General features: G+C 44.9%; 3 protein-coding genes across 10 annotated transcripts in view; all 3 read right to left on the reverse strand.

Annotated features, from left to right (window-relative positions):
• Positions 1–97,546: 97,546 nt before the first annotated feature.
• PARVG (parvin gamma) lies at positions 97,547–380,488 on the reverse strand. Of its 2 annotated transcripts, XM_085652453.1 has the most exons (13): positions 380,203–380,481; positions 336,481–336,568; positions 333,793–333,857; positions 277,562–277,664; positions 275,805–275,945; positions 260,601–260,716; positions 237,161–237,216; positions 175,136–175,164; positions 172,338–172,399; positions 133,444–133,512; positions 124,230–124,331; positions 105,286–105,358; positions 97,547–99,954 (listed from the first exon to the last, which is right to left on the reverse strand). In XM_085652453.1, exons 2-13 carry the CDS (start codon positions 336,557–336,559, stop codon positions 99,887–99,889), a joined length of 963 nt encoding a protein of 320 aa, XP_085508579.1. In that variant the 5' UTR covers positions 336,560–336,568; positions 380,203–380,481; the 3' UTR covers positions 97,547–99,886. The 2 variants fall into 2 exon arrangements, with proteins under 2 accessions (XP_085508579.1, XP_085508580.1); XM_085652454.1 differs by lacking the exon at positions 105,286–105,358 and having other exon boundaries at positions 380,203–380,488.
• Positions 380,489–437,322: 56,834 nt separating this feature from the next.
• PARVB (parvin beta) lies at positions 437,323–952,414 on the reverse strand. Of its 7 annotated transcripts, none has more exons than XM_085652455.1 (14): positions 951,961–952,215; positions 719,798–719,887; positions 657,329–657,399; positions 652,432–652,534; positions 633,824–633,964; positions 613,896–614,011; positions 562,991–563,049; positions 558,508–558,527; positions 505,166–505,227; positions 479,604–479,672; positions 462,562–462,663; positions 461,171–461,243; positions 443,282–443,432; positions 437,790–437,927 (listed from the first exon to the last, which is right to left on the reverse strand). In XM_085652455.1, the coding sequence occupies exons 1-13, from the start codon at positions 952,073–952,075 to the stop codon at positions 443,296–443,298; spliced, it is 1,158 nt and encodes a 385-aa protein (XP_085508581.1). In that variant the 5' UTR covers positions 952,076–952,215; the 3' UTR covers positions 437,790–437,927; positions 443,282–443,295. The 7 variants fall into 7 exon arrangements, with proteins under 7 accessions (XP_085508582.1, XP_085508587.1, XP_085508585.1 ...); XM_085652458.1 differs by lacking the exon at positions 951,961–952,215 and adding an exon at positions 854,222–854,338; XM_085652456.1 differs by lacking the exon at positions 443,282–443,432 and having other exon boundaries at positions 437,323–437,927; positions 951,961–952,414.
• A 58,396-nt stretch (positions 952,415–1,010,810) lies between these two features.
• The window catches only part of SAMM50 (SAMM50 sorting and assembly machinery component), a 252,099-nt gene continuing 109,476 nt past the window's right edge, over positions 1,010,811–1,153,433 (reverse strand). Inside the window, exons 9-15 of the mRNA XM_085652463.1 lie at positions 1,130,296–1,130,367; positions 1,102,683–1,102,769; positions 1,087,488–1,087,558; positions 1,082,638–1,082,705; positions 1,050,303–1,050,449; positions 1,020,371–1,020,512; positions 1,010,811–1,011,023 (exon numbers count right to left, since the gene is read on the reverse strand). Of these exons, the coding sequence (XP_085508589.1) occupies positions 1,010,978–1,011,023; positions 1,020,371–1,020,512; positions 1,050,303–1,050,449; positions 1,082,638–1,082,705; positions 1,087,488–1,087,558; positions 1,102,683–1,102,769; positions 1,130,296–1,130,367 (633 nt within the window). The 3' untranslated portion in view covers positions 1,010,811–1,010,977. The remainder of the gene's footprint in view (positions 1,011,024–1,020,370; positions 1,020,513–1,050,302; positions 1,050,450–1,082,637; positions 1,082,706–1,087,487; positions 1,087,559–1,102,682; positions 1,102,770–1,130,295; positions 1,130,368–1,153,433) is intronic.

The following is a 1,153,433-nucleotide window of genomic DNA, read 5'->3' on the forward strand; positions in this document are numbered from 1 at the left end:
TCATTAGTGATATCATCAGTGATGTCATTTGATATGTCATCATTGATGGCATCAGTGATGTCATTGACCATGTCATGAATGATGTAATATGTGACGTCATCAGCAGTGCATTGCGGGGGCGCGAGTTATAGTTAGCTCAACCAACTATAGCAGCCAAATTTCTCTGGTTTTATACGAGTGAAATGTCCAACCAACTATAACGTCCCTGAAACCTATGGTTTTTTCAGTTAATTTTTATGGTTTTTTAAATGCCAATTTCTAACTATAACATACCTGAAACCTATGTTTTTTTCAGTGAATTTCAAAGTTTTCTTAAATGATTATTTCTAACTATAACGTCCCTGTGAGAAGGCAGAGGTCCTGACGGGTCCAAAGTGGGGAAAAGCAGAGCAGAACACACAAGCGTGACCAGAAGCGGTTAGCGCTCTAGCCGCGGCGCAGCAGGAACCGGAAGAGTTCGTGACGTCAGACGCCGAGGGTGGAAAAAGAAGACGGACTGCGGAAGGGTCGTCGCGAGCCGGGAGGAGCGAAGGGAAGGCGACTGGTGCGGAACCGGCAGCAGCAGGGAGCAGAGAAGGTGACGGAGTACCGAAGGAGACGAGGCAAGACGACAGAGACACGGCTACACCGACAGCAGGAAGCCCGGCGGTCCGGAGGAGAGAGAGGACACCCCGGGTCCCTACGCCACGACCCTGAGCACGGGTCGTGGCTTAAGGCGAGTGCCAATTGGTTGGGAATTCTGGTGGGGGTGGTGGGGAGGTGCGGGGCTATGAAGCACTGTCTTGGTGGCAGCATCAAATAAACGTATAGCCCCCCTTCCTGCACAGGTGAACCATTCCTCCCCCCCCCTTCCCCACACAACGTCCGGTGGTGGTGGTGGCGGCACAATAACGCGTACACAAGTACACAGGATATTAAAAATACGTTTTTTGTTTTTTCTCTCTTCTTCTCTGCCCCTGCCTACAATCCCTCCCTTGCCTCTGAGTGCCCGGGGAGAAGACGGGAGAACGACACCCGGAAGAGGAGCAAAGTCCAAGGAGTTTGTTTATTTTTTATGAACCTCAGCGAGTCAAGGTCTACCCCACTGTGGCTCCGTAGCTCGCTTTAGGCGTCCTTTCGCCAATTATAGTGACTTTTGTTGTTTTCCTTAATTCATAAAACACAAGAAAAGAGACACTATTGTTTCCTTGGAGCCCAAGGAAAATAAAGTCCCAAAGATCCTTCCACTATAGCTGTGTGACGTGTAGTTTCTGGTGTTTGAGCCACTGTACCGATTACAGTCCCTGAAACCTATAGTTTTTTCAGTGAATATATATATATATATATATATATATATATATATATATATACATGATTGCTCTTTGCAAGTGTATCTAAAATAGATTATAATCTATATTGTACACTGGTCTATTAATGCTGTTTTAAACATAACCTCAAGACTATCTCAGTCCCCGTATAAACTATTCTAGACCTGGGTCAAGTCGTCAGTGCGTACTGGTTGCATCTATAATGTGATGTAGTGAGGCTGTTTGTGATTGGGCAAAGCGGGCCGGGGTTGTGAATGGTGCTGTATTTTCTGTGCATGGAGAGAGGAGGGTAAAGGAATCCTGTTGTGAACATGACCGAGATCTGTGCAGTAGAGCCCATGTATTTGCCTTGTGGATACCCCTCATGTGGCTGCTTGTGCCGCCTGCGCATATTGGGTTGCCTGGAGCTTTTCTAAGGCGGTTTATAATTTCTCTTGAGAGAAGACAGATGCTTGTTCATTTCACTCTTTAGCAACTGGAAATTTCCTCAGGTCTCTGGCCTCCTCCCTTTGCAATACCATGCTCACACTGCCTGACAATTTCAGAATGATTAAGCAGCATTCTCTAATGGGTGGCCCTGTTTTAGCCATCAAGTTCGCCATTTGGTGTGGGGACCGAAGCCTAGGATGCATGCCTCTATAGTTGTGTAGCATCCCCTCCTAGTCTTTTACTCATTGTATGACCAGACTGCCCGGCAGAATTGCTCTAGGAAAGGACATTTCCACAACATCTGTAGGAAAGCAGCATTGTCTGCTTCACAGTGTGCTATGCCACTCAGATATAATTTATTCATGGTGTGTGGGGTCATGTAGGGCTGTGCAACTGGTTATATTAAATGTACTGCAGTAGATCGTTTGTAGATTATCTTGTGAAATATTCTAATGTTTTGTCCCACTCTTTGTCTTGGAGTGGTCTATCAATATCTTTTCCCCATTTGGCTGTCATCCTATTCAGGAAGGCTCCTCTCAGGTCAGGCAATGCCCTGTATATCTAGGTAGCACGTCTCTGTCGACTGCCCATGAGAAATAGTACTTGCAAATAGCTATGAGTCTGCGGCTCTGTGGTTCTCAATCTGTAATGTTCGATAGCTTGCTTGAATCTGCCGTTATAGATCTACATCGCAGGGGAGCCCCGATTCATCAACTAGAGCATCAAATGGCATGAGTATACTATTTGCAAAAAAGAACCCATTGTAGTGCTCATTTTGTCAATTCCTTGTCATTACAGAACTCAGGGTGGCCAGAAATGTACTTATTAGAATGTTGGGCACATTGGGCACTGGGCCCTGGATGCACTATAGTGCGCACCAGTGGCAACTTTGAGCCACAGATGGAGACATGGTAGCAGTGTGTGTGGCCTGGAAGGAAGCCCATGACACTCCAGGAACTTGGAACAACCATTTGATTGCTCCACTGCTTACAACCTGACAGGGTTCCTTCTTGCTAGCAATCTGGCAATCCACTGTGTTCAAGCCGCAAGGTAGTACAGCTCAGTCAAGGGCCCCCATGCCTCTGCAAATAGCCCTTCCTTTTTTTGGTTCCCAGTGCAATTCTGCAATGCTTCCCACCCCAGTATTAAATCCAGCAGGAGACCATCATGATCCCGGAAATGTCAGACAGGGATATCCTCTGTCCCCATTGCTTTTTGGCTGACACTGGAACCCCTGGCGGCGTGGATCAGACGGGACCCCATCATTAGAGGCTTAAGATGGTCGGAGGACTGGGAGAATCGTATCTTCCTCTACGCCGATGACATATTGCTATACCTGGCTTCAGCTCGGACCTCGATACACAGGGTTCTCAATATATTCAATACCTTTGGTAAATACTCGGGGTACACCATAAACTGTACTAAATCACAGATTTTTGTGCTCAGGGGGAGGTTCCTGGTCCTGCCCAGAGACTGCAGGGTGACAGAAGCCATAGATGTCTTTAAATACCTTGGAGTCTACATCACCAGGGACCCTAGACAGTTTTATGTTCACAATCTCCTGCCACCACAACAGAGGTTGAAAAACAATTTTGAGCACTAGAAGACTCTCCCGCTACCCCTACTGAGTAAAGCAGCGCTCTTTAAAATTGTGTCTCTACCCCGTTTCTTATACATCTGGCACAACTCTCCCAGTCCAGCCCTACGACCTACTTTGCGGCCATAGAAAGTGAGCAGAGGGCGTTGCTTTGGGCAACAAGATCACCCTGAATTTCATTCTCGAAGCTGGTGAGGAGGTGGTACGACAGCGGAATAGGACTCCCAAACATTTAGAAATATTACTGACCTCCTCAGTTGGCAGCCATCAACCAATGTATCTATTCGCCACACGATGATCCCGGGTATCGAATGGATTGATGGCTTTTGCCGGGGGGATCCTATACGAGGGCACTCTATTCTAAACCAGCAAAACTATCACTAACGGGACCTATGTCACACTCTGTCCAAATATGACACACAGCTCACAGGAGTCTGGGTTGGGCCCACAAAATTACGCGGGCCACCCCCATGTGGGACTCCGACCAACTGGGTACCTTAAGGAACACAAAAGGATTTGATAAATGGGACACAATAGGGCTGTCACAGGTGGGTGACCTATGGACGGGGGAGAGGTGAAACCATTTTCACTGTTACAGCAGGAACACGAGCTGGCTGCCTCGGAAAGATTTAGATACTTGCAGGTGCGTCATGCCCTGCAAACGAATATCCCAATGGGTGAATCACTTCCTGAGGCATTGCCGTTGGAGGAGAGACTCCTCGACGAGGACATGGCTAAAAAATCAATATCATTGATCTATCGAAAACTGATCAATCACACCCCTGATCCCCTCATACAGCTTCGCAGGAAATGGGAAACTGATCTAACAGAGCTAGACGAAGAGGACTGGTTGTAGGCATTGGCTTCACCTAAGGAGATCGTAATCTTGTCCAGACTTAAGCTTGTACAATTAAAAATACCTCATAGAATATACTGTCTGACCTGAGTGGCAAGAACAAGATATGGGCGGCCTTGGGCCTGATGATCACCAAGCACAACATCGCTAGATTGTGGGTGGCACAGGAGGTGCCAACCATAGGCGCATGGAAGAGGGATATGGACTGGTGTATGTTTAGGGGAAAAACAGTGTATATCTCTAGGGGATGCCCCAAACAATTGACGCAAATATGGGGCAAGTGGAATGTACACAGGGGAAATATCTGTGCTCCACCTCTCCTCCCCCCTTCCCTCGGTTGATGAACCTGAATCTGTTTAATATTGTAATAAAATGTAGTCACTGTAAGTAGTAAAGCAATACCCCTCATGTTTCTAGAAGAAAATGTGTTTACTCTGTATACCCAAAAAACAATGTGTAATGTTCATAAACTGATATTAATAAAAAGATTTATAAAAAAAAAAAGATACCAGAAATGTCATCTGAAAATGACTATAAGTTGCTCCAAAAAGAAGTACAGGAAGCGGGGTAGGTGATACTTTTTTAATGGTATGTGACAGGGTCCTCCAGCAGTCTACCTGGGGCTTACGGAGCTAATGGAAGCGGGGTAGGTGATAATTTTGTATTGGTAAGTGGCAGAGCCCTCCAGCAGTATACCTGGGGCTTACGGAGCAAATTGAATGCCCCACATTGCCTTCCAAAAGGTTGGTTTCATTGCAATATATCTGTTCTGCGAGGTATTTAAAGGTGGTATTCGCCCACCATATGGTTTCTCCTCTTCCACCCACCATTTTCGGCATGGCCTCAGAGCCCGGTGGGAAGAAACAAGATTTCCTCCATTTAGCTTTCAACCCAAACAATCTCTCAAAGTCATCTAGTGCTTTGGTGATGGGTTGGAGATCAGCTCCCACGTTTCGTATACACAACAGGAAATCATATACATAAAAGGAGATAGTATTGTTTGTCTCACACTCCAGGATCCCCATTCCTCTCCATTGACCTTAAGTTGTGCTGCAAAGGGGCGCATGGCCAGTGAGCTGAGGAGGTAGGAGATGGGGTAACTCTGCCTTGTTCCCTGTTTGATAGGACATTTTGGCAATGTTACCGCAGCTGTTCACACTCTAGCTACAGGTGATGTGTAGAGTGTAGTTATCCATTCCAAAAGTTATGTCCTTATGTCCTAGTCCACCTTTGGAAGCACACTGTGCAGAAACTATCAACTCAGTGAGTCCAACTCCTTTTGCATATCAGTTTTCAAAAGCCCTGCTCAGTCCGTTCATTGGAGGGCAACTCCATAATATTAAATGGGCGCTGGATGTTCTGGAACGTACTATGACCAGGTATGAAACCGTTTTGGTAACTGGCCAATGATTGCCTCCTGGGAATTATGTTGGGCTCCTCAGTTGTCCTTTATACTGAGCAGCCATTGTTCTTCTTGCTTTATTAGCGGGTACAGGGAGGGGGCAGTGCCAGGCATAGAGGTGCAGCCTGTCAGTTTCCTTTCTTCTGAGATGAGGAGGAACTCATGGTAGGGGAGGCGTGAGCACGTGACGCAACAGCTTCCCCTCCTCTTTTTTTGAAATTGCTGGGACTACCAAGATGTTGTTATCAGGGGCGGAGGTGGGGGGCCTGGAGTCCAAGGGTGCAGTCCCACCACCACTCTCTCTCCCGGTGGTGCCCTCCTACAGCTGGCCTAGGCTAAAGGAGCCACCACCATCTTGGACTGCTATGCATGCTCCAGGCCTCACTGCTCCTCATTGTGAGGCATGCTGTGGGGCTCCTATGCAGCTCTGTCTGGTCTCCTGCAGTCAGTGATGTGGGCCTTTACTCTGGGAGGGCCCAGTACTGCTATGAATGCAGAAGTAGCCTGGGCTGAAGGTGGAGCTCATGTAGCAGCAGCCGCCATGTTGTGCGGGCAGGCTATGCCACCCCTCTGAATGAAGCCTTTCATATTCTTTGCTTCGGTCAGTGTCCATAAGTGATAGGATAGTAGTTTAGGGTAGGACAGGGAACCAGCTTCTGCATGCAGAGTAAAGTTTGGGAAATACAGGACATGTTCAATGCCATTTCCTCATAACACGAACCTGATACTGACATGCCTAAAAACTAGCAGGTAATGTCAGGTTTCTCTAGATGAGCCTCAAGAATGGAGAGCCCTGTTTTACCCTTTCTTCAACCAGTGATTCAAGAGGACCGAGAGGGGGAAGGCAATGCGAGACAGAAATCCCATGGAAGAAGCCAGCAGAACACCAAATGGCTAGAAGAGCTGAGCCTCCCATTAGGGCGCATGGCCAGGACAATCATGACCAATACTTTGCCCAATAGAAACTCACCAAGGAAAAAGATATGGGACCTCAGGAAATGTACACCAATGGGAAACAATGGCGGTCTGCCAGAGAGAGGTGCTTCAATTCACAGAGCTATAAAAACCCTAGTCTTCCCCTCAATCAGGAAGAAGGCTGAAATAACAAAGATTCAGGCAATTTCAACTCATTTATTTTAAACACAACATCCATGTACTGGTAACGGCGGTCGTTAGAATCAACTGACTCGCCACAGCCGTTGAAGACGAACATTCCAACCAGGACGGGAGAGGGAAAGAATCGAAAGAGGTGTGTTTGTAAGGGCAACCTATCATGGGAAAGGAAAGAAAGAAGAAAAAAGGATATAACTTGAATTGTCAAAATACAACAAAGGCCATGATTTCCAGCAGATGCTCTGAATTGCTGCTTTTCTCTTTTCACAGGCAAATGAGAAACAGGGTTGAGAGTGGCGGTGAAAGGGTTCTCTCGGGAGTGGGACTGGGTTGACAGGCGCAGAGAAGGCGCAGAGAAGGCCATAGTTTCTCAAGGGTTCTCCAATTGCTGCCCTTCTCCTTCCTGAGGAACTCTATGTTAATCAGCTGTGTTTCATAAGTGAGCACCATATAGGGCCTGGGCACACTTGCTGATCCTAACAGAGGTGGAGATTGCAATGCTGGCAAACAGAGGTCCCCAGTGGCTCCGGAGGAAGTCCTGGTGCTGGAGGATCAGGTGGAACATTCTCAGCAGTCTCTGATCTCTCCATCGCTGCAGTACTAGCATGCTGTGCACTGCTCTGACTTTGCGCTGCATTCAAACAGGTGAGGCTATCAGAGGCACGTCTTTCTGAAACACTATACAACCTTCTTAACTGGATTCTAACTCCATTTGAGAAGAGTTCCTTGTAGAGCTGCAAGGATCAGATTGTTGGGCCTGATGCTACGAGGCAGGAAAGCTGATTAGCTGCCCAGAGGCAATAAGGCCCCCTTTCTCGCTACACTTAGAGTGAAAGGAAAGCATGCAATGGGTGTTGCAGTGGGTGTTCTGCCGCAACACACACTGATTTTGGCACCGCCCCCTATTTACAAGGGTGGCATAAATAGGAGGTAGCGCTATTAACATGGCAAAACGAAGAGAAATGCTTAATTTCTCCTTGTTTTTGTCGTTTCTATGTGTGCTGCATTGTGCAGCACTGATAGAAACAGCAAATCGCCATGAATGATTGTTCATGTGCAGGAAGGTGTCCCTTCCTGCACATAAACAATCATTTAAATAATGACGATTTGTAACTTCTATGTGTGCTGCACAATGCAGCACACATAGCTGTTACACATCGCCATTCTGAATTGTTTATGTGCAGGAAGGGACACGTTCCTGCACATAAACAATCATTACCCTCTATGCAGGCTCTCTTGCACTATGGTGCAAGGGTGCCTGCATTGGCGCTAGGCAGATAAGATTTAGTGCCAGCACTAGGGGAAATGCAGGGGTGCGCGGCATTCTTGTGAATGCGGCGCATCCCTGCATTTTCAGAATGGTGGAGCTTGGCGTTAGCAACTTTTTCTTAGCGCTACCATTTGCCTTTCTATTGTAAATATGTTTAATACTTTCTTCGGATTTGCTGCTTCTCATGTAACTTTATGTGCCTTTTGCTCTCGATTCATACTGTTATATACTGTTCTGGTTTTGGTGTTTCTGAAGGTGACTGCTTTGTCCTTGATATCAGTATTTTGGATATCTGTTTAAGCATTGCCTTATAGTTGATGTATGTGTACTTTTAGCACTTTGTTTTCCTGCACTTTATATATTGGCTTCTATTTTCTGATGCATTTTTCTTTACGTTAAAGTGGGGGCAATACATTTTTTTTATTTCTTGGGACATTTTGCCCAACTGACATTTTGAGCATTAGTCCTGCAAGGATGCTGATTAGCTCTGGTGTTAGGAACCCGTTCACTGCAGGTTAAAAGCAGTTTCATTTATTTTATGAGATCATTGCAACAGATAAAGAGTGATGCCAGCTTGCTCCTACAACTACAACTACTCCCGGCCAACTGTTGCATTGAGAATCGCCCAACGTTCTAGTTCGCTCTCCACATTCTTCCCCACATTAGACATTCTATTCCCAAACTACCACACAAGTTCCCCACAAATAACAATAACAAAAAACATCAACAAAGGTAAAATGAAATGCAAGATGAATGCTCATTGGAAGTCAGCTAAGTAGATTAAAATATTTTGAGCATGGGATCATTTTGTGTACAAGTGTTGCACATGTAAGGAAAACATTGAGAAATGTGCCTTTGAATTATAGAATGAAATTGAAAAAAGTCTGAGTGATTTATGTGAGAAAAATATTATTGGACCCATCTGCTAGTAATTTCACTCAAGTCCTATGGGTATTTGAGACTTTGGGGCTTATTTACTAGCCCCTTGCGCCGCCTATACATCACTTTTTCCCATATTAAAAGTGATGCACCAGTGGCGCAAGGGGCTTGTAAATAAGCTCCTACGTGTGGACTTAAGATGTCCTAATGAAGGATGCATTTCCTTTACCTAATCTACAGGAATTTGTGTAATCCATTGAAGATACTACAGTGTTTACAACATTTGATCTGGCCAGTGTGTACCACCAAATTGAATAGGATAAAGACTCAAGGCATTGTTATGTGGTCACATAAGGCCCGGGCAACAACACCACCAATTTTTATGCTCACGTTTGAACTTTTCTTGAATGTTGACACTTAACACACATTTGCTTGCCTGCCAGTATGGGATAATGGGAGAGGAGCATTTCGCTGACACTGTTGAGGTCGCTCCAGGTCAGAATTCCAGCCTAGCTGAATCCTGTTTACCTCCTGAGAAGAATTGTGCCCAGCTCTACACCAAGAAAGGCTTCCAGGTGAAACATACCCACATGCAACTGGGGAGTTAGATCACTCTAAGGTATTCTGGCAGATTCACCCTCCCCAGGCACACTAGGATAGTGAGCACTAGGTAGCAGCCTAACTATAACCATACTCATATGCAAGCATATAATCTATGTAACAGCACAATGGTTGAACTGTTCATTTTCTTTACCATCCTTGTGATGCAGATCACTCTGTTTTGTTTCCTTCTATTGATAATTGCAATGTACATATTTTACACAATAATTTTATTGCATCAATAATTATTTCAAATGCCAATTCGAGTATTTCTTGTGTCTCCCTTTGAGCATATGAGTTACCGAACAAAAGGACTTTAGATTTGTTTCCACAACTTGCTTGGGGAGCCAAGGTTGTCATGTTCTGAGGTTTCACATGCCACCTGTTACCTTGCTAGATTCGGGGTACAGATGGTGAACTGTGAGCTAGCCAGGACTACGGCCAACATATCCTGATTGTGTGAGTGGATTCAGTCTCGCACAGTTTGGTTGTTATTTCATCCAAAAATGCACAGTTTTACTGAGAAAGTTTGAACCGTCCGACAGCATTGCACGGCATTTATAACACCAGAGAAAACGTTCCAGTATAAGCGGATGCGGCTTAGTCTTGCAAGCGGATCTGCTGTCTTCCAGAGGAAAATGTCCAGGATTTTGCAGGACAGAGCAGGAGCAAATGTATTTCAGGATGACATTTAAATATTTGGGATGGACAAAAGTGAGCATGATGATAACCTGAGAAAAGTATTATCTGCTCCAATGCGAAATAGCTCCACAGTAAAAGAGTAAAATTTTGCTTTTGGGAAACAGCAGATAGAATACCTGGGTGATGTTACATTGGAAAAAGGTATCCATCAAAACATTATCCATGTTGAAGCCATTGTCAATGCTCTGGAACCTAAATGTAAAGCACAATTTATGTCATTTCTAGGCATGACAGTGTTGGAAAACGAGGCAGCATCTGTGAGGCCTGCACAAACAACATGACTACATTTGTCCTTCACTGGGAACCAAACACCCAATTGTAGCGCCTGACTCTCAGAGGGTAGCGTTGCAGAGCAGTCTGAGGCTTACTCAAGGGAGGTGGTGTGGGCTAGTAATCGCCATTTGCAGGTGCACAAAAATAACACTCAATAATTGATTGTCCAGTCTGTACTTTGCTTTATAAAAGTAAGAGTACATTTATTAAACACACACACTACTCAATACCATGCACCAATTTACAAATATACATAAGCTGTTGGAATTACTTTGTGACATTGCATAACATCTCCACCCCTCCCGCAGGGGGGGTGGGGTCTAGTACCACCACTCCCATGTATGCACATCAACTTGCCCCCAGTGCAGTTAGTTGAACATAACCTGGAGCGAGGGCCCTGCGCACTGGCACCATCCCATTGGCGACCCACCCCATTACCTCAACAAGCATTAAAAAGGGGTAAACCTGCCTTGATGACACATGACCCTGACTGAGCATCTCCTACTGACCATAAAGTATGCACCTCTATATCTTAAGGGCTAGCAGTCTGGGGTCTTCACCTAAGCGCAGCAGCAAGAATCCATGTTTACGCACACTTTAGTATGACAGTACTCATCACCTTGGTTGATCATTTGAATGCATTGCAATTACAGCCCCTAAGGGCATCACAGATGAAATCACAGGATTGCGCATATACAGCCAGACACCCTAGCAGGACTGTCTGGCAACATAGCCCCACTTGGCTTATGACATCTCCTTCCACATGTGACTTACAGTCCCTTCAAAAGAAGTACTCCTGGCAACTACACTTCTCCTGCAGTGCGCCTCTTCACTTTAAAAGGAATCACAGGTAAAAGCATGGGATTATGTAAATACAGCCAGACCCCCTAGCAGGAAGGTCCAGCAACATAACTCCATTAAGCTTAACATCACCTTACACATGTGACTTACAGTCCCTTCAAAAGAAGTACTCCTGGCAACTACACTTCTCCTGCAGTGCGCCTCTTCACTTGAATCACAGGTAAAAGCATGGGATTACGTAAATACAGCCAGACCCCCTAGCAGGAAGGTCCAGGAACATAACTCCATTTAGCTTAACATCACCTTACACAGGTACTTCACTTTACACATGTGACTTTCAGTCCACCTAAAAAGAAATAACCAATAGTAAATGCATTTCGGGGCAATTACACCACTTCACCTCCAGGGGATGCCCTTCTCCAGACTTCCCCAACTCAGCCCTTCACTCCATGATGCACTTCATAGTACAGCCTCAGCTGTAGAACATAAGTTCCAGCCTAGAAGGTATTAAAGGGTGGCTGAGCCCTTGAGGGTTTATTCTTTCAGATGCCCCGTGAAACTTAGGGGTGGACTGTTCTTCTTTATGCTGGGGGAGACTGTGGTGCTCCTGCAGCCCCCCTGCACCCCTTTTCACACATGAGGGTGACCCCCTCCTCTGGGGGCCACAAAGCACCAAAACGGCAGATTTCCAAATGCCTGGTGAGGCATTATGGGGCGCTTCATGCTCCTCTTTACCAGCTCCAGCCACTGGGAACACTCTCCTCTGCCCTCTGGGTCTCTGAGAGGGTAGATTCAGCAGTGTGCTGTCTTCATTGGCTCCCTGCGCCAGCCTTTCGTTAGGCTCTCCTTCTGGGCCTCTCTCCCTGCGCAGAGGCCCCTGCTTCTGTGCACCAGTCCTGGGCTCTTCTTCTGGTCCTGATAGAGTCCTGGGGGGAGTCAGGGGGTCTCTCCTTCCAACTGCCCATTGTGCCAGGCTCCAGCACCTTCACCCTCAGCAGACCACACCCCAGAGAGACCTTCTCTTCCTGTGCAAGCACTTTTTAAAAGTTGAGTAGGGGGCTGGTAGGAAGTCTCTGTTGGTCCTATCAAACAGCGACACATCATGTCCCTGCCCCTGCTCCCTCCTTCTTGTCCAGCCTCTGAACTTGTTCAAAATGGCGTCGTCCAGGGTTTCTGCCACATGTCTCGGAAGCACCTTCCCCCCAAGCAGCCTTCCCTCCTTGGTGCAGCCTGGTGCCTGGCACCCAGCGACAGCGGTTGATGGATTGGCCTGTAGCCCCACCCATCTTCTCTTCGTGGAGAGGAGGCCCTCGCTTGTGGAAGAAAGGTTATCAATCCATCCAGCTGAGGCCAGCCCTCAGCCTGGGTCTGGTCATGGCTGGCTCAGAGAAATATGACAGTTCTGGATGACCCAAAAGCAGTACAAATATGACTTTGGACTCTGCAGAATACTTATTTTCACATTCGCTGCATTGGACTTAAGTGCGTGTCTGGAATCTGTAGGCCTAACGGAAGTTAATCTAGCCATGGGCCCCACATTCCCTTAGGGGAATATTGAAGTGAAAACACAGTAAAACACACTGACTTTCCCTGGCATGTTTCTTTCCAGACTATAAAGCCTATTCCATGTACACACGTGTCTGCATGTAACCAGCCCGGTGTCCCTTACTCCAGCTGCTGCGCAGTGGCCTGGTCAAGCCAGGGGAACACCAGTAAAATCCCCATGCAGTCTCTTACATCCTGAGTTCACTGTGGGTGAGTCCCAACTTATGAGGCTCCCCCACAGTAAAAGCTCAACAATTAGGTGCTCAAAAAGCGAAAAATCCGGGCGGCCCATAGTGTCAGAACCACCTTCAAATACACGCCGCGCACAGCTGATTCCTACAGGGAAGAAGTAGCCACTCTACATGGGTACACTTCCCGTAGTCAGCGATAACTAGTTATAAGGGGTTCTGACCAGACCCCCCTTACTGACCAGTTATCCGCTTAGACCACCTACTCCTCCCATCCATGAAATCTCCACCCATGACAGGGATCCCAGACTACCCTAAGAACCCTCCGGGCTCTAGGTTAGATACCTCTAGGTCACTCATGTTCTACATGGACTCAGCCTAACTAGGCTCACCTTTGCCCTTGGGCATGCAACACTATGCCTACCGATGCGGTCTTCTGGGATAGGTCTAAATCCCATCCCCTGGGTCACTAGCTGATCTCCCTTCCAGATTTTGTTCCAACCAGTACCCTCTCTCCGTTTGGTCCTTGCACCCCAAAGATGCAACCTCTCTGGACCCTCACCCTCAGCCTGCCGCTGAGGTCATTCTGCTGCCACCACTCTTTCGGGATGACTGTCTTCCCTAAAGAAAGCACAGCCACTTGTTCTTTCCCACACAGAAAGCGGTACAAAAGGGGGTGGTGATGGACGGAGCATCAAAACCAATCAAACACTCACACCCAGTCAACAGATCTGGGTTTGATCCATCACCGTTCTTTAGCCCACTCTGCCACCCCAGTTCAGACATGGCCATATGCAAATCAGTCTGACCCTGTGCCTCAGGGACTCACGTCTGAGCATACCCTGCCAACTTATGGCGAACAAAGCGGTACAAAAGGGGGTGGTGATGGACAGAGCATCAGAACCAATCAAACACTCACACCCAGTCAGCAGATCTGGGTTTGATCCATCACCGTTCTTTAGCCCACTCTGCCACCCCAGTTCAGACATGGCCATATGCAAATCAGTCTGACCCTGTGCCTCATGGGAACAGTCCAGCCCGAACTGCCAAGCCATGCCTTCCCTGGACCGGAAACAAGCTTCCTAGGACCGGTTTCTGGCATTTCAGCCGTCTTCAGCCAGGCTTGCTTGAATCCAGTGGCAAAGTGAGCAAGGGACTCACGTCTGAGCATACCCTGCCAACTTATGGAGAACAAAGCGGTACAAAAGGGGGTGGTGATGGACGGAGCATCAGAACCAATCAAACACTCACACCCAGTCAGCAGATCTGGGTTTGATCCATCACCGTTCTTTAGCCCACTCTGCCACCCCAGTTCGAAATCGGTCCTAGGATGCTTGTTTCCAGTCCAGGGAGGACCTGGCTTGGCAGTTCGGGCTGGACTGTTCCCATGAGGTACAGGATCAAGACTGATTTGCATATGGCTGGGTTCAAACTGGAATGGCATGGTGAGCAAAAAAAGATGGATTTAGGCCCAGATCTCTGTACTGGGGTGAATGTATGACATTGTTCTGCATTTTGTCCATCAATTGTTGTTTTTGCATTTGTCACCCCGAGTGGGACGGGTATGCTCAGACGTGAGTCCCGTGCTCTCCATGCCACTGGAATCAAGCTATCCTGGCTGAAGAGGGATGAAACCCCGAAACCGGTCCTAGGATGCTTATTTCCAGTCCAGGGAGGACCTGGCTTGGCAGTTCGGGCTGGACTGTTCCCATGAGGTACAGGGTCAAGACTGATTTGCATATGGCTGGGTTCAAACTGGAATGGCATGGTGGGCAAAAAAACGATGGATTTAGGCCCAGATCTCTGTACTGGGGTGAATGTATGACATTGTTCTGCATTCTGTCCATCAATTGTTGTTTTTGCATTCCCCACACAGAAAAGCACCCTTTGGGCCCTGGCCTAGCTCCCTGATAGGACCTCAGACCTGCCTCACCACCACACTGGCAGTGCCAGGGAGGTACACTGAGGGTGCGTTATCAGACATCCTACAGCTCATTCCCCCCGTCAGTAGCTCCACCCGGAAACTACCCCGGGAACCTAGACCCCTTCCTTGTTCTCCGCTGCGAGAACAGGGCCTATGTACCCTTCCCTCCGAGAGGGGCGCTCTCCTCCTGGAGTACCCTTAGAGAGCCTGTGGGTCCCGAGTTATCTAGACCCAGGCCCACCTCTCATGGCTCTCCCCGGTCTCCCTGCAGCGCCTTGGAAGACCGCCCAGGGACCTACATGGTCCCTGGATGGCCTGCATCACTCCTTATGAAGAGCAGGGTCCCTTCACTTAAGATAGGCCCCACCTGCCTTCAGGGTAGTACTACCACTCTCAGCCAGGGACCCTAAAGATCCTGGCTAGGCCTGCACCACCCCTTCACGAAACACAGGGTCCCTTCACATAAGATAGGCCCCACCAGGCTTCAGGGCGGTACTACCTCCATCAGCCAGGGACCCTAAAGATCCCGGCTAGGCCTGCACCACCCCTTTGGGGAAACACAGGGTCGCTTCACTTAAGCTGGGCCCCACCTGTGTCCAGGGTGGTACTACCTTGCAGAAGTCCACCTCCTGCCTCGAGCTAGGGAACACCCCCATGCTCCTGGTCCTTGGGTCCAAGTCCCACAGGACCTACCTGACTGGTTACCGGCTAGGCATCGCCCCAGCCACCACTTCAGGTTCCCTCCACCAGCTCCTGGTCCTGGGGTTCAAGTCCCACCGGACCTACCGGACTGGTCACCGGCCACCTGACCCTGACACCTCTGGGTCCACTGCTAATCCTTTCCCTGGAAACTAGGGAGCACATCGCCCCCACTCAGATCTCCACTGTCAGTTACCTAGCCCACCTAGGGTACCTAGGAGCTACCACCACACACCATCACTAAAGAACTACCCTCCTTGAGGGCCACCCACTACCAGCGGCCACCACTGGGTTGCTCACCTCCCCACCAGTTAACCTGAGGGACCTGCCGGACACTCAACTCTACCACACACTCCTCCCACAGTGGGAAAAGTTTCTTGGGGTCCCCCACCATGGGAACGCCTGGGGCGCTACTACACTGGGTAAGGAAACCTCCTGCCCCACCCTTCCAGTGGTTTTGGCCTGCGCCATTAGCAAGAAACTTCCAGTGGGGGAAGGATAGCTGGGGCCCCTCCTGTGGAAACCCTCCCTGCCCTTAAAAAGCGCGGGAACCTCCCAGGACCCCTACTTCTCCTGTCCCCCTTGAAGGTCAATCCACCCCTACACCCCCACCTGTGATGTAGGTATCAGTTGCTGTCCCTATCTCTTGAGGAGACACCCTCCTCATGCAGGTGTAGTGTATGTAGTGTTAGGGGTCAAAGGTGTACAATACAGCTTAGAACATTTGTATGCAATAATTTCCTGGAAAGCACCATCCCGCTAGCACATTATAATCAACATAGCGCGGTCATATCAATACAGCTTACATTTAAACCATAAAAACTTCACATGACACATATGGGCGCGGGGCTTTCCTTTCCCATACCTTTAGTTCACATAACCAAAACATAGAACCTTTCTCAGAGCCTTGCGCTCTTCATTTGCTCATTGCTGCATAGGTAATGTGTGGCAAAACTGGACTTATCAAATGCTATAAATGCACACCAGAATGGGACACTATGTTTCCCGCCGCTAGACACCAATTTTGGAAAACGAGGCAGCATCTGTGAGGCCTGCACAAATAACATGACTACATTTGTCCTTCACTGGGAACCAAACACCCAATTGTAGCGCCTGACTCTCAGAGGGTAGCGTTGCAGAGCAGTCTGAGGCTTACTCAAGGGAGGTGGTGTGGGCTAGTAATCGCCATTTGCAGGTGCACAAAAATAACACTCAATAATTGATTGTCCAGTCTGTACTTTGCTTTATAAAAGTAAAAGTACATTTATTAAACACACACACTACTCAATACTATGCACCAATTTACAAATATACATAAGCTGTTGGAATTACTTTGTGACATTGCATAACATCTCCACCCCTCCCGCGGGGGGGTGGGGTCTAGTATCACCACTCCCATGATTGCACATCAACTTGCCCCCAATGCAGTTAGTTGAACATAACCTGGAGCGAGGGCCCTGCGCACTGGCACCATCCCAGTGGCGACCCACCCCATTACCTCAACAAGCATTAAAAATGGGTAAACCTGTCTTGGTGACACATGACCCTGACTGAGCATCTCCTACTGACCATAAAGTATGCACCTCTATATCTTAAGGGCTAGCAGTCTGGGGTCTTCACCTAAGCGCAGCAGCAAGAATCCATGTTTATGCACACTTTAGAATGACAGTGCTCATCACCTTGGTTGATCATTTGAATGCATTGCAATTACAGCCCCTTAGGGCATCACAGATGAAATCACAGGATTGCGCATATACAGCCAGACACCCCAGCAGGACTGTCTGGCAACATAACCCCACTTGGCTTATGACATTTCCTTACACATGTGACTTACAGTCCCTTCAAAAGAAGTACTCCTGGCAACTACACTTCTCCTGCAGTGCGCCTCTTCACTTTAAAAGGAATCACAGGTAAAAGCATGGGATTACGTAAATACAGCCAGACCCTCTAGCAGGAAGGTCCAGCAACATAACTCCATTTAGCTTAACATTACCTTACACATGTGACTTACAGTTCCTTCAAAAGAAGTACTCCTGGCAACTACACTTCTCCTGCAGTGCGCCTCTTCACTTGAATCACAGGTAAAAGCATGGGATTACGTAAATACAGCCAGACCCCCTCGCAGGAAGGTCCAGCAACATAACTCCATTTAGCTTAACATCACCTTACACAGGTACTTCACTTTACACATGTGACTTTCAGTCCACCTAAAAAGAAATAACCAATAGTAAATGCATTTCGGTGCAATTACACCACTTCACCTCCAGGGGATGCCCTTCTCCAGACATCCCCAACTCAGCCCTCCACTCCATGATGCACTTCATAGTACACCCTCAGCTGTAGAACATAAGTTCCAGCCTAGAAGGAGTTAAAGGCTGGCTGAGCCCTTGAGGGGTTATTCTTTCAGATGCCCCGTGAAACTTAGGGGTGGACTGTTCTTCTTTATGCTGGGGGAGACTGCGGTGCTCCTGCAGCCCCCCTGCACCCCTTTTCACACATGAGGGTAACCCCCTCCTCTGGGGGCCACAAAGCACCAAAACTGCAGATTTCCAAATGCCTGGCGAGGCATTATAGGGCGCTTCATGCTCCTCTTTACCAGCCCCAGCCACTGGGAACACTCTCCTCTGCTCTCTGGGTCTCTGAGAGGGTAGATTCAGCAGTGTGCTGTCTTCACTGGCTCCCTGCGCCAGCCTTTCGTTAGGCTCTCCTTCTGGGCCTCTCTCCCTGCGCAGAGGCCCCTGCTTCTGTGCACCAGTCCTGGGCTCTTCTTCTGGTCCTGATAGAGTCCTGGGGGGAGTCAGGGGGTCTCTCCTTCCAACTGCCCATTGCGCCAGGCTCCAGCACCTTCACCCTCAGCAGACCACACCCCAGTGAGACCTTCTCTTCCTGTGCAAGCACTTTTTAAAAGTTGAGTAGGGGGCTGGTAGGAAGTCTCTGTTGGTCCTATCAAACAGCGACACATCATGTCCCTGCCCCTGCTCCCTCCTTCTTGTCCAGCCTCTGAGCTTGTTCAAAATGGCGTCGTCCAGGGTTTCTGCCACATGTCTCGGAAGCACCTTCCCCCCAAGCAGCCTTCCCTCCTTGGTGCAGCCTGGTGCCTGGCACCCAGCGACAGCGGTTGATGGATTGGCCTGTAGCCCCACCCATCTTCTCTTCGTGGAGAGGAGGCCCTCGCTTGTGGAAGAAAGGTTATCAATCCATCCAGCTGAGGTCAGCCCTCAGCCTGGGTCTGGTCATGGCTGGCTCAGAGAAATACGACAGTTCTGGATGACCCAAAAGCAGTACAAATATGACTTTGGACTCTGCAGAATACTTATTTTCACATTCGCTACATTGGACTTAAGTGCGTGTCTGGAATCTGTAGGCCTAACGGAAGTTAATTTAGCCATGGGCCCCACATTCCCTTAGGGGAATAATGAAGTGAAAGCACAGTAAAACACACTGACTTTCCCTGGCATGTTTCTTTCCAGACTATAAAGCCTATTCCATGTACACACGTGTCTGCATGTAACCAGCCCGGTGTCCCTTACTCCAGCTGCTGCGCAATGGCCTGGTCAAGCCAGGGGAACACCAGTAAAATCCCCATGCAGTCTCTTACATCCTGAGTTCACTGTGGGTGAGTCCCAACTTATGAGGCTCCCCCACAGTAAAAGCTCAACAATTAGGTGCTCAAAAAGCGAAAAATCCGGGCGGCCCATAGTGTCAGGACCACCTTCTAAGAGACAGCATTTATAGTTTCGTTTTGTGGAGAATTATGCTTCCAAGGTGGAGAACTTATGGTCATTATTGAAAACAAATGTTACATTTTGATTGGAGACGGGAACAGGCTGAAAATGTTATTGCAATCAAGAACAAAATATTACATGCACTAAGTTTGAAATAATTTGTGATGGGGGTAGATTGTATATTATCAGTAGATCAGTGGATATGCTACTGGTGCAGTTTCATCTCAGAGGAAGAATGGCACTGAATGGATTGTTATGTATGGTAGCGTTCCTTGACACAAGCGTAAAGGGATTACCTACTAATTGAAAAGGAGGTCCTGGTAGACACAATGGCTGTGGAACAGTCCAGACTATATGTATGAGGAATAAAATTCACATTTTGTACTGACCACAAACGTTTGAAAAATACCTTAAACGTGGGGCGTGGGGGAAACTCACTCTACGGTTAGCATGTTTAGCTTCAAAATTACAAATAAACCATTATGACATTCTATACATTCTGGGCAAGGATAATTGTGTTGCGGATGGTTTATCATGTCTACCATTAGAAGCAGACAATAGTTGTGTAATCAATGAGAGTGAATGTGATGTGGCTTTCACTTATGATGATGTTCTGTGTGACAAAGGCCTGGAGGCGGAACACGGTCTGGAGTTATTTGAAGAGATATTAATGCAGGAGATAGAGAAGGATTGTGTATTGTTGGCTATCAAAAAAGATATTTTGGAAGGATGGCCATCCGAGCATGGGTGGCAAGGAGAGTGCAGTACGTTATGGAAGGTGAAGGATGTATTATCTGTCTGTGATTATATTATTTTTAGAGGAGATAAAAGTGTTCCTTCAAATGGGGTATCAGAAAGTATTATCAAAATGGTCCCTGAAGGACATGGAGGGATGTCAATCACTAGAAGGCACATCAAAGAGAATATTTGGTGGCCAGGGCTGGATGCTATGGTAGATCGATGGGTGAGGGGTTGAAGTGCTTGTTGCTCAAGTGACAAAGTGGTTAAACCTGTATTCGTAACTTTACAAACTGTAGAATTGTCAGATGTAGCGTGGCCAAAATTAGGTATTGATTTTGGGGGACCTTTTGACACATTGCCGTCCAAGGAAGCGTATGCTATTGTGCTCATTGATTACTATTCCTAATGGTAGGCAGTACAAATGGTTGGTAACGTCACCACTGAGTTGGTTATTGATTTCCTGGAAGAGGTTTTTTCTAGAGAAAGTTCTTTTGGAATACTGGTTTCGGATAACGCTGTACAACTCATGCCAAACAAGATGCAGTCATCTTTTAAGGCGTGTGGCATCAACCATGTGAAGATGTCTATGTATCATCCCAAAGGTTATGGCCAGGTTGAGCACTTCAATAGAGTCATTAAGGAGGCTATTCAATTGGCAGTAAAGTCTGGATTACCCTGGAAGAAGGCTCTTCAAAGTATGTTGCCATCTTATAGGGTTAGCACTCATTCAGTGACTGCAGGATACCATTTGAGTTGTTCGGGGAAGGAATTGAACCTTCTTGATTTAATTTTCATCAATAATTGATCTCTCAACACTTGATCATACAACATATGCTCAAATGCACGCGTCACAGCCAGCCCTCTCAAAGCACATTCTCCAAAGCTATGAAGTGATCTATTGTTTCTTCATCCTTGTGTACTCTAGAATAAAATTTGAATCGTTCCATTACCACATTTATCTTCTACCGTATCTTTCATGCATTTGCTTAACAGCACATTGGTAGACAGTAGCATCACCTACATTCTCTAAGGGAGGTAAATTCTTGGACTCCCTTCATGCTATGGAGCCTAACCTGTTCTTGAGCAAAGACAATAGTTTCTCTGGAGTCTATTCTACATCCTCCAGACATCAAAATATGCATCAAACAAATCAAGCCACAACTCCCATTGTATTGGAGGTTCACCAGGTTCAACAAAAAACACGGTGAAGGTTGTATGCTGGCAATATTCGAACTACACGCAACTCAAAACAACAATGTGAATAAATAAGCAACAATTTGAATGGCTCTGAATAAATAAGTAGTTTTAATAAATAAAATGAAAGCAGTATTAGAAGACTAGCCTGCTGATCACCAGAACTGCACAGTACAGTATCAAGAAAAAACTGTAGAACTTTGCTCTGGTTCTACTTTTTTTTTTTTTTTGCAGACTTTTATATAGCGCGAACTTGACCCGAATCCAATCAGGTATCAGAGCGCTTTACATAGCACCAGTTACGTTACATGAGGACACACATTCATTTTTATTTGTTAGCACCTTACACGAATTTCATCCAGTGTTTGTGCATACAGCATGCACCCCTCCGAGCAAGAATTGGGAACCACACCAAAGGATACGGCAGAACCCCGATTGCCCTATTCCCCAGGCACTAATTAGGTTAAGGAACTGAATGCAGTATGCCCACCATGGAAATACATCGGAAGCACTCTAACTGGCAGTAAGAACCTTTGACACTCAGTTGCTTAACGACACACACAAGCCTGACTGCTGTATGTGTGTTGCTGAGTAACAACACACAACAGCCGTTAAGTGCCCTTGATGCTCAACTGCCAAGCGATGGTGGGTGGGCCAGATCCCCAGTGACGGTGGCGATTGAGGTCTAGTCCGCTGCGTTACAAGCCTCCAGGCCACAAACTCCTCCTCAGCTGCGCAAGACACTGAGTTGCCTAGCGACGATGGGTTGGGTGAGTGTTCGGCTATGGTGTCACAAATCTCCGGACATCAATCTCCTCCTCCACTGCTGCCACTAGCCCACTATGCAACAGCACCAACAGGCTACTCACAGCACTGGACGTCAACGTCACAGGACTCCAGGCCCGCAAAACGCCTCCATCACGCCACTTCTGCCACTGCAATTCACCAAGATCACTGCAGGATGGCGAAGAACTTCAGCTGTACTAGTACTATACAGGATTCTCACACTCAATCGACTCAAGTCTAATCAGTCTCAGATCTTCTGCCTCTGCCGACACTGCTCTTCATCCCATCCTCGTCACCAGAGTTAAGAACGGGTTCCCAGCAGGTAAGCTGTAAGCAGTTTCCTTTATTTTACGAGATAATTACAACAGGTAAAGAGCAGTGCCAGCTTGCTCCTAGCAATACAACTGTGGCACGGAGAATCCCCCCAGTATTCTAGTTCTCTCTCCACATTCTTCAGCACACTAGAAATTTTGTTCCCAATTTACCACATCTGGGTTGACTGTTCTGGTCTTTTCTCCTTTTAAAATTCTTAATGGCTACCATAAAATGGGATTGAAGACCCTTCCTCTTTGAGTGAATGTCTCTTTACTGCATCTTTCCAGTGCTGGACTGGATATTTGTTGTTTCTCTGACTGAGTCCACCCTCTCCACACCGTCCCCCGTACAGATTAGCCATTGATGTTTATATAGCCTTTTCCTCTGTTCTACCCATGCTTCGTGTCTGGGGATTGTTTTATTCTCTCTTTCAGTAGACACCATGACCACTGAACAGCTGAAGTTACACGGAGATTATGAGACCTTGAACTATACTCAGAATGCAAAATGAAAAATGTACTTTTTAAAGAGAAGTATCATTTGAAAAAGGAAATCCAGCAAAAATAATGTAGGATTGGAATCCCAATGAATATGCAGAAGAGGATGATAAATAATGAATACAACGCGTTCTCCATAAAGATAAGACAATTGTCTCCATAAAAGAGTGAAGACGCTCCAAGATGCACTACATAAGAGGTTAAGGCACCACATGTACTATATGAGGAAAAAGAAGTACATTTATACTTTAGAAATTTTATTGTAATTGTTTTGGTCCTGAGGAGGACTGTCGAATAATAGGTATAGCCGAAACTTTGGTATGAATGTCGATAGAGCCGCATCTTGAATACCCACGTAACACACATAAAGAAATGTGGTTTCATTGATGAATATCACCATGTAAAGCAGTATTATAGAAATGTATATACAATTGACAAAAAGTGTGATTTACATTAACAAGGCAAAGGTTTCAGAGAGTATGACTGCAGCTCATATTATATTGAGTACCTATGAAGAATACAATGATCACTAGGTGTGGTTTCTTTTTTAGAAATGTCTAGTTAACATTGTATAGGCAGCCTCTTTGTATAGGCAGCCTCTCTGAGATAACAAAGAGGACAGTATATTAAAGAACTATCTATTTAAATCACTATATATATATATGTGTGTGACTTTTGTAAATTAAAGTGTCAGACTGATAGTGCTAATTAAAGATGAAGAGTTCATTTTTGATCCTAAATGAATAGTTGAATCTATTGAACAGATGAAATATGAGGGACGCTAAATCAACCAGCAGTTTACAGTAAGTACGAGCCCAGACATTGTCCAAAAAGACCAACCTGGAACTAAAAATATAATTTCATTGCGTGCATTCGTATTAGCTCATACTTGAAGTATTGTATATCTCATATTTTATTCATGCTTTTCGAATAAAAACTTCACAGAAAGGACTTGATGACCAGCTAGTAAAGTACACGTTCCCGCCTTCATAACTCCAAATGTCAGGTTTGGCACTGCAGCCAAAAAGAACAAAAGGAAAATATGTTAGCAATCGTACTAAATAAATCCACCAGCAACGTGCGGAGCGAAAAGAGCTCGGAAGCGGGCACGCGCAGCTGCATTGTTGCTTTGATGTCATAATGATACGGCCGGGTAGTTTTCAGTGTGCTCTGTAAATCATTCCTCTCAGGGGCACTCTGCCCACGCACCTGAGGTACACAATCTCACACCAGGCGTCACGTGATGAAATTACAGCTTCGCTTTTCTGCTACCGCTAATCCCTATATCACTGCCACGCGCCCCTCTGGGATAAGCACCGCTCACGTTCCACTTCATGTTCCTGTTTCCCTGTTTGGAAAAGGTCAAGAGTGATGGCTGCGGTCTCAAATGGCTAAAAGGCTCCCTAGTCTTATCTCAACGTCACGGAGCAGGGATTACCGTAATTCTCCGGATAAAAGCCTTTGTTATCCCGTTCTTGGTAAACTGCATTTAGCACAGAATGTACCTATTACAAGGACGCAAAGCAAAGGGGTGCATCATGAAGTCCCACTGCACTAGCTGTGCAGTACAATACAGGCTGTGCCGCGCGCGCTGTACACTAAGTACCTTCTTCACATGGGAGCCCTGGCGCGCTTTTTACTTTGAGACTTCGGCGTACATCCTTCTTTTCAATTTCTACTGACTGTTGGCTTAAAAAAAGATAAAACCGTGAACTGAATGATAAGAAAACAAAATGTAGTTCTAAACAATTACTTGATCGTCGTTTGTTTTAGCACATTGGCCAGGTTGTTTCTCAGCCATCAATTTTGTTGGGGGGGGGGGACTGTTTTTGCTAAAACCACAGTCCTGAAGTGTTTTTCTGTTGAAGCCCTAGGTGTTGACCTTTGGCTGAGAAGGCAAAGTGCTTAAAAAACACACCAACTCCCCGTGACTTTGTGGATACATGTATCGAACTGCACTTGTGCCACTGCAAGCCTTTAATGCGTATGGCAGACTCTTAGCAGGGGCACCGATCAGGGCACCTTAGACTATCACCATATAGAGAAAAGGGGACGAAACGTCCCTTCTTTCCTATCCTCAATTTGTCGATACAAATCTCCAACCACTGGCCCAGTGAGAAGTCGCCATTCTTAGCGTTAAGTCCAGTCATGTCCACCTGTGCCTGAAAGAGTTGGTGAGCCACAGTCCAGTGTCCTTATTGAAGTTTGACAGATGGTTCTGCGGGCCAGGGCACTTCGGCCTAGTTGTATGATAGAAGCACGCATGGCTAAACCACACGTGCCTTTACCAAGCAGGCCAAATCACCAATACGTCTTAACCACGCATTCCTTTACCATGCATGCCTTTACCACGCAATTTCGTAGTATAGGCATGAATGGTAAAGGGGTATGTGTGGCTAAGGTCGCAACTACCCCGAACCCCCACCCACTGACTGCCCCCTCACCCTTGTGCTGTTCCTAAAACCCTGCCCCTTTACTAACACTACCCCGACCACCCACCCCCATGCCGACTCTACCCATTCCATTCCCCCTGCTCTAAGGCCTAAAACCCTGCCCCTTTACTTGCACTACCCCCTCCCATTGCGCTGTCCCTTAACCCCTTGTGTGCCCCGCCCTTTCCCCGCCCTGTGCCGGGCGTTGAATTAGCGGGCGGGGTTCATGGCGAGATAGTCTCGTCATGGGCACAGCGCAACCGCGGCCCATGACGAGACCATCTCGTCATGGGCACTCAAGGGGTTAAAGTACCCCAACCACTCCTACTGCCCTGAAATCTACCCCAACCCCCAGCCCTAAAAAACCATCCTGACTACCCATTCCCCTCCCACTGCTCTAAGGCCTAAAACCCTCCCCCTTTTACTTACACTACCCCGACCCCTCTGCGCTGTCCGTTAAACTACCCCAAACCCTTCCACTGCCCTGAAACCTACCCGACCCCCAACCCTAAAAACGACCCCGATTAACCCATTCCCCTAAAGCCTAAAACCCTGGCCCTTTACTTACAGAAGCCGACCCCCCACCCCATGCTGTCCCTTAAACTACCCCAACCCCTTCCACTGCCATGAAACCTACCCCACCGTCCAACAAGCCCCACTCACCCCTTCGTCTTCACCGTCTTCCATCTAGCCAGAAGTTAGACCGCACACTGCCTTAACCATGCATATGTGTGGTTAAGGCAAGCGTGGTTACGCTTGAGTAGTCGGAACACGTGTGGTTAAGACCTCGGTGTTATGACTGATCTCCCTTCTGCCTGCATAAATCTTAGACTAAGGTTGTGCTGTGCAAATTACTAGGGGTGTAACACAGGCAACTGCAGCCCCTGCAGTGCCGGGGTGCCCCAAGCCTTCAAGAACCCCAACCTTTCAAGGGGCCCCATTCATTCAGCTCAAAGCCAATGAATATTAGTTGAGCCTCAGGGGCCCTCTTCACGTTCTGCAGGGGCCATCATTTTGTGTTACGCCACTGCACATTGCATGTTTACAATTTCACAAAAGATGAATATATAGAGATGGTTTTCATGGAATTAGGCAATTATTTCCAGTTTATTTAGTATATTCTTTATAAAGTCCACATTTTACTGTAATTGTTTTTCATAGATCTTGCCATCAGGGTTATGAAACAGCAGGGTCCAGTAGGGTTTTTCGATTACAATGAGAACAGTAATTAGGGATGGATTAACCCATTGATTGCTAGCACCTCTTGTTTCTGTCACATGTTCCAAATCCTCACTCCTGATGTTCCTCAATAATACCATAAAATATATTTTATAGCTGTTAATGGAGTCATGTCGATGATGGAGGGTGAGAAGGCAAGCCTGGGAAAAAGCACCACATCCACTCTAGCTGCACAGTATGCAACCTTTACTCCGCTGACTTAGTCTGCATGACACTTAGTCCACAATCTTTAAAATACAGGTAAGTACCACACAGGTAAGTGATTGCCTATGGGGTTTTACCTTTATCACGCATTCCTTACCACACAGTACCATACTCCATAGGTAAAACTGTAGGTCATTGCAGGGGGAGAAAATAAGGTTATTGGTTGAGGGGGTTGAGAACCCTCAACAGCATTAACGACAATCACGGTCCGGGTGAACCACAAAAGTCACCAATTTAACCTGTGCTTAACTCTGTGGTAGCTTGGCACAAAAGCAGTCAGGTTTAACTTGGAGGCAATGTGTGAAGTATTTATGCAGCACACAAACAGTGATATCGTGAAAACATAATCAGAGAAACATCCCAAACCAATTTAGAAAAATAGAGTACATTTTATTAAATAAAATCATGCTAGAATGACACAAATCCAATCAGAGAACAAGAGATATGCAATTTCGAAGTTTTAAGTAAGTTTAGAGCCTAAAAACACAAAACACCACTTGTGGTCATCTAGTCGTGCTAGACCAGAGTAAAAGTCAAGTTCAGGCCCACGATGATGGAGTGTGGGTCGAATACAAGAAGGAGGTTAGTTCTATTGAAATTGTTACCTTCACAGCGGAGGAAGATGCGAGGAGCAGAGAAAGCATGTGGTTGTTGCTGTAGCACGAAGATGTGGTTGAGTGTGGCAGATGGTCATTGCTGGAAGTGCGCGTTGCTGGTAACAGTGGGCTGTCATCGTTGTAACACGAAGTGCAGGTCTCTTGTTGCTAGTCGTTGCTGGCATTCGCTGTAGCGCGAAGAGTCGGGTTCTCCAGTGCTTGGCGCTGGCAGCCATCATGGGTCGCAATGATCCAAAAACTTCAGGACTCACCTTTCTTGGCAGAGGAATGCACTTTGATGCCAGCCAAGGGTCGAAGACCTGGGGAGGCACCTTTTGGGGATCAGGGACTCTAGCAGAGGCCAGCAGGGCTTAGGCAGGTCCAGTTACAGCCGGTCAGCTGGGCTGTTTGCAGGGAAGCCTCTGGAGCTTGTTGTGTCCCTGTAGTTCAGAACCGAAATCCAGCCAGCTAGCCTTTTGAGTTACTCTGGTGGTCCTGGGTCAAGGAGCAGGCCCAGGCTTCCTTCCTCCGGTAGCAGGGCAGCATGGCAGTCCTCCTTCTGAGTCTTCCACAGGTCCAGAAGTGATCTGATGAGTGGTGCAAGAGGTCCAATATTTATACCTGGTGCCGGTCTCTGAAGTGGGGGGGCTCCTTGTATTACCCCCACACCAGCTTCTGGAAACTTGTTTCATTTCCCTGTCAAGGCTCCTAGTAAACTGTGCTGACAAAAAGGCTGGTGTCAAGTTCCTTTGTGGGCATGCTGGAGGCATCCCTTTGAAATGTAAGTGGTGAAAGAAACAGCTCCACCCCAACCATCCTGGCAGGATGGCCCTTCCTGCCAACCCCATGTACCCCTTTATCATGCTGACTGGGAGGCATTCACAAAGGCCAGCTGCCAACTATTCAAAGTCATGTGACCCAGGCAAGGGAGTAGCCAGCAAATTAAAATGCCCCCCCACCACTTTGATCCATACGTCAAATGCCATTGGGTGAGCGAAGAGAGTAAGCCCTAACCACTCTAGGTGAGTTCCCTTATTAACACCTTCCGTTTGTCTTTAAGCCTTTCATATAAACATCCATCTCTCCATCTTTTCATACTTTCATCCATCCTTTCACCATTCCATCCATCCACCTTTTCATTGTTATTTTTCCTTCCTTCCACTCATACTTCCAAACATTCAGACATCCATTTTATTCATCCATTCATCCATCCATCCATTCATTCTTCTTCCTCCATCCATCAATTCAACCTACTTTTATTGACCCAGCAAAGCATCCTACTACACCTCCATCCAGGTAACCACTCACCCATTCACGCATTCATCCAGACTTTTATCATTCCAGACATTTTCTTTCTCTTACTCATGCAAATATTGTTTTGACCCTAACATCCATCAGTCCATTCACCCTTGCATCCATCCTTTCGTCATCTTTACCCTTCCATCCCGTCACAGTTTCTTCCTTATTTTCATATGCCCTTCATGTCACTCTTCCCTCCAGCACTCTTTCTTTCTTTCCCTCTTCATTTCTTTGTTGTAATTAACTTTCCTGCTTGACCTCTGTTATCCCATATTTTTGTATTTTTAAGAGCTTTTGTCTGTAGAGCTGGAGACAAGAAAGGCTCATGAATAACTTTCAGCTTCAACACCACCCCCCCTTAAGCTGCAAAAGCCGGGGTTCACAATGCCACTAGACCCAGGCAGTAGGCACCAAGGGGCCAGGACAGGAGAAATGACAACTTTCTAAAAGTGGCATTTTCAGAACTGTGACTTAAAATCTGATCTTACCATTAAAGAGGGTTTAAATTTACTAGGGACCTACAATAAAATTAAATATTCCAATTCTGTGTGAAGGAGAGAGCACACACACTTAAGCACTGGTTAGCAGTGGGAAAGTGCACAGAGTCCTAAAGCCAACAAAAACGAATTTAAGAAAAACAGTAGGGGTAAAGGCAAAAGTTATGGGGGTGGCCCTGCAGAGGAGGCCAGGTCCACCAGGAGGGGTGGGGGGTTAGGGTCATTTAAGGGTAAGAGTTATTGTAGGATTTAAGGATGGTAGAGGAAAAGTGATAATGAGGGTACTAAGGGTAAAGTGATAAGTAGCAGTAATGGAGCGAAAGGGAGACTTTAGGGCTACAGAGTGGGTATTGGTAAAGGGTTGTAAGGGTGATTTGAGGGATGGGTTGGGTATGAGGGAATGTGTTATGCGTGAAATTAGGGTGAAAGGGTGTGTAATGGTAAAGGGTCAAGGGATGAATTCAGGGTCAAGGGGTTGGTATTGGCAAAGGGACAGAAGGGTGATTTTAGGGTTTTAAGGGTGGGTAGATGTAATGGGAGGTAAGTGGTGATTTTGGGCTTTTGAGGTGGTATGAGGTGAAGGGAGATAAGGGTATATTTAGGTTTTAGGGTGGGTAAAGGTAGAGGGTTTCCTGTGGTTTAGGGGTAAAATGAAACAATGGGAGGCGAGGGAGATTTTAGGGTTCAGGAGTTGGTAAGGGTAAAGGGAGGTACGGGTGATTTTAGGGTTTAGGAGTGGGTAGAGCTAAAGGTTAAATTTAGGGTAAAGTAATGGCTATGGGTAATGGAGGTAAAAAAGTTTGTTAGGGTTTAGAGGGTGCTGAAACAATGGGTGGGATTTGAAGGGATAATCCCACAACAGATCCTCAAAACAATATATATCAGACATTAAAACATAAGGTAAGGGTAACGGCATGCATTGTAAAGTCCTGCAGGTTAGTACAACAGGTTGTAAAGGTCAATGCATTGTCATGCCCACAGTGTAAAGGCATGCGGAGTAAAGACCTGAGTTACAATGTCTGATATTTAGCTGCACTGTTCTGGTCCAGCTCTTATATTATCGAAAGATCATCAGGCTATCAAGATGTAGCTGATATTTAACTGTGCCGAAAAGTGTCAGCTAAGAAAGAGAGTGACCATCTTTCTACATGCATGGGAGCAATGGTGGAATGCATGTCAAATTACTACTTAACGTTTACCGCACAAAACACAGAATTTTTAACCCTACAGTCTTCAGCATCATGTTTCTATCTCTGATAATTAATCTATGCATCAAGGAGGCACTGAAACTAACATATATGCAACATTACAGGAATGATGCTAGACAATATACTTTGAATTAATACATGGTGTAACGTGGCAAATACCAATTACAGGGAACCAGCCCCATATACAGTGGAGCTCGTTTTATGGATGGTGAACCACGGCAATACCATCTTCACAACTCTTCCATAATTTGCCCATAGCCCTGAAAAGCTGTAGAAAATGCAGAAAATTCTTATCTCACTCATAATTCATTTGGATCACATACACCATACAATACCTGACCAGTCTCTCCATTAAAGCCCTCTTTGTCTTCAAGATGGCTTGCCATACTTAAAGATCTTCTTTTTAAACATAACACACTATCTGGCCACACAAGATATTCTCTACAATGTCTTCTCTACCTGAGTTGTAAGGAGTACATTCTCATGGAGAGGGCAAGCTTCAAGACCAACAGACTCTCAATTAGGTTTATCTTGGATATGCTGCAAGCAACAAAAACACACATCCACTTAACGGTCAACCTTTCCCCACCATGCTATGAAGAGAACCCAAAATTCTTCCTTTGTAAGGAGCTCTTCACAAATAATTTATGATATGCTGCGGTCTTCCCGCCTCCCCCCTCTCCCCCAAGGTCCCACGACTCAGGATATTCTTTAAGTCAAGTCCTCTACACTAGAGACACAATTAATGTGACAGATTTTATATTGAAGGTGCCTGGGGAGGTCAAGTCATGTTGTAATTTTTTGTTTGCTGATACAAACCATAGTTTACTTTAACCCTTTGCACCTCAAGCTACAGCAATGGGTTCTTGTAGGTCCAGGGGCAGTGTGGGACCTCAGTCTCTAAAGAGTTTCTGTTTTAGTCAATTTCAGATTGTGAGCCACCAATTCTTATCTGCACCACTAGGCTACCAGAGCTACTCACAATTGCTTTCATTAAATGCCTTTTTTAAATGCTTCACTGATACAAACTTTGCCACATTGTAAAGTATCCATATAGTTTATAGAGTATTCATATTTGTACGCACAAAAAGGCAAACCGTGACAGGCTTTACTTATTCACGGAAACCTTGTGCACACAGACCACGATGAAACTAAACATCAAATGAAAACAATAGCCAACAGCTGAACACCCATGGCAATAGTACCTCTTCAACTGCACAAAACCAAAAGACATAAAACTTTATGCCTAACAAAGATTTATTGGCAAATATACATTGTTTTTCTGATGAGCTTGTGGATTTGACAAGCAAGCTTTCCCTGAGTTCAAAATAAACAAGCATTGGCATAGCCAATAGGTCTCGCCTTTGGGACCTTGTAAGTGTTTAACCATGCAACAGTTGTTGTTGCACCAAAGAAATTGTGCTGCATAAATAAATACTTATAAGGTCCCAAAAGCGAGACCTATTGGCTATGCCAATGCTTGTTCTTTGTAAAGAAATAGAAACAAGCATCTATTTCTTTGCTTTTGCTATAATCGCGTCACCGGCGCTTTATTTTTAACATTAAAAGTAAAGCGCCGAAGCCGCGATTATACGGGAAACACCCTTTACCACGAAGCATTTTCTACGTGTTACGTTTACAACGGTACACTTACCTCGTAAACGTCTTCACAACGCGTATTGCTTCAACGACGTCTTTAGCACGCAAGCAACGTCATCACGGAAAAACGTCTTCTTGGTCAAAAAAAAATGCGTCAGTCCTTCGTTAGTGTCGGCGAAGACCTAAGAAAAAGGGAAAAAAAGAAGAAAGGGGGCTTGGGGGGGTCTCCCCCCCAAAAACGAAAAAGCGGGGTAAAGGCAAGATCGAGGTAAGGGCAATGCGAAGAAAAAACATTCCGTTGTAACACATGCGTGGTAAAGGCATGCGTTGGAACGGAATGCGTAATAACAACATATATTACGATTATACCAAAGGTAAAGAAATAGAAACAAGCATCTATTTCTTTACTTTTGCTATAATCGCGGCACCGGCGCTTTATTTTTAACACTAAAAGTAAAGTGCCGGTGCCCGATTATAGCAAAAGCGCCTTCATGAAGTACAGTACCCGTGACGGAGACATATGGCGGCTGCGCGCATTCACGCGCACATGCACGCAGGCTTTAGGCCAGCGGCTGCAGCACTTTGAAAACCCCCCTTACAAAAATTCGAGCAACAGCGCATGCGCTGTTCTAGGCTCGACCTAAAAAGGCGCTCAGACTTCCCAAACACATTATATCTCTTTTTCAGTTCTTAAATCTTCAGTCTTAAAGTACAATATTTCCAATGCCATATTACATGTGCAACTTAAAATACGATTATGTGGGGCTGTTTCTTAATTAAAACGTTGCACACACAGGCTCTGCAGTGTAAACACGGGTTAAACTCAAAATCGAAGGCAACTTTTAGAACGTACTCATTAAATGAGGCACACCTTATCACTGCAAGACCTGCACATCTAAGGTACTTTCTAGAATGCGATACTGTACCCATTTATAATTTCTTTTTCTTTCGAATGTGTGTGGGACAATGCTATTAGGCAGTGCACTGTCTAAAGCACGTTCATTTAGTATTCTCCGAGTTAGTGCATGAGTTGCACAGCGCAGCTCTGAATGAAACCATTGTTTCTAATCCAATGTATGCGGTTTTCCGCTTTTGCACTAGTTCTGAGAAATGCCGAGTAAATGTATGCGCTGAGTGCAACACGTTCACGAAGGACCTCTGGTTTGCAGTGGGCACTCCCATTAAAAGTACCCAACAATGCAAAACTGTGCCTCTGTGCCCCAGTTGTTAAAAACACCTCTACTGGGTGGTGGGCGGTAGTTTATTTTACATCAGAGGCAGCGGTGTAAGGGGCCCTACACTTCAGGAGGGTCCCATTCAGTCACAGAACTATGAATATATATCTGTGAAATATGGGAGTTTCGTGGGTTCATAAACATATTCTTCGGCGGGAGGGGCATTCTTTTGAGTCCGGACACTGGTCGAAAGTCCCTTTTATGGCTGCAGATGAACGAACGAACGGTCGAGCAATTCAAAATGCATTACTTGTCTTTTAAGAGTTTCCAGTAAAAATGGAAACAAAGAGATTGGCATTTAAGCGACAGTAAGAGCCTTATTCCTCCGTTGCCCCAAGAGTAATGTTGCAGTAGGGCCGTTGTATGACGGAGACATATGGCGGCTGCGCGCGTTCACGCGCACATGCACGCAGGCTTTAGGCCAGCGGCTGCAGCACTTTGAAAATCCCCCTTACAAAAATTCGAGCAACAGCGCATGCGCTGTTCTAGGCTCGACCTAAAAATGACTGATAATTCTCATGCTAGTATGAGTATTCCCAAATTCGGAAATGTGCAAATATCTACTGTTTCTAAACTCTATATTTTGTTCCCATTTCAGAAATACATAGGTGTCTTTCATACCGATTTTTCCATGTACACGTTTTTACAGAATAATTACTATATACCCGGTACATAATAAAAAACCATTGCAAGTTGCTGCTCAGTTTTTGGCTCTGTGTTCGTCGGGTTCTTGGTGAACCTACAAGTCCTATATATCCCCACAACCAGTAATGTCCAGCGGATGTAACGGTACATTGCTTTCAAAGAGCTGTCATAATTAGAAGAAGTTACAGGTGAAAAGGTTGACGCAAAAGGCGCTTTTTTTCAACAAATTTTCAATTTATCCTATATTTAACTGTTAGTTTCTATAAAGAAACCTTGATGGATCTACACATATGACCCCATGCTGAATTCAGAATTTTGTCTACTTCTCTAAAATGTATAGCTTTCCAGGATCCATTATTGCTTTTGTACCCATTTCTACCATTAACTGGTAGGAGGTTGAAAGCACAAAAAATAGCAAAAATAGGCTATGTCCCAGAAAAATGCCAAAACTGTGTAAAAAATGTTTTGGGTTTTTGACAAAAGTCTGGTAACCCCTAAATGCTGGGAAAATGGTGATTTCAGCCCCACAAACCCTTTTTTGATACCACTTGCAGGGAAAAACCCAGATGCTTTCATTTGCAGCCCGTTTTTCCCAATTCCCCCCCAAAAAACTAAATTTTGCTGTATTTTGGCTCATTTCTGTGACACCTCCAGGGGAATCCACAAACCCTGAGTACCTTTAGAATCCCCATGATGTTGGAAGAAAAGGACGCAAATTTGGCGTGGATACCTTATGTTGTCAAAAAGTTACAGGGGCCTCAGCGCGCACTACCCCAAATAGCCAAAAAAGGACGTGGCACAGGAGGGGGAAAAGGCCTGGCAGCGAAGGGGTTAAATCAATGTTAACAACATTGATGTTTTTGTAAATGATAACAAAATAGATGTTTTTTACATCGATATTCCTTACCCTGAAATCAATATTCTTGTCAACTATATTTTTGCACATGATATTTGTGCATCACGATATTTACGACTCAATATTTTTCCATATTGATATATTTTTTCCATATTTTGTCCGAATACCATGAGAATTCACAGCCCCCCAGTCTGAATTTTATAAAGTTGGGTATGTTTAAGAGATAAGCCGTGGCAGAACAAAGGGCTCTCTGGGCGCTCATAGCTTTGCATTTTCCCGTGAAAAAAATGAAGGCCCATCCTGTCTACTACTCTATGTGTAATACAGAGATATTTAAACATAATGTTATTTTGGGGCAGAGAAGCAGTGTAGTTTAGACAGCTCCGCAGAAGTAGAGGAAGTCCTGGGAAGAGAAAGAGGCAGCTTAGCTGTATCCCCTGTATCTGAGAGAGAAGATTAATTAAATAAACTGGTGCCATCAGAAATAAGGATTTACAGCAGTCAAGTTGGCTTATGGTGAAGCTCTGACATACCATCGGACAAACATGACCCAATACAAAAGGAGGAATTTTTTGTAATGTCTGCATTAGTAAAAGCAGGATGAAGAGAGTGTATGAACACCACACATAAGTAAAAGATCCTTATTCATGTAAGCTTCCCAGTGGCGCACAGAAGAAGTGACCAGCGGCAATGACCTGTCATCCAGGGGATAGAAATCCATTGGTAATGCCTACATCGGTTTCCCGATACCGCAATATATCATTTCAGTTTTGTCTCTATTGAATTTTAGGGAACTAACTCTGAGTCAGGCAGAAATATCTCTCATGCATTTATGAAATGAGTCCAAAGCGGACTATTGGGAGCGGTCAACCATCAGAATCAACTTAGTTATACGCGTGCTTTAGGAAATTGATAGCATAAGATCTGATCAGGAAAGTCAGTAGTCGCATATAAATATTAAACAGTGTCAGACTCAATGATTAAACAGAAAAAGGGAACTAGCCTGTAGGATAGTTTACACTGTGCACAATGCTGCGGATTACTACAGAACCCTTTTAGTACAATAATTGTTTACAACGAAGCGATAAACTAATTGAGCCAATGAGGTATATGTACTGACATTTGTATTTTATGTCCAATTTCACATAAAATATATTCAGTATATTGACAACAACTGAAAAAGTATATATTCACGCCACTATACAATTTTTGGCTTAACGAATGAATCAACAAATAGATACATCATAATCATTACATATGAACGATGTACATGAACATATTTAAAGAAAGCCCGATGCATTTCGGGACTGACAAGTCCCTTCTTCAGGGGAAACCTGTGAACGAAAATATTTACATTACATACCAGCTTATACTGAAGTTTCTTAAACATACCCCAGATGGGGACCAAAAAACATATCAGCATGGTGTATTGGGTAAGTTTAACTTGAAGCAAACTCTAAAAAACGGTGAGAACTTCAATTAGTATTGACGTGGTCTATCAGGTTTTAAAACGTACTGGGGATTCGTGGTGCTGTTAGTATAAACCAAAAAAGTTGTGAGAGAGATCCATAAAAAATGAAATGGAATAAGTAACCAATTTGGTTGAAATATGTGTGTTAATCTTAAAATGTCTGCCCAAATGTGCTGTGTACCAGAATGAAGGGGTAAAAAGAAGCAAGAAAGGTGAGAATCAATTCCAATGTACATAAATGGAGGTGAGCTCACCTCGGATAAAAGTAGTAAATTCATGGCAGTGGCAATTTAGATGCAAGGCGGGCTGAAAAATACAGATGGAAAACAAAGTAAACGTGCTAGTCCCATCTAACAGACAAACGGTTTTCAAAGAGATTATGCCATTCTACGTAAAGGTTATAAACTTACCCCTCGGGCCGTTTATAACACAGAACTCGAAAAGGAATTTGCAAGGGAAAGTAGTGGTCGTGATGTCGATCTGTGAAAAATGCAACAATGAGGCAAAAGTGAGCCCGCTATAGACCAATAAATAAAACCGAATGGAGGACCGGCTGAGGAAACAGAATGCTTACCGTTTTAAAAAATGCTGCTCGTGGCTAACCGCGAAAGCGGATCAGTGACTAAGGTGATAACGTTGAACTGGAGTGTTCATCCCTGAAATACGTGCGTGGATGATAAAAATAGAAATAGGACTAAGATAGAAACTGCGGTGGCCATCTTAGAACAGGAAAATGAACGGAATAAAGTTTCCAACAGAGTGGAAAAGTCAATGTGTAGAGAATATGGAATAAAATAAAGGGGGGAATAACCAGTAAAGACGCTAATCCGAGAAAAAAATGTTATGCACAAATGAAAGGGAATTGATGCCTAAAAGAATGATAAAACAGTAATTATACTGCAAAAATAAAGAATGTAAATAGAGAAAAAGGGCAAAGTTGTGAACGTAAGTGGAAACCTTCACCGACAAAGTAATTAGTTAGTAACTTATTGCCATGCATTCTGAGTCAGTATCCATATGGATGCATCACAAAAAACAGCTCATATCAAATCGGTCATTGAGCCCAGTAGGGGACATTGTTTTAAGTTTTTGTATCCCAAAAATTTCTCTTTGGAGTAAGGTTTTAGTGATGTCAATACCTGGTCGTACATTAATTTTTTCAATGATTTGAAAACGCAATTGGGATATTGTGTGTTTAGCTTCATCCCAATGGGTAGCTATGCTTGATGTGGTATTTTTGTTTCTGATTTTACTTTTGTGTTCAGTTATTCGAATTTTACGTTTACGTTCAGTTTTGCCCATATAGGCTTTCCCACAGGGGCATTTAATACAATAAATCACATGGGATGAATTGCAATCACTAGTGTGTTTTAACCTGATTTTAGAACCTGATACAGGGTGAGTTAAAGTATTGCCAGTTATGACATTATTGCAGTGTATGCAAGTTGTGCATTTTTTGGTGCCAAGGTAATCCTCAGGTTTTGAACTAGGGTTTGGTGATGCTAATAAGGAACGTAAGTTTTTCCCTTTGGTATAGGAGAAGAGAGGTTTAACTTGAAATAAACCATTGAAGTCATTTTCATTTTGTAGTAATTCCCATCGGGCATTGATGATTTTTTTAATAGATTGGGATGAGGTAGAACAACTTGCAATCGCCTGCTCTGGATTAGAAAAGAAGGAAGAAAATGGGTGAAATGCCTTGCAAAAAAAGAATTCATTGTTCCCTGCATTGGGAATGCACGGAATGAGAAATAGTTGTATTGCCGAGCACGGCCAGGGCCTGGTTGTTGTGATCAACTTGTAACTATGGTAAGTTAATTACAATGGCCGACCCCGATTGTGCTCTTCAAAGAAACTTTCTCAGCTGGGGAGCTTGTACATGATTTCCGCCTTCTGCGGGGAAACTGCAGGCAGGCGAGACACCTTGTACTTCCCTGCAAGGGAAAGTTGCTTTGAAGGAACTGTGACGGTCTCAGCAATATGTTTACTTTAATGCAGTTTGCATTAAACTAAACACACAGTCCTTTCCTTCACAATGCTTAAAATAGCAACTGTGCTTTTTTGAGGGTTTTTTCCACCCACGGATCAGTGGATCAGCCTAATTTCCGCCGTGCGGGCAACATTACATGTTTCAATTAACACACAGGAAATTCTGTCGTCTCTATTGGTAACCCTGCTATGCACCAGCCTCTTTGTCACTTCCCATGAAAAACTGTGGGCCCATTGCACTTATTTATTCTTTTTTCTATAAATTACTTCTTACTGGTCATTGGGCTATATGTACTTCATCTCTGCTGTGGCTTACTCATTCTTCAAAAATAAATCTAACTAATCAGTTGAAATCAGACATCACGCGTTTGGTGTGCTAGAAACAGACATATATTGTAAATGAATGGAATAGGTAATGCTTTCTATTGTGAGGCTGATACAGCTCGGTTCCTATGCCAAGTCAAGAGTGCCCGATGGCCTGGAGTGGACATGTTTGTAATTTGTAGTAGATATTTATCAAAAGGCTTTTACAATCAGCAATTTACAAGGCAAACAAATAAGCACTTTTGTTCAGTGCTTGTTAGCACAATTATGCTGGCACTTGCTTGTATTAATCTATTACTGTAAATATTAATGAGCAGGTTCTCTGGGTTTGACCTGTGCCCATGATGTTTGAGTGTGTAGTAATTGTATAGCTCTTCAATCCCTGGTGGCACAGCACCCAGGTCAATGTGCTGCACAGCTAAAGGCTTAAAAGGTCCCAAAGGCGAGACCTATTGGCTATGACAATGCTTGTTTTATGCTTGCAGTGGGTCTTTGGCACAGTGCTCACCTTTCCACTCTTGGGCTGTACACACCCAATTAGGAGAGCCCCAGAGACAATAAGCATAGCTGTCTCTCTTCTAAGAGTAAGGACTAAGGAAGAAGCTCCGCTCAGCCAGAGCCCGAGTTCAGAGATCCGCAACGTGCTGTGAGAATGTCTGAACTTCTGAGCCTACCAAGACCAGGAGCCTGCAACTGCTGTCCAACCGACCTCGTGCATCTCTAGTGAAGAGTGCTCTAGAAGACAACATAGGGCCTGATGTACTAACATATTTTTCAGTCGCAAACACTGCTATTCGCAAAACATGTGCATTTGTAACCACAAAATAGGCTTTTACTATGAACTGATCACATTTTAGGATTCAGTAAACTTTTACCAACTTCTAAAACGGAATTGCAAATGGATACTGATTCGAGTTTGTTGAAGGGTTCTCTTCCAAATTTCAAATCATTCTAAAATGTATCAATACTTTGCAACTGTAATACCGAGTTGGTATGCTAAACCACAAATTACGGGCCACTGGTGGCCCGGGTGCTGTGCCTGCGGGGAGCAAAGAACAAGAGACTGTTCTGCTCCCCGCACATCCCCTTTTAAGGGGAGGCACGGACCAGGCCGGACTAAACCGGTCATACCCCCAAAGTTGGGCGCCCTAGTGAACCGGAAGCACTAAAGTGCTTCCGGTTCACGCCCCTCCCTACACCGCCTATGGGACCCTCACAGGAGGTGGGAGTGCTCTCACCTCCTCCTGGCCCCTGGGGACCGGTGCGACCGCCATAATGGTGGCGCGCGCTATTCTAGCGCTTGGCCTTGCCTATTCCCAGAAGGGAAGAGGACCCAACAAAAAATGAATTCTTTTTTTTAACGCAGCCGTGTTCCTTTAAGAAAAATAAGCTTAATTAAGAAGGATTATTTAAAGGCAATCACAGACAATGTGGTTTGTTGACCTTAGCCAGCCACCATCGTAGTGAGCTGCAAATTGTGACCTGCCTAATGATTATTCATTAGGCAGGGCAAACTGCAACTCGCTTAGATTCCTTATTTTGTGAACTGACCTATTAGTACATAGGTCGGTGCTCAATACCAAATTTCATTCACAATAAATCAGTGAAAAATTTGTATACACTTTTTGTGAAAAGAATCTTCTTACATCAGGCTTATACTTCTCTGATGTTGGCCTTGTGGGAGATGGCGCCTATAAGGTGCTGATGACTCTGGAAGGCCCTTGTGCCTACACCTTGCTTGTGCCAGACAACAGCTTCTTCGTGTGTTGCAGATGACTCTGTGAACTTTGTGTTCCTACACACTGAATTTGCTGCACAACTGCTTCACTGTGTGTCCTCAGTGATTTTGTGAGTCCCATGTGCCTGCACCATACATTTGCCACACAACTGTTTCTCCCTGTAGTGTCAAGAACTCTATGGTGCTAAGTTCTTGCACTAAGCATTTGAAACATGCTGCTGTTGGGGACCCAGCAAGACCCATGTGTCTGCATATTGTACCGCCTTTTACGTTTATTGATATGGCCTGGGGAACTGCAAGGCGCATGTGCCTGCACTGTACTTCATTGGTCCTACCTTTCGCCTCTTATGAGTAGCTGCCCAAGTCCTCGGTCTGTTCATTGCAGCCTGCAGCTGCTGGCCTCTGACTTCCACTACACCCTGAGATGGTCACTCCTTTCCCAAAGCAGCAGATAACCTCAAACGGTGTGCCTGCGTGGTCCCCTTGTCTACCATTGTGGCTAAACAGATAGAATCAGCAGAAAATAAGACCAGAAATAGAATTCTGTTCTAGGAAAAGCAGGCTGTTGTGCTTGGCTTTGAGTAGCCTCTTGTCTGACTCTGCTTGAGAGGCCACATGCCGACAGGGGCTAGTAGCCACTGCCATGGGGGCTGGGGTCATTTTTCTTTTCTGCCCTGGGCCTGTCCTGCTCTGGCTCTACACCTGGGGCAAGTGTAACCGTTTTAGCACTTAGCACTCTACTCCAACCCTCTCGTTCCCTTTAACTCAGTCTCAGAATCCTCAGTGTTAATGTGACAAAGTTACTAGTCTGGGTGCAGCACTTTCTCCCCATTCCCACATAGAGTCTTGACGGCCTGAGCCTCATTTCAGTCTCTCATCTGTCTGTAGTGATGCAGCTCGGAGGCCTTGGTGAACCTTCATGTGGCGGTGGGTTCACGTGGTTTGCAGGGCAATCCTGCATTGCATGCAACACTCTTCAGCACTTAGTGTGACGAGGTAATGGTCTTGGATCTTTGGAGTAGGGCCTGCTCCTGGGCACATCTGGGGCAGTGCCGGGTTCTCTACTTGACTTCCTTGACATGGTCAGGACTGTAAAGCACAAACTGGGAGGGCCATGGTCACACCATCTCTGTTCACTGGCACAGGGGGGTGCCACAGGCAGATACCCATCCCTTCAGTCAGACCAGCCAATTAGGCACACAAGCCCCAGGGTCTTACCAACAAAAATTGAGATACTACAAAGGAGACTCCCTGGCACACTACAGCAGTGCCCAGATTCCTCCAAATAAGCTGCTCAAATCAACTAGCGCTCTTGCCTATATTGATCGTACAAATTGGGAGACTTCTGTTTGACGGACGCTGCACCAAGGTCAACTGGCACAGAAACTTCGATCGATCTGCCCCTGCCTGGGTTAGTGCTCTCCTTTCCTACCATTCAGACAGTATTCCTTGCATACCAGGGCAAGTCAGCAATTCCTTTGTTAGATTTGACTCCAGTTGATGGTCCCTCACTTCTGGAGAGCAGGCTGTCAGATACACATTAGCCCTTGGTTGCACAGTGGTCCCCTGAATACTCTCCAAGGTGTATTCCCTCTTTGGTTGAAGGGAACTTGGAACTGGAACAATTAGTGGGTCAGCTGCTCCCACTTTTATACAGAGTTGGCAGCCATGGTATGTGGAGTCCCAGGCTGCCTTTTCAGAACTGTTTTGGGTCCGTCCTTTTTCCTCAGAGCAGGGTTGTCTTTGGGGGGAGACGTCCATTACAATGCAGGCATTACATCATAATGCCTTTACAACACAACTTTTACAACGCAGGCACCATTACATCGCATGCTATTACAATGCATGTGCCTACTTTTTTTATAATATTTTAATTTTTAAAAAGTGCGTAGTAATGGTATGCGTAGTACTAGTATGCATTGTAATTGTTTGCGTTGTAATGGATGTTTTAGTGCATTCAAAGGATTTTGCGTTGTAATGGTATGCGTTGTAAAAACATGCGATGTAATGATAACTGCGTTGTAAAGTCTGCATTGTAAAAGCATGTGTTGTAATGGTTTGCGTTGTAACATCATATAAATTCTTTAGGCTGGAGCACCCACAACAGAGGTGCAAAGAGGTGTGAGCAGTCTGCACCTTGACTATCAACAGCCACATCAAACAGTGATCAGGAAGAGACAGAAAGGGCTGCTCTCCTTCTAAGGACCCTTCACGCCCTGACATCAGATACTGTGGTATCCACAAAATGGCAGCTCCAGGAAGACTAATCAGCAGCCTTCTGTATGAGAACGCCCCTGATCGAATTTCTAGAGAGAAGCCTTTCTTCTCTTTCCCCACTTCAGTGTCTGAGTTCCTTCCCCCAGTCTCAGGAATGTCAGGAAACTGTTCCAATGTCTGGGAACATAGCCTCACCTTCATCTTGAGTACATGACCAGGTATACAGCTTCCAAAATGGAATCCACAGGTCTATGTCACCCTGGTCCGCTCATACTCTCATGTACGACTCACCATTTCACTAGCATACAAGCACATGTTCAAGCAACAAGATGTTAGTGCTAGGACTCTGGGTTCCCTGTAAGCAGTGGAACTTGGGGTGATTAAACCAGTAGGGTTCCACTCACACAACACTGGTAAAAAGCCAGGTCACATTATAATAATTACAAAACACAGTATTCTGCCACCACTAAGCTGCAGGTGTGAAACTTGTGATAGGGACAGTAGTCGAGGTGTCACTATGAGAGGTTCACTTGGTGCACCTCTTGTGGGTCAAGGAAAGGACCAGGCTGTCATGTAAATACTGGATTGGTGTAAGACTGGGGCCAAAACCCCAAAAATAGGATAATAGCAGATACCTCCAGTTCAGGCATGCGGTGCATGGGACACAAAAGTGCACAAAAGTGCACCTTGCAGGGGTGGTTAAAGATAACCACTTATAATTGAGCATATACCCTAAAGTTAACCACTGATAATTAAGTACTCACAAAGAATCTACTCAATATAATATTTCAAAAGAGTAGTTAATGCTACAACCACTTCTTAAAGTTACTAAACATGGGAGCTCATTACGATGCCAGTAGGACTATCGTCTGACTGAAATCGCATCGGGAGTGGAACCACCCTACTAGCAGTCGTGTTTCTACCCCGTATTACAATGTGACTGCTAGCACGGTGGTCAGAAATATGCCTTTTTCAATTGCGGCTTGTTCTACAGCCTGGAAAGGGGCCACAGCACAAACTGCATTGAAAAAGGCATATTTTTAAACATCCATGCACTGTGTGTAAGGTACCACGTGGTGCCTGGCACACAGTGCATGGATGTTTGGGGTGCGTCACATGTGCCGGCCCCATAGTGGAGGCCCATGGGAGACGGGGGCCCTGCTAGGGGCCCCCAAACTCCCTTTCTGTCTGCCTGTACATGGCGATTGGACTGCCATGTACAGGCCAAGGGAAACAGACATCATAATCATAGGGATTACGGTCCCACCGTTACCCTATCGGAAAGCTGTGGTCGGCCCCTCCACACGACGCCTCCGACCTCCGTATCATAATCCGGAGGTCGGATGCTTCTGCGGCGGGCTCACCGACATCGGAATAAGGCCCATAATTCCTTAATGAAAATAGAAGTCTTATATATTTACCCAAGTGATACCACCTCTTGGTAATTATATTAATTGTAAGTGATACCTCTGCTGCCTGATCTAGACGCTTTACTTGCCTTGACTATTCAACTTCGCGCCTCTGAAAGCCAATGTATAACAAGCATTGGCATAGCCAATAGGTATCGCGTTTGGGACCTTATAAGTATTTAGTTATGCAGCACAATATCATTGGTACAACAGCATCAACTGTTGGATGGCTAAACACTTATAAGGTCCCAATGGCGAGACCTATTGGCTATGCCAATGCTTGTTCATCCTTAAAGCCCTGTTCGTCGTGCGGTGGTACAATTGCTCCAAATACCGCGTTTTCCATTGGTCTATGGAATGGGATGACTTCGTATGAAGAATGTAACTAACCCTCTGTGCTCGGATAATCTGATCATTGAGTTTTAGGGCTGTTAAGCTAAAAAACAAACGATGACTGCCATAGTTTTAAAATCACACAAGGTTTGTTTAGAGACTTCCTCATGATAAAGTAAATCAACGGAAATATTGGGAACATGCCCATGTCAGCAAGGAGTCACTATTCTTCGCTGAATTTGCCCCACGATGGCTAACAGGGTGGTTTATTTTTGAAGCACAAAACCGGGACTGTTTCTCACTCACACTTTTCTAAATAAGAGCAATTCTTTCATGATTCTTCACGTAACGTGAAACCATGTAGACTGATTCTAAGATGAGGGATATAGTTTAGAGGTCGCTAGAAACCTAAAAGAACGGCGTGATTTCTGCTCTTTGCAAAGTATAGCTAACATTTGGCAAGTGTACAAACATAGTATTGTGTTTTGGAAGTAGAGTAATGAATGCGAACACAGTAGTACTTAAATGTTGTTTTAAGTACGAGGCTGGTGCAACTCCTAGATCGGCAGAAATGCTCAAGGAAAATATCTGTTCGAAAATGTTTTTATTTTGAAAACACCAATGTCCTGTGCCTTGAATACAGCGGCGCGGTATTTGTGGAAAGTAACTTACAGCTGAGACAGAAGTTTAAGCGGGCACGCGTCCTGAGCGAAAGAGAGAGCGCCCAAAATACATCCTTTATTTCAAGCACCGTCGGGTTTATAAAGGGCGGAGCTTCTGGGATGACAACACTAGAGTGAAAAGATCCCTGCTGATGCTTGGGAAGAGAGATCGCCATTAGAGAATAGTAGTGGTGCACGCGCGCGACAGCAAAAGTTGTCCGACCTGGGTCTGGCCTTCCAAGAACATTGCGGATTTTTGTTCTCTGGTGGCTGGCATCCTGGTAGGGTGAGTCCAGTGTAAAAACCCGCAGGCTCCGCTGTGGGAAACTACTCAGCTCCTCTACAGCTAAGTGAGGCGAGGGAACCAAGATATGGGAGATTGGAAAACGTGGCAGTTTTTAGCAAATTACTTTAGTAAGCATCCAAATCCCAGGGGGTGATTCTATATTCAAGGCGTGTGATCAGGGAGAATCGTGACAGTGAGAAGGAAAGGGCGCGTGTGTGGGGGAAGGAGGGGCTAGGGTGTGAGAGGGAACGGCGAGGCGGAAGTAGAGGGAAGATGTCAGGGAGGGTGGATTGTTGGGAGGACAGATCGTCGGAAGAGAGTGGAGATAAAAGTAGAGAACTGAGGATTAGATGAAAGAGTGGGCAAGAAGAGAGAGGGCGAGTGATGGCAGAGAAGCGAGGACGAGAGAGAAAAGAAACAAGCGTGCGCGCCGTTCTAGTGGTGCGCTCGTGACGGCAAAAGTAGGCTGGCGAGTGGTGCATGGGTGCCTGCTACAAAAGCATAAGAATAACGAAAGAATGATGAGGGAGTCAGAGAAGGGAGGGTGTAGGGGAGAGAATTAAAAAAAATGCTTAAAGACATCGCGCGGCCTTGAGCAAAAGTAAACAAAGCTGGCGGATCGAAAGAATGACGAGGGAGTGTTGTGGCGTCCATCTCAGCAAAGAAACCATTGGTTGAGCATGTCATCGCGGAGCAATGATTGCGGAGAGGTGGAGCGAGTTTTCAAAGTGCTGCTGAAGACTGGCGGTTTGCGCGTGCACGCTCGCGTGAACGCAAGCGCTAGGCCAGCCAGCAGCACTTTGAAAACTCACCTACTAAAGTCTCTCCGAGCAGCGCATGCGCGCTGACTCAGCGAGACCTAAAAAACACACCCAGAGAAATGCCCTAGGAGCCTAGACGCTAGTGACCTAGACTCACAAAACCAAACATACACAGTGAAAACTGTAAGCGGTAACCGAGATCAGGAAAGAGCATTCTCTGCAAGTGCACATTTCATGGTAAAAATACTGGATGTCCATCCTGCAAGACACAAATGTTTTGTGGGCGGAACGCTTCTCGTACAAGGCTCCTTCATCCAAAATGCGTTCCCTTAACCTCTTTGCCTTGCCTTTGACTCCAAATTTCTCTGTTTAAGTAAAACACAGACGGAGCAATCGACCCATATTATGGATTACATCAAAGTTGACTGCTCCAGATATTCGGAGCTGTCACTCGAACAAGACATTTCTGAAGTCTGTATGCTCCCACCTCACCCAATGTATAGGATTACGCTCTATATTCCATAACTGTCCTTTGCCCATCCTCTGCTTACATTCCACCATGTTCTGTTGGCTCTCAACCATGCCTTAAACTACTTCATCCACACCCTTGCACACAATCCACATCTCATCAAAAAATTGAAAACCCAGCTCACACCCATTTTTAGGTCGGCCGACAGACAGCTCTACCTTTCTGTTGGTAAACAGACCTGGGGTTGCTAATATAGACTAGAGTGGGCTTTGTGATTGGATGACTTTCTTGCCAATCTCAGTTCCCAGCTTCCTATTCTTGTGTTTGTCCTGACCAAGGAGCATTTTTGTTTCTCTTTGTTTTGAGTGAATGAGTTGCATCCATTCACTGCTAATGTCAGGACCTTGCACATTTTTGTATAGAAAAGAGGAATTCATATAGCTTTACACCAGGACTCTGGACTTTCTTAAATGTATGCCTAAAAGTGGCTCACAGTCGTAGAGTTTTATGTTTAATATCTGCCTCAGTACAAGCAGGTACCCAGAGAGTGTCTGAGAATGTAATCACCATAGCCATCTAGTGTTGGTAAAAGAGAACACGAAGAGAAGTGTCTGAAGTGTCATGGTGTGCTCTACTTTTTGACACTTCCTTTTCACAAAATAAGTGGACCTTATGTAAAAAGAGAAAAGCATTTCTGCGCCTTCATCATCCAAGGTAGCCATCCTGCCTGTGCATGATAAAGAAGTGTGAAGGAGCTCCCTCTTCAGTTCTCCATGACACTCTATGCTGTCTGTTGTATGCCATTACAATGCATTGCTTCACCACGCATGGCTTTACCACACATAAGTCTTTATCATGCATGTCTTTACCATGCATACACGTAAGACAACATTGGAATTACCTTAAATACACATACAGTTACCATGCATGCCTTTACAAAGCATTTTTAAAAATTTTAGAAACCTAAATTTCTAATTTAAAAAAAATTAAATAGCGTTGTAATGAATAAAATGACAACCAGTATTTATATAGAACATTTACACTGGCAAATTAAAACCTAAATACCCAAAACTTCAAACCCATGCAGGATTTAAATCAAAAATATTTTTCAATGTTCTTTATTAACTCAGAATTACAACAAACAAGCCATAAACATCAAAATTAAAATCGGCAAAAACTACCAGAATTAAACCAGAGAAAGCCAGTCTTCAAAAAGTCAAATAAGGTGAAATATTTCTCAATAGATGTTTATGTAAATAATAATCACATTCTCTTTTCAAAAAGGGACAATAACGCTACATATGTTTTTTTTAGATTGAACAATATAAAATAAAACAAATTCTGATAGCAAGTTTAATCTCATGGGACAGGTGTGCCATCTCAAGGCTGTTCTCTGTACAGTATTTGGCTACACAAATTAGTAACAATATATACAATAGCCGGCAATGAAAGTCAAACTATTACTCGAAAAATCAAAAGATATAAGGATTCCTTTTGGTCCACGTATATATATAAACTTGAATATATCATGACTTTACAGGTCTGTTTCGCCTGCATGGGCTTCATGCTTCCTTTAAGGTGAAAGTTTGCCATGTGTTTGTTATGACGTCTGGTTTGGACGGTTGCAGCCATCAGGAAACGTTTTGCCTGAATTTAAGATGGCAACTTGAGAAGCAACGTACGCACGCGCAGCTGTGTGTAAACCATAGACAAAAGCATATGCAATGCAATAGGTCTCGCATTTACGCGAGTTTAACTTATTGGCATTGTAAAGGATAATGCGTTTTATTTATGTTTTAAAAAACAAAACATAATTAAGAGGCATTGTCATTTACAATGCTATTAGCTCAAACTCGCATAAATGCGAGACCTATTGCATTGCAAATGCTTGTTTTATTGGCTATAAACACAGAGGAATTGGGTGCGTGGGGGAGAAAAACAATAATTGCAACTTAATACAATGTACTGTTTTGCACAACCATAACGTGAACATAGCAAGGAAGATTCAGCACAGAACCGTGTAATGATTGTGTCTGCAGCTAAAGTTTGATGATTTTAGGAAAAGCAATGGAAAAAAGTGCTTGCGCACAACATTTAAACCTGCAGTTTTCATAATGTAGCCTAGGGCGCCCTAGTTATATTAAATAAAGCAAACTTATGTTAATCGTTATTTGTCTAAATAAAATTCACTTTCCACAGCCCCACAGTGCACAATTAAGCAATACAACAAAACACAGTACCAAAAACAGAAAAAACAACATTCCAGGATGTTTTTTGTCCTCACCCAATAACAGACTTCTCTAAAACGCGTGAAAACCCTGATGGTTGAAATGGTTTTGACACCTTGGAACAGGGAATGGAAGGCACAGTCTACAATCACATGGGCCATTACAAACCATCTCACACGCGGTCCCACATCATTTCTGGAATCATTAACCCGCCCCACATTGCAACGTGCGCAGACAGCAAGTCCAAGCGGGATTTAAGGAAGGAGTGTGCTTATCCACAAAGCACCCCTCACAGATGGGCGAGTGGCGCTCCAGGTCATCATCAGATGCAGTTTATACACAGATCCAGTATTATCAACAACAAATCCATCATCAGCACAAACTTCATGCACGTCTGATATTGCTAACACTAGGTTTCATTTTAGTCCTTTACCATGAGGGCACCCTCTGACAGGGCCTTGTGTGACAGCCTCCCCTTCCTGTGAGCATCTAGCACCTCCGCGGCCCCTGGGCTTCACCTTGCTGCCGAGATTAGTGTGAGTGGCCCTTACGCCTGGCCCGGGGTGCAAGTGCTGTGTTTTCCCTGTGCTCACCCCCTTTACTGACCATTCACCTGCTCCCCAGTGCCCCTGCTATAAGTATAAGGCATCCCACAGACACACACTTGAGCGGCTCCTCTTTATAGGCTAATGCACTTGTCCCTGCTGTTCTTCTGTGCTGTCTCCACCCATCCCCCCTATGAATACAGCGGCTGCGAAGCCCGCGTTTCTGGTTCTGGTGGGTGAGCCAATCATCCGGGGGCACACGACACATTGCAAATTGTGCCGCCGCTTGCATCTTTAACTGTGTCCTGCACAAAAGGCCCTTCTTGTGAGTGGGCCATTTGAATGTTGCCAGCCAATCATAACTTCTGCTCTTCCCGGGCTTGCTGTCCTGCACACCTCCCAGGAGGGCCCGCCCTTGGAAGGCGTTCAACGCGGGCCTCCATCTGGTCCGGCTGCAACTCCCCGGCCCGTGGCACAACTCTTTCGAATTTGTTTTTTAAAATGTGCATTTCTCCACTACATTGATTTGAAAGCTAAATGAGTTACAGTCAATTTTGAAGATAAACTAAAGAAATATTGCAACATTTTAGGGCCTGTCATAGTGTCCAACACCACTATTTCTCCAAAGCAGAAAATCATGAATGCAGCCATGAAGAAATTATCTGGAAGATACAAAACAATCGAATGCTGTAAGGAACCCTAATCTGTCATCCAGTAGGAGTGATGTTCAGATAATAGTCACCCATTCCCCCGTCACCTTTACTTCAGCCCACTAGAATAATCAGCCCGGCCTTGGCACCGCCGTGGCAAAAGGTATTTGAGAAGAGATAAACAAAACACATTCAACAGGATCAGAGACACGTCTCCACAATGCTGTGCCTCTTCTCAGATCGTATTGACCACAGCAAAATAATCAGCCTTATACTGACGATTGGCCTACTTTTCTCTGACGTTTTCATTTCTCTTCGTGATTGATTTGTTCACTGGTTCATTAATGACTTCAATGAGGCGCCCAGTTGGACATACAAAAAATGTTGACACAGTAGTTAGACTCTCTTGGGCAAGTTTGTTTAATTGTATTTACCCTCTTCTATGTTTCTGACTTCTGCACCCATGTAATGGAGCACTTGAAAATGAACTGGTAATTCCACAGACAACTGAAGTGTTATCGTGAAACTCTGGTAAGTATTAAGTGTCCTTCAATTTTTGTGCCATTTTAAAAATCATTATTGCTTATGCAAAATACACTTTGAACCCTAATATTGTGGATAGTCCTGGTCATGCACCCTCTTTCTGACATGTATGAACTGTCCTTGTCCTGTTGGTTTGTCAACACGTGTTCCCACAGTAAATGCGCTGTTACGCAGTGATATATTGCAATGTTTGTTGTGGTTTTGAGATTAACTCTGATTATATGGTGGAGCTACGAATCCAGGGTCGGAAGATGGCCGCACTCTAGTGAGGCTTCTCCGGCTGGGGAGGCAATCCATGTATAATCCACACAGTAAGCGCACATCCTTACCTAATACCACAGCCCCGCAAGTGTGTGCATATGGGGACCCGAAAGAGAGCGCATTTACAGCTCAGGAGCCCTGCTCAGTGACTCTCAACATAGGGGCCAGGCCTCGCTGCTGGTTATCATGGCCCAGAACTTAAGGGCTGCTGCTGGGCTGCTGCCAGACAGCAGGGGGGGCACTGGAGCAGATTCCAGCCTGGCACTGAAAGCAGAGATAAGATGCAGTGGGGGGCCTGCCGACCCTTGGAGATGTACTGTATTGAGCCAGTGGCATGCCTCTGCTTGACCTGTGAAGGTCGCGGCACTCACATGGAGACTAGGCTGAATCTGGAGACTAGGTTGAATCTGGAGACTAGGTTGAATCAGGGGCGGACGTGCTGCAGGCCACAGCGCAGTGCTCCTGTCTGCATGCTGTCCTGACTGTCTGCTATCTTCATGCTCCTGTCTGTAACATGAAGGGGGAACCCCCTTTGAGTGAGATATGTTTTCCAGGGGAAGAAATCGAATGGGTACCTTCTGGCTCAGAAAACACAGAATAATTGCATGTGACTGGAGCGCGGGTGCTCGTGCCACCCCACTCCCTCACCAATCCTCCCCTATTGGCACCATAGTGAGGTGAGGTGCGTTGCACTCTAGATTGCAGACACATAATTTGGGCCCTTTAGAACTGCAGGCTTAAGCTGTGAAAGAATGGGCTACTGTGAAATATCACTGCACACCACTGGTCACCGTAAGGAACCTTTGCCTATACAGCATGATGGGCATCAGCGAATGTGACTAAGCGTTGGGCTATACAAGAGAACTGGTCTCAGATATGTAGCTTTGGCGAAAATCTTTGTGCCAAACAGCGTCGGGCTCTTGGGGTTTCTGTCTCTCTACCTTTGTGGGGCAGTGTACTATTGTCCGGAGTTGTGGGGGCGCGTTGCGGACTGTTGCGTCTTACCTGGTGTGTCCTGTGTGCTCCGGTCCACTCCTCACCTGTCCCCCGCCGCCGCCAATTCAAATGCGGCCGCTGAGTGGGGACTTCATTTCCCAGCTGCCTGTGCGGCCGGAACTCGATGACAGCGTTTCCCGCGCCAGGAGGCGTATAAGAATCAGGCTCTCCCCCGGCAGAGCGGGCTGCTTGTCCGGAGTTGTGGGGGCGCGTTGCGGACTGTTGCGTCTTACCTGGTGTGTCCTGTGTGCTCCGGTCCACTCCTCACCTGTCCCCCGCCGCCGCCAATTCAAACGCGGCCGCTGAGTGGGGACTTCATTTCCCAGCTGCCTGTGCGGCCGGAACTCGATGACAGCGTTTCCCGCGCCAGGAGGCGTATAAGAATCAGGCTCTCCCCCCGCGACGCGGGACGCGCGCGGGCGACGCCGGGCTGAGCCCGGGCAGAGGGCGGGCCGTCTGTGGCCGTCCGGGGCCGGACAGGGCTGAGCTGGGCCACCCCCCTTATCCTGCACGAACGTTACACGGTGATCTGGGGTTGTTATATACAGTCTACTGCAAGGCTCTGCCTACGACGGTTTGGCATGTTGTGTGAATTGTGGTTATAAGCTCCTTGTGTTATTTGTGTTGCACAAGTCATGGCTAAAAATTTCAATAAGGGAGGATCTGGGACTTTAGATGCTTTTTTGAAAAAGGCCGAACATGCTGTCTCTAAAGAAATTGAGATCGTGGAAAAAAGGTTGTCACTAGAGCCCCTTTCTCAACCCTTGTTGGCTGCTCCCACAATGGTTTCTCACTCTATTTCCTCTGGGCCTGCATTAGAGTCCTGTCTCCCCAGTGTTCAATCTCTGTTGAATGTGTCCAGTCCTTCTCCCTCTCTTTCTCCCCCAGTCTTACGCACCAGGCAATCAAAGACTTCCTCTGTCGCTCATGTTAAAGTTTCCAAAGGTAAGAGGAAAGCCATCCATGCCCCTAATGGATCCCGCCATTATGCTAAGCAACCTAGAAATAACGATCCTATTGAGGGGTCGACTCACCCGGTAGACAGCCCAGTGGTCGAGGCTACCCCTCATTCAGGTAGTGGCGGTATGGAGCCTTTCGCTCAGGGGGGGGCTGTTATTCTGAGAGACATGTTAGCTGATGTGATCAAGCAGCTAGATGAACGATTGAGTAGGTGCTTATCGCCAGTCCTGGATAGACTCAGTGAGATTGATAATAGACTTACTCTTATTGAGCGCCACATTGCTGTTCAAAGTGCCCCTGTGCTAAGGTCTAACCCTTCTGATTTACTACCTCTCGGTGAAGTCACCACTAGAGTGTCTGATATGGTTGACTCCATGGCAACTGCTGTTGCAAGTCCCGCAATCCCCTTACCACCTGTCCTGAGAATTAACGGTGTTAGCTCAGGACCGAGGGATCTTATCGAAAGCCGAAGAGTACAGGGACATTTGGCATTTGAGGAACGTTCATTAAACCTGCCCCCAGAGGCCTGTCCTTATACGGTTATCTTGGCCAATGTTCCAAAAACTAGCGATGGTAAAGAAGAGCATTGGTCTTCTCTGAAAAATAAAACCCTTCATTTTCTGGCAGGGAAGACAGTTCTGGGGAGTCATCTCTTTGATTGTTTTAAAATGGTGAGAAGGGTCCCGTGGGTGGGGAAATCTAATAAGTCCCTGAGGGGCGACTGTGTTGTGGTGAACTTCAGTTCCCCTGATATAGTTGATCACATTTTTAGACAAGCAGGGTCTATTAGAATTCACCAGGATCACATTAACATTCTTCCACTGGGCTTCTTTTACCCACCATTTTCCGCAGGACCGGTCAGACAGAGAGAGCGTCCCCTTCAGCACGCCCCTATTAGCAACCCATTGTTATTAACAAACAGATTTGAAGCCCTTAGCACTCTAGACACTAACGATTGACTCAGTGATAATGGAGCTTATATAAATAATGATGTTTTTAGTTCAGACTTTTCTAATTCTTCTGGGCCTTTATCTGCCAGGTCACCTGTTGCGACTAACAATGTCCCTCCCACTGTGACAGTTAATAACTTGCCATTACAATCTGAGGATGCAGTTGAGAGAGGAAATGCGCCCATTTTTAACGGTGATAACATGGGCGTGGATTTACCTTCGAATGGAGTAGAGTTTGCTCTATTACCTTTTTTACCTAATTTGGTTAACAGCCTAACTAATGATCAAGGGCATGTAATGGGCCCCCCAGCAGCAGATTCAATTTCTGCATTATCTTGGAACATAGCTGGTCTTCGCTCCAAACGAGGTAATCAAAATTGGTTGGCTTTTCTCTCCACACATCATTTAATTGCCTTACAAGAAACATGGGAGGCTAAAGATCCTTTTTTTATGGATGGTTACCAATCTTTTATTAAATATGCAACGCCATCGGATATGGGGAGACCACGAGGGGGCCTCCTGTTATTATTCAGCCTAAAGCTTCGTTACAATATTGAGTTATTATCAACTAACTCTCCTCACATCTTAGCAGTGAAAATGGAATGTGTTAATTTACCATCATTTTTGGTGGTTAATTTTTACAATTCATTTACTAGGTCGGATGAATTAGAACATCTCAAAGCACTACTCAGTTTCTTGGATGAGTTTGATGCATTGAATGATAAACCTTATCTTCTTTTACTTTTTGGCGATTTTAATATACACTTATGTTATCTTAATTGTTTTTTAAATAATCACTTAGATTTTTGCCCAAAAGAAGTGACCCATTTTGAGCACTCTAAAGGCGGGATCTTTTTAGAGAATATGGTATCATCTTATTATCTCTACATGCCGGTTCAAGACTTGTTGGACCCGGTTCATACTTTTACTGGCCAAGGCCACTGTAGTACAATTGATTATATTTTTGTACCACGTAACATGTTGAACCTATTGGGCACGTTTCATGTTACGCAAAATGCCCTAAGTGACCATAACCCACTAACTTTGGAAATCAAAGTTAAGGCTTTGAGGAAAGATGTTCCGCAGCCTTTGATTTCTAACTTAAATCTTGAGCCTACAAGTCAGGGTAGACGATTAAGATGGGATGTCATTACCCCGGCTGACTTCCTCGTTAATCTATATGAAAGCAAAACAGAGGATTTTAGCTTGTGTCTTTCTTTAGGGGCTGAACCGAAGGTGATTCTGGACGCTTTCGACAGAATCACTAAACACGTTGTGGGGAGTCTCACCTCCCATGGGACTCCAAAACCTAGGAAGTTTAAAAACTGGTTTGACCATGCCTGTTCTAGTGCTCACTCTGCTCTCTTACTGGCACTTAAATAATCTGGGAACACCCCCAGTAAGATAACTGAGGCAAGAAAACGTTATAAAAAAGCAATAAAGGATAGGAAAAGCGAGCTAAAGACTAAGGCATGGGATGACTTGACAGACGCAAGCACACAGAAAAATAGTAGCCAGTTTTGGAAGGTGATAAATAGTCCCCTCTTTAATGAGACGGAGAATACCATCAAAGAATGTCTTATCCCGCCAGACAAATGGGTGGCACACTTTAGTGGTCTCTATTCGGAGATACAAGAAGCTAATCCCACAAATTATGTGGATTACACTTTAGCCTCAAGAATCCTTTTCAAGGAGGAGGAAGTCCGGGAGGCCATCGAGGCCACGGCGTCTGGTAAAGCCCCTGGTCCGGATGGTGTCCCAGCGGACCTTTATAGGGCAGATCCAAGGCTTTGGGCGAAACTTTTAACTTGTGTTTTTAACGCAGCTTCTGAGGTCGGTGTCCCTAGATCGTGGGCCAAAGCCGTTATTGTCCCTCTTTTTAAAAAAGGTTCAAGAGAAGACCCGGCTTGTTACCGGCCTATCTCTCTCCTCGACTCTGCCATGAAAGTTATGGGGAAAGTTGTCCTTGCTCGTTTAACTGTGTGGTTGGAGGAGCAATCCATAATCTCCGACCTACAATATGGGTTCAGACAGGGAAGGGGCACAGTGGGCCAATGCCTCAATCTACATCTTATTATAGGAAAATACACTGTCGCTAAGCAGGGGGACCTCCATTTAGCTTTTATGGACTTGTCCACCGCTTTCGACCTTGTAAATCAGCAAAAACTATGGGCCTTATTAGCCGTTTTGGGGCTTGACCCAGTTTTGATTTCTTTCCTGGCTGTAATCCATGAGGACACTACCGCAGTCGTTCGTTATAGGGATGACGGAAGCCAGACTGACGCCTGGCAGGTAAAGCGGGGAGTAAGACAGGGGTGTATTCTTGCTCCCCTACTTTTCTCGCTTTACATCAATAATTTGGGACCGGTCCTGAACATGATTAGCAAAGACACCCCGAAAGCCGGTTCCAAAATGATTCCTGCTTTACTATACGCGGATGATACAGTTTTGTTGGCCAGAACCGCGAGAGGATTACAAGCCCTCTTAAATGGATTTTATGATTTTATGGTCTCTTTAGACTTATTAATTAATTTTAAAAAATCACATTCTATGTCGATCGGCTCGGGGAGAGCAAAAAGGGTGAAATTTTTTTGCAATGGGCAGGAATTAACGAAAGTCCAGACGTTCCCATATCTAGGGGTAGCATTTGACGATAGATCATCTTGGGTCATACAACGTGCTCAAAAAAAGAATAATCTAGCTAGAGCTACAGGCGCTTTGTTGGGCTTCGCAAAGCGCTTAGGCTGTAAACCACTCCCCGCTTTATTAAAAATATATAGTGCGAAGTGTTTGCCCATGGCACTTTATGGAAGCGAGGTCTGGGGTTACAAAGCTTCTCCCAATATCCAAGTAGTAGAAAATAATTTCTTTCGGAAATTGCTGTCCCTTCCCCCCTCTGTTCCCACTTTTAATATTCATGAGGACCTAGGGATGGGTTATGTTAGCGACCATATAGCAGTGGCCCCGCTACTAGGCTGGTTGAGGGTTTGGGCACAACAGCCACCAAACCTAAACCAACAAATTATTCAGGACTGCCTGTCCTTGGAAAAAGCCTTGTCTATCCCTTGGTTAAGTTACATTAAAAATAATTTGATCTCACTTGGGTGTTCGGCATTGTTCTCTAGTCCTTGTGTGATTAGTAAAGAGCAAATTAAAGCCATTAAGACCCAGTTTTTGTCAAGAGCAATGATGTCAAGGGAAAGTGATGAGCTGGGGAAACCGACAGTGAGGAGGTTTGTGATGTTGAGTTCAGGGAATGAGATTCAGCCTTACCTAACCTACATTAACAAACCTTTCCATATGTTTTTGTTAATAAGATTTAAGCATGGTTTGCTTCCCTGGCTCTTGGCATACCCAAAAGGATTTTTTAAAGAGGGAACCCTGGGGCCCTGTCCTTGTGATAATATTTCTGAACAAAATATGTTGCACATGTTATTGTTTTGTAAATTTTACTCTTTGCAGCGGAAAAAATTCATCTTGCCGATTTTAAAGAATTGTCAATTTAAGCAAGTTAGGCCTGCCTTGGTTTATTTACAAATGTTGGAGTCTCCTTTGATTTGTTTTGGGGTTGCCTGCTTTATAGTGGGCGCCCTAAGAGTCAGAAATAGGGCCCAGTTGACATAGCTACTTGATAATGATCATTATGCCCACCACGCTGCCGTAGATGAAATGTTTTTTAGGACATAATGACATTTTATTATGTTTTTTTTAACCATATGAATGAATTAACTAAAAGAGTCATTTTATTGTACATTGCGCCAAATCGTATTGTATTTATTATTTGTGTTAATATTTTTTCTGTAATGCATTTGTCTCTTTTTTATTTGCTGTTTTGTGCTTTGATGGTTTTAAATTTTAACCGAATAAAGCAAACTTTGACTTCGACTTTGAATAGATTTTTGCTACATGAGCAACAAGACCTTAAGCAGCCAAAGCTGGCCTTTGAGAATAGACATTCGACGAAACATACTGGGCATGGCACCCCACTCAAGGGCATCTACTCCTTGCTGGACCAAGATCTGCATCCACAACTACTGACATGAAGCAAAGCATGGCAGCTATTGGCTCAAAGATTGACAATCTCAGAGACAGGTTAGATCGGATGAAATACTACCTCGAGAACCCAGAAGACCGCATAGATCACGGAGACTGATGAACTAGAAAGATCACGACACAATTCTGCGCTTGGTCATAGAGCAACAGGATTTTAAATATGCAGTGAACAACATTCCTATATACCCGGATTTCAATCTTGTAGGCCTAGCTTTGAGGCATGACTTCCTTCCCCAAAAAATAAATCTGCGAAAGGCAGGTCTCCAGTATACTTTACTCTATCTTCCTAAGCTTTGGATCACAATTAAAGGCCGGCAACATTGTTTACCAACCCCAAAAAGGCTAGCAAATTCTACAGGAAGAACCTTGTCAATACATCAGTCTGGGATGTGAGGGCACCTCAGAAGATCCTGCCTCTCTAAGCAACAATGACTGATAGTCACTATACTGCCTGCTTTACACTACTGCAGTGGGTACTGTGGCCACCCTGTTATAACCCATAGTAACCAAGCAACATAGCTCTTGAACCCCTTCTATTGCATGTAACAGACTAGTTATTCCATTGTTTATTGTGAAGGTTATCCAAAATGAGTATGTCTATTGAACTACTGTTCCTGGTGCTCCCCTTCCCAGCAAGTTCCTAAACTGCGAATCAAGAAAGGGCCAGAAACTACCTCTCTAAAGACATTTGTTTGCTAATATTTATTTTCTCTATTTTATTTTCTGTAGCATTTTGGCTACTTGAATATCACATGTTGTTAGACTGCTATACTATAATAAAGTTGCACCCATACCTTATGTCTAGGGGTAAATTCTAGATCTGTTAGGGAAGGAGTGGACTTACTCATCTTGCCCGATGTTCTCTCTTAATTTATTCACTAGACTGGGAAGTGGGGGAGATGCTTTGGGAGTTCAATGCCAGGGAAACACCAATTACTGAACTTCCCTTTACTTGACCAAATACTTGCCTTAACGCAGGTAGACAAGATTCATGATCAGATTATCACCTAATATTGCTCCAAGATTTCTTGTCACTGACTTGATACTCACTCTAACTTACCACGCACCTTATTTAAATGTTAATGTGGAATGTGCGAGGAGTAAACTACCCACGCAAAGCCCTCCTGGTCCTGGAATACCTGAATAGAACTTACACCAATATTGGCATTTTAGGATACACACCTCAGTGGTAACACTGTACGCAGGCTTAAATCTAGATGGATAGACATTGTATTTGAGGCCGCATACTCCTCGATAATTCACAATAGTTCCCCAAATGTAGCCCCTGAAGCTTAATGCGACCATCTGAGACACAGAGGAAAGGTATATTAATACTTCATGGTATCTTATTTGACAAAAATATCGGGATAGTGTGTCCCTATGAGACGAAAGTTGATAGCCCAGATTTTTGCACCATATCGTGATGAAAGTAGTGCAACTTAACCAACAAGTGATTATCTGGGGTGGTGACTTCAAAGTAGGTATACATCCACGATTAGATATGGCAGGACAACACACTTTCAGCCCCCACACAGATAAAAGCAATCATGATTGAATAGGACATTGTTGATATCTGCCATATTAGACACCCTAGGAATCTAAAGGGCACATGCTTCCCCTCTGAACACAACTCTTGGCCTTACAGACTACTTTATCCTAGCACTGCTCGACAGTTGCCAGCTTCTGGGCTGAGTTAGTACAGATCCTCACTGAAATGATCAGATCCACAGTTCCTGGTTCTCCACTCATACCCCTACTGAACTATGGAAAAGAGACCCTTCCCATTGTGAGAAAATACAAACACTTAGAATTATTGCTTAAGAAGTGGTGACTCATTGAGGCCTAGGCTCACAACCCAAAATGAGGGACAGGCTGAAGGACAAGACAGAAGTCCTCATGTTCATCAAGCACACTACCATATGGAACGACTCCTGGTGGCCATCGGATCTCAGACCCACCCCCACTCCAGAAGACCACGCCCACAAAGTTGGTATCATCTTCGACAGTGAACTATCTATGAAATGACAAGTCAACGTCATCACCTCAGCCTGCTTCCACTCGCTACGCATTCTCTGCAAGATCTTCAAGTGGCTCCCCATTAATTCCATGAAAATGGTAACCCAGGCCCTCATCACCAGCCATCTAGACTATGGCAATGCACTCTATGCTGGCACCTCCACCAAGCTCATGCAAAGACTACAGTCAATCCAGAACATGGCTGCCAGACTTATCCTCCATTTGCTCAAAAGAACCCACATTAACCCAACACCTGAAGTATCTCCACTGGCTTCTAGTTCAAAAGAGATGCCAGTTCAAGCTCCTGACCCACACCTACAAAGCCCTCCATAACCAAGGACCTGCCTACTTAAACCACCACCTACACTACAACCAGCCACACAGGAACCTACACTCAGCACACCTCACCCTCGCAGAGATTCTGTGCATTTGTTACAGCCGTACCAGAGGATGCGCCTACTCCCACCTCACTGCCAAAATATGGAACACCCTACCCTTCCACCTCCGCTCTGCATCATTGCTGGCCGAGTTTAGGAAGGGATGCAAGACCTGACTGTGTGACTGAGACCAGTAGCAAGCACCTGGAGACCTTCAGGGGTGACAAGCAGCACTTTACAAATTCAACTTAATTGATTGAAGAATGTGGCAAACTGTAACAAACAATTAGATACCTACTGGGAATTGATGCCTGACAAATCCAGGCTGAGAGATATATAGGACCGCCTAGAAACCTATCTCCTACAACAAAATGTGGAAGAATCTGAGACCACAGCTGACTAAAACACTATTTAAAATCTGTTAAATGGTTGGGAAAATCTTTATTGTAGATTAGACAACCCTGCTAAATATTCTTGAACTCGCTGAGCATTTTCCATTGTAACACATGCTAAACTGTACTTCTCTGTGTTTCCATGTAATAAATATAGTGGTAATTGTGTTGTGGAGATTACCATATACTGCGCCAATATATTTCTATGTGTTCGAGCAACTGTAGAGGGAAAGCTGGCACTTGTATCTCGTTGTTCAGAATGGGTTTTGATTTTGTTACTTTGGAAAACGTTAAAATAAAACCAAAAAGTGTGATTTGTTATTGTGTCTTTATACCTTTGCAATGTTTGCTGCACAGCTAGCCTTTGATACTACAGGTCGTCGTGATGGAATTCCAGCAGGGTTGGCTTTAGCGCTGGTGTCGCCCTGTGCAACAGTGTTTGTTGGCACCCCCAGTGAACTCCTCCGCCACGGATTCCCTCACTACCGCCCTTTAACAGTGCCCCTCAAGTCTCCAAAACCATTCTCTCTCAGATGCATTTAATTAGGTTTATAGTGCCACTCATACCAGTGTAGGGTGTCAGAACACTTACATCACACACACTACACAGAGACAATCAATCATAGGTGTGTAAATCCTTGCATAGGAAATGTTAGGGAAGACAGAGGACTACAAGGTGTAGGAGTCACGTTATCCATACTGGTATGCAGTATAGTTTAATAGAGCTTGGTATGGAGAAGCACAAACTCAGAATTTAAAACATTGAGGGTTATCTTTAATAATCAGAATTGATTTCTATCCAAATGAACCATTTTTCCAATACTAGGATATTGAAAGAATGGGAAAAACGCTCTAATCTATTCCTTGCAGTTTGCATGCAGCTGTTTGATGGCAGTTAATAGCTCACTATTCCAGGTGAGGATTTGAACTTATAAACTGCTAGTAACAAACAGATCTCTCAGATAAAGCAGTAACCCACTGACCTATTTACACTATATGCATTTTGTGATCTACATGGTACACGTCCTTTGCAGTAGGTATATTAAACACTGGTACCTTACCATGAGTCAAAACTTCCACTAGACAGACCTTCAATCTCTTTCTAGTAAAAACATTAATCACCAGAGTTATCTTGACATTGTTATTGTTGCCTGAAAATTGCTGGAGGCCAGGAACGAAGCAGTAGGTGCTTTTCATACCATAATATACATGCAAACATGATGCCCCCACCTGAAATCAGCACTCGGTTCGGTCACACTGGTCACACCTCCCTAGGGCTGGCACTGAATTCCAGTCAATCAAGAGGATTCTCCAGCGATCGTGGTCAGAGCTTTCCAGGGACGTTTCTTTCACTAGCAATAGACATATAGCATAGTGCGGACTTCAGAGTCTTCCTAAAAAGTTCTAGCTTGCCTTGCAAACTTTGTCTGGAGATAATAAAGCAGTTTAGATACTGTACCAGGATATATTGCACAGAAGATAAATAGAGCAACCCTGATTCCATCCCAGGGTCTGGCTGCATATTTGCATCATAGGTATATGTGCAGGTCTTAAAGCAAACTAAGGTGCGACATAAAACAAAAGCCCATATCCATGAATTTACACTTGTCATTTTTGATAATAACCCTGGAAGCAAAATGGGAAAAGCTGCAATCAGAAGGTTTAGATCAGCAGAAGCAATCTGTTGCAGGACTCATAGGGCCAGATGTACAACTGTTTTGCGAGTCCCAAAACGATTTGCGCATGCAAAATGGGCCGTACGTGATGTACGATAGGCAATCGCAAGTCATAAATACGCGATGTGACCGAATACCGGCTCTCACAATCTGTGGGCGGAATGTGAGTGTCCAAAATAGCGAGTCACAATTTGTGAACCGCTAACCTTCATGTTGCAATGTGCGAGTATGCACAAAATGGCCCGTTTGCACATGCAATTTACCACGAATAGTAGTTTGATTTTAACCCAATCACCACTTTGTAGCTTATGAGAAACATGTTTAACATGCAGGTCATGGTTACTGTTTGTCACATTGTTTCTACTTAACACATTTTTCTTCACCTGATAATACATTTCCTTCATGTCAATGATAAAACATTTACTTTTGAAACCAACTTAGATGCAAACTTTGCTTAGATTTTCTTCCTTTCAGTAGTGAAAAGGTGGACATTTAGATCTACAATGGTATGACCAAATTAATTTGGCAACATGCTTTTTGACATCAATCCCAGCTTTTATAGCTAATTGAATTCCTTCAACTAAAGCCTTATTACATCTTTCCACTAGACCATTCATGTTTGGTGAATATAATGTAGGGCATTCATGCTTAATACCAAAATAATTTTGTAACTTTACCAAAGTAAACTGCACACCAAGTAAGGGATTCAGGATATCCTTCTCTTCTACAACACACCCTAAGAAAAACAATCACTTAATCAGTATTAGGTTTCACAATCCATTTGTATTCAGCCCATTTTTAAAACTAATCGATGAGTACAAACACATATAGCTTTCCTTGAAGAATACCTTCATAAGGTCCCAACAAATCAATATCTAAATCCTTCCAAGGCTCTTCTGGCAACGTTTTCATGACCACATCAGTGTTCTGCAATTTTAACTTGTCATCAGAATTCTGACACAAAGAACAATTCCAGATAAACGTTACATTAATATCCATGATTGACCACCAAAACACTTCTCTTATCTTTTTAATAGGACCTGCCCGACCAATATGTCCAATATGAGCTCTAGATATTAAGTTACGTCTCATATACACAGGAGGAACAGAACACTAACCCATCAGCAACTCATTTTCAATCAACAACTCATTCTTGACCTTCCAGAATACTTGCAATTCTTTAGATAAAGTCTGCTCCATATAATTTTTCACAGAAGTCAGCACTTCATCATTACCAGAAGCTAGCATCCAGCCATCCTCTGAAATCACTTGTCCAACAGATAACCTTCACACTAGCTACTACACACTCAACATGATTGCATCACAATTTCTATATAATCTAATAATAACAGTCTGCCCTTACATTACACGCATCAGGTAAATAAGTATCATGAAATTCATATAATTTAGCTAGTATCATTATCATCCCGGAGGAATCTTTACCAACACCATTTTTCGATAACAAAACAATTTAAGTTTTATGATCCATTCTAAAATTAAACCTCTTGCCCCACAAATATATTTGAAAAAGTTCAGATGATCATGCACAAGCCAAGCTTCATGTTCAATCGTAGAATATTTGCTCTCAGCCGGAATTAATAGTCTAGATGCAAAGGCAACACTATGTTCCAAATTACCTTAATTTGACTTAATACTACACCTAACCCCGTCGAGGTTGCATCAACAGTAACAACATTCAATCCAGTATTAGAAAAAGGAGATAACTGTTGGGATTCCATGATTTTCTTTTTCAACATAAATAACACATTAGCATGTTCAAGCATCCATTCAAACTTAGCACCTTTTAAAAGTAATGTTGTTACAAATCTGCAATATTATTCACGTAAACCCAAAAATGATCGGACTTGGTCTTTGTTGTCAGGCTCACAAATGTCTTGAATAGTCTTGGGTTAGTCTTTTTTCAGTGCAATGTCTGTTAGAAATGATGTGACCAAAATATTCTACTTCAAAAGCAAAAGATGTACACTTGTCCAGATGAATTGCCATACCTTTTTCATTCAAAATAGACATATCTTTATCAAGCAATTGATAGTGGTGATCTTCTGAATTAGTGTATAACAGAATATCATTCTGAAATGCCACCACTCCATCAATGTTTAAAGGTGCACAGCACATACGTTTCTAAAACACAGATGAAGCAGATGCCAGTCCTAATGACATGCATGTATACCTGAAAGCCCATAATAAAAGTAATACTGTGACAAGATTCTGTTGTCAATTCAATCTGATGATAGGCTGCTTTGAGATCGATGGTTGGAAAATGTTTTGCACCATCCAATTTTGCCAATAACTCCTGAATGCAGGCAGAGGAGGACAATACACCAAAATCGGTTTATTAAATGACCTTAAATTCACACACATTCAAAGGTCTCCTGTTTTCTTTTTAACAAATACACTGGGAGACACCCATTCAGCCACATTGACCAGCTCATTCACACCTTCTTTGCACATATTCATTAACATAGCAGATAACCCACTCCTTACAGACAAGGGAACATGCCTTAATTTGTGTTCACCCCATTCTCTTTAATTTAGATATGAGAAAACCCCAACAGTTTCCCAAATCTTTCCTAAACAGATTCTTATGTTCCTCTAGCAAACTGCCATACCCACCACCCTGCACAATTTGTACAGATTTTGAAATATAAACAGGATTCTTAGCATTTGGATTGAGCGTAATATCAAACTTTCCTTGATGACGCCAGCCTAAAACTTAAAAACCATCAATTGCTATGTATACATTCACAAGAAAAGATCTTTTCTGAAATATCATCTCTGCTATGAAACATCTAATCATATTGATTTTCTAACCTCCAAAACCAAATGCTTTATCATCATTCGGATCACATTTTCTGTTGCTCCAATATCTATAAAAATAATAATGTGATTAAATAGTCTAAGGCGAACAGGAGTCTGCCAAAAACTTTATAGGCTTTTTATCAATAAAGAAATTCACACATTGGTGGAACATACGGTTCATAGCCAATGAGAGCACTATTAGAAACCCCACACACTTTCCGAAGTTTCCACATTTCTAATTTTTTCACACCCTACAGTTGAAGATGCACATGTTTCCAAAATTATCGATTTTTCCCCACTTAAAGCGTTCCTTCCCTTAAGCTAGACAATATTTGAATTATGAAAAATGTGTTTTTGAACCACAATAACTATACAGTAACTTTGACACATTGCTATTTGAACTACTATTAGCTGATTGGTTAGCTTTAATAAACTTCCGCTTCACATTATAGACCTTTAAAATATTACTACTGGTTAAAGCTGCAACTTCAGTGGTAAGGTTATCAACATTAATGGTTTTAAATGATTTTATAGTGTTTTCTACACTTGCAGCTGTACCAATAGTCCCCTGCAATTTAAGATTACGTTGTCTCAGCAATTGTTTGTCTATTTTCTTGTTTGAACAACTGATATCTGACAAAAGTATGAATCGTCGCTCCAAATGTACAATCTGCTGCAAGCATCCCTTAACGTCGACACATATGAATCAACAGAATCATTAGAAGTTGATGCCTAGTGAAAAAAATATAATCTATTACAATATGAGGTTTCTCTGAAAACTTTCTTTTAAGCCTGCCAACCACCTCAGAAATGCAATCATAATTTCTAGCATCCACACCATGAGGTGGTAACATTGATGGTAAATGTTCGAACATTTTTTCTGCCTCCATACCAATTAAATTTGGCAAAAGAGTCTTCTTCCTATCCGAAACAAATGAGTTCCCATTAATGGCCAACATATAGTTCCTGAAATGCCTAAACCATTTCTCCCATTTCATACTTGGTTCTTTTGAACTGTTTCAAAATGGCGGTGGTGTATTCTAACATGTGACACTCATCCTGCAAACAGCACTAAGGGCCTTATTACGACTTTGGTGGTCTTTGGCTAAGACCACCACCGCCACGGTCCCAGGAAGACCGCCAAGGCTGTGGTGAGCCCACCTCCTGGATTACGAGTATAATCCTGGGTGGTGCGGGCAGTGCTGCGGAAGTCTCACAGCAGTGGTATGTTGGGTTTATAGGACAACATATCCAGCATACCACCGCAGTGACAGTGCCAAATGTTCATCCGTGCACGGTGTGGCATGCACCATGTCAATGCCACACAGTGCATGCATGACAGTGTACTTGTGGGGAGAGCACATCATGTGCCCCTTGAACCCACCTCATGGGCAGGTTTGTCCAGGGGCACCCTACAGGCCACCTGCCTTGCCCTTCCACCAGCTTTTTCATTACGGTAGCACCAAAAAGGCTTGCGGAAGGGCAAGTCATAAAATGGACAATGGTGCCAGGATCAGCACCGCCTCCATTCCTCTACATTTCTAACACCGCTGGCACTGAAGGTTCCACTAACGTCTCATGATGTTCTTGTGGATGACTCGGCAGCTGAGGATGACTCACCAGTATTCAGTCCCCCTTTCAAGGTGTGGGGCAAAATCTGAGATAGAGGTCAATTAAAGTATGACTCAGCAGCTGAGGATGACTCGCAATTGTTGTGGATGACTCCTCAGCTGAAGATGCTCACCAGTATTCAACCCCCACCTCATGTTCTGGATGACTCCTCAGCTGACAAGTCTCACTAATGTGGATGGCTCATCAGCTGAAGTTGACTAACCAGCATTCAGCCCCATCTCATGTTGTGAATGACTCTCCAACTGAGGATGACTCACTAGTATACACGCCCCCTTTCAATGCTGGGGAAAAATCTGCTTTAGAGGTCAATTAAAGCATAAACCCCCATGCGTATTCGTAGAGGGAACCCCTAATGTTCTGCCCAAAAGGTGACCTAAGGTGTCGAGCTCTATACCCTACATACCCTTCATACCCAAAACCATGTAACCTGAAAGTGTGCGCAGAAGGCCAGGTGGGTGCAAGCGCTTAAGGTGTGCTTGAGATTGCATAATGCCAAAAAAGGTGCCAAGAGAAATGCAGGATTGGAGGCAAAGGCCACCAGCACGATTCTGCAGCGGCAAGGAGGGTGGCTACCAGTGCATCCCGACAAGTGGTTTGCTTTTAAAGATGGCCACCATGTAATCTTCATTCGCCACACAACGCATGATGCGCTCCAGTCAAAGCATTGTTTTTAATGACAATATAGCTTGCCAATTGAGCAATAATTCTTTCAAGGTGGCCACTACGTTTTATACAATCATCACACAGTACATGACACGCTCCTGTCAATATATATCAGTCAGCAATGTGCATGCGCAATGCCTCAGACAATGAGCATTAACTGAAGTTTTCATCAAATCAAAATTGTTTAGCAGTTGCACTTCTAACTGCCTCAACCAGACTTTCTCATGGCTGGGAACTTTAAACAGGAGAACAGAAGACAAGCTTAGTTCTGCAAAGTTTCCTCCATTAAGAACACAGTGACAATCAGGTGAGTGCTCCACTCCGCAGATCCAAATGCCAAAGATCGTCGCCAAAATGTGGAAGTACTTCATAGAACAAACTTCACTTGATGGAGTTGTAAGAGAGAGCTTATTGGAGCACCTACAACACAAGAGTCCTCAATCTCACAGTTTACAATCTCCTATACAGTTTAAATAGAACAAGCAACCAACGGAAAACATAGAACACCGTAAAACAGAAATCTACAACAACACAATAATATTCTAAGAAGCCTATATTACTACAGAGAGAGAGTGTGTGTGTGTGTGTGTGTGTGTGTGTCTGTCTGTCTGTCTTCTGAATAAGGTCTGTTAAAGGGGCAAGCTGGCCTCTAACCGGGGAAGCAGGCTCAAATACGGCCACAGATGCTTTCAGAGTGGGATCACAGCAGTCCATTCAGCCTTGAAAGTACTCACTTAGCCTTCAGCAACAGTAGAATCGTTGGACAATCCTGTCATGTTCTGAAATTTACCTGCACTTATCTCAGTCTCACCAAAGAAACCAGTCCAAATGGTTCAAAGAGCTTCCTTTGCACACCTTTCTATTCATTCATCTTCTCGAATCTGATTTCACACAAATTTGCCATTGTAAAGTTTTCCAAGCTTCTCTATCCTTGCCCATGGGTCCTCTTCATGGTATCTCAGTATGCAGACTAAATTACATCCTGTTACTTCATCACTTGACCAACTCAGTGCCTCATCACCACGTCCCTGATCTCTAGCATCAAACCAGGCCTATAAACTAATTTATTTTGGGGTGTTGGAATTCATGAAAAAATAAATTTCAAATATATGAAATAAAATTAAAAAATGAAGATTGGTTTGGAGGGGCTCCCTCCGAAATATAATAATTAAATATTAAAATATGAAATAAAATGTAATGTAAATAAACAATTTTTCAAAAGGGGTTTAAAAAAAATAAAAAGGTAACTCAGATAAATACATTTCTTTTCATAAAATAATAAATGGAAATGGGAGATCGAGTTATTCCCAAAAAGTATATTTTCTGCCATAAACAAAAAAGCATGTACGTGTTTCCACAACTGAGATGGAGGATTTCTTGGAAAAATGGTTAACCTTACAGCACTGCCCAAATGCAGGCTAAGATGTCACTTATTAAGTCACACAACGTCAGCTTGGTCAACTATGCCGATGACACTCAACTTATCCTATCATTAGAAGGAAATCACAGGACGTCAGTTGACACCATCCATGAATGTATGAATAATATCATTAGCTGGCTTTGAAGTTCAATGAAAGCAAGACAGATTTCATTTGCTGCACATCAACTCAGTCCCTGGCTCCACTGCCCCCTAACTTTTGGCCAGTTCTCTCTGACAGGACTCCTGTTCCGCCAGCAGCAGTCAGAAATCTGGGGGTTACCTTTGACAAAACACTGAGCCTAGAATCTCACATTAATAAGACTGTTGGGTCTTGTGTCTACTACATAATATCCTTCAGCTACTGCCTCCCTCATCCAGATCCTTGGTAGTCGGCAGTGTCAACATAAGTAGGCTGGATTATTGCCATGCATTATTGCTGGGAGCCTTGGAATGCCTGCTTAATTCGCTGCACGGAGTCCAAGCAGTGGTGGCTAAACTAGCCCTGAATAGACCCAGAAGGTCATCTGTATCATTGGCCCTGAAGGACTTACACTGGTTACCATGGAGACAAAGAATTAGGTTTAAGGCCCTCTGTATTGTCTACAAATCGCTCCATGGATTTTGCCCAATCTCTCTGCAAAAGAAGATCAAATGGTATATACCAGGCAGGCATATATTTCTCTGCGGCTTGTTTTTTCCCCATCTTCTGAACTGCTTTCTCCCACTTCCTGCCTCCCTCTGACTTTGCCCAGCGCCCCTCCAAAGAACCCACTTAATGGAGGCCGCTGTGCAACAGACACACACAGCAGTCACACCAGAGGCAAGCCCGTCTGAGCCCATGCAGGCCTGGTTCACACCCAGCACCAGGACCGCTGGACAACTGCCCACCCTCAGCTACACCAGCACCATGTTAACAGCCCTCAGCACCAGACCCCGCAACGACGACCGAAGCCACACATCTCCACGATCCACAACAGGACCTTTTTCCTGCTGTCACTGTCCCTTCTCCTCTGACGTCAGAAATCCTGCTCACAGGCGCCTGCCTGCCTTGACGGAGCTAGGACAACTTCAATGCCTGCTGATCAACACCCAATCCTTCAACAAACACGCCATCAAGAGTTGGGACACCATCACATCCCTCAATCCTGATGTTGTCTTCCTCACCGAGACTTGGCTCAACCGACATCCACACCGGACATTGCCACCGCTACACCCAAAGGATACAAGATAACTCACTAGGATAATGTCAACAAACATGGAGGAGGAATAGCCATCATGCACAAAGAATCCCTCCACTGCATGGCCTCCACCGGCAGCACCACCCCTTTCATGGAAGACCTCAACTTCCAACTCAACACAGATGGCAAGACAACAATCAGAAGCACCCTCGCCGACAAACCCCCAGGACCACACCCCACCTTTTGCGAGGCCACACCTGACTTCATAGCCTCATTGGCCATCAACTCAAAGAACTTCATCTTCCTCAGAGACTTCAACTTTCACCTCAACAACCCCAACAACGCCAAACCCCTCGACCTCTCCCAACTAGTCACCGACCCCGCTCACATTCAACCCCATCTTTGCTGCCAGCAACAGAAGCAGGTACAACCATGTGTTAGACTTGGCATCTTTGGCGTGATTTCCCCTGACTTTTGGCCTCTACCTCCTGTATTTTTGATGCTGTGCTGGATTTCGTTTTTTTCTGGCTTAGATGCTTTGGGCACTTTGCCACTGCTGGTCAGTGTCAAAGTGCAAGTGCTCCCTGTGTAAATTGTTGTTACAATTGGTTCTCCCTGTTTGGCATATTTGATTTACTGGTAAGCCCCTAGTAAAGTACACTGAGTGTGCCAGGGCCTGTAAATAAAATGCCACTAGTGGGCGTGCAGGGCCGATTGTGCCACCCAAATGAATAGCCCTGAAAAGATGTCTCAGACCTGCCACTGCAGTGTCTGTGTGTAGTTTGTTAATTGCCATGTCGACTTGGCAAGTGCACCCACTTGGCAGTACCTAACTTTCCCTTTTCTTACATGTAAGACACCCCTATGGTAGGCCTAAGGTACCCCCCTGGGCAGGGTGCAGTGTAGGTGAAAGGTAGGACATGTACTGGTATGTGTAACAAACATGTCCTGATAGAGAAATACTGCCAATTTTGTTTTTCACGATTGAAAGGCTATCTTGCTCCATTGGATAGAACGGGAAATGCTTTGTAACACCATACACGTATAACTTGCCATTGGAACAAGACAGAGTAATAAAGTTTAGGCTCTCTGAACTCAGAATGTAGTAACACATCTTTTGGTAAAGATGGTTTTTAAATTGTGTGTTTGAAAATGCCTCTTTTAAGAAAGCAGACATTTTCTTGTTTAACCTTTCTGTGTGCCTCTGCCTGTTTGTGCATTGCCTGTCTGGCCTTGGAGTGACAGATGCTGGAGATGTGCATTCACTGGAGACAGCCACGGGAGGAGTTGAGGTGTGCCTGGCCATTCCTGGATAACTCAGAGCTGAGCTGAATAGACATTGGCTAAATTTAGAGTAGTGGGGAGATATTTATTTGCACCTGAATAGGGCCTGTCTCCCTTGCACAATGCTGTATCCACCCCCGGTGGTCATACTACACTAGTGAGGACAGAACAGGTTTGGACTGGGCTCAGAGACCCTTGAACAAAGAGAACAAAGACATTTTGAGGTATAAGTATTGGATCTAAAACCCCAGAACTTTAGATCATTTCTGGAATTCAAGAGGAACCTTTGCCAAGGAGAGGAGCTGGAGAAGCTGGAGGAGTAGCACTGCCCCTTTGCTGTGTGCAGTAGCTGATTCTTCCAAGGAAAGGATGAGGACTTTCCTGTGTGCTGTGTCCCCTGCTTGAGGAAGATCTCCAAGGGCCTGTTTGTGCTGGCCTCCTGTTCTTAAGTCTTAGGGACACAAAGGCTTCACACCCAGCTCCCCTGAACTTCCTTGCTGGGACTTCTGCCCTGTCAAGAGGTGCCTGTCACTGTGCTGGGTCTCTGGAGGCTGTTCCTGCTGTTGGGAGTTGTAAAAGCAAGACAACTAGAAGAAAACCAACCCATCGCTCTTCTTGCAGTTTTCCGATGCAGCACCGTTGTGCAAGAAGAATCTCCATGAATTGCTGCGCAGCAGCTGAATCCGACGCAGTGCCTGTCGTCGCTGCAAGATCCCACGCATCAAGAAGTCGCAGCTGCGGAAACCGACACAGCGCCACTCAACGCCACCGCATCAACCACCGTAGCATCCCGGATTTTAACGCATTGTACCTGTGTGGCAAGTTTTTACGACACATCACCCGCGGACCAGAACTATCTCAGAATCGGCGCATCACTTCCACCTACAGACCGGATTCGAAGCATCACTATTGCGTGCAGCAGAATTGTCGCATCACCTCCCCAGGGTCTCAGGAACTGATGCATCTCTTTATTTTTGGACGCTTCCCATCTCTGTGGCTTTTTGGCCTTGTGAATTTTTTCGCAACTACAGGTACTTTGAGAGAAATCACGCATCCATAGTTTTCAAAAGTTGTTTGAAACCTTTTAAAAGTCATATTCTTATTAGATGTATGTTGGATTTTTGTTGTTTTGGTCTTGTTGAATTTAGATAAAGATACTTTATTTTTCTAAACTGGTGTTGTGTCCATTTGTGGTGTTATCACTGTATTACTATGTGTTTTGAGTACACATACTTTACACATTGCCTTTGGGATAAGTCTGTCTGCTTGTGCCAAGCTACCCAGGGGGTGAGCAGGGGTTATATAAAGTGTGTATCCCCTTTACCCTTAATAGAAGCAAGTGTCCCTATTTGGACAAAGGTACCTACCTCTGCCAACTAGAGACCCTAATTTCTAACACAATGTTACTGAACTCACTTAGTTGGACCACGCAATGGATTGTTTAGTCTGAATGCTGAGATGGTTGTGTTGTGTATGTTTTTTGTTTAATTTTATGTTAGAAGAAGGAATATTTCAATATCAATAAATATTTTTGTCCTTTTTTCACTTTGGTTTGTGTCTCTCCTAATATTTCATTCATTTGAGTCATTAATATTGTTTGAAGTTGCCCTAGGAATTTACAGTATCCATCACCTCTGCAACCTTTACAGAGGAAAGGAAACACGACGAGGTCAAACCACTCCTCAAAAAACCTTCTGCAGACCCGAAGGATCTCAAGAACTACCGACCCATCTCTCCGCTCCCTTTCCCAGTCAAAGCCCTGGAAAAGGCAATTCACCGCCAACTCATAAACTACCTAAAGAACAATAACCTCCTAGACCCATACCAATTGATGTTCCAACTGAACTACAGCATAGAAACCGTCCTAATCGCAGCCACCGGTAACATCAGGACTCTTCTAGACTGGGCAGAAACTGCCACACTGATCCTCCTCCGTAAGCTCTCTGCAACCTTCGACACCGTGTCTCACTACACCCTCTTAAAAATGCTACACCAGATAGGGATTTAAAGGGACACCCTCAAATGGATCACATCCTTCCTCACTGGAAGAACCCAGAGCATCCGCCTTCCACCATATACCTTGGACCCCATGAACATCATCTCTAGCGTCCCCCAAGGTTCCTCTCTCAGCTCTACACTGTTTAACGCATACATACCCAACTGGCAAACACTGTCAGGACCCTTGGACTGAAAATCATATCATATGCTGATGACACCCATCTCATTCTCTTTCTATCTGCAGACCCCTCCCCTACCAAGGCCAACTTCCACCTCTGCATGACCAGCATCGCCCACTAGATGCAAACCAACTGCCGAAACTCAACACCAATGAAACGAAGATATTCATCTTCGAAATGACACATCCCCATGCAACAACTCCTGTTAGCCTGCAGAACCTAGGACCCTCTCCCACTTCAACAGAACATGCCAGAAACCTCAGCACCATATTAGACAACAAACTCACCATGAAAAACCAGATCAATGCAGTATCCTCAGCCTGCTTCCTCACTCTCTGAATGTTCCAGAAAGTTTTCAAGTGGCTCCCAGTCAGCACCAGACGCACCGTCACCCAGGCCCTCGTCACCAGCTGCCTGGACTACGGCAACACACTCTACATGGGAATCACCTCAAACCTACTAAAGAGACTACAGACCATATAGAACTCAGTCACCAGACTCATCTTTGATATCCTGAGACATGGCCACATCACCCACATCTTAGGAATCTCCATTGGTTACACACCCACAAGAGATGCCAATTCAAGATACTCACACACGCTTACAAGGCCATGCACAATCAGGGACAGGTCTACAATAATCACCTTCTGAATTTCCACCAGGCCCCAAGGCACCTGCGTTCCGCCTCCCATCCCCCGCATCCACTGAAGTAAGAGTGACAGATGATGTTTCTCCTACCTGGCCACCAAAGCCTGGAATAGCCTTCCGCACCACCTCCGGACCTCCCCTTCCCTGCAGGATTTTAGAAAGGATCTGAAGACCTGGAAGTTCAACTGATTCCACCCATCAGCAGAAACCTCCAGTGCCTGGATACCTTCATGGGTGATAAGCAGCGCCATACAAAACCCATTTGATTGATTGATTGAGCACTAGCCCCTTCACTCTCCTTTTCAGCTTAATGCAATGGAATTATATCTGAGGGAAATCCAGACAATGCAACTGGTGCTCATGTTTTGTATAGCATCCCCACTGGTACCTTTTTATGGAATACATTATCCAAGCTAGTCAACCCAAGAATGGGACTGACTGTGAACCTTGAAGTTTCCAACTGTTCTGATAAAGTAGTTGACAGCAACACAGGCTGGATCACACTTACCAGAGGACTGTGAATTGTGCTTCCACAGTCTCTGCAGAGGTTGAGAACAAGGTTTCCAATTGCAGCATATTTGTCGGCTGAAAATAATCTATCAAAGATTATGAGACCCGACCACTCACTCATCGGATTGGACTCTATCGATTTTGCCAGCCGCATGCGTTCTTACAACTTATAAGGCACTGGACGTGGGCGCGATGATTGTGAAATATTGCTGAGCCGCAAGAAGAAACCATCTTATACTACTGCAAGCATAGACGGAAGGACTTTAACTCCAGATGACCTCCAGGACTAAAATGGGTCTCTTCAGGGTCGGTAGCATTAGCCCCTTAGGCTCCCTGAGGAACAGTTCAGGAAACTGACCTGCTGGGGAACACTGCAGGATTACCAAGGGATGTGGGTAGTGTGACGTGGAGGGTATTCAGCTCCCTGGCTGTGGAGTGGATGGAAGATGCCCTGAAGCATGAGAGAGCCTCAGGGGTGGGCGCAGGCAGTGGACAATTAAATTAAACTCCCAAAAGAACACCCTTTTAGAGGCAGCCAAGAGTCCTCAAGAAAAGGCAACTGGTGGCTTGGGCTCGCAACCCCCAGGAGCAGAACAAGCCCCAGGGCATTAAGGTCACCCCAATGGGGAAAGAGGTGCAAGCATTTAAAGGTCAGTTCCCTGGTGGGACTGAACGTGAAGGACTAAGCCTCCAGGGGACAACTCAACGCTTCATTTTTTCTTAAATTTCCTTTGGGGTGGGGGTGTCCATGGGGCCCCAATCTCTATGGGTACCCCTTCTCCCAGGACCAAAGAAGCCAATAGCAAGGAGCATTTTCTGCCCTCCCTCACGCCTGTGCGGGGTGAAAAATGCAATAAAAAATTGATGGACAGAAAGCAGAACAATGTTTTCCATTCACCCCAGTACAGAGATCTGGCCCTATATCCATCATTTTTTTGCTCACCATGCCATTCCAGTTTGAACTCAGCCATATGCAAATCAGTCTTGACCCTGTGCCCAATGGGAACAGTCCAGCCTGAACTGCCAGGCCAGGTCCTCCCTGGACTGGAAACAAGCATCCTGGGACCGGTTTCACCCCTCATCAGCCAGGATAGCTTGACTCCAGTGGCATGGAGAGCACGGGACACGTCTGGGCATACCCGTCCGACTTGGGGTGAAAAATGGGCCCGCCAGCCTCTCATTTCCCTGCCCGCATTCCATGTGGGCAGGGGTAGTACACCAGAGAAACTGAACTCCCTGGGTGTGAGCTGAACAAATGATGTGCCAGCTCTGGTGCGAAAGCATGCAAGGAGCTGGCTGGGGCAGAGCAGGAGTGGGCTCCACGCCCTGCATCATGTGGCAGCACCTGGGTGCCTGGTGGGCACAGGCACCCTGGATTTAAAAATAATTATAAAAAGAGAAAAGAAAAATATTACGGATTAGGAGGCCACAAAGAAGAATAACCTTTAACTTTCATGCAATATTCTAGCTTCAGGGCATTAAGCCCCCAATAAGCCCCAGCAAGTGCAAGAAAATGTGCCTACTTTCTTCATGGTGTCCCAAACAAGGGCAGGGGCATCAACAATGTTGATTTTAGGGTATACGCGGTTGCCAGAGTATTAGCAGCCTCCCTTCCCCAAAGAGTGTTCTAAAACAGTCATCCTACTTCTCCCAGGGGGTGACATTCATCCCCTTGAGGTATTCCTGGTTATGAATCTATCCATGCCTGTTCTTTTTCAGATGGGCTCGAGAGAGCAGCCAGCTCTATTGGTGGATCCTGGAGCTGCAGTAGCAGCTTGTTAAAGTGAAAATAGCACTCCATGACACATGTTATTCTCTGCATATTGTTTTGTTGAATGTTGATGGTTGACAAGGCAAGTTTGGTATTATAATGAAAGGCATTCAAAGTTGGCACTATCCCCAATGGTTGCCATGGTGTCAGAATTATAATATGCTTTCATGTTTTTTTAATGTGGTGGCACCCTTACAATTCCAATAGGCCTGGCTTATTGATAATAACCCCCTGACAAAGCCAATAGTCCTGAATTATTGATAAGTATACCCCTTGTATTGTGATATTGTGTCTAATATAGGTGGGGTTATTGATATCATAGGATTCAGGGCCCCCTAGTGGTGTGACATGATATAAGGGTGTCACCAAAGTATTTACTTCTACCTATTTTTTTACCTGTTATTTAATGCTTACAATTTAGTATTGTGTATGTCATAAATCTAAATTTAATTTTTAAAACGAAAGCCACTAACTGAACAATAATTTATAGAGTGTTGTTATTGAGTATCAGCTAGCTGGGGATACTAACCCCCATCATCTCCCCTGAGTAGGCCTTCGACTGCCATGAGTTTGCTACCCTTCTTGTGAAAGGCTGGTAACTTAGAGAAAAACACCTGAAAAGCAACGTTCAGGAAGGAATCAATACTGTGATACCCTTATATACACCTGAATGCACAAAGACTGACGAACCATCTATGTATGACTATTTATGAAAGTTTCCTCTATTTTTGATGTGTTCTCTTTTGTATAAATACTTTCACTCTTTATTTTGGTATCTTTTGTATAGTGTTTAGATTTATTTTTTTTACGATCTTTGTGCAAAAGGCAGCCTGGGGTGTCATAAGCATTTGTTAAATAAGTTACATTTTAATACCCTGATAGAGTCAAGTGCTACAGTGGGGTATATGGTTACCAGTATAAAGGCAATTGCTGGCTTTTATTTCTACAAAAAGGGCTCACATCCTTCACAACTAATAACCCAATTCTGTTGCAGGTGAATATCACACAGAGGGGTTTTCGGTCAGCCCTCTTCAACTATTTGTCTGTTCAAGTTTAATTCACAATTTGGTTCTGCCTTCCACAGCCTACAGCAATGGGCAGTGAGTCAGCCTATATAGGTTTTCTTCACTGTAAACGACGATTTTACTTTCTTGCTCGTGTGCACATTCACGTAGAAAATAGTCCAGTCTAGTGTCAGGAGTAGTAGTTCAGAATCTGCTTTTATTTCTGCTTCAATTTCATGTATTTTATTGATTCATTTTTGGGAAGGGACAATTATTGATTTATGTTTTTTGAAAACATACGCACACCTCTTTCAGACAGTGACATTTGTACTTGTGTTACTATTACAGCTGAAACTGTAAGTTTGCTAAGACTGGACTTACTGACTTTGTCAATGCTGGTTCTCTTCACCTCACTGAGCAATGTTTTTGGCTACTGAAGTAAATAATCAAAAGCCAAAACCCTCTGACTTAGGAAACGCATACATAAAGGATGCACTCTCATGAACCCACTGGACCGGCCTGCGCCTCGATGAAAGGCGGCTTGATTTTTAATGTCTAAATAATGTAGTTTATTTTTACATCCACAAATTGCTTTTCCTGATTCGGATTACTGTTTACAGAGGTACAGCCAAGCTCAGCACCGTTAACGCGCACGTCAGATGGAGAAAATTGCTTTCACAGAGCTGCAGGGCACACATTCATAATTAAGTTGATCGACAACACGGATGAAGTTTCCTTTATGCCCTTTCTGTGCCAGTGTGCAGGTACAGCTTTAATTCCTTTGCTGAATCTCTGTCCCTAACTTTGCTGATGAGTGTGTTTTTAGATTTAGGTAAGGATGAGTCCTTGAAAACGTAATCGTATTTCTTTCCTCCTGACGTACATAAATCTACGCCAGTGAAACTTAATCATAAGGGCTTTAAGATGTTTTAGAAATCAGAGAAGGAGCCGATTACAGAAATGGCAAAGAAAGGCACATACCAGATGTCACGGGGATTAAAAATGCATTAAGGAGAAGGGAACCTTTATTTTAAATGCTTGATTTAATTACCATTCTTAGTGGTTGGAAATTATCTTTCTGCGCACCGCAATTCAGGTCCTAGGCTCTCGGATCCTATTACTTTGAAAGTTCAAGGAAGTCTTTGCAGGCGCATGATACCTCGTGTCCTGGCACAGATCTTTCTGCTGTAAACAGGGTCTACGTACAGAATCCAGCATGGAATGTCCATATAGGACTGAACTAAATATTCAATTAAAAGACCAGCATTTCAACAAACATGGGGCAGATCATTGACGCACTATGTACAGCCGCGGTCCGTGCAGGTAACAATGGTGAGGCCACATGGGGGGAGGGGGGGTGAGGGGGGGGGGGGGGTTGGGATTTCGAGAGACAATGCAGAGGGAAAATTGAATAAATAATGAATTTCACCTTGGCATCGTCCCTCGAAATCCGCCCCCCTCACTCCCATGGAGCCCACCGCTCTTACCTGCACAGACCGCGGCTATTATCTTCCACATCACTAAAACTCTTGAGCAGCTCAATATTAAATCACAATTTCCAGGATAAAATCTTTGCATGTTTTACTCACCTATCACGTGTCTTTTGAGTGATGTGGAGTGCCCTGCAGTCACTTGCATCCCGCATTACCCTCTGTCTAACGAGTAGGGAAGGCATTTTGTTTATTTAAAATATAACCTTAAAATATTTGCTACTCATTCTTTTAATATGTTATTCTCATTGTGCACATCAGGTAGAACTCACCTGAGCATATTAGTGTTTTTCTTAATAAATTTTCATTTCACCTCACTGGGAATCCAGGCATATAGTCCTCTAGGAGGTAATTAGGGATCCCTGGCCCTGAGGAATGCTCCAGACCCGTATGGGCTTCTATTGTGGGCAGAAACATGCTGGCCTAGCTTTTGTGGTGGTGTGAGACATTACCCTCAAATTACTGCCCCACCAGTTTTTAATCTATTGTCTTTCTCATAATTTTTTATAAAAAGTAGATTAGACCTATGACTTCTGATATAACTTTTTCTAATGAACCCATCAGGCCTACAGCCTTTGTCACATGCTTAGCATCATAACCAACTTAGGCCTACTGTATTCTGCATAGGCTTTTCCATAAGGCAACTATTTGTATACAGTCATAAAACTCAAAGCATGAATACACGTACAGCTAGCAAAACAAAATATATCCCTTCCTAAAATGGCTTATTTAGAATTCTCAAAGTGCAAATCTTCTACCCCACGAGTTTGTTGCAGGAAGTAACCAACACCAAAACCCTTGGCTACTATGCTAATTCGTCAGCTTCCCTGTAATAAAACACCAGACTATAAACTTTAACACATTGCACTGACAATCCACCCTTAAAGGCCTACTGGCTGTCACATATGATTTTTACAATAAGTCAGGCCTATTGCCTTTGCCATAACTTTCCATAATGAACAGATCAGACCAACTCAGTCCTGCTGTAATGAGTTTATGCTTTCCCAGTGCAATTTAAGCACTCATTTTCAGTGGAAGTACATAATTTCTGTACAATCAAAGACAGTACCTAGGGTAACCAACATTTGGATGGAGCCACAGTCTCTCTCTTTGTAGTACTCTTGAAAGCTCTTTTGTTCTCTTGATCACGCAAGGTCTGTCGACAGCTGCGCTGTCAATTCAGACCTAAAAGGGAGTTGAAGTTCACAGTTTTCAAATACACTATTCGGTAGCAGTTTTGAATATGATAAGGGCAGATGTTTCATGAACTTGCTTCTGAGGTTATGTTAGAAATGGGATTTCTGGTTGGCTGGGGCAAGCGCCTAAGCCAGGCAGAAACCACCACTCTAGTCTGGGCAAGGGAGTTACACTTTGAAGATAACCCCTGCTCACCCCCTTGGTGGCTTGGCAGAGCAGTCAGGCTTATCCCAGAGGCAATGTGTAAAGCGTTTGGGCAACACAAACACCCACAGCAGCGTCACAATAGGCACACCACAAAAGAAACTCCACACAATGTTATACAAAAAAATAGCCTTTGTATTATCATAAACACATTAGATCCTAATCACACAATATACTCTGTGCCAACTGGCACTAGGTAATACTTTACAGGACAGGGCCAATCGGGCTGCAGTCAGAACAATCACACCTGGTAAGTAATAAAACAACCAGTAATTACTTTGCACAAACGTATTATGCATCAGTCACATTTAGGCATGAACACATTATGCCTGAGCCATATTAGGCATTAGCATCAGCAGGTCACAGCACCCCTTCTCAGAGGGCACACATTACCAACATAGCATAAGACATAATGCATCACAAAACATATCATGCCCTCTTAGGGATATAACTGCATCCTAGGCAATAGCTCAGTATAGTATGGCCTGGACACCAACAGCAGTGCACGTAGCAATTTCATTAGTGTGCACACATTGTAATCATATCCCTGGCAATGAAATAACACATCACCTTATGGCCTTGCACCATCCTAGCACCGCAGGTACTCAAAATGACCCCAGGCCAACTGGCCTTCCTCTGGGGCCCATCTGGGAGTTCCCAACTGCCCTCTGCCCAAAAGTCAGGGCTCGATTATCTCAGGGACTTCCACTGGCCCTCTGGCTGCCAATGCAACCACCACAGATGTGCGCAATACACTGGAGAGCGGGGGTGCATCTCACCACGTCCTTTTAATGAAATGAAATGCCCCCGTCGTTGCAGCTGCCCGCGCTCTCGCAGTACATCAGGGAAAGCAAAAGTACTGGCGCCAACAATGCTCCAAAAAGCTTCAGCCCCCTTCTGTTCCACTAACCGGGGCTTCTCCTCCGGTCGCCGTCTCAGGCCGAAGTCAAGCACCACAATGTGCCCGGCAGGCCCCACTCACGGGACCTCTCATTATCTGCCCCGGTCTTCCTGCAATCGAGACTCCACCGCCAGGACACTGGTGTCTTGCCAGTTGCATGGATGCCGCCCTCCTAGCCACACGCAGGGCTCTCTGCTTCGGGGCTTTAGGCCATGCCCCCAACCAGGCACGGCCGCCAGGGAGGCAGGCACAGTCCCATTCAGTCTCGGGTGCTACTCCTCCCACCACTCCAAATGCAGATTGGCCTAATCAGCCTAGCCCCTGTCACTCCAGAGCCAGACATGCAATACACATCAGGCAGGCAAAAAGACACACATCACACTGAATTGCCCACTTTTAAAAGTGGCATTTCTAAAATAGTGATAATAAATCTGTGAACGCCATTGCACAGCATTTATTACCACTATTCCAAACATACCAAACTTGACCACTCTACTCCTCTCAGATCAGGAATTACCACTGCAACATTTATCAGGGAATCCCCAATGCATTCCTATGAGAGGGCAGCCTCACAGTAGTGAGAAACCAAAATGGCTGTTTGTCACTACCAGGATGTGGAAATTTAGCGTGCAAACTGAACATTATCTGCGCCATCTTGCCTCTCCCCAGCGCCACGCACAGCGAATGCACGGCCGCCATTTTAGGCACCCCACTCTCTCCCCGCTCACTCTCGACCGCCAGCGCTTTCCCCTGGCGCTGCAAGCATCCCCCGCGCGCTGGCCACCCCCGCTCTCTCATACAGGCCATAAACCCTCTCCTTCTGCGCGACCCTGCTACGGAACCACTTCCGACCGACAACCCATACATGGTCATGCCTCTCCTTTGATAACCCCCTTCCTCTGCGCCCCATTGTCTGAACTGGTCCCAGGCCATCGCCTAGCCCTGCGGATGCAGTTTATTGCCCCTACTGTAAGGGAAACACCCCACATCAAAGGGATTACAGTAGAATCAAAGCCCCTACCCCCTGAGACCCGGCCGGTTGCACACACCCCCGGGAATTAGCGGAATTCCCTGCTGCGCGATAGCCATCTCCCACTGCGGGTCGGGTGGGAACTTCTACTGTATCTATGTGTGGGATCGGATCTGAGCCGGGGCTTCAGGGGATGTTCTTTCAGGCATCAAGGAAGTCTCAAGAATATACTGTGTGTAATAAAGCAATAAACCAGTGTATAAGAGACCAGGTCTCAGAGATGCAGTTAGAGCACCTCGTGACGATACCTTGCTGTCTGATCTGATGTGTTCTGCTCCGACGGAATAAAACTTTGTTTCCTGCCTTCCAGTCTCCGGCGCCTGCCTCTTTTATTGGTAAATTATCGAGTGGTATGAGAGGCGATTACCGCCGGGCAAATACTTGAAAGATTATCGACTGAAACTGCCGCTACCATTTAACAATTGGCGTCCCAAACGTGGGGCCCATCAGCGACACGTGGATCCAGTGGGAGAGGTCCCGACGACAGAGTGAACGACTGCAACGATCGGGAGAGCTCCTGCCCAATAGACCCTCGTCTGGCAGCCGATCATCCGAACTTCACTGGTTCCGAACAGACCTCTCTCGAGTGATCTACGGTCCTGACTGGGAACCATCAGGAGTGCCGCGGCAAATACGGAGAATAGAGGACGATCGGGCGCTGGAGGCGGAAGACGAGAAACTGTCCACGCGGTCCGGGTAAGGTCGTGAAATACGACAAAAGTGCGAAATAATTGATTGATTGTTTGAATACTAGTATTGCTCATTGATTGTTCTCTTTGAGATATTCGCTGTCTACAAACGGGGAGGAGTAGAAATACTCTCTCTCTCTCTCCCTTTGCAGATAGTGAAGGGTAGGTAACGCAGACTTTTGTCCCCGTTGAAACCCGTCGTGCCTATCTTTATCTCCCCATTGATTGATTGTCCGAACATTGATTGTTTTGAAGAATAGTGCTTTTTGAGATATTCTCTGTTTGCAAATAACGTAGAATAGGAATATTCTGTCTAGTCTTTGCAAATAGTGAAGGGTAGGTAACGCAGACTTTTGTCCCCGTTGAAACCCGTCGTGCCTATCTTTATCTCCCCATTGATTGATTGATTGATTGTCCGAACACTAGTTGTTCGATATTGGTTCTTTGGAGGTATTCTCTGCTTACAAATAACGAGGAATAGAGATATTCTGTCTAGTCTTTGCAAGCAGTGAAAAGATAGGTAGTGCTGACTTTTGTCCCCGTTGAAACCCGTCATGCCTATCTTCTCCCCACTGATTGGTAGTTGGTTCTGCCCGGACCGCTTATTAGAGGTGAACCACCCGGCTCCACTGGAAGGCACCCCTAATAAGGACATGTTCACTAAATATGGACTAGTCGCCGTAGCTTATAGCAAGCTGTGGCATAAATATACCAAGAAGGACCCCGAAAGTCAGTGGCCACTGATGGGATCCTTCGACGACCACAAGATAGAAGCGCTAGAAGTAGCTCTGCGTAGCAATAAGACGACGCCTACTATGCTTGACAGTATCGGCATGTGGCGCAAAGAAGCGACGCAACGGAAAAAGAGGGAAGAAGTAAAAGCAGAAAAGGAATTACGAAAGGCAGCTCACCTTGCCGCTAGAAAGTTAGAAGAAGACATAAAGGAGAGAAGGGAAACTAAACTAAGACAGGAGCCCGAAACCTCAGGCCAGTACGCTGTTAGGACCCCTTCTTTGCTCTACCCTGAGTTGTCCTCCAAACAGCGAACGAATGACGAATTACTGTTAGGTCCCCCGATCATTTACATGCCCCCTCCGTATGCACCCTCCCAATCAGTAGTGCAACACCCACAACCCCCGAACACGAGCGAAAGCAGTACAGGGGCCTCGGCCCTCACGGCCTCCGCGCCGGCTGAGCCTCTTGTACTGAACCCGATGTCGACTACAACGCTAGATGACCATGAGATGGGAAAGAAAGAGTCCACCAGAATGAATCGATTAACTAAGGATGAAAGATCAGGAATCGATAGGATAGTAGGGACGCTGGTGGAGCGAAAAGAAAGTGAGGAGTATATAACAGACGTGTATAGCTCGTATGCCGACAGCCGCAGACGACACTTCGTCGTACGGCTCTGTTATCACGCCCTGAATGCATATGAGGACAGATACCACGATAAAGGTCCCGAAGGCTTAGCGGCCCTATATAGGAAGGTAGACATTGGGGAAGAAGGAGAGGGCGATGTAACGAACCTCTTCACTCGTACACTCGAGGTCTACCGACACCTTAAAGAACATGGACAGACCACCAAAACAGAAACCCCCATAGCAACTAAGCCCCAGGGAGGAAGGGCCGATGCCATGATGCCCATTAAAGAAGCTGCCCCCTACTGGGTCCCCCCACGGGGTCAGGGAACACACAACGACATCAACCACCAAGATGCGAAGGGAAGGGTTGTATATAACTGGGTCTACCAGCCGTGGGACCGGCAAGATATTTTGACCTTTAGAAAGACTCTACCCGACTTGAGAAAGAACCCGACTGCCTTCTACACTGAATTGGGTACAGCCTTAGGCTCAACGATAATGACGTTGGCAGATATCGACTTGTTCTTTGGGCTATGCCTGCCGGCTGATGTGTGGAAACAAATCCGGAAAGTTGACCACGCTGAGCCGTTCGGATATACCTGGATACAACTCGATACCATAGACAAGCAGCGAGAACCTGGACAGAAACCCCCGAAAGCCATCTTAGAGCTCCCAGACAAGATTGTACAAAAGCTGAAGACTCTAATCCCAGAAAGAAAGGTAGACTGGTCGATAGTGACGGCTTGCCGCCAGAAACCCCAGGAGGATGTGTCCGATTCGAGACTGTGTTTTCCGATTACAGTGGCCAAGACATGACCACCGCAACCGGACACCACCTCTTTGTCCAGAATTATGTAAAGGGTCTGTCTCAAGAAGTTTCCCAGAAGCTACAGACCAGCGAGAGCAGTTGGGCAGCCTCCAAACCCGCAGCCATTCTCCAGATGGCCCAATACTACGAAAACCAGAAGAACGAGAACGATAGGGCGTCAGAGAAGAAGAAAAAGGAATTAAAGGAGAGGGTGATGATAGCACAGTTGCAAGGGGTGACCATAGGAAGGGAACCCCCAAAAGAGAATTACCAACCAACCGCCCCTAGAAAGCTACCCCCTAGAGACCATACACCTACACCCTACAACGGACGGAGAGACTTAGATGGAAATCAATGTGCGTTCTGTAGAGGGTTCGGACACTGGAAATCCCAGTGCCCGGTCCTTCTGGAAATAAACAAGAATAGGGACCCCAGAGACACAGCATATGACCCCAGAAATAGAGGACAGGGACGAGGGCACACAAACAACACCATCAACGACAGGCCAGGCAGACCAAACACCTTTGATCGCCCCCGCCAAAACCAGTGTCAGCAGTCCGACTATGAGAGCACTCATGACTTCGCATAGGACCGCCAGGGGCAAGGGAGGGATCCAGTCGAACTCCGTGTTGACCAGCAAGGTCCTTACGTCACCGCTAAGGTCTTGGGCACAAAATCTCCATTCCTGGTAGATACTGGGGCGACACGTAGTGCGTTATCTAAACGACTGATTCCTAGGGCACCCTTGTCTGGCTCACACGTAACCTCGATAGGCTTTGACGGAACGCCCTCCACTAACCCCTTATCAGCACCAATCTCCTTTGACTTAGAAGATAACACCACTGACACGACCTTTCTGCTCTCCTCCAACACCCCCGATGCTATTATGGGACTTGATTTGCTAAAACATTTTCGAGCCACTATCAGATGCTCCCCAGACGGAGTTCGAGTCATCCTACACGATAACCCAGATCTGTCCAGACCCTGTCACACACGGCGTATGCTCTCTATAACCGATGCTGATATGTCCCTACTCGACACATTACCTTCACATCTATGGGCTAAAACCGACTCAGATGTAGGGCGCATGGTGATCGACCCGGTACACATAACCGTCCGACCGGACGCAGTGCTCCCAAAGCTTCCACAGTATCGGATATCACCCGAAGGCGAGAAGGCATTGGTGGAAATCATCGAGTCCCTGGTCGAGGCAGGAGTGGTAGAAGAAGTAGTGAGTAATGTTTGCAACAGCCCTATCCTACCCATTGTAAAGAAGCAAGGCGAGGGGGATGAGAAAGCCTACCGTTTCATTGTTGACTTGCGAGAGGTTAACAAAGTAGTCATACCCCAGTACCCCGTAGTCTCAGACATCACCACCATCCTCACCCTGATTCCATCCACTGCCACCATCTTTACTGTTATTGACCTCAAAAACGCATTCTTTTCCATCCCCATCCACCCAGACAGCCGCTACCTGTTCGGCTTCACTTTAAAAGCCCGTTCGTACAGATTCTGCAGGGCACCCCAAGGCTACACTGAGAGTCCCAGTATTTACAGCCAAGCCCTCAAGAGGCAACTGGATGCAGTCCAACTACCCGATGGAGTGGTATTGATACAGTACGTCGATGACATTCTTTTGGCGGCCGACACCACTCCTCTTGCCGTCACAGCCACCATTCACCTCCTCCGCTTCCTTGCGGAGAACGGTCACAAGGTCTCCAGAAAGAAATTGCAATTCTGCCAGCCCCAGGTAACTTATCTAGGCCACCTACTATCCAAAGACGGGAGGAAACTTACCCCTGACCGAATTCAAACCATCCTAGAAACCCCTGTTCCCAAAACTCAGAAGCAAGTACGATCCCTAGTGGGCCTCACCTCCTTTTGTCGACAGTGGTTGCCAAACTTCAGTCTCACCATAAAGCCTCTGCTTTCCCTGCTGGCTAAGGATGTCCCCTTCCCCCTCCCCTGGACACCCGAATGCCAATCCTCCTTCAAAGAATTACAAGACGCCCTCTGCTCGGCCCCAGTCCTAGGAACCCCAGACTACACTAAACCTTTCTCCCTCTACACCCACGAAAGGGAGGGATGTGCGTTGTCTGTCCTAACCCAGTCCATAGGCCCTAAGCAACGCCCTTGTGCCTACTTCTCTGCCACTCTCGACCCCGTAGCCAGAGCCTTGCCCGCCTGCCTTCGAGCAGTAGCCGCCGCTGCTGTCTCTATCCGACAAAGTGAGGGGATCGTGCTCTCGAACCCCCTCACAGTATTGGTACCCCATGCTGTTGATACCCTCCTGAACCAAACCAAGACTCAACACCTGACTAGCGCACGACTGACTGGGTATGAACTGACTCTGCTTGCACCCCATATCACATTGAAACGATGCACCACTCTGAATCCCGCTACTCTACTACCTCTCCCTGACACTGACCCCAATGCATCCCCTATACATGACTGCGTGACCCTCACCGACGAACAAACCAAGAGTAGGGTTGACCTCCGGGATACTGCCTTCCCGGACCCTGACGGGAAACTGTGGGTGGATGGCTCATGCATCAAGCTCCCTGATGGCACCACCTCAGCTGCCTATGCAGTCACCACAGCTCGAACAGTTGTTGAGACAGCCCGCATCACACAGCGATCCGCACAGGCGGCTGAACTAATTGCCCTCACACGAGCCTGCATCCTGGCAGCAGGGACAACCGCAAACATTTACACAGACAGTCAGTATGCCTTTGGGGTAGTTCACCACTTCGGGCTCTTATGGAAAGAGAGGGGATTCTTGACTTCTCATGGCACGCCCATCCTGCATGGAGATCTAGTCTCTGCCCTGACCGAAGCAGTCCTCCTCCCCACACGGATAGCTGTGATCAAATGCCAGGCACACAAGAAGGTGACAGACATTATAGGTCAGGGAAATGCACTAGCTGACATTACTGCCCGAACCACAGCCGAGAATAGGTCCACGACCCGCATGTACGTGACCAGGTCACAAACTGAGAAATGGAAGGATGCTAGGGAAACGATTAGGGATATCCAACTAGCCAGCACACCACACGAATTAACTGAATGGGCCCGGGTAGGATTAAAGGACGATGACGGTTGTTGGCGAACTAAAGACTCGAACAAATGGTTGCTACCCGACTCATACTTGATCCCCATGCTGACCATGGCACACTCCCCCGCACACATAGGGTCTGCCCCCATGATCGAACTCATCTCCAAAGTCTGGCACAACGACAGAATACCAGACTCAGCCAAACGTCTGGTCCAACAATGCCTAGTATGCCTCCAACACAACCCTGGGAAAGGAACTGCTGTACCCCGGGGAGGGTTTGGGGTCCCCAATCACCCCTTTGAAGTCCTACAAATGGACTATGTCCAGCTAGAAAGGTGCCAAGGTTTAAAGTATGTGCTTGTCGTTGTGTGTGCCTTCAGCAAGTGGGTGGAAGCCTACCCGACCCATGATAACACCGCTATGACTACCGCAAAAGTACTACTGAAGGAGTTCTTCCCCCGATACGGCCTTTGTCGAATTTTGTGGAGCGACAATGGCCCCCACTTCGTAGCCGAAGTTATCCAACTCATCTTAAAAGGGTTGGGTGTAAAACAGAAGTTCCATGCGGTCTTCCATCCCCAATCTGCAGGCCTGGTTGAGCGACACAATGCCACATTGAAGCTTAAGATAGCAAAAATAGTCGCCACCACAGGACTAAGATGGCCAGACGCTCTCCCACTAGCATTGCTATCAATGCGTTCCACCCCCACCAAACACCACTTAACCCCCTACGAGGTCGTCTTTGGGCGGCCCATGAACCTTTGGACTGCACCAAAACCATCATCCATCCACGACGTCCCGGACGTCCTCATGTCTGACTATTTGTATAACCTAACTAAGACATTGTCTGTTATCCATCAGCAGGTGCTGCACGCCATTCCCGATGTTTCCAGGGGCCCGGGACACGACATCCAACCCGGTGACTTCGTCTTAGTGCGTAACTTCCAGCGCACCAAGAGTCTGGAGCCCCGGTGGACGGGCCCCCTGCAAGTCCTGATCACCACCCGAACAGCTCTTCGAGTGGAGGGGAAACGCAATTGGCTGCATGCACACCACTGCAAGAAGGTATCACCGACCCTGACAACCACGGACAACATCACCGCCCAAGAGGAACTACTGGACAAAGACCGACCATCCCTGAGCCGCTGCCCGGATACAGAGACACTTGAGTTGATTGAATATCCCGATCCCACTGTGCCATCCAAAGAAGGGTATAACTTGCGACGAAAGGAGAGAACTTCGGCTAAGCAGACCACAGGCTAAGTGGAAATCTCAGAACGGTAGCCTAGTCACCTCAAAGGCCACCAGGAGAGAAACTAAAACAAAGTCTGTGGTTCTGCCCGCTACCGAGTCTCTTGAAGGTGATGGAAGCGCCCGACATGAAGATGATGGAAGCAACCGGACGTCCGAAGATCCACTTCAAAAACCCAAAGACTGACCGAATGCACAGCTTTAAGACAATAGCACTTTTCATTTCCCTTCTCTTTTGCCTTCTCCTCGTGGTTACCTTCTGGATCATGGAGGAGAGCACACCCGCTCATAAGACATTGCTGACTACCGTTCAACCTACCACCACGAAAGAACACCATCTGATCTCACTTTCACCCCAACTCCGAGAAAGGCGTAAGGAGTTCTGGAATAACTCTTTTGTGCAGTTACTCCACCAACACAATCTTGCCACCAACGCCACTAACTGCTGGATCTGTGGATTGCTACCACATGCCACTGGGCACTCAATCCCTTTCATCCCTTCACCTTTTTCTGTCCATGGTTCCTGCCTCGCCTGGCTGATCCTCCTGCAGGAGAGCTACAAGGACAATGCCACTTCCGGCAGAACCATGTCACACTTCTACCATGGGTTCTGGCTGAACAAAACCGGTAGAACTTCCGCCCTCTTCTGCCCTCTGAGATCGAACACTTCCTTTCACATGGACATCCCTGCCAAAGAACGAGTTGAAATGCAAGTGTTCAACAATCCAGCCAGACCCACCTTCTCTTACCTCCGAAAACGGACGGCCGCCACCCTAACAGTGGCCCTGTCCGTCATCAACATCACTGGATCTGTATGCCTCGAAGGCCTGGGGGCACAGCTGGTGGGCCACAGCTCCTGCCTCATCACCCGAACATTGGACTCAGTTGACCCACCTTCCTTTGTTGCCTCCCCGAATATGTACTTCGTGTGTGGTACTAAGGCCTACACCTGGCTCCCGAAAGGTTGGGGAGGCACCTGCTACATCGCCTTTGTCCTTCCTCCGACGTATGTGGCTCCAGCAAACCATCACCGACAGAAACGTGCCAAAGACATTGTACAAACCGACTCCACCAGAGCACAGTTCATGGACGCAGTAAAGGGTCTTGTTCCGCTCTGGGGTCCGATGGCAAACAGCCGTGCCATCCGCCACTTAACCCAGGCAGTCGAAACAGCAATGAACATTACAGCTGGCGCCCTCGCCAACAACACCGCTGAGCTTCAGGCCGTCCGCCTGGTGGCTCTCCAGAACCGCCTTGTTCTAGATGTGGTTCTGGCTGACCGCGGAGGAGCATGCCGCATCATTGGGTCCAGCTGTTGTACCTACGTACCGGATAACTCACCCTCAGTCTACAAAGCAATTGAACACCTCCACAGACTGTCCACAGAGGTCCATCAAGAACAAGAGGAATGGTCACTGGGGAGTTGGTTTTGGGACGCTATTAAAGGTTGGGGATGGAGGCTGTTTTCATTCATCCTCATACCAATCATGATACTATGTGGATGTTGCTTGGGGATTCAGTGTCTGCCACCTTTATGTTCGCTTTTTATGAACTGCATCTGCCCTAAGACTTTGGACTTTGAAACTGAGCGGATGAAAGCTCTGAATGAGGTGGAGGTACGGGGTATTATGGGGATAGATCCAAACTAGGCAAGCTGGCGAGACATGTTAAAAGGGAGGACTGTGGAAATTTAGCGTGCAAACTGAACATTATCTGCGCCATCTTGCCTCTCCCCAGCGCCACGCACAGCGAATGCACGGCCGCCATTTTAGGCACCCCACTCTCTCCCCGCTCACTCTCGACCGCCAGCGCTTTCCCCTGGCGCTGCAAGCATCCCCCGCGCGCTGGCCACCCCCGCTCTCTCATACAGGCCATAAACCCTCTCCTTCTGCGCGACCCTGCTACGGAACCACTTCCGACCGACAACCCATACATGGTCATGCCTCTCCTTTGATAACCCCCTTCCTCTGCGCCCCATTGTCTGAACTGGTCCCAGGCCATCGCCTAGCCCTGCGGATGCAGTTTATTGCCCCTACTGTAAGGGAAACACCCCACATCAAAGGGATTACAGTAGAATCAAAGCCCCTACCCCCTGAGACCCGGCCGGTTGCACACACCCCCGGGAATTAGCGGAATTCCCTGCTGCGCGATAGCCATCTCCCACTGCGGGTAGGGTGGGAACTTCTACTGTATCTATGTGTGGGATCGGATCTGAGCCGGGGCTTCAGGGGATGTTCTTTCAGGCATCAAGGAAGTCTCAAGAATATACTGTGTGTAATAAAGCAATAAACCAGTGTATAAGAGACCAGGTCTCAGAGATGCAGTTAGAGCACCTCGTGACGATACCTTGCTGTCTGATCTGATGTGTTCTGCTCCGACGGAATAAAACTTTGTTTCCTGCCTTCCAGTCTCCGGCGCCTGCCTCTTTTATTGGTAAATTATCGAGTGGTATGAGAGGCGATTACCGCCGGGCAAATACTTGAAAGATTATCGACTGAAACTGCCGCTACCATTTAACAAGGACATGCCACACAGTGAAGGCACGTGTCCTACCTTTTACCTACAATGCACCCTATAGGGCTAGCTAGGGCCTACCTTAGGAGTGACGGATATGTAGTAAAAGGGGAGTCACAGACGTGACACTCACTTTATGTGCCACGTCACAGTGGCAGTAAACTGCACGCACAGGCCCTGCAATGGCAGAGACCTGAGACAGGTATAAAAGGCTACTTTGGTGGGTGGCGCAATCAGCGCTGCAAGCCCACCAGTAGCATTTAATTTACTGGCCCCGGGTATATGAGATACCACATTACTTGGGACTGATAGGTAAATTAAATTAGCCAAACAAGTGTAGACCAAGCTTACCACCTTTTACCATAGAGAGCACATGCACTTTACACTGGACAGCAGTGATAAAGTGCCCAGAGTCCTAAAACCACCAACACCAGGTCAGAACAAATATCAGGAAGAAGACAAAAAGTTCAGGGATGACCGTGCAAAAAGGGCCAAGTCCAACAGATTACTAAAAGTATATATTTCTCAGAATATCTTTTGTAAATTCTTAAACAGATTAAAATGGGAGTGTGCAGAACTCACATAGTTTCCTCTGTGGAATTCCGTGGATTTCCATAAAAATTCTGCAAGATTCTGTTGAGTTCCGCAACTTGCGGAAAATGTGCATGTTGCGCTGCAATATAGTGACAGTATCATGAGCAGTGCTGAAAAATCAGCCCGAATTGCACCATGTGATACACAACAGCGGTGGCCATTCGAGTTGATTATGCTGCCGCTCGAGTAGACAATCTACTCAAGCGGCAGCACATCTACTCGAGAAGCAATCCTCTGACTAAGACCACCCACGACTGCCCCGGTTAGAAAATTGCACTAGGGGACGCAAAACCTCACTCGCTTTCTCATTTCTGGAGCCTCGCAGGAAAGATTTGGCCACATTGTGACTGGCGGAATTTGGCCGGAACACCACATTACAAAAGTAACCCCTAGTTAAAATGTCCCTTTATTAAGTGTCTCTGTATATTACAATATCACAAGATTATTTTAGCCTGATGTGAGTAAAGCTGTGACTGCTCTCATAATCCTCTGCCCTTGTCAGAGGAAAACAATGTTTTTCCATTCGTATATAATTTGAAAATATTGTGCAATATAATATTTTGTCAGGCTGCTCTATTACTCTGAGCCCCCAACCAACAACAAGCTAGAAATAGCAATTTAAAATCCACAGCTTGCTGGTCCCAATTTTCCCAACATATAATATCTGCCAGACATTGCGTGAGTTACACATAATACAAAAAGTACATTTCCAAGGCCTCTGCTATAGCAATTCAAGTGGGACACTGCCTGCAGCCTCATATAAACCCTTAACTAGTTGAATTTCTATTCTCCAACTACCCTGGTGAGGGTATTAAGAGAACAGCTGATCCTTAATGCATTTAATGCATGAAACACTAAGCTCTTCTGCAGCAATGAAGTGTAATTATTTCTACAGTTTAATTTTATTACACTGTTGGACTTTGAAATTAATCTTTTTAAGTTCAAGAAAGGCGGACTTTGAAATTAATCTAAACACGAATGTTTCAGATATGTGGAGATAAATTACTTGGACCATACATTTTCTGTGTGCTACCAGTTGAATAACTACAGGAAAGTTGCATTAAAATGTCTATCCAAGGGATACACGCACTAATTTTGCTGATGTAGAGTAGAATCTAGAGGTATCCGGAAGGAAAGGCATCTAGAGACTCTATGGAATGTGTGTTTATGGCAGCGCCAATACAAGGACCTCGGTGACAAACAGGTGTCATAGTGACGTCCTTCTAACAAGACAGGACAGGAAATTCAGGATGATACCGAACATGTATTTGAAAGAAAGAGACTTACATCAAGAGACGACGGTAAGTCAAATATTTGGACATATGCTTCCACTTGCAGGGGCTGACGACGAGGAACTGCAATTGGGCGTTAAGATTGTGAAATACAGGCCATCACTTGCTAAACGTTAGCATCTCCGTGATCATAATAAACATGTTTATTTTTCTGCATTAGGATTTAAGGAACGTGACCTTTCATATTATTGTCTGTAATTACTTTTCTTTTCTACCATTGCACATCATTGAGCCTGTATTGAAATCTAATTTTCCTGGTATGAATAAAAATACATAAAAATGAAAAGAAGTATTCATGTGTTGCACTGGAGATGAATCCTGTGGGCATCCAGGCCGTTTCCTACTATGCATGAAGGCGGTGTCAAACCTACAGCAACAGGCGGCCATTGCAGCCATGACGAAGGGACACGAGAGATGCACTGTCAGGAATACGGATGTATTTATTTGTTTTCCTTTTTTGTAAAGTGCGACACTCATCGCGAAGGAATGTCACGGCGCCGTGGCAAGTCCTGTAAAACAGGCAGAAGTACTGGGTCAGGCAGAGCTAGAATAATCATTAGTTTGGAAATAGTCCTAAGTGCTGGCGATCTGGAGGCAGCACCTTCCAGAGTGCTGCGGACTGACGCTGGACTTCCATCTTGGTGCATCAAATATTCTCCCGTGGGGTTAACTACGCCCTACAGATCGGTCAAGCACTTTATGAGGGTGGGATGTGTGCAATTATGGGAACTGTGCAATTGTATCCAAAAGGTTATATAGGGACTACAGATTCTGGGTGGTTCAAGCACTTTATGAGGGTGGGTTGAGTGCAATAACGGGAATTGTGCGATTTTAATTGAAGGTCTTAGTAGGGGCCCCGTTTATTAAATGTAGGTTTCGAACAGGGTTGTATGTTCATTAAAATACACGGCCTGGGAATCGTTTTGCACTATTTGAATCAAGACGAGTTGTTCCAATAAACCCAAATGAACAGGAAGATGGGCACTGAGGGGAAGATGGACATTGGACCTTCATCGAGGTGCCCTAAGCACTCTTATATGGGGTCATCGAGGGAACGCAGCTCTTGGACGGGCTATGCACGTTGTCAGGGTGGGTCATGAGAAATAAAGGAATAGGGCAGTTTTAACGAAAGGTTTCATAAGCTGGCATGCGTTTAATTTGGGAACCCGGTTTCAGGTCTTCTAGAAAGAGGCCTGGAAACTTGTTGGCATCATTTGAATGATCTGAAGTGGTGGTATAATATAATATATGCGCAACAATTATATAAAGACTGTGCATGGAGGGTTTTATGGCTAACTGGGAGGTCTGGGAAGATGCATGCTTTGATCCAACGATTTAAATTAATCGAACAGTTTTAATAAACTTGAATTTGAATTTTGCACTGGGGATGAGCAGTGCAAATCCTTTCAGATGTGCAAGTACAACACAACATGGAGGATATCATCTTTGTCTCTATGATGACTATAATAACACTGTAATTATCCAGAAGAACCAACCACATAATTGCCTTTTAATGAATGACATATCTACCCACCGGCGTCTGAGCTGGGAGCTCAAACACTTGTTCAGAGGCCACTAAATATGCCACCAGCGAGCAATGGCTTTAACTGAGCTGAGACCAATCAGAATAGGGTTGTGCCCCTCTCCCCCTTTTGGGGTAGCAACCACTAGAGGGAACCCTGGAAGCAGGGACAGTGGCTTCCACTTCTACCTGGGCCTGGAGGTGTTTCTGGTGCCCAGCAAAAGACAAAGTGCCCTGACTGGCACGGGTTCAAATGTAGAATGCTGAATGGTGGGTCCTTGCCTTCATCCACCTGTCTGTGCTCTTTACATTGGCATATGGGGTCCTCTGCACGCTCCCACATCCTTCAAGCGCCTCACCACCATCCAGCATGGAGCGTCCTCAAAAGTGGCCGCCTAGTAACTGGCGCCTTAGCGCTAGGACTGCGCCTTCACCATCCGGTGGTAGGTGCGGCTGTGTTTCTCAGCACTGAGATGAAGGCGCTGCTCTAAAACGTATATTTCCTTGAATATAAGCTAGCGATGCCTCCCTTCTCCTGACACCCGATGCCAGGGAGGAGCCACGGCCTCGCCATAGGCAGAAGGGAGGAGAGGCCGTAGGGGATGGTAGTGAAGCTGCGTAAACCAGTGGGCCCCGGAAAACCTTGTAAATGAAATGAATGAAATCAAATGAAATTTCCATGTATAAGCGTACTACTACCCTATGGTGTCTAGGCGCTATAGCTCTGGAGATAAATCATAATCCATGGAAGATGTGAATGGCAGAGTCCTTAGTTTGAATTATTGAAAAGCCAAGTTTTGAGAGCTTTTCGGAAACAACTCAGTTTTTGTTTGCTTCTGCCGCCACATTTTGAGCTTTTGAATTTAGGGTCCACTGGGTTTAGAGCTGATGATCCTCTGGGAGGGCTCCGCTACAGGAAAATGTGCATTTTTTCAAATTCAGCTTTTTTAAATAGCTATTTGATCTAATGAGTGGGAGGACATTATCTAAGAAATTAATAGTTGTTAATGTTATGATTGAATGGTATGCATCCTATGGTTTTACTAATAAATTATGAAACGAGCTAGTCCCCTAAATAAGCGGGAGAAAACGCTACAGATGTCACCGAGGTGTGCCTAAACACTGGTTTAGGTTCAACTATAAGGTGAAAATTGAAACAAGGCAATCCCGACAACAGGTTTTCTACTCACCCAGGTAAAAGGCAAGCATAGGTATGATATGTAAACCCCAAACAAACCCTGTATGTTTGGTAATCCTGCACAGCTCGTTGTGCCTCCAAAGCCCTTCCACTTCCATTGCTTGATTTCCAGCTGCAATTACCCAGAGGCAAGACTGTGGGATGATAACAAATGAATCTGGAACATATTGCCTAATTAAGGACCTTCCTGAAAGTTATTCTTGATTATGTTATCAGCTTACACAATGACTGCCGTCTCTATTAGAAGTGGATGCAACTGTTGCAGTAATTACGAACATATCTCGGGATGCCATTAGTATTACACGCAGCCGTGATTCTGTACGTGATTAATTTTAAGCTACATAGAGGATAAATAAATGTCATTACAACGAAATGATGGTTTGTTTTTTTAATTCTGGCAAGCTGCTTCATTCTCAGTGAATGTGATTGAATACAGTCTGTTCAGAGACTCAATTATTCTTTTTAATGTGTATCGCATTGTGGTTTATGGCGATATGATGATGTAGGGCATCTATTAAAACAATAAACTCTGAAAAATGTCTTTCTTTTACAGAATTGAGCCAACATTTGATATGGACAAGTTTAACACATAGGAAGGAGCAATACACAGTTTTAAAGAAATGCAAATAGAAAAGTATGAACTGTTGTTGAGATTGCTAGCTACATCTAATTATGTTTAGAAAGACACTTGCCCACGGTCCGATATAGTAGTCACATCATAAGAGTGTCTCATTTGGACCAGTGAGACAGGCGAGGGTCACGAAGGGCCTGGTGGAATGGGATACCCAGTGTATATTGGCGGATGTCCAATTCTGCCTCTCTCTCGGTTCCCCCCTGGAGGATCTGCAACTATTGCTGGAGGTATCATTCTTCACATTGATCACTCATTTGTAAAAGATTCATGTCTCTGTGTCTCTTGTTTCCGCCATGATGTTCATGAGTTTTCATTTCCTCATACTTTTGAGAGTGGCCAGAAAGCTTACACTTTTTTTAAGGAATTTGTTAGAAAGTGTAAGGCAAAGTCTCTCATAATACTGCAGAAATAGCAATTTCAGAATCAAAAACATTCAGGAAACCGTCCTTTTACGAGCTCTTAAGAGACAGTGCCCAATTTAGGAATTAGGATGGCACTGCACATGGATGCCCCTTCCTGCTGCAGAATAATCTCAAAAGATCAGACATTGAGCATAAAGGGGTTACATTTGTGCACGGTGATTGGAGATTGAATACTAGTGTCATTTAAATTGAACCGCCATTAAGCAGTCATTGAGAATTGGAAACATTCAGAAAGAAATTAATACATTCATGCATTTGATATTTGTAAAGTTACTAATCTCACGAGAGTAACAAAAAAATTCAGTTGGCAATAGATTGTCTATAAATTGTAATTTTACTTGCATACCTTAAATAACACAATGGCAGATTCTCCAGTATACAGCCATGTTTAAGAAGCAAATGAACTTTTAATGTATTTCTCTTTTTACTTCCATAATATTTTCGTAATTCCTTCTCTCAACATTCCATGGAATAGGACCTTCACCATGAATTTACAGCTCATTAAGGCTTATTAAGCTCTATATACAAGAAGTTACAGTACTGTCTTCTGGGGATGCACAATGTGTGTAAAAAAACAAAAATTCGAAAATTTGTGAATACCCTTTAAGGCATTACCCTTATTTCCGTAACCAACACAGCCTAATAAATGTGTTGGAATTAAAATATACAAATGTGATTTTGTAAATTGCGGCAACATATCCAAGCATGCGTGACCTTACCTGCAATGTCGGAGGCCCAGGACAGTGAAGAAGGACTTGAGGCTTATGTGTCTCTGAGTTCTCACAAGTTGCAACCATCTCTAGTGGATGTGTAGCTCAATCTACAATGCATACCGGGTACCAAGTTGAGCTTACCTCAGTGGCGTTTGATAAGACCCCTGAATACCAAATCTTTGCCTGAAAGATCTGTGTGGTTGAAGAATGTGGTCTGTTCTGAACAAAAGCCGCCAAGGAAGAAATAACTCGAGGTATGGAGCAAGAGGACACAGTAAAAGGAAAGAAAGAGGCGTGGTAGTGAGCAACAATATGGATGGGCAGGTACAAGACAAAGTTGCAAAGATGGAATGTTCTTTATTGAGAACTTTAAGTTAAAGGTTCTTATTTCCACTTAGCCATTCTCAGTTGAAAGTATTAAGGAGGATCACTTCCATTCTTCCATGGGAGAATGGGACAATTATTAAATATTTAATTAAATTCACATCTGTACTATGGTCATTCTTTGCATAAAGATCAAGTGAGGTAAACACCGTCTCTATAGAGGGCAGCAGCATTGTTCTTGATGTGTACCTGCAAACCTGATCTTGTGTCCCACCATATTAAGACACTCTCCAGGCCACAAGTCCAGACATGGGTGGCGTTAAAATATTTTCGCTTAGTACACGTGTTGCTGTTTGGCAAGACTCCTGGTTTTCTAAGGATAAATTACCATGCTGCTGTCCTTCAAGACATCTGAGATCTGCTAGACTGAACATGTTAGCTTCCTCCCTTCACCCGGGGAAGCACAAAGGATGTAGATCCTTTTCTACAATGATGTCACCTTTGTTTTAGGAGTACGTGAAAGCTCCCTTTTTTCACTGCACAAGCATATGTCCATCAGGTTACTCCTACGTTCAGAAGCAAGAAGCGTCAGGGTGAACGCATGCAGAAAAGAACAGAACAGACAATACTGGTCAAGATGATGTGAAGACACAACATGAAATTAGACATGCAAAGGGGAGACACGTGGCTTGTGTAGCAAGGGGATCTGGATTTAAAAATTATAATAGAATTTCATACAAATGGTATTCCATAATTCACATATTGAACATTTTGAAATGTTTTACCATGATGTTCGGTCTGGTGACCAGTGGCATTGATGAACGCTCTGTAGATCTGTGACTCAAAATATGTACAAAATGTATCTTTGAGAGATATTATTGAAACTGTAACAGATTTTAATATCTTAATGATCATTCCATAAAAGGGCATGCAGAGAGTGCAGAACATTCCTAACGAATTTCGGAGCAGGTCAAGCTTCATGGAATGGCACACAATATATTGTCACGCTGCAAATCTTATAATCTAGTTTACTGGCCACTCCTTTGAGGGCTGGCTATACATCCACCCCCACACCCATCCAACCCAGACGTCACAAGTGATGTGGGCCTGTTAATAAAAGGGCCCAAGTGCACGTGCGCCTGGCCAGTTCTACGTACCATACACACTGTGTCTGTGTCACTACTTACTAAGTATTTGGGCTTAGGGCTCACGACTTTACAATTGTGAGGGCCGACGCCATGCCGGGTTACCCACCTCAAGTCTTTCACAGACCAGCCATGCAGGTGCGACTCGGATATGGCCACAGGTCCTAGAGAGGTCTTTGACACTGGGACGTGGACTGATCGCTTTGTTTTAGATGTTCAAAGTTTTCTAATTACTCCTCCCCGTCCCCTCAGATTTGCACATCTCTTACAGCTGTGGTCCTCTGAAATGCACACATTGAGGATCTGTAATGATCGGTTTCGGACAGGATTTGAAGCACAGCGTTATCTTATCGTCCACAATTTGAAGCTCTCCAAGCTCGTTAGCAGGACAGGATTTCCTCTCAAAACAACAACACACTCAACACTGGTGAGAGGAAGGTGATCTCAGGAGCGGCGTCTTCCTTTTAAAATGTTTATTTGTATTTTGAGAACAAGCTGTACAAAACTCGGAGCAAAGTTTTCACATCTCGATTCACAATATCTGTGGGAAAAAAAAAACTCATCTTAGATAATGGATTCAATTTAGGGAGAGCACGAGCTGAAAGAACGGATCCAATCCTCCCCGTTCTGCTAACATGTTCTAATTGCTTTGGCTGCTTCCATCGCTACTGGAGTACAAGTATTGACACTCAGGAATGAAAGCATTGGTTAGCAACAATTCAGGGAGTTTATTTTTCTTTTCTTTGTCTTTGGCGAGAGCCTCACAAAGAGCCTCTTGTATGACGTACTGAAATTGGACATTGCCGCGTTTGTATTAGAAGCGACATGGTACGACACTGTATCCAGCGTGTGGCCCCCACTCTGAATCGATCACGTATATTCACCTCAATCTGATGACTATCTGAGAGTTCGTCCCTGTGCCTGATGCAAACATGGCCGTCGCTGGGCAAGAACTGCCTGAACCTCCATCTTGGACTTGTAGCCTATTTTCTCGTACTCCTATAGTTGTAACTCCCAATTCCTTATTCACTATATATCGCAGTCCGTCCCAAAGTCAGCCGCAACGACCAATGCACAAAACTCCACTTACCTTCTGCGGAAGGAGAGGTAGCAACCTTGGCTGCACTAGCCAACAGACAAACAAACACTGATTAGTATCACTGAATAAAGCAAGTAGTGGCAAGTGCAAAACAGACTGCCGCAAAGTCCTGCCTCTCCTTGTGCTGTGCAGAATGCCATCCTTTACACACAACTCCCCACACCCCACAGTGAATGTGTCCCAGATTTGCAGGGCTGTGAAAGGGAAGGTGGAAAATGGGCTCGCAAATGGTGGAAGGAGAGGTGCTGTCAATGGGGATAGAGGACATTACCATAGTACTCCCTGGCACTGAAAGGAACTACTTTGTGTGTGGAGGTGCTCCTTCTTAAAGGGAAGCATGCCATATCTCACAGTGAACTCAGCCAATTGCTGAAGTTGGTTGACACGTTGCTCCTTGAGGCATGCTGGAGCTGGTGGAGGAAAAATTTGAAATTACAGATTCACAGACTATTGGACGAAGTCTGGCTGAAAAAACCTACAAGCAACTATGATATGCACATCATTTTAGTAAAATTAAAAGTTATTTGCTAACATAGACCTAAAAAAAAAAGCCAGTCGGTTTGGCAGGAGCTGCCAGCCTCTTGCTTTTGAGAAAGAAGGCAAAACAGAAAGAAGGCAAGAAAGAATGAAGGAAAAAACAAAGAAAGAAGGAATGGAAGGATGGAGGGAGGGAGAGGAGAGGAGGGATGAAGAGAGCAAAGGAGGAAGGGAGGAAGGAAAGAGAGAAAGATGATTGCAATGATCAGTAAAGCAAACTCCTGAGCTTATATTCTGAGTTTGTGTGAGCTGCTGTTTGTATTATTGTTGTCCTTCAAAAGGCTGTAATCTCTAAAACTTTTTCAGACTAGTCCCATAGTTGGTGCACTATTGTAACTGCAGTGCACATATTTGACTACGGACTGTTTATTTCACAGATACATAGAATACTCAGCACCAAAAGGACAAAGATTGTATTACAGATAGGGATAGGTACTCACAATCAACCCACTGAGATTTCTCAGCAGCAAGCAAAGTTATCACTGATTACACTGTAATAAGCTGCCTACCTGGCTCATTAGTGAACACATAATTACACTCCTAATGAATTAATTCACCGACTTCATGGTCATATTGTAAGTGAACCATCTTACATCATGTAATGAAAGCAGTGTCGGCTCCTCCTCTAAAGCGGAGGAGTGTTGCCCCACTGATGTTTAGCAGAGAAATAAAGGGAAAATACAATGATAATAACTCGTGTTAGTAGGATTTTATTTTCTCCTACTTCTGCAGCTTTGCGGGAGGGGTTGGGGGGGGGGAAGAGTGGTAGAAACCCTCCTAAGTGCGCAAAGTTGTGCGCACTTCGCATGTTCTCCATGCAGGCTGCATTACAGCCTGCATGGAGAACATGCCCAGGCTTCCAGTCAGCGTTTGAGCACCGAAACCCGGCACTCAGACCAATCACAACGCTGCTAAGGCAGCGTTGTGATTGGCTTACTGAGAGTCTGGGTGTGTTCCTGTTCAGGCCAGCGAGCAAGGACTATGGAGGAGAGACACGGCAAGGATGCGGCAAAAAGGTACTCTTTTTCTTTTATTTTTTAACACCCGCTTCCACCAAGTCCTTCCCCACTCCTGCCCCACACCTCCATACCTCTGATCCATGCTGGCTGCCGCTGAATGCAAACCTACTTTTCTATGATTACATCCTCCCCACCCTTCTCTCTCTACCCGCTTTCAATGTTTGGACTGATGCTGCTGGTTTCCAACATTGTGGCACTGTACAATTGGCTAATCCCTGATTGGCACATCTAAATACCTTTAACTTAGTCCCTAGTATATGGTAGTCTGTGTGCCCAAGGCCTGTAAGCTAAATATCACTAGTGGACTGCAGCACCTATTGTGCCACCCCTAAAGTGACAAAGTAAAACCATGTTCTGCGGCCTGCCCTTGCAGCCTAAGTGTGGACTTTCAAAACTGCAAATTTGACCAGGCAAAATAAAACTTTTGCCATGCCTAAACCTTCCTTTCTAATACTGGCAAGTCACCCCTAAGACTCGCAAGTCACCCCTAAGGCTGGCACTAAATGCCTGCAGGTCATGTTGTATGGTGTTCACAAAGTTGGACATGAATTTTTAAGCCCTACATGGCTTGGCGGTGAAAAATCTCCAAAGTCGTTATTCACTTTGGCAAGGCTGGCTCTCCCATCGAAAAACATTTGGTTACATTCTAACACTTGATAACACACACCTTCAGTTTGGTGATACCTAGAACCATGGTTCAAAGATTCAAATTATTAGGAATGAAAATCCAATCTGATGGTCCAGTCGGACTTTAAATTACTATTTTGAAAATCACACTTTTGAAAAGGTTTTTTTTTTTTCTGCATAAAGCCTCTAGCGGCATTTTAAGAATGGATTACTAACTGTCATCTGGCAGCCTGATAGGCGTTGTGAATGGTTCCCAGGAAAGCAAACAAAAGGGCCTTGGATGGGAGAAGGGGGTCCTCATCGTAACAGGATGGCCTGGGGGACGTGCCTACTAACTGCAAATCCTACTATACTACTTACTACACTCAGGATTCGAGATACAGTCTTAAAATGATTTAAAGACTTCTTATCAAAAAAATTCTTTCCAGTTAAATTAGCACCCTCTGATTTTTATTGTTGAGACAATGTATAAGTAGGGGATCCCGGGCTCTATGACGTTGTCTTTGCTTTTTAATTTGCATTTCACTCCACTGGTTTGGTTGAGTGACTCCTCTGGTTTAATATTTTTGTTATATGCAGATGACACACTGGTAATAGCTACCTTCAGAGAAAGCTATTCGAAAGTTGCGTGCGGTCGGAGGCTTTGTCTAGAGAAAGTGCAGTGTTGGCTGAATTTGAACCATCTAAAGCACAATAGTTCCAAACCAGAGATCCTAGGTCTTCTTAAACCCATGATACCACTTCAATGTACCTTTTGTCCGAATAGCCTGAGACCTTCTCCTTCATTGATGCCAACAGTTAAGAGCCTGGTGTTAAAATTGATGTTGCACTCACCTTTGCAGATCAAATATAACTGTGCCTAAAGCCTCTCTATGTCAACTGTATTCTCTAATACTGAATGCTCTATTTACTCCACCTCAAAAGATAACAATATTGAATACATTGTGTCATCTGACCTAGATTATTGTAATTCTATCTACCTGGGTTTACCAGTTCCTCTCATTAGGAAATTGCAACGGATTCGGAACTTTGCAGCAAGATTGGCCACAGGTGTACAACGCGGCTTTCATGTGCCTCTTCTGTTGGCAAAACTAACTAGGCTGCCAGTAAGGAAGAGAATTATGTTTTTTCACCCTGGCTTGCTTCTCCTCACATTCTCTCTATTTTTGAATTCACAAACTAATAATAAGACTCCATCGGCTTAAAACCTTTGCTCAACAACTCCTTTGCCTCTTTCTATCCCTTCCCCTTCTTGTGCTTTTTCCTCACATTTATTCTGTCTACTTGCTCCCAGGTTTTCACATTCACTCTTTATTTGTTCTGCACATATTTTGTCTTTTCTCTTCTGAATGCATATGTTGGTTTTGGTCTCATAAGCCTTATGTGATATATTGAACTCTCCGTGCAGTTCACGTTTATAGCATTATGTTAGTATTTGTTTTGTACAGTGCTGTCAAAACAAAGAAGTGTTAGCTAAACCAGTCGTCAGATGTATATACTTGCTTCATTGGTGGCAAAGTTAAATATGCTAGGTTAAATCTTGATTTGGGTAACGATACCAAAGGCATTAATGAGTTTTGGAAGATCCCGCCTAATTGAAAAAGAAAAACAACAGATGATTCTGAAATATTTAATTGAGGTTTTTAGAATTCTGAAAATGTAAGAATGCTTCATAGAATGAGGACCCATGGATGAAGAATGAGAAGAGGGAATTGAGATATGAAAGTTGCGGAATAAAAAGTGAGGGATGATGAGTGAAGCTGTAGGAATGCTAAATGAGGGTAATATGTGAGGATGAGAAGTGAGTGAAGATCAGTGAAGGAGCAGCACTGAGGGATGAGCTGGGATGGATGAGGCATGATGGGTATGAAGTTAGAGATGACCAATGAGGGCTGAAGAATAAGGCGCGAGGGGTGAGGAATGAGCCGTGATGGATGAGGAATCAGAGATGTGGAACGAGGGATAAAACATTAGGAGGAAGGGAAGAGCGAGGGGTGGGGAATTAGCTGTGCGGGCGCCCTAAAATGGACGCTTAACAGGAGGCACCGGTCATTCTGCGTCTCACTCTGTGTGTGTTTACTGGGCGACCCAGCAGACTGGCCTGGCTCCCCTCGCTCACTCTTCAGTGCTCCCCAGTGCAGACAGGCCGGGTCAGAAGCATCTCGCCGCTGCCTCTTCGCCTAAGCTGCGCTTGCACTGCAGACGTACAGCTGGGCAAGAGCCCCGTTCAGCAAAGACCCCGAGTGCGGGAGCTGAGCTGTCTGTGCTGCATTAATGACGCCCCATTTCATCTTTATGAATAATTCCTGTTGGTGAATGCTAGGCTGACGGATAACGGCGCGCACGGGTGAAAGGCGGCCTCTGCCTTCATTTCAGGCGCTTCCCCTTTGCTAATCTCTCCACCTCAGTGTGCCTCGGCTATTCTTTTGTAAACTCAGGGAGCTACAACGGGGCCGGCAGCGCACCTGCTGCCGAACAATGAGGTTTTCATTCAAAGAAGTTATCTTTCGCTGCAGATGGCATCCGACAAGAAATGTTTTTAAACAAATGAATAATTGCCATTGTGAGTCGTGTTTATATGGCTGCTCACCTTCGGGGCTGACAGGGCTGTCTAGGAGGCCTCCATCCATCAGCAGGGCCACGGCGAGTCGCGCATTATGAAGCTGGTAATGAGAAAACGTCTCGTTAATGGGATGGAAATGGACCACTTACAGATGAAATGAGGACAGACAGAGCCGGGGGTGGGAGGGCAGCTGCAGGCTCTGTTCCTGCTGCAGAATCCTCATCAGGCTGAGGAGGAGGGGGAGGATGTACGTGTGACTTTGAGAAGACAAGAGGGAGGGGTTCTAAGGAGGGGTGCACATGGCATGACAGTGAGCATGTCAGGGAGGTGACACGGTTTTAAAGATGACATGACCAAGGGCTCGGTGTCACTTTCAATGCGCTGCCTGAGAAACAGCATTCGTTGATATAATACAGAATACAATTATAAAGATGTCTCTTTTCATTGATTCAGGAAGATAGACTTTTGGAGTGACCAGCTCACATTATTGCAGACAGTGATTTGCATTATAATTGCTCAAATTAACACATTATTTTCAACAGCATTAATTTTTTAGGTTTCGCCGGCGTGCTGTGCTTGAAAAATCTATTGTTTTCAATATAAACTTAAAAGGGACACCTCTCTTTTCTGGCTTCTCATTGGTTCCTGTCCATGCCACTTACCTTTCCTCCAATTCTATTGGCTGTAGCATATTTGCCTGCATTTACCAATGCTTGTTCCTCGCCTGCTTCTCTTATCAGTTTCCCGCCGCCGAAAATCTGTTAACATCTGCTTTGGTGGAACTATATTTTCATAAAGTTTTGCCTTTTTCCTTGCAGCATATTTACGATGATTTATGAAAACAGCTCTTTCTTCTTTACACACTGAAAACCGATGCATTACCAATGCTTGTTTAACTGGAAGGTATACGTATGTTAAATTAAGAGTTGTCTTCAGATAATCAAGACTGTCGTTACTGTTAATTCTCTTGAGCTCAATATTTTATTCCAATATTATAAGATTTTTTTCTAGCTCAATTCCATCATATGAAATGACTACATTGCAGATGCACCACAAGCATCATATCTCAGTCTCGAAGCTGGATAACAAAATCCTACTCAGAAACCTGAGATGAGATATTTGCTTGTCGCAGAATGAGAGACACTTTTTCTTCTACAAGATCCTGACTCACTTATGGGGCCGGTGTTAGGAGCAGTGTGGTCCACCAGGGCAAGGGCTGGCCACCTTGGACTATTATGTAACATTCACATGCCAACAACTTTAGTATTGATTGGTTCCAATGAGCCACCCGGGGGAAGAGACAAAGACCTGTGGACATAAATGAGGGAGGCGCTTAATAGTCCATTCACAGGAAATATCCCTTGATTAGAGAGATCAAAGTGCAAAGAAGTACATCTAAGTTCAACTGTGTGAACATTTGTGTATGGAGGTGCACAATGCAAAATGGGGACATATTTTTCCAAGTGTACACAGAATATATTGGTATCCTGTGTAAACACTGCATTTCCCAGGCAGATGGTGAGAGTGGCATAGGAGAGTCAAGAAGCAGGCACCTCCCTTAGTGAACAAGGGATGCTCCTTCTATGTGTAACTGCCTCTACCTGACACGCACCAGAGCCCCAGGCACAAATACTGTTTATGGCCTGTTTGCGTGCACATAACATATGTTAGAAATGAGGGTCTCTAGTTGGCAGAGGTAGGTAACTTTGTCAAAGTAGGGACCTTTACTTCTAGTCAGGGTAAAGGGGGATGCACATTTTATATTACCCCTGCTCACCCCCTTGGTAGCTTGGAACGAGCAGACAGGCTTAACCCAAGGGCAACGTGTAAAGAATTTGTACTCAAGACACACAGTAACACAGTGAAAACGCCACAAATGAACACCACACCAGTTTAGAAGAATAAAATATCTTTATCTAAAGTAAACAAGACCAAAACAACAAAAATCCAACATACGTATATCAAAATAGCACTTTAAAACAGTTACTTGTAGAAATAGCACTTGTAGAAACAAATAGCTCCACCTGGGGATATTACGACATCGTGACAGGCATAAATCCAAAGTACAGTGCCAACCGCGAAGTGCGCGGCATCGAACATGGAGTCACACGGACCCCCAAACAACAGTACTTTGGAAAATGAAGTCTATGGACGATGCACAGCGTCATGGAGGTGAGGCGTCTGTGAGGCGTCAGTGGCGTGTTCGAGGCCGGTTCCCTGCTTGCCACAGAGGAGGCAAGTCGTTGTGTCCGCAAGGAGGCAACGTGTCGAGTCCAGAACAGGGAAAGACGTCAGTGGTGAGGCGTCGGTTCCGGTGAGGTGGTGTGAAGTCGAAGAGTTTGTGAAGTCACCCTCATCGGTTATAATACGATAACAGTATGCAGGCGCTGGCGATGTCGGTGCGAGTGCTGGCGACGGGAAGGCCAAAAACTAAAGGCGTCGGTTGGTATCGAATGGCGTCAGAGCTGCGGTGCAGGCAGGGCGGTGCATCATGCACTTTCCAAGTGGTGCCCATGGCAGTGGCGCTGACATGTTGTTTTTCTTGCTTTTTTAAAGTTTCTTCCAACTCCCAACAGCAGGAACAACCTCCAGAGGCCCAGAACAATAACCTCCTGGTGGGTCATAACTCCCAGCAGTGGAGTTCAGGGGAGCTGGTGGTGAGGTCTTTGTGTCCCTGATACTCTAGAACAGGAGGCCAGCACACACAAGCCCTTGGAGATTCTTCTTCAAACAGGTTCACAGCAAAGTTCCAGTCTTTGTCCTCTTACTTGGCAGAAGCAGCAACTGCAGACCAACTCAGCAAAGCGCACAGCAAGGGGCAGTGCTCCTCCTTACAGCTCTCCAGCTCTTCTCCTTGGCAAAAAGTTCCTCTTGAGTCCAGAAGTGATCGAATTCTCTGGGGTTTAAGGTCCTGTACGTATACCCCATTTTCTCTATGTTCTCTTAGAGGCAAGGGTCTCAGAGCCTAGTCCAAACCAGTTCTGTCCTCTCTAGTGCAGCATCACTAGAGGAGTTGGAGACAGCATTGTGCAGAGGAGAAGCTTCCTATTCATGTGTAAGTGAAACCCCTCCCACCACTCTAAATGTAGCCAAGGTCCAGTCAGCTCAGCTCTGAGTCACCCAGGAAATGCAGGTCCCACCGCAACCCCCCCTCCCCCGGTGGCTGTCTACAGTAAATGCACATCCCCAGCCCCCGTCACTCCAAAACCAGACAGTCAATACACAAACCGGCAGAGGCACACAGAATGGTTAAATAAGGAAATGTCTACTTTCTAAAACTGGCATTTCCAAACAGACAATTTAAAAAACATATCCCTAAAAAGATATGACTCTAGATGTACATCAACATTGAAAACCTTAAAGAAAGCTTTGTCTGCCGACCCTAAAGATAGAGTTCAAATTCGTCGAGCGAGACATGATTATAAGCTGGCAATTAAACAGCGGAGGGCGAAATTGAAGCAAGAGGCCTGGGAAGCCCTGGGGGAAGCTGCTGGGAATAAGGACAGTAATGCCTTTTGGAAAGTTATAAGGTCTGTTTATAACTTAAAAGACAGAGATAACTCTGTAGAAGTGGCCATAACGGCTGAGCTCTGGGCAGAACACTTTGGTAACCTCTATTCCAGCAACATACAGGGTAATGCCTCGAACCCAGGCAATGTGAATTTACCACCAGATGGCATTACCCAGGATAGCAATCTTACTGTTTCCCCAGCTCCTCCCTACCCTATTGAACTGGTATTCACCACACTAGAAGTGGAAGATGCCCTTAGAGAAAGTCCCTTAGGCAAAGCTCCCGGCCCTGACCACACCCCAGTGGACCTCTATAAATCAGAACCGGACTTCTGGGTTCCCTTGTTAACCAACGTACTTAACATGGGAAATAAATGCGGTTTTATCACCACCTGGTCGGATGCAATTGTAGTCCCCATTTTTAAAAAAGGAAATAGGGACGACCCTGCTTGTTACCGTCCTATATCGTTATTGGACGGTCTCATGAAAGTCGCTGGCAGGATCGTCCTCAAGAGGATACAATACTGGGAAAAAGAGAAGAAGGTTATCTCGGAGTTCCAATATGGGTTTCGAAAGAGACTAGGGACATTGGAGCAATCTTTAAATTTGTCCCTATTAGTCTCCAAATATACACAGGCCAAAAAAGGGGATCTATTTGTCACCTTTGTCGACCTCAGCTCCGCATTTGATTGTGTGGATCATGCGATGCTCTGGTCGACACTGGAAGATATCGGGGTGGACACAGCTATCCTTATATTTATTAAAGAATTATATAGAGAAGCGGGGGCCAGAGTAAGATTTGGGACCCAGGGGCAATGCTCACAAAAATTTGCTATAAACAGAGGGGTGAGGCAAGGATGCATACTTGCGCCCTTGCTCTTCTCATTTTACATAAATTCTATCGCGGAAAGCTTAATAACATTGGCAAGCGATTATCCGGCTGTTAAGGGTAGCCCTGTACCCATCCTTTTATATGCTGACGACGCGGCAATCATGTCTAGGACAAAAATAGGTTTGCAGAGAGCAGTAAATGAATTTTCATCCTACATGCATAAAAGAAATTTAAAGGTGAATATTTCCAAAACTTTCTCCATGCCCTGCTCTCAAAAGAACAATAGACCATCATGCTCAATATACTTAGATCAGCAAAAGATTGCTATTACTGACACCTTTTGCTATTTGGGCATTGTGTTTGACAGGTGGGGAAGGTGGAAACACGCAGTGTCAGCTAGGAAACTCGCCTTTAGCCGTGCCATAGGTGCTTTAAGAACCTTTGCAGCTAAAATTGGGGGTAAACCCATTCAAGAAATGCTACAGGTCTACCGCGCAAAGTGTATAGCAACGGCCACATATGGCGCAGGTCTCTGGGGTTTTGAGAATGTGTCTGTATTACAAACCTGTGAGAACATCTTCATTTGTTACTTACTAGGTGTGCCCAAAACCACGTCGACTTTTATGACTCACATTGAGACCGGCGTCAAATACCTCAGCGACATTATAAAAATATCACCTTGTCTGCTTTGGTATAAGATCTGGACCACAGAGGAGTGCTATCTGAATAGAAATCTCATAGAAGACTGCATGGGTTTGGACGGTGTTGCAAAAATTAAGTGGCTGCGACACGTACAAGCGATGTTTACTAACATTGGACACCCTGAATTTTACAACGAGCCAGAGACCCTACAAACCTTGACTAGACCGGCCCTCAAAAAGCTATTATCTACACACCTAGAGAGCGCTAGATGGGATACCGAGAAACTCAAAGGCACAACCCTGAACTATCAGCAAATTACCCCCACTGAAGGCCTACAATTTTATCTTGGAACTGAAAAGGCACCCTATGCCCGCATGCTCCTAACTAGGCTGCGCCTAGGGAATTTCTTCCGCTTGGTTGCTTTCCCGAAACAGAATGACTGGGCCTCATTGAAATTAATATGTCCATGCGATGACCATTCCACACAAAGTAACATTCACATCATGTTCTTTTGTAATTTGTACACCAGTCCGAGGAAATTATTCCTCTTACCCCTTCTTAAACGCTGGGGGATAAGAACATGTAAATCGGCACACTTAAAAATTTTGCTTTTAGAAGATGTGGATGTTATTTGGGTTGTTTCTCGCTTTTTAATGTCTGTGATGAAATTTAGAAACTCTATGAGTTAACTAACACATGTCAATCTTGACTGATTAATTCAAATCACTGTTGTACTTTTTTTTTAACTCTTGCGAGTAATGTTTTTTATCCATTTTGGTAATTTGTTTATATGGAAAATGTTTTTTAACTGTCTGCATAAATTGTATCTGTATGCTTTTATGATTTTTAGATAAATCGAATAAAGCTATATAAATTCAAATTCAAGATATGTTCTTAAATTCAGAAGAGCCTAAACTCAATTTCTCCATCTTGTCCCAATGGAAAGTTATACTTGTAAGATGTTACAAAGTAACTCCATTGTTAGCCTATGGGACATATAGCCTTTCAACAGTGAAAAACAAAATTGGCAGTTTTTCAAAATTAGGCCATGTAAAACACACCAGCAAATGTCCTACCTTTTACCTACACTGCCCCCTGCCCATGGGGGTACCTTGGGCCTACCATAGGGGTGTCTTACATGTAAGAAGAGGAAAGGTTAGGGCCCTGCAAGTGGGTGCACTTGCCAGGTCAACATAGCAGTTGAAAACTGCGCCTGCAGACACTGCAGGGGCAAGTCTGAGTTACATTTGGAAGGCTCCTTGTGTGGGTGGCACAATCAGTGCTGCAGGCCCACTAGTAGCATTTGATTTGCAAGCCCTGGGCACACAAAGTTCACTTTAGTTCGAGCTTATCAGTAATTCAAATATGCCAATCATGGATAACCAATTAGGATAACAATTTACAAAGGGACCACTTGCACTTTGGCACTGAACAGCAATGGCAAATTGTTCAAAGCCTCTAAGCCAGCAAAAACAAAATCCAGCACAGCATGAAAAATACAAGAGGTAGAGGCAAAAAGTCAGGGGAAACCACACCAAAGATGCCAAGTCTGACAACATATATTGCAATATTGCAGCTTAGATTCCAGAGCCAAGCTGTCCTTTACAATATTGTCCAAACAGTATACCCATTAATACCAGATCTTTTGGCAGCATGTGATCTGATGTACCACATCATTCAGCTGCTAGAAATTCAAAAAATAGATGAACATATCACTCACAGCCATCACACTGGAGTTGCTCCCTCCTGCAAAGCTGCACCAAGGCAAATTGGGGCACTTTCAGTATAAAGTCTAGGGGTTTATTTGTCAGAATGCTGAGTTGATCTATGATCTCCCCTTAGCTCTACATGCAACCATTGGCTACTTTATTGATAGATGCATACTGTTCTACAAAATACGAAATATATGCCAACAACAACCTGATCCATTTCTAATTGGGGATAGAATTATTGAACAATCAACCCATTCCAAATAATTAGCTTATGTTCGTAAGGAAATGAAATGAGAGGAAGACTTCTTTTCTTCAAACACAAAATTGTGTAATTAGTAATACCAGGAAATATTGTGTATGGGCCTACATTATTAAATCAGGAATTTGCCCCCCCTGCAGAAAGGTGCCATATCTGATTCACCACTCACATTCTGTCTGCAAGTCAACATAGCATCAAGGTTATCCACTTACAATTACCCGTGCTCACCCAAAGACCATTCACAAAAGCATGCCAACATGGCAGACACACTCCTTGCCATCCTTATTTCATCCCCCCAACCCTCTATCATCCTCTTTCTGGTACAACCTATTGCTGTCAGTTACCCATCTATTATTGGACTCTTTTTCTAGTCATCATCCCATGTTTCCAATTCCTGCTTGTTTCCCAGGGCTGCCTCTCCCTCCTCACAGCACTCCAATATTTCTGTCCTATTTCTGCTCTCATCCGGTTCCCATGCTTTACTCCATTCTCAACCATTTTACCTTCTCCCGCCTGTGTCCTGTTCGCCACTAGCCAATGTTTCACCGTTGCCACTTAAACCCCTCTCCTTACATCCATGTCCAAGTCCCATTACCCCTCCTGGCAAGTTTACCTGTCTGGCTGACCTTCCCACAACCTATCCATGTCCCTACTTCCTAAGACCGGCTCAGTGCCCATATAAGCGGCACAGAGTACCGGTTGCCTATACTAAGAGAAAGTTATTCAAAGGTAAATGCAATTTGGAGGTAAATGTTGGATCCCATGATCCACTCAAAAATCGCAATACAAAAAATGTACCTTAAATTCCAGGATACATTTAACAGGACACTCATTTAACAAGCCTCAGCGGCCATCAATCTATATGTTTCAGTCATGATAGAAGAGTTTTGGACATGGCTCATCACATGTTCGATTGGAATCCAACGCCCTGCAACTATGTTATATTCCTTCACACGATTGTCAAGCAACACAGAGCAACTTGATTAAAGTTACTTAGTAAATAAAATATGGACTGATTAGACGGTCTTCTATGTTACTTGAGTTATATTGCATGTGTGATACACTCTCCTTAATACGCCATCATTATTCCCTTGTGTTCGAACACCCACTCGCTTTTCCCATTGGCTACAATCATGATACCTAAACTTGGTACCTGAAGTGGCAAGTTGATAGTTTACAGCGCCTTAACAATCACTAATAAACAATATAAACACTTTGGACCAAATTCATAAAGTTGTGTTTTTAACACTCGTGAGTGTGTGTTTTCAGGGTAGAACGAGAACATAGAACATTATCATTAATTAAGCGACACATTTCTGGACATCAACACAAGTTGTATACTTTGGTACTTAGCCTAAACCCTATGTAAATAAAGATTTGCAGCCAGAACTTGCAGCAGTAATAGACACTAGTCCACTGCTGCTGGGATTACTGACTGCTGTGTAAATCAGCCACTCGCCGTGGGAATACGTCACACATCATAATGCACTTTCAGGTCCTACGACTCAGGAGTGATGCGTTGTGGTTTTACACCAGCAGCTTTCAGTTCAAATGAAAAGTAATCTCGCAAGCGACGCTCTTGGAGGCAAGGGCTGTCGCTGCTAGTCCTGTCAGTGGACTTAGCAGTAAAGGTCATCTCAGGACGCCACACTGCCTTCTTATGTTCCGGATGTGGGTGGATGAACAACTTCAAATGATATGGATTTGCATCCGGATTTAAAGCAGGTATTTGTTCTAATTGAATAATCTAACACCCCAGCAGACAATACCTATGAGCACCGCATTAATGTAATTTAGTTTGTGCCCTTGTGGCATTACAAATAGTTTTGTTACGATAAAGTACATATTCCAATTTTATTACACATCCATATCCTCACAAATATTTATGTTCCATGTGTAACCTTGGTTTAACCTACCCAAGGCATGCACATTCAAGATTAGAACAATCCAGGTCAAATTAATTTCGAATTGCATATACCATTGGCAGAAAGAGACAATATTTGAGAAATTTGAAATACAGTTCTTTATTAAAAAATAAAAAGTGTGCCTACAGCCATAATTTGGCAAATAGTCATGTCTTTGCTTCTCGGCATTGCTTGAAGTGAACAGAGAGGTTATTCACCTGTACATGCTGCCTTTAAGGTCGTTTGTGGCATGAAACATACCTCTCTATGTCACATAAAACGTTTGGAAACTAAGAGAATATCACGTAAAAGTGAATGTTTTTGTTAAGTATCAGCATTTGTAATTGTTTCTTAGAAATATTGTTACATTGTTGTGATTGTGCTCATGTCTTGAAAGCATTTTGACTAGATCATTGCGTTTCTTCTGTGGTAAATCTGAATTTCTCTCAACAGTGAAACATATGTTCACGTGCCAGATAATGTCAATCAATCAGGGATTTGTAGAGCGCGCTACTCACCCGTGAGGGTCTCATGGCGCTGAGGAAGTGGGTGGGGGGAGGGTATGCAGATCCGTTTCAGCCGAAGAGCCAGGGCTTGAGGGTCTTCTTGAATGTTTTGAGGGAGGGGGCGCGTCTGATGTCTGTCGGTAGCTCATTCCAGGTTTTGGCTGCAATGTGGGTGAACGATCTTCCACCTGGTCTGGCTCTGTGGATGCGCGGGGTTTCAGCTAGTGCGAGGTTGGCAGATCGGAGGTTTCTTTTGGGCACGTGGAAGTTTATTCTGTTCTTGAGGTATTTAGGTCCGCTGTTGTGCGGGCATTTGTAGGCGTGGGTGAGGATTTTGAAGGTGACTCTCTTCTCCACGGGGAGCCAGTAGAGTGTCCGCAGATGTTGGCAGATGTGTTCATGCCGTGGGATGCCGAGGAAGAGTCTGGCCGAGGTGTTCTGTATCGTCTGGAGTTTGCAGAGTAGGGATTTGTTGATGCCGGCAGAGAGTGCTTCCATAGTCGAGTTTGCTGGTGATGAGTGCGTGGGTGACTGTCTTTCTTGACTCAGGGGGGATCCATTTGAAGGTCTTTCGAAGGATGCGGAGGGTGTTGAAGCAGCTGGAGGTTGACGGAGTTTACCTGTTGGGTCATGGTGAGTGATGAATCGAGTACGATGCAGAGGTTTTTTGCGTGGTCTGAGGGGGTGGGCGGGCTTCCGAGGGCGGTGGGCCACCAGGTGTTGTTCCCTATTGAAGGGGTGGTTCAGAGGACGAGGACTTCTGTCTTTTCGGCGTTGAGTTTTAGGCAGCTATTGGTCATCCAGACTGCGACGTCTTGAATGCTCTCAGGAAGTCATCTGTGGCGGCGAGTAGGGCGGTCTCGGTGCTGTGGTTGCTTTGGAATCTGGATTGGGACGGGTCGAGCATGGCGTTCTCTTTGATGAATCGTGTCAGTTCCCTGTGGACTGCTTTCTCTGCCACCTTGGCTGCGAAGGGAAGGAGCGAGATGGGCTGGTAGTTCTTGAGGTCGGTGGGGTCGGCCGTGGGCTTCTTGAGCAGGGGTCTGACTTCTGTACACTTCCAGTCATGAGGGAAGGTGCCTGTTGTGAATGTGGCGTTGATGGCCCTTTGTAGTTCGGGTGCGATGGCGTCCTCGGCCCTGTGGTAGATGTGCGGGGACCAGGGGTTGGTGGGGGCCCCGAGTGGATGCCTTTAATGGTTGTGGTGGTGTCCTCGGTCGTGATTGGTGTCCAGTTGGAGATGGTGGGCTGGCGTCTCTGGGGGGCGGGAGTGGCGGCTGCGGCATCTTGTGGGTGGTCAACAAAGTTGTCGTAGAGTGTCCTGATCTTGAGGTGGAAGTAGGTTCCAAGCTTGTCGCAGAGATCTTGGGACCGGGTGATGTCTGTGGCTTCGCTGCGTGTGTTGGTGAAATCCCAAATTACACTGAAGAGTTCCTTGGAGTTGGCGAGAATTTTGTTGTGGATGAAGTTCCTTTTGGTAGTTTTGATTTGGTTGTGGTAGTCCGTGAAGGCGTGCTTGTAGGTGGAGAATTTATCGGTAATCTTGGTGTTCCTCCAGTTCTTCTCCAGATGTCTGCAGGTGTGCCTGACTTCATGGAGATCGGTGGTAAACCAGTTGGCTTTCCTGGAACGCTGTTTGCCGGGGCTGTGTAGCGGGGCAAGCTTGTCCGCGCAGCTGGAGATCCAAGTGTGGAGTCTTTTGGCTGCTATGTTTGCGTCGGGTGTCCAGGTGGGGGTGTCAAGGGTGAGGGCGGAGTTCAGTTGCTCGTTGGTAACCTTGCTTCAGTTCCTTCGTGGTGGGCGGGGGGTCAGTTTTGGTGCCTTAGGTTTGTTGATGGTGAAATGGACGCAGTGGTGGTTGGTCCATGGTGGTTGCATTGTGTGGCTGGAATAAACATTGCTACCTTCCGCGAAGATGGGGTCGAGGGTGTGTCCTGCTCTGTGTGTGGGTGCGGTGATGAGTTGGTTGAGTCTGATGCTGGCGAGGTTGTCCTGGAGGAGGGTGGAGTTGGGGGTCGCTGGGGTTGTCAAGGTGGAAGTTAAAGTCTCCGATGAGCACGTAGTTCATTGATGCGATGGTGTGGGGTGCGACGAAGTCTGTGATGGTGGTGATGAAGGGTGTCGGGGCCAGGGGATCTGTAGACGAGGGTTCTTCAGAGTGTGGTGTTTGGGCTGGTCTGGATCTGGAAGTGAAGGTGTTCGGGAAGGAAGATTTCGCTGGAGTTGTTGAGGGGAGGACGCTCTTGTGTGCGATGGCGAGGACCCCCCGGGCAGTTGGGGCGGTCCTTCCTCTGGATCTTCTATCCCTCCGGGAATGCGGTGTTGATGTCAGGGGCGGAGCCGGCGTTGGTCCAGGTCTCTGTGAAGAAGGCGATATCAGGCGAGAGGGAGTTGAGCAGGTTCCAGATTTCCATGTCGTGTTTGTGTATGGAGCGCACGTTGAGGAGGATGCATCTTAGGATGTCGTCCGTGTTGGCGTCGGCAGTATTGGAGACCGGGGTGGTGGGGAAGATCTGACACAGTGGAGGCAGGTGAACTGGCCATGGGTCGAGATTGGCGAGGGCTGTTGGCAGTCTCTGTGTCTTCCGGGGTTGAGTGCGAGGAGGGCGTCGTCGTCGTTGCGGTGGAAGGTCGCGTATCCAGGGTTCCTGGCTCTGGTCGGCTCGCGGACGGGCACAGGCGGGCTTGCCTTAGGCACGCCTTCGGCACGCCAGCGGCGCATCTGCTGCGCGACCGCACAGCGGCCACCATTAAGTAGGAGAGGGGGGCAGGACTGCAGGTAGGAAGGCGGGAGCGGGGGATGTGTCGGGGGGAGGGGCCACAGGGGCAGCAGCGGCGGGAAGAGGCTGTATTAAAAAATTACTTTCCCCCAAATAGAATTAAAACAGGAGGGAGCCCAAGTGAAGAGTTAAAAAAATAAGGAGAAGCACGTGAGCAGGGGGCGAGGGGGACACCTGGCGGGCTGGAACTGGATAGCCTCTGAGGCTGTGACGGGCTGCTGGCGTGAACCCTGAAGACAGGAGGGCTCTTGTGCTGAGGCGGTGCAGTGGTGAAAGCGGAGCTGATGGGGAGAGTGCTAGCCTGGACCGGAGGTCAAGGTTTCACACGCGCTCCCCCGCAGCAGCCGCCATTGAGTAGGAGAGGGGGGCGGGACTGCAGGTAGGGAGGCAGGAGCGGGGACTATGTCGGTGGGAGGGGCCGCAGCGATAGCAGCGGCGGAAAGAGGCTGTATTAAAAAATTACTTTCCCCAAAATAGAATTAAAACAGGAGGGAGACCAAGTGAAGTGCCAGCGTGAACCCTGAAGACAGGAGGGCTCTTGTGCTGAGGTGGTGCGGCGGTGAACTGCACCATTGCAGTGCAATTTTCCACTTATGTGTGGAAACTTTGCATTGATATTCTTCAAACATTTGAACTAAAAACTGGTATAAAATGAGGACTCCGTACTGGTCATGGTGGACATTTCCTTTGTAAAGTTGTTATTTGAGCAAATGTCACTACAAAATTGGTGCAAACTTAATGATCAGATTCTTCCTCTATAGGATTACTAAGCGGTGCACGGTTCCAAAAGCATAATTGATCACACAAACAAATCACCTATAACTACAAACCTCGGGCGGCCTGCACAGGTAAAAGCGGTGGGTGGGAAGTCGACAGATGACAGAATACGTAAAATTAAATAAAAAATAAAAAATTACCTTGTGTCAACTTCCCCCACCCCTCCCCACCTCGCCCCGCCACTCTTACCTGTGTGCTTGCTGCATCGCAAGGTAAGTGGTTTTATTTATTTTTGTATTTAATTTTACCTATCCAGTCGTCTTTCGACTTCCCTTCACCTTGCCCCGCCCCACTACTCTTACCTGTGCTGGCCGCGCCTGCTACAAACTACAAACCGTTCTATGCACCTGATTTGAATTTACGTGCAAAAAAGTAATCTGCAGTCTTAAATAACAAAATCCTGATTCATAGAAACAGGATCTGAAGACATTTACCTCCACACTTGAAATTTAATATTGCAGAAAATAGAAGAAAGGAAAGTCACTCAAAATCAAATCTTGTGCGTTGACAGAACCACTTTGCATCCATTTCCACCAATGCACATAAAGAAGTAAACATACTCCAAACAAGTTCATAATAGTGTTTTCTGATAGGGAAAAAATGATTTAAAAAAAAGACCAATATTTGAGAGAGGCGCTGTGAACTTTATTTCTCTAGATGAAAAAATAATTTCCCTGAGAAGGAAAAAAATTATTCCTTTCAATATCAAAATACTTTTCACTCAGGGGGATTGTCTGTGCTGCAGACTGTCTCAAGTCTAAGCAGACATACTCCTGAAAAGCTACACCTTTCAATATTTCCATGACTTCTAATGATTTCCGTGCAGCCCTTTAAAGTAGGAAATCTACTCGAATTATTATGGCAATACTACAAAGAGTTATTGCTGTCTATTTATAAACGATTCATAAGGCGTTCATTCCCCTCTTCTGATCTGTGTGGTCTGACGTTCAATACCTCTGAGTTTTGGCATTTTCAGCAACAGGGCTATTATTCAATGCAAGATTGTCAGTTCGAAAGCCAATTCTCTCAAAATTAGTTGCCGGAATGGGGTTAATTCTGTTATGGTATTTACGCTGTAACACAGATCAAGCATTTTCAGTTTGCTAACATTGAATATAGACAACACAAAACATCTCTACTATTCAGGTCAATGAAATTGAGCTCAAACTCCCATACACCAGGTTGTATATTTCAGAATTAAAAAAATTCTAACATCGTCATGTTCCTTTTCTACTGCAGAATTAACATGTTATCAGTAGGCAAAGTTAGGAAAGGATTCCCTGAGAAATGTCCGTCTTTTTAGGCCTCGCCTACGCATCGCACATGCGCTGCTTAGGAGCAGACCTTTAGCCATCGGTTCCCTTTTTCGCCCAAAAACATGCACGCGTTCCATTGCCTTCAATGGCAACGCGTGCACATCTGGCGATTTCCTTGTGGGAGCGAGCGGCAGCACTATATGATATCAGTTATCGCGCCTTGCCACTCTCTCCCGCAAGAGAATCGCGCAGGCCCCCTCCTCTATCCCTGCTGCTGCGCGCGCGCTTTTGTTTGTGTTTTTTTTAACTATGAGCGCGAGGCGCGCGGCCAATGCTTGTGTTATTGGATGTGCGCATCCCTGTTCTTACTCCCTTCAGTCTCTGTACACCTCGAGAGGACAGGCCCTCATCTGGTCCTATTTTGGGCGTTTATCACATCTCACTCTGTTTATCCCACGTCAGGCGCTTCCATCGTGTTTACAGCCCCCCTCCTCCAATGATCGCTACGAAATAAGGGCATGAATCCAACATGTAACTAAGAATGAAAGTTTGAGTAGCAGCAGCAACCGCGCGAATCTGTGATTTATAGGCAGGGCAATTGAAATGAAGTGATTCTGCAGCAGTTCCCTTTTCCACATAATTCATGATCTGAGCACTTGTGCATTTGCCAGATAAAACACCACCTTTCACCAAAAACACTTGCTCTACAGATGCTGCATATTTCAGGCCGAAGAGGTGACACAAGGCTGCCGTAAACCGACTAGGATTTCACGAACTCCGCTGCCAGTGGCCACACCAGGCCCGGCAGGGGGTCGATGGTAGTGATAGTGAAATGTGTGTGATGTGTGATTTAATTTCTTGTGCAACAGGACTGTTGACAAACACCTGTCTCCTTTCTAGGTGAACTACCAAGCCCTGATTTTGGTAAATGCAGGGGCCCAGAGACATCTTTTAGATTAAAAAAAAGCAAAAAACAATCATTCACTTACGAAAACTCAAAAATGTTCCGCCTCTCAAAATAAAGCTATTTTCGGTGGGGTTATGGGAAAGGCAAGCGCTACCTAACGTGTGCCACCATTATGGCGGTCGCGCCAGACCCCGGCAGTGAACCGGAAGCACTTTAAGTGGGGGAGACTGGTTTAGACCAGCCTCCTGCCTGGTGGTCCCACTGCCCCGCCTTAAAAGGGGGGCGGTGAGCGCAGGAACAGTCTCTTGTTCCTCGCGCCCCCACCAGGAACGCACCTGGGCCAGCGGCTGGACTTTCTGCGTAAAGTGTACATAATAAAAATTAATAATCAATGTTTTTAATATGTAATAAATACGGCCGGGGGGTTACTCCCCCCTAATCCAAAACAGTGTGGTTTGAAATGCTTGCCCTGGGGGGGGTACCCATCCATCCAAGGGCAGATTTGGGGGTTTCTTCTTTAAAAGGGGTCGTAGGCAAGTACCAGGCCATACGATGACGTACTGATTTCACGTTACTCGCAAACGCGTAGGACCAGCGATTGTGCTAAAGCCATTATTTCAGAGCCTAACCGTTTTCAACTAGTTTAAGGTGTATTTAACAGAAATAGAAATGAAAACGTGAACACCCAACACTTTGGGCAATATATGTACAGGCTTAACAGGAGACTCCAAAGTCACATATATGCGCAAAGACGTCACTAGGCTTTGTTATTGTGTTAGTAACGCGTCGAGATCAGACAGGCTCATTTAAAAATATAGTCAAACTTTGAGTCTCTTTTTCGCCATAACCCGATCACTGTTTTCGTTATATGGATCTCAAATTAAAACGTAGAAAAATATTTATATGTATACCTTTGTACAAAAAAAAGTGCACGGTAAGAATCGTACCCAAATAAAGGCCCCCAGGAGCCACGACTGAAAGGATGCCGCCATCTATGTATTTTTAATTAATTGCGCCGTGCTCTGAGTCATCGGTGACACACGGGCCCGGTAATCCTGTTCTAAATATAGCTCGCCGGCTTCCTGCTGGTGTTTGCTTCCACATGTGGCAGGGCCAGGGCACATTTTTCGTGTCCAACAGAAAAAGATTAACTGCGACACACCCCTGGGTCTGCTGCGCTCCCATGGTTGGAGAAGCATGCTGCCCTCCCCTCTGTGTGAGCACCGCGTGCCCAACGGGTCACAGGTCTGTGCTCGCCATCTCGGCCCTGCAGGCACACGATGAACGGGAAGGCGGTGGCACAGGACAGGGTGTCATGGGGACGCGGGTAATGCAGCTACATAACCGGGTGTCACGGGGAAACAGGTGCATGCAGGGAGGCGCGAGCATGCAGTCACAGGACAGATAGTCACAGGGAGACAAGGTGGTGCAGTAACTGGACAGGGAGCACAGGGAGGAAGGACATGCAGCCACAGGAGAGGGAGTCACAGGGAGGTGCATGCATGCAGTCACAAGACAGGGAGTCACAAGGAGACAGGGTGGTGCAGTACAGGGAGCACAGACAGGAGGGCATGCAGCCACAGCACAGTGAGCACAGGGAGACAGAGCAAGCAGTCACAGGACTGGCTGCCAACTTTTTAGCTGGAGAAGCAGGTTCGAGTCTCGGCGCCCGCTCAACATACTGTGATTCTGGGCAAATCACTTCATGTCCCCGTGCCTACCAACAATGAATATGCCCTTGTGTTATATAATTGGTGCTAATGTAAAGCGCTTCAATACATCAGGGTCAAGTTCGCGCTATCTAAAACTACAGAAAACAAGCATTGGCATAGCCATTAGGTCTCGCCTTTAGGAACTTATAAGTGTTTAGCCATGCAACAGTTAATGTTGTTGCACCAAGGATATTGTGCTGCATAACTAAATACTTATAAGGTCCCAAAGGCGAGACCTATTGGCTATGCCAATGCTTGTTGCTTTTTGTGTACACTTATGGGTAGAATGCTGACAGCAAAAACAAGGCTGATTAAATTGAACAGATTAGTTTGATTTTGGTTGGATTTAAACAATGGTCATTCTTAGAAATCAAACCCTATGCACTGACTATCAAAAAAAAATGTTCTAGAGTTCCTATTTGTTTAAAACCACAACTCATCTGCAAGGAGTAAATCAGGTCAATTAAGAAATACAAGTATCAGGTTTGGCATCCTTTCTGAGATTAGGTGTTATAAAGCCGCCATTTAGTACCTTTTAGCTTTGAGCTAGCGGATAGAAGGTCTGGGAGAGACCTGACAAGAGTAAAAGACCAAAGAAGAAGGGAAACTGTCTTAGAGGTTGGAAAGACCAGGCACCTCATGCTGGAGACACACACAGGGGACCCCCTGCCAGATGCAACAGGCTGGCGAGTGGATCTTCGGCCCTAAGAAAAACTCAGACCCCGCCCCCCAAAAGAGGTGGTAGCTATCTATGCCATTGCTGATGACTATAATAACTGAGTGTGTGTACTTGGGCTCAATTGCACCATGCACCAAATAGTGCAGGAATGTTGAAAAGTGTCAATGGTGAGATTGTCTGAGGAGGTATAAGACGACCTTCTAGTTTAAGAGCCTGAATACTGCATCCATTAAATCAAGGAAGTTGTGATCAGAAAGTATGGCTGACGCCGGAGAAGTACCTGTGGGAATTCAGAAACAGTAGAATAGTCTTGCCCCTCTCAACATGGGTTTGACCAATTTCCATTACCTTTTGTGGGAGGACAGATGTGTGCACAGGGGAAAGAGAATGCGTGACACTGAAGAAAAATGGGACTATTTTGTGTATGTAACACAGAGACCGGATTCTTGACTCTCCCAAACTTACAGTCAAACAAGTGGAGAGGATCTGGGATCTAGGTCAAACATGCTAGGCCATTATAGTGCTGCCAAACCTGCACAGCAATTGCCTCACTGTAGTGGCCTGTGCTGGGCCACATGGAGATGAATTGAGCACAGAGGTAATATCAACAGACCCACATTCGACAGGTCATTTATGGGCATGATTCCACAGTACTGCATAAAGTTTATATGAAGGGTTTGCTTCGACAGCAGAATCACTGTAGCAACCAAAGTAGAGCTGGACACAGTAACTCTCTCTATGCTCCATCTCTATCTCTTGCTGCACGCTCCTGGAAGATACTTGGGCCACTGCGTCTATGCTTATCTTTTGAGTCACACAACCTCGCTTCTCCCTTCTACATCATCACACACGCAAGGTGAAGAGATGGAGGTCAAAACTATTTAGCTCATCAAATTGCCAGAGTAAACTAATGATTGCCCGGGTCTGCAGCACTGTACTGATCTCTGTTGGGGGAAGGACCCAGGACCTCCACCCTTAAATATTTTCTGCTGTGGTAAGCTGCTCCTATGCCCCAGAATATGTATGGGAAGGAGCTTCCATTCGGTTTCTGTGACAGAGGACATAAATTAAACACATAGGGCTACAATTCCCCCTACTCGATGCTCAGTTCCCCAGTTACATTCTCTCTCCCACCAGCAAACTGAAACCTACTGAGCACTGAACCACACTGCAACAATAAATATTATTTTAGACCTTAGCAGATTAAAATGGACTACAATGCTGTCATAGGAGTCCAAAATGGATTCAACAGAATGTCAATGCATTGTCCAAAAAATGTCTGGGGGCCGGCGGTACAACAGGACTCACTTAATTATTTACCAAGGCAATGCTTTTACTGGAAGTTCTCATTCCAGTTCAGATTGTTTTGCTCATCCCAGCCACAGGAATGTAATGCTCAAAATAGGTCCACCTTCTGGTGTTAGTATCTTTCAAAGACGGCCATTAGGTTTTCATCTGCATTTCAAAAAGGTTTTGAGATATTCGATAAACTTACCATTTCTGCTTGAGAGCAGGGCGTCAGGAAGAAATCGCAGAGGTTCAGGAAATAACCTTCAAGTTGTCCTATTAGCAGAAGTAATATAACCCCATCTGCAAACTAGAGAAAGCCAAGAGATTAGGCAGGATACTGTAGTGATGATAAAGATGAAGTAAGCGAGCAGCAACTGGTTTATCTGAGCACCCACTGTGTACTCCCCTCGACTTGAGTCCCGGTATTCCAATGCCCCCCAAAGTTTAAACCTATGACTCCTCCATTGGCCCATACCTAGAACATTGCCACTAGGGAACGAGCTGAGGTACAGAGTAAGCTTCATATTTCTCCCCCTTAATAAACAAATAGCATCATTGGTGCAATAACAATAAACAGTAACAAACATTGAGAACTGGTCGTGAATAGTGAAAAAAGAGTCCTGAATATGGAAAGAAAAAAACATAACTACAACCATTCAACATAAACTGCTATCCCAAACCAAAGTCTGTGAATCTCTCAGATAATACAGTTCTACCATATACCGCGACACTTACAAGTTGCCAATCATTTCCCTGTTGGGTGTCCCTGATCATCGCTAGAGTCATTTACATCCCTATTACCAAAACCAAGTGTTACTTGGATTCCAGTTCTTTCTCTTCCTTCCAATCAAGTACTTTGAAGCATCTGGCCAATTTACTAAAATGCCACACCTTCCCATTACCAAATTTAGCATAATTAGCAAAGATTTGTGTGAAGTGTAAGGGGTTGCTAAGCTTACTGTGACCCTTCTTTCAGTTGGTTGTCATTTTGACACATATCCAACCACCCGAATCAAGGGTCACTTCCTTTACTCCACGTTTCCGATCATAATTTTCCTGATAGAATTCCTGTACTTTCCTTATGTTCTCCTTCACCGAGGAGAGAGATGTGTTCCCTGATCTCCAGATAACCAGACAGAATTGTCTTTGGTGAAGGCTCGCTATCCTTCATAATTCTGAATGGACTGAAGCCAGCCAATGTATGAGTGATTCTGTGTGCCCAAAAACAGTTTCCGCAAACCCTTCTCCCTATTTTTTCCACTACAGATGGCCAGTAGCACCTTACCCAGTATCACTCTGTTGAAAAACTCCACACAGTCATTCCCTGCAGGGTGATAGAGCGGAGTATTTTTGGCCGATTTCTACTTCACTGGAAATGATCTGTAGTTCATTATCTTTCAGTAGTGTTTTAGGAATTCGTTTCATGGTAAAAACTTTCTGTTGAAAAATATGATTGCCTGCAGATCAATTCTTGTAAATCCTTTCCTTTGAGCAGGCGGGCCGGGGGCCACACGGAAATCGAGAATGATACGATAACATCCTCTGAGCACAAAGAGGTGAACTAACATTGGACTCATCACAGCTGCTATCAACTGGAACAGTGGCTCATTTATTTCAAAGTGTGCGACTCCTATATTACAGGGAGCCACTCTATAATAAGAGCACTGAAAACTGAAAAGAGAACTCTCCAGTTGGAACCCCTACAACATATGAGAATATGCTCAACAATTTGAAAATATTTCCAAAGGCGCCCATATTGGAAATCAGAGGCACCCATATTGGACACCTGGTCCTACTTTTGGCAAAACCAAATCGACTAGATTTTAGCTTACTGATTCCCCTTTCAACCTCTGCTGCATTAATTTAAAGAAAATGAGCGGTCCTGATGAAGGTGGATTCAAGTTCAATTATACACTGAAACGTGCTTCAGCCTGATAATTTTCCAGTTGGCGGCACAACCATGGAAAATAAAGAAGGATTCTCGCCATGAGTTATATTTTGCAAGCCAGTCAAAACTGGAAAATTATATATGTGATGTGTGTATGTGTACGATTGGGATGTGATGACTGTATGTGAGGTTAGTTCACTTGTGATGATAGAAGGGGATAAGCTTTAACATGACAATTTACATGTTTAATATTGCATAATCATGCCTTACTTGCCCATTTTAGGAAAATTGTTTTTGTTGAATTATTTATGATTTGCACTGTATATAAGAACACAGGAAATTTAAGGTTTTTATTTCTTAAAAATTACAAATGAAAAAAAACAAATGAAAAAATGGTCTATGATTAGATCAATATAATTATAAAAGACTGAAATCAAAAATAAAATATATGAACCAATGAATTTATGTTGTTTCAGTCACATCGATAACAAAGGGACAGCCCGTATGAGCTAATTCCAGCCACTGAGTAAATAAATGTTGGTCGAGTGGGAGGCTTTGTATTTCTTGTTTTCTCCTTTCTCCCAGACCGCACAAATTATTTTCAAAGGGGTACCTCTTGCTATGCACATTAGCACCTTACCCATTTCCACTCTGTTGAAAAGCTCCACACAGCCATTGCCTGCAGGGTGATAAGAGTGGAGTATTTTTGGCCGATTTCTACTTAGAAAAGATTTCACCTCACTGGAAATGAACTGTAGTTCATTATCTTTCAGTAGTGTTTTAGGAATTCGTTATATGGAAAAACATTCTGTTGAAAAATATGATTGCCTACAGATCAATTCTTGTTAGAATTTCTACGTCAGGTTACTTGGAAATAAAAGTCCAAATGAACAATAATATATTTTGGGATCCCTTTCAGATCAGGAATAGGACCTAAGATAGCAAGAGATAGATCTTTCCAAAGACCCTCTAGACATTTCATGCAACCTAAAGGTGGTCTAAACGTTACCTGTGATTTTCCAGCACTTGCACACTGTACACAATTTCTAACAAATTTCTCCAACTCTAAACCAATACCAGGGCACCAATATGACCCTTTTCTTTGACTTGATGATTTCTAGGTGACTCTCATGCATGATGTTCAATATTTTCTGTTTTAAGATGCAAGGAGGAACTACCCCCCTCACATCCTAACATTGGTGGATAAGTAAATTCTCACTTCCTAAAATTTCTGGCAGTTTTTATCCATTGTACTTTTGTTAGGCCAACCAATCTTGATATCGTTTTTAATGTTCCACAAACCCAGCACAATTTTTTATTTCTCAATCATGTTCCTCAATGGCACATTCTTCATCACCATCATCCACTAAAGCCACATTGTACATATCCCATTCACTCAGAATGAACTTGTTGGAACTGGCACTTTCTGGTTGGCTAAGGCAGTACCCCAGCCAGGCAGAACCTACCACTCCCATCAGTGGGGTATGATTACACACACACTGTGTAACCTCCACTCACCATGGAGTAGCTTGGCACTGAGCAGTCAGGCTTACCACAGAGGCAACGTGAAAACCATTGGCACAACACTCGCTCACAATAACTGCCTTCAGCATCACAAAAGACACTTCATACATGATGTATGTATATAAAGTTTGTATTCAACATACATAATAATCAACACAACATATACATCATGTATTTTTGGGTATAAATCACATTCAGAATTATGACTAGGAGTTCTAGACCCAGTCCTGTTCGAATGACATCAGTAATATGCACACTTGGGACAGATCATAATATACACGCCGCAGAACCATATTGTGGTGCAACACATTGCCCACCTCAGACACACCGTAGCAATTCTTCTAATTCAATACCAGACCGTTATAGGGTGCACCCCGGGTCACAACGATATCAGATTTAGGCACATACCACAAATGATAATACTTTTTACAAGCACCGCGGGCTGAGGCAGCGCAGGTAAAACCAATGTCACACGTAATGCTATTCTGGCAAGAAATCAACGTAATCAGGCAAGCCGCCATCCAGTGTCAAGAATCATAGGTGGTTCCCCACTGTCACTCCCCCCCACACACACACTCACTTTGTACCGCAATGCGGTGCCACGGGTATCACACAAGTCCTTAAGGAAGTGTTCGAACACATACGCACTCACCATCTATATGCGGTGCAACTGATAACCAGCAGGTCAGTTGGATACACACTGCAGACTCTGTGGCACCAAGCCTCCCTCCACCCTCTAACTTACCCGACCGTCCTACATCCACAGATGAGAGACACCCATCCTCTCCCTGGGTACTAGGCCACACGCAGCTGAAGCCACTCTTAGTTCGGGTCCCAGGAAGCAGATGGGGGTAGGCTGCAAGGTCAATTAGAAGGCAGTCTGCAAAAGGGGTTTGGCAACCTCTGGAGAAGTTAACTCACAGGATGCAGAGCAGACACAGGTTGAGAGCAATAGACAGTAACACCCAAGAGGACCCCAAGAGCCTTCCGGCACTAGGCCAGGTCTGCGAAGCACAGGAGGGGTTACACAGTGGATGATTGGAGAATGAAGCAAAGGGAGGGGTCTCTCGGATGGGGGAGGCACCCCATCAGGAACACGCTGATCAGAGTCGCACCCAGGCATCCGGGCAAAATGTCAGGCGTGCCTTGATATGGGTCGCACCAGAACATTTTGGACACACACAATGAAGAGTTGCAAAATCTGTACCTCCTTGGAAATGAGGCACAACGTCCGGAGCACATCGAGTATGGCTGAACCAGAAAGCTCGGGTCACACACACAACAAAGAGTCGCACATTCCACGCGACCCTTGAAATGAGGCACAACGTCTGGTGCACACAGATATTGGTTGCACCAGACAGTTCGTGTTACACACACAGGTGCAAGTTCAGCGAAGTTTCATTAGGTAGAATCAGGCACTTTGAACACAGTTGTCACCAATAAATGTAATTCCTGTCTGCCATGAGGCCTTGGAATGCAGATTTTAATATTTAGTGGGGCCATGATCTGGCTCCTGAGGCCAAGTGTCAAAACCATCTCCTACAGTCTCTGCAGCCAGGCCCGCAAATGGCAGAGGTCTGTCATTACAATCGAATGTCCAGTGTTTTATAGCTGGGGCTCGGGAATGCCCAGATGTGCTCCCCCAACTTCCAGTGTGGACTGGAGCCAAGAACCAGGGCACACAAAGAGTTAAGAGCACAGAAATGCCCACTTTCTAGTTGTGGCATTTCTGCGTATATTACGAATAAAACGACTTTACCACTGGAAAGGGGTTGTCACTGCAAATCCAATTATATGAAACAGCATGAGGCTGCTCCACTGCAGTCCATTATTGCAGTCTGAAGTGATTTCAACCATTTCCCCATGTTAGCCTATGGGAAGAGCAAATCTCATATGCAGTGAAAACATGCATGAGTATTCCTCACTTCCTGGGTAGGGGACATATATCTGTACCTGCCCTGCCTTTCACCTTCCACTCACTTCACCCCTTAAACCGTACTTTCAGAGTAATCAGGTGGATATTAAAGGTCCTCTCAGTATGGATAGTGACTTAAACAGGCCAGTCTAAGTAAACAAGCAATTGCACGGATTAGCCTGCAATGGCAGCAAGGACACGTCTTTGAGAGCACAATCGGTGCAAAGCACAAACCAGCGTGCACTGGCAGAGTGCACACATATATTTAAGAGTACCACTGGTGCAACGGAGTATACAAGCCCGCAATGGCAAGCCAGACACATCCTTGAGAGCACCATTGGTATAAAGCACAGACTAGCGTGCAATAACAGGCTGGACATGACTTTAAGAGCACCATCGGTGTGAGTGCGCTCACCAGCCTTCAATGACAGGCTGGAGGCAGGTCTTAATACATAGTAGGTGTGAGTGTGCACCCATCAACTAGCCGTGGCAGAGCTGTCTGACTGACCTTTTAGAAGCCTCAGGTGAGCAGCCCTTCCTAACGTGTGTAGAAAGGGTGCGCACACTGCACTTACAGTGGGGAAATGCCCCTGGCCCTAAGGCTTTAACACGGGAACCAGCCATCCCCAGGAAATGTCCCATCAGGAGTGTCAACCTCATAGGTGGAGAAAACCCACATGGGGGTTCATCCCAACCTGGGCAGTGCACACGCCGATGTATCTACCCAGCCACTCACCTATCCCAGTTTGGTAGCAGTGAATGGCCCTTTCAGGGGTGGCTACAGAGTGAGACTGGCCACCCTGAGTATGAGACTTTTTTGACAGGCTATTCAGGTGGGTGGTACAGTCCGTGAGACGTTCCCCCTAGTAGCCAGTGTTGCACCCACCCTAGGTATGTGGTAAACCTTTTTACAGGGCACTCACAGGTGCAACACTTAACCCAATCAAGGTAGCACCATATCCTGACATGTGCAGGAAGGCTCATGCACTTTCCCATTGCAGTACAGTGGGAAAGTCCTAAGGTTTGGAAAAGAGAGTTGGCAAAAACCAGGAGGGCAAAAAGCAAAAGGTTTTAGGGAAATCCCTCTAAGAAGGGTCATTTCCAACAGTACTCCTCAATGGGTAGCGGTGATCTACTTTAAAAAAACATCAGCTACTTAGTTACGTGTGCCTGGAAAATATTCAATATAATTAAAATCAAACAACCTTAGTTGCATCCTCACTATAGGGGTGGTGCTTTAAAGGTGCCTGAGGGAGTTTAAACCTAAATCAAATGCTTGTGATTGGTATGCAAGGTAAACATTGAACCCCATATTGTTGAAACTTCTCCATGGCCTATACACTACCCAACATCTCTCTGAATCTATGTTTCTTCCATAGAAGCGAGAAGCAAAAGGCAAGGTGTATTCATGTAAATCTTTAGCGACTTGAGAAAAGAAAAGCTCCCAACTCCATTCCACTTGCACCACTATTGGTCACAGAATGGGCGTTAGGGTCAAAACCTTGTAGAGGAACAGCTTGACAAATGTTACTCTTCATACTTTCAAATTCTTGCTGTAGGTTATGATGTCAAACCAAGTCTAAATGATCTTTGAGTCACGGTCTCAACCCATAGGCTTTGCTTGCAAAGTTCTTAATAAACCTTGAATAAAACTCAGTTAACCCTAAAAAAGCATCTCACTTCATCCTTGCAAGTAGGTGGTGGCACGTTCCTTGTATAATCATTAATCTCTATTTTATTTGGAATGCCTGGTTCACTAACTATATGGCCAAGATATGTCACAGGCTTTACAGGAAAAGTACACTTTTTAAATTCAGCAAACAAGCCATTTTCACTCAAGATTTCCAGCATTTTCATTAATGATTGGTCATGTTCAACCCTGTTCCTGCCCATTTTCAGAATATCCTCCTGAAAAAAACAACTCTTTTGAAATGGTTGAATAAATTGTGCATCAATATGAAAAGGGTAATAAAAGCAGTACAATTCCTGCTTCCAGGATAGAGGGGTACCTGGTGATAGGCCAAAGCTAGATCAATAGCAGAAAACCATTGAACTCCTTTGGTCTGCGCTAGCTCATCCTAGGAAGTGGAAATTTATCTGCAACAATGTCTGTTTAAATCTCTCAGATTAATGCATAGTCATATGTGTGCAACGACTAAAGGAGCAAAACATTCTGTACACTTAGAAAACTCACTTTTCCTCTTTTCCACCAATTTAAGTTCCATTATTAACCTCTTCCTTGACACTAATGAGTATGTTCTTTAATTTATGACACACAGGTTTAGCATCACTTTGTAACACAACCTTATGAGTCAAACTTTAAGCTTCCCATACCTCTGGAAATTCACTTTGCATCATCTTCCCAACTTTACTTCCCTCACCATGTATGGATAATAACTATTCTTCACTACTGGGGTTTAAGGTAATTGACAACGCTTTCTGACCGATCCACCTCTGGTAAAGGTAGAAATGGCTGGTGGTGCAAAACTAAACGTCTGAGCTGCTGCACACATAAGACAATGTTGGCAGCTGGTATAGAAAATAATGGTACAGTAATTGGGTGAGAGTTCTCAGCTCTAGTTGCAAAACAAATGTGAAAAAGACTATGCAATTCATGGAAGCAATGAAGATAAATACATACTACGTACTTGAAAAAAAAGTTTTAAAAGGCATAATGTGTACTAAAATAAAACCCCTACTTCTCTCCGTGATAATTCTCTGTGGTTTTCCTGTTGAACAATTGCTACTGGTAGTACATTTAATGCAACCAGGATGGCTGCAATGCGAGATCACAGGTTGTGACTTGTACATCAGAATTACAAATTCCATGATTGAGCTAATGCAATAGAGTTGCCTGCAATGTGGGGTCACGTAACGTGACCTGTGTGTGGAGTTGCAGCTGCAAGTAAATGCAGTATATGCATTTGAAGATGGCGACGCATACCCCAACGGTTGTAACACAAGCTACGACAACTGTTGGTATGCATGCCCACATTGTATCCGGAATGCCTGCTTTCGCTTTTAGATATACCAAGCCCCGTCACCAATAATTGGTCAGACAGTGGCAACAGAGCAAAGGAGAGTCCACACTCCTAGCACCGACTGCCAGTCCTTAACAGCAACAAGAGGGCACCGAAGCAGATGAGCATCAGCCAAAAGACGAAGTAAGAAACCAGCAGCCACACCAAAGGCCATATGTAGATAGCTAAATACCGGTCGGTAACGGCCGAAATTCTGTAATTTTCCTGTTACCGACCGGTATTTAGCCCTTTCCAATGTAGGAGGCAGGTTTTAAGGATTCGGTAATTTACCGAATCGGTATTTTAAGAAATCGGTAAAATACCGATTCGGTAAATTACCGAATCCTCAAATCCTATGTAGGGAGCACTCAAGTGAGTGCTTTTTTGTTTCAAGGATTCGTTAATTACCACCAACTACAGGTTGGTGGTAAATACTGAATACCTGTGAAAAAGCACTTTTCTGCTTTTCTAGATATGCCATGTGGCAGACATACATGCCCTTAGGGCATGTATGTGCGCCACATGTGCACACATGCACGATTCAGGGGTGCAACAGGGTGTCAATGTGACACCCTGCCACCCTTGAATCTGCTCCCCCTATTACCGATTCGGTATTTACCGAATCGGTAATAGTGAATGGCTTCCCATTCATTCCTATGGGCCTCCAGGCCCATAGGAATGAATGGGAAGGTATGCCTTATTACCGATTCGGTACCGAATATTACCGATTGGGTAAAATTTACCGAATTTTTACCAACATTATATTTACCGATTCATAAATACCGAATCGGTAAAATTCGGTATTTCAGATTCGATAAATATAAATTACCTACATATGGCCCCAAGTCACCAAATCATCAGTTAAGAACAAGAAACACTGACTCATCAATGTTATCTATCTCCTGACATTTGAGGGCACCAGACTCCACAAACCTCACAATAGGCAACACTAGTATTGTCTTGAAGATTCAAAAGGGATATTGTATTTAAGGCACAGCTCATGTTAGACTTGTGGTCTGGCAATATTTATAGACGTTGCAATGCAATATAAAGGTTATACACATGAGCGTACCTGTGTGTCGAGATCTGTCACTGTGATTCCTAAATTCGCCAGATGTTTGTTGACAAACAGCACTATTGCCTAAAGAGGAAGAGAAGAACATGCATGCCCCATTAGTAAATAGTTTAGAAACATTTCTCATGAATGAGTTTAAAATGTGCTCAAAATCCACCATTGACAAAGAATAAGTTCTGGCCTGTGGTGCTGACCACTGAACCAGTCAGTACCACTGCTCCATGGCCCACACCAGTGTTGTGGGCCTATGCCGAAAGTGACTAGAATGTTTGACTCATTCCATGGTCAATTCCATGTCATCACGTGGATGTCACAGATAATCACACGCCACTAAAGTTAAACCTAAGCAATGGTACAATTCTTTATGTCATCATACAATTACTACCTTAGTAGTTGCTATAGAGCAAAAAAGGATTGACATAAAATAACTTCAAAAACATAGAGTATAACAAATTAGTTTCACAACTCTAATCCAAAGTAGAAACTGCCCCCTAAGGGCAAAGCACTAAGCACTATGCTATGCCATCGCACACACTGTGTCCTGCTTTGAAATTGTAAATGCTAAGAGTCATAATAAAATGGCAATGCCTTGCACATACTGATGTTCTTGTTCTGAATATTGCTATCTTATGCTAACTTTAATCTGAACTGGTATTTTGTGGGAAACTAAAAATGTGTATGCAAGAGAAAAATTAGGGATACGCATATCTACATTTTTCTCATAAGGGCTGCACTTTAATTGACCTGAAATGAAAAAGAGTAAATAATACAGCACAAGCATTACTCCAGAAGACCGTGTTATCAGAACACAATGAAGGCTCCTGTCACGATTAGGGCTCATTGGTTGAGGATAACGATAGACTGGGAAGTGGCCCCGATGAATTACCAGTGGCTCAGATTAATTTAAGCATTCCATTCCATCCTTCACTTTTTTGTTTACTTTAGTATGACACTCTAAGTTGGACTGGTATGCCCAGACATGGGTCCCATGCACACTAAGCCACTGCAACCAAGCTATGCCTGATTGATTAGCCATAATAAGGGCTGAACCAATCTTGGGGTGGTTGTGTTTCAGTTCAGGAAGGACCAAGCCTGGCAGTTAGGGCTGGACTGTTCCAATTGGACCAGGGTCAAGACTGTTTTGCCTATGGTTGGTCCAAACGGAGGTGGCATAGTTTGCAAAATAATGATGGACTGGAAAGCAGCACGAGAAAATACCATTGGCTGAGAGTATTTCAAGTACTCAATATATCCCTTTTTCTATACTTCTGGGTTCTACCTCAGCAGCACCCTACATGTTCTTCACAGCAGACCATTTTCTTGCCTGTAGTCCCCAGGTACCTAGGTCATGTGATTGGCTATGTGCAATCACAGTACAAGAGAGGCACAATAGCAGGACCAGTTCAACAGACGTTCTATGGACCCTTCTTCAGTACCGCTCTTTAGTGGTTTGTGGTGTTGGAATCACCAACCTTGAGAAGAGGGCACACAGTACAGAGTACAAATCAATGTTTGGTGTACCTCCACACACCTGACACTGGTTAAATAACAATTCTAATCCTTACTATGCACCTTCCCGGCTCATTTTCAACTCTCCCTGTTTTTGCAGCGGTGTAAAAAAGGAGGTTAAGATTTGCCCGATTGGTGGGGCACAATCCTAACCTACTGGTGCCTCATTATCCCTCCATCATTGACAGACACTCAAGGAGAAAGCTCACTGTCTGTCCACCACTGTGGAGCATTCTTGGCATAATTAAAAACGGCATTCACCAAGGCCAGCTCCTTCCATCTACACTTCTTTCAAAGGGCCCAATGCATAGAAGCAGCTCAATCCAAAACATGGGCCATTCCACTGCAAACTCCTGGGAGCATCCCCTTTCTTAATTTCAGCAAAGATGATGCCTATGGGGATCCCCTCTCCCTTCTTCTGGCAGTAGCTACTTCACCTCGCTGGAATGCACCTATTATTTACTAGGGCCTTTGATGTGCCAGCTGGTGCAGCGCAATCATTAATGCTTTCAGATCAAAGAGAAAATGCCATTAAAAGCTGGCTCAGAGAAAATATGCTCTTTTATTAACTATTTTACAGAAGCCAGCTATGTCACAAACGACCTCCTGTCTGAATTCTGGACCACTGAAATTATGGACAAGGCATCACTCTCTAATTTGTACCATGATCCAATTGAACGTGGAGGTTAAAACAAACAGCACAAGTGAAAAATATACTACACAGTATTAAACGTCTATCTAAGAGCAGTGGTGTTTTTACTCTCAGTCTTCAATGATATTATAATTGTCAGAAACCCGTTCAGAGGGCCACGGTGGACAGCAAAAGCCACTAGACCCAACCGTGGAGGTCGAAGCTTTTTACTCACAACGTCCTAGTGCCTGACCTACTATGGGTCAAGAGTAACTGGGCCAAGCACTCCTTTAGCACTTGGCTGTCAGCGGTAGCGCGGTTCAAGCAGTTCAAGGCTTCCCAGCGGAGATGTAGACAGAGGAAGTTGAACACAGGCTCACAACTCAAAATACGTTCAGCAGCAACACTAAATGGTTGTCTTGTCAAATACTTGCTTTCATGAAAAAAAAGGAGCATTGATATATGACCACAAGGTAAAATAGGAATTCACAAACAACACACACAGTTCCCTGAAGTCTGGGTTCTAGTATTTCATAGGGGGGTTTCTGACTACTACTCCCCTCAGGCTACCGGCCGTGGTTATTCCCCATTCTCTATAAATGACATTCAAGTTAAGCCCCACTAGTAGTCTGAGTTTTAAGAGTCCCACTCTGACTCTTATTAAGTCAAAAGTGTTCCAGGGCCACAGCGCTTTATGGCAGGCAAGCCCCCCAGGCTGCCTGGCCCATAAATCAGTCTTACCCACACCAGCAGGACCTGCATGACCGGAGTCTCCAAGAGCGTCCCCTTTGCAGGTGCTAACAATGCAGCAGCTGTCTCCAGTGAGTTCCTCACATACAGCCCTGCAAGGGCAGCGGTCCGTGTCCTCCACTTCCTCACTCAAGGTCCTGCAAAGAAAGTGGAATGATGGGTCTTTGACGCTCATCCAATGCTGATGTTTCTTTGCATCTTCCCTACAGGTGGTGGGGGGGTGGGATTTGATGCTTCCGTTGCTGATCCTTAGTCGGGGCTTGGGCCTGCAATGGTGTCCACAGTGGTCTCTTCCTCTCGACAATGGTCTTAACCAGAGAACACTCCTTGCCTTTTTCCAGTGGCACCACCTAGCATCACCATACTCACTCTACACATGGTCTGCAACCCAACTAGCACAGCAGCAATGTTCATGGTGGCCCCACCTGGTATATAGGGTAAAATGTTTCACTCCACACACTGGCTACAACCTGATTGTCATGGCAGAAATCTACCAGTGGTCCCTCTTGGAATAAGGGGGCATCGACTTTGCTCCACACAAGGGCTATGGCCTGACCAGCACAGCATCAATCTTCTTGGCAGCTTCACCTGGCAAACAGGGTCCCCGACTTTAACCTGCACCGGCCCATGACTTGATTGGTGCAGCAACCATCTCTCACACCTCGCTACTGGGGAGTTCACTGACGATATAGAAGAACGAGGCCGAAAACCTCTGAACAACTCACAAAGATTTGTCATTAATGGCAATAATGTGTCTTATCTAGCAGATAAAACTAGTTCTGGCGTTAACTTTGCTGTCCATTATATTTAGGTCTGAAGAATATCAGCTGTGTTCCTGTGTGAAAATGTATAATTCGCCAAGTTCCCTTCTGGGCTTCGCTCCCTTCAATGCTCTTCTCTTCCTCACAGGGCATATTGGTCTTGGCAAGCAGGCAGGAACTGGTGCTCCAGGCTCCCAGGACAGGTGATCATGGATTCCCTGGGTGATGTCCCAACTGGGAGAATGCCAGGCACTGGCCTGGAGTCCTATTGAGAGGTAGAAGTTCGCCCCAGTGACCTCTCTGTGAATTAAAGAGCGCCCTTTGAAATAAATGGAAAGGCCTGGCTCTCTCTTCCTCCAATTTGTCTCACCCAGCTAAAAGAAATTCAGCAATCTACAACTCTGTCTGGGGGATCCTCTGCCTCCTCATAATCGCCCAGTTAGACCTAGGTCTCCCAAAATGAAACCCAGAATCTTCCAGGTCTTTTACCATTCACAGGCACACATACACCCAGCACATTCACATTACATACATGTACTGCATCATCCCTGTACTGCACTAATCACAGGCACACATACTCATTGCACATGAATATAACACACACAAACACTGTGCAGCACTACACACCAATCTGATGTAAGCCAAGGGTGAGCTAAGCACAAAGCAGTGGAACTTTAAATGAGTGAGCCTGCAGCCCTCACTCCAGTGACACAGGTAAAACAAGCATCTCCGTTCCCACTCATGACTCCCCTTATGCTGCTTACCTTCTGGCAAACGCAGCACCCTTTCACGCCTATGAGGTCAGCACTTCGGTGTCCCACCCAGTCCAAAAAGACTGTAATCCATGAGACAGGCCAATGGCATAATCCCCCACACACGATCTGTGTTAGCTCATGACAACAAAAATCATCACCAGGGATCCTGGCATCATAGCAGTTGGGGCACTCTGGGCAGGGGTACAAGTACATCACCAAGTGAGGGTCGTTTCTGTCCCAACAATAATAATTTAGATGGGATTCTATATGCCACAGTAGTTCCTGACTGAGTCAGACAAACAGTCTTCCTCACTTAACCTTTACATGTATACGTGTGTGTGCACATTTCTCTCAGTGAATGCTCATAGTCCTTTACCCCTCCTTTAGACAAGCAACCATAGCTACACTTCTTGCCTCGTCTATGCAAGGGGTACTCTTGCTGCTGCTAAATAGATGACAGAAAATGGTGACTTCTAATATATAATTTTGGAGACACATCATGTGTGTTGAAGACGTCCTGCTGTGTAAAGGTTGAATCATGTTTTATTCACAATTGTCAAGATGAACATAAAGAACAACCTTTTTGATTACACAAGAAAAGTGGTCCATGGATATTTGACTAATTAGTCTGATATCTGTAGAAAAGATATTTGACTTTTGTTCTATACAGATTGGACACTGTGTTGATATATATGAAGAGATTATTTTAGTAATAAATGCTCCAGACAAGTCCAAGAGATGGGAGACGATTTATTTACACATCCCAAAGTGCCTAGCCTGCGCTCCTCAGTACTCAACATTCCAAGGTGCACTCCTCGTCCCTAACAGGCTGTACCAAAGACCTTAAATGGGGGGGGGGGAATTAGGAAGATACCAAGAGGATATTTACAGAAACGCAGTATGATTATAACACTTATCTCACACTTTTGAGATATTTGTCTGTCATTTGGGATTTGCTGTGGAGTGGTTAGCCCTGGGAGTGGAGCACTCATTTTTGGGGAAGACTGGGCGTGCAGTGATATATAGTACAACCGCCCATTAGCACTTAGCTTGTTCTTTTTACCCCAGGTGTTTTCAGCAGCTAACCCAAATTCAAATGGTGGTATTAAAATGTTCTTATTAGTTGAAAGGAGTGGCCGTCCCATTGAAATAATAAAAACAGTCCTTGATAGGGTAAACCACCAAAAAGCACAGTGTCAGGGTGCTACACTAAATAAACGTGCTTAAACCTCATGTAGCTTGGCACAAAAGAAGTTAGACTTAACTTAGTGACAATATGTAAAGTGTTTATGCAGCACTCTAACAGTAATAAAGTGAAAAAAAATGCAAGAAAAATCCCAAACCAAAATTCGGAAAATAGAGTGAAGTTTTATAAATAAAATTACACCAAATTACACACTAAAATCCAATCAGTTGAAACAGAGTTATGTTTTTTTTTTAAAGTACCACTCGTATTGGACCAGGTCAAAGTCACAGGTTCAGGCTGACTACGATGGACCACAGGTCTGATACAGGGACCATGTTGGTCCCGCTGAAGTGTTTACCTTTTCATGTCCAAGTCTTAGCAAGGAGCTACAGGCGGTGTTTTGCGTTGGTGGGGTCCGCATGTAGATCATGTAAGTCCAAGAAGCAGGTCTGGCACCACAGATGGTCACAGTTGTGGCCCGAAGAGCCAACAGTCACTAGAGCTTCACATTTGCAGTGGACACACTGTTACGTCTGATGTGGACTGTTGTGGCCAACATGAAGAGCAGTGATCAATAGAGATTCACGTCGGCAGGCTTTGCGGATGGTCATTGTTCACAATAGCAGAGTCCAAAACATCTGGATTTCTACCTGGTGTTCATGAGGAGTACACTTTGATACCAGCCACGGGTCCAGAACTTGGAGGGTGCATTTTGGAACTCACTCCAGCAGAGGCCAGCAGCAGGGCTCAGGCATGTCCATTTGGTGCTCGTCAGTAGGGCAGTTGAAGGAAAGGCCTCTGTAAGCTCGTTGTGTCCCTGTAGCTCACACAGGAGGACAGCAAACTGACCACTGCAGTCACTTCTGGGGAGCCTGGGTTTAAGGCTAGCAGGTCCAGTCTTCCTTCTTCAGACAGTGGGAAGTCCTTCTTCTGAAACTTCCACAGGTCGAGAAGTGAACTGATGAGAGTTTATGAAAGTGCCCCCTTTGCCTAACATTCCCCCTTTACTGAGTATGGCTGCAAACTTTATAGGGTAGCAAAGAGCTGGCAGGCCTAGGTGTGAGATGCATTTATCAGTGGCATGGCAAGCATCCATTAGAAGTCAGCGAGGGGGTGGGTATAGCCCTGAGGCTACACTTTGATGCTCAGAAGGGGGTTACTACAAACCCCAGGACATCATGCCCAAGAGAGGAACACTCTGCCCCCTCCTCCCCCAGCCAAGGCCCTTTTGACCCCATGTCTGGAAGGAATACACATAACACTCCAGGAGAGCCATTCACAGTCATGTGAGGCTGGACAGGGGCAGTAAGGCACATTTGGTTTAGGCAGAAAAATGCCTTCTTCCTAAAAATGCTGTTTTCAGAATAGTAACTTTAAATCTGACTGTATCAATAAAGAAGATTGAAAATTGCAGTTCAAATGAGTGAAAAGGAGCATTCCTCTATCTGTAAGAATTTGGTTTATTGGTTGGAGTGGGTGAAACCCTACTCAAGCAGAAACCACAATCCTTGCCCAGGTGAAGTCACAAGCAAACCCCAAATTAACTTGTGCTCAACCCTCTGGTAGCTTTGCACAGAGCAGGCTGCCTTACCTTAGAGGTAATGTGTAAAGTACAGTAAGTAAAGTACAGAAAAGTAAAGTACGATAAGTACAGCACAGTAAATTTTAATAAATAAAACAAAAGCAAAACGACAAACATCCAAATAGTGGAATCGGTGATGTGTAATTTAAAAGATTTCAGTGATTGTAGTGACAAAAAGCACAAAGCGCCAACTGTGGATAGCTGGTCGCACTAGACCGAGACATAGTCACAAGTTCAGGCTGACCCCAATGGACAGGGCTTGAGATGCAAAGTCCTGTGTCGAGAATGCGTCGTGCACCAGCTGGTACCGAAGAAGCTGCAGGGCTTGTTATGCGGAGTCCTGGATCATTGCTGAGGAGGCAATCAACAAGGTGGCTTGCAATGCGAGAGCCTGCATCAACGATACGTCATGCAGTAGCGGCTCTGCTGAGGATGCAAGGGCAATGTGAGGTCTTGTGGTGGGAAAGTCCACACAGCAGAGATGATGCATCAGTTCTGCTGACTCCACAGATGGGCTGGCAGAGCACCTTCAGGCTCACTTCCAAGGGTCCAGGACTGTGGTAGCACCACTTGGGAGGGCAGGACTCACAAAAGTCAGAGTGCAGGTTCAAGGTTGTTGGAGGACTGTTCTGTCCCTGAGGCTTCTGATCAGGAGAGCCAGCCAACAAGCCCTTTGAGTCACTCTGGGGTCCTGGGTTGAGGGTTGGATGTCCAGGCTAGTCCTTCTCACCCAGGGAAGAGGGCAGTAGGTCAGTACAGCAGGGCAGCAGTCCAGAAGAGTGGCAGTCCTTTCATCCGCACAACAATCCTTTTTCTTGGCAGAGTCTTCCACAGGTCCAGAAGTGTACTGATGAGTTGGGTCTTGAGGTCCAACATTTATACCTGGTGCCCACTTTGAAGTGGATGAAGCCTCTAGAGGTGAAGCTTCTAGAGGTTTCCACTTCCCGGAGGTGTCAGGCATCCTCTTCCTCCCTGTCCTGGCCCCATTTCATCTGGTGTCTCAATAGACTAGTAACAAACCCTTTGTGAAAGTACTCAGGAAGAGCCTTTCTGATGTGCAAGAGTGTTAGTTGACAGCCCCTCCCCCTCGTTAACCCCTGCCCACACCTATCTTTCCTTTGGCTCACTGTCTGGAACCAATACACAAAGACCAACTCCTAGCTACACCTAGGCATGTGGTCCAGGATCAGGCTGCATACACCAAATGTTTACGAAAAGAAAATGCCAACTTTCTAAAAGTGGCATTTTCAGAATTGTGATTAAAAATCCAACTTTTACTATGAAACACAGCTTTTAATTACAATCCAAAAGACGCTAAACTCAGCATCCCTACTTGCTACCAATTGAAAGATATCACTTTTTAAATGTAATAAGGAAATCCAATGTCATCCTACGGCTGAGATGGCCATTCTTTTTTCACTACCAGGACATGTAAAACTTAAAAGTACATGTCCAACTTTTTAAATACACTGCACCCTGTCCTGTGGGGTGTTGAGAGCTACCCCAGTGGTGACTTATACGTATTAAAAAGGAAGGTATAGGCCTTGTAAAAGGCTATTTATGCCAGGTCAAAATGACAGTTTAAAACGGCACACACAGGCTACAATGGCAGGCCTGACAAATGTTTAAAGGGCTACTCAGGAGGGTGGCATAATTGGTGCTGCAGGCCCACTTGTAGCATTTAATGTACAGGCCCTGGGTACACATGTAAAATAATAGGGCTAATTGGGTGTAAGCCAATTCTACCATATTTAAAGGAGAGAGCACTAGCACATTAGCACTGGTTACCAGTGGTAAAACCTGTATAGTTGTAAAAGCCAACTGAAACAGGTTCAGAAAAAGGAAGAGTGAAGGCAAAAAGTCTGGGGATGATGATGCAAAAAGGGCCAAGGTCAACACTGTCTGCTGGCAAACTGAAGTTTGCAATTATTATGGGAGAGAAAGACTTGCCACAGTGAGCAACAATATTATGAATTTATTCCACTGTCAGAACATGTAAAACTTAAAAACACATGCCCCACATGTTAAATACCATGCACCCAGCCCTATGAGCCAATAGGGTCTAAGTTGGGAGTTACATTATTTGCGTGCCCCTATGAGTGCCCCAGCCCACTAGTATCATTTAATTTACAGGCCCTGGGTCCAGCTTGTACATTGTCCTACAGATTTATAAGTAAATTAAATGTGCCAATTAAGTGTAGGTCAAATTTGCCATGTTTACAGGAGAGAGCAGAAGCTTTTCACCACTGGTTAGAAGGGGTAAAGTGAACAGATTCCTAATGCCAATAAAAAACAAGTTCTGCAAAAATAGAGGGTGAAGGCAAAACATCTGGGTGCAAGTGAAACAAGGATGTCATGTTTAACAGGTAAACACTGAAAGCTGCAGCTGAAATTCATTTTACACAGAGCATTAGTGTGGGTGAGGCTTAATTAGGAGGGGTGCATGCCACAGCAGAGGTCCTAAACCAGAGGTCCAAAAGCACAAACACGAGTCAGATCACACACAACATTATTGGTCCTTGGCAGTAAGCAGCAGATTTGAGGCAGCTGTTTTTAAAGACTAAACTCTTCATATATAATCAAATGGATAGTACTTGGAAAACAAAAACATCACAACACATAGCACAACATTACAAGACCATGTTAAAATAACACAGTAACACAACAATAAATCAACATCATTACATAAAACAGCCACACAAAATACAGCAACACAAGAATACAACACAATTACATTATACTTTACACAGCAACACAACTACAAAAAAAGTTAATGCAAAAGCACAAAATAGCAAAACATTCCAAAACAACAAACTCAGCGCTACACATCAAAACACCATAAATGGACAAAGTCAATAAATGGTAAATGGCAACTTGCAACTTAATGCAAAACACAGCGTGTAATAAAACTACATCACAAATAACAAAACACCAATACAACACAACAACCAAACACATGAAAACAGAGTATCAAATTAACACAATCAATTAACACAATATAATATGTAGTGCCACTACAAAACATTTGCCACAATCTTAACACGTTTCAACTAGACTACATAAATAAACACCAAAGCCTTACACTGCACCAACATAAGACAACACACCACCAAGACACAAGAAATAACACAACATAAATACCCAAGAATGCATCTTACCAACAACCAAAAGTACAACTACAACACCAATACAAGTGCTCCATGTTAGTGAAACGATTTTGTGTTGTTTTGAGGTGTGGTTGTTTTGTGGTGTGTTGTCTTGGATTGAGATCTGGTGTTTTTTGTGTTTTGTTATTGTGTATGTTATATGGTGTGTAGTAGTTGTCTTGTAAGTTTTGAACATGGCCATGGTGTTGCCATTGCTCAAAATGTTGAGAGCTGCTACTGATTGTGAAGTTGGGTGGCAAACCTTTACACTGTGCTAATTTTAAAGATACCCACTTTTAATACCCACAAATGGATTTATATCCCAACTGTCTCACCAGTTAGGCTGTCATCATTCAGTATCTAAGATGCCTGTCTGATTTATAAGTTTCGCATGCCCAGTGCTTGCAGGCAAGACAGGCAGGACCATTTTCAGTTATCTTGCAGTTAAAATGAGCTTGATTTGAATGGTGCAGCAAGTGCAGTGGCACCAGGGTCAAAAGCTCTAGGGACCCCACTAAACGCAGAAGATTGCTAACTTTACAACTAAATAAACACAAGAACAGTTATCTAGCAGGTACTTGGGCTGTGATTTGAATGGTGCAGCAGTTGCAGTGGCATAGGGCCCAAAAGTTGTTAAAACTCCTGCAAACACATAATATTGCTATCACATCAATTAATTATATTATTTACCTCTTTCATTTCATTTTTCAAATTTTGATATCAGTTACCCGCACTACACCACTGGAAACAGAACAATATATTGCCTCTTTGTACATAAACAAGTCATGCAACTGTAACAGACTTTCTGTAATTTATATTGTACAACTACTTGGCAAGCTACAACTTACAACAACAAGAATTTGCAAAGCAATATGTCTCGCATTCACACGGGTTTGAGCTATTGGCATTGTAAATGACAATGCCTTTTCAATGAAAGGCATTGTCATTTACAATATTAATAGCTTAAACTCTCGCAAATGCGAGACCTATTGCATTGCAATAAAGGGCCTTCTCGACCACTTATTAGATTGTAAATATCAGAGGAAGAGACCGGCCTGTGATGTCTTCAAAGTAGTGATAAATAGTGCAGTGAAGAAGATGTGTACGTGTTGTAAATTACACAGACACAAAGTGTGAAGTGAGAGTTACATATGATCTGAGCTATGAACACTAACAAAGTGCTCCATCACCTTTCGCTCTGTGATTACACTGTCGCGGCTCAGGAGGAAGAGCGGGAGGGGGGGCTAGTTCCTACCCTCTCCGGGATTTGAGTGTGCAGTGTGGCATTGCGTAATATCATTGCTATCTTTGGCCTAATAAAAAACACTCCAGCTGTAGAGGGGCCTTGGCTTCACCTCCTGGTGCAGGGCGGGCTGTGCTTTATGGCAGGCATGGAGGGAGGAACGGATGGTCTCGGCTGCAGCTCTGGCCTCGTACAGTGCCCCTGCTATTACTAGTGAGCGAGAGGCTGGCATTGGAGGTGGTGGTGGTATTGGTATTGGTGGTGATATTGGTGGTGGTGGCATTGCTGGTGGTGGTGCTGGTGGTACTGGTGTTGGCATTGGTGGTGGTATTGGTGGTAGAATTGGTATTGGTGGTGGTATTGGTACTGGTGGTGGTGATATTGGTGGTGGTGGTATTGGTGGTGGTGGTGGTATTGGTGGTGGTAGTGGTGGTATTGGTGGTGGAATTGGTGGTGGCATTGGTGGTGGAATTGGTGGTGGTATTGGTGGTGGGATTGGTATTGGTGGTGGTATTGTTGGTGGTATTGGTACTGGTGGTGGTGGTGGTGGTATTGGTGGTGGTATTGGTTGTGGTTTTGGTGGTGGTATTGGTGGTGGTGGTATTTGTGGTATTGGTATTGTGGTGGTGGTGGTATTGGTGGTGGTGGTATTGGTGGGTGGTGGTATTGGTGGTGGTGATATTGGTGGTGGAGGTGGTATTGGTGGTGGTTTTTGTGGTGGTGGTATTGGTGGTGATGGTATTGGTATTGGTGGTGGTGGTGGTATTAGTAGTGGTGGTGGTATTGGTAGTGTTGGCATTGGTGGTGGTGGTATTGGTGGTGGTATTGGTGGCATTGGAGTGGTGGTATTGGTGGTGGTATTGGTGGTATTAGTGGTGGTGGTATTGGTGTTGGTTTTGGTGGTATTGGTGGTGGTGGTATTGGTGGTGGTGGTATTGGTGGTGGTGGTATTGGTGATGGTGGTATTGTAGTGGTGCTATAGGTGAAGGTGGTGTTGTTAATAAAACAGGCTTTTGAAAACATCCCGTCAGGTGGCTTTAGTACAGATGACTGTAACACAGATGTGCTGTTGTCAGCTTCAGTCTATTAGCACAGTATTATGTGCTACCTGGTATTCACATGACCTTCGCTAATCATTTCTTAAATCCATTTTACGGGGGGGGGGAGGGAGGTTGAAACAGACACCGGATAATGCCGGGTTAAAGTGATTGAAAGCAGGTGGCCGTGTTATGGGGACGGCCGTGCTGCTTAAAAAAACTCAAGCTGTTTCAGCTGAAGTAGCGCATGTCCGGCCTGCAGTAAAAGAAGCTCAATAAATTAAATAGTGCTTACAAACTAAATAACAGGTCCGTTTAACAACTGAAGTAAAGAGGCCAGGACCCTTGGGAGGTTACAAATGAAGACAAGCCAATACTAAGGAGGGACTAACAAGCCTATTAACTAATCCGAAGGCAGCATTTATGAAAGACAATGACACAAGCCAATGAAAAATATGGCAGGAGAGTGGGCGTGGCTTTTCTCCCATACTCTACTACAGCAGTCTCGCAGAGTGAACAGCGCATGTGCGCTGCCGCTTGGCTCGACCTAAAAAACAGCTTATTATTAATCATATAGGCGAAACCTAATGCATTTACCTATGCTTGTTAAGACTTTTCAGTACGTCAAGACACCAGCTGTCCTAACCAAAATACCTTCTCTTTTACAGCTACAAAATGCCAAAAGCATGAGTCATTTCACAGTACGAGAACATACAAGGCTCTTTATTTATTCATTCATGCCATCATTTAATCCTTTGCCCGTCAGGGCAGCTCCTGCTAAAGTGTGGTTTCATACTGCAGGTACCGCACTGTACAGTAAGAGGTGGATGTGGCTGCAGATCTGTTTACAGTCATGTCGTTTCCTGCGTACGTGCTCTTCTGTGAACACTACTTTGGACAGATGCTCTGACAAAGAAATGATGTACTTTATTAGTCCCACTCCTTACAATAAGGCCCATAGGAGAATATCCTTCACTTCCGGCTTTAGTCATGCTCATCAGACATTCGTCTATTGTATCATTTGTGCTTCCTCAGTGGGAGAGGCATGGTGAAGGCAGTTATTATATGTCCATAAATATCAGGATTTCAGAGAGGCCAACCGGAAATCTATCTAATGTTATACGCTGTGTTGTCTTTTACCTAGACGCACTTTGTGCACCTTCTCTTCCTTTATGAAACCATGCTATCTGTTGGCTCGCTCTTTCACTGCTCCTAGTACACCTATTGCTGCTTACTTTTTTGGGACCATCCCAGTGCCGTCATCACGAAACACCACTATCAGCAGGGCTTTAAGTAGGATTAAAATGTGTGTATGGAGGAGGGAAGGGCTCCAAAAGGGGTGTGGTCTATGTAATTAAGGGAGTGGTTTAAATGTGTACACTAAATTTATGTGTTTTCCATAGAGTGCCACCTAACTGCTATTTTGGTGCCTACATGAGCTGTCTGGTATTGCATCCAGATATATAAGAAAACAGTTGAACTACACCTAAAACCAGCCAGGCCTAATGGTTTTGTACAAGATCATTTTCTGTTTAAGATAGAGTGCTATACCAGAGTAATACACTACATGGAAAAAATTGCAAAAAAATAACATTCTGGAAATAGCTACTACTCTTATAGAATGAAAAATTAAGTTAGATGTAAAATATAAACAGGAACTAAATCACAGACATGGATTATGTCAGAAATGGTGTTGACAGGGGTGTGAGCCCTGGTCAAGCAGCAACCACAATACCAGTCGCGGTAAGGAACAACCAAACCCCAAATTAACCTGTCCTGACCCTCTGGTAGCTTGGCACAGAGCAGTCAGTCTTAACTTGAACGCATTGCGCAAAGTATTTGTGAAAAGCTTCAAACAGTAAAAAGAGTGAAATCACCACACATAAAGATCCCACACCATGTTTAGAAAAATAGAGAATATATCAATAAATAAAACATGACCAAATCGATAAACATCCAATCAGGTAAACGAAAGATACTGAATCTCACATTTTTAAGGTAAAATAGCACCAAAAATAACAAAGCGCCAACAAAGGATATCTAGTAGTGCCAGACCGGGACAAAGTCAAAAGTTCAAGCCGACCTTGATAGAAAGCAGGCCGGCTACAGGGACCATGTTAGGACCACTGAACAAAGTATCTCAAATCCTAGTTGTGGAGCGTGGTTGGGATCCGAGGTGCAGAAGCTTTGCGCAGTTGAAGCGATGAGTTAGTTCCAAGATGCGGCGAGGCAGCAGCGTGAGGTCCTGTTGCGTCGTCATCGAGGATCCCGTTCGACGGGATCCTGCGATGCAAAGTCAAGGCGTTGAGGATGCAGCATGCAGCTGGTGATGCATCGGTTCCCAAGAGCTGCAATGTGGAGGCAGGCTTCCCTCGACAAGGGATGGGAGGACCTGGGTCAGAGATGCACCTTTGGTGAGGTATCGATTCCAAGGACTGCGAGGTTGATGCGGACCTTCTGTGACTGGTCCTATCCATGCAGCAGCAGTGATGCAATAGTTCTGCTCGAGGATGAGCCGTTCAGTCGAGGAGATGCATTGGGCAGCTCTAGGATGCGTCACTCTGCAAAGGAGATGCATCGGTTCAGCTGGTAAGAACGTTAGACCAACAGTCCAGGACTGGGGGTGGCACCACTGGACAGGGAAGACTCACAGATGGCAGAGTCTAGGTATGGAAGCAAGGTTGTTTGAAGCCTGTTGTTACTGAGGCGTCAGCTCAGGAGGCATGCCAGCTAGCCCTTGGAGTCACTCTGTGTCCTGGGTTCAAAAGATGCAGGTTCAGTCCTTCTCACCTCGGCAAGTGAGCAGCAGGCAGCAAGTCAGCACAACAAAGCAGGAGTCTAGCAGAATAGCAGTCCAGCAAAGTGACAGTCTTTCAGCAGCACAGCAGTCTTTCCTGGCAGAGTATCTACAGGTCCAGAAGTGCACTGAAGTGGTGATGTCTGAGGTCTAGTAGTTATACCCAGTGTGCCTTTAAAGTGCGGGTGACTTCAAAGAGTGCACAGATGTCCTTCATTCCTGCCCTGGCTCCAGACTCACTACAAGGGATTATGCAGCCCGGTGTGTGTGGACAGGACACAGCACATTCAGGTGTAAGTGAGACTGTGCACTGCTCCTCCCTCCCATCCTGAGAGGCTGACACATTGAGTCACACCTAAGCTGCCATTGTGTGTGCAGCTGTCTAGGTGGAAAACACATAACCCAACAGCCAACTACACTTAGTCATGTGAACAGAGAGAGCCTGCAGGCACCAAATGGCTAAGTGCCTTTTTTAGAACTGTAATTTAAAATCAGACTTCACCATAAATTAGGATTTTAAACTAGGATTCCAGAGACACCAAACTTAATCCAGTCATATCTTCCCAGTTGGAAATTACACTGTAAAATGTAATAAGGCAACCCCGATGTTATCCTATTGCAGTAATGAAAAACTAATTAAAGAGCTTTTCACTACCAGAATATGTAAAACTACAAAGTACATGTCCTGCTTTTTAAACACATTGTGCCCTGCTCTGTGGGCTATCCAGTGTCTACCAAAGGGGTGACTTGTATGTATTAAAAAGGAAGGTGTGGGTTTAGCAAGAGGTTTACTTGCCAGGTCGACATGGCAGTTTGAAACTGCACACACAGGCTCTGCAATGGCATGACTTAGACATGTTTGCAGGGCTACTTAAGTGGGTGATATAATCAGTGCTGCAAGCCCACTAGCAGCATTTAATTTACCGGCCCTGGGCACAGATAGTACACATTACTAGGGATTTATGAGTAAATTAAGTATGCCAATTGTGGATAGGCCAATGTTATCACATTTTAGGGAAAGAGCACAACTACTTTAGTACTAGTTAGCAGTGGTAAAAGGCGCAGAATCCTTAGTTCAACAAAAACGAAGTCAGCAAAAACAGAAGGTCTGAAGGTAAAATGTTAGGGGAAACCACACCAAGGATGCTAGGCCTAACAGATTACCCTAGCGATTTTTGCATTTATTGTTCAGTATTTTTGCCAGCAGTGTTAAGGACTTGAATATAAGGCCTGATAGGGATCTCGTTTCAATGTCCAGTTTTAATTACTACCGAGTCAGAGACCCCAGTGAATTCAAACCACTTATGCCCATGCTATCAGTTTAAGCTATTGTTCGGTATTGCGGTTAAATTGTCCTGCTTTGTGCAATTAGGTGGAGGTTAGCAAAAGCCCTTCAAAAATAAAATATACAATAAATTATAAAAGGAGCCCTGCTGTTGTTCAGGTGAGGCGGGAGCACCTTGTTTGTGGCGCTATGCAGGTTCTCTAATTAGCTTCCCATATACCATGTCACCGTACAATCTGCATTAATTTAACAACTCTCTGCCAGTTGCATAGAACCTCTGACAGCATAGTGATAGTATAATGAGAGTATCATACATTTAACTACTGTTTCCCTGTCTGTCTCCATATACTGGAATCAATTTATGCTAAATAGCCTCTTCCCATCCTGTTTTCGAGAAGGACTTGGCTGCTTATGCAGACAGTGACTTGGAGTTGGCGCCACACATGGTGCCCGCACATAGCGCAGTATGAATATGTCTGTAGCCGGGGCTATTTCAGGACACTGTGCACATGGCTCGGTATTAATGATGCTGCACTGTCTAACTAGTCCGTGTTGTATGAATGATTATTTCTGAATAGTAATATACAGAGAGAAAAATAATTTGGGCACAGCTTTAGTATTACCTCGCAGAGGGCATTTTGCAGATAGCATTAGGTGAATGGCAGTATATTAAAAGTGTTTATATGCAATACTCTGCATTACTAACTCTCCCCACCCTGCCTCCCGGAAAGTGACACCCCTCCCTGCTTTTCTTGGTTTTCCCTCACCTTTCTACTTAGCTCGAGCCCGATTATCACGCGTGCTCTTATGCAAAGCACACTGATCCACTTGTATGAGGAGAACAGCGTAATACTGTGCTGTAGCTTCATGCATAATGCACTTCATAACATGGCGCTGAAGGGAAATAAACTAAAATAATGTGGAAGAAATTAGAAAGACATTTTTCTGGCACGTACAAGACTGGTAACTGGTAAAAAATATATAATTGACATTTTTTTTTTTTTTTAGAAGTATGGAATCATGATGCTGATTGCGAGATACAATTTCTTCGATCCTGCAACATTCTAAATTCCACTGACAATCGAGTTGTTAGTTTTGCTCGTGCAGGCTATTGTCAGAGTGCATTTCTTTTTAGGCATGGGTATATAAATAGCGCTAGAAGTCTCACCAATCCCATGCAAAAAAAATACATACATGCATATTACATGGATGGACTGTGGGACAGCCCTTTTCACCCTTTGTGTGTTCAGGAGACATTGCCTCTGCTCTGCACAGCATAAATATTGCTTCCAGTTTTCTGTTGGTACTGATTTTTACAGATAAATACAGACAGGAAATCTGTTTCCTGTCTGTATTTATTTTTTAAAAGTAGAAAGATACAGAAAATTTGGGGGCAGATTTACAAGCCCCTTGCGACACCTTTACGCCGCCGTTGTGTCACTTTTGTGATGCAGCGGCGGCGTAAACCATGCGCCACGTTGCGACTTATTTACAACGTGACGCATCTAGGCAGATGCGTCACGTTGTAAAGCCCTGCGCCACATGAAACCTGCGTCAGGTTTCATGTGGGCGTTCTGTCGCAGGGTGGGCGTTCCCTCGCAGAAAAGCCCCGTAAAACTGACGCAGGGAAATCTACAAGATTTCACTGAGTCAGTTTTACGACGCTGCTGCATCAAATCCTTACGCCTGCTTGAAGCAGGCGTAAGGAGTGACGCACCACGTTAAGTATGGGCGGCCCCTGTGCATTGCAGGAGTTGCGTCACACTTGCGACACGACTTCAGCAACGCGCCGCCCCTACGCCACAAGATGTGTCACACATCTTCCCCTCCTTGCACCATGGTGCGCCGCATTGTAAATGCGACGCATCTGTGGTGGCGCAAGGGGGGATTACGTGACGCATCTGTTCTGGCGCATCCATGCTGATTTGCAGAGATGCGCCAAAAGTTGTAAATCTGCCCCAATGTTTTTTATTAGTGACTTTCCTTGTTGTCCTAAGCAGATAGACACCACTGGGATTTAAAAATAAGATGAGATTCCCTTAAATACAGGAATATGTTAACAAATATATGTATATAATGGCAATATTTACCTGTCGGCGTAGTGTTTTGTTATATTTGGCTGCTTAATTTGCTAAAACGCCACAAGCATCAAAGTATGTTTATCAGTGAAGTAAATGTGGAAATATACTATTTTAAGACTATCTATTCTCAAAACATAAAATAAGTATGGATAAATAACAATAATTTGGCCCAAAAATAAATATGGATAAATGCAGATGGAAATGTTGAAAAAAAACATAAAACAGGGAGAGATACGCTTAAAACATAGGGCAATTGATCAGCCCTATTCAGCTACTGGCACTGTGACTAACAGTAAATCACATGTTCGGCTAAAGAGAAGTGCTTTTCGGTGAACTGGCGGGTGGGCCAATACTTCACTTTGCCAATGCTTTTTTTCTTTCCATTCTTTATGCTTTTCTTATTTTTTTGCAATCACTCTTATGTGTTTGAACTGTGCCTTCAGTTCTATGCATACCTGCCTGATAGGACGTCCTATACAGATTACAATTGTTATTTTGTTTAATTCAAATTTTCATGCAACCCTACAGGCTTCATGTTTCCTTTTTTCTTCTTTTTCCATGGCATGCGCCTGCCATACAAAACCAAAAAAAACAATAACCATCAATCCGCTGACCAGGATTCATTGGCTTTGCAAATACTTCTTTACATATGAATGCAGGTGTTATAAATCTTTGCAGAATTTTCTCTGAAATCTGACGTTGCAGACATTACCATTGAATGGCTTTAGATACTGTTTCTGAAGAGGTCCCTGTGATCTGATTTACAATAGGCCCTCACACAATACAAACCCATTTCACCTTTCCATTTTCATCCTCCTCTAGTTTTATCAGTATCATCATTTAATTGAGCAGTGAAATGTCATTCCAACACAAGGGAGCACAAACATCAAATACAGAAAAAAGGAGAGTGCAAAAGAACAAATGATCCTACCTCGAGACTGAGCAGAACACCATTGTGTGCTGGGGCTTATTCTAAAAAAAAGCATTGCCAATGCCAAAAGGTTTGGTATTAATCTGATGCACCCTGCATTCAAACAGGTACATCACTCACCTTGCGTGCGCACACACACACAGACACACGTATATATCCCTCAACCTCTACTCACTCAGGAACAGCTCTCACCCAGGCACACCCCACAACCTGCAGTCACAAAGGCATATCCCTCAACCTAACCCCACCCAGGCACACCTCTCAAATGCACTCACACAAGCACAACTGACCATGTTCTCATGCAAACAGAGATACTCCCTTCACAATAGACTTGAATATGCTCTAGTCTCACCTTGCACTCACATGGCCACATCACTCAGATAGGCCTAATTCTCACCATGCTCTCACACAAGCGTGATGTTCACCCACTCTGCACTCACTTAGGGAGACTGCTCAAGCACCCTGAATTCACAGAGGCACACTGCTTACCCACTGTTAGAAATAGGGTCTCTAGTTGGCAGTGGTTTGCACCCTGTCCACGTAGGAACCCTCAGGTAAGAGAGTCACCCAGCTAAGATAACCCCTGCTCACCCCCTTGGTAGCTTGGCACAAGGAGTCAGGCTTATCTCAGAGGCAATGTGTAAAGCCTTTGTATACACATACAGTAACACAATGAAAACACAACAAAAGGACTCCGCACCAGTTTGAAACAATAGCCAATATTTATCTGAATCAAACAAGACCAAAATTACAAATATCCAACAGACACAAGTCAAAATATTACTTTTAAAACATTAAACAAGTTTAGTCCATAGAAATCAATGGATGCATTAATTTGAGCACAAAGTACTGTAGATGTGTCAAAAATCAAAGGCAAGGCGCCAGGGACATGAAGTGCAGGTAAAGCAAGCGATGGGTCATTTCATTACTACACAATGTAGGCGATGCGTCGGTTTCATACAGGCGGGGGAGGTGATGCATTGGTTCCTTACTGCTAGGCAGGGGAGGCGATGTGTTGGTTTCTCACTGACAGGGGAGGTGATGCATCGATTCCTTACTGGAAGGGGAGGTGACGTGTCCGTTTCCGGACACGCGGCCTCAGTGCCTTACTGTGGTGCGGTGTCAATGAAGAGTCGTTATCGAAGGACGATGCATCAAAAATACAGACATACTGCATTGCTCAGATAACGGCAAAGCATTCGCTGCATCGTTTTCCCAGCTGCGATGCAGGCACTGCATCGATTTTCCAGTCGTGAAGCAGGTGTTGCGTCTGAGTCCGAGCTGGTACCACGGACTTTGGTGACATAGTGCTCGAGATTTTTGCTGCAGCGATTTTTCTGACACACTGTGATGGCGAGGCCCTTAGTGAAAGCAGTGGTCAATACTTCAAGCGGGAACCACACTTCGGGGCAGGTAGCAGCGATGCGTCAATCTTTTGCTGCGATGCATCTGGAAAACAGGCTCTAGGAGTCGATAACTTGGATTTTCTCCTTAAGATCACCTGGTTACACTTCCAAGGGCCCCGGAACTGGATTTAGCACCACTTGGCAAGCCAGGACTCCCGGCAAAAAAGCCCAGGCACTGGTAGGTGAAATCTTTGATTGGCCTGAGACTTCTTAACAGTAGGCAAGCACACACAAGCCCTTGGAGAACCTTGGAAGCAGGATACATAATTAAATACCTAGTCCTTTCACTCCATGGACAGAAGCAGCAAGCAGCAGGCCAGCACAACAAAGAAACAGTCTAAGTAGCAGTCCTTCCTACAGCATCCAGCTCTTCTTCCTTGCAGAATGTCCTCAGTCCAGAAGTGTTCTTATTTTGGGGTGTCAGAGGGCCAATGCGTATACCCCTTTCTGCCTTTAAAGTCGGCAAACTTCAAAGGAAAGTCTTCATAGTGCACAAGACCCTCTCTCTCCCTTACCTTGCTCTAGACACACTTCAAGGGGGTGGAGACGGCTTTGTGTGAAGACAGCCATTTTCAGGTGTCAGTTACTACTCCTCCCACCATGACCGTGGCTCAGGAAGGCCTATCAGCCTGGTGATGGCCCATCAGGATATGCAAGGTACACCTCAGCTCCCTTTGTGGGACTGTCTAGAGTGAATCCACAAGAGCCCAACTATCCGCAAACCGAGACTTGGATTCTACAAAAAGCCAGAGGCACAGAATGGTTAAGCAAGAAAATGCCCACTTTCAAAAACTAGAAAGGCAAAGATGCCTACAAGGGAATTATTAAAAAACAAAATGATTTTAAGTAGCTCTATATATATATATACGTATGGAGTGACATCTAATAACACTCAATGCAATAACTCAAAACGAATTGAACAAAATCAATTAGTAATTTCAATTTCATTGCATGTCAATTGTTCAATCTGTTTTGAGTTACTCCATTGAGTGTTATTAGAAGTCACTCCATAAATATATATATAACTACTTAAAATCATTTGGTATTTGAATAATTCCCTTGTAAACATCTATACCTTTCTCATTTTATTACCTAAGCCCAGAAGGGTAGATTGGATTGCCCAATTACGTGCTACACTTTCAAAAACTGGCATTTTTAAACACCCAATTTAAAAACTAACTTCACGAAAAGATACATTTTTAAATTGTGAGTTCAGAGACCCCAATCTCCAAATCTCTATCTGCTCCCAATGGAAATAATACTTAAAAGATATTTCAAGACAATCCCCATGTTACCCTATGAGAGAGATAGTCCTTACAATAGTGAATAACGAAATTAGGAGTATTTCACTATTAGGACATGTACAACACACCAGTGCATGACCTATCTTTTAAATACACTGCATCCTGCCAATGGAGTTGCCTTGGGTCTACAGCAAGGGTGACTTACATGCAGTAAAAGAGAAGGTTTGTACCTGGCAAGTGAGAGCACTCTCCAGGTCGAAATGTCAGTTTAAAACTGCACACACCGACACTGCAGTGGCAGGGCTGAGACCTGTTTGCAGGGCTACTCATGTGGCTGGCACATTCAGTGCTGCAGGCCCATTAGTAGCATTTGATTTACAGGCAATGGGCACTTTACTAGGGACTTACTGGTAAATCAAATATGCCAATCATGAATAAACTAATCACCAATACAATTTAGTTATAGACCATATGGACTTTACAACTGGTTAGTAGTGATAAAACGTCCAGAGTCTTAAACCAACAAAAAGAGATCAGAAACAATAGGAGGAAGAAGGCAAACGATTGGGGATAACCCTGAGATAAGGGCCAGGTCCAACACCCACTCTGAACCCAAAAAGGCACAACTCATTCTAAACTCATACACAGTTCTCTTTTGCTCCGACACTGCTCATCCTGCACTTATACAGACAATACTCACATGGCATGCATACAGTCGCATCACTCACCCTGAAATCGCACAGTTTACAGATTTGGCCTGTGTTTATTATGCCACAGATATTTTGTCACATACAGTGCAGCACTTAATTAACCAGCACTGCAGTTGTAGTGGCGAAATACCTTTGGGCTCAGTGCGGAGGGAAGTAGGAGAAAGAGAGGGCACACCCCAGTAAAAACTAAAACAAATATCAATCGCTGTGGGCAAACAATTGCAGGGGCGGCTGGTGGAATTTTCAACTGGTGAGGCATAAGTAGAACAAATCAACATATGCGAGCGAGCCTGACGGCAATAAGGGAGGTTCGTGGGGGTTCTCCCCCGTGAAGAATTTTTTTTTTTAAATTGCCATCTTTTGGTGCGATTTTCAGCACTATTTCTGTGATAAATGGACTAAAAAGTCAGTTCTTCTAGGCATTCATAGAAGAAAACTCATACATTATTTCAGAAAATTTCTGGGTTGCCAAGCAAGTTTGACTTCTGAAGAGTGCTAGGGTACTAAGCAAGACTGCTTTGGCTCTACCCTTTCCAATAGAAAACACTAGTTAGCGATGTGAACAAGTTAAATGGAGAAATCTGGGGTCTAGGGAGAGTCCCTCTCCTGAGAAAGATATTAAAAAAGATTGGCAAACTCTGCGCTGGCTCGTCTCCTTCACCTCGCGGTGCACGGCCTCACGGTTCTGAAGAGCATGTTGCGCCACATCTTGGACTTGGCGTGCGCCAGCAGATCAGCTTCACCTGCTGTCATGGCTGCAGCTGTGCATTCAGGCTTGCATACTCCAAGGAGATCTTCTACAAACGTGAGTCTGAAAGAACAAGATGCAAGGCGCCCAGGGAGGACTCTGCAAGGGGTTTGGTAGCAGGATCTGAGAGGTTATTTACATCATGGTTGGGTTTGGGGATGTGAGAGTTAACTGAGGGGAAGTGAGGGGTGAGACTCTGCCGCCATAAGGCTTTGCTTGCATGATATTTAGCTATGACTTGGGATACTCAAAATGTTTGCAATAGGTGTGAAGCCAGCAAGGGTGAAAGCCACTGTTTTCACAACACCCCACAAGAAAGCAGGGACCCTGCAATACACCTGTGCAACAAAAGACACAGAATGCAAGCTCCCATCACAAGGTGCTTGAGAGACAATAATAATATGACAGAAAAAATCTATTACAAATGGATGGATCCACCCTTCTCACGAAATGGTCAATAAAATCAATATAAAATGATAAGATGGATGTTGGTGGTTAATTTTGGATGATCATTCACAAAGTTATCTAAAACCTACGCTAAAGGCAAATGAACCCGAAGATATTTAGCATCCGGAAATTCTACTGAATGAACAGCATTCTTTCAGGCATATAACCCTACACATTATGTGCAGTCATACACATGTTCTGCGTCTTATGCTGGAAATTTCAGTTGCCTACGGGACACTGGGGAACATGGCCTCCCATCAGTCGGAGATTCGTGTTAGTCAAAGGGCTAAAATTACTGAAAGAGCTCATAATATTTATTGCATTTTCTGTAGTTGCAAAGCGTAAATTGGAGGATACATACATATTTTAACACCTAAAGAAGAAAACACAAAAGTACTGACATGCATTTCATACTTTTAGTGCTACTGTGTGTTTTGTGTTTCATTACAAAAATATTAGAATTCACTCTGAATAATACATGACGTCATATTACTTTCTGTGGTTTGCTGCTGATTAATCAGGATGACGACGGGTCTATATTGCACTGTTAAAACATTTTTTGACACAATCACGTCAACTAAAAAAATCTAAAACTTTTGAGATATCTTTTTTTAAGTGTTGTAGCTCACACCCATTGCATCATTAACTCTCTTAAGAATGCATTAAGAGAAAGGTAGTGGTTGAACAAGGGTTAGATGTGCAGTGTACACTACAGAGATGTCCAGTGTGACTGTAACATATTCTATCCATGCTTGTTTGAATTTGAAATATTACATCTCGGCGAGCAAGCAAATTAAAAGGCCTAGTCTTACCACCTCAATGTGTCCCATTCCCCACCCCATAATATCCTATTCACCAAATCTTCATCCCAAATATATTTAAACAATCTCATGGTTAAAAAAATGGTAACCAATTGGGTCTCATCATTTTCTATACCAGCGACCCCATCCACTGTCAATCATGCACAGTGAACCATCGTTGATCCATTAACCTTAGGCCGCCGGATCATTGTCCATATTAAAATAATCATGCGTCTCCATGTTCTAAGGTGGTCCGTGCATCATACTCCAATGTTCCAGCAGGTCAAAACCAGTTTCAATTTACCCCGTTCACTTTCGATCCATCACAGTGAACCATTGTGGTCAATTATCCCCATGCCACCTGATCATTATCCTTATTCAGCCAAGCATACGTCCCCAATGATCAAAGTGCTCTATGCAGAGAAAGTGCAGCTTGTACCATTATTCCAGTGAGCCAAGCCGGTATCCATCATAGATTCCCACTGCTTAAAGTGCTGCATGCAAAAAGTGCATCGTGCTTCATTGGACTTAGCGGATCAATCCTATATCATCACCACATCTCTTTTGCTATCTCATCAGGACATAAGCCATATGTACAACGTTCATTCATTCAAAAGCATAAATTCATATTCATCAAGGAAGAAATGGCCGAAGCAGACTACCATCAAAAGTGACCAATAAATGTTATATCTAAGATCTAAGTACAGATCAATACCTCTTTGGAGGAGTAACAAGGGGGATTCCTGGGAACAACTTAAGAGTATGGGGGAAATGAAGCATGTGAAAAACATCACAAACATTGAGAGTTCTAACAATAGCAATGCACCTAATGATAACTGTGTTCCTGGACATACTTTCCTCGCCTGTCCCCAACTGTTTTGTCACTCTAGGCTGCCACGTGTTTTCCTCCGTTCCCTCTGAAGTTGCCTGAACATCCTTCCTCGCCCTCTTTCGGCAGGTGTCGCCCCTCCCTCACTCTAGCATTATTCCCTTTTCTCTCTTGTGCCGCTGTTTTTATTTCCACCCCCTCTTTCTGGCTTTTGTAGCCTTTACCGTTTTCTGTTTTTTTGGGGGGGGATGGTGCCTTTCCCGTCCCTCGTTGCTGCTTCCGATAATTACCCTTGTTCTGCCTCCGTCCTCTTTGTTTGTCCATCTTCTCGCACTCTGTCTTTCCCCCTCGTCCTCCTGTCCGCCTCTCTCCTTACTTGATCTCATCTCCTTGTTTTATAATTTCACTGCTTCAGTCCGTACTTCTTCCCTGTTCTAAGGCCTGCCTGCCTCCTTTCCTTCGGGTATTTATTTGCACTACCCCCCACCACCACCAACCCAGTGAATCTCCTCTCTGTGGGCGAGGCTGGCAGAAAATCAAGAGAGCCCCTTTTGAACTGATGTGCCCTATGTCTTTATGTGGGCTCAAGTACACTCACACCATTTGTCGGCACCAACACTAAATCGCTCTGTGTGGTGTACCTGGCATGTTATTACTGAATGTGCACCAGTCGTTTTCCTGTGACATGTGCCAGTTTTTTTGTAAGATAGTAAAGGTAAACCGGTTGGGGCAGACAGGGCAGTGACGGCAACGCAAGCTGAGGTTTGGTGGGACCAAGGACAAATAACAGTTTCAGTACATGGTGCCCTTTCAGGTCCCATGAAATGCCACCCATGACGATAGCCCTGCCTGAAGTGCCATTCTGCACTCCTGTCTGAACATTTCAGAGGCAGTGCAGGGGGAAGCGGAACATGGAATATCTGGTATGTGGGTTATTCCCCATTTCTATAGTTTGCTGCATCGCTGCGCCAGATCTTGATGCCACTGCTGCCCTCAGACATGCAGGCGGCTCATCTCTAGGCCCGAATGTGTAATGCTTTGAATGGGCACGCACTGGCAGACCGAGTGCACGTGCACCGATTTAGTTGAAACGGACAGTACCAGCACTTCTGAGCAGGAGCGCAATACTTTTAAGGGGAGAGTGCAGGTCACAAGGAGTTAATGCACGCTAGTATCTCCATTTGAAGCACTCACTGTGTGGGAGAGTCATATATTTTGTAATTTTGTGTTTAGCAGCATCAAACGAGATTTCCGTCTCATCCCAGCACAAAACGACAACTTACCTGACCGCCTCTGCTCCTGGTCCGCGTTGGCAATGGCGCCTCTTCAAACAGGGAACAGCACTGGAGTGGCAACCCCTCAGCCAATGCTAGGATTGGCTTAGGGCACGTTTACTCTTCGCCCGCCGCCTGCCCATTAGGAGACCGAGGGGCTCCTAATGGGCATGCGCATGCCAGTGGAAACACAAGTGCGCATGACTGGGAATGGGCGAAAAATTTGCTCACCTTCCCCACTCATGCGCACTTGTGCTGCTGCCTGTCCCTGGCTGGTCTGACAATGCATGTCAGTCAACATGACACCGGACCGCCCACTCCCTTCAGACTCTGAAGGGATGGGCGGTCCGACGTCATGCTGACTGACATGATTGTCAGTACTCCGTCGGCGTCTAAACTAAGTTCAGAGACGCTGAGGGGGCTGCGGCGAGGTGGCAACGCCCCAACACCCCACTGGACGCACCGCGCCTGAACAATTGCTGTCAAGAGTATGCCGGTGTTTGTCTCGTGGTGAAATCAGTCACCCATTATTTTATCTTCAGAGACCGACACTGTCCCTGCCACAGATGTTTTATGGCATAGGCAAAATTGGCTCTGGGCCCGGGACCCCACCTTTCAAAGGACCCCCTTGTTAGGCTGTTGTGACAGTCCTACACTGTATATAGAGGTCTTACATAACCAGTTTGTTTGCTTCCTGTTTTTTTTAGCCAGCTCAGGCTGTCCACCGATTTCGGCCCCTAGCTGATAGAGAGTGATGGTTAAACGAAAATACTTATTAGATTAAGCACAGTAGAGACTGGCATTGTGTGCTAACTTTGCGAATGCATCACTTTTTTTGGAGCTGTTGCAGGACAAGTACGATCACAGCCTATTACCACCAGACTCTAAATACCAGTCCCACGCAGCAGACGCAGTGTAGTAAACAAAAGCACCCATTAGCACTGTATGTCTGAATGGAGGCGACAGACAAACTATACCACACTTTGCAGGTATATGGATTGGACATGACACTAGTCTTTCTGTTCTTCTGGTGCAGCTGAAGACTGCTTTCAACAAGGCAGAACCCCAGGGTAGGCCAAGAGTTTAGGCCACATGTCACTGTCCATGTGGAGCCTCTGCAGGGCAGTGCAGTCCCAGCATAGTGCTGACTCAGGATCCCTACTCCTCATGCAGCAGAGACTGGAGTGCATCAAACTAAAATGCACCCTCCATACGTACAGGCCCAAAAGTTGACACCATTCCACTTCACCACATGCAGCTGGCTTGTTCATGCTGCTACGCTTTCTGCTTCACTGGTGCTGGCCAGCCTGAGAGAAACAGTTTCTTGCAGTGCTGTGCCCAGAGATAGGGTGGCCAAGGAAGAGGTTTGTCAATGATTCCACTGTAGTTGCCAAGGTCAGGATGGAGCTGAAATGTATAATAGATTGAAGGTTGTTGAAAGCAGGGGGTCCACAATTACGTTTGGACAGGAAACCCCAAAATCCTTAAGATGTCCCTGGTCTATGCAAGCACACAGTAATAATGCTCACCCTGGCTAATATTGCACTCACTCAAACACTCACCCACTCAGATATTCACAAAGACACACAGGGGCAGCAGAGATGACACAGAAAAATAGGGGCAGCATGATGGGAGTCTGATAGATCCCCAGAGGTGGAGGAAGGCAGCTTTGTGAAGAGTAGGTAGCAGCGGGAATGGATAGGAAAAACGAGGGCAGCACAAAAGGAGTCACAGAGGGGGAGAAGGGTGGCCCTGAGAAGGAGCAGGGCACAGCGGGAGAGGAAGGGACAACAGTGCCACTGTCTGCCATAATGACTGATTGTCACTCTCCAGGAATTCTTGCATCCGATTCTTGATTTGCTCCTGAGCACCAGCGGAAAAGTGATGAGGGCGAGTCTCACCCCCTTTAGCTCACAGAAAACCCTTCCAGCAGCCCCTACTGGATGGTGTGGGAGCACAAACATAAAACAAAGAATAAGAAAATGGCAACAGGCACGGCATTGACATAAAGAAAGGACGAACTGCTGCCCTTATGATGTGTTGCGGCTTTGTTGAAGTAGCTGTGTCATTTTATTTAAATGTTAAAGTCTTCTTCGGTGAGGGGAAACCCCTCAAAAGACAATAGGATTGCAACAAGTACTCTTTTTTGGTGGCAGCAAACAACTTCTTGCCAATCAATTGTTGTAGGAAAGAGAATCAATATGTGGACTGCAAATGACAGGTCAAGCCAAACCTAAAAAAACTGGAATACTCACACTGCGCACATACATGCATGACGGAACTCCATTTTATGAAACACAGTTATCATACTGTTATGATAACAGCCACGAAAGCTGCAAGCAGGGCACACTATCACAGCACTTTGAAGTTGCCAAAATGAAGTGACAATGCAAGGGTCCTAAATTCATAAATAAATACATTCAAGAGCAACAGCCAGAGACTACATTCCAAAATTACAATTACAAGAAAGCTTGGAAGGATCAAGAAGCAACTAAAGCCAGAATGTTTATCATTGCATACATGAAAAACAGCTATCTTGGAGATAAGAAACCTAACACAAAGCCACATAATCAATTCTGTAAGGATCCCTTATTCACTTTTCTGATCCCCCAAGCATTTTGCTTTTGACTTTAATTGATGAATATATATGTATTTCAGTCCTTATGTGCTTCCGACCAGACTGACCACTCTTCCCTTGATTGCAGATCGCACTAGTTAGTGCTTGTAAGGCCTGTTTGGAGCCACAGCAAATACGTGGGTATTCAGACACAATATTGAGTTGCAGAAATATAGAGTTTTTAATATCATGACAACAAACTATTGAGTACAAAACTATCGATTTTTTCAAAGTAAGAAATATCGTTTATTAAGTTACTTCATGTGTTTAAATAATATTTTAATTGTATGTGTTTTATTTATATTTTAATTTAATTGCACAATAGTAATTTACAATGTCATAGAAGGATGTGAGGTTTGTAGGAGTACAGGGAAGGAAATTAATTAAGTATAATTAATTTATATATATTTTTAAATTAATATAAATTGTTTATTTGACTACTAAGTATGTATATTGTGTAAATAATATTTTTTGAAATTATATTTTAGGTGCAGTTTGTTGGGTTGGTAGGGGTATAGAATGGGACGTTAAATAATAATTGATAATTAATTATTGATAAATTATTAATTGATTAATTGTTAATTAATTATGTAAATTGTGTAATTATCATAATGTCCTAATTTACATTTTAGGTGTGGGTTGTTGGGTTTGTAGGGGTTTAGAGAGGAAGTTAATTAAATATTAATTGATTAATTATAATTTATTATTAATTCACTGTTAAAGAATTATTTAAATTGTGCATTGTTATATTATTTAAATATATGTTAAATGTGCGATGCTAGATATGTTGGACTATAGTGTAGGAATTTAATCAAATAATTATTAAATAGCATTGTTTTCTTATTTTAATATTTTTAAACAATTATAATTATTTTAACTGTTTAATATTTTTTAAAGTACATATTTAAGTTTAAATTCATAGTTTTATAATTTCATGGAATTAATACTTATATTAAAATGAGGTATGTGTTTGAAGTGAAGAACTTACCCTACTGATGCACAGACCGGAGTGGGAATAGTAAACTTTACCCCTCTGGAGTCCAACGCTTTCCCTACTGTTGCACTGACTGGAGTGGGAATATTGATTTTCACCCCTCCTGATTCTAACACTTTCCCTACTGTTGCACCGACTGGAGTGGGAATAGTAAATATTACCGCTCCTGAGTCCAATGCTTTCCCTACTGTTGCAGAGACTGGAGTGGAAATAGTACATTTTACATCTCCTGAGTCCAACGCTTTCCTTACTGTTGCACCGACTGGAGTGGGAATAGTAAATTTTACCCCTCCTGAGTCCAATGCTTTACCTACTGTTGCAGACACTGCGTTGGGAACAGTACATTTTACATCTACTGAATCCAACGCTTTCCCTACTTTTGCACAGACTGGAGTAGGAATAATAAATGTTACCCCTCCTGAGTCCAACCCTTTCCTTATTGTTACAGAGACAGGAGTGGGAATAGGAAATGTTACCCCTCCTGAGTCCAAAGCTTTCCCTACTCTCGCTAAGACTGGAATGGGAATAGTACATTTTACCCCTCCCGAGTCCAACTCTTTTCCTACCGTTACACTGAGTGGGGTCTGGATAGTATATGTATTATTCCTATAATGTTATAGTTTTGTTCATATTGTTTATAATTATATTATTATTATGTTTTTGTGTATTCCAAATTATATTTGTGTAATTCGTAACTTTTGTAATATATACTATGTTTTAAGTAAAACACAGTCTTTCACATTGCTTACTTTTTTATGTGTAACTAAATTGGTATGATTTTTTTTAAAAATCCAGTTTGTTACGGTTTTTAATTTCTTGTGTATATTTATATATAAATATCAACACAAAGAACTCCATTTTACCAGGGGCCACCGACCCTGCAGGGCGACCTCTGCCATAAGGAACCCAGAATCCTGTTACTGCATGCTTATGCGAAAAGAAATTTCAGAAGCCCGACTTCAACTTGCAACAATGCTGATATTTATTCATCAAATATGTGGCAGACAAAAAACACTCCTTTAGTCCTAACGCATTTTGACGATCTTGCCTTGCTCATAGGTGAGTGTATTTAAATCCTTGTGGTGAAGTGGCCCGAGGTAACCTCCTACAGGCCCCAGGATGCACCAAAATTGATAATCCTAGTTCGTGCTATGGTGCCTTCTTTAATTACACTTAGGTGCAGATTCCGATCCGGGTCGGAAAGCACTCCGACCGAGCCGGATCCGGAGTGTTTTGCGACCGAGCCGGAGGCCTGCAGTCCGACCGAGCGAGTACGATGCACCCCTATGCTGCCGGACTCGGTTCGGTCAGACTCCCATAGAAGTCAATGGGAGCCGGTCGTACGACGCGTACATGAGCTCCCATTGACTGAATGGGTACGTCTCGCACAAGGGCGCCCCCAACAGTGGGTACGTGTCGGTGCCATCTGCATCATGCATGCCTGTGTTGGGGGGACCCTTGGGTCTCCCCCTGTGTCGGAGTCGTAGGGCTGCGGGTGTCAGGGTGTCCGACGCGGACCCGCAAAGGCAACCACCCGGATGTTTAGCGAGCCGGACACTCCAGCTCGCACAGGCTGTCCGATGTGTGCATCGTACTGGCTTGGTTGTAAATCGCATCCATTGCACGCCACGGTTAGCTTACGACCAAGACGTACAGAGCAGTTCGGACCCGGAAACGACTCGGTCGGTGAATTTCACGTAGCTCGCATCGTACTTGCTCGCTCGTACAGCTGTACGAGTCGGCCGGAAAACACTCGTACGGGTACCTCCCTTGTCTCCCTTTCTTGCTCACATAACCAGAAATACCACAGAATTCCATTGGCTGGTACGCTGGCAAGCAGGTCATGCCCCCTCCATAATGTCCACACAAATTGGTATTTAAAAAAAAAAAAATCCAGTTTGTTACGGTTTTTAATTTATTGTGTGTATAATATATATATATATATATATATATATATATATATATATATACACACATATATATGTATACTTATTAAATTACAAAAAAACAGTAACTTATAATTTAAATTACAATTATTTTAAGTTTTACATTTTATATGTGTAAATAAACAAACACACATAAATATATTTAATTTACATTATATTACCGCTCCATGTTAATATATTTAATGGTTCATATATATATTTACATATATATCTTAAAAAATGATGTTTTACTGTACATTTTTAGATATTAGTGAAAAACAATATTTTGTTTCGATATTTCGGTAATTTACATTCAGGTATAGGAAAGCAACATTTTTGTGCTTGATATTTTTTACACGATATTTTATTACCACGATAATAAAGGTTTCAATATTTTGTCAGTGGATCTCTTGTGTGCATATGTGCCAAGACAACTATACGATATTAAGCTATCTTGAAGTAGAGTATAACAAAATATTCATTACAAATTGCACTCATATCATAATTTGTAAAACGTTAGACAATCTAGTATGCACCAGACAAATGCACACACTATTGGTTGGAACGGAACAATAAAAATGTTGCGAGTTTGCCTGGGAAAGGAATCATTGGATTTACACAGCAAGCCCGAGCCAGGAAGGCCATTCCCTTGCTAACTGGTCCACGTATTAGAGTTACCGTGCAGCAAGTAGCTGGGGAATCGGTGGCCATTTCTTTAGGGTAGATGGAGAGAAAAGCAAAAGACAAGTGGAGAAAGAAATATTATTTGGGTATCAGTATAGGCTTACCTGGCAGCCTCCCTGGTAGAGATCACATCTGGGGACAAAAACAAACACAGCTCTCCAACAACCATGATGCTTACTTCCTGCACATATAATCCATCAGTTTGTGTATGAGTTTGTCACCCCAGACTCTTCTGATGCGCTGTGTTGTCCCAGTACTTGCTAAACTAACTACATAATTTGCTACTTTCTATTAACCTGCTACTTTCTTTCTCAGAAAATTAAAAAAACTCTTCCCAGAGTGGGAGAGGACCCCCTCTTAAACAGGTCACCTGTGACAACACTTGCAGTTAAATGGAATAAAATGCTTGCTAGTTTGCCCTACACGTGGTTTACATTTTTTTAATTCAGAAAGAAAGGTAGGATTGACTGACCGACACCATTTCGAGGAAGGAACCGCCCGGCCATAGGTCGGCGGTTTCGACAACCCATTAGGATGTGACGGCATCACAAATTTCAACTTCTCAATGGGAGCTTTTGTGGCGGGGCAAAACCACCTGCAGCACAAGCTCCCATTAAAAAAATTGAAGTTTGTAAACATCCTTGCACTGTGTGGCAGGCATATCACAGTGCCTGCCACATGGTGCAGGGGTGTTTAGGGGGGCACCATCGGTGCCCCCAGGCCCAAATGCAGATTGGGCAAGGGGGCCCTGCTAGGGGGGCCCAAAGTCAGTTCACGACAGCCAATCCATGTTGGAAAGGCCGACATGGACTGGCTGTCGGAAACCAACATCATAATCCCGACGGCTAAAACGCTGTCTTTAAGGGATTATGTGCGCTTTACGACTGGACAACGGGCTCCTGAAACCTGTCGGAACCGTGTTGGATTCTCGCGCTGGTTTAAACTCGGACCACCATCATCATAATACGGCGGTTGGACTTTAAACCTACCATGTCAGTCGGAAAGCCTCTGACCTGCAATCTGAGGCTTTCTGACCGAAATCGTAACTAGGCCCTTTATTTTCAAGTATTGGCTACCTGCGCATTTTTATTAGCCCTGGGCCGCACTCACAGAGCTTCACTCTGCAGAATTCTGTGGAGTTACAAAAAAACTCCATCATATTCCGTGGAATTCTACAAATGGGGGAAATAGGTATGTCACACTTCTCTTGCTGCGATTCAGTCAGAGGGCGCAGTTTCTCGAGTTGATTTTGCTGCCACAAGTAGATGTTCTAGTTGAGCGGCAGCTTTCCGACCATGAACGGTCATGACCACACCCAATGCCCTCGGTTGATAAATCTTCCTGGGTGACCTCCTTGCAACCAAAAATCATGCAAGATGACATCATTTCTTGCTTGAACTTGCCAACTTTTTGTTTTTGAGCCACGCACAAGAAACAACTACGCCACGCGGCAGTTGGCGGAATGTGGCCAAAAACTCCGCGATGGCCAAAATTCCACCAATTCTGCCAACGGAGCAGAAAAGGTTGCCTACCCCTGATTTTTATCTGCCCAGAACTATATGTCAGAGAACAGTAAGGTCTAAAACAAAATAATAAAATAAAACAGGAAACATAATTCAAACTGTAGGATAGTCATTTTCAAAACCGTTCAACTATTGCTGAAACAAGGTCCAGCCCTCCGGTGAGTACTCACCTGAGACTGCATGCACTTGGAACATTAATTGTGCAATTACTTTAAAGGGGCCGCATGTCTACTCGTCAGGGGCTAATGCACTGCGTTTATCGTTAAAACATTGATTTTGTGGAACAATGAACTGGCTAGTTGTTATAAGCATATAATAGTGTACGGCACACACCTTCTTAAGTACTTGCAACATTAATGCATTTTAAACAAGCATTATTTCAATTTTTAGGTGTTCCATAATATCTTTCTCAACTGGACAGATTGTCATGTACTTGATTTTTAAAGCAGTTTCAGGCACATCATTATGCCCAGTGTGAGGTCCCAAGCATTTTGCCTTGAGCTTAATTGTACAATTTCTGTTACCAGCCACGATGTACAGCTCTTAACATGATTGTTTCAAATTCTGCAGCTGTAGGCGTAAAGACATTAGACTAGACCAAGTGTTTTTTTGAACGGTCAGGACAGTAACAAACAAGTCGGATGTTTGACAGCCAGCATATCCCGCTCAGTGTATTTCATTGTGCAATTCTATTACTGGCTAGTGTGAATTGTTCTCTAGGTCAACTGTAATGAGGGTACCTCTCATACTGAATTAAGGTAAATTGATGGTCATACAATCCGAGTAAAGATAACTTGAGCAAATATGTCATGTCGCTGGGACATGACATATTTGCCAGATGTCAATTTACAGTTGGCCAGAATGAGCTGTATGTCAGAATACCTTTGACAAATATATTACCTGACATAAATATTTTGTCCTAAGTATTTAAAGTATAGTCTCATTGAGTGTAGATTTTATGTTAATATCTCCAATAGGGTGGTGTTTTGTAAACAATATTTAGGACACTATTTTCTGAGAAGATATTTAATTCATGATTTTCTCGTATGATACAGCCAGAATTGCATTAAAATGCACCAGTTCAGGATACACTGAGTGCAGGTCAAAGGTCAGGTGGTGTTACTTCCGAAAATGTCATTTGGTCAAAGGTGATGTGATGTTGCTCTCAATGATGCTATCAAAGGTTGAAGGCTATGTGATGTTGCTACCTCTACTCCTGGAATTACATGAGCACCAGTCACGTTACAGACGGACACATTCATTTCTGGTAGGCACAGGGAGATTTAGTGATTTACTCAGAGTCACAGGATGTTGAGCGTCCCTGCCGAGACTTGAACCTGGTTCCCCAGCTTCGAGGTCGACCTCTCTAGCTTTTAGGCCGCATCCTTGAAGAACACTTACAAATAGAAGTGTCTGCCATCTTGACTTGGGAAAGAAATTAGGAAGAAATTGGAGCTGTCACTTATAATAATTTATAGATTTATAAAGTGCTGTTGCAAAGTCTTCCTGTGCCCTGGGTACCCCCATTTTTTGCTGTACTGGCGGTAACTGCCTCCGATTGCCCCTGGGCTCTGTTAACCAGGCCAAGGGCCAGTGCTATGGTGAAAACACACACACACACACTTTAGGGAACATTAGGTTGTATGGTACCTACCCCTATGATTGGCACGACCTACCCTACAGGCCCCTAGTACATAATTGGGCTGGGGGATTAAAACTACCTTTAAGCCCATTTTATAAAATAGGGCATGGTGGTTTAGAGGCCAGCAGCCCTTTCAGCTGAGAGCCTAAGCTTAGTTTAAATGCAGCCTTTTTATAATGTAAATTGTGCCCAAACTCAACTTAGGTGGTAGAGGCACTTTCAAATGGATACACTACAATATTTTGACATATGAGGTACCCCCAGGGTCTCCTTTAGGTGTCCCAGGGGTTTGCACGAACCAGCTCCTCCACGCTGACTGCGCCTGCTGCACAATCTGGAACAACAGCCTTGTGGACCTAACTGGCTTCAAAAGTAATAAAGGGTGGACTCTCTGCAAGCTACAGTATAACAGAGCTCACCTGGACGACCATCACCACCAAGAATCCCCAGCCTAGAGTGCTTTCAGTGGATTTGTAAGGTTTTGTTCAAGTGGATTGTGAGAACTGGAGTCCCAAACTTTCAAGGACCATCTTGGAGATTCCTGACCCTTGCATTGTGTTTTGGACACTTTGGACCCCCCAGAGGAACAGAAGACGTTCCAGAGGTTTGGAGTCATTTAGAGCAACTTTTGAAAAAAAAACATAAGTTGACAGACTCAACCTGGAGAGCCAATTTGCCGATCCCCAATCGCGAGCTAGCCTGTCCGGCTGGTTCGTCCTGCTGAAAAGCTCTGGAGGTTCAACTTCCAGAGTTTGACTGGGAGCTCCCTGGAAAGTAAGCCAGCGAACCCTCACTATGTGAAGAGCATTGAGAGACTGCGGCAGAAAAAGCTCCAGAAAAGTTTGTACGTCAGAAGGTAAAAACTTGACCAGCTTTACTATGAGAGTCAAGCTGCCCATGTTCAACCGCTGGCCAGCCTGGATCCATGGTTCGCCTGGCTTTGGCGGTCCGACTTCCAGAGTTTGACTGGGAGCTCATCGAAAGTCAAGTCTGCAACCCCTCACCGAACCAAGACTGCTGAAGAGCTTCAAGGGACCCCGGCAGAAAAAGCTCCAGAAAAGTTTCTAAGTCAGAAGGTAAAAACGTTGACTGAGGCTTCCCGCGAGAGGTAGCCGCGCAGGGCTCAAGAGTGGTGAGCCTGAAACTTGCAGTGGGGGAGACTTCAAAGGGAGGCCTTTCAAGTGCATGGAGTTTCTGTCCTTCCTGCCCTGGCTCCAGACTCACTGTAGGGGGGTAAGCAGCCATTCTTGTTGGGACAGGACACAGCCTGTAGGTGTGAGTGCTCCTCCCTCCCATCCTGCCCAGGATGGCCCATCTGGAGATGGATGACCCATCAGTCACACCTAAGCTCCCTTTGTGTGGCTGTCTACGGGGAATGCACAAAGCCCACCTGTCACCCACCCCAGATGTGTATTCAGAGACAGACAAAAGGCACCAAATGGCTAACGTAAGAAAATGCCAACTTTCTAAAAGAGGCCTTTTCAGAATTGCAATTTAAAATCCAACTTCACCATTAAATTATGATTTCAGAAACACCAAACTTGAAGGTCTTATCTCTTCCCAATTGGATATTACACTTGTAAGATGTAATCAGGTAATCCAGTTGTTATTATATGAGAGAGATATGCTTTGCAGAAGTGAAAAACAAATGTAAGAGTTTTTCACTACTAGGACATGTAAAACTTAAAAGTACATATCTTGGGGTGACTTATATGTTTTAAAAGGGAGGTTTTGGGCCCGGCAATAGTGTTAATGTGTCTGGTCGACATGACACTTTAAAACTGAACACACATACTCTGCAGTGGCAGGCCTGGGCCATATTTAAAAGGCTTTTTAAGAGAGTAGCACAATCAGCGCTGCAGGCCCACTGGTAGCATTTCATTCACCCACCCTGGGCACATGCAATGCAACTTGCTAGGGACGTATAAGTAAATTAAATTGTAGATAAGCCAATGTTACCATGCTTAGAGCAGAGAGCACATGCACTTTGGCACTGGTTAGGAATGGTAAAGAGCCCAGAGTCCTGAAGCCTGCAAAAACGAATTCAGCGAATAAGGGGAGGAGGAAAGCAAAAGGTTTCAGGTGACCCTTCAGAAAGGGCCATTTCTAGCACATAGGTTTGCAATGAGGGAAGGTATATCGATTTGATAAAGGAGAGAGGCAGAGAAAGTATTGAAGTACAAAATCACTACGGAATTGGTTGGACTCAAAGAAGACCGGATCTAGTTTGACTGGTTGCTCCAATCTTAACTGATAAATGTATGTTTGAGACTGATTTGAATTAGGAAACCCACATCTCAGTGGGACAATAAGAAATCAATTTGTACATTTTCGAGTTGCTCTGATTTCATTACCTGCTTTACTGCATTCACTTTGTCTGGTGCCAGCTTAAATAGTTCATCAAAGGCATCTGCTCCTATGATAAAAAGCAATCGTTTTTAACAGTTAACCTGTAATCTTGAGTTACATATGTCATAAAGTGGGAGGCACTAACCTGTACTTCTAAAATGGTGCAATTTTAATGCATTAATATTTTAACCAGGGAACCAAGGACAAATCAATTATGAAATTAATTTGAGTATAACACCCTGCTAAACCTTCCTAACTAGGTCAAGTGAGGCGGTACTTTCACAGCACCCGTGCTTATTGGTATGTTGCTCAATGGCCAATTACCAACTGAAGCATAACTAAAAAGTGCTGTTTTATTTTAAAAATGCAATGATTAATTTTGAAATTCTTATTACATATACGGTTTACTATACTTCTTATGCTATTTTACGGTCCATATTTGACAAGACACAATAAGGACTAGGTGAATATATATTTTAATGGCCACTGGTTAAATAATAAAGGCCTCACTCTGAGTGTCCAATGTTTTATCGTGCTAAGTCTACCCCACTGAAGTTCCTGGTAAGGGGGGTTAAGTCTGCTTGTTGGACATGACATTCTCTTGAGGCGTCTCGAATGCAGCGGCATCACGGGCACTGTACTGAAGTGGATTACCTCCTTCCTGGTTTCGCGGAGACAGGTGGTTACCTTGGGCTCGTTCCTTTCTGCAGAGCGCGCCATCACGGCAGGAGTCCCTCAGGGATCTTCCCTGAGCCCGTTACTCTTCAATGTGTATATGGCTCCCCTCATCACCTTGATCAATTCATTTGGAATTGAGGTTATGTCATATGCAGATGACACCCAAATAATTGTCTCCTTGGAGAATGACTCTATGCAGGCGGAAATACATTTCAAACTATGTTTGACTGCTGTCCTCCAATGGATGCGAAATAATCATTTGAAGTGTAACACGGATATGACTGAGATTCTCCCGATAGGGTCGGATGTCTCTTTTCAGCCGTCTAGATGGTGGCCTGAGGGAGCAGCCCCTCCTCCTGAGGTTGCGAAGATTGCCAGGAACCTAGGAGTCCAATTCGACAATTCCCTCTGTTTCCTTCCCCATGTCAAAATGGTTGCAGGCACATGTTTTACTCTAATTAAATCTTTAAAAAAAATGTTTAAGTTTCTTCCCCTGTCCGCAAGAAAGTCCGTAACAGTGGCCTTGATACTTTCTCGTATCGACTACTACAACGGCCTCTTAGCTGGAGCCAATAAATCAGTTCTTAAGAAGCTCCAGGTGGTGCAGCATGCTGCAGTCCGCCTGGTGCTCAAGCTCCCTAGAAAGGCCTCAGCCTCGGCTGCTTTGAATGCTCTCCATTGGCTCCCGATTCCGAAAAGAATCCTTTTCAAAATTCTTCTGGTCACATATAGGGCAAAGATGAATATTGGCCCTAAATTCCTGTCTGCACGTTTTACTCCGTATACCACTTCTAGAGTGCTCAGATCATCCTAAGCTAACCTTCTTAAAGTACCGCACTTCAAATACAAGTCTAAGGAGCAAGAACCCTGGCCTTCTTGGGCGCCAGAGCTTGGAATAAACTCCCAGCTCAGATCAAACTGAGCAACTCAGAACTTACATTCAGGAAGCAACTTAAAACCTGGATCTATGACATCTCGGAGGTCTGCTGTCTTGCTCTGATTTAAATCTATTCTCAACATCTTACCATTCTGGTCTCCTTCATCGACGTTTGACAATAGCGCCAAGATACTCCTTGCGGAGTGATAGCAGCGCTCTATAAGTACAATCTCATATCACTAGGATTACAGGTAAGAACCATGAGATTCTCCTGAGAAATGAGCAGTTACCGGGTGAACCAGTAATTCCAACTCTGACTCCACCAGCAATCACTTATTTTGCCTCAGAGTTTCACCAGGAGATTAAAGTTATTTTTAGACACCAAAGCCCCTGGTTGAAACATAACACATATACTATGTCCCTGAGGCTCTTTTAATTCAAAGGAGGTAGCTAACTGTCTTTACCAGCCCCATTGGATTTAAGACGCTACTCATAAATTGTGCGATATAGGTAAATGTACATGCATGTCTGCAGATCCCTGCTGTAAGTGGATAGAGGAAATGTGTGTATGTTTACATCCATCCACGTGCTAGAGTAAAAACCAATTTAAAAAGGGTTTGCAGGGCAAACAACTACTCCTAACGGATATGTATAATCAAGTTGTGGTAGAAGCATCAGGGCTAGAGGACTATGTCAATAGATTACGATGACTAGTCAAAATGTAATTTGGGAAAAAATGTCACCTCTACATCAGAACTGCCATATCTCAACAAATCAAGTTATCCATTGTACTTTTTTCATAGCAGCACCATCACTTCTCACCATGATTACTATATCATCTAGAGATTAAACTAGCACTTCTACACCAAGACACAATGCTGTTAAAGGACAGTGTTGATATTTTTCACCAGACTAACACCACTACTAATGAGCAGTACAGGCACTGGTCGCCATTAATTTTCTGGAAGAGTACTGACACTTCCTGCAATGCCGCTTCACTTTTAATGGACAGCACATGCACCCTCATGCTTTATTAGCAAGCAGATATTTTGCCTCTCAGTAATTGGAACTGAGGTGCTAGGACACTAATGAGAAATAGCAGCACCCACCACTAACTTCCCAAAGACCTCACACTCCACAGTAATTCTCAATTACTACTTGTTTACATTATAAGACTGGAAGCTTGCAAACACTGTAGATTCTACACAGGCACTTCATTGGTCAAGCACAAATATTTTTCATACTTACTCGATGGAGACTTTGGTTGACATTCTTCTCTGAAGACAAAAAGAAACATTTGTTAGAGACCTTCTAACAGACTCTCCTCTCATTAGAAAAGAAGAACTTCACACCTACTCAAAGCAAAATAACTGTGAATGGATTCCTTAGAGATGAAGGGGTAATCAATATCTGGTGTATGTATTAAAATATGTGAGGTGCATTGCACAATCTACAAACTCAAATGTCTGAAGGGGTTTAGGAAAGCCCACAACCGATTTGCATGATTACAGTGAGATGAGAAGATAAATAACTCAATGTAGATTCAAGATGCTCAGTGAAGGGTCTAAAGAGGACAACAGATGTGCAAGGTAAATTTAGAATGCTTTTCCAGTTGTTAAGTGGTCTGCCAAAGGGCTGGGGACTACTCATAATGTTGTCAGGACACAGGTGGAGCTGTCTGAAACTAATTATGATGGGAAGCTGCAGGTGGCAGTGGAAAAATTCCATCTTGAAGAAGCGTGGAGAGAAAATCCTCTCCCACCTTGATCTACATGTCATGCGAGGGCCAGGGTGTGCTGAGGCCTATGAAGATATCAGTGCTTCATTCTTTCATTGAAATATTGAAGTACTAAAATGCATGCTGTGCAAACACTTTTAATCTAAGTTTCTCTCATTATCATGTATTAGTCACCAGCCCTATCTTTAAAAAACAGGAAGAATTTCATTCACAACGATATTTCCAACTATCTTGTATTTGCTTATTATTTTATCGAGAACCAATGGTTCTCTCTAGTGTTGGATCAAGTCCAAGACTGTTTTGTTAAAATAGCAGTGTTAGGCTGAGAAAGCAGCATGTGATGACCCCAGCCGCAGACCTTCTGGAACACTTTCTCCACCTTCACAAAACTGTTAAACGTAAGGAGGTCTATTGCACCACAAAATCAGGATATTTCTAAGTGTTTTCAACTGCCAGTTGTATACTTCTCACAAAATACTTCATTTTAATCGCAGAACACTCATGGTGTAGAACGGTACAAAACTATTATTATTCAATGTAAAATTGTCATGACTAAAAATAGTTTATAAGGTCCCTCAACCATAAGGGAAAGCACTAAGGGCCAAATTTACCAATTGTTTGTGTGTTTTCAGATGGGCCCCATTTGTGACTGCAAAAAGGCATTTTGGTATCTATGAAACCGAAACATGTTACCAAACCCCAGTTTGGGTTTACTACCAATGCTGATTTGGTATTTGGAAGGGGCGATTTTACAGTGTCCCTTCCATATGCCGAATAGCAATGATATGTATCCATGTTTCACAATTGAATTCTGGTTGCAAAACATTAATTCTTTACTGACTACAAACATGTAGTGGAAACCCATTGGAAAATAGTGGAGGGATCTCTTTGGGATCCCTTCCCCTTTGTAATTGTAAAAAAAAGTTTGTTTGAGAGCAGGCAGTGGTCGACGGTACTACTGAAACTTTTAAAATAAACCAAAACAAAAAGTTTTCTTTGTAAATGCAGTTCTATTTCCTTTAAGGAAAACAGACTGCATTAAAAAAAAAAGATTGCTTTATAAAAAAGCAATCACAAACATGGTGATTTCCTGACCACAGCAGGCCACCATCCCTGTGATGGCTGCGACTCAGAGTGGGTCTCAATTTATGCCCTACTTCATTAAATATTCATGAGGAAGGTCGAATTGCTTTCTACTACACATTGGTAATTTGCAAACTGACTTATTAGTATATAGGACGGTTCGAAAATTACCTCTGGATGCAAATATATTAGTCACAAATTGTGAGCAGTGTTTTGTGACCTGGTCTTAGTACCGCTGGCCTTAAGTTATCAATTTATAAGCACAATGGCGGTGGTAGATCATCCTGTTCAAATAAAACTCTGAAATTATCATGTTACTTAATTCATCAATATCATAATAATTCTCAATGGTCACTAGATTAAATTATACACTAAAAATAGTATATGGAATCTCAATAATCCGGTGCTGGGTGACAAATATGCAAGTACGTGTGTGCATTTATTAATTTATTTATATTCCTTTGTCCTAATAGTATATATATATATATATATCTATATATATATAGATATAGATATATATATATATATATACATATGCCACGAACCTCGCCTTGGATATCTTCTACAGAAGAAAACAAGCGTAGACCCAGGTTTGGTGCAATTGTATTTATTTTAACACACCACCAGCCGCCATGAGGTGTTTCGGCAGATCCCTGCCTTGATCACATGACAACATTGCCTCGTGTATACTCCTTTTAAAGTGACAGTGCAATTACTCGGTGCTGGACATAGAAAACATACTCAGTGATTACATGCCTCAATGCATATACATATCATTGGATTAAATACAATATGCTTTATATAATTTTTCGAAAAATAAAAAGGCATTTCTTTCAGAGCATACCAAAGAAAATTGTTATTTGGTTGCTATGAGATAAAAACTTTTTATAGCATAAATGCATTATTTTCAATTGCCTCAATCCGAACTATGCGGAGACCGATGTAATCGATAAATTCAAAAAAGGAGTAAAAAGAATAAAAATATTAATACGTGAAGTACAATGAATTATACAGTATAAAGTAGATTTGTGTACCCGTGCCCCTGGTTATAAAGTGCAAGTGGGTAAAAAAAAAAAAAAACATCATATCCATTGCCTTAAATAGTGAAATCCAATTACATTTTCATTTGGTATTACTATTAGGCGATATGACATGTGCAAACGACAGCATGTGCAAAATTGAGTTTTTTATTGGGTCAATTCCTTAAAGAGCTTTTGTATATTTAAGACAAAAAGATTCCCACAATCATAAATATATTCATGAATAGGTAAATAAATAGTTCATAAATAAATACATATAAAATCCCTAAATATAAATATAATTCATTTGTCCTAAAAGCCATAAATACATTTTCGAATGTTAAAAAGAATTTTGTTCCATTCGAAAAAAACTCTTATAAAACAGACATCTGATAGTGAAAAAAATTGCAAAATTACTGGGACATATTTCTTATATCAAATATTGATGACATTAGCTATCTATGAAAGTGTATGTATTTAAAACCAGTTTTCCTCTTCAAATTGCTTCACATAAAGGAAGGCCTCAATATTTAAAGATATGTGTACAGATCCTCGCTCATGTTGAGCCCCCCTGGTTGTTTGGTGTCAAGCTCAAGGATATAATGGGTCTCTAATCTTCTTAGCTTCCCTTCTCTATCTCCACCTCTTCTTTGTATAGAAACAGTATCAATGACATAATACCTAAGATGTTTTAAATTGCTGTTGTGGTGTTCTTTGAAATGCCACGCTACCGGGTAATTAGGGTCATTATTAATAATCGCCCTAATGTGCTGTAAAACCTGTTTGTGTGCTGCTAGCTTTGTGCTCCTAATATATGCCAGCTTGCAGCTGCATTCTAAGACATACACCGCAAATTCGGTCTTGCATGTAAGATGGAATTTAATCATTTGGGGCTTGTCACTAAAGGCGGTCAAATATGATGTTCTATTGTCTCCATAGCCACATGCCTTACAATTAGAACATTTAAAGAACCCCTTTCTCGCAGTTAACCACCCTTCTCCATCCTTATGTTCCGTACTACTTTTAACCAGAACATTGGCCATGGACACTGATTTCCTATATGTGATTGAGGGAAATCTAGGGAGGGAACTGCCTATGATGGGATCTTTGACTATGGGTCAATTGCCCTGAATGATTTTGCACAATTGTTGTTCCTGTCTAGAAAATGTCAAGATCAGTCTTACTGGTTCTGTGGAAGCTGTAGGATTTGTATCATACATTTTTTGAGACCTGTCCCTGTAAAGCAATAGATCTTCCCTAGCTAAAGCCCGCGACTTGCAAATGACTGTATGGGGGGTTTATTACCTGAAGCTGCAGTGTGCAAGGGAGGATCCTGTGTGCTGCCCTGCGGTCTCTGGCGCTTTCCACCTGCCTGCTTGCCTGCCCGTGCCCGTACCTGTGTCTCCCTCCCGCCGCCGCGCTTGGAACATTAGCGGTAGCGGGCAGGAGGGGGACTACACTTTCCAGCAGCACCTGGGGCGGGGCGGAAGTTTACGCCCACTGGACGCGCCTGGAGGCGATTTAAAATCGAGCCCACCCTCGGAGGAGTGGGGGTTTATTACCTGAAGCTGCGGTGTGCAAGGGAGGATCCTGTGTGCTGCCCTGCGGTCTCTGGCGCTTTCCGCCTGCCTGCTTGCCTGCCCGTGCCCGTACCTGTGTCTCCCTCCCGCCGCCGCGCTTGGAACATTAGCGGTAGCGGGCAGGAGGGGGGACTACACTTTCCAGCAGCACCTGGGGCGGGGCGGAAGTTTACGCCCACTGGACGCGCCTGGAGGCGATTTAAAATCAAGCCCACCCTCGGAGGAGTGGGGGTTTATTACCTGAAGCTGCGGTGCGCAAGGGAGGATCCTGTGTGCTGCCCTGCGGTCTCTGGCGCTTTCCGCCTGCCTGCTTGCCTGCCCGTGCCCGTACCTGTGTCTCCCTCCCGCCGCCGCGCTTGGAACATTAGCGGTAGCGGGCAGGAGGGGGACTACACTTTCCAGCAGCACCTGGGGCGGGGCGGAAGTTTACGCCCACTGGACGCGCCTGGAGGCGATTTAAAATCGAGCCCACCCTCGGAGGAGTGGGGGTTTATTACCTGAAGCGTGAAAGGGTGAAATGGCCTCGGCTGGCAACGTCACCTTCACAACTTGCGAAAATTTATCAAACTGCGATACCCTTGATAACTCGGATGGCTACCGAAATAGGACCTATGCAAGTAGTGGAAACCCACAAAAAGTTAGTGACGGAATTGGGGGATGTCTTTTACCCGATAGCTGGAGCAAATAAGTATGTGCCCAAAGCTTTTCCCTGGTTTAATACTAGGTGTAGGGAACAAAAAAAGAACCTTCTCGCAGCAATCAAATCAAAAAATAAACCCAACATACGAGTTGCTAGACAAGAGTATAAGAAGGAACTGTCTAGGAGTAGGTTGGAATGGGAAGAAGAGAGGTGGGAAGCGTTGAGGGATGCCTTGGTAACAAGGGACGCCAAACTCTTTTGGGACCTAGTAAACTCCTCTGTAGGAGGCAGGGGGGAATCTTTCCTGCCTAATATTGCTCCCTCAGTATGGGAAATGCACTTTGCCACATTGTATTCCTCACCCTCGGTCACCTTGGAGCCACTGAACAGGGCTCTGATAATGCAATCAAGTGACCAACTTTGTATTTTACCGGACCTAGATCCTACACACGAGCATTGTCCACAGGAGCTGCCAGATCGTGGAAACCACTCTGACCACCTAAGAACTAGGAACCAGATGACTTCTGAAAGCATTGAGGAAATCTCAATCAAGGAAGTAGAATCTGCTATTGCCAGGCAGCCCTCTAATAAAGCCCCAGGGCTTGATAAAGTGCCAGGTGATCTTTTTCGTTCACAACCTAAAATCTGGGGACCTTATTTAGTTGTATTATTCAATGCAGTTTTGGCGGGAGCTAGTTTGCCAGACACCTGGGCAGGGGCTGAAATTGTTCCTATTTATAAAAAAGGTTGCCCTCTAGTTCCCTCGAATTACAGGCCTATAAGTCTCTTGGATACTACACAGAAACTTATGGGCCGGATCATACTAGATAGGATACTCGGGTGGGCAGAGGAGAACAAGATATTAAGTACCTACCAGGCAGGGTTTAGAGCAGGGATCTCGACCTTGGACCAGCTCTTTAGATTACAGGTCCTGTTTTGGAAGACCGTAATTATGGGAGGGGGTAGCCTCTACCTGGTCTTCGTAGACTTACGGGCTGCTTTTGACCTTGTGCCCAGAGAAAGTCTATGGAAGGTCCTGAAAGATCTAAACCTCCCGCCTTACCTACTAGATGTTTTGAAGCATTTCCACAAAGAGAACTACGCCCAGGTACGCTGTGGGAAAAATGGAGAGCTTTCAGAACGTTTTCCAGTCACCAGAGGAGTACGCCAGGGCTGCGCCCTGGCACCCACTCTCTTTAGCCTCTACATCAATGGTCTGGTGAGTGAGTTAGATAAGGTTAAGAATGGCGATGTTCCTCGGTTGGCATCTGGACGGGTGCCTGCATTAATGTTCGCAGACGACACCCTACTGTTGTCTCGAACCTCTACAGGCATCCAGAGGGTATTGGATGGCTTTGTAATATTTTGCGCTTCACGGGGGCTTGAGATCAATCTAGAAAAGACAAAGTTCATGATCTTTGGCCCCCCGAAGCGCACTCGCCCCTGCCCAGTCCTAAATGGCATCCCATTAGAAAGGGTTAGTACCTTTGTCTACCTGGGTGTTACCCTGACTGAAGATTTTGGTTGGGGCCCACAGGTGGTCAAATCTGCCCTGAGGCTCACACAGATAGCGGGGGGTATAAATAAATTCCAAAGGAACACGCTATTTAAGCCAGTCTCCCCTGGTCTTGAAATATATAAAGCCCAAGCTAGACCTGCTGCAATGTACGGTGCCGAACTTTGGGGCTATACCCGTGTACTGGCCCTGTCTAAGGTCGAACAAACATTTATTAGAAATTTGATAGTCCCTACCACAGAGCACCCCGTTGATACCCCTGAGGTTGGATTTAGATCTAGAGCCTATCTCTGAACTCCTGGCGAGCAGACCCCTCCTGTACTGGAGAAGGTTGTGGACAGCACCAGAGCTAGGAGATTACAGAGCTGAGTTTCTAGCAATTTGGGATCAGCTGAAGAGTAAAAACATACATTGGCTATCCCATATAAAGGCCACATCATACCAGATTGGTCTTCCTCAATTATGGGAGGCTCCAGAAGAAGGCTGTATGGCGGTAAAAAGAACGGAGTTGATAGCTCTAGTTAGACAGCGCAATCTGGACCAACTATACCGCCTGTCATCTATGGGCAGGCTGACTATGGAATTCCTGCAAGTAAAACTGACCCCTAGCAGGGAGGAGTTCCTAGATTTGATTCAGCCGCCCAGAGCAAAGAAATTATACATTCAATTAAGGTATGGTTGCCTCCCGATTGGGGAACTGACGTCCAAGTGGACGGGAAGAGATGCGGGGGTTTGCCCTGTCTGTAAGAAAACCAAAGAAGACCTTGCCCATGTTTTATTTTTCTGCACCGCTTATAATGAAATACGCAGAGCCTGGCTAGTGCCATTGTGCCGAAATCTGGGAATAAAGCATTGTGCACAAGCCTGCAGGATTTTACGCTATGACACTTCCCCCCCAATTGTGTTTTCTGTTTCCCGTTTTTTATATGGTATGTGGAGAAGAAGGTCTGCCTTGATAACCTAATCAACTATCTATTTTTAACACAATGGAATTTAATTGTTCATTCCTGCTACTTTGATAACTGTTGTTTAATAACTTTTTATCTATAAATATTGAATTATTTATGTATTTTATGTATATGTATATATTTTATCTGTGCTTTTATGGTCATCGACCGAAATAAAGCTATCAAAGTGAAAAAGTGAATTACCTGAAGCTGCGGTGTGCAAGGGAGGATCCTGTGTGCTGCCCTGCGGTCTCTGGCGCTTTCCGCCTGCCTGCTTGCCTGCCCGTGCCCGTACCTGTGTCTCCCTCCCGCCGCCGCGCTTGGAACATTAGCGGTAGCGGGCAGGAGGGGGACTACACTTTCCAGCAGAACCTGGGGCGGGGCGGAAGTTTACGCCCACTGGACGCGCCTGGAGGCGATTTAAAATCGAGCCCACCCTCGGAGGAGTGGGGGTTTATTATCTGAAGCTGCGGTGTGCAAGGGAGGATCCTGTGTGCTGCCCTGCGGTCTCTTTTTACAAGAGACACTGGTCCCTGAAAGCAAAGGAATATAAGCAGTAATAAATATAGCCACAATTGGTACTATATTCTAGCCTATGCCCAGCCGGACAAGGCAACTTTAATAAGAAACAATGATTCGCAATGATCAAACAAATGTAAGCAAGATATTCGTGGGACACAAGCCTGTATCCTGTGGCTTACATATCAAGAGGACATAAATTTTCTGGAAAAACATACAGGCAATTGAAGCGATGTTTCTGTGTCAGAGAGTAACAGGTAGTGGAACATCTTAGTATAAATCTAGTCACCTTCACGACATTTTATACACACAAGTAGTCATAGTGTAAGGTGAACAACATAGTCGACGACGTTTCGATCCTTAAAGAGGGGATTTTAGGATCATCATCAGGACTGATTAGTATGAATTGCCCATTAAAAATGCCTGAAATAACAACAATTATTACAAAAACCAACATTGTACAATACGGGAGAAAAAAGAGGGAAAAAGGTGGAAGAAACAACAAAATGGTTAAAAATAAAAATGAAACATAAAACATGAGACAATATTTGTCAGAACACGTGCCAGTCATAATGGGATTGACATAGTGAAATGCAAGCAACAGTTCAATGTGGAATGCGGATGAATTGGCGTAGAACATGCTTCATAGGAGGTCGTGTCCAAGAGCGAAAGTTATAATTACCGCGAGTGAGAGGGGTTGTCGTTGGTGAAGACAGAGAGTGACGAACGATACTATGTTTCACGAAAGGTGCGTGGGTGGGGAGTGAGGGCCAAGTGCTTGTACAGGAGGAAATTACCTCAGGCTGTGTAGAATGTACAGCAAAAATTGTACTTCGGTTTGGTCAATGGACCTAAGCGAGTTTAAAATCCAAGGAAACAGTCTGCAAAGAGAAATTTGTGAATGTCACAAATAGAAGCGGGAATAGCGAAGGTACTGTGCTTAAATGGTGTGGGGCTTACCTTGGGCCGCGAGGATTGAAATATAAACGCGGAAGGAATAATCTGCCGAGAAAAAGGTAAAAAAGGGGGAATTTAAGGGGAGGAACCACATCTAGATAACGTGGTGCGGAACCGGCGAGTAAAAAGTGAAACTCTTACCTCAATGTGATAAAGGAGATGCATGCCGTAAAGACTGCGGGACAGCGCGTTCGGTCAATGCCGGATAGGCTGTGGGGAGGGAGTGCAATGCCGGTGTTTTGTGAAGATGCTCGATCAGGTGATCAGTCACATGCTCGGCTGATCGTCACTGGTAGTGCAATGCAAGTGAATGAAGGAAAGCCGGTGTTTTTGGGCGCCATATTGGGTGAGGGAAAGACGGCGCGAGGCGCCGGTAAAAACGGCGAATTATACATAAGGTGCAGGAGGAGTGAAGGGTCAGTCAACGCCAACATGGGGAGCTGGCATAATAAATCATTATACATATGTATACAAGCCCTTACGATTTTTTCCATAGAGAGCGCAACTTATAGAAAGTAAAAGGTCCAGGTTTGGCAGGGGCTCTGTGTTTGCTTCCTGAGTTACGAACAGTTCCATATGCAAGTTCATAGTAAGGAAGTCCAATCCTCTAAACGGTTCAATCCTCTGTGAATGCTTCTCGTTTTCAGAATCCATTTTAGTTCTTCCTTATTCAATAGTTGAGATATATCTGCACCTCTGGGTGGGATTTTGACAACAGAAACAACTGTCCAACGAATATCGTCCTCGGTGTGGCCAGCTGATTCAAAATGTTCTACCAGTGGTGCATTTGGTGTTTTGCACCTCAGTGTGCTTCTATGTTGGCAGATTCTGATCCGGATTTTTTGTGTCGTTTGTCCTATGTAAATCATTTCACATGGGCACAGAATTGCATAAATGACATTACAATTACTGAAATGATTATGGGGTTTACGTATGTTGCCAAACACAAACTCTTTACAGTCAGTAGTGAATCCACATACAGAACAGTTGCCACACCTGTTGTGCCCTATAACAGCAGGTAAAGCCCGATGGTCAAGGAGGGTGCCGGTGTTTCTGGTGTCAGGGAGTGCTGCTCTGATCAAATGGTCTTTGATATTTTTGTTTCTCTTAAAGGCAAAGAGAGGTCTCTCAAAGTTCAGGATTCCAGCATTTAACACATTCCAGTGTTTAAGAATACTTTTGCGTACTTTGTTGGAAGATGGAGAGAATGTAGTGACGCATACTAAGCGGTTTTCTCTTTTCTTGGTTTTGGGTTCCAAAAGGACATCCCTAGGACAGTACCATGCTCTTTTCAGGGCACTTCGGATGAGTTTTTTTGGGTATCCTCTTGAGGTTAGTTTGTCGCTCAGTGTTTTGGCTTCCCTGAAGTAGTCCTCCTTACGGGTACAATTACGCCTGATACGTAAGTATTGTGAGTAGGGAAGAGAGTCTTTTAGGGCCCTGGGATGACTGCTGCTGTATTTCAAAAGAGTGTTCCGCTCGGTGGGTTTCCTAAAAAGGCTAGTGATCAGGTGTCCATCATTATGTGTTATGTTCAAATCTAGAAATGGTATGGATATTTTGTTGTATGTGAGTGTGAATTTAAGACCACCACAATTATTGTTGAGCCAATGAAGAAAGTTCTCAAGCATAGTTTGAGTATCATGCCAGATAAAAAAGATGTCGTCTATATAACGTTTCCAAAGTGTCATTGTAGAGTGGAAGGGGTTCTGTCGGACCATTATGTGATTGACCTCAAGGGCATTCATATATAGGATAGCCAGATTCGGTGCGAAAACTGCTCCCATGGATGTTCCCTTGGTTTGCTGGTAGTAATGACCGTCAAATAGAAAAAAGTTTCTGGTCAGGCAGATCTCAAGGAGTTGTAAGATAAAAATGGTTGGGACAGCGTGTGGTCTGATGCGAGTGTCTAGAGTAGTCTCAATGATAAGTAATGCGTCTCGCTGGGGAATGTTTGTATAAAGTGATTCAACATCTAGTGTGCAGAGCGTGTCATTTGAGGGGTTGAAGCTATGATTCTCTACCAGGGTAATCATCTGCATACTATCTCTAACATAGTAAGGAGTAGATGGAACAAAAACCTTTATAAAGTAGTCCACATAAAGGCCCAGTGGCTCTAGGATAGAACCGCAGCCTGATACGATGGGCCGTCCTGGTGGGTTTGAGCTATCCTTGTGGATCTTTGGTAGAGTGTAGATGACTGGTATGCGTGGAGCCTTGGCATTAAGAAAATCGTATTCATGTTTGGATAGAAAGCCCTGTTCCAGACCCGATCTGCGGTCTCTGGCGCTTTCCGCCTGCCTGCTTGCCTGCCCGTGCCCGTACCTGTGTCTCCCTCCCGCCGCCGCGCTTGGAACATTAGCGGTAGTGGGCAGGAGGGGGACTACACTTTCCAGCAGCACCTGGGGCGGGGCAGAAGTTTACGCCCACTGGACGCGCCTGGAGGCGATTTAAAATCGAGCCCATCCTCCGCGTCGCGGGACCGCGCGCGGGCTGAGCCCGGGCAGAGGGCGGGCCGTCTGTGGCCGTCCGGGGCCGACGGAGGCCGGGCCGGGCCACGTCCCGTACACCTCGCATTGAACGCCGTTGGTCACGCTGTCTACAGAGGTAATTTGTACTAACTGCGCATTGTGTAAATCATTAAGGTACAGTGGATGCTGGTACCTGGGAGAACTCTTGGAACTTATATTGACCCGGCTGCTCTTGCTTGTTTATCGCACTGGGGGACAACACGCTAACGCAGGACATTTAGAGTAGACGGCTCCTCTGTTGGATGGTCATAAGATCAGACTGACGCCAGAATATAAGTGTTATTCTAAATCAGGGGGGCTGAAGAAGGAATATTAGGTAGCAGATTGTGCCATTGTGGTTAAAAATAAGACTGCTAAAACGACGGTAGGGGGAGGAGTTAAGGGGACCCTGGATGCCTTTATTACTAGAGCAGAATCACTGTTAGTACATGAAATTCAACTGGCTGAGCGTAGATTGTCCCTGGACCCCCAACTAGCAACGAAAAGATCCTCGTTGGGTAATATAGCGTCCTGTTTAACGCCCGGCGGCCGGGCAAATCCCAATGAGCCCCCTTTGGAGCATCACACCCAAGCTGACACATCACTGACGATAGTCCATAATCTACAGGGAGACACAACGAGTACAGGCGGGATAGGGACATTGATTGATAATCAAGCAGTCGGACTGAGCCCATATGGCAGAGAGGGATTACAGCCAATCACACCTCAGGGAGTAACGCAGGAGGACGCCACAAGGGAGGAGTCTAGCAATCACCGAGTAGTAGGTGAGACTGATGTGGAATGGAGCTTGGGGGAAGAGGTAATCACACGCTCCAAAACACATCAAGCAGCAGCGGGGCCTTCAGGGGCGGCCGGCTCAAAATGCTCTACGCGTGCTAGTAAAGCTAGCCGGAAGGGAGCGGCCAAACCTACCAAAGGCAGTATTACAAACCCGGAGAAAATAGTGTGCCCTAGATGTTGCCACGAAAAGGGGTCATGTGGGACCGAACATATTATCTCAGTGTTAGAAAACAAAACGGAACTACTCCTTCAGTGTCTGCTAGGGCCAGTAATGGCGAAAATAGTGAATATGGAAGGTGCCATAAACAAATTCATGACCCAAACCCAGCCACAACATACTAGAGACCCCGGGCAGGACAGGGAGGAGGGTAGTACAGTGATGGATTGTAGCAACAAGGAGCCAAATAATAGGGGGGCTGAACAAACTGAATGCAGCATATCATCATCAAATGTAGCTAATACGGGCAACATGGGTAATAAGAATTTGAATGGGGAAATCCGGGACCATTTAGGCACTCGATCTGAGACCACAGACAATGGCTTGACACATAGGGAATACACGAGGCAACGCGGGACAGACCACACAGATTGCATCCAGCCCACTCCAGGGCTCCAGACATTAGACCTACCCCCGGCCTCCTGTCCTTATTCAGTGGTGCTTGTAGGAGTTCAGGGACTGAGCAAGGGAGCTGAGGAATCGACTAGTACCTTGATTAACAAGGTAGCGCACTGGGTCAATAACAATATACCAGCCAATAGATTCCAGCACAACCACATCCTTATGGCAAGGAGGGTAGCCTGGATTGGTGGCGGTGAGAAAAAGTTCCCTGGCGACTGTATTATCGTAAATTTAAGATTGCCGGGACTAGTAAAAGAACTCTTAAATAACCGGCACGGGGAGAGTAAGAGAGGGTCGTGTGTATGGATGCTCCCTTTGTATTATTTTTATAGGGACAGTGCCCTTAATCCTGGGCAGACCATGCAAGGGCCAAGAACAGCCATGAAAAGCAGATTGGATAACATACGCTTAGCCCCAAATAGATTTGCAATCCTCACTGATTACTCTGCTTTGGATGATCAGGATTGACTGGGAAATGTAATGAGCACAGTGGAGGAGAGAGTACATGATGCTGTAAGAAACCAGGGAACAATAAGTAAAATAGGAACTAATAATCAGGATGTTAACGCTGGTATACTTACTGGACAGGTTAGGGTGGGGGGAGATACACCTTCACAAGAAATTAGTATAGAGACAAACTCAACACAAAGGAGGCCCAGAGAGGGAACTTGTGGAAGGGCTCGTACAACCTTTGAGCTGAGGCTGCTGTCCTGGAATATTGCGGGACTCGCATCTAAAGTCGCAAATCAGGAATGGCAAAGTTTTATTAAAGAATACGAAATTATTTGCCTGCAGGAAACATGGGAAACGGACTGCAGTGGCCTGTTCCTGGAGGGTTATAAACTGTTCTTTGTCCCTGCCTGTAAATCGCCTAGGGGTCGAGCCAAGGGTGGTTTAATTATGTATGCGGCATTGACGCTGCAAGGAAGCTGGCAAGACCTAGGGTGGGATTCTGAATGCCTCCAGGGCATAAGATATGTTGCAAAGGGCCTTAAGGTTATTTTTTTAAATTTTTATAATGCAGGACAATCGATGTCAAATTTGGCGGAGTTAGACCAAAGATTAACTGGGTTAAATGATGTGGGGGACCCCAGTGCCCAGTTAATTTTAACGGGGGACTTTAACACTCACCCGTGCCCATACCTGAAATGGGAAGGAGGCTCATGGGACGCTTGTCCCACTACAAAAGGATGGCATATAGAGCACTCCAGAGAAGGCATGGCATTAGGCACAATTTTAGGCAAATCGGCACTAACACACACAATGGATCTAGTCGAGGATGGATCACCAGATTCAGTAACCCCAGCGTTTAAGGGGCGGGGCTGTGATTCCATCATCGACTACATCTTTGTCTCTCATGCCTTAATTGGTAGGGTCAGTCACTTTTCGATAGTCGCCAGTACATTTAGTGACCATAATCCCCTGGAATTAACAATAGCGATCTTAGATTGGCGTGCCAAAACAGATAATAGGATCACCGGGGGACAATACAAGGCAATGGATCAGGGCAGGAGAATCAAATGGTGTAAAATTGATGGGCTAGCATTACACAGAGCACTCCTGGCTGACAATGATAGCCATATGTGGAAATGTTTAGATAGCAGTATTGAGGGGAGCGACCTGATTACAGCATTTGAGGGCACTGCCCAACACATTGATAGTCTTTTACGGCGTAAGATGAAAAAGCAGACTGGCTCCTGCCCAAGATAGTTCGATAAGGAATGCTAGAAGGCCCACAGAAACCTGAAGCAGGCGCTCAAAATAGTCCCAAGGGATAGAGATACGATTATGGAATGCAGGAAACAATACAAAAAGGCCATTAATAGAAGGAAGTATAGCCTTCAATCCCAAGCTTGGGAGTCGCTAAAAGAAGCAGCGGAACATCGTGACATGAGAAGCTTTTGGAAAACAATAAATGACCCATGTTTCCAAGACTCGAATAAGCCTCAGGTAGCATCCCACATCCTACCGGAGGAGTGGGTAGCGCACTTTACAAAATTATATAATCGGGGCAACCCAGAGACGCTGCAATCCCAATCGCTGGAACTAGTCGAGGGTGAGTGCATTCCATTCACGGTGGAAGAAGTGAAACTTGGAATAGATGGCCTAACTTTAAGAAAAGCGCCTGGACCAGACGGGATTCCACCAGACTTATTCAAAAGTCAGGTGGAACTTTGGGCACCAATATTGGCCAGGGTACTAAAAGCTCCCTGTCAGGGGGGCATGCCGAGATCATGGTCTACGGCGGTTATTGTCTCAATATTTAAAAAGGGCAATAGAAATGACCCCCAATGCTATCGCCCAATATCCCTTATAGATGTCACGGTGAAAATCATGGGGAGAGTCATTCTTAATCGCCTTTTGGAATGGGCCAAAGAATACAATATCATTACCGATCTCTAGTATGGGTTTAGAAGTGGGCGCTCGACAATAGATCAGTGCCTTAACCTTTATCATCTAGTGGCCAAATATACTCTGGCCAGGGAAGGCACTGTGTATTTAGCGTTCATGGACCTCTCAGCAGCTTTCGACTGCGTTAACAGAAGGAAGCTGTGGGAGATGTTGGCTGAGATGGGCATAGACTTGGGTTTGTTACGAGCACTACAGTCACTTCACCTTGAAACCACGGCACAGGTGAGATTCACAGATGAGGGTGATTTGACAGAGGAGTTCCACTGCCGGGGAGGGGTGCGGCAAGGCTGCATCCTGGCCCCTTTTTTATTTACGCTCTACGTAAATGGGCTAGACAAAGCACTGGGAGGGCTGAAGGCAGACTGCCCTTCTATAGGGAAGAGAAGCATACCAGTCCTCCTATATGCAGATGATGCAGTCCTCCTGGCCCGCACAGGAAGGAGCCTGCAGTTGCTCATCAATGGGTTTGTCAGGTTCATGGCGGACTTAGACCTAGTGCCAAATTTATCCAAGTCTTATGTCATGGAAGTAGGTAAAAACCGGCCAAGAACTATAGCTTCTCAATAGGTTACCACACACTGGAAAAAGTAAAAACTTTTAATTACCTGGGGATTGTCTTTGACCAAGATCTCAGCTTTAAACCCCTAGTAAGCCTTAAATGCAGGCAACTCCCAAATGCTGTGGGATCTATTATGAATTATGCAACAAGACTGGGTCGCTGGTCCCCTCACGAAATTATCCAATTATATAGTTCAGTATGCTGCTCAAAGACCCTTTATGGAAGCGAGGTATGGGGCTTTCGTGACATGGGGAACATTCAAAAAGAAGAAGACAAATTTCTAAAAAGGCTCCTGCAGGTGCCTATAAGCGTCTCTTCGTATGTTGCCCACGAGGAATTGGGCATAGATTATCTCACTGATCAGGTTGTCTCTAACCCAATTTCCTGTTGGGTAAAAATATGGACTAACCCTGAGGCAACCCTGAGTATATTAATCATACAGGATTGCATGAAAGGGGATAAGTGGGTTAGAATACCATGGTTAAGATATGTAAGGGATGCTCTGACCAGGCTGGGTCACGAAAAGTGCTTTAATGATCCAAGCACGCTGGCCAATAGAGACAAGGGCAGCATAAAGAAAGCCTGTAGGCAGTACCTGGCTAGGACCAGAGAGGCAACAGAAGGGCCCAAAAGTACAGTGAGATCACACCAGCTCATCAAAACTAGGCCGGGCATGGAATTCTATTTGGCCAACATGTACAATAGACATGATAGATTTCTAATGTCTAGATTTAGATTAGACTTGCTGCACCACATTTTGGCCGTTCCAGCAGGTTTTGTACATGATGTAAGCTTAAAAGGGTGCTGCGGCTGCGATCTTAGATCTCCGCAAGACACCCTGCACTTTGTCTTACTATGTCCCTATTTCGCTTACCCACGTTCACTGTTTTTAAAATCAATACTTAAACGTGCCAATATTGGACAGGTCAAGGTGGCCCTTTTATTTCTCAAGCTTGCCGCTGATCCTTTCACATTGTTCAGCATGGTACATTTCCTGCGTTTGGCAGTTAAGCTGAGAAAAACAAGGGGAGAGGAGTAATTGGATTGACCGCACTAAAAAGGAGTAGTAATAAAATATTTAAAACCCTGAAAGGAATAGTGCACAAGTGTACAGCTCCCTCGTTTAAGGACGACGTCGATTGTTAGCTTTTAAGATGTAGGTTTTAATATGAATTATTTATTAATGTATTGAATACTGTGTTTTTGAAGGCCCGATTGTATAATATGTATCTTTTATGGCTATTTTTTAATATCCGAATAAAGATTATTTGAATTTGAATTTGACTGTATCAATAGCTCTAGTGCTGTATCCCCGCTGCAGAAAACGTGTCTTACTTTCAGATTGATGTCTTTCCAGATCTGAAATATTACTACAAATCCTGCGTAGCCGCAGCATCTCCCCATAGGGGATGCTATGGATTAAATAAGGGGGATGTGCACTAGTCACATGTAGCAGGGTATTACCAGCTTTTTCTTTGCGGTAAAGGGATGTGGTTATGGTGTTATTGACTACTGTGACCTTAACATCTAAGAATGAAACACTCTCATGACTTGTATAAGATGTAAATATAAGATTAACATTGTTAACATTGATTTGGGCAATAAATTCCTTAGCTTCTGTCACAGTTCCATTCCATGCAATATTCAAATCGTCAATGTATCGCAACCAGGACACCACCTTCCCCCTGTAGGTTAAATGAAATTGCTTCCTTAGTACCAGCTCCTCCCACCAGCCTACAAGCGTAGCTGGGGGAGAAGCTGGCCCCCACAGCCACACCCTGCACCTGTTCGAACATCTGCTTTTTAAATAAAAAGAAATAGTTTTCCAGACACAAAAAACAACATATCCATTAGCATTCTGTTATGCTGCATGTACTCAAGGGGTCTTCTGGATAAGTAATACTCCACTGCCTTCATACCGTCACAATTTGTAATACCAGTATAAAGAGAAGACACATCTAAGGTCATTAGTTGGTATCCCTCCGGCCATATCATGAAATCACTAGTGTCTTGTAAATATGACTCTAAGTTGTGAACGTGTTCTTGCAGGAAGAAGTCTATATATTTGGATAAGTTCTCTAGAGGCCCATCACAAGCGGAAATGATGGGCCTGCCTGGTGGCTTCTCAATGTTCTTGTGTACTTTCGGGATGAAATAAATGACGGGAGTTTTCGGGTGGACTTTTTAAAAAAATTTAAATTCTTCCAGATTCAGAAGACCTAAACTTTTCCATGCCAAAAGTTTAGTGTGTAGCTGGTCCTGCATGGTTTTAAATTTAAGGGGGGTGCTTTTGCGATAACATTCAACATTATTTAGCTGGCTGTAGGCTTCAGTCATATAGTCAGTTAGGGGCCACAGCACTATATTGCCCCCTTTATCTGAGTTTCTGATTACTGTATTTCCTTCCTTTTTAAGTTTAGCCATTAACTGTCCATACTTCCTTTCATGATTAGTAGTTTTTCTTTTCTCTATATTAATTGTCACATTTAGTTTCTGTATCTGAGCCACAACAATTTCATTGAATACGTCAACAGAGTCTCTCACTGTAACCGGTGTGAATTTAGACTTGTTTTTAAGGGAGTATCAGGTTTCTTCCAAACCATTAAATCAGATCCATGGAGTGATTGTCTAGGAATTTCTTCCATGTCCATCTCTTGTTGATTTGAAATGTTGGTTTGGTGGGAGAGTTGTGTTCCAGTGTCCAAGGACTGTAGGTCTCTTAATAATTCATGGTCTCCCACTACCAAATTAGATATGCCAGGCGCATCAGTGACAGGCCTCAATCCCATCTGGGTTTGTGGTTGGAGTTTATGGAATTTGCAGAGTTTGAGCTTTCTAATGAATTGGTATACATCTTTCCGCGTTTGGGTGTAATTGAAATTTGATTCCGGACAGTATGTTAACCCCAAAGAGAGCAATAGTTCCTCCGCTGAGGTTAGGTTTATTTGCGCCAAATTGATGATTGCATTGGCATTGTCCAAGTTAGGGGAGGGTGTCAGCATTGATTTATCTATTTGTTTCTCCATGACCCCCGTCCCCGTCCTCCCCGCTTGTTCCCTGTGTTGTTTGGCTGCCCTCCTTCTTTCCCTCCTGCTCCTTGTGCGCCGTTTTTTTGCCGGTTGATTCCTTGGCCTTAGGGTTTCTCTCCTACTCCGTCTTAGATATTCAAGTTCCTCCCCCATTGTGAGCCTGATTTTATTGCGTTTCTGCTGTTCATCCCGAGTTTCCAAATCCAACTCACTTTCAACTGCAGAACTTAGGTCTGAGGTGGATGGCGTTCCTGTTCAGGCAACATTTGTACAGGGTGACTTCCATCTTGTTGACGTTTATTGGCAGTGGCATTGCGAAATGTATCATACTTGCGGGCGAATGTAAATATCTGCCCGTTCTCATAGTCCTGTTTATCCCTCCTAAATTTATAGGTTTTGCGTTGTTTGATTTTGTCCTCCTCCTTTTGGAGCCTAAGCATCATTTCTTCACTCAATTTGGTTTTTTGTTGTTGTGGGTCACCCAGCGCTTTAATTTCATCATTGAGGGCCTCAATCTTGATGAATAGATCTCTCCGGTCGACTTTGGCATATTTCACCAGTATTTCTACCAGCTTCCGAGAGGAATCCAAATTGCATTTAGCCCATTCAGCCATCATTAAGGGATTGGGGGTATCATAAATTGGCGCTATCATAATACGCAACCCCCTCGGGATACGTCCGACATTCAAATATTTTTGTAGGGATTTGGACTCCCACCATTTTGCTGTTTCCTGGCGCATGAGTTTTTCAAGTGCTCGGTATTGGTCTTTAAGGCTTTTTCCCCCAGCATTGCTGTCATCGCTGGCACTTCTACTATTTGGTTGCGGTTCGGGTGAAACGTCCGCAAACACATCTTCCGCGGCAGTTTCGCGGTCTCGCAATGTTGCGGCTGACATGGCGGCGTGTTAATGTCAATGTAATATTGTATTTATGCGCGGACCTTCCCACGAACAAGCCTGCTCTGTGGACGGACTCCCGTATATAAATATATAAAACAATCACCTTCAATTGGTTAAACGTTCACTTCATATTCTTTGTTATTGAACGTCCAATGATGACGAAGTAAAGTGAATAATAAAATAAAAGTAAAATGTACAAATTCACATATGCGATAATACAATATTTTATGATGTTTTTAAATGTTGTTCTTATAACCCTTCTTCATTTAAAGTGTTGGTCATAGTATCATACTTTATATTCAATGTTACCAAACTCAAAGCATTATTTTTGTTGCTCCCTGAAGGTAACCAGTTCTTAGTACTTCTGGCCTTACGTTATCGCCTTATAATCACAAGGGCCACAGTAGATCATCCTGTTCGAACAAAGCTTCAAAATTATCATTTATGCAATTTATCAATATCTTAATAATTCTCAATGGTCTCTCGATTCAATTATACACTAAAAATGGTAAATGAAATCTCAATTGGTGCTGGGAGGCAAATATGCAAGTACATATGTGCTATTAATTATATTCCTTTGTCGTAATCCATGAAATATATAGATAGATAGATAGATAGATAGATAGATAGATAGATAGATAGATAGATAGATAGATAGATAGATAGATAGATAGATAGATAGATAGATAGATAATGACCTTCAACTGGTTAAAAATTTAATCCATGTTCTTTGTTATCGAACGTCGAATATTCACTAAGCAATGTGAATAAAGTAAAAATATATGTAATTTTCATATATACAATAATAAAGTATTTCACTAGGTTTTTAAATGTTGTTCTTCTAGCCCTTCTTCATTTAAAGTGATGATAATAGTATTATACTTCATATTTAATTATACCTACCACATAACATTATTTCTTATTGCACCCTGAAGGTAACTATCTAGTCCTTCATCAACGGTGAAGACAGCAACCTAGTATTAACTCATTATTTTATTGAGAAATAAGGACTTCCCCTAGGATTGGGCCTCCCCCAAAGGTCTTCACTAAAACTGGACCTGCATGAGATGACTCCACCTACTGAACTTCAGGAACATTGATTTATCCGCACACACAAAGGTTTTTTAAGCCGCCTATATCAAAGTCAGCATTTTATAAAGACATTAAATGAAATCAATTCACTGATTGATCTATATCTTGTGAGCTGGCTTACATGTTTGAGAAACTGATGAACTCCACTCATGTTCTGCTTTATTTACAGACACAATTTAGAGAAGATTTTCGTATGTGGACCACAAATTATTCAGTGTCTCTCAAAGTCGATCTAATGTGGAAAAATGTGGAAATATGCTAATAATTGCAGAATAATTCAAGTAGATTTGATAACTCTTCAGCTTGAGATACTTGCTATTTATAAGGACCAAAGTTCTCATTACTTCATGATAGATAGGTAGTGTATGAGATTTATTTTTACTAATGGCGTCTAATGTGTGCTGGCCTTCCTGACTTAAGGAAAGAGACATACAAATTACTAGTGCAGATCACTGAGCAGCTTCATTAATGTCTAAAACACTCCTCTCCAATGTAGCTCCGGAGAGCATGAGATATGCTAGAGTTTCAAAATTACCACTGACCATGCAACTGAATTTGCCTTTATACTGGTATCCTAAGTAGAAAACCTGGAATTCGGACACTGAATCTGGCCTTCCTGGACCTACTTTTAACATCCATTGTCTATGCAATCTTTAAGAGCTCATACGTTTACATCAGAAATGTATTTTAGCATGGGAACTGGAGGACCCGAACGCAAGTTACGCTTACGTTCTTTTTCTCAGTCATCCATCAGTTCTCACTGATGATCATCAAGGCCTACAGCACCTCAGATTTTTTTTAGTCCAGCCAATGAACATGCAAAGGATCCTCAGTATGGAACACAAATTGCTGAATCATGATTGCCTCGTTAGAGGGGAATTTTGGCCTCCTGGGTAAATAACACTACTCGGCTTTCTTGAACATTATGCTGTGTCAGGTCACAAAGGTCAGTTAACTGCGTGACATACTTTTGTTTGCTACAATTGTTTTCCTAAAGTACAACCTGATGGATTGTGATCAGAGGGGCCGCATGTGATCACCATGAAGAAGCTCTACTTTGAGGTTTGCTTTGGCTCAGCTGACATGTTAAGTGCTCAGAGTATAGCATTTGATTTGGCAGAAGTAGTGTCCGTGTATTGTAATTTTGGGTTTTTGGGAAGGGAAAATGTTCAACAGAGCAGGACTGAGGTGGTTATGATGACAAGTCAATGATCAAGACTATAGGCATGATGTGTTTATTGTCAAAAGCAGTACTTCTGACGTATGTATCGCGAAAAGCATATCTTAGAGCGAATAGGCATTTGGTGCCACATACACTAACATTTCCGTTCGCGATTTCCTGATAACTAATTTATGCGATTTGTTCTTAGGAAATCGCAAGCACCTATATTCTAATGTGTTTTTGACATATTTGAGCTATTCCTACTGGGGGTCACAATTGACCTACCTCATTAATATTCATGAGGTAGGTTGCAATTTGCGGCCCATTGGGAATTGTGAAAAACACAGGAATGGTGGCTTGCTGGGGCAGCAGACCACCATGCCTGTGTTTGCTTTTAAATAAAGCTACTTTTAAAAAAAAATGCATCCCATTTCTCTTATAGGAAAACCGGATACATTTCAAAAAGAAAAATTAAACGTTTCAGTTAAAAAAAATTTAAGAGTAGGCAGTGGTCTGTGGGGCCACAGCCTGCTTTCAAAACATTTTGTTGTATGCATTCACAAAGGGGAAGGGGTCCCCTAGGGACCCCTTCCCGTTCGCAAATGTGTTACCACCAACTTCAAGCTGGTGGTAAAATGCAAATGTTTTGCGACCACATTTTGGTCGCAAATCATTCATACATACCAGTGCAAGTTGCTATTAGGAAGAGACACCCTTAACAATCCCCTTCCTAATACAGAATCATTAACCCATTGTGCGATTCTGTAATAGGTTATTGAATCGCAAAATGGGTTTGGTACTAAAGAAAATCAATTTTTCCGTTTGCAAATTGGGCCAATCCTATGCACATGTGACCCTAAATGCTGGATTATTATAACACTGTGTAAATGCCTGTCAAAGACTGTTTTGTGACATGAAATCTTACATATTATTTTCATAGGGAAGTGTTTTTTTTTGGTTACTGTCGCGATTCCAGCATCTCCCGGGAGGGAATCGATCATGCGGAGAACTGGTGGACTGTACCTCCTGAAAATAGTCCTCTGCTTTTTTTTCAGCCGGAGTACTGGACTGTCACACAATACCCCACGCATGCAGCAGACTTCCCCTTTATCGGTCATGGTCCCTTTAACCGGGATTCGACGGAGCCGCCCTAGAGCCTGACGTCATCCTCCCTGGGCCAATAGTGGAACGCAGAAGTCGGGACGAAGAGGGCCCAAATCCAGGAATATGCGAAGGAGGAGTGTGTCATGTTGCCATGCCTGTCCTGTCCGAAGTCTAAGGTCAGGCATGGCAGGAAGAGGAGGAGGGGGGAGGGGGGAGGGGAGAGACACACGCGCGCGCATGGCAAGAAATAAAAAAATAAGACGCGTGTAAAGTGCAGCCGGTGTCCAGTGTGTTCTTTGGGGCCCAAAACACGAAACTGGCGACAAGGGTGAGATGAGATATCACCCCCTCTACTCCCTGCAGTGTCGAAATCTAGCGGATGGAGCAAGCGCTGCCGCAAATGAAAAGCGGAGCGTTCAGGCAGCTGGAGAACTCGTGAGTGACAGCCAGCACATCGAGGAGGCCTATGATCGGGAGACGCGCTCGAAAGAAAAAAACAGAAGTTCAGGAACAGAACTGCTTCCCATGAAAAGGCACCATAAGAAGCTAGGGGTAAGTCCAAGTAAAATGCCTCTTTTTGAAGATTCAATGGAGAAGGCAGGAGTCCCTTAGGCGGCCATTTTAGAGTCAGGCAGGCTGCACTGACTAAGCCTAGTCCCAATGCGGCTGCCGTTTTAAAGTCAGGCGAGGCCCGGAAATCTTCCCTGGAGCCCGCCAAGAGTGATATTAAGGCTTACAGACGCCACTTTAAACCCACCAAGAGTGATATTAAGATCTACAGTCAACACTGAGTCCTGCACAAGCCATATTGCGCCCCACCATGTCAGACCCCGACTCCTCGCAACACGCTGTGCCTGGCCCAGCACCAACTGCCCCACCACCTGGACCAATGTTCATGGGGGTATCCTACCTGCGGCCTCCAGAGCCTTTAGCACTGACATCTGGAAACAGCATGGGCCCCAAGTGGTAGAGCTGGCTTGAGGACTTTGATGACTTCATGAAGGGGTCGCAGGTCCGTGACTCTAACCAACAACTCATAGCTCTACGAAACCTAGTAGGTAAAGACGTTGGACAGATTATCAAAGAATTACCCCCAGCCAGTGCCGCGTCCTATGAGGACGTGAGTGAAACTCTAAATAGAAAATTCCTTCACGAGCAGATATTAGACTACGAGCGCTACACGTTCAACCTAGCATCTCAGGAGCGAGATGAACCCATGGGTGACTTTATCTCCCAACTCAAACGTCTAGCTCGTTATTGCGAATTCGACAACTTCAACACAGAAGACGCACTTCGTCTACGTATTATTGAAGGGTGTCAATCCGAGTCACTACGCCGTTGATTGCTTAAAAAGCACTACTCCCTTGACGAGATAGAAGAACTCACCCGAATCAATGACCAAGCAGAAGAGCATGCGAAAAAGATGGAAGCCAGCAAATCTGAGAAAAGAGAACAAGCCCTCCGTGTACAATCGCACTCAGAACCGAGGCACCGTCCGGACTGCCACAAATCAGGAAGATTTACAAGGTCATCTCGTATGAAGTCTCCTCGCAGCGAGACCAAGAGCAGTCAACCCCGGAGACAACCACCGCAGTGTTACCGGTGTGGTCAAGACTACCCTCATATGGGTAAGTGTCCAGCCATTGGTCAACAATGCCACAGATGCGAGAAAGACTACCATTTTGAAGCTGCCTGTCAAACCCGCCGCACGGAAATGAGACACACCAAGCAAAACGCCGGGTCACGTCACCACATGAGAGCTGTACAAGGACAAAGAGACCATTCAACGAGTTCGTCAAGATCCAGTGCACAATCACACAGTTCCTACCGATCCCAGCGGTCAACATCAAGAGAATCGTCCTCCCTCACTCCTATATCACAAGACAGTGATGAGTATGTGTGCATGGTGGCAGACCCAGACAGACTGAAGAAATATCCGCGGTTGCACATCGGAATGGGAAGCTATTCCGCCAAGTTCGTGCTAGACACGGGTGCATCACTTAATTACATTTGCGCCACCGAATACCAGAGTATGAATCCAAAACCAAAACTGGAGCCAGCCGCGGTACGAGTCTACACCTGGATGTCCAGAGAACCACAGCCATGTCTAGGACAATTCCGCACAACACTGACATACAAAGACAGAAGAATTCAAGCGCTAATCCATGTGATTGAAGGTCCTGAAGCAGCAGACTGTCTTCTCAGCTTACCAACAGCAGAACGCCAGAAGCTCGTCGAGATTCTCTACAAAGTGGATGACTCACCAGACATCGTCAACAAGTTCCCGAAGCTGTTCAGTGGCCCAGGGAAGTTAGCGCACTTCAAGGTCAAGCTGCATATCAATGAACAAGGGCTGCCACTGGCACAGCATTACAGGAAGGTGCCATTTCAACTACAGCAAGCAGCAGACGATGAACTCCAAGACCTACTAAAAGCAGACATCATAGAAAGGTCAACCGGACCCACACCATGGGTGTCGCCAGTAGTGGTTGTGCCCAAGAGAGGTCAGGAAAACAAGGTTTGCCTATGTGTGGACATGGGAGCTCCAAACACAGCCATCGAAAGGGAGCGACACCCAGGACCCCACATCAGCGATATGATTACAAGCCTGAACGGAGCAACAGTCTTCTCGAAACTAGACCTCAACAAGGGGTACCATCAACTCGAGCTGCAGGAAAAATCGAGATACATCACTACATTCACCACACACCAAGGACTTTTCAAATATAAACGCCTCAACTTCAGGATCTCGTCAGCTGCCGAGATTTTTCAGGAGGCTGTTTGGCGAGTCATACAAGACATTCCAAATGCATTCAACTACAGTGACGATATCTTGATGTTCGTAGAGACCCAGAAAGATCACGACGAGGCGCTAGACCGAGTGTGTCATGCCCTTCTCAATGCCAATCTCACACTTAACCATGATTAAAAGCGAGTTTCACAAACCGACTCTCAAATTCTATGGCCACATCTTCTCAAAAGAAGGCATGAGACCTGACCCTGAAAAGGTATCAGCACTATCAGACACTCCACAGCCGCATGATGTTAGCGACATCCACTCGTTCCTGGGCATGGCCAGTTACTGCACCCGCTACATCAAAGATTATGCAACCATCAGCTACCCACTACGAGAACTCACTCAACAAGGACAACGTTTCCAGTGGTCAGCCCAGTGTGAACAAGCCTTTAACAAAATCAAAGTAGCTGTGAGTTCAGCCCTCAAGTTAGCATACTTCAACCCCAAACGGAAGACGGAAATCACGGTGGATGCCAGTCCTGTTGGTCTAGGGGCGATTCTGGCGCAATTCGATGACGAAGGCGGCCAACGCCACATTGTTGCATACGCCAGTCGCAGCCTCACTCACACGGAAAAAGCATATTCCCAACTGGAAAATGAGAGCCTGGCAGTCGTGTGGGCATGTGAGCATTTCCACCTCTTTGTATATGGCAAGCACTTCACACTCATCACTGATCATCAAGCTCTAATAACCATTTTTGGAAACCCCCGAGCGAAGATGCCTCCGCGGATCGAAGGATGGAGAATCCGTTTGCAAGACTACACGTACACCATCATTCACAAACCGGGAAGGTGGAGAACCCTGCAGACTACATATCGCGGCACCCACGAGCTCAGACGCGAGTGCGACACTCTGTAGCCGAAGAATATCTCCACTTCGTCAGTGACCAGGCCTGCCCATCTGCCGTTCCACTAAAAGCAATCATCGAAGCCTCTGTCAAAGACGCTACACTCCAAAACATCATGCATCGTGTCCGCACTGATTCGTGGAGACACCTAGAAGAATCAAAGAAGAATATCCCCTTCGACACTCAGGAACTCATGGCACTCAAACATGTCAAGGACGAACTCTCTATCAGTGCCAACGGTTTGCTACTAAGGGACCGAAGGATCGTCATCCCTCACCAATTGAGACAAGGAACTGTCAACCTGGCACACGAAGGACACCAAGGGGTGGTAGCCACGAAGAAAGTGCTGCGAGAGCGTGTCTGGTTCCCTTCCCTTGACCAGATGGTAGAGACCACGCTCAAAGACTGCCCACACTGTCAACTGGTAGGGCGAGAAGAATCACATGCCCCTTTGCAGATGTTGGACCTCCCAGACAGTGTATGGCAACAAGTAGCTGTCAACTTCTTTGGCCCGCTGAAGTCAGGAAAATACATCATCGTCATCATGGACGAATACTCCCGATTTCCCATCACCCACCAGATTTCCTCTACCAAAGCGACCACTGTCATACCTGTCATTGACGAAGCATTCGATGCGTGGGGAATCCCCACAGTGGTAAAGACTGACAACGGACCACCTTTTAATGGACAAGAATTTGCAGAATTCCCAAGACACCTGAATTTCAAACACCGAAAGATCACTACCTTGTGACCCCAGGCCAATTGGATGGCGGAACGATTATGGCCACTATAAAAAAGACAATGCAACAAGCTGAACTAGCTCATCGCGACATTCAGCCAGTGCTAAATTAAGTACTACGGGCGTACAGGACCACGCCACACAGCACCACAAATCAATGTCCCGCCACTCTGATGCTCGGGCGAATTCTACACACCGGGATACCGACCACAGACACTGCCACACAATCCAGAATCACGACTTCAGACCACAAGACCCTGTTAGAATTAGATCGGACCAAAATGGCACAGATGAAAGAATATGCAGATCGCCGCCGACATGCCAAGACGTCGGAAATTCGTGAAGGAGACTGGGTGCTGGTGAGACAAGAAAGGAGAACCAAAGCGGACAGCCGCTACCCATGCCCATCCGCTGCAAGCAATAAAAAGGAAAGGGACCATGATTACAGCTGAGTCCGGAAACAAGAGGACAACCAGAAATGTGTCACACTTTAAAAAGTGTGACCCGACAGCATATGCTCAGGCCCGGAGACCTGACTGGGACACAGACGTGTCGAGTCAAGAAGAAAACAACCATGAAGAACCCAGACGAATATTGGAGACTTGCAATCTGAGAGAAGGGCGCCCCGACAACCGACCACGAACCAGCTGACCACGAAGAACCATTAGGTAACCCACCCGACTCATTGAGGAACTCTGAGAAACATCGAACATTCAAAATACAAAAAGGGGGAGATGTCATGTCGCCATGCCTGTCCTGTCCGAAGTCTAAGGTCAGGCATGGCAGGAAGAGGAGGAGGGGGAGGAGAGAGAGACACGCTCATGGCAAGAAATAAAAAAATAAGACGCGTGTAAAGTGCAGCCGGTGTCCTGTGTGTTCTGTGGGGCCCAAAACACGAAAGAGTGTTCATAGACGCCTCGAGAAAACGGACGGCGATGTCAGAGGAAGAACGACTGCTCCTGATGGCGAATCCTGCGGAACCAGGAACACCGGGTGAGCCAGGAGGCCAACAATTCCGTGTTGCGCCCAGCCACGCTCCTGGAGGAGCGTGGCTCACCCAGGTACGGGACCACTTTGTGGGGTAGGTCGGGAGGAGGGAGAAAGCCGGCGATTTGGGGCGCTCCTCTCTTGCCTACTTTTACCCGGTTCCCCTGCATTATCATGTCCTTAGACGTCTGGCACGACACTGGTGATCCCTCACTCCTTTTTCCCCAAGGCTAGACGCTCACTGTAGTACTCACGTTTGTTCCACCTTCTCTTCTCTTGACCGAGTGACCTGAAATCATCAGGATGACTGAAAGAAGAAGGGGAGTAACACCTACAAGTCAAGGCCAAGACAGGATAAGAAGTATTATCCATACCCTTGAACTCTGGCTTCTCATAAAATACGTGTATACAGAAAAATAAAACCCAGCATAACTAGACCTTGTGTGGGACTCGATCCTTGCTCTACATCACAGTTACCCACTCTGAAATAACCTGGGAGTAGAAAATTTGTATTGTGGTACTCTATTGGGCTATATTATGAGGGGTTCTATATTGTTATGCCAACTGTAGTTTTAAACATATTTTTACATTTTTAGTGTTGCAATATTTTTAAACAAGACTGTGTCCCTGACGATTGCTATGTTGGAAAGCTTATGTCCAACATAGTATTCGGTAGTTCATTATGGTGAGAAGCAAATGCAAAAGGCTGTAGGCCTATGTAAGTGAATTGCATTTATAAAGGTATTTTAAGTTTATTAGGAAAGGTTATGTCCGATACCATTTAACCTGACTTGTGTATTATGAAAATGTATAAAAAATGCCAAAGCCTTGGCTTAATTCATTTACAAACTGTATGTTAAAACCAATATGCTATCAGTAAAGCCTATTGACAGACATTTTGGTTTGTTACATGGAATCCCACCGACTTACATGGTTGACAAGGGTTTTGATGTTGTTTATCCCTAAAAATCCCTAGGGATAGAAGATTTACACAGTGATAATCTTTCACATCTGCTTGAAAATAAGTGTACTTCAACGACATGGCTGGTGGGCCAGACCTTTAGTTCTCCATTTTCTCCTTTAATATATCATTGGGTTTCTTTCCTTCTTTTGTTTATTTTGTTTATTTTTATTAGCGTGTCCTCAACTCACAAGACTCTTCTACAGCTCACTTGTTGATTATTTATTCTCAAATGTGTCCCATTCTACGGTTCCATTACTTTTAAATCAGCCATCCATCTTGACCTCTTATAGTCCATAGGATAGCGCTGTTTGCGGCTGCAAGGCAGCTGCCAGGTTTGGAAACATTATTTCCAAACAACAATGATACACTATGCACTGAACCATTGCAAGATTGTTCTGTGCAATGTTTACTGACCGTCCATCTTGGAATGGACTTGTGCATAATTTCATTGTTTTATCGCTTCAAGCATCATGGAGGCCCTGTTGAAACTTCAAAACAACAATAAACTTTGTGCAATATAATTGCAAGACAGCCACCCACAGCAAAGCTTTTATTTTATTTTTAATGCCATCAAATGCCTATCGTGGTTAAAAGGAGGCATGGTTTATTTTGTCCACGTATATTCTTTTATTTTCACTTGCATATGTGTGTGTGTCTGTCACTGTGGATGGGAAAGTGGCTGAGTGCAAAAGGAGACAGCAGGTGGATGATTCGATGCAGATCTGCACGGATGACATAGCGAATATGTGATGCTTTACTGTATGCCTAAACTTATCAGAAACTGAAGAGGTACTTTTAGTTTCAAGAAGACAAATTGGCATTGCCAATGCTGGTTAACCTTCCTGTATGTACATACTCAAGGCTGTATTTAATTCCAATTGTTCTTCAAAGGTAATTTCCCTCACATCATTTTCACTCTCATTGGCAAAAACGTCCAGAAGCAAATCCTTGCAGTATCTTGAACGCGGACAGCAGACCTACCAACAAATTAGTAACTGGCGTCCTCTATTAAGGATTTAGCCACTGATCTCCTCATTCATGTTTTCTGTCTATGCTAATGAGTTACTTTTAATTGAGGCTTGAGTTATGCCCTATTAAGGAGCCCATTTTTCCTCTTGTGGGAAGCCAATAGTCCCAAGATTCCAGATTCCTCTAACCGATGATGAACATCTCAGAAACAATCACGTGGATTGTGTTAACCTCAGCCCTGCAGAAAATGAAGAACAATCAGAGCAGAGGATGTTCCCAGGCATGGTGAAGGAGAATTTAGAATTCGGAATCACCGGAGCGCAAACCCTGCACATCCGACATTCCACAAGGCAAGGTGAGCCTGAAAAAGTCTCTGGGAGCCACCACTAGCTGGTGCCACATAACAAGGAAAGTTCTGTAAAACAGGCTTCTCAGTAGATGTGGAGCACTGAACATCCCTGCACTACTTCTCAATTATTATAATCAAAACGGACACGTTTTTGAGAATGCATGTACATAGTAGTTTTAACTTGTTCCTGGGTCCTCCTACAAGCCTTAGACTCACTAAGAGAGAACTGGTCCCAGTGTGGAAGTGGAAAGCTATTTCTAATGTTTCAGAAACATATGGAAAGAGAGTTGAACATCAGGGAAGAACTCTTAATAGTGTGGGTTTAGTCTTAGTCTCTTCTGTGGGTGCAAGAACTTAATAACCGATGTCTACAGACTAAAGAGGACATCACAAATAATACAAGAATAGAGAGGAGCATTATAAGTTCACAATGAATGAGTTATTACTGTTTTTGCGGTCAGATGTGGTGTGCAGTAATAATTCCTGAAACACTTTCACCCCATCAAATACTGTGTTAATGACATATTCCTCTACCATCTTTACATGCACGGTCTTAATCAAAACTTACTCTCTATTCTAGAAGGTAAGATATAGTCTCTAGTATATTCTATTCTCTCTATATTCTAGAAGGCTTCTGTCTAGCTAATGCCTAACTAACTCACTAATCACTAACTACATTTTCTCAATGACCAACAAGAGTTCTGTCCCTTTGCTAGATTGTAAGCAAGTTACTGAGAATAAGTTCCAGATTCTGGGGGTCAAAAAGGGTGCAAAAGCTACCTAAAGAGAAACAAGGAGGTAGAAAAGGCATTAACATGGTTGACGCAGCCTGTGAATATCAGGAGAAGGGACGTTAGCTCAGAAATATGCCATCTAAATTTCAGGAGGTCAATGGGAAAAGCAAGACTCCCAATGCTGCTTCCTTAATCTCTACGCACTAAGCAAGTATCAGGTGAACTATGACTGTTTTAACTAGGTGGTCACAGAAAAGATTGATGGTTTACAACTGCTCATGGAAAGTAGCCCTGCTCTAGCACAGTGCATCAGAGCAGAATGCTTCAGCAGAGCAGTGCAGGATGGCCCGAGGAGCGATGAGAGGGAAGCAATAGTTGAAGGCAATGAGAATCCTACTTCAGGCCAAATTACAAGTCTGGGAGCCTGAGGACCACCAGACCGCGAGGGTGTGGCGGTCCAGCCATCACCGTACTGGTGGTCCAATGCCCCAATAAAAGTTGGGCTGTCGGACCACCATAGCTGCCATTCCCTGGCGATGGCGCGGCGATCAGGGTCTCAGTAATATGCTGGTGGTGCCACTGCAGCACCGATATGCATATTACAAGTTTGAAGATGCCAGCGGTGTCCTTCAAGAAAAGGCTGGTGGTCCTGAAATAAAGGGGGCCCTACAGAGCCTCCTGTCGCCCCCTGTTACAGTCTATGCCGTGCAGGAACTGTTCTTGGCATTCCCATTGTGGTACCCATTTTTAGAGGCAGCACCATGGTGCCCACCAGACACAAGGAAACTCGTAATCTGGCCGGCAGTGCGACCACTGATTTGGCGGTGCGGGTGTGGGCCGCTGGAGTGGCGGTCTGCTCCCGCACCACCAAACTCGTAATACGGCCCCTAGTGTACAGAAGTGTTGCATCCATGGATTCCACAAGTTGCATGAAGAGTCTGAGTGGCTGTACTGACAGCTTGGCTGCAAGTTCTCACATCACCCCTGTGTATTGTGTTGTAGCCAATCAGGTTTAACAAAAAAAACGCAAATTCGCTGAGGCTTGATTAGGGGCAATGCCATGTACCAAAAAAATATAAAACCTTCCATGACCCAACATTTCTTTAGTTTCCATAATTGGAAGCATCATCTTTGCAATAGAAAACTTCATAGATTGCTTCAAATCTTCGACCAGGAACCACTGAGATGGAGAATCAGAAGTAGTAATGTCCCCATAACATGTTTAGCTCACAGGCGTCCTTCAGAGTTTGAAGGGATTAATCCAGGTGACCACAATAACCTCACTCGCGATGATACGGAAATCCTGTACTCCCATGAATTGGGGAAATAGATAACCTAAAACTATTGGTTGCTTTGGATTAACTTTACAAATATTTAAACTTCAAACAATCTATATCCCAGTGTCTATGAAAAAAATCAACGAAAGTTCCACACTATTTGATAAATGGTATAATGCACGGCAAAGGGGCGGAAAGTTACTCCAAAGGAACCATTGTTTCTGTTGCTTAAAGCAAGGCACGGGTCGGTTAATTCAGCAGAAGAAATTGTTGGACCAGCATCCAATCTGGTGTCTTGTGGGTATTAGTGACAGTGTGTTCGCATGTATAGCATTAACTTCAAGAAATGTTCATTTGGAAATTAATTTTCTCAGTTAATGTTAGAGTTTTCATTTTTTACTTTAAAAAGTCTCACAGCTTCTCGGAGGTTATTCTGGGACACGACGTGTTTGCTTGCCTCAGATGTCATGGTTGACTGACCTTTGTCTAAACACACCCGGGTACTCCGCCATCCAAAGCGAACTGCAGAGATGCGGACTGACACTTCATGCCACCGAGGGATGCCGCCTAACAATTTTAGCTGGAAAATAAACTACACATGTGACCAACATTGGGCCACAGAGCTGCAGAGAATGACACCTTGTGTGAACGCGAGACAAGAATAAAAGAGACTGGGACTTGCGAGAATCATGGCAGCCAGCCAGATAACTTCGGTGCATCTTTAAGGTCTGGCATTAACAAAACTTTTGTTTTTGCACTTGTGTTTAAAAATAAAAATGCACACATACGTACATAGAAGGGCTTTCAGTCAGCTCTCTCTTTATCTATTGGTCTGTTTGAGTGCCATTAACGTTTCATCTCCAGCCCACCACATCGTACTGCATTGGGCAATGGGTTAGGCCATTTCAGCCATTGGCTCTCTTCACTGTGTTACCATTTTGATTGTGCGGAGGTTGAAAGTGGGAAGAACCAGGGCCGGACTGGGAACCAAAACCGGCCCTGGCAAAGTGCTCGGCTGCCAGACCCCCCCCCCCGCCCCCCCGGGGGCTGGGAGTGCGGTCGAGCTGTTTATCGTTTTTGTTTCAGGGGCCGATATTGCAGCTATGCTGCAAAAACGGCCCTGTAACAAAAACGGCCCCCCAAGGGCCCAAAACTGGACCCCACTCTGGCGGCCCACCGGGAAAATGCCCAGTGCCTGCTATGGCCAGTCTGGCCCTGGGAAGAACTTGTTCATCAAAATAGCTTTGACCTCCCTTAGAATGTAACAACGGATGGGTTAGTACGAATATCAGGTGAAGGGGAGTCCAAAATTCTGGCGGCTGATCCAAAGAAGGTTCAAGTATAAGTCCTTTTCTTAAATCTCAGTGGTTCCAGTGAAAGGGAGCTTGTTCTGCATAGTGAGCGGCTGTCAACAGAGAAGGTGAGTGCAAGAAATTGGGTTACTTTGTGAGAGATGTGGACGCACCACTCAAGCAACACCCATGATCCTTGTCAGTGTGAACCACAAAAGTCACCAAATTAACCTGTGCTTAACCCTCTGGTAGCGTGGCACAAAGAAGTCAGGTTTAACTTAGAGACAATGAGTAAAGTATTTATGCAGCACACAAAAGTAAAGTTAAAACACAACCCAAGAAAAATCCCAAACCAATTTAGAAAAATAGAGAAAACTGTAATAAATACAATGATACCAAAGCAACAAAAATCCTATCAGTAGTTCTGTTGAAAGAGTTACCTTCTCAAAGTCTGGCACAAAGAGTCCTGTTTGCAGTGGAGGAGGCCGCATGGAGCAGGTAGGCTGTCTCAAAAGGTCATCCCTCTATTATGAAGGGCAGGTCGGTGGTGCGGGTTATCATCGCTGTAGCTCGAAGATCCAGTCCAAAGTCACAGATGGTCAATGCTGGCTGTCATTGCTGTAGCGAGATTTGCCGGCTGTCGCCTGGTATTCGCTGTAGCATGTGTTTTCACTTGAGCTTCACGTTGGTGGTTGTCACAGGCAGCAGCATCTCATCACGGAGGGGTCCATTGGAAGTCAACAAGATCCCAAATTTCAGGATTTCACCTTTTCATCTAGAGAGGAGCTCAGACTGATGCCAGCCCAAGGTCCAGGACATAGGAGACACCTCTTGGGGATCAGGATGTCAATCCAGCAGAGGGTAGCAGGGATCAGGCAGATTCAGTTGTAGTTCCAAGCAGGTCCAGGGCAGCAGGGCAGCTGGGCTGTCTCAGGGAGCCTGCCAGAGCTTATTTCATGTCCCTGTAGCTCACACAGGAGGTCACCCAACTGACCCTCGGAGATGCTCAGGTTATCTTTGTATAAAGATAAGCAGTCCGTCTTCCTTCTCAGACAGCAAGGAAGTCTGAGAAAGACAGTGCAGTCCTCTGGCATTCCTTTTTCAGTAAGGTCCACAGATCCAGGAATGTTCAGATGAGTGACTCTGTAGGTCCAATATTTATACTATGGTGCCAACCTTTGCATGGGAAATTCTCTATACTACCCCCAATCTGGTTCTGGAAAGGGTTTCCCCTGTCAAGGCTCCAAACTGTCAGGTCTGACAAAGGACAGGGCAGGTCTGGTGTCAGATTTCTTTAGGTGTGCATGAGGCAACGCCCTTTGAAATGTAAGTGGGGCTATCCTGCCCACACCTAGTCCCCTTTGTGTCACTGTCTGAGAGGAACACACAAACCTCAGAAGCGGAGCCATTCACAGTCATGTGGCCCAGGACACTGGCAGAAGGCACAAATGGTTAGGACCAGAAAATGCCAGCTTTCTAAAGGTGGTACAGAAAACAGTGGTCCTGGACCTACCTATTCACATGAATACCTGCTATAGACAGTTATCATTCAATAAGAATTTCGAGCATACATATAGTCAGCTCACGGTTACAAAGAATCCAAATAGTTAAAGTACTTAGATGTGCAACAACCATTAGTTTTCAAAAAAGGGGGCATGTATTTATTAATCACAAAATTGGCAGATGGTAAACATATTACTTGGTTGTCATTTAAAAGAGAAAGCAGAATCAGAAAGGAATTCAATACATTTCTAAATGTGATTGATAACAAATACTCAATCTCTGAGGTCTGGCCAGTGATGGTTAATTATACAATAAATTTGTACAACATGATTCACAAACAATAGAGAAATATATCATCTTATGCAAGGTAGGGGAAAGGACATGTGGTCCAGGCCTGCTGGGGGTGGGCATCGATGTTTCGACCCAACTTCGGGCAAGGCGGGTAATTAGAACCTCAGCCTGCGGGTCTTCCTCAGGACGGGGGAAACAGAAAGCAACCTAGTCACAGTGTTGGTAGATATAGCTCCCGGTATGACTACCTGCCTCAATGTTGCGGTATGGTGCTCGTTAGGCTCCAGAGGAGTCCATAATGTACAGGGGAGAACGGATTCTTGTCCGCATATATGTAGCGGTGTAGTGACCGAATTAAATCAATATACAATTCAGAATTACATCAGTAACATTTTTGATATGTACATTGGTCCTCACTCCAACGCGCTGGAGTGAGGACCGATGTACATATCGAAAAAGTTGGAGTATGGACCAAAGTTACTAGACTTGCTGCAGCATTAAGGATTGCCTTGAGAGGCACAAGATGACATTTTGGCATTCCAATTAGAGTAGCAATACAATTGTCCAGTCTGGATAAGACCAGTGCTAAATCTGGTAGAGGTGTGAACTGATTGACCTTTCTGAGGGGATTGAGTTAAAATGAAGCCCTAAATATAGATGTTCTGATGTGGGCTTACATGTTCACGTTTTTGTCCAGCGTTTTTCCCTGGGGATTAAGTGGATTTGGTGATTACATGTTTGCATTTGGGGACATCCAAGTGCTTGAGCCACTCCTATAAGAGGGATTTTGGAAATTTGCCAGAACATTGTTGTGATGGATAATGTCATCCTGGAAGGATGTTTTTAGGTACAGCTGAGTGTCATCCACGTTCAAGTGATGCCCAAGATTCGAGTGATGAGAAAACGCAGGCAACAGTTCCATGTAGAGAATAAAGAGTGTGAGAAAGAGGGTGGAGCCTTATGGGACTCTTCTAGCCTAAACAAGGATGAGTTAGATAGGGAGCCCTCCAGTTTGATTAGTTGTGAGAGGTTATTTAGATAAGAAGCAAACCAGTCGAGCACATTTCCTGCAGATCCCATTCTGAACCTTAGTGTCTTCAATAGTATGTCATGGTTGACAGTGTTAAATGCTGAAGATAGATCAAAGAGAATAAGAAGAGAGGAATTGTTTTGGCCCAGAATTTTGTAAGCATCATTCATTATGTGTAGGAAGGCAGTTTCTGTACTTCAGTTTGTTCTGAAACCGGGTTGGACATTGTCAAGCAGATTGACTTTTTCAATGTGTTGATATAGTTGGTTGAGGGCACATTTTACTAGTCGTTCACCAGGAAAGGTAGGCAAGTCACTGGCTGAAAATTGTTTAGGTCTGTCAAGTCAGCGTCTGGTTTCTGCAGGAAAGCTGTCACTCTTCACTTTTTAGGCAGTCTGGGAATGTGCAATGGTTAAGAGGTGCATTGACGATCTTGGTCCAAAGAGGAGAAATTAGGTGACAGATCTTTGGTACGTGGGGATGGAACAGGGTCTATGAACTTGTGACGTCGGTTTTAGTGACGCTACGGCCTTCAGAATGTCTACTTCACTGAGGGTTTTTAATTCACTCTACGAAGCATTGTTTTTAGGCTTTGGAGAAGGGGTGGGAAGTAGGACCAACATGGGTTCCGATTGGGAGAAGGGTAGACCAGTCAGCAAAGTCAGGTTAGCATCAAGTTTAATAAAGATAGAGCTTTCAGTTTTTCTTAGGTTCTCCTAAAAAAAGACAAAGACGTCTGAAAGGTTTTCCAGGAAGTGTCAATGATCATGGCAGTGCCAGGACAGGTTTGGTGCTTGATGATTTCAAAGAGTTTGCCAAGACAGTTTCTTTCATTGTCAAGTTGATATTTGAAGAACAAGGTTTTTGCATTCCATATTAGAATCTTGTTGGTGTTACTCATGACTCGAAGTTGTACTAGATGTAAGGAGTAGTGTTCTTGTCTCCATCTTCTCTCGGTCTGATATTTCTCCTTTTTCCATTTAGGCTCTGGTTGTACCAGAGGTGGAGCCATTTTTTCTGTCTTTTAAGATGCAGAGGAGATACTGAATCCATGATGCCAATCAATGCAAGATTGTAGTGCGAGGGTAGCTCATATACATTCTGCATCTCACTCACGAGTATGAGGTTTGTAAGGCTTAGTGAGGACAGTTAATTCCAGTTGATATGTTAAGTATCTCATATCAAGCGCTTGTGTCTGACACTTTGTCCTTTGGTAACCTGTCCATGCGCAGTGAAGTTGAAGAGGTTTAGATGTTTGCCAGACCAGTCAATTGGTAGGCTGTATTTTATGCACACTGATCTCTCTTTGGATATAATGAGGTGGTTCAAGCCTGCACAGGCTTGCAAGAGCTCATAATTGGCAAGGAAATCTCTTAGAATAGCAGCTTTCCAGTCACCATATTCATTCCAGTGGAGGTTGAAGTCCCCAGAGAAGCAGGAGATATTTTGGGAGTTTTAGTTTCAACACCTCCTGGACGATCATCTTGGTCAAGTAGTTAAATGATGAAAAGAGGGGGTACTAAGATGTCTATCAGGGGTGCAAAAGAGTGGTTGAGACAAGCTTCAGTCAGAAATACAATGTCTAGCCCATGTGAGATTGCCGCCTCAGCAATGTCTGCAGCATGTTTAGCTACTGATCTGCAATTGTGAAACATGAAGCATGCATTTAAGGATGTACCAGGGTTACTGGGAAGAAGGCATGTGATCTGGGATCAAAATCATCAACATAAGGTTTGCAGGGTTATGGCCCAGGGCATTTAGGCATGGTCTATTCACATCAGTGACCGTAATGACCTGGATGTCGTACACTGGATCCTGAGAGGTGACAGAGGCATCCATGACGGATTGTAGAAAAGAGTGAATTTTCCATTTCTGGGTTACAACTGAGCCATCTCTTGGGACATTGGATGTTGTTCAGTGCTGGTATTCAGAAACAAGGCTGAGTGAAGATTGTTTACGTGGGATGGAGAACAGAAAGTGGTCAAGTAGTGTATATATGTATCACATGAAGAGTTTAGTCTCATTGAGATTATCTAGTCTGGATTTCACCTTCTTGCTTAGCCTGTTCAATATTTTTCCTAGGTAGCATAGAAGGGTTGTGGGAGGATAGTGGAAGAAGACAGATAATGTGTGACACTCACTGGCACTTCAGGAGTTGCTGGTTGTCACCGGGTAAGCATCCAGAGGACGAGTGCAAGGAAATGCCTCTTTTTAAATGAACATCCCCATGTTTTTAGACTGATGCTGCTGGTCTTTCGACTCGAACTGTCCACTGAGGCTTGCTAATTAGACCTTAGTGCCAGTGCTCTGACCCTTAAAAGGTATCTGTTTGATTGGTTCACCCATAATTGGCATAAGTTAACTTACTTATAAATACCAAATATATGGTATTATGACACCAAGGGCCTGTAAGGTAAAGTGTGCCACCATGAGTGTGACAAATCAAAGCAAGACTTCCATCCTGCCATTGCTGGCTGAGCAACACAAACTGCTAACGTAACTTTGCCATTTAAAGTCACTGGCGGCTGGTGAAGTTTGTGAGTGGTGCCATTTTCTGTGCAAATCATATTTAACAAAGATGGGATTAAATGCTGCATTTTTTAGCCAGATTTTTTACACATGCTCTCTCTTGCCCTATCACTCTGTCAGATATCAGGGTTGCTTACTAGGCGCATTATTAGAGTAATCCCACTGGTCAACCATTGAAAAGCGACAGTGGAAGACCACCTGCCGTACTTGAGATCCCATTTCTATATTCTCAATGTAAGTTCCAATGAGTGAACCTAGTTGCCGCATTTTGCCGTTTGCCGCCGCCAGTAGGTGCAGAGCAGAGTAAGGAGCCGTGCAGGGAAGCGAGTGGAGGCGGAGGTGAGCGAGCCGTGCAAACCAGCTGACGGGCTCACACGCCTCACCTGAGGGCCTCTCTCGCCGGCTCCGGCCCCGGTGCCCAGAGGGGGAAAACAAAGTGTGAACGCGGCTGGAGGCGCGGGGGTACCACGAAAAGCTGTGCGGCGGCAGGCAGAAGCCGCGGGAGGCCCCGTGGAGTGCTGTGCTGTGGAAAACTTGCCTGGAAAAACCTGCCTATCGCAGGAGCTGCCTGTCTTTTCTTCGTAGCTAACGTCCAGTCCCCAGCGCCTTCCAGGTACGTCGCGAAGGTGCAGTTCTTCATACTTCACATGCCTCAGTGAGCAGTGAAGCTGCAGCATTGCACGACTGCTGCTGCGGCGTCCTCCTGCGTGCGGCCTCCGTCACTTCGGGGTGTTTCGGGATGTTTGTTGACTCCTTCCGATTTTTGCTATTAGATCACGCAGACCTGGGAGCATGAGATCAGGGCAGGTGCGCGGGGTGCTCAAGTCTACCAGTAGAGCTGGCAATGTCAGCAGCAACTCAAGAGTAATACAAATAAACGGAAAAGGAAGCAGAAATCACTGGATTGCACAGAGGGTGAGCCGCAGGTCAAGACCAGACCAGCAATGCAGGCAGAGGGCACCATAATTGAAAGAACATCAAACACAATGAGGCTTAGCAACTTGACGCCAGAGTCTACAATGCCAAAATACCGCCTTCTTCAGCCGAAAATCAACACTAGATTTTGTTTTTTTTTAAATGCAGGCGGCACCCTGCTTTCACGCTCCACCGTACTTGCGGGTCTTCAAACACAGCTCCTCCCCTCTTGTCAAGAGGACAAAGGAAAGGTGGAAGGGAATGAAGGCCCAAGGAGGAAGGGGGGGGGGGGACAGCTCAAAAACATCTTCATACGGCCCAGCACCCGCCGTAAGTTGGAATCTTAAAACCCCGGAGAAGACCCCGGAGAAAAAACTTAAACTGTACCAAGAGGCGCCACAAAATTCACCTCAAGGGGGGCCTAAGATCGACCTCAACAGTGCAAAGGAAGAACAGGCCAGAAATATCGCAGCCTCAGGTAATTGCAACCCTGCATAAACCCATAACATCCCTGCAGTCATATCGTCCAGACCCCCCAACCAACACAGAAATGACAGAGGTAACTGCATACCACTGACCATCTACGAGTTAGATAACCTAACAGCTATCCTCCTGCTGGGAAACAAAGCCGACCCTCCAGAGGGCATCCTGGAAAACAATACAGAGGGAACAAAGGCAAAAGGGGGAGCAACACCTGGAAACCTAAAGGACAGGCTGGATACAGAAAACAAAGTACGCCCTGTCCCTACACGACCCCAATGCAAGCCACTGTTGTCTCAAACCAGCTTGTTGCTGGATGAATCAGAAGAACTAGATCAACGCTCATACCTAGATAAGGAGGAGTGGGAAGCACTCCTGGCAGCCTACCGGGGGGACACGCACAAGAGCGAATCAGCAGAAAACCGAAAAACTGATGGTTGCAAGGAGACAGTGAAGGGGCCGTTTGCGCTGCCCACTTGCACAATCAGCGAAATCAGAGTACACCATGGGAAGATGCAAAAAAACAGACAATGGCAACAAAACCGGCAGTGAGGCTGGCAACCTTAAAGAGGACGGGCAAGGAACTGCCCAAGGGGATGCACGGGCAAGCCTGCTTAAAACTGTGCAGCTCCTGGTTGAGGCCTTGCAATACCAGAGAGACAAAATGGACTTGCAATTATCCCTATTGAACACCCTGGCAGTCTATGTGGTATCAATCGACAGCAAATTGGGAAATTGGAACACAATGCTGGAAATTACTCAGGACCATACCCTAGCTAACTTTCGAACCTGCGGATGCAGCCCATTTGTGAACAAACTGGCAACCCTTCCAGCGATGTTGACAGATTTATGCGCACAAGTAAAAAAGGCATTAAACAACGCTAATATGCAGCCTTCAAATGGGCAAACCCTGCTTGGTCATGGTGAAGACGTAGTAATCCATCAGCTTGGGCCAGTCAATGAGGAGCAAATTCCAATTTTAATTGAACAACCAGAAGATAATACCGACATCGACAACCAGAACAAGCAGAGGCAGCCAAAGGGGAATTGAAATTAAATGTAAAACTAAGACGTGCACAAAAACGGAAAGGCCGGAACCAGAAACAAAGCCTCACCAGGACTGGATTTCAATGACTCTTTGGGACACCATTAGTGCAAGAAGGGACAAAGCAACAGCCCATCAGGACACCGCCAGTGCTCAATGGGACAACGCACCAGAACATCTCTTCACCAGAAGTAATTAATAGCATTGCAAACATGTCTAGGTGCGCCCAAGCCCTACCAAGCAGAAAGCAAGAAACTAGTGCACCTGAGGACGCACATGAGATTGCGGGAGTTGACCCCCTCAATTGCGCTTGGTGGGAAATCCCACCACAAACCATATCAATACCAGAATTGTTGGAGAAGAAGGGATGAGAACCCAAACCTTGGAGGCCAACCAGGATTCTAGACATTTCGACATCCCATGGATATCAACTAAAAACGACAATGTTGCCGCTGGGAGGTACACTAACCAGGGGAACCCGGATATTCCTCTCAGCGAACACATAGCCAAAAGAGAGGTAGAGTTGTTACAGAATAGCCAGCTCTTGCCCTTAGGCATATCAGCTCCACAAATAAAAATTTAAAATTCTACGATATCCCAAATACAAAATCGAATCAGTCTCGGACCAAAACGTCAAGGAAGTCTACGCCCCACTGAAGTGAACCAAATTGCACTGGAATGCCCACTAAACGAGGCCAGCCGGCCACCCTTAAAAAAACAGAATGACGTCTCTATCTGGGCAGGGGCGAGGGAAACAAACGCAACATGGTTCACGCTCGAGTACACCTCTAAAGGAACGCACAACATTCTGAACCGAGGCAACATACTGCGGTTACTATCTCACATAACCTCATTGGCAGACATAAAGACAGCAGAACTGGAGTCAATAGAATTTATTAATTGCGGGGACTTAAAGGCAGGTGAAAAAACAAGAGCGACATGGACCTCTCCCATAATAGCACATAAAATACTCAAAGAAAGCGACATCCTAAAGTCCTGGGGGATAACCATTGCCCCGTATTTCAAGCCAGGATATCCCGATCTGTTAATCCCAGAACTCCTGAGGGCCCCTGAGATGGCTGCCGGTAGACCAACTATATCAGTGCTGAGAGGAGCCATAGGGCACTGTAATATTGACAAGAGGCACCAACTTTAGGAATTAAGAAGCCGCAATGACCCTTGCACACCGCAAGCTCGGGAAGAAGACACAAGATGGATCGCGAGAAACATAAACATAAGAGATTGACAAGACGATTGCCCACAAAACACAGCAAACACAATAGGGACAGTACGGATCTGCTTCTGGAATGTAAATAGGCTTGTCAACAAACTCGCGGATTTGGATTTTGTGACCTATGTCAGGGCCTTCGATATAGCGGCACTACAAGAAATGTTGGTAATAGACCTGCCTCATCTCCAAGGATTTCTGCGCTTCTTTGTAAATGCCACCAGGGGAGCAAAATACGGCCATCTGCAAGGAGGCTTGGTCACATATGTTGCTAATACAGTCGCCTCTTCTGCTCACATCTTTGTTTCCACAATACAGTCAACACTAGCAGTCACCATTTCCTTCTCATCACCATCGTTAAATAAAAAGGATTCTAACATCATGCTGCTAAATGTGTATATCCAACCTAAAAATAAAACCAAACTAGTTAAGGAAATGTGCAACTTTGTGGAAACATGTATAAGTGAGGGACCCACAACTGATCTCTTCTTAACCGGGTACTTAAACCACAATCTAATTGAGTCTTCCCTGGATGAAGAAGTGCTTTTGCAAAACACTACCTGGAATATCCCGCAGCAAGGAAAACCTCATGCGTGCAAACAAACCAAAATAGGACAAACGATCATGGAGGTTTTGGAACATTTTGACCTGAGGGCATTAAATTGTAGATCACCGAAAGACAACCCTCCTGTGACGAATTATAGCTCCACAAAAACAAGCTTGATTCGGGACTATACTTTCGTCTCCCTAGGCCTCTTTCAACAAATTGCATCGTTCCAGCTGGGCAACAAAGGCGATGGTGATCATCGGCCCCAAGAAATAGAACTGAGAACAGTCACTCCAACATTCGAACGCTGCCGGAGCCTCAAGGATTAATTGCCACCATCAACCTAAGAAGAATTAAATTCAAGATAGCTGCAGGAAGCAAGATGCTTGAAATTGCAAAACAACATTACACTGTGAGAGTCGGAGATGGTGAAGTGGAGAAATGGAGAAACGTCCTATCAGCAATGGAGGCATATGCGACTAACACCAAACCACCAAACCTCCAAAGATTCAGGCACTAAACAAATATCATACAGCACTAAGCAAGAAATTAAGCTTGCAAAAAAAAAGATTCAAGACACCTTCGAAACAAGCCCAGCGATGAAACACAATTACAAGTATTACAGAAACAAAGGGCAGTCCTCAAAAAACTAAAAAGGGGCGCGAACAGAGCTATGGAGGAGGATCTATGGGTTAAACTACATGCCGATGTCAAACATAACAATAGCACCAGATTTTGGAGTACCATAAACCAGTTCATACACCACAATCATGACGGAGTTTCCACAAACATCACAGAGGAAGTCTGGGTAAAACACCTCAGGTCTCACTTTCAACAAGGCACTGAATACAGTGAGCAGCGCCAAGCCTGTCAAAATGAACCCGATTACCAAACGACACTCAAGGCCTGGGCCGAAATCAATCTCGCCGACTCTGGGAAATCAGGGCAGACCCACCAACTGATGGCCATCAAACGATCCAAATTGACGCCATCAAAATGCAGATAGGAAAGGGGAGAAGAGAAGGTGCTCCACCAGTACTTTACAAACAGGAGGCAACTTTCTGGGCAGAAGCACTGGACCCACTCTTCAGAGAAATCAGAACATTGATCATCTTGCCCAGCTCATGGAGTGGCTCAATCATTTCCCCAATCCACAAATCCAGTGACAAGTTGGAACCACAAAATTACCGTTTAGTGGCTCTATTAGACAACCAGGCAACATTCTTTGCAGGCTTGTTATTGGAGGACCTTCAGGCATGGGTGAAAGAAAAATCCGCAATTCCTCTACAACAGACCGGCTTCACAAAGTCATTGGGACAATAACTAACATATTAAGCATGGTTATGCTTATGGACAAGGCCGCGGCTACACAGTCGTCTCTCTACCTTTGCTTTATCGACTACAAGGACGCTTTTGATCATGTTAATCGCATCAGACTTTGGTTCAAATTACATCGTTGGGGGCTTCCTCAGCCCCTACTCAACTTGATCATAAATCTGCATACGGACACGTGGCTACAGGTGAAGCTGGTTAATGGAACCCTCCTGTCAAGACATATTCCCACGGAAAAAGGCCTGAAACAGGGCTGTGTTTTAGCCCCCACCCTCTTTAATCTGTACATAGCCGATTTAGTCCCGCTGCTAATCGGCTGTAATTCACACGCCCCGAAATTAGGAGACACGGCACTACCCTGTCTCCTTTACGCAGATGACATAGTCCTGATCAGCAAAACAAAAGTAGGGCTACATCTCCTAAATACAACGCGGGACTTCTCCCAAGCAAATGATTTAACGATCAACCTGGACAATACAAGAACAATAATAATTGGGAAAAAAAGGCGACAAACTGCAGCCTGGTTTTGGGGAGAGACCAGAATAGAAGACACAAAAGAATATAAATATCTCGGCGTGAAGCTGGATACTGGCGGTCATTTCTTGGCACAGAAGAACAGCATAAGGCATAAAGGCTTAATAATAGCAATCTCCCTAAAAACCTTAAACTCTAAATTATCTGGCACATCGATCCTGCCACTCGCAGAGGTGGTTCGTGCAAAACTCTTACCAACAATCACCTATGGCAGCGAGGTACAGAAAGGCAGGGACACTGAAACACTTGATGCCACAGTAACAACTACATACAGGGTCATTTTTGGGCTGTCGAAATACACTTCACCCACGCAAATCAGACTTGAGTTTGGCGTCCTGAAACAAACAATTGCCAGATAAGGGGCCTTCGTTACTGCATGAGATAAAGTGCGAAAAACTCCTTGGGGAACGCTAAACGAACAGCTATGGAAAGAGCTACAAACTCACGCTACATCACCAGCTACGAAATATCTTCACAGCAGTTTACACAAATTAGGGCTAAATCAACTTTGGGAAACATCGACAACCACCCTAACCTTTAAAAAACTAGTGTGGAAGACGGTGAAACTACTGTCATGGCTGGAGGACAAGGCCGCACTTTCAAAGAGAGCCCATGGTTGAATGACTTTGAATACATATACGAAGCCGGGCGCCCAAGCTTATTTCAACCTGGGATATGACAAAAATATAAAAATTGCATTTTGAAATATAGATTTGGCGTGCTCCCCTGCGCCCAGCATTTTCCACCATGGCTACGCAATAAAGCAGGCTCTGTGTGCCGATTATGTGGAACAGCTCAGGAAGGCCTGCTGCATTTACTATGCTCCTGTAAAGAACTGCTCAAAGAACGAAAAAAATTGTTGAAACAAATGTTTAATCTACGAGGGATTCGAACAAGGAGGCAAGCCCAGTTGGCATGCTTTGCACCTACCGATCCACAACTGAACTGCAGAGCAGTACAGTTTCTGAGACTGTGCGGAATCAAAATGCCAGAAATGGAGACATCAAGAACCTAGCCAGAAAAAGTATGAGCTAATGTGCAAGGCAGCTTTGAAGACATTTTTAACCTACAACTTAAGCCGATAACACTGACAAGTTACTATGCTGCTATACTTGTTCAAAACTAGTAAGCTTAGTTAGCATGGTTTTAAGACATAAGCATCATGAAGGAATATGTTTTATGTATGTATATGACAGATTTTTTTATTGAATATATATTTTTTTGTACTGCAACAGTTTTAATTAACTATGCTAATAAAAATTTACTTACTTACCCAATGACGCACTCCATGTGTGAATCAAATTCGAGTAGTGTTAACCACTGATTAGATGTGCAGCAGCAGAAAATGATCAGTCAATTCACACTGCACTGAAATCCCAAAACATAGCTGCTTCACATTATTAGAAGAAGTTCTTCTGCGTACATTCAAATAGCTTGTCTGAGCATCAGCTTACCTAAACACTAACAACCAGTGAATTGCTTCATGCGATCTTTGTTATTTTATTTGGTTTTTTTCAAAAGTCTAAAAATAGGACTGGTGTATGGTGGCGGAAAAAGCAATTTATGTGAAGCGAGGGTGCCTGAAAAAATGGGGGAAAATCTGGTCCAAATGGAATGACTACAGGGGCGATCCATGCACTCCACCAGTGGGAGAGACTTTATTTTCCAGGATTCAGGCAGAGACTGATGGCATTCTGCAACAAGGAGACGTTTGATCGCTGTAGGGTTTTGGGAAGGGCTGAGATATACCCTGTACTGTGCTGTAATAATGTTTGGTTCACAACTATATGCTTACCAATGTCATGTTGTCATTTCTGCTCTGTTGAAATAAAAAGATATATTTAAAAAAAATAAAGTACAAAAATAAAACAATGGTCAAGGACACAGTGACCTAGACAAATGAAAAGAAATGGAAAGGCAGTCAACCATCACCATTAAACAACTGCACTTCCAAAATACTGTCTTCCTTGACAAGGACTGTAAACCTATGTACCTCAGATAACTGCCGTACTTTATTTTTAAGTTATGGTAAGTTAATTTTTCACAAAGGCTTGCTATATAAACACATTGTGTAATATTTGAAGACAGTTGTGAGCGCAGTGGAGAACATTAGCTATCCAACAGTAACATAGATGACTGGCAGAACAAACTGGGTCCATTATTCGGATTAAAGAAACCAATGCAGTTCACAAGGGATGATATAAGAGAACAGTTCTTTCCAAGCTGCAACTGAATACATCTAGCATGTCCTAAAAGAGACATAGCAAGAGAGTACGGCTCACTCTTATGGATGTCACTGCACTCCGCTTTCACCAGAAGTCTGTGAATATTAATGCGGGGCACAGTTTGGACCCCTATGTGGGCCATGGTCTGATGAGGTTTTAGGTACATTATCTCAACAGTATCAAAGAGCACCCACTTAACCATCCAGCTTGCATTTGCCAGTCATTAAATGTCGTGCAAGACAGCACAGGAAATATGTGACATAAAAACCTAGCATATCCTTTAATTTGACCTAATGTCTACATAGTTTTTGATCTCAAACACTCAGTTGTCAGCTGTATGTAAGTTCATTGGTCAAGCTCACGACCCCCATGGAGGCGAAAACAGAGGCGCATTGGCAAATCCAATAGCAACACACAACCCAAGAAAGAACTGTATCCTCCCAGCAAGACATGGACGAGGCCTGTTAATCCTCAAGATCAGGGGCACATGCACCAGCTTTCAGTATTTTGAAATGTTATTTCATTCCAGGTGATTACAAAGTGAAGAGAGTGTGCAGCAACCCCTCCACAGCCAGGAGCAGATTAACAAGTGCCTCTCGACAATTGCTTGCGAACCTGTGAACATGTGTATACTTCTTAGCAACAGGTGAAACATAAGCAAGGGGCATGCATGCCACATAGAACAAAGTGCAGGACCTACCCACCGTCCTGAGTGCCAAAATAACGGAAGGATGAAAAACTGCCAGGCTTATCAGGAACACTTGTTGCACGAACCTCATCATGTCTAAATATTAGACATGAGACTCTGAGTACCCCAAAAAGGGGAACACCATAGTACCAAGTAAGGATCCATGCTGCTAGCACTGGAGGCTTGAGTACACTAGACATCACTATGAAAGTGCAACGAATTCCACTCTGTGCAATTTTACTTGCAAAATCTTTCAGAGGATTGCAAGTCATGCGACTTATTCTCCTTCAGCCCTATCAAACTTTCAGCGGCTTTGCAGTCAGATGACTGACTCTCCTCCAGGCCTTGGGGCCTTTCAGATGCTCACCTCGTATGTAAGTGACTGTGCTACGGCCCAACCAGAATTTGATACAAAGCGGACACGCAGACTAATCTTCTTCTACCTCACCAAACTTTAACCTCAAATGACTATATGCTGCGGTCAGCCTTACTGTCCACTCACCCTCGCTTCGCGGGTGCCAGCCTTTTAATGGTATTCATCTTCCTAAAAAGTAACACTCCTGCACACACCATCAGGATGTCCCCGTCCACATTTGTTCCTCCCTGCGTTCATGGAGGGATCCTCTTAAGCATCCGATGTCACCCAAGTGTAAGAGCCAAAAGGTCGACATGTTGCTTACTTCCATGAGGTCATAAATCCTCCATACTTGTAACCAGACCCATATAGGGATCTACCGAGCCAAGCTGTGTTTGCTACCAAGGCCTTTTCCAGGAATGATTAAGCTGTTGCCATTTTGAGTCTGACATGCATTCATGCCATGATCTAGAATCCATCAAGGAGGGAGATTATTGAGGAACAAATGCCATGATAATAATAACGTGGAGAAAAGTGGATTTAAATGTGCCACTGAACTGGAGTTGGGGAAGTAGCTTTTACTTGGGACAAAGGTAAGAGAACATAATTTTAACTCTTTGTACCACATTTCCAATGTTGTTTTTCCTGTACAGGAATGTTAGCTTTTGATCTAAATAACAGTTTTCTCAAGGCCAGGTGCACATGAACAACGAGGAGGCACCAGAGGTTTCAAAGGACCACGAGTTAGACTTAATGTAAGGAATTCCACAGGGAGGGGAATGTACGAGGTTAGCCAAATACCTTTCTAAGGGCTTTGGGTAAGACTCCACAACACATTTGAAGGGAAGGTACCAGTACAGCGGATGTCAGTGACCAATAGGAAACACACAACATGCAAATGTGCGCATTTAACACCTTGTCTGCACATGAACAGGTAAGGAAATGAGACGCTCTTTAAGAACGAAACTCACAGGCAAGGAAATGAGAGGGCTGCCACCTGGACAGTTTGTACTTCTTACAGCGAAAAACAATAGCTATCACGAGGATGAATGGGATACCAGAAAGAACGGGAGACTGAAGTCGCATGCAATCACGGCCGGAGTCCAGAAGCCTGCTGCTGACGTGAAAACTTCTACGCGCCTTTCTGACTGTCCGGTGCTAAAATGGCACCCAGCAGCATTGATTCGTGCAGGATACAGACACCACAAGTCGAGTCTGCGCAGTGTGTCTTAAGTCATGATGACATACTGCGCATAGTCAATACCTTGCATTCCAGCACTCAAATGTCTACCACACCCTGTGACGAGTTGGGAAAGGGTTGGGTCACAATGCTCTCCACTCCTTGATTGAAGTGGAGGCTTAGCTCTACAGGGCTTGAGTCAAAAACGCCCAGGGATAACTTTACCTCCACGTCATCAGGGGGTGGAGACTGGTCCTTGATGTTTGGTATTTGCCGAGCTGATGACCTCACTGGTATCAGGGCTGTGAGATTATCAGCCCGGCAATACTGCAGCCTAGGGAAGCAAGTAGGAAAAAGTGCCGGCTTGTGACACAGCACACTGCACGCACTAGCTTCAACATCACAGACAGCAACAAAAGTGACCCGTCATAAGTGGCAGACTATCCCTCTATTATTGTTTTATTTTTGGGGGGGACTGTAAAGGGGGTGGAGCCCTGACGCCCTCCCGCACAAACCGCCGCTGTTTAAAGTAATGACAAAGTCCAGACCTTCCTTATAATATATGTGTGACCCCTAAGGCAGGCCTATCAAGCCCTAAGGAAGGGTGCTGAAAAAAGTGGGACATTTGTTTTTATCTCGCTTAACATTAAAAACTCCAAATTGCTGTTTTTGCTGTAGAAAGGCTAGTAGCCCCATTGGCGAGTACCGGGTTTAATGCTGACAACTCAGCTGTGCTCACTTCTGAATGAAACTACTAAAGTTGGTACTTCAAGGTATCAAAATAATCATATTAAAACCCAACTGGATGCCTAAGCTGAATTTCTTTTTTTTTGTTGGATTTTTCAAAAACCTTTATTGAAAAGATTGCAAAGCACAGTTACAAGATTCCACAGTTGCAAGGCAGTATGCACAGTAATACAATACATCACAGCAAAGTCTACCTCAAGCTTGTGACACTTGGGGACGATGTCAGGGAGAGATGTTGTGCAGCCGCTAAGAAGGGGAAGAGAACAACGGAAAGAGGCACCATGAGTAGGGGAGGGAGGCAGACGGAGCAAAGGGGAGCGAGAGCGGAAAGGGAGCTGCTCATTGACCTTCACCGGCGGCCGCCGTAGGCGGGGCGCTGGCGGGGAGTGCGGGAGAGGTCGCAGGGCGCTGGGAATTATGACTTCAGAGGTAGGTCAAAAGTGGACCCCATATGTCAAGTGGGCGAGATCTGGCTGCTAGAAGGTCCCAGAACTCGGACAGGAGGGTCTGGCAGCGGGAAGCATCCTCGAGCCAGAGGGCAACCTTAGGCGCAGGCCTGCGACCCCAACACATGGAGACCCTGTGCCACGCGAGGACCAGCAGTATGGCAATCAAACAGCGGGAGGCGTCCGGGCAAAATTTAACAAAGCCTAAGAGGCAGAGCAGAGGGTCGGGTTGGACCAGTGACAAGGTGATTTCAGAAATAGCAGCGCAGACCCCGCGTCAGTATGCAGAGACCTGGGGGCACAGCCAGGCGAGGTGGGAGAAGGCGGGTGCAGAGCAGCGCAGGCATCTGTCACTTGCAATAAGTCCTAATTTGTGCAGTTGGGCTGGAGTCCGATATAGCCTATGTATGTACTTAAAGTGAATAAGGCGCAAACGATCATTTGGGTAGAGACGTTTGATCTGATTACAACAGTACAGCCAGTCGGCTTGAGAGATTTCGACTCCTAGTGCCGCGGATAGAGCGTAGGACGCCAGACTGCTTGGAAATACATTCCCCACGAATGACGGCTTTAAACTCTTCCCAGAGCATGGATGGGGAGTCGACGGGACCCTTGTTAAGCTCAAAATATTTGTAATTGCGGTTTGAATCTCATCACAGAAGACCGAGTCGCGTGACGCATTGGGGGGAAACCGCCAGGAGAAGGCACGGCAGGGGGAATGTGGGAGGCGGAGGCATAAGCGAACGGGAGCATGATCTGAGAGAGTGCGCGCCATATGATCAACGGCGGTGAGCCAGACCACAGCTTCCAGAGCAGGGATCCATAAGTCCAGGCGGGACCAGCAGCCGCGAGAGCCAGTGACGCAGGTGCCCTTCCGCACATCAGGGTGAGCATGGCGCCACACGTCGTACAGGGAGTTATCAGAGAGAATGGAGCTGAGGAGTGAAGCCGCGCGGGGGTGAGGGGCATGAGGGCCGGACCAATCTAAAGTGGAGGACAATGTTAGATTAAAATCACCCCCCCAGCAGAGCGCAGCAGTGCCGAGGGCTGAGATATGGTGCCAGACTTGAAGTCCAGGTTGTCGCAGTTGGGGCTGTACAAAGCAGAAAATGTCAGGGGCTGGGTCAGCAGGGTGCCGGGAAGAATCACAAAATGCCCCCCAGGGTCAGTGATTACCTGAGATGTCTGCCATGGGAGCCCTTTGCGTAGCAGGATTGACAACCCCCCGGGAGTAATTTGAGTAGAAGGAAGAGTGAATTTCTCCCCAATGTCGGGAAAGGAGTCTGGAGCAAGTAGCTGGTAACAGATGGGTCTCTTGTAAAAAAACAAATGTCCACCTTGTGCCGAATGAGGTGGGCATGGACATGTCGCGCCTTGCGGTGGTCGTTAAGCCCATGGACATTCCAGGTCCAGAGAGTAGTGTCAGTCATGGTGCCGTGTCAAGGGGGTTGGTGCCGAGAATGGTGAAGAGGAAGGCAGAAACTGCATGCAGATGTATGGAGCAGTGCAGTGAATATTGGAGAAAGAAGGCAGTGAAACAACCGTGGAATCGCAATGAGATAGCATAGTCAAAGATACAACTAAATCCTTATAAGGAGGCGACAGTACAGACAATTCAATCCCCCCAGTAGGAGTTTTGACAGCAGGAGCGAGGAGACATGTCATGAAAAAGCCAGTTGAATGAGCCTGTGCTAGAGAGAACAATAGGGCCTCATAGGGAGGCAACCAACCGCAGGAACCCCGAACCCAACCACCCGAGCCCACCCCCAAAACAAAAAAACCCAGAAGACCACCCACCCCCACTCCCACACCAACCCCCCAATCAGGCTGAGATGCCACTCATTCCCACCCCAGGGACCCACAACTAGGAAGGGAAAAGTCTGTGTCCATGAAGGGTATTATCCCGTGGGGGCATGACGACGCTCAGCATACGCCCTTGCCAGAAAGACAGGGTTGCCAAGCCATAAGTGATGGCAGACAAAGAGAAATAAACATCAAGGAGTAGAGGACACCACGCCAAGGGCAGAGGTATGAACTGGGATGGCCTAGGAGGCAGCGTAAACCAAGAGGCCTTAATTCAAACTAAGAGCCTGAGTGACATAAAGTACAAACAGCAGATTGGCAGTGCTTAACAGCAGTTCAGTAATTATCATTGAGATTGTCATCCGCGACAGTTTGGGAGTCGGCAGGAGAAGAACGATGTGACCTGTCCAGTTTATTGGCAAATGACAACGCCTCTCTGGGATCTGGGAAAATGAGCGTCTTGGAGCCTTGATTGACACGCAGTTTAGCAGGATGTGCCAATGAGTAGGAGATCTCGTGCTTTTGAAGGAGCCGTTTCGCCGGCAGGAACTCACGGCGACCTGCCTGAACTGCAGTAGTGCAGTCAGGGTAGAACGATAGGGAATTGCCCTGGTGGCAGATTTCGCCATTCTCCCTTGCCGCCCGAAGTATGATGTCGCGGTCCCCGAAGTTCAGGATTTTGGCTATGAAAGGGCGGGCCAGCAAGCCAAGGCCATGGCGAGGGCCGAGGGAGCGATGTACACGCGTGACAATGAAGACTGGTGAGAGGATGTCGCCAAAGAGCTCACGAACCAACTGTTCCACATAGTCCTCCATTCCGGAGATGTTGGTAGATTCGGGCACTGATGCGGAGGTTGCTCCTGCGGGAGGGCACCTCCAAATCCTCGTTTTTATTCCGGATGAGATCTAGTATCTTGTCCATCTGCAGCAGTTTCTGGCAATCTGGGTGGCGGCATCCTCCGCGTCGGACACCCTGGTCTCGACATGTAGTAGGCGTGCATCGTGTGAGTCAACTCGGGCCTTTACTGTGTCCAAGCGGGCTGACAGTTGATCAAGCTGAGCCGCTATGCCGGTGACAGTGGACTTGACGTCCAACATGATGGCCTTTAGGTCGTCCTCACGTGTCGGACCCATATCCGATAGGGCAAGAGGGTCTCCGCCGTCAGTACCTGTGGCCTCCTGGCACTATTGGCGGCGCTGATTGAAGGTGATTTTAGGCTGCTTAGGGTCGGTTCTCCCCATGTCAGGGAAGAGGCAGGCAGGAGGCGCAATCAGGCAGCAGAAGAGTGGCTACGGTGCAAGGAGAGGACCAGTGCGTCCAGGGGCGGCAGAGCAGTGCTGCCGCACAGGAGGAAGCAGGGGCACAGGACCAGCAGGCGGTATTGCAAATGTGCAGTGGGCAAGTAACGATAAGGCCAGATGCAGATGTGGCGTGAAAGCCGCAAACGACAATCCCAATGACGATGGGCGAAGCAGATGACCACCGGACCCACCGGTCTGAAGGAGGGGTGTTGAGGCCTGGTGCGTCGAGGATGAGCCAGACTGACGTGGCGGCAGGAAATCTGAGCGAGGTATGGTGCCGACTGAGGAGCAGAGGGCGCAGTGGTGCCAGCCTAGCCGCAGGTGTCGCCGGAATGAGGCAGGCGAAGAGCAGGCAATGGTGTGTGATGCTCAGGAGGCAGACCGCCCCAATGCACGCCCGAGCGACGGGACCTACCGGAAGGGTGGCCTCAGAGCTGTCCGGCCTCAAGAAAGGCAGACATGAAACTGCAGCACGGTGCAAGCACCACCGGCCCTGGGCATCGGCATCAATTTGGTCCAGCAGAAGGCGAATGGTCAGTGCAGCCCCAGTGGGCCAAGCACAGGTCCAGATCGGAAGGGGTAGGCCGCCATGGGCGCGTCCAGGGAGCAGTAGCCAAGGTGCCCCCAAGAAGTATCTCCGGCCGGATCGGGCCTGGCGGGAGGAACAGGCAGGCGTTGAGTGCAGCAGTCAGCGCCTACTGGCAGCAGAGGTGAGTGACAGGTGAGGAATCCCGGGGTGGACGCCCGGAGTATATGCGGCCGCAGAAAGACCACCCCTTGGAGCAAGCAGGCCTCTGAGGAGCTGGGGCCGAAGAAACCAAAAGGCTGACACTGCAGCCGCAGCAGGATGCCTCGAGGAGCCGGGGGGCCGCGGCGGGAGGAGGGCAGCACATAGTGGGGAACCAAGGGGAGAGCGCCGTCCGCGTCGCCAGGCCCACTGGAGAAAGGCTGGAGCAGCGGGCACCAGTGACTGGAGGGTGGCGCCCGCGTGTGAGCAGGCCAGGCCGGGCGGTATGACTCGCGCGCTCCCAACCCCGCCACAGTACGCCCCCGCAGCAACGGCACTTACCGGCTCCGACGGATGAGTAATGGAGGCGAAGTGCAGGGCGAGGGTCCGGTGCCAGGAGGTCGCCAGCAATCAGCTCCGGGGAGGCCGGGCCGTGCAGGCCGCCGGTGCCCAGGCCCAGGACACACGCAGCGGTGGAACTCGGCTCAGCGACATCGCAGGAGAGCAGGGGTGGGATCAGGCTGCGCCCCAAGCGATGGATGATTTGTCTGAAGGATATTTAGCAGATTTTAGGCTTGGCCGGCAGAGCCCACTCAGAGTGCGGCCATCTTGCAGTCGGCTAAGCCATGCCCCCGCCATGCCTAAGCTGAATTTAATGTAAAATGGCAACTTTACAATGTTGCTACTATGTTGTCCAAGTTTTCATGGGACCACTTACGGCTGCTGGCCACAAGACAGCTTTCTGCCCTCTGGGGGAGAGGCATGAAAGACTCTTACCAAGGGACACACTGGGTCTGCTGTTGAAAGAGGTGTTACTTCTCCCTGGCAGGAAGGTCAAACGTGGTGTGAGTCTAAAAGGCAAGCTGTAAAGGGGAAGGGCAAATAGTTGGACACACACAAGAGGAGCTACACTTTTGTTCTTGTAGACAGATTGCTGTCAGGGACAGAAAGGGGTTAACAGTTGCCAAACCAGTTTTCTCTGGGTTGTACAGCCCTTAGGTAGCTACTCCTCTAGGGTAGGCTACGAAGCTCAACACATAGAGAGAGGGGATCTGCCATCCTGGGAGTGGGCTGAACAGCTGCAGTCCATGCAGGAAATTGCGGTGGGGCGATGGGGCCGGGTGGGGGTATGATTTCGAAAGAGACGATGATGAGGGAAAATTAAGTATTTATTTCATTTTCCCTCGTGGTCATCTGTCGAAAATCCCCCCACCTGGCCCCACCACTCTCACCTGCATGGGTCGTGGCTGGGGCTTAATATTTAATTCTGGGATAGTTAGATGCCACACATTGCAGGAATGCAACAATAACAAATAATGGCAGAATTTTGAATAATATCAAACACTCAACCCCAGTACAGAGATCTGGGCTTAATTCCATAATTTTTCTGCTCACCACGCCACTCCAGCTTGGACCCAGCCATATGCAAATCAATCTTGACCCTGCTCCCTATGGGGACAGTCCGGCCAGAACGGCCAGGCCAGGTGCTGCCCAGACTGGAAAAGAGCATCCTGGGACTGGTTTTGGGGTATCACCCCTCATCAGCCAGGATAGCTTGACTCTGGAGGGATGGTGAGCAAGGGACCCACGCCTGGGCATACCGGTCCTACTTAGGGCAACAAATACAAAAAGAAGAAATGATGGACGGTATATTGAACAATGTCAAACACCCGCCCCCAGTACACATTGCAGAAAGCCATCAGTAGGTGGGAAGGAACCTGGTAACCTATTGGCTAGTAGTCACTACATCCCCCTAGAGCAAGTTCTGGAACCCCTGGGACCCAGACCTCAGAGAACGTCTGCACTGGCGAGATGACCGAAGAAGGACTGCCCTGCTGTTCCCTGGACCCAGCAAAGAGAGACAGCAGCAAAGACTGGACTGAAACGGCTGATCCTTGGAGTAGCAAAGAGAGAACTGTGCCTGTGGTGCCCTGCTCCAGGAAAAGTCATCCTGAGCCCCAGACAGAAGAAGTGACTCCAAGAGCCAGTTGGTTGACTTTTTGTTACAACTACAGGGCCACAAATGCTGAAAAAGACTACCTTGGCAAGTTGGGACTCAAAATTTCCTGACTGCCACTGACCGCTGAAGTGCAGCCTGGGAGACCAGGTCTCGATATTCAAAAGTTGCACTACAGTCTGCTAGACCTGAGAGAGTAATTGGAGTGCAGTTTGGTAGTCCAAGAAGGACAATAGCCTTATTTATTTATTTTTTATTTTTATTCCTAAAGGCCAACACTTCTACCCAAGGGGATATCACTGCACTAAGTAGTTGCCTCAACTAACCACTGAGAGAATACACTGAATAAGGGGACTCATATCGTCCATTAGCCTGAAAAAAGCCAGCTTTTCAACTCCTTTCTAAATCTGATAAGATTCTCAATGAGACGAATCGCCAAAGGTAAGGAATTCCACTGAGCACCAGCTAAGTATGAGAAAGATCAGCCACCCGCTCTAACTTTCAATATACGCCTCAATTAAAGGGAACCCCTGGTTCACTGAAGACAGAGGCCGGTAGACCAGTAGACCAGTGGCAATTGGATTTTGGCTAGGCTTCAACTGGACTTCGAGGGACATGGGCCCCTGTGGCTAAGTTATCCAATCATGTTCATGGACCAAGAGCTGGCCACAGGAAGACACCCATAAAGAGATCAGCAATCTCAGAATCCTTCAACAACTTTACCATCCTGTATCGCTTGCATCAGGACAATTCCTTTAATGTCTAAAGTGGTTCGCTCATTGAACCTGGAACTGGACTGGAGACTGCTTTGACTGCAAGGCATCCTCTGGTGGTTTTATTCATAAAAATAAGAGCTAATTTTATAAACTGGTGTTGGATTTTCTTTGTGCAGTATTTTTTTCCTGTTACCTGCGGAATATTCTTGGTGAAATATCCTGAGGCCAGGTGAGGGGTGTGCAGCACACAGCGATACTACGGCAGCCCATGTGGGACAGAAATAGAAGATGGGATAAATATACAGTGGTATGCTTTGAATGTAAAGACAAGGATTTGTGCCTTTTATCTGAACATAATGATTTACTGTGGCATAAAAGTCGATATGGCATTATAATAACAAACATTGACACAGCACCTTTAAAGCATGGCAGCCGCAATAGAAAGACAATGTTCAGAGTCCTTTCTTGCTTGTTACTATTCTGAATTAACCAATGAGGACAACGCTTTGCGCCAAGTATGTACACTTTTATGCACTGAGGAAAGCTATTGGTTGAAACGTGTCGCCAATGAATAAAGTGTATTTTAAGCCACCCTGTGAGTGCCCCGCATTTGTTGGAGCTGGAGTGTTTATTTCCTATTCAACTGTTTTGGTACTGCTAAATGCTTTGCATTGGTTCCTTTGGCAAAGCCTGACTACTCAAAGCCACAGCAACCAAGGGTTCAGCTAAGGTTTTGCCAATACCTCAGCTCTGAAGAAGGGTCAGGGTATTGTGGAAAATTTGAGTCCACATTGTATTTTGATTCATGAAAGTGTGTATTCAGAGGTTCTCTCCAACGGGCAGTGCAGCGAATGAAGAAGATAAGGTCTGAATGAGGGCTCCTTTTTTCACACAGAAGTAGAGATCAGAGATGACAATCTCAGGGAGATATTTTAAGAGCTTGTGCTTAAAGTTCTTTGCTGCATTTTTGGAGCGGCTGGGCAGATAGTTTATTTTGAAAGAGTTTGGGCCAGCTCTCAAAAGCCTTATGTTAGGAGTTGGATTCTTCTGGGTGGTCATGATCGAGAGTGGAAAAAGGTGTTGTGCTATGGTTCATCTAGACTGCATGGGACAATTCATGCTTCTGTACTGTTTCCTAGCCAGTGGAAGTCTTGTTATCCAGGGGAGGGATCTGTAAGGCAGTGTTTTAAAGGCTAATCAACTTGCTGTCTCGGGCGCTGGCTCATGTTTTTGAGTATAGCCTTTGTTAGTGGCAAAGGCCGGTGTGCTAATTAATTGGTCAGATTTTAATACAACAGTGGGGGGGGGGTGGTCACACTTCCCTTTTATTTGAACACACTGTGTGACGCGTTATTTGTGGACCTCCTTCTATGGCTCCAAATGGCAGTTTATGATGGCATTCTTTCTTTGGTTCTTTTTGTCTTAGTTATTCTATCTAGGGTGATTCTTTGTTTGGTTATGTTGTAATTCTCCTGAGGGGAGAAGTCTTTCTCCCATTTCAATGGTACCAGCGAAATAGGAGTCCTACTTCTATGTCCTTTGTATATCTCCTTTACCCTGGCAGTAGTACTAGACTAAAGGGGCTCTAAGTCTTTCTTCTGGGTTGTAGTTCCCATAACCGTACAATATAGCAAAGGAGGGTGTGGCTAGAGTAAAGGAAGAAAAGGAAAGGAGAGGGGCATGCCCCAAATACAGGGGAAAGGGGATTAATGTTTGCCCCCTGTGTCTGTGACAAAGCCCCTCCTATTACCCGAGAAGCTGCAGTGCAGAAGATCTCCCCTGCGGTGGGTTCAATCCTGTTTTGACTTATTGGCTCATGCTGGTAATTCTAGAATGCTCATCTAGGGTCAAATGTACAACCATTCCATTTTGCTAATCGCAAATTGTGCCGTTATGCTTAAAGGAAAGTGGGATGCGTTTAGAAAAAAGAATTACAAGTTTTCTTTTAATTTGTAAAGGCAGGCAGCTCTTAAAAAATATTTTTGCAACCATTCACAAAGGGGAAGGGTTCCCCTGGGGGGAACCTCTTCCTGTTTGCGAAGGTGGCTTACGTAGGTGGTAAACTGCGAGTATTTCACGACCGGAAATGCGGTCGCAAAACAATGGTACATACCAGTGCAACTTGTTATTAGGAAGGAACACCTTTGGCATGGCCCTTCCTAATAGCGACTCGCAAATCCTATTTTGTGAGTCAATGACTCGCAAATTAGGGTTTGCACATACCACAACCCTTTGTAGCAGTCACAAACGAGTCGATTTTCTATTTGCAACCGCTAAAAACGGTCATACATCTGGCTCCTGCTGTGCAACAAGAGGTTTCTAGAATGAAAAGCAAGAGTTGACGTTGGGAGAAGGTTGTGGTTTGGAGAGGCACTTTACCTTTTAGCAGTTGCCCCTTATATTGTATGCTCATGCACCGTTCCTAATTTCATCTTCGACTGCTAGATTGGCGACAAGAGGGTTAATGGGTGCGGTGTTATTTGCAGCACTGCACTTGTGGGGGCAACAATCAAGCTATTTCTTTATTGGGACGGATTGTATGGATTCCGAGTGGGCACTTGGTTGTTCACTTATTCATACAAGCATCATAAGAAGAGATGTTTATCAGGCAAAAGCTTATGCGTGCAGTACTAATTCCATTGCCCACAGAAACAGGATGTGTTATGGTGGCCGTTCTGGATTGGGGAAGAGCCGAATACTTCTATTGGCTGGTGAAAAATACATATTATGGTAGCGGCCGTTTTGGATTTTAGAACATTTTCGACAAGATCTGGGGGCATATGTATCAACATCACCATTTGCGATTCTCAAATAGCGATTTTTAAAGAATCGCTATTTGAGAATTGCAAAACGGGATGTATTTAAAAAATTGCAAACTTTTTGCGATTTCTTAAAATTCCTTAATTGCGATTAGCAAATTGCTAAATTGCAATTAAGGAATACCTGCCCATTCATTTCTATGGGCCAGGAGACCCATAGGAATGAATGGGAAGTAATTCTCAAATAGCGATTCGCTATTTGCTAGTCGCTATTTGAGAATAATTTCAAAGGTGCAAGGGTGTCATGATGACACCCTGATGCACCCGTGAAATGGCACATACATGCCCTAAGGGCATGTATGAGCGTCACGTGGCACTTTGCAAAATTCAAATAAGTGCATTTTGAAAGGAAATCGCAAATTACCACCAACTGGAAGTTGGTGGTAATTTGCGATTTCTTAAGGATAATTCGCACAACTTGGGTGCTTTTTACATATCATTTAAGAAATCGTAATTTGCGATTTCTTAAATGCTTACGCAAAATTAAAAAATCGCTAAATTAGCAATTCTTTAATTTTGCGATGGGATTTGGCTCATACATCCCGATTACCGTTTTTTTAATCGCAAACGCTGTTATTTTGCAAATCGCAGCGTTTGCGATTAAAAAATCGTTTGATACATATGCCCCTTAATGAGTCAGTGATGTTATTACTCTACTTGTAACATGTTGTAATAGCGAGGCAGCCCTGTCTTTGGGAGAGGCAGTCTACCTGTTAGCTGTTGTCCTTTATATTTTATGCTTAAAAGCATTTTCTTCATGCACCATTCCTTGTTTTTGTCTTCGACTGCTAGAGATCCCTCAAGACAAGCCATGCCCAGCCGTGCAGAGTCTGCTGTGATGCCAAGGAGCTGCGGCACGAAGAGCAGGGTAGGATCGTCACCCTGCGTCCCAATGCCACTCATTGCGAAGCAAGTGGATCTGACTCATGCCGAAGGACTCACCTGTGGCAGGGCAGGCCCCCAGCGTTGATGAGAAAGGTCCTGTTTCCTATGAGCCTCACTAATTCAGATTACCACCCAGCCCATATCAGAGCTCCAGTTAGTTTGCAGGGCAGGGTAGTCCGCTTAGGGTCCCAGCTGCCTGATGAGCATGTGTTGGGAGTGCCGCCTAGCCTGGGAGCCGGGTGTTCTCGTAAGTTGGCAGAGGAGGGAGGGCTGGGCTACAGGATCAACCATGCACAATATATATGTAGGACCTCTTTGGGTTTGGGCCTCCAGTTGTCCTGATTAAGCCAGCCTGTGTAGTAAATGTATGCAGCCACTGTACTTTCCATGTTCTGGGGTGGATGACAGGTGCAAGGCAGGGATTTTCACAGACAGTGATCCCTGGCCGCAGGTGCTTGACACAGACAGAGCTCGAGCTGTGGACCACAGTCTATTAAAGTGTCATTCACATTTTGTTTCCACCTATGAACATACACTGTGTGGGTCAAAGGCCATTGTCTGTATTCAGAGAGCATTTTGCCTGATCACATTTGCTCATCCACCTTAAAAAAGGATGCACTTCAATGCCAAGAGTGGTGGATGAAGCAAGTGGGCCATGATGTAGGATGGTTCATTTTATACTTATTACTTAGCATAAGCTCACCACTTTTTAATGTTTAATCCTTTAATTTCCATCACATATGCTTGGAAAAAACAACAGAGAAATAAAAACACTACACACCAGCCGAGTCCAGGCCTACTGGCTTTTCCAATGCTTTTTTAAGCAATCTAATGGACGTGGACTTACCTGCACTCGGTGACATATTCCACTACTTTCTCTGTTTTTATTCCTTTTTTGGTGGGCTACGGAAATAAAAATACAAAACACTCTTTAGAATCTGTAGTAGTGACAGCACAAATAGTTAACTACAGTTACCGTGATTGCTAAATTCATGGGCCGATTTATAACAATATCTGTGCAACTGGGTACAAGTTAGGTGGGCAAGCAAATCAATGGGTGAAATTCTCAGATGCTGCTTCACCCAAACATTGTAAGAAAACCTTTACAACCTGAGATGCAACTTTGTGCCCCCTAAATCTGTCAGTATCTCAGGTTTTCTGCAGTACTAAGATTAGGCGCTGGGCGAGGTGTTCTCAAGGCAGGGACAAATTATTATTATTTTTTAATGTATTTATATGTAGATTGGGAAGTAAAGTATCACACAGACAGTAATAACTTGTTGGTTATTCATATTCATATTTTGTTAGTTGTTCACATAATTTCCCACTTCATTTCAACGCAGAGAGTTATCCTAGAAAAAGTTTCTAATTTACTGGGCGTGAATCAGCCACACTAGGTTTAGACAGGAATGATGAGCCTGGGAAGAGCCTGGTCTTTTAAAGGGCCTGATTTCTAGGGCTTTCCAGCCAGAATGTTAATTGAGCACCCTGTTAGACTCCAATATTGCTGGGTGCAGTGTTTACCCAAGCGCCCCATTCCGATTTCTCCTCAGAATGAGGAAAAGCATGCACAATCTGAGTTCGTGCAACTGGTTTGCATACGTTGCCTCTTTTTGAGCAGTTTTTCTGTTTCGCATTGTGCCAGATATTTTCTGGTACAATGTGAAAGGAAAATGATTGAGATATTCATTAATTTTTGAGAAAGTGAATGCCGGCTGTGTGGTGAGTTGGAATGAGACTCTTGGAATGTGATGCAGGTTCCACGTGTTTATGTTTTGGACAATATGCACACAAAAGGTTTTTGATCTAATATATAAGGGATAAAGCATATTGCACGTCACCGAGGAGTTCCATACCCATGTAGAGGAACATGGCCAAAGGCAGAGTTCTTTATAAGGTTATGGAACTCCAGGGTGACTTGCAACCGCCTTATCATGTATGCCAGGGGGTACTTTACCCCATGTAATACATAATTACAGCATCACCTTTCCCTTGAACTACTTAAACCCTTGGTGCATAGATTTTTTTCATATCAAAGGGTAAGCATGTTTGCAAACATGAAGAATAAAAATAAAACCCATAGTGCCAAATTAAACACAACAAAAACCTGTTAGATATTACTTGCAAACAGATATTAGTAACAATTCAATAAAAGTTAGTTAAAAAACACTGCATTAGCTCGGAATGTTTAGAGAAACGCACAAAGATGAAGCTTTTCTCTATCTTAGGAGTTCAAAAAAATAAACTTTATGTCTTTGTTTGTACTTTTATCGGTTACTAAAACAAAGCTGAAGAAAGAAAAGTAAACTTAATAATTCCTTGCTTGAATTATGCTTCATGACCAGACATTTCTTTCACCTCAGCTGCTGGCTCTGGCAGCAGGGATTGTCATAGCAGAACTGGACTGTGATAACTCATAATAGTCGAGTTCTGATGTCTTTTCTTTATAATCGGCGACTGGGTGCGTCACAAGCAGTGCTTTCAATGTGCCGGTACTCACAGGTACTGAGTACAGGCACGTATTCTTTATTTCCGCCTTAGTACCGGCGCTTGTCACTGCCAAGGAGAGTATCGTACTCATAACCCTTGTTCCCTTTAAGATCCAGCCGCGGAGCTCCATTTTCATTTCCGCGCACTTCATTATGAGGTACGCGCACGCTCCTAAAATACAATTAGATGTGTGGGAAAGGCAAAAGAAAGACTTGCAGTGTCTGTGCATTGCATTCTAGCCATTGTGCTGCCTGAAAGGAGGCTCTTTTCCACCCTGCACTGCTGTCACATCTGACTTTTGAAGGGTGGGAGGGGTCGGCAGGCAAGGCTTCAACATCGGTTGAATGGAGGGGGACTACATTTGTATATGATCTGTGCAGAAAGGCCTCTGGACAGGCACCACTGTTTACACTGTAAATTATGAGGTGTTGCAGCACAGAGGGTGTCTTGCCCTAAGGCAGCTTAAGAAACAAGTTTTCTGATTTGGGTTTCAAACAAACAGGAAAAGCATCATTTTGTTGGGAAGATACCCTCAATTAAGAGAAGACCAAGGAATTAGGGTGACTATAATTTTAGCCTTTGTGTTAAAAGACCATTTCTTTCACTTTAAATGCCTGGGCTGAAGTGGACGGACTCCTGTGCTGTGATCCCGAGGCAGGGGCAGACACACAAACAATAAACAAGCAGTTGGTTAATCTGTAAATGTAAAGGCTGCTTGGGAGCTGATAGATAAGGCGTTAATTGATGGAAACACTTTAAACTACCTGAAGACAAACATTTATTCTTTTTGAGAGATATTATAGGGGGGTGTTCCAAGCTGATATGTGGAGCGCCTGATTTAAATGAGCAGTTGTAAAACTGTATGCACTAGGTGCAATTTCCATGTTACTAAAATGTACAGTTTGAAAACACTTTTTTGATTTCTACTTAGATTTTGTGGCAACCTATCTTCTAATATGTGTAACGGAAACTTAAAATAATGACTTGCACATTCACAGGGACCTCCTAGCACTGAAAATACACAAGTCGCCATTTCCTGCTGAACCGAACAGAATTCAGTTTTATGGGCTTCTAGTTGCACACATAAATCTGAAGTGATTATATTAATAAACAAAGGTTTCATAATATAAAAGAGTGCATTTTCCACTGATTATTTTAAATGTGCTTATACTTTTCATTTAAGGTGTGCACAGGGCTGGACTGGGATCACAAACCATCCTTGGCAATTACGTTAGACCGGCCCCAGAGGGAGGGAGGGGGCGGGTGGGGGAGGTGCTGGTGGGGAACACTGTTGCTGCGCTTTTGTAACAGGGGATGAAACTGTAGCACTGCTGCAAAATTGGCCTCCACCGGTCCAAACCCAGCCTCCACGGGTCCAAAACCAGCCCCCACCCTTCAGGTCCACCGGTATAACACCCAGTGCCCGCCATGGCCAGTACGGCCCTGGGTGTGCATTATTTTATATGCAGTTACCTGACAGTGAAAGATTAAATAATAGTCACAGAATATTTTTTTCTTTTTAACAACGAATTTGATTCTGCCTCCATGCTCACTGATCACATCCCCATTGCACTCAGGATCACAGTATTCACACATTTGTTTAATGCCCTTCAACCACTGAGAAAGCCAGGGATGTTCGCATATGTTGTCCCGTAGTCCCTCATCTTCACTATGTACCTTTCTTTTTTTAAAGACGTTTTATATTTAACCTCTGATCTGTATTTTCTTAATATCGTGTAGAATTCATTTTACAGAATTGTACAAAAACACTGTCCTCTGGTGCTATATGAGATTGAGAAAAATAAAGTAATTTAGTCAGTTGTTTAATTGCACTATGTGTAACAAGGAAATCTGGGCTCACATTCTGGCTCACCCACATGACTATATTTTGTGATTTAAGTCAAATCAAGTTACTTCATGTGTTTAGTTCACGTGATAGTGACATTTAGGCGCACATTCAAGTAATTCAGTTAAAGATGGAGCCTGTGTAAAAACCTCACTTGAATGTAGTTCTATAGGGTGTAATGTTCCTCCATCCATAAAAATAATATTGGTCATGACATATGGGACACCTGACAATTCGTACACTTTGTTCACTCATGGCTTTGTCAGGAGGGACGGTTAATACATGTTTTAAAGTTCATGTTTAGAAACCTCCGGTTCAAATAAATGTCAATGTAATGTTGTGATGTAATATAATAAATTGAAACACTTCCATGTGTTTAAGAAACACTTTCTACTTTTAAAGTATTTATTATATTTTGGTTGTTGTCTACTTTGAATTCCAAATATTTTTTTTTTCATTACATTTTTATTTGATTTTACCAAGAGTCAGAACAATCAATGCAGTCACTTTCATATACAAAATAGAACAAAACAAGGGAATGAAATGGAGAAAAGGGAGGGGTGGGATTATAAATTAACCTAGAGTATCCAAAAATGAGACTACAATCAGACAATCAATGAGACAGTCGGCTAGGACCAATGCCAATGTGACCATATTTTCCCCACTTTTTTAACTGATCGAGGACCCCGAGCTTTTGCAATTGAAGTTTCATATTCATAGATTTGGTGGGGCATTGTCCAGAATTCAGATACCTTGGGTGGTATAGGATCGATCCATGCCCTGGCAACACATAGACGAGCACTAACTACCAGAATCCAGATTAGTGCCCTCAAGCTGGGAGACAATCCAGATTTATAACCCAGCATGATTTCCTTATAGCTCAAGTTAATTTTAATCTCCAAATGTGCTGTAATCAATTCAGATAAGCTATCCCAATATCCTTTATGCTTAGAGCAATCAATGAACATAAGTACTATATCGGCCGCATGGACCTTACACTTGGGGCAATATGAACGCTCTGAGGTCCCATCCGCCCACCCAATTCGAGATACGATCCGGTGTGTAATATAGCATACAAATTGTCTTAAATTGCTGTAATTTAAGACTGACCGAATTGATTGACTGATCTAAAATAGCTAATGCATCCTTTAACTCAGCAGCTGTAACTGAAGTTGTCAAGCGCTGGCTCCATTTTACAGCAAGTTGAGTTCTATCATCCAGAGCTGATAGATTATACTTATGCTGACCATCCTTGTATCTTGCCCAGGTTGGTAGTGGCATGTAAGAAGGTCAGTTATTTCTTCCTCATTCTATACTTTAGCGTATTAACAATATCATCTCTCACATGCAAGTATTTTTTAAAATGGCGCTGCGAGAGCCCATATGCGTCCTGTAGTGCAGTGAATGCCCGGAAGCCATGACTATCACACAGCTGTCCCAAGTTAACTATGCCCAGCAGGCCCCAGAGTTGCCCTGCATTGTCATAAAATATTTTGGGGAATCCAGGATTGCCCCAAAACAGAATACGCAAATGAACAGTTGGTAAAGAAAACCTTGTACAAATTTCACGCCAAATTCGAATTATAGCTCTTTAAACCTCACCCGCTTAAAGTAGTTGGGATCCATTAACCTATGCATAGAAAATCTAAAATCCATGCCTAGTGCTAATTGATACCCATATGTAGTTGGCCCAACCTTAATTTAAACCAATAAACTTTGAATGCGGCCAGAAAATGATGCCCCAAAAAATAACTTAAACTCTGGTAATTTGAATCCATCCTGCATATAGGGTAGCTTCAAGAAGTGAATAGCATGGCTAGGCCTCCTATAGCCCCATTTAAAACAACTAACTGCCCCGTCCAAACGTTTGGAAAAGGAATCAGGAACTCGCAGTGGTATTGCACGAAACAGATATAGGAACTATGGCAATATGTTAATTTTGACAGTATTACATCTACCTAAGTTACTCAAAGGAAGCTTATGCCATTGTCGCAGTTTTGCTATGACTATTTTTAAAAGGGGTTCAAAATTAGGTATAATAAGTCGTTCTCCATGCGTTTACCGAGATACGTAGCAGTTTGGGCCACATCTATCTCAAAGGTAGATGAGTTAACGTTTAAAATAACCTGCGTCTTTGAGAAATTCAACTTATATCCAGAGAAGGAACCAAATCGTTCAGCCTCCTTAGATATTATACTGACAGCATTGTTTGGATTTATGGCAAAGACTGCAACAGCGTAGGCGATTATTTTAAGATCTATACCATTTAACCGGACAGGTTGTGTGTCCTTGTTCAAGTTAAGGTGTCTTAAATAATGTTCGATATAAAGAGCAAACACCAAAGGAGAAAGTGGGCCCCCCTGACGTGTGCTCCGCCCTCTTGGAAAAGAAAGAGAAGAATGGCCACCAATCAGGACCTTAGCCACCAGGTGCTAATAGAGCTTCTATGCCAGTGTTATAAAATGATTGCCTAACCCATAAACATCCATGATCTGCCAGAGCGCTTCCCAAGTAACCTGATCGAAGGCCTTCTCTGCATCCAGCATGATCATACCTATGTTCTCCATAGTTTTACCAGCTGCATCAAATGCCGCAATCGCAGTATTAATATGTGCCATAGTATCTCTACTGGAGCGAGATGCAAAGCTAAGATTTTAGAGAAGCCCTTCGCGTCCGTGTTTATCAAGGAAATAGGGCGATAACAGCTCTGTTCCTCAGGAGGTTTATCTTCTTTGAGAAAGACCAAAATGTTAATCTGTCCCCATGATAGTGGAGCAGCCTCTCCATTACTAATAGCAGTTAACAAATCAAAGAACTCTGGTGCAAGAATATCTATAAAGACGTTATAGAATTCCAACTGCATTAAATCGTTCCCAGCTGCTTTCCCTGAGGGGAAGAGCTTATAGCTACATCAATCGCCCTGAGGCTAAATTTCCCCTCCAGGGCCAGTTGCTGTTGGGGATCAAGTCGGGACATACCACTCTCCTGCAGGTACTTGCCTGCAATCTGATGATTGTAACTATGATATAACTTTTGATAAAACATAGCAAACTGTTCAATAATCGATTGAGACTTTGTGTGTACTACACCACCTATAATCCGACATATAGTATTGTTCACTCTTCTAGCAGAGATCTGGTATCGCACATATTTTGAAGGGTCTGCATGCTCTTTGGCACGTACGGATGAGCCAGTCTCCTGGTTCAGGCATGGCTCGACTGCACAGGCATCTTAAGAGATGGACAGAGTGGGCAATTGCCAGGGGCCCAACCTTCCAAGGGGACAGCCGCCCTTCCCACCCTCTACAAGCACTAGCAATGGACCATCGCACTAGCAGAGTTTGCTAGGGTGGAAGGGTGCTTTTTATTCAGCCTCTTCTTTTTCTGGCCTCTCTGCTGAGACTACTCTCCAGGACTGCAATACTTTCCAGTACTCAAGGAGGGCCTATCTGATTTTAGGAATTGTCCCGCCTTGTTCTTCTCTTTGTTATTTATCTGTTTTTTAGCAATGACCCTTTGAATCAGTTGCAGCAGATCTCCCATCTGAACTTGACTTCATCCTGCTCTTCAGTTCTCTCTTTAGTGGTCAGGTTCCCAGTGTTGAAAAAAATATAGAGTCCCTGACGTGCAGTCTAATGCAGCAGTCGGGCTTTCTTGTTACTGTGAGACTACGGACAAGTTGTGGATACCTCTCATCCTTACATTTGGCGTCAGAATGTCACCCACACCATCTGCTGTGCCTCATGAGTTTTTTAGGTCTCGCCTGACCCAGCGCATGCTCTGGTCTACCAGGCCAGTCTAGAGCTACAGTGCATGTGCGCGGGCGCTCGCGCCGCGCTTGACCGCAATTACTTTCACTTTCGCGGCCGCACGGCCGCTTGGCATAGCCAATAGGTCTCGCTTTTGGGACCTTATAAGTATTTAGTTATGCAACTGTTGCATGGCCAAACACTTATAAGGTCGCAAAGGCGAGACCTATTGGCTATGCAATGCTAGTTTTGGAATACTGGCAGCCTGCTCTTGCACGGTTAGGATCTTGGCGCCTTTCCTTAAATGAGGGCTCAGTGTGATCTTGGTGACCGGCGCATGAGCCTGTCTCCTATAGGAATGCTTCTCTAACCCTCCTCTCAGGCTGCTGACAGTGTTCAGCATGCTTATCTGGCCTCCCAACAGATTATATTTTGCTAATCCGTCCAGCTAATTACTTTTTTTCTTCTTTTTTACAAGACCTTTGCGTGTGCACATTAGAGTGTTCTAATGAGTGAAAGGGGTTTAACTAAATTAATTTGTTCTCAAAATGTCAATTTTAGTGAAAGAAAAAAATAAGGGTAGCATGTCTGCTGCCCTTTTCAACTCTTGGGAAGCAAGAGGTAACTTCGTGACGCGATAGCCTTCTCCAACTAAGGGTACCTTTATAAAACCAGTATACATCGTAAAATACTCCAAGCTCGTGTGACAAACCGGTTTCCTTTCACAGTACCCCTCAAGTGCCACGAAGCAGGAGAGCATTCACATTACTTCACGCCGCTTCTAAGGCAAAAAAAACTCTTTAAATAAAATAACCCTTTTGACACATCAAATATAGAAAGTCATTAGGAAAATGGCGCTGCAAAGAGGAGTCAGCAGCCCTCACAAAACCCACTGCTCTCCCCCCAAACACACGCACCAGCTTTCTGCTCACAGAGAAACATCTGTTTCTTTAAATAATGCTTCCTTGTGCACTTAATCACTACTTTCACAAGCGTATCACAAGCAAGCACAAGTGCTCTCTAATACATCCTGACCCCATTGGCTTTGCCAAGGTTTGTCCGCTGTTGTTCAGTATTGGCAACAAACTAGGGGCGCACAGAAGGTCTCATTCCCTATGCGGAATCGGTGAATTTGGAGACTTAACGTTTCTCTTGTAACACGAGTTCCGGCCATATCCTGCCAATCGCCACGTGGCGGAATTTATTCCTGCGAAGCTCCATAAAGGAGAGTACAAGCGCGCTCTGGTGCCCCCTAGCACCATTTTGTAACGCAGGCAGTCGCATGGAGAAAGCTGCTTCGCAAGTAGATTTGCGGCCGATATTCGCAGAAGTTTCGCTCACCTTGCTCCAAAATATTGGAACACTCTGACCTGCACAAATGACCCAGTCTTCTCTGATTCAGGAAACTCCTGAAGACTGAATTATTCCGGGACTGATTTGGGCGGAACCTGTACTTTGTCTTCTCTGCAGCGCAGAGATACCCCTTCAGGGGTGACTCCAGCGCTTTATAAATTCCCTTACAAATTCTACTCGCGTGGCTGTATAATTGACTCGAGCGACCGTGCACTCTTGTGTACCGCATGGTGCCGTACACGCTGGTTTTTCATTGCTGCTCGCGCTACTAGCGCTAAATTGCAGTGCAAGCAGCGTAACATGCATATTTCTCCTCGTTGGAGGAACTCAGAGGAATTTTTATGTAGCTCCGCGGAATTGCAGGGAGTGAACTCCGCAGGTTTCACCCACCCCTACAACAAACATTTTCTTCTCAATTCTGAACAGCAATGGTAACAAGCACTGGTAAAGTCAAAAAGTCAGTTCGTATACTTGAAAGGTGAAAGCCAATGGATTTGCCAGTGCTTGTTCATAATTACATGTACTGTGCCTGCAACCGTGTGGCCGTGACCTCACCTCTCTGGGTACAGCTACAGGTCATGGTTAGGGAAAGGCATTATTACATTTGCAGACATTTTTTCAGACTGGAGACCAGCTCATTTACCTGTCATCTAATTTCACTCAATGAAGTTTGCATGAAAAAAACAGAAAAGCATAATTTGAGTGAACAGACTTCATCGTGCATGAATGAATATACGTGTGGTCCATAACAGCAAGTTTAAAAACAAGCATTGGTAAATGCATTAGTTTTCGTCTATGTGATTAATAATATTTTTAGGTCTCGCTGAGGTCAGCGCATGCGCTGGCTCGGAGAGACATTTTCTAGTTGGGATTTTTAAAGTGCTGCCTGTGGCCTAAAGCTTGAGTGCACGTGAGCGTGCACGCGCGCAGCCGCCAATCACTGCTGCGCGCACACCACTCGCGTGCTTGCCAAACAGCGCTCCTGTCCAAGCGATCGCGATCACTTTCGCTTTGATCGCGATCGCTATTACTTTCGTTTTGAATGCTTGTTTTGCATGGCGGTGAAACAAACCCGAACTGCTTACTGCTTTAACATTTTTTTTGCGTCCCGACTGCTTTAACATTTTTTTGCGTGGCGGTGAAACAAACCCGAATTGCTTACTGCTTTAACATTTTTTTGCGCGGTGGTGAAATAAACCCGAACTGCTTACTGCTTTAACATATTTTTATGCGCATGTTTTTTTTTTTTAATGGCGCCCGAATTATATTCATCTTTCACAGTTGTTTGCGTGCGCACTTGGTTTTATTTAATGCCGGTGAAATATACCAGAACTGTGTTCAGCTTTCACAGTTCTTTGCTTATTACTTGTAGGCAGACAACAACGTTCACAAAGCACTTTACAAGAACAATGCTCTTTAGATGGTGGTGAAACAAACTCGAACTGCTTTAAAAAATAATTGCGCGCGTGTTTGTTTTCTTTAATGACACCCAAATTGTCTTCATCTTTCACAGTTCTTTGCGTGCGCGCTTGGTTAACTTTAATGGCGGTGAAATAAAACAAAAATGTTCAGCTGCCTCTTCCTTTAGCGATTTTGCATTACTCTTACTGCTAACACCACCCTCCAACCCCTCAAACAGCACACCTTATCTTAAACACAGGTCGCGATATCCTGCAGAGCCATTCCTTTAATAAAAACTGGCGCCACCTACATTTACATATTTAAGTGGATGAAAGACCGAAACAATTCACAGGATCAACTGTCGGTGGCTTTCCCTCGCCTGCAGCCACGTGTCCCAGCCTCCCGCTGACTGGCATGGGCATGATTTGTGATCATTTGTTTTCCTTCCCTATGTGTGTGGCCTAACTTAGCGCAACTGCCAGCGATCACACAAATATTCCGGGGCTTTGTTTGTACCGGTTTCATAATGTTCCCAACAAATGCAGACTACATTTTTTGAATGAATACCACAAATAAATGTTTTGGCAGGAAATTACCTGTTACACCAACTTAATGCACATGGAAATTGCTCTTACTAATTTTATATAGCGCAAACACGACCTGAAGGTAGGTTTGGGAAATATTGCATTAAGGCATTACGTGCACTCCATATGTCCCAGCCACCCGCTGACAGGCACGGGCTGGATTTGTGATCACGGAATCTGCACAGTGGCACAACAAAGTAGGCTGACAGAAATAAAGAGCGTCAGTCACATTGCTTTATTTACCTTCTTTATGTCGCAAAGGCATGTGCGGATGACAGGCTTTATGCCCAGTGCATCCAACATCAGAACAAGCATTGGCATAGCCAAAAGGTCTCGCCTTTGGGACCTTATAAGTGTTTAGCTTTCAACAGTTGATGTTGCACTAAGGATATTGTGCTGCATATTAAAATACTTATAAGGTCCCAAAGGCGAGACCTATTGGCTATGCCAATGCTTGTTTAGGTTTGACGTCTAGTGGAGGGTCAGGTGAGCCAGATGTGTTTGTTCAACTTGCCTAAACTAGCAGAAGGTAAAAAAGTCACATACCTTAATGTTTCCCAAACTGTTTGCTGTGTTTATTGAAATGTTTAGAAACATAATCAAAATGTTGCGTTTGCTTTCTCTCCAAGAAAGATTGTGTATATTTGGGTAGGAGGAATGCCCATGACACCGTGCTCGAGGGTATCAATTTACTATTGAATAAGCACGTAATACGCCATCTGAATGTAGCATATCTAGAGGCAATCTCATACACAGCACAGTGAATAAGTTGTGCAATATAAAAAATAATAAATAAATGCTTTGATAAACCAGTGGGTTGTGGCGGCTTCTCCTTGTGTCCTGAACATTTGCCTTGAATTTTGACCCTTTGTCCTGAAATTTTTATAGTCCCATCCTGAATTTGCCTCCATGCGAGGTAGTCACCGTACAAGGAATGCAAAGGGGCCATCATTCCTCCTTTATGCAATATTTAATATTTACAGCCAAATGTTCAGAGTTTTGAAAGAAAAGAAACAATGACAAACTGAAGAAAGCAGTCAACCTTTCCTCTCCAAGATAACACAATGTGTCCTTTCAGCAGGAACATCAAGTTTCTGAATGAAGGCCATATACCATGGACCACCCCATCATCACTCACGCTGCATGGGGCATGTGCTTTCCAGAATGCTATTGATCATGCGACAGTTTTCTACACATATAGTAAATTTGAGACTACCAAGGGCAATGCAAGTGCAAAATGGATGCCTGAAAGATGATAGAAATATCTTTGAGTCTTACTTCGCCCTTAGGCCTGCCCTTTGTCCCCACCCTAAGCCCCACCCATTGCCCCTGCCCTTAGCCCCCGCCCATAGCACCAGCCTAAGCCCCACCCATAGGCCCAATCTTAGCCCCACCCATAGCCCCACCCTTATCCCTACCCACTAGCCACTCCCCTAGCTTGATTTTGTGAGTACCTGCACTTATCTTTTCCTATTTAAAGCACTAGTCACAAGTCACTGATTATAAAGAAAATAGAGACTGCTATGTATACAGAGATGACAGAATCCCATGTATTACAAGTAGATATTGATGGTATATTAGAAATAGCATGTCTGCCAGTTACGTGAGGATTACAACCTAGTGCCTGTATACTTCTCATGATTTTGCACCCTGCCACATGTGTTGCGAAGCACTTTCATCTTTGTTTGTTTGAGAAAGCTACCACAGAGAGTCAAGAAGGCTTGAGATTCGAGCTTTCCATCATAGATACAGTGTCTTGTGTCCTGGTTAGTAGAGAACGCCTAAAATCAAACCAATCACATTGTGAGGCTGTTTCTGCACCTGCACAGGGTGGTTAAAAAGTGTGACATGATTTTGGAATGATTCACTCCTTGTGCTATTTTCTATGTTCACAATGTTGCATTCCATCTTGAAGAGTTTTGTTCAACTGTGACTGTGTGAGCCAGGACGGTCACTAAGGGAGTGAAGTCTAGTCAAACTGAACTGGCTCCCACTTGAAACAGGGCCCAAGGTTGAGATGAGCAGTAGTCTAATGGATTGAAAGGTCCCTTGCGATTTCAGCCATAAGAAGGAGGTATTTTGCTGACGTCAGCAAAATAGTTTTGCAGCCACTTTTCTGCCGAACTCATCACTGCTGAAAGAGCATACTTTGCGATTTGAACTCTAATGAATTACTGACCCTTCCCTTTTTTGAAAATAAAAAGTAGTATCCCTTTGCTGTGCTGCACATTTTGTTCACTGAGGCTGTATTACCTTTGTCTGAGTAACTACAACTCCCATAAGGTGTAAGGTGGAGGGAATACGTGCAAGGGATCTGATCAGAGAACACTTGGGGAGTAATCCATAACGTGCCCCGGGGGCACAACGGGCATTTGTGCCTGCTTTGAGCACCCCCGGGGCACTTTGGTATTACAGAAGGGGGCGCAGACGCTTGTGTGGCCTCTTCTGCAATACCAAAAGAACTGGCACACATAAAGTGTCAGCGCTATCTTGAAGGGTGCGTTCCCTCATTTGCATGTGGGCGTGCCTCATGCAAATGAGGGAATCCCTCTGCCTCTGCGCCCTTGCTGTTTTACCGACGTGGACGCAGAGGCAAAGAGGCCCTCAGGAGGCGCACTGACAGTGTGTGACCTAAAAGTTGGCACACTGTCAGTGCGCGTCCTGAGAGCAGTCCTCTGCAGGGGGTAAAGGACGCAGCTGACATCCCCTTGCAGGCGGGTGCAGTCACAGACTGCATCTGCCTGCAAGGGGGTCGCTATTCCCCTTTAAAAGTGCAGGCGGGTTGCCACCTGCACAGTGAATCAGCAGCTGCTCCGTATTTCATGCGAATGCGCTGCGCCCAGGGCAGCACGAATCCAGGCCTGCCCTGGGGGCAGCGCATTCCCATAATGCGGCACATTTTCCTTCATTGCGCTGAGGTGCGCCCGGCGCAATGAAGGGAATGAGCTCCATGTGTAATGTGGCCCCTGAACGGAGGTGTGTAGGGACAAACATGATACATCAAGACTGAAAAGGGTCAAAATATGGCTTGCTTAATGGGTAGTTTATTAATCTACAACGTAAATGTTTATTGATGCATTCTTAAATTCTTACATATTTAAATATTTTCGGCTGTGAATTTGCCTGCAGAAGCATAGCTGTGCATGGGGCTTATTAATGGAATGGCATGCGGCACTTCAGAGCAGAGCAGAGGTGCCCTGCGTGTGGATCACTGGTCTGGAATACAAGTGTGTCACTGACCAGGACCTAAGAGCAATTCCAAAACTTCCAATCAGTCAGAGATTATCAATATTTTTGACCCATATGGAAGCACGTGATCTTTCAATGCCTCATCAGCACTTCTTTGATTAATCTGCATATTATTTATAACCTCATTTGAAATATTCCACGAGCTCATAATGACAATGGCATTCTGCAACTGATAATGAAAATGCCTCTACCTTGTCATGGTTGATACAACGTGGGCTTAAAATGTGGCTTATGTGACACAACAGGACACCTCTCACTTTCATTGAGCACACACATGAAATTAAACGTTTTTGCTAAAGATTGCACATATTTATTTACAACATTCATCAAATTATCATAGTCTGTTTCAGTTAAAGACAGTGGACCCAATAAAAGGACACCACTCAGTGACTCTGATAACCTATTTGATGTGTGCTAAATCTAGAGCATGGGTGTCCCACTAAAGGTAGGAAAGAAGGGATTTTTTTGATAAATTTCAAGTGCAGTGATAATTCCTTGCTTATCTTGTAATTTATACATTATGAAATGTCACCTTTGTATTGGTCTCACCGATTTGTACTAGTTAGTCTGCACTGAGTCATCTTCCATGATCTGATTGGATGTGCCCTTCTATGTTCCCAATCAGGACGAAGGCCTCCTTTCTGAGCAGTTAATAGGCTGTAATATTAGAATAGCAAGGGATGCAGTAAATAAGGGCAGATTGGGGCGCGCTGACACTGTTTGGGTCCAAGTGCAAAAACAGCTGGATTGTTCCGGACAGATCCAGATGTCCCACACTATCTGCAACAAGGTGCAAGAGATCATGGCAAGGGCTGATGCAGGCTAGATCCAAGATGCATGAAGTTAGGACATGGGTACGCGCAAACATTTTCCTAGCACCAAAATATTTGGTCTGAGATATGACCGAGGTCGGCATTGATGACAGCAGGGTGGTGGTCGGGAAGGGATGTGTCGGGTGGTGTTTGCGTAGGGAGAGGTGGTGGTGGTGGTGGTATGGTGGGGATAGGGAAACCAAAACATATATACCTAGTTGCTGAACTGCACAATGTGAAACCAGAAAACCTGTGATTAATCATGGCTTTCTCACTTTACCAAATTGTGTGATGCTAGGCAATGTTTTTATTTCACTTTGCCTCCTTTTACTTCATTTATAAATATAAGAGAACTTAGAAATACATGACTTCAGGATGGGCAGTGTACAAAACATTCTCTTGAGTTTGATTTAATAAACTAAAGTGTTGTTCAGGAAGAACAGGAACATAGGCCACCCAGAGGGTGCGCATAACAACTGGCATGCATTTAGTTCATTATTGGCATTGTTGTCAGGTTTTATGGAAGAATGTACTTCTAAATTCATGTTGGAAAACTATCTCTTTTAAAATTATACTTCTCAATGAACTGATATAATCTCATGTACCAAGGAGAAACAGTTCTGCATGTTAATGAAATACACTTTTTGTATTTTAAAGATACTATCATATTTTTACAGTTTTGCTGCAAGCGGTCTTTAAAAATGGAGGTGTTCCTAATGTTAAGTCAATCAATAAATCAGGCGTTTTTTAAGCGCGACTACTCACCCGTAAGGGTCTCAAGGCGCTGGGGGGGGGGATAGCAGGCTCCAGTCCATCAACCATCAAGGGGGTGTTTGTCAAAGAGCCAGGCTTTTGAGGTTTCTTGCGAAGATGGGGAGCGATGTTGTCTATCTGAGGTAGAGCGGCAGGGCGTTCCAGGCTCGGGCTGCGAGGAAGGAGAAGGAGCGGCCTCCCGATCTGGTCTTTCTGGTGCGGGGGACCACAGCGTAGTAGAGCTGGGCAGATCGTAGGGTCCTCTGGGGTGCGTGGAATTTGAGTTGGCTGTTCAGGTATGCTGGTCCGGTGTCGTGGAGGGCCTTGTGGACGTGGGTGAGCATCTTGAAGGTGACTCTAACTTCAATGGGGAGCCAGTGGAGTGTGCGCAGGTGCTGGGAGATGTGGCAGTGTCTTGGCAGGTTGAGGACCAGTCTTGCGGCGGTGTTCTGGATGTTCTGTAGCTTGCGGGTGAGGTTTTTGTTTATTCCGGCATAGAGTGTGTTGCCGCAGTCGAGTCTGCTGGTGACCAGGGCGTGAGTGACGGTCTTTCTGTGTTTGAGGGGGATCCATTTGAAGGTCTTACATAAGAGGTGGAGGGTGTGGAAGCAGGAGGATGAGACGGAGTTGATCTAGCAGTCCATTTTGAGCTCGGAGTCCAGGATGATTCCCAGGTTGCGTGCGTGGTCCGTGGGGGTGGGCGGGCTTCCGAGGGCAGGGGGCCACCAGGTGTCATTCCATGGGTCGGGGTTTGGGCCCATAATGAGTACTTCTGTTTTGTTGGTATTTAGTTGTAGGCAGCTGTTTTTCCTCCATTTGGAGACGGCTTCCATGCCTTCTCGAAAATTGTGTCTGGCGGTATTGGGTTCGTTGGATAGGGAGAGGATGAGTTGGGTGTCGTCTGCGTATGACACAATGTTGAGTCTATAGGTTCTGACGATGGGGGCGAGAGGAACCATGTAGACATTGAAGAGTGTAGGGCTGAGGGAGGACCCCTGGGGTACTCTGCAGGCGGTAGGTGTAGGGTCGGAGAGGAAAGGGGGAGTCTGACCCGCTGCGTTCTGCCAGAGAGGAAGGAGCAGATCCAGTCGAGGGCCTTGTCTTGGATCTCTGCGTCGTGGAGTCTGCGTATTAGGGTGCGGTGAGAGACTGTATCGAACGCCGCTGAGAGGTCGAGGAGGATGAGGGCTGCTGTTTCTCCTTTGTCCAGTAGGGTGCAGATGTCGACTGTTGCAGCGAGGAGGGCGGTTTCCGTACTGTGGTTTTTTCTGAAGCCGGATTGGGAGGAGTCGAGGATGTTGTGCTCTTCGATGAATGTGGCGAGTTGGCTGTTGATGGCTTTCTCGATGACTTACACTGGGAACAGGAGCAGGGAGATGGGTAGTTTCTGAGGTCAGTGGGGTCCGCCGAGGGTTTCTTCAGGAGGGGGTTGAACTTGGCGTATTTCTAGTGGTGTTTCCAGTGGTGCAAGACACCCTAGTTATTACCTTTAACTTTGCTTGATCTTTGAATAAATGCATGCCTCTTTATTTAGCATTTTTAAATGTTAATAGTGAGTTGAGTAAACAGCAGTCCAGCGCTGCTGTTGAACAGGGGGTCACTTTTGAAGGTCAGAAGGACCGCATGCAGCCCCCTGGCCGTACTTTGAGTATTGCTGGTCGAGGAAGTGGACCCTACTGCCAACTATGAAGCAGAGTGGGCCGAACTGATGCTGCTACATGTCACTTGGTGGGCAACTGACATACGGTACTGGCACGACAGGCAACAAGAGGCCCGACAGAGGGGAGAGGATGTGGCCTAACAGCTAGAGCAGTGGATTTCAAAGCTGGGCAACCAGGTTATGAGCCTCTGCAGGGATGCTCAACATCCTGTGATTCTGGGCAAATCACTTAATCTCTCTGTGCCTAACAAAAATAAATGTGCCTATCTGTAACGCAACTGGTGCTCATGTGACGTGCTCTGATACCTTTGGGTTAGGTTTGCGGTAAATAAAACACCCCCCCAAAAAAAGATTACAAAAAATGGCCTAAAATTTGCCTATTTGGTAGATAAGTCATAATTATTCCTTGGACTTTCCTGAAGAACCCTTGCACCCAAACTGGAGGGGGCACCACCTTTTGTTGACTGCTGTTATGTTACAGATAGGACATGGTGGAGACATTCATTTGTAGATGGCCAGGCCATGGGCGAGTGGTGCCAGGCCATGGGCGAGTGGTGCCAAGCCATGGGCGAGTGGTGCCAGGCCATGGGCGAGTGGTGCCAGGCCATGGGCGAGTGGTGCCAGGCCATGGGCGAGTGGTGCAGTAGAGAGCTGAATGTGTCGAGGAAGGAGGCAGGTGCGGATGAGAGGTTGGACACTACAGAAGAGGGTCATAGCAATGGAGGGTGCATTGGGAATGTGGTTTTAAAAGTTACAAGCTAAAGTTTAAAATAATCATTTAAAATAAATGATTGCATCAACCCCATCCCCTGAGCAAAATTGGTAGGGGAACCTGCACCAAATACTTTGCAACTCGACCCCACAGAAGCATGCAGCGGCCTTAATGAAGCCTGCACCTAGTGAGAAGTTGTGGCTACTACTGGGTCCTTCCCAGATGCTTATGCTGCAGGCTGTATTTCACAAAAAGCCATTCAAAAAGTAAACACTAAATTAAACAAAAATACTTCAAACAATAGAAATAAGTGAGTACCTCAGCAGACAATCCTGTGGTGTTGGGCATCAGGCCCACATGGTGCGGAAATGATGGAAACTGGCCCAGGGCACGTGCGCCTGGGCCCCTTTTATTAGCAGGGTCACCTGACAGGTGACGCCTGTGGTGGGTGGGTGTATTGTGTGTATTACATCACAGGCTACAAACTAGAATGTATCCAGCCGGATACTACATCCCTCCCAAACTTTAATAAAAAACAAACGAGAGTCCAACCTGTAATAAAAACAGATAAATAACACACACCACCACATGAGTTTATTCAGGCCGTCAGCCAGGCAGCGCTGGAGCTTCAGACCGCATAGTCGGGATGCCTTCAGTCGCCTTGGCGGTGTTCTTTAGACCGGCCTGGTCTCGCGATGTTGAAGTTTATGTATAAAAACTTCAGTGTTGGTGCATCTGGAGCTGTGGTGCAATCCACTCTGGATTTGGAGATGATCTCTGTGAGTGAGGCCTTCCTTTGGAGGTGGCATGCTCGGTGACCCTCCTTACTCCTGACTGCTGAGCGACGTCCGACTTGCCGCTTTCGCCTGGACTCCTCTGCCACTGTAGCCTCTTGGAGGGCTTTTCTGCTGGCTGTCATGGGACCGTGTGAACCGTATGGGGTTTTGCGTGAGCCGCGCAAAGGCGTCCCTGAGGAACTGCCAACGGACTCACAGCCAAGTCGCTCATGTGGCCTCCGATGGTGGTGTCTTCGTCTGGGCGTCTTTGCCGTCTGAAGTCGGGTTACGTGCCTTCCTCTGGCGATCTTGTGGGTGACCAATCTTCAGCCGTGACATTCATGTTTCCTGCACCTGACGAGGAGATGCGGCCGACACATCTCTCCTACTCGGACTCCCTTCGCGCGGGAATTCCAATGAGGCCCTTGTCCCCTGGACTGCCACATGGCCGCGTCGACTGTATGGGCCTTTGCGTAGGCCGCGTGTAGGGGTCGCTGCGGAACTCCCAACAGGGCGGAACTTCCAATGGCCGGGTGTGCTCGACTTCGGCAGGCTGTAGGTTGACTGGGGTGCACAGACTGTTCTTGGGTGATTCACCTCCTTGCGCTCCGGTTGTTCGGGGCGTGTGTGGATTCACTCGGGTGGTGCGATGCTCCTTGATGATGATGCACCTGGAAGGTGGTAACAGGATGTTGGTTTTCTTCAGTGGGCAGACAGGCAGTGATCTTCTGTCGGGGTGACCTTAGGGAGTGAGAAGGGCTTGATGGAATTCGTGGCACCGCTCCGTTGACTTCAGGCAGGTGTTGTGCTATCGATACCAAGCAGCCGGTGACAGGTGAGAGGACAATCGAACTGCGAAGCGTGGGGCCAGGACGCAGATCACGCTTGCCAGCGGCTTACGGTAGTTCCTCCCGCAGAGCTGTCTCCAGTGACGTCCCTGCACCCCGGTGGCTGGCTTGTGTGGATGAAAACCTTCCTCAGTGCTGGTGCGAGTCCTTTGTCCTGTCGCTCCTCTCTGTTCCATCTTGCGCACCTGTGGTGGTTGTCTGCCCTGTGCCGTCATGCCACTGTTCTTTCTTCCTTTGTGGGGTGGCATCGTGCCCCGCTCTTCTCCTTCTTCCAACCAGGTTTTCACTTGGATGTGGCGTCCTGCCATCTGTCTCATGTTTGCACCACATGGACATCTCACTGGTCGCATCGTTCTTGTGAGGGTCTTTCCTTCCCTTTTGCGGGCCCATTGCAGGATAGTCCTATCCGTAGGACTTGCATGTGCTTCTTGGGGACTTCCATTGGGATCATCTCCTCCTCAGGGATTTCACGGTGTCACTCTTCTCTTCGCTCGAGGGTGTCGTGCTTGCACCTCGAGGCTGCGCTGTCGTGGCGCCGGCTTCTGCCTTCGCTCCGGCGCGCTCCTTGCTTGCTGGGCGACGTGACGTCCAGTTGCGTGTCGCTGGTTGTTGGAGCGCATGAAACTGTGGTGGCCTGCCACGTGGGGTGTGCGACTCCTCTCTTGCCTGTCTTGGGTCACCGCCGACTCCGTCTTGAGGCATTGTGAGGGAGGACACTGTGTTGTCTTTGGCCTGCTGCGAGGGCTTTGCTGGTGCAGTGGAGACGTGGTCGTTCTCTGGGCTGCGTTCAGCCTTGCTTCGTAGTGGAGATGTCTCTATCACCCGAGAGCCTGCCTGTGCTGTCGGATTCACTGGCATGGTTTTCTGTGCGCCTCTGACTTTGCATGCTTTGTCCTTTGTTTGGACGCTTTCTTCTGGCGCTGTGTGTGCCTGTAGCGTAGCTTACGAATAGGTCCTTGTACCAGGAGGAGCGAGTGATGCGATCTCTTCTCCAGCAGTGGCGTAGGGCAGCCACATGTGGTGCCCGCTTTGCGCAAGCTTCTCTTGAGCCATTAGCGGGGCCAGCGACCTTGAGACGTTGCTGTTCTGGCTGGTTATCCACTTTTGTTGTTGGTGGCCATCCGTGTGTAGCTCTGAGTTTCTTGCAGCTCTTTGCGGGGTTTGTCAGTCTCTCTCCGTACCTTGCAGAGGTGGCAGGCAGTGTTCTTGCCTATATGATGTTGGTTTGCACTGGTGTAGCTTGGGGCCACCTTGGGGCTCAAGTGTGGCATCCACCTGGAGAATTCGCTGTCTTCACAGGTGTCCTGGCTGTTCTCACTTGCAGGGTGCAGAGGGCCTCTCTATGAGCATTCTTCTCTGAGGGCACGTATTGCTGTGCCTGGCGCAGTCTGTCTCAGCTACTGGGCGTGAGCAGTCTTCCTGGTGGTGGCGTTGAGCACTCTGGGATCTGCTGACTGCTGTTGCCAGTTGGTTAGCATGACGCTGTGCGGTGCCCTGGTACAGCTGGTCCGTGGGGTACAGTGCAGCTTCGCTTGTCGCAGGTCTGCAGCCATCGGTCGCGGTGGGCAGTTAGTGTGCTGGACCGCTCTTTGGATGCACCGCTGCAGATCCTCCTGCTAGGATCCCTTTGCAATCTCCTTTTGCTGATGCTGCCACTTCTGGCAGGGTAGTGGGGTGTCAGGGCTTCTCTTCCGGTCTATGGTGCTGTTTGGGTTGATGGTCGCGGGGTACAGCTGGCAAGTTGCTCTGGCCAGGCAGTTAGTCTGTCTCTTAGCGCGTGGCGTCTGGGAAGCTACCACGTGGCGCTGTGGTCGTCACGGTGGCTCGCCCTGAGTGATGCAGGTTTTGGGTGCTGAGGGAACTGGTGCTGGGCTCTGTGCAGTGACTGTCTTACAGAGCTGGTGCCGGGCTCTGTGCAGTGACTGTCTTACTACCTGGGGTGGAATTACCATAGACGCCTCTTCCCTCACCTTGGCACTCACCAAGGCCTCGCAGTGTTCCTGTGGAGTGGTGCAGGCAGGTGCAGGGGCGATGCTCCCCGGTGACAGCAGCAGGGTGCCCTTGCAGCGTGGGAGGTGAGAACCTGATGCTGCAGTGTGGGCGACTGCTCTTTCGTTAGAATGGCGACCTGGGCTGGGGGCCCCTAGTCTTTGCTGATCCTGAGCGTGCCTTAGTGTCTTGGCATGTTGGGCTTGCTTCATGCGGCTGTAGGAGGGTGCAGTGCTACAAATAACCACCTGATGGCAGCGCTGTGTGTCAGTTCCCAGGCCCCAGCAGTCTGTTCCTGGAAGCTGCGGGCATTTTCTGACTGCTCTTTGGGGGACTGTACTTCAGAAAGAAAATGAAGTCCTGACGCTTACCACTGTCTCGCTCCTCTGCGAGGTGTAGGTCAGGGGGGTCATGCAGGTCGCTTCACCCTTGCGCCTCCCAGCGCTCCTGATTGCCGCCGGAGGGACTGGGATGGCAAAGCCCCTTAGTTCTGGACCGGGGGCCGTGTCGTGCAGCCTTCTCGCTGTGTAGGGGTAGAGGTGTGGCGTGAGACCAGCAGGTGGCGCTGCGGCTCTTTTCCTCTTGTTCTGTTCAGGCCAGCCGCCGCTCCTTGTGGGTCTGTTCCGTGCTTCGGCTGGGGTTGTGGCAGTTTACCCCCCCTCACTGTAGGCCAGCAAGACGACAGGCAGTAATTCAGCACCAGTCGAGCCCCGATTTGTAGAGGCTGCCGGCGCGCAGGAAATTGGAAGTTCAGCAGGTGGGTGCAAGCGGGGCTGCGGGGCATGGTAGGCGCTGTGCCGCGACAGGTTTGCAGGCTTTCTTGACGTTGCGGGTTGTGTGCTGAGGCAGCATGGGGGCTTGTCTGCAGGAACGGCCCTCGGCTCTGGCCTGCCGCTTGGATATCTTCAGGTCGCAGGTCATCTTGTCGCTGCTTGCTAAGCTTGCGGGCACATTCCGAGTGTTGCAGTGGAGTTGTGGTGCTCTCCTGGGACTCGGGCGGTAGCTGGGAGTAGTTTCTTCCCTCTTCGCGCTCAGTGCAGACGCGGAGCACTGCCAGTGGGCACTACGGAGCTTGCAGGGGTTTTTCACTACCTTCACGCTGTCGAGGCTGGCCGGCTCCTTCGTCTCCTGCAGCACAATCACGGCTGTCGTGTTAGCACGGGGCCTTGTGCAGGCAGCGCTCGTCTTCTCGGGACTAGGAGGCGGTGACAAGGTGACGCGAGGGGCACAATCCTCACCTCCGTCACGGGTGGCGGGTAATGGTGCGCTGGGAGTCCCGGTTGCCAGGCACCTTTGCTCCCCCACGGGGAGCGATGAAGCGCAGAGCAGCAGGTCTGTGGGGTCAGCTGCCCGCCTCGTCGCCAGTGTGGTGTTGGGCCTCAGGCCCACATGGTGCGGAAATGATGGACGCAGACACCGGCTATGTGGTACAGCAAACTGGCCCAGGGCACGTGCGCCCAGCCCCTTTTATTAGCAGGGTCACCTGACAGGTGACGCCTGTGGGGGTGGGTGTATAGTGTGTATTACATCACAGGCTAAACACTAAAATGTATCCAGCCGTATACTACAAATCCCAAAAACACATTTGTGCACCTTGCCATAAAATCTGCTCTTGCCTTGATAGTTAATCTTCGTAGCTTAAACGTGGGCGACGCTTGCTGTCAGTGTTGTGTAAGTGAGCGGAAGGGCGCGAGCTGCTCGGTCTCCTCGCGCATCACCAGGCCTCAGCTCTCAGCCCTCCGGCTCCGAAGTGACCTCCAGTGCCCGGTCTCCTCGCACATCACCAGTCAGGCAGGTAGGTCTCAGCCCTCCCTCCCTCCGGCTCCGAGGTGACCAGCAGTGCTCGGTCTCCTTGCGCATCACCAGGCCGCCCTCAGCCCTCCCGCCCTCCGGCTCTGAGGTGACCTCAGCGCGGTCCTTCAAACTGAAGTGAAACAGCAGTTTGACTGAACCGCCGTCCGCGTGTCCGTTCCCGGTGTTGCCTTGCTTCTAATTAGCTCTTGGGTGGGAAAGTTCAGCAGCGCGCAGATTTTCCATAATTAAAATATTTAGAAAAAATCACTTACCTCAACTATGACCACCTCCACGGAGACGTTGGAAGGAAGGGGCAGGCGGGGCTGGAAGTGCCTCGCTATGGCAATCAGAAGATGTAAAGTAGCCAAGAGGTCCTTGCTCAAAATCACTAATTTTAAAGAAAGCGAGAGGGAGAAATGGCATTAAATATATTTAATAAAAGGTGACATTTTCTTAATGACATTCCTTCTTCGGGGCTATGGAGTAATATCAGCATTATCCAGACACGTGCCTCGCTGTGGGAGAAGGTGACATTTAAGCAAAATGAATTCCTGGAGCCAGTAATGTTCCAGTGTAAATACTATTGCATGCGAGTTAAATGCATGCTCTCTGGACAACTGCGAGGGGATGAACACAAACCAGAAACAGTAAAACATGCAGTGGTATTTCGAACTGTAAATCAAATACTTTGTAATTAATTCAGATTCTTAAATAACCGGGCCCAAAAAATAATTGTTTTTATAAGCACTTGTAGGTGTCCTATAGCTCCAGACTTGTATTTCTCGAGGTAACCTGGCCCTGTTACATTTACAGTCTAGTATCAATCAATTTATAAATCAATCAATACATTTTTATTCGTTTACAAAACCATAAAAGAAGACACACATTGAAATCAGTCAGTGTGTGTGCATGCGTAATCTGTGTCTGTTTTTGCATGTGTGTGTGTCTGTGTGTGTGTGTGTGTGTGTGTGTGTGTATGAGTGTGTGTGTCTGTACATGCATGCCTGTCTCAGTGTGTGTGTTTATGCGTGTGCAACTGGGTGTGTGTCTTTCTCAGTTTTTGCATGTCTGGTGTGTGTGTGCGTGTCCATGCGTGTCTATGTGTTTGTCTCAGTTTTTGCATGTCTTGTGTGTGTGTATAACATGCTGTGAGATCAGTACATTAAAACAACATAATATAAATAAAAAAAAATTGTAAACAACAAGATTCGGTTAAAAGTTAGCAGTCTTTAGTGATTGTTTTCAAAATGACATCATAAGACATGCATGCACATCCTGAGGCAGCGGCAGAGACAGCAGGCCTAGTTTGCCATTTCTGTAGCCAGCTTGCTACAGCAGTGGACGCAAACGACTCACTCCAGCTTCTTTAGAAAATGAACATAGTAATACATATTGCAACGCGCTTTGGCTTGATATGACCTCACAGGGACAGGGTGGAACGGCTCTAGACCATTTACCCAATTTAGGAAAAGCAACCCTAAAATGTATTTTATTAACATGGAAGCTGGTCAACAAATACCTATGTTCAGAATTTGTGACGGCTGACAGATGCAACTGCACACAGGCAGATGTTAAAGGCAGAGAGGGCTTCACATTAGTAATTTTGGCCGCTTCTATCCGGGATCACTTGGTTAATGTATTCCGATAAAAGGCATTCCTTTCCTGCTTAGTAACTGTATTATTAGTCTCAGGGTTACAAAAACCTCTGGCTTCCCTAGTATTCCAGAAGTTTGCTACACAAGCTAGGCTAGCCAGGGGATGTGCTGAGCAAAATCAAGGGATTCGCAATCCCACAGCACTAATCGGTTAACCCGGCAAGAGTGGCTGTGACCTAAGAAAGTCAGTTAAATAGCAAATGCCAAATCTATGAGAGCTATAACATCTGAGAAGCTGCTTGACGCAGCCAGAGCTCCCTTCTAGAAGCAATTGTCCACTGTTTGTAGACCCACGCAGTCTACATGCCCCCATAGCGCTTTGATGAACCCAGTTCCCAAGTGTCCGCAGAGATAAGAAAATGGCTGCTTTTCCCCAATATGCATGCCCAGTATGGAGAGAGCACGGCGTTGTAGGCTGTAAACCGCAAGACTTGAAAAAGTTCTTGCTCAGGTTTGTTTGTAAATTCAGCTCATCCATGTGTAATGGAGAAGACATCTATCACAAAACTGCATCTATCTGCATAGAGCTAAATAGGGAGAAATGGGTTTCCTGCTTTAAGCATGGCTTGTCCTTTATCTAGAAAATATATTGCAATGCCATTGATATATGTTAAATAGAAGGGCTAAAACACACTCTTTTATAACCCTCCTTCTCAATTTGTACAGTCACTGTTCTGACCAAATCTCACTCAGGCAGAAGCACTGCAATAAAGTTGGAACAAAAAAAGACAATAGCCATAGGCTCCTCTATCTCTTCTCTTAACATTATTGTCCAGAGCTTGCTGTGGGACATGCAATCAAACGCACTGGACAAATCCATAAAGGACAGATGTGGTATACCTTGTTTGGACATGGAATATTCACCATTGATTAGGTGGAGATTCAAAGATTGCTTGACAGTGCTCAAAATCTTTTAAAACCCAAATTGATATCTAACAGAGCATTTTCTGTTCCACCCGAACTTCAATCTGGCCAAAAGAATACGCCCAACAATGTTCACCACTGAGATAAAGAGTGATCTCAGGTGCTGGTATTTCATCCCATCTCTATTTCCCTTCCAAACAATTTGGATAATTATTGCCTCTGACTGTGCGCTAGGGTGTCCGAATTTAGCGATGGAGTTAAAAAACTTTCACCAGTAATGGAGGTCATAGATCTATATTAAATGTAAACATATCAAGATGGACATCGACTGGGCCAGGCCAGGGGCCTCACCGTTAGGATTATTTATTAAGGCTAAACCAACCTCCTCTAGATTAAAGATTAGGGACCGAGTAGAAGTTTAGTAATTCCCAAGGTCACCTGGACATTAGACTGACTTTACTCCATGTACAGACAATAGAAAGCCACTTTGGGGTTACAATGTAACCCCCCTCCCTTTCAATAGGTAATAATAGTTCACCCTTATTAGATAAGTCAAAGTCACTCTTACAATGTCACAAATAGAACTGCATGGGGCCCTAGGGGGAGCCAGATCATGCTTAGCTAAGCAAGCAAATAGCCACCTTGACCATTAGCATGACTGCAAAGCAATTTCCCTTTTCTGGGGCCACATTACAAATCATTGCTCCAGAACAGACAATTTAACACCAATGGTTGCAAAAAAACAATGTAACTTTTGCATAGTGCACTTACTAAAGTTTTGTTTTTGCAAACGTCCATCACTGGACAATTGCTCTGTACCCACACAGGTTTATGTAATCTGGCTCATGGCTTCAAACTCATTATGTAGCAGTGCGTATATTTAAGACCGCCAAATTAACATGGAGTTATGATTCTGGTTCTAGCAACTGGTATACCATTACTATACTATTTTTTCAATGGGCATGTTAAACTCTAAAGTAATAGCAACAGTATACAATCTGGAAAATAATTATTTTACCTTAAACGATCCTCCCAGTTTCACACCTGTTACCATTTTTGGCCGTATTAAACAGCACAAACCTGGCTCAAACACAATAGAGTTCTTTACAACAGAACCAAAGTATGTTACACATTGGGGTTTATAGGCATGGGGCGATTAAGTGATTTTCTCAGAATCACAGCATGATGAGTCAAGGCGCTAATTCAAAGAAGGTTCCCCAGTTTCAAATTTGGTAGCTTCAGCCGTTAGGCCACATCTCCTCCCCCACCACAATTTTCCTTTTTCCTCTGCAAATTACTGGCAAATTAATTCACATATACAAATTACAGCTAATGGGTATTACATTTTGTGCGATATGGTGGATTCACAAATGCTGGAAAAGTCGCACATCTACTGCCCAACCTTTTCTCCTACTTCGGAAGTACATTCAGACGTTTATGGGATTCATAGAGACTCCACACATCAAATATCCAGGAATAATCCTATTGGGTAAAATGTACTGATGTATTTTTCCATTAGAACAATCTGCACAGGTACATCCTTTGGAAATGTATCTACTGGCAAGTGATGTCTCCCTGAGAAGATGCCGCTTCCAGTAAATATGTGACAACAATAAGGGTTCTGGCTTCAACGCAGTAAGGCTGCGCCAATACAAGATTCAACAAAAAAATGCCAGTACTGCACTTTGATTCAATAATTTCTTCTGATTGAGTAACAATCCTCAATTCATAAAGACCAATCTTTTAGTCTGGCTTCTTATAAACATTTCTTTTATTTTGATTATTAATCCTAGAGTTTTTTAAGTTTTTTAAATTTTTGTAGGACTTTCTTTAAACAAAAATTTGAGTTCACAAAAAAATAGAGACTTGAAAGGTATATACAATAACATACAATATATACAAAGACATAAAGAATGTCACTACTTTCATGCAATGTATATCAATTTACAAATTATTTGGTGAGCACATTAAACATTCAAAAAGACAACATTGAGTGCACTTAGAGACATAAACATCAAGACTGAACAAATTGACGGCACATTAACACATATAGCCTGTTCAAAGACAAGAGAAAACGCCCTGGATTTAATAAAGTTTTTTGAGAGCAGGTGCGGATTCTAGTGATTAGTACAAAATTAATTTATTCTTGTTTTCATATAATAGACCATCAGATAATTTAATTTTTAAATTATAATGCTGGAAAGATTGGTCTATTTAAGAAGACGGAGATAAAGGGAACAGGGGTCGACGCGTTTCGAATCCCTTGTGTAGCAGGGATTCTCATCAGGACCATGAGGATTCAATCTATAGAAAAAATAATAAAAACATTCTGTCAGTCATACTCAGAACACTCGACTTCAATCAATCAAGCACACTCTCAGATCATACCTGTATTTACGATTCAGTGGTCGATCTCCCAATAAAGTTTTATCGTGTAGCTGAAATGTTAAAAATTCAATGGGCTTAATTAATATTGGTGAACCAATGGAAAGGAAAAATAATGACTTTCGTTGAGGAACTTACATTGAGATGCTGTGTGGCCGCGTGGTCAGTTCCTTATTGTTAATTTCTTCAAACAATTCTGAAATGTAAAAAAATCTTATTTACTTTGTGAAGAAAAGACACGCACGAGCGGCTTAGTGAGTGGGGTTGACTCGAGCTCCTAGGTTTGTTAGCACGCGGCGAGTCTGATTCCTTAAAGAGGTGTGCCCATAGATGAGATGGTTTTGCGTTCGGTAGCATCCATTAATCAAAATATATTCAGGCGATGCAGTGTCTATACTCGTTTTAAATGTGGCCGCTTCCCAATTGCACAGATGGGTTAAAACTTATCTGCTGCGCGCTAAGAAGATCTTACCGGTATTGGTTTTTCGAGTCTCCTCCATACGCGTCCATGTCCATCAGTGAGGCGCGTTTGTAATTGACCCGGTTGAACCGGTTGTATAAGTGATTGAAGACTGCAACTAAGGATTCTGGGTATCGTAGTTTCCAATGTTTGTTAGCGCGGAATATGAAATGCTGTCTACTATATACTATACTGATTCCTTAAAGAGGTGTGCCCATAGATGAGATGGTTTTGCGTTCGGTAGCATCCATTAATCAAAATATATTAAGGCGATGCAGTGTCTATACTCGTTTTAAATGTGGCAGCTTCCCAATTGCACGGATGGGTTGAAACTTATCTGCTGCGCGCTAAGAAGATCTTACCGGTATTGGTTTTTCGAGTCTCCTCCATACGCGTCCATGTCCATCACTGAGGCGCGTTTGTAATTGACCCGGTTGAACCGGTTGTATAAGTGATTGAAGACTGCAACTAAGGATTCTGGGTATCGTAGTTTCCAATGTTTGTTAGCGCGGAATATGAAATGCTGTCTACTATATCCATGAATTCTTGCAGCCGTGGGTGTGAAAAGGAGGGAGAAAGGAAAACACTGTATTCATAAATTGTAAATTTCCGACATTTCGTTCAAGCCCTGTGTGGCCGAGTTGAATTTTAGGATCAGCATTGCTTCTCTTTGCTTAAGTTTGGTCTCTAGATCTCCGCCCCTCTGGTCATGCTCTAATTTTGAAATGACGGTCCATCTGAAGTCTTGATCGCCGTGTGACTCGTCAATCCAATGTTGAACCAGGGGTGCTGTGGTAATTTTTTTCTTTATTCGTGATTTATGTTGAGAGATTCTCTGTCTGATTTCCTGATTTGTTTTCCCTATGTACAATTTGGGGCATGGACATAGGATGGCATAGATCACGTTTTTTGATTTACAGTTCGTAAAGATGTTGTGTTTCCATGAGATGCCTTCGTGTTGGAATACATTCCCCTCAATTGTGGAAATACAACACATGCATGTTCCACACTTCTTATGTCCTGTAACGGGAGGCAAATTGACAAATTCACGTATTGTAGGGGTCTTCTTGACGGGGACGGCTGCCCTAATGATCTGGTTCGCAATACTTTTATCTTTTTTAAAGGCAAAAAGTGGTTTAGCGTTCAACTGTATGTCGATATCCTTTATTAGATGCCAGTTTTGGTGGATGGTCTTTTTGAGAAAGTTGGATGATGCCCCAAAGGTAGTAACACATACTGTGCGCTCGAGTTTTTTCTTTTCCTTCTTTCTCAGAAGTTCCTCACGTGGTGTCCACCACGCGCGTTTAATTGCTTTTTTGACCAATTTGGATGGATATCCCCGGTCTACAAGTCTCCCCATTAACAAATTTGCATGGTACATGTACTCGTCTTTGAATGAACAATTTCGACGTATGCGGAGAAGTTGGCCTATTGGTAAATTTTCTTTCAAACTGCGCGGATGGTTGCTTGTGAAATGTAAGGATTTATTGCGGTCAGTCTCTTTTCTAAAGAGGGTGGTCACCAACTGTCCATCTGAGCAATAAACTTCCACATCTAGGAAGGAAAGTCTTGTAGGTGATGACTGGATACTGAATTTGATGTCCATTGTGCGACTGTTGAGCCATCCGTGAAAGTCTGTTAATTGTTCCATTGTACCAGACCATGTGAAAAAAATGTCGTCAATGAAACGAACCCAGCCCCCTATCCAATGTGAGAAGGGGTTGTTATTGTGTACGTATCTGTCCTCATATACACTCATAAAGAGTATAGCCAGCTCCGGGGCAAAGGGACAGCCCATGGCTACTCCCTTTATTTGGAGAAAGAAGTCCTCATGGAATTTGAAATAGTTTTTAGTCAAAGCCATTCTGGCTAATTCCAAAATGAAGTCCGTAGGAATTTTTGTTGGACGTTCTCTTTTATCCAAAAAGATTTCCACCACTTCTAGAGCCTGATCTTGGGGAATTTGGGTATATAGTGAAACTATATCCATGCTTACCAGTAAATCATGTCCTTCGGTGAATGGTAGTTGTTGTAATTTACACAAAAAGTCAGAGGTATCTCTCAAGAAAGATTGTACTGTCAATGTGAAAGGTTTAAGGAAGAAGTCAATAAACTTGGAGATGGGTTCAAAAAGTGAATCACACCCAGATATTATGGGGCGGCCCGGTGGTGTTTTGGCATCCTTGTGTACCTTCGGAAGTACATAGAACAGTGGCATTCTTGGGTGTTTATTGACTAGATAATTGAATTCTTGTTTGCCCAAAAAACCTTGTTCAAACCCATTCTGTAAAGTTTTTTCAAGTTCTCTCTGAAATTCTGTTGTTGGATCTGATCGTATTTTCCGATAGCATTCTATGTCAAGTAGCTGTCTATTGGCTTCCGCTATGTATTCGTTGGTACCCCAAATAACAATCGAACCGCCTTTGTCGGCTTGCTTGACTATGATACTCTCGTCATTTCTGAGAGAAGAAAGTGCATCTTTTTCTTTTTTAGACAAGTTATGTTTAGTAAAGAATTTATTCTTTTTTTCTTCTGAGGAAATGGCTGACAACACAGTTTTCTCAAAGTATATCACTTCTTTAGGTATTTTAAATGCTGGTGGACAAAAGGTTGATTTTCTCTTTAGACCCGTAGTTTCTGCTTGCGACATTGTTTCTTTACCTGAAAAAAATGCAATCAGACGAATCTTTCTGCAGAACTCAATGAATTCCAGTTTGAGTCTAACAAAGTCTGGAGGTTTAGCAGGGACAAAAGAGAGTCCCTTTTCCAATACACTTACTTCTGACGAGGAAAGAACTTTGTTAGAGAGGTTAATAACTGATGACGTCCCTAGTTTTTGTAATTTTGTCTCCTCGTGGACATCTCCCACGGCTGGTTGTATCTTGTTTTTCCACGAGCTTTCTGTTGGCCTTGATCTAAAAAAGGCTGTTGTTGTTGTTGTTGTTTATTTTGTTGAAAATTTTGTTGATATTGCTGTTGTTGGTTTAATCGACGTGGAAGATACCAGTAAGTGTATTGGAAAAGGGACTCTCTTTTGTCCCTGCTAAACCTCCAGACTTTGTTAGACTCAAACTGGAATTCATTGAGTTCTGCAGAAAGATTCGTCTGATTGCATTTTTTTCAGGTAAAGAAACAATGTCGCAAGCAGAAACTACGGGTCTAAAGAGAAAATCAACCTTTTGTCCACCAGCATTTAAAATACCTAAAGAAGTGATATACTTTGAGAAAACTGTGTTGTCAGCCATTTCCTCAGAAGAAAAAAAGAATAAATTCTTTACTAAACATAACTTGTCTAAAAAAGAAAAAGATGCACTTTCTTCTCTCAGAAATGACGAGAGTATCATAGTCAAGCAAGCCGACAAAGGCGGTTCGATTGTTATTTGGGGTACCAACGAATACATAGCGGAAGCCAATAGACAGCTACTTGACATAGAATGCTATCGGAAAATACGATCAGATCCAACAACAGAATTTCAGAGAGAACTTGAAAAAACTTTACAGAATGGGTTTGAACAAGGTTTTTTGGGCAAACAAGAATTCAATTATCTAGTCAATAAACACCCAAGAATGCCACTGTTCTATGTACTTCCGAAGGTACACAAGGATGCCAAAACACCACCGGGCCGCCCCATAATATCTGGGTGTGATTCACTTTTTGAACCCATCTCCAAGTTTATTGACTTCTTCCTTAAACCTTTCACATTGACAGTACAATCTTTCTTGAGAGATACCTCTGACTTTTTGTGTAAATTACAACAACTACCATTCACCGAAGGACATGATTTACTGGTAAGCATGGATATAGTTTCACTATATACCCAAATTCCCCAAGATCAGGCTCTAGAAGTGGTGGAAATCTTTTTGGATAAAAGAGAACGTCCAACAAAAATTCCTACGGACTTCATTTTGGAATTAGCCAGAATGGCTTTGACTAAAAACTATTTCAAATTCCATGAGGACTTCTTTCTCCAAATAAAGGGAGTAGCCATGGGCTGTCCCTTTGCCCCGGAGCTGGCTATACTCTTTATGAGTGTATATGAGGACAGATACGTACACAATAACAACCCCTTCTCACATTGGATAGGGGGCTGGGTTCGTTTCATTGACAACATTTTTTTCACATGGTCTGGTACAATGGAACAATTAACAGACTTTCACGGATGGCTCAACAGTCGCACAATGGACATCAAATTCAGTATCCAGTCATCACCTACAAGACTTTCCTTCCTAGATGTGGAAGTTTATTGCTCAGATGGACAGTTGGTGACCACCCTCTTTAGAAAAGAGACTGACCGCAATAAATCCTTACATTTCACAAGCAACCATCCGCGCAGTTTGAAAGAAAATTTACCAATAGGCCAACTTCTCCGCATACGTCGAAATTGTTCATTCAAAGACGAGTACATGTACCATGCAAATTTGTTAATGGGGAGACTTGTAGACCGGGGATATCCATCCAAATTGGTCAAAAAAGCAATTAAACGCGCGTGGTGGACACCACGTGAGGAACTTCTGAGAAAGAAGGAAAAGAAAAAAATCGAGCGCACAGTATGTGTTACTACCTTTGGGGCATCATCCAACTTTCTCAAAAAGACCATCCACCAAAACTGGCATCTAATAAAGGATATCGACATACAGTTGAACGCTAAACCACTTTTTGCCTTTAAAAAAGATAAAAGTATTGCGAACCAGATCATTAGGGCAGCCGTCCCCGTCAAGAAGACCCCTACAATACGTGAATTTGTCAATTTGCCTCCCGTTACAGGACATAAGAAGTGTGGAACATGCATGTGTTGTATTTCCACAATTGAGGGGAATGTATTCCAACACGAAGGCATCTCATGGAAACACAACATCTTTACGAACTGTAAATCAAAAAACGTGATCTATGCCATCCTATGTCCATGCCCCAAATTGTACATAGGGAAAACAAATCAGGAAATCAGACAGAGAATCTCTCAACATAAATCACGAATAAAGAAAAAAATTACCACAGCACCCCTGGTTCAACATTGGATTGACGAGTCACACGGCGATCAAGACTTCAGATGGACCGTCATTTCAAAATTAGAGCATGACCAGAGGGGCGGAGATCTAGAGACCAAACTTAAGCAAAGAGAAGCAATGCTGATCCTAAAATTCAACTCGGCCACACAGGGCTTGAACGAAATGTCGGAAATTTACAATTTATGAATACAGTGTTTTCCTTTCTCCCTCCTTTTCACACCCACGGCTGCAAGAATTCATGGATATAGTAGACAGCATTTCATATTCCGCGCTAACAAACATTGGAAACTACGATACCCAGAATCCTTAGTTGCAGTCTTCAATCACTTATACAACCGGTTCAATCGGGTCAATTACAAACGCGCCTCAGTGATGGACATGGACGCGTATGGAGGAGACTCGAAAAACCAATACCGGTAAGATCTTCTTAGCGCGCAGCAGATAAGTTTCAACCCATCCGTGCAATTGGGAAGCTGCCACATTTAAAACGAGTATAGACACTGCATCGCCTTAATATATTTTGATTAATGGATGCTACCGAACGCAAAACCATCTCATCTATGGGCACACCTCTTTAAGGAATCAGTATAGTATATAGTAGACAGCATTTCATATTCCGCGCTAACAAACATTGGAAACTACGATACCCAGAATCCTTAGTTGCAGTCTTCAATCACTTATACAACCGGTTCAACCGGGTCAATTACAAACGCGCCTCACTGATGGACATGGACGCGTATGGAGGAGACTCGAAAAACCAATACCGGTAAGATCTTCTTAGCGCGCAGCAGATAAGTTTTAACCCATCTGTGCAATTGGGAAGCGGCCACATTTAAAACGAGTATAGACACTGCATCGCCTGAATATATTTTGATTAATGGATGCTACCGAACGCAAAACCATCTCATCTATGGGCACACCTCTTTAAGGAATCAGACTCGCCGCGTGCTAACAAACCTAGGAGCTCGAGTCAACCCCACTCACTAAGCCGCTCGTGCGTGTCTTTTCTTCACAAAGTAAATAAGATTTTTTTACATTTCAGAATTGTTTGAAGAAATTAACAATAAGGAACTGACCACGCGGCCACACAGCATCTCAATGTAAGTTCCTCAACGAAAGTCATTATTTTTCCTTTCCATTGGTTCACCAATATTAATTAAGCCCATTGAATTTTTAACATTTCAGCTACACGATAAAACTTTATTGGGAGATCGACCACTGAATCGTAAATACAGGTATGATCTGAGAGTGTGCTTGATTGATTGAAGTCGAGTGTTCTGAGTATGACTGACAGAATGTTTTTATTATTTTTTCTATAGATTGAATCCTCATGGTCCTGATGAGAATCCCTGCTACACAAGGGATTCGAAACGCGTCGACCCCTGTTCCCTTTATCTCCGTCTTCTTAAATAGACCAATCTTTCCAGCATTATAATTTAAAAATTAAATTATCTGATGGTCTATTATATGAAAACAAGAATAAATTAATTTTGTACTAATCACTAGAATCCGCACCTGCTCTCAAAAAACTTTATTAAATCCAGGGCGTTTTCTCTTGTCTTTGAACAGGCTATATGTGTTAATGTGCCGTCAATTTGTTCAGTCTTGATGTTTATGTCTCTAAGTGCACTCAATGTTGTCTTTTTGAATGTTTAATGTGCTCACCAAATAATTTGTAAATTGATATACATTGCATGAAAGTAGTGACATTCTTTATGTCTTTGTATATATTGTATGTTATTGTATATACCTTTCAAGTCTCTATTTTTTTGTGAACTCAAATTTTTGTTTAAAGAAAGTCCTACAAAAAAATTTAAAAAACTCTAGGATTAATAATCAAAATAAAAGAAATGTTTATAAGAAGCCAGACTAAAAGATTGGTCTTTATGAATTGAGGATTGTTACTCAATCAGAAGAAATTATTGAATCAAAGTGCAGTACTGGCATTTTTTTGTTGAAGCTTCCAGTAAATATGCATGAAATATGGGAGATTTACTTGTATTTGCCAACCAGAAATTTGCTTTCTCTTATAGGATTGCCTATAGGTTTCTAGTATAGAAAACTACTTCTAAAATATTTCTCAGTACCCACAAACCTCAGTTTTTAGATATCCAGCATATTTTCAGGGCACTTTCTTCAATTGAATGCCCTCCTAACCGTTATTATTCAAATTATTTGAATCTGGATGTGGAATTTACTATCAAAAATTTTATTTTGTGGAATCTGGTTGCTCTAAAACGTTTGTGGATTAGGTATTTGGAAAGCACGGACAGTTGGTGGACAAGCATCAACTACTCTACCATTTCTCGAAGCCTGAGTTGAAAAGCTAGAAAATCTACTCGAGCAGCAGAAAGCAGCAGCGCCCTCTGGCGCACCGTGTGGGCCGTTCACACTGATTTTACAGCGTGGAAGAAGCTCCTGGTGCTAAAAATCAGTGCGACATGCCAAACTTCCGCTGCTTGAGGAATTCTATGTAATCTTGGCGAGTTTTTAAGTAACTCTGCGAGTTCCACCGCCCCTACAATTGATTCCAATGAAATCATACAGGCAATTAAAATTATTCTTAAATTGGAAAGTCCGACCTTCAATGGCAGCAAAAATGATAAAATACCTAGGCGCCTGGTTCTCAAATATTCAGAATCAGCCTCTTTTAACGAACCGAAACCTCCAGACAAGATCAAGGACCTACTATCCTCCTGGTCCCCGAAGTTTATCTTGAGGTTGTTGAGACTAGAGACCTTGAGAATTATGAAATTGTGAAATTTCTGTCCATTGTGAAATTGTGAAATTTCTGTCCATCGTGAGAAATCTGTCCATTATGCTTCCAATATGCTTATCTCCATTCTTCTTACAATTGACAGGCTACCGTCCGGCCTCCTTTGCACTAAAAAGAAACCCAGATTGGGCCTAAAGAAGAACAGACTGCTATGTTCAATTGAAGGGTGTGGTCTCTCCAACCATTATTACTACCAAATGGCCAGGTGGTTTAAAACTAATACACAACAGTCCCAGGACATTTGGTTAAACTCAACCTCATCTCACCATATTCGCTGCTTGCGACGCTGACAATGCCTTCCCTAGTGTTACATCACTCCAACTGTATTTTTCTTGATACAAGCAGTGCTCTCAGGATGATTGATAAACTTTTGTCCCCTACTCTGAATACATCTATGGCCCTTTCTCTGTGGAACAACCCTGAAACAGCAGCAACTATTTCAGCTGAAGTTTGTCCCATTTGGGTGACAAAAGGCATAAAACTAGTATCCAACCTGCTCTTTGATGACCTCCCTCTTTTGCTTCACTAGGAGAGAAATACCCGCTATCGAATATGGATTTTTAAAATGTTAGAAAAATGAAGGTGAAACTCTCTAAACTAGACTCACTAACCCCTTCAGGTGTTTGTCGGTTTGTTCAGGAATCTAGTAGAGGTTGCCACAGAGTATCAAAAATCTACAAATTATTACACAAGTCACCCCTACCCCACCCATCCAGAAACGTTGGTCTAAGCATCTTCAAACCTCAAATACCCCTCCCATTCCGGCCTATACCAGGTACAAAATATACAAAAATCTACTAAAAGATAAAGTGATCCTGTCATTGAATCAGACACAGTTCTATGCTGCACATTTCTTATATTCGACACCATCTAGTCTGTTCAAATTGAAATTGATCGTCTCTGATCTCTGCTGGTCCTGTAAAGAAGCAGCTGGTAACCCTGAACACGTTTTTGACATGCAAGTACTTATCGTCACATTGGTTAGAGGTTCATAGGCGGCTCACCACCGTTTTCCACTAACGTTGACTCTTGTAATGTTGGGCCCGCATACACTCCCCCCCTAACCCCGGACTTACCGGATATAGATCTGGCACTATTGGCTCCATTGGACCAATTGGTGACGTTGGCCATCAAGGTAATCTTATTAGAATGGAAAGCGATAATTAATGTTCCTTCTCACATATGTTGGGCCTGGGTCTCAGAAGCACACATAAAAACTTGACTCTCTTATCCAGAAGCACTGTTACTACCAAATCGATTTGGTGCATTTTTGATAGATTCATGTCCATCATCTAACAGCCTTTTATCTCTCCACTCGCCTCCCTTAAACAGTAGTTGGCTTATTAATTCTCAGCATTCTATTTGTCTCACCCCACATGTCACCCCTCCCCCCCCATGCTTCACTCTTTCCCACCTCACCTCTGTGCTCCTACTTTTTCATAAATATTATCCTTTTGGCCCAATAGAACTTCACTGGATTCCTCGCTTGAGAGGACTTCTCTATTTGTGACCTAACATCTCCTTGGTGTCTGATTATTATAGCTGTTAGGAATTAGAACTATCCCCACTGTTGCGAACAATACTATTACATGTTACTATACCATTATGTTATTATGTGGTTATTACGATGTTTTTCACCAAATGACATATAGCGAATCTTGTTCATTCTCTTTTCTATATGTCCTGACATATGAAGATAATAACAGATATATTACCTGTCACACTTGTACCATGTTGGGCCTCAGATATGTACACTATATATGCCTACTGTTTCCTTTATTGTTTAAAAAATTTATAAAATATTTGGAACACAAAAAAAGACTAATGGATGAAGCTCCCTACCCAGGAGCCTCTCTCTGGAAGCATATTATGTATGGGTTTTTTGGAAAAATTGTAGTTTGGTGAAAAGTCCTAGAAAGGCAGCAAATGACTAAATAAGTAGTAATTTTACAGACAGCAGTGTATCCAAGAAAGTTGCTTTCTATTTTCCATTTGTCTGATTTTCCCTAGATTCAGATGTCCATATCAATTTTATACAGCCTAACACTTCTTTCCTCTGATGGCTGTTTACCAAGTGGTGTATGACATTCTTGTGTCTCGAAAATCTGAGGTTTGCGAAAGCCTTCACTGATGAGGTACAGCAATACAGCACATAGGGAATGGGTAAAAGCAAATAGGTGCCCGAAACTTAGCTTACACATACCACTTGTGTTATGGAGCAGAACAATCAGCAATGTAAAGCTCTTTCTTGTGATATAAATGTACTGGTGATGCTTAAAAACAATGGTTCGTAAACCGTCTAGTGAAATACTACCATGGGTGTACGTACATTCGACGCTCCACTTGAGCTGACTCGCCCCCAGCTGTAGCTGCTCGGAGACCGCCTCCAGGATCAATCCAAGCTTATGCTTCTGGCTGCTGGTGGACAATGCGATCTCGTCCACCTCCAGTTTGACAGGTGTGTACTTTTCTGCCACAGAAAACAACACTTATAAATCTCAGTATAGACATTTATGATCAGCGGTGTCTTAATACATGAAGGACTCTAAACCACCCCCCCTCATGAGCAACTGGAAGAAGACACTGAATACTTGCTGAGCTTCCAAAGTCTTTTGCAATATGCAACACCTCTGAGAAATGTGATTACTTTCTGGAACCTGTGAAGCAGTGTGAGAAAACAACCATTCAATCAGTCTCCGGGCTGCACCAGGACCTCGGAATGGTCACAGCAGTTGTCAATCTTCCAAAATCCCAAAATATTTTAAAGACGAACGCTTCAAATTATTAACCCCACTCAAATCCATTTAGACTTTCTTAGCCCTCTGGAGTCTCACCGTTAATCCATGTCCTCATCACTTTTTTATACTCTTCACAGTACTTTGTAGGTGAATAAAATATAATCTACGGAAAGCAGAACTTAGGCAATATATATAAATGAATCCATACATGTTCTAAGTCAACAAGGTAAAATGTTCGTTTAGGCCCGGATGTATGAAGGAATGTTATTGGCTTAAGACAGTCTTGCCGGGAAAGACGGGTCTGACTCATGAAGGTTTTTTGAGAACTTAAGACAGTCCTGTCTCAGGGCACAAAATGTGGGTTTGTTTTGCATAGTTTGTCCTCTGGCTGAAGAGAGTTTTAATCAAGGGCAGGTCTTTGGTAAAATGAAGCCCATCTTTCCTGGCTTTATAAATTCGAGTCTTTTGAATGTCTTCTGTCAGAATACTCCTTCGCAAATCACGCCCTTAGTTTTTCCATGACCAGGAATGTGTATTTATTTAAACTATGCATAGTTAAAGGATTCCATTTCTGGTTGGAATAATCCTTAAAGGGTGATTGCTGCATGATGCTTAGCTGTAATCATGCATGTTTTCATATCTGGTCTGATAAAAGAAAAGAAAAGATTCCTACTTTGTGGATGACATCTATCAAGGCGCCAGGGTGCATTGAAATATGGGTTGCCATTCCCATAATGGGCCCGTGTCCCTCTCACATATTCTCAACAAAGTAAAGGTTTCTGCTTAACCGGACACTAAATAGGGCAGTTGAAGGGTAACAGCCTTGGCGGAGCACATTGATAAAGAGGTTGTGCAATAGGGTGCATGAATGCCCAAAACAATATAATCTTTTAATGTCAGACACATTAGTGAGCCATATAATAAGATATACTTCGAACTATGATAAGATGACGGTGCCATGGCTGATGTCAATTGTAATTAGGATGCAAGAAGGACCAGACAACTATGCCATCCCATGTCTAACATCTTGATGAGAAAGTTACAACAAGGTTCATGAAAGGCCTTTGACTATCCAGCCCTCTCATAGTTGCCACCTTGAGGGGATAGTTGTGTGACAGGATGGACGGCATGGGATTCTAGATGATATGGTTTGATGCTTCATAAGAGAGCCTTAGGTTAGGATGGATGAATGACACCAGACAGTAGGACCATCCCATATTTGCCTCCTATTGGACAGTCATATACTACAATGCATAAATGACCTAGGCCGATATGGCCCTGCCAAGTCCGATCTTGTGCAGTAAAGGAAACCGAAAATACTGATCAGGCAGCAAATGAGGCATCTTACGAAGGAGATGATGAAGGACCAGTCCATCAAAAATGTCTTCCTCCAAACTTCGTACAACGATGTGTTCTTGCTTCAGCTCTGCATTGATCCAGTCAATCAGGAACTGTGAGTAGGAAGAAAACACAAGGCGTCAGCAGTGTTAGTAGTCCAGGTTTCATTGGAGGTGGGCTTTAATCCTCACAGTATATGGCTAGCTTCTCTTGTTATTCAACTGCCCAAACCTGGTTTACATGCATTTTATCGACGGAGCATGAAGACTTACAACAACACTCTATCAATAAACACAAATTCAGACTTTCAGTGGTTCTTTTGCAATGGAAAAAACAACGTCTTTGTTATGTTGACTTGGTTTGTCTTCAAAGTGTCCGAGACATGAGAAACAATATGGTATTAAATGTTTGTATTAAATCAAGGTGCCTGGAAATGAAGTGGTGAAAACCAATGCGATCACTGGTAACCTCCCCACCGCAGGGATAGTTGCAGAGTATATTATATATGGCATATTTGTCAGGTCTGGTACACATCTCTCTGTGCCTGGCATACTGAACAAGTCACTGCCACATTATGGCAACCCTCCCTGACTGGATAGACATACATTCTATAAGTGTGTTGCTGACCCCTTTTGCAGAGATCCCACATTCACCGGGCCATGCCTACTGGTCGGTCACTATGTCGTAATGAGTACCTGTGCAAAGACCAGAGGCTAAGTGTACTAGCTGAGATTTTGGCAGTTGCCCTGCTGCTTGGATCTGCTCCAAGGACCAGAACCTGCCTTTGGTAAGGGCATGAAATAAAAGACTGCACCACTCTGGGGCACGAGGGTGAGGGCAGTGACTGAATGATTCCTTCTTTTCACTCTCACAAGGGTTCCCCTGATGATGTGTGCATAAAGGCCATCCATCCTTTTGGTAGGACATTTCCTCTCTTCTTGGTAGGAATGACTCTACTGGGTTATGCTCTGTAATGTGACAAGTGCCTGTAGATCTGAAATTCCCTCATCCAGCATGCGGAAAGGTACCATGCATATGAGGGGACTGACTTTAAAAAAAAAAAAAAATGCACATAGAGGATACTGCACGAGAAGGCACTATCGAAGTCCCACTTTCGTATTTTACGGTGTACCAGTGAAGCATATGTGGGACTTAAATGAACGAGACTTTATTTGTGTATTTATTTACACCAATTTGCATGCTAATGAGTGGTACATAAAACATCTCACACCATCACAGAGACCTGCAGAGTGCATGACGCGTAGTCAGTGGATCACATTCTCAAATGACATAGAATGAGGAATGACCCATCTCCCAATAGCTGTCTTATCCAATAGCCAAATTGACAATTGCACAGGGATCTTAATTGACTCATCGCAAATCCTAGGCTTGCATTAACAATCTTTCTGGCAAAAAGTGTGCACCTCTAATCCACCTCTTTCACTGGCACACCGAAACTTTGGAATTTGCTTCAATGTTTATTATGCCTGGCTCTAATATTAAATCTTTTGGGCACAGCATAGTACATATACAGCCATCACATTGTTGCTGCTCTTCCCTGCTTCAAGAAAACATGCAACTTTAACCAGGCCATTCCCTTTGCTGCTACTAAGCTTTGCAATTATATTCCATTTATGTTAGCCTCTACGGATCTATTTTAGATATGAGCTTAAAACATTGGTTTTTTTAGAAATATTTAGTGTATACAGCTGTAAGAAATTGTGTTACTAGCTGAGGAAGGGTGACTCCCTACCCAAGCTGCAACCACAATCCTTGTCAGGATGAAGACACAAGTAAACCCCAAATTAACCTGTGCTCAACCCTCTGGTATCTTGTCATGGAGCAGTCAGGCTTAACTTTGAGGCAATGTGTAAAGTATTTATGCATCACCTCAAACAGTAAAAAAGTGAAAACACATCTCAAGAGAAATCTCACACTAACTTAGAAACATAGAGTGTGTTTTAAAAAAGAAAACAAGACCAAAATGACAAAAATGCACTCAGTGGAAACAGAGATATGCAATTTTAAAGGCACTTTACCAGTCAGCACACGTACTTTTGATGATGAGCACTTGAAGCTGAGTAAATATTAACCAAGAAGGTGTGCATTCCTTCACCCTTGCACTCATTATATGAATTTGCCCTGACTATGGTTTGCACCCAAAGAGAACACTGAAAGGATTCATTGGACAAAACCGCAGATATTCCACATGCAAGGCATAACATCATGTTCACTAAGCAAGATCATGGTATCTTGACAAATACGTCATGGGTTTTATTTAAGATCTGTGCAGTGTTGTTTTTAACATATGACTTACACTGCATAATGTTGTATTTTCATGAATTAGTTATTTTGGGAACATGTTTAGTTCGAGCACGGTAATTGCGAGCGTTCTGGGAGTTGCAGTTTAAGACTTATGGGCTGTTTGAGGGCGTGTAACCAGTATCAGGTGGTTAATTATTTAGCACGCAGGAGGGAAGGGTGTGGTTTCGGACTTATGGTTTAAAACGGGGGGGGTTACGTGGCGGAGGTTAAACTCTTTTGGAGGTGGATGTTGAGGTAAAAGAGGATTGTATTTTTGGCAGGTATGTGACGATTGTGAGTCATGTGGTGGGAGCACGTTGCGTGTGGTTTAGAGCTTAAGAATCTAAAGTGAGTCTGTATGTGTGCGTCAGGAGAGATTGGACAGCGGGATGTGGATGGCAGTGCGCATGAAAGAGTGGCGAGCATGTTTGAATGGAGGTGGAGTTAGCGGGATGGTGGGGTGAGTTAGGATCTTGTGTAGACGGCAAGGGTTAATAAGGGAGTGTACTACAGTGAGGAAGAGGCATGTGAGGAATAGGTACGGTAGAGGGCGTTAGTATGGGATGGATGATTCATTTGTTTTCCCGGTTGTTCACTGGAGGTAATTATGTGTTTGCACACAGGGGGAGTGATATTTTTCTGTTAGAATTCTCATATGGCAAGGGTAGGGGATATTTTTTAACACTTTTTTTATGGCAGCAACTAGGTAACAAGGGAAATATGGACTACAATACATGTGTTATTAAGGACAATGTAGTAATGGCGTCTTTTCAAATTGTCATTTGCAGTTACCCCTGAAGAAGAGCTTGGTTTAGTTCGAAATGCATTGGGTTCTAATAAGGAATATTGCCTTGGACAAATCATGCTTGTTTCGCCGTATTCTTGAAAAGAGGTCCGGATGGGCACATCTTGAATATTGGAAGCAATTGTAAACAGCATGACACCTTACATGTGGATTCATAAAAGCATCAACAAAGCATTTGTGATATTGGAATTACATGCAGATGTAACAGGAGAAAAATGGACAAGCATTTACGTAGAAGCAGCATTAACATATTCGCTGGGCGACTGGAATGGGCGCAAAATGTCGCTCCTCTTTTCAAAGAGGCATACTTTGCCAGGTCAAAATAGCAGTTTAACTGCACACACCTAAGGCCAGCAAAGCAAGAGCAGAAAAATATGGAGGATTAAGGCAAAATGTTTGGGGGAAGACTACCCTCAGGCTGATAGGTCAAACAAACGACTAGTATATTCTACATTGTTTGACTTTTGGCTTGTATTTATTTTTATCAATAATTTTGAATTCCTATTGCGTATTGCTTTAAATTGTTGCACAACATTTAATGATACGATGTTTGTAAAATGAATGTTATACTAAATATTTTAAAACAAGATAACTTGCTGTCTCTCAAAATATTCCTGTGGCAATGCAATTTACCTACCTAACCTGTTTCAGCACCTTCAGCTAGTCAAAATAAGGCAGCTCTCGTGGTTTGATGTTGCGCCAAACAGGACCATATGAAACCAGTCTTAAATTCACTTAATTGGCTGCATATTCGCAGCAGTGTAATTTTCAATTCTAGGACCATTTTGCATCAACCCAAATGCCCGAAGACACCTCCTTTTGTAGATTCTAAATTCTTGTCGTGCAACCCCCCAGATATCTGCAATCTGTTGACCAGTAGTTGAGATGAGATATGGCTTAGTGGCTAGAGCTACTGTCTTGCAACCCAGGGACCCAGGCTTGAAACCTGGCCTCTGCACTAGCCTCCACATTGTATGATTTTCAGCAATACACAATCTCCCTGTGCCTAAAAATGAGAAATGTAATATGGGAATTGTAACTGTGGAATCCCGACTTGATGTACACGAACTTCTAGATCGTCTCCCAACCCCCACATAATATACAGAGCTCCATTGTTCCCAACTAGGTTCTCACTATAGTAAATACCAAAATATACATATCAGTATACCTAAATCTAGACTTTCTTCCTATGGAGCAGAGCATTTGCTAATTCCATGACTGGTTTGAAGTTGGAATCCTGCATAACTTCTTTTAGAAAATTGTGTATGACAAGTTGTATCCAATCAGCAGATGTTTAGCTTTCCCTTCTGCATTTTCTGTTTTAAGCTTTCGTCATGAATTTTGAGTAAATACTGCAAACAGGCTATGTGTATGTGAGCTCACAAATTACGATAACATAACGGGTATCACAAAAAACCCTGGCCCTCAGCAAGATGTCTCGCCGTTACCGTGGACATTAACCAAGGATGATTCAAGAGCTGGCTAAAGACACCGCAAGGCTGCATACCGCTCTTTTAAAAAAGCCATAAATAAAAGGAAATCAATGAACACTGTAACGTTTTTTTTTTCTCAGATTCTAGACTTTTTGCAACATATGTGTTCAGATTAATTCAGAACCACTGCCAGTATTATTTCATGTTATTTTCTAAGATGGTTAAAATAGGGTTGTATGACATTACAATGCATTCCGTTGTAACGCATGCCTTTACCACGCATGCGAATGCCATCACCACGCATATCCTTTACCACGAAAATGCCTTTAACATGCATACTTTTACAACGATTTTCGTTGTCAAATTATGCATGTTAATGGCATTTTCTTGTTAAAGGATATCACACTAAAAATCTACACTTTAAATTTACCCCTGAGTGACACCACCCCCTCATTCCCCCTTACCTCTCCTCTCCTTGATCTTCCGTGGTGACGTTCCACGTCGTAAAGAGGAAGCGGAAGTGTCCTTCTGTTTTCTCTAACGACGCCGATTGCCTCCACATCTCTCTTTAAATGACGGAAACAGGTGCCTTTTTTTTATAGTTTATATTGGGGGGTGCCCCCCCCAGCCTTCTTTTTTAATCCCACGCTTTTTTTAGGGGGGAGACATCCCCAACCCCCCCTTTTTTTTCTTTTAACTTTAGCACACATGCCTTTACTATGAATTTCGTAGTAAAGGTATGCGTGGTAAAGGCTTTTCGTTGTAACCACGCATGCGTTGTAATGCATGCGTGGTTATGGTTATGCGTGGAAACAGCCGCGTTGTAGTGGCCGTTTCCCTTAAAATAGACCTTATAAAAAATTAAAAAACAAAGAAAAGGATGTGCAAAGAGACCATTCTTACTAGTCACTTACTGGGGGAAAAAGCAGGATCACACAGAGCCAATGGCGAATGGCAACATTACTTAGTCTTTGGGCAGCTCAATGCCCAGGCTAGTCTTTTCCACAGTTCTAGGTTGTGTGCAATGAGGCTCCATCATCAATATTTATTAACCTGGATTTGTCGCGTGCCCCATTGAGTACAGCTGTGAACGCAGGGAGGAAGGCCAGAAAGCAGACCTCTGTGGCTACTTTCACAATGCCTGGCACTGCAAACCCAATCTTTAGAAGGGGAAGAGGTTGCAGTGCTACATACTGGAATCGAGGGGGGCAGCAAGCGGAACACCAGATGACCGCTTTCCACATCCCAGTGCCTGCGGCTGCACGGTAGTACTGGTGCATCAGGTACAGTTTGCACTTTGAAAATGCTCAATGTCTGCCCTCAGCAGTGTAAACTATTGCATACATTGTGCCCACGTGAATATTTGGTGAGCCTCAAAATATTACCATGCATGGAGGGGGTAAATCTCCTATGCTACTACATGTCCATTGCAGCTTAAAAAGGTTCATAATGAGGGTCCTTCAATGGTATGATTGTCAATTCAGAATTGCGATGCACATACGTGCACTGCAAATAGAATGTTGCGCTAATAAAACCAAAACATCTCTGCACTAGCTTTGAAAATTCAAAGTCCTTTTGTGCATGATGACATTAGTATTATAAATGGGGATGTAAAGACAGATTTTGGACTTCAACTACTGTGTACTGATCAACAAACACACACATCTTGTTCGCATTTTTTAAATCTGAAGTTCTGGTTCTGGAAGTAAACTCATCCAGGCAGCCTCTGGCCAAAATAACATGGTTCTCTCTCTCGTTGTCTACAGAGCTAGTATAGCAAACCAGGAGACATTGCAAATGATTCAGAATAATGACCTATACCAAACAAAGTAAACAAGCAAAGCCAAAGCCCATTGACTCAACTATCTGTGGGGAGGTACTGACCAAGGCCAGTATACTTCATCACAGTCCGGCCTAAGATGGCCCCGATTGGCTTCAATCCCTGTGACCAATCTTATGCTTCAAAGGAGCTTCTTTCTGTAACAACTCCTTGGTCAAAATAAAGAAATTCAGGATATATGAAGGTGGGCAGCACCTTCTCGCTCATCCTGTCATTTCCCATTAAGCTAAGTGATTTCCCACTTCCCAGTCTCCTGGAGGACTCCAGAGGACACATAAATAATGACGCTGGCTCGCGCAGCCCGGCATGATTTCAGGCAAAGCAATGGATTTCTCTCTTAAGGACACCCCGGGGACAGTGGGCTTTGTTTGGAAGGCTAGAAATAATCTGCTCCACCATGAGAGCGAACACAGGCTTTGACTGAAGGTCATATTGTGTGTGTGTGTGTGTGTGTGTGTGTGTGTGTATATATATATATATAGATTATACATATATATGCAAAACAGAAGTAGGGAACTCTGGGTAGTTCCCAAGTTTAGGTGGATATCACCTCTTTTATAGAGCACAATACAACATCAGCAACACTCTGAATCTGCTCACCTCTATAACTATTTTTTAGCAAAGGTTTTAAGCATAGTAGTTCCACAGCACCAATCACACAGAGGTAGAAAGGGACAACATTTTTGCCATTTCTACAGCAACGTCTTCAAGCACAGGATTAGCACAGTGCCATCCACGCCAACCTGCAAAATGATAAAAGCCTGGAACAAATTTAATTTTAAAAAAAGGGGAGGGATCATAATCCCTGAGCCTTACTAGGCCCTGGGGACATCCATCCCTCGGGGCCAAGTAATTATTAAAGGGAGGGGGACACACGGCCACCCTCCCATAGTCTAATTAGTCCCCGGGACTCCATCCCCTGGAGACAAAATGTAAATAAATGGGGAGGTGGTAGCGCACCTTCTAGTCCCGAGCCTTTATAGGCCCCAGGGATTTTATCCCCTAGGGCTGTGCCTTATTTAAAAGTGGATGGGGCCACACTCAACCAGCAGTGACACACTAGGAACACCACAAATGAAACTCCTCACTAAGTTATATAAAAATACCCTTTGTATTATCCATAAAAACACATTAGATCACAATCACATATATTACCGTGCCACTAGGCACTTGTCAGGACTTCACAGGATTACATAAATCACTTGGCCAATCGGGCCACGGTCATAAATATTACAGTTATGGTCAACAGTAACTACTGGCCAGATTGTACTGAGCATAACAGCTTATGCAAACACATCATCCACAGTGCACCACAACCTCACAGCATAGTCCGGGCATGAACATAAGGCAAGTACAGTGATGGTAGAAACACTTTCTCAGACCCAGAGCGCACCTGCGCTCTTGTGACAGATTACACTGTCCTTAGTCTCCTCCACGTAGGCTCCTGGGGCACTTGCCCGCCTACCCCAGGGAATGCCGTACTTTCTGGGCACTCCACTGCATCCAGGAATCGGGGGGAGGGGCTCTGTGGAGATTTCACCCCGCCGTATTTCCGACATGTATCCCCCAGGTATGTCACAGCTGGGGTGGGGGGTGCACACCCACGCCACCCCAGGCAGCTGGGAGACTTTGCTGGGTCCCCCCGCTTCAATAGGGAGCAAACAAAACCCCCAGGGCCGCGGCCGCAAACGCGTGGTGCAGCTGCCAAGCCCTGTACCCAATGTTACCTCTAATTATTTTCTTCTGTGCGCTGCAGCCATGGTTATGTGCACCTGGAACCAGACCAGGAGTGTGGGTGCAATGCCAAATATCACTCCAAACTTATGCTGAAAAAAGTGAAAAGACGGTGCATTTCCACACAGACAGTGCCACGTTAGGGGTCTTAAAGCAGGTTTGCAATTTGGATACACACGCCATGACATAAATTGGTTACACAGGCAAGTACACTTTGGGTTTAGAAAAGCACATGACTCCAATAGTGGTACCATCATAAGATTTTACTGAAATGTTACTTGTTGTATTATATATCTGGATGCAGAGACAGAAAGAAGCAACAAAACACCAGTCGGGCGGCACACTAGGCTAAGCAGAGATTTCTAACTGACGTGTTACCTAAAAGAAATGCAGCAATTTCATAAGCACGATGTGCAAAGCGTGATGGTGCTCAGACCTATCCAGGCAGCCCACTCTGTCAATGGGCACAGGAGCTAAATTATTGGCCACGCCGGCAAATTATTTCCAAGCAACCCGGGATGGCCGACTCAAGTCCACTGGGCGAGGGAGAATGCACTGCTGCATAATGCAGTCAGGAGTCAGGAGACAGCGGTGAGGGCCAGTGTCACACTGTTGAGGGGAAGAAGAAGAACTACAGAACGAACACAGTAAGTATAACCAGCAGCCACTGTCATTCACAGTATACCAGTCACAATCAAGTTGATTTAATTTTAGGAAAGCACGTGATATTCTCTTTGGAAGTTCCCGGCTGCCTATTGAGGAAAATCCGTAAGCCATACACAAGGTACAGTAGTACGTCCGACTTGCCATCGCCGCTGTAAACTTTGGAACATGAATTGGTGAATTACCTGACGTGTGTTCTAGCACCAAATGTTAATGTTTAGCTGAATACATACACCTTTGACAGAATTACTGAATAGCGCGATCCACAGTAAGAGCTACAACTATGAACTAAGTGGTGGGCAAATTAACATTGTTTTTCTTATTGTGGTGCTGGCTGCAGGCACAGAGAGTGTGGGATTGGTGTCATATAGTCCACTTGGGCCCTCAGTGGCAATGTATTGTGTGTGTGCTTACCGGACTTCACAGTGTTGTCAGCGTTAGTGGCTGAGACTGTGAGAAGTTGGCCTGCTATATGCTGTCCACTAATTAAAGTGGGCACCTGCACCAGTCGAAACAACCCTTAACGCAATTTAAGAGGTCAAAGATAACCTTAGAAAGCTATCCAAGTAGTAGATGTGGGGAGCAGCTTTCCGGCTTAGTCTTGAAGAAATGTTAAGCAGCTTGTTTTACCAAAATGCAACCTTACAGTATTGGTTAAATGAAAGGAGAACCACACAGTAGTTATAAAAATATGTATTTATTAATACAACACTATCTAGTAGGACACAGTATCTCCTACATGGAGATAATCACAAAGCACACAATACTTAAGCACAGAAATGACAGTAAATAGAACGAATACACAGTGGGCCCCAGGGGAGGACCAAACTATATACTAAGAAAGTGGTATAAGAACCACGACTCGAGTCAAGACCGTGTCAAAAGGACATAGAATCACTGAGACCCCAAGGAACCACCCAATGTGAGTAAGTAGGGACCCCACGGAGGACGGGTACAGTGTGGGAACACGACTGCATGCTCTGTACAATTCTAAGGGCAAGTTGTGGTTGAAGTTTTAGAGTTTAAGGACCCTTCCCAGTGGACTTCGAAGAAACCCTGTGGAAGATAGGAGGTTAGAGAGCCACCCCACCCGTGGATACTGAGGTACCCAAGTTACCTTTCCCAGGGAAGCCGGGTGCATAGGTCTGAAGTGGCGTCGGAAACCGCTGTCAAACCCAATGGAGGACTTCAACTAAGAGCCGCTGCTGGAAGGAAAAAATGGGTCAGTTGGAATCCAAATGTGGATTCTTGTTGAAGAGTACCTGAAAGCAGAGGGGACAGAGCCTGGGGCACTCAGGAGTGACCAGGGGCTCGGTAGACGAATGCCCACCGATGTCGGGTGCTTCAGGTGCATTGATGGAGTCCTTGACTCTACAGCTACGGGGACCAGGAGATCTCAAGGAGAAGCAGGAGCTGGATACAAGCTGTCCCACAAAGGATGTCGAGTGCTGAGGGGTCGGTGTCTGGCGGGAGCACCAACAAGCCTTGGCAACAGCAACCCACGCAGAAGGTCAAGGATGTGTACGGTTTGTACCAGCAAGGTCCAGGAGACTCACTAAACACAGAGGAGTCAGGCCAAGTATGAAGCAACTAGGGGAGCCCAAGAAAAGCAAAGTTGACCCTCAAATGGACCCACAGGCCGGAGGCACAGGAGTCACAAGAGGAACTCGAGCAATTTCAAGAAACAGCACCACGGAGCACTCGGTGCGAGGAGGTCTTGGTAGGAAATGGTGCCAGAGGGTGGGGCTACTCAGAGCTCAATGCACTTGTTTGGGAAATGACAACAAGCATATGCACTTGCACATGTATGTGGTGCACAGGGGTTCAGGTATTGCAGCCCCCAGAAGGAATTCTAACCTCAAACTTGGTAAAATGGCAGCTCGGGCCTGGAGGGACGTAGAAACCCACCTCCTGTGTTGCTGAAGACTTCAGAGTCCATAGGAGCTCAGGGTCAGGAGACCGGACTGCAGTGTTGCGGTGCCTGCGAACACAGCAGAGTGAATCCTTCAATCCAAGGTAGATATCTTTGGTTGTCCTTGATGCTGCATAGATCCTGTATAGAGTACGAGCACAGACAATGATTCAGATTGAGAGGGTGACGAAGTTGGGCCCAAACGAAGTCCAGCGAAGTCCAGAGTGTCCAGATGGTCGAAGTTCAGTGGATTCTGGCTCAGAATCTTGTCCATATTAAATCTAACGGACCACAAAAGTACATAAACAGACAAAAAACTACAAACAATACAAGTTTCTAAGGCCGTGGTAACTTGTTTAAGAAAGTCCAACAAACACGCCACATAAGCGTTAAAAAATGCGATACAGCAAAAACAATAGGGGCATGAGTGTCGTACTTTCGGACTCTAAATGTCCTTGCACAATGTACGAAACCTAAATTCCCACAGAGTTGAATGAGCCAGCACTGTCTGGGTAGTTTATAACCAGGACAGAAACCAAATTTTTTTTAACTCTCTCTCTTCCTCGTAGTTACAGGCAGGGCACCCTTTAGGTTGAGTTTTGGATAATTTATTCGAGAAGGCACGGAGCGGTAGAGTCTCAAATCTAAACTGTGTATATAATTTCCTTGTCAGAGTTGGTTGAATGTCATCCAGAAAGGGTTCTATAAAGTACTCGTCCTTGATTTTTTTTTAAATCGACTGTCAAATGACCGGAGGACGAGCTTTCGTGGATGTTGGCAAGTTTGTAACTCCTATACAATTTTACCAATTCTGGCCTTGAAAGTAAAGGGCATGATTCTTCAGGCTTGCTCCATAAACCTGATTTACCCAACAGACATCCTTTATGTATTCAAACCAAGGTATTTTACTAATATCCGGCAAACCCAATAGCTCTTTAATCTGAGACCGATAAACAGGTAGTTCCGGGGTCACCCACAATCTTTGCCAGAAAGTTATGGGTCTAAGGCTGATCTCTTCCCCAATGGGCCTACTGCCCAGATCCAGGCATAGAGGGGTGAGGGGAGTACTAGGGGGAGGCCTAACAACTGCCTCATGAAGTTGTTCTCAATCTTAATCAGGTAGCTAGTGGTACAATGCCCCCATAATTCTGCCGCATATAATGCAGCAGCCCGGGCTTGTACTTTACAGATCTCAGCTATTGGGCCGGCTGGTTTCTGGGTGGAAGTTCTATGCGTTTTTGCAAGTCCTTCTACAGTCTGCGCAAGCTTAAGGCTTGCTTCGGCCATTTGCGGCCCCCACTCCAGGTTTTTAGTTAGGGTGACACCTAAATAGTCAAAAACCGACACTCTTTCAAGCATGGTGCCATTCAAACAGGGGTTAGACCGGGACTTGTTGGCAGGATTGAAGACCATAAATGTGGTCTTCTGTGTATTAATCTCCAACCCCCTGGTTCTGTGAAGGTAACAAAGCTATCAAGAATCCGCTGGATTCCCATAGGCGACTTGAAAAGTAAGAGTGTCATCAGCAAACATCATAGCTGGGACCTTACTACATGCTAACTTGGGAGCTTCATTGTCCTTCACCTTTCTGAGTTTGTCGACCAGTGTGTTGATAAATAAACCGAATAGAGTAGGTGCGAGCACGCACCCCTGCCGTACCTTTCTATTAGCTGAAAAGCAGGGGGTTAATTCACCACATTTTCCATACCTCACTTGCGCAAAGTTGGCTTTGTGCAATCTCATCAAAATACTAAGGAGGTACAGGGGGATCCCCAGGTCTCTTAATATACCCTAAAGTGTTGCCCTAGGCAGGAGATCAAAAGCCGATTTCAGATCCACAAATATTAGGTACAGGCTGCCACCCTCTACTGTCACCGTTTCCTAGAAATGAAGTCGGAGTCTGAATATCTGCTCGACGGTGGAGGTTTTTTTTCTGAATTCGGCTTGGTAAGGGCTCAAGATCTCCTGTTCTTCCATTTATGCCTGGAGGCAGTCAAGGAGGACCCGTGCAAACAATTTCTTGGTAACATCGATCAGGCTGATCGGCCTATAATTAGTTGGTAGAAGAGGTGAGAGCTTTATAGGGACAGGGAAAATGTCTGTCCCTAGCTAGGTGTCAGGGAGCGCCATGCCATTCATGGTAGCATTAAACAAAGCCTATAAGTAGGGTCACCATATTTTTGGTTCCCCCCGAAAGAGGTCTCCTGGTAGTTTATCTAGACCTGGCGCTTTATCAAAAGGGAGCTTGTTAATTGCATTTAACACTTCAGATGTGGTAATCCCTGGGACCTCCTCCTGGGTGAGCCCCAGGGGAATTCTGGAGACTTCGTCGGTTTGGCTGATGGCTTCCTTGGTGGTATAGAGAGCCTGGAAATGTGCCTCCCATACTTCAGATGCTATATTCAGCTCAATGTCTGTCTTCCCTTTACTGACACCTGTACTAACTATAGTCCAAAAAGCCTTTATATATTTACTGGATAAGGCAGATTTAATAGCCTCCCATCTGTCCAATTCCCAGTTCTTTTTTGCTTGCTGGATGCTGTCTTTTTACAGCACCCGATTCAGTTTAGTTTTATGCTTATCCTTCACTTTAATGGCATTTAGGAGAGCCCGTTTAGCCTTACGGCATTTAGCATTATACCAAGATCGTTTGGGCCATCTTTTCGCCCTGTGAGGTACCTCTGTATAGAATACATCTGCCAGATTAGCTGTTAATTCTGCATGCAGTTTTGCATCTCTCTCCGTGGTTAGTGAAATACCATCTGTAAGTGTGGCCTACCACATTTCCAGTAAAATCGGAATTACTGATTGGTATACTGTGGCCATCTTATCAAGTGACTGTTGTATTTGCCCCCACCTTATTCTCCTTCTGTTATTTGAGAAGCCTCATGATTGGAACTCCTGCCTGCCTGGTGATTATTGACAGTTGAATACCTTATCACCAGAGTTGTGGTGGGGTCTGAGCCCCTCTACACACCCAACCCGTCCGGGCCTGTCAGGTTTAAATGTCCACCTGGCAGCTAAAATCATTCCCCCTTACGAATACCTGAGTACTGCTTATGTTGGTGTTTACTTGCCTACTATCCCCAATTGTTACCACTTTATCTATGCGATTGAGTATGGAGACGAGTTCTTCCCTTACAATGTATCTAAGTTGGTTCTGTAGGTCAGTCCACAAGTTCAGTGCCCAGGTAGGATATTCAGTGTCTAGTCTTGGGTGCGGAGGACAACCAGAATTTGAATCAGGCTTATCCCGAACCTCTGCACTAGATGACAACTCCTCACTTATTATCTTTCTTTTCGCTCCCACCCCAGTTGTTTGTTTACACTTCCTGTTCTTCGGAATACTAGTAGTTTTTCTCCCCTTTCGTACTACTATTTAGGATGTAACTTCTTGGAGTGGGGATGAGGGTGTTTCGGCTGAAGGGGGTGGGTGGCAGTTTGCAAAGTACATGGATCAGACACTGAAATACGTAAATCAGGAGTTAGTGACAAATGCCTTTCAGTGAGCTCTATTTCTGTATTGACCCCCCCTATGGCTCATTGTAACATCCTATCAATTGAGGTGGGTGGCAGTGGCGATAAAGGGGTGGCTTTGGGCAGGGGTAGTTGTTTTGACGTGCAGGTACGCTTTCCCATTATACAACCTATATCTTAAGTAAGTGGTGCATGCACCAACTTACACAGGCTACAATGGCAGGCCTGTAGGTTCGATTTTGCCTGGCCTCTCATGGGTGGCATAATACATGATTCAGCCCATGGGAGGCTTCTGGGGTACCTATGCCCTGTGTACATGGGTACCATATACTAGGGACTGACATGGGTACCCAGTATCCAATCTGGAGTGTACCTAAGTACATAACATGACAGTTTAAGGAGAAAGCAGATAGATGGCGTCCTGATTAGCAGGATTCCAGTCGGACTAGTCAAAAACCAGCTTAGCACCAGGCAAAAAGTGGGGGTACACATGCAGAAGGCTCCTACCTTCCTACAGAGACTTAGCCTTACCGTAGAAGACATTGCTGCAGCTTAGGCGGGCGGCTGAAACCCCATAAAACAGCATACAAGGGGCCCCATAAGAATTCAAAACTGCTGTAAGCCAGAGCGAGAAACTCCTGAGGAGAATTGTTTGTGGCTCTCTATGCGCTCTGACATATCTTTAAATTGCAGCTATAGACTTTTTCCTTCCTCTCCGGCTGAAGCACCAAAACACGTCGCAGCTCAAGACTGAGAACAAAGCTGCTCTCAGGCACTGGTGGAAAGCAGCAGTCAGGTAACTCACTCTAGGGTTGATACCTTTTCCATTGAAAATTTGGCCATTAGTTGTTATTCAAAGAGTCTGCAAACACCTGGACCTGATACTAAACAGGACTGAATACAAAATTGAATTTATTCATTTGTAACATGCCATTTCTGTATAGGTTTACTTTAAAAGTGTTAGTCACTCATAGATCACCTCCAGGACACTTTTAAAACTGCTTTCTATTTATATTTGTTCTTTGTAGTATGTACAGATAAAATGTAAAAATTTCAGCCTTAAGTTATTTTGCTTATTTTTGTACTGTCCGCAACATCAAAATATCTGCCCTGTGTTCATTTGATTTCAGCAGGATGTGCTTAGCTGTATTACGGTGCAATAAAGTGCAAAGCATGGGGTATATGAGATGTTTTAGGACAATTTCTTCACTTTTATATCTTCTGGGCACACAAGACATATCAGTATCTTAACTTTCTATTTCAGGGTTTTGAAGTAGTTTCAAGGTATTGTAGGTCTTATTGATCGAGAGGGTGTAGCTTCCAATATTGATCTCTTTCCATGCACTTCATTGCTTGGTTTTATTCTTGGAGAAAATGTCACACTAAGGGGGAGATTTACTAAGATGTTGCACTGTGTTTGCGTCACAAAAGTGAGGCAGGTTACTTATCATCTAGCCTTAAAAGGGCTTCTTGTGATCACTAAATCAGCCGCTTCACCTACACCACCACTAGCCGATAAGCTACATTAACATTTCAGCACAACTAAAACTCAGCAGGCATTGTAGTGGTGGTGGGTGGGGTGGCTGCTTCACAATGAAGGCAGCAAAATATGGCTGGTATCGGGGCTTCATATTTAAGACAAATAAAGACTCTATTTTATAGCTTACTATCTTTCCATTTAATAGTGCAGTAGCAAGAGTTAATGTTTTCTACTCTGGTTCCAGTGAATGAACCAGCCCATGAAGTATTGTCAGCTCTGCAATGAATGGAATAACTGTGAAGTAGCAGCAGAATGAGGACTGCAGGACTGGGGTGGGATATGCAACATAGCCTCGGTCAGCCCTGCTTGAAGGGAGGAAACTTGCCTCATGCACACAAGAGTCTGCTTCCTAGGCAGCAGAATCAGGGGTCCTTGTTTACATCTAGTGTGTCCTGTTTTACAAGAGCTAGGACTATTGGTATAATTTATTTGTCCAAAAAATGGCCCTACAAACCCTTGGAAAGCATGTGTCATCATCCTTTAGTCAACAAGTAATGGCCTGGTAGCTCTTCCAGTCCAACGTTTACGATGCCTTCTGATACATGATGTCCTGAATGGATGACGGGGGAAAAGAAAACCACAAGCCCCATAATGCAAAATATAGTCCCTGGTTGGATGAGTTACTTATGCATGAAGCTGATAAACTTGAAGGCTCAGAAGTAACTCTGTTTTGGACATACCTAGTTTGCTATATTACACCATTGCTCAATGGCTCTCTAAAGATGATGGTCAAAGTTATAGCCACAAATGTCAACACTCAATTCATGGGTACTACATTACTAACAACAAGGATTACTGGTGGGATATTCAGATCAGCAGAGTGTGCATCGCTCAAGATGTTGAGACATTCAAATATCGATTTACATTCTAAGTCTTATGTTAGGGAGGCGATCTTTCCTTGGGTCCACTCCTTGCTTTACTTTAAAGATGTTTATACTTTCCAAACTGTACTGACAAGAACTAAAAACATTAGACTCCATAATCCCCAGATCACCAGTGTTAGTAAAGACTTAATTTCATTAAACTTGTTAACATCTCCCTTAAGAAGCCACAAATTAGAGATGCCTACAGCATCATTGAAGTTGATCTGGGGCGGATTGCACAAAGCTCGTACAAGAGACTGGTTTGAGAAACTCATGTGGATGAGGCTATGCCCTCTAAATTCCTCCCTCTTTTTTATGAATAAAGGAAATTACGAGTTCATGGTGGAGAGTTAGGGTATCAGAGATCCAAGCCCACCTAGCTGATTATTAGAACTGTTCTGGAACTTTTATTATTGTAAAAATCTTTGTCATTTTCTGCGAAGCAGCAGTCCGCCCGATTCCATTCCCCATTGGTATCTGGAAGTTATGTGGGGTCTAATTTGTGGCATTTCTGAGGAAGACGTTTTAGTGATTATACTGTAAGCCACAATACGAAATAACAAAGAAAATAAAAGCCACAATACGGATTAAGAAATAAAATAAAAGCCAAAATACGGAATAACCAAGAGAAAAAGAACTGAATGGACAACAACCGAACACTAAATAAGATTTAAGACATTTGATGACCCAATGTAATACTGATGGTTCTTCTTTTTAACATTATTTGCACTAGCCTAGACACCTGCTTCTTCATGATATATGACTTGGATGACAATTTAAGGAGACGTTTCCCACATTGTGTGATATTATAAATAAGTGATGACGAATAGAGATTGATAAATAAAATATCTAAGATTTCAACAAAGTCGTCCTAAGCCATTGGATGTTTGTTCTATTTTAGGAGGTTTGCTGATTCATTTTGGAGGTTAGGCGGGGGTTCTTCTTTTGTGTATTATACCGCAGTTGTGCGAGCGGTCTAATTTATCAGCCAGTTATTGCATGACAAATAATTGTCTAGTATAGTACCATATGTAAGTTATATATATACACATCTACTGAAAACATAAAGGTTGAAGGGATGTTATTGTTAGGGTATGGTAAAAATATCTTAATATGTATAAAAAAAAAGGTTAAAGTGACATTATAGTTAGGTGAAAATGCCAATTTCAATGTAATGTTTTAAACTTAAAAAGCACAGAAATTTAATAGTTTTAGTTATTTCAAAAAGCAATAACTCGACTCGCACCTCCTCCATGTACAGTGTTGCCATCAATGATGTCAGTTAGATTGTTATCAGTGAAGTTATCAATGATGTATGGAACATGTTACGAGTGTAGTAATATGTGAGATCATAAGCAAGTATTACCATACATAACAGGAACACCCCACCGTAGCATGGGATTGGTCTGGTGTGAGTTACCCGCAGGGTCTGGCCTTCCGCCAGGCCCTGTGCCCAGCACTCTGCTGGCAGCCAACCCTCTGCCATGCAGGACTTTGGCCGTGCGCAGTGTAGGGTTGGATGCAGGGCCTAACCTGCTGCCAGGCCCTGAGCCCAACCTCCTGAGGGTAGCCAGCCCCTCACCAAGCATGGCCTTCGGCTGAGAGCAGAATCAGTTAGCCACATGGCCAACCAACTGCACGATGCCAACCCAACACAGTTTCTCAATCCTCCCTTTTTCCTTAAATGTTTTTTTGATCCCATGAGACTCGAGGGAGAGCCACTGAAGCCCCCTGTGCACCCGAGGGACTCTCACAGAAACACGAGAGATTCACTTTAAGCTTCCCAATTCTAAAATAAATGTGGTCCCAGAGGAGTCCCTCTGGGACCATTTTTCAATAGGTTTCCGGGATCATGGTACCCCTACCCTAATAAACATTAACCATTTTTTAAAAAACACAATCATTTTCAGGACACAGGGACCGAGTCCCGGTGTCCTCAAACGGCTGCTGAAACAATTCTATTCATGTTGTGTGCAGACAATCACAGTGTTAGCTACGCAGGACTTGGGTGAGCTATTCGTTCCTGCAGGATTGAGGTGGCAGACAGGAAAAGAGTCCCTCTCGGCCAATCAGATCGCTCTATTGTTTGAAATAGTGAGATAGTGTGAATCTCACAGGTATTCCACAAACCTAGCCATTCAGATATACAAATATTTAAGTAGCCCTTTAAACATATCTCAGGTCTGCTATTGCAGCCTGTAAGTATAGCTGTAAACAGCCATTTGGCCAGACCAAATAAACCCTTTAGACAGCTTCCAACCTTGCTTTCTAATACATATAAATCACCCCATGGTAGGCCCTAAACAGCCAAGAGGGCAGGGTGATGTGTATTTAAAAAGTTGGAGATGTACTTTTAACTTTCACATGTCCTGGTAGCAAAAAAATCTTAAATCCGCTTTTCATTACTGCAAGGCCTCCTTTTCCCAGGGCTAGTCAATTAGCCCGTAAAATCACTCTGGAAGTCTTGGGTTCAGGCAGAGATGCAGGTCTCATGCAGCAGGACAGTCATCTGAGGGGACAAAGCAGGCTTCAGGCAGCAGTGTCGTCTTCTTGGTGCAGCAAGGCAGTGCTCTGAAGTACACAGCAGGCCACAGGGCAGTCCTATGAGAGCCATCAGCAGGTCCAGAAATGAACTGTAGAATTCGTCTGAGCGTCCTCATTTCATACCTGATGTAGCTTTGAAATGGAAGAAATTTCTGGAGGTTTCCCCCCACTGACGTGTCTGGAATTTTCTGCCTTCTTATCCTGGTCCCAGGAGGTCTGTAGTCACAAAATGCTAGTATGAAGTTCTTTGTGTGTGAGCTGAGGCAGTGTCTCTGAAGTGCAAGTGGGACCTGCCAGGATACCTCATACTGCAAACATCCAGTCCCCCTATTGTGCAGGTGTCTGCGAGGAATACACAAATGCCAACTGCCAACTAGACTTAGTCATGTGACCAAGAAACAGTAACAGGCTCCAGATACCAAATGTTTAGGATGAGGAAATAACCAAATATGACATTTCTACCTGCTCCCAAACAAAACTTATCACTTATTAAATGTAAAAGGTAATTCAGTATTATCCTAAGGTAGAGGCCAGCCTCACAGTGGTGAAAAATGAGTTTGTGAGTTTTTCACTTCCCAGACATGTAAAATTTAAAAGTACATGTACAATTATTTTGACTACAATGCACCCTGCCCTTAGGGCTGTTTAGGGCTTACCCGAGGGATAATTTGTGTGTATTAAAAGGAGGTTTTAGACTTGGCATAAGACTTATTTTGGCAAGTCGTGTTGGCAGTTTTAAAACTGCACACCGGCTCCAATGGAAGACTTGGGCACGTTTTAAAGGGTACTTAAATGGGTGTCGCAAAGAGGGCTACAAGCCCACTGACTCAAGTAGATCGATGTCTTTTTCAATTTCTAGATATTCATTGTCTGTCTGGATTTGGCACACCAAGTGTATTTAAGCAGCCCAGGAAAGGGTAGATCCTTTGTAAATCGCTGTAAAGTGAGCGGTTTGTTGAAGGGAGATTATCCTGTTATGGCCTAGCCCCTCAATGCGATTTTGCACAGATAGGTATAGAGCAAATCCCCTCTTTTCTCATCCTATTTTAACCTTTTTTTTTACATTTTAAAGGCAACTGAAAAAGCACTAGCACTTTTTGTGGCCCAACATTGTATTTTTCCACTAAAATAGGAAGTCATTATGTTTTTAATTCCATAATGACATGCATATTTAGACTGATTATGTGTTGTTACTACGGCAGATTTCTTTTTGCTCACAGATGACACTATGTATGCCTCTGTGAAGCTGTTTCTATGTGTCTTTTATATATGTTGCACTTTTATGATCTTGAAGATCGAAATAAAGTTATTATGTGTGTTTACCACTTTACTAGTGAATTATAAATAAATTAAAGGTGTCAATCAGGTGTAAGCCAATTTCACCATCCTTTAGGGAATGAGAACAAGCACTTTAGCACAGATAAGCAGCGGTAAAGTGCACAGAGTCCTAAAAACCAACACAAACGAATTCAGATAACAGGAGGAGGAAGGCAAAACATTTTAGGCTAACCCTGCAGAGACCCAAATCCAACAATTCAATAATGAAAAACATACCTCTTTTTCCTCTCCTGAACTCAAGGTCTGTGTAATAAGGTCTTTCAGTGTTAAACATTATAACAGCTCTTCCTGTGGTGTTTGTAACAAAGTTTGCAATGTAAAACCCTTTCTTACTATATTTTTCAAAGAGTTTAACAGGTAAAATTATTTTTTTCTTTATTAGCCAAGGGCTTAAACCATGAAAAGCCCCAGACTACTTTACTCGTCACGCGGTCTGCCTTACAATGGTCTCTGTCAGTTATAATCAATGGAACTACTTCATAGGCGGAGTAACACAACTGACGCCCAATCTACTTCTTATTAAGTAGATCAACAAACGCCAAAGTTAATGCCTGCGCAACGTTACTAATTGCTCACAGTGAGCACCAGAGAAGCAGAGAAGGCTACTCCGGGAGGTGATGTGAACTAGAAACCCATAACACGTAATAACACTTAATAGATTGATGTTTAAAGAGTCCTTTTACTATTAAAAAAGACTATTAAAAAGGACTTTAATTCACACAAAACTAAATGTTAGTCATAACATTTCATTTGTACACAATAGAAATGTGCCTTTTGAACTAAATATCCATAGAGAAAGGTCTTTCAGGGTTAAACAATGAATGTAAAGCCATTTCCTATGCGGTTTGTCACAAACTTCAGAACGTAAAATCATTCCTGTTTGAAATGGGTGCACGCCATGGGAAGTCCCTTTCTACTACATTTGACGGTGGGTCTGCATTTACAAGGTCTCTATCAGTTACGAGCAATGGAGCTATTTCTTAGTTAGAGTAACAGAACATGATGACCAATCAAATGCCTGAAGAGTATACTGCTTCATGAAGCACTGCTGATTCTATGCTCTGGGCATCAACAAAAGATGTTAGTAGCAAGACCTAAGAGGGCCTTCAAGCATACACCTTGGCGATCTGAATGCTAGAAAAATACGTTTTCTCATCTTGTAAAATTCACCCTCTGCTGCCAAAAGAAAAGAAAACTCATCAAAACAATAGCTCCCAAATAAATTAACTTTATGCATTAGAACTAAGAGACCTCTTTCTGCAGTGCTTAGGGAAAAGAGGTGCATTTATTTGTGGTATTTTCAAGCCAAGAGTGTATCAATAGCAAGTGATTCCTAAATTAATGTACACCTACTGTTAATCCAAAGTAAAGCTACCAATATCGGGGTTTGGTTCAATCACCTAAATACCCAGACATGGGGCTGCATTTTCAGATCTTAATTAAGTTAAGTTACATTTTATACCAGTAAAATATAATTTAGACCAACTATTTTGCCAAAATAATTACAGATGTGGTGATTGCATGAAGTATTATACATGCCACTACAGTTTCAAATTAATGAAAGTGTTCACACAAAACCATCCAAAAACCTGTATTTACTTACCCTGGGTTTTAGAAGCACAGGCAGTCATTCATTTATACCTGTGGGGCCCATTTGTTGCAGAATGGGATTTGTTTCTCCTTCATGCATATGGCAGCCCAGTAGGACGCTTTCTCAATTGAAAAATAGACTTAGTGGAAAAACGTGTGACGGGAACGAATGAGCGCTGAAGGCTTGGGCTCTGGCCTGATGCAGCCGAGTCCTTCATCAAGCTTGACACACCTGTGATGTCCCTGCAGTACGTTTGGTTATTCAGTTCCAGTCCCCCAGCTTTCAGATCCTTCTTGTTGAGTAGCAGGGAGACGGATAAAAGCCAATAAGGAGTCTATACGTTGGTTATAAAAAGATTCCTATTGGCTGGATTGAAACTCATTATTGCCACTCGCACCTTCATTCATTGGTATATGTGTGGGGGGACTAGCCAGTGGCATAGCTAGACCTACTGCCACCCGGGGCGGACCCTAAGTTTGCCGCCCAGTGCAAGTAAGAGCGGGGGTAGAGGGGGATAGCGGCTGACAGATGACTTGTTCTCGGGGTCGGGGGGATGGTGGGAGTCGACAGACATTACTTTCTCACCTCCACCCGCCTGCAAAAACAGTGCCGTACGGGCCTCATCGGGATGGTCTTGCTCTTAGAGTTATGGGTAGAGGTATGTGGGTTGTCCCGATAAGCCATTGTGGTGCTAACTCTGCTCCTTGATGCGATTGCCGCAATTATCCCATTGTCTACTAGTTGCAGGAAAGGACATAAAGTGGTAAATCAGTTGTAGTAATTTGCAGATCCCTAGGACCAGACAGCAGGAAGTGAAAACATGTTATGCACCTGTAAACGTGCAGAGAATGCTATATTCTACACCTTTGTTCAGGTGCTGTCCCTCTTCATGATATGGCTCCATGGTATCTTGCTATCTGGAACATCTGGCAGGTTTAGCAAGTGAAGTGCTCTTGCACTTTATAATGTACATGCTAAGGCTAACAAAAAATCCAATTGGCCGCACTCTGCTCGTCCTACCAGCATGTTACCCCAAGGAACTGTGGTCCATGTAGTGGCGACGGCGATTACGCCTGTGCCAAAAGTATTCAAAGGAAGTAAGTGTCGCATTAGCCATCCCTGGACACGTGTTTCGAGGTAGTTGCCTCTCGTCAGCAGGGAGTAGGTGAGTGTGTGGGGTTGCCGCGTAGACTGCCAAAAAAGTATTATCAGGTAAAGTACCACTCATGGCGCACAGGTGCTGGTCCGGGGCTCGTCAGCCCAATGGCTCAAGGGAACCTTAATACAAAAAATCCAATTGGCCGCACTCTGCTCGTCCTACCAGCATGTTACCCCAAGGAACTGTGGTCCATGTAGTGGCGACGGCGATTACGCCTGTGCCAAAAGTATTCGAAGGAAGTAAGTGTAGCATTAGCCATCCCTGGACACGTGCTTCGAGGTAGTTGCCTCTCGTCAGCAGGGAGTAGGTGAGTGTGTGGGGTTGCCGCGTAGACTGCCAAAAAAGTGTTATCAGGTAAAGTACCACTCATGGCGCGCAGGTGCTGGTCCGGGGCTCGTCAGCCCAATGGCTCAAGGGAGCCTTAATACAAAAAATCCAATTGGCCGCACTCTGCTCGTCCTACCAGCATGTTACCCCAAGGAACTGTGGTCCATGTAGTGGCGACGGCGATTACGCCTGTGCCAAAAGTATTCGAAGGAAGTAAGTGTCGCATTAGCCATCCCTGGACACGTGTTTCGAGGTAGTTGCCTCTCGTCAGCAGGGAGTAGGTGAGTGTGTGGGGTTGCCGCGTAGACTGCCAAAAAAGTATTATCAGGTAAAGTACCACTCATGGCGCGCAGGTGCTGGTCTGGGGCTCGTCAGCCCAATGGCTCAAGGGAGCCTTAATACAAAAAATCCAATTGGCCGCACTCTGCTCGTCCTACCAGCATGTTACCCCAAGGAACCGTGGTCCATGTAGTGGCGACGGCGATTATGCCTGTGCCAAAAGTATTCGAAGGAAGTAAGTGTCGCATTAGCCATCCCTGGACACGTGTTTCGAGGTAGTTGCCTCTCGTCAGCAGGGAGTAGGTGAGTGTGTGGGGTTGCGGCGTAGACTGCTATGCACCTGCACGCCTTGAGTGGTACTTTACCTGAGAATATTTTTTGGCAGCCTACGCAGCAACCCCACACACATACCTACTCCCTGCTGACGAGAGGCAACTACCTCGAAACACGTGTCCAGGGATGGCTAACGCGACACTCACTTTCATTTTAAACTTTTGGCATAGGCGTACCCGCCGACGCTACTTCATGGACCACAATTCTTTGGGGCAACACGCTGATAGGACTAGCAGAGTGCGGCCAATCAGATTTTTGTTTATATTCAGGCTCCCTTGAGCCGGTTGGGCTGACGAGCCCATGGCTACGCACCTGCACGCCTTGAGTGGTACTTTACCTGAGAATATTTCTGGGCAGCCTACGCAGCAACCCCACACACATACCTACTCCCTGCTGACGAGAGGCAACTACCTCGAAACACGTGACCAGGGATGGCTAACGCGACACTCACTTTCATTTTAAACTTTTGGCATAGGCGTACCCGCCGACGCTACTTCATGGACCACAATTCTTTGGGGCAACACGCTGATAGGACTAGCAGAGTGCGGCCAATCAGATTTATGCTAAGGCTAACGTATGACCTCTAGGGGAGCAGAGCATGCTAGTCTTGGACGATCTTTAATTTTTCAAGCAAAGGCAATGTTCCCAAGTGCACCAAAGGTGATTTTGTAGGGTACACTCTCTTTTGAGGTCATTTATGGTTAGACTTTCCTAGCCCCCAGGGATGTGGGTATAACCTAAGTCTTTGGAAAAAGGAAAAAGATGGGTCTCTCAAGCCCCCTCCTCTGAGCTATACGTGTTGGAAAAGGGAATGTTTGGAGAATGGTAGGATGGACAGAGAACTATTTGCAGGGAATTAAGGACCTTCCACAAGGTGACTCCAAACCAGTATAGACACAAGGGACAATTATCGTAATTAGGATTTGTTATACCATAATCCACAGTAGAGAATATGCACCTTTGTTATGAGTGCACCACTCGCAAGCTAATACCAGGGTTGGCAAAACAAACACCATAATATTTCTGTCTCAGCAGCTGCTGAGCCAGGTGGCACTGCCATGCATACCTTTGCCAGACCCATGTGTTTGGCCTTATGAGGATTCTTTGGCAGAAGAGTCTCCCAGCAAGCAGAATAATCACCCCTACTTCTTCACTGAGTGCAGGTTAAATACTAGCTCTGGATAAAGACCCAGGTTTCTTAGTAATGATGGTATTGCAACTCTTTCTGAGGAATCACTTGTTGGGCAGTGTCTCTTGGTAACTCATTGCTAGGCAAGGTGGCATGGCAACCAACATGGCAGAGTTTATTCATGCGGAGGCCTGGCTGGGATACAAAGTATAGAATGGCCCACAGTCTCAGAAATGAGATCACATAACAATATATCAACCACAAATAATACATAGAACCCTATTGGCCCACCGCTCAGAGATCATTTGTTCTCATAGTTAGTAGGTGAGCATACCACACAGTATGGGTTAGTAAGCATGATATATGGGTTATGTCAGTGCGGGGCCCCATGTGCTGTATCACAGGGGGCAGAACCATGCCACAAGCTGCTCGACTGGTTTATGTCCTGTGACCTAGAACATTTCCATGCTAAGATATATTTCAATTTCCTCCTCAGATGGTGATAGGTAGTACAATAAATCACTGTTAGATGATTAGGAGATCTAAGAAAGCCTAGTGCCCTAGCAATAAGTTCAGGCTCTCTGAGCATTGCCTGCTCTGACTAATAAAGAGGCAATGTGAAATGGGCCAGCATGTGGTTCTGAGACAGGCTGCCATTGGTGGAATTGCCCTGGCGCGAGATGAGTTTTGCCCTCCAACGTAGCTTGCTCAAATATGAAATGAAAAGAAAGACGTTTGCCAAAATTGTGCTTTAATGTTTCCCCGATGTGAGACTTGTGTTGGATGAAGACACTGTTGTACCTAAACAAAAGTACTTTGATTGTGTACATATGCAGCTCCCTGACAGGGAGCCTCCAGCTAATAATTTTGCTGACCTTATTGTGCTGAGTGGTGTCTGCTGGAGGCATGGTAAACAAAATGACTGTCTGCACTAAAAAAAAGCCTAGATTGTTTTTAATATCATAGCCGTGCACAGCTCAGCACATTGCTTAGAACTTGTAGTCACTAAGGTCATGAAAAACAGTGGCGCTACATATCATTTCTGATGAACTGTTTTCTGTATGTAGCACATCTGTAAACAAGTGGTTGCAGATAAGTGAATGTGCAGGAGGTCTGGACATTCAGCTTTGTGGACTCAGAAGAGTCTTAGATACGTAGTGGGTTGCATCAAGCTTTAGTACAAAGGAGGCTATATTAACCATTTATGTTGCCCTTTTCACACCAGCTGATAATGTTTCATGAGACAGCTGACTGACACTGACTGACATACTCAAAGCGCTCGATTGCAGCTCAACAAGGAGCATGTACACAGGGCTAAATTGGTGGGTATTGTTTGTCCTATTTGTCACTAATCTATGAACGTACAATACTCTTCAAGAGTTATCAGTTTTTATTAGTTAATTAATATTGTCGCTAATCAACGTTTGCATGATGTTCTTCAAGAGGTATTAAAGCAGTTTCCTTGAGTTGCAGAAGCTTAACATCATAACTAATGATGCTCATCTTTCTATTCCAAAAATAGCAGTGCCATTCACATCTGTCGCTTACAAGATGGTCTCACTCGCCATACTGCCTACCAGGATGAAGAAGATGGTCGCTGGGGGACTGCGCTGCATTGGTTAGGATATTTCCTCAGCGGGTGATCACAAGCCCTCTCCCTGGCTACATCTTGCTGCACCTTTAAACCAGTCACTTGTGGTGTTTCCGAGCTACCATAACTCTGTCATCCCTTTTTAATACTTATGACGCCTCTCTGGCAAACGTTGCAGCAAGTTTTGATCTGTCATTTTTTGATATTTGCTGATGACACAGATCATGTCTACAGTCAATTATTCCCTTTCTGAAGCACAGAAATTATCATAAATACTTGTCTGGTGGAATACGCCACCTGGATGCGGAACAACTCCCTGTGTGTATACACCGAAAAGAGTGAGGTAGTCGTTTTGGGAAAATCAAATGTTTGGTCCTCTAGTTGGTGGCTGAGCCAGTTTGGCACACTTCCTGTTCCTACTGTGTCAGAGCGTGAACTGGGAGTACTTGTTTCACTTTACTCTTTCTTTTAGATCTCACATCCTTAAACTATCAACTTATTTTTTATGCTGAAATTATTGAAGAAAATACCCCCTTATTAAAATTTTACTCAAGAAAAAATCATTTTCAGTCACTAATATTCAGCAAACTTGATTATTGTGACTTACTATACACAGGCCTCTCTCTCACAATAGTCCAGAATCTTCACCTTACAGAACATGCTGCTGCCTAACTGACCCATAGTGCACCAACCTTTTCACATGAAACTCCACTGCTTCAGTCTTTACCCTGGTCACCAGTTTATAAACGTGTCACTCTCAAAGCTCTCTGTACTGGTAATAAGGCCTCGATCATGACTCAACCCAAATCCTACTGAACAACTTTGTTCAGTTTCTGCAAATCGACATGCAAACTTGTTTCCCAACTTCTGCTCAGACATCATTCCTGCTTTCAAAAACTCCGAACAGGATGTCAGGCCTTCTCTGTAACCACTGCCACCTCTTGGGGCAATCTTCCTCTCGGTTCTATGTCTCGGGGTTTCTGCTCTGTTCTAGGTCGCACCTTGGTACCATGGCCTGGACGCTTAATCTGAAGCCGCTTCGCGCTTTATAAAACCTATTATATTGTATTGTCAATTGCCGGTCTGAACCAAACCAATTTTTATTTTTTCAAACTCCTGAAAACATATCTTTTCACCTTAGAAGACTATTTCTTTCACAGGAATTATTGTTTCTTTCAGCGCCAGGACACATGGGGATAAACGTGCTCTGTACAAATAAATTAACATAACATACCAATGCACATGTGAGGCTTTAATTTATTATTTGAACTCTTGAAATTAAAGACAAAGCACCACTTCACACATCCCAGCCCATGCCTTCCCCGAACCAAGCAATGACATTTCTGGACTATTTCATGAGTGTCATTTCAGAGTACATTTTCAGAGTCCATGGCTATTTAGCAAACATAAAGTGAAAATTGGGCTGTAAAATGCATTATTCTAAACCATGTTTTTCAGAATGTTCTCAGGGGTGCCCTTTGAACTCTCCTTTCAGAAATGCAGGGTTGCTCATTACCCTTTGAATTAGGGCATTGTACATTCAAAGAGGGGGTGGCTCACATGTCGGAAGTTGGCATCATCAGAAGAGAGTATGAGCAGCGCCAGTGGGGAAGTGGGAAGCGGTCTCCTATAAAAACAATTTGAATTTACCCTTTTTGATCTACAAATTATGCACAGGGCATTTGGGCTTCACTGTCATAACCTGCTGCATGGTACTTGTGATTCTCCCAAGACAGGTATCGGTAGGAACATTCCTTGATGTCTCTAATATTCTCTACCTTATATAGGTAATTTCTTCTACTGCCTTCTTTCATGTTTGAATCAAACAGATTTCTTAGCGGAACCTGTTCTGCTTTTTAGGTCGGACCTACGCAGCACTAACGCTGTCTCTTTGAGACATGTTGTATTCACTTTGTAGGCTTCCAGCCCACCCATTGCCTTTTTATTTGTTACTTCAACTGTACTTTAAAAAGGCTTGCTTGCTAGTGGTTAATCCTTCCTCTTTGTCCCTCCTTTATGTGTTTTATTTACTCCTAAGTAGCACCAATTACTGGTATCTTTGCGCTTTGCTGTCAGTCCTTGCACACTGCCCACACCCATCATGCTTTAAGTTGCTTACCCCCCAAATTGCTTGTTTTAGTAATGTTCGGGCATTTGAAAACAGAAGGGGCAAGGACATGCCGTCCTATTCACATGACGCTGCGCACTGCAGACACTAGGGCATTCTGGTGAGGTGTGGTACGCTAGGCTCGCACTGCTGCTCTGCGTGTGCCTCCAATGCTCAGCTCTTACCATTTTCCATCTGTAGTTGGTCCCAACTCCCTGTGATCCCCCAAATATAACAAGGTTCGCGCTCTGCTTGTCGTGTTCCTGGAAGTAAAATGTCAACAAACGCAACCTCTACGCCTTAGTGGCAAGTTTTGCTCAAACATGCCCACTGTTAGAGCTGATAAGTGGAACAGTAATTACACCATCTGACCGAATCACACACTGTGAGAAAGACCCCTGGTTTTCCCAGCTTCAAGAGGTCTGTGCGATTCTAGTTAAGTGCATAGTGATTGCTGCACAGCTAAGCCTGAACGATTCGTGTGCACCTCCTCACAAAGTGCTGGTTCTGTCCCCACTCCCTGATGTGCAAGATTTACATTTTTCAACATTTCTTGCATTTGCGATGAACCCATCATACTGGAAATTATAACACTTGGGAACAATAGTAAGACAGACTTGGGGGGGGGGGTGGGGAAGTGCTGGAGAGGTTAATTGTTTCTTTCTGCTGTTCCCGATTGTTCTTGCTTGCATGCACTCAGCTGCATTTGCATGCCTCAAATGAACCTGGTTTTTTCTGCGATGATTTACTAACACTCTTCCAAAGTTACTACGCACATCCATTTGTGCCAATTGTTACGTCGCATGCCAGGCAAAAGTTTGCGTGAACTCCTCGAGGAAGCAGAAGGGCCACGGAACTGTGTTTTAGAATCTTAACATTTGCAGGTGTTTGAAGATTGGTACATGTTGTCTAAGAGCTGCAGCAGAGTAGAGGCATCACATCAAGCAAGCCGGATTGGATTGTAAAATCCCAGCACGACCAAGTAATATTTTGGGGGCAATATTGGTTTTCCTGTTTCTAGGGCTCGATTTGTGAGGACATTCAGCTGTAGTTTACGCTTCCTGGTTTCATGTTGGCTATGTGGGAAAGGCTCGACTTGAGAAAACATACTTTTGTTAATTAAAAAACAATTGTCACTGACTAAAACAAAGAATAGACTTCCCTAAGAGACCTCAGCTACTGAATTGACTATTTATTATTTAAAATGTACGATATCCTTTTCCATGTTGATTAATTACTGACCGCTTGTGCACAATTACTTACCTAACAGCTGTTTTTCCTTAATATTCATACATTTCAATGGCTAATGAATGGGTGTGCGTACTCTTGCAAAAATCTTTTCTGTGTTCAAAAAGGTTGCTTTATCGATTGGGTAGTTCTCATAGCGGCATGCATCATCTTGGGCTGAAAACCCCTTTAGGTCTTCCGGGTCACGCTGTGCTGTCAAACACAGCAGCGATACCTTTTAGTGCAAGCACTAGGTGCAGCACCTCAATGACAACTTTGCTAAATTTAACATCAATGCTGCCATTTAGGCCATGAAAAAAACACCTATCCATGAATTTAACACAGTGACTTTGGCCCCCTTCAGGCTCTGTGTTCATGTTCTTAAGTTTAACAGCTGAAACATTGATCAATAACTCAACAAATGACTGTAAAAAAGCCCAAGGTAGTGATGCAGTGCCTGTTTCATTCCATGTGTACTTCATTCTGTATAACCTAAGTGTGTTTGCTTTTGCCAGATATTGGGTTTCAATTTATTTTTTATGCAACATATAGTGCATTCTGTTCAATCAATCACTTGGGAGTCCAGGTGAGTACAAGTTGAGTGTGGTTGTTTATGACAGGGCACAATTTAGGGTGAAAAAGCAGCGGCTGAAGTTTTTCATAATTGAAGTCACTCCGATTCATAAAGGTGTTCACACTACATGCATATCCAATCCTTAGCTTCTCTGCAGAGTGCAGAGTGTGAAAAGGAGGGTAGTGTGCAACAGAGTGAGAGAAGAAAGTGGTGCCACTGTATGACACTCCACTCTATGCCCTTCTTCTCTGTCACTAATTGCCACTCCACAGCACTCTTCTCCCCTCTAACATTACACTCTCCTACACTACTACACTATGCCACTCCACTCTATGCTACGCCACTCTAACAATCTACTCCACTCTAGCCCACACTAAACTAAAACATTCTACTCCACTCTATGCAACACCCTCTACGCAACTCTACTCTGAGCTACAACATTACACAACCTTCAATGCCACATTTGAACACTCTACTCCACTCAACTCTATGCACTTCCACTGTATGACACTCTACTCTCTCCATCACAGTCCGCAAAACTACACACCACTTCATAACACTCCATACCACTCGCCTCAACTCTACAGCACTCCACTCCATAACAGTCTACTCTACTCCACTCTACGACATTCCAGTCCATGCCACTTTACCCCACTAACTTTAAGTCATACTAAACAGCAGCCATACTAATATACTGCATTGCTAAATCATAGTAGCAAACCAAAAGGTCAGACCTAGTAGCTATGCCAATGCTTGTTTACAACAAACAGAATCTAAAGAGGAAAACACTCCTTCCTTATAGCTGCTTTAATATGGAGACCAGTCTAGCAGAAGATGCAAGACCCGGGCCACTAAAATAATTAAGGATGCACGTTAATAAAAAGTAAAGGCCGTCCACAGACCTCTTGCCTGCACTGGGTTCTCATGTCACCTGTGTGCCAGCACATGAGTGAAAGGCTGTCTCTGTTTAGGGGAATTAGGTAGCTATGCAGATTCAGCAGATGTCCAAGAGCAAGAGTCATGGCAAGGTAAACTATCTGGGGGATCGCCAACAGGACAAGGTAATCTGTGGAGGTAACTACCGCAGGAGAAGGCTTAGCATCAGCCTGCGGTATCCATGCGTTCATTCATCTCACTTCTTCAAGGCTGCATCATGGCCACTAGCCACATATAATGCCTTTTATTTTGGAACCAGGACCTTATTTTTTACCTAGTCCGACCCTGCTCTTATCTCAGCACTTTGAGGCTGTCAGAAAGCTAAGACTGTACAAAAACTCTCAAATACATCTCAAAAAATGTACTGAGCAGGATTCAAATCTCAGTGGAGCCCGCGTCTTAGGGAAGATTTCAAACCTTTCTTCCACAAACACACCTGTAGAAGGTGAAGGGGCAGAGCCACTTACAAGCGATTCGAGCACCCAATTAAGGCAGTCCTGACAGGTTCATCCTGGCGGAGTGGCCTTTCCAGAGCCGCGGAGGCAGCCGTCTCTAATGAGGTCGGCTCTCAATGTTCCAGCGACTTCGACAGGGCTGTTTTCCTTTCTCCCTTTATCATCGTCTCATAAGCGACCCCAAACAGTGTGCAAGGCTCCTTTTAAGATAAGATACTCTGCAAAAACCAGGAATTCTCCCCTGCTGCTTCAAAGTGTTTCAGGTGTCCAGTTTATAAAGATAATTTGGCACTGCTTAGATATTGTAAAGGCACCGCAAACGTTCGACATTAGAGACAATATCCACTTAAAAGCAATGTCGCTTCCTTTTTCGCAAAACAACAAAAAGACCCTTGTGTGAGGTATATTCTAAAAGTGTGGTGGTCCTGATGATAGATTTGATGGCTTCACTTTGATGCACTAAGCCTAAGGCAACGAATAAAAGAATAGACAAAATGCGCGGCTGAGGGCAGACAGGCGTGCAAGCTTCATCTATCCAGCTCTCTCATCTTCTACGAGATTGCAAATACAAAGCAAACACAGCATTACCCCAGCTCACCTTGAACGCGTGCCTGTGTACTGGCAACTACTAGAACTTGGCAGTTACAAAGAAGGGGGTGGATTCGGAAGGAAGAAAACGTGGACAAACACAACCTAAAGCTGGAAAAGTGAGGTCAGAAACAGAGGAAAAATAATGAAATATAGAAAAAAAACTAAAGAATGAAAGAAATGTTAAAAGAGAGAGAAAGGAGGTAAAATCATGAAAATTATCAAAAAAGGATGAAACACTCAAAGAAAAGAGGAAAAATAAAGGAAAATAAAGTGGGCATCGATGAAAAGTGGGGTGGAAAGTAACAAAGAGAATGGCCAGGCGTAATCTCACTTCTATATATGGAATCAAATGTTATTAATGTCATAAGAAGTCATATCTAGTCTTTCAAATACTGAAAACTCTATCTTTAGTGGTATTAAGAAAAATGTATTCTCCGACATGGCTAGTACAAAGAATCTTAATTTCACAATTCATTTAATATCTATTTTAGGAATAAATTAAACTGCTACAATCAAAATTACATTATTACTACTGCAGTGTTTAGGAAGAGGTGACTATGTTAACTGATCAATCTGGGAATGTGCATATAAAATTAGTGGAAGGTAGAAGTATTTGTTAACAGCTTAATAAACTAACAACAGAAAAATAAACAAATAGTGAAATCAGCATAGTAGAAAGGAAGGGAGGAGAAATAAAGGATAGGAAGATAAGATAAAAATGGAAAAAAGCAATTCCATAAAGGAAGGCGAAAGAAAGAGGGCAAGGGAGAAAAAATTGAGGGAGGGAAAAGGAATAATGAAGTGTGAATGAAGGAGGGTGAAGGCAGTTGTAAGAGAAAGTGAGGTTGATAGTAAGGATAATAAGAGACAAGAAAGAGAGAAGCTGGAAAATAAGTAAATATGTTAAGAAATAACTCAAGGAAGACTAAGAAAGAAAATCTTTATGTGATAGATGGGTAGATTTGTCACATAACACTTGTCAAGTTATATAGGAGCTGCGGAGCAGGCGCTGGGTCGATTCTTTAGTGGCGAAGCTGGTGCTGCGTCAGTGACAATTCCTCCCACCACTCTAGCTCAAGAAGACCCATCAGCCTGGTGCTGGCCCATCACGATATGCAAGGCACACCCCAGCTCCCTTTGTGTGAATGTCTAGAGTGCATACACAAGAGCCCAACTGTCAGACAACACCGTACATGTATTCCACAGACAGGCAGAGCAACAGAATAGTTAAGGAAAATAATGCAAAATTTCTAAAATTGGCATTTTAAACACGCACTTTAAAAACCAACTTCACTAAAAGATGTATTTTTAAATTTTGAGATCAGAGACCCCAAAATCCAAATCTCTATATGCTTCCAATAGGAAATTACACTTAAAAGATATTTCAAGGCACTACCCATGTTACCCTATGGGAGAGATAGTCCTTGCAATGGTGGGATATGGAATTATCAGTATTTCACTATTAGGACATGTAAAACACAAAAGTACATGTCCTACCTTTTAAATACACTGCACCCTACCCATGGGACTGCCTTGGGCCCCTACTTAAGGGGTGACTTACATGTAATAACAGGGAAGGTTTGGGCCTGCAAGTAGGGGCACTTGCCAGGTCGAAATGACACACAGGCTCTGCAGTGGCAGGTCTGAGACATGTTTGTAGGGCTACTCAAGTGGGTGGCTCAATTAGTACTGCAGGCACACTAGTAGCATTTTATTTACAGGCTGTGGGCATGCCTGGTGCACTGTACTATGGACTTACTAGTAAATCAAATATTCCAATAATGGATAAAGCAGTCACCAATACAATTTACACAGAGAGCACTTGCACTTTAGCACTGGTCAGCAGTGGTAAGGTGCCCAGAGTCCTAAAACCAGCAAAAACAAAACACAGCACACAGCCAAAAAACAGGAGGTCAGAAGCAAAATGACTGGGGAAATCACACCAAAAGATGCCTGGTCTCACTCGATGTACATGCTTAAAAATCCCAGCATGTTCTTGGATAAAAGTCCAGGACTGCTTGAAGGTGTCTCACATGGCATGAGGACATTTGAAGGGGTGTGTAGATGGGCTGTATATGAGTTGTGCACATCAGTGTGAGTGCCAATTTGTGCCATCTGTGTACATGAACACCTGTTCGAAACAGGTAGCTTAAACTATAGCACTAATCATCAATAGCTTACATGACTCAAAATAATTCGAAAAGTAGTTGAAAATGTTATCAATTTTCGTCCCAAAAGCGTGACATAGTGACACGATCATATGGCAGATTTTCTTTATATTCTGATATTTGTAGCCCTGCATTTCTAATGCAAAAAGGCTGCAAGCCCCAGAATACGAAGAAAAAAATACAGGAGTGTTTGAGCTGCTCACACTTGAGATGGGACTGCTTGAGAACCTCTGCCCAACTACTACACATCGAGGTGTGTATCTATTGTGCCCAATGCAAGGCCCACTATACATCAGTTATGGCACCACAAGGAACACAGTTCTGTGTTGCTGACCTATGTATCACCACGTTCTCCCATGGTGCACAACATGCAGTACTCTTGCACAGTATCCAGTGCACCTCTAAAGCACCTCACGAAGTACACCGTTATGGTACGTCTCTAGAGTTCCTCAGAAGCACATCAACCTCTGTCCCCAATCTGAAACATAACACAGATTTGACTTTTTCTGAGAGAGTGTGTGTGTGTGTGTGGAAGGGGGTGAGAGAGAATGTTTGCAAACTTTAAAAATTACGCTTAAAGTGGTGTTAGGATTTCTGGTGCTGGGGAATTTCGGTGATTTTCAGATTCTGCATTATAACCATAATGTTAATGGAACTATAGGTTAGGAATTCCTGAGATGTTTAGCAATAGAAATTGATATCTTTTGAGCATGGGTGATGAGGACTTATATCAGACTGTTGAAAATGGCCCTTTTTGTAGGATTATCACCAAACGTTTTGCTTTTTCCTCCTATTTTTCCCTGACCTGTGTGTGTTGGTTTTAGGACTCTGGGCACTTTACCACTGCTAATCAGTGCTAAAGTGCATATGCTCTCTGTGTAAATTGTGTTATAGATTGGCGTTTCCATGATTGGATATTCGAATTACCTGTTAGCCCCTAGTAAAGTGCACTGCGTGTGTCAGGGCCGGTAAATCAAATGCTACTCGGGGGCCTGCAGCTCTGGTTGTGCCACCCTCATGAGCAGCCCTGAAAACGGTAACTCAGACCTGCCATTGCAGAGTCTGCGCGCAGTTTGTAACTGCCATGTCAACTTGGCCAGTGCACACACTGGCCAGTCCCTGACCTTCCCTTTCCTTACATGTTAGACACCCCTCATGTAGGCCCAAGGTACCCCTGTGGGCAGGGTGCAGTGTGTGTGAAAGGTAGGACATGCCCTAGTGTATGTGGCTTGTCCTAATAGTGAATTACAGCCAATTTCGTTTTTCACTATTGCAAGGCTACCAGTTCCCCATAGGATAGAATGGGAGGTTTGTTTATAACATCTTTGTTAGATTTGGGGGTCTCTAGTTGGCACAGGTAGGTACTTGTGACAAATAGGGACCCTTGCCTCTAGTCAGGGTAAGGGAGTACACTCCTAAAATAACCCCTGCTCACCCCCTTGGTAGCTTGGCACGAGCAGACAGGCTTATCTCTGAGGCAGTGTGTGAAGCATTTGTGACCACATACAGTAATCCAGTGACAACACTACAAATGGACACCACACAGGTTTTATATCAAAAATACGTATACTTTATATAGATTTACTACAAGACCATACACGGCAAAAATATACAATACTATTACTTTAAGATGGTAGTTTTTAGCTTAGTTCAGTTCTCAAGATGCAACACTTTGCGTCAATTTACCTTATGATGCGTTGCGCTTCCACGACAAGTAATGTCGCAGCGATGGAAATGCGGCAAAGTTCTGGTGCAAAGAAATAAAGACGTGAAGATCTTCCAGATGCGGCACGTTTCTCTGGGGATGCAAGAAGTTCTCGGTTCGATGCGTGGCAACAGCTTCAGCTGCGACACTCTTCTCCCAGTTTGCATGAAGCTTCCGCACACTGCGACAACTACAGCGGTGACATCCTTGTTCAGAAATGCGACAGCAGCAGCTCCGACGGCGGCGCGCTTCTCTTGGGATGCAAGGCGCTTTCCTCGATGCGGTGCAATGCGACAGTTCCAGCGGCGACACCCTTGTTCAGAAGTGTGACGGCAGCAACAGCGACGGCGACATGATTCTTCCTCGTTGCGAGACCCTTCTCTCGATGCGGTGCAGTGCGACAACTCCAGCGGCGACACCCTTGTTCAGAAGTGCGACGGCAGGCAACAGCGACGGCGACACGCTTCCTCTTCGTTGCGAGACGCTTCTCTCGATGCAGTGCAGTGCGACAACTCCAGCGGCGACACCCTTGTTCAGAAATGCGACGGCAGGCAGCAGCGACGGCGACACGCTTCGGTTTCGTTGAGTCGCGCTTCCAGCTCCTTGCGACACGCAGTCCCTCAGAAGGCCCAAAACAGCAGCAGGCACTTCCACAGAACTCTGGGGGTTGAAGTCTGTTGTCCCTGAGACTTCAGCAGGAGGCAAGCTCTGTTCCAAGCCCTTGGAGATCCTTACAAGTTGAAATAAGCACACAAAGTCTCTTCTCCTTCCTTTGGCAGTCAGGCAAACCACTACAGGCCAATCCCCTAAGCAGTACTTCAGCTTAGGGATAGTCTCTCATCAGTTTCTTCAGGTTCCGCTCATCAGTAAAGGTTTCTTCTTGTTCCAAAAGTGATCTAAATTCTTGGGATCAGGGTCCCACTACTTATACCCCAAAATCCTTTGTTCTCTGAGGGGAGAGGGGCCTTTGCCCAGTCCAAACCAGTTCCTGAGCACTCTGTTTACCAGACTTCTCCTTTCCTTTCACAGTGTAGGGCAGAAACATCAGACGCCCCACAGGAGGTGGAGCCAGCATTGTGGAAGGCAAGTACAGCCCTGAAGCACTTTGTTGACAGGATTCCTTCTCTTCATTCACTGTGCAGAGCAGAGACATCAGCCGCTCCCCAGGAGGTGGAGCCAGCATTGTGGAAGGAAGGCACAGCCCTATTCAAGGTTCAGGTGTAACCCCTCCCTCCCATCTAGATGCAGATATCTCTATTCACCACTGGGCTGACTCATCCTGTCTCTTGGAATCCCCCAGCGCTGTCACTCACAGAAACCAGACAAAGGAATACACAACCTAGCAGAGGCAGGCTTGAAAGGTTAGGCAAGAAAATACCTACTTTCTAAAAGTGGTATTTTCAAACACAGAATGTTATAAACATGTAATAATCTAACAGCCCATTCTGGCCTATGGAGAACAGGTAGCCTTGCAATAGTGAAAAACGAAAATGGCTGTAATTCACTATTAGGACATGCCACACACATCAGGGCATGTCCTACCTTATACTTAAAATGCACCCTGCCCTTGGGCCTACCATAGGGGTGTCTGATATGAAGAAAACGGAAGGTTTAGGGACTGGCAAGTGGGTGCACTTGCCCAGTCAGCATGACAGTACCAGACTGCACGCAGGCTCTGCAATGGTAGACCTTAGACACATTTTACAAGGCTGCTTCTGTGGGTGGCACAACCAGTGCTGCAAGTCCAGCAGCAGCATTTGGATTTACAAGCCCTGGGCACACTCAGTGCACTATACTAGGGTCTGACAGGTAAACCAAATCAGTCAATCATGGAATCACTAATCAAAACATTCATTTTTCAGTAGAGAGCACTTGCACTGTGGCACTGGACAGCAGTGGCACAGTGCCCAAAGCATCTAACACCAGCAAAAACACATGAGGCAACAGCAAAAAATGAAAGGGAGACCCACGCCAATGGTGCTAGGTCTAACAATCTTATAAACATAACTGGCCCCGGGAATTCAGTAAGAAAATAGAATTTAGTATGCCTGAACTCAGAATCTAAAGATGCATCTTTTAGTGAAGTTGATTTTTACATTCTGTGTTTGAAAATACCACTTTTAGAAACTGGGTATTTTCTTGCTCAGTCATCCCGTGTGCCTCTGCTGGAATGTGGATTGCCTGTCTGGGTTTTGGATGACAGAGGCTGGGGGGGCCGGAGGGGCTCCAGATGGTCTAGGTATGTCAGGCAAGGGCTAAATAGACCTGGGTTGCGATGGGGGAAAGGGGGAGGAGATTTCCTTGCACCGCAAAGGGCCTGCTCTGCCCCTGACAAATGCCGTCTCCACCTCCTGCCAGGAATTCACACCAGAGAAGGCAAAACTGGTTCTGACCGGGCATAGGCCCTCTCTGCCTAAGAGATCAAAGGATTTTTGGACATAAATACTGGGTCCCGGACCCCTGAACTTTAGAACTCATCTGGAACAAGAAGACTGCCAAGAAGAAGAGCCGGAGAAGCTGCGAAAAGGAAAGACTGCATTGCTGGGTGCTCTGCTGGGCTGACCTGCAGTGGCTGCTTCTGTCCTGGGCAGTGAAAGGCCTGGACTGGTCTTTCTGCAACTTAATTTGTGAGTCTCTCCAAGGGCTTGAGGTAGAGCTTGCCCCCTGTTCTTGAAGTCTCAGGAACAGCAAGGACTTCAAGTTCTTCGACCAGCAGCACTGGGAACAGTGTGTTTTGTGCTGCAACCCGAAGAACGCCAACTCAACGACGTCTACGACGCCGCTGCCGCACTCCGCACCGCCTCGCTTCACACCGAAGCTTTGGCACCGCAGAGGGCACCGCCGCAATGCCGCACCGCAACCCTGGTCTCACCAACGCCGCCTGTTGATGCTGCCACCGAGCCGCTGCTTGCACCGCGACCTGTGGGCACCGCACTCCACACCGCCTTGCTTCACAAGGAGGCCTTGGCCGGCCTGACGCCGCCACTTCCCGCTGAAATAGACACCGCAGCTTGCACCGTGGTTTGAGGGCACCGCTCGTAAGTTACACAATGAACCGCCCTCATCCTGCACCGCCGCCTTGGCCTACCGACGCCATCAACTCTAGTTCGTCAGCCGACGACAGCGCTTCAGCAACAACGACGCCGCTTCTTGCACCGTGACCTGCTAGCACTGTGACGAGCACCGCCTTCATCTCGCACCGCGACCCTGGTCTCACCGACGACGTCATCTGACGCCGCTGTTGTGTGCAGATTTAGATTCCATATATAGGTTTCCCGATTCATACCCTTATATAAGTACAATTCCCATTGCCCTTATTTGGACATAGAAATCCGGCCCTTATTTAGACATTGTCTGGACAAACCAAATACAGGCATGGCCATCCACGTCACAACGAATTCTTGGAAAAACAGACCCTTAAGCCTTTAGGAATTTCCCCCAGCTTGAATATTGATTTCTCCAAGAACTCATTAAATATGCATGAACATCTATTCCTTAGGGGTTCATTCATGATGTTCCTCTGCCCGACTGTTACATCAATATTGGCATTCCTAGACACCTTCAAGGTATAAATATACCAGCAGTTGCCCTGGCAAATTGCGGTTCCCGGAGGATTCGATCCAACCTAGACTACGCGGTTCGCCACGGCAAGTTCGGAAGGAGATCGAGTTCCAGCCAGATGCACTGACCTGACGCTGCCATCCTCCTCACAGAGAATCCAGTTCCAGTGCTCTCTGACTTCCCTTGCGGGGGGTTAGACTATCGAGTCCAGAAAAGAGATTCCACCCTCCCCATTCTAAGGTATGGAGCTGACTAGAACTTAGAGAAACTTTTGTCAACTCTTGGCTAAACTAAAATATAGCTAGCTATACCTAAGAAATGGCACCTACTTCAAACCTCATACTGCACTTAGGTTAGGTACACTGGGGTACAACAATTTAGAAGCATCAGATGAGTATCACATTTTAGCTTATGTTATTTAGGTATGTAGTTTGATTAATATATGTCATAGCTACAAACCATGCTATTGCAGTATTATTTTATCTTACTGCTGACCTCGTACATATTGTACTTCACAGTCTGTCTTACGATTGTAGCAATTCATATCTCTTGCATGAGAAACAGGACTGTTCAATAAACCCTTTTATTGAAACGCCTGTCTCTCTATTTCTGTGCAACTCTGTAGAAACTAAGCATGCACGATTGACTGAGTGAAACTGTTATCTATTGTTTCCACGATTCTGAGACTGTTCCGATTCTAAAAGGAAACAAAGTTGTCATGTTTATGCGGTTGTCAGAGACTAATCTCTTCTTGTATATTCGAGAAGTTTCTAGTGACCTCTGAGTTAGCTGGCACACACAAGTAATTAAGTTTAATATACTCGATAGAGAGATACTGACCTTAGTCCTATGTCAAATCTATAGTGTATGTTATTCCAATGCGCAGAGCCTATCAGGGATATAGGAACTACACTACACCGCCACCGCGACTTGGGGGCACCACACGCCGCACCGCTGCGCTATGCAGCACCCGAAGCCTGCCGGCGCCAGCACTCCTGATTCCACCAGAGAGGAGCTCGACCTGCAAACGCGAGTGACTTCAAGGGCCTCAATGCCCTGCATTTCTCACAGGTACTGTTTTGCGGGTCTTCCCGACACCGTAGCCTACCCGCGACCAGCCAGAACTGTTGGGTTTTGTTGTTCACGATGCCGTGGTAGCCCGGACAGAGCTATCCACACAAGAAACTCTTTTTAATCAGCGTATTTTTGGAACTGTGAACTTTTAAGTATAGTATTGTGGATTTTTATCGTTTTTGGTCTTGTCTTAATTATACACAAATATTGGATATTTTTCTTAACTGGTGTGGTGTCCTTTTGTAGTGCGTACACTGTATTACTGTTGCTTATGTGCAAATGCTTTACACACAGCCTCTAAGATAAGCCTGGCTGCTCGTGCCAAGCTACCAAGGGGGTGAGCAGGGGTTATCTTAGACGTGTAACTCCCTTATCCTGACTAGAATGGTGATTTTTGCCTGGCTTTGGCCCGCGCCCTCGCCTACTAAAAATCCAATTTTTCACACAGACCCTGCATCCAACCCCTATCAAGACAGATTAGCTGCACATAGCTTTCAGCCATATGCAGCAACCACTGGCTGCCACACCCACCCACAAACAAGTACCCACCACCAAGCCCAATAACTATATACCATTTAGCCAGGCAGATTGACCTCTGAGTGCATGACCTGTGCCAGACCCTTTCCTACCAGAACTAGCTTTAGACCAATGTGTGCAGTGGCCTTTTGGCACAGTGCCTGGTCATCAGCCAGGCCCTGATGCAAATTCCATGTCCTCAGAGCACAGTGTACACAGTCTTCAGGCCCCATTTCAACATCACCTATTACATATGGCCATGACCACTAGAATTATACGGCATGGGAGCATCAAATTATGCGGCAGGGTTGACTAAACCATGTGGCAAGAAAAGCCAATTTAATCACAGTGAAGGCTAGATTCACACCTGTAGCTATTGTAGTGCCCACAGATGGTCCACTGCCATTTTAAGGTCACAGCATACAAGACAGCGCAGCTATCTAAGTATGCGAAAGAGATCTTAGGGAGTTTCAGAAAGTTGACCTGGAAATGCACTCTGCCCGCTGCTTGCCATTGACTTTGTGGTTTGTAACTCATGTTTACTTGCTTTTCATTTCCTGGCTTAGGGTCTCCTGGTTCAGGCTTGACGGTTCCCATGAGGCACAGGGTCAAGACTGATTTGCGTATAGCTGGTTCTGAACTGAGGTGGCGAAGTGAGCTAAAGAATGATGATGGATTCAACCCAGATCTGTGACTGGGGGTGAGTGTCTGAAAAGTATCAGCGCTCTGTCTATCATCTCCTTGTGTGTGCTTTGTTCGCCCTAAGTTGGCAGGGTATGCCCATACGTGGGTCCCTTGCTCACTTTGCCACTGGATTCAAGCTAGCCTGGCTGATGGAGGGTGTTACCCAGAAACCAGTCCCAGGATGCTTGTTTCCAGTTCAGTGAAGACTTGGCTTGGCAGTTCGGGCTTGACTGTTCCCATGAGGCACAGGGTCAAGACAGATTTGCGTATAGCTGGGTCTGAACTGAGGTGGCGAAGTGATCTAAAGAATGATGATGGATTCAACACAGATCTGTGACTGGGGGGTGAGTGTCTGAAACGTTTCAGTGCTCTGTCCATCATCTCCTTGTGTTTTCTGTGTTCGCCCTAAGTTGACAGGATATGCGCAGACATGAGTCCCTTGCTTACTTTGCCACTGGATTCAAGCTATCCTGGCTGATGAAGGGTGTTACCCAGAAACCGGTCCGAGGATGCACGTTTCTGGTTCAGTGAAGACTTAGCTTGGCAGTTCGGACTTGACTGTTCCCATGAGGCACAGGGTCAAGACTGATTTGCGTATAGCTGGGTCTGAACTGAGGTGGCGAAGTGATCTAAAGAATGATGATGGATTCAACCCAGATCTGTGACTGGGGGTGAGTGTCTGAAAAGTTTCAGCACTCCGTCTATCATCTCCTGTGTTTGCTTTGTTTGCCTTAAGTTGGCAGGGTATGCCCAGACGTTGGTCCCTTGCTCACTTTGCCACTGGATTCAAGCTAGCCTGGCTGATGAAGGGTGTTACCCAGAAACCTGTCTCAGGATACTTGTTTCCGGTTCAATGAAGACTTGGTTTGGCAGTTCGGGCTTGACTGTTCCCATGAGGCACAGGGTCAAAACCAGTGGCGGCCTTGTGACATTTGAAAGTGGTGAGGCGTAAAACAATTGTCGTACTTCACTGCGGCGAGCGAGCGTAGCGAGCGAGTCTGAACCACCTACAGGGGTTCGTGGGGTCTACACCCTGAGAAAACTTTGAAAAAAAGAGTGGGCAAATGGGGCATTTTCAAGCAAAACAGAAGGTGCTAGAGGAGGGAAGAAGGCCACTGGCTGAGGCAGAAGCAGGGGAGCAGGTAAAGTTGGGGGCCAGCAGCAGTGTAATGCAGGACAGGGATACTTGTGATGAATGGTTCTGCATCAAACATCAGCTGAAATCCAAAATGCTGCCCCAACAACGTAGCTTCCCAGTGCTGGACCCAGTAAATGGAGTTGAGTTTCACAACACCAATTCATCACAGTGACTCAAATGAACACTCAGATTTCTGCAGGAAAGAATGCCTATTTTTAGGAAGAAGCCTACACTTTAAACCATTTACAATGTTTAGATTGTCTTTTCATCTCCAGCGAGTGGCGCCACAAATCAGGCACACCGTGATTGGTGCTTGTTACATGGCGAAAAAGTGACATATACTGAAAATTCAGTCGCCAGCTGCCAAGAACACATTTAGGTCTTCGGTTTATTTGCTGCACTGCTGGAAAGAGCGGGATTCTTTCTGGGAGTTAACACTCAAGCTTTGGCAAAGCCAGTAAGTCTAGCTTTTCCACGAAAATGGTTATAATAGCGTTACTACAGCTACTACTACACTAGTATGGCTACTAACTCTGCTAATGATAACACTACTTAACATTATAATGTAAACGTATATTTATATAGAATGTTCTTGCACTTATGATGTTACCTGCCATGAATAAAAGGAACTATTTCTATATAGCCTAAAGGTTCCTACTGATTAAGTTCTGCTTTACAGCGCACTGATACCCTGAATACATGCCCTGTTGAGGATTTTCGAGGGCCATGCTTGTGGGCTGTACTACCGGGGAGATTGTGGGGGTGTATGGAGAGATTTCAGCTACAAGAAACAGCTGTATAAAACATTCAGGTAGTTGAACATTGTTTTCCACACGACAATAATTACGTACATCCTTTTAATTTCATTCTTACTAATTAAGCCATGGTGCAGAGCAGATAATTACGCTGTCGGTAGTCACCAAAGTAAGAAATATGGTCTAACAACCTTGTTCTTTGGAAGAAAAGCGCCATAAAGATGGCATAAATGGGTTTTCAAGGTTTTTCTCACTTTAATGGGCACCCTATTTGAAAACAATCCTTGCCCAATTAACCACACAGCAAGTAGCATAGAAACATTAAATACAATCTGAGATGCTTCGCAGCACTTTCTAGTGCCTACAACGCCAATCTCCATAAATTATAATCCGTTGGAAGCATTTACCGTCGTCCGGAGTGAGGCCGCTCTTGCCGCAGGCACGGTGGAACAGGAGCAGCAAAATGAGGACACAGTACACATATATTCATTCTAGGTTTACACACACATACACACACACACACACGAAAGTCGCGGCTCGCAATTCTCGCAGGGGGGTGGGGGCCGGGGAAGTTTAAAATTAAAATATAATAAAAGAAAACTTACCAGTCCGCGCCACCTCTGCTCGACTGGTCCTGGGCCGGGGTCCCGCGCTCTTCAACAAACAGGAACAGCCCCGACGTCACTACCAACCCCTGTACTGATGCTGCTCCAGCAGCGCCAGGATTGGCTGGAGGGCAGGGATACTCCCTGCCCATAGGAGACCGGGGGCTACGGCATGAAGCAACCCTCGGTCTCTTAAGGGGAAGGCTAGTGCGTATGTTCGGGCTGATCGTAAAAATGACCAGCCCAAAAACGAACATGCACACTATTGCTGTGACTGTCTAGTGCTCTGCTGTCACTCAACACCCTGATGGCTCCCGCAGCCCCGCCCCCACCCCCTTCAGCGTCCCTCGTTCTACTTCTCCAATGCTAATTCCAATCAGGAGTCCTGATTGGAATTAGCATCAAAGAAGTAGACAAAGAATTTGAATGGGGCCATGGCATTAGTGGGGCAATGCCCCCGCGCCCCCAACGGACGCACCTCCACTGGTCAAGACTGATTTGCGTATAGCTGGGTCTGAACTGAGGTGGCGAAGTGAGCTAAAGAATGATGATGGATTCAACCCAGATCTGTGACTGGGGGTGAGTGTCAGAAAAGTTTCAGCGCTCCGTCCATCATCTCCTTGTGTTTGCTCACTTCCTCCCTCCCATTCCAAAACCTTATTTACCAGTATCCTTCCAAGAGCTGCCTTTCTGTAAACGGGGCTGTAAATCTTGTTCTTCTCTCGTCACATTTGCTGTGCATTCAAAGACAGAGGTCAAATGTCAAGCTGTGTCTTCCAAAGAGCTTGTGACTTCAAAGTGAGAGCGTTTATAGGAAAGAAGAATCCAGAGCAGAGCCCACTAGTGCACCCATTATGCTCCATTTACGAGGCTGTAGCAAAACCCCTATATAGCACATCATGTAACATGCGGATGACAGTGGGGTTTTTTTAGGCACAGAGAGATAAGTGACTTGCACAGAAGCACAAAATGTTGCAGCAGCAACGCTGTCCCGGCTTGTTGGCATTGCATCCCCTCCCCCCACCTCCTGAGCTGTTGCCTCAGGCTCTCCCAAGTATATTTTTCTGATTGTTCATTGCAAATGGACATTCATGTCTGGTGGGTGAACCCGGCGGGGAGAAGGACATCTCCACGTGGTGGATCATTGTGGGGGTGCTGGCCAGGCCCCTGCTGCTGGCTGTCTTCATCTTCATCATGTGGAGTGCTAAGGCGATCTAAGCACTCTACATCAAAAATACCAATCTGTCTTATATAGCGTTACCTAATGCATTTCGGCTGTTTCCAAGCACTGTAAATATCAATAGTAAATACAATTGTCCTCGGATGTGCTTTCAATGCATGGCAGTCTGTGACAAACTCTCTCTCCTCCCTCTCCACTTTCAACTACACTCTCAATTCGCTCAGACTCCTGCACAATTCCATCCAGCAAGATTACAGTTAATTACTAGTGTCCTGGCAATGACCGACTATTATGCCTTATGAAAGCAAAAGTTCCCTTTGTCATCTGGTCATCTAAGCCGTAAAACATGTATTAATGAATTTCTATTTTATCTGATCCTTGAAATGTGTAGAGGGATTGATATCACTTCAAGATGCAATATTTATTATACATCAGACTCCTGGAACTCGTTCTGCATGTCTCTTGGGGCTGGCTTTGGGTGCTATATAGTAAGGGTATAGTGTGTTGGATTATATAAGTATTGTAGCTCCGTGGGTTGAGCCCCCACTGCAGAGAATTGTGTACAAACCAAGGGTATCAGGTTCAAAACTCAGCAAGCTGTTTCAGCCTTTTCATCCTTCCAAGGTCAATAAGGTAAGTGCCATTCAATTGGGCGCTAAAACCTTTAGGGGAGTTAGTGATTTGTCATCGCAACATAAAGACCCACTATTTTAGGGTCTTCTGTGATAGGAATCCAACCACCGGCCTCCTGTGTCTCTCAATTTATTGTACATTCATTTGTTCTTTTAATTTTGCTTTGATAGACTCCTTTCACATTTTCATTTATTTTTTCCTCCACTTTGCTCTTGTTTTGTTTTTATTTTTACATCTTCTCTCATGTTTTATTTAGTTTAATTCCTTGGTTGTCTTCTTTTCGTATTCTGTTTGTAAAGCATGATATTTTTGTGGGAGTGGGGCGGGAGCGTTGGTACAAACACAAAACCGCTCACGAAGTGCTCATGAGGTGGGTGCAGAGCTCCCAGGAGCAAGGAGTTTGATGGCAACTGCCTCGAGGACAGAGGTCACTACTCCTGAAAGAGGTCAATGGAAATATGGCAAATGTTCACTCTTTCTTGGTCACAAGTGGGTCAAGTTTCAATCCCACAGCCAACTCAATACTTTTGTTCCCGCTTCTCTACATTGTTACCCACTTCTGAGGTTTAGCTGGCCACCCCGAAAGCATGGGGCAAAGGCAATCCGTGAATGGGCAGAGGTGTTCCATCCCCAGTGCCACGCCCATTTAAGCTCCATAGTACAGGTGTGTGTCTATCTATGGACATCATCAGGTGACACTCTGGTATTTCCAGTGCTACTTTCTGCTATGTGGAAGAGACCAGTGAGTTCTCTAGCTTGGATTGTAACTGTGACCGACTGGTGATGGATGCCCTGGGCTGATCAGGAAGGAGCCTAGTGGAGATGTTTCATTTGTTTCTTGTATTTGGAGTTTGTATAATGTGATTTTGTGACTGACAGACATAACACTGTGCAGTGAGAAATGAAAGAGGGAATTTAATCTCAATTCCAGAATATCACAAGGGGGATTCTATAAAAATAGCTCCACACTAAGCACTACATGAAAAAAGAACTGAACTTTCTTAGGGCCAAATCAATACACTAGGTGATGCTATTTCCATACATTATCGTTTGTGCGCTGTATAGTTTTATCAGTAAAGCTGTACGTTTTTGCACAAAAGTGTAATGGTCATTTCAACTGAAAATGTATTGTCTGTAATGGCAGTACGCTACAACACCATGCATACACCACTCTATCCCATTCTACTGTATGACACTCTACTCTCATCTACACTACGCCACTCCTCTCTACGCCACTCCACTCCACTACACTCTACTCCATTCCACTCCACTCTACTCCACGACACTCAACTCTATGCCACTCCAGTCTATGTCACTCCATGCTACGCAACCCCACTCCACGCCACTTTATGCCATTTCACTCTAGGCCACTCTAGGCCACGCCACTCTACGACATTCTAATCCACACCACTCTACTCCATGACACTCTACTCTATGACACTCTACTCTATGACACTCTACTCTATGACACTACACTCTATGACACTACACTCTATGACACTACACTCTATGACACTACACTCTATGACACTACACTCTATGACACTACACTCTATGACACTACACTCTATGACATTCTACTCTAGAAAACGACACTCTACTACACTACACTCTGTTATATTCTCGAGTTAGGCCCATGTAGTGAAGCAGCTCATTTTCTTACACTGTCCTCACAAATAAATTTTCCAGCTGTCACCTTTGTACACACGACAATGTTGGATTCGCTTCTCCGAAACTAAACTTGTTTTACATCTACCTTCGCACAACATTATCACAACACCCTGAACATCATGTAAAACGTCTCATTTCACACTACGTACAAATGTCATCACTATCTTCATCCACAGGGCGACAGGACTATCTATATAGCCATCACATCACTAATCTATGCATCGCAGGGCTGCATTCGATTATAAAAGATGAGCATCCCGATAGATTAGTAGAGGAGGTACTTCCGCTGACACAGAAAATTCTTGCATGCTGAGAAATCGCCACGCAGTAACCTGACATCTTGTGACAGGTATCTAGTTTGTGACCAAGACGGGGTCCTTCACTCTATCCCATCAAGTAATGGGGTTGGATCGTCCCTTGGGGGGGATTCTTGGCTGTACACCTACACACACTCTTTGTACACTTAGAGGAGGGTTTGCATAGTTCGGAGTATGCTAGATTGCTGTCTTGTTTATATGCCGGCATATATACACTGTTTTAGCACCATGGTATAACTATATCTACTATTTATGCTTTTGGTTTTTGTAATCACGTTTATCTGCTTCTGTCTACCAATCATTGCAGTACACATATTTTATGCAAGTACTTTTGTTGGATTGGAGAGCAGAGAGATAGGCCAGTAGTTCTTTGATTCAGCTGGGTGGGTGGATGCTTTTTTCAGGAGGGGCCTCATTTCATCGTGTTTCCAGTCCTCGGGGAAGGAGGCCGTGGTGATGGAAGTGTTGAGGACCTTCCTGAGCTCATCTTCAATTGTCTTGCTTCCAAGGTTGAAAATGTGCTGGGGTTAGGAGTCCGGGGGTGCTCCCACCAGAGTGCGCGGAGTTCAAGACGGCGATAGTGTCTTGTGTGGTGAGGAAGTCCCAGTGGGTGAGCAGGTGTTCAGGGTTAGTGTTCATGGGTGTGAGCTGGTTGATGCTGTTGGCAAAGGAGGGTTGGCATTCGAAATTTTCGTAGATGGCCACAATCTTGTTGTGGAAAAAGTCAGCATGGTTGTTGCACAGTTTCTGGGAGGGTGTAATGTCATTCTTGATGCCTGAGGGATTGGTGAACTCCTTCACAATGGTAAAGAGTTCCTTGCTGTGGTTTGTGCTGACTTCAAAGCGGTCTGCTAGGGTGTTCTTCTTAGTTTCTTTTAGAGGCAGTGGTACTAGTTGAGAGTGATGCCGGGGGCGGTGCGGTCTTCATCTTTTTGCTGATGCGCCATTCCATTCTAGTTGCCGGGAGTTGCAATTGGTGGAGTGCAGTTCCTTGGTGAACCAGTATGCTCTTTTGATTTGTCCTTTGACCTTAGTTGTCTTGGCAGTGGCGATGGTGTTGGTGCATTCTGTAATCCACTGGGAGAAGTTTGTTTGCTGCTTGTTCTGGGTTGTGTGTAGAGTCTGGGAGGTGGGAGCAGAGAACGTTGTTCAATTGGTCTTCTGATACCCTTTTCAAGTCTCTGCTCGTAGATCTGGAGGGCATGGTGTCGGAGTAGGTGGGTCCTGGGATGGTGAAGCAGACAATGTAGTGGTCGGACCAGGTGAGTTGTGCAGTGTGGTTGTTCCGGACTCTATCGCTGGAGGTGAAGATGTGTTCAAGAGTGTGTCCAGTGATGTGGGTACATTCGGTGACAAGCTGCTTGAGGCCAATGTTGCTCATGCTCTCCAAGAGGTTGGTGAATTGGCATCCCTAGGGTCATTGAGGTGGAAGTTGAGGTACCCTCAGTAGACGTAGTGCTCGGAGTCGATTGTGAGCGGACGATGAGGTTTAAAATGGTGCTGCAGAAGCTGGGACGTGGTCCTGGTGGCCTGTAGGCAAGGGTGCCTCTGATGGTGCTTTTTCTGTCTGTGTGGAGTTGGAAGTTGACGTGGTCCATTACGGGTGTCAGATCATCTGGGTATGTTGTGCAGCAGATAGTGTCAATGTAGATGATGGCGTTTCCACCTCTATGTTTGTTGGTTTGGTCCCAGTGTGTTATCTTGCAGCCTTTGGGTTGGCAATGGGAATGTCGGGAGCAGAGGCGGGGTTTAGCCAGGTTTCTGTGAGGAAGATGACATCCGAAATGAGGGATGAGATCGTGTCCCAGATCTCAGTGTTGTATTTACTGAGTGATCGTTCGTTGAGTAGGATGCACTGGAGTTGTGTTATGGTGGTCTTGGTCAATGTGCCGGAAGCTTTAAGCACTCAGACTTTCAGGAGGAGGTAGGCGGCTAAGGCAGCGGTAGTGGGGGGGAGCAGCGCACTAGACTAAGAGGTCAGGGGCTACTTACTGGCCTCCATAAGTAGTCCTGGGAGGTGCAGGCAGGGAGGTGGGAGGGCCGGAAGCCGGGTCCTGTGGGCGTCTGAAAATGGTGGGAGCAGGCGGGGGCGGGGCTACAGCTGATCGAATGCCAACAATTACTGAGAGTTGCAAAACAACCAAGATGGCAAAATAAAAGCCCAGATAAGGCTCAAGTAGAAATCCAATATGGCCCAATTACAATTACATTTCAATTTAACCCAAACTACCCGGCGTACAAGGCAAGAGGTCACCCTACAGTGGGACCAAACCAGTGGCCCCGAGGGCTGTGAGCAGTCGTACCTTCAGGAGGAACTAGGCAGTTGAGGCAGCAGGGGGAGAGGCACACAAGACCAAGTGGTCAGGGGCCACTCTACTCTATACCACTTCACTCTACTCCACTCTGCTCCACTATACACCTCTTCACTCACCACCCCTCCACTCCACTTTTCAACACTCTACTCCACTCTATGCCACAATACTTTACTCCACTCTATACCGACTTGCCACCGACACGGAGCTCTGAACTGGAGCTCCCGGGCTTTGGGATCAACTTCGTTGGAAATCCCTCTCTGGCCTGGCCCGACCAATACCATCCAACGCCCTCCATTTTATGGGACCCTGTTCACATCATAGGAGCTTTCGTTTTCTCCCCAGAGCAACGGCTGACCCCACCACCGCCGACCGAGCACTGCGAACTCACTCACCTCGTCGGAGCTTCTGCCGTCTGTTCTCTGGAGTCTCGGCGGGAGAGGTGACTGAGCTGCCCGGATGTTTATGCTGCTCGAGGGGAGGCCTGACAGTTCTAGTGTCTGGAGCAACGACTCCGTGAGGCTCAAGGGAGGCGTCCTGCCCGGCGTCTCAGCCGGTGGCAGGAGCGGGTCCGCCTAGCTATCGTGCTGCTCACCGGGGAGCCTGACTGGTCCGGTTCAGACCGCGCGGGGGATCAGAGCGGTGGCTCCCAGGGATTGCAGTGTGCTGATTCAAGCCCAGGAATTTCTGAAGTGATGGCAGCATCGAATACAGTGGCCAGACGTCGAGGGAGAGACTCGAGGCTCGGACTCCCCAGCGACCTGAGATTGAGGTCATTTGGGTGAGGACAGCTGAGGAGGGAGCTTTGTCCTTCTCCCACTCAGGATATCGATGATGAGAGATTTTGGAGCCATTTTTGTTTTTGGGTTCTCCTTCTGCCCAGCTTTTAGGCAGCTCACCCTGTCTTACAAAATATCTGACACCTAAATTAATGGGAACTGAGAGAGGACTCCCAACAGCTTAAACACTCTCACTGGGGGCAGACATCTTTGAGTGGTTTCCTGGGTTCCCTTGGCACCCTTGCAACTTTTTCATGCTTATTTACTATATATTTTTGTATTAGCTTTTTATTTTTATCCTTATTAAACTGTTGTGCTGTGTATTTTTTTGTGTGTGCTATTCTGCTGGACAGTTCACAGTAAGACACTGTTGAGTGAGGTGAACATGTGGAGCTTTGGATGTGCACGCTGATATTGGATGCTTTGTGTGGGCTCAGCTTACACCGCCGGTGCCCATTGTCTTTTTGACCTATTGACTAATTGTCATTGTCTGGTTGGGACGGGATGCTCCCAGGCATGGGGGCAGGAGATCTGTGAGCAGTGAGTACGGACCGGTGCGCTCTCATTCCATGGTTATTTCACCGGGACCAAATGGCTGCCAAAGATCAACCTTTGCAGATGTGATCCCGACAGGTGTCCTTCTAACATCTATCCACCTAAAACATCTCCTTGCCATGTATATACGGGACAAATCTAACTACTGTACCTTGTTAACAACCGCTAAAGTGTTCCTAACGTGCTTCCTATGCACAGTCTTTCAGCCCATCCTGCTGCCTCTATAAGAGTAGGTCGATTTTGGTCTTCTTCCCCACTTTGGTCACTGATTATTGAGGTGAACCCAAAATGTAGTCATGAAGCAACACCTTCTGTGACCCTGGCTCCCCATCACGGTACTGAGGGCCAAATATCGCATCCTGATGCTGCAATAATTATTCGGATGGACCAGTTACTGTTGCCTGCTAACCCTGATGCCTCTTGACCTCACAATCATCGTACAATTCACTCGATCCCCGGAATATGTGTCTTCTCCTTCTAGTACTTCTATTCGCTACCCTAGTGGCGACTTCCCCTTCCCCCACCACTCTCTCCCTTCTCATTCTCCAACTATGGCAACCAATCAAGCTAAGTCTGGAGTTAACTGTTTCAAATCAATTATCCCCCTAATTTGTCCAAAGCTTCATCTAAACATAACACCCTTGAACAATTTCCTAACTCCCTCTTTGTTGACCAATTCCATAGGAGCTGTTATGGGAGGCTCAAAACTGACTTCATTTTCTTCACTCACAACATCCCTTCCTGGTCCACCAGCTTCTATAACTCCTTCAATGTCACCTCCTCCTCCTCTATCCCACATGGGCAACAGCTAAAAATCTCCCCCTCTTCGTGTATTAATGGCTCACTCACTATCTCACTCTTTAACAATGGTACTGTCTTAATTCAAGCAAAAGACATTTGTCTCTCTCTTTTTGACCACCTCTTCCCTTCCCTTCTCCCCACTTCTGCAACCGCGATCTCCCTTGATTATTCTTCTAACTCCTCGCTTCACTCCCTATCTCCTCCCCTGACCCACCTTAACTCCAATAGGCTGCTCTACCGGGAAGTCTCCCCCCTAGCAGACCCTCTGCCCCCGTCTCTCCTGCCCCCTCTTCTCCCAATCTTCCCCCTTCTAAATGGGACGTTACCCACAACACATCAGCCATACCTATGGATAACACTCTCCTTTTCCCCTCTGCACCATCCTGGAATGCCACAGTAACCTCCTCCCCCCTATCCCTGACCACCACCCCCTTTTTAAAACCATCTTTCCAACAGCTTGGTTTCCCAGTCTACTCTGCATACCTTCTCCCTTTTTCCCTCCCTTTTCCTCTACCCTTCCCGCTCTCCCCCTCTCCTTATATCATGAATTCTGCACAGACCCCTTTCTTCTCTCCTCATCCTCCTGTCTCTCCATTATTGCTGCTCAACCCTTTACCCCCCTGGCAATCTCTTCCTTCTCCCTCCCCGGGCCTAGTAGAACCATACTCTCCCCTTAACTACCCTCTAGGTCATTCCCGCCCCACTCCATCTTGTTCCAGCCCCCTTCCATTCACCTCTCCTAGCCCACAGGACTTCTCCAGACCCTTCTCCTTTCTTTTCCCCTAACTTCCTGCCATTCCATGACTCCCCTCCTTCCCCTCCCCGCTTTCCGCCCTCCCTCCATTTTGCACACCCGTCTCCTCCTAAATTTGAACTCAATTCTTCTCCCCTGTTCAACAGCTGCAATGATAACTCTCTTTCCACCTCAGATGCAACGACAATGTCCTTCAACCACCATCTATCTCCACCTTTCTCTCATGACTTCCCTCTTCCCCTTCCCGCATTCTGTCCTCCCTCCACTTTCCACACCCATCTCCTCCTAAATTTGAACTCCGTTCTTCTCCTCTTTTCAACACCTGCAAAGATAACTCTTTCCACCTCAGTTGCACTGACAATTTCTTTCAACCACCATCTACCTCCACCTTTCACTCCTGCACCCCATTACTCCTTCCTCACCCCCATCTCTCAACACCCACCCTCGCCAATTGCACTCCCTCCGGAACCCATCGATCCACCCAACATTCCATGCTCCGCTCTACTCTCTTTAGAAAATAAACTAGGATTCCTCATCTCCTCTATTTCCCAGCTTGAAGCCTCCATCTCACTCCTTAGTACTAAAATTTCCACCTTTCCCAACAACCTTTTTCCCCTGGCAAACACCCACTTCCCCAAACTCCCGAGGAATACTTTGCTCCAGCGCCCCAAAAAAGCTACACATAATTTGTCATCTGCAGACATCGCTAATTTATTGGCTAGTTACAAGACTTCTAACGCCATTTCCCCGTCCCCTTTCCTCTCCAACTTAGTCTACTCTGTGCACTATCCTGACCATCTCCTCTGCCAGAACTAAACATCAGCCTTATTCTATCCTGGCACCCTCATACCGGAACATAATCCCCATCACCCCTATAAGCCCAATCGCCCCCTTCACCAAAACAGTCCTATCAAAAGGTCTGCTGCTTGCTACACAACTGCAGATCTGCGGTTAAACTCAAGCTTGGAATTTCTGACACCATCACTCTTCACAATCTTGACATTCTTTTTCTCACTGAGACCTGGTTTAACGACATCTCTCATACTATTTTTGATCTTCTTCTACCTACTGACTACTGCATCTTTAGAAACGATAGAACAGATACAGTGGGAGGAGGTATTGCAATCATCTTCAGAAACTCCCTTCAATTCAAGGTTTTTCCCAACAGCTCCTTCCATACATTTGAATGCCTTTCCTTGGAGCTTAAAGTGCAACACTGCTCCCCTTTCAGATTTCATGCCATTTATCACCCGCCCGGTGACTGCTCCTCTTTCTTGGAGGAACTCACCAACTTAACTAGCAACCAATACGCTCAAAGTGACAGACAGATTTTTCTGGGAGACTTCAATCTCCACTGGGGCTCCTTGGAAGACTCAGCTGCTAATAGACTTGCCACTTTTCTCTCAGCTAATGATCTTCTCCAACACTGCACGGAACTCGAAGGGCTCAATTCTTGACCTTGTTATATCCAAAGCAGATATGCCAACTATTTGTGTCCCTGTTCCAGTAGACTGGTCTGACCACTTCCTCGTCCCCTTCTCTCTTCACCTTTCTCAATCTGTATCTCTTGGCCAACTGAAAAGGTCTACTATCTAGTTCCGTAACACCAAAATTATTGATCTTGACATTCTTTGCGATTCTTCCATGCTATCATTCCCAACTTTAGACCCTAATGTCAATGTTCTTACCTCCCAATGCCTCTCCAGCCATGCAGTCAAAATTGATAATGTTTCTCCACTGCAAAGCAAAAAGAAAAGGCCTATTCCTTCTGCTCCATGGTTCAATAAAACTCTTTATGCAGAAAGGAAGAACCTGAGACTCCTGGAGAAACAATGGAGACAATCACCATCCACCACTAATCTCTCTATTCTGCACTCAACAAGATCAAAATACCACAAACACACTTTTCCAGGAAAAAGCATCACACTTCAGAAACCTCCAAGACTCAGCCAAAAACAAAACAAAAAAACTATTTGACCTCATCAAAAATTCAAACGCCTCTCTCTCAACCTTCGAGCCTGATGATCCTCCAAAGAAAGCAGAAGAGTTCGCTATATTCTTTGATAAAAAAGTGAAATTACCGGTGGATCAGGTCATTCATCCTACCCTCTTAGAGGAGCGCAAATCCTTAGTCACTTTGATGTCCTCTCTGAAGATGCCCTCCTCAAATGCATTCTTGAAACGAAACCCTTTAGTGTGCCTGGGCCAAACTGTGATCCCAATCAGACACTGAAACACAATTACAAAAACGAATACGTCATTGGGAGTATAGAGGCCCTACCGTTGTCAGTTCTTGTAGCTTGGGGTCCGAAAGAGAGCTGGTCTGGATATACCGCCTCTTTTCACCTAGGAGTGGGGGAAAAAAAACATTCAGTATGGGCTTCAGTGAAGCTGCTCCAGCATTGACAACAAACATTATGGGGCATATTGCGTTAAAATTATCGCCGCTTTAGCGGCAGAAAACTGCTGCTAAAGCGGCAATAATGGGCTTGATAATATGCCGCAGATAATTCCCATAGAAGCCCATGTTGACACAAGAACATGGGCTTCTATGGGAATTCTCAAGGGCATATTATCAAGCTCATTATCGCCGCTATAGCGGCAGTTTTCTGCCGCAAAGCGGCGATAATTTTAACGCCATTTGTTGATAATATGCCCCGATGTTCGGCTGCAAGCGATGCCTCCAGTTCGACAAGCAGAATCGATACTGAGCAATTACTGACCAGCCAGTAATTAATTATCTTTTCAGGGTCTGACCAGAGACAGCAGAATAGACATTTCGAAAGAACGGACAAAGTGGCATATTATCAAGAAACGGTGTTAAAATTATCGCCGCTTTAGCGGCAGAAAACTGCCGCCAAAGCGGCGATAATGGGCTTGATAATATGCCCTTGAGAATTCCCATAGAAGCCCGTCTGTCCGTTGTCCGTGAAGGATTCTTTAACGGACGCCATTTGTCCGTAATTTTAACCGGGCACTGGTCGCACCACCCTAAAGCCGGCACAGCTTCCACCCACCTCCCTTCTTGACTCCTATGCTGTTGAGGTCGGGTGTAACAGACTCCGATGCAGTACCAAAGCTCAGATACCCAGCAGCATTGGAGAGGCACAGCGGGATGGCAACCCTCACACCTTCAGCCCTTGATGAGCTGTTAAGAGGTGCTTGAAGGTGACTGAGAGGGAGGGGCTGATGCTTCAGGAGCAGGGGCATCTATTCAGATGCAAACAGCCCTGAATGCTTCACGTCTTTGCAATTCAGAAGGGCCTCACACATTCCCTTTCTGCCCAGGGTCCAAAACATCCTAGAACCGGCCCTGATTACCCTGAGGCAGCACGTGGTTCTCTTCACAGAGCTTAATTACTGTCACTAAATTGCAAGCAAACCTCGGTTCTTCAAACATGCAGTCTATAATGTAATAAAATAAAGAAATGGCACAATGGCACCCACACTGATTAACAAAGTATGGAAGACAATCAGTTCTCTTGGAGTATCTCCTTTAAGTACTGTACATCACGGTGGGGGATGGCAAAACTAACATTTTGGAAAGAGAGCCTGTCTTCTCGTTGTCTTGTCCAGGAGGAGGTGAGGAGCCCTACCCCACCCTGGAAGATACCAAGATGATACTAGAATACTGCATGCCCACCCCTGTGCCTACCCTGGTGGATCCTGTTCCCCCTCCTGTGATGGCTCCTGCCCCCCCCCCCAGTAATGGATCCTGACCCCCCCATGTGGTGGCTCCTGTCCCCCCGCCTGTGATGGCTCCTGTCCCCCCTGTGGTGGATCCTGTCTCCGCCCTGGGTGGCTTCTGTCCCAGTCCTGGAATGGCTCCTGCACCGAGGGTGAAGTTCTTGATGGGCCTCTTCTCAAAAAGGCTCAGCTCAAAATTAATATGGAAAGGTGGGCGAGTGAGTAAGTGAAGGGATGGGTGGAAGGCTGGATGAATTAGGGAAAGGGTGAATAAATGAATGAAAGATTGAATAGATGGATAATGAGAGAGGATGGATGGATTGATGAGTGAGTGGAAGGATGGATGAGAGAAAAGGTAAATAGCTGGATGTTAGGGTGGAAGGGTAGCTGGATGGGTAAAAGGGTGGATGGATGAGTAAAAGGATGGATTGATGAATTGATAAGTGCAAGGGTGAATGGATGGACGGATGAGTGAAAGGGTGGATGTAAGGATGGATGAGTGAGTGAAAGGGAGGGTAGATGGACAAAAGGATGAATAGATGAGTGAAGGAGTGAAAGGATAAATGGATGAGAGAAAGGATGGATGAGTGATAGGGTCAATGGATGGATGAGTGGATGAGTAGATGGATGGGTGGGTGGAAGGAAGGATGGCTAAGTGAAAGGGTCGATGGAGAGAAAAAGGGAGGATGGATGGATGACTGAAAGGGTGGATGGATGAGTGAATGGATGGATGGGTAGAAGAGTGGATGGATGAGTGTACAGATGGATAGGGTGAAAGGGTGGATGGATGGATAATGGATAGATGAGTGAAAGGATGGATGAGTGAAATGATAGATGGAAGGATACATGATGGATAGGTTTGCAAATGGTTGAATATGTGTGGATATGGCTGGGCTTACTTATATACTATTGCGCGACCTCCTCTGATGCGTCTGTAAAACTTACCTATTGTCCTGAAGTTTTGTCCTGAATTTTGACCTCCTGTCCTGAATTTGTGTCCTGAATTTTGACCCTTTGTCCTGAATTTTTACACTCACCATCCTGAATTTGCACCAATGCCAGTTGGTCACCCTACCCTGAATCCATTGCTGGCTGGATCGTGAAAGCCTGTTGTAAAGATTACCTCAGCTCAGACCGCCGCAGCCTTGTGACGCGCCCTTGGACGCTTAATTGCAGACAGAAGAATTGCAAGAGAGAGGCAGGACAATTACGGCGCGTGCCAGAAGTGTCCAAGATTGGGGCCGGAAGCAGAACAACAAGCTAGGTGTCGTGTCCCTCTCACCTGGGGCGGTGGTACACTCCAGCGACGGCTGGTCGTCGTAAGCAGCGTGTTTAAAAGCATTCAGGTAATCAGGGTCCATTGAGACTCACTGGAAGGACATTCAAGAAGCGTTTGTTACTTCACAGCACACGTGTAGAGTTTATTTCAGTTTAACGCTTTTATAACGTCGCTCCGCCACGAGGCACTGGCGAACCACGCAATGAAACACAATAAACATACGATACAGTGATACAGACATTCCGCTGCGGAATAAATGAATAGCAGGAGGAATTCATAGCAGAAATTAACTTCATAGTAAACAGATGGCAGGTTGAACAATTGAATTAACTGAAAGGTGCGCTTGAGCCATTTTCTACATAAACATTTAGCAGCTTGAAGGGCGGGGGAGGGGACGGCCAGTACCGCGTAACCTGAAACTTGTAACCTGAAACTTTAAAGGTGTTGTTTACTGTGACTGATGGAGACTGGGCCTCCAAGGAGCTCCTAAATACAAACTCTTACAGGGGGGAGAAGGGGTGGGGCTAGAGGGGTGGATGGAGGATGAGTAGGTTGGGAGAAAACAAAGATGAAGGTACGAAGATGGATGGGTCGAGAGATGAAAGGATTGGCAGAAAAGGTTGGATGATGGATAAAAGAGGAAGGGAGGAAAAAGACAAGGAAGAAAGGGGAGAAGAAAGAACGGATAAAAAGATGGATGGGTGTCAGGATGGAAAAGGTACAAACGGGAATGAAAAGAAAGATGGCAAAAGACAAAATGATGCAGGTTTTACTATAGCTGCGCATTTCCGTTACCAGTTAGGCTCAGGCCTATTTTTGAATTTATTTTCTAAGCATCTAAGTGTATAATGTTAATCAAGGAGCATCATTTTCATACACCTAATCTAAGATATATTTGCACCCAAGTTTTAATTGAAATGAGGCACATCAACTCGTTCACAGTCTCCTCACTAGTCAAAATCAAAATATGACATATATTTGCTAAATAAAATCTTGCACCTGGGATCATATATAGCATTCTCATGCAACTTGAAAATGTGGCAACCCTGCTTCCTTATAGGGCACTTATATGGCAGTTCCTCATGGCACATGCCCAATAAAAAAAACAGTGCAAATTTGTTTAGGCAGACAGCATACATGTGTAACGCTAGACATTAAGTCAATGCACTGTTTTTCTCTGGAGGCTTTGTTTTTGAATTCACACCTTTTGCATAAAACTATATTTTGACTAGAGTCTCTCCCACTCCAGTCTCATGGGCTGCTTGTTGCTCTAGGAAGCCGCTTTCATAGAACCCACGCTTCTCGTGAACGGTTAGTCCCTCAGTGGTTTGGCTGCCTACCACATATCCGGAGTACGCTGCTTTCCCCCACAGCTTCTGTTGCAATCACCAAACTTCTCTTCATGAGATACTGGGATTAAACTGCATACTGTTTATGTAGCTGCTTCTGAACTGTCCCTGATCTGCCCTTATCCTTCTGGAGATGTTATCTGCTGCACTGGGACACACAACACGAGGTCAGCCATTACTAATAGAGGGTGGGAACCCAAGTTCAACCATTCTAGTAGCGAGAGACAGAGGTGTAGACATAGAGGCAGTCTGCTGCGTGTCTGTCTGTCTGGTGGCCCACCGTAGTCAGAACACACAGTGTCAATAATAGTGGCTCAGAACGGTATCCATACGGGACACTGCTCCAGGCCATTCCAAGTAGTGCTGTGTGTCTGGACCCAGGATTACCAGGTCTGAAAACACCGGACCAAATAGGCCCCGGCTCAAAAACACTGAACCCAAAATATTGTGCTGTTGCTGCGCCCAGCTTCTCCTGCCTTCATCGTGCACAAGGGGAGCTATGCCCCCCCAGCTCTCAGCTCACGTCGAATTCTCTCCCTCTGAGCCCCTGGACCAAGGCCCTCAAATTTGCCCCTCCACACCAGTAGCATAGCTAGTGTGTCATGGACGTATAGTCAAGCAAGGAAATGCCCCCCTGCTGCTCTTCGAATTTTAAAACACACTAATAATCAGGGTTCAGTCATTTGACCTCCAGTGCCACTGCACCTCCTACCCCGCTGGAAGCTATGCCCCCTGCTGCATCCAGTTACCTCCTTAGTGACGATCTGGCCCAACTTCGTTCCCCAGATGGGCAAAGCATGCAAAATTACACCAGGTTTTCCTTGGTCTGTGTATATTAGACCTGTCAGCCTTAGAGTGCCCTTCCCCCAAACGTTTTGCCTTCCATCTCTGTTTTTGATCATCTCCTTTTTGCTGGCCTTAGGACTCTGCACACTTTACCACTGCTAGCCAGCGCTAAAGTGTATGTGCTCACTCCTTAACCCCTTCCCTGCTCATGACGGAACCGTTCCGTCATGAGCCACGGTTGGCGTGTGCTCATGACGGAACGGTTCCGTCATGACAATCCTGTTGGCGGCCGCTCCGCCTGCGCGGCGCTGTTTCCCCGCCTGTGCGAGGGGACAACGCAAATGGGCGGAGTCATGACGGAACCGTTCCGTCATGAGCACAGCTCAACTGTGGCTCATGACGGAGCGGCTCCGTCATGAGCACAGGCCCGCCGCGCTGCCCCCCTGCCCCCCCCAGCGCTGCAGCGGAATGTCCGCAGCAGCGAAGGGGTTAAAACATGGTAACATTGGCTTATCCCCAATTGGCATATTTAATTTACTTAGAAGTCCCTGGTGAATTGGTACAATGAGTTCGCAACCTTCTTCAATAAAACAATGGTAGACATCTACGATACACTTAGAGGCAACATAGGTTCGGATCAGAATCAACTAGCGGACTCCATGGTTATCCCAGCCTCACCAGTCCTGACTCACTTCCCAGCTTTAAATGAGGAGAAGAGTCATTGCTAAAATCATATCAGGCTCTCCTCTAGATCCCGCACCCCCCCACATCCTTCACAAGGGGATGGAAGCCATTCTTCCAACTACAATAGAGCTACTCGCACTCTCACCAGACTCCGGGACAGTCCCAAAGAAGTGGAAACATGCAATCATAAGACCCCTGCTAAAGAAACCCCGCTTAGATGCAGCAATGTTGGGCAACTATCGTCCTATCTCGTTACTACCCGTCTGAGGAAAAATACTTGAGAAACACGTCAATCATACGCTACCCCAATTTCTTGAAAAAAACATTATTTACATCAGACACAGATGGGTTTCTGCCCACAGCATAGTACTGAATCGGCTCTCTTGGTGGTCACTGAGGAGCTTAAAAGCATCCTTGACCAGTAGGTCTCGGCCGCAATTCTGCTCCTGGATTTAAGTGCGGCGTTTGACACTGTAGACCACCACATTCTGTTAAGAAGGCTTAGGGAAGTCGGGATTCAAGGCAAAGCCCTAGAGTGTCTCACCTCCTTTTTGATGGACAGATTGTTTCAGATCATGGAAACTGCCTGTCCCTCCGACACTATGCCAGCTATATGTGGAGTACCACAGGGCTTGTCTCTCTGCCCCACGTTGTTCAACGTGTATATGCGTCCTCTGGCGATAAAGTCTGGGCTGTCTGTCATCTCCTATGCGGATGACATACAGCGGGTGGTCTCCTTTGCGAATGGCCTGAACCCAAAACATAATTAATTAGTGCCTTGTCTGGAAAAGGTGTCGAATTGGATGGCCAACTGTTGCCTAAAATTAAATGTCGGCAAAAGAGAATTGATGATCGTGGGGAATAACCATTGTGCCAGGCCTGTGATTAGTTGGCCTAAGGACATGGAAAACGCTCCCATCCCCAAATCCTCCATAAAGAACCTGGGTATGTGGCTGGACAAATTACTAAAAATGATTGAACAAGCTAACAAACTAGCAGCCACATGCTTTGGCGTTCTTGGAATGATCCGGAAGATTATAGGGCGTATCCCGGAACACCTAAAAAGAATTGTGATTAAATCCCTGGTGGTGTTTCGCCTCGATTATGGCAATTCCCGCTATTTGAGCTCACCAAAATATATATCAAATAGACTGCAGGTTGCACAAATCACAGTGGCCAGGTTAGTCCTCAAAATCCCAAGACACAAATCAGTAAAAGCGTCCCCGAAACAGTTCCACTGGCTGCCCATTGATGCCAGGATCAAGTTTAAATCACTTTGCCTGGCTCAAAAAGCAATGAATGACAGGGGCCCTCGGAAAATCATCCGAGACTTCATCTCCCCAAGATGTCTTAGGTCTGCACAAGACCACCTTATGAGAACCTCAAGAACTAAAAGATCAAGATGGGAAGGCAGATCTTTTTTCTCACCTGGTCCCGAAGTTGTGAAACTCTATGCCCTGGGAGCTGAGACTGCTTGAAGAGGAGCCCAGCTTCAGGACGAAGTTTAAGGCATGGCTGTTCCCACTTTAACCCCAAACTGCCCACCCTCGCTCACAGCACCCTCATCCAGTGCTGGGAATCCATGCGCTTTACAAAAACCAAAACATAAACATGTATCCAGGGCCTGTATATTAAATGCTACAAGTGGACCTGCAGCACTTATTGTGCAATCCGCTTAAGTAGCCATTTAAACCCCTCGCCGCCATGCCATTTCCAGCCTGCATGTGCAGTTTTTAAACTGCAATTTCGACCTGGCAAAATAAACCTTTTCATAAACAGGTGTATTTATGCACTCAAATTTAAACCTATAATAGTTAACATATAAACAATTGTTACAGAAATAATGCAATTTTTTAGTGTGCAACTATGGTACGACCTCTGCCCAGTGCTCTCGTACAGTATTGGCGATAGCTGATCACCAATGGTAAACCAAACCCAGAGTGCACAACCTTAAGGCCTGCGGGCTTCCTATGTAAACAAAATCAACAATAATAAGACAATTAATTGAAACAGAGTATATGCTCTTCAGTACTTCAATTATTTGATTGAAAACATTGAGGATGTCAGTGTCCAAATTTCAAACAAAATGTTGCTCCACATTTGCAGAAACAGTGTCTGATAATGCAAGATCTTTCTCGTTTAAATAGTGATGTCCAAAACCCAATGCATTTTAAGAAAACTCTTCATCAGAGGTAAGTGAAAAGGAGAAATGGGAGACAGAAAGGTCTAATCAGGACAGTTTTATGGGAAAATGGAAGAAATGCCTAAACAATGACACAGTGTTAGCATGCAATCCTTAAATGTGGCTGCTGATTCCAGGGGTGGCTCCTCCGCAATGGCGGAAGAGCATCGCCCCACTGGCTCAGAGCCAGCAGGTGAAAAATAAAACAATAGTCCATCATCGTCTTATTTTTCACCTGCTGCCTGAGCAAGCGTGTGTAGGGAGGGGCGATGCTATTGGAGGGTGAAGAAGGACTGGTTTGTGCACTTCTAAGTGTGCATGTGTGTTTGGCTGGCCATCTTAGTGGCCAGTCAAACACACATGCACACTTAGGTTTCTCCAACCCAGCTCTATTGAACAGCACAGACTCCCTGTCCTGAGCAGAGCGTCAAACCAGCCCACTCAGGCCAATCCCTGCAAGAGCAGCGTGGGCATTGCACTGGGAGTCATAGATGCTGTCCCAGTGTCTGCTGGTCCAGGAAGAAAAACACAGAGGCACAGTGCAGGAGGCAGCCGGCAGCTTCAGGTAAGTCTTCATTTAAAAAAATGTATTATTAAACTCCCACCCCGCACTCCAACTCCCGTGCTCCTCCTGCAACCCCTCCACCCACCCCATCACTTTTTGCTTGTGGTGACTGCCACTGACTGATTCCCTGTGCTGGGGTGAGTTCTTCGACAGGTATATCTGTGGTGAAATTCCATGCAACATGTCAACCAACCACATGTCCTGGTAGTGAAAAACTCAAATTCGTTTTTCATTACAGCAAGGCCTATCCCTCCCATAGACTAACAATGGAGTTACCCTATTACATTTTATAAGATGTCATTTCCAAATGAGAGCAGGTAACCAGTTGATGTTTGGTGTCTTTGGAATTGTAATGAAAAATCCTAACTTATGGTGAAGTCAGATTTTAAATTACAATTTGTTAAAAGTTGCCATTTTCCTGCCTTAGCCAATTAGTGCCTGCAGCCTGCCTTTGGATAAATGACTGGGTGTAGCTGACAGGTGGGCTTTGTGTATTCCTCCTCAACAGCCACACACAATGGAGAGCTTAGATTCACCTGGGTGGGCCATCAGTGGGAGGATGAAGCTGGACCCAGTCCTACTTACACTTGAATAGGCTGTGTACTGCCTCCACACAAAGGGGTGCATACCCCCTGTAGTTAGTCTGGATGCAGTTCAGGGAAGGCAGGATGACTGGGAACTTCAAAGGAAAACCTCTAGAAGCTTCTCCCCACTTCAAAGGCACTACTGGGTGTAAATACTAGACCCCAGACACTAACTCTTCAGTGAACATCTGGATCTATGACTACTCTGCCAGGAAGAAGGACTGATGTGCTGCTGAAGGACTGCCACTCTGCTGAACTGCTGCCCTGCTGGACTACTGCCTTGCTGTGCTAATGCCTTGCTGTGCTGACATGCTGACCTTTTGCCTTGGTGAGGAGGACTGGACCTGCATCTCTTGAAGCCAGAATACCAGAGTACCTCCAAGAGCTAGTTGGCTGGCCTCCTGACTTTGGCCTCAGGGACAGAAGTCTCCAACAACCTTAAACCAGCACCTGGACTCTGCCATCTGCACGTCTAGCCTGCCAAGTGGTGCCTCCCAGTCCTGGACCCTTGGAAGTGGACCTAAAGTGCTCTGCCAGCCTCTGTGGATCAAGTGGAACTGACGCATCCCCTCTGCTGTGCGGTGCAATCCCGAGTATAACTGATGCGTCGCTTCTACTGCGTGGGCCAGAACCATCGCAAAGGCCCACATTATATCGCAGCCCATCGCTGCACTGGAATTGCAGCTGAGGGATGTAGGAAGGTGGAATCTGACTGCATGGTTGCCCCCACTTTTTTCCTGGTGTTTTGCTGGTTTTCGACTTAGTTTGGCTGGGATCCTGCTTTTCAGGACCCCAGCCTATCTGCTTTCCCCTTTAAATTGATTACAAGTACTTTAGATACACTCCAGATTGTATTCTGGGGTACCCTTATAAGTCCCTAGTATATGGTATACTATGTACCCAGGGCATAGGTACCCCAGAGGCCTTCCAGGGGCTGAAGCATGTGTTATGCCACCCAGGGAAAGCCTTCCAAAAGGACACAACAGGACTGCTACAGCAGCCTGTGTAAGGTGGTGCATGCACCCCTTACTGAGATATAGGTTCACTATATCTCTCCATATCACTGCACATATAGACCTATCAGTCACCCCTATGGCAGGCCTTACCAATCCTGAAGGCAGGGTGCTGGGTTTTATGTGAGAAGGTGCCCATGCATGAGCAGAGCCCCTCTGCAGCCTTCGGAATCTTTATCCGGGGGTTGTTTGTGATGCAGCCAAACCATATACTCTTAAGTGCATAATAACCTCGCGGTGAATGCTAACTTTGGGATGGCTGCATGGAAACATGTTGTGTTTGGTGTCAAACACCTTAGAATCATACCCCGACACCAGTAACTGGTGTGGGAGTATGATCCCACCCTTCTAGAGGGAGAACCAGGACAGAACTGGTATACCTGGTACCTGCTAACAGAGCCCTGGCATCACAAAATGGATGCTGCCAGCCACAGACATGAGTCTGCCCTCCTGCTGCTCAATGAAACACCGACAGGGGAGGCCTGGACAATAGGTTTCCTGTCACAGGCAGATGTGACCACCTCCCAGACAGGCTTTAGTGTATTGGGGCTGGGTGGGTGCACTCAAAGAGTGCTTTGAAGTCTGCACTGGGGGCACCTTTGGTGTCCCTGTGCATAGTCCAGTTCAAACCGGCTGCAGGGGGCTACTAGCCCCTGCTCTGGTGCAAACTGGACAAAGGAAATGGGTGTAGCCACCCCTCTTTCCTGACCCTCCCATTAGTGGGTCCCTAGAGTTTGTCCCACCCCTTCCTTGGGTATAAGATAGGAACCCCTGGCTACAGGATTTTAGATTTACCTGGACGATACTCTGATACATAATCCTGGAACTTCAACGATCTACAAGGCGCTTGATGACTGAAGAATCTCCCTTGGAGTAAAGGAGTTACTCCCCTGCAAGGCAGGCACCTAAGACGCATCTGACCGGTTTGCATCTCCGAAGCTCCCGCCGGACTCTGAAGAATTTGCAAAACAGGAGGTGGGTTCCTAGACTTCCCAGAGGCCTACCCAAGCTCCCAGCAAAGCTGAGACCCATAGCCCTCGTGGGGACCGTGGAACCGGAACCCCTGGACATCGTGCACATTTGCAAGTGCATATGCTTCTCGTCGATCCTTGAGGCTGTGCTTTGGGCTACTTGTAGTCCACACCCCGAGCAGTGTCTCCATCGAAGATTACTGGCCTACACTCACCGAGTGTCCCGTGGGATGGTATTGTGCGATTCCTCTCGAGGTCCCTTCGCGATCCCTGGTCCGTCGACTGGTGGGTCCCTGTGAAGGCAACTCTAACTTTAATTGGGCTTACCTGGTTGGTCCAGACGTCCCCAGACGAGCTTCACATCTTCGCACCTGAAACACCAGACATCGGTGGGCATTCGTCTATCGTGCCCCTGGCCACTGGCAAGTGACCCAGACTCTGTCCCCTCTGCTTTCAGGTTCTTCTGATCTTCGATCCAGGCTTGGATCACACCGGACACTTTTCTTCTTCCCGGCAGCAGCACTTTGCAGCAGATCTCCATTGAAATCAAAGACGATTCCCGACACTATTTGACACCTATGCACCCAGCTTCTCTGGGTGAGGTAACTAGAGTACTCCAGTGCACCCGTGGGTATTGGTCCTAGAATCCCCTAAGTCTAAAGGGATTTGCTCAAAGTCCTCTCCTAAGTGTCCTTAACTTCTAAAATTCCAACCGTGACTTTCCCATAGAATAGTACGGGGCTCGCGCCTGTTAACTCACACTGCACCTACCTTGGGTGGTTCCTTGGGGTCCCAGCAATTCTACGTGCTGTAAGCACTGTGTCTAGTCAAGTTGTGATTCTTATACCACTTTCTTAGAATATGGTTTGTTCCCCCCTGGGGCCCATTGTATATTGTGCTATTTACTGTTGTTTTAGAACTGTATTATTGTGTATCTTGGACTCTAATCTCATAAAGAGATTAGTAGTGAGTGTTTAGAAAAAATACATATATTTTATATATACTTTGTGTGCTTCTCCTTTCATTTAGTGATTCAAGAGGTTACAATCTGGTAAACCAAGCTGCTTTAAACTCCTTCCAAACTTAGCCTGAAGGCTGCTCTCCATAGCTACCACTAGGATAGCTTTTAATAAAGGTTGTCTTTAAACCTATTCATCAATAAGTGTTGTTTGGACTGGTACAAGGTGCCCACTGTAACTAGTGGACAGCATATACCAGGACAACTTCTCACAAGGGACAAATCATCGATGCAGGCTGTCATCGAGGGCAGCCTCAACGACGATGACAGACTCCACATCGCAGCCTTGCAGCTTCTTGTAACCGATGAATCGACCAGACTGCGTGGCACTTCCTCAACTCCGGACTTCGCATCACAAGTCCTGGTCGAAGGGATCCTCAACGACGTTGCAGAACCACGTACTGCAGCATACCTGCATCTCTTGAACAGATGCATCACTTCAGCTGCGCAAAGCATAATTGACACAGATCCTTGCGACTCTCCGCATACCAGGATTTAAGGTAATTTGTTGTGCATGCCTAACTGGGTCCCTGGAGCCAGCTTGTGCTTCTTCGTGCTCAGCATGAACTTGTGACTTAGTCCCCGTCGGCTGCAACTAGATATCCACAATTGGAGCTTTAAGCCTTTTGGCACTATTTCCACTAAAATCTTTAAAATTGAGTATCTCCGGTTCTACTAATTAGATTTTTTAAATTTGAGTCTTGTTTTATTTATTAAGAAATACTCTATTTTCCAAATGTCGTGGGATCCTTTTGTGGTGTGTTTTCACTGTGTTACTGTTTCAAATGTTGCACAAATACATTACACATTACCTATGAGTTGAGCTTGCCTGATCGATGCAAAGCTACCCGAGGATTGACCACAAGTTAATTTAGAGTTGGCTTGCGACTTCTCCCTGAGGAGAATTGTGGTTGCTGCTTGAGAAGAGTTTCACCCACCTCAAACAATAACCCAATTTCTTACAGTGTGTTTCTCCATTCTAGTGGAAATAACTCATAATCCCCAAATTTAAGTGATGGGATACTGGCTGGAAGCATAGCATAAAACCTCTAATACTGAAGACTTTATCAATAAAGAACAGTTCAGCTACAAAAACCTTCCAAGGTACTCAGAAGATGGTCTGATAACCGGGGTTTGTCTTGATCATCATTAAAGATTTTTAGAATGCATTACTGCAACATTTAGCCTATTTCTGACTATTTTTTTAAATCAGTGGATCCCCAGGCCGAACGTTTCTAGCATTCCACTAGACTTAATTATAGTTTCAGTTGTTTTACTCTAACCCCTGTCCAGGAAGTATCTTTTTATATTCTTATTAGTGAATTAATCGGCATTTAAATCCGGAAATTTAGTTTTTTACTTTAAATTGTGCAGTTTGTTATCTATGCCACCTTGTCAGCCTTATGGTTGCCTAGTTACCAAAAAGCAACAGAATAAAAAAAAAACAGGCACTATTGTCTTTCAGTGCTGGCTGATAGATCTCTGGTGCAGCATAAATCTATTACTGCCAACCCATGATACTTCTGAATGAAGTTCTAATGGATGATCACAAGTGGTTACTGTAACTCACCGACATCTTAATGTTTTCCTTATCAATTGAACAGTATTTGGGCAATGCTAATGCGTTCCTCTGTCCAACTGCATAAGTGGTGAGGCCATCTCGATAAATTAAGTAAACACGGTCTGGCTAAGAGACAATTTTACATTATTAATATAACGCATTTAAAACCAGGTTTGCGAAGATGGCTGTAGACATAGAAAACCTAAGGGCATGATGGTCACACAGATCCTTGTCTACCAAGAACAACTCACTGGTCCTAAAATAGCCAAACCATCTTATCCTAGCAGGTCTGTTTTATATATTTATAGCAGAATAAATATTGGATATAAGAAAGGAGCAAGCGTATGGGTTGAATCCCAGACTCAGTAGATTCGGCTCGATCGCGGTCTTCAAATTCATGCACAGAGTCACAACTATGTATGATTTTAGTGTGGATTTTTTTGATAAGTATGGATTGATGCACAGATGAGCAACAACTTCCAAGGATGGACTATAAATAGAGGATTATAACAGAGAGAGCTTCCATCAACCATGAAAGAAGAAAGGACCTAATAGAAAAGTAACCATCTGAATGTCCCCTCCATCACTGTGATTTTACTAAATTAAAGGTATTTTAGGACTGGCACGCATAGAGAGAACTGTGATGAAATTGGTGTAATTTCCTTGTAGATTATTAAACTGTGCTCTTTCCCTATGATTCTACATGGCAAGGGTTCATCACAGATTAAATAATATATTTACATATGCAAACAGTTTGCATGTAAAGTTTCCACTCCAAAGGTGATTTAGGATGGTAGGAGGCTTCCTATCTGATTTGTTTTGTAATTAACTTAATGCAGCTTTCAGACAAACTAAATTAACTCCAAGTAATCCCAATTATCTTTCCTGTTTGCCTTGTCATGGGATTGATGCCTCTCCATGAAGCTGTCAGAACCATACCACATATGTAGATCAGGCAATGCCTTAGGTGAAAAGAGAGGCCATACAGTGGAAGGGGTTTTAACTCCTTTTGCCACAGGGCAATATGCAGTTTAGGGATGTAAAGGAAATGATAAGGTTACCAACAACTAATGCAAGGAGGTTAAACATTTGAAATTGTGGTGAAAATCGATTTAGCATCATGCAAGGTGATTGTGCTGTAGGTAGGCTTCTTAAACTCCTGATTATAAAGACTAATAGGCACATCTAGCAAATATAATTTTAGCTGTTGAATGATTAACTAATATATGTTGCACAGCTACCTCTTGTCAGAAATCGATTCACTAAAGTGAGAGGGTGTGTGTCTACCAACTTTATAAAGACAATCTAGGCCAAAGCACAGTTCTTAGAGAATCTCTGCACCACCCCTCGTAATTAGGACACAAACAACAAGCAATCCCCAAAGATGTATATTGAGTTCTAACAGTACCAACAGTTTTAGAATCAACAAAACAACACAATCTAATTCCCAATCTAATATAGAACATTACAGAAGAATGCAATCAACAAAAAGACACCAAGATCATCAAAATCAGATAAGGAGAACCAGAGAAGTACATTTTAAAATGTTCTGACCAAAAGTGCTAAAACAAGGTAATCCCAGTCAAAGATTTTATCTTGAAACAGTCTCATAAACAGAAGTCAAAATCTTTCAGTGGGGCAAGGTCTAAGGTTTAGACCGACAAGGACCTCTTAAAATCTAAGAGTTCATAATCCAGCACCTTGCCACTGGTTTTGGTGCCAAAAGCAGGACAAAGATGACTTTCATAGCTGCTGGCATCACTTTGTGGCTTGGATAGATTTGTGGCTTCAACATGGTCCAAAGATTTCCCTTCAGACGTAGTCACTTTTTTGGTTCTCCAAATTCTCCAGCAGAGCAAGGTTGTAAGCTGTAGTCAAGCAGGGTTCCACGATGCTGGATGTCTTTGCGGCATGGTCCAGCTGAACTAGTTTCCAGCATGGCAAGAAAACTGAGGTGGAAAAACATGGTTTTCTTGCTTCCCTTGATTGCGACCTACATAGCCAAGCCTCAGCACTTTGTCCTGGTACTCTAGAGTTCGAAAAAAATGAAGAAGTCCCAATTTTCTCCAACAGCTGTCAAATTACCTTCTCATCAGTACTGCAACCCTTAGGGTAGGTTTCAAGGCATCAAGTCTGTCTCCAGCCAGGTCTCCTGAAGGGTACAGTGCTCTGTAGTCAGCTGAGCCCTCTTGGAGTCAGAAAGGCTTCTTCCTTTTGTGCCTTGAAGCAGGCAAACAGAAGGCAAACAACTTGGATTTTAAAAGCAGATCCAGTTACTGGATGCCAGAAGGAGTCATGAGTACCTAAGTGAATACACATCTTCCAGCAGGACCCTGGAGTCTTCTTTTCTTCCAGCAAGACCATCATCTTTAGGTGGAGACTTCCCAAAACCAGAAATGTTCTGAAAAGGTTACAGTGAGGTGAAATGCCCATCTAATCCTGTGCACTAGACAGTGAGTGGAGAATTTTCCCTACTCAATCTGACTTCCTTGCCCTATGACCACCTCCTTTTGCAACACTTCCTCCTTGCCTTAAAGTAAAGTTACCTATAAGTCCCTTTGTTCATAAGTGCAGAAAATCTGGGGTTTTGTTTTAGGAGTCCCCCCATGTATTGCCTGTTATTTGATTCAACTTCGACTGAAGTGCACTGGGTTCCTACTAACCAGGTCTCCAGTGCCAGTGTTCTTTCCAGAAAACAAGTTCACTGGTCAATTGATCCCCAACTGACCAGGTCTTTAGCACCACTGTAAGTCCCTAGTAAAGTGGTACCCCTGGTAACTAAGGTGTAGGTACAAAAGAGGATCCCTAAGAGCTGCTACATATATTGTATCACTCTAAGGTACCAAGCACTAAACACATGCAGACTGGTACTACAAACTGTGTGACAAGGTGCTCTAAAAGGTGAAAACATGACATGGCACATATCCTGAGTGCCATGTCCCCTAACACTGCATGTAATATTTGTAAGTCACCCCTACAGTAGGCCTTACAGCTCTAAGACAGGGCGCATTATATTACATGTGAGGACATATCTGCATGAGCAGATATGTCACTGTGCTGGCCAGTTCAATTACCGACAGTACTAGTGAACAGGGAAACCATCTTAAGGTATGTGCTGGGCACTGGTCAAAACGAGTTTCCCAGCTACAAAATGGCTTCACTGAAACCTATTGTGTTTGGTAACAAACCCCCTCATATTAATAAACCCACACTGATTCCAGTGATGGATTTATTAATACATGCACCCAGAGGGCAGCTTAGAGGGTAACCCCTGAAACCTACCAACCTCTAGTGTGTTGGCTGCCTGGTCTGGTCAAGCCTGCCACCACAGACGTGTTTCTGACCCCTTGAAGGTGAGAGCCCTGCTCTTTGAGGTCAGAAACAAAGCCTTCTCTGGCAGGCGATGTTGTCACCTCCTCCAAGTAGGATGACTAGTAATCTGCATATAAAGGCAGGAGGCTTCAAAAGACTCCACCGCCTGTGATTTGCAACCCTAGCTTCCCCTAGACAGTGGAAATGCCACCCTCTACCCTTGGCCCATTTGGCATCAGGACGGGTGGGAAAATTAGCTAGTCAGGAGGCGTGTTCACCCTCAGGTTAGTTCCATCCCTAAGGAGGGCTACCTGAAGTGAACACAACTAGGAAAATTCCACCATCTTGGCTTTTTGTGGAAATAGGTCCTCTGGGTCAGGGATAGGCCCACTTTCCACAGGAAGTGGTCTTATAGAGGGTGTAGTCATCCTAAAGGTAGGTATCCCATTGGCTACTACCTGACAGTCCATGTAACACCCCTAAATACAGTATTTAGGTGGTACCACTGATACCAGGACTTCAGTTTCGATGGACCAAAAGAAGAAGTGGACTGAGCAGTTTGCTGACCCCAAAACAGAGGAGCTTGATTGACTTGGAGCCAACCCTACCAGCCTGCCTGCTGCACCCAACCCTCATGGAGAAACCAACTTGTCCTGCCACTGTGCAGACTCCAAGAAACTCTGAGGGCTGCCAGTGCATTGCAAATCACTAGATAACTCCTTTGGAGTAGAGAAGTGTAGAGTGTTACTGTATTAGAATGTGGAATGTGGTTGTGGGAGATTCTAATGAGGTGAGGGGGAGAAGAGGGCTGGCTCTGTGAAGGAGAGTCAACAGTGTATTGCTGGGAACCTGAAAATAAAAGAAGAAATAAGAAACAGCGGTCTTATCTTTCTTTACAAGGCGACAAGTGTTGGTCTGGCAGGGGACAGACAATAGGTATTCCCACCCCTGGACAAACGAGGTACATTTAAAGTCGAGCAGGGAATGAAATTCAAGGCAAAAAAGGTGGCAAAAGGACACCGTGAATGGCAACAGACTTGTTCGAGAGGAGCCAAGGGCGAGGAGCCCAGCACGAGACCTGGCGCGAGTGAAGCACAAGTACGTGTGAGGCACTCAAGGGGAGAGCATGCAAGCTCACCCTCAGAGAATCTAACGGGCGCAAAGGGTGGCGCAAGAGGGATGGAAATGGAGCACACAATAAGAATCAGACAAGCATGCAGCCAAATTTGAAGGCATATAATGAATTATCTATGTCATCATCGTTAACATCGAGGACACAATAAGAATCACTTACTTGTTCAAAGGAGGTCGAGGATTAGAAGGGAATGTTACTCTGAGGATATCGAGGTGGATGTTATCTGTTCTTGATTACAATTTTGAGATAGAGTATGTCAAAGGTTGTAAGAATATTATAGCGGATTGTTTGTCCAGGTTGCCTGTGTTTAATGGGGAACATAAGGAGAGAGAGATGCTGGTGAAAGAATCTGGAGGAAGCAAGGTGATTGCAGATTGTGAGGATAGTTGAATGGTCGTGGGTTGTGATGAATGGAGGTTAGCTATGAATGAGGACTTGGTGTTGAGAGAAGTGAGGAGTAGAATAGTTTAAGGTTGGCTCGAGAAAGATATGTTGGGCAGAGATTTGAAGGAATATTTCAAATTGAGGGATGAATTGAGTGTGGTTGGAGGTAAGGTGATGATAAGGAATCAAATTGTTCCTCCTGTTGGTGTTGGGAGTCGGATTGATGCTCTAGCCCATGAGGGACATCCTAAAAGGAACATGACAAAGAGGAGGGTGCGTCAATCTTATTGGTGGCCTGGGATGGATTGTGACGTTGAAGAAATGGTAAAAAAAATGCATGGCATGTGACAAGAATAAAGTGGTCAGGTAGCCACCCTTGGAATGTTCGGATTGACTAGCCATTGATTTTATTGGTCCTGTAGCCAGACTTGGTCTGAGAAACAGATATATTTTGATAATAGTAGATTATCATACCAAGTGGTTTGTCATGGAAATATTTGAGCAGATCCCAAATGTAATTGAGTTTTTAGAGAAAGTCTTTATGGAGGAAGGGATTCCCAAGACCTTGGTATCAGATAACAGGGTCCAATTCATTTCTCAAGAAATGACTAGTTATCTTTCCCGGATGGGCATTATTAATGAAAAGGTGGCTTTGTTCAGGCCGCAAGCTAATGAATTGGTGGAAAGGGTTAACAAGATGGTTATGAAAAATATTAAACTTTCATTAGTTAACCAACCTCCTTAAAAAAAATAATTAAGGAAGATGGTGTGGGCACACAGGACAACACCACATTCTGTGACTGGGGTATCACCTTTTGTTTCCTTGAAGGGAAAAGAGCCAGGGAGGAAAGAGTGTCCTGTGTGGTTGAGTGGGACTAGTGATGTATGGATTGATGGTAAAATTATCAAGGAAAGAGTTACAGGTCTTCAAGATAAAACGAAGAGGTACTATGATTATACACAAAGGGTGAAGAGACAATGGTTAAGAAAAGGAGATTGCATGGTAATAAGGAAGGGTGGAATTGTGTGTTAAGGAGAGCAGATTTACTGAACCACAGATAGTAAGAGAAGTAAAACGCAATGTAGTGGGGTTCGGTGTGATGGGACTATGCGGAGTTTTGGAAATGTATGTACGGTAAACCAACCTTTGGGTGTGGTCAGTGGTGAGTGATTCTTGCCATATTTAGTATTAAGCTAGGATATGGTTGTATCATCGCTGTTCTTTTCTTCATTCAAGTTCTTTGCATGCTTCATACATTATGAATATACTGTAGTTACATACAGTGCATTTGACATGTATGTATTCTTATGTTCTCTTGAATTGTTGCAAATATGCATTAGTGTGCATTAATGTATTAACTGTTAAATTTGCTTTGCAAAAGGAGATGTGTAGAGTTTTACTGTATTGTGGTTGCAGGAGATTCTAATGAGGTGAGGGGGAGAAGAAGGCTGGCTCTGTGAAGGAGAGTCAACAGTATATTGCTGGGAACCTGGAAATAAAAGAAGTGAGATGAAACGGCGGTCTTATCTTTCTTTACAAGAAGCTACTCCGCTGCAGCCGCAGGCACCAAAAGAAGCAAGGTCTGGTTCACCTTCCTGCGACTCACCGGCACTACAGACGCTGCAGCCACCCAGGAAGAGGTAGTCGTGCTCCCACAGGTCAGATCCATCCTCTTTCTAAGTGCGGGGATACCAGGACTGACCAGAGTTGCAAAGTGCCAATACCTGGGTTACCGGACCCCAAGCAGCAGCCAAGGCTTGTTGTGTCCAGTTCAGACACCGTAGCCGAGGAAGACTGACCTGCACTGCAAGGAACTTCAGAAACAGTAAGATCCACACCGTGAGAGGCCCAACTGTCCTGTTTGCCTCTCTCCAGCAGAAACAAAGACCAAGAGTGAGCTTCCAGCTGCCGCCACGTGACACTTCAAATCACCTCTGCACCCACGCCCCATAGCCCGAGTATGAGAGAAGTGATGTGCCAACGAGGTTCCAAGACCCTCTAAGGCTGAACCCACTCCTGGGTTTGCCTCGACTGGACTTACAGTCATCGCCCACAGCCTCTTTCTGGAGGCCCCCTCCAACTGCGAGTGACTCCAGCACGTGTCCTGAAGCCAAAAGATACCACTGCACCGAGTCACACAGCCCAATGAGAAGTTGACCAACTATGTCCCTACGTGCCCCAGCATCTCAAGATTCAAGCCCCCCCACCCCCGTGGGTTCACCCAGACTAGCCCCCATCCCTGCCTGCAGCTTCTGTCTGACCAGACCGATCTCTATTTAAGTGAATGGAGCACCCAACGCTGTAACACACCTCTGCACTAGAACGCCCAGAGCCTCCCAAGGTGACCTGTTGGTGTGGCCTTGCCCCATACTCGCCTTAAGTCCATGAGAAGGGTCCCGTAAGACGCTGCTGAGTGCCCAAATGCAGTATATGTTTTTCCCCATAGGATAAGATTACCGTCCCAGAAATTGCAGTGTCAACTTTTGAAACCCATAAAAATTCATAATTCGAAAAGTACTTCCCTGCTGCCCAAGATCTTGGTTTGAAGAGTTATTTTTATAAACTGGTGTTGGATTTCTTTATTGACTGTGCGTCTCACTTACTTCCTTTGTGTGTGCAATACATGCTTAGCACTACCCTCTGACAAGCCTAACTGCTTGCCCACACTACCACAAAAGCAAGCATTTGGCTTATCAATTGTGCATCTGTCAGCCAACTGTGGTTTGCCTGGACTCTTTACACAGTGTACCTCATTTTGGTCCATCATATAAAGAGCCAGCTTCCTACATTAAGTGGCTGTGTATTGATGGCTGAGAGTGTTAGTTTGTGTGAATATAACAGAGAATGAATATAAATACAAAAATGAGTTGACTATTGGAAGATGCATAGACACTTTTTATTGTGGCAATGGATAATAGAGTGAGGGGATGGATGAACTAGAGTTTGGCTGGTAGGGTTAATAGGTAAATCTTGAGAATGCAAGATCATTAGAAACGGTGTGCTGGTAATGCCATCAAGTTCAGCCTCATTGGTGAATAAGGTGCAGTGCTTAATTGGTGTGGCCAAGGTGGCAGCCAGGAGAGTGCATAATTGTGAGCTCTGTCAACGAGGCTTCCATAATCATCATGTACCTAAACTAATCCCTCTCGTAAGGGACAGCAGCGGCTATGATTCATGGTGGAAGAACAAGTTAAGGTGTCTCCGGGTTTGAGTTGCCATGCAGCCAACGAGTCAAGGGCTCTGGAAGGAACTGCAACAGAATGAAGCATGAATACCATGGTGAGGACTTGCCAGGCTCCAGCGGCAGAAGAGCAGATTACAAAGTGGCACCACTGATCAAGGTGGAGATGCGGGAGTGGTGTGCTGCACAGTGGAGCTCTGCAGAAGTAGCAGAAGCAGGACCCTGTGCTTGTCATGGCAACGTTATATTTTCCGCACTCAAACTCTAGTAGAAGAGGCTTAATTGGGGCCTTATGCAATGGACAGTGAGACATGACAGTGGCATGACAGAATTCGGATTGCTGTTTGAGCACGAGGATGAAGGCTAGGTTGCTGTGTTTGCTCTGGCCCTTGCAACCCCGGCAGGGAAATAGAGGTGACACTAAGGTCCATGCAGACAACTTCAGTCTAGAGACCTCAGTGGTGGCCAGGGTGAGCTGCCATTTACACCTAGACATTACCGGGGCTAGTCCGTCTACAGCGGTGGAGGAAACTAAACACCATATAACCCTGTGGATTAAGCTTGAGACGTGTGGGTGTCATATGATGGTGTGGAGCACTAGCGAGAGACATGCCCTTGTGCTTACTAGGGTGGACTTTGCTTTCTGAGAGTGCATTGTACTGGTGGTGGTCTCCTAGAAGCTTGTAAGTCTAGCAGATATATAGTGGTGAGGTGACACGGAGACAGCCTGAGAGGCAAGGGAGCTACACAACTTCACGCAGTGAAGCTTGCTACGTGCAGACTTCATCTAGTGACAATGCCCCTTGAGTGGGGCTCATAAACGTTGATGCTTATACTCCTGAAGTGCTGTTGAAACACTGCATAAACACTGCTCAGCCTTGCAGGGAGGGTGTTGATGAGAGGCTGCGACAGAGTAAAAACGATGTCTGGAGGCACTTACCCACATCATCATGGAGTGAGACCATGGTGAAACGGATCTCAAGGGACGTAGGTGTCGGTGATGAGGAACTTGATGAAATGAACATTACACAGGCATTTTGTAAAAATGTGACAAACGTTTACAAGTTGTGATGGACATAAAATCCTCACTAGAACCTGACTGATAGGACCACAAGAAACTAAGAGATCGAGTAAACACTATCAAATCCACCCTATCAGTGATGTGACCAACACTGAGTGATGCAGAGTAAAGTGATGCAGATTAAGGCACTACAGGAGCAAGTCAGATTATTCTTGGCGAACACGACGACATGGAAGGTCATTCATGCAGTAACAACATAAGGGTGGTAGGCCTACTGGAGTGTGTAGAAGGCCCAAGTATGGAATTATTCATTGAAGACTGGTTTACCAACACAGTGCTTGAGGGCACAACTTCAACATTCTTTTTGGTTGAACATGCCCATAGGGTTCCGGGTGCTCCCCAAGGGTCAAGAGTCACTTCCCGACCTGTGGTGGCTCGTTTGTCCAACTACTGAGATAGAGACAACATACTGCAAATTACCCAAACCAAGGTACCCTGGCAGGTGACAAAATTGTAAGGTGACTAGACTACACACTGGTGGTTCAGCGGAAATGAGAATCCTGTCTGGACTTAAAATAGCGGCTTCAGCAGCTTAAAATAAATTATGGTTTCAGGTTCCCAAAAAGGCTTGGGGTTCTAGATGGGGAAAAGACAGTTTCTTTTTACAACATCCACGGGCCTTGGCAATGGCTGGAGAGCACTGGTGAGTTGCCCCCGCTGGGCTCTACAGACATGGCTAGGAACTGGACCACTACAGTGAACAGGCAATGGCCTCCAAAAAGACTGCAAAGTAAACCCACTAATGGACAGGCAGCAAAAGAGAGGACATTGATTGTTGCAGAAATAGAACAAACATGAGTCCATGGACTGGAGGGCCTGGGATCAGACCCCAAGACACCACTAGTACCTGGGATTGAATAGGCAGCACGGGAACTGAGATTGGGCCCTGAGCTCACTCCAATAATACCTGTGCTCAGTCTCTAGCACTGGATGGACATATGTATATCCCTTCTTGTTGGTTTCTTGTGTAATTAGTTATCTCAGGACCATTTGGGGATGTGGTGCTTGTTGTATGATATAGTTTAATGCCCTCTCCCACTAGAGGCATTTTCAAAGTTGATATTAGGATGCAGACACACAATGGTGCACTTGTCAACATATGAGTAACCTGTTAACTACTGGGGTCCCCCAAGATCCAAATGGAGAAGTTTCACCACAAGTGTTCGACATGGGCTATGTTTTGCTGAGTGAGTTTGGGAACTTGGGATGGGAAATGAAGGGGTTGTTTCATTATAAGACAGGGCAGTCTATCAAGCATCGGTACCTACTTGATATGTTTAAGTGGAGAAGGGGGCTCAAATTTCAACTTGGGGATCACCCTATGATGATGCCAGGCCTGTTCTGGTCCGCCAAGTACTGTAGCTAGATGGCTGCAGAGAAATATATTTTAACCTGGAATGTGCAAAGCATGGCCACCCAGGTAAAACATTATAAGATTTATACTCATCTGAAGGGCTCACATACACAGTATATGTCTACAGGAGACTCAGTAGGTAGATGGGGAGTTTAAACAAGTTAATCTAAGATGGCGGTGTAGGATATATGGAACCACATATTCAGGGTTCACAAAGAAGGAACTTGTTTGGGTTGCACCAGGGGTACCATCATTGTCCAAAACTCTACAACCAACCCAGATGTAGATATGAGATGGTGAAGGGTGAAATTGAAGGAGTGCGCCTCACACTGATTGCAGTTTGTGCTACGAATGATATTCAGCTATTTTTATTTCCATGCCGACACCTACTCTCCTTCAGAATGCACACGGTCCTGTTATGTGGTAAGGGGATTTTAATTGTGTTCCAGGTTTGGCAATGGGCAGCCCTGCCCCACCAGTAATTGGAGCCCAATCATTCACTAATACCCTCACATTACACCAATGGAAACATAACACAAGTGTCGAATATATGGAAGGCGATGCACCCTGATGAAAAGGAATACTCTCACTACTCAGGAGTACATGCACTACCAACTAGGATTCATATAGCCTTTGATACAGCGGAAGCTCAGGATGAAATATAAAGAGGAGTGATGTAGCGTTTAAAAGGTTGAAAATCGTAGGGGTGCGTTATATTCACTGTTAGTCGGCACCCGCATATAATCAAATGTGTACTCAGGTATTTTGTGTGCAATGTATTAAGAATTGTATAACCTATATCGATAAATAGAGGTGTTAGCTATGTACAAGCGTATTGTGAATGTATTAGAGAAATACATGGAGTTTAGTTTACTTGAACGCAATGTGATGTTAAATGTGTAGCCTAGAATGCGTGCATGTAGACTGTTTAGTTAAACGTACATGAAAGAAAGACGTAAATGTCAATAGTGTGATTTAGACATGCTTGTGTAACCGAAGTAGTGGCCAGAATTCACATAGATCGTTGAGGCGAAAGGCCTGTTATTTTTCTTATGTTAGCCGAGGGCAATAGGCCAAAAAGGATTTATTCCAGTAGAGGTTTTAGGCTGTAGTAAATTGCAAAGTTAAAAGATGCGAAGTATGTCTGCCTTCCATGATCTCACTCCAGGTGCAAGGACAGTTGCTCGTTAGTAGAGAAGTTCTTTGTTCACGAATTGACTTATGTAGTTAAAGCCAGACATGGGAGTACATTGGAATGTGCCAATCGTAACTCCTAGTGCGGACGGTGTCTGGGACTCAAGGCCAAGCTGATGGACGATGGAACTGGACAGCGCTCTATGGAAAGTTACTGAGGGACGACCCGGCTGAAGAGGAGGCGCAAAGGGCGTGTTCTGGGATTTGGGGTTCTGTATTAGGGAAAGCGCCCCGAGGGTGGAGGCAGATCAGAGCAGCCCAGAGCAGAGAAGAGTTAGGCGAAGAGCTAGAGGGGGCAATTTTAGATCAAGCTCTCTAAGTGAAGACTTCTTAGGAAGTTTCACTCTGACACCTTTTTGAGTGAGGGTCTCAAGGGATTGCTAAGTAGGGATGTCATCTAGTATAGAGTAGGGACAGAGATGGTATGGTCCAGTGTCCCTAATATCGACATTGGCTTGGTAGTTTTCTACCTCATGCTTTTAGAAATTGTGCTTTTAGTTATTTTTAGTCGTATGCGGATTCTTCGTAGAGTAGCATTTGTGTTAGTGCCTATGTACTTGTTGTGCCTCGTATTGAGGAGTTTGTATCTTCAAATCTTTATGCTGATAATAAAAGCCAGAGAGCCAAGAGATTAAGTCTCGAGTCCTTGATTATGACAAATTGCGGACAGCATTTTCTGATAATTGTGTTTATTCCCTCTACGCTATTGGGCAAGTAAAAAGTTCCATCCGACCAGAGTGGGTTCTAGTAGATAATTGCCAGATACTAAAATGGGCCGGAGCAGTAGCTTGATCAATTTTGTCACTTAGATTTTAAGAAGTACACAACACGACAACATGCAGACCAGGTGTGGAGGTTGCTTGTGTGGCTGCTCAGCTTGGATGACCCTAAGGTTCGATACGTACACAAGAAGGGACTCCGATTAATAGGCAGATGAAGATAAATAAATATTTGAAACGTATTATAGAGGAGTATATAAGGCTCCACTGAGTGTTGACTGTGAATCCATCACAGGATATTTAGATTAGATTGCAATGCCAACTATAGATATTCTACAGCACCAAGAGGTGGATCCCCTGTGACGCTGGGGGGGATGCAGCTGGCCATTACACAGATGGCATGGAGAAAAAACCCCGAAAACAGATGGCTTTCTGATTGAATTTTATGCAATATACAAAGCCAAATTAACAGAATCCCTTTTACAGGTGTGTATGATGGCCAAAAACAGGGGCATGCCTGCCTCAGTGTGAGAGGCGTCAATAGTGCTTTTACCGAAACCTGGATAAAATCCTTTGAATATTAGCTCATGTTGTCCCTTATCCCTCTTGAATCTAAATTCTAAGATTACTTGGAAGATACTGGCAAATTGTTTAATATACCCTTGGTGCACACTTTAGTACATCTGGATAAAGAATGGTTTTATTCCGGATAGGAGTACATTTATGGAGTCTCAATTCATGGAGGTTGCTTCAGATCATGGACTGGGCTAGGCTCAGAGATGTGCAGCATTGGGTGAGTTCTAGATATTGAAAAAGCATTTCATATGCTGAGCTGACCTTTCCTTATAGCTGCATTATGTGGGATGGGGATAGGCCCTGAGTACTTGAGCTGGGTTTCACTATTGTACACAAAATCAATGGCATGTGGCTGCATAAGAACAATTATCTCTGATCCTCATCACATCAAGAGAGGAAGAACACAGGGTTGCCCCTTGTCACCTATAATTTTTGCTTTACCTATAAAACCACTGGCCTACCTACTGCCACTTAGGGGCCCCGAATGCGGGAGAACAATCGAGGAAATTATGCATATTATCTCGTACTATGCCGATGATGCTTTACAATACTTTTGACCTGATGGTAATGTGCCATTGCTGATTCAACACTAAATGATTATGGTGAGCTATCAGGCCTCAAAATTAATTGGGATAAGTCATGTTTGTTCCCTTTGCTGAGAGTCCCAGGAGACCTTATTGGGCTGCTCCTGGTTTCTCAAAAGCAGTTGCAATTGAACACTATAAAATATCTGGGAGTACCTGTATATCACAACGAGGCAGATCTAGTTGAGGGGAATTTAGGGACCTGCTATCCTTAATCCCTTCAGTTTTGGAATGAGCTTCCTCTGTCATCTATGAGTAAAATGCGAAACCGCACAGACTCCCCGGTCTGAGCAGAGCGTGTTTTCAGCCCGCTCAAGCCACTGTCCGTGCTGCTCTCACATCATGAGATTCTTAAAAATAAATGGGGAACCCAATTAACCCTTGACGGCTTGGGCAAACAAATATTGGTGGGTATGTGTGCCTACAAGGGATTTATTGAGTTAAATATTTGGATAATTACTGCAATCAATATTTAACAAACTCTATCAAAGTAATTTTCAATTCACAATTTCAAAACCAAATTCCAATTATTTACATATAATCAAAATTATCAAAGAATGATTTGTCACACCAGTGTGTCTCTTCAAAAATAGAGTTTTATATTAATTATATTTCATTTAAAAAGGGTACAAGATCACACAAAACACAAAGCAACCAGAAGTTACAATAATATATATCCTTCTTTGTTACAATTGTGTACGACGTTTTCAAATATTTACAAGGCAGTGTAACTAAATTTTGCAGACAACTTTGCCTTTGATACAATGATCTATGAAATGGTGTCATTGTCGAGGTTTCGGCCTACAACTGTTTGCATCCACTAGACCATCTTCAGGACCTTTTTTAAAAAAAAATACAGATGGGTGACCCTTCAACAATATTGAGAGTAATTATTGGTATTACAATCCAAACCGGCACAAAGGCCTACAGCTTATCCAGCAAGCAAGGCTAAGTATTGCTTCACCAAAAGACCTTCTACTCATAAACTGCTTAGAGCGAAATCAATCCGTATAGCCACAACGTGGACCTCAGAGTCAGTCACGCTCACTCAAAAAGTCAGCGTCTCACTTTTTGAGCGAGCGTGACTGACTGTGCGTTACATTTTGTTTTCTTTTTATATTATTTATATTATTACTAACATCCCGTGCTCCCACTCCTGCGTTCTCTCCACCTTCTCACCACCTGTTGTTTGTGGTCGGCCGCTACTGCTTGATATAGGGAGCAGGTAGACATAGGGTGGTGCTTCCGAAATTGCATGTCCCACTAATAGAGGGCAACCTCAGGCACATAACCATGAATTTTACTACACTGTGGCTCAACTGCAGTGGCCAATGTGCTGGCTGGCTGTGGCCCTGAATGTGCAGACATGATGGCTGGTTGGATGGTCATGGAGCATTGGATTACCCGATGAGTGCAGCATGGGAAGTGGCATCAAATGATATGCTCCTGAAATTCGCTGTATGTTGTTGAAAGAACTATGGGCCATATTCTCAAGGAGCTATTGCCGAGTTAACGGCACTTTAGCGCAGCCAAAGTTGCAATAAATTCATCACCCCATTCACAAGCTGGTGCCAACAGCCCATAACACCAATTTATGCGCGATAGCAGGCGCAAAAAACAGCGCCACAGATGACCCCGGCAACTATCGCTAATGAGATGCAGATTAGGCGTTCCCGTGCAAAAAGCTGCTTCAACACCATACCGCAACATTCTCAACGAACAGCCACATCGGCGAAAAGTCCACAAAACATGCAATATGGCGCGGTAGCTTTAGGAAATTAACACCTGCTCTGACCTAGTGCACAGTCGGATGACAGCCTGCACCACAAAAAGGGAGCCCAGCCCACAGCCACACCTGAAGACCAACAGATGCCATGGAGCCACTGATCATGTGGCCCGGACACCCAAGAGGCCCACAACACCTACCGCCACCACCCCCAGGACCAACCCCCCCCCCCACAGCCTCCCGCAGACCAACACCGAGGCAGCACAGGCAAAGACAGCGACCCCCTGAAAATGCACCAACCTCACACACCCAACACCAGGGAATGACATTACACACCAGAGGCACAAAGGGACAACCAACATCACACCTCAGACAAAGCTGCTGGCCGTGCTGCACCTGTTGGCCCCTGGTACCTACCAACCAACAACTGCCAGAGTCGGAGGAGCCCCATCAAAGTCCCACAAACCTGTCCTGGATGCCATCATCAGTTTGGCACCCCAGTACCCATACTTCCCACACACTGCACGGGAACAGCTGGAGACCAAGCAAGGCGTCCACGCCACAGCTGGCTTCCGGCACATTGTGGGTGCAACTGACTGCACACGTGTCCTACTGGTGCCCCCTGGTAACACTGCACACAATAACCGCAACAGAAAGCACACGCATCCCATCAATGTGCATGCAATAGCGGTCCCCCAGGACATCTCCACAAACAACGACAACCACCCAGGCAGTGTGCATGACTCCGACATCTCCCGACAGTCCATCAGCAACCAGCGCTACCAGGATGGCACCTTAGGAAATGCACTGCTCGTTGGCAAGTACCAACTCGCTTAGATGTCGTTTTGGCCTCTGCCGGGTTGTTGAGCCTGATCTAGAGTTGTGTGATTGGCGTATGTAGGGACTTTGATTGTCCGAAATTGGATTTAACTATATTCGTCATAGGGACCAAACACAGTGCTAAGATGGCCGCCACATCCTCCCACACTGAGGTAGCGCATTGACTCATAAAACACACCTAGATCGCTAGAGTTTTTAGCCTAAGTATCTTGTCTGATTTGGAATGGCAAAGACTGTCGGTTCTATGGACTTTTGAAAACCCTAAAATGGGGTCCATGTGTAGGATTCAATAGGACTAGACACAGTGCTAAGATGGCCGCCGCACTCCCTAACACTGCTTAGACTCGAGATTGAAAACTTTGGAGTCTCGCGAGATGGGTTTTGTGATTGTTTGTAAGCAGACGTGGGTGGGCGGCAACTCGTTCCAGTGTTGAGTTACCGCCCGTGTGTAAAGATATACGGTAAGCTGAGAGGCTGTCGCTCGTATATCGAGCATTGCACTGCTGCTTCAGTGTGCAGAATTTTAGGTTGTCGTGAGCGTGGCACGAGCTGTGTTCAGCGGTTTGAGGCTGTTTGAGGGCATAAGAGCACCGGGAGACCTGTAGGTCTTCTGCAGCCATAGGACCAGTGTGTGACTCGTCATCATGGCGATCATGACGTGTTTTCCGTGTAGTCTACATCCTTGTGGGTGAGCATATTTGAAAGCCTTAGGAACAATGTGACAACAACGTTGACAGGGCTTGAATGTATTGGTAGTTACTTGAGCTTTTTCATGTTGGCCGAGCTCTGATGAAAACCAGCAGTGACTTTGTGAAGATCTATGGCAATTATAAGGGCTGGTGTTGTGCTCGTTTTCAGCGCAACCCTGTGTTGATTTGAGCACTGACATAGGTGGAACATCTCTGCATCATAAGATGGAGTGTGATGACATAAACATTAGGGACTGCTCCCTGTCAGTTGTATATGATTTATATACTCTTTTCACAGATGCAGGCACTAGCAACGGTCGTGCTTTGCTGAACAGGGAGGCGAAAGTAAACAGGTTAAACGCCCCTGTGATTGGTTGGTGGCTGGTATGTTGGCCCATAGCTCCAACTAGGTAATGGACCTGAGTTCATAATCCGGGAATTTTTTCCGTGATGCACTGTGAATGTACCTCCCGATGAACTAACTATGCTGTATGTTGTTTCTTTGTGTTTGTCAGTCCTTTTTATTGGTATGTGTCCAGGGAGGTGATCTTTGACCTCTTTTCGTCCTGGTGAATTTGCCACAAAATAACTGGCAATGAAACATGTTGGCCGTCATTAACAAGGTATTCAACATGCTGTGTTTTTAAACAGCGGGATAGACTCCTAACAAGAATAAAAAATACATTTTAGAGTCTAACCCCTTCTCTGTCTTCGTTGGCACAGTTTTTGTGTTCTTGTCTTCACAATACACATTTTTTCGTTATGTGTGTTTTTCTTTGCACTGGACACTGCACATTTTTCCTAAGAGAAAGTTACCAATGATGAAATAGACGTGGGCAAGCTGGTAAGAACCAACCAGTAGCTCCTCTGGTGGTGCGCACATGAGGTACTTTCTCTTTCTTTACACATTTTTTCACCTACTTTTTTCTATTACTGAGGGTGTGTGTAGAGCGAATTAAGTTGTTTAATTAACCTGTGGACTGACTTTACACCTCCTTGTTTTCCCCTTCTCTGTTGACTTTAAAATGTTTTAAATACTTGTAGCACACTGGATGGGGTTATACTATATGATACAATGAGTACTGGAGGTTTTTGAAAAAGCATTCTTTCTTCCACTCGTTCCAGATCAAATAAACTTTTGCTACTTGGTGCCAGGTCTTTTGTGTTGAAACTGTAGTTGATTGGAGGGTGTTCTGGCACGTCTTCCCTCTGTAGCTCCTTTTTTTGATTAAGTACCAATGGAACACAACACACACCTCAACTCCACAATCAAGCATCGCACACCACTGGGAATGCACACGTCACAAACTCACATACAACATGCCCACCAAACAAACACAACAGCACAACTCACTGTGGGAACCTGGGCCAGCCATGTACATGAGCCATCAATGTCATGCCACCTCAGCCACACAATAGCTGAATGTGGGGAGAGGAGGGAACTAGGCATGTGCGAAGGAGGAAAGTGACCAATTAATGAAAAGGTACCCATTACCAAGTGTGGTGTCGATGTGATGGCCAGACTGCAGTATGCAAACAACACACATAACCATGTCGACATACACCGCTGGTGTATGGAGTGTAGTGGACAGTGGACACAACCATGTCACCCCAGCCATTGGGGAAGATCTCGGAAATGCAGCTTGTTACGTCCCCCCCGTAAGCGTGAGCGGAGTGGGCTGGCCCGGCATATGCCAGGCCAGCGTAGGGGTGTAAATAAAAAGCACGTAGCTCTGGGCGTGGTCCTCTTCCTGAATGCCCAACGTCTCTGCCAGGGCGGCGCCCCTCAGCCCACCACGGGGCCCACGCCCTCGCCGTGAGTGGTGTTGCCTGCGATCCTGTGCGCCTGCTGCACCCCATGCCGCTGGTTTCCTAATCCGATTTGCCCACCCCTGCGCACCCAGGCCTCACTGCTCACCCGCCAACACCGGCGTGTGTCGAAGAGGGCCCACCATGTGCCCGTGCAAGCTGCAAGCCCGAGGCAAGCGAACCTAGCAATCTGCTACGACCATCACAGCCTCCGCAAGCAAGGCCCGCAGTACTCCTTTATCGTTTACGTACTCTACTGGCATACACAGCAGACTATTAGGTCACACATTTGGAACTGAGTCTTGATTACACCATGGCACTGAACATTATTTAAGGCAGAGTTTATGTCACTATACTCCCTTCGATGTGGTACCACCAAGTCTGTGCATGGCATCACAACTACATGTTTGCGTGGGCCCACGCGGACTACTGCCCTCGGTCTAAGCTGCGCATTAGTAGGTCACACAATTGGAACTGAGCATCGATTTTTCAATAGCAGAGAACATATTATTGCATGCAGGGTGAGGTGTAAGAGGATGACGCGTTGCAGTCCGGAGGAAATAGGATCATCGTTACGGAGGTGATCGAGCACTACCGACAACTGCCCTGGTGTCACTAACTATGTGCATCGCGAGCCAACGACATGTGGCTGTGGGCCACTGCTGACCCCTGCCTCCGGACTACACTGCGGTCAAGTAGGTCACACAATTGGAACGGAGTCTTGATTTAGCAATGGCGGATGCATATCATTGTACCGGCATCATCAGAGACTGCATCCCCTCTCAGCCCCGGTGCCACTAAGTCTGTTCCCCGACAGCCATGGACACTTTCTGGTTGGACTTGGGTTGTGGCTGAGTCTATGGACTGGTGGTTGTCATCATCCTCATGTAGCGGATACCTAAATGGTGGTGAAAACCAGGCTGCAGCATTCCACTCCTCAATTTGCTGCTTCCGGATAACATCAGACCTCTGCATCATGCCCTGGAGGACACCTTCCACTGTCCCCTGCAACCCTCCGCCACATTCACCTTTGACATCGACGAGGACCCGCTCAGTCCGCGTGGCCTTCTGATTGCACCGCAAGTCACCGTCCCGTGGCAGGGTGCCTGTGCCGGCCGCTGTGCATCCAGGACCACTAACTCTGTGCTGGTCAGGTCAGGGACCTCTTCTTCTGAGATATAGGATGGCCTCTGAGGCGATGGCCTTGGGGACATCAACGCCATGTGTCTGTGGCCCTACGCTGTACGCTGCCTCCGGTCTCAACTGCGGCCCACCAGGGCTCACACATCAAATTGAGTCCTGACCGGCCCGGATGTAGCATCACCGCAGGAAGCACATGCCACCACCGCCAGGACCAACTCCACCATCTGCTAGTGCCAAACAGTCGTACTGGCAGACTGACGGAGTTGCTTGCACCTGTTATGGATGCCTTCTTCTGCCTGATCCCCTGCTCAGCACTCTAGGTGCCACTTACTCAGTGCACCACAAACCATCTTCCATTACTGTTTTGGTCATGTGCTGTGAAGAGCTCACGCAGCAATGTCACCTCAGGCAGTGGGGGAGGCCAGGGACTACGATGAGGAAGATGATGCAGGTGTGACACCCCCCTACTGCAGCTGCATCAGAAATAACCCTAAGGGACACAATCCTAGACATTTTCTTCACATGAGCGCGCTCATCTCTAGTGCCCTAACCTCAGTGCACTGCAACTCATGAACACTTCTGTTTGCTCATTGTGTGACCTCGGGACTTGCTCCGGCTACCTCCATGATGCTCCGCAGTTGTCCCTGTAATGCTGGTGTTGTCTGTTTCCGTATTCATAGTGTTCACTGTTGTATTTGTTGTCAGCACCAACAACTCCCTGGGGTCTGGCTTGCACTCACCCCACACATATTCAGCACAGGCGTCACTGTACATCTGACCCTGCCAATAAAGGGGCCGGGCGCACGTGCCCATAGCCAGTTGCAAAAACTATTTGCGTGTGTCCCTGTGGTCTTGTTGTATGCATGAGGGCCCTGGGCCCTACGACATTGCATTGTGCTGTGTACAGCGGATGTAGACATGTCACCGTAGGCAGCGCGTAAGACCTTGGACATATAGCTTTGTCGTCAGCCACACAATGCGTATAAGGAGCAGACTGGGCCGTCATACGGAGGACAAGCTTTGGGGTGTTTCAGTTCAGGACATGTGTAAATACATGTGTCTCTGTCGCTTTATGGGTCTCCTTTTTGGGGTTTAGGTGGTCCCTGATGGCACTTCTACACCCCGTATGTGATGTAGTTCTTCTTCCATGTGCTCTGAGCCTACCCGCACCTGTTCGGCCACCTCATTTTGGCATTCCGACACCTGGCATTGGAATGCTTTGTGTGCCTCGGTGAGGTGTTGGGAGCCAGCCGTGGTGGTGGGTGCTTCCTGCTGTGTGGTCTGTGCAGGGGCTGGGGTCTTCTCTATGTAGCTTGGCTGCCCTGCTCCTGGGGGTGGGTTGCCTGAGATGTCCATGAGCTGTTGTAGGGCGTTGGTGTAGAAGGTGTGGTGGTCATCTCCGGCATCACTGATGGGTTGTCTGGTCTGACCTGCTGGAGGTGTTGTGTGTCCCTCTGCAATGTGAAGGGGAGATGAATGCTGACATTGTGTCGACGTGTATGTTGGCGCATTGTTCTGGTTGACATGCAAACTGTGTGACACTGTACATTGTGACTGTTTGGGCGTTGCTGGCAATTTGAGGGGGGAGAGTGGACATTTGGACTACATGACAGATGTGAGGTTGTACCAGTGCATATGCATCTCACAGTTTCCTGCTCTGTCAAATGTGATTGGCCTGTTTCTGTGCATGTGCGGACCCAGTTGTGTCCCCTGTTCTGCAGCGTGGGTGTTGCACTTGGTACCACAATGTCATGGGTTGTGCTGTGATTGCTATGTGTGTGTGCTGCAGTGTGCCACAGAGATGAGAGACATGATCCTTGGTCGTTGTGGGTGTGCAGTGTGCTATACTTGATTGTGCATGTGTGCCATTGTGCCCATCTCCCCCCATCCCCCAGTCCCAGGTCGTTACTCACCCTGTTGTTGTTGTGTCAGGTCCTCTCGAGCTGTGTCTTTACTCCCACCTCCTTGCACCGTCTCCACAACGGTGACTGTCCTCCATTTGCTCCTGCTTCTCCTGTGGCACAGGACTCCCACCTCCTGTCGCTGTTGCTGCCTTCCTGTTGGCAGCGTCTTTGTGCCTGGTTTAGGTTTTCACGTCATGCCAGGGCCTCTTGGCCTCATCCATTGGCCTCCTCGACACTCCGGATGCATTCCAGGTTCACCGATTGTGGGACAGTTGCTGGGAGTGTTCTGTCCCCTCCGTGACGCTTGTCTTGTTTTCCTGCGGACTGCACCCAGTCTGCCTCTCCCTCTTCTCCCTGGCCTTCCCCGACCCCGTTGTACCTTGTTGGTCTGTGGGGCTTGTGAGGTTCGCGTTGGCCTCTGCGCTGGGTCAGGGTGCATCCATGGTGCTGCACACTTTTGATTTTTTCTGGTGTGTTTTTCTTGTTCTGCATTTATAGTGCATTTTCCCACCAGACGCGTGGAATGTGCAGGCCTGTGGCTGGTTTTCCCAGCTTTTTGTATCGCGCTTGGCCTCATCGCAGCTTTTTTTGCATTCGCGTTTCGCATTTTTGCTTGCATAGCATTGATGTTAGCGCTGCCATTTGACGCGTTATCTGGTGACATCGCATGCTACCGCCGTGTTGTGAATACTTGGTTAACACGGCGTAAAACTCCCACAATGGACTGTGATGTTGTAGGTGGCGTTGTTACTTTTTGATGATTATCACACGTTCTTGAGAATATGCCCCCATGTCTGTATACAACCAAGGTCAATCCCATCAGCGCCTGAGTTGCCCATATGGTTTCTACCCAAGAGTATGGCTTTGAAGTCCGTGTACCAAACTAAGAGTTGGACAGAGGCAGGTTTGGAGGTATGGGACAATCTGGTCAGTAAAGTGCATTTGTCAAGACAGAAATGTATGATCTGGGTTGCGGGCAATTCCTACTGTTCAAGGCCCTATCCCAAGTAATGAAATAAATATGGGGCTCAGCTCAGGATGTACCCTACCCTACACCAACACTGTCGTGTTGACTCCTGGTCATCAGAGGAAGGCTATTACCTGATTATATTAAGCACTGTTGTAACAGTCCGACATTATCCTTGAGGTACTCAAATAATGGTGGGGGATTGGACTGGAGATCTCGACCCTGTCACCAGGCAGGACGCTCCCCCCATCCGCCACGCAGCCCCCTGTGGGTTGAACCTCCGTTGCCGCTTTTGCCGCCTGACTGCTCGCTCCCTTTTCTATTCGGTACCCCTGCGCTTGGCTTTCTGTGCCACTTTGTTTTTTCATTCTGTCCCCCTGTGTTTTGCTTTCTGTACCCCTGTGCTCTATTGTCCCTCTCCCGCCGTCTTTTCCCGCCGTTTTTTCCCCGGGTTTTCCCCCGTAGCCGAGCCCCTGCGGCCCCACCCCTTCACTCCCATTGGCCGCCCGCTCCCACCTCCCAGATGCTCCTCCCTCCCTCCTCCCTCCCTCTGCCCTCATATGGAGGCCGCAAAGCGGCCGCGCAGTGGACGCGCGCAGCGGGCGCGACGCTGGCGCTCCGAAGGCCCGCCTAATGCAAGCCCGTCTGCACCTGTCCACGCCTGGACCACACCCAGCGCCAGAACCCCTGGACCCCGCACCCCCCGCAACACCACACTACACTACGACGCAAGCACCCTCCACGCACTCAACACCAGACGAGACCAACCCTGCTACTGGGCCACCCCGAAACACACCCAGGGACCTTTCACCTGCCGGAACTGCAGATTCACCAGCATCCAACCCTCCACACCACCAGCCAGAGAACCCAACCACCTCCGCTGCATCCTCCTCAACACCCGCTCCGCTCGCAAGCACGCCATCGGGACCTCCTAGACTCCACCGCCCCCGACGTCCCTTTCCTGACGGAGACCTGGCTGAACGCCACCTCAGCACCAGACATCGCCATAGCCATCCCACAGGGCTACAAGATCTCCTGCAGAGACCGCACCAACTGAGTGGGAGGAGGAATCGCCATCATCCACAAAGACTCCATCAAAATCTCAACGAACACCGATGACACCCTCACCACCGCCGAGCACATGCACTTCCAGATCCACACCGACCCCAACACCACCCTCAGAGGAACTCTCATCTACAGACCTCCCGGACCCCGCCCACAGTTCAGTGACACCATCGCCGACCTCATCATCACCCACGCCCTCGCTTCCACGGACTACATCCTCCTTGGGGACCTGAACTTCCACCTCGAGAACAACAACGACGCCAACTCCACCGCCATGATCGCCAACCTCGCCAACCTCAGACTCAAACAGCTCGTAACGACACCTACTCACGCCACTGGACACACGCTCGACCCCATCTTCTCCGCAAGCCCCCACGTCTCCTTCAACCACACCACCGAACCACACTGGAACGACCACAGATGCGTCCACTTCACCTTCAGAAAACCCACCACACACCACCGCACCCAACAGCTACCACGCCACTGCTGGGGCAAGGTCACCGAGGACCAACTGACTCCCGCCCTCGCCCTGAGACCACCCACCGACCCCACCGACCCAGACACCGCCGCGACCAACCTCACACAGTGGATCAACGACTGCACCAACACCCTCGCCCCTCTCAAGACCTCTACAACCAACCACACCAACAAGAAAGCCGCCTGGTTCACTGAGGACCTCCGGATCTCCAAGCACACCTGTCGGAAGCTGGAGAAGAAATGGGTCCACGACCGAACACCAGACAACCACACAGCCCTCAAGAGCACCACCCGCAGACACCACCAACTCATCAGGACCGCCAAGAAGACCGCCTCAAGGACCGCCTAGACAACAACGCACACAACACCAAAGAGCTCTTCAGCATCGTGAAAGAACTCTCCAACCCCAGCTCCAACACCAACGACATCCTGCCATCTCAAGACCTGTGCGACTCCCTAGCCACCTTCTTCCACCGCAAGATCACCGACATCCACGACAGCTTCAACTCCGACCCCCCCGCACCCACCACCGAGTCCACCACCCCTGCGACTACCACTCGCACCAGTCGCCTGACCGTCTGGTCCAGCGTCAGCGGCGAAGACACCATCAAAACCATGAACTCCATCCACTCCAGATACCCATCGGACCCCTGCCCTCACCACGTCTTCAACAAAGCCAGCGCAACCATCGCGCCCCACCTCCGGAAAACAATCAACTGTTCCTTCGAGACAGCAACCTTCCCAGAAAGCTGGAAGCATGCCGAGATCAAAGCTCATCCTCCTGGACCTATCAGCAGCCTTTGACACGGTCTGCCACCGCACCCCATCAGCACGCCTCCATGACGCCGGTATCCAAGAGAAGGCCCTGGCCTGGACCACATCCTTCCTCTCCGGCAGAACCCACAGCGTCCGCCTCCCACCGTTCCGCTCCAAAACCACCGAGATCATCTGCGGCGTCCCACAGGGATCCTCCCTCAGCCCGACGCTGTTCAATACCTACATGGCCCCCCTCGCCCACGTCGCACGACAACACAACATCATCTCCTACGCCGATGACACCCAGCTGATCATATCCCTCACCGAACATCCCCACACCGCCAAAGCTAACCTCCACAGAGGAATGAAGGCCGTAGCCGACTGGATGAAGGACAGCAGACTGAAGCTGAACTCAGACAAGACAGAGGTCCTCATCCTCGGACCCACCCCATCAGCCTGGGACGACTCTTGGTGGCCCACGTCACTAGGCACAGCCCCGGAACCCACGGACCACGCACGCAACCTGGGGGTCATCCTCGACTCCACTCTCTCCATGACCAGGCAAGTCAACGACGTCTCCGCGTCCTGCATCAACACCCTCCGTATGCTCCGCAGGATCTTCAAATGGATCCCCCTCGACACGAGAAAAACCGTTACCCAGGCCCTCATCACCAACAGACTCGACTACAGGAACGCCCTCTACTCAGGAACTACAAACAAGCTCCTGAGACGACTCCAACGTATCCAGAATGCCTCGGCCCGACTCATCCTCGACGTCCCCCGCCGCAGCCACATCACACTCCACCTGAGAGGCCTGCACTGGTTCCCCGTCAACAAAAGGATCACCTTCAAGCTCCTGATCCACGCACACAAAGCACTGCACAACACCGGACCCACCTACCTCAACAACCGACTCAGCTTCCACACCCCCACCCGAAGCCTCCGCTCAGCCAACCTCGCCCTCGCCACAGTCCCTCGCATCCAAAAAACCACCGCCGGGGGCAGATCCTTCTCCTACCTCGCCGCCAAGACCTGGAACACTCTCCCCACCATCCTACGACAGACCCAGGACCTGCTGGCCTTCAGAAGACTCCTCAAGACCTGGCTCTTCGACCAGTAGCTCCCCCCCCTCCCCAGCGCCTTGAGACCCTCTCGGGTATGTAGCGCGCTTTACAAATGCAGTGATTGATTGATTGATTGATTGACTGCCAACTGGTGGAATGTCCTATGATTCATGAAAGTGATGCCCACCAATATAAGACTGCGATACACAAAAGTTAATTTTATTCATCACATCTACCTCACCCCCAAAATGCATAGGACAAAGTTACCCAGGTGCTTCTATTGCATGCCTCAGGGTGTGGGGAAACAGTGGCAGATTTTTAGAACCTGGTGTGGAAGTTCAGTAATACTTCAATTCTGGGAGGACATACTTGGATTTACAGCAGAATTGACCAATACTCTCCTCCCTCATGATCGTTTACAGTGCCTCCTGGATGTGAGACCTTCTATGAAAAGAACATCTATTGTTTTGTGAGCCTAGCCACCATGGTTGTAACAAAGTAACATTCACATTGTACCATAAGGAGAGTTTGCTAAATTGCTCTTGTTGCTTAATTTAAGCTAAAATTGCTAAATTTGTGATGCTGGTTGCAGTTGAGTCCCAGTGGCACTCATTTGTGGGCACTTATTTTATCTGAACTAACTTTGGCTAAAAGCAAGAGGGAGAAAAAGACAAAAGGGCAATAGATGAAGAGAAAGATGTAAGACCAGTGACAGAGGGAGAAAGCAGATCTAAAAAGAACCTGCAAGAGTGAGATAAGTAGGAATGAAGTGTCTGGTGGTGGATTACAGAGACATGAGGTGGAATCACGACTACAAAGCCTTTGTACGCAACACACCCCGACCTTCGTTAGTGCAGGCTGGGCTAACGATTTCACAGAAGTCGCTTTCAATAATTCAGGGCGACTTAATGAAATAAAATGGTTGAGCTCTGCTCTAATGGAGCACCAGTCAATCAAATGTTTTTTCATAAATTTGTTCCCTGGAATAAGGACTTCACAATCACTAAAGTATGAGGCTGCTGCTATAGATAGTTAAAAAAGGACATGGCTTGTCAGTGAGAGGTGTGTTATGCTCTTCATTTAATCCGATAAATATCATAAAAGTAAATACAAAAGATTATCAAAATTGGTAAGAATTTATGAACCTGAGGAGTGCTAAAAACTACTTTTGGCATCCACACTCTGTAGATTCAATGGTTGACTTTCGAAAAGTCCCCGGTAGATCTAGAACAGTGGTTCTTAACCTTTGATCTCTGACACCTACTCAGGGGTTGGCGACTGGTTAGAAAATTAAATCATTTTCACAGATTAATAAAGTGCATTTAAATAAAGACGCAGAATGTAATATTGAAAATTTTAAAACGTTATGTAAATGTGAAGGAATTTAAAATTGGTGGAGGCTATAATTAAGTTACTATCCTCATATTAATTAGAGAAAACAGTGCAAATACATCAGAATATAGTATGAGTGATGGAGGGCATCAGATACATTTAGAAAATCTCAATCCTTCCCATTAAAATGTTGATATTTGTTTTATATTAACTTGTGAATTAAATACAATTTCATTATTTGTGCAGTTGTTTGTTGAATGCTTGTTCCTTTATTTTAAATTATTTTTTTTGTGGTTCAGGATCATCGAAATCGCTTAGGCTGGGGTCTTCGGCTTCCAGTAATGACTCAGTGGGGAGGCCTTGGATTCTAATAATGATGAAGTGGCAGTCTCCGGATTACAAAAGTGACTAATTTGGGGTCCACAGAAGTCAACAAGTTAAGAACCACTGATCTAGATAGTTGCAACAGACATGTGGTGGAGGAAAAGTGTCACCCTCTGCCTCCTCATGCCAGCTTCCATGCTGTGCCAAGCTCGGCTTTCTTCCAAATGGCAGCTCGCTAAATTACTCTGTGCCCAATGTGCAAAAAACAACCAAACAATAAAATCCCCATATGCATGAGATTACCAATAGAAGACTATTCGATATTAAGTAGACTCCAGTAATACATTCGTCAGTTATCAATCTGAAAACACGGATAATGTAATTTCATTTGCATTCTTGAGAGCTCCTTGTATGTTTTCCGAAGGAGAGCAGCTTTACTAAAACTCTTTAGGCAAAGATAGTGTGCACTTTGGTATTTTAGATATAATAGAACAAGCACTGGCAAAGCCAATAGGTCTGGTTTTGGCAAGAGTGCATTTTCTTAAAAACGTGCACTATGCACATCAACTTGGCAACATAAATACATAAATATAAAAGTGACTTGTCACACCGCAGCCCCTGGCACTGAAGCGCACTCTTTTTCAATCAGTTGTGTACCTGTAATCAGGAAAACGATGTCACCCACAGTGCAAAACAGCCTAGGGATGAAGTGTGCTGACCCACTACCCCTTTGTGTGGTGAGGGAGCTGAATGTGAATGACATTTGAACAGACCAATGGATGAAGAGTGTTGACCAACTGATCATATATATATATATATATACCTACTGGCGGTCGCCAGTAGGTAGATATAGTTAGGACCTATTTTCCATAAGAAATCCGCAACATTCTATTTGGAATAACGTTGGCGCCGATTGACGAATCTTCGCGAAATTTTCCAAACTTTTGGCCAGCTCCAGTACGCTCCTATCCTGAAAATTTCACGGTGATTCGTCAAGCGGGGGCCCGAGAAAAAAGGGGGGTCCCCAAAACACGTTTTCCCCATGCATTTTCCCGTAGGACCTGTTGACGCAGCTACAGCCCGAACTGCTGAACGGAATTACACCAAATTTGGCAAAGAGGTAATCCTCAGTTCAGACTCATGCCTTTTGCTTAAGTGGTGTAAATCCGTTCAGTAGTTCCTGAGAAAATTACAGTTAAAACTACATATATATCTATGGCCTCGGAGGATCCGCACACCCTCCCCGCACCCAGCGCGTACCCTGCCGTGCACGGGCTGAATGCTAATTGGCTGCCAACACTCTGAATCAGGAAGTGTTGGCAGCCATCTTGTGCCTCGGTAGAACCGAGGCACAAGAAAACCGAAAAAAAAGGCGCAAAACGCGACAAGGAGGCAGGGTAGAAACACCCTGACCCTCTAGGCCTGCTCAGGAGGTCTCACAAGGACACCCAAGGCCAAAAAATATCGCGCCATGGAGCTGTGTTGCAGAGTGTTGTCAAAAGGGGCGTGGCCTCTGAATACCTCTCTGCACTACTGGAAGTACCTGGTGGGCTAGTTGGCCACCAGGGGACCTCAGGATTGAAGAGTAATTAATTCCCCAACTTAAAACGCACCACAGGGCGTGTTTGCACACGTCACCTCAGGCCCCTCCCCCTTCCTTCACCATTGTACAAATATTCCTCTAAAATCAGCCGAACTACAAATTACGATTTACTCACCTGTTATCAGGAGAGAACCCAGTGCTGCATCTTTTAGCCCAGCACTGACCCTGAAAAGTAATTCTAAGAGTACTTCCCAGTAACTTGTATTTCCTTCCATAGGAATCCATTCTGTGGTTTTCAGCAGAAAATTTTCTGTGTCCATTTTTGAAACGTACAAATATTCCTCTAAAATCAGCCGAACTACGAATTCCGATTTACTCACCTGTTATCAGGAGAGAACCCAGGGCTGCATCTTTTAGCCCAGCACTGACTGTAAAGTAATTCTAAGCGTACTTACCAGTAACTTGTATTTCCTTCCATAGGAATCCATTGTGTGGTTTTCAGCAGAAAAGTTTCTAAGTGTCTATTTTCACAAACTAAAAATATTCCTAAAAAATCGTCTGTATGACTTAAACACATTCTTTCAACTGTTTACAGGAGGTTGGCTAGTGCTAGATCCAGGATCCACCACGGAGTAAGAAAAAGTAACGATTACACTACTTACCTGCTAAGTGAATTTTCTGCCATAGGATAACATTGGTGATTCTATGTGAAAAAATTTTGAAGTGTCCACTTTTAAAATACAATAATATTCCTTAAAAATAACTACTGTAACCAAAACGCTTTTACTCAACTGGGTACAGGAGATGTCCAAGGACTGAATCTAGGATCCAGTCCTGTGGTTAGAAAATTAATCCATAAAGTAACTAATTGCATTTCACATTGAGCTCAATGTTGCTTTGTGTTTGAAATTGTGTTGCCCATTGCAACAACTGTAACTACTGTATTTAAAAGTCTGTTGCCTATTTGCCAAGTACTTAAACTAAAGTAATTCATTCTCAGAAAGTATATTTTGTATTGTAATGTATAATGTAATTATATTGTAATTAAAAAAAATATACCTAAAAATAAATAGTTTAAAAAATGTAGTAAATCAGTATAAAAAAAATCAGTATAACAATTAATACATTAAAAATTGTCATTTACAAAACCCTTGAAAGTCACTGAAAAAACCATAAGTTTCAGGCCTGATATAGTTAGGAATTAGCATTTAAAAAACCTTTGTAATTCACTGAAAAAACCATAGGTTTCAGGCCTGATGTAGTTAGGAATTAGCATTTAAAAATCCTTTGAAATTCACTGAAAAAAAACCATAGGTTTCAGGTATGATATAGTTAGGAATTAGCATTTAAAAAACCTTAGAAATTCTCTGAAAAAAACATAGGTTTTAGGGGTGTTATAGTTAGCTGGACATTTCACTCGAACAAAACCATTGAAATCCCTCCGATATAGTTGGTTGTACTAACTACATCTCGCGCGCCCGCAATCCACTGCTGATGATGTCACCTATTACATCATTCATGACATGGTCAGTGACATCACTGATGACATCTCAAATGACATCACTGATGGCATCATCCACGTGACAATCAGATACACCTCATCATACACTAGTATAACCTTTCATCACTCACTGTAAAATATAGAGTGCCAGATTTAAAACCATTACACACCAATACAAGTTTCTAAACACCCACTCAGTGATTCCTAGATCTATACACACATCTAATCACTTACCTATAGATTCACTCATACATGCTGTCAATGATCAATAGAACACTATCACTTATACACCTATATCGACATTACACACCAGCACACATCCTAATCACTTATGAAGTCATCCTACTCACTTATGCAAACAATGGATCATACTTACTTTTACTTACCTATACACTTATAAAAACACCACTTCATCTATTCATATAGACTATAAATCATACTTAGTGCGTTATAAAAACACTATTACAAGTATACAGTTATCCATACTGTCACTCATACAATCACTGAGTCATATATATACTTATTTATATACAACAACTGACACATACACTGGCTTTTGTTTTCCTAGTTTGTTGGACATGTACCATTGAGACATGTATTGGCTCATCACCACACCCATAAAGATATTCACTCACCCAAACAACTGTTATAACATGTATTTTTAACTTCATATACCTACTGAATCAACTATTCACACATCTTTGGGCAGTCACACCACCCCCACCGAACCACACACACATTCACTCTCCCATACAATTACTCAGTTAACTAATCAATATATAATATAGACTTTCACGTAGCTAGTAACCAACTGGTGCAGCAGTATATACAACTGACAAAGTGATACAGATATTCACACAGTTTAGTCACTATCCAATATATTTAGTGAGACACTATAAATTAGTCAAGTAAACAGTCAATCACACTGCTACTAAAACCTCCATTGAGATATTTATATTTATATATCCACTCATTCTTCAATGCAAATTGCTATATATATATAATACATATTTAAATAACGAACCAAACCACATTCACTGGATGATTTCAGTGAATTTCTAAGGTTTTTTTAAATGCTAATTCCTAACTATATCAGGCCTGAAACCTATGGTTTTTTCAGTGAATATATATATATATATATATATATATATATATTTTTTTTTTTTTTAAACATGAAGCAATGATTATGCTCAGCATTTGATTAAAAAAACTGTTTTGAAGATCTACAGAGAAACAAATCAAAAACAAATCAGAAACCACTCCTATACATTTGCACACGATGGAACAATGCAAAAATAATCAACAGTAAAAGAGAGCAAGACAGTTTGCCAGCGGGGATATATTCTAGAATAGTAAGGAGCACAAGGTGGTCTCTGGCAGCAAAGCACTGACAACTGTTTACCAGCAGCCCAAAGTCAGCAAAGCACTGACAACTGTTTACCAGCAGACCAAAGGCAGCAAAGCACTGACAACTGTTTACCAGCAGACCAAAGGCAGCAAAGCACTGACAACTGTTTACCAGCAGACCAAAGTCAGCAAAGCACTGACAACTGTTTACCAGCAGACCAAAGGCAGCAAAGCACTGACAACTGTTTACCAGCAGACCAAAGGCAGCAAAGCACTGACAACTGTTTACCAGCAGCCCAAAGCTTAGAGTGGGCGGAAGGAGGTAATAAGATGTTTTGCAAAGTAAGCATTGAAAGATATTCCTCTGTCTTATTATTATACCTCTCAATTAGCGTCTCCATCAAGTTAATTGAACCGTAAAATAGTGAGTAATCAGAGAAATATATTCCCTGCAAAGCTTGTTTGAACTGCACAAGCGCCATAAAGAAATATTTGTGGTTGAACTAAGCATGTGTGAACGGAGATGCAAGGAAGTGCAGCTGTGCAGAACGGAGCAATTAGACAAAGCTTTTCATGTTAATGTGCAGGACTACATTCAATATTCCCAGTATGGTGTCCTGCAGTGTATTCATGTTCAGTGTGAGTTTTTATTAAACGTTACAGTGGTTTCCTTCTTCGACTATTAGACGGCAAGTACACGACATAAATAAATGTGCCTTTTTGTCACCCTGAGCACGCTTCACCCAACAACAAACACGAAGAATGTCACGTCGGCCGTTGTGTTGTGCTGTGTGCGTGCAGGAAAGAGCGCAGGGGCACAATGGACCTGTCCGACTCGAACTGTAGCCAGGATTCAGAGTATGGAGGAAAGACGTGACTTTTGAGTGGTTCGTTTTGATATCCACATATGAAATTCAAAACCACTGCATAATCCAAGGTTGACACGCAGCGAAGGATGTGGCGTGTGTTTTTAAATGATCAGTCGGAAGGCCCGCGACACTTACCTCAGAACGCTTCCGTTTTAACCGTCTGAAGTACGTAGAGTCCGGATCACAAATGAAGGCAGAACGACGTCTTCTGAAAATGTCTTTAAGTGACAGAAGTGAAGAAAATAAGCTCCTTTCTGCGACACTATGGAAAACGTGTACCATCGGGAAATACGTACTTCAGTGCAAATTCAAAAACGAAACCACCAAAAACATGAAATAACGGGTTTGCTGCAAACAATTTAAAAAGAGTTGTCAGTTCCTCATGAGCTGAGGCGCTGCAGAAGTAGGTTGGATGGAGGCCACCGCAGTGACGTTGTTTGTGGTTTATGCTAATGTCACCCACTTTCCTGTACCAAAAAAACAATCACCAATGCAATTAATACAAACAGAAGCCTGTGGAGGCACCCCACCAGGAGTATTGTCAAGATGTACTTCGAAGCAGTTTGTGACAGATTTAGGCCATTTAACAGAAAATACTTAACCAAATGTATGCAGTTTTCATAGCATGCACTGCGTTATGTGCACATTAGCCCTTCCTTGCAGTGAAACATAGCCCGGAGACTTCTTTATAAGTGCATGCAGTGTTGTGTGATAGCAGGGAAAGTAGTGAGCACACGCCTCGAGCCGCATCTGGTTTGTTAGTGCAAAGGCCATTTAGGGCTCAGCCCATGGCGGAACACCGTGACTCATTGCTGTGGCGAGGAAGATGGGGCTGACTCCCACTTATAAGTAAATTGGAGTCAGTTCATTAAACTTCAGTACATTGGAGTCACTAACTAATTAAGAGAATATCAAGAGCTGGAGGCCCATAAGGGCTCCAGTTAAAGCCGGATCTGGTGGCTTAGTGGACTGCTGCATTCACTGTAGCGGTCTGTATTCACCCTCATGGTCACAGGTTCAAATCCCAGCAGATACGCTCAGACTTTAAGCATTCTGAGGTCGATAAAATGAGCACCTTTCAGCTGGATAACAATAAACACCTGTTATTCAGCGCCAAGATACCCTTGGGTGAAGGTGCACTTTACAAATACACCTTAAGCTAAGCAGCATCTCACTTTGGAGGACCCAACTCCAATGAATTGTGGCAGTCTGAAATCTGGCCTGCAGCAATGTTTACAAGACTTGATCCAGCATGCTCGCAAGTTAACTGGGTGCTGGACCGCAGCCAGAGCAGTACAGCCTCTTGAAGAAGGAAACGATACAAGTCGGTTCATGAAGTGCATTCACGAGCAGACCCCACTCACCTGACTGGCACTTGCAGCAATAGTTTCTTGGGGCTGCCATCCTCTTGTTGCTGGTGAGAAGTAGCGAAGGTTTCAAAATGCGGGGGGTGTCTTTGGCCTACTAGTGTATAAGCAGTTGCAGAACCCACAGAGTTCTGGGTCTGGACAGGTACAGTTAGCAGGGAGGAAGGCCCAACTTCAATTTCCATGTCCTGGAAGATAAGCAGTCTGGGTATTCTACAAATGTTCAGATTCCTGCCAACTAGACTAGTGAAGAGTTTACTCTAGAAAAGGTCTCTTGGGAAGGGCATTTCTTTGTTGCATCCCTTAACCCTTTTTGGGGACCACTTTCTACAAAAAAAGATGGCTGGACCCATGCTCCAGGAACCTACTCTGGTGGGGAGACCCATGTATTCCCCTCAGACAGCCCGGGACAAAGTAGAAAGTGAGGTATAGGACCACCCTTGTAATCCTCTGTGGGCAGAAGCTATTCTTTATCTCGCAATTGCCATGTGTGGTATCTGGGGTTGGCGATCTGGTAGTCCTTGTGGAATGTGCTTCTCTGAAAATGTTGTTTGTTCTGTACTGTTGTGGAGGACTGCCTTTCTAGATGGTGATTGGAGCTTCCTTTGCTGCATTAAACAGGAGGACCCCTCTGCTTGTGTGGTGCCTCTTCAATTATTAACACTACACCATTGTTATAAATACATTAATATTCTTCTACAGCTAAAGGTAAGCCCATGAAGCGCATCAATGGTGTATGCAAAGCATGAACAGTGAATACGTGTTATGATGTTTGTAAGGAATATTTCAAAAACTAAGCATGTCTTTTGGTTTCAAGCACTGTGGTGTTGATGCATTCCTCGTCTGGAATGTATCTTACATCACGGTGAGGTAAGATGGAACTAAGGGGAATGGGAGCTCTTGGGGAAGACAGTTACCTTTGAATGTTGCCGTGATAAGATGCACTTTAAGATATGTGCTATGCAGAGTTGCCAATAAAGTTACTTGAAGACTACTCAAGTTTACCAGAGTATACTTTACAAACTGGCGACGTTTATCAAGTTGCAATTGTAGAAGAGGATAGCATGAATTTGATTGGAAAAAATGAGTAGATTTCAGAATATGAGAAGGATGATTTGATCAAAAAGGTTAAAGAGAGGATTTTGAAGGGATGGGGAGAGAAGAAACCTGACATAGCTGAAGAAAGGAGTTTTTTGGTGGTAAGAAGTGAGTTGAGTGTAGAATCAGGATTTGTAGTTAGAGGTGGAAAAATTGTACCTCCACTTGGATTGAGAAAAAGGGTGGTGGATTTATGTCATGAAGACCATTTTGGAATTGTTAGGACAAAAACAAGAGCGAAATGTTCTTATTGGTGGCCGGGAGTTGATCTTGAAGTGGAGAGGGCAGTAAGGGAGTGCAGAGAGTGTGCAGATTCTGATAAGAGTTTAAAGACAGTTCTTACCCATGGAGTGTCCTGAAATGGTTTGGGATTTATTGGCTGTAGATTTTGTTGGTCCTGTGCAGTCAAAGAGTGGTGAAAATAGATTTATTATTGTTCTAATAGGCTATTTTAGGAAATGGATCGAGCTAGAGGTCGTAGAAAAGGCAGATGCGGATACTGTAGTTAAATTCCTGAGTGATGTGTTTTCGAAGGAAGGTTTGCCTGAAAGGCTTTTAAGTGATAATGGTAAACACTTTACAGCATCAAAAGTTGAGCAGTTTTTGAATAGGAATGGTGTACAACATGTCAAAACTTCAGTGTATCATCCTTCTGGAAATGGCGCTGTTGAGCGATTTAATCGTGTGATCAAAGGAACTATTCAAATTGCTTGTGAAAATAGGAAGAATTGGAAAGTAGAAATTAAAAAATGCTGTAGGGTTATCGATTGACACCATCTCTCACAGGATTTAGCCCTTTTGTTCTCATGCGAGGAAGAGAACCATTCACAAAAGACAACATGGGATGGATGGACAGTACAAGGCATGTGGAATGGTCACCTAAAGTGGTCAAGGAGAGCATTATTAAAACACAACAAGTTTACAAAAGGAACTCTGACAAAAAAGAATGCAACTAAGGTGGAGGATTTAAAAATGGGGGACTGGGTAAAAAAAAAAAAGGGGAAAGGCAGAGGCGTAGCTAGAGCTTGTGGCGCCCGGGGCTATCCCTCAGTTTGCCGCCCCTGGGGAGGGGGGGTTGCTGGGGAAAAAGGACGGCGAGCACTTGAAAGAGGTCCGAGAGACACGTAGTATCGCCACTAATAGTTACCTCGATCATGCAAGTTACATGCACATACATGACACGGTCCAAGGCTACACAGTTGAATACACCGGTGACTGGCAGTACAAAAGAGAACACACAGACTGCATGATCTATCTGGGGACTCAGAAAAACCGCATGTGACATCCATCATAGAGCTGCGTGAACAATTACCTGGTAATCCCCTCAGCACAATGCAAACATGCACATACATGACACTGTTCAGGGATCCATCATCTACAGCTGACATTAAATGACCATTCATCATGGTCCCCCCATTAAAGCAGTGCACTTTGTGATCTGCATGGTACATGTTCTTTGCAGCAGGCACATTAACCCTCTGTGCTACCTTTCCAGGAGTCAACCCTTCCACTAGACAAAACTCCGACCTCTCTCTAGGAAGAACATTAATCACCGAAGTTATCAGGACATTTTTATTGTTTCTGAAAATTGCTGGAGGCAGCAAGTTTTTTTAAAACCATAATATACTTGCAAACACTACGCACCCACCCGAAATAGGTACCTAGTGCGGTCACACCATTCGCATTGCCCTAAGCAGCTCAAGGTTCATGTGACCTCAGTGACAGAGTCACAGCGACTGGATCACTGTTGCTTTAGGGTGTGCTGCCCCAAGACTGGAGATGAACTTCAGTATGGATTGTGGTGGACAGGCCTTCAAGGTTAACCCACAATTGACACCACTAGGGTACACCTGCTTGTGCTAAGACATCAAGCCTTCTAAGGTCTAGTGGGGCATGGCAATGTGCTCTCTCAGTAGAGTGGTCTGGTGGACTGGTCATGAAGGCTGAACCCGGTTCTCCAGTTCCAAATTCAACAGCTCTGGCCATAGTGCCACATCCTCTCCCCCACTGAACGCCATACTTCCCCACTGAGAGAAACTCGCACTGCCTTCAGCTATAACCTAATTGTGCCCGCTATAAACACTTGGATATGGCTCAATTCAAATTATACACTTGATAAGAGTAATATGCTGCCTAAAAAAAAAAAAAGCAACCACTTATAGGGAATGCAAGATTAAGTAAAGCATGTGAAATGTAAGTAGAAACAACATGGTTACCTTAACGATCTCTCACTCACTATTCAGAAATCAGCGAGTGGTTTTACCTGAAAAGTAAAGGACATGACTAGAGGGCCCTGAAGGGAACCGTTGCAATGTCCATTGCTTAAATCCTTACAAAATAAGCAGTATGGTTTAAAAAGACCACATCCATAAACACAGAGCCATGGTACACATTTTGTTTTCCAATCCACCCATCAACAAGGTATTGCAGTACCTCCAGTAATGGTACACTTTCCCAACTGGGAACAACAATGCTGTTCAAAGAAAGACGAGAAAACAAAAGTAGCACTTCACTGGCAAACTCTTTAAAGTGATGCTGATGTATTTGGGTGTAAATAAAACCAATCTGGCCACTTTGCAACCACTCTGTCTTGCTTTATTTAGGTATGTATTTATTTTTCATATTTAAAACCTTCTATTTCTCTCCATCCCGCTGCACTTTGGAATAGAAAAATGTTAGAAAAAGGGCATTTCCCGCAAGAGTGTTTTTCTTTTTTGGATCCATTTCATAGGGAAGCAACTAAATGAAAGAAGGAAAGAGAGGTTGTGAACCGTTTCTTCAAGTCATGGTTTTCAGTAAGTGAGGAGCAAGACAGAAAGAGAGGGAATAATAGGAAGAGGGGGGGGGGGACAGCTGCCAGCACAAAAAAGAAGAGGTCATTGCCCAAGTCCTATTACTTCTCTGCCCGTCCCGAACGTCCACGAAAGCCAGCCGAGCCTTATCTGAATGCCTTTGTCCACCCCCAAAATAGTGCCACCTGGGGCAAACCGCCCCCACCCCGCCACCCTAGCTACGCCACTGGGGAAAGGTACCTAAAGGGGAGAGTGCATTTTCTGCACCGCTAAAAGTAGTAGAATGTTTGAGGAACTCAGCAAGGTTAAGTGACTACCGTATTGCAAAATGTAAAAACATTGAAAAAGCACAAGAGGAGGATGTTGGTGGATCTCCTGTTTTTGATGATTGGTTGTAGGAGGATGAGGTTGAAGATGGAATGGATCAGGGAGAGACAGTGGGTGTGCAGGAAGCTTTTGACACATCTGCGGAAATACAGGAGCAAGTGGAAACTGGTACAAGGAGATTGGGTAGAATGGGAAGAGTAATTCACACTCCTTACAAATTCAGAGATTTTGTGCGGTGTTAATTTTGTTATTTTATTTTTGTAATATACATTGTATATAGTTGTTTTTCTCTCACTGTTCTTTATATACAGGAGGGGGATGTGTGGGTTGATGCATTCCACGTCTGGAATGTATCTTACATCACGGTGAGGTAAGATGGAACTAAGGAGAATGGTAGTTCTTGGGGAAGACAGTTACCTTTGAATGTTGCAGTGATAAGATGTACTTTAAGATCTGTGCTATGCACAGTTGCCAATGAAGTTACTTGAAGACTACTCAAGTTTACCGGAGTATACTTTACAAGCACTGAGATTCAACAAACACAATGGGGCTCAAAGTCTGCGGCGAGGAGACAATTGGGGAGGCCCCGCCCCAGGGCACAACAAAGGTTGTCCCAGAAAATCACCAATTTCTAGTTTGATGGTCTTCAAGCTCTGGGGCCCCACAGTCCAGTGCCATAAAACAGGGCAACATACAGGGACAATAGGAATAATGACATACAATGGCAGTTGCACAGGGTGATGTGGACTTTTATTCTTAAATCTCTTCAAAGTGTTCCCAGACAATAAACCATCTGTACTTCAACCACCTTCACAGACAAGTGGGCTCTCCAGTTGCAAGAGTACCAAATGCCTCTCAGTTCCTACCTGAGCACCTACAGTCCCATTTCCAGACATCGGGGGGGGGGGGGCCACTGATAAAGGCAACAGAGGTAGAAATCACAGAACATGAATGACACCTCATAAAATCGGCACTAACTAAAGTGGTCGGTCTGGAAACAGGAGAGATTATGTGTCTGTAGTGCCTAGCCAAGGTTCATCAGTTGTGTAGATGGAATCATTTGTTGTAAGAAAATTGAGCACTGAACACTTGAAGTCAGAGTCAAAAGTGGCATCTTTCAAGATACGCCTAGAAATTCCTGTGTTGTGAGAGGTCTTTTCTTCAGGAATACAAGACTAGTAATTCAACCAATGCCCAGTGTAGGGATTGCAAAACTGATGCATACTGAGTATCAAGATAGATAGAGTAAAAAAACCAAAGGAAGAATAAGAAGGGGCCTTGCTCTCTGATGTTGAAGCACAAGTAGAAGGAATGTTTTCATGATTCATATGTAGGTAGCCAGCACCATAATATTAATAGGACTCTATCTAAAACAGATAGACAAATATTCTTTGGTATAGTAAAAAACCTAATGCTTTTGTTGTATCACCGGCAAGCCTATGTGTGGGTCATTTTGTTCTCTGCAGATTATGGTGGACATAGGACTGGCCAAAACTCCCTTGAGGAATTGGATGGTCAACCTGAATTCTTAAAATATGGCCACATCAAAACAATGTCAAGAAATTAGGTTTTGATGTGAACAACCTAGACCAGACCTCTTGACTTCTGTGGACCCCCACTAACCGACTACTTGAAGTCGGTAACAACTGCCAAAGCGATTTCTGCAACATGAACTTAACAACAATACAAAAAAACAAGTATATATCAAACAAAAACACAATTGTGAAATATTTTATTTAGCTCACAAAAAATATGTAAAAATCGAAATTTTAATGGGAAGTTTAGAGCAGGGTTCTCCAAACTTTTCTGTAGTGAGAGCTCTTTCTGATGAGTGAAAATCATTGTGAGCTATCAAAGGCTAAGCATCTCACGCATTGTTACCAGACGCCTCCACACTCAGCTTCATTGACTTTAAGCCTAATGTCCATAGAGCCAGATACTATGGTTTGAATAAAAACACTTTGACTAAGGGAACTAGGACAGGGCTCCCGTGTGTGCCAGGGAGCGTGGTCTTTCGGAATGTATAAACATGTATGCGCATGGATGGGATATATTTGTATGGGTGACTGAGAGCCTATGTCATATGTAAATTGCAGCACAGGACATCCATTTCACCATATGTGGCACAGTTACATGTATAACACACACATACAATCAATCAAATAAATCTTTATTCGGATTATTACAATCCATAAAAGACAATTGTTAAAAAGACACAGCAAAAATACAAAAACATTCATGTTTATGATAATGTATACATATTAAAAACATATACACTAACATATATAGAACTATTAAGAAAGGACACCAACCATAAACCATATCTAGAAACACAGGGTGTTAGTCGTGGTGATGATACACACTATTTGTCTCAGTAAGATAAAACCTATAAATAGATACACTTTAAAATGTTTAAAGACATCATTTAGGAGGATATGAATGTGCAAATACCTTAAGACTATCAAGTTACTAAAAACAATATTAGGATGCACATGGAGACATTCTTACTCTTGTTCATATACCATGCTGTCATATCTCAAATGAATTTCTTTTAATGATTGCATAGGTAATAAAAGCGGACACAGCACAGCAGATGCCAGCTGTCTCAAGGTTACGCAAGAAGTTGAAAGCCTACTGATAAAATAAACATCTCTCTGCTAAGAACAGCGGTCATATAAAACGTTTTCTAAAATCAGAATAAAATGTACAAAAAAAGAATAAAGTGCATTGTAGAATGATTTGATTTCTCATCACTTAGGCAGTTTGGTAAATTGTTAGACCTACACATTCAATACATTTGTTTAAATGGTAGAAATGTAAAGTTCAGAAAAATGTTCTGCACACATTTTCATAATATGTAACATTTTTCTACACTTTAAATTTCTCTTATTTAAAAAAATGACTGTTTTTTAGTTATAAATATGACAAGATTTCTATTGGCCACTGGGAGTAAGGGGCCTGCTGTATGTAAATGAGACACTTTGAAATGGGACAAAATTAAAATGAAGTGTTAATTTAATTATTAAGGTAACTTTTCATTTTAATTTAATCCCATTTAAAAGCATTGGAAACAATATTATGGTAACAGCACCAATATTAAGTTAACAGGGACTTTTGTTTAAGAGTTAAATAACTATGTGCCCCAGCCTAGATTATACATCTGATTGAGCACTGCTCATTATCAGGCCCTGCCATCTGCAGCTTGATGAATATTATGTAAAATAAACACAGCCTTGCCTTAACTTTCAAAGGAAAATATGACTCTGTGCTTATTTAAAAAAGAGCTCAAGTCTGTGAGCTACTCTAAAGGTGTGAATGAGATACTAGTGTTGGGGATCGACTGGTTGGAGACACCTGGGTTAGAGCTTTCAAAACATAGCTGTATTTATAAATGCTGAACCCTAGCATATCCCTGTCTTTGTTGCTCCTAATGCATGCTCTCTTTTTGTTGGTGCATACCAGTGCTTCAATTGAGGCCAGCAATCGTCCACACTATATTCCATTTGCTGTACTAGTGCTGCTCCCATATGAATACCTACATATTTTTAGCCTCCAGTTTCAAATATGTTCACATTCATAAAGTGTTTTCAAATTTTCACATTTAAATTTTACTTTATGTTGACTTTAAGTTAATATATTTTATTTTCCTGCTAATATTTAATTCTTTAAAGAGTCCTGGATCACCTGAGTGGGTGTTACGGCCCTGCAGGGGCTCCATGGGCCCCAGGTTATAAACCACTGACCTATACAACTACCTGATCAATAACCTATCTTCTTTCAGGGAATGATTTTTGTTAGAAATGGGGGTCTCTAGTTGGGAACGGTTTGCACCTTTGTCCAAATAGGGACCCTTGCTTCTAGTCAGGATAAGGGGGATACACTCCTAAAATACCCCTGCTCACCCCCTTGGTAGCTTGGCATGAGCAGACAGGCTTATCTTAGAGGCAGTGTATTTGTGCATTTGTGAATACATACAGTAATACAGTGAAAACACTACAAATGGACACCACACCAGTTTAGAAAAATAAATAATCTTTATCTAAACCAAAACAAGACCAAAAGGCAAAAATCCACAATACAGTTATCAAGATATCCTTAAAAATAGGTTATTCACTCAAATAAATCTTGTAGCAACAAATAACTCCACCTCGAGTTATTACAACGTCGTGACAGACGAAAATCCCAAAGTACGGCGCTAACCATGAAGTGCTCGGCATTGGGCCCACAAAGAACAGTACCTTGGAAACGATGAAAGCAAAGACGGAGCACGGTGTCGGGGAGGTGATGCTTCGCTGGCGCCAAGCGGTGTCGGTCTCTTACGACCCCAGGAGAGGTGAAGCCTCTGTTCCTTAATGCGGCACAGGAGAGTTGAGGCGTCTGTTCCTTACTGTGTCAGGGCGTGTGACGTCACGAGGGCGGCGAGGCGTCTGTTCCTTACGACGGTGCAAGGTCGATGGATTCGGGAGTCATCCACGTCGAGGATCGGCTCCGTGTTGATGAAGTACTGGCATCCGTGAGGTCGGAGCTACGGTGCGGGTCGGGACTTCACGAGCGGCGTCCTCAGCTTTGGTGTAGGCAGCGGCCTTGATGTCGGCTTCGGAGTCGATGCGGCACGGCGTCAGCAGGCGTCGGGCCTACGATGCAAGTCGGGGTGAGCATCACGCTCTTCACGAGTGGCGCTCACGGCCTCAGTGCAGGTTACGGCGTCGCTCCCCGGTGTCAGTGTTGCAATTTCCTTCTGTGCCAGCTGAAACAGCTGTTCCAGATGCAGAGAGACAGAAGGTGTGAAGTCTTTGTGTCTCTGAGACTTCAGAACAGGAGGCAAGCTCAGTTTCAAGCCCTTGAAGATCTTCTTCCTCAAGCAGATGACAAAGCAAACAGCAAAGTCCTTTTTCTCCTTTCATTGGCAGCAAGTAGCCACTGCAGGACAACCCCAGACAGCAAAAAGCACAGGGGCAGCATTCTTCAACTTCTCCGGCCCTTCTCCTTGGCAAAAGGTTTCTCTTGATTCCCAGAAGTGATCTAAAAGTCTGGGGTCTGGGCCCCTCTTTATATACACAAAAATCCTTTGTTCTCTGAAGGCAGGGCTGTACCCAGCCAAAACCAGTTATGTCCTCACAGGTGCAGCTTCCTGGCAGGAGGTGGAGACAGCATTGTTGAAGGCAGACCAGGCCCATTCAGGTGAAAAGGAAATCTCCTCCCCCCAACTCTAAATGCAGCCTAGATCTATTCAGCCCAGCCCTGACTCATCAGACTTCTGGAGCCACTGCCCCTCTCCAGCCCCTGTCATCCAAAAGCCAGACATGCAATACACAACCCTAGCAGAGGCACACTGGATGGTTAGGCAAGAAAATACCTACTTTCTAAAAGTGGTATTTTCAAACACAATGTAAAAATCACCCTCACTAAAAGATGCATTTTAACATTCTGAGTTCAGGCATACTGAACTTTATTTTTACACCTTGTTCCTTGGGCAAGTTATGTTTATAAGATGCTATAAACAAACTTCCCATTCTGTCCTGTGGGAACAGGTAGCCTTCCAATATTGAAAAACAAAGTTGGCAGTAATTCACAATCAGGACATGCAACACACATCAGGGCATGTCCTACCTTTCACATACAATGCACCCTGCCCACAGGGGTACCTTGGGCCTACCTTAGGATCGACTAACATGTAGAAAGGGGAGGTTTAGAGACTGGCAAGTGTGTGCACTTGCCAAGTCGACATGGCAGTCCCAGACTGCACACAGGCTCTGCAATGGCAGGGAGAGTTACATTTTACAGGCTGCTTCTATGGGTGGCAAGGTCAGTGCTGCAGCCCACTAGCAGCATTTGATGTACAGGACCAGGGCACACACAGTGCACTATACTAGGGTCTGACAAGTAAATCAAATATGCCAATTATGGAATCACTAATCCATAACAACAATTTACAAAGGAAGCACTTGCACTTTGGCACTGAACAGCAGTGGCAAAGTGCCCAAAGCATTTAGACCAGCAAAACATAGTCCAACACACAGCAAAAACATAGGAGGCAACAGCAAAAAATGGAAGGGAAAGCCACACCAACGGTGCCAGGTCTAACACGTGTCCCCTCCAGCTGAAATGTGGGGAGAACTACCCACCCTCTTGGGGGTTCTCTTCACTAATGTGGAAAAATCTGGACAGCCCATCAGCATTGGCATGTTCTGTACCAGGGCGGTGTTCCACCGTGAAGTTCATTCCCTGTAAGGAAATGGACCAGCTCAACAGCTTTGGATTCTCACCCCTCATTTGCATCAACCATCTGAGGGGCTTGTGGTCTGTCTGAACCCGGAAGTGAGTCCCAAACAAGTATGGTCTCAGCTTCTTCAGAGCCCAGACGACGGCAAATGCCTTACGCTCAATTGCACTCCACCTCTGTTCCCATGAAAGTAACCTCCTACTAATGAAGGCTACAGGTTGGTCTAGACCCTCCTCATTCAGCTGTGAGAGCACAGCCCCCACACCATGCTCTGACGCATCTGTCTGCACAATTAATTCCCTTCAGAAGTTGGGCGCCTGAAGCACGGGGGCTGTGCACATGGCAGATTTCAGGGCATCAAAAGCCTTCTGGCAGGCGTCAGTCCAGTTCACCTTCCTGGGATGCTTCCTGGAAGTCAGCTCTGTCAAGGGGGCAACAATGGAGCCATAACCCTTGACGAATCTCCTGTAATACCTGGTGAGTCATAAAAAGGCTCTCACCTCTGTTTTGGTCTTGAGGGGTTCCCAAGACAGAATGGTATCAATCTTGGGTTGTAGGGGTGCCACCTGGCCGCTCCCTACCTGGTGTCCCTAGTACACCACAGAACCCGGCCCGATCTGGCACTTACTCGCCTTGATCGGGAGGCCTGCCCCCTGCAGAACCTTCAACACTTCCCAGAGGGGGCGCAGATGTTCCTCCCAAGTGGCACTGAACACTGCAATGTCATCCAGGTAGGCGGCACTGAAATCCTCCAGTCCAGCCGCACCTGGTTGACCAACCTCTGAAAGGTGGCAGGGGCATTCTTCAACCCAAAGGGCATCACCCGGAATTGGTAGTGCCCCCCTGGTGTTGAGAATGCTGACCTCTCCTTTACCCCATCTGTTAAGGCAATCAGCCAGTACCCAGATATTAAATCAAACGTACTGATGTACCAGGCACCTCCCAACCGATCGATGAGCTCATCACCTCTGGGGATGGGGTGCGCGTCAGTCCTGGTGACCAAATTGAGCCCTCATTAGTCCACACAGAACCGGAGTTCTGGCGTGGCACCGGGTGCAGCAGCCTTTGGGACAAAGACCACTGGGCTAGCCCAATGGCTGTTTGAGGGCTCAACCACCCCTAGCTCTAACATCTTGGAGACTTCCTCCTTGATGCAAGCCTTGACCCGGTCAGTCACTCTCTAAATTTTGTGCTTCACAGGAGGACTGTCCCCAGTGTCCACGTCATGGACACACCACTGAGTGACACCAGGGGTCAGGGAGAACATAGCAGCAAATTGTCAGAACAGTTGACGACAGTCACTCTGCTGTTCGGGAGTCAGGGCGGGGGAGAGTGATACACTGTCCACTGACCCATCGTGCTCTTTTGCAGACAGGAGGTCAGGAAGAGGCTCAGTCTCGTCTTTCATTCCAGCATCTGTTGCTAGGAGCATGCCCACTTCGGACCTCTCCAAGTGGGGCTTCAGACGGTTCACATGCAGGACCCGCAAAGGGTTCCTTGGAGACTGCAAGTCCAGCAAGTAGGTGACATTATTCTTGCGCTCCACCACCTCAAAGGGACCAGTCCACTTATCCTGGAGCGCACAAGGCTCCACTGGGGCCATGACCCATACTTCTTGTCCAGGCTGAAACTCGATCAGAGTGGCATTCTGATCATACCAATGTTTCATCTCCTCCTGGCTGGCTTCTAGAGTCGCCTGAGCGAAGCGCTTAGTCTGGTTTCTGAAGGCCAGCATGTAGCTATACACATCCTGGAGAGGTTTACTGGGAGCTTTCTCCCAGCCTTCTTTCACCAGACACAGAAGTCCTCTTAAAGGATGGCCGTACAGCAATTCAAAGGGACTGAACCCTAAGGACTTCTTGGGCACCTCTCTGCAAGCAAACAAAAGGCATGGTAAGAGGACGTCCCACTTACACCTAATGAGTTCACCAAGACCCAAAATCATGCCCTTCAGGGTCTGATTGAATCTCTCAACCCACCCATTACCTTGGAGGTGGTGAGGAGTGGTGAACTTATAGGTAACATCGCACTGCTGCCACAGGCACTACATATACCTTGATATGAAGTTGGTATCACAGTCGGACACCACCTCTCTGGGGAACCCCACACGGGAGAAAATCCCCATCAACGCACGACCCACCACGGGGGCCGTCACAGTCCAGAGAGGGATGGCTGCCGGGTACAGGGTGGCATGGTCCACCAAGACCAGGATGAACCTGTTGCCCGTGGCTGTCTTGGGATCCAGAGGCCCCACAATGTCAATACCTACCCTCTCAAAGGGGGTGCTGACCACAGGGAAAGGTTGTAGAGGAGCCTTACACTTCCTCCCAATCTTACCACTTGCCTGGAAAGACCTACAATGAGCATCAGAACTTTTACGCATTTGGGGCCAGTAAAAGTGGGTGACAAGCCGTTCAAAGGTCTTGTCTTGCCCCAAATGTCCTGCCAAAGGCACATGAGCCAGACCCAGTAGGAAGGCTCTGAAGCGCTGGGGTACCACCAGCACACGGGCTGACCCAGGCTCAGCAACCTTCGACTCGCCATACAGGAGATCGTTCTCCCAGTATAACCAATGTGATCCAGACTGATCACCTGCTACCTGGTTTGCAGCCTGTTGCCGCAAACCAACAAGAGAAGGGCACTTCTGCTGCTCCTTGCAGCATTCCTCCCTGGAGGGCCCTCCTTCTTGCTGCCAATGGGTCAGCTCAGGCCGGTCCCCCAGTTCAGCCACCTGTTCCCCTATAGGCTCCAGGGCATCCCCCTTAAGGTCTGCCTCCTCCTAGACCGTGGGAACTTTGGGGGCCGGTTTCCCGTGCCCCCTGCCGCTTCTCTTTCCGGCAGGCACCTGGGCCACTCTTTCAGGCTCCAGGGCCTATTTAATGCCCTTACCAGCTGTCATTGACCGAGTGGTCACACACGCCTACTCAGGCAAACCCAACATCTCTAAATGAGACCTCCGCTCCACCTTTGCCCAAGGTGAGCTCTCCAAATCATTGCCTAGCAGACAGTCAACAGGCATGGCTGGCCTCACAGCTACTTGAAAGGTACCTGAGACCCCCTCCCACTCAAAGGTAAACTGTGCCACTTTTTAGAGGCACTCTGAATTGTCGGTGGCAACTACTGATTAGAATGCGTTTGGGACCACCTGCTCCTCAGACACCAGCGGACAACTGACAGCTGTCACACTGGATCCGGTGTCTCTCAGAGCCTCCACACTATGGCCACTGATGGTCACCCACTGCCTGTACTTTTCAGTGTTATCAGGCAGATGAGCTCTTGGGACCATCTCAGTGTCTCCTAAAGAGACCAGGGACATTTTTGCAGGACCCCACCCACCTTGGGCACCTGACTCCTCCCCCAAGGCTACACTAGCCATCTGCCAGGGTGGTGCATCAGTGGGTTCGGTGGTAACATTTTTGGGACAGTGAGGATCCCATTGCAATTGACCCACCTGACCACAACCAAAACATGTCTTGGGAACCCTCTGAACAGGCTTACCTGTCGAGACCCATGGTTTCTTCTCAGTGAGAGGCTGGGAAGCTTTACCTTGGTTCCCTTGGGGATTACTTTGGGGCCCTTTTTGGAACTCCTTCTGTTTACCCTTGTCCCCACCCACTCTTCTGCTGGGGACCCTGCCCACCTTTGGCGGAGTCTCCCACATAACCCTTGTGGACCCTGGTACTGACCCAGCGGTCCGCCTCCACAGCAAGCTTCCTGGGGTCAGTCAGCTTACTGTCAATCAAATGCTGGCGTAGCTCTGGAAAACACCTACTAGACAAGTGCTCCCATGCAACCAAATCTTAGAGCCCCTGCAAGTCATTCACCTGGCTACCCTTCACCCAACCATCCAATGCGCTGCAAAAGTAGGACACATACTCAACCCAAGTGCTTGACTCCAGCTTCTTACAGTTCCTAAACCTCTGTCTGTATAGCTCTGGGGTCAACCCATACCTTTTTACTAAGGCTTCCTTTTCCTTCATGGGGCATAAGACATCCGATTCTCACTGGGGAATGCTAGCAGTACGTCCCTCCCCTCCTGGATAAAGTGACCCCACAGCCCTGCTCCCCAATCTCTCTCTGGGATTCTGTCGGACTTCATTGCTACTTCATAAGCTTTGAACCACTGACCTATGTCTTCCTGCTTTGTGAAATCCTTAATAACATCCTTGGGAATGTATACCTTTCCTTCCCCAGGCACTGATGGTGTGCTGCCACCAAAGGGACTGATCTCTAAACATTTCGCTTTCAGATCCAACTCCCTCAACACTCTCTCATGCTCTAAAAGCATCTTTTTCTCCTCCATGGCCAATCTCTTGCTCTCCAACTCCAATTTCTTATTTTCGGTCTCACCCTGGCTCCCCAGTTTGAGCTTAGCCAGATCCAATTCATGCACTCTGCTTCTCTCCCTGTCCTCCAGCTCCTCCGGAGACGGACCCTTTGAAAAAAAACTGCTGCCCACCCTGGAAGGCGCTTCCCCCCCAGTCAGGCCCAATGGCCCCTCCTGCTGACCATCTAAATTCTCCCTGTCCACCACAGGCTCTTCTGGATGCTCACTGGCATTCCTAGATTCCAACCAGGCCCTCAGCGCCTTTTGGTATTCCTCCTTTCTGGTGATGCCTCTCACAGAGATTTTACATTTTTTGCAGACAGCTTTGAGATGTGGTACAGTATAGGTATCAACCCTCTCTTCTTCAAATTAAATATCCACAGATGCAATAGATGCTGCTTTGCTCATGGTGAAAATTGGCAGTTCTCAAGATGCAAAAAAATTCCAAGGAAAAAAAACTCTACCAAAATATATGTGGTCGAGTAATGGTCTGCACTCACTAGTAGTGTACATCAATCGCTGTATGTAAATCAAATGCAAGTCCTGGATCCTCACCGCTGACCACCAATGTTAGAAATGGGGGTCTCTATTTGGCAACGGTTTGCACCTTTGTCCCAATACGGACCCTTGCTTCTAGTCAGGGTAAGGGAGATACACTCCTAAAATAACCCCTGTGCACCCCCTTGGTAGCTTGGCACGAGCAGACAGGCTTATCTCAGAGGCAGTGTGTAAAGCAGTTGTGAATAAATACAGTGAAAACACTGCAAATGGACTCCACACCAGTTTAGAAAAATAAATTATCTTTATCTAAACCAAAACAAGACCAAACGAGAAAAATCCACAATACAGTTATCAAGTTATCCTTAAATATAGGTTATTCACTCAAATAAATCTTGTAGCAACAAATAACTCCACGAAAGCAAAGACAGAGCACGGCGTCAGGGAGGTGATGCTTTGTTGGCGCTGAGCGGCGTCTATTCCTTACGACCCCAGGGGAGATTAAGCCGCTGTTCCTTACTGCGGTGCAGGGAAGGTGAGGCATCTGTTCCTTACTGTGTCAGGGAGGTGACCTCACAAAGGCGGTGAGGCATCTGCTCCTTGCGATGGTCCGACATCGATGTATTCGGGAGTCACCCACGTCGAGGATTGGCTCCGCATTGATGAAGCACCGGCGTCAGTGAGGTCGGGCCTAAGGTGCGGGTTGGACTTCACGAGCGGCGTCCTCGACTCCGGTGTAGACAGCGGCTTCAATGTTGGCTTCGGAGTCGATGCGGCATGGCGTCAGCAGGTGTCGTGCCTAAAGTGCAAGTCGGGGCGATGCGTCGTGCTCTTCACGAGTGGCGCCCACGGCCTCAGTGCAGGTTACAGCGTCGCTCACCAGCGACGGTGTTGCAATTTCATTCTGTGGCATCTGAAACAGCAGTTCCAGATGCAGAGAGACAGAAGGGGTGAAGGTTTTGTGTCCCTGAGACTTCAGAACAGGAGGCAAGCTCAGTTGCAAGCCCTTAGAGATCTTCCTCAAGCAGATGGTAAAACAAACCGCAAAATCCTTTTTCTCCTTTCCTTGGCAGCAAGTAGCCATAGCAGGCCAACCCCAGACAGCAAACAGCACAGGGGCAGCATTCTTTCTCAGCTTCTCTGGCTCTTCTCCTTTCTTTTTTTTAATACGTTTTTATTATATTCTCATAAATCTTACAACAACAATACAGGCTTGCAAAAGTACTCGCCTCAAAAAAGAAACTGCGGGTTATATCAATGACCTTGATAATTAGTACAGTACATTACAAGTTTTACAGTGTATCCAACTGAGTTACAATGTCTCACTCATTAGCTGATGTCACTACATTTGGATGAGTTAGAAGGTAGCCCGTCAGAGTTATCCAATAGTCTCTTGGCCTAGATCTAGGAGGGAGTTCCTCTTGATACGTCTTCAAAGTGTCTCTGCAATATGCCATATCCCGAAGCCATTGTTTACTACATGGATATCGTTTGCCCCCCAATGCATTGATACTCTCCTTGTCGCCAATAATAACGCTATTATGCAAAGTTTACGTTTGACAGCCCGTATATTGGTCACCGGCCCTAGTAAACATATCTGAAGTGTACAGTCTATTTTGGGTTCCAACATATCACTTAATATTCGAGTAACATCTTTCCAATATGTTCTAGCACTGCCATGCTAAATGAATGAAGTCCGCATTGTCTGTGCCACATCTTTGGCATCGTGAGTCAGGTCGAAGCTCACATTTGTGTAATTTAAGCGGCCTGTGATAAGTTTGATGCAGATATTTATAATGTATGATGCGCAGATTACCATTAGGGGTGAGCATATCAGTCAGGGCGCAACAGGTAAACCATTACTCGCCAGTAAGGTGTACTTCCAGTAGTTTATTCATCCTATCCAGTGCTTTAGACGTATTTCCCTTTAAGTCTTCTTGAAATAGTATATAAAATTTGGTTACAAGATGTATATTATGAGGATTAGTGATAATCATTTGCAACGCTTTTAACATAGGTGGTTCATTGGGAAATGTGGGGTATAGATTTTTTTTATGGCACCTCGTAGTCGGATACGTAAATTTAAAGAGCAGTGTTTGGTTGCTAATATCGTTAAGTGCATCAGCTTCTGTGAAAGTACCATCTTTATAAAGATCTTCCATTTGATCTATTCCCACACGTTGTTATAATTCCATTCCAACTTTTTCTTGAGTTACTGACAAAGATGGATGGTGTTGTATTGACTTTGCTGGCGCATACAATGGTAATTTACGTGCCAGCTTTCCCATTCGCTGCCATGCCAAGTTCGTAGTGCGAATTGTGTTTATTTCGTGTTTATTCACATGGGCGCGCTGATGCAGCAGTATATTGTGTAGTGGAATTGGATGTGCATCTCCATCCTCAACCGCTATATGTGGAAGATAACGGATCAGGTGGTTCCAATAGTGCGCATATTGCACTTGAGCTCATAAATAATATAGGAGAAAATCTGGTACTTTAAAGCCGCCTTTCGAATAAGGTAATGTTAGTGTGCGTATTTCGATGCATGCTTGTTTACCGGCCCATATAAGTTGGGTGACCATGGTCAGCAATCTTTGAAATACAGCCGCCGCCGGTGTAATGGGGATGTTGTTGAAAAGAAAGAAATTTGGGCAATATGACCATCTTAACAATGGCCATTCTATCTGTCAGAGAAAGCGGTAACTGAATCCATCTTTCCCCTTTCTCTTCTAGTTTACTGTAAGTGGACCCATAATGTGCCCTTATGACTACCTCAGGGTCCCGGTGGTACTAGATCCCCAGGTATTCAACCGGGTCGTTCTGCCAGTCTAGTGGAAATTCCGCAGGGTGTGGTCGGGTAACTTCTGTTAAGGGGTAATAGTTGATTTATTTCAGTTTATTTGGAGTCCCGAATATCGTCCAAATTTAATATATTCCCGTATCAGGGGGGGGATAGATTAGCAGTGGGATCACAGACATATAGTACCATGTCGTCTGCATATAATGAGATATTTAAAGGGTGTTGAGGGAATTGTAGGGCCGTACTCTTGTGACACTGCCTTATTTTGCACGCCAGTGGCTCTAGCGTGATTGCGAATAGAAGTAGCGACAGGGGGATCCCTGTCGTGTGCCACGCGAAATCTGTATCGTACCTGATACATATTGATTCACTTTTATTCTCGCTACTGGTGCTGTATAAAGTATTTTAATCCATTGCAGGAGGATTGGGGGCAGTCCCATTTTTTGTAATACTGTTAAGAAATTCACCCATTCAACTGATTCGAACGCTTTAGCTGCATCTAGTAAGATAGCGGCCGCTTGCAACTTTGGGTTTAACTGATGTGACAATGCAAAGAGGGTACGAATATTATGGGCTGTAGAGCGATGGGGTATGAATCCCGACTAATCCGGCATTATAATATTAGTCATCAGTGGTTGTAGCCGTTCGGCAATTAGTTTAGCTAATATTTTTGTGTCCGTGTTAATTAATGATAATGGCCTGTAGGATTCACAGTTTTCTGGGTCTTTGTCAGGCTACAAAAGAGCTATAATCATAGCCTCTCTTAATGTAGGCGGCAGTATCTGTTTGTCGTGTGCGTCACCATACATTTCTACAAGATGAGGGGCTAGCAGGTCAACTTATTCTTTATAAAATTCACTAGTAAAGCCGTCTGGACCAGGGGCTTTACCATTGTGCAGCGTCTTGATCACTTCTGTAATTTCTTCAATGGTGACAGCCTGCTATAGATACTCCGTTTGGGCATCCGATAGCCACACTATTGCAATATTATCTAGATATGTTAATATTTCTTGTGAATTAGCAGTGTCACGTGAAGCATACAACTCTCCGTGTGTATCCATGAAAGCGTTCAGTATGCCTTCTGTGCCATAATGCAAGGTGTCATGACGATCTTTGATTTTTAGTACGGTCTGGGTGGTGCATCCACTATATATTTTATGTGCCAATACACTCCCTGGTCTACCCCCTTGCCCATACGTTCGAGCAATGTATCTCTTTGAAATGTATTTGAGTTCATCTACAGCAAAATCTTGATATTTAGATATCACATTTCTGATGTCACCTAGTAGAGGCATGTTTTGCGTGCGTTCAAATTCTTGTTCTAGAGCCCTAATCTTGGTTTCGGGTTGGGTGACCTGTTGAAGAATGTCTTTTAAAATGCCAGAATTTGTGCTAATACATACTCCATGTATGGTTGCCTTCAAGGCTTCCCATAGGAGGCTAGGATCATCAACTGAGGGCTGGTTCAGTTGAAAATATTCCTCAATAGCCTGTCTAATGGTGGTGTTATAGGAAGAGTCTAATACCGCTTTTGCATTAAATCGCCAGATGTATGGTGGTGGTACATAATGTTGGGGTTCTATGACTAATAGAACAGGTTTGAGGTCAGACAGTGTTTTCGGCAGGTGTTGTATGTCTCTTGTCCATGTGACGACCCCGTCAGTCGCCAGCCAGTAGTCGATGCGCGATAAGCTATTATGTACTGTAGAGTGGTCTGTGGCTTCCATGTGATGCGGATGTCGCAGTCGCTAAATGTCCAACATTTTAAAATCTATCATACCATGTTTTACTACCTTTACTGCCTGCTTGTGCGGTTCTTGAGTTACCCCTGATCTATCTAGATCTTCATTTAAGGATAAATTTAGGTCGCCACCCCACAGCAATTCCATTTCAGGTAGATCCCGTAGTTTCCGCCATATGTTCTGGAAAAACTCTGGATATGATGCCCCCGAATATGCCCTGTAATAATAATATATCTGCCCAGGTCATCCGTTATGGTATGATCTATGAGGAATTGTATGCCCTTCTTTATCAGTATAATGCCTCCTCTAGAGTAGTTGGAACACGAAGACATTATCACTGTCTCAGCCCACTTACCGCCTAGCGGACATTTGGTTGTTTTTGCAACGTGGAATTCCTGCAACAGCGCTATATCAATGCGGTGTCTATCCAGATGGGTGAATACCTGCTGTATTTTTTGGGGGTTATTTAGACCTCTAATATTCCAGGATAATAATCGAATTTGTGATGATTTTAATCAAGTCTCAATATGCCAACACAAAATATCTGGATGATTATGAAATACCTTCTCCTCATGTATCCACAATGTGCAATGTACATCATTTCCATGGTTGCACACGGAAACCTATTCGTGACATGAATTTTTGTATTGTACTCTGTGTTGGCCTGTCAAAAACAATTAACTTAACCATAAACCCCCCACCCACTTCAGCATCCCATTCATGCCAAAGACACACCCTTATAAACAACAGTACCACTGTACTAACAGTTACGGGGAGCACCCGCGGGGGGGGGCGCTGAGTGCTCGCATCAACATCCATGAATACGGATGTGGTCGGGTATTACGTGAGTATTTTGGTTTAATATACTTGGTAGGAAAACTACAATAAACATTTTGAAAGTCTAAACCAGGGTCTCCTTGACACTTGCCAGCATAGAATCTTAATACACCGTTCACCATATACATTATTTGACGATATCTTACAATCATATCACATTATGAATCCTGATCTTCTACATAGGCACATATCCAATGTGTATTTGCTCATCACTATTTGGTGAATTTTCCAGCATATAACAGTTTATATCGGGTAATATAAATAGGTACAGTAATATTCTCAATGTTCGTGCACCCGATAGTATATACTTAAGTTATGCACCTACCATATTGCAAAAGACAAATCTAGGTATAGCTATATGCAAACATATACAGTTACTCCATGCATCCTTGGTTATTGAGCTCTTCCTATACATTACCACCGGTCTTATCTTTGTCAGTCGGATTCCGGGTCAGAGTTTCCATTGCTCTGTGTTTTTTCATCTGAAAAGAGTGTTTTTGATGAAGGCCTGGGCTGCCTTTGGCGTTGGTAATATTTTCGCCCATCCATCTTGGATTATGCGCAGTCTTGCTGGGTATAACATCGCATATTTACTGCCCATGTCTCTCAGCTTCTTTTTAGCAGAATTAAAGTCTTTCCGTGCCGTTTGCACTGCCACCGTAAAATCAGGGTAAAAAAACACATTATTGACCTGATTGGTTGTCTGTTGTTTCTCTCTCGCCATACGTAAGATTGCATCTCGATCTCCGTAATTAAGATCACGGGAGATGATGGGTCTCGGTGGGGCTCCCGGTGGTGGCGCGGGTGCCAGTCATTGGTGGGCCCGTTCGATGATAAGCACGGGGGAAATGTTTTCTGCTCCAAAGAGGTTATGCAGCATATCCTCTACATACGTTTCTAACCTCCCCGTGTTGGTGCTCTCCGCAATCCCCATAATGTGCACATTATTTCAGCGAGATCTCACTTCTAAGTCTTCACTTTTATGTTTGAAGACTGCCAAGATCTTTTCCATCTCTGTGCATTTGCACGTTGTCATACTGGATTCGTCTTCGACCGCTGATATACGCACTTCTGCAGCATTCAACCTTTCACCCTGCTTGTCAAGCTTAGCAGCCATGTGGTCTATTCTCTGTGTAAGTGAGTCGAGTTTACCATTTATGGCTTGTAGGCTCAGTTGTATGGCATGGTGGGCAGCTTCCATATTGGATGTTCTTGCTTGTTCCGTGTCCAATTCAGTGTGCGAGTGCGCTGTTGTTACTTTAGATGTGCAGCGGGTGTCAAAGAAGAGTTTTGGTAGGTTTGTTTGTTTTACCCATGTCACCATTAATTCTGTGGGGGCGCCTGGAAGTGACACCTGTGGTCGCAACGCTTCACAAATTGTAGATCTCTTACTCTGCCCCCTTGCTATATGCTATTATATCACGGGGCCAATTCACAAGCAAGTGGTATAGTCTTTATATGTTTCACCAGGTAGCCCACACTCCCTATGGCACCATCAGCGAGTTTTTGCTCTGCATATCTAGGATGAGCCAGTTAACTCCAGGTTCGCAGCCCGCGCCACTCAGTATTCACTTCCTATAGAGCGATGGAGATATATACTCTTGTTCGCTGTCGCCTTTTTAGTGTGAGGATCACTTAATAGTTCATGCGGAGTGTGTAGTATACATTGATTAGGTGTCAAGAACCAGCTACCTATGTATCAATGTTGAGGCAATTTAAAAGAAAAAAAGGGTGTTGCCGTATATTTAGATCGAGCAATAGTGAGTGGGTATATTTCTCTTACTTCACTGCTGAATTGTGTCCATGGCGATGTCCCATTTGAGGAGCTGCTGGAGCGCAGGTCAGTAGCGTATATTGGGCTCTGCATTAATTGGCAAGTGTAGTGTGGGTAGCTTTTATATTCAATTGCCAGTCTGTATATGTGCCAGTGTGTCGTCTGCATTCATCAACGTAGTATCCTTAATAGCTGTAATGCGCACCATGAGAGCCGGCCGTACGAAGCGTCGCGGTTCGCTAAAGGGTATGTGTATATTACTTGCCTGAACAGTGCGGGCATTTTCACAGGCCCCACATCTCAGGGCCCTGCGGCCAAAAACAACGGTGTTGCACTCCCACTATGCGGTATTCCAATGGTGCAATGCAATTTCACCAGACGTGATACAGCATTAGATCAAGTATCGCGTTCTGCCGCCATTCACTGTTGCCGCCCTCTGCTATCACCTATGGTTATATCGCGCTCTTCAGCAGGGCAGAATAGAAGTTGTCACTCCCAAGCGGGCATTCAGCAGCACAAGGAAACTTCCAGTTAGTCTCCAGTGGTTCCGATATCGCGCATATACAGTAGGTACATCTGGTTTCGTTTTCGCCAATTCCACGGCGTACGTCACTGCCATTTTGTTTAAGCTAGACAGTCCGGTAGATTTCACCTTCCAAGTTGATTTTCTCTGCGATGGCACGATATTTTGTGCATCCAACGCCAGTACCTTGTCGTGCAGCCATTCTGATGCTTTATTCTGAGCTTATTTCACGTCGAAAATCACCAAACGCGGCATCTATTCGGCAGAATTGTATCCCCGACCAGCGGAGCGGCACTAGCGTGCAGCCATTCCTCAGCGCACCCTCTAGTGCCCCCTCCGGCTCTTCTCCTTGGCAAAAGGTTTATCTTGATTTCCAGAAGTGATCTAAAAGTCTGGGGTCTGGGCCCCACTTTTTTTTTTACACAAAAATCCTTTGTTCTCCGAAGGAAGTGTGTGTTTGTACCCAGCCAAAACCAGTTCTGTCCTTACTGTTGCATCTTCCTGGCAGGAGGTGGAGACAGCATTGTTGAAGGCAGACTAGGCCCATTCAGGTGAAAAGGAAATCTTCTCACCCTACTCTAAATGAAGCACAGGTCTATTCAGCCCATTCCTGACTCATTATACTTCTGGAGCCACTGCTCCTCTCCAGCCCCTGTCATCCAAAAGCCAGACATGCAATACCCTAGCAGAGGCACACTGGAGGGTTAGGCAAGAAAATACCTACTTTCTAAAAGTGGTATTTTCAAACATAGAATGAAAAAATCACTCTCATTAAAAGATGCATTTTAACATTAGGAGTTCAGGCATACTAAACTTTAGTTTTATACCTTGTTCCTTGGGCCAGTTATATTTTTAAGATGCTATAAACAGACTCCCTATTCTGTCCTATGGGAACAGGTAGCCTTGCAATAGTAAAAAAACAAAGTTGGCAGTAATTCACTATCAGGACATGCCACACACATCAGGGCATGTCCTACCTTTTACATACAATGCACCCTGCCCACAGGGGTACCTTGGGCCTACCTTACGTGTGACTAACATGTAGAAAAGGGAAGGTTTAGCGAAGTCGACATGGCAGTCCCAGACTACACACAGGCTCTGCAATGGCAGGCCAGAGTTACATTTTACAGGCTGCTTCTGTGGGTGACACAATCAGTGCTGCAGCCCACTAACAGCATTTGATTTACAGGCCCGGGGCACACACAGTGCACTATACAATCAAATATGCCAATTATGGAATCACTAATCCATAACAACAATTTACAAAGGAAGCACTTGCACTTTGGCACTGAACACCAGGGGCAAAGTGCCCAAAGCATCTAGACCAGCAAAACAGAGTCCAACACACAGCACAAACATAGGAGGAAACAGCAAAAAATGGAAGGGAGACCCACACCAATGGTGCCAGGTTAACAATTTTCAAGAAAGATTGCCAATGTCCAACTAGAGAGAACACACAAAACATGTGGACAAAAGGGGCTCATATTCCATAAAAATAAATATTTTTAATATGTGTCTCATTAATTTTCAAATACAGCTAATTAAACTTCATACAGAATACGGACTGTACATACTGCAACATACATTTAACATAAGTGCCACATGAACCAATTATTTTACCCATTATGAACCATTGCAAGTGACTAACATGAACGCAAAACACCGGATACAGTATGTTCATTGGTAATCTATGTAGTTAAATGGAGCAAGAGACCTACAGTAAGCCACATTGATATATAGTATAATGACAAAATCTGACAGAAGCGTATGTTCAAATGTAGGCATAAGACTCAGAAGAAAGAATCCAGTTTTTTCAGGACAGCATGTCATCCAATTTGGGGTCAACCTGGAGTAATATGGTGCCCCATTCTGTGACTTTGGCCATTTCTTCTGACAGAACTGCAGGATACGTACTACGGTATCTTATGCCTGTGCCCATTTGTTGAGACCTTTATACATTTCATGTGCAATTTCCAATTGGTAGCTATAGCACGTTTAGCAATCATCAGCACTAAGTCAATACATTTTCACTTCATTTTATCCCATTTGAGACATTGTTAAAGGGTCAATAAGCAGGTTTTAGGATCTAACAGCTGTCGTCTACATGTCACAAATGTGTGAGTAGATCTGTGATTATTTTCCCAGCAGCTTTCAGTAGTCTTGCATGGCCACACCACATGGGCAACTGCAGCCTCAGAATATGCATATCTGGGGCATGCATCGAGGACTGCTGGGAATAGCCCATGTAGTGTGTCAGGGGTTAAAAATGTGCAAAGAAGATAATCAAACTGGAGGAATTCAGTCTGGCATTCCCAGAGGCCTTCTCCCCATACAGGAGCGTATTCATCCATTCCACATTGGTTATATCTGTCCCTAAATTATGTTCCCTGGTAGACCTAGGACCAGACAGCTTGACGGCATGTGTGATATGAAGAGACTTGCAAATGTGTGTAACCATATGTCGTGCTCCTCCCCACAGCATCTGTAATGTGAGGTCCATTTCAGGTTCCTTGCTAAAGGGACGCCATACGGCTTTATCAATGCAGCGTGTAATAAATTGTGGCCGGGGGCTATTAATGACTCTTGATGTAACCCTATGAATGTCATTAAATGGCCAGAGTTGTAATGGTCTTACTTGGGTAATGTCAGCAGCAGACCAAGCAGAGATGGTGACTCCCTTGGGGAGCTCATCACTTCCATTTATGGCCCAAATCAGCAGCTCTGGAGCATAAGGATATTGCCTTCTAGACTTTTGGGTGTATCTATGCCAACACTGCCTAGCAGATACCAATAGACATGAGGTATTGTTGGGTAGTCTGTGGTTGTTAAATAGCAGTTCCACAAGTGGAATGTTCTCCAAATTGGGAAGAATGTATTGTAGTTCGGGGGGGGGGGGGGGGTCCTACAACAGTTGCAGAATCACTCACTGAAGCTGTGCTGCTGAGTAATATGTTTCAAAGACGTCTGTCTTCAATGGCCATTCAACTGGACAAAGCAGCACTGTGACTACCTGTGACTCTGATAAGATCTCCTAATCCATTCTCGGAAGAAGAAGCTTGTGAGTACTACTCGAACAGTGGTGAAATGTAATAATCATGGCAATACAAAGAATCATTGTATAATATTCATGTGATGTTATATAAGAAACAAGCACTGGCTAAACCAATTGATCTCACCAATGCGAGAGCTACTGGCTTTGCCAATGTGTTTTAGCCATGTTGTACACCAGCACGGCTGCTGTAAAACATGGCTTGAAGTTAGTGACATAGAGGAGTGTAGCATAGAGAGGAGTGGAGTGTCATAGAGTAGAGTAGTGTGGCGCAGACTGGAGTGCTGTACAGTGTCTTTATATGGAGTAGAGTGGAGTGGCATAAAGTGTCAAGTGGAGTAGGGTGGCATAGAGTGGAGTGGTGTATGTCAAGCCTGTGCCGATTTGTAGAGTCCATTTGTACATTTCAGGTGTATGTTTTGATTTCCCGTCTGTAACTATAGCATGTTTAGCCTTCAACAGGGCTGAGTGTATTCCCCCATTCCACATTGTTTATATGGTCCCTAAATTCTGTTCCCTGGTAGCCCCAAGACCAGATAGGTTCCTGGCATGTGTGATCCGGATAGACTTGCAAAGGTGTGTAACCATGTCATGCTCTTCTCCACATCCACATCATCTGTAATTTGCGGTTCATTTCAGGTTTCTTACTAAAGGGACCCCATACAGATTTAATAATGTAAGTCAGTGCTGCATGTGTTAGAAATTGGCTCAGGGATATTAATGTCTCTTGATGTAACCCACTGAATCTCTGGGCGCGCCGTGAATGCTTCGCTGAAAGCGAATGAGATTTTTGTTTAAAAATGAAACATAGGGGTTTATCTTCAATTCCAAATTTTAATTCATGGAAGTTCGGATCAGTTCATATGATCAAGTAATGAATAATTGCATCCATGGGGTAACATCACTGTTTTAAAACTCCACTCAGGTGTTAAACTCAGTCCCAATGCATTTCGGGCCCCTCTGGCCCTTCATCAGGGGAATCTATGTTACAAAGAAACATGCACATATCAGTAAATTGCAAAATGAGGAATCAACCAATAATCACAAAAGAAGAAAGGACTGCGCCTAACAAAAGGTAAGTTTACGCTCAATGAATCAAATGTATCAATGTTTGCTAAATAAAACCATATTACCGAACTCAAAAGTTGCTTAAACTATCAAGGTAGCGTGAAAGGGTGCTGGAAATATACCTGGAAAGACCAAATGACCGTGGTTGTTTCGGGTAAACCCACTCACGGTGAAAGGTTTAGACCTAAGAAGGTACAGTTCACCCTCGAGCGTGTGCTGTAGTGAGTCGAAAGGTGGAAACGGAAAAAGTGCCAGGTTACACCAACCAACTTTTGAGTTCGGTAATATGGTTTTATTTAGCAAACATTGATACATTTGATTCATTGAGCGTAAACTTACCTTTTGTTAGGCGCAGTCCTTTCTTCTTTTGTGATTATTGGTTGATTCCTCATTTTGCAATTTACTGATATGTGCATGTTTCTTTGTAACAGATTCCCCTGATGAAGGGCCAGAGGGGCCCGAAATGCATTGGGACTGAGTTTAACACCTGAGTGGAGTTTTAACACAGTGATGTTACCCCATGGATGCAATTATTCATTACTTGATCATATGAACTGATCCGAACTTCCATGAATTAAAATTTGGAATTGAAGATTAACCCCTATGTTTCATTTTTAAACAAAAATCTCATTCGCTTTCAGCGAAGCATTCACGGCGCGCCCAGAGGGACGCTGACTGTTGTCAGTCAACGCATGTGATTTCCGATTTCATACACTCTTTGGGATTTGAGAGTGATACCTCTGTGGCACCTGACAACATTGCAAATTGTTCAACCTTTGGTCTGTGCACGATCCAAAATATTGTATCGTAACCCACTGAATGTCATTAAATGCCTGGAGTTGTAATTGTCTAACATGTATGATGTCAGTGGAAGACCACACCGAGGCGTTGACTCCCTTGCGGAGCCATCACTTTCATAAGTGGCCCAAATCGGCAGCTGTAGAACATAAGGATATTGCCTTTTAGACTTTTGAGTGTATCTATGTCAACAGTGCCTAACAAATACCAATATACAGGGTGTATTGTTTGGTAGTCTGTGGTTGTTAAATAACAGTTCCACAAGTGGAATGTTCCCTAAATTGGGGAGAATGTATAGCAGTTTGGGAAAGGGGGGCCGACATCGGTTACAGAATCACTCACTAAAGCTGTGCAGCTGAGTAATATGTTTAAAAGTTGTCTGTCTTAAATTGCCATTCAACTGAACAAAGTTGCACTGTTTCTACCTATGACGCAGTTTAGCTGTCATAGTCCATTCTCGGAAGAAGTGGCTCATGAGTACTACCAGAACAGTGGTGGAACTTAATAATCAGGGAAATACAAATAAACATTTTATAATATTCAGGTGATGCTGTAATGTTGGAAACAAAGCAAAAACCAAAGGAAATGATGGACGGAGTGTTGAACATTGCAAGCACTCACCCCCAGTCAACTGATCTGGGTTTAATCCATCACCGTTCTTTAGCCCACTCTGCCACCCCAGTTCAGACATGGCCATATGCAAATCAGTCTGACCCTGTGCCTCATGGGAACAGTCCAGCCCGAACTGCCAAGCCATGTCTTCCCTGGACCGGAAACAAGCTTCCTAGGACCGGTTTCTGGCATTTCAGCCGTCTTCAGCCAGGCTTGCTTGAATCCAGTGGCAAAGTGAGCAAGGGACTCACGTCTGAGCATACCCTGCCAACTTATGGCGAACAAAGCAAAAACCAAAGGAAATGATGGACGGAGTGTTGAACATTGCAAGCACTCACCCCCAGTCAACTGATCTGGGTTTAATCCATCACCGTTCTTTAGCCCACTCTGCCACCCCAGTTCAGACATGGCCATATGCAAATCAGTCTGACCCTGTGCCTCATGGGAACAGTCCAGCCCGAACTTCCAAGCCATGTCTTCCCTGGACCGGAAACAAGCTTCCTAGGACCGGTTTCTGGCATTTCAGCCGTCTTCAGCTAGGCTTGCTTGAATCCAGTGGCAAAGTGAGCAAGGGACTCACGTCTGACTGTTCCCATGAGGCACAGGGTCAGACTGATTTGCATATGGCCATGTCCATGTGATGGATTAAACCCGGATCAGTTGACTGGGGGTGAGTGCTTGCAATGTTCAACACTCCGTCCATCATTTCCTTTGGTTTTTGCTTTGTTCGCCATAAGTTGGCAGGGTATGCTCAGACGTGAGTCCCTTGCTCACTTTGCCACTGGATTCAAGCAAGCCTGGCTGAAGACGGCTGAAATGCCAGAAACCGGTCCTAGGAAGCTTGTTTCCGGTCCAGGGAAGACATGGCTTGGCAGTGCGGGCTGGACTGTTCCCATGAGGCACAGGGTCAGACTGATTTGCATATGGCCATGTCTGAACTGGGGTGGCAGAGTGGGCTAAAGAACGGTGATGGATTAAACCCAGATCAGTTGACTGGGGGTGAGTGCTTGCAATGTTCAACACTCCGTCCATCATTTCCTTTGGTTTTTGTAATGTTGGAAACAAGCATAGGCAAAGGCAATAGGTCTTGCCTATGCAAGAGCTACTGGCTTTGCCAATGTCTTTTAGCCATGTTGCACACCAGGGTGGCTGCTGTAGAGCATGGATAAAAGTTTGTGGCATAGAGGAGAGTATCATAAAGAGGAATGGAGTGGCGTGGAGTGGTGTGCAGTGTCTTGATATGTTGTGGAGTGTTGTAGAGTGACCTGGAGTAGAGTGTCGTAGAGTGAATTGGGGTTGCATAAAATGTTGTACAGTGGAGTTGGCTGGCGTACAGTGCAGTGACGTATGCCAAGGAGTACATACAATATGACAGTGGCAGAAATTTGCCATGGATACGTCAGCAATAGTCATTGGTACCTTTGGTATGCACGGGTCAGCATTTTGCCATTGACACCCCTCATAAAATGAGTACAATATCTCTTATGACAAGAAATACCTTAAATATCAGTTCCAGCATTTTGCTATGAATCCACCCTATTATGCTAAGAATTGCGTGCATCATGTCAGGGCCTTCGGCCGGGTGTAGTGGCGCGTGTTCTTTGTCACTGTCCCTGGGTATGGCTGGGCTAGTAGCTTTCACAATTAGGCAGTTCGAGTCCCCACATCCAATAATGGGGTCTTAATAAAAGCATGTAAGGACCTGCAGTTTGCCATAGGTAACACTTCCCATTCATATGCCATAAGTGCTTTTGTCCATTAGGCGAGAATAATCTCCAGTATGGCAGACCAGCAGCACACTTGCAATCATAACACACATGCATTAACACACAAATACATACTCACACATGCTCTCACACTCAGTTCCACACTAATTCTCACTATATCACTTGCACTTTCATACATTTGTACTCTGTCACACCCACACACACTGTTCCTCACACTTCCATTAATCAATCTGCTTTTATTGTGTTAGCAAAGCTTGTCTTGCGACTTCTGCTATACCCGTCTCGCCTTTTAGTGAAGCTTAATAAAAGATATTCTCTATACACTATTCACAAATAAGAACATATAGCCTTGTCAATGTTTGTTAAAAGTATGATGTGAATGAAAAGTGCACTTCTTTAAAACAGCTACACGTGGCTTATGTTTGGTTTTACATGTTGACCAAGCAATTACAGAATTGGAAATGAACAAATCCACTTCCTAACATGTAATATCACAGCATTCAGGTGATCTTATGAAATGCATATAACTTCTTGAGCAACCATGGATTTTATCCGGTAACACTTTTCATTTTGTGATTTTCAGACCAAACATACAATGTAAAAAAAACTACATGGACCAGAACGAAGCATTGTGGTGAATGGAAAGTCGGGACTGGCTAAAGGTGTCACACAATTCTCAATCCAGCATCATACCCCAAAGCCTCAGCCTAGTCTCCCTCCTCGTGCCATTCAACATCCTCAGTCCACTCTCGCACCAGCCCTGTTGTTGCAGATGGAATTAAGTAGGCATTTCGTACTATGGAAAGAGCAAGTATTCTGTGGGTGCCTTTGTAGAACTATGTGTATATTCAGGAGCGTTGTGTAATTTTTATATGTGCAGCAAAAGAGGTGTGCTCATATAGTGCTGGGTGATGGTGAATGGTGTGAGTGACTGCAGCATGAGTGGTGCAAGTGTAGGGAAAAAAATGTGCGGATGCGAGTGTAGCGGGAGCTGCACAAATGCAACATGAGGAGGGCCCATGTGAGTGTCTGGTGAGAGGAGTGCTTGCAATGTGGGAGGAGTGAGTGCAGGGTGAGTGGTGTGCCTGTGTGTGAGTGCAGGGTGAGCAGCGATAGTGGAGGGTGAGCTGTGAGAGTGACTGGTGAGTGCAAAGTGAGAGGAGTTAGTGTAGGGTGAGTGATGTATACCTGTGAGTTCCGGCAGAGTATTGTGCCTGTATGGGGACAGGGTGAACTGAGAGCAGGCTGAGACGTGTGTCCATGTGAATGCAGGGCGAGAGGAGGGAGTCCAGGGTAGTGATGTGCCGGCCGTTTGCATGGTGTGGGAGCGGGGTAATGTGCCCATGTGAAAGAAGGGTGCGCTGAGTGAGTGATAGAAGTGCCTATGAGGTGGACGGTATGATAGTGTGAGAGTAGGGTAAGAGGAGTGACTGCAGGGTGAGTGATGTGACCGTATGAGTTTGGGTGTGAGTGAAAGTGCAGAGTAGGAGGAATTAATGCTTGGTGAGCGATGTGCTCGTTTGAGTGAGCTTGCAGGGTGAGAAGTGAGAGTGATAGGTGAGTGAAGAACCACTTGAGTGCACGGTGAGCAGCGTGCTTGTGTGACTGCAGGGTGAGTGGTGTGAGTGCAGGGTGAAAAGTGTGCTCGTGGGAGCGCAGGGTAGGAGGAGGATGAACGGTGTGAGCGCAGGGTAACATTGTGAGTGCATGGTGAGCAGTGCGAGTGCAGTGTGATCGCTGTAAGTGCAGGGTGAGTGGTGAGAATGAGGAGAGAGTAGTCTTAATGCAGGATGTATTCCCAGACACTTGGAGTGACTCCGCATGTTATTGACGGTTGACGAGTAGGGCTAAACTATTGCTAATATGGTGGACGAAATAAATAATTTCCTGATCCTGCAAAAAACGTACTGGTTTGTGAATGAGCTACTGTTCAGACAACATTTTTATTTGCACCACCAGTATTTTAATGTCTCGGCTGGTACAAAAATAAGGAAAATCACAAAGCCAGTATTTTTTTAAGCCTTTATCAGTGCATATGTCAACAGCAAATATAAATAAAAAGCAGTTTTAAATATGTTGCGGAGCTACTTTAAAGATCCATGATTAATTATTTAAGTAAACAATGGCAGAAAAATTATTATAAATGAATACATACGATTATGTTAAGTACCATATTTAGTTTCACGGCCAAGCCTTTACAGACTCTATAAACAACAACAAATGGCCGGTATTTTAGTCCTGAAAAAGTGGCAACCCTAGTCATGATGTGCCTTTTCACGAAATGCATTCTCCCACTGTGGCAGTTACAGTAAAATATAAATGTAAGGAATGGGTAGAGCGCGGCCCCTTGTGGTACTGGAACCAGTGGGAATAAAAAAATAAAACAAAGCCTCGCTAACCAGTTTATAAAGGCATGTAAATGGTCTTTTAAAGACCTGTGAAATACTCAGGTGAGGTTGAGATAAGATGCCACACACTGCCCAGTCAAGCCACAGCAGCTCAGGAACTGTGCCCTGGAAGCCGCAGCAGCCTGGGGTTAAGGGTGTGGGGGAGGGGGACAGTGGGGCGGGCAGGAGGGCGGTGATCATCTCCAAAATCCTAAAGTATCTCTCTGTGGCAATAATTCTCTTCTCATTATGTCCCCCTAATACAGAAACCTCTCCTCAGCTCAACATACATTTAGTTATTTAATGTATGTGCATAAAATAGTTCATGCAGCAGTGTGTTTTTTTTTAAAGCAGAGTGCTAAATGAAATCAGGTTGAAATGCAGAAATAAGCTTCTGTGAGAGGAAAAGGGGATGGGAGGAGGACGGGCAGGGAGGGTGCAATAGGTAGACTCTCTGGAAGCTGCAGGGAGAGAACTCTGAATTGTGTGGGACAGAGCTTGTAAAAACACAAGCACATGTGAATTGCTCAAACAGAAAGAAAAAAGTAGCTCCTAAAACAAGGAGCAGTGAATGGACACAAGTACTTGGCCCATGCTCCGGGGGAGGGCTAAACACAAGAAGAGGTATGATACATGCACGCCATGGACAAACGGGGACAAAGGATTTGAGAGCAACAATGGAGGAAGCAAATGGGAAGCCTAAAGTTGGGCTAAAGCCCACAGATTGAAACCAACATGTGTCTTCGATTCAGCTCCTGTGCTGTCTAGCGGATACCTAAAAAGGACCAGGGACCAGAAAAGTAATGCCAAGAACTAGAATTCTATGCAATAACTAAGAAACCAGTAAGCAACAGTCAGAACAGAAAAACAGAAAGCTTATGTTAATTTCCAGGAAGAATAAAAATTTGGTCTATCGGCTGACAACTAAAGGGAAGAGGTGAATCTGTAGTTGCGTCTGTACATGCTTTTTTTCTAGCTCATGGACTAAGCAAATAGTGTTCTCTACAGAAACCTTTTGCTAGGATGAGGGTAATAATTTGGTCTACTAGGTTGTATGGATGAAACACAACAGTGTGCCAGGTTAATAGGAACACCAACCCCTGGCTGTACACCACCACCCACACATTATACAGAACACTAACAAGGAATTCTAAAGGCCTCCAGCAAATCACTCGAGTTGCATAACCACACATGGTGCAGAGTGTATTAGACATACTTTTTGGAAGCAAATCGGCAGCCATTCAGTAAGGTCAGGGAAAAATCACCATAGAATCAACACTATCTACATGTAACCTTCGTTGTCAAATAGGAGTAAAGGTGTACCAGGAATAACTCTAAAGTCTGCTATAAAGAAAAGTGAATCGTAATACAGAACCAACTGTGGCTTGATAGAAGTTAAATCAGTTCAGGTAGGAGCCTTTCACCTGGAATGCACACTTTAAACCCTTACATGGCGTGGTTAAATATCAGATTTTAATTGCTAATAGCTTAAAATTATGTTTGGATTTGCATGATCAAGTGATGGAACCACCTGTCCTGACAAATGTATCCAATAAGATTAAAATCCTATTATAGATGAAACCTTTTAAGTAGAGGGTGGTTTGCATGGGTTATTGAAAAAAGAAAGGAAGGTGGCCAATGTCAAACACAGAAACTAGATCGTCCAAACAATGGAATGTGGCAAAGGAATGCTTCTTCAACATGCTGCTGGTTTATTCACATAGCTCAAATTGTGGGTGTAAATGTTTGAGACAGCATAAGAAAATATAATAGGACATTTGCAAAAGAAGGTCAGGATAACGCAGCGTGCCAACGTGATTGCTTTTTTTTAAAAAAAGCTCTAAATGGGACTATACATGACATTTATTCTTAATGTTCATAATTTATAATGATCATTTGATAATATATCGTAATAGGATTGGAAAAATAAGTTGCTAAGAAAGCTTAGAATTTAGGGTTCGCACAATGCATCTAGCAAGAGCAGTTTCCATTGCCATATAGTTCACACACAGACTTGGTAAATGCGCCCCAGAAGTCTTTGTGCATTATTGACTCTTACTGGAGTAGCGCGCTGACGCACTGCACCGTGGACAGCGCAGCCTCATCTTGGCTGTTGCCACTGGCAAGCACCTACTTCCCTGGAGAGACAATTGGATATCAGAAGCCTAATCAGCAGCTTAATTGCCAGTGAGGAAGGAGCACTGAACATAATATAACATTATTGCCCTCTGTTATAATTGTACATTGTATTCTGGTTGTGACTCAGGGGCATGTGACTGCACAAATTATTTACAAATTTATTGGCAAAGTCAGAAGACACTATGGGCCGGAATACAAGTCTGGCAGTCCGAGGACCGCCAGACTCGTGGTAGCACGACAGTGGCGCTTTCAACCACCACCGCACCGGAGGTCCGCCCGCCCCATTAGGAGTTGGTCAGTCAGGCCACCCTGGGAGCGCCGGCTCCACTAGGGAACTGCTATTCCCTGGTGTTGGAGCCGCGGTCAGATGCCGCAATATGCTTTGCGGGACTGCTGTTGTCCCCACCAAGCATATTACGAGTTTCCTCTCTTCTAGGATTTACATGGAGGTTCTTCCTCCATGTAAACCTTGGAGAAGAGGAAACAACGGGGGGGCCTATAGAGCCCCCCTGTGCCTCAATCGCATGTGGATGCACAAAGGGAGGCATGACATGTGCCTCACTGTGTTCATGTACATAGGTTCCTGCATGGCATAGACTTTCGAGTCCATGCCGTGCAGGAAACTTGCAGTCCCATTGCGGTGCCTTTTCCAAAGGCACCGCAGCCTTTAAAAGAGGCAGGGCCATGGGAACGCCTTGCCGTCCGCCTGCCAGACTACTGTAAAATCGTAATCTGGCAGGCGGCGACGAACTTCCGTGGAGTGGTGGCACAGCGGTTTGCACCGCCGCACCTTCGCTCCACCAAAATGTTGTTATCGGGCCCTATGTGTGAACAAGTCATTTACTTTGACACCTCCACAGTAATTTTTGTCTGCACCGGAGTAACTGGTTTTGAAGTTGCAGCAGTGGAAATCGTACTTTCTAAATTAAAATGCGATTATAGAGTATGCTCTAGGGGAAGAATTACCACCCAATAGAAGGAAAAGAATACTACTACATACCTTGATGGGTTGAGACTATATGAACAGTTGGTGGAAAAAATAAAATAATATCTTGTGCACCTTGGGAAGGTGATATATTAAAAAAAAAGGCATCAAGGATCTGGACATCATTTCACACCGTTCATTTGCATCACTATCAACTGGATACATTTTTTCCAAAGGAAGCAGGGTGCGATTGAGGAGTATGCAGCCAAATTTAAAAATCTGGCAATTTTATGCAGATTTGGCAATCGCCACGATGAATTAATAAGAGATCATACTGCCATGCAAACGAAGGATGCACATGTTCAAGAGTGACTGTGGGATTATAGTTATTTAAATCTAAAGGAACCTATAGCTATAACTAATAAAGCGGAACTATGAAAAACGTGTGCGAAAGTGGCTATAAATATGACTGGGAAAAAAAAGAGTATGCAAAGTTGGGTCTTCCTATACGAAGCAAATGGAAGAACAAAAAACAAATAATGGTAAAAATGACTATCTGGAAAGAGGGTGGTGAGACAATTGTAATGAATGTTATTTTATCTTGTGCTAATTTAATTTATAATGCACATGAATCCCCCAGAATGGCTATCTCAACCTGCCAGAGATGTGGCAGCAGGGAACACTTTGGAAAAGATAAGAGCTGTCCTGAATGGAAACAAAAGTGTTAATTTTGTGGCATAATAGGACACTTTGCTAAAAGAATTCTGATGCTACAGTCAAAATTCTTACAGAACAAAATTTGTCTTCAGATAGTGATCATAATAATGAGACAAAATGCATTTTGTGTTTTGAATCAAATGTTTTAGTGCTGGATAGATGTACCAGGTCTAAACCCGTATGCTCTATTACCTGGGGTGACATCACAGTAGATATTGTAGCAGATTCTGGGTCCCCGTATTTAATGGTGAACTGATTGTTTTGGAATGAGAAATGTAACCCCTTCAGCGCGGCGCGGATTACCGCGCCGTGCTGAAGGTTCGTTGCGCGAGTGGGGCCGTGACGGAGCGGTTCCGTCATACGCACAGCGCGACCGATGCGCATGACGGAACCGCTCCGTCATGCGCATCGAAAGGGTTAAAGAGACATTAGGTGATTGATTAGTTCCTGCAGATATTCATCCTGAAAGCTTTACGAGGGTACTGATACCCATGGCCAGGAACAGAGTTGTCAAATTTAAATTTAAGGTGAGAGAGGCTGTGGGGAACCTGTATGTAGCAGAGAAGAGACCATCAGTTTTAGGGTGGAAGGACCAGAGAAAACTGGGTATCATATGAGATCCCAACAATCAGGAACAAGTTTTATTAGACAGTAAAGATTTATTTGTACAACAAATAAAGGAGGAGGAAGGTGAGTGAAGTGCTGCACTAATCGTTTTTATATCCCTGCACTTTACACATTGCAGTGTCTACCCCCACTAGCTCTCTTTGCATTAGATCAGCTTGCAGGCTATGACTCGCCAGTGCTACACACTTTACAAGTCCATAAAGCATAGCATAACAGAGTGTTTTCTGGGTGCGTTGATGAATTACAAAGTTTCCTACATATGATTAGATTTAAGGATGGCAATATACCAGTCTCTCACAGACTAAGAACCATACCTATTTGTGTAAAGAATGAAGTCAATGAAGGGTTGGACAAACCAAAGCGGGAAGGTGCCCTTGAGAGCATAGAGGAGAGTGAATGGTTGGCACCCCTCGTAGTTGCATGCCAAACTAACGGAAAGGTGAAGCTAAGAATTGATTTGCGTAGTCTAAGTCAAAACGTTGTCATAGACAAGGTCCCCCAACCTATAATAAATAACATGCTAGGGGTGCCTAATGATGACGCGAAGTGGTTTACATCTGTAGATCTTGCATCTCCGTGCCAAGACATACCCCTTCATTCAAAAAGTAAACACTTATCTGCGTTCATAACGCCATTTGTGTTTTATCAGTTCAAACGCACACCGTTCTGGTTAGCTTCAGCGGCAGCAGTCCTTCAGTATTTAATGCAACAACTTTTAAATGATCATCAAGTGGTTAAAGTTCTTCCAAGATGATATCCTAATTACATGACCAAAGAGTGAGAAATGTGGCCGATTTTGAGTGATAAAGAGTGGAGTGTGGAAATCTCTAAATGTCACTTTGCAGTGAATTTCATTACATACTTGACATGAGATCTCCGAATGTGTTTTTTTTGCCCAAAAAACATTTGATTATAACTATCCAAAAAGCTCCCACACCTACTTCGAAGGATTACATGAGATCCTTTCTGGGACTAGCTGAATTTTGTGCCAGATTTGTGAAGGATTTTGCAGACAAAACATTTGGAATTCGGCAATTGATTACAAACATCGTCAATTTGAATGGAATGCCAACCTGCAAACTTGTTTTGAACGTATAAAAAATGTAGACTTATTCTGCCTTACTATTACATGGTTTTGACCCCAGAGCCAAGACCATTATAACTACAGATGCTAGTGGGCGAGGGTTTAGAGTAGTCCTGTTACAAGTTGGAGAAGACAACCAAGAATATACCATGTCACGTGCTTCAAGGTCTCTGACTTAGGCTGAAGAAAGATTTTCAACAACTGAAAGAGATGTTAGCGTGCATGTGGAGTATAGAGAAATTCCAGCAGTATGTGTGGGGTTTGAATTTGTTAGCCTGTACAGATCACAAACCCCTTACTAAAATACTTATGACGGAAGGGTTACAGAAAGCTGTGCTTAGATTAGTCAGTTTGTCCCTAAGATTCTTAGGTTACACACAAGGATCCAAGAACAGGGTTGCAGATATTTTAAGTAGAGCCCAACTTGAAGTGAGTGTGTCTGACATTGAAGAAAATAAAACCGATGTCACCACCAATGAACAATGGATGAATCAATATGATGTGGATACAGTTTTGAAATGAGTGAAGGAATTTTCGGTTAATTATTGGCCTGAGAAGAAATATTTAGAGAAGGTCACAATACCCTTTCGAGAGATATTTGATTAATTATCATGGTAAGGGAATTGATTTCTTCTAAGAGAAATGAGAATGGTGCTGCCGTCAAGTCTAAGGATGAAGGTGTTGGAAATATTTCATGAGGGACATTTAGGCATTGTCAAAAGTAAAAGTAAAATTAAATTACATTGGAGGCCAGGCTTGGACAAGGAAGATGAAAGTGATGGAGCTTAGATTTCACCTATAAAATATATGCATTATTATATGACAAAAAGCTGCAGACATGATTTTTAAAATGGCACGCAGATTGTGGCGCAAGCAAGATGAAAACTTAAGGCCTGATCAGAATGCTTCAGTTTGGAGGTGCTTTCATGTGAAAACATGCTCAATTAGTTGAACAATGCAAAAACAACAATTGATGGACAGAATGCAGAACAATGTCATACATTCACCCCAGTACATAGATCTGGGCCTAAATCTAAATTAGTTGAACAGCCATGTTTATATGTGATTAATCAATATGTAATCTCACTATAGAATGCACATTAATTTAGAAAATGTATTTGTACTTTCAAAATGGCATCATGCATTTTTGCAACAGTAGAAATGTGCTGAAATGTGTTTTTAACAGCATAGAAAACAACGTGATTTCAGTTTGCTTTAGTGGACTCAGCTTACTGCAGTGTTTGCCCTTGAACATTAGAATGGAATGTGCTCCTCTTCCCTACCAACTTTCAATGAAAGGGCTTTGTTAATAAATCATGCCCTCCTGTTTCAGTCTCTTCGACCTTCACTATGTTGCATATTTTTGTAGCCTGTTTAAACGTGGAGTGAAGAGCACACTTTTTTTCATAATCACAAGACTAAAATTTGAACAGGAACACGCCTGATTAATGACGTATCCAGTCAGCCCATGGGGAGATGTGTCTTGAAGTTCTGATTGGACCAGCTAGGACCAAGCACGTGGACTTTTGCTTGAAATATGGCTTACAAGTGGGAGGAGTGCCTCTTTTTGCTAATGTTTTCTGAGGGCCAGGCCCAGTTTCTGTGCTGGACACAGAGACGGGGAGGAGAGAGAAGGAAGGGCTGCGTCTGTGGGGGCTATTTTGCAGCCTGAGACAGAGACAGACTAGCACAGCGAGGCAGAGCGAAAGAGTTGAGAGGATCAGAGCAGATTTAGATTTTAGGTGCTAAACTTTAAATTTCATGCTTTAACTAACTGCTTTTGAAAAGATGTATTTGTCCTATGCATTTATTTCTCTTTATGGGAGATTTTTGCCATTATTAATTATTGATTAACCTTGCAAGACTTACTCTTTTTCTTAGAAACTCTTTAAGAGTTTGACTGACAATTTGCGCCAAATTTCCCTTCCTATATGTGATGCATATACGTAGACTGTAATATGTTCTGTATTAATGCTATTTTTCAATTCTGTAACCTGACTGATATTTGACTAATGAACAAAAAGTCAGAGAACCTTAACTTTTGACTTAAAAATAAAACCCTTTAAAATAACTCACCACTCTCATTATTGCCTTAAATATTGTTTGCATTTAATTTTCATATTTATGTAAAGTCTCCTGTTTGGTGAAACACGGTCATCAAAAGGTCCATCATTTCACCCTTTACAGCGGTAAACAATAGTGAATGAGGTTTTGAGTAGGGAAATTACCAGGTAATTACCACTGGATCAAACGTTTTGTGCATGAGTGTCTGATTGGATATAAAGGTTTACTAACCTTCACACCACCTTTGTCTCCGTTGCATTGTCCGAATAGCACCCTGTGAGGCTGTAAACAGACATCTTGGGGCCTGTGCAGTATCATTGTGGGATTTGTGAAATGTATACTTGTTTTGGTTGACTTATTTTCTAAATGGCCTGAAATAAAAGTGGGAGAGAGAGTAGATTCCACTACAATCGTAAAATTTCTTGAGGAGTTGTTCCTTCGAGAAGATATACCAAAAACCTTGCTGATTGATAACTGGCCTCAATTTATTTCCAAAGATTTACAGAATTTTTTTGTTTAGGAGTCAAATTGAAGTAGAGTAACTATCCATAAAGAGCAGTTCACAAGACTCAGCCGAGTCTTTATGAATCCAATTAAATCAGCATATATTTGCAGTAGCAAGCTGTTGAATCAAAAGCAAAGTAAGGCAAAGAGGGAAACAGTAGTGGCAGTGACCACTACCATCAAGGGTCTCGGTAATTCTTTAAAAATAAAGTGCTACTTCTAACTAGGATAACCCACTAAAATAAAGTCAAGTAAACATATTGAAAATATTGTAGCAGGCTGCTTAGTTTCTTCATAGATCAGTAGGAAGACCGAGTTCTTCGGTAAGCAGGTTCAGCTCCTTCTTTCCCACGGAAATGCATGCAGATTAAACCTTTTATCATATGGTTAGCTGCCGACAGTTTTGCATGGTTAGATTTTAGAAACATCAGGTATAGTTCCCATAGGCCTTTTACATCTATTGACCAATGTCTATAGTAGTTTCACTGTGTGAACAATGAGCTACTAAATGAAAGACAAATCACGGTTAGGAAATGCATGGTTTTACACTAAACAACAGTCATTGTTTAAAATGCAGAACCTTTCTTATTCAAATATTATATGTAACCTAAGAAAAATAGGACGTTCATGACATTTAAGAATAAAGGTTGCTTAATATGATTACATTTTGTAAAATGAGACTATTCCACAGTTATGACAACATCTTTAAGCATATCACTCTAAGGTCCAGCTACTAAATCACGTCCACATTTCAGCAATATCGAGCTTCTTTCTAACCATCAAAAACGTGTGTCAAGGTTTGTCTATGGCCTACATGAATAAACAATGATTGCCTACTATGAGTTACCACATTTCAAATAGTTTAACGTTAAATTGTACACTCTTTACTGTACATTTAGCACTATATTAATACATTTTTTGTTTTAATTTGTAGACTCTAATAATAGAATCCTGCAGGAAATGGCGCAGTGGAATGCTTTATTTGAGAGTTGATGGGCAGCATACAGATGGCAATTCAAAATTGCAGAAATTGGAAGTTAGAAATAAATAAATTAATCTGGGCTTACTGCACCACATCCACAGTGACAGGATTTTCGACTTTTAAAAATTGAGAGAGTGAGATCCTGTAACCAAAGATAATCAGGCTTGGATTAAGGAAGGGAGCCAATAATAAGTCTAATTGGAAAAGCTCAGAGAGAACATTATTAAAGCAAGAATATTTACAACAAAAAGTACGACAGTAAACATGATGTTAAAGAAGTAAAATGTTACTGGTGATTACATTAAAGTGAAATGCCAGAGGAAGATGGAAAAAGGGTGCAGTAAGATCATAGGACCCTTTAAATTGATTTAATTTTTTTAATAATCCTGCAAAACATAATAATGGGAAAGTTAGGCATTTAGGCAAACTAGCTTCATGTGGAAGGAGTGCAAATTGTAAAAATGAAAATGGAGATAGTGAAGAGGAGTCAAGAAGGGAATGCAATGTCTCAGGAGATGAAAAGATTATGTTGTGTGGTAGAACGGCTACTAGGTATAGGTATGCTGCATACCATATCTGTAACAGCTTAATACTGTAATTATCTTAATATACTTACTGTTATAATGCGGACATACATGTTTTATATGTAGTAATTGCTATCACATTGTATTGCAGTATTTTAGATTCCTATAGACAGCATTGTTATATGATAGAATAGTCTTATTCTTAAAGAGGGGAAATGTGTGGTGTTCTCGGTCATCGCATTCTATGTGTGACAGAAGATGACAAGGGAATGCAATGTGGGGCGAGAGATCAGGAAGAAAGCTGGAGGCAATGGTTGTTCCCTTACGCCGTGTGCTGGGGTTTTTACAGTAATAAACTTGAACTTCAACCATGCTATGTTCGAAGTTCTTTACCACACATCTACTATGAAGCATGCTTTTTGCCTCCCACTTCCATGCACCTAGACAGGCTCTGCTCTATTCACCATGTCACAATCAGTGGAGCGTAACGGAGTGATCTGAAAACATCTGGCTTTTCCTTCCATCTTCTGCTAGTGATGCACTACCCATGTTACCAGCTAGAGAACCCTCATCGGACTATGAGGCTGCTTCAGCTCCACATTCCCTTCCTTCCCGTACTGTGGTATTCTCTAGCCAGGGCCGGCCCTGGCAAACTGCTCGGTCAGCCTCCAGGAGGGAGGAGGAGGGGTGCGGCCGAGCGGTTTGCTACGGCCGGTTTCGGACGATTTTGTTACAGGGGGCTGATATTGCCGCCCCCCGGTAACAAAATATCCCCCAGTGGGCCAAAACCCGCCCCCACCCTAGCGGTCTACCGGGGAATTGCCCGGTGCCCCTATGGCCAGTCCGGCCCTGTCTCTACCATTTAGCGTTGATTTTGTGTGTTGATGACATGACAAGACGATTACTTGTTCGCTCTGTTGATGTCATTCATGTTTTGAACGTTCAGTAGCTAATAATCAAGATTTTCTATTTGAAAAGGCCAAATGTTGTCTGTTAGCTCTGCCAGGGATAGGAAGAGAGGATACATTTAAGACTGTGGGAGTTAGATGGATCAAAGTATTTGAAGAGATATACTTGGCCTTGGTCTGTAGGACATGTCACTGGCAGGCAAGCTAACCACCAATGTTTGCTTCCCACTCCCAGACCTCTGAGTGTAAGTCAAGCATCACTTTCGGAGGCTGGATGACTAAATGCCTGTTTCTGCGCTGAATCCAATACAATTGTTTGGGACTTTGGGTATTTTGTCATCTGTTGGAGACCTTGTCCTCTGACAGATAAGTGGTTTCTTGATAATAAACGTGAACCTATTCAGAAAGTCCTGTGTGGCCTTTTATGGCCTATTGAACAGTCAGACATTCCTAAGCAGCGTTTTGGAGTCAGTACTCCCAGCAACATCCTCAGTAGTGCATAACTCATGATTGGCTGTCAAGGGGCGTCGATCAAAGACGTGCTGCTGCTTGGTACACCCAGATTCTGTAAAGAAAGAGAAACGGGAGAGGACAAAGTAGTTTTGTTCGGTTTACTACTAGCCACCTTTATTAAATGGAGGCTGTACTTCCTTCCTCATGTCCTAAGTTCTCTTCCACTACGTGTTTCTGAGCATTGTAGTACTGCCCGGATCTAACAAAAAGCACCTTTGGCAGAAATGCAAGGTGACTCTGCCCACAGGTCAAACGGCGGAACGAAATATGTTTAAATTTAACGGATAAGAGCCTACATTTAAATGAGTGTTGGCCAGGGACGTAGCTATTACTGGTGCAGTGACACCAGGGCCTGAAGGGTCCATTGAAACCTGATAACTGCTGTAATTTTACTACCTCACTGGCAATCAAAGGGGCCATTTGCCTTGAAAGCGTCTGGAGTTGTCTGCAGATAAATAGGGCATTATTGCATCCAAAAAGCACTGGCGTCAAATGAGTGGCGGTATAAACACTTGTAACACTGCTAAATGTTAATTAAAACGAGTTCTATCACCTTGAGAGGCATCTGGGAGGAGCCAGCCTATCATGGCTGCTCGGAGCTGATGCTCCGTGTTGAACCTTCCCCTCGACTTCCCGAGCGGGCATTCCGTCGCGCTGTTTCCACACCTAAAACTGCGTTTTTGCGACCGGAATGCTGGCTGATCACATGAAGATCCTTGTCACCCTTCTCCGATCTGACATCACGGAGAAATGAGCCTCGATGTTCCCGCCGACTAAGAGGCTAAGATGGCTCCTGCGGAGCGGAGAGGTCTTGCCTAATGGGAGCAGCACCGTGAGGCCGCCGGCTTCCATTTTCGCCCAGCTAGCAGTTCCCCCTCCCTGGGTCTACCTCTTGAGCTGGGGGCTACTCACTGCGGTGACTAACAGCAGGACTATTGGGGCACCTAGAGTGAACACCGGGACCAACAGAGGTGAGAACTCCCTCGGTGCCGGTGAGAAGGGGCGCACTACAACGTCATTCGCCATGTTGAGTGAGAATTACGGAGAGCAGCTTACCGTCTCCTGTGGTGCTGCACGTTGAAGTCTGGGCGATTTCGTCAATTGCGCGGATGCTGCCAGTTAATTATGAGGAGCACTTCATTGCTATGCCATTTTCATCTCCACGGCGATCTCCTCGTAAATAATGCCGGACCCTAAAATGGCGGCTAAATAAGGACTTTGAAGAGCGTCTTATCTTCTCCTGGGGTGCTGCACGAAGAGACCTAGGCGTTTTGAACAATCGTTGCTGAACCTGTGCCCGCAGATTAAGAGGAGCGTTTCATGGAGGGGCCGATTTTGTCTCCACAACGATCTTTACATTAACAAATGGCTCTGCCCCAGCGTTTTAGACCTGATCCCAAGATGGCCGCCCTCCCACTTCCCTTCTGGGCCATAGAGATTCATGGGGGCTGAATGAATTCAAACTTTCAAGGACTCGTCCCTCTTGCCTGACTTCTAGATGGCCGCCTCAGTGAGACCCTCCATGATGCTCTTTCCTCCCCTGCTCTATAATCATTGATCATCGTCTGGACCTCGACCAGCCTTCACCCGACCCTGTTTCCTGCCCACCCACTAGGACCTTTACTCTGAGAACTTTCCTCGACAGCTGAGACCTAGCCATTTTGACTGATGCCCGGTGGAGCTACCTCGCGAGCTAAAGGGGAGATGGACTTTGGATTCCCTCCTTGACCATCACCTACCCAGCCGGACTTTGGGCAAACTCTCCTGCATCTCCTCTGACCTTATCTCCCCCCTCCCTCTAGCCCCCACCCCTTTCCGCTCTACTCTTCTCCTCTCTCCAGCTACTGACCTTTGCCCTCACCTGTCCTTGCCCTTAGACCCCACCCTGTTTATCTGTGAACCTTCCCTCGCCACTTGAGACCTAGCTATTTTGACTGATGCCCGATGGAGTTACCTTGTTTAGCTGAAGGGGAGACGGGCCGTGGATTCCCTCCTTGGACGTCACCTACCCAGTCGGTCTTTAGACAGACTTCCTTTCGTCTCTCCTGTCGTCTCTTCCCTCATCCTCCCTCTTCTCACCTCCCCTATTTTTTTCTCTCCTCTCTCAAGGTATTGCTTATTTTTGACGTAATGTGTAATTGTGATCATTTTCTGTTACATTGTGGAACCTACTGTAAAGCGCTCTGAAACCTTCGGGTCTAGCCAGCGCTATATAAAACTCTTTAAATAAATTAAATAAATAAAAAATAAATAAATCTTGTCCTGAAATCAAAAGTTATTAAAAAATCATGCCATTTTAGAGGAAAGCCCCTCAAAGGACGTTAAAGGGTTTTTAAAAAATATATATTTTTTTTATTTTTTTACAAAGTCAGGCGTAGATCAAAGAGTCGCATCTAAACACAGTGATCGTCTTGAATTAAAGGAACTATACATCGTTAGAGAAGTTATCAGTAATTTATTAGAATAAATATTAGCACAGTTGTTACAAACCATGCATTATTTTCGGAATTCAACACGTCAAACATACATGGTTGTTTCTATAACACTTGACTGCATTGTTTTTAATTGAGTATGCACAAAACATTCTAGTTTTATGTATTTCCTTTTTGCATGGGAATGCATGTGAACACACAGCACAGCCATATTTCACAACGCATTGAACATTTTCAAAAGGCAAATCCATGGTATTAGTCAAAATACATGTTCTATATTCGACACATTTTAATTGCCTTCTTGCACACAATGGGATGAAATATTACGAACACTGAAATCTGAGAACAGTAACCGTAAGGCCTCCTTCTCTGCACGACCTTGTCAATAGCCATTCAAAAGCTGTCGATCAGAGGTATAATAGTGTCTTAAGGGCACTGAAGCCTATTATTAATACCTTTTCACTAAGCAGTAGCCAAGAGCATATAAAAAAGTCAGTTTTAATTAAAAATTAGCATAGCTAGGCTGAATGTCAGAGGACGCACAGGTGCCACCAACGCTCAAAATAGGAAGCACAGCTGGTTTCCAAATCCATTGCTCTGGCATGGAATTTTAGAGAATACAAATAGTTCTACAAAATAGTTCCTTTCATATGCCAATATTACCTTCCATCAAGAGAGGCACGCACATCAAAAGTAAAGGGTAAACAATGACAAATTACAGAAGTCAGTGTCTAATTTAGATAACGTGTGTTGCCACGTTGTGGGATATAATAAAAACCAGACATGACTGTGTTATAATTTTACAATATCATATGCGTTTTTACAGTGGTTGCACATCTAAAATTGTATAATTGGACTGAAATGAGCCGCCTAACAACATTTTGGACAGAGACTACAAACATTAGTATATAGTGCATCAGCTGCAGGTTGAAACCGAACCGCTGTCACGAGGCATTGCACAGGCACCTGCCACTGCTACCTGCTCTTAGAATCATAACTTAGTTACTATAAAAAATGCAACACCAACTACATCATGTTGTGAGTAATTGGGACATTTTAGCTTAAGTGAGTTTTATTTATGAGTTGTGCCCTAATGCATCACTTTTAAATTGGTGCTGGGTGTACCTAAATATAATGTAAATTGTTTTTATCAGCAATCGTTGGAACACAATTATAATCATACAATAAACCTATACTACAATAAGTGGAGTTGTTATGCGTATATGGTGGCCTTTGTAGGATCCAGGGGAAGCTATTCGCCTGAACATTAACCACCTCCCTGATTTAACAAGCTAAAACCCGAGGTATTAACAGATCCACATGAGTAACTGGTAAGCACTGAAGACCAGCTGTTGAGGCAATGGCTTCACTGAATCAGGTTTCACGAAGTATTAAAAAAGAATATTTATGTATTCATAAAACTTAAAATTTGCATAAAGGAAAAGAGTATTAGCTTTATTAACATGCAGAAGACAGCATAACTACAAAACTAAACTACAGTGGGAGAGGTGTGGCGCAGTGGCCAGAGCAGCTGACTCCAGAGCGCGGGGCTCACTATTCGATCCCCGGAGGCAGCTGAGCATCATGCAACTCTGGGCAATAGCTAACTTAATCTCCCTGACAGCCCCCAGGACGGGGATACTCTTAGGGGTGATAAGTTGTGATTTACAGATCTGAAATTTATTTATTTACAACTGGTTGCAAGTTAAAAGTAAAAAAGTGAAGAGTACCAGCTACCTCAGGGGATCAGTTATAAAGCTACTTAAAATACTTTGGCAATTTACTGTGTTCTAGCCCAATGGGACTTTCCACAGTAAAATTAATGAACCAATCATCACCATGAAACTCGACAACCACCATGAGTTCTGCCCCTCACATCACCATTTTACCGGTTTTCACATGGTTTAAAAGCTCACTGGTGTGTGTGTGTTTAAATCTTCCCATGATCCTTTTTGAGACAGCATAATTTATTCAAAAATGAGGTAGCACGCGATAGCGAATTGGTTATCACTGCCAGGTTCCTCCATGAGACTTCTGCATCCTACTTTATTCCACAGACACCCTGGCCACCCATTACTAGACAATGAGCATTATCTCGGTTAGGAAACATCTGAAACACCAATCACCACTTCCTCCACATCCTAGTTGGAGGAGATGCAGTGCCCAACCACAGTTGAGATTTGAAAGACTAAAGAAAGCCATGAGTTCACTGCAATGAAGCCACTTGTAAACATGTGCACACTCAATTTAAGGGGAGAGATACTCTGCTTATCAATAAGCAAAGTCTTTTCACCCCCTCCACAATAAATGATCTGCGTCTCACTGCAGACACAGTAGCAACATTATTCACTAAGTGAGCAACATTACTACAAGTAGGGCTTGTGCAGAGATAGGAGGAACCCACATACAATGTAGGTTTTTAAAACCACATTTGCACTCATGAAAGGATTATTTATCCATGCACTAGATACTATAAGGATTGTGGCATCATACACGTTCCTGCTCCAGTGTCATTGAAACTACTTTAAAGAGGCTGGAGGGTGGTTCACATACCCTGCCCACTCAAAACCGACTCTCTCTAAAGCCTGTTGTAACTTTTGCGGTGTTTGCCCATAAAAGTAGTCTTCATAAAAGATGAACTCATAGCATTATTTTACATTGTGATTGGTAGATCTGAGGGTCTCTAGTTGGCAGAGGTAAGTACCTTTGTCCAAATAGGGACCCTTACTTCTAGTCAGAGTAAGGGGGTACACACTGTTGATAACCCCTGCTCACTCCCTTGGTAGCTTGGCACGAGCAGACAGGCTTATCCCCAAGGCAATGTGTAAAGTATTTGCACCAACACTCACAGTAACACAGGGAAACACCACAAATGGACACTACACCAGTTATTGTAAAAAATATAATCACCTTTATATAGTTTAGCTCAGATCAAAGCGCCAGCAAAAATACACATACTTAATTTAAAGTTATTTTCTTCATAGGACTGTCCTTGGCAGTTCCTCTTTGCTGCCAAATAAACTGGTTTGCCCTCTTTAAAAATGTTCCTGAAAGGTTTCTTTGGTAAAAAAAATAACTTTTAGGGTTCTGCTCCCAAGTTCGCTTTAGAACTGTTCTTGACTATCAGCACCTTCCTACTTTTAAAAATGTTCGTGGTGCTCACACAGTTTTACTTTCATAGAGCCCGTCTCCACAAAACAGTAGTGCCGCCTTTGGTAGCGTGAACTGGGCGCCACCGGTTATCTTAGGGTTAACAACTAGTGAAATGCACGCGAGCTTGCTACCGCATTAATCCTGCACTCGCCCTGCTGGCTCTTTAAAATAAATCACCCCTCAGTTGTGGTGCACGAGGACGCGTTTGCACGGCTCAGCCCCAGTTACCTTTTTGATGCGAAGGGGGACCTGGCAGTCCGTGCGCGTCTCAGGCTTCGGTTGTAGCGTCTTCGTTGAAGAGCGAGGAGACGCCTCGCGCTTCCTTCAATCCTAGTGTGGCTCCCTCGGTCGAGCCTCCAGCCACTGGGAAACACTCTCTCCCGCTGGGCCAATCCCTGCGCAGCAGAGAGATGACATTCCGGGCCTGCGGTGGTGAGCTTTGAAGCGGCGATCTAGGGCCCCGGGTCAGCGACTGTGGTTGGACTTTGGCTCAGACAACGCAGGGAAGACGGGGGCCGGCTGCTTACTTCTCGGCGGCCTCCTGTTGAGCGCAGACACACCCCTCAGCGTCGGGGACGATCGAGACACAGGCAGGCTCCACAACGGGCACGCGCTGGGCCCGGCACACACGCACAGCGTTTCTGGGGGGGAAAACACTCCGTGAATTCAGCAGGCATCACGAAGGGCACACGCAGAGTCCTGGCACACGGACACTGCGTTCTTGTGGGACGCAGCACTTCTTGGTTACAGCAGGCTAAACGTTTGTGTTCCTGAGTTTTAACAGGAGGCCAGCTCTTCTCAGGCCCTTGGAGACTCAAAGTCCTTTCTAAAGGCAGGAGGGGAACACAGCACACAGCAAAGTTCCTCAGATATCTTCCTTAGTAGTCACAGCAAACTGAAATTCTGTCCCAGATCACACAGCAAGGGCAGCCCTTTTCCTCAGTCTCTTCAGCTGATCTTTGGCGGAGAGTCCTCTTGATTGCAGAAGTAGTCTAATCTTACTGGGGTTTCAGCACAGCTACTTATACCCCAAAAGTATTTGTTCTTACATGTGTGAAGGGTCCAGGATCCAGTCTCAACCAGTTCTAGGTGCCCTCTGCCAGGGCATGTCTTCTTTCCCTGTGAGGGGAGGCCAGGGCAATCAGACACACCGCAGGAGGTGGAGCCGGCATTGTGGAGGCAAGCACAGTCCTATTCAGGCCCAGGTGCAACTCCTCCCACCACTAATTGTAGATAGGTCTATTCAGCCTAGTGCTGACTCACCCAGCCTCCTGCAGCCACCCCCAGCCCCTGTCACTCACAAACCAGACAGTCAATACACAAACAGGCAGAGGCACACAGAAGGGTTGAACAGGAAAATAGCCACTTTCTAAAAGTGCTCTTTTCAAACACGGAATTTAAAACCCATATTTTCTAAAAGATGTGTTATCAAATTCTGAGTTCAGTGATACCAGACTTCAGCTTCCCATCTTGCTCCTATGGGGAGATATGCAGGTACACATGGGACTCAGCATTCCCCATTCTATCCTATGGGCAAGATGGCCTTTCAATAGTGAAAAACGAATTTGGTAGTATTTCACTATCAGGACATGTTACCCACACTAGTACATGTCCTACCTTTCACATACTCTGCACCCTGCCCAGGGGGGTTCCTTGGGCCTACCATAGGGGTGTCCAATGTGTAAGAAAAGGGAAGGGTCAGGCCTGGTCAGTATGTACACTGGCCAGGACAACATGGCAGTTCACAGACTGCGCACAGGAACTGCGGTGGCAGGCCTGAGACACCATTTTAGGGCTACTCATGTGTGTGGCACAATCAGTGCTGCAGGCCCACTAGTAGCATTCAAATTCCCAGCCCTGGCACACTCAGTGCACTTTACTAGGGACCTACTGGTAAAACAAATATGCCAATCATGGATAACCAATCACAATACCAATTTACAGGTAGAGCATATGCACTTTAGCACTGATCAGCAGTGGTAAAGTGCCCCGAGTCCTATTGCCACCAACCACAGGTCAGGAAAAACAAGGGAGGAAGAAGCAAAACGTTTGGGGATAAACCTGCAAAAAGGGCCATTTCCAACAGTGACCCATCTTCTTATCATCATGGCGACTGATTCTACTACTAATATGTGTCAGCTTTTAAGGAGTAAGATAAAAAAATATTTGCTTCCATTGAAACTTTAAATTTGCCCTATTAGGATAGAGACATTCTGACGATTGCAATGGAATTCAAATTTGCACTACACTAAAACAGAGAACATAATTTCACAGGTTCATTTGTAAAAAGAAATGCATGTAAATTAACAAGTTCCAACATAATGAGGTCGACAACATTTTCCTACTCAAGGATAATTTGCACTGCTATGCACCGTTTACATTATAGATATGATTATACCGTTAATTGGCTTTGGCTAGCGACAGCCTACTACTTTAAGGCTTCACTCGCTTGCATGTAAATGAGAACATTGATTTTTGACACTTTTGAAATTGAGCTAGATTATCTAAGAGGATACAAACATGTCCATGCCCACTGTGGTTTAAACAACATAGAACCCCTAAAATAGAATCCCTTTTAACAGCTGAAAGACACTACCAGTGCAAGCAAATTCAGAAAACCAAAAACTATTCTCACCAATTATTTACTGTATGATGAAATGTTCTTAAACTCCTTTGTCTTGAGGGCAACATGCTCATCATTCTAAAATTCTGCAACCAGCTGGCAGAGTACTTCGATCAAAGGGTACAACTGATTCATGAGGAGAGTGAATAAAGTGAACCTTCTAAAGAATGTCTCAACCATATATACCAGGGAGAAGTGTAATCTAGAATGTGCCAAATTTAGATTTGTGTTGCCAGAAAAGAGGTTGCTCCTATTCTCGGCACAATAGATTCAGGTTCACCGGATAATTCTTGTCCCCCAGTGGTATTTCAGATATTATCTCCAGCATTGATAGGGGAAATTAAAGGTTTATTAAAACCATCTATGATGCTGGGTTCAGTACCTGGAGTCTGGAAACAGGGTATAGTTTCTCAATGTCTGAAAAAAAGCTAAACCGAATGTAGCTCATGTAAAATAATGAGCAACCAATAATGTAGTTACCAGAGCTTTTAAAAAATCCTGGAGAAGTTGTCTGTGAAACAACTCTCTAGATTTCTAGAAGAGGGCAAAATCTTGGATGAATAGTAGATGGGTTTTTGACCCAAAGAGGGCACAGAAAGAGCCCCAATTTTTCTTGGATGAATACAGCAGGGGGAGATCTTGTAAGAGCTCTCTGCGGCATTCAACACAATAAATCACTGAATGCTGATGACTTGGCTTACAGAGGCGTGTGTGAAGGATATGGTGTGGCACTGGTTTAGGTGATTCCTCACTAATCACTACTCTGCTCTAAGACTAGATACTTTTGGATCTCCTAGTAGGATAACTTGCAGTTTGTATCTGGGATCTTTGCTATCGCCCATAATAATCTTCAATCTGTGTATGAGACCCTTATCCGGTATTATCCACTCATTCAACTGTTGCACAATCTCTGATTGGGATGACCCACAGATCCTGATCAGAGTGGACCCTCTTGCACTCTTTTCAGCACAGAAGTTGAATGTCCTGCTTGGAGACAGTTCGGCAGAGGGTGGCTAAAATGTCTTAAAATTAATCCAGACACAACAGAGCCTTGCTTCCATTGCCTCTGTAGAAATAATGTAATAACTGCTTATGGGCTCCAATGGAATAACTGCTTATGGCCTGTCCCAATGTATAAGCCTCAAAGCCCCCAGGAGAAGGTGAAATCTCTGGGGATTACGCTGGATGACAGGCTGACCTCCAACCATCACATTGCAACTGAAACAAGTACCTACTTTGGCTTGCTAAAGCCACTGAGAAGTATCATCTTCTTCATGAAGGAGCCGGGGCACTAGTGCTATCTTGCTGCATAATGTCCTAACTGGACTACTGCAATCCCCTCTACCTAGGTCTGCCGTAAATCAGCCCTCTATGCTCCAACGGATTACAAATTATGTAGGTACACTGGTCTTCAATATTAAGAAACATGATCACATTTCAGAGATAGGTCAGAGTCTGCACTGGCTCCCTTTCGATCAGAGATTCACATTCAAAACATATTTGGTGCACAAAGCATTTTTTTTCAGAAGGTATCTTGGTCGCAGTCTGCCAGTGGAAGCATTACATTTCTGAAAGAACACTAAGATCTGCTGGAATGTTTTTGCCTCAGGTTCTATGAATGAACCAAAGGCCTTTTGCTACCAAGTGACTAAATCATGGAACAACCTCCCTATGTCTCATATTTCCAACCACTTCTTTCAGGAAAGCAGCCACAGCCCTAGTAAGTACACACACTCTTCCTCCATTTAACAACGGTCACTTCTGTTGTGCACCAGATTTTAATTACCTTAGCTTTTGAAATAGATAATCTATTTTCTAGTCAAGGTGAATTAATGAGGTTAATTATACTTCTTAGGCTCAATGAGGTCTAGTGCAATAGGTAAGACATGAGTGAAAAGAGCTGTTGGGACATGATTTCCCCAAAATTGTTGCTTAGTTGATGGTTATGCACAACATCTCATACATTACTCCGAGGGCCCTGATGCTTGGCCCAAGATCCCAAATCTGAGCTATGGTAATAAAACCCTTTACTTGCATGAGTCTTTCTGTCTAGGTAGCGTGGGACATCAATCACACCTCAAATAACGACTGCAGTCTCTCCTCTGTAACCGATCTGTGGGGTTCCTTAAAATGCACTTTACTCACTGAGGTCCACAGGGAGGTAATTCAGTTGTTTTGTTGTAATGTGATTGCAAGAACAAGAAATGCGCCCCAAGACAGGGTCTGTAGCACCAGGCCCTTACAGGTACTCACTTTATTACCTGTACAACCTATGTAAACAGCAAAGGCAGTTAGCATCAGAAAAAAACTCACATGATTAATCCAAAACACAGAACAACCCTTAGCCTTAATACGTGTTCGTGCAGAATTTCTCCTTACTCCCAACAATTCTAAACGAGAGGACAAGACTTGCACAGCATAAAAGTATTTTGAATTCGTAATCAACCAAAGAGATAGATTGGGAGGACTCTTTCCTGCTTTGGTGAAAGGTTTATAAACCTGCGTGTTTGAAGAGCTTCAAGACTAGGACTAGAGATATCAAAGGACTTCTACAGTTCTGCTTCAAGATCTTTCTGTGTTTCTCTGTGGATGACCATGGGAAAACAATGCATGACGTTCCCTTGTCAAATAAGAAAACCCCCTCCAAGGACTCCAGCATCAAGACTCTTCATGGTGAACACTGCCATCTTTTAAAGTTAGGCCTATTGAAAAGGAGAGTAATTGGAAAAAGATTCTTAAATGCAGCCAACCTTTGACATGGAGCTAAATTGTTTTGGTGAGGCAGTCTGACTCCACGGACAGAGTGGGAGTTTGTCAGCGGTACTGTAGGTCCCAGCTCTAAACATCATGGTGAACTCAAAAATTGGATTGCAATAGCTGTCCCTTGCTTATTCAGATGGGACACTATCAAAGATGCTGGCTGAAAACTACCACATGCCCATCATTCCAGGAAACTTGCTTGTCTGGAAAAATACCTGTGCAGTAATAAAAGAACAACAGGGAAGAAATCCCCAAATAGTTTGTAAAGTGTAGAAAGAGAGGCCGTGGTACATATTGTGGTTCTTACTCCTCAACAGGAGAGGAAGTACACATGTGAAGTAGAGCCAGGTAAAGCAAAGACTTGGAAATTTGGTGTGCACTGTGTTTTATAACCTTTTAACTGCTAAATCCAATTCACATGTCCGCCAGCAAGTGCTGATGGGTTCTTGTAAGTTGGGATGAGGGCAGAGTTGGAAAAAGTCCATTATAGAGGACTTTTGGCGCCCCTGTAGGCATTAGTGGATGGTTCTTCGTGGCATAAATATCCCTGTTGAATCACAGCAACTCAGAGAAGTTGGGATTCCTAGTAGATTCAAGACTGTACATCAATGTCCTCTCCAATCCTAGTCAGCGATAAAGCCTGCTGGAGGACAACGTGTGCTGAAATGCAGTACAAAGTCATTGCAATGTATATAACAGGTTCAAAGATTACTATTGTCAGAAAGGGCTTCTTTCTGTCATCCAACAAAGTAGTTGTGTCACACTGACCGATTATTACATTTAATAGTAACCTTACTGTTTAACCCCGATAAAAACATGTTTATGTACATGTGTAAAATAGTATCGTTTCTTTTAAGGATTTCATTAAATGCAAGGCCAGACCAAGGATAGGGACGTTTTGCAATGCTTGATGGTAGTACAATAAAAAAAAAATCGCCAAAATTCACTACCCACTGAGTAATGCAGGGCTGTTTCAAATAGGGAATGACAATGGACTGGGAGAGATACAGTCTGGAGACAAATTGAAAACGAAGTGTATAGGAAGAAGACGGGGAGGTACAGAGGGAGAGAAGGGAAAGCCCAAGGAAGATGGGGTAGAGATGAGAGGAAGAGTGAATGATAGACGCAGAGAGCAGACATGGGTCACCACTATCTGATAACAGGTCTTATGCTAATGAAAAGACAACCAGCTCAAAAAATCTCAGGACGCTTTGCATACCACCCAGAGCTGCAAACTGGATTTGTATAAGTGCAAAGATTATTTATATTGTCATATTAAGAAATTGATGTAAAATCCTAAGAAATACATGAATAGTCACAAAGACCAGACAAAGCAACCATTGTTTGAGGATATTTTTAAATAGAGGATATTTTATGTAACGTACGCTAAAGTCCAACAGTACACTGTCATACATACAAGCATTTCAAACAAACAATGACATATTTAAAGTGTTTTAGGGGCCCAATAACTTAGTATTTCAAAGTGTTTGACCAAGATCCAGAAGAGAAAATAAGAAAGGTGGACTGATATCAGGGGCTTCTACTGCCCGGTGTGTTTATATGCACATCTGACCAGAAACAGTTCAGCCCAAATAGACAAATAACATGTCTGGGACTGGCAATCTCTGTTTTGTAGTATTAAAAGGTATATTATAACTAGAAAGCTAGGCAAACACGCCTGGGCTCTCACAGTAAGGGCATATCCGAGGGGCCCTCAGAAAGGCCCCATCTACCGGGCATGCTGCCTCTTCTCTGAACGAAGACAGTCAGGAGTAAGGCAACCCCGCAGCACGGATACAGTGTAAGGCACGGAGGTTACAACAGGAACTCATGAATAATTCAGTCTGGGGCCTGGGACTGCTTGTAGCTGCTTCCAGCATCACTCGACGTTCTTGTATTTTGTGAACAGGTTGTACAAAACCCTCAGGGTAGACTTCAGATCCAGGTTGACAACATCTGTGAAAGAAGGGAAAGGAAGATTTTTTTAGACCCTTACATCCTTTTGTCGCCGCTTACCAGTATATGTATTTGTCTGATCGCTGCACATCACATCTGTAAGAATATGAAGGCACAATTCCCTCAGCTGCACAGAATCTCAGATTAATTCATGCATGAAATCTACTTGCATCCTCTACAAAGTAAACTTGGGTTCACAGCCTTGGCAATGCAAAGTCCCCAGAGAGACACTACAGTAAAGACATTGCGCCGCTGTGTCCAGGCAGCAGTCTGATCGTCTCCAACAGGCACTCACGTGCTCCACAGCAGATATTATCCAAGAAACGCATCAGGCTCACAACTTCCCAGGCAAGCGATGTTCATTCATTTGCATTTTAACAAAGATGAAAACTAGATTGTAAATATTCATATGCCACAGGCGGCTTGAGGCTCGCCTTCCAGGATGCAATGCCTTTTGTGCACGGGGACTGAAAGTCAAAGACATGTAAGTCAGCTATGAGGGAGGTAACCGGCAGGAGATGCACTGACCCAAGGAGAAGGCGGCTGCTAGTGATAATGATGCAGTTTTGGGGCAAAATTCAGGTTTGCACCTGCAAATTAACTGGTTTCAAGGCACTCTGATTAACGGGATGCTGGGCCTTGAAGGAGGTGGAGCGAAGGGCTTTGCGGATATAGTGAAGATGAAATGATGCGGCGGTGGGCATGGTAGGAGGTATCAGAAATGGTGTACGAGAAGACAATTCTCTCTATAGTGTTTAGCCTCGAGTTTAGGGGTCATGACGACAATATACCATAGAAGCACAGATTAAGGTAGGCTGAGGGAGACATCAAGGAGAGAATGAAGGAGGAGAGGGATACAGATGCATGTTAGATTGCTTTGAGGGGACTAGTGGCAAGAGGTACAAACCTCAACGGAGAGAGGCAATATAAATAAGAGGGCGCATTTTGAGGAAAGTGGCATAAATGAAATCCCATTTCTCTAAGGGGGTGAGGCGTGAAAGGCAACACAATGCCTTTATCATAAAATCTGCTAGACTGCATAGGCAGGCCTTAAAGGTGGGTTCACGGTACCCACCACAGTTTTGGAACTCGTGAGCATTTTAATTGGAGATTAACATCAAAGGTAGGGTTGTCTGTATCATTGCACTGGAAGAAATAAAAGGTAAATCAACAGGACTAACAAAACTGCACCCTAGAGACAATGCTCTCATAAATTCACAAAAAAGATCGTTTTGCTACAGAAAGTTCAAAAGAACTATCTGAAGAGATGGTGCCAAGCGTGAAATGGAAGTTCTGCAGCATCCAAGCGGATGCAACAATTAGTTACTAAACTAATCCCACACTGTATTGTTGCAATTTCTGTTTAGACAGGGCAAAATCTTTCCATTATCATCGAGTACATCTTTACCACTCAAAGCCATAGTGCTTCTCCATTACTGCTACATGTCCTCTGCGAAGAGCTGCATGGTGCAATCACATTATACAAAACCAACCAGAGAAGTAACTGGTATCAATTAGTAGAAGCAACATCATGCCTCAATCAGACAACTGTGGCCAGGCCCATAAATGAACACAAGCTGCAGTGTATTTCTCATGAGAGTTTCACTGCCTGCAAACAGTGTGGTACAGAGTAAACTCTCCTTAGAGTAAACAGTGTTAACAGTACCCACTTTTCTACTCATATCCACTTCATTTCGCAATGTAGGGTTGGTGACTACCTAATTCAGATAAAAGCGGACAGTAGAAGGGCATTTATTTTGAAACAGATGAGGAGAAACTTGGCTTTCTCTGAACAGTTGTACAAATATTGAACACAGTGTGCAATGAGGGATCGCCATATATCTGTGGTTGATCGTTAATGTCAACTGCGCTACCCATGAAGTGTATGGTATAAGGTCAATATTGCTCATAACACATGCTTGCTACACCTAAGGGAGTTGTATCTGTGATGGGGTTAACGATGCGTCATTATTCTGAGCAATTTTGTACTTACTTACAGGCCTCAAAGGCCATACTAATTTATAGAGTAATGTATATAAAAAAGCTTGAATAATGTCATAGAACATGTTGAGTGATGTAATATATGAGGTCATAAGCAGTGCATGGCAGGGGCAAACGTTATAGTTAGCTCGGTGAATTTCGTTTTTTTTTTTAGTTCAAAATGTTAATGTCACTGACATTCACCTAACGTTACTTTCACCTTTTTCTTTTTTTTCCAGTGAATTTCTATGTTTTCATTTAAACAAAAGAAATCTTTTTATTACAACTAACTATAACACTAATCAGTGACTGTCTAGTTTTTTTTAATGTGATATTTTATTACCACACGTAAAGCTAACCCCCGGCCGTGCGCAGCGGGGTTATATGCAGGGCCTGGCCACAAACCCTCCACAGGCAGTCAGCCCCGTACTGCACATGGCCTTTGGTTGTGCACGGCAGGGGATTGGTAACAGGGCATGGCCTCAGGCCAGCCCTGTGGCCAACCCACCCCGAGCCAGCAGTGTTGCATAGAAACAATGTGGAAGGGGGACAAGAGCTTGTAGGTGATTTGGTGCCTTTGCATGCTCAGCAAAGAGAACAATTGATGGACAGAATGCTGAACAATATCATACATTCACCCCAGTACTGCTTGAACTGCAGGAGTGAATTGCGAGCCGAGGAAGAGCTCCGCTCCGAAGTACACCAGTGCCTGTACCCAAGATGGCTGCTCCCGGCCCTGATTATCCATGGCACTACAAGGTAGCCCTGATCTAAGGACGCCCCGACCTCCGATTCGGAGACCCCAACTCTATGCCATATACAGCTGGCATCGAAGCGGTCCAAATGCGCGAGCCGCGGACGAGCCTCGCTCCGGAACCCCCGATGCCTGACCTCATGATGGCCGCCCCCTGTGACTGATTTCGAAACACGTCAAGACTACGGAGCTGCCCACCTTTCATTAGCCGGTACGCTATCCACTGTCATATCGCCCGCACCTTGGCCCGCAAGCTGTAGGGTTGGTGTACTTGCCCTGCAGACCCTATCACTTTCCTCAGCTCCCTACCTGCGGCGCCAGACCTCAAGACTGCCGCCCCCCCAGCACTAAATACACAGGGTTACTGCAAATCTATCTAGCCTCCAATACAAGTGATACCAACTTACAGCAGCAACACCTTCACATCCTGTCACAGCCTGAAAGGGATGAAGACCATGTCTCATTGAGACCAGCACTTCCGTCAGCCTCCTGCCCTCAGGACAGACCTCAAGTCGCCCACCCCTCGTCATTGAATGAAGAAGGATATCCTGTGCATCACACCACCGGCCCCAGTGTCTGAACCCTGTTAGGATACTCTGAAAGTGGACCTGGCAGTTGACCCATGGGAGTCCTGCAACCACAGACCGACAAGCATCAATTAAGCTAACTCTGGGAAATCTAGCTTCGCAAACACCAAAGAGCTCTGTAGCACTCCTCTGGCCCCAGTGTCTGACCCTTGTTGGGCTACTCTGGGATACTTTCCTCCCCCATCGGAATCGCCCAAACACTGCAAACGTCCAGGACACCACCTGAGTCTCACGGTTCCCCCTCCTAAGAAACCCAACAATGACACCGGGCACGCCAATTGACTCCTTCCACTCCTTGTCGAACCACCTGAAACCTCATGGCGCACACTCCCTCGCTATCAGCTTCCCCTCCAACCTATCCGTTAAAGCAAGAAGAAACTTAAAACACAGACTCATTAGACAGCATCCTGAAACACTAATCGCAGACACATACCATTGCTCTTCCAAAGGGCAGACTAAGACGGATTTCATCTTCCACACTGAAAGTCCCGACAACTGGAACGCCACACTCAGAACACAACTCTACATCTCAAAAACCACAAATACCTTGCATAGCTCTAAACTGACGACCCCACTCCCCAACTGCTCGGCAAGAGGTGGGAACACGTCTGTGACCATCTACACAAACGGCACATTCCTGATCCAGGCAAACAATGAGAACCTAGAGGCATTCAACGCCCACTTCCCCGCCCTCCAAACTGCCCACCTTCACCTGCTTCGATCCTCGTTGACCCAGCACTCACCCCCGGACAACCTGTCCCGCCTGGGGAAGCATACACTCACCACCACGCCCAATGCCCCCACCTCCCTCCCACCTCCCCCCCCCCCCCCCGAGTCTCCTCCCACCCCCTTGCCCATAGGATTGGTGATCTACAACTCCCAGAGGAGCGACTAAGCCAACTGCCTCACCTGACCCCCCCCCCCCCCCCCCACACCAACTCCTTGACCTGGCCCAGCCGACTCCGGACTTCTCCCACACTAGCATACCCGCAGTACCCAGGAGGACGAAACCACAACATGACCCAACGCTCCCCTTGCCCAAAGTCCCTAACAGAGAGAGCTCGGCCCACACTAAGCGCATTAGACATCATTATCCAGCCACGACCAGGGTCCCTAACAGAGACAACTTGGTTCACTCAGGAGCAAAGGCTTCTTAACTTAGCCACGACCGCCACCACTCGAGAAGACCCTACCCAAGTCTCCATTTCCCCCACCCACAATAACATGGCACAGCGGCTCGCTTCAATAGAAAGCCTACTAGAAACTATAGTCAAGGGCCTGACTAAAATCCTAACTAACCTAGACAAGGTCCGAAAACCCGGCAATAACTGCCCAGGACGCCCCCCCTGACCTGCTCCAATCGGTTAAAACACCCTGCCGGGCCCCTAACGACCCCTGTGACTCAATCTCAGAGACCCCCTAGAAAGGACAGTGAGTTCCCGTCACAGGACACCAGAGGGACCAAAGCCCCCTCGCCTAAGTTACAGAGACTCTCAAATACGGACACCAAGAGCCCGACACTAAGACCCACGAGATACAAAGCCGCAATGTCCCCAGAAGAAGGGACCGATCTGGCCTCAACATATGACTCCCCCACCCCCCCCCCCCCCACAGACTCCCCCAAATCCAAGATCCATGTGATCACGGGTTTCAGAAAAGACTACCTCCTTCCGAAACCCCCGAGACACCCTCCCTTCCTCACCACCGTACCTAGGGCCCCCCCATGGAAAGATCCGCACCGAAAAGGAGGTCTCCACCAACTGCATGCTCATTAACTGCAGATCAGCCTCTAGACACGCAACTGAGCTATCAGAAGCCATCCTTACACAGGACATAGATATTGCGTTCATCACGGAGACATGGCTCAATGACCTCTCCACACCATGCTTAGACATGCTTGTACCCCCATGTTTCTCCATTATCAACAAAGACAGAAAAGACAAACGAGGGGGAGGTGTAGCTATCATACACAGAGACAACATTGCCATCATGGAACTGGACTCTTGCAAATACAATACCTTTGAATGTCTTACCGCCAATATCAAGACTAAGGACAATGGATCATTCCTCTGCCACCTTCTTCATCACCCTCCAGGCAACACCTCAGCATTCGGGGCGCACCAGTCCGGCCTGACTGCTCACTGCGCACTCGGGGATGCAAACAACCTAATTGGTGACCTAAACCTTCGATGGAATGAAGCGAATAACCCGTTAATTCAAAGGCTGTCCAACCTGCTCAGTGACAATAACTTATACCAGCACTGCTCAGAGGAAACACACAATAAAGGAGCAACCTTGGATGCCATTATCGCGCAGCATGACGCAATTACCATTGACCACATACTCCCCGTTGACTGGTCGGACCATCACATGATTCTATTCCATTTCAACCAAAAATTGCTCTCTCAGCCGCCCGTACAAGACCCCCCAAAATGGGCCAGAAACCTCTCCCAGATCCCCCTCGCCACCCTTGAAGGTAAGATTAACTCGATCCTCCCCAGCGCCAACGACCATCTCACAACAATTGAACTCACCTCGCTCTACAATGCAAATATGATGACCATGCTGGACCAACTATCCCCCTTGAAACTAAAAAAAACCTGAACCACTCCTTCCAGATCATGGGTCAACACCGACAGCCAACCATGAAAGGAGACTACTAAGAGCCACAGAAAGATGCTGGAGGAATAATCCTTCGACTACCCTCCGAGAACAACTCAGAACAGCCCGCAGGAAGTACAACAATCATATCAAGACCGAAAAATACACGTTTTTTCGCTCTGCGCTGGACAGTGCAAAAAATAGACCTAAAATGCTCTATAACATTATCAAGCAACAAACCTCCAAGCCCGCGACATCCTCAATTCAGGCGTTCAAAGAACTCTGCTACAACTTCGCCAATTTCCTTAATGACAAGATCACCAAGATCGAACTTTCATTGGACTCCAACAGCACCCCCCCCCCCACAAAGAGCAGCATGGCGCCGGCTCTTGACAATTCCCCCACACCCCCTATCAAATCCTGGCTAGTCTTCCATCCCATTCAAGAAGCTGAGATAGTCAAACGTATCTCCACCTCCAAACCCTCTTCTCACAACCTGGACCCTATACCCTCCCAACTGACCAAAAAACTGAAACTCTCCCTAGCACCACACTGGTGCTTGATCATAAACAGCTCCTTGAAAAACGGAGTTGTGCCAGACTGCCTTAAAGTAGGGCAAGTCACGCCACTGCTGAAAAAACCCGGCCTTGACAAAGGATCTGAACAACTTAAGACCCGTCTCTAACCTCCCTCTTCTGTCCAAAATCCTAGAAAGATGCGTACTTCAGCAACTAACCCAACACCTGGACAACATCGATCTCTTTGACTCCCATCAGTCCGGCTTCAGAAAAGGATGCAGCACTGAAACCGCGATCCTCAACATCATCGACAATATCCATAAATCACTAGACTCAGACCATTGCTGCCTCCTCATCTTCCTAGACCTATCAGCAGCTTTTGACACGGTAGACCACAAACTCCTCATTAATGCTCTCCAAGAACGAGCCGGACTCGGCGAGGTGGTCCTTGAATGGTTCTCTTCCTTCTTACACAACCGCACCCAAAGAATCAAAAACTTTGCATCCAATCTGCATCCAGTCAACACGGGAGTCCTACAAGGTTCAGTGCTCTCCCCACAACGTTTCAACATCTACATGGAACCCCTCACTAAACTACTCAAAAAAGCTAAAATCCGCTTGCATCTTTATACAGACGATACGCAGATCTACCTGGAATCCTCCTCCATCAAGGACATCCACAGACTCAATGACATTCTGAGAGACGTCCAACTCTGGCTGTCTAGCAACCACCTTAAACTAAATCCGGATAAAACCGAAGTTCTCCTCGTCTCGAACAAAGAGGAGAACCCTCAAATCGCTGAATGGCTAAAAGCCATCGATGCGCTCAATGGGAACCTCACCCTGGCCGACTCTGTCAAATCTCTGGGTATCACGCTAGACCCGAAACTGGACATGACCTCACACATCAAGAACTCAGCCAAGAGCACCTTCCTCAACCTAAAACTATTGAACAAAATAAAACCTTTCATCCCGCCCAATGATCTCAAACAGGCCACCCAAGCACTGGTGTTGTCAAGACTAGACTGCGGAAATGCAGTCCTCTCCGGAGTAGCAAAATCACATCTTGCCCCCCTCAAAATAACGCTCAACGCGGCAGCCAGAATGGTCACCGGAATCAAGAAATTTGATCACATTTCTCCAGCACTCAGAGGACTCAAATGGCTCCCAGTGGAAATGCGGGCTAGCTTCAGAACAGCCTGCCTCACACACAAAGCCTTACACACCGGCAAACCTGAATATTTGGCGGCCAAACTCAAAAAAGCCGGTCAGTCCAGGAACCTTAGAAGCTCGAACTCTCTTCTACTCATCCCGCTAAAAACTCGAAAACAAAAAACTGCGGCTCGATCCTTTTGCCGGGAGCGCGCCCAAAATCTGGAACTTTATTCCCCCCACATCCGAACTATTACCTCTTTTGCTAATTTCAAAAGCCAGCTTAAAGCCCTGTTCCTCGCCCGCTCCCTAGGGAGCAGCCAGAGTGCGAAAATAGACTCCTCCCACAGCTGCGTCTCTTTGTCCACTAGCCCCATAACCGAACTCGCCACTAATCGACCTAAACTATTCTGTATTTTGTGATTCTCTGCATTATAAATGTTGTAAAGCGTTCCGATACCCTCGGGTCAGGCAAGCACTATATAAAACTTCTTAAATAAATAAAATTAAAAAAAATCCAGATTTGTTTTGCTCCCCATGCCATTCCAGTTTAAATCCTGCCATATGCAAATCAGTCTTGACCCTGTTCCTCGTGGGAACAGTCCAGCCCGAACTGGCAAGCCAGGTCCTCCCTGGACCGGAAACAAGCATCTGGCACACTTAGGGCGAGAAAGCAAAAGACACACAGATGATGGACGGAATGCAGAGCAAATCAAACATTCACCCCCCAGTCAAAGGAACTGGGTTAAATCCATTGTTCTTTTGCTCACCATGCTACCCCAGTTTAGACCCAGCCATATGGAAATCAGTCTTGACCCTGTTCCTCATAGGAACAATCCAGTCCGACTTGGCAGGCACGGACAATTAAGTGATTTTCCCAGAAACGCAGGATGTTGAGCAAACGCTGAGACTCAAACCTGCTTCCTCAGCTCCAAAGTTGGCAGCTCTAGCCATTACCCCACAACCTCTTGCACAAGAACTAAAGCAGTTTCAATATTATATACAACGAATTCATAGTTGTATGTAAGCATGTAGTATATTTATCTTATGCAACTAACAACCTTTGACAAAGCCAATAGTCCTGGCTGGTGTAATGTTACTTGTTGTATTATATATGTGGAGGAAAAAACAGAAGCAGCAAAATACCAGTCGGGTGGCACATTATGCTGAGCGCAGATTGTTGGCCATTACAAAGAACGGGGTAACCCAAAAGGAACCGGTCAAGGACCTGGGTAGTGTTTGATACAAAAGACAATGGTCCTGGACCAATATTTCAATTCAATCAATGATTACAAATTAATAAGTTTGTAAATTAAATACACAGCATAAAATTAAAAAAGTGCAAAGACAGGCCACATTCTGGATCACCATCTATTTATTAGAATCAATTGGTGAGACCCAAAACAAAAGTATTCAATACAAATGGCAATTTAGGAGAGGTTGCTCCAGGGGGAGACGTGCAGAAGACAGGGTGCTCAAGAGTGAGGTGAAAGAAGTGGATATTTCCACAGAAATGCGTAAAAGGTTTAATATGTCAAAGCATAACACAAGAGGACTGGTTGTAAATCACCATCCTAACAATGCCTGGCCAAAATAACAGTAATATATTTAATTTCAAAATGGAAATTAATTCCAAGATGGCACGTGAAATCGGGGCTCAAGGTCCAAGCAAAACAAGGGGGGGGGGGGGGGGGGGGGGCGTCGACGTTTCGATCCGACTTGTAGCCAAAAAGGGGGGTTTTATTCCTTGGCCTTGCGGATCTTCATCAGGACTGTGCAGGGCAACCTAAAATGGGTAAGGGACCAGATGTCAGCTCGATGAACTTGGGGTAAAAAACATACCTAAATTATTCGTATGTATGAATTCTCACCAGATTATTTGTTTAAAGGGCAGTACTGGGGTCCGTGGTTCATATTGCAGAATCCAACAGAAGAAGGTACATTTATCCTGCGTTATCTTAAAAGGAGGGAAAATACTCTGGTGAGTATGTTGAACAATTCAATAAAAGGTTTTCCATTAAATAAGATGTTATTTACCTTGAAAAAGGTTAATTGAATCTACCCTCGTAGCATCAGATTACTTGCTGAATTTTTCTATATGGAGAAAAAGGAGGGATCTTATATAGGTCAAAAAACAATTTAGAACAGCTAATAAAAGATAGTGATTACTATATTTGATAAAAGGCCACTCTCCGCTAAACATGAAGTAAAGTCAAGGAATTGGAGGCATAAGCCAACCAAAAGAAAATATTTCCCCGTAAAAAATGGATTGCAAACCTGAGGCAGACAAGAGGTTAAAGGGCTTATTCCCCCGTAGTACACACTTGTAGGCGGTAGAAAAAGCATTCACGGGCTATAAAATGAAGGCGTCAAAAGATCGCTGCACAAATGACCTAGTCTCATCATATAAATAAATAAGCACCAACACGAGTAACCATTAACGGAGAATTCGGGCATTGGAGCGTGTCAGTTGCAGAGGGCAGTGTACTTACAAACTAGAAGATTAATTGGAGAGATTCGGGGGTGCGCGCGCTCCGTCAGTGCGACCGTCACCGTCTACGTGGGACTGCCTAATGGAAAAAGCGGTCAACGCGCAGACGCGTTAAATCGGTAAAGGCTTCAGAAGTGTGAAAGCTACGTTGCCGGTGGAAGAGGGGAAAGGGAGGACAGACTCTCCCAATGTAAACATGCAGCATGTAATTAATGTGAACAGGAAACTTATACATTCTAAACATCGCTATATTTATACAGATCTCTTACAATTACAGATCTAGTTAAAAAGGGGGGGAGAGGACAAGATAAATGAATTATCAATGGTCTAACAAGGCAAAACATTGATGAAATTTACAAAAATGAAGTTTACAACATTAACAGACCAATTTATGAAAGGAACAATTTATAAAGGGAAACAAAACAAACAAAAATACTCTATGTAGAGAGGCACGTTCATTTTGAAAACAGAATCATTTGAAAAAACCTGGGCAACATAGCCCATGTTGACAAACAAAACAAACAAAGTTGACAAACAGGTAATCACTTTAACCCCTTCGCCGCGGCAGGAATTCCGCCGCCGCGCTGGAGGGAGTTTGGGGGCAGCGCGGCGGCGCTGTGCTCGTGACGGAACCGCTCCGTCACGAGCCACAGATGAGCTGTGCTCATGACGGCGTGGTTCCGTCACGTCTCTGACCACTGCGCTAATCGCCCGCACAGGCGGGGAATTAGCGCCGCATGGGCGGAGCGGCGGCCAACGGCCGAAGCATGACGGAACCACTCCGCCATGAGCACAGCGCAACCGTGGCTCATGAAGGAGTGGTTCCGTCATGAGCGGGGAAGGGGTTAATGTAAACAAGTATATACACAGAATTAGATGGTTACATTCCTAACACTAGAGCCCTAGCGTAGTATGTACAGTACCACTAACTATAATGTAAAGGCCAGACACCTGATGTTTATAAAGGCTCTCTACCTTACTAGCGAGGCCAAATCATGTATTGGTAAGTACAGATACTTGCCTACTAATTTCCTCAAATTCATTTAAACCCCGGGCAACCGTGTCCAAAGCATGTATCCATTTGCACTCTTGTTTGTTCAAAACGATGCTAAAGTCGCCCCCTCTTGGGTTCGGTTTGTGGCCTGTCTTTGCACTTTTTTAATTTCATGCTGTGTATTTAATTTACAAACTTATTAATTTGTAATCATTGATTGAATTGAAATATTGGTCCAGGACCATTGTCTTTTGTATCAAACACTACCCAGATCCTTGACCTGTTCTTTTTGGGTTACCCCGTTCTTTGTAATGGCTACCTTTGTGCAGGCAAGTCCTGCGAGGTTTTTTTTGTATTAAATGTTTTGTATTGTTAAATGTTCAAATATTTGTTGACTAATTGGAATCACCCTTTTTTGTGACTCTTGGGTACTGTCCACATTTTACCATCTTGTAGTAATTTTTCCAATGCAATCTGTACGTTTGGCCTGTAACTACCTTGCTTTATATTACGATGTCTGATAAGGAAACTTTATCATACAGTGAAGACTATATAGAGAAACTCTTACAAGCACAAGGGGGTGGTACCTTCTTAGGAGGACCCACTCCAAGTATAGATCTGACACTTAATGAAAAAGTATCAAAATTAGAAAGGTTAGAGAAAAAACTCATTAGAACACGACTACATGGTCATACCTTAGCAAAATATCTGCAATCTAATGTGATCCCAGTTGGTTTACAAGTTAGAAATGAGCCGGCAATTTTACTAGATAATTCTAAATTTAAGGAGAATTTTAGTTTTGTCTCCAATAACTGTTCCCGACACTGGATGGTGTTGGGAATAGAAACAGCAGTTGAGGAAGTACAACGCCTGACAAAGGAAATCTTTGACCTCAAAAAAGAGATTATTGAGGATAAAGCCCTTATTACTGCTAAGGAGGCTTTGGAAAGATTGGAGAGAACTATCCGTGAATTTGACATCTATACTCAGGCAACCAAATTGGACAAGGTAGCAAGGGACATCAAATTCTATGACAAGAAAAACACCTATCCATATTTACAGGAGGGTTATTACACAAGAGAACAACAAGGTACTTACTCCAGTAGAGGTAGGAGTGGTTATAGGAGATAAACCACTTTCTCGGGGTCATCTTTAGGAAGTAGCTCTGATAGCGAAACGGAGCGCCCAGGCCCTAGCACAACCGCACCTACAGGATATACCGACCAACAATCTTCTACAGCCCCTTTTTTAGTAGAGGAACCATGGTGGGGCCAACGAGGCCGAGGACGCCCCTGGGGCAGACCCAGGGGGACCAGAGGCCCAGTGTGGAACCAAGGCAGAGGGAGAACAAACAAACGGATACACTTTCAACAAGAGACACATGGGGACATACAAACACGCCGCCAACATTACAGATGGTAAGCTATGCGCCTATAAACCCAGTAGTAAATCTATCTGACTACACATTAAAACCTAATGAACAAGAAATTCTGGAAAAGGGATTGTCGTTTGTCCCCACCACCATGCCCAATAATTGTAATCTGAAGGTAGAACTTCATCAATTCTTCAGGAAAATCAGGCTGAAACACCATTTTTTAAAGATTCCCTTTAACCCAACTTTTTCGGGTAGCAGACTGAGACCACCCTCAAAATTCAATCCTCCCACTCATTTAGTACCCCATAAATTGGTGGCTTTTGAACAGGTGGTACTGAGGGATGTGTATAAGATACTGGCTAGTCGACAGTATGTGAAATACAATATAAGCAAGTCAGAACGGGAAGGGTTGGAATCTTTAAAAGCCAATACAAGCATAGTGATAAAGCCAGCTGATAAGAGTGGTGCGATTGTGGTACAAAGTGTTGCAGACTACAAGAAAGAAATTCTAGCACAGCTGTCTGTGAGAGGGAATTATGAAAAACTGAGGAAGGACCCCACCCAAGAAATCGGTAACATCATAAGGCGACACACTCATGAGGCTTTGGAATCAGGTTTTCTGAGTAGACCTGAATACGAGTACCTCAATAATAAACACCCTAGGATGCCCACGATCTATACTCTCCCTAAAATACACAAACGCATGGAGGATCCACCGGGTAGACCCATAATATCAGGATGTGGCTCCATTTTGGAACCACTTTGCAAGTACATTGACGTATTTTTGAAACCCATTGCCGAGAGTACTTCCACCTATCTAAAAGACACCATGCAGACGATTCAATTAGTGGATGAGTGTTCTTATGACCCTAGTACTGACATGTTAGTAACTATGGATATAACGTAATTATACACTAATATCCCGCAAGCAGCTGACCTCACTTGCATTAAGTCAGTCTTCGATGAGCGGCCCACACCACATAGGGTCCCCACAGAATTTATCATCGAACTCCTAGGGATTGCAATGGCCAGAAACTTTTTTACTTTTTTAGGCGATTACTATGTACAAACGAAAGGCGTGGCTATGGGGGCGAGCTTCGCCCCGAATTTAGCAATCATATTCATGCATGAATATGAACTACGTTTTGTCCTAAATGAATATAATCCATATGGTGACGGTATTGTGCTGTGGCGACCTTATATTGATGATGTCTTAATGATTTGGAAGAGTAATGAGGAACAACTAACACTTTTCCACCAGTGGCTTAATAACTGTTCCAGTGACATTCAATTTACGATTGATTCCAGTAGAGATACTATCAATTTTCTGGATATCAAAATAAATGCCCAGTCAGGTAAACTATATACCAGTCTTTATAGGAAAAGCAGTGAACGTAACACCCTTTTGAGATACACAAGCCACCATCCTCGGAATCTAAGGGACAATTTGCCTTTCAGCCAATTTTTGAGGATACGGAGGAATTGCTCCAGAAAAGAGGACTTTTTTGAGGAATCCGCAGGCCTGCTGGCTAGATTAAGTGAACGAGGCTACCCCATCGGCCTATTAAAGAAAGCACGTAAACGTGCTTGGCATAACCATAGGGATTTTTTATTAGTCCCGAATGCTAAAAAGACTACCAAGGAGGAACGCCTAGTGTGTGTAACCACTTTTAATACCAAGAGCAATGCCATTAAAAGGATTATTAATCAACATTGGCATTTGGTTTCTGACGAATTAGGGAATATCTCTACCCCTTTACATGCTTTTAAGAAAGGCAAGATCATCAGGGACTCTGTGGTCCAATCCCTACTACACACACCCAGGACCCCCGAACAGACCACTCTCTGGGGGTATCCCAGCAATTAAGGGTCATCACAAATGTGGCTCGTGCAAAGCGTGTACCATGTCTAAAGATTTGACCGATTTCACTAACAATGGCCGAACATATATATTACATGAACACAGTAATTGTAACAGCAGCGGCGTTATTTATGCAATCGCCTGCCCCTGTGGTTTCATATATATTGGACAAACCATTCAGAGAGTTAAATGTCGGATCTTACAACATGTTAGTCAAATACGTTGTAAAGTGCAAGGTGCCCCACTTGTGGAGCATTTTATTAGATTCAATCATGCACCTGACAGCCTCAGATGGTGGGTCATTGAAAAGGTCAAACTGAACCCAAGAGGGGGCGACTTTAGCATCGTTTTAAACAAACGAGAGTGCAAATGGATACATGCTTTGGACATGGTTGCCCGGGGTTTAAATGAATTTGAGGAAATTAGTAGGCAAGTATCTGTACTTACTAATACATGATTTGGCCTCGCTAGTAAGGTAGAGAGCCTTTATAAACATCAGGTGTCTGGCCTTTACATTATAGTTAGTGGTACTGTGCATACTACGCTAGGGCTCTAGTGTTAGGAATGTAACCATCTAATTCTGTGTATATACTTGTTTACATTAAAGTGATTACCTGTTTGTCAACTTTGTTTGTTTTGTTTGTCAACATGGGCTATGTTGCCCAGGTTTTTTCAAATGATTCCGTTTTCAAAATGAACGTGCTTCTCTACATAGAGTATTTTTGTTTGTTTTGTTTCCCTTTATACATTGTTCCCTTCATAAATTGGTCTGTTAATGTAAACTTCATTTTTGTAAATGTCATCAATGTTTTGCCTTGTTAGACCATCGAAAATTCATTTATCTTGTCCTCTCCCCCCCTTTTTAACTAGATCTGTAATTGTAAGAGATCTGTATAAATATAGCGATGTTTAGAATGTATAAGTTTCCTGTTCACATGAATTACATGCTGCATGTTTACATTGGGAGAGTCTGTCCTCCCTTTCCCCTCTTCCACCGGCAATGTAGCTTTCACGCTTCTGAAGCCTTTACCGATTTAACGCATCTGCGCGTTGACCGCTTTTTCCATTAGGCAGTCCCACGTAGACGGAGACGGTCACACTGACGGAGAGCGCGCACCCCCGAATCTCTCCAATTAATCTTCTAGTTTGTAAGTACACTGCCCTCTGCAACTGACACGCTCCAATGCCCGAATTCTCCGTTAATGGTTACTCGTGTTGGTGCTTATTTATTTATATGATGAGACTAGGTCATTTGTGCGGCGATCCTTCGACGCCTTCATTTCATAGCCCGTGAATGCTTTTTCTACCGCCTACAAGTGTGCACTACGGGGGAATAAGCCCTTTAACCTCTTGTCTGGCTCAGGCTTACAATCCATTTTTTACGGGGAAATATTTTCTTTTGGTTGCCTTATGCCTCCAATTCCTTGACTTTACTTCATGTTTAGCGGAGAGTGGCCTTTTATCAAATATAGTAATCACTATCTTTTATTAGCTGTTCTAAATTGTTTTTTGACCTATACAAGATCCCTCCTTTTTCTCCATATAGAAAAATTCAGCAAGTAATCTGACGCTACGGGGGTAGATTCAATTAACCTTTTTCAAGGTAAATAACACCTTATTTAATGGAAAACCGTTTATTGAATTGTTCAACATACTCGCCAGAGTATTTTCCCTCCTTTTAAGATAACGCAGGATAAATGTACCTTCTTCTGTTGGATTCTGCAATATGAACCACGGACCCCATCACTGCCCTTTAAACAAATAATCTGGGTGAGAAGTCATACATACGAATAATTTAGGTATGTTTTTTACCCCAAGTGCATCGACCTGACATCTGGTCTCTTACCCATTTTAGGTTGCCCTGCACAGTCCTGATGAAGATCCGCAAGGCCGAGGAATAAACCCCCCTTTTTGGCTACAAGTCGGATCGAAACGTCGACGCCCCCCCCTTGTTTTGCTTGGACCTTGAGCCCTGATTTCACGTGCCATCTTGGAATTAATTTCCATTTTGAAATGAAATTAAATATATTACTGTGTTATTTTGGCCAGGCATTGTTAGGATGGTGATTTACAACCAGTCCTCTTGTGTTATGCTTTGACATATTAAACCTTTTACGCATTTCTGTGGAAATATCCACTTATTTCACCTCACTCTTGAGCACCCTGTCTTCTGCACGTCTGCCCCTGGAGCAACCTTCCCTAAATTGCCATTTGTATTGAATACTTTTGTTTTGGGTCTCACCAATTGATTCTCATAAATATATGGTGATCCAGAATGTGGCCTGACTTTGCACTTTTTTAATTTCATGCTGTGTATTTAATTTACAAACTTATTAATTTGTAATTGTGTATTGAATTGAAATATTGGTCCAGGACCATTGTCTTTTGTATCGAGCACAGATTTTTAGCATAAATGTTTTAAGCCATGGCCTTAATTATATTGGTCACGCTTCTTTGAGAGACCCTCCAGTTTTTTTATCCCACTTAAAACCCTGGGTATAGGGATAATCGATGCTAGGTGGTGGAATAAATGGGTCTTAGGTGGCAAGGTAGGACACTATATGGAACACTCGGGGGAAGGTGGAACAAGATACAGGAGGTGAATAGTGTGGTGCCAGGCGGTGGGATAAGAGCAAGAGATGGCTTGATGAGGTACAAATACCAGTCCTTCGTGGACTGACAGGGTCAAGAGTGTACTCAATGTGGCCTGGATGGGAGCTACAGATGTGCACTGCATGGAGCTGGCAGAGTTAAACATCTGTTGCTTGAAGATATGAGTTTAGGTTATGGCCCTTTATGCAATAATTACCAGTTCACATCTAATATTTATAGCATTACACATTAAGCAGAATATTTGAGCATTCCCTGTGCTCGCTTTACCCCGTGCTGAAGGGAGCGTGTCTTCCTCTGAACCCTGGCCAATTAGCGCGATGGAGTTTACAGAGGTCCACGGAGACGGGAGCACTCAGGTCTGGAACAGAACTCGACAGAAATCATTTCCGGCGAGGGAACAGCACATTTGCCGCTCATTCGGATCCCTCCCAGGCGCACATCTTCAGCCCAAAACGCACTCCGCTGCTCTGGCGGTTTGTTTGGCAGTTTCGGAGACTACTGCTTCCCACACAAGCCATCAGAGCAGAGAGCATGATCATTAATCTTTCAGGAGAGCGTTTCCAGGCGCTATGTACAATAACATTCACAGAGTCAGTATCTAGCGACACGCTCCTGACGCAGCTGATGTCGGCCTACACCAAACAATGCAGAACAAGGCGCACGCACACCGGCGTCGAGGCGCGTCAGCTACTTTCCTTGTATTAATCAACTGAGCAGTAAAAGCCACACAGAGTGCAGAAAAGCCGGTCCTCCATTACCGAACACACAAGTAGCCACAGGGGAAGGTTCAGGTTCCTGTCCTTTGCACCTTAGAAGTATATCCCAAAAATGTACCTCACTAGGAGGCAGAGAGCAGACCATTTCAACTGCCCATGTGTCTAGCTCACTTTCGCTAACTGAATCGTCACAAAACAGCAACAAATAAAGAAGCTGTTACATTTATCTTGTCACATTGCTGTGTTTCAAAGACAGAGGTGAAATGTCAGGCTATGCCTTCTGACAAATTGCGGTTTCTTCTTTTAACATGGGAATTGATGTTTTCTTTTCTCTTTCCGACTACAAATTGAGAGGGGGTTTTAAAGTGAATTATGTGACGTTCTTGCTGGGGTACACAGTGTGAAAGGAAAGGCTCTAGGGTGCCATTTGTTTGTAACGCAAAAAAATAAAAACCTGCAAAGGAACTGTACACACTTCAGAATATATCAGCAGTAAGGAAAGCAAAATAAAGTATTTTTTTGTGATTCTGAAGCGTGATGGAAAGAAGGATCAAATCAAAACACTTTTACTTGGCGATGCACAAATGACAAATATTCTCTGAAACCGCATCTCCACACATTAGAATTTGTCTGATATTTAGTTTGATCAGTAAAACTGCATGCCACTGCAAATATAGGGGCCATTTCAATAGAAATTGTTATGTCTGTAAATGACAGTGCGTTACTGCACGCTGCGTTAGTGATATATTAGTGCTAGTGTGCTCCAAAATGCACTACCAGCAACATACTACGCCATTACCACTCTCCTGCTGAATACGTTTGCTAGACTTTGTGCGAAATTAAGAATTTTCACAATTCCGATTACTTCAGTGATATAAAATGGATGACAGCAAGACTCCAAGAGAACCTTCCAGTATTTTTTGCTGCCGATTTTTATTTTTTTCCACAAAGCCATTTCAGCAGAGAATATGCTCACCTCACTATATGTAACCATACACAATTCTCCAACTTGTGTGTGACTTTTACACATAGTGTGAGAAATATGGATGTAGCCTAAAAGCCAGAGCTCCCGACTTTGAATTTAGGGAACCAGGTTGTTGTCCCGGCATAGGCTCTGGGCAAATCTCAATCTCGTATGCTTAAAATAAAAATGAATCTGACCTTATGTAATAGAATTTGGTGCTCATGTAGTGCAGTGTGTAAACTGCATAAAACTACAATATATATCTATAAGAGGGAGGGAGGGAGCACAAAATGCACCACCGAGCCCCGTTTTAAAACAAAACATGGAAAGCGGCCTGACCCCTATACTCTGCTGCAGAAGGAATTTCTCAAATTTGATAAAATCACTGGTATTAACACCAAGATTTTGTGATTTTAGTAAACAGATGCCACAGGCTAGCACCCCAATCCGAAAAGTGTTCCTGCTCCACAGGCCAGCACCCCACTCTGAAAAGTGTTCCTGCTCCAGTGATGTTCGCATTCTGCAACTTTTATGGGTAGATCAATATCCTGGCCACAGACCTATTGAAGGGCGTGGTCAAGGTTGTAACATTTACAAACATTTCCTATTAGAGCAGTATGCAAAAAATTGGAAAGAGCATGTTATTTTGGGAAAATCACAGCATTTTGAAAGCATGTCTATTATCACATTAAAAAATGTGTACCACCTCATGTATGTCAAAGCTAGGAGGATTTCAAAAGTTTGTTGTTCTAAAAATTGGGTCATGGTTATAAAACGTTTGGGTAGCATTGCTCTAGCTGCCATTAGTACGTCAGGAGCAGTGGTGCCGGGGTCTAAGGAAGTGAGGGGTCCACTGCACCCAAAGTGGAACTGTCTTACAATCCAGTATGTGCACATACAAGCCCATTCTCTCTGCTTTCATTAGAGCTTGTGCAACCCTTGCAATGTATTTGCAGATGCCATTAAAGATGGCATCTAAGAGAGAAAGTCAGTGAAGCTACTCACCGTTCCTCGTGTATATAAACACGTTCTGCTGACCATAAGAAGTCCAGTCATTACAGCTTTACTTTTACATGACAGTAAAATCTGAAGACCGCGGTTCTAACCCCAGCTCTAGCACTCCTGCACAAAATGTGTGATTCTGGGCAAATGACTTAATATTGAAATATCTAATGTGGTTTAAATACCCAGTAGTGTTTCTTTCAAATTATGGTGAGTTCACGCTAGGGGATGCAAAGACGGTCAGTGCGTGGCTGTGGAAAGGAGGATTTTTAAGTGTTCTCAGACACTTCATATAAATCTGTGAAAATACACCTGCCAAAATGTGCCTTTAAAATATAATCTAAATGTAGCGCCAATGTTTTAAAATGGCAAACACGTTATCATAAGAAAATGTAGACATCAGCCATTGTAAACATTTCTTTGATGAAGTACACCACCTCCCAAAGATCCCTTACACGTGAAATGTTTGTTTTCCCCTGTTCTCTTCGGTCTCGTCTAGGCAGCGCTTGCGCCATCTCTTCAAGACATGCTGTATTCAGGTATAGACTTGAAACTCCACCCATTTTCTGCGCGATCTTTTCAATTGGCTCATGTTACTGTCCTTTATAAATGGTTGCTATTGATTCGCTAATAGACTTAGTAGTCCCACCTTAGTACCTCCTTTTCTCCTTTTGTAACCTCCCATGAGGACTGGGCCTCTTACGTGTGCTGTTACTCAGTATGTTGTATTTACAGTCTGTGAGCACTATTTTTTTAAATGGCTTTCTCCTTTTGCAGGCACGACCTGCTTTCCTGCAAGGGTGGCAGCTTTTCCAATCTCTGCTGTCTTTTCCTAATCCCCATCCCGCACCCAGCTGCCGCCCTTTAGGTTTCAAACACAACAAGATGATGGACGGAGTGCTGAAACTTTTCAACAACTCACCCCCAGTCAAGAGACTTGGGTTTAATCCATCATTCTATTGCTCACTTCGCCACCACAGAACAGACCCAGCCATATGCAAATCAGTCTTGACCCTGTTCCTCGTGGGAACAGTCCAGCCTGAACTGATAAACTCGTTTTTCCTTGGACCGGAAACAAGCATCCTGGGACCGGTTTCAGGGTTTTCTTTTTCTGAAGAGCTGTTACACAATGCAGCAGCCAATTCACGGCCACCGCGTATTCTCTTCTCTTTGCTGCCACTGCTCGCTCTCCTCCCCCTTCTCTCCGGCTCGCTCCCTCTCCTTGGGCTGCTTCCTCCTTCCTGCTTTAAATCCTTGGGTATCACTTGGCGACCTCTCTCAGTAGGTAATCCTAACCATTAATGGGTTTGGTGCACCTTGGTAAGCCTCTTGCTATAGGTGGAAGGGAGTATGTCGTACTGCCTCCAGTCGATGCTGCGGGGGAATCACATACTGGACGCGCATGGTTATGAGACACTATAAAGGACACTGTAAACGGACCTCATTGAGGACTGCATGATTTTCTGCAAATAATGTAGCACAGGACCACATTTCTTCCATTATATCATTCTTCAATCATTATGTTTTGTAAGATTGCGCTATAGGTAATTCTGCTTTTTGCCACTTTAAATAATGGCCACCTTGTACTATACTCAGAACACAGTGAAATGACATTTGCACACCCATGGGCCTTATTAGCCGATGGACTCCGGACCTTAAAGGGGATGGTCTATAGAGCCAAACTTGTAGCTAACTTTGTACGGTTTCCTCTGAGCGGGAATAAAAGGCGAGGAGCCCCCGTGTGCACATCCAGTGTAGCAATGTAGGTTCCTCCACTCTGGCTAGGCAGGGCTTAAGATGGCCATCCGTACTTAGCAGCAAGTTAAGTAGTTAGCGATCACACTGATTTCCATTTTGCTAGCCTCTGTCTCTTTGTAAGGCACTCTGTGTGCTGCTCTTCTTGTCCCAGGTCTAAATTATGCCCCTGCCTTCTACTATCCATCTCTCTCCCCTTCTCCCCTTTCATACGTATGCCTCTTTTCATGTGATCTTCGCCTCTTCCTGTGTATCATCTCCCTTTCATGTCCATTTGCCCCCCTCCCTGTTTGTCGCTCTCCCATTGTTTTTCATAATTCGATTGCCTGACGTGGATTTCTCATTAACTTGCTTTCTTCACAACGCTTGTTGTTTTCTTTCCATAGTCATTGCTTCTGTGTCCTCTTGCTCATGGCTTGCACCTGCCCACCTCCTGTCGTTATTGGACCCCCTGCCCACCTTGTTGCTTATCCTCCCATCTTTGTTGTTAGCCCTGCGGCTCTCCACACGAAAAAGCATTATAACGCCACCAGCCCTAGCCGTGTCATAGCACTTATTTCCGGCATAGTGTGCGGAGTCACACAAGACATTGCTTCTAGGCACAGGTTTTCCACAAAATATGTTACCTAAACATGTAACAGAATATGTAACATATAGGTAAAAGACATTGTCATTTACATTGTCAATAGCTCTAACTCTCGCAAATGCGAGACCTATTGCATTGCACATGCTGGTTTTTAATCTCGTCAGCTAATCACTCCAGGATGAGCTTTAACAATGCGGTTAGAGGGTGTATATATAGGGACTAGGGGACACTGCTTGCATATCAGTTACCGAAATTATAATGAACTGCACTTACTAAAATGTAAAGGAGATATTTTGCAGATGCCAGCAGCGTTCTCTCACCCCCCTGCACTGTTGAAGCTCCTCCTGGGGGTAATTAGTCTGACAAACCGTGGAATGCACCAACACGCTTTGAAGTGGTAGTGGCCTGATGACGTAAGAGCGACATTTCAAGCACCCGTAACGTGACGCGCTACTTCCTGCTGACTAAAGGTAATCAGGTTTCCCAGAATGCACAGAAATACCAGCATCTGCGGCAACACCTGATGGTGAACACTCCGGCTACTGAAATTATCATAAGCTGCATTTAGCAGAATACAATGGGGAATTTTGCTGAGATGCCAGTAGTGTACCCTCCCTCCCAGCATGACGCAGTGTTTGCCTAAAAAAAGGGTGACAAATCTGATAGACTATTTTAAAGAAAACATTGGATCGAAAATTTGAAACTTTTTCTCACAAAAACAAATTATTTAGTTGTAACCTTTATTTGGGGCCAACTACACAATGTTCACAAGTGAAAAAGCTCTTTTCTTGAGACATCGCTGCATAATTGTTCACACCCTTAGAGCTGTCCCTGTGATTTGCTCATGTCCCACCTCACCAGTAGTCCTGAAACCACCAAGTGCTGCTGGTTGGCCCAGGCTTGTAGCTTGATCTCACTCAGTAATGTTATAAAGCTGCCGCTACTCCTGAACACCAATAGGAGTCTGTAGTTACTGTGACACTAGTGCTTGTTCTAATTCTGCGATTAGCTGTTTAACCCTTACAAAAATCTCAGACCGAATACATTTGAGTTTGTGGAAAGCTGTCGACGGTGTTAACGCTAGTTATGGTGAAAATTAGCACTACACTGTGCCCAGCATTACATGAGAAATAAAAAAGGTCTTAACCCCAGAACTACATTAGTTTTCTTTAGAGAAATCCAAGCTTAGGGAGGGCAATAAGAATATTTTAAATGGCTTCTCTTTGTGAACCTTGTAGCTCCAGACCTAGCTCAGCCATACATCCGTATTCAAGCACAGTGAGGAACATCCTACCTTCAGGGCGCGCCTTCGGTTTCTTAAGCCCACCGTCCTGCATGAGCTCAAATGCAAAAGACACATTGTGGACCTGAGAAGAGACCATAAAACATTGCTAATTATATGAAAAAGCATCAAAATATGTTCAAAACTCATTTTATTTGAGTGGAAGATTTAAACATGGACTATCTAATATGACAAAATAGGATTCTTAAATAACATTCTGTATTTACAATTAAAAGTCATAGTTCTTCTTTACGTAAGCTCCTGATAATAACAGACGTGAGTTATGAAATTGTATATTTCAATTGGCAATTTAAATTGGGATTCATACTTCAGAAGAGGAAATGACAGGAGCAGATTCACTCCTATTCTGATTATAAAACCCTTCTCTGCATAAAAACAGAATAATGTAACCGGTCCCAATTTATATCTGCAGTCAGAGGAAGCCAGGTACTAAGTAGGTGTGTCGATCTGCTCTCCTTTCTAACAGCAGGGAAAGATCCCCCAGGGCACACGAATTGCGCTGGGGAGTCACAAATGAAGCAAAACAGAGGGAACCGTAGGACATTTGTAGTTTGCATCTTCTGTACTCAAGCGTAGTTTTTTAGGTGCTCGGGTGCATCACATTATACATATAATCATGTTCGTACGCCCAATGAAACTTCAGGATGTTTTGCCCTTCAATGCAAACCTTTTTTTACTGTAACTGTCCACTACTGTTGAAATCTCCCCCTTTGGCGCACCTTCCTACACTTTCTGGGGGTTTTCATCTTGGGCATTAACGTGGAAATAAGGTAAGAACTTCAGCATGGAAAATTCGTTGCAAAAATGTATAAGTACCCTCTAAATTACATTTGTGTGGGAGTTGACCTGGTTTGCACTAGACGTTCTGCGCATATCTGATACCCCCTGGGTCTGTACAGCAATTAAATGCATGTTCTGGACAAGTTGTATACACAGATCACATTTGGTTTACACTTTGTAAATCATGCACAATTCAAAGGTTGATAAGCTGCCAACTTTACCAAGAGGACACGATGCTCATATGAGCCTAAAAAGATTCTATCTTAGATAACGTGAACCGTTGGGCACGTCTTTGAAAGATGGTGGATTATCGAGGCCAACTCAACAACGACAACAGACACAAGGTGTTCCAATACCCGCAGCGATGGCTAAACCACTCAAAACTACATCGACGTGTTTCAGGCCACATTTGTGGTTGAGAAACATTGCACTTCTAGATACATTTATTCCACTGTCTTTTATCGCAGGCAGATGAGACAAAAAATTTAAAAGTAATCAGGTTGTAGTTTTAAAATGCGAATCTTTCAGGTGGGGGACAGAGAATCGACTCATGTTAGAACATTTTTACACCACAAAGGTATACTTTGCGAAACGTCACGCACCTTCTGTTCAAAGTTTTCAGGTGTCAAGTAAAAGTTGTACAGAGGAACAAAGTAGTCCTCAAGTAGCCCCATGAGTAAAACTAAGTACACACCATCTGCAAACTAAACGGAAAGGAGAACAAATGATCAGAAGAAAGTAAAAAGACAACTTGTAAACATTTACAGTAACACAATGTAAATCTATTATTTGCAATGTCTGTCAAATATTACCAACTTCAGTATCTACAATTCACCCTCAAAATGTTGAAACATAACTATAAATTGTTTAACAGACAGTTTTATTTCTTCACACCTGCGCTTAATTACCGAAAATAATTAAAATACACAAATAACCACGTATTTTGTCTAACACAGTCTTTGCCTGACATCTTTTTGAAGCAGCATTGCCTCGTGGTTCTCTTTATTGTATAATCAGACCTTTTTACTTTTGCATACAATTAAATACGTCTCAACTTCTATTTTAGGTTGATGTAATTTTGACTTATTTGTGAATTCCATGCATTGAATCAATTTTGGAATGTTCTGAAAAATAAATAGAACGTTCCTGTAAACGCTGCCCTAGCCTATCATTTCACTCATCAGACTGTGTAACGTCATGCATTGCAAGGTGTGAGAAAGTGGCTTTAAAAAACTATCTTCAGCCAAGCCAATAAGCCAAAATGATTTTTAAGTGGGAGTGGCTCTTAATTGATGGGCGAGTGTGACTGAATGTGTAAGGAGTCATGGGTTTGGATGAAAGATTAAATGAATTATTGCACAGGTAGGTGCAGTGCGGCTAAGGTCAGAGATGCATGAAAGGTTGACTAAGAGTATATTGATAGATGATGGGATGAAACGGTGTGTGAACTAAGAGTAAATGTATAAGAGCGCACACGGATGGAGGTAGGTTACAGCAATCTTAAAGGCTGAAACCAGAAATAGCAATAGTGTTTTTTTTTTTAAATACCAACAGCGAGAGCAAGCCTTGCACCAGGGCTGGACACTGCTGTATCAAGAGCACCCACATACATATACATATTTACTTACATTATTTCAGTGCATGCATTAAGCAGGAGTGAGCACCATCGCACTAAATGCCCATTACATTCCAAGAATGGGCACAATTTGATTTTGCCACATTACTCAATTATCCTAAATGCATGCTCACATGTGGTCCATTAGTCAGTAATCATTGTGTTTTGAAATTACTACCATCACTCATTCACCTCCAATATTTGTTCAGATTTGCACTAAGAAATCTCGAGTAGGAGACCAGATTTAAAGATTTACTTAGACAACTTGCTAGCATTTGAAAAATCACTCAATCCTAGCGCAGGTTCAGATTCACACCATCAGCTCGGTGAAAATCTCAACACGAACTAATAACCACCATCACTCACTAATCCTCAAAACATACCAGCGTTTGCACCACGGCTCCATATTACTTCAACCAAAAATACGGCATTTCACTATATTACAATTTTCATATGTAAGTGCCATTGTTCTTATGCGGAGGACACTACACCTCTCCTTATCCATCCCCCAACCTTGATTTCTTTATCTTCAGCTTCCTCCTTCTGATGCCGTCGCACAAGAGTGCAGTGCAACAAGTCGTGATACTTGTACCTCTGAAGTCAGCCAAAAGAGTGTGGTAGCTGAAGTCATTACTAGAGGTCCCTCTGAAGACCAACCGAAAGGGTGAAATACTATAGGTCCCTGTGAAGTCAGCCCAAAGGGTGCAGCACCACACCATGCCATTACAAGATGCTCTTCTAAAATCAGCACACAGGTGTAGTACTAGAATCAGTAACAAGATGCCCTCATACCCTCCTCTATAAAAAATATCAATGCTCTGTCTCCCATACTGGAAACTTTCAAAGGAATCCCACAACTAGAAACCAATGACTGAAGGAGTGGCAGTTGTGTATCCCATGATCTGTGCCCATTGCCCTCACACAGCCTCTTACAGGAAGGATTGGGCTGTGGAGCTGGCATCACCAAGAGGGTCTAGCAGAGGCAGCTTCAGGGAGCTCTTATAGCAAGCACGGTAAGGAGCTTGGACCAGATGGAAGTTGGACAGACGGTCTGACTGAAGTGCTTCGTGTCTCTTGCACAGGCATGCACTTTTGAGTCCACTACAGTATGTGCAAGTGCATGAAAGAATGTACACATTCATACATAGATTCACAATGAGATCCTGCGTCTACAACCCCACAGGTCTAGGCACAGAAATGTACTATTAATACTTGCTGGGGATCACGTTTTCAATTTAAATTAGACCTGGGGAGCCTTTATGGAGAAAAGAAAGGGAGTTTTCGATGTCAGTGTGTATAATTTTATGCAGAATCGGGCATCTACATATAAACAATCCTTTACATGAAATCTGTATACCAACAATCTTCTTTCCCAAGCCCGAATCTTTTGGGTTGCTTTTCTTAGACTAAAGAAGCCACCAGCCCGTCTTGGGCAAACAGCACGTGAACAGTATTACACTTTAAATAAAGTTGGGTTATAATTTTTGGCACTGACATACATTTCCACTGTACAGGATCAATATAAACACAATAGGGAGTGAATTGCCGTCATGAGGAATTTGTATTCTGCCTTTTGCCTGGATTCACTCATACTCTGACAGTGATGTAGAGGTTAAGAATTTTTGGAGTGTTTCTGGCTACACAGAGATCCAACAACCTTGTACCAAAAACGGCTTATTGGCTATAAAGCTATTTTACCCATCAGCCTTATGTTTACCATAATCATATTGAAAGCAACATCAACAGGTGTGTGTAGTTATTTGCATTTTGAAGAACAAGTAAACAAGTTGACATCGATTTGTTTTCTTCTCATGAAAACACAGAGCAAAGTTCTACTTTTACATCTGGACTTCTCTAGACCATCATCCAGACTTGCATCATTTCCAGGATAGACTACTGCAACCCACTGTTCCCCATTACCTCATTCCACATGGTCATCTTACCCAAAAGCCTGCAGCAAGATTCCTCAGCCTGAATGGGAATTCCCCTTTCCTCTTTTCTAGCCAATCTTCACTGGCGCCCAGTGATGAAACAAGTCGACTTCATATTCCATTGCATGGCCCATCCTGCTTTTGGGAGAAGTGGCCATAATTTCATACACGCTGCAAACCTAGCAGAGCACATTACTCCGCCACTCAGCCAGACCTTGCCACACTCCGCTTTCGCAGGAGCAGAGCTGGCAGCCGATCTGACTCGGTTTCTATCCTAAAGGCATGACATGCTCTTCGTTGCTCCCTGAGACAAAATGAAAATCATTTCACCTTTTGCAGCCATTTGAATATGGAGTTCGATTGAATCGTAGCAGCTTCTTCTGAAAAGTCTGCTCCTGCGCATCTCAGGATTCAGCACCAGGACACATGTTCCAGCCTAGAAACTGCACTTATAACTCTCAAATATATAAATAAATCATTGGGGGTACCACAAGGACTGGCTTATAAAATCCCAGAGTTGGATGGATTAAAGCTTCTGACTGCGATCCTGCTGCTGGACTGCAACGATCCCACTTCACTCCCATTCAATTTACTATTTCATTGAGCTGTCTGCCACTCTCTTCTCAAAGTCTGCAACCTGCAGGTGAAAGTGGATGCAAACTTACCACCAGTTTCAAGGTGAACACCACCATTACGATCTGCATGCCCTTCACAAAACCATACCCCTGCTGCACCTACTACCAGGAGGATCTGTTAAATGCAAGCAACGCCTTGAAAATACATGCGCTTCAACCCCTCCCTTGGGCATTGTCAGTGCTATGCAAAAACAATCAACAAAACAAAAAAGTATCATACATACAATGATCAGAACTCCCATTTGTATGGATTTATAGCTGGACCAGGTGCTCTAATTCCTCTTGCTTTAGAGAGAACTCCACTCAGTTCTACATATAACAGACAACGGTTACTCATACTTAACTACTGGAAGGTACCCAATGGATGATTCTGTATTTACTTGTAAGATAGGCTTTAGATGCCTCTTACAAGTACCAGATAGGTACATCCCAAACTTATAAACCAAGATAGAGTTACTGTAGAACTTCAAAGGGGCTAAGTGTGGCAGCTCGTGCACACATATTTACAGAAGACTAAACAGCGATAAACGTTGTGGCTTCCTGCAGCTCAGAGAGAATCTGGGGTCCTACAATCTCTTTATACATGGTAGGTTGTGTGTGAACAAAGTCATTGGGGGAAAAAGTTAAACACCTACAGCTGAGAGTATTACTAACAACATTCCTATGACACTAAATAGCACACAAGAACCTGGAAAACACAATCTTCCACAGTCATGATAAAGAGTACCCTACTCACCCTGAAATAGTGCCATCTGTGAACTCCATCTGGCAAAGGGCCAGGGGACTACGGCGAGTAGAAACGAGACTCATGCGAACTATCAGGAAATACCTACATTACTCAAGGCAGGAAAGGTGGCATTTGTGGTGCAACTCTGAATGTAGGCGAGTAGTCCTGGTTAGGCTAAATATCTCAATGCGATCTAGACCAGAAAGGCCCAGTGTAAATACGTAAATTCAGAGAACAGTATTCCCCCTTCTAAGCACTATGCCTAGATCAGTCACTGTGCACTCACTCTGCACCTGGCTTCTTAATTTTTAAAGTCAAAAGTTAGAAAGGCAACAATAACCATGTACCCAGATTTTCACTCTAGTTTTCAACTGGATTTCTTCTTGAGATTTTGTTTAGAAGACCTTTGCTCTCCTCTTTCTCAACCAGCTCTGCTCTTCCAAGGGGGTTTTTGTGCATTCTTTTTATATCAAGTTGTGTAATCATCGAGAATGATCAAGATTACGAAACAGGATTTTTCTGCCCTTTGTGATTATTTTTCTTGATATCTGGGACCCTCTTAAGGAGGTACTCGCCATCCTTTACATGAATACTAAGTGCACGGTGGCACCCTGTATTCTGGGAGGCCTCAGCCTTTTCTCTGGGAAGGAAACTTTAGAGGTCTTTACAGTGTCCAATCCTCCTAACAAGTATTGAATATATGTTAATGAAGAACTATCATGAATACACTTATCAAACCTTTTTGGCTACCTCAAAAGTACATGAATGGATCACACGTGGACCACTATCGCAACTAGAAACGGCAATACAAGTAAAAGACACTTAGTTCGTGTTCGAAAAGAAATCCAGGATGTTGTAAGTAAACACCCATTGCAATATTTGAAAACTAATAAGAGAACAATCCTGTACAGGATATGATGAACACTGTGGCTCAAGGAAGCCTTAGACTCAGGGCTGTGGATGCCTAAAATTTAGGAGGCTATAGTTAGCTTATAATTCATTATAATTAATGCAAGGTATCCCAGTACAAGTGCCCGAATCTGCCAGATAAGGTGTTACCCAATACTGAACCACACAACAGCAAAGTAAAATACAAACTAGGAAGCACCAAAATAGGTCTTTACTGGCTCAAAAGATTACAGGCATGTTTTAAAAGTTGTGTTTGATCTGGGTCTATATAATGATTTTCGAGAAATGGTCAGGCGACGGATCTGATGGGTATTGTGGTCTAGAGCAAGCAAACTGTCCTTCAGTTTAGTGGGCGAGTGCGAACCTTGTTGAAAATTGTATTTGCCTGCTAACCAGTAGTAAAGTGCTTGTGGCCTCCCTTTTAAACCTGGTAAAATTGCCAAACAGCTAACTGGCACATTTAATTTACTTATAAATCCCTAGTATATAGTACTATATGAGCCCTTTCTCTTGTTTATCTGCCATCAGTAATCTCTACCGAAACTCGGGGAGAGCCGGGGACGCCTGCTGCCATCCAGCTGACCGGAGATTACACTTCCCTTCACCACGTGCGGCACTTCACCCCGCGCTCTGTAACCAGCGTGCCAGGAGGCGCTTAAAAGGGGGCCAGGGCTCCCGCAGCGCGGGCCGCGCACGGGCTTGCCCGGGCAAAGCCCGGGCCAAGGGCGGGCCCGTCCGCGCCCGTCAGCGACCGAGGAGGCCGGGCTGGGCCCCCTCTCTAAGATCTGCTACAATTAATGTACAGTGGACGGCTCCCTTATTATTGAACTATTTTAAGTCAACTTATTCACCAGTATCTACCCCCTGTTGATTTTAAATGTCGTTGTTTAGATTTATTACATTTTGAAAATGAACAAGCGTGAGGGGAAGGGCAAGGGCGTGCCACCGAGCGGAAGCATTGTTGGGACCCTTGACCAATTTTAGATCAGGGCTACCTCAGTATTGGAACACGAAATAGTGAGGACAGAACGTCACCTATCCTTGGAGCCGCTTGCAAACAAAAGATCCTCACTGGGGGGCTTGGCTTCCTTTTCTACTTTGGACTGCGGATCTAAATGTGACCAACTGAGTGAAATAGTACTGGCTGTAGCCCTAGAGACAGTCCTCAAACCTTCTATTGAACTGTCACCCTGCGAGTCCACTCTGGAAGTAGAGCCCTATTGTACCAACCATAGAGCCACAACCAGGGCATTAGGAAAGACAAAGCCACCAAGCTTGGGCCAAACCCCAGATCCAGTGGTGAAAAGGAAGAGGGGTGGGGGCCCACAGAGACCCAAACCAGCAAAACTGGCTAGACAATCTAGAAGGGGGGGGAGGGGGATGATTCATCTGACCACCCTAATGACCAAGGTAGTTGTAGAAGGTAACACACCAAAGAAATAAGATTCAAAAGCAGGTTCTTCTTTTTTATAGATAAAAGGATTTAATCCAGAGACATGAAACCCACGACTTCTCCAACACAAGGTCCCAGTAAGAATTATATCATACAAGTCACATTCTAAACTCTAGATTCCTAAACACAAACACATTCTAATCTTTAAAGAGACATGTATCTAAATCATAAGTACAATTACTGCATATAACACATCCCCCTTTTCAAATAATAAACAAACACCATAAACAGCATTCAACATTTCACATTAATAATAAACAAAATCTTCATTTCGAGAAGATGGAACTCTAATCCGAGAACTGTGCCTAACACACATGTGGTCACCAGAACCACTTAAATTTCTTGTCTCACCACTGTTATCAAGGGTCTCAAAATTGTTATACCTAGAACCATTGTCACCTTCCCCCTCTCTTAACAAAGGACTAGAAGAATGCGAAGACAACTCATTTTTGTCTTTCTTGCCATCCAGATCACCTAAATTGAACCAATCCGATTGATCAAACAATTTACCTTGAGATCTCAACTTATCACAAATAATTTTTGCTTGATCTTCTTTAAGTTTAATTAAAGCATTCCGATTCCACCATCCCCGATCTTGCAACATAACCGACATTCTAGCCACCTTTATGACTTTGGCTGGTTCCGAAAACTTAGATTGACCTTTCCCAACTCTAATAGGCTTTTTTATGAGTACCCAATCCCCCGGAGCCAAAGACATATCCTTAACATGTTTTCTTGCATCATAGTTAGCTTTATAAGATAGCTGTTTCTCTCTTACATATGTCCTAACTTTTTGCCAGTCAATCTCATGGTGATTACCTTGTTCTACTTTACCTTTCAGCCATGATGGACTAAAAATTGTAATCGGTTTCCTACCTCTCAATAACATATATGGGGAAATGTTCGTGGTAGAATGGGGAGTCACATTGTAACTCCAAATCTTATCACAGTTATACTTGTATACATCCAAACCATTATTCAAAGCAGTTTGTACACCTTCCTTCAACATTCTGTTAGCTCTTTCAACCAAGCCATTTGAGGCCGGACTGTACAATGGCACTAAAATATGTTTTATAGAAACCTCACCCAAGAAGTTTTCAAAATCACTAGATACAAAGTGGGTACCATTGTCGGTAACAATCTGGGAAGGAAGCCCTTCAATCAAAAACAAACGCTACAAAAAAGAAATAGCTGCTTTGGAATCTGAGCTCTTGACAAATGAGAAATACAAGCATTTAGAAAAGTAATCAATTGCAACAATCCAAAATTTGCTATCATTCCCTAGTATATTAAAAGGACCAGAAAAATCCAGACCCAGTTTTTGCCATGGTCCACTGGGCCATTCAACAGGACATAAAGGAGAAGTAGACGAACGCCAGTGTTAGTCAGAACACAAACATTCTGGACATTTATCCACAAATAGCTTTACTTGACTGTCTATACCTGGCCACCAATACACATCTTTGATTTTCCTAACCGTACTGGAAATTCCTAAATGTCCATCATGCACAAGCACTATAATTTTACTCCTTAAACACTCGGGCGGTACAATTTTGTCATCTCTAAGGAGAATATCATTGACAACTGAAAGCTCGTGCGCCACTTGCGAGACCAAAACTCAAAGTCTCGTTAAAAGCCCGATCACCGCTACTTCCCAAGCATCTCACTTGACTATGGATGAAGTTTCGTGGCAAAGATTGGAAACCTTGATTTTTACTATTTTAAACCCCCTCACAATGAGATTGGTCCAGATAGAAGATAAATTAAATGGTCTTGAATCATTGGCTAAGTCAACCTTTTACTCAACAGAGGCGTTTCTAACTAAGATAGGGTTGTCTCAAACGCCCAACGAAAATGCCCTGATTACGGAAGCTACTTATCGGAAAACTAGTAAATGGAAACTCCCAGTTAAACTACCCACCTTACCTCCACCTATAAGGTCAAAGTCCGTACCCCCAGCACCACCAGAGAATATTGAGCTAGTTAAAATCACAGATGAACTTGATAAATCAACTGACTCCCTCGGCGAAATTGCACAAATAATCACGAGCCCAATGGCGGTTAAAATACCGGACAGCATAGCCGCTATAAATACTCCACCAATGGTCTCAACCGACCACGAAGCTATTGCACAAGCCTTAACATCCTCAGGGTAGGGAAGCCCAGGTGTCAGTAGGAGGACTGAAAGACAGGCACGAAAGACAATGAAATCAGAAAGCCAGTCCATAACTTTGCATCCCCCACCAGCGGCTGCCCCCACTGGTGGTGGTATTAGGAAACGAGCCGCTATTGGGGGATAGTCAAGTTGAATCCACAGCTCAATTAATGACTAAGGTCTTGCACTGGACGGACCAAAAGTTGAGGGGGGCTGGGTTGTGGGACATGAACATACAAAGCCAATTGGTTATGGCTAGAAGAGTAACCTGGATAGGGCCATCAAGGAAAGAAATGAAGGGGGATTGTGTAGTCTTAAACTTCAATAATCGTTCTGTTGTAACATTCCCACTGAAAATGATGTGCACCTATTTAGGTATGAATCCGAATAAAATCAGGGTGCTCCCTCAGAGTTTTTTTTACAGACCACCCCACCCAATAATACCACAGATTCACCAACACAGTTTTGTGCGGGGTAGACATCCTATGGCTGCTTTAGGAGGCTCAACAAATGAATATAATCTAATTTGTGAAAATAGATTTGCTCCTCTCTCCAACTTAGAAGCTTGTGACTGACTACAGGCCCCACTATCGCTTTATAATGAGAGCAATTTAAACCAGTCTCCATCGATCTTGTTTAATGGGGTTAACATACAGGATCTAACACCAACCCAACCAGAGAATAGCGGGAACCTTCCGTCACCGGCGTCTGTCGCTGTGGACATCTTACTGTCATCTATTAGTTTGCTGGGGTTTCATAATATGGTATACAATGTAGACTCTAGGATGTCTCTAGTAAATGACCCAAGACAATGCAATGGGAAAAGGTCAAATACACAGCAAAATAATGTCTGCCTAGAGTCACTCCCCTATCAACTATCTTCAGGGACTATAAGAGTAAATCAAACACTACCTAACAAAACCCCTAATATCCTTGGAAATACAAACCTTGAGGGCATTGACCTCCAAAATGGCGACTCTGTAAGCCAAAGACCATTGGGCATTGCATCGTGGAATATAGCTGGCTTACAAGCGAAGATCGCATCCTCTGACTGGTCTTCCTATGTAGAGGGTCTTGATATCTGAGCTTTCCAAGAAACCTGGTCACAGAATCCCATTTTCCGTCAGGGATTCCTAAACTTCGCAAAACCTGCCATCTCTAATCAAAAGGGGAGACCTTCCGGGGAATTAACTACATGGGTGAGACAACACTAAGGGTATAGGATTGAAGAAATGCAAACAGACAGTCCAGATATCTTAGCTATTATACTGAGATCAAAATAAGATTTAAACATAATAGTGATTAATGTTTATGCAAGAGGGTTGGCGGGTGGAAAATCTTCACATACAGTTGCCACATTAAAAACTTTTTATAAATTATTTTAGGGGCAATAACTATATAGTTATAGCAGGCAATTTCAATTGTACATTTGAGCCCCTAGGCTACAAAGATAGTGGGTTTAGTAGTGAAGAGGACTCACTTTGGGGTATCCCATGGTTAACATGATCACCGATAAAAAAAATGGACAGAGGCAGCACTCCAGCTGAAAAGCCTGTGTCTGGAATGTGATGTCAGGGCTGTAAACGGAAGGCGCCTATCAGATAGTGAAGGTCAGCACACATTTAATAATGGGACGAGAAGTAGTCGTATTGACTATTTTCTTATTAGTGTGGAGCTCTGGCCTCGACTCATAGATATGGCAATAAAACTGAGAACAGAGAGTGACCATAACCCCATATTGTTAACGTTGCATCTAATGGGTTTGGGCTGCCAATCAGAGCATACTGAGATAGCGACATCTGACGTAATTATGACAAATGATATGAGAAGGGCAAAATGGTCGATGTTATTTGGAAATGCCCATAACTTAGAGCTGATGAAGACTGCATTGGCAAATACGATATTAATCATTTCAGCACTAGATCCTAATGCAGACAGTAACCATGCAATTATAAAAGCTCATGAAGATCTTTTTGCCTAACTTAAAGGTTTTTTTATTAAGACTAAAAATACATGGAATCGAGCCCCTAAAAATTCAGCCAAGTGGTATAACAAGGACTGCAGAGCGTATAGGAATCTGTCTCATGCAATAAGGGGGAAGGAAATAGAGGGGGTTAGAATTGCACGGACTGCATATAAAAAAGTCCAACACATAGCTAAACAGGAGTTCGACGAACTAAGATGAAATGAACTGAAGCTAGCTGGCTCCGGGAAAGACATGCAGAAATTCTGGCATATTGTAAAATGGGGGAGTGGTGAAATTTTGCAAACCCCGGTCAACAATGTTGCTCCGGAACAGTGGGTTTCTTATTTTGAGGCACAATTTTCTACTCCGCCAAACATTTCAAACTCAAACCTCATTTTAGTTCCAGAGACAATACTGATTGTTGAGATTAGGGAGGTTGAAATAGCCCTGGATGCAATCCAAGCGGGAAGGGCACCCGGCCTGGACTGCATTCCTGCTGACCTATTTAAATTTGATAAAGCAAATTGGACCAAATACATCCATCCATTAGTAAACACTATAGTAAGAGGGGCACCTATCCCAGATTCTCGGCGCGGCGCTGAGATTATACCGATCTATAAAAAAGGGGACCGTAACAGCCCAAAAAACTATAGGCCAATAAGTTTGATAGACACTATGCAAAAGATTATGGCCCGGCTTGTGCTGAGCCGTATAAATGTTTGGATAGATGATTGTGAGATTCTATCAACATTACAGGCTGGCTTTCGCCCCCGTGTTAGTACTATATATCAAGTTTTTAGATTTATCATGATTTATTTGACCACAGTTATTCTGGCAGGGGGAACTATATATGCATCTTTCATAGATCTAAAATCTGCATTTGATCTAGTCCCCCGTAATAAACTATGGGAATCTCTAAACTAAGCAGGGATGCCTCCAGAACTTCTCTCTGTGATCATCAAATTGCATGAGTCTAACTATGCCCAGGTCCGCTGGGGATCCCAGGGGAAGGTCACTGAACGATTCCCTGTAGGCAAAGGGGTACGTCAAGGGTGTGTTTTGGCACCTATCCTTTTTTCGCTTTTTATCAATAGGGCTTTTACATATTTTTTATCATTTCCAACAGACGCTCCCTCACTAGCAGGCACTAAGATACCACTAATAATGTTTGCGGACGATACCTTAATTCTATCTAAGACACAAAGGGGCTTGCAACTGGCGTTGGATAGATTTACGTTATTTTGCAAAGATCATGATTTAGTGGTGAATGTAGATAAAACAAAATTTATGGTTTTAAACAGATATAAATCAGTAAAAGGAAGAGTAGTAATGGATAATGCCATACTTGAACAAACAGATCTATTTACCTATCTGGGTGTGACCTTGGGAAAAAGGCTAGATTGGAAACCACAGATTGACATACTGGCCCTAAGACATGCCAAACTTCCTGGTGTACTTTTAAAAGAATTTCGGCTCACATATACTAAGCCGGTAGGCCCAGCTATAACGATTTACAATGCAAAGATCAGAGCCTCGATACTGTATGGTTCCGAATTATGGGGCTTTGAAAATATAACATCGTTAACCCTAGCCCAAAATAAGTTTTTGCGAGGATTGACAGGCCTTCTACAATCCACGCCACTTAAAACTCTTACTTTAGATCTGGGTTGCACCACACTGGAGGAGCTAGCACCATATAGACCCACAGCGTACTGGAGAAGGCTCTGGACTACGCCAGAGTTACTATCATATGCGAATGCATTGAAACATGTTAAAGAAACTGATTCGGCATGCAAAATTAAATGGTTACAAAAGATAAAGAGCACATTGGTAGATATGGGTTTTAGCTACCTGTGGGAGGATCCGATGAGCAGTAGGTTTCCATCTAAAAAAGACTAAGGAAGCTTATTGGAACATGATGAATACTAAGTCGTTGTCACTAGTACTGGTATTTTCTTGGAACACAAAATAGAACCGAGATTTGAAGCTTATTGGAATTTCATTACGAGACCGAGTGACAGGAAACTGTTCCATCAATTTGGAGTAGGCTCATTTCATTGCCAATAAAAACCTTTACTAGAAAATGGCAAAATGAAATAGATGCCAAATGTCCCTCATACCAATTGATGGACGAGACCATAATGCATATTCTATTTGTATGCCCTGCATATAAACGCCCGAGAAATAAATGGCTAAAGTTGACTTGCTCTAATCTGGGCACAAGATCAAGTTTAACGGCCTTCCGCATTTTGAAAACAAATCCGCAGGAAGACATAGTTATTGCAATGGCTAAGTACTTGAGTTGGATGTGGACCATTCGCAGAAATAACATCAATAAACTTGTAGAACTTGATTAGGGTCCTATGTTACCTGACTCTGGGTTCATTGTCTGTAAAGCCATTACGTTCATGCTGCTACATATATGGGTATTACATGTGCTTTGTTATGAAATGTTTAATGCTTTTTAAAAAAAAAAACATTTATTTTTAACTTTTAATCTATTTAAATACTTTAACTCGCGTTTTTACATTAATCTGATTATTGAAATTTGTTGCTAGTGGCGTATGAGGAATAATGTATTGTATTTTTCGCTGTGTCTTTGGTGATTGAAATTATCGAAATAAAGACTACCTTGACCTAGACCTAGTACTACATGTACAAGGGGCCAGTAAAGTGGGATGCAGCGCTCATTGGGCCACCTACTAAAGTATCACTGAAAAACATGTCTCCAGACATGCTCTGGCAGCCTGTGTGTGCAGTTTAAAACTGCCATTACAATCTGGCTAAATATGCCTTTTGCTGGGCCTAAACCATCCTTTTGAATTCTTATAATATTGTGACCGGAGTCTGTCTCAGCATCCCTGAATGACTCAGGGATGCAGGGTCAGATTCAGGTCATGATATGGACACGCTTCCTTGATGAATGTGTGACTACAGGGACCGTCCTTCCCTACAAAACTCTATGATCCCTTATGAGTAGATAAGCCATCCATGGTCATCCCAGGAAAAGGCCTCATTAGTACGGTTTGTTTGTTGCGTTCATGCTTATTAAAAAAGTAAAAACGCATTAAAGTAGGTTGGGAATTTCAGCTATATCACGCAGGAATTTATCTAGGTCCTGAAGAAAGTCGATTAACCCATATACGGCTGAAACATGTTGAGCTTCTGATGTCAAGGACGATTAAATCCTTACATCATCTCACTGCTTTAAATCTTGCCCTCGGCCTTATTCATTAAAACACTACTACAGGATCTAAGACGCAATTTTAATACACTCACATAATCGTCTGCAATCTAACTTTTAAGAGCTCCGCTTACAAATGCGTAGAACCCACCCACTGACACTAGGTGAGTTGGGTGTTGTCCTGCGATGAAACAAGCCACAAGTGGTACCTGTGGGTGAGGACTCAAATGTATCCAAGAAATGTGGCACGGGCACTGATATACCTGGGTGCCATCTGCTCACTCATTCAGGATATTTGAGCAGTCATGCATGCCCCTGCGCAGGAGGCAGGATTTAGGAGAATTGGGTGTATCCTCCTTTGAGTAGGCTCTAGGTAATAGTTTGGGAAGCGGAGGGTCTACCCCAATAAAGACTTCTTACTCCTTCTTAGGTTTGTTGTATTTAAAAAGTCTGGCATGTATATTTACTGTTTTACATGTCCAGGCAGTGAAAAACCTCTAAAGTCATTTTTCACTGTGGCAGGACTGGCTAACACTTGGTTACACTATTATTTTTAATAAGTGCTAACTTCAGTTTAGAAGTAGCTAGCAAAATGGTTCAAGAACTACTTTTAATAGCAATTTAAAATCCAAATTAATGGTGCAGTCTGATTTTCTATTACTATTCTGTAAATGATACTTTTAAAAAGTTGTCGATCTTTGTCTAAGCCAAAAAGGGACTTTCTGCCTGTGTCCCCTGGCTGCTGAATACTACCCTGTGGTGAGATGAGGATTGCTCCCAGGCAGTGGACAAAGGGCTTAGGTATAGAGAGGCGTTTCCTTCCTTGAGCATGTTGACTTGGGGCTGTGCCTATCCCTTCCCTGAGCTTCAAAAGATACATACCCTGTTACTGGCAGGTATAGTTTACACCTAGGCCTGCATTCCTTCTGTATTGCTAGTCATCTGTCGCCACTTCTAGTGGGGACCAGATGTCCCCATTGCCCCTTGAGCAGAAAGGCCTTGGGGCTGTGCCCAGCCTTCCCTGAGCTTCAAGGAATGCACAACCCGTCACTGGCAGATGTGGCTCCCACGTGGGCATGCCTCACTTTGTTTTGCTAGTCAGCTTAGCTCCAAACCATTGGGAGGAGAGCTGCCCCAGAACTTGTTTGGAGTGCCCACAAGAGAGGCTTGCCTATATTTACAGCCACACCTTTGGGTGGGCACAGAAAGCTCCGGCCAGAGGAAGAAAGGTTCTACCAGGGTTGGATTTAGGTGGAGAGGAGCACTGTGGGATAGTTTACAGTAAAACACACCAGAAAGTACTGACAAGATGGGTACGGCCACCCCTGGGAACTTCCACCACATTAGAGAGAGTGGCCAGTAGTTACCCCCACCCACAGGCTGGTAGTGGACATAAATATGGCATCGCCAGTACGTTCATCAGAAGACTACTGAACCTGTGGAGGACCAGAAGAAGGACTTCCCTGCTGTCTGAAAAACCTGAAGGAATCCTGGACCCCAGAAGTGAGTCCAAGGGTCAGTTAGCTGATCTCCTGTTTGAGCTAAAGGGTCACAACAAGTTTCCAGAGGACCTTTCCCTGCAACTGCTCAGCTGACCAGTACCAACTGGACATGCCTTGGACCCTGCTGCTGGCTTCTGTTGGAATCCTAAGGTCCAATGGTGCTCCTCAGGTCCTGGAACTTTGGCTGGTGTTAGAGCGTACTTCTCTTGTCCACACTGCAAAAGCTAGGACTCCACAGCAATTGAATCGCTGGTTGACTTCAGCTTGCTGGTTTGCCCCGCTGAAGGAGATATGATTTCCAGAAAAGTTTTTAAGTTTCTATGTCCGAACAGGGAGGGCTTCATCAGGACTGATCAGAGCTGCAACCTGTCGAGATCGAGGCCTACCTGGGAAAAGATTTTGGATTTTGTCTGCTTGGGGCTTACCACCTTCAATGACCGCAACAGAAACCCACTCTTCAGCAACCCACCATCATCGAACCCTGCTTCGGATCTAGCTTTTCCTGTCTAAGACTCGTCGACATCCACTATTTTTCCATAGCAGTTTCTAAATAAACTTTTCACTAGGACCGACCTGACTCCCGTAGCAGACACGCACTCCATGGCAGTCGATCTTAATTTTGGACTTTGACCCGGTCTAGTTCGGGTAAATAACCCCACTTGGCGCTTTGTGCTTTTTAAAGCGATTTTTAATTCAAACTTTAACAATTCATATCTCTAATTCCAATTATTGGATTATTGTGCTTTTGATGTAATTTTATTTATTAACACATTGACTTTTTTGTAAATTGGTCAAGGATTTTTCTTGTGCTGTGTTTTCACTTTATTACCATTGGAGTATTGCAGAAACACTTCACACATTGCCTCAAAGTAAAGGCTGATTGCTTTATGCCAAGATGCCAAGCTACCAAAGGGTTAAACATAGGATTATTTAGAGACGTAGGGGTTTATTATTTGAGGTGAATTCTCTCCCCCCCCCCCCTCAGCTAACTCTTAAAATTCTTATAAAATGTGTTTGTGAATACAGTTGAAGCCCAGAGAGAATATTAGCAATTACATCATTGGCCAAGCAAAAAGGCTGAAGACGGAAGAAGCTTGCTACCATGCAAAAATCCCATTAAAACAACAATGAAGTGAAAAAAGTAATGAAGGCGTCCTTCTGAAGTTCTCCCTCATTAATGTCTACAAACCCAGCTGGTAATATCTTCCAAATTAACTGGAACATCAAGTTGAGTCTTTAAAATATTTTATTGCAGGTACATCATTAGCCAAGCAAAAAGGCTGAAGACAGAAGAAGCTTGCTACTATAAAAAAAACCCCATAAAAAACACAATTAATTGAAAAAAGTAGTAAATCCATTCTTCTGAAGGTCTCCCTCAATGTCTACAAACCCAGCTGGTAATATCTTCCAAATTGACTGGAACATTAAGTTGAGTCTTTAAAATATTTTATTGCACGTTAATGCCCAGCAGTACTTTATTATAGACCCTTAATGCAGAAGAACAGTTTCGAGTTTATATATGTAATTCTATTATAATGCGATTTGTTACATGCTGTAAATTTTTTACCTGTGTTTCTAGTTCAGTCACCTCCAAATTCAGCTTGTTCAGATGTTTGTTCACAAAGGTTATGAGAGACTGCGAAGAGAGAAAAAACAATGTAAGCGGGGGGGAAACAAAATATCTCGAACGCAGACCACACATGCTTGTTCACCACCTGCAGAGTTCAAACCATTTGATGTCAATGCCTGCAGAATATTGAGGAATGTCTAGAACGGATTCAGTGTGTGCATGCCTGTAGAACACATTGGGTGCGTGCGAGTCTGTCTGATGCTGAATTTTAGGAGTAATTGCGTTTTAATTAAATTGTTTATACCCAAGAAAAATCAAACAAGAACAATAAATTCAACTTCTTTATATACATGGAAACTGAGGAATGCAGTAACGTATTTCAGATGATAAAATATAAGCGTGTCATTGACAAAATTCCAATTCCATTCATTTTACTTATTCAAGTCACACTAGGGCCGGCTACTCTGTACAGACTTGCTTACAGGCTTTTCAAGGTACTAATCCTATGGACGGCTGTTGCTTACCAATTTCGGATTTGGAGATGGATGGGGTGTTAACGACTCATACATAAACAAGGCTTGGGAAGGGCTATGACGCTTCTCCAAGCTTCAGTTGAGAAACGCAGCAAAGAGCAGCTGGTCAGGCTTCATGAATAAGCTAACCCCAGGCGTGCAACTTCTCCTGACCACCACCAAGGTAGAGGTAAGCTTCCAAGAGGGTCTGCAGGTAACCAGGGACTAGTGAGCGGTGGTGGAAAATCTCTAAACCTAGTCTCTGGTCATCCATGCCTAACTCAGATGGAATAATGGGAATAGGGAGAAAAAAAGGCTTTTGCAACCTATTAAGGAGTTGGTGGCTTCAGCAGAAGAACTGTTCTCTTCCTCGAGTAACTCCACAGTTTCAGGACTATCAGCAACAAGTTTGAAAGTTTGAATTTCAAGGAGATAGCCCTTTCTTTAATTGGAAGGAGATATCCCTTTCTTCAAGATAAAACTTAAAAGCATTCTTAGTTCCCCAAGCAGCATAAGTTGAGTGTGAATACTTTGGTCCTTCCAGGGCCAGCTTTAGGGCGGTGGGAGTTGTGCGGCCACACTGGGCGCTGATAGATAGGGGGCATTGACCTCAAGGAGGGGGGGCTGTAGTTAGCAGAAACATACAATTTAAAAGCACCTGCTGCAGAGTCATTTGTACGTCCAGCTTTCAGGCAACAATAAAAATGTCAAGATAACTCTTAGAATTAATGTTCCCGCTGGAGAGAGAGATTGGAGTTCTGTCTAGTGGCAGCTATGTTTCACCTTAAAGTAGATCTGAGGGTTAATATGCCTGCTGCAAAGAACAGATCTGTATTTTATGTGGATAGCTGAGTGGATTAGTACAGCCAGCCTTTTTTAGCGGTTTTAAACAAATGAAATGTATGTAAGAGATGGGCTATGGAGGGAGAAGGGGACACTTTTGCCCGATAGTAGTGAGGGAAAGTGAGGAAAAGTCACAGGGGGAGGAATACCCAAAAATATTGCAGCACTGGGCATCACTAGCCCTAAAACTGGCCCTGGGTACTTCCTACTGCACTTGGAAAGAATCAGGTGTTTGGTTATCAGCACCCGAGTGTTAAGGCATCTTTGGGCAGATGTACAGTCCACATCCTCATCCACGGTTGGCTGTGCTTCCAGTAGCAGGCCTACCCACGGATATAATGTGCCAGAGTAACTGCCTTCTGGTGTCACCATTTGGTGATTTATTCAAAGTTAATGTACTATTTGATTTCTCCAGGTTTGAGCCTTCTTCATACTCTTTCCTGGCCAAGCTCTCAAATGAAGCTCTGCTGACCAGTTCCTAGTCACAGACATCTACTGGCTATGGGGTCCCACCCGCTGCTCTGGACGAAGTGCTGCAGAAAACACAGAGAAGTGGCACCTCTTACCACCGGTTGGCTGTGGATTCCTTCAGCCTCCACTGATGCCGAGCATGACAGAGTGGATGTCCCCCAAACACTTTCACTTTTGAACACAGTGAGGTCGATGGGCCTATACAATGGAAAGCAGCTTTCTAAATGGTCGGTTTTGCTCCCTTTGTTACAGTAAGAGGGCAGAGAGCTTAGAAGGAGCGAGTCCTCACCAGCCCTTTCGACCTTGCCTGTTTCCCGATCCGTGAGAGTGGCACTTTGAGCAAAGAGTGCAGGCTCATGCTACTGGCTAGCTTTGGTCACTCATGGATTGTGAGGCCTGTGGTATCCTCGTATATCATGGTTACTCTATACCTTAGATGTGCACATAGACTTTGGAGAGGATATGGAGTTAATTCCTCCTGCGCTCATGTGGTTATCTAACTCCACCTTTATGCAATGAAAAACATGCTGACCTTAGAGCAACCATTCATCTCGAATCAGAAAGTTCCCCAAAATACAACTGATGCAGCGATCTTCACTGCACCCACCAGCTGTCAAACCTAGTTTGCACGAGATGCATTACCTGACCAGTTTGCAACATCCCTTGTGCTTTGTATTTGCAAACTTTACTGTGTAGTCGATGGTGCTGCAGTAGCATTGATTGGGACTGGCCACTGGACTGGACCATTCCAGCCCTCTTTAATGAGTGTATGTCCCTTTCTTCTCTGAGCTTCTCAATTCTCCTTTTGAGGTATTGCTGCTCTGACCAGGTCTCATTGATCTTTGTCGTCCTGATGCCCATGGATTGGCAGACACCCCTGGGATATCCATGTTCCCACTACCTCTCATGGAATTGATCATGATAATGACCGTGATGAGACATCTTAGTGCCATTGTGAGCTAATTCCATACTGTAGACATGCCCAGAGCTGACAGTACTAATACATATTTATCACTACAGACACCTATACCTGGGTGACCTGGAGCCTGCTGAAGGCCCAGGTCTTTTATGCCCAAAAAAGCTACACAGGAAATCATCGAGGAAGCTTCTCCCATTGGCCACTGTGACTGAAATCTCATGTGAAGTAAAGGCTCTCTGTCAAGACCTAGCCTCCTTTAACCAACGTCTTGATTCTACAGAGCAGAGACGCTGGAAACCTGGAGGATAGACTTAACACAGTGCCAGACTGAGCTAAAAACTCTGGCATCTGAGGATCAAACTGGCAGCTCTGGAAGTTTGTTCACACTGTGATAACATATGCCTGTATGGGGTCCTTGCAAAATTAGGACACAATGAAATGATAGTCTCCCTTCAGAATTTAATTCCCCACTTTGTAGAACTGAAACTTCTGGAACTTCTTGCATTCGAGAGAGCGCACCTCATAAGAACCAGTTCATATATTCTTGATATCAAGCCACACATCCATCATTGCATGTCTCTTGAGAAATTAGACACATCTAAGGAAGAAAACTCCTTTTGCCATTGTATAAACTGAACAAACTCTCATTATATCTGCCCTCAAGAACCCAGAGGTAATGCTCATCACAAATGATGGCAGGACTTCTGGATACTCTGATCCTGATGGTCTGGATGACTTAAGAACCACCACTGATGGAGACAGGCCCAAAAACCCAAGACTGTCCCCGGAGACACCAGAGGCACATAAGATCTTCACCACAGCACTGAAGAGTTAAGAAACATCTGGCGACCAGCACGACTTGCAGTGGCTCTGACAAGGAAGGCTTACATCAGATTATTGGAATATTGACTAAGGTCAGGGACAAATCCCAGTCCCCTGTAAAACCTGCCGCTGCAACATAGAATAATTGGATAGGCCCTATTCGGGAGCACTATATCGTTTAATTCTAGAGGCTGAGCTGATGATGGTGATTTGGTTTGTCAATACTATAATGAATAATCTAGGGTTGGAAGAGCTGTGCAGCCCTGAATCAGACAACAGAATTCCTGAGGATCCCGTGACTAGACTTGAAACTTCGGTTTGAATCCTTACGAGGGATCAGAGTACTAACCCTTCTGTTGACCTTCAGCTATGATTGGAGGCTATATACTGGAAATAATTCCCCAGTGCCATTAAGAGCATGAGGAAATCGGACAGTTACTGGAATATTACTTGCAGCCAAGGGAAGCTGAGATTGCCATCCCAGAAATATGTAGCACCCGCTAGGCATTGCTGGGGTGCATGCCCCCTACTATGAGGGGGTATGCTGCTTGTCAGTACCAGTTGAAACCCAGTCTAAGGGGTTCTTCTTCAGGTCTCTGAACGTGCCCTCTTTATGCCCAGGTTTTGGGGCCCGATTGGAGAGCAAATTCCATTAGAGGAAATAATGCAAATCTTAAGGGATCTCACAACTTGCGAAAATCCAGCTGAAGAGGACATCCCTGAAAAATGTTATAAGGTAAGCAAACCTTTGCTCCCCCCTATGTTACATGTCATGTCCAAGGAAGCCAAAAAGACTGGCTCCCTGGGCTCTATTTCTAATAATGGAATTGTTTCCCTTAAAAAGAAAAAGGAAAGATCCCCTCGATTGTGGTGGCTTTTGCCCTATTTCCCAGATCAACAAAAACCTGAAAATCTTGGCAAAACTCCTGGCCAACAGACTTGGGATGGTCATTCCTTCCCTAGTGCACGAATGACAGATGGGTTTTGGCCAGGGCCCATCCCCTGTTTGAGGACGTGCTGGCCAAAAAGGCATTTGACATTGTCAAGTGGGCTACCTCATCTGTATACTTGGGCAGTTTCACCTGGGGGATCATTTAATTTACCAAGTGTGATGGCTCTATGATTCTCCTATGACATATTAACTAGGTTGGATTTTTACCAAGACTAATCAAAATGGGACTGGTCCCAGTCTCCCCTCCTTTTTCAGAGTGTGCTAGAGTCCCTGTTGACCTCAATCGGGGCTTCAGAGGATGCTATGGGCATCTGTGCTTCAGCTGGGCTGGTAAAAACCCTTCTGATGATATATGGTTGATAGCTACATCCACACCATGTCCCTCCAAGCTCTGATGGCACAGATAAAGTTTGTTGCTGAGTTCTCTGGCAATAATGTCAATTGAGGGAAAAGTGAGGCACTACATTGATCGTTGTTTATCATCAACACCATCTTTGCACGTATTACAAGAATGACAAGAGTTGATCCATAGAGGCCTGAAATACCTCAGCATATTTATGACTAGGGGTATTGCAGGCATGGCTGAGGATAAACTCACTGCTTTAATCACAAAGGCACAGAATGGCTTAATTAGGTGGTCAAGTCTAACTTTCCTGCCTCGCTCTACATCACCACTAATAGGTGTTATGCTTCAAAAAGAACCTACTGGCTTAAGCCATAGGCCTACTCCCTGTCTACAAGTCTATCTCTCGGGGGTGGATAATTGTGTAATTTGTGCTATGTTCCGTGTTTTTAAATCTGTGGTTTATCTATTCATTCTTCCACCTCTCTGCTCCTATTTTCCACAATGCTAAAAATATTGATGGGCAACAGCACCATCCACTAGGACCATGGGGCTACTGGTAGGATCAGGCAGCAATTTGGTCTCTGTGGATGCCCCACATCTTTTCGTACCTTGTGGAATAAATGTGGTATTCATTTCACGGACTCCAGGAAATATTGACATCTCACATACTGACTCACACAGACTGTATTACTAAAATCCCCATCCTTAATTATCTTAGGACATGGGAGATGGTAAGAGTGTAGTATTAGGCTTCTACAGAGTTCACATAAACCACCTCTTCTCTAGGCCGGTTATGGAAGCTTTCAGACTTTAGCAGCACAGTGGTCATGAAGATGAGACAGCCCTTTACATTCCATGCATGACACTCATGTTACGGAAGCACACATAAAATTCATGAAATGTCAACTGGTATTGGACACCCCCTGATGAAGGGCAAGCCATTTTCCACACCTAAACTTCTGGAGACACAGCCAATCACAATTTGATCTAGTGCATGTACTTTAGCCATGCTCATGCATCTTGGGCTACTGAACCAATATATGGCACTTTTCCTGCGATCTGATGTTTGTGCCTTCCTCGTTATTGGGTTTTTACATGATATGTCTGACGATGTAGGTTTATTCATCTACAGTAGTCGATGGCTTTGCAACAACACTGTTGGTTGCCAAGATCTATGTTAAGAAGCACAGGAGCAAAAACACAGCTCCAGAGTCACAATAATGGCTAAAAGAAATGTTTATGGTTGATTCGTCAAAATCGGTTCTGTATGTTTCCTGACTAGTTTGTAATTTTTTTTGCACATTTGGGACCCCTTCAACTAAAACACCCATTGAAGGCCTACGGCATTATATCTCTTGATAGAGGTCAGACCTCCTACCCAGAAATGACTGTGTACCTAATGATCCCCATGCTTCAGCATATCCTCACAGCCTGATTCTGAACTTTCTACAGCGTGCCTAAGTGCTTTTTCAGTAAGCCAGTGTGTAGCAGATTCCAGTACTTAATGTATACCAATAGGAAACTTCAAGCCAGTTCTTCCTTGTGTGCAGTCTACACAAGGCGGAGCTTTACTCAAAGCACTGGCTATTGCCTACTGTTTGCAACAACAAAGGGGAGTGCAAGGCTATTAAAGAGCCTAAATTCATTACTGCCTTCTTATCTAAATGACAAATCAAAAACCTCAAAATAGTAGGCTTTATTCTGAATGGGACTTAGAACATAAGTTCCTAGTTTTCATGCTTATGCAGTTCATATTGTGTTGGAAAACAATGCACTGATTTATATTCCAAATGTGTAACGTTCATATGAAAAGAAAAAGGGGTTCTTAAACAAGATGCGAACCTTTGCCCACAATCGATGGCATGCTTCATTACAGAAGTGCTCCTTTGCCAACACCTTAGATTTTTAGGGTGGGCTCATGCAGAGCATTTGGAGTCTTTTAGTGCTATCTGTGTATGAGAAAGCATTGTGGAAGGTCTGGAATTTCTTACTGTTAAAACTGAACTGAGGCAGGAGTGCTAATAATCAATGTTTTAAGACTAAAACAACTCTAGTAGTGGGGGAAATGGTACTAATTAGGATACCTTCATCATAATCCTATTGCAGTCAACTTATTTCAGCCTGATAGAAAATGCCTCTTTTGGCATTGTCACCCCTTTTTCGCTAACTGGCATTTCTGATTTCTTTGTTTAACTCAGCACACTGAGGTACTGCTGTTCAGTTCCCAGAGTATGTGCTCTAGCTCCTACAGATATGGTAAACTGGATAATCCCCAGAATATTTCACTTTTCTGTTAGGCCATATTATATAGTGTGGAAAATACACCAATGACGTGGAAGTTTAATGTCACCTATAGACTGAAGCACAAATTGTGTAGTGTACTAGGCTGACAAAGAAAACACGGCTTTAGGTCAACATGTGTAGCCTGACTGCTGCATTTTTTTAAATCAGCAGACACATCTGTCAAAATAACAATTTTGCCAGGCAGGACCCGAGCTTTTAAAAATTAAGTGAGTCACCCTTAAGTTGGTCTTATAACATACAAATGCAGGGTGCCTTGTATTTTAAAGTTTATGGTAGGCATGTTCCTACTGTGAAATTTCACCTTTTGCTGGACCTTGTTTTTTTGCTGATTTTAGAACTCTGCACTTTACCCCTGGTAACCAGTAGTAAGTGCCTGTGCTCCGCCTTTTAAACATGGTTGAATTGGCATATTCTAATAGGTATATTTAACTTGCGTATACGTCTCTAGTACATGGCACAAAATGCACCCAGGGTGAGAAAGTTAAACTTCAGCAGTGAACTGAGGCACCCAAGCACTTCAGTGACAATGTAAATCATGGCTTCAGGCCTACCAGTGTAGCCTGACTGTAGCAGTGTAAATACTGCAATTCAAAACTTCCCTTTTAAATATTAAAACACCTTGTTGCCCACAAAGCATGATGGATAGTATTTAAAAGTAGGGCATATAGAAATGTAATGTTAACATGTCTTTACAGTGACTAGCACCCAAACTCTTTTCACAATAGCAGGCCTAGCTGTCCTATGTAGAAAACCAGAGTACAGCTTAAAATGCTATTACTTCATCTAGGAAATAGGACCAGCTGGAAAAACAATTATTTTAGAAAAACAATTATTTTTAATAGTTATTAACAAGTTAGATTTTTAAATAGTAAGAAAAATATAATGATTAGAAACTAATATTTTCCCTGCCTGAAATTCCTAGAGGATACATTTCCATCTGCTCTCCCTTTTCTGCTAGCCAGTAATGCTGATAGTAAAGTGCAATGTGCCTCCCAGGAGCAAATAATAGGCCGACCTAAATGGCAGAGATGCCTCCTCTGAGCCTGACCGAATATGCACGGTGGGGCATCTCTTTTGAAATTAAAGTGTCAAATCCTGCTTGGCAGGTCTGCTTGGTTAACATACAACACTGGAGCACACTTGGAAGGAAGGGAACCAGGATGCCAAAACAATTAATGTGTTGTCACTGTCAGGTTGCTGAAAACCCTATTCTTGTGGTCCCAGACTCCGGTCTCTGGGTTTAGTGTGGGTACAGTAACTACCCCAGACCAGATTGTAGTGTTAGATGTAGGAAGTCATTAGTATACATGTCTATAGTATAGTATTACTATAGTATACTCACTACCCTTACACACACACAGCCGTCAGATCTCAATGTTTGTGACTGAAGACTTTTGCCATCGTGAAAATGTCCAAAGTGGGTAAGGTTGGCCCCAAGAACTATTGCACATTGGTTAGGGCATGCCAAGAAGTCATTCCCACTCACTAGCTCATTGACTATCATTATTACTTTATGCTTCTTGGTGCTTTTTGGACCAGTCAGCCTTAGGGTGGTCTTCCCTCCAACATTTTGCCTTCAACCCTCCTATTGTTGCTGAATTTGATTTTGATGGACTTCGGATTCTGTGCCACTGCTACCTAACGCTAAAGTGCACCTAAAACATAGTAAAATTGGCTTGCACATAACTGGGATTTTAAATTTTTTCATACCATATACACAGAGCTGGTAAATGCTACAGTGGGCCTACAACACTTATTATGCTACCCACTTAAGTAGTCCCTTAAAATGTGTTCCAGGCCTACAACTGCAGCCTGCTGGCAGCTTTAAACTGCCAGCTCGACTTGGCACAATAATCTCCTTTCTAAGCCTAACACTCCCTTTTTATTATCTATAAGTCACCACTAAGGTAGGGTGCATTGGAATTAAAAAGTTGGATATGTACTTTTAAGTTTTACATGTCCTGGTAGAAAAAAACTCCCAAATTAGTTTTCCACTACTGTGAGGCTTACCTGTTTCATAGGATAATGTTAGCTTACCTTATTACATCTAATAAGTGATAACCTTTAATTGGGAGCAGGAAGGAAAGTCAGGTTTGGGGTCTGAGAAATTATAATTTAAAATCCTCTTTAATGGTGATTTTGTATTTTAGGTCACGATTTGCGAAATGCCACTTTTAAAAAGTTGCATATGCACCAATCAACGTTGAGTGGTGTCCCCCTTGTAGCACAGCCAGTGTGGGCAGCAAAGTTGCAAAAATTTGATCAATATTAAAGTCGTCGTTTTAAACTCAAATATTTATTGTTGACGATTCATCTGTATTTCAATCTTCATTTTAATCATGAGATTCATAATTTGCAAGAGAAAAAATAATTCACTAGAACCAAGGATGTGTGGTATAATCCTCAATGCATTTCGGGTATGGTTTTACCCTTCTTCAGGAGGAGTCCTGAAAAGACATGATAGAAAGGAGAGATGTACCGACCTGTTCAACTAAATGCAAAAATCAAACAAAAGTGATAGATGAAGGTGTCTGTGCTTATAACACCTGAAACCAGAATCGACGTGTGTTAGCAACGGTAACCAGAAGAATTGTAAAGCCCGTGGTGGCGCAAAGGTGTGGGGCAATCAAGTGAAGAGAGTGTGAAATAGAATGCCAGGAGTTTGAAAACGATATTCCAAATAACGTGTAAACCATAGGGACCCTACCAGGATAACGTGCACAGGATTAATCGAAAGGTGTGCGGAGTTAAAAATAAATCGACATGTAACGTGCCGGTATTTACATACACAAGATTACTTGAAAAGAGTGCAAATTAAAGATACTCAGTGACTAGAAATAAATTTACGTATAACACATGAAAGCGTTGTGTTGACACCCCGTAATACGGCATACCTCAGTGAAAAGTTAACGAAGACGAACAGCGTTTCCCCGCGGACAGGAGCAATCAGCGTGTCTCCGTGAAACGAGCCTCGAAAGGTGTAATTGGTTGTGGTAATGGAAAGTAAAGAAGGAATTACTGATATAGGAGACAGAATGCATTGAGGATTATACCACACATCCTTGGTTCTAGTGAATTATTTTTTCTCTTGCAAATTATGAATCTCATGATTAAAATGAAGATTGAAATACAGATGAATCACAAACAATAAATATTTGAGTTTAAAACGACGACTTTAATATTGATCAAATTTTTGCAACTTTGTTGCCCACACTGGCTGTGCTACAAGGGGGACACCACTCAGCGTTGATTGGTGCATCTGCTGCTTGTTCATTACGTCCTGGTTTAGTGGACGTTTCCTCTTCAGCACGCCTCAACTTTCCAAAATCATCCACTTAACTTTTGGTGTGCGTGGTTCCAAAAACAGTTCTACTTTTAAAAAGTTGCCATTCTCCTATCCTAACCATTTGGTGCCGGCAGCCTCTTCTTGGGCCACATAACTAGGTGTAGTTGACTTTTGTATATTGCTCCCAGACGGCCACACAATAGAGGGATTAAGTGTGCCTGGATGGGACATCTCAGGGAGGATGAGGGGGCCAGAGCTGGGTACAGTCCCACTTGTAATTTAATAAGCTGTGTCGTGCCCTCACACAAAAGTTCACAGTAGCCTATTGGGCCTAGGGCACGGAGGCAGGAATTTCCAGACTCTATTTCAAAAGAGGCACCAGGTATAAAAATAAGACCTTCAGACCTACTCTTCAGTTTAAATTCTGGACCTACGGAAGGAATCTCAGAGGACTGTCTGTTGCTGTGACCTGCTCTGTACTTCAGAAGACTGCTATGCTGTAGCTGGAAGCCAGTTTTGAACCCCCAGTGGTCTGCCCTGCTGCTTGTGCCCTGCACTTCTCCATGAGCCCAGAACTACTAGAGTGACTCAAAGGGCTAGTTGGCTGGCCTCCTGATCACAACCTCGGAGACAGAAAAGGCTCCAACCATCTTGAACCTGCACCTTAATCCAGCCCGAGTGAGTCCTGACCCTCCAAATGGTGCACATCCAGTCCAGGACCATTGGAAGTGGAGCTAAAGGTGCCCAGATCTCCTCACAGAAGGCATATCCGGACTCATGGAACCTCATCTGCTACAACCTGCAGCTTCATCCTGCTTGAGAACCCCGAATTCCAAAAAAGAGACTAAGCCTTAAAGGATTCTTCTCCAAGAATTTGGCCATTGGCTCCCAGACTACAACACTTCCTTCTCAGAAATTTCCAGCTGCCTTGCCCCACTGAACTTTACATTTACACTACCATTAACACCTGCATCCCCTTTGAATCAAATAAGGGGTAGCGGTGACCGGCGGGACGCTGGCGGGTCATACATGGGAGACCACAATCAATAAGGTACGTGAAAAGGCTCCCTGGCTAACATGCTCCTGTAATGAAGGTTGTTTTGTATTTAACCAGCCATGCACTCTGGTTATACATTTATATCACCACTTTAAATAGTGTGGTAATGGCGCCCGGATCTAAATTTATATCCGTGATTACAGACAGCTGAAACTTTTGTAAAGTTTGCCAAACTATCACCTAGGCTTACGGTCGCCAAACTCTAAATGAAGGCATATATTGAGTATTCGTCCCCATATCAATAATTTATATTTAATGTTTAGCTGTGTTAAATGAGTTCAATGTAAAATGGTTGTCAAAATGTAGGCCCAAATCTCTGCACTGGGGTGAATGTATGACATTGTTCTGCATTGTGTCCATCAATTGTTCTTTTTGCATTTATCACCCCGAGTGGGACGGGTATGCCCAGACGTGGGTCCTGTGCTCTCCATGCCACTGGAGTCAAGCTATCCTGGCTGATGAGGGGTGAAACCCCGAAACTGGTCCTAGGATGCTTGTTTCCAGTCCAGGGGGGACCTGGCTTGGCAGTTCGGGCTGGACTGTTTCCATGAGGCACAGGGTCAAGACTGATTTGCATATGGCTGGGTTCAAACTGGAATGGCATGGTGAGCAAAAAAAACGATGGATTTAGGCCCAGATCTCTGTACTGGGGTGAATGTATGCCATTGTTCTGCATTCTGTCCATCAATTGTTCTATTTGCATCCAATATAGGAGACACATACAAAGCACAACCTCTAACCACACTGCTGCTCAGTCTCAATATATGAAGGTACAACAATTTATGAGGTGCTTTATTAATCAAGCCCAATTCGTAAAAGTTTGTGTGGCATGATTACTCAAGTTCTTAATGTCCTGGTGGTATTCTTTCTGTACACCTTAACATAGTGGCATTTATGATAATTGACATAGTAGACAGAAGAGGGAGTAGAGATGGCCCTATTTATATGTGATGCTATAACAGTGATAGCGAGATCATGGTCAAGTGTGATTTTTTAGCATTATATCATATTATCTGATATAATAACTTTTACCCAGCACCTACAACATATTGCAAGGGGGGTTTGTAGGAAAGTAGGATCTGCTTTTATGGTTACCCCCCACTTTTAACTGGTGTGAGTGTGTTGTTTTTGACTAGTCTAACTGGGATCCTGCTAATCAAGCCCCCGGTCACTGTGCTTTCTCCCTAAAATGACCATGGTAAGTACTCTTGTACATTCACAATTGGCTTCTGTTGTATCCTTGCAAGTCCCTAGTATATAGTACCAAGGTAACCAGGGCATAGCTACACAAGGGGTCTCCCATGGGCTCCACCAATGGGACGCCACTCAAACTGTGACTACAGGCCTGCCATTGCAGCCTGTGTGAGTTGGTGCTAGCACACCTCACAACAGATCTAATTTTCTTTATGTCTGAGGTCACTGCACTTCAAACCTATAAGTCAGCCCTATGGCAGGCTCTTCAGTTCTGAGGGAAGGGTGCTTGGTTATAAGTATGGGGGTGCCCCCGCATGAGCAGGACACCCCTACAAACCCTGGAGTTGATTATCCAGGCTTTGTAAATACGATCAGCCATTTTAAATTAAATATATATATTAACATGCAGTGGACATCAGTCATTACGAGATGTCTAACTATATAGTGGCTGCACCGAACCCGGTCATGTTTGGTATCAAACATGTTGGAACCATACCCCCACCACTGATTCCAGTGTTGGAAGTATGATACAATGTACTGGGGGGCTCCCTTCAGGTACCCCCTTGTACTACCGGTAACAGCCTTTCAGGGTCTGACAGCATGTGCTTCTGCCGACCACAGACCCAATTCTGCCCTCCTGCTGCTGAACCAGGCTTGAGCAGGGAACGGTAGAACAATAGGTTTCCTGTCACAGGGAGGTATGCCCACTTCCCAGTCAGGACTTAGTGTATTGGGCTCGGGGGGTGCTTGCCAGCGCCACCAGACTGCTTTGAAGAGAACATTTGGTGCCTCCTTGCATTCTTCAATTTGAGCCAGTTCAGGGAGCACTCGGCTCCCGCTCTGGTGCAAAGCTGGACAAAGGACATGGAAGTATTCTACCCTCTGACCAGCCCCTCCTATGGGAGGGACCCTCGAGTCATTCCAACCCTTTCTCTACGGTACTTAAGGGCTTGCCTAAGGGTGGTTCCTTAGATACGTCGTGGGACAAGGCTCAAGCCTGAAACCATGTCACTCTTTGACCGTGTGGGCACTTGGACTTCGCTGGACTTTGCCTGGAACCGAGACTGCACCAAGGAAGACTCCTGTCAATCAATCAATCAGTGCATTTATAGAGCGTGCTACTCACCCGTGAGGGTCTCAAGGCGCTGGGGGGGGCGGGGGGGGGATGCTGCTACTGCTCGAAAAGCCATGTCTTGAGGTGTTTCCTGAAGGCGAGATGATCCTGGGTCAGTCGTAGGTGTGCAGGGAGGGAGTTCCATGTCTTGGAAGCCAGGTAGGAGAATGATCTTCCTCCGGTGGTGGTTCTGCGAATCCATGGGACGGTGGCGAGGGCGAGGCTGGCGGAGCGGAGCTGGCGGGTGGGAGTGTATAACGAGAGGCGGCTGTTGAGGTATTCGGGGCCCATGTCGTGGAGTGCTTTGTGTGCGTGGGTGAGGAGCCTGAACGTGATCCTCTTGCTGACGGGGACCCAGTACAGGTTTCTCAGGTGGGCGGATATGTGGCTGTGGCGAGGGACGTCGAGTATGAGTCGTGCGGAGGCGTTCTGTATGCGCTGAAGTCGTTTCTGAAGTTTGGCAGTGGTTCCTGCGTATAGGGAGTTTCCGTAGTCCAGTCCGCTGGTGACGAGGGCCTGGGTGACCGTTTTTCTGGTTTCGGTGGGGATCCACCTGAAGATTTTTCGGAGCATGCGCAGGGTGTTGAAGCAAGAGGACGAGACGGCATTGACTTGCTTGGTCATCGCGAGGGAGGAGTCCAGGATGAATCCCAGGTTGCGTGCGTGGTCCGTGGGTGTCGGTGCAGTGCCCAGCGCTGTGGGCCACCAGGAGTCATCCCAGGCGGATGGGGATTGTCCAAGGATGAGGACCTCCGTCTGGTCTGAGTTCAGCTTCAGGCGACTGAGCTTCATCCATTCTGCGACGTCTTTCATTCCTTCCAGGAGGTTGGTTTTGGCGGTGGCTGGGTCTTTGGTGAGGGAGAGTATCAGCTGGGTGTCGTCAGCGTAGGAGATGATGTTGATGTTGTGTTTGCGTGCGATGGTGGCGAGGGGGCTCATGTAGATATTGAAGAGGGTTGGGCTGAGCGAGGAGCCTTGGGGTACGCCGCAGATGATCTCGGTGGCCTCTGAGCGGAAGGGAGGGAGGCGGACTCTCTGGGTTCTGTCAGAGAGAGGAACGAGGTGATCCAGTCCAGGGCCTTTCATTGGATTCCAGTGTTGCAGAGGTGGGTTATTAGGGTGCGGTGGCATACGGTGTCAAAGGCTGCCAAGAGGTCTAGGAGGATGAGAGCGGCTGTTTCTCGGTTGTCCACCAGGGTCCTGATGTTGTCGGCAGCTGCGATGAGGGCGGTCTCAGTGCTGTGGTTGGCTCGAAATCCGGACTGGGACGGGTCGAGCGAGTTGTTTGCCTCGAGGAATGCAGTCAGCTGTTTATTAACGGTCTTCTCGATGAAGGGCAGAAGAGAGATGGGGCAGAAGTTCTTGAGGTCTTTGGGGTCCGCTGTGGGTTTCTTCAGAAGGGCGTTGATTTCTGCGTGCTTCCAGCTCTCTAGGAAGGTGGTGGACGGTAAGGAGTTGTTTATGACGTTCCGGAGGTGGGGTGCGATGATGTTGTCGGCTTTGTTGAAGATATGATGTGGGCCTAGGTCAGAGGGGGAGCCCGAGTTGATGGTGTTCATGACATGGGTGGTGTCTTCAGTGCAGATGGGGGTCCAGGCGCTGAGGGTGGTGGTGGGGGTCGTTGGTTTGGTGACTGGAGGCGAAGTCTGGGGTCCGAAGCTGTTGTGTATGTCTGCGATCTTGTGGTGGAAGTACGTGGCGAGGGAGTCGCAGAGGTCTTGTGATGGTGTGATGTCGTTGTTGCTGGCGTTGGAGTTGGAGAGCTCTTTGATGATGCTAAAGAGTTCCTTGCTGTTGTGGGTGTTGCTGTCGAGCCGCTTTTTGAACGATGACCTTTTGGTGGTGTGGATCAGCTGGTGGTGTTCGCGAGTGGCGTTCTTGAGGGCTGTCATGTTTTCGGTTGTCCGTTCGTGGCGCCAGGTTTTTTCGAGGGTTCGGCAGGATTTCTTTGATTCTTCGAGGGCGTCTGTGAACCATGGGGTTTTCCTGGTGCTGGTCATGCCTGGGGGGTTCTTCAGTGGGGCGAGGTCGTCGGCGCAGTTGGTGATCCACTGTGCGAGGTTGTGGGCTGCGTCGTTGGTGTCAGCGGTGTTGGCTGGCGGGTTCTGGCTCAGTGATGAGAGAAGCTGGTCTGTGGTGATTTTGCTCTAGCATCTGCGGGGGAGTTGTTGCGTACGGTGGTGGGATGTATTCTTTTTGAAAGTGAAGTGGATGCATCTGTGGTCGGTCCAGTGTAGTCCGGTGGAGTGGCTGAAGGAGATGTGGTTGCTGGCGGAGAAGATGGGGTCGAGCGTGTGGCCAGCGAGGTGGGTGGGGGTGTTCACCATTTGCTTGAGTCCGAGTTTGGCGAGGTTGTAGACCCGGGTGGTGGTGTTGTTGTCGCTGTTTTTCTCCAGGTAAAAGTTCAGGTTGCCTAGGAGGATATATTCTGGTGAGGCTAGGGCGTGCGGGTGGATAAAGTCGGCGATGGTTTCGCTGAATTGTGTGCGCGGGCCCGGGGGTCTGGAAATTAGCGTTCCTCTAAGGGTGGTCTTGGGGTTGGTGTGAATCTGGAAGTGTAGGTGTTCGGCGGCGGAGAGTGTGTCTTCGGTGTTGGTCGTGATGTTGATGGTGTTCCTGTAGACGATGGCGATTCCTCCTCCGGTTTGGTTGACGCGGTCCTTCCGGGTGATCTTGTAGCCGTCCGGTATGGCTATGGCGATGTCGGGGGCCGAGGAGGTGTTCATCCAGGTTTCCGTGAGGAAGGCGACGTCTGGTGCGGTTGTGTCGAGGAGGTCCCAAAGTTCGACGGCGTGCTTGTGGACGGAGCGGGTGTTGAGGAGGATGCATTTGAGGTGGTGGTTGTTGTTGCTTGGTCCGGCAGGAGGGGGAAAGGTTCGGAGGCAGGTGAAATTGCAGGCTTGGCAGGTGAAGGGTCCGTGGGTTTGCTTCGAGGGGGCTCGGTGGCAGGCAGGTGGTCATCCGGTGTTGAGTGCGTTGAGGGTGGCGGAGTCGTATTTCAGTCATGTGCCCTGGCTCCGGCGGGGGCCAGGGGTTGTGGCGCGGTCCAGGCACGGACGGGTGCAGACGGGTGCAGACTGGCGCAGACTGGCGCAGACGGGCTTGCCTTTGGCCCGCCAGCGGCGCAGCCGCTGCGCAGCCTCCATATGAAGGGCTGTGGGAGGGGGGAGCAGCTGGGAGGCAGGAGCGGGGCGGCGAATGGGAACAGCGGGGGGCAGGGCTGCAGGGACGCAGCGGCGGGCAAGGTGGCACAGAAATGAAAACGGGAACGGGGGAGAGGACACAGAGGGCGAAGGGGCACAACGGGGACAACAGTGAAAAGGTGGTAAAAATAAATGCAACAAGGAACAGAAGCAAAAAGGCAGTTAGAGCAGTTAGAGCAGTGAAAGCGGGGGAGAGGACACAGAGGGCGATCGGGCGAAAGCGGGCACAATGGGGACAACAGTCAAGGAGGCACAAAATGAATGCAACAAGGAGCAGAAAACAAAAGGCAACTAGAGCGGTGGAACCGGGGAAAAGGACACAGAAGGCAGAACGGGGCACAAGGTCTTTAGGCACAGAGGGCACAACAGTCACGTTATAGCAGGGGCAGGCGGCAGTAACAGCGGGTCAGCGGCACCAGGAGGTCCGCGTGGCGGCTGGGGGGGGCGACCTACCTGTGGACAGGGTCAAGGGTCTGTTGCTCCTGGTCTTGCTGTTCTGCAAGTCTTCTTCGTTGTCTGTGCCTGTACTTCTTCCAGGATCTTCAACAGACCTGTGGGCATCAAGGACACCCGAAGTAATCTCTCTTGGAGTGAAGGAATCACTCCCCTGCATTTGCAGGCTCCTCAACTAAACTGACCGGTCTGCTGCTCCTGACGTTCCACAGATTACGAAACGCTCAGCAACACAGGTGGTAGTTCTGCAACTTCCTTGAAGCCTGACCTGTCCTGTCCACAAGTTGGAGGCCAATATCCCTCGTCAGAACCACTGGGACGGAATCTCTGTGCACCGCCTCGACTTGCTGTTGTCAAGGCTTGTCAGCTCTGTGCTCCAGAAATCTTAAGGTTTCAAGAAGCTCCAGCCTCCAGCATCTCTTCCTGCTAAGTACAGCGTCCTCATGGCATCCTCTTCACTGTGGGCCTTCCTTCTTCGTGAACTGCTTGAGGTACTCTTGCGACTCGTGCTATTGGCCTGTGGATCCTCCTGGGGGTCTTCTGCTCCAGTGGGCTCCCCAGCTTGTGGTGAGTCCCTTGGACCTTGCTGGTCCCAACGTTGCTCCTTCATCGTTCTCCACACCAGTTGCAGCTGCCAAAGCTGGTTGGTGCTTCCGCTGGACACCGACCCCCTGGTTCTCAACTTTCAACGTGGGACAGCTTGTGCACGGCTACTGGTCTTCCTCAGCATCGCCTGGTCCTCACAGCTGCAGCGACAAGGTCACGGTCAACACTTCTGAACCATCCGACATCGGTGGCCACTGCTCATCCATGCATCCAGGTCACCGCTAAGAGGCATAGACTCCGTCCCCTCTGCTTGCAGGTTCTTCACTTCAAGAATTCACTCTTGGATTCCACAGGACTATTAGTCTTCTCCAGCTGCATTTTTCCTGAAGTTCTCCATTGTGGTCTACAGCGGTTGCTGACGTCATGTCGCACCTATGCACCTGGCTTCCCTGCTGTAGGTATCCTGGTTCCTTGGGTATCCACAGGGGTGACTCTCCAACCTTCTGTCTTCCACAGGGTTTCTTCAGGGTCCACTGGGAAGGGTCCTTCTTGAAAACTGTAACTGCGACTTTCCCCGTTGACTTCTATTGGGCACACAGCTGTGTTTCAACTCTGCACAGAGCCTCCGTGGGGTTTCTGAGTACTTACCTTGGGTGGTTCCTTGTGTCCCCAGCTCCTCTGAGTCTCCTGGTCCAAGTCCCATTCCTAGTTGTAGTTCGTATTCTACTGTCATAGTATATGGTTTGGTCTCCCCCTGGAGACCACTGTATTTTGTGCTACTTACCTATTTGCAATTGAAGTATTGTGCATTTGTATTGATATCTCCAGGTAGGAGATATACCAATGTGCTAGTGAGTGTTGTGTAATAAATAGACTTTTTTTTATATATACACTGTGCGGTTCTTTTTCATTTAACCTACACTACATGATTAAACTGGTAAAATAAACTACTCAACACGTAGAAAACTTTCTATGGTTATCTAAGACCACTAAAATCACCATAAGAGTTGTCTGGATTAGTGCAAAGTGCCTCACTTAAATAAGTGTGCACCATATAGTAAGCCAGACTCCTACACTGTTCTATTCCAAGGGTATCCAGAAGAGTAAGAGTTCAAGAAAACAGATGGGTAACAGGAATCACCATGTGCCACATTTGCAGTGTGTGTTGAAAACATGAGTAGAGTTCAAATTGTTTGGTGGATGGGACTAAATGCGTGCCCAAGAGCACAGTTATATATATATATATATATATATATATATATATATATATGAATAAATAAAAGAAAAAGGTGAAGAAAGGCCATGGATGTAATTGACAGCATGCAAGGGCTGAAACATGTTGACCAAAATAAGGCTGTGCGGAAAGTATGCTAGTTGGTATCATTTTTTTCTCCCACTCCTAGAATCATTTTTAATTTTGTATGGGTCACACTAAGGGGCTAATGAAGGAGTGCCCCTATTATAATGCATGTCACCTAGGTGAAGGAGGGGTGCCCTTTATTTTGGAAATCCTTTTTCTGATATTCAACATTTCAAATATTTGAAAAATAGACCAAGAGCGACATTAAGGGCATTAATAGGAATACTAGGAGCAATGGTACTGGATCCCACTGGGAATAGAACCTTTTCATCTTTGGACAAATCCCAGAAGCCTGACTTCTTCCTGATTTTCCCCATCTTCAATAATCAGTGAGTTGATCATATGACACCAGGTACACAGATCTGTAGCTGCAATGTCACAGCAGAATGTTTTTTTATCAGTTGAGAATTGGAGTCAAGGAGGGATTGAAGCAGGACGCAAAGGTCTTGCTGTGTTGTCATTTAATCATAGGAGGACTTCCTTCTTACAATACCCCCAATAATTTTTGTATTCAAACTCTACGTTGGACACGGGAGAAACAGACTAAATTTGCAAATTTTGCATTACAGGAAAACCACAAAGGTTCCTGAAATTTCACATACATTACAACATTTTGTACATTTTTGGCAGCGGGAGACTTGTTCAGGCAGAAAATATCTCTCTCAAGAGTATCTACTCAAAACAGTGCCTTGCTTTACCCTTTACACAAGGTATTCTCTTGTGTCAACTTTTCACTTGAGATATCTTCAATCATATTCAGATTATAAAATTGTCTAATTTCAGGTAACTTTCCAGATTTTTTTTTTGCAATTTCTCACACTATAGAGAGGCTCCTAGTATCAGGTATAAACCGGTTGAGTCACTCCTTAACCCCTTCGCCGCGGCAGGAATTCTGCCGCGACGCTGGGGGGGGGGTTTGGGGGCAGCGCGGTGGCGCTGTGCTTGTGACGGAACCGCTCCGTCACGAGCCACGGTTGAGCTGTGCTCATGACGGAGTGGTTCCGTCACGTCTCCGCCCACTGCGCTAATCGCCCGCACAGGCGGGGAATTAGCGCCGCGTGGGCGGAGCGGCGGCCAAAGGCCGCAGCATGACGGAACCACTCCGTCATGAGCACAGCGCAACCGTGGCTCATGACGGAGTGGTTCCGTCATGAGCAGGGAAGGGGTTAAGATGGGAAAACATAAAAGTCAGAGGTAAACTTTATAATCTTAGAATTTTAGATGAATTATCAGGATCCATATATGAGCGGATGACTGAGGCCTGGCAGCTGGTAGGGAGGATGGTAGAGAGAGAATGGTGTTTGAGTGCTCCCTGTGGGTAACAACTTTGCCTCCTCCTCCTCCTCCTGACCTTTCTCCAGCCATGAATGTAAACGAGCAGCAGTGGCCAAGCTCTCATAAGGCCCGTTTGCACAGCTAATTAGTTTTCTTCCTTAACTCAAGGGAGGTAATTATATGAAATAATGTATGGACTAGGGACAAACATGAAAACTTACATTTCTCGTATTTCCTTATCGAAATGCGATCATCAAGATCTAAACTCCGACAAAACGACTTTTCAGCAGCAAAAAAAAAAACAATTATAGGAATTGCTGCCACCAGGCCGAAGAAAATAATTTAGCACAATAATAATATTTTAAGATCAAAAGGGCAGCTTAAAGAGGAAGTAGCCTACAGATGCCTTTTAAATCACAGGTTCATTTTAGGACTATAGGAATGACTCACTTCAGTCTCATAACACCGCTCATCAGTAGCTGGGCAGGCCTTCCGTGATACCTTTGCACGGTCTAGCTATTTTACACATATTCGTTGCCATTCTAGTGCCGTGACTTCTTAGGGCCAACCAGCCCAACAATAGGAGGGGGACATTAGAAATGCAAAGGAGGGGTTATTCTACACAGAGCTAACAGTGTCTGAGCATGGTTTCGATGCACCAGGGAAAGAGTAGAGGGCAAAGAGTAAAACAAATAGGGTATTTTAGAGGGTAGATGGAATTTTAAACACCTAGGGCCATATGAAGGAAGCCTAATACCGGTCGGTAACGGCCGATTTTCGGTAAATATACAGTTACCGACCGGTATTTAGGCTTTTGCTATGTAGGGGGATCATTTCAGGATTCGGTAATTTACCGAATCGGTAATTTTACCGATTCGGTAAATACCGAATCCTGAAATGAGATGTAGGGGGAGTGTGTCGTGGGTGTGGGGATTCGTTATTTACCACCAACTAAAAGTTGGTGGTAAATGACGAATAGGTGTAAAAAAGCATTTTTGTGCACTTTGAAATGTGCAATGTGGCAGACATACATGCCCTTAGGGCATGTATGTGCGCCACATGTGCACACATGGACGAATCAGGGGTGCAACAGGGTGTCAATGTGACACCCTGCCACCCATGATGATGCCTCCCCCATTACCGATTCGGTATTTACCGATTCGGTAATGGCAACTGGCTTCCCATTCATTCCTATGGGCCTCCAGGCCCATAGGAATGAATGGGAAGCCAGTTGCCATTACCGAATCGGTAAATACCGATTCTAAAATACCGACACTTACCGATTCGGTATTTTTTTACCTACATTACATTTACCGATTCATAAATACCGAATCGGTAAAATTCGGTATTTAAGAATCGGTAAATGTAATTTACCTACATATGGCCCCAAATGTTTTCATACACGTCCAGTCTCCTCTACACCACGTAGAGACGTTGATAAAAGAGTAAAGCTTCGAAATGCTGCCCTTGCTTCAGTTATGCCCCGAATTTAGTCCTCAGTGTCTTACTGGGCAGCAGTGCAATAGAGAGCCCCGTTCCCCCGATGATTGGAGACCTTTTCCTCGACTTGGATCTTTTAAAGAGCGGGGTCCCCTGGCGAGGGGTTCAATGATATGCGGTTTACTGGAAGATGCGATGGTGGTTTCTACCAATAACCGAGGTCATATATGGCACATATATTCAGCAAAACCAACAACTGGCGGAGGTGGTAAGAAGACCAGAACAAGATCATTCAATTACATCCATTACATTTACAGGATTCCGGATCTGTTATAGTTAACATTCCACCTCCTGTTTGTTCTTCTTTTACTCTATGAAAACTCGTAAGGAAATTGAGAGGAAGTGAGCGACTCTGTAAAGGCCATCAGAGGCATTTTTTGCCACCCCACTCCCCCGTTTTCTGGTAAATAATCACCCTGTGTATACTTTTACACGTTGGGATGGCCAGGCTGCCCTTGGCACGTTAGCAACCAGGCATGGGTGCATATTTAGAAAGGATAATCGAACAGAAGTTCAGTATTTAAACTGTAAAATCGACTTAAATCGGTCAGTTTTATAAAATTGGGAAAAAATCGTTTTTCATTCTAGGGAGCCTGATGGCATTTTGATTACACGATGGGGGTGCGGCATTGGAAAGTGTGAAAACCACTGTCTCACTGCTGTATATTCAGCTCATACATATGGAACTTCGAACTTCGATTAACAAATAATATTTGATGGCTGATGGCATAGCACATAAAAGCTTTTTTTTCTGTTTTTCAAGCCGAATATACATAAACTACATATTATGAGGGTTCTCAGGAACTGGGAAGCACAGACCCAAGGATTGTGGTACTTCACCAATGTGTTAGCAGTACTCTGTGACCTGTTCAGCACTTAGCTTTAATGTTAAAGTCCACGAAAGAAATTGGGTTGTTAGTTGTCTGGAGTGTGAACCCTGGTCAAACAGCAAACATAATCCTTGTCAGGTTAAGCCACAAGCAAACCCCAAATTAACCGGTGCTCACCTTCCTGGTAGCTTGGCACAGAGCAGTCAGGCTTAATTTAGAGGCAATGAGCAAAGGATTTGTCCAACACTTCGGAGTCCACAACAGGATTAGACAAATAGAGCTTGATGTAATAAATAAAACAAGACCAGAACGACAAAAATCCAATTAGTAGAACCGAAGCTATTGAAATGTAAAGTATTTATTGCAAAAAAGCGGTAAGAGGCATAAAGCGCCAACACTGTGTGGTCGTGTCGAACCAGAACAAAGTTCAGGCTATTGTGATGGAGCATGGGCCGGCTACAGGGACCAAGTTAGGCCTGCTGAACAAAACTACTTCAATCCTGGTTTGCGGACCGTTGTGTGGATCCACGGCAAAGATGCGTCATGCAGCTGAGGCAATAAGTCGATTCCAAGATGCTCTGGTGCAAGGCTCTGTGGCGTCAAATTTGAGGATCCCATTGATGGGGCTTGCAATGCAAAGTCCAGCATCAGGCCCGTAACGCGCCATCGGGGAGATGAATCCGTTCCGAAGAGCTGCAATGCAGAGTCAGTCGTCCACGTCGAGGCTGCCATTGACAAGAGATGCAAGGGCCTGCTTCGAGGATGCGCAGCAGGGGTTACAAAGGCGATGACAAGGGGTATGCGAGTCTTTGCAACGGGTTCAATTCACGCAGCAGCGGCAATGCATCGGTTCGACTTGGATTTGCACCTTGCAGCAGAGGAGATGCACTGGTTCTGGACCCATAAACTGGCAAAGCACCTTAAGCTCACTTCCAAGGGTCCAGGACTGGGGTGGCATCAAAAGGCCTTACAAACTCACAGATGGCAGAGTCCAGGTGCAGATTCAAAGCTGTTGGAAGCCTGTTGTGTCCCTGAGGCTTCAGATCAAGAGGCCAGCCAACTAGCCTTTGGAGTCATACACAACAAAAACGGATGGTAGTAGTGGATAGAAATCGCACCTCGTATTGAAAGTACACACTATAGTGGACATATAGTAAACTTTGAATATATATGATTTATTATTCTCAAAATGGTGCTTTGAAGGTAATCCCACACTCTACTAAAAAAGGTGTGAGTTCACATTGGACCAAAGACCCAATATGCCAATATAACTGAAAGGAATACCACAGCACTCCATACACAATGTTCAAGAGACAAATAAGGTCCAAACAGTAAGGACTTGTATTGGACAAAAGTGTTTTCTTTATTGTAGAAAAAAAGTTTGAGTATCTCAGTATATTCTTGTTCTATAAATCAATTTTCTCCAGTTTTTAATACATTGATCTCAGCTGACACGTGTTTCATCACACAATGACTTTTTCAAGTCTTAGCTGTTTTAAACTTCTTGGTGCTGGGAGAGATTGGCTGAACAAATTTACGTCCCTTACAAAGTGGCACTTCCAATGGCGGCCTTGTGCTGCTCAAAAAGTCATTGGATGCGAACAACCAAATAGTTGGGGATGTGTAAATCTTAAAAGTACATGTGCAACATTTTAAATACATTCCACCCTGCCCTCAGGGCTGTCCAGGGCCTTTTCTGTGGGTGACTTGTATGTTTTAAAAAGTAAATTGGTCCTGGCATAGCTTCATTTTGCAATGTCGACTTGGGAGTTTAAAATTGCACACAAAGACTCTGCAGTGGCAGGCCTGTGATATGTAAAAGGGCCACTTAAGTGGGTGGCACGATCAGTGCTGAAGACCCACTAGAAGCATTTAATTTACAGGCACCGGGGACAAGCAGTGCCACCTTTTCGGGGACTTGCATGTAAATGAAATATGCCAATTGACGATGAGCCAATATTGCCATGCTTACAGGAGAGACCACAAGAACGTTAGCACTGGTTAGCAGTGGTAAAATGTGCATAGTCCCAATACCAGCAAAAACGAGGTCAGAAAAAGCGGGGGAGGAAGGCAAAAAGTTGGGGGGGGAGAGAGCACCCTAATGTCTGAAGACAGGCTTCTAAATGAGGGGCACAATGTGCAATATTCTCCTATTAAAATGAAAAATTAAACCAGCTTTCCAACCAAGTTACTTAGTGAAGCATATTTTAATTCTAATAGGATAAAAAGTGAGAATGTGGTCTTTAAATAGACATCTATTAAAATATAATATTTTGTCATTTTTCAAATCAAAAAGATATAGTATAGCGTGCATAGGCATACATTTTGTGTTAATAACCATGTACGAAGTCTTTCTGTGTCTAAGTATGTATCTAATATTTCTTTAGGGCGAACTTAGCAAAAGGTTAGAGGAGCACTGTACAGGGTCAAAGACAAGCATATAGTCAAAGAGTGATAGGAGATGTAGCTGGTTTGTGGACTGTTAATCCATTGTGAACTAGGGTTCCTATGATGGATAATGTTGAATTAGACTTACTCATTTTAAGGTAAACTCCAAACATGTATACACTACCTTTTTAACAACGCTGAGCTTATCCGGTGCATGATCAAAAAGGGTGTCAAAAGCATCACGCTCTAGAAGAAAAATAAGAAAAAAGCATGTCAACTCTGCCCTTGCCACTGAAGCACTTCAGTTTGGAAAAAGGTCTTTTTACTCATGTCATGTTTTTTGGTCTAGGTTTTGTGAGTTGGAATGACAATATCCCAGCCTTAACAAATAGATTGCCTGTAGTCCATTAATCACAGAATTAACTAAATGATCTGCAACATTGGTGATGTCATGCCTATGAACCGATTGTCATTGAGGAAAAATAATTTTCAATCAGGATGTTGCCTGCCAGTTAATACAGAATAAGTACCAATTAATTGTAGAATAACAAAAATGGGAAGTTTGTTACAAAAGAGAACAGCCTTAGAGGACCGACCATTAGAGTTAGAAACCAAATGCAACACTGTAGGAAAGAATATTGGCAGCCTCATTTGTGCAGCCCTCCTCCATCGCTGTGGACAATCAAGACTAAATATATTTTAAGAAAATTCATTCATGGTAGTCAATGTGCAGCAGTCCCCACAGCATAAATGAAAGTGGAAAATCATGAAAACAAAAGCAACATTTATAGAGAAAACTAGAAAAAGATCACCAGGCCTGACACTGGGAGAGTGGGAGCTAAAGCAATTTGCAAATTCGAATACCCACCTGGAAATATAATATCAGAAAGATATGCTTATCACATTTGTCAAAAATAAAATAAAAACACCACACCCAAGACCTAGCAGACAGACTAAAGGACATTTCAAAAATGAGCAAAAGCTGCAAACTCCTTAATAATGCATGGTCCAAGACACCAAGTACACATTGTATTAATCTCAATTGTACAGCAATACGAATTCAACCTATCAAAGAATTCAAAAACTATTCCAATTTGATTGCCACATTTGCTAACCATAAAATACTATCAGCCTAAGTAATGTACACTCCGAGGAACTCTGACGTGATAAAGTTAAAAGTATAATGCTCCCAATACATATCCAAACTATGTACCAGACTCAGACACGCAAGTACATTTTTGCATTTAAACAGAGAAGATTCACGGCCGACCTATTCCCTTCTCCTACTATGCTCCATCATTATCCTTCCTTCATACATCAATTTAATATCATGGAAATTATATTTAGACACAGACTCCACTGGTTATGTTTGCTGGCAGCATACTGTCGTGTAGTTCCTATAGTATCCATGCAGGACCTGCGCGTTTGGATAACAAACTGTAGGATTGGTGGCAGACTAAGTCTGAGCACCCTCACAACGTATTTTAGCCTGTTTGCATTAGCTAGCTCACAGTGCCACTATAATCTCCTCTTATCAGGGAGAGAATAGTTTCTGGCAACCTTGATCCCCCAGGATCGTGGAAACAATGTACTACCTTTCGCTCAGTCACTTGTGCTCACTTACTTTGTCTCGGAGAGATACACAGATGAAACAGTCGGGCATGTTACTATAAGAATTTATTGCACAGTTGTTCTTCTAGTGTAAAATATATGTGCTGCAACAACCGTTAGACAGTAGCAGAGATATATGATCGGCAGTACAGTGAATATAAGAGGATAGTACAGTTCTACCATTTTGCAATAGTCATGAATACATACATGGATATAAAATGCATGATAAAAGAAAGCGTGCTCTCCTATGATGCCTTTCTAGATGTACCCAAGTGTACCTAGCATGTGAGTAGGTGTGAAGCCAGGAATCCCTCTAGGTTTAGTCTAACCCCATTACCTGAAGCAAGAGAGTGTGGGACTCTAGTTGGACACCCTGCAAGGGATGTTTAGACCACTGTCAGCTGGAGCGTCTGCATGCAGGAGCATCAGCATCTCTGGTCAGTGTGTCGGCCTGGAAGTCTCGGTTCCCTCTAGCTAACACTAGCAAGTGGGGCATGGGGAGGAGGTAGAGCCACACCCCTCTTCTCCCTTCAGTCTCCCATCAGCCTGCTTACTCCACACAAGGCAGTAGATGTGGTCGGCCAACTAACTTGCTAAAGGTTTAGAGAAGCAGATCAAATGATCAAGGAGGGCTGAGGTCGAGGGAAAAGTGATACCCAAAAGATATTCTCTCCATTAAAGCATAAGTAGACTCCCTGTGTGCAGCCATATTGCAAAGAGAAGACAGGAGACAAGTAGCAAAGATAAAAGAAAGAAGTATCATATATAAGATTAGTGTGAGAGTCACACGTAAAAGAGGAAATCATTACCATTGACTACTTCTGCCTAATCACAGACACAAATGCCAAACTGCAGCAGAAAAATTTAGACATCAGCAACATACTGATGTAGCGGAAGTGTCATTTTATTTGTAGCGGTGATTTATAATCACACATGTAGAGCGCATCCGCATGTAATCCTTTGTCATGTTAACAAAGTCTCCGGATCTTGAAATTCAATAACGTAAACTGTGTTCTATTTAGGCCATTGAACAGAAACGTGAAGAGTTAATGTTGAAAGTAAATGTAACCAGCAGAAAACAGTATTGTGCAACTGACAGTCCTTCATTATTAAATGTGTTTATTAACCGTGTCATGTTCCAAGTAGGTAGGAATATTAACTGAATGTGTCTTATTTTCTATGCAATTTGTGAAGCTCGGTGGATTTTTTTTGTTCATTGACTATCAAGGATGCCATTCTGTTTTGGATACACGCGTATTCGACGATTGACGTTCTTCATGAATAGCACTGCTGCCCTAGGTATTTACAATTCTCGGAAGACTTTGTATTTATTTTAATTACTGGTTGGCATTTGTTTACTGCAGTCTGTCAGTGTATCTTTGACATCTTCCCCTTACTACGGAAGATTATGGCTGCCATTTTGTACTGTATGAATTCATTCCTGACACTCTGAAGCGAGGATCTGACTTTAAAGGAGGCAGCCCTAACTATTTGTAGTCCTCTGCAGTCTCAGTGGATAAACCTCAACATACTAAACATACTACACACCTCACTATTTTTCTAAGCCAGGTCTTTCAGGTAAAGGAAGGTGTGGCCACGGACTTCTCTGTCCATGCAGCTCACTTCCCTAAACCCACTGGGTTGAAAAAATATTTCCTCCAAAGCAGTCCAGTATTATTCCCATCCGTAGGTCTCAACAGGTTTCTGTTGGCTTATCACTAGTTGCTCATATTCATTTTGTATGAATGGAAAACCTAAAATAGACAAGACCATCAATAAATCTGTGCCCTTCTTTTTTAATAAAGCCAGGTTTGTTTTGCTTCGGCATTATCAACTGGACATGGATCAAACTGGTGAGTTTGATATTATGGTTGTTCACAATTCATCTCAGGATTACTCTCCTCCGCCACAGGCCACATTTGCAATATAAACAAGCATTGGCATAGCCAATAGGTCTCGCCGTTGGTACCTTATAAGTGTTAAGCCATGCAGTACAATAGGGACTGGGGGAGACATGGGTGAATTTACCTTAAAGCAATGCTGCACCATTAAAGACGGGTGGTAACCGGCGTAAAATAAAATTCATTAGGTGAGATATGGCAGGTAGAGCAAAACAGAAGCTTTCGTGAAACATTCTTAAAATGAAAGCATACAGACAATGCTCATGCAGAAAGTCTTTACATAGACGTCAAATGGGGTTTCTTCCAAAACAAAGAAATACACATCACATCTACAATCTGCATACACTAATTGGTCAATATACGCAAAACCCCTATAAAAGAAAATGCTGCCAGTTTTGTATTAATCCAAAAAGTATTCGACCATCTTGCACATATGCTATGGATTTGTAAAGCGCATGACAACCTGACAGTAATCCCAGTGCTGAGGATCAAGTTCGTCATATAGTGGCTAAGACAAAAGCAGAAAGGCATGTTTTAAGTGATTTCCTGAATTTGGATTCTTCTCTATCGATCTCAGTGCTGGGGATAGAAAGTTCCAGAGCTTTGGTGCAAGATAAGCAAATGAAAAGCCTCAACCTCTTGCTTTCTTGATCTTTGGTAAAGTATAAAAACTCTAATCAGAGGAGCATAGTAGTCTTTTAGGTTTATAGGGGTATAGCAGTCACTGTATTAGAGGGGGACTCTTATTGTACACCGAACAGTTGGCCAAACAGTTTTAAATTTGATTTTTTTGAGAACTGGCAGGCAGTGCAGCCCTGCCAGTGAAGCAGAAACCGACTGAAACTTGGGGGTCTTTAGGAGTGGGAGAAATGACAGCATATTTTAAAAAATCAACTTATTTTACTATGTTAGAATAGTAATTTCAGAACACGTTTAAATGCAACTGTAACATCGCTCTAGAAATAACTTACAAAAATGTAGAACAATTTTTAAAAAAAACTAAATATTGCATCATGACAAATATACCAATAGAAGATGTTATTAGAAATGTTTAATTTAGGATTGCATGTTTACAAACCTTTTTCACCAAGCAACTATACTTTAGCCTGTGCAGTGTGACCTTTGCTCATAGTGAAGTCTTCTGTGCAATGGCCTAACATTGATATCATCCTAGAAATGTGCTGACTCTAATATTTTGTTCATTTAGTTTCTCTCACCCAATGTTAGATAATTATCAATAAGAATAATAGACTTATTGAAACTATGAAGCATACATGGTGGCATAGACTTCTAAATGTTGCTTTGAATTAACTTGATATATGTTTTCATATTTTCTGACTAGCCTGGTCTCTGTGTCAAAACTCATAGTGCGTCTTTAGCTTAGGGAAGAGGGATCTCATGGGAACTTGTCTCGTGTAACAATTTTACTAGAAAACAGTATAAATCTGGATGACATGAGTGCAGACTGTGGGAATCGGAAGAAAATGTGTCGTATGACTGACAACACCACCTTACACGTTGTTCTGATTAGACATCGAGTGAAGACTTCTTCGGAAACTGATCCATGCATCAAATAGCTACAATAAGGAGTGTTCCTAGCTAGTTAGCCACCACACCTCTAGTTTACATTTGCCCATCCGGAGGTCCTGCTCCTGGATTTCTTCTCTGCCAGAGACTCTTTTTTTAAGGAAAGTTGATTCCGTTTGAATATTAGAGAGCTGATTGACTTTATTAATTTGTGAACGATGCTACGGCACAGATCACTACTCAAACAGTTGCTACTGCAATTGTGGGAAACTCAGCTGAGTTCCCCAGAACTTCTCTTCACGAGAAATTCCTCCTTTATATACCACTCCTTTCCAACTGGACTCTTTATGGGTTCTTATTTAGAATAGGTCGCTTAGCTAGTTAATTGCGTTTCTTTACAGAACACTTGTCTTGATTGTGGATTTCTAATCTCCTCTTTGATTTATCTAAATTACTAAACTGAATAAAGATATTTGAGATCCTAACCATATAGATACAAATAAAGCCTTTTAAAACTATCTCAACCTCTTGTCATTGACTCATATCAAATTATAAATGTTTTGATGACTTTATTCTGTAGTGCGCTCTAATTCTCCTCATGGTGGAAAAGGCCCATTGACCTCTCGAGAACTTTAAGGATTCCCCATGGTGACATTTGCAAGTGGGTGTATGTAAAAGGTCTGAACCATTGTGGAGAGTCCTTTTGGGCTCCAGCAGGATGATGCGTGCATCAGCATTCTGAATGATTTGTAAGCACTTGGTTACATATAGAGGGTTTCCCAGGTAAAATAGTCAAGCCGGGACAGCACTAGGCCCTGGACTACTGTTCTTTTGGTGGCCGGAAGAAGCAAACTCAAAACCTTCCTTTGTGTCCTAAGAAGGCCAAAGCAGGCAGCAGTTAATTTCTTGACTTGGTCCTCCATGGTGAGGTGGGAGTCGATCCAGAAGCCATGCTTTTTATTTCTGTTATAGGAGGGGTAGGTCACCTAAGTAGCCGGGCCATTATAATTCGGTCCATAGGGAGGGATTATTCCCAACCACCAGAACCTCCGTTTTGTCGCCGTTTATTTTCAAGTTGTAACTGGACATCCAGTCAGTGACGTCTGAGGCAGACACTGAGCTTGGAGGCGAGAGCTACTGTGTCTGGAGTTAGGGAAATTGAAATTTGGATATCATTGGCATACAATACTAATGAAAATCCATGCCCTAGTATGATGTCTGCCAGAGACTGAACATAGATATTAAACAGGATAGGGCTTAACGATGAGCCCTGGGGCTCCCCATGCTCTAAGGCCAGCGTGTTTGAGCAGAAGAATTCCTCCCAGACCTGAAATTTCCTGTTTTTTAAGAGTGACATTAACCATTTGAGAGTAGTGGCAGCGATTCCAACATCTCCTAGTCTCCTGATGAGTGTCGCATGAGACACCGCATCAAAAGCGGCACTCAAATCTAAAAACATTACTGCTGCTGAACCCTTTGAGTCTAGAGTTGCTTTGAGTTTGCCAGTCACAGCTGCCAAGGCCGTTGCAGTGTTATTGCCTGCTCTAAAGCCAGTTTGGGTGTATTGGAGAAGTCCCTGATCTTCCACGAATGTGGACGGATTTGTATTAACATGTTTCTCTCGTGATTTTGCTGATAGCTGGAAGCAGTGACCTTGGTCTGTAGTTTTCCGGGAATGAGAGATCCAGTGAGGATTTCTTTTTAAAGTTGTGTCAGCATGGCATGTTTCCATGCCCAAGGTACTTCATCACTTTCTAGAGATTGATTGTTAGCCAAAACAGGGCAAATTACTTTCCCTCCTTTTGTGAGAATATTGGGGGATGCAGAGCCCAGTGGAGACCCTGACTTGATTGATGTAAGTAGGTTTTCTACGTCTTCTATTTTTAATCTTAGGAAATGCAGTCAAGTGTTCTTTAGCAATTGCTTCGTATGGTGTGGAAGTGTCATTAATATTTTCAGTGACCACCCTAGGCATAGTTGCGCACATTTTATTGACTTTCTCCAGAAAGTATGTTGCAAACATATTTCATCTGGCTTCAGATGCTAATGGAGCTGGTGGCTTCATAAATGAGTTCACAATTGAAAACACTTCCGAGGGTGTGAAATTAAAACATCTTGAAAGTAACCTGGGGGACACATGATCTAATTGAAGATACAAATTGCACAAAGGAAGCATGTAAAAAATAGACACACTTTTTTGGTTGAAAATACGGAGATTATGCAGCAGACGATGGATTATGTGGCAAATGCAGCAAATCCTAACTATGTGAAAAAGGCCACAGCCGCGCATCGCACATTTCCAGTGGCCGCGATACTGCCTTACTGTGTAAGCAGCATAAGTGTATTGAGGATTAGCGACCTTAGATCTTGCTTCCAGGTGGCACTGCTAAGGCCTTCTAGGTTGTTGTGATTTGTCCAATATTAAATTTGCTGTTTCTCTAGTGTGTACACAAAGCACCTAATCTTATTTTGACCAGTGTCCCACTGCACTAGAGTTGCAAACCTGCTCACCTCCAGAAGTACACCTCGACTGCTAGACCTTGACATCCTGTAAGAGCCAAATGTAGAAATACAGCAACATGCTTAGACCACCAGACACCTACTTGGGACACTACTCCAGAACTGCTGACTTACCCCGAAAGCCTAAGCAGACAAATGTGTGCATGGATCATTCAATGTAGCTCTCTCCAGACCATAAACAGCACAAAAAAGGCTGCAACACCCAATCCCACACAAGGCAATCACCTGGCGCTATGGTTCCTCTTCGTACAAACCATCTCACACATACAGTATCACACTATTTACCCAACTTCACCCTCCCTTCCCCACCAAGCGAACAGAGAAAGGTTACACAAATACTGAAAACTTTCTGGAACATGTATACCAGAGAGAGACACTGCAGTCATTTGCGCGAGCTGCAACACCAGACAATATAGAATGGCCATCGGTTCAAATACCATGGAAAAATGAAGGGATGAACTGTTCAAATTCTATTTAGTAAAAGTTCCTTGAGAGTGGCTTTCTAACGCTGACTCTAGAGCAGGGAACCAGACACTCTAGCAGTTATATTTCTCCTGTGATTACGGAAAAAGAGACAAGGTCAGTACGGAAACAACATGACAACGCACTACACAAAAGTTATGTGGGGGCAAGCAGAAGCACAGTCTGGGCGAATAAGTACTGCTCCGAATCAGCAAAGGTACCCAGTGTCAAAGGAAGAATAAGCACTGCTAAGTCAACATTATTTAACTTGTACTTTGGTGTTTACTTTTTCTTTCATTTTGCACTTGCATTTTTGTTATGCGAACAAAGTGACAATCTTGCTAGGTATGCAAAGTGCTTGTTGAGAGTGCAAGGATAACTATCTTATGGCAGCTCAAAGGGGAAGTGAACTCCAGGGCTGCTGGAGAAAGCCTGACTGCATTTCATGAATTCAAGGCACGGTTGAAGTGCAGGAGCTGAACGCGTGCAAGACGTCCCAAATGACAACTCATTAGTCATGGGCAACAATAAATTGGCAGGAGGGAAGGATTGTGCGTCTACTAGTGCCAAAGCTGGCACAACAATGGACTCTTTCTTGGCTCGAGCAGCAAGTGTTGTCGCCAAGGAAACAGAACTGGCGATGAGACGCTTGTCCCTCGAACTGGGGACGGGTCCAGCTTTGTTTCATCTGGCAGGTCTGGTATCCCGGAGGCAGGTCCTCCAAGCCCCCCAGCTCACCTCTCCCGGAGGCCCCCAATTTTGCTACACTACCTGGAAGACACTGGATAGGGAGCCCTCTATGGCCACGTTTGATGTGTCTGATGGGTCAGTGAATACTAGCCTTTGCAAGTCAGTTGCCAAAAAGAAGAGGACAACTAAACAAGGTGCCATTCTTGGCCAAACCAAGAAGCAGGGGCCTATTGCCCGTTTTAGTAGTTCATGGAAATATCTGGTCCTAGCGGAAGGCAGGTGGACCTGGCCCCAGTTACTAAACCCATATGTGGCGGTATTGGTTGGAGTACCGTCTCATCCTTCAAGTGGGGAGGAATCATATTTGGAACTTAAAAATAAAGTTTGTCATTGGCTTACACACAACACTGTCTTTGGCTCTTCAGAGTATGATGATATTCTACTGGTTAGAGAAGAGTTGGGTGGATTGGCCAGTCTGCCAAATCATTGGAAGGTGACTGGGTTATTAATTGTAGGTACCTGGCGCATCGCCTGGTTAGAACTGGTCGCAGATTTGGCAATGTAGGTATATATTCAAGTATTGTCCCATTGGACTTTTTTGTAGACCTAGTCCATCCGGCCTTTCTAGACAGCCAGGAGCTGTGATGGCACAGGGTATTGCAGTTCACTTAAAGATACAGTTAAAATAAATACTGATGACATTTTTACATGATTACAAATTTTTGAAATAAAGTCCCCTTTGTATGCATCTTGGAGGGGATGTCTAAACAATATTAAAATGATGATTCTTCCCATTATTAATTTTTTACTCACGATGTCATCCATTAAACCCTATGAAGCCTCTTTTTTTAATTTACTAAATTGGATAAATTACTTTTTAGATTTCTTTAGAATGGAAAAAGAGTTCACATTTCTTTGGTTAGATTAAAATTACCCAATTATATTGGTGGTGTTAATTTTCCATATTTTATTAGTTACCATAAAGCTTTTTACACTAAACATAAGCTTTTGTTAGATTCAATCTCAGATACAGATACATTGTGGAGTAATTTGGAACTCTTTATTTGCTCTATTCTCATAGAACCACTTACTCAATCTCACACCTTTACATTTTGCTAAAACCATGTATGGTTTATAATCTGCCCACGCAAGAAAACCTCTATAATAGTCCTATTTTGTATAATGAATGGATAAAAAAGAATAGTAGGTTCTGTTTCGGAAAGACTAGGTATATATGGGAATATTCGTAGTCTTCCAATTATTCATAGCTGCTATTCCTTTTTGGAACTTTTGTCTTATAGTATATCCCTCACAAAAATATTAGCAGATATAATCGACTTATTGTCCTTTGTATTCCTGCATTGAAAGCTTTTGCCTGCTCCACTGTAGAGGCCCAAGGGGAAATCATTAATCCATTTGAAATAACGCACATATGAAAGCCTCTCTTTTATTTAGGGTACTAGGTTCATCAAATATAGATGGGTCCAAATCAAACACCAAACTTTACAGGGAAACTGACTTAAATTGTGTATGGTCTATTGCAACATGGGATAAAATTTGGTCTAAAATATATTCACCAACATCTATATTCACCTACTCGAACACAAACTTCAGTTTATTTTTAGAACTGATTATATTATTACTCCTGTTAAAATATTTAAATGTATACTTGCCAGCCCGAATACTTGCTGGAGGTGTGATAACAAGAATGCTACATGTATTTTTGGCCATGTTCCAAAGTTGTGTATTTTTAGCCTGAAGTTTGGTCGAAAATCACTACACTTACCAATGATTTGCCACCTTCTTTATTCAAAAGTTACTTATGGGTGGTATACATAGTATGTGGTCTCATAATATACTTCTAGGCAAATTGGTGGATCTATTAATTGGACTTGCACTGCAAGTTATCACCTGAAATTTTAAGATACCCAATAATTTGTCAGTTCATTTTTGGTGGAACACTAAGTTATAATCATAGATCACACAGGTGTAAGTATGTACTGTATTAATTGGCAAATTTCAACAAAAAGTTAAACCTAGAAAAATAATTATATTTTCTTATTAACATGAAAACATTTACGATTGAAACAAGAATCTGTGATGTAATGAACTATGTCTTCCTGGCTTAGATCAAACTAGTCCTCAGTTAAACCTTGCTTCCATCTTGTTTCATGGAGCGTTCCTAATATTCATTGTTTGTTTATATGTCTCATTGACAACGCATGAAGCTAACTTTGTACTGATGCTTTGTGATGACATGTTGTTCTCGAAGCACTCCAGAGGAAGTCTTTAGTTACTTATCAAGGCCCTTCCTGTTCACTAGTTGACCAGTGAATGGTCAGGGATGTTGCTACGTTGTTCGTGTCAAAGAACAGGGAACACGAAAAAAGGGGGAGGTAGAGGGGGCCTCTAGTGAAAGGTTGTGCTAAGCACAATCTTATGTCAAGGAGAGAACGCTTCTTGTTTTAGTTACCCTCACACACCCTAGTGGTGTCATGCTTCATCATCGGGTCACCCCGACCCCTAAAAGTCGGGGTGGGTTCGACCATAGTATTGGGAGCTCTTTTGATAGATGATGAAGATAGGGGGGTTAAAGATAAAATACCTCAGGCAGACCCCCGGTTTCCCTTTATTCTTGGGTCTGTCTCGGTCAGTAAAGCATCTAAAAAACGGGTCTTTGTGGGGTTTTATGGTCCTAAGACCCTAGAGCAACATGTTTCAGGTCCCGGACTTTTTTCAGGGCAGAAAGTAAACCCCTATGTGGGGGTTCTTACAGGAAGGGAATTCCCTATACTTTCTGTAAGGCGAGGGCAGAGTAGCTACTCCTCACTGTGTGTTCAGTGTATGTGTGTCTGTGTATAGCCAGTCTCCATCTGAAAAATTATATAAGGGGACAGATACACCATAAAAAACATTTAAAAGAACGTTCAGTCAGTGTCATACTCAGTAGGTGTATGGTGGTTACATGCTAGCCTTTTTGTGCATGCCGCCGATGGAGGAGAAATCCCCTCATTGTGCCACTCATCCAGTATAGCTCTGTGACCTACTAATTATATGTGACAGATCTAGTGAGGTGGCGATTTTACTCGCATTCTAACACTATCTGCGTGTTAGCTGCAATATCTCTAACAGTATTGCACAAATTGAAAAACAGTCTCAGATTGCAGTTGTAATTGCACAGTTTCTTAGAGTTGACTCAATGAGCACCATGCATGTATAGACACACTCATTCATTTGCGTTCATCATATCTTCAATCCATCACACCAACTTACCAATTGTGGGAGGGCTGCGCGTTTCACATAGGACCGGAACGATAATGTGAGTGGTCCTACAGTTAGTATTTAAAAAGATGAAGGTAGTGGTGAGAGGAGTGGGTAGGAACAGCATTGGGGAGGGATTCCCCGGGAGTAATAGAGAGCGTAAGTTTGGGTTTGCTGACACAAAGCGTGTCACGAGGCTATTCACGCACTTACTTCAATGGAAGTCCTCACCCGGCATTTCAACCTGTTGTGGTTCCGGTCCTCGGCTCGTGCAAATAGTGAGGCGAGAGAACCGGTATTTAAACATATTGTTGGCACGATAGAATATGGGGACGATTTACGCCTCCCCCGGGTGCACCGGAAATGACGCTGCCACGCCGCAATCTTTGCGTGGAGAGCGTCCCAAGGCATGACGGGAAATGTAGTTGAACACTCAGTGTTCGACTTGAGCGATGTAGTTTCAGTGTCAATCATGAAGAAGACTTGTCATATTGTACCGTCAGTGTGGGAAGCGTGCTAAAAAATGAAGTTAAAGTTCCGTATTGGGCCAGGAGAGGAAGTGCCCATGTGACCATATTCAAGTGTTAATATAAATGGGAAAATGGCAAAATGCGGTAGTTATGATCCCCGTGAGGTGAGTAAAGGTGGGGCGGAGGAATAAGGATGTGGTGGGACTGAGGTTCAATGTTTGCAGTTAATTGTCATAGGGTTAAATTGTGGTTTTGAATCAGTAGTTGTCGATTCAAAGATATGGACACACGAGGACTAGGAGATAGTCATGCAGCGTGTACTGAATTTACGGTGCTGTCCTATCAGTCAAGGATAAATATGGCGTGTCTCTAAATATCTAGAGTCCTTGTGGTAAAGCTTGTAAATACCTCATTGAGACCATAGATTATGCGGCAGGTAGGGGTTTTGTCAGACTCCATAAGTGCTAGAAATTATGAATACGCCCCAATTGAATTTTGAGGATACATAAATAAATGGTTGAACATTTATATGTATTCAGTGGAGGTTCGTTCTAGGTTTTCATTATGCGCTGATGTGTGGATGGAATGTCTGATTCATTTGATGAGTTGGCTCCACGGGATGCCGTCGTTCAGTCCCGTCTCATGGGTTTTCAGACAGTATACCCACAGTTGTTCTTTGTCTAGTGGTCTTTTTTGTAGGTTACCACTACCCTTCACTTTCTCGATCGCCGTCCATCTTATGTCAGTGTCTTTGTGATGTTTCTCCACATAGTGTGCTGTAAGTCTAGTTGCTGTGACAGCACTTCTGATTGTACTTCTGTGTTCGCTTATGCAGATCTTGACCTTGCGGCTGGTCATACCTACGTAGAGTAGGTCACATGGACACTTGATGTGGTAAATGACTGATTCCATGCTGCAGTTGGTGTGGGATCTTTGTTCCCATGGGGTGTGTGGGGCTAGGTCAATACTCTTGGTAGGTTCAGTGAATTCACACACTACACATGACCCACACGGGAAGTTGCCAGTGACTGGCACGGTGTTCCACAAAGTCACTTGGCTGTCACTTCTTGGTTTGTCTGTGTCTGTATGGACAAGGGAGTCTTTTAGGCTCCTATTTCTCATGATTGAGAACATGGGTTTCTCATACGTTAACTTGATGTAAGTATTGTCTATTTCTTATTGATTATTTTTTTGATGTTATTCGATGAGGAGTTAAAGGTGGTAACACAAATCATTTGTTGCGTTTTTTTTTTCCTGGGTTTCCAAAAGAGCCTCTCGCGGGGTGTTTCGTCCTCTTTTCTTGGAGCTCTCGATTTTAGTAGGGTAGTCTTTTTGCTTCAGTTTCTTGGTGAGTACTTGAGCTTCCTTCTTATAATCACGGAGTTCGGAGCAGTTCCTGGGGATGCGTAGAAATTGTCCCACCGGTAAATTCTCTCTGAGACCTTGGGAGTGCGCTATCAAACCTTAACAGGCTGTTCTTGTCGGTTGGTTTTGTGTATAAGGAACTGCTCAATGTGCCATTGGAGGCAATAATATTGATGTCTAAGAAGGAGATCTTATTCCTATCTTTGTTCAAAGTGAACCGCAAGTGTGGATTCAGCTGATTGATTCAGTTACCGAACTCTAAAAGAATCCCCTCTTCTCCCTTCCAGACCATGAAGATGTCGTCAATGTAACGGTCCCATTTACAGATGTTTCTACTGTATGGGTTTGTGGCCCATATGTGTTGATCTTCGAAGTGGCTCATATACAGGCAGGCAATGCTAGGAGCAAATGTGCTGGCCATAGAAGTACCATGGACTTGTAGGTATAGTTGGTCCTCAAATTTAAAAACGTTTTCCGAGAGTGATAATCGTATCAGGGTGATGATCCACTCAACAGTGGCTGTCCATTGCCAGTCTTCTTTCCTGAACACTTCTTCTATAACTGCAATGCTCTCATTCTGGGGTATACTGGTGTATTGGGCCTCAACATCAAGACAGACCAAGATGTTATCAATTGGATTGTACTCGCTATCTGTTAGGAGGTTCAGTAAATGTTTGGTATCTTGTACAAATTATGTTGTGTTTAACTAGTGGACGTAAGAACCAGTCGGTGTATTTGGACAGTGGTTCAAGGACTGATCCGATACCGGACACTATTGACATGCCAGGGGGGTATTTTGCCTGTGTGTATTATAGGAATGGTATTTTTTTTTTGTGTAATAGATTTTCAAGGGAGGATATACTCCAAGTAAGGTTTCCTCTTTAACCCCACAGAGACTGGGAGTTCTTCCCGGTACCTCTATGTGTTAATATCCTTCCTGTTCACTCACTGTCGGTTATTCATTTATGAGTGTTTTCATTGTTTATGTAACCAGATTTGTTCTAACACCACTGATGAAATTAGGTCAGGTGGACATTTATTATTCAGTAAGTGGGATCATATCCGTTTCATAATGCTGTGATTTGTGAATGTACTGATGCATTTGTTCACCCTATGCTGACTGTAGCTTTCTACTATAAAATGTACTACATAAGGCCCAGATTTGGGGTGAGCTTTGACTTTTTAGGTATCTACCAGGGATGCTGCTAGATTTTCTATTGATGTGCTGCATATTCTGGACTATTTTTCAACTTTTTGCACATACTGCATCGATATTAATGACTACAGTGCTTTGTGTTTATGACTCAAATAGTATGCATATATTATGCATCTTGATTGACTAGGCTACATTTTTGCCTTCTGTATCACACTTTAATATTCTAATAAACCTCCATGGTTTATAAATTACTAGTCTCCAGCCTTTTTTTTGGTCAGAGCTAATTATTATTGATTGCCACTGAGACACATTTCCTCATCCATTCTTGAGGAAAACACCGTGCCTGACCCCACATCGGCACTACAACTGTTATGTAGATTATCTGAGAAACAGCAACAACACTTTCAACAGTGGCTTGGTGTCATCTACACATTATAGAGCCTAAAAGCTAAACTTCTTAATCTACTCCCCTAAAGTTTGAACATAGATGTTAAATAGTATAGGGCTGAACCCTCAACAAGTCCAAAATCTACCATAATTTCTTTAGAATGGAAGCGAGTAGCAAGACCACTTGGCAGTGGTCCATGAAAAAAGATCGAAATCACTTTAGAGTGGGGCTGGTTAGACCAAATGCAGGAAGGTAGGATCCTTCTGCAGGGTTACCCCCCACTTTTTGCCTGGTGCTAAGCTGTTTTTGACTAGTCTGACTTGGATCCTCCTAATCAGGCCCCTAGTCTCATTGCTTTCTCCCTTAAATTGTTATGTTCAGCACTTAGGTACATCCCAGATTGGATACTGAGGTACCCTTATCAGTCCCTAGTATAACATACTAAAGTACCCAGGGCATAGGTACCCCAGAGGTCCCCCATGGGCTGAAGCATGTATTATGCCACCCATGGGAGACCATTCCAACTAACTACAGGCCTGCCATTGCAGCATGTGTAAGCTGGTGCTAGCACCACTTACGAAAGACATAGGTTTTCTATATCTAGGGTCAGTGCACTTAAAACCTATAAGTCACCTCTATAGCAGGCCTTTGCAATCCTAAATGCAAGGTACTTGGTTCTAAGTGTGAGGGTACCCGTGCATGAGCAGGACACCCCTACAGCCTATGGAGTCCATTCTCCCGGGTTGTCAGTGAAACAGCCATATACCATACAGAGGTGCACCGTGTAATTATGTGATGACCATCTCGAAATTGGCTGCAATGAATCCTATCATGTTTGGTATCAAATCTGTTGGAATCATACCCCCACACCGAAAACAGTGTGGGAGGTATGATTCCAGGCATCAGAATGGGCCTCTGTTAGGCTCTCAGTGCTCCCGGTACCAGTCTTCTAGACACAGACAGCACAACATGGTTGCTGCCGACGAGAATCACGATTCTGCCCTCCTGCTGCTGAGCCAGGCTCAAGTCGGGGAAGGCAGAACAATAGGTATTCTGTCACAAGGAGGTGTGACCACCTCCCAGACATGATTTTGTATATTGGGGCCGGGTGGGTGAGCATGCCAGCGCCACTCAGTCTGCATGAGGGGCACATTTGGCGCCTCCTTGCATAGTTCAGTTCAAACCAGCTCGGGCGCAAAACTGGACAAAGGACATGGGAGTATCCTCCCCGCTGTCCACTCTATCCCCTGGGAGGGAACCTTGAATCGTCCCAACCCTTTCCCTAAGGTACCTAAAGGCTTACCTGTGGGTGGGTCCGTAGATTAGTCGTGGGACATGATTGAATTCAGAAACCACTTCAACTTCTACTGTCTGGGCACTCTGGACTTCGTTTGGGCTCGACTTCTTCCCCCTTTCAGTCTGCTGCATCGTCTGTGCCTGTGCACCATACAGCAACCTTGCAAGGCCTGTGGGCATCAAAGACACCTGAAGGAATATCCCTTGATGTGAAGGAGTCACTTCCCTGAATCTGCAGGCACCGCAACTAAGCTGACCGGTCTGCAGATCCTGAGCTCCTACGGACTCCGAAAGGTTCAACAACACAGGTGGTGGTTATCCACAGCTCTCGAGGACTGTCCTGCCCTCTCACCAAGTTTGAGGCCAGTATCCCTTAAGGGAGCCGCAAAAACTGAACCGCTGGGCACCCCATCGACTTGCAGTTGCAAAGGCCTGTTGGCTTCGTTTCACCAAGATCTTCAGGCTCCAAGTAGTCCCAACCTCTGGCATTTCCAGGGACCAGAATCTTTGTCCACACAGCATCGTTTGCATTGTGGCCTGAATCTTTTGGTGATCTGCTTTAGGTCCTCTCGCGACTCCAGTGCCTCCGGCCTGTGGGTCCATTAGAGGATCACCTTTGTTTCTTTTGGGCTCCCCTGAATGCTCAGGCCTGCCTTGACTCCCTACTTGTGGTAAGTCCCCTGGACCTTGCGGGTCCCAACAGTGCACCGTCTTCGACAACCCTGTTGTTTACAGTTGCCAAGGCTTATTGGTGCTTCTGACGGACACCGACCCCTCATCTCTCGACATCTGACATGGGACAGCTCGTGCACGGCTCCTGGTCTTCCTCGGCATCGCCTGGTCCTCACAGCTGCAGAGTCAAGTTCACCGTCTACTCTCCTGCAACACCCGATATCGGTGGGCATTCGTCTTCCAGGTCTCCGGGTCACTCCTGAGTGACACAGACTTTGTCCCCTATGCTTGTAGGTACCTATCAAGCGGCACTTCCCTGAAGTCCTCCATTGGGTTTGATTGCGGTTTCCGACACTACTTCACACCTATGCACCCGGCTTCCCTGGTGTAGGTAACGTGGGTACTAGGGTATCCACGGGGGGGATGGCTCACCTTCACTGGGTTTCTTCAGGGTCCACTAGGAAGTTTCCTTTTTCTTTAAAATTGCAACCACGGATTACAAGTTGATTTGTATGGAGAATGCGGTCGTGTTCACACACTGCACACGATCTCCGTAGGGTTCCTAGTCACTCACCTTGGGTGGTTCCTTGGGGGCCCAGCACTTCTACGTCCTCTAGATATTGTCTTGATACGAGTCGTGGTTCTTATACCAAATTCTTAATATATGGTTTTGTCCCCCCCCATGCGTTTCACTGTGAATTCTATGCTATTTACGTGATTTATATGCAAAGTATTCAGTGCATTGTTCATATCTCCGGGTAGTGATATCTAAATGCGTTAGTGAGTATTATATAATAAATACATATTTTTATAAATACCTTGTGTGGTGCTTTTTCATTTAATCTATACCTATAAGACTGCATGCTGGTAAAACAAGCTGCTTTACACTCCTCCTGGACTAAGCCTGAAGGCTGCTCTTCACAGCTACCACTTGGAGAGCTTTCTATGGTTGTCTAAGACCTCCTAAATCCCCATAAGGGTTGTCTGGACTGGTGCAGGGTGTCCACTTACAGAAGTGTACATCATATACCAGGCCAGCCTCTCACACCAATATTTGCCAGATGGTCCAAGAGAATATTGTGGTCCATGGTGCCGACACGTCTAGGAGCACAAGACTTGCTGTCTGGTTTGACCACTTGTGATCAGGTTATCAAGGGTGGTGTAGGAAAATGCCTCTTGTTGCATTAGCACTCCCATTTTCTTTGACGGATGATTTTTTTTTTCTTTGAGCACCGAGACTCTGCTAACCAGCCCTAGTGCATGTGCTCTGACCCCTGAAACATGTTGAAATTGATTATACCTTTAGCTGGCATTTTATACTTACAAGTCACTAGTATATGGCACAAAGTGCACCCAGGGCCTGTAAAATTAAATGTCAATATTGGGCTACAGCACCCATTGTGCCAGCCACTACAGTGACAGTGCAAGCATGACTGTAGGACTACCATTGTGGCCTGGCTGCACTGTGTTAAAACTGCAAATTCAACCTGTCAAAATAACCCCTTTTTGACAGGCCTAGTAATTCACCCCTAAGTAGGTGTTACTGCCGATAAGGCAGGGAATAAGTTATTTAAAAGGGGACACATAAATGTTTAATATTGGACATTTTAACAGTGAAAGGCTCCATTGCTATTTTCACAGTAGCAATATTGGTCGTTACATAAGAACGCATTGGAATAGAGTGTTACGTTTAATATTGTTTTCCGCAACTAGGAAACAAATACAAAAGTTAATCCATGGACTGTTTGAAATATTTATTACAAGCCCAATTCACTGGAGAAGTCGGACTTGCAATAAATATTTTGGAAAAAGTACTTTTAGAAAGTTACCTTTTCCCTGTCTACAGCCCCTGGAGGCCCATTTGCATGAGATTCAACTGACACCTGAAGGCTGAATAGCCCCTTTGATGAAGTATAAAAGCTGTTCCCAGAGAAGAAAAAAAGATCTTGGGAATGTTTTGCTCCTCTGGCAGAATGATCATCTGTGTGTGCCCTGGAACTTGATTAACTTCAAAGAGGCCTAACCGGCCACAAGCAAATGTTAGCTGACACCTGGGCAGCATTCTTCTTTGTTCCCCCAGTCAGGCAGGTACAAATCCAGTGGGAGAGAAGCTGCTCCCAGATTTGGTATGAAGGAGCCACACCTCTGGGATGAGAACACAGGTTCTGAACAAGGGGAGAAGGATCTGACCATCTTCGATTTAGGCAGAGGGGGGATTGTTAGCAGTAGGGCACACAGGAACCGCTATAAAAGTTGGTAGAGTGACCCTGGGGAACTTGTTTGCTATTGGTTAGGGAGGGGCCAGGAACCACCCCAACCCACAAGTTAGTGCCAGTCATAATTGAGGAACCTTTGGTTACTGGGAACAAGAGTCTAGTAGCTCCCACTCAAAGCGTTTCTGCAGGAGCAAATCTATTCCAGCTGAATGTAGCAGCAAAGGTATTCTGCTTTGTGGAGCCAACTTTGGCTACAACTTGCAGCCTTGTCCCACCGGAGGAATCCACACTCCAAAAAAGTGACTAGGTCCAAATATAGAAACCGCCACCAGGCAAAGGCATCAAAAGTATCCAGTCGGAGAGGGACCTTCCTTGGGTGTGCACTTTGAATTTCTCCAGCTCTGAGCTTTACAGCCAAGAGTCAATGGCTTCAGCTGGACCTCATCTGACTGCTATCTGGCCATAGTCTCCTGGCTTGCCCCACTGAGGATTTTTGACTTCCATTTTGGTGACTAAATCAGAAGGTAAAATTCCACCCAGGATGTACCTGGTTTCTGTATCGGACTGTTACTCCATCGCGGTCGGCAACCAGATGGCGATTGATGCTTTTTGGTGTTATTTTATTTCAAATTTTAAAAATTCTATCCCTGGCACCCCTTATTTAACTTTTGTCATTTTGGTGTCATTTTATTCTGCTAATGATTTTCTATTCTTACAAACTGGAATAGGATTTCTATTTTGTTGTGTTTTCAACTTTCTAACTGTTTTGTTACTTCTAAATGCTATGCACATTTTCTTAAGTTAAGCCTGTCTGATCTGTGCCATAGCTACCAGGGGTTGAGCTCAGGTTTAAATTACTGAAACCTTTACTGGGCATAGAAAGAATAATGGCATCATTATTTGTGGTGGACTACCATACATCCCAACTAATAATCCATTTTCTCACAGATGGCAACTAGTACTGCCTCATTACTGCGCCCTGTCCAAAAGCCTGCCTGCAATCAACCATGACAATGAGGCCTCTAAGGTGGCAGCTAATCATTGTGCTAAGTGTTGCTCCATATTTTGGCCAATACTGGGAAAAGAGGAATGGGCCTTTAACTAGTAATATGCTCTGCTTTTGTCAAGGGGGTGGGGGTGTAGTTGAGGTCGCTAAGGAATGTTGGTACTTTCTTGGAGGGCTGTTGGAATGTTAAGGACAGTTGAAGGATGTACAGCTAGGAGGTTGGAGTGGTTATGTGGATAGGGTGTTTGCCTTGATCTTCAGGACAATAAATATAGAGAAAACAGATACATTTTGTAACAGCTCTTTTTCATACTGGCGATGATGGTTGAAGTCTAACCTGTTCATCAATTCCCCAACAATTAAGAGTATCCTGCTTCCTTTTCAGCAGACTACCTCTGTGTTCACCCGGTTATGCCTGTACCGTTTTTTGGTCATTGCACTTTGACGACCCGAGTTTTGAAGATATGTACCTTTGTTTTCGGGAGGACCTGCCACTCATTCAGTACTCTACCTCCTATTGGACTTTGTGACTTTTTCCTAAACTACTTGCAATGGTGTAATATTACAACTTGGCCCCTGTGGGTGAAATCTTTCCCACCGTTTTATTTTTCCCACTGCGCCCAAAAATATGAACTTTTGTTTACCGTATAAAGGGTAATGACCAACATCTTCGAAGGCTGTCATCCCACGTGGACCTCTGCACTGCTCTTGCATCCTGCCCTTCATCAGTTGACACAAGAGGTGTGCATGAGTCGTTTTATCTCTTTTGTGCATCCTGTACGGCTTTCTGAGACCCGTTCCCACCTGTCTCGAGCAGAAAATCCTTCACCATCTCCTGCGTTGCTGCCAGCAATACATTCCTGACTTCTGTTTGAGAGTTGGGTGACATGCGTGTGTCGTTAGTAAGGCACAATTTTGATTTGGGATTTCTCCAGTGAGGAAGATCCATTCATCATGGGATCACTTTTTGCGGTAGAACTCTTGTTACATGCCACCGTTAATTCACACTGCCTGGATGTTTGACTTACTTTATTTCCTTTTGAAACCATCTTTTGCAAAGTACATTTATCTACTTTGAGTTTACTTTGACTGTGTTCTGGTGGGCTACTCGGGTGGCAAGCCAGGCATTGGTGGGTATTGATTTTACAGTGCATGGTTTGATGTACCTAGTATGATGCAGTAGTAAATATGGGGCCATATTTTTCCTATAATTTATATTTTGCTTGCTTGCATTTGTGTTTAGGGTTTCTTTTGTGGGACACTTCAAACTTAAAATGCAGAATGTTACAGCACCTTCCTTATCCATGTCTCGCCTGGTGATTCCGTCATCAACTGATCAACTGGGCTAAGTGGGAAAAGGCGTTTGAGAATTACGCCAAGGTGTGTGGTAACCCCCTTCGTGTGGAAGGAAAAACGTCTTTGCTTCTTCATTGTTTGGGGCTAGAAGAATTACATAAACTTCCCAAACTCAATGATGAAGAAGTTGAGGGTCTAAATGAGTTTGAGGTTTGTATAAAAACATTGGACAAACACGTCCCTAACTTTAGCACAATTCTGGAGCATTACCATTTTGGTAAAAGAATACAAAGACCACAAGAAACGATGGAGAACTATGTAACAGATCTTCTCCAGTTAGCCTCAACTTGTAAGTTAGGGAATACCTTAGAGGAACACTTAAGGGAACAATTTATGTTGGGGTGCAGCACTGAGAAAGTCCGACCAAATTTGCCAAAAGGACAATCCCTCCCTTGATGAGGGGCTAAGCATGGCTAAAAAGATTGTGCATTCCCTAGCATCTGTTGATGTTATAACGAGGGAAAATGGCTATTCAAGTTATCTTTCAGAGAAGGTGCAAAGTGTTGTACGTAACGAGAAGGTGCCTTCTGTTGCCATGAAAAACAAATTTGTGGGGACATGTTTCCGGTGTGGTGTGGTCTGGTCACATGTCGAATAACAAGAACTGCCCAGCATGGAGCGTTACTTGTAAGATCTATGGTATAACGTGCCACCATGGGAAATGTTGTAAATCATACACCAAAAAGGGTGGCGATAAGTAGATGGCTGTTGAGGTAGATGATACAGTGGTCGAGTTACAATGTGGCGAAATAGGTTTACAAGTTTGACGTCAGGTTAGGGATGGCCCAGCTGATGTGGTGAAGGCCATCGGGTATGAAATTAATATGCTGTTTGTTTCTGGGGAAAAAATCTCCTATTCCTTAAGCCTTCTTTGAACAATTGCTAATGGACAAATTCAAATTGTTAAAGGTGATTTGTTTATGGAGGTTAATCACGTTAGCAAGGTATTTTCTGGGACAGTTAGAGTACAAGGAGAGAGTAACTGTGGGGAATATATATGTCTCTTGCAAAGGAGACACTTTCATCAGTTGGTTACACCAGAAAGATATGAACTTGCTGCTTCATCTCAACAGCGTGAGTCCTATAATTTTAAAGGAGGTGTATCCTGTCAGGTCAGTTAGTGATCAAGATCTAAAAGATTCTGCTGATAGCAAACGTAAAGATTTTCCTAAAGTTTTTAATGACATGTCAGGATAATTAACTGGGTGCACTCATAGTATAATTTTAAAAGATGGTGCTTGCCCTGTTGAACAAGGTGCGTGGGTCCTCATTACTGCAAGACATTCCATGTTGTCAGGGTGAGGAAAGTTGAAAGAGGAAGGGATCATTGATGTGGTGGAAGCTGCCTACTGGAATAACCCTGTTGTCTTGGCCCATAAATCCTCTGGTGATGTAAGATTGTGTATCGATATGAGAGCCTTGAACAAGTCGGTAGTGGTTGGTAGGTATTGCTTGCCTATTATATCTGAAATGTTGTGTCAGCTTAGTGGCGCATGTGTTTTCCACATTAGATCTCAAGTCTATGTACCATCAGATCATGCTAGATAAACAGTCAAAGGATCTTTCTTTGCTCATCACCCCATTTGGGGGTTTTAGTTTCACTAGAATGCTTTTTGGGCTAATTTCTGAGGCCTCTGCCTTCCAGAGAGCTGTGGAAAATGGTTTGCATGATGTGCTTGGTGCTAAAATATATCTGGAAGATGTGTTGATATAAGGAGCCTCTCTAGAGGAACACGAAAGTAGGCTGCGGGAGGTACTTACCAAATTTAGATTGTGAGGTCTCACGGACAAGGAATCCAAATGTAGATTATTTTCTAAACAGATTACGTACTTAGGTCATCATTTAACTGGCAACGGGGTAAGGCTAAAAGATGAGTTGGTAAGAACTATTCAGTCCTTGCTGTTCCTGAAAACAAAGATAAGTTGATAAAGTTTCTTGGGATGGCTGAGTATTACCATAAATTTGTCCCACATTTTGCTGCTCGCACATTTTTCATGAGATGGCTTCTGAAAAAGAGGTGTCCCTTTATATGTACTGATGACTGTGGTTTGGAATTTCTGGATGTAAAGGTCTCTTTCCAATTCCCCGGCTTGACAAAGTTTTAATTCCAAACGGAGGTCCTATCTTATCATGGGTGCCAGCTCTAAGGGATTAGAAGCAGTTTTTGAAAAAAGAAGACAGGAATGATGAAATAACTGATTGTTTCACGTAGTCTGAAAGACCCTGAAACTAGGCATTAAGTAATTTAGCAGGAGGCCATCAGTATCCATTGGGCCATTAAGAAACTCAAAACCATCTTGTGGGGAAGCAGTTCTGAGGTGAAGATGGAACATAACCTCTTAAGGATGTATTTGATATAAAAAAGGGATTGACATCTCTAGCAAAATTTGTAAATGGTTCAGGTCTTTGCAATAGTTTAACTTTGTAGTGAAGTATAACCAAGATGCTCATAATGGTGTTGCGGATTGTCTCTCAAGGCTGCTGAGTTCAGGTTCCTGGTCTGTGAATGACATCAGTGAGGATGTGTTGGACTAGGATGAGTTCAGTGTGTTTGAAATCACTTGTGAGATGGCTGTTGAAGAAGAATGAGAACTGGGGTGACTAAAGATGCAGCTTTGAAAGAAATGTCCAATTTGATTATTGATAGATGGAAGATCAATGTCACATTGGTTCTGAATGCAAGAAGTTTTAGGAGGTAAGGAATGAATTGTTGGTTCAACAAGGTCTGGTTTGGAGAGGTACAAATTGATTCCTCCCCAGAGTGTTGTGAAAAATTTGATTAATTTGGCACACTAGGGTCATCTGGGAATCAATACAACAAAAGAGGCTGCGATTAAATTATTGGTGGCCTGGTTTGGATATTCAAGTGGTGAGAGAAGTCATAAATTGTGTGGAGTGTTTGTCCAGTGACAAAATCTGTGAAACTAGGGTGCAACCTATTTGGTTGTATGTCAGAACCACGCAGGTGTTAATCATGTCTGCCTTAATAACGCGGTCCAAACAACAAATGCATCTTTACAACGCATTCTGTTACCACGCAAGTCATCACAACCACTTGCCTTCGGGAAAGCGCTAGAGTATAATTTACTATTTTGAATACAGTCTGTGCAACAGTAGGGAAAGTGTTGGACTTAATGTCCACTATCAATCCAACAACGCTTTCCTTAAAGCAAGTTGTTGTAACTACTTGTGTGGTAAAGGAATGCATTGTAAAGACGCAGTTGTGATTGGGACCACACTTTTAACCCCTTGTGTGCCAAGTACATAATGATTACGTCCTCTGCAACGGTGCTGCTGTGCCAAGGACATAATTATGTCTTGGCACTAGCCCATGGGGGAAGTCCTGGCGCTCCCCCCTCACCCCCCGTGGGCCACCCCCCTAGCTGCCCTACTGGGGATGGCAGCGGAAGCGCTTCTGCTGCCAACCCCTCCCTCGGAAATTGGATTGAGGTTGGCACACTCAAGGCGCTCCAATGTCATCATAGGCTGCTGGGGACACGCTGAAGTCATTTGCTTCCAGCCCGTCAAGAGAGGACGTGAAACAGATATGTCCTTCTCTCGGGGGTGGAGGGGGTTTCTTTGGGTAAACGGACACAGGGGAAAAGGAAAGAGTTTTTCCTTTCCTCATGTGCCTGTTTTGAATGGATTCCTGCTCTGGGATTGCGGGTGAGAGCCGCCATTGTGTAGCAGGAATCCATCCACTGGACCGCCAGGGATGTTTTTTTGTGTTGTTGGTGAAGCGACCCCTTAGGCAAGGGTCGCTCCCCTGAGGGCATGTGCATTTGTGTTTTGGCCCCCACCAAGGGACTGATTTGGCCGTGTTTTAGGCCGATCAGCCCCCTTGGGGGGGCTGAAACCCAGTAGGCACCAGGGAATTTATTTTGACATATTTTGAGAGCGACCCCTTGGGCAAGGGTCGCTCCCATGGGGGTGATTTCCTTTTTTCAGTGTTTCAGCCCCCCTGCCCTTGGGGCTAGATCGACAATTTCTTCAGCCTATCTAGCCCCCAGAAATACCCACTAGAAGCCAGAGATTAATTTTTTTTATAATTATGGGGAGCGGTCTCTTGGGCAAGGATCGCTCCCCTTGTGGGGATAAATGTTTAGGCCATTTATCGACCTTATATTTTTAGGCCCATCTGCCCCCATCTGCCCCCAACGGGGGCAGAAGCAGCAAGACCACCAGGGATTTCATTGGTTATGAAGCTAAATGTTTTGGGGAATGGCACCTTGGGCAAGGGTTGCTCCCCTTTTGGGGATAAATGTTTTGACCATTTATCGACCTTATATTTTTAGGCCCATCTGCCCCCATCTGCCCCCAACTGGGGCAGAAGCAGCAAGACCACCAGGGATTTCATTGTTTATGAAGCTAAATGTTTTAGGGAGTGGCCCCTTGGGGGCAGATCGGCCTTATATTTTTAGGCCCATCTGCCCCCAAGAGGGGCAGAAGCCGCTAGACCACCAGGCTTTTTAAAATTGTTTATGGAGCAAAATGTTTTGGGGAATGGCACCTTGGGCAAGGGTCGCTCCCCTTTTGGGGATGAATGTTGTGGCCATTTCTGTCCCGCTCGAGAGCAGATCGGCCTTAAAATGTTAGGCCCATCCGCCCCCAGCGTAGGCAGAAGCTGCAGGACCACCAGGGACTTTATTGTTTATGCAGCTAAATGTTTTGGGGAGTGGCCTCTTTTGGGGATGCATGTTGTGGCTGTTTCTGTCCCAAATGGGGTTGATAGGCCTTGTATTGTTGGTGTCTAGTTTTCAGAAATGTCAAGGTTTAGTAGGTTTCCCTTCATGGCCGCTAATCCCAGGACCAAAAACGCAGGGGACTACCTTGCAAAACCAGTTCTTTCTGTGGTCGATAATTTTCAAGTCTCCACAGTATATTTTGGGCCATTTCCTGTTGATGGCACTAGGCCTACCCACACAAGTGAGGTGCCATTTTTATTGGAGGACCCGGGGAAACGCTGGGTGGTAGGAAATTTGTGCTGGCCCAGTGATTCCACAGCTTTACCCCACACAAATTTGAGGAAAATTTGATTTTTTTTTTAAGCTAAATTTGAGGTTTGCAGTGGATTCTGAGTAAGAAACCTTTCGGGGAACCACACAAGCCACACATTCTTGGACTCCCTCGGGTGTCTAGTTTTCAGACATGTCTGGGTTTTCTAGGTTTCTCTGCATGGCCACCAAGCCCAGGACCAAAAACACAGGTGACTTCCTCCCAAGACCAGGTCATTTTGTGATTGACATTTTTCAAGTCAACACAGGACGTTTTGGGCCATTTCCTGTCACGGGCACTAGGCCTAACCACACAATTGAGGTGCCATTATATCAAAAGACTTGGGGGAACGATGCGTGGGTGGAATTTCTGGCTCCCCGCAGATTCCAAAACTTTCTATCACAAAAATGGGAGGAAAAAGTGGGTGTTTTTAAACAAAGTTTGACGTTTGCAAGAGATTCTGGGTGACAGAACCTGATGAGTGCCACACAAGTCATCCCATCCTGGATTTCCCTAGGTGTCTATTTTTAAAAATGGTAGGTTTCCCTAATTGCCGGCTGAACTACGGCCCAAAATCCACAGCTAGGCACATTGCAAAAAAAGAGCGTTGTGCTTCTACGCATTTCTGCCTTCCAAATGTAAGTGTGTAAAATAAAAATATATTCATTTTGAATAATGCCCCCTAATTCACAGCTAGTATGGTTACCCACATACACAGAGATGTGCAAATAACCACTGCTTCTAAACTCCATATCTTTTTCCCAATTCGGAAATACATGGATTTCCTGGATACCTATTTTTCACTCTTTGTATTTTACCAAATGAATTGCTGTATTCCCGGTATACAATGAAAGACCATTGAAAGGTTCAGCTCAGTTACTGGCTCTGGGTAGCTCGGGTTCTTTGTGAACCAACAAAGCCCGATACATCCCCACAACCACAAGGGTACTGCGGCCGTCAAGGTACATTGCTTAAAAAAATATAGCATAGTTAGAAGTTACAGGTGAAATTGTTGGCACAAATGGATGTTTTTTTTTTTAACTCAATTTCAATTTTCTTTATTTCAACTGTTACTTTCTAAAGGAAAATCTTGAAGGACCTCCACAAATGACCTCTTGCTGAACTCAAAATGTTTTCTTCTTTTCAGAAATGTATAGTCTTACGGGATCCAATATTGGTTTCACAACCATTTCTACCACTAAGTGGAAGGGGGTTAAAAAACAAAAAAAGGGGAAAAAAAGGCTATGTCCCAGTAGAATGCCAAAATGTGCGGAAACTTTTGGTTTTCTGATGAAAGGCTGCCTGTTCCTGAAAGGTGGGAAGATGGGAATTGTAGCTGCACAAACCCTTCATTGATATCATTTGCAGGGGGAAAAAAACAACACTGTCTTCTGAGGCACATTCCACCCCCCCCCCCCAATAAACAAATGTAGCTGTATTTTCCCTGATTTCTCAGTCCCCTCCAAGGGAATCCACAAACCTTGTGTACCTTTAGAATACTCAGGATGTTGGAAGAAAAGGGCTCATATTTGACATGGATACCTTATGTAGGCAAATAGTTATGGGGGCCTAAGCGCAAACTACCCCAAATAGCCCCAAAAAAGGCATGGCACAAGTTGGGTGGTCTGGCAGGGAAGGGGTTAAGGCACAGTGTGGTTCGAGCCATGGTGTAAAGGCCGTAGGAGTAGGTGGCGCTGGGCATTTTGGTTTCACTTATCACTTGTTCAGGACAGTTTTATTTGTTTGTTGTGATGGACATGTTCTCCGGGTTGCCTGAAGTATGCACTTCTGGTGCATACTTCAGGCAACCTGATGCTGATTTACAAAGATAATGCTAACATCGTCACATTTGGTGGGTTCATCGTTATTCCTTTCTCGCTTGCAGGCTCTGCATGAAAACATGCTCGTGGAGCTGCCTTTCGCCAGTTTCTTCCTCTCCAAGCTGCTGGGGACGAGCGCCGATGTGGACATCCATGACCTGGCCTCCTTAGATCCAGAAATGTATAAGAACTTGCTTTTCCTCAAACGTTATGAGGGGGTCGTCGAGGAACTTAGGCTGAACTTCACAGTGGTCAACAATGACCTTGGGGAGGCACAAGTAAGTCGGCACCTCTCGCTTCTTCCCGGCCTAGCCCGTTAATTATTACTTCTCAGAGTGGCGAGCGAGAGATAAGGCACGTGCATGTGATAGTTGTGAAATGTTGGCCTGAAGGCTAAGCTCTGTTGACTTTCACCAAGTAATATTTAGTGTAAATACCAATTACTTGTGTAGTTATAAGTAACAAACATGGCATTTATCACTTGTTAATCAGTGTTACGTGTGTATTGCCCCGTAACTCCACCGTCTACTCAGGCAACGTATTATGATTCATTTCCCAGTAAACCACTGGTCCGAGTACGGTGCTAGTATGCTAGGTGCACATATTGTTTTCCCAGGGTTTTAGGAAATAATTCATTTCACATCTCTGCAACGCACTTTCCCTAGAAACTACTGTCTGTTGGATTCACCACAAGGTAACATTGCTTAAGTACTAGCCGGTTTCTGGAGCCACCTGTAGAACAGTGTAGAAATCCCCAAAGAAGCTTCCCTTCTAAGCGCATTAAATTCCCTGTAACTTGGAGGAGCCAAGATGGCGACCGGGACGGCAGCGTAGGCTCCCGGCTCCGTGAACCTCCGCATCCCGCACAGATATCCTGCATGAGATCCTTAGCCTGCGCTATATGCCCGTGTTGGTGAATGAGAGCGGCAACCGATCGTGTGACTCCGAAGTTTCTGGCGGCGGTGTCGCCGGAGAAATGTCCATTTGAAGTTTGCGGCCTGTGCAACCCTGGAACCGGGACCTCGAGTGGATAACATGGCCGGGCGGCAGTTCAACAACAGCGGCCTTTGGTGACTGGGTGGAGTCGGACCAACCGGAGCGGTGCGAATATTGGCCTACATTTCGCCGTGGTCGTTCCTACCACTAAGCGTAGCGGAACGAGTGCATGCCCGAGGTGGCTAATCCAAGATTCCCCGGTGATTGCCTCAGCCTTCGCCGGTGAGCTGCCCGGCCGCCGCCCATAACTCGCCCTGATTCTTGCGGACTGCTCCCGGATTTTCGCGGGCGCAGGTCCGTGGTGGGGATGACTGTTGCCCGTGACCACACACCGGATATATTTTTTGCCTGCCCCCGAAACCCTGATTCCAGTGACATGGAACCTGAGGCGCTTGTCCCTGAGTCCTGGTCCCAATCTGGGTTGGACCTACCCGGCGGCCATCTTGACGGGACGAAGTCTACCATCCTGTACACTGGGTCGCAGCACGATTGGAAGTGTGCGACCCTGAGGAGCGCAGCGGAGCGAGCGCCGAGAGCTGTGCTGGGGTATTGTGATCTTCTCGAGGCTCTCGGTGCCCTTCATTCCACCTTGGTTCACGGCGCCTGGGTATTGGGGAGTAAGCTTGATGGGGTGGCATCAGCGTCGGAACAGTTGCTGCCTGCCTGTCCCCAGGTACACGGGGACTTCCTACACTGCACACAGGAGGACAGTGTCGTGGCCGCCCCTGTGGATAGTGACCAGCTGGAAACTCCGGACAGTATACTAACGTGTGGTCGGCTGGCTGTGGGTCTGGTCTGTTCCGGAGGTCTTGGACCTGAGTGGGGGGGGGTGGCCTTGTCCCGTGCGCGGCCTCCGGCAACTCAGGCAATATTCAAGCAACGGTCGCCTGCCCTGGCTGATTTCGCCTTCTTGGACCTTGTGTGTAGTGCAGATCCTGGGGCAGCACTGGGAAAGATGACTCTCCATACTGCTGACTGTGTTGGTATTCAGAGACTTCCACCCTACCTGTGTGTGTCGCTTCCTGTTCTTTTTTGGACGCTCCTCTTCTTTGTAACATTGGACATGGCACTGGGTCGATGGGTATGCATGGGTAGATTTGCAAAGAGTGGCCAAGGATAAGGCTGATCCTTCAGAGGTGGTCATCTAATAGGCGGGCGGGCTCAGGGGTTGCGTGCTCTCACGGCATAACTGTTCGTGTAATAGGCGCATAATGCTCCCCATTCTTCTTTGACATGGTCGATTCTGTGTTGCTTATTGTTTGCTCTGGGGGAAAACATATTGTGCGGGAGGGAGAAGCCGGGGGCATGTTTTGAAGGCCCTCCTCCAGTTTATTAATATTCTCTCAACCCCCCCCGTCTGGTGGGGTTTCTTTTCTTACTCCTCTTTCTCTGTTTCTTCTATATTTCGGGTCTGGTTCCGGGGCGACAGGCACACTGCTGGGGGGGGGGGCCGTACTCATCTGCAGAGGTGCAGGGTGGGGGGTTGGGGGAGGGGATCCTTTAGTCTTTAACCCCTTTTTCTTCCATGGCCTCCTTTTTCTTCTCTTATTCTTCTTTGTCTTTCTTTTCTGGAATCAGCATGGTAGAACTCCTTCGTTGTTAATCGCTGCGTTTTCATGTGTGCCACAATTTCCGTGGTGTTTTCTGGGTTTTAGGGCAGGGGACTGCAGGCGCAAATGGCCGTGATATTCCTCCACATCCTGAACTCCTGTTTCAGCGCCATTGACTAGATAAATTGCTGTTTATTGTTGACGTTTTTTATTCTGCCTGCCATTTCTTGCTGCTGGGAAACTGTTTGGCACCTGATCCTTCCATCCTCCCTTATTATAAAATGAAAACCTTTTGTATCCTGGTCTCCTACTTGGGCTGTTCATTGGCCGAGAGTATACTAGCATGGAGATTCTGCTCCCCGAGGTGCTGCCTGTGATAAATATTGATTTCTGCTACTCTGACTGCTTAGCGGCCGGCCCCGGGGGTTGTAGGCTCATACTTGTTATTGGTTGAAATGTCAATAAAGGTTTTTCAAAAAAAAAAAAAAAATTCCCTGTAACTTACCAAATTGTGAAGAGCACATACAAGTTAAAAGACACTATAATATAAAGTGCTGTTACATTCTAAATGCAATACTAAAGTGGAATAGTCTATGAATGATTCAAATCCTGTTTCTAAAGCATGACAGATCTCAGCGACTTCTTAAAGTGCTTACTTAATGAACTGCTGAAGACCAGGAAATTTAATTTAAAGGGAGGGAGGTGAAGAGAGAAGTCTTCGGGTCCATGAAGATAGCAAGGTAATTGGAAATTACTTAAAGTTGAGCGTGCAGAGAATTCCAAAATGTGTCCGTCAGGAATTATGAGGATCTACCCCAATTCTGGAACTGCACATCTTGTGAATATCGAGCTGATCAGATGAAGGAGACCTGAGAGTTCAAATGTGTGCATACCGCCTAAATTGCTATCAGAGAAAGTGAGGACATGTCTCCTGACGAACCTTGTGGCAGATGCATAAGCATTTACAAGTGAAAAGTTAATGTACTTTACCTTGGTTGATGGGCCTGAATCATGCAGCCAGAGATGGGAATATTACCGAAGCAATTGGTATTTTGTAGGTAATTCCTTCCTTGCCAGCAGTCGTAGATTTTCTACAGCGCCCTAATAAGTCTATTGGTGTTCCAGCTACATATTGGTTTGGTGCTCCCCTGAACAGCCCTGCGCCTCCACGTGTTCTCTTCTTGAAAAAACCTTAACCTCTGCAGTAGAACTGTATTTGAAAATTTGAGGCTGAACTTACAGACTTAGGGCCATATGTAGGTAGCATCACATTTACCGATTCATAAATACCGAATTTTACCGATTCAGTATTTATGAATCGGTAAATGTAATGTAGGTAACCAATCGGTAATTATTACCGATTCGGTAAATATCGGTATTTAAGAATCGGTATTTACCGAATCGGTAATAATGCATCCCTTCCCATTCATTCCTATGGGCCTGGAGGCCCATAGGAAAGATTGGGAAGCCAGTTACTATTACCGATTCGGTAAATACCGAATCGGTAATAGGGGAGGCATTACCATGGGTGGCAGGGTGTCACATTGACACCCTGTTGCACCCCTGATTCGTGCATGTGTGCACATGTGGCGCACATACATGCCCTAAGGGCATGTATGTCTGCCACATTGCACTTTTCAAATGGCACAAAAGTGCTTTTTGAAAGGTATTCGTCATTTACCATCAACTAGTAGTTGGTGGTAAATAACGAATCCAGACACCAATGATGCACTCACTTGAGTGCCCCCTACATAGCATTTCTGGATTCGGTATTTACCGAATAGGTATTTTAACGATTTCTTAATTTCCGAATCGGTAAATACCGAATCCAGAAAATCTGCCACCTACATCGCAAATGCCTAAATACCGGTCGGTAACGGGATATTTACCGAATTTCGGCCGTTACCGACCGGTATTTGGCTTCCTACATGAGGCCCTTAGAGCGGTATTTTAAGGCGTTCCTGTAAGCAGGAAAAGCTATCAGCCAGTTTAAATTTCCACTGACATGGTGGGTCCCACAAGCATCTTTAATGGCCCTGTGTCCTCTGCTTTGGCTTCAGAAGCCTTGGCCACCACATGCAGTTTCTTAGGCTCATCTGACGACACCAGCACCCACCTCTCACCCATGGGTTGACGGCACCGAGCCCTCATGCTGTCTACAGCCCATAGCTGCACAACTGCTGACGTGTCCTACAATCATCTGTTTCACAAGAACATGCCTGAAGCATCTGCGTAAGGTATCTTGACAACTTATCTTCCCCTCTGCCATTGAGTCGTAGTTAGTATGTTGATGCCACAGCCCTCTGAGCCGTGCTTTCCCTAAAATTAAACTGCCCGCACAGCAGAGTGTTTTAGCACCTCCATTTTGGAGCAGGCATTGCTACACACCTTGCACCGTGCTGCGCATTGCCACAATTGTTTAAGACAAACCCAACCCATCTTCAATAATCTTCTGACCCACAAACAAAGTATATTGGTGCAATAATGTTTTAAGCACGGGCTCCGAGCCCCTGGCTTCTACAGAGAGGCGGACTCCCATGTTATCCTTGTCTACCTCTCAGAAGCAGGAAGTACGCAACCGTTTCCTCGGTGCCACCCCAGATAGATGACATCGGCCCCAACGGGAGGAATCATGCGATTTCAAAGACTCTTGCCTTCTGGAGTCCTCAGGAGAGAGTTATGTCACCCAATCACCGACAATTGAGGCGTAAATGTCATCGGCCTTTCGCAATCCCTTGAAAAATACCGAAAGTTGCATGGCAGTTGGGATCAAGTATATGCCAGTTGTGATTTAAATCATCCAGATTTACACGGGTGGCTCCAGCGAAGGCAAACTGGACAAAATATATTTCAAGGACCGCAAATAAAAAACAAACAAAATGTACGCCTGACAATGAAATTTCATTAGCTAATAGCCAAACAGCAAATGCAGTGTATTATTCAAAACGTTTCCTCCTAACAAAAAGAAAACAAGTGAACAATAATATTCTAATTCTCAACGTTTGCAAAAACAAAATGCCTTTTTGCTTTTTGATTTGATAAGGTTCTCTTGAACACTAGTGCTGATGTTTCTAATTAGTGTAATTAGTCTTGTTTTCTCAAACGAGGGCTTTTTTAGGCTATGTTGCTGGGCCAGGCACGCTCGTCCGTCCTGTGAAGATAGTTAACTGATTCTTCCTGAATAGTACTTTTTATGTTTTTATTGTAATATCCTCAGCTCTGAACTGACCTCTGAAGTCTAAAAAACCCCAAGCAGTGCAGGCACCAGGGGGTGCTTCGAAAATACTTTGGTCTACTGGTGTACCACAGTGTATGATAGGACATGATGCCTGACAGGCTGGACTGGATTGTTCCATTGAGATGGGTCCAGTGCCCATTTGTATAAGGTTGGCCCCTAAGTTGAGCAGCACTGTGAGAAATAAAACAAGCATTGGCATAGCCAATAGGTCTCGCCTTTGGGGCCTTATAAGAGCTTAACCATGCAACAGTTAATGTTGCACCAAGGATATTGTGCTGCATAACTAAATACTTATTAGGTCCCAAAAGCGAGGCCTATTGGCTAGGCCAATGCCGGTTATGTTGGTTGCGTCTGACAGGAATTGGAGGGAGAAGGAACAAGAGAAGATTGGTGATATAAAGAGATGCTTTGGATTGAGGCACTCAGTCCAACACGAGGGTTGTGGTTGGTGGTATGCTGAAAGTCAAAAATGCCAGGTGAATGGTCAACAGCTACGTTTTCAACACCTCTAAACGTAATTAAGTAGTTTTGCAATGCTCTGAAATTAGAGGATAAGCAGATTTGGAATCTAAACAGGGTGGTGGATGTGAAGCAAAAGTGTCTTTCAAATTCTTCCTCCGATGTCTCAAAGTCTACTCACTACTGTACTTTAAGGCGAAGCGAGAGAGTGAAGAAGTCGGCCAAATTTCTACAAGATTTTGTTTGCTAGAAACTTTGTACACACTAAAGTACTGTAAAATTAAGTACGAGTGAAGAACTCTCCTTATGTTCAAGATTTTGCCTCCCAGACTCTTCTGGTCAGTTGCTTTCTTTCTGTTTGTTGCTTTCATTTCTGTGTCCTTTTGTAAGTTTGTTTTATGCTCAGCTAGAGACACCTTTAGGTATCTGTTGGCAGGACTATTTTGCCCCATACAGAAAATATTTTCAGAGGGGACTGAGACAGCCCCTTGCTCCTAACTGGATGGCTTTGACGATCTCACTTGCCTGCTCCTGAGTCAGTGGCTTATCTCTCTATTCTCGTTTGACCTTCCCAGGAGCATTTCGATTGCAATGTTCTAATTGGAAGTTTTGTTTTCTTCCTCTGCATACTTGGGGGGCTATGGTGAATTTATTATTTTGTATTCAGCACTCAAAAGGACTTCACGTTTCCTTGCTCTCACTCTTTTTAGGTCTCGCCTTGGCTGTCTCAGCGAGACCTAAAGTAATCTCTATATGTTGGCAAGCAGCTGGTAGTTTCTCCAGCTGCTTGCCATTGGCTTAGTGTTGTTTTCACTTTTCTTACATTTGTTTTCATTGGCCCAACTGACTTCCATGTAGTCCGGAAGCAGCGGCCACCAACTACAGTTTTAGTCCGCCCTGTTCGGGCTTTTTTTTTGTCTTGCGCATCACTGCCTGACCTAAACATGGCAGCGGCGCATTCGCAAGGAGCCAGAGTTTGCAAGGGGTGGGCAGCGCATGCTGCTTGTCCTTTCTTTCTCCCTTGATTGTTTTTTAGCAAAAAGTGCAATGCACATGTTCGGACATCTAGATTTCAAGATTGTGGTAGAAGCCGCTGACGTGCCTCCATTCACCGTGGTGCTCCTGGCACCATCTCTGCAGGAAAAGGCAGCGTGGACCAGCGACATAAGCCAGGTAAGGGACTCTAACAACTGTGCTATGGACAGATACATCGGCAACTGCTCAATGGGTTTTAGTGTAGGGCAGTGGCAGGAATGAACGGAAATGTGCCAGTGCTTTAGTATTCTCTCACCCCACTCTGCTGCTTGGTCTTGGCCTTCTGCTCAGAGGCCGCACTCTAAGACAGCAGAGGCGGCGCAGTGTTTCCTTCTTACAGTGCCGCACACACATTGTAGAGCCACCAGAAGTCCCCTGCCCTCGTTGCCTCGAGCTGGGATAAGCATAGAACTTGACATTTAATGCGCAGCTCATGCAGACCAAGATCTTATGTTATGTTATAAAATGTACAGAGCGCGTAGCTGTCACAGAAACGGGGCTTCCCAGCGCTAGTCCAAAAAGAAAAACAAGCATTTTTATCTGTTGCTGTGCACTTCGCTAATGCTTGGAGGCCCGAAGGAACAGAAAGGTATGCACAAATATTAAGTGCCACCCCTCATTCTCGTGAAGTTGGTCGGCTCGAGTTCTGGGGCGCAAAGCCGGCATGAAGTTACATTAATTCATGTCCAAGCGCTACCGGTAGGCAAGCAAAGGCAGAGGATCAATAGGAGCTGCGTGGAGCAGCCTGGACCTCGGCTGTGGAGATGCCCATGACTCTAAAACTACAGCGACCCCAGAGGGTGATGCTGCTGAGTCGAGGGTGGTGGCAGATGAAGCCTGATCCAGACGCACCCTGAGGCACCTCGGCCGGGACCGAGAGTACCCGCTGTGTCCATCGACACGCATTCTGAGTGAGGTTACAGGTAGTTGGCGTGTGCGCCGCTTCCCAGCCTGTGGCAACGCTGCCAGGAGGGAGGACCAGCATTAGCCTGGGGTTGCCCTCATTCATCTCGCAGGATGCTCACAGTGCCTCACGCAGTTAGACTTCTCCTTGCTTTTTAATGTTTGCACATCGACAGAATCTTCCGAGATGCTCATGTGCACTCAGGATCCAGTCACAGGGATGCGCTGCGTCGAGTATAATGCCAGACAGCACGTGTGGTTAAGGCACAAGCTACAGAAAGTTGTGCGCAACTTGCAGGGAACAAGTATATAGGTCACCGTGTGGCGGGGTGGCTAGCAGGGGTCGCCATGCTCTAAAGGAGTACCATGGAGTTGGGTGGCTAACATTATACGGGTTTTTTTTTCCTTTATATAGCGCAAACTAGACCCGAAGGTATCAGAGCGCTTTTTGTTATGCACAGGGAGGTTGAATGATTTTCCCAGAATTATAGGTGGTTTGAGCGTCCCTGCCAAGTCTCGAACCCGGTTCCGCTGCTTCGGGTGGGACTCCTCTAGCCGTGAATGTAGAGAGTAAGAAAGCTACCTCATAGTCTCTAGAATACGTGTGGGAAGGAGAGCTCAGAGAAGCTGTACCCTTAGTGCTTCTGTAAACGTAACTGCATTCAAGAATCAGACAAGAGTCTCAGGATTTTCGGTCTCTTCCTCTGGTCATCCTAATGCCCATTTCAGTCTCATTAGGGGGCTCACAGCAATCCCAGACTTGCAGGGCTCATCCTTCTTCTAAAAGCTTGAACAACTGCCCTGCTGAGAGCTGTAATTAAAGAGCTGTAGTTAAAGACCGCTCTTCCTGACCCCGTGACCCGCTCCTTCCCATGGCTGTTGACAGGACGGTACCACGCCTCGTAGCTACCTTTGATTTAGTTGTAAGTGCATGCCTGTGTTTGGAGGGGCTCTGACGTCACTTCACACACCCTCGCATAGCAGGGGTTCGCCACCAGCTGGAAACTAGCAGATCTGTCCGATTGACTTTCCCTTGCCTGTTATAGTAGCCAACTAACTATGAATCTTCGCTATTCCAACCATTTCCCAAGCCACCGATGGGAATCTGAATGTTACACCGGATAGGGCCCAGCACTGATCACACATACATGACTTGCACTATTAAGTACGGTTGAGGATGTGGCCTAACGACCAGAGCTGCCAACTTTGCAGGTGGGGAACCAGCTTCAATCCTTGGTATTGTAAGTGACAATGCTTTTTAAAATTATAAAATGCATTGCCATTTACAATGCCAACAGCTCAAAATCTCGCAATTGCGAGACCTATTGCATTGTCAATGCTTGTTTTATCTGCATCCCATGCTGTATTTTCACTCCTCCGATCTCGGATGCTCCGCACACCCCGTCCTGCTTCTCATCTCCGTGGCAATTTTTTAAAATAATTAGGAAGGCCCAAGAGCTACACATTGCTGCTCGCTTCCTTTTGTGCGCTTCGCACACATTTGTCACTTGTTTACCTTTACATGTATTGTTTTGGCATGGCTGTCCATGCTCCGCTGTCACAATGAATGCGCTCGCCTCAGTGGCCACCTTCAAATGTTTTTTCTTAAATAGAAACCACATTGCGAAATTGCCAGCCATGCGTTTATCCATCTTAATTGCTCTGTGTGGAGTTCTGTTTTCATGTTCCTCGCATCATTTTAATATGAAATACATTGCATCACAGTATAAACAGCAGTGGCTGGTGTCTGGAAGATACAGTATTTGTCTAAATATCTCCTTCCCAGGCCTGCCGGTGGCGTGATGTGATTTGGCGGCGGTGATGTTTGGGCGGGATCTTGACTGTACCTTTTTACGGAATCCCAAGCCTGAGCACCCGGATTGAAACGCTGCCCGTCGTCTGCAACAGCGGTCGCAGCCCCTGTAGGGACCCCTGCTATTAGCCAGACAGCCTTTGTATCCCTCCTCACCCACCGATAGCCCTGATGTACCACTCGGGCCTGCCTCACCTGGGCAGCACGGATTGAAACGCTGCCCGTCGTCTGCAACAGCGGTCGCAGCCCCTGTGGGGACCCCTGCTATTAGCCAGACAGTCTTTGTATCCCTCCTCACCCACCTACAGCCCTGAAGTGCCACTCGGGCCTGCCTCACCTGGGCAGCACGGATTGAAACGCTGCCCGTCGTCTGCAACAGCGGTCACAGCCCCTGTGGGGACCCCTGTAGGGACCCCTGCGATTAGCCAGACAGTCTTTGTATCCCTCCTCACCCACCGATAGCCCTGATGTACCACTCTGGCCTGCCTCACCTGGGCAGCACGGATTGAAACGCTGCCCGTCGTCTGCAACAGCGGTCGCAGCCCCTGTAGGGACCCCTGCTATTAGCCAGACAGCCTTTGTATCCCTCCTCACACACCTATAGCCCTGATGTGCCACTCGGGCCTGCCTCACCTGGGCAGCACGGATTGAAACGCTGCCCGTCGTCTGCAACAGCGGTCGCAGCCCCTGTAGGGACCCCTGCTATTAGCCAGACAGCCTTTGTATCCCTCCTCACCCACCTACAGCCCTGAAGTGCCACTCGGGCCTGCCTCACCTGGGCAGCACGGATTGAAACGCTGCCCGTCGTCTGCAACAGCGGTCACAGCCCCTGTGGGGACCCCTGTAGGGACCCCTGCGATTAGCCAGACAGTCTTTGTATCCCTCCTCACCCACCGATAGCCCTGATGTACCACTCTGGCCTGCCTCACCTGGGCAGCACGGATTGAAACGCTGCCCGTCGTCTGCAACAGCGGTCGCAGCCCCTGTAGGGACCCCTGCTATTAGCCAGACAGCCTTTGTATCCCTCCTCACACACCTATAGCCCTGATGTGCCACTCGGGCCTGCCTCACCTGGGCAGCACGGATTGAAACGCTGCCCGTCGTCTGCAACAGCGGTCACAGCCCCTGTGGGGACCCCTGTAGGGACCCCTGCGATTAGCCAGACAGTCTTTGTATCCCTCCTCACCCACCGATAGCCCTGATGTACCACTCTGGCCTGCCTCACCTGGGCAGCACGGATTGAAACGCTGCCCGTCGACTGCAACAGCGGTCGCAGCCCCTGTAGGGACCCCTGCTATTAGCCAGACAGCCTTTGTATCCCTCCTCACACACCTATAGCCCTGATGTGCCACTCGGGCCTGCCTCACCTGGGCAGCACGGATTGAAACGCTGCCCGTCGTCTGCAACAGCGGTCGCAGCCCCTGTAGGGACCCCTGCTATTAGCCAGACAGCCTTTGTATCCCTCCTCGCCCACCTATAGCCCTGCTGTACCACTCGGGCCTGCCTCACCTGGGCAGCACGGATTGAAACGCTGCCCGTCGTCTGCAACAGCGGTCACAGCCCCTGTGGGGACCCCTGCTATTAGCCAGACAGCCTTTGTATCCCTCCTCACCCACCGATAGCCCTGATGTGCCACTCGGGCCTGCCTCACCTGGGCAGCACGGATTGAAACGCTGCCCGTCGTCTGCAACAGCGGTCACAGCCCCTGTGGGGACCCCTGTAGGGACCCCTGCGATTAGCCAGACAGCCTTTGTATCCCTCCTCACACACCTACAGCCCTGATGTGCCACTCTGGCCTGCCTCACCTGGGCAGCACGGATTGTTCTGAGATCCTGAAGCATGGCTGCTGTGCTAGTGACTTTGCCACACTGTGATTACTGCTTCTTTGAGTACAAGAAAATGCCAGTTCACGAAGTATTTTTAAAAAATATATATTTGTTATATGGTGTTGAGAAGGCTCAACAAGGTGTGAGAGACCGTGGCTGCTGGCCTACTCGGAGCCAGCATTTAAGAGAAGCAGCGGGCTCGCATGCCCGGTATATGCCAGCTTGGCTCTCGCAGACGCAGGGTGCCGCACCTGGAAGGCGACATTTAAATAAATGAAAACAAAACAAACAGCTCATCCTCGATGACGGAGCCAGGCTGCATCGGAGCGTCAGGTGCTTCCTGCAGCCCAAAGTTGTTCTCAACAAAACGTCGAACGGTAGATAAACAACGGAGATTCAGTAGTCCTTGGCAGATGGCGCTATGTAAATACGTTTGTCTGCGGTGATCAGTCATTGTTGTCCTTCTGTTTGCCCGGAATCGATTATGTCTTTAAACACTGCCAATCAGAACTGAAACGTGAAGAATGAAGCTAATTTCTTACGGGTTAAGGATACTGATCAACAAAGCGCAGTAAATGAAAACGGTAATCTGCCATAATAACAACAGCTGCATCACGGACAGAACATGCTCATGCAGAGGTGCAGTGCCCTGGGTATTCATCTCTACTGGAGAAGGCTTTTCACCACCACTTGGAACCTCTTGAAAGAGGGGCAGCCTCCCACACATTGCCTGCTGGACCTATTTAAGCAGTGCTGGCAGCTAACACTGTAAAAGTTGGTTTTTACAGTAACTGTTAGACCTGGCACCCTTGGTGTGGGTTCTTTGCCTTTGCCTCCTGTGTTTTTACTGTGTGTTGGACTTCGTTTTTGCTGGTCTGGATGCTTTGGGCACTTTGCCACTGCTGTGCAGTGCTAAAATGCAAGTGCTTCCTCTGTAAATTATTGTCATGGGTTTGTGTTTCCATAATTGGCTTATTTGGTTTGCTGTTAAATCCCTAGTACGGTGAACTGTGTGTTCCCATGGCCTGTAAACCAAATGCTGCTAGTGGGCTTGTAGCACTGTTTGTGCCACCCACCCAAGCAGCCACTTGCCAGGCCCTAACCTTACCTTTTCTTACATTTGAGTCACCCCTCAGGTAGGCCCCAAGATACCCCTGTGGGCAGGGTACAGTGTATGTGAAAGATAGGGCATGTTTTGATGTGTGTGGCATGTCCGGATAGTTAAATACTGCCAATTTTATTTTTCCACTATTGAAAGGCTATCTGTCCCATAGGATAGAATGGGAGTACATTTATAACCTCTTATAAATATAATTTCCCCTTGGGACCAGTTACAATGGTAAAGTGTAGAATGCCTGAACTCAGAATATAAAGATGCATCTTTTAGTGAGAATGATCTTTACATTCTGTGTTTGAAAATACCACTTTCAGAAAGTAGGTACTTTATTGCTTTGTCATCATGTGTGCATCTGCTAGGTTTGTGTATTGACTGTCTGACTTTGGAGTGACAGGGGCTGGGGATGTGCAGTCTGTTAAGACAGCTACTTGGGGGTGGGGGGGGGGGGGGACGGTGGATGGGGGTTTGTCCTGCCTTTCCAGCATTGGTCAGGGCTGGGCTGACTAGATCTGGGCTGCATTCAGAGTAGGGGGAAGAGATTTCTTTCGCACCTGAATGGGCCTGGTGTGCGTTGGACAATGCTGTCTCCAGCTACTGTCAGAAAGCTGCACCAGAGAGGAAGGAACTGGTTTTGGCTGGGCAAAGAGCTTTTCTGCATACACAAAAGAAGTTACCCTGAATGATTAGTCATTAACAATATGCAACCATATCCTTACAACGCACTAAGTCAGTAAAGTGCTAGGCATCTCAAAAATTGTAAAGGACTGTCCTCACTCACCACCAGGTGTCATGCTTCATCATTGGCAGTCCCCTCTCTCTAAAACACAGGTTTGCTAGAGAGCGGGACTACACCTGGAGACAGGGAGGCACTTCTAATAAGCTAAGTGGGGGCCCGTGAATAAGTGATTTTAAAAGCTGAAGTGTGGGTGGTGTTGGGGTAATAGTTCCACCAATCTCCACACTTCAGCTTTTAATACCAAGTAGTACCCAGTGAATAAACTTGTTTGGGTTACTACATTATGTTTTTAAAACACTTATTCATGGGCCCCCACTCAGCATGTCCGAAGTGCCTCCCTGTCTACAGGTGCATGCCCACTCTCTATCAAACATGGGTTTTAGAGAGCGAAGACTGCCAAAGAGGATGCATGACACCTGGTGGTGTGAGGACAGTCCTTTACACTTTTTGAGATGCCTAGCACTTTACTGACTTAGTGCTTTGTAAGGATATGGTTGCTTTTTGTTAATGACTAATCATTCACGGTACTTTCTTTTGTGTGTGCATGATAGGTTTGGAGGCAAGCTCATCCTGAACACCCTGTAGCCTCTAGTTCCCTGCCTTGGAGAATTCCAAGTTGTTATGTGTTGATACAAAGAGCTTCTCTGTCACCAGAGAACAAAGACATTTGTGCTATAAAAAATGGGGCCCAGACCCCACGCTTTTAGATCATTTCTGGAAGTCAAGAGGAACCTTTGCCAAGGAGAAGAGCTGGAGAAACTGAAGTACGGTCCCTTTGCTGTGTGCTATCTGGTGTTGGCCTGCAGTGGCAGTTTCTGCCAAGGAAAGGACAAGGACTTTGCTATGTGCTGTGTCCCCTGCTTGCTGAAGATCTCCAAGGGCTTGAAGTTGAGCGTGCCTGAACTTCCTTGCTGAGAGTTCTGACATTCCAAGAGGTACCTGCTGCTGTTCTGGGCCTCTGAGGTTGTTCCTGCTGTTGGGAGCTGGAAAAGCAACGCAAATAAGAGAAGCACGACACATCTGCACCTGTTTGACGCATCATTGCCGTGCTGAAAAAATTTCCCGCATCGTCATCGTGCTGCTGAAGAACTTGACGGATCACCTGCCCACGGCTGGAGAAATCGCCGCACGCCGCATCTAGAGCACCGATCAATGGAGTCTGAGATCACCGCACCAATTCCGACGCAGGCCCTGCTGTGCAGCTGCAAGAACCAATGCATTGTTGGACCGTGCCTGAAGAAACCAACGCAGTTTCATTGTTGCATCGAGAACCGACACATCCCTGATCCTCACGCATCAAACCAGGGCGCCAAGTCACCAAGGACACCGGGGTTGCAGTAAGAAACCGATGCATCACATTCCCTCACAGTAAGAAAGAAACACTTCATCCTCCAGCGCAGTAAGAAAGCGATGAATCACCGCCCCTGCATCGCAGTAAGGAACCGACGCATCATCTCCCCTGGTTGGCAGTAAGGAACAGAGGCATCATCTCCACTGGAGTAAGGAACCGACGCATTACTTTACCTATGCGTAAGGAACCGACGCATCACCTTCCCTGCGGCTCTTCTTGCTTTTGACTTTGAAGCATCCAAGGTACATTGTGTTGAAAGTGTTGCATCTATAATTTGCTATGAACAGAACTGTTTCTCCCTATTAAAAGTCATATTTTGATTACTGTATTGTGGATTTTTGTCATTTTGGTCTTGTTTGGTTTAGATAAAGATTACTTATTTTTCTAATCTGGTGTGGTGTCCATTTGTAGTGTTTTTACTGTATTACTGTATGTGTGCACAAATGTTCTACACACTGCCTCTGAGATAAGCCGGTCTACTCGTGCCAAGCTACCAAGGGGGTGAGCAGGGGTTATTTTTGGAGTTTATCCCCCTTACCCTGATAAGGAAGAAGGGTCCCTATTTGGACAAAGGTGCAAACCATTGCCAACTAGAGACCCCCATGTCTAACAGTAACCATAACAGATTTAGCATATTAATACCTCAGTTGGTACCTGGATCAGTGCATGGTGTTTTTAATTGCATTGTTATTATTTTACGCATACAATGACTTCAGAATAAATGAAAATACCTCTAAAGCCTAATTCATAAACCTCAACTTTGCCTCAACCAGCAGAATGATCACTGGAACCTTCTAAACAGCAAAGCATCCTTGCCACCTAGGCTCAGGACTGTGGAGGAATTAAAGGGAGGGCAGAAGCAAAGAGGCAGCAGCACTGATGTGAAACAACTCAACCCATGAGCAATTTTGAAGGTGGAGAGAAGATGTGCAAGCTGAAATAAATGTCATACGGTAACATTTCTTACTTGAATGCTCTTGTCACTTTCCTGCCACTCCAGAGAAAAGGGCGTTTGAACTCTGAGAACCTGCGGGTAATATAGCTTATTGCTTTTAAGTACGAAGAAAAGGTACTGGGAAGCAGCATTAAGAGGAAAACGGCAAACATATGTGCTAGATTATTTGATTATTCTGGACTAGTAACTGTTGTAGAAGAGGTCACAATACCGAAATCTGATGTAATCAAAAATTATTTTTATTGTTCCACCATGTCTCATAGTAAAGTTGTCATTACTATCACATCTCAGCTAGCAAGAGCTGAGGATGCGGGACACTGGGTATCAAGATGCGTAGGACACCCTGGGCGGAATGACACCCATCGCTGGTGTCCTGGAGCAGATGATCAGACCACCTAGGGAATTACCCTGGAAATGCCCCGAAGTGAAATAGAGGACGCTGCCCACTACTTAAGGCAGGACCAGTTGAGGATCTGAAAATCGAGTGGTGACTGAGGATATCACAACCCAGCAGCCCATAGGTGACTAGCATGCAGGCAGGAAAAACAGGTGACCAGAGACACTCCTTGCTGCAGACTAGGACCATAGGGAGCAACACTGTTCCTCCAAACTCCATGGGTGATCATGCCTATGCTGCATGCTTGAAAACAGGCTGAAGCATCACGGCATGCCAAGCTCCAGCGTTCAGATACCCAAGGCAGGCAAGTCATTCCAGTATGATGCAGAGAGAAAAAAGGTAGCAGACTGCTGTGCAAGGCTAAGGAAGCAACCATGCAGAGCCACCAGCTCTTGAACATTGGAGAAATGGTGTAAACACTACGGGACAAAGGGATGGTGAGGACATGTTCACTCATAGCAATCAAATAGAGAATCATGTACCAGGAGGCTTTGCAACCAGCCACAGCGGTAGCGGTCCTATACTGGAGTGCTTTCAAGAATCGAAAGCGGCATTGGAAGGGTTGGGACCAAATTTGTCAAACTTGACGACAGATGTCAGAATGGAGGAGCACGCTACCTCCATGGTGGCCATAATAAAGTTAGGAGGAGTGCAGCTGAATCACAATGTGGACTTGGCAGATAAAAAAAAACACAGCATCAGCAGAACTTTTTGATATAATTTATGAATCTAGGCTTTGAAACTGAAACTGAAGTTGATTAACTGGTTGGACACATCCCTTACTTGAAACCGAGCTGGTCTCAGGGTCACAATTAATATAAAGTAACCACGTAGGGTGAAAAAGCTGTAATGTTCCAAGAGATCAATTATCTCCATGAGCAAGTTGGATGTACGCATCCATGAAAAAGATGGCTATGCATTTCAATTCTGGGTAATGCTCATGCTGGAGATTAAGCACTTTCATGGGGGATAACTCACTGGTTATATTCAACGAAATTAGGAGAATAGGGCAGAGCAGTCCAAGGCTTACAAAGGGGAGGTGGTACGGGTTAGTAACTCAGCCCTCAGGCATGCAACAAAACACCTGATAAATCATTGTCCACTCGGTGCTTTTTCCTAGATGAATGCACGAATACTGTATTACGCACACAAAATTCAATATTAATCATTATTTTGCAAATCTATACATGATGGTAGTTGGAAATACCTATGAAGACATCCTTTTTCAGTGTACAACCCAGCAAGCACTGAATCCTGAACCCACAGTACATTCCACACATGCCGAATACAGAAGAATGCTAATTCGATGGATAACAATGTAAAATAACAAATAAGCTGGGCTGTGGCCAGAAATGTTAAGGATGCTATGCTATCTAGGCAATAAAGCATTCAAATTCCCAGGATTAAATTCAGCTCGGTATGCGGGTAATTCATGCCCAAGGCCGGAAAAAGTACACTGTACAACTTTTCTAAAAGCCAAGGCAACCATGATGGTTTGCTGAAGTTCGAGAAGACCCCAGGGTAAAATAAAATGTCCAGATGACAATTCCAGGATACAGGAATATAGACTGAAAACAGTTGCCCGAAGTTAAAACGCTGGAAAAGTACTTTGGAAGAAGTTGGTCTCTCCGGAACACAACCCCAATGGAGAGTCAACGGCTGGACCTCCGTCTTCTGTCCTTACGACGTATGGCCAGAATACAGTATGAACAATCAGGGCTCCCACTAAAATCACAGAAACCGCGGACCACAGGCTGAGGAAACAGAGACAAGAATGCGCAAACTCGGCTGGATGCGGTGTCTGCAGCCCCAGTGTGAAGACGTGAGCTGTAAATAATGCATCAAAAAGAGGCAGGAAAGTCTTCTGAACCAATCAATTAAACTGTCATTATTTCAGCGGCATCGAGAGCCTCAAAGCCTGGAATCCCGCCTCTCCCTGCTGCACGCACTTTAGATTGGGGCGGGTCATTTCCCCAGTTATTAAGTAGGGTGGGACGATGCAGAAAAAGCGAAATGAATCCCACGACGCTGGGGAAGATAGCGGGCAGTAAAACAATGGACGCTTTACGGCCTTTGTGTACGGATTCAGACCTAGGGCCTAGTAAACACAGTAAACTGCGTGAACACCACACTGCATTTTTAGGGCCGGACTCAATAAGACTTGTAATGCTGCGGCCTGGAATCCAATCAAAATGAAAACAAGTTAGAGAATACTGTGCAGACGTTTTTATAAGACCTGTTTGAGCACAATATTCAAGCACACCCATTTGAGTATAAAAGTGACAATGGCATTTTAGAATGGTTACGTCGTCGTTATTTTGTAGGAGGAATGTTCACGCATACATTTTTTTATTTCACACACATTGGAACACTTCAGGAAATTAAAGGATCTTTTGCTTTTAGGTTTCGAAAGATACGATCGTACTTGTGCCGCATTTTGCTTTGTGGAGAGAGAGAGTGAGAGAAAGAGAGAGTGAGTGAGAGAGAGAGAGAGAAAGTGAGTGAGTGAGAGTGTGACGTCCGACCATCCCTGGAATCAGAGATAACCAGCTCACTCTTCCTTTGCGGGGAATTTTGATTACTCAATGACATTCGCTTCCCGTTTCTACTGAGAGGTTCCGGCCTCTCTAACCTTTGTCTCGTGCTAATGGGAGTGCACAATCATTTCCTGGAAAGTACATGAGCAGCAGAGGTTCCTCTTCCAAAGCAGAAGGGCGTTCATCCACAACCCACCTGGAATTAAATATATAATAGAACTGTAAATTCTTATTTTTTGGTGGATTTAAAATATCAAGTTTATGGGGGCCTCATACCGAGGCAGGGTTGGGCTGCAATTACTTGCTTGGAAATCCCATCACGATTGGGAGTGGGGGGTGTTAGGGGGGGTTGTTGCCATGCAGAGCGCTCTACTTAAAGTGCGCATGACAGACTGGTCGGTCTCTGGATTCGGCAAGCCTCAGCATGTGTATTTCAGCCTTCTCTGTTCTAAATCCACTCTGCCTAGAAAGCAGGGGCTGGGCCAGCTAACAGCCCGCAGTTTCTTTTTTGTTTAATGGAGCGCTGTGTTGCCTTTTCCATCCAATCTGGGCGATTTCATAAAATAAATATCATAAGAGCAAGTCGGCATTGGCACACGGGAACCTCCAAGGGGGCACCGAAGAGCCAGACAGCGAATGCAGGAAGTGTGCACAACATGGCCAATTATGGTGCCGCTTTATTTTAAAGAGCACAATAATTGGCCAGGTTAGTTTTTATCCTCTTCTGGGTTTCGTTCAGGAAGCATGCGGGAAGATATGGACTACAGTAGTCCGTGCTGACAGCAGAGCTGTGCTTGTGCCGGTTGTCCCGAGAACGCGTGTAGGCTTTGCTTGCTTTTCTTCTCATGCTTCTACAAGGTGACACGTTGCAAACATGTAAGGCGCCTGCAGCAACCGTACCAGTAAAGTACAGGGTGGTGCTATTATTTTGTTGATTGAATAGCCATAAGGTGAGATGAGTGTGCTTGCTGGAAATAGTTCGACACCAGTTGGACTTCCCTTTAAGAAAAAACACAAACAGTTTGTGAAACTTGCCCCTTGAGAAATACCTTCGCAACATGGATTTTTTCCACCAATTGCTTTATGCATGGAAAATGAATCTATCGGCATGCAATCTCAATTAGAATTGGGCATGTTATGGAGGAAGTGACCGAAAGGAAGAAAAACACCAGCAACAAAATGTTTATAGCTGGCCTAGTTTCAAGATTTCTTTATTTATTTGAGATGTTTGGTGCCAAGTGAAAGATAAAAAAAAGCGCTCAGGGTCGAAGGAAACCAGATGAAATAGTGTTCATCTAAATTTAGAGACCAGGAAAGCCTTTCTTCCTTTCAGTCTAGCGTTGTATGCATTAGTAACTGGGTAAATTGTGACAAAATCCTATCCATCACTTACCTAAGTTGTTTAACATAGTGATCACAATTTGCCTCCTTACCCCTTCAGAATCATGTTTTGGGATTATGTTAATGTAAAGCCCATCTGCATACATGTCCTGCCTGCTGAATGTGGAGACAGTGTTCTTTAGCCTGGAACTCTCCCGGGTCTGTTGGTGTCACTTGCTTTGGTCACTCTGCGACAGTCAAAGGTGGCCTTTATGCCGCACCACTTTCAAAAGCCACCATCTGGCACTGTACGTGAGAATAATGTTTCCATTCGCTCATTCAAAGATTCCGCTACAGTGCGTGAAGCTGGCCATTTAGAAAACGATTAAATATTCAAATGAACCCATTTCATTTTAAGGCTTCACAATTTAATAGCCCACCCCCACCCCCAGGAGGTTTAAACCACTTTAAAGTTCCCAACTTGTCTAAACAGAAAGAAGTGCTGCTCTCTCACACTTCTGCTAATGAAGCACTTTTCCACCACCAGTGGCGACGTCAGACAAGACAACAAGCGTGCAGGGCCACTTTCCAGTCAGACGCATAACTGGTTTCATGTTTGTAAGTCAAGATACTTTTAGCTGGATTTGAATGCCAAATCCCCACCTACAGAAAGCTGCAGATAGGTAGAATAATATTTTAGCAAAGTTTTGAATCAGTTGTGGGGGGGAAGGGGGGTGGAGGAGTTTCATCATCAGAGGCGCTTCTCCGCTATAGTGGAGCGTTGCCGCCCCCCAAAAAACGTCAATAAAGGAAACAAGCATTGGCATAGCCAATAGGTCTCGCTTTTGGGACCTTATAAGTATTTAGTTATGCAGCACAATATCCTTGGTGCAACAACATCAACAGTTGCATGGCTAAACACTTATATGGTCCCAAAGGCGAGACCTATTGGCTATGCCAAGGCTTGTTGCTCCATGTAATTAAAAAGATAATCATATTGGAGGGCAGATGGTCTCTTGCACCCCTGTGCTACTGAACCTGCTGTGCCACCAACAGGCTCCCCCCGATTACTGGGAATAAGGAACGACGCTTGTAAAGGTGCATCAATGTCATGCAGCTGCTAAAATAATAATTGTGCCTAAAGCACTACAATGGAAAGTAAGGGTTGCTACAAAACGATTGGTATTGCGATGATTATAAGTCTGCAGCTGCTTTCGTAAGCACAAACAAGATGCAAGGTGGCTGAGTACACGTGGTCTGAGGGCTTCTAGGTGGTGTAGAGTGTCTCAGCGTTTCAAAAGCGAGAAAGTAGCCTAAAATACAATTTTCTAATTTACAAGTCGATGGTGTCCAGAAGTAAAATACCCATAAAAATAAAATGAAAAATCATTGGAGAAGACGTTTAGAGAGATGAGAATCAGTTCTTCAGAAAGGTGTTGTGACGTGTTTTTAAAAATGACTTCGAATCAACAACGTAGCCAAAACAAAACGAGCATTGTCCGCGTGGCAGTAATAGTAACGCCACGCGGCCGTGAAAGAGAAAGTCATTGCGATCGCCGTGAAAGCGAAAGTGATCGCGATGACGTGCTAAAGCATGCGATGGATGCGCGCGACGCAGCGCGCATGCTTGTGCGCGTGAGCGCAAGCTGGTGGCTGCTTTGGTAGCACTTCGAAAAGCCGCTACTAAATGTCTCGCCAGAGCAGCACATGCGCTGGCTCAGGCGAGACTTAAAAATGACACCCATTTTATTTCTCCTTTCTTGCTGAGACTAGGGGGCTGGGCGGGGGGGTGATAGCACAGAGGGGAGTTGTAGTCCACTCCCTTCACTGCGCATGACGGTTTGGCAGGCCTTTTCAGGCCGGCCAAACCCTCATGCTCAGTGAAGCTTACTCCAACCCCAGCTGCATTGCTGGGTTTGAAGAAAGCAGGCACAACATCCCAGTTTGTCCTGGAGCACTAATAGAGAGCATTAAGGCCAATCCTGAAGCTGCTCTCATCTGAGAGCAGCTTCAGGATTGGCACAGGGCAGGCTGGGACCTTGTGTCTGAAGAAGAGGAGAAAGAGCGCGATGCAGGACGCGGCCGACTGAAGGTACTTTTTATCTGCAATTAGTTTTTATTTTGCCACTCTCCCTTTGCGACCCCTATGCCCCCACCTCCCACCCGCCCATCAAAGCAAACACTGGCCACTACTACTCAACATCCTTGCTGTACTGCCAAGACCCAATGAGAAGTGTGTGATTGGAGTCTGTGGTAGAAATGGGACTGTAGGGACAACAGTCTTCGGGGGAGTTTGTACAACGTTTCAGTCCTACTGTTCGAGAGTTGTGGCCCCAGGGTGCCTCACCTCAGGCTCAGAACTTCAGAGGAGCTTAGGCAATTATAATGCACATGAACAATACATGCAATAAGAGACTGACAATACCAGTGATTCACAATATACAAACAAACAAAAACAAACAAACACGTAAACAGAAATACACACAAACAAACCCCCCCGCCCCCCCCCCAAGAGTAACTCACTTCAGCAAAAGGTTTGGATTGAGTATGTCTCAACTTCCAAAAGCGAATTATGGATTTGAGAGTGCACTCCTGATGAAACAATTTAATCCTACTTTTCCTGTTTAATGTTTTTAACGGACTTTTATTTGAATGTGGTGCAGCAGCGAGACACACGCTGTCAGCTCGTGTGTAAGAATCCAGTAAGTTAAGCCGAGTACATGTACCCGGATGCACTGCGCACAATTCACTGAAGGACACCTTCCTTGTTTGAAACACTCTTTTCTATGTACACACTTTTTTATGTGAACTTTAAAATAGGTTGTCAATGGACTTCATATGCAGAAATGCAAAAATGAACATAATGTATACATAATCATAAATCAAAAAACGTATTCAGAAACCAATGTCATATTTACACTTTCATAGACAACTGCATTATAAAAAAATTTTGTTTGTAATTTACAAATGTTCAAAATTTCAACGGCTTGTTTGCGATGGAGCCCAATGCATTTCGGGACTAGCCAGTCCCTTCATCAGGGGCCAATCTCATCACAAATCCTTGGTGGATGCAAGTCTCTGAAAACATGAAATGTAGCGAATGATTTCACACAGCCGCTAATCCCCGTAGTATGGAACTGTGTTCAACCGCACCCAATTAGACCATCCAGATGATTCCACCATAATCTCACAACTAGTCCTTCCTGCTGGACCGTCGCACTTCCAAAAGTCATAGGTTTAAGAGGGAAATATCTATGTGACTTCATCTCATCACACACACACTTATAACAGCTTTTTATAAAAAAATTATGTTTCCACATGCAAGGGGGAATCATGTTGCCTGAAAGTGCGGATATCTCCATGTTTGCATCTCCATATTTGTTATTTTGTAAAACATTTACAGTCGAGATCGGTGAATGTTGTCCAACATTCTATCCTCAGCTTCTCCGCACTAGAACCACTGCGTTGGGATGCTTAGAGTATGGTGATTCTGCTCTCTGTGGTTTCCGTAGGGTGACATGAGCAATATACACCCAGTTATAATTTCGGGCGCAAGCCTCAGGTAGCAGAAAAACCCTCTGAAGCTGGGATGACGACAGGAGGGCAGCCTGCCACCTCATTATCGCACTGATAACGACTCAAAGGATTGTAACCAACCGCTTATGCTGGTTTCCTACCTTGTCTTTGGCACTTCCACATATGTTGTACTTAAAAAAAAAAAATATATATATATTTTTATAAGTACAAGTACAACATATGTGGAAGTGCCAAAGTAAACTCATTAAATTACAGCTAACTTGATACAAAAGCATATGCAGTTGAATGCAAGTGCCTCTGGAAAACAGCAATAGCTCTTGTATAGTAGTATGCATGATGCCGGTTTTTGTGCAATGAGCGATAGTCTCATATATGGTTCCATTATGTTAATGAGTGGTTATTTCGGGAGCAAAATCTCAAAAGCTATTACTCGTTTTCATTGTTTAAACACCATTGTCTTAATTACTGTCCTTTCATGCTGTCTGCCTGCAGGCACAGCTCAGCAAGTTATTACAGCTGAGCACCTACTTCATTTCCTTAGAGGTGACTAGTGATGTCACGAGTAGGCTGTGATAAAAAATATTAGAAACCTGTCTTATACAGTGATGGCAGGGAGGCCCCCATGTATTGTAAGAAACAAATGATCTCATACAAAATAAGGTTGTTCAATATGCTGTACAAACTCATGACCATCCCCAGAAATCTTTAAATGGCAGAAGGAACTCAGGGCTACCTACTGAAGCAGAAGGCAGACATCAGGGTGGGATTTACGTCATGAACTAAAGTGACTAAAATCAAACATAGTAGGAAAAGGCAATAAAATAAATACACAGACACTGTACTAAAAGAGAAAAGACATGGTCATGAACTAAAGTGACTAAAATCAAACATAGTAGGAAAAGGCAATAAAATAAATACACAGACACTGTACTAAAAGAGAAAAGACATGGTCATGAACTAATGTGACTAAAATCAAACATAGTAGGAAAAGGCAATAAAATAAATACACAGACACTCTACTAAAAGAGAAAAGACATGCTTACCAAACCTTCCCATCATCATCCTGCAAGATAAAAACAAAAGGTTTAATTAATGCAAGTCTGTGAAAGTAAAACATATGTTTCATGAAACAGTTTACATAAGAAATGTGAAAACGCCTACCCACCATCCAGGAAAATGACGCAAAAAGTTATGACGTTCTAAGGAAGACAGTCAGTGAGGCGGAGAAGCTGCTCTCCAGATAATCATCAAATCAACTGCCAATTCACAGGTAACTACCAATGAAGAGCCTTAACATCCCATGACATCACTAGATGCAGAAAGTCACCTTTAAACTTTTAAAACGGCTTTATACACCTCTGAAATGAACCATGCCAGTTTCCCCATCACTATTAAAAAAAACATAAAACATGCACAGAGATGGAGCAATGGCGCCCTTGAGCTTCTGAAAGAAGCAGAAATATTCACAAGACACACGCTAACATTTTGTTTTGTTGTGTATACCTTTTTCATTTAAAATATAGCTACCCAGCAGGGATAGACCACTGGAGCAGTTACAGCAGTGTAGGGTTCCTAGCCACAAATGTGGCATTGTTCCTACGTGTCTGACAACTTTTCATTTGTTTTATTTGTAGTGGAGGTGGAAGGCTAGGGTAAAGGCTCATGAATGAAGGAGTCTCACTATAGTCCACAGTCAGCAGCTAGTAGCCCCTTGCTATATTTTGGCTGCTTTTTAGGTAGAGCCTAGCACAGCGCGCATGCGCTGCCCTAGAAGATGACCTTTAGAAATTGGTCTGCTCTTTTCCACACAATCGTGCATGTGGCAGCATCCACCTTGTGGGAGCGAGCAGTGGCGCGCAGAGGCTATCTGTTTGTAATTAGCATGGCCGCGCTTGTTTTCAGTGACAAGGATGTGGAGTCTGTTTCAAATTAGTGTGACCGCAATTGTTTTTAATGAGACCCTCATTCTTGTGCGTCAGCGCTGTGAACCAAGAGATGCTCTGTTTTTGCTGAGTTAGAGCAAGGCACGTGTTTCCGGTCTCTGATAATGTGCTTCTAGTTGAACATGCCTGTAACACCGAGTGAATAAACTGCGATTGTTCCCAGGAAGTCTCTTCTCGGTGACAATGAAGCATTAAAGGTATCCGTGAGTTTCTCTCCCACCTATAGGCAGTGGACCTGTGTGTGTTTCGGTGCTCCTTGAGAGGGGTGCTGCCTGTTACTCTCTGCTAACTTTGACTGAACTGCTGTGGTTCTCACTTCTCAGTTTATTTTTGCTCTATTCCTTGTGTTTGTGTCTGCTTTTTGCATACACAATGTACAGGTTCCATAATTGTGTTTCTTCTGCGTGAGCGTGAACTTGTTTCCTGTGCCACAACGAATTCCAGTTTTCCGTTTCTCTGTCTGCAATTTTGAAAATGCGGCGTCCTTGCGCTTGTGAATGCCTCTATTCTCAGAAGACGAAGCGATGTTTGCCTCTATGCTCTGATCTGTGAGAATGATAATCTTGTGTGTGTGAGAGGCTGCTTTGGCGGTTGGGACACTCTAGTTCCTTAATTGGCTACTTTGTTCCCAAGTGCCGTACTCGTCCATTGTGAATACCTGTTCGCTGGAATGAGACTGCATGCTTTGGTTCAGTGAGTTTATCTTTTTCTTAGATACACTGGTCCTCTATGAGTGCCTGCTCTGTAACACCTACTGGTCACCTGGGCCCTTATAAGGACTATCCTTCTGGGAGAAGGTACCATCGCCCCTCACAAGTGCAAGCATTACTGAGACTCATGGCCCCTGTTAGGAGGCAGCCAACCAAGCCTTTAGCAGTCTCCTGCCTCCGAGAGGAGTGTTTTCCCCTGACAGGTGAAGGTCTTACAAGAGACGCTTTCACCATTGCAAAGGCAAATATTGCAAATTCTCTCTGTCAGTGCTTAATTTGAGCGGGGGGTTCCAACCACATTATTTTCTACATTAGACATTTTCCCAGCGCTAAAGAGGGTAAACACACAAAGCGGAGAGGCGAGGAAGAGAACGTCAGAAAACCCGTCAAAGAGGGAGAACGCAGGAACTTGAACAAGTGATGTAAAGGGAAAGGGAGTTCCTAGTAGTGGATTTAGATCGATAGATAATTTTTATTGCACAATTAATTAAAATCATTGCAATAATGCTCGGTTAAAATCGGTAGAAAGTGCATTTTTCGAGAATTATAAGAGATCTATAACAGTTTGTCATCCTAGTATGCTGGGATAAAAAAGTTTAAACACCACTTTATCAACTTCAAAACATGGGGATAAATACCATTCACGCAGCATTCGGGATTCATAGTTTAGTGTGATTGTTAGGGGCCAAACCGCTTTCACTATGGATTAAAGAGGCTTGAGATGGAATCGAGACTGCGCAGCCCAATCCTTGGTAATGAGCACGCTGACATTCAATTGCACCAGATGCGGGTTTCTGAGCAGAGCTTTGGGCTCATTCTTTTAGAAATTAAGCAAAGCTCTGCCTTTACATATAGCCTCTCCTCACAGTTAACCGCCCTGGAAATAGCGGACCTTCCTATGTAGTCTCGGCCCTTCTGGCAGGAACCACTCCTTAAGAGAGTCTCATACTTGAACAAGAGTGGCGTCTTTGCACAGAGACTGCTTCAAACAAGCATTGGCATAGCCAATAGGTCTCGCCTTTGGGACCTTATAAGTGTTTAGCCATGCAACAGTTGATGTTGCACCAAGGATATTGTGCTGGATAACTAAACACTTATAAGGTCCCAAAGGCGAGACCTATTGGCTATGCCAATGCTCGTTAATCTGGTTCTTGTGATAAAGTAAGGTTTAACAGACAACCTTTTCTGTTGGTCTTCAAATAGTTGAAATTGTTAGTCACTAACTGCTGAAGTGTATCAAATATTGAAAAATGGATGGGTGGGAATTGTGTGGCATATGTACGTTTTTATGGAACTTCATTTTCCAGGGTTGTGGATGTGGTGCATGGTAGGCCTAACAGTCGGGAATCTCCGTCTCAAGGTGGTGGTGGCCACAAGTGGTGACATGGCTTGTGTTTCTGCCAAATAGTTTCCTTTCTTGTGTGTTAGGAACTCAGCTGAAACTTTTCTGCAATACCAGAAGCACTCACTACTGTGTTTTGAAAGATAAAATGTGGCAAAAGCCTTCTCACAGCAGGACAACCAGTCTCTGTGTCATGGGCATGAGTCTGGCATCTTGGGTTTCGCAGGGTCCGTGGTTGTAGAATGGCTGCAGTGTTGACCCGTGATCCATGCAAAGGGGTCATCCTGTAAATGACGTCACAATACATCTCAAAACCACAGATGACATGAAACAAAGCCACATTCACAAAGCCTGTGGTTGGGGATTGTTACAAATGCAGCCAGGCCTTGCTTTTTCTGTACATCGGTTAGCTACTCTGAACAGTACAAACAGCCGTCCATGCCTGACAAAGTACAGATTTATGCACTACTGTCACAGCTGGAGAAAGGAAGCAGGTCATTTAAGGACAGCCAGGAGTAGAATCTGCTATCCCAGCCTCTATAGGGTCACGAAGGCAGCAGCAGAAATAGAAGGTAAAGAGTAAGGTAGCCCTGCGTGCTCTCTGCGGCTCCCACGCCCTGCACTCCCCTGACACCTACACAGCAAACCGGGATAAGGATGAGACAAAAAGGTTCACCATGAGATCTCATCAAGGGTCAAAGGCCGTGCATGTATCTTCATGTAACCAAGCATTGTAGTGAACAGACATCGAAGGAAGAAAAGTTTCCAATTATGAGGTAAACTGTGAATCAGCTGGAGGACAGTGACGCACTTAAGAACACAATAAGGTAAGAAAGGTTTGTGGAAATAAAAACAGAACGTTATGAGAAAATATATGCACCAATTACGCTAAACACCCTAATTTTAAACATGTCAAATATACATGAACAAATGCGGCTCTGGACTCTACAGCAGGGGCCTGGACATGTATTATGCAGCTGCCAGGTAAATCACACTAAGGACATCAATGTTCATAGGCCCCGTGGGGAAACGGGCAAAGAACAAAAACAAGTCCTGAGTTGCTACACTGAATCGTCAGGATGACGAGAAATAAAACAGAAATGTTCATGATACAAATGGACGGATGGGGCCTGGAACCAATGTAAGGAAGCCTCGCAAAAGTAGAATGATAGCGACATATTCGACCCTATTTAAATGTATATCGCGTTGTTACAACGAGGCCCACAGCAGACGCTTTGTATTTCTGCTTTTACAAGCTCGCTACACAAGTCCCCAAACCCGTCCATTTCAGCGGAACTGCCAAAAAGTTAATTCAGATGCGAAGGCGATCTCTTCACATTACTTCCTTCTTGAGAAAACAAACCTACGAGCTCATCTCTAGGGAAAAGCTGCGTGGGAAGAAGGGTTTCTCCACTGCCGCTATTAAGAAGAATCTATAAGATGTTTTCACACAGCTTTACCCAGAGAGCAGGGGACGTTTCTGGCTAAATGTCGCCCGCTGAGTTAGGTAAGGGTTTCATTTCCGTCTTACTCTGTTGTGGTCGTGAGTTCCTCCGTCACGTGGGCTGTCTGAAGCAAACCTTCTCGTTTCTAGGCAGACAAACAAAAAGGTCAAATGAGTAAGTAAAAAACAGAAGATGCAGCAACAACCACCATCTATTCCACCCACTACAGTTACAATGAGGCATTTAATCTTAACCAACAGCAAAAAACGAACATTCAAATATTTGACTTGGACAATTGTTCTAAGAGGCATATTCCATCCCATTGATTTTTAGCCCTTCTCTGACATTAACCCCTTCGCTGCTAGGCCTTTCCCACCCCGTGCTCAGCCTTTTTTTTGGCTATTTGGGGTAGTTTGTGCTTAGGCCCCTGTAACCTTTTAACCATATAAGGTATCCACGCCAAATTTGCGTCTTTTTTTTCCAATATCGTGGCGATTCTAAAGGTACACAGGGTTTGTGGATTCCCCTGGAGGGGACCCAGAAAGTAGCGAAAATACAGTTACATTTTGTTTTTTTTGGGGGGGGGGAAGGGGGGAAACATGGGGGGAAAAGGGCTCCAGGTGAAAGCGTCTGTTTTTTACCCTGCAAATGGTATCAAAAAAGGGGTTGTGGTGCTGAAATCACCATCTTCCCAGCTTTCAGGGACAAGCAGACTTTCGTCAGAAAACCAACATTTTTTACACTGTTTTGACATTTTTCTGGGACATAGCCTATTTTTGCTATTTTCTGTGCTTTCAGCCTCCTTCCAGTTAATGGTAGAAATGGGTATGAAAGCAATAATGGATCCTGGAAAGCTACACATTTTCGAAAAGTAGACAAAATTCTGAATTCAGCAAGTGGTCAGATCCATCAAGGTTTCTTCATAGAAACTAACAGTTAAATATAGGAAACATTGAAAATTAGTTGAAAAAAACAGCCATTTGTGTCAACGTTTTCACCTGTAACTTCTTCTAATTATGACAGCTGTTTGAAAGCAATATACCGTTACATCCGCTGGACCCTTCCAGTTGTGGGGATATATAGGATTTGTAGGTTCACTAAGAACCCGGCGAACCCAGAGCCAATAACTGAGCAGCGTCTTGCAATGGTTTTTTATAATTATGTACCGGGTATATAGCAATTATTTTGGGAAAATGTATACATGGAAAAATCGGTATGAAAGACACCCATGTATTTCTGAAATGGGAACAAAATAGAGTTTACAAACAGTAGATATTTGCACATTTCCGAAATTGGGAATACCCATACTAGCATGAGAATTATAGGTCATTTTTTCAAAATGACTTCTTTTTTACACATGGTCTTTCATTTGGAAGGCAAAAATGCATCAAAAGCCAATAGGTAATAATAGTTGCTCTACAATTCTGCGTTACCCTAAGTCTCCCGATAAAAACGGTACCTCACTTGTGTGCGTAGGCCTTGTGCCCACGACAGGAAACGGCTCAAAACACAACCTGGACACACCACATTTTCACAAAGAAAAAAGACCCTTTTTTTGCAAAGTGCCTAACTGTAGTTTAACCCTAGCTCTGCCAGCACCTGGGAAAACCTAGCAAACCTATACATTTTTGAAAACTAGAAACCCAGGGGAATCCAGGATGGGGTGACTTGACTGGCTCTCACTAGGTTATGTTACCTAGAATCCCTTGCAAACCTAAAAATTGTCAAAAGAAAAACACATTTTCCTCACATTTCTGTGGTGGAAAGTTCTGGAGTCTGCGTTGATCCACAAAATTCCACCAACCCCACGTTCCCCAAAGTCTTCTGAGAAAAATGGTACCTCACTTGTGTTGGTAGGCCTAGTGCCCGTGACAGGAAACTGCCCAAAACGCAAGATGGACAAACCACATTTTCACAGTGAAAAATGAACTTTTTTTTGCAAAGTGCCTAGCTGTAGTTTTTGAACCCTAGCTCGGCTGACACCTAGAGAAACCTAGCAAACGTATACATTTTTAATAACTAGACACCCGAGGGATGCCAGGGAAGTATGGCCTGCATGGATCCCCCAACGTTTTCTTACCCAGAATCCCCTGCAAACCTCAAATTTAGCTGAAAAAAAATCACTTTCTTCACACATTTTTGTGTGGGAAAATTGTGGCATCACCGGGCTGACTCAAATTTCCTACCACCCAGTGTTCCCCCAGGTCTCCCGATAAAAATGGTGCCTCACTCGTGTGGGAGGCCCAAGTACCCGCAACAGGCAAGAGCCCAAAACATATTTGAGCCAACATCAAAATTGACTATCACAAAACAACCTGGTTTTGCAAGGGAGGTCACCTGGGTCTTTGGCCCCGTGCTCAGCGGACAGCTAGGGAAACCTACCAAACCCACACATTTCTGAAAATTAGACACCCGGGGGATTCCAGTGAGGTATGTCTTGCGTGGATCCCCCAACGTTTTCTTACCCAGAATCCCCTGCAAACCTCAAATTTAGCTGAACAAATCACTTTTTCCACACATTTTTGTGTGGGAAGTTGTGGCATCACCGGGCTGACACAAATTTCCTACCACCCAGCGTTCCCCTAGGTCTCCCGATAAAATGGTGCCTCACTTGTGTGGGAGGCCCAAGTACCCGCGACAGGCAAGGGCCCAAAACCTATTGAGGCAACATTAAAATTGCCTATCACAAAATGTGTGGCGCATAAAAAAAAAACCCTGGCGTTTAGTGGGGTTTCTGCCACCCCTGAGGGACAGATTGGGGACTACTGCCCCAAAGACAAATTGTGCAGGGGGGGCATTGGTGTGCCCATATTGGGCAGCCCCCACCCCTAATTTACTTAGAAAAAAAAAACCCTGGTTCTAGTAGGCTTCCCCCCCACCCCCAGAGGGCGAGATTGGGACTGTAGCCCCCATCTGCCCCCAAGGGGGGCAGAAAGACTGAATTTAGCCCCAGAAATATGGGGGGAGCAAAGGCCCTTGCCCAAGGAGCCGCTCCCCCTCCCTGGTGCCTAGTGGGTGGATCCCTGCTTGGGGATCGCCCCCCCTGGGCGATCCCCATGCAGGGATCTACTAGGGAGGGGTACCATTGGAAAGGGGAGATTCTCCCCTTTCTAATGATACCTCTCCCAAGTGTTTTGGTGCTCGGGGGCTGAGATAGCCCCACAAGCACTGAAACACTAAGACTGAAACCAAGTTTCAGTTTCGTTTTCAATTTACTGACGACAGCACGCCATGCCCACGATCGTCATTGGATTGAAAACAAGTGAAAGGCCTCTGGAGGTTGGGGAAACTCCTCCACCTCCTGAGGCCCAAAAAGCAAAAAGGAAACCCCTCATGAAGGAATGGTTCCGTCATGAGCACAGGGGATCATGACGGAACCATTCCGTCATGAGCACCGAAGGGGTTAAAGACCAGTGCCACACATGCACATGACTCTTAATGCTGCTCCACAACAGGCAATGCAACCTGAATAGCTGGACCACATTTCCTCTAAATAAAGGCAATGCAGCCTCATGTATATATGGACTTCAGTAAAGAGCAGATTTAAAGGCTTGGCCTTACTCACAGCTGCACTAAACAAGCCCACTCCACTCACTTACCTAGACAAGTTTTGAATGGGGCTAACCCTTATTTGTATATAGTTAGTTAGTGACTAGTGGTGCGGATATGCTACAAATGATGCAATGGAATGCCCTTGAGTAAATACTGGAAGCCCAGATGGTTTGAAGAATTATATGCTAGACTTGAACCACTACTACTCTGGAAACCACGTAAACTTACATCTGATCCGTCTTACTGCTTTGCAAATGTGTTAGTTGTTAGTAGTATACCTCTAGTGTGGAAACGTGTAATATTTTACTTCGCATAAGCGACAGACATTTTGGCTGTGGTGTCCATTTTGTTTCCTTCATAATCCTTCCGTCCTCTGCTGCTCGTCTTTTCACTCTGCTTGTGTTTTCTATTTTAGTTGACTTCCTGACTCAGCTAAAGCAATGTATGTGCTGATGGTTTGTAGCTGCCAGTGCACCTGGTCTCAGATGTTAACTGTCGATCATTTACTGCTGCCATAAGCATTCCTGCTCCCCCTCCCACTTTGCTGACCACGTAGTCATCCATCTGTCCTTGTTTGCTGATAGCTATTTCTAAAAATTGTTCTTTCCATTTCTGTCCACATGCTTACATTGCAGAAAACCAGTATAAAAGGGACGATGGTTTGTGAATTCAGTGTACTACCTCCTGCAGCACTTGAGTGTTGTGTGGATGTGGTCCCACTCATGAGTGATTAATAAACTTGTTATTTATTCAAATTCCAGTGCCGATCTCTATTTTGTTGGTCTTTGGACCCGTGGAATAGAGAAAAGAGGGTGACCCTGCACCAGTGTGCCCACTTTTAGGCACATTTCCACCTTAATACTAATTGCATTCATTGAACCAACTGCAGGCTGGCACCTAAGGTTATTTGGGCAGGGCACATCCAAAGTTCAAGCAGTTGTTTTGAGTGACTGGAGTTGCACAGTTCTACCCTCTGCTGGAGGAAGCTCCACACATTCCCAGCCCCTCAGAGTGGTTAAGAAGCCAGGTCTCGCGCTAGCAGCCATGCAAGTGGGTTGTGTGAGTAAGGAGGCCTGCATCCACAATTGTAAGAGCCGAGAACTATAGTGCAGGCACAGATGAAGCGAGCATTGAGAAGCATTGATAAAACACTTTGTAGTAACCTCAGGTCATGTTAATATGTTCCCTTCATTCTGTACCTAGCTTCTCAGCCAGTGTCAGTGTTCCGCGTAGAATGTTAGTGTGGGTGGAATGCTTGGATGCCTGTGTCGGTCTGAGACAGTTGGGAAGATGGGCTGAGCAGCTAGGATGCTGCTCCTGGTGGGGCCTATTGTGGAGCCTGATCTGGGGCCTGTTCTGGGTTTACTACTTCTACACCTAAGATCTTAATAAACCTCATCTACTCCTACCTGGCCACGTCTACTGCATCTACCTGTACATCCTGCACATGTGGGGTTAACCCACTACATTTATGGCGACGATCTGGAGCTCATCTCACGCAAAAAGTAACCTGATGACAACTAAGAATGAGGAGTGGAGCAAGATTACGTGTAGGAAAGAACCCACGAAAATTAAGATGAAAAAAAAAAGAAACAAGCATCAAGAAATTTAAAGAAAAGAAAAGAAACCTGTTTAGCGAGGCAGCTGATGTCAAAGAAATATGTCAAGCATGCCTGTCTGCCCCACCAGTGTCCACTACACCGGACAGCCCTGCCCAGGCGTGCTGTGTTGTCATCTCTGCATCTACGTTTCCTGGTAATTCAACATCAAAGCTCCTTGTGTTAAGCAGAAGTAGATTTGTCTCAACCAGCGCCTATGTGCCACTACAAACATCTACAGTGCTTCCAGTACCAAGGTATTCAATGTCTGACTTTGTTCGTGCTCTTGCGTGAAGTACTTTGGTATGCAAGTTCATCTTAGCGCAATTTAAGTTCTGGAGTTGGTGTGATTTTTTAAAATTTGTGCCTATTTTGACTTTGGGCGTTTTCATTGCGTTAAAGCTGGACTGAGTTACAAAATCGCGGTGTGCATTTTTAATAAATGTATGCCGTAGTTTCTATTACAAGGGCTGTTAAGGATGACAGTTGTACTTTCAAACACGGCTCGCGCACCTTACCGTGTCTTTGGTGTCGCGTGGAGCCGCTCGAGAAACCTTCGTGACGTGCCAGGATCTGCAATGTTGCCCATGACGTTTTTGCAGCAGGAGTGCGCCGTGAGCCACTCGGCGTGCGTCTCCTCTGCGTGCCGCCATTTTGGAGTTGGCGGATCCACTTGTACCGATCTTCTGTCATCCTCAGTAATGCACAAGTTGCCAACCACGTTTTGTTATCTGAATAAAGTTTTCATCGAAATGAAAGTCCACAGCAGCCTTGTGACGTGCGGACCTCATCGCATGCGGTTCACTCTTCAGTCTCTACTGTTTGGTCGTACTGCCCCACAAGTGTTTGCCTCTTCAGTGTCGATGTTTGGGCAGTACGTTTTTTTTTTTTCGTCACGGGACTATGCCTATGATTCTTGGGCAGTAAGTTCTTCTTTTCGTCACCGGACTATGCCTGTGATTCTTGCGCCCAATCGTCGTTCTGGCAGGAATGGTCTACTTGACTGTGTCTAAGTTGGGACTGCGGTTTGAGTTTTCTTTCATTTTGATCATTCCGAAGACATTTGTCTTTGCTGGAAGTTTGGTCGAAGTCCCTGCTTTTAGTTGGTACAGTTCTTTGTCACAAAGTTTTGCTGGCTTATCTTTTGGAGAGTCTCCAGTCCTCCTGTTTGGAACGCCTGTCATTCATCTTTGCGGTGACAGGCACACCATTGTTTTTTTTTAAATATGACTTTGTGGTACATGTTTTAAAGATTTAACACAAAAATGTTTTATTTCACAAGAGAATTAATTTAACGCAAAAATTTTTTATTTCACAGATGAGTGGGATTTCTTTCTACAGTGTATTGTAATTGCTGTATGCCAACGTTGTTGATTCGATTTATACATGTTGTTGTTTTGTTGGCATGGGAGTGGGTACTAGTCCCATGTCTCTTATTTACGAAGTTTCTCGTTTCAAATATTGTATCCCTGTACTGGGATGGGAGTGGGTTTTTAGTCCCATGTCCCCTTGTTTAAAATTGTGTTATCCCTGTCTAAGGGATGGGAGTGGGTTATAGTCCCATTTCCTGATAGTTTTATCCCTGCTTAGGGATGGGAGTGGATTTTTAGTCCCATGTCCTCTTGTTTAAAATTGTGTTATCCCTGTCTAAGGGATAGGAGTGGGTTATAGTCTCATTTCCTTTATCCCTGCTTAGGGATGGGAGTGGGTTTTTAGTCCCATGTCCCCACATTTACAGTAATTTATATGGAATGGGTTTTAGCCCCATTTTTTTTTTAAGGGGGTTTAGTCCCACCTTTGTTATTTTGAGTTTGGGTGACAGTCCCATTTACTCTGTTATAGGGGGTTAGAGTCCCACCTATGTTTTTAGTAAGGGGTGTCAGTCCGCTTTACTAAGTTTAAAGGGGGTGTCAGTCCCACCTTTGTTACGTTTGTGTTGGGTATTAGTCCCTTCATTTACGTATTCGCTGTCTTGGGTGTGGGTAGCCATCTTTTGATGCCACAAAACACAAAAATGTTTTATTTCACAAGAGAATTAATTTAACGCAAAACTTTCTATTTCACAGATGAGTGGGATTTCTTTCTACAGTGTATTGTAATTGCTGTATGCCAACGTTGTTGATTCGATTTATACATGTTCTTGTTTTGTTGGCATGGGAGTGGGTACTAGTCCCATGTCTCTTATTTACGCAGTTTCTCGTTTCAAATATTGTATCCCTGTACTGGGATGGGAGTGGGTTTTTAGTCCCATTTCCTGATAGTTTTATCCCTGCTTAGGGATGGGAGTGGGTTTTTAGTCCCATGTCCTCTTGTTTAAAATTGTGTTATCCCTGTCTAAGGGATAGGAGTGGGTTATAGTCCCATTTCCTTTATCCCTGCTTAGGGATGGGAGTGGGTTTTTAGTCCCATGTCCCCTTGTTTAAAATTGTGTTATCCCTGTCTAAGGGATAGGAGTGGGTTATAGTCCCATTTCCTTTATCCCTGCTTAGGGATGGGAGTGGGTTTTTAGTCCCATGTCCCCACGTTTACAGTAATTTATATGGAATGGGTTTTAGCCCAATTTTTTTTAAGGGGGTTTAGTCCCACCTTTGTTATTTTGAGTTTGGGTGTCAGTCCCATTTACTCTGTTATAGGGGGTTAGAGTCCCACCTATGTTATTAGTAAGGGGTGTCAGTCCGCTTTACTAAGTTTAAAGGGGGTGTCAGTCCCACCTTTGTTAAGTTTGTGTTGGGTATTAGTCCCTTCATTTACGTAGTCGCTGTCTTGGGTGTGGGTAGCCATCTTTTGATGCCACACTGTACAGCATGTCGGTTTTACATGCTGCACAAGTCAGTGGGTTTTAGTCCCATGTGACGTATTATGTACATTTGAGTGTCAGTCCCAAACAAAGTTTTTTTTCACGTGGGTTTTAGTCCCATAGTGTCCCTCACATGAGGGTTGGCGTATTGGTTTGTCGCCACAGTCTTCTCACGTGAGAAGTACTTCCTTGGGTGTTGTTCTACCCATAGGCATGCTACCCGTAGGATTTTACTCTGGGTATCGTATTCACTTGTTGTATGTGAGCTCTTATTTCACTTCTTAAATTTTTTCTTTATTCAGTATTAAGGGAAGGGGATGGTGTTAGTGTGTTGATCTATGCTTGCATCTTTCTGTTCTACTTAGTGTGTCTGTTCTCCCTCTCATGATGTATTCTTTCATGCATCCCTGGGTTTATGGACTCTTTATTCTTTTGTACTTTTCTGTATTTATTTGTTTGCTTATTAGTTTGGGTTTAGTTTAAGTTTTATTAATTTTCAGTGTAAAGGGAGAGGATGTGTAGTATCCTCAGGTCATGTTAATATGTTCCCTTCATTCTGTACCCAGCTGCTCAGCCAGTGTCAGTGTTCCGCGTAGAATGTTAGTGTGGGTGGAATGCTTGGATGCCTGTGTGGGTCTGAGACAGTTGGGAAGATGGGCTGAGCAGCTAGGATGCTGCTCCTGGTGGGGCCTATTTTAGAGCCTGATCTGGGGCCTGTTCTGGGTTTACTACTTCTACACCCAAGATCTTAATAAACCTCATCTACTCCTACCTGGCCATGTCTACTGCGTCTACCTGTACATCCTGCACATGTGGGGTTAACCCACTACACACTTATTTCTGAGAGAGTGTGTGTGTGTGTGTGTGTGTGTGTGTGTGTGTGTGTGTGTGTGTGTGTATCTATCTGTGTGTGAGAGAAAGAGGAAGACTGGTGTGCGCTCCTCTGACGAGGCCATCTCCCACGCTGGTGAACAACTGACCACTGACATCCTGGGTCACTACGTGTGTCCTATAATGCACCCACCCAATCATTGATGGGCCATCTTTAGTAAGATGATGGCCACCACTGGCATACTGGAGGGCATCCCAACCATTATAGCGCACATTCAAACTGTTGCCCCGACATAATAATGCCAATACTTAGCATATTGTTGCATTACAGCACCCATCTCTATCATGATAGTGGTCTTGGAATAATAGTGCTAATCTTTGCATATTGTGGGGATCCTTTATACATGCTTAACATAATGGTGGCCATGGAATAATGGTTGCTGTTAGAGGAGTGATTCCATCCTTGTCATTATAGAGCCTCTCCAAGGAGAATAGTGGTCTTGGTGTGGTTTTCACCGCTCGTGAAATAATGCCAGCCATCCCTAGCAAGTGGTTGTAATAAAAAGACATGTGGGCATGTAAAGCAGAATATGGCTATGTTTGGCAATACTACACATGTGTACTTGATAACAATGGCAGTCAATGTTTGGTGCACTTAAGCATATTAACTAAAATCAAGTTGGTGTTTCAAGCCAAATAGTGCCTTTTCTTAAACATGTCAAGCTTTTGCCTGGGAGAACCGAATTTATTCACTAATCTTGAAAGGCTATTTTCCATAATAATAGCAAGTTTTGTGCAGGAGACATGCAATGATTTATTCAACATGAAAAATGGATATGCATTTTCAAAAACTGACAAGCTGATGCTTGATGACAAAATGATTGCTTTTCCAAATATATGTAGTTCTTCTGTTTGAGCAATAATCCATACTATGTTTTGCTATGGCGGACAACATATTCTAAACCTAAGGCGAGCCTTGTAAGTGATTTACCTGGCTGATTAGAATTTTTTTTTTTTTTTTTTTTTAAACGTGAAAGCTCCTATAGGTATGTGACACAGCAAAAAATGCTATAAAATATGCGTTCAAAATAACAATCCAGGCAAATAGGTCCACGTAAGAAACTTTTACAGAAAAACACACATGACCGGCAGGCAGCCGATTGTGCGACTCTGTTTGCGCTTATTGAGAAGTAGCTAAAACATTTTAAGCAAAACGCTGCGTTCTTGCTATGATTATGTATATTTAGAGGTACATACATATACCGAAGGGGTGAGGTTTTCTAACCAGTAACTTATCAATAAAAAGATGGCTGGCTCGGTCACGTACACCCTCATGAGATCCAGTCCGAGCTCTTGATTCACTACTGCTTTGGCCACAAATAAGTCCTTGACTGAGACATGTAACAGATGACCTAGAAGAAACTAAAGTGCTTCTCCAAAAATATTTGAATACCGCAAGTGATATTTTGGTTGATTTACAATACTTGCAAAAATCAATGGAAGACGTGCTTTCACCGAAACGTTCCAAATACTTAAGAGAAAACTGGTTCAAACTCTTCTGTACGCATCTATTGTGTTCAGTGATAAATCAAAAAATGGCGTGAATAAAATCTACATGAAAGAAATAAGATCCTATTTCAATCTACACTTTGCTACTCCAAATAGACTAGAGCTTTCACTTACCGCTCTATTGTTTCTTCTTGCACAAGCTATTTTAAATTTTGGCTCGAATGCCTTACCGCTGAGAAGAATTCCTGACGGCAATAGATACCATTGGAATTAGGACAATCCACCAGTTCTGGACATTAATGGCTATGGATAATGACCTTACTCTGTTAACCCGTTCCCTGCTCATGACGGAACCACTCCGTCATGAGCCACGGGCGGCGTGTGCTCATGACGGAGTGGTTCCGTCATGCTGCGGCCGTTGGCGGCCGCTCCGCCCACGCGGCACTGATTCCCCTCCTGTGCGGGCGATCAATGCAAGTGGGCGGAGTCGTGACGGAACCACTCCGTCATGAGCACAGCGCGCCCGTGGCTCATGACGGAGTGGTTCCGTCACGAGCATGGCGGCGCCGCGCCGACCCCGAACCCCCGCAGCGCCGCGGCGGAATTCGTGCCGCGGCGAAGGGGTTAACAGACCTAGCAAAATTTCCACATCAACAAAGCAAGTCTTTGACACGAAAGACCCTCAGGAGCAGCAGCAGGACCTCAATGAAAAACAATCTTAAACATTTCGATTATTACATCAATACGTACTTAAATCTTAACCAAGAATGTTTGTTTTCTCCTCTGGAGCCAACCCACAAAAGAAGATATCTAAGATTTTGCCTACAACATATACTGATATGCTTGACTTATCTACAAGCTGCCAATTGAACGTTATTGTTTATGAAATGTCTGTTTGTCTGGCAGAGTGTCTGTGGTAGGGTCTTCCATATGAAGGAGATGCTCTCCACCTAACTTTGTGAACTAACCAGAGTTCCCAGCTTTCTTTTTTGCATTATATGTATATGGACACATACATATATATATATTCCCCGCTTTCTTTTTTGCATTATATGTACACACATATATCAAATTTATAATGCAAAAAAGGAAGCGGGGAACTCTGGCTATTTAAAAAAAGTTAGGTAGAGAGAGCAGTATATATCCATATCTCCTAGGGCATCCAAGGATCGAGCCACACTCTACGTTCGTGTGCCTTCCCCAAAGCATTTCATCTGGTATGGGGAGTTCCATTGATTCGATCCTTTAAAAGCATCTGATTGGCCCGACGCGTTTCACAATTAGCTTCCTTAGCGGCCGTTGGAAAGAGAGCATGAGAATGACTCATTAACATTCCTTAGCCATATCGTGTGCCCTAGATGGGCGGGTCATATGACTCAACACGTTGCCTTTTGGGAAACTGAGTCCTTTATTCAGTCCTATATGGATGCACCCAAAATTACTGCTCAATAAAAGCTTTCACATGATCCTCAAATGTGCACCACCCAGGTAAAGAAAATGGGGGCCACGAGACTCCGAGAACTGGGGTCCTGGAAGTGGAACGTACGTCATGGATTGAGGGGAGTTGCCGCATTCGAGGCTCATGTGAGCTTTTATTGAGCAGTAATTTTGGGTGCATCCATAAAGGACTAAATAAAGGACTCAGTTTCCCAAAATGCAACGTGTTGAGTCATATGACCCGTCCATCTAGGGCACACGATATCGCTAAGGAAAGTTAATGAGTCATTATCATGCACTCTTTCTGACGACCGCTGAGGAAGCTAATTGTGAAACGCGTCAGGCCAATCAAATGCTTTTAAAGGATCGAATCAACGGAACTCCTCATACCAGATGAAATGCTTTGAGGAAGGCACACAAACGTCGAGTGTGGCTCGATCCTTGGACACCCCAGGAGCGTGATGATATATATCTCTTTACAAATTGTCCTCGTTCGAAAGCGCACTCAGCAGCAGATAGTTAAGGCACACCAGCTTTATTGTGTCTGATTTTTGGTTCTTCGCCTTACGCGTTTCGGTGCGCTATCACCTTGGTCACCAACAATCTATGACTGAATGCCCACTGCCTGAGATATGGAAGATGGGAGGCCACGTTTACGCATGTGACCCAGCCCTGGCGAATAGCGAACATGTACTGGGGAGAAGAAGGGACTATACTGCGATCCATTAACAAAAATTAACATAAAAACATGCCCGAACACTGCCTAATGGGAATAACGCCCAGATCCAAAATGAGAACAGCAACAACATCCAACCCGGGTGTGCTACTTTGGCGGTACTGCTCGCGGGGCGCAGACAGTAATAGTGATGCGCTGGCCCTCCTCACAAGGCCTCATAAACCAGGTATGGGGAGATGATATGCTGCGATGGGATTTGATTGAAGAACTGCAGATGAGGACCCATGAGAGAGTAGAGAAGGAGCTGCAAATATGGGCTGAAATAACCAATTCTTTAGTGTCTCTTCCAGAGCAGAATCTGGCATAGGTATACGAGGGGAGGATAGTCTTGAGAATGTACACCGGTGCAGCAGTCAAGGTCAGATCCCAGACTAATAATCTTCCCAACGCCCGAACAGACCATAGGTCAGGCAACAATCTGAATATTCATGGGAGCACATCAGATGAGAGAGATACAGCATGGGAACGTCATTGTGGAAATGGCCACTTTGTTTGATTGTACAATTCGACTTGATTTCCAAAGTGGCTAAAGTTTTTTTAAAAGCATTAAGTGCATAATGACATTAAATGGCTCTATAACTAGTGTTTGTACAGGAACCGCTGTTTGATTTAACTTCCTTACCCCAGGTTCAAGGTTTCACTGGGTCTTTGTAGAGAAATTGCTAAGCTGACATCATGGAATGTGTGAGGTCAGCTTAATATGGAATGTTGAGAGGAATTGAAGAGGCGGTTGAGCGTGGAGCTCAGCTGGATTGTCGCTGATAAATAAACCACTATGAAGACTTAATTATTTCCTGTGAAATCTTTACATTGGCGACGAGTTACAAGGACTGTGCAGGGGACCGTTAAGCGACAATTCCACCCCTGGATAAAGTGAACCTGCGTGTGAAAATTGAAGGCAAGTGTTCATCTTGATCCTATCAAGTAAACTGAGTCATTTTCATAACAATTAACCTTGGGATTAACCCGTAATGAACTGCTAACCCGAAAAATGGGATTTGCTGCATGTTATATTTAATTATCAATGTTGTTGTTCACTTATTAAACAATTTAGAGGCACACCGGCACGAGACATCGACGCGCGTGACCTCCATCGCTATCTTGATTACAACTGAAAGACATGTACTAACAATCCAGGTTAAAACGACATCTATATTTAATTATTAGTACCGTTTTCCCTAGAGGCACATTGAGGCACACCGGCGCGAGCTATCGACGCGCGTGACCTCAACTATACGAAGAGAAAACTAAAATATACGCAAGCAATCAAATGCGATCTTCCTAATCAAATATTATACATAATGTCGGGCTACCGACGCGCGTGAGCTCCACCGCCATATTAAGCGCGGAACACACGCGCTAAAAATCGTTGAGCTCGCGATTCCAGCGTACCAAGTGTAATACACATTAAACACTCGCTCTGGCGATATTCGTTACTCAACGCGCGATCTCCACAGCCTGATAACAAGCACTGCTTGGAATGGAGTGTGAGCTCACCTCATTATTCCTTCTAAAAGTAGTCCTCTTCACATAAGTGGTGTTAGCAGAGGAACAATTGTTTCATATAACAAAGAGAGAAGCTCATAGTACTGGAAAAAGAGAAAGGACAGTCAAGAAAATTGTGTTGTATAACAGAAGGAAGGCTCACACTAATGGAAATAGAGAAAGGACAATTGCATCGGATAACAAGAAGGAAAACAAGACTCGAATTTCAAATTAGCACATTAAATTGAAAAGAAAGACTATAAACACAGATGAACATATATTCATTTTGGATTTATTATTTTATCTTATTATATTAAATTATTATTTTAGTTTGTTGTGTTGAGTGGTTATTTTAGCTTGTTCTTTTAGGTTGTCATTTATACTTCTTCAAACATGGGTGATCAAAATATGGCTTCACCTCCACCCTTTTTGGCTTCTTCTGGTGATCCACCTGTACCATTGAAGCAGTGGAAAAAATTATTTCTCACATATATATTGGCCATAGGTTGAGATCGTTATGGTCCACTTAGACGTCAATCTATCCTTCTGCATCACTTGGGTATTGAAGGAAGAAGGATTTATGAAGATTTACCTGAGTTGTCATTGGGAATGGGGGATGGCCAACCAAACAATGTGTTCGAAATGTCTATGCAAATGTTAGATATACAATTCACCCCTAAAACGAATTTGGTATTAGAGCGACAAGTTTTTTTCTAGAGTGTAAAAATCTGAGCAAGACATTGCATCTTACGTTGCTACATTAAGGGGGTTGGCCTTATCGTGTTATTTCGAACTATTGACTGAGTCCCTTATTAGGGATCAAATTGTACGTTGCACCAATGACAAGAGGATCAAGGAAAAGTTATTAACGAAGGATCCTAATTTAGAGGAGACCATCAAAATCGCTAAGGGGATGGAACATACTGCTATATGGTTAAAAGAAATAGATAATACTAGTTCGGTAAAGAAAGGAAGAGTTGTGGCTGAAGTAGAGGCTTCTCAACCAGAATTTCTTTTTTTTTTTTTTAAAGTGCAGATACAAAAAAGCCAACTGATAACAAGAAAAAAATAGAATTAGGAGCAAGACAGAAAAATATAAATTGGAGAGAGATAAAATGTTTTAGATGCGGTGCTTCGGGGCATCTCGCTTCCAGTACAATGTGTGCAGCTAGATCTGCACTATGCAGAAGGTGTGGGATGAGAGGGCATCTCGCTAGGATGTGCAAGACTAAAATGGAGAATCGAGACACAAAGAAAATTCAGTTAGTAGATCAAGAAGTGGATGACATTTGTGTAAATGTTCAAGAAATAACTAACAGTGGAAGGAGAACAAGAAATTTCCAATGGGAATGGAATGACTGTAGTGAAGCCATCAGGTGTGAAATTAGAAAGCACTGATAAGTTATACAAACCACATTGTGATATTCTCTTTGATGGGTCTCCTATAAGTGTTAGTAGACTCTGGAAGCTTATTCACTCTTATTTCTAGAGAGACTTTCATGAAATTCAGCGACTCTTCGCTAACGAAGTCTGATATCAAGGCTGTAGGGTATGCTGGTAGGAAAATAGAAATTTTGGGACTGAAATGGACAACAATAAGTTTTAAAGACAGAAAAGTTTTTGGAAGAATGTATGTAACGGACTATGGCTAAGATCTCCTTGGTTGGCGGCATCAATATGACTTAGGGATAATCATCAATCCTTCTGCTAAAGAACCAGTAATGTTAACTGAGGAGAATAAAATAGAGGAGGTTTCTCCGGAAAATTGTGAGGCTCTGATGAAGAAATTTCCTAATGTGTTTTCAGATAAATTGGGCTTGGTGAAAGGATTTTTCCATAAAATTATTTTGAAACGGGATGCAAAGCCAGAGGTGCATAAGGTGAGGAACGTACCTAATATGATGAATGAGGCATTGAAGGAAGAACTAGATAGGTTATTAGAACAGATCATCGAACCAATAGAAGCCTCGGAATGGTTGGCCCCCATCATTGTGGCACCTAAGGGAGATGGAAAAATTTGCTTGTGTATTGACTTGCGCAATTTAAATAAGTGCATCTGGGTAGACAGACAACCGTTGGCAAATATTTTTGAGATGTTAACCATGGAAGGTAAAGGTGTCGCGTTCAGCGTTCTGGACATGTCCTCTGCCTACCATCAAGTGAACTTGCATAATGAGTCGCGTCATTTGACATCCTTCGTTACACCTTTAGGGGCTTTTTGATATAAAAGAATGCCTTTCAGTTTAGCATCGGCATCTGCGGTGTTCCAAAGAGTAATGAAGAATATTTTTGGGGACTTAAAACATGTATTGTGCTTTCAGGATGATGCAAGCGGTGTTGGGATTGGAGCTGTTCTTACTCAAATTCATGAAGGGGTTGAAAATGTCATTGGGTTTGCATCAAGAAGGTTACAAGGTGCTGAAACTTCTTATTCTGTGATTGAAAGGGAGGCTCTTGCCTGTTGTTGGGAAATTAACCACTTCAGATTTTATGTGTGGGGAATTCCTTTTAGATTAAGGACAGACCATAAACCATTGACCTACATCTTCAAAGGTGGACGAGGTTTAGAAGGAAATGTTACACCTCTTATTACAAGGTGGTTGTTAGGTGTGTTTGAATATAATTTTGAGATCGAATTTGTCAAAGGGAGCAATAATGTAGTTGCTGACTACTTGTCAAGGATGCCTGAAGAAGGTGTCGTTTCCAAAATACAGGATAGTGAAGTATTGTCAATCGAAGGGGAATTATCCATTGTTGCTAGTGAGTGGGCATTTGCTAGGGAGAGCGACAATATCATGAAGGAAGTTGAGGAAAAGATTGTGCATGGTTGGGATGACAGAGATGCCCAAGGAGTAGACATACGTGAATACTAAGGTCAAAGATAAGTTAAGCATAGTTGGTGGTAAACTCAGGAGAAGGAATCAAATTGTTCCTCCTGTTAGTATTCGTTCTAGGATTCTTGATATTATTCATGAAGGTCACCTTGGACGTAGTGCCATTTAGAGGAGAGTCAGAGAAGTGTTTTGGTGGCTGGGGGTCGATCATAATGTCGAAGAAAAAGTGAAGAATTGTGTGGCATGTGCTAATAGTGATAAGTCTAAAGTAATCAGGCAACCCCCGTTGGAGATGACAAACTTTCCCAGCAAGCCTTGGGAAAAATTAGCGATTGATTTTTTGGGACCTGTGGTAAAATTAGGAGCTGCAAACAAATGTATTATTGCATTGGTAGATTACCATTCTAAGTGGTTTGTGATCAAAATTGTACCAGAAATAACTATGTCTGTAGTCATAGATTTTTTGGAAGAAACCTTCATGGATGAGGGATTACCAAAGACCATTGTTTCTGATAATGGAGTACAATTTGTATCTAAGGAAATGGTGTCTTATTTGAATGGATTAGGTATTATTCATGAAAGAGTAGCTCTTTTTCGTCCGCAGGCCAATGGCCTTGTGGAGAGAGTAAATCGCTTGATTATGGAGAATATACAATTGTCATTGGCCAATCAGTTGCCATGGAAAAAGGAATTAAGAAGATTGATGTGGATTACGCCCCATTCTGTAACTGGTATTGCACCTTTTGTCTCTCTCAAGGGAAGGATCCCAAACTCTAAAGATTGTCCCGTGTGGTTGAAGGATGATGTGGGAATCATTGTGGATCGGGAAAAAATAAAGGAAAATGTGATGAAGTCATGTGATAAGAATGTTTCGTACAACAAAAGGATGGGTGTGAAAAGATCTTGTTTGATGCCGGGAGACTGGATTGTGGTACGGAAGAAAGGTTTTGTGCATAAAGGAGAAAGTAAATATTCTAATCCTTGTAAGGTCAAAGAAGTCAAACGTAATGTGGTAATCTTGGCAGATGGAACTATTAGAAGTGTGGGTGATGTATGTAAAGTTCGAGGATAATTTTTAGGATTTTATGTTTCATTGTTCTCCTAGAATTGTTTAGTATAGTTTATATAGAAGTTAGCATAGTTCACATAGAAATTATTATAAGGATCACATTTTTGTTTAATGTAAGGGGGGGATGTGTAGAGAAATTGCTAAACTGACATGGACTGTGTGCTGTCAGCTTAATATGGAATGTTGAGAGAGGAATTGAAGAGGCGGTTGAGCTGGGAGCTCAGCTGGATTGTCGCTGATAAATAAACCACTATGAAGACTTAATTATTTCCTGTGAAATCTTTACAGTCTTCCTTTGTGTTAAATGCATAACATACTGACTCTGGGTGAGACCGAGTGCACATCAGGAACAAACCAGCAATGCCGGTGTGGGGAGAACAGGGTGCAGATACTGAAGGCAGCTCTGGGAGACAAGAGAATTACTGCAGGGCTGAATAGGAAAAAGTTCAATTACTCCAGTTTGCTCCTAAGGATGGTGTTAGTCAGGGATGCTGTGGATGGAGCTTTGGAATGTTCTGCAAAGGTAGATAGCAGTGGAGGTAAAAGGTGCTGCTGGCTGTTTCATTTTATGCAAAGGTTCTTGTGAAGAAGGCAGCGAATGTGTGTTGGGAGTGATGGGGAAGTTGTATGGAGTCATAGAGGAGACTAAGGATAACTGGGGATGGAAGAGGATGGCCACATCTGAATGAAGGGCAAGTTACAGAAGGATTCTGATTAGTTCTCATGACTGAATCTGGAATATGTCCTCTGCGCACATCCCTTTTGGTTCACTCCTCCTATCTGAGGAGAGAAGGCACATGGTGTGTGGTAACTTTGAAGAGACTAGTGGGCGGGGCCATTTTCCCAGGCCTCGGAGGCTTCACTGCTGTGAAACACAAACTTAGCATCCAGCTGGGGCAAATGGGACTAAACATTCCGGTATGCATAGCGGTTTTGGCCCAGAACTTGCTTTGCAACTTCATATTGACAGCAGCAATTAGTAAAACGGAGACAAACATTGAAGTGCGCAGCCGTGTAAACCTTCATTTCCTCCCGAGGGTCTTCGAACTTATGTGGAAATGCAGCCTGCTGTTGATACATTTGAACAACGAGGGATGAGATCCTGTGCTGCCTCATACTCAAAACTGTGCTCTGGCAAGGTTATGTTATGGAGATTTGTAGAGCGCCCTATCACACGGGAGGGTATCCTGGTGCTGAATGCTTCATGTTCAGAGAGAGAATGGTCGCTGCTAGATTTTGGCACATAGAATAATGTACCATTCATATTCAACATCTGTTTTGGGGCAGGAAGCAGCAAAGCAGTCTGTCCCCTTCACTTTGTCACATGCGTTGGCTTCTTTCTTGGCAAATTCCAAGATAACCACCCTAGTTGTAGGATCAGTACAGTTCATCAGGAAGCCTTTCTTGCATGCTTCACCTTTTATGCCCATGTCCCCAATAAAAACGGCGACCAGCTGACTCCATTTGGTCTCCATGGTCCTGCAGACAGACAAATCATAGTTCATGTCTAGTTCCAGGGAGTCACTGGATGGAGTAAGGTGTATGGTGCGGCTCCTGGAGAGACCATTTCAGGGAGCTAGATGGATCCAAGCTGCCTTATGCCAATCTGATGAGGGCATATTTTGCTAAAGTAGTGCACATGCTGCTAGTCACTCTTGCAGACCATAATATGGCAGCAGAGTAGTCATACATAGGTTGTAACATGTGCAAATTGAGAGCATGTCAAAAAACGGGGGTGGGACCGGGAGCCGTTATTTAGATAGGTCCTGTATACAGGACTCCAAGTAAACTGTGTTACAAGGGGTATGCAGTTCCTCAAGGGGACAGGGAAGACAGGTCTTTCTTTGTGATGCCCTCACACACCTCGAAGTATGTCACGCTTAATCATAGGGCTTTGCTCCTCGTCGGGCCAGCACTGCAATGCCCGACGGGCTCACCGTAAACAGGTCTCTTTGGCAGAGATCCAAACAGGACCTACAACGTACAATCTCCAAAGTAAAACCTTCAAACCACCATCAGGATGTCTTTCCAGGTTCATCAGTAAATTGCTTGCCACACACCTTCTCACTGTATGGATCACCATAGTGAACTCCTCTCTTAATAAGGGCCTCTTCCCAGAACGCCTAAAAATAGGTCAAATCACCCCTCTCTTGAAAAAAGATCCTCTTGATCCAGAGAACCAGAACTACCGCCCAGTCTCCACACTCCAATTCTTAAGCAAAGTAATCGAACGTTGCGTAGCGTCCCAACTCGCCTCACACATTCTAACAAAATCTCCTAGACTCTCTCCAATTAGGTTTCTGCCAGGGTCACAGTACAGAAACTGCGATCCTCCAAACAGTCGACTCCCTCAGAATCCTTGACTTTAGCAACTCTTGCCTCCTGGATTTATCCGCTGCATTCGACACGGTGAACCATCTGGATCTCATTCGTACTCTTCAACTTCGCATGGGATGTGGAGGCACTATACTCAGCTGGCTCTCCTCATACCTATCCAACCATGACCAAACTGTGAAATTGAGCAACTGGCTATCAAGACCAGTCAGCAATCACCATGAGGTCCCTCAAGGCTCGATACACTCCCCAACCCTCTTTAACCTCTACCAAGAACCTCTATGTGTGATTCTTAGAAACTCTGGGATTCTCTTCCACCTCTTCGCTGACGACATCCAAATTCACTTGAAAATCTGCATGGGTTGTTGATCTCTATAAGTCGCTTCGCTGTCAATGTTTGCAAGTATGCAATAAACAAATAAAAAAAAAAAAAAAAAAGAAAATCTCCTCCCCGGAAGACACTGCCCTGCTTTCAAAAACACTGTTAAAGGTTCAAAACTGGATGTCCAATGATCATTTAAAATTCGACCCAATAAACTGAATTTCTTCTCATTTCACCTCCGAAAGCAAAAACACCAGTCCAAGAACGGATGGCCAAACATCCTTCCCTGGATGGCTGCCCCACCACTGTCCGAAGTGCCAGATCACTCGGCATTACCCTTGATAATCATTTCAATCTTCACAGCCACATCGCACGACACCAACACGGCATCAGACAATTGATTATAAAACAAGACCTCAAATTAGTAGTGCATTCACTCATTCTCTCTAGACTATGGATTTCCCTTCAATCAGGCATTCCATGCTTCACCTATGCCCACTGAGAGCAACACTACATGCTGCAGCACTCTTTGTTTTAGGTCTCAAGAAATTTGACATAATTTCCCCTGCCCTGCTAATTAACCCTCTACTGGCTCCCCATTGAAGCGCGGGCCCCATTCAAAATCGCTTCCACCCACAGAGAGCTGCACTCCTCCTCACCCTCCCAGCTAAACAAGAAACTGAAAATCTCCGGAGCATATAGGGGTTCCAGAAATGCCCAATCCCTGCTACTGTAACCCCCCTCCAACAGCCGAGATCGATACACGAGCCAGGTCTTTTCTACGGAAGTGCCATGAGAATCTGAAACTCTGCCTCAAGGAGGACCTCAAGCTCCTCCATTTTGACAGACATCTTGGTTCATTTATCTTGGATCTGACCTCAGCACTGTGATCTGACCGGCCCTTCTTATATTAACCCACCGTCTGAATGGATGCTTTAACTGTGTGTTTCTCCTGCCCATTTGCTATATCTGTTTCTAGTGACAACCCCGGCACACACCCACTGATGTAAACGTCGGAGTTTAATTACTACAATTGTAACCCGCTGTAACCCTTGTATCCTGCTGGTTGTTGCCTTCGGGCCATGTCCGAGCTATATAAAATTGCCAATAAATTAACACAACATGAACATTCTTTTTCGCTGGCTGTAGATTTGTAATAACACCAAAGAATTGATCTAGCCTGTGCTGCCATCTAGTGGCCTTTCATCAGTAAGCAGATTTTAACAATGTTTGAGTTCTATTTACAGTAAAGGTGATGAGTAATTTTGGGAAAAAACGGAAACAAAAATCCTAAAGTTGGGGAAGAGAATGGGTTACAAACAGGATGAAAAAAAAAATAGGCCAGCGTATTGGAAAGCAATAAGGGGGTACAGGTAAAGCTTGAGTTATATCATTGAGTAGGTATAAGGGGAAGACAAAAATAAGTGGATACTTTGTATGGGTGGTCTTTTTCAATAATATAACAAGACAAAAGCCAATCGGTCTCACTTGCCAGGACTGAGAGAGAGACGAGATCAGCATTGGCAATTCACTATTAGCTATGTTAAAACACAGATAGCAATGAAAACATGTCTCTCTTTACTTTTAAGATGGCCACCCCATTGCATCATGCAAGTGAAGACGACGAGAGCACTTGTGATTATGCATTTGCACTTCTATAAAACGACCAACTAGAGGGTTCCTGAAAAGCTCACTGACCTGACAGAAATACTTAGGAGCCTTGCAACCGCAATCTCCCTCAATTTCATGAAACGTGAATAAAACACACCATAACTGAAAACGAACAACTAGTTCTTGGTGCAGTTGAGAATCATTTTCTACACTGTTCACAGCGTCTACTGCTGTATAGGCTGTGGGTTTATGCAGAAACTTATAGCAAATCAAATAACTGTAAGGACCTTCGGCTGGCTCAGTCGCAGTTGGCACAGTTTCAGGTTTCATACACGTGGAGGCAGGTAACAGGGAGTACATTGGTCTAAGCATTGGGTTACCCTGAACCTAAACTCGTTGTTAAACCCCCCTCCCTTGTGCTTAAAAAAAATAATTTGAAAATGGAATTGGTCAGACTAGCCCTTGAATAAAGTCGATTACACTCATGCCAGCACAATGGTAGTGCTAGATGAATATCAGAGCCTGTTTGCACCTCCTGACTCTTCTGAAGAACATTTGCTACAGGACACTCAAAGTGCTCCTCAATGTGTGGAAAAGAACTGCAGCACTTCAATACATGCTTTGCTGAAGGCAGTAATGAGATGGATTCAGGCTGGCTGAGCACAGATTCAAGAGAAACCCGAGTAATTCTAGGAGCGCCCCTGTAGAATGAATGGACCACAGAAATGAGGCCCGCCTGTTGATCGTGAAAAGAAGTTGGAAACTGGCTTTGTCATTGAGCTGTCCTCAAACTCACGGTCGAAAACACTAGACCATGCCACGACCTCCCATTAGGACAGCCAGGTGAGTTACCCAAAGGACTCATCTAACTTCATTGATCTTTACTCCCATAGAAGAGGTTGTGTCCTGCATAAGTTTTTTTTCTTGAGGACCAATACTTTATATAAATACTGACAAGTGGGTGCTAATTATAGTAACTGGGGTTGAGTGTCTGAAAAGTTTCAACGCTCTGTAGATCATCTCCTTGTTTGCTTTATTCGCCCTAAGTTGGCAGGGTATGCCCAGACATGGGTCCCTTGCTCACTTTGCCACTGGATTCAAGCTAGCCTGACTGATGAGGGTTGCTACCCAGAAACCGGTCGCAGGATGCTTGTTTCCGTGCATTGAAGACCTGGCTTGGCAGTTCGGGCTGGACTGTTCCCATGAGGCACAGGGTCAAAACTGATTTACATATAGCTGGGTATGAACTGGGGTGGCAAAGTGAGCCAAAGAACAATGATGGATTCAACTCAGATCTGTGACTGGGGGTGAGTGTCTGAAAAGTTTCAGCGCTCGTCAATCATCTCCTTGTGTTTGCTAATTATGGTCATCAGACAACTGTTCCCATGAGGCACAGGGTCAAAACTGATTTACATATAGCTGGGTCTGATCTGGGGTGGCAAAGGGAGCCAAAGAACAATGATGGATTCAACTCAGATCTGTGACTGGGGGTGAGTGTCTGAAAAGTTTCAGCGCTCGTCAATCATCTCCTTGTGTTTGCTAATTATGGTCATCAGACAACTGCATATTTACAATTACATAGTGCTTCAGTCCTTGGTTTTTATTTTCCAGTCCAATGTATTCAGGCGGGGATAGTCCTGGTTTCCATCAATGAAACAAAATGGAGTCAACAATAAATGACAATGGTTTATAAAAGGAAATCCCAGGGCTACAGCACCAATTACAGGAAACCGAACAGACATTCTTTGTCATTATTCCAGTAGCTGGGAATGTTACTACATTAGGGCGAAGTAGAACAAGGTAATCTTAGGGTTTGCTCCACCTATCAAAAGGATATTAGCCTTGAATCCATCCTGGCAAAGGAAGCTTTCTTGCACCCTATGGTATAGAGGAGCAACAAATTTGGAAATTTTCACCTAACCATACCTCTCTCTGGTAAAATGCGTCATTGGCATACATTTGTATGTTTACCGAATGCTGGTTTATGATCTAGGTCACGAGGCACAAATAGAGGGTGTCGTATGGATTGCCACAGTGATCTTGAAATCTCCTATTGAGCATTTATATCAATTATACTTGGGACTTAATTCACACTTGTTGACTTTGGTTGAGAAGAAAGGATGCCATTCACTCCACACCGGTTACCCCTACCCACTCTTGCAAACCATTCAGAAGTATAATTTGGTCAACTAAATAATATGCCACTATGACATCAAGGGACATAAAAATGGCATGCCAAGCTTTGTTAAATGACAAAGCGCTGTGCTCTACTTTTCACACTGTTGCTTTGGCTCCTACTGATGGCAGACTGAAGCTCCAGAACAGTAGTTTTGAGACACAGTTTTGAAGTTGTTGCATCACCTCTCTTTCTAGGATTTTGTTTGGATAAGAAAAGTACCACAGACTATGGATTTGTGATCAATTCTAGACCAGGTCCCAAGGAGGGGATCGCAGATGCCTTATCAAGACCAGACCATTTAGAGAATGGAAATTAAGTGACGGACAATCAACCATTAATATGTTGTGCTCAAAGGGGACGTGAAATCATTTTGTTGCATTAATTAAGGTTGATAAAAAAATATGTTCAAGTATGTACATAGTCAATCCCAAAAAATAGATATGAGAAAGATGGATTATTCTTTTGTGGAAAGGTTCTGAACTTAGCATTAGATTATGCTACGGGTTGGCTTTATGAGTAGTGGTAAAACTTCAGTAGCTGTGAGAACATATTTTGGGTGTCCAAGTCTACATGTGGCTGTTAAAACTAAAATACAAACATGCTCACAGTGTGCCCACGTCGAGAGTTTGTACAGTAAACCAATAGGGTTGTTAACACATTTGCCTGTTTGACTTAGACTTTGGCATGCAGGATCAATTGCTTTTATTGTACAGCTGCTGAAGAGTCAAGGATATATGGCGAGTTTTATACTTACTGATCATTTTACCAAGATGGGTCATTTTATATCTTTGCCTGGTATACCTATATCTAAAGAAGCAGCAGAGGTATTTTCACAACAGGTAGTTCATTTACCAACATAGGAAAGGATCTCAGTTCACTTAAAAGTTTTGGTCGGGGGAGGGGGGTGTCCAAGATGGCAGCCGAGTAGGGCGTGCCTACCCGCCGCTCCTGCCCTTAACCGGGGCCTTACCTGCATATCCAGCACGACCCTACCTGCAGATTCGGACCCTGACTGGGCCCGCGACAAGCCCTAGCACCTCAGACGTGCCTCTGATGCTGTGAGTTCATCTGATTTCTGACCTCGGAGCCTGAGGCGTGCTACGCTGGGAGCGCTCGGCAGCCGGCCCAGCGTGGAGGCGAGCGGAGGTGACTGAAATCGGCGCTGCAGCTTGTGGGCGCCTCCGCTGACCACTGGCCGAGAACCGGGAGGCTTAAACAGATCTGACGCCAAGTAACTGGAGGAGACCGAAGCACATGTGGTGCAAAACCACCACAGCAACAGCTGAGCCCGCTGGAGGAGTTGCGCGGCCCCCGCCATAAAGTGTGCTTCGGCTGCCGGGCGCGCCAGGGTTGTTGGGCCTGCCCTTCTGTGCTCCTCCGCGCTCTCCAGAACCTGTCACCACCGGGACCCACTACCGCTGCACCAGAGCCAGCAGATTCCCCCTGGGGGCGCGACACGCCAACTTCGGACCGGTGCCTGCACCCCCGGTCACTGTCTCCTGCCGGGCAGCGGCGGGTCCCCCGCGTCCCAGGAGAGGAGTGCTGAGTGCGGTGAAAACTACACTGTCTTCACCGAGGTGAGCCGCACTGCAGCATGATTAGACTACCGGACGCACTTGGGTTGTTGGGCCCTCCACTCCCGGCGCCATCGCACTCCCCAAGACCTGCCGCCACCAAGACCCATCGCTGCTACATCTGAGACGACTTACTCTCCCGGGGGGCGCGGTGCGCCAATTCTGGGCCTCTGCTTGTTTTCCCAGTCACTACATTTTGCCGGGCAGCGCCCTGCCTCTTTGCTTCCTAGGAGAAGAGTGTTGAGCACAGCAACAGTGAGGAGCCGGACACCAAGGGACCAGTCCCTGTACTCCATACAGCACAAGCTGACAAGCTGCACAGCGGCATAACGCCCTAGAGAGCACGGATAAGGGGGGCCCTGCAATTGCCACGTGGTGAGCGAGGCCCTAGAGGAGACAGCGATGTGTGGTTCGAGTGCCCCTTCCCTCCCGTAGCTCTGAGGCCCCCAAACCGCCACAACTCCAGGAGATGGGCCGCAACTGGTGGGCACATCCTAGGCTTGGTACTACTCTCTCGCTACCCCCGAGGCACCAATACGGAGGAGAGCCGCCAGACATTGGCAGTGAGCGCTGAGAGAGAGGCGTCCCCCATTGTGTGACGCAGCTCACTAGTCGCTACCCACGGAAAGTGCATTCGGCAACTCTCTTTGTAACGTGTCCCAGGTGCCGGGGGGACCCTCTGGCAGATGGGACCTGGAGGCCTACTACACTGATCTCACCAACACGTACTGTTCCTGCACACGACCCCTTAACTGTGGACTGGGAGTGGAGACTCCTACAAATGGCTGCTGCCAGAGCTCGTAAGGACAGATCGGTTAAAGACTGATTACTTAAAGCGGGGGTTGGTGGAACAGACGATGCCACATACCGAAGGGGCTGCTGAGCGGAGGGGATCGGCAGATCTCGATGGACCGGTCACCCGTACTGTCCCGGAATCTCTTTTCGCGGACCTCACTAGGGAGTTCCATACCATAAAGAAGGATCTTACTACCAAAATCCGCAAGATGCGCAAAGACATCGATTCTGTGGGGGAACGAGTGGAAGACCTGGAGAACCAGACAGCAGCCAGAGATGAAGAGGTGCCCCAGCTCCAACAGGAGGTACATTGAGGCCTTCGTCGTGGATTTGGTCCGCCACATCCTGGGAGGTCCCCCGGACCAGGAGATCCGACTCGACCGGACACATCAAGTGGGCCTCAAGAGATCTCCAATGACCCCTCCCCCGGATATCCTGATGTGTGTCCACGACTTCAAGCTCAAGGAGCGCATTCTACGCGAAGCACGGTCCAAGCACCTCATAGAATTTCAGGACTTCGCGGCCTCCACTCTACAGAAACGACGCGACTTCCTCCCCATAATCGCATTTCTCCGTTCCAAAGCCATCGCTTACTCTTGGGGGCATCCATTTAGACTCATTTTTAAATAGGAGAGCTGGCTCCGCCAATTACACTCTCTGGAGGAAGCAACATCTCTCCTGCGACTACCGGAGGCTGACCATGCCGACCCGGTGAAACCTACTGCCTCCAACCGACGAGATGACAATAACCACTGGCAGAGAGTCGTCAGTTCGCCACTGGGCTCTCGTCCAGATCCAGATGTGATAGCCAAAGAATGCTCAGCAGTTCTTCAGACCCTGTCAGAAGACTCCAACACCGCAGACTGACCTATACATTTTGAGGTGCCGATTTCGGAATTTTTGTAGGGTCACACTGGCTGTTATGGCCGGATCTGGGGCCAGGAGTGGTGGCGGGGGCTCCTGCTATCCATCCCACATCTCACCACGGGCGAACTGCCTGGGACATTTGTGAACTATTCATATGAATGTTTCTTCTTTACCGTTTGTTATTTGGGTTTTTTTCTTTTGGGTTGCCTCCTCCTTCTCCAATGTTTCTTAAGGGTTGTATTACACTATCTCACCATGCCTCCCATCCCTTCAAGGACAGTGTTCTTAGAAATGGTGAGTCGGAGTCCACACCCCTATGACTCCTACCTGGAGCGTTCAGATGCCCATATATGCCTACTCCAGGAGACGCATCTGCTCCTTGCCGATACCCATCGACTGAGATCAAAAGGCATTCCCTCACCAGATATTCTCTCGTCAGCCACTTCCAAAACCGCCGGGGTTGCCATTTTGGCATCCTCTAGGTTTCCGGGACGTGTTGGTAGCAAACAGGCCGAAATTAAAGGGAGGTTTCTTGGCTTACACCTTCACCTTAGATACACACACATTCTCGGTAGCCTTGGTATATGTCCCCAATAGTGGGCAGGAGGGTTTTATTAAGACAGTAATTCAGGAACTCACGTGCTTACCAGACAAAACAGTTTTGCTAGGAGGGGACTTTAATATGGTACTAGATGGTGACATGGACCACTCTGGGCAAAGATGGGGCCAGACAGGGACCCTGTCCAACGCGGGAAAGCGATTACTGGTGGAAGCTGGACTTACCGACATATGGAGACTTCGACATCCCAACACCATGGCATACACATTTTTTTCCCACCCCCATAAAACATACAACAGAATTGACTAGGTCTTTACCTCTGACCCCCTAACTCAGCAGATCCACAATGTGGAGATTCTCCCTTGTCCCTTGTCTGACCACTCCGCGCTGTGGCGCTCTCTGACCTATCCCCCGCAGCACCCTACCTGCCGTTTCTGGTGCCTCCGGGAGACTATGCTTCAACGCCCCTCGGTAGTGCAACAGATTAAGAGCATAGCCGACTATTTAACCTCAAATGATACTCCAGACATATCCTTGACGACTTTGTGGGAGGCGATGAAGTCTGTATTTCGAGGGGTCTTCATTGGCATTACGTCGGCTGACAACAGAGACAGACGGGAGAAACAAGACCGCTTGATGAGTGAGGTCACTGAGCTGGAGCGTATCCACCAGCGAACTGGTGCTCCTAGAGTCTGGAAGCTCCTAAAGGCGGCCCAGGCACAGCTAGCAGGGTTGGATATCGACCGAGCTGAATATGCGGCTCTGCACCTCAAACATGCCTTTTATGTAGGAGGAGTTTGCTGTGGGCGACTTCTCGCAGACCACCTTTGAGCGCAACGAAAGGCTCATAGAGTGACAGTGGAACAAGATCCCGGGGGGAGGGTGAAAGAGTGTAGCGAGGACACAGATTGTGGAGGCCTTCAGACACTTCTACGAAACGCTGTACTCTGCTCAAGCTCTGCCCGAGACTGAACCGTCTCGATACCTCCATGACGTGGCTACAGCCAAACTGCTGCAATCCCAGGCGGCCGACCTAGAGGCCCCCATACGATTGGAGGAGGTTATATCGGCGATTGCTCACCTAAAGTTCAAAAAGTCGCCCCGTCCGGATGGGTTCACTTCTGGTTTTTATAAAAAGTTTTGTGGGACGCTGGGCTCGCTTTTAGTGCATGTTTTTAACTCAGTCGGGTTGTCATCAGCCTCTTCCTTCCTGTTCTCCATGTTGGAGGCCTTAATAACCATGATTCCTAAGCCAGGGAAAGATAACCGTCTCTGCGGCTCCTACCGCCCGATATCTCTACACAACGTGGACTTAAAGATTTTTACCAGCATTTTAGTGGCCAGATTTCTCGTCATCTCCCCGGTCTGATAGATCCGGACCAATCAGGCTTTGATCCTGGGCGACAGTGCTCCGATAATACCAAACGGCTCTTCCACTTGATAGACCGCTCGCAGCGCTTCCCGGCGGAACGCATGATCCTCTCGCTCGACGCCGAAAAGGCATTGGACAGGGTCCACTGGCCGTACCTCTGAGCGACACTGGTCCATTTTGGCCTACCAGACCGCTTTATTGATTGGATCCTTCAGAGTTATGCGAACCCCACAGCTACGGCAGGGGTGAATGGTGTGGTGTCAGCGGCCTTCTCTATTTGCAGGGGAACTAGGCAGGGGTGCCCGCTGTTGCCGCTCCTCTTCAGCCTCTATATGGAGCCTCTGGCTCAAAGAGTCCGTGATGACCCAACCATTAAAGAAGCACGCTTCGGGAACTCGGAGCAGAAACTCTGCCTGCATGCCGATGACATGGTGGCGACCCTGGAGCATCCTCAGGAATCTCTGCCGGCATTTTTAGACGAACTGGCCCGGTTTGAGCTCGCCTCGGGCTTTCAGATCAATATGCATAAGTCGCAAGCTCTTAACTTATCATTAGAGTCCGAGACGCTGGAACTTCTACAGCGTACTTTTCGGATTCAGTGGGTTCATGACGCTATCACCTATCTGGGTCTTCGGGTGGCTCCCACCATCTCTACCACTAGACAGTTGAATTACACAACTCTATTGAAACAAGTTTGGGATTCCCTCCGCAAATGGAGACCCCATTCCCTTTCGTGGCTGGGCCGGATTGCGGCAGGGAAGATGGTGCTACTGCCCCAGATTCCCTACCTATTTCACACCCTTCCACTGATGCCCCCCTCTGGAGTTCTACGTGCACTGCAGAGGGACATAAAGCACTTTATCTGGCGGGATCAGAGGGCTCGGATGAGTCGCCATCTCACATACAGGGACCCTTTGGATGGGGGACTGGGGGTTCCCGACCTTTTGGCATACTGGCGGACAGCTCAGATGAGAGCACTAGTGGAGTGGTCACGCCCTGAATCCGAGAAACACTGGTTATTTATGGATAGGTCCCTGGCAGCCCAACCATTGTGGGGGGTTCCCTTCCTCTCCCGCAAAGGACGGCCTCGCAACTTGTACCTCTCAGAGGTAACTCGGCCGATAATGTTAGCCTGGGATAGAACTGCGACCACCAGGGGGCTTACGACATCCCCATCTTCCATTACGCCCATTGTACAGAACCCTGATTTTTCACCCGGCCTAATGGGGAATTCCACCACTGGACGACAGAAGCTAGCCGCTCCATAGGACATTTCTTTGACCTTTCCGGACCACGCCCTTTCTTCGACTTCCGTACTGATCATGGACTTCCCGAAACAGAGCGCTACCGGTATCTACAGATCCGGCATTGAGTGCTACACAGGGAGGTGAGGGAGGGTGCGGAGAGACCGCTCACATCATTTGAGAAATGGTTAATTACATGACACAGCGACGCACGTTTAACATCAGATCTGTATAAATTTACTCGAAACACCTCCGACACGGAGAAATCCCCTGGTCAGCTGCATTGGGAGGGGGAGATGGGTAGGGAATTATCACCGAAAGAATGGAGGAATATTTTCTACCGAGCCCGCCGCACGGTCCGCAATGTTACATCTATTGAAACGGCCACTAAGTTGCCCACCTATTGGTATTTAACTCCAGTAAGGCTCCATAGGGGCAACCCTTCATGTAGTCCGCTATGCTGGCGAGCCTGTGGCTCGCCGGGCACCTTCACCCATTAACTTTGGAGTTGCCCTATCCTGGGGACATATTGGCAACAAATCCTTGACGAGGTCGACTCCCACTGTGTTACCCAGGTCTCGAGATTCCCGGTGTACATTCTCCTCGGCCTCCCCAAGGCCCTCACATTGCCGCTTACCTCTAGGAGAGGCAAACAAATAGCGCTAACCCTAGGCGCGGCGGTCCAGAACGTCCTAACGCATTGGGGTTCCACGACAGTCCCTACACGACTAGGCTGGCTTCATAAACTATGGTCCATTCTAGGGATGGAGAAGATTTCTCTCTCTTTAAGCAACCCTGGGGCTTCCTTTAACAAATTGTGGGCATCCTTCCTCGCGCTCTTAACATCCGAATTTATGGAGCTCACCTGTCCCAAATATCTCAGACTGTTAAGACTGGCGGATCCTCCACCAACGTCTGCCTCTACTGCATCCGCGACTTAGTAAATCATGGGGCTTGATCATTGGACCGAAATACTTGCTTTTTTATCAGGTCAGCTTTTCTTGGAGGAGGAGGAGGTGGGGGGTAGAGGGGTCCCGTTTTCCCTTTTGTTGTTGTTCATGCATGAAATATACAATAGTGACGTGCCGGGTTGCAACCCGATGATTGTGGAGCACAATGGCTCATTTGTTTTCTTTCTGGATAAAACCAATAAAAGAAATTTAAATCAAAAAGTTTGGTCTGCCTTGCATTAGATACTGAGGTACGTCTGCCCACCAGTTATTTTCAGAGGGATGGATTGACTCAAAGACTACATAGGCATATTGAAAATTATATAAGATATAAAGCTTTGGCACAAGAGGATCATTGTAACAAGGCCTTGTGGTTGGCAGAGTTAACAGACATGGAGGAGCATCCAACTATTGCGTTGTCACCTTTCTTTTGTATGTTTTGTATGCATGGGCATCCTCTTCATATTCCCACTTGATCAGTTTGTGTCTACCTTTGCACACTCTGCAAGAACGTTTATAGGAGTTAATTGATATCCAGATATTTGCACAAGGGACCTCGAAAAAAAACTAAAGACACAAGTTCTATGCTGATCAGAAGAGATGCCCTGTATCGCAGTATGTTGTATGGGAGTAAATGTTATTTATGAACATTTCAAAACACGCTCTAAATTACAACCTATACGTGTTGGATCATTTGTATTAGAGCACATTGTGAATCTAGTTTGTCAGTTTCCAGTTGTCACAGTTTATGAAAACCCATCCAGTGTTCAACATATCCTGCTTCACATCCTTTGTGAGTCGAGATTAATTCAGATGATGAGCATGAGGTACATAGATTTTTGGATACATAAGTGAATGAAGGAAATTGCCATATTTGGTGGATTGGATGAGTTTTGGTCTTGAAGGTGGTCATGGGAACAGACTTCCCACCCTAATACTAAATGACTGGTGCAACACATATGCAAGACATCCAGGTAAGCCTGGAGCCCCACCGCCAGGATTACCGCTGCTTACTGCCATTTCGGGTTCATATATGAGGAAGAAGTACCAGGAGACAGTCTACCCTGAGGGTCTTTCAGCAAAGGAAAGGTTTGTGGTCAATGCAGAGTGTGGGTGCTGACTGGACTTAAGCTGCACGTGTGTGGGAAATGCTCTTCGCAATCAGTGAACTAGATTTAAGTGTCAATGCATCTAAATCTCCAATGATTAGCTTATGGACATTTTGGCTGTTAGAGAAGTATCCTGAAGTGGTGTGCAATTAGGAAGCAAACTTTGAACTATTTAGTACTTTTGTTAGAATACGAATTACTGTGGTTTATATATTCTGCTAAAGTTCCTGTGACAACAAGACAGTTTAAAAGGCATTTTGTATTCATATACAACTGGTATAAATGTAATATATAATTTTATATGGATTCCAAGAGTCTGTCTGTAACCACTGTGGATAAGGGACATCGATGACCTTTTTATTATCTGGGACGGGGATAAGGAGTTAGCCCGGAGATTCATCGAGTCCTTTTCAAGTAACAATTTGAACCAGGGTTTCACACATACAATCAGTGAAACACAATGTGACTTTCTAGACATACATGTCACGGTGCAGGGTAACAAACTGGTAGTCAACCTGTTTAAACAGGAAACGGCAGGTAACAGTATCCTACACACACATAGACATCACCCTACGTCTCTTTTAAACAGCATCCCTTACTATTGCGGGTTCTCAGAAATTGCAGCACCGATAGTGGCTATAAGAAAAAGCATGCCACTATGCTACAAAGTTTCAAAGCAAGAGGTTACTCAGGTAGAATTCTGTCGCAAGCAACCAGTAAGCTGAAAGAGGCCAAACAGACAGATGGCCTATTTAAAAATGACAACACACCCCTCAAGAGTCTATTGACCAATGGCCCTAGAATGATTACCATATAATGCCAGATCGAATAGACTCAAATCAATCATGAGAAAACATTGGGGTCTCATTCAGGCAGATCCCATTAGTGGGAAAAGTATTGGCAAATCACCTACAATAACCTATAAGAGACCAAGTTCCCTTAGGGACAAATTGGTCAAGAGCTATCACCAGACTGAACCCACTACCACGTGGTTATAAACAAATAAAGGTTTCCATAAATGTAATGCCTGCAAGTACAGCCAGAGCTACCAACTTTTAAAACATTTAATGGCAAAGGGAAAACCATCTCTAAATGTATCACTTGCACCACCAAATTTGTCATTTATGCCCTAGAGTGCACATGTGGTCTCCGTTATATAGGTAGTACCAATACCAAACTGCCAGTAAAAAAACGGATATTGGAACACCAAAGGGCAATAGTAAACCTGGATTTCCATTATCCGGTAGCCAGACATTTTTATAGTGTCCATGACAGCAACAACAAACTACCCAAGTATGTGGGTCTTGACAGGGTATTAAAACACATCAGAGGTGGGGACCGGGAAAAGCAATTGCAGATCCTTCAGTCCTGGCACATCATTGACCTAAATACCAGAACACCTTTTGGCTTAAATAAAGAGGGAGTTGGCAACACATATAGGGGTGTAACTACCCAACGTTTCACATGTGCTCATCATAAGGTTTTTACAATTTTTTCTCTTTATGTAATCTTTTGCTAGTGGATATTTCTATAAATTTTTTATTGAGGGTGCACTGAGCATTAATCTCTCTGAGGCTGGATCCTATCCGTATTAGATCTATTATTGTAAGGTAAAGGGGCACTTGCCCTATATTTCCCGTCAATTTGGGGGTTTTCCCATATGGGGACACCGGTTGGGCTACTATCATATGCCCTGGTGATCTTTCATCACAGTGGAGATGTTCTATATTCTTTCACTTTGTCACCTATGTATTCATTTTGTCTATTGAATAAAAAATGTTATGTGCCCGCACCATGCCTATTTCATGCCATGATTTTCTATTTTTTGATCATTACCTTAAGTCTATAGTGGACCTCATTCGGATTGTTCCTTGAATATCGTTATCATGATATGTGAATATGATTCTCCTTAAAATGTCTGATATGAATTTATATGCTGATTCTGATTCTCCAAATGAAATTATGTGGGTTTCTCATATGTTATAGGTTGATTCAAAAATTGATTGTTTCATTATAAGCATTATATTTTCATATTATTGTGGTCACAATTATACAAGATGCTACATGGAATGTCCGGGCTGACAGCGAAGGTCCTATTTGAAATGCGCAACGGAATTGCCCATTATGAATGTTGATAATTTTTGAATTGTTTATATTTATTTTTATGCTGAGTGCGCTTACAACAAGGACTACCCGAATCGCTCTATGTCTATTGGTAGGCGAGAGGTCATTCTAACGTGAGGAACGCAGCCGTATAACCCCGCACTAAATGTGTTACATTTTTACTCCTCGATTGTATTATTGTCCTGGATTCTATTTACAAATCAAAAGGAGCACATTTACGCTAAAAACATAAATTGAGGTATACCCAGTTACAGTATTGTAACAATCGTATTACACACTTTAGGATGTTTTCTATTTCAATTATAACATTGCATCTATTTAATGGCAGTGCTGGCAGTAGTCCGTAAACTTGACAAAGGCCGTCTGACCGAAACACGTTTTGCACAATAAATCACTCCTGGATAGAATCGGTGTGCAGCCTCCTTTTCGTGTGAATTAGGATTGCTCGGGATATAATTTTATATATGTAATTGGTACAAGTGTGTAAAGTATGGAAATTTCTTTATGCACATACATTGCTAAGTGGAGGAATTGCAGCATATTAACTGTGTTCTCGGTTTTCAGTTTACAGCAGTCAAGTAGAAACTATATTAATCTTCCATAGGAGGGTGTATAGTGACAGCTTGGGATAAAGATTTTAATAACTGTATCTATCTCTATAGATAGAGCAAGATATACATGAATATTAGGTTTAGCTTTCAGGGTTTGTTAGAGTAAAGCATAGAGAATTAAGTGAACAGACCTAATGCTAAAGTATTTGATTTCACCATTGTAAGTTGTGTTTAGTGTTCCACATACACGCTACATAAGGTGTTGCTTTACCTTGCTTGCAGAGTTCCACTGATAGCTCCAGCCTACAGTGACCTCAGAAAAGATGCTTCAGTATGTGGAGGCCAGTGTCTCCGTTTTCTCCTACCTCAATCTCTCCCCCCCCCACTTCTGTCACTTATACTCTAGTATATTTGTGCACTGATGGGGAGGTGGAGAGATGGAAAAGAACATCTCTTCCATTGGATCTTGTGCCCCAAGATTAGCCTTAAACTAGACATCCTTAAGACAATCTTGGTGTTAGTGATACAAAGATCAATTATAAAAATACCATGCCGGAATCCTAAACCACTGTGCTCCCTTAAAAGGGGAAATACTAAGAAATTGTTCCTTTGATACGCATAGGAATTTAATGGAGAAAAAAATAAATGTTGTATATCTTCCAGCACTGGAACTCACTTGTTGACAAAATCTCTGAACTTAAAATCAAAACAATATTCACTTTGCTAGAAGATTCTATAAAAAACAATTTTGGAGCTAAAATTAACCCACATTAATTCCCAGAGTGATTCAGCGAAAATGAAGTTAAAAATAATTGTGAAATTAGCCCACGCTTTTATAAGGGAATGACACAGGAATAAATACCAGAAATTTCAAGTCAAAATCAAAGAAGCCTTGCTCAAGCTATCGCCCAACAACTTCTCGCCCTCTTTGTGAATAAAATCATTTCTCTTCTTCAGATAGCGCAGATCAAAAGTATAAACATTATCACCTAACTCACCCTTGGAATTCCATGTATTCCATTTAAGCCAAAGACCTGAGTCTAGACCTAGCTATACACTGATCTCATCTAATGAACCTATTTTCTAAACAGCACAACTTTCTAGACTGGTTTAGAGTAATCAAAATACTTACCCTTAACAAAAAAACAAAAAACAAAAGACCAAAACATCTGCCCTATTTCAGGACTCCCCCTTTTTGCTACAGCCCTCAAGAGCTTTATGTCAATGATCACTTGCTCAGGACAATCTACTATCTGGCAGCAGGGTTCTAGTGCATTACAGAAGCAGCTCTGCAGATCATCAATGATGGCTTGCGAACCCTAGATAGTGGTGACTTATGCCTGTTGATTTTGTTTGATTTACCAGCAGTCTTCGACAATGGTGAACACATCTTTTGCCCACCTTAAGAGCACATGGGGTTTGAAAACATGGCATTCAAGAAATTTAAATCCAACCGAAAAAACAATTTACACAAATTAAGGTATGTGGTTATTTTTTTACCACCGCCGCTTCTCTTTTGTAAGAGGCCTCATACCAGTAGCTGCTCTTGGGAGCCATCATGAAATTAAGGACTCCTACATATTACACCACCTATTTACTGAGTGCACCAAACTCTGTTGAGCAAGTTCTTCCCTAGTGATCGTATTCTTACTGGAATTACAGCTTCTGCGCAGCTCACCTCTTCAAACACCAAAGTATCCAAATCTCCTACATTCATTCTAGACTACTACAGGAATAGGCACATTCAAAATATCACTGCTTAGAATACCAATTACCAACTGAAACTCATCCCTGGGGGCCGCCATCGGCCTCCAGGGAAACCACACCTATAAGAAAAAATCTACTCAAAGAGAGAGATCTCTCTCTCTATATAGAGAGAGAAAGAGAGACTCTTTCTTTGTGTAGTATATATATATTTCAGCTCCTTGCTGGGGTGCACCAGCATGTATACGCAAGTTTCAAAGTTTTCAAAGGGTAGCCGTACCCTATGATTGAAAAGCACTCTCGGTGTGAGTTCCGTTTATTGGTTGGACTCGTGCAAAAACAGACGTGTTTCGGCTAACGCCTTCCTCGATGTTAATCGGCGCTCCAAAACCACATTTTTTTTAAACCATACTTCCATTTAACAACACTGAAAAGGGACCAAAGTTACAATTGGTTCCGCCATCTTAACATGGTGCAATTTCTTTCCGAAACGATAGTATACAACAATGTATGATTATTTCATATACATTCTCATAATTAATCGTTATCCGGTTTTCAAACAAATCAAGCCCTGCATGGGCCATGTAAAGAATAGATAAAGATATATATGTTTGTTTCGTATGCGTCGCCTGTTATAGGCTTCTAAAGCAAAGCTGGTAACCCTTTGGAAATAGTATATAAGGAATTACTATGATCACCCTGCAAGATACCAATGTATAAATGGCTACCCTACAGGAGCCTTAATTACAATTGATGCTTATATTCAGAAGATTATATAATCTATCCATATTAAATTCCTTTGATAATACATGATGAACTGCTCATGCCCTGGATGGGCCAATCCAAAGAGATACCAGTATAATGCATACATGTTCAACCACTGTGTTGTCCCTTGTATTAATATAATCCATTTTCAACATGGTGGCAAAAAATGAAGTGAAATCCTTCGAGCAGGTTCATAAAAACAACAAACTAGCTAGTTTAAGTTCATTTAGATTCATTAATAGGAGATCGAGTTGAATAAGGAATAAAGAAAATACAGGAAGAAATAACAATAAGGATTAATTATGAGAATGTATATGAAATAATCATACATTGTTGCATACTATCGTTTCGGAAAGAAATCGCACCATGTTAAGATGGCGGAACCAATTGTAATTGTAACTTTGGTCCCTTTTCAGTGTTGTTAAATGGAAGTATGGTTAAAAAAAATGGAGATGGTGGCTTTGACTCGTCCAATTAATATCGAGGAAGGTGTTCGCCGTAACGCATCTGTTTCTGCACAAGTCCGACCAATAAAGTAACGGAACTCACCCCGAGAGTGCTTTTCAATTAATAATATATAGGATATGTATACCCTTTGAAATGTATATATATTTTCTTTCTTTTTCAATTGCTCCCAATCTGCCTCCCGGGGGGAAGCGGGGGGCAGAAAGCACACTAGGCCCCAAGGATTCATTTTATTTATGCTTATAGGGGTGGGGCTTCCCAAAATGGGCATGACAATGGCCCCGCCCCTCCCAAAAAATGCCACAGTCTCTCTGCCCCCCAGGAGGCTGATGAGGGCAACAGCCCCTGATATGTCTCCCAGGGGGGCAGAAAGCCCACTAGGCACAAGGGATTATGTTTTTTATTGCGTAGGGATGGGGGCTGCCCAGAATGAGCATGCCAATGCCCCCTCCTCCCCAAAACAATTGAGACCGTCTTTCTGCAACCCCCTACCCAGAGGCAGATGGGGTAATTGCCCATTATCTCCACCCCCCCCCCCCCCCCGGAGAATAGAAAGCCCACTAGGCACCAGGGATTAGGTTTTTTATTATACGTAGTGGTGGGGCTGCCCAGAATGGGCACGCCAATGGCACCAATTACCCCCCAAAAAATTTAGCCACAGTCTTTCAGACTCCTCAGGAGGAAGAAGGGGGCATTAGCCCCTGATTTGCCCCTGTGGGGGAGGGGGCTGTAAACCCACTAGGCACCAGGGATTATGTTGGCTTTTTGTTTAATACATAGGGGTGGGGACTCCTCAGAATGGGCATGCCAAAGCCCCCATCCCCCCTAAAAAAATGTCCTCCGTTTTTCTGCCCCCCTTGGCAATAGCCCTCGCTATGTTTCCCCCACCCCTTCCCCCACAGGGCATCAGAAAGTCCGCTAGGCTTTGAGATTTTTCTTTTGCAATGTGCCTAGCTGTGGATTTTGGGCCCCAGCGCAGCCGTCACCTTGGGAAACCTAGCAAATCTGTACGTGCTTGAAACCTAGACACCCAGGGGAATCCAGGATGGGGTGACGGGGTGACTTGCGTGGCTCTCATCAGGTTATGTTACCCAGAATCACTTGCAAACCTCAAACTTTGTACAAACAAAACACATCTTCACATTTATGTGATGGAAAGCTCTGGAATCTGCGGGGAGCCATAAATTTCCACCCACCCCGTATTCTTACAAATCTCCTGATAAAAATGGTACATCACTTGTGTGGGTAGGCCTAGTGCCCATAACCGGAAATGCCCCAAATACAACGTGGACACATCACATTTTTTCACAGAAAACTGACCCTTTTTTGCAATGTGCCTTGCTGTTGATTTGGGACCCTAGCACAGCCGGAACCTAGGGAAACTTAACGGACCTGTACATTTTTTAAAACAAGACACCCATAGAAAGCAAGGATGGGGTGATGTGTCTGTCTCTCACCAGGTTCTGCTACCCAGAATCCCTTGCAAACTTCAAACTTTGTCGAAAAAAAACACATTTTCCTCCCATTTCTGTGATGGAAATGTCTGGAATTCATGGGGAGCCACAAACCTCCATCCACCACCCCTTTCAAACGAGGCCTCCCTGAAAGATGGGGAGGCTGTTTTCAGCCTGTTTCCCCAACCGGAGTTGGGCGCAGACCTACCTACGGCTGTCCTTGGCTCCGGTGGGGAAAGCGGTGATGTCAGAATGCCTCGCGGTGCACTGATATCACAGATGAGCGGTAGGGGGCAGGGAGAGGCGCGGAAAGTCTTCTGCGTCTCCCCCAAGGAAGAAAAAAAAATAGTAACCTCCGGTGCTTTGCACCAGACGATTTAAGGGGGCCCTCCCTGGTGTCGGCCAATAGACGTGCGCCATACCAAGGAGCAAATGGGTTGCTGTATTTATGATTCAGATGTTTTTGGCCGCTGTATGAACATTACAAGGCTGCTAAGTATACAAACAGTGCAAGACGTGTTGGCCTCGCAGAGGGTATTTTTTTCATGACAATGTTGTTAAATTCTTGCAATATGTTAAGCATGTTGTTTCGTGTCCCACATGTAAGCTTTTTGGCATGGAGTATTTCTTTCTAGCAGCATCCTCTTGCAACTGGCCTCATCACTGGTGGAAACGGTTTTTCTTCACTGTCATTACAGTTGATGACGCACTCTTTGTAGCTAGGCCAGTTCTTACTTTAATGGTTTGTTTGCTAACTTGGTGCCACAATTTTGATTTTCTTGATGTCAATGAGTTGGTTTTGTGTCAATATTGAGAGAAAACCCAATTTCTCAACGATCAATCCATCAATACGTATTTGTGAGCATGGCTATTCACCCACAAGTGTAGCGCTGGGGTGTGTTGCGCACGGTATTTTAAGGATCTGACTAACTCACCAAATACAACACAATAGCTGACCCACTCATCTTGCCATTTTGGCTTTAGGTTACTCTTGGATCTATTCTGGGAAGAATTCATGGATCATAACAAAGCCGCCCAGCATGATCCCTTAGCCCATGTTGCTAGGAGCCTTAACTTGTTTCTCTCCCATATATTCTCACCAAGTCAAGAGACAGATTAGAAGTCAAACTTGAATATATGCAACTTAACTACAGGCAACAGTATGAAAGAGCAGAGATGGTTACAAATACTCCATGGACCAAAGTCTACATTCTCCAAACTGAACAGCAACCACACCTCTTAACTTTCCAAGACATGTGATTGCAGAACTTTTGCCTTGGCAAGATTTGAGTTGTTGGACTCCACCAACCGGAGCCATGGATGGATCCATTATTGCAACGGAAAGTTAATTGAAAATATTGCTCTTATTGTTTTTAAATGTCAATGGCATTTACAAAGCAAGGTGATCTTCCTTGAGAAATTGCTGTGATCAGGTCACACTGACGACCTTCCTGCACTCTATTATTCCTCGTTATCATGCATAAAGTTGCAGGTTTCTTCAAGGCAGTGCATGAAATCAGAAGTGCAAAACTTGTTGCCAAGGACCTAACTCTGAAGGGCCAAGTATGAGCTGAAAAAGGCAACCTTGCAGATATTTATTGACTCAAGCTAATGTTTTATCCAGAAAAAAAACATTGTGTGCTCCAGCAAAGTCAAAAGTAAGATAACCTCATCGCCTTCACTTTTACAGCTCGCTTACTTTGGGGCATTGGGTGCTTTCTATCAATCCTCAGGTCCTTATATAATGATAAAAGAAGTGGTCCATATCAGTTAAATATGTGACAGATGAAAGAGAGATGCAACTTAATCTTAGCATTTTCTGTTTACGTGCCGCTTTGCATTTCATATATTTGTATATTCATTTATTTAAGTTCTTATTTTATATTTCTAAACAGGTGTTGCATAAAGTATTGATTGCACATGTAACTATTTACTTTATTATAGTTTGGCATTGTATAAATAATTCAAATATATATCAATATGATTTATAATGTGTGATTTAATTTAGTGAAAGTGCGACAACATTAATTTTCTAATTCTTGCATAATTCCTCACAAGGCCGGTCCTTTCTAAATAGTCCAAAAATGTGTATTCAAGCCTAGTACAACAAAGTGTTAGGCAGATAGAATCTTTAAATTTGCTTCTTGGGAGATCGGTTAGCCAGGGGTGAGCTGCAGACATCCCTTTCAAAGGCCATTGCCTCCCTGGAGCAAGCACGGTCTTATCAGTCACTCGGCAATGTCACATCTAAAACAGAAACAGAAATCGACCTTTTCAAAGTACAGAACAAGAAGCGGTTGTTCAAGCTAAAGTATGTGGGCTTGAGGCCACCTCAAGAAACTCAAATGTGCAGTTTTGGTGCTAAAACAGCTTAGTCAGGGGCTGGAAGATAGGGGCGGGTTTACAAAGACTAGTTCCAGCATCTAGTGAAATTCTGAAATTATTCTGAATATTTTGCTTATTAGTTGCTTGCATTGTGTTTGTTTTTATCGTTGTATTTATTCAAATTGTCTGTACTCGATTAGGAAGTTGATTAATAAAGTTGCAAAATTATATACTGTGGATTTCTTTCGAGTCCTTCCGCGGTGAAAGGAGGTTTGGTACTTGGTAGCAAATAATTATTTAAGTCTCACAGGACTGATCATTGCCCAGAACACTCATGTAATGGGATGATGGTTTGTGGGTTACAGTCCACCAGATTCCCTGTCCCTAGTTGGAAAGTAAGCTCGGAACCTGTGATCAGGGGCGACCGGCACGGCTCGTAATCATGATCTGCATTGAATAAAATAAAAAAATGAACACTTACCGAGCCACCGCCGGGTCCCGTGTCTTCTCTCCTGCTCGCCTGTGTCCAACTCCAGGTCGGAACAGGATGCAGGCAGCGTTGGGATTTGTCTGAGCGCCGTGACACGGCGCTCAGCCAGGGGCTTTAGGGGTGGGCATGTTCCCCATTCAGCCTGCATGGAGAAGGGGGAAAGTGCGCATGACTGTTTTGGGCGGCCCGAGAGGGCCGACCAAACAGTCATCACGCACACAAGTGTTCTACCACTCCTCCCCTGCAGCTCCGCCCTGTCCCTTCACGCACTGCCACATCAGGAGGGCAAAATAAAATGATAACATTCCATTATCGTTTTATTTTGTATTTTCTTTTGCTACTTTATGGCAGTGGGGCTACGCTTCTCCGCCTTTGCGGAGGAGCCGCCACTGCCTGTGATTTGCCAGTGGGTACAGGGGATCTGTAACTGGGCCTTATTTTGTAGAAGCCGCAAAAACGTATCAGATGAACAGGAGGAGGTGAAGTAAAATATATTTCGAACATGGTGTCTAAGTGATTCCTAACGTCATATACTACTTACTTTCACACCCCTCATATTGTATATCCCCAAGTGCTTGCCTGTTTCTGCTTACTTTGCTCTGACAGTGTTTTCAACACTTGTGCTCATGTGCCCCAACATGTAAAGATCCTAGGTGAATAAAGATGTTTTCTCAAGAGATGAATTACACTCATGTTGCACAGTACTTAGGAGTTGCCTGAAAACTCCATGTTAGTAGGATTCCATTTATCCACTCCTGGACTTTCCATCAATAATGTGGGTCATCGAGCTGCAAAATGCTTTCCTGCGTCATACATTGTGTGCTTGAATTGTCTCAGGATACCTAGTGCCAATGGTGTGCCCACTTGTCTGTTCTGTCCAGCCCGGCAGGGTTCAGGGGTATTCTGTATTCACACTCCAGGTGCAGGGTTGGTTCCGCCTCGCTGCATCGAGTTGTAGTGAATCTGAAACACTTTTCACCCTCTTTCCAGATGCCACTTATAAAGTTTCTGTGGTCTGAACCAGAATTGGATTTGAACCTCAAGGTTCAGTTCCATGTTGAGACTGGTACTGCTAGGCGACCCAGTGCTACCCACTTCAAGAGGAAAAACGTAACCTAGCCTTTTCAGAAACACAGACCTCCAAAGTTGTGTTCAAACTATTACATCTGACGGCATTGGGGAGCCGCTCGTAGGCTAGGACTTTGTGTTTTTTAACTTTCTACTTGCTGAAACTGCCCTGGAGGAGCTGACCGGCTATCACTCAGGCACGGGTGCTTTTTTAATGGAATAATTACCGTTGGGACTGCGAGGACCAGTGCACTTTGCGCAATCATCACTCACTGCACCTGGGTCCTCTTCCCGACTCCTCCCCACGGTCATTTAAGTCACGCTTAGTCTCGCATGAGCGGGACGCGTGCGGGACGCAGTCCGGGGCAAAGGGCGGGCCCGTTTAAGACCGTTCAAGCACGAACAAGACCGGACCGGGCCTTTCCCTTTGGTCCTTGTTGGGCTTACAATGTCATCAATGGTTATGCGGAAGAAATCTTTGCCGTTATCTCCAATGGTCCCAGGTACTTTGGATAAGTTTCTTATTAGGGCCAATTCTGTGGTTAACAAGGAGTTAAATATATTAGAAAGACGCCTTTCAGAGGGTATCGAAAGTACCAGAAGATCTTCTCTAGGTCTACTTGCATCTGTTAGATCGCCAGAGGATATGAACAAATCACATATTGCTTTAATGGACAGCATCGACCAAACAATTGACTCAGTCTTGCAGGAGCTTAGGACCAGCATATCTTCACGGCGTGATTCGCTTGAGCCTATTCCTGAGTGTCCATTCGCCCCTTTATCGGAAGTTGTCTCAGGTGGGGGGGAGTGAATTTAAGTCGGTAGCCGTGCGAGGCGTACGGGAGGGGGCTGTACCTAAAAGGAAATGTGCAAGGAAGCTTAAGGGGGGGAAAAAGGCTAGAATAGATTGTACTCGTGATACTTTAGTGGAAATCGCCCCTGTAGCGGATTCAAGGCCAACTGAAATTCCTAATGCAACACCTACCCCAATCCCTGTACACACACCTTCCCAATTGAAGCCTCCCTCTTCTATTCTTGGGGAGGGGATGGGAGGAGCTAAGGATTCCTTAATTAACACCTTTATAAATGCTTTGAAAGATTTCTTTGACCCTCTTATGGTTAGATTTGACACTATTAATGATCGACTAAAAGAAATAGAAATGGCTACTGGGGTTATTGTCAATCGTTTGAGGAATAATGGTACGATTCAAAGTGCCCCTCAATCGAATTTGGCCGAGCCCCTGTTGCCGATTACTATTAACTCGGCTGGTCTGTCAAAACCTATAGCAGCTACCCAAACGATTCCAATAGGCGTATCCTTACTTCCCTCAAATTTACTACCCCCTACTGCCGTTATGTCTCCAATACCGCAGAATCAATCATCTCTCCCTGTAAGGTCTTCCAACCTTCTACCTAAACCAAATTTAACTAAAGCAGGGAATACTTCTAAAGAGAATGAAGGCATTGGCAATCAAGATCTCAGTAGTGTAAGATGGAAAAATGTTGTGAACCTCCCTCCTGAGGCAGCTCCTTACGTAATAGTTTTGAGTGGAGTGCCAGAGCTTGCTAACTCTGACCTGGAAACCCACGATTCTCTAAAAAATAAAGTGACTAGTTGGTTGAATACCCATAGGCCTCTCCCCCCGCCTATGAGAGCTGATGTCCTGATAGTTAGGAGGATTAGCTGGCTGGGAAATACCATGAAGCAAAGTAAGGGTGACTGTGTTCTGGTGAATTTTAGAAACCCACAGATTGTCTCATATATTTTCAATTGGAGGGGGAACATAGGACGCTCATCTATCCAACCTCTTCCACTATCTTTCTTCTATCCACCACGAAATACTCACGCTTACTCAGGGAATATTGAAGAATGGATAAGGGTGGGACCCACTTCCCAAAGTAGAGCCACATTAGGTACAATCCGCCTACTCTGGACGACTATTCCTGTTATAATAGGTTTAGTTGCCTCGAGGAGGTTGATTGACTGCAATTGGAGAATGGCTCTAGTGGGGAAGAGGGAGAGCCTTATTGTGTACATCCGCAGCTGATGGTTTTCTCCCCCGATAGCGTCCATTCCAGACAAATCCCGATTTTAATTAAAGAAGTTTCTTCTGAAAATCCCCCTGATACTCTTAGTGGCCCATCATTATTATTAAAAATTCTTTCTTGGAATATAGCTGGTCTTTCCAACAAGCTCAATTGTCTTGAATGGGGCTCATTTATAGACCTTCAAGATATATGCTATTTCCAGGAGACATGGGCCAGGGAAGATCACTTTCGTTCAGGGTTTGCTTCATTTTCAGTCCCTGCTAGGTGGGGAGGAAGGGGCCGACTGTCAGGGGGTTTAACAATCTGGGTTGCCACTCACTTGGGCTGCAGTGCCACTGTTTTAGATACAGGGTCCGATGATGTGCATTGTGTACTCCTGAACTGGCGGTCTGGCTTACAACTGGCCTTGATTAATGTTTATTCAAGATCGGTTAGTCTCTCTGCCGAGTCAGGGGTCATTGAAGTGTTATCCACTGTACTGACTAAAATTCCTGAGGGTACTCTGTTAGTGGTGGGTGGAGATCTTAATTCTCATTTTGAACCACTTGAGGGGCTGCTGGATGCCATAAACCAGGAGGAGGACGACCTATGGAAAATCCCACCTGTGGCAGGCCCTACAGTAAGATATTGGGCTCCTTTGGCTGTCCAAATTACCTCCCTAGTACTGGCTCACTATATCAGAGCATGTAATGGACGAACAAAATCTGACAACCCCCCCAAGCCTACCTTCAATAAACATGGTAGGGAGGCCCGACTTGATTATATCTTTGTCCAATGTAAGGAATGGAATCGAGTCCAGGACTTCAGGGTGCTCCCTAGGGGGGAGAGTGACCACAATCCCCTGATTTTGGATTTTCTACTACCAGGTTTGCGTAAGGATGAATCTTTACTGCAATCTGATAAAATTAATAGGCCTATTCTCTCTAATAGTAGACGTAGGGTAAGATGGGCCAAATTGGCTAGTAACCCAGATGATTTATCTAAAGTTTACGCTAGGGTTAGTCCAGTTTTGGAAGATATGGCTGTCCTTATTGTGCATCAACCCCGGTCTGATTCTTATGGAAAAATGGCCGAACTTAATAAGGCATTATTTTTTAGCTTAATAGAGATTTTAAATCCTCCAGCTCCCTGCAGGAGAAGGCCATGTAGAAAGCACCCCTGGTATAATAGGGCATGTAGATTAGCAAAGACTGAATTGTTGAATGCATTAAAAGATAATGTAAATAGGGATGTTATCCAACAAAGGAGACAAGCTTACCGATATCTCATTCACCACGCTAAGCTTGAGTGGGGAAATGAGAACTGGGTTAGCTTAACAACTGCCCTAATGGATAGGGACCCGAGGAGGTTCTGGCAGATTGTGACTACTGGATCAGTCGAACCGGATCCAGCAGTCAACCCGAATATTGCCCCAGAAGTTTGGGAAGATCATTTTAGCCTGCTGTACAAGGGGGATTATCCCTGTATGGAGGCTTTATCGGGCGAATTGTTGGTGAGTGATGTTCCTGATACAGATTTGATTAGTTTTACTCTGGCTGAGGTACAGGCTGCTATATCCGCTCTTCCTGCGGGTAAAGCTCCAGGGTTGGATGGGGTGCCCGGAGATCTATATAAACATGAACCCAGAGTATGGGCGCCCTATCTTTTAATAATATTCAACGCAATTTCTGCTGGCATGCCGGTTCCTTCCACTTGGCTGGGTGCGGAGGTAGTCCCTATTTTTAAGAAGGGGTTGCCCCTCCTCCCAGCCAATTATAGGCCTATCAGCCTAATAGACGTAGCCCAGAAACTTTTTGCCAGGTTGATTTTAGACCGTCTTTTGGATTGGATGGAGGAATCTGAGGTCTTGAGCCATTACCAGGCAGGTTTTAGAAAGAGTGTATCGACTACTGATCAGATTTTTAGACTGAATATGCTTTTCTGGAAGACGGTTAAGGTGGAGGGCGGTTCCCTATATACAGTCTTTGTAGATCTGCGTGGGGCCTTTGATTTGGTCCCACGTATGAAGCTTTGGGTTGTTCTACGGGACTTAGGAATTCCACCCCCCTTATTGGATATTATAATACGACTTCATACCAACAACTTTGCAAAGGTCAGGTGTGGGAGAGAAGGAAATTTGACATCTAGCTTCCCCGTCGATAGGGGGGTCAGGCAGGGTTGCGTCTTGGCGCCAACCCTGTTCTGTCTCTATGTAAATGGAGTTATCTCCCATTTGAATGCGGTCCCCAACAGAGACGCTCCAAAGCTCGCTGGTACAGGGATATCAGCGATTATGTTTGCTGATGATACCCTGCTACTTGCTAAGTCCCCAATGGGTATCCAGCGAGTTTTGGATGTTTTTGTTTCTTTTTGTCACGATCGGGGGCTGGAAATAAACACGGCCAAAACAAAGTTTATGATTTTTAATCCCCCCAAAACATCTCGTCCAAACCCGGTTATAGACGGTGTCACCTTGGAAAGAGTTCAGATGTTTGAGTATCTGGGACTGACCCTGAATGAAAACTTGGTTTGGACCCAACATCAGATTAAATCTCAATTAAAGTTAATGCAAAAAGCGGGGGGGATTATCAAACTTTGGAATAAATCTCACGTAAAACCTATTGGACCACCACTTGAGATTTACAAAATGCAGGCTAGAGGGGCAGTAACTTATGGCGGCGAGTTGTGGGGACACAATTGTGCCCCTGCAATCGTTGCCACGGAAAACAAATTCCTTAGGAATTTACTTTCCCTTCCTATTAGTTCTCCCCTCCTTCCTCTCAGGCTTGACTTAGGAATTCGATCTATAAGGGAGGAACTAGGTTTAAAGCCCCTAACTTTTTGGAGGCGTCTATGGGTAACCCCTGAACTTAGTATCTATAGGCAAGAATTCTTGGAACTATTAAAATATCCAACTATTCAGAAACTCCCATGGTTAAAATATATAAAGGATGAGTTTGAGAGGTAGGGGTGTTCTCTTCTATGGACTAATCCGGAAGAGGCTTGCAGAACCATATCCCGTAAAGACCTGGTCAGTATGTATTACGACTAACTTGTCTGCCTGGTCATTGAGTGACAAAGTGGGCTCAATGACAAGTTCCTTTTAATTAATGAAAGATTATTATAAATTGGAGACAGTGCTGAATGACATTAATCCCATCGGTCTCAGGAAATTATGTCTCCAATGGAGACACAATTCCCTCCCAATTAGAGCTCTTACGAGTAGATGGCACCCACCAACTACTATAAATTGTCCTGCCTGTATTGAGAAGTTAGAAAATAATATTCATGTAATGTTCTTTTGTCCTTCGAATATGAAGCCCAGGAAAAAGTGGATTGTTCCCTTATGCAAAAAATGGGGGTTTAGGAAACATTTGGATGCTTATCGAATACTAAAATCTGATCTATCTCCACTAACTGTTTTTGCGGTTAGTAAATTTCTAGCTGCAATGTGGAACATTAGAAGTAGTTTAATGGTACAATGAGAGTATTCCCACTGTATCTGATTAATTAAATGATGGATGAGTTTCTGGTTGATACTCTCTTCAGGCAACAATGATGATTTTTTTATTTTTTATTGGTTAATATTGTTATTTAAAGATGTATATCTTATATTGGAAATCTGATAATGCTTTGTATTAAATTGTACTTATCTCTTTTATGACTTATGTGCAGTTGAAATAAAGATAATGAAATGAAATTACATCTGACTTTTTGTGGAAACTCTTGAGACAAGTTGGGTCCTTAAGTGCTCTCAATTGAACTGTGCCCTACCACTCCAACTACTGGATACTTCGTAGCCACCTGGAAACGGAGACCGAAACTCTTGGTGCGATAGAATTTGCTTTTCCTTCTACCTTCTTGATTAGGTGGAGTTTCAGACCGTTTACGACCTGAAAACATAGTAACTGCTTGTTTTGCCCATTCAGTAGTCCAGTTTGTACCCAGGGCCCAGAAAAATAATGGCAAGCTAGCTACATTGCAGTATGTTGTCTGTTGCCTCAGTCTCATTGACTGCACTGTACTGAAAAACACTGTAGTAAAATGGTGGAGACCAGAAATTGCGAGGAGCTCACAGAGGCTTACTCACTGGATAACATTGGCAACAGGAATCAACATCAACTGATAATGTAACACTTTGCAAGTCTATACTCTGAATACATTTGGGGTTCATATCTTAGCTCTACAGGGTGGAAGCACTTGTGGTTTTCTATTCTTATCAGTTTAACTGTTCCTTTTAGGTACCGGTTAAATTCCTATTCTTCTTTGATGCTATAGCATTGACAGTACAGTGAGTTTATTCTTTTTTATTTACAGTGTCAAGTTGAACCAGCGCTTTTCACACCTACCATGTCTTACAGTAATCCTTGACTGCAAGACTTCACTACCCCGGGGGAGTCAAATACCCACAGGGAGTGAGTAAATTGGTTATTTATTTGGAGTGAAATAGTAATGGTGGCAGTCATCTGACCCTAATGGTAATCAACACTGCCCGCTAGTGACACTGCCCAGACCACTGATTGACCTTAAGACTGCATGAAAAGACCTCCCAATGGGCTTCAGAGGCAGTAAGCAGCATGGATAGATTCAATCACAAACGTACCAGTCTCCTCTGCTGGCTCTGTGTTCCTCCCGGGGATGAGCCAGATATCCAGGGGTCCTGCTGTCTTTGAGGTGCCATTGTACCAAACAGCTGTATAAACAAAGTACGTCTGCACAAGGGTCTAGCCACTTGTAACTATCACTCCCAAATCCCCCACCCAGTCACCCTCATCCCCCGTGTTCCATTTTCTAGTTGCAGTAGGGTGATGGGTGCCAACCAACAGAAAAAAGCGCTCTTCTAGCTTCACAGCTCCACATGCACTGATCTCCTTTTTTGGGCTGATGCATCAAATATCTGGGACATCTGATGCAGGCCTAAATCAGTGGCAACCTGACGACGGTCTATCTACCATTGGCCTTTTGTAGTCCCGCAAAGTACTTCTGTTCACCGGGGAAACATTTTCAGAAGTTATGGTAATTTGGAAATACTTATCAATAAGTATACTAGTTACCTGAATCAAATGTCCACAATTCAACAAGTATTGATTCTCCATACAAAGGTCATGTGTGAGATTTCCCAAATGTAGGTAAATGTACAATTTTTGTTTTTTTCAATTAACTGTTGGGGGTATTTAGGAGCAGCAAAACATATCAAAAAATCAAATATGTAAAATTAAACATGCATTGAAAATAACAAAAGATCTGACTTACCTTTACAACCACCACCTGCACTGTGGCATGCTCAGGTAGCCTGATGGGAGCCCGAAAGTGCACAGCCAAGGCTACTAGTAAGTGGAGGATGGCCACCAAGTTCTTTCCGTGGATAGCTTGAAAAACATATAAACATGTGCTTTACCAAACACGGACTTTGAGAAAATGAATACATTTCATATTTCCAAGCATTATTCAAAAAGAATCCCTATTTGTAAACTCCAAATTTGTATATGAATGTGGATAATAATAAAAAGTGCAAATTTGGAAGAGGGTCCAAAAAAGGCCTGTCTAGTAGTAAGTTGATGGTGTTCCACCAATGCAGAGGGCACAGAGTACCGGCCTTTATCAACACTATCTTCAAGTGAACTCTCTGCTTGCGACCATTCAGAGGCAAGGCATTCTTGCAGAGGGCGCGTGTGTAATCTGGAGTGTGCATATTTGCTATGCATGATGATATCATCCCTACTGGCACTGGGTTAGTAGACTGAAAAAGAGATGCAATGACCCTCTGTTTGTTGAGGTAAACTTTCCCCAAGACAGTTTGTAAAGACTCAGGAGCCGGCAACTTGTATGGCAGTCTGCCCGCTCCGGCGGACAGACTGCAGCCCACCACGTCCGCCTCCTGCTCACCCAGATACGGGCACGGAGAGCAGGGAGAGCAGACCGACGGAGGAGGCAGCGGCCCTCCCCGTCCTTACTTAGGGAGAGGATGTGGTCCGTCGGCTAGATTGCCGACTTTGGTGCTGGAAACCAAGGTTCGAGCCTCGGGGTCGCGTCCACATCCTGTGATTGTGGGCAAATCATGTAATCTCCCCGTGCCTGAATGTGCCCTTGTGTAACGTAACCGGTGCTCATGTAAAGCAATCCAATACCTATATAAAATCTGCATTAAAAAAAAAACTCTCGGGGAAGCACAACGGCGCTTCTCTGGAAGCTCACAGGGGCCCAGGAATTGGGTCCCAGCACCCTTTAACTTGAGTCCACCCAGGGGAGATGGAGGCACGGGGAGGAGGGACACACGCACGCCCCTCCCCCAATGTAACACGTTGTAGCAGCAGCTCTCCCCAGTCCCCTGGCCCACCTCGGGGGAATCCGATTGAGTGGCAGCAGAGCTCCACACGCTCCCAGCGATGAAATTTCAAAGGTCGCCAAACTTTAAAAGGGCATAACTTGAGCCCCATTGGGCCGATTTAGACCATCGTGGGCTTTTTTTTTTTTTTACCCCCTGAGGCACCCTTCCCCACCTCTAACGTGGTGCAATACTCCAGAAGCTGGTCCTCCTGACTCCCTACACCAGTTATCCCTCGTGGTTTTGTTGGGGGAGGCACAGAAAAGTCCAAGGTTTCCCCCCAACTGGTCCTCAGGGGGGGGGGGGGGGGGGGGGGGGAGTACGGGGGCCAGCACACACAAGCCCTTGGAGATTCTTCAACAAGCAGGATGCCACAGCAGGGCAAAAAGAGTCAGTCCTTTTTCTCCACCACAGGCAGAAGCAGTAACTGCAGGCCAACCCCCACACAGCAAAGGGGCAGAATTCCTCTATACAGCTCTCCAGCTCTTCTTGGCAGGGTCCTCTTGTTCCTGGAAGTAATTTAAATTCTTATACCCCAAAATGTCTTTGTTCTCTTTGTGGCAAGGATCTCTGAAGCCTGCCCAAACCAGTTCTGCCCTCACTGGTGCAGCATGAGCACAAGGGGCGGAGATAGCATTGTGCAAAAGGAGACCCAGCCTATTCAGGTGTAATCACAACTCCTCCCACTACTCTAAATGTAGACCAGGTCTATTCAGGCCTGCGATGTGTCACCCAGGTAAGGTAGGGCACAACTCATCCCCCCCAGTGACTGTCTAGAGTCAATGCACATCGCAGCTCCTGTCACACACCAGACGGTGCATACACAAACAGCCTGAATAGTAAAGTAAGAAAATGCCTACTTTCTAACAGTAGCATTTTCAAACACAGGATTTAAAAACCACCTTCACCAAAAGGTGCGTTAAAAAGTTCTGAGTTCAGAGAGTCTAAACTTAATTTTCCCACCCATCTTGTCCCTATTGCAAGTTACACATGTAAAAAATGTTACAGTGCAACTCCAATGATCAGCCTAGGGGACAGATAGCCTTTCAATTGTGAAAAACGAATGACACAGAATTTCACTATCAGGACACATGTCCTACCTGTCACACACACTGCACCCTGCCCATGGGGGTACCTTGGGCCTACCTTAGAGGTGCCTTACATTAAAGGAAATGGAAGGTTTGGGCCTGGCAAGTGACGTGGGTGCACTTGTCAGGACAACATGGTAGTATGCAACTGCCTGCGCAGACATCACAATGGTAGGCCTGAGATACATTTACAGGGCTACTCATGTGGGTGGCACAGTCAGTGCTGCAAGCCCACTAGTAGCATTTGATTTACAGGCCCTGGCAAACACTTTGCACTTTAGTAGGGATTTACCAGTAAATCAAATATGCCAGTCATGGATAGCCAACCCTATCACAATTCATACAGAGAGCATATGAACTTTAGCACCGATTAGCAGTGGTAAAGTGCCCAGCATTCTATAGCCAACAAAAACAGTCCGAAAAATAGGAGGCAAAAGGTTTGGGGATAAACATGTCAAAAGGGCCAGGTCTGACAATGAGGATATGAAATTAGGCATCCTTGAGGGCTAATGCTGTCATGAATTCTCCCTGGCCAAGCATTGGGATGACATCCTGTAAGATGGCCATATGGAAATGCTTCGACAGAATAAACTGGTTTAGTGGCCGTAGGTCTAATATAGGGTGCAGTGTTCTATCCTTTTTGGGCAAGAGGAAGTACATGGAGTATACACTCTGTCGCTTTTGGAGTAGGGGTACTGGTTATTTGGCCGCACTTTGGAGCAGAGCTTGAACTTCCTCCTCTACCAGGAGGAGATGCTGACTGAAACCCCAAAGTCTTTTGGTAGCCAACCCCACTGATCTGAGATGATTTCTTTTCAGCATGGGGATAAATCACTTATTCGCCCCCGACAGGTGGTATGTGATCAGATGAGGAGGTAGAAGGGGTATGGCTCCCCTTGAGTAAGCCCTGGTGTTATTGAGATTGTGAAAGGCCTGATCTATGTGAGGTCTGGCCTGATTTTGGGAAGCCTCTTGAGTATGGTCTACAAAAGGGTCCCTGGATATGGCGGTTTGTAGCACCCCCATGGAACAGGAAATTTCTGTGTCTTAAAAAACAAAATTCTAACATTTCGTCCACCCGGGGACCAAAAAGATGCTCTCCATCGAGCAGAAAATTGCAAAAGTGCTGTTGCACCTCTGGTTTGAGGCCCGGCACCCGGAGCCAACTAGGTCTATGGAGCGATCTGTATGTGTTTTTACCCCGTGAGGCCATGTCTTCAACCTGCAGTGCACAATGGATGTTGGCAATAGAGATTACTTTCCCTTCAGCCACATATTCTTCATCATGCTTCCTGTAGAGCTCAGGAAGATGCATTTTTTGCGGTCCTCTAAATCTGGATCCCCAATGGACCCCTGTCCCCCTAAAGTCTTCCATCTTCTACCAGAACTATGTGCAGGGCATTTGTCTCCTATTTTTAACCAAATGTTCACCTCTGGTATATTCCCCACCAGTTAGAAACTGGCGTCTGTTCTCCCCCTTCTGAAGAAACCAAATTTAGATGGGGCGGATCCTAACAACTACCGCCCAATCTCCAGACTCCCTTTGCCTGCAAAGATGGTGGAAAAAGCCATGAATGGTGTTCTATCCGAATATATTGAGAAGTATGCTTTCCTGGAAGCTACTCAATTTGGCTTTAGAAAGCATCATAGCACCGAACTGGCCCTGATCACAGCATCCAAATTAATTAGGCAGACAGTTGATGCAGGAGGCAATGCAGCGCTTGTGCTGCTTGACCCCTCTGCTGCATTTGATACGGTGAACCATCAAAAATTGTTAAAAATCCTGAGGGGGATTGGTATTAAAGGGAAAGCGTTTGCTTTACTTGAATCCTTCCCGTCTGGCCAGGAGCAATTTGTGGCTTTTGATGAGTTCAAGTCACCAAACTTTACTTTGCCATGCGGAGTGCCACAGGGCTCTTCATTGAGCGCAACCCTTTTTAATATCAATGTTGCACCCCTGGCTAGGTCAATCAGGTCCCTGGGTTACTCAGCTATTTCATATGCCGACGACACCCAGATTGTAGTCTCAGTGACAGGCTCGCCTGCTGACACTGCTGCACAGTTTCACACCTGTCTTCATCAGGTCGGTGAACGGATGGCCACCAATTGCTTGAAACTGAACTCTAGTAAGACCGAGGTCTTACTCTTTGGTGGCCATACTATTTTTTGGTGCCCTGCTCTGTGGCCTTTGGAGCTGGGCCCATTAACGACTCCTACGAATAAGATGAAAAACTTGGGAGTCACGTTTGACTCTATGCTCTCTTTCGAAAGCCACGTTAACCAGGTTACATCCCTTTCCTTCTACACATTAAAACTACTGAGAAGGATTCTCCCATTTATTCCGGCTGAGCTGCGGAAACTAGCGGTCTCAGCTCTTGTTCTATCTAGAGCAGATTACTGTAATGGGCTTTTCATCAACCTGCGAAAGAAGTGCTTATCCAAACTGTAGATTGTGCAAAACGCTGCTGCACGTCTCTTCCTGAATATTCCAAGACATAAATGTTTCACCGGCACTCAAAGAATTACATTGGCTGCCAGTGAAGAGACGGATCGGGTTTAAGGCTCTTTGCATTGCTTTTAAGGCTACGTATGACATAGGGCCTAGCTTTTTAAAACAGAATCTACAGCCTTACATTCCTGCTCGCCATCTTCACTCATCTCATGCCCATAATCTGATTGTTCTCAGGTTTAAAAAGTGTTCCTGGGGTGGAAGGTGTTTTCCGGTCGGTAAGACCAAATTGTGGAACTCTTTACCACTTAGGCTGAAACAAGAAACTCACCTGTTGGCCTTCAGGAAGGAGTTGAAGACCTGGCTGTTTAATCTTTGATGTGTTTCTGAACTGTCCAGTTAGTCATGATTGATGAGCTAGCGCCTTGACACCTTCGGGTGCATGTTTAGAGTCTATATATTTCTTTTGCATTCATTTCATTTGTCATATTCTGACTGCAATGCCACAGAATTCGCTATGTGCCGGGGGTTTATGCACCTACAGCAACTAATCTGTCTGCATCTATGCACTTACATTCTTTATCTGGGGGTGGGTCACCCGCAGTGGTTTGTAAAGATGCCCTTTCCCTGGCCACATGTACTACCAGACAGTCTGGTGGAACCTGTGCACTGATGTAAATATGGTCTTCTGGCAAATCTCTGTATTTTCTTTTCTATGCGGTGCATTGCTACACTAGCCCTGACTGGATCTTTAAAGTTGTCATGGACTGACTTCATCCTACCCTTTAACATAGATAAACACTGAACACTTGTGTTTTAGAGAGGCTCTCTACATGGAAATGATCTATTTCTTCCACAATGTGGATTGCAACATCATGATGTTGAACTGCTTTCTGAATTACAGCATTGTATGCTGTTGCATCTTCTGGGGGAGAAGGTTTTACTGGGTAAGGCTCAATGTGCTGATCATCTGGAGAATCAACAAAGTAGTTCTCCCTTTGATCATCTCCTGTACCTGTGGGTTGGTCATGCAAGCCTGGATTCAGGATCTCACTGATTATTCCACTATTTTAGCCAAGTAAGGCAGAATACAAATAGGTCTAAAATTCTATAGGTGAGTTGTGTAGCTTAAGGCTTTAAGAGGGGAGTAAGAATAGCACCCTTCAAGTCAAGAAGGACAAGTCTAGACTCTAAACAGGCATGGAGAGAGAAAAAAAAAAATGATTTTACAACACATCTGTAATTAAAATTAGAAATAGATGAAAAAAGTACAGCTAGTGGTGTTCAAAGAGACAGACTAAGTCCATATCAAACACATTGCATTTTTTAATCAAGTTCACATTTATAATATCTATTTTAAATGTAAGGTTAAATAGTCATCAAGTTCACTACATACAATGTTTTTAATATATATTTTATTTTTTTCATTGCAACAAATAAAGTAAAAAATACAACCTGTTCACCATGGTTTGACCCAATCCTGATTAATACAACATTCTTATCAGTATCAACTGTGCCCTCCATCACGAAACCCATCCCAGAGTCCGAGATGCCGTACTTAGATTGGCTGACCCCGATGTCCTGATTTCCGCCCTCCCCGAAACGAAGCAATGCCCTCCACATTCCCTACCTTCAACTCACCGCTTTGTCCCAACATCCCCAAATTTTCTCAAATTTCCTCATACAGTCTTGCATTGTAAACTTCCTTCTCCATAACCCTACAAAATTCCATGCCCAATTGCGATGCATAGGGAGAAACCCAGAGCCTCATTTCTGGGCAATATTCCGATTCGCCACCATACAACCTAGGTTCACCAACATTCTTTGATAATGTGTTATATCTGTTAGGGCCAACATGCCCAATAACACCAATTTAGGCTGCAAACCTAAGGGGAGCCCCTGTTGCCTCCTCTAATGAGTTCCCTACCACTTCCCAAACTTCCAGAATGCAGTGGCAGCTCCACAATGTATGTTCAAAAGTTCCCTTAAGTCCTTTTCCCTTCAGACAGTTTGCATCTCCCATCCTGCAGAGCGGAGTGTGTATAGTATACCCTATGTAGGATCTTAAGCTGGATCTACCCAAAACTCACTTTTATAGTCACCATCCCGGGGAACTCCAATGGCTCCTGCCAATCATACTTGTCTAACTCCCCCAGATCTAGATCCCGCTTACCCTGCAGCTTTAGCAAGATGGCCTGTGTATTTCTCCTCACAGTACCACCTGCTCAGCTCTCTGACACCAATCCAAATCAGACATCTATTACCCCTAGTCGGGGGACTCCCTCTTCCCCCATGCCCAGGCTATATTTCGCTTGCCCACTTTAGCCGTTAGTATCACCCAGATGTTTTGATATCTAGGCCTGAGTTCTTCCCATGATATGTTAAGCAGCAACTCCTGCAAACCCAATGGGACTGTCCAAGACGTAACCCGTGTAATTTCCTCAGTGATCCGTGTCCAACATGTCTGAATCTGGGGGCAGGCCCGTAGAATATGGAAACATTTAGCTTTCAGGCCACAACCACGTAGGCAATGTGGGGATTCAACCCTCCCAGCTCTAAACAGGATCGTCCTCGAGTAGTAGGATCTATGCAGGATCCTCAATTGGATCAGACGGAAGATTGCCCTGATAGCAATTTCCCTTGGGCTTTGTAAGGCCTCAGTCCATTCCTCACAGACAATGTCACCCAGGTCCTCTGACCATCTCTCACGCAAGTACACCAGTATATCTGGAGAGTTATTAAGTAACTCCCTGTAGAACAGTGAGATTCCCTTTCTTGGCATGGGGTCTGTCAAAAGCTGGTCTTCCAAAGGAGACTATTTTGGCAGGGTACTCCCATATCACATGGCCCAGCTGCAAATATTTGTAGCGCCGTTTCAGTCATGCTGAATTCCTGACAGAGGTCTGTAAAAAAATATTAAAGCCTGTCGCTTCCATACATCTTCAAGGTATTCTCTCCCAATCAGTTCCCACCTGGTAAAGCCCTTTAGGCCTCCCACCTCTTTTAGTGAGTCACAGTGCCATTACGGGTCCGGTTTGTCAGTTTACAGCACCATCCCAAGTATTGTGTCGCTTCCCTCCAGGCCCGGTCTACCAACTGCTTGTGGGGAGGCAGATTCCGCTCACCGCAACGCTGTTAAGAACTGTATTGTATCTTCCTTGGCCCATTACGTACCTATTAACTAGATTAGTGGGTTCCTGTTGGTCCAAGAAGACCCAATCATTGCCTACTATTACTTGCATTTCTCAGTAGTATAGGCGAGCACCAGGGAGCCCAAGCCCACCTTCATATACTCCCCTTTGCAGTTTGCGCAATGCTATCCTGGGGGTGGAACCCTGCCAGAGAAGCACAAGGATAGCTTGATCTATTTTCTGGAACATGGTCATCGGGGCACAGAATGGAGTGTTTTGCCAAATATACAATAGCCACGGAAGGGTCATCACTTTTTAAAGGGATGCCCTCCCCATTAGTGTAAGGGGCAAGTGACGCCAGTGGGTCATGTCGCCCCACAGTCTCTCCAATTGGGGGAGCACATTGAGACGTATAAACTCTTGCAGATCACGGGTGATATTAATGCCCAAATATTTAAACCCAGCCTGCACAACAAGAGCCTCACAATCTGATGGAAGCTGAGACTTTGCCTCCACCAGTGGGAAGACCACCGACTTCGAAGAGTTTTATACAAAAGCCCGAATGATCATCGGACTCCTCAAATATTTGTAACACTGTTGACGGATCAGTACGGCTGTGTCACAATGGAGGATATCGTCTGCATAGAGCAATATTCATTCTTTCCAGCCTTCAACCAATCGACAACCCTCTTATTAGTGGGTCCTGACCCGCCAAAAGTTCAGGGGCCAATGTAAAAATTATTGGCGACAGGGGGCAGCCCTAATGCATCCCTTTGTGGAGCAGTAACACCCGGGACTCTACCCTATTGACTCTTACTCGTGCCAGGGGGGCTTGATATAGCAGCCTAACCCACCTGCAGAAACTGGGACTGAAACCTGTGTGTGTCAGCACCACAAACATATTGTCCCGGGAGATGCTGTCAAAGGCCATCCTAGCATCTAGAGCCAGCAAGGTGGCCTGTTCCGAAAAGGATGGCTCGGTTTGGCTCAAGACCCTGTAGAGGTGCATAAGATTCAGAAGGGGTACTGCGATGGGGCATGAAACCCAATTGATCTGGGTGTATTAGAGTTGTAATCACTCCTCGCAGTCTATTCACCAGCGCCTTGGCAAGCACCTTAGCCACCTACATGGAGGAGTGAAATTGGTCTGTAGGAGACACACTGTGATGGTGGTTTGCCTGCTTTATGGAGAACAATAGCAATCCGCTGGTCCCTCTGTAATCATCCCTCCTTTCAGGCCTTACGGAACAAGTCTAACAGTGGTTTAGCCACCCCAGCCACGCAGTTGTTTTTACAGCTCAACTGGTAGGCCATTGGGGCCCATCTTCTTTCCTAACTGTAGTCCTCGAATGGCTGCCATCACCTTCTCTTCAGTCAGGTCAGCCTACAACCCCTACTATCTTCATGCAAAAGTACTTGTAGATCAATATCACGCAGGTAAGTAATGGGACCTAATTTGCCCCCGGTCGCCGGGGGGGGGGGGTGTTGGGGGGGGAGGGAGAATATACAAGATCGTAGTATGCCACAAATGTATACGCTATTGCTGCGTTGGTGCTTTGCAACATCCCCACAGCGTCCAGCACCTCAAGCACCAAGGTCCTATCTCTGCCCCTCCTGTCCCCAGGCCAGCAGTCTGCCTTCCGTGTCCCCTAGGTCATAAAGGAACCACTGTGTCTCCAGGACATAGCTGCGGGCCCTATTCTTAGCTAGGGTGTGCAGGGCATCCTGCTTCAACCGAAGTTGGTGACTCAAGCTTTCTAGCCTATTAATGACAACTTGTTCCTCTAGCGCCAGCACTTCCTTCTCAAGGGTGTCTAATTCTAGTTTTAGGTCTTTCTTTTTCCCCCCTATCAGGGTTGGAATCTGATCCCGGAGCACTGTCTTGTAGGCTTCCCAGAGGGTGTAAGCGGAGTCCACCAAGCCTTGATTCTCATGAAAGTAGAGGGATGTCCTCTTTCTAATGCTGTCTTCGATTCCTTTATCTTGGAGATTCCAGGTATCAATTCTGGAGAACAGTTGGGCAGCCTTCGAAGGGCCCTGCAAGTGTACCCCAAAGGGAAAATGGTCAGAGATCCCTTTCGCATAGCAGGCCATTTGCCGAAACAGGCCAGCAGTCAGGGTGTGTGTAAAGAGATAGTCCAGTCGGGAAAAACTAGTGTGTGCGGGAGAAAAGTAAGTGTATTGACGTGAGGAGGATTATGCTGCCTCCACACGTCCACCCCGAGCCACCCCACTAATCCTGTCAATGGTGGGATTCATAACCTTGTTAACATCTTCCCCCAGTACCCACGTTCCAATCAGTAGAGCCAGAAGAAGACCTTCTGTGTCAGGGAGAGTGTCCGAATGAAGGTGCTGTGGGATATAGTGGGAGCATAGGTTAATCGTTCCACCATCCAATGTCTCCGTGGCCGCTACATATTTACCATGTGGGTCATTCCATGTTCGATGTACTATGAGAGAGACAGACTTTTTGAACAGTATAGCCACTCCCCGTGAGTCTGTGGGATAGCTCGAGTGTGCTACTAAAGTGTAACAGCATCTATCTATGGCTTTATAGTATGTGCCTCTAAGGTCTCCTGGAGCAATATTACGTCTGGACAGTAGCAGCCACTCGTATTGGATAGTGGTGAGGCAGGGGACGGGGAACACAAACAACAAAAAGAATAATAAATAGAGAAAATTGGACTTACCTGCTCCGACAGCTGCCGCCTTGCTCTCAATCCTCGCGTCCTTGTCAGGAGCCAGCTGTACGCTACGCATGCTCCCAGCTCCTAATCCCAGCACTGCTCACATGCTGGGAATGCTATTTGTCTGATTGATCTGAACACCTCGGTTCAGTGCTCAGACAGACTTGGAGCCTGTGTTGGTTTCTCCAACCAGCTGTACAACACCGTACAACACAGCTCGTGGAGAAAGGCCAAGTGTGCATGATGGTTTGCCCGGCTCCAGAGGGCCGGCCAAACCGTAAGGGGCACTGTGTAGTGCCCATCACTCTCCCCTCCTCCCTGGTGCTGCAACTGCAGCATCAGTGTAGTTGGCCATGGCCCTGCCTCGGCTCGCAGTTGCAGCCAGCAGAACTAAAAATAAAATGGTGATAAAAATACTTTATTTTATTTTGTGCTTTACCGCTGCGGGATTTCAGCAGGGAGGGCGATGCTCCTCTGTCATAACGGAGGAGCTGCCATAAATACTGAAGAACCAGGGTGCGCTTAATCTTATGCCTCAAACCATTAACATTCCATGTCCATATATTCAGATCCTTATAAGTCTGTTGTGGCATTGGAAAGTAGGTGTATTAAAACCTAGTCCCTGCCCTAACAGGAACCTCTCAGCACTGATCAGGACAACCAGGGCCCCAACTATCCCTGGTCGGTCACGCAATCCACTAAATAACTGCCTACTGTGATGCGTCACAAAGAGCAATAAAATCCAAACAAATAAAACATAACATAATAAATCCCGTAACTTAACCCTCTCTGCTACTCTGCCTGGTCAGCCAAAACATGCCCCCCCCTTGCAGAGTGCCTGTTGCACGTAACATAACAGATACATCAGGGAGGGCAGCCCATGCCAAATTGAAACTAATATGAGTCAGTAGGAATGTTTAGTAATCTCTCTACAGGCGACCTTGTTAGGCATCTCTATGGGCAGTGCCAGTTCTTGAGATCAATTCAGCAAGGGCACTGCAGCATTTATCAACTAAACCCACACCAGACCCAAGCATGAAGAAGACATCAAGCAATCAATGAAAATGTTTAAATCACAGAGTGTGTATCAGCAGACACATACCCATATGTTCACCAAGCGATTTGGTGATTGGCGCTCCTGAGGGGAGTCATGTTGTTCCGGTACTGTCCTAGGCCTAAGGTCACGAGTCCCTTTAGCTCGGCTCCCTTTCTGATGTGCAGGTCGCCAACCCTCAACCCAGTTCCAGGCTTCTTAAGGAGAAGTGAAGTGCCACATCTTGCCCTCATCAACGACACAGAGCTTGGCTGAGTACAACATCAAATAGTTGATGTTTTGGTCACACAAGTCTGTAACTGCCTCGAAGCTTTGTCGTTAACTCTGTACCCCCAAGGAAAAATCTGATTGTCGCGTTGTCGATACAGAGATCGCCATGTGATCGTGCTTCCTAAAGGATTGCATCCCTATCTCTGTATTTAAATATCCTAGCAATTATTGTGCGCAGTTGGGTACCCAGCCGCGGGCCCAATGCTCTATGCGCCCGTATGATAGAGAAGAACTTCGGCAGTCTTTTCGGGTGTAGTTTGGTAAAATCAAGTCTTCGAGAAACAGGTCTACACTGGGTCCCTCAGTTCCTTCCAGGAACCCCATCACTCTAATACTGTTCCGACGAGACCGGCCTTCCTGATCAGCTATCTTAGCAGTAAGTATAGCGCTATTTTTGGTAATGGTCTGGACCTGTTACTTCATGAGCTTTGTCGTGGATTGGAGGCCGATGATCTGAGACTCTGCCGTTTTCACCTTGTCTGCCATTTTCCGGACATCCGCCCTCAGCAGGTTTACGTTGATTGCGACTGTATCAAATTTAGGCTCCAAAGTCCCTCTCAGGTTCCGTGTTGCCACCATAATTTCTCTTAGAGTGAGCTCTTCGTCACATGGGGGGGGGGGGGGGGGCGGGAATCTGCACCCTCCTCTGTATGCTGAGATGTTTCAACCCTGGGTAGCCATGAGTACTGTGTATTTGTCTAATTTACCTGGACCGCATTAGCTTGGCCCCAAGATTTCTGACCATTGCAGGCATGTTAGCTTGGCCCCACTCTGGAGGTCCACTGCCGATTTTGCACCAGTCACTACAATGTCTGTTGCTCCATAATCTGCACATGTCCCACTGGTCCTCAGTCCTTAGCAGCCACAACAAATCCAGGTGATAAACTGCACCATGTTCCCTTCGCCACAAGGGCCCCGGGCCACAGCGGCCACATACACTATTCAACAGGCTGACAGGGGGGCCACTTGTGGCTGCTCCAGCCCTGGGGGTACCAGCTTCCAACCACACCCACCAGTGCCCGTACATTCACTGACAGCCTGTGGGGCCAATGCACCGCTCACCTCGGGGGCACAGCTCCCCAGGAGACAAAAGTGTGTGTTCTGTTGGGCCTCTGGGAAGTTTCTGTAGGCTCTCACCATGGGGCGCTCTCAGTTGCCAGATGGGTGCGCCACCAGATCCAGCCCCAGGAGACACGCCTCCACCTTCAACAGCTATTCAGCTCCCGCCTGGCGATTTGCCCCCGCCATCCCAGACGGGAACATGTGCTGCTTATCGTGCCAGTTGAACCCCTCAGGAACCGGCCCACAGTAGCAGAAGCTAGCGAGGGGTAGGAAGTACCCGCAGGATGGCCCCAAGGAGCTTGCGTTCATTGCCGGGCCCCACCAGCAATTCTCTGTGGGTTCCGCATAATCACCAATACCGGCAACTCTCTTCACCAGACGGGCACAAGATTGCTCCGGTTACCACTTCTCCTCTATCACTGTCTGTGGTGGGCCGCCTCGCTCGATACTCCGTGGCTGCAGCTCCTTTCTCTTTCAGGCCCAAGGTGGCACAGACCGCGTTCCCTCCACCGTGCCGCCTCAACTTCAAAGGCAGCTCTTTCCCTCACGGGGGTCTCAAACGACCGGACCACCACCAATCCGGTCCAAAGAGCGTAAGTGGGCTTTTGCTGGTGTCTCGGCCATCGGAACTGAGCAGATAATGATGGATTGTGGGGATTAATACACTGGCTAAGGCAGAGCTAACTCAGTGTGCAGCCATCTTTGTTGGTGGTTGGCCACTTCCCCGTCCTAGGGATATTCAGACTTCTTTTTTCAGTTGTGAGCATTCCAAAGTTTAGGGAGCTTGTTTCAAACATCAAGGCAAGTGGATCCCCAGCTGATCCCCTACCTCCTGCATTATATAAGAATCTGACACAGATTTTTGGAATTGGTCCTTTCCGCAGGGTCATTCCCAAACATTTTGCCTTTTGCCTTCTATTTTTCTGACCCTGTTTTTGTTGGCTATTGGATTCTGGGCTCTTTACCAGTGCTGAAGTGCATATGCTCTCTGTATAAATTATGATATGATTGGTTATCCATGATTGACATATTTGATTTACTGGTAAGTCCCTAGTAAAGAGCAGGACTAAAAAACAAGATCCCTTGGAAATTCTCCCTCTCTCCTACCTTGAGGAGTAGAAAGTTGTCACAGTCTGTATAAATGCTCAGGTCATTATGGTATCTCAATTCAGTGGAAATATCAGAGTTTACTTTACGTCCCTCCCGGCGCTACGAGGGACGTGAAGTCGGCGACAAGCTCACCTTGATGAATGTGTGACCACAGGGAGCCGTCCACGCTCCCCCACCTGGTCGAACACGAATACAAAGTAAACTCGGATATTTTCCAAGGGATCTTGTTTTTTTTAGTCCTGATGAAAGCCTGGGAAGAAACAGTAGCCAGCAGAGACATGTCGACATTTAGCAGGGTGGAGGGGTAGTGGGCTCATTATAGACCAGCATACCACCATCCACGGTGTGACTAGAACCCCCTTAACCTAACATGGGAGTTCAATAATAAAGGGAAGATAGGATATCCCTGTATTAGTTTTAACATTGTTATTTCTGCACCTTTTTTCTCCGATCCCGCATTTTTTGTTTGTCTTGTCTCCCCTACCCTATTGCTTCACCTCTGTTGTTGGCTTGCGCGGAGTTGTTGAAGCAGCCCTATGATGAAGCATGCCACAAATTCTTGTGGGTGAGGGTAGTTTTTATAACATATTTGTCTTGTCTACTCACCCTCTCTGATTAGCGACAAACGTTTTTTCGCCCCACTGCTCTGTGTGTGAAAAGTGCACCCACTTGCCAAGCCTAATGCTTTCCTTTTATTACATACAAGTCACCCCTAAGGAATGCCCAAGGTACCCCAATGGCAGGGTGCAGTGTATGGGAAAGGTAGGACATGTGCTGGTGTGTTTCACATGTCCTGATAGTGAAATACTGTGCATTTCATTTTTCACTGTTGAGAAGCTATCTATCCCATAGGATTATCATTGGACTGTAACCTTTTTACATGTGTAACTTGCAATATGGACAAGATATGAAAATGGAGTTTAGGCTCTCGGAACTTAGAATTTATTAACGCACCTTTTTGTTAAGGTGGTTTTAAAATTCTGTGTTTGAAAATGCGACTTTTATAAAGTGGGCATTTTCTTACTTTGCAAAAACAACAGTTGATGGACACAATGCAGAACAATGTCATGCATTCATCCCAGTACAGAGATCTAGGCCTAAATCCATAATTTTTTTGCTCACCATGCCATTCCAATTTGAACCCAGCCATATGCAAATCAGTCTTGACTCTGAGCCTCATTGGAACAGTCCAGCCCGAACTGCCAAGCCAGGTCCTCCCTGGACTGAAAAAAGCATCCTAGGACAGGTTTCGGGTCCCAGGATGCTTGTTTCCAGTCCAGGGAAGACATGGATTGGCAGTTCGGGCTGGACTGTTCCCATGAGGCACAGGGTCAAGACTGATTTGCATATAGCTGTGTCTGAACTAGGGTGGCGAAGTGAGCTAAAGAACTATGATGGATTCAACCTAGATCTGTAACTGGGAGTGAGTGTCTGAAATGTTTCTGTGCTCCTACCGTCATCTCCTTGGGTTTGCCTCATTTTCTTACTTTACCATTCTGCGTGCCTCTGGCTGTTTGTGTTTTCAGCATCTGGTGTTTGAGTGATAGGAGCTGGGATGTGCATTCACTCTAGGCCATCACTAGGGGGGGGGGGGTTGAGGTGTGCCCTCCCTTGACTGGGTAACTCATCGCAGTGCTGAATAGACCGGGTCTGCATTTAGAGTGGTGGGAGGAGTTTCGCTTGCACCTGAATAGGCTAGGTCTCTTTTTTCACAATGCTGCCCCCGCCCTCTGTGGTCATGCTGCACCAGGGAGGACTGGACTGGTTTAGACTGGCGTTAGAGACACTAACAGCCAGGGCCGGCTTTAGTGCTGGTTGCGCCCTGTGCGACAATGTTTGTTGGCGCCCCCCCAATGACCACCCATGATTATCTCACTAGCACCCTTTAACAGTGACCAAGTCTCCATAACCACACTCTCTCAGATGCATTGAATTAGTTATATAGCGCCACTCATACCAGTGTAGGGTGTCCGAACACTTTGCATCACACACAGAGACAGTCAAACATACTGTGTAAATCAGTGTATAGGAAATGTTACATAAGCCAAAGGACTAAAAGTGTAGGAGTCACATGTCATCCATACTGGTAGGTGGTATAGTTTAAGAGTGCTTGGTGTGGAGAAGCACAAACTCAGAGTCGAAAAAGAAACAGCATAGTTGGGAGTTTTCTTTAATAATAATCGATTTCTAGCCAAATTAACCCTTTTTGCAACATAATCAATGTTCTAATAATGTATACTTTGCAGTGTGTATGCAGTTCTAGGACAAAAGTTAATAGCTCACTATTCTATATTAGGACTTTAAGTTCTAAATTGCAAGTAACAAAAGGATGCCTCTTTTGAAAGCAGTAACCTGCTGCTGATCTGTTTACATAATACGCACTCTGCAATCTACTTGGTACACAAGTCAAAACCTCAACTATACAAAATGCTGATCTCTCTCCAGGCAGATAATTAATCACGAGTTATCTTGATATTTATGTGAGGCCTGCTCATTGCCGGGGGAAAGAAACACTGCAGCAGGTGCTTCAAAAGCATAATAAACTTTCAAACACAGCGCCCCCAGGAAGCCAGCACCCGGTGCGGTGGCACCAGTGGCAGCGGTCGCACCGCCCTAAAGCTAAGAGAGCAATTACAAAATGGGGTATAAGTATTGCACCTAAAACCATTGGACTTCGATTGAGAGGACCCTGCCAAGAAGGAGAGCGGAAGGACTGTGTGAGGAGCGCTGTCTTTTCTGAGTGAGGGGTGGGTTGGCCTGCAGTTGCTGCTTCTGTCTGTGGTGGAGGAAAAGGAGAGACTTTTTGCCCTGCTGTGCTATCCTGCTTGTGACGAATTTCCAAGGGCTTGTGTGTGCTGGTCTCCTGTTGGAAGTCTCAAGAATACAAAAGACATCAGTAAAGATCGTTTATAGATTCCAAAGGAAACCTGCCTGGAAGGAAAGCAGCAGAGATGTGTGAGGAGTACTACCCTGTTATGTGTGGGGTGGGACGGCCTGAAATTGCTGTCCCTGTTGGAGCAGGAAAAGGACTGGACTGTCCTTATACCTTTCTGTTTGAACCAAAGTAAAAGAACGTGGAGAGCACTGTGGAAGGGCCACTCATGTGGAGAAGCAGAAGAGGAGAGCTTGTTGAGGAAGTGCTCTCCTCCTCCTACCTGGCAGCCAGTGCGTGTGTGTACCCATGGAGACGCTCTGCGACTCCACAGTAAACGCCTGGAGCCTGAATGCGACCCCCAGGCAGTTGCCGTACCAACGAGGGAGATGCAAGTGTAGCTTGCCCTGTCCTAAAGTTGTCAGAGCAACCTCCAGAGTCTGACAGGGCCGGCCAGCACGCTGTCAGAAAGGACGCTGCGCGCCGCCGGTATACGCACCAGAATGAAGCTTGCAGGAGAAGTGCATCATCGGGGGTCGTCCTGCAAGCCAGAACCGCCGATGAAGAACTGGATGAGCCCCGCTGACGTGCCGCTGTGAGCGGTGCAGAGAAAGTTGGCCCACCAGCCGGAAAGTGAGGCCGGCAAGCAGGAAGGCGAGACCTGAGCCCTGTGAGGGCTCAAGACCTGTGAACTTAACGGGTCGGGCCTTGCACCGGCTGCGCCGCAGTCTCACGGGAAGCCCCATCAGCTAATTTTGCCTGCGGGGGACCCAGCGAAGTCTCCCCGCTGGCAGGGGCAATGCGTGTGTGCCCCCCACTGTCCAGACACCTACCTGGGGGGGGGGGGCAATTGCAGGAGTGTTGTGGCACGGGGCAGAGTCTCAACAGCCCCCCCCCCCCCGGTCACCTAGAAGAAACAGGTGCATCTTTTCTTTTTGCTCTTGGAACTACCATGAGACATGTAGTAGGCGCACAGGTGCTCGTGTCTCCTACGGGTCAGGACAGGCTCTACTGGCAATCGTGAGGGGGTACCTACGTGTTGTCGTCCCCACCTAATTTCTGCATTTGAACCCTGGTGTTTGGGTACATTTTGCGTTCACTCATGCTACATGTGGGTTCAGTAGGGCAGAAATGGTTGTTTACTGTGCCGTCTGATTGGCAAATGCATTCTTACTGACCCTACCTAATGGTGACCTAATATATTTGGCCTATTACACAAAACTGATTTATGACTCGTACAGGGTATGAATATTTACTTCAGAGCGCTAATTGGGATGCTGATGATGCCTAATATTTTCACACTGTTTTTATGACATGGGTAATTTCTGGGTATTTACCTTCAGGCACTGAATGGTTTACGACCATTGTTTTATGACACAGTGATTTATGATCTATGTTATGACTATGATAATTACCTAGTTGCCAAAGGGATTTATGTGAATGTTGACTAATGTGCTTTACATACAAAAAAGTGATTTATGGTCTGTCGTATGTATAAAACAGTGATAGTTTTATATAACCTTTTTTAAAATCTCTTGTAGTGTGTCACTGGAGAGAGAGTGTGAGAGTGTGAGTGTGAGTGTGAGTGTGAGAGTGAGTGTGAGTGTGAGTGTGAGTGTGAGAGTGAGTGTGAGTGTGAGTGTGAGTGTGTGAGTGTGTGTGTGTGTGTGTGTGTTTTGCGCAAATGCTTTACACATTGCCTCTAGGATAAGCCTGACTTCTCTGCCAAGCTACCAAGGGGGTGAGAAGGGGTTATCTTATGTGTGCAACTCCCTTACCCTGACTAGAGTTGTGGTTTTCTGCATGTCTTGGGTGTACACCCTCGTCAACTAGAAACCCCATTTCTAACAGTGATCCAGACTGGTCTTGGGCAATAGTGAATTCCTCATATGAATTGCTGAAACAAGCTTATGTGCGTCCTTTTCTGAACAAACTCTAGATCCAGATAATCTATCTATCATCCTGTGTGACCGCTATCATGCATTATGAATTGGTTGGGGAAGACAAGTTTTTATTTTATGGGTTTTGTACAGAGAAACCATCATTTAAATTCCTCTCAGATGGGCTTTCATTCAGGCTATAGCATGGAATTACCATGCTGTCTGCACTGGGTGATTTACAATGCTTTACTGATTGCAACATCTCCGTTGTTTTGATTTTACTTGATCAATCAGCAGCGTCTGTAAATGGACCAATTCTGCTTTCAATGCTCCGTGAACTGAGCATAAAAGATCTAGTTCCTCATCAGTTCCCCGACTGCTTCACAAATTGCCACAATAGGATTTCTCTCCCACCACATACCTCTACGAGAAGAAAACGTGCAGCAGGGGAGCCTCAACAACTTGTGCAATCACCCTTGCTATTTAATTTGTGTATGAACCCCCTTGCTAGTTTGATTTTATCTTTGGATTCGGTATGTTTTTATATGCAGATGTTACTCAGATTATCATGCAGCTTTCTGGGGATGGACAACATATTGGTAACCAGCAACAGGACCTTCTAAACAAGGCAGATCTCTGGGTGAGCACTAACTGTCTTAAATTAAATAGAGATAGGGCAGAGATTATGTCCTATTATCCAGTCAGCTTTCTGGGATTATTATTTTTGGGCAGATGTATTGGGACCTTCACCTGTTCCCCATATTTAAAAATCTGGGCATCAATATCGACAGCCAGTTAAGCCGGTCAAATCAACGCTCAGCAGTGGGGGAATTCTCTTTTAACCAACTGCACTTTGTGAAACGCCTTCTCTATTTACTTTACCTCAGAGACTCCAAATACTGCATGCATTCATTACATCCAAGCTGGGCTACTGCTACCCCATTTGTCTAGTTCTCTCATCATTTCAAATGAATACACTTCAATTCATCCAAACTACCTCTATTCTTCAGCTTGCTTTCATATATGATAATCCCACTTCACTCAGAACACTTTAGGACATCTGTTTAAACACCAATATTTTCAAATTTGCTCCTGACAATGTGTCAATAAGCTGACATGCATACATGTTGTGGCACTCAGTGCACAGTCCAATCATATGCATGCATGTACTTCAACGTCTGTGCGTGGGAATCCAGAATCACTGTGTATACTCATGCATGGATGTGTTCAAATGTATAAGGGGGGGCACTCACAGTCCACGTTCCACTTGATAGTCCAGCCGTGGGGTCGGAGCAGGTCATGGACAGCTTCCAGCACAGTCTGCAGTTTCTGTTTCTGGCCGATTTCAGACTGGGTGACTTCTGCTACATTCAGCTTGCGGCTTGCAAGCGTCTCTGCATTAAGGGAAACACATTGTAAATAAGGCCGGCCAGTCCTCTGCACATCACACAATCAGAAATGGGCTAACCGACAAATTAACAGGGAGACCACAGCGAAGAGTCTAGCGTGGCTCCAGAGAGCCCATGCACGAGCAGAGCCTTCAAAACATGTGTCATGTAACTCTAGCTGCAGAGATACTGTTTCAATATGATGAAGTTTTTTTAAAATTAAAAAAAATATTTAACATACAGCAGCGTTTCATCTTAGTACAACACATTATATCACTTCATAGAAGTATTTAGAGGCATTTAATAAAAGTGAGTTTTTCAACAGGGACTCAAACATTCATGTCCACTCTGCAATATTAATGCCACTATTAAATTAAGAAACAAGTCAGTTGTCATGTCAGTTGCCATGTGTATCCCACGTGGCCTAGATTCTTGCAATAATTGGCTCTGGTAGAAAGCCACTAGCATGAACAACTGGATTCAGACCCAGTAGCTCACTCTTATGACGAACCAACAGTTGTTAACAAAAGCTGTTATTCCACTGCTGCAACATCATGGAGGAATTCCTATCTGATCAGGCTGGGCCCTCTAAGAGCCTGTCAGAGCAGCGGTAGAAACCATGGAGCACATTTTCTGCAACACAAGGAAGGGAAGACACAGAGTGTGGTGGGGATGGGTGGCAGGAGGCCAGGTTTATATATATATTCACTTAAAAAACCATAGGTTTCTAGTTAGCTGGACATTTCACTCGTAAAAAAACAATGAAATTCACCTGTTATAGTTAGTGCAGGCAACTATAACTCACGCGACCGCAATCCTCTGCTGATGACGTCAGATATTACATCACTGTATTTAGACACTTATTTACCCATGTTTTCTTCCATTAATCTTTAGCTATACATATATTACAAATATTTATTTTTCATAAAGACACATATGTCATCAGTGATGTAATATCTGACGTCATCAGCAGAGGATTGCGGTCGCGTGAGTTATAGTTGCCTGCACTAACTATAACGGGGGAATTTCATTGGTTTTTTACGAGTGAAATGTCCAGCTAACTATAACATGTGTGAAACCTATGGTTTTTTAAGTGAATTTGCAAGGTTTTTTAAATGCTAATTCGTAACTATAACGTGTGTGAAACCTATGGTTTTTTCAGTGAATTTGTACGTTTTTTTAAATGCTAAGTTATGTATTTATTATTTTTTTTTTTCAGGTTTTTCACCGTGCGCGCACCGTGAAAATTTTTTTTTTTTTTAAATTTTTTTTAAAATCTCGAGGTGCGCGCGCACCGTGCGCGCGCTGTGGGCACTCGGTGCGCTTCACGCACCGAGCGCTCACGGTTCGCAGTACGTGCCGTGCGATACGCGCATCTCGCGATTTAAAAAAAAAAATTGTTTTTTCCTCCCTTGGGGGTCCTTCTGTGACCCCCTGACCAAGGCTAGGGGGTCAGGAACTGTCCACTCTGCCCCCTTTTCACGCTCTCCACCTTTTTTTTTCACCCCCTCAGACTGCGAGAGACAAAATGGCGGACGACACTTCCTGGTTTCGACCGATTCGAATGTTTACCGACATCTAACAACCATTCAGAATTGCGCTCGCGCACGGCAGGGTGCGCGCACAGTGCGCGCACGGTGCACGCGTATAGATATTGATATGCTTTCAAATGCTATTTTCTCAGGGAATACTGAACAGATTTACACCAGACCTGCAAAAGGCACTTCCTTGACCTTATGGCTACCTCTCTGCCAAATTTCACGTAATTCTGTTCAGCCGTTCGGGCTGTAGCTGCGACTAAAGGTCTTAGGGAAAAATGCATGGGGATAACGCGTTTTGGGACCCCCCCTTTTTCTCGGCCCCCGCTTGACGAATCACCCCGAGACTTTCAGGGTAGGAGCTGAGCGGAGCGCCCCATTAGTTTTGAAAATTTCGCGAGGATTCGTCAACCGGCGCCAAAGTTATTCAAAATAGAATTTTGAGATTTCCTATGGAAACACGGTCCTAACTATAACTATCTACTGGCGACCGCATATATATATATATATATATATATATATATATATATATATATATATATATATATATACACATACACACACACATAGACATATATATACACACACACACACACACACACACACACACACACATAGTGAGAAAGGTAGGTGTGCTGAAACGTGTCAAGCGGAATAAAATAAACAAGAGCTTAATGGTGAAGCTTACCCTTGTGTCGGAGTCCGATTACTGGAGGAGGAGTCGGGAGTGGTTGAAATATTATATATATATATATATATATATATATATTTATATATATATATATATATACACACACACACACATACATACATATATTATTATTACTTTTTTAACACTTTGGACACGGAAGAGAGGCCATGTTATGCATGCTCTCTCCTGACTCCTCTGCCCCTACGTAGTAGTTGAAAGCAAGGGCAGAAGAATAACAAAAGAAAGTATAAAACATAAAATGGTAATTAGTGAATTACAGAGATTTCTTTTTACCACCTCAGGGTTCTGAGTGGAATCATAGAAAACTCAAGCTTTGCTATCATTGTCTATCAGAGGTCACTTGGAACCCCTCAGAGAAAAATATCCCCCAATTCAATGTTACTCTTCTATGATTCTATATATTATGCATGGAGCCACATCAAAGTCTATTAAATCAAACCTAGGAGGTTTTTCTACAGCTCACATCCCGTGTATTCAAAGGTGCTCTGATGAGTAATAATGAAATAAAAGGAGGCTCAGTGAAATAAAATATTTGCATAGGTTCGCACAATTTGTTCAAGCAGAGAAGCCTGGAGTTTTCTGGTTTCAGATTATGCAATACAGCCACTAGATGGCATGTTTTTGCCTTGCCCGTGATCTCCATGCCACTGGAGTCAAACTATCCTGGCTCATGAGGGGTGAAACCCCAAAACCGGTCCTAGGATGCTTGTTTCCAGTCCAAGGAGGACCTGGCCTGACAGTTCGGACTGGACTATTCCCATTGGGTACAGGGTCAAGACTGTTTTGCATATGGCGGAGTTCAAATTGGAATGGCATTGTGAGCAAAACAACGATGGATTTAGGCCCAGATCTCTGTACTGGGGTGAAGGTATGACATTGTTCTGCATTCTTTCCATCAATTGTTGTTTTTGCATTAAACACTAAATATGTACATCTGTTCCATTCAGTATCTTTGTATGTAAATGTCTCTTATGTGGATATCCGGAAATGATGGCATGGATCTAGCCTTCAGAGACCTTCACTGAAAACCCAAACATAGGCAAATCTATTTTTAAAGTTCTTAATTCAACTTTTAGTGCAACACCCATTTGGGCAGAAACCAGAGTTTCTGGCCAAATCCGTTCTATAAGGAATATAGTAATTTACTATGTGCTATTACCGCTTGTGGAATTACCACAGGTGTTTTCAGGAACACAAAAGCCAGGAATTTCTCATGGAAATTGGCTCAGATACATTTTTTCCAAGGTAATTCACCATTTCATTGGTGCAATGATGCCATTATAAGTAAAATTAATATAAAACTGACTAATTTAAGGAAAAGAACTCCTACAGTCTCCAAATTAGGAAATATAATTCCGACCCCTTTCCATCAAGCTCTAATATAAAACACGCATTCAGTTCAAATCGATGTGAAACAGAAGAACATCAATCTACGGCAAATAATTGGATAACCTAAGCATTCAATGATGTTGCCCCTTCTAAGACTAAAATACTTAGCAAATTACTGCTCCTTGGTACTCTACCAAGCTAAAACTAATTCAAGACAGAACGTCAGGGGAGAGACATACCGAGATTAACTGAATAAAATTATTTTTTGAAAAGATGACTGTATTTTACAATCCCAGAAAGTTGTTTTTCAGATTATTAGAGAGTTATCTGATGACTCCAGAGCTAAGCATAATGTTTGTTATTTACAAGATGTGTAATAAACAATTTTACAGAGAAAATTCAAAATACACAGGAACACCAAATTGAAAAGGAGAATTGCTCTCTAGCCAGTATGGACCCATGCAGTGTCCTAGAGACCCTCTCTTTCTGCAATCCTTTCACTTCAAATTAAAATCTGGCACCCTTACAGATCCTTGCCTGGTTCACCTATTTAAACAATTAGACTGCGATTCTACAATTATTGGCAGCGTTACTTAATGTTTCATTAGCAAAGGGTATTGTCCCAGATTTATTTATACTGGCCATGAACACCCCTATTCTCAAAACACCTGGTGTGGATATTAATATCCAAACTCTTCACACTATATCCCGTTTCCAACAACCATCAAAATAGTAGGTGCCAAAATACGATTTTTTAAAATATTTTGATTAAGTTGAAAGCACACAGCCATCTTGGCAATATCATGTTACAAATCAAGCATGGTAAACAGAAATACAATACATCGATAGGCATATGGTGCATAATCCAGACACAATGAAGATTAGAGTTCAGTCCGTCTGCGCATCGCCATGTCTTCCGTCGGTGATGTACAGATCTCCCCCCTAAAGGTGTTCCACCCCCCCACTTTGTGTCCCACTTCTTGGGGCAGCCCTGCAGTTTGTAGACCTCCTTCTCTGCTATCATGCAGTGATCCATCTCCGCTACCCGCCCAATCGTCGAACGTCGTTTATCAGATCCCCACAGCATAGCTATGGCCCTCTTCACTAATAAGTACCCCAATGCCACCCATTGTTGCTCGATGTCTGTTAAATCAGTGGGTTCCCATATATTCAATATTCCTAACTTTGGCGACAATTGGAGCTGTTTGCCCAGGGTATCCTTCATTTTCCGGGTCATGGTATCCCATATGGGGCGAACCTCGGGACAGTCCAACAATATTTGATAAAAGGTGCCATCCTGTCAGCACTGTCTAAGCAGAGTGGATCCGCCCAACTGCCTATCTTAGCCAGAAGCACCACCAAAAGATAGGCTCTGTGCAGGATTTTTAATTGGATAAGGAGAAAGCGACGATTCATCGCTGCTTCTCTGGGGGACATTAATGCAGTCTGCCAGTCATCTTGGTCCAGCGGCCCCACATCTCCCCACCACTGTTCCCAGAGAGTCTGGAAGGAGTCGGGCATGTTGTTGCAGAGCTTTCGGTATGTATAGGAGACTGCCTTTGTCGGAAGTGGTTCTACGAGTAATCAGTCTTCTAAAGGGGAAGAGTCTGGCAAGGAGGATAAGTCCGGAATATTGGTGAGGAGGGCATGTCTGATTTGTAAAGATCTAAAAATTTCACCCGGTGCAAGTGCAGGTTTGGTTTGGAGTTCTTTGAAGGTGAGAAGTTTGACCTTGTGTAATAAGTCCCCTAAATTAGTAATACAAATAGTGTCCCATTTATCGAACCCACTGTGGTGGCACATTAGACCCAATCGTTGAGAGGACCAAAGCGGTGTGGCCTTATTAAATTTGTCTGCCCATCCCAGGCGTCTGGTGGCCTGATGCCAGATAGTTACTGTTTGCGACATAGGTCCCAAGTAGCTGCCTTTTCGGGTCTTACTGTAGAGGGCGCCTAGGTATCCCTCCCATCCAGTTTGATAGCGTTCTAGATGAAATGCCGGGTTAGATGGGGATCCATGAATCCAGTGGCTTGTGGCTACCAGTTGCGCAGCCCAACAATATAGGCGCAAATCCGGGAGGGCAATTCCCCCATCATACCACCCTTTGGTCAGTTTCCGGAGGGCAATACGAGGTGCTCCCCCATCCCACAACAAAGTATGGATCTCACCTTCGATAGCAGTAAAGTAGGTATTGGCGATTGGGAATGGACAGTTCTGCAGCACGTATAAAAATCGGGGGAGTGCAAGCATTTTAAACAGGGCAGCCCTTCCCAAGAGCGACAGGGGCAGTGACCTCCAAGGTTTAACATCATCTTGTAGCCGTCGGAGGGGGCCCAGGAGGTTTCGATCGTAAAATGCCGTTGGGTCGGTTGTAATATATATCCCAAAATATTTGAAACCCCCGGTTGCAACTTCAATCGTATATCCACGGGGTAGAGTAGGTGGTTGGCCGTGCAACACGTATAGTAGACCCGAATATTTAAATACACGATTTTCTAGGTGCACATTTGACTAGGAACAAAGTGTTGGTGGTCACCAAAATAGGGTTTCATCCATTTCATAGAACGGTTAGTCTAGCTCTACTCTAATGACCTTAGACTGGAGGATAACAACAAGAATCTGCCTGTGGTGATTGATACTGTAGACCAGGACTTCCTTATTTACTGATTCAGCCGTCGGTATAACTAATACACACCTTGGCCTGGTTTATATAATTCATGCTAAATAGTACAAAGGTTGCATGGATACCTGTCTTCAAACCTCCTGAAACACCATGTAAGCCCTGTTGACACCATCGTTGATAAGATAGTACATATAGCGTCTGTAGGATAGGGGCGGTGTTATCTTCAAGAATAGATGAGGTAATGTGCCCCTAACTGAATAATAAGTGTAAAAATAATCAGCAGCATAATCAGTTAAATAAGCCAAGTTAAAGAACAAGTCAAAACCATGAAGGTTTAATAAGGATTCAAAATTCATTACAAAAGGAAAAATTAAGTTAGTCAATCTGCATAGGGAATTAGCATAAAATAAGTCCAATTCAGCATAAAAACTGAAACATTATTCCACATCCTTAGTATGAAACAGACAGACAGATCGGCTGTGTAAGAATCAAGAACGTAACTCAAGCAGCAAGTCTAGCCCATATGTCTTGGCAAGTAAGCTTGAGTCTCAATCTAAACTAAGCCTGGTTCACCTCCAGAATGAGCCCTTTTTTATAAGAAAATTCACAGTGGAATTCAAGGTCGGTACACCGAGTAAAATGTTACAATGACCAAATGAATCACAATAAAGGACATAATGTAGAATCATCGAACACCATCCCCTGAATGAATAATAAGGCCCTGTAAGAAATGTGGGTATTACTTGAAGAGGTGCAATAATCACAATCCTTGCCAGGGTGAACCACCAAAGTCAGTAAATAAGCCTGTGCTTAACTATCTGGAAGCCTTCACAAAGCAGTCAGGCTTAACTTAGAGGGAATGTATAATGTAGTTACACATTACTCAAACAGTAATAAAGTGAAAACACAATACAAGAGAAATCCCAAACTAATCTAGAAGAATAGATAATATTTTAATATATAAAATGACACTAAAATGATGAAAATCCAACACATAGAAACAGGTATGAATTTTAAAATTTTGAATTAAAAATAGCACCAAAAAGCACAAAGCGCCAACCGGGTTTATCAGGTCGCATTAGACCAGGTAAAAGTCAAAAGTTGAGACTGAATGTGATGGAGTGTAGCTCTGATACAGAGACCAGGTTTGTCCCAGTGGAAAGTTTACCTTCGGACTTAGAAATATTTAGGGAGGAGAAGTGGTTGTCGAGTCATCGGCGGTGCAAGCTGGACCTAAAGCAGGGCTAAAAAATGGTGGGTTGTTGAACAGTGTCCCAGTGCAGTCGTCGGAGAAGGCGGGAAAGCTCTTCACAGGCAAAGTATGAAGTACATTCCCAGGAAGGCCTTGACATCGATTTGATGCTGCTCTGCGTCAGTCCAAATGAAGCCACCTATGTTTGTACTTAGAAACTATTCTGGAAGTAAGAAATCCTTCAGCGGGGCAAACTAGCAAGCTGATGCAGATCGGCGATTCAACATCGACGGCTTCAATGACAGATCCCAGTCTACGTAGGTTCTCCAGGCAGAAAGATAGCAAAATGATTCCAAGTCTCACTTCTTGCAGTTTGGGGCCACTGTAACTGCAGCCAAGGGTCAAGGATCTTGAGGGTACCACTCAGCAGTTAGGATCCCTTCAACAGAGGCCTGCAGCAGGGTCCAGGGCAGTTCCAGTTGGCACTAGTAAGCTGGACTGTAGCAATGAAAGATACTCTGGAACCTTGCTGTTCCCTGTAGCTCAAACAGATGGTCAGCCAACTGACCCTTTAAGCCACTGCTGGTGTCCTGGAATCAAGGTAAGCAGGTCTAGGCTTCCTTCTGGTGCTCCAGACAGGTCAGTCGTTCAGATACTTCACAGGTCCAGGAGTGTTCCAAGGAGACGTCTGCGGGCTTCATTGCAAGTCTTTGTCCACCCCTTAAACCAGTTCTGGTCAGTTCCTCTACTCTCACTTGGTTGGGTGCCAGCTAGACTAGAGACAAATGGGGCAGGCCTTGGTGTAGACTACATCTACCAGTGTCAAGTTAGGTACCATTTGAAACCCAGGGGAATGGGCACACCCATCCAGGCCTGTACTGTCAATGAGGATTGTGCAGGGTAGGAGTGGAGTCCCCTTTCCCAGGGCAATGTGTCCACTGTCTGGGAGCAATACACATCTCACCACTGGTGAGCCATTAGAAGTCAGGTGACAGCTGGACACTGGTAGGAAAGAGGTTTAGCTTTAAGCATGAAAATGGCAACTTTCTTAAAGAGCAATTAAAAAAATTGTAATATAAAATCAGACTTGACCATCGAGTTGGATTTTAAATTACAATTAAAGTGAGTCCTTGAACCATTTTTCTAGCTACTCCCAAACTGAATTTAGCAGTTACTAAAGTTAACAGGCTAATCAACTGGACCCTGCCAGAGCCTGGATACCCTCACGGGTGACAAGAAGCACTCTACAAATCTAGAGATTGATTAATTGATTGAGCAGTACAGACCGGTGTTAACTTGTGGGAGAGCCAGCCTTACCACAGTAAAAAACAACTTTGGAGATTTTTGACAGCCAGAACACGTACACCGTTAAATATACATGCCCTACTTTAAAATACCATGCATCCTGCTGTATGGGTATTAAGGGATTACCTAAGAGTTAGTATTAAAAGGGAAGGTTTAAACCTGGCAAAAGGTTTTTTTTTCCAGGTTGAAATGGTAGTTTAAAACTGCACACCCAGGCTGCAATGGCAGGCCTGTAAAAGTGTTTTACAGGGCTACTTTAGCGGGTGGCACAATGAGTGCTGCAGCCCACAAGTAACATTTAATTTGCAGGCCCCAAGTACAGATGGTAACATTCACTAGGGCCAAGGTCTTCAAACTAGGGGGTGGGCCCCCCTGGGGGGGGGGGGGGGGGCCTTAAGTGATCTGCGCGCTGTTAGAAATTGGGTTACTGGTTTACTGGGGTATGAGCCCTGGTCAAGTGGCAGCAACAATCCTAGTCAGGTTAAGAGGCAGGCAACTCCTAAATTAACCTGTGCTCACCATATGGTAGCTTTGCAGAGAGCAGTCAGGCTTAACTTGGAGGCAGTGTGTAAAGATTCTGTGCAATACTTCAAACCATAAAACAGTGAATACATCACACAAAGATTCCACACCAGGTTAGACAAACCGCTCTGATTTCAATAAATAAAACAAGACCAAAATGACAAAAACTCCAATCAGTAGAACTGGAGATATTGATTTTTAACATGTATAGTAAAACATAGCTCCAAAAAGCACAAAGTGCTATTGGGGGATATATGGTCACGTCGGACTGGGACACCGTTCAGGCCAATCACAATGAAGTGCGGGCCGGCCACAGGGACCCAGTTAGGCCAGCTGAACAGAGTACTTTAAATCCTGATTGCGGAGCATTGCATGGATCCAAGTCAAAGGAGCTTCAGTTACGAGATGTGGAGAAGCTGTGGTGTGAGGTTATGATGTGTCCACGTCAAGAATCCTCTCAACGGGGCTTGCGCTGCAAAGTCCAGTGCCGGGGCAATGCATCGGATCCAATAAACTGTGATGCAGAGTGTCATCATTAAGGCTGCCGTCAATGAAGGATCCGAGGAGCTTGCGCCAGGAAAAGCGTTGCACAGTGGTGGTTCCAAAGGCTATGCATCGGTCCCTAGATGAGGAAGGTGGCGGTGATGCAAGTTTTTGGTGACAAGTCCAATCCACATAGCATCAGCAACAGATCTCCTCGGGGATGCGCCGCTCAGCTGCCCGATTCACAAAGTCTTCACGATCAGTACATGGTTTTGTTACGTAACTCAACAGCGGAGAGTTAGACTCTGCTCAGTGACAGATCCACCTAAAGTGGCAATCGCGACCTGCCCATGACATTACGACTGATTGGCGGCAGGTGACTTTAGGAGTGGGGTACAGGTCTTTTGATCTTGGCGCCAGTGAGGGTTCTGACTTGTAGCTCTTCATGGTAAGTCTGTGTAATGTCACAACTAGACTCACCTATTCGGTGCAGGACTGATTGAATACATGAGAGGGACGGTAGTGTGCAGCCCATGAGGCTGTAGGGTGCTCCACAGAGTTTATTCAGACAGGTCTGCAGTCTCCAGCTCTCCATGCAAGCCCCCCCCAGCCGGATTCTCCGAATCCTCTCTATATATAGAATTAATCATAAAAAGAAGTGTATATTTGTTTGTCAATTCGAATCCTCTAAATAAAGAAGGAAGAATCCAAGTGTGCTCACTGGAAATGGACAAAGCCAAAGCCAGCAGGTCAGCCTGATGTATGGCAAGAGCAACACTTGAAAACTGACCATGCTAAAAGCATGACCAAGACTGCACACTTTACACTAAGAGCTGGGATACCTGCCCGCACCGCGCAGCTTGTGTGCTGTTCTGCTCCAGTGAGAAGTCACCAGCAAAAGTATGTGATTGGCCAAAGGGAGTCTGGCTTCAAATACACGTTCAGGGAGTTCCAGCTCCTCCGTGGTTAGTTGCCAAGGAACTGAGAGACACCACAAGCCATTGGTCATGATTGGCAAACCCCACACCTCCCGTCCCCCGAATGCTCGATTCAGAGTGGTCAGTACGGTGGAGGGCAACTGCCACTGAACTGAATATCACCCAACCCATTTTGCTAATCCACTGTTCATCTTTTACTTATGCACATCTGTGTAAGGGAAGGCCAGGCCCAGAGACAAATTATTGGCTGGCTCCCTTGAAGTGGTAAAGGCTATACACCCAGAACTGCACAAAAATTGTATTGCTCCTGTACCTTAACAGAAAGATGTAGAGTGTCTGCCATGTATGTACAGCACCTGCCGTACTCCACCCAGATCCCAATTCCATGATTCTAGATTGTTGCCTGCAACTAAGTTCCCGGTGAGAACTTGGCCAATGTCAGTTTGTGGTCCACGTGCCTGTATCCCTGGCACTGCCATGCACACTCCTTTCTTCAGCCTCATCTAGGTCAGTGTGAAGCTTTTCTATCTCCACTTTCACACTGCTGTGTGTGCACTTTCTTCAGTGACTCCTACTTAGCGCGGAACAATGTGTCTGCAAGCCTGAATTACCATATGCCCCCCCGCCCCCGCCAATTTGTCGCAGCATTATTTTCAGCCCAGTGCACTGAACGGATTGCTGAGAAATCTCAGACCAATACAACCGAAACTGGCCAGATATTAGTACGTGTAAATAAAGTTCTTGTGTACAATGCAGGTCAAGCACAAGGCATGGAGGAACGTCTTTGAAAAAGCACACTTTGTGCAATACGCCTTGTCAGGGGTAGTAAGCGCTATCTAAATCCAATTTACAATTACATTATGCGAGCGCACATTTCAGCCCTGACATGGGCGTCCAACAAAAACAAAATGCATAACTGCATTTCCAGTATTTCATGAAATCTGAAGGATCCAGAAACATTCCCTCTAGATGAATCAGGGATAACAACATGGATTGGTCTGCAGAAGGGACTTACTGCCAGAGCTTGGAGCCTAAAAACAACTCCCTTCTATCAGTTCTGCCTACAGCAAGTTTTATCATCTGCAGTCCATTTGGAATTACAACACCCGAGGTGAGCGCGTTAATGTGCCTTTCTGCCGCTGCAAAGAAGGAACAGCTGATGATGCTCCTCAGTTAGAACAAATGTGAAGTCATTTAATTCGTAAAAAACAAACGCGCGACTACATCTAAAACATCAGCCAACTCACTGCACACAAACTGCTCCTTTCAAGTCAGCAGCTCTTGGAACTTCTTTCTTGCTGGGAAGGTGCAACGCTGCACGCGGTTATGTCATGTTGGCACTGTTAGTTCTGGTCCCTTGAAAGCCTGGGCCCATTTCTTGTATTGTACACCCCAGCCCCCACCCCAGTGCACTACTGCAAGGCATGAACACTTGAAGCACGCGGCCTGCCTGTGCACGTACAACGCCTTTCCTAAACCCACCCGCTGCTGAATCAGGGAGGCGCTTTCCTGTCTGCTTGCTGGCACTACGTTAATGGGGAAGGGCGATGCTTGACACCGCATGGTCACTTTTATGGCGGTAACGTCAGAGTGCGTTCTTCTTAGAAAATAGCTTGAATCGCCAGGTTCTCATCATGCGAGGTACTCCATTTCTAAAGGCACAGTGTGCACACATGTGCTCATGGTGCCAACAGGAAATGTCACGAGAGCTGGCCTGTCTGTGCCAGTGTAGCTGCACGAGAGGTTTTCTTTTGCATAGCTGATGGGGGTTTGAGACCCACTTACTGTGGATTGTCATATCGCCTCCTAAAACCTTTTTAGTAATTTAGTGTCCTTTTGAGTACCTAGAAGAACTCGCAGCACTCCATCTAAGAACACGAGTGCAAGTGTTTATATAAATGCCCATAATCCCCATGTGCCCTTCCAATAGCTCATCAACAAGCTAGCATTGCATTACCACTTTGTCCATCTCATTTAGGAGCAGGCCTTTTCTTAATGCCAGGTGAACGGTGTGTGGCTCTCCAAGGGGTGGTCATAGCCAAGCAATACTATCCTCTGGGGCCTGCCTGCTTCCGCTTGCTTGGTGGTGGTTGTTGACCTGTTATGACACACTGATTTTAATGTTTTTCCATATATTAGCTCTTCATTTTCAGATTCCATTAATTATTTACTCCATTACTTTAAAGGCATTTGCTCTCCTAATCTGTGTGGCTAGTAAAGTCTACAATTTGAGGTTTCCGGGTTACTCAGAACACTGATCAAGGGGATCTCCAGATTGAGGAGAACCAAATTTAAATTTCTCTGCAGCTGCTCTAGATCTATGGGTTTTACTACCAAGGAAAGCAGATAATTCAGAAATCAACTACAGGATATTATTTTGATGGTAATAATTCTGTTTCCATGGCTTTCATTCATGGTTCTTCCTCTTTCTTTCCATTTTGTGTTTCTGATTTATTTTGAATTGCGTTTTAATTTTTCGGCTGCCTGACTTTCTGAAATGCGGGGTGGGCTCCCGCATTAAAAAAGGACACAAAGCGGCCATGTGGGGTGGGCACCCACCATTTGAATAAAAATAGCGGGGTGGGCACCCGCAGCTCAATAAAACAAGATGCAGGGTGGGCACCCGCTAAGATCGGCAAAATGCAGGGTGGGCACCCGCGATGATGGCAAACACGGGGGAATCCCTTATGCCGGGATTCCCCCTCCAAGTGCTGTGGCGCTGCCAAAGCCCACGCTCTCCCTTTCCATCAGGGGAACTTAAAAAATGAAGCACTCCCAGGGCGCTAGGCGCAGTACAAGTTCCTCCAAGGATCTGGAGGATCAAGGCAGAAAAGGTCCCGGCCAGAAAGTCCTTTAGCCATTAAGGGGCAATGCAGGGGCCAGCACACAGGGCCCTCCAGCAGGGAGGCACTCCCCATAGCGGTCCCTCCTGGGCCACACCAGCAGCAAGCCCCCCTCCGTCAGGAACAGAACAGGAACACTGAACAACTTCATGGGGTCCCAGCCCCTATATTTATATGCCCTTTTCCTTTGTGACACAGCACAGGGCTTGGGGATATCAGTCAGAACTCATTTAGGGGAGCTTTGGAGCACTTTGTTGTGCTCAGCTCCTCTCTCCTTTGTCAGATGGGGGCACCACAGGGGGCGGAGCCAGCATTGTGGAGGGAAGGCACATCCCTATCCAGGTCCCAGGTGCAACACATCCCTCCCATCTGCATGCAGATCTCTCTATTCACCACTGGGCTGACTCCCCCTGGCTCCTGGAGCCACCCACACCTCTCAGCTCCTGTCAATCACAAGCCAGACATGCAATTCACATCAGACACACAGTACATAGAAACGCCAACTTCTAAAAGTGGCATTTCTCCACCAGTCACCATATATCTGTGCACACCATTGCGCAGCATTTATTCTCACGACTTCGCACATACTAAACTCGACCCTGCACTCCTCTAATACCAGGAATTACTATGGACACACATATCCCCCATGCATTCCTATGGGAGGGCAGGCCAATCTCACCACACACACTTAGAGCACGCACGCACTTTACACTGGGCCACAGTGCTAAAGTGCGCAGAGGCCTAAAATCACTACCACCATGTCAGAGCTTAAGGCAAAAAGTTCAGGGGTGGACCTGCCAAAAATGTCCAACAACCAATATATACACACACATATATATATATATATATATATATATATATATATATATATATATATATATTACATACATACACATATATATATATATATATATATATATATATATATATGCCACAGGAGATTCTTAACGGGAGAAATCGGAGGAACACAACGGGGAATGCCGGAAGAATCTTTATTTTCATCACAAGAGCAATGGCATGACGCGTTTCGGTCTGTGCCTTCATCAGATGCCTGCTCCAACACAGCTCTCCCGCCAAAACACTCACATTTGTAATCCCATTAGTTCCGCCATAGGTGGTTATTCAGGCGGGCGGAGTCAAAGTCCCAAACAGTACTGCAGCCGCATTGGCGGACTGCAAGTACCAGCATGCACCTCTCACGGCTTGCAAGTAAGTGGCTTGTCGTCTGTCCAAGTATCCTCGAAAGGGCCCTGAATTGAAACCGGAACGTGGGTTGGGGTATTAAGGCAGAACTGGGCTGGTGAAACAAATCCTTCTCGGGTCCTCTAGACGCTTCAACCGCATGGCTCCACTCTCATCATGGCCTGGGAACGCAGTTGCAATAATTCCGGTTCCTCCGTGCAATCACGGACTGACATGAGCAGCAGTCGATGCGTTGAAAGTAGATGCGGTGGGTCTGAGCTGTCCAATACCTTGGATAAGCAAAACAAACGCCGAAGCTGTCCTTGAATGCTCTGACCTCTTAATGAAGCGGGTTACCTCCAGTACGCCCAGGACTGGCGCACAATAATTGCCACAGGAGATTCTTAACTGGAAAGAATCGGAGGAACACAACGGGGAATGCCGGAAGAATCTTTATTTTCATCACAAGAGCAATGGCATGACATATATATATATTGAACCATAATGGGAAATAACATATGTTCAACATGGTAATTAGATACATATGTATATAGAAGTATATTATATATATATATACACACACACACACACACACACACACACACACACACACACACGCACGCACGCACGCACGCATACACACATCCACAGATGTATGAGGACAAAGAGTAGGTAAGGAGCAAAGAGCAGAGCGACTTGAGCCCCTGCTTCAGAAGGGCATATGAAAAGTAAGGCCCAAGACCATGTGCAACAACAACACGTCTGGTGCAGAACCAACTGTCGACAAGGAAGAAACCAGACAGGTCGAAGACTTAAAGGAAGACCAAGGACAGAAGCACTTCTTAGCACCAAAGAGTAAAGAGTAGACAATACCACCAGAATCAAACACAGCCAACGCTGTGGCGCAAGTTAACCCAGCAGGTGCCCAGTGCCTGCGAACATGCCCAGCGTGTGGTAACATATCGTGCCAAAACTGGAAAAGGAAAAGAAACTGTCTCTAAAGTGGAACAGAACAACATGCTCACAAGAGATAGACACTGGCTTATGCCGAAGACGGCCAACCTAGGCAAAATGGCAGAAACACAGTGAAACGCTTGAAAAGACCGCAAAGCCAAGAAAGGGGGCATACGTGAACATGCTGGGACGAGTAAAACATGGTGCAAACCCAACAATAATCTGGAAAGGTCTGCATCAGCAGAAGCAGGAGGTAACTACGGACCAATTGTAAAGTACAAACATGTAAAAGCATGAGTAAGTGAATAACATATCGATGTAAGTCACCAGCATGAACTACAGATAGATAACAATCCTAAGAGGACCTCGGCTGATACTCAGTAAGGACCTGCACCACCCAGGAAGTACATTTCCTGAAGCATCGTACTCACACCACCCAGGAAGACATCCCCGTGGCAAGTAAGAATGGTTATACAATAACCAACGAATAACCCACATAGGGTATGTTACATCCATATAAAATGCAAAGGAACGCCTCTTGAGCCCAGCTCTTATACAGAAGAATTGAAAATAATGACATTAACAGCTACATAGCTGTACAGTCCATCTGGGAAATAACAGCTTGAAACCAGAGACTGACACCAGAGAAAAGTGGTGGCAATAGCCCAATGCAAAACAAAATAAGAAGTCCGCAACAAGGAATGCCATTCACTGAAAACCAGACTTGAGACGCTGAGTCCACATGACTGTCAAAAAGATTGGCCCCATCAAATGGCAAGTCCCAAAGACACTCCCAAACATTTTCAGGAAAACTATCATCATGCACCCAAGCATGGCGACGCAGAGCAAATGACCTGGCCATGGCCCACCCCACAGAATCAGTGGTGTCCATGGCTGATCGAATTGAAAATTTCGTCAGCTCACGGCCATCCTGGAGTATACGAGTCAAGTCAGCCCGAGGGCCTTCTGGAAGGGAGGGAAGGAAGCTCTCAACCGAGACACAAAGGGCGAAAGTAGCCTGTGCAAACACGCAGGCCGTGATAAAGGACCGGAGGGCTGAGTTCGTGGATGGAAACATTTGCCGACCACATGTCTCCAACCAACGAGATTCCTTAGAGGGTGGAAGTAGAGGAGAGGACAAGGGCCGCAAAGCTGAGGCTGTCTAGACCACTAGCCCTTGAGCCCTAGGGTGGGATAGCACATTCCACCGCGTCTCCCCTCCCCCCTCCCTCCCCCCTCCCCCTGAGGAGGGCCTCGCCCAGGGTGAATCCCCAGGGGCCTCCTCTTCCATTTTAAAAGGAGCATTAAAGGACTTCTCTGGCGTCGAACGACGTCGAGACTGCACCGCATCAACGCCGACGAGCATCGGAGGAGGTTCCATTGATTGGTGTCAGGACAGCGTCGACTCTACATCCACCGTGATGTGAGGCTCCATTGAACGGTGTCGACCCGACATCCACCGTGATGGGAGATTGCGGTGTAGGACTCAGAGACAAGTCTCCTACTGTGAGCGCAGCAGATATTATTCCAGGGAGCCCCACCGGACTGTCCCCTGATGCTGGAGGTGGACTGTGGCTTGACGTTTGAACGGGAAGCCCCACCAGGCCAACTCCCGATGTCACCGCGACTCCGGAGCCGGAGTCAGGGAACTCAACTGGCGCCAAGGGCGAACCCGCCGGCGAGCTCCCAATCTGAGTCCCTACTACATCTTTGGAGCCTGAAGGTGCACCACGGAGAGGGGGTCAGCCCGAAGTTGGCCCGCAAAGCCCAGTAAGAGGCTTCCATCTGGGCCTAGTCTCCCCAACCCCAGGAAATGGTGGGTAGGCGGGGGTCGACTGCTGAGGGACTATGTATGGTAAAGACCAGGAACAACGGCCACCAACGTCACGACTACGTGAGGCAGACGGCCTCCATGATTCCTCTTGTGCTTACCTGAGGAAGGCGAACGAAGTCCTTGGGGACGATTCCACGACCTGCCCTGAACCGGAGCCCCAGCTGGAGAGGGACACCGAATAAGCCTGGACTCCGAACGGGACATCCAGGCAGACAACAGTTTAATCTTACGTTCCCACAGGGACTTCGGCTTCAGCTTCCGACAGGCGTCGCACTCCTCAGAGTCATGGTGCTCGCCAAAGCACCACATACAAATCACGTGCAGATCAGTCGCCAACATCTGCCGCGTACAGGACTCGCAAAATTTAAAGGCTGAAGGCATCGACACACTGTTCCCAGACGCGAAAGGCGCCAGAGAGGCCAAAAATAAAAAATAGGCCAGAGGAACCGCTTCTCCTGGATCCGCGTTGCAGCGTGGAAAAGAAGAAAACGGACGTCAGCGTGCCGGAAGCGACTTATACGGCGCCACTGACGTCATATCCGTGGACGACGTCAGAGCAGAGCCATGCAATGCCTTCAACCGGCGCAAGGAGGTACTGCTGAAAAATCTCAGGATCCAGACTGGCACCTTGGGAATATTCAACATTAAGGAATCTGTGGCTAGATGGCTCTATCACATTACATTTGATCATGTTTACAGCACTGCTTCATTTTGTGAAAGGGTTGTTCTCTGAAAGTGTTCTATTATAATGTTTTAAAAATGACAGCTGTCCCATAACTACAAATTTACATTAAAGACAAATTCCTGCGAGCAGTTGTCAATGCCCATTAACATTTACAGGTTTGCCATGTAATTGCATAAAATGTCAGAAATTTCACAAAACTTACAAAAGCACAATTAAAAAGTAAATAATCCATAGGATTGTATGTAAGAAATGGTTCGAGAAACCGACAAATAAGCAACAGATAAACAAGTTCCCTTAAATCAATTTATCCCAGTATCTCTACAATCAGCTCACCCAAGAGCTTCTGCAGCACCTGCCCATCATACAGGTCTTCTTCCAGGTTCTTGACTATTATTCGTTCTTCCACCAGCACCTCATTGATCCAGTCGATAAGAACCTGAGAACATGCAAACATCCGTCAAGTAATCAGTACTCCAAGCCTGGAGACAATATTTTAGAGAAAAACTTTGGTATGCCTGATCAAATCTATTTTTTTCAGACGAAGACAGTTATCCTGCAAATGGTGAGAACACCACCAACCGCAATCCCCAATAACTTTAGAATCAGGCATTGAAGGTGTTTGTGCTGGATTTTAAAATTACATTCTTCATGCAAATTGTGCTTGATGTTGACTTTTTTGTTCATGCAATTTTTTCCAGGTAATACTAAACTGAGCAGCCATAACAATAAATGAAGGAGAACATCACACACTAATACACATAGCTAGACGATGTTACTCGCCCACCCAATTGCCAGGTGGGAGACTTGGAAAGGAGTGTAAAAACTGATCAGATACCGCATGGAAGCAGTATTTTTCCTGGGTAGTTTTTACACCATATTCTTCTCTTGGAAAGAGATGACATATTCTGACATAGTGTTATGAATACTACACAACTAGAAACATTGTCACTTAGAGTCGGGTATCTCAGAACTAATAGCTTTGACTCATTAACATATCGGATAATGATTGATTCGGAATGGCTTGAGCTGGACTATTTGTACAAAGCCATGTATATAGTTTTGGAAATAAAATATTATATAATTTAAGGACAGAATGTCCCCATGAACTCTAGGAACAAAGGCTAATTCATTCACTGATTATTAACTAAGTTTTTATATACATAAATCCGTTTCTGAATGTTTCTACTGATGCTTTGTTGTGCTCTTGTATGCTTTTGAGATGGGGTATTCGAAATACATGTTTAGTTGATGGCTTATTGGAGAACTGACCAACCTTGGGAGAGAGGAACTGATTCTCATTTACCGGCCCCCAAATCTCCGTAGTAGCTACAATTAGTTATAGTGCACAGTATAGAAAATGCTGATCTAATGCTTGACACTCTCTTCAGAGGTACCTGTTCCAAAAGTAGTATGTGGACATTTAGGTCCTTGTTTGAGTGAATGCACAAGGGATCTCCAACATATTCTGAAAATCACACAGAGCTTCAAATATTTTTGCTTTGCAATAGTGATCACGTCTGACAAGATTACATTAGTGGCTATCCCATGCAAGATTATAAGCAGTGATCACCTCAGTGCAGCAAGCGGGGCTGTCATCAGTAATACGAAAAAGACTTTATCAATTTGTACTGCTTCTACATGGTCAGTAATACATGACCAACATAGCTGCAATGCCCCTAGAACCAAAGTTTTAATATTAGCAATTAGTCTCCGCCGTGCCTCAATTTGTCACTCAAATATCAGCTTTATATATATGAAATATATTTGAGAATCCAACTATTTTTCTCCAAACATCAGATTAGGAGTTCTAAAAATACACATTTTCGTCTTGAATACACACTTCTCAATTTTAGGATACACATTTTATTGAACCAAGCAAAAGCTTCTAATTTAATATGCTAGGCTGCACACAGAAGAGCTACTACAGGTAGCTGGAGAGCTACCAGTAGATCAGAATCTACTTGTTGGAGATGCTTGAGGATTTACAGGGGTGGAGAGACTATCGCGAGTGATGCTGGATTGGCAGACTGGAAATATGTTGATATGGTGTGTACCTTCTATATGGGTATTCCCCACACAATTTGTGTTTGCTGAGGTCCCATATTTCTTTCACTGTGCATGCTGTAAGTAATCAACTAATGAGAATGCAGTCAGGTTTTCTCTACCCTCCTGAATTTCAATAAAGCCAGTTGCTGGAGTGTCTACACCAGAAGCTATATCTACAGCATAGCCTTTTGCACTAAAAAAGCCCTGACACCCAGATCGGCTCAGTTTACACATGAGATTTGTAGCTTGAGTCAGGCTACTGACCTCAGGTGATTTTCACAGTGGTAGTTTTAGAAGATTTTCAAGCAAAATCTATCTCTATAAAGAGCACTGCCAAAAGTGTGTGCTCGGATACCTTCTCGCACCAGAGTCCAATGTAGAAAGATGAACCAGGGTTAACAAGATTGATTCCTGACAGCAGTATTCTGCATTAATGAGAATTTGTGATTTGGTGTTTTGGGTAAAGTAAGGTAAAATTGAATTGGTATATTGCAGTGCTGCAATCAATATGTTAGGGTGCAAATGCATTAAATATGTCAACACCAGGCAGGAATAGGGGTGAACACCTCCCTCCAGGCTATGACAGACTCCGTTTCTGGGCTGGATACTTGTGTGATAGCCTAATGCTTTCTGTGGGTTGTGGTGGTGTTTTGCTTCCATTGAAGTAGTTAGAGTAACGCTCCTGAAAATAATGATTTGTAGGTGAAAAGTTGAGGGACTGGAGACAGTGTCATAATGGCCTGGAGTGAAGTAGTCATCCTAGCAGGAATGTAGAAAGGTTTGGGATTCTTTTCAGGATGTGAAGCTGGTTAAAGCAGGGTTGAGTCACAACATTAACCTTGGGGGGATCAGAATGAACTCGTATGTAATTTGTATCACTTCAGGTTACCTACTGGAACTGATAGAGGCACAACGAGGCTGGGCAAACGTTGTAAGACCATATGGTTATCTTCATGGGACAGCAACAGGATCCCAGTCTTATCAGATTTAATCACTAGTAGCATATCCGGACATCTATGGCCTGGATGTCAATTATAAAAACAGAGTTTTCCCTACTTTCAGCAGAAGCTGAATTTTGCCCACGTCCTTATAACATAAGAACTGATAAGACTGGATAAAGTAGGCAAACGGGCTAATATACAAGTGAAAAATGCAGGGACAAAAATGCCTGGAGTACCACATGGTAGGGACCACAGTGTAGGGGCGAACAGTGGCAAAGCTTTACCCATTCCAGGGCAAGGTCTCGCATACCTGCTTAGTGAAGACGGGTAATGACAATTGACAGCATTAACTCATATTGGTTTTTTCATCTAACAAGGTTATGACGACATCAAAGGGGAGAAGTGGAAGTGGTAAGAAAGCATTCAGAGCTTACATTACCAAATGTACATATACAGTTAAGGTGTTCCATATGTGGGTACGAAACAGGTGCACCAGAGCTTTTTTATGATAGAGGCAGATTTCCCAAAATGCTTGTAGTGGGGATGCAAACTCCAAAGATTTACCTCAAATGATAAGTGGCAACATTTACAATTATCACAAACTACAGAGTGTTTTCTTCAGAAGTAATAAAGGTTTTTAAACTACGATAGACATATATAAAAACAGTTGCAATTATTTTACATTGATATTAGATCAAGAATATTGGCCAACCGACATCTATTGCGATGGCTATTTTATTCAACATTTACTTTAAAAAACAGAACAGCAATAAAATATTCAAGAATGTGTTTATACTTTAGGCTAATCAAACCTGTACCCTGCAGAAAGGAAAGCACTGAATTATGCACTGGCCTTTTAGGTCACTATACCCAAGGAAAATCCCTCACTCAAGAAAGGCTCCAGTCACCTTCAGTCATGCGAGGGCATGCCCACCATTTCCTGTTAAACATCAGTGTTTAAATAAAGAGCAGCCGTCCCCATCCTTAGTGGGCAACTAGCTTCCTCAAATGGGGTGAACCTAAACATGAATCATAGTGCAAATGAAGTCTGTACAGAAAGGCTGCCAGTAAAGTTAAATGGATGCAACACTATTGACACTCACTAGCTTAGAGTTTGTGGCAGTATTGATTATCACCCTTCATGCATGGAGAAAAATGTGTACATCAGAGCAAATATATCCCACGGATCATGGCATTTAATTATGGCAATGCCCTACATTCAATTTTCTAAGAGGGCATATTGGATGCCACCAAGTTGTCCAAGCATCTCACCAAACCACACTCTACCTGAAAGATTTACCATCCACTAGACCGCTCCATTAGTCTAGAATCACCATGGAGGCCTCGTTTAAGGTTTTAAAAAAACACACATGGAAGCAGATAATATTTTGTAGATAATTTGTAGAAAACGAATACACCTAGTTAAAATAATACAGACAATATCAGTTGAACACATTTAAGGACAATCATCTGGTTCCAAAAGTTATTTAGTTCAAATTAGGGAAATAAAAAACCCTTGAGATTAGAATTTTTTTTGTGCATTATTTTTCATGGTTTCATGCTTCTTAGAAAATATTTTTAAAAACTATACTTCCAGCTACTAAGCAATGTAACAAATACACATTTATGGCTTATATTGAAGGCCTTCTGCCTAGCCACAAATTTTCCGGAGGGCGCTGCCTGAGACATTTACAAAGTACACAGCCCAAAGACCTCCAGAAAGGCATCGCCTGAGACCTCCAAAAGGGCACAGTCCAAATGTTTCTGGAGGGTATTAAAACAGACCTTTTGGAGAGCGCATCCAATATCTTCTGGAGGTCTCCAAAACCTTCCAGAATGGGACGGCACACCCCAAAACCTTACAGAAGGCACATCTCAAAACCTTAACTAAAGGTACAGTCCAAAACCTTCGGAAAAGCAAAATTAGACACCTGCTTAAGAATTTGTTCAAAAACCATCACTTAGTGATTTCACAACACCATTCCATACAGAATACTTGTCGGGCTTTACTTCATTAGTCTACTGGAGCAGTTGCTTAACAAAATGAACAGCATTTACATTTTTTAATGTACGCGGATGAAAGGCTGAGAAAATTAAGCAGGTTTTTAAATCTGCAACCCTTAGAAATGTAATGATTTTATACAGTGATGATTTTTCCACCAAAGCAGAGCATGCCCCCCTACCTAGTGAACCTTCCCATGTTTCCCAGTAGCACACAACTCAAATCTCCTCTTTGCCCTTACCTTGACGAGTTCTTTAAACTTTGCACTCTCCTTGGAGTTAGGATCAATCATGGTGCGTTCTTCATTCTCCTCTGTGCATGTAAAAGAAGGAAGACCCTTTAGAGCCATGATACACAAACACAGACTTCCTTAATGTTGTAAAACACCCTATTTATAAACCTAGCCAGAGGGAATGCTTAGTCACTTACTGACAAAGTTTAGTGTGAGTATCCATTAAAAAATGACACATTCTTACACAAGATGTAGTTTTGCTCAACTGAGGGTCATCCAGACCAAAAAAAAGCCTTTCCTGGCAGTGCCCTTTACTGGTATCGGACTGTAATAGGTCACTTGAGATACAAGCATGATAATTTGCCTCCCACCATTGCCTGTGCATGGCAGGGGATAGGATTAACAATAATGGATGTTATTCATGTAGGCGTGTTGTAGTACAGAGCTTTGACTTGCTGAAGCATTAGATCAGAGACCGATCCAGTACATGTAAGGAGTAGTTAAGAGTAGATCTTCGCCTCAATGCTTGAATAAGGCACTTCTGCAATAAAACCACAATAACCAGAGTTCGGGGTTCCATCATGACATATCTTTGGTCTCTCTCACTGTAGTAAATAGGCATATCGTTCAGTGCTAAAAATGAGCTGTGACTGAAGTAGATTGCAGGTGTTGAAATTGACAGTAGTTCTGTTGAGTGTTAGGTTTATAAATAAAAACAAAATCTTTTTTTTTTTTTAACAAAACACTCCTCAATATGAATGCAGGTTGTTTGTATTGGCCATCAGTTTGAAAAACTAAGCAACCCATTCATCAGTGACAATATTCTGGACTCAAAAGGTATAGATCCAATCGCCATTAGTACATTTTTATTTGGCTAAAAACAATCTTCCAAAGATCAAATTCAGTCCTATTTGTTTCCAACGGGCAGGAGAGGAATTGCATGATAGTCCACCACTCGTGATGTGCTGCGTTGTTTCATCAGTTGATACCCCTTTTCCAACGCAGCTTCCTGGCATCAGTTTTTTTCTGGAAGCCAATATTTCTCGGGGACCACACACCATTAGTAAGCAAGAGCATTTGCTTACCTTCATTCTGGCGATGCTCTGCTTTTCTGCTCTATCGACATTACATCTTTTGGGTCTCATGCAAACTCATTAAACTCCGTCCCATACATTTACCACAGGACGGGAGAAGGGATTACATTTTTTTTTTTTTTAAACGAGTTACTTCCCTGTAACTTCAGTTATCCAGTATCGGTATCTTTCATAGATTCACATGCTTGACTAATCCCCACCATCGAGGTGGGAGTCTCACGATAGATTATATATATATACATATATATATATATACATACATACACACACTGGCAGTCGCCAGTAGGTAGATACAGTTAGGACCTTTTTTCCATAGCAAATCCGCAACATTCTATTTAGAATAACTTTGGCGCCGATTGACGAATCTTGGCGTAATTTTCCAGACTTTTGGCCATCTCCGGTCCGCTCCTATCCTGAACGTTTCACGGTGATTCGACAAGCAGGGGCCGAGAAAAAAGGGGGGTCCCAAAACGCGTTTTCCCCATGCATTTTCACATAGGACCTTTAGCCGCAGCTACAGCCCGAACTGCTTAACGGAATTACACCAAATTTGGCAAAGAGGTAGTCCTCAGTTCAGACTCGTGCCTTTTGCTTAAATGGTGTAAATCCATTCAGTAGTTCCTGAGAAAATTAGAGTTAAAAGTACATATATATCTATGGCCTCGGAGGATCCGCGCACCCTCCCGATCACGAGCTGAATTCTAATTGGCTGCCAACACTCTGAATCAGGAAGTGTTGGCAGCCATCTTGTGCCTCGGTAGAACCAAGGTACAAGAAAGCCAAAAAAACACGACGCAAAACACGACAAGGGGGCAGGGTAGAAACACTCTGATGTGCGGATCCTCCCGATAGAAAAAAAAATTCAGTGCGGGCTCCTGCGCTGAATATGCTAATTTGCCCCCAGGGGGCCAAATCCCGGGGCATAATAAAAAAAAGTGTGGGGGGATCCCAATCCCCCCCACACTGCCCCGGGGACCGCCACCCCCAGGGCTCGAACATAGTATATGCGCGGGGGCTCACGGCCCCCCCGCAGCCCCAGGGACCACCAGCCCCGGGGCTTCTTGAAAATGGGTGGGGGGGCTCTCAGCCTCCGCCAGCCCCGGGGACCACCACCCCCCGGGGCTTGAAATAATTTTGGGCGGGGGGTTCTCAGGCCCCCCCAAGCCAGGGACCGCCACCCCGGGGCAACTTGTCAATGTGGGAGGGGGGCCACGCGGCCCCCCTCCTGGAGCCTTGTATAGGGCCTGGGGACCACCACCCCCCAAGGGCCGGCTTCTGCAGTGTCCCGGGGTGCCTGTAGTTTGCAATGACAGGGCGGGAGCCTCGCGGCTCCCACCTTGTCATTGCAAACTGCTTTGCTTCATTGAAGCGAGAGCAGGGAAACCTGCTCTCGCTTCAATGAAGCAAAGCGGATTGCTTTTCCACATGGGGAGCAGCATGTTACCTGCTCCCCATGTGGAAAAGCAATGCCGGCTCCCGCAGGACGCAGGGAGCCGGCTGGGACCGTGGGGGGATTGGGGACCCCCACGGCCCCCAACGAGAGGCTAGGCCCCGGGGGATGTGGTCCCCGGGGCCATAAGTGGCCTGGGAGGGGGGCCACGCGGCCTCCCTCCACCATTAAATTTTTAAAAAATAAAATAAAAACAATGGCCGGCCCCGGGGGATGGGGTCCCGGGGCCTTGAAGTGGCCAGAGGAGGGAGACTACGCAGCCCCCCCTCCATAAAAAATTCAATAATACAAAAAAAAGGGCCATACCCCGGGGGATGGTGTCCCCAGGGCAAATTATGGCCTCGGGAGGGGGGCCACGCGGCCCCCTTCCCGAAAAAAAAAAAATTAATTGGGGCAGGCCCTGGGGGATGGAGGCCCTGGGGGATGGGGTCCCCAGGGCCAATAAATTAGAAAAAGAACGGTGGCTACACAGCCCCCCTTCTAAAACAAAAAAAGACGGGATCAGGCCAGAGGCCACGCCCCCTCCTTACACCACTCTGTAAACGCGCCCCCTGGTGCGTTTGTAGAGGGGAACTAATTCCCCTTGAATACTGGGGGTCCCTGGGGGCCAACTAGCCCACCAGGAACCTCCAGTATGCGCCAGGGGGCTGCGTTGCATAGAGGTGTAATGATGCCACGCCCCTTTTTACACCACTCTGCAACGTAGCTCCGTGGCGGTTACTGGAGGTACCTGGTGGCCTAGTTGGCCGCCAGGGGACCTCAGGATTCAAGGGGACTTAATCCCCCAACTTAAAACGCGCCACGGGGCGCGTTTGCACAGTGGTGAAGGTAGGGGGCGGGGCCTGAGGCGATATGTGAGCATACACGCACTGTGGCACGTTTTAAGTTGGGAAGTTCATTCCTCTTCAATCCAGAGGGCCCCTAGGGGCCAACTAGCCCACCAGGTACCTCTAATAAGCTCCATGGCGCATACTCGAGGTACCTGGTGGGCTAGTTGGCCCCCAGGGGACCGCAGGATTGAAGAGGAATTAATTCCCCAACTTAAAACGTGCCACAGGGCGTGTTTGCACACGTCACCTCAGGCACCTCCCCCTTTCTTCACCATTGTACAAATATTCCTCTAAAATCAGCCGAACTACGAATTCCGATTTACTCACCTGTTATCGGGAGAGAACCCAGTGCTGCATCTTTTAGACCAGCACTGACCCTGAAAAGTAATTCTAAGCGTACTTACCAGTAACTTGTATTTCCTTCCATAGGAATCCATTGTGTGCTTTTAAGCAGAAAAGTTTGTAAGTGTCTATTTTCACAAACTAAAAATATTCCTAAAAAAATCATCTGTATGACTTAAACACATTCTTTCAACTGTTTACAGGAGATTCACCAGTGCTGGATCCAGGATACACCACGGATTAAGAAAAAGTAACAATAACACTACTTTACCTACTAAGTGAATTTCCTGCCATAGGATAACATTGGTGATTCTATGTGAACATTTTTGTGTCAACTTTTAAAATACAATAATATTCCTTAAAAATCACAACTGTAACCAAAAGGCTTTTACTTAACTGTTTACAGGAGATGTACAAGGACTGAATCTAGGATCCAGTCCTGTGGTTAAAAAAGTAATCCATAAAGTAACTAATTGTTTTTGACTAGAAATTCACATTGAGCTCAATGTTGCATTGTGTTTGAAATTGCGTTGCCCATTGCAACAACTGTAACTACTGTACTTAAAAGTCTATTGCCTATTTGCAGTAATTCTTTCTGAGAAAGTATATTTTGTATTGTAATGTTTAATGTAATTAAAAAAATTAAAAATCTAAAAATAAACAGTTTACAAAATGTAGTAAACCAGTATCAAAAAAATCAGTATAACAATTAATACATTAAAAATTGTCATTTGCAAAACCTTTGAAATTCACTGAAAAAAACATAGGTTTCAGGCCTGATATAGTTAGGAATTAGCATTTAAAAAATCTTTGAAATTCACTGAAAAAACCATAAGTTTCAGGCCTGATATAGTTAGGAATTAGCATTTCAAAAACCTTAGAAATTCACTGAAAAAACAATAGGTTTTAGGGGTGTTATAGTTAGCTGGACATTTCACTTGAACAAAACCACTGAAATTCCTCCGATATAGTTAGTTGTACTAATTACATCTCGCGCGCCCACAATCCACTGCTGATGATGTCACATATTACATCATTCATGACATGGTCAGTGACATCATCCACGTGACAATCAGATACACCTCATCATACAAGAATATAACCTTTCATCACTCACTGTAAAATACAGAGTGCCAGATTTAAAACCATTGACACACCAATAAAAGTTTTTAAACACCCACTCAGTGATTCCTAGATCTATACACACATCTAATCACTTACCTATAGATTCACTCATTCATGCTGTCAATGATCAATAGAACACCATCAAATATACTTATACACCTATATCGACATTACACACCAGCACACATCCTAATCACTTATGAAGTCATCCTACTCACTTATGCAAACAAAGGATCATACTTACTTTTACTTAGCTATACACTTATAAAAATACCACTTCATCTATTCATATAGATAATAACTCATACTTACTGTGTTATAAAAACACTATTACAAGTATACAGTTATCCATACAGTCACTCATACAATCACTGAGTCTTGTGTATACTTATTTATATACAACAACTGACACATACACTGGCTTTTATTTTTCTAGTTTGTTGGACATGTACCATTGAGACATATATTGGCTCATCGCCACACCCATAAATATATTCACTCACCCAAACAACTGTTATAACATGTAGTTTTAACTTCATATACCTACTGAATCAACTATTCACACATCTTTGGGCTGTCACACACACCCCCACCGAACCACACACACATTCACTCTCCCATACAAATACTTAGTTAACTAATCTAGACTTTCACGTAGCTAGTAACCAACTGGTGCAGCAGTTTACACAACAACTGACAAAGTGATACAGATATTCACACAGTTTAGTCACTAACCAATATATTTAGTGAGACACTATAAATTAGTCAAGTAAACAGTCAATCACACTGCTACTAAATCCTCCATCCAGATATTTATATATCCACTCATTCTTCAATGCAAATTGCTATATATATATATATATATATATTCACTTAAAAAACCATAGGTTTCACACATGTTATAGTTAGCTGGGCATTTCACTCGTGAAAAACCATTGAAATTTCCACGTTATAGTTAGTGCAGGCAACTATAACTCACGCGACCGCAATCCTCTGCTGATGACGTCAGATATTACATCACTGATGACATATGTGTTTTTCTGAAAAAAAAATATTTGTAATATATGTATAGCTAAAAATTAATGGAAGAAGACATGGGTAAATAAGTGTCTAAATACAGTATTAGCATCAACAGAGGATTGCGGTCGCGTGAGTTATAGTTGCCTGCACTAACTATAACGTGGAAATTTCAATGGTTTTTCACGAGTGAAATGCCCAGCTAACTATAACATGTGTGAAACCTATGGTTTTTTAAGTGAATTTGCAAGGTTTTTTAAATGCCAATTCCTAACTATAACGTGTGTGAAACCTATGGTTTTTTCAGTGAATTTGTACGGTTTTTTAAATGCTAATTTATGTATTTATTTATTTTTTTAAAGTTTTCACCGTGCGCATACGGTGCGCGCACGGTGCGCTTCGCGCACCGTGCGCGCGCTGTGGGGGCGCGGTGCGCTTCTCGCACCGCGCGCCCACGTTACGTAGTTCGCGGAATTTTTCCGTTTCTACCGTGCGCGTACGCTACGCGCACTCCGCAATTTTTCGTAAAAAAATTAAAATACATTTTTGCCCTTGGGGGTCCTTCTGGGACCCCCTGACCAAGGCTAGGGGGTCAGGAACTGTCCAGCCTGCCCCCTTTTCACGTTATCCACCTTTGTTTTTCACCCCCTCAGACTGCGAGAGACAAAATGGCGGCCGACACTTCCTGGTTTCGACCGATTCGAATGTTTACTAAGATCTAACAACCAATTAGAATCGCGCTCGCGCACGGCAGCGTGCGCGTACGGTAAGCTTACGGTACGCGCTCGGAGCGCGCCTATAGATATATATATATATTGATTTAAATGTTATTTTCTCAGGAAATACTGAACAGATTTACACCAGACCTGCAAAAGGCACATCCCTGACCTGAGGACTACCTCTCTGCCAAATTTCAAGTAATTCTGTTCAGCCGTTCGGGCTGCAGCTTGGACTAAAGGTCCTATAGAAAAATGCATGGGGAAAACGCGTTTTGGGACCCCCCCTTTTTCTCAGCCCCCGCTTGACGAATCCCCCCCGAGACTTTCAGGGAAGGAGCGGAGCGGAGCGGAGCGCCCCACCTATTTTGAAAATTTCACGAGGATTCGTCAATCGGCGCCAAAGTTATTCAAAATAGAATGTTGCGGATTTCCTATGGAAACACGGTCCTAACTATATTTATCTACTGGCGACCGCCAGTAGATAATATATATATAAAATACATATTTAAATAACGAACCAAACCACATTCACTGGATGATATCATCAGTGATGTCATTTGAGATGTCATCAGTGATGTCGCTGACCAGGTCATGAATGATGTAATATGTGACATCAGCAGTGGATTGTGGGCGCACGAGATGTAATTAGTACAACTAACTATATCGGAGGAATTTCAATGGTTTTGTTCGAGTGAAATGTCCAGCTAACTATAACACCCCTAAAACCTATTGTTTTTTCAGTGAATTTCTAAGGTTTTTTTAAATGCTAATTCCTAACTATATCAGGCCTGAAACCAATGGTTTTTTCAGTGAATATATACACACACACACACACACACACACACACACACACACACACATACAGCTGTAGTAAAACATATCCTGGCTATAATGGACTGCACAGTCACTGCAGTAGCCCATCCTTGTCCTTTTGTAAAAAAAGGACCAAAGTTGAAACACAGCCAATCAGGCTCTAACACCCTCTAGAACACTCCACAGAGAGGCAAGTCCCTCACATTTTCTTGCACAAGTGACAAGTACTATACCAGCAAGAAGGGAAGCCTCTCCGGGAAGGAGTGTGGGTCGAATGTAAATCTATGAAAGATACCAATACTGAATAACTGAAATTACAGGTAAGTAACTCTTTTTCTTATCCAGTATTGGATCTTTCATAGATTCACATGCTTAAATTTAGAATAGCTAGCAGTTAATGTATTACAATTTAGAGGATGGTGGGTATCATATGAATGGCAAATAGATACCTATAAAGAAATATACCTGTACATATCTACAACATATACAATACGAAAAGAAGCATGTATGCATAAAGAGAAAATAAATCAGCAACAATAGAGGCTTACCTTATTGGAAAAGGTTGCGTAAAACTGCTTGTCCTACAGCGGATTCTGCTTCTGTAGCCAAGTCCAAGCAGTTGTGCAGTGTAAATGTATGCACATTCTTCCAAGTTGCAGCACAGCAAATTTAATCCAAAGGCACTCCAGCAAAAAGCGCTGTCGACGATGACACTGCTCTTGTGGAATGAGCTTTAGGTTTGACAGAAAGAGAACTTCCTGCTGTAGAGTGACAAAATTGAATAGCTGATTCAATCCACCTTGCAACTGTTGCTTTAGTCACTGCCCTACCTGCCTTTTGCGCACCACAGGATACAAACAATTGATCTGATCTTCGGACAGCCTTAGCATGCGACAGATAAAATTTGAGACATCTCTTTATATCCAGAGTATGAAAAGCCTTTTCAGCCAGGAAAGTAGGGCTAGGAAAGAATGAACACAGAATAATCGACTTCTTAAGATGGAAAGATGATGGAATCTTAGGAATAAAAGAAGGATTAGTTCTAAGGAGAACATAGTCCTTGGTAAAGCGAAGGTATGGCTCTTTAATAGTAAATGCTTGAATTTCTCTGACTCTACTGGCGGAAGTAAGAACTAACAATAACAGGAGACATATTTAAGCTCAGCTCTGTGAATTGGTTTGAAGAGATGTTTCATAAGTTGAGCCAAAACTAGATTAAGTCTCCATTCTGGAGGAGGAGCTCTTACAGGAGGATATGCTCTGAAAAGCTCTTTCATGAACTGCTTGGCCAGTCGGCTTGAACAAAGAGATGGACCTCCAGAGGAACGCCTGTAAGTAGAGATGGTGGCCAGATGTAACTTATTAGACGTGAAAATCAGGCCGGATTTAGCCAGGAAGAGCAGATAAGGCAAAATCTTGTCTGGACAAGACTCTAGAGGATTTACATCATCATGAAGACACCAGGAACAAAAACTTTCCATTTGAGAGTGTAAGTCTTAATCATGGATGGCGACCTTGATTTAGCAAGTAGGTTTTCAAAGTCCCGAGGTAGATCTAACTCCATGAATTCAGCGAGTTCAGAAGCCAGGCATGTAGCTGCAGCGGGGCTAGATGTGGATGGAGAATCTGGCCCCTGCTCAATGTCAACAGTGTTAGTGATACTGGAAGGCGATAAGGTCTGCATTCTGAAAGTATGAACCAGTGCCGATGCAGCCAACGTGGGGCAATGAGAATTATTCGGCATGGCTCTTTTTTTAACTTCATCAGTAGTCTCAGGATTAACAGAAAGGGGGGAAAAGCATAGGCGAAGATCCCTGTCCACCTCATTACAAAAGCGTTTCGCCAAGAGCCTCTTTCTGGTACCCATCTGGCATAGAATTGGCATTTCCGATTTGTTTCGGAAGCAAAGAGATCCAAGTTGGGCTTGCCCCACACCTGGAAGATGTATTCGAGAACTTTCTGGTCCGGTTCCCATCTGTGGCAAGAATTGGAAGTTCTGCTCAAGGTATCCGCCAGACTGTTTCACTTTGATAGAAATATGGTGAGAGAGAAGTCATTTCCATGTCTCCTGTGCTTCCTGAGATAGGATGTGAGAGTGTGTTCTCCCTTGCTTGTTTAGGTAATGCGTGCATGTGGTATTGTCTGTCCTTATGAGGACTGAGGATCCCTGAATCCTTGGGAGGAAAGCCTATAGGCTAGAAAAATGGTCCGAAGCTCCCGGAAGTTAATGTGCAATTTTGAAAGCGCTTTGGACCATTTTCCCCTAGTGCGGAGATCTTGAAGGTGAGCACCCCATCCTTCGAAAGAAGCTTCCGTAGTAAGGATGAACTCTAGTGTTCGAGAAAGGAAAGTTAGCCCTGTCGAGAGATTGCTGGAGCGCTGCCAGCAGAGCTGTTCTCATGAGTGGAGTTATCCTTACCAGGATGTCAAACAATCTGGACACCAGAAGCCATTGATTGTATCGGTCTCATTCTGAGACACGAGTAAGGTACCATTAGGGTTGGAGAGGACAACATTCAGAGAAGAGATTTTATCCGCCTCACAGAAGCGAACTTTCTTCCTCCTAACTTTGTTGCCAGAGAAATTAGGTGCGATTGCCTTTCTGTGGACAAGAATGCCTTGTCTTGGATAGTGTCCAAAACTGCCCCTAGAAATTGAATCCTTTGAGACAGATGTAAAAACTGACTTTTGAAAATTGAGAGATAATCCCAGGGATTGAAACATTTGAAGGCAAATTGACGCTGCTTGTAAAGCTTGTCGAAAAGACGGTGCTTTTACTAACCAGTAGTCTAGGTAAGAGAACAGCTGCAGGCCCTGCAGCCTGAGATGAGCAGCAACTGGAGCTAGACATTTTGTAAAAACTCTTGGAGCTGACCACAGACCAAAAGGGAGAACTCCAAACTGAATATGAGCACCTGCCACAGTGAAACTGAGAAACTTTTGATGCTTGGGATGGATAGGGAAGTGGAAATATGCATCCTGCAGATCTAGTGTCGTCATGAAATCAGCATGATTGAGGAGCTGCAGAATTTCCTGAAGAGTGACCATACGGAATGACTTTCTGCAGATATTTGTTTAACCTCCTAAGCACTAGAATTGGCCTGCATTGATAAGTTTGGGGCTGGTATTTTTGGTAGCTCCCACAAAAGGAGTAAGCCCCTATTCCAAGGGTGCTTCGGAATGGTGTTTTCCTGTACTGAAGTGTACCGAAGGCTTTAGAAGTGTACGTGTTATTTTTAATTTCCTGCAAGGCATCGTTGATGTGTTTGCCAAACAGTGCATCCCCATCGAATGGCATATCAAGGATCTTGCTCTACACCTCAGCCCAAAGGTTGTAGACTTAAGCCATCCTTGGCGACGGAGGACAGCTGCCCCAGCTAGCTGCCGAAAACCTAGAGAAGCCAAATCCATGGAGATGTTAATGATCTCAGATGCTGCCCTTTCCCCTTCAAGGAAAATTTTCCTCGCCTCTTGTCATCCGGCAAAAACTTGAGGTACTGAGCAACATCAGACCACATTTGGCGATCATACCTTCCCAAAATTGCCATGGTGTTCGCAGCACGCACAGAAACACCTGCGATGGTGGTGAATCTTTTTCCGATGTTATCCAGTCTCCTTCCATCTTTCTCGACCTCCATTGCGCAGCTTGAGAAATCACTGAATCCGGTTTAGGTTGTCCAGTCAGGCATCGTCTGGGGTCTTGTACTTCTTGTCAATTCAATGAAGAATTACAGGTACTGAGAAAGGGTTCTTCATAATTTTAATGCCCTCTTCCCAAATATGGTCAATGATGGGAATGGCACGGACAGATTTCCTGTTCTGGTCTTTGAAATCATATAAAAAGCAGTTGGACTCCTTAACAGGCAAGGGGAAGGGGAAAACGGTTTCCCGCATGAAAACCCCCAATGTCCTCTGGAGGAGAATCAATTGCCTGAGGAGTCGGTGGAGAAGGTGTTGGACTTAAATAATCCTACCACTCATAGATGGTAGTAGGTGTCTTAGGAAGTTCACCTTCCTTAGCAACTGTCTCGTCGTCATACTTCTGCACTCTGAACTTGCAGCGCAGGAAAAAAAATCTTGAGCTTCCCTCGTAGGAATTGAAGGTCCTGCTGAATCTAGAGCAGACCTATGCCTGCTCTAGGGTAGTCTTTGAATAAAACCTGCAGCAGTAGGAAAACTGGTATGGTAGTCCTGCAGCAAAGCCACAGGCATTTGAACCATAGGCTCTTGACGTGGCAGTAATACTTGAGGCCTTTCCTTAGGTTGATAATGTGTGCCAAAATAATCATCCTAGTCTTCCTCATCCTGGAATTTTACGTGAAGTTGAGAAGGGCTGCGAGCTGGACTGAACAGCCCATCATCCTCAGATTCCTCAAATTATTGGCTACGAGGCAAAGGAGATATTTAAGAAGGGTCCTGGTAAAACCCCCTCGTCGACAGGATAGTGGACGAGAACCTGGATGATAATATTGGTGTTATTTGCAAAGAAGGCGGCCTTCTCTGTTGCGGCATAGACAAGATGAATGTCAACGGTGACACAGATACCATCGATGAGGACATGGCCGTTGTCAACGTTGACTTAGTCGTTGTCGAGGCCATCGATGGTAGGACAATCGTCAATGCCGATACAGTGGTCGTTGACGGTAGAGGCGTCAACGACGGAGGCACCATCGATGAGGAAAGTGCTGCTGACGGGGGGAGACATTGATGGAGGAGAGACGCTCATTATCGGTGGCACCGTCGATGGTGAAGTAGCCGACAGCAAAGAGATTTTCGTCGTCTTTGTCAATGGTTTAATTGGTGAAGTAAGTGTTTTTGTCGTTGAGGAAGCCTTTTCCGACAACGAGGTGGTCCTAACAGACTCTGAGTCTTAGTCTGTTTGAAGGTATCTTTTTGGGGTGTTCTTGATGTAGTTTATTCCCCAGATTTCTCTAAAGAAGAGAATGACAGCTTACCATTTTTAGAGGTAGAGCGTAAAGCCTCATGATGGGACTTTTTTGAAGATTTTTTTTAAGTCTCTCAGGAGATTATTCAGACCTGTTCCTTTCTTAGTCAGCTGGACTGGGGCCTGAGAAGTAGCACTGCCTTCATCATCAGACAACAGAGGTTTTTTATTGTAGCCTCTCCAGCCAAAGGAGCAATCTGCCTTCCCTGTCCTTTAAAGTTTTTGAAGAAAAGGTCCTGCAAATCCTAGTCTTTCACTTCATGAGAAGGGTAAAGGCAGTAAATACAATCCTTGTGGGGGTCTTCAAAATGCACCCTCTTCTTCCCACATGACCCACAAGGCTTGAATAATCTTTTTTAGAAGTATCAGACATTCTGTACTCACGAAACCAACATATTGTAGAGAAAACTGAGCAGAGCTCAGGGAGACTCCCTGTCACAAGACGTGCCGTAGAAAATCTGAGGGATTTGCCTCTCTGTGGAAAGTTCTGGAGGGTGTTAGAGCCTGATTGGCTGTGTTTCATGGGCTACTGCAGTGACTGCACAGTCCTTTATAGCCTAATATGATATGCTTTACTACTGCTTTATGTATATATATTTATAGTTTAAATCTTTTATTAATTTTCAAGCAGGAGAAGGAACAAGACCCCCAGCTCTGTGGAAACAGTGCAATATAGACAACAAGTGTCGCAAATAGTAGCATTACCAAGGTAATATGAGCGGAACGGGCCAGTGGGAGTAAACAATAAGAGGGGAGTGGGGAAAACAAACCGACAACTGGGATCCAACATCAACTCCCCCCACCCCACATTCCCCACCCCTAGTCCACTAGAAAAAGGGGGAATACTCTGGGATTCAACATGGTCGCGTGCGGTGTCACGCGGGACCATCTTGTGGGAGCTGTGTGTCTGAAAGGCGCAGAAATCTGAGGTATCGAGGGCATGTCGATTCTCAGAACTCGGTTATAAGTAAGGTCAGGAAGGGTCGCCACAACTCTGGGAAATCAGACCCCTTGCCAGCTAATGTGAGGGTTAACTTTTCCATCCCCTGTACCAGCCAGAGTCTCTGTAGCCATCCGGAGTGTGTTGGAAGCTGGGCGGAGCGCCAATGTACCAGGATATTCTGTGGGGCTACGCCCAGTGTGATGGCAATCAATCGGCCTCTCCCGGACTTTAGCGGATATGTTATGGGGTTGGGTAAACCCAGGAGAATGTATGTAGGAAATCTCGGGAGCTGCTTCTCGAAGTGGGTTTCTATCTCATCAAGCACTTGGGACCAGTAGTATTGGATATGGTCACAACCCCAGAGGAGATGTGATCCAGTGCAAGCCTATAAAATGTTGAACAACATATACCGGTATCCTCCCTGCGTCACAGACCCGTCGTCACACACACTCATTCATGCATGCATGCATTCATTGGTGGGGCCCATAACACCAACACTCACACAACCTATTCAAGAGTCTGCACACAGGAGGGATGAGTGATTCAAGCGTCGGACATGTGGGGGAAACACCTTATAACCTATAGGGAAGGAAAAATCATTTACAATATATACATTAATGCCCTTTCGCCTATAGATCCTTAATCCTAAACATCAAGGCACTCCTCCCACTTCGATCAAATGGACCAAATTAGTTGGATTGGTTAATGGTGATTTAGAACCAGATAAAACACATTTTAGACTTCAGAATCTATCTTTTAAATGAAACTCATGACTCATGAATTCTCGTTAATCAATAATTATTTATCTAAATTTCATAAGGATTTTAGTATGCATTTGTTTCGTCAAAGTTTAGAAAGTTTTATATCAAATTTTCAGTAAATCGCAGAATTTTATATTTACCTAATCTGGCTATTTGGAGTCCTCTAATTCATGGTCTCTGCATAATTTTGTCGTAAATTGTCCGAAAGCAAGCCAAAGCTCAATAGTTCTTAGCTCGGCACGTTACAGTCCCAAACGTCAGCATCAGCCCGAACGTCAGCATCAGCGCCAGTGTCAGCCAAAGCGTCAGTAAGAAGGAGATGGATTGCCTCTCTATTCTACTACTTCTTTTATAATAAAATGTAGTACAGAAGATACAATATAATAATTTTGGACAGTCGTGATTGGCTGGTTGAGATCGTCCAATGTCAAGTTTTAGTTTTCAGTTCAGTTCAAGGGGTGATGTCATGAGATTGTCCAAAGTCAGCTTTTTCCGGTTTTATTGTAAGGTTGATTGTTCTCTAGGCTTGGCTGGTACATGTCGAACCAAAGGTCGTGACAAGGTTTAGGAGAATTCTTGCGCATGCGTAGCTCATTCCACGCCTCGTGGGACAGTGCCACTTCGTCGTGTGGTGTCAGCGGCCATCTTGGATTTAGGTCCAAATGCTAACTTAAGCGAAACAAACACAAAAGAGTAATTAATATATAGAAATAATAAATCTAATGTTAACCCCTTACTAATCCCTTTATGTGCTTGTATTTATCTAGCATATAGCAACATTTAAAGCCATTATATTCACCTCTTTGGTCCTCCTCTTGGGCAACATAGAAAAGCAACATATATCATGCAGTATTCTAATTACCACATATACTATTTGTTAATATGCGTACAGATTTTAGTCATATAGGTTATTTTAGCCATGCAAATCCCAGGTGTAATGTAATATTAAGAATGTTGATTAATAAACATGCAAACTCGTTTAATAATATTATAGTTAATAGATTATTTAATTAGTACTTTCATGCAGAATAGGGGAGGTATACAACATTTTGTACTACCCGCTCCATCAGATGCACTAGGCTGCCCACCTCCCCACAACCCCTCCAGCAAAGGGCACTCTGTCGGGAATCAAAGCTGTGTAGGCGCTCCAGCGTATAATATCAGTAAGTGGCTATCTCAGTTAGTGTCTCAGTGAGTCCCATGTGGTATGCTGAACGTCGGGCCCTATGATATATGCCATCCAATTACTTGTGACTAAGCGTCCTTCCCTGGTCCCGTTCCCATCGTGCTCGACCAGCGTTATATGTATGCGTAGAGGATGTTAATAACTGTTATATAGGTCGGAGATGATTTTTTTTATCGGATGTACGGGTGATGAGCCATTTCTCATAGGGGGTCAAAAGGCGCTGGGCTCCAGGTGTGATGTTCAGTTGAAGTGCTCAGTGCCTGAGCTGTAGGTAGGGCAGGCGCTCTGATTCAGGGATGCCGTAGTATGTCTTGAGTTGTGGAAATGGAATGATCCCTTCTAAGTCGAAGAGGTAGCCCAGGGACCGACATGAAGTGGAACGCCAGGCGGCGAAGGCCCTAGTATCTGTGCCGGGTTGAAATTCTAGATTATCGAACAGTGGTGTGAGGGGGGATGGATAAGAAGTCAGAGCATGGGCGGTGTTAGTGCGGTCCCAGGACTTCATAATCGTGCTTGTGATGTATGGTGCATAGAGATTGGGTGGCCTATGTGGCTTGCGGAGGAATGGAATGCCTTGCAAGGGCATGGCTGCCACTGCCTGGTCTTAGAACAACCAGTGCTTCTCAGATTCTAGGCGATGCCATTCCACTAAATATCGAAGCTGTGAGGCATGAAAATAGAGCTGTAGGTCGGGGACCCCTCCCCTCTCCGGTGGAAGGATCGCCATTGCATTTTTAAACCGGGGCTTGCAACCCTGCCAAATAAAATGTGCTAAGTCTGATTGAGTTTGTTGAATCCAACCTGAGGGAGGGCGAAGGGAAAGGGTCTGAAAAAGATACAAGATCTGGGGAAGGATGGTCATCTTGGTGGCTGCTATCCTGCCTAGCCAGGAGAGAGTGTAGTGTTTCCATTGTCCTAGTTCCTTACGGATGTGTGCGTGAAGTATGGAGTAGTTGGTTTCAGTTGTGGCTTGTATAGTAGGGCCTAATTGAATTCCCAGGTGCGGGATCGAGGATGTTGACCATTGTATGGGGTGTTCTTCTTGTAAATGAGTTAAAGTGGGCAGGGAGAGAGAGAGGTTGAGAGCGATCGAATTATCCATGTTGATCTTAAATCCAGAGGCCTGCGCAAAGCAATGCATTTCAATAAAGAGGGCTCGCAACGCAGGGATCGGGCTGGAGGGGGAGAGCAGGATGTCATCTGCCTACAAACATAGTATGTACATCTCCTCCAAACTTGATCCCAGAGATAAGAGGATGGCGTCTAATCAGTGATGCTAACGGCTCCACATAAAGTGCGAATAGAACGGGGGAAAGAGGACACCCCTGTCTGGTGCCTCTTGCTATGGGAAAGCGAGAGGACGTGTGACCATTCACTTGAACTGTTGCCTTGGGCGAGCTGTAGCAATTGAGGATCCGAGTGCATAGTTTCTCACCAAAGCTGACACGCTGCAAAACCTGTTCCAGGTAGGGCCAATGCACCCTATCGAAGGGCTTTTCCGCGCCAATGGCCAGTAGCATGTGCTCTCCCTGAGTGCGGGACGTCTTCTCGATTAGGTGCAAAACTCGCTTGGTATTATCGCTTGTCTGCCTCTGCGGGATAAAGCCTGCTTGATCCGGCTCAACTAGTTGTGACATATAGGGAGCTAGACGGGTCGCTAATATGCTAGTGTAAAGTTTAATGTCTATGTTCAGGAGGGAGATTGGCCTGTATGCGCCGCAGGATGTTTTGTCCTTCCCAGGTTTCGGGATAACCACTATCAACGCTTCGAGCATCTCTTCTGGAATGGCCCCAGTTTGTGCAAAGGTGTTGAATAAGTCCCTTAAGAGAGGGGCCACCTGGGTAGAGAATCTTTTATAAAAGGCCGCTGAATAGCCATCTGGCCCGGGTGACTTGCCCACTTTGAGGCAGGAGATCGCTGCTATAACTTTTTCTGTTCCAATGTCCCTGTCCAAGTAGACGGCCTGCGCTTGGCTAAGGGAGGGTACATGTGCTGCTGCTAGATAGTCGGCGCTATGGTGAGCATCTAGGGGATCGCCCGAATAGAGCTCTGCGTAGAAGTCTCGAAAGACATCCGCTATTGCCGCATCGTCAATGGTAAGTTAGTCTCCAGAAGAGCGGATGGCCTGGACACCCTGTCTCTGCCTGGTCTCTCGTAATTTGTGGGCTAAAAGGCAACCGCACCTATCGCCCCCGTGTAGTATGAGTGGCGGAGGCGAAGTGCCGCATATTCGGCCCTGTCCTGTTCGAATGCTGCGAGTTGCTTCCGCTCTATACACAATTGGCGCCAGGCCCTGGAGGCGCCGGTCTGCTGGTGCATCTGCTCCAGCTTCGCGACCCGTTGGGAGAGCTCAGCCCTTTTACGACTACGTTCCAGGTTGCTGGCTGTGGAGAAAGCTATGAATTCCCCCCGTATGACTGCCTTAGTGCCGCCCACTGTGTCGCTAAAGAAATGTCTGGGTTGGCGTTGAGGGCGAGGTAGTTTGTGATGGCGGTCTTAATTTGTTCAACTGTGGAGGCTTGATGAAGCAAAGCATCTCGCAAGCGCCAGTGTCTCAGAGGCTATCGTGTTGGCGGGAACTTAAAGGTGGCAACGACCAGGGAGTGGTCTGACAAGGAGGCCGTCAGGATCTTGGTGTCAGTCGCAAGAGCATGCAGAGGGGCAGAGCTAAGAAGATAGTCCAGCCTAGCGTACGTTTTATGCGCTCCCGAATAAAAGATGTAGGCTCGACTGCGGGATGGAAGTGGCGCCAGAGATCTATAAGCCCCAGGTCCTAGAGACGGGCCCGTCCAGCTGGGGAAAGAGCGCCGGTCTGGCCTGTCCGCTGGCACAAGCGATCATTAAGATTATCAAACACTAAATTCAGGTCACCCCCCAGTAGTAGGCGTCGTTCTGTGTTGGCTGTCGCCTCAGTGAGTGAGTCGTGAAAAAACTTGTCCTGCCCCTCGTTGGGTGCGTACACAGATCCCGCTATAAAAGACACCCTTCCCACTAGAAACTGGTATGTCAGCAGTCGACCCCTGATCTCGGCTTCTTTCTGTAGCACTCTACCCTGAAAGGAACAGGAAACTAGGATAGCAACCCCAGCTGACTTGGTGGGATTAGAGGAAAACATCTGTGTAGGGAAAGCGCAGGATTTCATCCTGTGATGATCTTTGGGGATGAGATGGGTCTCCTGTAGGAGGCAAATGTCTGCTTTGGCGTGTTCCAAGTAGTGAAGGACAGCTCTACGCTTAACCGGGTTATTCAAACCTCGCACATTTAGAGTTAAGATTCTAAGAAAGTTGTGTGGCATCTAGGCTTGAAAGAAGGTGAAAGCCATGACGTAAGCTGCATTGCGTACTAAGGGATGGGGAACAGGGAGAAAAGGATCATGACCTGGTGTCGAGCAACCCTCACAGTGTAAGAAAGGGGGGGTGGCGAGGGGACCCAAACCCAAAGAACCCAAACACCCTCCAAAAACAAAAACCCAAAGTAATACCAATACGAGAACAGTTCGGGCAAGTAGGGTTAGGAAAAATAGTCCGTCATCCCAAGATGACCAGTCAATCAGCAAAGTGGGGTCCATAGTGTGACCAAGAGGAGGGTTGCAGCCCCACCCGCACATGTTCAGTCACAGGGTGAAACTGCTGACGACGCTGAAGCGTGATTAGGGCCAAGTCCTGGAATAGCACCGGGGAGTGTCCCTGGAAAGAGATGGGGTGGAGAGATCTCGCTCTGGCGAGTAAGGCCTCTTTGGTTCTAAAATCCTGAACACATACAAGGATGTCTGCTGGAGGAGCATTAGTCGCACGGGGTGGGCCGACTTTGTGCGCTCTGTCCAGGATGATCTCAGCTTCGTGGGAGTCGCCTAGTATATGATGGAAGAGGCCCTTGGCAAATGCAAATAGATCTCTAGTGTCCTCTGATGTCTTTACTCCTCGGATCCGGATGTTATGCCTGCGAGAACTGTTTTCCAAATCTTCCAGGTGCGTTTGGATGTCCACATGCTGATCTTGTAGTCAGATTAGCTCCTGCTGGAGCATGGTTGACTCGGTCGCGGCGGTGTCGCTCTTCTCCTCTAGGGCGGACACCTTGCTCCCCGACATCATCCCCATCCCTGCGGATCTCCTTGATCTCAGCTGCAAGATCGTTCTTCACAGATTGCAGGTCTTCCCTGAGGGTGAGTAACAGCGACTCGAGGAATGCTTTCATTATGGGTTCATCCCCGGGGTTTGCGGAGTGCTTCGGTGCCTCAGCCTCGGGAACTGCGAAAGCCATGTTAGAGATAGATTGCGAGCGCCCAAAGATGTCCTTCAAAGGTTTCACTTTCTTTGTCCTGGAAGTGGACATGCTCTTCCGACACTTCCAGGCGAGTTGTGGAGTGGGGTCAAGGTGTCAGAGACCGCAGCTGAGCCAAGGAGGTGCTGGTACGGTAGCTCGGCATGGGCACCGGGCGCTCCGCGCGAGCTGTGCGCCTCCGCTGTGTACCAGCGTGGAGCTTCGTTATCAACCACTGAATAGGCATCCCAGGACCGAAGGCAGGCACGTGTTACCGATCCCGTTGGCCCCACTAGGTTCCGGCACTGTGTGTAGCCGTCGCTGCAAGGTATTGCCACTGCGAGGTGCTATGAAGTGAGGGCAGAGATACCCACCTGCAGGCTGGGCCTCTAAGCAGGAAAGTCACAAGTGAAGGTGGGCCAAGCAGGTCCTGTATCGCCAGTCCCTCTCCCGATGCCCGGGATGTGTGGCGCCCACTCGCAGCACGCCCAGCGATCACCAAAATGCAGGGGCAGCCTTATGCCAGTCCGAGGAAGACCTCTACCAGCGAAGCTGCAGGGGGTGCATTCTTACCAGGTGTCTGCAGGGAAAGCGGCCCTCAGCGGCAAGGCCCACCTTCACGTGGGCCACGAGTCACAGGCGGCACCAGAGAGTTGGGTCGGTGGTAGGCACAGTGTTGGGGCGGATGATCAAGCAGCTTTCGGTGCCCGGGATCGGGACCGGCCACACAGCGCAGTGGGAAGGAGCCACGCTCCAGGGGATCCAAGAGTCCGCCCAGGCCGCCCTCACGGTCCTCCGCCCCCCTGTGGGCTCTCTCAAAATCTAGGCCGGGGATCTTCGCGGCCTGGTGCACTACTGGGCCCACCCAGTGCGCGGGGCAGCACCCGCTTCCGGGCATAAAGATGACTTGCTGTGGTCCCTGGAGGCTGTGTGGTTAGGGCAGGAGGCATCTGGTCCGTCTCCCGGAGGTCCGAGCACCCCCGTAGGCAGCCCGAGAAGTAGGGCCGAGGCCGCGTTCGCGTCACCGGTGCCCTCTGGAGTGGATCAGTCCCAGCGGTCACAGGCAGCTGATTGTGGTGCAGGGTAGCCCGCGGGTCATTCGGTCTACCTTTGGTGCGGCTGGGCTCAGAGCAGGTAGCCTCGATGGTCGGAGCTCCGGACCACCGCGTTGTTGAAGCCACCTCCCGGCTCCGGTGAGGGGAGGTCGGGTCTGCTACCTCGCGGTCCCCGCAAGTCAGCCATTTGCGCCTCCTGCACTGAGGTCTCAGAGCAGCCGCAAGTGGGGTGCCATCGTGGGGATATCCGGAGGTCGCCTTAAACTAATTCAGGCCCCCTAGGGACCTATATGTGCTGAATTGGGCAGGCGACGGGCAGGAGCCAAGAATGATGCGTCCTACCTCGCCGCCATCTTGGCCACGCCCCCAATATATTTATTTTTACCATGAGACTCCCACCTCGACTGCGGGGATTATTCACGCATGTAAATCTATGAAGGATCCAATACTGGATAACAAAGAATTACAGAGAAGGGAAAAGGAGGCTTAAAAAAACAATGCGGAACAACTAATAGAGCAAGATGGGTGGCGCAGAAAAAAGGGAGCGAGAAAAATAGATACAGAGGGAAAGAAATAAAGAGCAAGGGATAGAGAAGATAAGGGAGGTTTAAAGAGCTAATATACAGTAACAGAGGGGCAAGAGGAGTTGTGAAAAGGTGAAAAGAAGTGCAGGGAGAGCCTCAACTAGATGAGAGGTGCTTGAAATAAACATTTAAGACTAGAAGAGTGCAAAGGAAGGCAGGTACAGAGAACCCAGACGGGAAAAAATGAGTATTGACACTCTTCAGACGAAAGAGGAAGGTCATCTTAATGAAGCTGGGGAGGGAGGTATCAGCAACTACTGCCCATGGTAGCTGTACTGCTGTGTGAAGGACCAATTTTAGAGCTTTCCCTGGGGCACACTGGGCTGTTAGTGGCCACTATGTAGCGATTTGTAAGATATAAACCTCTCAGCTCGAGTGAATATAAATCTCGAAACCCGTTCTAAAGTAAACATTTTAAAAAATACTGCGGTTTTGTTCATATTCCTTCCCAGACTTACATTTCTAATGAAGTTTTTTAGCAGAGCAAAAAGAACAGCCTCCAAAGCATGTTTGGCTCTATTCATTTTAGGGAAACTGGAAAGAATACATAAACAGGGCCCTATGGTTGAACAATTATTGCACCGTTCAAATACTCTACAGATTGACCAGACTTCCAGCAGTCTCGTGTGGAATTAGAGACATGATTTATAGTGGTAGCAGCAACAATCTTTCTGATCAGGGATAGCCCTGCAGCCCTCAATAAGTAAACACAGGACAGCCTCGGCTTTCCAGCCTCCACGCACAAGCAGAAAGTCAGAGCAGGGATGAGCGTGTGTGCAGGAGCTTTGCGGTCTGTGTTTCGTGAAATGAACAAACAGCTCGTTGAAAAGCGCACCGGGAGACGCAGATTCCAGGCATAATTAAATAAGTGAAACTAGACTGGAGGAAAATGTTTGCAACGCCACCAGGTAAGAGAGAACTTGGAAGAATATTATATCCATTTTTGATTGGGTGCTTTCACAGTCAAACAAGCTTCATGGCCCGGTGAGCTGCTAAACCCTCCTAAAATGTAAATACATAAATAAATGACTGTCAAAGGGGAAACATTTTGCTTTATTAAAAAGGCCCTTTCACCCATAAGGGCCTGGCACTGAAAGGGGACCTCTTTTTAAGCATAAATGCACATAGTGCACAGGCAAAATGCTATCACTCATAATGAGAGGAGTCAATGGCAGTGCTTTAAATGGGAAAAAATAAGTGCAGGTACTCATTAAAGTGAGCTGGAGGTGTGACAGGTGGGCGGGGCTAAGGGCAAGACATAATTATACATAATGACTTTTATGCAAGTTGCAGTGCATATTAACCCCTCCCCTGCTCATGACGGAGCCATTCCGTCATGAGCCACGGTCGCCGTGTGCTCATGACGGAGTGGTTCCGTCATGCCGCGGCCGTTGGCGGCCGCTCCTCCCACGCTGCGCTGATTCCCCGCTGCCCCCCAAACACCCCCAGCGCTGCGGCAGAATTCCCGCAGCAGCGAAAGGGTTAAAACATGAGAAATGTGTTTATGTAAACAAAATAGGTTACCTCATTACACAAAATGAAAGCCCAACAGGATATTTATAATATGTATATAATATCCAGGATCCATCCTGCTCCCATCAGAAGAAGGCACACACGAGGATTGAAGGTAAATGGCATTCTTTATTTTCTGGGGTCTCCCTCAACCCTACAACTAAAGAGAAACTTTTGGCTACCAAAGCAGCCTCTCTCAATCTGGCCTGCGCCATACACATGTGGGCTTAAATAACCCTTCGCCCACTGTTAGGCATGGTAAACATAGAAATGAGACGTTCTGTAGTGCTTCAGACACATGAAGTGAATAATTCACAACTCGGCACTCAAATAGTGTGGCTATTTAGATGAAAAATCGCCAAAAACATAATTAAGCAAACTGCAAAATTATAAAATACATTTGACTGCGTGGGGCGTAATCAGTCTACATTACCAGTGAATATGAAAGAGCAAATTGCCTGCCAAACGGTTGGGTATATACTATTAAAAACACAAAAATGTGTATGAATGGACTCATAAGATGGCGCTTACCCCTTCAGTGAATGTGACTTCAATAAAAAACATGTGTTAAAACATAGTAAAAACATGCTGCGGATATATAATTAGACCAATTAAGAGGAGACAGTATTTCATTTGGGATAAAATCTGAAAATGACATACCAATAAGGCTTACTCTCTTATTAATGCATTGCAGAGGGGAGCGATATTCTGAAGCGCCCAATAAACAGTGTGCCACAAGATACTACACATGCTCACTCTACAGGTGGGGGCCGTCTAATATTAAGCTTAATGAACAACATGCAAGAGGCTGAAAAACACATATTGTGTAATCTTACAGACAAAATTGTCGGCCTGCATGTTAACATTCATAACACAACTGGGACTACTAGTCCCATAATGCCCCAGGTTAAGTTATGAAAGTTATGTAAGTCTCAACCTGAAAAAAGTCAAATATGAGGCATAACCTTCTGCAAATTAACATAGGCCTTATGTACAGGGCAATTTTATCATGGAAATAACTCAGTACAAGCCGAATGCTAAACCACATTTCCCCAGGAAACATAATTGTCTCATTAAATTCCTTATGCCGTTAATTGGCAAGCAATCATAGCGGGAAAAACGGCAACTCACAACTCTGACGTTTTCAGGGGTAATACCAAAATGTTTCAATGTCCCACTCCGAAAAGCAGCAAATAAAATAGCATTTGTGAAGGTCACAGGTACAGAGTCGAAGGAGGCCAGTATACAAACAAATGAACATGCCGACCAAACCTCACCGCTTCCGCGTAGGCTTCCACGGTGCCCAGTCACCAGGGAGGCGCCAGTTTGCTGAGCCAGGTGCTTCTAGACAAGGAAAATGCAGACCTCACGCTGGCAGTTAGCACTTACATCTGAATGCTCGTTGCACGCCTAATTAACAGTGCAGGGTCTGCCAAGACCCTGCACTGTTAATCACAACGTGATGCAAGCCCTCTCAAACGCCTGCAGTGTGGGGACATTCAAAGGGGCGCCTCTGGACTTTAGCAGTGTCTACTTCAGAGGCTCAGTGTGACTGCGAGATTCGGAAGCAGAGCGGCATCTGTCCTGTGTTGGATGGGATACGGAACCTGAGCCTGCGTTCCATTAATCAGGGTACCGGTACTCTCCCTGACTAAAGAAAAGTGCCGGTACTGACGGGTAGAAAATGTGGAAGTGCCGGTACTCAGTACCGGTGAGTACCGGCCCATTTAAAGCACTGGTCAATGGCTATTGTGGGCTAACCTCTTGGTCCATGCTGTATGCGGTAGTAGGAGGTAGCAAAATGTGAATGACAGCTGAACAGACCAATGGATGAAGAAGCTTGACAAAGCCCCTGTATAAGCATTGATTTACATATTTTGCTAGATTTGTTTTTTTTTAAAAAGCAAAAAGGTATTGATTAATGCCAAACCTCAATAAAAAAAAAGTGCTCCACACTGAAATAACCTACAGCTTTCTGCTCGAGAATTTAGGGATGAGGCTCATTCTCTAAAGGGAACATGAAAAGAGGCCCAATTCACCGCGCAAAGTGCCACAATGGAAATGTACAGAGTGGAAAAAAGAAAAAAAATTATGCAAAGTGTGATGAGAAAGCATGTAAACATTGCAGCTCAGTAAATCTGTGGACACTTAGGACAAATGAAACAAAGTGCAAGCCTGGCAGCTCAGTAGGTCAAGACAACATTTTCCAGAAAAAAGAGAAATTGTGAAAAGATTGCAGCTCAACCATAACAGTCAACAAGGGCAACCCATATGCCCGCCCAGGAAATAGAGATAAAATATATGTTTCAGTCACTAGCAGTTCGCTATGATTCATTAAACTGATTTGTTACTGATTTGATATATTTTATGGACCGTCAAGTTATCTCAAAACACTCAATGTTGAATATATGCCTGCTTGAAAAGTAGCAGCAATGGTATATATCCACAGCTGGAAAACAAATGATAACATTTTTCACAATAATTTAACAAATAAAAGTACGTGGTGATGATCATATTATGGAAGAAGAGAAAAACAATGCAAGACTAAGCAAATCACTCCAGTACATAGCCAGTAATTGGGCCATCTTACTAGACCTTTTCTTAAGTATGGCCTTATGGTCTTCCACATTTGTCCACTCTACTGCAAGTTTCCTAAAAAAGTCTTCTACAACAAAGGTGAATATTTGTGTGTTCTCTGTTCACTCCAGTCCTGATGATGGCCTTCCATTAGCCAATAGCCGTTGACACTGGGGCACTGAGATTAGTACCATTCTGCTTCGTTCAACCAGGATTGGCAATGTACCTACTACATGGTTTTGCCTTTCTGTGCCAACGTTTTCTCGGCTTTGAAGGTACACTGCCTTACATTGTTTTTAACTTTCGTTGGGTGGGATCACCAAGGAGCACTGTGGAGCAAAGGCATTAAATCACAGGTGATGGTGCAAACTGCAGTTGAACAAAATAAATATGTGAGATAACAGTGTGCAAACAAAGCTCAATCATTTAAAAATTCTATCATCTGGAACTATCAATTAGCAACACAACAAAATGTGGTCAAACAATAGGAAACTATAATCAGCAAAAATCCATATGAAGTGTACTTTAAGGGCAAAACAAATGCTCCCAAATTTCCATTGTTAGTAATCATTTCAGCTCTTCTCATTTCATTCATCACATTTTCTAAATGAAGACTCAATCAGAGAAGGCACTGAACAAAGGGCGCAGAGTGGACCATCGGCCAATAGTCAAATCAAGCTGCAGAGGAATACTGGGGTAGGTAAAAATAAACTGAATCTGTAACTGGAGCTTGCACACTGCATTTAGGACACAGGTATTCAAGAGAGCATGAAGCATGTATTTCAGAAAAAGGAAATAAAACGGAATGTAAAATTTGCAAGAGAAAAATCTAAACTATATTTCTGTAAAAATTCACAAGATCGGGGGCAACTTCTATTGTTCCACAAGAATGGGAAAGACGACAAATGTAACCATGGTTTTCCTCCGTGTTCTCATTAAGCATCTCTTCCCAAATCACTTTTGGGTATTACCTGCTGGAATACCAAATGGATTGACCTCTATGCCTTGTAGAAGCGGATGCTGCAGACTCCATGCCGAGTAGTAGCGTACCGGGGTGCACCATGAACCGAAACATCGGATGTGAGCCCAGTGTAATCACAACCTCCCAACAGGGGCCCAGACCCTCCAGCACCCTAATACCCCCTGCAACTCTACTCCCCTGACTCCATTCAGCCAACTCGTACTCAAACGCCAGTCACCCAATGCTTTATGGACCACATGTAAAGGAGGAATGTAACTTCAAGGACCAAATTGCACATCCTAAGCAGTTGCAGTTGGCAGGTATTGTAAAGGTTATGTATGAGGGAAGATGGGAGAGGATGGTAGGCCGAGCATAAAGGGGTGCAAATTCTGTGCCATTAAGATCAGTTAGCAATGGATAAACCGCAACAATGGTCACTGATATGTCTGCAGCTTAAAATGAAGCAGTCACATTCATATGGGCAGTTATGAAAATGCAGGTGCCATGAGTGTGTCTAACCTCTCTGGAAGTCCACCACTACAACATCGGATTGAGGAGACTCTTTCTTGAGAGGATCGGTTTGCGTAGTGCTGAGAATTGTATTGGGGTACCCTAGAGATTTGCTTCTTCCATAGGTTACAAGCCAGTTTTAGACCCCAAGGATCATCTCTGAGCAACAGCTTAGGTGGGGACGAAAAAGCCATACAGTATATAAATGCCTCCATTCTCCGATGGATAATCTGGGTTATTCGATGGACTGCACTTGTATCACTTGTATGAGCCCTGAAAGGTCTTCTTTTCCAGCATGAACCATCCTTCACTCCTCCCAATACTGCAACCACTAATAGTGCACTTATTCATCTATGCCAACTGCAACGAGCCCTTCCCTCCTGCAGCTGCCCCTTACAACCACCAAAGCTATATGTACTTCTAGTATAATAATAAAAATAATAATAATGAGGCGTCATCTAGAGCACCTGGTTACACCATACGGTGTGTCCCCACGCTAGAGCCTGACCTACCAAGGCTTGAGCAGAGTACTAAGGGGAGCAGAGGCTCACCCCAAAACTAATCTAAGGTGAACTCATCAGCCAGGTTTTGAGTCTGTTCCGAAAAATCATTTCGGATGGTTCTGCTTTCAAATGGACCAACTGTTCTTAAGCAATGTCCCCTACACTGGTTTCAAGAGTATGTCATCTTGAGACTCAAATAGGTCCAGAAATATGCTGTGTAGCCGAGTTTTATAAATAAACCCCTTTAAATGTCTCTGGTTTTCAAGTAGTTTTGTAGTAAAAATGTAATGGGGCCTATCAATAGGCATTCAACACCTTTCCAATCCGCTGCAGGGTCCCTAACGGTCTGCAATCGAGCTTCCACCAACATCCCATCATTCCAAAGCGCTCTCTCTAATCTTGTGCCATTCTCGTGCCCCATACACAATAGAAGAGGACATGAAGGAACATAAGAAATAGATATGAACACTATAATTATATCTGCAAGTGTAATTGAATAATACACAATAAAACTGATATTCTGCTTACAGACAAGACTAAAGCCTTGACCGCTCTACTCTGGCCTCTAATTAAAGCACAAGTTCAATGTTAAGACCCTTTGTAGCTCTCGCGTCACTCCATGGCCCACTCATTTCGCCTTTCCAAAGTTTTCTATTCCTAGTCTTCAGTCTGATGTTTATTTCCGAGAAGCCGCATGCACCCAACCAGTCAGACACAGAAGAATCAAACATGGTCCTCGATGGTACACGGCTCCTCAATCTGCAATGCCGTACCAGAACATCTCATTTAAGAGAATCCTGATAAAATGTCAAAGATTTGAAGACACACTAGTCTGCTTCGCCTAGACTAACACTATCCAATGTGGGCAAGGTCAGTACGTTGCTGATAAACGTCTCAGCAGGACCAGTATTGATTCTAAACTCACTGTTGACAGCCAGCAGCGAGATTTTCATAATGCGCCTACAAAACCAAGTCCTTGCTCTTTTAGCGGGTTCCTCTTTTGAAAATATCAGGTCAAATATTTGGATTTTAGGGAGTCCATAGAAAAGAAACAGACTAGACATGTGCTCCCATTTTTCATTCCTATGCTTAAGGAAATCACAGTGCACGTCTGTACTTCAGTCACTTGATTTAAAACCGCTCACACTGCACTTAAGTATGCACACACATTGTAGTAATTAGGGTTTATACGATAGTGCCGAACTATCACCAGTCTGGTCACAAGCCTCATCTTGTGCATTTCTACTAGCCCGATCTCTTCAGTATGGCGCTCAATCACGCTGCAGATTGCCAACCTAATAATTGTCAAACCATGATGAACTGTCCCGACGGAAAGTGTATTTTTCTTGGCTATCTCGGATTCTAAACTTATTCAAAAATGCTGGATGTTTCCCTTTTGCTTTCTGCAAGGACGGGAGAGGGGACCTGGTTCTTCCTCCTCTTCCCGCTTTTTACCTCCTATCTCCATCTCCTACCAAGGATGTTTCGCTCATCTCCTTTTTCTGCCCCCCTTCTCCTCCGGTTTCTTCCTCTGCCACCCTTCAAAGATATTCTTCCATGTACAGATCACCATTTTTTCTTTCTTCATGCTCCTAACCCAGAATTCGAAAATGGCACTGGGTATTTTAATTTCTGTAGTTCAACTATTTCTCGAATCTGATACTAGTCAGGCCGGAATTAAGGTCTCTAACCTCAACTGGCAAAATATTTTGATGGCTACACGTTAAATGGTTAGACGTTTGAAATCGAGAAGGAACCAGTTTTTAAAATATTTTATAGTTGTTCTCCACATGGATAAGTGGATCCGGACTCCTGCTGTCCCCAATAACCACCTACCTGAATGAATGAATACCACAAAAGGTCTGAAACAAGAGTGCATCCTTGCCAGACCCTTTATTGGATTCTAGACTGTACACTTCTCTTTTACAGCCATATCTGTCTTCTAAATCTTGGAGGCTGTAAAGTTCTGCATTTGATATATGCAGATGGTACCCTGGCAATAGGTCAATCTTTTGTTAGTTTACGAAGGTCCACAAGTAAATTGAATGGGAATAAACAAATTAGCCAACAGTAAATATTGATCGACCCAACACACTCGTTTTTACCAGAAAGAAAACCTCAAACTTCACCTGCATTTAGGACATTCTCAATCTTCTTAGTGATCTTTATAATCATTTTGAGTATGAAGTTGAGCGCCTTTACCAGAAAAGGTTTTCTGCGGACTCCAAATTATAGGATTATGGAGTGTGGCTTCTGCACCGGACAAGGTGACAGCGGGTCCTTGAGCTCTGGTGCGCACATGCCACCGGATTTCCCTTAAGTCCTGCATCACTTACTTCTCGTAGGTGCTCCTCCAGCAGCCCTCTTCATGCTCCGTGCCACAGCGTTGAGTTCATGGTCATAAGAGCGGATGCCATTTTGACAGCATGTTGCCGTAGCGGTAATAGGCGCATGCCCTGCTTACAAAACTCCGCTGCTAAACTTTTGATGCAACCAATTTGAACATGCCTTCAGGCCTTCCTGAACCACCTATTTGCTTCATTTATGCTGTAGTTTTAATTTACCCAGCACCGTGGCAGTAGTTTATGATAAAACGTGAGTCAATGCCATTTTCTCAGCGCACCGTTCACACCTATGTTTTGGCACATTTTCAAGCTTTCCTTACACAGAAGGCTTTTCTGACTGAACAAATCCCACAAATATTGTACTCTTAGTATAAATGTCCATCTTCAAGCTGTGTTTTAGTGCCAAAGGAAACGCTGTGAATATCTTCTGCCTCTCCTTGCCCATTCTACTTCACAAAATACTTTGTATTTGCTGTCAAAACTTTTGGGTAATTCGCCTCAGTACTGTTCTTGGGCCTGCCTGAAATGTGATGATGTAAATCTTCCCTTCAGTTATTTTTCAGACCCCGAGGTTAAATTGCTACTGTTTCCATCATGTTTTCTGCTTTTAATTGTTGCTGCCCTGCATTCTACTGGCTCATCTTACACTTGAGCCATTCTTTCTTTTTTATGGGAAGGATAAAAACCTTTCAGAAAGTTCCTCATCATACTATTCATTATGTTAAGATGGCTAGCGACCTCCTCACAGATGCTAAGGCCACCTCCTCTAGCACAAATTCTAAAAGGGTGAAGAATGATCCTCCATCACCCATCATGTCCTCCCATAATTTAGTTTTTGACACAATCCTGGATGAGGTGCAGAGCTTAAAACATTTCATGTGTGCTACTAATAAAAAACTTCAACAAATTGAGGACCGCTGGTTCATTATGAAGGGTAAAATGGTTGAAATTGAGCAACATGTTAGAAATCTTCAAGATGTGGCCATTACAATTCCTTTTCTTGAACAGGAACTCCAAAAACTCAAACTACACATAGAAGATCTTGAAAACAGAAATAGACGGAATAAACTTCGCTAATACAGACTGCCAGAAGCCCTTAAATGTCCGACCTGCTTGGATCCCTGAAGAAGCTCCTCCCAGATCTTCTTGGACTTCCGAATACTCCTCCTCTTAATATTCAACGAGCACGCCGTCTGAGCCATCCTCATCTTCACTCTTCCAAACCCAGAGGAATCATTATGCTATTTCTGAAATTCACGGACCTTTTGCGTGTCTTGAAAACCGCTAAAGAAAAACATTGCCTCGTCTGGTCCAGCCACAACATCTTCATCTCTGAATACATCTGTAATGCAACTAATGCCAGAAAAAAGGAGTTCCTTGCCCTTCGACCACAAATGAGACAGCTCAATATCCTTCCCCCTTGCTTATTAAAAAATCAATTATGAAGGCACCTTAACATCCTTTTGACAAACCTGCTAAATTAAAAACCTTTCTTCAAACTTTTTCACCTCATACTATGAAACTAATGTTCAACAATCATAAGAACTTTGTTTTGGGCCTATTTTGATTCACTTTCCAAGTTTCTTGAATCTATGGCTTTTTTTAAATAATGTATTTTTATCTCCCTGCTATTCTTATTCTGGTGCTGACAAATCCCATGGTACTTTTCAATGCCCTTCTCAGATTTTGATTTATATCCTTGATCTGCAACTTCCATTTTATTTATACCTTCTTTCTCCTTTCAGTCCTCTTCTTTTTACTCTGATAATGTGAGTGTTACTATGATCTACAATATTATTATGTTGCATCCCTCCTGCATTATGTTTTTAATAAATTGTGTCATTTTGTCTCCCTTTCGGTTTTTGAAGCTTGTCATTGATGTTTCTGTTCCTAATATGTTTAATGTCTCGTGGAACATCCGTGTTCAGGGACATCCAGTAAAAAGACAAAAGGTACTTTCTCATTTATCTAAAGCTATTTCCCACATAATGATGTTGAATTGCTTAAACGAAAATGCCAATGGTTTGGTCAGGTATTTTTTTCCTCCAGCTATTGATCGCAAAGGTGGTGATGCTATTCTGTGTCATGAAATGTTGAAAGTACAGATTTTATCAACTGAATGCGATACAAAAGGACAATAGGGATCAATTAATACCATTACTCATCACAAAGATATTTCCCTGTTCATTACCTCTCTTCCATTATTTGATGTTTGGAAAAACTTGCATCCCCGATACATGTTAGTTTACTTTTTCTGCAATGTACATCATACCATGTCTAGAATTGATTATATTTTAGTTACAAAGTCTTTACTTCCTTATATACAATCATCAGAAACTGGTTCCATTTTTATTTCTGTTCATGCACATGTGCCGTCTTCCTTTGATTTATCTCTCCAGAGCTCCAAAACTGGTCATTGGAGAATTAATAATTCCCTGCTATCTGATAATTTTAATAACAGAAGCCACTGCTTTTAATTGGTAATTCATTCAAATTAACAAACCTATTTATACATCCATTCATAACAATTGCAATGCTTTTAAAGGCTCTTTTTGGGCTTTCGCTGTAGCTTATTCTGCTAAAAGGAAAACGGAGGTTAAATTGCCAATATCTCCCTTTAAATTAAAACACTTCGGCATACTTACTTCACCTCTAACTCTTTCTCCGTTTTATATGTATTAATTTCAGCCAAATCTAATCTCAACAAACTTGCTACGAATGATGCATGTAACATCTTACTTGAATTTTAATCTATTTCATGGTGGTCAGAATAAGGCTGGTAAAATGATGGGTAATTACTAAAAAATTAAATCTGAACATAAAAAAAATCGCCCACATTCGCAGTTAATTTACTAATACCATTGCGATTTCCAACTCCGATATCTCCAATGTTTTTCAATCATATTACAAATTATGTACAGAGATACCATCCTACCAGAACCTAATATAAAACAGTTTTAAAAAAATCGAATGGTCTTCCCAAACCCCCTTCCCTCTCTAACACCTTCAAAGAATTAGACGTGGACATTACCCTTCAAAGGTTTTTAGATGCCATCAAATCCCTAAAACCAGCTAAGGCACCTGACCTAGACGGATTTTCCATTGAATTAATTTCCTCCTTTTAAACATGTTTTGCCCCTAAATTATTAGAGCTTTTTAATTCCTTTCTTTTGACTTTTAAGGCTAGTGGCTCTTTTTTAGAAGCCTTGATAGTTATTATCCCTAAGCCAGATAAAGGTCCCCACCCTCAGAACAAAACTATAGACTTATCTCATTGATTAATTATGACTGCAAAATATTTGCCAAAGTCCTAGCATCTTGTCTAGATACTGTTATGCCCCTCCAGGTAAAACCTGATCAATCTGGTTTTATTAAGGCAAGACTTGCTATGGATAATGCTAGGATGTTGTCCAGCATTCTTGCATTGGCTAAGAAACATAATGCTCCTCTTGCAGCCCGATCTCTAGATGCTGAAAAAGCATTTATCCGCATTAATTAATTAATTGGCTTTGGTCAAAAATGTTTTTCATTCAGAAAATTATTATACTCTGACCATTGTGCCAGTGCTTTTGTCAATGGTCATTCCTCCCCTTATTTTTACCATATATAGAGGTGCAAGGCAAAGTTGCCCACCTTTCCCCTTTACTGTTTGTTCTTTGTCTACAAACCTTACTTGAACATATTTGTTGAAATACACGCATCTCCCGCTTTAAACACAACTCCCTAGAGAATACGTTATTGGCTTATGCTGATGATGTTCTTATTTACATGTCCAACCACTTGTCCTCTTTGGATCCTTCGTTACAAGAGATCACTTTATAGTCTAACATTTCTGGATAAACACTCCACTTTTCAAAAACTGAAATCTTACCATTAAATTCCTTTTGCTATCAATGTATGTTTTTAAACACTATTTTTACATGGTGCCTCTCCAGAATGAAATGCCTTGGTGTTTGGTTTTCTCCTACTATCTCCAATGGAATCAGTCATGACTACTATTTTAAAATTAAAACTACAAACATTACTCTCATCTTGGTCTGCTCTGCATTTATCATGGTGGGGCAGATTAAATACTCTCAAAATGATGATTGTACTACATGCCTTTTATACACTTCCAATGTCACCCTTCAAAATCCCTCATTATTACTTTTCCACAAATTAACTAAATTTTTACAAAATTTGACTGGAACAACTAACATCCACATATTGCACCATCTAAAACTCCCAAAGATTGATTGAACTCCCTGATTTTAAGCTTTATCATTCTGCTTTTCTGATTCCATTATTTCATGCCATAATTAATAATTTTCAAGACTCTCCCATCCCACGAAGGATCACATTTGAACTATCTATTCTGAAGGACTTCATTCAAAGATGATATTCATATGTCCAATAGCACCATTGTATTAAAAAAAGCATATTTTAAAACACTCCTAGTATTTGTTACATACAATATTTTCAGCTACTCTCTATTTTCAAAAATGCTTTTTATCCTCCTCAATTTAGTATAATAATTTCCTCATATTTCATCACAAATATGTTTAAACAATGGAAGGAGAATATTAGGTTTTTCCACCCCTTGGAAAGGAATATCCCTGTCACAACTTTTCCCAAACTACAAAAACAATACCACAATTTTTTTTTTTTAAATATATGAATTAAGATCCTCTGCTCTCCATTCCTTTTTTACTCAGTCACAATTTTCCTGCTCCCCCATTACCACTCCGGCCTTTGACCCATTTGTATATTTACCATAACTGTAGTCCTAAAGCTACTTGTACATACAAAACTTTATCACCAACTTCTGTGCATACCAAAAACTCCATTGAAATACAATTGTAATTGTAATTGCATTTATATAGCGCTTACTACCCCGGACGAGGCGCCAAAGTGCTTTTTCGGCGAGTAGCACACAACTCCGGAACTAAAGTAATTTGAGTGGTGGATAGGTTAGTCAGTTTTTTGGATTCAGAAGGATAGCGGAGGAATAGAAGAGGGAAAAAGGTTTGCATTTATATAGCGCTTGTTACCCCTGATGGGTTGTGGAAAGGGATTTTTCGGGGAGTAGCACACTACTCCGGAACCCATAAAGGATTAGTGGTGAAATAGTATAGTGAAATATGAAAGTAATTTGAGTGGTGGATATTAGTCATTTATTTGGATTGAGAAGGATAGAGGAGGTATAGAAAAGGGGGAAAAGTTTGCATTTATATAGGGGTGGTTACCCCTAATGGGGTGTTAAAGCACTTTCTTGGAGAGTAGCACGCTACTCCGGAACTCATAAGGATTAGTGTTGAATTAGTATTAGTAACAATGGGAGACTGACCTTTCCATATTGTTCTCTTTTCATTTCTGACAAACTGGCTCAAAATATTCAACACCTCCAAAGCTGCGCGTATTACACAATCTCTATTTTTTATTACAATAGAGTTATTATTACAAAAGATAACCCCCACCCCCCCCCCCATATCAGAACCTGTTCTTTATTGGTCTGCCGAAACCTCCTTCCCTCTCTAACACCTTCATAGAATTAGAAGCAGACATTGCTCCGATCCCTAAACCTAAAGTTAAAAAATCTGGGCATCAGCTTTGATGCGATGCTATCCTTTGAGAGTCAGGTCAAGGCCACAGCTGGCACCGGTTTCAGAGTGCTAAAGTTGCTAAGGAAGATTCTAGGGCTTCTACTGGACTCAGCAAAAAAGACGGTAATACAAGCTCTCTTGGTGTCTTGGCTGAATTACTGCAATTAACTATCTGCGGGTCTCTCAAGGCAGGGTGGGAACGCTTCATAGAGTACAAAATACTGCGACCCAGCTACTATTAAAAACTCCAAAACGGCCCGCCATAAGCCCGGGTCTTGCTGAAATACATTGGCTCCCCATCAAGCACAGTCTCTTTTAAAGCACTCTGTTTTACACATGGGATTCTGAATCAGAGGGGTCCAATATACATTCATCCTCTGATTCAAGCCTATACTCCCTCCAGACACCTAGGGTCTTGTGAAGCGGCTCTGACTGGGATCCCTAAAGGGAACAGAATGCGCCTTTTAAACTTCCCGCAGCCAAACTCTGGAATTCATTGCCAGTGGACCTAAGACTCGAACCATCAGAAGCGAGTTTCTGCAAAACTCTCCAGACACTTACACTGGTTGGGTACCAGTGCTCTGAGAAAAAAAGCACCGGGCAGATTTCGGATACCCTATTTTGTGTATGTGTATGCCTGTAGCAGATTCATATTAAACGTTTAGGATTATGGGAAGTAGTACTACAATACTACTCCTATACTTACTCTTCCCTTCCTTTGTTAATTGGCCCAAAACATTCAAATTCAAATAGGGCCAGATCTTTACACTTACACTAAATGAAAATGATTATTCTCTGAACATTTCCATTGCGATCCATTATTAGATGTGTTGTGTACAATTTACAAAGGCATGCAAGAGTACTTAAAAAACATACTGCAGGAGAACTACTTTAGGAGCTCCAAAATTCCTATGTGAATATACCTCAAAATCCTCAAGGCAGATCATGTGTCAGTGCATGGAGGTCATATCAAATGTCCACTAGCCCCAGAAACAAAGGTCTCCATATTATTAGTCATAGGAAACTTGCAGCTATAGTGCGGTTACATGTTCTATGAAGTGGCTGAATACAATGTCAGGACAGAGTTACTGGGGCAGAATCGCTATTGTTTCAGTTCGTAAATATGCAGCAGCCTAAAGCTGGGACACAGTGAAAAATACTAGTTTATCATCCATCGAGGTTGAAGCCTCCGTGGCCTCCTCCACTTTTTTAAAATTCTTTAATCTTTTCTTGCAGAGTGAATAAGAATCGATCCGTGCACACTCTTCCTACTAGGAGGCATAATAAAGCAAATTAGATATGGAATGAAGGTCTCTGTTAACCTCTACTCACAGGGTAACACTAAAACAAAATAAGGGTTGTTTTGCATTCTCCATGTGACCCAATTTATTATCAGTTTATCGGGAAAAGGAAAGTTGCTAAAATTCCATGATGGCTGGGGCATGAAGCATATAAAAGCTGTGTGTATGCAGTGTTAATTCACAGGACATCACCGATTTCGTCTTCTTTTAATGTCGTAATCCTGCTCAAGTCTGATGATCCAAAATGGAGGATAAAGCCAGCCATTACATCAATTCTTTAGCATATGCAAACTCTAGTAGCTTCTGGGATTGGTCCATGCACAATGTATGAGTCCAGGCCTCTAGGTATAATTTACCGTGGCAGTTATTTCCAAAATCTGACCCATTAGAGGAGAGGCCTCACCCTCAGCAGTGGGAAATAATTCTGATCCCTTCGTCTGCCCTTATGCCATCAGACAATATTCTCTGGCACTCAAACGGCTTACATAACTGCGGAGCACCAATCATCAAATACAAGAGAAAGATGGAGCAACACCTGTAGCCCTACATAACTGTGTAATATACTACTGAAAGAAATTGGGATTTTAAGGGTATCCCAACCAACTTAATAAAACACTGTCTGGTAAGGTTACAGTGAAGCACCAAGAGATCTCTGCTCAACACCTATTAGCAATGGCAGAGGTACCAGGCATTTCTCCAGAGAAATGTGTGTTAAATTCAAGTACTGCCAAGAAACCAAATAGCATTAACACAGCACAATATTCACAAAACAATTTCAGCAAAATAAAGAAACATGTAATGACCAAAAGGACACTAGAATATTTACACTGGGTAAGGAGAACTGGAGGTGTGACTTTAGTTTTAAGGCAAAAAGTGAAGGTTGCAGACTGCAGTTGACCAATTCCTAGGCATGCTTTAAAGCGGACCATGATTAGCGGCTACAACCGGTTTGGTTTACCTGACCCCCCTATTAAAGTTTTTAATTTGGGACTTCAAATATTTTCCAGTTCTCCATTGGGGCAATGCAGAATGCTGAAGCCAGGGAGGGTCTCTTGAATTCTGATGAGTCATCGTCAAGCTCACGCTTTAAGCCTTCACCTTGGGTGTCAAAATCTCTAAGTGGGACAAAGTGGTGAGACCTCACAAATATTCACTTTTTTGTTTATTGAATCCAGCAGCAGGAGCAAGGCTAGTAGTTGTAGCTTGGCAGGGCTCCTCAACGCAGAACACCTTCACTGTAAGGTCAAGTTGAAGCCTTTTTCTCTGTAGTAAAACATTGAGCACAAGAGAACCTGGATATAATTCCCAACCTAGGGTGTGCTCTTTCGGGGAATCTCTCAGTGACTTGTCCTGGTACACCAGATGTAGAAAAAATTACAAAACTACAATTTCTTCTTACTGCTGGAAAAGATTATCCTGGTCATCCTGCAAACTCTCTCTCCCTCTCCCTCTCCCTCTCCCCCTCCCCCTCCCTCCCCACCCAGAGTAGACTTCTAGGCACCAGGTTTTTCTCTCAGCCAGGAATCCTTCCAGGCCCAGTCCACAGTGGTCGGCTGGGCCTTTAGGGAGCCCTTCTGTCTTTTGTGTCCCTGAAAAAGCATTTGATGCTTGGAGACAAATGTCAGTCCCTCAGTCCCAGCTAAAAATCTGAAGTCCTTGGGGCTTTCTTACAGCAGTCAGGCAGAGTTATTTTCTTCAAATGGTTATTTCCAGGTCCAGAAATGTTCCGAGTAGCTGATGGGGAGATGTCAGTCCTCTCTTGTGCACTAGCCAGTGATCAGAGATTTCTCTATACCAGGTCATGGCAACGTTCCAGTAAAATTCCCACCTCCTTTTTAAGCACTTACTTCCACAGTTTAGTGCAACCCATCCCAGAAAGCAGCATTCAAGATTGCTCTAGCCTTCTTCTAAATGCAAAAAGAACTATTGATGGACAGAATGCAGAACAATGTCATACATTCACCCCAGTACAGAGATCTGGGCCTAAATCCATCGTTTTTTTGCTCACCATGCCATTCCAGTTTGGACCCAGCCATATGCACATCAGTCTTGACCTTGTGCCCAATGGGAACAGTCCAGCCCGAACTGCCAGGCCAGGTCCTCCCTGGACTGGAAACAAGCATCCTAGTACCGGTTTCGGGGTTTCACCCCCTCTTCAGCCAGGATAGCTTGATTCCAGTGGCATGGAGAGCACGGGACACACGTCTGAGCAATACAGTGTAAGCACTACAAAAGGACACCACACCAGTTTTAGAAAAATATCCACTATTTTTATATACTTAAGGCAAGACCAAAAACAATAAAAATCCACAATACAGTACTTCTACATTCGGCAAAATTAGCTTTAAAAACAGTTCCTTGCTGTCGATAGCTCTGTCCGGGGCTATCACTGCGTCGTGAGCAAACTAATCCAAACAGTTCTGGCTGACTGCGGCGTCGCGGGCCAGCTACGGTGTCGAGACGACCTGCAAACAGTACCTTTTAGAAATGCAGGGCGTCGATGAATTCTCATTGGCTTCCAAAAACACAGCGTCTGCAGGCGTCGGCTGCGGAGGTCGGTGAAGGGGTCGTCGGGGCCCTCGAAGTCACTCCCTTTGCAGGTCGATCTCCTCTCTGATGGAGTCAGGAGTGCTGGTGTCGGCAGGCATAAGGTGCTGCGGTGCGAAGTGCAGCGGTGCGGTGCCCTCAGGTCGCGGTGCAGCCAGCGGCTCGTGGCGGCATCAGATGGTGTCGTCGGTAAGACCAGGGTCGCAATGCGGCATTGCAGCTGTGCCCTCTGCGGTGCCATCAGGACACTGAGTTGGCAGCGGCATCGTAGATTTTGTCTAGTTGCTTTTCTTCTGTTGCAGCACAAAAACACACAGTCCCCAGTGCTGAGGGCAGAAGAGCTTGAAGTCTTTGTAGTTCCTGAGACTTCGTGAACAGGGGGCAAGCTCTACCTCAAGCCCTTGGAGAAACTCTCAAAAGCAGATTGCAGAAAGTTCAGGCCAGTCCTTTCACTGCCGAAGACAGAAGAAGCCACCGCAGGTCCACACAGCAAAGCACACAGCAAAGTGATAGTTCCTTCTCACAGCTTCTACGGCTCTTCTTCTTGGCAGTCTTCTTGATCTAAAAGAGTTCTAAAGTTCAGGGGTCTGGGGCCCAATATTTATGTCCCAAAATCCTTTGATCTTTTAGGCAGAGAGTGTCTGTGCCCAGCCAGAACCAGTTCTGCCTTCTATGGTGTGATTTCCTGGCAGGAGATGGAGACGGCATTGTCAGGGGCAGACCAGGCCCACTGAGGTGCAAGGAAATCTCCTCCCCTTCCCCCATCGCAGCCCAGGTCTATTCAGCCCTTTCCTGACCCACCTAGACCGTCTGGAGCCACTCCTGCTCCCCAGTCTTCGGTCATCCACAATCCAGACAGGAAATCCACATTCCAGCAGAAGCACACAGGATGACTCAGCAAGAAAATACCTACTTTCTAAAAGTGGTATTTTCAAATACAGAATGTAAAAATCATCTTCACTAAAAGATGCATCTTTAGATTCTGAGTTCAGGCATACTACATTTTATTTTCTTACCTAATTCCCTGGGCCAGTTCTGTTTATAAGATGTTATACACAAACCTCCCATTCTGTCCTATGGGGAACCGGTAGCCTTGCAATAGTGAACTACAGCCAATTTCGTTTTTCACTATCAGGACAAGCCACACACACCAGGGCATGTCCCACCTTTCACATACACTGCACCCTGCCCACAGGGGTACATTGAGCCTACCTGAGGGGTGCCTGACATGTAAGAACAAGCATTTGCAATGCAATAGGTCTCGTATTTTTAAAGTTTGAGCTATTGGTGTTGCATTATTTAGCAATGCCAATAGCTCAAACTCTAATAATGCGAGACCTATTGAATTGCAAATGCTTGTTCAATTGGTTGGTACCATGCACCTGTAACATAGATATGTGGTGAGGAAACGAAAATGACTATCACTTTCTTTGTCTCACAATCTGTATATTTTATGTGTTTGTGCTTTTGTGGACAATTTCATCTGCAGATGTTTATTTTTCTTGAGTTAGAAGACCCACATTCTCCCCGAGGGAGGAGTGCTGTATACGTTCCCTGCTAGCAAGTTATGAGAGCCAGAGAGAGAAGAGTAAGAGAACTAAACGCCAAGGTCTGGGAAAATCTGAGATTGGCCCTCCTCAGAAACTATTACTATGAGTTCTGGAGAGTGTTGGAGGCCCCCCATTTAATGCTCCAACCCTAGATTCACACAATGATGGAGAAGGCCGATTATCCCACTTCCAGAATATATTTAAAAGCCATGTTGTAAATAGGAACTCTGGTCTCTGTACAGAAGCTCAACGAGCATCAGTTATAATTTTCCAGGTAGAAGAAATCGATTTCGATTTGGCCCAGCAATGGTAGCACAAAAGAGCGAGATACAAGGGAGGGAAGGAGCCAGCAGGAATGGACAGAGATGAATACTCCACTGGGCTAAGATAAAGTGTGAGTGACTAAGCGTCAAGCCAATGACTGAAAGAGGCTGATTGAAGAAAGTCAATAAATTAATGGAGCGAGGTCCTAAAGCCCACTCGAAGTATAATATCATCAGTAGGTATTGTCAAGTTAACACCCAGCCCTAAAAATTATGTTCTCAGTGTGCTTGCACACCACGGAGGCTTGAACTAACCAAAGTATTCTAGTGCTTGTGCAATATGAACACACCCTACCTAAACATTAAAAGGATTAGCTTGCAAAAGACAGCTGAGAAAACTGGAAATTAGGGAGGCACTGTGAGGACACCAAGCCACAAGAAGTTCCTTGCTGCATGGGTGGCAAAAAAGACTGGAAGACGACGAAAAAAATGGTATCTTAAAAATCAAGTACCATGAGCTCAACATAAAAACTTTCAATCGTAAATATTTAAATTGCTATCAAACAGCTTAGGGGACCTCGTTAAAAACAGGTAACATAGAAAATGCTGGACTGCCTGGCGTGAATAGCCTGCGAAACATTTCAACATATTCCCCAATAAAAATCAGTAAGATATGCTGTGTTTTATTTCGACAGTAATGAGACGAGAGGTGCATCTGTTATATTTGTTGCCGCAGCACTCTCAGTTATAGGATGAGAAGAACCTGTGGAATGGATTTCTATTGCACACGTTTATGCAAATATAAGAAACAAAGCGTTCTGTTGTCTTGTTCTTTCGGTTTCTCTCCAAAAACATGGTCTTGAGAACAGAAGCAATAACAGCCGTGGCAGGAGCCCAAGTTTCTGACAGCCCCTAAATACAGCCTGCAATGCACAGCTCCCGCAAATGCCAGGACGGTCCTGCAAGGAGTTCCTGGAAAAAAGGCATGCGGCAGCTTCACAATGAAGGCGCTTTCAGGAGTTAAAAATACACCGCGCTCGACAAGGACCGCGCGCTGGCACCGAGTGGCTGCGTGCTCCACCAGGCTTTTATCACGCTGAATTCTAGGCAGAGTGCCGGGCAGGTCATTCGCAGCCCCGCTGGAAGATAAAGGAATTATGAAAAGCGCCGTGGGAACATCCACTTGTTGAATGCGCACCACCCCGAGCAGAACGGGGGCATTCCTGGGTGTTAAAACGCAAGGAAACCCGCTACCTCTTTCCACACTCTCGACAGCTAATCTTTTGATGCATTATTAATCCAGAGACAGGAGGGACATGGCGCCCCAGGGTGCGTTCTCCACCTGCTTGCAAGCCTCTGGACTGTGCTGTCCCACTTCTAAACCCAGCAGAGCAAAATCCAACATTCATGCCCGTGCTGTACTTTACAACCATGCCAGCATGAATTTAATTGCTAAAAGAAACTCAATCGGCCCCTTCTGTGTACGTGTATTGTAGAACAAGCGGCGCGATCGCTATTGAAAAACAAACGAGTGGTGCGCGCACGCCACAGCGAGACATGTGTTTTCAATTATCGCGCCCGTGTCTGGGCACGATAATTGAAAACACATGTCAGCAATGCGCGTAATAGACACCAATAGGCCATGGGCAGAGCAATGCGCCCGCTTTTGGCCAATTGCGTGCTGTCTTTCATAAAAAGACGCACGCAAAGGCCAATAGCGTGGGCCAAAAGGAAAAGCACACGCACGAGCGTGTGCGATTCGTAGGTCCATTTCCAAACCCCCTACAAAAAGTCTCTCGCTGCGTGAGCAGTGCTCCACACTGCACCGCTAGGCACAAGGCCTAAAAAGGAAGGTTAGGACTGGTCAGTGTGTGCACTGGCCAAGTTGACATGGCAGTTACAAACTGCACGCAGACTCTGCACTGACAGGTCTGGGTTACCTTTTTAGGGCTACTGTGGGTGGCACAACCAGTTCTGCAGGCCCACTAGTAGCATTGGACTTACCAGCCCTGGCACACTCAGTGCACTTTACAAGGGGCTGTAGGTCAAACATCCAAACATGGAAATATCAATCCATAACACCATTTACTATAGGAACACTTGCACTTTACCACTGATCAGCAGAGCAAAAAGTGAGCAGAAACGCTACGCCAGCAAAAACAGAGTCAAAACCGGGAGGTCAGAAAGCAAAAACTCAGGGGAGACACGCCAAAAGATGCCAAGTCTAACAATGGGGTTCTATAGGAAGCTCCAAAGGGGCTGATCTTGGTCAGTACTTTGACTCAGATGAGATCCCAGAGTGTGGCTCAGTTGAGATCCCGGGGTGTGTCAGAGAAATTTGTGAAAATCACAAATACAAAACAACAGTGGCGGCTGGTCCATAGGGGGCGCTGGGGCAGCACCCCACTTAGCAGAATCAACAAGAAAAACTGCTCACAGGCAGCAAGAAATGTAAGCAGACGGCAGATGCAATTCGTCTGTTTACATTTCCGGCCTGTGCTGGCAGCTGCTTCACAGACTCAAGTGCGCATGCGTCATGGTCAACAGCGCACGCAGGCGAGAGCAGCAGGAGTTTAGAACTGAACTCCAACTGCGCATCTGCGAGAAGGGCACTTTTTATTTCAGCACCCCACTCCATTGACAATACATTAGGTATGCTGCGCATGCCTAGTGTAGTGCAGGAGTCTCAAGATAGGATCCTGCTTGGGCGGAGACGTACAGTCGCCCCATGCCCTGTCAAATGGCAGGATACAGATGAGTAGCTGCTACCAGTCACATCCAGACTTATGATTTGCCAACATCTGTGAGAGGACTCGGAGACGTGATGCGACGCGGGACCGGCGGAGGTGATGCCTCATCCTGGTGGTAAGTTTATTTGTTTTTATTTTATTTTATTATTCCCCCCCTCCATTCTGTAGTAGTGATGATAGTACACAGTGGCGTGTTATACTGCGTGCACGATGCCTTGTGATACTGTGGAGTGCCTTGTATTAGCGTGAGTACAGAGTGCCTGGTGATAATTTGAGTACTCAGTACCTCGCGATACTGCGTGTATGGTGCCTGGTGATACTCTAGTCTAGAGTGCTGTGGGTTTGTGCGAGTACACACAGTACTTCGTGTTACTGTGAGTACGGACTCAGTGTCTCCGTGATACTGCGTGCACGGTGCCTGGTGATACTCTAGTCTAGAGTGCTTTGGGTTTGTGCGAGTACACACAATAACTCGGCTCGCGATACCGTGAGCACGCACTCAGTGCCTCCGTGATACTGCGTGCACGGTGCCTGGTGATACTCTAGTCTAGAGTGCTTTGGGTTTGTGCGAGTACACACAATAACTCGGCTCGCGATACCGTGAGCACGCACTCAGTGCCTCCGTGATACTGCATGCACGGTGCCTGGTGATACTCTAGAGTGCTTTGGGTTTGTGCGAGTACACACAGTAACTCGGCTCGTGATACTGTGAGTATGCACTCAGTGTCTCAATGATACTGCAAGCAGGGTGCCTGCCGCCTGGTGATGCTATTATCCGGAACGATGGCTCAGTGGGTTAATTGCCAGAGGCATTCAGTGATTTATCTACTGATCCGAAGCCCGCTGCCTCTAACCACATGACACCACTTGCTGTTCTTGTTACTAATTAAAAACAGTAACCAGCATATTGTCAGCCTTATAAATATAAAATATTATGTGTTCCTCTGGTGCCGTCAGGGGAAGTCAGCAACTGAAGTCCGTTTTAAAGTCACGGATCTATGGACGAGGTGAGGGGAGGAGAGTGGGGAGAAACGAATGAGAGGTGGCCAGGATGAAGCCTGAGGAGAGGGAAGGAAGAAGAATGTAGGAAAAGGACAGAGTAAGATGTGAGAAGAAGCAAGACGAAAGAGGACAGGAGGAAATATAGTGACTGCTGATCTTTTGTGACAGACAGGCTGCAATAAAAGCTAAGGCAGCGACATCGGTGAGAGGTAAGGGAAGCAACAGAGGCGAGATGGAAGCAACAGCGCTAAGAGGGAATGAAGGCGACAGCGGTGAGAAGAAAGGAAGCATCAGCGTGAGAGGGAAAGAAGGGGCAGTGGTGAGAGGGGAAGCGACGGTGGTGAGAGGAAAGGAAGTGACAGCAGTAAGAGGAAAGGGAAGCAACGGCAATTTGAAGGAAGAGACAGCGGCGAGAGGGAAGGAAGTGCCAACAGGGAAAGGAAAGCGCAGATGCAGGCCCGACTGAATATCACCGGAAAAGAATGTTTTTACATTTAGTTTACCCTTATAAGAAACCTTTAATAACTGACTCGGGTTCAGGCCTGCCTTTTATGAGCTATAACCAGTATAGCTAATCTTCACTCCAAGCATAGCCATAAACACTCCTTAGTCCAGGTTACTGGGCTTGCCCTCATGCTTTTTTAATTGCTATTGGGGTGACTGGTGAAGTATACTGGGGACCGGTTGGTCCATAGGCAGGCTCATGGCACCATGTGTCTGACCGTTCACCACCTCAAGGGCCCCTGCTCATTCTTTCCCCTCAGATGTGCGCCAGCTACATCTTTTTCAAGCAGCGATAAATTCGATAATACACATGTTTCTAATATCACAGTGTGCTTAAATGCATAGTTATATCTGTCCCACTGATGGCATGTTTCCTAAAGTCCTTATTTTAATATAACCGAGAGTTTGCTTAAACAGTGAGCCGTCACAGATTATTTTAAAGGGCTGACATGTCTGCAATTTTGCATTCTGGGGCTTGTAGTTCTTGTAATGCAATCTCCAGAATGCAAAGAAAACTGTACCCTAGCTACTCTGCGATGGATCTGGAAAGCTATTTAATTGGTATGAAAGGTTATCATTCGGCACAGGGACCCAGACTCTCACGAGTACACTTGTGATGCTACATAGGGTAGAAGTCTTTTTTTGCTCAGGTGAAAACACACTGCATTCACTTCGTGCCAGGGAGGTATATTTAATATTAGATCGAGCTTGACATTCATACTAGTAGGAGGTGATAACAGAGCTCTGATTGAGGTTTGCTGCTGACAGACAGGCTGGTGCACTACTTGCCTTGCCATGCCTGCCTGCATCTTTCCAAAGTGTGGCTGTGACCATGTGACATGATCTGTATGTATCGTTCTCTCTAGATGCGTATATAGTAATGATACATAGTTCAGCAAAGGGCTGAATCTGGGGTGTCAGTTTATGATAAACCTGAGGATGAAATAAAAAAAAATAAAAAGATGGGACTGTGATTGTTAGCAGTGCTACTTGGCAGAATGTACGAAATCTCAAATCTGCCACCACATCTGTGATGTCATGCTGTTGGCAGCGTCAACTAGGCCAACAGCATGACATTCAGCTCTGTTTGTATGGACCTGACTCTGTGATTGCATCCTGCCTGGCCTTTGTGTGCAGGTGGCAATACTGGAGACCAACACAGTCAGTACGTACCATGATGTGCACTCATAGTGAGTCACTGTAGGATGCCGTTTTATGCTCCCATATATGCTAATAGAGGCACCAGTGGTAATTTCCTCAATAAAGGGGCTCAGTTAACATTTCGCACTGGCCCACTCATTATCTAATTAACATGTTCAAATACGTCTGATTGCAAGCGCAGCATAGGTCGTGTTAACTTTCTGCACACTGTTCAGAAACACATGTACGCCAGCAGCACGCCAAACTAACAGTTAAGGAGATGGTGCCAGCTTCATTACATGATTTGCATTGTAGGTGCTGCCCTTATACTACAGAACTGATCTTGCAGAACAGGCCTGCAGTCGCCTTCTACATCAGTTCACTTAATATCTCAGGCCAGAACACATTGGAACAGTTTTTCATTCCTGATCACCCATCCTTTGAACAGTCACACCAGCAGCACTACGTATTATGCTGCAATAGAGAGCTCTAGAGCCAAGGATGAAGGCACTGAGTTTCTCACAGTGTGTGCCAGTCAGTCAAAAATGTGTTCGGAATACATGCCCATCCAATCCTTGGCTTTTCAGTAGAGAGCACAGGGCAGTGGTCATGTACTCCTGTTGTAATTGTGATTCTGTGCAAATGGGTGTGATGGGACCCCCATTATGGGGGTGCACAGTCTTCAAAATAATAACAAGGCGAAAGTAGATGAAAATGCAGTGCTCGCTGGCTCCTCAAGTCATCCCTAACTGTTACGACTCACCCATTTCAAATGTCACCAGCCATCACTGCAAAACAATCATGATTATAAAAACACAGATAAGAACAAGGCACAGTAACAATCATTTTATACAAAAATCAATATTATAAGCTAGTGGAGTAATGGTGCAGTGCTCTATCTCGTGGAGGACAATTTAAAAAAAAAACACATAACTAATCACAGTCCATACAATTACAAAACAAAGTAGGGGTGGATGCCAGTCTTGAGCACATTTCATTACCAGGCTACATTTGCCATTTTCTTTTCTTTACATCTTCTGAGTGGATTTAGGCTGACAGTTGTTTTCGGATTATTGTGTTGGGACTGGTTAATGTAATTACCAATGATAACTGAATTAGGGTAAATGTAGTTTCCGCAGCTTTAGCAGGACTCCTGAAAGCAAATTCCCCACCAGGGAAATATGTATTGGGTGCCACTCTGCAGGGTCTTCCTGGTACTTAATAGGCATGTGCAACTAACATGCTTTTCTCTGCTGGGAATATTGCTTTCAAATACGGTCACAGGCCGGGCAGTGCAATTAGCGTCATGCAATTACCATTGACGTAACTACAGGATTGTCAGTCTACGACACACCATAAAAGCATTACTTATTCGGAGCAATCCTCATTGTGTGCAACAAGGAAAAAGTATGCTGAAGGGTGTTCTGCCTGCATTTAACCTTTTTTTGATAATCCCAAGCAGGAGGATACAAAACGAGACAATTGTTTTAAGATATGCATCTGCTCACCGCAAAATGCTTTTTTTATTTTTTGTAATTGCTTGCCCCCAATAAGATGTACCCAGGAAAAATGCAGACTCCCAAGAATTGAGTCCCATATAAGAAAAGAAACAAAACCAGGAATAGTAACTTTTTGGACAGTCAAAAAGTAAGGAAGTTGGCATTTCAATCCTTACGTTTTTACCAAGATAGAGAAATCGGACAACAGACAGTAAGAGCTCATCAAAATTCAGAAGTACAAGTAAACCCCCATAACAGGAGTTAAAGTGTGTCAAAGCGGTAAGAAAATGGATTTAAACAGCAAAAAAGGAGAAATTAACTGTTTTGGCAGCCATAAATTCTGTCTTTAGGTTTGGAGTTAGACAAGACCTTTTGATTTTATTAAAATTAATTATATAATCTACTTATAGGGGCTTTCAGCTAGCCCTCTTCATGGTTTGCCCGTTGTTGTGACATTCACACTACAGAAGAGGGCAATTGGCCAGCCCATTTAAAGCACTGGTTAGTTTGTGTGAAATGAACCACTCTGCTTTTTCACAAGGAGCACATTAGTACACCAAGTACTTAAATTTTATGCTAGAGGCTACAAAGGCAAGGAATGCTTTATGGGACCGAAATTTTTTTTTTGCTTTTAGTCTTGCTTTTTTCATCGAGACAAGGTTCAAACCGCTCTCCAACAAACGTTTTACACAAAATAAAACCACAAAACAAAACAAGCGTTGGCAAATTCAAGAAACTACAGTAAATGCCAGACCTACTGTCTTTGCCAATGTTTGTCTTACTATTGCTTTTACACTGTCAGGTGCGAGATACAGAGCACTATGCCATCGCTAAATTCTCAGGTCTGACATTAGCCGGCCTATTCTCATAAATGTATATATACAATATACTTACTTATTGGGACTTTGATCCAGTCCTCTTCCTCCATTAGGGCTGCTGTGTCATTCACATTTTTCTCAGTGGCGGTCCGTGCAGGTAAGCGTGGTGAGGTGGTGCTATGGGGCGTGGCGGGGGCGGAGGGAGAAAGTGTAACGACGGGGTAGGGAATGTAAAATAAATAAATAAAACCACTTACCTTGCACTCGCCGAATTACTGCGGTTTTATTTATTTATTTTAGATTCCCTATCCCATAGTTTGTCACTGTCACACACCCACACCCCCCCCCTCCCTCCCGCCCCACTGCGCTTACCTGGACTGGCCACAACTGATTTTTCTCCTACCCACTACAGCATGGGTCAGTGGGACCATCCCAGACAGCCACTGTCTAACTTGACTGTAAGTTACAGCATTCTGATATTTCACAAAAAGCACATCCTTTTGCAAAGCAAACAAAGTCGCTCCCTTCTGGTCCATTGACGAGGGGTGTAACACAGGTCTTCAGAGTGGGGCACACAACTAAAAGTGCGCGTGACTCAGGACTTGTGACGAGGTGAGGCATCCCAGAGGACCCCTGACCCAGCCCAGCCCGAGACCACTACTGTACTGAAGGAGTGGACCGTCACCACTGTAATATCGCGAGAGACTGTGGAACAGTCCACGTCTCACGATATCAGGGGAGGCAACTTAGATAAGCCACCCCCTCGATTGAAGAATAATACAGTGGGCTCGACGGAGGTCGAGACCACGTGATGTAAAAGAATAAAAGGCCCAGAGCGCTGGGCGTGGCAGTTTTGTGGCTGACCACTAAAGATACACGTGTGTGCCCGTGCGCGATCAGTGTCACCCAAGACTCTACACTGGCGACGAGGTGGTGTCAGCAAGCTGCTGTCCTACCTGCGACCCGCCGTGCTGGTGCCCGCCGTCATTGTTCACTCGCCTGCAGCTGCGCTGCCTTCCCCGCTGTTGTGCCTCGCTCGGCGCGGGCATCGTCTGTGTCCCTGCTGGCGTCAGCGGCCTCGCTGATGGTCTGCCAGGCGTCGGTGCTCGCCGGAAGCACGTTGAGCACAGGAGCGCTGGAGCGTATGGGCCGGTTCACCGCTGGGAGCGCATCTATGCGGTAAGCGCTCGCGGACTCTCTGCTGCCACCTCTGGCTGCTAGAAGCAACCGCACCTGCAGCTGTTTGCCTGTCAGTGGAAACGGTGCATGATCCAGCCCCCAGAGCTGCACGCTGCCGCTGCAGAGCCAGTGCCATCATCCTACATGCCTCAACCCACCAGCATGAAGTGAGAGTGCACAGGAGTGCAGGACAGTGTATGAAAGGGGCAAATAACTGCTGAACCAGGGGAACCTATCCCTCCCAAAAAAAAAAACAAAGGAGCAAGCAACTGCATACACAGTCCCCCACAGCGCCCTGCCACATCACGTCAAGGTGTCACTGCCTGCACTGAGCCATAACTGTGTGACCCCCGGCTGTGGAAGGGTCCCCCTGTGACGGTCGTGCGCACGCCCCATCCGGGCCCCCCCTGCAGCCACCACCTGCGTTTCTGCTACCAGTCGATGTGCCACCACGCAGCCCACAATGCTAACGCCTCCTGCTGTCAGCGCTCCGGCACCCCGTCCATGCAGCGGAATAGCCATCAGGCGCCCCAGTGATCGCCTGGCGCAGTGCCATCATGACCACCGCCCCTGGAACCCTTCGCTGTGACCGGTCCGCCACCCTCCCAAGCCGCACAGTTGAAGGAGTGGGTAGAGTGGCTGGAGAAGTTTTTTGAAGCGGCTGAAATCGCAGACCCACGGCAACGGTCTATGCTCCTCCACCTAGGCGGTGCCGACATCCACAAAATCGCAAAAACTGTCCATGAAGCTGGGCCCCCGAAGATCTATGCCACGCTGCGCGACGCCATCACTGCACATTTCGAGCCATATGCTAACCCAGACTACGAACGGTTCCTCCTCCGCCAGGTGAAACAACTCGGAGGAATCTGTCGACGTGTTCAACGCTCGCCTCAAAGAACTAGCAAGCACGTGCACCCTACCCGATGAAGATGATTAGTTGCGAGCACAATTTATTCAAGGGTGCGCTTCCTCAAAACTCCGCGAGCGTGTCCTCGAGGAACACAACATGGCAATGAAAGACATATTAACCTTAGGGCGATCCAAAGAATTGTCCAAGGCCAGGGCGGCCCATATGGAGCTCAAAGCTACGACAGCTATCAAAGAAGAGCCGGTTTGCGCTATTCGCCCCACCTCACGAGGCCCGCGGCAAAGACCCAGAAAGCCCTCAGGATCTGGACAGACCCCCATGGTCCGCCTCTGAGGGTGGTGTGGTGGCCCGCTCCCTCACGACGGCGCATGCCCAGCCCAAGGGAAAACGTGCAGCGCATGCGGGAAAGTTAATCACTTCTCGAAAGTCTGTCACTCAAGATCGTCACGGCAGCCACAAGGCCGAACTCGTCAAGTGAGGGCCCTTGAGCCTGTCCCAGGTGACTCCTCGAGTGGCGACATGGATGAAGATGAAGCCGCGACGGTGCACGTGGTGCACATGCTACACGCCCTGTCCGCGTCCCCGCAAGCGGCTCCCATGTGCACCGTCAACGTGCAAGGCCATCCGGTGGCGACGCTTATCGACACAGGAGCAACAATCAACCTCATGGCCGTCGGTGCTTACAGGCAGCTACCCAATCCACCAGCGCTCCGCAGTACCAACGTTCAGGTGTTCAACTTTGGGACTCACACCCCACTTCAAATGTGCGGGGTGTTTCAAGCGGAAATCTCACACAACAATGTCTGCCAGTCGGCCAAAATCTATGTCTCCCGTGAAGGATCCGGGTTCCTACTCGGCTGCCGCACCGCACAGGAACTACGCCTCATCCACTTTGCCTTTGCAGTACGAGCACACGATCTGGACCGTTTAATATCGGAGTTAGCACCTCTCTTTGATGGGATTGGTTGCCTTAAGGGCCCGTCCGTTCGACTACACATCGACAAGTTGGTAGCCCCGTGGCCCTCAGGCACAGGGGATTGCCTTCCACCTCCGCCCAAAAGTGGAGACTGAGCTCCGCATGCTGGAAGCGGCCGGCATCATTGAACGAGTAACAGGTCCCACCCCGTGGGTGTCTCCCATCGTCGTAGCGAAGAAGCCGAAGCAGCCAGACGCTGTCCGCATATGCATCGACATGCGGATCCCGAACCTCGCCATCAAACGAGAGCGCCACCTGACACCCAGAGTTGATGACATTATAGGCGAGCTTGCAGGGTCAAAGTGGTTTTCAAAAATGGACCTCCGCTCAGGGTACCATCAAATCCCTCTACACCCGGATTCCCGCTCGATCACAACGTTCTCCACACACGCAGGTCTCTGGCGGTACAAGCGCCTCAACTTTGGAATCTCCAGCGCAGCAGAGGTGTTCCAAAATATCATCAAGACCGTCTTGCAGGGGTTAGAAGGCGTGCTCAACATGAGCGATGACATTTTAGTTCATGCCCCCTCTCTAGAAGAACACATCCTCCGTCTCAACGCAGTGTTCACACACCTCAAAGACTGCGGTTTGACTCTCCACAAAGAGAAATGCAAATTCCTGTGCCGGGACATCAGTTTCTTTGGGTATTGTTTCTCGGACAGAAGCATCGGGCCCGACCCCTCCAAAGTGAAAGACGTCCAGGAGGCCCCAGCCCCTACGTCGGTAACTGGAGTCCGCAGTTTCTTAGGAATGGTTACATATTGCGGCCGATTCATCAAAAACCTGTCGGATCTGACAGGCCCACTGCGGGAGCTCACAAAAACCACTGCCCACTGGACCTCGGGCCCAGCACAAGAGCAGGCGTTCCAGCAGACGAAGGCTGCCCTGTCGGCAGATACTACCTTCGTGTACTTCGATCCGCGCCACGACTCCCAACTAGTGGTAGACGCCAGCCCCATCGGTCTTGGTGCCGTCCTAGCACAGCGTCAGAGCTGTGGAGAGTGGGCACCCGTCGCCTATGCGAGCAGAACACTTACGCCTACCGAACAGCGTTACTCGCAAATCGGGCATGAGGCCATAGCCATCCTCTGGGGATGCCGAAATTTCCACATCTATCTGTATGGCCATCCATTCACTGTTATAACCAACCACAAACCACTAATTCCGCTTTTCCAAGGCTCATCGTCTCGCTCTCCCCCACGGATCGAGAAGTGGATACTACAGCTGCAAGAGTTCCAGCTGCAAGTGGAGTATAGACCAGGCACCCGGAACTTCTTGTCACGGCATGCCCGGCCAGCCACCCCTCCCGAAGCGGCGGAGGCGGCCGCTACGGAGGACTATGTGCGGACGATAGCCGAGCGGTCCCGACCCCTTCAGATATCGCTGCAAGAGGTCATCGCTGCCATTCGAGACGACGATTGCCTCCAAATGGCAATACAAGCAGTTTCTTCCGGAGACTGCCGGCCCCTACAGAATCCATCACCTCTGCGAACTGCGGCGGCCCAAGCAACGCTGAAATCACTACACCACGTCCGCAAAGAGCTGTCAGTGTCAGCAGATGTTGTCTTCTGCGTGGCCCGCGCCTGGTCTTACGAAAGCCTTACCAGACAAGCCGCTCTCCTTGCTCATGGAGCATATCAAGGAATCGTCAAGTCTAAGAACCGGCTTCGGAGTAAGGTCTGGTTTCCCGGCCTGGACCACCAAGTGGAATCCGTGATACAACACTGCCCTGTGTGCCTCGCCACGAGCCTACCAAGTAAACCAGCACCCATAATCACCGAAGCGGGCCCTCGTGGCCCATGGGACAGAGTCAGTGCAGACTTTGGCAGCCTCCCAGGAGGAAGATACATGTTAGTGATTGTGGATGACTATTCCAGGTACCCGGAAGTACAGCTGGTCTCGTCAACGTCTGCAACCAAAGTTATTCCCAAGCTGGAAAAAGTAATAGCCACTCATGGGCTCTTTGGTGAGCTCCGGACTGACAACGGGCCACCATTCACCAGCGCCGAAGTAGCAGAGTACCTGGCCTCCCACCGGATAAAGCACCTGAAGAGAACGCCACGGTGGCCCCAGGTCAATGGTGAAGTTGAGAGGTTGATGCGAACTCTGAATAAGACTATCCAGATTGCGCTGGCAGAAGGACTCAACTTGGAGCGAGCTGTGTACCAATTTCTCAGAGAATACCGGCTCACCCCCCCATTGCACCACTAGCATATCTCCGAGCCGACTGTGTTTTTGCCGAGTGATTACCGACACCATCCCCCATCACTCCACTTGGGTGGAAGCAGCTAGTCCCCCGAATCTATCAGACCTCAGGCGACATAGAACCAACGAAACAGCCTCCCAGAAAAGACATGCCAAAGAAAGCCCTATTGCCGTTGGTGACCGAGTGCTCGTGCAAGATCGACACCCAGGAGGGAAGTTCCGTACACCTTTCGAGCAGCACCCCTGGATTGTCACCACCATAAAAAACACCATGGTTACTGCCAAGCGAGGATCCGAGACAGTCACCCGCAACGTGTCGTTCTTCAAGAGAGTCCCACCCGCGGATGGAAGCGACGACCCCGAATCTCCCGAACAGGATGAGATGCCCCGGAGTAGGCCTGCAGATCCTAGCTGCCGGCTGACAGGACAAGTAAGTTCAGGCTCCCTGGACTGCCCCACCAACCCACAGTCTCCGCCGCCACCAGATCAAGAACCCGGTGGAGACCAAGGCCCAACACCCACCTTCGGTTCGGTGGACCACTCTCCGGACTCGCAGATGCGGAACAGCCAAGGGAGGTATCACCTCCGACCCTGCCCCAAGCCATCCCAGAAGTATAAAGACTATGTGACCAGTGGTTAGTCGGCGATCGGGTCGCAGTCAGGGTGAGCAGGCGCCACAAGCTACCAAGTAAGACTGTTTCAATTTGTTGTATTGTGGCAAGCAGCCAACGGCCAGGACTGACAGTGTATATTTAGGTTTAAGTTTGTGTTTCATTCTGTTTTCATCTCCTGGCATAGTAGGAATGTAATATCGCGAGAGACGGTGGAACAGTCCACGTCTCTCACGATATCAGGGGAGGTAACTTAGATAAGCCACCCCCTCGATTGAAGAATAATACTGTGGGCTCGACGGAGGTCGAGACCACGTGATGTAAAAGAATAAAAGGCCCAGAGCGCTGGGCATGGCAGTTTTGTGGCTGACCACTAAAGATCCACATGTGTGCCCGTGTGCAATCAGTGTTTACCAGGCCCAGTCACCCAAGACTCTACAACTACTGTGCAGCCGGGCCGCCAAGCATAACTTATTATAGTACCAGTAGCCCCTGCCTAGCTAGGCTAGCCTTGCCCTGCTGCTCCCTCACGTCTGCACTCTGCCTCTGAAGGCGGAAGCTGCAGCCAGGCCAGGCCTCAGGTGAGTGAGTCTGTCTGTCCGAGACGAGTCAGGTCGAGCAGGAGTGACTGGTCCGTGTGGTCAGGCAACTGCGTTACAAATAAGGAAAGATTTTCAGATTTTCTCGGGGCCCAGTCTGGCCCTCCTAACCTTCATGGTAGATCTGAATTTTGTTGCGAGTTGGTGGAAGTACAACCCTGTATTCTAAAAGAAGGGAACAAGGCCCTAAATGCGATTCCGGCTTTTCTCATTACGATTCTAAAGAATCTAGCATTGTTTTTATAATGAAATCCAGACAAAATTTGGAATTAAAAATAATTATTTACACATCTTCAATTTAATTGGCAATCCATCCCTTGGGAAAAGACAGCATTCGACCCACCATGGTGTGCTAACCGCGGAATGTTGTTGCCTCTCAATCCATTGGTTCCTTACCCTTCACACTGAGAGCCGGGTTAGGTGTGGCAGCATTTTCTCATCCCACGTTAGGCAGGGTGCGTTATCCTCAGACATTCACCCAAGGGATTCTAAATAGACTGACAAGGGGGTAACTTATTTCTTAACTCTGTTATACTGAGGATTTAAAATATAGGACCCATCCCGAGCATTCCCCATCTTAGACACAATAAGTACTCGGTGCGCCCAGGTCTCCCACTAAACAAGCTTATTTGATGTAGCGCGCGCCATGTTTTTTGAACGTGCATTGGCTGGAGTCAGGTGACGGTGTTCAGCATCTCATGCCCGCTGGATGGTGGATTCAAATATATTAGCATTGACGTCAAGGGTTTGCATTATTTGTTTGCTCTGAAATACACCTTTAAATGTAATAAATACAACATATATATATTATAGTTTGCGATCCAAAAATCCTCTGTCATCTCGATTTCCTTTTTTTTTTTTTTTAAATGGCAATTTGTTAAGCGTATGGTTTAGGAATTAAAAACTCAATACACTGTATGAGCAACCAGTATGGTGTAACTCTCCTCCTCCGAGTACCGCGCCGGGAAAAAAACATGTTTCTGCATGAATAATTTTCAAAGATGACTCGGGGAGCATTAAACGTAAATGATTATAACATATCAAAATTCAAATTTAACTTCGGAAATAATATTTTGAATGCAAACACAGCTGGTATTCACATGGTGTGCTACACATTCTCTCTGAAATAATATTTAGCACCTAAAATCCGTCAACTGCGCTTTTTAACTGCATTTCCATCTTTTCTGTTTATAAAGGTTTGCTTCAGTAACAGATGCTTTAGCACTTTGGATCCGGCCTCCTTTCCCACCTCATTACTCTGCTTATGTCTTTTCCTCAGCATTTTACAGGGCTTTTCACCGCACCGTGCGGCCGAGCAGAATTTAATTATTATAGTACTAGCGGCCCCTGCCTGGCTAGGCTAGCCTTGCCCTGCCCTGTCCTGCTGCCCCCTCGCGCCTGCCTCTGAAGGCTGAAGCTGCAGCCAGGCCAGGACTCAGGCGAGTGAGTCTGTCTGTCCGAGACGAGTCAGCTCGGGCAGGAGTGACTGGACCGTGTGCTCAGGCAACCGCGTTACAAATAATTAAAGATTTTCAGATTTTCTCGGGCTCACAAAAACCACTGGAGTCGGAGATCAAGAACAGCTCCTGGCTGCGCTCCCACCTGCTAGCAGGCTGCAAACACAGCACTGTTCACAGTGGTAAAATAGGTTTGGTGTGATAATTCGGGGGGGGGGGGGGGGGTGGCAGGGGGTAGGGAAAGTAGGAGAAGTCCCAAGGTTGCACAATGTATTTCACCGCTCTTGTGCTTACGTACTTGGGGAAGTGGCGCGGAAGCTCTATCAAATAAGCAATTGTTACTTAAAAAAAAAAAAAGAAAAAAGAAAAAAACATTCAGCCTCTTAAACGTGGTACCAACATGTTTGCAATTTAGGTTTAACAGATTAAAAAATAAAATTTTAATTGTACAGTATGGCCGTCTCATAGCAGGCAGGTATATTTAGAACAGATATGGAAACCTTTTAATTGTAATACATTTCACAGGAAAATATTATTCATATTGGACCAAAACATGTATTATTGGTTTTGAATTATTGTAACAGAGATTCGTTAAACACATAAGGATGAGGACTACGAAATAAAAAGGGTAAAAAACAGAAAGAAAAAAAGCATTGGGGGAGGAAAGTATTGGCCACCATCCGTTGTTCCTGAGAGCACTACTTTTTAGGCAGATATACACTCGTAATCTGGAAACATACCAGAAATCACAGTAGAAAAGAGACAATTGCTGAAGTGAGTTGGACCCATTGCTCAATGCTGTGTTGAAGGGCAGCAAAATGCGCCAGATGAACAGACCAATGGAGGAAGAGGGAGGCCCCAAACCCCTCGTTATATGGAAGGATGTATATGATATTTATTTTATTACATGATGCGGAAAATAAGTTAAACTGGTCTCTAGGCTAGACCTAACTCAGACCTTTCATACCTATAGTATTAGCAACGATGTGGGTGTCTTATCTGCTTTTTTCTTATTAAAAATGAGTTCTGGCATTGTACTTAGTGAACCAGTCTTAGTACTGGGAGATTTTGGTCTTTTCTAGGGTTAAAGGTGAACTGAGGGAAGCCTTGCTTGTGCCCGAGCTTCCTGGGCGAGCAGAGCAAAATATGGCCCCCAGCCCCCCCTTGCAATGGGAACCAGACACCTTTTGATATCTCGGAGTGCAGGTGCACCACATAGAGGCATGCTTGGTGGCTGGGAATGGGGGAAAGCGATCCCCAGAACCAGGCAGGCCTCACCCTTATGTCCCGCCCCCTCCACCCATGAGACGTGTTTCTATTATTAAATCGTCATACCACTACAATTGTGCTTGTCCGTAGAAATTCCGATGGTGTCGAGGGAGTAGTTTTTAGAGAGTTAACTGCATTCTTACTGAATTAAAAAAAAAATTGTAGTGAGGTTTCAGCCAGACCAGACGTACACGTTTTGTCCTGTTATACCGCACCTCTGGTTTCACGTGATTTTGCTGATATACACACTTAGTTTGTAAAGTGTGCAGATGTTCCCGCACAGTAGTTCAGATAGGTTATACAAAAACATTTGAATATCACATTTAAAGGGGCTCAAAAGTTGGTAATAAGCAATACTATCAGTGAGCTCAATTGGGTTTTTATTGTCCTTGGAAGGATTAAAGTTAGTTCAACGGGGTGTGCTGTGCACAGTTGAGCAGCACGTGTGTGGCAGATGTCGCCAATCTATGAACACTTAAGGGCACGCTGGATGACAACAGGAGTTGCTGAAACAATATGTACCTTTAAATCCGGAGGTAGTAAAGTACAGGAAGTCGCTTTGTGAGACTGTAAGACTCCGCAATCCATTGGTAAGGATGGCATTTAATGTGGTGAGAACAGGGGGCCTCTACGTGCAGACATTCAGGACAGCGAGTAATCCAGAGTAAGATGGGGTAACACAGGCAAGGTGATACCGTGATAGGAGGAGCAGAGAGAGAGAGGGTGGGAAGAGAGAGAGAAAGAGAGGGAGGTTTGATTATTGTATGGTGCTGTAGCTGTTTATCAGTTGCTTTGAAATAAAATATATGTGCCTTTATGCACACACCAAACGGGGAATTGTTTGACTAACCTGGCTTCATTTTTGCATACTGCTGGACTTGTTTTTACCATGCACTTTCAAAGTATTTTCACCTTGATGCAAGAATAAAGTTGGATTGTTTTACAAAACATGCTTGCTTTTTGTATATTGCTGGACTGGTGACTGCTTTATTTTGCACTTTGAAAGTATTTGCACTTTTTCTTTTGCTTTACCAACTACAGTTTGTATAGATAGTCATTAGGTACTTGCTGATATGGTTTGTTTTTATTCTACATGCAGTATTTATGGTGTTGCTTGCACTTGTCTGTAATATGTGTACCTTAAAATATGTAATTAGCATTGTTTACACTACAGAAATGATAAATTAAAACAGACAAACACCTGCATCAATGTTCTGAAGCATCCAAACAGTTTTCTTCCTCAGCCTTGTTTGCCTGCCTGTTTTGCAATGCTTACTAATAAAGACATTATGATTGAAATTGCTTCCTCAGTTCACGTTATCATCATGCACAACCCTAGACAGTCGCTAGTACGTTGTATGCAGATAATTCACCAGTCTATTTCTCTTGACTTTCGCAGGATACTGAGTTATAGCTTGTGTACTTCTCATGTATATTGTCAGTCGAGTTTTTATGGAATTGCAGGTTTGGGTTGGTCTTTCAAAGTTTCAAGGTATTGTCAATTCTATTTCAGACCCTTCATAGTTCTTTCTTCTTCAGCCATAGGCAGTTCCTGAGACAATAGGATCGCTCCTTGGCGTTGTCCGGATTGCTGCCTCAGTTAAATAATCTGCTTTTGACAGTAATGTTACAAATGGCATAGCTTGTAGGTTAAGAGTGTTTCCCACTTTCTCATTAGAACTTAGAGAAAGACAATATAGAGGCATTTCATTTCAATGTTGGAGGTTTCAAATCAAAATATACTATATTTCTGGGTGGTAGGGCAAAGTGGTTGGTGGTGGGCTGGGTCGCCGGGGGGGGGGGCTCCATGTGCTTTGCAGGGGGGCCTCCTCAAGTGTCGTTACCACACTGCCATTGACTACTTTGAGACCCCAAAAATATTTTTGCATTTCGTTTTTTTTTTTTATATTGGCAAGGGCCAGGCAGTTGCTCCAAATGTAACGCCGGAATCAAATAAATCGCTAAACAAGCACTGACACGGCCAAAGTGCTGGCCAGACCTATTGGCTTTGCCAATGCTTGTTTCATAGAACTTCTGTAGCTCCCCATAGCCCATTCTTCAAATCTGTGTCCATATGCAGCACATGCCCAAATGAACCAGGTAAAGTCACTACACATCAATACGTCATTAACACATTAGTGCATGTGCATCAGCCTTATATCCAACACATGCCAACTGTGCCTAATGGCAAAAATATATTTAAGCAGCATTGAGTAACTGCACATGTACGCAGCGGTAATGACCCAGATCTTGAAGAAATCTGAAGTGATAGATACACATCCATATAAGATGTAGTCTACGAGTAAGATGCTTTCAATTGCCTAGTCACTACATTTTTGGTGAAAAAATCATAAATAAATATAATTTTTATGGAAAACGCTGTTTTAAATGATTAGGATTATTACTAGTATCAGTAAAGGATTAAAAGTGTTGAATTTAAATGTACAGAAATTCACACATTGTGCTACCAAAGCAAAGGTACCACAGATTTACACTGAAAATAGTAGGATACACTCCTGTTATTATCGTTGTATTTTTCTATCAGGGCCGAGGCTTGGTGGAGACAGGCTGGAGGGGGAGTGTTGGGCACTGCCTTCACTGGGTATGTGGGTTTGGCCGGCCGTCTCCGTCCGGCCCAACCCACATGCGCAGTGAAGCTCTCTCCAACCCCAGCTTCATTGGTGCTCAGGCCAATCCCGATGCTGCTGACAACAGCATGAAAGCAGCGCCAGGATTAGCTGCAGTGCACTCTGGGAGCCTGTGCCTAGAGAAGCAAGGTGCACGATGCGGCGAGCAGGTAAGTGTTTGTTTTTAAGAAAAATGTATTAGCCTCGTCCCCGTTCCCCACCTCAGCGCCCCTCCCCACCACTCTCAAGTCGTCGGCCACTACGGAGCTTACAGGCAACACACTAAGTAATATATACTGTTTCTTCAGCTCCGCATTCTAGTGCCTTTCTGAGCTGTATCCCAGAGTCCCTGCATCCCTTTCTAGTGGGGCTGGTTATTCCCCATTTGATATGGAAGGTGACATTCAGATGCAGCCCATGCTAGTCTGCAAGCAAGAAACAATGAGTTTGGCTTTATGAGTCTCCAACATGCCTGCAGCCGCAAACAGTCTTACCGGACCCGATGGCAGCTGGCAAGCATGGGAAGACCGGGATGCATCTCTGCGGGCTCCATTCTCCCAATGCTGAGAATCCATGACCTTTTGTGGTCTTTCCCCATGACAATCCCAGGCCTCCAGATGGCCCACTTTGGTGTTGGACATCCTCCTCCATTACTTTTCACCATTAGCAAGTGTTCCTGGGCATAACGATCCAGGGTGAGGACCATGCCCCTATGGTGGCCCCTGTTATGGCTCACAGGGATCGCCAATTTCCTCCACACAACAGTAACTGCCCTTACTCTATGGTAGACTCCTCCTGGCAAACATGGGTTGCACACTGTCTCTGCACAAGGGTGAACGCCCTTACTTTACAGTGCCCCCCACCTAGCAGGTATACAGGAGTCACCGACAGATTTTTCACAATTGCGATAGCCATTACTTTATGGTTGCCATCTCCTAACACACAAGGGTTGACGGCTAGGTCTGTCCAGTGCTCCTGACCAGATGGGTTGTCTCGCACTTTCCTCACTGGGATCCACTATGTATGATGCCCACTATGCCTCCAGGCGATCTCCTCACAGAATCTTCTGGTTTGCGCAGGCAGGGCAAAGTCTGCTGCTCCAGGCTCAGGTCAAGTGGACTTGACTTCCTGGATAATGGCCCCTCACCCAGCACGGAGACTGGCAGATCTTAGTCCCTTTCCCTGGTTCCAGCAGCTCTCCCCTGTTAAACAGTGCTGTTGAACAAAGTGTGGCATCACTACCGTTAGGCTTAGGTCATGGTGCACAAGCATGATGAATGTCTGCCTATGACCAAAAATCATTATCTGGGGTTCATCGATCCATGCAGCTGGGACACCCAGGAAAGGGGTGCATGTCTGTCACTATGCAGGGGACCTTTCTGACCCAACAATGATTATACATTTGAATTCCCGTTTGATGTAATTTACTTGAGCTCACTTGAAATTCTCATTCTTACTCCCCATGAAGCAATTTATATCCAAGTAACAGTTTTAAGTTTTGGATTTTTGCACATTTGTGTAAGATTTAATTACAAGGAAGTAATAAAAAAAAGTATCAGTTCATTTTAGAAACCGAGCTAAAGCAGAGTACATACACGCCGGCTGACACGGACAATGCAAGCATTCTCTGACAGCACGGAAAATTCGGAATAAGGAAAATATTTTCACGGCATAAGAAGCTTGGAACTCTACGATATGCTCTGCTGATCTGACATTGAGATACACTTGAGTGTTGACGATGTATTAAGCGAATTGGATAAGGCCCCTTTTTTTGATGAAGACGCTTGTATAGCCCTGTTGAAGTCAGTTTGGCTCATGTACCGATGGCGAAACATGTTGGCTACGAATTGTTACTGGCCAGAAATTGTGATTGAAGCTTACTCTGAGAACTCCAGAAGTGAATTATAACTTACTGTGACGATGGAAGAATAAAGAAAAACCAAAGAACCAAAGAACACGGACACTTATTACTAAAGCAGAGTTTGTGAGGTAAAATATTCGCCATTAGATTATGTTGAAGTGTAGGAGACTTTACTCAGACAAGCACTTTGTCATGGTCTAGTATTGCTTCTGGAGGGAGCGACGTCCATCACCAGTGAAAACAGGAATGCTACATAGTGGAAATAACTGCGCAACAAGGTACTATAAAAACTGCAGGCATTTACCCTTTTTAGGGATCTACCATGTAGATACTTTACCGAGTAAGGTGTCTTCAGGATGGATGTCAATGGGAGACGGAGACATGGAAGAGTTGATGGCATTCTTGCCTTCTTCCTGTAGATCACTCACTGTGAAGAAAAAAACATATGTGTTTTAACATTGAAGGTTTCTTAGAAATTGTTACAAGTTGCACAGGTCACAAGGGGAACAAATAGCACAACAAAGAAACTGGATGTAATAGAAGCCTGAAATTTCAACAAAAAATAAAATTTTATTCCAGTGCAAAACTTGCTTTCCGTTGCCTTTTTTAGAACCAGGTTATATCTTGAAACTTAACGCATGGCATGCAGAGCAATACCTGCAGTATTTAAGTCGTTTGGTAAAGCTGCTCTTACCTCTTTCTCCAAAAGTTCACAACAGACAAAGTTACAGCTTTAGCTGTATGTTAGAGAGCACTACGATAAACAATACATTATACTCTGATTGGGATTTGGGTTTGACCCTGGCCCTCTACTGCATGGCTGTCCTCTCCATTTCAGTTCCCTGGTGCGGATTCAATGGTATTTCTGCCTGTTTTTGTGTGTGGAGGTTTTAGGCTTCACACTACTTTAATTGGTTGAGGGCACCCTGCCTCCACTGAAAGCTGGGACCTAATTTTAAGAGTGGGATTTGACAGCACAGCTGGCATACAGACCGGTTTCATACTGGGCTTTGGGGCAACTCTTTTCAACCATTGGCTTCATTCATCCAGTCTCTTCAGCCACTGGCTTGAGATATTGTCAATTATATTTTGACTCAGACCACAGGAGCATCTCTTTCATATAATGCTACTTGCTTTTTGGATTGACCTTTCTGCCTCCAATAAAAATGCCTAGGGTGAAGTGCAGAAGGAACTATGTTACATCCCCATTTGACCGCATGCTAGCTCTCAGTGCTTGTTCCCATTTCCTCTGATGTGGGCATTCACTGCTCTTTCCCAATCCTCCCTTGAGGGTTGCTTTGTATTGCTCCTCTTCCTCCCTCTTGTTGAGTGTATCGCTCCTCACCGCTGCCGCCTCCCTGTTTTTAGGTCTCGTCTGAGACAGCGCTTTAGCGCTGCTCTGGCGAGACTTATAGGAAGCGAGTTTTGGAAGTGCAAACAGTGCTTTTCAGGCCGCCAAATACAGTGCATGTGCCCCGGGCGCGCGCACCATTTGGCAGCCTGAAAAGCACTGCCTGATCACTTCGCGGCCCCTTTGATGTCCTCAGTGAGCCGTGCGGCCACTGAAGACATCAAAGTGCACACCATTTGCACTGTGCCCGCCCCCACTCCCCCCTCCCACTCCCTCCTCGTCAACTTCAGTACGCGCTAGTTTTAATTGGCACCGCTCAACAAACTCTGTTGGGCATTCAGCATGCCTCGCCTCACAGCTGCAGCCTGAAGGTTTCACCCGATGCCAGCGCTCACAGAACACAGCCCGCACAGGAGACGGCACTCACAAAACATCCGAGAAAGGGTCTTTTGTTATTACCTTATATTTTGCACATCTTCTCTCCTCGGTCGACTTCTGTTGCCTCCTGCTACTCTTGTTCTCCTCGCACCCCCTTCTCCCTCCCACAGCTCCTCTTCTCCCACTCGGCGCACAGCCTAATTGTTGTAAATTTGACACGCCTCAGGCTGTAAGCGCACTATTACACACACACTGTGCTTTGCCTACTATAAAACATTTCTTTTAATGTTTCTTCCTTTTTTAATGTACGTCTTACTGCACCTTAACATACTTATACGCTTCTACAAATGTTCAAGTGTCCAGCTACGAATATTTGTTGTGCCATTCTAGTCCCGAGATGTGATTGCACTAGAATACGCGTTCGCCATATAACAGTGTTTAATCAAGTTACAGTGCGTACCGGCTCTTTAATGTTATCCCTGTTGAACCAAATGTCACTTACATTTTTTAAGGAACATCGTCCTCCGATTACTGCATTTACAGAATTCTAATTTCTATCTAGTGTTACCAGCGCAACATCAATACACTCCACCAGCTACAAATCACTGACGATAATTAATTTCTTTTCATATTTTTATTCTTCGAAAATGTAATGCATTTTAATTGTGCAGCTGCAAACTTCCCAGAGTCAGCGCGTCAGCTCTGCAGCAGGTACGGGCCCAAGGAGAAGCCGTCTGCGGCCACCCCCAGGACACCCATGACTGTTGCTCTTTCACACTCAGGATTGCCATCCACGTTCACAGGCGCTGCCCCTCTCCCAGAACATATCCCCACCCTACGGCAGTATATTTCAGAAGCAATACGGTGCTTCCTGCAGCTTTTGGTGTCTGCATCAAGTACCAATGTCACCCCTCCATTCCCGCCCCACCCGGCAGAAAGTCACCCCGCCTCCCCGTCTCACCCTGCAGAAGGCGTTGATTTGCCACACAGGCTCAAAACAAATTGCGCTCTGTTGTCTCGGGCTCCAGAATCAATTACACCCCCTGGCCGACCCGTGTGGGTCACCCTCCTGCGGATTTACGAGGCACTGCTCATTTCCACATCAAGCGTGGAACAGGCCCGGTGGCAAATGAAAGCAAAATGAAGAGATGGTCTCTCGTCCGTCCGCGGGGCATAAATCAGGCCAACCCTTCAGGGCAGTGATGCACGCAGCTTTATCTTCCTTTGCCTGGGCACACTTGTGTGTTCTTTACTGCCCTTCTGTTGACACTGTCTGTCTCAGGTTGTCACAAACTGTTTACTCTGTCCATGACCCATTAAACAATTTCCCAGACTTTTAATTTCTGCACTGGTTTAAACCAGAAAATATGCGGCATGCGGTGTGTGTTATTATGCCAACATATGGAACGCTCTCTAAAACAGACCCCATAAAGCTAATTTTAGAAAGCAAATAATTCATTCACCCGTCAATCCTAACAGTTTCACTATAGTGCCACTAATATTTATATATATTCTTCCTTCAATGTCTTACATTGAAAAGAATGCTTTCTGCCCTAAACACTCTACAGTGAGCGCAACTATCAACGACAAACGTTCTGCACTCAAACATCGCATTTTAACATGTAGAATCCATATTTAGACAATCCATTTTCCTCAAAATATGAGGTATTGTCTACGAGCCCCAGCTCGTGGACAATACTTTCACTTTTGCAAAAGGCCAGTTCACCTCTGCTCACTACCCCGACCCCAGCTGCGCTCACACATCTGCTCCTCGTCTTTTTTTTTTTATGGATATGTTGCCACAACTCTTTGTGCACGGATTAGTTCAGTGATGAACCACACCTGATTGGAAGTGGGGCCACTTCTGCTGAGGCCCACTGTTCAATCTGCATACGTTAATGGGCGAGCTCCTCTTCCCCCCCCCCCCCCCCAATAGAAACCCATCTGCCTGGGAAAGGCCGCCCAGCCCCCCACTGGGCCAGTGGCGGCATCTGAGACAGCCCAAATTGGCCACCACTCTGGCCAAAAGGCAACTTAGGGCTGCATCTCCGATACACGCCCATTGACAATCGCTCCTGTTTTGCAAGTGAGCTGTGGTCCAACTTTTTTCTTTTTTTTTTACAACCGGTGTTGCTTTTTGACCAAAATGGCAATAAAGAAATGTAAACAAAGTATGTGCTTTACAAGGCATGGGAGAAGGCATCGTGCAGGCAATGTTGGTTCTAAGATTCGGGGAATCCACAGTAAAACCCGGCCCACTCGCCCACAAACAGTCAGAAAAGCATTTACAATGCAATAAGTTTCGCATTTATACGAGTTCGAGCTATTGCCATTGTAAATGACAATGCTTTTTTTTAAGTTTGTTTTTTTTAAAACATAAATAAAAGGCACTGTCATTTACAATGCCAATAGCTCAAACTCGTATAAATGCGAGACCTATTGCATTGCAAATGCTTGTTCTCTCTGCCACTATCATTTCATCCCATCGCTTCCGTCTCCATTATCTCTACTCTGGTCTATGCTATTGCTGCATGCTGCTGCATGCAGTGATTGCGATCCTTCAAGTTTTCTAAATTAAGTTAGCAGAAACCGCTTCAGCAGGGAGGGCAGTGACTGCCCCCTACATCTCACTTTGCCAACTCCTGCTGCAGATTTTCTCCACAGACCCAACTCCATACCCTGCCACCAACCACTCCTCTCCTCTGCCACTGCTTCCTCCATGCCCTGCCTTCATGCACAATCTCTGCTCCTCACATAGTTGTTTAGGGATATTCCCCTTTCTTTACACTATCAGGGCATACATCATGGGTCTGTACTGGGATGTGGATTCTTGTTACCCACTTAATACAAAATGCATTTTCACAGAAGTCGATTTGAGGCCAGATTCAAAGGTTTGGCTCTATTTTGGTTTCTGTTTGCATGACTCAGCCAGGTGGCAACTGTTTCAGGCGGTAGCATAAATACTTCATGCATTAAAAAAAGGCCAAACAGTGAAAAGTGCACTCTTGAATGAATTGTACATGCAGGTCAAGAAGAGTAAGTAGTGTTTATTAAAGACACACCAGCCACAGCATGAGCCATAGACTTCTAATCAAATATCTACAAACACAGCTTCATCTTTCCATGTTCTCTCATGGAACCATCACTCCTGATGGTTCTAGAATGTAATGTTAAGAAGAATGTGAGAGATACCACACAGCTTCACTTTTTACTAAACTAAATAAACGGAAACCTATTAATACAAAACTCATAACAAAATAGGATAACGGACACTGTTATGAATCCTTGATAAATTATATCAAGTCTATGGTAACAATATGTAAGAAATCTCAGAGGTCAAGAACAGTGACTTCCGTGATCTTCGTGCCTGAATACCAGAGTTACTATGACTAGTATCACACCTACTATAACTGGTATCCCCCCAACACCATTCATCTCGCTGTTCAAACATGCACCATCGCATACATCAACATCCACATTTTACACACAGTCCACCACATTTTGCAACTCTTCTTAGATTTCAAATCCTCCCATCCTGGGTTTTAACTGCATTGTGGAACATTTTTACTACGTTCATAGGCCTGGTAAAATTTGACCAGTGCCATATCCATTGGGGCTTTAACTATCACCAATTCCCCAGCCTTTATTTCCAATGGCCTAGTGATGTGCACTTCAGCATACCATTTGCTGCACTCCTATTACAACTTCAATTCTGTCTCTAGGAGGGACTAGTATCCACACTCACCCAGCCTTTGTCATTGTATCCATGCTGGAACTAGCTTAGAGTTGGGTTTCCTGCCACTCAACAATTCAAAAGAAAGCAGTTTTGTCAGTGGTTTGTGTGAAGTCAACTAATATGCTACAAGGGACTTCATCACGTCATCTTTCAAACACATACCATTGGACTTGGCCAAAGGAATGACTTCCTTAAAGTCATATTAAACCTTTCTGCTATCACGTTCATCGCTCGGTAAAAAAGGGCACTAAAGTGGTGTTTTATCCCATTGCTCTTCAGATATACTTGTGTTTCCTTTGAACAAAACCGTGCTCCATTATCAGTAAGAACTGACGTAGGTAGTTCTCTCTGAAAGGTTTCTTCTAGAACCTTGATGACACTCCTGGTGCAGATACCGGACACAAAAAATCTCTGGCCATCTGGTAGTAATCTACTAGAACTAAAGGAAAGGTCACTTCACCAAAGGAAAGACCACTAATATCCACTGCTACGTCCATCCATGATCCCCCAGGAAGTTGTTGGCAATGCATGGTTTTCTAGCCAGGAAAATCTTATTGTGACCACATTGTTCTTTTATCACTAACTAGCCTCTCTATTTGTGCATCCATGCCAAAAAGGTTGGACTGGGATGCGGGCAGAGTGATTGCCAGTGGCTGATATTTAAGCAAGACTTCCAGCTATCCCTTTGTTGTATAGCTTAGTGTGTTGCCCTAAGTGGAATGGGTATCAAATGCACACAGACACTGAAACTAAGCTATACCTGGATGAAGAGCCCTAACTAGAGCTAAACTGGCCCTAACAGAGTGCAGCCATCTTGGAATGTTATATTGTGTACTTCAAAGATGGCAAATAAGTTGCATCAAAATTCAGTGTGACTGCTATCCTGTAAGTAACAATCCAAGATGCCTGTCCACCACAGTTTTATAACCAACTGCAAAGTCAAGATCTGTGGCGAAAAAGCACTGGGAAAGTGAGACCAACTGACTTTGCTATAACTTACTTTTTACCTGTGATTTTTTTGCTTCTGCATGTTCAATTGCTACATGACTTGACAAAGATGTATAAACATACATTTTATGGTATTTTATCTGGAATGCATTGCATGTATCGCGCACACTACAAAATTATCTCTAGGTGACTATGACCTGTCCATTCAGGGTTACATTACACCATCAAAGTTCTGCTAGTAAATAGCTAATGCTAAAAGTCACAGCAGTTTATGGTAAATGTTTAGATATAGCCTCAAATATCACTGGAAGGTGCAGTCAACTGTTGGACCCAAGACTAAATGGCCTTTAGAAACCACCTGTATTGATAGAAAGGAACGGCCAGAGGGTAGTCTCCTTCAAAGAAAGGACAGTCCGACTCCACTAAGAAGTGTGAGAAGTGGAACTGTGGTTTCAACCAAGGGTCCTGTCTTTTTCTAATGTGCACTCATCAGCAGAGGCGCAAACTGTCAGAGTTAGACCTGGTACCATTGGCGTGAGTCTCCCTTCCATTTTTTGCTGATGCCTCTTCAGTTTGTTATTTTTGCTGGTTTTAGATGCTTTGGGCACTGTGCCACTGCTATTCAGTGCCACAGTGCAAGTGCTCCCTATTGTAAATTGTTGTAATGGATTAGTGACTCCATGATTGGCTTATTTGATTTACTTGTCAGACCCTAGTACAGTGCACCATGTGTGCCCAGGGCATGCAGATCAAATGCTGCTAGTGGGCTTGCAGCACTGTTTGTGCCACCCACATATGCATCTTGTAAAGTGTGTCTCAGGCCTACCATTGCAGAACCTGTGTGCAGTCTAGTACTGCCATGTTGATTTGGTAAGTGCACCCACTTGCCAGTCCCTAAACCTTCCCTTTTCTACATATCAGACACCCCTAAGGTAGGTCTACGGGCAGGGTGCATTGTAAGTAAGAGGAAGGACATACCCTGATGTGTGTGGCATGTCCTAATAGTGAATTACAGCCAATTTCGTTGTTCACTATTGCAAGGCTACCTGTCCCCATAGGCCAGAATGGGCAGTTTGATTACAACATCTTATAATCCTAACTGACCCAGGGAACATGGTGTAAAAACGAATTTAGTATGCCTGAACTCAGAATGATAACATACATCTTTTAATAAAGTTGGTTTTAACATTCTAGGTTTGAAAATACCACTTTTAGAAAGTAGGTATTTTCTTGCCTAACCATCGAGCCTGCCTTTGCTAGGTTTGTGAGTGACAGGAGGGCTTGGGCTCCAGCAGTCTGATGAGTCAGGGCTGTGCTGAATAGGGCCTTGGCTGCATAGAGAGTGGGGTGGTGGAGATTTCCTTTCACTCCCGTGAGCCCTCATAGAATAGAGAGTAGGGGGAGGAGATTTCCTTTCAGCCCACCTAGGCCAGGTCTCCTTTCAACAATGCTGTTGCCACCTCCTGCCAGGAAGCTGCACCAGGGAGGACAGAACTGGTTTTGGCCAGGTACAGACACTCTCTGCCTTCAGAGAACAAACTGAAGAGTAGTATATATATTGGGGCCCAGACCCCAAGACTTTAGATCACTTCTGGGAATGAAGACTGACATTTGCCAAGGAGAAGAACCAGAGTATCTGAAGGTGTTTGACTGCCCCTGTGCCAGTTTGCTATTTTCTTGGGTTGGCCTGCAGTGGTTTCTTTATTGCCAAGGAAAGGGGAAAGACTTTTATTGAAACTTTCATCTTCTTGAAGAAGAATCTCCAAGTGCTTGAAGTGTGCCTCCTGCTGAAGTCTCAGGGATACAAGACTTCACCACCAGCTCCCCCACTGAATTCCCTTGCTGGGGATTCTGTCTGCAGAAGCCTGCATGCTGTTGGGAGCTGGAAGCACGACTCAACGAAAAGAAGCGAGTCGCATCCGCAGCTGTTGCCGTCGGATCATCGGAGAAGCGTGTCGCCACCGCAAGGGTCGCTGTCGCATCACTGGAGAAGTGTGTCGCAGAGCCTGTCTCAGCTCGGAAGTTACAGAGTTCGCCGCATGGCAGTCGGGCATGCACGCATAGCCTTCACGTCGTCGCATTGCATCAAAGACGTCATCTCGCATCACACCGGATCCTCGCGTCGCATCGAGGCGCCAACTTGTCGCATCGCAGCCGAAACGCAACACGAGATCGACGCATCACCTCCTCTCCGGTAAGGAACAGACGCATCGCCTACTTTGCGCAAGCACTGAGGAACAGACGCATTGCCTCCCCGAAGCAAGGAACCGACGCATCGTTCTCCCTGCGAACCTTTTGTTTAACTTGCATGACGCATTTAAGGTACTTTGTGGGAAACGTGTTGCATTTCCCATCAACTTGAACTAAGCTATTGCTACCATCTTTAAGTCTTTTTGATTACAGTATTGTGGATTTTTGTCATTTTGGGTCTTGCGTGAAGTCTATATAAAGATTACTTATTTTTATAAAACTTGTGTGGTGTCCATCTGTAGTGTTTTCACTGTATTACTGTATGTGTTCACAAATGCTTTACACACTGCCTCAGAGATAGGCCTGCCTGCTCGTGCCAAGCTACCAAGAGGGTGAGCAGGGGTTATTTAGGAGTGTAGTCCCCTTACCCTGACTAGAAGCAAGGGTCCCTACTTGGTCAAAGGTACCTACCTCTGCCAAATAAAGACCCCCAGTTCTAACAGTCAGATTTTGCATTTGTGCTGAAGACTACTTAAAAAAAAATGGTCACACTGTTCCACTCTGCTGGACACACCTAATTAAGGATGTGCCAAAACACAAATCTAGACATTGCATCCAATGTGTAATTTGGGCCCAATGACTTTTTTTCTTTTGTTTAGGTTTCTTTTTTTTTTAAAGACTGGGTGGGGCATACCCATCCTTGCTTCAGCTCATAAAGTCACCCTCTGCCCTTCCCCTTCTCCCACACCATTGTGACAGAAAGACAATCTGGTACAAGGATGTACAAAACAAATGCCCAAATAAGCATATACCCCACCCCAGTATTCTTTTAGACACCAATTCCTCCTGTCTAGTGGGCTTTCTGCCACATGGGACGAAGACTGAAATTGAGCCCTCTAACCCCTCCCACCCCCTAAGACTGCCCTGGAGTGCAGATGGTGTAGACCGGCTACGGGAAGGGCAAGCCCTGCACCCCATTCAGTTTCTCACTATTTTCGCCAGGCAGTCTGATGGGTTCTCTGTCCTCTCTGGAGTGGACAGATAGGGAGTAAACACCAAACCGGACCAGTCATAGCATCAGGACGCCTATGAGATCATCAGCACAAAAAGTAATCATGAAAGATAAATGTAGATATAATGTGGTGGATAGGGACAATCCCTTTAAAACACCAGTTCATCTTCCCCTATCACGGGCAGATTGGGGGATTAACCACTAATCTGCCCTCCTAAGAGGAGCAGAAATTCCACCACAACACCTAGTTAAAAAAGTAAGAAGAATAATGGGATACCAACGCATTTTTTTCATTCAGTGACACTCGCAGGTACCAGATGGAATTTATGCCCAAAGTGAGAAGACAGAATGTGAGTTTAATTCCATCTGCCAGCCCATGTCACAACTATGCCTAAAGAAATAATGCCAATTTCCATTCACTTGCCATGCATAGTGGCTACAAATTTAGGCCTCTTGAGAAAACCATTTCCCCACAGGTGGTTGTGGAACCAATGCAAGTGATAGGAATGAACCAAAACAATAACCATGCGAAGTTCACATTGATACTACATTGATTTCATAAGTTCCAAGTGTTGACAGCCTCGTGTCCAGAATGACCAGCCCCACAAACAATTTAGGATACTATTTTTTTCAATCAGGAAAAGGGTGAGATTGCAGAGTGGTAGGACTTTTGTCAATCTCCACAAATTCACTTCAAATTTCCCTCTCGGAAATGTGAAGAAAAACGTATTTTAACCAAACGTAGAGCTTTGCAAGGCATTCGGGGAAAGACAAAATGCTGGGACCCATGCAAGTCACACCACCCTGGACTCCATAGGGTGTCTAGTTTTGAGAAATGTCTGGGGCTGGTAGGCTTCTGTGGGAACTGGCCAATCTTAGGACCAAATACGCAGCTACACACATCCGCAAAGAGATTGAAAATACAAGGCTAAATCTTGCTGTCCCCAAGTTGCATTTTGGGGTCCTTCCTGATGTAGATGATTGGCCCACTCACACAAGTAGGTACTGTTTCTATCTGGAGAAGTTTGTGAATAAAGAATTGTAGATCATTTGATATTATCTATTGCATTTCTCTCCATATATTGTTTCCAAAGCCATGTCAATTTAATAACTGAGTTAATCTTAAGGTAGTGTTCTTTTTACTGCCGGCATGTTTTATTGTGCAACGTTTGTGTCATCGCTGTAATGTGTGGTCAACAATTAAGTATTACCATCAGCAGGAGCACCTTAAAGAGTTTAGGCACCAGAATTACTTGTGCTGTACAGACTGAACTATGTTAATGTCATATGGGGAGGTGGTCTAGGCCCTCCTGTATGGGATACAGCAGGTCAAAATGCTGAGGTCCATGCCCTGTGCTGGTTGACTTGAAGACCACTTATTGAAGTACTGATTAGCTGTACTTGGTGCTGGTAATAGAGTTCAATTTAAATCAGTCTGCAATGTACACTGTAGGTTCAGTAATACGGTCCAGCTACATGCACGGAGTTGCAAGCTTTACAAGCCAACTACGCCTCTGTGCTCAGTGTCTTGAAGCCATCATATTGTCTTGCGGTGCAGTTGTAGTGCCCTGTGCTGCTCCTTTTCAATGCAAGGTGCCAGTCACAAAGGTGCTAAAGGTTCAACATTTAAAAATACATCAAACATCTGCACAGAGTTCTCTCTTTAAACGTTCAGCCTCTGCTCAGTGGTGGGTCTGCATAAATCTTCAAACATTGGGAGGGTTATGATTGTGCTAGGCAATAAGTAAAATGCCACTTTTCAAAAGGGTTAAAGAGATTTGTACCACAAACAGACCAGAGATCTCTTGAAAATGCAATCTCCCATATACTCCCACCTCCACACCCCAACCCCCACTTGTGAAATCAATGTTGATTTCCTCCTAGAAAAAAAGCATTGGCAAGGCCAATAGGTCTCACCTATGCAAGAACTATTGGCTTTGCCAATGTGTTTTAGCCATGTTGTACACCAGCGTGGATGCTGTTCAGGATGGCTGAAACTTAATGGCATAGAAGAGAGTGGCGAGAGGAATGGCAAAGACTGAAGTAGAGTATTGTGGAATGGCAGAACGTGTTTTGTATTGGAGTGGAATAGTGTGGAGTCGCTTGGAGTGGCATAGAGTAGAGTGGACTAGTTTAGAGTACATTGGCGTAGAGTGTTGCAGAGTATAGTGGCGTATGGCACAGTGGTATAGACTGGAGTGGTGTAGAGTGGCCCAGAGTGGAGTAGAGTGGCGTAGAGGGCAATGGTGTAGGGTGGAGTGCAGAGTGGCATAGAGTGTAGTGGCAGTAAAGCGGTGTACAGTGCAGTTGCAGAGTGCAGTCGGGCAGAATAGATTAGAATGATGTACAGTGGATTGGGGTGAGCGCAGGGAGCATAGAGTGGAGTATTACAGAGTAAAGTGCATTGGCGTAGTGTGTATAGGCATACAGTGCAGTAGCATAGAGTGCAGTGTTGCAGAGTGGCGTAAAGTGACAGAGTGGAGTTATGCAGAGTAGATTGGTGTGGCCTAGACTGGAGTGGTGTAGACTGCAGTGGCGAAGAGTGCATAGGCATAGAGTAGAGTGGTACAGGGTAAAGTAGAGAGGCGTAGCGTTAAGTAGCATAGAGTGCTGTGACGAAGAGTGGAGTGGTGCAGAGTGCAGTAGTGTAAAGTGTAGTGGTGCAGAGTAGAGTGCAGTGGTGTGGAGTGGTGCAGGGTAGGGTGCAGGGGTGTGGAGTGGTGCAGAGTGGAGCAGAGCAGAGTATGCATGTTATGGTAGAACACATTTTCAATTGAAAGGACCATTACATTTGCCCAGACATACAGTTTCAGTGCACAAACAAAAATGTGTGGAAATTGCATCACCTAGATTAATGATTTGTTTTGATAATATTGAAGTATTTGTTTTACTTCAGAAATAACAAATGTGCTTCATTTGTGTTCCTAATTCGGATATATTCTTAAATGTTTACACAGTTCACCACCAGTATCCAGCAAAATGGTCACGTAAATTTGCTCCCTTTGTAATGTTGTGTTATCAGTGATTTATAACGCGTGTAGCTACTCAGCAGAGTGTCCAGGTGCGAGCCCAAAAGAAAACAGAATACAGAAATAGTGGCAAAGGAAAACCAACTTAGTTGAATAGGAAATGTTTAGTTTTTTCCTAAACTGAGTAGAATTTTGAAGACTGCGCAGATCCAGGGGAAGTGAGTTCCAAGACTTCACAGCCAGGTAGGCCAGGGAACTGCCCCCCTTTCTTTTCAGACAAATTCTGGGTGAGGAAGCCAGGTACGTGTTCGAGGAGCGCAAGAGTCTGCCCGAGACATAGAATGAAAAACGGTTCGTCAGATAGACCGGGCCATACTCAGAGCACGGCATGGTCCGTAACCAGAGCCTTGAACTTGACCCTAGCTTTAACCGGCAACCAATGCAAGTTGCGCAGATGCTGCTTAACACTGGAATGTTTGGGTAAGTCCAGCAGCAGCCGGACAGCGGCATTCTGCACAACCTGCAACTTATCCATGAGGTAGCCAGGAAGACCAACATACAATGCGTTAGCATAATCGAGACGGGAGGGAACTAAGGCCCGAACGACCGCTTCTTTGGCAGAGAGGCGCAGCAGGGGCAAACATTTTCTGAGAAGCTTCAGGATACCAAAGCAGGTGCCTGTCAGTTTGCTGATCTGTTTACCAAAACTGAGTTTTTCGTGAAACCAGATCGCAAGGTTTTTTACTGGGAGACCCGACGAGGAGGGCCGAGGGGCATGATCAGGCCAGAAATTGTGCCGGAACAACGAAGGAAACTCTCGAAAGAACAGAATCTCCGTTTTGTCTTCGTTATATTTCAGCTGTGCAGACGTGAACCAATTGAACACAGTTGACAGGCAGGCTCATGCGGTAGCGGTCTCATGCCTTTTCCAAGAGAGTATCATCAGCATAAGCAACCACTTTTGCACCAAGGTCCACAGCCAGCTGGATTAGAGGGGTCATGTAAATATTAAACAACAAAGGGCTCAATATAGAACCCTGAGGGAAGGAGAACTAAACAAGAACACTCAGAAGACAGAGCCTGACATTTGGTCTTTGAATGCACAGCAAATGTGACAAGATAAGAACAAAATTGAAAGGTCTGTTTACAGAAAGCGAGTTTGTGGAAAAATACAGTAAAAACGGTTTAGGCAATAAGAGGGACAAACTGAACCCGGGGAGCCTAAAGCAAATGAACCCAGCAAACAGAGAGCCAGAAAATGTGAATTACAAATCACAAAGCCAATAGCAATCAAAGGGAGGTATGCATTTGTAGGTCAACTTTCTTAAGGTCTCCAAGATGCCTTTAGCAAACCAGACAGCTATGCTAGCTGGCAGGCTGCGACAGGGGTTCACAAACAAACTTGTTTGGGACCAATTACATTTAACAAAGTAGTCTAGCCAAAACAGTGACTGATTATTTTGAATGCAAAACCAAACAAACCCCCACAGCTGCCAAGAAACCACAAGTCATGTAGGACACCTTTAGCCAGTTGTAGATTTTTTGCTAACACAACTTTGGATTCTGAGACTTGTAGTGGTGCTTTTCTGTAAGTATCAGCGTAAAAATCTTGAGCATGCCAAACTGCATTTTGCTAAAATATCGGGGCTAACACAGACCTACTTGGGATCTATGAATCTCTGATTCCACTTTCACTTCAAAAGTCAGCAAGCACAAAGAATCAAACCAGGACTCTACCTTGGTGATGAATTTGAAACTGCGTGTGGAGTCACTGAGAAACCATAACGCAGGCCTCTCCAAAGAGTAGCTCGTGAGCTATTGGTAGCTCTACAGCTCCCTGTACGTAGCTCTCCTGTGAGAAGCACCCATTCAAATTTTTGAAGCTTTTGCTTGATTAAACAAATATATATTTCCCAAAATTTTAAAGCGTGTATTCAAGACAAAAGTGTGTATTTTCAGAACCCATCAGCTTAGCTGGTTTTTAAAGCCAAATGGCTGGATTTCCAAAATATATTTAAAGCGTATATTTGAGCGATAAATAATGAGCGTTAGGGATACTTCATACTACAATTATTACTTAACCTGCTCATTTGTTTTCTGGCTCACCCAGAACAAAATCTCTTTATTCTGATCATAATGACAGCAATGTGCTTCCCACCATTCTACGCTTGACTACACCACTACCAAAAGGAGGACGACTCCAGTGGGGAATTTCTGGTGGACCTGTACCCATCTGCTCTCCGGCCCTTCCAGAAAAGAAAGGAAAGCATGCTACAGTAGAATTGGCCCACCACTCATTTCTATACCCTGGTGGCGGCCCACGCCACCACCCCAGCAGTGTCTGCTGTAAATCATTATCCCGGCATGCCCTAGCGGTCCTCAGCCTCTGCTACTCACTCATTTCTATACCCTGGTGGCGGCCCACGCCACCACCCCAGCAGTGTCTGCTGTAAATCATTATCCCGGCATGCCCTAGCGGTCCTCAGCCTCTGCTACTTTCTCACACTTGGACCTGCAAGACAATCCCTGACTGCTTAGTAAGTGAATCAGGTACCCTCACAAAATGAAACATCAAGTGTGACCCCTAGGCACCATTGCCGCTTCTGAAGCCCACTCCTAAGAAAGGCCTACCTACGCAGAGGCTGGAACGTAGGACTCCAGTAGCAACAGTTCGAGGACCCTGGGTGTCCAAAACGGTACAGCTGTGAAGGCTAATACACCAAAGCCCCTACTACAGCCCTCCTTCACTACAAGGACAGGCCTACCTAGGCTTCCGCAGCATAGGTTCAGACTTGAAGGCCTGTGCTGGGAGTCTCCTTCAGCTTCAGTCTAGACCTCAGAAGCCAATGTACCTTACCAGCAGCAGCCGGACCCTAGAGAGATTCAGCTCTCAAGGCCAATCCATTAGACCTCTCACCTGGGGGCAGTCTTAAACTCCAGGGACAGGCTCAGCTCAGCCTCAGAAGCCAGGGTCTAACTTAGACGAGTCCTATAGTAGCTCAGCCCTCAAGACCAGTTCACCAGGGAAGTAGCGTGCATGTTCAGTTCATGGGACAGGCCCAGATAGGCTTCAGATGCTTGGTCTCTTAGTATCAGCAGCCGGACCCAAGTGGTGGCCAGAGTAGGTTACACCTGTCCACTAAAATCCATACTGAAGGTCGACTCCAGTCTTGTGGACAAGCCTATAAAGCAGTGCACCCTAGAGCAGCAGTGACTTGTGCCAGTGAAGCAACTGGACCCTTGCTGTGCCCAGTGTCAGCCACGTTCACAGGCCAGTCAACCTCACCCTGAGGTGCCTCTACTGGCCTCATCTTCCAATCGCACCAGGGACCGGCAGTGCAGGACTTGTGTGCGCATCAAAGTAAGTTATCAAACTTTATGGTATCTTTATGGTATTAGCGGATGGACAAAAGAGACAGGGCAGTTGCTGTGCTCCTTGTCCAAGCACTCACAGGTTATGCTAACCATCATCACCTGGTCTTGTTTCCTATCCCTGAAGTCCTGTCTTGACAATGCATTTGCTGAAGAGGAGAAAACCAAAATGTTTAACTATTTACAAAACAATGAAAGGTCAGTGCAATCGCCTAGAACACTGTGGGAGGTGTTCGAGGCATAAAAGTGCATCATCTGTATTGCAAAACATGGGGTTCACAAAGAGCTTCATGGCAGTCTCGAGCATCTTGAGACTTATCTTAAAGACTTAGAGCAGAGATACTTCAATGCACTGATGTAAGAAATGGGGCAGTTGGTTGACTGGGGTGTGAGCCCTGGTCAAGCAACAACCACAACCCTTGCCAAGGTGAAGTCACAAGCAAACCCCAAATTAACCTGAGCTCCACCTTCTGGTACCTTGGCACAAAGCAGTCAGACCTAACCTGGAGGCCATGTGAAAATTATTTGTGCAACACTTCAAATAGTAACAGTGAAAATGCACCCAAAAAGGAACCCACTCTAGTTTAGATAAATAGAGTAAAATATAATAAATAAAACCAGACCAAAACGACAAAATTCCAATCAGTAGAACCAAAGTATTAATTTTTAAAGATTTAAGCGCAAAATAGCACCATAAAGCGCCAACCGTGGCTATCTGGTTGTGCGGGACCGGGAGACAGTCACAAGCTCAGGCTGACTGCAATGGTTGGTCCTAGTGAAAGGTTACCTGCTCAGTCCACCGCCTAGAGTCCTGTTCATGGTGAAGGGCCTCGAGGAGCAGGTAAGTGTTGCTGGCAGGTATCAATACAGCACGAAAAACAATTGGCATCATGGACGGTCGAACTGGTGCTTCGCAGTGTCAATCCACGCAAGTGGTCGATGCTGTAGTGCGAAGGGTTGGGCTGAGGGAACTTTGCGTTGCAGGACTGTGCAAGTGACAATAACTCGGTACCACCAGAACTGGTTGCGAAGAGCCCAAAAACTTCAATTCAGCCTCTCCATGGCCACACCAAGGGACCAGGACCTGAGAGGCACCACTTGGGGGTCAGGAGCTTGCTCCATCTGGACCTGGGTGCAGGAAGTTAGGAGCCTATTATGTCCCTGTGGCTCAAAACAGGAGGCCACAGACTAGCCCTTGGAGTCACTCTGGGATCAAGAGATGCAGGTCCAGTTCTGCTCAACCAGGCAGAGGGCAGCAGTCAGCAGGGCATCACAGCAGGGCAGCAGTTCCTTCAGAGCAGCAGACCAGCAGAGTGGTATTCCTTTCAACACCACAGCAGTCCCTCTTCCTGCCAGAGTATCCATAGGTCCAGAGTACTGAAGGGATGGTGTCGGAGGTCCAGTAATTACACCCAAAAATGCTATTGAAGTGGGGGTGAAGCTTCAAGAGGTTCCCTTTTGAAGTTCCCAGGCATCCTGTGCTCCTTGCTTTGGTCCCAGACCAACTACAGGGGGTATACAGCCCTTAGTAAGGAGGCAGGAAACAGGTTATTCAAGTGTAAGTAGGGCTGTGCTCCGCTCCACCCTCCCATCCTGCCAGTGATGGCCCATCCAGGCCCACCTAAGCTCTGTTGTGTGTGGCTGTCTAGGAGGAATACACAAAGCCTGTCAGATACACCCAGTCATGTGACCAGAGACAGGCTACAGGCACTAAATGGCTAAGGCAGGAAAATGCCAACTTTTCTAAATGTGGCATTTCCAGAATTGAAATTTAAAATCCGACTGCACCATAATTTAGGATGTTTCATTACAGTTCCAAAGACAACAAACATGTACTGGTTAACTGCTCCCATTTGGAAATTGCAGTCTATTAAATGTCATAAGGTAACTCCAATGTTAGTCTATGGGAGATGAAGGCCTTGCCATAGTGAAAAACAAATTGAGGAGTTTTTCACTACCAGGGCATATAAAACTCAAACCTACATGGGCTCCTTTTTAACTACACTGCACCCTGCCTCTAGGCTGTTGACGGCCTTCCCTAGCAGTGACATATGTATTAAAAAGGAAGGTTTGGTCCTGGCAAGAGGTTTGTTTTGCCAGGTCGGAATGGCAGTTAAAACTGCACAAAGGCTGCAAAGCCAGGCCTGAGGCATGTTTAAAGGCTACTTAAGCAGGTGGCACAATCTGTGCTGCAGACCCACTACAAGCATTTAATAAACAAGCCCTGGCCACATGGATTACCACTTTACCAGGGACATACAAGTAAATTAAATATGCAAATTGGATATAAGCCAAAGTGAGCACATACACTTTAGTAGTTGTTAGCAGTAGTAAAGTGCACAGAGTCATGAGCAAGCAAAAATGAGATCAGCAAAAATTGAGGAGGAAGGAAACAAGCTTGGGGAAGACCACCCTAAGGACGACAGATCTAACAATCGACCTCTACAATCCTGAATGCGTTCTGACGGAAGCGCAATAAATTCATAGAAACAGTAGAGCTAGAGGTTAAACACTCACACAAATATGTGGGCGCCAGAGTGTATGACGAGGTGCAGAGGCCAAGCAGAACTCTAGCCATATTCTTGTGACCCAATAGACACAATCAGGCTACTACCCAACTACAGAGGGTCGACGGCACCATGATTTATGACACAAGTGACATTATCGGAGAGGGTCGATTACTACTCTACCCTGTATACCTTACAAGTCTCAAAAAAACAATGAATACAATAAATACTATGATCGGGGGACTCTGGCTAGGATCAAATGTCCACGCACATATGTTTTTTAGAGAGGTCCCTCACCATAGAGAAGGTTCAAGCAACAATAGCTTGTAGGGCACCTGGGGGAGGGGTGTGACTCCAACTCTTATCAGCCGTTATCATAAATATATGTTATGTTATAAAGGGTTTTATAGCGCGCTCAGATACTCAAGAGTGTCCTAGCGCGTGCAGTTATCAAAAACCCAGGGGAGTGGAGGGCATGGATCAGCTAGTCAAAAAGAAAAGTTTTAAGCCGTTTCTTGAAGGGTCCAAAATCCTGAATACTTCGTATTTCTAGTGGGAGAGAATTCCAAGCCAAAGCAGCTCTGACAGAGATGGATTGACCTCCCAACCGGGACCTGCGGAAACGGGGAATGGTCATCCGATGTTGGGAGGCTGAGTGCAAAGCTCTGCTGGGGGCATAGAAGCAGAACCGCTTCCTGATGTATAAAGGTCCCAAACCATGCAGAGCTCTATGAGCCACCGTGAGGACTTTAAATTGCACTCTTTGGGCCACCGGGAGCCAATGCAGTTCACGCAGATGCTGTCTCATGCTAGATCTTCTAGAGATGTTAAATAGAAGTCTGGCCGTGGCATTTTGTATAGTCTGCAGTTTACTCAGCAGATATCCAGGGATACCACAATATAAGGCGTTGGCATAAGCCAAGCGAGAAAGAAAGAGTGCCCGGGCTACCGTTTCCTTGGCATGCCTGGGAAGTAGGGGGAAGAACCTTCTAAGAGATTTGAGAGTGCCGAAGCAAACTCCAGGGAGTTTCTTGACTTGCACCGAAAAGCGAAGGTCGTCACCAAACCAGATCCCCAGGTTCTTAGCAGGCGCGCCCGCTGACTTAGGGCGAGGAAAGTCAGGCGGCCACATGTTTTCTCGAAAGGCAGGTGGAAATGAGCCATATAGAAGAACCTCCGACTTATCCTCATTGCACGTCAGTTGGGCACATCCTAACCACTGAAACACGGAGGAGAGGCAGGTCTGATGATAAAATTTAAGACAAGGTACTGGCCAAAAGGCTTACCCTCTTAATGCTCATTTCACATATTTCTGGCATATCCCCAATATATGATGCATAAAGTGATAGAACACACCACCGTGCATCCTAAACCTCTTGGGACACTACTGGTCCAAACCCCGAAATGCAGACAGTGGAGATTGACACAGTGCCCAATACACAACTAGCCCGGATGAAGATTTGGAAACGACAAAACTCCCCAATCCTCTATTTGCCCAACCATTCGATAACCCAATTCCCTGCAATACTGTTCACATGTAATAAAACGCTCTCACAGCGGATGGCAAAATGGTTAATAACCATACTCCGCAACCTCTTTTGAGGGGGTCAATTCATGGACTGCCCAACAGAAGTTGAGGGAGCCACACCTTCCCCACTGGACATTTTTACATACTACCCCCGTCCGCGTGGTGTGTAGGAAGCACGACCCAACCTTCCCCTAGCAACCCCAGTGTACGCCACGCTGTCTATGGTCCTGGCTACCTCACAGTCAGGCACATGATGATCAACCTCTACTAATCTAAGGCACGCAGAGACCCAAACTCAGCACTAGAGCCCAGTGGGACACTGACGTGGGTGCTGCCGTCAGAGATATGGGATGGACGTATGGTTATGGACAGATAGAACTGTCCCTCAATAGTAGATTGCACCTCATCCACTTCAAGTACATTCACAGAACTTACCACATCCCTACCCAAAAGCTGTTCCTCCACTAGTTAAGAGAAACCTCTCACTGTGTTAGGTGTAGGGAGGCATAGGCGGATTTTCTGCACCTTGCATGGAGATGCAGGAGAATGGCCGCATACTGAGACGAGGTGGACAAGTCACTATCAGACATGATTGCAGTAAATATTGAGCGGACACTGAAAATAGCACCGTTAGGATACACAAAATGGATGGCGCTTCACGTCAGTGGCTATCCTGCTGGTTAAGAGGCAAAGCGGGTAGGAACAAATTCTTGATGGACTTGTGGGTAGTGCACTGGGGACTTCTATGAGATATAATGCTGATGGTAAATGAAACGTGGAGGCAGGAGTTCTTGGCCTACCCTAATGGATAAGCTTGGGTGATGGGTTGCGATGATCTCAACCTTGGATAGATTGGTGGACCGCTGAGGAGATCCTGATCATGTACACTGTTTATACTGTAATGCCAAGCTGCAGCTTTCTGTTTTTCTTTGTTTTGTCCTGTTCAAGATGTACCATTACGAAATGCAAATAAAAAATAATACAAAATCTTTGTTAAAGTGCATTAGTTATTGCATGGTTTTGTTTTTGCATCTGTGCTAGCAGGTTTTCAAAATGAAATGATTGCTTTTCTAAGGCATCCACAAATTCGCATTCTGAATTTAAGATGTAGTAATTTGCAAATCAGGATATTGGATTTGGCTATTCATCCAAGAGATGTTTTAACTGCTCTTGTACCGCTGTTGGGTGGTATTAGGCGTTAGGTCTTTACTCCTCGATAGTTGCAATGTAGTCTGTGGAAAGGTTACAGGAGGCGCACTATCAACTGGTGCGAGAAAAGAAGGCCAATCCTTTCAAGAAATTCAAAACAAAATTAATCGCCGCACTTCAGGGAAGTAGAATTGCAAGATGTATTAGCTTAACAGACGCACACATATAGATATGGGATATTTGAAAAACCTAGCTGGGGACAGATCTATACACAAAGGATGGTGGACTGTAATATTTTGGTGTTTCTGCTTTTCACGGCCAAACTTGTTCAGAACGTGCATACGGTCTAATGATGCAACTAAGCTTGCTCCATCATTAAATTGAACATGGAAAACAAGCCCCACCATTTTTGGCTGCAACCCTGTCCCCTGAATGGGCTTGTAAAGTAGAAGAATAGGTTATGCAGAACGTTGTTTGAGCTCCACTGTTGGATTTAAAGAACTGTGGACAGTCATACCATTATGTAAAGGTCTGACCAATCCCAGGATTAGTTGAGCAAATTTCAGGGATGTTGGAAGGCTGGAATTTTCCTTTGACATGCCAGCTCTGTTTGGGGCATCAACATAGAGTTTGTGTGCCCTGAATAAGTGCTTACAGGTGAAATTTCGTTCCAATGTTCATTCAGGCGGATGAAATAATCAGAATTGTTGTTAGATTACCACGTGCAATTGTCAAATGATGCATAACTCTCTGTGACATGTTCATAACCTGCTGCCCCAACTGTGCTATTGAACGGAGAAGTTGTGGAATCGGGTTGGTTCTTTTTCAAGCGCGTTGTCAGGCTCCCAGCCTTTGTGTAAAGTGATGCTTGTGGTATCCTGCTGCTCAGCCAGAGTGGTAGCTGTGAGAATGTTGGGATGTGTGATGTAATGTGGAATGTTGGAGTGCCTGAGGCAGTTGGTGTATGGGCTGAGCAGCAGGGAAGCTGCTCCTGGTGGGGTTCGTATCTTATCTACATTTTTGTAACATCAACTTGGAATAAACCATCTTGGAGACTACCATGGACTTTGTCATCATTCTTGCTTACTACATTTGGTACCAGGAGTGGGGTCTCTTCAGTTTGGAATTTGAAGAAGCTGAAGGAATAAACCCACAAACAAGATTCCCAAAAAAAAAATCAAAAGGATTTCATTTTACATTTTAGAGGAGGATTTCAATCTAACTGGCACCAACGAGCCCCACCAGTGACCTGTCATCGGTCGCCCGCAACTCAATATTGAAGTGTCAGTTTCAATTTCATTTTACAAGTCCTCCTGCTTATCATTGAACTTTTGTCAGCAATTCCTGCGACATCCATGGCCCACAACCGTCTAATAGTGCCTGTTCCTGCTGCCTGCCATTTCCTGCCAATACCAGCAAAGGAAATCTGAAAGCCCAGGAAAATTCACATGACAAGGGGCGTTTGACAAACGCAAGAACCATATGTTTCGTCAATTTCGAAAATTTCAACAGCAGACTACGGAACAATATTTTGATATTTGCTGCCATCTACTGGATGTTTTGGGGATTGTGTTTGCCTGTGATTTCGGCTTTTAAAGAAAATGTTCCGTGCTCATTTCACCTCGATAATTAATTTCTTGTAGCATTTGGAAACAGAGCAGGAATCGGGGGTCACGGAACACAAATTGTAAGTTTTTGGTGTTTTATTTTACCTTCTATGTGGTCCCGTAATGGCGGTTAATCTGCTTCCGTTCAATTTTGAATTTGCCACGAGCCATCCACCAAGCCGATCTACTCAGCGCATGCAGTCTTGCTTGTGTTTGACGCGCTCTCATCATTCCCTATGACGTGTGCCTCTATTTGATCACGCTTGGGAGCACGGTGTTTCTTTGAGCCACCCGCCTCTATCTTGCGTAGCTCCTCGAGACTTGTTGTGACGTAGGTCTGCCTTTTTGCTTCCCTTTGGACTTAAGCGCACCGTGAGCCACCCTGCAACCACGTCTGAGACGTGCCGCCATTTTTGAGATTGGGACATTACCTCCACTCGCATTTTGCAATGAGTCTCGGCTGGCAATCACGTTTTCCTCATCAAATCCGATAAAGGTATTTTACCAATGACATCGATCACCTTTAGCTTTCCAATTATGAAGAGTTTTACAATTGTGGTTTGCTCATTCTTTGAAGTCTTCATTTTCGCCATGACTTTCAACCATTATTAAAGACTGCGTGATTTTAACTCTTCTTGCCGTTGGTGGGGATATCAGCGTGGGGATATCAGCTGTGTATGTATAAGCACGGAGGAACGTGAGTTCTCTGTTTCCTGTTACATTTCTACGGAGACGACAACGGTGACCACTTCTTTTATTTTATTTTATTGTTTTCTCATTTCCTTTGCCAGAGTCTAATTTTGTATAATTTATTTATTACATTGTACTTCATGAATGTGTTATGTACTCTGTTTTGGTTCCAGTTCAGATTTCTACACTCTTCATGTTTTGACTCTGTGTTTTTTGTGGTTCCTGAATCATTCTTGCTTACTACAATGCTTCTCACAGCACGTGCAGCTGGGCCTGGCTCCAAGCAGGAGTACTCACAATATGAGCACAATGATTTGTGAAATCTTTGCATCTGATAGAGCGCTCTGGAGAAGAATGTAGCTGAAGGCAGCGTGAGTGCCTGTTAGTGAGACAAAGATGTTCAGACTATACGCGCATCCAATCTTTGACTTCCCAGCAGAGCACGCAGAGCAATGGTCACATACGTGGTAATTGTACGTTGCATTTCACACATTTTAAATTGTAATCAAGGGGTACACAAGTGGTGAAATATTGAAGGCACCAAAGGAAAGAGGTGTACATGCAGAAGTACAAAGTGGAAAGAAAGTGCTGAAGAGGAGGTTGATATGTGAAATGCATAAGAGGGATACCAGAAAGATGAGGGGGAGAAAAACGATGTAGGTATTTAACAGAGCTTGCAGTAGTACGTTGGGGTGAACAGAACTAAAAGATACCCAGAGGACCACCACCCATTCAATTCAAAGCGTAATAGTTTCAGCATCCTAATTATTCACTACAATATCATTGCAGTTATTAACATACGATACTGCTAACGAGCATCTGCAAAACCAACAGGTCTGGCTCGTTTTAGTCGTATGTGTGCATTTTTGTGTGCTATGTCTAGATGCAATGAAAAAACTCAGAGGCGCCTCGGAACACTGGCCATGCGGCATGTTGCGTGAAGCACGATTCTAATCAACATGTACCGTGCCAAGCCTTTAGTTGAATATCATGTCTCATACAAACATTACAAAAATACTAGTTACACAATTTTATTCCCCAGCACAACTCACACCTTTTTCATCCCACTTAAAACCATGTACTGTACAACTTTAACAGTTACTAAAGTAGTAGACATCTTCTCAAAGTTGCTACAGGTGTGACACGTCAAGCGGGGTTTATTTTTCCAGTAGCTTACAAGAAGTGTCGTGCCTCCCCATCACCTGAGCTGAATCAGTGTTGAGGGTTCATGGTTTCCCAGAACGATTGGTACATCTGCATTCTATCAGTTGTGCATACATTTACACCTATTGATAGAGTGTACTGCACATTGGGTGGTGATTTCTCACTTTTTATCATCGCACATAGACTCAGCACTCCGAAAGGTGAGTTAGAGTTGTTTGTGTTGTGTAAATTTACTAACGCAGCACAATAGGATAATAAGGAAATGTCACAAATACAAACGTAGGACTTCAACTTTGCATCAAACAATGGATATCAATGATGTAATTGATAGCACTCTCCAAAACAGAAAACACAAATAGTGAGACACTAAGACCTAATTATATGCAACTATTATACTATGCTAAGTAAACTACCACTCATTCCAAGTAAAAAGCTTTCTGCCAGGCGCTGTTAACATATAATCCATGTCTGGTTAACGCAGCTGATGTAAAATGTGTACTACGCCACGATATCTATAGGGTTTACATGGCCATTCCAATAGTGGTGACCGCCTCAAAACTCAAGTGGGGGAGAGAGCGGGACGGGGCAGGCAAGTAGGGATTTTTTTTCTTTTTTTTAAAGTACCTTTTCTGCGCCGAAGTTGCCGGTCGCCTTGGTGTTCCTCTTCTCTCCTGATGGTGTCCCAACAGTCCGTGGGACACCCGCACAAGCTCCCCACCCAATCCTGGTGCTGCTCTCAATAGCATGAGAGAAGCGCCAGGATTGGTCTGAGCAGCTTGGTTTGACACTCAGACAGTGCCAGGGAATCTGTTCCGTTTCTCCAACCCAGCTGTGCAACACAGCTGGGTTGGAGAAACCTAAGTGCGCATGATGGTTTGGCCGGCCAAACGGTCATGCGCACTTGCAGTGTGCACTACTCCTCCCCTGCTTTCATTATGTCCCCACCCTGACTTGGCTGGCTCTAGTGGGGAAAGAAAAAAAAACGATAATAAATTGGTTTTATTATCATTTTATTTTTCTGTTTTCCTCAGCTGGCTCTGTGGGGGAGTGGAGTCGCCGCTGCATTTAAACAGTTCCTGCTTTATTAGAATGTGCAGGGCCTAGCTTATCAGCTCAATGGTTAGAACAGTGGTCTTTAAACCAGCCTTTGTTGATGCTATGAAGTTTTTATGTATCCCTGTCTCCCTGAATGTAACTACTTACAGAATTATTTACATTGGTGCAGTTCCAGTTTCTGCCTATAGCAGTGCAGAATGATCACTATTGTCTAGCAAATTCATGTTTGCATTATTAAAATTCCCTTCTATAACAGAGGGCTTCTCAGATTTTGCAGTTATAGGCCAGAGAGATAATAGTCTAAACAGGCTCCCTGCATAGGCCACAGAGCGCCGTTGCCACAAGATCTCTGAAAATAGGTGAGCTTCCAAAAACCACATCTACCCTCCGGCCTGCCACAGTGGTTGCTCCAGTCCAAATTACAAGCTACGCAGTCTGATTTTCTTCAATGCTACAGCAAGTTGTAAAGAAGAGTCATAGGACACATTCGGAGGCTCACTGCTGTCTTTCCTCAAATTTGAGACAAGCCTACTAAAACAAACTGTGAAGCATTTAATTCCACCATTATCCCACTGCTTAAATGCATAATGTTCATCAGCTTATTGTCAAGTCTAGGCTTGCCCCCTTTTATCCATATCTATATTATCATGATCTAACAGCTAATACCCAATAAAGTGCAAATTGTGGCATTAAAAAGTGACAGACTTTTTCTTCAATTGTGTTGCTGAACATCCCTAGATTTATCCACAGCCAGCATTTCAAGTAAATTGTTAGTTTTAGTATAGTGTTTGTTTTCAAATGTATGCATTCGCGCAATTATTTATTGAGATGCTTCAGAGGCTAAGGAAGAAAAATTCTAAAGCCATATCTGCCGAAACAGCCATGGACGTTGATTCCCTAAAATACCCGGGGTGGCAGAAGTGACTTCAAATCACAGGAAGTGGCAATACATGATCTTGGACCCAATCAGGTGACATGTGAACAATGTGTCCGGGACCAGTGCATTTTAATGCAGTCTGGCTGTATGGTACCAGAATATCATAGAATAAATGTATTTTGACAAAGATATTGTGTTGTAAATAAAATTAACTAAAATACCACCTGTTGGAGTTATTAACACAAACTGTACACCTAATGGGATGATATTTTTGAAAACAATATTTAGGAACACAATAGTTAGAATATCATTGACAAAAATGTAATCAGACCTAACATGCAGCCAATTATGGCCAACCGTAAAGGTAGTGCAATGTTCCATTCTCATGACATACTCCGGTTACCCTTAGTGGGGCGATAGGCCAATCGTTTTACACACAATATATTTTAATTTAAAGTCAGAGTGATACTCATTATAGATGACCAACAGAGCGTGGCAAACTAGCCAGTAACAGAATTGCATATTGCAACACACCAAGTACTTGACATGTATATATGTATTTATGTAGGTATGTGGTATTTCTATGATGCAAACCTAGTCATAAGACAGCGGTACCAGACATATTACCGTGATTTAAAAAAAAATGCTAAATACAATTTCCTATCTTACATACTACAATGAAATGCCTTGGTACATGTTACATAGTTGCACAATGCAACACTGCAAGCAGGTCATATATGCACCTAATTGTCTGATGTGGTTTGTTATGGTTGTGCGGATCCCAAAAAGTCTCGATACAGATCTGTGCATCCAAGTTAAATCTAAGGCAATGACCGAAAGAGGCCCACATTAAAACAGACATGTTAAGAGTTGTACATCTTGCTCGGTTATAAACATTGTATAATGGAAGGATTCACCTTAAGGCAAAATGCTTGGGGCATTATCTTGGGTCTAATACGGTGGCTGCACTGCTTTAATGATCAAATATATGTCACTTAGTCCAGTTAAGAAAGGTATCATGGACCACCTTAAACATAACATAATGCCTGGTTAAAATGCATTAATGCTACAAAGACAAACATTATGGTCATTGATGTCATAAGCATATAAAGGTGTACATTAATTACCTTATGCCTTAAAACCTCATTTTGAAAGAAATACACAGTACAATGGCCAGTGCACACAAGACATGCTACTCATTTAAAATAATTGTACACTTACATTTCCAAGTACACACTACATTAGGTCTCAAGTGACCCTCACTCGGAGGGGCTGACCTTATTTTAGAAACAGTTAAACATACTTCAAAGTCCCAAGACACTCCAAGTTTTAAAAATGGCATACTGCAATGCCTCACGCACAGGATGATATGCGGTTGACACTGCACAATGATTTTTGGTACTGGGCAGCATGCACTAAAGCGCCATATTTTAGACTCAAAAACACTATTTAAATTGCCTTTTTATTGGATTTGGCAGATAATTAAAAGGTACAGCCAATACTTTGAAAAATAAACTCTTCATTTCAATCCCTCTGCTTTTCTGTTTGATTTTAAAAGCACGGATAGGGCTAGCAGTTGGCCTTTTTAATGTAACTGCAAGCTTCTGTAGCATGAAACCTGCAGTCCCACTCTGAAGGGCCTCTCCCAGTTCTTGAGATAAAGCTCACATGTTAACAGAAAGCATCAAATTGTGAACTTTCTCTTTTGTCCCCTGGGTTCACAGAGGTTGCAAGTGCAATTCCAGGGTTTAACAAGCATTGGCAAAGCCAATAGGTCTCGCCTATGCCAGATCTATTGGCCTTGTCAGTGTTGTGCAATATGCCTGAAAGTATTGAACAAAATTGCGCTATGACACTGTTGCATCATAGCGCTTTTATTTTCTACTTATAGTCGCATTGCTGTTCAAAATGGCTAAAATAAAATATTGACAAAGCTGATAGAGCTCGCATAGGCGAGACGAATTGGCTTTGCCAATGCTTGTTTTAGTCTTGCCGGTCATCCACCCAACACAACTCAATTGAAAACGCCAATGTACACCCCTGAGCTAGCAAATGCCCTCAATTGTTCCTAAAGCGTTTTCCATCACACTCTAAGCATGCTGTAAACCAGAGACCCAGTCCCTGGCAGGGCACTGAAAGGATTGAATAAAACACAGGCGGGAAACCTCTATCCTAATTTAAACATATAATAGAACACTGACATAAAAGAAAGACCATCACAGCCAGTATCTAATAGGCAGCAGCTGTCTGGGAAATCCATTCCAGCTGGAAGCAGATGTGCAAAATTGCAAAACACATCAAATAATTTTAATACAAATTTATTATAGTTAAATTATTTACGAAAAAACTAATTTTTCAAATTTAGAAAACATTGTGGTTGATATTTCTACGTAACAGAGTGCAACATTACATCTTATCTATCCTTTTTATTCAAAATATATATTTTGAAAATATTCCAATAGAACGAAAGCTAATCCATATCTTAAGCAGTAATCAGTGTATTGTAAAATGGCTACCGCATTTACTTTAGTGAAAGAGGCGTTTGTCGCATCTCAACCCTCTTTCACATCACTGACGTGTAATCACATTTATGTAGTTGCTGGCTTTCAGACATCAGACACCTTGTGAGAAACAAGAAAAATTAGTCCAACCGCTATGAGGGGGCAGGGAAAATGGAAGGATAAAAGAAATAGTAACTCAATCACAATAGGAGCAGTGGACAGGCAGGGATTAACTTTAATCAATCAGCGCTTGGTCCCTGCTCCACAAAAATACCGGGAAATTAAGTTTTGCATGCACTGGCCAACTACAGGGCTGGTGAAGACAACAAATGGCAAGCAAGTGTGAGTTCCAACCCCTATTCTGTATACAAGAGTGTCTCGCAAGCAAGACATATGCGCTAGCGAGTGCACTCGTGAGGTCAACCCTAAAAAAAAAAAAAAGCTATGAATCACAGTTGCAACCCCTAACTCACATGCATGGAAACAGCGCGCAAGACTACAGGCTTCGGATTGTTAGGCCTAATGGCAAACACAAATCAAGGAGCAAATGCAGACAAGTTAAAGTGGCAGGGTACCCATGAAGGGGCGAAGACTATTTTGAAGATAAAATGTTGTGTTCATGACTGTGGCAGCAAAGACAGCTGATGGATCAAGGACTCGTAGGAAAGAGACTTGCTCGGAAGCAATCCTCTCATTTAACTCCCTAACGTAATATTAATTACGTACTGTGTAAAACTAATGCGCACCACATTAAAATGGGGGTTAGAGAAGCTTCATATGTGTTTACTAACGTGAGTAACTCGAACGAATTTCTAAAATGGCTGCAAACGGCAAATCTTCATTGCGCATGCGTCAACTGCATCTACACAGTATGACGAGCTGTCGCTTGGAGGGAAATTCTTGCGCTTGAGCAGAAAATACTAATATGGAGTCTTAAAAACTTCCGTGCATGGCACCTGCTTGGCTGAAACTAAATCGGGCTATTTTACTAATGCGGGGAGAGTATTAATAAGTAAAGGGGGTTAGAGTAGAGATGGGTGTTATACAGTGAAACCATTTATTTCTGAAACTAACATTTGTCTTTTTGTCTCTTATTAGTGCGCATTTGGGCCTCTCGTGTCTGTCCAGAGCTGCTAGAGCACATGATTATTGCGCATGCCTGTTGAAAGTCAGCCCGGGAGAATGACGTGTGAGTCAAAAAGAGGACAAGGACACAGCCTGCCTAAGCCTCAGAACCGGCAGTGAAGAAAACTGACTGAATAATACTATATGATCAAATAAACACATTTGTTGCAAATAAGATGTGAATGCGGGTGGGAAAATAAAATATGAATAACAATTAAGGGGTTTGGGTTTGTTAACAAAGGGCTAACTGAAAAGAGTGATATGTAAGCATGGTGTGATGATCATTCCCCCCCTTGCTCGTCCAATTAGAATTCATATTTTTATGATATTGTAACTTTAGTGGATGGTACATGAAGAGCGAAAGGTATAACTGAGGTAGCTATAGTTAGTTAAATTAGAAGAGCTCGGGATACTGTCAGAGAGAAGTCGATGCTGAGATGCTGTGAGCCGTGGGTGCTGTCGGAGTAGCGAGAGGTGCTAAGAATCAAATGCTGAGCCTGATATCCTAAATTATTAGGATTAGAAAGAAGATCGCGGAAGAATCTCGAGGAGGAAGAGAGTGTCAGAGAGGGGTGTGACGTGACCGTCGGTGTTAGAGAGGTGATCTATCTGGTCCTGAAGCCTTTGTCCCCTGATCTATCCCGGGGGACCCTTACTAGCCCTTTGGCCAGGGAGTGCAGAAAGCTTGGACATTGGAAGAACGAGTGTAAGAGTATTCAGAATAATAATGGGCCAAACCAAAATTTAAATCCACAGACGCATAATGAAGTGATTATGAATCAGTCGCAGCAGGTAGTTAATCCACAGTGTCAGGTGCCATAAGCTCCCATGCCAAATTTGAATTATGTGTTGATGATTGATTAATTGAATCTTCCTTCTTATGAGTGACGGTGACTGCACTGTATTTTCGAAATGGTTCACATGAAATTAATTTAGATAAAGATTTAAACTTTTCCCGAGTCTGTGGTCATTTCATTATAATAGAGGAGGGTTAATGTATGTCATTTCACCATCAACTAGTTCAACTAATGGTCCATCAACCAGAGGAAAGAACTTTTTGATCAGTGAAAGATTAGTTAGGAACAAAAGGTAACATCTTGAATTTAGGAAACAAACTTTGACTCCAGCGGTTACCCAATTGAGTGTGTGTGTTTATGGGCCCAGGTGAGTACATGGTATTGGAGTATCTGTTGTTGGTACGCCGCTGGATCAGTTTTCTGGTAGCCGAGCTATGGTTATTATTGACTTGGTGAGGAGTATTGATTACTGATTTCTGTTTAAGAAAAAGAGTTAGCGTCTTGTTTTATGTTGTCTGGAAAAATTCCCGGGGAATGAAAAGCGGGTGGTGATAGAAGCCACGCTGCAGTGAGGTTACTCGTCTGTTGGAATAGGACTGAGAAGCTACGCAGGGCCGACAGTGTTAAATTAGGGACTATTTTGTATAAAAGTTGAGTGTGAGTGAAAGCGAAAGGTTCGCTGGTGAAACTTTGGTCTTAGATCACCTAGTAAGGGTATCACAAAGAGTAGCAGGTTCTCTTGAGCTTGAATGAGGGGTAAACAGAGGTTTTTTACTCGCAGTGGAAGAGGAGCAATTCTGAGACTCCAGAACAAGTCGAAAATCTATCCTTTGTTTAGCGGAACAGGCAGAGTAGCGAATGTTTTTATGTTATTAACAAAAAAAATGTAGGAAAAGTATTAAGTAAGTTTTCATTTTACCTTGTGAACAGAGGGTCAGCTGCTGGAGTAGAGCTGACGTCAGAGCGAGCTGCGCTGGGATTGGTTGAAACAGCAGGTGTTAGACAGAAGCAGATTGTAAAGGAGGGGGTCAGTAGTAAGGAGCAAAATTGACGACATCGAAAAGGGCCACACTGGCATTGGTCCGACCATGAGCGTGAGCCGGAATCTGATTGAGAGATTGAACAGAAGCTGCTTTAGGACTGGTCGACGAAATCGTGTATGTTCTATTATGATTTTGTCTTTTGAAGTGAGTCGCCCCGACAGAAAAGCTCGAGGGTTTGAGGATTATTGTTTTCTACATAGAGTATCTAGAATGCATGGAGAAAAGAGAAAAAAAAATGTAATTTATAAAGAAAATTAAGAATTTCTTTAAGATAAGCCTGTGTTGACTAGAAAAGGAATTCCTAATATGCCACCAAAAATGCCTGCTTCATTTATGATGATGGAGAGAGGATATCATACTATCATACTTGTGTATGGATGGATAATTGGATAGAGTATATAAAAGGGGATGGTGTTCTGGCTTTCCCTGAAAATGGTACGTTTAATGGGAGTATTCTTCAGAATTTGAGGATGAGGATGAATGATTTAGATCCAGGACCTAGGTTAACGCAGTATGAGGCTTTGGAAGAATGGGAGACTGAGTCATATGAACGAGAGAAAAACAGGAGTGGGAGATATATGGGACCTTTTTCCCGATATTTACGTGAGTCACCTGAAGGTCAGATGAAGCAATGGGGAAGAGCAATGGTATCAGAAGGTTTATACCCAGTGTTGATGACTGAGGAACAGTCAGGGAGCAAGTGTAATGAAAAAATTAAACATATGAATGTGACAGGATGTGGTGGACCAGATGATGAGTTGTTGGAGAACATTTTAACTAAAAACCCTTCACCGTATCAAGAAGGACCCAGTAGAGTCACCCCAAGTGCACCAATAATAGGAACACCCTTAATCCCACAAATGGTACAGGATACATCAGTTAATAGGGTGCTTCAAGACAGCGAAAAGGAATCATTAAGTAGAAACGGAGAGGAATTAATACAGAAAATAGCCAATTGAATTTAAACCCTGAAGCATTGATAGTGCCAGTAACTATAGGTCCTGTTATTCCATTATATGGAGACAAAATAAGTTGCCCCAAACCACAAGTTGTAACAACTCCCTTGAGTAATCCTAGAAAAGAGATTGTAATATCTGATGATCAAGCCAGTGAGTGTGACTCAGTAATTTAATTAATGGATCTACCGATAAGAGAATCGGTAAGTGAAACCCCAAAAAGAGTTGCACCCAGTAGTTCAAAAGAAAGAAGGTCTGTGGTACCCTCAGGAACCAGAAGTTCAACAGCGGTAAGTCCAGAAGATTACTTGTTAAAAGAATCAGTAAAGGTAGAAAGATTGTATCCCATGAGAGAGGTACCTGGTGGTGTATATGTTCATGTTCCATGGAGCCGACAAGATATTTTGTCATTTTCGAACGATTTTCCCAAGTTAAGAGAGAAGCCAGTTGAATGCTACAAACAGGTTGAAAGATTTGTGAAAGTTTCAAAGGTTTTGCTAAAGGATTTGGATGGTCTGTTTGACATAGTGGTACCTACGGATTTATGGATGGAGTGTAAAATTACAGTTGATTGGCCAAGTGAGGAATATCCGAGGGACTCGAAAACAGGAGCACTCTCAGATGAGGTGATGAAGAATTATCATCAAGTAATTACTTTTCTGAAAGGGAAAATCCCTCTCAAAGAAACAGATTGGGTAAAGATAGATAGAACAACACAAGAACCGTATGAGTCTGTACATGTGTATTATGAAAGACTGCTACAGGTGTTTAAGCAGTATAGTGGTTTTGAGAACATTGGTGAGAAAGATATGGGACATTTAATGTATCGGTTTGTGTATGGCCTGAAACCAGAGATTAGTCCGATGATTAAGCAGCACATGTTGTGCTGGCAGGGAAAACCAATAGATGATATTTTGAAATACGCAAAATATTGTGGGGACGATATTGCAGCAAGGCATCAATCAATCAATCAATCAGGGGGTTTATAAAGCGTGCTACTCACCCGTTAGGGTCTAAAGGCGCTGGGGTGGGGGCAGCTCTGGATCAGTCAAAGAGCCAGGTCTTGATGCCCTTCCTAAAGGCGTGCAGGGTTGGGGAGCATGTGATGTCCACAGGGAACTCGCTCCAGGTCTTGGCTGCGATGTATGAGAAGGCTTTACACCTGCTCTGTTCCTGCGGATGCGCGGGACCTCTGCCAGGGCGAGGTCATCAGAGCGGAGGTACCTCTTGGGTACGTGGAAGGAGACTCTCTCATGGAGGTATTTGGGTCCGATGTTGAGGGATTTGTAGGTGTGGGTGAGGAGTTTGTAGGTGACCTTCTCGATGGGGAGCCAGTGGAGGTCTCGTATGTGTTGGGTCATGTGTTTGTGGCGTGGTGTTCCGAGGACGAGTCTGGCTGCGGCGTTCTGGATGGTTTGGAGTTTGTGTAGAAGGGTTCTGTTGATACTGGCGTATAGAGCGTTGCCGTAGTCTAGTTTGCTGGTTATGAGCGCGTGGGTGACGGTACTTCTGCAATCTGGGGGATCCATTTGAAGGTCTTGCGGAGGATGCGCAGGCAGTTGAAGCTGGTGGAGGAGACAGCGTTGATCTGGCCATTCATGGAGAGGGAGGAGTCGAGGATGATGCCGATGTTTTGTGTGTGGTCTGTAGGGGTGGTTGGCTTCCCAAGGGCAGAGGGCCACCAGGTGCTGTTCCAGGTGGAGGTGCAGGGGCAGAGGATGAGGACCTCAGTTTTGCCTGAGTTGAGCTTCAAGCAGCTGTCTTTCATCCAAGCTGCATCCTTCATTCAAGCAGAGTCTGGTGTCTTCGGGGTTCCTTATGAGCGAGAGGATGAACTGGGTGTCGTCAGCGTAGGATACTATGCTGAACCCATGCTGTCTGACGATGGCGGTGAGGGGGGCCATGTAGATGTTGAAGAGCGTCGGGCTGAGCGATGATCCTTGGGGTACTCCACAGTTAATGTGAGTGGGTTCGGAAAGGAAGGGAGTGAGGGAGTCTGACCCTCTGGGTTCTGCCAGAGAGGAAGGACTGGATCCAGTCGAGGGCGGCTCCTTGTTTCCCTACATTGCGAAGTCTGGCTCTGAGCATGCGATGAGAGATGGTGTCAAAGGCTGCGGAGAGGTCTAGGAGGATGAGGGCCGCGGTGTGTCCCTGGTCGAGTAGTAAGCAGATGTCGTCCGTGGCGGCGAGGAGGGCAGTCTCGGTGCGGTGGTTGCTGTGGAAACCAGATTGTGCGGCATCAAGGATGGAGTTCTCTTCAATGAAGGTGGTCAGTTGGGAGTTTATGAGTCTTTCTGTGGCTTTGTGCGCGAAGGGGAGGAGAGAGATGGGTAGTTTTTCAGGTCTTTTGGGTCGGCTGTTGGCTTCTTGAGAAGGGGTTTAACCTCCGACCGTTTCCAGTCATCTGGGAAGATGCCAGATCTGAAGGAGGTGTTGATGGTACGTCCAAGTTCGGGCGCGATGGCGGCGGCCTTGTGGAATATGTGCAGTGGGCAGGGGTCCGTTGGTGCCCCCGAGTGGGTTTTGTTCATGGTCGCGGTGATGTGTTCGATGGTGGCGGGATTCCAGGTCGCGGCGATTGGCTTGTCTGCGGTAGTGGAGAGGGGGTGGTGTCCGGCGTCTGTTTGCTGAAGTTGTCGTAGAGGGTCTGGATCTTCTGATGGAAGTAGGAGCTGAGCTTGTCGCAGAGTTCCTGGGAAGGCGCAACGTCCGTGGCTTCGCTGGGGCGTTTGGTGAACTGCTGTAGGAGGTTGAACAGTTCCTTGGCATTGGCCGCGTTGGTCTGGACTTTTGTCTCTTACAAAGGTCCGTTTGGTGTCTCTTATGTGCTGGTGGTATTCCTTCAGGGCGCTCCTGTGGTGGTTCCGTGCTTCAGTGGTTTTCTGGTTTCGCCAGGTTTTCTCTAGGCATCTGCATGAGCACCTGGCTTCTTGGAGTTCTGTGGTGAACCAGGAGGCCTTCAGAGGACATTGTTTGTCGGGGTGGCGGAGGGGTGCGAGCTTGTCGGCGCAGCGGGAGACCCAAGGGTGAAGTTCTTTGGCTGCAGAGTTGGCGTCAGTCGTGGCCTGGGGGGGGGGGGGGGGGGTCTTGGAGGAGGGTGCTGTTGAGGAGTTCCTCTCTGACCTTGCTCCAGTTCCTTCGTGGCAGGCATGGGGCGGGTTTGGGTGCGGTGGTGGTGTTTAAGGTGAAATGGACGCAGTGGTGGTCCGTCCCGTGTGGCGGGTGGTGTGGCTGAAGCGGATGTTAGTTCCTCCTGCGAAGATGGGGTCAAGGGTGTGTCCGCTTATGTGAGTGGGCATGTTGACCAGCTGCTTCAGTCCGAGGTTGGCGAGGAGAGTGGTGGAGTCTGGGTCATTGCGGTTGTCGATGTGGAAGTTGAGGTCTCCGAGTAGAATGTAGTCCATGGAGGTGATGGCGTGGAGTGCGGCGAACTCAGCGATGGTGGTATTGTACTGGGTGCGGGGTCCCGGTGGTCTGTATTTCAGGGTGCCGCGTAGCGTGGTCCTGGGGTTGGTCTGGATCCGGAAGTGGAGGTGTTCTGTGTTGGTGTGGGGGTCACTTGTGCTGGAGGTGGAGAGTCGGAGGGGGGTTCTTGTGTGCGATGGCGAGTCCTCCTCTTGTGCAGTGGGTGCGGTCCTTTCTTTGGATCTTGTAGCCGTCGGAGATGGCGGTGGAGATGTTGGGGCTGGAGGTAGTGTTGGTCCAGGTTTCCATGAAGAATGCGACGTTGGGTTAAAGGATATCGATCAGGTCCCAGATTTCTACGGTGTGTCAGTGCAGGGAGCGTACGTTGAGGAGGATGCATGTCAGGGTTCTGGAGGTGCGTGCATCAGGCGGGCCTTTGGCGGTAATGGGGGCTTTATCAGTGGTGAAGGATCTACGGCAGGGTCTGCACGAGAACTGTCCGTGGGTGGTGTTCAGCGAGGATCTTTCGCAGTAGGTTAGTCTTATGGGATTGAGTGCGTGGAGGGTTGCGGAGTCGTAGCGGTGGTGGGGCCCAGGAGTACCAGGGTTCCTGGTACTGGCCGCGGTCGGGACATGGACGTGTGCAGACGGGCTTGCCATTGGTGCGCCTTCGGCGCGCCAGCGGCGCGACCGCTCAGCGGTCGGCATTATGTAGGGCAGGGGAGGTGCGCTCAGCTGGGAGGCGGGAAACGGGAGAGGGCAGGGGGGCGGGGCCACGGGTCAGCAGCAGCAGGAACGGCGAGGGGACGAGAGAGGGCAGTGGGACACAGGGGCCAAAGTAGAAGAAAAACACAGCGAGATAGGGCACAGATACAGCCAACCGTTTAAATGACACCAGCAATTTAAGTGACAACAATGAGGAGAAAAACAGAGACAAAACAGAGAACAGCTATGAAGGGAAAAATCACAGAACGAAGCAGCAGAACTTAGCGCAGTTACCGCATCGCGGCAGGTAGGCAGAGGGAACAGCAGCCTAGAACACCCAGGCAGGGGGTTCAGCGGCAGCGAACGGAGCAATGGAGCTGCCGGGTAGAATGCAGGCCTGTGATCGAAGGTATAGAAAGCTAAAAGAGAAAATGATGTGGGCACAAGTGAAATTGGCAGAACAGGAAAATAAGTTGAATGGTCAAACTGATAGTCAGATGAAAGAACAGAATCAGAGTGATAATGCGGCGAATGGTGGTAAATCAAGAGGACGAATGAATAGAGAGGATGCAAAAACAGAGGTTTCCTTGTCATGGGTGCGGAAAGCTTGGACATTGGAAGAACGAGTGTAAGAGTATTCAGAATAATAATGGGCCAAACCAAAATTTAAATCCACAGACGCAGAATGAAGTGATTATGAATCAGCCGCAGCAGGTAGTTAATTCACACTGTCAGGTGCCACAAGCTCCCATGCCAAATTTTGTGAACCAGCCAAAGTACAGTGCGGACGCAGGATTTCAAGGAGGAAGTGGTAAGAAAAATTCTGTGGCTTCACAATATCTTTTGCAGAATAATCATGACGAATGTAATGGTTTGCAATGACGGTGCCTGAGGGGGGAGTAAGAGGAATGCGTGCTTGGCGCATCCTTGCGGGTAGATCAGTCAAGTCCATTTGTTAATGGGGAAGTGGAAGGTAATGATATCACTTTTCTATTGGATACTGGTGCTACCCGTTCTATTGTGAGAACGGCAGACATGACAAACCTACTCCTCTCGGGAGATTCAATCCAAGTTGTCGGAGTGTCAAATCAACAAATCAGAACCCTAATCACAGAACCAATGGAAGTGCATATTGAAATTGTAAAGACATGCATAGATTCGTAGTTTGTGATTCTAGTCCAGTAAATCTATTAGGAAGTGATCTATTGTGCAAAATGAATTGCACAATCTACTGCACACCGGATGGTGTTGCTTTTCAAACTGCTGATGAAGATATTGTATATAAAATCATGCTAGCTAAACAAGGCACAGAAGTCGATAAAATGTATTCTTTAATGACAGTAAATGATTTACCAGAAGAACTGAAAACAGTGAACCCAGGAGAGGTGGCGGAGCTTGCTGGCAATGATGGCGGACGCATGAGCGCTGCGCTCTCCACCGTAGCCCTCGCATAATCCTGGCAATGATCCTGTACTGCGGAGCCACATAGTGGATCAGACGGGGGAATCCCTCCTACACCTGACGGAGCGGTGTGCGGACCCCGAAGGCCGGTGGTGGACCCGTACGGCGCACAGACGGCGAGAGGCGGCGCACTGGGTGGACTGGGCCGACATCCTCGGACTGCCAAGAGACGCTCCCCGGCGTGCGTGGCGCGGCGTGCGGCGGGGTCGTCGGCTGCCGGCCCGGTCTGCCGTGCTCGGCTGCAGACGCTGGGTGGGCCGGAGGGGCCGGGACGCGGCCCTCCCTGGAGTGCAGTGCGGACTCGGGCGACTCCACAGTGTAAGGTGAGCGCCCACGACGAGGGGACCCAGGCGATTGGCGGAGCTGGTCCGCGGGGCCGCTGGTGACGACGACCTGGGCTCAGGGCGATCCGGGGGCCCTGGTCGAAGGCAGCCTGCCCGTGCGGAGGATCCTTGCGAAGTGGACGCCGCTGCGTTGGGCCTTTCCCCGGAGCACCGACACGTGGAGAGGAGTGATCCCGGGGTGCCTACGAAGGACATGCAGCCCCTGGCGCCCCTGTGGAGCAGTGTTTGGCACGCCCCCCTCCGTGCAACAGCCTGGAGTGAGATCCCTGGCGTCCGGCGGAGACGGCGCTGGGCCCGGGCCTGTGGAGACCTTCGGTGAGGTGGCCCCGGAACTGCGCGAGGCCTGCTGGCGTCCTCTGTGTTGGTGCCCCCTTCCCTGCCACTCGGGGGTTGTCGCTTGGTGGTGCGGAGCCCGCGGGAGGACTCACCGGTTGCAAGGATAGGCCCTTGGACCTGGTCCTTTTGTGTGCGCCGAGGCTGGTGCGGGTGCGCGCCCCGGCCTGCCACTAGTTGGGGCCGCTCTTGCTCCAGAGGCTGCACGGAATACTGTCCAGACTCCTAAGACGACGGTGCCACGGGCTACGGTGGGCGCATAGAGACTTTGGACTTGTGGAAGCGCAGACCTAGCGCATCACCATGGGTAAGGGCGACAAGACACAGCCTAAAATATCCTTTGACCCACGCAAGGCGAAGGGATCTACAGTCGCGGTGCCGGAAACGTCCACCGGTGGTGCGGCCTCAGAGAGCTCTATGTGTGCGGACATCAGAGAAATGCTGGCGGCGATGGAAAAGGGCCTGCAGGGCAGTCTGACTGCGATCGACGCCAAGCTGGACGCGCTCACATACCGCATGGACCGCATGTCGGAGCGCGTGGACAAGAACGCGGAGCGACTGGACATGGCTGAGAGGAGGGTCACACACGTGGAGGAAGCGCAAACGGAGTGGGATGCAGACCATAAACACTTCAGCAGACTGCTCCAGGTCATCCAGGACAAGTCGGAGGACTTGGAGGCCCGCTCGAGGAGATCGAACATTCGTATAACTGGTGTGGCGGAGTCAACACACACCGGACGGATGGAACTCTTTGTGGAAAAACTTTTGCATTCCCTGCTGGGGGCGGAAGTGTTCTCTCCCATGTTCGTAGTAGAAAGAGCCACCGTTCGCTGGGGCCTCACCCAAAGCCGGGAGCGCCACCGAGACCGATAATAGCTAAGCTGCTAAATTACAGGGACAGGGATGCAGCCCTGCGGGTGGCTAGAGAAAAAGGGAAGCTGCAATTCGAGGGAATGGACATCTCCATCTACCCTGACTTCACGGCGAAAGTGCAGGAAGAACGGAGGCACTTCGCGCCATACAAAAAACAACTTTGTGACCTCGGACTGGATTATGCGATGCTATACCCGGCGAGACTTCGGATTAACAGGCAGGGCCACTCGCATTTCTTCACAGACCCGAGGGAGCTGCAGAAATCTTTGAAGGTGTCAAGAATTCCTGTCATGCGAGGGGAGGAAAACGGTAACCAGCGAAAACGGACTACATCTCCCAGGATACTTAGCGGTTGAGAGGTTATGTAAACAGGAGAGCTGTTACATAACTCAAGGAAAACACGCCCTTATGTAAACAGGAGAGCTGTTACATAACTCAAGGAAACACGCCCTTATGTAAACAGGAGAGCTGTTACATAACTCAAGGAAACACGCCCTTATGTAAACAGGAGAGCTGTTACATAACTCAAGGAAAACACGCCCTATAAAAGGGAGGAACCGGGAGGTACAACGCTGTCGGATATTGTGTTTACACCGACGTACCTGCTTAGTGAAGAGCAGTGTTCCGGAGTGGTGCTCCAGTAAGGCAAGAACGGAGGTAGGTCGAGTCGTTACTCCCTGGGCCGTGTCTTGCCCCATCGTCACCTGTGAAGGACCCGGAAGCTCTACCGGATAACCATTGAGCTTCGCTTTTTGACTCGGCTGAGTCACAGCGCAGAGGCGCTTTTGCTGGTTGGAGTCGTAACTCCCAGCCCGACCAGAGATACAGGGACTGCCAGCTGTAACGCACACCAGGAGGTGTTTGCCGCGTTACAGACTCAGAAGTCCACAGGATCGATCGAGCGGCTGCTCTCGGTTCAGTCTTCTTTGCTTGTGATTGGGGTATCGGTGACGCATCACCAGGAGGTGACTCCGCGTCCCGGTGCAGTCTGAGGAAGAGGTTGAGCGGCTGCTCCCTTCAGGTAGAGACCCCGGCTGGGTGTTTCCCTGACTCCTCGATTCTCCCCAACACTCTTCGTGCCCCTCACAGCCTACCGATTGGCATTGTCGGCCTTTTCATTTCTGCCCTCTGTTGGCATACGCTGGGATCGGCGTATATGCAGAGGACTGTTAGGACCATCCGTGCTGTGGGCTGGTAACGTACTTAGCCTGGAGGATTCCAGTGACTATAACCTTTGTTTATTCCTTGTATTAATTTTGCCTTCATTAAAATAACTAAACCTTCACAAGTGGTTGCGTTCTCATTATCGTGTCTGTTAAACGATCCTGAGACGTTCAGGGCGTTACAAAATATCCGACCTTAATAACACTAACTGTCTCCCGGTCGATAACAGACATGGCAACACTTGATGATGTGCTGGCTGCTTTAGCGACCGTGCAAATTGAATTGGCTGCCTCCAGGCAAGAAACAGCCGATGTAAAAGCCAGACTGGATGCTATCCAATTGGACCCGCTCACGCCCAGCACCTCCCTCACGAACCAGACCCCTGCGGTAGTAGTGGAAATGCCGGTAGCCGTCCCCTTGGCAACACCAGAGAGGTACAGTGGGGATCCTAACACAGTGCAGGTATTCCTCACACAAGTGGCGCTACATTTATAGTGCAAACCAAGGGCGTTCCCCACGAGTCAGGCTCGTGTGGCTTTCCTTATATCCTATTTGGCTGGAAACGCGGCACAATGGGCCGTACCCCTGGTGAGCAGGGACGACCCCATCTTATGTGATTGGGGTGCTTTTCGCGAGGAATTCCTGAAAGTCTTCGACAGAAGGGCTGACTCGTACACGGCGGACCGTGAAATGCTTGAGTTGAGACAGGGATCCAACGACCTGGTGCAGTATCTCAACGCGTTCCGAAGGCTGGTTGCGGAAACCAAGTGGCCTGTTGCTAAACAGACGGCGCTCTTCCATCACGGGCTGTGCGATGAGCTCAAGGACGCCGTGGCTCATATTGACCCACAACCCAAGACATGTGAGGGCCTTATCAACCTGGTATTACGGCTGGAACATAGGCTAAGTGAAAGAAAGGGGGATCATGGGAGAAAAGGAAACTCCCTTCCATCCTATGTGACAGTGGGAAGTCCTGAAACTGCCACCGCATCCAAGGGAGAACCCATGGACATCGGCGCAATACGAGCGAGCCTCACAGCCACGGAGAAAGAGTCACGCCGTAAACAAGGATTGTGCCTATATTGTGGCAAAAAAGGCCACTACGTACGTGAATGCCCTGCCAAACCGAAGACGTCACGTTATCGGGCCAACCGGTCGGTAACAGCCGTGGTGGACGTACCGGCGGAAAACTAGAGGACTCCCAGACCAAAGAAGGGGCATCTCGGAGTCACTCATCCATCCCTTCACTTTCCAACTCGGTCACTAAGGGACAACGACACCTGTTTCTCACAGTGCACGTGGGAGTGCATGACCAGTGGATACCCGTTGTGGCCATGGTGGATTCAGGGGCCACTGGCATGTTTATGGACCACAACGAGGCATGCAGGCTAGGGCTAGTGCTTCTTCCCAAAGCTGTACCCGAAGACGTCTATGCTGTAGACGGAAGGCGATTGGTGACGGGGCCCATCGGGCAGCACACGGGGGTCCTTCCGATGAGATGTGGGAGGAACCATTTGGAACAAATCGATTTTAACATCATCCGAGCGCCCCAATATGGCGTCATATTGGGATTGCCGTGGCTACAGAAACAAAACCCCTCTGTGGATTGGCCAACACATTGCATCGAACTGACGTCACCGTATTGCATCCTGCATTGTGGAATAAGAACGGAATCCCTTGACGCAGATGAGAGCGGGAGTCAGACGGTGGCTACAGCGGCAGAAAAAGATGTGGCTCTCCCCCAGGCTTATCACAGTTTTGAGGATGTATTTGATGAGGTGAAGGCGGAAGTGCTACCACCACATAGACAGTTTGACTGCCAGATCGACCTGGTGCCAGGGGCCAGCGTTCCCAGCGGCAGGCTGTATGCCCTGACGGAGCCTGAAAACGTGCATCTCCGGGGGTACCTGGATAAACTCCTCAAGCTAGGATTCATCCGCCCGTCCAAGTCTCCGGCCGCCTCGCCACTCTTCTTCATCCCGAAGGCTAATGGGGAGCTGAGAGCCTGTGTGGACTTTAGGGCATTGAATGCGATAACCGTAAAGAATCGGTACCCCTTGCCTCTCATCAGTGTACTTCTGGAACAGGTCAAGAAAGCTCGTATCTACACCAAGTTGGATTTGAAAGGGGCATACCATCTGGTGCGCATGAGGGACGGTGACGAGTGGAAGACTGCCTTTAAGACCAGGTTCGGCCTTTTTGAGTACCTCGTCATGCCGTTCGGTCTGTGCAACGCCCCGGCAGCCTTTCAGTACTTTTTGAATGAGGTATTCAGAGAGGAGTTGGATATCTACGTGGTCGTATATATCGACGACATCCTCATCTATTCGTCCAGTGTGGAGGAGCACGTACACCACGTCAAGGCTGTGCTCCAAAAGCTGAGGGAAAACATGCTGTTTTGTAAACTCAGCAAGTGTGACTTCCACGTCACATCCGTGGAATTCCTCGGAGTGATGCTGAGTCCAGAGGGACAGGAGATGGCAGAACGAAAGATCAAGGCGGTGAAAGAATGGCCGGTGCCCCAAAGCGTGAAGGACGTCCAAAGTTTCATTGGCTTCGCCAACTTTTACAGGCGGTTTATAGATGGATTTTCAGGATTGGTGGCCCCAATCACACAGCTACTGAGGAAGTCCAAGGAGTTTGTCTGGTCCCCTGAAGCGAACAAAGCCTTTGAGGCCCTGAAAAGCGCCTTTGGTAAGGCGCCGGTGTTGGCTCACCCCGATCCGGATCTCCCCTACGTGGTGGAAGCGGACGCATCGGATGTGGCGCTGGGGGCTATCTTGTCCCAACGCAACCACGACACAGGGGTGCTTCATCCCGTTGCGTACATGTCCCGCAAACTCAACGACGCCGAACGCAACTACCATATTGCGGAGAAGGAGCTTCTCGCAATCAAGGACGCCTTCACCGAATGGAGGCATTGGTTGATGGGGGCAAGACATGTGGTATCGGTGTACACGGACCATCGGAACCTACAGTTCATGACGGCCACAAGACACCTTTCTCCCAGACAGCTGCGGTGGATGATCTTCTTTGCGGGGTTCAACTTCCGCATCACATATCGGCCGGGGACGGAAAACCGGAAGGCGGACGCCCTGTCCCGTCAATCTGCAGTTAAGGAACCATTGCCTGCGACCGAGCATTCCATCATTTCCCCGAGGATGGTATTGGGGGTTATCCAACCGGATACTTTCCTGAGGGGAATAAAGAGAGGGATCAGGTCATTCACATGGCGGAGGTGGCTCCTCAGTCACAGAGAATGGCAGCTGAAGGACGGGATACCCCTGAAGGGCAGGTGCCTATTGATACCCACGCCTAGGCTAAGGAAACAAGCATTCATCTGGTGCCATGACTCTCCATGCGCAGGTCATTTGGGCTTTGAAAAAACGGTGGCTAGCATGGGACGGCATTTCTGGTGGCCAACCATGAGAGTGGATGTCAGGAGGTGGGGACAGGAGTGTCCTACGTGTGCTACCATGAAGGCCGACCATGGCCGAACCCAAGGGCTCTTACATCCACTTCCGACCCCGGATAGACCATGGGATAGCATATCACTGGACTTCGTGGTGGGCCTACCGGTAGACCAGGGGATGACGGCAATACTGGTGGTGGTGGATTACTTGACGAAAATGGGGCACTTCATCCCCTGCAAGAGAGTCCCTACGGCCGGGGAATTGGCGTCACTACTCCTAAAGAATGTGGTACGACTGCATGGATTACCTGGGGTGATCGTGTCGGACCGGGGGTCGCAGTTTACTGCGCAATTCTGGAAGACTTGGTGCACTGCGCTGCATGTTAAGACCGCCCTGTCCACCAGCTACCACCCTCAAACGGACGGCCAAACCGAGCGCCTGAACCAAACGCTCAAACAGTATCTGCGATGTTTTGTGGACCAGGGCAGGGAAGAATGGGTCGACTTGCTATGGGTTGCAGAGATAGCCTATAACAACGCCACTCACAGCTCCACACAGTCATCTCCGTTCTATAGCAACTATGGCCAACATCCCAGGTTCTTGCCATTTCTACATCCGTTCAGAGAGGACAGGATTCCCGCCACAGCGGACAGGGTGGCACACATAAAAGACACGTTGATGCGCTCAAGGGCTGTCCTAATAGAGGCCAAGAGAAGATACAAGGCTGCGGCAGACAGGAAGAGAAGGCCCGGGCCACTGTACCGCACTGGAGACTACGTCTGGATATCCACAAGAAACATGAGGTTTCGAAAGAACAGTGTGTTCCATCCCAAGTACATGGGCCCCTATCGAATTACCAAGTGTATGGGTCCCGTGAACGTGAAGGTGTGCGTGCCCCAGTCATTGCGGATACACCCTGTCTTTCATGTATCATTGCTCAAACCAGCACCCTCCAAGCCGTCTGGGACACCTAGGCCGGTATGCGTGGAGTCGGAGGTGGAGTATGAAGTGTCGGGCATACGGGCGTCCAAATGGCGCAGGGGGAAGCTGTGGTACCTGGTTGCGTGGAAAGGCTATGGCCCGGAGGAGCAGTCATGGGAACCGGCTGAACGGGTTCATGCTCCGCGCTTGGTCTCCTTGTTCCATCGGCGTTTTCCTGCCAGCGCTGGACCCGTGGGGAGCCGCTGAGAGAGAGGATGTACTGTCAAGAATTCCTGTCATGCGAGGGGAGGAAAACGGTAACCAGCGAAAACGGACTACATCTCCCAGGATGCTTAGCGGTTGAGAGGTTATGTAAACAGGAGAGCTGTTACATAACTCAAGGAAAACACGCCCTTATGTAAACAGGAGAGCTGTTACATAACTCAAGGAAAACACGCCCTTATGTAAACAGGAGAGCTGTTACATAACTCAAGGAAACACGCCCTTATGTAAACAGGAGAGCTATTACATAACTCAAGGAAACACGCCCTTATGTAAACAGGAGAGCTGTTACATAACTCAAGGAAAACACGCCCTTATGTAAACAGGAGAGCTGTTACATAACTCAAGGAAAACACGCCCTATAAAGGGAGGAACCGGGAGGTACAACGCTGTTGGATATTGTGTTTACACCGACGTACCTGCTTAGTGAAGAGCAGTGTTCCGGAGTGGTGCTCCAGTAAGGCAAGAACGGAGGTAGGTCGAGTCGTTACTCCCTGGGCCGTGTCTTGCCCCATCGTCACCTGTGAAGGACCCGGAAGCTCTACCGGATAACCATTGAGCTTCGCTTTTTGACTCGGCTGAGTCAAAGCGCAGAGGCGCTTTTGCTGGTTGGAGTCGTAACTCCCAGCCCGACCAGAGATACAGGGACTGCCAGCTGTAACGCACACCAGGAGGTGTTTGCCGCGTTACAGACTCGGAAGTCCACAGGATCGATCGAGCGGCTGCTCTCGGTTCAGTCTTCTTTGCTTGTGATTGGGGTATCGGTGACGCATCACCAGGAGGTGACTCCGCGTCCCGGTGCAGTCTGAGGAAGAGGTTGAGCGGCTGCTCCCTTCAGGTAGAGACCCCGGCTGGGTGTTTCCCTGACTCCTCGATTCTCCCCAACACTCTTCGTGCCCCTCACAGCCTACCGATTGGCATTGTCGGCCTTTTCATTTCTGCCCTCTGTTGCCATACGCTGGGATCGGCGTATATGCAGAGGACGGTTAGGACCATCCGTGCTGTGGGCTGGTAACGTACTTAGCCTGGAGGATTCCAGTGACTATAACCTTTGTTTATTCCTTGTATTAATTTTGCCTTCATTAAAATAACTAAACCTTCACAAGTGGTTGCGTTCTCATTATCGTGTCTGTTAAACGATCCTGAGACGTTCAGGGCGTTACAGAAGGAATGGTCCAAGGAACAGCGGAACAGTCCACGGGGGCAAAATGACACTCTGGCGGAGGCCACAAGTTTGGAGGAGCGGGCCTAGTCTGCTGTGGGTGGCTCAGCTTGGCATGCGGCCACACAGTCTGGGTCTGCAGTTTGGGCGGGGGGTGTTCGCGGCTCTGGCGGTGTCCGGAGCGCCTGGAGCTGAACGGACAACCGCGGATTGTAAGGCCGCACACAAGGACTACGCAGCTGATATTTGGTGAGACCTTTCTGATACCTTGAGCATGAACAGTGTCTGTGGGCCTAGTTGCACGGATCTCATGGGGGCGGCTGTATTGACTCTTACCTGCAGATAACTTGATTGCTCCGAGCTCTCTAGGGCCGGGGGTCCTATGTGGTAAATAATTTAATTACCGGGACTTAATTTGATACAGAAACATAATAAAAATAGCTCAGTAAATAAGAGGCAGAATCCGTGGTATTAGAGGTTCGGAATGGGCTTTATTCCAATGGACGATTCGAATCGGTTGCTCCAAGTTCCATCACCACGAAGGTTCAGGAAGTGAAGTACATACATTATTGATAATTAATCACTTTTATACAATAGGCATTACAGTGAAGCAAATGCAAGAGGCGTAACAATTGATAGTGTAGATAAGACATACATACGTAGCAAAAGTAGGTGGAACTGGGTGTGACTAAAGAACATCATCAGGTGTGATGTCATAATAGGGTGGTTCCATGAAAGAATTTCGCAATGTCAGCAGAAATACTTGGCAGAAATGCGCGCACAGCAGCATGACGTGTGATTGACGTGCAACTAGGGGGTGAAGGGGACTTGACATTTAGCTCTACATGTGGCGACAGAAGTCTGGAGGGTCAAGTCAACCTAATCCCAAATCATATCTAACATCCTATGTTTAAAGAACTACGTTATCCAAAAGAGAGGTCTCTTAGAGTAGAATCTTATTCTATACTGACTATACTGACTGTTCGTGCGTGTACAAGCGTCTAAGTGTCTACACTAGATGCGAGGGCAGAAGTCTTCCATAATAATAAGGCTATGAATTACTTGCATAAAGACGGAGAAGCCGGGCCTTTGCTCGGTAGCTGGAAGAATGTTTACTGAAACTACTAGACAGGAATGCATTGGGCAGGGAGCGGAGCAGATAATTTCGAAGGTGAAATACAGTTTCTTGGCAGGCAACAGGCTGATGTCAGGCTTCGTGAGCCGCGCAGGGAATGAGACAAAGTTCATGGTCACAGATGCAGGCTCAGACTGGAGCTTCAGAGGCAGAAAGCAAGAAAAGCTTGATGACAGAATCAGGGCCTACTTGCCTGGACTGTAAAATGTCATAAGTGAACCATATAAAGCCGGTGGCCTTTCATACTTAGGAATGGAATATCCGGTCTATTCATGGCGGATCTGAAAGAGGACATGTTGACGGTGGACGCACATGTGTTTGCGTCTTCATAACTGGAACTGGAGGAAACATACATGTACTTGTGATTCATACATGAAACCGTTGGGGTCCAAGATAGGGGACATAACTGATCATAAAAATCCATATTTCCACATTCCCTCCTTGTCCCCTACTTGCCCGTCAAGAGATATCAATCTTCATCAAACCATTGATCTGTTCATATAGCATCATCTGTTCTTCTTTTTTCTTCTGGGACGAATGAAATCTTGGTGGTGGAATACACGATGTGGCACACAGACCACAGATCGCTGGTCCACATTGTAGGCATAGACAGCAACTGAATAGTATGAGAAAGCCAATACCTAGGAAGGATAGGACCTTCCATCCAAAGGTAGATAATACACTCCAAAACCAACCGGACCAAGTCCAGGTGCCTGGATTCTGGTGTATCTGGCTTACAATCTTATGAAGGCGGGTTATGGCTTTATATACAGATGGCGAATTTTCTGGTATGAAAATGCAACAACTTGATCCGATGACCCTACAAGCTCCGCCCCTATCGGCCAGGATGACGTCAAGGACAAGACGATTTTGAAGCACAACAATCCGCATAGCAGACTGCTCTTCTGTTAAATTGCCTAAGGCGGAAATAGTTTCGTTCACTACTGCTTCAAGGGTTCTAGTTAATCTACGTATCAGCTTACTATTAGTAACGGTACCTATATAGGGAAAGAGACCTTTATTGAAATCTGTGTATTTTTCCCATGCTGTTTCAGTGTAATCGACAATTGGGAGATCTCTCCTTTCTCTATGGTGTACTAAATGAGTATTTCTGTGATAATCGGGAGGAGCTAGGAAAACAGGTGGCAAAAGAAATCCAATGTAACAGGTACCATCCCAATCTAGAGGTAGGCGTACATATGCCGTCTGACCACATATGAAATAGGAATGGCGGGAAGCTCTAAATGTCGACTTGCCTTGATCACTGAATTCTATTACAGTGGTGCATCTACTATGGCCCATATGTATGGAACCATTCTTTCTTACACATAATTCACCTTTTACTGGAAATACTGACATGGCGGATAAAATTGGAGTAGCTTCGGATTCGACATTTAGGATCATAAGATTAAGCGTAAAATTACCTAATCCATATACTTCATTTTCTAGATCAGTTCCTGTTCTCTTGGGAAGTCCCTCCTTGTTAGGGTAGCAGACTTTAAGTAAAACTAAGTTTAAATTTCCCCATACCCAGTTGTCTTGATAAACTACAGAATTTGAATCTAGGGGATTAATTAAACTAAACCATGCTCCACAGGAGCCGTTGTGTGTGAACGGATATGGAAAGAGAGGTAGAATTTCTTTATAATTCTGATAGGGAGGGAGTCGGCCACATATCCAACAATTTGTAGCATTGCTAACCTGATGGGAATGATGTAACATACTAATAAACGTATTATTGCGCAGCGCAAATCTATAAGACAACTCATGCGGAGGTAATTCACTAAAAGAATGTTCAGCAGTAACATTATAAACATGTCTAGAAATAGGATAATATATGTGCAACAATATACTTGCAGTAATTATTAAAAGACTTAAGAAAAACAAAATTAATAACGTCACTGTGCAATGACTACACAGTGATTTACAGTATGCATGTCGTTTCAACATTTTTCGGGTGTTTTCTCTATTCAGATCTAAGGGATACATGTCAGGGACAAATTCAACCGCTTCACCTTGGAGAGGACTTAAACAATCAAATTTCCCGACCGGTTAGATCTGAGTTTTAGTTTATATTGTTCGTGACTACTTGATTCAACAAAAGGAAGTTTTGAGTCAATGGGTGAAGACACACGAGGTGTGGTGTTTACGTCCGATGGTAGTCCATGAAATTTCTTGATATGACTTGAATGTATCCAGCCTTTTCTGCCTTCGATCTTCACGGCTGTCCTTGTGGTGAGCAAGACCAGTTGCGGCGACCTCCACCTAGGATCCAGCTGAGTCTTTCGATCAAAGTTCCTCACGAGGACCAGATCCCCCTGAACTATGTCATGGGGTTTCACCTCAGTGTTGTCAGGAAAAGCTGCAGCTACCTGTGAACGACAAGATTGTAGTGCAGACATCAAGGAAGCCAGGTAATCTGTCAGCATATTACAGTCAATATCAGTTATTTTACGTGGTATAGGCGTCCCCCACATATTTGGTGGTTTGCCAAAGATCACCTCATACGGGGATAGCCCTGTTCGAGAGTGTGCTACCATTCTCATGTAAAAGAGTGCAACTGGTAAGGCTACTACCCAGTCGACACCTTTCTCTCTGCATATTTTGGACAATCTGATTTTCAGGATCTGATTATGTCTTTCCACGAGACCTGCTGCCTCGGGGTGTCGGACACAGTGGAATTTCCACTGATAGCCTAACAAAAGTGAAACGTGTTTCATTAGTTCGGATGAGAACGGCTGGCCGTTATCTGAGTAGACAGCACGTGGTAAACCGTATCGTGGGAAGAATTCTCGAACTAACTGTTTGGCAGTAGTCGGGGCAGTATAATCTGAAACCGGGTATGCCTCTGTCCAACGGGAAAGAGCACAGACAACTACGAGAACATATTTGAATCCTCGACATCGTTCCATCTGGATATAATCCATCTGGAGGACTTCAAAAGGGTGATCAGGAGACTGAAATCCACCCTGTTCTACGGGAACGCTTTTTCCTGGGTTAAACTGACAACAGATCATACAGGTACGAACTTTTTGCTTGGCTGCTGCTCGTAAATGTTTATTGAACCAAATGTGTTGGATGCTGTCTAGCATAGCTTTTTCTCCTAGATGCGCTGGACTATGTATAGTGTTAATAATAACTTGGACCATTGAATCAGGAAGGAACCACACAGATTTTTCCTTCGTCATCCATCCTTGATCCGTTTGGATCCCTCCTAATTCAGTCCATTTCTTTATTTCGTCTGGTGTAGCATGCGTCTGTAGGTCAATTACGTCAAGAGCGGGATCTTTAATCGTCATACAATGTGTTGGCGTCTGGACTATTGTCTTTGTCATGTCGGATGTTTGAGTTTGAGCAGTCTGTTTAGCTGTTCTGTCAGCTAGATCATTGCCTTGAGAAATGATATCAATAACTTTCGTATGAGCTTTACATTTCATAATTGATATTGCAGTGGGTAGATGTATTGCATCTAATAAGGCATGAATGAGGGGTCCGTGCTGAATGTGGGCACCGTGAGAAGTTAAATAACCTCTCTCTCGCCACAGCACGCCGAAGTCATGTACAACTCCGAATGCATAACGTGAATCAGTGTATATGTTGACTCTTTTATTTGTGGCTTGAATACAGGCTTGTGTCAGAGCGACGAGCTCTGCGGCTTGAGCTGACAAGGTATTTATGCAATTTGTTTCAATGATTTCAGTGTCTGTTGTGACTGCGTAAGCGGCCACTAACTCTCCTGTACTTGTTCTCATACATGAACCATCTACATACAACGTCAGGTCTGGGTCTGACAATGGGACATCTGTCAAGTCTTGTCTGGGTTTCGTCGTGATTGTAATAACATCAATACAATCATGAGCTAGTGGGTCTGTTCCGATTACGGGTAAGAGTGTGGCAGGATTCAATGTGTTACAACGTCTGATTTCTATATGTGGCTGAAACAATGTTAATTCATACCCTGTAAGTCGCGCTATAGTCAGGTGCTGTGTTTGCGTTCTATTCACAAGAACTTCTACTGCATGTGGTACTTGAACTGTCAATGGATGTCCTAACACTATGGCATCGCTTTGTCTTATTGCTAAAGCTGTTGCTGCCACCGATTTCAGGCATGCAGGCAAAGCCTGAGCTACGGGATCTAATGTACTAGAAAAATAAGCACATGGTTTGTGGGATCCTGCCTGTTCCTGTGTGAGTACTGACAAGGCAGTGCCTTCGCGTTCTGTAACAAAAAGTGTAAACTGTTTATTGTAACATGGTGTTGCTAAAACCGGTGCTTGACATAAAGCTTTCTTTAGGCTTTCAAAAGCTTGTGTATGTTCCTGGGTCCAAGGGAGAACAGTCGATGTGGCTGCCTCCTGTGTTGTCAACTGAATGAGTGGTTTTGCTAGAAATGCATACTGAGGGATCCACTGCCTACAATATGAAGTGAGGCCTATGAAAGCCCGCACCTCCTTTTGTGTCTTGGGTATTGGCATGTTAGCTATTAACTGAATGCGGTCGGGTGTAAGCTGCCTTCCCTCCTTGGACAGCGAGTGTCCAAGATAAACAACTCGCTGGACACAGAATTGCAGCTTAGAAGGGGACACCTTGTGCCCCTTTTCGGCTAGAAATTGTAAAACTGTCAGTGATGCTTTCTCACATTCAGGTTCGCTTCTAGCGGTGATCAGCAGATCATCGACATATTGAAGCAGGGCAGTGTTCACTGGCATGTGGATACTGTCGAGTTCTCGTTTCAGTGCTTGGCTATAGATGCTGGGGCTTTCTGTAAATCCTTGAGGTGCGCGTGAGAATTTAAAGCTACGTCCATTTAAACTAAATCCGAACAAGTATTGGCTTTCCGGATCTATAGGGACGCTGAAAAAGGCATTCTTGAGATCAATTACAGTAAAGAATGTTGCTTCAGAATCAATAGCTGTCAGTAATGACGAGATATCTCGGACCACAGGGAATTGTGGCACAATGCACTTGTTTAATTCGCGCAGATCAATAACCAATCGATATACTGGCGGGGCCTTCGGATCTGTTCGTTTAAGAATCGGAATTATCGGTGAATTACATACATTGGAGTCGGTTTCCACAACCACTCCTTGGGCAATGAGCTCGTCAATGATTTGTAGTAAAGCCACTACAGCATCTGGTGGTAACTTGTATTGTCGCATTCGTGGTAGTACCACTCCTGCCTTTAGTGTAACTCGATATGGTGTAATATTCATGCAACCAACATCAGTAGGGCCTTGTGCCCATAGATGTGTAGGTAAAGTCTGCAGTCGGGGATCCATGTCTCTAGACACATAGTGACCTTTGAAATCACGTAAAAACAATCTTACTCCTTCCGGAGAACAACATATTATAGCTCCTAGAGCTTTCAATGTTTTTATACCTAACAAGTTTTCTGGACATGATTTAGTAAGCAATAAATCTGTAGTTCTGGTCAAGGGTCCTATCGTAAGTGGAAGAGGCTGTGATACTTCATTTACAATAGGTTTTCCTGAAAAACCAAGGGAAATATTCTGTGAGCCTGAGAGGGGTGCCCCTGGAACTTCACTATGTTTTATAGTTGTTCGACTTGCCCCTGTATCGAGTAAAAATTTTCTATCTTGGCCTAATAATTCACTATGTACATAAGGTCCTTCTTGGTCTACCGGGACCTCGATAAGGGGTAAGTCAACTTCCCTCTCTAGGCTGGTTCATGCGTATCGTTGATAATCAGGATAGTCGTACTGTGCGGTCTGGTACAGCTGTCGTGTCGTGGTTTGTGTGGCAGCAACCGGCAGCGCTGGTGCAGCTGGCACAAACTGTATAGACTGTTGTGGAGCTGGCATGGACTGTGCATGCTGCGGGGCTCCTTGTTCATTCTGATCCTGTCTAAGTGGCCGTGGTCTTTCTTTTGTAATACCTGTGGCGATATTACGCTTCAGGACTGGGCAATCGTGTATATAATGACCTGGTTGTTTACAGTAGTTGCATGTCCCTTTTACAGGTCCTGCTGAATCACCGGAATGTGTCGTACCCTTTTTATGTCCTTCAGCTGGAACTGTCTGGGAGACTAGCATTTTCATTTTCGTGTCTTTCATGCGTCTTTGTTCATGATCTTGTTCCTCTCTAATTCTATTGTGATGATACTGTAACATTTGTAACATTTGTGATGGGGTGTTACCTTGCCAGGTACTCTCGAATTTTAATACTCTATTCTTCACTTGGGGCAAGGAATTTTCAACTAATTTTGTCACAAACAGATGTGGGTATGATTCGCTACTTGCTTTTATGCCACTATTTATACCAAAACATTTTTCAAATCGTGCATAGAAATCACTAGTGTCTTCATCTTGCTTTTGTTTACAGGCTGAAATTGCACCCCAGTCTTCCTTTTTCGTAGTTAATAAACGTGGCAGTACCTGTACTAGTAAACCTGGTAGTGCTTTAGTTTTGTCCCCAAGCCCCGAACCTGGACCTCGGGCCTTTTCTTCATTTTCTAATGCTGTCCAGTCTAACTTTTGGTCTCCCACCTCCCACTCTTTTTCCTTGAGTTTTTCATAAATGCCAGCAGGCATCAATACCTTTAATATTGTCATAATGTCGGGATAGGTATACTCTCCCATGAGTAACATGTCTTTAATTTCTCGGTGGAAACCCGCTGGGTCTTTGTCATGACTGGGTACCACTTTCTTCATTTCTAACAATTCTATTTTCGATATGGGCGTATATACAAATACACGTTTAAACTCATTGTCCTCGCCCTTTATTGGGTGTACTTCTCGTAAGGGATTCTGTCTGTCTATGTAATACGTCGTTCTTTCCTTGATGGGCAGTGAGACATGTTCTGGACATACAAAAAGAATGTACTGCTTTCTTGATTCTAGTATTTCTTTAATTAGCTTAGTACCTGAACCTCTCCATCTATTCGTGAGTAATTCAGTCAATATATCAGGTAAGGGACCAGGATCTGAATGTTGGCTTTTATATAGTATAAGAAGTTGTTGAATCATATAAATCCCAGCTAAACGCTGTTCATCTGGGGTGAGATTCAAAAATGTGTGTGCTACGGTATCATCATCATACTTTCCGGGACTGTCAACCCAATGAACGGCTGACCTGGCTAATTCTTGTTCATCCATAGAATCGAGAAAATGATAACCCCTTCGTTCTCGCAGTAATTTGTCAGCGGCTTGGAACGAATGCTCGGGGGACCTTATATTTATTATAGGTGTTTGGAAATTCCTGTTATTATTTGGACATATCGGACGTATCGGGTCAGTAAAACATCTAGTACTATTACAAGATCTTCCTCTACCTACATAGGCTATGGTTTCTGACTGTCCTGTGGGCAGTCCTGATCCTTCCTCCTCGCTTTGTTCGAACTGGTCTACCGCTAATCTCTCTTCGTGTAGGCGTTCTATTTCTTTACGGATCTTTCGGCACATGGCTATTATACAGTTTTGCTTATCATGTCTCCCTTCTGATATATTCTGGCTCCATCTGGTAAGAGTTTGCATTGCTTCCGGGTCTACCCCCGGTCGGTCTTGATTTCTGATCACACAATTTATAAGGAAACGTAACAGTTCCCCTTGTATCTCCACTTTCTGGTATTCCATAGCTCTGTTAATACATTCAGAATCTCGCCCTGTTTGGACAAAATGGTATATATTATCTAGATGCATAGTCATTCCTGGTAACTTCCCTAAATACACCGCAGCTCGTCTGATACGTAATGATGCCATGATCATTTCGTCCTCTTTGCCGGGCACAGGGTCATATCTACAATCTATAAGAAGTTCCTTAAGCGTACGGGCATTTATGAGTTTGGGGGTACGTGGATGTGCTGATTCTTGAAAGGTAAGTTTATTTATTCTGGGTGGCGTAGAAAAAATGTTGGTAGCACCTCCCGTAGCCCCGTCTGGGGTATCGGGCGTGAAAGGATTCGTTGAACGCGATACAGCAACTATAGGTGTGGACACAGCTATAGAAGTAGCTGTAGGAACAGATGTAGAAACAGATGTGCTTGCCGGAACTTGTGTCAGGATTTGTTGTTGTAGAGATACAGATACAGGATCTTGGCGTTGAACCTCCCCGGCCGACGGTCTATGTGGGGCGGGGTTAGCATACTCGGGAGCTGCGTCATCTGAATATGAGGAAAGAAAAACATCTTCTGCGGTTCTAGGATGCCCCTTAGGATGTACTTTTATTGGAAATAATGGGGGTGGCAAGTCTTTTGGTATCCCCGGAGTAGCCTTAGGTAATCCCTCGGCCAGAAGGGGATACATACCATTCATAAGGGCATTTCTTTGTCTGTCTACTTGTTCTGATTTCACTCGTGTACCTTCTTCAATTAATAGATTTTCTCGGACTTTATTTGAATTCTCCTTAATTTTCTCTTCCTGTCTGAGTGCTTTTTCTGTACGTCTATGAGATTCTTTACGCCATAACTCAACGGCGTCTTTCTGTGACTGTCTGACTTTCCTTTTCCATAACTCTTCCTCTACTTTCATGATGCACTCTGCATCCCAGGTCCCAGCTGCGGGCCACCTCTGACTTTCTGGTAATTCCTTGGTGTAGTCTACCCATAAATCAAGAAATAATATAGCGTCTAAGCCGTGTTTATGATACATGAAGTACCCTGGAGTGTCCCTAGGAGGAATAGGAACAGCTTCTTCGAGTACCCCTTTTCTAGTTGTGATCTGTCTTATTTTCGAAAAGAGCGGCATATTGAGAACTGACCTGATACTTGATCTTGAACAAATTTAATACAATAAACACGATAATGAACAGTCATTCATACCACAATATGCAGAACGTATTAACACATTTAACATTTAACATTTAAATGAGCAAACAATGATGATGACGATCTAAGGAAAACTTAATCACTAAACATAATACTCGGCATTATCTGGATTATTCTGAATTTATATACTTGATATACTAGATATACTGCTAAACAGTACAGATACACTGCTGAAACAGTGCAGACCGGATTTGTGTACCCAAACCCGTCTTGACCGGCACAACCTATGTGCACGTCAGAACGCCTCCCCAGTAATGGTACTCACCGGGTAGCTCGGAACGGAAGGCCTCGGAACGGAACTGAACTGAACTGGACCGGACTGGACTCGACTCGAAAACTTCGGACACTTCTGAGCTTCGGAAACCTGGTGGGCCTCTGTATACCTCGGATCTTGCTCTCTCAGCTAGGCTCTGGTCGGGATACTTCGCACTTCTCACCGCCTCGTCTGGGTGTTGATCGCAGCCTCAGTCGCCCCCGCTTGACCGGAGGGAGATACAGGAAATCCTGCTGGTACGCGTTGTTGTCCGTCCAGCTGTGGCAGGAGACCGGGCCTGCAACGCACCGCCGGCGCGTGAGATGAGAAAGTGTCCCTGTTCGGGCGCCATTCATGTGGTAAATAATTTAATTACCGGGACTTAATTTGATACAGAAACATAATAAAAATAGCTCAGTAAATAAGAGGCAGAATCCGTGGTATTAGAGGTTCGGAATGGGCTTTATTCCAATGGACGATTCGAATCGGTTGCTCCAAGTTCCATCACCACGAAGGTTCAGGAAGTGAAGTACATACATTATTGATAATTAATCACTTTTATACAATAGGCATTACAGTGAAGCAAATGCAAGAGGCGTAACAATTGATAGTGTAGATAAGACATACATACGTAGCAAAAGTAGGTGGAACTGGGTGTGACTAAAGAACATCATCAGGTGTGATGTCATAATAGGGTGGTTCCATGAAAGAATTTCGCAATGTCAGCAGAAATACTTGGCAGAAATGCGCGCACAGCAGCATGACGTGTGATTGACGTGCAACTAGGGGGTGAAGGGGACTTGACATTTAGCTCTACATGTGGCGACAGAAGTCTGGAGGGTCAAGTCAACCTAATCCCAAATCATATCTAACATCCTATGTTTAAAGAACTACGTTATCCAAAAGAGAGGTCTCTTAGAGTAGAATCTTATTCTATACTGACTATACTGACTGTTCGTGCGTGTACAAGCGTCTAAGTGTCTACACTAGATGCGAGGGCAGAAGTCTTCCATAATAATAAGGCTATGAATTACTTGCATAAAGACGGAGAAGCCGGGCCTTTGCTCGGTAGCTGGAAGAATGTTTACTGAAACTACTAGACAGGAATGCATTGGGCAGGGAGCGGAGCAGATAATTTCGAAGGTGAAATACAGTTTCTTGGCAGGCAACAGGCTGATGTCAGGCTTCGTGAGCCGCGCAGGGAATGAGACAAAGTTCATGGTCACAGATGCAGGCTCAGACTGGAGCTTCAGAGGCAGAAAGCAAGAAAAGCTTGATGACAGAATCAGGGCCTACTTGCCTGGACTGTAAAATGGCATAAGTGAACCATATAAAGCCGGTGGCCTTTCATACTTAGGAATGGAATATCCGGTCTATTCATGGCGGATCTGAAAGAGGACATGTTGACGGTGGACGCACATGTGTTTGCGTCTTCATAACTGGAACTGGAGGAAACATACATGTACTTGTGATTCATACATGAAACCGTTGGGGTCCAAGATAGGGGACATAACTGATCATAAAAATCCATATTTCCACACCTACATGGGCCTGTTACAGACATTTGTTTAGTTGGCCTGTGACTGAGACTAAGAGAGGATGGGAGGGTTTGCCGCTTGGGCCTCTCGGGGCCAACGGGAAGGTTTCCCTAGGCGTAAGGCTCGGACCCATACAGGGGTGATGGGGGACGCACCTGGATCTAATGGTGGTGACAGGAGAGCAGCTCGTGCAGTATGACTATTTGGGGGCGGGGAAGCGGGGGCGCGGCGTTACTATGGGTTGTGGACAGGTTGTTAATGTTTTTTGCCAAGTAACCTCTGCCCCAGTGCTGTTGTCTCGCATGGTCCCTATGGGGGCCGGTTTGGGGAAAGTTCAAGGTGTTTGTTGTTGTGAGGGGTGGGGGGAAGGGTCGGGGTCCTGTCTGGCCAGGTTGGGGGTGGTCGGCTGTGGGTGGGGGGTAGTGAACATTGGGGGATGTTTTGGGTGGGGGGGGTCGGGGGTACAAGCGGTACGCTGAGAGGTACGTCTTCTGCCCTGTCTCGGCATGTCTGGACTAGGTCGCCAGGTGTCTACAACTGGGTGGCACTTAGCAGGGGTTACATTTTTGCTGTTTCTATGGCACGCCGTGGCAGCGATGTCAGACTTTAGCGTTGCGAATGCTGATGGCGGCACCATGACTCTGAGAGCGTTGACCTGAAATGTCGGAGGGTTGAATGATTTTCGTAAACTGAGAAAAGTGCTGAATTATCTCCGCAGGCACCACATTGATCTGGCGCTTATACAAGAAACACACCTCCCTCTCACGAGTAAAATGCTTTCTGCGAGGGGATTGGCGGGTAATAGCGCAGCGGCAGGCTTCACTACGCACTCCAGAGGGGTGGTCACATGGGTAAACCCACGATCAAACCTGACACTGACAGTACTGGAAGCGGACTCCGATGGGCGCCATTTAATTGCTAGGTGCGTCGGGAAAGGTCATGACCTAGTGGTCGTTAATGTGTACGGACCCAATTATGATAACCCAGCGTTCTACGCCGCTCTGGCCGCGCATTGTAGGCAATACGTTCACGCTAGAATGGTGTGGGGTGGCGACTTTAATTTCACATTTAACCCGACCATGGACCGCTCCTCGGGGCCGCTGCGTCGCCCGGCGGCTGCTACCTCACACATGCAAGCGGAACTGACTAGGCTTGATATGGTGGATGTCTGGCGCCATGGACATCCTGGGAAAGGGGGTTATACGCACTACTCTGCGTTCCATGACGTGCACACTAGAATTGACTACTGGCTAGCATCACAGTCGCTGCTAACGATGATTAAGGGGTGCGTGGTCTTACCGCGTACGTTGTCGGACCACTCCCCTCTTCTCCTGATATTGGACACTCCGGCCAAACGAATCCCGCCGTTCACATGGCGGCTGCCACCCTACTCACTGTTGGATGAGGTATTCAGGGGCGAATTGGCGGAGGATATAGATACCTTCTTCGAAAAAAAATTGGGTTCTGTGCAGAGTTTCCAAACGCTGTGGGACTCGTTCAAAGCATATATTCGTGGCATGGCTATGGCCAAGCACTCCAGTGTTCTCAAGTCCATACGGCAGAGGCTGAAGACTATGGAGACGCAACTGGCGCAGTTAGAAGAGCAACATCGGACAGCCGCGGACTCTGACGTCGAAGCTCGGATTCGAGCGTTGGTCTCTGAATACAATAGGGAGGCGGATAGGGAAGTGCAGCATATGGGCAAGTATGCTACGGCCCGAACATATGGGGAGGGTGACCGCCCGGGTTCCTTACTGGCGAGGATACTACGTAATACCAGGAGGCCTCTGATCATTGACGAGCTTGTCACCTCTACAGGCACAGTGGTTACTGGAGAGGAAGAGATTATAGATGAATTCAGAGATTACTATGCTGGGCTTTATACATCTAAGTCCTCTCAGATGGAAGAGGAAATAGAGGACTACCTCAGCTATATCAAAATGCCCTTTTTGTCCAACTCGCAGAGGGAATTTCTGATGTTGCCAGTACAAGGGGATGAGATACTGGAGGCCCTGGAGGGAATGAGATCGAGTAGTGCCCCAGGGGCTGATGGACTGACGGTGGCCTTTTACAAGGCCTTTAAGGATAAGCTCCTCCCGCATCGGATTACGCTATTTGACGATATATGTCAGGAAGGGTAGCGCATAGAGCGGACGACGAAAAGGCACTAGCAACAGCCAGAGCGTGGGAGGCATTGGTGGTTGAGCTCCAGGGACTATTGTGCGATGCCATAGACAAGGGGGAGAAGCCAGAACACACTGGGGATCCAGCGCGGAGAGATTAGGAGGGTGCTCGGGATGATGGACGGTGACCCATGCCAGGGAGGGCTCCTGGAACACACTTAAGTTGGTAGAACTGGGACAGACCACCCCTGCAAATAATACGTTACGGGAGTAGGGCTTACCATCGGAAGACTAGGGGTAGGGGGCACACTGACAAGGGTGGAGGGGGGGATGGGAGGGGAGGGGGGGCCCACAAGGGAAGAGTATTTATGTCTTTGTATAATTATGTAGTCGGACTCATATGATACTCTTTTGTGACCTGTTGGTACCCTCGGGGGCCCTGGGGAGTTGTGTTGTTGAGAAAACAATAAAAAATGTTTTTACAAAAATAGGTCAGGAAGGGTGCATGCCAGCTACTATGAGAGAGGCCCTGCTCGTCACTATATTGAAACCTGGGAAACCCCCTAATCTGTGCAGATCCTATAGACCGCTCTCTCTGATTAACGTCGACGCCAAGCTGTACGCCAAGGTTTTAGCTACGCGTTTGGCGCTGCTGGTGCCGGAGCTGGTAGCTCCGGAACAGGCGGGATTTATCCCGGCCAGAAACCTAACCTATAATATCCGTACAGTCTTGGGAACCATGCAGCATGTGCGTCCAGAGCGCAAAGCCTTAGCCCTTTTTCTGGACATGGAAAAGGCGTTTGACTCTGTGGAGTGGCCCTTTATGGTGCGGGTACTGAGGAAATTCGGACTGGGTGAACCCTTGTTACAGCTGCTCGGGGCATTGTATTACTGACCCACTGCCAGGCTGAGAATAGGAGACCGGGTTACGGAGGCCTTCGACGTTGGCAGGGGTACCAGGCAGGGCTGTCCCCTTTCCCCCCTTCTATATGCGTTGGTGGCGGAATCCTTGGCGTGCGCGATACGGGAATACCACAGTTTCGAGGGTATTAACTTTCCCACCTATAAGATCGGTATCTCAACATATGCAGATGACACGCTGCTGTACGTCCGGGACCCGGAGGTGAACCACTCGTCCGTGCTGAGGGAGGTGGTCAGGTATGGGGCCCTGTCCGGCCTTAAGGTGAACTGGAGTAAGTCGTTAGCGTTCCCGCTGACACCGGTTACTTTGCCGTTCCAGATGGAATATCCCCTACAGTGGACGACGGATTCGGTTCGGTACTTGGGGATACGGCTTCACAAGGATCCGGAGGTTCTCCTTAGGGAAAATTACGGAGTAGCATACGCCAATCTAGTGGAGGACGTCGAGATGTGGAACCGGCTTCCCCTGTCATTGATGGGCAGAATAGCCATCATGAAAATGGTGGTCTTGCCGAGATTCCTGTTCCTCTTCAATAACCTCCCTATAGTGTTGTCCAAGCAGTTTACCATCCCAGGCCAGCTTGACTAGGGTTTGGGTTAACAGCCTAGAATTCGGTGGAAGGTGTTGACGCTGCCATACGAGATGGGAGGGCTGGGAGCTCCGGACCTGGAACGATATTACAGGGTAGCGCAGGCGGCTCACCTGCACTCGTGGATCCACGCCAACCCTGATGTCCCACATGTCCTTCTAGGAGCTACTATTTGCAGACCCGCTCCCCTTGCCGGCGGCGGTCTTCCAGCCGGTTGATTGCCACGTGGGCAGATTTGACTCTCTCAAAGCCACGAATCATGCTTGGCAGGCGTTAATGAAAGCACAAGACTGTGCATTACTGTATTCCCCGCTGATGCTGGTGGAGTGGGCGGTTTGGCTCCCCCCACTGCGAGAGAAAGGGGTGCTGCAGGCGTTAGGACGTTTAGGCATCGTCAGGATGGAGGATTTGTTTTTGGATGGGGTGGCCAAGACATGGGAGAAGATCGGCTCGGCACAACCTACTCCCACGCTCCTACAGCGTTTTCAATTCCATAGGGTCCGTAGCGCTCTGTCGGTCCTGTTGGGGCCGGGCATGGCAGAACCCCCGGAAGTCCCGGAGCTTACCTATGTCATTAAAACGGTGACGCCGTCCAAATTGGTTTCGACCCTTACCAAAATGGGGGACCAGCGCACGGAGCGCCAGTGCACCAAAGCGAGGCGAGACTGGCAGATCGACCTACAAATGGATATTTCTGACGAGATGTGGAAATACTGCTGCGCTAGCACCAAGAAGGTGTCGCTAAATGGCCGGCACAGACTAGTGCACTTCAAGTACTAGCAACGGGTCTATTACACCCCGGAGAGACTGCATAGGTACGGGCTCCGCCAAACAGCGGAGTGTGAACGTTGTCACTTCCTCGTGGCGGACTTCATGCATATGGCCTGGTACTGCCCGGGAATTGCTAAGTTCTGGACGGAGGTATTCCAGGAACTGAGCCAGATTTTGGGAACAGATATGCTACCCGACCCATCGTTGGCGTTGCTGGGGTACTCCAGGCCGCTCCCACTGGCACTGCGGCGCCTGACGGATATAGCGCTATTAATAGCTAGACGAGTTGTGGCGATATGTTGGATGAGAGGGCCACTTCCCACTAGGAAGCGATGGGCCAGCGATATGCTGCACTGCAGCACACAGGCGGAGACGTACAGTGAATTGCTACCGCCGAAAAGTCACCCCAAGAACTTCTGGGGGTTGTACAGTACGTATTTGACTTCTAGGGTCACTGAGATGCCTGGCCAGGGGGAGGCACACGGCGAGGAACCCAATGCGCGCACTTTGGACGAGGGTGGCACGGGACACGATCAGGACTCTGGGGGAGTGTGATTGTGAGGGACTCTGGAGTGATTGTTGGGACAGATGCTCGCACATAGAGAGTGTGGACGGGCGTTTATCAGACCGGAACAGGACGCCAAAGAGGGGTAATTCAGGGGGTGAATGACTAACGCAAGGTTGTATGCGGACTGCTTGCGGGAGGGTGCTGCCGATGGTTCCGCATAGACTATCGGGCTGCGGCCCAGTGTGCATGGGGATGGGAGACGGGTGGAGACAGCTAGCGTACGGTGGGTGGGGTGGGTGTTTGGGGTTAGTGAGCAGATTAGAACTTACAGATCTTAGCCAGGAGTGCAGGCACCGGAGGATACTTTTAAGCTTCGAATTCATAACCGTAGACGGAGTCATAGACTGGGGACTAGTGCAATCTTCAATCGAAGCTTTGATCATGATTGGGCTTTTGTATATGCTGTATTATTGAGACGCCGCCGGTCCTTCGGGATGTCGGCTAAATGGCTGTGTATGTGATAACCTGACTGGCGGAGTCCTCTCACTGCTACGTTGATGGTGGACGGTTTACCCTGTACAATTCTTACAAGTCAATAAAGGTTTTTGAAAATTAAAAAAAACAAAAAAAGAACAGTGAACCCAGAAGTATGAGATTTTACAGGAAAAGAAATTGGATTAATGTCAAATGTAGATCCGGTGAAAGTGAAAGAGGATGCAGTTTATCCCAAAACCCGACAATACAAAATGAGTCCAGAGGTGAAAGCAGGAGTTGCTTCAGAAATTGATTGAATGATTGGACAAGGCATTTTAAAGGAAATAATGAGTATTCCTTGTAATTCGCCTATAATGGGACTTAAAAAGCCTAGCGGAAAATACAGGATAGCACAGGATTTGAGAAAGATCAATAAAATTGTAGTGCCTTGTTGTCCAGTAGTGCCAAATCCAGCAACGATTCTTAATCAGATACCCTGGAATGCAGGCTGGTTTACAGTAATTGATTTATGCCAAGCCTTTTTCTCTATTCCTTTGTACCCAGACAGCCAGTATCTTTTTGCCTTTAAGTTCGAAGACTGTATTTTAGCATGGTGCCGAGTTCCTCAAGGGTATACAGAAAGTCCCTCAATTTTTAATGAAATACTGAAAAAGTGTTTAGAGAAGTTAGTTATGCCCAGAAATTCAGTCCTAGTACAATACATTGACGATTTACTAGTGGCATCAAAATCAAAGAAGACTGTTACTGATTCAATTGCATTACTAAATAATTTGGCTGACGGAGGACACAAGGTGTCTCCAGAAAAATTGCAATTTTTTTGAACAGAAGTTAGATACTTAGGTCACAAAATAGAAAGAGGAGTGAGAAAGGTGACCCCTAAAAGAATTAAGATAATCAAACAAATGCAGTTACCGCAGACGCAAAGAGAAATAAGAATGTTTCTCGGAGTGGCTGGGTACTGTCGGCAGTGGATTGTTGGGTTTTCCCTGCTGGCAAAGCCATTGATTCAGATGACACGAAAAAGAGCGAAGGATCCCATTGTTTGGAACGATGAATGTGTGGAAGCATTTGTGAAATTGCGAAATTGTTTGTGTGAGGCCCCTGCTTTAGGCATGCCTGATTATGCAAAAGAATTTGCACTGTTCTGTTGCGAGAGAAAAAGTTGCGCGCTTTCAATCATGACCCAGAGGCATGGATTAAGCCAATGTCCAGTAGCATATTTTTCTGCTACCTTGGATCCTGTGGCTTCAGCTTTACCAGGCTACTTAAAAGCAATAGCTGCTACTTGTATGAGTCTGGAGCAAAGTGAGTCTATTGTGATGGGACATCCAGTTAAGGTTTATGTCCCACATTCAGTTGAGATTCTTTTAACAATAACTTGAACACAACATCTTACCCCTAGGCGGATGACTAAATATGAAAGAATAATTCTTGGAGCAGAAAATGTGACAGTGATTAGATATACAATGGTAAATCCTGCCACATTATTACCAGATCCACGTTGTGAAGATGTGAAAGATGAAATAGATCATGATTGCTTGGATGTGACGGAGATGTGTACTAAGCCCTGCCCTGATATAGAAGAGGAGCCTCTGAAAGAGCCAGACCATTGACTATTTGTAGATGGCTCATGCCTGAGATTGGAGGGAGGACGACTCAGTGCAGCGTACGCTGTATGCAAGGTATCTGGGTTATTGAAGCATCCTGTTTACCGGAAGTCAAGTCTGCACAAGTAGCCGAATTGGTGGCCTTAACAAAGACATGCAAAATTGGGGAAAATTGGAGAATAACCATATTTACGGACAGTCAATATGGTTTCGGGGTTGTGTAGGACTTCAGCCAGTTATGGATGCAGAGGGGATTTCTGACCTCTTCAGGATCTCCCATCAGAAATGGCAAAAATGTGAAAGAATTGTTGGAAGCAATACAATTGCCAAAAGAAATAGCAGTGGTCAAGTGCGCTACTCACCAGTCAGGAAAGGACTATGTAGCGGCAGGTAACCGATATGCTGACCAGATTGCTCAATATTGTGCAAGAAATAATAAGAGTTTGAACAGAAAAATGTAAACAAATGAAATCAGCTGCAAACTTATGTTATTCTCAGCTTTCGAAACATGGGATAAGGTGAGACAGTTGCAGGATGAGGTGGAGGTAAGCAAAAAGGAAAACTGGATAAAATCAGGTTGTGAAAGGAGGGCAGAGGATGACGTATGGGTGTACCTTGATGGCAGACCAGTCATGCCAGACTGCCTACTTTCTCAAATGGCAAGAATGTATCATGGAGAGACACATGTAGGTAGGGACGCAATGATCCGACTATTTAGACAAAATTGGTACAATCCAAGGCTTAGGGTAGTCGCAGAGAGTCTTTGCCAGAGATGCTTAATTTGTCAACAGCAGAACCCAGGTAGGGAGACAGTGGTCAGTTGGGGAAAAATTGGAAAAGCAGAAGGACCATTCACAAGACTACAGCTTGATTTCATAGAGTTACCACCAAGCAATGGAATGAAGTACATCCTTGTCATAGTGTGTTTATTTTCACGATGGGTGGAGGCGTACCCCACTAGGAGAAACGACAGTCTGACAGTTGCTAAGTTACTGTTGAGGGAGTTGATTTGTCAATTTGGTTTCCCAGTCACTTTGGAATCAGATAGAGGACCTCATTTTAATAATGAAATAATTCCACTAATCTGTGAAGCATTCAAAATTGAACAAAAACTGCACTGTGCATACCGCCCAGAGGCTTCTGGAGTGGTGGAGCAATTAAATGGCACAATCAAATCGAGGCTAAGTAAAGTATGTGCATCCACATCACTGAGTTGGCCAGATGCATTGCCTCTTGTGTTAATGGGACTCCGAAGTATTCCTGTCAGGAAAACAGGATTGAGCCCCTATGAGATACTCATGGGAAGGGCAATGAGACAAGCATTTATTCCTGGACATAAACTGCTAAATATAACTGATGATCTGGTATTGGACTATTGCAAAGGGTTGGCTGTCCTAGTGCGTTCTGTCTCTCACCAGGTTGGAGAAGACCCAGTTGCCGGGCAGCCAGCACAGGGGCACGATTTAAATCCTGGATATTGGGTGGTAGTGAAGAAGCACACCAGAAAGTCGTGCCTAGCACCCAGGTGGGACGAACAATATCAAGTCATACTGATCACTACTACAGCAGTGAAGTGTGCAGGTTTACCTAATTGGATTCATGCAAGTCACACAAAATGAGTTTCAGGCCCCATTGTGAAAAGACCGCAACTGACTGAATCAGTTGAAACTGCAGAAGGTTGTGAAGTCGAAGAATCTAGAGTGACAGATTCTAGAGTAATAGACTAGGAGGGCTGGATACCAGTGGTTGACATACCCGAGATTGTTATTCAAACAAGAAGCAGAACATGATTAGAAAGACAGGAAAGTAGTGAGGATCAGAAAGATGTAGAAGAACACGCTCAGGAAGAAGCTAACAGTTACTCGAGACCCTGAGCAGGTCCAGACAGGGAAAGAACGACGCACTCAGGTAAGCAGATCCACCAAAAGACCTGAGCTGGGACAGACAGGAATAGAAGAACACGTTCAGGTAGCAGAAGAACAAATTGTAGTAAGACCTGAACAGCACAAGTCAGGAAAAGAACCAAACGGGAACAGATAGAAGAAGAAGAACATATTCAGGCAGATGAAGCCACAATAACAAGACCGGAACAAGAACAGATAGAGAGTGACTCTGAAGAAGATGAAGAACTGATTGTGCCAAAACATAACAAAAATAAGAGAGCTCTTGAGAAAGACAAAGAGGGTAAAAGTGCAAATGCAAGTTAAAAGGGTCAGAAAAGGTGACAACTGGCCAGGTGGAGTCAAGAGATTAAAATACTACCTACGAAAAACAGATGAAAAACCTGAGCAAGTGAATGAGGTTACTAGTCAAACTCGGTCTAAGCGGTTGATTGGGAAAACCACTCTAAGAAGTCAAGACTGAGAATCCTGAACAATAAGTTCAAAGGTTCTGAGTGAACCTAGATAATATTAGAAAATTTGGATTTGAGTGAAGAGACAGAAGAAGTAGTAAATGCTGCACAGATTGATGAAGGGAAAGTGAGGTCTCCTTGAGAACCCAAGGTTTGAATTTACAAGTAAAGAAAAGAAGAGGAATCTTCTTAGACTAAAATGGCTAAAGACAGGGTTACTGAGAGACCAAAACGAAGTTGCACTCAAAAATGCTGTAGGGCTTGCATATGTAGCATTTTATTAGTGGTTATAGTATGGCTATTCCTAACAGTAGCAGTTCCTTATCTCATGATAACAGACAAGAAGAACGATACAGATACTAATGAAAAGATAGCTACCATGAAAGGAGATAGAGTAGCATATGAGATGGATTTACATTACACAGTATCAGATAATGACACGTCTTTAAATGTCTTCACAAAGTTGTTGTTACAGTACATAGATACAATGGAGATTAGGGATTGTTACGTTTGTATGAAATTACCAGCTTCAGTGTCAGAGGGAGTTACATACCATCATTTGCCTTTTACATATGGTATTTCATGTAGTATACTGACAAGTCTATTCTATAGAACAGGAAAACTTCAATATTATTATTCAAACTTAGATGTAGCATTTTCAGAAATTCCTATTCGAAAGAATATGAATCCAGTGCTTAGTAGTCCAAATGCACAGTTTATGGGTGAATTTTTCCTAACAATGAAGTCAATAGATATAGTAAAGGCACACAAAAATAATTTAACATGTACATTACGCGAAGAAGAGAAAGTGTTTTTGAATTTAGTTGAAGAAAGGAGACAGGAATTCCAAAGAAAAGCTGCTGAAGAGAAAACCCATGTACCTCCATGGGCTGAGAAAGAGGGAATTTATACAGCTGGCAAAGCTCATGCTGCGATGTCCCTAGACTTTGTGAAGAAAGGGAAAACCTGCCTCCATTGATTAAAAACAGATTATAATAACGTATTTATTGGTTCCAGTGAATGTGAACATAACTTCCTAATTTTGGAAGGTTGGGGACTAAAAGGGGGAACTGATCCAGTATTTTCTAGGGCATACTACGTGTGTGGGAATAATGCTTACTATAAGCTGCCTGCACAATGGTACAGAAGTTGCTACTTTGGAATTTTATTTCCGAAAATTTATCACGTAAAAAGAATCACTGGAAGCAATGAAAACACTAATGAACGAGCACGAAGAAAAAGAGCTAGTTTTTCAGCAATAATAGGCGACATATTTCGTGCATGGATACCTTCAGTGGTAGTCATTCTAAATTCACATAGAATCTGTAAATTGTCAACAGTAGTTGATCGTCTCTCGACTGATACTGCTGGGGGTTTCTTGATGATTAATACAGAGATGGTTGCAATTAGGTCTATGGTTTTACAAAACCAACTTGCGCTTGATATCTTATTGGCAAAAGAGGGTGGAGTCTGTAAAATGCTGAAAGTTCAACATTGTTGCACTTCCATACCTGATAAAAGTAGGGAAATCAGAGGGTATATTAAGAATATTACAAAAACTTCATAAAGATTTGAAACCACTGGAGGTTGACAGTGTGTGGGAACAAAAAGTATTTCATCAATAGGGACTTGGTTTACTGATTTAGGTAAAGGTATTTAAGGTCAAATCGTTTTCCCGTTAGTTGGTATAACACTAATAGCTTTAACAATAATAATATGGTATAGATGTTGCAGAAACAAAGGGATAGGAAGAAAATATGAAGTAAATGGCAAGAAAAGAAAATATGAAGAAATTCAGCTGGAAGAAATGAAAGGGAAGTTATATAAAAGAATGAAAGATTTGAAAAACAAAGATGAGAACAAGAACGAAGAGGAGGGAAAAGGAAATGAGATATGCTAAAGTTGGCATCTGATTGGGATGGGTAATTTTGTGATGGCTCAAAATGCCTTCAGAGAGGGGATTGATGGAGCAAGGACTCGTAGAAAAGAGACTTGCTCAGAAGCAATCCTCTCATTTAACTCCCTAACAGAATATTAATTACGTACTGTGTAAAACTAATGCGCACCACATTAAAATGAGGGTTAGAGAAGCTTGCATATGTGTCTACTAACGTGAGTAACTCAAACGAATTTCTAAAATGGCTGCAAACGGCAAATCTTCATTGCGCATGCGTCAACTGCATCTACACAGTATGACGAGCTGTCGCTTGGAGGGAAATTCTTGCGCTTGAGCAGAAAATACTAATATGGAGTCTTGAAAACTTCCGTGCATGGCACCTGCTTGGCTGAAACTAAACCGGGCTATTTTACTAATGCGGGGAAAGTATTAATAAGTAAAGGGGGTTAGAGTAGAGATGGGTGTTATACAGTGAAACCATTTATTTCTGAAAATAACATATGTCTTTTTGTCTCTTATTAGTGCGCATTTGGGCCTCTCGTGTCTGTCCAGAGCTGCTAGAGCACATGATTCTTGTGCATGCCTGTTGAAGGTCAGCCCGGGAGAATGACGTGTGAGTCAAGAAGAGGACAAGGACACAGCCTGCCTAAGCCTGGGAACCGGCAGTGAATGTATAAGACTATATGATCAAATAAACACATTTGTTGCAAATCAGATGTGAATGCGGGTGGGAAAATTAAATATGAATAAAAATTAAGGGGATGGGTTTGTTAACAAAGGGCTAACTGAAAAGAGTGATATGTAAGCATGGTGGGATGGTCATTCCGCCCCCTTGCTCGTCCAATTGGATTTCATATTTTTACGATATTGCAACTTTAGTGGGTGGTACATGAACTAAATTATTAGGATTAGAAAGAAGATCGCGGAAGAATCTCGAGGAGGAAGAGTGTCAGAGAGGGGGGCGACGCAACTGTCGGTGTTAGAGAGGTCATCTATCCTGTCCTGATTCCCGTCCTGAAGCCTTTGTCGCCTGATCTATCCCCAGGGGACCCTTACCAGCCCTTTGGCCAGGGGGTTGGTCTTCACACCATCCTTGGTAACTATAATTCGGTATATTAGTTGATTTTCTTTTCTCTCTGTCCTCTCCTTTCTGAGCATAAGTCGTTGCAAATTTGAAGTATGTGTTGATTGGTTAATTGAATCTTCCTTCTTATGAGTGACGGTGACAGCACTGTATTTTCAAAATCGTTCACATGAAATTAATTTAGATAAAGATTTAAACTTTTCCCGAGTCTGTGGTCATTTCATTATAATTGAGGAGGGTTAATTTATGTCATTTCACCATCAACTAGTTCAACTAATGGCCCATCGACCAGAGGAAAGAACTTTTTGATCAGTGAAAAATTAGTTAGGCACAAAAGGTAACTAATCTTGAATTTATTTAACAAACTGACTCCAGCGGTTACCCAATTGTGGTATGTGTGCTTATGGGCCCAGGTGAGTATATGGTATTGGAGTATCTGTTGTTGGTACGCCGCTGGATCACAGCCATGTACTCCTCCCTGGAAATGTGGTAGATCAGATTGATCATCCAGACTTCTGGTCTTGGGAACAATTCAAAAGTGAATGTAAAGAGTAGCGACAGCTATTAGTTTCCAATGGCAAGCCTGGAAGTAAAGTTTGCAGGAAGGCGAAAAACAAATCTTAAAACAGAAACAGGTCCAGTGTTTTTTTAAATGGAATGGGTGGGTTGCTTGGTCAAACCCATTGTGTTCCTTCAAAAGAAAAGTAGCAAATTTATGTGCAGAAAATATTTTGTCATAACAATAGCTCTTATTATTTGAAAGCACTGATTATTACAACAGCAGAACTGTAAAACCATTCCATGGTACAATGTAAAAATGTAATAGAAGTACATGAATAGACCTGCTGTATATACATTCAGAATTGCTTCAAAGTGCAGGAAAAGTCTTGCTGTGTATTCAGAACAAATATGAAACAAAACCGGAGCACCCTTTTTCTAATATGCCTTTGGATATAGATGTTCAAAAAATGTATGGTGCAGATATAGGCAGATCCTTACATTCTGATCACAGCTATACTGACACAATCAACCATATTGCTGCTACAATGAGGTCAACGCTGATTTACTGTATCTTGCAGAATAAATTAAAAATAAGCATTTTAAATATTCTTAGATCTCTTTCAGACCTGCTTACAGACACACGGTTTTACAGACCAATATTTAAAAATGCATTTGATTCAGCACGTAACAGAGGGAGCTTCAGACACTATGGGTAGGAAATCTGATGTGGCAACACTACATAAACTAAAATATTCTCAGTTGTGTGTATGGCACTCTGCGAACTGCAAATAGGAACTTGCAATGGGTGATGTTTGTAGAGAAGTCACAGGCTTCAACAAACTAAAAGTTAATTTTCGATAATCTATACACAATTTACCAAGCCTCAGCCAAAAATCAGAAAGAGCTTTGGGGAATGTGCTTTAGAGGTAGAAGTAGGACTAATGACAACTGGAAAATACTAGACATACATTGGGTGTCCTCAAGTGAAAGATCTGGGAGAGTTGTTTAGAATAACAAAGCCCTTTGTAAAAATGTTGTGCCATCTTTCTGAGACTCAAAGAACAGTGATATTGAGTGCAAAAAAATATGCTGGCTAAAATCAATTATTACATTCTGTGGCTTGTCAAACATATAGGCATATTCTTTGATGCAGTCACAGAATTGGGTGATCTATTCAGAATGTTGCAATGGAGTGACATGACCATATATGAGGTATATCGATTAATATAGACATACATTTAGTTTTTGAGTCAATGGCAGACTGAGCTGACCCATTTGCTGCTACATTGATTGCTGTTCAACAAATGCGGTTTGATAGTATTGTACTTCAAAAGATCAAAGGTTGTGTTAGCATTGACGGAGCACAGTTCTTTACAAGCTTAGCAAATCACCTGTCGAAAAGGATTACAATGACTAATGAATCAAATGTGTCTAAAGGCATAATAACAACCAGAAGTGACATGGAAAACACAAAGTTGTTGTGGAGTTGCACATGTTCAAATTGTACCCAATAAGCACTAAATTGCCCTACAACTCCAGAAAACATGTTGGACTGACTGAACCTTCTCTGTTCTAGCCCTGAGACCATGGAACTCCCCAACAATTCAGGAAAGAGATGCTGTCCAGTCTCCTTCAACCTTCTTCAGGATGAAGACTATTGACTATCATTGTACCTTTAGATGTATGCTTAACTCTTTTCTACTTTGTTTAAACCTGCCCAGGTATGAGCGGTGGTGAAGTTCTAGTACCAAGATGCCACCGAGATTGCAACTGTACATAATCTTTAAAACCAACACATTAACATAACAGAAGCCATACAGCCCAATGGTTCACTGGGTCAGGACACAAATATTGATAAACAAGGGAGGTTCTACCAGAACATCTGCCAACAGAGAGCCCATAAATGCATAAGGGGAAGTGACACCTGACAGCAGAGGGAGGCAAACATGAAGCCTGTCCTCCCATAAGTGTAAACCAATAGTAAACATAAAATTAAGCAAAAAGCAAGAATACAACACAAATTTGTACATCACTAGCATGCGTATTAAAGAAAGATCACTTCAAGAAACACCAGATGAAGGGAAAAAATAATTAGAAAATCTTAAAAGGCCTAAACTACTATCTAGGTGCTGGGTGCACAGTAAATAAATTCAGACGCAGCATCGTAGACGATGAGTGAAACGGTGCACAAGGAAGGCTGTAATTGGTTACGATGTATTACAATCATGTTCTGACACCAGCATTTGGAAGCAACATGAGTGGTTAGTTGCAAGCTAAAACTTCATGTAATCTACTGCAGGGGTGACTTTACAGTCAAACTGCTAGCCCTTCCACAGTGCAATACAGCCGCAGGGTGGTCAACCAAAGAGGATCATACAAATCTGGGTATCAAGACCAGGACTAAGCATGGGCAGAGTTCTGCGTACTACGCGGAGCCCTGCAAGGGGCGGAGTGTGTTGGATAAATGCCGTTCTGGGTGATTTTCAGCGCTGGGTATTTGTCCACACTGTGCAATCATCGCGAATGGCACCATGCACAGAGCAAGCACGTGCTGCTTCCTTTCTGGTGCTCGAGTAGATTTTTTACTCTAGCGGCAGCTTTCTCAACGCGAACGAACTGTTTCTCAACGTGAGCAGTCGCGAGCATACACAACCACTCGCAATGAGAAAACCGACCGCCCGTGTTGAGAAATCTCACTGGGAGGCTGATTTTCCATACTCAAGCTCGTCAACTGGGCGATTGCGAACAAGGAAAAATCTCGCCAGGAGGTGAATTTCCCTTGCTCGCCAACTTGATGTTGACGTGCGAGTAAAAAAACTTTCCGGAACTCTGAGCTCCATGTAACACGGAGTGTGGAAAACGCTGCAAACTCCGCAAGTGGAGTTCACTGCCCAGGCTTAACCCGGACGGACATTAGAACCCTAGGCAAAGTACTTTTTGAAGCCTACTACCAATTAAATAAACCCATATTGGATGCTCCTAGGGGCTAGTGGCCCCTTGCACAGCTTGCGTGAATCGCCTTAATGCAGCAGTGGCCCAGTTCAAATGGCGCATTTACGATAAATATTGCAGACTAGATCCACAACGCTGTTTACGCACCTAAATAACGCTTACATATGCAAAGCATATCAATCAAAAGTGTAAGTCAAACGTGTCATTCACAAAAACTGATCTTGCACTAGTAAACAGAGGCCCTCACACAAAACAATACACCATGATAGACCAAACTGTAAAACGGAGTGAGCACGCACACGTTTGAGTATACACAGACATTTGACTCGTCGTCTCCCACCCTGGAAACGTTTACATACCTACTCAATTCGTTTCTAAGGGTTGGAAAGTGCATAGTACATCTCAAAATATGTGGGGGAAAAATTCCTCATGGACCGACAAAATAAATAATTCAGAGCAAATGTATGAATACAATTATGCATTCGAACTTTAACTGCCTTTCAGGAGGGACAAATGTCTATTCTAGATGATACTCAAATGAAGCTGGGATAGTCGCAGCTTTACAGGGGGCTCATGGGAGACTCAATACCTCGTAATAGTCCCCATTTACTAAATGTATAAGTAACGCTGGACTTATTTTATAAACAAGACCACGTGTTATATGCAAAACTAAAAATAAAACCTTGTTCAACGTAGAAGTTTAACACCTAATTCTGTCATAAGGGTGGATTTTTTCTCTTTTTAACAATAAAAAAAATGCCCAAGTCCAGTGTCAACTCCTTTCTGCGAAAATATATTTAAACTAAGCCCACAACGCTGCACACGAATAAGGCACATGTAAGCAGTTCAAGCCCCAGAAATCTATTGCGTACCGTGTTTAAATCTCTAAACGAAGCAGCACAAAACACTCTAGCGTACACACAACTTGTTAGCTCAGCTGCCTGCGTGCCTCCCACCCCGCCCTCCCAACAAAAGGGAGCCGCATGTGGATTGTGGACCTGGTACCGGAGCCCACTGCTCTCGTATTGAGTAAAATGGAACCGGAGCGCGCGGCTGCCCCGGACGCAAGCACGTCTATTCCCATACGCACGTATTACACGCTTCACCGGTTCGTTCCATACCTACGCCTTCCTTCCTCTTCTTTCTACAAAGCAGCCCTGACATGTTGCAAGGATCTCTCTTGGCTGTTTCCGCCCGAGAGTCAGGTCTGTGCGGTATTCCTGAAGGCAGCGCGAACGCCCAAGACAGCTGCCGGCTCACAGGGGCTTCGGCGACCAGCCTCGCTCCAGGGTTATTTCTGTCATGAGGGTGGGAGGTGGGAAAGCAACGCCGCAATAAAGAGAGTGCTAAGGGGACGACGTATTCAGGCTATATTACAGGGCATCTCTTAGCACCTGGCATTAAAGTCATCTGCTCGCACCGCGCCAAAGTCTGCGAAGCCTAAGGCAGCGCCGCAGTTCATCTGCCATCTCACCGCACACAAAACACCAACTCGATTAGGCTTGTAAATTCTAAATATAAATACATTTCCAATAGATACATTTGTATATAAACCTATTTATGTATCTAAAGAGTAGGGGAAGTTCTCTTCTGCTCTTATAAAATATTTTTAAAATAATGTTTGACTTTCATGTCATAGTTGGGTGTGTACATTTGGCCCATCTCTTTTAGCAGTAGCACACCTCTTTAGTTAGTTTAGGATGCTTGTTTCCACTCCAGGGAGGACCTGGCCATGCAGTTCGGGCTAGATTGTTCCCATTGGGCGCAGGGTCAAGACTGATTTGCATATGGCTGGGTCCAAACTGGAAAGGCATGGTGAGCAAAAAAAATGATGGATTTAGGCCCAGATCTCTGTACTGGGATGAATGTATGACATTGTTCTGCATTCTGTCCATCAATTGTTCTTTTTGCAGACTGGGACAAAGGCACAAGTTCAGGCAGACCGCAATGCAGTGTGGGCTACTACAAAGACCCAGTTAAGCCAGCTAAACAGTATCTTAAATTCTACAAATAGCCGCTGTTAGACCTGGTATCTTTTGGCGTGATTTCCCTGGTCTTTTTGCCTTCTGACATCCTGTTTTGATAGTTTGCTAAACTTATTTACTGCTGGTTTTAGGACTCTTGGCTCTTTTTCACTGCTGGCCAGCGCCTTGACACCCTCGGGTATAAGTGCGCTTTACAAATATTATCCTATCCTATTGTGTGCTGCTCCCCCACCCCTCAAATTCTGCCAACCCTCAACTCTGTATTGCACTCAAGTACCCCTCTTCCTCCCCCCTACTCCTCAGCCATTTTGCCATTTTTTTTTAGGTCTAGCATGAGTCAGCTCACATGCGCTGCTCTGCAAGACTTGCTGTAGTAAAGTATGTAAGGGAAGCCCCACCCACATTTTTAATTGGCCTGTTTCTTTGTTAATGCAGGCTTCTGATTCAGTAATTGGCTTGTTAGTCCCGCCTTAGTACAGCCTGGTCGTCATTTGTAACCTACCATGGCTACAGACCCTTTTACTGCGGTTGTTACACGGTATGTCTTTTTAACTCTGTAAGCACTGCTTTCTTTATTGAGTTTTTACTACTGTAGGCACGATATGCTTAGCTTGCTTCCGGAACAATGACGGCCAGTTCTTCCCAATGCCATAGGCCTCTCATTTAAATGGAAGGCCTATGGCATTGCAATTTTTAAAAAAATAGTTATTTACTTTGGTTGAAGTCGCCACACTGGTGCTGCGATTGATTTAAAAGTAAAGAAATAGAAAAACGTGTTTTTCCATTTCCTTACTTTTGAAGCAATCAGGGGTCCTGCGCTTTAGCTTAAGATGTTTACAGCTAAAGCAGGAGTGCAGCGATTGCATTCAAATGCTTGTCTAAAATAGGAGACAAACCTAAGATATCCTGATTAGTATTTTCCAGGATTTACCTTTTAATCAAATGTGTGATTGGACTATAAATACGGCCTTGATGCTTTACACTTTTCTACATATTTTATTTATTATATATTAAACCCATCGCCTGTATTTTAGTTCGCTAATCAAAGTGGACCACGAGTTAATTTCAAAGTAAACATTTTCAGCAGTGTAACATACCATAAAAATACTGTACGAAATAGAACATGGGTAAAGCAACGTTTTCACTAGTAAACAAAAAAAAAAAAAGTATAAAAATAATTTCATGTAAAACAGCGCTTTTATCAATGTATTGAGCCTTAAGGAAACTGTTTAAAGAAATACTAAATAAAATAATTTAATCTGCCCAACATGGTGCTCGAACCCACGACCCTGAGATTTAAGAGTCTCATGCTTTACCAACTGGGCTAAGCCTGTGCTAGTACAATCTGATGCAACTTCTGTAAATCAGCAACTATAGGTACTCAGGAAACAATTGTAGAAGATTTCATAGCCATTTTGAAGCAGCACACAGTACCTACCATTATTCCAAGGGTGCCAAAGCTTCCATAGAATACATTTAATTGGTCTAAAAATATTTAATTCTATGTTGTACAAAAGGAACAATAGGTTGTTCCTGCCCAAGCCTAAAAATGGCGATCTGGACTCAGTGGGGCATGCGCAAGAGAGCGTCACAGCTCGGGCTCCCAACTGTCACGTGCACCGGTATGGTAGTACCCACTGGCCAACTGCCAACCCCTGGCCCCGCCTGTTTAGTGCTTTATGCTGCCTGTGGAACTTCAGCACACTTTTCTCTTGTCTAGGGTCCAGTGTTGCCAGATTGGGCGTTTTCCTGCACAATGGGGCGACATTTTTCCCATTTGTGAGGGAAAAAACTACCCTGGCGCATTGCGGGAATTGGGCGACATTTGCCCTAGTGTGTGCAAAATTAGTGGTTCCTGCGGCACCCACAGGAATCTGTTATAATCAGGGCCGTCAATCATTCATAGCGCAAACGCGCTACTTATGACTTTAGGAGAGTAGGATCTGCTTCTTATGGTTACCTCCACTTTTTGCTGATGTATTACTGTTTTCGACTTAGACTGACTGGGATCCTGCTATCCAGGACCCCAGCTTAGCTGCTTTCTCCTCTAAATTGATTGCATGTACTTTAGGTACACTCCAGATTGGATACTGGGGTACCCTCATCAGTCCCTAGTATATAGTACACCATGTACCCAGGGCATTGGTATCCCAGAGGCCTCCCACGGGCTGAAGCATGTATTATGCCAACCTTGAGAGACCATTCAAACTGACACCACAGGTCTGCTACTGCAGCCTGTGTAAGGTAGTGCATGCACCCCTTACTTAGATATAGGTTCACTGTATCTATTCTCACTGTATCTATTCTAAATCACTGCACATACACACCTATCAGTCACCCCTATGGCAGGCCTTATCAATCCTGAAGGCAGGGTGCTGGGTTTTATGTGAGAGGGTGCCCCTGTATGAGTAGAGCCCCACTGCAGCCTTCGGAACCTATTTTCCGGGGTTTTTTGTGATGCAGCCATCCATATATATTTAAGTGCATTATAACCTCACGCTCAATGCTAACTTTAAAACGGCTGCTTACAAAACATGTTGTGTTTGGTGTCAAAAACCTTGGAATCATACCTCTCCGCCAGTAACTGGCGGGGGAGGTATGATTCCAGCCTTCTAGAGGGACTTATGTGAAACACCGGTACACCCGGTACCAGCTTTCTCGACCTGGGCATCACAAAATGGATGCTGCCAGCCACAGACACGAGTCTGCCATCCTGCTGCCAAGCCAAGCTCGAGCAGGGGAAGGCTTGACAATAGGTTTCCCGTCACAGGGAGGTGTGACCACCTCTCAGACAGGATTTAGTGTATTGGGGATGGGTGGGTGCACTCAGAGTGTTTGAAAGTCTACACTGGGGGCACATTTGGTGTCCCTGTGCATAGTCCAGTTCAAACCGGTTGCAGGAGCCATTTGCTCCTGCTCTGGCGCGAAACTGGACAAAGGACATGGGTGTAGCCACCCCTCTGTCCTGACCGTCCCAAAGGTGGGTGTCCAGATTGGTCCCACCCCTTCCTTGGGTATAAAGTAGGAACCCTGACTAAAGGACTTCAGATTTTACCTGGACTAAACTCTGCTACAGAAACCAAGTACTTCGATGATCTACACTTCGCTGGACGACTGAAGAATCTCCCTTGGAGTAAAGTAGTTACTCCCCTGCAGAAGCAGGCACCTTAACGCATCTGACCGGGTTGCATCTCCAGAGCTCCTGAGGACTCTGAAGATTCCTGCAACACAGGAGGTGGGTTCCCGAGCATCCCTGAGGCTGATCTGACCTCTCATCAATTCTGAGACCAGTATTCCTCGTGGGGACCGTGCAACCCGAAACCCCTGTGCACCGTGTACTTTTGCAGCAGCATATGCTTTTTGACGATCCCGGAGGCTGTGCTTTGGGCCACGTGTAGTCCTGACCCCGAGCAGTATTTCCATTGAAGATTTCCAGCCTACACTCCACGAGTGTTCCAGGGGCAGTATTTCGGGATTCAGCTCGAGGTCCCTTCGCGATCCCTTGTCCGTTGGCCTGTGGGTCCCTGTGAAGGTAACTGACTTTCCTTGGGCTTTCCTGGTTGCTCCAGACATGCCCTGACTCTCCATTGCTTGGAGAGTCCCCAGGAACTTGCTAGTCCTCAGCGTAACCCGTTTCCTCTGCCCGCGTGGGTTGCAGTTGCCAAGGCTTGTTGGTGTTCGATGTGGACACTGCCCCCCCCCCCTCCTCTCCCCTCCCCTCCCCCCCCAGCACTCGACATCCTTCGTGGGACAGGTCACTTCCAGACTTTGGTCGACGTCTCCTGGTCGCTGTGGCTGCAGAGTCAAGCATCCAATCTTCTCACCTGAAGCACCCTATATCGGTGGGCATTCGTCTATCGTGCCCCTGGTCACTCTGAAGAGACCCAGACTCTGTCCCCTCTGCTTTCAGGTTCTTCTCACCTTGGATCCAGGCTTGGGTTCCACCTGACAATTCATCTTCCCGGCAGCAGCACTTTCTCGTGTCACACCATTGAAAACGACGAGGGTTTCCAACACCATTTGACCCCTATGCACCCAGCTCCTCTGGGATAGGTAACATGAGTACCTCGGTAGTGACAAGGGTGCTGGCCTTAGAACCTTCTATGTTCCAAAGGGTTTGCTTGAAGTCCTCTCCAAAGTGTCCTTAAACTGTAATTTTCCAACCGCAACTTTCCCATAGAGTTGTACGGAGCTCGCGTCTGTGTTCACACTGCACCCGTCCTCCGTGGGTCCCCTGTGTCACTGCTTTGGGTGGTTCCTTGGGGTCCAAGTGATTCTATGTGCTCTAGGTACTGCGTCTAGTTAAGTCGTGGTTGTTATACCACTTTCTTAATATATGGTTCGGTCTCCCCCTGAAGCCCGCTGTGTATTGTGCTATTTACGATCTTTATATTGATTTAACATTGTGTGCTTTGTGCTCTAATCTCATAAAGAGGTTAGTAGAGAGTGTTTAGTAATAAATACATATATTTGATATATCTCTTGTGTGGGTCTCCTTTCATTTGGTCATTCAGGAGGTTCTGATCTGGTAAAACAAGCTGCTTTGTATTCCTTCGAGACTTAGCCTGAAGGCTGCTCTCCACAGCTACCACTAGGATAGCTTTCTATAAAGGTTGTCTTTAACCTAATCATCAATAAGGGTCGTTTGGACTGGTGCAAGGTGCCCACTTTAATTAGTGGACAGCATATACCAGGCCAACTTCTCACAATGACGGCCCTGCTTCTTGTTGATGGCCTGCCCCCAGAAAAAAATGGACCAATCGTTTTGTGACGGGGCAGGCCTGTCATTTTAAAAAAAAAAAATTCCATTTGCGTCTTTTTTTGGCGCGCACCGTACTTGGAGTCAGGAGCAGCAAGGACTTTCTTGGTGGCCGATCTTGCAGCCTGCTTCTATTGCTGTGGGTCTTTAGGTGCCAGTGTATTAAGGTAGGATTAATTTAGTGGTTGAAATGTCCACTTTTCCTGCTCTGCCACTGTCAGCTGCCCCCTCTTTCTCTCTCGCTGAAACCATGCTTCAATAAACTTATCTAATCGTCTGTTTCTTCTACTTTCCTTCATTCGTTCCCTTGTGAAATTGATCTAAAAAAAGAAAAACACTTGTTGAAGTGAATCTGCCATTTTTTCTGTTCCAAAGTGCAGCCTAGGGCCACTTGCTCCTGGATGGCCTTAGTTTGCTTGAGGCCACATTTCTTGCAGAACTTTGCACTACAGGCAGACAAAAAGCAACATCTGCTTGAGAACGGATCAATGTGGTTTAAATCCTGAAATGTTTGCGGGGAGACATCTTTCCAAAAATATTGCAAAACATACATTTTGAAAGTTCTGAGCAGAGCACTTTAGATATCCTTTAAGGGGTGTAGAAAGAAACTGATGCCAGGTGCCTGTGGAGGAGATTCAAAATGAGAGTCCTCGACTTGTAGAAATAAACATCAGAACACCTCAATTCTAATCCCGAAATGTATGCATACTAAACTGAGTAAGCTCTTCTAACTCAAACCTCTTACTAGCTTATGTGGTAGCTATGTAAAAAGACTATAAATTTATTCCACTGCCTGACATCCACCCATCCTTACCCATATGTTTCGAACTCTGTCCTTCAGATCATCTTATTTGCACTCTCTGGGTTCAAAATACGAAAAATAATTAACTAAAGCATTACAGAGCATTCACAAAGTGGCCAGATTAGCTTTATTAGCACCCAAACACAGTAGTGCCACTTTACAGAGTTAGCCAGCGAAGCACTACTTTTGTTTTCTCCTCTTTCTTTGAACAGCATTGTTTTCCCTGGGTGGTGAAGTGCACCATTCCTTGAGGTACTGCAATACCTGGTTGATGGGTGGAGTGGAAACCGATTAATGGGATCCTTATCCGCTTTTTTCCTTATTTTAGTTTATACAATGCGTACCACTGCTCTGTGTTCAGGAAAGTAGTCTTTTTAAACCATACGGTTCATAAGGATATAAGCAATGGACAGTCAAACTGGTCCCTCCAGGGATCTGTAGTGGTGCTTAAAGTTCAGGCAAAAACACTCTTGATTTCTGAATAATGAGTAATAGTGTTAAGGTAACCATGTTGTTCAACTTACATTTTACATGCTTCAATCTTGCATCCATATGAGGGTTTGCTTTGTCCAGGAAGTAACTTTTTTTTTTTTCAGGCAGCATATTATTCTTGGGCATAATATGAATTGAGTCGCATCTAAGTATATATAGCAGGGCACAATTGGGTTGTAGCTGAAGACAGTGCGGGTGTCTCTCAGTGGGACAGTATGGTGTTCATTGGGGGAAAGGATGTGGCACTACGCCAGAGCTGCCGAATTTGGTACTGGGGAACCAGGTTCAGCCTTCATGAACAGTCCACCAGACCACTCTCCTGAGGGAGCACATTCCCATGGTAGACCTTAGAAGCCCCAGCTAGACCTTAGAAGCCCTGGTGTCTTAGCACCTTGAAGGCCTGGCCACCACAATCAATACTGAAGTTCACCTCCAGTCTTCTTGCAGGCAGGCCTACAAAGCAGCACATCCTAGAACAACAGTGACTCAGTTACTAAGGTCACAGGACCCTTGAGGCCAGTCCGCCTCACCCATTGATACCTTCATTGGCCTTGTTTCAGCAGGAGTAGTGCAACTCACCAGGGATCGGCAATGCAGGATTTGCACGCACACCTAACTAAGGGGCATATTAACAAGGGAATGGCGACGCGTGGCATTAAGCAAACATTGCTAATGCCATGCTCCGCTTTTCTGAAAATGCACGGGTGCGCCGTATTTACAATGGTACAGCACATCCCTGCGTTTTCCCTAGCACTGGCGCTAAAATCTGCTGCCTAGCACCAATGCAGGCACCCTTGCACCATAGTACAAGGGTGCTAGCGTGGAGGGAATGATTGTTTATGTGCAGGAATGTTTCTCTTCCTGTACATAAACAATCCAGAATGGCGAAATGTAACTTCTGTGTGTCCTGCATGTGTGCAGCACACATAGAAGTTGAAAATCATCTGTTTTGAAATGATTGTTTATGGAAGGGACACCTTCCTGCACATGAACAATCATTCATGGCAGTTTGCTGTTTATGTGTGCTGCACAGTGCAGCACACATAGAAACAGCAAAAAACGAGGAGAAATTAAGCATTTCTCTTTGTTTTGCCATGTAAAGTCAATTTTTTCCCCTGGTCCTAATTTTGGCACTGCCTCCTATTTACGTCACCCATGTAAATAGGGGGGCAGCATCAAAATCAATGGGTGCTGGGGCGGAACAAAGGCCAGCCTTACAGACGCTCCTCTTGTTCAGGTCACACAGGCAGGAGCTGGACATGTGCTAAATGTGCAGACTCCTGGCTGCCTGAGCTTTGCCAGGCTGAGAATTTTCACAGCCCTGTGTGTGACCTCAGTCTGGCAGAAATGCTTCGAGGTCCTCCCCTTGTGATGAAGGGGAGTGCCACTGATTGACTCGGAGCTGGGCGCTTCAGTTTTAAGCCCTGAAGTACAAAGGGCAGAGTGTCACAGTGGCACCTAGTCACAGAGTGGGGTGAGGTCAGAAGTCTCACTGACCCCATCTCACTCTGTGATAAGGTTGGGACTACTGCCTTCCAATCAGCCAATGAGGGAAGGCAGCAGTCCCAACCCTTGTGGGACCTCTAAAGCTTCCCTCTCGGACAGCTGTAGCTAAGCTAAGTTTTGTGAGTTTATGTTTCATGCGTGGATGTATTAATGTATGTGTATCTAGCTAGACGTAATTCATGAATGCCAGGTTCAGGTTTGGTTCTGTGGTGACAGAACTACAAGATGAAAAGTCAAAGTGGCGACTGGTCTTGAAAATTAGTAGTTATTAACACAGGTGCCCAGTTAACTTCCCCCACTATCTGTATATTGGATAAAATTTATATACGCCCTTAAAATGTTTTCTGAAGACTACTCTAGCAAAATGTGAGAGTTTCGACTTTTGGCTTGTTTTTGGGCTGAAACTGGTCTGCGTTGGGCTGAATTTGGGCTTATATTTAAGGGTCTTTGGGCTTGGGACGGGTCTCAAAATCTGGCAACACTGCTACGGTCCAGACTGTCGGATTGTAAGTGTGCTTGCAGCTTTCTGTGAAAGCTGCAACTGATGAAACGAGTCTGCACTATTTCGAAATGGCATAAAGCTCTTTCCTGTTAATGGCATAAAGCTCTTTCGTGTTAACTCACTTCTGTATCTGCCAGGCTCTTAATTTCCCCCAAAAAGAAATGCTTTGTGTTGTAGCTAGGTGTATGTACCTTACTACCGTACTAAACAACATAAATAGTGCTTAAAGCTTATTTTTTTATATGTACTATAGGACGGTAAAGTTCTCGACTTGGCACCAAAGTCGGACGATCAGTAACAAAGTCGCTTTATAAGGTTCACGGTACCCAATTATTTTGTAATGAACTACCTTGTTAGTGTTGTGTCCTTTCTATAATATGCACCAAGTCTGATCTGCAACATGTATAACTATTGTTTCGTAACATTTATATAGTGTGTGCTACCCTACGTGGGCCGTTGAAGTGTTTGCCCTACATGGGGAGAATGCTACACAGGTTAGACTGTGTGGTTCGATAATGTTTTTGGAATGATCGCCAGTTTACACATTGCTATTCAGTTATTATTTTTTACTGTCCACTTTCTTTCTATTTTAAGTCACAAATCCAAACATTCAATCACAGAATTTGTCGTGGGCTGAGAAATGCACTTGATTTCAGCCCCTTTGGAAACATTATCTATCATGACAATAGCATGCTTTGATTGCCCAGATCACATGGCTCTCACATGTGGCCCACGTTAATCCAAAGATATTTTCTCCAAAGTGCCCCTGGGGAAACAGTATCTGATTTTAAGTATGAATTAGTGTAAGCACTTCTCTGAGTTGATACAGAGCGAGCATTTCATAACCAAATTAGAAATCCGAGAGCCCATATAGTGCCACCAGAAATCCTCTCTTTTTCTAGTCAAGGTTTCACCCAAATGGCCTTTGAGTGCAGGCCTTTCCACGAGCACCCTTCATTTAACTACATATCACACCACACAGACAGGACCCCCATTATCTTCCCAAAAACAAGCATTTACAATGAATGAATGAAAATATTCTTGTATAGCGCATGGCTACCCGAAGGCATCCCAGCGCTGCGGATAGGAGTCAAGGAGAAGGCGGAGTTATGGAAATAGCCAGGTCTTCAGTTGTTTGCGGAATGACAGATGATTAACTTCCTTGAGAATGGAGAGAGGAAGGGTATTGCAGAGTCTCGAGGCGTTGTAGGAAAGAAGGCGACCTCCTGACCGAGCCCTTCTGATTCTGGGGACCTCTGCTAGATAAAGTTGGTCTGAGCGGAGACTTCTGGTGGCTTTGTAAGATTTCATTTAGTTTTTGATGATGGGGGGGGCCTTTGTTATGAAGGATTTTGTGTGCGATACAGAGGGCCTTAAAGTGTATTCTCTCTTGTATCGGGAGCCAGTGGAGTGTCTTCAGGGCAGGCTTGGCTGAGCAGCGGTTATTAATGCCTGTGAGTAGCCTGGCAGCCGAGTTTTGGACAACCTGGAGTTTGGAGATGACTGAGCTAGGTGCGCCCAGATAAAGGGCATTGCCATAGTCCAGCCTGGAAAGGACGAGCGCTTGAACCAAAAGCTTTCTGGAATGGGCAGGCAGAAGAGGGAGTACTTTCTGTATGGTACGAAGCATACCATAGCAGGTGGCGGCCGTTTTTCTTGCTTGAGTTCTGAAAGTGAGGTCATGGTCAAGCCATATGCCCAAGCTTTTTATTTCCTGTTTGGGTGATGGTGCGGGCCCCATACATGGTGGCCACGAATTGTTGGGATTGAGGCTTTCTTGATTACCCAGCAGCATGAGCTCGGTTTTATCACCGTTAAGCTTGAGGTGAGAGGAGCTCATCCAGCTGGTGACTTCTTTAAGACATGAGCAGAGATTTGTTGATGACTGCTCTTCCTGGTTCAGGGCCACAATGAGCTGGGTGTCATCTGCGTAGGTGACCAGTTGGATTCCAAAAGGAGCAACTATCTGTGCTAGTGGGGACAAGTACACATTAAAAAGAGTGGGGCTCAAGGAGGAGCCCTGAGGTACCCCGCATTGGAGGGGTACTGGTTGGGACCGGATGTTGCCTTCAAATACCTGGAAGAATCTTTCTTCCAGGAATGATTCCAACCAAGACAGGGCTTTGCCTGACACTCCCACATTTTTGAGACGGTGTATCAAAATACGGTGGTTCACCGTGTCAAAGGCTGCACTTAGGTCTAGGAGGAGGATAGCTGAGGATCCTCCAGCATCGAGAATCTTTCGTGACTCCTCCACCACCGCTATTAGTGCAGTTTCAGTGCCCTGGCCAGGGCGAAAGCCGGTCTGGGAGGAGTGGAGCAGATTGAAGGTTTCAAGGTGGGCGAAAAGTGCATGGTTGACTTGTTTTTCTGCAACCTTGCTGATGCCGGGGAGTAGTGAAATGGGGCGATAGTTGCCCAATTCCGAGGGATCCAGGTGGGGTGTCTTTGAAAATGCCCTTACCATAGCATTTTTCCAGTCCCGCGGGACTATACCTGAGGCTAAGGAGGCATTGACTAAATTGGCAACAGGAGTGATAATAGTGAGCATTGCCAGTTTCAGAATATTGAAGGGAGCGGGGTCGCTTGGGGAGCCACTTTTTTTTTAGTCTAAGATGTGAGGGAGGAGTTCCTCAGAGAGAGGGGCATATGCTTTGAGACGACTGGTATTGTTCTGAGGTTCTAATTCGGGCATTTGATCAGTTTTAATAGGTGGGAGAAGATTGAGGATGTTTTAAATTTTTGTGGAAAAGAAGCCTGCCAGGTCTTCACAGTGACGGCCGTGTTAAAATCTGGTTTGCGATGTCAACATCATCGGCGCCACCTTGTCCCCTCTCAGGCCCGTACGCTCACTTAAGCAGTAGCCATTTTGAAAGCGCCATGGCCCCTCTGCCCCTCGACGATCACCAGCGCGTTCCCTTGGCGCTGCGAACACCCCCCCCCGCTCTCTCGTGCATTGACCATACACCCCTCCCCAGCGCGACCCTACCTCGGAAGCGAAAAAACCCCCCCCCCGGGGCCAGCACCTCCCCGTCCTTTGATGAACCCCCTTCCTCTGCCCTGCCCCGCTCCCAAGCCACCACCTGGTCCTGCAGCTGCCATTTACAAGTCTACAACATTTATTGGCCCCCTTCCTGTAAGCAGTTGCCCCGATTCAAAGGATCTCCGACTAATCAAAGTCCTCCCACCCCGTGCGATCCGATCAGATACCCCGTTCCGGGAATCGACAGAGTATCCTGCTGTGGAATAGCCATCACTTACTGTAGATATGTGTGGGAACGAGCTTGAAGTGGGGATTCCAAGGATGTCTTTCCGTACATCAAAGTCTTAACAAAAATGTGTCACGTGTAATAAAGCAATAAACCTGTGTATAAGAGGCCAGGCCTCAGAGATGTGGTTAGAGCACCTCCCGAAGACATTCTGTGTGCGTGTCCGAAATGACAGGCTCTCCTCATGAGAAATAAACCCTGTTCTTGCGTTCCAGCTTCCAGCGCCTGTCTCTTTATTTGGTAACTATTTGCTATGGGAAATTAGAGGCGTCCTTGCGCCAACAGCCTGGGCGTTCGACAGTAACTGGCTGCTTTTCCACAGCCGGTAGGGTCGACGGCAAGGGGGGCGGGGGGTTTGAGGAATCGGGAATTCGTAAGAGTTTTTTTACGATACGAAATATTTCTTTGGGGGAGTTGGAAGATGCTTGAATTTTTTTCTCTTAGTAGGTGGTCTGTGTTACTCTGAGTGCTGCTTTATAGGATGTAATGGATGCTCTATAGGCTATTTTTTTTTTCACTTGAGAAGTCTTTTCTCCAAGCTCGTTCTAATTTTTTTACATTGCTGTTTCAGTTTGCGGAGGTCGGGGGTGAACCAGGGAGATTTGTTGGGTCCGACTTTTTGTAAGCTGTTTTTGCGAGGAAGTACTGCGTTTAGTGAGCTTTCTATCCATGCGCAGAGCTTTCTATTGGCAGTTGCGGGATCTGAGTCGTGAGTAGGTAAGGTCCGTTCCAGTTCACTGGTCCAATCCTTAATGTTAAGCATGGGCCAGTGGCGAGCCAAGGTGCGGGACGACAGTAGGTGGGTATGCGTGGAGGGAGGGTACCATGAAAAAGGGATTAAAAAGTGGTCTGACCAAGGGAGGGGGATAGGATCCAGTCCTTCTAATTCTAACAATGCAATAGGTCTCGCATTTGCGAGAGTTTAAGCTATTAGTATTGCATATGACAATGCCTTTTATTTATGTTTTAAAACCTAAATAAAAGCACTGTCATTTACAATGCCAATAGCTCAAATTCGCGTAATTGCGAGACCCATTGCATTGCAAATGCTTGTTTGTTTAACTATTGTCAACCCTTGCTCAACCACCCCTTCACACAGGTACTCTGTGGGGGCCCGTTGACTTGTGATGCTCTGCCTGCCCTTCTCAGCTTCCAACAGCAGCTTGCTGTCAACCAGCATTTGTGCGTTAACTTGCCTACATTAACTTTTATCTGAACAGCCATTAGAGACCTCAGCTGCTGTTTCATTCAGTGCAACCCACAGTACAACGGAGTCCAGAACACAGAAGCAGAGCCCTATGTTTTGTGAACTGTGGCTATCAGGGCAACAACAAGTAATCCCACTGACCACCAAAGGTATGTCAATCCAGGCTGTACATCCGCCTTCATAACATTTTATTGAATTGTCGGATTCAGGTTGGTACCATAAGTGAGCAGACACTGAGTCAATGTTACGTTGGGTATATTTAGTTCCTGGAAGCACATGGCTATGTTATTTGTCCCATGTTCAGAATTTTCCCGTCGACAAACCCGATGCCTTACTGTATACCACATGTCTGACCTGGTACAACAAAGTGCGCCGTTTCACAGCAATACAAATTTTCTCCATTGCCCTAAATGTTAAATACAGACACTTTAGACTATATTTTCTTTGCAAATAGTCGACAGACCTTTTTATTAAGAGATCTTCCAAATAATCTTAACATTCTTTCATCAAGGCGCTACACACCAAAACTGAATCCAAAATTGAAAAAATTAATACTTCATCGCACAGACTGCAAGTTACAAGCATGATGCATATGTTACAAACAAATATTCTGGCGACCACATGCAAGAGACCCAGTACGTACATTGGACATGGTCATTAAATGCGTAAGTATTTTATAGGACAAATACAAAATATATGTCAGTGATTAGTGCTAGCAAGCAATGCTTTGTGGTTATTCTGTATTTGCCAATGCTTATTTTTAATGTCTTCACTTGAGACTGCATAGAGACTAAAAACTGCAAGTCTACCGCCAGCCAACAGAGGTTCGCACATGGTGTTACACTGTAATTGAGGCTGCGGGTCTGTTGACATAAGTCGAGTTCCAATAAGACTTTAGCAGTACTTCTAAAAAGGAAGGCTGTGGGGTTTACAGAAAGTAAAACCGGGGTGCAAGTCAATGGATTGGCATCAGTAAGAAACATTATCAGCACAACTGACTTAGAAATTGCATCATTCTGTGTCTCTTGAAAGGGCTATATCTGGAAATTTGAAACCACAAAGCATACACTGTAGAGATCTCTGCTGGACCCATGGTGTTAAACCCAGGGGGTCCACTGAGCCTCTTTCTTCCCAGGCTGATGAAAGCAGTACCATCTAAATTGAGTAAAGGCTCCCATCTGCCATACAGATCCTTGAAACCCTTACCTCTCCGGAGGTGATCATGACATATCTAAACTGCCTCCATGGTCTATTTTGCCCTGAAGTATCCCACATCATGTAGTTAAAATAATTTGGGGGGGGGGGGGGGAAATGTCCACAGGAGCAGAAATGAACTATCTGAAAGATATAGTTAGTTATAGATTCTTCACCTTAGAATTACCCTCAGGCGTCAGACTGGATCTGGAGAATTTTTTCCTAGCAGTACCCCTGCGTGTCGGTAGGTGGCGTCGGTCGACTCTGCGTCTGTCGTCGGCGTCACGGTCACCAGGATGACGTTGTGGTGCCTACATAGATCTCGGAGGTAACTGCACAACAACTGCAGTGGTGGTTAACAGACCAGGACAGGAGAGGCAGATCCTTCTCCCTTTCCCAACCAGAACTCACGGTGGTGACTGATGGATCACTCCTGGGATGGGGCGGCCATCTGGGAGAGGCGGAGATAAGAGGATCTGGTCTCAGGCAGAGTCCGGGCTCCACATCAACCTGTTGGAGCTTTGGGCGATCCGCCTGGCACTGAAGATAATCCTTCCCTCCCTCAAGGGGAAGGTAGTGCAGGTGTTCACAGACAACACCACCGCCATGTGGTATTGCAACAAACAAGGCGGGGTGGGGTCGTGGACCCTATGTCAAGAGGCTCTTCGCCTTTGGACACGGCTGGAACATCAGGGTAAGACCCTGGCTGCTCAACACCTGGCAGGTTACCTGAACGCCAGGGTGGACGGACTCAGCTGTTGGTGCATGGTAGATCACGAATGGCATCTTCACTCGGTGGTGGTGCAAGGTCTCTTTCAGCGATGGGGAGAGCCTTGGTTAGATCTGTTCGACAATGAAGAGAACGCACAATGTCAGCAGTTTTGTGCATTGGAGTTGCCAAGGCGGCACTCGCTTGGCGACGCCTTTCGTCGCGAGTGGAGTTGCTGCCTCCTGTACTCCTTTCCGCCTGTTCCACTTCTGCCCCTAGTACTGAAGATCAAGCGCGACAGGTCCCAAGTCATTCTTGTGGCTCCGGACTGGGCACGAAGTGTCTGGTACCCCGAGCTCCTGAGCATGGCCATCGATCCTCTGATCAGACTGCCCCTTCCGCAGGATCTTCTGTCACAGCAGCTGGGGACGGTCCTCCACCCGAACCTGTCCAGTCTCCACCTCCTTGCGTGGAGATTGAGCGGCAACAGTTGACAGCTTTTGACCTTCCGCCCTCAGTCTGTAACGTCATCTTGGCAGCCAGTCGCCCCTCCACGAAAACTGTATACGCCTGTAGATGTAAAAAGTTTGTTCCATGGTGCACAGGAAAGGCTATGGATCCTCTCTGCCCCTCATTCGGAGGTTCTTTTGTTCATACTTAATTTGGGCCAGCAGGGCTCTGCTCTGGACACTCTAAAAGGCTTTCTTGCAGCTATTTCTGCTTTCCTTCAGCTACCACATCAGCCCTCTTTATTCAAGTCTCCAATTGTAAGCAGATTCTTTAAGGGCATTATTCATCTCTTTCCTCCATTTCCTTTCATAATGCCCCAGTGGGATTTGAATCTCGTTTTAACTTATCTTATGTGTGCTCCCTTCAAGCCTCTTCACAACTGTCCTCTCAGGCTCCTAACCTAGAAAACTGATTTTCTTGTTGCCATCACCTCTGCTCGGAGCTTCAGACTCTTTCTTCTAAACCCCTTTCTTCTATGTGCATCCGGACAAAGTGGTGCTTAGGACGAGACCCTGGTTCCTTCCTAAAGTGGTTACACTTTTTAACATACGACAAATGATCACTGTGCCCACCTTTTTACAGCCTCCTTTCAAGGAGGAGGAGAGATTCCACCATCTGAACCCTTAACATGCGCTGTCCTTCTACCTTGACCACACCAAAGATTTCCGGGTGGATGATCAACTCTTCGTTGGCTATGTGAGTACCAAGAAAGGTTGGGCTTTCCAAAAGCGTACCATCTCCCAATGGGTTGTCCTTTGTATTAAAATCTGTTATGCTTTAGCGAAAAAAAAACTCCAGTGGGGCTGCATGCTCATTCCACTAGGGCTACGGCAGCAACTACTGCATTGGTACGTGGAGTCCCACTCCTTTACATCTGCCAGACGGCAACGTGGGCATCTATGCACACGCTCACCAGACATTACTGCCTGGACAGCCAAGTCCGGAGGGACAGCTATTTTGCCCGTTCTGTGCTCCAGGACTTTCTGGTGTGAACATGGTTCGCAGACCCTCCTCCGGGGTTGGTATTGCTGGGGTGTCTATTCTAAGGTAAGGAATCTATAACTAACTGTCTCTTTCAGATGAACAAGTTACTTACCTTCAGTAATGATGTACTCGTAAGAGACATAGGTTAGTTATAGATTCCTTACCACCCCACCCATCCTCCTCGCTCTGCGAACTGACTTCAAGGGATAGGGACTCCCTTACAGGGCCCTAGTTGTGGCACACCAGTGGTCAACATATTTCATGGCTCTGCACTTCTGGCGTGGAAAGTCGTGTCAGGGGCAGTATCTAATTAGGCACCTCGAAGTAATCCCAGCGACCACGACAACGGACGCTGAGGCGACCGACGCCACCTACTGACGCACAGGGGGACTGCTAAGAAAAAATTCTAGGGATCCAGTCTGACACCTGGGGGTAATTCTAAGGTAAGGAACCTATAACTAACCTATGTCTCATAAAGAACAAGTTACTTACCTTCTGTAACGATATATCTGTAACTTTGTCCACCAAACCACAAAGGATCCCGTAAGTTGGTTTCTTTTCACCTTGCACACTGGGCTAAGGTATAACGGAATATGAACTTTTACCAACATGAAAAAACATAAGTGATTTCACATATATCGTTATACATACTCCACATCTGTTATACTTGGCCATGGCATTTCCAGGGTATGCAATAACAAAACAAGCACTGACCAAGTTAAAATGTCTGCTTTAAGCACTTAAAACTACTTCCTCAGAGGGGAGTTTGCATTTGTGATTGGTTTGTTGAGAGAAGGAATACACGATGGTGGAATAGATGGATGAGCGAGTCCATAGATGGATGAATGAGTGGGTGCATGAATGAATGAAGGAGCATAACAAATTTGAGCGTGTGACGGCAAGGTGTAGAGATAAGAGTAGTATATGTCTAAAATCTCATCTGAGCAGCTTCTTTGTTCACTAGTGCTTTCTAGTGGGACTTTTTTTAACACATGTTTTGCACATTTTTATTTCTCATCCTATATCAATACTGGAAAGCTTAATCATGTCCCAAATTAGAAAATACCTACCATTGTCATGCACGTCTGTACGTCAATAAAGCACCCACTAAAACCCATTTGGAAACAATACCAGACACCAAACCCAAAGAAAGTCACTAAATAGTGTGCCCAATATCATACAATAAAATTACATAAACTACGAAGACAATAATAGACATGTCATAAAGCCATCATTGCAGAGCACTTGAGGAGGGGGCTGGGGTCAATGCATACTTTAGATGCAAATAGCCTCCCTGTAGCTGATGCAGCAGGGTCTATACTCTAGCCACACTGTACAGGGGACCCGAGAGTTTGGGCGGCACTTTCAGTTGAACCTCGTGGCCCCAGGTTGTCACTATGGAAAGAGGCAGAAACTCCACATTTTTCCAGGGCCCTACTTCCTGCGAAGTCTTTAGCAAACTTTCCCTATACACCTGATACAGTTACATGTGTCACAGGCCTTGATGCATGTCAACATAGTACAAGGTTATGCACTCAATGGATGGGAGTACTTGATTAAGTGAGCAGGGAGTAGGATTCAGGCTTCCATTAACCCAGGTTTCTTAACTGCTTTTTCTAGTGCTGGATAACAGAACTATAGAAGCTAAACTGTCACGTAGTTTCTGCGGCTTGCGTTGCAGGAGCCAGAGAAGGATTTGTCCATTCTACACAGCATTTTACAGGGGCTAAAAACCTGCTTGCATACTGACCTAGTGCAAGTGTCTTGCCTGCAATAGTCAAAAGATACAAACCAGTAGCTTCGACGTGCTGCCTAATAAAATAACAATAGTACTGTTATTTTTTCTGTGTAACAAATGCAGGGTCCGTGGAGACCCCAATTGCTCCACAGACTAATCCCCCAAACAATATAATAGTCCCTAGTGTAATAGTTGGTGCATGGGCCCTAGGCCCACATGTACTCTAGAATGACAGACACGGACACAGTGAGTACTGGTGCAGAACTGGCCACGAGCACGTGCTCTCGGCCCCTTTTATTGTCAGGGTCACCAGACTAGTGATGCCTGTGAGCTGTGGGTGTAAAGTGTGGTTGCATGACAATGCAGAAACACTTGACCGGTGATCAGGCGATCACTACACCTAGCATCTAGAGCAGGGCAAGCAGATTGTGAGGTTGTTAGTGACAGATGTTGAAAACCAGGAACCCCATTAAGGCCTACCAGCATATAGGTATGGTGGGTGCACTCTACTGGACTCAGCAAACAAAATATTACAATCGATCCTTTTCCGGAATTGCCCCAAAACTCTGGAACTCTTCCTGCGAAGAGCTTGCGCAACCCTTCCACATCCATCATCAAAAAAGAAGTAAAACTTCTACTATCCGACGGATTTCTATCACATTGATGCCATACTTCCCTCTCCCCAGGCGCGACGCTTACCTGCCAGGCCAACGTTCAATTTGATCACACCTTCGTCCACACCACCTGGATACGCGCTGATCTTCCGTTTCCCAACCATCTACACACCACTTGCTGCAGATCGCCCTAACACCATTTGGATTTTGCCCAGGCCAGTATTCATGAATGACTGTGTTCCTTTCTTCTTACTATTTGCTTCTGCAATTATAGCCTACATTACCTATATCGTGTATGTGTATATGTATATCGTTTATCGTCCGTATCATAACTATGTTATTCTTGTAAAGCGCTCCGTCACCCAAAAGGGTCTTGCTTGTACTATATCAAACTATAAATAAAATAAAACTAATACAGAAAGCTGTAAATCAGCTAATTGCAACATAGGTAGGGATTTAAACTAATAAGGTAAAGGTTAGGGGTATGAGAAATTTGCTTTCGCATAATTACATACAATTTCAGCAAAATTACACAAAATGCAAAGCCTTATTAGCACGATATTTTAGTGCACAATGCACATTTGCATCAATTTATAAAGTATTTCACACAAAAAAAGTGTGAAAAATACAATTGCTGCAAACAGCTGCTAGTGTTCTGGTTATTCATCTTGTTCTCGCTAATAGTGCGGTCAATGCGCAATGTTGCGTACTGGCACAACTTCAGAAATTTTGCTTAAGCATAATACAGAATTATGCAAATTACGCCAGTATAATTCACATTTTGCCTTGGCCTAGTAAAGATGTGTGGTGAACAATTTTGAGGTTTATTTGGTTTTGACCAATCTTATTTTAATCAGAAGTGTTCTTGAAAATGGTTACTCATGCGTTGTAGTTAAATAGCTCGTAAATTCTAATCAACCATAAAATACCAACACTTGTGTGGGTACTGATTTTGGGGTAACATTTGTGTGGGTACTCAGTTTTGAAGTTAAGGCTCTATCACCTACTGATGACAGATCTGACCTCCAACATCCTTACTTTACGGTTTCAAATCTGTTTTTATTATTTCTCTCAAGAAACAAAACATTGAAACTCACCGACATCTAATGGCTGGTGAGGCGTAACAGTGGGATAGGTCAGAAAGAAAGAGGAGAGAAGGGTTAGCCAGGAGAGTAGTACACTGGAGCAGAAGCAGTCTTCCTCTTGGCAGTGACTCCATCATGAAATATGCAGAGTTCCAGGTCGTGTGAGCCGGAGCCCTCCGAGATAGATCGGATAGGAGTTTACGGAAATCCAGAGCTAGAAATCGAATGCACAGGCCCCACATTTGATCAAATTGTGGTAACTTATTGTCTATGGTGCCGTTATTAGGTCTCACCTGACCCAGCGCATTCGCTGGTCTGGCGAGACATTTTGTGAGGGCTCCAAAAAGTGCTACCAGGCCAGCCTAGAGCTACAGTGCATGTGCAAGGGCACGCGCGCCGCGCTTGACCGAGCTTACTTTCACGGCTGCTTTGATGTTTGATCGCGATCACTTGCACGGCCGCTTGGCATAGCCAATAGGTCTCGCTTTTGGGACCTTATAAGTATTTAGTTATGCAACTGTTGCATGGCTAAACACTTATAAGGTCCCAAAGGCGAGACCTATTTGCTATGCCAATGCTTGGTTTTTCCATTCCGATAAGGTCCCACAATTTAAGTAGCCAGTCTGCATGGTCTTGTGTGGCAAATGTGCCCCATTTAGATATGATAACTTGTTTGGCCACACATAGCGCCTTAATGATTGCCTTGCCTTTGTTGGGGTGCAGCTTGTGTGTCCACGGATTAAGAAGCCCCTGTAGCACATAGCTGGAAAATTAGGGAGAAATGTTAACACATCTTCCCAATATCTCCTAAGTTTGGGACAGTGCAAGGGGAGGCGAGTCAACGTGCACATTTTGTCGCAGTACACCAGCAACCAGCATCCATTGCTGCTAATGGGTTTCCATTTGACCATTCTAGTACATCACCAGTGCTTAATTTGTAAAATTAGAGGTGCCAGGGCCCTTCTCCGGAGGCCACTGCAGCCCGCACCACTAATTGCCTCTGCCAGCGAGGCCAAAGACAGAACCAACACAAGTACGAACCGTTGCACTGCTAGAAGTGTGCAATTCAAACTTGCCCAAGCCAGCCAAAGCTATATTAATGGTGTGATCGACAGAGGTTATACATTTAAACTGTATATTGACTTATTCAACACTGTTGTGCTCATCTCAAAATTTGACAGACAAGGCTACCATGTGGTGGACTGGCACTAGAGTCAGTGCTAACAATTTAAGAGCCGGTGGCAAGCACCAGAAACCAGCAGCTCAAATTAAGCACTGCCTAAGCCCATTCTTTAGGGTAAAAAAAAAACACTCTAGCTCAGATGCCCATCCTCTCTTAGCTGGAGGATTTTGCAGGGATTCTGCACATACATAGAACTATGCACAGGAATACGGGACCTCTGTGTACAGGGGCTAAGACCTCCAAGCGCCTCAATACCCACAATCCCAGGACCGACTAGCTATAGTGTCTCACTCACTATCCTAAACAATTACGAAGATGCAAATGATTAGACACCCCAGAACACAACACTCCTGACTATCAGGAATCACGCTAAAAAGACATACCCTTTTGCTCACTCACTCGTACTTGTCCACAATGAGAATTGACAGAGACACTGTTAAAGTTTTAAATGTTTAACTATCGTGCTCTATAACGCAGTATACAAGCCACTACCAGCCGCAAAACGCATAAACCTAGAACAGTTAGCAGTGTAGCAAGTCCACATATTATAAAGGGAGATGTCATCTTATATAGACAGTGGATATAGGAAGGCCTAACCATCCTCTCCTTGGTAAGAAGAAGTATTAATATATAATAGAAGATCTCTGGGCTTTGTCAGCAGACCCCATACCTTAGTGCCTAGATGGTAAATCTACATCCTAGGAACAGCATGGCTCTTCACCCTGGAAAGGTCCCTTTCCAAGTGTGTGTTAACCAAACATGCATTCCCATAATATCAAAGCATGAGCCTTCAGCAGCCGCAGCTGTGTTAGCAGGTTATGTCTAGTTGTTAGGGACTGACCAGAACAGAACAACAAGGCGCATCGTTTATCGGCCTTGCTCACAGTGTTCAGAATAAACTCCAGGAACAGACCAAGAATTCACAAAGCTGACGGTTCTCATGTGAAAGGCATGAAAGTCTTGAAAAATAAATTCATGTAGTAACGTGCGCAAAAGCAGCATCATGGCATCAGAGCTCATGCTAACCTCGCAATGTCGACAATGACCCTATCGGTTATATGACAAGGATTTTCTGGAGTCTGTGGGATTGTTTAAAAAAGGTGTATATGTCTGAGAGTAGGTCTTTATTATTTTGCAGGGTGAGTAGCCATTTCTCAAATTGGGTAAGCTGCCTGTTAGCATTGGGGCAAACCAGAGGGTGGGTGACCCAGTATTTGATGGCAGTGTAATGCTAACGTTTTCAGGCCGGGATGCCGTAGACGGATTATATTTGAGAGAAATCCATGAGGCCCAGATAATCAAAAAGATCTCCAATTCTTTTGCAAATAGCCTCCTTATATAGAAAGAAAGTGTTGCCCTTCTTGACAGGTGAGAAACATGGGTTGTCGATGATGGTCGTGAATAGAAATGTGTGTGTCTCTACAGGCTCCTGGCAAGCATGACCTTACTGCAGGCCTCTACTGTCTCCCGTATAACCGGCGAGATGTAGACCCCTGGGGGCCGATGTTTTTGGGAAGCCAGGGGATTTTCTAAATGTGGACCTAGGCAATCGATTGATCAATGAAATACGAGTGTTACTCCCACCTTCTTGCCAGGCCCGAGCAGAAGTATTGCCTGTCTAACCATCGGGACTTCATCTACTTCCAGTCGCCTTTGAGGAAGAGTGTCTCCTGGAGGAGGCATATGTCGCACTGAGTTTCAGAGCATGGACAACAGCGCAAGTCTTTTTGCAGGGACACTGAGACCTCAGACATTTAATCTCTATAAAGTAGAGGGAGGAGATGCGGCTGGAAGATCCATAACTTCCCACCCCTGAGCAGCATAGCTCATCGGGAATCTAGCTTTGGGTGGAGGGTAGGAAAGAACTGGGGAAGGACCTGAGCCCTCAATCAGTCCATTAAAGCGAGTCTTAGGAATTGTGTGTTTGGGGATTGTGTTGGTGGTTAGCATGTACGAGTAAATACTAATCGGGTAACTTAGTCTCACTGACCTGTCTCTGTGGTAGGTGAAGATTTGTCTGCGAGTTCGGTCTACCTTTAGGGACAGTTCCCCTCTGGAGAAACAGGAGATATAGGATCTGTGGGTGGATCTGCCATGTGTATGGCCTCCAGGCAGCACAGCTATGAGGTTAGATGAACTTGTGGTCCTGTGGAAGTTCATGATTCTTAAGGTGGTGGAGTAAGGGCAAGCGTTCGGCAGCCCTCATCAACAATACGTTTATGAGTTTTTCTCTTAGAAGAGTTCTCTTCTGCTGGTACTTGAGCATGCCAAGGATTTGCAGGGCACAGCAAGCTGGTCAGTGTCTTCTTGGAGTGGAGGGATGTCTTCCAGTCCCAGGATTGATCGTGCCTCCTCTGTGGTGCGTATCAAATGAAGCGGAACGGGTGGCTCCATTTGTATTTGGCTCCTTTCTCACGTAAAAGGTAGTGTCTACCTGGAGCGAGCGAGCAACACCGTTGCAGAGTGATAGGGGATAGGTCCAGATATAGCCACACCTTTATTCACTCAAACATAAATAAAGCCTTGGTCTTACATAATCAACATTATAGTTTCTTTTTGTCAGAAAAGATACACAGGTTAGGAAACCCCTTGGCGCGCCTGGTGCATTTGATGGTCAATCTGCCCTGTGCATACGGTCAAGGACAAGGTCTTTCCTGGCGAGATCTGGTAGTATGTTGCAAAAGAGGAGGATGACCTTCCTCCAGATCGCCAGAGTCTGCTTGTGGGAGGCGCCTTTAATTCTAATGTTTGAGTGGCAAGATCTGTTCTTGAGGTACTCCAGCAGGATTTGAAGTTGTGTTTTGTTCTTGTAGTACCAGCAGCTCATGTTTGTAGTTGTCGAGTTCCTCTTCCCTTGTGTCACTGTTCTGTTCCAGGGAAGCCACCTGATGGCCGATCTCTGTGACATCTCTTTTAACCTCTGATGTCCATGGCAAAACTCTTGCCGGGGGGCAGCTATATCTTCCCTAAATTTTCCGAAGAGTCTCTCCATGAAGAAAAGTGTGATCAGAGTGTCAGCCTTTGTGTGGTCGGAGCTTAGGGACTAAGCATTGAGGGTTATTTGATCCCTGGATCACGTGTTGCTTAGGGCTCTGGTTTTATAGATGGTGATTGAGTAAGCATTTCCTTCAGTTTGAAATTTTTCTTGGATCGGTGAGCCACCATGCTGGTATAGGCGATCAGTTAGCTCACTTTGTACAGCAGGCGGCAGTGTGGAGCATAGTCACACCTTTGGGGGGCTTCTTCCATGTGGCAGGGGTGAGGCCACAAACAAGTAGGTAGAGGCAGTCTGGTATGGAGACGCGGTCTAGTTGATGGCTGCCACTCGCTCTTTGGCTCAGGTAGGTGAGGGCACTTCAAATCCCAGGGGCATGCAGAGCAGCAGTCCATCAGTGCCGTGCCTCTACCCCCCTGGGGATGTACTGGTAGGCACTATGACCTCCTCGGCGCCAGATTGTCTAACTTAATAACTGGTTTGATGCATATGGTGGATCCCCGTTTTCCCAGGCCCCGCTGCACTGACCCAAGCCCATGTGGGGTGCTTGCCGCAAGTCTCTCAGGCAGGGTGTACCCCGCTGCCACAGGGCTCATGCACTCCACCTGTCCGTTGTCAGTGTGGTAGTAATGGGGCAGTGAGGTAGAGGTGTGCCCCAGTCACTTACTGCATTGTGGCACGGTGGGTGCCTCCATGCTGTTGGGTAGCAGGGAACACACTAAGGCCCGCAGCGGGCCTGCTTGGTCCCTGGTTAGTGTGGGACTCATGCTGTGGCATGGGCCATTAACAGCCCCAGGAAGCGTCAAGCGGGGACATCAAAGCATTCTTACTGCTGCCCCTAGTCATTTCTGGGGCAGGCCTTCTATAGAGCAAACACCACGGCAGACACCATTTTGCTCTTTAGCCGCCTGCCAGCAGGTACCTCCATGCTGTTGGGTGGGGAGGGCTAGTTTGAGCATTTTTGGCATGGCTTGTTTTGGATCCCCAGTCCGGCCCTGACCAAGATCACTAACTAGATACCAATTCAAGCTTGAAAAGCGCTAAGTGACAGTTTAATGATTACCTTTTCCCATAGGTCTCAATTTGCATTTTATTAAGGACTTCACCATCTTTCAGTAAGTTAGCGATGCACATGAAGAAATGGGTAGGAGTTAGCCACTGGCCTTATCTAGATTTCAAGTCACAGGAAAAAGGCCAGATGTCTCTATACAGCTCACTTAAATAATGTTGATCCCACTACACTGTCTTATTCCATAACATGGGCCTTCTGACCTTGTCAAAGGGCGATGAAAAATAAACAAATGTGCTACACGGTGGCAAGAACACCCAACGTAAAGCGTGGCTATGCATTTTCAACACTCCTGGTCTGTGACCCGTCTCAATGGGGGCCTAATAAGTACCCCTCAATGAAGAAGTTGTCATTCCACTTTTACAGAAACAGGGATTAGCTTCACAACATGGAACCTTACCACCTGAGGAGAACTTCTATGGGATCCTTTCACCACCAGGTCCAATAGCACCAAATATTTAGACATATTTAATTCCACATGGTTTTCATATTTGAAAAGATGAGCGGGGAAAGGTTCTAGTTTGAATTCAGAATGCGCCTAGGGAAGCATTTAAACCATCCTTAGAGGCCGAGCACAGATGAAAATAGGTGCCATTAAGAAAGAGAAATACCTTCAATGTCTTGCCTTTAAAAAAGATATCTTACTTTTGGAGGCCCGAGCATCAGGAACCGACCCCCAGGCAATTAAAGATAGGCAGCACTTAAGGGTGCGACAAAAAGATTTATTGGAAGACAGCGCCAGGGCGCAAGCACTGGTCAAACAGTATAGACTATACGATGTAGGTGGTAAGGCTAATATGCTGCTGGCCTTGCTGGACAAGAGACGGACGAACGGAGGCTGGGTCCCAGGACTGTTAGATGCGAATGGGGGTAAGTATGAAATGGAGGCCGGAATAGCCGAGGCGTTCGCCAAATACAATGAAGGGATCTATACCTCTCACTCAAAACACACGGAGGAGGACTTTAGAGACCTCCTGTGCAAAATCTCCCTGCCACGACTTACTGAGGAAGACAGGGAGCTGTTGGAGGGTGACCTGATGGTCGATTAAATTAGATCAGCATCCTTAGACCTACAATCCGGTAAAGCAGCGGGACCAAACAGCCTGCCAGTAGAAATGTATAAGGCCATGCTGGATGAAACAGCTGAACACCTGCTGAATGTGCTTAGTCAGGCAAAGCAGGAGGGCATACTACCTACGGATCAAAGGACGGCGGTGATAGTGGTAATCCCAAAAGCGGGCAAACCACCCACTGAGTGCAGGTCATATAGTACTATCTCGCTACTCAATTATGAGGTGAAGGTGCTAGCCAAGCTCTTGTCCGCACGTTCAGCCTGAGTGATTACTACCATTCTTCACCCAGACCAATCAGAGTTTATGCCCCACAGGAGCACTAGGTAAACCTTCGAAGGCTGTTTGCAATACTCCATATAACGGATAAATGCCCAGGAGAGAAAATCAGCCCCTCTGTCTCTTGATGCAAGCGTGGAATGGAACTACCTCTTCGCAGTCTGTGATCGGTTCGGCATAGGTCCCAAATTTATCCGAGGGGTTAAACTCCTGTATGAACAGCCATTAGTCAGAGTGCGAGTCAACGCCACTGTGTCCCTCATGTTTACCCTACAGAGAGGTAATAGACAGCGATACCATCCATCTCCAATTTTGTTCACACTAGCCCTGGAGCCACTCGCTGCATGGGTACGGCAGGACCTTTGATCTGGGGGATACTGATAAGGGAAGAGTCGGAAGACCGAATATCACTCTACGCAGACGATATCCTGCTATATGTGAGAAAACCGACACTCAGTGGACCGCATATTACAGATCTTCCGTATATATGGGGAGTACTCTGGTTACCGAATCAATTGGGATAATGTGCTGCTATAGCACCGATCCGGATATCCAGATGTGTAGTACCCATACAAAAGTACGGTTTTAAGTATCTCGAGATCCACATAACATGGGATCCCGAAGAGTTTCATCAACAGAACGCAGGCTTACAGCTTGATAGACTCATAACAGAAGCTAAGCACTGGCATTCACTTTCCTTGACGGTGATGGGCCGGGCGGCAATGTTCCAAATGATGGCTCTTTGTTATATGTATTGGAAAATACACCATATGAGGTGCCTCCCTCCTTTTTCCAACGGGTGAACTCGGAACTCCGTGTGCTACTGTGGTGCGGGGCGGCCCAGAGTATAGCCCTGGGTAAACTCCAAAGAGGGGTTTATGACGGAGGCCTAGCGGTACCCGATATCCATACTACTGAGCAGCCCAGCTTGTAAACGTGAATGGATGGATGTTTGAGGACCGGACGGATCCAGCATATAGGGTTGATAGGCTGGCAATGGGAGCGAAAGGTCCACAGGAAATACTCTACACCAAGCAAGTAGGCAGGAGCCTCCCAACACATACCAAAACAGCGGTCAAGGCATGGTCTGCAGCAACAAAATGTTTGGGTTGGAAGGGCAAACTCACAGGAATTACACCTCTGTGGGCAGGGTGACCATTTGAAGGGAGTAGGCAAGCTGGGGGGTTTGCCAAATGGGAGCTACTGGGGTTGGAGAAGTTGGGAGATATTTGAAGCATACAGTACATTTACAGTTCTACAAGAGGCATATGATAAAGGGGAGGGGGGAGTGGCTCAAATACATCCAATTTGGTGCACGTCATGCGGGATTTATTAGGGAAGGAGAGTCCCTGGAAACTGGCTCACCATTAAAAGACAGGATACCGACAGAATGACTGCAGGACAAAGGCATCTCCTTAATGTACAAAAAGAAAATGAATAATGCCTCGGATCGCCTGGGTGCTTTAAGGACAGCCTAGGAACTAGCTGGAGGACGAGGAATGGGTGGTAGTTCACCAAGGCCCGAGAGAAGTGGCGATATGTGCAAGGTTCTGACTTATACAGCTCAAAGTGCTACATAGGGTATATTACCACAGGTCAGTGCTACACCGAATGGGACATAGTGAAAATAAGTAGTGCCATAGGGGATGTAAGTCTGAGGGGACCTTCTACCATCTACTTTAGGAATTCCCAGTCCTGCAGACATACTGGCAGAAAATAGCCAAGGAAATGCATGGAAGTTCCACTTGAACCAAAAGGGTTCCTCCTGGTGGACTGCTGGAAATGACGATTGGCCAAGCCATGTAAAACAATGGTCAGCACTGGTGGCAGTAGTGGCAAAGAGGAATGTGGCAAAGAAATGGGGGGGCAACGCCATTTCGACAGTGGAGTAATGGGAAAATGATCTAGACTGGTGCTGGCAAGCGGATCTTACGATATCTAAGAGCAGAGGGTGCCCTAAGAAAGGGGAGAAAATCTAGGGGGCCTGGCAGTCATATTGAGGTTTATAGACACACTGATGTAATATATTTATTACTAGTTAAAATAGAAGTAAGTCATATGTATAGTACTCAGAACTTAAAAAGGGAACAATGTCACAATATAATTGCTCCTTGTATGTACAAGTTATTGTATACGTACCAATAAAAAGATTTTAAAAAAAGCATTCATAAGACAGTTACCTGAATATGCCCGTCTTAGATTAACAGATCCTACTTTTAATACACTCTGTTTTAAATGTCCGCCTTCTTTAGAGATTTTCCATGACTAATTATGCAAATTTCCAGGGGCATGGTATCTTATAAACTTTAACATCATGCTGAGGATTCAGTCTAGCACTATGCATTAAAGAGGAAGTTCTACCTAACGTGTTTTTTGGGAAACTAACATTCCACAATAAAAACAATTGCAGAAAAAGGCAGTATTTTCATTTTTTCCACTGTAACGTCTGTCACTGTTTCCATTTTCAGCAGCTGAATGCTAACACTTGGGAATGAACATATTACATATATATATATACATTCATACATTATCTACTGGCGGTCGCCAGTAGATAGTTATAGTTAGGACCGTGTTTCCATAGGAAATCCGCAACATTCTATTTGGAATAACTTTGGCGCCGGTTGACGAATCCTCGCGAAATTTTCAAAATAGGTGGGGCGATCCGCTCCACTCCTACCCTGAAAGTCTCGGGGGGATTCGTCAAGCGGGGGCTGAGAAAAAAGGGGGGTCCCAAAACGCGTTTCCCCCATGCAATTTTCCATAGGGACCTTTAGTCCAAGGTACAGCACGAACGGCTGAACTGAATTACTTGAAATTTGGCAGAGAGGTAGTCCTCAGGTCAGGGAAGTGCCTTTTGCAGGTCTGGTGTCAATCTGTTCAGTAGTTCCTGAGAAAATCAAAAGTAAAATCATATATATATATGTGGGCGGAGCCTAACCACACATCTCATCCTGAGATCTGATTGGCTGTCAGCACTTCATCCAAGAAGTGTTGGCAGCCATCTTGGGACCAATATACATGATAGCACCTCATTAAAAAGCATTGCAGTTAATAGAAGGTTTTAAGACTTTAGTTACATTATAAATCATTTGTTGATGGTACCATACTCATTTTAGGAATTGTGGTATGTTCTAAGGTGATTTCACCATGTGAAAAAGCCTTCTGCTGGGATATCATGATTGAGAGAAAAATATTTTCTCATGCTTTTCCCACAGAGGTTTGGAAGGTGATCTATAAGCTAAACTGAGAGCTTATTTTCTGTAAATTCACATTATCTTTCTCAGTCATGTGAGAATGAAGTCTGACATTCTCAGTAAAACATGTACATCCAACAAGGGCAGAGACTGTCAGTTGATTCCTTTGTGTTCTACTGCAGCTTCCCAGAGTGTTCCAAAGAACAACTAGAGCGCTAACAGTCCTACTTATGATAAACGTATGGCACACCTGAAGCCATCTTGCTTGGATTAAAGTGGTAACTCTTAAAACATTTAGTTTAAAAAGGAACAAAATGAGGGGGTTCATTTTTCCATACAAAGTATGATTAGTGCTGCAGAAAGAAAATGAGGGCACATTTTGAGTGACTTCTCAAATCCTCTTCTATTTCATTAAAAAATTCTGACATGCAGACTGAAACATGCACTTTTAATACCAGGAGCAGACTTCCATGGTGAACAGTAGTTTTACTACAGTGATCTAATGAGCAACTAGAGTGCTAACTTTCAGAATTTATGGCAAATGTGTGACATATCTGAATACCTTCATGATGGAATCAAAGTAAAAAACTGAAAGCATTTCCTACTGAGGAGACTGCAGTACATGAGGAAATTAGGAAACTTCATAACAAATAAATCTCCCAAGATGGCCACCGGAGACAAAAGAGCCCAAATGTAGCCCAAAATCACCCAGATGTAGCCCAAATATAGCCCAATGACAGAAGTGTGCAAAACACTTATTATTTTGTGTTTTTGCAGTGTTATATAGTGCAGACTTGTCAGGTATTGGAGTGCTTTACATGAGCATTGGTTACATCACACAAGAACAAATTCATTTTGGTTGTAGACATGGGGAGACTAAGTGATTTGACCAGAATCACAGAATGTCGAGCTGAAGCAGAAACTCCAACCTGGTTCCCCAGTTGCAAAGTCTGCAGTTCTGGAAGTAACACCACATCCTCTCCCCTAAGTGCAACATTTAATCAAGTGGTCAACTGGATAAAAAAACATAAAGCTAACAAATAATTTAAAAGTGCTTTGTCGCTATATGAAAACTCTGAAAATATGTCCTTATTTTAGTCTTTTAGAGCACTAACCATAATTTTGATGCCAATAAGACCCTCTCATATATGTAATTTCTAAAGGAAATGCTCTAGTATTACAGTTTTGATTACATCAAGATGACGCCAGGCATTCCACACTTTTGTAATAAATATAGAATGTTAGCAATCTAGTTGTTCATTAGGATACTGTTGAGAGGCAGAGGCCAGGGGCACGGACTCTGAAAATTGAAGGCAGGTAGGAGGGTGCAAAGGCAACAATTTAACCACACTGAGCATGCAGGAAGGGCCGTGGCAGCACAACAGACTATGGAGGGCAGTGGAAAGGGGGGCAGGGGCAACAAACCAACAATACAGGACTTGCAAGAGAGGCTGTGGCAATGTAATAGACCATTGTGGGCAGAAGGAAGAGACAATGGTAGTACAACCATACATGCCAACAGACCCGATTCAGCCAAGAAACGTCCAATGTTTTTAAGCTCAAATGGGCTTTATTTGATCTGTCTCCTGTCTACAATCTCCTCTTTTTCAATGTAACTCAAAGGGGAAAATCAATACCCCAGTTTTTTTTCAAAATCTCCCTCTTACCAAGTTCAAAATGTTCGCTAGTATGGTACATTGGATCATGGAAGGAAATGGGGTAGAGACATGGACTTGGATAACAGAGGACAGGAGGGACATGGAGAGGTGCACCAAACTGACCCTGCAGGGCAGGCATCAGGGTTTGCAGCAGCACAATACACCACACAGGGCATGCGGGACGGGAGTGCAGCACAACAATCCATAGAAAGCAAGAGGGAGGGGACAGGACCATGCACATGGACAACAGAGAACAGAGGGGCAAGAGGCAATGGTAGCTAGCTGACCATAATGGACAGACAGGAGAGAAAGCTGCAGCATAACAGACCATAAAGGGCAGGAGGGACGGATCAGGGGCATTACAATGGAACAGACAAGCCAGGAGGGAGGGAGTAGGGGTCTGCACATGGAAACAGAGGGCTGGGGGCAAGGGGGCAGGGCAGGAGCAGCACGATAGCCATGGAGGTCAGGCAGGATGGGCACTAGAAGCAAGACACACCGTGAAGAGCAACAGTGAGACTGTGATGGCATACACACAGACCATGGAGGGAAGGTGGGAGGGGGTCAGGGGCAGCTAACTGACCACACAGGGAAGGTGGGAGGGGCCATGGCAGCACAGAAGACAATGCATGGCAAGTGGGAGGGTTAGTGGCAGCACAATGGCTATGATGGGCAAGAAGGAGGGTGCAGGGACATGCACAAAGGACGATGGAGGATAGAAGGGAGGGTCAGGACCTGTGCACAGACAAGAAAGTTCAGGGGAAGGGGCCTCACAACAGACCGCACGGGGCAGGCAGGAGGAGCAGTTGCAGCACAACAGACCAGGGAGGGCAGAAGGGTGTGGCAGTACAATGGACCATGTAGGACAGGAGGAAGAGGATAGGGGCATGGCATGTGGACAGGCAGGGTGGAGGTGGCAGGGACAGGTTACAGTCATCTGACAATGGGCAGGAGGAGTGGACTGGTACATCATACTAAATTGAGGGCAGTGGCAGCACATCAGACCATGCATGGCAGGAGGGAGGAGGCTAGTCCATGGATTCACACAACAGAGGATAGGGAGGAGGGGGATGGGGCAGCAAGCTAACTGTTCAGAGAAGGCGGGTATTAGGAACTTTATTGTTTTTAAAACGTGTGTCTGTGCGAACGACTACATGAACAAGTATGCAGCATAATCTCACTTTTATTTAGGAAGAAGAGGACGTTTGTGACTGTGACTCCGGGCTCACTTGGCAGAAACACCCCCTGACCCTCCACCCCCTATCGCAAAATGTAATGCCCGTGAAAAGGGTAGGTGAACACAGTGTTATATAGAACATAGTCCTGAGAGCATGATTGAAAATGAAAACTAGATATAGTGTATGGTATAAACTATGCACCAAAAAGTGTGATATAAGATGAACCGGGCGTGAAATATAATATGCAATACATTGTGCGCAATGACAGATTCATTGGAGAGCGCGAGATAGCACAGGCACTAGCGCGTGCTATGCGATATGCGCCTGGGAGTGTAATATGCACAGGGCAGTGTTGTGTAACCTAACTAGTCTCTAAAGTTGTAATATAAAATATGTGCTGGGGAGTGTAATGTTGCATATGCACTGTGACAAAGATATGGATCCCAGATTGTAATATGTATGGCATAGCACTGTGCGTTATAACATAGGCATCGAGGAAGGCACGTTAGATGGGGCATTATAACCCGTGCGAAGACAAGTGTGGCATGACATATTCACGGGGTGGTGTTACAGTGCACATGGGCTAGAGAGTGTCATAGCATATGCACTAGCTGGTGGAATAACACACAGAGGTGTGTGGCACTCAGCTGGCAATGGTGGGTGTAACACAGCATTGGGCTCTGCCAGGAGCGCGCTGTGACTCTCAAGTGATGTTCGTCCCCTTTCCAGAGAGTAAAATAAAAAGTATTACACATCCTGCAGTGGATGTGTGTTTTATTAACCGTGAGGGGGGTTTCTTGCATAGTTTGTCGAATTTTTGTCGAATCCCCTTTGAATGGCTTGGTGTGCATGTGTATTAAATGTGCCCGTCAATAGCTACCCATGTTTGTATAAATAAACGACAAGGATGTCTACCGGGATTAGGCACGGTAGGGCATCAGACATGTCAGAGCTTCACTAGTGGTGTAAATACATTCCCCGTGGATTCATTGTATGCATAGTCGCCTGTTAATGAATATAACGCAAATCGTCATGGTGATAGGTACGTACGGTTTGTCCAGCATGTCCTAGGTGTGTCTATAAATATATATTTTTTGAAAATAATAAAAAACAGTGGCCGGCCCTGGGGATTGGGGTCAAAAAAATATAATTAGGAGACAGGCCCTGGGGGATGGGGTCATCAGGGCCAATACATTAGAATAATAAGGGGAACCACACAGCCCCCCTTCTTAAAAAATTAAAATAAATAAAAGACTGGCATCGTGCCGGAGGCCACGCCCCCTCCTTGCAGCACTCTGCAAACGCGCCCCCTGGCGAGTTGTAAGTTGGGGAATTAATTCGTCTTCAATACTGAGGGTCCCTGAGGGCCAACTAGCCCAACAGGCATCTCCAGTATGCGCCAGGGAGCTGCGCTGCAGACAGGTGTTCTGAGGCCAAGCCCCTTTTTTACACCTCTCTGCAACGCAGCTCTGTGGCACTTACTGGAGGTACCTAGTGGTCTAGTTTGACCCTAGGGACCCTTAGGATTCAAGGGGACTTAATCAACAGCCACAGGGCGCGTTTACACAGTGGTGAAGGGAGGGGACGGGGCCTGAGGTGACGTGTGCAAACACGCACTATGGCACGTTTTAAATTGGGGATATAATTTCCCTTCAATACTGAGGGCCCCTGGGGGCTAACTAGCCCACCAAGTGCTTCCAGTAAGCGCCACTGAGCTGCATTGCAGAGAGGTGGTCCAGGCCGTGCCACTTTTTACACCTCTCTGCAACGCAGCTCTGTGGCACTTACTGGAGGTACCTAGTGGGCTAGTTGGACCCCAGGGACCCTCAGGATTCAAATGAACTTAATCTCCCAACTAAAAATGGACACAGGGCGTGTTTACACAGTGGTGAAGGGAGGGGACGGGGCCTGAGTTAACGTGTGCAAAAACGCCCTGTGGCCGGTTTTAAGAGGTAGTTTTAATCCCCCTGCCCTATTATATACTAGGGGCTTACAGAGGAGGTCATGCTAATCACAGGGGGACCCCAACGCATAATTTTCCCTAGTGTATGTAGGTGTTTTCACTGTATTCTAAGTGTCTTTTAACATAGCACTGGCTCTAGGACTGGTTAGTCAGACTCAGTTACCACCAGTATCCGTCTGAAAAAGTTGAGGGTACAGGATGATTTTGCAACAAGGATTCTTTCTGCTCTTCTTTTTATTCTTTCTGCACGTTATCCTTCTTCCTGCACTTTTCTTCATCTTGGAGGACTTCTGTTGCTTCTTTCTGCACTTCTTTTTTTTCTTTCTGTGCATTTTTTCTTCTTTCTTCACATGTCCTATCTCATAGTTAGAAATTAGCATTTAAAAAACCTTTGAAATTCACAGAAAAAACCATAGGTTTCAGGCACGTTATAGTTAGGAATTAGCATTTAAAAAACCTCAGAAATTCACTGAAAAAACCATAGGTTTCAGGGGTGTTATAGTTAGCTGGACTTTTCACTTGTACAAAACCATTGAAATTCCCCCGTTATAGTTAGTTCAGCTAACTATAACTCGCGCGCCCGCAATGCACTGCTGATGACGTCACATATTACATTACTCATGACATGGTCAGTGACATCACTCATGACATCTCAAATGACATCATCCTTGTGATAGAGTGGAATACCTCCTCTCACCCTAATATAACCTTTGATACACACATTCAAAAATAGAGACTAAAATTTTCAAAACAATGGACATACCAATACCAGTTACAACAACCTCTTCAGTAATTCTAAGATCCACATACACATCCACCCATTCACCAACAGTCCTATACAGTCACTCATACATGTACTCACTCATCATATGTACTCATACACCTATACATCCTGTTACACAATGCCACTCATCCATAGAGTTACTCACACACATAGTCACTCATGCTAATAAAGAATCAAACATACATTTACTTGCATATACAGTTATACACACACCACCACACTTACTTCTAGGGAAACTTACACATACTTAGTCTTTTAAACAATTACTTATAGAAACACACTTATTCATACAGGAACTCTTTCAATCTCTCACTCTCACATATACTCACTTATATACACCAATACTCACATATACTAGTTTAAAACATATGTAGTTACTCATAAAGACACTATTGAGACAGTCATTCACTCACTAACACACCCATACACACACTCATCCACCCATACAGTCCTGCACACATGCTGTCTTCAACACATACAAACAGTGAGTCACTCATTCATGCACCTATGCACTACGTAATACCACCCACCGAACCATGCAGACACTCAGACTGATACTCAAAAAACCAACTAATAACCTATATAGACACCCATGTAGCTACTCACCAACCCATGCAGCCACTTATACACAAAGTGAGAGACTAATACAGATATTTACATATTTAAATATTACTCACTAAGCCATGTATTCACAATGATACACTTAATCAGTCAGTTACACAATTAATTTTTCAAAAACAAATCATCCATTTAGACACTTATATACCCATTTATTCTTCCATCGACCTGGAGATATACATATATAAAACATATTTAATTTTCAGAAAAACACACATTCACTGGATGATGTCATCAGTGATGTCATTTGAGATTTCATCAGTGATGTCATGAGTGATGTCACTGACCATGTCATGAGTGATGTAATATGTGACGTCATCAGCAGTGCATTGCGGGCGCGCAAGTTATAGTTAGCTGAACTAACTATAACGGGGGAATTTCAACGGTTTTGTACAAGTGAAAAGTCCAGCTAACTATAACACCCCTGAAACCTATGGTTTTTTCAGTGAATTTCTGTGGTTTTTTAAATGCCAATTCCTAACTATAACGTGCCTGAAACCTATGGTTTTTTCTGTGAATATATATATATATATATATCGATATCCGCAGCGTCCTCAGCCTCCTCTCGCCACACACGGACCACAAAGCACAAAGTTGGTGCAAGATTTCATTGTTTATTTTCTTGATGCCGCCGCCATTACGCGTTTCAACTCCCTACGAGTCTTGATCACATGGTAACGTGGTCATCATTGGCATTTTTAAAGTGACATGGTGCTCGGTGATTAGTTAGGATTTTGCACATGATTATAGACAGAGAAAATACATGACTGAAAAACTTTTCAACAATGATAATTTGCTTTTCATATATATATTTACTGAAAAAACCATAGGTTTTAGGGAAAGTTATAGTTAGTTGGACATTTCACTCTTATAAAACCATAGAAATTCCCCCGTTATAGTTAGCTCAGCTAACTATAACTCGTGCCCCCGCAATGCACTGCTGATGATGTCACATATTACATCACTCATGACATGGTCAGTGACATTGCTGATGACATCGCTGATGGCATCTCAAATGACATCACTGATGACATCATCCAGTGACTGTGTGTTTCTGTAGAGTTTAAATAGGTTTAATATATATATAGAGAAAGGCGTATTGAAGAATGAGTGGGTGTATAAGTGTGTGAATGGATGATTTAGTAGGTGCGTGACTGACTGTATAAGTGAGTGATTAAACGTATCTTACTGAATGCATGGGTTAGTGACTAAACTGTGAATGTCTGTATCCATCTGTCTGTTGGTGTGTAAGTGGCTGCATGGGTTTGCGAATAGCTACATGAGTGTCTATATGGGTTATTGATTGGTTGTCCGAATATCTGAATGGATGCCTGAGTGTTTGTGTGGGTGGGGTGTGGTGTGGTGTGTGTGACTGTGCATAGATGTGTGAGTGGGTGATTCACTGGGTGCATGGTTTCAAGAGTGCAACTTTGATGGACTGTATGGGTGAGTGTGTGTATGGGTGTATTAGTGAGTGAATGTATATCTCAGTGGTACATGTGTAACTACATATGTGAAAGGCAGTATATATATGTGTTGGAGTATATAAATGGCTATAAGTGAGTGTGCGATTGTGAGAGTGGGTGTATGGATGATTGTGTGCTTGTATCAGTGATTGTATAAGAGCGTACAAATGTGCTAGTATTTGTATGAGTAATTGAGCTGGTGTGTGTATAACTGTATAGGTGAGTAAATGGCAGTGTGATTAATTATTTGCACGACTGACTAGGTGTGTGAGTACCTCTGTGGATGAGTGGCGGTGTGTGAGTGTCTATATAGGTGTGTGAAAGCATAGGATAGTCCTGTACTGAGTGACCATAAGTATGAGTGACTGTACGGGTGAGTGAGTGGATGTGTGTGTAAACCTAAGTCAGTGAGTGGGTATGTAGTTATTGGTGTTGGAGTGTCTATGGTTTTGAGAATGGCAGTCTGTAATTTAGAGTGGGTGTATCAAAGGTTATATTATGGTGTGAGAAGATGCATCCAATTATCACATGGATGATGTCATCAGTGATGTAATTTGAGATATCAGTGATGTCACGGTCCATGTCATGAGTGATGTAATATGTAACGTCATCAGCAGTGCATTGCGGGGCGCAACTTATAGTTAGCTGAACTAACTATAACGGGGGAATTTCTATGGTTTTATACGAGTGAAGTGTCCAACTAACTAACTAACCTTCCCTAAAACCTATGTTTTTTTCAGTGAATTTCTAAGGTTTTTTAAATGCTAATTTCTAACTATAACGTACCTGAAACCTATGTTTTTTTTCAGTGAATTTCAAAAGGTTTTTTAAATGCTAATTTCCAATTATAACATGCCTGAAACCTATGGTTTTTTAAGTGAATTTCAAATGTTTTTTAAATGCTAGTTTCTAACTATGCCTACAGAGGTAGGACATGTGAAGAAAGAAGAAAAAACGCACAGAAAGAAGGAAAAGAAATGCAGAAAGAGGCAACAGAAGTCCACAAAGACGAAGAAAATTGCAGGAAGAAGCAAGACATGCAGAAAGAACCAACAGAGGATCAGAAAGAGGCCTTGTTGCAAAATCATCCTGTGCCCACAACTTTTTCAGACGGGTACTGGTGGTAACTGACTGACTAACCAGGCCTAGAGCCAGTGCTATGCTAAAAGACACTTAGAATACAGTGAAAACACCTACATACACTAGGGAACACTATGCGTTGGGGTACCCCTGTGATTAGCAGGACCTCCTCTGTAAGACCCTAGTACATAATAGGGCAGGGGGATTAAAACTACCTCTAAGTCAGAGGGACAGAAATAGGCTTCTTTAACTAGTAGTCGTGTTTTCAGAGTGATGGAGAAAGGGTGCTGGGCGTCCAACCAACGCTCAGGAATTCCGCTACGTAGGGATTCTTGGCCCCCAAACTCCCTCAGGACTAAATTGGACTTCATCCCCCATACCGTAGTCTGCCACGAGGCACGTTTGCAGAGTGGTAGAGAAAGGGGGGCCATGGGCTCCAAAGACGTCTTAGCAATCCCACTGTGTGGGACTGACTGGAGGAAACAAGAGGGGTGGTTGGCCCCCAACTTCCCAAACTATTACCTCCAGTCAGTCCCACACAGCAGCACAAGTAAGTACTCGTACCAGGCTACGCCCACTTTGCCCACCCTGGCATGCTCTTGGATGGGGATTGAAGTCACTGCTGGGGTCCTTGAAGGGCCAACTAGCCTACCTTTTACCTCCAGTAAGCCCCATGCAGTGGGATTCGTGAGAGGTAGACAAAGGCCATGCCCCCTTTCTCCACCACTCTGCAAATGCACCCTGAGGGTCCCTGGGGTCGAACTAGCCCACCAAGTACCTCCAGTTTGCGCCACAGAGCTGTGTTGCAGAAAGGTGTAAAAAGGGGCGTGGCCTGGACCACCTCTCTGCAACGCAGCGCAGTGGCGCTTCCTGGAGGTACCTGGTGGGCTAGTTGGCCCCCAGGGACCACCAGTATTGAAGGGGAATTAATTCCCCAACTTAAAACGCGCCACAGGGTGCGTTTGCAGAGCGTTGCTGGGAGGGGGCAGGGCCTCCGGGACGATCGTGTTTATTTTTTTTCTTTTAAGAAGGGGGGCTGTGTGGCCCCCCTTCCTTACCTTTATGGGCCCTGGGGACCCCATCCACCAGGGCCTCACCGTTATTCTGTAAAAAAATGTAAGGGGGCCACGTGGCCCCCCTCTCGAGGCCATATTCGGCCCCGGGGTCCCTATCCCCCGGGGCACGGCCAGTGTTTTTTTTTTTTACTATTTATTTGGAGGGGGGCTTCATGGCCCCCCTCCTCAGGCCTCTATTGGCCCCGGGGCCGGCCTGGATTTATTTTTTGTTATTTTTTTTTTTAATTCGGGAGGGGGACCGCGTGGCCCCCCTCCCGGGCCACTTTTAGCCCCGGGCACCCCATCCCCCAGGGCAGGCCCTATCTGTTAGGGACCGTGGGGGGAGCCCCAATGCCCCCACGGTCCCGCCGGCTCTCCGCGTCCTGTGGCAGCCAGCATTGCTTTTCCACATGGGGAGCTGCTGACATGCAGCTCCCCGTGTGGAAAAGCAATCTGCTTTGCTTCATTGAAGCGAGTGCAGGTTTCCCTGCTCTCGCTTCAATAAAGCGAAGCAGTTTGCAATGACAGGGCCATAGATATAGAAACTTTCATTTTTTGATGATTTACACCATTTAACAAAAAGAGTTCTTTCTGAAATGAGGGCTACCTTTTTGCCAAATTTGGTGTAAATCCGTTCAGCAGTTCGGGCTGTAGCCGTGTCTAAAGTTTCGTACGGGAAATTGATTTTCCGACCAGTTTTTTTTTTAAATTTCTCAGGAACTACTGAACGGATTTACACCATTTAACAAAAAGAGTTCTTTCTGAAACGAGGGCTACCTTTTTGCCAAATTTGGTGTAATTCCGTTCTGCAGTTCGGGCTGTAGCCGTGCCTAAAGTCTCATATGGAAAATAACATGGAGAAAATACGTTTTAGCACCCCCTTTTTTCTCGGCCCCCGCTTGCCGAATCACCCCGAAACTTTCAAGATAGGAGCCGACCGGAGAACCCCACGAGTTTTGAAAATTTCGCGAAGATTCGTCAGCCCGCTCCAAAGTTATTGGGGAAACAAAAAAACGCTTTACCTATGGAAACTAGGTCCTAACTATAACTATCTACTGGCAACCGCCAGTATATGTGTGTGCATATATATATTCACTGAAAAAACCATAGGTTTCACACACGTTATAGTTGGGAATTAGCATTTAAAAAACCTTGCAAATTCACTTAAAAAAACCATAGGTTTCACACGTTATAGTTAGCTGGACATTTCACTCGTGAAAAACCATTGAAATTCCCCCATTATAGTTAGTGCAGGCAACTATAACTCACGCGACCGCAATCCTCTGCTTATGACGTCAGATATTATATTACTGTATTTAGACACTTATTTACCCATGTCTTCTTCCATTAATCTTTAGCTATACATATATTACAAATATTTATTTTTCAGAAAGACACATGTCATCAGTGATGTAATATCTGACGTCATCAGCAGAGGATTGCGGTCGCGTGAGTTATAGTTGCCTGCACTAACTATAACGGGGGAATTTCAATGGTTTTTGACGAGTGAAATGTCCAGCTAACGATAACATGTGTGAAACCTATGGTTTTTTAAGTGAATTTGCAAGGTTTTTTAAATGCTAATTCCTAACTACAACGTGTGTGAAACCTATGGTTTTTTCAGTGAATTTGTACGGTTTTTTAAATGCTAAGTTATGTTTTTTTAGTTTTTTTTTAAGGTTTTTCACAGTGCGCGCACGTTACGCGCACGGTGTGCTTCGCACACCGTGCGCACACGTTACGCAGTTCGCGGAATTTTTCCGTTTCTACCATACGCGCACGCTACGCGTACTCCGTGATTTTTCACAAAAAAATTAAAGGAAATTTTGGCCCTCGGGGGTCCTTCTGGGACCCCCTTGACAAAGGCTAGGGGGTCAGGAACTGTCCACCATGCCCCCTTTTCACGTTCTCCACCTTTGTTTTTCACCCCCTCAGACTGCGAGAGACAAAATGGCGGCCGACACTTCCTGGTTTCGACCGATTCAAATGTTTACTAAGATCTAACAACCAACCAGAATCGAGCTCGCGCACGGCAGCGTGCGCGTCCGGTAAGTTTTACCGTACGCGCACCGTGCGCGGTTATAGATATATATATTGATTTAAATGCTATTTTCTCAGGAAATACTGAACAGATTTACACCAGACCTGCAAAAGGCACATCCCTGACCTGAGGACTACCTCTCTGCCAAATTTCAAGTAATTCTGTTCAGCCGTTCGGGCTGTAGCTTGGACTAAAGGTCCTATGGAAAAATGCATGGGGAAAACGCGTATTGGGACCCCCCCTTTTTCTCAGCCCCCGCTTGACCAATCCCCCCGAGACTTTCAGGGAAGGAGCGGAGCACCCCACCTATTTTGAAAATTTCGCGAGGATTCGTCAATCGGCGCCAAAGTTATTCCAATTAGAATGTTGCGAATTTCCTATGGAAACTCGGTCCTAACTATAACTATCTACTGGCGACCGCCAGTAGAATATATATATATATATATATATATATATATATATATATATATATATATATATATATATATATATATATATATACGCAAACAGAAGTCTTTCACCACAGAACCACCAGGCAGGCAGCAACGAGGAAAAACCACGCAAGTCCCAGTCTTCTTTCGGCAAGTTTATTTAAAAAGGCAAGTTCACCAAATCTGACGCGTTTCGGGCGTCCGCCCTTGGTCACAGATCGTCAGGCAAATGAAAGAACATCCCTTTTAAAGGGTACATTGCACGAATTTAATTAGTGATTTTTTTCTTTTTGCAACACCATGTGATTAGAAACTGAAAACTGAGGACACACTACATATAGCTAACATAGATAGTCTGTTTTCTAAATCACAATTTAATATATATAAATCGAATACCGGGAGGTATAATTACAATATTTACATTTTGTTGCCCAAATTTGTGTTAACATTCCATTGTGAGTTGCCATGCTATATATTTTGTAAATTTTATATCAGACAATTATTGTCAGTGTGCATTGAAAATGGCACATGATATCCGCATAAATGCGCTTATATAGTAGATTGCAAAAAAAGACACAGTGTTACTGGTGGTCATTTGTCATGAAAAAGTGCAATGCGCGTAGATAAAGTGCAAATGCAATTGTGCAAATAATGCAAAATATTCTGTGCAAGCATAGCATATAAATAAATATAAATATTTATAAATAATTTCATATTAAAATCATCTAAGCTTCTCAATTCATGAAACCTGATGCTAGGCATATGACCATATAAAAATATCATCTACGTTTTACTCTTTTGCAATCTCTCAATTAACTGCATGAATGCAATAGACATGTAACAACAATATGGATCGTAATGATTTACAATCAATTCCTTTATATATATTTAAATGAAGCAGCAAATATCGACCACCTTCCAAAAAGATTTTACTCTATACGTGATTCCAAAGGAGGAAACAAACTAGAAAATCTATCTTGATGTCTGTGTCCCAAAACTTAAATGGGAAAAGTAATGTGAATCCATTGAACCAGTGAAAAAAATCAATTGTGCATGTGATAATAAAAAAAGGGATGATATACAGTATGTGTAATAAAATTCATAATGAAATTAATAGGGTAAAGGCAGAGAAAGCAGATAATGGCCCAAAACAAATCATTAAACAGGGATTGGTTATAAAAAAACATGTAAGTCTTCCGTTGTGTTCAATCCATTGGGGAATCTGCTGTCTAACTCAATAATAAATTGTGACTCAAGTCTTCTGAGCATTTTTTCCCTATCGCCACCCCGTCTAGATTTAGGGACTGAGGCAATGACATAATATTCCAAGCATTGTAGGTTGTTGTTATGTCTTGCCTTGAAATGTCTGGCAACAGGATAGGTGCCATCATTATTAACGATGGCACGTAAATGCTGGAGTATTCTGGCATGCACCTGTAGCTTAGTGCTGCCCACATATCTGAGGCCACAGGTGCATGTCAGAATGTAGACAGCAAAATCAGTTTTGCAATTAAATGTGCCCTTGATGTTTTTGGCAATAGGACTGAATATTGGGAAGTGTTTCTTCCAAATTTACAAGCTCTGCAAGTTGAGCAACGCTTGAAACCCGGCCGGGATTTCAACCAAACCTCTTGTTTTGCTAGCTCAGGGAATTCGTGACTGATCTGGGTTTTAAAGGAGGGTCCCCTCCGATAAGTAACCACAGGGTTGTCTGGAAGCCTGGGGGCCAGAACCAAATCTGTTTTTAAAACAGGCCAGCGCTGTTTTATGATGGATTTAATTTGTCTGGCCTGTTTGCTATACCCGGTGATAAGCCTGGGAGTTTGTTCCTCCCTTGAATCAGTTGATGCAATTGATTCACTGTTAGTAAACAGACTCACGGGTTCTAGCATTGGTTTTCTGGATGGCAGTTTTTAAGACCGATTCTTTATATCCCCTACATCTGAATCTGTCTAGGGCTTCATTTGTGCAGGCCTGTAAATCAAGATCAGTGCTACAAATTCGTTTCAACCTGAGCAACTCCCCAAATGGAATGTTGTCAATCGTGTGTCGAGGATGTGAACTACTGGCATGCAAGATGTTATTGCCAGCAGTTTTCTTTCTATGTAGTTTAGTGACAAGACGGCCATCTTTAACGTATAATTTGACATCCAAGAATTCAGCTTCATTTGCGCTTACATTAGAAGTGAATCTTAAATTTTCTTGGTTGTTATTAATACAAGCCAGGAAATTGTTGACACTTTCCAAATTGCCTCTCCACAGAATAAAAACATCGTCTATAAAGCGTATCCACTGTATGACATGTTTTCTGTACATTACACCATGGGTGTGCATGAGGACCTGTTCCTCCCACCAGCCTACGTGCAAGCACGCATAGCTGGGGGAGAAACAGGCCCCCATCGCCACACCTCGCTTTTGTATGTAGATGTTGTCACCAAATAGAAAGAAATTGTTGTTTAGACACCAACCAGTAAGTTCTAAAATCATCTTATTGTGCATATAGCATTCAACAGGTCTCTTACCAAGAAAATGTTCTAATGCACTCAAACCAGTTGTATGTACAATACTGGTGTAGAGCGACTCAATGTCTAGGGTGATCAATAAAAGATCGTCGCTCCACGGAATATCCTTAATCTTGGCAATGAAGTCTCCCGTGTCCCTTACATATGTTGGTAATTCCTTCACTAAGTCCTGTAGGAAGTAATCTATATATTCGGTAACATGTTCTACCATTCCCCCGATGGCCGAGATAATCGGTCGGCCAGGTACTGGTGTGACTAGTTTGTGTACTTTTGGGAGGAGATAAAGTCTTGGTATTATAGGAAATTCCACATATAGGAAATCAAATTCTTGCTTTGAGATCATATTTTCCCTCTTCCATTTGTGGAGCAATTTCAAAAGTGATTCTTTGGCCAGATTGTAGTCCTTGCCTGAAGATTTAACATAACACGAGGAGTCATTTAGTTGTTTCATGGCCTCCTCAATGTAGGCATCTTGAGGCCAAATAACCACATTGCCTCCCTTGTCAGCAGTGGTAACAATATTTTTTAGTCTTTACTCAGTTTCGAGACCAAGGATAGATATTGTTCCTCTTGTTGACTTTTATAACGCTTCTTGTGCTTGATCTTATATTGCAGTTGTTTTAGATCTTCCACAACAACGTCATGAAAAACATCTATCGAGTCTTTTGGCATTACAGGCATGAACTTTGATTTAGCTTTAAATGGACTGCTGTTTGCGCCCATCTGAGCCACAGAGGCCTCTCTTAGTTCTTCCTGGGTAGAGATTGGAACAGAATTGGATGTGTCATTGTTGGCCAGTTGATGCAAAGTGAGAAATGCTTTGGCGTCTCGAGCAGGCACATTTAAATTTGCGGTGACTCCACTGGTATTGCTATTCGCGGTGTTGCCTGAAGGACCATCTTTGATATTAAAAAACTTTAGCAGCTTAAGTTTTCTAATAAAACAGTAAACATCAACCCGGGTTTTGGCATAGTTAAAGTCTGATGGCGGGCAGTAAGTGAGACCAAGGCTGAGTAGTTGTTTCTCAGCCATAGTGAGGGACAGGCTGGAGAGATTGATTATAGCATTATTCTCTACCGCTTTTTGCGCCAATATTGCTTTTTTGGTTTTTTCGGCGACTTTGTGCTTTTTTCTGCGTTCCCTCCTTCTTTTGTTACGTCTTGACTTTTTTTCTGCTGCCTCGTTAGGGGCCTGAGTGTTTGCAGGCGGTCCGAGACTAAAAAATCAACTTCTTCTCCCAAGTCCAGAATCATTGCATTTGGATTTCTTGCAATATAATCACCATCTTCAGATGATGGACCACTGGTAAGTATTTCTTCTTCACTGACAATGTTGATGGAGTCAGTGGTCATTGATGTTGTAGCTACTGATTGGCTGGTTTGTTGGGCAGCTTTAGTTTGTAACTGTGCAAGTTTATTACTCTTGGCTTTTTCATATTTGCGCGCAAAAGTGTAGATTCTGCCCTGCGCATAATCTTCCTTGTCTCGGGCGAATTTATATATTTTGCGCGCTTTTATCTTCTCCTCCTGTTTTGAAAGCCTTTCATCAATTTCTTTGCGTGTTTTGGTAATAATGTCTCTTGGTCCAAACTTTGCCAGCAGTTCATTGATTTCACTAATTTCCTTCATTAAATTCTCTCTATCAATGGAGGCATACTTAATGAGGATTTGAACCAGTTTAGCTGATGATTCTAGGTTAGTTTTACCCCATTCTCGTAGCATTTCAGGGTTGGGGTTTTCATAGCTTGGAGCCAGAAGAATGCGTAAACCGCGTGGAACACGTCCTTCCTCCAGGTATTTGGTGAGAGATTTATGCTCCCACCACTTTGTCATTTCTTGACGCATGCATTTCTCTAAGCGTTTCAAGGCCAGTTTAATTTGATTTTCCTCGCTACCATCTTGTTCATTAGACACATGTTTGCTGCTTGTTGCAGAATTCAAAGTCACATTATATATATATATATATGCTCCAAGTGTTCCCACTAGTTTACCATGCACTCCAGCAGCAGAGATTCCACGCAGGTCTCACAATTCACAGGCTGTCGCCGACGCGTTTCGGAGAGATTCCTTTTTCGAGGCTGGTTCACCGGATGCACAAAGGCGACAGCCTGTGCATTGTGAGACCTGCGTGGAACCTCTGCTGCTGGAGTGCATGGTAAACTAGTGGGAACACTTGGAGCTTATATATATATATATATATATATATATATATATATATATATAAAAATAAATAACCTACTGACGGTCGCCAGTAGGTAGTTATAGTTAGGACCTATTTTCCATAGGAAATCTGCAACATTCTATTCCCAATAAGTCTGGCGCCGGTTGATAAATCCTCGCAAAATTTTCCACACTTTTGGCCAGCTCCGCTCCTGAAAGTTTCATGGCGATTCGTCAAGCGGGGGCCGAGAAAAAAGGGGGGTCCCAAAACTTGTTTTCCCCATGCAATTTCCCATAGGATCTGTTGTGCAGCTACAGCCTGAACCGCTGAACGGAATGACACCAAATTTGGCAAAGAGGTAGTCTTCAGTTCAGACTCGTGCCTTTTGCTTAAATGGTGTAAATCCGTTCAGTAGTTCCTGAGAAAATTAGAGTTAATAATACATATATATCAATGGCCGGGGAGGATCCGTGGACCCTACCCAGACCCTCCCCGAACCAAGCGCGCAACCTCCCGATTGCACGCTGAATGCTAATTGGCTGTCGAGTGTCTTTCTACATTCGAAACCAGGACCTGTTGGTGGCCCTTTTCTGCCTCGGTAGAAGCGAGGCTGAAGAAGCAAGGGGAATAAGTGTGTAAAACATATAAAGGGGGTAGAGTGGAAATACTCTGATGCTCTATACCTGCTTAGGAGGTCCCAGAAAGACCCCCTGGGGCCCCCTTTTAAAAAAAAAAAAAAACGGTCGAAATGCACGCATTGGGTGCGCGGATCCACGGAAAATAAAAATTGGAAAAAAGACAAGAAATTATTGGTTGTAGGACTACTTTCTACACTGAAAGGTAGGGTGTATATTTCTGTTTTTTAAAGGTATGATTCTTATTGGTTAATAAAAACAGATTGTAAGGAACATTATATATGATAAGCTGATATGTTGCAAAGTCAAGCACACTTGCCTTCTTGTTTAGTAACATTGTGTGCTGAACTTGTGACCTGTGTGCTCAGTGCAGTGTTCCATGGCCTGTTTCTATGGTAACAGGCAGAAGGCAGATTGGGGGAAGGGTTGAAATGTATTTCAGTTGGAAAGGGTTGAAATGTTTAACCAATAGAAATGTGTGTTTGCTTTTGAGTTTATGTGCGAAGGATTATGATTTGATGTTTACATGTATGTATATGTGTGGAAAATGAAAGGGAAACTTTTCCATTCTTTGTTTTTGCTGAGAGGTGCACAGTGCAGAGATTCTGTAAAAGAAAATCTGGTGTGTGACGGATATACTTCTTAATCTACAAAACAACTTGAAAGGTGAGTTATTTAATTGTGAGGGGATGTATGTAGACTATTTTGATTTTAATCAGACTAATGTATTTCTCCTGCTAAAGTGTAGGGAGTACTTTTTTCTCTACAATCTTATTGACAGTGTGTGCGCATGTAGAAACGATTCTGTGATAAGCATTTGTGTTTTTCATGTGTTTGCAGACAGATAACTGTGCTGTTTTTATATTTTGGTAGAATTAGAAAGCAGTCATTGTTTATGAATTTGTGAAATGAGTTATGTTTCTATATTAAAATTTAGTACTCCTAGATGAAGAAATGTGTTTGGTATAGTGCAAGGGATAGTGTTGTTTGTCTAGAATCACACAGTGAGTATGTGTGCATTTGGGAACCACTGTGAGAGAAGCATTTGGTAACATCGTGTATTTGCTGACAGATAAGTGTTTTAAAATCGGTCATGTTGTCAAGTTTTGTTAGCATTAGAAGCCAGTCTTTGCTTATGCATTGATAAAATAAGTCATGCTTTGACACTAATGTGCTGTACTTTAATATGCAGATTGTGTGTAGTCTCCATACCCCTTGCACAGTAGTGAATTAGTTTTGGTAAGCTGCTAGGGATAGTGTTGCTTGTCTAGAATCACACAGAGTCTTTGTGCATTTGGGAACCACTGTGAGAGAAGTATGTGTTAATATCGTGTATTTGCTGACAGATAACTGTTTTAAAACCGGTCTTGTTGTCAACTTTTAGTAGCATTAGAAGGCAGTTTTTGCTTATGCTTTGATTAAATGAGTCAGGCTTTGACACAAAAGTGCAGTCCTGAAATAAGTAGATTGTGTGCAGTTCCTTTACCACTTCCATTGTAGTGAATGAGTTTTGGTAAACTCCTAGGGATAGTGGTGCTTGTCTAGAATCACACTGTGTTAGTGTGTATTTGGGAACCACTGTGAGAGAATCATTTGGTAACATTGTGTATTTGGTGACAGATAAGTGTTTTAAAATCGGTCATGTTGTCAAGTTTTAGTAGCTTTAGAAGCTATTCTTTGCTTATGCATTGATAAAATGAGTCAGGGTTTGACACTAAAGTGCAGTACCATGTACTATTCTCTTCACTGTGCCAGAACTGAAAATGTAAAAGTTTTACCCAGGCACTGTCCTAGCAGTAGTCTGATGATTTAGTCAGTTTCCAAGTACTCATGTTGTGAACCATACATTACCACATAGATTGCTTCAAATGTCTATGCAGTATGCATGCAGTCTTCTAACATACTATACACTTGTCTTTCACATTTTCAATTCCCTAGTCAGTATCCATACAGTCCAGCAAACATCCTGTCACTTCCTTTGCACTCCTCTAGTGACCCATTCAGTACCATGTACTAATCCATTCCCTGCGCCAAAAGCCTACCACTTATAAATTCACCCAGGCACTCTGCTTGCTGTAATCTAATCATTCAGTCAGTACCCAAGTACTCATGCAGTGAGCCAGGCCTTAGCACATGGACTGCTTTAAATGCCTATCCAGTATGCATGCAGTCCTCTAATCACCTACACAGTTGTCTTTCACACCTTCAATTCCCCAGTCAGTATTCATACACTACTAGCAAACACCCTGTCACTCACCCAGTGTGTCTCCTTATAGTACTGTAATCATTCAGTCAGTTAGCATGTAGTCTTTTAGTGAGGTAGGCTTTAGGGCATGAACTGCTTCAAAGTAGTATGCACTATGCATGTAGTGTTTTAACGATCGTCACAATTGTGGTTCAGGGCTATAGTTTCTTTGTCAGTTTTTATATAAAATGTGTTTGTACAGTAATGGAATAGTATAAATTTGAAAGTTATTAATATACGTTAATTTGTGATTCTTTTTTACAGATACAGAACAGGAGTGTTTCTCATCTGTTTGCAGTCTTCTCGTGCAAGATTGTTTGGATGAAGGGTCCTTCGGTGTTTCATCATACTTGCCGTTCCCTACAAGTATATCTTGTTAGGATCCCCTTGCAACAGAAATCTTTTGCAAATCTTGCACGTGACCGAGGTGGCATTGGTCTTTGTTTGCCCCTTGGGAACAGTAAAAGATTTCCACACCACTGAAGGAAAACGTTGTGGGCGTGGTGCGTCCTCCAAAAATTCATCCTTAGATTCGGTGAATATTTTAAAGCGACAACATTTACAGTTTTTGTAAGTTAAACTTATAAAATTGTTAGCCGTCAGCATTTTATATATCTGTGATTTGTATCTTGTGGTATTTTGTTGAGAATAGCATGTTGTTGTTTTTTTAACAATCTTTGTGATTGTTTTCTTTTTGCGCGCTGTTAAGTGATGAGTACGATTGAAATCACTATTTTTAGTGAAATTTAATATATTCTGAGAACAGCAAAAAAGGCAAACAAATTACTTTGTGGAAATTATGCGGGGTTGTAAAAAATGTATTATTAAGTTATAATTTTTTTTTCCTTTTCTTTCACAGATCCAAATTTTAAAATAAGCAATTTATATGAATTTAGATTGGAATGAAAATCAGAATTATTGCTATTACTGTGAAGGTTAAGTTTAACTAAGTCTCAATATGCAGAATGAGGAGGTCTGCAAGAAGCTACAAAGTTGAAACACGTTTCTAAAAACACTCTGTTTATACCTATGTAGTTTTGAAATCTGACCATAATCAGATATCATGTGACCTGCAAAAAAAGAGATGAGGGGTTCATAATATTTCCCATTTTAGCTATTGAAGGACCACAATTATTTCAATGATTCTTCTTTGAACATCTTTGCAGACAAAACTCTGTGCTTATCTTCTATCATTCGCAAGGAATTTTAAAAACGGAAATATGTCACTTTTTGTAACATAGTTATTGTGCAAGATACTCTTTCATATTTACAAAGAGAGGAAAAGGCACTCTGTGCACTTTTTATACTCCATGTAAATACAACCTCATCATGCACACCACTTTGTGTTGAAAGGGTGTTCTATAAGTGTTGTTGTGCGTGATTGCACTTAATACTCATAGAACAAGACATGTCTAGATTTATCAGAAATCATAAATGTCGATATGTGTGTGAATGCTGCACCATTCTAAAATTGGTGTAGGAAAGCACAACAAGGAGAATTGTTTTCATTTCTCCACATTTTTATATCTTCAATGTATGCTGAAATGTTCAGCATACATTGAAGGAGAAAAATGCATTTTCTTATTGTTTTGTGCAGGAAGGTGTGTCTTCCTGCAGAAAAACAAACAGCATATGACACAGATATCCTTGCACTATGGTGCAAGGGTGCCTGTGTCACCACATGGCTGCAGTATAAGCAGCCGTGCAGAGAGAAGCATAGATTTGCAACATATTTATGTAAATATGTTGCATCCCTGTGCTTCGGAAGTACTACAGCACACAGCAGTTAAAGAGGTTACTGTGTGATGCTGCAACACTTCCTCATAGTTCTGCACTTATACATTCACCATACGCTACTAATGATATTCATTCAGTCAATTACGTAATACACATACATTCATCTAAACTTTCACTCACTAAAAGAAATTTAGCTTTTTTTTTAAACCAGCAAAGTAAGTTCTTTTTTTTCTTTTTTGTTTTTTAATTTTTTTGTACTTTTTGGAACAATTGTTATTTTTTTGTTTTTTTTCAAAAGGAAAAAAAGACAACAGGAGGAACAAAACAGTCCACTTCTGCAACAACAACAAAAATAAACACAAGTTTAGCACTTGTGGTTTTGCTGCGCTCTGCAGATTAGTTCAATTGACTGCTCGCCGTAACATAGTAGTTTGTTGCATTTAATGCAACTAATTTTTAGTTTTCCAAATTCTGGACGTATGTCCGGGTGAGTGCTTGATGGGGATGCTGCAGAAGTGCTTGCCACTGCTGGCTGAGGCTGCTGTCGGAGTCTTCTGCATTCCTGCTTGGCCAGGTTCACGGGATGCAGAGTCTTCAGGTGTTTTAACATACTTGCAGTCCCACGAGAGTATTTTTTTGATGGATCTCCTCTGGAGAGCACTCTTTGACATATTTTACATGTCACTTTAGTTGAATTAGTTTTATTTTGTCCTTCTGGGAAGGAAAAAAAATTCCACACCACAGAGGTGCATCTTTCTGGGCGTGGAGGTTCCACAACAAATTCCTCATCGGACGAATGGTCTGATTCGGATGGTGGCTGCTGTGCAGAAGCCATTGTCTTCAGAAAAACTGCAGCTGTGGAAATCTTCCCCAAAAAGTTTCTTCTAGTTCTAAGGTGTGAGATGTTCCTCCAAAGAAGCTCAAAGAATGATTGAAATGGGTGGGGTCTTTCAATAGTTAGAATAGGAAGTGTAATGAACCAATCAAATCTCTTTTTTTGCAGGTCACATGGGATCCGCGCACCCTGCGCTTACGCAGCACGCACCCAGCGCGCATCCGCGAAATTGAATTAAAAAAAATTATAGGATTAGATGTAAAAATATATTAGTTTTAAGACTAGTTTAGAGTTTGTCTTCAATTAATATTCACATGAAATACATATATATGTTTTGTTAAATGTTAAATATTTCGCGGGATCCGCGCACCTACCGTGTCATAGACGCAGATGACGCATCGCGGAAGCGCGTAAACGTCGCGTTACGTACATCGAACGTGTCGCGTATAGGCTGGGAGTCGTGTACCTGTCGCATTGCGATCGCGCACTAAACACGTACCCAACGCATACCATGCGTGGATGCTACCGCGTCGGGAACGGTGCGCGGATCCAAAAACATGGAAAAAAAATATATAAAATAAAGTTTTGAACATATAGTTAAAAAAATATTTTGAAAAATATAAAAAAATATGTTTGAAAAACCCATTAAATTTAAATAATATTTTTTAAAAGAATTAATTGAAAAAATAAGTTTACAAATGGTGAAATAATCCTATTTAAAAAAAAAAAATGAAATGGACACACTGAATTTGAAAAATATATAAATCCAATCAAAATCATTAAACATGATATCTTCAGAGATAAGTTAAAGATAGGAATTAGCATTTAAAAAACCTTTGAAATTCACTGAAAAAACCATAGGTTTCAGGGGCGTTATAGTTAGCTGGACATTTCCCTCGTACATAACCCTAGAAATTCCCCCGTTATAGTTAGTTCAGCTAACTATAACTCGTGCCCCTGCAATGCACTGCTGATGACATCACATATTACATCACTCATGACATGGTCAGTGACATCACTGATGACATCTGAAATGACATCACTGATGACATCACTGATGACGTCATCCAGTGAGTGTGTGTTTCTGTAAATTTTAAATATGTTGAATATATATATAGGGAAAACCCTATGGAAGAATGAGTGGGTGTATAAGTGTGTGAATGGATGATTTAGTAGGTGCGTGACTGACTCTATAAGTGAGTCATTAAATGTATCTTACTGCAGACTACTGACTAAACTGTGTGAATGTCTGCATCTGTCTGTCTGTTGGTGTATAAGAGGCTGCATGGTTTTGTGAATAGCTATATGAGTGTCTCTATGGGTTATTGATTTGTTGTCGGAGTATCTGTATGGGTGCCTGAGTGTTTGTGTGGGTGAGGTGTGTGTGATTCTGTGCATACATGTGTAAGTGGGTGATTCTATGGGTGCATGGTTTGAAGAGTGCATGTGTGATGGACTGTATGGTTAGGTGAGTGTATGTATGGGTGTGTTAGTGATTGAATGTATATCTCAGTGGTACATGTGTGAGTAACTACATATGTGAAAGGCAGTATATATATAGGTGTGTAAGAGTATATAAGTGGGTATATGTGAGTGTGTGTGATTGTGAGAGTGGCTGTATGGATGAGTGTGTGCTTGTATCAGTGATTGTGTAAGAGCGTAAGAATGTGGTACTATTTTTATGAGTAAGTGAACTTGTGTGTGTATAACTGCATAGGTGAGTACATGGGAGTGTGATTAATTATTTGCATTACTGACTAGGTGTGAGAGTACCTCTATGGATGATTGGTGGTGTGTGAGTGTCTATGTAGGTGTATAAATGCATATGATAGTCCTGTACTGAGTGACTATAAGTATGAGTGACTGTACAGGTGAGTGAGTGGATGTGTGTGTAGATCTAAGAGTCAATGAGTGGGTATGTAGTATTGGAGTGTCTATGGTTTTGAGAATGGACGTTTGAAATTTTGATTGAGTATATCAAAGGGTGTGAGAAGATGCACTAATTTATCACATGGATGACGTCATCAGTGATGTCATTTCAGATGTCATCAGTGATGTCACTGACCATGTCATGAGTGATGTAATATGTGATGTCATCAGCAGTGAAATTTCTAGGGTTTTGTACGAGGGAAATGTCCAGCTAACTATAACTCCCCTGAAACCTATGGTTTTTTCAGTGAATATATATATATATATATATATAGATCGATATATCACACAAAAGGGTGTGATAGGCCGAGTGCTATAAGGCTAACCATTGGCAATAGCTCGGCTTAGTACTCCACCCATCGTTCTTTTGCTCACCAAGCCACCTCAGTTTGGACCCAGCCATATGCAAATCAGTCTTGACCCTGCTCCTCCTGGGAACAGTCCAGTGGTTAGACTTATTGTAAGAAGCCTCCTATCACCTTTTGTGTGTTTCATATACAACCCTAAGTGACATGGGTATGTCCAGATGTGGGTCTCATGCTCACGGTCAGTGGAACCAAGCTGTACCTGGCTGATGAGCCCATAACTAGCCTGAAACCGGTCCTGGGTTGCTTGCGTTCCGGTTCAGCGTGGACCTAGCTTGGCAGTTCGGACTGGACTGTTCTCATGAAGAGTATGGTCAAGACTGATTTGCACATGGCTGGGTGCAAACTGAGCCTACCCCCATCCCCCCCCCCCCCCCACTCTCATGGCCCGGATGCAGTCGCTCACCGCATGGGCAGACAGCATTGCACTTCAAAGGGAGAAAAATGTGGGTCATCATAAGTATCCTATAGCTGCTAGTTGGGACACTATCAACACTGGCCTAGAGTCTGCCACACTTGAGACCTCCATACAACTGAACGAACCAATAGATGGGGAGGCGTAATCGCAGAAGGGGAGCAAAATTAACCCCTTTCTGAGGAGGAAACCCATGAAGCTATATACCCTGACACCATGCACCCAATTCCAAGATTCCGTTAAACGACTGAGATTCCTATATGTGATGCCCATCTACTGGTTTGCGACGCAGGTGAGTGCGCATGGGAGGAGTATGATATCAAAGCCCTTGATGGTTGTTTTTATTGTTACTCCTAAATCCAGAAAATCCCTGTTTGATACTTCAATTGCAAACTCTCTTCTCCTATAACTAGTGAGCACCACTACAGAACTGTGCTCGCGGGACACGTAACACTCGATCCATCGAAACCTAAATATTTACGCATAACTTAAGCTTCCGTAAAAATATACTGTAAAATGTGACCTATGTCTAAGGACGACACATTGTATATTCTTTTGTAATAATGTGATGCAGTTATTCTCAGTGTAATGAGGCAATCATTTGATGGTTGTAAGATTGAATTGAAACACTTTATAAACGCAATAAACATATTTAAACAAACAAAAACACAAAGCAGAAGCCTAGTGACCATAGCACACAGGCAGAGATTAGATGATAAGCTAAAAAACATGATAGATACATTCGATCCTGTGTTCAGATAAGTAGGGGTCCCTGTTGCAATCACTGACAACACACTAGAGAGTGAAAAGACCCTCATAAGTTGATTTACTGTTTTGGTTTTGAGTTCATTGGAAAATAAAACACTAATTGTACACAGTGACGTGCACATACAATGATGTATATAACATGCATATTTTCCAGAAACGTTAAAATTATTTAAAAAAACTGAGGCCTAAGCTTTGTGAAGGATTCTGAGAGCCAGAGCTTGGCTCTGTGGTATGAAGGGAGCACACCAAACGTGGCTTCCCAGGACTATTTTTTCTTATCTATTGTACAGGACATGCTTTTCTTGCCCTTAAAGAGTGATGACGACCGGCCTCACTTAGGGAATTTTTTTCTTCATCAAGACAAGATGTCTGGGACATCTAGAAGTAATAATAGTGATTAATAAGATGATCTGAAGGGTAATCAAGCCTTGTAGGAAATACTCCTACATTATATCTACATTGGCCAAGTAGTGGAGTTCACTATGGTCCACACGGGGTGAATAGGTATGATGGGAGCCCCGTACTTGAATGGCAAGTACTCACTGTAAGGTTGTTGAGTACCTGAGCAGGAATAGTACAATAGGTTACTAGAAGCCAATCCAACTACATACAATCAATTGAGGTATGGGAGATGTATAACTCACTCTAACGGTGCAGGAATATTGAATAGAGAACAGGCTGGTGGATGCGCGGCAGCCTGGGAAGCACCGCAGTTAAATTACTCATAGGTGTTTGCCTGGTGTATTTCGTGCAGCCTAAGTACCGCGCTTTAAGTATGCCTTCCCTCGGTGGAGACCAGTATGCCATCCCTCGGTGGAGACCAAGACCAGTAATATGCTGTGAAGCGTAAAACGTCACTGTCTCACCAGGAACAGTGACAAAGTGCTAGACCGCTAACCACGGTGACTGTCAATGTACCAGATGCGGCCAGACAAATGGCAGGAGGGAGGAAGGCTTTAATTAAGATGCAATCAGCAATAAACTAAGATGAAATATTCACAAGTGATAAGTACAATGTTACCATCATTCTAAATGCAGGATCGGCAGCAACCAACCATAGGTAGACAGTGGATTAGCAGGGGTAGAGGGGGTATGGACTGCGATTTTCGACCTGTCCTACAACATACGGGGGACCCGCTTGGTGCTTTTAGACACTATTTTTACCTAAATCTTTAAAAGCATATCTCCAGGTCTACTGATTGGATTTTTGTCATTTTGGTGTCAAAAACCTATTACATTTCACTCTATTTTACTAGATACTTGTGGAATTTAATTTGTTTTGCTTTCACTTTATTACCATTTCAAGTGCTGCATAAACAGTGCCACTAAATTAAGCCCAACTGTTTTGTGCCAAGCTACAAGAGGGTTAATCACAAGTTTGTGGTTTGCTAGTGTTCCATCCTGATAAGAATTGTGGTTGCTGCTTGAGTAGGGTTTCACCCCCTCACCCCCTCACCCAGTAACCCTATGTGCTACATTCGTTATTTCTCCCAGAGGTGCTACTCCCAAAGGCTGATGGCTGTTAGATGAAAGCCCTTACTCATGATGGTGATCATCTTTTAGGTGCTCAAGATACAGACACCCCCTCCCCCCCCCCCCCCCCGACTACCTGCTGAGGAAAACGCTTGAAATAAAGACAGCGTCTGCAGAACAGGCATAAAAAGAGAGACAACAGTTTTGGACTGGTAGCAGTGTAATCAACATTCCCTACGGTCAGCAGGATTGAAGCTTCCACACAAAGTTACACATTTCTCATGGACGGAAGAGGTTGTACTGCACAGAGTACCAGGGAAACTTTCAATATCCAAAGCTTGTTTCAAAGACCATCGATCTCCCACAGGTGATGAGACATAACCTGAAAAATGTGTAAGGAGCTGCCTGCTGTGAGTGCTTCAGTCTGCTCGCCCTGCTGCTAGAGAGGAGTGCTGGATAGCCCTGCAGTAGGTGACTGTCCACAGAGAAAATCCACGTGTGCTACACTAGAAATCAGAAAACGATCCATCAGTAGATGCCTCTATTAACAAGATGGTATCTAAAGAAAATTATAAGGTTTTTTTCAGCAATGACTGTGTGGGAGTGCTTTTCTTCTGAGGATCACTGTATTTCTGGTCTCCTCTGGGGGGACATGCACAGATCTCCAATCTTCCAATATTTGCAGATTTCTAGGAACACTGCTGTGAGAGAGGATTTTTTTTTAAAATCTTTATGGGTTACTTTCTTGTACTGCAACAGTATGGAATCCAATGCTCCCAGGGAGCCTTCAAATCAATCCGCTTTGTTCTGTGTCAAAACCTACTGGGGCGGATTCTTTCAATAGTGTGAGTATTATTTCACGCAGCGTCTGTGGGAGCCAGATTCGGTCATTTCTGCTCTCCCTGGATACATCTGAGCCTTACTTACTTCTAGTTCTTCTGTGTCTCGTCTCCACACATCCATGCAGAAAGCAGCCTTTCCACCTAGGCCAGTGATACTCAAAGTACTGCCATGCAAGCCTCCTGCCCTGTACATGCGCCCCCCTGGACAACAGCAGCACTGGGCTGCTTTTTTCTCGACTTAGCAAAAACATTTAAAAAATGTTAAACAGCAGCATTTATTTAAAGGTTAATTACAGTTAAAGAAAGGAAGTAACTAGTGTTTGCAGCACCCCTTAACTTTAAGAACATCTGCATCTTTAAAGACCGCAAACGTGTAAAAATATTCAGAATTCAAAAAGTGCATTTCATTAACCTGTTTCAACTTAGTAAATCAGATTTTAGCAGTGCATTCCGAAGTATTTTTTCAGCATCACGATTACCCTGTGAGGTATATATGTCCATCCTACACCAACACAACAACAGAAAGCAACAGAATACAACAATGAATTACCCAGTTTCAACCGGAATACACATATATTCAACTCCTTTAATATTATAAATCAAAAGGAAAATTATTCAAACGCACAGGGAGCACTGCACCGTTAATGAACAGATACTGCTGATAAGGTTTTATATTGACATCCATTCATTAGATGAGTTACACATCAAATAACCATTTGCCCACTCACTAAATTAAATCGGTAAGAGGCATTCATTACCAAAGTTTGAGTTTCATATACACACCCACTCTAGCCAGTCTTGCTTTATTTTAGAAGTTATTAAGAAATGTAACATTCAATCAGTTAGATTTATTCTTCTGAATAAGTGAAAAGCAGGAGAGACTCACTGATGTGGCAAGCAGAGATGCGCTGGCCCAGCAGTGTGGACTATAAAGCCGGAATGAGCCCATCCGAGTCTGCCTCGCCGGCACCCAGCCTATCCTGATGGAGGCGGCGACTCGCAACCCAAGGAGCGGAGTCTAACAGCGTGGACAGCGGCGATAAGGCGCAACTCACAGGCGGGTTCCTGTAGCATGAGGCGGCAAGTCCACCACAAACCACAGCCATCCAAATATATCCAACGAGAGGGTGTGCATAATATATGTGGCCATCCCTTATCGAACGGAAATACCAAATTCATATAAAAACTTAGTAATATTTCAATAATGCTATTGTTTGATCTGCGTGGCCTTCGGAGCAAAAAATTCCACTCAATTTCAATGTAAAAAAATCTGCATCATTATTAGGACGAAGGCAACTGTGGGGAGGTGGAGGCAGGGGAACTCTCTTCGGTCTCTCCATCAGTGGGACAGTTCAGCGGCTTGTCTCCTGCAGCAGATCCCTACAAGGCCACGAGCTCACAGCTCAGGAGTTCGGCCTGGCCAGCAGCCTTTCATCCTTCCAAATTAGATACAAGAAACTGAGCCAGGAACGGATCCCTTGTATTCCTTCCTTCCTCTCCAAATGTAATTAGTGATTCGATGGGAGTTCCAATATGAGCGTTGCATAAATATTTGCATCTTCCCTGTATTCAATACCTGCTTTTACCCCCATCTCTCGCCTTTCCAGGTGTCTTCCCGTCTCCTACCCCTTCCATAGACTGGTAGTCCATTTTGACCCCTCCTGTCTTCCCCACCTGCATACCAGCCACATACATCGGACCAACTACCGACCACATACTGTTGCCCCCTCTGGTGGGATACAAGCAGTGAGAAGATCACACTGTATGCAAGGCTCCTCCCCCGGTCTTTGCAGCTTGATTACAACTTTTTTTCTCTCCTTTTCTCTCTCTCCTGCACCCCCACCCCCCTCCGCCCTCCTTAGCATGGCAAAATGGGCTATAGTACACCAAAATGCTACCCAAATAGGCCCACCACAAATACAACTTCTTTCCAACCACGCACGGCCTGAGAATGAGCTCCGGCACCCCACAGTAGGATATGAATCACTATAAAAATGTTGCAGTACAGAAGGGGAACCAAAAGCTTCACAGCATGAAAGAAATGTGTATCACAAACATTACATGTCAAATAATCGTAATAGATGATCACTGCATTTAGAGAAAAAGGATGTAAGTGTGAAATGAACACATTCACAAACTAACGAAAGCTACTGGCAATACAGGGATGAACGACGTGGAACGCTTCCATAAACTATGCACTTGTGTGTCTTTCGAATCCTGGTGCAGGGTTCATCTAAACTCCAGCTCCTTGGTCGACAAAATTCTTGCAAGTGAAACCCGGATAGGACCGCAGACCATGGATATTGAAAAATTTAATTTTTTGTGAGCATGTTCATAGGGGGGCAAGGACCCCCGAGTCCGAGTAAAATAACCTCGCGAGGTACAAGACTGGGTCTCGTAACTACGTCCTCGAACTCAGGGGTTCATGTCCCAGTCACGTGGACTTTAGGGTGCAGCCAGAGGTCAGATTTTGACTGTCGCTTTCAAAGGGGTTAACAAAAGTTAAGGAACAGTTTCAGTGGCCTGAGTCACACATATTAACCATATGATGCGATTCCGAAACTTGCTAATCCACTCAAGCATTACTCAGATGACTGTATCCGAACTGCATAGTTACCAACAGGAGACAGTGAGCCAAAAGAGTCTGGAAACTTAGCTCTGAATACTTGGTGTTTAGTGGGTCGAGGTCAAGATTTGCCATCATTTACATTCACTCCAATAGAGAGATATAGCAGCCTGTTTACCTAGTTACATATCTAACTACTCACCCATCAATTTACTTTTTAGATCTGTGCTGTGACAGCACACCTGTCAAACAGATACATTACTAACAATATATTTAGGATAGACTTTGGGTCCACCCCTTTCACCCACTGGCTTTCTTCGACCATCATCTTTCAGCCACTGGCTTGAGACTTTGTCAATCACATCTTAGCTTAACCAAGTTGAGTATTAATCTCACACCTAATGCTACTGGCTGTGGGATGGAGGGGAAAACTCGACAAAAATGAAATGGTTGCTCAGTTACACCAACCAATAGCTTAGATTATTCAGTGTAGATGACTGGCCAGGTGGATGAGAAAGAAGCTCTAAAAGCCAGTGTTTACAGTTAAAACATTTAGGGATGGGGTATGGGCAGCAGATCTTAAAAGTGTAGATGATTATGTCTCCATTGCAGTCACACATCGAATCCAAATGAAGTCAGAAAGAAAAGGTTTACTTGGCTATTGTAATTTTTTTACAGCTTGTGCATTATTTTATCTAGTAGTTGGGTCACTATATGTTCAAAACTAAGGGACTATTAGGATGGTGGGCGGATCGCCCGGGCCGGCGGTAGCCACCGCCAGCCCGGCAGGGGCAATCCGCCCGCCATCCTTCCATGAATGACCCCCCCGCCACCTTAGGATGGCTGGGGGGGTCCGCGGTGGACGGGAAGACCATCTGCCGCTTTTCCGACGGTCGATTCGTCGACCGGGCAGAGAACTGCCACAATAACAAACCATATCAGGATGCCGGCAGAGAGCAGCCTTTCCATGGCGGCGTTGCCGCCATGGAAAGGCATGCTGTTTTCGCTGTTGGGGGCCCGTAGCGGGCCCCCCAGGATGTTGGGGAAGTAGGGGGTGCATATACCCCCCCCTGCATTTGCATGCACAAGGTGGCAGGCACCGCGTGATGCCTGTCACATTGTGCATGCAAATGCACTACATGCATTTTTTTTACATTGCAGCGGGTGCTGCTTACAGCACTGCCTGCCGCAATGTAAAAAATGTGTGATGCGCCCGCCAGTGTGGCGGGCGCATCCTAATTTGAATGGCGGGACTGCCGCACCTATGGCGGGCGGTCCCTTTTGCCGTTGCAGTGGAGGGCGGACCATGACCTGGAGGTTTTTAGAGAGAGGATCGTCCAAGACACTGCTATAGGACTCCCTATGATGTCGGCCCTGTACTGGATTTCTTCTCCCTTTTCCTTCATTGGAAGGTGAGAAGGTCACAAGTGAATTCAGAAGAGTATCACATTTCATATCAATTGTTACAGTAAGTAACTTGTTTTTTTTACAGGCTTAATCCTTTTCTAGATTCGCATACGGTGCACAGATTTTGTAGTGGTATTCCTCCCCTAAGGGGGGAGGGATTGAAGCACTGATATTACCAAATTGGTGTTTAAGTACCTTTTGGCTTACCAAAGCTGCTTTTTGTGACTATTAATTATTTGCCAATATACAAGCGGCCATATTCTTTGTACAATGCATGTAGCAATTGTCCCTTTTGTCAGAGGCATAACTACATTTTAAGTATCACGTGCTAGTAAAAATGGTTAAGTTTCCCCAATATCTTTGTTCCTCCTCCCCGCCCCCAGCAGTACCTAATAGATGACCTTCCATCTAAGATGCATAGTGCCCTTTCAGCGCCATTGAGTGTTTGAAAACATGCTGGAAGATTAAGAGATCGGTTCATATGAAAATGTACCACCACCTTAGGAATGTGTTGTCACAGATACCGTACCTTTGTAAATAGGCAGTGCCTGCAATTTACTTACTCATCATAAAGTAGTAGTTGCAATAAGGTAGACTTTAATGTTAGAAAATTAAAGTCTGTTATGGATTAGTTCACAGGATGGTCCCATTATTGCTGTTGGCACTATGTTCAAGTTACACTGAGGAGCTGCTGTTGAACGTGAAGGATAGTATCTTTGGTTCCCTCTAAAAAATGTGTATTAGTTGCGAGAACCAGATTTAAGCCCACATGGGTGTCATTAAAATGAGTTTCATGTTGGATATCTTGAATGTGTTGATTACTATTTGTTAGAAGGCGACCTCAGAAGGGCCCGGAGGGGGCCCTGACTGTCCTGAGACCCACCCTCAAAGTATCGTAGCCGGGCACTGGCGGGAGATTCCGCAGGGGAGGAATCTCGTATCTAGGATCGTACACTCGGCACCACACGACAAAGAGACACCACACCGAGGGTTCTTAGGATTCAAGCTTTATCAAATCGAAGTGGTAGGATCTTTATGATCAGCAAGGCAGATATTTACAAGCAGAGCGTGGGCTCACAGAGTCTTGGCGGGGGTAGGAGGTAGCGGGACAGTCTTTGGGGGATATGGATCAAATGCAGGAGCGTACCCGGCGCACAGCTCACAATCCTTGAGCTGGGGGATACGCGTGGTGTCGGGGGGGTCCGGCGGGACCAAGGAGAGTCTGGGGGAGCCGCGAGTCACTCAGCAGGCTCAAGCACAAGTTCGGAGGTCTTACGATCTTCAGGGAGCCGCGAGTCACTCAGCAGAGCTCAAGCACAAGTTCGGAGGTCTTACGATCTTCAGGGAGCCGCGAGTCACTCAGCAGGGCTCAAGCACAAGTTCGGAGGTCTTACGATCTTCAGGGAGCCGCGAGTCACTCAGCAGGGCTCAAGCACAAGTTCGGAGGTCTTACGATCTTCAGGGAGCCGCGAGTCACTCAGCAGGGCTCAGATGTTCCAAGGCGAATCTGCCGGACAGTCCCAGAGCACCCCTTGTTATAGGTCGACCCCTCTTTGATGTCCGGAGTCTGTGCAGGCAGGGGTCTTGTCACCTGGGGGTCGCTTGTCGGGGTTTCCTGCCATTGTCTTTTGATCCTTTCAGGGCCGGGTCGGGAGGAGTCCCAGACACCCAGCAGGCGTGGAGCCAGCCCTCAGGGAGGCCGGAGGGCCGATCGAAACCCATCGTCCCAGGGGAGTTCAGAGGTGCGATAGAAACGGTTCCTCCCTCTCTCATCCCCTGGAAGCGTGATGTCCTCCAGCCGGAGTGGCGCCTCTAGGCCCGGGTTGTGCTGGGGCCGGGCGGCCATCTTGGTGCATGAAGTGGGCACGCGTGCCCGGGGTGGCCGAAAGGAGAGAGGCCATGGACGGGGATGCCCGGGTCGCGTGTGTGTGTTCTGGTGGGAAGGATCGGCTGGGCCGTGTGCTTGGGGTCCCAGGTACCAGGTTAGGTAGTGCGAGGACAGGAAGAGCCACGCTACGAGGCCGGATCTAACACTATTGGAATCAGAGGATGGATGCAAAAAAAAACACCCTGCACCAATATATCAAAAGAGCTTTCTCCTTTGACTGTGGATGAAAGCGCTTCTTGTGCCCCACTTAGCAAATAACCTCTACAACCTCCTGGGTTAGTGCCCATTCTTAGGCTTTTCCAGCACTGGAACATGACATGCAATTAGAAATATCAAATCTCAGGCTCTAAATTTGTTAGAGGATAAGACATTGTCCCTGTTTGTTTGTGGAAGTACAATGATGTTCTGTCGTTTGCTTGTATTGAACTAGATTTCCTTGAATCGAACTCTGGAAAGCTTTTCGTTCTTGGAGATGTATGTGCTTGCAAGCCTCCTGTTCTGACTATTAGCCTCGAATTTTCAAGTTGAAAAGGGGTGCTCCCCACCTACCTGTGAAGCATTTGTATTAATGGTGGCTTCTGGGTCTTGAACAATTTTCTCTTCAGAATGTATGGATTATTCCACCACTGTAACTCCTTCTGCATTTTGCTTGTTACAACCAACAGATGCTCCCAGACCACTGACTGCTCATCCATTCTTTGTCTTGTGTGAAGTCTTGCAGTTGGTATCAAATGAGATGTAGGCAATGCCATTTGTGCCATGCATAGTATCACAACACTCCCCGCAGTGTTACTGGTATTCTCCATTCCAAGGTCTAAGGGGAATAGTGTCTCATGATGGTTTTAGACCGACTTGGTTAAGTTGAGTAGGGAAAGGAAGGCAATAATTCCCAGAATGATCTGATTAACAATGCGTGCAGTAGCATTAAGCTCAGTCAGCAGAGAAACAAAATTAGACATGGTGTGATGAAACGTGAGAAACACTCCAATTTTCACAAAGGAGACTGGGTTTGTGTGAGATTACCCAAATCCAAAATGATGAAAGGAGGAGTCAAGTACAGTACACCTTACACTATTGAAGAGATCCGTCAAGATGGTTGTGGTGCAAGACTGGTATATGGTCAGTGGTGGAATTGTGCACTGGTTTGGGAGGGGTTTAAATAGTCCAGCATCAAAAATGATTAATTTTTATCACAAAGTTGCAAACAGTTCCATCGAAGGTATGCTGGATAATGGTGCAGAGGAGGATGGTATTCGTTGCAAAAGAAAGTGTGCCCTACCAGCCACGTTCAAAGATTATGTTATGGAGTGAGTTTTATTTCTACATGATATCCTTTATTAAATCTTTATGCTATAAAAGGATAATTTTGTATTCTTTTTTAAATGTTTATTATAATGTGTACTGCGAGTTAAGCTGAAGTGCATTACATTTACTTCATATTGTTATAATATTCTATAATTTGTGTTTAGGTTATCATAGTTTATTTGATGATGATGTCGCAGGGGGGGATGTGTTGCGTCTCAAATCCTTCTACTGCCCCTCCACTCTTTGTGGTGTTGAACCTTTGGTGCTCACGAGCTCAGGGAGTCTACAGTTATATATATATTCCTCCTTCTCTGCCGCTGAGGCAGATCAGACTTCTCATACTCAGCCCTGCCATGTGGAATCTCCCCCCCAACCCATGGCTAATTTGGAATGTTTCCCCATATTGGAACAGGACGCTGTTGAGTCACTAGCACGACAGGTGAAATCTGGATCTCCCTGCGACCCTGCCCCTCCTAAGGCCATGATGTCGGTTATTCAGACGGTCCTTCCCACCATCAAGGACCTTCTCAACGCCTCCCTTACGGCAGGCGTCGTCCCAGCACCTTGGAAGCAGGCTATGGTTCGTGCCTTGCTTAAAAAGCCCAATCTGGACCCCGACGACTTCGGTAATTATCGCCCCATCTCCCTGCTCCCATGGATAAGTAAAATCTTGGAGAAGCACGTCAACATCCACCTTATGGCTTTCCTGGAGACCAATCAGCTGCTAGACATCACCCAGACTGGCTTCCGACCAAAACATGGGACGGAGACTGCCTTACTGGCGGTAACCGAAGAAGCCAGGAGGATGATGGATCAGGGAGGATCAGTGGCAGTGATCCTCCTTGATCTAAGCGCAGCTTTTGACACAGTGAGTCATGACGTGCTTCTCCGCCGTCTCTCTGAAACAGGAATCTCGGGCAAGGCTCTAAGTTGGTTCACATCCTTTTTAAGCAACAGATCCCTTCGGGTCTTTGAGGGAGACACTGTCTCCACCAGTAAACCTCTCACCTGTGGGGTCCCGCAGGGCTCATCATTGAGCCCCGCACTGTTCAATATTTACATGCGACCGCTGGCTGAGATCGTCCGCCCATTTGGCATCAAAATAGTTTCTTACGCGGACGATACTCAGCCAGTGGTATCCCTTGCACAGGAGAACAACGGCCCCATGCAAAAAGGACTAAGGGACTGTCTGGAAGCTGTGAAAGTGTGGATGACAAGATCTTTCCTCAAACTCAATGGGAGCAAAACAGAGCTGATGTTTCTGGGACCTGCTGTCCCCACTTCCTTCGACCCTTTTTGGCCACCCTGCCTTGGCACCCCGCCTGTCCCTAAGGACAATATAAAAAGTCTGGGCATTTGGCTGGATAAGGCTCTAACACTCAACACCCAAGCCACGAAGCTGTCTGCAACCTGTTTCAGCCTGCTCAGGATGCTTAGGAAAGTGCTCCCATTACTACCCATGGAGGCCAGGCAAGTCACTATACAGGGCTTGATACAGTCTCGACTGGACTTCAATAATTCTCTATACCTAGGCGCCCCCGAATACACCCTCCGCAAGCTGCAGACAGTGCAAAATTGTGCTGCCCGCACACTACTCCAACTACCCCGGAAAATATCAGTAAAACCCGGACTGAGGAAACTGCACTGGCTCCCGGTCCGTCAAAGAATTTTTTTTAAAGCGCTGTGCATTGCTCATCAGGCCTTCTGGGATACTGGCCCGGCAATCTGCCGGAACCTCATGTCTCATTATCATCCCACAAAGCACCTCCGATCCAGTCAGGCCTACTTAGCAACTGTACCAAGAGTTAGAAGAATGCGGTCTGGTGGCAGGATGTTTTCATTCAATGCCGCCAAACTTTGGAACCTCCTGCCCCTTCAACTCAGATCCCACTCCAATCTTTCTTCATTCCGTAAACTCTAGAAAACTTTTCTTTTTACTTTCCAAAATTAGCTTCCCGAAGTGTTCCCGGCCAGCCCTCACTCCATTCTTCAAGTAGCGCTTGGACGCCTTCTGGCAGCAACTGCGCTTTATAAATCCACTTTTCATTTCATTTCATTTCATTTCATTCACAGGTCGTTGGGACGGGGCCAGAGTCTGCAGGCGAAGAAGTGAAGACTAGAAATCACGCAGCTGCATGTGGTTTCGTTTACCCAAATAAACTGCTTGGATTTTGCATCGGTTTGTTTCCTGGTGCACTTTGGAGTATTTCACACTGCCTTGCTGTGTTAACAAAATCTCACTTGATGTATATGATCTTGTAAATCATCTTACAACCCCCATGCAATATACAGTGCTTTGTTGCTTCAGAGCTAGGTTTGTGTTAAATAAACACTCTAGAAAATCCTCCTTTTCTGTGTTGTCACCCCATATTTTTCACCTTTTTCTGGACCTTATATTTTTTGCTGGTTTTCAAACTCTGAGCACTTTACCCCTGCTAACCAATAGTAAGAGCTGGTGCTCCCGCTTTAAACATGGTTGAACGGCATATTTCTAATTGGTATATTTAGCTTATCTAGAAGTCCCTAGTATATGGTAAAATGTGTATCCAAGGCTTGCAATTTAAATGGAAGTTCCAACTGGACCTGCCCTGGACCCTCCTGCTAGTTCTATTGAGGCGAGTCCTGACCCCCAAGTGCTGTTCCAGAGGCCCTGAAACCCTTGGCTGATGTCAGAGTGTACTCCTGCTGCCTAATCCCAAAACCTGGGACTTTTAAAACTTTTTCAAGTGCTTTTGTCTGGAGAACAGACAGAATACTGTGGAAAACCTGCCAATTCAATATGATAAAGGAGCATTGCCGCTAGTCCAAAGATCCAGGTTGCTCCTGCTTGTAGCTTTTCTGCAGTGGCAAATCCATTTGAGCGGGATGGCGCTGATAATGTAACTGGCCCCGTGGAGCCCTGTTTGGGTACAGCTTACAGTCTTACCCCGCTGAAGAAATTCAAGCTCCAAAAAAGTGACTAAGTGCAAAGGTAAAAATATTCACCAGACAAAGGGCACCAAACGTTTCGGGCCAGCGAAGGACCATCCTTGGGCATGAATTTTGAATTTCTCCCACTCTGAACTTTCCCGCCAAAAGTCAACAGCTTCACTGGGACATCGCCCAAAGGCTATCTGACCTCAGAGTCCTTCTCGTTCACAGTCTACTAGCTTGTCCTGCTTAGAAGTTTTGACTTCCATTTCAGAGACTAATTGAGAAGGCAAAACTTACGACTAGGAGGAATCTGGTCTCTGTATCCAATCCATGATCCCCCTCCATTTGGAGTTGCAATTCATATAACTGATGCGGGACACTCAGTTCCTATCCAGTGATTCCACCTAGATATAGACAATCTTTGCTACTGCCGCCAGACACTCCATTAGATTATGGTGAACTATTGTGACTTCTGTCACTTCTGTCACACTGTCCAGCATGGTCAGAGCCCACTCCCTGCTCAGAAGCAGTGTCCTCAATATCCTTGGCATGGTTGACTTTAATGTCAGCGACCTTTTTGAATTGAGGCTTGGACTGTTTCGATTTGTTCTTCCTGTTTTATAAAGTCGGAAGAGCATTGTGAGTCCTCCTTTGGTTTCACATACTCCTCTGATCTGCACTCTGATCTCCCCCCTCTATCTGAGCATTTTTCAGATGAATCCCAAACGGAACAAGAGGAATGTGTCTCAGTATCCCGATACCTATCAGATGTTTAAATATGAACACTGGTACGCAAATTATAGAATTTTTCAGTGGACTCATGTTTTAGTCTTTCCTTATTTTTCTTATTATCCCAATTATTTTTAGTAGAAGAGTCTGATGCCTGCTTTGAGTTATCCTTTACAGAATTACCCTTAATTTCTTGTTTACTAAGTCTGGCTCCCTAATTACCTCTCCCTATGGATGCATAGGTTTTCTTAATAGTTTTAGGCAATTCATGTTTCTGGTCATATGAGTCGTGGGCGTATAGTCAACGCTGCTGCTTCCCCTTTAATGTTACTTAACATTATGGCGGAAACTGCTGCAAAGTTGCCCATCAGTTTCATCCCCAAATCCAGGGCAGAGGCTGCCATGTACCCATTTTGGATTGGTTCAAGCACTTCGGGCAAAACAGCTAATAAGGGTGTGCCATGTGTTCTGGTATATACTGCAGAAAAGACCATACCCCAATTGGTACAGTCTTCCACTGGTGGAGACATCCCCATTGGCAAGCATATTGTGAGAATTACATGTTTTTCTTGGGGTCCCATATGAGGAAACACTACTTCAAACGGATTAATTTTTTGTGCCATTCAGAACAGAATTCCCTCCGTCTGATGGAAACTTTACCCATGACTGCATTGATGGTCACTGGACTAATTCCAGGTGTAGCCCATTCTGGATGTGCAGCTTGAGCAGCCCTTGAAGGTTTTATTGTCATTGTTCTCATGACAAATTGTTCCAAACATCTGTATATTATGACTAGATCTGTGTATAGTGCACGTAGCTCTGCTGCTATCAGATTTGCAATGTCTGGATATGGTGTTGCTCCCTTCATTGCTAAGAGGACCTAGTCTAACATGGTTTGTTATGTGTGGTTAGGCGCCTTCAAACCAATTTTGGTGGTCTAGGTAAGTTAATGGTATTTCTAGTGCTTCGTAGGTTGTGTAGTTGTTGCAGCTACAGTGCAAGCATGAAAAAGTCTTGTATTGCATCTAGTGCTGGTAATGTAACCCATGAATAGAATACCTGACCTGAGTGGTTAGTGGGCCTAAACTACTACAGTAACATCTCCACCTGCAAGGAGGGGGCGGGGGATCAATGTTGTGGTAGCATCTGGGTAACTGCATATCTGTAGTTGGCCATTCTGTTAATTGCCGAGCCATCACCAGCCATATGAGGATGTGAAATTCAGAGAGGGTACCTCTATGGGGTAATCCATTGAGAGGTTCAGGCTTGAACAACCTACAGCCAATACATATGGGTGCCCTACTCAGTGGTACCTCTAAAGGGTGACCTTTTGATAGGTTCAGGCTTGAACAACCTACAGCCAATACATAGGGGTTTCCTACTCAGCTGAGGAGGATTTTTCCCTAACACCACAGACGTCTCTTGTAAGCTTATGAGTAGGGGTCTTTGGGTATACAAAAGAAAACCACTGAGGAGTTCCATTAAATTAGAACACAAGCTAGAACGCTGGTGGCGCCATGGTGTATGGCTTATATTTTCTCAGTAAAACAGTGCATTTGTTGGACAACAAACTTCAAGACTGTGCGAGACTGATTCCACGCACACCATCAGAATATGTTGGCCAGTCCGGTTAGCGTACAGTGCACCATCTGTACCCCAAACCTAACAAGGTAACAGATTGTGCAACCTCAGAACATGACTTGGGGAGAGGATGTAGCCTTATGCCTAGAGCGGTCGGCCTCGAAGCTGGGGAACCGGGCTGGAGTCTCAGCAACGACGCTCAACATCCTGTGATGCTGGGCAAATCACTTAATCTCCTGTTCCTAACAAAAATGAATGTGTCCATCTGTAACGAAACTGGTGCTCATGTAAAGCGCTCTGATACCCGATATCTTGGGGTCATGTTCGCGCAATCTAAAACTCTAAAAATAAATAAATAATAATGACAACCCTGACTCCCCAAGGGAATTGTGGTAACATATCTAGAACCTTTTCCTTTGGTTGCTTATGTATACCCAAATAGATAAACAAGAGATACACAACATGACGTGTCAATATTTATTGAAGCATTATGATCGAGTAAAATATGTGTGCTGCAATAATCAATAGAAGGAAATAGAATAACGTGATTAGCATTACGAGAATGGTGAAGAAGATAAACAGTTTAACCATTTTCCTGTTGCAGGGAATATGTGCTTGCATACGAGTACTGTAATATATTGTGCTCCTTACCAGCACTACTAATCCTAGGGTGGGTGAATCTGCCAAAACCCTGTAGGATGATCTACCTCCCCAGTTATCTGCGGGTGTCATCAGGGTGCCCATCTTGGTGGAGAACTGGGTGTCATTGCTCGCAAAGGTAAACCGGAATCAGCTGAGCTGGAATTCTGGCATAGGCCGACTTCTCAGTGCCAGCGAAATACTCTTCTACCTAAACAAGAGAGTGATGGTGTTTATATAATAGACTTCACCCAAGTTTCCATGCCGAAATCCCAGTCTGGCCACTATTGCGGTTTCTATTGTGATAGCTCTGACGCCAAATAGACAACAACAAACTACAACGCTTTGCACAGTGAAAATAGCCCTTGTACAGAATGTTCAAGGTTTTTGATAGTATGCCTACAAAGTAGAAGAGAATATTATCCTGCACAGGCAAGCAAGCAAATGTGTCTAAAATGTTATTGTGTTTAAGAAAAGAAGGCAACTAAAAGGCAAGTAAAATGGTGGTGTTTCTACCCGGGTCTAAAATGTGACCACATGACAATATGTGAATCTCAAATTTACCATCTAAAAACACAGTAGGCTGTAGGTTTGAGATGACCAAGGTTTGGAATCAACTGTTTCCATGAGGAACAGGATTAGTACTGATTTTCATTAGGTGGACCTCTGTCTGGAGTGGAAAAGCAATGAGTTGAAATGATACTCCAGGTTATTACCACTGGTTAGACTATCTGTAAGCATTCATCCCATCACCTTTTGGGTGTTTGATTGCCAGCAGTATGTCTGGAACTCTGAGAGGGGCACCGCTTTACAGGCCCACTACTGCAAATGTTTTATGAATTCCAAAAAGAAGTTGGAAATTTGCACCCGTTCAAGGAGTACTTGTAAGGGTGCAGATTTACTAATCTTTGGTAAACCAGTCACTATATATATATATATTCACTGAAAAAACCATAGGTTTCAGGGGTGTTATAGTTAGCTGGACTTTTCACTTGTACAAAACCATTGAAATTCCCCCGTTATAGTTAGTTCAGCTAACTATAACTCGGGCGCCCGCAATGCACAGCTGATGACGTCACATATTACATCACTCATGACATGGTCAGTGACATCACTCATGACATCACTGATGACATCTCAAATGACATCACTGATGACATCACTGATGACATCATCCAGTGAATGTGTGTTTTTCTGAAAATTAAATATGTTTTATATATGTATATCTCAAGGTCGATGGAAGAATAAATGGGTATATAAGTGTCTAAATGGATGATTTGTTTTTGAAAAATTGATTGTGTAACTGACTGATTAAGTGTATCATAGTGAATACATGGCTTAGTGAGTAATGTTTAAATATGTAAATATCTGTATCAGTCTCTCACTTTGTGTATAAGTGGCTGCATGGGTTGGTGAGTAGCTACATGGGTGTCTATATAGGTTATTAGTTGGTTTTTTGAGTATCAGTCTGAGTGTCTGCATGGTTCGGTGGGGGGTATTACGTAGTGCATAGGTGCATGAATGAGTGACTCACTGTTTGTATGTGTTGAACACAGCATGTGTGCAGGACTGTATGGGTGGATGAGTGTGTGTATGGGTGTGTTAGTGAGTGAATGACTGTCTCAATAGTGTCTTTATGAGTAACTACATATGTTTTAAACTAGTATATGTGACTATTGGTGTATATATGTGAGTATATGTGAGAGTGAGAGATTGAAAGAGTTCCTGTATGAATAAGTATGTGTTTCTATAAGTGATTGTTTAAAAGACTAAGTATGTGTAAGTTTCCGTAGAAGTAAGTATGGTGGTGTGTGTATAACTGTATATGCAAGTAAATGTATGTTTGATTCTTTATTAGCATGAGTGACTATGTGTGTGAGTAACTCTATGGATGAGTGGCATTGTGTAACAGGATGTATAGGTGTATGAGTACGTATGATGAGTGAGTACATGTATGAGTGACTGTATAGGACTGTTGGTGAATGAGTGGATGTGTATGTGGATCTTAGAATTACTGAAGAGGTTGTTGTAACTGGTATTGGTATGTCCATTGTTTTGAAAATTTTAGTCTCTATTTTTGAATGTGTGTATCAAAGGTTATATTAGGGTGAGATTGAGGTCTGCCACTCTATCACAAGGATGATGTCATCAGTGATGTCATCAGTGATGTCATTTGAGATGTCATCAGTGATGTCATGAGTGATGTCACTGACCATGTCATGAGTGATGTAATATGTGACGTCATCAGCAGTGCATTGCGGGCGCCCGAGTTATAGTTAGCTGAACTAACTATAACGGGGGAATTTCAATGGTTTTGTACAAGTGAAAAGTCCAGCTAACTATAACACCCCTGAAACCTATGGTTTTTTCAGTGAATTTCTGAGGTTTTTTAAATGCTAATTCCTAACTATAACGTGCCTGAAACCTATGGTTTTTTCTGTGAATTTCAAAGGTTTTTTAAATGCTAATTTCTAACTATGCCTACAGAGATAGGACATGTGAAGAAAGAAGAAAAAATGCACAGAAAGAAACAAAAGAAGTGCAGAAAGAAGCAACAGAAGTCCTCAAATAAGAAGATAAGTGCAGGAAGAAGGATAACGTGCAGAAAGAACAAAAAGAAGAGCAGAAAGAAGCCTTGTTGCAAAATCATCCTGTACCCTCAACTTTTTCAGACGGATACTGGTGGTAACTGAGCCTGACTAACCAGTCCTAGAGCCAGTGCTATGTTAAAAGACACTTAGAATACAGTGAAAACACCTACATACACTAGGGAACATTATGCGTTGGGGTCCCCCTGTGATTAGCATGACCTCCTCTGTAAGCCCCTAGTATATAAGAGGGCATGGGGATTAAAACTACCTCTTAAAACAGGCCACAGGGCGTTTTTGCACACGTTAACTCAGGCCCCGTCCCCTCCCTTCACCACTGTGTAAACACGCCCTGTGTCCATTTTTAGTTGGGAGATTAAGTTCATTTGAATCCTGAGGGTCCCTGGGGTCCAACTAGCCCACTAGGTACCTCCAGTAAGTGCCACAGAGCTGCGTTGCAGAGAGGTGTAAAAAGTGGCACGGCCTGGACCACCTGGCGACCGCCAGTAGGTAATATATATATATACTTAAGTTTCTACTCCAAATAAATTAACACCTTAAAAAGTTCTTAGTGACATGTGAATGACCAGAAAAATCAACAGACCAGAGACCAGATATAATAGACTTGAATCAGCCCCGCCCCCCCCCCCCCTAGGTCAAACAACCAAGCCAAGAATAAACTTTCATGAATGTCATAACCCAAACACCACCCTGAAGCTATACGCCTGCCCATCTCACCTTAGTCTCCTTCAGAACTCAGGACTATGGTCATGTACAAATCAACGGCCTGAAATCTCCGCCCTGCAATCACTTATTTAAAATATATATATTTTTTTTTTCACTGCATGCACTCTTCTTGGTCTCCGCTACGAGAAGTCTTGATGATACAGTAGACAAATCAGTGCATGTAGGCAGGGTGCCCTGTTTCCAGCCTCGCCTTTTACAGGTCAGTTTGTCAAGAGAATGACTGCCCCTTGTACTGAGCCAGAATTGAAAATAGAGGTGGGCGTGCCAGCAAATTATTAGGATACAATGAGCTAAAGCCAAGCAAAGGGTCTTGCTTGTTTCTAAGAGTTTATGCATGAGCCAAGCCATGAAAACCTTTGCCAGCTATATTGTGCAACAAATATAATATAATGATACAGCCTCTTCTAAAAAAAAATTTTTTTAAATTTCTTTAACATGCAGAAGCATTTCACCCAATTACATCAGATTATGGGACTACATAAAGATTTATTAAAAGGGATAGTTTTTCGGCTTGACCTCCAATCCACCACCCATGCCCCTAATGACAATGCCATTAGTGAACTAGGAGGCAAGTCAGCAGTCATGCAAACCCTAAAGTTTCCTCCTACCTGGAAGCATGTGAAAGTTATCCCTCTCTTGAAGAAGCCTTCCCTGGAAGTCTCCAGGCCGGGGAATTATCGCCCGATCTCGCTTTTGCCTTTCCTTTCCAAAATCACAGAATCTTATGTGAATGGCATTTTGATGCAGTATTTGGAGTCTCACTCCTTACTGGACCTGTCCCAGAATGGTTTCCGTCCAAAACATAGCACGGAGTCAGCCCTACTAGCCGTAACGAAGCAACTTCGAGCCTCCATGGATGAGGGCAACTTGACTGCTCTCATTCTGCTTGATCTTAGCGTGGCCTTCGATACGCTCTCACACAGTATTTTGATCCATCGCCTGTGTAGATCGGTGTCACAGGCAGTGCTCTTGATTGGTTCTCCTCCTTTTTACATGATAGGTCCTTCCAGGTCATTGCTCCTCCATTCCATTCGCCATCGCACCCTGTGGAGTCCCGCAGGGGTCGGCATGGAGTCCGACCTTATTTAACATTTACATGCGTTTGCTGGCCAACACTTGCAATATACAGTTGGTATCATATGTGGACGATACGCAACTGATTGTTTCTTGTACCAAAGACTCCAGCGGAATTTCAGGAGGATCTGGTGGCTAAAGCGGGATGGATGGAGGCGAATAGTCTTCAGCTTAATTCATCCAAAACGGAGATCCTCTTGCTTGGCAGAGACTCACACTGGTGGGGCAACAACTGGTGGCAGCTACTGCTGGGTAATCACCCTGTGCCTAAAGCCGTGGTAAAAAAATCTAGGAGCATGTCAAGTCAGTGGCAGGGACCTGTTTTGGTATCTTACGCAGACTTAAACCCATTTTGGGTCTGTTCGACCCAAATGGGGTTTAATGTTCGACCCAAATGGGAAAAATGAGAGGGGCAATTATAAAGAAGGGTATTAAAATAGATAGAGGGGTTTGTAGAATGAGACTAAGACAGAGGGATGGAGACAGAATGAAAAGTAGGTATGGACAGACAATCTAATAGACAATCTAATCTAATAGATGTGATCAGTGAGAACGTTAGAGTGCAGGTGAAGTGAGAGAGCAAAGAAAGGGGAAAAAGGGATAAACCCTAACAGGAGCAGTGATTGGCTGTTCATACTGGTGGGGGAACGAAAGAGAGAGTAAGGACACAGGTACTATATAAAAAAAATGAAAAGAACCTCTGTAGTTGAAGTGATTCCCTCCAGCATGTCAAGCAGATTCAGATCATGTCTCTTCCCACAGTATAGATGTCTCCAGGTACCAAGCTGTGTTATACCCCCAAGACATCACAGTCCGCGAGAGAGACTGCTGGGTGGCAACCAAAAGGGTCCATGAAAGACTTGGGTGTGTACAGCCACTGAAGCATGAAGTTTTTCAGTGAGTCTTCTGACTTATGAAGTGTGGGCAGAGATACCAGGAGACCTCAGGGTGGCCAGGGAAATTAGTTGATCTGAAGGTAAACAAGATCTTCTGGTAGGTGAAATTGAGAAGAGGATTCAGCAACTTGAGGATGACCTGTGCCCCAGGGGTCTAAGGTGGACCGCATATTCAGTGATTAATATCCCTGAGTAGGAACCTCTAGGCCCTTGAGCAGGGCCAGGCAGCACAATTAAATGACACGGAGTAGGAATCTTGGCACCTCGGGTGAGCCAGAGCTTTTGGGACAAGCAGGAGCCTTGAAGGCCTTGGAGTGAGCAGGGTTTCGGGCAACTTGGAGTAAGCATAAACCTCAGGACCCTGAGGGTGAGCTTGAGGCTCAAGGACCTAAACTCAGCTATGCTTCTGGACCATATGCTTTCCCCCAATACCTACTGTGAGGATTGAGGGTGAGCAGAATCTTCAACCATCTGGTGTTGACAATACACCTCATGTCCTCAGGGTGAGCGCAACATCAAGGAAGCTGTACGGATATATAGGTTTTACGGAATCTCATGGTAAACATGATCCTCAGGGAAATGAGGATGTCCTGGAGCTTCCAAGTAGGAGTGAGCAAGAGCTACAGGGTCTGACGGTTAACAGGGAAATCAGGTGACAAGATTATGAACTGGAATCCAGAGGCACCCGAGAGTGAGCTGGAACCTTCAGGATCTGAGCCTGAGCAGGAGTCTCAGAGGATCGGAGAGGGGAAATGAGTTTCAGGGTCTCTTTAATAAGTGGGTAGTTTAGAGACCAACTGATGGTGAACAAGAGTTTGAAGGCCTTAGGATGAGCAGCACCTATGGATTCTTAAGTGTGAACAGAAGCCTACAGAAAAGAGGATAGGCATGAGCTTCTTGGGACATGTTGGTCAGGGCCAAGCAAGCAATTATAAGAATAACCGGGAGTTTTAGGTCCTGCCTGCAAAGAGGATTCAGAGATCATAGGGCGAGTAAGGGCTTAGAAGATCTATGAGTGAGCAACTGTTTCAGGGACCGATTTGTTGAAAGGTATGTGAGTGAGTTGCAGAGAAATAGTGTTTCCAGCAAGTGGAGAAAGCTAATGGTCCTAGAACATTTGAAAAGTTTAATTTATCACAAATGTCTCCCCAGATTTGCTCCCTGATACTATCCAAGCAATGTTTCATGAAAGGTTGTGATCTGCAAAGGTAGGCCACTTGCTTTTGGGTGCCCAGGCCATTATTTGGTACTCCGTTTTTAACTATGTTTTTTTTAATGAACATATGCATAGAACGGGAGGATAAATAATTGTAGAGTCTGCATTGTTTTATTATGTAGGGGCTTGCAAAGTTGCCAGAGGGCTTACTGCGCTGCATTTTTAAACTTCAGTGCTTTGCAAAGTTGACGATTTTGTTTTTAAAAAAGCCTGAAAAGCTTGAAAGAGATGTGTGGCAGAAGGAATGTTTCTGCTGCTGCACAGGACTAGAAGCAGACTGCAGCCAATCTATATGCTGCGTTCCCCCCCTTCCACAAAGCCAGAAGCGAAGCAGGGAAAGTGAAGTAGACACCTCGTTTGTTGATGTTTACGGTGTTAAAATAGCAAAAGTGGACTGTGTCAGTACCTAAAACATTAGATTTCTGCAATACTTTGTACCACTGCCCATTCATCTTCGTGGCCCACCCATCCTTGTTCATGGCCCACCCTGAGCAAGAATCCTAGAGGAAGGAACACGTTTCTAAATCTACTCAGCATGAGAGGAAATCAAGGGGAACTTGGGTGGGGGAGAGGGATGGGGGCGGCGGGGAGTCTGGGGTTTTCTCTTCCTAAACCAAAGGAAAAAGGTTTTGGACCAGGCCCACCCAGGGAAAAAAAATCAAAGCTACAATCATCACGATTTTATTTTATTTTATAAAGAGAGTTTCTATCTGTCACTTGCAAACGAAGGTCTTTCTTTGTTCTGGTATACTTACTCATAACTAGTGTACACATCTAAAATGTTTTGTAAACATTTATCATTAACACAGAAACTAGCAGGACACTGAAGCGGATCTAAAAGTCTGAGGCCTTACATTTTGAGAGTAATCCTCTGCTGCCATCTGCTGCCCATAATCTACTTAGCAGTCAGTCTTCAAAAACATCGCACAGTTTTTTTGTATTTTTTTTAATTAACACTATGCTCCATCTAGTTAGTTTCTCATTTAGTGGCTATGCGCAGACAAAAGTACTGACAAAGCCAAACAGGTTTGCATTGTATAGTAAAAGCACTCATGTTGAAACTGAGCTACAAAGCTTTCAGTTTGTTTGGCATTTCAATGGCTTGGGTGTTGTTACACTTGGAGTGACTTTCACGAGTAGAACAAAGCAGTTATATCCTTGTATCAGGAATTATCCCCATTTTATGCAATACGACGATCTACGAACAGCCCTGAAACATCGGGGGAGGGGGGTGTATAATGCACATGGCACACTGTTCACGTTTGCGCCTTGGCGCACCTTTAAATAGGTGCGTTGGGTGCAAACATTAATAGTGGTGCAGATTACAATGAGTGCACTACCGTCAGGGCAGTGACAAATTTGGGGCAGCACATTCAGCTGAAATACAGAGCAGCAGCTTAAATCAGCCGCTCCAGTCACCGGTAAGGTGGCACCTGCCTGCACGTTAGTGAGGGGGACAGAGTTCCCCTTGCAGGCAGGTGCTGTCAGACTGCACCAGCTTGTGTTGGGGAGTCTGTGGGGAAGTGGGGTATCTATGGGGCCCTTTGCTCACCTCCAGATGGCTGCCCTCAGAGGGCGCACTGACACTTTGCCACTTTTTGTGGCACACGGTCAGTGTGCCTCCTGATGGTTCTATGCCTTTGCACCCACAACTATAATATGATGGCGAAGAGGCAAAGCGATTCCCTCATTTGCATGAAGCCATGCCCGAATGCAAAGGAGGGACTGCCTTCTCGAGATATTGCTGGCACTACACATGCGTCAGAGCTGTCAGTGTTACAGCTTTGTTCGCCATAAGTTGGCAGGGTATGCTTAGACGAGAGTCCCTTGCTCACTTTGCCACTGGATTCAAGCAAGCCTGGCTGTAGACGGCTGAAATGCCAGAAACCGGTCCTAGGAAGCTTGTTTCCGGTCCAGGAAAGACATGGCTTGGCAGTTCGGGCTGGACTGTTCCCATGAGGCACAGGGTCAGACTGATTTGCATATGGCCATGTCTGAACTGGGGTGGCAGAGTGGGCTAAAGAACGGTGATGGATTAAACCCAGATCAGTTGACTGGGGGCGAGTGCTTGCAATGTTCAACACTCCGTCCATCATTTCCTTTGGTTTTTGCAGTGTTACAGAAGGGGCCGCACAAGCATCTGTGGCCCCTTCTGTAATACCAAAAGCCCTGGATGCACACAATGCAGGTGCACATGCCCTTTGCATCCCCCGGGCACTTTGTGTAATACAGTCCCTGGTAGACTGTTGTCATTTTTACAAACAGTAACATATTGTGTATTTGTAAAGCGCACGTTCACCCAGAAGTGCATCTTGGTGCTGAACAACAGAAGTTTGTTACCCAACTGAATGGTAATCATTTTACTGATGTCAAAAGGATGAAAGGCCGAGTGGACCCGCCGGGATTTAAACCTGTGACCATCAGTATTAGTATTAGTCCACTAAGCCACAAGACCCAGCTATTGACCTACGTCAATTTTCCAACACCTTGGATTTTTAAAAGGGTAGAGGTCCTGTAAATGAAGGCATAGTTTTACAATCAAACTTTATGGAGGCCGCGTGGCACTCGCGTAACATTTTCAAATAATTAATGTTATGAGGTGACACAGTACAGGCACCGACTTTAAACAGCACAGCTACCGCTCAGGAGAAATCTAACATCAGAGCAAAAGTTCAGGACACACAAAACCTAGATGCTCAGGCCTCGCACACCCGAGCCATCACTCAAGTGTGTCAAATTTGTGTCATTTTTAGTGTCACCAGCAGACAGAAACAGTAGAGGTACCTTTGTGGGGGCTTTTCAACCTATCCTCCAGACAGGAAAAGTCACTGCTACATCCTTCCAGTTGTAAACCTGTCCTATCCACTAAGCAGGAATCCCAGATTTTGGCCTAGTAACTTCATGCTGGGGGCTCAAGTACTGTCATTTTCGCTCATCAGCTTCAATGCAGCAGCTAAAACTATAAACCAGTATCCGTTTGGGAATCCTGTGCAGGCTATACCCTAGGCATCCTGCACATGGTATGGATGCATTCGTTTTTGAGGAATCCTGTCGCCAGCATAGCACCTCAGTCTGTTTCCATTTAAAAACTTGAAATGCATCAACCCAGAACCCCCAACACGCTCCACAAGCAAAGCCCTCTAAAGTTCCACCAAGGACTAGGACCCTGTTCACTCAAGTGAACCAAGACTGTGCATAACCAAAGGACACAAGCCTCAAGTATCTGAAGAGCCCAGGCAGGCCCTTCGCAGGCCCGTCGCAGGCCCCAGCAAAGCTGCCCATCAGCCGAGTAGATCCATGCTATGCTCACCTTCCTGCAGTCTATCCTGGCTTTGTAGCTACACTCGCACAAGACAAAACTGCAACGGGTCATGTCCATCACCCAGCATTACACCAGTGAACAGCAAATAACCACCTATCGCCAACTGAACAGGCATGAAATAACTGAAGACATCTGCCACGTGCCACTGGCCAACAGAGGACTTTAGTTCGGTTATTCATTGCCAGCCCCAACCAGCTCCATACAATGACCACTTTTTGAAACCTCAAAATTACAGTCCGATACCGGATATTACCGAAGTCCATCCCAGCAGATCTCTCCGCCATTTCTCCATCCAAACTGAGATTGCTCAGGACCATAAACGTTAAACAAAATGTCAGAATGGACACCCCAGTGCAGTAACTACTTAAGTAACTCTGATCATAAGAAATACCATAAAGAGACCTGCAGAGCAGTTCAAAGCGGACAGCTTAACCATAAACTGCATGTCTGTTTCCCACTTCATTCATTCATCCATCACACTGCTATATGCTGCGTCCCACAACACAACGGTCATCACACATGGCATGGAAACCTTTCCCACATAGGATCAAAAAAGACGCAACCACACCCCCACATGGTGAAGCATGCTACCAGTGTAGGCTAGCCCTTCACTACCGCAGATGGGGCGGGCAGTTAGCGCTATATAAATGTTGCACTACAATACAGCAAACTGCGTCTTTGGACCCAGGGTTTCAACTTTTGACACTATAATTGTGGAATGTAAAAATTCCAGAGTGCAAAGCGATGTTAGCGAGGAATACCAGGATTGGCTGAAAGCATTATTCTTGATTATGGCGTTGCTCCACCAGAACCAGCCTCACACCCCAAAATATGTAGGGCTGGCGAGGTAGTGCAAACCAAACAACACTCCTACACCTGCATGGATAAGGGGGAGTCGGTAAAGCGTCATGGAGGCCTAGCTAGGCTTCTAATAGCAAAGCATTTATATGATGGAGGTTTACAGCATGAGGAGCTTACACTCCGAGGGGTTACAGATGCACCAATAAACCAAGTCTGGCTTTCATGTGGCACTCATCGAATTAAATTACAATACAATCAAACATTTCATCAGGATAGCGAAGGCACAGAAGCCTCACAGTCCTTGTGCGCTCACACAATCAAACGTTGGTGTTGCAGCTAGGGCTGCCAGGTATTTGTGTCGGCAAAACTTCCTGTGATTGTGAGCAAATAACTTAACCCCCCCTGTGCCAACAAAAACTTAACATGACCTTTCGTAATCTAACTGGTGCTCATGTAAAGCACTCCAATAGCGTCAGGTCGAGCTCGTGCTACATAAGGCAGAAAAAAATAAAATATAAAAATCTAACTAAAAAAAAAAAGGCAAGAAGCTCCTCCCCCATCACAAGCATAACAGCATCACACAAATATATATTTTAAGGGAAATGGGGTGACAGATCCCTTCCCATTCGTTGGGACTTTACACAATTATACATTTGCACAGGAGAGTGTAGTTTGGGGACAGTGGGTTGATAGTACCCAATATTTACAAAATGTGCATTTGTGGCTCTACACAAGCAGGGGAGGGAGGCTCTCAGTTTGTGCCAAAGATGAGTAGATTGGCTCTTTCTGGAGATGAAGCTTTGAATAGTGCTGCGGCACCAAGCCCCAGTCCTGAGAGACTCATTGAACCCGAACTAACAGTTTTTTTTATTACACAGCCGGTGACTAGAAAAGGCCACATCCTTGCTTGCACTAGGGCTCATTTTACTCTTCTACCACCCCTCCGGAGGGAAAGCAAGCTGGGCTCTAGTGCAGACCTGGCAGCTATTCTCCCACAACAAACCCTAGAATTCGACCTGTTAAGAACGCAAAATGCAGCCCTCAGCCAAGCAATCCGTTTCAGGTCTTGAAACCTTGGTGCCATCAGTCCTTTACATTTTAAAGTATTCTGAAGATCCTTTGAAATGGAATGAGTTTTTGGATGCCTGGTGGCTTATTTTGCCTTTCCACATGGCCAATTCTCCTCTGATAGATCCAAAGTGGGGTATCTGATTGGTTCCTTGACCGGCGCTTCTCTGGCTTGGACAACTCCCTTAGCTGTCACCAAAGAACCCTGTGTGAATAATGATGCCAACTTCTTGGCAAACTTCAAGAAGAGATTTGAGAGGCCCGACAGTGAAACATCCTCATAGAGCGCTTTCTGGCAAATATCCCAGGGATATTATGATAGACTGTCCTTGTACACAATTTCCCTAGCTTGCTGCTGAAACCTCCTGGATGGAAAGTCCTCAGATGCCCTTACTCCGAAGTGGGTTAAAAGAAGAGTTGGAGGGATGAGTTAGCAAGAGTTCTCAGAACTTCCTGGTTTATTAAACTCAAAGTTCTCCTGACTTAATACAGATTTAAAGAAAGGAGAACAGAAATAAGGAGAAACCAGAGGTTCACTTCTACTCTTTTTCCAGGGGGTTTTAGGCAGACTAAGCCAACTACTAATCCTACTGATCCTTCGCCTTGGATCCACTAGAGGCCAATTGTCTAACGCGGAAAGAGATTGGAGACACAATGGAGGCTTGTCTGTTTACTGTGTAAGCCAAATCACCTGATGCAAGACTGTTCCGTCATTCCATCATGGCTGGATTTGTTTCTAGCTTTCCCAATCTACTGTCTTTTTGGCCGTGTTAATTTGCATCTCCCCACATCCTCCAAGGACAGACTCTATAGGTTTTCTGCCCGGCCTAACTGGTGAAGAGAACGAAAGAACAGAAATTTGCTACACAAATAAGAATATAATTCCTTGAATTGCAGCAGAAAAAAACAAGCGGGAAGAATGGGGCATAAGAATTGTATATCCAGCCAGGGTTAAACGTCCATCGATTTTTGCTATAGGCAAGCAGCCAAAAGGCGGTAGATATGCGCTAGAACAGCCGCACCGAGATCCTCAAACTTGCAAGGGAGTATTGATCGCTTTGATAACACCCTCCTAAGCCCTCAAAGCAATATCACTATGAGCAAAGACCTTGTGTCAGGCAGAAGGGAATGTTTTCTTCCAAACACTTCAGGCAACAACTGGGCCTGGTTATCCGATGCCACACATCATCAATCCAGATGGGAGCCCAAGCCAGGATACCCTTCCTCTATGTGTTCTTGTAAAATCAGGCGGTATATTAATCTGGCATCCTCATTTGAGTACTTACATATACAATCTTTTAATACAGATTGCCTAGAAGAAACTTTGTGTAATCTGGCCAGGAATTTGGGAGCAGTTGCAGAGTATCGATCCTCAGCACTTTCAAGTCTGAAATAGGGGGTCGCCCTCTGGGACGTGTATCCATCTATGTGCATAATCAACTGGGGCTATCAGTAAAAATCGTGTCAGAATCTAATGGAGAACTCATAATTCTAAAGCTATTTACATATACTGAGGAAGATATGCCCTATAAGCTCCTTGGTGTTAGCAAATATATATATCTATATATATATATCCAAAAGTTAGGTTACCCCAAGAAGGAGAGCCAACACAGGTAGGTTTCTTTGTTCACCAAATTTACTTGCGGCAACAATCTTGTCAGACGGGAACCAGAACACCAACAGTAACGCCAGACGCGTTTCGGGTAAAGTTCTCCCTTAATCATTGGCGTGCACATCACAGTGAGACTGTTCTTCGAACACCCTTTAAATACATTTTCTCCCGCCTCTATGGGCGTGGCCCGCTAGGCCTTATGGTTCTCATAGTTTCAACATTAATATTACTCCAGTGAGCGTGTCTCGTTTTTCCTGTATACTGTCCATATCAATACCACAGTGGGTTGGTGCTCAGTCCCTCATCTCACAGACTGCTTGCTTGTGCCTGCAAGTATGGACTACCTCCCATTATGGCAGCAAAACTCCACTTTTCAAATCATGCCCCTAGTGACTAAGATAATTGCATTTGTGACACGCGAGTCGGAAAACGGCCGGCGCGATGGAGACCCACGCCTCCACGCGCACCTGAGGATTCCCGGCTCCTGGCTCCTCCCTTTCTCCTTGAGGCAGTGCAGGTTTCGGTGGCGGTTGATGGCGGGAAGCGGCTGGCGTTTGGTGTTGGAGATACGAAGCCGGGGAGCAGTATACCGCTATTAGCTTGACGGAAAGCTAGTTTTCATCATTTTTGTTCCGGGCGTTTTGGCATGAAGGCGGAAAGCAGTTCGGCGCGTTCAACTTGAGAGGTGCTGCTTCTCATACATTGCTGTGCCTCGGGCGTTTTCAGCATTTCAGCGTTTTCAGCATTATTTCAGCCCAGTGCCTGTGTCTCGTATTGCTGCTTATGCCTGAGGGTCTGTGGATGCGGCAGTCGCGGTGAGAGTAAGCTGAGCTGCAAGTAGCAGGGGCGCACCGGAAAAAACATTAAAAATTCTTCTTTCAGCTTTCTCTTTTCAGTATTCGCTCATCGTAACAATACTTGGTGACAAGGATCAAGGCCTCTGTCTGTTTTACCACACGCTGAATGCTGGACGCTCAGAGACTTTTAGGATGGGGAAGTTATTGAATACACGCAAGGCGAAGGCTTCACGTATCCAGGCTAAAGAGGGGCGGAACGCCGCCAAATTATTAAATAAGGGGGGCCTCGGTGATGGCAAGGCAAAGGAGAAAAGTGATAGTGCGGGAAGTTCGGAAGAGCTCGAGGAATCTGTGAGACTCCATCTCCAGTCTTGAAAGCCTCTCACTGCACAGAAATCGCAGGTTCCTCGCACATCAAGGATGGGTTATCTACGCAGGCGAGCCCAGTGGAGGGGCTTAAAGGTACTAAATCATTTCCTCTTTTTGAAAAGAAAAATGTCGCACCCGCCCAAGTTTCTCCTGCTCTTTCTCCTTCAATTATTCACCCTCCTAATTCTTTGCCTAAATCTAATATAGGGGCACCCCCTACACCATCTATGCCCTTAACGCCTTCGTCTAGAGATAACCCCTTAGTACATTCCCTAACAACTACGGCGGATGCATTGACTTTGGGAGGGATGGATACAGGGACACTATCTATTGACAAGTCTTTAATTCCCCCCGCTAAATTTGTCTCTAATGTCTCTAATGTGGACCACTTCAGCCCTTTGCTTGATTTAGATACTGAGACCGTTGGGGAGATTAAGATGTCAGTCAAGGATATGTTAAATTTAATCCTCGACGAGGTTAGAGAGCTGAAGAGGTTTCAGAAATCCGAGCTTGCTTTAATCCATCAACGTCTGGACAAAATGGAGGATCTCTTTTCCACATTCCCTGCTCGATTGCAAGAAGCTGAAACCCGCATCTCTAATTTGGAGGATCAAATGATTATGGTTAAAGAGGATGCAAATCAGCTCTCCCTCACTTCACGTGCACTTGAATCTAAACTGGATGATTTAGAGAACTATAATCGTCGATCTAACCTACGCATAGTGGGGGTTCCGGAGGGTCTTGAAGGGTCCAGCACGCTGCAGTGGGTCACCTCTTTTTTAAAATCTAAAGTGATCCCTAATCATAAGGGCGACCTGACTATCACGCGAGCACATCGCGTTCCCGCTCAACCTTTCCCAAATTCTTCTCTTCCTCGAACAATTCTATTGAATTTCTCTGACACACGGATTAAGGAGACTATTCTCTCAACGGCAATTCAGAAAAGACAATTTTTTGTCAATGAAACTGTGAAATGTCGCATTTTTTCAGACATGTCTGCGTCTGCTGCTCGGAGAAGAAAAGAGTTTGTCCAGATGTTACAATTATTTAAAGCTAAAGGAGCTCAAGCCACGATAGCGCAGCAATCCAAACTCAAAGTTTTAGTGAAAGGCAAATTCTTCATGTTATCTGATATTGCAGCAGCACAGGAATTGCTCCGGGACATTTCTAACTCTTCATGAGGTTAAATTTGGGAAATCTATGGACTCTATTTTCTGTGTTTTTTTTTTTTTTTTTTTTAAGATATAGGGTGATAGATGTGACGGATGTGCTTAGCTGGGAATACTGTCCTGTCTTTTTTCCTGGCGGGTATGAGTAGGGGGAGGGGAGGATCAGTTGAGCAGGGTGGAGTGCGGAATCCAGGGGGCCCAGGGGGTGCAACATGTCACCCGAATGGCAGGGAGTTGGAACCGTTGGTCCGCGTGGGCTGGGGAATCTTGACCAGTGGTGGGGATGGGGGTCACGGAGGTGTGGTTGGGGTTGTTTGGGTATGGGAGGGGTCTGGGGGGGTGGGGTCGCTGGGGTTGTGGGTGGTGGTGGATGGTTCGAAACAAAAAGGAAACTGATGGTGTCTGACTATCTTTTTTCATTTTTTTCATTTGTTAACATGTATTCATCGTATCCAGGGGGCAAAAGCGGTTCGGTGACAATTCTCTTTAGTCTATTTAATTCTGATCTCAATGTCTAACAAGGATAGTTTGAAGTTCCTTTCTCTTAATGTTAATGGCTTAAACAATATTAAGAAAAAGCGCGCTATGGAAGTTTGATTAAAGGCTGAGAATCCCTCCGTTATTTTGTTACAGGAGACTCATATTCCCTCTTCCAAGATTGATGGGTTTTCAATGCTCAAATCCTGGGCTTCGTTTCGGTGTTTCGCATCATGCGATGTATCTCAGCGAGGGGTGGCAATATTTTTGAATAAGAACTTATGTGCTGATATCATTCAATCACAACAGGGAGGCTCAGGACGTTGGTGCTGGGTCTCATGCAGAGTTAAAACCAGGCAGAGACCTTTTATCTTTGTATGTTGCTATGGACCTCTAATAGACGATGCCAGTTTGTATGAAGACTTGTTCCAATCTCTTTTGATGGTCTCAGGTGATAGTGTGATTGGTGGGGATTTTAATGTGTTAATGGACCCGCATTTGGATACATCATCTCAATCATCCAAACAACTTAAACCGAAAGTCTTTCAAACCATTTCACATTATATCAAATTATTCGATCTTTCTGATCATTGGCGGGCTGATAATCCCTCTAAAAGAGATTATACCTGCTGGTCGGGTAGATTCAAATCCTCATCCCGTATCGACTTTTTCATAGCTTTACGTAATCTTAAGCTCGGCTTTTGCAATACGCTGTTCAACGTATTCTCAGACCATGCTTTGCTTATTAGGGAGTTCACTTTTGGGGATATTAGAAGATCCCCCAAAAGATGGGTTCTCAATAGAGCTCATCTGAATGACGATAAATGGGTCTCTGAATTAAAAAATAAGATTAAAGACTTTATAACTCTTAATATGGGCACCGCCCCCATAAGTATTATCTGGGACGCCCTAAAGGCCTTTATTCGCGGAATCATCATAGGGAAAGATGCGGCCATTTCAATTGTATCCAGGGCTCAAATCAAACTACTGGAATCCCGTATACATACACTTAGCGTTCTAAGGCAACAAAATCCCTCACGATCGGTTAAAGAACAATTAAATGAGGCTAAACAAAAATACACCACTTTTTTATATGAGCAGGGCGAGGTTTTTTTTCGTTCTCAATATCAAAAAATATATGAAGAAAGTAATTTTACTGGGAGATTCTTGGCCTGGCAGGCCAAGGAACAAGCAGCATCTAATTTAATTCGGGAGCTAAAATGCCCGGTTTCGCATCAATCTACAATCGATCCAGATAAAATAGGTGCGATAATGCATCGTCATTATCAAAATATATATTCTCATCAGCTTAAAATCAATCAGTCTAAATTAAACTCCTTTTTACGGCAGGCTGAGATCCCTTCTCTTTCCCATTCCGATGAATTAACTATGGCAGATGAATTTTCTCTGGAAGAGATAGAGGCGGTGGTAAAAGATCTTCCATCAGGGAAAGCCGCGGGTCCGGATGGACTACCTGCAGAGTTTTTCAAGGTTTTTTTTTTCCTCTTTCTCTAATTTGTTTCTACTTTTGCTTAACTCCATGTTGTCTGGAGCCTCAATTCCGCGAGGGCACTGTGGTCAGTTTTTTGAAGAAGGGGAAAGATGCTACCGATCCTAACTCATATCGTCCCATTACTCTTTTAAATTCGGATTACAAGATCGTCACTAAATTACTGGCTATTCGATTTAACCGAATTTCTTCTGATCTGATTCATAAAGACCAAAACGGTTTTATTACCGGTAGACAGCTCATGACTAATACTCATTATCTGGCAGAAGCTTTGGATTACTTGGAGACACGGAGGATCCCTGCACTTATTTTGTTATTTGATGCAGAAAAAGCTTTTGATTTGGTGGTTTGGGAGACACTTTATTATTTTGCAGCACTTTCATATCCCATGTAACGTTATTAACTTCATTCGCAATCTTTATTCGGGTGCTAGTGCTAATATTATCATTAATTCACACTCGGTCGGATCTGTTTCAGTTAATCGTGGAACCCGTCAGGGGTGTCCTTTATCACCGATTCTTTTTGCTTTTTTTAATCGAACCTCTCGCAATAGTTATTCGAAAGTCTGCAGAGATTTTACCCCCAATTCCATCTATGTCTAAGATAAAACTTTATGCGGACGATATCATGTTACTTATTAATTCCGATCTGCAGTCTCAAGTTCAGGCATTTCAGATTTTTGAGCAATTTGAGTCTTTTGGGGGCTACCGGATCAATAAAAAAAAAACTGAAATTTTGATTTGTGGAAATCATATTCCAGAATTATATCCCGATTTACGTGGCTGTATAAATAATAAACCTAAAAGATATCTGGGGGTGTTTTTTTCCTCTTCAGTTACTGATCTTTTCGGTTTGAACTTTGTTCCCCTTCTTCAAAGGGTTCGCTTGATGCTAACCCGCTGGAATAAATTACCTTCATCATTACTGGGTAGAGTCGCCCTGATTAAAATGTCTATTTTACCATTATTTAATTTCTTGTTTTCAACAATTCCGTGTTTTCTCCCAGGGTCTTTTTTCTCGAAAATAGAATCCTTATTTTCAAGTTCTCTCTGGGCACATAAAAAGCCCGGGATTGCGATGACTACTCTTTATGACTGTTTAGATAATGGTGGTCTAGCACTTCCAAACATTAGAGATTATTATTTCGCCTATTTTGCTCAGTATTTAACTCGTTTCAAGGTCCCTACTCCGAACCCAAATGACTATATTAGTTTTTTCTTCGATTTAATTTTTTCAGAGAGTCAAATATCCTCCCCTCTTCAAATACCTAAATCCCCAAAATTGGTTCGGTATAAAATATTAGCTTGGTTTTTCATGAAGCGTTCGGCCATGATTAGCAGATATTCTCTCTCTCTTTTTAATACCTCCTCTTTGCTGACTGATTTACTCTCCTCAAGAGGGCAGGGGGTAAGCTCGCATTTAATGTGCTATTGGACTAAGGCCGGCTTTAGCAAAGTGGGCGATTTTTTACATCATTCCAGGTGGTTAACTCCGTCCGAGATGCGCCTACTACTTTCTGGCAATTTTTTGTTAGCCGGGTCTTATAATATAATTTATAAACTTTTGCAGCCATTTGCTCCCACCTCCTTTTATCAGATTTCCCCTTTTACCAACGATCTTTTTTTCAATAGTACTTTAATAAGGAAACCTGGTGAGTGGAAACGTCATCTTGCTCAGATTAAACAAGACGATTTAGGATCCAAAGTAGTTAAAAAATGGTGGGAACATGAAAAACAGGTTTTATCTTTCACGACGTGGCGGACTATTAATAAATATAATTTTTCCACATTACGGGGAGCCAATTGGCGCAGAATGATATTTTTGGGGAAATGGCTCCTCTACTACACACCGGCGGTAATTGCCAAAATGTTTAGTAATTATATACCGATCTGCTTTCGTTGTCAAAGTTTCGCCCCTGCTAACTGGACACATGTCATAGCTGAATGTTGCATGGTCAAAGAGTTCTGGGGAGATATTTTTGCTTTTTTATCTTCGATTTTTCATATCCAGATATCTATAAATTCTAGTTTGATGCTTCATGGCTTTGATCAAAATCTTAATCTCTCTGTCTCACTTGCCAAACTCCTATTTATTTGCATGGTAGTGGCCAGATCATTGTTACTTCAGAATTGGCGATCAACCCAGATACCATCTTTTTACGAATGGCTACGTAAAATGCGAAGAGTTAAGATCAGTGAGCGCAACTATGCGGCGAGGATTGGAGGGGGGAGAAAATTCGAAAAAATTTGGGGAATTTTTTTTTGACTCTCTCTGTATTAAGGTTATTTTCTTAATTGTTTCTGTTATTTTAGAAGGATCTTGGTTCATTGTTTCTGAGATGTTCTGGTTTTCGTAACTTTATATTTTTTCTGTATCGTACTTGAATGTTGTATGACAACTTTCATTTTCAATAAAAAAATAAAAAAAAATAAAAAAAAAATCCTCAGCACTTTCAAGTCTGAAATAGGGGGTCGCCCTCTGGGACGTGTATCCATCCATGTGCATAATCAACTGGGGCTATCAGTAAAAATCGTGTCAGAATCTAATGGAGAACTCATAATTCTAAAGCTATTTACATATACTGAGGAAGGTATGCCATATAAGCTCCTTGGTGTTAGCAAATATATATATCCAAAAGTTAGGTTACCCCAAGAAGGAGAGCCAACACAGGTAGGTTTCTTTGTTCACCAAATTTACTTGCGGCAACAATCTTGTCAGACGGGAACCAGAACACCAACAGTAACGCCAGACGCGTTTCGGGTAAAGTTCTCCCTTAATCATTGGCGTGCACATCACAGTGAGACTGTTCTTCGAACACCCTTTAAATACATTTTCTCCCGCCTCTATGGGCGTGGCCCGCTAGGCCTTATGGTTCTCATAGTTTCAACATTAATATTACTCCAGTGAGCGTGTCTCGTTTTTCCTGTATACTGTCCATATCAATACCACAGTGGGTTGGTGCTCAGTCCCTCATCTCACAGACTGCTTGCTTGTGCCTGCAAGTATGGACTACCTCCCATTATGGCAGCAAAACTCCACTTTTCAAATCATGCCCCTAGTGACTAAGATAATTGCATTTGTGACCCGTGTAGTAGTAAAATATAGAAATAAGAGGGAAAAGGACAAAATGGCAGCTGAAAGAAGAAAATTGTGAGAAAAGATTGAAAACGAAGGAAGGAAGGAAATGGGAGATATGACTGGAGTATTTAAGGAAAGAAAGCGGGAGTAAGGACAGAATGAGAAAAAAGAAGGAAGAAGGAAGCAGAAATTAACGAGAAAAGAGCAGAGTACATGAAGGGTGAGAAGGAGGAAGGAGAAAAAGCAGTGGAAAGAAAGTAAAGCTTGAAAATGGAGCAGTGAGTAGGAAAGTCCAAGCCTTGGTGCAGATGGGTGCTCCTCTCTAGGTCTGTTTGGAAGGTGTAAAGTAATGTTTCCTTCTGCCTGGGAGGGGGCATGGTGGGGGCAGGGGGCACCTTTTGGTTTTATGAAATGGAAGAAGTTGTTGTAGGGCAGGCAGGAATTGGAAAAGCAGTGGGAGGCTGCACCCTGTCCCCAAGAGCCATGCAGAAGTGAATGTTTCACTGAGTAAGTACCAGGACGAATGTGCTAGTCTGCATGAGTGAATAAATGCAGGAATTAATGAGTGTGCAGGCATTAATGAGGGCAGCAGGAAATGCATGAGTCCACAGGGTGAATGATTGTGGCAGGGAATGAAGGGTGTATGGTGCGAGTGCAGAGAACGCATACGGCAATGAATAGGTGTGGTCAAGTGAATGTGTGACTGTGTGGGAGTGAATGAGAGCAGAAGTGAATGAGCAAGTACAGGAATGAGTAGGTGGATGTATGAAAGTGAATGAGTGCAGCATAAAGTGAGCGTCTCAGTCGGCTAATGCATGAAGTAGTGAGCAGGAGTAAGTGAGTGCAGCAGTAAATAAGTACTAAAATAAATGGATAAGTGACTGTACATAAGTGTATGTGCGTAACAGAAAGCTAGTGTAGTCGTGAGCGAGTGGATGATGGAAGCAGTGAATAACTGCAGCAAGGACGGAAAGAATGCATCAGTGAGAGAAAATGAGAAGGAGTGAATACACAGTGGATGAATAGGTCTATTTATGTAACACCGCTGTGATAAGAACTGCCATGAATCTCTTTGTATATTTCTGGCAGGCATAAGTAAGATAATTGTGGTTGTAAACTTATGTTCACAACCAAATTTACCTTTGTGACTCTGGGCCGTTGTCTCCTGCAAAGAGAGGGACTTTGCTAGTCTCCCACTAAAGGTAGCCGGAGACCACTTGGATTACCCGGGGATGTGGGTGTCAGGTGTTTCAGGAAGAGATTGGGATGCAAATGAAGTCCTAATTTGGAGCGATGGTCCGCACTGCTACTGAATATCATGTAACGCATCACACTTGTCAACAAGCATTTGCAATGCAATAGGTCTCGCAGTTAAACGAGTTTAAGTTATTGGCATTGTAAATGATAATGCCTTTTATTTATGTTTTTAAAACGAAAACAGAAATAAAAGGCATTGTTATTTGCAATGTCAATAGCTCAAACTCACGTAAATGCGAGACCTATTGCATTGCAAATGCTTGTTAAAATTTTATTTTAGCGCACTCGCGCGCACACAACTCCCGGGCTTGTTGCCCTTGGACCAGATAACATTAACAAACTAGTGTGTACCGCCCGCACCAACCCTCCAAGGTCGATGGAGTCGAACACAGCTTCTGAGTCTTTCACACTGCTATCTTAAAAACGAGTGTGAAACATTTTACAAGCAATACTTTATTTATAGGGCTTTTTCTGTCAGGAGCAGGAACCTCGTAGCACTATAAATAACTCATGCTACTTTTACCCAATGCACCAACTAGGATACGAACCTTTGACGTTCGGTTTTCACACACAGACATTGGGAATGTTTGCATCAACCCACGGAGCTGTTTTAGCTGCTGGCTTTCCAGACTCAAATGAGAGCCACTGCAGCTTATTTTCTGTTTAGAGGCAGATATGTGCAGTATTGAAGATTCTCACTATATCAAGAAACCAAAAGTGTCGCCCCTCCTCCCCTTCCCTCAAGAAGATATTTTATACTCTGTTCTGAATGATATTATAAGTAGGGCACAAACTCTTAAGTTGTCGGAGTCTTTATCGATCCCTAGGTTTTTTTTTTATACTTTCATAGTTTGTGGAAGTGTGAATTAAAAAATTAAAGTGATACAGAAACGTTTATGTGTGGCTGTAAATACGGTATAAAATGGGACATCTGGACACCACAGGTTCATTTAACTTGGAGTATCATTTGACGTATGTGTGTGCCCGCGCTTGCAACAAAATATGCGCACCATTGCCCTGTGTGCTAAAAGCACCTGCCATTAGTACCTAGAAAAAGTTTGTTTGTAAAGTGTACTATATAGGTGAACTTGACAGACAGGGGGGCCTGGCAATCCGCATTCATTTATTTTAGCTCAAGACCCGGTGAATAGGGTGACAGACAGTTGCGTAACGTAAAATTACGCCCCCCTCCACCCTTGCGGAATGTGACGCGGGCCCAAGACTCTCCCATATCTCACAGGTGTTCATTGGTCTTGACTGCATGGGGCCCTTGAAGGGTCGCCCTCACCCCCTCATGCACTGTAGGAGTCTGCCTTACGCCTTGGTGACAGAGCGCTCTATAGCATGGTGCTGAGAGTGGCGTAAAGCCAAATGATGCCCACCCTCCCCCACGCAGAATGTGATTGGGGGCATAGAGCATCCCCTATCTCACAGATATTGATTTAATATATTGGGGAATGGGACCACCTTGAAGGATTGGGGCCCCCTGTAGGTTTGGGGCGCTCTCTGCACCGCAGTGGCCTGCGTTACGCCCCTCTACTGTGATACAAAGCACACGAAGAAATAAGACAGTTCACATTGTCAGCAGGAATGACAACGTGAAAATACACGCAGGAGAGGTGTTCCGCGTGCCCGTGTTATTTAGTCAGCGTCAGACGATGCTACGTAGTCATATTTTATTTATTTTATAGTTGTAATGTAATGGCCGTTTTATATAGCTACGCCAGGAATGGAATGTCTTCAGGGCACTTGAATGATATAGGTTTTTAAACGACTATTTCTGGTGTGAAATATTTTGCCAACCGAAGAGAGGTGCAGTATACGTAGGCAACGAAAGGGAACTGCTCAGTTAAGCTAATAACCACCAGGTGGCGCACTGGGCCCATGAGTGAAAAGGGTGAATGTTTACCGATCGGAGCCACTATTCTCGGCTAGGGCCTGTTAGTAGACAAGGAAGACAAAAGTAGAGTGTGTCTTCCCATGGGCGGGAACGCGGGCTTTGAAGCGGCAAGGGGTGGGGGAGCGCATTCCAGGCGGGGGAGCGGACCCTTTGAAGTAGGTGCACGCGCCAGTGGGCTGAAGCGCTGCCCCAAAAGTGGATTGCATGGTGGCACGATGCACGTGATTGTGCGCGGGCTCGCCATGCATCCGCTTTTGGGAACCCCTTACTATAGTCTTGTATAGTGATTGCTATCGCAATAGCTAGGCGAGACCTAAAAAGGGAAGGGATGTGGTTGTGCACAGGCAGGGGTATAGCTTAAGGAGGAGTTTGGGGTGTGACACTCCTTCCCCCAAATAAATGCATTTTTGACTTGATAGTTGGGTCTGGGGTCCCAAAATCGCATCTGCTGCGCCTGTGTTGGTTTTTCCCACTTGTTTAGTTGTCAAATGTGAGATTCACAAACCCCCCGCATTCCCCTCCCCCCCCCCCCCCCCCCCCCCGCCCTATCCCCCCCTCCTCAACCCCCTTGAGTCTCACCAACTAAGCTGCGCCCCTGGGCACAGGAGCGCCTCGCTGCAAAGTGACTGCTCCAGAGGTGAAGGAAGGTCAGAAGGATGGCGAGTACCCAGTCAGCAATGAACAATAAATACAAAATGTTTTACGCAAGTTCCTAATTGCTATTCTTTTTTGGTACCTGTGACAAATAGTAATTTCCATTGCTGATACTGTTGTAAATTAAATATAACAGATTAAAAGTAAATAACAGTCTGTGCTGTTTTAAAGTAGAATTAATTGCGTTTAGCTTCCATTGTATTTCACGGTCTTGATTTTGAGGGGGAAAAGAAAGCAAATCTAGAATTGGAAGGTAGAAGAGAAACCTCCATGCTAAGAACCCCAGAACGTCAAATCGTGTCAGGTTAAAAACTGCGCTGGCTGAAGGGGTCACACGTAGGACGGGGCACTTGGCCCCTCTGGAAGTATTGGTCCCCGACGCCAGCCCTCTCCCGCATGCACAAGAGTTCCCCATCCTGGACGGTCGATGGCAGGCTCATCTAACGCTGCCTGCATATCATTTTTGGACTGCAGAGCTTCAAAAGAAAGCAGAAGTGACCGTGGTCTCCTTTGAATGGCAATTAAAAACTGATCTGTGTTACAAAAAACAGTCCGTTTCTCGTTTTGTTCAGATTAGAACGTTGATTTCGTTTTGCTTCATCATCAGTCCTCTCACTAAGAGGACTTTAGTTTCATATTGAATGAGGGTCTGCCCAGAGCAAACAAAAAAGTGAAAATAATGTGGTTAGTATGCGCTGCTAGATCCATTCCCTTGTATGTACTGCCATCTTGTGGACTAGGATATTTTGCGACAATCAGAATGAAAGAAAAAGCTCTTCAAATTTACTCAGATCGAATGAGCCGTCAGCTAACACCGCGGACCAAAAACACTAGTGTGCGCCCACATTGTAGCACCCGCGGAGTTCTTGGTGCGAAAATTACGCATGTGCCATGAATCCAAGCCAGACTAAGTCATAAAAGGCTGGAGGGGGTTATGTGTGATGAAATAATAATGTAGTCATGCCGGGTAGAAGATAAAAGTCTCAAAATGCAAAAAAAATGTTCCACACGAAAGTGGATGAACAGCACCAGGAACTGTTAAGAGCACCCTTTTAAGTTATATTAAATACAATCGATTTCTCAAGCACACCGCAAGCGCTGTGCAGGCGAAACCTAAAAAGGGCTCCTGTGGCAAGCCAGAGAACTTTCGCTTAATCACTCTACTCAATGTGTAGGGCAAATGGTTTGTGAACATCTTGAACAAGGAACTCCGGGAATGGCCATCTGGAAAAAAATATTATTCCCTCCACCCAAACGGGTTTAGTTCATTTCAGCTTGGGGCTGCTTCCACTCAAAGCGAAAAAATATAGTGGGCTGGCAGGCATTCAAGAAACGCTATGCAGAGGCTGTGGCGCAGCACCGGAAACTCTCCAGCACATTATTTGTAGATACACCACATTTACGGTACCAAGATGCTACGGCCTGGTTCCGATTTTTAGACAGCTAAATACAAGAACCTGCAGAGATGCAGTGGAGGAGCGTTTCAGAGGGGATTCAGGCCAATTTGTCGGAAGATTCATAAAATACAAGGTTGTACTATCATGCCGAATGCAGTGGCTAAATAGCACTAGTCTTTTTTTATTTCTTTTTTTTCGAGGCATCTATTTTTGCCCTGTAGGGCTGCGCATTTGCTTCAGATGACAGCCGCTCATAGCATTTTTTACGGTCTGGTCTTATGAGGGTGGAGGTTTAGTAGCACACACGCACTTTAAAAGGAAGGCACTCCAGGTGAGTCAGTAAACCTGGACATTAAGCTGACAAAGTAGTTTGTCTAGATACATATGGACTAAATTGGCATGCTTCAAGTGTTTGGTTGACTTTTACACATGAAATGCAAAGCTAAGGATGTATGTCGGGTCTGCACATCATCATATCATGAGACTCCTTTTAGTATTTGGGGGATTAATTAGTATTGACTGTTTTAACTGTTAATCTTTTATTTGATCAAAGTGTCCTTGTTGTTGGAGAATTAATGCTTCTGGATGTGATATTGTTCCTATTCTTTGCACGTGTCCATCGGTTAAACATTATTGGTATTACAAAGGTCAGACCTTACACAAGTCAATCTCACTGCATTTACCCCTTTCCACAGCTAATATTATATTACATGATTTCAGAAATGTTCCCACTCTTTCTAAATCACAATCTCGTTTCCTACATACTGCGCTTGCAACTGCTAAAATTTGTATATTAAGACAATGGAAATCTCCCACTCCACCATCTCAAGAGTCCTGGTTATCTGCTATGATTCAAAATGCTTCGCATGAAAGGATTATATATAATATTCAAGATTGACTAGAGTTATTTTCACAGATATGGAATCCTTTTTTACTTTAACATGTTTTTATTTGTTATCATTTAGTTTTTAAAACTTGATTGTATATGCTTTTTCACTCTTTCCTTTATATATTGTTATATATATTTATTGTCCTAGATAGCATAATATTAAATATTGTTTTATATATGGATTTACTTTTTAATTTCTATCATATGATCCTTACCCTTATTACTTGTATTTGAGTTTTCTTGTTTTTGTTTAATGATTCTGAAATGCTAATACAAAATTTCAACACAAAAAAACAAAGTGTCCTTGTTCTTAAATTTTCATATTTAAGACTTTTTATGGCAAGCTTCATTTTTTTTTAATCTTCCTCATTTGTAATGCGCATTGGTTATCCCGTGATGATTTGCAATGATTTAAAAAAATTGAGCAAATAAAGAACCTTGAATTTCACACATCCTGAACTCATGCGAGTAATGGTTCTGAAGCGCAAGCTCTTAGGCCTCAAGAATTCTTGCAAGGAGTGAAAACATCTTTAAATAGGAGCAGCCAAACATTTAAAGTTTCAGACAGATTATCAAAGCCTCCACTTTCTGCAGAACATGCAATGTATACATAGCAGACTAGCTTGCTGGCCTCTTTCCTTTGTTAATGTGATGTCTATGTTACTCACATTCCTGGCACACAACAAATTCTTTTTGATGCCTTGCAATGCTCACGCCTTGATCTATCCAAAAGACCTTGATGCTCTGCAGAGTCACGTATGCGCGGCCGACTGCCAGAATCTGTATTTTTTCCATCCCTTCCTGAGCCATTGTAGGTTCTTTCAAACTGAGGTTGTGAAAATTTGCCAGTACACTATAAAAGCAGGTATTTGTGAGGTCAACCTTAAAACTAGTCCTATATTCTTCTGGTGGCCTACTGTTCACTGGGATGCAGAGTTTTGTGTTAAATTCTGTCCTTTTTGTGCATAATCCAAGGCAGGCTACAATATGTGTTTTGCCTTTCTCCAGACCATACCTGTCCCTCCTCATCCATGGCACGCAATTTCCATAGACTTTACTGTGAACGTACCCTCTTTGGCAGGACACTGATCATGGTCACTTTAGCCCTCTTCTAAAACAGCTCACTTCTCTTAGTTTCGGAGGCTTCCATCTGTCAGCATGATGGCAAGGACACTTCTGGTAGATACATTCCACCTCCATGGGACATTGTAATCTTGAACAGGGGCTGTCAGTATATTTCTGGGGTCTGTCAGTCAATTTGTTCTACCCTGGATTTCCATCAAACTCTGCCCTCACGCTACCATCTGCAATCTAAAGGATAGACAATGGGTCAACCAAAGTCTTGAACAATATCGGAGGTGTTTCACCAGACTCGTCCTTACTACTCAAAAACAATTGCGCAGAATTCTTAACTTTAGCAGAGTCTCTCTTCTACCAAGGTTTCTCCATTATTTTGAATCCAGGGTTTACATCCTCGTTACTTTCCATCTTCAGAGTTCTCCACTCCACTTATTCCTGCTATTGCAGAATTTCTAGAGAGTCTCTACAAATTCTAACACTGCTATAAAGTCTCGAACGGATAGATTAAGAAGACCAGTCCCAAACTCTTAGGTGGGAGAGAAGGTTAGGTTGTCTTTCAGGTTTTTGTTGTTTTTTCTGTCCATGCCCACAGATTGACATGCCAATCTAGATTGGTAACTAAAAATAAAATGCACAATTATTATTATTTTTTTTAAGTGGGCAGGGTGAGCAAAAGCAAGAGCATAGAAGCAACAGGAAGGGGTTGGAAGCCACACAGGGAAGGATGGGTGGAACAGAAGCAACACGGGGAAGAAAGGGACATGGAAGAAACAAGGGGAGGGTGCAAGATTCAGAAGCAACACTAGCAGGGCAGGAAGGCATGGAAACAGCACAAGGGTATGTGGGGGTAGGATGCAACAGAGCAGCACAGGACCGAGCAAAACAGGCAAGGGGCGTGTAGAAGCACGAAGAGACAGGCAGCAGCACAAGGGAAAAGAGAAGTACACAAAGATGACACCTTGAAAACACACACACTGTGTGAGGGCTTCCTCAAAAAGAAAAAAGTAATTCCCTAACAAACAGACACCAGGCAAATGCCTGGTTGAGGAGCAATTTTCTGCGGGAGGGACAAACACAAGGTTGGGAAGCTCACATACAAATTAGAAGAAGACAAATAAGAAGCAGACAAATAAGAGTGAAAAGGAATCATAAGCAATGGGCAGACTTAAACCCCCCTCTATGTTCATGGTAAGCCACAATATACCGTGCAGCAGACAGAGGATGCATAGTCTAGTAGGCTCAACCTTAACTTAGCTCCGAGATGCAGAAGTGTAGAAGCATGCAAGATAGCCTGTCAATAGGATGGTAAAGAAGCTATGTGCCAGGCGAGAGACAAACACAGAAAGAACAAAACCCATCAAATAAGATGTAAACAAATGAGATTGAAAGCGAAACATGGTACGCAATGGGCTGACTGAAAGCAAACTGTAGGTATTGTCCACAACAAGCCTTAATACTAGGCAGGTAAAAATATAAGGAGGTAAAAAAACAACTATGAGACCAAGGCCTGACAGATCTTTAATTCCACCAGCTATTTCTCCAGTGGGCGGTAGCCCTTAGAGGCAGATTTTGAAAAGGCCAGGGCCACTTCCGGTGCCTCTGTCACTTTCCCTCACTTCCTCCAGATTAACTGCAACAGAAACCGCAAGGCTTTGGAAGAGAATGAGGAGGAGAGAGTAGAGAAGGGAAGCCAGAGAATGACAATGAGAAAGAATAGGAGGGAGAAGAGAGAATGAGGAGGAGAGAAAGATAAGGAGAGGAGAGAGAATGAAAAAGAGCACACAGGGATACAAAGAGCAGGGCTTGTATGGGTTTTATTTTTTATTTTTTCCAAGGCTGCATATGGGTCCCCAGTTCAGCATGGTATAAGACAATGATGGTATCTGGTACACCCATGTAGATTGAGCCAGACAGATTGAAGAATTTAAAGCTGGTAGAGAAATGTGGGGCGGGGAGAGAAGGTTGCTGTGGATCGGAAACGTCTCTGGTCTTGAAGTCTTTGCGAAAAAAGACGAGCTCGTGCAGGGAAATGCACCACTCGGATTGGCTTCCAACACTTCTGGTTGAAGTGTTGGCAGTCATCCCGGGACTCTGCTTCACAGAGTCTTCCCCCCCCCCCCCCAAAAAAGTTAAAATAAAGAAACGGGGCAGGGTAGGAATACCCTAAATCCCAAGCCATGGTCTTGGTGCCCCCCTGGGAACCCGCCAGGGCAAAAAAGCATTTGTCTTTCTTTAACCCAGTGGGCCAAGTCCCGGGGGCATTTAATAAATATAGGAAGGAGCGCATGCCCCACCCCCTTGGGCCTATCAAAGCCCCATGGGACCGCCACCTCCCTGGGGCATTTTTAATTATGAATCTGGGCGGGCCCGGGGACCGCCGCCTCCCTGGGGTTAATTCAAATTGTGTGGCTGGGGCTCGTGGAGTGCCTCTGCCCCGGGGACCACCACCCCCGGGGGTAATTAAAATTATATGGGGGGCTTGCGGACCCCTCTGCCTCCTCCCCAGGGCACACTTATTCTTTTTAATAATGCGGGGGGCCCGTGGAGGTGGCGGGGAACAAACTATTAAAAACAAAATGAGGGAGAGGCCCTATGGACCGCTTCCTTCCCGGGGCACAAATACAATATTTAAGGGGGTTCGTTGTGAACCGCCTGCCCCAATGAGCTGATGGTCAAAGTAGGTGGGCCTGGCAGCCCCCCCTCCCCTTCAGAGCCCTACATATCTCTGGGGACAGCCAATCTCCAGGGCGGGCTCCAGCACTGTCATAGGGTGCCCTCCCCCAGGACATTGCAGTTTGCAATGGCTTGGCCAGAGCACCGTTCCCGCCAAACCATAGCAAAAAACTGCTCTGCTTTTAAAAATCAAGAGCACAAAATGCTTTCTCGTGCTGAAAGCAGAGCAAGTGTCTGTTTCCCTGCTCACAGGGAAATAACCACATTGCTTTGGGATCCAGGAAGCTGCATGTTAGCACCTCCCTGGGTCCCAAAGCAATGCCGGCAGGAGGCAGGGAGACAGAAGATTCCGCTGGCCCCCCCTCTGCAGTCCCAAACGAAGTGGCCTGGCCGTGGGGGATGGGGCCCCTGGGCCCGAAAAGGGCCAAGGAGGGGGACAATAAAAGGTTTCCTATAAAGAAATACATGGAAATGTTCACAAGCCCACACCAGGCTAAGCTTTTTTTAGGTTGTGTGTAAGCACGTTCTGTTTGGAACAAACTTCTACTTGTATATGCCACAATATGCCTGCGAGCATTCGGGTGTCCGCTGTGCTAAGATAGCACCTAACCCAACTGGGCTAGCATCAGAAACAACCTCTGTATGAAGCTTCGGATTGAAGTATGCCATTTCAGTAACATTCTCAATGGGTTGTTTGATTTTCCTAAAACTTTTCTCATATTCATGTGACCAATGAAATTTAACGTCCTTTTTCGTCAAGTCACTCAATATAGCACTAACAGTGACAAAGTCTTGAATGCATCTGGAATAGTAACTTCCCAATTCAAAAAATTAACACACCATAGAAATCTTGTCGGGGATGGGGGGGGGGGGGGGGGGCGGGGTAAATCAGCATTTGACAGCACTTGTACTTTGCAGGATCTGTTCTCATACCCACATCGGAAAAGATAAAGCCAAAGAATTTTTGCTTTGTCTTACGGAACTCACACTTGTCTGCACTGAAAGTCAAGCCTACCTCAGCAAGTAAATATACTTGTGTAAGAGCTTTACTTGTTCTTTTTGAGTAGCTCCAAAAACCAATTTGTCATCGCTGTAATTGAATGCATTCATGGCAGGCTGTATGATACGTCGAATGACGTCTTGAAACAGTTCTGCAGAGGATGACACACCGAAATGTAGTCTTTAGTATCGAAAAAGACCAATATGTGTGGAAAAGGTAGTAATGTACCTGCATTCTTCAAGTTTTAACAGATGATGACCTTTATTTCAATCAAGACGAGAGAAGACCTTTGCACCATTTAAATGCATTATGTAAGCAATGTGTGGAAATGGATGTCGTTCTAATTCGATTGCCTTGTTTGCCTCACACATGTCATCGCATATGCTTACAGCGCCTTTACTGTCTTTTTTTAGGCACGACTGAAATGGGAGAAACCCATGGCGTTTGACCAGCTGAACACTCAATTTCATGCTTAAGTTACGATTCAAGTTCTTTTCAACAGCTTCCTACAAATGAAAAGCAACGGACAGACTTCCTCATTAATTTGAAACCTTACTTTCATTGTTTCAAACTGTCCCAAACCAAGAAAATACGAAGGGAACTGACTTACTTTTTTGTGGTGAGCATTCATGCTGTTTTTCATGGAAATCCGTCCCATATCAGCGGCTGTGCTGAAACGGAGTAGACAGACACTTGACGCTGTGCCTTGAAGCACATGGATGGGAGCTTGCACCTTTGTTTTCTTGCGTTTTATTATCGCTACAACTGAACCTGGACTTTTTAAGGGCTTCAATTCAGCCCATGTATACACCTGGGTTTTTGATGGTGCAAGTTGCGGCAATGGAGATAATTGTGTTCCCACTCAGGTATAATGTTTATTAATGCACCACTGATGATAATTAAAAAGGTATCGAGCAACCAGTGTAATCTTTGGATATTTGAATGACTTTGGTGCTTTGGCAAGTCAAATTTTCTTTGACGGACATTTTTTTTCACAAGCAGCCAAACCAACATGTACAAGCTTTTCTGAGATAAACATCGACATGGCACGATCCTTTTCTTCACTTTCACGTAATACTGATACAAAAAAAATGTTTGACAATGATTTAGATGATGATTGACTTCATTCAGTGTCGATTTGTCTTAACTGATGTTGCCACTTGGCCTTGTGGGTATGCATCGAATGTTGCTTCTGAAATGTCTGGCTGACATATTGCCTTTATGCCGTGATGCACTTATTTTCCTTCGCTTTGCATGCCATCACAAAATGTTTCTCTTTCCCACAGCCTTTACATATCTGTCCAAGAGCGGGACATTTACCCTCATGTGGAAACGAAAATGCACATCTAAAACACAACCTCTTTTTCCCTGTGGACATCACTTTGTGTCATCAGTCTTTTGTTTTGGCTTACTTTTCACACTCATGATGGATTCATTCTGGGCACCTCGAGACTCTACGTCAGCAGCTTGTCTATCAGCACGCTCTACAGCTCTAGCAGCCATTATTACTTGCTCAAGACTAAGTTTCTCTCAGCATTCGTCTCCTGAATTAATCTGACAAGCAACCATTAATAACTCTCAGACGCATAACTTCATCAATAAATTCACTGAAGTTACAATGCCAGATGAGTGTTTTGGGTCTATCAACAAATTCATCAATGGTTTCACCAGCTTTCTGGCATTCTTGGTTGAAGTAGTATCTTTCGTAATCAACATTTGGCACTGGATTAAACTGGAGATTCAACACTTCTTTAATCTGATGAGGATTTGCAACATCTTCAATCCGTGGCGTTTTCTTTAGGACTTCTTTAACACCATCACCAGTAAGATTTTTGAGATACTTGATGATCTTTTAGTTGTCTGTCTTTTCAAGTTCATAATGAAATCATCAAATGTCTCTATCCAAGCACTATCGCCAATAGTTTGCTTTTTGGCTATATCAAACGGTGGTGGTGGTTTCAAGAAAGGGCAGTGTTGTAGCCATGTATGGGAGTGGCTGACATTGGAAGTGGAGCTCTCATGCATCTGTTCATCTTGAACTTATTTCTGTGAACCATCTCTAATGCCTTGAGACGTCCTTGCCACTGGATCATCCTTGATAACTTTTGGAAAGACTACCTCAGTTTCAACATCCATGACCCCTTCACTATTCCGAAGACATTGGTGATTGTCACACACTTGTCAAACACAACCCCTGTGCTGGTCTAGGTAGCGGCGCCTGGAGCAGAGGTCAACCGACTCAATTTACTCAGGTTCTGGTGAGTAAGTAACTGTCTTCTCTTTTGGCAGCTCTGTGCAAGCTCCTGGTCTTCCCCACTTTCTGATTGCAACGTTCTCTTGCAATTTTTGATTATCAACAGCTGCTCTTTGAAAGCTTGTTTGTATCTGCCTTCAGCATGAACATTCCGGAATACATATGACTGTATATGGAGTAGCTGTGCAGTACCTTAAAGTACAGTCTGATCAGCAGGTTCACGGTCACCGATATGTAGATTTCTTTGTAATGCTTTTGTTGTATTCAACTTCGTTACAGCTGCTGGACTAGTGCTTTGACTCCACATACTTGAAGCATCGGTTCGCACTTCAACTGCAACACACCGTGGCATGCACAAACAGTTGGCTTGGACCATGGCAAATTCTCTGGGAGAGCAAGGTGGCTCCTTGAGTTACTTATCCACGAACTAATCGTAGCATCCTCCCCAGCCTTGGTACCCACCAATGGCTACACCACACACGGAGCTTAGTATTACAAGTCTTTATTCGTTTGCATGTTACCGAAAACTAAATAATCAATACCAGCCTACATTGCGTTCTGCTCTAACACTTAACGTCAGAGTTCTCGAAGTTCATCAGGAGCCAAAAGGGTTTTATCATTTCTAACTTGCAAAACTCTACACAACTAGTTACATTTTCCAAAACCAAATTAAACAATTAGGGCCGTTCCTTGTACCATAAATCCCCCGGGTAAGTGGTTTATTGCATATATTACAAAACTGTTATATTAAAAACACCTGTAGTACAAGACTACTTTTATTACATTTTTATCAGTTTTATTAAAATAAAAATAAAAAAGGGTCGGGGAGAATAGTAGATTAGAACCAATCTGAAGAAGTAGCTTTCCCCTATGGAAAGGCATAATTATGACGACCATAAAGAAAATAGTTAGGTGAACTAACTTATCAGAAAATATTTCAGATGCACAAGATTTGATCACAGGAACTAAAATGAGAATGAAAATAAAAAAACAGCAAGCCTAGAGCAATTATTAATCTACAAAAAAATGTATTTATTTTTGTAAAACTGGGACTTGATGTTTAAAAGTATTCAGGAGACTCACAATGGATCTAAAAATACATTGTCAGGCTCACTAATTCACAAGTGTTCAGAGCCTTCATACCCTGTTAGCAATAAAGTTAGGTGGACTAAATTTGCACTACTTTCAAGCCTGCAATTAATAAAAATGAATTGAGAATTAAATATCTCGGATTCTTTAACATTCTGGTATAAGGGGCACAACTACTGAGTGTATATATGCAATATTGTGGGAATGTTTTTTTTTAAAGCATCAGGAGTTTGGTCATCTACCCGATCCTTTTTCCTGTTACGTGTGATAGAGCGCAACATTGCTCTTATTTGTAGGGGTGCATTAGAACCATGGTTAGTCCGCATTCACATATAATCTGTTGTCTTATTAATGTTATGGTATTAGAACATAAACTGTAATAACGTCTAAGTATAGTGCTAGATATTTTCTTCATGTAATTAATGTAGTAGGTGTACGTGCATAAATGAATCATATACTTGTGACAAATGAATTTTTCATATAAAGGCTCATACAATGTGTGTATATTAAGGACTCACATGCTTGTATTTTAAATGTGTGCACTGTTCTTATGTTAGCCAAATTCGTTAGGCCTAATTTTCATTTCTCCCTGTTCGCTCTTAAATTGAAACTGTTAATTAGGGTTTGTGAGTCTGTGGAATATTTTTCTTTTCACTTCTCTGTTGCAGGAGGAGAGGATGCCTTTGAACATGCTGAGCTGATAATGAACGAGGATGTCTTCCGTGTCTGGAAAGGTCTGTTAACCATGGTCATCGAGCAAGAGTTTGGATGTATTGTTACTTCATGGAAAGTTACCTACAGGGCGGTGCTCAACTGGATGAGGCGGTCAAGTGATGTCATTGGGGGCGTGATTTTCAACTTTTGTATTGGGGATAGGGACAGAGCCCAGGGACGTCTGCCTTACCTGGAGAGGGGAGTGGCATCTTAGAACGAGCTCAATAGCTTTATGCTACTCAACCCATTCAACGTGAGTGAGCTTCTTAGGAAGTCCTCACGTGCGGACACCTTTTGGGGGCTCTTATTTGCACATAGGTTACATACTTTGTTGTGTATATGGGAGGTTGTAGTTTCGTGTTTTGTTCATTATGGTTTACTCATAATTACATACAGGTGCCCGTGGCAAATTCTCATTGATATATACTATGAATGTATGACCTTTGAAATTGAAGTCTCAACTATTATTGGCCCGTTGTGGACATACCATTGGATATTGGATGGAATCACTTTCCATTACTTCCTTGCAATTTGCTATTTTTTTATCCAACATGATCAAGGGGAGAATATCGGTTGCTTCACCTTATCTATGCTCTTTTCATGCTTTCCCCTTTCTCTATCCCTACGTGACCTTTAATTAACTTGTGTTCTTAACCGAAATATAATCTTTTGCTAAAGGATACATTTTAGTTGATATAAGATGGTACTCAAATGGATTTTTTCGGAACACAGTTGAAACATCACATTTTTTGCAACAATATTTGATCTTAACCATAGTGATTATGTTTTAGCAGTACGTTATGTAATCTTTAAAATATGTACATGTGGTTTATATGAATTTTCTGATAACTTTGGTGTTTGTTAATATGAGGTCACCAAATAATTAGCATTTTGTTTATCCCCTTTGTTCAAATATTATACTTTAGAATCTTTCTTTACATATTTGGGATTCTAGGAAAAGGAATGTGTGCGAGATTAATCATAATGCTGACGAGTGTCGCTTTACATTGCTCATGTTTTACTTCTTTGTTTGTGAATTTTTAGAAATTGTCACTATTATCTTAACTTGTTATAGACTTAGTCTGTCAAGGTCTTGGAAATAATTATTTTCGTTTGTATAGATATATGTTCATTTTGTGTTTATTGGTCTTCTTTCTATGTATTAATTTGAGCCCTGATGAAGGTCTAAAAGAAGGTATTGGAACGTAAACGTGTTGGCTGAACCTGGTCATTTATTTGGATTTAAGAAGATAGAATAAACAATTGCTACTTATTTATACAAACTTGACGATTTATTGGATTCACACAGGTGCACCTCTGCACTTGTTGATCACCTTTTGGGAGCTTGCCGGGGGAATGCTAAGTAGGGATTGTCACATGGCCCATGGAGCATTGTCGTCTTCTCTAAGTTAGCATGAGCACGCTGCAGATTGTCCGCTGCTTTGCATATGTTACTATTCTTTATTTGTTTAAGAGTTTTATATAGCGCTGGCCAGACCCAAAAGGTATCGGAGCACTTTACAACATTTATCGAGATGCAGTCGAACACAAAGTATTTCAATAAACAACATTTAATCATGGCAAATCTTGTTTGGGGTGGGGGGCACTGGAGCGAGTCGGAGGGGATGTAAAAGCCTTCTTATCGAAGTGAATATATACTGCGCTGGGCAAGATTCCTCGTTAGGCGGCAGCTATCCATTCGGATTAGTTCAGTTGAGGAAGAGGTCTTTGAACTGGCTTTTGAAGATTGTGAAGGAGGGGTTAGTCCTGATATGGACTGTGATGGAGTTCCAGATTTTAGGCGCATTTTCAGAGAAGGAGCGCGATAGGGTTTTTTGTTTGGGAGTTTGAGGGAAAGAGAAGTAGAGTGTTAGTGCTCCTGAGAATACGTGTCTGGCCGGCCTTCTCGAGTTTGGAAGCCAGGTAGGCAGGTTTGCCAGTGTGCAGAACTTTGTGTGTGAGACAAGCAGTTCTGAATTTGGAACGCATTTCGATTGGGAGCCATTTTAGCTCTATTAGAGAGGGAGAGATGTGGTCGTATTTCTTTACTCCAGTGACCATCCTAGCAGCTGCATTTAGAGTTGATCTGAGGGGAGCCAAGTGAGATTTTGCCATGCCTGTGAAAGACCCAGGGATTGTGTAGCTTGTTTAAGGTCATGAAGGGTTTTATTATATCGAGTAATTTTAGATTGAAGAATGCGCTCTTTGCGGTGTTCTTGATATGCTTGTCCATGTTTAAGTTTGGATCCAGAGTGATTCCCAGGGATTTTATGGAGTCGGGCAGGGTGAGATTGCAGTTAAGAGAATAAATGGGTTTTTATCCATTCCGTGACTTGGGGGGGGGGGGGGGCTGCTCTTTGCTGGATATGAGAAGGTTTTCAGTCTCATCCTTGTTGAGTTTCAGGTGGTTGAGGGATAGCCAGTGTTGGACTTCTCTTAGAGTGACGTTTAGTCTCTGTACGTCTCCAACAGAGGAAGTTTCTAGATAGATCTGGGTGTCGTCCACATAGAGGTGGAAGGGGATGTTGGCTTTTTTGAGTATGACGGTGAGAGGCTCCATGTAGATGTTGAATAGTGATGGGGAGAGAATTGATCCTTGAGGGACACCCCTGGTTATGGGGAGAAGGTCAGACGTGAAGTTATTAATTTTCATTCGTTGGGAGCGGTTCAGAAGAAAGGAGGTAAACCATTGTAAGACCACCCAGTCTGCTCCAATCCTTTCATGGAGTACATTAATGAGCAATTTGTGGTCGACTGTTTCGAACGATGCCGAAAGGACAAGGAGTATGAGTAGACAGCATTGGTCTGAATCGAGTGATTTGTAGACTTTATCTATGACATTCAGGATCGCTGTCTCTGTGCTGCATCCTTTTCTGAAGCCCGATTTGTGAGAGTCTAGAAGGTTGTTGTTGTCAGAGTCTAGAAGGTTGTTGTTGTCAATGTGTTGGTTAAGTTGGAGAAGAACATATTTTTCCAGAATTTTGGCTAAGAATGGGAGATTGGAGACGGGCTTGAAGTTATTGGGGTTGTTTTGGTCAGAGCCCGTTTTTTTTTTTTTAGTAATGGCGTGACTTGGCTGATTTTAAGACAATCTGGCATGACTCCGGTTCTCAGGGAGCTATTTATAATCATGGTCCAGAGGGGGGCTAGGGCGAGGTTGAGTTTTTTTGTCAGTTGGGCAGGAATAGGGTCAACTATCTTTGAGGAGGATTTGGACCTGCTGATCAATGCAATGATTTCTGCTTTAGAGATGGGCTTGAAAGACTTCCAGTTGTTGGGGGTACATGGGTGGGTTGTTTCTTCTTTGCAGGGGGGTGAGCTTTCGTTGGATGCCTGTAGGTACATCTAGGGAGAGCTCAATCTTAGTGATGTTCTCATTAAATAAAATGGCAAAGTTGTCACACAGGTCTTTGGAGGCCTGTACTGAAGTAAAGGGAGGCTTGGATGTTTGCTGTCGAATGAGATTGAAGAGTTCTTTGGGACGATTTTTGGCATTGTCTAATACCACAGAACAAGGTACATTTTTCATTCTCCATGTGTTTTTTGTATTTCCTGCGTTCAGTTTTGAGTTGATTAAGGTGGATGGCGGACGGGTTGTTCCGCCAAAGGCCTTTCTACATCTCAGAGTGGTCTTCTTTCAGAGTTTAGTTTTGTGTTGAACAAAGATCTTGATGGAATGTTCCTGGCTCTTTTTTGTTTCAAGGGAGCTACTTGGTCCAGTTTGGAAGTCATTGTTGCATTGTAGTCTGAGGTAAGTTCAGTTGTAGAGAGGTCGCTTGAGGTGTGGGGAAGGAGTGATCTTACCCTTTCTTCCAGTTCGGCACCGGGAAATCGGTCTTAGATTTCTCACCTAATGCAGGGATTCCTGTGTATTAGGTGGGCAGTGGGTCGTTTTGTTGAAGTGAAATAGAATGATGTGGTGGTCTGACTAGTCAACAGGAAGGATGTGATCGATAGTAACCGTATCTTTGTGTGCTATAATGGCGTTAAGGATTGAGCCTCTGTTATGGGTTTGCTCTGGCAGTGTTGGATAAGATTATTATTGCGTAGACGTTCGTTCGTGGATTGGATAAGAGCATTATTTTCATCATTCCAGTGGAGGTTGAGGTCTCCTAGTATTATGTTGTTGGAGTCCAAGAGTGAGCAGTGTGTTATCAAGTCGGAGAGGTGTTCTCCGAATATGGGAGTGTTGCCTGGCGGATGGTAGAGGAGGTGGCAGTATAGAGTGTTTTTTGTCATTCGGCTTAATGGTGGCAGTTAGATATTCAAATGTGTTCTGTTCGAAGGAGTCAGTTTCAGTTACAGAAATGTTGCTCTTGTGGATAATTGCAATCTCCCCACCTCAATGGTTCTTTCTGTCTTTATTGATGATTGAGAACCCAGGGGGCACAAGCATGTCAATGATTGGGGAGGAGGACTCAGTCAACGAGGTTTCTGTGACGAACGGGATATCAATGTCATGGGTGAGGATGGTTTCTGCCAGTTCTGTTGCGTGTTTAGTTGCAGATCTGCAGTTTATAAGCATGCAGTTTGTCGTCCCCTTGTTGCTAAGTTTCTTCATGGGAGGAGCCATGGGTATATTGATGTGGAAGGCTGGTGGTCTCAACGTTCTAGGTGTGATGCGGTCTCTCCTAAATTCAGTGATAACCTGGATCTTGGAGCTGGTGTTGACAGTTGTAGAAGAGTCATAGGTGTTGGCAAGATCAGTCGCCTCTCTCATGGACATTGTGGCGATTGTTCTTTTGGGTCTCTGAGGCTAGTTTAAGAATGAGGTTGTGTTCCAGCTGTGCCCCTGTGCCTTGGGAAAACTTGAGTGCTGAATGTTGGTGACTGAGGGTCTAGGTTGTGAGCGTTGGGTAGGCTCCAGATGTGTGGTGAGGTTCGATAAGATTTTGTTTATGCCCTGTATTGCAATCTCTAGTTGACTTTACAGCAGAGCAAGTCTGCAACAAATTCAGAGGGGGAGTGGGGGGGGGGGGGGGGGTTAGGGGAGTTTAGGTTCCGGATGTTCTGGGCGGGTCAGTCCGGGGAAGGAGAGAGCCTGTCAGTGAGTGCGTGGCTCAGTGTCCAAGGTCCCTATGTTGCCCCTGGTTGTCGTGGTTCAGGCAGGAGCTTCTTGGGTGCTGATGGAAGGTGAGAGTTATGAGGCATAGGCTGAGGGTCTGTTTCGCTGGTTACTACACAAGTTTATTTTGCAAATGCCTCTTTTGCTGTTTTCACATGAGAACCTACCGCTGTGTTCACACTCTGCAGGTTCCTGGGATTTAGTCTCAACGTTGTGAGCAAGGTTGATCAACAATGCCCCTTGTTATTCTGTTCAGGCCCTAGCACCTAGACAAAACATACCGATGTAGCTGGTTGGGAATACGTACTTTAGTCCTATTTAATACAAAATAGGTAGCAAACACTTGGAGGGGCACCTTTCCGGGGAGAAGAGCAAAACAGCACATATGATGTAGATCTACCATCTATAGATTGAGGTACACGGTCTGCAGTTAACACCCAGAGATCTTCTAATATATAATCATTCTGCTTCTATACAAGGGGAGGGAGATTAGGCTACACTGTCTTTTCATAATGACAGCCCATTTCATGATTTACAGACTACCTGCTATGCTGACACTATTTGTGTTATGCATTTTACTGCTTATTCTGGCACGTATACCACATATTAGAGCATTCATTCAGGGATGTGGAATTTCTATAGCCCGACGCCCAGGACATATTGTTTGTGGTCAAGGGCAACAAGTTTTTATGTGTATTTTATCCTTGGGACAAGTAGGCCCAACCCCCTGCAGCACAACCCTTTGGCTGCCAGTTTGCAGCACCAAATTATGGATCAGGGAAGGGCACTGTCTGCAGTTAAAGTAATATTTTGCCGATATGATAATGCTGTTCAAACTTGTATTTATGGTTCATTAATTGAAAGTCTTTATTATTCGTGTAAGCCCTCCAAGTAAATGTGTAAGCTCCGACTGCACGATTGACAGTGGTTCCAGTACAAAAATGTGTACACACGTTTTCAAAGTTTAGCAATATGAGGCTATGTATGATGCTCCCAGAATGCACTACAATTTGATGCAAATATTTGCAGAAGCTTGAAAGCAAGATTGATGATTCTTGGCTTTCAAAATAAAATGATCTTAAAAAGTGAAAGCAGGAAAAAAACATTTTGCTAAACTACTGTAAAATTTCAAGTACCATTTCTTTGCGGCATCATTTAGTAACATGTGTTGATGCATGCTGGTTTTTCGAAAAAATATTCAGAATGGAAAATCAGTGCAACCAGTTTCAATAAAATTATGGGAAACAAAAATAAACAAGCATTGGCAAAGCCAGTAGGTTTGAAATTTGTGGTCAGCTTTTTAGTTTTGTCAATGTGTGACATGTTTTGGCATGTTTTTTGTAAAACCTTATTGGTGTGAGAGCTGCCGGGCCCTCACCATTATAACAAACAATGTCAAAAGCAAAAAAAGAAAATGTTGATTTCAAAAAGCACACTGACACTGTAGTTACTGGCAATGAACAAAACTACTTTGTGTGAAGATATGCTCCTTGTGAAAGAGCAGAATGCTGTCACTCACAATGAAGCCACACGAGAGAGAGTGAGAGAGAGCGAGAGAGAGAGAGAGAGAGAGAGAGAGAGAGAGAGAGAGAGAGAGAGAATTTTAATAAACACAAAAGGTCACAGTCAACACCAGACCAAATTAGGGACCCAATTATTAAAAGTCTCAACAGTGCACCCATGGTGTATGTCCTTGCATTAAGTGCAGCTATACAGCTTTCGGGAAATACCCAAGAATTTAAAGAAGTAGGACAAGAAATAGTACTCCTAGAAAATATTTGTGAACAGCATTTTAGCATGTGCAAACATGCATGTGTAGATTTGCTCATGCAAAAATCTAAGTGTTTGTAAGTTCACTTTTCCTCCAACCAACCACTTTTACCCCCAACTCTGGAAGAAGGTTTACGTCTGCCATTGTCAGGAGTACATTTCCAACGTTTCTCAGTTTGGGAAAGGATTAGAGAAGAGTTGTTGAAAACCCTTAAAACATGCAGGTTAGTAGGTTTGAACAGACTCAAAAGGGCATTCTAACCCTGGAACTATTGTTTACCACTGCCTTGAGCCCTAGTATGTAGATCTACGGAAACGTGGCAACATAGGGGATTGCAAGTATTCAAACACTACTAGGGTTTGAGCCCTGGCATAATCAGAGAGGCTATATCAGAGCTCTTATAAAATGAGATTGCTTCCATAATTTGTCGTTGCACTACATGTCACCAATGGGGCAAGCGGATTTTGTTACGGGACAAGTAGATTTATGAAGCAACCTACCCCATGGACAAGTAGATTTTGTATTAAATTCCAAACCCCTGTAGTTAAAATAAATATTTCAAAACTTGTTCGAGTCTCTGCCAGATCCTATTTTTGGACAAGTACAGGAGTGTGAGCAAAAGGGTGTGTCTTGCAACCGCGATTCCTGAGAGAGTCGGGAGGCTTGTGTGCTGGAGTGTCTAATCACTTGTTTCTCGGTGAGTGAGTAGAAGAGCAAGTGAGGTACTATAGCTAGTCGGTCCTGGGCTCATGGGTTCTAGGGTGGTAGGATGACTCAGTCCCTATGCAGTAAGGTCCCATAATCCTACGCATAATTCTGTGTTTGTGCAGAATCCCTGCAACAGGATGTCACGATAGAAGTAGTGTAGGGACAGATGATGCTTCTGCTTATTACCCATCAATGAAGAAGGCTCTGGATATAGTTTCTATAATCATTTGTGTCTTGATTTTGGAATTGGTTATTCTGTGGATGTTGCACGGCTTAAATTTTATTCAAAGGTTTGGTTTTGTATTAGTGCCCGTGTATCTTTACACTATCGTTTTGAGGTGTTTATATGTCCAACTGTTCTTGGCTTTATAATAAATATACAAAAATTTGAATTGGGAGTCTGTGTTCCTTTGGGGCCATGTGAAATGGTAAAGTATAATTCGCTAATCATTAGCCTCCCCTCCACACTTGCAAAGCAGGCAATAAAGACCACGGGCCAGGGGTTCCAGAGTAGGTTTAGAACGTGGAACCCGGCTCCGTCACACGTTTTCTACATAATGTCTTTTTAAAAGAGTGTAAAGGTTAATTACAGATATTTATTGATTGTTGTGTGAAAAGCAAATTCTTGATAAGAGCATCTACAAATAACCTCAAAATCTGTGATCTTTACAAATGTTCACATTTGGTGGCAGTATTAAAAATGGTGAACACATCGTAACTCAAGATTTTGTACTAAACTTGGACCAACCAGTCATGTTTTTCTCTACTAGGATATATGGTGAAATTCTACCTTGAGAAATTGAAAATGAGTCAAACCACAAAGATTAAACTGTCCTTCGAGACAGAACTACCATATATCATGATAGCTTCTGCCCATCTGTTTATAGATTGTAGTTCATCATTCGATGGTGCTGGCAATTCTCTAGGGGGCAGAAGTTGATCCAATGAGATATTCTCTTCAAAGTGGTACATGAATTATACAGCGATACCTAGGTTAATGGTCGTCTTTGACTTGTTAGACAAGGTTAAGGTGTCTAGTTGTGCCAAGTAGAAATTTTTCCAGCCGCATTATTAATTCTACCTCTATACAACAAACTTTGTTTTGGCTACATTGGGACAGCAGCACATCCCTATGCAGATATATGTGAAGGGCACAGTGCGGTTTGATTTTGAAGGTGCTGACTAATATAAATTGATATCAAGAGGCAATAAATTTCAACATAAAAGTTTTTTTAAAGAAAAGGAAAATCACACAGATGATCAAGGAGGTAATCAAACTGTCACTTTTCAGAATGAACTAAATGAATAAAAGAGGGCATGTCTTCCATAGTGGGCTTACACATGTAAGATAGAAGTCATGCTCCGACAGAAAAAAAAATGGTTCAACTTTAAAAACAAGCATTGGAAAGCCAACCGGTCTCGCTTTGCCAAAGCTTGGTGGTCATCTCCTTTAGCCTTGCCAAAGCCAGAGGGTCAATTGTACCAACACTGGCAAAGGCAAGAGCAGGATCAGTCATCTGAAAATTCTTGAAAATATTTTTTTTAAAAAACAAACAAAAAAAACGATATCTTCAAGTGTGACACCATACCTCATGGATCAACGAGGCAGCATCTTCACAGTATAAAAAATTACATTTTCAATACTTTGAAGATACCTTGGTCGTATTATTGATTTACTAGTATAGACCGAATTTTAAAATGCACTGTATTGGAGAAAGCCAGTACCAGTTGCAGAGGCATGGGGAAGAGAACGATAGGAGAGGAGGGAGAAGGGAGGAGAAAAATCAAAAGGAGGCAAAGAGCCAGGGCTGTAACCGAGCCTGCTTTGTGTCAGAGATGGGGAAAAACGAAAGCAAATTCCCAAAAAAGAAAAAATAATCGTGAACGACAAGAGTGGGACATTTGGTGGAAAGTCAGACGGGAGGGTGTTGGGATCAAGGGCAAGACCACAAAGGGCTCAAATAACAGAAAGGAAGGAGCACTAATTGAGATGTGAAATGCGAAAAAAAATAAAAATGTTCCAGAACATCAGCAGTGGAAGCATGCAACCCCGCTAATCAAAAGTGATGGTAAAGAAAGAAATGCTTCGGGGGGTGGGGTTGGGGCGGTGAACACAAGCATAGGGAGGAAAGCCATCCAATGGACATCAGAGAACGGAGACAGACCAGAAACCATGCAATCATGAGCAAAGGGCTGAACCACAGGCCGCTCTGTGTATTATTGTATGCTATACTGTCTGTGACAGGCAGCTTTAGCTTTCTGCTGAGACCACAAAAAAAACAACAACAAAAAACCACTCCCACCACGAATGCTAGGCAGTTTGGTAGTCACTCCCGTATAAGTACCCATCAAGCAGATCCTGTCCTCCCTCCATGGATCATTTGTCCAAAGGTGAAACAGCCGTGCAGACTGGAAGGGAAGGAGGAAGATAGTTGCTACTATTATTACACCGCGATCCCCGAGACTTTTCTAGATTTGGACTTACTAAGCAACTCATAGATGGATACAAGTGGAGACCACGGTTCTGGCAATTTTATTTCTCCCAGGATCATAGATCTGGCTAATGGGCTCTTAACTAGGACTCGTTTTTGCAATCATGCCTGTGCCGGAAGCACACTGTTGTCAGTAACCATGTTAGCTGCCTTGAACATTTGTGTTTTGCGCTTTTCAGCGACCCGTTAGTATCTCCGTTCCCACCCCGGCAGCTCGATTTCACCTCAGGTTCATTCCCCAGCCATCCAAAAAACGCGCCAGAGGCTGGCTCCGAATACAAACTGTGGGCTCCTGGACATTCATATTTTTTTCCAAATTAGGCACGGCTCGTCAGGTTGGATTTCTCCCACAGAATTCATGTGGTTATCACGAGAGACTATTTAAGTTTAGCATTTCTTTATTGTGCCAGTGAAGAGAAGGTCCTGTCATGTTCCTCGATAAGATGTGACCTAGGCATCTATTTTTATCGAGGGCATGCATGGCCGCCGCCTCATGATTAGTTGCTTGGCAGCCACTGTTGCTTAATATTTCCAGATGTCGCTTTGTCTGAAGCATGGGATCGTATTTCATACCACGCGGCTGAAGTCACTGATAGAGGGAAGTGAGTTCGTATTAATAACACACTTCATGCAGTTCTGCCCTACAGGCCAAATACATCAAGCATAAACGCCCCAACATAAAACTAAACATACCACACCGCAACAGAGCGTTGGTAGGATGCCCTGAGCCAGCTTAATTAGAAGGGGTTCTAAAACCATTGTACTTTAGTGCCGATATTGTAGCGTGCAAATTGCAAACAAGGCATACTTTTTATATTTAAAGCTAGAGTTTTAAAACACCCACATATACGTTGCAACGTGGAGTCACCACTGTGTAGTTATAGTAGGACCTGGTTTCCATGGCAATTGTTTTTTTTTTGGCTTGCTAATTAATGACTGCTTGACAAATCTTCACGAAGGTTACCAAACACATAGTTCATCCACCTCAGTTCCTTCCAGTGAAGTTTCAGGGTAGCCCATCAAAAAGGTGGCTAAGAAAAAGGGGAAGCTAAAACATGTTTTCCCCAGCAAATTTTCCATAGAAAAATTGACCAGCGATACCACAAAACCACCTTTACACCAATGTTGGCCTGGAAACAAGCTTTTTGTGATTTAATATAAATCCATTCAATAGTTTTTGAGATATTAAGGTTAAAAAACTTTGTATGTCTGGATGGTTGCTATTATGGATAATAGGGACACCACACAGAGGTATCGATGTAGAACGAGGATTTATTGAAAGAACACCGGTAGGAGCGGACTCCTCTCTTGGCTGGCATAACACATCCCTAACTGACGTTCTCACCAACCGCCACCCCACAAATAAAAACCTCCTGCATCCTAATGCATTATTGTCCACGAGGTCTCGAGGCACGGAGGCGTCCTTGAGCCCTCGTGGTACAGAGGTCGCATGTCCACCACACCAAGGGTGTGAAGGGCGTGAGTCCTACATAACACATCCCCTTTCGTTCAAAACAAAATTCTAAACACAAAAAGGGCAACAGAGAGGATAGGGAGAAGGCAAGAGATGATCACCGGGGAAGCAAGCGAGAGAGAGAAAAACAAAGGGAGGGATGATCATAACGGGGTCACTATGAAGAAACTAAAAGAGCAAAATTTCAAGGGCCAGCACAAACAAAATAAGGCAGCCCCGTAGGGGGTAGATGCATGGTTAAGAAACATAGTCCCTTAAAGATACAGGTGGTGTGCGGACTAACAACCAGAGAGGTTGCCCAATTATCAAATTCTACGACTGTGGTGCCCTTCTCAGCATGGCCCATTGGAAGCTCAGCCTCTCCTGGCACCGCAGGAACCTGGTCTCTTTGACCACAGGCGCCAAACTCAGCATCATCCATGAACAAGTAACCACCACATTTCCTCTCCTCTTTTCCCACACATTCACCTCCTCTTTGATATTGAGCAACTCTATGCAGATTCCAGCGCTCACCATTCTCCAAAATGACACAGAATTTAAACGCACACAAAACTTTGCAAGGACCTTTAAATTTGGTAAGTCCCTGAACAGTGCGACCGGACCAGATTTTGACACAATCGCCTTCAAAAACTCTTCCCTTCGAAAACCACATCAGCTCTGGGATCTGAGAACCATCTCTCGATACCCACGCTCTCAACCAAGAAGGTAATAACTTGCTACCCGGAGGTCTTCCCCTCATTATTTCAAAGGGAGACTTGGACGTGGTTTCCCAAGTGGTAGTGCGATAGGCCTAAACTAAGTCCTGTACCGCCTTCTTAACATCTAAACCAACAGACACTGCCATCTGTATCACTCCTTTCACCATTCTGTTCGCTCTCTCCACAATATCATATCCTTGGGGGTTGTATAGTTCAGTGCAATGATAAGTGATCCCTTTGGTTTTGAGAAAAAACTCCAAGTCCTGGGAGACTAGCTGAGTTCCATCATCAGTGATAAGGATAGAGGGTGTACCTTCTTCCAAGACGATTTTGCTGAGACTCACAATGGTGGATATTGTGGTAATTTCCCTCAAGGAGGACACAGAGAGCCACCTAGAAAACACATCCACCACAATCAAAGCAAATCTGCGCTCTTCATTCAACTCCGACATAGGACCAATGAAATCAATACAAACGCTGTGCCAAGCTTTGCCAGGATTGGAGATATGTCCCATGACCACTTGCTTGCCCACTTTGAGCCTCTTCTCACCCTTCTTGCAGACTTTACAACCAACAACCCACTCCAAAATCTGATTATCCATGCCAGGCCATCAAAATTGAGCCTCGACTCGGAGTTGTGTCAAACCCTGGTCAAGATGACCTTCATGAGCTATTTTGGTGATTCTCCCCCTTATACGAGAAGGAGGAACAAACGTGTCACCTTTCATAAGCACATGCTTCCACATGTGGACAGTGTCTAGAATTTTGAGGAAGGGACGTACAGGCACAGCTACCCAACTCTCTCTCTTTGTACCAGAGGTCACTATATGCATCACTTCCAAGAAGGTGTTGTCTTTTGCCATCTCCATACTCCATTCCTCCAATGAAAATGTGCCAGCTCCCTCACACGCCACATCCTCCACTGAAGCAACAGGTTTGTTTTGTTGATCAGAAATGACAGTGTGATCAGAGTGCCTCCCATCTAACGCCAACTTAGATAAGCAGTCTGCTTGGTTGTTCTGCCAACCAGGAATGTACTCTAGGACATCATAAAATTCTTGCAGCCTGGCTGCCAATCTGGCTAATCAAGCAAATCCCCTGCCTGCCCCTCCAGATCTTACAATTTTGAGTAGGGGTTTATGATTGGAACGTAATAAAAATTCTGTGCTCCACACATACGTGCGGTAGTACTCCACACTCCAAGTGGCAGCCAAGGCTTCTCTTTCGATCACAGAGAAGTTTCTTTCAGAACTGGTTAGGGTCCTGGAAGCAAAGGCCACTGTCTTCTCAGCAGCACAATTTTTTTGAGAAAGCACAGCGCCCAAGCCTGTTGCATTTTATCAACAGTTATTGTGGTCCAACTTTATGTTAAATGGAGCCAAAATCGCTGCACAACAAATTTCTTTCTTGATGGAATAGCAGCATTCCTATTGTTCCAAGCCCCAGACAAGACTGACCTTTCCTAAACAGTGCTTTGAGTTTCTCAGTTTTGCCTGCAAAACACTGTACAGACTTCACATAATATTCAATGAGACCCACGAACGATCTCAACTGATCTTTCTTGGTGCTTGTTCAATGGCTTCGAGTAGGCTTGGCTTAGATTCGATACCCTCAGATGAAAAGGTATAACCTAAGTATTCAACACTTTCAGTGAGAAAAGAACACTTTTCCCTAAGCAAAGTAATTCCCACATCAGCAATTCTTTGTAGAGTCTGTTTCAACACGGCATTGTGTTCCTGGACCGTCTCAAAGACTAAGTTGTTGTCCTGGAAGTACAAAACGTGATCCATACCTATAAAACTTTCTGACCATGCGTTGGAACACACTTGCCGCGGAAGAGATGCCAAAAGGCATGCTAGTAAATTGAAAAGTTCCCTCTACGGTGATAAAGGTGGTGAGGGGTGTTGAGTCCCGGGGAAGCTTGATCTGAAGGTACGCATTCTTGAGGTCTAACTTCGAAAATAAGTTTCCGCCTTTCAGGAACATGACTAGTTCGTTAATGTTTGGTAGTGGAAAGGTATCAGCTATGATGTTCTGATTGAGGGACCTCAAGTCCACACAGAATCTCAGGCGGCCATCCGATTTGCGTGTTATGACCACTGGGGGAACCCAACTGGAAGCCTCCACAGGTTTGATAATCCCCTCCTTTAGCATGTCCTCTAACAATTGTTTTACTCCTTCACCAACGATGACGGACTCTTCTGAGCTTGTGTTGCACTTGAATTGCGCTTTTTGTTTTAGCAAACTTGTGTACATAACCTTTGAGCATACCTAACTTATCATCAAAGACATGCTTACGTGAGTTCAAAATATTATCAATGGATTCATCCTCTACCACCATGACCTGTATAGGTGTCCTTGGATCAATTTTATTGTGTAGATTGTATTGATGAACCCAACCTAAGACAGCAGGTACTTCTTCTGCTACATAAACTTTTCCGAGTATGGACCTCCTTCCAAACTCTATCATGGATTCCATGAGCCTTATGATATCAATTGTTTCCCCTCGATAACCTGTGGGTGTAATGTCCCCGAGTTCAAAAACTGTACCTTCCCACAAACATGTAAAAATAGATTTGGGAACAATGGTGCACTTGGATCCAGTTTCAACCTACCTACCTACCATAAGGGACACCTCACTGCCATTAACTCTAAACATCGCTTTGGGTCTAATAAATCTATGTATCTCATCTACCACATCCCCATACTCATTACTGTCGACACATAAAATTCTATCTGGAGTTTCAATTTGTTGTGTAGTCTCCACAATGACACATGCAACTTTCCCTCTCCATGCTAACCTACACATTTTCGCAAAATGTCCAAATCGACCACTACTCCTGCATTCCTTGTTCTGTGCAAAACAAAAGTTAGAGTCAGACCAGTTATTGAGGCTGCCACAATGATTGCAACACGTGCCAGAGGCAGGAGAGACAAATGTCCTTCCTTTTTGGACAAAGCGTTAGGAAGAAGAGGAGGCAGGCTGGACTAATTGGATAAAGCATTCACCTCCAAAATATTCACTTTTTGTTTATTCTTTTCCAGTTCCTTCATGCACAAGTTGGATCGTTCTAGTACCTTAGCTATCCCTATCGCATCACTCCAGGTTGGGTTTTTGGCTACCCATTATCTCTCCTGGATTTTCTTGTAGGAACAGTGTACAATAAGTTGATCTCTTATGACTTCATCTAACATTGCCCCAAAACTACATTTAGTGGATAACTCACGAAGTCTCAAAACAAATTAATCAATCATCTCCTCCACTTTCTGATGTGCAGTATAAAACTTATGCCTGGACATAACCAAGTTTTCCTCCTTGGCATAACACATCTCTAATCTGCATCTGGCCTCCATACACGCATCTTGAATAACTTCGCCATTAACACCAACAGCTTGCGGCAAATACCTGAACACTCTCTGGCCTTCCTTTCCCACAGTACTCAACAACAAGGCTTTTTTGCGTGATGGCTTAAACTCTTCTCCATCTAATGCTTCCAAGTAGTTGTCAAACATTAAAACCTAATCATCCCAAGGCATGGGTGGTGTGCCAGGCTGCATCAAAAAACAAGGTGGGGAAACAAGTGAAACATGTGGTATGGCAGGCGCAGGTACTGCACTATCCCCTGATGCTTCCATTGTTGAACAAGGTTAGAAATTGAAAGAAACCAGGGAAAGTGATAAATAAGAGATAGCCGAATTGCAAGTAAGCAAAGTTGCATCAGAGGTTAACACAGATTTGGCAAAAATTCCCCAGACGAAACCACAGTAAGATTAACAATAAATCAAGGTGTGGAAATCACCGCTGTAACAGTGTATGCACAAAGAGTTAATTACTAGGTGTGCACATCACCATTGAAACGTGTGTGTGCACCAAGGAATAATCTTACCAGGCATGCACATTACCATAGGATTCCAGGATATACTGGGTTGGTCCTCCTCTCAGAGCAAGCAGCAGCAGAGGACGAGAAATAAGTGTAGCCTCCAGAGCAGTGCAGGGTGTACTGAAGTACGACCTCAACTTGAGCATACACCACTGCTTCGTGAACGAAATGAGGTTGCTGAGTGGAAAACACAAAGACTCCTCTTCCGTTAGTTGGTGTGCATGAGCTGCTCAATGGACGGGATGAAATCCATCAACCACTGGGCGCTCTGCTGGGTGGGCGCAGAAGGCTTCTTCTACCGCAGGGCACGGCCAGACCTCACGAGCTGGGCAGAACCGCAGAGATACGGATCCCTCACTGCCATATGCTCACCACGCAGCAGCTGGGTGGGTTAGCGATGATGTGGTGTGCTACTGCTGTACACCCTCCACACAGCCACAACTTCTTTCTAGGGTGCTGCCGAATTCCGAAGACTTTCAACACACGGGGGTTTGTCACTTTGCTCTGCTCCGAACCAAACAGCTGCTGTGTCTTGTTGAGTTCCAAGCACCTTTGCCGCTCGTATCTACGCCATCCAAACTGGTCCTAGCACTGGGCAAGATTGTCGCCAAAATTGTTGTACCTACCGCATTCTAATGCTTTACTGTTCACAAGGCCTCTAGGTGCAGAGGCGTCCTCGAGCCTTCGTGGTACACAGGTTGCGTGTTCACCACACCTAGGGTGTGAACCCTACATAACAGTTGCCTTCCCAGGAGGCTTGTGAGAGTCCCACAATCAAGCAACTTCAATAATAGAGCAATATGATTCGCTGAGGGGCCTTATTTGTCCTCCATCGGCCACCTTACTCTGTGTCCATGTCCTAAAAAAAAACAACCTCTCTCTCTCTCTCTCGAGGGGGGGGGGGCTCATATTGTTTTTTTTTAGCAGGGTTTAGGGTCCCATGGGAGCCCCCGGGAGACTCGCGGGATCGGAAAAAGTAAAAAAAAAATTTTTTTTTAAGAAATAGGGGGAAGGATTTAATGTGTGCGCTGTGGATTTTGGCAAACAACCGAAGGGCACGCATGGAGGAAAGGGGGGGTTGGCTGCCCGCTGGGGTACGCCTTACGTATGCTACCAAAATATTATTTTACCGTAAACAATCCCTAGAAATTCACGCAAAAAAAACCAATGATTAAAGTGACATTAAAGTTAGGCGAAAGGTCAGTTAAAACATAACATTTTAAACTCAGAAAAACACTGACATTCAACAGTGCTAGGCAATTCAAATAACTAACTCGCGCCCTCACCATGCGCTGCTTAGGACCGCACATAGTACAACACTCATGACATGCTCTGTGACGTCCTAAATAAAATTGCTGATAGCAACTGAACTGACATCATTGACAACACCGCGCATGGCGGAGGAGCGAGGTATAGTTACTTGAATTAACTAGAACTGTTGAATTTCTGTGTTTAAGTTTAAATTGATGTGTTTAAACTGACATTTTCACCCAACTATAACGTAATGTTAACCTTTATACACAGTATGCATATATAATTCAAAACATAATGAAAGTATGACAAAAAAGAAGTAGGGGACAGAGTGTTTTTTCCTCGATGGCCAATCGACAAACGTTATACAAGTAATATACTGTTAAGTCGGTCAGGCTCGTCAGGTTGCAGGGATATAGAATGTCTGTTGGTTGTCCAAAAACACATCACCTACAGTCATCAACCAAGTTACAGCTTATGATTTTAGTTGTGTACAAGTCACGCATCAATTCACAAGGTGATATCTAATGAACAAAAGAAGGAATAGCCATGAATTTTTTTTTTTTTAAATGCCCAAAAATTTAGGGCCAGTGTTTATTCATAGAATTCTGGATTTGAGTTTACCTATAATATCCAAGTGACTTGCAAAACGTGTTTGGTTGCACATCGACTTAAATTTGAAAGCCTAAAACCAATTGAAATTCACTGCTGCATCCTTCTCTGGTGATTGCCCAATTCACGTACACATACATGCAAGGTATCGGTTTTATTGGAAGTATGAAAAAGCAGGATGTTTAGACTTTAGCCTCACCCTGTATGTGCGTGACTTTTTGCATCAAAAATGTGGGAAATTTGATGTGTCTCACCTATACTTTCGCAGTGTATTTTTGGCACAAAACAAAAGTTCACGATTTATACAAGCTATATCATTCTGGACGTAGCCCATTCCCACCACACCATCATACTCAAACACCCCTCAGGGCCCTCCCACTCCCAGTATCTATTTTTCTGAAATATACGGTCATTGTAGGTTTCCCTTGGTACTACATGACCCTAGGTCCAAATGCTGCACATGCACCCTACGGATAGTTAACATTGAACGCATAGGGGTGTATTGTCTCACCTTCCCATGCCCAAACAAAAAGCTCATTCATACATACCATGTAAACTGCCAGCATGGAGAAGTGTGAAAAGGACGACTCGTGTAATATTCCTCATTGACAGCCAATATAATGTTTGGAGCAGAGCTGCATAGTTTCTAGGAGTGGTGTTCTCATGACATTCGTCCAGTTAATCATTTCATGTTGTTTTACACCCTTAACTGTGTGGGACACGTGGTTTAAGAAGGTAGACATGCATCCACATAGTGTTTGCTTCAACCTAGGATCCTACCATCTTGCACTGGGGAACTTCCTTTTATTTTTTTTATCCGACATTTGAATAGCACGCACGTTAATGCTAAATGCCATCAGAGCGCTCACATGCCCAAATGGGCGTCTTGGCGCTAGCTGAGTGAACAGATGCAGAAATAAGCCAGAGAGGGAGGTTAGCATGTAGAGGAAAGCCATGTTTTCAACGCCTTCCTAAGAGGTGCACTAGTGTAGAGCGATTACAGGCAGCCTTTGACCCCAGGGTAGGTCGCTCCCCTGCCCTCGCGGCGCCACCAGATCCTCTGTGCCTGCCTTCTGCTCTGTTGTTGTACCGACTGTCCCCCAGAGGGTCTGCCTTTTTCCCCTGTGTATGATCGCGTCCCCTTTTGCTTTTTTGTATCCCAGAGTGCCTGCTTTCCCCGTGTGATCGCGCTCCCCTTGCCTTCTGTATCCCTGAGTGCCTGCTTTCCCCGTTGTGATCGTGCTCCCCTTGCTTTTTGTATCCCTGAGTGCCTGCTGCCCCTCGTGCCCCCGCCGTCCCCCCCCGTCCTTCTGCCGCTTTTTGTCGTTTTTTTCTCGCTTTTCCGGCTTTTGTACCCCTTCTAGGTACTTTTCCGCCTTTTCGGGCCTCCTCGCCTCCCCGAGGCCCTTCGCCGCTTTTCCCGCTCTTTTTCCCCCTACCCGCCCTCCTCCCGCCTCCCAGCTGTCCCCGGCTACCCCTTATATGGCGGCCGCTGCGAGGCAGTGGTAGCGACCTTTGACCCCAGGGTAGGTCGCTCCCCTGCCCTCGCGGCGCCACCGGATCCTCTGTGCCTGCCTTCTGCTCTGTTGTTGTACCGACTGTCCCCCAGAGTGTCTGCCTTTTTCCCCTGTGTATGATCGCGTCCCCTTTTGCTTTTCTGTATCCCAGAGTGCCTGCTTTCCCCGTGTGATCGCGCTCCCCTTGCCTTCTGTATCCCTGAGTGCCTGCTTTCCCCGTTGTGATCGCGCTCCCCTTGCTTTTTGTATCCCTGAGTGCCTGCTGCCCCTCGTGCCCCCGCCGTCCCCCCTGTCCTTCCGCCGCTTTTTGTCGTTTTTTTCTCGCTTTTCCGGCTTTTGTACCCCTTCTAGGTACTTTTCCGCCTTTTCGGGCCTCCTTGCCTCCCCGAGGCCCTTCGCCGCTTTTCCCGCTCTTTTTCCCCCCTACCCGCCCTCCTCCCGCCTCCCAGCTGTCCCCGCCTCCTCGGCTACCCCTTATATGGCGGCCGCTGCGAGGCCGCGCCTAAGGCAAGCCCGTCTGCGCCCGTCCGCGCCTGGACCGCGCCCAGCACCCGAACCTCTGGCCCCAGCGCCCCCCGCCTGACCTACGTCTTCGCCTTCCTCGCCAACCTCAACCCCGGCCGCACGCCGGGCTGCTACTGCGCCACCCCGAAACGCACCCACGGACCCTTCACCTGCAGCAACTGCCGCTTCACCTGCCTCCGAACCCACTCCGCACCCGCCAAGAACTACTCCCCCGGAAACAACCTCCACTGCATCCTGGTCAACACCCGATCCATCCACAGGCACGCCATCGAACTGTGGAACCTCATCAACTCTACGAACCCGGACATCGCCTTCCTCACCGAGACCTGGATGAACCCCTCCTCGGCACCCGACATAGCCATAGCCATCCCCGACGGCTACAAAATCATCCGGAAAGACCGCACCAACCGCATCGGAGGAGGCATCGCCATCGCACACAAAAACTCCATCCGCATCTCGACCGACACCGACAACTCACTCCCCGACGCCGAACACCTCCACTTCATGATCCACTGCGACCCCAAAACCACCCTCAGAAGCACCCTCATGTACAGACCTCCAGGACCTCCCACCAAGTTCAGCGAAGACATCGCAGACTTCGTCAACCCTCACGCACTCTCATCCACCGACTACATCCTCCTAGGAGACCTCAACTTTCACCTGGAGAACCTCACCGACAACAACACCACCGCCTTACTGGACAACCTCGCCAACCTGGGACTGAATCAGCTAGTCAACACCCCCACCCACGACGCCGGACACACGCTCGACCCCATCTTCTCCTCCAGCAAACACATCACCTTCAGCCACACCACCGAACTCACCTGGTCGGACCACAGCTGCGTCCACTTCATCTTCAAGAAGACCACCGTGCCCCACCACACCCAGCAACCACCAAGAAGACACTGGAATCGTATCACCACGGAACAGCTCGCTTCAACCCTCTCCCAGAACCAACCCACCAGCACCACCGACCCCAAAGTAGCCGCCAACAACCTCACAAACTGGATCTCCGACTGCGCCAACCTCCTGGCCCCCCTGAAGACTCAAGCCAGCACCAACAACCACAAGAAAAACTCCTGGTTCACCCCCGACCTCAAGAACTCCAAGAAAGAATGCCGCGCCCGCGAGAAGACGTGGCACCTTAACCAGACCGAAGAGAACATGTCAGCTCTCAAGGACGCCACCCGCCAACACCACCAACACCTCCGCGCCGCACGAAAAACAGCCTACCGGAACAGACTTGACAAAAACGCCCACAACAGCAAGGAACTATTTGGCATCGTCAAAGAGCTCTCCAACCCGGAAGCAGAAAACAACTCCATCCCTCCCTCACAGGACCTCTGCGACTCCCTCGCAACCTTCTTCCACCACAAGATCACCGACATATACAACAGCTTCCCGACCGCCGACACAAGCCCCCCTCCGGAACCCGCCACCGACACCACCACCATCCTCACCTGGAACCCTACCACCACCGAGGAGACCACCCGCATAATGAACTCGATCCACTCCGGATCCCCATCGGACCCCTGCCCGCACCACATCTACAACAAGGCCGACGACATCATCGCACCGCACTTCCGAGACGTCATCAACGCCTCCCTCACCGCCGCCACCTTCCCGGAGAGCTGGAAACACGCAGAGCTCAACGCCCTCTTGAAGAAACCTACAGCAGACCCCACCGAACTCAAAAACTTCCGGCCCATCTCTCTCCTGCCGTTCCCCGCCAAAGTGATTGAGAAAATCGTCAACGCTCAACTCACCAACGCCCTGGAAACCAACGACTCCCTCGACCCCACACAGTTCGGTTTCAGGGCCAACCACAGCACCGAAACCGCCCTGATCGCAGCAACGGACGACATCAGAGCCCTGACCGACAAGGGAGAGACCGTGGCCCTCATACTCCTGGACCTCTCTGCAGCCTTCGACACGGTCTGCCACCGCACCCTGATACGCCGCCTCAGCAACGCCGGCATCAGAAGCAAGGCCCTGGAATGGATCGTCTCCTTCCTCTCCGGGAGGACTCAGAGAGTCCGCCTTCCCCCCTTCAGATCCACAGCCACGGAGATCATCTGCGGCGTACCTCAAGGATCCTCCCTCAGCCCCACTCTCTTCAACGTCTACATGACCCCCCTGGCGAACATCGCACGCAAACACAGACTCGACCTTATATCATACGCCGACGACACCCAGCTCATCTTATCCCTCACTAACAACCCCACATCAGCTAGGACCACACTACATGAAGGAATGAAGGAAGTGGCGAACTGGATGACAGACAGCCGTCTGAAACTGAACACAGACAAAACGGAGGTCCTCATCCTCGGCCCCACTCCCACCGCATGGGATGACTCCTGGTGGCCCCCCGCCCTAGGCAGCACTCCCCAACCCACCGACCACGCGCGCAACCTCGGCTTCATCCTGGACTCTTCCCTCACCATGACCAGACAGGTGAACTCGGTGACCTCGGCATGTTTCAACACCCTCCGCATGCTCCGCAAGATCTTCCACTGGATCCCCACCGACACCAGGAAGACCGTCACCTACGCCCTCGTCACCAGCCGCTTGGACTACGGGAACACCCTGTACGCCGGCATCACCACCAAGCTGCAGAGGAAACTCCAACGGATCCAGAACGCTGCCGCAAGCCTCATCCTGGACATCCCTCGCCACCACCACATCTCCGGACACCTGAAAAAACTCCATTGGCTACCCGTCAACAAGCGGATCACCTTCCGACTACTCACCCACGCACACAAAGCCCTTCACAACCTCGGACCCAAACTCATCAACAACCGCGTCTCCTTCTACACTCCCCCGCGCACTCTGCGCTCCACCGGACAGGCCCTGGCAGCCGTACCCCGTATCCGCAAAGCCACCGCCAGAGGAAGATCCTTCTCTTTTCTAGCAGCGAAGACCTGGAACTCTCTGCCCAGCCACCTTCGCGCCATACCTGACCACCTCTCCTTCAGAAGGCAGCTCAAGACCTGGCTCTTCGAGCACTGACCCCCCCCCCCCCTCCCAGCGCCTTGAGACCCTTGATGGGTGAGTAGCACGCTTTATAAATGCGATTGATTGATTGATTGATTGATGTGCAAGTGTGGGTGATGATGTGTCAGTTTGTAGCGTGACCTATCTGAGTAGTAGTATATAATGAGCTGTCTCACTCCTACCTTAACCTTCTGCTTCCTACTTACACGTCCTGGCTATGCTAACAAGTATAGGCTAAGCTTTGACAATACTCAACTAAAAATCTGCAGATTGGAGGCATATATTCTAACCAGTCACTCCATTGCAGCCTGTTACTAATACAGCGTAAGCACATTTACATTTGATAGATGTAGTAAAAATCCTTGGGCAGACTTTCCTAAATTCCCTAAAAAGCATTTCCAGAAAGACTTGGTAGCTTATTTATAGTTTGGCGGACAGGGTACACCTCAAAATGCAGTGGCTGTCCGAGCTACCATAAGTACAGTGCAGCTGACTATATATTACTTTTATTATGCCAGATGAGACCTTTGCCACAATTTGATGAAGTATCCATCAACGGTTGGTCAACTATTACAATACAGCTACATCAGGCCCCAAGTTATGGAACACCCTCCCGCATGTACTCTCCTCCAGGTTGTAAACCCTACCTTTAAAAATCTTTTTAACTCAAAATACTGAAGACAGATAGAAGAGTTTGACCAGCAGCAGTACTTGCAAAGCCAAGTGCAAAAGTTGCAGTCACATTTCCAAGAGACTATACCAGTAAGTAAGTTGCCAATAATGCAGGGGAGTGTATGATCAGCAGTCTTAATGCACGCGTTTGTTCCAAAGAAACACTCAGTTAGCTTGTATGTATAACATCTTGTTTACATTATCATCATCCCACCCCCATTTTTTTTAACTTACCTCTAACGAGCCAGATGGCAGACAACGGTGTATAAATTCCCATAAAATAACATCCCAATCATTAAAGTAGTGCAGACTGGAAAAGTATTTGAAAAAACCTGCAAGAGGATCAATGACTATCAGGCTTCTAGCCACACTAAGGGTACCCCACTAACACATTTACTTACTTTATAAGTGCCAAGAAGAACCAGCCACCAGTGTTCTTTATCTGGCTCCAAGCACAGATGCGGGACTGCTGAAAAGAACTCTAGCCACAAAGACCCAAAGTGAAAATAGAGGGCAACGGGAGGGTAGCAGAACCACGCCATTTCAGCAAAATCCACTTACATGACAAGAATACTGTGAAAGCTAAAATGCACATTCACTCTGAAAAGTGGCTCTTACTTACCAATTCTTACTGCATATTCTCAGGCAGAGTAGTTGCCATGGCATATCTTATTGGCACAATAATTCTGATGGTATAGATTTTTGATGGCAGTTATTCTCTTTGCCTGGCTTAACATTCCTGATAGTTCTCTCTCATTGTCCAGTGAACTGGGCCGTTTCCCAAGGTACCAACATTTAGTTCATTACTGGATTGAAATGGCATAGCATGCTAATGGGAACAGTCCTGCTGGGCAGATTATTTTTGAAGTTTGACGATTACAAATGGGGGCATTTCTTATGGGTCCCAACCTAGTCGCTGATAAGCAAGGTCTCCGCTATAGAGCATTCGTGCCACCTATCTGTAGTTGGTGGCCACATTTATCGAAAGCCACAAATATTCATCAGTTGTAACACGCACGTGTTACCTGGTCACCCCAACGCCTCAAAAATTCGTAATTGGCCTACAGAAGGACGATGATCCATGGTGCTGTGGCTAAATCAAACATTTTTGAAAATTATCACGATTAACTTTGTCATTTATTTTCCAGAATAAAGTTGAGTGTGCTTAAAAAAACAACCACAACAAAACCACACAGTCAAAGGTTTTCTCATATTAAACACTTTGTCCCCATCAACTACAGAAACCTGGACCACCTCAAGCGGGACGATGGCTTAAGTTGCAGGTTGCTGCATTCAGTGGTCATAAACAGTGAGCTGAACATTCTCCTGGATGAGAGGAATGTGTATTACAGCATTAACTTCTATATTAACAGGGCTAAAGGTAGGGGCAAAACACAATTACGGCATCAGATCGGTCAGCCTTAGGGTGGCCTTCCCCAACTTTTTGCCTTCCCTCCTAGTGTTTTGCGGACGTCTTTTTTGTTTGCCTTAGAGCTCTGTAACTTTACCATTGCTCGTGAGTGCTAATGTGCTTGTCCTCTCCTTTAAACATGGTAAAATTGGCTTGCACTCAAATGTCACATTTAATTTACTTGTAAGTGCCAAGCAAAGTGGTACAACCAGTACCCAAAATGCACCTATTGGGCCTGCAGCACTGATAGTGAAATAGTCTTTTAAACATGTCACAGGCCTGCCATTGCATCCTGTGTATGCAGTTTTAAACTACCATTTCGACCTGGCAAAATAAACTTTTTGCAAGGCATAAACTTTCCTTTTTAATACATATATGCCACCCCTAAGGCTCTAAACAGCCCTCAGGGCAGGGTGCATTGTATTTGAAAAGTTGGACATGTATGTTTAAGTTTTACTTGCCCTGGTAGTGAAAACCCCTGAAATAGTTTGTTTTTTTGTTTTTAAACTATTGCAAAGCCTACCTCTCATAGGGTAGCATTGTTACATTTAATAAGTGATAACTTTTGTTGGGGAGCAAGTAAGAATGTCCTGTTTGGTGTCTTAGGAATCACAATTTAAAATCCTCTTTAATAGTAAAGTTGTATTTTAAGTAGCAAGTCTAAAAATGGCACATTTAGAAAGTCCAACCCAAAAATGAGGAATCTAAGTTTTTGGCTTCTCGTAACTGCGAAGGTTCCAGCCAAGATCTTGCCACCTACACTGACCACCAATGTAAACCACACTCTTCTCCACAGCCGCCACCACCGGCAACACAGGATATGCACTTCAAGTTACACCATCAACAGCCTGCGATGAACAAGAACGCAAATCTCCGGCAATGACCATCTGCGACCCCAGACTGGATCTTCGTACTACAGCGACGACCTTCCAATAAACCAGCCTGCAATGCTCTCTGTGTTCCTTGAGACCTCCTCCACCGGAATGCTTCACGCTGGACCTTAGAAAGTAACTTTAACAAACTTGTGACTTTCAATTGGTCTTGCATAATCAGATAACCGCGAGTGATGCTTTCTGATTTTAGAAGCTGTACTGGCCATAAACATTTAAAAATTGCATATCTGGACTGGATTTTCATCAATTGTGTCATTTTATTTATTCAATTGTAATCACATTTTTTTTTTTTTTTAAATTGTGGTTTTTTTTGTGCATTATTTTTTTTATTTTGTTACGGTTTATGTGCTACATAAATACTTTACAAATTGCCTGTAATGCTTATGAAGTTGGTGGCCCAGGTACGCAGGCAAAAGGCGTCAACCTTTCTTGGGATTTTCCAAGCCGTCTACCCCGGACGCAGGAATTCCCATCACATGGTTGTAGAGGGGCAGTTGTGCCTCATGGTGTGGAGGATTACAGGAGTAGGGATGGTTGTGTTCCTGTTTGCAAAAGGATGCCAATGCCATGGAATCTGGAACTGTGCATGTTTCGAATTTCTGGCCATCCTTGGTTTCGGAAGGGATGGCCTACAGGTCAGTCAGCACTTTTCGTTCCACCATTTCGGCAGACCATTAACCCATTGAAGACCTTCCAGTGGGGGAGCACCCCTTGGTCAGGAAGTTGATGAGAGGTTGCCAGTTCCACATGAGCCCAGGTATTCTGCTTTGTCGACGTTAACAAGGTTCTTGAACTTTTCCTTTCTTGGCCGCAGAATAAGTACCTGTCCAAGAACAATTATCCAGTACGTTGACTGTGTTATTAAGTTTAGTCTTTGGTAGCAGAATATCTGATGTAAGGGCTCTGGACGTTTCGAGGACGGTCTTCACACTGGATGGTGTTACTTTTCATGTTTCCAGGATAACTAAATGTAATTCCAGGTTGGTTTCTTATCCTGCTTTTGCACAGAACCCTAAAATTGTGTGTTGTTCAATCTCTGAAGGTTTGTGAGGCTGTGTTGGAGGAGCTTTTCCCAGATGGAGAAAGACAACTCCTGATTGCCTTGCATAAGCCGCTTCAACCGGTTTCCTCTCCCACCATAGCACAATGGGCAAGAGAAATTCTACAAGAAGCAGGAATTGATAAATCTATTTTTGGAGCGCATGAGATGTGCTATGGCATCTAAGGCGTTTGCGCTGGGAGCTCGTCTGGAGGACATCTTGAATGCGGCCGATTTCTCTACCACCAGTGAAGGCATATAGACTACTGGTTTGAAGTAGAAGTTTGAATGAGCAAAATCCGAGCCTCCAGTCCTGACATAGAATGATAAGTTTCCTAGCTTTCATAACAGAAAGTTTCAATTCTATTAAGGACACAGCGGCCAGGATTATTCCCTGCCGTAACAAGTATCTTGTACACTCCCCATTCAAAATCTGGCAACCCCTGGGGAGTTTCTTGGACTTCGTAAGGTACAAGTAGCCTCTTTTTATGATTGTTTACTTCCCCGTAAATCAACAGAATATTTGCTCTAGCCTTGTTGTTCTATGCTGCTTATTTTGTAAGAAGTTGGCGGTTTGGGATCGTGTCTTTCTTGTTGCAGGTTTCGGTTTGATTTGCCGATATGGTCATCAGTTTATGGATGGGAATTACAGGATTGTTTCTCTTTTCATGGAATGAGGCCTACAAGCAATCTGCATCTGCCGCACAAAGAAAGAGGGGGCTTGAACAGTGTTGATGCAATATATTAGGAAGACTGTTCACGGATTGGTTGATATTTTGCTGTTCTGCTCTCCCTTGGTGTTCTGGGAAAAGTAAGGCTGCTGCCAAAATAAAGTAAAGAAAGAAGAGCATAATCCTCATCTCAGTGTCCTTAATAGAATTGAAACTTTCAGTTACGAAAGCTAGACAAGGTTTCATTCTGTGCTCCTTCAGATTCCCTAAAGTGGCTAGCATATAGAAAGCTACAGTAAATGAAGGAGAGAATCTGGAGAAAGGGATGAGATGCAAAAACTAGCAAATAATAGATCAACAGAACACGGTGTAGCTTGGTTTTCTCCAAACATTGAGAGATCAGTTGAGGTACAAGCAGATTGGTGGTCACGGACAAGTGAGAGATGTTTCAGCCTAATCTAACAAATGAAGGACAACGCCTGAGTGGAGTGGGGGTGAAGGGGACAGGTAGCAATCTTTCTGCCACCTAGATTAAGACCCTTATTTTCATATTTAAAATGTACTCATTTCGATCCTAGAGCCTTAACAACATGCTTTCTAGTACTGCACAATTACATGTTGCTATACCCTGCTGTTGCAAATTGATCCTTGTGCCCTGGGCACCCCCATATTCTGCAGACTGATACTGGTGGCAACTGACACGGACTGTCCTGAAAACACCTACATACACTAGGGTACACTATGGGTTAGGGTAACCCTATGATTGGCATGGCCTCCCCTATAAGGCCGTAATACATAATAGGGCAGGAGGATCAAAACTACCTTTAAGTCCCTAGTACATAATAGGGCATGGCAGTTTAGAGGCCAGCAGCCCTTGTGTGCACTGCTGGGGCCCGAGATCAGTTTAAAAGCATCTCTATGGTGCAGGGCTGCTTTTAACATTTAAATTGTGCCCAAACTCGACTTTGGTGTTTGGGGCACTTACAAATAAATAAACTACAATGTTTTGGCATATTACGTACCCCCAGGGTCTCCCCTAGGTGTCCCAGTGGTGGGGAGTCAGGTATTTATAAAGAGGACCCTTATAAAATAGGATTTATATGCCTTGGGATTAGTAAAATTGCACATTTCACTTTCCACATTGTAGTGAAGAGCTTCGCAAAATCGACGTTTGTGCTATGAGCACTGTGGAGTGAGTATCTGCAATATTTCAACATATTCAGAACCCTTGCGTCAACCCTAGGTGTTCCAGGGGTAAGGAGTCCTGTAGATATAGGCAAGATCCTTATAAAAAGATGTTTTATAAGCCCTGGTGATGGAGAAATTGGCTAGTTCATTTTCCCTATTGCAGATCCCAGCTACATAGGTTAACATGGCAAGAAGTTATTAACTTATCATTCTTGCCAGGAGAATCATAAAAAAAATCATTCCAGGACTTACTAGAATGGTATTATAAATTCAAGAATACGCTGCTGAATTTATCCTAAAAATGTGCAGACAAGAAGTTATAAGACTGTCTGCAAGCTAAAATTCAGCCTTCCAGTGCTCTGTCCTGATTGGTCAGAGTTAAGTGGATTAGCAAGACTGCTTTGATGAGGTGGTAAGTAGCCCTGGGGTGAAGGAGCCATTCTGGGAGGAGAGAGTCCTGCTACATGGGAATGCCGGAGCCAGACAGAGGGGTCGTAAACAATCTTCAATGGAAGGAGGAAACACGCAGGAGAAACCAGGTTCATTTACACCCCTACTCTTTGAATCCAGCCAGATGGCAGGCTTGAGAAAGGAATGTGCAGATGCCAGGGGAAGGGAGAATATGGAGATGAGCCATCCAGGAGGTTGGTTTAGACAGTTCTTGCCTATCTGCTAGGATTTCATCCATATTGAATTTTGGAGAACTAGTGCTTTCTGGGAAACCATTATGCCACACTTTGGAGGAAATGGTCATGCTCTTGGGTGTTGTCCTGCACCTCATTGGACAGGAATGCCCTCCTGTGTGACCCCAGAGAACACTGAACACATATCTGCCTCTCAGATCTGCTGTTTGAAACTACGGAAGAAGAAGGGTCCATGCTGCAAGTTTTGATTTGCACCAACCAGGCTTTGCACTCTGACTGACTGTGCCTGCTGCACAATCTAGAACTACAGCCCTGTGGATCAAACAGTTTCAAAAGGACTAAAGAGCAGACTCCTTGCAAGCTACAGGTTAACAGAGCACACCTGGACCATCACCACCAACAATCCCCAGTCTGTAGTACTACCAATGGATTTGTAAGGGTTTCGTCCAAGTGGATTGTGGGATTTTAAGTCCCAAAGTTTCAAGGACTATCCTGGAGCTTCCATACCCTTGGAGTAGGATTTAGACACTTTGGGACCCTCAAAGAACCTTCAAGAAGAAGTTCCAGAAGTTTGGAGAAACTTTGGAAAAAAGCTTCATAAGTGGACAGACTTAACCTGACCAGCCAAGCCGCCGACCCTCAACCACGAGCTGGCCTGCCCTTCAGGTTCGTCCTAGTGAAAAGCTCCGGAGGTTCAACTTCCCGAGTTTGACAAGGAGTTTGTCGGAACCCAAACCTGCAAACCCTCACCAAATCCAGCCTGGTGAAGATAGAGGGAGCCCAGGAGAAACAGTTCCATAAAGGTTTCTAAGTCCAAACACAGAAAAGGTGACTGGGACCAACCACGAGGGCGGAGTGCCCACCTTCAACCATGAGCCGGCCTTGATCGCTGGTTCGTTCCGCTGGAATGCTCCGGAGGTCGGCCTTCCATAAGTTTGACTGGGAGCTCGTCACAAGGCAAGCCAGCAAACCCTCACCGAATCCAGATTGGCTGAGATCTACGATGGACCCCGGGAAGAAATGCTCCAGAAAAGTTTCTAAGTCAGAAGGTAACAACTTTGAAGAGACTTTCCGCAAGGGGGTAGACGTGCAAGGCTGCATTGCGGTTGGCCTGAAACTTTGACTTTGTCCCAGTCTAGTGCAACCAGAAGTCACAATTGGCGCCATAGGTTTAAATGTGCTATATAGTGCTAAATCTTTAAAAATTCATATCTCCGGTTCCCTACATTGGATTTTTTTTTGTTTTGGTGTCATTTTAAAGATAAAAATATTGCCTATTTTTATAAAGTGGTGTTAGATTCTTATTGTGTGTTGTGTCAATTATTTACTGAATTAGTGTTTTTAAATGCTTTACATACCAGTCTTTGAAGTTAAGCCTGCCTGCTCACAGCCAAGCAACCAAGGTTTGTACTTGGGAATATTTTCTAAGACCTATTTTGAGCCCTATTTTGTGTTTGTGGTATTCTTGTCAGTGGTAGATGCATATTTACCCCTACTAATAATCCCACTTTCCAGCATCTGCTCGTTACAATATGGTCATCATAATCTAGATCGCACAAGACCCACAATACACAATTTTGTTCTAGTATGTACTGCATCCCGGTTGAAATACGCCTGCCGGCTGTTCTTAGATTTTTAAGCTAGAAATAAAACTATTGGTATTCACTAGATTTAGACACTTGTGCTAAGCAAAGTGATAAAATACAGCAGAAATGTTAAACTGCAATCTGGGACTAAGAACCTAGCCAAAACAAGTTTACTATAGCAATTTTTCTTTTGGTCAGCTTCTTTGGGGGTAGGATTTTTTTTTGTAAGTGATTCTATGCTGGTAACGATAGGATGAGTGTAACTGGTTGCATTCTCTAGGCTCTGCCCTCTTGCTGCTCACCACTATCTTTCCGCACACCACCCCATGAAACCCTTGAAATGTACAAGTTCACCTAGTAAATTATTTAAATTTCCAGCACTGATCTCGAGCGGACCGTCCGTTTATGGTCAGTTCTGTTAAGCGATGCATTTGTAGTTTAAAGGCACCAAAGGATAGCGCAGTTGTTTTTTTTCATGTCTGCAAAAACAGCAATCATAGTTCTTTTGTTATTTATTAGCAGATTCATTTGGTGCAGACGATTTCTCAAGGGTGAAAAAGCTTTACAGACTAGGCATTGTTACAGTTTCACAAAAATCAGTTCACAAAATATCAGTTGCAAAAACTGCAACAAAGACACTGACAAATATTAAATAAACAAAGGCACTAATTTTTCTATATTTTAATGGCAGAAGATAAATATAAGTATAATTAACACGTAAAATCCTAGGGTTAGGGGTCCCTGAGCAGAAGAACCCAATAATTCAAACCTAGCATTGATGCAGGAATAAGAAACCAAAATTATTGAAGAGACAGTTCCAGAAGGAAGGGTCCCAACTTTGCAGTGAGAGAAAGCCTCGGGAAAATAGAACCTTTTTTTTCTTGGTATTTTGCGGCACCAGAATTGGGAAAATTGTAGGCATAATAGGGGCAATGGGTAGCCACTGCACTGAGAGGGCAACAGAGGTTCTGTGTTCAGAGCATTTGGTCCCTGACACCAGCCTAGCTGATGTGTGCAAGTCATTTGCAGGAGCTGCAAGGTTAATATTTGGAAACCCGTAGAGTATAGTAGCCAAGGCTATAAATGACTAACTGGACTACTGCTTTGAAACAAGACTCCCTAATTTAGGATTTAATCCTATGCAGTCTTTCAAACCAAAACTGGGCACTTTTGCTTGTAAATTAAACGGTGTTATATATATTCTTTTTTTAACCTAGTGTGAAGCCATTGGTTTTGGTGAAGGCAGCTTACAGTCAAGGATTGTAAGCGAGTCAACCCAGGACAAAGTCAGAATGGAGAAGCAAGTGGTAAGGCGAGAAAATAAACGGTGTTTAGAGATGACTGAATGTCATCCTGGATTGGATATCCATGTGGATCTGAATCAAAGTTGAGATGTCATTGACTGTAGCAGAGTAACATCACAATATAAGTGGCCAGAGATATTGGTCTGAATTAAGAAAAGACACAATGAATCGAATGTAAAGACAGATTAGTGGGGGGGACAGACAGGGTGTACAGGGCTACACATTTTTTAAGCAAGAGCTGGGCTTGCACAGAATGTTGCTTTTTTGTGTGCTGGTTTTGACTCTCCAAGCACGAGGAAAACCAACCAAGGACTGTGCATTCATTCCCTTGGGTTCTTTGAGTATTCCTAGGAGTGTGGTTGTTTGTCATATTATTCGCTGCATGGTTTACACTTACACACACACACCCGCCCCCCCACCCCCCAAAAAACGTATTCACCACAAATGAAGTAGCAGTAAAACAATAGTCTGGAGGTCAACTTAGTTTTGTACAACACAAAAGTTGATGAGAAATGATGAGAGCTTAAAACTATTACACACACCTTCAGAAAACACCAAATTGCGTTTTTTCTCCGTTCCAAAATACAATATTCCTAGCAACAAAAAAAAAGATTACAAGACATGCACACTAACTAGAATATATCAACACCACCTGTATTTTGAAAGAACTTGTAGTCTGCTGTACCCTCGGGCATAAGGCCAGTAGGGGGCAGATACGATCACTTTGTACCAAGACCAGGCTCAGGCTGAGCGGTGCCACCAATGGTACATTAAAAGATTCACATAAAAGTGTCTGATTGTACAGAGTGCAGGTTTCGTCTTCCTGGCCTTTCTCGACCAAAGTGCCAGTAAAAGAGGAGGGTGCATCCAACTTTAATATTAAGATGCAAAGCAGGGAAAGACATTTTTAGGTATTAATACAGACAAAAAAGGATGCTTTCAAAATCATAAAACACTCACGTTTTATAATTACAGAATTAATATTGCCTTACAAGGAAGCTGCTAAAATGCTAGAAACAGAAAGAAATGAGTCTGGGTTTTCACTAATAAGCCAGAGAAGACAGAAGGACTAATAGCCCAGAGGGCCAGGCAGCATATGGGCCGCCTACGTGAAATGTACTTCAGGAACATATCAATCAATTTGTATTTCTAAAGTACGGCTTGTAACCAGAGGGGGCATCCATGCGCTTTCTGAAGGTCTCAGTCGAAAAGCCAGGTCTTGAGCCCCTTCCTGAAGTTGGTCAGCGAGGGGACGGAGGTGGAGGGGTAGTGTGTTCCAGGCTTTGGGGATGAGAAGGAGTGTCCTCTGGTGCGACGAATGCGTGGGATCTGTGCGAGGGCGAGTTGTACAGAGTGGAGGTTTCGGGGTGGGGGAGGCGGTGGATTGCAGACGTTGGTTCATGTAGCAGGTCCTTGGTTGCAGACGGCTTTGTAAACATGTGTCAGGAGCTTGAACAGGCATCTCTTCTGGACAGGGAGCCAGTGGAGGTCTTTCAAGTGCTGGGTGATGTGGGTTCTCTTAGGCAGGTTGAGGATAAGTCTGGCGGCTGCGTTCTGGATCATCTGCAGTCTTTGTATGAGTCCGTTGGTGGTGCCTAAAAAGAGTGTGTTGGGTAATCTAATCTGCTGGTGATGAAGGCCTACGTTACCACCTTCAAGGTGTTGCTTGGGATCCACTTGAAGACTTTGCAGAGCATGTGGTGTGTGTGGAAGCAGGCTGAGAAGATGGCATTGACCTGACGTTCGCTGTAAAGGTTGATGCCAAGGTTGCGGGTGTGGTCTTTAGGGTTGGGGTTGATCAGAGTTCCGACAGCCAACAGGAGTTGTTCCAGAGTGGCGTGTTTGGCAAAGATGAGGACTTCATCTTGCATGTGCTGAGCTGCAGGCCGTTTTCTTTCATCCAGGCTGAGACATTCTTCATACAGTTGTGGAAGTTTGTTTTTGTCAAGGTGAGGTCAGCTGAGAGTGATAGGATGCACTGGGTGTCGTCGGCGTAGGAGATGTTGATGTTGTGCGATCTGACGATGTCTGTGAGTGGTGTTATGTAGATGTTGAAGAGGGTTGGGATGCGCCTTGGGGGGATGCTGCAGATGTTGTGCATGGCTTGCGATGTGAAAGGAGCGAGTCAGACTCTCTGGACCCTCATACCCAACTCTTTAGGTCACCTCTAGACCTGTGGAAGACTCAGATGGACTCCTGTGCATGAAGGACTGCTACTTTGCTACATGAGTGAGAAGGACTGAACCTGCATCTTGAACACAGAACCACAAAAGGGACTCAGAGCCTCAGGGTCAGAAAAGGCTCCAACCTCCTTGAACTCAGCACCTGGACTCAGCCTGCTGGAGTCTTGCCCCACAAGTGGCGCCACCCCAGTCCTGGAACCTTGAAAGTGTTCCTGAAGGTGCTCTGCCAGCCCAACTGTGAAATTTTGGGCAGAACCTACACATCTCCTTGCCGCTCTAAATCCGAACAGCCACTGCGTGACACATCCCATGCTTGAGATCCTTGTTCTTCCAAACCACACCATTCAGCACCTTGACTGCAATGACTGGAAGGAGTGATTGTAATCATTCATGAGAATTCCCTACTAATTAAGACATTCCCAGTAGACAGTTTCACATCTTGTGAATACATGGGTGCAGAAATCTAGACAGGAAAGAAGTAACTAGCCAAAATACACCTCATTTACCACCCTCCAAGTGACAACCAACTGTTCATAGAAAATATAATGGAAACTATTACAATACACTCCATGCTACACCACAACGCCATTTTTCTCAGAGATTTCAACCTTCACTGGGAAGGCGAGAATGATACGCAACTCTCCACTCTAAAAATATTCCTCTCACCATTACCTGACCCAATCAAGCACAAACCAAACTCATAACAAAGATCAACGCTCAACTTAATCATATCCAGAGAAGGATCAAAGTCAATCAAATCAATAACACCCAATGACTTGTCTGACCATCACTCAATCTTATTCCACCTAAATATGCACACTCAAAGAATCAAGAGGGCCAGAAACCAAACAAACGCTAGGTTAGAGAAAGCAAAATCACGGCTAGGGATGAACTGACCGCACTGTGCAAAAAAAACACTCACTCCTCCAACTGTAACCCAGAATGTTCTCAAATCAGTCGAGCACTAGAACCAAACAATTTCAAACATAATGGAGTCAGTAGCCCCTCGGAGTCACAAAAGACAAAATAATAATAATAATAATAATAATAAATAAAATACAACAACAACAATAGCATCCCACCCTTGATACAAATCAAAGCCTAAATAAGGAAAGGAGGAGTTTCAGACAAGCAGAGCAAAGATGTAGACAGGAACCCTCAAAACTGCTTCTAATCAAACTACGCGAACAACAGAACAGATGCAAAACACATCTGGAAAGCAAAAGAATCATACTTCAGTTCCCATCTCAAAAATACAAGGAATCGCCCAAGGCGACTGTTCGTAATTTTGACCAACAAACTGGGGCAAACAATCTAACCAACATCAGCAGTAACTCAGTGGATATTTGTGAAGCCTTCTCTTCAAATGATAAATGCTTAGGAATTGAAAAACCAATTGTGACCGACAAAGAAAGATAACAAGCCACTATAGACAACGATGACCATTCTGAAGATTAATCTCCGTCCGTAGTGTAGAACCATATGACAAACCACTGTTCCAAAAATCAAGCATTCTAGAGTGAGTTTAAAACACTTACTGAGGAAGAGATCCACAAGTTCTTACTATCTAGGAAACCAACTTCTCATTTCAACGATCCTATCCCCTCCGCAATAATAAAGGAACTCAGTCACCTTTTCTCACCCATATTGACGGAGATAGTAAATTCATCTCTAAGACAAGACACTATGCCGCACTGGCTGAACACTGGGCAAGCGATCCCCCTCTTAAAAAACATTGGAGCAGAACCTACTACCCTACGTAACTTTCACCCTGTGTCAAATATTACCTTTGTGGCCAAATTGTTGGAAAAAGGAGTGCACAACCAATTGATCAATTCAACCTACCCAACAAATTTCAATCAGGATTTAGACGAGGGCACAGCACAGAATCAGCCATTGTTCAAATAATGGATGACCCCCTTAAGATGCTAGATGACAATGATTCATGCCTACTCATCCTTCTGGCCCTCTCATTGGCGTTTAATACAATTAATCACAACAACCTACCAAAATTGCAAGAAAACAGAATGGGGTTGTCCGGGAAAGTGCTCTCCTGGTTCACATCCTTCTTGCAGAACCGCTCACAAAGAATCAAACTAGGCAACTCATTCTCAGACTCTTCACCAGTGAAATGTGGAGCCCCACAAGGATCAACTATTTCCCCCCACACTCTGTAACCTATATACAGAGCCACTAACGTAAATCCTCAAACGATCGAACCTTGACTACCACCTGTAGGCAGAAGACACAATTATACTTAAAGATATCCTCCCTAGAGGATGTCATCCAAATAAATAACACTCTAGTCAAAACTCAGTCCTGGCTATCACAAAATAACCTTAAGTTAAAAACAGAATCGCTACTTTTTACCACTCATAACAGCTCCAGACATATCCAAGATTGGCTCAATCACCTTGCACCTTCAAATGCAAACCTACCATCATCGATTCCATGAAATTCCTTAGTATAACTCTGGACAAGAATCTGAACATGCAAGCAAATATCAGTGCAACCACACACAGTGCGGCATCCCAACTCAAACTATTGAAGAAAGTGAAACCAATTTTACCACATCAGGACTTGAAACTAACGGTACAATATTAGTGGTCTCCAGACTAGAATATGGAAGTAGGACCATTTTAGGTCTTACCAAGTCGAGAGCAGCTCCGCTCACAATAAAGCCTTACATTTTAACTAACCCAGGTATCCGGCAGAAAAGATTATAATCTCAGGAGGCAGCCACTCCCTCAGAGGCGCAAACTCACTCACTAGAACCCCCCCCCCCCCCAATTCAGAAAATGAAAGTACACACACTCTTTTTCAGGATTGGCTACAAGGATCTTGAACTCCCTACCAACCAAGATTTGGTAAACCCAATCAACCCAAATTTTCGAAAAAGAGGTGAAAAAGATTCTAATTAACAGATTCCTTTCATAAAGTCTTAGTGAGCTTGTCCCCTTGGGCGCAGTAGACGCCACAATGAAATGTATTCCAATACAGGGCAGAATCAATTCCTTTCCAGCACAACTCCACCAAAATATTGTTTCCCCCAAGAAACTGGAAAGGATCGAGCTCAGAGTAGGCTCAGGAAACCATCTTGGAGAATCTAGCACAGCGCTTCATAAATGAATGACCAGCGTTAAACAATATCTCTGTTACTACATACCATATCCTACTGGAGTCTTCAGCTTTTGATCTATGTTTTTGTCAAGGTGTCTATTTCCTTCATGTTTTCAGTTATTTGCCTATTTTTTTTCAGTCATTTATACAGCGCTCCGATACCCTCGGGTCATGTTCTCACTTTATAAAACACCAAATAAATAAATTAAATCCCAGGTGGAGAACCTTGAATCACAGCCTCTTGGAACCACCGCTGCACAACTCATCTCCTAGACAGGACTTCTCATTGCAAATTTTCAGCAACGGCATCCTCGACGACCACGCAAGACCTCGCATCACAAGCCCCATCAACGGCTTCATCTAAAATGTGGCTGTGAAACACGGAACCTGGCATTGCCGCCTGCAGCTCATCAGAAGCACTGCTGCATGATGCATCCTCAACGCAGGCTCTCGCAACGCTTCACAACCAGAATTTAAAGTACTTTGTTCAGCAGGTTTAACTGGGTCCCATTGCGGTCAGCCTGAACTTGTGACTTTGTCCAAGTCCAGTACGACCAGATAACCAAAGTTGGCGCTTTGTGCCTTTAGGCCCCATTTTCGCTTAAATCTTTAAAATTGCACAGCTCTGGTTCTATTGATTGGACTTTTGCTCTTAAATAATTTATTAAATGTTACTCTATTATTTTAAACTGGTGTGGCATTTTATTTTTGGGTGTGACCTTTCCCCTTTATTACTGTTTGAAGTGCTGCATAAATACATTACACATTGCCTCAAAGTTAAGCCTGACTGCTTGTGTGTCAAGCTACCAGAAGGATAAGCACAGGTTATTTTGGGTTTGCTTGCGTTTCACTCAGACAAGAATTGCTATTGCTGCTTGAGTAGGGCTTCATCCCTCTCAGCCAGTAGCCCAATTTCCAACAGTTGTATTGGAGCAGATAAAAGAAGGGGAGGAATTCAGATTGTCAAGTGTGCATCCTCGATTGAGGATGGAACAGGAAAGAAGAGATGAGTTGTGCAGAATAAAGTGTAGTTCTTCAGAGGGAGGTATGGTAGAATTCGTAGGAGAAAGTGTGCGTGATAGAACTTATCAGTCAGTGGGAACTATTTGCAAGGTGGAGAAACTATTTTGAGGGGAAATTTATTATGTGTGTGGGAAGACTGCTTATTTCCATTTGCCAACAAAGAGGGACGGTTCACCTTATCTAGCTTTAGCGTTTGCTAGTTTATTGTATGAATGAATTGGATAAGGAACAGTTTGACAAGAGCAACAAGTTGTTTTGGAGTCATGGTTTTAGCCAGATTATGTGATACAATTCCTTCTATAGGTGTACCAATGAATGATGTGAAAATTAGACACCTGTCTATAGTTGTAGATAGGCTTGTAGTAGATGCAGCAGGATCGTAGTAGATGCAGCAGGATCGTTAACTAGTATAAGTGATAGCTACTAAAGCTATGGTAATGCAAAATTGTTTTGCGACAGATATTCACTTAGTGAAAGAGCATGCAGTATGTAAAGTGATAAAAGCTAAGAGATGTGTGTGTGTATACCAGATAACAGAAGATATATTGAATCTTTGATAACTAATCCGTCACGAGGTTAAATATTTTGAAGAACCTGACTTATGGGAAACTGCAGGTTCATGGTTTAGTGAGTATGGGAAGAGTTTTCTTAAGTTAGGCAAATGACTAGGTAATTTAGGTAGAAATTATTTTTCAGGCAAAACTATCCACCTATAATATTTAGAACGACTTGTGAAATTTGAGTTTGTTTTGCTGAAATGTGAGAGTATGATTAATACTTAGTAGAGTCGATGTGAATACAAAAGAAAATGTAAAAATCGGTTGATGAAGAGAAAAAAAAAATGAATTTGTAGATAGAGCTCAAGGATCAAGTCTACAACCAGAGGAAATTGCGTCACATTTTTATAAATGAGCTATATTAGTTAATATGGATACAGTTTGATGCTGCACATTATTCTCCTGCTCCTCCCCCTTCCATCCCGTTCCACTGTGATGTCTTCTTTCCCAACAGGCTCTGCAGAACAAGAGATAAGAGGGTATCAAAGTGTATTTTTCCAATGTGTACGTGTTGTGAATGAACTTTATAGCATTTGATAACAATTTGTAACATGTCAAGGTCTTTCGGTTCTTATGTTGTACTGGACTTAGAACTCTTCACTGGTGTATGGCATGGTTTTAAAAATGTTGCATTTAGTTGAAATTTCTATGGCGATTAGTTGCTGAAGGTAGGAAAGTAGGGTAAAATGTAGTGAGGCAGGTTAGGTTTCACTATGTAATACCTTCATGTTACCCCCAAAAAGGTCCTTTGAATTCACACTAATAAATACCTAGCGCAATCCTGGTAATATGGCACAGGGCAGTCAGGCTTTACTATAGGAACACGTGTTACGAATTTCAGAGTACTGATATGGACGGTAAGTAATGGACTCAAAAAAAATCTGAGACCCATTTATAAATATAAGCAGATTTTATGAAAAATTTAGACACCAAAACAACGACAATCTGATGCGCATAACCAGAGTTATGGTTTTTTAAAGGAAAAATAAAATCAGTGCATTTAACTCTTAGAAAATGATAACATTGTGGTTAATGGGAAAACATACTAGTGACATTCTGTCACTTGCAGGTCGAGTCCAGTGGAAACCACTGGAGGGGGAGGTGATGCGGGACCCAGGACTAGGTTCAGGCAGTCAGTTTAATTTTAGCTGGCTCGTAAGGCCTGGGTGCAGAGTGGTGCTGGCTGTCCCTGGTGCTGAACTGGAGCCTCAAGTCCTGGTTTTGCTGCTTGGGCTGCACTGTTGAGGCAAGGGGTGCAAAAGTTAGACAATAGGGCCGCTGGGGCATTGAGTTGAAGGTGTTGCAGAGTTCCTTCAAGGCACAGCGTTGAGTAGAGGTTGTGGGAGCCAAGCTGGCCACCAACAAATCCAGCCTTGGGTTATTTCGATGTCGTAGGGGAATCAGTAGCTGCCTGAAAGTTGCTGGGGATCAGGACTACGTTTCCCACAATGCCATTTATTTTAAGGTATTCCCTCGGCAGGTCCGAGGGCCACTGATTCTCTGGTCCGGGTGCGTGTTTTACATGCGGAGTGCAGGGGACTAGTGCTTCAATTCCAGGGGAGTTCTGGACCGTCTGTGGCTTGCAGAGGGGTACATCTTTCCTTTGGAACCAGTCTCTGGTTCAGGACAAGCTGCAGTTGAGGAGTTGCAGGATGTTTGCCACAAGAACAGGGTATGGCACCTTTTCTTTGTGCAGGTCCTTAAGTCGCAGACTCAGGTCTCTTCTTTGTCTTTTGTTACAAGTAGATCAGATCTGAGGTTCTGCTGTTGGGGGTGGGTGCTGGTAGCCAATGGGCTACTAGCCCCAGTAGCTAATGCGCCCAAGAGATTACCATTTCCTGTAGAGGATGGCACCTTTTCTACCCAGAAGTCTATTCTGCTACTTTTAACAAGCATTGGCATAGCCAATAGGTCTCGCCTTTGGGATCTTATAAGTGTTTAGCCATGCAACAGTTGATGTTGCACCAAGGATATTGTGCAGCATAACTAAACACTTATAAGGTCCCAAAGGCGAGACCTATTGGCTATGCCAATGCTTGTTTTATGATTGATCCTGCTTACTATGTTTTTATGGGACTTATAACTTTGTGTTTTAATGGATATCTTAATGAACATTCTTTTAATGCAATATTACTTGTTTTTATTCAAATGTACTGTTTATGACGAGAATGATCATACTTTTGATCGAATAAAGTAATAAGAATATAATCACAGAGCTTAAATCTATAGGCTACCGAACGTGGGCAGAAGGAATCAAGGTGCGGGTGCCGGGGTCGGCGCTGCTGAGATGGATTATGCTCCCCTATCCATCAGCACAAGTGGTTGGTGGCGCAGACGCTAACGTGTGACGTTGCTTTACCTGTCCCCACCGGGTGTCGTGTATTTACTGCGGTCAGTGTCACAACGCGGTCTTTCTGTGCATGTCAGCGGTGCTGAAAGCTGCGCTTAATGAATGCAAACGTTGCCACAGACAGTGGGGCGCTGTTTGCCGCCAGTTTCAACCCTATTTTCGAGCCTCGGGACAGGTTCTTCGGCCTCTGTGTTTTTTCTAGCAAATGGTCGTCTTGAACATGTACTGTTACAGGGGCAATGGAACGGGAGGCGTGAATTGGAAAGCTGAAGCAAACCCCCTTCATCAAAGCATCCCCATCAAGTTATCCAAATGCCTCCCAAGAGTATAAAAAGACACTTGTTTCGTGGTAAGCATTTCCTAAAGCATCAATAAAATAAAAAAGCACGCCAGCCTTATTTTGAAAACTGTGTTTGTGTGAAAGAGGTGGGTGAATGAAGGAGGTGCAGTAAAGACTTGCACATTTCACCAGCCTCAGCAGTGTACAAGCTTCATTTTAAGTAAACAGCGACCAACACATCTAAGCTTTTCAAATATTCTCATAATTATTCTAATTTAACCTGTGTGATTGGGTTATTTTTAAAGCAGGAAAAAAAGACGTGAAATTGTAATTTCACAGGTAATTAAGCAACTTGGATTTCCAGTGAAGTGTAAAGCAGTGGAATGTGATTCCTGGTTCTAATGTTGCATTTATTGAATTTTCTGTGCGGGCTCCGTTGAAGCCCAAGACAACAGAATAAAAAAAAAAACAAGCTAACAGCGACATTAAAAACAAGCATTGGCCGCGCGCGCTGCGGGAGAAGCAGGAGTTGTGCGCGCGCACGGCCAATGCTTTCCCAAAAAACGGGAAATTCATCACGATCACTGTGAAAGCGAAAGTGATCCCGATGACGCTCTAAAGGCGTTCCTGAGTGCTGCTGGCTGGCCTAGCGCATGGCGGCTGCGCGCGTGCATTCTCACATGCACGCAAGCGCTAGTCCAGACAGCAGCACTTAAAAAAGTCACCTACATAATGCCTCTCCAAGCCAGCGTATGCGCTGGGGTCAGCGAGACCTAAAAATGACAGAACCCTTACTCAGCTGTACAGACCAGGTAGCCCACCTTAGGGGTGCGGCTAGCCTTCTGGGGGTGTAAGCCTCCTGACTACCTAATTTTCACAACTGCTTGGGTTGCCAATGTGCCTGGGGCAGGGGGTTGGCTTTTTCCTCCTCTGAGATGAACCTTGGTTGCATATCAAAGGCAATTAGGGCTTTGAAGCTCACTGCCTTGATGTGCAACTTTCCTTGCCATCCTGTCAAGGAGGGAAGTGACACCTCCTGCCCAGGCAGGCCCTTGTTTCTGCCTCCCGAGAGAGTTCACACCTCTTGGCAGGGGGTCATATTCCTGTCTTGGCTGCTGCAGCTGCAGTCTGTCAGCCAGGCAACAGGAAAGGCTAGAGCAACCAGGTGGGCAAGCTCTAAGATAACCCCCTGGGTGCATGTCACATTAAATCTGACTTTAATAAAGACTGGGTTTGATGAGACAAGTTGTTTAATACCAAACATTACAATTTTTAGTGGAACCATAATGGAGCTGCCAACCTGGGGGTTCCCGGGTGCTAGCCCATGGTATGGTATGGCCCCCTGAACACTTAAAGTAGCCCCTGATGGAAGGAGCACTTATCTGCACCCTGCCTCCTGGGCTCAGGAGGCCTAATTTAGGGGTGACTGACATTAAAAATAGTGCATTTACTTTGCCACACACGGTGAGGGTAAAGTCAAGTTTGAGCAGTTTGCACTGCTCCTGCAATCTGCTGTCATCTCTTTGCTTGAGTCACTCAGGGTGGCCCAAACATTGTTGCAGGCCCTGGTGACCCCTTTAACTCCCATGCCCTGGGTACAACTGGTACCACTTACCAGGGACTTAAAAGGTGGTTAAAGTCCTTGCCAATTGGGGTTACCAATTCACATTCAACATATTTTGAGAGAGCACTGGAACTGGGGCCTGGTTAGCAGGCTCAAGTGCACTTTCAGAGTCAAAAGCATCAGTAGGCGAAAAATAGTGTTGTGGTGACCATACAAAAAGGGTTCTTTTCTAGACTGAAGCTCCTCAATATTTTCTCAGAAAATGGGATAGTACTAACGTGTACCATTATTACGAGGATTTCTCTGATTTGTTAAAAGGAAATGATACGGTGATCACAACATGCTGAAACAGTTTTGACGATTTCATGTGTGGAATTTGTGTATGGGAACCCCTTCATTCTGGAGGTGAGCCAGCATTAGATGACTTTCCTATTCTACTAGGGGCACTGGCTATTTAAGAGATTTTCCTGAACATATGTTAGCTAGGGATTCTGTTTGCTCCTCCTATGATCTTTGTTGTTCATTGGGACTTAGAATAATACTGATTTCTTGACTATGATATATATTTAGCATTTCCATGTATCGCTTAGTTAAGATTTTGTGATTAAGCCTTTTAACTTTTCCCCTGATCTAGAACTGTTATAGGGTGGTCCAAGTTACTTATTTTATTATTCTGCACAACTAATATTGGTTCTGGTTGAGGAAGCCGATGGAGCAGAACTTTTAAAGGTAAATTTGGGTGGTTTAAGTTTTGGGGTTCAGGGTTCTGCTCCCACAACAGAAAGGTAAGATTGGAAGAAATCAGGTAGTTTGGAGTCAGGCCACACCCCGTTTTGAGGACAAGGATGATGAATTTGAAATATCTTCTTTCCTTTTTAGAGAACCAGAGGAGGAACTTCAGCAGAAGCGTGATGTAAATGTAAATGTCAAGGTACTTATAGAGCGCACTGTCACCAGACGGCCACCTTGCGGTGTCGCCTTTTTTTTGCGGTTTCCTGGCGCTGATACTCATACCGCTGTGGAACCCCTCCTGGCTTTCCCTGTGAAGTGTCCACTCCTGGGCATCCCCAGGGTGAAGCCAGGCATCCTTAGCGCTGTTGGGGCCGGTGTGGAGGCTAAGCAAGCTATTGCCCAGAGTTGCAGCGTGGGGCCCGTGATTAGAATAGGCACAGAGGCGAGAATAGACAGGTCCGAGGAAATTGGGCCCGAGCCCCGTCGAGGCGGGAATCGAACCCTGGTCCCTGGCCAGAATTCTGCTTCAGGGTCTGCCGCTCTAACCATTGAGCCACACTCCTCCACCATGTGTGGTGTGATGTGGTCATGTTGTTTCAGGCAGAATGGGAGATGAGTAGGTGGTTCTGGATTCTTTTAAGTTTAGATATTGATTTCTTAGGGCATGCATTTTAGAGGCAAATGTACGAGTGTAGGTGACAAAATGGTTAAGAGGTGGGAAATGTTTCTGTTCCACATAGCACTCAAGAGCATTTTCTTTCAAATCATTTAAACACAAGTCTATGAAACCAAGAAAATGTGTGCAACAATATCTGTTTGTCAATCTGGCTTAGCAATTCCTCCATCACTCTCATCCCCCACACAAGACTGCATAACTCAACCTGCACCTCCCCCTCATATTTTTCAAAGTTCCTGCTGCTCAGAAGAAGAGACCACAGATCACCTCCCCCACCCATCCACATAATTAGCTGCTCCAGCACTTCAAGTTAGATTTATTGGTGCTTTCAGGGACTGCATAACTAGAAGAGGTCAGAGTTGGTGAGTGGGGGAAATGGAGAAGATGACAGTGCAGTAGTCATGATTGATCAGGTGGCAGTGGATTTAATTACAACTGCTCTGCCTACCACAACAAACCCAATATGACGTAATACAGCTCCTTATGTACCATGTAAGGCACCCATCCCGTGCTGCTCTATGCACCAAATGGTATCTACTATCACCTGCACATTGCTACCTGCTACAGCCACTTAGTCATTATATAAAAAGACTGGTCCGGCTTTAGGGCAGTGCGACTGGTGCAGACGCACTGGGTGATAACTTGGAGGGGAGCACTGACTTTGCGGCGGGATGGGCGCTGTGTTAGCAATAACTTACACATGCCGCGGAGTTCCCTGTGCATCCAGCTTTCAGGCAACAATAAAAATCTTTAAAATAACTGGTGATTAATGTTCAGATCGGAGGTCTGTCTAGTGACAGTTTTACCTCGCCATAAAATAGAGCAGAGGGTTAATATGCCTGTTGCAAAGAACAGATCTGTATATTATGCTGATAGCTGAGTTGATTAGTAAAACCAGCCTTAACCAGGGTTTTAAAACAAATTAAATGTATGTGAGAGAAGTGCTATGGAGAGATGAGGGGCGCTTTCGCCGGCTGGAAGTGAGGTAATCAGATGAGGAGGTCGCCAGCGCTAAAGTCGGCCCTGTATAAAGACATGCACAAAACTGGCCCACGCACAGACCGGTCACTGCCAGATTGACCTTTTGTCCAATTAAAGCCTGAAGACTTGTTGTAGCGAATCAAATAATTCGGCTCAAAATTTAAAATAGCCATTTATCATCAAATCTGAGGTTATGAAATCTGTCAAGACTGAGGGACCACTCTGCTGTACAAGGCACAAATTTGTGAGATCAGATTATATGAACTTTAAGCCTTTTAACAAATACCTTTAGAATACCGCACTATAAAATAGTCTCTTTGGTCTTATATTATTTTTATAACATGTTCTGGATAAGAGTCCACACTTGCTCAGAAGACGCTTAAGTATTACAACATTTCACGATTGCCCATTCAGAAAGGTCATACATATGTAGCTTATAAATCTAAGGGAAGTGCTTCAGGCCCGCTTCTAGAGGGTGGGGCCAGGTGAGCCAGGCCCACCCAAACATGAGTTTGGCCCAGCCAAACAAATGAGCCTTGGCCCTCGCAGTGAATCTGCCACTGATGTACAACAACAAAAAAACTGTTCAGATAGCTGGTGATTTACGATCCTGCTGCAGAGCAACCATTTGTCTGTTGGTAGTTTTTAAATGCAGATAAACTGAATGTTATGGGAATAGCTCAGTGGGTTACTACCTCTGTCACAAAGATCCTTGTGTTACTTCCAGTTCAGAAGTTACTATCCGAACATAGGACAGTGACCCATGAACTCTCATCAAAGTGCTGCATACAAATTTCGCTTTTTTGTGTTGTGATATAGTTAGAACTTCTCCATTCTTTCATTATTCTAATGTTACTAAAAAGAGTGTGTTTGGGCAGTTATACATTTTTATTAGTAAAGCCAAACCCCAACCACTGGAGTACTCTTTAAATCCTGAGTTTGTCCTTCTCCAGACCAAACCCCCGTAAAATATATTGCCCACCAGTATGGATGACGTGATTTCTACACCTTGTAATCCTCATTGGTTTATGTGACATTCTCCGTAGACTGATTTATTGTCTCTCTATAATGTGTGCTGTTATGTAAAGTACTGTTCCACCATACACGGATATGAGTAGCGCTATACAACAAATGGAATGGATATGAGAGGGGCAACGGAGAGATGAGGGGCACTAGTGGAGGGTGGCAGTGAGGGAATCCGAGGAAGAGGTCATGGGGTGGGGGGAGCTACGGAGAGATGAGAGGCGCTGGTGGCAGTCAGGGAGTCAGAGGAGGAGGTCACGGGGTGGAGGGAACTACAGAGAGATGAGGAGCACTGGGCACTGGTGGAGGGTGGCAGTGAGGGAAGCCGAGAAGGAGGTCACAGGGTGGGGGGGGGGGGGGGGGACTGAAGAGAGATGAGGGGCACTAGTGAAGGGTGGCAATGAGGTAATCCGGGGAGGTGGTCACGGGGTGGGGGGAAACTAAAGAGATGAGGGGCACTGGTGGAGGGTGGTAGTTAGGGAGTCTGAGGAGGAGGCCATGAGGGGGAGTGGCTATGGAGAGATTAGGGGCACTGTTGGAGGGTGGTAGTTAAGTTATGTACAGAGAAAGAGGATAAAAAAATAAAAATAAATAAATAAATAAAGGAGGTCAAAAAGACTTTTGCACCAGCACTAAAGCCGGCCCTGCCATAGCCTTTCTGTTTTCGTTTATTTAATTAACAGTCAGGTGATTAGGACAACTGTAGAGCATACTTAAACATGCATGCTAATTACATTTACTGCTATATTCAATGTTTCAAGTTTGAAGGTGATTTTACTATTGTGTTATTACTGGGAATAATGAAAGTGGAACTAAATGGTGACTGATATGGGGATGGGGCTGGCGCCCAAGGTCAGCTGTGAGAAAAGGTGCAATGGAGAGGGGTGGTAGAAAAGTGGATAATGAAGCCTGTGAGGGAGCGCGCTGCAGAGTCAGGGGTCAGGTGGAGGTAGTGATGAGGAGGGTTTCTCCCTGAAGGCTTGCACAGTGGGAGTCCGAGTAGTGTCACTTGCTTGATATTCCCACCTTAGAAACCTCCTCTTCCCATCAAAGCGACATTACATGGAAGAAAAGCACTTTTTGAGAGTGATAACATTTAGAAAGAGACTTAGAAAAGAGTGTGTTTTACTGTGCCTTGTAAGACTAAGGAGAGATAAAGGAGGGCCCAGAAGCAGGCCTGGCTAGATATATAAGCGATAAATCGGGCCAGCGGTGGCCCACCCGAATGTACCCTTGGGCCACCCAAATAAAAATTCCTGGAGCCGGGCCTGAAGTGCTTCCTAGCACGCAGGTTTGTGGAGACAGGGGAAGAGAAGCCCTTATAGATGGAATTGCGGTTGGAGTTGGGATTGTCAAAGAGAAGCGACCCATAAAAGAAAGGTGGGAGGGGCAGAGCCCTCAATTGAAAGATGTGACTGGTCTGAGAGGAACACATAGCAGAGTTGTCACAGGGAAGAGCCCCCCTCACAGACATGTGCAAGGTCCGAGGGATGAAACCCCAAAATAAGATGACCCGAATTATTATTGTACGTCGCACAACACTAGAAGGAAGACGTCTCTGTCACTCTATTCCTGGACAAATTAATGACTCCCTGTCAACAAGAATGCGGTGCTCTAGTTCAGCGTTTCCTTTTAGCAACATAAATGACTTCTGGGAGCTGTAGCCCTTTATTTGTGCCAGATGAAATAATAGAAACATTGTCGGGTAAACCAGTAGCAAGGCACTGTTTATGTGCAGAGTGAAAGGGAAGTTCCATCTAATAAGACCTGTTGAGTACTTTTGACTCAAGTCTAGTTTGTTTAGGTACATAATCAGCTTTCCAATTCAGTTCACATTTAAAACTCAAAAAAACAACTCAACAAAGTTCTTGGCATGAGGCCACAATCCAAATATAGCGACTACTGCATTTCCTGAATACCCCCGCCTGGCATCGAGCCAGCAGGGCGCCCATCAACGGTATGCAATTGTTTGACGTGTTTACAACACCCACTTCCAAAGAGAGACTGCAGAAAAGCTCCCAAGCAGCACTGATGTATGGGCCACAAACAGAAATGCAGCATTGCAGGTAGGAAAACTCACGAGTACAGTGAAAAAATAAATAACCGGAGGCCGATAAATCACGAGCTCCCGCTCCTGGCGTGAAATGTAATGGATTCGGCGTTGAGATGCAGTAAAAGCCGTTTAAGATTAATTTCCCTCTCTTAAAATAAATTAATACGCACGATAGGTCCGGCGGTATCAGAGTCAGATTTTCGTGAGATACTTTTGAACTATAGAACCGTTGCTTGTAAACACAGAATCAAGAGTTCGTTGGAAAACAAAGATATGAAATGCATTACATCTAATGACTGCAAATAGCATACCCAAACAAAAACATAAAAAGTTTCGTTGGGACTCCTCATCTGATTGGGTTGCACGCGTACTATAGATGAAGACAGCAAACTCAAACAATATGAAAATGAATGTACTGCACATACATTAACTACCAATAAACCTGACCAAATGTCCACTTAAGAGGACAGTTGGGGAAAGAAGCGCAAGTATGTAATATTATTGATAATAGTAAAAGACTTTAATAATTCATTAACAATAATAGAGATTAACAATCAAGAAACAGCGATATATGGTATCTTCAATTTAACGTGTCTAATTTGGAACGTTTGGGAAAGGATAAACATTTGACAATCATATTAGTGAGAAAGGATTAAATGCCCAATCAGTAATTATCGCATTATTAGTGGCAATGTACTTGGTCGTGTGCTCGTTGTGCAGACCCGAATTATTATTGTTCGGCGCACAACACTAGAAGCCTAGACGTTTCCGTCACTTTATCCCTGGACAAAATAAAGACGAACAGAAAAAGCACGTGCTCAGTCCAACAAAAAATGAAACGTTCAAACAAAAAAAGTGATTTCTGAAACTCCTCCAGGATATGATTTTCATTACAATGTGGTAGTAAAATACATTGCACACATAGTATGAGAAATGTGTAAGCAGTAGGATGGAGACGGTAGTAGGGGCGGTGGCGCCTGCTGTGATTCCTGCCGGCAGCCCGCAGCGTCCTCTCAGCTGTTACTCACCCTCCTTCGCCTTCTTCTTCCTCGCCAGGGTCCCGCCCAGCTTGCCCAGGAAGGAGGACTCGTCCTTCTTTGTCTTGTGGGCCTGGCCCGCGGTGGGGGCGCGCACGGAGGACATCTTCCCGGCGGGTTGTCACCCCTCGCTGCCTCGGCGGTGGCTCCTGGCCCGGTGCGCCCCTGACTGCGGTCAGGGTGAGGGGAGAAGAGTGACCGAGGCCCCGGCTGGACGGCTCGCGCCCACCGCCACAGGAAGGGGATGTGGTGAGCCGCAGGCTGCGCTATCAGCCGCCAATGAAAGCGGCGGGCGCGCGGCGCAGGAAACGGGATCCAGGGGGCAGGCCGCGGCCCCGAGCGCAGCTGAAACCCCTTACTTGGCGGTCCCTGGGGCCTGATACAATCCATCAGATCCGGAGCCGCTCCCACGTGTACCCCCCGCCGGTCTTTCCAATGCCTTATCTTTTTCTCTGCTGCTCCGTGTTTGCTGTGTGTAACTGTCCAAAATACTGCTTCGGCCAGAATCCTGATCCGTTATAAAACCGTCTTACAACTGTGGTACAGACGACTCAGTAACACAGTCACAGGACACCAGCTTTGGAGTCTCAAGCTATGCGTTTTAAACCACAAATCACTGTTTACTATTGTGTTGATTCAACTGAGCTCGACCAACACTGCAACCCTAGGATGTAAGCGCTAGGATGCAAACAAACACAAGTGTGACCGTATAGGAAATATAAAAGTGCAGGTTCTGTTTGGCCTAGAGTACCGGTTTGCTGCTGAGAAATGCCAGTACTCATTAAAAGCATTAGAGCAGTGCTGAGAAGTGCCGGTACTGTCCCTTCCAAATTAAAGAAGTGTGGGTACTGGGTACCTGATAGCGCCCGCTCATTTGAAGCACTAGACATAAACACGTGCAGAACAATAGGTCTGCCCATGCCTGGGCCTTCCTGACTGGGGCATTAGTAAAGACTTAGTGCCCTGAATTTTAAAGAGAGGTTTTGATAAACAGGTGCACAAGTGTGCACGTTACCTATGTTCACTTGTAATGGTCACTTTATACACTATCTGTAAGGCTTCCTCCTAGATTGATGACCACCTCACTTCCGGATTTTACTGACACTCCTCCTTCTTTCAGATATGTCAATCTAATCAGTCAGTGGAAGCACCAGAGTGCATTATGCTACCCAGGCGCTCAACACCCATTGGGCTCACCAGGCTTCAGCCCCCCCCCCCCCCCGTCATGTGTGTCAGCCCGGCTGAGACAGCCTCGCGGGCTGGCGTCCATCTAAGTGCAGCCGGACCCGAGTACTTAACAGGTCTTTAAAAGACCATTTACTCGTTAATGAGGCTTTTGTTGTATTTTCACCCCTTTTTACAGCCGCTCTGCCTATGGCTGGAAGACTTAGCCCCCCCCCCCCCGAAAATTTGTCAGCCCCCCCCCCGAAATTTGGCTCTAGTTGCCCGCCTGATGCTACCCAACAAAGGTCCTGGTAGGGTACCGTCCATAGTGACCTGGAGGGAAGTGGTTACCCTAATCTAGATAGATTCGAGGGGGTCCATTGCTCCCAGACATCCATTAGCATCATTGTGCCCAGACAGTGTTGTATCGCTGCCTCCAGATAGTAGCTTGCATCAGGGGCAAGGTATGCACCAAATTCTCAGACAGTATGTGTGGAGGCGGGCCTGACACAGGCAGTATATGCATCATTTGCCTCAGGGATTATATGTCCCAGCGGCCCCTACTATATGTTACAGTAACCCCAGGTAGTCAGTGTGCATTAATGGCCTCACTTGATAACCAGCTTTATTAGCCCCATTCACTGACCAGCATTAATGCCCGGCTCAGCACACATTGATGGGTATTCACTTCGCTGGGCTTCAGGGTGTCTGCCTGCCTGAGTTGCTTCAGATGCACAATGGCTGCTCAGGCAGTGGTCCAGGCAGTGAGTGCAGTCACATAGTGTTACAGGCAGATGCCTTCTGGCCAGCTGAGAAAACCGAGCCGCCCCTGCCTTCATGAGGCAAAGGCCAAATTATGCAAATGGGGGCATAAGGATATTTTACTCATGCGTGGCAAGAATATTTAATTCTCCCTGGCAGCTGTCTGGATCAGCAGTTCTCCTTGTCAAGTCGTTTCAGGGAAAACACCTACATTAAGTTTCTATCAGCGCAGACAACAAGAACTTGTGCCATCGTGAAAAGGGTGATGAAGGAGTTTCATCCCATTGGCCTTGGCTGCGAGGGCTATGCTTGCTTCCTGGAGGGTATTAAAGTAGAAAATGGTTCTGTCGGGGTTTTCAATTGCTTAGAGTGAACAAGTAGCAACAGCTTGCTTTTTACACATATCAATGATTTGAGAAGGAAGAGAGAAATAATATAGCACACACCAAAATAAGAAATTAATAATGTATTCAGAAAAGAGTATCAAATAATCATGGCTGTCGCAATTCACAATTTCAATTGCAATATGAAATACGTGACTGTGGTGAAAAAGTGACATGTGGTGATTGGTAATGAAGACAGTACACTCTATACAAAACAAATAAGCGTGCAGTCAAAGAAGGGGAAAAAGAGATTTTTCGTTTGTCCTTGTTATTTTAACACATATGCTTCAGGATCCATTGGTAAATTAAACTGTGATCATGAGCGTTGAGTAGACATATGTGGTACGTCGACGTTTCGACCCCGTGAGTAGCACAAAAGTGAAGTGCGTCAAGGTGGGTCTTCTTCAGGACAGGAGGGGGGATTAGGCAGCCAAATTGCAGATTCTTTAGTATATCTGCAAAGTGTCAAGAGCTTCTTAATCAGAGTGGGGTTTTAGGATTGAAGCCTCACAAATCGCCACCAGCCTGTTGGAGCCTCAATGATATTCTGTAACTGACTTCCTCCCATCGGTTGGAGTCTTTATTTATAGCCAGTCAGGTTATTTAACATGATCTAGCAGGTATGCGCGTCTGTCCGCTTTTCACCACGGTCACGTATTTCATATTGCAATTAAAATTGTGAATTGCGACAGCCATGATTATTTGATAATCTTTTCTGAATTCATAATTGAATTCTTATTTTGGTGTGTGCTATATTATTTCTCTCTTCCTTCTCAAATCATTGATATGTGTAAAAAGTAAGCTGTTGCTACTTGTTCACTCTAAGCCATTGAAAACCCTGACATAACCATGTTCTACTTTAATACGTATACCCAGGTTCTGAGGGACACCGGGTCGCCCCATTACTTTTAACACTGCTTCCTGGAGGGTGCTTGGCATTGAAGTCCAAGGGGGTGAACCGCTGTTGGGTGGGTGAACGGGGGATGCCACTGAAGTCGGTAGCCATTGTTTCGCGAGTGGCGCAGATTTCTGCAGAGTTACTACTGTATCTCTGGGTCCCAACCCAGATCATAGGCTGGGTGGTGGTGTACAACAGTCCTCTGTTTGCTTGTCTAGGCTCAGGTGAGTGCAGGCATAATTCGGGTTATAACTTTATGCCCGATTTTTTCAGCAGGGGAGAAATCAGCATTGGCTGTGGTTCGTCCGTCCGCTCTCTTGTGGCCATAAAACAGCGCACTTTGCAGAAGGTTTATTATTGGAATAAGTGGAAACTTCCCAAGTTTGGAGCCCTCGTTACTATCTCCGGAAATTTGAGTGAAATGTGATACCGCATCAATACACTTCAAGCAAAACTGACTTCATGGTTTTTATCTCAAAAGATGAATGGCAAAACGTCAGTTTTCTTCCGTGGTTACCGATGTAATCATCTGAGGCAGAAAGAACGGCAGGCAAGGCTTCATTCAGCACAAGACGCGAATCACACGAACAGCATGTGATGCGCGCGCTCTTGTCATCTGCAGATTGCCGGGTGCTCGGTTCGCACGCGACCTCACGGAGCGGCGCACGACAGTAGATACGCAGTCTTCCGCTAGAACCTCCAGTCACGCTGAAACAGAAAAATCTATGCATCGGACTTTCCATAATTCATATTGTTGTTCATGTTCATCACCAATTTCTTGTTCAAGTGACCTGAAATAAAAGTCTGTTTAAAAGTGTACTTAATGGAGGAGTACCACACACTGTATACCAGCGCCTGGATACCTTCATGGGTTACAAGAAGCACTCTACAAATTTACTAATTGATTGACTAAAGCTAACTGAGGATGAGCAGTCAATAGGTTCAGCCTTTGGGACCTATTGGCGTTGCCAATGGCTTTTAGCCATGATGTACAGCATCCCTAGCGCTGTAAGCAAGGCTAAAGGAATTAGACTTATAAAAAATGGTCTATGAGACAGTAGTCATGTCATTTTGTAGTGCATGCCTTCCTAATAACACGAGCAAGTGTTTTTTATTTAATCTAGCACCAGTAGGGAGTGAGCAACACAGAGGGCCAAAATAAGGAAGCGAAGCAACCCAGGCAGAGGGATGAGAGGGAAGGTGCAATGCGGGAGGGATGGAGTGAGGCCACACAGAGGGAGTGTGGGGAGGAGAAGCAACAGGCAAGAAAGCATTGTGGAGCAAGGTGAGCGGTGATCAAGGAACACAGGAAATATAAGGGAGGAGAAGCAATGGGCGTGAGAGAAAGAGAGCGGATGTGGTGAAGAGAAGCAACGGGTCAGAGAGAGCTACATGAAGCAGGCGGGGGAGAAGTACACGGGTCAGTGATCACAACATGGTGTACAACATGGGCAAGAGTAGCACACTAGGGAGACAGCTGGAACACACCTGCACTCTTGTTTAGTGCTTAAGACAAAAGAAGGTCCCTGAAAGTGAGCAGTGGAAGGACACACGTAAATTGTCAGTGCTCCAGGGGTGGGACATCTTACACTTGATTGGAGTCAAAACACTACAAGATGCAAACTATATCAGTCCTGTGTTTTGTCTTTTATGTAATTAATTTTGGTCCGATGAATGAGTAACTTTGGGTTTCTTTTAAGCCACATACGAAGGTATCACTTTTGAATGAGTCCCACTGGACAATTGTTATATTAATACATACCTACCCTAGGTCCATTTGGTCAGATAGGGTTTTCCTTGGTATTTAAACCACAGTGATGGGACATGCACAAGATGGACAAGGCAAGCCATCAAATAGGAAGCATGCAAATGAGAGTAATAGGAAACCCAATCCATGGTAAGGTATACGTGGGCCCTTAGCCCCTGTATGTTCTTGGTAAGCCCAAGATATGTCTTGCAAAAGACAGCACATGCACTGTCTAGTAGGCTTAGTCTAACAAGCAATAGTATGTTTACTGGGACTGTTTATAAGACATAAGAAGATGAATCAAGACATGATAGTGGAGCTGATGCTGCTGCTAGCTAGCATTTATCACAGTGGCACAGTGGTCCACACAGATTTATGCATATTCATAGAAGTAATGAACAATAGCCTGGCAGTCTACAATGAGTATAATGTGATAAAAAGGTTCATGCTAACCCACTCGACTAAACTGGTTTTGACAATTCAGAGGCTCGATCTCCTCAGTCCCATAACATTTATGCACCCCCACAGGACCATTTTTAGGCTTGGTATTAGCCATGACGTTTAGTTTTGAAAAGATACCTTAAAAAAATATGTACAGGAACTTTCAGTTAATCCTCTTCATCCATTGGTTGGTTGTAGTGTCAGGGCATGTGACAAAACATTATGTTCCCTTTAATTTAATTTTTATTTTGTGAGGGCCTGGCAGCTCTCCAGGCACTATTACTGGGCCCTTTCTGCCCCTTACAGTGTTGCTTATTGTACATTTGGTGTCCTTCTATAAATAAGATTTAAAACCATTCAAATATGGCCCCTATGCATGCATTTGCCTGAATATAAATTGATATAGGCAGCCATCTCGAATGGGCTCTAAAACCATTCTAAGATGGCCGCCTGTACATATGCAAACGTTTGGCCCTCTTGGAATAATTTTTGTAAAACTTGATTTCAAAAAGCTTTCAGACATGGCCGCTCAAAGCACAGCCTGCCATCGTTTAATGTTTTTATAATCCATTTTTACAAAAATTATTCCAATGTACTGCACATGTGGGCACAGATGGGCATATTTTAAAAAGGTTCAGTATCACAAAGGAAACAAGCTCTAGCAAAACCAAAAGGTCTGCAGCCAGCATTAGACCGATTGGCTTTGTCTACATTTGTAACCAATGTGAGTCCTCTCGTTTTCTAGAATACAGACACAAGTCGCAGTTTCTCAATTTTCTAAAGATCTTATTACATATAGCGTTAGCGCTAGTTGCCAGTACATTTAACAAGCACTAGCAAAGCCACAAGAACTGGCCTTCGAAAGCTTGCCGTGCTTTATTGTTTTGTTTTTGTAGCAACATTTGTAATAGATTTTGAAAGTGTAAAAACAAGAAAAAATTATTTTTGTCTGAATTAGCATGCATATGAATGCCCTTTGCAAAAATTCATTTAAAAACATATATATTTATAATGCATAACGGATAACCGTGTAATTTGGTTCAATATCACTATTGAAGGGTCCTGGTGACAACATAAACAACATGGCTGAAGGCTGAGTGGTTCGTAAATGATAGGCCAGGCCCCCAGGTGGCAATATAAGAACCGATTGCACGTTACCCAATATGATTTTTTAAATTTTACATGTTTATTTTGATGTACTTTGTTTTAACCCCTTCGCTGCTGCGGACATTCCGCTGCAGCGCTGGGGGGGGCAGGGGGGCAGCGCGGCGGGCCTGTGCTCATGACGGAGCCGCTCCGTCATGAGCCACAGTTGAGCTGTGCTCATGACGGAACGGTTCCGTCATGACTCCGCCCATTTGCGTTGTCGCCCCGCACAGGCGGGGAAACAGCGCCGCGCAGGCGGAGCGGCCGCCGGCAGGATTGTCATGACGGAACCGTTCCGTCATGAGCACACGACAACCGTGGCTCATGACGGAACGGTTCCGTCATGAGCAGGGAAGGGGTTAAATACTGTTTTCTTGAAAGTACAATTAAGAATAGTCAGCATTTCAAATTAAAATGTGTAGGTTTCGTTTGCCCTCATACTTTTAGATCTCTTAGCGGCATTCGATACCGTTAACCACGTTGTGCTGGTCAATCGTCTTGCCTCACTGGAAATCAGGGATAAAGCACTCCTCCTACTCAGATCATCCTTGTCAAACAGGCTACAATCCATAGTGCTTGACCCATTTGTCTCCCCAGACTTCACACTCCCTTGCGGAGTCCCTCAGGGCTCATCGCTGAGCTCCACTCTTTTTAATCTCTATGTTACCCTGCTGGCCAAACTTATAAAAACCTTTGGATTCACGCTGGTGTCTTATGCTGATGACATGCAAATCATAGTGTCCATCAACAGCTCATCCGTAGACACGGTGTCCCGATTTAAAAGCTGCATAAGTCATGTTGAGAAGTGGATGCAGACAAACTGTCTTAAGCTCAACACTTCAAAATCAGAAGTTATGCTTTTTGGTTCTACGCCTTTTTTTTGGTCAGACAACTGGTGGCCAAGTCATATGGGCCCTACCCTTAAACCAGCTGATAAGGTTAAGAATCTGGTGGGATATCCTCAAGAACGTGTGATAACCATCGCAAAATCAGCTTAACGCAACTCTTCACACCGCAATCTATTGCGGGAAAATAACTCAGTGTTAACGTGGTATTATCAACACAGCGGTACCATGCGACTGACCCACGATAACGCGTCAAATGAACGCGCTAAAATCAATGCGACGCCGCAAAGAATGCGAAAAACGTATGAGAAAATAGTAGCGATGACGCCAATCGCGATACAAAAATCAGCGAAAACCAGCCACAGGCCTGCAATTCCCACGCGTCATGCGGGAAAATGCACCATAAAAGTTGGAAAAAAAAACCACAAACAAAAGCCAAACAACAGCGAAGCACAATGGAGGTAGCCGGAGCAAGTGTAGAGAACAACCAGAACCCCACAAGCCCCCCGCAGGACCAGCCTGAGACCTCGGGGTCAGGGAAGGGCAAGGATAAGAAGAGTAGGAAGAAGCGGTTCAGTCCGCAGGAAAACAGGATCCTGATAACAGAGGTGGTAGAACACCATCAACTACTGTTCGTCACCTCCACTGTGTCACTGGCAACTAAAAATGGAATATGGCAGACCATCGTGGACAAGGTGAATGCAGTCAGAGTGCTGAAGAGGACAATGGAAGAGGTCATGAGGCGCTGGAATGATGTGAAGCGCAAAACCAAGCAGAAACTCGCAAACAATCGGAAGGCAGCAATGCAGACTGGAGGTGGGAGTCCAGCACCACAGGAGGAGCTGAACGAGATGGAGGAAATGGTGTCCACAGTCATCAGTCGGGAGACGGTGGCAGGAGTTGGGGGACCGGACACTGCTCAACATGACCGGACACAACAGCAACAGTGTGAGTAACGACCAGGGACTGGGGGGACGGGGGGAGATGGGCACAATGTCACACATGCACAATTAAGCATAGCACATCTGCGGACAAACCATGCCCCAGACCCCCAACTCCCACCAAGAGACCAATGCACCCAAGTATGCAACATCTCAGCACTGTATAAGCACAGAAGTCAGAGGCACACCCCATGTAAGGGATAAGGGGCAGCTAAATCAGAGCTGCAGGGGCGACACCCCCAAAATGCGGCACACACACATTACATGCAGAGCACATCAACATTGACAACGATGTGGCAGAAACCGCAACACGTCCACAACAGAACAGAGGACACAACTGGTGCCGCTTGTGTGTAGAAACTGGTCAATCCCATATGGCATTGCAGGGAAATGTGAGTTGACAATGTACAAGTACAAACATACATCCGTGATGTTGTCGAAATGTCCACTGTCCCACATCAAATAGGCAGCTCCCCCCAAACACACACAATGTACACTGTCATGCAGTCTGAATTTAAACATGTACAATGCGTCAACATACATGCGAACACAATGTTAAACTGCATCTCCCCTTCACATTGCAGAGGGAAATCAACTCCTCCTGCAGAGCAGGCCAAAACTCTCTTCTCTGATGATGAAGAGGACCACCACACCTTTGATTTCAACGCCCTCCAACAGCTCGTGGAGAGCCTCCACAGCCCACTTCCAGGAGCAGGGCAGCCCAGCTGCTACGAAGAGAACCCACCCCCTGCACAGAACACACAGCAGGCAGCACCCACCACCACAGCTGCCTCCCAGGACCCCCAGGATGAGCACATGGCCTTCCAACTCCGTGTGTTGGGGTGCCAGGAGAAGCTGGCTGAACAGGTGCAGTTGGGGTTTGACCGCATGGCAGCCAAAACTAGACAGCATACATGAGTGTCTAAGTCCCATCAGGGACCACTCACAGTCCCTAACGGACACCCACAGTCCGCACCATACTCTCCAACGAACCATGGTTGACATCGCCAGAGACCTGACTCTGAGACAGGAACGCCTGTCTAGTCAGAGTGCCTCCAGCGATCTCACAAACTCTTCCAGGGCCTCCTTCACCAGGACCTGTGTATTACTTGTTCATATCCTTATCCAAAACAGGAGAGCCCTAAGTTTAGCAAAGTGGTTAATTGGTTTAAGACCAAGATCAAGTCCAAGCGGCAGGAGGGGAGTATTCACAGGTAGGTTCAGGGTCGCCCTAATAAATTTATTTTCAGCAAGGGCTAGATCCTTCAAATTTTCCAGCCCCCATAACTCGGCCCCATATAGGGCTGCTCCTAGAACTTTAGCCCTATGAAGTTCCAGAATGGGCGAGAGCGGCCGATATGGAGACGCCCTAGCCTTCCGGACTATTGCACAATCGGCATGTTGGAGGGTTAGAGTGCTCTTTTCAATTTGTGGTGTCCAGACCAGCCTGTCACTAATGCGTACTCCCAGATAATCAAATGCCTTAACCTGCTCAAAGGTTTGCGTGCATACAGTTGGCCTTCTCTAATGGTTACTTCCTTCTATATTACCAGAAGAAATCTAAAAACGTGGTCTGTGGTGCTTGTAGAGGTCCACAGCCCAGAGCCCCTTAAATTACTTCCCATCCTGTACCCCTATAAACCCCACAATCTGCATCTAAATGTATATTTAAATAAATAACTGCACAATTAACATGATTAATTACCAATTAAATAAATATTAATTAAAAACTAATTATTAATTTATTATAATTAAATTACTTCCCACTCTTTCATCCAGAGATGACTTGAGCCAGGCCATGGTGGTCAGCACTCTGTAGTCTTTTAGCAAGGATATTGTTGCATACGGTATCAAAAGCTGAGCTGAGATCGAGGAAAATAATCACTGCCAAACCTCCTTGATCAAGCAGCCTTTTAGTCTCTTATACAACCGCCAAAATGGCGGTTTCAGTACCATGACAGGGACGAAATCAGTCAGAGTCAGATGCAGGATATTGTAATTCCGAGAGTGAAAAATGTACGTTTTTCGAAGATATTGCTTATTCCAGGCAGATGAGAGATCAGGCGATAATCTCCTACATCATGAGTGTCCAGATTGTATCTTTTCAAGAGCGCTTTGATCATAGCATGCTTCCATGCCACCGGAACAAGGCCCGTGGTAAGGGAGAGATTTACCATTCCGAACAGGGTTGGAAGAATCACCATGGCTACTTTAGCTAGAATGCATGGGGATGGGTACTTTGGAGAACCATATTTAATTTTGCTCAAAATGTTAGCAAAACTGTCTAATGCTAGAGCAGGAAAAGCTTTCAATCTGGTCAGATTTGTGGCCACCAAGTCATCGCTGTAGCCATCAGTGCCAGATTGGGGAGAATGTTGAAACATGTCATCAATTATCTGGCTTTTTCTCTGAAAAATATTTGGCAGGTCATTACACCGAGCAGGTGAAGGTTCCAGGATAGGGCCGGTTGTGGAAGGCTCAAGGAGTGATTTCTCAATGCAAAACATTTTGCGCAATGAGTTGGCGGCAGAGCAATGGTCGACTTCCCTACCAAAACTGCCTCTGTGTCATCTATAAAATCAAGATTCTGCTGTCACTTATACCAAGACCTGCGACTATCATTAAGCATGTTCAAAACCCCTCAAATCACCAGAACTCACATGCCCCACAGGTAGTAAGTAAAACCTGGCGAATAAATCTACATTTGACCAATCCGCTGCTTTCAAAATGTCCTCCAGTCTCCCTCCCATCTCAAACACCTTATTCAAACAGCACCTCTGACAGAATCGTATCTGAATCTCCTATCTACTCTGGACTTTTTCATTACCCTCTTAATCTATCTTGATATAGTTGCCGCACTCACATCATTACATTATTTCACATACAAAATAAACAACTGGCCCTCACTAGCTGACCTGTGCCCCTCCTTTCTTCCTTCATACTCATGCATATATTAAACCACACATAACTTTGGAATCTCCTCAAACCTTGAGTAAAACATAAAAAAATTGACTCACTCATAGTTGTTAAACGCCATCTAGATTGTAAATCCTGATACAAATTTCCAATGCTCTCTGATCTCTTCGAAAACACAACAAACATAACACAATTGGCAAATTCCAACAAATCTGATGTGAACTCTGGCACCCAGCCAAGAGCTGAAAAATTTAAAAACAACCTTACCTATAACTCACCAGGTGGCATCTTTAAGTTCTTGCCCTTCCTCACTCTGCAAACAAACTGTCCTTATCAATCAACGTGTCTTCTATAAAAAAAATGCCCTGCTGCTACTCCATCAGTCCAATCAGTTTCTCTTGCAAGCAAATAATAAATGCCTATAGTTCACTTGAGCCTTGATTGAAATTAAGATTGTGTGCCAGACACCTCCGATCTTGTTCATCAAACATATCTTAAACATATCGTTAATGGGATTAAAAAATGTAAAGGCAAGGCTTAAGAAAATAATGATGCCCAGGGAAAAGTGTTAGTAGTTAGTTGCCAATTTTGACCAGGTATGATGCATAGAAGTAGAATTTAAAAGTAAAATGTTTCAAACATATGCTCATAGAATTCCTTAAACTTCTTTAGACTTTCATCAGCCCTGCCAAAAGTGGACCCAAGGAACCCTAGTGCGGATCCGCAGGGATTGACGTAGCTCAGCAGTTTCTCATATATGGGACTGGACCTAAGCGGTCAGCTTGTTAAAAGCAGTTAGTAGTTCTTGTACATGATCCTTTTTGGAAGTCTGAACTGAAGTTGGTGTGAGAAGTTGGCCTGATATATGATGTCACTAGTTCTAGTGTACACCTTGTATCAGTCCAAACAACCCTTATGGTGATTGGTTGTAAAGTCAACCTTATAGACCAGCTATCCTAGTGGTAGCATGGACAAGAGCAGTCTTAGGCTAAACTCTGTATGGCATGTGAAGCCAGCTGTGATACCATATATAATCCCTTGAATACCAAATGAAAGGACACCACAACAGATATATTATAAAAATTGAATGTATTTATTCTAGTCAAAATACCCTCAGCACTCTTTATGAGATTCGAGGTAAGTACAACACAGTCTTATTTAAGCATACATAAGTCACACAGGTAAGTAATACAGTTAGGCCCTAGGGGCCACGCAAACCATATACTAAGTAAGTGGTGTAAGAACCACTGTCACGAACACAGGTTAGGCCTAGGCCTAGGGAATCGCTGGGGCTACACTATCCTATCAGTTGCTAGGCAGTGGGAGGCCTACGGGATTCAGGTGCAGGGTGGAAACACTCACGCGTAACGCGTTAAAGTCGATAGAAATAGCAGTATTTAGAAATTAAGAGTTTTAGGACACTTCGGAAGGAACTAGGAGTTAGAGACTTGGAAACTAGACACTTGGATAGTCAATACCCTTGTGAGCACCGGAGTACTCAAGTTACCTAGCCCACGGGCTGCGGGTGCATAGGTGTGAACTTGCGTCGGGTTTCGTTGTCAACTCCTATGGATGCCTGAAGAAAGTTGCTGACAGGCAGTCAGTGAAGAGTGTCCGGTGGATTCCAAGGATGGAATCAGGAAGGAGGATACCTGCAAGCAGAGGGGACAGAGTCTAGGTCACCAGCCAGGAGCCGGGAAGGAACCAGGCGATGTCGTGAAGATGCAGGTGAAGAGGTGAAGCTTGTCGCAGCAGCCACGGGTACCAGGAGGCGTTGAGGATGACCAGAACCAGGAGTCGAGCTGTCCCACGAGGGCTCTTGCTGTCGGCGGCATCGATGTCGAGCTGGGACACAACAAGCCTTGGCAAGCGCAACCCACGCAGAATAAAGGATTCGCTTCTGTTGCAGACCAGGAAGGTCTGAGGTGCTTCTCTTTTGCAGGGAAGCAAGGGCCGGTCTGGAGGAGCCAAACCAGCGGTGGAAAGTTCAAGGTTCGTCGTCACAAAGGCTACTAGCCAACGGGCAAGCAACCGGACCGACGCGTCAAGCAGGAAAATGCAGAAGGGCCCAACGCAGAACTCGTGGAGTGTGGAGGGCTGATCTTCGGTGCAGATGGTGCTCGGGGTTGGGGCTTCTCAATCCCCAGAGCACAACTTCGAGGATGCCTCAGAAGCTGCGCTGGAAGCAAGTCGCCAATTTTCCCAGGTAGCCGTTCCCACGTCTCTCGTCGCCTCCACGGATCTCAGCTTTGCTGTGGATCAGGGTCAGAGAAGTCTGAAAGTCAAGGCGCTGGTCGGGCTCTGCAGTCGGTTCCTTGTAGAACGTTGAGCAAAGCAAACGGCAGGTCGCTTGATGGTGCCTGTTTGCACAGGGTGGTCACTCCTTGGCCACAAAGGAGATTCTTCAGTCTTCTTCCGTAGTCGAATGTCCAGAGTTTCTGTTCAAGTTCAGTTTATCAGGATAATCCAAAGTCCTAGGGACTCAGCTCCCACTCTTATACTAAACTGAGGGGCTGGGTTACCTGCTAGGTCCCTCCTATAGGTGGGACCAGGGAAGGGGGTGGTTACACCCCCTTCCATTTGTCCAGTTTCGCGCCAGGACTGGGGCTGGAGTGCCCCAGCACCGGTTTGAACTGGACTATGCATGGGACACCTTGTGTACCCCAGGCATGTCTCATTCCTTTCAGCCCTCCCTGCCCCAATACACTAAAGTCTGTCTGGGGAGGTGCTAGCACCTCCCCAAACAGGAAACCTATTTTCCAGGCCTCCCTGGCTGTAAGGGCTCCCAGCTGCAGGAGGTCAGACTCGTGGCTGTGGCAGCAGCATCCATGTTGTGATGCTGAGGCTTTGGTCAGAGTTAAACAGCAAAGTAGGATTTTAACATGTCTCTCCCTCTAGAAGGGAGGAATAATATCCTCATCACCAGAAATGGTATGGGGGTATTATTCCAAAGTGTTAGACACCTTACACGACATGTTTCGATAAAGCAAAACCATGGTTACCATAACCGTGTAAGATTATAAGGTACTTAAGAGTATATGGTAGGCTATATCATAGAACAGCTATAAGGATATGGTTCCGAAAGCTGCAGACAGGCTCAGCTCATGCTAGAGCACCATCTCACATGTTACCAAGCACTCTGCCTCCAGGATTCTTAAGGCCTGCCAAAGGAGTGGCTGATAGGTACACGTGTCTATTGTGAGTGTAGATATAGGTATACTATATCTAAGCAAGGGGTGATTACACGACCCTGCCTCAGCTGAGTGATCAGCCAGTTGTGTCTGATTGTAAGGCCAGGCCAGGGGGGGCATAATACATGCTGCAGCCCCTGGTAGGCCTAGGGTACACCTATGCCCTGGGTACCTAGGGTACACTGTACAGGGTCCAATAAGGTGATCCTTACCAATTGGGTATGTACCTAGGGTACATGGAGTCCATTTTGAAGAGAGAGCAGACAGCCTGAGACCCTGAATGGCAGGATCGCAGGCCAACTAAGTTGAAAAACCAGCTAGACACTAGGCAAAAAGTTGGGGGTAACCATAGTCAGATATCCACCTTCCTACACAACCCCCCCCCAAACGAAAGGAGATAAGGCTGTCCTTGACCAGGTAAGCCTCTATTGCCTAAGTGGCCATATAAGGAAGAACCAGCACTGGCATGGTTACCCCCTGTCTCATGGTCCACTAAGCAATCCCTCACCCTAAAGGTATCAAAGGGTCTCCACCAGAGGGAATCTCTACCTTTGGGGTGTCTTTGCAAAGTAAAAGGCTGGTGTTGAGATGGAGTACTGAAGTGAGTGTCCTCAAAGTGAGGCCTCAGCTTCCTCCAATCATCCTCCACCATGGATGTCTTTCTTTCTTTATCTGAGTTGCACTGTGCTCTCAGGGTCAGCCTCTGGCTACCTAAAGCTGAAGGCTGGGCCCCTTTTGTGGGCTCATTGGAGGGACAGGTCAGGTTTGGGGCCCTAAGGTCCCATGTTTGCCTGTGCCCAACAGAATCCCTCTGGGAGAGGTCCCTAACTACCTGTAAAGGAGATCCCTCAGGAAGGTTTTTAACCATCACCTGGCTAGGGCTACTAGCCAGGCAATCCTCATTCTTTTGATGGGGGGATTCTTGCGGACAGGGGCCCTCTTGGGGTCCACTGGCCTCCCTGACCTCTGCAGCCCTGGGCTGACTGAGGCAGGGTAGAGAGAGGCAGGCTACCTGCACCAGACTGGGTCCCACCTTGGAAGGGGCCACTGACATCAGAGGCTCTGCCAGACCAGGCCTGGCTACCTCTGGGGCAGTTCCTTCACAAGGGGCGAGGTCAGATCCCTGAGGAGGCTGACCTTTTCCTAATGTCTGGTGAGAGGGAGACTTTTCTTCCTCCCCACTACTCTCTGTTTGTGTGGAGTGATCCATAGTTTCAGGCTTCACTACACCTATGTCAGTCTGAGTATGGGCTGAGACCATTACAGCCCTGCCAACCTTTCCAGGGAGGCACTCAGTTTGGGTTTGAGCTGTGACTGTCACAGCTCTGCCAATCTCTACAGGGAAGTCTGTCTTTGCCTGGGCTGTGGCTACTACTGCCCTTCCAACCTTTTCAGGGAGGAAATCTAATTGGACAGGGGTTGTGGCTGGCACAACCCCACTATCCTTTTGTGAAAGGCCTACCATTTTAGAATGGGTGTCTTGTTCAACTCCAGCCCAAGCTGAGAGCTCCAAGTCATTCCCCAGTAAGCAGTCTACAGGCCAGGTTAGGGCCAATGACACCTCCCCAGCTGAGACATACCTCTGCCATGGGATGACTGTTCTGTTTGCCATCAATGTTAGTTACCTGGTATGAGAAACCCGTCAAAAGCTGCTCAGAGGGAACTAGCCTGTTGGTCACCATAGTGATGCTAGCTCCAGTGTCTCTGTAGGCCTCAGCTTTTCTACCATTGATGTAGGGCTCCTGTCTGTACCTACCCAAAGTGTTGGGACAGGCAGTGAAGTTGGCAAACACCATGCCACCATCACAGACAAGAGTAGCTGCTGTAGGGGACTTGGCTAAGCCAGGGTCCACCTGTGTTCCCCAAGAAAACCCAACCAAATTTTTGGGGGCACTCCCACCACCTGGGGGATTACAGCTGACAGTAATAGGTGGGGTTACAGGAGTAATTGAAGGAACAGGTCTGTTTTTAGCCTTTGGGCAACTGCTGTCAGTTTTCCAATGCCCAGGAATTTTACATTCATGGCAGTAAGGCTTTTTAACTGTGGTAGAGGAGGGAGCTTGGGACCCACCACCCTGTGTGGAGTTTTGGGGCCCTGAGGAAGATTTCTCTTTTGTTTTATCCCCACCCTTCTCTTGAGGCTTGGTGGTATCTTTCGTTTGGTCACCACCCTGATTTTTAGGCCTAATCCTGGTCCTGACCCATTTATCTGCCCTCTTTCCCAATTCTTGGGGAGAGGTCAAATCTGAGTCTACCAGGTGTTGATGGAGAAGCTGGTTTTGACAATTATTAAGGATCTGCTCCCTCATAATCAAGTTGTACAATCCTGTATAGTCCTGCCCCTTGCTGCCATTTAACCAACCTTCCAAAGCCTTAGTGGCACAATCCACAAAATCAGACCAGTCCTGTGTCTGTGTCTTCTGGGTGTCTCTGAACAACAACCTATATTGCTCAGTGGTTAAGCCAAACCCATCTATCAGAGCACTCTTCAGGACTTTGTAATTGTCAGCATCCTCATCACTAACAGTGAGGAGCTTGTCTCTACCTTTGTCAGAAAAGGAGAGCCACAAGATAGCTGCCCACTGACTCTGGGGTAGCTGATGTACTTTGCAGGCCCTCTCCAAAGCAGACATCCACTTGTGGATGTCATCCCCATTCTGATATGGGGGGGGGACTATCTTGCTTAGGTTTCTATGGTCATAAGACCTATCCCTGTCTTTAGGAATGTTGCTGCCACCAGTGGGTCCTAGCCCACTTAACTTTTGCTCTCTGGCCAGAGCAAGTCTCTCTTTGGCAAGGGCAAGCTCTTCCCTTTCAATCCTCAGATTGACTTCCCTCATTCTGGCCTGATGCTCTTTTCTCTGTGGAGAAGTCATTCCCCTGTGAGAAGAGGCATTGGAGCTATTAGAGACATGGGAGTGGATAGATTCCCTTGAAGGGGATCTTCCTCTCCTGCTTCTCTGGTTAAGTCCACTTGAGGGTCTGAATGGGGTACCCCAGTCAGACTCCCATGTAGGCTTAAGTTAGCCTGGTTAAGTCTCCTAACTTGGACCTGGCTGTCTACCTCATCTTCTGAAGTCCCTTCTGACTCATCTGTAGAGGGTAGACCCTCACCTGTACCTAGGGTACTATCCTGGGAGGCTCTCTGAGCATCATACTCTTCTAAGATCTCCACTAGTTGAATGAGGGTAGGGTTTGAACCCGGTTTTAACTTTTTGGAGGTACACAATTGTCTCATCTCCTGAAAAGTTAGGGTATCATATCTAGAGGGTATCTTTTTAGGATCTACCCCTCCTGAGAGAAAATCAACTTGATCTCCTCTCAGAGACATGATCTAGTGAGGGTGTGGTATGTGCACCTACCTACACTAGTTGTATCTACTAAAACCTCTCTAGTAGTTGTAGTCAGGGTGTGCTAGGCCCTTCAACCTACAACAACTAAGTTCAGTAGAACTTAAGTATTTATAAGCTATGTTATATGTACCTTACAAATATCTTTGTGATCTTTCAATTTGATATCTCAAGATTGCAATGGTATTACAACAGCAAGCTCAGATCCCAACCGCTGCTCACCAATGTGAGAAGTTGGCCTGATGTGTGATGTCACTAGTTCTAGTGTACACCTTGTATCAGTCCAAACAACCCTTATGGTGATTGGTTGTAAAGTCAACCTTATAGACCAGCTATCCTAGTGGTAGCATGGACAAGAGCAGTCTTAGGCTAAACTCTGTATGGCATGTGAAGCCAGCTGTTATACCATTTGCAACCCCTTGAAAACCAAATGAAAGGACACCACAACAGATATATTATAAAAATAGAATGTATTTATTCTAGTCAAAAAACCCTCCGTACTCTTTATGAGATTCGAGGTAAGTACAACACAGTCTTATTTAAGCATACATAGGTCACACAGGTAAGTAATACAGGTAGGCCCTAGGGGCCACGCAAACCATATACTAAGTAAGTGGTTTAAGAACCACTGTCACGATAACAGGTTAGGCCTAGGCCTAGGGAATCGCTGGGGCTACACTATCCTATCAGTTGCTAGGCAGTGGGAGGCCCACGGGATTCAGGTGCAGAGTGGAAACACTCACGCGTAATGCGTTAAAGTTGATAGAAATAGTAGTATTTAGAAATTAAGAGTTTTAGGACACTTCGGAAGGAACTAGGAGTTAGAGACTTGGAAACTAGACACTTGGATAGTCAATACCCTTCTGAGCACCGGAGTACTCAAGTTACCTAGCCCACGGGCTGCGGGTGCATAGGTGTGAACTTGCGTCGGATTTCGTCGTCGACTCCTATGGATGCCTGAAGAAAGTTGCTGACAGGCAGTCAGTGAAGAGTGTCCGGTGGATTCCAAGGATGGAATCAGGAAGGAGGATACCTGCAAGCAGAGGGGACAGAGTCTAGTTCCACCAGCCAGGAGCCAGGAAGGAACCAGGAAGCTTGTCGCAGCAGCCACGGGTACCAGGAGGCGTCGAGGACAACCAGAACCAGGAGTCGAGCTGTCCCATGAGGGCTCTTGCTGTCGGCGGCGTCGATGTCAAGCTGGGACACAACAAGCCTTGGCAAGCGCAACCCACTCAGAATAAAGGATTCGCTTCTGTTGCAGACCAGGAAGGTCTGAGGTGCTTCTCTTTTGCAGGGAAGCAAGGGCCGGTCTGGAGGAGCCAAACCAGCAGTGGAAAGTTCAAGGTTCGTCGTCACAAAGGCTACTAGCCAACGGGCAAGCAACCGGACCGACGCGTCGAGCAGGAAAATGCAGAAGGGCCCCACGCAGAACTCGTGGAGTGTGGAGGGCTGATCTTCGGTGCAGATGGTGCTCGGGGTTGGGGCTTCTCAATCCCCAGAGCACAACTTCGAGGATGCCTCAGAAGCTGCGCTGGAAGCAAGTCGCCAATTTTCCCAGGCAGCCGGTCCCACGTCTCTCGTCGCCTCCACGGATCTCAGCTTTCCTGTGGATGTGGATCAGGGTCAGAGAAGTCTGGAAATCAAGGCGCTGGTCGGGCTCTGCAGTCGGTTCCTCGTAGAACGTTGAGCAAAGCAAATGGCAGGTCGCTTGATGGTGCCTGTTTGCACAGGGTGGTCACTCCTTGGCCACAAGGGAGATTCTTCAGTCTTCTTCCGTAGTTGAATGTCGAAAGTCCAGAGTTTCTGTTCAAGTTCAGTTTATCAGGATAATCCAAAGTCCTAGGGACTCAGCTCCCACTCTTATACTAAACTGGGGGCTTGGGTTACCTGCTAGGTCCCTCCTACGGTTTGAACTGGACTATGCATGGGACACCTTGTGTGCCCCAGGCATGTCTCATTCCTTTCAGCCCTCCCTGCCCCAATACACTAAAGTCTGTCTGGGGAGGTGCTAGCACCTCCCCAAACAGGAAACCTATTGTCCAGGCCTCCCTGGCTGGGAGGGCTCCGAGCTGCAGGAGGTCAGACTCGTGTCTGTGGCAGCAGCATCCATTTTGTGATGCTGAGGCTTTGGTCAGAGTTAAACAGCAAAGTAGGATTTTAGCATGTCTCTCCCTCTAGAAGGGAGGAATAATATCCTCATCACCAGAAATGGTATGGGGGTATTATTCCAGAGTGTTAGACACCTTACACGACAAGTTTCGACAAAGCCAAACCATATTTACCATAACCGTGTAAGATTATAAGGTACTTAAGAGTATATGGTAGGCGATATCATAGAGCAGCTATAAGGACATGGTTCCGAAAGCTGCAGACAGGCTCAGCTCATGTTAGAGCACCATCTCACATGTTACCAAGCACTCTGCCTTCAGCATTGTTAAGGCCTGCCATAGCAGTGGCTGATGGGTACACGTGTCTATTGTGAGTGTAGATATAGGTATACTATATCTAAGCAAGGGGTGATTACACGACCCTGCCCCAGCTGAGTGATCAGCCAGTTGTGTCTGATTGTAAGGCCAGGCCAGGGGTGGCATAATACATGCTGCAGCCCCTGGTAGGCCTAGGGTACACCTATGCCCTGGGTACCTAGGGTACACTGTACAGGGTCCAATAAGGTGATCCTTACCAATTGGGTATGTACCTAGGGTACATGGAGTCCATTTTGAAGAGAGAGCAGACAGCCCGAGACCCTGAATGGCAGGATCTCAGGCCAACTAAGTCGAAAAACCAGCTAGACACTAGGCAAAAAGTTGGGGGTAACCATAGTCAGATATCCACCTTCCTACAGTTGGTAATAGCCATCATATTCTGTCAATAGCAGGTCTTCTTTATATTGTAGGGTGCCTAAACTTTCTTCGAGATAAGAGAATGCCACTCCCAATTTCCACCTCCAAAGCCAGGATCCAGGAGGAGCAAATTACCAATTCTGAATCCAGAGCCCTGAAAAAGTAAAAGGGAAGCAGATTGAAAAAGAAAATCAGCACAAACCTCTAAGGACCCCAGGCAGATCAATACAGCAGTGGTGTAACTGATGGGGCCCTCCCGTATTATGTGAAGAGGGGCCCCTGTGTCTCCCATACATCACAGAAATTCACAGCCCTTTGGGGTGGAATAGGACCGTCCTGAAGGATTGGGGGACCCCTGAAGAATTGAGAGCCCCCCTGAACTACAGTAGCTGCAGGGGCCTCTTTATAGCCCTGTTTTGTCAAGCGCTAACCCTTTCCCCTCTCAGATGAGCACTGCTCTTTAAAATACAGTCTCTCTAAGGGGGCCCAAACTCTCGAAATGGGTCTTGCAGACCCTGTCTGAAAGAAAAACATATTTACTATTTTGTCTCTCTTCAGTCCTGGGTCTGCACTGTGTTAGCTCAGAGCATGCTGCCCACTTCAGTTGCTTCAGAGAGACACATACATTTACAGCACCGGCAAGCTGAGGTGGCCCCCTTCATGCGCAGAAGACTAGGGGCATTCTCGCACTGCAGGTGGGGGGGGGCGTCCAATCAATCAATCAATCAATCAAGTAATTTGTAAAGCGCACTACATACCTGTGAGGGTTTCAAGGCGCTGGGGGGGGCAGCTGCTACTGGTCGAAGAGCCAGGTCTTGAGTTGTCTCCTGAAGGTCAGCAGGTCTTCGGTTTGTCGTAGGTAGAGGGGGAGGGTGTTCCAGGTCCTGGCGCCGCGGTGGGAGAAGGACCTGCCTCCGGAAGTTGTTCTACAGATGCGTGGGACCGTGGCCAGGGCGTGGTCAGCAGAGCGGAGTTTCCTGTTGGGTACGTAGAAGGAGAGTCGGTTGTTGAGATAGGCTGGTCCGGTCTTGTGGAGTGTCTTGTGTGCGTGGATCAGGAGCTTGAAGGAGATTCTCCTTTCGACTGGGAGCCAGTGCAGGTTCCTCAGGTGGGGGGTGATGTGGTCGCGGCACGGGACATCGAGGATCAGGCGTGCAGAGGCGTTCTGAATTCTCTGTAGTCTGTTGATGAGCTTGGACGAGGCTCCGGCGTAGAGGGCGTTTCCGTAGTCGCGTCTGCTGCTGACTAGGGCCTGGGTGACTGTTTTCCTCGCGTTTGTTGGGATCCATCTGTAGATCTTGCGGAGCATGCGGAGGGTGTTGAAGCAGGCGGAGGAGACTGTGTTGACTTGTTTGGTCATGGTGAGTTTTGAGTCAAGGATGATTCCCAGGTTGTGTGCGTGGTCGGTGGGGGCCGGGGGGGCCCCGAGTGCTGTGGGCCACCATGAGTCGTCCCATGCTGAGGGGTTGGACCCGAGGATGAGGATCTCCGTCTTGTCTGAGTTCAGCTTAAGTCGGGGATTGCCTTCATCCCCTGGTGGAGGTTGGATTTGGCGGTGAGAGGGTCCTTGGTGAGGGAGAGGATCAGCTGCGTGTCGTCAGCGTAGGAGATTATGTTGAGGTCGTGCTGTCGGGCGATGCGTGCTAGTGGTGCCATGTAGACGTTGAACAGCGTCGGGCTGAGGGAGGATCCTTGAGGGATGCCGCACATGATCTCGGAGGCCTCGGACCGGAACGGGGGGAGGCGGACTCTCTGAGTTCTGCCGGAGAGGAAGGAGGTGGTCCAGTCCAGGGCTTTCTCCCGGATCCCTACGTCTTGGAGTCACGTGCGTAGTGTGTGGTGGCAGACGGTGTCGAAGGCGGCGGAGAGATCCAGGAGGATGTGGGCCGCCGTCTCGCCTTTGTCCAGGAGGATCCTGATGTCGTCTGTGGCGACGATGAGGGCGGTCTCGGTGCTGTGGTTGCTGCGGAATCCTGATTGGGAGGGGTCCAGGATGTTGTTGTCTTCGAGGTGACGGGTGAGCTGGGTGTTAACTATCTTCTCGATGACCTTTGCTGGGAACGGAAGCAGGGAGATGGGTCGGAAGTTCTTGAGGTCGCTCGGATCCGCCTTGGGTTTCTTCAGTAGGGTGTTGATCTCTGCGTGCTTCCAGTTCTCAGGGAAGGTGGTGGTCTTGAAGGAGAGGTTGATTATTTTGTGCAGGTGGGGTGCGATGGAGTTGCTGGCTTTGTTGAAGATGTGGTGCGGGAGAGGGTCGGACGGGGAACCGGAGTGGATTGTGCCCATGGTCTTGATGGTGTCCTCGATGCTCACGTTGGCCCAGGTTGTCAGGGTGTCGTGGGCGGTTGGGTGCGGTGGGTCCGGTGCGGCGAGGTCTGCAGGGGTCGTCCGGGGTTTGAAACTGTCATGGATGTCGGTGATTTTCCGGTGAAAGAAGGTGGCGAGGGAGTCGCACAGGGCTTGCGATGGTGGGATGTCGTTGGTGCTGGAGCTGGGGTTGGAGAGTTCCAGTATACCACTGCAATACAGCAGAACTTTAATCATTTTATCTTTGGCCTAACGGCAATGACGCTGAACATCCTGTGATTCTGGGCAAATCACTTAATTTCCCCGTGCCTAACAAAAATTAATGTGTCCTCATGTAATGCAACTGGTACCCGATTCCGGTCAAGTTTGCGCTATATAAAACTCTCTAAAAAAAATAAAAAACGCCCACAATATTGGTGAATGATATCGACATGAAAATACATCTGTTCTTAACTAAGTAATTTTGTAATTACTTATTTAATTTTGTCTCTATAAACCGTGTGGAAGTCCTAGCAACACCATCCATAGATTCAGTAAAGGTGCTTAACACAATGTGACTTATTCTCAACAAAAAGTGAAACAAGAAGTGTGCAATTCTAAACGCCTCACTGAAAATTGTAATAGGAAGGCAGTTTATGTTTGTCAAATCTAGTATAAATCAACTAACATCAAGAAAATATAATTGGGGGATTCACAAAAAGACCACACTGCCGTGACACATTCTCCAATAGACAACTTGTAAACTGAGAAGCAGAGGAAGAGAAAGAAACCTCTAAAATATTGAAAACTATTGCATTATTCTAAAACATACATGAGCTTCAAAATCATCTTAATCCCACTGTTAGACCTGGCATCATTGGCATGAGTCTCTCCTCCATTTTTTTCTGTTTGCCTCCTCTGTTTACGATGTTTTTGCTGGATTATTGCTTTGGGCACTGTGCCACTGCTGATCAGTGCCACAGTGCAAGTGCTCCCTATGTTAAATTGTTACATTGATTGGTGTTACCATGATTGGCTTGGTTGACTTACTGTTCAGACCCTAGTCTAGTGCACTGCGTGTGCCAAGGGCGTGTAAGTTAACTGCTGCTGGTGGGCTTGCAGCACTGGTTGTGCCACCCACAGAAGCAGCGTGTAAAATGTGTCTCAGGCCTGCCACCGCAGCGCCTGCGTGCAGTCCCTGACTGCCATGTCGACTTGGTAAGGAAACCTACTTACCAGTCTCTAAACCTTCACTTTGCCACATTTCAGACACCTCTATGGTAGGCCCTAGGGCAGGGTGCATTGTGGTAAAAGGTAGGTCATGCCCTGATGTGTGTGGCATGACCTAATAGTGAATTACAGCCATTTTCGTGTTTCACTATTGAAGGGCTACCTGCCTCCAATAGGCCAGACTGGGCAGACTGATTATTAACTCCATTATAATCTATCTGACTCAGGGAGCATGGTAGCATGTCGAGTTTAGTATCCCTGAACTCAGAATTTAATAACACACCCTTTAGGATGGATGGTTCTTAAATTCTATGTTTGAAAATAGCACTTTTAGAAAGTGGCTATTTTCTTGTCCAACTATCTACCGGTCTCTGCTGGTTTGGTGTGTGTGTCAGGGGCTGGGTGGCTCCAGAGGTCTGAGTGAGTCAGTGTGGGGTGAATGGGGCGTTTACACATAGAGTGAGGGAAGAGTAGCCTGCCCTGCCTGACACAATACTGGCTCCGCCTCCTGCTGGGCGACTGATAGCCCTGCTCCTGCCAGTGACAATACTGGCTCCGCCTCCTGCTGGGCGGCTGAGGACTCTGCCCTGCTCAGTGAATAGGCCAGGTGCCTCTGCCTGGCAACACCCACAACAAACCTGAGATGGTGGGAATCTCCCTGCTTGGACAAAGGGAACAAAGGGAAAAAGGGGTATAAGAGAAGGACCCCTGAACCAAGAACTCAGATCACTTCTGACAAGGAAACCTGTACCAAGGACAAGAAGCCTGCTGATCTAAGGACTTGCCTCCCCTTTCTGCCAGAGTGCTGTTTTGCTGTGGAGGAACCTGAAAGCTGCTTCTTTATTTTTGCCAAGGAACAAGGAGAGAGGAACTTGGTGTGTACTCTCTGAACACTTGCTAGGAAATCTCCAAGGACTGGAAGAGTGCCAGTCTCCTGTTGAAGTCACAGGGCCAAAGGACTTCACCATCTACTGAATTGCTGAATTGCTGGAAAGTGTTGTTTCCAGTACACAAGGGAAAATCTGCAGTCTCGACGCCAGCAGCAACGCCAGTGAGCAGTGGGTATCGGCCCCGGCTCCAAGTGACCCCGTCTCGACGCCGGTATCAGCGCCAGTGAGGAGTGAGTATCGGCTCCACCTCCAAGCGACCCCGTCCCGACGCCGCTGCTGATCGCATCGACTCGACGCCCTTCTCGACGCCGTGAGCGCTGCTCCGGCCCGACATCCCTCGACACCGCTGCGGATTGACCCGACTCCGAGGCACGACTGACGCCGACCTCGACGCCGACATCTCGACGCCGTGGATCCTCGTTTTCTTCGTTTCTCAAGGTACTGTACTTGTGGGGTCTGTTGCGACTCCAGGCTCGACGCAGCGCTCCTCGCGGTCAACGCCGAACCTTGGGAATCTTGTAGACTCGACGTCGTGTGACTCCTGTGGGGGTTACATTGTTGCCAAAGAACTGTGCTCAGAAGAATACTTTGCTAAAGAACTATTTGCCAAGAAGAAACCTTACTTGAACTATTATTTTCCTTCCAAAGAGTATTTATTAAGACTATGGTATATTTTTGTCGTTATTTGGTCTTGTGCTAAGCCTTATATAAAAATACTATTTTTATAATAACTTCTGTGTCGTGTCCATCTGTAGTGTATTCACTTTATTACTGTATGTGGTCATAAATGCTTAACACACTGCCTCTGAGATAAGCCTGTCTGCTCTGCCAAGCTACCAAGGGGGTAGCAGGGGTTATCTGAGTGTGTAATCCCCTTTCCCTGACTAGAGTTGGTAGGTCCCTATTTGTCAGAAGTGTATACCTCTGCCAACTAGAGACCGCCGGTTCTAACACCCACTCAAATCGGAGACTAAATTGAATGAATCAAGACAGTTCGGGTGGAGCAAAGGGAGAAACAGGATGGTAACCTCAAGTACCTCCAATAAGGGGTGTCGTTATAGGATGGGCAAGTAAGCACCCTCAAGATCCACGTCACTGGGCCAATCCAATTATAACAGGGTCTAAACCAGAGACATCATCTTCAATTACCTGTTTTTGCTAGAGTAAATAATTAAAGTGCAGGAGGTCAAGAAGAGCGTCATACCCCAGGTAAATGTTCAATTTGAATACATAGGACTGGTACCCTTGTTTTTTACGAGGGATGGGGCAGGATTTGTAGTTCAAAGCCCCATACTTATGAATCTTTCCCAACAGCTCTTGTACAACCAAGTGCAGCATTGGAGGGGAGTAAAAGCGGGAGTCTGATTCGACGAACACCTGCATTATAGCTAGTGCAGTGCCTTGGGTGTCCCATGTGCGACAAGACTCTCTCATCAACTGGTGAACAATGACACATCAGGATGAGGGGTTCCTGCTTCTTTCGGTCAGTGGTGAAGGAGGACTCTCCAGAGTGCTGCTGCCTCAGGGGGCAGATCCCTACCGTCTCCTTCCATGCGTTCTACTTGTGACCCTGCCAGGACCAGAACAGCCCTGAATTTGCACTTGTCGATTGTGCCATTTATGGAGGCTACAAGCTGCTCATTATTGCTAAACCAAAGGTGAGACCTTGTCCTGCACCTACAATGAAATGTATTGACTAAACGTGTGCCCTAAATGGACCCCTCAAGCCATGGCTGTGCTGGCTGTGTCAACACTGGTGAGGAAAGCACTTAGATGGCACAGAAAGGTTTGACAAGCATCATCCACATCCCAATCGAACTCCTTACACATCCTAAATGACAGGGGAGCTTTGAAATCAGGAATGTCCTTCAAGAGCTTGTGAAAAGCATCATCAAGATGGTACCCACATTGCCCTGATGTGGGGCAGAGTTGTAAATGAAAAATATTCCAGTCTAGTAACGATGGCGTTGTTCTTCCAAAGGGGTGGTCAGGGAGGCTGTGCCATTGTTTACCCTTCTGACATTTATCATGCAGGGTCGAAAGAAAAAGCCTGTATCATCAGTTGGGTTTCATTCCTAAGTATTGACTTTTCTTGCTCTTTACAGGTGCTAAATGCAGCTTTCCTAGTACTACAAAGTAAGCCCACACCATTTGTTCTTGCAGAGCAATGGTCAACTTCCCTACCAAAGTGGACAAAAGAAAAAATGTTATGGGCTTGTCTGTTCAAGGGCCAACATCGAGCCCAACCCACGTAATAATGCTTTGGATCATATTATGCAAGACTTTGATCCACAATGACATCTCCTATAAACTCATGTTCCTCTGCATCATTCAGCCAGGGGAGGATGAGGAGTTGTAACCCCCACATTTCTCTAGGATCTGCCATCAAAAGAGGGGACTTAGGCACTGACTGGAAAAGCAATTAAATGAATGGCTCTGCCACCATTAGATCCTTCAATTGATGCACAGAGTGTATTATTAGAGCCTGGCATGGGAGAGGAGATGGCACCTAAACTGGAAACAGAGGCGAAACTACAGTTTAGACCTTGAGGTTCTCCCGCACAGACCCAAGTTATGAGCACTTAGAAAGTCTTCATTCAAGAATATCTTGGCCTTTCTGTGGCAGATGCGCATCCTGACCTAACGTGGGGTTTCTCACTTCTCTGCCCCTTCAAGACTTGGCAAGTACTGTTCACCCCTCTGCCCAACACCATCATGCCAAATGGTAGCTCTAGTCTGGCCCAAACCAATCGCTGATCACGAAGCCCCTGGAAAGACAGACTTTTCACTGACGGCTTGGGCCTTCTGTGAAACATTGTCCAGGAATCACCGTTCTCGAGGCATCCAGCGACCGGAGGTTGCAAAAGAGAGAATGAAGTTAATGTGACAGTTCATGGAACTTCAAGTTAGCTGGAGTAACATGGGTTGGGGCAGTCAGCCACTCTAAAAAAAAATGCTTTTGAACGAACTCAAATCTTGATTGCTGTATTTAAAAATAACAATAATAAAAAAATGTTTAGTGACCAGTTACTTTCCTTTTTTTAAACACTATTGTGGATTAAGTCTTTTAAAAAACTATAATTTTACACCTGCAATATTTAGGGAAGACCATTGTCCTTTGACGCCTGGTGGTCGGCATGTAGACCAGTACACAGAGACCGAAATGGCCTTCACCGTTGTTAAAATGAAGATGCATATCCATTGGACCAGAACAGTGCATCACTGCTGATAGTTCCAGCATTGTCTGCTGTTTGACACCTCGAACTGCAGTGCCCTGCTGCCAGACTGCAGGAAGGAGGTCCTGAATCAGACAGAACTCTTGCATTGTGCTGGATTTTGTTAGCCAATAGTCCTACTTCTCTATTCTATAAAGTCTTACCAGCTAATTCAGCTCTGGTAAAATATAGCACATTAAACATGAATGTCTCTTCCATATATGCGCTATTAAAACCCCACTTTACAATCCTTTTACGAATTAAAACTTTTAAAGTCCTTCCTCCTATTTCAGGAGACATGGCATAAATCAATCACATCTATCATCCAATAAAAAAAAGGGTGCTGTTGAGCTGGCTAATGTTAGGATGTGAGAAATGGAACCTTCATTGATCCTGGGGATTATCACATACAAAACAGGAAACCCAGATAATTCTGCCTTTTATTGCTTTCGCAGGGCGCATTCCCGACGAGATGTCACCCAAGACGGTGTTGGAAGTGATCCTCTGGAAAGCAGATGCATGCTGGCCATAGCAATAATACCATTGGCCAGCAAAAGTACATTAACCGGTTGGACTCCTGATATGGCACTGCCTAAATGAAAAAAATGATCCAGCACCCGAAGCATTGCATTGCAGGCTGAGCCACTGCAGCAAGTGTGGTCCCCTGAGGCCACCACATGAACAAGCCAATCTTTGCAGCAGCACCTCATAAAACACGGTTTGCAACTATGACCTTCATGCAGCATCGAAGCTTGCTTCAACATTTGAAGCCTGCGCCTTCAATGTGGTAGTCATCAATGAAACAGACATTCGCAAGATGAAAGCGATAACTGCTCCATAATGGTGGAAGAAGGGATAAGGAACAGAATCAAAAGCTGAAGAGTACTAGAGCAGGTTCTCCAGTCATGAAGGAAGCAGTCATGAAGGAAGCAGACCAGGAGTGTGTGGAACTAATAATGTAGAATCTTGGAACGCTACACAATAAGCACAAAACACAACAACTAATACTGTCCTTAGGAAAGCTGAAATGTCAGTAAAATACTAGTACTTTTGAGAATTTACCAAAAAAGTGACAGAAACTGAGTCGAACATTACCCTATTGGAAGACTTCGATCTGGAACCAGGAAAGTGATTGAAGCTACAAAATGCAAGATCCAAGAGGAATCGGAGATGAAGGATCCATCAGGTCAACCTTCATATGTCTAGTATGCCAAACAGAGCCAACAATTGCACCTTGATACCTAACACTAAACAGTTAGGGCCGGATTATGATATGAGGTGGACTTGCGTCTGCCCGACACGGTCTTGGTTCTGGGTCCAACCGACCTCCGGTCCTGACCGGCTAATTACAATGCGACGAACACTGTGCGGTTGCATACTCCCATTTCTCAATGGGAGCTCGTGTTCCGGACGTAAACCAACTGCAACACAAGCTCCCATTGAGAAATGGGAGATGTTGTTCATCCCTGCACCCGATGGCAGGCACCTCAAGGAGCCTGCCACAAGGTGCAGGGATCAGTGGGGGCACCATAGGTGCCCCCTCAGCCCCCAACCTGAGGCCGCATGCACAAGGGGGCCCTGCTGGGGTCCCCCAAACACCCTTTCCGACATGGTTTCCATGTCAGACAGGCCGGCATGGAAATCATGTAAAAAACCACGCATCGTAATACCAGGAGCGGAAAGGCCTGCCCCTTGGGATTACGAGCCGGCTCCAACTGGCCGACGGGCTCCATGAGCCCATCAGAAGCCAGCCGTAGTTACCGTCCGGTTTACTTACGGACTGCCAGCATTATAATGCGGTGGTCAGAAAGTAAATCGAACGGCCGATGAGGATGCGGCCCGGAAGACTCCGACCGTCGGTCGGACCTTTACGGGTCGCATCGTAATCGGCCCCTCTAGGAACGTTGGATATGCTTTAATGGTTACCCCTACTTTTTGCCTGGTGTTATTCTGTTTCTGATTAGTCTGACTATGATCCTGCTAATCAGGACCCCAGTCTCTGTGCTTTCTCCCCTAAATTGGTTATGGTGAGTACTTAGGTACATCCCAGAATGGCTACTGGTGTACCCTTATAAGTCCCTAGTATACGGTACTGAGGTACCCAGGGCATAGGTACACTAGGGATCCCCCATGGGCTGAAGCATGTATTATGCCACTCATGGGAGACCACTCCAACTGTAACTACAGGCCTACAATTGCAGCCTGTGTAAGCTAGTGCTAGCACCACTTACAACAGATATGGGTTTCCCTATATCGGAGGTCACTGCCCTTAAACCTATAAGTCACCCCTAAGGCAGGCTTTCTAATCCTGAAGACAATGTGCTGGGTTCTACGTGTGAGGGTGCCACTGCATGAGCAGGACACCCCTACAACTTTCGGAGTCCAGTCTCCTGGGTTATAAGTGAATCAGCAATTTAACATATAGAGAGGCCATTCGTCATTACGCGATGACCATCTCTAAACTGGCAGTAACAAACCCTGTCATGTTTGGTATCAAACATGTTGGAATCATACCTCCACACTGTAAACAGTGTGGGGGTATGAGGCCCTCAGTGCTCCCAGTACCAGTCTTCCAGAACCGGACAGCAAGCTAGGGCTGCTGCCGACCAGGACATGTTTCTGCCCTCCTGCTGCTGAGCAAAGCTTGAGCAGGGGAAGGCATAACAAAAGATATCCTGTCACCGGGAGGTGTGACCACCTGCCAGACAGGGTTTAGTGTATTGGGGGAGGGTGGGAGTGCTTTCCAGCGCCACTGAGATTGCTTGCAGGGCACATTTGGTGGCCTCTTTGCATAGTCCAGTTCAAACCAGTTGAGGGAGCCGCTAGCTCCCGCTCTGGCGCGAAACTGGACAACGGACATGGGAGTATTCTCCCCACTGTCCAGCCCCTTCTCTGGGAGGGAACCCTGAATTGTCCCAACCCTTTCCTTAGGGTACTTAAGGGCTTACCTGTGGTTGAGTACCGAGATTCGTCATGGGACAAGATTCAGATCAAGATGCCTCTTAATTTTCGACCATCTGGGCACGCTAGACTTCGCTCTGGGCACCAAGGCTGCAACTGGGAAGACTCCTGCTGCTCCTGGTCTCGTTGCACTGCTAGTCTGCTGCAACGTCCGTGCCTGTGCTACATACAGGAACCTTCCTAGGGCTATGGACATCCAAGACACCTGAAGGAATCTCCCTTGAAGTGAAGTAGTCACTTCCCTTCATCTGCAGGCACTGTAACCAAGCTAACGATTCTGCTGCTCCTGGGTGCCTACGGATTCCGAAAGGCTCAGCAACACAGGTTGTGGTTCTACAACTCCCTCGAGGCCTGCAATGTCTTCATACTAAGTTTGAGGCCAGTATCCCTCATCAGAACAGCAGGACGCAAACCTCTAAGCACCCCGTCGACTTGACTTCGGAAAGGCTTTCTTCCTCAAAGATCTTCGGGCTCCAAATAGCACCCACCTGAAGCATCTCCTGTGACCAAGACCTTCGTCCTCATTGAATCTCTTACACCGTGGGCCTGCATCTTTGATGAACTGCTCGAGGTCCTCGTGCGACTCCAGTACCTTCGGCCTGTGGGTCCTCCTGAAGGTCTTCTTTGACTCCAGTGGGCTCCCCTGATTTCTTTGGGCCCGCTCTGACAACACTGCGTGTAGTGAGTCACCTGGACCTTGCTGGTACCAACACTGCACCTTTTTTGCTTTCCACATTGTTTTTAGTTGCCAAGGCTTGTTGGCGCTTCCAACGGACACCGACCCCTCAACTCTTGACGTCCAACGTTGGACAGCTCGTGAATGGCTATTGGTCTTCCTCACCGCAGCCTGGTCCACACAGCTGCAGCTCCAAGGTCACCGGCAACTCTCCTCCGACATCCGTAGGCATTCGTCTTCCGTGCCTCCTGGTCACTCAGTTGTGGCATCGACTCTGTCTCCTCTGCTTGCAAGTACCTTTCAACTTGAATCCACCTTTGGGCTCCACCGGACACTTTCACCTTATTTGCCAGCAGCATCTTCCTGAAGTCCTTCATTGAGTTTGACGGTGGTTTCTGACGCCACTTCGCACCTATGCACCCGGCTTCCCTAGTGTAGGTATCTTGGTTCCTAGGGTATCCACGGGTGGGGTGACTCTCCAACCTTCTGTCTTCAACTGGGTCTCTTCAGGGTCCACTGGGAAGGGTCCTACTTAAAATTGCAAACGCGACCCATTGACTTGAATTGAGCACGCAGTCGTGTTCCCGCTCTGCACACGTCCTTCGTGAGATTCCTGGGTACATACATCGGGTGGTTCCTTGGGTCCCCACCACTTCTCCGTCTTCTGGTTATAGTCTTGACTTGGGTCGTGGTTCGCATACCACTATTTTAGCATATGTTTTGGTCCCTCTCTGGTGACCACTGTGAATATCATGCTACTTACCTGTTTTCTTTGCAACGTATTGTGTGCATTGTATATATCTCTGGGAAGGATATATCTGTATGTGTTAGTGAGTGTCTTATAATAAATACCTATTTTTATAAATACATTGTGTGGTTCTTTTTCACTTAATCTATACCTATAAGATTACATTCTGGTGAAACAAGCTGCTTACACTCCTTCTGGACTAAGCCTGAATGTTGCTCTCCACAGCTACCCCTTAGAGAGCTTTTTAAGGTTTTCTAAGACCACGAGAATCACCAAAAGGGTTGCTGGATTAGTGCAGGGTGGCCACTTGCCTAAGTGTGCACCATATACTATGCCAGCCTCCTACAACCCCTAAATCCTTGACTGGGTTTTTAAATGAAAAAGCCTGCATATGAAATCAGGGCTCTAAACAGCCAAGGAAGGTACCATATGGTTCCAAAAGTCAGAAATCCTACTCGCACATATGAGCAAAGTACAACACGCACCAGAAGGCTCCAAAATCGGAAATTCTCCAGACCATGATCCAGAAAGGAGTCTGGTCGGGAATGGCTTCCCGATGTCAAGGAAAAGTCTCCAATATATGAACTTACTGTTCTCATTTACAAGGCCCTCACAGTTCTGACTGTCATACTAGCTGAATGGAATTGTTTCAACACCATTTTATTTTATAGCCTTAGAGACTGACGTAGTGGGCTCTACCGGCCATTAAAGGCCTTCTCCAGCATTAAAGGCATAAACCGAAGAGAGGGCCTTTAACAAGGAAGCAGGCCTTTAATGGCCCGTAGATCCCGGCTGCGGAGAGCTCGAAGGCTATTAGAACATCCCACCCCTAGAGGACAGAATGTTACAATTTGTAAAATCACAGGCCTCACGAAGCCTTTGTTCACAGCAACAGCTGTGAACAAACATTGGAATGTTGATGCTTTGGGCTTCTACCAGCCGTTAGAAGCCTGAGCACCAGGGGCTTCCATTTATTTTAAACAGTCAACACACATTGACAAAGCCAATCGTAGTTAAAGGTTTTAGGTGTAGATCATTTGTTATGTCATTTATCTGGATACAATTACATCTCAGAGAGCAACCAGTAAACCAAAATACTGGTCGGTTGGCACACTTTGGGAATCACAGAAATTTATTTGAACATGTTCCTTTATAGAGAGCTCCTACTTTTTTCATCCTGCTTAAAGACCTGTCTGCACCTATTGCTATATGACTGGTTGCAGCCAGCAGCTGTGGGTGCTTCCCAAAGCCTGGTGGTTAAAGAATTTATTTCCAAAGTTAATGCTGCATGCAGTGCAAGACGGGGCAAGCATACATTTTAAAGTGCAAAAGTTGTCACGCTGTACAATTTACACATTACATTAACTGCTCAACATATTAATGCAGTATGATATGGGGCAGTTTTTTATGTGTTTAATAATTCAAGACTATACTTTCCCACTGCTTTATAAGCCTTGCTTAATCACTACATTCATTTGCTTTGAAATGTACCATTTGGCAATCTTTTTTTCATTTCTTTCTCGGGAGAGGGACCCACCCTGGATCCCAGGTTTATCCATTAAACCTGTTCACGTCGCTCGCTATATGAAAGTCATGCCCAATGTTTACGCCTCACCACTTTCAAATGTCACCAGCAGCCACTGTTGACCACTCTATTGTCTTCAATGGAGCGTTCCACATTCCAATGTTTGAATATTATATTGATTTCAGAATAGCACCTGATATAATGAGACAAGGCCACCCAAGTCTCCTCTTGTGTACGTCACAAAGGTCCTCATCATAAAGATTCTGAGGTATAATCAATCAGGTAGAGGGGGTGGCTAAGACTTATGTTGCCTCATTCTGTGTATGAGTGCTTTTATAGTGAAATGTGGTTGATTTTCTCTTTTGTCTAATACGTTGAATCCTGTGTGTTCTAAATAATGTTCACTAACTGCATTGCTTTATAATTTAAAATAAATTTTTACAATATAGTGAGCTAATTTAGCATTGCACAAATTCAAACTTTTTTAGACAAAAGAAGTTTAGCATTCTAGATTTAGGAGCTATTACAATGGTGTGCTTTAGTTGGCGGTCACTGCCATTTGGAATTTGGGGATGGAGTACTATTGTGCACTCCTCACACCTGCTCAAGTTGCGAGGGGTTGATTTGAATGCAAATGCAGGTAGTAATGGATTGAGGATGAGCCTGTTGGGATAGATTTTGTTTCTCTTGTTCTATTTTTTCTTATAGTGGTACCCTATTTTTGGACAGCATTTCTGCTGTACTACTCATTAAAGGTATAGATACATCAACACTGTGAAAAATTGGGTTGTTAGTAGAGGGGGGGGGGGGGTGAAATCCTGCTGAATTAACCTGTGCATAACCCTCCGGTAGCTTGGTACAAAGCGCTAAGGCTTAACTTGAAGTCAATGTGTAAAGCATTTATGCAGCACACAAACAGTAATAAAGTGAAAACACAACAGAAGGACAATCCTACACCAATTTAGAAAAACAGAGTACATTTTAATACATTATTTGATGGCACTACGATGAAAATCCAATCAGGAGAACTGGAGATATACAATTTCATGGATTTAAGGTAAGTATAGCACCTGAGCGACACTCACGGTGATCTGGTCTTGCGCGACCGGGAAAAAAAGTCACAAGTTCAGGCCGACCGCGATGGAGTGCTGTTTGGATATAGAGACCAGTAAAGTCCCTATAACAGTGGCATTTTTAGAAGTGTGACTTAAAATCCGACTTCACCTTTAAAGGGGGGTTTAGATTACAATTCACTGGATACCAAACTTAACATTCCTACCTGCTCCCAATCAAAAGTTAGAGGTTTTCACTACAAGACATGTAAAACTTAAAATTACATATCCAACCTTTTAAATATTTTGCACCCTGCCCTACGGGCTGTTTAGGGCCTACCCTAGGGGTGGCCTATTTGTATTTAAAAGGAAGGTTTAGTCCTGGCAAAATGTTTATTTTACCAGTTCGAAACGGTAGTTCAAAACTGCATTAAAGGCTGTAATGACATGCCTGTGACATGTTTAAAGAGGCTACTTAAGTAGCTGACACAATGAGTGCTACAGACCCACTAGTAGCATTTAATTTATAGGCATTGGGTACATGTACTACCACTTTACTGGGGACTTGTACGTAAATTAAATGTGTCCATTGTGTTTAAGTCAATTTTACATGTTTAAAGGAGAGAGCACAAGCAGTTTAGCAGTAGTTAGCAGTGATAAAGGGCACAGAGTTCTAAGGCCCAAAAAACAAATTCAGCAAAACAGGAGAAGTGAAGGCAACCATTCTGGGGGTAAACAACGTGAAGGATGTCAGATCTATCAGACAGTTATGGTGATAAATACCCTAACACATGGCTTGCTCTCCTCTGCACCATGCTGTTAGGATGGGCACTTAAAGTGCGCCATATAAAAGTGGTGCACTGTCAGTGCACCCCCTGACAGCAATCCTCTGAAATGGTGTCCCCTGGACTGCCCAGACATCCCCCTGCAGGTAGGTGCAGTCACACACTGCACCTGCTTGCACGGGGACCTCCAACCCCTCTTTAAAGTACAGGTGAGTTGCTGCGCAAGTTCGCGGCTGCCCTGGAGACAGGCTTTATGAAGGGCAGATTTTCCAGAGACAATGTGAGGATTCTCTATCATGTTACAGAAAAAGCCAAACTTATTTCCTCTTTGGTAGCAGCTGTGGAGATGGATGCAGAGAAGGCCTTTTTCTGCCTTCTATGCTAGGCAGACTCTGTTTTGGGGTCCTATATATTTTTTATCGTCATAGCGCTTAATAATAACCCATCAGTGAGAGTATTCGGCAGATTCTCCACGCCATTCTAGTTGGGCTAAACTAACAGGCAAAGCAGTCCTTTTCTATTAACAATTAAGCCATTGTTAGCTGTCTTGATAGCAGACACGAAACTGGTAATGAGCATTTTGGGAAAGTCACACATGAGGATATAATTCATGTAGTCCGCCCACTTGTCTCCACTACTTAAGCAAATATGGAATTACTTGAAGACACCAATGAATATTCCACAGTCTCAAACAATTTAAGCAAGGATAATTTTGGGGTTTGACTCCTGAACGTTAATTGCACATCTGATATTTTGGGGGCAGCAGGTTGAAGCTGGTAACCTTTATGAAATATTAAGGTGTTTGGTTAAGGATGATTTAGAGGGATTTTCAAAATATAATGAAAAATACATATTCAAACAAGATCATCTCCTTATTGGAAAACTATTCCATTAAACACCTATCGAGGTGGAGTATGATAAAAACTGTCAAATTTTTCCAGAGTACAAATTGTTAATTACTTACAAAGCATGCTTCCTATCAGGATGCCGGATGACTTCCACAAAGGTCCTCAACTAACCATTAAAAATGTTCATATGATTATCTTGGAAAAAGCTTGGTCTAACACAAAATCAAGGCGGTTTCATCATAGTCAAATTTTACAACTATCAGACTGCTACCTTGACCACTATCGTAAAGTAGGCTCTAGTTTTAATATCATAAGATTAGTTACCCAGAATGGCTGCTCAGAGATTAAGATTTGCTACGACTGTCACAATGACTACGCTCACATGCAAGCTCCTACTTCCACATACATAATACCAGACAAGGCTAAAGTAATTAAAATGAAATATAGGAAACTTAAATTTACAAGGGAGAATGCATTGTAAAGTCTTATCTGGAAAAACAAAAGATTAACTATAGATAAGAATCTCCACTTCAATACAGAAAGAGAAAAGACCTAGGTAAACCTGGTGTTGTGTTACCATACTCAGATCTACAAGCTAAGTCTGGATTAGACAACTGTTGTTTGTAACCCCTTCTGAAAGTAAAGGCAGCGATAACTAAACATGGTTGATTACCGACTCCTAGTCTACCGGAAAAATTAGCCTTTACAGTTTATATAGTTTCAAAGCTTTATAAACTTTTCTCAGTGAAGACTTTTAAATTGAATCCAAAGACCCAAATTAAATGGAAAGACTTGGCTCATTTAAAGTCTAATTCCCCCATCAGCTAAAACGATTTGATGCAGATTTTGTTATTCCCATTGTTGTCCACAATTGTACCAGTCCTAGCACAATGCTTTTTTACAATACACAGGAAGTGCAACACTCCTGGAAAACTGAAAAAGGTAGGTATTCTCCCAGCAAAAGCATGCTGGAATTGTCAGAGACCTGGGGACATTTCTTGTTTCTTGCATGTGAAAAAATTCTCAACGTGAATATATAGATCTAATCCCCATCGTCATCTGCCTATGTATACATTCTACTATAAAACCCACCTTCTCTTGAAAAGAGAGACCAACTTCCCCTAAATTTGTTCCTTACTTTGGGGGTTCAAAATATTCCCTGTCTCCTGATGGATGAAACATTTTTTGCCACATAGTGCAGACAAATAATTTCGCCTCTTAACAAAACGTTTATACTATGTTTGTCTGCTATGGAACAAGCTAAACCTTTCTGTTCAAAAGAAGAAACCTCCCTGAACACCACATCTTATCTATAACCTGATCACTATCCTTATATAATTAACACCAGAGTTGTTCATCCCTGATTCGGAGTATACCTGCTCCAATGAAACCCTATTCATTAATTCTCTGCAGGCTCGTCAATTTATGATAAAAAATGTTTGTTTATACAGCGACGTACCATTAGACCAGACATCCTTAGGGTGCTCTTTCCCTCAACATTTTGTCTTTTACCTATCATTTTTGTGGATTCTTTTTGTTGGCCTTAATACTCTGAGCACTTTACCACTGCTAACCAGTGCTAAAGTGCATGTACTTCTCCCCTAAACATGACATTGGTGTATACCTGATTGGAATATGTGTTGTACTGGTAAGTCCCTTGTAAAGTGGTATACCATGTACCCAGGGCCTGTACTTCAAATGCTACTAGTGGGCTGCAGCACTGACTGTGTCACCAACTGATGTAGCCTTTCAAATCCTTTCAAATCCGTCTCAGGCACCTGCAGTGCCTGTGTGTGTGGTTCACTGCCACTTCAACTTGGCATTTAAAACTACTTGCCAAGCCTTAAACTCCCCTTATATTACAGATAATCAGCCCTAAGGTAGGTCCTAAGTAACCCTAAGGGCAGGGTGCTATGTAAGTAAAAGGTAGGACATGTACCTTTATGTTTTGCATTTCCTGGTAGTGACAAACAGCTTATTTTGTTTTTCACTATTGTGAGGCCTACACCTCTCATAGGCCAGCATTGGAAAGACCTTAATATACTTTGAAGCTGTAATTCCTGATCAGGAAGGAGTAGCTTTTTTATGTTTGATATGTCACGTGGCTAGGTTAGGCCCGGGAAGAAACACTGCCATTTTACATGCATGTGTTTCTTAAGTTGCCTTCTTTTCCACATGATGACGTTTGACACACATTTGCTTGAGTGACAGTGCAGGATTAGTTTCTATAAAATCACATTACTTACAATTCCACTTCGTAAGCTCACTATCGCGACACCTTAAACATTCAGTACAAGGCTTGAATATATATTGTGCAAATGTTGTGGGTTATTACTGTCCATGAGGTGACAGGGCTATCACAGAGACAATAAACAATGTCAGCCAGGGTTGTCATGTTCTGAGGTTGTATTGAAATCAAAGAGGGGGGAGGTAGAAGGAGCTGTGATCCATTCAGCTTCCTAGTAATCAACAAATATCAATGGGAATGGATCACTTGTACCTGTGTAACCAGGGTTTGGTGTTCTAGCTGTCTTTTCTTAAAAAACCCTCATTCAGGTACATAGGCTGTCAGGCGGTATATCTTGGTTTGCCGCCTCATTAAAAACGTGACATCATCATTGGGTTTCTTTTGTATGCTTCCTCCACCTGGAGGGAAACCACTAGTTATTGCAGTAGTGATCAGTGACAAAAAAAGTGAGGGTGCTCAAGTGAGGCGAGTTAAAAAGTCGTCATGCTACCTGAACTGTTCAGTTCGGAGCAGGGGAAAAATAAAATGCAGTGTTGTGCGCGATTAGACACGTTACTAGTCCTACACACTTATTCGTCCATGTTCTGAGGTTGCCCAAACCATCTGTTACCTGGCCAAGTTTAGGGGCACTTATGGTGGCACTGTGAGCTAGAAGGTCTACAGACAAACATATCCTGAGGGGGTGCATGGAATCAATCTAGCACCACCCCAACTATTATGTTGTCCAACAAAGGAACAGTTGCTAATGGAGAGTGGAAACGTGCAACATGGTGCCGCCAACGTTGATAGACTAGGTTCCTATTTAATGGATCACCTGAGGAGTTCTCTTGTGCATACCCAGAGACCCCTACACACCTCCTAACCGATGACATCCGTGATGGTAGGGACTATCCTCTTCAGATGAGTAGGTAACCCCTATGCATTGGCTGTAGGTTGCTCAAGCTTGAAACTTTCAAAGGATTATTCATTTTGTGTATAATCTCTGAATTCCATTTCAAAATATGCCTGACACAGAAGACCCAGCCGCACTTAACATTAGCAGACATGCAGTTACTCAGAAGCTATTAGAACATGGTCTCGCACTAATGGGTGGAGATGTTACCTTCGAGGTTGAGGCTCAGGAAGCATAAAGGACAGAGGTGTTCTATTCATGTGTTGCATTCTAGGCAGCAGACAACAAAACAGGGCTATTTCACAAATACAAACAAGATCAAGTTCCAAATAAATACATACCACAAGAAGAAATAGAAATACCTTTAACATACCATGAACACAGAAATGGGTTTGGTGGTGCCCTATCACACACAATAGAAGATGTTAGACTAGTTCCTCTTAGCAATGAGGGTGCAACATGGCCAGTCTAGCCGTATACACACCCATCCTATGTTGACAATATATGAGCAGTACAATTTCAGAGACTATACAAACACTTAATGATAATATACAGATTTGTCACACAGTTCGTTATGCGAAACATTAACACTAAACCCGTCGCAGACTGCTCAAGCTGCACAACCACAATTATCTACACCGGGCATCAGCCCACAAACACTAAATGCAGTAATGGGTAAGGTTCCCAACAGACGGAAGATTCCATTCTGGATTGCACAAAAAACAGGTCAGCTTGAAGCGGTGTTTCCCCATACGGGACTGCAGGAAAAACACAGATTATTAACAATTTGCTTGCCAATGGGGGTGGCTCGCCCTGTGGAAGTCTGCACCACATGGTGTACATTCTTTGCTGCAGTATATACCAGAACACATTGTTCTCCATTAGCTGTATATCGAGAAATGCTTACACAGAGCCAGAATGCTTACAGGGTAGTACCTGCCCAGGATTTGGGGATGAAACTTATGGGCAATTTTGCAGCAATATCTGCCATTAAGTAACATTAAAGGGGAAGAAGCAGCTTAGGTTATATACCAGTGTCAAATGGATTTGACTCCTGCACAACAGGAGCACAAATTACCTAAAATTATTGAGGAGACCTCTGCAAGACTCGGAAAAGATAATTTGGGAGGCAGACCTGGTAAATCACAACTAAAGAGTAATTCTGAAAAGGATAACTTTAAGCAAGCACCCAAGTCTTCTAGAAAGAAGAAGTGGGATGATAAGAAAAACAAAGATAAAATTAAATCACAGGGTGGGTCTCCTCCACAGGAAGCCACTGAGAAGCCTTATAATCTTCGTAACCATGATGATATTAGACCGCCTTACAGGTATCAGGACACTGATACACGTTTGTCTTGCTTCTTTCAGGAGTCATCCAAAAAATGTTCAAAGAGAGGTGGACGGTCACAGCGCAGATCAGAGAAGTAAGTGAATCAAAAAAAAGGACACAACGCTCATCTGACTACATCAGGAAGATAAACCTAAACCATGGAAACCTCAAGTCAATCATGCAGCGGATATTGAGGACACTGTTTCTGAGCGGGGACTGACTAGGCAGTGACTATGCTAGACAGCACGGCAGAGGTCACGATAGTTCAGCGGAACCTGATGGATTGTGTGATGGGAGTAGCGCTGAGTAAATATATCCAGGTGGAGACACCGGATACTAGGGTAAGCGTACATCGTTGATTAAATAAAACTCTAATTTGAGGGGGATGTACCTAGGAATTTTAATGTTCTCTTTTGAGAGGACTTGTCATTTGGCTATGATATTCTCTTTGCCGAAAAAGATTGGCCCCTGAATTTGTGATGGAATGCCCAAACAAAGGAACAGTAATTTTACCTGCTTTTTCCGCCTCGTCCCAGAATCAGTTAAACATACATATGCCATGGAGTGTGTGTTAGCACTAGCTCCTGCGTTATACTGCAACCATGTAGGGTGGAATGACGGTTCCCCTTATCATGAAATACCACTGAGGTCTACCCTAAAACCTCAAGGGCAATACCCCATTAATAATGAAGTTAAAAAACAAGTTAGAAAGATTCTAGTCAACGTGAATACCAGGGTGTAATAAAACGTTGCACCTCTTCAATGAGTAATCCGTTGTTTCCCGTGATGAAACTAGACCATTCATATCGTCTAGTTTCAGATTACAGACACCTAAACACAGCTACTTGCACATTTGCAGTAGAAAACGCGCACAGCGTGGCACTAATAAACAACATAGTGCGTAAAAAATACAAAACTACACTAGATTTCTCGAATGGATTTTTCTGCCAAAATAATAGTGCCTGGAAGCAGGTATTTGACCACATTCAGCGCGCTGGGTTCCCAAAAATAGTTCTGCCTATGCCACAAGGGTATAAGAATAGCGCCGGGCTGTTTTCAGCCAGGGTACATGTTAGACCAGGCACATTGGCGTGGGTCTCCCTTCCATTTTTCGCTGTTGCCTCATGTTTTTGCTGGTGTTAGTTGCTCAGGGCACTGTGCCAGTGCTGTCCAGTGCCACAGTACAAATGCTCCCAATTGTAAATTAATGTATAATTTGTGATTCCATGATTGGTTGGTTTGGTTTACTTGTCAGACCCTAGTACAGTGCACCAGGAGTGCCCAGGGCTTGTAAATCCAAATACTGCTGGTGGGCTTGCAGCACTGGTTGTGCCACCCACAGAAGCAGCCTGTAAAAGTGTGTCTAAGGTCTGCCATTGCAGAGCCTGCGTGCAGTCCGGTACTGTCATGCTGACTGGGCAAGTGCACCCACTTGCCAGTCCCTAAACCTTCCCATTTCTTCATATCAGACACCCCTATGGTAGGCCCAAGGGCAGGGTGCATTGTAAGGATAAGGTAGGACATGCCCTGGTGTGTGTGGCATGTTCTAATAGTGAATTGCAGCCATTTTTGTTTTTCACTATTGCAAGGCTACCTGTTCTCCATAGGCCAGAATGGGCAGTTTGCTTGTTACATCTTATAATCTTAACTGACTCAGAGAACATGGTAGAAATTCGAATTTAGTATGCCTGAACTCAGGATGATAAAATACATCTTTTAGTGAAGTTGGTTTTAACATTGTGTTTGAAAATGCCACTTTTAGAAAGTAGGCATTTTCTTGTCTAACCATTCAAACCTGCCTCTGCTAGGCTGTGTATTCCTTTGTCTGGTTTCTTTGAGTGACAGGGCTGGGGAATTCCAGGAGACAGGGTGAGGTGTCCCAGTGGTGAATAGAGAGATCTGCATCCAGATGGGTGGGAGGAGTTGCACCTGCGACCTGAATAGGGCTGTGCCTGCCTTCCACAATGCTGGCTCCACCTCCTGGGGAGAGGCTGATGTCTCTGCCCTGCACAGTGAATGAAGAGAAGGAATCCTGTCAACAAAGTGCTCCAGGGCTGTACTTGCCTTCCACAATGCTGGCTCCACCTCCTGTGGGGCGGCTGATGTTTCTGCCCTACACTGTGAAAGGAAAGGAGAAGTCTGGTAAACATAGTGCTCAGGAACTGGTTTGGACTGGGCAAAGGCCCCTCTGCCCTCGGAGGACAAAGGATTTTGGAGTATAAGTATTGGGACCCTGATCCCAGGAATTTAGATCACTTTGGGAAAACAAGAAGAACCTCTGCTGAGGGAGGAACCAGAAGAAGCTGAGGAGGAAACTATCCCTGAAACTGGGGGATTGGCCTGCAGTGGGTGCCTTACTGCCAAAGAGAGGAGAAAGGAACTTTGTGTGTACTTTTGCTCAACTTGTGAAGGATCTCCAAGGGCTTGGAAAAGAGCTTGCCTCCTGCTGAAGCCTCAGGAACAACAGACTTCACCCCCCAGCTCCCCAGAGTTCTTTGAAAGTGCCTGCTGCTGTAGTTGGGCCTTCTGAGGAACTGCGTGTCGCAAGGAGCTGGAAGCGCGACTCAAGGAGAAGCGTGCCGCCTTCGGAGCTGTTGCCGTCACATCGCGTAAAGTATGTCGCCGCTGCAGCATCGCATAGAGCGGAAGCGTCTCGCATCATCCAGGAAGTGTCTCGCAACGTCGAAGCAGCGTGTCGCCATCGCAGCCATCGTAGCTGACGCATTGCACCGCATCAAGAGAAGAGTCTTGCATTAAGGAAGAAGCGTGTCGCCATCGCAGCCATCATAGTTGTCGCATTGCACTGCATCAAGAAAAGCGCCTCGCATCCACGGAGAAGCGTGCCGCCGTCGGAGCTGCTGTTGTCGCATCGCGTAAAGGGGTGTCGCCGCTGCAACATCGCATCGAGCGGCAGCGCCTCGCAAATGTCGAAGAGTGTCGCTGCCAAGGCCGCTGTCGTCGCATCGCGTAAAGGGTGTCGCCGCTGCAGCTGAAGCATTGAGTCGAGTCTTCTCGCAACATCGGAGAAGCGCAACGCATCTGGAAGATCTTCACGTCTTTATTTCTTTGCACCAAAAACTTCATCGCATCAACATCATTGCAACACTTTCGTTGCCCTGCGTGTCTCATCTAAAAGGTACATTGACTTAAAGTGTCGCATTTAAGAACTTAAGAGAACTAAGCAAACTTCTACCATCTAAAGTAACAGTATTGTGGGTTTGTGTCGTTTAATGGTCTTGTGGTAGAGCTATATAAAGAATACTTATTTTTGATATAAAACCTGTGTGGTGTCCATCTGTACTGTTGTCACTTGGTTACTGTATGTGTTCACAAATGCTTTACACACTGCCTCTGAGATAAGCCTGTCTGCTCGTGCCAAGCTACCAAGGGGGTGAGCAGGGGTTATTTTATGAGTGTACCCCTTACCCCGAGTAGAGGCGAGGGTCCCTATTTGTCACAAGTGCATACCTGTGCCAACTAGAGACCCCCAAGTCTAACAGTACAGAACTACTAGAAAATGTGATTGTTATGTGTCGATGGCATATATTTGACAGATGATGGCATTTCTGTACACTTGATAAGAATAGATCACATAATTCTGGGATTTGCTCACATGGGCTACAAATGTAACTTTAAAAAATCAAAAATTGCCCACATCAATGTCCTGTTTCTGGGATACGAGTCGTCAAGTGAAGGCAAAAGCATGGCGACACACTTCTTAGAGAAGTGTGCGCTTCTACAACCTCCAACTATGTTGAAGAGGTTACAATCCATATTAAGATTCCTAACGTTTGGCAGAACTTACTTCCCAGATTATGCAGAACGGGTTAAACCATTCTACGACCTGATCCGTCCAGATTTCTCGAGCACACACTGTACTACTTAACATACATACACAAATATTACGTTCAGTACAAAATGACATGCTAGCTTCCAAACACTTACACATACGTGTAAACACAATAAACCTGGTGATCCGCGTAATTGCGGGGGCATCAGGGTACACCTACGTCAATGAAGGTGACACTGTACTGATTGCATATAAATTGCATCTATATACAAATGCTGAAATGCGTTTTGCATCAACATAAAATATACTAAAAGCAGTACAGACAGTGGTGAGGGAGTCACCACCTCTACTGTTTCAGATGAAACTGCATGATTTCTATCTTTGCCTGAAAAATGCAAACTTTGTTCCTCCACTATCACACCTTTGGATTACAATTGTGTTACTTTTCCTGGTCCTTTGGATTGGTTTTGTGACACTTTTGTTCTTGCTCCTCAGTGGACAATATCTCCCAGAACGCTCTGCAGTACAACTGGTGAACTTGGTTCTCAAACCACACCCGTCATCACACAAAGAACAAAGCAACCTTAACCTTGTGGACATTTTGGCTGTTACAGTGCCTGATGGGATTGTTTGGGATAGGGTATTGCATGATGTGCATGGCCCCACTGAACGTTTACAAGTTCCATATTTGTTAGCATAATCTTTAAATTACATTGTCACCCCTAGTAATATCTCGGATGATTGGGATGTAAACGCAGTACATGAAATGCAAGAAGATCTAGGGCATTACACGATGTTTTACGTCTGGTGAACTGTATGAAAGTTGATCTAATTATGATAAAATGTTCTGTTTTCAACATTACGGTCATCATTTCCTGCATAAAGCAAGTACTTCACGTGCTGTTTTTATTTACACACAATGGGAACATTACCCTACACCACCACAGGGTAGTTCAAAAACATTTGCGCAGAAGTTTGCTTATTTTTCTTGTTAATATACATTCGACCCTGAGTATTCATATAAACTTGCACCATCACCTGGAAAGAAAAATATGCGAACAAACACCAAGCTGATTTATCTTGCAACTTATCTTTCCCAGTTGTCCACACAGGGGATCAACATTTGGAGGGACACTATTGATGTAAAATCAATTTGGGTGGCAAAGGATTGTCACGTTCGGGGGTAAGAGACTTTATTTAGAACATGCCTTATACCACAACAAATGATTTTCCTGAATGCAACTGTGCAACAAAGGTAGTGTCTTGGTTTAGCTAAGATAAAAGATCTGAACACACCATGCATTCCCCCATTCGCACGCTTTGAAAACTCGCAGTAGTTTACATAATACAAAAACACTAGATGACATGCTACGCAATGGCACATACAATTCATCAGACAGCAGTTGGAGGGGATGGTTAATGTGGTCGTTTGATACTAACGGATGTCAACCACAGCTCCTGGGTAAAACTGAGGGCTTTAAATCAGCAGGGCAGACCTGCGTTATGTGCAGACAGAACACTCATGGAGGAGTGGGGATTGAGGCAACGTAGTGTTGGGAAGTTGTGCCATGATTGGATAAAAACCTCAACACTGTCCCAGGTAAAACAACACAATCCTGCTTTCTGATGACCTGGAACTACAGGACTTCTTGCTCGGTCCTCGAACATCATGTCAAAAACGCTTCTTGTGTGCAATATACAATGAAATATGGAAAGTGTCTCAGAAGGAGGTTGCTGAAAGCTTACTTGCGACTGAAAGGGCTCATTTAGAAAAGGTTCTAACAGTAGTTGACAATGGCTTGCAACCCTGTCCTCTAGAATGTACGCATTGGGTAACAGTGTCGTCTGCAATAGACATTATACAACATGACATGTCCGCATTACAACATAGGAAATCGCAACTTAAGTCCTTCCTGCTTTGAGCTGGACGCTTCAGACACTTAGTTCTGGTCAAGTACCATGCTGACATATAAATGTCACTAGCCTGTTTTCACGTTACAACTGACAAAACAGCAAATACCGATGGCACGCAAAGTTGCAACATACACTATTTTATACACAGAGAGATTATAGAGGCTGCTGTTCACTGTTGCTGAAACACCCTCTGCAGATGTGATAATCCACTGGTTCATTGCTCTGCCAATTTCGACATTTTATTTCCAATACTGCTTAGAACAGCATCAAGTAGGCAGATATGAAGCGTTAGGGGAAGGTTATTGGGAATCATAGTTCAAATTCCGGCGTCGGAATAAAGAAACTGAAGTTTTTCTCAGTGGTTCTGACTGCAAGAATGATTTGAGTGGTTCCTTAGTGTGAAAGGAGATTTTGTTGCACAGGACTTGAATGCTTTTGTAGCAAACCTATGTTGCTACTTGAAAGGTTCCTCAGCGGCCACGATTCGTTCGGCTTTCAGATTACGCTCGAAAGGGTGTTATTTACTGTTGAACGATCAGGGTTGCTGCGGGAAGAGCCGGGGCATAGCCTAACTTGTCACAATTTTTTCAGTGGTCACTTGCTGTACACAAGTATTGCTTCCACCTGCCCGTACAGTTAGGGAGGTGCTGCTGTTGCCTTCGATAAAGTTTTCAAATGAGCACTTTGATACCTAGAGCAGACTGAAAGCCTCACTGTTTCAGAAAGATGTGGCCTTAACATCTGCAAACAAGACGTTTGATCTTCAAGTTGCAAGGCCTTCTTCCGAGATACATTCGCTACTCTGCACTAATTTCCCACAGCATTTTGGAGAATTGGTACACCACAATTCTAATGTCTCATACTGCCTGGTAGCGCTCATTTTTAAAAAGCTTAGGGCGGCTCTGGTTTGTTTAGTACCTTGCAGACAGTCTTTGGAGTCATTCCATCATTTATTCACTCCATGCTTGGAAGCGTTTTTGGAGGTCTTTCACTGGTCCTGTTCCTGATTGTCAGGACTGTGATTTTAATTATTCTGTTCTGCAATGGATGTCCCATTTCAAGATTGAAGTGAACTGGCAATACGGGCGTGGCTTGGACGGCAGTGGGTGTAGACGCCTGAATCCAGCGCTCTGCCAAATCCTGGGAGCGAGCAACAACAAGAACACACATGAGCTGAGGAACCGAGGAAAAAAACACACCAAATGACGCCGGAACGATCGAGGAAGAAGACCCGAGCACCGGAACCAACCCTAGCAACAGAGTGAAGTAACACGGCGAAGAGGAAAACTCCCGGTGTGGAAGAGAAGGAAGATCCAAGATGGTGCCCGCAAAGTGAAACCCCCTCACCGATGCCTGAATCGGGTGCCGACTGCGCCTAACAACTAAGATCGCCGGGAAACCAGCAGCTAGCTTACTTAAGGTTAGTGCTGGGGGCCTCCCGTGTAGTTCACTGAAGCAACAGAAACCATTGTAGGAGCCCGGGTTCGGGGGAACACTTGGTCGGCCTTCCAGTACGAAACCGAAACCTGGAATGGGGGCCGCCATCTTGGGATTGCTGGCAAAACAACTCTGTCTGTATTAAGAGAGCAAGCTGGGGTGTGACGGAGAGAAAGAAACACGAAAGAGGACCACCGCAGTGGAATAGCGAATTGTGCGGTTTTGGTAAATGCAAGCGCGAGTTTGTTCAACGGGAGCCATCAACTACGCGAACTAATGAAGATTGACGTAGGGTGAAACCCCCCCCCAAAAAACGAAAACAAAAGTGTATTCTACAGCGTGAGCCGCCATCATAGACTGGGTTGTTGCCGCCATCTTAGCTCCACCAGACAAACAACTCGGGCTGTATAACGACCTTGTTTGTGAGACGGGGGCGCAAAAAGTAAAATAAAGCAGAGTGCTGCAGTAGAGTGCACTCTCAGCAGAGCTGGGAGAACGCGGACATTTGCAGCTTCGGATGTGTGCAGCAGAAACCACCAACAACCCAGACTAACGAGGCTAGATGTAAGGTGGCTTTTGTAACGAAAGTAAACGAAAGAAAGACACCAGTAAGAACCATCGCCACAGATTGGATTTTTTTTTTTTTAAACTCCACAACTGGCATACTGTTCAACGAGTAAGATAAGGGCAGAACTCTTAGCAACACATAGCAAAGCTAAGAAAGACTACGCCAAAGGAGTATTTCTTTCTATTTCTTAGTAGGGCATCGCTGTCTTAGCGGTCGAATGGAAACATAAAAAGCTGCAACTGGGAGTACACGTTGACTCAGCCAGAAACCAACAAACAGCCACAGCAAGGGAACCAAATCCGGCAAGACACACAAACTACAGAGAGACTGAAAAGACCTCAGTACTTCTATCGCGGCCACTCATAAGGTCACAGTAACGCGAAATAAGAAAGGTGTAGCAGTGGCTCCAACTAGTCAGGACATGACATGAGCAAGGTGATCATAACTCAATGGGGTGCATAACGTGGAAGTACTAGAAGCAACTAAACTTTAAAAAAAATAATAATAATAATAATAAAGCAACAAGGTCTAGAGGACAGCAACAAACCGAACACTCACGCAGATCAGTCGGCGTAAAAACCAACATACAAGGTGATCCGGAGTTTATTGGGGCAAGTACAGTCTACTAGACCATCAAGACCAAAACAACAGCCCAACACCTCCGACACAGTACTTCAACCAGTGACAAGTGATACCTAAGTGTCAACAAGGGGAGATCACAAGAAAACCAACCATTGAGCAGAAAGTCAGAGGAAGGCTCAGCCTACAGCAGGAGAGGAGAGGGCTAGTAGTCATGGCTGGCAATGACGGGAAGCTCATGCAGCAGCCCAAAAAGAATAAGAGTGACACTCTTGACTCCCCTATCAAACAAAGACCGGATATCAACAGCACGCTGGACATGATTTTGAAAAAACTGGCAGAAGTACATGACCTAGCAAAATCAACTAAACAAACCACGGATGCTATTCAGCTGGAATTGGCTGCGGTCGGAGCGGGTATCCACACAGCGAACAATAGACTAACAGAAGTAGAGCAGAGGGTGAGTGATATGGAAGATGGCGAACAACAGACAAACAAGACTCTGTTAGAACTTTCCAAAACCACTGCAATGCTCCGACGGCAAACAGCAGAATTAGATGACCGTAACAGGAGGGGGAACATCAGAATACTAGGGGTCGCCGAGGGTGAAGAAGAGAAAAGCGGGTCGTGCATCGCCTTCATACAAGACATGATCCCTAAAATTACTAACATTAAGTTTGATCTCCCCCTGGAACTAGACAAGGCATACAGAGTTCCATCCTTCAAAACATCAAATAAGACCTCTCCACGCCCCATAATATGCAAGCCTCTCAGATTTCAACACACCAAAGCCATCTTTGCAGTGGCCAGGAAAAAACAGGTTCTGCAGTGGAACGGCCAAAAAATCATCCTCACCCAAGACTACTACAAACACACTGTGGACTTAAGGAAAGGATTTCTAGCCCAGAGAGACAGATTAAGGAATTCATAGTTCCTACGAAGTTTAGAATCACCGACAAAGGCAGAACGCACGTCTTTGAAGACCCCAATGACCTATCAAGTTATCTACAAGGTCTGACTCAGCAAGAAATGGAATTCTCCCAAGCAAACGCGAACAAGAGGAGAGCCTCGCCAGATCTTGGGGGGAATGAATGACCATATGACATTTTGGCTTTGCGGACAATTTTTACCACTACTCTAATGAGGGCGAGATGGGTTGGCCAGATGGCATGCTCTCCTGCCGTAGGAAAGAAACGGGGTGTGATCACTCTGATCAGTAATAAAGTCCAAAATAAATATAGTAGAGTAACAATGCGATGTAGACGGGAGAATACTGATAACACATCTGAAAAGGGGGGGAAGAAAGCATCCATGTTCTCAACATCTACGGGCCAAACACGGACGATTCCGGTTTCTGGGAGGGCATCTCGAAAAGGCTGGAGGGTCTCCCTCAGAAGGATCTAATAGTGCTTGCAGGTGACTTCAATATGGCGTTAGACTACCCTATAGACAGACAATCACAGTGCCATTCACTACCACCAGGTGCCCACAAAGTACTGAAAACCCTATGTACCAGATTCAATCTTAAAGACACGTGGTGACTTCAACACCCGGACACGAGAGATTACACATTTTACTCTAACCCACACAATTCATACAGCAGAATAGATTACATACTGATCACAGGTACACACACCCACGTAATAGCCACGAGAACTGTCTCAGACCACTCCTGCATCAGCCTTCTACTGTGCGGACGCCACAATGAGGATCATCCACGAAGATGGAGATTCAACAGTGATGTGGTGTCAGACCAGAGCAACAGAACCAAAATAGAGAAGGCCATTAAAGAATACATTAACTTTAATGACACTACAGACACAGACCCTAAAACCATGTGGGACGCATTAAAAGCCACAATTAGGGGGACAATTATGGACATTAAAGGCAAGATGAACAGAAACGCAAAGGCACAGTTGGATCGACTAGAGCTGGATATCCAAAGACTAGAGGCAACCCATATCTCAGACTCAAAGAACGCAAAGGTACTTACAGAACTCACAAAGAAGAAATACGAATTCAACAAAATCCCGAGCGAAAGAGCGGGTATGTGGATAAATAAATTTAAAGCAATAAACCTATGCGAGGCTAACAAAGCGGGGAAGATCCTGGCATCCTACCTAAAACACAAACAGAGACAGCATACCATCTCATCAATCATGGACTCACAAAATATCACACACACACAACATAAAGGAATTCTACGTACATTTAGTGTATTTTATCAGGAACTCTACAATAAAGACCAAACGCTGGATGAAAAGGGTTGAACGGAGTCCCTTAACATACTAAACCGCCCAAAGATAACACCAGAAGAAGCCCTCACTCTAGGAAAGGAGATTAGTTCGGCTGAAATTGATATGGCAGTTAAGTCCCTTAAAGCTAACAAGGCACCCGGGCCATATGGATGCAGAGCCACTTTCTATAAGACTTTCATAACCTAACTACAACCAACTATGAAAAAAGTTTTTAACCACTGCGAGGGAATAGGGATGGTCTCACATACCATGTCCGAAGCTAATATCATAGTTATCCCCAAAGAAGGCAAAAACTACAGGCCTATCTCTCCGATTAACGTTGATTGCAAGATGTATGCAAAAATCCTGGCATCAAGGCTCAATAAGGTTCTTCCACAGCTTATAAGCAACACACACGTTGGCTTCCTCAAGTCACACGATAACACCAGACTTCTATTCCATATTCTGGATAGAGCGGCCAAGTCGGACAAACCTGCAGTGACCATCACATTAGACGCGGAGAAGGCGTTTGATAGGGTATCGTGGCATTTCCTAGAAAGGTGCATGCGGTCCTTCAACCTGAGAAAACTCTTTCACACGGAAAGTCATGGCTCTGTACGAAAAGCCCACGGCTCGTATTGTGGTCAATGGGGCTGTCTCAGAGCCCTTCACCCTGCAAAGGGGGACAAGGCAAGGTTGCCCCCTGTCCACCTCGCTATTCCTACTAGCACTAGACTCTGATTAAGGACATCGAGACCAATGAAGAGATGAAAGGTGTCACCATCAATGAGGTCACAATCAAACTAGCAGCATATGCGGATGACATCCTCATTGTCACGGAAAGCCCTAAATCCTCCATTACGGCCCTCATGGAATCCATTGATAGGTATGCGGCCCACTCCGGCTATAAACTTAACAAAGACAAGTCAGAATGCAAACCACTCAACGTACACACCACTAAAGACCTATTGGGGGAATCGGGTCTCGCCTGGCAAACCAGTTTCGTAAAATACCTGGGCATATACTTTGGGAATGACCTTAAAAACACACTGGAACAAAATGAAAAAATAATGCTGGACAAAATAAAGAAGCTGTTGGAGGGCTGGTCACCTAAATTCATTGCATGGTGGGGGAGGATTGAGACAGTTAAAATGATGGTTAACCCAATGGTCATTTGCTTGGCAAAAATGCTCCCTCTAATACTCACTGACGACTTCCATCGCAAAATAGATAAGATGCTGAATAACTTAATCTGGCGAGACAAAAAAAGCAAGGATAAGCCTTAAAAAATTAAGATTGGGGAAAAAACAGGGGGGATTAAAACTGGCAGATTTTTAAAACTTCCAAACGGCCTTTTTGGCAAAACAAGGTAGATACTGGATTCTACCCGACCAGGATTACACACCAGCTTGGCTGAGACTAGAGAGAGCTATACTAAACAACGTGGAACCATTAGCCCTACTAACAGCCAATAAACATAATCTGGTAGTAAATCCAATACTTAAAAATACCAGAAGCGCGCTACTGAAGGTTGATCAAAAGATGGAACACAGCATAAAAAACTCAAAATGGGAATCACTATGTGCTAATAACAAGATAACATATAAAGGCAAACCGCTCTCTTTGAATTCGTGGAGTAGAACAGGGATCTCCCACCCTATTCAACTCGAAGAGGGAGGGAATCCCACCACTTTCAGGATACTAAAAACCAAGCACAACTTACCAGACCTAGAACTATATAACTTCCTAAAAATCAAAACAGCACTGTCCAAAGTGAGACTTTCCGCTACCAAGCGGTCAATCATCCAATATATGACCAATCTCAATAAAACAGGACACCAGGCTTCACACATCTAGACTCCTACGGCCCAGCACATCCAAACTTAACGAAAAGTAACGGAAATACTGGGAGGCGCAGTTAGGAGATACACTGAGCGAGGAAGAAATCCAGGTACTATGGTCCGCCCCCACACAAAGTAAGATAACCCCGGTACTAGCTCAGACAAAGTTCTGGACGCTACATAAACTATACTGGACCCCAGCGCGCCTGGCGAACCTAGGTTTGAACACCAGTGACCAGTACTGGAATTGTAATAACGGAAGGGGGGGATCTGGCCCATCTCTTATATCACTGTCCCAAAGTCAAATCATACTGGGAGAAGATCTTTGCCTTTTTAAATGACATGTTAGGATGTACCCTTAAAATGGAGTTTGCCACACTGGTGACGGCCTCTGTTAGAACAGAGGCAGTCTCACAACAAGATAGCGACTTACTCGATCTCCTACTAACAGCAAGTGTAAAAATGGTTCTCAATAAGTAGAAAGACACCTCCAAGGCATCGTTTAAGGAATGGCTCAATTGGGTGACGTACCTTAGAGGTGCAGATACGTTGGCACTACGAGACTCACCTTGGAGACAGCCCACCAGAAAAATGTGGGAATCCCTGGACAAGTACTTAGACCCCTACAACTCACCTTGAAGGTGCCTAGCACAACGACCCGGACTCCAACCCTTTTTAGACAAAGGCGAGCAGAACTCTCTCTCTCTCCGCTCTGGTCCCTTCTTCCCTGTCCCTATCTGTGCTTTCTGTGACCCTTACGAGAACAGAGGGTGGGGGACAGACAAAAAAGGAAGCAAAATATGTACCCTCAACCAGCACAGCCAACGTGGGCTGCCCTGTAACATCATGCGAGACTAAGTGCTTGTTTTTGTTTTATGTTATATGTATGTTTTTATATTTTTTACGTTATATGGCTTTTGTATATGTCAAATATCAATACAATTCTATTGAAATAAAGAAAAAAAGAAGTGAACTGGCACTACCACATGTGCTACTGTGCCGTAAACGCATGATACAATGCTTTGGTGCACCCTTGCTTCGGGAATTAAATGAGCATCAGTTCTTATCATTTAAGCCTGTGTGGCTTCACTGCGAGAGACCCGTATTCCGCTGTCTGCAGTGGATTTACTCCAGTCTAGCATGATTCCATGCATCCCCTGAGGATATGTTGGCCTATAGACCTGCTAGCTCACGGTGCCACCATAAGTACCCCTAAACCTGGCAAGGTAACAAATGGTTTGGGCAACCTCAGAACATGACAACCCTGATTAACAGATCTAGAACCTTTTTGCTCAGCCGCTTGATACACAAGAAATACACAAAAGGGGCGTTTTCAATATTTATTGAACCACTGGATTTACCCCAGTCGAGCACGAGCTAAAGTAGCCTTTCAGTCCTATTGACTTCCAAGCACTCTTTTTTGCATTTAATCTTAAAAAATTAATATCTCGACTTCTACTGATTGGAATTTTGTCGTTTTGGTCTTGTTTTACTCAGATAAATATTGTCTATTTTTCTAAACCTATGTGGAGTCTTTTTGTGGTGTATTCATTGCGTTACTGTGTGTGTTGCACAAATACCTTAGACATTGCCTTTGTAGATAAGCCTTACTGCTCTGTGACAAGCTACCAGAGGGTAAGCACTGGTTTTCTTTTCCTGTATCTATCTTACCATGACTCGAGAGGTGGTTCCTGCCTGGCCTGGGTGCATACATGAGCCAACAAGGAATCCCATTTCAAACAAGTTACACTATGCTAGATCCGTACCTAATTACAATTAAGAGCAGAGTGCAAAATAAATGTTCTATGAATGTCAGTTGATCCTATGGTAAACATTTAATTATTTAGACAAAGACAGAAAAAGAGAAAGATTAATCTGTCAAACTTTGTTCGCCTCTAAAACTGTTTATTTGGAGTTATCTTGATCTTATTTATGATCTCAACTTGAAAGTGTACCTCATTCCAAAGCATCTGTGCCACACTTATGGAACAAAAATCAAAGGGGCAAGTTTAATACTTAATCAGATTTGTTATTTGTATATTCTTGCTTCATCATATACAAAACTACGATCATAATACTATTCATCATTATTCAGCTACCATGTTTCGTCATCATATGACTTGGGACTTCTTCAGGGCACACATATACGAGGATTGGGTGATAAGGTACTAAGCATCTGTTATATCATTTAAATATTCCTGGTTCTAAAGTTACTTTGAAGCACCTGCGCCTTGATAATGTGTCAACTAGTAAGTAATGCAGAGCAAAGCATCTTCCATCTCCTTATGCGGCCCTGGTTAGCCTAAAATGCCTGTTTGAGTAATGTGTACACAGATTATACATGGACGTTGCTCAAACAGACATTTGAGGGTTAACCGGGCTAAATTAAGGGTTAACTGGGCGAAACAGGGCCACATCAGGTGACGGAATGGTGGAAATTTCACTTCATTAGTTTCAAATGGTTTTTACTGGACTCAGGTGTAGCAAATATATTTTTGGATATTGTGCTACAGGGGGGCCAGTGACACACCGACATGGCAAGGAATGTACAAGGCTGATGACCTTTCAGCTTTGTACAGTGTTGCCAAAATTGACCAAATGATGCAAAAAGCGGATTCTTGCAGTTGGGAGGAGGTGTTAATGGGAAGGACAGAAGAGGGAGTGAGAATGTCCTAACCAGCCTTGTCTCTCTTGCAGGAAAAGGCTAGCAGGGTGTTATTCCCTTCAGTGAGTATTGCTATTACTGAATGCCATTTCCAGGGCTAAATATTCTTAATCGTATTGGGACTTGAGCTGAAAGAGGTGGTAAGAGTGTACCACAAAGACTAATGTTGTGCCAGAGCACTAACACTTACTTGTGAAACTAAACATGATGTTAATTATACATAAATATTCAATTACTCAATGAGAAGGTTGAAACTCATTACTACTACGAGCAAACTCACAGCTACATCTGAAGAAAAAAAAAACAAGAGAACCTCATTAGATAAAAAATACCAACTGATGCAAATCTGTTTCACTGCAGAAAGAAAATGTTATTTTTTCCATAGAAGTTATATACGTCAGGCCTCATGATGCTTTAATCCAGTCCTATGGCTTCCAACTAGCAGATGGCACTCAACTTCTACTCTGGCTTAATGGTCAGTTAGAAAGTGACATGGCTCTGTATGTTTAGATGTTAGAGGCCTGAGAGTGGGTGGGCAAACATAGATTTACATTTTATTGCAGCAAGACAAAGTCTGTGGGAGCGCCCATCACAGTTAAGACTTGCTTTCTGGCCCTTAGGATATTGCCCTAGTCCGGTCTTGTCTCTTATCATCAAATGTCTTAGAACAAAAATTCATTCTGCTCTCCACTGTCAGTATAGGTTGTTATGGTAACCTCAGTATGCACTTTTTAGCTTAGAAGAATGTGTTAGATGCTTTTGTATTTGACTACTGAAACCTGCAGCTCCACAGTTTTGTCACTTATAGGCTCCCACTTGGATTACTGCATTGCCACCTATGTAGGAAGTCAACTCTCCTTCAAGGTTTACTTTACTAGTGATTCAGAACCAGACAAGCCTTCTTGCTTATTTCTGCTTCATGTTTCTGCAGTGCGACACTTATTTTGAAACATATGCATTGGCTCCCTATTCGTGTCAGAAGTATTTTAATGTTCCATTGTTTAGTTCATAAAGCGGCACCCTTTGGCGACACTCCCCACTTCTCTCCTAGAATATTGCGGAGCATGGTATTAGTCATGTTTTGCATTCTCTCGATCAATCTCTCATATGGATTTCCAGATTCTGCATGGTGTGACTCAGCAGTCAGGCCATTTTATTTTGGCCATTTCCTTAAGAAGTAAGGGAAACATCCTCACACCTTCAATGTAGGCAAAAACTCAAACCTTCACTGTTTAGGCACACTGTATAGTAGAGCTGATACTTCAGATTTGTTGCCTTATTACTGATCTTTTATGGTGTCCGGAAACCTTAAGGAAGGTAATGCTCATTATAAAAACCCTTGACATACATTCCTAAAGGCTACACGTTATCCACTGGATCCAGATAAATCTGGTCAATTGACATTTCTAGAGTGAACCAACTGCTCTTCTTTGAACATAGATATAAGAAAGGGCAGGGGGATACCAAGAAGAAGCCAACCATACCTATTGGGTGATAAATGGGGATAGGAAAAAAGTAACTAAAAGAAGAAGCATAATCAAACGTTAGGCAGATGATAATAAAGTTTGTTGTTTGCAATAAACTATGTGGAGAAGGATAAATGCACTCATATCTTAAGTAGGAAAGGGTTTAGAAATTAAAAACGTATTGAAAGTATTAACATTGGGATAGTACAATACTTGGGCTTTGTTGATGAATGTGACAATGTGCCATTGTATTATGCAATGGTAGCATACTATGACATTTATTTAGTGAAAAGAATAAAGTGCATAGTATAGAGCCCATGTTCAGTACTTTCAAGTTTTCTTCTATGTTGCACATTAGAGTTATTGCTAAGAAGACTCTACGTACAAATAATGCACAGGTAGCAAGTGAACTGTGTTAGTTAGTAGACTATAGTTCTAGAAGGGGCCACTTTTCATCACCTGGTTAAACTTCTGGCTGCACGCCTTCTATGAAGTATGTTGCAAGTTTATTTTCTATATTATACAATTGATTTTATTAAGAGTTGGCTCAAATTTTCACCATTGTTCAGTTGAACCTATCCAATTCTACCTATGGATTTACAAAGAGCCAAAAATAATTATTTTTCATTTGGGCCAAAAAGGTAGTGAAAACAGAAATTGTATCCTAATATTCGCACTTATAGCTTGCTTTGATATAGGACCAGGGATAAAGGTCAATTATGGGAAGAGTAGTCATGAACTGGCTACAGTAATGAAGAGAGAGTGACACACTGACAACAATGTAGCTTAAAAGCAAAATCCCAAGCCTAGAAATAAATATCTGAATTACTTTGCACAATGTATTCTAACAGAGAAACAAATATTTAGAACTATGTGGAAATATTTCAATAGTCTCCTACATTATTATCATGTGTGCTTCTTAAATGTGAGACAAAAGAGTAAATTCATAACTGAATACTGGCTCTACCTCATTTTGCTTTTCTGCACTGTAAGAAGGCTAAACCCAAACACATTAAAGAAACAAACAACAGTAAAATATTACATATTTATTCACAAATACTGGCTTTTTGTTGATATTTTACTGAGATAGAAATTACATAAAAGGCATTTTCATTGAATCTTGAAGTATTTGGAACAAGAGAAACAGCAGTGAATTTGGTGAATAGCCACAATGTTCTGCAAAACATTTTCAGGAACGTTACAGGAACCTTATTCCAGCTCCAAACTGAACACCATCACAAATTCTGGAAATACAAAAATAAGGTATTAAAAGAAAAAGGCGTTAATGAAACTGCAATGTTTAACACTTCCACTTACAATATACAGTTATATTAATTTCCACGGTCAGCAGTGGACTTCTAGAAGTTAATTCCTAAACATAACTTTAAGAAAATAATATAACATAAAAATATATTAGACTCAGATGGAGCTATTCACAAAGTTTAACTTATACCTCTGAGGAAGTTTACTCTTATACTTTTGAGTAACTTTATTGCTTTTGGCTATTCACCATTTAGGAGTGTAAGTGTAGATGTACATGACTCCACCCTTGAAACAGGGGGTGTAGCCAAATTAAAAGTGTATGTTAATGCTGCTAAAAAGGAGCATTAATACGTCCAGAACCACACATGGTCAACCACTGATACTGCAACACCTTCCCGAAGAAGATAGTGAAGGCAGGGACTTAAAATGGAACCCGATTGAAAATAAGGTACATTAAAATAACTTATTTTGACATATATACACATGTATATACAGATAAATAAATACAATTAATTTTAAGTTAAAAAACTTGTAAGCACGATTGGGAAATAAATATTTTATGAATAAATACTTCAATACCTTTTTAATTTAAAAATAAATGCAATTTTAATAATAATAAAATTATCTTAAATTAGTTCTATACATACCTTTTTGTGATTTTAATACCATTTTAATACATAATAAATACATGTAGATATTTTACTTTAGGTGGCTATTTTGATAAATCTTCAGAATAAAAAATTGTTAATATAATTTAATATGTTTAAATTAATTACATATGCAATGCTAAATAAAATTGATAGTGCTGTAGATAATGGAGAGCTCCCTATGGTACAGAATAGGGAAAAGTAAAAAAAAAGTTTATTGACCTTGAAAAAAAAGGGTAAAATCATTTTCATGGTAAACTGTAATGTTAATTTGATATATTTTAAATGTAGAACAAAACTAAAGCAATTCTGCAACACTATAAATGTATTTCAATTTGAAATTTAATTATTTTGAATGTATTAAATTAGATGTAAATTATTTTTTCAAATTGTCAAAGTAAAAAAAAAATCCAAACCAAAAAATATTTTTATTAAAAGTGATGTAGGGAATTTATTAGGAGTAATTGAAACAAAGGTTATTAAACAATTTTTAAGTAAAATAATACATATGATTTCTTCTTAGATAGCTTTTTAAACATTAAATTCATTTATATTTTATGATGTTTAAATACTTTCATTTAACATTATTTCCCATGGGCTTTTATTCTAAGTCCCTACCTCCATTATTTTTAATGAGAGGGTGTTGCAGTACTAGTGGTTCTCCATGTGTGATGCTGGACTTACTCCAGCTGTTAGATGGAGTACATTTAGTGCCTAATTCGGACTTTAGCGGTATGGGAGCGGGGGTGCCTTTCAAAAAGACACCGCAATGGGAGCGTCAAAGCCCGTTCCTGCACGGCATGAACTCTACACTCCAATATGTGCCCCACCTGCATGCATCCCCATGGCATGAGGCTCCCTTAGTTTCATCACAGCCAACCTTTTCATCGCGGGCTGACTGCCATGGAAAAGATAGCAGTTAGGAAACTCGTAATATTCTTGGCAGTGCCCCCAACGGCACCGCCATCATATTACTGCCTCACATCGCTGCAATACCACCGGGGAACAACGGTTCCCTCACAGTTGAGGCGGACCTGTGGCGGTCCGACCTCCAAAATCAAAAATCAAAATCCAAAATCAAAATAGGGCAGTCGGACAGCCTTACTATGGTTGTGGGTCCTTTTTGACCGTAGTAGCTTGAAAGGGGCAGTTTTGTCAGCCTAATGTCATGTGATATTGCCTGTTTAGTGCTGAATAAAACTGTTAATAGCAATAGGCTTCCCCTTTTGTGGGTAGGTTCATGTCCCTCTCTAACCACCACTCACCCACCCTATCATTTCCTAAACACCTCCGTACTCCTCCTTAAGCCTGTCCCATTTGGTGGTAAGCATGTCCATTTTCCAGTTTCTCCCTCCATCTCTCCCATAGTTACCATAGTAAACCTACATGAGGTGGCTGTGGAGATTCTCACTTGTAGATTTGTGAACTCTATTTTGTAGCAAGGAGTAGTGCATTAGTATTACCTTGCAGACTTGCAGGATCATCAATTTTTCAGAATTCAGATTAAATAAACCAATGAATTAAAATGGTTAAAAAGTCAAACAAATAAATCAGAATCAGTGCATTATAATACATTCTAAGTAAAATGCATTGCACTAAATTCTGACTTCAAATAAGGATTGTGAATTATTCTATTGTTGGGAAGGAGTTCCAGCACTGGTAAAGTTTAAAAAATGGACCCAGTAAAGAACAGCAAATATTAAAAAGATTGGATTTTAGATGGGAATTGCAGAACAACAACTGTGTAATAGAGTCTCTCTCTCTCAGACTCAGACACATACACACACACCCTACCTACCTACCTAGGCTGTTTTCCTGAAAACACTAAATACAAAGGAAACATAACGGGTATTTGTCAAGTGCACATTCACCTCAGGAGCATCCTGGCACTGAATAACATATATACTGGTACACAACTCACTGGTACTCAATTTAATGACCTTGAAAGGATAAAGTCTGAGTGGGTCAGTTGGGACTGTAAACTGTGACCATGAGGTTGTTACAAATTCCTGTAGAGGGTGCATGACTCCACTGAGTCACCAGAAAACATTTAATGACGGTTCCTGCTTTAACAGTACTCTATATGAAACTTTTGTTGTAGAGATAGACCATCTGCTAAAAATTCTCTTCCAAGCATGCTACAAACAGGCTAACTTAGTTTTTAGGTCTTGCCTATAGAGTTTTGTTGAAGGATTTATTATGTACAATACCTATACTTAGATTGGGCATTGGGTCAGTTGATTGCTCATGATTGGCTGGGTTTTTTGTTTCGCTTATTTGCTTGCTTCGTACTCAATGGCTTTCTTTCCTCATCTTGTGTTTTGAGCATGGGCATTTTACAGTGGATGAGATTTATCCTTCCACTACTTACAGTCAGGGTACTACTTTAAAAAAAAATCCATTTGCTGCTTTATCTTCACATCCCCACCTTGCACTCTTTGTTGCTTCCCCACCCCTTCATGTCTCACTGAAAATGTCCCTCCCCTCTTGCCCAGCTCTTTTTCTATTGCCTTGCCTCGTGCTGTTGCGATTTATTATTTGAATTTTTTCAGCTAGCCATGTAGCTGTAATTTACTACCAGCTACTCCTTTCTCAATAATGTACTTTAATCCACTTTTTACTACTCCTAGAAGGCTGTCCGTCATCTTAGAACAGTAAATTAAAAGCAAAAAACAAAATGGTGGCTACCGTGGCATTTCACATGCGCCCATAAAAATCATCACACTGAGCTGGCCTTTTGGGTGAGGGTTATTTTGTTTTTGCACCCACACTGTTCAGCCAAGAGATTGGCTAACACCTTTCAAAGGTGAGATCTCTTGACTTTGGGAATACTTTTTTCAATGGGGGTTTTTTCTTGCACTCAACCAATGCTGCCAAAATTCAGCCAATTCAGCCAGTTTTTTGTAGTAGTAGCCAAGACATGAATAGCTAATTACAAACCTCGTAGCATGGGTCATTAAAATAAAATCCTTGTTTGCTTCTCATTCATGTAACCTTCTATTTTAAATGCTAGATAAACTGGGTTGTGAGAAAGGCATTTTGCTTGTTAAAAATAGCATTTGTAAGAGCTACTCTGAGGAGAAATTATTAATTTGACATTGACCTCTTACACACTGGCATTTTTTTTTTAAATCATAAGAATATTTTAATCAACACGTTATAACACTGAGAAATGTTCAGCTTAATTATTTACTAATCGCTTCTGTAATCTGTCAGTCACCAGCAGTGCTTATGGAATGACTAGTTAAAGTGACATTTTACAGGATACTGTAACAATGATAAAACAGCGTTTAGCATAGCCCAGTGCTGCAGGGACACGCATCACTAAGTGACGACAGCTGGAGTGTGAGAGTGTACTTGAGCATCATCCTCACAAGATAGCATGTCCTTTTAATGGGTCTGGATTGGGTAAAAGGCAAGTATAGTCATAACAGTACTTGGGTTGGTAAAATGCCGCCCATGGAATGCAGCATAATGACAGATTGAAGAAACAGGGGGACAACTTAGAAAATAAAGTGCAGCTTAATTGCTGACATAAGAGGAACAGGCCACAATACACATGTTGATATTCCTCTTTAAAAAGACCGAGTGTAAAGGTAGCTCTTTGAAGCCACCTAATATGAAGAAGACCAGAGTTAGACAGAGGTGATCATCTTCTCTCAGTAAAGGTTTTGGTGGAATAAGTCTCTTCTGCCTGATTCTCAATGTCGGCAGCTAGCATCTGCATTCCTACCCATTCTGAACAGTGTATCCTTAAATAATACATTCTGTAGTGCTATTTAAGCCGAATTAGCATTTAGAGCTAATTCACTCCAGCCCTCCTTATTCAGTCGCCTTACATCTCTTTCCTACGGACCCCTTCTGTTTTCTAAATGCTCTCATCTGTAACCTGAAATTACTTTGTAAAGAAGTAGAAGTAATGTAATTGTATTTAGGCTAGGGGTAATGGGACTGCAGGTTACCATTCAGCAATGGCACAGTTGCCCATTAGTTGTGCATTTAGCTTGCATCTCAATTTTGAAACTTAAAGAAGATGTATCGGAAAGCTCTTGGGGGTGACTCCAAGCTCACACTTGCCCAGTTCACTCAGATCTACTTTCCTTCCCATCTTTCAATTGCTTTCGTTTTACAACCTCAGGCTGCTCCAAGCCTTGGGTGTGAATTCCCATCAATCTGCCTACACACCTCTCTCCTTCCAAGCTACAATTACTACCTGGTTCACTCAACAGGACTTGTTGCCTAGCCTGCAGGCTCTATAGAATCTGCTTGGGTCACTTAGTATTCATCCAGTCTTGTGCAACACTTAGAATCTATTTCTATTAAGCCAGATACAGTTATTTGTTTTCCTCCAAAGTATAAGCTTTTATATACCAAGGTCATCATCCCATAACGACCTAGACAATCAGATAAGTCATTCTGGATGACGCAGATTGCTAAAGCATTTTCCTTTCCTCGCTCTTTTATTTTTGGAACATTTGTTTTTTGATGTTTTCAGTTCTAAGAAGCTGAAGTAAACAAATATGCAAAATGGCATTATCAAATATTCAAATGTCATCAGACACTGCTAGCAGATCACTGGGTTACATCCCGGCAGTAGTAAAAGGGTTACAAATAATTATAACCCCGCACCTGCATACAAATATTGGTGTTGCGAGCTTGCATGCTGCACCCACATTGTACAGTTGAAAGGCTTGAGATAACGTGTTCGCCAGTAGCGCCAGGGGAGTGGGAGGGTGCACAACTTGAATAGGCAACCGCTTGTGGGTCAGGATAATCAGGAACACTTTAATTGTCTCTGAATGTAGTCCCATACCTCCCTCTTTATACTGCTGAAATGTATGGACCAAGTGTATGAGTTGTGGGAAGTAACTATAATTCCGTGATTCACAAAACTCTACAGTAGTTCCAAGCCTAACCTAAAAAATCTTGTTGGATTATCTTTCGACCTTCAAAGGAGAATTGTAACGTTATAGCCACTCTTTCCGCTCCCCCGGATTGATCCATGCCAGCTTATCTGTACTATGTTTCCAGTCTGGCACACTACCTAAAAATGCTTAGGGTTCCCAAAAAATAGCAAATCCAAACATCTTAGCAATATTTGGTTCCCTCATCCTGAGGCAATTTAAACAACAGTGGGTCAGCTCTGATTCAATTTTGTATTGGCAGGATTGGGCATTCACTTCACTTCCCATATGGAATTTCTCTGAGAGAAAGCCATTCGCCAGTACGCTGGTCGTCAATTCATAGTAGGCAGACCAAAACCCAGATGGGCATCCTTTTGCAAGATGGTAAACAGAATAATCACTAAATGGATTTGAAGGTCTATTTTTCTCCATCCAGTTATGGTTATGGATGCCTCAATAGTTAGCCAAAACTCTGTTCAGCTCGATTTAGCTGGCCGAGATTTAGTCTATGGTAATGGCTCTGTCTGGCATAAAGTTTGTTTGGTCTGGGTGGTCCGGGAGTTCTTCATTCCCAGCAAACTGTTGGCCAGCATCTGTGTGTTTGTATTTTAGCACCTCTAAAGAGCGGCATACACCCAACTTAGGGTATCTTGGAGTGAAGAGTTCAGAAATTAATACATGGTACAAAAAGTACTAACCAGAATTTAGGAAGCAACAGTACCATACATTAACCAACTTGGATTATGCTTACGCTGAGCAATAACGCCTACTCCACTAGGCTGTCAAACCCTCCCCTACAATTACACAGAAGTCTAGCAATAATCTATCACCAGTTAATACATAGTTCCCATGGCACCCTGCAATATCACCACCTGTCCCAAATCTCATATTTCCTCACCCACTATGTTTGTGACCCCCATCACTTGTACACCTGTTTGGAATGGGTAAGATAATTCATCAGAAGCTAGCCTCAAGTCTTTTATAGTACACCTACATCCTACTAAGCTTCATGTGCTAGATTGGTGTATTTTGTGGTACTGGCTTGGAATGTCTGCTTGGGCTCACAACATGTCTTATGAATGAGTGTTGGATAGTAGTATCTTGCTTGTCCCCGGAGTTCCTCCTTCTCTTTGGGCCAAACATTGTTGCTATTGCTGCTCTCAAATGCCTCACCCCAGTCTTTACCAGCCTCGCCCTTCTCCTAAAAATGCAGCCACTTCACTTAACCCTGGTTCCTCTGCCAGAGGAACAGACCTCTCCTGGTTGGAGGAGTCACGGATATGGTCATTCGTAACTTTCTATGTTTTTTACAGGATGTTTTAGGCATAATTACGGGTGCAACTGCTCCAATCCTCAAGCCAGTACCTACCTTTTTAACTCGGTAATCCTGTCAGATTTCATTGTTTACACATATTTATTATCAATCAGGAACTACATTTTGGCCACAGATAACTTCTGTGCACAAGAATGCTGGAACTGTCTATCACTTTGAAAGAAACACATTTTAATACTTTAAATAAGAGTCCATTATACCCTCACTTATGTTGATCCATTTCAGGAGAATCCCAGATTAGTTTACATTGTGGCTTTAAAGAAAACTAATTAGCTGGCCAGCTACAAGGACTTCAACTGTCTTCTGATATTCAATGGCTCTCTTGCTAAAAATAATACTGGTAAGGGCTAAGGACAAGAAATGTGTATTCTCTGATCCGGTCCCAGGAACAGTGAGCGCAACCTCAGCAGGAACTTGAAAGCCCTTGTGTCTTCCCTGAAATAGCAGTCGGGTTTGTACAGTGCATGACTACACATTATTGTATATTGTCTGACCTCTCACTAATGGCGAATGACTTACGACCTTCAGCCTCTTGCCTCCAAGCTCTCCTGCATTGTAGTTGAGTATTATCATAAGATAGGGTGCCTTTCCTACATACACGCCAAATGTAAAATTATTTTGTATTTCTTAGGCATTGTATTAGCTCTTACCTATAAGAGTGCATGGTAAAACACAAATTCTCATGCTGCTGTTCTCACATGTCTGTATAGTGAGGGCACCTTCTCACGCTCCTCATGTAAAAAGAAGGTTTATAAGATGCCATGAAATGCATCAGGCAGCGAGGATTTCTTCTCTCCAAGGAGGAAAACCTCCAATCATATGTGGCTGGCATGATCTACAACAGACTCTGGGCTGTGGTAACTGAGACTGGCTTGCCCTTGGCATCTGGTATGCAACGTCTGCATTCCACCTCTCAGAATGCTGGCTTTCTCGTTACTATTGGTAGGTACTAGACTTTTGTAAGAGGATGAAATATTAACTAATATCATGTTACTTTCCTTCATACTGTACACAATCTTTACTTTTGCTATTGCCACACGGAAGTGTGGTATTTGCTGCCACTGTTGTGCATGTATTCTGTAGTATGGTGGCCTATAATAATAGCCTCTAATAATAATACCAGTGCTGACGTCTTGTGTGGGTGTTGACTTGGGGGAAATGGTGAGAACGACTCATCTATAGCTTGTTTCTGGCAGGGCTGTTTACAGATAAACTGTGGAGAGGGTTCATGGGACAAATGTTAGCATTCTCCGCTCTGCAGTGTCGGTTGGTTTACCTTCACTAACTGAAGCTAAGAAAAAGAAATCTACTTGATGTGACCAGACTTCGTGGCATGTGATGATGCAATGGAGGTCTGGGCGGTGGGGAGTGAGTAGGGGGAAAGCATGTGTTTACCTATATGTTTGTGTATAGATAGAGAGACAGGCAGGGCAGCCATGAATCATTCACCCCAAGGTGCTGTGTGAAAATGTGACCTCTGGTATGCCCCTGTTATTACTTTGTGTTTTGTGGCACTGACCAGAGAAACCTAAAGTCAAAATTCATGTTCTTTCAAAGGACTATCTAACTTGTAAATGCAGTAACCAGTCAGTGACTCTGCAGCTTCTTTGTATTACTGTGAACCAAACCACTGTGCATTTCTACACAATCCCAAAAAGGGCTGATTTTCATCATAGCAAAGGTTCTTCAATAAAGAGAATTCCTCTGAGCTATTGTAGAATGGGAAAAACTAAGCCAAATGTTTAAATCTATCAAAAGATGCCCCATCACAGCCGATCCCAGAACTTGGAACTTTGTCAGGCAAAACTTGAGACTTGCTAAGGCTTGATTGCACTGACCATCAGAATAGTTTCAAGAAACAAAAGTAAATTTCTTCAACATTCATAGAACTAACATAAGTTTATAAGCTTCCTCCAAAAGCCTGTTTTCTCTCAACTTAAATTTGATGGACCTATCACACACATTTATTCCAGGACCCTATCACTATTTGGGCATGCTCATATGATCCTTAGTGTTCCTTTGTTCTCGCTTGGTATTTTAGGGACAGATAGCCAATATGTTCCTAATATTCTTTAATACTCCGTGTGTGTTTGTATACCTTAAAAATACAGCAGGGTACATTTCCTAAACATCCCAGCAGCAGAACTACCAAAAGCAGAGACAAGAGTATCCTAGTGAGATTCAGTATAGGCTCACTGTGAGTAAATGAACTTGAGTGTTATGGAAGCATATGGAATATACACATAAGCCTGTACTCACATAGAAACACTGATATTTTCATTTCTTTATTTCTAGAACAGCAATGCTGTTTCATTGTGAGAAAAATGTGTAGGCCTGAAGATGTACAATTTAAAGATATAATGAAAGAGGTTTGAAAAAGCAGGCTTGAAAGCTTTCCCAATTATTTCAATCAAATAGCACAATATGTTAAAGAATGTACCCACCTGTCTCCACTTTGCACTGCCATTGGGATACAATAGTTTAGTTCCAGTCTTGCAATATTGCCCAGGCGGAGAACAATCCCTGCACCATAAGACCAACGAATATATTCAGCCAGCTTACGAAGATGGGCTTTGGGACCTGCTCCTAAAATGTGAATAAAGTGTCAATTTAACATGCTGTCGGCAAGATAAATAAAAAGCTTGATTGCAACAAAGCGCTCATTCGCTGCGGACTACTAAATTCATTAGGTGGCTAGAGGCTGCACCTCATTTGAGACTCATTGGCTGTTAGAAAGCTACAGCTCCTAATTCACAACCTTCATATCATTCTTCAGGCATTTGATTTCACTGACTAAATGTTTCACAGGAGAGCATCAAGTACTAACTTGTAAAAATAAAAAAATAGGAGCTGAATTTACCCATTTCACAGCACCATTTTTCCAACTATTGGCTTAAAAGTCATAGCTTTTACAGAGGGTTTGATGAGAAAAACACAAAATATTAACATTTCTTAGAGGCTCAGAGGGTGAAGTAGAACCCAGGAGCAACCTTCCTCCACAGCAAAAAATCAGGCAGAGCCGTAGAGAAAATGCACGCTGCTTCCTCAAGGCTAACTTCAGGCCTGGATGGAATGAGGTTTTCTCAGCTCCTTCTGCCATGAAAGAGCTCTCTGCCCCCCAATAAACTGTAATGTTTGCCTGTGTCTTCTACGGTCAGTTTAAGCATGAGCACAGGCACAGTGGTTCAACAATTAATTTCATTAAAAGGGAATTCCACTGACAATCTGCAAAACAGCATATACTACCCACAAAAAGATTCAATTTTCAACAATATGTATTATCTCGATTTTGGTGAAATGTATGTTTATGGACCACTGCCCTTACAGATGTTGACGCAGGGGCAAAAAGGCCATTGGGAGTCAGACACAGAGTACCCGAAGGATGTCCTTTGGGAGTGTGTGCATTTGCCCCATGCACATTCCGTAGATGGATGCAGTTGGACACTGCATCCACCTGTGGGAAGATTCCTTTCTCATTTTAAAAATAAGGCTCAATCATATCTACAATATGTGAAAGCCAAAGGACAGGCATTTGATGAAAGTAGTTGAATATAGTTTCTGCCATGCAATTGGAATACATTGGCCTCTGCCAGATTCTGACCAAAAGTATTTTACTTGGGTAATTTCAAGGTATTTTCAGGTTCACTTTTGTTTACAACGCCACAGGGACCTTCATGGGTCATTACGATCCATGTTGCTAACGCCACTGAAAATAGCATTTGCACCTAATTTTGCATCTGCTCCACAAAGATACAGCACATTTACTTGTTCTAGTTCCATTGCACTCAGTTACCACCAATTAGAACTCGTGTTAACTGCCCTTCTAAAACAGTATGCAACGGGGTAATATGACAGACATAACTGGTGCATAAACCATTTGCTTGTGTCATTACGTCCAACAAAGGTCATAAGCAGTGCAAAACACAATGGACATGAATCACGATGTGCACTGGGCAGTTTTTCTTATCTTAGAACCTCATGGTGTTTAAATGTCAAACTGTAACATATTCACTAAAGGAATCCTACTGTGTGTAAAGGATGTACGGGTAAACACAAATGTAGGGGGCAGTGGTTGAAAAATAGATGATTTACTTCTCATTTTCAATCAAAAGAAAAAATGTCTGTTCAAAAGACAGCAATTTGTCTGGAAACTAAAACACCTTACATATCCACTATAAAAATAGATTCAAGGGGGGCTAATCAAACTCATAAATGGCAAGGCGGCTGCATTGTGGAGGTACCGCCAAGATTCATGAACTCATGGTCCTCTTGTGGACACAAGCATGGGTACAGTCAGAGGTCGAGCAGGAAACAGGAAATGCTAACAGGCAGAGCTCCGCTGCTCCATAACACAAATCTGTGGCAGTTGAAAAGCAGTTTATTTTGACAAAGTATGTGTAATTGTCTTTATATAGTGCTTACTACCCCTGATGAGGCGAAGAAGCGCTTTTCGGTGAGTAGCAAGGTACTCCGGAACTTAAGTGGATTAATGGTGGGTTAGTATAGGGAAATCATAGTTGTTAAGTCAAGTGGTGGACATGTGAGTCTACTGGTTAGATTGAATAAAATAAAGGAGGAATAGAGGAAGGAAGTGTTATTTGGGAGATCATTGTAGTAAAGAAGAAGTTAATTACCTTCGGTAACAATGTATCTGTAAGAGACATAGGTTAGTTATAGATTCCTTACCTTAGAATTTCCCCTAGGCGTCAGACTGGATCCGGAGAATTTTTTCTCAGCAGTGCCCTTGTGCGACGGTAGGTGGCGTTGGTCAATTCTGCATCATCGGCGTCGTGCTCGCCGGAATGACGGTGCAGAGCCTACATAGACGCTGCCCCTGCGCGCTGACGTCAGTTCTGACACTACTTTCCACGCAGAAACGTACAGCCATGAAAGACACTGACCACTGGTGTGCCACAACTTGGGTCCTGTAAGGGAGTCCCCCTCCCTAGAAGTCAGTTCGCAGAGCGGGGGATGGGTGGGGTGGTAAGGGATCTATAACTAACCTATGTCTCTTACAGATACATCGTTACCGAAGGTAAGTAACTTGTTCGTCTGAAAGAGATAGATTCCTTACCTTAGAATAGATACCCCAGCAATACCTTCCCCGGAGGAGGGTCTGCAAACTAAACTCACACCAGGAAGTCCTGGAGGATTGTCCAAGCAGTAATGTCTGGTGAACGTGCGCAAGGATGCCCATGTGGCTGACTGACAGATGTCAAGAAGTGGGACTCCACTTGCTGATGGAGTGGCGGCTGCCGTAGCTCTAGTGGAATAAGCCCGCAGCCCCACTGGAGGTTTCTTTTTCGCTAAAGTGTAACAGATTTTAATACAAAGGACAACTCATCTAGAGATGGCACACTTTTGAACAGCCCGACCTTTCTTGGGATCTATATAGTCAACGAAGAGTTGATCCTCCACCCAGAAATCTTTTGTGCGGTCCAGGTAGAAGGACAGCGCACATTTAGGGTCCAGACGGTGGAGTCTCTCCTCCTCCTCGGAGGGTGGGGGGATGGGAAAAAAGTGGGCAAATGAATAGTTTTCTAATGTGAAATGATGTGACTGCTTTAGGAAGTAATGAGGGCCTTGTCCTTAGCACCACTTTGTCCGGATGCTCGGAGAAGAAAGGGGGCTTAGAAGAAAGAACTTGTAGCTCACTCACCCAGCGAGCAGAGGTGATGGCAAAAAGGAAGGCAGTTTTCAAAGGGAGGAGCCTTAGAAGACAGTTGTGAAGGGGCTCGAAGGGAGCACACATGCAATAAGTAAGAACAAGATTCAAGTCCCAGTGGGGCATTATGAAAGGAGATGGAGGAAAGAGGTGACTTGAACAAGGAAGGCTGATCGGGCAGCCGAAGGAAGGCAGATAGCTGCAAGATAGCCTTTAAGAGTGCCCAGAACAGAGCCCTGCTAGGCCAAAGAAAGTATATACAAGAAAACCTCTGAAAGAGGGTCAGAAAGGGGATCCTCAGCCTTTGCTGTTCATCATGCCACAAATTTGTTCCATCTACAGGCGTATATCGTTTTAGTGGGGGGACGCCTGGCTGCCAAGATGCCATTACAGACTTCGGTTGGAAGGTCAAGCTGCTCAATCTCAGTGCAAGGAGGTGGAGGCTCACAGGTTCGGGTGAAGATTCGTCCCCTGCTGCCGCGACAGAAGATCCTCCCAAAGGGGCAGTCTGAGTGGAGGATGGATGGCCGTGTTCGGGAGCTCTGGGTACCAGACTCTTCGTGCCCAGTCCAGAGCCACAAGAATAACTTGGGCCTGGTCGCGCTTGATATTCTTCAGCACTCTGGGCAGAAGTGGTACAGGCAGAAAGGCATACAGGAGGCCGCAGTTCCACTCACATCAAAAAGCATCGCCAAGCGAGTGCCGCCTTGGAAACTCCAATGCTCAATGGCTAACAGATCTAACCAAGACTCTCCCCACCGCTGAAAGAGACCTTGCACCACCTCCGAGTGAAGACACCATTCGTGATCTACCAGGCACCGACGGCGGAGTTAATCTGCCCTGGCGTTCAGAGAACTTGCCAGATGTTAAACCACCAGGGTCATTTCCTGATGTTCCAGCCGTGTCCAGAGGCGAAGAGCCTCTTGACATAGGGTCCACAACCCCACAACGCCCGGTTTGTTGCAGTACCACATGGCGGTGGTGTTGTCTGTGAACACCTGCACCACTTTCCCCATGAGAGAGGGAAGGAATGCCGTCAGTGCCAGGCGGATTGCCCGGAGATCCAGCAGGTTGGTATGGAGCCCGGACTCTGCTGGAGACAAGATACCTCTGATCTCCACCTCTCCCAGATAGCTGCCCCTTCCCAGGAGTGGCGCATCGGTCACCACTGTTAGATCTGGTTGAGGAAGGGAGTGGGATCTGCCTCCGACTCAAGTTTGGTTCATTAACCACCACTGCAGTAGTTGTGCAGTTCACTTCAAGATTCCCCTGATGCTGCGCCCCCTGGAACTTCAGGTCCCACAGCAGAGTCCGCATATGCCACCCGGCATGATCCACCAGCAGGATGCAGAAGGCCATGAGGCCCAGCAGCCTCAGGGTCACTCTCACCAAAATCTGGGCTAGAGGCTTATAGTCCGAATATCAGTTTCCTAGCCTGAATAACCCAGAGTCGCTGCTCGGGAGGATAGGCCCGAAACAGCACAGTGTCCAGAACAGCTCCGATGAAAGGGAGCGTCTGAGAGGGAGTCAGGTGTGCCTTCGGCACATGGACAGTGAACCCCAGGGAATGCAGGAGGTCCCCAATAGTCTGGAGGTGGGAGACGACAGCCTATGGCGTAGAGATAGGGGAAGACTGGAACCCCTGATCTGTGCAGATGAGCTGCGAACACCACCATCACCTTCGTGAACACCCGAGGGGCACTGGTAAGGCCAAACGGGAGCACGGTGAACTGAAAATGCTCGTGGCCTACTGTGAACCGTAGGTAGTGTCCGTGGGCTGGCAGGACGGGGATGTGCGACGAGGTGTGAGGGCTCCGCGAGCACACTCGAAACCTTCCTCTGGAAGCGACGCAGAGCCGACCGCCAGGCCTCCAAGAGCTTCCGGGACCGCTGCCGTAAAGACTTGGGATTCATGGCACAGCAGTTGGAGCATGACTTCGGGGTGTGGTTGCGCTCCAGACACCAAAGGCACACTAGGTGCCTGAGGTGAGCAAATTTAAAGTGTGGCTGGTGTTGAGGGTGTTAGGAGCTGCCTCCCACCTAAACTTGGGAACTACCCAGAGTTTTCTGCTTTTTTTTGGCATAATTTATGCGTCACTCTATGCCTGCAAGGGTATTGTTTTGACTTATTCTGAGTGCTCCCTTGTGTCTGGACAAAGCTAAACCTCTCTGGAGAGCTGTAATGACAGCAAAACACATGTCAGGGGTTGCTTTTATTCATTTCAGGTTGGCCTGGATGGAATTTTACCAATCCAAAGCTGTAATACTGTGCCTGGAGTGATAAATGTTTTTTGTCATTTTACAGCTCGGCGTGGATAGCACTGTGCTAATCCTATGCTTAAAGACTTTGCTGTAGAAATGGCAAAATACTTTGTCCCTTTCTATCTCGGTGTGGATAGCACTGTGCTAATCCTATGCTTAAAAACTTTGAGAGAAAAACTGACCTTTGAGGTGAGCAAATTTAAAGTGTGGCTGGTGTTGAGGGTGCTCTATACAGAAGCTGCCTTCCACCTAAACTTGGGAACTACCCAGAGTTCTCTGAGATATATTATATATATATATATATATATATATATATATATATATATATATATATATATATATATACATACATACATACATACACACATATCCCTCCAGCGATATCTAGACGTGGGTAGGATCCCGATATATATATACATATAAATCCCTCCAGCGATATCTAGACGTGGGTAGGATCCCGAGAGGGCTTAGGATAATGCTAGCCCCTAGTTACGAAACACCAAACCCTCAAATGATGGCAGAATGGGCAGAGTGTAATATGGAGTCGTCACAAAACCCAGTGCAGATTTTGGTGAAATACGCTGCAAGTGACAGACTGGAGTTACAAAGTAAGATAGACACCCTTAATGATGAAATCATGAAATTAGGGGACACTCAACCACTGCAAAAACTACGCGAGGAGATGATGGGTAGGCTACGCAAGGAGGAGGAGAAAATTAAGGAAAGCATATAAATTCCAACGTGACAAAGCCGATTATGAAAACCGCCAGATATTCACTTTTTTGCGCAAATATGACACACTAAGGGATGAAAGATCTAACAAGCGCACGGAAATGTTACATTAGACTCAAGGACACGATGCAATCACCTCAGCATCAGATCTAAGTTCAGCGCTTGAAAGCGAGTCTGAACCTGAAACAAGTAAGAATAGATCCAGCAAAAGCTATCCTTAGTTGAGGAAATAGATTTTTTATGGCAAAGCAGAAGTGAAACCCTCCGTCTGAGAAACAACAAACAAGGAAAGAACGTGACAACAAAAGAAGACGTGAAAGGAGAAAAGCCAGCCGTAAGTAGAGGAAACAAGAAACCAGTGCGCGGAGGCTGGAATCGCAAACAGTAAGCCAATTGCATCAAAGCGCTGATCACAGCGCTAACACCATAATCAATCTGGCACAAGTTGATTTAAATGCAGCGGAGCTTCAAATAATTGCACTAGGATTGTCTTATTGCCCTGAGAGCAACTTTAATTACACAAAACTAGAACTGACGTGTACAAGTTTATACGGAGATTAAAGTTGAAGAAATATCACTTACTCCAAAAAGCATCACAAAATACAGTTGCCAAGATAGCAAGAAACCCTTTGGCAAATATGATGGACTTAACGAGTGATTTTGCTCTGCTTCAAGATCTCCAAGAGCTACAAGAAGAAAATGCAACATTATCTGGCGGAGATCAGGACGGGATACAGGAAATGTTCATTACAAAAAGTGAGAAGTATCAATGATGAACTGTGTGCCGAGTTGCTAGCGTGGAAGAGTGCTGGTTTGCTTAATTTAGGAGAATTCAGTTTTTTAAAGAAAGAACACCCAACTAAGCTAATCATGTATTTTATTCCTAAAATCCATAAGAACTTGCAAACACTGCCAGGCAGGCTCATAATATCGGATTATGATGGACCTTTTGAGAACATGTCCTGATATATAGATTATTTCTTACAAGACTATGTCAAAAATATAGTCATATGAGCAAGATACCAGTGATTTTTTACGTAACTTATCCAATTGGGCATTCATTTATAGCTTGGAGTCCATCATAATACCAAGGTTTCTTATTGCCTTGGATACTTTAAGAGGTGATCCTAGATCATCATGGCAGTTGAAGAGTGGGTCATATTTTTCCCAATCGCCACGTAGGAGTGTTTCAGTTTTGGACGCATACAATTTGAGATGGCTCCATGTCATCCACTGATCAACAGCTCAGAGACAAATCAAGATTTTTGAGTTTCTAATATCTCTGGGGCTTTCCAGCCTAAGAAGTATTTGTGTCTCATCTGAATAGTTATAGCATGTGAGCTGAAATTCATTGATCACTGCTGGTAATGACTTCATGTAAATGATGGAAAGCATGGGTAAGATGATCGAGCCTTGAGGAAACCCTGCTTTTGTGAAATATGGTTTGGATGAGAAAGGGGAAGTATGGATGACATTTATACTGTTTTGAAGGTAGGCTGTGACTTAGTTGAGAGCAGTTCCCTCTACGCCGGCTTCATAGTGTCTTTGGATTACAGTGTCATAATAAACTGGGCCAAAGGCGGCTCTAAGGTCCAAGAGAAGTAGTAAAGAGACCCCGTTCCAACTGTGTTTTTAAGGCCATCACAGATGGTGATAAGGGCAGATTATTTGTCTCTTCGTAGACGGAATCCTGTTTAGAAATCAGAAAATAAGTAGTAGTCGCCAATCAATTGTGACATCTGGTTGAATGCTGCTCTTTCTATCAGTTTGCCCAGTAAAGGTCCCTTTGTAATTGGTCTGTAGCTATTTGAGTCATGTTGGTCCAGGTTAGTTTTCATTAATAATGGGTGTATGTATGCCTTTTTTAAGTGTTCTGTAAAGACTTCGGTAGTTAAAGAATTATTGATGATTGTTCTGACTGGCGTGGCAGCAGATGTAGTTAAAAGAAAGTTCTTGAGGATTCGTGGTGGGCAAAAGGTCAGAAGGGCAGCCGGCTGGCCCGCTTGCTTTGACAAGATCCATGAATTCAGTTTTTTATAGATGTTTGAAGGAATGTAGAGGTTGGATTAGTCTATTCCTCGAGGGGACTACTGGAAATGGGTTGGTGCTGGTGATTTTCCTTTCTTTTATATAGGAGTATGATATGTCTGCATTGGTTTCTAATGATTTGCCAGTTTGTCAGAAAATTCTTGAGAAATGGAATGAGGTCCTTCTGTGCATTTAGGTTTTCGGAATTCAGTGAGAATTTTATCAAATTCTTTATTTGCACATTTAGCACATTGAATTCTGTTTCAATAGTACCTTTTTTTATTTTAATAGTTTTTTAGATTGTTGTGAAGTTTGTCTCAGTTGTTATTTGTGTTGACCCAGGGACATTGAAATTTGTTGTTTTATCTTCTTTAGTTCGGCTTGTTTTCTTTTGTCCAGTTTTGTTGTTTTTAGTGGTATCAGGATATCAAAAGCTTCCTGGAGCCACTTTTTAACTGAATTTATTGTGTCTAGATACGTGTTGGATGTTAGTTGTGTCTTTAAGTATTCAAAATTGAATTCGTTCCACAGTCGATATGTGGTTGCATGTAAGGAGCCCTCAGTTGTGGTGATTTGAGGTGTTTTGTTTTTGAAATCTATCTGATGGTGGTCCGACCATGTGACTGGAGTAATCCTTTGAAAGGTAACTAGATCTGGATTTGGACAAATTACATCTAGGATGTGTCCTGTGATGTGTGTGGGTTTATGGATGATCTGATGTAGGTTCAGTGTGTCGGGCCAGTAATAATAGTTCTTGGATGGGGCATATTGGGTTTGTCAAACCATATGCTTAGATCACCAAGGATGCATAGGTTGGAGTGCTGTGTCTGAAGGTTTGAAATTGTGTCTAGAAAGGTGTCTGAGATGATGGATTGCTAGGTGGTGGTCTCTAAAGAAGGAAGTTGGTGCAGGGTTGCATCTGGTGATGAGGGCCTCACAACCGTATATGGAAATGTTGTCAGCTTTGGTGAGAATTATTGTTTCTTTGAATATACAACAGCTGGTCAGCCTCCTCTTTTGCCTATGCGATTTTGTGTTACAGTTTCATAGCCTGGAGTACAGCTTCATGTAGTAATGGAACCATGCCATCTCCCAACCATTATTCAGTTATGAAGAGTAAGTCGGGTTGTGGGTCAGTGAGTAGGCTGGAGATGTGCTACTTGCTTTTAGAAAGTGATTGAGCATTTATTAGCAGGCAATCTAGAGATTGCATTTGGTGGCGGTATGACTGTTTTTTAGAAGAGAGAGTAGTCTTCTTTGAATTAGTAGCAGGTGTATTATTAGTGCTGACATGAACTGTATCAGGATAGCAAAAATGCAGTTTATATCGTAATCCTCGTGCAGCAAACTTAGATGGCAAACTTAGATGGCATTTTGTTCAGTTGATGTGTGCAGGTGCTAAGAAAGTGGTTGAGAGTGAGTTGGTGGACGGTATTGTTTTTGTAGCGTAGTCTTGTTGTGCAATAGACTAAGCGATGCGAAGTTCTGTAGAGTTGTATGTTGTTTTTTTGTTTACGTCTGTTTAGGGAGGAAAGTGTATGGGTTCGGGGTGGTGGAGAATGTGGGTCATATTTTAAGGCTCTAAATTGTGCAATGGCTGAGCGGCGGTTGAAAGAGTGTTATGTTGGGGTGTTTGTAGTACGTGTTGGTGAAGAGCTAATATTTGGGAGTTAAATTGGTTTAAGGTTTGATTATTTGTGTAGTCATGAGTGTGGGAGTCAGTGTTTCTATTTTATGATGGAATGTAGTGTGAAATTGTGTTATGTGCTGGTGTGGGTTATGCTTAATGTTTATGGAATGGTGAGATGAGATATTTATGTAGTAAATTTCTGTGAAGAATCTGGATGTAAAGTACAGTTGGTGAGTGGAGGTTACATGGTAATAGGGTGGTGATGTGCATTGGAGGAGAGTGTATCGGGGATGTGAGAGGAGCTGGACACAGTCTATGAGTGTTTGAATTAGATTTGGTAGCAGGAAGAGGTAATATGTGTTGTGGAGTGTAAGCATTGTGTGGTTGAGTGTTTTAGGTAAAACAGAAGATGAGGGTGTTGGTGAATGATGTGAGAGTGGAGTATAGGACTGGTGGGAAGGGGTTAAATCTGGTGTTTTGTAGGAACAAGGAGTGTGTGTTTGAAGGGATTAAGGTTATGTATAATGTGTTTGTGTTGTGTTGGTGATGTGTGGATTTAATAGCGGTATAGGACAGAGTGGTGCTTTGTGTGAGAGTGAAGGTTCCATTGTGGACCGTAGGGTAAGAAGGGTGTAGAGATGTCGTTTGTAGGGATTCGCACTGGTTTTTGAGACACTGAAATGTGGTTAGAGTTAGTTAGTTGTAAATGACCATTGTGTGTTTGAGGAGACTGTTTGTATGTTTGAGGGTGAGGATGGCTTAGGGTAGTTGCTGGTAAATGAAAAAAAGGGCAGGATCTCTGGCCCAAGGTCCGAACAGGCACCTGACTTTGTCCTCGCCGCCCTTAGCCTCAACGTCAGGACCCTAGCCCTAACCAATCAGAACCCTAGCCCTAAACCATAGAACTAATGTGAGCCCTCGCCCTATTAACCAATCATGCCCTAGCCACTAAACAAAACCCAAGCCTAAGTCCAATAGAAGCCACAGAAAAAAATCAGAACCCTGGTCCTATCAGCCAATCAGAACTCAAATTCTGAGCCCTAGGTTCAATAGAAACCCTAGCCTACTTGAATCCTAATCCTTAATTAATTACCATTCCATTAATTCAATCAGGGAGAAGGGCAAACTTTTATGAAGCTCTCCATGATGGAGAACTAGGCTTAATGTTTTCTACTCCATCATGGGATCTTTATCGGAAGTTTAATTGAAAGTTTAGACAGGAAAGGTTCAGCCTCTTCCACTGAAAAGCATAACATGGGTACTGGATGAATATTTTTCCACCTCCTACTTCTTGTGCAAGATTCAGATGCCCGTGCTGGAGCAATCGAGAAACCATCATACAAAGGATCCAGGAGCCACCAGTGGGGCTGTTCTGGTGCGATCCAAATTATCCTGGTCTAGGACTGCTTCAATTTTGTGATGAGGTTTGGTAATATTTGCAAGGAAGAAAAAATGTTGAGAAACATCTCCGACAACTGAAAAGGATACCTCCCAGTCCTGCTTTGTGGAAACCGTATATTGGGTATGATTTTTCCTTTTAGTCTGGACTGATAAGTCATTTAGAGGATACAGGATGCTAAAATCCAGTTCTGATTGAATTAATAAGTCTGCTCAAACCATCTCTTCTCACATTTTCAACACCTTGCGAGTATTTAGCTGTTGGAAAGCAGTGCTGATCCTTTACGGAACAAAGCCACTTCATTTACCAATTTTCCAAGTTTTGCTTACGACCGCGTCTGGAAAAGGCATTTGAGCTAGTTTTAAACAATAAGGAGGAACACTGTACCAATAGTGGTTCACAGACACTTTCATATTTTTTTTCCAACCAGAATGTGAAAGTGCAAAGGCCTGACAATTAGTAATGCACAACCTTTAATTGCCTTTACTTTTTTACACATTTGCTTTTTAATACCAAAAAGGGCCTGCATTTTTGCTTTGTGTCTGTCTTTCTTTACAGCAAATAATATCAGGATGGAATCCCCATGATTTTCTTTTTTTTGTGAAAGAACAAGATTAGAATTTCTCACGTAAGCCTTACTCCAAGATACAGATTTCAATTTTTCCGTGTAACAGCAGGAGTGAGAATAGACTTTAACTTCATCGCCTAGCCATCTTGCTCAAGTTTCAGACCCAAACTGTCTTTTGTGATGTTCTATTACTCTGCCAGATGATAAAATGTGCTCCCCCTAAATAGAACAATGATCAAAGAATGGGGAAGAGTGACATCACTTTGTGTGGCAGGAGGCTCGCCTAGTGATAAAGAAGGAGGATAACCTCCTCTGCCATTTGAGTCCCTTCTGTGATGCCAGGGAAGCTTTACCTGAGGCCGCTATTGCTTCCAGAAAAGTAATTGAGCCCTGTGCTGAAGGAAACAGTCCACTCTTTAGTGTTTCAGCCTACGTCATTACCTGGTACATCTTCTAATCCAAGAGGATCGATTCATGAATATTCTATGGCAGTGCCAGATCAGACATGACCACGGCTGTACAACTTCGCTGATTGTATAAATACATTTCTATATTTCAGAGGAGAAATACCATATCTAAGGGAAACTGTTTTTAGTGAAACATTTCGATGTGAATGTCAGATTTTACTATGCCTTACATTGAAATACAGTTTCTGCTAACACCATTTGGCTAGCAATTTGCTCACTGAAAGGTGCATTTATTTTTAATTATACTACTCTCTTACTATTCTGAATTCTATTTATGTATCTTTGAATCGAGACTTACCATAATCCTTTTCACAGGTCAAGTCCCAAAAAAAAAAAAAACTCACCTTACCCTTGTCTTACCCAATTCTTTTTTCTAGTCTTTACTACTACCCCTAACCTTGAGCCTTACTCTGACTTTTATATATCCCTATCTGTAAGCCTTACCCTAATAGTAACCCTTGACCTAAACTATGCTTAACTTTAAAGATTGCCCTTACTCTAAAACTGACACAACCCCTATTCTTAGCCCTTGACTACTTCTGGTCTCTAATCCTACATTCAACCAAACCATAATCATTACTCTGACCATTACATTAAGTATAATGCAAAGAAACCTAGACAGGTTGTGGGCGCTATCTAAATGCGAACATTCAGTTGACTCTTACTCTAACCTTGACCAATAGCCTATATGTATTTTTGACACTTCCTAACCTTTACCCTAAATGTTAACCTGAACATAACCCCAATCTGGATCCTACCCCTCAGCTTACTATCTTGATTTTGGTGAAATATATTTACATGTGGGAGTGTCTCCAAACAAAAAAGGGAATGTCTTTGCCCATGCCATTCCATACATTGAATCTGGAGCAGAGGCTGTAGGGAGTTAAATACAGTACGTACCACAAGGATATCCTTTGTAAGTATGTACAGTGGTCCAAGGCACTTCCGTAAATTAATGCAGTCGCACACTGCATCCTCCTGGGGGAAATTCCTTCCTTCTTTTGAAAATAAGGCCCAGTCAGCTGGCACTGAAAGACGGACCCGCAGTCTTAAGCTGCAGCTCCACCTGTTACTGGTACTCTCTCCCCAAACTGTTGAAGTTTTCTATAATTGAATGCAGTGTCCTTAATTAAGGGTTTGTCTTAGTGCTTACTGGGAAAGTGCACCTAGAGCTAATATAGCCCAAGGAGTCCCTATATTCAGAATCTCTTGGAAGTCCTGCCTCATATCTGTTGGTACGTCTTTGACAAACCTCTGCATTCATTCTCACAGATACCTCTAATTACACTAGAACAATTCAGAGGTGTTGGCATAATGTCCAGCTTGTAGATGTTTCTTGCTCACTTGTTCATGGAAAGCTGATGAGAATGGGATGGATGTGTCTCTGTTTCTGACAGCTTAAACCATCCGAGAACTTGGAGGGATGTCTGACCTCAAGAATACTGGATCCTTTTCCAGTGTTTTTTATTTCTTTTCTCCGCGTGAGTTAAAGCTTAAGTAAGAACCTCATCCCTGGTTTCGTGACATGAGGGAGCAACAGCAGATGTGACCTATGTTGTATGGTGCGCTGCAGTGTTATGAATACCACAGACTAGGAGATTTGAGGAGTGCACCATGGAGGGGGTGAGCTTTTCAACAGCAAAGGCCAAGACACTGTGGAAGGTTGTAGTACACTTAATTTAGAGATGAAGTTGGTGAAAGAAGCTGGTGGATGCATCTCCTATTCAGGCATCATATGAAATTGTGCATTACAAGACTGACACCTTAATGGAGCTAGATTGAGTGCATATGGTACCGATTATTGGATCTACATGATCCAGTAGATCCTACTGAAAATAAATGTCTTGACACTGAACGAGCTGTTAATAGTAAAATGCAGATCAATGCAGTATGGATCCTTCATGTGAAATGCATTCTGAATGTCCAAACGAGATTAAGATAGTTGATGAATATTCTCAAGCATGCATCGTTGGGGAGTGGTGGGAACTGCTCTACTGCCATAAAATGCAGATTTCCCTCTTTCAGGGTCAAGCGAAGAGGATGGACTCCTAAGTGGGGGGAAACTTTCCTCATAACCGACTGAAGTCTACAACCCTGAACTTGTTAGTCTGCAAAGAAGAGTACCTTATGCAGTCTTTCATTCTGCCACAACCTGCGTAAAGGTTTTGTCTGAGAATTTTCTAACACAATAGGCATTTTTCAGCTGAGGGACAGGTCTGTTGACATATCATACCTAGTCTGTAAAGGCCCTCTTCAGATGTGTGGTTTCCACCAGAGGGACACTTTACAAACAGTGAAGAGACACGGATTGTTGGGAAGTGATGTCCTAAAAATCTAAAGGCATTCATTCCATCTCAAAAATGTCTGAATGGATGAAAAAACACCATAAATATTTACTGAAATGAGAAAGTTTAGAAAACAAATATTTCTGGTGAAGCAGAGCTGATAGCTCCCTCATGGCTTTACCTTTTTGTTCTTTGAAGGTACTGCTTATTGCTTAGATGGCTACATTCCCTTGCATTTTACTTGTTTTCCTTTAAACAACGCCAGTTTGTTAAGGCAGTTGTTTTTTTAATTATCAAGGAGGTATTTAAAAATACTCTCGTTCAGTTAAACTAGAAACATACTATATATGCACACACACACACAAGCCAAAGAGGGTTTCTCTCTAAACATACTACAGTTTCCCAACAATTGGAAGATGAGTGAAATTATTAAATGTATATGACGATCAATAAAAATTTCAAGATGAAGAAGAAAGAATCCACAGCTCAACATTGCTATCCTTCCCACCATCAATTTTAGGCACAAAGTTATACCATCTGCTTGAGGTTACAAAGGACGCAAGTCAATCAAATTATAGTTTTGAGAGGCATCATTGTCACTGCACCAATCCCTGCAACTTGGGGTTAAGATACACTGTGTCTAATGAAGAAGGATGGAAGAAGAAAAGTTACTTACCTGCAATTATAGTCCTTCAAGGATGGTATCTTTCATAGATTCACAGGCTTGAATCATTCCTGCGATAGAGGGATGCAGCTGGTGTTCTGGCAAAGAGGCAGGGCTGGGACAGAGGGTACAAAACAAAAAAACGTACCTGAATCCTGCTGCTTCGCTGCTCTTCTGGCTCCACTGTAGGCACAAGCTCCCAGAGTGCCCTGTGGCCAATCCTGACGCTGCTCTCATAGCATGAAAGCAGCATCAGGATTGGCCTGATTACCCAGAGAGACTGGGAGCCTGTGTCTGCTGTCTCCAACCCAGCAATGCAGCTGAGGTTGGAGAGAGCCTCAGTGCACATTACAGGTTGGCCCTCCTGAGACAGCCGGCCAAAACGTCATGCATACAGACAACAGGGCACCTACCACTCCACCTCATGCCGGTCATCCCCATGGTCACACCCCCTAGACTCCACAGTATGGAGAAAAAAAAACTATGATAAACGTGCTATATTATGGTTTTATTTTTCAAATTTTGCAGCTGCTGCTGCTGGCAGGGTGGTTGATGCTCCTCCGCCATAAGGGGGGAGCCGCTGCTGCCTACAGTAACTTTAAAATAGCAATACAAGACACTGCCTCCTGACGGACCCTAAAACAGCGCCACTATAGCAGCACATTCACCTCGTTGGAAAACACTGAACTTCAGCCAATGAGGTGTGTGCTCTCAGTCTCACCCCTCCTAGAGGCTATCTCACCTCAGATATAGCCTCTAGTACTAGTACTAGTACTAGTATGGAACATATTCTCCTGTAAGAAAAGTGATTGAGGGGAGTCTGTATTCATGGAGGATTGTGGGCCGCATGTTAATTTATTAAAGACAACAATACTGGAGAACTATAATTACAGGCGTATAACTTTATTATCCAGCATTGAGTCGTATACATGTTTGAATCAGAGCACCAATGAGCACTGTTCACAATAACCTGCGCGCGTGTGCGCGCGCCCACCGAAGTCACCCCAAGCGCGCAGTGTGCGGTCTGTAGCGCGCGCACACAGCACATTTCGCAAGACCGTTCGTGCCCGCGAAAAACTTTCATTTCATCGTTGGGGAGACTAGGAGAACACGAGGGAGTGGCCCTTGCACTTTTACAGTGCACAGCTGCGGGGTTACTGTGGTCCTTTGAGTTAGTATTCGTGTTAATTGCAGCGCCCGTGGGTGTTGCAATTAACATGAATACTAACTCAAAGGGTCACAATCAGCCCCGCAGTTGTGCACTGTTAACAAAAGAAAAAAACAGTGTCTCAAACAGGACGTGTGCTAAAGCACACGCTGTGTTTGAGACTCTGCTTTTCATTTTCTTAACAGTGCACAGCTACGGGGCTGATTGTGACCCTTTGAGTTAGTATTCATGTTAATTGCATCGCCCACGGGCGCTGCAATTAACACGAATAATAACTCAAAGGACCACAGTAACCCCCGCAGCTGTGCACTGTAAAGAAAATGAAAACAGCGTCTCAAACACTCTGCTCACTGGTTGCTCTCATCAGGCGTATGGCGGCGGGCCGTGCTCTGTCATTTAAATAGCCCTGGATACTTGAAAATATCATTTATTTTACAGCCCTGACTGAGCCTGTATAGCTCGCTGTTCTCGGAATACTAAGTCTCATAAGGAAATCTAAATTGTCATCTTTTAAAGCTGAAAACCCAAATGTAAAATGAGATTGAGAGCAAAAAATAAAGCTAAACTCTTAGGGGCAGATTTACAATAACTGCCGCATCCCTGCATATCAGCAGGGATGCACCAGTTATTGTGCGTCACGGCTCCGCTGTGACGCATCTGTGCCGTAAAGACAGCGCATTGCTGGAGCTGCGTCGCAAGCGCGACGCAGCTCCAGCAAGGCTCCGAGGTGCCCTAAATTTGAAATGCTGCGTCAATCCTTACGCCTGCTTCAAGCAGGCGCAGGGTTTTGACGCAGCATTGGCTCAAAAGTGACTGAGTGAAATCTTGTAGATTTCACTCAGCCACTTTTAGGAGGCGTTCCTGCGACGGAATGCCCCCTCCCCTGCGCAGGAACACCTACTTCTGGCGCAGGGCTTTACAACGTGACGCATCTCCCAGATGCCTCATGTTGTAAATACCCCGCAGCATGGTGCTGGCTTTACGCCGCCGCTGCATCACAGAAGTGACGCAACGGCGGCGCAAAAATGGCATACGGGGCTTGTAAATCTGCCCGACGTGCTTTTCTTTTCTTAATTGTGCACAGTTGCGGGTCTTAATGTGACCCTTTGAGATAGTATTCTTGTGAACTGCAGCGCACACGGGCTGCAATTGAATTAACATGAATACTAACTCAAAGGCCCACAATCAGCCCAGCAGCTGTGCACTGTTAAGAGAAGTAAAACAGTGTCTCAAACACAGTGTGTTCTTTAACACACGCCGTGTTTGAGACTCTGCTTTTCTTCTGGGGCTCACTGTTTTTGGGGAGAGGAGTTACACTTGGGCTAAGGGAGTACCTAAGTAGTTCAATTTTAGTGCCCAGTTCCAAAGGAAACAGAGTGACAGGACACTCGTCCACACAAAGCACCTAGTGCCCTCCTATGGTGTAGGAAGCGCTTTATAAACACAACTGAGTGGAAAAGTCAAAAGAACAAAGCCCATGAGAAGAGGGCAGGGTTTCCAACATTCATCACTTAGAACGAAGCGCAGTTACCTGTGCTGCGTGGGCAGATTAATTAGTAACTGGCCACAGGTGAGGCTTGCAGCATGGCCTCATTCAGTCTGGCGGCATCTTAAGTGGAAACCTTCCGTCTTTATCATCACTGCTCAAGCCAGAGTTGTAAAAATGAACAGGTAAGCTGCCCCTGTGATATCGGTGCCTGGTGTGTGCCAGTGGACACCCACGCCTCCAGTACAACAGGGAGTCCATATTATACTTACTATCTGGGCACGCATGTCTGGTTTGCCAATCAAACAACAGGTCCTGGTTTATTTTCCTGGGAAGGAGGTATTCTTTTCAAAGACAGATCGGTGTTTACAGGTCTGGGTTAGCAGCACGTTACCATCTCTTAGCTCAGAAATCTTACAGAGTGACTGGTTTGTAATACAGTGTCACGGAAAAAAATAAACTGTGCATAGATTTAAGCATGAGGAGCACCTTATACAAAATTCTTAATCTGATAAAAAGGATTCTGCGTCTTCCATTTTTATATCTTTATATCTTCCATTTTTATAGCTTTGATAAATCGGTGATGAAATCTCTGTCATTTTTAAACCTGAAATTCGAAACCGATTATTTTGTAAAGGTTATTCCTTTTCCTTCTGTTAAAAATCAGAGCAACTACCACCCGTTCCTTTTCTGAAGTCGAAGTAAGTGTAACTCTTATGGTAATGTTTTTTCAACTCTTTATGATCTGGTTCTGCCATAGAGGACAGTTGCTAAGGCAGCAGATATTGGAAAGTGCTATTTTCATGTTTTTGGATTTGCAGGCTTAAAGTTCTTTGCTTTTCCATTATTTCTGTCTGCCCTATAATTTCTCTGCGTTCCAGATTTTTCTTTATTCCAAAATTCCCTTAATCCAGTTCTCCTCCGATTCATAAATTCTCTCCACCCTACTAAATATTCTTATTCTTCATTTTCACGTTTCAATTTTCATGTCTCAATTATCGTGTCCTCATGTATTCTTTCATTATTGGTTCCATTCTATCCACATGATCCTTTACCTCTTTCTATATACCCTCCCTCTCTCTCTTCTGTTATTCCTCTCTTTCTCCTTTCCCGTATTCTCCTCTCTCCCCACCCTTTATGAACAGTCCCCATTGTTTGTTATTATTCCTCTAGTACTCTTCCTTCTCTCAATATATCTTTTAGCCCAACTTTCTGACTCATCTCAAACCTTTCTGTTACTCTTTCCAATGCACTACACTATTTGTCACCCTATACATCTATCAATATATCCTCTACATCCACGCTCTCATTTATCCTTAACCCATGCCACTACTATGATCCCCAAAATATTCGTTTCTAGACTCCCTCCTTGCATCATGACACCTTTTACTATACCGATTCCCCAAAACAAACCTTTCTAAAGTCTTCCCTCTGACTCTTTCCCTCCAGAACTCCTTTTTATTCATCCAAAAGCCTCCTCCTACTGCTATGACCTCCCCCCAACAAAATATCTAAATCGTTCACTCTTCTGTCCCTCCACTATCCTTTTCAATCAAAATAACAGACTAACATGTTCACTTCTCAAATTTCATATTCCACTATACTAATTAACCACTAATCCTTCATGGGTTCCAGAGTAGCGTGCTACTCGCCAAAAAAAGCGCTTCAAAAACCCATCAGGGGTAGCAAGCGCTATATAAATACAAACCTCTTACCCTCTTCTATCCGCCACCTACCATTCTCTGTCCCAATAACTGAATAACATATCCACCACTCAAATTACTTCATATTTCACTATACTAATTTTCAACACTAATACTTTATGGGTTCTGGAGTAGCGTGCTACTCACCAGAAAAGCAGTTCAACACCCATCAGGGGTAACAGGTGCTATATGAATGCAAACCTTTCTTCCCTTTCTATCCTTCCGCTCTCCTTCTCACTCCAAATAACTGACTAAAATGTGTGGAAATGCACAGTCTTTTCAGTTTTTTAAGCAAAAGTTTGAAGTGATATTTGGCACTAAACACAAACGCGCGGTCTTGTTCCTGCCGCACATAGCCATGGCTGCAGCGCACAGAGACCCTACACTGCCGCACACAGAGGAAACAAATTAGAGGGAACATTGCCAAGGAGTACTAACCATTTATATATTCATATATATATTTCTCTCTCTCTCTCTCTCTCTCTCTCTCTCTCTCTCTCTATATATATATATTTATTCAATCAATCTTAGTCGCTGGTTATCCTGCCACTTGTGACGGCGGGCTCGTGGCGATGTAGCGAACCTCACAGCATTTTCTCAATCGCTTACTTGTGTAAACTTGAAGAAACAAGCCGCAGCCCAATTCCTTAGAGCATGATACATTTTTTATTAGTAACAGCGAAAACGCCCGACGCGTTTTGGCGCTGACTGTTCCTTGCTCACGGGTCAATCACGTTTGCTTTCGCCATACCAAAATAGAAGCGCAATAATCTAGAATTAAGAATGTTCACTACTAAGGGCAATGCGAGTCAATTGCCCACTGGGACATGAATATAGAATTATTATGGTGAGTAATATATGTGGACATATAATTAGTATAAGCCTTGATGTAATTTTTCAATACCACAAAATATTATGGTGAAACACTGTAAAATTTGATCATGTATGTGGAAATTTTCAAGTCAAACCAATGGATTATCAGTGCAATTATTTAAAAAAAAAAAAAAAACAACAAAAAAAGAAAACAGCATTGACAATGCGTTATGCTTGACTATTTATAACAGAGAATATTGTTTTAAAATAGCCGCTGTGTTGCATTGAGATGTACAAGATCATGTAGCCCTACCTTTATTATGTTGATTATTGCACTTCTATTTATGTATGGAGAGAGCGAACGTGAATAAACCATGAGAAGGGAGCTCTAAAACGCGTTGGGCGTTTTCGCTGCAACTAATAAAAATGATTCACGCTCTAAGGAATTGGCTGCGGCTTGTTTCTTCAAGCTTACACAAGGAAGCAATTGAGAGAAAAAAAAAAACACCTCCCCCCCCCGGACGGTTGACATTAATAAGCTCACATTATTTAAGGAGATGACACAGAACTGCTGGTCTGTTTCTCCATGTTGCTGTTGGGCAGATATCCAGAGATACCCCAGTCTAGAGTGCTGATGAAGTTCCCATGCTCCTTGCAGAGTGGGCAATGAGTGTTCTTGTGAGCAGCCTCTCTGCTCGTCAATGATGAAATGCATATGTTGTAGCAACTCTTCTGGAAATTCCCCGTTTTGAGACTAAGGCCTTATTATGACTTTGGTGGTGTTGCAGTGGGCTGCCCTGCTGCCACACCGCCAAAGCCAAAATGCAACCGCCCGCCAAATTCTGACAGGAATCTAGGTCGGGCAGTCCTGCGGTGGCTGGCCCACGGCGGTGCAGTGCTAACGCTCATCCATGAGCCTTAGCACGGCACCGCAATGGTAACTCTATTGTACGTTTCTGCAGGGCATGGACTGTCAAGTCCATGCCCTACAGGAACTGGGGGTGCATGCTGACAGGGGGAGGGGGGGAACACCATGTGCCCTCCCTGCATGCATCCCCTGGCGCAGAGGCACAAGGGGGCCCTGTAGGGCCCTCTTAGTTTCCTAACCGCCACACTTTTTATGGCAGGCTCACTGTCCTGAAAACTATGGAAGAGAGGAAATCCCTAATATGTTGGGTGGTGCCGCAACAGCACTACCGGCATACCAGGGGCTTCAGACCGCTGCAAGACTGCAATCACCAGCGGCAGCAGCGGTCCCATGGCGTTCCGACAGCCCAAACTGCTATAGGGCGGTCGGGACCACCGGTAGCTGCACAGCCGTGTGTTTGGCAGTCCATCGGACTGCCGAACTCAAAATAAGGCCCCGAGAACCTTTCATGTGCATTTGAAAGCTAGTAATTAATTCGACTTTCTCAACTGTTTTATTCTATCCAGACATGCATCTCTCTTTACATCAAATTAATGTAACATACCCACTGCTGCATTAGAGGGGTTTCAGAAGGTTATGAGGACAATAGGTTAATCAAACTTTTGGCATACATCTTGGGTTAGTCCTTAGGACAACTAAATCCTTGGCAAACTGCAGGTAAAACTATGTAGTTGTAAAAGCTTGAATCTCACTTGCTCTCCTTGCTGAAGTTAGGGCCAATAGGGCAGATATCTTCCATGTGAGATATTTTGTGTGTACATTATGAATCAGTTTGAATAGATTTGTCATTAGTAGGGATCATACTGTGTTTGATTCCCTTTTTGTTGGAGGAGTTCTTGACAGTGCAACAACTCTGGAAGAGACTTTTGGAGTTCTTTGTGAGCATAAGGATGGTTCTTTTGGAGAGCTTCTGTATCTTGAAATCAACGCAAGGTGAACTTTAATCAATGCAAGCTTCAGCACTAATTGAGTAAGCGCTAATAAATAGTGCAAACTTTAAAGGACTAGGACAAGAAATATATGCAGTCCTTTTGAGGAGCACCAGACACAGAATATCTTTTATTTAGAGGAGTTGATTTTATTGATAGAGAATGCTGTGGCCTATACTAGAATATTTCTGCAATACTCCGGAATGTCTACTTTGTTAAATTAATTGAATTCAGGAGCCAACCGACAATCTCTGAGACCCTGGGTTGTGTAATGCAAGATCTGCTCCTGGCATCTAGATTGCAAATTTGGGCTTGTTCCCAGCAGAACATGTGGTCTTTCCACTAGAAAGCAGGTGGCCCAGTACTGTCTTGGTCAGGTTGGAACATTCAGTAATAGTCTATAAGTTTCTCTCTTCACTTTGACGATCACTTCATTAGGAAATTTTTGAAAAAGCATAAGAAAATGTCTTGCACCATCTGATTTGGCTGTGGATGCCAAATTGACATTTGGTGGTGTATCTTGATGCTAGAAAGTTCAGTTTCCACCATGAAATTAATATCTTCATTACGCTGCCACTGTTCAGTTCCCCATCTCAGCAATCCTGCAGTGCTCTGCAGAGATAATCTGCTTGATCGTTTTTCACCACTAGGAGGTAGTCTGCTTGCATGGCTAAGCGATGATTGATGGCCCAGTGCCAGAGGTCCCGCGCCTCAAGGATCTGCGCCTATGTACCTCCCATCTTGTGGATGTAGGTGTAGAACACTGTACTGGAGTTGTCCCTGCAGACCAACACTGACTAAGTTTGGATGCATTTATGTGGAGCTTCTGTTCTTGCATGGGCCATAGCCCTGTTGTTGAGAGTTCTTGAAGGTGGGCACCACACCCTTCAATCGAGGCATCTGAAGTTATCATGATGTGTGAATGAGGTGGAAGAAATATGAGGGCTTGAATATTCATTGTTGACATCCACCATGGGAGAGCCTCTCTCATTCTAGGAGTTACTGTAACTCAGTCTCAAAAGAATCTGTTGCTTCAGTCCATTTATTGTACAACTCCTTATTAATAGGCTGCATTTGTAGATGGCTGAATGGTATCAGGACTATGCATGAGGATAGTTCTTTGTTGAGTCCTAACTTTTTATGAAAGTTGAAACCGAGTTTTTGTAGAGACTATAGACAACTCTTGACTATCCAGTCTCCCCGATACAGGTAGACCTGCTGTCCTAGATGAAAAAGTTGGGCTGTAACTTGCGCCATTTTCTTCGTAGATATTTAGGGAATGGATCTGAGTATACTTCGAATCTGAGAAATCTTTAGTGCTGTCAGTGAATGAGTATACAAAAATATACATCTTTGTGGTCTGAAGATGTCATTTTTTATTTTAAAAGAGCTGGAATACCTCTTGTAAAGTCACCATTCTTAATGACAGTTTTCTTAGGAATACATTGAGCTGCCATAGGTTCTATATAGGCCTTCATTTTTTATTAAGAAACATCTGGAGTAAAAGCCCATTTTCGGATATTTCTTTGGGAGCGGCTCAATAATTAATTTCATAGCATGTTGAGAAACTTTGGGTTCAGAAAGTGTCTATGTCTGTTTTTGACTCTGGGTGGAGGTGTTGTTGGTGGGTGCTGAAGAACCTCCAGAGTGAGTCCAAACTGAAATATATCCAGCACCCATTTGTCTTTTGTAATTCTTGCCCATTCATTGTAGAAAGCTGTGATCCTGTCAGCTACACGCCCAAAGATCTTGTGGGATATTGAGGTGGTAATCAGTGCCGGAAGTTCGTGAATAACATTGAGAGTTTTGGCTTTAAGACCAGCTTTCGCCTTTGTTTTTTGTTGGGTGTTTGTTGTATGATTGGGCCAGTGGAGCTCAGTATTATTGTTGTTGTGACCCATAATATTGGCTGTATTGTGGCTGGTATAGCACGTAGCAGGTATAGCACTGCAGATGCCTATTCTCCTTCTTGAAATATTGCATTTACTTCTTGTTTCTTATCTGGTAGGAGGTCCAGGTACAGAGCAATATCTGACCACATCTGGCAGTCAAACCTCCCCACAATTACCATATCATGTGCTGCTCCGATTGTCATTGCCACCATAGATGAGTTTCTCTTGCTGAAGGCATCCACACTTCTCCCTCCTTATCCATAAATGTACATGGTGTTCCAGGAAATACTGATTTTCTTTGCACAGGCTGTGTTAAAACAAGTCTGCTTTGGGATGTCCAAGCAAGAATGCTGGCAAGCTGTCTGGTACTTTGTATTTTTTATCTGATCCAAGTGCTACTGCTGTAACCATTACTGTGGCCGTCGTAGAGGAATTCATTTTCTACCGGAAGATCAAACGGTATGCCCACCCTCTACCAGGTAGTGACACCTGGCATTGTCATCCAGCAAAGAGCCCACAAGTGGCATGTAGGCGGTTGTGCTGTGGAGTGCATGTAGACATCCCACTTGTTGCCTCTAGGTCTATTAGGTTCCTGTAGTTGTTTTTCCTCTATATCTTATATTGGTTGTAGTCACTATGGACCTTTGCAGTAAGTCAAAGACATTTTGGACCGGCTGATATCTAGCTGGAGGTGGTGGTGAGGCCACTTCCAGGGCTTTTGGAGACTCAAGTCTCTGCGCTGTTGGTTGTGGTGATACAGAAGAGGTTTGCTGCAGAGCTAGCTGCTGGACCTATTGCAGGTCTAATCCCATTGGAAATCATTCAAAATAGTCTGTGATCATCTGATGTACATCTTTTATGGGTTCACAGGCCCACTCATTTTTGTTTGCTTTCTGTATTCTTCATCGACAGACTCATGTGGATCGTAACAGTGATCATAGTATTCAAACTCTTCAGCCTAATCCTGATACCTTAAGCCATTTGGGTAGAAAGATTAAACTTCACATAGAGGGGAATACTCTTGTTCTTCTTCTGTGTCCTGGTACTTTATTTTACCCTGGCCTGGGCTACAGTCAGGGCTTGTTTGGGTCAGAATCATACTCTGCCTCTGTTTCCAAAAAGGTATCCAGCAGTCTGAGTGGAATTGTGCTCTATTAAGTATGCTTTTTGATACTTTGATGCTCTAATTTAGATTTTTGAAGTCTCAGAGGTCTCCAATTTGATGCCTTCTTCTCTCTAGATACCTTACCGCTTGACCCAGATTCATCCTCTACAGGGTGTTATCAGCAGCCTTATTTTTTCCGTAGACAATTCAGAAGCCTTTCCTCACGGATGTGGAGGGTTTTTGATGACAATAATTCATGATTAGGATTTAGGCAAAAAATGCACATTTTCTGTGAATCATCTGAAAAGACAAACTTTTGACACAGGAGTCACATTACTTAAACGGCTTCTTCTGGGTGATGTTTCTATAGTCCAGTCCAATAATTATACACTTCAGTCAAGAGATAGTGGTGGCGAAAAACTCTACATTTCCAATTAAAGACGGATCCAAGTAAATTTGAAATGTAAAATAAAGACATATCTGTTTGAAGTGAGAGCAAAGCTCTTTAATTCCTGCAGAAGAAAGAGTCCATGGTTCAGAGGGTCGAGGCAGAGGGCACTCTCACCTTACTGGCTTAAGTTCAGGTGTTTTTCGATGAGGTGAATGTGCTTTGAAAGGGACACTGTTTTAATGTCTTTCAGGCAGGCAGTGCCTTATACTGAAAATTTAACTTTACTGTGGGACTCATGGCTAAGTGATGGGGAAGGAGTCAAGCATGTGACTATATGAAAGATTTAGTGTTGTAAAATGAAGGGCTGAAAGATGTCTACTTATCTTAGGAAGTGAGCAAGCAAAATGCAAGAGGGGGTAGACCGGCATTAGTGATTGCATAACACACTGTCCTGTTCGAAGAGTTTATATTGGACACTGGTAGAGCAATGCATTACTCTCCTTGATCAAAACGCCAACATGCTGGAAGAAGGATAAAGAAGATAAAAGCCGGATCTCACCTCAGCATAATTTTAGAGGGAATTTGAAGTTAGTTTTGTGTTGCACCTTGAGGAGCATGGTTGGATAATACAGTAGGCTACTGTACTAAAAGAACATTGTAGCTGCAGGAAAACCAGGGCAAACTTTTTCGTTTTTTGTTAAGCATAATTTTACATAATAAATTAGCACTGTACCATGTTTACACCAATATACAATGTGGCATGACGCACAGCAATTCACACACACTTTACCACAAGATGCAAAGCATAATGTCACTTCCTATCCTATTTGGCACTTGTGTAATATCTGCATTAATTTAGGCCCAGTGGCACTAAAGCTGCAAAACACTAAAACTAAAAATAAAGAGACAAATAGCATTTCAAATGGTGTTTTGGTTATTATTCAGGTGTTTACCTGGGGTTATACTAAATAGCAGTGAGGTAGAGCCTGAACAAGTAATTGCCTTTAAGGTAAAATTAAAAACGTGGGTGGGAATGAAATTGCATATAAGTGGAAGTGCCAAGCACGGAGTCATTTTATTTAATTTATGTAGGTACACTAGATTTTGAGGTACACGCTGACTCAAGCGTTGCAGCAGTGCGCATCATTCTAAAAAAAAGATCAGAAGGGATGGCGCCCTGGGTCCAAATGGCCTGCCAGGCTCCCTCTTACACCATTGTATGCAGACTGTAGGTTTCTAGAAGAAGTGGCAGACTCACAGAGAGGCTCTTTTCTACAGCCTATATTTAAGAAAGGGGTAAGCAAAGACCAAAACAATTACGGCATGATTGCCCTATTGGACATCGACGGAAAGGCTAATGCCAGCACCCTATTGCTGGAACTTGCAATTTGTGCACGTACCAAAGGTCTCCTACTATTCTACCAGACAGGTTCACACAGGGGGCTCGACAGTTGACAACATCATTGTTCTTTCGTATCTAGTCCAACAAGTAGCCTCTCGCTCTTCGCCCGCAGTCTTCGCCTGCTTCATCAACTACTCAGCAGCTTTCAATGGGGTAGTCTGTAACATAATTTGGCGGAAACTGGAGGAGTGGAACATCTGCCCGAAGTTACTACAAGCCATTAGGTCGTTATACTCCAGAACTTGGGTAAAGATCAAACACACTCGGGAGTCTGCCACTGAAAAAATCGCTTCAGGCTGAGGGCTAAAGCAGGGGTGTGTGCTGGCACCACTATTATTCAATCTATACACTGCAGATCTGGGCCCGGCGCTAAGTGGAGCCTTCCTTGCCACACTAAGAATTGGAAATAAAAAAAATCCATCTGTTGCAATACGCAGACGACCTAATCCTCCTAGACCACACTAAAGTAAGCCTTCAAAAAGCACTTAATGCTCCCACCAAATTCAATCTCCAGAACGAGTTGGTTGCCAACACAAGCAAATCTAAAATAGTGATCTTTGGCAGCCAACCAAAAAAAATGGCGGCTGGGTACACTCAGCCTGGACTGTGTAAAAGGGTACAACTACCTGGACGCTTGGCTGTGCACATCAGGCCAACCCTCGCTCCATCTACAAAAAAGGAGGCTGAAAGGAAAGATGGTGATATACGCCCTTTGCAAGCTAAATGCTGCTATCGATAATTCTACAACTAAGGCAATACAAAGGGTGACATGGGCCAAACTGCTACCGTCAGTCAACTACGCGCAGCAGGCATTCCCCAGCATACTAGCCGCGGACCTGGAAAAAAATCCAATGCTGAGCGTACATGAAACTATTCCATCTTCCCTCCTGCGCAAGAAACACTCTGATGCGCCTAGAATTTTACCTTACTCAACAAAAGCTGGAAGGACTGGCCTCTTTGGCAAAATATTTCTACCTGGCTACCGCGACTCCAGATAATTCCATGAAGGCTCTTACAAAAATACTTTTTAGCAACACAAACAATCCCTGGTCTGCAAAACTTATGGCATCAAGGGAATCCCTAAAACTGGCCACAGAGAACAGGGACCCAAACATTATCGACTACACAACTGTCAAAACAGCTATAAAAAAACAACTGCGTCTTCTGTCTCGTTCGCGAGACCTTGAATCTCTCCAGGCATGGGGCTTTCACAAATTCATTAAATTGCAACAAATTTTCTCTTCAGCAAAACACCACCATAACCAGACCGTGGGGAGATGGGCCCTCACTCAGATCTTCACTGCCAGGCTGCACCCGCTTCCCCTAAAAGAACTGTATCCAACCTGGAAGCCGCTTGGATGCAGAGTGCAGACTATGCACATATAAAAGGGAATCACTGGTACACATACTCTTATGCTGCCCGGCATTGCGACAGGCCAGCTGAGTCCATCTTAGGCCCATTTTCCACCAACAGGGGACTTGCACAACAAATGAAGCCATACGCCGGCTTACACCTTGATCACTGTCAAAGACATGGCCAATTTTGGAAAATGTGTACAACACAGGCACTCCCTTCTGAAAGGCAGAATGGCCGCAGCAGGGAACAAACAATAGCCAGACGAGGCCGATGCCATTAAGGGCACTCTCCCCTACACGATTGCCACACCACCGACAGGACAAAAAACCACTATGGTCACTTCTGCGCCCATATATCCTACGCATGACCGAATAGATATGAGCCATGTGGGTATAAAAAGCACTGGCACTTTATTGAAGATCTCCAAACGACAACAGCTAACTGCTCTGTTCATCACAAGAAACTAGGCTCAGAACCAACGCGCCTCGTTTTAACTTCGCCACAAGAAACAACACATCATGCACATTGTGAATAACATTTTATAAAATGTGATTATCTTCCTGTTTCTAACGCCCATTTGTAATGATGTTAAGTAATCACATAAATAAAATCTATTTATTCATCCACTAGATTTTTGTTCACTGTCGGATTTATATCTAACACTGTCTCAAACATTCTTACAAACACAAAATCTTATCTGTTATATCTAATGGTTAAACTGCAAACTAACAGCAAAATTAGAAAAGTAGCCTCTAACCCTCTACATTACTTTCACTAATAAAGTACCTTGTAAGAATCACAGTCAGCAGAAATAAGAACATGAGTAGCATTCCTTAGTTGAGACAAGAAAAAAACTACTCTCATACACTTTTGTACATGACCACAAACGCTACAATGCATCAGAGTAAGGGTTGACCGAAGCCATCCTGTCAGGAAAGAAATTACAGGAAAAACTATGAATCCTTCCTTTGGGCTGCGTTTGATTTTGCATATAGGAACTATAAAAGTGTCAGGCACGAACATTGATTAATCAGTTTCTGTGATACAGTACACACATTTGAAGAAGTAAACTCTACTGAACTCAAGTACTTTCCTTTCTAAAGTGGTTAAAGGGGGAAACTAGAAAAAGAGACTCGATCCATTCGATGCTGTCGGTCACCATTGGGGGCCTACTTGCCCAGATGCCTCTCCACGTGACCCACTAAACCATAGCCTGAGGTTTGGCATGTCTTTGAACAGGCCCAGGCACAGAATTCCCATCAAATCGTTGTCAAGCTAGTGGTAACCCAGAACCTTCTGGTCAGGTATGCCACTGCTATGGATTATTGAAGGAGGTGATCGAGGGCATGATACACTATATAAAATTTAATGTATGATAAAAACAACAAATATAATCTTTGGAAGAAGTGGGTTGATCACTAACTTTGCTCACAATTGTAAATTCACTTAATGTAAATGGAAAGCAGTTTTGTCACACCAGACATTACATATTTTTACTTTACCATATTCCAGGTTGCAAAGGTTTCCTGCATTAAGAAAGAAGTGTGTCCTGAAAAGATCGCCAAATCCACCTCGGCCTGGTCGAAAAGGCAGGGGCGTATATAGATGCAGACCGCCAGCCCAGTATGCCTCTCCCCCAAGATAATCACCTAACAGGAAAAAAACATTTCACATTCAGAATATTGGTCCACAGAGAAACTTAACACTGACATAGACAATGCATTTTGGGCTACCTTAGTGTGTTTTGGTCAATAGTTTACAGTGCTAGTGATAGCCCATTCAATGAAACTATGTAGCAATAACTATTGTGTTTATCTAAAGAGCACTGTGGAATGCTCTTATTGTACAAATACATACATACATACAATATATCAACGCATATCACATCAATGCTCTAAAACATAGATGTTAGCACATAGTATAACAATTCTGTAAATGCAGTCTTCTAAGAGTTTCACAACATTCAGAGGAAATAATGAATAGTGATGGAAAAATAAAGAAGGAAAGAAAAAGAAAATTGAAACAAAACCAAAAGGTAAAACAAGAAACATGCAATGCAAAGCCAATAGTTGTATTTTATAAGTGAAATGCTTCCTCATGATTGAGGAGTTTGCGGGTATGATTTCGTGCATGGGTGAGTAAGTAACAGTCATATTGATTCAACAGATGGTGGAGTGCAAGCACAAATGGATGAATCACTGAATATACGGTTGAATATTTGAGTCCCTGCATTGATGGATGGGTGGATACAGGAGTGAGTGTATGAATTGAATGGATGAGTCAGTGCATGGATGGAAGCAGATAAAACACACCAATCTTAAAAGATGAGGCCTGAAGTGAAATTATAAAAGCTCCCATATAAGCTATATTATGCCAGTGGAATGATTACATCCGAGATGAAAAAGTTCAGTAGAAGTTAGTAATCCCCTAGGGACAAACGACTAAGCTTTTCTCCAAATTGAATATTGCTGTCAACGCATAGTTTTCCCAATGCACTCAAATCAGGAAGGAGGAATATTTTTTAAAGGCTTCCAGCTCCTGAATAGTTGCCTCAATCCGTTATGTGATTTCCAGCCAAACAATGAAAAATAAATCCACACACAAAATGCCATGCTGTTGTGCCATGAGGCCCGGATTGCTAGGCGCACACTCCTACTGGTTTGCATCTTCTCAACTCCCATACAATAAGATGCCATTCATTACGCACGTACAGGGGCCCTGGTAAAATCACAGATCCAATGAGCCTCAATGTCCCAAACAGAAGCCTCAGATCCTGCTCTGAACAGCTACTAAAAACTGCCAGAATTTGGAGAGCCAGATGGGGAGGTGGATCCTTTGCGCATCTGGCACCTAAGCTGTGGAATTCTCTCCCACGCGAATTTAGACTTCTGGAAACAGAAGCAACCTTCTGAAAATTGATTAAAACCTGGCTGTTCCATCAGTATCACTAATCCTTCTCTAACTTCTGCTCTGTATCCGTCTCCTAGCGCTGGGAAGCTACACGTTCTATAAAACCTCTTAACATAACGTTACATAACAGGGAAAAATTCTGTTAAAAAACATTCTGACAGGCAATACGAAATTTTGTACATACAACATGAAACCCCCCTGTTGGCTAATGTACATAGGGAAGTTTGTACATAGGTAACGTGAAGATGCTACCTCAAGTGGGGGAGCTAACTGCAAATAAGTGTCACAAATAATCATTGCTAAATGAAAAATTAGATAATAGTTTTTTTGTAACAAGAGAAGCTGTAGTTAGAAGGAAAGAATTTGCACTTTTGTAATATGACAACATTGTAATAATATATTAGAAGAGAACTACAATAGCTATAGTAGAAAAAGACATGGGTGTTGACATGGGCAGATGATGCCACACGGTTGCATTTTAAGAAGAGAGATGATTAACATTTTAAATGATGGGAGTTTTCTTGTGCTGGGAGAGAGTCATTACCACAATATTTAAAAAATAAGGAAGATTGCAAGAAATAAAGATAAGCAACGCATGCTATGGATGGATCCAACAAATATTGGAAAAATCATTTTATTTATAACATTGAAGAACAAGTTACTTACCTTCGGTAACGATATATCTGTATGAGACATAGATTAGTTATAGATTCCTTACCTGTAGAATTACCCCCAGGCGTCAGACTGAATCCGGAGAATTTTTTCGTAAGCAGTGCCCCTGCGCATCGAAAGATGGTGTCGGCCGACTCCGCATTCGTCATTGGCATCGTGGTCGCAGTATCTACTTAGATGCCGCCCTCGCGCGCTGACTTCAGTTTTTTTACACGACATTCCACGCCAGAAGCGCAGACCCATGCAAGACACGGACCACTAATGCACAAAACTAGGGCCCTGAAAGGAAGTCCTTAACCCTAGAAGACAGTTCGCAGAACGGGGAGGATGGGTTGGGTAGTAAGGAATCTATAACTAATCTATGTCTCTTACAGATATATCGTTACCGAAGGTAAGTAACTTGTTCATTTGAAAGAGACAATTAGTTATAGATGCCTTACCTGTAGAATAGAAACCCCAGCAATACCAACCCCCGGAGGTGGGACTGTGAACTAAGTTCACACCAGAAAGTCCCGGAGAACAGAACGGCCAAAGAAGCAGTCTCTCTGGACTTGGCGGTCCAGACAGTAATGTTTCGTGAGCGTGTGCTGAGATGCCCACGTAGCTGTCTGACAGATGTCATTGAGGGGGACTCCATGTCCCAAAGCAGTGGTAGCTGCCGTTGCCCTGGTGAGTGGGCGCGCAGGCCCACTGGAGGCTCCTTCTCTGACAAAGAATAGCAAGCTTTTATGCACAAAACAACCAACCTAGAGATAGTCCATTTCTGCACAGGCTGACCTTTTTTGGCGCCCAAGTAGCCAACAAAGAGCTGGTCATCCACCCTGAATTGCTTTGTGCGATCCAAATAAAAGGAAACCGCACGTTTTGGACCCAGACGGTGGAGCCTCTCTTCCTCCTTAGAAGGATGCGGAGGCGGAAAGAAAGTGGGCAAAGTGATGGTTTGACCAATGTGGAAAGAAGTAAACACTTTGGGAAGAAAAGAAGGCCGAGTTCGAAGGACAACCTTGTCCGGATGAATAGCCAGAAAAGGAGCTTTTGAAGAAAGAGCTGGGAGCTCACTCACCTTGCGAGCAGAGGTGATGGCAGCCAAAAAGGCAGTCTTTAAAGTTAAAAGTCTGAGAGGACAGTTATTTAGAGGCTTGAAGGGAGCGCACATAAGATATTTAGAACTAAGTTCAAGTCCCACAGGGGCATTACGAAGGCAACAGAAGGAAAAAGTGGAGTAATGCCCTTAAGTAAGCGATTTACAACAGGGGACTTGAAAAGAGAAGGCTGATCAGGAAGCCCAAGAAAGGCTGAAATGGCTCAGAGCTAGCCCTTTAGAGTGCCCAGAGCAATGCCCTGCTTGGCCAAAGAAAGGAGGAACAAGAGAATCTCAGAAAGAGGGGTGGAAAGGGGATCCACAGCCTTTGCTGTGCACTAAACACATATTTGTTACATCTGCAGGCGTATACAGTCTTAGTGGAGGGACGCCTGGCTCCCAAGATGACATCACAGACTTCGGAAGGAAGGTCGAAAGCGGTCAACTGTCACCGCTCAATCTCCATGCAAGGAGGTGGAGGCTGGACAGGTTCGGGTGGAGGACCGTCACCTGCTGCTGCAACAGACGATCCTCCCGAAGAGGCCGTCTGATCGGAGGATCTATGGCCATGTCTAACAGCTCAGGATAACAGACTCTTCATGCCCAATCCGGAGCCACAACAATGACTTGGGCCCGGTCGCGCTTCATCTTCTTTAGCAGTCTGGGCAGAAGTGGTATAGGCGGGAAGGGGTATAGGAGACCGCAACTCCACTCGCGACGAAAAGCATCACCGAGCGAGTGCTGCCTTGGAAATTCCCACGCGCAGAATTGCTGACATTGTGCGTTCTCTTCAGTAGCGAAAAGATCTAACCAAGGATTTCCCCACTGCTGAAAGAGACCTTGCACCACCTCAGAGTAAAGACGCCATTCGTGATCCCCCATGCACCTTCAGCTGAGTTCGTCCACCCTGGCGTTCAGAGAACCTGCCAGATATTGAACCACCAGGGATATGCCCTGATGTTCCAGCCATGTCCAGAGATGGGGAGCCTCTTGACAAAGGGTCCACCACTCCACCCCGCCCTGTTTGTTGCAGTACCACATGGCGGCAGTGTTGTCTGTGAACACCTGCACTACTCTTCCCGGGACAGAGGGAAGGAATGCTTTTAGCGCAAGATGGATCGCCCGAAGCTCCAGAAGGTTGCTGTGGAGCCCGGACTCCGCCAGAGACCAGAGTCCTCTGATCTCCGCCTTACCTATGTGGCCCCCCACTCCAGAAGTGATGCATCCATCACCACTGTGAACTCTGGTTGGGGAAGGGAGAGGGATCTGCCTTTGACCCAATCCTGGTTCGTCAGCCACCACTGCAATTGTCGTGCAGTGCCCTCCAAGATCTGAACGCAATCTGACAGATTCCCCTGATGCTGTGCCCACTGGTCTGGCATGATCTACTAGCAGGTTACAGGAGGCCATGAGGCCCAGCAGCCTCAGGGTCGTTCTAACTGAAACCTGAGATATAGGCTGAAAGATCGGACTCATAGCTCGAACATCCCGGACTCGTTACTCGGGAGGATAAGCCCAAAACCGCGTTGTGTCCAGAACCGCTCCAATGAAAAGGAGCCTCTAAAAGGGAGTCAGGTGTGACTTCGGTACGTTTATAGTGAACCTCAGCGAGTGCAGGAGCTCTGCCCTAGTCTGGAGGTAGGAGAAGACTGCCCAGGACGAGCCCACCTTCGACAGCCAGTCGTCAAGATAGGGGAAGACTGGAACCCCTAATCTACGCAGATGACCTGCGACCACCGCCATCACTTTCGTGAACACCCGAGGGGAGCTGGTAAGGCCAAAGGGGAGCATGGTAAACAGAGTGCTCGTGGCCTACCGTGAACCGCAGATAACGCTGATGGGCCAGCAGGGCGGGGATGTGAACGTAAGCACCCTGCAGGTCCAACGCTATCATCCAGTCTCCAGGGTCGAGGGCAGACAAGACCTGAGCTAGTGTCAACATTTTGAACTTCTCCTTCCGGAGGAAGCGGTTGACGTTCCTGAGATCCAAGATAGGACGCAGACCTTTTTCCTTCTTGGGCACCAGAAAGGAGTGGGAATAGCAACCACGACCTACTTCTGGACAAGAACTCGCTCAATGGCTTCCTTGGCCAAGAGAGCCTGTTGGAGAAGGGCCAGATGATCCTCCGACATGCGATGGTGCTGAGGGGGCATGGATGGAGAGGCAGTCTCGAAGGGGAGGGAATAGCCCACCCTTCGGACTATCTGCAAAACCTACCTGTCCGCGTGATGGTGCGCCAGTGGGGGAGGTGATGGCGAATCCTGCCGCCCACTGGCGATTGGTGGCCCTGAAAGGTCAGACTAGGAGGGTTTGGAGGCTGCTGCAGAGGGGGCGCTGGTGGACTGGCCTACTCGCTGGCCCCCAGACCCACGACGGTGGGTCCCATGTCACCGGCCACACTGGGGCTGGATAGCGTGCGCCTGCCTGTGGCTCTGGGTGTAATGTGGCCACCCCTTCCGTAGCCACAAAAGGGGCAAAAAGCAGACTGCGTAGGGCGGGTGGTAGAGAGGCCCAAGGACTTGGCTGTAGCCCGGGAGTCCATGAAGCGATCCAGTGCATTGTCCGCTTTGTCGCCGAACAGACATGTCCAGCAAGGTAGCCTGGACATCCCCCGAAAAACCAGTTGACCTCAGCCAGGCGTAGCATCGAAGGGCTACAGATGTTGATATCGTCCTGCCTAGCGAGTCAGCAGTGTCCAGTCCACATCTGATGGTAAACTTGGCAGGGTCTCTCCCCACGGCGACTGCACGGGAGAGCACGGCGCGGGCCTAGTACAGGCACTGTGGCAGCACCTGCGCTACCGTATCCCACACAGAGTGGGTGTAACGGCCAAGCAGACATGCAGTGTTTACTGACCGCAGTCCCTAGCTGGAGCAAGAAAACATCTTCTTCCCAAGATGGTCCAGCTTTTTGGATTCCCCATCAGGTGGTGGGTTAAGGAATGGACCTTTGGACGTAGAGGCTTGGACCACCAAGCTCTTAGGGGTGGGGTGTGGGGAGAGGAAAGAGGGGTTACCCGGAGCCAGGCGGTGGCGTCGGACAATCATCCTATCCACAGGAGCCCATGTGTTGGGCTTGGACCAGGTGCGCAAAAGGATGTCGGTAAGGGCTTCATTTAAAGGCAGCAGGGGCTCCGAGGAGGCCGCTGCCGGTTGAAGCACCTCCGTCAGGAGATTCGTCCTGACCGCCACCGTAGGTAGCTTGAGGTTGAGGGCCTCGGCCGCCCTACGCAACACCAATGCGTATGAAGCACTCTCCTCTGTAGCCACGGTAGGAGGAGACAGCATGCCAAGGTCTGGGGAGATATCCAGACCACTGGCTTCCCCCAATTCCTCTCTCCAGTCCAGTTCATCCAACTGGTTAGCTAAAGGGTCTACAGACCCCTCCCAGTCCTCCTCACCCTCCTCTGGTTGCCAATCTGGCCTGTAGGAAGCACCAGGTTACAAAAGTACCACTCGGCACCGGATCCGGCGTTTGTCGGGCTCTGTGTCCAAGTCAGGGTGGAGGCCGGGGTCGACGCTGGCTGGGGACACAACCGGCGTCGGGTGCAGACGTGGTGCCAGTGGGATCGGCGCCTGGGGAGGCGTTATAAGGTCGTCCGGCGCTGATCCGGATCCAGGCCTGGATCCAAGGGGACCCTGCGGTGCCATGGCCAGGGAGTCTGGCTACCCACAGATGGGATGCATCGCTTCGTAGCTGGGCAGGGGTCGCTCTGGGTCCCGGAAAGGGAGGGAAACTCGGAGTAGACCCTTTAGGCTCCGCACGCGGAGCCGCGGGACAGGCACTGTCCACATCCCTTGTTGCAACGGCCAATGGAGGGAGAGAAGTCAAAGAGCAATGATGCTTTTTCGACTTCTTCTTGTGCTTCGACTTACGTGAGGCGTGCGAAGACTTTGATGACGAGAGGCGGTGACTCCGCGACCGGTCCCTCGACCTTCCACGCGACCTCGAATGGCGCAGAGCGGACTGCCAGGCCTCGAGAATCTTTTGGGACCGCTCCCGCAAAGACTTTGGATTCATGGTCCGGCAGTCGGAGCACGACTTGAGATCATGGTCGTGGTCCTAGCACCACAGGCACCCGCGGTGCAGGTCCGTAACCGACATCAGCTTGTGATAGGTGTCGCAAGCCTTGAAGCTGGGCCGAGGACGACTGGACATCCCTGCATGCACCAGGAGTCGATAGACTAAAAAACGGTGTCAACAAAACTCGCAAAAAAAGTCAGTCAAAAAGTGACTGGAGGTACCACACTCTCCAGATCTGCGCTGGCTGCCGCGGGAAAAAAAAGAACTGACGTCAGCGTGCGAGGGCGGTGTCTAGGTAGATAGCGCAACATCATTCCGGCGACCACGATGCCAACGACGAACTCAGAGTCGACCGACGCCACCTTTTGATGCGCAGGGGTACTGCTGATGAAACAATTCTCCGGATCCAGTCTGACGCCTGGGGGTAATTCAACACGTAAGGAATCCATAACTAATTTTATTCAGATTGATGAAACTCTAGGGTACAAGGCTCATTCAATTTGCCAAAGAGGGAAAAATGAGCTGATAAAACCTTATGGGAGGACTTTCGTTTTTACCTAGTCTACTAATGGCATGAAACCGTATCTGGACTGGGCCACAGTACTCATGCACAAGTTTTACTCTCCTACATCAAGATGGGGCAGGTTGCTGAGAAATTTATCTTCCAGATATTCAGAGATGTGGTTACATCTTCGTTATTGCTATGCTTTCTTCTCCATGCTATCTACAATACATTTTCTCTTCTTCTGCACTTTTTTGGGTTCCCCTGGTTTTGATACTCCACTAACTTTATTGACCCCACTTACTGACATTGCAGGCAGAAAGTTTCTGGATGCCACTTTCTAGTTAAGCTATAGCCTGAGGTGATATGATTGCAAAGCCCAGTAACATGTGGATTACCATTATGCTTTTCCATAAAGATTTAATTTATATGTTAGTATTTTACATTATAATAAAAGGGTGTTTATCTTATTTGCAAGTCATATAAAGTTTCGCAATGTTATACATTTTGTATATGTTTTTATGACCTTGGTTGAGACAGACATGATTTAAAAAATAATTTCAGCAAAAACTTTACAGAAAGAACACCCTGATGATTTACTGGAGGCAAAGAAAAGAGTGACTGAAATAAAGAAAGAGGCATACATTAAAAATAAGAGGATCAGGTATATGTTATGAAATACTCTAGGAGTAAGATAGTACAAAGAAACATTAAAAGGTCTTCCAATCTGAGGAAGAATTAAAAGATTTTTTAAAGATGAGGTGATGTTTGCTTTCACATATGCTTCTGAATTTTCACAGAAGGGACTGAAACAATGGCACTAAACATCAAGAAACAGGGGACTTACCCAGACTACAGTGCGACAAATACAACAATAAAATGAAGTCTGCTAGTGTTTATCCACATAATGGACCAAAAAAATCAATAAAAAAATATGTGCTGCGTGATACGTAACTTTGTATATACAAACAAAAATTTGTGCAGACTAATGTACACAGTGAACTCTAAAAAACTGGTTAAGACTAGTTTCACTTTAAAAATTAAGGTTACAACTAAATTGGAAAGAGCTTCCATTGTTCGAAGTCATACCACAAAGCATGTGGGAAGGTAATCTCGAACAATATTTATTACAAAGAGAACTATGATGAATAGAAACATTGACTCATCTTAGGGATCTACTGATATAATCAGGATGTAGCTAGTTTTTGTACCAAAAGGAGGTGTCGCTTAAAAATGCAATTGGTTTGGTTTTGAAAATATGACAACATGGTGTTAATATGTCAGAAGAGAACTCCAAAAGAGATAATACAAAGAGACGTGAGCATTCACATGATGGTATGCATTGCCTACAGGTGTTCCACTGTGTCAAATTCCATCCTGTAAAGTGCTATTTATCGCTCCCTAAATTGCAATTACGTGATGCCATTTCCAAGGATGAATCCAATAAGTAATGGGAAAGTGGTTTATCTGTAATGTTGAAAGTTACTGCTTTTATTGTTAATTTTGTGCGTTTTCTGAGAACAAGCATAATATATATATTGATCCTGCTGAATCGATAACATTCCAAAACTGATTGACAATGTGCAATCAATAAGTGGCTATCAACCAAAAAACATGATACAAAGAAGAACCCTTAATGAGACCTGGAATAAGAAAAATACAATTATTAATTAAAAGGGTTTATTCACATTTTCTTATAGGTGTGCATCGGGATTCAGAGGTCATCTAACCATAAACAGGTATGTTTAAATACAGGTATCACAGCAGGAAACGGTACAGGTGATCAGGTGTTCAAAGTGCTTAGGAATAATGCAATCACAGTGCTGAGTAGAGTAAGGTAAGCCTGGGCAAAGCACTACGCTACGCTCGCGTAGTTTGCGCTACTTCGCACTACGCGAATTGCACGTAGCACTGTGCAAACATGCGTAGCATAGCGTTGCGTAGTGCAGCGGTCATTTTTTGCTTGCTCGCGGTCCTCAACATCAAGTTGCCGACCGCGAGCAAGCAAAATGACATCCCGGCGAGACTTTTTCCTTGTTCGCGATCAGCAACATCAAGTTGCCGATCGCGAGTGTGGAAAATAAACATCCCGGCGAGATTCTCAACGTGAGGAGGTCAGGTCTCTCATTGCGAGTGATCGCGTATGCTGCCGCTCGAGTAAAAATCTACTAGAGCGGCAGAAAACTACAGCTCGCACTGTGCAAGATGAAGTTTTCAATGATAGCACAGTGCCGGATGCTTGTCTGCACTGTGTAATCATTGAAAACGGCATCTTGCACAGTGCGAACAGGGTACTACGCAGTTCGCGTAATGCGAAGTGCACTTTGCGTAGCTTCGTGTAGTGCTACTTCGCGAACTACGCCCAGGGTTAGAGTAAGGGTCAATTTACGAGCACAATGGCTCTTGGGAAAACTCAGAAAGTCGTTATCAGTTAATCACGCATTTTGGAGCGCTTAGCCTGGGTGAAGCATGCAGTGATTGCGACCTCGGTCGGAGCTGCACTTACAGCCGGCGTCTAGTCCTCAATGAATGAGGGCTGGGGGCCTGGGGCAGAGCCAGGGTGAGGCTGGATAGCCGGCTCCTTCCTGCACAGTGTGGCGCTGGGACAGAATCAGGTCTGTGAGCCCTGGAGTCGGCCCCGGGAGCCACGGCCTGATGCCTGCCCTCTGTCAGCACCACGATCCCCGCAGAGGGGCTTCTAGTCTTCCCCAGCGGCACTGCCCGCTCCGAGCCCCCCTCCAGACAGCCACCCTATGTACGTTGTCAGTCTCACTGCTGACTGTGTAGCGTGCAGACCCTTAACATAATGGGGTAAAAAAATTGCTCCCTGTTCTCAAAACAAAAACACGCACATTCAGGGAGCATGCCTTCTCAGCAATGGCAATAAGAGTGAATCTATCTTCTAGACACCTTGCATAGTGTTTCCGATTTGTTACATTTCCCTGAACTTTTAAAGTGATACCTATTTAATTTATAATAACGTTTCTTAATTCTGTTTATATTTCTGGTTTAGTGACATGAAGTTTATGCGTTCGTACATTTTAGAAATAAATACAGAACAATTGTTTGGCATTATTTAAAATATGCTTGCAAAAGGATGTGCGAAGAGGAGCAAAGTGAAGGGAGGAACCAGGAGCTGAGCTGAGCTGATGTGTGACTGGTTAATTCATAGCTCGAAGGAGGCAATATTTACCGGAGCAGCATTTCTACATTTCCATTTGGGTCTCTCATTTAAACTGCATGGCACACTTTATTGCCTTAGTCAGCTTTTTCGTGACATCATCGTGCTGCTGTCACTCGTACTTAGCAGGCCGCGGTGCTCAGTCTCCGCACAATGACTGAATAATTAAAATATTGACTCAGACTGAAGCACATGACTCTCTGTGTTGAGATAAACATTATAACAACACTTCATATAATCATTCTAGCAGCCCGAGCTGCTGTATCCAAGAACTCTGCTGACAGCGACTTGACTCATTCTTGGGCTCTTGCCTGGGTGCCGCAGGGCTGGGCACAACTGACTGCAGCAGCTGAGACCCCTTGGCTCCCTCAACTGTCTGGGACTGTCATATGGCTGCCACCTGCACAACTAACTTCTGTGCCTTGGCACTGTGCAGGTGAATCACGCAAATCGCAAAAGCTGCCTGAACCGGTCTTATAGGTGCAGAGCTGGCCAAAACGGTTGTTAAAGGGGCATTTTCTCGGGAGAAATGCGCATGCGCATTTGTGAGGAAGAAGCTAGCGAGGAATCAGGAAGATGGAGCCCCGGGACGCGGCAGCTCAGGTAAGTAATTTTCTTTATTTTTAACTTTCTAAGTAATTTTAAAATGAGGGCGGGAGGGAGGCGGGCGGCGCGTAGTGGGGCTACGCAGAGTGTGCGGGTAGATTTGGGCACACTCCATGATGCTCCGCGTAACCCCACTACGCCCAGGGTTACAAAGCTCCGTACATTCACGCCAGTTAGCCGCCGAAATCCTTCTCAATGGAGCACATCGGTCTCACCGGATGTCAGAAACAGGCGCCCTGATCCGGGTGAAAGAACGGCGCACGGCCGGTGCAATGCTGATTGCAGCCGACAGGAACGCAGCGCGGGCCCGTGCTCGCTCGGGGCTGGTACATGCCTGGCGCCTACATCCCTGATCCGGCGGGTGGACCAGGAGACTGAGGGGGGGCTAATCGAGCCCCAGAGGTGAGGCGATGCCGCGAAAGGCGGGCATGCAGGGGCAGCTGCCCAAGCCCAGGCTTGATCCGACAGACCCGTTATCTGTGCGGGGCTGTCCTGTTGCGGCCGCGTCTGGGAGACCTGGGCCACGCAAAGCTTCGTTGCGCGTTTCCCGTGTCGGGGTCAGACCGCCTGACGCCAAACAGTGCCCGGGTGACGGGGCCAGAATACGAGGCGGCGAACTCCTAGGTGGGGCCGAGACCAGGGCCGGTAGCGGCACTCGGCCTTGCTGCATCCGACCTCGCACGGCCCAACTACAACACCTGCACACCTGCTGGAACCCGCCTTTGTGGGGCCTCAGCCAGGAGAGGTTGAGCCTCCGGGCCCTCCGCCCCCACTTTGAAGACTGCGCAACAGATTACCCAGGGGGGTAATTTAAAAAACAAACTGAAAAACCCCCATGTGCCTTTGGCAGTGGGGGGTGGAGGGGGGGGGGGGGGGGGGAGACCGGCCCCGTAGGAAAGAACAAAAGGCCGAGTCTGGGCCCACATATCTGGCTACAATCACTCATCCGCAGCCCCATGTAGAGATCTGCTGAGGAGGAGTGAGGAGGTCCCTACTGCGACAGTGACATGACCTGTCCCGCAGGCTGGACACACAGGATTCCTTGCCGGGCACTGCCATACGTAACCTGGTGAAGAGGCGACACTTCTGCGGCAACAATGTACCTGTGGCGCAGTGTCCCTGCGGGGGCGGGCTGCAGGTCGGGGGCCCGGCGAGTCTAGTCCCGGTAGGGGGACCTACTTGGCTGGCCACCTAGGGCTACGGAAGCGGGCAGGCTAGGCTTGGTGCGGCTTGTGGTCAAGGGTGGGACGGATTCCGTGAGGCCCGGCCTGCGGTATAGTCTTCCAACGAGATTGTGGAGACGCTCGAGAGAGCATCACACGGGCTTGATTGGCCAGGTAACATTTCCCTGGTGTACGATCGTCGCTGCTACGAGAGCATTTTTTTGTAATAAAACAAAGGAATCAATCGTGAACTGCAGCCTGTCCTGTTTGTCTCCGACCAACATGGACAAGGGCAGGCAGGGAGGTGCGGGCTCCAAACAGAGCACCCTGGGCCATTATACTACAAACCCTGGAGGTGCCACTGGGGGAGAAGCCGGTGGCTCGATACTAGACAACGCGGCACTCCTGGCAGCAATTACTGAGGCAAGAGATGTCCTCGACGAAAAGATCGGTGATGTGGGGTCCGAGGTCTCCTTCCTACAGCAGGATCTCCGGAAGACCGTGGACCGTATCACTGAGGCAGAAACACGTGCCTCGACAGTCGAAGATAACGTAACGACTCCGCAGAAAAAGGTGAACAAACTCACGGTGATGGCGTAGGAGCTGGGGTCTCGGGTAGAAGATGAAGAGGGCCACTCTAGATGCAACAATCTGCGCTTTACTGGCTTATCGGAGGGCTGCGAGGGCTCCTCCATGGACCGCTTCATAACCCAATGGCTGAAGGCCCTCCTGCCCGAGGCCTCATTGTCTACCTGCTTTGTGCGGAAAGGGTGCACCGGGCATTGACGAAGAAGCCCCCCCCCACTTGGAGAAAGTCTGAGACCGGTGATTGCCAGGATGCTGAACTATGCTGACCGAGACGCCATACTACAGTTTGCTAGGACTCACAAATACCAATTACTGTTTGAATCGTGCCCTATCATGATCTTTCCAGACTGGGATTGGGGGGTTTTAAGGGTGGGGGGGTGTTTTTGGAGTTATAGGGTTGTTTAGAAAAGCAGATGAAGGACAACGAATCCTCCGGGCCGACCTCGACAACCTCCTGAGCCCCCACGGACTTTCGCCGCCCGACCCCAGGGTTGTGGGCTGAACGGCTGTGTAAGCAACTTCCGGAGGGGATCGGAGAGTTGGGTTTCAACGCTCCGGCTTGAGATGTAATGCTGGCCGATTATGTAAAGATTTACTAATTCCTGCAATAAAAATAATTTAAAAAAAAAAAAAAAAAAAAAAAAATCATGATCTTTCCAGACTGTACTCGGCTAGTGCAACATCCACGCCAATCTTTCATGGCGGCTAAGCGCAGGCTCAGAGACCTCAATATTCAATACATGAACTGTATCCGGCCCGAATGTGCGTCACTTACAACTCCAAATCCTACTTCTTTGATTCACTAGAGGCGGTCTTCACCTGGACGGATGAGAGGACCCATCTTAGACCACACAGTCCGCCACTACTAGAATCCGACTCCTCTCAGAGCTCACAAAGTAACAGGCGAAAGAGGAATAATTCCAAGAGGAGGCATAGATCCGGAGCCAACTGGCGTGCCCCGGCCCCGGATGAGGCATCCTAACATGGGCCACAGTTATCAGCTCTACGGCTTCGGCCAAAAATAGTCTGCCATCCTCCTGGAGTATTCTGCTCCGTTTGAACGCTATGCTGGAGTGGATGCCTAGCCTTAGAACCATCACGCCCCTAGACATTCATGTTAGTGTTCCATGGGAAGTTGGGGTATGATTGGAGAAGGTTCCCTAGGACTCACCGTTGGGGGCTTTGGGTTCTCTTCGCCACAACAGATGCTCCTTGTTGGTGGCAGTATCGGGGTGGGAGGACGGGGGCTGGGGAATTTCACATTATCACTGTTACAGTTTTTACATGTGCACAGATGTTACGCCATAACTTCACAACATCAGCCAAAAGGACTTCTCACATAGATGGTAGATGATGACACAGACTTGTTCTCCCCTACTCGGGGAATTGAACCTAGTATCCTGGAATGTCAGAGGGCTGCTAAACAAAATTAGGAGGGGCGCTGTCCTTCGCCAAGCCAAGTGATATGAGGCTGACATCCGTCTCCTATAGGAGACCCACCTTCTAGGCAATAAAGCTCCCTGCCTTGCCAGATTCAGGAACCATACAATATACCAGGGGCGGCTGGTGGAATTTGGAATTGGTGAGGCATATGTAGACCGAATCAACGTATGCGAGCGAGCGCAGCGAGCAAGGCCAACCGCAATAAGGAGGGTTCGGGGGGGTTCTACTTCCGTGAAGAAATGATTTACAAATTGGCATCTTTTTGTTGCAATTTCCAGCACTATTTCTGTCATAAATGGACTAAAAATTCAGTTCTTCTAGGCATTCTTAAAAGAAAACTCATACGGCAAGAGTGCTGTGAGGTCCCACCAGTGGCAGCTGTGCGCTATGTACACCACAAGTGCCAAACTTCCAACTTTCTCAACACTTGTTCCTGAGTGTTGCAGTGTCCCTGAAATCACATCCTGCTAATAAATGAGTTGGCCTCGTATACAGCAATAGCAGTGAAACTGTAAAGACATTTAACGAGACCATGGAATACAGAAGATCCCGACTCACCTGTCTGGAGATAGACCACCTCCAGAAGCCTTCAGGAGCATCAGCGATTTTAAGATACGAACCCTCCTCAAAATGGTCTCTTCCAGCCTAGGAGCAGTAGCAGAAATCTGGGGCTTTGAAGAGTGGTATGCTTTCTGCTAATTTCAACGAAGTTGATTGCTGTTACTAATATTAACCTGTTTATTTTGTATAATGCAAAGCAGCAGGCAGCGTGCCTGTCTTTAAAATGTTGCCAGGATTCTGCTAATTTTACCATCTGCATTACAAGCCCTTAAGTTATGTTTGTGCCCTGCTGCGCGTCTGGCTAGGTTTGTCATGTGTAGATGCCTTTCAACGTGCAAGAAACCCAAAATGATGTCATAAAACAGCAATGAATCTTACTGCACTGATGCTACCAAACTCTACACTCGTGTTGCTGCCACTGTCAGTCCTCTGCAGCCCAGTGAGCAGATGGTAGTTACGCACAATAGAAAGGGTGCACCCAAGGTATGCTCCTCCAGATCACAGTGCCGCACTCCCTATCGCAATCTGTGTCACAAAAACTCCTGCAGCACAAATATGTGTGCTGCTCATATATGATTAACATAGGTTTATGTAGGCGAATGACTAATATCCATTCAAATGAGTACACATATTGTTTACAAATTTATGGCTACTGACATTTCCAGCGCAAGAGTGTGATGCTTTATAGCACAGAAAAAGTCGCCAAGTGGAGAGAAGCTGATATCAAAGCGTTACAAGTGAGAGCAACCACTTCACTTTCAAGCAACCAACACAATTTCATATATATGGTGTTTCCATTTATAATCGATTTACTGCATGCACCATCCAGGTCTGAAGTTAAACGAGCCATCATTTGTGAAACAAGACATACAATTTGTAACTGCAACCCCAATAAGTATGTAATCGTGATCAGTCGCGGCTCGCAATATGGGGGGGGGGGGGAAGAGATAGAGAATCGGGGGGGAGAGGGAACCGGGGGGGGAGGAGAGGGAACCGGGGGGAGGGGGAGGGGGAGGAGAGAATCGGGGGGGGGGGTCGCGTGGGGGAGTTTAAACTAAAAAAACACAACTTACCTCGTCCGCGCCGCCTCTGTTCCTGGCCTGGGCCGTGGTCCCGCGCCTTCTGAACAACAGCCCTGGCCACTCAGGATGTGCGGTGTGTCAGGCAGCCAATCCTGGCGCTGCTAATGCAGTGCCAGGATTGGCTAGGGCACGGAGACGCTCCACCCATTAGAGACTGGGGGTTGCTGCATGAAGCAACCCTCAACCTCTCGGGTCCCGACTCCCCCCTCGCTCTCCTGGTCCTTAGGAGGTGGCTGTTGTGCGCATGTTCGGGCTGGTCATAAAAATGACCAGCCCAAAATCGAGCATGCGCACTATTGCAGCTGGGCTTTAGTAAGTGCTGCTGTCAGTCACCCTCCTTGCTGCCGCAGCCAGCCCTGCCCCCACCCCCCTTCAGCGCCGATTAATTGAATGCCTGCCTGAGCGGAGCGACTCGAGTACTTTAAACAACAAAGTTTGCTATTTTATTTGCTTGCGTGCGGCCGCAATATACCAATCCGCGTTCACTAGGGGATCCTGGGGCACTGCCATCCTTATACACTACCGCATTCCGTTTATTCACACTAAACAAAGGCTGGATCCAGGGGAACTATACACCATTATAATGGGCACTCTCCATAGGGAACAAGTCAAATTAGCTTGCATATATGGCCACCTTCATTGACAAAACCTCACGGCTGTGGGGGGGAACTCCCCTAGGTGGAGATTGGAATGGCATCATGACGTCTTTTGACTGGCGGCGGGAACCCCAGACAGGTAGATCCAAACTGCACCTACAGGCCACTACACTGAGATGGTCCAACATGTGGCGTGAGTACCATCCCTCTGAGCTGGGATACATCTATAGGTCTGCAGACTGCCATCCATGGTTCGCTGTCGCGATTGGACTACGTATTCACACCACATAGCTACATTAATCGGATCTCCCATATATCTATCCTACCCAGGGGACTATCTGACCATTATCCAGTCCTATTCAAACTCTGTATTGGCTCTAATAAACCCCCCTTTAGGTCACGTATGTCCCCATGGCACCTTTGCAATCCAAACTTATCAAGAGATCCTGAGCCAGGCCGCCTATCTCGCGTCTAACACGGCATCGGCCCCATCCAAGATTATCCTGTGGGAAGGCTCAAAACCTACAATCCGCTGGGTAGATACAAGTTTCCGTCTGTGTGAAAACCGGCAACGCATCGCACAACTGGTTGAACTGGAAAGTCGCCAGAGGTCCTTGGAAGCTCAGCTCGTCACTGAATTCAGCCCATCTCTCCAACGGAATTTAATCCTCGCATAACACATACAACACCTTACTAATGAAGCGCAGGAGATCTGGTTAGCATCACAACACCGGATCGACTAATAGGGAGACAAATCTAGCAAAATGTTCCACCGACTGTCAGGCTGCAAAGTCTCCCGCAAACGTCCCAATACTCTGGGGAGTGGACGGAGCCTTATGCTCGTCCCCGAGACGGTAGCCAGTGAGTTCGCAAAAAAATTCTCCTCACTCTACACACGGCAGGAACATATAACCGATGCCCTGATCGCGGAATTTCTCAGAGACATTCCCCCTCATAAGCTCACAGATCATATGCAGGATCAGCTTGATTCCCCCATTACGGCAGATGAGCTTGGTACTGCATTGGCCAGTTTACGCCCGGGCCGGGCCCCTGGACCTAATGGATTCCCTGCTGAATTCCTCACGCCACACATGAGCACGCTAGGCCCACATTTACTGGAGGCGCTACATGACGCCCTAGACCAACACATATTGCTCCAAGACTGGCGACATGCCGAGATTGTCCTGTTTCTGAAACCTGGTCGTCCCCCAGAAGATCCAACGTCGTATCAACCCATCTCCCTTATACATTTTGAGCCCAAGCATTTGGGCAAAGTTCTTGCAGACTATCTTCGTGCCTGCATTCAAGGCTTGATCCACCCAGATCAGTCTGGCTTTATGCCACACCGATCCACCCAACACAACATCCAGCGGGTCCACAACGCCATAGCGAAGGCCCTGAAGTTGGACCGCCCCACGGCTACTTTACTGGCTGATATAGACAAGGCGTTCGACTCCCTTAGTTGGATGTACCTGATTCAACTCCTTGAAGCCATTAACTTTGGCCCGCGCTTCTTAGCTTATGTGTGTCTAATTTATACGGACCTAACAGCTTCGGTCCGGATCGCGGGACACCGGTTGGCTTCCTTTCCTATCAGTCGTGGCATGAAGTAGGGTTGCCCCTTGTCTCCGCTACTGTTCACCCTGGCAGTAGAGCCCATGGCGGCCTGGGTGCGAGGGGACTCCCTGATCCACAGCTTTGAGTGGTCACGGACCCAATCTGACCGAATGGCGCTATATGCAGATGTTGTGTTGTTTTTCATGACCGACCCGTGGTTCTCGGAACCCCGAATCTTCCAGATCCTCAAAGTATTCGGTGAGACCTCTGGACTAAACACCAACACCACTGTACTGTTTCCAGTATGTGGGGATAAGGGACGTGGAACCTGGGCGACACAGCTGTCAAATGTGACCCTAGGCTTTAAATATTTAGGCGTTTTTATCTCGCCGTGTCCAAAGACCTTGTGGGCACATAACATTAACTCACGTATCACCAGTCTACACGACGAGACGGCAATATGGTCTTACCTTCCACTCTCACTATATGGGCTCAGCGATTTTAAAATGGTTTCTCTACCCCGATTATTTTATCGACTACAGAACTTCCCATATAACATACCGCGTACATGGTTAGCACAAGTTAATGCTATCCACAATAAGTTTTTATGGAACGAAAGAGCACTCCGGGTGGCGCTGAGTACATGTACACAGTCTACGTACTGCTGGGGTATCGCAGCAGCAGATGTGTATGCCTACTATGCAGCATCCTATATATTAATCATCAACAAATGGTGGCACAACTGCTTACAGACCCTGCTTTCGCTCTAGAGCATATGGCAATGGAGGGTGCCCGCCCTTCTACAGATCCTATACCTCCACATAAGCCTGGATTTCTTACCCTCAGCCAGCAGAACCGTGGTTTGGATCTGGAGGTATACGGTCAGGCACATGGGTCGGCAGGGTCATCTGACAGTCGACAATGCTGTGGCCTGGCACATATCTACGTCCTGTTGCCGCTCTATTAGGATTCCGTAAATGGGATCTGGTAGGCGTTTCCACACTGGGGGACATTATGCAGGGTACTATTCTCAAATCTTTATACAACTGCAGACCGAGTTTTAGCTACACAGGATGCAATTTTATAAATACCTCTAGCTGAGGCATGCACTCACTTCCCTAATTCACTCACTTGATACCTTGTCCGAATTTCACCTTCTGGAGGGCCGCCTGCTGACGTGGGACCTGGGAGCACATAGGATCCGTCAGATCAACCAGACATTGACCATCCACGCCCGTACAACACTACATAAGACCAAAGGAGCATGGTTACAAGACTTACCTGATCTCACAGATGATGACTGGACCGAGGCCCTGGCCAGCCCCCGTGGCGTGGAGATTTCCACACGTTAGTGCCTCATCCAATTCAAATATAAACACGTATATATTTCACAAGATCCCGGGGGCGCTAGAGGGCGCACGGTAAGATGGCTGTGCCATAGTGCAGCTCTGCCGGCCGACTCGCTAATCCGACAATTGTCCTGCTTCCTAAGCGGCATCTGTGCTTAATAACCAGAAGCACTTGATGCAAGACTGCGGGGCGGCCGACTGAGGCGGTTTTCCACAGACAGTCCGAATTGCTGCTGCTCCGAATTGCTCCTGGGAACGCAAACTGGAGAACAACATGGCGGCCATGCGAGCCGACTAGTGGCTGTCAGAGGCGTGGAGGCTGCCCATTGGTCGGCTTCTGCACTGAAAGTCATTGTTGGACACTGCGCCGCATGCAGGTACCTTGTGTGGTAACCAATCACTCGCTGAAGCCTATGCGGAGTGGAACGGGGCTGAGCATGGGTGTGCGGGGTTGATCTGAGGCGCGGACTGGCTGCCCATCCCTGGCGAACGCTATAGGATGCTGGAGGAACCCTGCGGGTGTGCTGTGTGGCTCCCGGGTGAGACGGGCAGGCTGATCTGCGAGTGGGCACGAGGGCAGCTCCCGACCCTGCGGAACTGTTATCATAAGACACCACAAGCTGCTGCTGAAACGCACGGCGGGGCTGGCCTAGGACTGCTGCGCATCGGCGTGAGGCACGCTCTCGTAAACTGCAGACGGGGGGGCACAGAGCTTCGTTCAGGGCACTGCAAACAATCGCTGGACCGGCCCCCTGCCACAGGGCTGGATTTTCATTGGAGGGTGCTACAGAACATTTGTGCTGTCTGCATGGGCGGCAGGTTCAGCATTGAGGGCCCCCGCGCTGTGTACGGAGCAAAGCAGCACAGTGATGAGGACTATAATGTGGTAGGCCTGAATTTACTTTTGCAGCAGGGTGCAGTGGCTACTGATCGCTTGACATATTGTGTAATTTGACGGCGTGACATGCATTCTCTTCCCTCCCATCTTGGCACTGTCAGCGACCACGCTTTGCCACGGTGCCGCACTTGTGGAACGCCAGGCCTGCAGACGAGGTCTAGATCTAGCAGCGCGTGCATGCGGTGGCCATCAGTGAAAGAAGACACCGGCGGGTTGCTGGCCCAATTGACGTAGGTTGCTCAAGAAGCGCTGGACACGGCTGTACTGCACGGAGAACATAATCATGGGCAAACCAGACAAAAATCAGCCGCGCCTCACTTTTGAACTGTGGAAGCCTTGCAGGCCACAGTAAATAGCTACCTCTGACTCTGAATTGGACGCACCCTCAGACTCTCCATCCTCACTGGAAGCAAAGCTGATTGGCATACAAGCCAGTCTGCAATTCATAAATGGAAAAATTGAGGCTCTCAGTGGCCGTATGGACCAAATGTCTGCAAAACTTGACAAAAAGGCTACCAGGCTGGGAGAAGCTGATTGGAAGCGGTGACGGCTTGCAGCAGGTGACCTCCAAGTCACTAGATATGGAGAAAGTGCTCGCTGTTATCCAGGCAAAAAATTAATATTTGGAGGCCAGGTCCCGGCGCAATAATCTGCGAATCACTGGCTTCCCGGAGTCGACCAATGTTGGCAGGCTGGAGACCTATGTCGAGAACATGCTGCGGGAGATTTTCGGAGCTGAGAGTTTGTCTCAATTGCTAATACTGGAGAGCGCCCATCGCTCCTTGGCGGCTCGACCTCCCCAAGAGGGCACCTCCCAGGCCGATTATTGCCCGCTTGCTAAAGTATAGAGACCATGACTCAGTTAGAAAGGCACCATAAGCTATCAGGGCAATATGGTGGCATTTTATCCTGATTTCACAGCCGCGGTCCAGGCAACGCCGGAAGGAATACCAGCAAGTGAAAAAAAATGTAATGGCAGAAAATGTGCAATATGCTATGCTGTATCTGGCCCGGCTACGTATTAGATCGGACGATGAGGACAAGATTTTCACCAGTCCCAAACAGGCCCTGGAGTACGTAAAAACCAACCGACGTAATAAGCAAACTGCCCCATATGCATCGGACAATGAGGTTTAAATCCAGTGGAATTTCAATGGATGTTCCAACTGCACCAGATGTGCTTGACAGCTTTCATAATTGTTTTAACATCACGTATGTATGGACGGGCCGGGTGCCCCCACACCCCCCCCCCCCGCCGAGACGTAAACCTATACCTGTACTCTTTATCCATTGATCTGAGGTGTATGGCGTTTTGGGAGCCCGTCTCAAATTGTTCGGCCACCGCCCTTTCCACCAAGGGAGTTCGATGTGCTCCAGCGTTCCCCAGTGGGTGTACCCCGCACTTAACTATGTTCACGTTTCATATCCGGGGTCTTCTGTTTAGTTCATGGGATGGCTTTGGCAAGTTGAGTATGCTAAAGTGGGTGGGGAGAGGCAGAGGGAAATTTGGTTACTGGGGTTTGTTGCAAGTGGCTGGCTGGACACTAAGACTACTGTTAAAATGTACCTGTTTGTCCTTGAACATGAGGGAACTATGTATATCATTGACCAGTATACACGATGTTGCTGGATAAGGACAGTTTCACCTGCCTAACGTGGAATATCAGAGGGTTAAATTCCCCCCCCCCCCAAAATTAGACAAGTGTTTGCCTATCTAGACAGGCATGAGGTTCAGATCGCTATTCTCCAAGAGACACACCTGACCAAACAAACGGAGGCCAAGATTGCTCTCAAGTGGGCAGGGTATCGACTGGCTTCTTCATATTCCTCATACGCGAGAGGTCATTACACTCATAAAGAGGGTCTTGCATTCACTGCGATCAAAACGTGCATAGATGAAGAGGGGTGCTACACTATTGTGCATGGCAAGCTGAGTAATTCGCTTTTAACTAATGGCAATGTGTATGGGCCCAATACGGATGAGCCTGAACTATTTGCAGGTGTTTTTAAGGTACTGTGCGAGTGGCCCGAGGCCAAAATTCTGTGGGGTGGCGACCTCAACACGCACTTAGACCATAGCAAGGACAAATCCAGTAAACAGGTTGGGCGTACACCTAAAACTGCCCAGCTCATCAAAGATGGAATGGTCAAACTGGGTCTAGTCGACACGTGGCGGCTTCATAATAGTGCTAAGCTAGAAGGTACACACGTCTCTGTGGCGCATGGTAGTTGGTCCCGTTTGGATTACTGGCTATTAAGTGAAGGGGTGAACGCCTGGGCATCTGATATAAGTGGTCTTCCTAGAACTTTATCCGATCACAATCCAGTCAAGCCCACCTTACATATCCCAACGAGTATCCCGCGGCAGCTCACATGGAGATTCCGCTCTGAAGCTTTACTAGATCTTTTATACGCTACCACGATCAGGAAAGCCATAATTCAGTATTTTGACTTAAATACGGGATCTGTGGACAGGGCTGCGACTCTATGGGAAGCCTTCAAGGTTACTATAAGGGGCACCTGCATTAGCACAACGGCAGGCATCCTCGAGGATATCAGAGGGCAAATTACTAAAGTCTAGAAGGTATTAACAGAGCTTGAGAGAGAATATGAGCTGCTTCCATACGCAAACACACTATCTCGAATCAAAGATCTCATATTAGAACACAACGAGCTGGCAGCGACAGAGATTCGCTACCTGTCCAAGAGACATGTGGCTCGGGCGTACGGCGAGGGTGGCAGACCAGGCCATAATCTAGTGTCACACTGAACACCACGCCATAACAAAAATTACAGATGCTGAAGGAAAGGACCACTATACACCGCAGGCCACAGTCGAACAGTTTCAAAATTGTTATGCTAAGATGTACACATCACAAGGGAGGGCCCACCCGCTAGCATTAGATGAGTACTTGACAGATATAGCTTGCGCGTGGTTAGCTAAGGGACAATCAAGATTATTTAAGCCAGCAGATTGAAGCCTCTGATATTCAAGAGGCAATTCGTGCCTTACCAAACAAAAAAGCACCGGGGCCAGACGGCCTCATGGCAAAATTTTATAAAGAATACGCAGAGATACTAGTACCCCATTTACTAGAAATGTGTGGTGAGGCACACAAATCAGGTAGGCTTCCACCAACGCTACGACAGGCCATGATAATCACTCTTTTAAAAAAGATAAGACACCTTCTCATTGCGAGTCATACCGCCCCCTATCACTTATTAATTTGGATGCAAAAATACTAGCAAAAATTCTAGCCACTAGACTTCAACCTTTTAATGCCGAAATTGGTCCTCCCGGATCAATCTGGTTTCATATCAGAAAGGTCCACGTCCCACAACTTGCGCACTATTTTTGTATGTAGATTATACACAATTTTTTACATAACTTTTTTTTTTACATGAACTGGTCTGTGTTAAATAACGTGATATTTTTTCCATCAGATTTATTTTGTGCATCTCTACCGCCCTGAAGAAGCTGTTGAATATTGCGAAAAACGTTTTGGCTCTTTTCTGAAACTTGGATAGGATAATTGATCGCCTGTTTCATGAACTACCAATATGTTATGTAAAAATTCATGTATAATGTAAGGAGGATTTCATTTTGTCATCTACTTGAAGATAAATTGATCGAAATACTTTTTTTTAATTCAGACTATAGTAAAAGGTTGTTAGTATGATTTTTCTTGTCTTGTTAAGTGTACAGTTGTCATGTTAAAATTCACTCCCCACCAAAATATAGTACAATTATGACATAACAAAGGGTATGCATGTGTCAATTACAAACCCCCCATGACACAAACTACACCTAACATTTTTGAGTGTGGGGTCAATTTGCTTCAATTGACTTACTACTGATCTCATATTCCTTTACTCTTCATTAACTGAACAGCAACCTGCTAACTACAGCCGGTCCAAGCTATTGACAGTTCTGGTGTGGAGGAACACTGAACCTGCTTACAATCTCTGCAGGGGATATCTACTTATAATGAAAATTAGAAATCTGCAGGTCTTGTAATCTCTTACAAGAAAAGGAAAGCAAGCTACAAAGGTGCTGGCTGTCAAGAGATGTTGTAGCAACACAAAAAGATGATGGTTAGAATGCTGTATGTTGTCAAACATTCACCCCCAGTCACAGATCTGGGTTATAAGCATCCTGGGACCGGTTTCCGGATATCACCCTTCATCACCCATGCAACCTCAATCCAGTCGTATAGCGAGCACAGGACCCATGTCTGGGCATACCCTTCCCACTTAGGGCGACTATTGCAGCACAAAAACACTATGGAATATTGAACACTGTCATTGCACCCCCAATCATATATCTCGGTTAAATCCATCATTTTTTTTACTCACCATGCCACCCCAGTTTGGACCCAGACATATGCAAATCAGTCTTGACCCTACTCCCCATGGGGACAGTCCAGCCCGAACTACCCGGCCAGGTCCTCCCTGCACCGGAAAACAAGCATCCTAGGACCCGTTTCGCGTTATCACCCCATATCAGCGAGGCTGGCCTGAATCTAGTTGCATAGTGAGAATGGACCCACGTCTGCTATATTTACAGGGAAGGAAGTGACGCAGTGTCTGATCTGGGTGTCCTCACATCCTATGCCAAGAAGTGCAGACATGAGCAAGTAACAGATGGGAATAAAAGGACTGCAGCATCCTGAGAGAAGAAAGCATTTTGTAAGACTGTCATTTTTCACAGTCATTAGATCGAGTAAGGAGATGTAAACACTCAGTGAGCAGAGGCAGCCACGGGGCAGGTTAATAAGCGCAGGCACCAGCAGTGGCAACGGCCACAATGCACCTGAGGTCTTCCGCCGTCACAATGTGCCTCATCATTGCTACAGTATTTGGGATTAAACACATTAAAAGCACTATGATACCACACAAATAAATGAAATGTGCAAAATAACAATATATCATTAAGACTGGCAAATGAATTGACAGTTGATTTGGCACCCATTTGGCTTCAAATTTTCCAAGGATATTGACAAAAGCTCAGATGAAAAGGGTAGGCAGCTTAAATCAGTTTGTATTTAAACAGATTTCTCAAAGTTTATTATTTTGCACCGCTTACATTTTTCTGGCATGACGAAAGTGGCCCTCTTGTTGAAGTCTACTCCTTTATGGCACACAAGTGAACTAGTATTTATTTTATGTGCAACAGTAAACGCAGAAGCAAACATTTGAAAGCATATTTTATTTACTAGTGAATCTCTTTCTCGATAATGAATCATGTGCAGCTTGTCTAGAGACATATATGGGATCATCCACCTGTGCACTAATTAACTGAATATATTCGCATCAATTATTTTGTTAACTGTGCCAAAAGAAACGTTACACTCACTGTGCAGTGGCGTGCCAAGGGTGCCATGGACCAACGTCAAATCAAAATATATGCTCCCCTTGCCACAGTTTGGTAGTAAAATGCGGCCTCCTGGGGTGCAGAGGGCCCGTCACACCCATCAGCAACCTGTTTTATGGTGCCCCTTATACTATTAATAGCTACTGCCATGAATCTGCTAGCTGTCTGTGCCTCCTTATAAGTATTTCCATATCAATCCAGTACCAGCCAGTGGGAAACGTTCCCTTTATGCAAATTTGGTTGATCTAAATTGCAAAATAAATTTTCAATGCAAATAAACTGGAGCGTTGTTTTTATTAAACAGTTTCCTCGGGCTAGATTTTGAGTCACAAGATCAAGTTTTCAGCCTTTGCCCAGAAATGAAGCTCAAATATCTGGTTGTCTACTTTATCAGGCTGTCTGCCTTTCCTCTGGTTTACATGATGAGATCTCTGGCGAGCGTGTGGCAGCCTTACTAAGACACAGATCTAACTGGCTGATCGCTGTCCCAAAATCTAGACAGTCATTAACACTTCAACTATTGAAACCAATTGCACAACTTTCACTGCCATTGCTGAAAGTAGTATCAGGAGCCACCAATCACAAACACCAGCTTAATGAACATCTGCTTTAATCCATTAAAAGCAGTCAAGCAACAACCACAACTGTTGGGCCACCTAAAAATCCACTATAACTGCAGCAAGGAACCACAAACACTTCAACAAATAATGCGAATAACTAACAAAAACAGCTCAGGTCAGAAGTGTTGTCTGACCTACATTGGTCTCATGGGATGCTTTATCCTTGTAAAGCATAAACCTTAGCAGTTTACAAATCCCAAATAAATCAGGATAGTTTGGAGCTTAGCCACCCTATATTTTGAGGATAATATATTTCTTACATGTTTCTATCTAGCAAGTTATTGTATATGATTTAAATTTGAGCACTCTTGTTGGATTTTCTAAGATCACAAAACCCTAAATATTTCTTCTGGAAGTTTTCATTGCATATTATTCTGTCTAAGATACCCGTGAACAGACCTTTGCAGAGTGCCCGTGCCAGGATCTCTCTTCCATTGTGCTTATGCATTCTAGACACATATAGGATAGCACTCACTTCCTACTCCTTTTACATGTGCACCTTTTGAAAATCCCATAACGTAACATTGCTGGCATACCATTCTAAAACCTTTGAACCGCCTTTCAGCATAAAAGGGCTGCATTCTTAGGTCATCATGCTTACCATATAAAGCTGTGTACCATAACTGCCTGATCTATCTATCATAGAAACTGTAAGCCCTAGGAAGAAAGAGAAACTAAATAAGTAAATAAGGGGTAGTGCTTGAAATCCCCAAACTCAATGAACAGAAAACATGGATTCAGTCGTTCTCTAGGGCAGCACCAAGAATATGCAATAACATCCCTGCAGAACCAAGAACAATTGATTAAAAGAGTTATTTTAGCCGATTAATGCCCTCTTATTTCATTCAGGAGCCAACTAACCCATTTATCTTATTACAAAGATCACATTGATTAATATGGGGCTCTCTTCTAGAAGAGTGTCCAGTTTAGTTATGTAAATATCCAAATATACTTTCCAGTTTGAGTGTGTAAATATGTATACTCTATATTTTGCTTCCCAACTTAATTGCACTCATTTTATCATACTCTGGTACACCCCCACTGGGATCTGAATCTGTGACCATGAGCTCAAACACAGATGGCTACAGTTGATGCATTAGGGCACTGACCTTCAGATCCTATCATTTGCTATCACTATAACCTTCCACAACAAAAGATGCAGTACCACGGCTCTCCCCAAACCGAGGCAAACCACTCACCCTGAGAAGTTAATTCACATCTCTTCTTACACCTATTCACACCAATCGACCTAGAAGTCAATCTGAACTGAATGCTCTTAAATGCATGCCTTTAATCATAAATCCATTGCTATCATCTATTAATCACTTTACGACTAAAACATGCTTCTCTGCCCCTTGTGATCTTTCAAACCAGAGGACTACACAACATTACTTAAAGGCAGATTTCGAAACATGGTGGTGAACCTGGACTAGTCAGCAAATCTTCATACACAGGTGACCCCCCAAATTGGGGACACTGTTGTCGGAGATGAACATTTATTTTATTCCTCGAGGATTCAAAGTTAATTTATTGCCCACGTGGCCTCAATTATATTTTCATTGAACATCTAAAATACCCCTCTTTTTTCTTTGAACATCATGATGAAATATCTTAATATTCACTGTAACAATCCTAACATCTTCTGCCAGCAGCTTGGTAAAATTCAGCATCCTACGTTGTTCCTCACAATTGATGTTTTCACATAAGCATAACGTGGTAATATATCAGGCTTGATCCTGCCCCAGCTAATTGCAGGTACCCTTCAGCATTTGCTGCTGAGACTGTTTTGCCATCCTACTCAAAGCAATATTTGTCTTAGTCATCTAAAACATTTGGATACCCTATCTTCACTGAGTGTTATCCAGACAGTGATGACCTTCCAACGCTGATTTTTGCCTGCAATAGTTAAGTATTATACATTAGCTCCTCCTTCTGAAAGTCTGATAACAAAAAAGGAGCACTCTGGACCTCAAGCAATCTAAACTCAGAAAATCCCTAGACAGGAAAGCAGAAAAAATGTGGAGATAATCGAACACACCAAACACGGAAATCCGTAATGAGTATATGTCACAATCAGTCTAATTAAACCCCTTTATGCTGTCCCAATCAAATTGGTGTCTAAATGTGTGAGACCTCTATTCGCCGCTGTGGAGAGAACTTCAATTATTTAAATCCTCCCATGCTCAGCAGAAATGGCCACCAACATTGCCTTCGCCTCCTCAGAGTGTGTTAATCTGTCCTAAAATGTAAATTAAATATCTTGAGCTTGAAATGACTGACATCTCTCATTGAAAAACTTCATACGGTTCCAAGTTCCAGCCTCTGGAGTCTAACAATATTACACTTTCATCCTTCAAACCTATTTAATGCACAGGTGATGCACCTATCACATTTGGTAAAGAAGAGTTCTAATGCTTCAGTTTTGTGAATCCTCTAAACCATCAATGCATTTCTATTTTAATGCATCTTCTCCACAACTTTAAATGCTGGTGTTTAAGCATTTCTTCTGAGGAAGGTCATTATGGATCCTTATGACCTCTGAAACTTGACCTCCACTTTTTAAAGAAAATGGTTTTTAAAAAAAAGTGGTTGCTGTTTAACTAGCCTTTACATTACTAGCTACAGTTATCGAAATTCATTAGAGTTACTGTACCGGGGTGTATTTCAGAGACTGCAACAATATTGTGGCTGGATGGTATTCTGCTAGTCTTGGACAATAGAGATGTCTGCAGCGGATCCTACTCGATAGTATAAATAATAGATATTGGTAGACCTGGCTTGTCCAGTGGGTTTACCCCTAGACCTTTTGCTTTTTGGTCTCCTGTTTGTGACACTTTTATTGTTGGTTTTAGGGCTCTGGGCACTTTACCACTGCTTTTCAGTTCTTAAGTGCATCAGCTCTCTGTGTAAATTGTTATTATGGATTGGCGTTTCCATAATTACCTTATTTGATTTGAAATTAAGTCCCTAGTGCAGTGCACTGTGTGTGCCCAGGGCCTGTAAATCAAATGCTGCTAGTGGGCCAGCAGCACTGATTGTGTCACTCACACAAGCAGCCTTGAAAAAGGTTCTCAGACCTGCCTCTGCAGTGTCTGAGCGCAGTCTCTACTACCATGTTGACCTGACAAGTGCACCCACTTGCCAGGCCCTAACTTTTCCTTACATGCGAGTCACCCCTAAGAAAGGCCCAAGGTAAGCTTGTGGGAAGGGTGCAGTGTATGTGAAAGGAAGGACATCTACTGATGTGTGTGACATGTCCTGAAAGAGAAATACAGTACACCATTGAAAGGCTATCTGTCCCATAGGAAAGAATGGGAGTTTATTTATAACATCTTATAAATATAACTTCCCATTGGGACAAGATGGAGAGATGGAGTTTAGTATGCCTGAATATAAAAATGCATCTTTTAGTAAAGATGATTTTTATAGTGGGTGTTTGAAAATACCACTTTTAGAAAGAACTGCCATGTCGACTTGGCAAGTGCCTCCTGCCCTGAAGTCTCAGGGACACACCAACTTCACCACCAGCTTCCCTTAACTCCTTTGCTGGGAGTTCTGACCTGCCAAGAGGTGCCTCTTCCTGTGTTGGGCTTCTGGGGGTTGTTCCTGGTGCTGGGAAAAGAGAAGCAACTAAAGAAGCGTGACGTATCCGCACCAGCTTCCAGCGCAACACCACTGTGCCGCTGAAGAAACAGACGCATTGCCTGCCCGCAGCTGTAGAAATCGCAGCGTGCCAAATCTTGTGCACCGATGTCCGAAGTCCAAGATCACCGCACCAATGCCGTCACAGGCCCTGCTGTGCGACTGCCGGAACCGCCACATCGTGGGACCGCGGCTGGAGAGATCAACGCAGCGCTGTTGCATCGAGAACTAACGCATCCCTGAATCCCCAAGCATCGCACCAGGGCGGCAAGTTTACAACTACGCCAGGGCCACAGTAAGAAACCAAAGTATCACCTGGCCACACAGTAAGAAACCAATGCATCACCTCCTCTTCAGTAAGGAACTGGCACATCACCTCCCCTGCGTGGCACTAAGGAACCCACGCATCACCTCTCCTGGAGCAAGTAACCAACACATCACCTTTCCTGTGCGTAAGGAACCGATCCATCAACTTCCCTGCAGCTGTTTTGTTTATCATTTTGACGCATCCAAGGTACTTGGTGTTGAAAGTGTTGCATCTATAGTTTGCTATGGACAGAACTCTTTTGACCTTTTAAAAGTCACATCTTTATAACTGTATGTTGAATTTTTATCGTTTTTGATCTTGTTTGGTTTAGATAAAGGTTACTTATATTTCTAAACTGGTGTGGTGTCCATTTGTAGTGTTTTCACTGTATAACTATGTGTATGCACAAATGCTTTACACACTGCCTCTGAGATAAGCCCGTCTGCTCGTGCCAAGCTACCAAGGGGGTGAGCAGGGGTTATTTTCGAAGTGCATCCCCCTTACCCAGACTAGGGAGAAGGGTCCCTACTTGGACAAAGGTGCAAACCACTGCCAACAAGAGACCCCATTTCTAACAGATATTCAGTACACAGCATATTAATAGGAATTCTTGGCTATCTTTATCAACGCAGATAGTAATCAGTGGAGTGGTCCGGAGTCTATTCTCTTCCTTATGCTTAGTACACAATTAGAAATACTGGTGTCCTTCAGATCTTTAGCACCCAACTTCCCTTGTGAGGGCCCACAGTTTCTATTCTGTTCAACATCTATATAAAACTGCTGGATTTGCAGAACTCATGGCAGATCTACAACGGCCAATTTACAGATCACATCCCGCTTTACTAGACAGCTTTGCCTCTGGTGGTATGACCTCCTTGAATTGCTATTTGGATGCCTTTTGATACCAGGATGGTTTCAATCTTGGTTACTCGTTAAAGCTATCCTTCGGGAGCAAAAAAACACATTACATAACTCTCATCCTAATCAACCTTCACTGTTTCCTTCTAAAAGCTATTATTGCTTTCAAGATTTCAAGACTTCAAACCTGCCCACTTACAACTTGCATATAGCAAAGCAAATCTTATTTTGGAGAATCAAGATAAAAACTTAAAAAGTGAAAGGAAAGCTTTCTGCTACTTCACTATCAGAATACGTAAGGATCCCCAAAAAAGATCACATATCCATTAGCTGCCCGTTTCAACGTGTGCTAGTATAGCTCCATTCATACTTAAAGGTGAGGACTGTTGCCAACTCCAAGAGTTGGAATGAACATTTATTTAGTCATCATCACAGCCAAATGTTGTACTGGCACTTTTTTTCCAAACAGAAAAATAGTAATCTTGACATGGCAAGAAGAAATTAGAGCATATGCTTTTTCAAAAAGTTGTATATGTAAGTCTCAGAAACCCAGAGTGCTCGCCTAGCCTGTTCTAATTTGGATACTGCATCTCTGTTTTAAATGCTGGGCTTTCCACCTCCGTTGAGCATTATTCTGCTGACTGTTATATCATCCTCAATTTATCTTGCCATTTACATTATTATGCTCAATTGCCCTTGAAGCTAGAACCACAGGATACAACATTGTTAGGTAAATAAAATAAATACTTTACAGGGTTATCCTGAAAACAAACATCAAGCTATTTTCCATAGAATTAAAAAAAGATGAGAAAAGAAAGCAGACCTTCACTTTGGGGCCCTATGCTGTACATGCTAAATCCACGCACACTGGTTGGTCCTCCAAGGTAAAATCTAGAGAACAAAGGGAGACATAAACATATATTTGACATAGAGAATAAAGAGTTTGATAAAAACAATTATATTTCCCTACAGAATGAGATTTGTTATCTGAATTTGGCTCCTGCTTCTGAGGCCATTCAAACTTGGGGAGTGTGCCCATGCTTTTAATCACAAACAGGGTTATTACTAAGATTTCACACACAGTTGGGGGTTGAACTGTTGCTTAGTTTCACAACTAGTGTTCTGGTGCCACTAATGGTTTTCATCAAAGGCTGATGGTATTGCCAAGTTTCCCACAAAAGGTAGAATTAGACTGCTGCTTACGGTTCATGCAGGCAAGGCTGAAGATGATGAATAAGTAAAACTTCACACTGATTTTTGAGGGGTTTGCAAAGGTTTCAATTGATATTGATTATCACCAGGGCTAGGATGGTGGGGTGGTGATGCAAAATTTTAATTTACATTGTAGGTTAAAATAGGCTGCTAACACTTCTGACACAATAAAAAATTGTGTAGCTAAGATTTCACTAAGAGTCTGAGTTAGAAGTACTGCTACGGTTCGAGTCAGTGTTTTGGGTGCTACCAATGAAGGGTGGGAAGGAGATGCTAACTACTCTGTTGCCACTTTAATATGTGCTGCAACACACTCAGACCCTTAGTGACCCAGAACTTTCTTCTTCCCAATATTGCTTGAGCCTGAATAACCTCCAACCGCCATCCATCTCAGCCTCAGACACACTGAGCTGTCCATCAATTGTTGTTTTTGCATTTGTCACCCCGAGTGGGAAGGGTATGCTCAGACGTGAGTCCCTTGCTCTCCATGCCACTGGAATCAGGCTATCCTGGCTGACGAGGGCTGAAAGCCCGAAACCGGTCCTAGGATGCTTGTTTCCAGTCCAGAGAGGACCTGGCTTGGCAGTTCGGGCTGGACTGTTCCCATGGGGAACAGGGTCAAGACTGATTTGCATATGGCTGGGTTCAAACTGGAATGGCATGGTGAGCAAAAAAACGATGGATTTAGGCCCAGATCTCTGTACTGGGGTGAATGTATGACATTGTTCTGCATTCTGTCCATCAATTGTTGTTTTTGCATTTGTCACCCCGAGTGGGAAGGGTATGCTCAGACGTGAGTCCCTTGCTCTCCATGCCACTGGAATCAGGCTATCCTGGCTGACGAGGGCTGAAAGCCCGAAACCGGTCCTAGGATGCTTGTTTCCAGTCCAGAGAGGACCTGGCTTGGCAGTTCGGGCTGGACTGTTCCCATGGGGAACAGGGTCAAGACTGATTTGCATATGGCTGGGTTCAAACTGGAATGGCATGGTGAGCAAAAAAACGATAGATTTAGGCCCAGATCTCTGTACTGGGGTGAATGTATGACATTGTTCTGCATTCTGTCCATCAATTGTTGTTTTTGCATTTGTCACCCCGAGTGGGAAGGGTATGCTCAGACGTGAGTCCCTTGCTCTCCATGCCACTGGAATCAGGCTATCCTGGCTGACGAGGGCTGAAAGCCCGAAACCGGTCCTAGGATGCTTGTTTCCAGTCCAGAGAGGACCTGGCTTGGCAGTTCGGGCTGGACTGTTCCCATGGGGAACAGGGTCAAGACTGATTTGCATATGGCTGGGTTCAAACTGGAATGGCACGGTGAGCAAAAAAACGATGGATTTAGGCCCAGATCTCTGTACTGGGGTGAATGTATGACATTGTTCTGCATTCTGTCCATCAATTGTTGTTTTTGCATTTGTCACCCCGAGTGGGAAGGGTATGCTCAGACGTGAGTCCCTTGCTCTCCATGCCACTGGAATCAGGCTATCCTGGCTGACGAGGGCTGAAAGCCCGAAACCGGTCCTAGGATGCTTGTTTCCAGTCCAGAGAGGACCTGGCTTGGCAGTTCGGGCTGGACTGTTCCCATGGGGAACAGGGTCAAGACTGATTTGCATATGGCTGGGTTCAAACTGGAATGGCATGGTGAGCAAAAAAACGATGGATTTAGGCCCAGATCTCTGTACTGGGGTGAATGTATGACATTGTTCTGCATTCTGTCCATCAATTGTTGTTTTTGCATCAGACACACTGAGTGGCACATACAGTGGCAGCTACATAGAGTTCTAGCATAGTCAAGTCTGCAACTTTAGTTTTTCATGACAGACTGAGAGGATAGAAATATGGGATCAAAAGATGGAAAATGTTTTCCAAGCAGAGTGTAATGTAGGTGCTGTCTCTAATGTCAAAGGCAGATCCTGAAACAACATCTTTTCCACAAAGCCTTTGTAGTGCATTCTTTCTCCTCTGCCAGTAGTCTACGTTTTAGTCACTTGACCGTAACATAATCTTCAAGGAAGGAATCTGTGTGATAGTGAATGTTATTCTTCAGAGCAACATTCCAGACGACTGAGCTATTACATGGCCCATCTGTTACCTTGCCCTACAACCACACTGCCGACCAACCACTACATCCAGGGGCCACTACAGGAACCTAAGTGAATAAAATAATTTATTTGGGGGTCTGGGTTATTAACAAAAATCAAATTACATTTGATGAATTAACTTTGGATTGTCAAGTATGTTTAAGGAAAATACATTATTTAATATATATAATACAAGAAAGTAAAAAAGGGCATTTGGAGGAGCGGGGGAATATTTACATATATTAAAACATTAAACCAAATAAAATTTGAATTAAAGATATTTGGGACAAGCGTAATTAAAATAAATATAATTATTTATAGAAATGATTGTACTTCAAAAACAACAATTAAAAATATATACAATAAATTACATTAGACCCCACCACATTATTGCTCTGTATGTAACAACCAATATAATCATACTTCCGATTTGCCAGACACTGATGGTACCCACAGAACTATACTGAATACCATGGTGGCTAAACGTATTAGTTTTGGGTACCAGGGAGTCCTTTTTATGTACAGAAAATACCTTCAGCGGAGGCCGTGGTCCACAGCCAAAGGCTACCAGGTACTCACCCTCCTCATGACTTCTTCCTGTTTAGTGTGGAATCTAGTTATCCCAGAAGGCTCCATTCTGACCACTTCAACATGCTAGAAAGCCTCTCTCCGCATGCAGAGCTCCCTAGCCCAACCCAAAGGTGTGGCTACCAAGGGATTACAAGCCCCTGAAAAAACGGTTTGATAACTGGCTTCCACTCTCTGCCACTAGTGCTAGCCTATCTACCTAAACAATAGAGCAGCTCCTCTCCCCAGTGTATGCCATTTGCCCTTCAAAGGGGAACTGACCTTACTTGGCTTACTGCCAAGGAGAGGTAACATCTCCCCCCACATAAGCTTCTATTGTTCCCTTTTCTGGTTATTTACATGTCTCCCCAGGAGGGCAAGAATCTGTCTCAGGGACAGACCCCATGTGCAACCGTGAATGGGGAAAGAGACTTTGGGCCACAAAGTGGCAACTTTGTAAAATTTAAACACTGCAACAAGCTACATTAATTTTCAACTTGAGCATCAAGTTGTGCTCAATGTAACGAGCTATGTGATGCCTTACAGTACAGACTTTAGGAGTTCCAGTCAGAAGATAGCAGAGCTGAAGTGTTGGAACGTGTAAAAGTGCATGTTCCACTTTCTAATATACAGCACCCTGCCTTAGGGCTCGACAGAACTACCTTAGGGGTTGACCTATATAAATAAAGAATGGAAGACTGGGCTTTGTCATTGTTTTAAATGGCAAAGTCGAGTTAGTAGTTTAAAACTACTCTTCCAGTCTGCAGTGGCAGACTGGAAGCCATGTTTTACCATTGTAATATCATGGGATGCACACCCAGTGATGGAATCCCTGGGGTGACCCTCTGACTTACAGGCCCTGGTACCATATACTAGGGACCTGAAACATACATATCTTAAGGTAAGGGCACTGGCACTCAGGTCCGGTCACATTTGAAACCGGTCCTAGGATGCTTGTTTCCAGTCAAGGGAGGACCCGGCCTGGCAGTTCGGGCTGGACTGTTCCCATTGAGCACAGGGTCAAGACTGGTTTGCATTGGATGGGTTCAAACTGGCATGGTGAGCATGGTGAGCAAACAAACAATGGATTTTGGCCCAGATCACTCTCCTGGGGTGAATGTTTGACATTGTTCTGCATTCTGTCCATTAATTGTTGTTTTTACATTTGAAAAACCAGCAGCATCTGTCCAAAACATAGGGGATAACCATACCAAAAGAGACACTTCCTTAATAGTAATGATAAATCAATAAGAAGGAGAACCACAATTCTAACATTAATAACTACACTTCTACAGTGCCCTCTACCATTTGTACTTAAGTAATGTCACAAGTGTTAATACCCAACTAAACGATTCTCATTTTATTGACTTTGAAAGCATGAAAAGCTGAGTGAACTTTGCGACATTCAAACCTGTGACAGTAAGTTTACACACAAACCTCTACAATGTGTGCATTAGTCTACAGAGCTGTTTTATCTGCTGTGATATCTTCTCCTCACATAGGGCATATGAAGATGAAGCATTATCAAAACATTCTTTGTATCCTCAATACCTAATTCACTATCAATGAGCCTAAAATTCTTTATTTAATGTATGGGGTAAATAAATTAAAACAGCCATCTTTAAACTATCAGTTTTATCCTAGTCATGTAGGTAGAACACCAAGAATCAGCAAGAAAAGTGGGGAACAAATTCTAGTTTTTTAAAACAAACACTTTTGGCAAGCTATTAGATAGAAAGGAACCACAGTCTTACATTATTTCTGTTGTCAGTCATTAATCTGACAATGAATAAGAGTGGGATTTTTTTTATCATCTTACCTGTCAGCAATACTTGACGTCTTGCCCCCAAAAGGCATCAATATCCCACCCCATAATGAGGCTGAGAGAACCTAAAAAATTAAAAACAATTGATTATACACTAGTACAGGTGTGACTTAGGGCTGGGATTAGAGTCTGGCTGGCAACTTCCAAGATGCACCTGATTAGCTGATGGCGTTCCTTCTTAGCAATGCTTCACCAGTATTCAATAAAGACAGTGTTTTTACCCATAATCAGTTTCTTAAATCATCCAGAAGTTCTTTTTTTTTGTTAAGCCAATAAACAGTCATAAATCATTACAAAGACTTAGACAAAACAATGCAAAAAAAAAGACAGGCCATGATATTCTGATCAACCTTGAGTTCCAACACAAGAGAAGTGAGGGAGCAAGATAACAAATGCATTAACAAAAATATGGCAAAAGCACACATGGAACGAGTAATAAAGGAAAGAAAACCAAAATAAATACTAATGCTTCTGTATGAATATTATACATTCGTAGTCACTCATATCATCGTGCCCTAAAATGCCATATTTACAAATGTGCATATATGCATTTTCTCATTAATACAGAGAGCAAAAGAAGCACAGATATGACAGAGCGGACTCTAGTCATAAACCGCAGGACAACACAGAGAAATTCTTAAGATGTCGTAGGAGCTAGGTGATCAGCTAGTGATCCCCATAACGGAATACCCAATCTCCGTTTCTGGTGCCATTTAAGGGCATATAAACTATGTTCCAGGTTTCATATCGTGATCACTCATACTGGTCAACATAATACCCAAATATTACTTGGCGATTTCAATCTCCACTGGAACGACCCTAACGACCCGGCAGTAAATAGCCTCAAAACATTCCTTTCCGTCCTTGACCTCACCCAAATCTTCAATTGCCCCACACATGTCAAAGGTTCAACCCTTGACTTGGTTATTGCCAACCCAGAAGCTATCCAGCTTAGCACAATCCTCCCATGTGATTGGTCCGATCATCATGCCATCACCTTCTTCATCAAGGAAGCAGTTAAACTATGCTCAGTACAACCTTCAAGACCTAAAATATGCAAGAGGAATCTAAAAAAAAAACCCTAACAGACCTATCCACATCCGCCAGTGTCAACCTCCTGCTCCCCCCGGGAAGACCTAACTGATGTTCAAGCTTTGACACAACACTACTTTAACTCCATGTCCTCTATTTTAGATACAACCGCGCCTCTACAACTGTAGAGGATCTCCACTACAGATTCTAAACCTTGGTATGACGGCAGACTCAACGAGCAGAGACTAGCCCTTAGATTAGCCGAAAGGCGTTGGAGGTCTTCGCCTTCCACGAATCATCTCAATCTGCTCCGATCCACCAGAAACTTGTACTATAGAAAGATCAGACATTCAAAAGCAAACTTTTTTTTAAATCAGCTAGATCAAGCCAAGAACCGACCCAAAAATCTATTTGAACTAGTCAAAACTCAATCCAGTGGCTTAGCTCGCCCTTCCCAAGCTGGACAAGGTACACCACCCAGCTGCAAAGAATGTTCCTCCTTCTTCACGAAAAAAACGGAACTCCTGAAAACTGACCAACTTAAGGCCTCTTTAGCTCAGCCTGACACTCTGAAGGACTCGTCATCCCACATTCTAGCAACCCCAATCACCGGCTCATCTAAGCTCGCCCTAAAAAATAACGCCTCTTGGGCCACCTTCACAACCTATAGCGAAGCAGCAATTCTAAAAGCATTCCCGTCCTTGAACCCCTCCAACCACTTTTCAGACCCCCTTCCTGCAAACTACCTCAAAGATCTCATACCGGCGCTACTGCCACTTTGGACAAAGATTATCAATGCCTCCTTAATCCAAGGAAATATTCCAGAAATTCTCAAATCAGGACAAGTGTCCACCATCCTAAAATAAAACGACAGCTGACCCCACGGACCTAAATAACTACTGACCAATTTCCAACATCCCAACTCTGGCGAAACTCCTAGAAAAATGTGTTCTCAATCAGTTAGACAACCACATCACCAATTTCAACCTGCTCAATAAATTCCAATCTGGTTTGCGGGCAGAACATAGTACTGAATCAGCTATGACCCACATAGTAGATGACGCACTAAGAATCCTAGACCAGAACGAAACCTGCCTTCTTATCCTGCTTGACTTATCTTCGGCCTTTGACACCGTCAAACATGATAATCTTCTAGATCTCTTGCAATACAGAATGGGCTTATCGGGGTCAGTACTAAATTGGTTTACCTCTTTCCTCCTGAATAGATCCCAAAGGTTCAAGGTCAACCAATCTGTCCAAGACAGTCCCAGTCACATTAGGAGTCCCGCAGGGCTCCTCCCTCTCACTTACACTGTTTAACCTATTCATGGAGCCGCTCACTGAGATTCTCGACTCATCAAATATCCACTTTCACATGTACGCAGACGACACACAACTATACTTAAAGATAAATTCTCTGGATGACATCAAATCTCTCAATCTAACTTTACAAAATAGTCAGTCATGGTTGACTGAAAACCACCTCAAGCTAAACGCCCTCAAAACTGAATTCTTACTAATCACCCCACCTAATCAACCAGCCACCATACACAAATGGCTTAAACAACTTACAGCGTTCAACTGCCAACCTCTTATAATCGATTCAGCAAAATCTCTGGGAGTAACTCTGGACAGTAGCCTAAACATGCAAAAACACATGAGTGCCGCAGCAAAAGGAGCAAACTTCCAGATGAGCACTCTGAAAAAATTAAAACCCTTCCTCACAGTAAATGACTTCAAGCTGGCAGTCCAAGCTCTAGTAATTCCCAGACTAGAATATGGCAGTGCGACTCTCTGTGGACTCCTAGATCTACAACTGCCCCCCTAAGAGCATCACTCAACTCAGCGGCCAGGCTCTTCACAGGCTCCAAAAGAAATAGCCACATCTCCCCTGACTTCAAAGTGCTCAATTGGCTACCCTTCCAAGCAAGAGTTCAATTAAAAATCGCCTGCATGACGCATAAAGCCATACATCACAACACCCTGAGGTATCTGACCCAGAAACTGGAGCTTTCGTGTGGAAACAGATCATCCAGGAGCGCCAGCAACCTTCTTCTAAAGCCTCAAAGATTTGCCAAGAAGAAAACATATAACCGCGCTTTCTCTCGTATTGCTCCAAGGATTTGGAATGCACTACAACCAGAAACCAGACTCAACCCCTCAACTGCCTACTTAAAAAAAGAAGTCAAATCTCTTCTCATGTCAAAATTTACTTGAACGTTGAAGCGGACTCTTTGAACAACCAGCTGGAACATAAGACTATTTTGAAATACTATGTTTCTTTTGTACATTGTATCCTTTGTTTAACTACCTCACTTGTAAAGCGCTCTGATACCCGCAAGGGTCATGTTCGCGCTATATAAAACCTCCAAAATAAAATAAATAAATAAATAAATAAAATATAGCATGAAGCCTTCCTCTCCACATTTCAAAAGTTGGGGGTTCTTTTTGCCGCCAGAGTGAAGCTATACACAATCTAGCCACAGCTACAGCGATGAATATTAAATATCTGGATGCCGACACCTCTTGCGCTGCCATTGCATCCTCCAATACTCTCAAAAGCATGACTTTGGGAATAACAACAATCTGTGCCCCTATAACCTCTGTCAGCAAGACCTTGATCCTAGTTATCAACTGTCTCAGCTCTGGACATGCATAAAACATGTGCAGACTATCAGCCGGTCCAATCCCGCACAGTGGAAATTTTCCCCTCATTTGTCCCTCCCCATCTTGCAATTTTGGCTGGAGTATAATATAGTTAAACATAGTTTTATAGTGTTATGCTTGAAGGCTAGACGATATCAAAAGCTTGTCTGCTAATGCTATGGATTTGTGTAAGATATTCCTGCCCTGGGATAGCCTGGTATTCCATTTTATATTTTGCACCTCCAGACCGTCACTTTTGTACTTCGATATGTAGCCCCAATCCCACCACGCCTCCTAATTATCTCTAACAGATTGCTTTTTTGGGCAAGACACTCTACGTCCACTTTTCTAATCTCCTTAGGGAGATCATATTTGGACATTAATGAAGAATAAATTTTAACACCGCTGTTATCCACTAAATCTCCCAAGGTCAAGACACCATTCCGTCTCCATCTACTCATCGTGATGTCAGAAAAGATAGAAACAGGGAGTGCTGACGATGTGGCGGGCGTGTAGAAGTTAAGTTTACCAATCTGCAAGTGCCGCCGAACCTGAAGCCATACCTTATGGGCATCCTGGAGCACTTTAAAGTGTTTTTTTTGTAATAGCTGGGCTCAAGATTTTGAAAAAAGCTCCTCTCCGAATTGGGGCCCAACAGCAATTGAAAAATGTGCAGGGACTCCTCTACCTTAACCTCTGCTTCCCCCACCAGCATAATACCCATATGCTGAAGAAAACATGCCCAGTAATTAAACAGAAAATTAGGCAAGGCCCAGCCCCCTCTGGATCGTGGCAGAGTCATATATTTCATTGTGCGGCGAGCTTTTCCTTGAGCCCATATAAAACTACAGCAAATAGATTGAAGCTTCTGTAGTGGTTTCCCGGTGAGTTCCAGGGGGACCGATCTAAAATAATACAGAACCTTTGGTAGAATATTCATCTTTATAGCGTTACATCTGCCCACCATTGACAAATGTAGACCTTCCATTCTGTCTAAGTCCCTTTTGATTTTATGCACCATCGGGTCCCAATTAGACAGCACCATTTTGTCCAGACACGCATTAATACGAACTAAAGAATGCTTGATCTGTACAGACTACTTGTGTCTTGGCTATGTTGAGCTTGTAGCCAGAGCTTTTCCCGAATAGGAGTGCTAATTGCTCAATCTCATCCAAGACCTTAGCTGGGTCCGGCGAGACTATTGCAATGTCATCCGCATATGTTAGTATGCAAGCCTGATCCTGCTCAGACCTCGCCGGTGGTGAGTTTAACCTACTCTCCAATAAATTCAGAAAGGGGTTGTTATAAAGGGCGAAGAGTAAGGGGGAGCAAGGGCAGCCTTGTCGGGTGCCCCTTGATATTGACACAAGATCTGATTCAAGCCCTTGCGACCATATTCGAGCCACGGGAGATCTATACATCACTCTGACTGCTTGAATAAAGCCAGGCCCAATACATTGCCAACGCATGGTTGCCCATAAAAACCCCCAAGAGACACGGTCAAACGTCTTCTCTGCAGAAAGTAGTACTACTCCGCATGGAGCTCTTTGCACACTAGCAGAGTCCAGCACTACCCTGCTAATGTGGTTGACCGTGCCTCTTCCTGGGATGAATCCATGCTGGTGGGTAGAGACCAAGGAAGCTATTACTCGGGAGAGTCGAATAGCCAAGATTTTTGCAAAAACATTGCCATCAAAATTCAAGAGTGAAATGGGTCTATATGACTCTGGTAACGTAGCGGATTTGTCTTTTATTTTTAAAGATAACAATACTGCCAATATCCCACAATGCATGAACATTCCCTTTCTGTGCTTCTCATTAGCATGTCTGTTTGTATCTCCGCTAGAAATTTTTTATAAAATTCAAGTGGAATTTTATCCGGTCCAGCCGCCTTCCCTGCTGCTAGACAGCCAACAGCCTCCACTAGCAATAGGCTCATCCAAATATCTCTGATCGTCAGAGCTTAACATCCTCCTGTAAGGATCTTTGTAAAATCCTTCAAATTTGTCTTTGCCATTATGCTCCTCTGAATACAGCTCCTCATAAAAGGTCCTAAAAACCTCAATAATCTCCGCTGGTGTTTCTACAAGTCTCCCACTTGAATCTTCAATGGCTACAATTGTGTCTTGAACCTCTTTACATCTAATCTTCTTAGCCAGACATCTACCTGTTGCCTCCCTGTACTCGTAACACTCCCTCCTAAAAAGATGAAACTTCTTAGCAATATCCTTGGCCCACTCCCCATTTATCCTAGCCTTGCAGCGAGCCACCTCAGTCTGTGGCTGAGTAATGTCTGCTTTACTCTGCAGGGCATGTATCAAAGTATATTCAGCTTGCTGAAGATCATCATATAACCCCTGCATAAACTGTTTTTGTTGCTTTTGGGCATGCAGTCCGAAACGCAGGATTTCCCCCCTAGGCCCCGCCTTTAAAGCATCCCATACTATGCCACATTTCATGGAGTTACGCTTAATGTAACCTAGCCATCTTTTGATGTGGGCAGGTATAATGTGTGTACCCTGGATCCGTGCCTTTTAACCTATACCAAACATTGTCTATGCTATCCTCAAAGAGAAGCTGCTGTAAGACTTTGTACACCCTTGGTTTCCGACCTAGATATTTGCCCCCAGTTGTACCCCAGGTAACTTCACCCAGCTGAATATTAAAGTTCCCACACAATATCAATGGGGAGGCCCAAGAAGCCAGCTCGGTATTTAAAACTCTAGAGTCTGTATTTCATCATGATTGGATCCATATACTGAGCATATTGTAAGCTTCTTATTAGCGACCAAGCATTCCAAATTTGCCCAGCGACCTTATTTATCTTCAAGACTTCTAACAACCCTTAAGATATTAGTCCTGGCAAGGATAGCCACCCCTCTTGTACTTGTTCCTTGTGAAGTGCATACTAAAAGCTTATATCCAAGCTCCCCTAACACTTTGCGTTTACTCCAGGGAACATTAGTCTCTTGAAGACAAACCACATCAGGGGACATAGATCTAATTTCCTGTGCGACTCTTTGCCGCTTGACTCTGTCATGAAGACCGCGTACATTAAATGAACAAATAGACAAAACATTCATCATTAACCTGTTTTAAGACTGGATTGACAGCTCCCTTTCTCCCAAAAAATCAGCTCCTTTCCTCTTATATATTTTAACACGTTTATTGGCTTGTTATCACTTTTCACACCCCGTGCCTCTGCGGCAGTTCCCCCCCCCTCCCAGAATCCCCCTCCTCACCCACCCCAGCGCCTCCTCTGCCAGCGGAGAATACCCCTACCACCCCCAACAACGAGGCTACAAGACCCAAGTTCTAAAGTGATGGAGAGCCTTGCAACCTCCGCCGATAGCTCACCCTCTCCTCCCAGTTTAGCCAATCCCAACACACCATAAAGAAAACAGATTTCAGAGCACAGCACAGTTTAAGAACCAGCAAGCTATTGTTAAATACGTGCATTTGCCACCAATCTCCACAGACAGTGCTAGGATGAGATTTTTTTTTTTATATCTACTTCTGCCCCCTTTCTTAAGATGCAATATCATGCAGAAACTCCTTAGCTGTGGCTTCAGATGTAAAAAAACGGCGTCTTATCCTTAGATATTAATGCCTGCACTCCTTTAGCCAGAAACAAATTTATTAGCTGCCTCAACTGCCATCTTTTTTCCATTGTCGTGTGACAGTAATCAGGGCGCACAAAAAACTCAAACCCGTCTCCCTTTCTCTTCCTATCAGGTCTAGCCAAATCATATAGAGCCTGCCTTGATAAGAAGTTAGAGAGACATATCAATATAGCTCTGGGTTGTAAATCAGAGCGGTTAGACGTTGTACGATTGCTCAACCGATAAGGAAAGCGGTGCGCTCGTTGCACCTCAATTTCCTTTGACCATTGTGTCAGTTCTGGGAAAGCTTCCGTGAACAGTCCCACAACGAACTTCTGCGGATCGGTGCCTTCCAGACCTTCAGGTACCCCAAGAATTCTCAAGTTATTACGCAGGAGCCGATTTTCCATGTCCTCTAACTTCCAGGCAATATCGCTCTTCTGCCCAGTCAAAGCGTCTGTAGCCACCTTCTGGCTGATCATTTCATCTTCAAGGGTAGAAATCCTATTCTCTGCTTCGGACATCCTCTCTGCAAACTCCAAACAGAACTTTGCCACTCGACGAAGTGAATTTTACAATTTTCGACAAGAGTCATGTGTTTTCTGGCTCTCAGCCCAGGTTTTATCCCCGAGTCACATAATTGACTCATAAATAATGGCTAGGGAGATGTCTTCCTGATGCTTAGGTACGTTAGGCTGACCGGGTCTCATTGACCTCCCCCCCTGCCCCCCCCCCCCTCCCCCCCGAGGCCATGTCTATGCCCGCTGAGGTGGGAAGCACCTGATTCTGGGCTGGTACAATAGTGAAATCCGTTGAATATCTAGGTGAGGATATTGGTAACTTCTTCTGTACAGTGCCAAGGGTAGGTAGCACAGTCGGAGCCCCCGGTGTCTCCCGTTCCTGATGAGTACTGCTAGCCTCACTCCATTGATCATTAGGCGAGCCTGAGGGAACATCCGAAAGCTGCAGTGATTCATCTCCTGATGAACTGGAGCGATCAGACATTGAACAAAAATAATCTCCTGCATCAGTCTGTAGCACTTCCGCCACATCTATTAAATGAAGCTGACTCCCATCCACTTTAGTAAGCGTGTTTTCTATCTCTGCCATAGCCTCTAAAGTATTTTTATCCAAGGCACCCCCTGTTATCTGCACTTAGGGACCCAGTCCCCCCATCACATACGCTACAGACTCACATCGGGATCTTGCCTGCCCATCCTGGGTTAACACAGCCTCAGCCTTGTCCCTAGAGCCGGAGTCCCCTTGCTGCCCAGGGCTCACCTCATGTGTCCATGCCGTTAGGGTGCTCTCCTCCATCGGGCCCTCAAACTGTTTGGAAGTCTTTCCCTTTTTTACCGTAAGAAAGATTGCAGGGGTGGTTTCCTTCCCTGAAGTCAGCATGCGACTGTTTCCTGGTCCAGTATTTGCAGCCGCTCCCTGTCATCGTTTGTTTTGGGTGTTTTCCAGGAGTTTCAGGGAGGCAGCACTTTCACCGGCCGTGCATAACTTCGCTGCTCGGGCATTCCTTGGGGGCATGCTCGCCCCAACCGCACAGGCCAGCCCTACGACACAGGGTGACAGAATCCACCAGGGGGCACCACGACAATCTAGCGCACAGGAGTACGGCTCGGAGACCACGAACCATCAGCCACTGAAATGTGAGTAGGTTCCACAGCATCACGCTTTTAATATCGAGGTGCAGCCGATTTTCATCTATTTTTAGCACCAATTACCCCTCGTTGTCATGCTGGTATGCTGCTGGTAGAAGGGGGGGGTGAGCTATCGGTAGCGAGAGCTCACTCTGCCGAACGCGGGCCGGCCATCTTGCCTCCTGATCCGATCATCAAGAAGTTCACTGAAATGATAATTGATAATACTTCAATTGTAGGCCTGAAGGGCTCACATGTATCTACTTTAAGCAAAGTTCAAAACATACTATTATGGTGAGAGGGATAATTTATTTGCTACTGCCAGATTCTCAGAGGGCTTTTACAATTTGATAGCTCTAGGGCCTCATTACGAGTTTGGCAGTCCTGTCAGACCACCACTGCTGCGCTCCCTGGAGGACCGCCAATCCTATGGTGCACCCACCCACCAGATTCCTAGTTGAATCCAGAGTGGGCGGGTGGTACGGAGGCGGTGTCACAGCAGCGGCTGTCAGGCTCATAGGAGAGCCAAACAAGCAGACCGCCGCCGTGACTGCGCCTACAGCACGTTCTGGCATGGCGTGGCATGCACCATGTCGTGCATGCCACACAGTGCAGGGACAAAGGTGCAAATATAGGGGGGCAAAATATAAAGGGGGCACAACATGTGCACACCCCCATGGGCAAATTCGCTAAGGGGCCCTGTCTGGGCCTCCTTACATGCATGAGCACCACTCTTATCATGGCGGCGTCACTGACGGTGCCAGCATCAGCACTGCCAGCATATTCCTGCCCCTTTCCACACTACCACTGCCACGGGATCCTGGCAGAGGCAGGGGTCCCCCCGCTACCCTCTGAATACGGCGGGCAGACCACCACTTCGAGTATGGCGGTCTCTGGACCGCCGTCCTCATTATAAGCCCCCAAGTCTTTTGAAGTTAAAAGTGCAGAAGGTCAATATGGCCTGTAAGGAAATGAATAGCTCACTGCTAGATTGTGATTTTGGTACCGAGCTATATGAGGACTGTAAACCATGGAAGGAATTTATAGGATATAAAATTCTTAACGTAGTGAAAAAATAGCTCCTTCCCATCTGCACCAAATTGCGAGTTACCACGTACTCTAAAAACACAGGTTCTGTACAATTGATCAACAATATGACCAAATCTCCCCTTGGGAAAGCACTGTGTTCCACATGTATACTTTGCACACGCTGTCAAAGCCCTCTATAGGCCAATCAAATATTAAAAAATCCTTCAATCAAACTAGTACCACAGCAATATAGAGAAGCTCCAAGCTTTTACAAACACTGTTTAGTTACAGATAGTTTCAATATTAGTATGCATAATAGTCTAGTAATCAAATCATCATCATACAGGTTAAAACATTGTTACACAATAACACATTCACAAATCAACGTAAAAAAACCAAAAAGTTTTCAAAAATGTAAATGAAAATGATATAAAATATATATCTATATATATGTATATATGTATATAAAAAGAGGGACACATAAGACAGCAAACAATTGTCTATTACAGTATTACCAATCTGTTTACAACATAATGCACGATACATGATGTGCTTCTAGAGTCTCCATCTATCATATCAAGATATTACAACAGATTTGGTAAATCAAATACATCAGCTTGTTTCAGTGGACTTCTATACAACTGAAACATCTCCCTATGTTAGATGATTTGCTGGAGGAGTACCAGGAATCCTGTGAAGAGGTCTTCAAAACATTTTGTGACTCAGTTTATGATTCAATTGACTTTTAACCATGACCAAAATGAAAACGTCAAGATTTTATTCTTTCAATGTTCCATGGTACACGTCACCGCCATCGGCTGGGGCCTGGAAACGGGGCCTTGACTTTTCTATGGGGTTGGAGCTACTTATTTTCCTAGCCCAGGGATGTCCCCAGAAAACCCGAAGATTTGAAAGCGGTGGGCTGATTATCGGGGTCTATATCTTGAACCAATTGCCTCTACGATACATAATGAAGATCTGCCATAATGACCAAATGTTGGGGATCTCTTCTGTGAACGAATATACATATATGCTTTCACTACGATTGACGACTCTGTACAACAAGTTGTATATGGACCTTGTGACATTGATGTTGTTAGTTGGCAATGTTTCTTTATGTTTAATTCATTGTATAGCATATTCCATACTGCAACTATTGTGTATCATAAATGTTGACATATTTACCATTGCAGAGATGTATACAAATGCTGCCCCAGTATCACCTGGGCAGGTCGAGTCGGTCAACGCTAAAAGTTGTTGTGAAAAAAAAGTTCCATGGTACACTACCACGCTTAAATCCATGAAACAAGCCAGTGGCAAGCCAGAAATTAAATGCAGAAAACACTAACAGCCAGTAGATCACCTGGAACATAGGAGGGCCATTTAGGTACATAAAAGCACCATAAAAGAGCAGAACAAAGCCTCCCGTAAACCTAGAAGCCTACTTCTCAGGCCCAGTGTTACCCTACTAGTGCTTTATCATCCTGCTTGTGGCAGGTGCTTAATCATTTTATAGAGAAAAATTAATAAAATCCCTCTTGGCATGGCCATATTTGATAAACACCTAGAGTTTTTGGATATTGTACCCCTTTACTGTGTGGATTGAGATGTGCAGTCTCTAAACCACTACTATAGCTCTCAAAATTTGACATTAAATGATTAAGTTCAAATCGATGCTTCATCTACAATCTTTAAAACCAAAAGCCTCAGATATGGGCGGTGATGGTGAATGCAATGTTAGGGTGTGCGGACATGCATAATTTTTATACCCTTAAAATTACCCGAAATGTCAGGAAATTATGCAAAATGCAGTTTGAAGTATCTCGACTGAAATCTGTGCTCTACGGTATATCTTGTGTTCAAAAGTCACTCGAGACACTGGACAAGTGCACTGTAAAAAAAAAAAATGCCTCTCCCATTACCTGCCTCCCATGAGACATTTTAGGCTCGACCCAGTACTCTACAGCAAAAGATTGTATGAAATTTTGCTATGCCGATATTTATGACGTTTCATGTAAAGTGTAACACCAAATTACATGAGCATAATGAAAAAATCTGGGCTTGGTCAGAAACCGTTTCAGAGGGCCACAAGCAAGTACGGGTTACTGGGCCCAACTGTGGGAGTCGAGGCCTTTTACTCCCAATGTGCCGATCCTTAGCTGTACATGGGCTGTGGAACGATCTGCACAGCATTCAACATTGTTCACTTCACGGTGGCCCTCTCCTGGCATACAGAGGTCACGACTTTATCCTGCATGTGGGCTGTGACCCGATCGGTGCAGCAGCTGTTTCCTCATACCTTGCAACAGGAATGAACTCCGCAGGATTCCCCACTGGACCTCGCTCCCTTCGACGGTCTCCTCTTCCTCAAAGGGCACACTGGTCTTGGCAAGCAGGCAGACGATAATGCTCCAGGCCAGGTGGTCTTGGATTCAATAGGTGATGTCCCCTCACCAAGCAAGGAGACTAGTAGGCCTTACCCACCCCGTCCTGACCACAGGCAGTCTTGCAGAGCTTCCCCTCCTCACACAGCCTGTCTGGCTGCTTGGAAGAAGGCAATCTATAGGCTCTCAAACTCCCCTTCTTATAGTCAAGTTCCAGACTCCAAATGTGATTTAGAGTCTGGGTCTTTGAAGTTTATGTTGGTGGTCTGCATCTTTTGAAGTGTCAACTCCTCTACACTCTTCCTCATCTTGAAAGAAGTCTGTCACAGCAGGAGTGACTCCAAAGCTGATAGCCCTACAACACTGCCCCTGGGAGTGATCAGAGCTCACACCTGGATATCAGTCATAATGATATGTGTTTCAAAAGGTTAGCCCAAAGCCATACTCTACGATTCTCTTATCAGCCCCATCTCCTTCCTGAGATGTTCCCAGGTCCCTTCCTTGTGATCTCTCACTGAATCAAAGAGCACCATTTGAGGTGCACTGGGGAAGCCTGGCTCTCTCCCTCATCAGGGTGTGCCCCACCCAGCTTACAGTAATGAAGCAATTCACACATCTGTCTGGGGGATTCCTTAACGTCCTCATGTTTCACCATGCAGGTCTGGTACTCCCAAAATGGCACCCAAAGCCCTCCATGTATTGTACCATTCACAGGCACGCATACACCCAATGCATGCATACAGCATATACACACTGCACAGCACTATATCATTTCTGTACCACTCATAGGCATGCATACATCCAGCACATGCATTTAATATGAACGCACTGCAGAACACTGTACCCTTCATGTACTGTACTGCTCAGAAGCAAACATGCATGCCTGCAGCAAATGCATTTAACATGCACGCACTACACTCTTCATGTATTGTACCACTCACAGGTACAGATACACCCAGCACATGCTTTGAAACCTGCACGCACTACAAAGCACTACATCCTTCATGTACTGTACTACTCACATTAACAAATGGTGTCCTGTACAGCTAGCCTCCTTTCCATAAACTAACATCTACATGGTGCGGTGAGGGGGTAACATTTGCTGGGCTCCCGGAGGGATAGCATTAAGTGGAACTTCAGTGTGGCTCTCACTCTGGGTCCCAGAGGGTCCTTCGGGCAGAATTAACAAACCAAAGAAGGAGCAGCTATAATTCTCCAGGCCATCTACAAAACAGAAGCAAGCCCATATACTGTGGTGAGATTGTTTTCTCCCTCCATCACTGAGAAGATGGCACCTGTGCATCGTCCAAAGTGAATGAAGAAACCGTGGCACACTGGGGAGGATAATGATAGTGCCTACTGATGGGGCATGAGCTGAGAGAGCGGAGGACTGGGGGGCGCCGTACATGCTGGAGAAGTTCCTGGGGAGCCAGGCCAGGGATATGGAGGCCCTTGGTTCCCGACCTGACATAGCAATGTGGTGAGGTTGAGGAAAAGAGAGCAGTGCTTGAGAGAGCGCAGATTGGCGACGGAGGGACCCTGATACACAGCCCTGTTATGCGATGGTTATCCATGTATCGATACTGGCTGGAGTTACCCTTGTAAATGTAAAAATGTGAATTTAATTGTGGTTGTTTAGAGAGCTATTGGAGTATAGTCTACTGATTGATATGCCTTCCAAGGTGCAGAAAGAGAGATATGCCAAAGATACAAAGGACTTCTTTGTCTCAAGCTCGGCAGAGACTGCTTTCCCATGATGATGGGCCATTATGCTACTACTCGAATGCAAGATGAGGCACTGATCATGGACTTATATAAGAACACAATGGAGATTCTAATAGATAGTGATCAAAAGGTCACAGTATTAGAGGGATACTCAGAGATGTACAGATGGGAGGGTCAACATGAGACAAAGTTTGGAAGCTTGGAACAGCAGGTTTTGGATACGACGTGCCAAGCTTTTGAAATAAGGAGTGCATTAGAAATCTTTGAGGACTTTAATGGCTAGGTTCTCAGCCATGGTTCATCTGGAATATGAGTAATTGGGTAATACAGTGAGGGCAAATGCTTAAGACTTCTGGATCTCTCTCAGGTGGAAAATCCTGAGCAATTAAGAGCCTGTTTGTCCGAACCATAGAGGTCGAGTTGGGGACACCATAGCAGTGAGAGGCTATCACTGAACTGGCCTTCAAAAACGGAGGACTCGCCTACAGAGCCAGCAAAGCACTGGTGTTCGCTGTCTTGAGCATATAAATCCAAAGTAGCAGGACAGAGGTGTGCAATTAACTAAGACCTGCTGATGGTTGGCTTTAAAGCACCATCATGGTACCCATCAAAGATTCATGTACATAGTTTAAAAAAAAAAAGCCTATGCCTTAACTGACCCCCGGGTGGTGAGAACCTTCTTGGCAAACAGGAAGGAAGGGACTGGCTGATGGGTATTGTCGAGGAATGGTTGTATGATGGTGTTGAGAGACTGTGTAGCTGCCCTAAGGTTCATGTTTTGTCACTGTTGATGTTTCACTTCCCCCTCCTCCCCAACCCCCATTCTCACCATATTTACTGACAAGTTTCCCTGTTGAATAAGAGCCTTATTGGGGGCTTATCTGTAGATGATGTGCTAGAATAGTGAAATGTGCATAAGTTAATAATGGGCTTTAGCCTAATATGTAGCAGTGTAAATCACTTTCTTATTATATTCTTTCCCAATAAAATGCTGCAAACTATTTACATTTGTGACTGCAACATTAGTACAAAAATCAACATACTGCTGGGTTATAACCAAGATCGCGAGGAAAACATCTTTGAATAGCCAATATAACAGAAGTCAGAAAAACAAAAACTTACTGAATCCCACACAAGTTGCTTGTTCAGCTGGAGCTCGAAGTCCTCTTTCAGAAAACTGACATCCCCACCTGTGAAACCAGCTAATTCCTACAAAACAAAATGAAACAGATTGCTAAAATGCTGCCAGCATAAGCAGATTGTCTGCAGTAATGTGTCATGCTAGGCCGATAAAACGGTAAATCCACAACACCCATCTGTCAATTAAGGCAACGATTGTGTCATTGAACCAAGTTGCCTACAGTAGGATACCTCATAGGTTAAGATTAAATACTAGGTAGGAGATGTCCCTGGATGCTTCCTCATTATAAAATGGACTCATCTAATGTTAAACAATACACTCCCCCAAGACCTTTTTTATAGAATTCCAAGCATGTCCAAGTTCTACATCTTCTTGCCAGGGACCAACAATGCAAAGTTGGGTGTTAGGAATATTTATATTGGAGAAGGGAACTAAATATCACTCGGACAATAAACCTGGATCCCATGCACCATCTCTCGGAGGTGCACATTCCAGTAACATTCTTCTGGACAGACTTGAGAATGTGATGCCCTTTTGGATTCTGGATACCAAGAGGCATTCAATTCCCACAGTGAAAATTAAGTTTATGGAGCTGGATTTACAGGATTAGTTGATCCTGCAGTCCATTTGAAATTGAAGTAGAACTATGGCGGTCAGGATAGGGAATAGCACATGTTGCTATCTTGAAGAATAAACAGGTGTTCTAAACGATTGTGTTAGAATCAGAGAGGCAAATGGTCAATCTGTAGGTAAGGAGAGTTTAAAAACTGATAAAGTTTGCAAACAGTACAATTTAATATTTTTGTGGAGAACACTCCTAAAATGGTGAGTTATGTATGCTAATATTGATATGAGCACACTTTGCCTCTTGTCTGGATGTGGAGTAACAGGTAGACTTAATGAAAATAAATACCAGAAGGAAGTTGTTTCTTATCTATCACAAATTGGCACCAGGACGACAACAATGAGTAGAAGCTAAAAAAAAAAAGCTGCTGGGATGGGAATATCCCTTGCATGGTAAACCTGTACACTTCAGTACCGGAGTGCTCGATTATACGTGAAATGGGTAGACTGACTTTTAGTTTTGGTAGTGGCATCACACTAATCTAGCATATGCGCAGAGCTCTGCCAAGCCCTGTCCCTGACAATACGAGGTCCAGGACCTGTCCTAAGACCTGGAGGGTTCACCAAGCGTGCTCTTATAGTAGACACTGGACTGCTGTCCCTCTCCTGGCTGTTGTACATAAAGTGGTGGTGACAGTGTATCGTGTTTTGAGTATCTTTAATGTGACCACATATTTTGATCTGCGTAAGTAAGAGTGGCCTACTGAACATTGTGTAAAGTTCTGGTGTTATGTGAAACCCAGAACCTTACGATGTGTGCGGTTGTATATACAGTGAGTATGACACACACATGGAAGTAGGACTCTAGTGAAAGTGTCCGTATTTAAGTCAGTGGGATTCATTTTGTATTCCCCTGCCAGTAGGATGGCACATAATGAAGGGTGAGGATAGCTTCCACAGCCATGTGGAAGTGTGTTACCTGCATTCCTGTGGCTGGAGGGTGGAAATACCGAAACTAAAGTAGGGAGAATGGAGACAGGGCTACATTTAGAAATTGCATGAAGACTTTGTTAGCAAGGGGCCACTGATTATTTCTTCCTAAGCACCAATATGTGGTAGATGGTAGACGTAGATTCTGTTGTTAAAGGAAAGGACTTTTCTAGGCCGGGCCTGCTTTTTCATCTTCGCAACTTACTGCTTCTGGAAGTCTGCTGACTGCCAAATGCACAAAACTCACTCTTCATTATACCCATGTTGTCAATGCTCCCACTTGGAACAAGCCCTAGTGCTACATGCTGTGAGAGAGGTCGCTTAACACAGCGGCTGAGTTTGGAGAACAGTCCGAGAAGGACACCTGAAAGAGAAACAACTCAAACTGGTTCTGGATCCACATCCCCTGCCTGGAAAATGTGAATAGAAGTGGGACCTAAACCACCCTACTTTCTTCCAGTCTCAAGTTCTTCTTATCTTAGGAGAGTAGTGCTTGTAGGGTACTCGAAAACCTGCTGTAAAACCAGGGCTGGTGTCGTTCGGGTAGCTAGTTTCGAAGAGGTGATGGGATATCACCTGAAGTCAACATTTTTGCTGGAGGAGCTGAGAGACTACCAGAAGACCCTAGAAGCCTATCTGCCTTTTGAGGGAGGGAATGATTGTGCCTGGCCCTGCAGGGAGTAGAGGCCCATGTCTTAACAGTGAAGGAAAACCCTGAGAAAGCAGGCGACCCCAAGAGAGTGTGCCAGAAGACCTGTGCTGTGAAAAGGATCCTCTGGCCTCTCTGCTCAATTCATGAAGTGAGCTGTATTAAGTTTGTGCCTTGAATATGTCACCTGGCTGCAGTCCACAGGTTTGATCATCTGGTGCTGCTGCTGCACAACAAAAGTCGTCATCACCGCCCAATAGAGAGCCCAATCTTCATAGGGTCTGCCACTTCCCCAAAGATATTAATTCTTGAATATTTTTCCTGGAGGCTGCAACTACCTCTACTAAATGCCTGCCTGCAGCCAACTAACAGGTCTGCCGCACTGACGCTGGATACTGCTGCAAAGAACCACTTCCCTAAATTCAACCAGTAAGGCTGTGCAACAGCTGTGCAACGAAGAGTCCACACTAGCAAAGATAAAATAGTGTGACTGCATCTGCCACAAGGCACCCAAGAACAAATTGCAGGTAAACTGCAGGACTTAGCCTGAACAGAGGGCCAAGACAAACTAAGGTATACAGGCAAATCTGACACATTCAGTGGAAACTATTGTTTGACGCGAAAGGAATGATAAATTGTTTAATGTGCTACATACTCAAAATACTGATAACATCTGAGCTAACTGAACCTCAGTCTCATCCTGACTAAACCCATAGAAGGATGGAGACAGTAATAGCAGGAATGTTGGACCTAGCAGGAAGGAAAAGATTTACTGGGAAGGGAAGGGAAGGAAAGGGTTTGTGGCACCTCACCGACAGAAGGCAGCATACTGCAACCCTGCATGTCGTCTTCATTGAACTCTACAGTATTTATTTTTGCTGTGAGAGTAAAAGTGTTTTCATTTTCATAAAGATAAGCAATGAGGAGGACATGACCTTATTGTGTTTGTTGGTCTGAAATCTTGCTCCCCTCCCCCCACAGAATCTCCATTAAAAACATGACTGTTCAAACGTGGAAAGAATTGTAGTTGGAAGAGCCATGGGAGGCTGGGCCCCATGGTAACAGTGTAAAACGACTGCAACCAGCATGGCTGAAGCCCTGAATCCCAGTAGCTCCAGTCTCCTTTCAAACAGGATGTGACAAAATTCAGATGACTTGCTGGACACATATTCATGCAAATGGTTGAACAAATACCATCACCTCCCTGTGGTCTCTGCAGGTCCACTAGCAAATGCAATAACACACATCCATCTCTTCAACAGGGAGAGCAACTGTTCTTGCACCGACAGGCAGGTGACTAACTACAAAAAAATAATCTGACAATAGTGTTTGTTCTGGTAAAGAGGAACAAAGTACACTTTTCTTAAGAATAATATAGCTGCTGCCCAGATAATTTACCTGCTTCAGCAGAAAATGTCATGAATTTGGGCAATTTCTGGGTACACAGTCAACTGTGAATAGTCCGAGAGCCGGGATTATATTCATAAATACCAAACACCTCTTGTTACACCCCTTCTTAAAGACTTCAGCATTTATGTCACCGCTAATCTCAGTCATTTGGTATCCATATTCTTAGAGCAAGCAATAAAGGAGATAAAAAAAACGTAAGCACTGGAATAGACTGCTGTTAAAAATGAATGGAAGGGTTATTTAAAATGCCAATGCTCCTAAAAATTACGTTGCTTAAGGTGATTTTCCTATATTGCGAAAAGACCTTACAGCAGAAAGTACACTTTTTATTTGTTCAATTTATCAGCTCACACAAAGGGATTACATAAGCATGCACAAGGCAGCAAACAGCCTTGCTGAAGAGAGCTCTAGAAATTCCTGTTTTGCAATTATATTTTTGCATGATCCAAAATGGACAGTTTCTTCCTTGTGGAGTTACAGGTTAATAATGAGGTATACGATTTATCTGTAGCTAGAATTACTGTAAGGGATTTATGTATATGTTCTCCAAACATTAGGTTCTGGAAATGTATTAAATATCAGATCACATGTACAATACAATATTCGTAGAAGAGATACACTTCCATATTATACTTATTATCAACTGCAGCAAACCTCACTGGGGACACCTCTAATCCTAAGAAATGCTCACATATACTCTACAGCAAGTCTGAATTTGTATTAATATGGACTTTCTGGACTATAACAGATCTTTTCTTCTTGGTTGGGTGTATTTGCAAATATAGTTCAGAAAACACTTTCAATGTTTAAAAATCCCCCACTGGTTTCAGAGGTCAAATGCGCGTATGACTGTATAGTAGAGCTTCTTCGCTCTGGAATCGGGCACTATATGTAAACTTGCAACGGTTATAGGGAGTATAGTAAAGCCTAAAGAGCTGACAATGTATTCTCTTTGCATGGTGTGGCAGAAATGGTTACCAGATGACAGCCTGGCAGAAAACTGGCAAGTATCTTCAGGTTTGCTTTAGTGTAGTGTACAGTCCGCTGGGTTAAAGTGAAACCACTTTTATTCAATTCACAGGGTATATTGGTCCCTGGCAAGAAGAGCTAAGGCAGTGGCGGCTCCTCCGCTAAGGTGGAGGAGCGTCGCCCCACTGCTTTTTTGCAGTGAAACACAGAAAAGATAAAATTATAATAACTTGCATTATCATTTCATGATAGCTTTGTGTAAGGGGCGGGGGCAGAGGAGGAGTGGTAGCACCCTACTAAAGTGCGTGATGACTGCTTAGATTGCCCTCCCGGGCCGCCCAAAACAATCTTGTGCACTTCGCATGTTCTCCTTGCAGGCTACATTACAGTCAACATGGAGAACATGCCCAGGCCTCCAGTCAGCGTCTGAGTGCTGAAACAGGGCACTCAACCCAATCACAACGCTGCTACGGCAGCGTTGCGATTTGGCTGACTAGGAGCCTGGGTGTGCTTCCTGTGGCCGAGCGCATGAAGGACTACGGAGGAGAGACGCGGTGAGGAAGAGGCGAAAATGTACGTTTAAAAAAAAAAATGTATAGCTGCTTTCCCTGCTTCCTCCCCTCTGCGATCTGTGCTGGCCGCCGCTAAGGTGAATCTGGAGGTAACACAAACTTGCCCACGCTGTTTGGCTCCTTTAGCAGATGACATGCACATACCATTCAACTGCCCTCTATTAGAAGGTGGAGAGTAAGATAATTCATGATGGGGTCTGCCATAAGGTACTGCTGTATGGCCATTTTAAGGTCTCACCTACAGACAGCTTTAGCTATCTGGCGAGAAGTAGTCACCACATACCACACACATATATACAGACATGCATAGAGAGGAAGAAGCTTTTGGACAGCTTTTTAAGCCATTAGCCACTGTGGTTCAGCTGGCTTCAGGAACTGCTTGAGAAGGCTGCCGATAACCCTTGGTATCTACCTATGGCTATTTCACAAATAGAAACATTCTGAAAGTAGAGTCACTCGCTCTTTATTTTTCTTTCTCGCTCTCTCCCATGCCCTCTCTCTAGTTACTCAACCACTCCCTTGTCTGTTGCTCCCCAACATTCAGGCGCACATTTAAAAATATTGTTTGCAAGGGCCTGGAAGCTGCAAAGCACTGCTATGCCACCCCCTTCTATTTTTGCACCTCAGGCACACTTTTTACAATATTTATTTCACTATACTAAAGTGTGCCTCTGCTGCTGGAGGTTATAACACAGGATACCGGAAGTATTTATGAAACTATTTTCTGTGTACACAATCTGGGGAGGTAAACCCCGGCTCACTTAGCTTTGTGCGACTACGGTGGCCCCCAAAGCAGAACCCCTAGAGGAGGCCCCATTGTTAATTCAAGCCTGAATACTGCTCATAGGTGAAGTTTAATAATCATAAAGTGCATGAGCCCATGTGGGATCCCTCAAATACCACGTGGGTCTTGATTATACCATGCAAAGTTTGTTTAGCAATGTACCGCAGATGAGGTGGGATCTGTAATGAATGGATACAAAGCTGGGAAGTGGATAGGAATGTGGATGGCAGCTCCTGGACAACAGAAATAGACTTTTGGGGCAAATGGATCTAGCATATAACAGAATATAAAAGGCCCATTGTGTGACACACTCTTGGGCACAGTCTGTCCAAGAGAATATTGTATTTGTTGACATTTGACTTTCATGAGTGGCTTTTTCGCTTATGCTTTGTTTACATGACTGCTGTACTAGTCAGTTTATACCGGTCCAGCTCCTTATGCTTCTCAGTCTGATGCAGTTTTAGGAGTTGTGATTTATACATGACTGTTGCATTTTATAAATGTCTAGCTTTTCTACTTATTTTCTACTTGTGCTTATAGGACTGTTGCACTAGTCACTTTATATAGAAGTGCACCAATGCCCGGTATTTCCACAACAAAAAAAGATAGATGATTAAGCATAGCCCATTTTAATTCTGCCTCCAACCATAAAAAGCAGCCCATGCAGTAGAGGGAGCCATGTTACCACCTCCAGTTTCCACCACCATTGTGCATTTAACATGCAAAAACCAATCACCTAGAGATGGACAGTACAGCACATATTTCACAGGGTTAGATCGTAAATGCCTCCAAATACTGCCTAACACCCAGGGACAAATATAGTGGAAAAATCCACTTGGGTCTCGGGTTGTAATATCTGGGGCAGAAAAATAAAAAATGTTATTTTTCCAGAATATGACAGAAGGGGCATCCACCCCACTGTGTCTCTATTCTTGTCCCACTTTGCTGTGAGCACCTTAAATGCCATTGTCCCAATTCTAAAGTGGATGTAGAGGATCATAACCTTAATGAGACGGATTCTATCCAAGAATACTTCAAACCTGGGGCTACATTTATGGGACAATCAAACCATCAGGCCTCAGCTCACGCCACTCTTCCAAAAGGATATGGTCCCAGTATATGCCCTTAACCCACTAGGAAATGCTTCTTTCCATTTAGCGTGGCTCATTCCATACATCCTCCATTTTTAGCATCCCACAAAGAGCTTTTACTGCCCTCAACCATGGTGTGGAACAACTTTTATACAAGGCGATTAGCTCGTCAAGGGCAGCTCTGTAGGAAACCAGTTGAGGAATTTCCCAGATTCGAACCCAATAATTCAAAATTCTTAGGCGTGCAATGTCATTATCCTTTTTAGGTTCAGGACCCACCTTACGGTTATCAAAGGTGTTCTATTTGGTATAGCTGAATTTTCCAATTGAATCAACTGGATGACATCCACATAGCCCCATATTTCTGCCCCATACAAGGCCCCATCAAAGGCCACTGCTCTGTATACTTCAAGGACTGGGGAAACAGTCCAACTTGATATTGACAAACTTTTTCAGGATAGCTGCTGTTCTATGTTGGAAAATGGTTTTAACTTTTATCAAGCTGGAGATCCCAGGATAAATTATCAGTGAGATTGACTTCTAAATAGTCAAAGCTCTTTACCTGCTCAACGAGCGATGTGGATTCTCTGCATCCAGAAAAACTCCTTCTGGTCTAAGACTCTAGATAGATCCCTCATTGGTTTATCGAGTAGAAGCAGCCATCTCCATCTACAATGGGATTATCGCCATTCAATCATCTGATCGTAACCTTGTATTATTTGAGAACTTTTTTCCTCTCCTCAAAAATGAGGGTGCAATGTCTGTAACCACCCCACCTCAAGCCCTTCCTAACTCTGCAGGCTATACTAACTCAGCTACTTCACCAGGGGGATCATAGCCCCCCTCTATCAATCCCCACACCGAACTACAGCCACATCCCACACCCAAAGTAGCTACTCCAGAGATACCTAGCCATAGACAACTTTACTTCTCCCTGACTGGACCTCTGATCCCCTCCACACCTCAACCTATGACACCGCCAGAATCCGAATCCCCTATACCACCCAGCAACAGGTTCCTAGAACCCCTTCTTATCCTGATCTCAAGTTCGTCACCAACAGGCTCAGAGACTCCACCTTCCTCCAACTCAACGTGTCAGCCACTGGCTTCCCCTAGCCAACAATACTCCACTACCACAAGCATCAACACCCCCTCCACCTCTCCCCCTGCTCCAAGACCCGACAATTTGTTCCCACAACTCACTAACATCTAGACTGGATGAGATTACACAAAACTTTCAACTCAAGGCAGAGATACAAAACCTTATCCACATCACCACAGATTCTACTATTAACCGGTTGCCAATCAGGAATTTGAGAACCAATAGCCACACTCATGGCCATCTCACCAACAACGGCTCCATGTCACTTCCCTACCAACAGAATCTCACCTACCTCGAATTTCCTGTATTTGAGATTTAGAACTCTTCCTTACCCCAATGCCACCACTCAGCCCTTTAGACTATTTGATTCACTTTCTGACAACGATGTCCACTCTCTCCTCCTATCCTACAACTCATCACACTTTGAGAACATATACACTCCGGGCCAAATCCAACCCATTCCAGTGAAACAATACAAAAAACTCAAAGCCCAACCACAGAGCGGTAAACAAATACAACCTTAAGTGGATTACCCTCACTCAGACCTCCCCTACCAGAGTCAAATCCTATCTGAAATGCATGCTACTCAATTTCAGATCGGCTGCAAGACATGCAGTGGATATCGCCGACTTTATCCTTGCACACAACCTCGACCTCCTTTTCTTGACCGAAACATGGCTAAATGCTTCCTCTGCACCTATCTTGGACATACTAGTCCTTCCTAACTACAACATCACCAGATCTGACCGAGCCAATAGATCAGGTGAAGGCATTGCCTGCATTTAATGCAACAGCCTCTCAGTTAAACACTCTCAATTCCCTATTCTACCCTAATGCGAATACCTGTGCATATATATTGCATGCAACATCAGACCACTATGCAAATTACACACAATCTATCACCCGCCTTGAGATAACCCTTCTTTCACAGAAGAAATCATAGATATCTTCGCAACAAACTCGGGCCAACACGGCACCCAAATCTTGCATGGAGACTTCAACCTCCACAAAAATGACCCGAAGGACCCTTTAGTTAACAGCCTTAAATACTTTCTTGCTGAATTCAACTAATACAATTCTGCGACTGCCTCACACATAACAAGGGAGAGACCATATCAGTGCGAAACAACAACTCCAACTGGAATGCATCCTACCCGGTGACTGGTCTGACCACTTCCGCATCACATTCCTCAGTTCGATAGCAGCGAAAACAAATACCGCTCAATTAATGAAACCCAAAGTAATGAACTGACATGCCTCAGTAATAACATCCTTTCACCGCTTGGTGACATGTCAGATGTCCAAGATCTCACAAACCACTACACCAGCTCCATGGAAAACATTCTAGACACAATCGCAACCTTACGGCTAAAATGACTGTCCACCAAAGACTCTAAACCATGGTACAACAGAAGCCTTAACATTGAAAGACGAAACCTAAGACTAGCAGACGAAAGTAGAGATCCTCACCTTCCCTTGAACACCTCAAGCATCTAAGATCACTGAGGAACTCCTATTACAAAAGCATTAGAACCTCCAAAGCAAATTTCGTCAGAAACCAACCAAAAGAACGGTTTGAGCTCGTTAACCTCCAATTAATTGGTCTACCATACCATTCTACACCTGGATCCAGTCAGTTACCAAACTGCGAAGAATTTGCCTCCTTCTTCCTTGAGAAAATGGCACCGCCCTCTTTCACCCCACTCTAAACCTCCTCCTACCTGGTGTGTCATACCATCATGCTGACCAGAGCACATCCTCAAAAACAATGCCTCATGATACTCTTTCAAAAGCATTGAAGAAAATGCCATTCTCAAAATTCTAGCAGATCTGAAACCCTCAAACCACTTCAGCAACCTGCTTCCTCCCAACTTCTTCAATGAGATCAAACAATCGTTACTCACTCTTCAACCCAAGATCATTAATGCCTCTTTACTTCAAGGCACAATCTCCGACTGCCTAAAGTCTGTGCATGTCACCACTATCCTAAAAAAAAAAACCAGTGGTTGATCACAAAGACCGAAATAAGTTCCTCCCATCGACAACATTTCAATACTGGCAAAACTCCTTGGAAAATGTATACACGTACAACTATGTAACCATATTGATCAATTCCGTCCGCTTGATCAATTTCAATCTGTTTACTGCCCAGGGCACAGTACTGAATCGGGACTTACACATATAGTAGACGATGCGCTGAAATAGTTGGATCAAAACAAATGCCTCCTTATCCTCCTTAACCTACCTTCTTCATTCGATGCAGTTAAGCAGGACTACTTAATTGACCTGCTGGAACATAGAATGGGACTCTTAGGGACTAGGGACCAAAGCTGGTTCAGCTTGTTTCTCCAAAACGGACATAATAAAATCAAGGTTATTCAGTCTAAATGTGCACAGTCACCTTAGGGGGTCCCGCAGGGTTCCTCCCTCTTACCCACCCTCTTCAACATGTTCGAGGAGCCACGAACAGTAATTCTGAGCTCTTCCAACATCCACTATTACATGTATGCCAATGACACCCAATTATACCTGAAAGTCTCCTCCCCTGAAGACATTAAAGCCCTCAACTTAAACATACAAAAAAAACAAAATTGGCTGACATGCAAACACCTCAAACTAAAACTGAATTCCTCCTGATCGCCACACCCAAACAGTCACCTGTCATTAACAAATGGATGAAGCAACAAACAGCCTTCAACTGTCTGCCTCAGGTCATTGACTCTGCGGGATCACTGTGAATAACTCTCGACAAGAACCTTAATATGCAGAAGCACATTAGTTCTCCCAGCAAAGGAGGAAACCTCCAAATGAACATCTTAAGAAAATTAAAACCCTTCCTATCCCCCAAGGACTTTAACACTGCTGTCCAAGCACTAGTGATTCCCAGGTTGGACTATGGAAGTGCTACCCAGAAGCACCAGCACTTTACTGTTAAAACCTCAGAGATTCACTAAAAAGAAAACCTACAATAGCGCCTTTTCTTGCATCGCCCCGATAATTTGGAACTCGCTCCCCCCTCCCCCCCCCTCCTCCCCCGGACACCAGACTGAATCCCTCAACAACATCCTTCAAGGTAGAAGTTAAACTACTACTCGAACAAATGTATTCCTTAGATCCTGGAACTCATCTCTCTGAGCTTGTCAGACTCAGGATTACTGCTCCCCTATTATATTATACTATTGTCCTTGATCTATATGTCTTATCATTGAGGAGATGCCACCTTCATCTGGGATCTGCCATATCTTGTACGGTAGCTCAACTATTTAATATTGATATTATGTTCTCTGCTGGATTACATGTGTAAAGCACTCAGATATCCTCTAGGGTCTTGTTTACGCTATATAAAGCCTTCAAATAAAGTAATAAAATAAAGCCATGAACTTAGACTTTCCTGCAGAACCTTACAAAGTGATCTACCAATTTCTAGATAGTGTATATGATTTAGGTAAAGTGCATAGATAATTTCTGCTTTCTATATCGGTTTTAAAGCAGTATTCTAGAATGGTGAAAGTAGTGGTAACTAAAGGTATATGTTTAGATATTTGAAGATTAAGGACACTCAATGGTCTGAATTAATGTTTCCTAATAGTATAATCAGTGACACAATTAACTAAGGTTATAACTTTCAATGTAAATGGCATATTAAACAAATGTTAGCATTGTTCAATTTTGAGATGGCTGAAAAATGTTAAGCAAAACGTGATTTATCTGCAGAAAAATCACTATAATAAATCAATCAATCAATCTGAAGTCGCTGCTAACCGGCTCTGCTGTGAGAGTTGGGCTAATCTACTTCTCCTCTTATGTAAACTGGCAAATAGAAGTGGTTCAGCGGGATGTATTAGGAAGCTGAATAGGAGTAGGAACATCATTGGAATGATTTCAATATAATTTTGTTAAAGACTACGGCCCTATTGAGGATCATGTAGGGGCGCTCAGCCAGCCTGTAATACCGCCATGAATGCTGTAGGGCCTATAATTCTTAGCACCTATTTTAATTTCATACAAAACTTGAAGCTAGATGTCGCACCTCACCAGCGAGAAATGTATGATGAGAGCTACAAAAAAGGAGTTCTGCCAGAGGACCAAAGGTTGGCCTCTATTGTGGTTATTCGTAAACCAGGGAAACCTGCGGAAAGCTGCGCATCATACAGACCGACATTGCTTATAAACATAGAAGCGAAAATCCTGGAAAAAACTTCTGGCGTCTCGCTTGATCTCAAGGATCCCATTATTGGTCCATGTGGACCAGTCGGGCTTTGTGCCTGGCCGGAATACCTCATTAAACATTAGTCGCCTTCATAATGTTCTCGGCCGCAAACAACTTATAGAGGAGGACGCAGTGGTATTATCACTGGACGTCAAAAAGGTGTTTGATTCCATAGAATGGCTGTATCTCTTTGACGTACTCCGGCACTTCGGCCCGAAATTTATGAATTGGGTTAAGCTGCTCCATACCGACCTACAGGGCCAAGTCAGGGTCAACAATCGTGTTTCCAGAACATTCTCCTTAGGGAGAGGCACCCGACAGGGATGCCCCCTGTCCCCACTGATTTTCTCTTTAATTCTAGAACCACTGGCCTCGTGGGTGAGGGGAGATCCACTACTTTGAGGGTTGAAGTGGGCGGAAGGACAAGAAGATAGGATATCTCTCTATGCTGATATCCTGCTGTATCTGGCGTCACCCTATAAATCAGTGCACAGAATCCTAAATATTTTTACAAACTTTGGTAAATACTTTGGCTATTTGATAAACTGGACCAAGTCTGTGATTTTTGCGATTCAGGGTACGATTCCAAAACTCCCCCAAGGGTGTGAGGTAGAAATAGCGACCATAGGATTCCGATACCTTGGAGTTTATATAACTCCAGATCCCCAGACCTTTCACGACAAGAACCTGGCCGTCCCACTGGAGAGATTGCGTAATGACATTAAACATTGGAGGTCACTTCCCCTCTCCTTACTGGGTCCAGCTGCCCTTTTCAAGTTGCTAGCGCTTCCCAGGTTTTTAGATCTCCTTCAAAACTGTCTGCATTAGGTCCCGACTCCTATTTTAGGAATCTAGAGAGCGAGGTTACAACTCTACCATGGGATGGGGGAGCACCCCGCATAGCATTGCATAAATTGACCTAGGGTTGGCACGATGGAGGTATTACACTCCCTGATGTGCGACTATATTATTAGGCCTCACAATTAATAGTAGTGAATCATTGGACGCACCGCTCGCAGATGGACCCAGCATACCTGTTGGACAAATATCAAATGGGCAGGGAGGGCTACCTAGGAGCCCTCTACTCGAAAGTCCGGAAAGATTGATACTTGGGCCCAACAGCCCATACAGTCGAGATATGGCACCAAGCTAATAGATGCCTCCGTTGGTCGAACAGACTGACTCAAGCCACCCCATTATGGTCCACCCAACAATTAGGATTACTATGTTACCAGCCGGGCTTTGATAAGTGGGATACCATCTGAATCTCTACAATAGGCCATCTAATAAAAAAGGGGAAAATATTGACATTCACTGAACTAGAGGAACAGTATGAATTAGCTCAGGGAGAGATCTTGCGTTACCAACAGGTCCGCCATGCCCCTAAGGCAGCAGTTTTAGACCTAGCAAATATACCGGCGTCCTGCCCTTTAGAGGATCGACTGCTCTCGGAACCTATGCCCGAGAAAGTCGTATCGTTGACATATAGGACGCTATGTAATAATATGCCGGATCCATTTCACACTCTTCGAGAAAGGCGGCAAGCCAATATAGGGCAAATTAAAGATGAGGACTGGCAAACAAGTTTGATGTCCCCCGAGAGAAGCAGCGATTCCTCTCAGGCTCCACTTGATTCAATTAAAAATCTTCCATAGAACCTATCTTACTGGGATCATGCTAGCAAAAACAGGGAACAGACCAGATGCGATGTGTCTCTGCCGATGCAGTCAGGTGGCAACCTTTTACAACACTATATGGGCCTGTCCCCGCATACAAATTCTATGGGAGAAAGGAACAAGACACATGCAGAGGGCACTAGGTAAAGAGCTTACCCTCCCACCACAATTAGGGTTCCTTAATATATGGGAGGCTACTGACCTTACAGAGGTGGAGCAACAAATGACCACACTGGGATACTTGCTAGTAAAACGGGCAATTGCAATGAAGTGGAAGAGGAAGAGGAGCCATTGCCGAAAAGCTGGACACAGGAACTAGACAAAGGTATGATAGCAGAAAAAGAGTTGTTTAAGTCCTGGGGTTGTCCTACAAAGTGGGACAAAAAGTGGGGCAAATGGAACATGTATAGGGGGGAACTGTGTACTTCGCCTACCAAGGAAATAGAAATGAGAAAGACTAATAGAGATGAGACAGGAGCAAATGGCTGATTTACTGTTGATTCCTTAAATATACAAATGTGGTACCTGTGATGAAATGTATGTAATTAACCAAAATGTGATTTACATGTTTTTCAAACCAATAAAAACATTAAAAAAGAAAACTTGAAGCTAGAAACCTTACGAAAAGAGAAAAGTCAACTGTAACCTAAAATGGAAGCACTTTTGCTATAGTTTCAGCAAGATTATGTTTTGATTGACCCATGGCGCTCAGATTTCCCCCCTTCTAACAATATTTTTAATTCTCCGTGTGGAATCTATTTTTTTTTATTTCAGGAGAAAAGAGACTTGTATGTGGGCCAACATTTTTTCCGATTACTTGACTGTTATGCTAGAGATTATGATAGAAGCTCAATCTAGGTCTCCTCCTCAGTGGCACTTTGATATGGTACTTTTTAAGAACCAGGCCTGGAAGCAAGAAACAAGGACCTTTATAACAACATGTTTTCAGAACAATATAAATTCAGCTCAGATCGTCTCAGTCTAGGAAGCATTTTAAAAAAGCTCATAAGTTCAAGCTTTATAAACAATGCCTATTGGAAATTCATGAATGACAAAAAGCAGTTGACTGTGTGATAAAAAAATATCATGAACAAAATAAAATTCAGGGTATTGGCTAGAATCTTAGGGATTATTTTCTTGCTGAGGAGATATGCAATGAGAAGACTTTCCAGCAGAGAATGTATAAGGAAAGCAAGCATGTCAGTAAACTGCTAGCATGGTCAACAAAAGTAAGATCTAATAAGAATTTTATCAAGCTATAACAGATCCAGAGACAAACCAGGAGGCTAATCAGATTAATAATATCTATAAAGAACAAGTTACTTACCTTTGGGTAACACATTTTCTTGCAGAGACTATCTAACCACAGATTTCGGACCTTAGAATATTCCCTAGGTGTCAGACTGGATCCAGAAAATCTTGTGTAGTACCTCCGCGTGGCAGGGGGCTGCGTTTGATCAGACATAAGTTGCCACATCGAAAGTGATGTGCGCAGTGCCTATATAGGCACCACCGCAGCTCGCCAACATCAGTTTCTTTCCTGACTAGTTCAACACCAAAAACAATGCGGCACATCAGAATTATTCCAATATTCCAATAGGCATTCGACCAATGTGCAGCATTTAACAGGATGTTAGAGTGAAGAGCCAGGTTTGCAGAACGGTGAGGAATCTGCAGTTAGATACAGTCAATTCCAGAAAAAGTATTACCAAGGTTTTCCGATAGAGACTTCTAACTGCAGATTCCTCAACTTAGAATAGATACCCAAGCAATACCTTCCTACAGGTGGGTCTGCAAACTGGCTCAAACAGGATATCCTGGAAGACCGAACGTGCCAAATGTCAATTTTGAAGGACCTGACTGTCGAAACAATGCAGTGCTTTGTGAATGTGTGGAACGGGGTTCACATAGCAACTCAGCAGATGTCCAGGACAGGTACACCGTGTGCTAATGCAGCAGTAGCGGCCTTGACCCTGGTGGAAGCCCCAATGCAGATGCTTGATAGCTAGTGTGCAGCAGTTTTTAATGCAAAGTACTATTCACTCATAGAGAGAGGGTTCTCTTCTGCAGTGCTTCACCTCTTTTCGGTTTAGTGTATCCAAAAAAGAGAATATTGTCCACCCGGTGGGCTTTGGTGCGATCAATGTAAAAGGACAGGGCTCCTTTTGGCTCCAAAATGGTGGAGATTCTCCTCACCTTAGAAGGATGAGGTGGAGCGAAGAAAATCGGCAATCTGATGTTTTGTAGGACATGGAAAGAGGTCCTTCCTTTGGAAGTAAGGAGGCACGAGTCCAAAGACCCAGTTTGTCAGAGTAGAAGCTGGTGTACGGAGGGTTAAATAAAAGAGCTTGAAGCTCACTGACCTTCCTGGCTGATGTGAAGGCCACTAAGAAGGCTGTCTTAAGAGCTAGGAGTCGGGAGCGGACAGCTATACAGGGGCCCGAATTGGAAGTCCATGAGAAAAATTGGAACCAAATTAAGGTCCAATTCGGGCAAGTTGACAGGGGTAGGAGGGAACAAATGTTGCAAGCCCTTAAGAAAACATGTCACAACAGGTGACTTAAACAGCTAGGGCTGATCTGGCAACTGCAAGAAAGCGGACTTGGCTGAAAGCTAATTTTTTACAGCGCCCAAGGCAAGGCCTTGAGGAGGTAAAGACAGTGCAAACAGTAACACTGCCAACAAGGGGGCCGAAAGTGGGTCACCATAATGGGAGGAGCACCAAGTCACAAATATTTTCCCAATGGCAGGCATATATAATCTTTGTTGAGGGACGAATAGCTGCCAAGATGACATCACAAATCTTGAGAGGAAGACCAAAGGCATTCAACTGTCATACTTAAGCCCCATGGATAAATATGAATTGTGTGTAGGTTCGGGTTCAGGACCCGCCCATGCTGCAGTGACAGGAGGTACTCCTAAAGAAAGCAGCCTGATCAGAGGCCCATGCTCAGGCGTTTGGGATACCAAACTTGCCTTGCCCAGTCCAGAGCCCCTAGAAGGCTTGACCCTGATTGGTCATAATTTTCTTGAGAACTTTGGGCAGGTGCTGTAATGACAGAAAGGCAAGGAGGAGTCCCAGATGGCAGTGTAAGTGGAATGAGTCACAGAGCAAGAGCCGCTCTGAAAATGCCAATGAGCAGGAGAGGTGGCATTGCACGTTCTCAGCAGTGGAAAATAAATTGAGACGTTCTTCCCATTCTCGGAAGAGACCTTACGCCACCTCGGGTGTAGACGCCGTTCATGATCCGCAAGGCATCGGCGGCAGAGTTTGTCTGCCCTGGCGTTCAAATATCCTGTTAGGTGCTGCACGACCAGGAAGATGTCCTGTTGCCCCAGAGGCGCAAGGCCTCCTGGCACAGGGTCCACGACCCCACTCTGCCTTCATTGTTGCAATACCACATGGCGGTGGTGTTTTCTGTGAACATCTGAACCAACCTCCTTTTGATGGAAACGAGGAAGGCTTTCAATTCCAAGCAAATTCCTGTCAGCACCAGAAGACTGATGTGGTGTTGGGACTTCGCCAGAGTCTTCTGATCTCCACCTCTCCCAGGTGACCGACCCAACCCAGAAACGATGCATTGGTCACCACGGTCAGTTCCGGGCGTGGAAGGGAGAGGGGTCTACTGCTGGTCCAATTGAAGTTCATTAGTCACCAGTGCAGGTCTTTTGCAGTCTCTGGTGCTGCGCCTATTGGGATTTCAGGTCCTAGTGCAGAGCCCGCATGTGCCGTTTTGCATGCTTTACCAGCAGGATGAAAGAGCCTCAGAATCATTCTCACTGGGACAGAGGTTGAAAAGTCAAGATCCCAGAGCACCTGAGGAAAAAGGTGCTACAATCCCTCCTTATCTCGCGTTTGGACTATGGAACTTCCCTCTATCTGGGTTCACCTAAGTACGTCACTAGGAGGCTGCAAGTGGTACAGAATGCGGCTGCTAGGCTTCTTTTGAAGATTCCCAACCGCATCTCTGCTGAAGAAGCCCTAAAACAGTTCCACTGGCTGCCTATTGAGTAAAGTTTAAAACTCTTTGCATAGCTCATAGAGCTATTAACAACTCTGGACCGGAAAAACTGAGGAACCTTATATCAAGGTACATTCCTGCCAGGCATCTTAGATCTGCCCATCTACAGCTCCTCAAGACTACTAGACTTAAAAGAGCCAGATGGGGAGGCAGATCCTTTGCCTATCTGATACCCAGGCTGTGGAATGCCCTCCCACTGGAAATTCGAGCCGCCCCTCACGAATTGGCCTTTAGGAAAAATCTGAAAACCTGGCTTTTTCCACACTAATTATGCGTTGGCTCAGCTTGTCGCTGTCAGTATTCCCGCTAGCGCTGGGAAACCCTCGGGAAGCCATGCGCTCTACAAATTCATTAAATAGAAATCGCATGAATGTCCTGGACTCTCAGCTACGGATTGTAGGTGTGGAACTGCACCGTTTCCATAATAGCTCAGATGAAAGGGAGTGACTGGGATGGAGGCAGGTGTGACTTTGGCATGCTGATAGTGAACCCCGGTGAATGGAGGAGGTTTGCTAAACCCCAAGAGGTTTGCAGTAGTAGTGGGGGGACAGGGGACCACTGTATGGAAAAAGCCTAACTTCAGCATCCATTAGTCTAGGTAAGGGATCGCTGGGACTCCTGACCTCCGAAGGTTTGCTGCAACCATCATAATTACTTTAGTAAACACCCAGTGAGGCCAAAGGGAGCACAGAAAACTGAAAATGCTTGTGGCCTACTGTGAACCACAGCTAACGCCTGTTAGCTTGCAGGACGGGGATGTGAATATAAGCATACTGCAAGTCTAACGCTAAAATCCAGTCTCCAGGGCAGACAGAACCTGAGCTAAGGTGAACATCTTTAATTCTACTTTTTTTAGGAAGCAGTAGCGAGGGCGCACATTTAGTGTGGGGCGGAGGACTCAGTCCCTTTTCAGCACCAGAAAGTAGCATAAATAACAAACACATCCTACTTATGGCGCTTGCACTGCTTTGGCCACAAGAAGCTGCACTTCCTTACGAAGCAAGGAGGGATGGTCCACCGTAAGCCGTTCCGGGGTGGTGGTAAAGGAGGAGGGGTATAAGCGCTCTGCGCAATTTGTAGCAGCATCCACTTGTTGGAAGTGATTTCGGTCCATTGGGACAGGTGGTCCTTGATCCTGCCACCAACAGAATGGTCAAGCTGGTTGGTGAGGGCTCACTAACGGTTGCTTGGAAGCTGTGGCAGCCAGAGGGGCGGGGACTGGACAGCACGTTAGGACTGTCTCCTGCACCCTATGTGGGATCTACCACCCGGCCACAAAAAAGGCTGAGAACCGTGCTTGGAGGGGACCCCAGTCGCGATCATCAAAAGGGACAAAAGGACTTGTGGTTGTGAAGCCATAGAGAGGCCCAGGGATCTGGAGGTTATCACAATACTGCTTGAGCGCCGTGTCCACTTTGCTGCCACATGGGCGGGTGCCATTTATCAAGAATGCTTGGGCATCCCGCAAGAACCCAGTGGACCATAACCAGGTGAGGCACTGAAGTGCCACTGTACAAGCCATAGCCCTTCCTAGAGTGTCTGATGTCCTGTTCAGTCCACACCTCATGATTAACTTGGCTGATCCTTTTCCAATGGTTGGTTCAGGATTGCTCGGCCCTCTTCAGGGTGCGTGGGCAGCAGCTGTGCAAACGAGTCCCATAGAGCATGTAAATATCGGTCCAAGAGGCATGCGGTGTTCATCCGCCGCATGGCCAAGCTGGTGGAAGGAAAGATTCTCTTCTCAAAAGTGCCCAGTCTCTGGGAGTCTCCATCTGGTGGTTAGGGGGTGGGAGGAAGTGCATTTGGGTTGACCTTAACAGTTGAGGCAATCATGCAGTGCAAAGGAGCCCTGAGCAAGGTTTAACCCAGGTCCCCCGAAGAACGTCTGTGAGGGCCTCATTAAAGGAGAGCAATGGTACGGCAGAGCTTGCCCCGGGTGACGCATCAACGGCAAGACATTGATCTTGACCTCTGCGGCAGGCAGTTGTAGGTCAAGGATCGCCACTGCCTTCGCAACAAAGTTGCAAAAGATGTGCCTTCCCCCGAAACAGGGCCTGGAGGGAAAAGCATGCCAGTGTAAGGGGGAGGGATCCAGTCCACTGGTATCACCCAGTTCTTCATACCAGTTGCCTTCTTGGTTGCGGTCCTACTCAAAAGGTCCATACCCTCCTTCTTCACCACCACCCCTTACGGTGGGAAGGCCTGCCTAAGGGTAGAAAGTCCAGAGGTGGATACGGACTGGACGGTACTATCGGAGTCGAGAAGCAACAAGGTGGCAAAATCTGGCAGTCAGATATTGGCAATAGGCTTGTTGTCCAGTGGCATCGGAAGGACCAGGGTAAGGATGGGTGGAGGCACCTATAACTGCATCATACCAGATCCGGTGGCAGACCCAGAGGGCCTAGCAGCTGTCAGGGGAGATGGGAGGGGGGCAGTAACCTTGCAGGGGAACCTCTCAACTTCATGGGGCTTGAAGACACACCAGAGGGAGTCTCGGCTAAAATAGGGCATGCATGGCATTGTAAAATTATTTTATTGAGGGGGTGAGGGTCGCTCCGAGGGAAATTGGTTAAGTGCAGAACGGGACCGGACACTGACTCCACAGGTGCAGTACTTCAAAGCACACCATTCGGATGCAGAGGCCTAAGAATGCTTAGGCTACTTCTTCTTGTGCTTCTTGGACTTACTTGACTTCGAGGAAGATGTGTTGAAATTGGAAGACGACCGTCCGTGGGAATGTCGTGGGCAGTGGCCACAGAACTTCCTCTGAAGTGGGACAAGGAGCTACGTTGAGCCTTCTTCTGCCGCTACGTCAGGAGCTTTATCGCTCGTTCGCAGATCACCTTCGGATGCATGGACTTGCATTCGGAGCAGCCCTTGGAGTTGTGGCCCAACCCCAGGCACCAAAGAGAGACCGAATGTGGATAACACACAAACATCAGTCTGTGATATTCATCACAAGATTACAAACCTGTAGCTATTTTAGGGGATATGTTCCTAGCACACTGGGAACAAATCACTCAAAAAAAGGTCAACAAAAAGTCAAAAAAGGTCAAAAAGTGACTGAGGTAGCTTTCCGGATCCACACTGTTAGTGCAGACAGAAAAACTGATGTCAGAGTGAAACGGTGGTATCTATTTAGGCACAGCGAACGTCACATCCAGCGCAGATGACGGTGACACTCAGCCTATTGATGCCACATACCGGCACATAGAGATACTGCTCAAGATTTTCCAGATCCAGTCAGACAACTGGGGAATTTTCTAAAGGTGAGGAATCTGTGAGCGCACCTTAAAACAGAAGTTTTAATCAAATTATATAATGGTACTATATACTAATACCCCCCCATCCTTTTAGAAAGCCATAGTGATTAGGTTTGTGGAAAAACAACAAACCACCTAATAACCCTAAGTTCTACTGGCTGTTACATTTGTTGAAGTCCAATTACAAACTTTTCACTAAGATTCTATTGTCCTGCATGATGCCCATTGCTCAAAAGGTCATTCATAGGGTTCAAACTGGGTATTTCCATTCAAGTCAATTATAACAAACACAAATTGTCGAGCTGAATGAATGAAATGAATGAATGAACTGGCTTTTATAAAGCGCATGACTACCTGGGAGCATCCCAGCGCTGAAGTGGTTACTGGAGTTGGCCAGGCCATCTAAGGAAAGAGCCACATCTTTAGCTGTTTCCGGAATGCTAAATGGTTAGGTTCCCTACGGAGATGCAGCAGCAAGCTATTCCATAGTTTTGTGGCATTATATGAGAAACGTCGGCCGCTACTTTTGGCCTTCTTAATCCTAGGTACCAATGCTAGATACAACTCATCAGAGCGGAGGCTTCGATTGGCCTTGTAGGGGTGAATCATGGCTTTTATAATAGGAGGTCCATTCCCTCCTAGAGTCTTATGGGCATCACAAAGGGCTTTAAAATTAATTCTCTCCTGCACCGGTAACCAGTGGAGGGCGTGTAGCGCCGGTTTTGCCGAGCAGCGATTGTGGGTTCCCATAAGCAGTCTTGCGGCGGTGTGTTGTACAATCTGCAATTTTGTGGTGACTGCATTTGGGGCACCCAGATAAAGGGTGTTACCGTTGTCTAACCTGGAGATAAGCGCTTGGACCAACGATTTATATTTATATCTCGTTATTGGACAGTTTTTAACTATTCTTCAAATTTGTTTAGGGATGCAGTAGGCAGAATCAGTATTAATTCAAAAGCAGATTTAATTCATACACCATTAGCAGCAGTATCTAAAATAAAATTTGTTTACGGGTGACATTATTCTTTATTTGTAAGCAGAGGAAGATAATATTCCAAAATAAATTTGATAGAATCCATGAGTTTACAGGGGTAGGGGTATAAAATTACTCAATCACTGTCCAAGATCTTAGTATTTAATGCTGATGTGAGTGCCAGAAAGACTAAGACATCAATTCTCTCCTAAATGAACAATTTGTCATCTAGGGATATTTGTTCCATAATTTGTTTAGATTTATATCAGTTAAATTATATTACTACCCTTTCGATGGTTTGTATCTTTCTAAATCAATCGCTTCGTTACCTTTACCTCTAAATGATCAAGTATCTCTTATTAAAATGTAAAATCTATCATTTTTATTTCTGTTTGCCAATGTCCAAATTAAGATGAATTACGCCTAATTTCAATAAAATTATGGATTAACTTGTTGATTTATATGGAATAATAAACATTCACAGATTCAACTTTAAACACTACAGTGAAATAAAGAGCAGTGGGGTCTAGATTTGTCTTATTTTAGATTGTATTATCAAGCAACTTTATTCAATAGCATAACACGTATTAATTATGATGTGGTGTTCCATAATAATGTCTTGCTTGACAAGAGAACTAAAGAATCAGGAATTGATCTTCCAGTCTTTCTAAAATCAGCAAAACGTTCAAATAAACGCTAGTTACAAGTCACCACAGACAATACCACTGCGACTTGAGCAGCCGTTTAAAGAATCAGTAGGACTGCTGACTGGTGACTGCCACTTTTCCGTCACCCTAAAAGAGTATCTATATTTGGACTTGGAGATATCAAAGAAATCAATTGGGAGGTGGAACGAAAATGGGTTTAATCTAGTAGGTGATTTTGTGTCAAATTAATTGTTTAAAGCTTGGTAGGAAATTGATTCGATTTTTCATAAAAGAAGTCTATCACTCTTGTTTAGTTTTGCTCAAATAAGTAGCTTAAAAAACACACCCACACATTCATGCATGGTGAATGATCTTCCCCATAGGATTGGTAGCCCTTTTTTGTATATAAAGAAATCTCTGGGGGGTGGTAGACATTGTTATAAGGTGCTGCATCAAAATGTGAACCCCCTTGCAATCCCCAACTTTTTAGACAAAATCAGAAATGCCACAGATTCAAATATAACATTAAGCAAATGGCAGGTGATTTCCACCTTGCATCACCAAGCACTGCGGGCAGCCAATTTTAAAAGAATGTTTTTTTTTCAAAATGGATATTGTACTACACTCCTAGTGCCCTAGATAAGATATATCTCTCTGTGCAGGAGCAATGTTTTATATATAATTTTGCCAAATTTGCACAGTATTTCATATTTATTGCTATTGCCAATCGCCTCTTCTTCAGCATTGAAAGTCAAGATAAATACCACTTCTACAGAGCACTGATTACCAAAATGATTAGCCATATTTCATGCTACCTGGCACATTTTTGATGAATTTTTTTCTGCCTGTTGGACAGACTCCATGTGATCCAAAATGTGGCATCCTGTCTTCTGTTGAATGTGCCATTGAGAACACAGATTTTGCCTTACTGATTGATACTAAATTGGCTGTCCACTAGGCAAAGAGTCACATTTAGGGCTCTTGTACTAGTGCACGATGCCCTATATCAATCGTGGGCCTCTTACCGCAGAGCCAGATTTGTATTCTACAATCCTTCTAGACAGTTGAGATCCTTCAACAAATTGTTGGCAGAGATACCCAGAATTCAGCGCGCAGGAGGAGGGTCCTTAAAGTATCTGTGATTGGCAGCCTGGAATCAGCTTCCTCCGGAGTAATGGGCAGTGAGTGATGTGGCAGTGTTTAAGTAAAAACTGAAAACCTGGCTTTTTGTGCAGGCTTATTCCTCTGTTGCACACTTTCTGATCTATGCTGTCTCGCGCCGGGACATTCCTTGGAGTAGCTGTGTGTGCTACAAATTGCTATCATCATCAAATATTTTGAGAAATAATAGTGATAAGATTTTTATTGAAATCTATTTGTATGTAATCTGATTGTATAAGGCAGTATATTTCTGATCCCTATCAATTGTATGCATAATTGTTTTTATTGATTGCACTTTACCTTTGAACTATTTTTTGGGATGTATTATTTATCCTTTTGACATCGCACAATAATGTTGTTTTAAATAAGAGCTACTGAGTACCTAAGATCAATGGTTATTGTAGTTGCACTTGCAGACATGAGCCAGGTATATTGGCTTTGCCAATTTTAGTTTCTAACTCTGTAAAGGGAGAAGCCATAACCATGGTAAGTACCGTTTGCCCAAATTCACTTGCTAACCTAAAGTGGTGATTATTCTGTTATGAGAAAGATGATTTCATTGAACTAAATTGTGTCATCTCTCACAGAAACAACGGTGCTCAAAAATTTCAATCAGATATTTATGCATAACCCATGTGTGAGGTTTTGGAAAATTGCCCTCTCTGAAGGTCACCCCAGACTTTTGGCCTTCCTCCTCTTTTTGCTGAATTCATTTTGTTGACCTTAGGACTGCTCACCAGTTCTAAAGTGCATGTGCTTCTCCCCTAAATATGATGGCATTGGTGTATACATGATTGGCATATGATTGGCATATTTAGTTTACTTATAATTCCCTAGAAGAATGTATACCATGTATCTGGGCTCTATAATCTAAATGCTACTGGTGGGTCTGCAGCATTGGTTGTGCCACCCACACATGTAGCCTTTCAAACCGGTCTCATTGCAAGGCCTGTGTGTGTAGTTTACTGCCACTTCGACTTGCAATTAAAACCACCTGCCAAGCCTTAAACTCCCCTTTTATTACACATAACTCATCCCTAAGATAGGCCTTAGATAGCCCCATGGACAGGGTGCTGTGTAACTAAAAGGTAGGATATGTACATCTAAGTGTTACATGTCCTGGTAGTAACAAACAGCTAAATTAATTTTTCACTACTATGAGATCTACTCCTCTCATTGGCTTGTATTGTGAATTCCTTAAAACACGTTTACACTGTAATTCCTGATTGGAAAAGAGTAGCTGCATCATGTTTTATATTTTGGAATGTCAATGATAAATCCTCTTTAATGGTAACGCTGGATTTAACATTACTATTTTAGAAATACCACTTTTAGAAAATGAGCATTTCTCCGCTCTTACTGCTCTGTGTGCCTGCAGCCTGTCTTCAATACATGTCTGGGTTGGCTGACAGCTACACTTTGTGCATTCCCTCTATACAGCCACAAACACAGGAAGGGGAGGTGTAACAGAGAACTCTTTGAATTAATCTGCATTCTGATAGCTCTTCCTGGGCAGGAAGAGAGGGGCTGACTTTTACACCTGACTAGGCAGTGCCCTGTTAACCACACAAAGTTCCAATTACCACCAACTGTAAGACTCGAGCCAGGGCTGGGAAGAAAGGGCATATGTGCACTTCAAAGACCCTTTTTTGAAGTCATCCCACTTCAAAGGCAAAACTGGGTATAAGTACCTGGACTCTGACTCTACCAAGACAGTATACTACTGGACCTGGGAAGAACTCTGCCAGCAGTAAAGAGTGCTGTGCTACAACTGCCACTTTACCTGACTGCTGCTCTGAAGAAACTGCTCTTTCTGCTTTGCTGAGCTGCCCTGCTGCCTGCTGATCTCTGCCCTGCTGAGGATAAGGACTGGACCCATCTCACTTGAACCCAGAGTGACTCCAAGGGCTTGCCCCCTGTTCTGAAGTCTCAGGGCGATCAAAGACGTCCCACAACTCTGCAACAGCACCTGGAATCTGCAATCTGTGAGTCCTACCATGCCAAATGGTACCAATCCAGTCCTGAGCCCTTGAAAGGTGATGCCAGCTGTCCAGAACCATCAAAATCAATGCAGTGATGATTTTCTGTCAATCGGAATCGACGCATTGCCATTCGACGCAGGAACTGTTCCAACGCTATTGTCTCGACAGACTGCACGACTTGACGCCGGCAGGCAGCGAAGCTAGGCTACGACATAGAGCTCTATTGGAAAGGAGCTCATCGACAAAACCTTCACCGACTGCGCAGATCGGCACTGATGCTTTGCCTCCATCCACAAGATCGTGGACGACAATGCGCCTCCTCGATCCCTCGCATCGAGTCTTCGATGTTGACACTTACTCCATCCAGAGAACTTTATCAGCGGACCTACGTGATTCCTATAGCTGCCTGCCCTCCAATGCGGTCGGCCTGAACTTTGGATCTACCCCAGTATAGCGTGACCTCAAGCAACCCCTAAGCGCTATTGAATTCTAAGCACTATTTTTGGTTTATTCTTTAACAATTCCTCACTACGGTTCTACTTATTAGATTTTTGTCGTTTAGGTCTGGATTTTTTCATAACAATACTCTCTATTTTCCTAAACCTAAGTGAAGTTTTGTTGTGGTGTTTAGATTCTGTTGATGTGTATGTATTGCACTATTACTTTACACATTGCCTTTTTAGATGAGCCTGACTGCTCTGTGTCAGGCTACCAGAGGATAAGCACAGGTTATCTTTTAGTATGCATCTAGCTTATCCTGACAAGGATTGTGGTCCCTACTTGGACAGGGTGCATACTTCTAGAGACTTGGGAGCATATCAACAACAACCGGCGATAATTATCTCTAAGCGCACTTAGCGCTAGGATAATTATCGCCGGCTAGCGTGAATTTTTATCGCCGTGATAGCGTGCTATTAGCAACACTTATCTCATCAGCGATAAAAATCCTCACGCTGGAAACCCAGCGATAATCTCATGTTACCTTGTTGATAGGGACAGGCAAACTTAGCCATGATATCCTCCTTCCATAGGATATCATGGCTAAGTCAGAAAAATACCAGACGTAAAAAAGCAGGGTTAACTGTGGTTAGCGCTGCTTTTTTTGTCTCTAACAGGGTTAGCGACATTCTTGATAATAGGAGAAATGTCGCTTAGCGACATTTCTCCTATTATTGTACTCTGGAACGCCCCCTTTGCATCTCATTAGAGATGCACGGGGAAGCGTAGAGTAAAAGGGTGCTAACATGCAAATTTGCATGTTAGCACCCTGTTGTTGATAGGGCGTTAGTTTTATCTCTCCTTTTTTGGCTTTTAAAGCCAAAAAAGCAGAGATAAAGCCCTTGTTGATATGCCCCCCAGTTTCTAACATGAGATTTCTTCAGATTAAGATGTTGTGCAAAGATGGTTACACTGACAACTAACTTACTTGGGTAAAAAAAAGTAGTAACATTTCAAGCTAGTCAAACATTGCTAAAGAAGAATAGCTGCAATCATGACATGGAAATACACAAAATGGTAGGCTACATTACCTGATTAATTTTCAGTAATGCTCCTCGTTTTGGCAAGATAGAAGAATTACGTGAATCAATGACCATGGCATGCTGCAACGAAAGACATGAAACAACATAAGGCATTATGACATGGAACAGAAAATGTATTACTGAGATAATTGTGTCACTAGTGCCAGAATGAGAGTGCTAGAAAACATTAGGTGAACAACAAAGCATCCATGTAGTTTACGCACTGAGTTAGAACAGCAGTTGAGGACAAACCAAGTGTAATACGAATGTACACTAACAATGTGATCCTCAAATTAGATCACCTTTTTTTAGACATTAAGTCAGTTTATGTACCCATCAAAGAAAATTGTGGTTATGTCGCCTGAGCAAATTCACATATAATAATAACACTAATTCTAGGTCATCTGTACATAAAAATAAATCTCACAGCCTTCTGACTTTAACTAAGTGTTTGGGTATTACAAATGTACAACCTGCACATCATGGTGAATAGCATTCAGGAAACAAACCAACTAGAAACAAGCATAAAGGGATCACATAACAATATTTTTTGCCTGCTTTTAGTGCATTCATATATCTTTGTTGGTTACAGTTGAAACTAGAACTCCTTTCAGCATATTAGCAATGAAAGGCAAAAGCAAAAGGATCTAGATTTCATTCACAGATCTAGAAACTAGGATATGTTCTAAAATGTGGTTATGTGATGATGTTTAAGTGTGGTGAGATCTGGGTTGCCATAGGAGAGGAAGAGGGGGACGCGACCAAGGAAAGAAGGGGTCAGAACTTTAGGGTGGCTCACGCTTTAATGTGGCCAATTAGGATACAGGAAATGAGATTGCCCAAACTTAACGTTTAATCTTTCAAAGCAATCGGAGTTCTCTGAATTTACTCAAAAACTGAGAATCGACAACTACCATGTGAATACCATGAATCTGTTTCATCAAAATGGCCTGTGATAATGCAAACCCTACTTTTGATACCCCTCCTCATGTTCTCAACAAATTGCAACACCTGATAGAGCATTATGTATGGGCAGGCAAAAGGGCCCGTATTGTCAAAAGCCTGACATATCTGTCCACTACAGAGGGCGGCCTGGGGCTCCCCCACCTTAAACACTATTACCAGGCAGCGCAGCTCCGTTACATGGTGGAGTGGGCTAGACCCACAATGGAGAAACATTGGTGTTTCATCGATTAGGCAATCGCCCTATTGCCCGCAGTTGGTGTATGTATCTCTGGTGCTCCGCGCCACAATAAGCACTTGGGACACAGTCCAACTCTCGAAGAAACTGTCTACCCGGATTTTGCCACTGACTCCTATAATGGGAAATCCTGATTCCCCCCTAGCATTCCCAGACAAAAATTATATGGCATGGCAGCATGCACATTGTAAGAGAGTGGGCAATTTTTTTTACCCCAATGGAACAATGGGATTCCAACAGGTTCGGGAAGGTTATGGCGTGCCCCTCTCGGCGTTTTGGCAATATTTGACAATTAGGCATTGAGTCACACAGCCATCGCTGCGGCCACATGCAAGCAGACCTCTACTGCCGTTCGAAGAATGGCTTATCACGTGACACTCTGATAAAAGACTTCTATCAGACATATAGACCTTTTTAAACAAAACGCAGACTCATGCGAAATCATCTGCACAATTAAGGTGGGAGAAAGAATGTGAACGGCCATTCACCCCAAAGGGATGGTCGGATATCCAGACACGAGCCAATACTACAGCACGCAATGTGGCAGGAAATGGGACATTACTTCAATTATTACACTACTGGTATTACACCTCCTGAGCGCACTGCACACTGGAAGTAAGGGGGGATCCCACCTGTTTGGAGGGGATGCGGGGACCCGGGGACATTAACACACCTTTTGTGGCATTGCCCCCAGCTACGGACATATTGGCAGGGTGTATTAGATGCGGTGGATTAAATGTTGATACTACCCTCCCTAAGTTCCCGAGCTATGCGATTTTGGTTCTTACCAACACCCTAACGAACAAGTTACTTACCTTCTGTAACAATATATCTGTAAGAAACATTAGTTAGCTAGATTCCTCACCTTAGAATATCCCCAGGAGTCAGGCTGGGTCCGGAAAGATTTTGTGTAAGCAATACCCTTGCACGTCGCTAGGCGTGGTCTGCGGCTCCGCATCCGTCGCCGCCCTCGCGCGCTGATGTCAGTTCTTGTACATAGCTTTCCGTGCCAGGAACGCAGAGACATGCAAGAGACCGACACTGGTGCCAAAAATTCTAGGGCCCTGAAAGGGATGATCTCAACCCTAGATATCGGTTCGCAGAACGGGGAGGATGGGTGGGGCGGTGAGGAATCTAACTAACTAATGTTTCTTGCAGATATATCGTTACCGAAGGTAAGTAACTTGTTCATCTGAAAGAAACACGTTAGTTAGATTCCTCACCTTAGAATAGATACCCCAGCAATACCAACCCCGGTGGTGGGTCTGCGAACCAAGATCACACCAGAAAGTCCTGGAGAACAGAACGGCCAAAGAAGCCGTCTCTCCGGACTTGGATGTCCAGGCAATAATGTTTGGCAAACGTGTGCAGCGAGGCCCACGTTGCTGCCTGACAGGTGTCCTGCAAGGGGACTCCCCGGCCCACGGCAGTGGTCGCCGCTGTGGCCCGAGTGGAATGGGCCCTCAGCCCTACAGGAGGTTCCTTTTTAGCTAAGGAATAACAGGCCTTGATACACAAAACGACCCACCGAGAGATGGTTCGCTTGTGCACCGCCCGCCCCTTCTTAGCGCCCACGTAGCCAACAAAGAGTTGGTCGTCCACCCGGAACTGTTTGGTACGGTCCAAATAGAAGGACAGTGCCCGTTTTGGGTCCTGACGGTGGAGCCTCTCTTCCTCTTTCGAGGGATGCGGAGGCGGAAAGAAGGTGTGCAGTCCGATGACAAAAGGCAGTTACCACCTTAGGGAGAAAGGAAGGACGAGTCCTGAGAACAACTTTGTCCGGATGGACAGAAAGGAAAGGAGGCTTAGAAGAGAGAGCCTGGAGCTCACTCACCCTTCTAGCAGAGGAGATGGCAACCAGGAAAGCAGTCTTAAGAGTCAGAAGACGAAGGGGACAATTATGGAGTGGCTCAAAGGGAGCGCACATCAGATAGGTCAATACTAGATTCAGATCCCACTGAAGCATTACGAAATGGACAGGAGGAAACATGTGAGTAATGCCCTTAAAGAATCGATAAACAACAGGGGATTTGAAAAGAGAAGGCTGATCAGGAAGCCGTAAGAAAACAGAAATAGCTGAAAGATATCCCTTGAGGGTGCCCAGAGCAGAGCCCTGCTGGGCCAGGGAAAGAAGAAAGAGGAGAACCTCAGATAGAGGGGAGGAAAGGGGATCCACAGCCTTTGCTGTGCACCATGCGACGAATCTGTTCCACCTGCAGGCGTATTCCGATTTTGTGGAGGGACGCCTGGCTGCCAAAATAACATTACAGACTTCAGTAGGCAAGTCAAATGGCATCAACTGCCGCCGCTCAATCTCCACGCATGGAGGTGGAGGCTGGAAAGGTTCGGGTGGAGGACCGTCCCCTGCTGCTGTGACAGAAGGTCCTCCTGAAGAGGCAGTCGGATCGGGGGGGGGGTCGAGCGATAGACTGAGTAGCTCGGGATACCAGTATCTTCGTGCCCAATCCGGAGCCACCAAGATGACTTGGGCCCGGTCGCGCCTGATCTTCTTCAGCACTCTAGGAGAAGTGGTATAGGCGGAAAGGCGTACAACAGACCGCAACTCCACTGGCGACGAAAAGCGTCTCCGAGCGAGTGCCGCCTTGGAAACTCCAACGCGCAGAACTGCTGACATTGCGCGTTCTCTTCGGTGCTGAATAGATCTACCCAAGGCTCTCCCCACTGCCGAAAGATGCCTTGCGCCACGACCGAGTTTAGACGCCATTCGTGATCCATCATGCACCAGTGGCTGAGTTCGTCTGCTCTGGCGTTCAGAGAGCCCACCAGATGTTGAACCACCAGGGTGATGCCCTGATGTTCCAGCCATGTCCAGAGGCGCAGAGCCTCCTGACAAAGGGTCCACGACGCCACCCCGCCATGTTTGTTGCAATACCACATGGCGGTGGTGTTGTCCGTGAACACCTACACTACACTTCCCCGGACAGAGGGAGGGAATGCCTTCAGTGCAAGCCGGAACGCCCTCAGCTCCAAAAGGTTAATATAGAGCCGGGACTCCGCCGGAGACCAGAGGCCTCTGATGTCCGCCTCTCCCATGTGGCCCCCCCATCCCAGGAGGGACGCATCCGTCCCCACTACGTGCTCCGGTTGGGGTAGGGAGAGGGATCTGCCACTGACCCAATCGCAGTCCGTGAGCCACCACTGCAACTGTCTTGCTGTGCCCTCCGAGAACAAGACATGGTCGGACAGTTTGCCCCGATGCTGGGCCCACTGAAACTTCAGGTCCCACTGCAGAGCCCGCATCCGTCATCTGGCGAGATGCACCAACAGGATGAAGGAGGCCATCAGATCCAGAAGCCGCAGCACCAACCTGACCGAAACCCGTGATAGAGGCAGAAAGATGGGAATCGGAGCCTGAATATCCCGGACCCGCTGTTCCGGAGGATAGACCCGGAACTGCGCCGAGTCCAGAACCGCTCTGATGAAGAGGAGCTTCTGGAAGGGACTCAGATGCGACTTCGGCACATTGATGGAGAACCCCAGCAAATGCAAGAGGTCGGCCGTAGTCTGGAGGTGGGAGACGACTGCCTGGGGCGAGCCCGCCTTCAACAACCAGTCGTCAAGATAGGGAAAGACTGGAACCCCTAGTCTGCGCAGGTGAGCTGCGACCACAGCCATCACTTTCGTGAACACCCAAGGGGCACTGGTGAGGTCGAAGGGGAGCACGGTACACTGAAAATGCTTGTGGCCTACCGTGAACCGCAGGTAACGCCAGTGGGCCGGCAGGACGGGGATGTGGAAATAAGCGTCCTGCAAGTCCAACGCTACCATCCAGTCTCCAGGGTCTAGGGCAGCCAGAACCTGAGCGAAGGTGGGCATCTTGAACCACTCATTCCGGAGGAAGGCGTTTTACGCTCCTGAGGTCCAAGATAGGGCGTAGGCCCCCTTTACCCTTCTTGGGAACCAGAAAGTAATGGGAATAACAACCCGACCTACTTCTGGACCAGGAACGCGCTTGATGGCCCCCTTGGCCAAGAGGGCCGTAACTTCCTCCTGCAGAAGTTTCAAGTGATCCCCCGACATGCGGTGGTACTGCAGTGGCATGGCTGGAGGGGTCGCCTCGAAGGGGAGGGAGTAGCCCCTTCGGACGATTTGCAGCACCCACCTGTCCGATGTGATGGAACGCCAGTGGAGCAGGTGATGGCGAACTCTGCCTCCCACTGTGGTGTGGAATGGGCCTGAAAGCTCGGACTAGGAAGGCTTTGAGGCGGATGCTGCCGGGGTAGATGTGGACGGACCGGCTCGTTGTCCCCTTGCTCCGCCTCGGCAGATTCCACATCCGCGACCGCGTTGAAGCTGATTCTGCGGCCTGTGGCTAGACTGACGTGAGGGCCGCCCCTTCCTTGGCCACGAAAGGGATGAAAAGCGGAGGGCTGCGGGCGCGGGCCGAGAGGCCCAAGGACTTAGCCGTAGCTCTGGAGTCCTTAAAGCGCTCCAGCGCACTGTCCGCTTTGTCGCCAAAAAGGCGACTGCCATCGAGGGGCATGTCCATGAGGGTGCTCTGGACATCCCCGGAGAAACTCGTGGACCTCAGCCAGGCGTGGCGACGAATCACCACCGTGGTCGCCATTGCCCTGCCTAGCGAGTCCGTTGTGTCCAGTCCACATCGGATTGCATGCTGTGTCGCATCCCGCCCCTCGGCAAGAGCCTGGGCGAGCCGTGTCGGGGCCACCTCTGGAAACTGGGGCAGCACGTCCTCCACCGTATCCCACAGGCAGTGGGAGTAACGGTCCAAAAGGTACGCGGTGTTGATAGACTGCAACCCCAAACTAAGAGAGGAGAACAGTTTCTTCCCAAACTGTTCCAACCTTTTAGATTCCCGATCCGGGGGAGCGGACGGGAAGGAGGTCAGAGAGGTAGAGGCCTGGATAACCAGGCTCTCAGGCGTGGGGTGCAGCGACAGAAAACTGGGGTCGCCCGGTGCAGGGCGGTGGCGCCGGGCCACGTTCCGGTCCACAGGAGGAACTGTGGAGGGCTTGGACCAGGTGCCCTTCAGTACGTCAATCAGTGCCTCATTGAACTGCAGAAGAGGCTCCGAGGAGCTTGCTGACGGTTGAAGCACTTCAGTGAGGAGATTAGTCCTCACGGCCACAGCAGGCAGCTCCAGCCTAAGGGCTTTGGCCGCCTTGCGCAGCACCACAGAGAAGGTAGCACCTTCCTCCAAAGCCACGGACGGAAGAGAGATGAAGCCAGTGTCAGGGGAGGTATCAAGACCACTGGCATCCCCCAGTTCGTCTGCCCAGTCCTGAGATAACTGGCCCTGCTGTGCCAGAGGGTCCTCAGACCCCTCCCAGTCGTCTCTGTCATCCGATTCCTGGTACACAGGTGGAAGGATCGCAGCCGGGCAGAAGATGAACCTGTCACCCATCGGCTTCGGATGCGGCGCCAGGCGGCGCCGCTCCGATGCCGGGCCCGGACCGGGACTAAACCGGGGAATGGCGTTGCCCGAAGGCGGTGCCGGGAGCGGCACCGGAGGGGTCGGCGCCAGCAGAGTGGTCGTAAGGTCGACCGTCATCGACCGGGATCCAGACATGGATCCCGCGGGGGCCTGCGGTGTCAGGACCGAAGTAGATGACGGCGCCGGGGCCGGAGCCGCCGGCTCGCTAGGCCTCCCAGTCGAGCCTGCGGGGCCCGAAGGCGCGCTGGCAGGCGTCGACGGCGGTGCCAGGCTCCTCATGGCCACAAGGAAGTCACTGATCTCCACCGGAGTCACGTAAGACCCAGGGACCGGAGGGTATGGGGTCGGACGGGACTCCTGCGGCTCTGGCAGATCCGCGCGGGTGGTGCCACCCGAGCCCTCAGCCGAGTCGGGCGACTGGCGAGGGGAGCCAGAAGAGCGATGTCGTCTCTTCGACTTCTTGCTGTGCTTCGACTTACCGGAGCGCAAAGACTTTGACCCCGACGAGCCATGATGACTGCGGCTCCTCGACCTCCTCCTCAACCGGGACCTTGAAGTCGAAGTCAAGGCCCGACAGTCGAGGCACGACTCGGCATCGTGGTTGGCCCCAAGGCAATAGAGGCACCGGCGGTGGTGATCCATAACCGACATCAGTCGGTGACAGGCGTCACAAGCTTTGAAGCCAGGCATCCCTATCGGCACCAGAGTCGAGGTCGACTGAAAATGGAACCAAAAGAGTTCAAAAAGTTTAGTCAAAAAGTGACTAAAAGGGTATGCTCTTCCCGGATCGGCGCTTACTGGCGCGGAAAAAAGAAGAACTGACATCAGCGCACGAGGGCGGCGTCTAAGTACTCCGACGACGTCATCCCGGTGATCACGATGCCGACGACAGACGCGGACCCGCAGACGACGCCTAGCGACGCGCAAGGGAATTGCTGACGAAAAATCTTTCCGGATCCAGCCTGACGCCTGGGGATATTCTAAGGTGAGGAATCTAACAAACGTGTTTCTTTCAGATATATCCTCTCAGATCGGTCAGGGGACGTGCGATAACGCTGGCCTTATGTGCAGCCAAGCATACTCTCCTGAGTAGCTAGGGAACTGACAGGGTACCACAGCATCACACAGATTGGCTTCACAAACTCTGGGACCTACTAAGCATGGAAAAGCTTACAGCTGTCACGGAGAACCAACTACCACAGTTTGATAAGACGTGGGGACCCTGCATTAGATACCTAGGAAAAGAAGTGAGGGAACTAACATGCTCCGCATACTGCGCTTGTCGTAAGCCTCCACCGATTTGTTACTTCTCTTACATAACCAGTCATTACTATGTAGCAGAAGGAACACAGTGACCCACAAATAGGTTTCCACGACTTGCCCACTTCAGACCCCACACCCTGATCCCCACCCTGACTGTATACTCGCTTTTTTAACTCCATTATCTTTGCCCTTTCCCTTTGTTTCTGTCTCAGCCTCTCTTCCCTCACCGACTGTTGGATATAGGCGAGCTATTTTGTATTGTTTATTTTTGCAAATAGAAAAATCAATAAAACAGGCTTTAAACCTAAAATGGCCTGTGAGAGAAATGTGCAGTTAATAGTAAACAGTCTTGCCTTATTGATATCGGTGCCATCATGTCAGATTTGGTAACCTTAGAATTCCCTTCAATGCCTCTCTCGGGCTTGTGCAGAGATGCAGTGGCATTTCTAGCACAAAGGTACCCCATCACATTATTGACCTTATTTCTGTCACGATAGGACCTATAACTGACTAACATGCATTCTTGCTGTTGCGTCTGCTGATTTTTTGCCGTATGGGTGCCCAAGAAGCACTGTACTTTGCAGAGTCCTGGGACTCGGAAGAAGCCGTGCGAAGCACGTAGCTAAGGGCTGGGACAGTCTATGACATGGGCCTCTACTCTTATGCTCTGGGCCTCCTGGCTGCTGCTCCTTCTCTATTCAACTCGAAAATGGCATGAGGGTTTGCAGCTCTTTTTTAAGGGGACTTCACACATAGTCCACCTTCTGGTTTTCGTTCTCTTTCAGCTTTCTATCATGGCTAATCTCCCCCTTGCTTTCTTTCTGACTTTCCCAATCCATTATGTTTCCTGTCATGATAATTGATACCACTTCCTCATCCTGTTCTTTGACTATTGAAAGGCCTCAGTGAGGTTGGAGGGTGCATCACACTCAACTTGCTAATCCCGACTCTCTGCTTTTGTGAATTCTTCGCCTGGATTCCTGATAGTTTTCTCCAACCCTGTTAAGTTTTTGTGTTTTTTTCCGCCTTTGGCTTGGTCTTCCTGAGAAGGTGGCAGCTTCTTGAGGGCACTCACTTACCACATATTGCAGTGTGTGGTGACAACATCGCTTCCAAAAACAATTGCCCTTTACTCGGAAAGCGGAAGACCCATATCTGGATCACAGGTAAATGTCCAGCCCTGAACACATGTGGAGTACAACTTCACCTGCCAATCTGTTAGGAAGAGATGTTATGTAAATGAAATTGTACAGTGTACTGCATGGACAAAGAAGTGCCCCTCGACATGCCTACAACAGATAAAATGTAACCATTGTCTTTTATGTGTAAATCCGAAAATTTGGATGAAAAGCTAAAAATGAGTGATACAAAGTTGCAGGATGCATTGCTCAACTAACTGCCTTCTTTACAGTCTGAACAAGCAAATGATGTCAGATGTGTACTTTCTGCTGTCCCTGTTACAATTAAGGTTAATCCCATGAAGAAATTACCTCAAATCCCACAGTATTATATACTTATGGACACCAAAGCTGAATTTGACATGTCATTGCAGCTCTAAGTAAACAAGTAGTTCTAGTGCCTGTTGTAAGCATGTGCAACACCCCCAATTTTCCCTATGAAAACGGCAAGTAAGAAAGGATAGTAGCAGGATGATAACAATCTATCATGCATTTTCTTCTGCCTCTGGTAAATGGTTTACATTTGTGGATGTATGCTCTGCTTTCTTCTCCATTCCGATTCAGGAAGGCAGTCCATATCTTTAATCATTCCAACTCAGCAGAAGCCAGCTATCATGAGCTAACATGGTGGACAGGGCTGCACCGATTCCTTTCCATCTTTTCCCTAACCCAAAAGAAGGACCTTGGCACTTTAGTCTTTTCTAAAGGGTCTACTTTTGTTCAGTAGATCGGTGGTTGGTTACTCGCTTCTGTCACACAGGATCAATGCAAGGTTGAGTCAATATATGTGCTCAGTGAATTGGCTAAGAAAGGTCATAAACCTTTGAAAAAGAGACTGCCATATGTTGTCGATATTTTGGTCATGAAATCTCCACTGGGAATTCAGACTGGACAGTGGCAATCCGTAAAATACCATGTCTAGTTACAGGCAGGTACATACCTTCTTGGGGACAGTGTGATATTCTATACAACGGAATTTGCGATCCTTTGGGATTATGTTGAGAAAGATACGTCAGAACCCTTACAGTGGATTGAGGTGGCAGAGCGAGCATTCATGTAGGTGAAGAAAGAATTAGTCTCTGCTCTGCCCTTTCTTCAGGTTTGTCAGATTATTCCAAACCTTTTGCCACTGCATTGACAATGAAATGGAATCTTGGTGCAAGATCATGGTGACCAAAAAAATCTGCTGCATATTATGCTTCCATTCTCAATCCCGTAGCAGCTGTTTTCCCACCCTGCTTGATGTCCGTTGCTGTGGCAGCCCTTTTTGAAGCAACTTCCAAAAATATTGCTCTAGAGTCTTCCTTAATAGTTGCAGGTCCTAATTTTGTAGCTGCCTACTGCTTACCACAAAAAATTAACATCTGTCTACTGCATGATTGTCCCAATCGGAGATATTGTTACTCTTTGCCATTCACAATACTCTAATCCATTGCCCAGCATTAAACCCAGCTTTCTGGATGCCCACTGCGCAAGATGGTGAACCGCATGATTGCTTGCTTGTTACCAAATATTTTAATAAAAAGAGAAAGGATCTGCCTGATGCCCATGTACCTAATAGTAAACAGGTTTATTTAGTGTATGGATCATTCCTCAAAAATGATCCTGGGAACCTTGTTGCTGGATATGCTGTATGTACATTGTACAAGGTGATCAGCAGCCTGCACTTGCGCCATGACTGCTCTGCTCACGTAGCTGAGCTTGCTGCTCACACAAGTGCATGTATTTAGGCATTATACAAAACTATCACGGTATTCATCGATATTAAATATACGTCTGATGTGGTCCATGAATTTGGACTATTATGGATGCAGGTTTTTTTTAAATTACTATTATTTTTTACTTCTGCTTGAACCCCTATCAAAAATGCAATTTACTTGAAAAGACTGGTAGTACATCCAAAAGTAGCAATTGTACATGACAACATGAAAGCATATACAAACACTCATGCTGGAAGGGATGGTATAATTCACAATACAGCAACCCACTTGTCTGCCCCTTTCTTTCTATTAACGACTGAACAGATTTGTTATTCCTGTGCCACATGCCAAGCACCAACACTGGAAAGGAGATTAATAAAACTGCCGCACACCAACCTTCCTGGGGCCCATTTACCTACCTAGAGATGGTCTTTATTCAGCTGCTCAAGTATTGCTCCTATTCTTGTGTGCTTGTAATTCTGTATATGTTTTCTGGTTGTGTTGAGGAATATCCATTTCCATATGCTGATGTTATTATAGTGGCTGTTAGAAATGGGGGTCTCTAGTTGGCCATGGCTGGCGCCAATGTCCAAATAGGGACCCTTCTTCCTAAGTCAGGGCAAGTGGGCTACCCACTTTGATAACCCCTGCTCAACCCTGTGGTTACGTAGCACGAGCAGTTAGGCCTATCTCAGAGGCCGTGTGTGAAGCGTTTATGGCCACGTACAATAAGGCAGTAACGACACCACAAAAGGACACAACTCAGGTAGATATAGAAAAATAATATCTTTATCCCAACAGTTTAACTGAAAGACTCTCAAAGCGTTTCAACAACTACAATTTACGTCAACCCGTAGGGACTAAAATAGACAACAACGTATTCACCCAAAGCGGGACACGGGCTGAGTTCATGGCCGGGGCCTACGCGACCCGTTGCGCACCAGGTACCTGTCGTTGAAAGAGACTACAGCACGCTGCTTCTGGAAGAAGCGGAGATGGTGACAGGCGGACTCCCAGCGACTACAGGTCTTGGAGGCTGAGGTCCGCAGTGTGCACTCACAGTGGTTCGGGCACTCAGTGGCAGGCGGGCGCTCAGTGGCAGCAGAGCGCGGCTGTGGCGGCCCAGGCTGGTGGTGGCGATGACTCATCGTGCAGCTCTGTGGTGGGCTCACAGTAGCAGCAGCTCTCTCTTAGCTGCGGCAGCCCACAGAACAAATCCCAAGGATGCAAAGTTGTCAATGGTGCGGGCGCTCAGTGGCCACAGCTCTCTTAGCTGCGGCGGCCCACAGAACAAATCTCAAGGTTGCAAAGTTGTCAATGGTGCGGGCGCTCAGCGGCCACAGCTCTCTCTTAGCTGCGGCGGCCCGCGGGGCAAATTACGAGGATGAAAAATAGCACCCGGGGTGGGCACTCAGCAGCTACAGCTCTCTCTTGGCTGCGGCGGTTCAATGGACAAATCACGATGATGCACCATAGCAAAGGGTGTGGGCACTCAGCGGCAGCAGCTCTCTCTTAGCTGCTGCGGCCCACGGGACAATTTAGGGTCTCGACCAGGCGGGCACCACGGTGCACGCTCAGCGGCCACAGCGCTCTCTTGACTGCAGCGGTCCATACAGATTCAGCGGAAGGTTCGAAGGTGCCAATTCAGGCGGGCTCTCAGCGGCGGCAGCTCTCTCTTAGCTACAGCAGAATCCCACACGGATCCAGCGAAAGGTTTGAAGTTACAGATTTAGGCGGGCTCTCAGCGGTGGCAGGTCTCTCTTAGCTGCAGTGGCCCACACAGGTTTAGCAAGAAGGTTCAAAGGTTCAGAGTCAGGTGGGCACTCAGCGGCAACAGCTCTCTTAGCTGCAGCGGCCCGCACAGGTTTAGCAAATGTTCAGAAGCGTCCAGTCCGCGGTCCTCACAGTAGAACTAGAGGCTCCGGATTACTCGACGGAGGCCTCACCTGCAAGCAGAACTCATCGCACAGGAATTCCGACGGTGGTCGGGGTGAATTCTAATGTCCCTGAGACTTCTGCAGGAGGCGCTCTCGATTTAGGCCCTCGGGTAGTTTCTTCGGCAAGCTTGATGAAAGTTGCAAAGTCCTCTCCTCTGTTCACTCGGACAGAGTTTCGTCTTGACATCCAGAAGGAACACCTGGCCAAAGTTCCAGCGCAGCATTTTATACCTAAAAAGTCTTTGTTCTCTAAGGTTGCAAATCACTGACTCCGGCCAGAACCAGTTTGGTGGGGTCGGGGAGCACTTGGTTTATGAGGTGACATCCTGCCCTTTCAGAATGAGGGGGTCTGCTACAGACACCAAGGGGGATGTGGAGCCATCATTCACCTTGACAGGCACGGCCCTGCTCGGATCAAAGAGTCACCCCTCCCCATGGTCTGAATACCGATCTCTCTCTCCAGCGAGGTCTGACCCAGCTGGCCCTGCTGCTCCAAAACCAGACGGCCAATATACATACGCGCAACAGCCTACAGTAAAGCTTAGGCAAGAAACTACCACGTTTTCAGAAAAGGTATTTCAACACATGCAATATATAAACGGTCCTTACTAAAAGGTGCCCCTCAATGTCCTGAGCATATACGTATCAAAATCGAGAGTCCCATCAGGTTCCTAGCGCCCGATAGGATGACAGAAAGCAATCTTTAACCGGCCCATCCTGGCCTATGAGAATGGATCGTTTCGCAGTAGCGACAGTGAAATGGAAGGTAACTCACTATTGAAACAGGCTACAGCGATGTAGGTATTATAGTTATCCTTATTCATGCAGTCATTTATATACAGGGAGCATTTGCGCTGTGGTAGTGAGTAGCAGTGGCACGGGGCCCAGAACATCTAAATCCAGCCAATATTAAAGATAGGGGGAGTAGAGAGGAAGGGAGACCCACTCAATGATGCCAGGTCTAACACTGGCCAAGAAATTAAACTACTTATAGATTTCAAACCAAGGTTTAACCATGGTTTGGAATCTTTGTTTCTTCTCTAGTGGAGTACATGTGTAAAGCTCCAAGAATAAAAAAGCATTTTCACTGTGCATATAATCCCAAATCATCTGATAAAGTGGGGCAGTACAATAGTATGCTCAAATACGCTCACCAAATGATGCCACGCTTGGCACAAGTATATAACACTACTAAAACAACATGCAATTTGCCAATGACCACAAGGGAGGCACTAGTGATTCCGCTGCTCAAACCCAAACAGCCACCACAAGATGTAACGGCTTACAGGCCTTGTCAGTGCTAAATATTGACTATAAAATATTGAGAAGGGTACTGGCCTCCCAACTACTACCATACATGAAACAACTAATAAAACCTGACCGAACTGGGTATATACCAGACCGCAATAAAACATCAGATGGGTGGTGAAGTTAGTACTTGAGCCATCCTCGATTAATCAGAACGCAATGGTGATGTCAGTGGACATCAAAAGTATTTGATAGCCTGCACTGGGACTACATCTATGAGGTAATGCATAGGATGTGGTTGGGAGAGGATTTTATTGGGTGGATCCATCTGCTGTAATCCGCTCCGAGTGCAAGGGTCAAGAAGGGCGGGATAATAGCAGAGTCCTACAAAGTGGAGCGTGGCAGGGCTGCCCACTGTCTCCATCATTATTATTCGCCCTTGCAGTTAAACTACTGGCATGAAGGGGAGGCTGGGGCTACACTATGCAGGGATACTGGAAGGAGGACTAAAACACCACATTGCCCTCTATGCAGATGATATGCTACTTTTCCTGAACGATGTAAGAATGGAACCTCAGAAAGCCATCCAACTGCTTAACAGATTTGGATCTATTTCAGGATGAGGAATTAACTGGCAAAAAAAACAGCCTCTTCCCCTTCAGTCATCGACCTACCCATGTGGGACTACAATGGGAACCTAAATCTTTAAAATACCTGGGGATCAGATTATAAAGGCAGGAGCAAGATTTGCTGGATGGGAACGTGACCAGGGATATCACCAACCTTTTGGGCAGGAATACCCTTCCGGAACAGACTTCCGTTGTCAGTAGCAGGTCAAGCAGTGATCGCAAAAATAATAGTACTGCCACGCCTGCTGTACTTCTCTACTCTGCAGGTGATAGTGACTAGGAGCAAATTTCGGGAGCTGGATAGCTTACTGCTCACTTTGATGTGGGGCAAAGGGAGGCGTAGGGTGGCGCTGACCAAGTTACAATGACAGGTGACCGATGGGGGGCTTGCAACTCAGGACTTGTGGCAGCACAAACGCAATGGTTTGCAAGATACGTAAATGCTAGAAGTCATAATGAGGCCCCCACAGAAAGGAATACGCCATCCTTTGAGTGTTTGCCACACTTGATTTTAACGCCTAAATGGGTAGAGCCAACAAACACTGCTGGCTGCGATGCCTACCACCTCCAAAATATTGAACAGACCACCCTTATTCCCTTCAATTCATGAGGGCCCTCCTGAAGGCCAAGGTACAGGGGAGACTAGCAGAGTGGTCAAGATTATGAGAGGGCAAACTAGGCAATCTCTTTGTAGACAGAAGGGCATGATTGTTTGAGGAGATTCAACCTGAATTTGACATCCAAGCAGATCACTTCCTCTTTTTTGGAACCGTAGTAATGACAATAAATCACCACTTGAGGGAAGAAGAGGCAGAACACTTAAAGCACCACAGCTGTCACATAGTATGCACAACCACAGGTAAACAAAAATCTATAACTGTGCTATATCTACCAACAAGTAATTCATTTTTATTATTTACACAGAGCATATCTGGTAAAATTAACAAATTCTTTCCACAGGCGCAGATGCAGGGAAGTGGGGGCCTGAAATGCTTCACATGGTTTGGAGCTGTGCACCTCTCCAAGCTTACTGGGCAGGCATAGTGGACATTATCACTGATGTCACTGACCACAATATGAATAGAACTCCAAAATCCTGCTTATTTGTCAAGTTCCCACACTCAGCCAAGCATAAAATTACATCCAAATTCATTGCCCTGGCACCGATATTGTCAAAGCGCCACATTACACACTAGAAAGCAACAAACAGCCCCATAGTGGCTAAATGGGGAGCAGATCTAACCAAATGGGCAACATATGAAAGCATAAATTTACTTGGAGACGCTACGGTAGGACAAAGATCAATGGAGGTAGCGAGTGGCTGGATGAACTATTGCAAATGCTACAGTCCCATGAAGCAATATCAGCGACTAGCTCTCCAAGTAGGTCCCTTGAGTCAAGCACTGAACCTCAGTATGCCAGAACTGGTGACACATCTGACTGAGTGACTGTTCACTGGACCACACTGCACAATTCCAGTGGGTTGGCCATCACCACAGTTGACAGTACTATAATACTCTAAAGGGTGAGATCACTCGAGTACTTCCGAACGACTAAGGGCAGGGCGGCTATAATACTGGAACTCCGTCGAGATATAGGGTACTCGCGGGATCGTAGGAGGGAGGGGAAGTTGGCTGGGGGGCATGTGGATTCCACAGTTGCGCTTTCCTTATATGCCTTTTTTTGTATGTTATGAAGATAAAACGCAATAAAATCTGTTTAAAGTGGCTCATTGCACTACCGCTGACTTTGTTCAATACGAGCCATACATTTTAAGAAGACTAGGTAGAGCCCCTATGGACTGCCTCATGCCACATCCCTAAAACTCCGTCTCTCCTGCTGCTCTTGAACTGCCTCTGAATGGCGATATGGTTCTTCAACACCCCCTGGCAATTGATTTGTTGTCTCTGCAGTCTCTGCTCTCAGGTCCATACAACCCTGCTACTGTACCCAACTGTAACCTGTCAAGACCTCCACCCAGTGATAGACACATACCCGGGTTACTTGCGAAATTCCAGACTGGCTCCTCCGTGCTTGGTGTGGCTTCTGCTTCTGTCCTGCCGTCCATTCCTAGCTAATCTTTACTGTATCAGCGTGCACCAAGCGTAGTGGTGGGTAGCTGTAGCAAGGGGCTCTCTGGTCCACCACGGTCCTTTCATGACCGATTGAGTGGAGAGAGGTAACCCGTTTCGAGCAGGACACTAGCGAGCGCCATCTTGTGAAGTTAGCGCTCTAGTGATCCACCGCCGAGTCATACAAAAGCACGCGAATTACGGGTGCGCGCACAAGGCAAGCCCGTCTGCGCCCATCCGCGCCTGTACGCCGCCAGCAGCCAGAAACTCTCGATCCTCAACAATGTCACCTCTAACATATTCCAGGGAGAAGCTGTTGGAACTTGGGACAACTAGCCGCTGCGGGGAATGTGATGGTAGGTTATGCTTAGACCCTAAAGTTCTCAAAAACGGCCCTTAGGGCAGGATACAAATAAAGGTATAAGGGCAGATGGCACCTGCAAAGGGTTATATATTAATGCTAGATCTATTTCCAAGCATGCCATAGAAATATGGGATCTTTTGGAAGATTGCAAACTGGATAAATGCTTATTCACGGAGACGTGGTTAACACATTCTGCCCCGTCTCTAGCCATTGCTTTTCCTTCGGACTATAAGGTATCAAGGTTGGACAGAATAGGAAAAAGAGGTGGGGGATTGGCCATTGCATTCCGTTCTGGGGTAAATATAAAAGGTGTTGGATACAACATCGTCTCCCACGATGGAGCCGATTGTATCCATTGAACTGGCACATGGTCATAAAGTGACAGGAGCGGTTGTGTACCACCCTCCGGGGGAAAACAAGAAGGGTTTTTGCGCCTCTTTATTAGAAACTCTTGTCCCACATGTCCTGCAAACGAAGGACTTCTTCCTCCTAGGAGATTTTAATTTTCACTTTGATCTGAATTTTAATACTGACACTGCTGACTTGCTGGCAGACATGGAATCATTAGAACTGTTGCCCAGAGTAGTTGGTCCAACCCATACAGCAGGTCATACGCTAGAAAATATCTTCAGTAATATCCCTAGCTTGTATACAGAACCACCTTTAGCAGTGAGCTTGTCGGACCATAGTGCTCTGAGGTTCTCTTTTTCGGCTCCGAAAGGTCTGGAAAAACCGCAAGTGCGGAAAGTGCTGCGCAGACAATGGAGGAAGGTCACACCTTATAGGTTTAGCACATTATTTTCTCCTCCTCAGCTCAGTGAATGTCAGGATATTAACATTGCGTTAGGTAAACTAGAGTTAGAGGTCATAAGGACCTTTGACAAGATCGCCCCTAGCAAATCAGTCACAATACATGATAAAAAAAGCCCAGCCCCTTGGTATTCGGACAATCTAAGGACTGAGAAGGCTGCATGTAGGATAAACGAAAGAAAGTGGATGAAAACAATAACGGATACCGACAGACTTGCAAATAACATTGCTCATAGGAGGTATCTTAATTCCTGGCCACTCGCATAGAGGGGGCAACGGGTTCCTCTAAAGAACTATTTAGGATTCTCAAGGAATTCACGGCCCCTAGTGTAACCTTCTCTTCCTGCCCACTCACTAAGGAATTTTGCGATAAGCTCGCGAGTCATTTAAAAAATAAAATAGACAACATATATGACTCCTTTGAGCCGTTACCAGAAAACTGGGAAGAAAGTCATCACACTGTGATCTCTTCGTCGGTGAGACTAGAGACTTTCGCAACCATCACTAGGGAACAGGTGCTACCATTACTGAAAGGCTTGAAGTCAGACTCCCTGTCCGATATAGCCCCCCGTATGTGCTGTCGGACTTAGCCATAGAGCTTGTAAACCCTATAAGGGAAGTCTGTAATATGTTCCTAGCGACATCCTCTTTTCCGGCCAGCTGGAAAAAGGCCTTCGTCAAACCCCTGCCTAAGAAACCTTTGTTAGACTGGGCCGATCTGCAGAATTATAGACCTATCTCGCTCCTCCCAGGATGCTCCAAAGTCATGGAGACATTGATCAACCGCCGATTGTCGGATCATTTGGATCAGCACGGCCTGTTAGATCCCTCGCAGTCGGGTTTCCGTGCTGGTTACAGCACGGAGTCCGCACTGGTGGAGGTAACAGACACCATCAGGCTCTTGGTGGACGAGGGAACTCCAGCTGTGCTGGGCCTACTTGATCTGTCGGCGGCCTCTGACACCATCTCTCACAGAATTCTGCTGAATAGACTGCGTTAGATAGGTGTCACTGGCGGGGCATGGGAGTGGCTGCGGAGTTTTCTGTCAGATAGATCCCAGTGTGTACAGATAGACGCTTTTGCCTCTCAGACCACAGTGGTGGAGAAGGGGGTGCCGCAGGGCTCTATTTTAGGCCCCACATTGTTTAACATCTATGTGGCATCGCTGGCTACCATTATAAAATCCTGTGGTTTTCAAACCATCTCCTATGCGGATGACACTCAGGAGTTAATCCCCATAGAAAAGGACCACTTGGTGACCAGAGAGAGATTTAAGAGCTGCATGATTAAAATCTCCAGTCGGATGAAAAACAACTATCTCCAACTCAATTCCAACAAGACAGAGATCCTACTGTTTGGCAAAGCAGAGGAACTATGGTCGGATGAATGGTGGCCAGAAGCACTAGACTCTCCCCCCTCCCCTAAAAAATGGGTAAAAAATCTGGGCGTGGCAATAGACAATAATTTATCCATGGAACAACATGTAAAATCTTAACAGGAAAATGTTTTGGCCTGATGCGTACCTTGAAGAAGATTTTTCCGTGGGTTCCTCTCTCTGCTAGAAGGGTTCTGATCCAGTCACTGCTAGTCAGTAGACTGGATTATGGGAATGCTCTCCTAGTGGGGGTGAGGGAGGATCTGTTGTCGAGGTTACAAGTCGTGCAAAACACGGCGGCTGGTTTTGCTTTGAATAAACCGCCACTCACGCCATCCTCCCCGCTTTTGAGAGAATTGCATTGGCTGCCGATCAGAAAGAGGGCTCCCTTTAAACTTCTCTGCCTAGTTTTCAAGGCACGCGTCGGCCAGGGTCCTGCATATCTTACAAATAAGCTGGTTTGGTACTCCCCGGCCCGTCGCTTAAGATCTGGTGGCCAAAAGCTTCTCCAAATGCCAAGAATTAGAAAAGTGAAGATGGGTGGGCGTGCTTTTTCCTACCTGGCACCCAAACACTGGAATATGCTGCCTTTAGATCTGCGCTCTTGCACAGATCTTACCATCTTTAAGAAGCATTTAAAGACCTGGTTATTTAACTGAGCTGCCGGGGCCTTCGAAGCCTGCCTCCACAGGCGCCGAGAGATCCCTTGGGGGATGATTTGTGCGCAATATAAATATAAAATAAAATAATAAATAATACACGGCGGAGATCTAGCTTCTGTGTTTGTGTGGTCTCAACAACCTCAGGATTCAGTCCCTCCTTCTCATCTTAACCAGCTCTGTCCATGGTGTTTGGCAAGCCTCCCGCACTGGGTCTCGAAAGCTATGTTTACAGCAAGCCTTATTGTTCGGCAATACTGTGGTACTTAAAATTGAGAGGCAGTGGGAGCAAGTAATTAGCACTCTGCTTGTACCCCACCCAAAGGGACTGTACAACAAAAACACTTATTAGCACCGTTTGTAAAGGAACCGACTGGTCCGTAACCTTTCCTTTTGCTGAATGTCCACCCATATTCCCACTGATGCTCGTGAGGGTGCACTCATGGTCCCTATCGCATTTGATGCAGAAACAACTTGAATTAAAATTACCCTTTTGCCTGGTCAATCCCCAATTTCTTTGCTGAATTTTATTGCTGGATTTTAGACTCTGCACATTGGGGTATTGTTGTCCAGCATCCGGTGCATGTACATGTACGTCTAAAACAAGTATAACCTGGCTAATCCAGGACCAGCTTATTTAACTTTCTTGTAAGGTCATAGTACATGTTGCAGAAATTACATCTAGGGCATAGAAAGTTAAAGTGTCACATGTGGACTGCAGCATTTATTGTGCTATCCACTAGTGACACAGAAGAAAACATGGCTTCAGGCCTACCATTGTAGCCCGATTGCTGCAGTGTAAAACTAGCAGTGTGGGCTGTTAAAATAACCTTTTGACAGGATAAATCCCCCATTTAAATATTTGTAAGTCACCCTTATGTAAGCCTTGTAGAACCCAAGGTAGGGTGCATGGTATTAGAAGTGGGGCATGTTGAAAATACATTTTACAGCCCTTACAGCTATTTTCGTAGTGGCAGGTCTAGCTGCTAGCTGTCCTATGTAGAAATCCAGAGTACAGATTAAAATACTAACATTGTATCTCGGAAATTTGTCCAGCTAGAAAAATAATTGAACCAATATTTTTAAGAAAAAGTAACTTTTATAAAGGTACCGCATTATAGGTCTAAAATTACTGGAGGCTAAATTACATTAGCTATCCAGCTTCTCCCACCCTCACAGGAGCACAGAATTGGCTGATCTAAAGGGACAGAGATGACTCCTCTTAGCTCAATAAAACATGCAGGGTGGGAGGAGGGGCATGACCCTCCTGTTGACACCACACTGGTATATCCTGTAGGATAGGATAGGTCTATTTGAAGCCCGTGTAAAGGTTTTGGGCCCTTCAAACAGAACCAAACGATGGTAGGACTATTCATGTGTATCTTCTGTCTGGTTGCAAAAGCACTTTGCCTTTGTCCTACCGGACGTCTTTCTCTGGGTTTGTTGTGGGTACAGAGTCTGCTTCAAACTGGATTTTAGTGTCAGATCTGGCACACTCCTCACTCACACCCTAAGCCTTAAAACCACATTTAGTGTGGCCGAAGGCCTTTTCCATATTGTATTTTCCTGACACGTTGCATTTTGGGCCTGTAAGCTATAAAACAGTGCTTCTTAACCTTTTGACTTCTGTGGACCCCCACGTAGTCATTACTGTAATCTGGGAACCCACAATTAATCATTACTGGAAACTGGGGACCTCAATGTGTTATTATTGAAATCCAGGGTCCCAGGCATATGCTATTTCACGAATTTAAACCTCCAAACAATACAAATAAATACGGAAACAAGAATTCCACCAACAAACACACAAATAATGAAATATTTTATTTAATTCACAAAACTTAAAAAAAATATATATATATTTAATGGGAAGGTTGGAGATTTTCTAAATTCAATTCAGGCCACCCAATGATAAGCCTATACTCTGTTATGCCGATTTGTAGAGTGCACTAACACAAAGGATGGTTTCCTGGAGCTGAGCAGGTCTAGCCAAACCTATGTCCTAGCGGGACAGCTCAAAAAGCCAAGTCAGCATCTTCGTATGTAATTCAAGAAGTGAGGAGGAGGTTCTAATGTGTAGGAGCAGGTGGTTCCATGCTTTAGGAAACTTTAGGTTCGACCACCAGAACTGGCTTATTGTATGCGTGGGATGTGTGCAAGTAGGAGTCTGGATGAGTGGAAGTGTCTGAAAAGTTTATGAAAGCAGATGTGATTGTTGAGGTATGCTGGGCCAGCGTTATGTAGTTCTGTGAAAGTGTGGGTGAGGAGTCTGAATTGTGCTAGTCTGCGTATGGGGAGCCAGTGGAGCTCTTTCAGGTGTGGTTTGATGCAAGTGTAGTGTGGAAGTTTGAGAGTTGTTTTGCCAACCGAGTTCTGAATGGTCTGCAGCAGTTTGGATGCAGACCTTAATATTTAGCCTCCAATTTCAAATTCCTTCACATTTACAGAATGTTTTAAAATGTTCATTTTTACAGTTTGCTTCCTTATTTATATACACCTTATTAATCTGTTAATAGTATCTAACTTTCTAAACAGTCGCAGATAATCTGAGTAGGTGTCATGGACTGCCAAGGGTCCTCGGACTACAGGTTAAGAACCACCGCAGTAAACCAAACAAGAACTACTGTAAGAGAAGAGAGGCCAGGAGTACCTACAAAGCTGTACCCTCACACAGCCTTTCTCAGGCAACTGCTAAACATGTGAAATGGTTCCGGTTGGATTGAACCAGCTATGGCATCTGTGACCTGTGGAAAGACCAGAGGTGGCTAGGCCCATTTCTCCTTGAAACCCAAAAACAGAAACATCTACGATGATTATAAGGCTTGTAGAAAGCGGCTCCTTATATGGTATGCTAAAATGAGGTATACCGTGCAAACAGTCTAGGCATTCCCCTACTAGAGGACAGGGGCTTGCTTGCTCGAGCAATCCCAAGGTGCTCTTTTAGGGGGTTGTGTAGTCGAGCAGCCTTAGGCCCATCAGAAAGGAGTGTTAGACATCTGCACATACACACAACAGTCAATAAATAATGCACACAACTCAATAAAGGAGATCCGCACCAATTTATAAAAATAACACATATCTTTATATAACTTTAGGCACCAAGATCATCACTATCAGGTAAGTAATTTTAAAATAGCAGGTTTGAGGAAAACAGGTTTTTGATACTTTAAATCGTAATTGAAGCACTTCGCGGCAATATAAACAGGGCTGAACCAACAGGGGGGGCTCAACTCTTGCGATGCTCGGGACGTGGGGATGCCTTTGGTCCTCTTCTCCATGGGCGAGGAGTGCAGAG

The sequence above is a fragment of the Triturus cristatus genome, chromosome 4_1 (genome assembly GCF_964204655.1).
Source record: "Triturus cristatus chromosome 4_1, aTriCri1.1, whole genome shotgun sequence".
NCBI classification, from domain to species: domain Eukaryota; kingdom Metazoa; phylum Chordata; class Amphibia; order Caudata; family Salamandridae; genus Triturus; species Triturus cristatus.

Excerpts from the sequence above, each read along its gene's own strand:
- PARVG (XM_085652453.1), bottom strand. The coding sequence starts at position 336,559 with ATGGACCCTGATTACCTGAATGCTTTTAAACACGCTGCTTACGACGAC. Across the intron at positions 124,332-133,443 it reads TGACAGATCTCGACACACAG|TTTGCAGATGGGGTTATATT; the intron begins GTACGCTCATGT and ends GGCTTTCTCTAG. Across the intron at positions 105,359-124,229 it reads CCTGCTCTCAAGCAGAAATG|CTTCATAATGCGCGACTCGC; the intron begins GTAAGTTTATCG and ends TCTCATTACCAG.
- PARVB (XM_085652455.1), bottom strand. The coding sequence starts at position 952,075 with ATGTCCTCCGTGCGCGCCCCCACCGCGGGCCAGGCCCACAAGACAAAG. Across the intron at positions 461,244-462,561 it reads CTGAAAACTTTGAACAGAAG|GTCCACAATGTGTCTTTTGC; the intron begins GTGCGTGACGTT and ends GTCTCTTCTCAG. Across the intron at positions 443,433-461,170 it reads ACCGAAGGCGCGCCCTGAAG|GTTTAGGTCACCAATTAGGT; the intron begins GTAGGATGTTCC and ends ATTCCATCGAAG.